At 39.5% G+C, this 1,153,433-nt stretch overlaps 4 protein-coding genes across 4 annotated transcripts; 2 read left to right on the top strand and 2 right to left on the bottom strand.

The window, feature by feature from the left end:
- The first annotated feature begins 342,580 nt into the window (after positions 1-342,580).
- On the top strand, positions 342,581-346,171 carry BHLHE22 (basic helix-loop-helix family member e22). The gene has a single exon (XM_057531681.1). It carries the CDS (start codon positions 343,389-343,391, stop codon positions 344,475-344,477), a length of 1,089 nt encoding a protein of 362 aa, XP_057387664.1. The 5' UTR covers positions 342,581-343,388; the 3' UTR covers positions 344,478-346,171.
- A 7,355-nt stretch (positions 346,172-353,526) lies between these two features.
- On the bottom strand, positions 353,527-544,061 carry LOC103014598 (cytochrome P450 7B1). The gene is made up of 6 exons (XM_057531939.1): positions 543,748-544,061; positions 387,066-387,202; positions 377,789-378,376; positions 377,122-377,328; positions 367,059-367,234; positions 353,527-359,282 (listed from the first exon to the last, which is right to left on the bottom strand). The coding sequence occupies exons 1-6, from the start codon at positions 543,858-543,860 to the stop codon at positions 358,995-358,997; spliced, it is 1,509 nt and encodes a 502-aa protein (XP_057387922.1). The 5' UTR covers positions 543,861-544,061; the 3' UTR covers positions 353,527-358,994.
- Positions 543,699-835,104, top strand: LOC130705517 (basic salivary proline-rich protein 4-like). The gene is made up of 3 exons (XM_057531911.1): positions 543,699-544,597; positions 548,114-548,209; positions 834,989-835,104. The coding sequence occupies exons 1-3, from the start codon at positions 543,699-543,701 to the stop codon at positions 835,101-835,103; spliced, it is 1,110 nt and encodes a 369-aa protein (XP_057387894.1). The 3' UTR covers position 835,104.
- Positions 727,222-727,959, bottom strand: LOC102998362 (ubiquitin-conjugating enzyme E2 D3-like). Its single transcript, XM_057531940.1, has one exon. The coding sequence runs from the start codon at positions 727,738-727,740 to the stop codon at positions 727,297-727,299; it is 444 nt and encodes a 147-aa protein (XP_057387923.1). The 5' UTR covers positions 727,741-727,959; the 3' UTR covers positions 727,222-727,296.
- Positions 835,105-1,153,433: the final 318,329 nt, after the last annotated feature.

Here is a 1,153,433-nt window from a genome sequence, read left to right as displayed (position 1 = left end):
GGACAGTAAGGTTTGAGAATGGATTCTTTAGGAAGACACTTCACAACGTACAGAAGATTGTTTACACTCATAACTGTTCATAGACAAAGGAGTTATCTTGCAAGGGTTTCCTGTCTCTGGAGAGCAGAATGGCCATTTGGTGCAAAAGCTAGGGAACATCTTTAAACATAGGAAGGGTAACCAACCCATGGGAGCTAGGATTAAGTTCCCTTCCAATCCAGAAATTCAATTCCAAACAAATTTTTATAAAGCACCAATTATGAAACAGAAACTTCCATACACATTTCACATAATTCATTTAACCAGTCTGCAAAAGAGTTTTTATCTAAGGAAAACAAATTCACAGAAGTTACATTTTGTCCAAGAAGGGATCCAAATCTCAGCTTCTCATTCCAAATAGAGGATACTTTTCACCACTCTAACTCCTCTGGGCATAAAAACACTTCCTCTCTTGACTTTCCTGTTTCTCCTTAATAATCCCATCCACTCAGTCTCAAGGCCACCTGTTGTTATACCAACACGTCTCAGAGATATGATTATATCATTGCTGTGTCTTCCTCAGCCCCGTTTTTAATCAATATCCTATTGATTTCACTTCCAAAACTGTCCTCTCGTATTTCCTTCTCTTCTGTCTTCCCAATCCCATGACTCCAGACCAAGTTCTATTATTGTATGAGCATCTTCCCCAGCCAATCCATTTTATTCATAGCCACTAAATTAACTTTCATAATGAAAAATCTAGAGTATGTTACTTCCTTGATTAAATATATGAAATACTCTCCCTTCCTACCAAAAAAAACAAAAAACAAAAAACCAGTCTGACATTTTTAACTAAATGAGTGTTCAAAGATTTTATATGAGAGCTTCCATCTGTGTGGGGAGCTTTGTTTCACACTATTCCTTTTCACCTACCATGATTTCCAACCAAACGGAACAATAGTTCTCTTGTGAACACAGCTCTGATTTTCTGGCCTCTTTTTGATTCCTCAGGTTGGGGGTCACCTGTCTGGTTACACCTCCCAGGCAAATGGGAGTTAGGATATCTGGTGTCCCAGATTTTTAGAAGCAGAAGCAGGGCAGGGTGGGGAATCAGGCAATATAACACAAGAGGCAATGTTTTGAGAAGAAAGGTCACCAAAATTTAGATGGAATATTGTCAATCTGAATGGGTCAAGCAGAAATAGAAAATTCCTGTAGTGACAAATGGGACAGTAACCTAAACTAGAAGAGAATAAGTAAGTGGGGGAGAGAGGGAAAAACATGGAGAAATTCCCCAAGTCAAATCCTAGGACTCTTCATAGACTCCTTTGATCTCAAGCTGGGTGGGAAGAAAGATGTTCACATTGCTATTGTTCTTGTTTAGCCTGAACTTCTTTAATCCTGCCAATTTCTTAACAGTGATCTCATACCTATTAGTCATAACCTTTAGCACAGATTACCACCAGGGCGACTTCTCAGTAGATCCCATGAAAATGATCATTCCTTCCTCTGAGTTCGCATGAGCTGCTGTTCTTATTTTTGTGACACATTGGATTCCTCCTATTTTATCATAAGCTTTTTGAGGACAGGGATCCTTTCATTGTCACTGTCGACTCTGCCCGAGCGGGTCTGGCTGTTAGTTATCCAAGAATCTTTCCCTGTTTGTGTATGTGTGTGTTCTGCCTCTTCCCTCCTCCTCAGCATTCCCATTCACCAATGAAGAAAATTAGGTCAATGAATACTAACTGATATGTCCAGGGAAATAATCACTGTGGAATTTGTCTTGCCTGATCATTCTGTACTAAAGGACTCTCTTTTACTCAGTCTCTTATAAAGCTGTATTATTTCACCAAAATTGGAGCAATTTTGGAGTGACTTTTCCAAGGAATTAGGATAGTCAATCGACCTGAGTATATGAGGAATTTATAGGAACTGTAAGAAATATGAAAGAAATTCTTCTTGTGAAACCCAACAGCTACAGTAACATAAACCTTATAAAAATTATAAAACATGTGTAAAACATTTTCAGCCCTACATCTTGTCAGCTAGTCTGCATCTAAAACCAAATGCTGGAAACCTGCTTTGCCTTTTGCTTCCTCATTTTTGCCTCATGGTTTCTAAAACCCCGTGACAAATCTAGTGGTCTCTCTCTCTCCAGGAGCAAAAGCAAACCTAATTCTCTTCTCTCTATTGTTCTCTTGGTTTAGTCATCCATCAGCTACAGATTTGCTCTTCTTTCCTTCTCACCTACAGAATATTTTTTCATGAAGCAGTCCCACCATCCAATAAATCCATTTGTATTGGTTGGTTCTGCTTACCTAAGGAGTGAATCATCAGTTGGTTTCTGAGGTTCAGAATCAGCAGTGCCTCCGTATTATCCGTAGTAGATGAAGTGATGGTGCTAGAGGCAGACTGAGTGAACCAAGAAGGCAGGGAGAACTGCTCTAATCTTGCTGTGATTATAAAAGCATTGCTAATAAGGAAAGGTGCAGGACAAGATGAAGAATAACACTGCTAATATTTTGGAAGTGGATTTAATTTCGTCTAGGTCAGCTTTCCTAAGGTATACATTTGTGAATATGTTTTTTAAAAATAAGGATTCCATTGTGAGATAATTTTAGCAAGCTATATCATGCTGCATATGCTAGAAAAATTGCAATGCACATTTTTTACATATTAAAAGCTTTCAGTGATTAACATTGTTTAATGCAGGATTCCTCAAATATAATCGACTGTAGAACTCCCTTTCTGATAAATGTCTGATGTATATGCTCCAAGGAACACACCTTGGAAAATGCTAATCTAATTTGTTCATATGTTTACATTATTGGATCAGGTAGATCATATCCAGACTCTTATATCCAAACTGTTCCCATATGTCCTTGTGATGACTAAATGACATCTCAAACTAAACGTGGTCCAAACAAACTCCCTCCACTCCCAAACCTGCCTTTCTCAGTCTTTTCTATATGAGTTGTTGGCGAACCAGTATGATTAGTTGCTAAGTCTAAACATCTTGGAGTTATTTTTGATTTGTTGTTTTTCCCTGTACCCTACACCCCATCCATTAGCAAATCTTATCATTGGCACATTCAAAATATATCAGGCTCTTAGCATCTACAATTGCTACTACTCTTATTTCTATGCTATCATCATTTCTCACCTGGATTATCCCAATAGCTTTTGAATAGATCTTTTGGTTTTCATTGCATCCCTTCAAGTCTACTTTTAACACAGCAGCAGACCAATCCTGTAAGAATGTAAGTTAAAGGGTGTCCCTCCTCTGCTAGAAACCTTCCAACAACTTCCATCTCAGTGAAAGTAAAAGTCACAGACCTTACAATGGCTTCCAATGCCTTCAAGATGTCTGCCACCCTCTCCCAGCCCTGTCCTCTGACTTGATTATTTACCATTCCCTGCCCATGTGCTTCAATTATCCTGACCTCCTCATAATTCTTCTACCCCACAGGCTGCCCTATCCCAGAGCCTCACATCTTCTCTGTCTAGAACACCTGTCACCCACATACCAGTTCGGTTATCTCCCTCACATTTTAAAAATCTTTATTCAAACATCATGTTAGAAGTGAAGCCTTCTTTGGCCACCTTCTTTAATATTGCAACCTGCCCCAGGGCACCCTTCCCATGTCCTTGCTGCTTTTTTTCTTCACAGCATTTACCATCTGCTAACACATTGCATCACTGGCTTACTTAGTATGTTTATTGGTTCTCTCCCTCCTTAAAAGTAAGCTTCAAGAGGGCAGAATTTGTGCCTGTTTCATTCAGTGTCTTGTGTGTAGCAGATACTCATTCCATGTTTGTTGAAAGTTTATTTACTTAAGTTTTAATAAAATGGGTAATCCTACAAATTTAAAACATGTTTGACAGTGAGATTCATGTTATATTGTCTAGAATAGACATTAACAGGCAAGAAAGTATTATAATTTATTTTATTAATTAACAATGTAGAGCAAACAGGACTGGATTAGGGATAAACTTATCCTGGTTTTTGGGCTCAGTTCTGCCAGTAAAACTTTGTGGCTTTTGAACTTCTGTCTCCTCTTTTGAAATGTAAGAGTAATAAAACTGAGTTTCTCAGGGTAGATGTGGGAATAAAATGAGACAATGAATTAATTTATATTTTCATTCAAGTGTAACAGGCATCATTCAAGGCATTAATGTGAAAATATTTTGTAAATGCAGAAAGCCCAGGGTAAATATAAGGACATGTTCTTTTCAATAACAAAAAATTTTGTTGAGTGATTTTGAACAGCAATGCATTTAAAAACTGATCATAAATTACATACACATTGTCGCTTCAAACTGTAAAAGTTGGAATCAAAACACTTATTAGTGAAATCTTATGTACTTTTTGAAAATACTCTGGAAACCAGAAAACTTAAAACTACAAAAACAAGCGATTTGGAGATGTTTTATCCACCAAAATAAAGTTTTAATAAATTGGCAACTTCTAAAAAATTAAACCTCAAGCTAAACTTAAAAACCAACACACATTACTACTGCACAACACAACAATAAAATAAGCTCGTGGAGCTCTTGAACCGAAAAATCTGAATTTCCATAGATCTACCTTATTAAAAAAGCATCAGATCCATGCCCTAAATCATGTAGCTATGGGAAGTTTCCCATGGGATGTGCATCTGGCCCATTATCTTCAGACCGCATACTGAATCAGAAAGACTTCTGATGGTGGCAAAATGAGACCATCTTTAGCCCTTCCCCCGCTTTTGTCTTATTTGGGTCAAACAAGATGGATATCAGAAGTACACAATCTTCAGTTTTGTCTGAAAATCAACTCAAGTGAATACATTTTGCTTCACTGGCTTCCATTATTGTTATGACAGGAAATAACTTTAATGAGATTTGAAACAACGCTTTAAGGGACTATATTAAAATTGAGCTGGCTGATTCTTTTTCATTTACAATAACATTTTATACATTAGGGATATGTCTGTCTATAACACTCTTTAATTTATTATTTACATGGGAAAATGGAAAATTTTAAGGTCTTTAACCAAAATATTAAGGTCCAGAATTGAATGTGAAAAAAGCCCTGTGTGATATTCACACTTGAATTCAAATAAAAATTTTCAACAACTTTTAAATTTATATAGTATGGAGACATTGGATCCACTCTTTGAGGTATCACATTACATGAGGTCATTAATTAAATCTTTAAAAATCATTTGTGAAAGTTGCCACTCAATTCATTAAACAAAGTGAAAACGATATACAGGAAAAATTAATATCCTGAAACACCTTTTTTAAAAGGCAAATTAGCAGCTACCAAAATATTCACAAAGGAGCCACCTATAAACCAGATGAAGAGGGTTTGAAGTGCTTTATTATGTAGCTGGATAAATGATACAGTTTTGTAAAGGGAGGATTAATTTTTTAAGTCCCCATTTATACTTTAAATACTAAGAAGGCTTTAAACAGGGCAATGATAATTTATCACCTTCCTTAGACTTCAGGTATTTGATGTAATCTAGTGTGTTGTCACATTACCGTGTAGGTGCTCAGTAAAAAGTAATGGAACTGAGTTGAATTTTATGGCTTCTTGGAAAAGAGCAGTTTGACTGTAGACCATGAAGTGCTATTCTTTGAACAGGACAGATTTCCTGTTCTTTCCTCTATTTTGGTGACTGTGTTGAGAAAAAAATAAGTAAATATGTAATGTAAATACCTAACAGTAGTTTGAACAATACGGGCATCCTTCTAACTGCCCAGCAGAAGCAACGAGCTCCTCAGCTTATGTGATAAAGTGAATGGAATAAGTTCGGGAGCATCTTCGCTGACACTATTGAAAAGACAATAAAATTAGGCACCGATTTTTCTGAAAGTTCATTAACTCTAATGACTAAACCAAGAGCAGAATTCAACTATCACCTGATTGGAGAATAAATGTGTGTGTGTGTGTGTGTGTGTGTGTGTGTGTGTGTGTGTGTCTGAATAAATAAAGCAATCCAAAGACAGCAGACCCATGTAAACCCATGTGATATCATTCTTCCAGATCTTCTTGTACGTGGGCCTCAGCTTTTCAGAAGCTCTAACATGGGTGAAGATGTGGAAGCAGAGACACACCGACTGTAAAAGAATGAGAAGTATAATCTCATATAAAACTACACTGTCTTTTAAAAAGTCTTTTGTGTCCCACAAAGAAGCAATTTTTCCTGTTTGTGTTTCAAGAAGAACTGGAGTGTGAACGGCTTAAAACCAATTCTACTTGTTGAAAAACAAAGAGTATCATAACTTTGACATTGTGAGATCCTAAGTAATTGAAACAATTGTGCCTTCCCTTTAACTTTGACTTTTCTTTCACCTTCCCTACAGTCTGATAGCATTCCTGGATACCGAGAGGGAAAATGCTGATTCCTCTAGCATAGGCTGATATTTTTTCTGTATACCAAGGGCTTAGTTCAGGTGAAACTGAAGACTACAGGACAACATTTAAAAGGAACTAATTCCACCCATCCCGCCATCCGTATATATAAACACTTGTCTCCCCAGACACTGCAGGAGCAATGCAGTCTGTTCATAGATTTTTCTTGTGAATGAGAAAAGTAGACTTTGCTGAGTAAGAAAAATGAATGAATTCCTAAAGTTGCAGATTAAAGCAGGTGTAAAAAGGCCTCTGCTCCCTTGTGGTAAGTGTCACCAGTTGACAGGAAGCTTCTCATTCTGCAGCATTCCAAATCATTTGGTCTCTGCCAGAAAACAACAGCTGCTACAACCCAACTGTACCCTTCAGTGTCTGATGGGCACCCATATACAGCTAATTTCCATTCACTTTACAAACTGCGTGTTTCCAAGAGATAAATATTGGAAAGAGTGGGCTAGCAGACATTTGGTAAATGTAAAGTTAGATGCTTCAATACATCAAATGGTGCTTTGTCAGATATCCATATATTAATGAACTATATCTGATATATGTGCATGTATATATACACATGTGCATATATCAGATCTTATTCTAGAAATGGTTTAAGGTAACTAAATGAGCACTGAATTTCTCTTTTTACTTTCATAGTCTAATTCACCTGCAGACCTTTCTGCGGGAAAGTTCCTGTGAATTCACAGAAGTAGAAAATATGACTATTTGCTTATCTGTCTTCTCTCTCAACTAAGGAAAATAGCAAGTGTTTCTGCCATCAAATCTCTTATCTTGATTAATAGGAAGGTTTTTGTTTGTTTTTAATATCCTAAGTCCCTAGACCAAGTCCACATCCTTTCCAGCAACTGACACCTAGTTTTCTCGGCCAAACAATTCTAAATTCAAATTTTTCCTTGCTAAGGCCATAAACATTCTTTGCTTAGCCCAGATTCGTTCAGTTTTCTTTCACGTGCACTGCAGTGAAATATTATCCCTGCCATGCATCCTGCCAACCTACTAATCACATCCCTGCCACCGTCCAACGTCTTGTGTTAAGACCTCAGCCACTCTGAGGGGTTGGTTATCTCCACCAAAGCTGTGCTGGAGACTGCTCAAGCTGGTTGCTGAGATTCAAGACTCTAGGAGCTAGATGATGTCATACTGACTCATTGAAGTTGACCATGTTGGGAGCATTTCTACCGTGGAAATCAACAAATGCTATAAATCAGAACTTTTATTTTTCTTTTCAGACAGCAGGTGCACCAGAACACTGCTGACAAATCTTTCTCCCAAACTATGACAGTATCATGTTAAACTGCCATGATCTTAATCAAATTACCTGGATCCAAAGACCCATTTTATTACATGACATTGACTAAGTTACTTAACTTTCCCAAATATTAGTTTTATCTTAATGGGGTAATATTGGTTCCTATCTCATAGGGGTCTTCTGTGGATTAAATGAGATGATCTTTATAAATATATAAAGGTACACAGTAATTAGTAAATGCTAATTGCTATTGTCAATGTTTAGTATTATTTCTTATTTTTTTTAATTTTTAGTAAAATAAACTTTTGCACCCACTCCCATCTACTTCTTGTAGGGAAATTCTCACTGTTGTCATCCAATAATATAAAAATTTATGCAATCTAATGATACAAAAATCTGGCAGCATGGAATCAATTAATGAATGGCAATAAAATAATCCCTTTTAGGAAGCAAAAGATTACTCATGCATGGTTATGTCTCTTCCATAGCAGTAGAGGGCCCTGAATGCTGGATGATGTGTATCTTTTCTCCATACATTTCTATTCTAGCAGCAGGAGAAAAAAATTCTCACAGAATCCTGTTCTACACAGAAGAAAGTGTTCACCATGCACTCATTCATTTGTTCATTTAAATGTTAAGCATTTATTATGTTTGGCAACAGGCTCACGATCTTGGGGACGTAAAAGAATAACAACTAAAATTAACTGAGCATTCACAGGCACAACTGTATTTTACAACGTCTCTAAGGTAGTTACTATTATCATTCTCATATTGCAAATAAGAAAACTAAGGCACAGAGAAGTTAAGAACTTGCTAAATCCATAGAACTATGGAAACTGTCCATAGTTTCTGGAAAGTGTTCAGAAACTGTCACCAGCCTTATCCCTATCTTTTGAGAGAAGAGAAAATAAATACAGAATGACTTCTTTCAAAATATACCCGGGACAGAGGAATGCAATCTATACCATATGCAATATACACTACAGTGCCATTCCAACAACTCCTACTAAAATTCTGAAGAGCTATAAGAGGAAAGGTCATGATTACATGCTGATTGACTCACCCATGTTCATCCTTTCAACAGTCGTGTATGTGTTGGGGGGTGGGAGGTGGCAAATTATGTGCCAGTCAACTGGTCATATGCTTGGTGATGGGGAAACTTCAATGAACCAAACAAATTGAATTCCTGCCCTAGTAGGACTTATGGGTTGAGCATCAAATACCTATACAAGCGAACAACAAAATGTTATTGAGAGAAGTCTTCAGAGCCTTGTGACTTAAAGTGCGGTCCAAGGATGGTTGAAATCAATGTGTGCTTTGCGTTCCAGTCACAAAAATTAATGAAATGTATTAATTTTGTAAAAGAGGCCAGGAATACAACAGGATTAGAAACACTGAAAACCAGCAAAGCATGTGATAATTGGGCAGAGGTATTTTTTAGCAACAAAGAAAGAAACACCAACATTCAGGAAGACATGTATTTAGAAGTTATTGGAAGAGCTGTCTAGGAAGAGGGAACATTGACACCAGATTGCATCTGACCACAAATGGGCAATTTACCTCTGGTTTACCAGAAAAAATATGTAGCAATCTAACAATCTAAATGCCCATTTAGACAAAGTCCTAGAGACAGTCACCATGTTCTCCCAAATCTATCTCCTCATCCTACCCCGTGGATCAAGCAAGTGTCTGTGCTAATCAAACTACCTGAACCAGGCAAAGGCAGGATAAAAACAAATTCACTTGGGAGCATACAAGCCTTCCTTCAAGGTTTCTGGCGTTTAAGTGGGCATCATAAAAGTATAACAGAACAAGGATTATCCATCTCTCTAATTTAACTACGTGGAAGGGGCATTCAAACTTTGGATCCAGCTCCAGGGTATTTCAGCTCTCTCATTGAAACAGAGCATGGCCCTGTGGTCTATGCCCCCCATGTCCTCAGCCTGCCTTTTGTCTGTGGAAAAACTTAGCCAAAGAATAAGATTAATCAGAGAAGTAAGAAAATGTAGAAGCAAAGAAAAGCAGTCAACAGGACAAAATAATAACAGTTTAGTCATTAAGCAAAGTCAAGGACCTTTAGTTGCTCCTCAAGGGCTACAGATAATATTCTGAGCCATATCCTGTGAGCTGTCTTATAGATACTGAAACCCTCACTGGGTGGAAGAAATTAACTACATGATGACCAGACTGTAGCCATGACATGAGCTGCTACAATTCCGAGAATTGGCCTCAAGGAAATGGGAACAAACCGACCCTGGAAATGAAGATTAACTATACTTAAAACAATCAAGATGACACTGGTCAGACCACCGCAGGAACAGTTTCAAGAGGACTGTCAGAGCCGACTGTGCTGTTTCTGCATGTAGCCCCTCCCTTCATCTGTGAAAGCTCTCACCCACTGGTTGTCAGTGGGGGGAGTCGGCCTTTGGACAGGAGTCCGCCCTCCCCCCGGCCCCCACCCAACTGCCAGCATCCAAAATAAAGCAAACTTTCCTTTCCATCAACCTCGTCTCTTTAATGGCTTTTGAGCACTGAGCAGCCGAACCCACTTTTGGTTACATCATGACTATAGGCTGAAATCAAGTCGATCCTGAAGTTCTTTTAGTCTCAGGATTTTTAGCACATTACCAAACAGAAAATGCTAAATACATAAATGAACAAGAAAATGAATGAAAACATGGACCACATATTTCTGATATGGGTTAAATTCTTGAAAGTCTTTTCCAAGGTCCATTCCAAGGGTCTATTTAAAATGGGCATCCGTCTTGCTCTCTTCCTCAGCTTCATCTACTCTTTCTTACTTTGTCTTTTCTCTGATCAAAGGCTTCAATGTGTTTAGTTTGTGAGGATTGTCTTCAGTTTGATCTAAAAAGATTAACACCAGAAACTTCCAAAGCTAGTGAATTACCAGGAGATTAGTGGACTAATTTAAATGACTTGGTTCATCTTCAGTGATCCCAGATTTTTCCCGTTTATTCTTCAGTGGAATTCTATCACCTAGAGATATGTGTATTTAGTTTTATTTGTGTCCCTTATTACAATGTTAGCACCATGAGGGTGGGGATCATGTCTGTCTCCATAGCTGTCCTATCTGCAATATCTAGCACATTATATGGTATAGTAAATACTCAACAAATATTTGCAAGAAAAAAGTATCAATTTCTACCCCACTTACTCATAATCTCAACAGTGTGCCTTTGGATACTTCTTATTCCTAAAAAACGTGTGTGTGTGTTGCAGGGGGAATATGTCAATGTTAAGTGGACAGTAGAATAGAACAGACCTCCAGCTAGCATACAACTCTTCAAAATGGCCATTGGGTTTCTATATACTATTCTGGAACCCTGTAGTGCGGGACAAAGGATGGAAGTCTCTAGAACAGTGCTATCCATAAAACTTTCTGTAATGATGGAAATATTCTATACCTGCACTGGTCAATAGGGTAGACACCAAGGACAGATGGATATTATGTCCAACTAGTCACCTGACAAGACTAGTTCAATTAAGGAATTTATTTTATTTCCACTCATTTAAATTAGGATTAAAATTGCCACATATGACTAGTGACTACCATATTGGACAACAAAGCTCTAGGTTCAAAATTGGCACTAGGCCACATGCTGACACTTGATGCCAAAGCACAATCTACAATCATCCCAACCAAATACTTCAGAATAGGACTACGGGACAATCATCATTTTCACAAAATTATTTTTGCTCTCTTGTGTCTGGAGGATAGAATACTACCTTCTGAATAATCGTTCTTATTGACTCCAAGCCTCTAATTAATATAAGCAATAGCCTTCAAGCTAAATAATTTACACCTCTTTAAAATTTCTTAAAGGCCAGCACAGTCTTATCTGGTTGTCACGTCAGTGACGGGGTTCAGAACATGCTTCCCTAAAAAAATGATACCTTGGCATACTGATTAAGTTGAAGGAATTTGAGAAATGGCAGGTGCAAGAAGGACTTTCTGGGGACTTCCCTGGTGGTGCAGTGGTTAAGAATCCGCCCGCCAGTGCAGGGGACATGGGTTCGTTCCCTGGTCCGGGAAGATCCCACATGCCGCGGAGCAACTAAGCCCACGAACCACAACTACTGAGCCTGTGTGCTGCAACTACTGAAGCCCATGCGCCTAGAGCCCGTGCTCCACAACAAGAGAAGCCACCATAATGAGAAGCCTACACACCGCAATGAAGAGTAGCCCCCGCTCACCGCAGCTAGAGAAACCCTGCCCACAGCAACGAAGACCCAGGGCAGACAAAAATAAAAAATAAAAATAAAAGAAAGAAGGACTCTCTGAATTCCCCCTTCTCCCTTGAAGCAGGTGTTAAGACCCTCATACAAGAGGTGCTTCCTTGCACCTGGAAGAAAGGAGCATCCTTATCTCTGAAGACAGAGAGATGTTGAGAGGAATCAGAATGAACTGACTTCACTCATTTCCCCCCAGTTTACTACCCAGAGCTTGTGCCCTTTTGTCCTATCGTGTCTTTCCATAACTTTTTACTCTTTGTCAAACCTAGTACAACATACTCAGCTTAACTATTTCTTTGAATCTTGACTTCCTGATGAAGGCTCTCATGTCATAGAAAACTTGTGTTAAATAAATTTGTATGCTTTTCTCTTATTAATCTGCCTTTGTCAGTTTAATTTTCAGGTCCAGCCAGGGCCCCTAAAAGGGTGGAGGAAAACTTTTTCCTTCCTACACCAGCCTTCCAGGAGGCCTGGGAGAGGAAGGGTGTTGTTGCCTATGACAATGGTCTGGCTGAGATAGCCAGGGCTGTCGAGCAAAGTGTCAAACCAGCATCCTGCCAATCCCATTGTATGAATGAGCAGGAACTATTGAGAGGAAGTGAGAAAAACAGTGATAAATGGGAACAGGAGAGGGGAAGGTGTACAAGACAGAGGTGAGGAAGGCCACAGTGGGCATAACACCATGAATGTATTTGCAAGGTTGCCAACTGTACCACAAGTAAAATTTTAAAACTTCTTATCAACTTGGAGAAGTTTATCAACCTTAAGCTCTAAGATTGTCATCCTTGTCCTCTTAACATCATTATGTGGTATTGGAGATGGGGCAACAGTACTAACAGGGACAGAAGAGTATGATCCCCATTGAGGTAAAAAGAGCCTCAGGGCTTCCAGTGAGCCGGACCGGAAAGGGAAGGCAGATTCCACAGCCCGTGTGCAGCCATGTTTTTCCAAGACTTTTCACTCCTCCTACGGAAATACTCAGGCTTAACCGTTTCTCTGAGTCTTCATCTCCTGATGAAGGCGCCCGTGTCATGTAAAACTGACATTAAATAAATTTGTCTGCTTTCCTCCTGTTAATCTGTCTTCATCAGTTTAATTTTCAGGCCCAGCCAGGGACCCTAAGAGAGTTCAGGGAAATTGTTTCCTCCCCTCCACCAGCCTTCCAGGAGGGCTGGGGGAAGGGTGTGGGTACTTGTGTGTGAAGTAATCACTTTAATTTCAAACTGCATTGCTCCCTCACTGTTTCCTGCTCTTTAGCAGGGGGTCTCTAACCTGTTCAGAGGTAACAATACTTTAAACCAAAGAGGTATTTCCGAGTCTCTCCTAAAAATGGCAGAGCCAGAGCTCTCCCGCAGGGCTGGGCGCCCCTGGCCTCCCATTATTCATGGGCGGGCTGCTCAGAACCACTGCCACCATCTGTCTCCAGCTGTGCTGGCATAACAGAAAGTCAAATGTGCTCCAACAAGCTGCAAACCCGCATTGATTGTAAAAACCACCATTTCTATTTCATTGGGCTAGTAAACAATCTCACACTATTAGGATGGTTAATTATAAATAACAGTCTAGACTCTTTTAATTGAAATCTACATTTATTCAGAGCCTTTTCATGGGACTAGAATTAAGAAACAAAAAAAGCATTAGCAATGAATAGAAATGGACCACACTATTCAAGTAGAAAAACCTCAAAATCTAAGCATTATGAAGTGTCTCTTACAAGTAACCTCACTTTCCATTTTAGCAGAAATTTTCCTCTCCTGTTCTTAAACGGCATCAATGTTAAGTGTTCCATCATTCCTGAACTGAAGCAAGGGTTGTCAGTGTTACTTGGACATTAAAGTGTACCTACAGAAATAACTGATGGAGTATACAGGTGTTTTAAAGCGAAAGAGGAAATTCATGAAAATCCATTCTTTCCTTCAAAAATATTCATGATTGCCTATTGTACACAATTAACTGAACTAAATGCTGTATGGCAGTGATTTTGGAAATTTTGATTGCAGGAACCAATAAGGAATATATTTTATAATATGACACAGTATACACTTACAAATGTATTTATATGACTTAAAATTTTATGAAGCAATATTTAATCTTAATATGTGTGATACCTCCGGATATTTTCTATCCTCTTCTAATCAATCATTTATTATTATAATTTGTTTAATAAAAATGATGATAAAGCCACTAAATTAATTTCAAAACCCACTAATGAGTTGAAATCTGCAGTTTGAAAATCATATTGAAGAAATAGCAAGATAAATAATACTCCACTTCCTGTCCTTAAGGAGCTTAGGATCAAATAGCAAAAATAAAACAAAAATATTTTTAAAGAGAAATAATAACAATCAGAAGAAGGAGAGAAAAGGAAACAGCCTCAGAGTTTAATTAAGGAGGGATTATATTAAGAGAATATTACAGGCAACATGAAAGTTGAAAAAAAAGAGATCACACTCCGTCAAGAGGATGGTTTAATGGAGAAGCTGATGTTTATGATGGAACTTGAAAGCAGGTAAGATTTTGAGAGGCAGATATACGGAAGAGTAGAAATGGTATTCCAGATGGAGTTCACAGCATGGGCCAAGGCACACAGATGAATAGGGAAAGGAGGGGTGAATTTCGGAAACAGTGAGTCATCTACTTTGGCTGGAGAATAATGTTTAGTCTGAAGTAATAGAAAAGAACGTTGGAAAGATGTAAGGGACATTGGGGGTCAGAGTAAGTATTATTTTAAAATTCACTAGACAATGAGGAAGAATTTAAAACTGTCCATCCATCCAAGCATCCAACAAGAATTTATTAAGCTGTAACAGGCAAGATCCTCTACAAGGTACAGGAGAAAATGAGTAAGAAACAACTCCTGTTCCTTTACTGTTTCTATTCTTGCAAAGGTATAAAACTATTAAGCAATTAGCAATAACACAAGAAGAAGCCATTTAAGAAAATTAAGCTGGCAGCCTCTTGGTGAAGAATTTTGATCTGTAAGAGACTGAAAGCAGGAAAGTCAATTATGAAATGAGAAAGACTAATTGTCTAATAAGTTCAAAGGTGAAATGGAACTGCTTCTGTAGGTTTGCATGTTTTAACTCTGCCAGTCAAACTTCTTTTGTTCTTCTTTTACTGAGAAATTTGTATGAGTTCGGTGGCTGACCATCTTCAAGGCCAGTTCAGCATTCCTTGGCCGTGATGTCCTTACGGAACCATCTGCGCATCTTCTATCACTCATTTTTTTAGGCACTATGATGCGTTTATGTATATCTGTTTTGTCCGACAGGTTTCATTTTAATATCTTTAGAGCATCATTTTTGCCAGTCATAAATTCAATCTCAGCTGGAGATAACATACTCTCCCTCTTGTCTGCTATTTGCCTTGTTTCACTTTTTCTGTCATGGTGGATTTTATTAACATAAAAGGAAGGGTATTAAATTGTTATTAAACAGATTTTTATTAGCTCATTTCACCATTACATCCAGCCAACCCGTGCCTTGTATTTTTAAGTGCTAGAGATGTTACAGTAACTCACGTTCCTCTAGCACTAGGGAAAAGGTAACCTGATTTTTTAGCTGCATGATTTATGTTTGGATGATTATCATCTCCTTTTCTCTTTTTTTCAAATCTATTGTATGATTTTTCTCTTTTATTTTAAAACAAATACTTTCACCCCTTTTTACTTAAGGTAGTTGGAATCGGTCATAAAAGGGGCCACTTGGTATCAGAACACCCTCACATATTTGCCTAATAATCCCTTTTAAGTAATCTGGCCCGTGGTTAATGGCTTTTTTTTAAGCCAGTCATACACTTAGAATCAAAATTAGCATCTAAATGAGGATGTTTTAAAACGCATGCCTAGGGGTTGCCGATTTCACCTTTTTTATAGTTTGCCATGTTAAATTATGTAAAATAGAAAGGGTATTTTAGTATTTAATGAGCTAATGCAAAACCTATTGAGACTGCCTCCCATCCCCCCTTTTCCCTTATACAGCCTACCAAATGCTTTTTAAGGTATGAGAAATGGCCATGAATTTTAAAGCTTGTGTCAGAATGCAGAGAACCCTTTAGTTCTCAGCAACTACCACCCCTCATCAAAAGCAAGGTATTACTAGGAAAACGCTAAGTGCTGGGGATCTGGTCACACATTGTTATCTGATGTTGTGCGCAATAAAATTAATCCATTTAGTGTTTGATTTTTCTAGAAAATTTTATTCTGGTTTACATAGTGTCACAATTCAGTTAGCCAAAAAATATTTTACGAGGCAAATCAAGAAATGATGACACAACCAGAAGAAAAATGAAATATCCGTTCAAAAATATCCAAAGAACATTTAAAAAATTATGGTCAGAGAAGTATATTATGAAGTATAAACAAGGCAGGGGTTGTAATTAGAGACCAGTGTATTTTAGCTGGACATCAAGAACATTTCCAGAAAATTAGATCTATCTAGTTTGGTCTTACAAGAGAAAGAGGAGCTCCATTGTTTAACTCATTTAGAAATAGATGACACCAAATGATAAGGACTATGGCATAGAAGAGGGAAGAAGGGAATGATTAGATGAACTGATATATTGCTTCTTTCTGTAATTCCAAAGATCCTGTTTTGTAGTGTAGAAAAATCAAGATAGAAGAGATTCTATGTGAGATTTGATAAAGATGACGATGATGATGACGATTTCTGCTTAAATAATAAAGCAATCTTTAGTTGAAAGATCCTAGGGAAAAAAAATATGTGTATAGCAAAACCAAAAGAGATTTGATAGTGATGAAGGCTTAAGCCATTAATAGCAGTCTGGAATTTCAAAGCACTGGGATCTAGGGTGATTATTTTACTCCATTTCTCATCTGTTTCTCTTCATTTCCTGGGCTGTTTTTGTCTCCCCTCATCCACTCCCTCACTCCCTACACAATCTCTCCACTCATATCTTTGAACCAACTTCTTGTTCACTTTACGATATCAACGCCACTTTTCATTTAATTGTTTTTTGCTGGACGAAAGCTAACGTGACACCATCTTCATAGAAAATCACATTTTGCCTCCTCTTCTGAATATTTTTTATTTAAAATATTTTTCTTTTTATGGTATTTTCAGTGGGTGATTAAATCAGACTCATTTTTTGTAATGGACAAAATATACAGCTGTATCTAGGTTTAGAAATTAAGATTTTTCCATTCTTCCTGTATCACTAATCACTTCTTAGAAATGGTTACTAACAATATTTTGGTACATATTTTATGTTCATGCAAACATTCCCATGTATACATGAGTGTGAGTATACTATTTTTACACAGTATCAATTAATTCTCTGCTAATGGATATTTATATTGGTTCCAATATCATACTATTACACATGGCATTCGGACTATCATCTTTGAATTTAGATATATGCTGAGACAAATATAAAATATTTATTGGGTTACATCTCTAAGTTTGATTTTTTTCCCAAAAAGCTTGAACTAATGGCCCAAGTGTATATGAAACTTGCTGTTTCACATTCATATTTCACCAGGAGAGAATGACTATTATCAATCTTTTAATCTTTGACCATCTAATATTTGAAAATTATTATCATCTTAATTTGTGTTTTTCTATTATGTATAGCATTATGCTTTTTTGTGTGTTTATTCCTTTTCTTTGGACAGCCTTATTTAGACCTTTTGCCCATTTCATTGTTAGTTTCTCATCAGTGGGTGAGAGTTCCTTGTACATTACGTGTACTAGTTTTTTGTGTGGCAAACAATTTTTAGAATGTTGTTTGCTTTTGAAGTTTTGTTTATTTTTATAGAGTCAAATTTATTAATCCTCTTTGCATTATGGTTTTTTATATATATACATTTTTAATTGGAGTATAGTTGCTTTACAAGGTTGTGTTAGTCTCTGCTGTAAAATGAAGTGAATCAGCTATACGTATACATATATCCCCTCCCTCCTGGACCTCAGCTTAGTGCTCTGTGATGACCTAGATGGGTGGGATGGTGAGGGGTGTAGGAGGGAGGTGCATTATGGTTTTTATTTTTCATGTCATGCACACAAAAGTTTTCCTTGACATAGTGTTTTAATTTTCAATAGAATCACTTAGTCCTTGTTGCTACCACTGTACTGCCTCTTCTATAGGACTAGGAAGTTATATAGTTATCTGTTTCCATCTCTAGATTGTGAGTTCCAAGAGGGCAGGGATTATGTCATGTTTGTTTTTATATTCTAGTTAGTTGAGAAGACAAAATATCATGACATATAAATAGTAGCTGGTAAATGAATAAGGAAATGAAGATAAATAAATATAAGTAAATGAATTAGTGAATGAATGAAATAAGGTTTAAAGGTTCGCCTCAGCATGATCACCATGAAATGAACACATAACCTTGCTATGGAACTAATCACATTCACTTATAAAATCATAAAGTTTTAATTCCTCAAATTCCTCAAATTCACCATTATTTAATAATCATTTTCTACAGTGCAGTTTAAAATTTTTCCATTAATCTTTTCTATATCTCTAATTTTAATGTCTTTTGCCTGTTTCTTTTTTATTGTAATTATTTTTCTCATTTCATAAGTTGTATAGTCTTGTACTCTTCTTTTTATTTTAGGAGGCATAGTACTTTATTAGACAAAATGCTCTGCTAGTAAGCTGAAGTAGCTTTTAAAAAGTGCTGGACTTCCCTGGTGGTGCAGTGGTTAGGAATCCGCCTGCCAATGCAGGGGACGTGGGTTCAAGCTCTGGTCCGGGAAGAGCTACTCCACACGTGGCGGAGCAACTAAGCCCGTGCACCACAACTACTGAGCCCACATGCCACAACTACTGAAGCCCGCGCGCCTAGAGCCCGTGCTCTGCAACAGGAGAAGCCACTGCACCACACACCCCAACGAAGAGTAGCCCCCGCTCGCCGGAACTAAAGAAAGCCCGCCCGCAACAACGAAGACCCAACTGGCCAGGCATAGTTCAGAGAGACACGTCTTGGGATAATCACTGTAGCTGTGGTGACGATATACACTGATTGGGTGATTATGGGCCCTGTGACCCCTAAAGAATAAATTCCATTATCAAAAAGGATAAAGTGATGTTATAAAAGTCTCAGCAAGTGCCCTGGTTAAAACCTATGGATCTGAAGTCAGACAGACCTGTGTCTTGCAATGCTTTGTAACTTAAACTTCCTGAGCCTCGGTTTCCTCACCTGTAAATGAGAGTATTAAAAGTATAGACCTTAAAGGGATATTATAAAAATTCAGTGACATAATATAAATGCTTAGCAGATTACCATTCAGTAAATCTTAGCTATTATTATCATCATCCTCAACTTCATCCTCATTATTATCACTGCTAAATAATCTGAAAGTTTTAGAAATGGGAGAACATTTTTACAAAGAAAAATAATTGAAAAAATAAAGAGAGCAGTGGACGATTTTGGCAAAAAACAAAAAAGTAAATTGTAAGATGCAAACACTCAAATATTTCAGATGCTATAGAGCCTAATAACAATAGTTATAAATCATTAGCCCCTTATCACTGTGCTAACAGCCTTATATTATATATCATCTCATTTAATCTCACAACAACCCTAGGAAGCTCCTATTCTACAAATAAAGAAACCGTAGCTCATAAAGATAAATAACTTATTAGAGGCACTTATAATATTAAGTTAAACCAAGCTAAATTTGCATAAGATAGCTTTGCTCACTGAGTTAGTTATATGGCCATTGGCTATGATTCAGGAAAACTGTGCTCTATTCCTGAGCTTGCCTCCAGTAGCTGCGTGGATATAAACAAACCATGCAAATTTTCTGAGATTTCATTTCCACATTTGTCATACCCAAATAATACCAAACTCTACCGGGGGAGGAGAGTGCAGTCCTCTGAGTGAGTATCCTGAGTACACCCACAGCCCTATCCTGCACAAGGAGCCGGAAACCATTTACCCACCCTTGGGTGTCTGTGTTAGAGATTCACATCTGATGCGGCATCAACACAAATAGGCTGGTCCATCATTCATGGACACTGAGAAACACACAGGTAATAGGACCAACTGAAGTCAAAAGAAACGCAGAGAAGCCAGTGAACAAAACCCATGGATTGGTAGAAACCAAGAGTCAGCAGGAAGCATGAAGTTCAAAGTAGAGAAGAGAGTAAATCCACAGGCAGAGAGCCACTGGGACAAACATAGATAGATGTCTAACGCTCATCACAACTACCAAGGAGGAAAAAAAACCTGCTTTTAACGTACCGTCAAAAGTGCATTAAATCAACTACGTAAATTTTGAAATCTAAGTTCCCTGACTTCTATCACAAGATTATTAAAATGGTTCCTTTTTCATTTCCCTATACATTCCCAAAACCCCCGTTAGCTGAAGTAACCTGATCATGTTTCTATGAATTGAAACCAGAAAGTCTAACAAGCAGCCCTATGAACTTCAAATAAAGGTAAAATTAAATATGAAAATGCTTTAAAATATAAAAAAACACTACACAAAACAGGCTATTTTATAGCAAAGGGATATAACAACTCTATGTATCTAAAAAGACCAAACTTCAATAAATATAAAGAATTACTTAGAACAAATAGGAAAAAAAAATTATACTATTTATATTTACAAAAAAGTGAATATAAAATATATTAGAAAGGCATTTTTAAGGTTCTGATTTCCTTGAGAGTTCCAATGAGGGTAACTGTCAGAATATGTTCTCTCCCTCCAAAAAAGAAAAAAAAACAATTAGCCACAACAGTTTTCCATTAAAATATCTCAATTTCTCCATACGGTTCCTTGAGAAATGATTGAAGCCCCTTCACTTGGAATACTGGCCTGGAAAAAAAAAAATCATTAAAAAATGCTGGAGGGAACTAGCCTGTACTATCCTGGGGTTGGAAGAGTTGAATGTAAGTCCTTTCATCTTTATTTAGACTCTTCTGTAATATATTTTCTTTCTGAGAAAGAATTTATCTCCATCCAACAACATGCTGGGGAAAATGGCAATACCAAACTATATCATAATGCAATAATCTATGTAATTAAATTATTTCATGGATCAGTAGGAATGTGCAAATTGTGAAAAACTGTGAAATGTAATAATGTGTCTGACATTATAATTTCCAATGGCTTATTTATTCTTCAAGGGCTTTCTACATTGATGTTCACTTGATTTCCCTGAACAAAGAAATGTTTCCTGGTCTGCTTTGGTTCTTCATTCCTTAGACAAATGTATGTAGAGAGCACATTCTGTGTAAGGCATTGTGCTAAGTGCTGTAGGGGACAAGAGGAAAAATAGGGCCTCTCTCTTTAAGGAGTCTACATTCTAATACAGATGCAGAAGCTGCATGGTATAGTGGAGAGAGAAGGACTCTGGGAACACACAGACTGGGTTCAGGTTCCACCGCTGCCCCTTGCCAGCTGGGTCTCTGGCTCTTTAAGTGTCAGATCAGGATTAAAATGAGTGACTGTGATGTGAATGGGAAGATAACATATATAAAATGTCGAGCAAAATACTGGTATTCAGTCAATCAGTGTGACTTTCCTTACTCCTTAAATAAGCAAAAAACCATAATCAGGGTATTGTGTGCTGAATATATAAACCAACTGGATCGAGAGCAAGGTGGGAGCTTTGCTACATATAGTTTAACATAGTGATGTCAACTAGGAGAATGAGCTATCAGAACATCCGGGAAGCTTTTTTAACTCCCCTTGACCATCCCAGCTACCCCTCAACTCCACCCCCCTCCCAACCTCACACACACATCTTAAAATGTATCAGAATCAGGTGCAGGGTAGGTCAAACCAACAGCGAAATGCTGAGTTCTGTCACTTACTGCTTTTGGCCAAGTCATTCAATCCCTCTAAGTTTTAGTTCAGAGCAAATACCATGATTGCAATAACTAATAAGGACCTACTGTATAGCACAGGGAACTCTACTCAATACTCTGTAATGGCCTATATGGGAAAAGAATCTAAAAAAGAGTGGATATATGCATACGTATAACTGATTCACTTTGCTGTACACTTGAAACTAACACAACATTGTAAATCAACTCTACTCCAATAAAAATTTTTAAAAAAGAAAGCAAGGGTTTTTCGTTCCCAGTAACTAACACGGTGAATGCCCTATACTAGGTACCCAGCAAATGTTTCCCAATTGACTAAATAAACTGTGAAATTAGCAAAATTGTAACTATATTACAGTATTATTGTGAGAATTAAAATTTCTGTAAAACACCTTCTCAGTGTTGCAGGCATTTGATATTTAATAGTAATTAGCATGGTGGGGGGGAGGGGCATGGAAGAAAAACATCTCAGAGGACAACGTAGAGTAGGAGCAGGATTTTGACAGGCCAGAGAGTAGAACGGGCTAACTCCACAAGCAAGGGAGCCAGGGTCATGGTGTGTTTGAAAATAGTGGGTAAGCTAGTTTGGCCGGTGCTTAAGCTCCACATGAGCAGAGAGTGACAGATGATGCTGTAAAGTAGATTGGTGATCAGTTTGTGAAAGTCCCGAAGATGCGGTTTAGACTGTAGTCTGTCCATCATGCAAGGAGAAGCAGATGGCGGTTGCAGCACAAAAGTGACAGGATCAGAACTTGGCTTTCAGAGGTTGAATCTGGCACTTCTGCTCAGGATGGGAAGGAAACCGGTGAGAGGTTTGAACAACAGCCCAGGATGCTGGTAGGAAGGGTCTTTAAATAATGGCAGAGGCATTGATGGAAGGAACAGGTCAAGGGACATTTCAGGAGAAGAATCAACAGAGCTTGATAACACTGTGAGGTAAGGAAAGGAGAAGGGAATGTTCTAGAATTAACTCAAAGTTTGGTAACGACGAGAATGATTATTCCATTTACAAAAGTAGAGATGTCAACAGGAGAAACTCTTTTGGAAAGGGAGAATACTTGGGTCACAAAAAAAGTATTAAACATTTTAATTTGGTTTTGAACTTGCATTTGAGGTATCAGGGAGGCAACCAGGAAAAATAAAAATAAAAGTTTTTGATAATCATTTCAACAGAAATAAAGAAAGGCCCCATCAAGAAGGATTAAGGATAGAGTATCAGGGAATATTCATCTTTCAGGGGCAAGAAGAGGAGATAAGCTTATCTATTTTACTAAAATAAAATTATTGTAGTCCCATAGTCAGTTAAGACTGTAACTCGAATTTTATTTGTCTATTAATGGCATTTCATTTATATGATAGGAAAGTTTTTAAAAAACTACTGGTTGCTTTTATTTTCAATACAACTTTTTATTTATTACCTAAAACTTATCTTTCAGACACATTATTTAATTCATATAGAAATGAGTCCCCAGATGGTCCTAGACAAGTTTTCCGGTTTATATAACTCCAGGAATCCTGCATTTATTTTCTTTATGCTCTTACTTCTTTTTGCCACCCACATGGCAAAATCCACATGGATTATTGTAAGAGGAATGATTCATAACAATTAAAATTCAGTTTGCCATGTAGACATTGGAGATAGAAAGGGACCTGCATAATCTATCATAAAACAAGTCTTCTTTTACCCATTAAATTTTGACTTCAATATTAAATTTAACATTTAGTTAATGAAAATTGCCTTTACATAGGATCACATGTAAATGATGAACATTATTTCCACCATTTAAGTAAGTTATGATAATATCTATGGTATATTTAAAAGCACAGCCATGCCTGGTGGTGACTACATTCAACTTTCCCAGATAGTTCATTTCAATAATAAACTGAAAAAGAGCATTCAAGGAATTTTCAGGATGAAGGTTGAAATTAATGAGACTGGTATGTAATTTTAATAAATTAATTCATTAATTTATTAAGCAAATATCTGTTAAGCCCTAGAGTGACCATGGTGAGCAATATTTCTGCCTTCACAGAACTTTCAGGGCAGCAGAAAGACTGACATACCAAAATCAACTACAGTGAAGGAGACGTGTGTTTATGACAGGGAAGGATAAAAGGCTACAGGGCCAGAGCAGGGGCAGCTACTTAGCTTAAAGGTATTCTGGAATGTTTCCAGTAGCAAAGTGAGATTTAAACTGAGGTCAAAAGAATGAATAGGAGTTGTCCAGGGGAAAGGAGAGGAAGGAAGCGTAGCAAAGCACTTTGCCTCTCTTTGACCCTCAATTTCATCATCTATGAATTAGAGAACACAGACCCAATGGTCTGGAAAGGCTTTCCCAGGTATAAAACCCAATGCCCTGTTCTCTATACCCAGAATGCCTTTCCTTTCTTGACCCTTCTCCTATATGTCCGTAAAGACTCAACTCAAGGCATCTTAAGCTCCTTCTTGAAGTTCTTTATGAGTTTTTGTCTGTCTCCCCCAATAGACGGTGAGCTCACTGAGGGCAGCTTACATTTACCTCCATGCCCCTAGCATCTGTCAACATCTAGATATAGTAGGGGTTTGGTATATCTTTTTTTAATTGAAGTATAATTGATTTACAATGTTTCAGGTGTACAGCAAAGTGATTCAGTGTCATATATATATATTCTTTTTCAGATTCTTTTCCATTATAGGTTATTACAAGATACTGATTGTAGTTCCCTGTGCTATACAGAAGGTCCTTGTGGTTAGGTATATCTTGAATCAATAAAGGCAGGCTCTTAAGAACTCTCAAAAAAACTTTTCTAGAAAAATGTGTACTTCTAAGATCGTTTCTACACTCCTATATGAAAAGAACTCAGTGGAAGGTGATAATAACGCTATTCTTTGTCAGTTGAGAACCCTGTCAAGAGAGTTTTTCCATATTATGACAGAATTTAGAGTTGAATAAGAATCCATTGGGACTTTGGTGATCCAGATCTTTATCAGACCCCACAGTGGTCACTTGTTGAGGATCACTCTGCTTAAAAGTATAATCATCTGTTTGGGATAAATTACTTTTTCTTATTTTCATACTTCACCTTCATTTTTATCATGAAACTATTATTCACAGTGGTTTTGAAATCAATCATGTTGATATAAGAACAATCAATCATTAATTAAAAGGGCAAACAAAACTGATTTATAAACCATATAACTAAAAACATTTAATTGTGATGTTGAATCATACATTTTGATAGTAAAATGAATATGCCAATGTTTTACGTGACTGGTGAAGGATTAAAACTTTGCTTATCTAATTCACTTTTTGATGATTAAAAATGTTATCTCCTAATATGAAGGTGGAGAGTTTTACGAACTGAATTAGCAGGTAATTTATATTAAACATTGATTTAATACACTGGTTTTCCTTTTTTGCAGCCCCATGATATGCCTTGTATGATTCCTGAAATTCCTTTATCAACAATAGGCAGGTTTTAACATCTGCAGGAGTCCTTCAAATACCTCGTCAGACTAGTTTTCCCATAAAGGCCAATGAAAAATACGGTTGTAAAGAAAATCACAACCTTCTAGTTTTAGTTCATTTAGAGGCACTTGAGTGTTCAATGATGTGAAAAGTGACATATATCTGTGAATTAAGGAACTTTAATTACACCAAGAGTGCACTTCATTATATAATACGTAATTCAGGAGACAATCCCCTGTATTGAAAATTCAATCCAACTTCAGTGTTTAAATGTATCCCCTGCTTTCAGGCATATCCAAAACATTGTAAAACAAGAGCAAAAATTTTGAGGCCCCGTACTAGACAGAGTCAGAGAACAAGAGGGAGGTCCACCGTAATGGGTTTTGCTAAAATGATTTAAGATTCCTCAGACATAAATATAAGGGCGTTTTTTTACTTTAGCACCACAGTAAACTCAAGGCAGAGCATCTTAGAGGGATGCTGATTTCTCAGCCAGGCCTTTCCCACTATTAAACTACCTTCTGCCATTTTTCCATCATGGTAAGTCTCTCATCAGGAAATATTTCCCCTTTCACCATCTTAGAAGCAAAGAATGGATCGTTTCAGTTAAACTGGTGGCTTAGTAGGGATTTATCAATGTCAACGATTTCTAGGATTAGTGTTTAGTATTCACTGCTCAAGTCCAATGACAAAACAACCACACAAATATGCCCAGACTGAAAGGTGTGCAGATCCAAAAAGCAAAGATATGAAATGGCTAATAACTGAGAAAGAAATAGGAACTTAGTTCCTTCTAGCTTAGCTCCTTCAATGCAGGTGTGGGCAAATCATTTAACTTTTGGTAAACCTGCTCACTTCACATACTTCATCTTTACCCATTCTTTTACTATTTCATTTCTTCATTCACTGTTTCTGTAGGTGTTGGTGAAATTCATTCTCGAGGAAAAAGGAGTTTACTCTCAATAGCAGTCACACCTGTGTTCCCCAGCACCTCCTGCCCTGAGAAGTTCTGAGAGGCCATCTTATTCCTGCCACACTTATGCGGCAGCCGGGTGCCGTCTGGAGAATTTTTCTTCTTATTTAGTAAAAGAGTATCTAATATTCTCAGTCTGGGTGGAGACAGCCAGTGCCACTGTAGCATACTTTAAGAGACCCCTCTTAGTGACACACTGTGTAGTTGTGGTCCTGGGGAAGGAGAGAGCAAAAGCAGATCAAGTAACTCAGATCAAGTGTGTCCTCAGCTCGGAACCTTCCACCTGCTCCCCACCTCTCAGAGGAGAGCCACAAAGCACCACTTCCCTCACTACTCTCCCCAGGTCCTCCCGGTTTCCTGGGCTCCTCTCTCTTCCTCCAACACCAAGGCCCCCTCTTGCCTCTAGGTCTGTGCACCTGCTCCCTCCCCTCTGCCTCAAATGTTTTATCCTCAGATGGCCTACCTTGTTTCCAATGCTTGCATGGCCCACACTTTCATGGCATATTTCTATTAATTCTTCAGATCAAGCTCAAAGACGTGGGAAGGCATCTGAGAGCTTTCCCTATAAGCAAAGTTAGTGGCTTCCAACTTTGGGATTCCTTAGTTCCTTGTTAACCCTCTATTACTGGGATCACTGTGTAATTTCACAGTATTTTTATTAATTAGTAAATTAACACAAGCTTGCATTTAAATCATGTGCCACAAAATCTGTGGTTTTAAACAGGTCATATCTGAAACAGAAGAAGTCTCGTGCCCAAATTGTGATCCAGAGCTACACAACATTTCAAGAACTTATTCATAATGTTGTTAAAGGTGTAATAAAGATGGGGGAGTGATAGGATGATTGTCCTCAATAGCACTGGTTTTCTTTAAGTCAGGGTACATTTACTGAATTCCTCTAATGTACAAGGACTTGGGACTGCAGCCTCAGCCCTTTCTTTTGCAATGTGCAAAAGAAATTCTTCAGGGCTCCGTGATGCTACACAGTATTTCCCGGGATCTCTGGAGTAACGTTATGATTCAGTCCACAGACTTATCCGTACTTCATCCCTGTAAGCGTACTTGGAACTTCTCTCAAAGTTTGTGTAAAGACCTTCCACAGGGTTCCTCTCAGTGACAGATCTGGTGGACATGTCCTTGTTCCAGGTCTTCTGTGATGACACCTCATCCTCTGATTGGGTACTCATCGTGCTGGGTACTTTGTTTCTTGGTAGGTGTTGGTTGCATGAAGGAACTCATAAGTTTGGTGGTGGTATGGGTAAGACATGTACATGTTGAATTATCATGAGTGTAGAAAACTTTTTGATTTCATATCGGTCAAATGTTTCTAGATACTAAGTAAATCTTGAGTGATAAATGTTCCACAGATGACCTTTATACCACCATTGACTATCATTAGGAATCCTAACAAGTTATCTAGTATAATAACATGCAGAGGGAAAAAATTGATAGGTAAACCCCAAATTTAATGAATATATACTAAGGATAAAAAATGCACCCAGTTCTTTGAAGGTACTTTCACACACATTATTCTATTTAATCCTCACAACTCTATTAGTTTGCATTATCCCCATTTTTATCAATGAAGCGGTTTAAGTAAATAAAAGCTTTCCTTGGCCCTTAGAAGTGGGGTGCACTTTCGTTAGCACCTCCTGCATATTCTGTTGAAACTTTCATCCTGGGCACTGCAGTCCTTATGTCATCATCAACACCCTCCTTCTCACCATCACAAGGTGAGCACTTGCTATGAGTCAGTTACATAAACTCATTTAATTTAATCTTTGCAATAGTCCTTTCAGGTAGATATTTTTATTCACATATAAAAACATTTAAAAAAACATATTCAAGAGTTGAAGTGACTTCCCCAAGGTCACACAGCTAGGAGAGTTATAGGCAGTTTTGACATTAAGTCCTCTGTCTCCGAAGACCATGCCCTTAACCACTGGGCTGCAATGCCTCTTGTTGATTTCTTCCTCTGCCTGCTTCACGTAACTGTCGATTGAAGGCATGAGGCATTTGTCATTCCATTTTAAAACTTCATAATAGGTGCTCAGTATGTGTTCACTGAATGATCAGAAACCTGCTTCCAAGCTTACTTTCTTTGCTAGATTTACTACCCAGTCTTGAGCAACTCTCTTAACCATTATAAGCTTTCAAGAGCAGAAGACACAAGCTGAAATTTTAAATATGACCTGGAGTTAAGTAGAGAAGGATGAGGATAAGCATTTCTCGAAGAGAATGTGGCATGATATATTCAGAGAGCAGCCTCTCAGTAGGTATGGCTGGAGTAAAGGGAAGGTGTGGGTGGGTGGAAGGAAATGAGATCAGAGCTGTGGACAAAAGACAGATCATTCACTATCTGGTGTGCTAAGCCAAAATGTCTTAATTTTTTTTTTTTTTCCTGAATGGTCTAGGAAACAAATGAAGGATTTAAGCAGAGAGTAACATGATCCCGTTTTGCATGTTAGAAAGATTACTCCTGTGGTAATATAAGGAATGGATCAGAGGACAATATTGGAAAGACCAATTAGTGGCAAGGCAAGGCAAGAAATTACTGATTAGAGCCAGAACTAAGGCAGTGGTAGTGAGCGTGGAAAAAGGAGAGATGGTAGTGGAGATAGATATCGAGAAGACGGGATCTAAAGAGCGCCGTGACAGATTAGGTGGGAGAAGAGGGAAGAGTCAAAGATAACTCCGTGGGTGATGGGGTAGTTGTTGGAAAATATTCACAAAAAGAAGGCTTCTAGGAAAAGCAGGTTTCTGGAGCAAAACAATAAATGTTACGTTTTGGATACTGATGAGGTAGATAGATAAAGAAATCTTAGCTGCCAGAGAGATCTGGGCAGGATACGTAGCCCAGCTTAGTGGAGGTTTGACAAGGTCACCAGAGAGAGTATAAAAAATGAGAAGGGCAGTGGGTCAGGGCACATGGCGCTTTGGGGAAATGACGAAATTCACAGTTAAGTGAAGAAGAAGAGCCCAAATTGCAGACTGAGTGGCCTGGGAATAACTAAGGAGGAGAAACTTTCGAAAGGAGGCATGATTAAGGGTGTTGGATGCTGCAAACAGATCAAAATTGAAACCAGAAGAACTCCGTGACCATTGTTCTGTCACTGGCCTTTAAGAAGATTAGACATTGCTTTAGCATGTGGTTTCCTTTCTACTGAATTGGACAAGGGGAAGGTAATTATTTTCTGTGGACCAAGACATTCTTAGCAGTAGGTAGCATACGAAGCAAATCATACTCTGTGCTTTTCTCCTTACCTCCCTTCCCCAAGGGCTAAACTTTTTTATACAAACGGAATCTTGTCAAAGTGAACAGCAAGTGTATCTTGAAGCGGACAGAATCACAAAAAGAAAATGTATCTTAGGAGCCAGATGAGGCTGCTGGAGGAGGGGTTTTCTTTCATATACATGAGATGATTATGAACAAGTATGAATATCTGTACATGGGAACTTCAATGTCTTTTAGCATTTCCTGACACCGTTTCTCTTAATTGCTTTCCATATAATTGCATCCTCCCAAAATGAAATGATAGCCCTGATATATCAAACATGATTGCCTGATGGACTCTCTTTTTTTCTCCTTCTCTTCCCTTTTCAAATATTTACATGCAGTTGAAAGTCTGAATGTCCATTAAGATCATAATTAGTCTCAAGAGTTAGTTTTAACAAAACACAGAATACATGTAGGAGAAAATACTAATTCTACTCGATTCCCACTGAGATCTATTTGTTATTTTCCTTCAAACAATTCTGCCAGTGCAGATGTCATACAGACGACTTATCACTTAAAAATGACAGCTGGACAGGAGTAGACTACTTCATATCTGTTTACAATGTATTTATATATTATTAACACATAAAAATAATTGGGGAACATAATAAATTGATAAAAGATACCATATGATTCTTAAACTTTAATTCAAAAGATTTCACCAGGTATAGGAAAATAGTATAATTATATGACTCTGCTCAGGAAACGTTGAATAACTTGGCCAAGTTCACACAGACAAGAAGTGGTGGAGTTAAAATTAAAACCAACAGCTGTGCCCTTAACCACTACTGTTAGTTCTTGCACAAATGTTTTGTGTTCACATCCATAAGGTGAAAAGACCTAGGTAAAGAAGGAATACACATGTAAAACGTGCTTGAAAAGTATAATTCTCCAACAGACATGTGTGTGAAGTACTTGAAAACAGCAAAACAGCAAAGGAACTAAGGGATACATGCAGGGGTGGGAAACATGTATTAAAAATATCCACAACGTATCTGGGTTCAGCTCTTTTCTGGAAGGAGATTAGATGAGAGAATTGGGAACACATGAGGAGTGGGAAGCTGGAAAACCTAAACACTAGAGAACCTGGAAAGAACTAGTTGTCTAAGTACCCTAGAAAATATTTTTTGTAGCAGTTCATGACGGGTGCCAGGGTTGTGGAGTGTGTGTGTGTGTGTTTGTGTGTGTGTGTGTGTGCGCGCGCGTGCATGCGTGCTCATGAGCTTTCACGTATACTTTCAAATGCAGACTTAAATTAATACTTCAGCTTTCTGTTCTAGTTAGAAATGCAGACACCTCCTCAGTAGCAGGATAGAGGGAAATACCAGTAAGACCACCCAGACATGAAGCCATTCTGTGAATCTCTAGTAAAGCCCAATAAGAGCTGGACTGAAACAAAGAAACTAGAATGAGAAATAGAATGAACTTGGATGACACCAGTTCCAGTTGACCGGGCATCACCATTTGTCTGATGAAGATGTACAAGTGATGAAAGAAAACTAGACTGACTGTTAAGACCCAAGTTCCAGGTTTGGTTCTATATCCAGTAAAAAAAATTTATCCACCTTCAACTTTTACTTGAGTTAATAGAATTTCTTGCGTAAGATGTACATCCTTATTAGTACACCTGGATTTGACATTAACAAGTTCTGACACTTTTGGCAAGTTGCTTCACCTTTCTGATTTCAGTCTCCTCATCTCTAAAATAAGGTTAACAATAGTACATAACATATTATTGGATAGTGGATCTAAGCTACACTGAAATTACTCAATAAACATTAATTACATTACTGTCATTATTATGCCTGTTATTATTAACATCTTTAACTCCCACTAAATCTTGTCATTAGAAATTTCTGTCAAAAGTGAAAGTTCAGGATAAATCAGAAAAACTCTTCTCTCAAATTACTAAGTTTAAGTTGGTACTATTCACACATTTCTCAAACTAGAAATACTGGCATATTCTCCAATTACTTCATTCCCTTCCACATGCAAAGAGGTCACTGAATCTTATTGAAGCTATCTTCAAATGACTTTTGAATCTTACTACACTATTTTATCTCTACTCTGGATATCACATGATGAATACTCCCAGTCCTTAAAAAACAAACAAATAAACAACAAGAAACCTCACCGTTGACTTTCCAGCTGTCAAAAGATGTCTCTGCTCCTCTTCACAATAAATGCCCTCAAAATGTCATTCATAATCACCAACTCTAGTAACAACCTTCAAATTTCTCTTGAACAAATGACTCTCATTCTCTTGTCTATCACTCCACCAAAAATAGTTCTTATCGACATCACCTCTCTGATACTGAATCGAATGGCCAATTTTCAGTCCTAATCTTTCTCAATCCATCTGCAGCTTTGTCACAGATGATCACTCCCTGTTTCTCCGAACACTGCACTTGGCTTCTGAGACACTACACTCTCGGGCCACTCCTTCTCAGTCTTCTGTACTCATTGCTACTAATTTCTCCAACTTCTGAAGGTTTGATTACTCCAACTCTGTCCTTGGATCTTTTGGCTTCCCTATTGACACCACTGCCTGGGTGACACCATCTAGTCTCATGTTTTAAAATACTATCCATATGTTAATGACTTCTAAATTTGCATTTCCAGCCTAGACCTCACCTCGCCCTCACCTCCAGACTTCTATATCCAACTGCTTATTTAACATCTCCATTTAGGCATCTGATAGGCTCCTCAACCTTAATGTGTCTATGGCAGAATTCCTGATTTTGCTGCATAAGTGTTCCTCCACAAGTCTCCATCAAGTAAATTCGATGGATATTCTAATTTCTTAGGTCAAAAACCTTGAGCTACCCTTTATTCCTTTCGTTCCTTCACACTTAAATTGAACGCATCGGTATAGTAAGCTTGCTTTATATCCAGTCATATCAGTCTATATCCAGAATCTGACTACCTGGTCTAAGCCACCCCCATCTTTTCAACTGGGATTGTGCTGACCTCCTAATTGTTTTCCTGCTTCTACAATCTAGTCAGTCTTGCTTCCTCCCTCTTTCCAAGTCTCCTTATGAAGATACTTGAAAATGAGTCATAGATTTTCAGGGACCATCAGGACTCTTTCCAATGACACCTCAAATAGCTTAGGCTCCCCTGACACTTAGCCTGTGGCAATTTCATACATGCCACATGCATGAGCTGTACCTCTTACCAGATTCACAAACGAACCTGTTCATCCTCAGATTACACTTAACCATGTCTCCTTGCTGCACTTCATTTTCTACTCTGGTTTAACTGCAAAGAGGTTTTAAAGAAAAGTATATGAAGTTGAGAATAGGGGGAGACCAAGGAGCTGGCTTCTATCCTGCAAATTAGCCCAAATTTGACATCTATAAATGCCCAAATTTGACATCTATAAATTCCAAGCTGGGCTAAAGAGAAGCAAACAAACAAACATTAGCAACAAAACGAGTCACATCTTTTCCGGAACCTATGATCTGTCCACCCATCTCTATTTATCTCTCATAAGTGGGAAGAAGAGAAGAAGGCAGTAGCCTTCTGGACTGTCATGAGTAAAATAGAATCCAGGAGCCTAGCTAGGAATATAAAATGCAAGGGACATGAGGAAGATAAACTGGAACAGCACAAGGGAAGAAGGAGCATTTAAAAAGCCAGCATTTGATGGATCCTCACTTTTTCCCTGTAAACAATAGCTTTCTTTGAAACTAGGGTCTATAATCCTGCTAGAAAGTCTTTAATTTAAAACAAACTAGTGAAGAAGAAAAAAATCCTCTAATGATAATTACAGGATTCAAGCATATCAAGAGGATTTTCCTTCTATAATACCTGCATTTTCTGCAATAAATCTGTATTCATAGAGTTGCTCTAAAGTATTTCAGTATTTAATTTCATTTTAAACTACTGAACAAAGACACTTTAGGCAAGAGAAAATCAGCACATAGCCACAGAGAAATAAGAGTTAAATATACATACTAAAAACACATGCAGGACACAACTATCCTCCCCTGACTTTTTTCTGGCAGAGATAGCACCTAGGACGGAGAGTGAAGGGTCAGATACTCACTTTCTCAGCCTCCCTCGCAGCTAGAGCCTGGGTATGTGACACATTCCAGTTCAAAGGGCCTGCAGGGAAATCTGCTGAGTGAGGGGGGATGAAGGATAGAGCGCAGAGTTCCTGAGAGATGCTTAGCTCCATATTCGACATAGTTGGAAGGACGTGATGCCTGGGGCTGCTGCAGCCACCTTGACCACCATAAGTCGTAACGTCACTGTCACACTGAGGAATGTGGACCTGAAGGATGGCAAGAGCCTGAGTCTTTACTGACTTCAATGAGCCACTGAGCTGCTCCACAGCCCACTCCTTATTATGCAGAGAGTAATTCATTCTTACTGCTAAAGTCCCTTGAAGTTTGGATATTTTGTTACATTAAGCAGCCAAAAGCAACTTACCTACTAATGAATCAAGCTATGCATTTAGGCCAGAGTTTCAAACTGTCAAATTCTAATAAGCAAGGACATTTCACTTGCTGTTAATACAATTACTTTTTGTCTCAAGATAAACAATGATTCCTACCTACTTCACACATTTATATGTGTTTAAGGTGATTATAGACATAAAAGTAAGTGATAGTGTGATGAATAAGATTATCATGACTCCTGGCAGGATATAGCTATTGGAATAGACTAGGGTTTCTTGGAAGATTAGGTCATAAAGATGCTCCCAAAGAAAGTTGCCTTCAAGGCCATGTAAGTTTAGGAAATGTTTCTTATTATAACCTGTTGTAAAGGTTCAAGTGCATATTGACAATAAAGACATTGAGATGTCCAGCCGTTTAAAAACAAGAAAACAAATTAACTTTACCCTATAATTTCCCCCAATTTTTTCAGAGTCCATTTATTAGCATCCCAGAAACCTGGCTGATTGAAGTCCCTCTCAGCTCCAAAGTTCTACAATTACAGATACTTGCTAGTTGTGTCAGCTTGTTGTGATACTGTTACTAGGACATATGCCCGTGCATATACCTCTGGTCAACTAGAGTGTTTATGAGGGCAGGTTTTGGATAAGCGGATGTTCCACAGGGTTTACTCCCAACACTCAAGCACACTTAATGTGCACATTTCACCCAGGACAATGGCTTCTCAAACCTCTCACTATATCTGCGTACAAGGACATAGGAAATCAAAGGTGGGTCAGGCTCCACTGACAAGTAGGCTACTTTGTAAGGGCCCTTCTAACACTTTCAATCATCTGGGTTCTGTATCCAACGCAGTAATTTGTAATTTGTACCCATCTATTTTTTCAGCTCTACATTCTAGTTCTAGATATGAGACTTAGTCATATTGCTCAAATAACTATCAAATATGGGACAGTCACTCCAGCTCTCTGGGCCTCAGTTTCTTGAGACCTGTAAAACCAAACTCTGTTGTTCAACATTCATTATCTGGCATGGGAAAATGTTTCAGTCTGTGGCTAGTTAGTTTAACTGATTAGTTTATGCTCCCAGTGATGCCACTTTTGAGAATTAAGTTCCATTTATCAGATGACCCAGAAGTTAATAACATGTCAAGAATAAATTTGTTCTTTCCTCTTTTTTATTAGAAGACTAATTCTATCAAAAGTTTGCTTGGAAAATACTGAAACAGAATGGAAAATTTCAAATATGTTTTTCTTTAAAAGTGAATGGGTTAATGGATTCAGAGTTTTAGTTTGGGAAAATCATGAAGTTCTGGAGGTGGATGGTGGTGATGTGAATGTACCTAATTATACATGTCACTAAAATATACATTTAAAAATGGTAAAATAGTAAATTTATGAATATTGTGCCAAAACTTAATAAAGTGAAACATTATTCTGAAAGTATATTTTATTTCCATCTCTTTACGTATGAGAAAATGACATAAAACAATTTTGCTATAGCTGTATATCCACATACAAAAGAATAAAATTGGAACCCTATCATTCACCATACTCAAAAATCAACTCAAAATGGATTAAAGATTTACACGTAAGACCTGAAACTGTAAAACTCCTGGAAGAATCCACTGCTTAAAAAAAAACAATCTATAGAGATCACTGAATATGTCATTAGTTCCTTAAGGATAGGGACCATATTTATTACTTCTGTATTTCACAAAATTTAGAAGAGTGCCAACAGCATCACAGACATTCACAGAGAATTGATTAATAAAGAATTCACAAGAAATTGATCTGAGTTTAAACTGAACAACCAGACTTCAATGAAGTAACATCTAGTTAAACTCCTAATCAGTCACACTGTCACAGGAAAATTGTGGTGATGGTGGTGATTCTTTCTTTTCATATTCAGTATGCTATCTAGTTTGCCTCTACAAGTACTAGAGAAACTCAGAACTGTATTTCATGGTGATTTTCAAAAGAAAATCTCTCAAAACCCCCAGTTCCAGAGGTTTTTATAATGACAGCATCAGCTCATCACTTTAACATTATACATGAATGCAATTTTTTTTTAAATGCCCAAGAAAAATTTTATGTTGACCCTATGAAAAGAATGGTTGTTGGCCAAGTCATCCACTTAAAAGTCATCAGCTATTCTTCAGAGTACCCAGGAGATCTTTAATTACTGTGTTATACCACATAACAACAAATCAGTTAACACCAATTAAGAAGCACTAGATATAGCTCTAAAGTTTTTAACCAGTCTTGGAGTGTTGAGATTCCTACAAGACAGTGTGGTTCTAATATCCACGTCATCGTGCTCCCTCTGTGGCTTATACTTTGAGCAGAAAAATTTGTAAAAATGTCCTGGTTTCACTGACAAATATATAAAACAACCAAGGAGAGGACCAAGGCTATTCCAATTTAGTAGAATAAAAACTGTTCACAAGACTGAACTCCTCAGTTACAGATATAGTAAAACAGGTAGCAGCTATGGCCCCCTCCTGAACTTCTGTCCCCACCCACCCCTGGAAATATGTTTGCTGGTTAATTTGTCAGTATTGTCCTCAAACAAAAAGCCCCGTTTTATTGGCAGGTGTGGACAAATCTTGGAAAAGCTACACAAAAAGGACTCAATAAAAAAAGAGAGATGGCCTTGCTGAGAAGGTAGTTCTTTCTGATTTTCTGTAATAGACTTCACTTTGCCATGAAATCAAATTTATAGTATATCTGCTAGACACTGGGACTCCAACAAAGCTTCACTATTCCCTGACTTGACATTAAAGCAGGCATTTTCATGGGGAGGCCATTTCAAGCCAAATAACTGGTTATGTGAACCGCTTACAGAAAGCCTTTATTTAAAAAGAAAATGGATAGGGGCTGCCATTTCCAGAAACCATGAGTATACAGGCACACATTCAAATTTTGTTTTCCTTTGAGAATACTCTTAAAAAGACAGATGTAACATTAGACAATGGGAAGCTTTGGGGCCTACTAAAACACCTCTGTGCTTATTATTCTGATGCATAATCTAGCATTTATCAGGTGGCAGGCTACAAATGGAACAGCAATATCTTATTTCAATAGCAGGTAATCCCATCATAATAAAAATCCAGCCTGTGATTTCAGCTCTGGGGTGGGTACTGCATCAGGCGGTGTGGAGTGCTGAACGAAATCCATGAAGAGATCCACACCAAGAAAGTACCCACTCCTGAGCCAGAGAAAACTACCAGCCTACCTACGTAGTCCTGAAGAAAATGAGCTGATATTGACCTACTGTGTTTTGGGCTTGTACTGTGGCTTCCATTTCCATTTACACAACCAATTTTAAAGTTAAAAGAAATAGAAGAATTAACAAGTCAAACAAATTGAGGGGAAAACTTTGGGGGATCAGGCTGGGGAAAGGTGGGGAAGAACACATTGCATACTTGATATCATGTAATTATCAGAGAAAACTCTAGGTCTTATTGAAGGCTCTCAAGTGACAACATCAGAAGGTTCCATCCTGCTACAAAATATAAGAAGAACAGGAAGAAATAGCTTATTAATTAAACTGTTGGAAAAGCAGGCAATTTCCTACTGGCATGGCTTTTTGAGATCATTTGGTTCAACATATTGATACATGAAGAGGCTAAGGCTCTAGTGAGTGACTTGCCCAATGACAAGCCTATACCATGAATCCCCAGCTCAATCATCCTTCCACCAGGACACGCAGCTTCTAAATCAAATCTGGAAATAGTAATAGACTCAAGCCTTCTAAGGGTCTGGAATTTTAATCAAGTTAATTCCTGCGTTTTTAAACAGAATTTCTTTTGTTTGGAAGCTTAATGTCCCCCAAGAACCACACTCTAAACAATGATTTACCTACTCTACATCACATGATAATACAAGAAAACTAAAATATCTTAAAACATAGCCAGGTTAACAGCACTAAAGCAAGGATTAACATAATTCTTCTAGCCAAGAATTGGGTAAAGAGAAGATGAATGGGGCTTCGCTGGTGGCGCAGTGGTTGAGAATCTGCCTGCCAATGCAGGGGACACGGGTTCGAGCCCTGGCCTGGGAAGATCCCACATGCCGCAGAGCAACTAGGCCCGTGAGCCACAACTACTGAGCCTGCGCGTCTGGAGCCCGTGCTCCGCAGCAAGAGAGGCCGTGATAGTGAGAGGCCCGCACACCGCAATGAAGAGTGGCCCCCACTTGCCACAACTGGAGAAAGCCCTAGCACAGAAACGAAGACCCAACACAGCCAAAAATAAATAATAAATAAATAATAAATAAATTAAAAAAAAAAAAAAAAAAAGAGATGAATGAACGCCAGTCATGGCAAACTGTTTTTGTAAGATTAACTAAGATGGGGTCCTCACAGCAGGAAGAAACACGTTAAGGATCACCAACACACAGCCTGGACACTGGGACTGGGGGCATAACTGCAGTTGGTGGGGAAACACGCCAACCCTCCTGGCATGCAGGTATCATAAATGGACCTGCTCTCCTGAGAAGAAGCTTTGGACCAAACTTTGACAAAGACACATGGAATGAAGAGGCTGGAAGGTATCTCAGTGTGGCTTTGGTAGATTACCTCATTTTGCATATGAGAAAACCAAGGCCCCAAGAGGTTGTGTGGTTTCCTTAAATTCCTAGTTCATTGTCCAGACGATTCCCCTTGTACAGAGCAAGTCTAAGGCACAGGCACTCTCTATTTAAATAAAGAACACAGAAACTAATCAAAAGGAAAATTTTGATAAATATTTGATGTGCAAAAGAGTATCTCTGAAGAGCTGGTCAGACTCCATGTTCTATGAGTTCTGAGCTTTGTATATTTGAATCTCCATTCTTTCTTCTGTAAAATGGGAATAGTATTTTTTCATAAATTTTTAAGGATTAAATGATGAATCACATTTGAAAGTACTTTGAAACCATGAAGTGATGCACAAACATGACCTTTATTACTTAATCCCTTCTGGGAGAATCCATTTTTAAAGTAATATATAATGCTATTTATGGCAAGGATGACAGGGCATAATGAAGGACATAAAGCATGTTCATGGCTTTGGGAACATTATCATTTGGTATGGTTGCATGAATTTTTAGCAAGAAGGATCTACTGCTGGGATTTGCAAATGTTTCCAGGTACACAGCCTCAACCGAGTGTTTGATAAATCCTCTGGATGACAATCCGAGAAGAATGTACATAATACACACATAAACACAAGACTTTACTTAAAATTCCAAGTATTTCCAAAAAAGCCCTAGTTACAACACTGTACAAAGCAAAACTCTCTGTGAAAAGAAAATCACCTGCACAATTTGGAAGCCCTTTCTTTTTTTCTTTTGTTTATAAGATGAGGCACTCCAAACCATAAATCAAGTAACATTCTAAAAGTCACACTGAATTCAGGTCCCAAAAACTAAGCCACCTCCACCTACTTAAAATGAGAGGAATAAGGGAATGTACACAATTACTCCAGATCGATTTGACAAAACACACGATATAAATCCCTGTAAACTTCTGAACTAGAAATCATAGATCAAAGCAGAAGGAGAAGTAACCATAATTACAAGGAATCAATGTACCTCGAAGCATTTTGAAAATTCTAGAATGCTGAGTATGGGTGATGCATTAATTAACATTAATAAAAGTTAAAATTTGGAAATTTCTTCTGTTGAATAGACAAACATCATTATTAACTTATTTCTGAGAGCCAATGAATCACATGACTGTTCACAGATTACATTTATGCATTCAAATACCTATTCTGATCTGATAATCCAGGATTGACTGAAACTTTACTACTTATTTCTATCCAGAATCACCTTGTAGCTGAGTCCTAATTATTGCCATACTTACTAGAACTGATGCCTCAGAAGAGTCGCCTCACATAAGAAGGTAATTTGTAAGATCTCTTCAACCTTTACTTGAAGAGTCTTTCATTATGATGATAAAGGGCCTGGAAACCACAGCATATGATGAACGGCTCAAAGGACTGTGCTCACACAGTGCTGCTGTCGGCACCTCTATTAGCGTGGTTTCCTGTACTCTAATTATTTGCTTATATATATGTTTCTCCATCTAGACTGAAATTTTTCCAGAAAAGGGGATGTGTTGCATTCATTTCCGTATCCATACATCTGAACACACAACCTGATATGTGGTTGATGCTCAATAAATTTTGTAACAGAAGAAAGTTAGTCGATTAGTAGATTAGTTACAAAAAGATAGATTTTGATTCAACACAGGGGAGAACACCAAAAATGTATCAAAAGAGTAGAAGTCCAGCCAATCCTATCTTTAGTCAATAGCTACAGAACCAAAACGGTGCAGACAGGAAGCCCTGGTTAGGTACAGGGTTATGTGAGAAGACTTCACTGGAATGTACAACTCAACTCTGAAGTTCTATCATTTTCACAGACACTGTGTGTTGACAGGTATTACATGTCCCTCCCCGCAATCCACACTGACATATTCTAAATGTTTTTCATACATTATTCTTTACATCTTTCCAAATTGTTTATTCTTCCACAAATTAGTTTTTAATACCCCAAAAGAAAAAAAAAGGGTAAAGCATTCCTGAACTACTTTGAGGATAAAAAAATCATAGCAGTGCAGGTATATATCCAACTATGAGAAATGAACACCTGTTAAATACATAAATATGAAAAACTTTCTGCTTTCAATGCCTGAATTTGATTTCTTGATCATATGAGCAACTTAAAAGTGCCTCATAACAATTTTAAAACCTCAATGAATATAAATCGACAGACTGCAAGCTTGACTTTTCCAGACACTGCCTTCTAGAAAGGATTTTTTTAAACTGTGCCCTTTGTTCTTCATTCTCATCAAAGAATTAGAAGCTTTGAGAGAACTTATTTGAACTTATTTACAAAATAGAAACCGACTCACAGACTTAGAGAACAAACTTATGGTTACCGGGGGGAAGGGTAGGCCGGAGGGACAGACTGGGAGTTTGGGATTGACTTGTACACACTGCTATATTTAAAATAGATAACCAACAAGGACATACTGTATAGCACAGGGAACTCTGCTCAATATTCTGTAATAACCTAAATGGGAAAAGAATTTGAAACAAAATAGATACATGTATATGTACAACTGAATCACTTTGCTGTACACCTTGAAACTAACATTGTTAATCAACTATGCTCCAATATAAAATAATTTTTTTAAAAAAAAAAGAAGCTTTGAGAAGTTTATATAAATGTAGCATTACCTCACTGACATAGTGCACGGAATACTGGATTAGAAGCTGAGAAACAAACTTTCCCATGAAAAATACTCTGTCCACTTGAATTCTAAACTGAACAGGCTTTTAACTCAGACATTTCCACTTCAATCCTTGGTATATGAACAAACAGAAGTAAATACAGCAGTTAAATCTGGAGCAGAGAGAAAAAAAAATGGCCTGAATAAAAGCATAGAAATTAAAACAAAGTTGGGAAGTAAGGCAAACATCTTGTTTCAAAAAACAAAGTCTAGAAGCTCAGAACAGAGCGACGTGCACAGCATTCTTTCTGGCTCTCGGGAATGAGGAGAGCAATGGCTAAGAAACTGTCACTGTGAAGAACCCGAATAAGAGTAGTAAAGCAGAAGGGTCCTGCAGATGTGTGGCCCAGGAGAACAGGGGTCAATCCCAAGTGGGGGAATTAAAACACAAAGGACCAGACGGACGTTAAGTCTAAGTCAGATCTGGAAGCCTGGAGGTAAGCTGCCTTCATGTAAGGGCACACTCATAAATAATGCTCTCTGCCCTGTTTAGGCCTGTAGATGAATCCTGTTCTTTACCAAAAGGAGAGAGAAGATGCTATGATCAACACAAATGTTGACATATGCGATATGTTTTACATGTGGGCCAGGAGGAGCAGAGCGTGCTCTCTCCTGCTGATTTGGGGCTTTGAGGATGTGTGTGGGGTAAAGTGGCACTAAAAAGGATCTCAGATTCACACAATCAGTCAGGGATGATAGTCAAAATACTCAATAGCTAGAATAACAGGAGCATCTACCAATCAGGACAGACACTCTAAAATTAGAACACCAGCTATGAAAGACAGTACCAGGGTACCGTCCATACCTTCTGAATAACAGCTCTGCCATCAGCTCATAAACCCAGCTCTTAGGATGAAGAAGGCTTCCCTGACTCAGTCTCCTGCTGCCAAAGGCCTACCATGTCCTGGACTTTTTTTTTTACATCCAGTGTCCCCTTGAAGTTGATTTCAACCTGCTTTAGGGAAGGGCATAAAGCAGATCGTACATGGTGGGTAGAAAATAAAATATTATTTGCCCCAAGTTTTGAAAATGTATAGAATATACATATGATAGGAGAATAAATATGGAAAAGAGTAAATGTAACAGAAAGAAGAATATATAGAAGCTTTATCAGAACAACCAGGTGGAAGTGGGGAAAGGAAATTAACAGTTATTTGGTTGTTTGGTAGTTTTTCTTACTGGACTGGCCTTTAAGTTAGTGAGTCTGTAAGGACAAGAATCATAGCGATTTTACTTAAGAATCATTGTATGCATAGTGCTTAGAACATAGCAAAACTCAATAAAATTGTTATTCTTTCCATTTTTAACCAGTAAACCGACATACATACACCCAGCACGTATTTTGAAGAACTTCTATTTCTGGCAGTATGACAGATTAAATACTTTGTTTAGGAGGGTGTGGCCAAGATGGTGGAGTAGGAAGACCCTGGGCTCACCTCGTCCCATGGGCACACCAAAGTCACAACTGTTTACAGAGCAACCATCTATGAGAATGACCTAAAAACTAGCAGAAAACATTTTCCACAAATAAAGATACAAAGAAGGAACCATTACAAGACAGATAGCGGAGGCAGAGATGCCATACAGTCAAGACCCACACCCCAGCGTAGGCAACCCATAAATGGGAGGATACTCACAATTGCAGAGTTTCTTCCCAAGGTGTGAGGGGCCCAAGCCCCACATTAGGCTCCCCAGCCCAGGGAACATGCATTGAGAAGATGAGCCCCCAGAATGTCTGGCTGTGATGGCCTGTGGGGCTTGCTTACAGGAGAGCCAGAGGACTGTAGGAAAGAGAGACCAAAGGGTGCATGCAAAATCTCACACACTCTGACTCCCAGGGCAGAGGCAGTAATTTGAAAGGAGCCTGGGTTACACCCACTTGCTAATCTGTCAAAATCATATAAACTTCTAAGAGGGAAGTTTATAGTAATACAAGCTTACTTCAGGAAACAAGAAAAATCTCCAATAAATGATCTAACCTTACACCTAAAAGAACTAGAAAAAGAAGAACAAATAAAGCCCAAAATTAGTAAAAGGAAGGAAATAATAAAGATCAGAGCAGAAATAAATGAAATGAATACTAAAAAACTATAGAAAAGGCCAATGAAACTAAGAGCTAGTTCCTTGAAAACACAGAATAAAATGATAAACCTTTAGCCAGGCTCATCAAGAAAAAAAGAGGGCCCAAATCAATAAAATTAGAAATTAAAGAGAAGTTATAGCCAACATCACAGAAATACAAAGGATCATAAAAGATGACTATAAACAATTATACACCAATAAAATGGACAACCTAGAAGAAATGATTACATCTCTAGAAACATACAATCTTCCAAGATTGAATCAGGAAGAAATAGAAAAAGTGAACAAACAGATGGCTAGTAATGAAATTGAATCCGCAATTTTAAAAAACTTCCAACAAACAAAACAAAAAAGTCCAAGACCAGACAACTTCACGGGTGAATTCTACAAAACATTTAAAGAAGAGTTAAAACATATCCTCTGAAACTATTCCAAAAATTGAAGGGGACGGAATGCTTCCAAACTCATTCTAGGAGACCAGCATTACCCTGACACCAAAACTGGACAAAGACGTCCAGAAAAATAAAATTACAAGACAATAGTACTGATGAACATAAACACAAAAATCCTCAAAAAAATATTGACAAACCCAATGCAACAATACCTTAAAAGGATCATACACCATGATCAAGTAGGATTTATCTCAGGATGCAAGAAGTTTCTATATTTGCAAATCAATCAATGTGATAAACCACATTAACAAATAGAAGAATGAAAATCATATGATCATCTCAACAGATGCTGAAAAAGCTTTTGACAAAACTCAACATCCATTATGATAAAAACTCTCCAGAAAGTGGACATTCTGACCTTACATGTACCTACTGAAATAACCTTAAAATAATAAAGTAAAAATAATAGCAATTTGAGTAAGAAGTGGACAAATTCACCATCAAATTGAAAGGCTTTAATACAACTTTTTAAGTAGCTAATTGATCATGGGGAGAAAATATCAAGAAGGACATAAAAGTTCTGAATGAAATCATTAATATGCTTTATCTAATGGATATATAGAGATCTTTAATCCTAAAACTGGACAACAAATCTGCTACTCACACGTTACATTTTTTGAAGGCTGATCACAAGCTGGGTCACAAAACAAATCTTTAAATATTTCAAGAAATTAGTATGCAAACCATATTCTCCCACAACAGAGAAAATAAGTTAGAAGTCAATAACCAAAAGGTATCTATAAAAAGGTTTTTTTTCTTTTTAAAGAACTTGGAAGTCAAGGAACACACTTCTAGTTAATGAATGTATCAAATAAATAAATAAAAATTTAGAAATTACTTTAAACGTTAATGAAAATCTTGTGAAAACCTGTGAGATACTGTTAAACTGGTACCTCAAGGTGTATCTATAGCTTCAAATATTTATAGAAAAAACAGAAAATTAATGAGCTAGGAATCTCACTGAGGATATAGAAAGAAAAACCATATAAAACCAAAAAATGAAGAATAAAGAAGGAAGAAAAAAATGAAGATAAGAACAAAAATAACCACAATGGAGAGCAAGCACACAATAGAGTTACCTTAAAAAAGATAATTCATCATTCCTATGCTGAGATTATTCCAGCAAAGCAAAGTTATTTGATATTAGAAATGTCAATTGATATAATTCATCATACTAATGGATTAATGAAGGTAATTTATATGCTTGTCTCAATATACAGAGAAAAGGCATTTGATAAAACTCAACATCCATTTCATGATAAAAGCGCTTGAGAATGGAAAAAAACTTGCTTAGCTTGATAAACATTACCCAAAACTTGCATCGAATATCATACTTAATAGTAAAACTTGAGTGGTGAAGATCAGGAGCAGGTAAAAGATGTCCATTTCCACCACTTATACTCAACAACATTCTGGCAATCCTAGACAGTGCAATAAGGCAAGAAAAGAAATGAAATAGATTAGAAAGGAAGAACCAAGAAGGTCTCGATTCTTTAGATGACTATTTGATACGATTTTTTAGATAACTATTTAGAATCAATGGGAAGGACTATCAGCCTTGCCAGATTTTTTTTCTTAAATCAATATACAGAAGTCAATTGCATGTCCATGTGACAGAATCATATAGTTAGAAAAAGTAATTTTAAAAAAACACATCAGTTACAATAGTATCAAAACAATAAAGTATCAAGAAATAAATTTAAAATCTGTGCAACACATTTTTGGAAAAAAATGTTTTAATATTTTGATAAGTAATAAAATAAACTTACATAATTAGAGAGGTATACCTCATGTTAATTTATTGGAAGACTATATAATCTAAGGATTCTCTCTAAATTGGTTTATAAATTCAATGCTATTTCTGATATTTCATTGAATTTTCTATTAAAATGGACCTTTAACTCATATCTCACACAAAAATCAATTCCAGGCACATTAAATATTTAAATGTAATAAACAAGGCAATAAAACTTAAAGAAAACTATATAGGAAAATAACTTCATGACCTCACAGTAAAAAAGAATTTCTTAAACAAGAGAAAAAAATCCAAGCTGTAAATGGAATGCACGATCAACTTGACTACATTAAAATTGAGAACTTCCATCTTTAAGGCAACATAAAAAAGTCTACCTATAAGCCACAATGTGAGATAAGAATGCATAAACAATCTTGGTCAGCCACACGCGGTCCATATGGCACCTTTGGACAAGTTGGTAAAGGCACCATTACTCAAATTGTTTGTGTGTACAGTTTTGTACAACTCAAACAACCTCAGTAGGCATCATCCCTGGCTTCATATCCCCATATCCCCACATTCTCACCGAATTATGTGCTCACACACACACACACACCCTTGCCTTCCTCCAGATTCTGGGCACACATACCAGCAATGCACACACTGCATGCCTTCTTTTGACCTCTTAGATGAGGCCACCATTTTAGGCAGAGGTGCAAATTGACCCTCCAAGACTGGAGGCAGGAGAGAGAAGTCATTTAGGGGAATTCTAGGGCTCAGGAGATGGCTCAGTGTTTGCTTTCCTGAGTGCATACATGGTGATTTATAGTTATGCGTACTCATGAGGGATTTTGGAGGAATGGACTCTCCCCCGTTGCTTCAGGAGTATCCCTGCCTGCACACTAGCATATAACGTAATAAAATGGATTAAAGATGAACTAGTGTGTCTTTGGATGTGCTGTCTTGTATAGTACACAACTAATCATGTATGTACACAACATGTATATGCTGACCTTGAAAAATCTCTTACAAGTCAACAAGAACAACTCAAGCAACCTAATAGGAAATGGGCAAGAGACATGAGCAGGAACTTCACAGAACAGGGAAATACCCCAAACAACTTTATAAAATACGGTAAAGTCAAAGATGTTCATACTAAAGTATGATTCAGCAATTCTATTCTTAGGTATAACCTCGTAAGTGAGCATCAAGACGCATGTTCAAGAATGTTCATTGCCACACAAATTATAACACCAAATAACTAAAAATTGGAAAATGATGTCATACAACAGTAGGAAAATTAGAAGCCTGAAAATGATGCTGCAAAGTGCCATCCTTCTATCTGGGCAAGGCTTTAGAAGGTCCCACTCTGGCCCTCTTCCAAAGGGTGACAAGTCCATAGGACCAAAGAAATACACCAAGCTAGAGAATGTGCTCCCCTCGCCATATGCTTGGGGAAACTGGCACTTCACAGTATCCCCCAGCCTGCTTCCATGACCCTTGTTGGTGTTTGTCTGAACCAAGGCAAACTATGCTACTTAGAAGCCTGAGGAATGGGCGAGTGGCTGTTGGCGGGGGCTAGGAGGGTGGGCATGAACAGAGCTTGGAAGCTCAGACTGGGGTATATACATAAGTGTGTGTGAACTGCAATGAGAACAGAAAGGGTCAGGCTGTAGGGACTAAAGGCGTGTCTCTCCATGTTTCAATGCAAACAGTGAGGGAGTCTGGGGGTTCTAAATTTAAACTTGGCCTTCCTGTTAAGGTTCCTATGAAGGTATATTTGTCCAAAAAGTTGGCTATAAAGTATTATATAAGTGTTTGTTAGCTCGATTTATAAATTTCAAATATTTGGTCATATGGTTTGTAGGCCTCCATTTGCACCCTTGCCCTAGGCCCTGCAAAGATAGCAAACAGGCCTGACTGTGGAGAGCAAAAGGAGGCACTTCAATGGAGAATTATAAGAAAGTTTATTTTAATCATTCTGTATGATACAAACTGCATAGTGACCACATGAATGAAATGAATAGAATATAGAAATAATAGGAAATAATGATAGGAGGAATAAATCACTCACAATGTTGTCCCAAGAAATCCAAAAGTTCTCATTCCTTGGGTACTTTTCCAAACCTTTTTATCAAAAAATGTTGAGCTAAACCTGAGTAATTATACATGAAAATAGTGTTTTACGTTGTCTGTGGAGCTTTTATTGTGTATTAGACATTGTGTTGAAATCGCCTTATATTCAATTTTAAAGAACAAAAATACAAGCCATTAACTTAAATCAAGGAATGTGGAATAGAGTTAAGAGAGAAACCCAGGCTCCATTTCGCCAACTTTTCAATTTTCAAAATCATATGGTCTGTAAAAGTTCTATTTGGCTTAGAAAAGGTGACTATTTCTTTCTACTCAACTTCTGCATTACTTTTTATGGAAAAAGGAACTTTTCCACTATGGGCTTTTGATTCAGGAGCCTATTTTTTAAGGGTGCACAAGATAACTGGACTTAATGTGAATTTGTTTAATCATCCCCAGGGTACGCCCTAAATCTTGGGTTATGTGATAAATAAAAAAATACTTGCAGAATGGTTCTCCAAGTTCTAAAAATATAAAAGTCATCAGTCAATCTATGACATATGAGATCCAAGTACAAATGAGTGGGAAAAATATGGCAAACATGGCTGAGCTTTCGCCAAAATAAACCCAAACAAAGGAGAAATAATCACAGATGTATCAGCATTGGAAGGGATTTATAAAATCATCTATATACAACCCGGAACCTGACATTCACTCATCATGTATCCACTTGCCCAGAATAGAAGCTTTATTATTGTAGAGACCTGCATGAACAGTAGTCCTGACTCTTGGTAGGTGCTCAGTGATAAATATATGTTGAATGAATGAATGACTGAGCAAATAAAAAATTTTTTTTGTAATAGGTTCACTTGCTGGTCCTCATTTGTCATCCTTTTATTTGTTTTAGGCTATGAGCACATTAACGAATGCTTCTTAAAGCTGCCAAATTTTCTCCCTTAATTCTTGACTTGGAGCATCCTTTCCTTTTATTTTTTTTCCACTTAGAGCACTTTGCTATACAAAATTTCAGAGAGCTTAAAAAGGTTAAATATCAGTCCGAACAGCATCAGTATGGCCACCACCACATTTCTCCTTCCTAAATAAAACTAGTGTAATTCAATAAATCATGTTTCATTAATAGCATCTTCAATGAATCTCTCAGAATTATCTTCTTGATTTCTTATTCCCAATGATTTTACTTAGTAAGTCAAATTTGTACCAGGTTTCATCTTGGAATAACAAATCGCAATTTTTAAATACTCTTAATGGAGCAACACGCTAGTGTATCTGGAAGTGGACCACATACTATCTAGCTTGCTTTATTTTTTAATTGCTCTCATTCTGAGTGTTCTGAAGTGCTATGTTGTTTGCCAAGAACTGAAGGTGAAAAGGAAAAATAGCAAGAGCCTCCTTGAGTAAGAACAGAGGAGAAAATTAACTAAAAGGGAAATCAAAACTAAGAATTACCTGGGGGAAAAAAAAAACAATTATGAAGTCATTAGTGTTGCATTACTACGAGTCAAAGTTTAAAAAATAGCGAATACTTCAGACTTCTGTAAATAAATGCATAGCAGGATCCTATTCTGGCAGACCCAAAATACGGGGTAAGTAATTAACCTTCAGGTTGTCAGAATTGATATACAGCCATCATCATTGTATCTCCAATGGTGTAAACCCCAAAGGAAAACATAATTCTTGTTGCTGTCACTCTCATTTGTGGCCCCAAATCACACAGAGAAAGTTTTTCTGCTTCTTTTTCAATGCAGAATGCTGCCTATGAAATTGATTTTTGTAGAATAATAAGACAGCTGAAATGTCTTCTGAATGATAACATTGCAGAGTCCAGATTTAGGTATCACATCGTTGCATACTGAAGTTCAATTCATATGTTCTACTGATCAGTTGAGACATTTTCTAAATTCTTGTGGTTGGTTGACATACATTCAAAATAATTATCATGGTAAGTTTAGGAATAACAAACTGATAACTGACCTCCAGCATATAAGCGTTATGAGTTTAAGCATCAGCTCTCACCACGTGTATTTCTCAACTTTAAATGATTAAAAAAAAGTATAAATCCCCAAATTATCTTTACAAACTTGATCTCCACCCTGGGTATACAGAAGATGGAATAAATGAAATCTCAGTATTTACTGGGAATAAATCATCAGTTGTCTGGGCAAGAAATGTAAGACTTTTATGTTGTTTGCTTAATATATACAATCAAACTATGAGATGAACATTTTTCTCTATAAACTTCATGAATTTTCTTAGCACTCATTTTCTTCATTTAAACTAACTTTTTGGTCCAATTGTGATCCTTTCATAGACATGCATAGAAACATGCTACTGTTAGTTACATTAAGATTACTAGTACAATCCTTATGGCTTTGTCTTACCCATTAGTATATTCATAGTGATTAAGCTAAAATAAATCAGCACAAAAAAGCTTTATTTCTTAGGACAAATGTGTCCACCTCGCAGAATCAATAATGTATTATTAGTATGTCTAACAGGCTTTCTGCCTAAATACTGGTTCTACCACCTCTTTTCAAAAAGAGCATATGAAAGGTTGTTTGTTCATTTTTATTAAAATATTTAAGTCTAGAATAGTTTCTTTTATTAAGTTACATTCCATTTTAAAATACTTCAGACACAACGACCCCACCAAAGTATATAGAACCATAATAGAAAGTGAAGGTTTAGTAATAAATGCAGTGTGGAAAATTATTTTAAGATTTTAAGATAACAGGCAACATTTAAAAATTTTTATTTCTTCTTTGGAAGATAACAAGAGCCACGTATTTGATTCAAAAAAATGATTTGAGGGTAAGAAAAGGCTTGTTTTATCTTGCCTGGTAATAGATTTTTTTTTTCTTTTGCTGAATTCTCTGCGTGAATAACAAGAGTGGCAGCCATTTTCTCCCAGCTCAACATCAAAACCCCTTTCATCTGCTGTCTAAATGCAAACAAAGCAAACCTTCCACCAGGCCTTTCTTTCCAGATAAATTAAAACTCTCATGTCCTGGGGCCTAAATCAAGCCTACAGGCCTTCCCTAGATAAATCCTCTCTCAACCTGAAATCTTCTTGCCACACGTGCTCCTTGTAAGATAATTTTGCAGTAGCTAATCAATAATGCAACAGTAAATTGCATTTAAATAAACATTAGCAGCACCTCTTAATGAATAAAACCTCATCTGCAATTTGTCAAAGTCAGAAATACTGGACTCCTTTGATATTCATTGGAATATTGGAAATTGGAGCTTTGACAGGTTTTATGTACATTGCAATTGCCATTGTGTGTATGTGTGTGTGTGCACTAAAAAAAAGGCTTATTTTTATACATCCTGGACTGAATATAGTGGAACGTACAGCAGGTTTCTAGACTGGAATTCATATGTCTGCTACCACCCTGGTTAAAAATATATTGAGATAATCCTGCTTTCCATTGCAAATTATGAGGCAACCAAGTTGTATGTACCTCATTTGAATTTTCTGACTTTAGATGAAAAAAATGTAGAAATTTTTACTCTGAAATGATAATGAGAGGGAAAACTACTTGATTTGATACTAGGTGTATCATTATTTCTATATTTCACTGAAGAAAGTTATTATTATTAAGGAATTCTGAAATAATTATAGAAATTACAGAATCATTGACTTTCAGACCTAATATTTTTAATTTATAAAGATCCTTTTCTAAAAATATATATTTTTATGTAGATTATGAGTGTTATAACAGGCTTAATAAGTACAATTCCTTGACACTCACTTCTGTTATTCTACAGAATGCTAACTTTTGGCTATTATTTTTAATGCTTTAAAAGGACTAGGAGCATTAAGACATATCTTTGGCTATAATCTGTGAGAAAGAATGTAAGACTGTATCCATGTGGTGTCGTATTTTGAGGTGTTCTGTGATTTTTTAAAAAAAAATCCAGTTTAATATCATTTTCTGGATCCTAAATGTATATATTTTAGCAGTCCAAACTAGAACATTCACTTTAGTCAAAATTAATGCCATTTTAAAACTATGAAAATTAATAACACTTTCTATTTTATAGGAATTTCAAAGCATTTAGTGTGGTAACAAAATGGAATAATATTATGATATAAAGATTTGCTTGAAGAAGGAAGCTATTCTGTAGGAATATCATTAGAATTAAAGCCATTTTAATCTATATATTCTCTACATAATATTATTGGATTAGAAAAGGGAATTATCATGTTTTACAGATGGAAAATTTGGATGTCAAAGGACTACCTGTCAATCAGTCAGGGCTACACCCAAGAACCAGGGTTCAAAGCACCCGATCAGTTTCTACACCATTTTCCCAGTTCACATACCAAATGGACATTCAGAGATGTCACTAAAATAGGCTGACAAAGAAAAATTAAGGCTGAGAACGCACAGATAAATCAATAGGGTTGCTTTGACCTCTTAAAAACACCCTTCGAAATATTCACACTTTCATACATCTCATCATTGGTAAGGGCATCTCTAAATGACATGTTCAAAAAGATTAATTTAAACATGAGAAAATGATTAGTGTTCTAATTTGTTAACCTTTCTATCTGCCTCAACTCACAGTGACAGGTATTCTAATGTACACCACAGAGACCCCAGTGGCATTCGATATGCCAGGCATCAAGAGCCACGCCTACTGAAAGCACCAGGCATCAGGGGAACATCTGCTAATGCTTATCTCACTCATAGTTTAAGAGTAAATGGAGATGCAAAACCAAGAAGACCCTACACTGGGAAAAGGTTATAAGCTAATCAAAAGTCTAGGCCTTGCTCCAATTTGTCGTGTCTTTCTTATCTTTTAGAGAAAGAAAATGGACGGTATGATACCACAAAACCCCACATTTTGAAGCTCCATTCAAAACTACATTAAAATAACTTAGAAAATCGCTGTAAAGTTAAGAAGGGACAATATAGTTGTTCGGAATAGTCGACCCTTGATTACTGAGAACGGAAGTGACTTTAAAAATTTGTACTTTGGTAAAAAAAATTTTCAACTTAATATTGTTTTAAAAAACACAGGTTTTAGGGACTTCCCTGGTGGCACAGTGGTTAAGAATCCGCCTGCCAATGCAGGGGACATGGGTTCGAGCCCTGATCCGGGAAGATTCCACATGCTGCGGAGCAACTAAGCCTGTGAGCCAGCCCATGCACCACAACTGCTGAGCTTGCGCTCTAGAGCCCGTGAGCCACAACTACTGAAGCCCGCGCACCACAACTACTGAAGCCCGCGGGCCTCGAGCCCGTGCTCTGCAGCAAGAGAAGCCACCACAATGAGAAGCCCGCGCACCACAACAAAGAGTAGCCCCCCGCTCGCCTCAACTAGAGAAAGCCCGCGTGCAGCAACGAAGACCCAACACAGCCAAAAATAAAATAAATAAATTAAAAAAACAACAACACAGGTTTTAAATGTAAGAGCTAAAACTAGAAACCTCTAAAAATATGTAAGTAAATTTTTGTGACCTGGAGTGAGGTGATGATTTCTTAGATATGACAACAAAAGCACAAGCAAGAAAAAAAAACAGACAAATTTGATTCATCAAATTAAAAACCTCTGAGTGCCAAAGACACGATTAAGAAAAATAAAGGAATCCATAGAAGGGAAGAAAATATTTACAAATTTTATATCTTATAAGGTGCTTGTAACCAGAGCATATAATGAACTCTTACAACTCAACAATAAAAAGACAAATAACCTAGAAAAACATAGGTAAAAGATTTGAATAGACATTTCTTCAAAGAAAATACACAAATGGCCAATAAGCACATGAAAGGATCCTCAACATCATTAGTCATCAGGGAAATGGACAACAAAACCACAATGCAATACTCCTTCATACTCACTAGTTTGGCTGTAATCAAAAAGACAAATAATAACAAGTGTTGGCAAGGATGTAGAGAAATTGGAATCCTCATACACTGCTGGTCAAAATGTAAAATGTCACAGCTTCTGTGGACTTTCTGAAAATTCCTCAAAAAAGTTAAACATAGAGTTACCATATGACCCAGAAATTCCACTCCTAGACATATACCCAAAAGAAACAAAAACGTGTCCACATGAAAACTTGTACGCAGATACTCATGGCATCATTATTCAAGATAGTGAAAAAAGCAGAAACAACCAAATGTCCATCCACTGATGAATGGATAAACAACATGTCTTATATCCATATTATGGAATACTATTCAACAATAAAAAGGAAGTACTGAGATATGCTACAAGGATGAATCTTCAATACGTTATGCTAAAGTGAATACAGCCAGTCACACACACACACGCCCACACACAAAACCACGTATTGTATAATTCTGTTTATATGAAACTTCCAGAATAGGCAAATCCATTCAGATGGAAATTGGATTACTGGTTTCCAGGGGCTAGACAGAAGGAGAAATAGGAGTAGCCCTTAATGGGAACAGAGTTTCTTTTGGGGGTGATGAAAACATTCTAAAGTTAGATGTCTGTAATGGTTGAACAACTGTGAACATCCTAAAAACTACTGAATTGTAGATTTATAAAAGGGTGGATTTTAAGGTATGTGAAGGATATCTCAAAGCTGTTATTAAGTGCACATACATACACACACACAGGCTTAATCGAAGTTAGACAGAAATTAATTAGACCCTCAACTCTTCCATTCATCAGCTGGGTTATTTTGTGGATGGTGGCTTTTTAATCAATAATGAATCTAGAAATCGAGAGCCCCCAGGATCCAGCCAATTACAAGGATTCAGTAAGTAAGAACATTGCTGTTAAGAGGACGGACTCGGCAACCAAACTGAGGGAAACCCTGGCTACATCACTTAGAAACTGTCTGCCTTTGGCCACGTTACTAATCTCTCCGTGCTACAGTTTTCTCAGCTGTACGATGGGGGATAATAATTGTACCTACCTCGTGAGGGTTGTCATGAGTTTTAACTGAGTTAATATAAGTAAAGTGCTGGGAGCATTTGAGATATTTAAGACATCAGTATCTGAATGCCAAGAAAGTAATACTTTCTCAAATTTCTTCATCGATTGCCCCAGCACTGTGAATTCCAAATGATACTTATTAGATTATAATGTTTATACTCAACCTTAAAGACTTTTAAATAGAGACATTAGAAAGTCATATTTACTGTACATGTACAAATGTAAACAAGTGATATTTATGTTAAGATATGGGCCACTGACAAAGTCTGGCCCATCTATGGATGGTGTGTTCATATGGAAAATAGCAAGAGGCCCAGGGGCAAGGCTAAGAAAAAGTTTGATGTAGGTATTAAAAATCAATTTGCATTGAAAATATTATTTTATAGTCATGTTTGAGATATTAGAATTTCCTTAAGTAACAAGTTAGCCTTCAAAGCTCATGGGGAGTGTTCAATAAAAATGTCTTTGAAATGTTACAGTAACACACGAGTAATTTTTCAAAACCATTTAACCTGTTCAATTTTTTAGTCCCAAATAAAGCTTGTCACTGTATTTCAGTGAGATCATTTTGATAATTAACTTGTAGACTACAAGATATTCTCAAATACTATAAATGTTAATGATATGACTGAAAAGTTTTTATTAAGTTATTCCCCCTAGTGAGGAAAAAAAGTGCAGGAGGGAAAAGAAAGCTGATAAACATCATATGGCTTATAAGTGGCAGGGTCAGGAATCAAACCAGCCATCTCTTAAATCCTAGGCCCAAACTTCTCTCTGTTATACCAGAGCATCCCCAAAACAAAACCATATAACAAAACCTTAACAGTTTCATGGTTCACCGACCACATGAAGGTAATTGTCTTTCTAGTATCTGTTGAGATAAAACAAAGACAAAAGGCTATATAAATTTAGTAGCACTCTTAATTATATTTTTATTAAGCACATCAGTATCTCCATATATTTGAAAAAATAATAATTAATTCAGCAGAGTAGGTTAGCATAGCTACAGCCGGTTCAAAACTCTTTTCAGAATTCCCTCACAGTTTTCACCATCCACTCTTCAGGGCACAGAAGTGATAATTTGCTGTTTAGGGTTTGGTCTGCTTTTTCTGAGGCACCAATCAGCAGTTACCTTTGAAGTAGCCCAAGCACAAACGTAGCTTGGGATATTGGCTTTAACCATCCATATCAATTCTTAGTGCAGTGGGAGGGGATTTAAGAGTTCGTAAGGCCAGCTAGACTAGTTGTGTGAAGCCTAAAATGAGGCCAGCGTATGGCATTTACCCCAGGATTTGGGTTAAACATTTTCACTTGTGGCCCCCAAATGACTACCAGCCTAGAGGATACCTAAGGATTGACAGAGCAGTTCAATAGGGAAGGAAAGAAACATTTCAATTAAACATTCATCATAGACGTTTTATGATGTGCATTAGGCATGGCTGTGGGGAAACAATCTTAGCAGATTTCAGTAGTTCTTCCTCAATGACGCAGTCATTAGAAAACAGAACCAGGATTCTAAGCAACCCAGCTCTGACTGACTCTAAATCCTATGGTCCTTCTACTATACCACGCTGCTCTTCAACAGATCCATCCATAAGGCTCTTCAGGGAACTAATGCGGTAACTTTCTAAGCCTACCCTCAGTGCTCTTAAATCGAAGTCAACCTGAAGTCCCAGTTGGGTGACTTCAATGAGGGTATATAACTAATTCTTCCTAGAGTAAGGGAAGAATCCCCCGAGGATTGTCAAGGATAGATTACGGAATTCTGCTGAGAGTTATAGACTTGGCCTCCTGTACCAAGTTCAGTAATTGAATGTCTTGGATGAACTCACTTAACTTTTCGGTGCTGCCGTTTCCCCAACTATGAAATGAGAATTACCAAATAAAAAATTTGGACCTTCAAACCTTCACTAGGTAACATAGAGAAGCTTCTCTAGATGAAATTTCAAATATCTGTAAGAATTTTAAAGAGAAATATAAGGTACCAAAAAGCAGATTAAAATGACCTAAATTTTGGAGAGGAGAAGTATTTTAAAATTCGGCTTAAAGGTAAGGACTTTCTGTTCTGGGTGTTATAATTAATTTCTCATTTGGACTAAGTTGCTTTGTTCCTCTAATCCAAATTAAAACAATGACATATTTAATAGAGTTAAATTATCAAGAAGAAAATAAAAATTGTAACCAAAATTGGTATGTATTTCACTCTTTGACCAACAAAGTTATTATTTCTGGAAATGTTATAGCACACCCAGAGATATAAATTCTGAAGTTTAAATTCTGCAATAGAAGCAACTTTAAACATAAGGTGTAAAAAATAATGGCAAATAGTATTCAATTCCTGATGGACTCTGTGCTTTATAATATTGGTTTCTGTAGAAATTGAATCAATAATAAATAATCTCAGAACTAAGAAAAGGACTGCTAATGCATAGGTGGTCCCAGAGGAGCAGTCTATATGTACCTACCCTTAGTAAATTAATTGTGTCATCCTTCCAAGTCCTTTTATGGGGGAGAAGGGAGCTTTTCTCCTATCTGGTTTGATTCTCTTTCATGAGCATACTTACCATTGCTTTTGTGTAGGAATTACTACATACAGTAATTTTAGTTGTACCTGAGGCTAGCTGCTAACAAATCGACACTGCTACTGAGTGACAAAAGGATTATCGATGGAAATGTTACATTCTCAAATAGAATATTTTTACATATACTATTTCTCATAAAACACTACTACACACGGTAATGAGAAATTGTTGAGATTCAGGTAACTTTTCAAACGTACAGTTTCTGAGGGCACTGAGTATGCCACGTAGCCCTCCGAGCATTTTCATCTCCCAGACATCTTGGTGAATCTACTTAAATCCCACCTAAAGTATTCTGCCTCCTTGCTCAAGTTTTCTTATTCCAAATATTGTCCCTTTTGGGGCGATGCAGGCACTTGGTGACCAGAGTCCTTGGCAGAGGGCAAAACAGTGTCTGGGGATTCTCATTGGAGCCTTCAGGGAACAGCTGGGGAGGCTCTGGCCATGGAATGGAGCGAGGCCCCTGGCAGGCTCTCTCTTCCCCTTTGTTGATTTCTTTTTCTGTGCAGGGTGACACTCCTCGCCCTCACATCACCCTCTTCTTGAAATCCTTTCTAATCCCCTCATAAAACCCGCTCTTGGGTGGGACAGAACTTTTCTACCCCACCATAAGCACCAAGGAGCCAGGAACTCTGCTTCTGCCTCATTAAAAAAAAAAAAAAATGTAAACATTCTGAAGTTTATGCACCCAAATTGCCGTGGACTATCCTGACAATTCTGATAGCCTTTCTACAGGTTCTACATATTGCTTCTAAGCTGTCCCTTCCTCCATGTCACCTGCCCTTGAAATTTCCAGATAGATAAATATGGAATTTAGAAAGTAAAGATGATGAATGAAAGCATTTTTATAAGAAATCAAATACTTTTCTTCTTGGGAAACATTCTAAATTAATTCAATAATCAGTTAAAAAAGAAAAGGAGGCTACTTATGGAGATTCATTTAGAAAATAATTGCTATTTTTTTCTATTTTCTAATACAAATCACTCTGAAAACTTTGTGAATACAAAGTTTTGTGAATCCTTCTTATTTTACACAAGGTAGGGTCACACTTCATCACTGGTTTTAATAGTAAAATCACTCACTAGCCAAATATTTTGTTAAGGAATTGGTATCTATTAAATACATCTTTGTAATAGTATACATTCTCCTTTAGGGTTAGGGCTGTTTATTTATGCAGGGTCTCTCAGTGCAGATGGGACATCCCTTTTCAAGGGTTCTCTTGCATAGTAATAATGAAAAAACAAAACTAAAAACAACCAGCACACAGAATGGTGGCATTTCTTTCTTTAAACAACACCAGGCACAGATTATCATACCTTTTTTAAAAATTTTCTTAAAAAGTATTGGGAGTATAAGATAAACTACAACTAAAGAGAATATTCAATAAGAAAAGCTTGACCTCTGATCAAATTAAATATTTCACCTTGCTGAACCTCAGTTTTCCTCACATGAGAAATAAGGAATTTGGATGAAATGATTTCTAACGTCCATTTCTGATTAGGAGACAGGTCTCATCCTAAGCATCAGAAATGATTCCTTTTGTTATTTGCCCTTGACTCAATATGACTGAGGAGACGTGTCTCTGTATGTAATTAATACAGCATTTGAATGGTCTTTCACAACACTTGAATGATAATATACCAAAATCTTAAAGGCATTTGTAATTTAGGAGAGTTCAAATAAGTTTGCAGCTTCAAGGAAGCTTATGCATAATATTTCCAAGAGAAAATTAGAGTCGGGGATTCATTGCTTTCCCTGGCTATTAAAGGGATGGGTCCGCTCTCAGCTGTAGCAGTGGAGTCTCACGCCTATGTGAGATATAGATTTGCAGATCTGCATTACAATGCCTTACACGTGACCTTTGACATTCTATTAGGATGTCTTTGGAATTAGGCTCATAGAACAAAGATATGGTTCCTGATTTATTCATTGCTCTAAAAAAAAACAAAAACAAAAGAAAGACCGAAAAGAAAAACCTTTGGATGGTAAAGAGGTCTAGAAATTATTTCAAATCAGATACTCCTTTATATCTATAGTAATGGTTTCTCCTTGAACCATAAGCTTTAGTGTATCTAGGACGTCCTGAGGTTACCAGGATACAAAATTTCCTCTAAGCCAATTAGAACTCCCAATCCTGATTAACAGAAAGAGGTCAGATACTAACAGCCTTCTTTATCTAGTTCTACAAGCACCTTAATATTAACAAATATACATGTTTACTTTTACAGAACCATGAATTTGCTTATTTTATTAAGTAAATTTATTACAATCCCTATAAGAAAAGAAGTACAAAAAGAGGTTTTCCTTTATCAAAATATAGCGTAAAAATGCAAAGTGTCTGGGAAATGTTTCTTTGTTCTTCTAAGATTTGACATGTTTGTTCTTAATGTAAAGGTATAAATGGGCAATGTTCTTTTACAAGGTTTAAGTGAGGTTTTTAAATTATCTGTGAATGTAAATATTGTGATATACTTGCATAATTCAGTACAGTTGTCAAAATAGGATATTTCATACAGTAAACAACATAAATGTAAGTTATTAAGATAGTTAAAAATCCACTACACTTTTGAGTATACCCTCACAAACATACAAGCAAGATGATGAAATCTGAGCCACGAGACCTCTTTGCCTGCGTCGACTAGCCTAAGTTCTTGAGTCTTCGGTAGAAGGGTCTTGCTATATTAACTTAAAGCCTTCCCAAGTGCTTCAGTTACTTCACCGCTTACATCCTTTTTTTTTTCTCTCCTTTCTCTCTTTAGCATCACAGTTTCTGAGAGGATAAGCCAACTCAAATTGGGCCCTGGGAATTCTGTTGGTACCAGCACTTAAACAAGGATTAAGGAACGTGTCAGTGAAGGAAAAAAAAAAAAAGACTAAAATATACAAACTGAACTTCTTCAAACAAGGCAGCTATACCTCTTCCATGAATCGACTAAGAACAATGGGAATAGTCTTGTGGGTGACTTGTTTAGGCCAATAAGCAAAAACAAGGTCATGAAATCCATTCACCGTCTCTCTTATCGCCCTGATGTCACACAGAAGAAAAAGCCTCCTCAGCTCTTTTGCAGACTCAGGCTGCATGACGTCAGCAGAAGGCCTCAAGTAATTTATAGCATTTTGTTTACTCTGGAGCCATTTGATATGTATTAATACATGCAGCGGCAGCTGTCTCTTTTACAAGAGAAGTGTGCTCACATGAGTTCTCGCGCCCAAACTGAGAACATAAGCACACACTCTAATAGCAAAAGAGGCAGCTGCAGCTGCATGAATTAATATATTATAAGTTACTCTCTCATTTGTTATTCTTTTTAAAATCCCACTCTCTCTTAAAAATAAAAATGCTCAAGGTTTTAAAAGAAATGAAAATTCTATAGAGAACTCATATGTTGGTAGATACCGTGAAGAAAATTATGTCAATTTTATTAGGTTTTTAGGGATCAATTCATTTGTATACCAGAATTTTTTAAAATGAAGTATTTATTATTTTCAGAATTGAGGCATCTGGTGTCTTTGAAATGCTCAAAGCAGTACAAGAGAAGAAAAGGGGTTTCCTAATTCCAGTTCTGATGTGAGACTGAGAGTGGAATTGTTCAATAGGTTATACACAAGACCAGAAATTAGCATTAGTATTTTACTTATTCCAATCACCTTCTCAACATAAAAATACTATTTTTATAAATACTTAGATAAAATTGACTTTTAATCTACCTATGAGTTGGAAATAGTTAATGCAAATATTGTAAGAGCTTCAGTAACTTAGGGATTCCTGACTCAGAATATAACCCTTACTCACTGCAGCCAAAAGGGTTCAAGAGTTGTTTTTTCTATTGCCTGTCTTTATGTCAATATATAGCTCAGCTATATCTACATCTATATATTCTACTTTATGGCATACTAAATTACTAACAGCAAAAGCAGTTAATGCAATGCAACCCCAACATTTCTAAATAATCGAGATATTTATGATAATAGAATTTTTTGTTTTGTTTGGGGTTGGTTAAGTTTAACTTATTGTCTGTTCATTTGTTGTTTTACTAAACTGGTTTTTAGAAAGCTGAGAGAGAAATTCTTTTTAGACAGCTGGAGACCTGGTTCCACTTCCTTGATTCCTTTCAATTCCATTTTATAATTTCCTGTTCTTTTCAGGACTAAGGTTACATTTACATTTTGTAAATATTGTACTGTGTAAATCTTAGACTTCTAATTTTATGCATAATTTTATCATTGTAAAATATCTGCAAATGAGTCTTCTGTTTATCTAGGAATCTTAAGTATTTAATATCTTTTTTTATGTTATGCTAGCTCTGTTAACAATATGGCTCATTATTTAATTCAGAAAGAATTTAAAAGGTGTGAGGTTTGTAACAGAAAGTGCTATAGTGATTTGCATTGACCTAATTAGTTCATTTACATGTTGACCTTTAAAACCGGTGAAGTTTTATAAACCCAACTTGTGGTTGTAACTACTGTACAAAAGAGATCTGTGAATTGGGAGAGAAAACAGGGTAAGGTTGATAAAGAGATATTGATGATAAACTAAGGGGAACACAAAATTAAAGTCATGTACTACCATCTAAATGAATTATATAAAGTCACCTTAGAAGGTGATATATTTTTATATAATTTTTTCAGAGCAGCCAATCAACCAACTGGACCTTTCCAATTGCTTATTTTTAAGTAAAAGTGGAAAAATAAGTATTTAAGCATCCAAGTTATAGTAGAATTTCATGTTTCTAAAATCACATCTAAATTTCTTGAATTATAAGCAAGCACTGAGTTCACTACATTCTCATAGACTTTGCAAGGATATTACTCAAAATTCAAAATCTTACAGAAAATGTAAACATGCATATTTTTAAAAAATAGTACAATCTTATATCATTTGAAAAAAACATAACTTTTCCAGTGGATCTGCAGGAAAATGATATGGACAGATGAGTTTAAATGAATTCCTGTGTCAGAATTACCAGGAATGGTTATATTAGGCCACCCTTCAAAATACATGCCTCCCACACACACACCCCACCCCCCAATCATCCGTTTAAATACCATACTCACCTCCCTCATTCATCCTCCCACTCCTGGCCTTTCTGCCTACTCTTTCGCTGAAACTCCTGTCCCAATGAATCTCCCCTATAGCTCCAACCAGGAGCTTTCCACAAATGCCCTTCTTCTAGCATTTCTAGGTTGCTGGGTCACCCACGTGGGCCTCTCAGGTAAGGGCTGCTTTCCTCCTGCTCCCCACAGAATTTGAAGAATGAGGGGTAGCCCAGGAAAGAATAGTCAGAATTGTTCTTGTTGCCTCCGGCCCTGCCTCCTTCATAGTAAAATATCTCATTTGATGTTTACACTCCTGTGAATATGTGACACTCTGTATTTCCATGTCACTATTATACAATATTTCCCTAGTCACCTTCTAGAATTTATTGAAAAGTTGAACAACTCAATCTTTTTTCTTCAGCTCTCTTCTTGGGCAAGTTTAGAGTCTATGTGGATTACCCAAAAAGTTAGATTAAATTCCTTGACCTCCTCAAATTAAATGCCTTTTTGCCTTACTCCATTTCAGCCCCACCCTCCCATGGCCTTATTTTGGAACTTGTCAACACCCGAAACTGCCTGAAATCTTAAGCTCTGGTATACAATGCCACATACATACTTCAAGTTGTTCATACTCTTGGTGAGCATCCCCATTCCTACAGCTTCATCTGTGAACTAGGCTTCATTTCTCCCCTCAGTTCTACTAGCTTGGAGACATTTTTAACTTGGATGCTCCAGGAGCCCTTAACGTTTATCAGGACGCCAATGAAATTCTATGCGAACTAATAGTACAAAGCATAAATTCTCTCCAGAAGTCAGCTCCTTCTGATGTTCATGTTTCTCTTAATGGCATAACAATTCTCTCAGTTACAAAACATGATATTCACCTTTGATTCATCCCTTCTTCTTTTGAAATAACTCTTGAATACCTCTCAGTTTTTCAATACCAACTTCATTACCATAGTCTCTAACTATCACCATTGACCTAGAGAGAAACAATTGTAATAACCTCCTAAAATTTCTCCCTATCTAGCATCATGATTTCCACATAATTCAATAAATATTTGTAAAGTAAATTTATGCATGCATGCATGAACGAGTCCTCTCCAGAACGAACGAATCCTCTTGTTGTTCAAAAACTTTATTAATTCCACTTTCTGAGGAACAAAAACGGTCTTTAGCCAAATATTCGAGTTCTTCTCTCGTCTGACCCCAAGCTTTTTTCTAGCCACTTCTCCTTTATGCATGATTCACTTCCACTCAAACACTTCCCTAAGCCAGTGAGTCTCAAAGAATGGTCTGCAGACCATCGGCATCTCCTTGGGAATTTGTTAGAAATGAAATTTGGGGGGGGGGGGACCACCCAAGACCTGATGAATCAGAAACACTGGGTGATTTAGATGCATGCCAGAGTCTGAGATTATGTTTTCAGCATCACATGCATGTTAATATCATTTTTTGCACTTGTAATATCCCCCCTCTACTTTCCATTTTATAAAAATTATACTCCTGTATTTCAAAGCTCAAATCAAATGTTATCTTTTCTCTGAAACCTTCCTTGCTTTTCCAGTAGCATCTACTTGATAATTCTGCTTAACAGTTCCTTCTCTGAACTCCCATATAAGGTGAAGTTCTTTATAAAGTGTTAATGGCACTCATAGCATACTATGGGCAAGCTATACTAACTATGCTTACTTACTTCCCTCTCATTCAGCCCATACCTCATTAAAATCTTGATTCACTACCTATTATGTCACTGACATGGTTGCTCTAAAGTCACCAATGATTACCCAATTTACCAAATCCCATGGATTTCTTTTTTTTTTTAACCCCTGACTTCTCTGGAGCCAATGTGCATGGTGGGCCACACTCTCCTTCATGAAAATTTTTGCCTCTTTGAATTCTATGATGACTTCCTCTCCTGGCTTTCCTCTGAATTCAATAGCCACTCCTTCCTGATCTCTTTTGCAGATTCTAACTCCTCCATTTTTCTCTGAAAAGTGGCTGCTCCCAATGAATTAATTCTTAGTCCTTTCTTTTTATCACTCGGTGTACTCTCTTACTTACATACTCTTAGTTTAAGACCATCCAAGACGCTTAAATCTGTCTCTCCGCCTCAGCACTCTTAGATGCCTGATAGAAACTTCTAACCATCTAATATCTCCATCTTGATACCCCACCTGCATCTCAAATTTAATATATCAAATTCATAGTTTTCATCTCCCCTCCTGTATTCTGGAAACCTTGGCTTTATCCTAAACTCCTCCCGTTAACTCATCGCATCCCCAATTTGAAACATCTTTTAAGTCAAAGAAATGAAAATTTTGTATCTCTATGTGCACTTCTTCCAATAATTCAGTTTCCATTGTCTCATTCAGGCTTCAACACTGTTCATCTCCTAGAGGGTCTCCTCTTCTTTCAGCAAGGCTGCTATCTTCAGCCCCCTCCTCAATCTTTCTTTCACAATGTTTCAAAGTACTTTTTCAAAACTGCAAATCTGATCATGACACTTCCTTTCTTAAGACCCGTTTTTCCATAGCCTTCAGAATACAATGCCATAGCTTATCACTTTAGATTTAAAATGGACTATCTCCCACTGATTTGTCTAAGCTTATCATCTGCGAATCTTTGCTCAAAGATGTCACTCTCCTTCAAATTTCCATTTGTCCCTTTGTCTTGTTCTTTGTCTAACTAATACATACTCACTCACTTGAGAAGTACTCCTGGATATCCCTCCAATGCCTTATTTTATTGTCCTTCTTCTATGCTTCTATATAGCGCTTTAGGTATAATTTTTGTCATAGTTTTCCATGTACTCTAATTTCCTTCCTCCACTCCTAGTTTGAGATCTGCTCAGGGCAGGGAATGTGTTTCATTAGACATTGTAGCCCCAACTCCTAGCAGAATGCCAGCTTCCTAGAAAACCCTCACCAGATGTTTATTGAATGAATGAAGTCACATGAGTACAGCGATGCTATCATATGTTAGAGGTATAAAGCTTTCTAAAAGGCAAGTAACTCTGAGTATACTATATTCACTAAGGTAATTAATTAGTAGCCATATCAATTATTTCTGTACAATTTATTAAACAAATTTCTGATCCCAAATATTTCAAAATTAAAATGTGCCAATTATCTGTATTTTGAGATGTGGATTAGAATGAGGATACTATGAGACTTAAGAAGCCTAAACTTTATATTTCACCATGTTGTTTCAACAAAAGTGTACTACAGGCTTTGGTGATAGGTAATAGTTCATATCTATAAATAAGCAATCAATGCTGCGGCCAAAGCTTTAATGTATCAAGGTTAAAGGCAAGCTCCAATCCAGAAGGAATCATGATATCTATCTATTTATCTATCTATCTAGACAGATTTGTCTATCATCAGTAAAACTGAAACTTAACAAGTATCCTAAGAAAACACATATAATTGAAAATAGAGATGGCGCTTTCATGAAACGCTGGTGATGGCAACTCAATGGAGTTTGTGAAAGTGTATCTCCCTCACTATGCTGCCTAGGAAAGAAGTTGTAGGAAGAGTCTCACGATTAAAGCTGTCCCCCATCCAACTGCCAGCAATAAGTACATTTAAATTTCTCACTTGTACTTGGAACAGGGCTACAGATTAAATAGATACAATTCAGCCAATATTTACAAAGCACATACTATGTGCCAGGCACTTTTTGGCTACTGAGAATTTAACAGTGAAAAAATTTGTTAAGAACACAATCCTCATTGTAACATGGAAACAGGACTTAATCAACTAACTAAGGTTTATATCACATACTGATCATTTCCTAGAGTTAGTGTATTTCTAGGACCACTCATCCATTACCTACCTGTACTTCAGGATGATCATTTCAGTCACATCAACCTAGAGGTGGTCAAATATATGAATCCTCAGCCACTTACACTGCAACAAAATCTTGCTGTATTTTGTGTTTTATAGGTATTTAAATCCTATAATTTTAGCAAGACCTAAACTTGTGCTTTCTTATTTTATTAGAGAAATGGCAAATTAGTTTTTTACCATTCAGTGTCATCACTTTAATAGATTCACAGGTAAGTAGCAAAGAGCAGTGATTCCAGTACTGGAAACTAGGAAATGTAGAAAGAGGAAGAGATGCAGTAAAGCTAATGTGCATCCACATTAACCTCTTCTTACTTTGCAAAATAGGTAACTCATTCCCTGATTTGGGACTGCTTTTTTTGTCTGAGTTCATGGGTCCCAGAATGCCCCTGAGTTCAGAGGACCATCTTGTGTAAGTGTCACAATGGTCTTCAAAAGGCAGAGGTCTCTGTATGAGTGATTGTAGAAGTTCAAATAGAATTATTAAAAAGTCAGCCCTTCTCTGGGCAGGAGGAAGATTCTCTCAAAGGTCAATTCATATTTCCTCATGTTCAAGTTTGTAAAGACCTCCTCATTACAGCTTCTGATTATATTTAGCACTACTATGCACTAATATTAAACCAAAACAGGATAATAGCAAATTTCAAATGAAGACCTTTAGAGTCAGGATCACCAGCTTTACACTCAAGGCTATAAAACAACTCAGCTATTATTTTTCTCTCATATTCTTAGACCGTGAAGACTAAATAAATGCAATAAACAAGTGGATGTGGTATACCATGGCATGGATTCAAAATATAATCTTTCACTAAAAGTAAACATTTACGTATTAACAATGTACAACATTGGAACTCTTTCTAATGGGAGTTAGAAAGATTGTCTGTTCTAAACACTGTAGAAAGGAGACCATTCCAATAGTTATGGTGACTGCTGAATTCCTACAGGACACATACCATCACATCCAGTCCTCAAGGAAAACAAGTGCTTGGAAATAGATTCCACAATTGGAAGGGTACAGATTTCTCAGGGTTTTAACTCTAGAATTAATACATGGCGTTTTCTTCTGAGGGATAAGGCCTGGACATGGTTATATCCATTGGATATATCATAGAAAATGGACCAACAAGATTTCATTTAGGGACAATCCAGTCAAATTAACCTACGAGATCAATTCAATCTCACCCATCTTCCTTTTCTGTCCCCAGAATCATTTCTTCATTAGTCACACTTCTACTTACCCACTTCTCTTTCACAGACTTTTTTCTATAACTATGCTCTTTATATGTGGATACTACTTCAGAGGGTGTACAAGAAAAATAGTGGAAATGAAGTTAAACCCAGCCAAATTTGCAATTGGTTAGTAGCTCTAGATTTCAATGGGGAATGAAGTTAAAATTACTTGCTTTAAAATGAGTCTTGGTAATTCGTTGTAAAATTTAATTGTCCATGTTTTCCCTACTCCCAGTTACCAAAGTTAAACAAAAATTTGTTACATTTCTTTGATTATCCATTTCTTCCTTTTGGGGGAGGAGAAGAAAAAGGCACATTTGCATTTAAACTTCAAAAAAATTGAAGGTTCTGAAACTTTTATAAATACCTTTTAAAATATTGTATTCCAGCAGCTATAAACTCAAAGTTAAAAAAAAACAACAACTCCCTTTTTCCTTCCAAAGAAATGTTTTTTCCACAGTAACCAGTGCTCTATTTATAATTTTTTATTCATGTATCACATATATAGTCTTCAGTTATTCTAAATTCCTAAAATTTTAGCCTACTAAAGTCTCATTTGGGCCAGAAAAAAAAATTCAAGGCATCAACTTTATTTCTAGAAATCTTAAGTAATTCTTAAAATATCACAATCAGTTTAATTTTTGAGGAGCCATTATTAAATAAATAAAATGAATTTAAGATACTCATTCAATGACCCATTGTCTAAGTAAGCTATCAGCACATATTCAACACCTCCTATTTGAAGGGGCCAAGATGGTGGATCAGATCAGACGTTTAGAAATCCAGACTTGGAAAATACTTTGGAAATCACCTAGTCCATTGTTCTTCAAGCTTCATTCCAAGGCAGTACCTGAAGAGCCCTGAAAGAGGTGACATGAAGGCTAAGCGGGGGAGGTTCTGAATGAACTCCCTTCCCTCTTTGGCAGGAGATGCTTTGCTTTAAACTGTTATATATTGCAGTACCAAATAAGACTTTAATTCTAAAATGTTATTGTTACTAAAAAAGCTTGAAAAATCTCTAATTTAGCCCATTGCCCGAAATGTACAGATGAGGAAACTGAGATGGAGAGTTAAGTCACTGCCGAGGTCTTCATAAATGCTTTATGGCAAAATCAGAAGCTCCAATTAATACAGTTTTCAAGTCACCACAGAGTCATGGAGCCTAGATCAGTGCCTTGTAAGTGTTAAGAGTTTAGAAAAGATTTGCAGAAAGATAGCTAGCTAGCTAGCTAGCTAAATTGATAAATTATATCCAAGAGATTCTATCTTCTTCTTCTTTATAGCACATTGCAAGAGTCTCATTGGCAGAAAGCAGATGATGGAAACATTATATCAATTGCATATATCCTTAGGCTCACTCCGAGCCTTAGGAGAGGTAAAATGAAGGGAAAAAACAACAAGTATAGAATATGAGATCCAAAGTTTGAATTTAATGGGAAAGCAAAGAGAAAGCCTCCAAAAGAAAATAAGAAATGGTGTGTGTATTGGTTGTATTGCAAATGGAATGGAGAATAATGAAAGGAGTGCTGAAAGCCAAACTGAGGGTGGAGATGGGGACCAGAATAAGAAAAAGAATTTATTTTAAGAGGAAAATAATATTAATGGCCATAATAATAATAACAACCAAAATGTAAGTGCATATCAAATGTGCACATATCAACACATTACCTAAAAAATTATTTTTGTCTTTATATATTATTATATGTTTCAGATATTTTGTATACCAGACCACTTTAATGGCCTACTATCTATAAAACATGCACATTCTGCTGTTTTTCCAGTTGAAATGGGCATGCACAGCACATGATTCTACTAGTGATGGACCTTTATGATGTATTTGGCTGGATGACAGATGCACTTGGTATATAAAGAACAAGGAAAAGCTGTATAACTCATGCTGGGATATTGAACCTTGGACTTTAATCTCATTAGCCTGAGCTAAGTAGCTTCATTTCTCCAAGTAAATAAGATCTACAGAGAAACTAAAAATTCACCCTAAATTTTTTTGCATGCTTAGAAGAACAAGAACACGTTATAAATATGCATAATTCAACTCAACCTAAAGTAAATTCGATATGCTACTCACAGTTAGCAAATCTTAGATTTCAAAATATCTTGAAGTAACAAATATGACGATAAACAAATGTGGTTTATTGTCTACCCCTACCCATTTTCTCACCCTGGCATCAGCCATAACTTCCATCTACCTGGCCTGTATCTCCCAGGTAGATGTTTCTATGATTGCTAATAAAAATCATTATTTTCAATTTCCCCAGTTACCCACCTTTCACCTTGAGATGGTCTCATTCTGAAATACACAGAGGAGGTAAATAAGATGATAACATAACCTTAAGAACACTAGAGGTGGTACAAGAACAAGGATGTGAAATACAATAAAAAGGTTTTTTTTTAAATAAAAAAACCCGATAGCTTTAATTCTAGATTTATATAATCTGAAATTGTAGAGGAACATTAAAATGAAATGTTACACCTGATGAACATTATGCGGCAAAGGGAATTCAAATACACATTGCAATATATTAGTTTACACTACGGGGAAAAAAGCAACAGAAAAATTATGAGCATCACAAAGGCGCAAAGCTCACTTTAAGTAACTGAAAACAATTGACAAAACTTATTCATAATTATTGTTAACTCTATTTCTCAGTTGGCGAGCATGCCTTGGTGACCTATTTAGCTTAATGCCAGACTGATATTTAATACCACTGTAGTGACATATCTTGTTAAGACAGAGTATAATGGGATTGTCCAAAAAGTTTCTTCAAATTACAAACCGTTGTTTTTATCTGAGGCATTCCATTAAGCTACACATTCTCCAGAGAATAGCAATATTTAAATATGTGAGGTTGTGTCACATCAACACGATGTTTTGTTTTTTTTTTTAAATGCTTAGCATTATGCCTGGCATATAGACGATGTTCAATACAAATTAATCTACTTGTCACTTCCTATTACTTTTTTTTTTTTTTAATTTTATAGCTACTTTATTTATTTATTTATTTATTTTTGGCTGTGTTGGGTCTTCGGTTCGTGCGAGGGCTTTCTCTAGTTGCGGCAAGTGGGGGCCACTCTTCTTCGCGGTGCGGGGACCGCTCTTCATCGCGGTGCGCGGGCCTTTCACTATCGCGGCCCCTCCCGTTGCGGGGCACAGGCTCCAGACGCGCAGGCTCAGCAGTTGTGGCTCACGGGCCCAGCTGCTCCGTGGCATGTGGGATCTTCCCAGACCAGGGCTCGAACCCGTGTCCCCTGCATTAGCAGGCAGATTCTCAACCACTGCGCCACCAGGGAAGCCCAACACGATGTTTTTTTGAGAAGAAGCACGTATGAAGTCTACTGGAGAGGAATTCTTTATGAAAATATTTGGCATTTCCCCACTCATCCCTAGCTCAAGCTTTTAAACAAGAGTTTGATAAATCTTCTTTTCAATCGAGAAACATTTTTCTAATATCTTTCAGGCAGCTTTGAATTTCCTGTACACCCACAGCCCTCTAGTCAACAGCTCGGGTAATAAAACGCACGTTCATTCAATTCATGGCACCAAGTGGGGCGTACCGTCTCATACGTTGAGAGACAGTTTTATCATTTCAAATGATCTCAACATCTTGTAGAGATCGGAAACAAAAGGTAAAAAAGAGAAATTGAAATTCAAAAGGCAAACCCAGTTTCACAGAACCAGATGTGGGTATGGGGAATAGGTAAACAGGTAACGATTCTGGTAGAACTTTATCCACAGTACCGGAGAATTAGAAATTGAATGACATGATAAGGAATGCAGGGATCACTGAGTATTCTGTTATTGCATCTGGTCAGGGTTGGGGCTCTCCATATCAAGATGATATTAAGGGGCTTCCCTGGTGGCGCAGTGGTTGAGAATCTGCCTGCTAATGCAGGGGACACGGGTTCGAGCCCTGGTCTGGGAAGATCCCACATGCCACGGAGCAGCTGGGCCCGTGAGCCACAATTGCTGAGCCTGCGCGTCTGGAGCCTGTGCCCCGCGACGGGAGGGGCCGTGATAGAGAAAGGCCCGCGCACCGCGATGAAGAGCGGTCCCCGCACCGCGATGAAGAGTGGCCCCCGCTTGCCGCAACTGGAGAAAGCCCTCGCACGAACCGAAGACCCAACACAGCCAAAAAATAAATAAATAAATAAATAAATAAATAAATAAGAAAATCCTTTAAAAAAAAAAAAAAAAAAAAGATGATATTAAAAAGCTCATCCTTTAGAAGGAGAAATATCGACACCAGGGTTTGGCAAAATGTAGCCTGCCTGTCAAATCCAGTCTGCTGCCTGCTTTAGTAAGTAAATCAAGTTTTATTGGGATACAGTCATGCTTATTCATTTCTGTATTGTCTTTGGCTACTTTCATGTCAAAATAGCGGAATTGAGCAATTACTACTGACTGTGTGGCTCACGAAGTACTTATTTACAACCTGGACCTTTACAGAAAAAGTCTGCCAATCGCTGGGTAGACACTGCATACACACCAACATTATCTTTGGAATAACAGGATTGGTAAATCTTCCAAATCATTCCAACAACAAGCATTCCATCTATAGAAGCACTTCATCATTCATTTTGCTACTGCATTCTACCTTACTTCATAAATTTCAGATTTTCTCTTCCTTCATATAACACAAAAGTGATATGTCTTACTGAGCCAAAAGCATTAACTTTGTGGTAAGTTCTGAATGATCTTTAGTTGGCCTCTCTCTTCTCTAATTCTTTTCATTATCCCGGTCACTTCTAGCATTTATGTAGATGACACACTCCACATTATAGCTTCAAATTCCTTGACCTACTTATCTTCAAAACTCTTGCTCACCTTTTTTGAGACATTTTTGCTCATATACAAGAGAGAAATAAAAGTGCCAATCACCCCAGATTGTTTGGAGAATCAGTGAAGTAAAGTCCAGTAATAGTGTTTGTCACATGGTGATTTAAAAACTAAAATTGGAGAGGACCAAGGTATCAGGGTGTGGAACAATGACTCCTCTGGCTCCCCCCACCACTATTCCTCCTTGTCTTGGTACCCCCATCTTGTCTTGGTACCCAGGGATGCTTCCATACATCTATTATCTGTTTATAACACATATTTCTTACCTTCATGCTTCAATGAAATCTAGCTTCGTTCTTTCCACCTCCACCCTTGTCCCCACTTAGTTCTCAAATTTCCAGCTGATATAGGACTATCATTCAACCCCCTGCCATTTCTCCACTCCCAATGGCCCCCGCATAAAGTAAATAAATAAATACATGAAACAGGAAGTTGTATTGGAATTCTCCAAATCCCATTGCCATTTTCATATCTCTACTTTTGTATGCCTATCCAAATTCTCTCCTCCTTCAAGTCCAGTAACACCGTGCTATACTATTTTCTACTTTTCTTTCTCATTGTAATCTGCCAATTACAAAACTACATCCTCAGATTTGGTACTGCCTCACATTCCCTATATCCTATCTTCCAGCATCAACCTAGTAGATTTTTATCAACCATGCAAATAATAAATTCAATAATCTATTACCAAAATTTCTGGAGCTTCTCAACTCAAATGGCCTTCCTCCATCCTCCCAGTTCAGTTATACACTTTTGCGGTAACTTTGAATTTTGTTATCAAAATTTGTGTCTGTCCCATCTCTGAAATATTTTGCTCCAACAGTTTATAATCAGGTCACAACTTATATCCTCCCATTTTCTCAATCCTTCACTTTCATTTCATCTGCTCAAAACTCACTAAGATGTCAAATAAATTTAGATCCTCTATTCTTTCCCAGTCTCTCATCCTTTGCAGCCTCTAGTTTCATGTCTTTTCCCATCTAGCACAGACATCACATTCCATCATAAAATCGTTATCACCAAATGTCATTTTGCCACATTCACTACAAATCCTCATTCTGGAATAAATCCAAACGTCTGCCTCCTGGGGATGGGCACCAATGACAGTCTCTGTAAGAATGGACCCAGTAGAGAGAGGGAGCAGATCTGGGGAACAAATGATACAGTAGGCATTTTTTTTCTCTAACCAACTAATCCTCTGAGTCCTAAGTTTGTCATTGTTATTCTGCTAATAACATGGATGGTAAATTCGGGTTCATTGTTGACTCTTTCCATACTCTCACCTATTATATTTATCACCATCAATATCTACATTGGTTGATTCCTTTATGTTTTTTCTGTTGTCATTGAAATTGTTTTTATCATTTAATATTTAAATCATTGCAAAATATTTTAACTCATTGCTTTTTCCTCGCCTCTTACCCAACACTGCCACATTAAATTTCTTAAAGTAATACATTGTTCCTATCTCTATAATTCTCAAAAGTCTCCCCTGGATTCCTTTGGCATTTAGAATTAATTTCATTACCCTTGGCCTCATGCTGAGGAGTTCCATAATCTGTTCAACACCCATATTCCAATTTGTAATTACCCATCATGCTCTTATGTATTGCCTATGCTTTTTAACCATTCCACAACATACTTTGCATTTACTTTTCTAACCTTCATGCTTTTACTCATGTTTTTCTGCTACCTGAAGTGTTTTTCCACCTTTTCCTCGTCATCTCTGCCTTGTGAAATTCTTCCTATCATTCAAAGACCCTTCCAAATGTCACCTCTTTCAGAAGGTACTTCCCACACCTGAACTGCCCCTCTCACCTCTTGTCCCTGTAGCCCCGTTGCTACAGAAAGTGTGGGTCCTGAGCCAGCAGAATCAGCACCACCTTCGAGCTTACGAAATTGCAGTATCTCTGGCCCCATCCCAGAACTACTGAATCAAATTCTAAATTTAAAAGAAGAATCCCTAGGTGATTCATATGCACACAAAAGTTTGCGAGGCACTGCAGTAGTACAACTGCCATGTGGCAGCTATTACAATGGTGCTTGTATTACTTTGTATAGTAATTTTAGTTTAAAAAAAAGGTTAGGGCTTTGGAGTAAAAAAAAAAAAAAGAAAAAGAAAAAAAAACCTAGCTCCATTCCTGACTCCATCTACCTACATTATATTTGGGAAGTCACTTAATTTCACTGAAACTCAGCTTCCTCTACAAAAATGGAGAAAATGATACCTAACTTGAAGGAGTATTTGAAGATTAAATGACATTCCTTCTGTGAAAGCACATTGCACAGGACCTGGTATGTAAGTTTGATTAACATTGATTTTATGTTTTTTTCTTTCCTGCTAGAGTGACATTTCTCAGAAGGGAGGAATTGTGTTTTATACATTTTTGAGGTTCCCCAATGACTCAGGGCAGCGTTAGGGTCCCCCTTGGAAAACAAGCTCCAAGAAAGCAGGAAGCTCTGCTGCTTGTTTACTATTCTATTCCCCCCTAGAATGTGCTCAAGAAGTATGGATTGTGAGGGGGAAAAAAAGGCTTTCTAGTAAATGATTATTGCTTGAGAAAGGCATTGCAATATAGGACATATAAAAAAGGTTTAGAAATCATAGATTACTTAGTCTGGAAAAGAAAAGCCTGGGATGGCTTGAATAACTGAATTCTAACATTAACTTATTAAGAAAAGAAGAAACTACTATTTCTCAAGATGTATGTGAGAGAACTACATGAATTTTTGGACTATTGTATCCATAGTATCACCATATATTTTAGAGAAAAGAAGATATATACAAGCTAAAGGTATGACATTACTTTTCCTCCCATTTTCAGTTTCCCAAATGTGACTATGGAAGGTGGGGCTGAGTTGAAGTTACCAGTGAGGGCAAGAGAAGATGGGAGAGATTTGTTCCTGTCCAATAGGAATTTCCTTAGGAAAATAAGAAGTAATTTCCTACAGAGACTGCCAGGCCTAACTCAATGGGAGAAAGAATCTTAAAATATCTCTTACTTTTTGCCAAGTAATTCTTCAGATTAAAGTCAAAATAATCGAACAATGATAAAAAATGATTCTTTTCTAATAAGGGTTCTTTAAAAAATAGGTCACTGTAAAATGTTGTAATATTTTCTTTCCTTGGGATCTTTGTTAATCAGACTGACTAGATCTAGATTTGCTGTTAAGAGTTAAATTATTCCTTCTAGCTTTCCAACCGAGAATCCTGTGATTCTGTATTCCAGTCGGCCTGAGCTGCAGACACTTTAAAACATACAAATAAGTTGATTCCCTTTGTTTCCACGTCCTTAATTCAACTGACATCAGCAATTAACTTCATTCTCTTTCTCTAAGAGTTTACTAGATTCCATGAACTGTGAGAGTTCACATCATGTCCATTGTCCTAAGTACATTCTTAACCCCAAATCAGTATATTTTCTCTTTAGCCCATCAGGGCTTGATATGTCATTTCACAGAATGTAATTTCACATAAACCATACGTGACCTTTAACGTTCCAGTGACTGCATCAAATGTTATGGTAAGTTTTTAAATGACTGAATAATTTGGGGACCCCTGTAAAAATATAAAATAGCAAAAGGATGTGAGGGGGAAAAAATGAATTGCTTAACACAAAGGGTTAAAGAAATTTTTTTTCCCTTTGTGCCTGGGAAACCTCTCTGTGCCTTCCTAACCCCTATTTTACCTCTCCTTTTCAGCATTTAATATTACATCACCTACAAAAAGCAAACTGTCTTGAGACCTACATCTTTACATCATCAATCATTCCCCAAACCCCACAAATTCAATTCTAGAAACGAAGAGTAATGTAGACCTTTATTGTACATTTTCCTGAAGGGGAAAGCAGAGTTTACACAAAGCACTGATCTGTGCTAAAGCCGTGCATGCTGAGTAGAGTTTCGCCAGCGCAACCTCCAAAGCCCCTCACTCTGCCCCTCGTGAGCACACCCTCTCCAGGCGGCCTTCACACTGCCTTGTCTCTCTTCCTCCACCAAGCACCCTACCCGCGGTCCTTTCTGCCAACACCACCCTCTGCGCAGTGTAGCCAGGCCTGATACTCTGACTCTTCCTCACCAAGGATCAGCCTCCTGAAGAGCTGGAAAATACACTTTTGCATACATTTCAATTTAACTCAAAAACCAAGAGACATTTATAAAGTACGTATAACCTGTGTGCAAAGTCGATGGCTAAGTGCTAGGTAAAAAAATCAGTTGCAGGGGCTTCCCTGGTGGCGCAGTGGTTGAGAATCCGCCTGCCAATTCAGGGGACACGGGTTCGAGCCCTGGTCTGGGAAGATCCCACATGCCGCGGAGCAACTAGGCCTGTGAACCACAACTACTGAGCCTGTGCATCTGGAGCCTGTGTTCCACAACAAGAGGCCGCGATAGTGAGAGGCCCGCGCACCGCGATGAACAGTGGCCCGCGCTTGCCACAGCTGGAGAAAGCCCTCGCACAGAAACGAAGACCCAGCACAGCCAAAATAAATAAATAAATAATTTAAAAAAAAAAAAATCAGTTGCGGAACAAAGAACATTTGCATAATTTGGGTCCCCTAAGAAGGTTATGGAGTACATGTCTGTGTTCCCCCCAAATGTATATGTTGAAACCCTAACCCACAATGGGATGGTTTTAGGAGATGGGGCCTCTGGGAGGTAGATAGGTTTATATGAGGTCATGAATCCTCATAAGAAGAGAAGTGTGTCCTCATGAGACGAGAAAGAGGCCAGGGCCCTCTGTCTCAGTCAGGTAAGGATACAGTGGAAAGGCAGCCAGCTGTAAACCAGGAAGAGGGCCTTCACCAAGAGCCCGCCCATGCTGGTACCCTGATCTCAGACCTTCAGTCTCCAGAACTGTGAGAGATAAATGTCTGTTGTTTAAGCCGCCCAGTCTATGTTACTTTGTTACAGCAGCCCAAATTGACTACGAAAAAGAACATGCAATACAGTTAAAATTTTGTTTAAAAAGGTGGGGTGTCAAAGATACAATTAAACGTTGTAGAAGTGCTCAGAAATAAATGACAAATTTTAGTGGGGGGACTAGGAAATGAATATGTGAGAACAAGACATTTAAGCTATGAGCACAACTTCAGTAAGCGTAAAATGCATTTCAGACTGAAGAGAGATGATAAACGTAGGCAGATAAATGTGAAAGCACATTATGTGTTTGGGGAGTATCATACTGACATTAAGATAACAGAAGAATGAAGAGCATAGGGAAATGGGAGGATGGTGGGAAATGAAATTGGAAAGTGACTTCGAGCCCATTCAGTCATTAAGCAAATAATAATTGGGTGTCTACAGTGTGGCAACAATACCATGTTAGGTGCTAGGGTATAAGGTGAGCCAAGGCACACACACAATTCTGGCTCTCATGTGATTAGGTTATAACATAATGCCGTAAACAAATAATTGTAAACTGTGACAAGCAAATGAAGGAGAGGTTAACAGTGTGGAGGCATGTTGTATGGGAACCTAGCCTACCTGAAGGCTCGGTAAAATCTTCCTTGAAGAGGGATATTAGAGTGAAGATCCCAAGGATTATATTTCATCACAAAAAGAGGTGAGAGGACAAGAACATTCTAGATAGAAGGAATAGCACATTCGAAAGGGCATGAAAGGATGACACTAGGTAAACAGGAAAGAAACGATGCACGACCCCAAGTCTATCATCAGAGGACTGTGGGATCACTGAAGACGATGGGTAGCACTGATCTGAAAAAAAGAAACTTTTTCCTGGACCAGAAAAGTCTTTTAGGTTAGACTTGGCATACAAAGGGTATCCCATTTAGCATAGTAGATGCATTTCTAGAAACGGAAGGACTGATTCAGCAATAACTGAATCATCCTTATAGAGACATATGCTCTCAGCATCATCTAGATAGACATAGGGAGAGAGTCACTTTTTCATCCTCTTCAAATCTCCTGAAATCATGGCATTCCTCCAGCCACACGTGCTTGTAACTACAGTTTATGTAATGGTTGGCCAGTACTTCCATGCTGTGCTGATGTTTTTGATACCCTTTATAAAACAAAAGCTCTAGACCCTAATTGCCTGTGATCTTTATCTGGCTCTCCCTACCATTTCATTAAGCTCCTTCAGCCACTTGCAAAAATTAATCTTTATGTTTGGTAATATATCTTTTGCTTGATTTCTTTTTTGTGGGGGGGGGTGGCAGGTCCATTACATTTTCTGGCAGCCATCCTGAGTCAAAATTATTCACAGGAATATATAATAATGGCAAAAAGAGAGACTGAAATTGAGAGCATCTGCAGTATGGTACACTGACACTCATTAGCTGAGAGAGCAAGTATAGCCCAGATCACCACACTAGCTCTTATTGGCTGAGAGACCCTGTTAGCACACAAAGCACCTGCAGACAGTTTATAGTTGTACTGTGCATGAATACATATAGGTTACTTTTAGAAAAAACAGTATTTAGAGACAAATAGTACTATAACATGTCAGGTCCTTATAACAAATCAGGACACTAAACTGAGTTTATATATATTAGTATGGATACTTTGTAATGATACAATCCTATGGTTTTTTAATGATTGGCAATATTTTTGTATGTTAGTAGAACTATAATAACTAACTTAGTGCATTTAGGAGAACATGTTTTGGTACATAAAATATATGAAGGCATTAGTAAGGTGAGCTAGAAAAGGAAGATACTCTATTCCTGCAATCACAGAAATGACAGCTCCAAGTTGAGAAAAGATCCTTGCAGAAAAAGAACTGCATGGTGTCACTTCTGGTAACTTCTGTTACAAGATCTGCTCCTCAAGCTTATAACATTATAATGAGCAAACACATATGCAAATGTGATAACTAATAGTCAGAGGCAGAGTAACATGTGACCATGTGAGAGTCACATTCAGGGGAGGGAGGTGGAGTACAAGGGCTTTGAATAAAGAGAGAATAAAAAAGTGAGATAAAACAGGGAACGACTTGAGTGATAAATATAGATGAATCCACAGAGCCTAGAATCTTGGGAACTTTGGGTTTCTTTGTGCAGAACACTAGCTTGTTCATTTTCACTAAATGAACAAACTCTAGACAGAAAGGCAATGGAATTCATTCACTTGGTGGCTTCTGTTAACTCTCTTGGACGATAGCAACTGTGGCATTTTTCTCCTTTGACTGTCCCCCTCACCCACTGACATAGCCAAAGAAGTCCGAGCCAGGCCAGAAGACTTAGGGTAAGAAAGTCAAGGGAAGGAAGTTAAGGCAGTAATACACGTGTTTTGGAGGAAAAAAGATCCAACTTCAGCATGAAAAAGGGACTTAAGAGAGGGCAAGAATGGATTAAAGGAGGCCAGTAAAGAGATTAAGACAGCAGCCTAAGAAGATGGTTTCTTAGAAGAGATCATTTCACGTCCTGGTAAATAGTTCTAGGCTTCCTCTGTCATCCCTGAACGGTCATTTTGAAGTTCCACTGCACAACAAAACCGGGACAATTTCTCCTAGAACCAGCTAAAGGTCAAGAAGAAACATCTGCTTCTTTTCCCCACTCCACACTACTCCAATCCGTTGCCCTCTGACAATCCCAGCCATTTGTAGACTCACATTCTCTGCCGCGCTTTCACTACCTGCTGTCAGAGCTGCCTGAAAGCTCTCCGGCGCCTCGGCCAGGGCTCGGGGTACCAGCTTGATGGGCAGCTCTGGCGTTCCGCTCTCAGGTAAGCAACAAACAATGATCAAATGCCTCGTGCGCACCTAGCACGGTACATTGTCATTTCACACATCCTCACAGTAACTCTGCAAAGAAAGCCTGATGCCCACTCCCCGGATGAAAAAGGGGAGTCTTGAGGGAGTAAAAACACCTGGTTCAAGTCACACATAGCTAGTCAACGACTGGACCGATTTGACCCCAGGTCTTCTCTGACCTCAACGTCCGGACCTTCTCACGGCACTGTGTTACCTCCTAGTGGAGCATACCCGCACGTGGCCCACGGGTGTCGCTCACGGTACCAAGTAGGCAGTAGTTTTTTTTTTTTTTTAATATTTATTTATTTATTTATTTATCCGGTTGCACTGGGTCTTAGTTGCGGCATGCATGTGGGATCTAGTTCCCTGATCAGGGACCAAACCTGGGACCCCTGCATTGGGAGCGCGGAGTCTTATCCACTGCCAGGGAAGTCCCGTCAGTACTATTTTTGAAAGGCTTTGAAAATAAAAAGAATATTGATACCCAGCTCCCTGTATAGGGCATACTGTGGAGCTCAAAAGAGGATATGCCTTTTCCTCAGATTTTCGGTTATTTACCATTGCCAAGGGAAGGTTGATCAATAAGCTGTCTGCATCAAGGCTTAGAGTTAGTTTTTATAGGAAATAGGGCATAATTTTTTACAATTCTCAATGACTCTATTTCCACTAGTGATAACAGCAGGAAATATAATATATCCAGTGGAGATCAGTGGACATGCCTTAATAAAATGAGTATGGGATGTTAGATACTCAACAAATAGAGGATGGAAAATAAAAGCTCAAAACAGCAATATTACTGAAATAACAATAATACCACCTACTATCCTTTTATTTCCTAGGAGTCAAACATTCCTGTCTATTTTACATGTGAGAAACCCAAGGCCCAGAGAAGTCAGGTAACCTGTCCAAAGACACACAGCCCATGAATGCTGAAGCTGGAATTATAACCCAGGTTACATACTTCAAAACCCTTGCTTTTTCTACTGTGCAATTCTAGATCCCTACTTAGAAATGTCTGTGCAATAAATTAAAGAAAATTTTCAAATTTATTTATATAAAGCACTATGAAAAGTACAACAAGGAAAACAAAGATGAAGAAGAGAAAAATAAATGATAGTGTGTCCCCTTCAAAAACTCACCATGCAGGAAAAAGCTCTAAAATATTTTTTAAGTCTTTCTTATTTTAGTGGTCTAATCATCCTTTAAAAGTTTATTTCCCATATGCCAACAAGGGGTACTTTTCTCATTATATGCTTCCCACCTTAAGTTGAATAAGCCACCAATTCAAAGTAAAGTCATTAAAATTTTTAACTTGACCTTTCTATACATATATCTATTTATATATGCATACGTCATAGATATATGTATAGATACAGATATATGTATATATACATAGATGTCTATATATGTATCTATAGGAATAGATACATATATGTGAATTATATATCCTACATATATATATATATCAGACACAAACTAATTAAATTTTAGGGAATTCATAAATGAAGGCAATAACCTTCTTTTAAAAGAATGTATTCTTTACAGAAATTGGGAAACTGAGGTACACAGCTGCTTTTGTTTTATATGGTCAGACGAATGGATTCAATGCTATTAACATGTAGGGCATTTTCAGTATTTCTTTATTTTGCATTCAGTTCCCTAGTTGTGGCATCGTATTTCACTCAGGAATATGCACAAGTTGATATATTCTATTTTTATTTTATTTTTTCTATATTCTATTTTTTTTAATTAACGAAGTGCCAGCACAGTCTCACACATGATTCCGTCACAGCTAGACTTGATCCTTTTTCCAAAATGATTATGGAAAAAACAAAAATAGCAACTTCTATATCCAGATTATGTTGCAAATATAGGTAGTAATTTTGATTACTGAAGACATATGTCAACTGAAAATAAGACCAAGACGATTAACTCATTTTATCTTAACCACCAAATATCAGCCATAAAACAATACCCAGCACTCATGAGTGACTAGTCCTGGATTTGAATTGGTGACCTGAAAGTAACAGGCTCTTTACTTCCCATTGCTGAAGCCAGTTCCTAAAGTCATGCCCTCCCCCTAGTCTGACATCAACAGATTAGTAATTGGACACATAACAAAGCGACAGATGGCCTTTAGATTTCTAAAGATATAATGTTGAAATATTTGGTGTTTTCTTTTTGGTCTTCCTTTCCTTTCTAGTTTGACAGTCAAAAAAGAAATTATTCTATAGCATTCTATTTAGACGCTCTAAGTTGAATTTTTGCACAGCCAACCAAAAGTGTTTCAAATGAAGGAGAAATGAGTCCTTGCTGGAGAGCCTTTGCAGAGTAATGCAATCCCCAGAGAGCCAGAGCTGCACTCAGAGACAGATGCTCAGTGAACTGTCTCCTAACTGCAGGGGTGGCCTACCTCCTGTACAAATGTAAAACCCCATGAAAGCTAAAAATAAAGGGAACATAGAAAAGTAACGTAATGTGTTCACCATTTTGGGCTTTAGAAGTGCACGGCAAGATTTCCCCTTGGGATCACTCCACTTTGTAGTTTGTTTCTCTGTATGTCCTACATCATTACCTTCTTTCAGACACCTGAACTATTCATGTTTCCTTAACTGGAGCTATGCTCTTAAGAGCAACCCTCAGAATCCTTCATTGCGGAGAAGGTCATTATATAGCAGATAGAAACCTTAAGGGGAAAAAAATCCTATATCAACTGGTGGTATAATCCCCAAGGGGAAACAGACTTTAGTTGAACAATCAGAAACCTGGCTTGCTTTATGGTGTTTACACTGCTGCTTGCTAATGGATCACCATAAAGGAAGCAAAAGGGCTCTTACACCATTGAGTAGGCTATCATGGGAGTCTTCTGAGTGTGCCTTTTTATTTGCTGCAGTCAGGTTAATGAGCTCACCAGCCCACTTGATGCTGAGGACTTTGTAACAAAGCAATCTCTCATTAAATGCTGCCTGGTACCACTCTCTTGAAGCAAAGGGACATTCAGATTATTGAATGCCTTTGTATTCCTCGTTCCTACCAGGCTATGGAGTCCAGCAGTGGCATCAGTTCCACACGCTTCCTGGCAGGCATCCAGTCATCCGCCTGCCCTCTTCAAACCGCATGGGCATTTGCCAATCTAAGCAACGCTCGCAGGCAAACAAGCATGGCACACGACTCCTTTGGCCGAGAGCCAAATGTGCAGCTGAACAGTCTAATTTGTTTCTACTGTAGAGGGAAACAGTCTTCCCCATTCTCTCCCATTCAGTTGAATTTACATGTAAAAGTTTTGTTATGGTACAAAGGAATGTGCATTTTATCTACATTGCCTTTCTGCTTTTACACCTTTTTAGGCTCAACAGTGCAGGTCATGATTTTGTCTGTGGCTTTATTTTAAGTACCTCCTGGCTGACGGTTTCGTCAATGGAATGACCCCAGAGTGTTATCAGCTAGCTAGCAGGTGTGTCTCTATTCAGAATCTTGCAGACAGAAGTGCATCTTGGGTAAAGAGCAATCTATGCAGAATCCAGCTTGTTTCAACATCACTCATGAGATTTAATAGTTCACTGTCATAAAAAAAAAAAAAAGCCAAAAAGATGTTCTTTCCATTTTGATTTTTCGTAGTGTTGACAATGCCCTGAGGCATACTGACCTCAAATAGGATCACATAATTATTTTTAAAAGGCATTTTATTATATTTTAATAAACAGTTATCCTTTGCAATTAATAATTTCTCTTTCCAAGCTATTAAATGCTTACTCTAAAAAATTTTGAGAGCACATAGAACAGATGCTCAAAAATTAGTACAATTTTGGCTCTGGTGTTACATTTAGGCATAGAAGAACATGTAGGGATATTTTGAGAGAAATTAAACTATAACCATAATTATACATTCTTATTCTGTTCAATTTTCAAATAAAAATGAAACTTATTTCACTATTTTAGGATAGCTCTGAAAAAAATAATTATAATAAAAATCTAGAACATTTTGAGAATTTGCACATATTCTGAAAGAGGCTTGTCTATCAAATCACAGGAAAATAGCCCACCTATATTCCTAAATTTGTTTGAGAACATAAACAAGGCTATGAAATGCAAATTCAAAACCGCTCCCTGAAAAAGATTCATAATTTAAAACCAAACTAGAGTAAACTAAACTATAAACGTGTAGTTTGAATGCACAGCAAATAGCTGTCAGAGAGAAAACAGTCTTAAAACCAGCACACTCCCCTCTCTTGTTTTTAAATATTAGAATGGGGGATATAGTGATTTAACAATACTAACTTAATTGTTTTCAAGCTTGCATGTTATATCATATTTCTATTTATATCATGCTATTTAAAAAATGCAGTACTATGGAGTATAAACCCAAAACCCTTCTCTATAGATCGTTTATACTGCTTACTGCACAGTTTAATATACATGTTTATAGTTTGCTTAAATAATGTTCTTTCAAATACTTCTAAATTTTTTAGGTATTACCTGTGTTCAGATAAGTTGGTATCCAATTTAATGTTTATTAAATTTTTTTCTATATTTAAATTTATAATTATTTTACAAAAAGCATTTTCATTTCAAATCACTATACTACAGATTAATTTTATGTCTGGTTCTAGGTATTATCTGTTTACAAAATGAAGTAAATCTTTATTAAAAAACAAATCTACCTCTCAACTCAGTCATTAATTTAACATCATTTGCTACATAGTATTTATGAATTGTCAATTAAAGAGCAATGCAGAACAGAAAAAAGCACATTAATAGTCTAGGATATCTGTGATCATTAATTTAAGAAAAGAGTAGATTTGGATAAAATGTATACTGCCCGCCATAGTTTTTCCTAAAGGAGGGGATGAAGATATTTTAAAAACACAAACTGCCAGTAGCAAGGTAAAAGAAACAAAGCCTGAGAACAGTAAGAAATGAGCTGGTATGTAGATGAAGCTTTTCTTACTAGATGAGTGCTCTCTGTTGTTCCTAAGGATGCTTCAAACTGATGAAAGTTTATTCTGTTTTCCAATATATATATATATATATTATATATATATAATATATATTCACATCTTAGGTCAGTCTGGATATTTGAAGACTTGGGAACAAAGCATTCACTTGATCATCTAACTAGATTGAGTAAGCTAACCAAATATTTTGCTAAACAGTAGACAGGCTATCTAAAGGATTTCAAGGAAGTCTGTCTTGCTGATTTTTAAAGCAGTGAAATTCTCTATTACTATGACCCAGGTAACTTGCTATCATCTTTACTGGTATAAAATCTATGGAAAATTGAGAAATGCCTCAATCACAAAACACTGTAGTGTTAGTATTAATCTAATATAAACGGTTTGCAATTTTGGAGTATTTGTAAAGAAACTGATTCACTTGAAAATATAACCATGTAACTGTCTTTGAAAAAATTGCACACAAAAATGTTAGAATATGACTGATGAATGTGAAATATGATTAAAGAAAATGCATATAAATTCTTTACCCTTTCCAAATGTTCATTTCTTTGTTATTACTTCAGCTGATTTTAAAAGCCTTACAATATTGAAGATAGTCATCTTGTCTGATGTATTATTTATTCACTAAATTTTGTTTCTAAAATAATGAATAAATAAGAAATCTATAAGTGTGTGAACATGTACAATCAGATATTAAGACATAGCCTACCCCGTTAGATGCTGGCCAGTACCTATTTAATTTTTTAAAAGGGTTGCCTTTTAAAAGAATCAAGTTATAACAAAGGTATATATATACAGGCATATTTCACATGTATACTCAAATATTCTACTATTAAAACAACAATTTACAATGAAAAACATGGATAATAAGATTTTAAAAACCAGAATTGTAACCTATCTTAAATGGTTCGGGTAAGCAGATTGGTTGGCTAAATGCTCTGCAAGTAGTCTTCAATTTTTTATCTAGCTATTTATAGAAAGCTGCAGAAACAGCTGAGCTGACTGAAGTGATGTCACATTTGCTGATGGAATGGTTTGTTCCAGAGCACGCTCAGAGGCTGCAAGAGTCTACTTAAGGTTTGGTACGCAACCCTAAGCAGTGAGAAGGTGTAAACATAGGCATTTTTCAGGCCCACCAATCAATATTGCATTGATGACTTTCTACTGACCTTTAACCCCATGAGGAATACCAATAGCAGCATACTGAATCTTCCCGTCTTCAAGGGCTGCCTAGCATAAGCTATCAATTTTACAATCGATCAAAAGTCATCTCTGTGAATAAAGCTTGAGATTTCAGGTAACAGCAAGCAATTTTTGAAAGGTCAGGGCTGGGTTTTTATTTGCTTGACCTGTGCTTTCAACTTGTATCACAGTTCTTTATAACCACTAAAAGTAGTACGAAAATTTCAGATTTTTCCCCATGTATTTTTAGTAAGCCTTTGGGCATTTTCACTGTCCCTAAAAGAATATGGTTGCATGGCAACCTTCACAGTTGCTATGGAGACTCCATGTGTAAGCAGCTGCTGCAATCAGCATTAACTCCAGGCTTGCAGGTTTGTCATTCCAATACATAGGGAGGGAGAAACAAATAGGACAGCACATTGCTGTAAAGGGGAAGTCACCTAGATAATGTCACTCACAAACATATGTTCCACAATTATTCTTTCCACTGCTTTATTGCTGCAATTATAGCTAAACTAAGATTACAAAATTATATGGTTTTAATTTGCCTCTGTTGACTATGTTTCACTTCCATTAAAATTAAGTCTGAACCCATTTACGTAGAAAACTGTTGGCTTTCTGGAAAAAATTTTTTTGCTTTCTCATTTAATGTCAACAGGAAAAAAAAATCAGTGCCCACAGAAACCTTTGTGTGAAGCAAGCAACTTAGCCAAAATATAAATTAACCTAACGTGTAAAGCACGGCCCCTGTCCCAAAGTTCCATCTGCATTTCTAATATTTTCAGAGTTGTCAGGAGAGACCACAAAGATGCCTCAGATGACACTGATCTGAGTCTTTAAAATGTAAGCAGAAATGCCAGTTAAGCCATCTTAAGCCTCTATCCTTCACCCATCCCATCAAGCTTTAACTATTGCAGCATGTGATCCCAAAATTAAAGTCCTTAAAAAGGAAACTCAAGAACAGAGATGGCAGGAAAATTGATGTTGATACTTCCTTCAAACTAATTGTCTAACCCTTGTGAGCCAGGATATTGCAAGTCTCTTTGATACCACAATAACAGATCAAGTTATTCCGTAAAAGACAGGATCTCTTAATGCACAGGCACAATATTATTAATTCACAAATCATTTAAAATATAACATTAGTTGGCCATATTTTTGCATCACCAAAATAATGATCAGTTACTACTCTTATTCTAGTATTTGTGTCTTTTTCAGAGATAATACTTCTTCATAGAAAGTTAAGAATCATCACAAAAAATCAGCATTTTACTTAAGGGCAATGTAACTATTTGCTTTCTAATTTATAGGACATAATACTCACTAGCAGACATAAGTAGTTTTCATTGTATTTAATTAGATTCAAGTGGCATCACAGTATTTTTGCTCTACAACATAGAAATGCCATCATTTTTATTTTCAACTTTTGGATTTTTTAAAAATAATCATGAAGCCACAAAATCAAAGATTTATCAAAATATACTTCTGCTCTTATATATAAATTGCTGACATGGAACTGTGTTAAAATGAAACCCGTCGTAAAACTTTAGGATAAACATAGGTAGTATTAAGTTAAATAGGTAGTATTAAAGACAGGTAGTATTAAAGACATAGGTAGTATTAAAGACAGGTAGTATTAAAGACATAGGTAGTATTAAAGACAGAAATTTGGTTTTAATATTCATGTAGAAAACAATCATTACTATTTTTTTTATTATATATCACTTAGAAGCTTACATCCAGACATGACACACAAGATATTTCTTGAATGAAATGATAATATTCAAAACCTGTGTGTGTATATATGCATATATATGTATACATATACATACATATATATAAAGTATCAGTGGCATTATCTTTATATTAGAAAAATAGTACATGATAATAAAGCATAATTACCCATTCTAAAAAGCTTTACTTAGACACATGTAAAAGGTGAAATTTAACAATAGCTAAAAGGTAGCACATTAATATGTTCGTGATTAAAATATAACACAAAAATTTCAGAAACTTATAATTACCATGTTAATGGATCTTCAAGTAGATATCTAATTGCACAATTCATAGACCTTTTTAAAAAGAACCAAATGTTGAGTTATCCAATGTTAGAATGATTTTGTTAATCTAATGTTTTCATTTTTCACCTCTTAGCATACATTAAAGCAAACATTCACTTTTTAATTGCAGTATGCTATAAAAATACACATCCTCCTGCAGACCTCGGTCACTATCATTTGGATGGAAGCTTATTTCGGTTTAGGGAATCAAGATACAGTCTACAAACCCTGAAAATGAAAACACTGATAGACCCTTAAGCATAGCAGCGTTAGCACGTGCTGCTGTAGTACACAAATCCAGATAACATTAAGTGACCTATTTTTAAAGCCTGTCCAAGAAAAAGCGACATCAAGAAATTGAATTCTTTGCCCTTTACTTTAATAGTTCCTTGTCATGCAATCTTCAAATCAGAAAGGGTGATCACCACAAAACAAATCCCCAACCTGATACAGACAACAGCGGCATCTTTTGCAGTCCTGTAGACGGGTACTTAGGGCCTATTCATTACAGTTTGCATTTGACTGGAATATAGGTCAGAGAATTCACACTCAAGTAAATGCAAACTTACCAACCAGGCTTTAAAACCAGGTCTTTTAGATAATAAGAAGTGTAAAATCATATTGGATTGTTTTAAATATTGATCACTTCTCAATGTATTTTATATTAACCTGGAAGATATTACATTTCAATTTGTATAATAAAGGCATTTAACAACATTTTTAGTTTGCACAATTTTAAAGTAAGATTAGAACTTAAATTTGCCGTTGCTAAACTACTCAAAGCATGAAGTCTTTGAGTTCTGTAATAATAGAATACATCCTAATTAATATAGTAAATGATATACCTATAGTCAGAGATTCAAAATGCACTTCAAAATGGTTTTCTGATGAACGAGCCATAAGTGCCACTTTCTGTAAAAGTGACATGAATCCATGAAGCAATTATTTGGATAATTTGAGTACTATGCCCCATGACTGAGAATGAGAAGTTTTTATTTGGGTTGAATAACAGGAGTTAGCTGTGTCCATGGAACATAGTATGCCAGTTTCAAGTAAATTGTTTTTATGGCTCACTACAATAAGACAAAAATGTAATCTTTTCTCCAACTAATTTGAAAATTTTCAAAGCTATAAAAAAAGAAATAGTATAACAGGTACCCATATATCCCTCACTTAATTCAACAATTGTTTACAATTTCTGCCACATTTGCTTTCCCTTGGTCAAAAATTGTTGAATATTGGCAATATCATGCTTCGACCTAAAACGTATTTTCTTACCCTGAACCATTTGGACTTAAGCTATAAATATCATGACATTTCTCCCCAAAATACTTCAGTGTGTGCCTCCAAAAAGCAAGGGCAGTGCACTTCATAAACCATAATACCATTCACACCCAATCAGTTTCACATTGTTACAACAGCATTGTCTATTATAAAATCCACATGTAAAACGTCTCCAGTTCTCTTTTTTTTTTTTTTTTTTTAATAGCTACTTTATTTATTTATTTATTTATTTTTGGCTGTGTTGGGTCTTCAGTTCGTGCGAGGGCTTTCTCTAGTTGCGGCAAGTGGGGGCCACTCTTCATCGCGGTGCGGGGACCGCTCTTCATCGCGGTGCGCGGGCCTTTCACTATTGCGGCCCCTCCCGTTGTGGGGCACAGGCTCCAGACGCGCAGGCTCAGCAGTTGTGGCTCACGGGCCCAGCTGCTCCGCGGCATGTGGGATCTTCCCAGACCAGGGCTCGAACCCGTGTCCCCTGCATTGGCAGGCAGATTCTCAACCACTGCGCCACCAGGGAAGCCCCTCCAGTTCTCTTCATGACATCCTTTATACCTTCATTGGTCAGTGGGGAGGATGTCTGAAATCCAATCAAGAATTACAGACTATATATTGCATTTAATTATCTATCTCTTTAGTCACCTTTAATTTAGAATACCTCCTCACCGTTTGTCTTGAATGCTTTGAAATGTTCAAATAACCCATGTCAGTCATTTAAATGTCCCACAATTTAAATTTCTTCTAGTTGTTTTGTTAATAATTAAATTTAGGTTAAACATTTTTGGCAGGAGTACTACAAAGGTAATGTTATATCTGGCCATAAGAGATTACTTTCTGATAAAGTACTACCCCGCCTCTATCCTGGGTGTGTTCATTTTTCTAATTTGAATCAATTGCTAGGAAAGCACAGTCATTTGCTATTGTCACTGAAAGTATGAAATCCTACAATTCATTTAAAATAATTTGGTTTAGTATACTTTGGACCTGGATCCTCAGCCATTTTACTCATGTGGCTTATAATGAAAATTTGGGGTGCCTGAACACCCTGTGATTAAATTCCCTTCCCTCAACCCACCCATTCCCTGACAGCTGATAGAATGGCCAGACTGGAAATAAAGGTGTTGCATAGCATGTCTGTGTTCTAAGGGCTAGCACAATGAATTTTTCTCCCAGCACTGTTAAATATATTATATTTACTACGTCAGTACTGCATCTTTGGAATACTTACCAAAAATGCAAAAAATGAAAATTGTTGGCAAAAACAAAAAACTTTCCCCACTCTATTCCAAAGAGCCTACTTAAAGATAGAACATAATTGTTCATATTTAAAATCTTTTAAAATAATTATATAATTTTAAAATAGTATTAAATAGACTGATATAAAGATATTTTATTGATTGGAAAAATTAGGAGGGAAAAGTATTTGACAGAAAATAAAGGAACTCCAAAAATGTCAATAACATCCAGCATCTACCTGTTTTCACCTGACAATTTACATGTATAAATGGAGTTTTGTCATTTTTTTGACAGCAAAAAATCCAGAAGATATCCCTAATATCTTCTTACTAATCCCATTCAATCATACATTATCTAGTCCTTGGTTCTGATTTCCAAATAGAAAACTACATTTGAAACACATGCTCAACAGGCCACTTATACTGAGTAAAGTACATAGGTCGCTGAGCCTTTATAAAGCCTTTCTATAAAATATAAAATATTACGCATTTATCTTTGTCAACCTATCAAGTATATAACTACCACCAAATGCCATCAAATTCATTTACTTTTTAAGCATTTTAGAAATTTTTTGTTTTATTAGAACTCGTGAGCTTGGAATCCTTTATGTCAGGACGCTTTGTAAACTTTAAATCTTTATACAAACGCTGGGATAAAGAGGCCAAGTGGATTCAAACGGACAGGGATAAAAACTCACACTTACTGGTGGCACTACATTTGGCAAATCACTTAACCTTTCTGAACCTTAATTTTCCTTATAAAACTAGGATGATAATAGCTACCATTTAGGTGTAAAATTATGAAAAGTACATGACATAGAGTAGGTGCTCAGTAAGTTGTAATCGTACTACTTTAAATTACTATTTGTAATCTTTTTAAAAATCATGACCATAGCCCTAATTTTATATACGATGCTATATACTAATAATCATTAGACTTGTTTAAATAGGTAGGGGGAATACATCTACTGTAAACTTTCTTAGGTAAAGGTATTCCTTCTTGGAAATCTATGGCTAATTTGACACATAAATGCACATGAACTTACATACACAAAATTACACATATATCAATGGAAAATTTTGGTGTAACTGAAGTTCTGAAATGATATAAGTAATATAATTGACCTCAGAGGAAAAAATAGCCATATGCTTTGTTTTCCAGAATCCCCACATACCTGTTTGATGTCCCATAAAAGAAACATATGATGGAAATCTGGAAAACGGAAGCTCTGCTTATATACCACAACCAAGAATTTTATACCAAAACACATCTCGTGCTCTCAACATGCGTATCAAACCAAAAGCAGGGAATTATCTAGAACATGGCAAAGCCCACCATTAATTCTGCATTAGTAATGCAAAGCAACAATCAGTACTAATGTTTAAGAAGGGCTTTTTGAACTCAATTACTTTTTTAAATTGTTGTTGTGTATCCTTATTTTCATTTCAACTTATAGTTCTACTTGTATTCAAAATAGTCAGACAGTACTATGTTTCGCCTACTATCCTTCTTTTAAATGGAAACCGTAAGATTTTCTACCTCTTAATGTTTTTAAATGCTTCCCTTTCCCAACAGACCTATGTTTTAATTTTAAAAAAAAAATACTGGTACTAAGTATATAAACCTTACCCAGTGCAACCTGTAAAATAAATATATGTTTCCAAAAAAAAAGAAAACTATAGCAATTTTTAAAAAAAGAAACTGAAACTGTAGGCATTTAACTGCATTCTCATAATTCTGACAGTCAACTCTGAAATACTGATGCACAATGAAATAAAAATGTACAGTATCCTTACATAGAAAAAATTCAAGTCATTTAATAATTTTTAATAAAAAGTTAAATCATTTATAAAACTTTGCTCTGAACACAAACGTACGAATCACACTAAAGGTTTATATTTGGAAAGAAAATTGCTCATCTGATAGCCTGCTTTAAATAATTTTAGTATGATTCTTAGCAGTAGGAAAATACAAACCAATTTACAATAGCACAAAGTTATAACAGCACAGTTTCTATAAGGCAAAATATAGAGTGTTATATATTAGATAACTAAATCAAAATACATGTTTGTTTATTAACAGCTGTAAAGAAGCAAGCTTTTAAAAGCTGATTTTTTTTGAAAATAGCCTACTGTCAATATCACCGCCTACTGTCAATATCACCTCTAAGGTCTGAGTTAAGATGTTTAGAACTCACAGTCTCTATTCCCACCAAACGTTGTAATTGACTCTGGGAGTGACTATACAAAATATGATCTATTATTTACAGACCTGCATTTATGGCAGTAAAACACAATAGTAATTACATTTAAAAATATATTACTTGTTTTTTCTGATGTTCAGCTTAAAGGCCCTAATCACCTTCTAGCTTCTTTCTTAATAAGACAAATTGGTTTGGACCAGAGATCATTCAAATGATTTAACAAATTTTAAAAATCGAACAGCCTAAAGTAAGTACCTCGGGAAGATTAAAAAAAGGTAGGAAGGTAGGGTTCTCTCCTCTACCCTCTCTATCAACTAAATTTTTCCAAGACAGAGAGGGAACATGTCTGTCTTACCATCTACTGTAACCATAAAAATTCACCAAAATCTTGTAGCCTTTTCTAGTAGCATGGTTTCCTATTACTGGCATTTTGGTCCTTTTGTGTTTTACAGAGGAAATCCTCTCTTGTCCTAAAGACTGTAATGCCCACTCTCATTCATGAGCAATGCCCTTATTATAGAGACTGGTGCAAATTAAATCAGTGACAAAGGTGTAATACTGACCCAAACCCATCAGAATTTTCATGGAAAGAGGATAATCACATTCCAGGCTACTTTTGTGGGCTTTCATGGGAAATTCCTTTTAACAAAAAGTGATATAAAAATGATCCTCACACAGCAAGGATAAGAACAGCAACTAAAGGTTTGAAAAGCCCACCAGGAGAGAAAATTCAACCCACTTATAATAAATCAACTGCTATATATTTCTCTAGGTTTAGTACCCCCCAAAAAAATATGAATCCATTTTTCTGTTCAGATTCTTTTTAAACCTACAGATGAAAACTATCCTACTGTTTCCAAGTGCTTTTTCATTCTAATGGTAAAAATAGCTACCAAAAAGATGGGATTTCACTGTGCCTCTCTTACCAAGGACACACTATTGCAAAGTATAAAATATTTACACATCCTTTTTAAAGTCACTAATTGCTAACTTGTATTTGTTAAGCCTGAAATATTTTCATAATGTCATTAGCTAGATAATCAATATTCCCTCAATGGTAAAACCTCAAATATCAAAATATCATCAAAGAATTCCACTGTTAAATGATTTTATGCACAGGGCACTTTGAAAGCAATATAGTTCTCACAATGAATATCAGCAAACTGAGTTTGTTTGGCAAACTATTAACCTGCCTAATTTCAAATTCTTACTTCTTAAAAGCATGATATAGATTATTCATATTCTCAATAAAATGCAATAAAGAAAGAGGCTTTTGACAGACTAATCAAATTGACTTATAATAATCCCTCTATTGGAGAGGATGAGAAAATTATGATAAAAGATTTTAAAACAAAGTTCTGATATTAAATGGTATATTCCACTTGTATTAATTGCTCTAAACAGGAACTTTAAAAAGAAATGAATTTATATCCTCCATCTAATATTGCATAACTGTCAAAGTATTACTCTATTTTGTAGCTCTCATTTTTAACATACCTGATTTCTAAATATTTGTTCAAAAAATGTAACTAAAATTTATTCTCTTAATGGGCTTATTTTATTTATTCTTCTGGAAAAGAATGGCTCATGCTGACGCTTTAGAAAGACAGTTATTTTGACAAACATAATACTCATAGAAATCTCACCAAATATATTTTTACTTGAGGTGGTGGTAATACTTGTAAAACCAGTTCTCTAAAACGTTAATTTCTTCTCTTGCCTAGACTCATACAGCCATTGTCTTAACTCCTTCACCTTCATTTACTCACAACACATTTATCATCCCTGGATGTTGAAGATGTGCTTTTGAAATTTTGCACAATTGCAATGAAACTTAAAATGTATCAATGCAGAAGTAGAATTCTTTATAATATTTTAAAAGGCTTCGTGATAATCTAAATTGCCAACCCTTAATATTGACCACTCTTTACCTTTTAATTCTTAACTCAGTCAACTACTAATAGACTTTAATCTACTTTTAAGAATAAAATGATTACATCACTATTTTTGATTACCCTAAATCATTATTATTAATAGTCAGGTATTCCTTTCTTCTCATAATATACCTTATCAGCTAGCTGCAGCTGTTTTTCTAAATTGAAAGAAAACACTGATTATTAATTATAGCATTGTGTATCACTCATGTACATGATCTTTCTGACTATATGTCATTCTGAATAGGTTAAAGTAGGTAATGGTTTTCAATATAATTTCAAAGGTATGCACTCTAAAATTTAAAATCCGAAGAGTGCTATGAAATGATGGTATTTTAACCATTCTCTAAGTTGAAAGACAAATCTTCCTTCATAATTAGTAATGTTTGTAACTCAGTTTTTATTACTTAAGAACAGGAAGAAATTCGGATAATTGGAAATATGAGACAAAACTTTCAAGTAAGTTAAGTTTTAAAAAAATGTGGACTTGTTGAATGATGTCACTTACTGCCCATGAACATTAGCTATCTTTCTCTCCTGGTGTGTCAGCAAAACCACAAACATTCTTGCTCACTACAAATCAGTAAATCTGAAAAGGAGTAAAGAAACTGAATAGAAAATCTCTTTATAGAATGAAAAAAGCATGGCATGTTATTAAGGAGAACTGTAAGCCCTATTCTATTCATGGTAATTACAGGATCAGATCAGGTTAATGTGGGGACCTAGGTCAATAAAAGTACTGTAGGTTCACTGCTTTAATCTCCTTCAGTCCTATAGTCTGCGGTGGCGGCTGCTCTACTTGACTCACCAAATCACTATAGGTAACATGGATGTCATGGCAATTGGGGGCAGAGTAGAGATTTATATATTCAGTTAGTCTCAAGTTTTAGATGATGAAAAAAAACCTAATTTCTCAGAATAATTTGACAAGTTTTTCTCTCTCAACCCAAATAATAAAGGCCAAATTTCATCTCTAGGTAATGCCATTTTTCGTCCTCTTTTCACAATGAAATCTGTTTCCTTATTAAATTTTTCACCCACCCATCATTCACAGAAGATATTACACAATCTTGATAAACATATAAATGAGAACGAAAATCAATTAGAATTTGGCCTCATGCACCTTAAGATAATCCCTTTCATTTTCCTATGATTTTCTCTAAAATTTCTGTGAAGGATGAATAACTAAAAATTCAAAACTGGTTACCTCATGCCCAGAGATAATTTGGGTTGTTGTCTTTGAAAAGTGTTTCCCAGATTATATTTCCCCCCTAATATTTTGAAATTTTCTTCCAATAAAGGATTCAAAGTTCTTGGTTGTAATTAGAGTATTTTAAATTGTGATGTGTGAGGGTTATGAATGATTATTATTCCTTTCCTTTTTCTTTTTTTTTTTTTTTCAAAGGTTTGTTTGGGGTTAGTACCAAGAACATCTTACTCTTGGAAAAATTAAAAGACTATGCTAAATGTACCATTCTTTAAACACTTGTCTCATTGTATGGTGATCCATGTAATGTGTATGAAAAATGGGAGACACTCAACTTTTGAAAATGCAATTAATCCTTTCAGTTTAATGCCTATGAATGAAATATACATTGCATCGTTCACCCACCCCAGGCCAATGGTCCTTTAGTGATGTTTTTTCTTCTTCAGGGTTTTGGTAACTGCTTTTGCCACTGTTTGCTTCTTAAATTACCAGTCACTATAAAATAGTTCATATTGATAGCCTATACATACTAGACTCTGGAAGTAGCCAACATGAAGAGACCCTGAAAAGTAAAGCAAAGAGTATGTGCATATGTGGTTGTATCACTCCTGAACCCTAGCTTACGGATATTTCATACTCTGCCTCTCTTTCCTCTCAAATAAGTAGAGTATTGGTGAACAAAACAGACAAGAATCACAATCAATGAGGAATTGCCAAAATACCCCCGGAGGCTAATAACGTATTGTCATCATGGAATAGCCTATTCTGGACCCTGGTCATTTATAGTTTCACTTTTTAATCACTTAGCTTTTCTATAGATTGCTAAGTAATTATATCTAATATGTGTATCTAAATAGACTTGGCACTTGGCTTCTCTCTGCTAGTATGCAAGCACCTTGAAGGTAGGAACTGTGTCTTCTATTTTCTTTTAACGTTATTATGGACTTATTAACTTGAATCATAATTATCACTCACTATATATTTTCCCAAAATTTAAACAGATGATTATTCTTATTCATTTTAAGTATTTATCACTCAAAACGAATAATATATCTTATGAGCACAAAATAGTACACTGAAAGCATAAAGTTTTTTTTCTATGAAAGTTAAATTTGAAAAACTACTTAGCAGCATTGGACATTTGATATAACAAAGAAAAAGATGTATTTTAAAGCAGAGGTCATCCTAAAAAAATGTTTTCAATGGTTAAAAGAAAACCAAACCTACCAAATATGTTATAACTTGAATGATGTGAACTGTGGTAAACGCCAGCATGCAATATGGCAAAAACGAATCAATCAGTTCAGCTTAGTTCAGCCTCTGCAACTGGCCATCTGGCACAAAATCAACCGAATGTATCCCTGCATATTCATCTTCATTTTCACAAATACTCAAGAGAATGTCATTCTAGGGCAAAATAAAATTAAATCACCATAATTTTTAAGACATCTCTCCTTTCATACCCTCTTGAGAATACTGTGCTTATATGAGAATACTTATTGCTATAGGGTTGTATAATTCTTATTTGAATGTATTCTCTCTTTTCTAAAGGTTGAAAATAAAACATTTAATTATAAAACTTTTCATTTTTCAAAGACTATTCTTTTGGGAGAGAGAAGCTTCTATAAATAGGTCAGTTTACTTTTAGTCAAGTCAATAGTAGATCGAATGACCAAAGCCACTTTCATAGAATTTAATAATTTTGTAATTGCACTAATCTTGAATGAAGTTGGCCTAACATATGATTAGTTACTGTTCAACATGATCAAAACAATACAACATTAGTTCATGTTTCAATTCCTATTTACATGAAATCAGAAACTAAAATTTCGTTTGGTCAAACAAAAGTTTTACATAATATTCATATTATTATATAAAATTAGCCGAACACTTCATCAAATCCTAAAGACATAAGGCTAGATGATATGACATTATTTTGTAATAGTTTAGAAATTCTATTAAATTTTTTTTTCAAGTGGAAGCAAAAGTATAGTTTATACTTAGACTCCTTGGGTCATTTTGAATTAAAATAGAAGAGTAGTCTCATATCCTATTTTTAAGATTAATACTGAATAAAGGACTGAATCAAGTTTATTGTTGATTTTATCCATTTATTTTTGTCCTAGATCTGAACCACTACATTTTAAGCTTTGACTCTTTAAATAAAGTAAATGAATTTTAATTGACACATAGAAACATACTAAAAAAAATCAGTGTTTCCCAAATTATGTTTGTAAGTATAACAAGACCTATATAAATCATTTAGTTAAATAGTAATACTTAATTTCCACTCACTATGATTTTGCTAACTAATCTAATTTTGTTAAATTGCAAATAATAGTTTATTCTGTATTTGAGAAAAGAAGCTTATCAGCAAATAATTTCTAAGCTCAATGTCCTGTTCTAAAATGTTTCTTTTGAGAATTATATACCCATCTACATCAAAGTATTTTTTTTCATTTTTTTTTCTGCAATCTTTTCTCTTTTAAAGTTACATTGTACCTCTAGCAATGTTTCTTGAAACACTTTCAGCCCAGAGCCAGCTTATGGCTTAGGATCATTTCTACAGACTTTGGTTTGCCTTTTTGTGAGTGTGTAGCCTTCAGAGATGTTAGTTTGCTGTTTTGTAAATTGACTCATAGTTTGAAAGCATTCTTTTGTTATTAAACACACATGAAAAGGGGGACTCTCTCCAGGCAGAATGCACCATCAAATTGAATGGACAAAAACTTGGAACAATCATCAGTATTAAGAATCCGGATGGGGCTTCCCTGGTGGCGCAGTGGTTGAGAATCTGCCTGCCAATGCAGGGGACGGGGGTTCGAGCCGTGGTCTGGGAAGATCCCACATGCCGCGGAGCAACTGGGCCCGTGAGCCACAATTACTGAGCCTGCGCGTCTGGAGCCTGTGCTCCGCAACGGGAGAGGCCGCGACAGTGAGAGGCCCGCGCACCGCGATGAAGAGTGGTCCCCACTCGCCGCAACTGGAGAAAGCCCTCGCACGGAAACTAAGACTCAACACAGTCATAAATAAATAAATAAAAGAACGTGAATTTCTTTAAAAAAAAAAAAAAAGAGTGGCCCCCGCTTGCCACAACTAGAGAAAGCCCTCGCACAGAAACGAAGACCCAACACAGCCATAAATAAATTAATTAATTAAAAAAAAAGAATCCGGATGCATCATCTTCAATCTCCTCAAGTTGGAAAATACCACAGTCAGGTTTATTGTGGCTCATCTTTCTGTTGCATCATCGATTTAGAAATGTTGCCAAGTACATGCAAATATAAAATAAAATGAACTTGACTATAAACGATTTTTATATTTATTTATCTACTTTGTGAATCACTGTACCCATATTCATGGAATCTCTTTAAGGCTTGGAACTTTTTGTTCACATATCCTACAGCTTCTAACTTTTGAACATTAAGATTTTATCCTAGCAAAATCAGCAGCTATTGATGAATAGCTTACATTCGTGTATTTTTATATTTCTTTTAAATAACACGCACATACATTATCCCACTGGATCCTCATAATAAGTTGCAAAAGAGTCTAAGTGCTTTCGCCCTCATTTAAAAAGCAAAGAAATCGAGTCACAGAAGTTACACAGTTTGCACAAGTTTCCCTTCTAGTTAGTGGGGGAGGTAGATTTACAACCAACATATCTAGACTGTTAGAAGTTCTGTTGTACCACAATCTTTACCCCTTGTAATAGGCCAACCCCAGAAAAGAGCTTGTCAAACTCCAGTAACCTCGGTTATCCATCCACCTGCTTCTTCTGAAAATCTCTGAGCTGGCTACAAAATGAATGAGCTGATGTCACCCAGAGCCCCCTTCATTCCGCCACAACCACTGCCTGCCTTTTATAACTACAATTTTGAAAAAGAAGTTAAACATACAACCTCTTTTCTCCAGTCCAGTCACTCCTCAAGATTCCTCAATCTGGCATCGGTCTTCTCAGCACTGTAAACCGGTAAACATACCTTTTCCTTGCACATTTATTCCCCCACCAGACGGAGTTCTTCAAGATAAACGACCCCATCCTCTTTTTTTTTTTAAAGAGATTTTGCATTATGTTTTTTTATTTTTTTATAGTTTATTTTTTTAATTAATTTATTTATTTATTTATTTTTGGCTGCATTGGGTCTTTGTTGCTGCGCGCGGGCTTTCTCTAGTTGTGGGGAGCGGGGGCTACTCTGCGTTGCGGTGCACGGGCTCTAGGCGTGCGGGCTTCAGTAGTTGTGGCTCGCGGGCTCTAGAGCGCAGCCTCAGTAGTTGTGGCGCACGGGCTTAGTTTCTCCGCAGCATGTGGGATCTTCCCGGACCAGGGCTCAAACCCGTGTCCCCTGCATTGGCAGGAGGATTCTTAACCACTGCGCCACCAGGGAAGTCCCCCCCACCAATCCTCTTCACTGTTGAGTTCACCACACTTAGAATAGTGCCTAACACCTCACACACCTCAAAAAATATGTGTTGAATAAAGGAATGAATCAAAGAATTATAATGGGAGTTAAAAAGCATTGTTTTAAGAAAGGAACAACCTTTGATTGGTAAGATATCTCAAAAAGCTGTTTGAGGTAAAAAGTGAGAGCTGAAGACATGGATTAGAAAACAAGAGCCCAGCCAGCAAGATCACAGAACAGCTAAATTGTTTTGTACAAGATGAAGAAGAATTTGGCTTTTGTAAGAGAGTTAATGAAGAACAAATAGAGAAAAGGAGCACATTAAGGATGGTTAGGAGAATCACTGAAATGGACCAGTTAGAGACCCCTGGTGGTGGTAGGTTCCATTTGAAGCTGTTCACACTGCTGGAATATAAAACCCTCCATATCTCCCATCCATACCCTCCCACCCACTGTATAAGTAAAATTTTCCACACTCACAATTATTATATGTAAGGCTCTTTGAAAACTGTGAAAGGACTTGAGTTTCATGTATGGGCTGACTTGATGCAGATAAAGAATAATAGTCACAAGAGCTGGGGAGTCAGTATTCATGAGAGCAAAAGCCTACCAGAAATGTGACAAAATTCTGGGGAGAGCTTTGAATTTCTAGAAAAAACAGTAATGTGGGCTCAAGCCGATCATACATAGATCTTAAGGAGATAAGACACCAAGAAGACATTCAAAGTTTGTAATAAAGAAATCAGTGAAACCAGGCAATATGAAGGGAAAAAGAGAAACTGAATTCATTTATTCATACAAACATTCATTTATTCACTCTGTTAACCATCAATAAGCACCAATATATCTCAGTTGCTAGAAATATAGCTACAAAACAGACATGGCTCACCCCTTATAAAGCTTACAGTGTAGGGGAAATATAGATAAGCTGACAGATGTTATAATAGATGAAAGTATAGAATATTATGGAAGAATGTAGGAGTAGCACCTAAACCTGACTCAAGCCATTAGGAAAGACTTTTAGTGAATAATGTCTAAGCTGAAAACTAAGAGCTCAAGTTGAGTGATTGGTAAGAATATTCCAGGTATAAGAAACAGCACACATGAAGTCTCAGAAATGAGAGGGAGCCTGGCATATTGAGTATTTGGAAGTAGAGCTGGAAGGCTGGAATCTAGAGAGAAAGCTCAAGTTGGTGAGAGATGAGATGGGGTGATAAGTTAGGGACAAATCATGAAGGATGTGTAAGCCATGTTAAGAGGCTTGTGCTTTATTCTGAAGGTAATGTGCAGTCACTAAAGAGTTTTAAGTGCAAGTGTAACATGGTTAGATCTTTGAGAAAGATCACTCTGGCCGCAGTGTAGAGATGGGATTAGAGAAGGCAGCCTGGGGGTGGAGAAAAGAGTTGGATTAATTAGTATTCCCAGTGAGAGAATGATGATTGAAGTAGGGAAGGGATCATGAGCATACAGACAGTATGAATGACTTAGAGATGTTTAGAGACAACAGTCAGCACTGAGTGACTAACTGCATATGTACGTGGGGAGGGAGAGAGATATCTAGGAAGACACACGGGGTTGGACAACTGGGTGCTGCCACTCACTGCTGTAAATCACAGGAAAAGAGGCACATTGGGAGGAAAAACTAACAGCTCTTCTGGAGACATGGAGAGTTTGATATTTATATGAGAAACTCAAGGGGATGTCTCCAGAAGATAGTCGGGCACCAAGGGAAGCTCAAAAGAGAGAACTAGGATATAGATCTGAGATTTGCAATCAAATAGGCTGGTACTTCAAGACCAAAGAGTGAATGAGATCATCCAGGGAACGTGTGACAGTGAGTAGAAGACAAGACCTTAAACTGAACTTTGACGAAAACCAACGCTTGAGGGAAAGGCAGAGAAAGTGGAGGCTGCAAACCAGTCTGAGAGAAGAATCCAAAGGGATTGGGGGAAATCAGGAGAGAAAATTGTCCAAAGATCCAAGGGAAAACTTTCTAAGAATGAAGAAGTGATCTACAATACTGAATGCCACCAGGAGATTAATAAGATAAATCCTGAAGGGTATCCACAATTTCTCTATAAAGGCATTTCTGACCTTTCTTAAGGAGTTTCAGAGGCAGGATTAGTTAAACTGGAAACCAATTTTGCACGTTAAGGACTGAAATGAAGACAAAGATGTAAAAAATAGCGGGAGTACATAAAACATAAAATATGTTTAACTATGATAAGGACACATAAGCTAGGGGGAATGGGAGGATTTGTAATATGAGAGATTTGAGGCTGTTTAAATGCGGATAGGAAGGAGCTAGTAGAGAATGAAGAGGGAAGAGAGAGATGGTCAGTAGTACAAAGAATGTCTTATTTAGGCAGGAAAGGACACAAGAACTGGTCTAGGAAAAGAGGAAAGACTTCATATAGCAACAGGAAAAGGGAACAGGAGAGATGAGAGTATTCCTGCCCAATAACTTCCAATCTTTCTGTGGAATATTAACCAGGGGTCATCTGCTGATGAGAGGGATGACAAATAAGAGAGAAAATGGAAATTCATGGGGTCAAAGTTTTAAAACAATGCTGAAGCTTGAAGTAACATTTGTGGAGAATGAGAGTAAGAACTGGCTCGAGAAAGACAGGAGCACTAGAGAGTAGTGTTGAAAGCACAGGTGACGTGGAGACCATACATGTGTGTTACTCTACCTAATTCATTTTCTCCAGTGGCATTAAAGAGCTTAGGAGTAGGTATCAAAAAGGCAGATGCCTAAATTAATTCAGGGGTGTTATTTGCCATGTGGATGCAATGGAAGAAAAATAGAACAAACACGTTCAGGATTTTGGCAAGAAAAATAAGGGGATGGGCAGTGATGTCTCAGCAGAACCAGACATACAAGTACCTGGCTTAAAGGAGAGCAGGAGAGGCTGATGCCAAGATACCCCTGATGCCACACACTCTGCTTATTTGAAAACAACTTTAAAATTGCAAGGGCATTGGGCTTCCCTGGTGGCGCAGTGGTTGAGAATCTGCCTGCCAGTGCAGGGGACGCGGGTTCGAGCCCTGGTCTGGGAAGATCCCACATGCCGCGGAGCAAATGGGCCCGTGAGCCACAACTACTGAGCCTGCGCGTCTGGAGCATGTGCTCCGCAACAAGAGGCCGCGACAGCGAGAGGCCCGCGCACCGCGATGAAGAGTGGCCCCTGCTCGCCGCAACTGGAGAAAGCCCTAGCACAGAAACGAAGACCCAACACACCCAAAAATAAATAATAAATAAATTAATTAATTTAAAAAAAATTGCAAGGGCATTCATTTATTTTTGAACAACAACAACAACAAAGAAAACCAATTACCTTTTAGGATATATTACCTAAATAAACAGCTTCTCTAGGACTATGTAAAATTTAGTTCTACATGTTTAGAAAGTAAACAATAAAGAAAATCCAGTTATCAATCTTCTCTTAGCCCATGGAACCAGTCAATCAAATGTACTTCCTTAGGCCTCTAAGAGTACCACCTGCTTAGGACCGTTCACCATGAAATAACAAAAAACCGAGCTCTGGCTCGGTTACGCAAACAAAATTGCATTTTACAAACATTTATAGACATCACTAATGATGCCAGCTAATAGTGAAGACCTTGAGGATAATTATAATTGCTGGATTACATAATTCCAATTTTATTTATTCATTAATTGAACAAATGCATTGTGCCTTGTTGCTGGGGATACAAAGATGAAAATCACAGCTCCTGCTCTCAAAGAGCTCTAAGAAGAGACAAAAACCAAAAACCCTAATAATTCTAACAAGTGCAATAATGCTATGAATGAGGTATGAAGAGGACAAAGGAGGATAGCCTGACTCTGTCTCAATAGAATCAAGGAAGGTTTTCACTGTGGCTTTAGATGCACTGTACAGTTAATCTTACTTATTTTTAGTTATGCACATAGATACGGGGACATTACCAGGGTTAGTTGAGATCATACTCTGAAACTTTTAAAACAGTAAATACTGACAATTCTAGACCCATAGTTCCAATATCACAATATTCTATTTTTTATATGTCTATGAAACCATAAATTTATCACCAGAGCTTAAGTCGAAATAGGTTTGTAAAAGCTTAACATCATATTCAAAAATCAGGATTAATCTTTCTCTGTTACATTATTGTTTGATTACAGTCCGCCATCTGGTATTTTTGAGTTATAGTTGATCATAGCATTGCTGGGAGCGGCAGAACTCAGAGCAGATCTACCCTTGCAGAACCCTATATTCTAAAATTGCAAGGTGCTGTAAACACGAACAATGCAAACGGCAGAACTAAGAACAATTAAATGAGGGGTTTTTGGCAATCTTTATTTGAAAGCTGATGTTCTAATGCTGTAGGTCAAGGAAGGTCCTAAATATACAATGCTCTGTCCATTGTTATTCAGTGCTTTTAAGTTCCTCTATAACCAGTTTATTAAAAAGTACAAGGGAGATGTGAGATGAGCTGGTAGAGCAAATATTATATTAGAAAACATTTATTAAATACAGCTACGTTATCAAGATAGTTGAAAATACATTAAGTCAAATTCTCTCGAGTGCCTAAGAACTAGCAGAAAATGTGACATTTGATGTAGTACGTTAACTCTTTCATGGTAACATTGAGCTCTTTCTTCAGTCCTTGTGCATTAGTGAATACACCTCCTAAAACTGGCTTCATTCTGAGACTTACATCCTCTCACCCATTAGTAGATTATGCTACTATTTTGACAGTGATTTGTGATTCCTGGAAAATATTTAACTAGCCTGGTCCCTTGAAGATTTCACATTTTCTGTTCCTATAACTAAGCTTCTAACATTGATTTAAAAAAAAAATAGTATGCAGTTGTATAAATTTGTACACAAATACATTCATAATCTTCAACCCGAGCTGGGTTCTCAACCCTTCCAGGTAATAGCTCCATCTGTGTAATCAACTTTCTTGACCATTTGTCATAATAACTATTTTTTATTATATATAATTGACATACAATAAATTATACACATTTAAAGTGTACAATTTCAAAACTTTTGACAGATGTAAACACACGTGAAACCATCAAGACAATCAAGATAATGGACATATTCAGCACCCTCAAAGCTTTCCTTGTGCCTCTTGGTAATCTCCCTCTCCTTTCCCCTTCATCCCCAGGGCAACCACTGACCTGATTTACTTCATTATAAATTACATATTCAAATTTTATAAAAAGAGACTCATACAGTATATATACTTTTATGTCTGACTTCTGTCACTCTACATAACTATTATAAAATTCAATTTTGCTGTCTGTGTATCAATGGCTCATTCTTTTTTATTGCTGAGGAGTATTTCATTTGTGAATAAACCACAATTTATTTATCTCTTAACCTATTGATGGACATCTGAATTATCTTCATTCTCAGCTATTGCAAATATAGCTGCTATGAATATTCATGTACAAGTCTTTGTATAGACATATGCTTTCATTCTTTTGCATAAATACCTAGGAGTGGAATGTCTAGATCATATGGTAAGTGTATATTTAGCTTTTTAAGAAACTGTCAAACACTTTTCCAAAGTAGTTGTATTATTTCAAATTCCCACCAACTTTCTTTTGATTAGTGTTAGCATAGTATAGCTTTTTCTATCATTATTTTTAACCTATTTGTGTCTATATATTTAAAGTTGGTTTCTTGTAGACAACATATAGTTGGGTCTTCCTTTTCTATCGATTCTGAGAATCTCTGCCTTTTAGTTGAGAGTGCTTAAACAATTTACATCTGATGTGTTTATTGATATGGTTCTGTTAAAATCTACCATCTTGCTATAGGTTTTATATCTGTCTCACCTGTTCTTTGTTCATTTTTGCTCTTTTTCTGCATTATTTTGGATTAATACAGTATTTTTTCTGATTATACTTGTTTCCCTTTGTTGGCTTATTAGCTTATTAGCTAAAACTCATCGTGTGTGTGTGCATGTGTGCGTGTGTATGTGTGTAGCAATTGCTTTTGGTTTATAGTATATATATTTAAGTAATGACAGTCTACCTTCAATTAACATTACAAAACTTCACATATGGTGTAAGAAACTTAGGAAAATATAGTACTTGCATTTCTGCCCTCACAACTATTGTGCTATTATTTCAAATATTAGACTCCTAAATATGTTATAAACCTAACACTATTGTGTCTTACTTTTGCTTTCAGTAGTCAATTATCTTTAAACATTTATATTAATTCACATATTTCCCATTTTTGGTGCTCTTCATTCATCTGTGTAAATCCAGATTTCCCTCTGGTATGATCTGCCTTCAAACTGAAGAACTTACAACATTTCTTGTCATGAAGGTCTGCTGATTATTAATGCTTTCAGCTTTTGTTAGCCTAAAAAGGGTTTATTTCACCTTAATTCTGAAAGATATTTTCAGTGACCGTTTTTCTTTCTTTCAATATTTTAAATATTCTGCTCTCCTGATCTTCAGTGGAATGCTCCGCTGGATTGTTTCCAATGAGAAGTCCGTTGCCATTCTTACCTTTGTTCCTCTGTACTTAATATGTCCTTTTTCTCTGAGTCCTTAAAGATTTTTCTTTAACACTGGTTTTAAGGAATTTAATTATAATGTGCTTTGATGAAGTTTTCTCCAAGTGTCATGCTTGGGTTTATATTTTTCCTCAAATTTTGAAAAATTTCACCCATTATTTCTTCAAATGTTTTTCTGACCCTCCCTTCAGGAATTCCAATATCACGTATATTAGGCATCTTTATATTGTTCTACTACTCATATACGATTTATTTTTCAATCATTTTTCTTTCTGTGTATCATCTTGGACAGTTTATTTTGCTTTGTCTTCAAGTCCATTACTCTTTTCTTCTATAGGTTCTAACCTGTTATTAATAACTTCCAGTATATTTTTCATTTCAGACAGTATTTTTTTTTAGCTCTAGAAGTCCAATTTGGGTCTTTTTTAATATCTGTTGTGTCTCCACTTACCATATTCAATCCTTCCCCTACCTTCTTGAACATATGGAATATAGTTAGAATAACTGTTTTAATGTCTTTGTCTAGTGAATCTATCATCTGTGTCATTTCTGGTTCTGTTTCTATTAATTGAATATTTCTTTTCATTATGTGTCATATTTTCCTGCCTCTTTGAATGTCTGACAATTTTTATTGGATGTCAGACATTGTAAATTTTATGTTGTTGGGTATCAGATATTTTGTACTCCTATAATATAAATATTCCTGGGTGCTGGATATTTTTGTATATTGCTAAATAGTCTTGAAATTTTTTCTAAGCCATAGTCAGGTTAGTTGGAAATAATCTGATCCTTTTGAAGTTTTATTTTGTAGGCTAGACCAAAGCAGTCTTATTCTAGGGCAAATTTTTCCTCACTACAATAGCAGTACACTTTTGAGTACTCTACCTGGTGCTTTATCCATTACAAGTTTTTCCACTAAGGCCAGTGGGAAGAGATACTTTTCCTGATCCTGGATGAATTACAGTTATTGTTTTCTCCATTACTTTTAAGTGATTCTTTCCTCAGCCTTAGATTTTTCCCTCACATGCACGTGACGACCAGTGAGTAGTAAACTGAAGAACTGAAGGGACTCTGAAGATCTCCAGAGCTGCTGCTTCTCTTTCCCTTTCTCTCTCCCTCTCTCTCTCTCTCTCTCTCTCTTTCTCTTTCTCTCTCTCTGTCCTCTGGTACTCTACTCTGCAAACTGTAGTTACTTTGGCTTTGCTGAAGTCCCACTTTTGTTTCCTCAATTCATAGACTTTGTTAAGCTCCGTATGGATTCTCCTTTCCTGTATATGGCTGGAAACTCCCCAGGCAGCCAGCTGGAGCAATCATAGGGATCACCTCATTTATTTTCCCCTCTATTGAGGAAGGAATTACTGTCCTTCCTCTCTTCATGTCCCCAGTGTCTGAAAACTATATATTTTATATTTTGTCCAAGTTTTTAATTTTTTAAAGCAGGAGGTTAAATCCAGTCCCTATTACCTCATCTTAACCAGAATCAGAAGTCCACAATAAATGTATTAAATCTTTAGCATTTTCTTCAAGTTTCCTACCTCACCTTCTTCCTCTCCATGCCTCTTTCAGAAAAACCCTACTCAAAGTCTTGTGTATATTTTGTGAACTTCCTGTCTCTGCATTCTGTAATTTGTCTACATCCATAACCACTTCTTAATTCCTTCCCTCCCTCCCCCTAAACCAAACTTCTCAGCTCCATTAGGCTGTCAATTTCCAGTTACCACTCTTCACTTTGTATCTTCAGTATCTCCCTCTATCTTCCCTCTTTTCGCTTGGCTACTTTTTCTCACATCTAGCTCCTCTTCTTTAAATTATGTTAATTCTCCAGAGTTATGTCTTTAGTCATCTTTTCTTCTAACCCTATAGAATCCTCTTGACTCCATTAGTTTTCTCAGGCTGCTGTAACAGTATACCACAGATTGTGTGGCTTAATCAACAGGAATTTATTTTCTCACAGTTCTAGAGGCTGGAAGTTCAAGATCAAAGTAGGGTTGATTTCTGGTGAGGTGTTGCTTCCTGGCTTGTAGACAGCTGCCTTCTCACTGTGTCCTCACATGGCTTTCCCTCTGCGCATGTACTCCTGGTATCTCTTCTTATTCTTATAAGGACACCAGTCCTATGGGATTAGGGCTCCATCTTTATGACATCATTTAACCTAATTACCCCCTTAAAGCCCTATCTCCAAATACAGTCATGTTAGAGATTAGGGCTTCAACATGTGATTTTTGCAGGAACATGTTTCATTCCATAACACTGACTTACTTCATGTTATCCATTCAACTGCTGACTGCTACCAAATTCAAGTCTCTTCCCCAAGGTCTCTCCTGAGCACGAATACACCTGCCTAAATACCTACAGGACATTCCTATTTGGATATTATACCTTCACTCTACTCCCTGTGTTCAAAATTAAACCTCATTGTCTATCCCCTCCACATCAGGTTTCCTGAGTTCACTTTCACTAAATAACACCACCTTTCATCCAATCCATCTACTAGAAAACGTAGGAGTCATTCTTTACCTTCATGCCTCTCATTTGCCCATTTCATCCAATTGTCTGCCAAGTTTTGTCAAGTTTTTCTCCTTAATATCCTTGAATTATGCTTCTTTCTCTTTATTTTCACTGCCATCACCTTAGTTCAATAACTTATACAATCTGGTTAGGTTGTAATATATTTTGCCCCAGGCTCACATCTTTCTAGCCATGTTCCACTCTACTGTCATGATAATACCTTTAAAAGACAAACCTGAAAATATTATCTGCATGTTAACTCTCTTCAAAGATTTTAGACTAACATTGATGTCAGGGTAAACACAAAGCCCTGCATATGACCTATAAGGCTCTTTCATAACCTAGTTACCAGATACCTGTCTAGCTTTTCTCTGCACCTCCTCTCTTTCCAAACTCTCTAACACCTCTATCTTATACTCTGTAATAAATTATTTGTAATTTTTCATATGCAGCTTGTTATAGTAAGTCTTCACGATTTTGTCCATGTTACTCTCTCTGGAGCGTTCTTCTCTTGGCTAATTGCTTTGTTCCTCAAAACTCAATACAGAGGTATTATTGCTTCACAATAAATAACTACTGAACTGGACTTCATTCTTCCTAGTCTGGACTAGGTGTCCCCTTACAGTCTTCCATGGCATTCCCCTATCATATCTCTAATGATATTTAGCATTTACTTGCCTGGTCCTCTATTAAACATAGCCTTCTGGAGAACACATATTCTATCCTTTATTTCTATAACCAGCACCAAGTACAGCAGCAGTTACAAATCAAAGTTTGATGAAGGAATACCTTAATAAATAGAGGGATATAATTGATTTCATTGGGCCATAGACTCTTTCCATAGAACTACAAGAGGTCTAAAACACATTTTTATGTATTGTAAACAAATATGTATTTTATATTTCTATATTAGAAAAATAGCTACATTAGAAAGTGTATTGCTAAAATAATACCACTCAAGCTTTACTCAGCCAGAGATAATACAGAACAACTTTACTCTCATGCCGGGAATGTCTTTATTTTTTCATCTTAAACTTTAGGTTAGAGAGTTATTTGCAAGGATAGTTATAAAGACGTTCATATTGACTCGAGGCAGTTTGACATAATAGTCAAGCATTTAAAAGGCTAATCATCCAGGTTTCATTTCCAAGTCAGCTGGCTCATTACTTGATACCTACTCTTCAAGTAATACTGTTCTTTCTAAGGCCTCATGTGCCCTTAGAATCTTAACTCCAGTTTAAGATTTCACTGTCACTCAATCCCAACTCAGTGATACTTTTCCTACCACTTTTTTTTTTAAATCAAGTGAGTTTTCTTTCCAAAATGCTGCCCAGATCCTTTCCAGACTCAACAGCTTCTTCTCTCCTCTTGCACAGCTTTCCAGATATTCACAGCCAACATGGGCATTTCTTTACCCATCTGCGCTGTCCTTGTCTTCAGACTCTTCGCTCATTTTGAATTCCTTCCTCAAGCTATTCCACTTCTTCACGTTACCTGTCAACCCCAAGCGTAAAGTTGCTCCACTCCAGGTAAAAACATCACTATTACATAGGATGCCTGGTACAGGAGTTCTCAATGGAACAGAACACTGACATTCTGAAACCTAAGTAATACTATGAATAATCCTGCCCACGGAAACTCTCAATCTCTCTTTGAATTTTTCAGGGGGACATTTTCAATACACATTTCAATTTGAATGTGTGAGTCACAGTGAACGTCAGTGCCAACATTAATTATACCTAAATCCTCCCAAGTCAGCCCTACAATGATAAGTCAGAATCACCTAGACACTTATGTTACCTGTGGCATATCCAGTTTTGCAGCCTTCCTTTATCCCAGCAGTTAGAAGAAGTTCCATTGTTCAGTCTGTTCCTGGTCTCTGAGACCAAACCAAACCTTCCGTTTCAAAAGGAAGTAGCTTTGTTATTTCTCTGTTCTGGACCCTGGGTCCCAGTTCTGATGTTTGATTTTATGGTTGGATACTAGAACTCTGTCTGACTTATACCTTGTGATGGTTAATTTTATGAGTCAATTTGACCGAGCCATGGGAGGCGCAGATACTTGGTTAAACATGATTTCCAGGTATGTCTGTTTCTAGATAGTGTTTCTCTCCATCAAAATGGATACTTCCCCAGCCCTGCAACTCTGCCACGACCTAACTCTTTGTCTGCCCCTTCTGGTCTATAATGAATGGAGAATGTAATTTGGGAGCCAATAACCATCCAATCCCCAAGAGTTAGATAACCTATTTTAACACAAAACGCCAGCCCAAAACTTTTAAATGAGCATATCTTCATGAACTTTATGAGATGTCAGTGTAAGTTAGTTCTTGAGAATAAAGTACAAGGTAGGATAGTTTGCTGAGTGTAGTCCACAGATCAAAAAGCTAACCAAAAATTTGACTTTTTAAATTTATAAACCTACTTAGTTCCTCCTAATTATTACTCAGTGCTTTACTTGCTGTACGTTTAAGCAATACAAAATAAGGAACAGGTCGTAAAATAAGGGATAGTTATTCATCAATGATAAAGAACACTATTTAAAACAATTTCATTTCAATATATGAATACATATTTAAAAAGTGGTTATATGCATATACATACATCTAACAGCTTTAACATGTTATTTTCTCTATCAGTAATATGGTACTATATATATATCACTTAGTAAACCATGAATTTTACATCAAATGATATGTTGAACTTTATTAAACACAAAAGTTCTGACCTAATTTTTTAAAAAAACACAGAACAACATAAATAGTAGAAAAAGTAAATTGCATTGAATATTTTAGAATAAATGATTTTCTATAAGGTAAATTATGATATGCAAAGATAATGACTAAATACTAGTCTCCCTGACTACACTTCCTACTTTCAAAGATTTGGGTCTCCTTCCTGAACTTTAGTATCAGAGGTATGTAGTCTTCCATCACTTTGCACACACTTTCTCAAAAGAACTCATAATAAAAAAAGAACTGATAATTTCCCATAAACACTGGGGCCCAGTTTTCTTGAGTGCTCAGTTGCAGGGATAGGTAAAGATAGGCAGTGAGAGAATGTGGGTGAAGGGAAGGAAAGGGGAGAGAAAAGAAAAGGGAAAAAATTACCATTCATCAAAAGCCTACCATAAGCCAGGCACCATGTTGATTCAGTTATTTCATCTAATCCACAAAACTATCTTAGCACCTGTTACCTTTATTTTGTAGATGAGGAAACTGATGCCTAGAGAAATAAACTAACTTCCCACAAATGACATGGTTAGAGGGTGACAGAAGCCAAAGCATAAACCCAGCTCTCTCTGATTCTACAGTCCATGCTTCTTCTATAAAACTGTGTGTTATGTATATCCATACATAATTCCAACCCATAGCCAATACACTTATGTATATCCATATGAATATTCAATAAACATAGATAAATGATCTTTATTGGGAAATAGATGTCTAATACTACCAAAATAATAGGTGAGTCTCACTTACTGATACACCTCTTTATGTAACACCTATTTATTTGGCAGTTACCATTGTACTGTGTTAATCTCTGGAAATACAGAAATGATAGGCCACTGACCTCAAAAAATTTATAGTCTAGAGGGGCAGAGGGAAGCAAACACATAATTTCAATACCATATGATAAGTGCGCTAAGGTGGAGGTGCACACAGACCACCATGGGAATGTCAACCAGATGACTTAGTGACGAGGGTTACAGTTAGGACAAGAAAGGATAGAAAGTCTTAGAAGACTTAGAAGACTCACAAAGGACAGGTAGAAATTACCTAAGTAGCAAAAGAATGGGAAGGCATTCGGGATGCGGGCACAAGTGCAAGACTGAGGAGAGAAGGAGCCTGACCACCCGGACAAATGCAGGTGGGTTGATAACGGCAGATGTGAGAGCTCAAAAAAAAAAAAAAACCGGAGGACTATAGGGGGACTCCCACTTTGTTGGTTTGGGTGACTGGGTAGATTACTGTGCCATCTTTTTGGACATAAAATTGATTATGTCACTCCTCCACTGAAAACTCATTAATGACTTGTCTTGCTATTAGATTAAATCCTAAACTCCTGAGCACGACCAAGAAAACTTCTGCCAACACCCCCATCTTCCTCCTCCGTGATGATCCTGTCCTTACAATGAACCCCCTTTCTGCCCAGCCCAGGGCCTTATACCTACTAATCCTTCTCTTGGAACAATCTCTCCCTACCCCTTCACACCCACCACCTCAGCCTAAATGTTACTTACTTAGGTAGGCTTTCTCTGGCCTCCAGATTCGGGTATGTTACTTCACTACATCTTCTCATGACATGTCAACTTCAGCTTCATAGTTCTTACCACAACTAAAATTATACAGTTATTTTGATTTGTATGTTACTCAATACCTGTCTCTGTCAAAAGAGTATGTCATTTTGGTCACTCTTTATCCACAGTGCTTAACTCAATGCCAATTATTTATGAGGACCCCATAAATACATGGAGTAATGGATTCTGAGAAGGATACAGAAGGAGTTTCATGGTAGGAAGAGAGTTTGGGGGTAAACAAGTATATCTGTGGAAAATCCATGTGGAGATATTCCTATTTTTCTTTTTAGAATTTTTGTTTTTGTATTCAGGTGGGAATTCTGAGCAGAACACAAATCTAAGAGTAAATAGTAAATAGAGAGCATTAAAGCTATGGGAATTGATTAAGTAAACAGAGGAATAAACAGGAAAGAGGAAGACATCATTACTGGGTACAAGGCACTTAAAAAGCTGGTAAAGAAATGAGACCTAATAGGAGCAGCCAGAGAGGTGGGAAGAAAACTGTAAAAAATAGCATCAGATAGTCAAGGTAAGAAAACTGTCTAGTAAGAAAAACATAGTCATGTAAAATACCTTTTTTTTCTTTGAAAGAAATCAAGTAATAAGTATATAGTGAATGAATGAATATATAGTGTTGATTTTTCAATTTTTTTTCTAAATTTTTCCCAGTTTTATCAAGATATAATTGTCATATAGCATTGTATGACTTTGAAGCGTACAGTGTAATGATTTGATATTATAGTGTTAAATTTTGTAATTCTAAGGGTCACTGATCACCTAAGAGGGAGACTCTTTCATGGAGCAATAGGAGGAAAGCCCAGATTGTATTAACTGATTATTCAATCATTTAATGCAATGAGTATCAGCTAAGCACCAGAGCCTGTACTTACTGGTGGAGACACAAAAATAAACAAAATAAGAATGTTTCCTATCTTCATGGAGTTTAATGCACTAAGACCAGGGCATAAATATAGCTTTGTCACAATACAAGCGATTTATTTCTTATTTTCTTACACCCAGAAGCTTCAGAAATTCATGTTACCTGCCTGGCTCCTGTATGTGTGGGTTATTAACTCCAGAGAATAGTGTAAAAAGTATTATAATTGGTTATAATCAAATATGTGCTCCAATAGTACATACAAGAATTACTACAGTCATGAAGTCAAGGAAGGCTTCCCCAAAAATGTAGTGAGTCAGGAAAATTAGAGATGACAGCAATAAAGGAAGGAAATGTTTGCCATAATTAAATGGCAAAATTGTCAAAATTGCATGGGTTTTAACAAAAGTATGTACAAGCGAAAACAGCAAAAGGAAAAATGAGCGAATATTAACACCTACTTCCACCTCTGTGATTTGGGGATAAAAGAAGGAATAGCTTCCACTTAGTGTTATAGCAATATTTGACAGTAAAGTTTAATATGTTTTTGTACATCCTCCCCCCAGCCTCCTCCATCCATCTACGGGAGGATTGGTCTGGGCCAGCTGAGAACTGCGTGGGCTTTTGTGAGGTCAGTTGTAGGAACCAAGGTCATGGGTATTCCACTGAAGGAACAACCGAGCTAAGTGGACCCCAAACGGCCCTGCCTAAACAGGGCCTATTCCAAACAGTTGCAGAATATAAATAAATCGACCGTATTTCCTCACCAGTGCCCTCAAATTTTTGCCACCTGGCCCATCTACCTGAGACACTTTGGACAATAAACAGTACTTTCTTGAGATTCCTTTCCAAAATCCAACACTTGGTAATATATTGCACCTTTTTTACTTTGTCTTTATGAAATAAGGAACTTCCTTTTGCCTATCTTTTTGCTTTACTTTTACAAATTTTATTGATTATTTGAAATAACAAAAATCTTCTCTTGAGGTGGTAAACCAGAATATTTATTTAAGGAATCCCATCTGGTGCCAAGTTACTTGTCAACAGAAAGGTGACAAACATAGTTACTTGTGAGTTTTAATTCAATATCTTACTTACGGTGTTTTTAGTAGCCATTAGACAAAAAATATATATAACTACCTCTACCATACCATGAAATTATATTTAAAATGGGATTCTCATACTTTATTTAGATCCTGTAACTGTTTAGAGTTTGATATGAAAGATGATAATATTTAAATTAAGAGCAAGAAATATTATTAAATAAAAGCAGAGAAGAAGCCAGAGAGAGGGCATGGCTTCTTTTTATCAGGTGTAAGTTACTCAAAAAGAAAAACATTCGCTTTTTCTTTCAATGTGTTTGCTTTTTTGTCATATCTTTTCTTTATTACTGTTCTTCATTCCTCTGAGTGATCTTCCCTAATCATTCTTAAAATCCTGCTTTTCTTTCTATTTTCCCCCTAATCTTCAAAATAAAATTAAATGAAACAGCAAGAAAATAAAATTTGGGGGATATATACAAAATATTTTCTGTTTGTATTTTACATATATCTGTAATTACAGAGCTTTCTTATAGGTTTTTTTTTTCTCCCTTCTTTTGTTGTTGGACATGGGATAAGAATCCTTTTTTTCTTTTAGTGTTAATATCTGGTAAGACAATTCTAAGCCAGATCTCCACAGATATTTAAAAGGACCTTCTTAGGGAGACACAGTCAGCATATGCTTTTCCTAAGGAAAGTTGGAAGGACATAGGAGATTTTTTTTCTTTTATAATAAAAGTACGAAACAGAAGTCTAGAGTAGCTTCCAATACCCATCTCAGCAACAGAGTCAAGACTGCAAGCATGCTTCATAAGACCATCATGATCTCCTCCACACTCAGTGTTTTCCAAAATAATTCCCAAGGAATCATTTCTTAACTTTAGAAAGAATCGGATGCAGAAAAGTAGCTAATAAAAGTTGAAATACCTGTTCCACGAGCTCTCAGTTACACACCAGGAGCGTGAGGCAGCGCTAAAAAGTGGCCTGTGTCTCAGAGGATCCCACCAATGGGGGAAGGGCTGTTTCTCCATTTGAATCCAAGACAGAGCCTGTAACGGAATAAGCAAAAGCTAGACTCCCCCAGATCTACCTGTACTGGGGAGGGCAGGAGGCTTCAGCAAGGTCTACACATCAGGAGCAATGATGGCAGCAGATACCGGGAAAGCAGCAAGAGGCACTAGGACCACAGTGAGCCAGAGGAGATGCAGGCAACGAAGCAGTGACCCAAAAGGCCCGTTCTCCACAGCACAAGAGCTACTTCCAGATGCTCTCAAGCCAGGTGGGAAGAATGGGTGAAATACGTTGTTTTCACAGAGTAAAAGGAAATAGAGCCAGAAAAAGTAGTTTGTTTCAGCATGACTCTATCTTTGTTTGTATGGTAGTATGGCCATTGTAAACATAGGTTACCTGATTTACTCAAGGCTTGTCATTGTTGCTTTATTATTCTTGGTGACAGTTAATAATTATAGAGGCCAACATTTATAGAGTACCTACAGAATGGTTGTTTTCAACTGCTGAGGTATGGCTGCCCGTTGTACTTTGGGCACTATACAAAGTTCATATGCATTATCTCATTTGTCCTTTACAACCCTATGAGGTAGGCATTAGTACTATCTTAAGTTTATAAATTATAAAGGGAAAAATGAGGTTGAGAGAGTTTAAGAAACTTGTCCAAGTTTACAGAGTTAATACATGACAGAGTCAAAATTCAAATCTGATCCCTCTGGTCAAACTCTCAACCAATTTATTGCCCAAGTGAGTACTGTCCTAGAAGCTGGGAGTTGGCAGAATTGCCATATACTTTGAAGCTTTTTAATAGTAGAAGAAAGCCAAGACATAAAGTGGAAGATAGTAGCTTTAAAGAGGAAAGGAAGGTGGGATCACTCCTTAAAGCCTATGACAGAAAAGAAAAATAGAACTTGAGAAAGGGAGCTAGTCCTAAAATTTAAACTAGAAGCTTCTCAATCATTCCTCCACATCGTTCCTCCTGGCTCCTACCTGGATGCCGCTGACTCCTTCTTGAATGATGTGAAACACAAATCCCAACACCCTTAATATGAAACTCAGCAAAGACATCAGTCTCTTGATTATCAAGTCTTCACTGAGCGCTCCATCTATCATGTCAGTGTTAAGGCTGGTATGTCAGTCGGCATGCTATGAGAACTTGGGCTCCCCACAATCTTCTCAGTCTCCCTCTAGCTCTCAGTATCAGGATAAACTCACTGGGCCCTCTGCCCTAACTCCAGGCATCCTACAAGCCTCAGCCCTTCTCATTTAGGGATGCTAGGATGATCGCTGTTTCCAGGTGTCCTTGTCCTAACTTCCTGGGTGACTATGTCTCCCACTCTCTGTTCCCATAGTCCTGTATATAGATCTCCATGACAGCGTCATCACATCATGTCTTATTTGCTTTTAGAGTGTCAATTTTCCTTCCCGGAAAGCAAGAATTAATACTATGGTGGATTTAGCAGAGTGCGTAGAACATAATAGTCCCTCAATAAAATGTGAGCGACTGATTCAAAAATTATATCTCTTCTTGCATATAGCACTTAATACAGAACTTTGGGGCTTCCCTGGTGGCGCAGTGGTTGAGAATCTGCCTGCTAATGCAGGGGACACGGGTTCGAGCCCTGGTTTGGGAAGATCCCACATGCCACGGAGCAGCTGGGCCCGTGAGCCACAATTGCTGAGCCTGCGCGTCTGGAGCCTGTGCCCCGCAACGGGAGGGGCCGCGATAGAGAGAGGCCCGCGCACCGCGATGAAGAGCGGTCCCCGCACCGCGATGAAGAGTGGCCCCCGCTTGCCGCAACTGGAGAAAGCCCTCGCACGAACCGAAGACCCAACACAGCCAAAAATAAATAAATAAATTAAAAAAAAAAAAATACAGAACTTTGCACATAATTATATTTGTTCAATATGACATACACAAAACATATAAACAAAGGAAAAACAACCACCATGAATGCATGACTTGTTACAAGTTTGCTTCCTCTATACTTGCTTATGATCTTTCAGTTTATTTCCATTATTTCCTATTTTTCAGCAAATGATACTCTATTTTTCAAGCCAAAAATCAATAAATTATCCTTTACTTCTCTATTTCCCTTATTCACTACAGCCAACCCATCATCAAAATATATCAAATATATCCAATGTTCTCTATCACTACTGATCCCATTCTAGTCCTATCCACCATCATCTCTTAGGTGGATAGTAAGATATGAGAACACTGAAATTAGGCTTCTAATGTGTTTCCCTGATTCTACTGTAGCATTTATAATCCAGTCTCCATACAGCAGCTAGGGACATCCTTGTTAAAGTCTAATAATTACTACCCTTCTTAAAATGCTTCAGTAACTTTCCACTGCCCTGAAAATAAAATCCAATCTAGCCTCCATGATCTGACTCTTACTTCCCAAACCAACCTCATCCCCTACATTTTCCTCATCCATTCACTATGCTCCAGACACATTGACCTTTCTGTTCCTCAAAAGGTCAAGCTCGTTCCTACCTTGGGACTTTGAACTTGTTTTTCTCTCTGCCTTGGCAGCTCTACCATTTCTAGCTCCTCTCCATCCTTCAAATCTCAGATAAAATGTCAACTCTACTGAGAGCTTTTCCTTGACAACTGTTTCTATTCTCTACCTAGTTATCACGTCACCTTGTTTATTTTCTCCATAGCACTTTTTACAATCTCTAATTATCTTGTTTATTGGTTTTATTGTTACTATCTGTCTTTTTCCTACCCCAATCTTCCACATACAATGAAATGAAAGTCATATGAGGGCAGGACTTCATCTATTTTTACATACACACTGTCTCTCCAGAGTCTAGAAAATATTAGGTACCCAATATGGATTTCTTGAAAGAATGGATGAATGTATATTTAATGTTTATTGCATGACTTTACATTTCTAGTAAACTCTTTGCAGGCAAAGACCATGTCTTATTTGGAGAGAATTTTAGATGGCATCCTGGATACTACCACATGACTACAGATGCAATAAATGTTATAGATTTTGAAAATTCTATCAGGACTATCATTTAAAGTGACTCTATGGTCTCAGTTTTCACAGTAGAAAATCAAGTAAAAATAAGCAACAATGGAAACTTCTGACAAATCTACCCATAAGAATAGGACCCTTTGAATATACGGCTTTAAATACTATTATTAAGATGTGAGGATTTTTTTCTGAGAATGCTTTGAAAATCTGAAAACTTTTAATGCTATTTGCAATGAATGGGTCTGTGCTGCATTTATCTCCCTGTGTGCTCTGAGCACCCATGAATTTTAGTAGTTGTGTTCTTAAGCAGCTCATGATGCCTAGAGAATCACTTGGCCAAGAGAAATGAGTTTAGTAATTCCACAAAAAGAAAGTCCAACTGAGGTAATGTACCTGAATTTAGTACCTAAATTAAAAGTTTGCAACTCAGCTTTCCCAGAAGTAATTTCTTCTCTCATCAGGGAATGTATATGCTATCAATAAGATTCTGTAGTTCAAAAGCTAATTGTTTGAGAACACCTAATTGAAAGTAATAGCTAATGAGAGGGTTGCATTAGCGACTTAAAGTTAGCGATCACATTAGGACCCTATATTTATACAATCCTGGTTTATTTCCTCTTTCTTAGATGGCATTAGTGGATAAGTAAATTATTCTGGGAGAGCTGCAGTGGCTGATGTGTGCTGGACTGGATCAAAGGACATTAAGAAACATAACAAAGAAAGCTCCACTCCTAACTCACAGATGCTTAGAACTACAGTGTAATTCTGCCTGAACTAAAGCAAATAAAGGATCTATGAAAGCATCCAAAGAATATTAAGAGCAAATAGTAGAGTCCATGGTTTTAAACCTAATGTTTAGGGAAACACAGACAAATAAGAAAGCCAGAAAACAAATTCAAATGTTATCTCCTCTCACAGTCTCTGCATTATATGAATGTGTTCCACACAGGGTGGGGTTTGGGTTTAAAAATGAGAAAGTTTCCTTCCATCAACAAACCTGGCCCTGGATAGAGGCATACAAAACAGATTCACACATCACTGTCTGACAAGATGTTCATTGATAATTTTAGCAATGCTGAAGAACTTATTGATACATGTTTCCTCTTAGAAAAGCCTCTTAAACTCATGGGAAAAAAAGAATACAAAAAGCAATGGGGAATTTGAAACTTTGTAAGAAAGTGGGTGTCTGAAGTAGGACATCTTATAAAAAGGTCAGACAATATGGTGATGCTTATGAACAATTGCCTTGTTATCAGCAAATTTCTGTCCAGACTTTTGAACATAAAAACTATTAAATAAAAATAAACTATTTACAACATGTTAACAACAGATTGACCTTCTTCAGTTTACAAACTACAGAATACAATGACAAATTACAGTTTTAGGTATATACATGCCTAGGTATCTCTTACCAGAGACACACCTACTCCCTTTACAATGACTACTGAAGAGAAAGTGCAACCATGGGTGATTGGTTTGGGTGAACTACATTAGCCACAAAAAGAAGTTTTCATTATTTGTTAAATGTTTACTACTACATAAACTAACAAAAGAATAGATTTGTGTATCCAGCTCTCTGCATTTTGAGTTTTCGACTATCTGAAAAAATAATCCTCTTTCTATAAGAATTTTAAATATATCTTAACATGGTTGATTTATTCACTAATCCACTCATTTATTCAACAAATGGGCAGCAGCTATGCAGAAGGGCAGAAATACCTACAAAGAATGATCAGGTATAATATTCCTAATGTATTATTCCTTTCTGTTCAATCTTATGAATCTCCCCAAAAGTAGCGTAAGTATCATTTCTCTCAATTTTTGGAGCAATAAAAAGGGGAACCAGCCCAAACAATCTAAAAGGAAAGAATAATCACAATAGAATGAAATCTTCATGCTTTAAGAAAGTCAAGCTGGGGGAGGAGATTGACGGGGACCCATGATACATTTAATAAGCAAAACGGCTGAAACATTGGACAACGTATTTATTTCCATATCACTTCCATGTGGGGAAGAGACTTATAATTTATCATCAGAGATCTTTAGGACTCTGGATAAAGTGGGCTTGAGAGCAAGTGTTCTCAATAATGATGACAGCTAAGTGAGGCCAAGTAAATTAGAGACTTAGACATAAGTTACTCTTGGACCTCTGTTACATGACACCTTGAGAGCCACTCCCACTTCCACAGAAAAGCTACTAGTGGCATCAATTACCACCTTGGCAGTGTTTATATGAGAGCCTGAAAGTTTTAATGTTCAGGAAATTTTGAGGGGATAAAACTGATCCTTCACTTTCACATCTGAAAAATTATAAGCAAAGTATAATGGATAAATAAATAGCTGCCCCTAACCACATCACAAGGATTTTACTTTTACCTTTAAATATTCATGTTGGGCTGTTATCATCTAGACAGGGAAGGCATGCTCCCTCAGTATTTTGAAAAATACTTTAAAAACTGTGTAACTATAAATTATACCATTTATTTACCTGACTGTGTAAATTAAAGTGGTGTTTAAGTTTGTAGTTTTATACTGACATAGGACAATATAGCACAGATGAATTTAAGAATGTTTATTATTAAAGTGGTATTATTGTCATGAGGCACAACTTTTAAAAATTAAATATGTCTTAGTTTGTATCAAAATGTATTACTTATGATTCTAAATGAAATACTAAAAGCTACCAATACCTGATGAAGAAGAATAATTCATAAACATAACCCCAATAACAAAGTTCTGGGGAAAATTTCAAAGAAAAAAACAAAAAAAGTTATCCTACAGATTCAAAGAGGATTCCTATAACTAAGTATGGCCCAAAACCTGTCACAAAGTCCTCTATGCTCTCAAATACCAATTCCCAACTGGGGAAAGAATTAGACCTCCATCATGTAGGTCAATAATGCTGAGAGAATATCAAATCCCAAGATCTTGGACAGAAATATTTTTTTTAATGCAGGAGAATGCAGACCTACATTTTAGTGAAGTGGATGATTAATAAAAACCATGTACCTAAGAGAGTGTAAAACTAAGTACAGCCTGACTATTTAGGTCAGCTATTTTTCTACCTACTTCAGAATTAAAATCAGTAACACGAACACAATTATTTCATGCTAACACAGGCGAGCCCCTTCATTGTCAACCAAATTTTAAGCTAGCACATAGTATTTATAAATACCATTATACAAAATATTATTTTCTCCACCAGCTATGGACTGAATGTTTGTGCTCCCACCTACCCCCCACCCAAAATTCACACCTGGAAGACTAATCACGAAAGTGATGATATTTGAGGTGGGGCCTTTGGAAGGTAATTAGGTCGTGAGAATGAGCCCTCATGAATGGGATTAGCATCCTTATAAGAAGAGGCATAAGAGAGATTAGCTCCTCCCACATGAGGATACTTCAGGAAGATGAGAAGATGGCCATCTGCAAACCAGGAATAGTGTCCTCACCACTCATCAGGATCTGCTGGCGCCCTGGTCTTGGACTTCCCAGCCTCCAGAGCTGTGTGAGATAAATGTTTATTGTTGAAGCCACCCAGTCTATGGTATTTTTGTTATAGCAGCCCAAACTAAGACACCACCATGCCAATATATTTCACTGAAACAGGTTAATGTTGCGAAAATAATTAAGCATCTATTTCAATGAACTGTCACAGACCATACACAGAGTGCAACCAATAGGGGTAAAGTATAATTAGATTACATACGGAGGAGTAGAGACCAATAGCAAACATTGCTGAATATCTAGAATTTAAAGTCACATTTTTTTTCCCATGAACATTATGGATTTAATTCTCTTTACTATGCATGAGAAAGAAGATTCTACAGGAACACATAAACATAACCTACTTTAATGTGCAGGCCTCTGGTACCATGTTGCTTAGCACCTCTCTACATTACAATTTCAGAAAATATGATTTATACACTACCTTTATTCAAACTTTCATTGAGGAAATGTTTGTTGGCTCCCTCCTATGGATGAGGTACCAAATCATTCAAAAGACTAAGGAATATAGGAGCACAGTCAACAAGTTTCTCTCTTTGTAGAGCTTACATAGCAAGGGGAGGAGAGATATTATACATGTAAAAAAATTTTTAAAGATAATTACAGACAGGGATGAACTGCATAAAAAAAGGAGGAAAGAATTAATATGACAAATAGTGACTTTAAATAGTGTGGTCAAGAAAGGCTTCTTTTAGAAGATAAAGAATGAGAAGGAGACAGCTTCTAGAGACACATGAGAAGACTCTTCCAAGTAGAAAAAAAAGTACAAAGGCCTTAAGGCAAATAATAACTTGATTTTTTTTGAAGAATTGAAAAAAAGAATTGAATTTTCTTCAGAATGGCTGAAGAAAAACTCTGCTCCTGATTTGTACTTTCAACAATGTTACTTGCCCTCCAATGATAAATAATTAGAAAACTGGACAAAATACATTTAAAAAAAAAAACTGCTTTCAGATATTGAAAAACAGGGAGTGCTAGATTGTGACCCCTAAAATAAGGGAAGCAAATGAGATGACTTCTACCATTGCCTCAGCTTTCTGCTTGAAGTTGACAAATCATTTTTGGAGGAAGGAAGAACTGAAGCTAAGCACAGGGAGACTGAAGTAACTGGACTTGGCATCAAACTGTACCAGAGAAGAGGGAGCCATATGTAAAAACAAAATCTCCAGAAATATGAATAGGGGCTTCCTTGTGTCCTTGTTTGAATACAAACGTGCATTATATGCAGGGTAAAATGCCATAATGCCAAACAATAACACTCAGGTTTGCTAAACAGTTTCCAGAGCTCATGCAGAGCAAGGAAATGTCTAAATTTCCACAAGCCAAGAGGGGAGAGCTTGTTGAATACTGAGGCATTCAGTATAACTGCTTAGTAGGAAAGGGTTATATATTTGAAATAGGACCAATAAAGAGTCATGCCTTAAAATACTCCTACGATAAAGGTCTCTCTAGATCCACAAAAGTATTTAAGTTGCACTGTAAGTAAATGAACTACCTGCTAAAACAATTGTTAAAGAAAAATAACAAAATCCAGACACTCAGGACACATGAAGAAGCAGCAAACTTTAACCCATAGCCAGAAGTAAAATCAGTCAATATAAGCAGGCCCATAAATGATAGAGATGATGGACTTAGTAATCAAAAACTTTAAAACAGCTATTATAAATATGCTTAAGATTTTAAATATATATATGAGCATAATGAGGAAGGAGATAAAAACTATTATTGAACTTCAAGACCTGAAAAACACAATATCTGAAATAAAATTTAGTAGATGGGTAGATCAGACACTGCAGACAAAGAGATCAGTGAATTGGAAAATATAACATTAGAAGTTATCAAATCTGAGGTACAAATCAATAAAATGCTAAGAATAATTCCCAGAGAATAAAATTCATGGTCTTAATGATCTGTATGACAATATCAAATGGTCTAAAACACACGTAATTGAAGACACACAAAAAGAGGATCAGAAAAATATCTCAAGAAATTTGCTACAACTTTCCAAATTTGATAAAAACTAAAAACACAGATACACTAAGCTCATCAAATTCCAATAAGAATAACATAAAGAAATTCACAAGAAAAAACATCATAATTAAATGATTGAAATTCAGTAATAAAGACAAAATTTTAAAAGCAGACAGGCAAAGAGTAGAACAAAGATCAGAATAGTTACCAATTTTTAATAAGAAATTGTAAACAAGAAGACTATGGAATGACATCATTAATGTACTGAAAGAAATATGTCAAGCTAGAATTCTATACCCAGCCAAAATATCTTGCAAAAATGAAAACAAAATAAAGACCTTTTCAGACAAATGAAGCTGAGAGAATTTGAAACTAGCAGACTTGCACAAAAGTAAATAATAAAAAAATTGTTTGTGTTGAAGAAAAATAATACCAGATGGAAACTGGGATATACACAAATGAATAGAGAGTGCAAGAAAGGGTAATATGTCAGCATACACAATGTCAGTTTTTCTCATTTTTAAAATTTCTTTAAAAAACAATTGATTATTTAAAGCAACAATGCATTGTCAGGTATAAAACGTGTAGAAGTAAAATATATGTAAGGAGAAATACATAAAGTTAACATGAGGAAAATGAAAGTATACTGTTATAAGTTTCTTATATTATACATGAAGAGGTATAGTATTAAATGAATGTAGACTATAATAAGCTGGACACATAATGTAAGTCATAGAATAACTAAAAGAATGTTTAAACTAAAAGAATAAATGGTATAGCTAATAAACCAATACTGAGATAAAATGGAATATTAAAATTAACTCAACTGATTCAAAAGTATATAAAAAAGAAAGATCAGATGAAATAAATACAAAATAAATAGTAAGACAGCAGACTTAAACCTAAGCATAGTAATAATTACATTAATAATTAGTCTAAACATACGATTAAAAGGTAGATTGACAAAATCTGTATTAAAAAGCAAGACAAACTATATGCAGATTGCAAGAAAGCTTCTTTAAATATAGAGACAGTGATAGGCTAAAAATAAAAGGTTGATTACAATATGCCATGCAAACACTAAACATAAGAAGACTGGAGTAGCTATATTGATATAAGACAGACTATCAGACTCCACAACAAGTTATATTACTAGAGATAAAGGACATTTCATAATGATAAAGGATCAATTCATCAAGAATGCATAACAATCCTGGGAATTCCCTGGCGGTCCAGTGGTTAGGACTCCACGCTTCCACTGCAGGAGGCACAGGTTCGATCCTTGGTCAGGGAACTAAGATCCCGCATGCCACACAGTGCACCCCAAAATAAATAAATAAATAAATAGAATACATAACAATCCTACATGTGTATGTGGCTAATAACAAATTCAAAATACATGAAGCTAAAATTGACAGAATTAAAAGTAGAGAGACATATCCATAGTTACAGGTGAAAATTTCAACTTCCCTCTCAGTGATTGGTAGAACAAGTGTACTAGAAAGTCAGTAAGTATAAAGAATATTTAAGCAACATGAACAACCAACTTTACCTATTTGGCATTTATAGAACAACACAATCATGAAAGCACAATATGCCAATATTGTGGGGTGGAGCTAAAGGAGTGCTTAAAAGGAAATTTATAGGTTTAAATGCTTATGTTTTTTTAAAAAAAAGAAGGGTTTAAATGTCCACCTAAGAGAATAAGAAACCAAGAGCAAATTAAACCTAATATATGTAGAAGAAAGGAGATAATATAAATAAGACTGGGACTCTATGAAGTAGAAAACAGAAATATAATAGAGAAAACCCATAAAATAAAAGATGGTTTGTTGGGACTTCCCTGGTGGTGCAGTGGTTAAGAATCTGCCTGCCAATGCAGGGGACATGGGTTCGAGCCCTGGTCTGGGAATATCCCACATGCCGCAGAGCAACTAAGCCCATGCGCCACAACGACTGAGCCTGTGCTCTAGAGCCCGCGAGCCACAACTACTGAGCTCGTGTGCCACAACTACTGAAGCCCGCGCACCTGGAGCCCATGCTCTGCAACAAGAGAAGCCACCAAATGAGAAGCTCGCGCACCGTAACCAAGAGTAGCCCCAGCTCACTGCAACTAGAGAAAGCCTGTGCACAGCAATGAAGACCCAACACAGCCAAAAATAAATAAATAAATACATTTTTTAAAATTAAAAAAAAAAGGTTTGTTGAGGAAAAATAAATTTTAAAAAATTCTAATTAAACTGATAAAGAGATAAAACAACAAATTACCAAAACCAGTAATGAAAATGGAGACATCACTACAGATCCTACAAACATTAGAAGAGTAAGGAAACATTATAAATAAACTTATGCTAATGAATTCAACAACTTACATAAAATAGGGAAATTCCTTGAAAGATACAAATTACAAAAATGGACACAGAAAACAGAAATCTGAATGAGTGGAGGGTAGTGAATAAAGGAGAGAGTAGTACAAAATGTAGTCAGAGAAGATAGGGATCAGATTATGTGGAGTTTTGTAGCACAAGGTCAGGAGTTTAGATTTAATCCTCAGTGTAAACATCCATTGAGAGATTTTAAAGATCAGTGATACAATATTATTTCAGTTTTTAAATAACACTTGATGCTTCAGTGAAAAGAATGAATTCTAGCGATACAAGATTAAAGGAAAGATGACTGAAGAAGAGGAAGTTAGGAAATGATTTTAGTTAAGAGATACTTTAGTACTTTAGTTAAGGGATAATGTATTTTAAACTAGAGCAACATTAGTGGAGAGGGAAAGAAGTGGACAGATTCAAGATATATCCCCAGCTTGGCTCACATATTACAGAAGTAAAAAATATATTAAAATATTTCTTACTCAAAATAAGAAATGTCTCCCAGAAAAATTTACCTTATAGCAAATGCCTCTTTCCCATTGACTTCTGGAGATGCTTGTTCTCCGGGAAAAATTATTCCCATATATATGTAATACAATTGCAATCAAGAGTAAAGCAATTAAAATGTACATTTCTCTAATAGGAAAAAAGGAAATACAACAAAACTTTAATAGTGACTATCTCTACGGGGAGTGGGAAGGGTAAACTGGGACGAAGAGAGTGGCATGGACATATATACACTACCAAATGTAAAATAGATGGCTAGTGAGAAGCAGCCGCATAGCACAGGGAGATCAGCTCGGTGCTTTGTGACCACCTAGAGGGGTGGGATAGGGAGGGTGGGAGGGAGACGCAAGAGGGAGGAGATATGGGGATATATGTATATATATAGCTGATTCACTTTGTTATAAAGCAGAAACTAACACACCATTGTAAAGCAATTATACTCCAATAAAGATGTTTAAAAAAAAAATAGTGACTATCTCTAGATTATGGTCTTAATGCCGGTTTTGCTACTTCTCACATTAGCTTATGACTTTTGAAATGTTATAGTTATTTTTAAAAGACTGGAACAACAGATGGGTCATATATTTTTAAATATGGGAGTTAATAATTCCTAAAATACAATAGTAAACTACTAAAACATTAACAAATGTGCTTTGTTGCATTTAAAATCAGTTACAAAATTATACTACGATAGTCCTAGGGTGATTACCACTTGATTTGCTCTGCCTTGGATATGGTTCCCACTGAAGATACGATTAATCTTAATGCTTTAGCGTTTGACCATTTTTAAATCAGCATTAAGTTATCATAAATTGTGCACATTTTCATAATTTTACCATCCCTTGAACTTCTTGGCTTCTGTCCAATAAGACAATTTACCAAAGAAATATCTATGTTATTTATCTTAGAATTTTTGGATGAGTTAAGAGATAGCTAGAGGTAAGGACTAAGATAGCCAGCCTTCCCAATTCTGTAACACTAAATAGCCAAGGAAAGTCTGCCCCTCTCCCAAGACAAACATGAAATTCACTTTAAAAGTGTATCTGAAGTCAGGCTACTAGCCATGAACCTCAACTTCCATAATGGCCCCAGGAGCAAAAGTGGCCTTCTAGAAAATCTTGACAGCCTGGGGATTAAAGAAGAGCTGACATCTCAGTTCATTTTAATCCAATGTTCTTTTTCCTTTTCCTTCAGCTCAGACTTAGAACCTAAAATCAACCTGCAACTGAACCAGCCATTAGGAGTAAGTTCCATTTCAACTTAAATTCCTATGAATATGAACAAAATGGAGTTAATAAAATCCTTTACCTTTATTTTATGCATGGTAAAAAATATATAATTTTTAAAAAATCTATGGTTAAAAATGAATTTTGGAGTAAGGGAGACTGAATTTTCCATTTTGGATCTACCACTTACTTTTTTTTTAAATTTTTTTTCTTTTAATTAATTAATTATCTTATTTTTGGCTGCATTGGGTCTTCGTTTCTGTGCAGGGGATTTTTCTACTTGCGACGTGCGGGGGCCACTCTTCATCGCGGTGCACGGGCCTCTCAGTGTCGCGGCCTCTCGTTGCGGAGCACAGGCTCCAGACGCGCAGGCTCAGTAGTTGTGGCTCACGGGCCCAGTTGCTCCGCGGCATGTGGGATCTTCCCAGACCAGGGCTCGAACCCGTGTCCCCTGCATTGGCAGGCGGATTCTCAACCACTGTGCCACCAGGGAAGCCCCTAAACTGTATGATCTTAACCGAGTTGTAATAACCCTTACGAACACATTTGTTGTCAGGATCAGCACCATACATGACACAAAATTCATTTACTATTTTTATTGCTCATAACCATCCTAAGAGATATAGATAGATGCTTGTGTATTTGTTTAGCCAAAAATCAAAAACACATAATCTTTTGAAAATAAAAATATACACACTTTAGATTGATACAGATGGTATACCTGAGTTTATAAATATAATAAGCCATACATTGGTTTTTGGATTGACTGTTCCCACCATAACCATCATGCTTTTCCCCCTGATATCTTGTAAGACACCGTGACTGAGTGGTTGCATTGTAAAGCTATTATGCCATTAAGATGAACTAAATTGTGGTATGATGTTACACACTGGATTAATTTAAAATTCTGTGACTCTGGGAGTCAGGCAGACCTGCACTCATCTTTGTTAGCTTCTTACTTGCTGGACAATTTGGAGAAAGTTTTTAAATTTCTAATTTTTTTTCACTCTAAAGAGTTTTCATGTAGAAAAAAAACAGTACAGTGTTTTTAGAATTTCTAAAATAAAGTGGATGGTCAATGGGTGTTAGTAACCTTTTCCACATTACTGTTTTTCCTTCCTCCAATATAATGGAATAGTCATGATATATAGACACATAAAAAGATTTTTTTCCCCTAAGCTCAAACCCAGTAAATCCAGTCCGGCACAAAGATGCCTGAGAAATAGTATAAATGTTAGTGTGAAGGGCTGAAGGTAACCATGAGAATGGGAAGAGATGACAAAGTGCTGAAGAAATCTATAGAATACATTCTCTGAAACCAAACAATTTCTGCATGCTAGGTGGCCTGAGCTTGCATCAACATAAATCACGTTCAAAAGATAACCTGTTTGTAGGACAGAATGTCAATCAAAGCAAATGCTAATGTTCAAGATGCAGTAAAAATCAGGAAAACAAGAGAATAGAACATAGCAGCAAAATGAGGGGAAAAAATGCTAGAATAGCTAATTTAAAGAACTCTGCAAGAGAAAATTTTAAGGAAGATTTTACATTAAAATGAAGCCACACACCACCCATGTTTCTTTCACTTTGTATCAGCCTTGGAAGACTAACTACCCATGTTCTTTTCATCTGGGATAACTCTGAGAAGTTACTGTGAGATCTCAGAATGACTGACTTGGAGAATGTACGCATTTAGAGTTTAAATGCATTATAAGTCTAAATAAATATACTTCATCCATTAGTGTTTATCCTAAACCCTCCTCTCCAATGTTTGCAAAACAGCTTATTTGTTTGTGTTTATCCTTTTGACCCCGACGTTGTCCACATCTCTTTCCGTGCTGACCACGTATATACTTATTCCATTCAGTGCTTTCCATTCCTTATCCCAGCACATATTCTCTGCTTCAGTAACATTTTCTGCCTTCTTGCTCTAATCACCAGTGTCTTGTAGTACAATACATCTTCCATCAGGCCAAAATCAACCCCAAGAGAAGATAAAAGTTATGTGGATTTGATAAATTTGCAGATCTATAGTGCTTTGCTGTACATCCATAGGATATGCCCTTCAATAAAATAAGCTCAAATTTTCCCTTCTCATAACAAGCATTTATAGCATCGGGTTTTTCTTCAAGTCAACTTGTATCACTGGCTTGCAATTTACTGTGGATGAGTAAATTCCCTAAGAGATCTCTAATTTGGGTCTTTAGTGCATTTTGGATAGGAAAACAAAATCTAATTAAGTATGTCACCAGGATGAGACACCGCTCTTAAGCAAGACACAAACAATACTGTGACATTTCCCTAACTAAAAACAGTCTTTAACTTTTTTATTTTTGAACAAAATCAAGCAATATTTCTGCTCAACTGCAGCACTTCCAAATATAACTGCATATCTCTATCTTCAATTTTGATTCCTTTTAATTTTTTAATTAATCATTTCCCACTGATAGCCCATCAAAGAGACTGAACATGTAAAAACTTAATAGAGCTACCCACTCAAGTGGTATACCAGCTTTTGACAGTCTCAGCCAGAATAAAAATGCCAATTTTGTTTTTAAATGAAGAAATTAAACTTGTTTTTCTCTGAAACATTGACAACATCAACTCGTAAAGATGACAATCTTACTTTAGATTACTTATTACCTTATGTTATGACTCATGTAAAAAGGATGAATCAAGTTATATAACTGGAAAATTATACTTAATAATGAGGCACTATAGATGACAATAATTTTGTTGCAACAAACTATTTAAATTATTTTTACAAAGAAATTTAGCATTAGCTGCTAAATAATGAAACATCTTAATTTAATAAAATATAGTAAAAATGAATAACCTAAATAAGATTACCCTAATTGTCCCCTAAATCCTTATTACTCAAAGCTTGATCCATGCATCTGCCTCACCAGGGAGTTTATTAGAATCTCAGGCCCCACTACAGATCTACAGAATCAGAAGCTTCGATTGAACAAGACTCCCAAGTTATGTATACTAAAGTTTGAAAATTCATCTAATTTAGTTGAACTTGTGGTACCAACTCAAAATGTCAGAATACTAACACCATCATGTTTCACAAAGTATTCAAAGACATAAGCTAACTAATATTTTAATTTCCCAATATCAATAAGCAAACAAGTTTTGATTAATACTGAATAAAGTTCTTCTTTATTTATTGGGCTAAGTCACTAAGAATCCATGGATTCTATAGGTTATAAAATTTTTCATCTCTTCAGACTCCAATCTATTCTGTTTTACATTGTGAATTTCTGCTCTCTGTTTTGTTACGGGAAAAAAAAATAAACTAGATTGGAAGGTTTATCATATATCATTAGTAATTCTTCTACTTAAAATCTAAAATTGATATTTATCTTCATAATACAAGCAACCATTTATGCTGGATTTTAGAAAATCAAAATATTGTTTTGCTTTATTGCTTATAACATGAGATATACATGTTTAAAACCATAAAACATGGTTGTGTCCTGGAATATTCATGGGAGCCAGCACAGTAATTCAAGAACCCTGCGGATTTTCTCCCTCATCCTAAAATGAGCTGATGGCTTAAATTAAATCAAGACAATGAAAGAGGGCAAGAGCAGTTAGCCAGAACTTGCTCTGTCATGAAATTTCCCCAAATAAGTTTTTTTGAGGATGAATAGAACCAAGAAACTAGAAAATGATGTTTTTCACCCAAAATCTTTGCCTTTGTTGAGACTGTGGAGGTAGACAAGCAAAGACTGGTTGATTTAAGGCCAATCATGGCAGGTTCACTCAGGCCTGTCATTAGCTGGTGATTATGGAATCCCTTACATCGATGTATGATGTTACCATCACTACATAAATCCCTAGACAGTATGCAAGAGGGTCAAGTCAGAATCATGCTACCTGTAAAAATATTTTTAAGTGGCATTTTTAGATGAGCAATATATTAAAGAACAAAATACACTTACGTGGTGGAAACCTTTCAGCAAAATGTTGCTAAAAAGATCAGATCAGTACTATCAACTGATCTGAAATAAAAAGCACTAGCTCAAATACGTTAAGTTCAGTGGCTTTGAGATAAAATCTAATAGAATGTTATTTAAAATGTATGAAATACACACACACTTGCATTACAATACAATATATACACATTAAAATACTTCAGTAATTAAATAGCTGCTTTATTTTATAGAATTTAATGTAATAACATTCTAACCTTAGGGGGTCAAGATTCAAATGACCATTTCAGTGTAAAGAGCATCACCATAAATGACCTTGCAGAATGTGAGACTGACTGGATCTGTGGAGCTTGTTATGAACTTTTTCTTACCTTTGCTACCTCTAGTGGCTGTATCTTTCTGTTTTATAATTGTATTTTAACTTCCGTTTTTCAATATCCAAAGGTAATAAGCATGCTTCTGGGCTTGGAAAATTATATGCTAATAGGATTTAATAAAAATATCCACAACTTGTTAAATACAGTACCATTATGGGAACAGAGCTATTATTATAGACTCAGAAGTTTCCATAATTCCATGTAATCATCCCACCAAATGTATCTACTCTCTCTAATCTGTTTTCTTTGCATTCTTATTCATTAGTGCTACTTCAACTTTGTGTAAAATAAATCCCAAATCTACATAGTTACCCTAAAATCTCCTTCTAATTTCCTGTTGGAAATTCCCATATGTGTAGCCCATGGCTACATCGAACTCATTGCCCAAAACTGAACTTATTCATTTATTCTTCCATGCAACAATATATTATTGAGCAGATACTATGTTCTAAGAGCTCTTCTAGGCACTAGGGATATATTAGTCAATAAACAGGCAAGATCCCCTGAGCCCATGAAGCCTCCATTACAGAGGGGAGGTAAGGTGATACATATAGTAAATAATCACAATATATACTATGTGAGATGGTGGCAAATGATATGGAGAAAAATAAATGTCATGGGAGGGAAATAAAGAATACCAAAGGGAGTGAAATTTTAAAGAGGGTTGTCAATGAAGGACTCACTGATAATAATATTTGAGCAAAGACCCGAGTCAGAAAGAGGGGATGGAATCTAGTACACAGGAAGGGGGATTGGCTTTAGATCGGAGCACATTGCTGATTTTCAATAATAAGCTAGAAGGCTGAGTATATTGAGCACAAGTATGGGCAGGTGGGAAGATAGATGGGTGGTAGAAGCTTTGTTCGCTGCTATTTTCTCAGTGTGTTAGAGAAGTCACTGCTAAGAGTGAGCATATAGAAGGATGTCTTGGCGGTTTGAGGATAAAGGGAAAAGACAAAATTAAGAGCAGGATCACATTTGATGTTAGTGGTCACTAGCTGTGCATTTCTCTTTGGCCCATTCAATTTTGCAGATACAAGCATAGGGTAGGGAGATATTTGGATATAACGAGTTGAGGTTTTACCTGGCGAAGTGAGAGAGTAGCAAGGGAATTTAGGGAATATGCAAGGGAGTGATTATAACGATTACTAGGGGAAATTACTGTGGGTAAGAAAGAAAGTGAGGGACTGAGTGGGGGCGAGAAGTTGTGAAAAAAGGGTAGAAGGATCCATGGATATAGATCCCTATTGAATTGATAAATGTTAGAGTTGGGTATGAGAGGGAGAAAGCTAGAAGAATAAGAGCTGAGACCTGAAGAGTAGAATTCCTGAAGTTGTGATTATGGAGAGGTGTTAGATGTTGGCAGTTACAAGATATAGGGCAAAATCATGTGAGCAAGTGACCGAGATGGGGTGCAGGACAAAATCATTGGAGAGAAGAAGCTTGAAAAACCAGGCCACCAGGAGGATCATTACAGGGATATTGAAATCACCAAGAATTATGACAGACGTAGCACTGGAAATAGCAACAATAAGCCTGGATTTAAACACTTCCATGAATGAGAAGTGACTTGAGTGTTTGCAGATGACAGTGGCAAGGAGTGGTGGGTAATTTGATAACATGGGATTTAAAGCTGCAGAAGTTTGAGAAGGAGGGAGACAGAACAGACTGGAAGTGACACTGAAGAGCAAGAAGAATGCTCTCCTTACCTCCATGCCTGGTGGTGAAAGGTTATGCAAGAAAAATAACCAAAACTTGAGAGGGCTTATAAAGAAGCAGTGTCCTCAGAAAAAGCCAGGTTCAATCAAAGAAAGAATATAAAGGGAAGAGTTTGTTAATAACTGACTGTGAGTTTCAGTGGAAGGGTTTCAGGAATTGGGGGTGGGTGCCAGATGTGGTCAGAAAAGGGAACGTACAGAAATATAGGGAAGTCTGTGGGATGAGAGATGACCTCAGAGTCTGGATTTTCTTGGAGTGACTGACTTAAACAGAATTGAAGTCCATAATGAAACTGGTTCCGAGCCTCTCGAGGTGGTGGGCGGTGATGTGACAGAATAGGGCAGGGGGGAGGTGAACAAGAGAGGAAGATTCTTGATAGGACCAAACATATATCCAACCCCTTCAGGGCAGGAGCTATCTTACACAGAGAAGCCAAGATCCAGCTTCTTCTTGCTTTCAGAGCACAAAGATAAGTAGTGCCTTGAGAAATTTCAGTCTTCCAACCCCGTATCTCATAGAATCTGCATTTACAGATAAAAGATATTCTAGAGATCTTAAGGCCCTACCTCCTTCATAGAAAGATGAAGATGCCAAGAGGAGATTAGGAACTTTACTAAGGTCACAAAGCTGGTTACAGGCAGCTGACACTAGGAATCTGATGGCCTTATCCCTGGTCAAATGTTCTTTGTCTTACACAATACTGTGGTTTGGGGAAGGTTATAATTTTAACAATGCAAGTGATGAGATATTTTGAATAACATTTTAAAATATTTATGTAGTATGAAGAATTATGAGTTTATCTCTCAGCTGATGCTATCTTATAACATTAATAAGTACTTATAAAAAGCTGAATGACAATTTATTATGTACAAATATATAGTATTAACATCAATAGTTATTTATGAAATGCTTATCTATTCCAGGTACTGTGATAAATTTCTACATATATACTTTTTTTCTTATTGTCACAACAATCCATTCAGACAGGCACATTGTTAGTTAACCTTCTCTCACAGATAAGGAAACTGAGTCACAACCCAGACTCTATTCTAGCCTGCCTAACCCAATCAGTTTCCCGTGGCTTTGTAGACCTGCCTGGACTTAAATCCTCAACCAACATGGATTTTTTTGTTTACTTGTCCTTTTGTTTGTTTTTCACCTCTCAGCCCTTTCCTGCACTAGCTGACTCTGCACAACACTTACGGTGCCTTTTCCCAACTTCTATCTCATTTGGTCTCTTCTCCACTCCCACTCTTCCCTGCTTGACTGGTCTTGTCTGCTGGACTCCTGGCTATCCAGAGATCTGATTCCGGCCCTTTTGGAGAGCCAGATAGAACTCTAAAGTTGCATTTCCAGATGACTACTGGTCACAGCCCATACAAACTCCTTGTTACTTGTTCAAAAGCGACTCACTGTCTTTCTCCTATAATGAACTACTCATTTTGCTGCTTCTGTTTCTGGCACCATCACTCTCCCAGGGCTATAAAGTGAAATCTTGGAGTCACCTCTTGTTTCTTCCTTTCCATTGTTTTCTTTCCTCTTCCTCCCACTCCATTAAATTGGTTTCAAAGTTATATACATTCTACTCCACATCCATCTCCTCCTTTCCATTCCAAACTCTGTCACACATTCAGACCCCCATTGCTCCCACTACACTTTTATAAGAGAATACTAACTGATCTCCTCGCCTCCTATTTTTCCACACTTCCATCATTCCTATTAGTTCTGTGGTCAATTAACTCTCCCAAAGCTCTGATCCAAACATGACTCCTTCTATTTCTAAAACTTTCAGTAAAAGCTTGCATATGAACAAAGCTGGAGGAATCAGGCTCCCTGACTTCAGACTATACTACAAAGCTACAGTAATCAAGACAGTATGGTACTGGCACAAAAACAGAAATGTGGATAAATGGAACAGGATAGAAAGCCCAGAGATAAACCCACGCACATGTGGTCACCTTATTTTTGATAAAGGAGGCAAGAATATACAATGGAGAAAAGACAGCCTCTTCAATAAGTGGTGCTGGGAAAACTGGACAGCTACATGTAAAAGAATGAAATTAGAACACTCCCTAACACCATACACAAAAATAAACTCAAAATGGATTAAAGACCTAAATGTAAGGCCAGACACTATCAAACTCTTAGAGGAAAACATAGACAGAACACTCTATGACATAAATCACAGCAAGATCCTTTGTGACCCACCTCCTAGAGAAATGGAAATAAAAACAAACAAATGGGACCTAATGAAACTCAAAAGCTTTTGCACAGCAAAGGAAACCATAAACAAGATGAAAAGACAACCCGCAGAATGGGAGAAAATATTTGCAAATGAAGCAACTAACAAAGGATTAATCTCCAAAATTTATAAGCAGCTCATGCAGCTCAATATCAAAAAAACAAAAAACCCAATCCAAAAATTGGCAGAAGACCTAAATAGACATTTCTCCAAAGAAGATATACAGATTGCCAACAAACACATGAAAGAATGCTCAACATCACTAATCATTAGAGAAATGCAAATCAAAACTATAATGAGGTATCACCTCACACCAGTCAGAATGGCCATCATCAAAAAATCTACAAACAATAAATGCTGGAGAGGGTGTGGAGAAAAGGGAACCCTCTTGCACTGTTGGTGGGAAGGTAAATTGATACAGCCACTATGGACAGTATGGAGGTTCCTTAAAAACCTAAAAATAGAACTACCATATGACCCAGCAATCCCACTATTGGGCATATACCCTGAGAAAACCATAATTCAAAAAGAGTCATGTGCCACCATGTTCACTGAATCTCTATTTACAATAGCCAGGACATGGAAGCAAGCTAAGTGTCCATCAACAGATGAATGGATAAAGAAGATGTGGCACATATATACAATGGAATACTACTCAGCCATAAAAAGAAACGAAATTGAGTTATTTGTAGTGAGGTGGATGGACCTAGACTCTGTCATACGGAGTGAAGTAAGTCAGAAAGAGAAAAACAAATACTGTATGCTAACACATATGTATGGAATCTAAAAAAAAAAAAATAGTCATGAAGAACCTAGGGGCAGGACAGGAATAAAGACGCAGACCTACTAGAGAATGGACTTGACAACACGGGGAGGGGGAAGGGTAAACTGGGACAAAGTGAGAGAGTGGCATGGACATATATGCACTACCAAATGTAAAACAGATAGCTAGTGGGAAGCAGCTGCATAGCACAGGGAGATCAGCTCGGTGCTTTGTGACCACCTAGAGGGGTGGGATAGGGAGAGTGGCAGGGAGGGAGATGCAAGAGGGAAGAGATATGGGGATATATGTATATGTATAGCTAGTTCACTTTGTTATAAAGCAGAAACTAACACACCATTGTAAAGCAATTACACTCCAATAAAGATATTAAAAATAAATTAATTAATTATTTTTTTTAAAAAAAGCTTGCATATGAGACTTTTCATAACTTCCCCATCTTCCTAAGCATTCACATTTCTCCTATGCATTAAACTGAACTGTTTCCAAGACATACTCTGTGTTTTCCTTTGTGTCTTTGCTTCTGCAGTCCACTCCACTTGGAAAAGTCACCTCCCTTGACGTCCCTGTTAAGATTTTATCGACTCACCTCAGTCCATCTTGTCACAAACTCTTGATTCCCTAAACTGATGTGATCTCTACCCACTTTGAAGCCCCTCAAGAAGATCTATCTCTATACCACAGTTATGGTGTCTCTTTTGTACTTTGCATTATAGTTTTTGTTCACGAGCTGGCTTCAAATATTTGAAAGCTTGCCATGGGGAAGAGAGATTAAACTTGTTCTACAGATCTCCAGAGTAGAACCAAGCCTAATGACTGAAAGATATAAAAGACAGCTTTTAGCTCTGAAAAGAATTTTCAGACATTCAGAGTTGTCCTAATATTGGGCTGCCTCGGAAGGTAGTACATTCCCTGTCATTGTTATGTCAAGCATAGATTCGGAAAAGACTCCTAGGAAATGTGGTAGAAAAGATAGATGAATTGGACCAGATGGTCAATAATAGTACCTTACAAGCCCGTGATTTTTTTAAAATTTATGTTTCTAAAGTCACTTTAGAAACCCAACTTAAATATAATTTGTCATATATCGGTAATTTGAATCTGCCAAGAAAATAAAGCCTGTTTTTTTGTTTTAAATCCACTACCTCTCAACTCCCCAACATGAGAATAAAAAGAATTCACCCAGAAAACAAACATATAAAGTTGGGAGTGAACCAAGAGGATAGAGATGTATCTTAATTTTTTAAATTGAAATCCTCTATTATATAAATAATAATCTATCCCTTAAATATAAATTATATAAATATATAGATAATAGCACATTCCATGAATATCCATTTCAAAAATCACTTTTTAAATGCTTTATCAAATCTGTGAAAGTTTCATACAGAGTGAACTAAGTCAGAAAAAGAAAAACAAATATCATATATTAATGCATATATGTGGAATCTAAAAAATGGTACAGATGAACTGGTTTGCAAGGCAGAAATAGAGACACAGATGTAGAGAACAAACGTATAGACACCAAGGGGGATCTTGTTCTCACAGCTGTAGAGAACAAACGTATGGACACCAAGGGTGGTGGGATGAATTGGGAGATTGGGATTGACATATATACACTAATATGTATAAAATAGATAACTAATAAGAACCTGCTGTATAAAAAAATAAAATAAAATTCAAATCAAAAAAAAATCTGTGGAAGTTTCTTTCTTCTATTATATCATTATTTTTCATAACATGAAAACAGAGTGCTTAGGACTGCAATTCAAACTAAAGTACTTTTAGCTCACTTGACTCTTGGTATATCACATACTTAGGACCTGAAATAAATACAGTTCATACGTACATTTTTGACATATAAAGGGATTTCCTAGCATCTTTTTTTAATGTAAGTTGATTTGACAACACTGACAGATGATTATGATAGTCTTAGAACTTAGTAAATGACTTATTAGAAATGTGAATTTCCTTTTAAAATAGAAATTTAAAAATCATTTAAACCATTGCAGGAAACATTTCTAAGAAAGTAACTGTTTAAAGATCCTAATATATAAACAGACAAAGGCTAAGAACACTCAACTGACACAAGAAAATATCTGACATATAAGTAAACACATAGAAAAATATTTGATCACGCTAATTCCAACTAAATTTATGTTAAAACAATGAAGTACCATTTTACACCTGTTAAGTTATAAAATAATATTTCAAAAACCATATTTAGTAATGGTTTGCCTACTGTGAATCAAATGCACAGTGTTGGTGATATTGCAAATTAATGCAATATTTTTGGAACTTATTTGGCAATACATATTAAGATCCATTATTTTTCCTTATTCTTTGACCTAGGAATCCCAAATATCAGAGTGTATCCTAATGAAATAATAAAGGAAAGGCTATTCGCATTGACGTTCACTGCCGTATAAGTAACAATTAAAATTTCCAATGATAGCCAACTGTTTTCATATAATACTTCCATTCAATTAAATATTATTTAGCCATTAAAAAGTATAATTTAAAAGATCATACAGCAATATGAAAAAATGATAGGCATGTGATTAAGAGTAAAAGGCAAGATTCATCACAATATCTATACTATCATTACATTTCTGTGCAACTTAGGCTATATGGAAAAGAACCAGAAAGAAAATTTGATTTTTGCAAGGGTGATATTGAAAAAACACTATGTGCTTTTGGTGTCTGCTGCATTATCATGCTATTTCTTCATAAAAGTTAAAGAAAATCATGCTTAGTCTTACTATGTGGAAGGGAGCAGTACGGAGCTGGTTCTTCAGCTAATCCTTTGGCGTCAGATTTATTTGGTGTGCATTATAAAGCTTTGGAAATAGGTTCTCTCCAATTTCTTTCTAGTTTTATTATTCCGAGATTCCAAATGATCTGAAAGAAAGAATACAGAGGAAAGTCTCTGTTAATTGAGGAAACTCAGTTTTTCCTAACAGTGAATTAGCCGCTGAAGAGAAGTTTTAAGAAGATCCTGAAAGCACAGGAAGATAAACTTCATTTGAGACAACCGTAATAGGTACCATGTGTTGGGTGCCAACAACGCAACAGGCACTGAACTTGTACTTTACTTTTATTGCCTCATTACTCAAGACAATCCTATGAGTTTATTTCTCCTTGTTTTCTAGAGGAGTAGGTTGAGGCAGAAAAGAAAATAAGAAATTTGCCTAAAGTCACAGAGATCTTATTGGCAGGTGCAGAATTTGAATTCAGATCTATCTCCCTCTCCTGTCATGTTCTTTGCATCATAATAGGCTGCCTCCCAGAATGGTTTCATTTCAGGGGAAAGTTTCCCAACTTCAGGGGAAATATTTCAAAGCCAGTCACTGCACCAACCAATTACAAGCCAACAAGGGTCCCCGGGGTCACTGGAGTGTCCAGTCCCAGTTAGCCCTGGGCTAACACTCTGTTAATGCCAACATTTTCCGTGTCTGGACGTAATAGACCATCATTTCACACCCTTGGGCATTCACTGATGGAAACCACTCACAAATTTCCAGCTCCTCTAGGCACAGATGCAAAGTTTGAGGAAGTTTATTTTCTCAACTCCCAACCTCTTCATTCTCTATGTCCATCCCTATGTCCACTGTTAAAACTTGAGCAGTCAAGTTTTAACAGTAGTCAGACAGTTATTCTAAAGGAATAGGTGTTTAATGGTGAAATCTCAGGCAGCAGCCAGTTAATCGGCAAGGTACTAGAGGAAAGCAAATGTTATTGCAATTCCTGAACTCACATAATTTAGGTAGCCTCACGTTCTTCCTTAGAATACCATGGGTTCTCTTTTCAACAGATAGGAAAATCACTTATAATGCTGTGATTGGGGGAAAACATGAAATGAGATATGCTTTTTTAATTTTTAAAATTAGGGAGGATTCGAGCAAAGTGAGAACAAGCTCATTTGCCAGAACACTAGAACAATGGATTACCCCAGGAACATTCTAAAGAGATAGCTTTAAGTCATAAAACTATTACTGCTAAGTGTATTTGGAACTATTTGAAGGAGAATCAAATATAAATAGTCTCAAAAATAACTGTGATACGATAGTACATAATTATATACCAGATTAAGGGTAAATAAAACTCTGGAGGAATTTTGAAACTCAGAAGTTGAGGGCAGCCACCTCTTCCCTCAACACGGTTTTCAATGCTATTGCCAGATATAAAACTGGTGAGCATGGCTCGGGTCCAGTGCAGCAGTTCTCATACTCATTTATGCCTATGCGTATATAAATAATAGCACTTCATGAATATATAGGAATTTACTTTTATATGCATAACTAAGTCAGCAAGGACATGGTTTTTTAAATGCATGTATAGCCAGATAACTAGAATGCTTTAATTGCAACCTATAAACTTTAAATTAACACATATTCTGTTCCTTTCTGTATTGCTCAATGTAGCATTCCTTTTTTAAAAAAAAAAAGATTTTTTTTTGATGTGGACCATTTTTAAAGTCTTTATTGAATTTGTTACAATATTGCTTCCACTTTATGTTTTGGTTTTTTGGCCGCGAGGCATGTGGTATCCTACCTCCCCGGCCAGGGATCGAACCTGCACCCCCCTGCATTGGAAGGCAAAGTCTCAACAACTGGACTGCCAGGGAATTCCCAATATAGCATTCTTTATCATTTACATTGTTTCTTTTAGCTATGAATCTTCCTCTCCTCTTTGGAAGCCTACATGTTTTAATTAATGAATATTATTTTTTAGAGCAGTTCTAATTTACAGAAAATTAGAGCGGAAAGTACAGAGTTTCCACATATGCCCTCACCCATCCCACTCACACACACACGTTTCCCCTTTTATCAACACCTTGCATTAGTGTGGTACATTTGTTAAAATTGATAAGCCAATATTGTTACATTATTATTAGCTAAAGTCCATAGTTTGCATTAGGGTTCACTCTTTGTATTGTACATTCCATGATTTTGATGAGTATATAATAACATGTATCCGCTACGCCCTAAACGTCCCTAAGCCTACATATTTTAATGGAGCAATCTGCCTCTCTCAGCTGGATATTGGCTTCCCATGAGTGATGACATTGCATCCAAGCAGGTAACATGTTGAGCCTTTACAAAGTAATGAAGAAAAGTCAATAGAACTCGAAATATTGGAAAGGTCAACACCTACTCCAACTCTTGCTGGGAAAACTGCCAAGCTCATAATAATACTGTCTTTGGCTTGCTCAAGAAGGAAAAGATGATGCATGTATCAAAGATCTTTGAATGTATCACTGTTTGAAATAAGAAAGAAATTTTGCCTACTATAGTTAAGTGGGATAAAAAGAACTGAACATAGTATTATTTGGTAGACTCCAAAGTTCTAAAAGTTGGTTAGCAACACCCAATGCATAATATAGTGCCCAAAGGTTGATATTGTTCAATATGAGTCTCCCGAAAGGTGAAAAAAATTTAAGTGACACTGCAATATTACAACAGCATAGATGGAGAAGGTTATCTGAGAAGACAACAGTGATGTAGAAAGAGCATGCTCCAGACACTAGGTAACCATTAACACTGCAAGTATGATTAGTAAATTTATTTTTATGAATTTATGTTATGATAAGGAGAGCCTTGCAAAAAGAAAAAGGAATATATGATCAATTGTTGCACGTAATCAAGGTTTATACCCCCCCAAAAGATGCTGATGAGTTGGTAAGTGACAACACTACATCAGATTAAGCAAAAGAAGGAAAACTTCTTTTCTTGGGGAAAAATAATCCTGACTTGAGAGACTGATACCGTGGTGGACCGGCATTCAGTTTCATAACTTTCTGTGTATATCCCCAGGCGACTTAACATCGCCAGAGAAAACCACAGAATCATGTCAACTGGATTCAATGCAAAGTATGACACCTCATATCAACCACTCCCTGCACATTGCTCAGAAATCATTTTAATTTTCCACTCCCTATTTCATATTACACTGCAACTGTATTAAAACCTTTGCAATTATCTTAGGACTTCATCCCCAGCCACACTGGGCTGATGACATTGTCACTTCACTTAGAAGGTGGAGACTATCCAGTTAAAGATTCTCCACAGCCTCATCAACCACTCTCCCTAACCCCCATCCCAGAGAAACACATGTTAACTCTTCCACCCCAGTTCCCTCTATCCTTGCCTGTCAATCTTTCTCTGAGATTTGTTCCATCTGCCATCTCCCCTTTATTGCGTTTTCATTCTCTCCCTCCTCACGTACTTTTTATCCTATGCCTAGACACTTAATCAAGTTTCTTTTATTCCCTCAAAAAAGTTTGTTCATCTTTCAAGTTTTCATCGTACGTTGCATGTACTGAATCTTTAAAGAAGCCCGTAAGTAGTTGATCAGGTAATTATATACTACATATTATATCAATACATTATATATTACATATGAATTTATTTTAGAAGTTGCCTGAAAATAGGCTGGAAATTCCCCTGCCCGACAGACGAGGAGATGAAGATAGTGAACCATCAGGATGCTCCAGTGAAATGGAACCAACAATGATTCCCCAAGATATACTAGCGAATATGGATAATTCTCCGTCTTTTTCCAATACCTTAGAAATAGAAATCTCAGATCCTGTTCTGATCTCATACCTTACAGTGACAGTTGCCTAAAAGCCCATTTCAGGTCTCTATAATTGGCGTTTGAGACTCATCAGGGATAATACTTCATACCTACCCACTAGTAAAATCAATATAGAGATAAAATAGTCATAATAGAAGTGAGTTCTTCCATTCCAGATGTACGTAAGCATCTTTCCAAGGCAAATATACTAACATACCAGATCCTAGAGAAGAGACTCAGAGCTGAGATTACTGCTCAAAGACTGATACAGAAGGTAATAAATTATATCAATGTTCTCCTTCCTTCAATCCCACTTTTGAGTTCCTCTGCCCCTTCTATTAGTCAGACAAAGTAACCCATTGGCTGTGAACTGCACAATGCAGAAAGCCATAAATAAGAGTTATTCCCATCAGACAGTAAGGTCTCATTTCAGAGAGGAGGAAAGCCATAGACACAATCTGTCTCTAATATTTATGCTAGATGCTGACAGCTGGTTTCATTGTCTTTGGAAAATTGAATCAAAGGCAACAATAACAATTTGGTACGTGCCAAGTGCTTTACATGCATTATCTCATTTAATTCTCATAACAGCCCTACAACATAATATTTTTATCCCTATTTTACAGATGAGAAGGGGAATTTCAGTGGGTAGTTTTGCAGTCACCTCATATTTGGGTATGCCAAAGCCAGAAACATTTCAGCAATGCTGTTCTCATATTACATAAAAATTATAATGATTAATGATTATTGATTGCATAGTCCATGCCAGACACTGCTAAATTTCATTTAATCCTCACAGCAACCTAATGGGCAGGTACTATTTTTATTTCCATTTATAGCTGAGCAACTTGCTCAAAGTCTGTATAAGAAGAAAAGCTGTGTGTTTCCAGAGTCCTCACCTATAACCACTGTTAAAGGACTTTGAGGATCTATAGAATACACATCTTGGAAACATCTTGGGAAAGGTCATCTGTCTGGCATGGTTTCCTGAGTGTCCAGTACAAAACTTGGAAAACATAAAACCCACCATGACAAGTTTTTTCCCCCCAAATCCAAGTATTTCCAGAGAAGACTAAGAAAAGATGAGAACAGTTCTCATAATATGGACATCAGTCCTGTTTACTCCTGAATGGGCTCCACCTCAGCTACTCTTCCCCGCTTCATGAAGAAGCAAATTTTGTAAAGAGAGATGCCAAATCACACCTGAACCTACTAGCCTTCTGCCTCCTATGACTTGGACTTCCCATTTCCCCTGACTAGAGCTAAGTTCTGCATTTAAATTGATTTCTTCAAAACACGGCTGAAACCACACCGTCATGAGTGGGTCAACCCAAATCCCAAGACCCTCCTCCATGCTACTAACACTATTGTGAAATCCTAGAACACTTCACAAGTAAACCTGATAGCAATCGTCCAATAAATATTGATGAATGAATTTAATGAGTTTTTAAAGTGCATTTACAATGCCGTTTACATCCTTTCCCAGTGTTTCAAATCAGCTGAAATAAGATTTATTGAGATACTCTCAATCACCGCTCAACATAATTCTAAAACTTACCTTTCCTTGTTTGTTATTACAAACTTACAGATTTCTACAGAATATTTTCTCTGTTCTTTCTGGGTTCCCTAACATATCCTAGTTTAAATGTATGGTTCCAGAGTAGTGCTAGGGCTTCATATACTCTAGAGAACTTCCGCATTTAGGGATGTAGGGAACGTAAGGGACGCCTATAACCCAGATGACACCAATCGTACTTGAACTTTGCTTTGGCCCCTGCTGCAGTGGAAACCGGTGGGGCGCGAACACATCTGATACAGGGAGTCACTCTGGCAATTCATATTATAGGCAAAGCTGCCGCCAAAGTCCTCTTCAATGAACTATTCTGCGGTGTCATCCCAAAGTACACTGACTAGGTTACTACTGAAAATCATCCAAAATCATGATATTAGGATATAATATTAGGCAACAGCCGTAGTTGCAGTGAAGGAGTACTAGGAAAAGAGAGGAACCACACCCACTCTCTGCACAGTACGGTGGCTGGCAGATATTAAAGAGGTTTAGTTCGTCAAGTAAGTTTTTGAAGAACATAAGGATGTCCCATAAATAATACAGCTGATTATGGTGAATAAAAATAGTGCTATGCGCTACTTGTTCCCTATTGCCAATGGAATAAAACACCAAAATATTTTTTAAAAGTTCAAGTTAGTTTAAGCAACCACACTTTGAGGTATGTTAATGGGCCTGAAAGTCAGTTACAAATACGCTTGAAGCATTTTATAATTCTCAATTCAAAAGGCTACTGGAGGGATTGTTTATTTATTAAAACACTCAAAATATATGTTTATTATGTGCCATGTAGATTCTAAATGCTTTACAAAGGTAACTTATTTAACCCTCGTAACAACCCTGTGAGGTATGTACTATTATTATCTCCATTTAAAAGATGTGGAAACTGAGGCACAGAGAAGCTAAATAACTTGCTCAAAGTCATACAGGTAGTAAATGTTGGAGCAAGCTTCCAAACATTGGCTCATAAGGTGGATTCTGGGCTCTTTAACACTGGACTGTGCTCCCCCTCCATTGTGAATGCGTCTTATGGTTTAAAGTGATGAATGCTCGAAGACTCTGGGGACATAGAAAAAAATATTTTTGCCAGGTATCAAGTGTTTATTCCACAACAGTAACATGACAGACACCACACAAGACACTGGGAATATCACGGAAAGCAAAAGAGATAAGGTCTTTACCTTTGAGGATCTTATCTTCCGGTGGGAACTATAAGCCACTGGAAACAAATAATAGCTAAGTTTAATAACAGGGGTAAGAACAGGGTGCCGGGGGCACACCAGCGGGACACGTCACCCAGACTAAAGCTAGGATGGGAGGCTTCCTGGAGGAATTCCAAGAGAAAATCAAAAAATTGAGTGAGAATTATTTGGGAAAACAAGGTACAAGAAATAGCAAAGATGGTAAGGAAAGTGGAAGACCAGTTAGCATGCTGCAAGAGATGGAGGAGATGGATGGATGTTTTTTTTTTTAAACAAATAAATTCAGTCTGGCTGGATTGTAGAATGTGTAGTGGGGCATGGAGGGAAATAAGGCAGGCTAGGGATGAAAGAACCAGAAAATACAGTGCATTTTAGGTCTTTTGAAGGAATATAGGTTTGTTTTTTATCCTTAGAGCAATGGGGTATCTTTCAAAGTTTTAAAGCAAGAGAGTAATATAATCAGATCTGCATTTTAGAAAGACTCTTTGGACGCAGTGAACAGATGAAAAATTATAACAACTCTGAAAACTAGGACCAATGGCTTGACCATTAATATAAAGTTGAATGGAAATATCACATGATATCATTTATATGTGGAATCTTAAAAAATGATACAAATGAACCTGTTTACAAAACAGAAAAAGAGTCACAGATGTAGAAAACAAACTTATGGTTACCGGGGGGAAAGTGAGGGGGGGATAAATTGGGAGATTGGGATTGACATATACACACTACTATATATAAAATAGATAACTAATAAGGACCTACGGTATAGCACAAGGAACTCTTCTCAGTACCCTGTAATGACCTATGTGGGAAAAGAATCTAAAGAAGAGTGGATATATGTATACGCATAACTGATTCACTTTGCTGTACACCTGAAACTAACACAACTTTGTAAATCACCTATACGCCAATAAAATTTTTTTAAAAAAGAAACGTTTATGAACTATCAATAATTTAAAAAAATATAAAGTCAAATGGAAATGAACTAAGCTGCGCAGGCACTGGCTAAACCACGCTGGGCCACTTGAAAGAGCTTAGGAACATGTCCTCCTCACATCCCACTGCTGCCCCTGGTTGCAAAGCTGGACAGTGGTGCAGGTGGACCTCTACTGTACGGCCTTTTGCACCTTTTGCAGCAGCCAGAGTGCTGTTTGCCTCTTCCTCGCCCACTATCAGTGCCTCTCCATTTAGAACCCATGAGGAGAGCACCTCTCTCAGGAAGCAAACAGCAAATAAAGAGGGGACTAAGGAGGCTCCACATTATACTCTGGGAGGTGAAACCCCCACTAGTAAAAGACTGAAGTCGCCGAGACAAGGGAGTCATACAAGGGAGTTTTTTTAGGCTCTTTAGCTATTTAGCAAGTCAGAAAATTAGATAGTGGGCATAAGACAAAGTATCGCTTGGTTCAGCCAAGTCACAAATATATACATATATACATATATATGATCATATATATATATATATATATATATATATATATATATATATCCCACTTTTATGTGCATAGCATTTTAATCTATGGTTGTAATATATCGAAGGTGTGACTTGGCTGAACCAAGAAGTATAAATAGATAGATGGGGGGGGGCAGGGCAGAGGAGCAGTTATGGGGTTAATTGTATATGTAATGGTTGTCACAACAAAAAGTAACTACCATCTATTAGTTCACTGGAGTTCACAAAAACATTTCACCAACTATTAATCCATTGACTTACAACGTATTGCTACAAACATACTATGCAAAACCCTTACAACATATGACCCTTACATCTTGAAACTTAGACATTAAAAAATACATTCTGCATAACCTAAATTGCCAATCTGTTTTGCTTTTTGGAGAAAAAAATTATTAGAAAGTGGAAGGTGTTAGGAAAAATGAGCTAAGAAAGATCACTCTTTTGGGGGCTGGGGGTGGGCATATAATGCCTGAAAGGAGAGACAAGTGTAGGGACTGCTCTGTCTCCCAAGTGCACAAGCAAGATGAGAGTCCGCGGGCAGATCTTCGCGCCTCGCCCCTAGCCCTCCTTTCAGCCTCCTATACCCTCTAGTTGTCTGTCTGGTCCAGTGAGACTCAGCTACCTGCTAAAAACCAAAAGGAAAAATAAGAGCTTTCTTAAAGGCGTACATCTATATTACTCTACCTTTCTAAATCTAGCACTTAACACTAGTCAGTTTTAATACCCTAAACTATGTCTAATCCGATGAAATATTGTACTGCATATGCTAAGATGCAGTCTCTTTGTTGTTTTATGTTTCTTCAACTAATAAACTAGTCAGATACATTGATAACTCGTAAATGTACTAATGTAATATAAACGTTGTTTGGAGCACGGATATCATACATTACAGATTCAACAATGTGTTTTGTCTATAAACTATGCGCTAGTTTCTTCCTTCCCTAAACTCCAGTAAATACAGAAATAAAAATAAACTCCAGATACTGGCTCTTACTTAAATTATGAGTCTGACATGCTTGAAAATTCTTTCCTTGGAAGGAAGGAATGATATAGGGATGAGGGAAGAACAAAGTTTGTCTAATGAAACCAGAAATAAATTACTCTGAAGAGGAGTTCCTCAAATTTTCCTTACAAGTGAGTGGATGTGACATATCCTTTTAGCTGGAAAAAGTTTATCAGAGGTAAAAGTAGGAGAAAGGAAAAAGAAAAATTTCCTCTCAGCGCCATATTTTGAAAAGAACGTAACCCTTGGGAAAGTTGATAAAACATTTTAACCTGATATCTCAGCCATATGAATGGTAACAGCAACAAGCAATAATCTACCATCAAAAGGTGGTGGTGAGAAGGGAAACCAACCCAGCGCTTAAACTGACTTCTCCAGAGACTGGCAGCACCCTGGTGTGCTTGGTATGAAGCTGGATGCCTCTTTTGGAAGAAGGAGGGGAGAAGATGCTGGAGGTTTGCCACGCCAAGGAGGAGGGGAGAAGATGCTGGAGGTTTGCCACGCCAAGGAGATTTTACTTTATCCTAATCCAGAGCTATGCCCATTTACAGGAAGGCAAGCAAACTCTTGTTGCCGTTTTTCAAACAAACAGTATCATGGCAAAAGATGCTTTTATACGTGTGCATTCCCTTATATCCAGCCACAGACGTTAAAAGTCAGTCTCATACAGAACATGAAGACAACATTTCAAGCACAACACATCAATGTATTCAAGAGGTTGTGCACAAACTTAGGTACTTCTTTAAATTTCCATATTCACAACTTCTGTTACCAGCATTTTACTGGTTTTTTAACTTCCTCGTGTTTTCTTCTTAACATTTAGCATTCTCTTTTCCCTAATCATCCAAAATCAGAAGGAGAACATCTAAAAAAGAAGTGAGATCCTGCTGGCCCTCGGGATGGAAAACTTGCTTATTACCTGTGTGCAGAGTAAAACAGAAATGATCTCATGCAGACTTTTAAAGTCTCTGAACACACTGCAGCTTTCTTTTCCCAATGCTTGGGTTCATTACTTAGAATACCTTAAGATATTGAGAGTGGGAGAAAAAAAAATGGGTCACGAATCCAATCCAATTTGAATGCCTCAATTTATGTCTCACCTCAATCACTAAATATCTAGGTGATATTGGGAACCAATTTGAAGCAAATCTGTAAAATGGAAATCATGATGATACTTGATTTATGGACATCATGAGGTTTTACATGCAGATCAGAGCAAACAATGTCTATAAAAGCACTCTGTAACATGCGGGGTGATATAATTATCAGATATTATTATAAATGAATGAGCCTTCATCTATGATGGTAATCCTTAAGAACGACGTGCACTTCGAGCTATTTATCTGGCGACAGTGTTGGTTCAACTAGAGTCACCCACACTGTCTAGTCTTTCTATGACAGGCCAGAGTTAGAGGTAGAATCTGTATTGCGGACCAGTCTCCTTATGAAGCCATCTAGCCCAGAAAGAAGTCTACTGCAGTTAGAGTCTCAGCACAATGTTCCCCCGGCTTTGTCCCCCAGAGGACCATCTTGTGCTGAGAAGCGCAGTGCCTTAGGCTGTCTTGGGAGACCATCTCTGTCTTATGGGAGATTCCAAAGGGGGTGTTTTCCTTGACTGGGTCAGGTCTGGTAAGATAATAAGCTTCTCATTTATATAACATAGTTTCAGTTTCCAGCAACTTTATCATCTCTCTTGATTCTCAAAACAATTCTGTGAAGATATCAACCTATTATTACTATTCTCATGTTATAAATAAGGAAACTGAGGCTAAAATTAGGTCTGTGATTTGCCCAAAGTCACACAGCTTGTAAGTAGCAGAGCTAAGAACCAGACCCAGGTATTTGGATTCCAGGTCTCTATTTTTACTGTAATGCCCAAATTTCAGAAACTTGCACAACCCTCTCTTCTGAGAAGAAGAAAAGAAACCATATGAGTTTTGGATAAATGTCGCTTGTTAGGAAAATAGGTTGAAGTGAAGACATTGAGTCTATGACAGTAGCCTTGTCTCAGAGGTGCCGTGGGGCTCTGTATCTCAGGATATAAGGTATCCAGTGAAGACTGGGAGAAACGCCTCACTCCTACACAGAACAATAACAAATCTGCATTCCAGGAGCAGTAGGGACCCTGCTAGCATGTTACAATGTCAAAACTTCAAAACCTGCCTGGCAATCTGAATCCTTAGACTCTGAAAGTAACCGGATAGTGCTTCCCTCCTTATGATCACTCTCAACTCAGGAGTGTCTGCAACAGATTAGCCATACTGGGGGAGGGGAGCATTAGCTCCTGCTAAACACCCATCTTCGCTATATGCTTTATTCATGTGATATTTATAATAAGAAAATGTAGGTGCAGAGAGAGCCTACATCAATAACTTGCCTAAAGTCACTCTTCCGACTGGTGGCAAACCCAGGATTCAAAACCAAGCCTTTCAGACTCCAAAGTTCATGATCTTTCAACTATAGCTACCTTCCAAACTCTTGAAGCAAAAATTTAGTCATAACTCTGGGAACTACCCTGAGATCCTTCTCAATCTACAGATTCATTATTAACATGGATATTAGGTATATGAGTCATAAACATGGCTGTCTTTTATTGATTATCAGACACTTTGTGTATTTTATTTTTAATCTCTTCAACAACCCTCTGTATCAGGTCACTTTTTGTGTAAAGAAGCCAAGCATCAGAGGCAGAGGGTGGTATGTTTCACCACAGCACACCTCTGAGTGCCAACACACCTACCCCAATCCCCCACTATCTAGTCAAATGGCTCTTTCTTCCCCCGCACTTGCCTGTTTTTCATGCCAACAGCAAACTAAAAGGAGTAACTCTGTAGTGTTAAAATACTGTATTCTTAATAGGTTCCATTTTTAGGTCAGCTGACTCTTAGCTAATAGAATGTTTTACTTTTGCACTGTGCTTTGAGACAATTTTATAGCAAAGATTTTGCTTTTATAAAATGAAAATAAGTTAATATGTATTTAAGATCATGTTTTTGACAACGGCAAAACAAAGGACAGATCCTAAGTCTTATAAGACAAATATAACAGCTGAAGTCATCAATAGTTTAGGCAATAAAAGATTGGATTCCCCAAAGGAAAATATATATATAATGAGTTAGTTTTAAAAACCTTGTATGTGTGCCTGCTTTAACAAATCACCTCTTTGCATTACTACCAAAAACCTAAATTTTAAGTAAATTTAATCATTTCTCACTAATCTATTTAGCTTTATAAATTACATTCAGATTGGTTTTTGCTTTGCTTCATTTTATTGGAATAAGACGAAGTATTTTTTTTTTTTTTTTTTTGCAAGCAAGCTACAAATCCTGAATGAAAAAGGGTTGGTTAGATTAATACTTAGACTACGCCTAAATCTTCTCATATAAGGTAGAACTTTTTCATAATTTGAGTGCTTTAAAAATGGAAGAGGCTTCATAAATACACTCTATCCCCAAGACATATTCAGATAGAGGATAGATGGTCATTTGGATATTCTAAAGGGGATTTAAGCATCTGATAGAGAACTAAGGTCCATTTCCAATCTAACAATCCATGAAATTCTATGAAATAAGTAAAATTTTAAGTTGTAAAACTATGTATCCCACAAGTTTGCTAACATTATTAATTGTCTGTCTTTAGAAAAACAGTTTGATTTAAAATAACCATACTGTGGACCTCACAGCTGTGGCCTCATATGGGACCAAGACAGGATTTAAAGTAGCTGAGTTTTATAGTCTTATTATATTTCAAGAGGATCCATTCGATCCTAGGTTGCATATACCTATGGCCATCCTATAAAGCATCACGTTTAGAAAAATCAAACTTTTCTGGGACCATGCCTCAATGGCCCCCCTTTCTTTTCTAACTTGTCAACACATTCACCATTGCCGGCATTAAAGACAATTTAGCAGCAGGTTTAATATTGCAGCATTTCTGAAAGTTGGTCAATACTGGAAGAGAGACAAGAAAAGGTGATGGAATTTTCTCATCTATGCTACCTAGGTATAGTGTGGGGTGGCCTGAATGACTTCCCAATACCCGCTCTGGTCCTAGTTCTCTGTGATATTCTCTCTGCTTTTAACTAGCAAGAGCAGCTGAAGGTGGAGAGACCTGTATTCATTCATTTGCTCATTCTTTTTTGAAAAGCCATGGATTTTATGTGAAAGGAAAGACAGACAAAAAGAAAAGAGAAAAATAGGAAGGAAGAGAGGGAGAGAAGTGAGAAGCAAAACAAGAATGAAAAGGTAAGAGATACAGGTATATCATCGAATGGACAAAAATCCTTGATTCCTGACTAGCAGAGCAGCACCAGAAAGCTGCATTCCCCGATGCCATTTAATTTTTGCCTGAGCATACTTGGGGGAGCCCTGTTGAGATGTCAGGGTCTGCTACGCAGCGTACGTGGCACACTAAAAGATATTTGGCGTGAAGACGATGAATTTTCAAACTAGTTCAAGAGTAATTGAAAATGGAATTCTGAGAAAAGCTAACGTGTATCCTTATCGCCACATAAACACATCAATACTCATTTTAAGCCTGCCAGCTATCTATCTGCTAGGAAACACTCAATACTGCTTCTTGTACACTGAGCAGATCATTGAGTTTTCTCTCGAAAACTAATAGTACAATCATTTGCAACAAGAAATTCTTCTTTGTCTGATGAAATAGTACCATCCCTGAGCTGCTGCCTTATAATTCTGGAGACACAGGAGTTCAGCCTATGAATTTCATACTCATAAGTGGAGCTCAGACTCAGGGCATAATATCACAGACTGCAGCCGCAAGGAACCTTAGAGATCACCCGGTCGAACCCCATTATTTTGTAGGTAAAACACTGAGCTCTTAAAAGCCATATTAATACCCAAGTTGCCTGTTACTTTTATTTTCAAAATTGACTGTTCTCATTTTTCTTAATAAGCAAGGCTCCACATTTCTAGAAAAAAAAAAAACTCCCCTTGGGGTAGCAGTATATCTCTAGTTCTAGCCTGATTTTTTTTTTATCACAAATATGTTTACACATTCTGCAGTTAGAGTATGCTGCTTACTGGGAGTCTGGTCCTACTTAGAGCAAAGGTAATGACTTGGGAGGAAAAATTTTACAATTCTGCTCCAAGTAGCTAAGACTATATCACCACAAAGAAGCAGGTGGAAAGACACATAAGAATCCTTTATCTCATTTGATCTTTCTGCAATCCAATGAGATGAGTATAATTTTTCTGTTTTACAGATGAGAACACTGAGCCACAAGGTCAATGAACTACTCCAAAGAAACATACAAGTAAGTGGGAGATCTGGAAACTTAAACTACTCAAAAGAAACATACAAGTAAGTGGGAGATCCCGAAACTTAAACTTGCAAGAAATAAACAAATTCCTGGAGGAATCAGGTAGTGATAGGATCAAGCACAAGTTAATGGAATTAACCATGGAAGAAAGGAACAGCAGTCAGGAGAACAGGGAGTGGAGGTACAAGAGATTTTCTGAATTGAAGAGAAAGAAGTTGACAGTATTATTGCCACAGAGGCCCTCCATGTTCTAAGTAAGTCGGAAAGCTTCTCTCTTAAGTGTAAAAGAAGTAAGTATAAGACTGAGGACATAAGAAGTAGAGAAATGGGTTGGAACTGTTGCATCCAAATGTGATGTAACATCACAAAAAACAAGACTGAGGATAGACTGAATCAATTTCTATAGGACCCAATTAGTATGCTTTTATGACCTTCTCTCCAATTGGCACGACAAGAGCTGGTAATGCATAGTCAGGCTGCATTAGATCCCAGAACTGGCACACCAGGTCCACTGCAAGACTGAGAACACGCAAGATTACTGCCCTCTCAAAACGTCGAGGTTTCATCAGGGGTCATGGGACCTAGAGTAGATAGGGATTCAAAAAATTTCAAAAGTAAATCAACAGCCCTAGGGAAAAGGAGTTTTAAAAATAAAAAGTAAATATCAGGTTATTTGGTGTGAAAGGATATTCAAGGGACAACTTATAAAGATTGGTGAGAAAAGGAAACACTGACAATAATCCTACTGATATAATAATTATTATAACGGATCTTAAGATATTAGAGATAAACCATTCTAGGTGGGGGATGAGATCCCATGGGAATAATCATAAAGTGAAGGTGAAGATGAGGAAGTTAAGAAAAAAAATCAAGTATCCAATAATTAAGTAAAAAATTTTAAGGATGTTCACAGGAGCTAAAGCAGAAAGGCAAACTATAAGCTGAAATTATCAAGATGGATGAGAGTGATAGAAAGTAGTTGATGAATAACAATGAGGATAGAAAGAAGCAAGTAAAATGGATAAAGGGTGCCCAAACTATAGTAAAGGGTTATTTATATTAAAAGTATGTCACAAAGCAAGTGTCAATGCAACTCCTCTTCCAAATGCAATAAATATAGAAGCCACATTTCCTAAAAGGGGGACATGATGGTATCAGGAAATTCTTTATTAAGATTAGATTTTAATCATCTTATTCCTTCCTTCATTCTAAATATTCCTGGAACACACGTGCCAGGAACTGTCCTAGGTACATGGTATACAATAGTGGTCAAAACAGATACGATTCTAGTACTCAGTGGCCTAAAGTCTTCATTGTAAACATGTAAAAGGCTAGAGAGATAATCTGTATAACATCAAATTTAAGGTTAAACCAATCGGTCTCTCATTTATAAATTAGTAAACTAAAATATAACTAATTAGTTTCAGAGCCACAGCTAGAAGCCAGGTTTCTGTGTTACCAGCCCAGAGCTGTTAGACTAAATTATGCCAAATCACTCAGTACCATACCAAGCTTGGAAGAGATGTTTAAAAAAAAAAAGTGTTGTTTTCATAATTCTAAGACTTCTTCTTTACAATCACTGCTTTACAACCTCCTCCTAAGCTCTGCTTTTCCCTAGATGCCATGTCGCTTGGAAAAGACAAAGAGTAGACTGATTTCAGATTTCCCTATTCTCCTTTTCAGTTCTTATCCTACAATGAGAAATTACCACTCAATGGGTGGTAAAAATAGAAAGTCAGAAGAACAGGATAAGAATCTGACAAATTCTGGGCATCCTTTTTATTCCTCCATAGTGCCTAATAGAGAGTCTTTTGCAAAGTAGGTAATCAATAAGAATTAATTTTATTTTTAATTATGTGTCCTTTCAGTAACATGTAAATTTAAAAATTAAATGCTTAAAACTCACTTCATGAAAAACTATATAGACTTTTAACTTTTACATTTAAAGAATGGTTTTTCTGACTTTTAGGTTTCATAAATATTTAAGGCCCATATGGTGTATATGCAATATGTATTTCTGAATCACCACTATTGGAATTAATATATCAGCGTAGCACATGCTGACATTTCTACAGTTTTCGGGTACATACTGTGCCTGACTTTTCCCACCCCAGGACAGCTGTTGAGAAGCAATGGTAAACCACCTAGACGTGTTCTACACAATATCCTAGACCAGAGAAAATAATTTGAAGACTCATACTATCTCTGAAAGAAGAGACCCTCTCCTTTAACCCTTTCTATGGGAGCCAGAATATCATCACATACAAAACGTGGTCTTTTATTGACAAGAGGTGGACCTGATGCAAAGGCCATCAGCCAAATGCCAGGACAGCACAGTCTTCCTACAGGTGCCCAAGCAGGAGGCATCCAAAGCCCAAAGGCAGTAGAAGGAGTCACAGCCTCTTCCCAGTATCCCAGCATTGCCATGGCTCTGCCCCACCCCTCATACAGACACACATTCACACACTCCATGTTTGACCCTCTCGTCTACCAGAGGCACACACTTTTCTCCAACAACCACTGCAGAAGTCAGAGCTCCAATAGTTTTCCTCTATGCTTTACCTGTAAACACAGACATCCACAACAAAACACACTTCTGCAATAAAGAAATCCATCATTATAAGCTTAACTGGCACAGGAGCTGGGCAACTGCTTACATTTTAGCGATAATTGAAAGACAAGAGGGGGAAGGGTAAGCTGGGACAAAGTGAGAGAGTGGCATGGACATATATACACTACCAAATGTAAGATAGATAGCTAGTAGGAAGCAGCTGCATAGCACAGGGAGATCAGCTCGGTGCTTTGTGTCCACCTAGAGGGGTGGGATAGGGAGGGTGGGAGGGATATGCAAGAGGGAGGAGATATGGGGATATATGTATATGTATAGCTGATTCACTTTGTTATAAAGCAGAAACTAGCACACCATTGTAAAGCAATTGTACTCCAATAAAGATGTTAAAATTTTAAAAAATTTTTAAAAAAGATGTGGCACATATATACAATGGAATACTACTCAGCCATAAAAGTAATTATAGCATGAATAATTATTTTATAAGATCCTTTAGATCATATAAAATAATTATAGCATGAATAATTATTTTATAAGATCCTTTAGATCATATACAAAACATGTTTATAAAAATTATATACATTATATTTATGTACTCAGTACTTGACCTACTATAATAATCTACTTTTAATAAATGTCTCCTTAAATTTTTAAGAAAAAAAAAAAAAAAGAAAGAGAAGAATATGGTTGAGTCTACAGTTTGAGTGTCTCTCCCTGGTTGATTGAATAGATTATAGTTCTATCCCTAGAATCTTTCTGTGAAAGAACAAGCGTACAGAATCCTCCTTCTCGTTCTTGGTAGTTAACTTCATTCTCCACCTGGAGAAAATCCCACCCTTCAAAATCTCTCAAATATCCCTTGTTCAATGAAGTTTTCCTTAAAGCCTGTGGGAAGAATTAATTCTTCTGTAACTATGCTAGTATATAGCACTTTGCACATGATATTAAAACACTTAAGACTTTGCATAATAGTTTGTGTGTGTTCCTATTCTAATAATTAGTCATCACTGTTTCTGTGCTTCCAAAGTGCCTTCTATGTATACGTCGGTGTAACATAACTCGCTGTGCTGTGATTTATCTGCTTTCACATCTGTCTCTTTTCCTCCCTCTTCCATCTACCCTCACAAGGTGATCTTGTTGAGACCAGGACAGAGATTGTAGTTAATTTATCTTGGCATCTGCCATTCAGTCAGCAAGCAAAGACTTCCAAGAGACTAAATGTTGTCACTGCCCTTGGGGTTGGAAGGGCAATGGAACTCCAGCCTGTGTCTAGTCTACCTGACTTCTGCTAACCAGTTCCAGATCAAACTTCAGTACTTGTTGCCTTTGCTCCTCCCCCTTATGATCCTTGGAGAAAAATGCCTTCTTGCTTCTGGTTACAGAGTAGTATCTATAACCACTTGGTAAGTGTCACCCTTGATATCTCCTTCTTAAGAACCGTGATTGGTATATGTCTTCTGACTTGGGCCATACTCTCCTGATCAAAGCATCCTGTGTTCTTTGTGGCTTCTCTGTCTTATTTCCTTTGGCTGCTCCACCAGGGTCTGTTGCTAAGCCTGCTTTTAGGATCTGCCAGCTAGAATACCCAGCTTTTTGCTTCCTGTCTTTTCATGTTTCCTTAATCGACCACAGGACTCAAAGAATCTATAGTTTATTCTCACTTCTTTTTTATTACTCTTATAAATGTTTTCAGCTCTAAGAGTCAACGAGCATTTCACAACTTTATCCCACCTTATTCTCTCTCCAGAGCACCTGCCCTCACCTGCAAAAGAACTATCTCCTACCTTCACAATAGCCTCATTCATACATTTATGGTGTAAATTTGCATGTTAGGGAAAAAAATCTCTTAACTGCTTCCTTTAAGCATTTTAAAATACATTAGATTCTACATTGATAATTCCACCATTCTTCCTAGATTCTTGTCATGGTAGGAGCAGAGAGTTTGGAATCAAAGAAATACAAGTGGAACCCCAGCTTTGTGACCTTGGTTTTAAGATATTTATCATTGAGGCACCTTCAGTGCCTCAGTAAATTTGGAGTAAAAACACCCAACTATCATGTTGTTCTGAAGGCTCAAAAAGATTATATGATACATGGTAGGCACTCAATAAATGATAACTATTTTTAGTAAAGAAAAAGCAAATCTCTACTTATTGGATGGGGATACTCAATTTGTGTTCATAGGAAGTCTGACGGAAAAAAAATGATATTTAAAATCAGTTTCATCATAGTGGCCTCCAAATCCAACACCTTCAATAACATTTGTCTGAATGTGAGATGCTTTATTTTTCATTTTTATAAAAACCTTCTGCATATGAAGAGACTATTTGGACCATTTTATGAAAGACCAGGGAGCCTAGAATGAACTATTTGCTGAAACTGTCTGCATTTCTGAGCCCTACACATTGCTGTGTCTCTGTAAATAGCGGTGTTACCATCACTTTTGCCTAGAGCAAAGATTTAACTGCTCCATAAAGATGGCAGGGCCAAATAAAAGCTATTTCATTAATTCAGAAAATAGATTACTTTTGAGCCAAATCTCTGCCTTCCTGATGAGAGACCAAGCTTGAAAACACAGCCACAGATCTGCTGCACATTCACAGTGCTTGCTACCCAGCTACGGACACAAAGAAAACACCATTGATTTTATGATCAATAAAATGAATACTGAGGGTCAATAAAATTAGAATGATGACAAAGGTCACATACTGGTTCTCCAACTTCTTGTTTGATTCTATTGTGTTCAAGCATTTAAACTCAACAGTTCCCACAAAGAGCACTAAGGTGAAGATGAAGAGACCCCCTACTGAAGGAGGGCGTTGGCAACCTTGAATCTTATTGGATGTCCACCAACGGAAAAGATTCTGACAATACTACCCCCTAAAGTGTACCTATTCAAAGTGTTTTATAATTCACATCTACTCCCTGCCCACCTCTCATACTATATCTGTTGTACAGAGTAAACCCTGGACAGATACTTTCAAAAACCCTCCCTTCTCATCCATTCATTTATTCATTCACTCATCAATATTCATTAAGAGCTTCCTATGGGCCAGATACTAAGCTAAAGCTGTGGATACAGTGAAGAATAAGAAAGACACTGTCCCCGTCCTCCAATAGGGGCAATGGCATCACCTTACAATAGAGTGCTAGGAGTCGGTAAGGATGGAGGGCTCACCAATGAGGTATCTGAGAAAGCCTAACGTTTTCACTGAAACCTGAAGAATGAACAGAAGGTAGCCAAGTGAAAGGGGAAAGTTGAGAGATGAGGCTGGAGGTAAGAAGAAACCAGGATTTTTAACTCATGCTAAAGCCTTTAACCTTTATAATAGAAGTAATGGCGGGAAGGTCACTGGAGAATTGGGGTGGGGGCAGTCTGATAAGAATATTGTTCTAGGGACTTCCCTGGTGGCTCAGCGGTTAAGAATCCGCCTGCCAATGCAGGGGACATGGGTTTGAGCCCTGGTCTGGGAAGATCCCACATGCCACAGAGCAACTAAGCCCGTGCGCCACAACTACTGAGCCTGTGCTCTAGAGCCCGCGAGCCACAACTACTGAGCCCACGTGCCACAACTACTGAAGCCCGTGCGCCTAGAGCCCGTGCTCCACAACAAGAAAAGCCACCGCAGTGAGAAGCCTGCGCACCGCAACGAAGAGTAGCCCCCGCTCGCCGCAACTAGAGAAAGCCCACGTGCAGCAACGAAGACTCAACACAGCCAAAAAATATATATATATATTGTTATACATTTTTATTATATTTTCTGATTTTCTCATCATAAACATGTATATTGATTTTACAACAAGAAAGTCAGTAAGGAGTAAATTTAAGTTGGAATTAATAAAAAGAAAGGGAAAATAATAGTAAGAAAGTAAGGCTGAGCCAGAAATCTCTTGGTATGTTTTTAAATGTATATTATCATAGTCTTACTGGAGATAGACCATAAGTTTAGCTCTGAACTTATAAGAAACCAATGAAAAGCAGGAAAATCCGCTAGTTTCTTAAGGCACAAGGTCCATGAACAAGAAGGCCAGAATGGCTAGAAAGGAAAAAGTGGGGAGAAAAAAGAAGAGAAGGAACTAGAAGAGTAGGTGGTAGGTAGATGGTGTGACTCCGGATTTTATGCTGAGTGAGATAGAAAGTTCTGTGTGGTTTCGAGCTGTGGAGCGAAGTGACTTATTTCCAGGTTAACAGTTTACTGTGGCAGCTCTGTGGGGGATGGACTATCCTGGGGAGCAGGAGAGTCAAGAGTAGCAATAAGGACACCAGTCCGAAAACTACTGCAGTAGATCAAGAAAGAAATGACGGTGGCTCAGGGTAAGATGGCAGTGGTAAAGATAGAGAAATGTGGTCTGACTTAGGAAAGGTGGAGCTGATAGGGTTTGCTGATGGATGGGTACGGGGTGAGAGAGAAAGGGGAATCCAGGATGGCTTCTAGTTTGTTTGTTTGTTTGTTTCTAGGGAATGGGTATATCATTTACTGAGACAGGAAAAACTGGGAGGATTTGGCAGGGGATAGGTTTGGGGAGGGGTAGGAAATCAAAAGCTCTGTTCTGGACACATTAAATTTGAGATGCCTTTTGCACATTTGTCTGTTAAAAGAGGCTTATTAACAAAGACAAGTCCCTATTTCATGGCATGTCAGGAAGTATGGCAAAGTGAAGGAATTTGGTAAGAAAGCTGAAGAAATACCTTGATGCTAAAAGGCTCTCTTCTAAGTATAAAAGTTTTCTGAATACCATAGCCATTAGCTTTATTTGCCAGAACTTGGCAATCCTGTCTCAGAATTCTGGGTTTTTCAGATCTGAGAAGCTTCTGCAGGGCCCCTAATAGAGTTCCTTCTCTGTCCCCTTCTCCACTCATGTTCATTCAGATCATTCTAGAAATGTTTTCTCTCCCTCACTTCCTGCAGCCCTCCTATACCATCCTATGCTCAGCCCTGGAAACGTTTCCTTTGAGGACTAGGGATTCAGTTTTGACTCTCAGGGTAACGTTGGTGCAAAGACTTTACTCCTACTCTCAGGAAGGAGGATCAGACCTTTGGGAAGTAATCCTGAAATAGTTATCTCTGGGCCCTGCCCAACTATCACCTGGCCAAACAGGTTGCCTCTCGGGAATTCTAAGGCGCTGAACCAAGCCCTTTGCATGGATCAGAATTACAGGGTTGGGTTTTTCTATGAGACTCAAACAAGATGATGATTAGAAAAGCAATTTTAATGAACTGTGATGTTATGTCTCCTCTGTTGAACCCAGAATAGCTCAAGAACCCCAGATTCTTTATTCCTTCAGCAATTATTAACAATGTGCCAATCACCAATATGTTTCAAAGATGTTTTATTATAGAAAACTCACAGACCAATAGGAGAGACATTCACAAGGTGTACTTGCAAAAAGAAGTGTGTATCGAAGTGCACAGAAACCCAGAGGATAGGGTAGCTCCCTCCTCCTGGGAAGGAGGTGACAAAGAGGCAATGTCCCCTACAGGATGTGAAGGAGAGCCATTAAAGAATTTTAAATATGATCAGTTTGAATGTTAGGAAATACACTGGCAGCAAGAAAAGAGAATAGATTGGAAAAGGGTGAGAAGGGAGACCAGGTAGAGGCTATTATAACATTCCATGAGAGAGATGGTGATGATGTCTGAACTAAAACAATTATCCCAGGGATGGACGGGAGAAGATGGATTCTTGAGATATTTACATGGTAAAAAAATTTTTAAAAGACAACTTCCTGCCTATATTTCTGCCTATTGAAATATTCAGAAAAGGGGGAGAAACCATGCACGATGAGAAAGATTCTGGCTCCAATATGATCTTGGCTATAGCTTTCAAGATGCAATTTATACATTCAATGCTTTAGTTTGAGTTTTCCATGGATTTTTAGCCCTGCTTTCTCCCAATGCAAATCCATTTTCCTTTACTGAATTTCTTCAAATGACATCATGAGGGAGACTCCAAACAAGTCCAGCAGAAAAGACTTTTCCTGAGAAGAACGGCCAATAATACCATAATGTCAAAACTCTCCAGGAAGATTTAGATGTGTTTCCTGGATGATCGCTTAAATTAGATATCACCTGCAAACTGCAGAGTGCCTGGCACCTTAGAGCTACTCAATAAACTTTAACTATTTTGCCATGAAGGCTTAGTCATCAGCACTGATCACAGGCTTTCTCTAGATGGTTAATTAATCATCAAGTATTTCAAGCAATATGTATTTATTGAATATGTACACAGCTCTCTGCAGGCGTTACTCTCTGCCACGTAGTTTGCCTAGAGTTGATCCCTGGCCCACAGAAACACTCTTTGGAAACACAGCATAAAATAGGGAAGGAATCAGCCTAGGAACTGGGAGAACTGGTTTGCAGCACAAGGCGGGCATGATGTTAACCCACTGCACTCACTTTACATTTGAGGAAACTGGTAGCGCTCCCTGCCTTATTCAGTTGGTTAGAGGTGGAGCCAGTCCTAGAAGTAGGGGCTCCTGACTCCTTGACCAGTGCCTTTTCCAAGACACCACATACATATGAGACCCAATCACCCTGGAAGGCTACCACGTGGTCTAACTTACTTCGCTGGACAGTTGATACTACTGTGGTAAGTTACTTCCTGAAAACCTCAAACAATTCCTTAAAATTAGGTCAAGCAGGTCAGATAGACCAGCTCAGTATAAACTCATACCTGCTAATTCACAGGCAGATGCTGCCATGCCTTCAGACACTGCATACATATCAGAAACTGGAGATAAGAGATAGTTTGGATTCACTGTGATTCGGCGGTTTATTTTCCCAAATATATTTTTCTAGATTTCTACCTAAAAGACAAAAGTAACTGAATATATAAGTACACACACACACACACACACACACACACACACACACACACACATCTTAAGCTTTATAGGTAAAACCAGTAGAATTCAGCGTTTTCTACCAAGAGTTCCATTGTTATTCGGCTAGTTAAAATGAGCTTTAAGCTCTCCAAGAAATTCATCTGTGTTTTGAGTCTGCTAGATACACATTTGAACAACCCAAATATTGAGATACATTATATATGAACACAGAACTTCTGCATCTTTAGCATTTCTGAATTCGTAGCCTTGAAAACTAAATTAAGAAAACGGAATTTATTAGCAATGCTCAAACCCATTAATTAATTAGTATTCACTATCTCTTTTGCAAGTAAGCAATTTTATCTCCATTTGGGGGATGAAGATGAAGAAATTAAATCAAAGTCAAAAGAACTATACTGGCTCACCTGAGATTTAGCTCCAAATAAAACTCAAGATCTAATGATTATTCGGCTAATATTTTGGCCGCTGACATCATAGTACTAATCTGAAAGAATTCATATAAGTGCCCTTATTGTTTCTTTCCCTTTGTTCCCCACAGTGACCCTCAATCCTTGATTTTGAGCAGTACTACAAACAGTAACGTACATCCAAAAGCATAACTTCCAAGGTCATTTGTATCTTTGAAGCAAATACCTGGTGTGATCTCCAATGTTTAATTCCAATCCAAAAGCCACTATATTAACCTTTAATATTCTATCTTTCATATTTTCATCATTTACCAAATCATTTTAATCACCAAAATACTGCAAATTTTAAAGTACTACTCTATCTTTTTTAACCTAATTTCCTCTGAGTTTTTAGCTCAATGAAAAGAATTCTTAGATTACTTACATTAAGGTCTTTACTTTTTCAGAAATAGCCTTTTATATGAGCAATAGTCATTTAAAGATTTTAACATAAGACTCTTGAAAGAAAATTAATGTTTCAACGAGAAACTATAAGAAAATAGAAGGATTAATTTAACTGGAAGTTAAATGTTTTCTAACTTACCACTTATATTTTGATTTTTGTACTTGATATTATTTATAATTTTCAAGGTGTTCATCAGTATTAATAAACTTTTACAGTTCCAATTAAAATAAGGATTACCACTCTCATGATAAGAAAACTGAAGCAGAGAATTATATTCAGTATACTCATATCTAGAATACTCTATGCAATATAGATAAATTACCAACATACGCTTATTTTTCCTTTCTTTGAGAATTAAGCACTAAATATCAAACATTTAATAAATGCAATATAATGAATCAAGGGCTTGAAAGAGTTAACTCTGCTACAGAATGATGCCTAACCTCAATAAAGAACTAGCCCAAGCCCTTGAAGGTTCAGATTCATGATTTAATTGGCTTGATTGTGCATTAGGATGTGAAATAGGATAGCAAAAAAAAAAAAAAAAAAAGCTTTCTTAAAATAAATATTAAAGAACTGGGAAAAGAAGGAAAAAGAATCATCAAATCCCCAAATTAAATATCTGAGAAGCAACTGCCTTTGCTACTGCCTTTGCCCAATTTCTCTGTTTCACAGTACAATGCAACATAAAATGCCATTTCATGTATAGATTGGTGTATAAGTAGGTTTGGTCCCAAGCCCATCAGTTCACACACCCATGTGAATAAAAGGCAGCCCAAGTCAACATCCTGGTGAAGGCACTGAGGGGGAAATGAACAGTCTGAGCCAAAGAATAGAGCCTTCGAGAGGAGTATATGGCAAAGCATAGGGGCTTTTGCCCCTGTGACCAAAGCCTACCATAACCACAGGGAGGAGAATATAAAGAAAGATAAGTCTGGAAAAATCCATGGTGATTAAATCTTTACTTCTGCCATGAATGATTATGAGGAAAATAAATCATGTGAGATATTCCTGGTTTAAGAAAAAGACTACAGATTCTGGAAACAAGCTTATCTGAATTCTAATCTCGATTCCAAAATGTGTTAGCTGTGTGACCCTGGTCAGGTTATATAACTCTCCAGAGTTTTCTCATTTCTAAAATGAAGAAAAATTAATACTTACCTTGATGGGTTCTGGTGAGAATATATGAAATAATGTGCTACAAAAGAGCCTGGTAGGACGTTCAACATATAGTAAACCAGACTAAATGTCAGTTCCCTCTTCTTCCCACCTTCCCTTGGTCTTAAAGATCAGGGGACACAACAGACAACCTCTCTTACAATCCAACAATTCTGTCATCTCCCAGGCAGTTCAGATTTTTGAGTCCCCTTAATCTCTTGATCCACCTATACAAGTATATTTCCTAACTAGAGACATTGTAAAACTGCAGAATTATTTGTCCTACTTTGTTTGACTTCTTTTGATGTTCTAAAAAGTCCTTGATAACCATGTTTATGTGTGTCTGCATTCCAACTTTAAACTAAGGCCATTCTCATATCTCAGCAACTATGCCTACAATCATTTGTCATCTCTCTCTCTCTCCCCTTACATACACACACACACACACCCACACACACACACACTCTTTAGAAAGGGAAGCGAACATGATCAAAATAAAATTATCGAGGGAGGGCAGCTCATTCCCCTTCTTTCCAGATCCAGAAAACTTCAAAAACCTAGAGAGTTCCTGAAGGTTTGAGACTGTGCTTAGGCAGAGGTATGGTTCAGATCAGTAACCTCAGGCCACCTTAAGCCCACCCTAGATGAACATGATACCTGCAGTTTGGTATTCTCCGTGCCTGTGGCCTGACCTCCAGACACCAGAGGGAGGCTTGTGCTCAGCAAGGACGCTAGTCTAAGACATTCAGCTTCTTAGAAGAGTGGAACGTTCAGAAAAAAGAAACAGACCAAAATTGAGTAAAGTCTCTTCATTTAAGCCCTCACCTGAGAGGTTTTAAAGAGTAACTAACAAAGCAAGCAAACCTATGGCAGAGTATGCATCTGTCCACAGGGCTGATTCAGTGGCACTAAAGTCTGAGAGGAGAGGGAGGGAAGAGAGGGGAAGAGAGTGATGGAGAAGGAGGAGAGAGAGAAGAGGAGGGAAAGGAACAGAGAATGAAAGCTTAATCACAAAGCTCGTTTTCTTTAAAGCTGTAGGAATCATTAGGATTGATGCCAACAAACCCAGGTCCTCACCAAAGCATGAAATTGTTATTACTCTACAGCTGGAGAAATTGTGGCTCTGCTCCTGAGGACAAGGTCCTTCACAAAAGCCCAAGGAATCTGTCACGTCAAGCCTAGCGGCCCTTCTGACCCAGGCCCAGAGGCACAATCTCAATTCCTCCCAGGTGGCCCCTGAGCGACTCGTCCCGGCTAGACTCTGCGGCGATGTATATGCACAAAGAAACCTGTTCATCCCTGAGTCTCAGGGGATCACTGAAACCACCTTGGGATAAAAAGCAGCTGAGATATTGCTGAGTTTCAGCTGGCTGGTTTTATAAAAGCTACCTTTTAGAAGAAGCCGGAGTATCTAGAAAAACTCTTGAGATGTTCATAAACATCAGTTAACTGTGGTCTTCAGAAAACGGGAGTTTGATTAAAGCTAGTTGCAATGCAGTGCAACTATCTATTTTCACGGCTATGTATTTTTCCCTCCCCATAGCTAAGACCTTTTCTTTTCTAATGCTTTTTTTCTTACAAAATATGTTCAAGCAAATGTTCTCGTTTTTAGGGTTTTAATTTTAAATATGGAATCCATGCATCTGCAATGTACATGTAAACTACTGGGAACTAAAACATCGTGCACATACACAAAACATAACATTATATTGCTGCAGACTAGCATGAACTCCAAAGGGCCAATCCTGATGTGAGACCTGAGTCACTCTCCTGCCTCCTGATACCAATGTCGTCAGGTACAGAACAAATGCTTTTTGTGAGAGCTTAATTTTCCTAGGACCTCTTAGGCACTTTGAGTGGAGAGGCAGGAGAATGACAGAGAGAGAAAAGCTTGAAAGATGGATCCTTTCCTGGCACACGAGACTGGTTCAGTACCATTAGCAGCACCACACCAAGTCTACCTGATGCACAGACTCAGCTGCCCACACCTCCTCCTGTCTCACACCCCTGCTCCCACTAGTTTTCCCACAAAAAGCAATAAAACATACAAGGGGCGCTGGAGGAGTGCAAGGATGTGGAGCTCCATTCTGATCCATAAAAACACAAAACACAAAACACAACAAACAAAAGCATCTTAGCTCTTTCCCATAATCTCAGCATAGCTAGTGTCCTATAGCATCTCCAAAGAGCCTCCTTAATTGAAAGAAAACTTGTATCAAACTTATAATCTCCGTCTCTGATTACCAGGGCAAAAAATCCAAATATAGAAGTGTTTCATTTTGTTTTTTATCTTGTGGGTATTTCTAAAATTTAGCTTTCATTTTTTAAAAACTACCATAAAGGAAGAGAGTGCTGAATAATTCCTTTCAAACTTATCATAAACATCCATAAACCATTGAAATTAAAGTGGTTTAAACACACACACACACACACACACACACATATCTTAGGTGTCTTTTCTGAAATTCTCTAGAATGCTCTGCTTTGTCACAAATGGTTATATAAGCAGATAGATTTCTGGATGAAAAATTGTTGTGTAAGTCAAAATGGAGTTTATAGCATATGTATCAAAATGCAATTAGTTGAAGGAAATATTAAACTAAGAAGAACTGTGGAAATAATTGGAGGAGGGGGGAGTTTCATTCAGAAGCTTGATTTTCTTTTGTTTCCAAAAAGTGAGATGTCATGTCTTGGTATGTACAGAAATACATCAGGGATGTTTAGATGTAATACATGTAAACCTAATGAAAATTTTCCATTAAAAATTACTTTTGGGGTACTCATGAAGTATTTAAATCGAAGAATCAAATAAACACATATCATGTGAGGTTCTAGTTTCCTAAATATAACTTGGAATCTCTAGTGAGGTGGAAGTTTATAAATAAATAAGTACCAGGTTGAGTCTCCCCACAGAAGTCAGATCTATACAACTAACCATAATTCTCTGGCAACGGGGCAAATCATAGGGGGCAAGTCAAATTTCTATCAGCTCCTTTTTACCTTCTATCATGAAAAACTGCATTGATTGATTTTTAGATAAAAGAAAAAGTAGCATGTATCAAAGCAACATTTGGTAGAGTTTACATTTACACTTCATGATAACCTATTGATACTATACTTTATCGGATCATGTGGATATAAATTTGAACTGAACTTGACAAATTCTGTTAAGATGTAAAAGTGTCTGAATTATATGCATCTGTCAGGAAGAATAAATGCAAAACTGAAATATGTTTCAAAATAAACATTTCAGATTGCATATACTTTTCATTTTATAACCACAGGCTTTGCCACCTAAGCTTCATTTCGATAAAGATACACAAGTTCTATCAAGATATTTGTTTCCTTTGGAGCCTGAGAGTTTTTTAAATATGCCATTTTTTTAATGTCCAGATGGATTTTTTAAGGCAAAAACAATTTCCAGGATAGAGATGACTTAGCTACCTACAAAGTAATTTTTATGATGTGTTAAATCTATGATCCAATCTTTAGGTTCTTCTTACAGATGTATTTTCTTTTTTAAAAAAATGCAACAATATGTATACACTACTGAATAACTGTACTTTGGAATAATGATTTCATAGAGATATATTAAATTTAATAACTATTGCTTCCGTGGTAAATAATACCAACAAATAACATTTCTCTATTTAAACATTTGCTGAAAATAATGTTTATGTATTATTCTTTTCTCCTTTGACAAATGTGGAAGCTATTCCAATTTCCATACAGATTCACTGGTATGTTTAAGGGGATGTCATTACAAAGCTATTTAGTTAATTTCTTAGCACCCCCGCCCCCCGCCAAAAAAAAAATGAAAGAAAGAAAGAAAAGAAAAGTATTTGGAGTCTATAAATATGTTTTAACATGATGTGCTGTGTGATGATATATATGCACATTCAACGTATTATATATTAAGATTAGAGCTTTTCTCGACTATCTGCTTATTCAACAGAACTCACTCAGAAGATAATCTGTGAATGATCAGTCCCATTTAGTACATACTTTCAGTTTACAAATAAAAATACACACACACATATAACAATGCTTCCCTTAAGCAAATTAGGAAGTCAACCAAAATACTGAAAGGAAAACTATGACATAAAATTGTCATGTCCCGCGAATGGATTTGTGGAATGAATATATTCTCTGTATCCACACCCTCTAAACACTTTTCTGAGAGAATGGAGCTTTCTTTGGCAAATATGTTTTTTATAGGATAGTCCTTTTAAAACATTCCATTTTAGGTGACACAGTTAGGTATTAGAAAGATTCCCACTCTTTTCCTGAACAATCTTATTTGCTCATTTGGAAAACAATTTGTGAAAGAATTATTCATTGTTCTTATGCATACATTTTAAAAATAATTCACCACACATGACCAAATTATTTTCAAAGTATACAGAAAGAGAAGAATACTAAACTTTCCCCTGCCTACATGTGAGAGCTTGTCAGCATTCAACTCCAAGGCCTTTAATCCCAGGCTTTAAATTATTCAGATAACAGTTGATTACTCCATTGCAAGAAGCGTTGAGCTCTGCAAAATCTGAGTAACACAATGTTTTCTACATAAAAAAGCCAATCTCAAATAGTAGGCATCTAAGTAAAACACTTCCTGAGACCAAACCTTGCAACCCATTTTTTTGCATTTACTGCATAAACTCTGGTAAATACCACTGTAGTTTCCTACAAAGTAATTCTGCATTCTTGCTTCCATTACCAAGTCATCTAGTTCTACAGCTTAATTTGCTGAAGACACAATCCCCCATCCATATATTTTCTGGTTTTAAAGTCTTCTTTGAATCATAACAAGGGAAATGGTTAGTTATGTCACTCAGGAATCCAAAAGTGCACACAAACGAAATTTTAAACTTAAAAGAATACTGCTTTGACATTCACTCCTATTTCTTTAGGAAAATAATTGTCTTATGTCTTTTGACCACCAAGATTCAATATCTGCTGCCTCTGTTCAGTTATACACATCAGCCATTACAAAAGAGCTTTGCTCACTTGGCTAAATTACAACCTGAGTAATGTAAAACAGACAGAAACACCAAGAACTATTGGCTTCCAACCCCAAATCAAAAGGCGACAAAATTTTGCCATCAAAAATGTCTAGCTGAGTTCCAAATGGATTATCATCCATAAAGCTGATGTAGGTAGCATTTCACTTTGATGTATATGTGTCCATATATGCCTGAGCATGTGTTCATAATAAGCCCGTAACCAGATAAATGAAAGAAATACAATTAGCTTACAAACATCAAATAAGCTCTGTAAAAATTATCAAAGTTGAACAAAGAACCCACTGATTTTCGTGGTATGGAACATTTTGAACCATTTTCTTCCCTAAAACTACTCATCACATTCTTTCCCTTAAATCCCTGTCTAAGCCCGGGAATCATCAGTTCCTCTTCATTCTAGCAAGCAAGTTTAGTCTTTTCAGACATCCGGACTGAAACATGATGAAGTAGAAAATCTACAGATTGCATTCAGTATCACCAAAAAGTACCACATTTGACTATTGCTCATACCATTTGGAAACCAGTCCTCACATGACTACTGGCCTGACACCTCATCCATCAGCAGGGTGCCCAGAGCAGAGCTGGACCGTCTTCCTTGCGCCATCTCCAGAGTGGAGGCCCAGCTGGGAAACAGGCTTATCTTCCAAGAGCGACTAGATCTTTAAGATCAGGCTTTAGCAATCTGACCTAAAGCCATCCTTCCTCGCAACAAAGTCTCCAACCTCTTCAGAGGAAGAGACGGGGAGGAAGGCAAACGAGGAGAAATCTAGGTCTCCGTGGCCTGCTTAGAAACTTTGTTGTGTCAGAGAAACTTTGGCCACTGGAGGAAAGTACCCTATGGTTGCTCTGGCTTTAGAAAGATCTGTCCAGGGCTTCTCAATCTTCTTTTCACCCCTCTCTCTCCCTCTCTCCCCTCTTCTCTTGTTTCAGAAGGGGCCGCTGGTCAGCGCTGATTAATAAGTGTTTTTTGTTGTGAAGTGTTGAATAATAGAGGATGGCCGGTGACCCAGTAAAGACTAAAGCTTGCTCTGGTTCATTGTGGCAAGCTGAGAAAGGGGCTTTCGGCCCGGGACCCCAAGCACTGACCCGCACACATCCCGCGGATCGCCTATTCAGCCTCACAGCCCTACAGTCGCCCAGGCTCCCATTGTTCGCCAAGCAACAATGGAGATTTCGCAGGGAAAGTAAAGCTCCTTTCAGATCCCTCTCTGATGTTTTGCATTTAGGGAAACACCGACCTCCACGTTTTTCCCCGACATCTTTCCTCACGGCAGTTAGAGCCGTTGCTTTTCGGGGAAACTTGTGTGAGTTTGGCGCTTGTTCGCCAAACACCAGTGTCCGGGGAGGCGAGACGGGGTAGAAAGAGGAGAGCCCCGGAGATTTTTTTTTTTTTTTTTTTTTGAAACGCATTTAGAGGACGGAAGCCGCCTCTAGGGAGACAGGCGAGAGGGGGGAGGGGAGAAGAAGATGTTTCCTCGCCGGGGTAGCCCGGGCGGCGGGGGCTTCGGGGCGGAGAGGCGGGCAGGCGGGCAGGCGGGAGGCCGGGCCCGCGGCCCCTCCAGGCCGGCCAGCAAGGCGCGCCGTCGCTGCGCCTTCCCCCCTCTCGCCTTTCTTCCCCGCGCCACGCTCCGCGCCTCCGCTCCCGAGAGCCGGGCGGCCCCGCAGGCCCGGGCGACCCTCCCTGCCCGGGAGCGCTCCGGGGCCGACAAGGCCGGGCGAGGGCGCGACGGGACAGGGGGCCGGGGCCGCGTCTCCGTCTCCGAGAGACTTACTTCTGCTCTGCTCTCCTGCACCCGGCCCGGGGCCGCCTTCCTAAGCTTCCCGTCGGCTCGGGGCGGGGGCGCGGGGCCAGGCCAGGCCGCGCGGAGACTCGCCGGGCCTGCTTGGGCCGGAGCCCCTGCCGCCGCCTCGCCTGGGCGGCCCCCGAGCGGGCGGGCGGCCCGACCCCGACCCCGGGACGGGCCGCGCGAACCCGCCGCCCCCGAAGCCACGGCTGCGTCGAGACCGCGGGCCTGGGCTCGTCGCGAATGCTCGCGCACCGCCCGACGCGTGCAGGCGAGGTCGGGAGGTCAGCGGGTCGGCCGAGATAACGCCGGAGGAGGGTGGGGAGCTGGCGGCTCCCCGTTGCCAAAGGAGTGGAAAGTCCGCTGGAGGGTCGCGCGGCCCGTGGGCGGCAGAGGGCGCGGGCTCGCGGGACCCAAGCCGAGGGCGGGGAGGGGGCGCCGCGTGGGGCTGCGCGAGGCCGGCCTCCCGGGACAGGCCGGGTCCCCGCCCTCGCGGCCGCCGGGACCTGCCCCGCTCGGGTTTCGCGCCCCCGCACGCCCCGGCGCGCGCCTGGGCGCGGGGCGAGGGCGAGGGGCCGCGCAGGCTGCGCGGCCTGGTGGGCGGCGGGAAGCTCGCACTGCGCCTGCCCATTCGGCCCCGGCCCGCCGCCCTGCGCTCGCCAGTCGCTCCTTGACAGCTCCCCGAGCTGGGAGAGGAAGACGAGGAGGAGGAAGAGGAGAAGGTGGAGGCGGAGGCGGCGGCGGCGGCGGGCGAAGAGCTCAGGGCCGCGCGGGGGGAGGAGGGCTCATTGTCCGGTCCCCCCAGTCCAATTGATATGCTAATCCATTTTCTGATGCCATAACAAAGAACACCTTTGCACTTTTAAAAGACTTTTGTGCCCTGGCTACAGAAGTTTATTATCCACTAATTAGCAACAACTTCTGGCAACGAGTTGGGTTACATTTTCATATGCTCCGAGCCCGGACGACGAGATGCGCAGGGCAGGAGGAGGATTGCGCGCCTGGCAAACGCGGAAAAAAAACCCGGGGCCGGAAAGGAGTCGCCCGCTCAAATTCTGGGGCGAAGGCGGGAGGCGGGGATCGGAAGCTCTGTTCTCCGAAGGGACCGAAATGTGCCCAGAGGAAGGTTCTTTGGGCGGGGGACTGAGCGATCCCTGGGCCCAGGATGTTAGATGACCTTATTTGATCCGGCACTGTGGCCCGCGTCGGGAGAGCTGCGCGGAGGCGGCGGCTGCGGGCTGCTTTGCAGGTGTCCCGGCCCAGCCATCTGGGGTGAGGGTGAAAGGCCCGGGCGAATGTTCCAGCATTCTCCTCTGATCTCTTTAGCTTTTTTTCTTTGCGGCCTCTACTTAGAATAACCCGCGGGCAAAGGAGCGGCCCATGAGTAGGAAAGGCCCCCGCAGCCTGGGTCTCTTCCTAAGGCCTCCCCACCGACAAGGCTGAAATTCCAGGACCCGGAAAGATGAGGCAAAGTTGGCATCGCTAGAGCCGGGGCGGGGGTGGGGGATTTGCCGGATTCGGGGCCCACCGGGATCGTCTGAGGCGGTCACCCCACAGAGCACACCCTTCTGGCTAAGCAGAGGACAGAGCCGCATCTTCCCAGGGGCCGGATGCTGTGCGCACCGCGTGACCCTGCCTCCTTCAAGCTTTGGCAAGAAGTTGCCGATCTTTTAACAGCCCCACATCCCAGGTCAATAAAGTGGAAACGGATAGAATGAGCATCATCCGGTGCAAGATAAAGGGCGGGGGGACGAAGCGCGTTCCTTCTAGTGTCTCCAAAGAGAACGTCGTCTCTCGCCGCTAGTAAAACACCCGTACAGCGAGGCCTTCGGTCTGGGCTCAACCGAACAGATGTTCTATCTTAGGTAATCTGAGCCCCCAAACCCGGCATTTTTAGTATATATATTCCGTCTTCTAAAAATCATCTTTCATTTTTGGTTTTCACTTTTTGCAAGAGACCCCGTTGGGGGGTATTGTTGAATTTTTCCCAAGCAGATGTCAGCCGGGTGCTGGCGGCCTTTGCGTCCTCCTGCGACAGCAGAGGCCGCAGAGTCCGGTTTGATAAATGTTCAGGGTGAAACATGGCCTTACTCAAAACCCCAGGGTGATTTAAGGTATAAGGGTGAATATTCAGAGGCGGGAGGTGACGAGTTATAGTGTTCCATTCCCTTTCGATGGAACGGCGCGCGCTGTTATCTGCAGCCCGAACCTCTCCGGTATCCGAGTGCAATGTTTCCGAACAAGCGCTGTTAGAACCAGAAAATGGGGGGCCGGGAGGCGGGGGCTGACGACTTAAGGGAATATTGCTGAAGAAAATACAAAGAAGATAACCAAGATATTAGTGATGTTGGATCTCATGATCTCCCAGACAGGGATCTCAGGAGCAAGAAAATATGCCCAGATGTCTCCTGAGCAGTGGCCGTGGGTGGGGTGAGGGAGGAGGTGGGTGGTGAGTGGGGGGTAAGAGGAGGGCTCTCTGTTGTCACCCTCGACCCCCTTCATTGAGGATGAACAATAGCCGGGCCTGGGGTTTTTTCTGAAAGAGAAACTGCAGGAAGGCAGAGTTGCTCTTTGTGTCCCAGCCCTTTAGAGGAGGGGGAGCCGTACACACGACCCCCCCCCCCGACCATTGGGCGGTGTCCACAAGATCTGGACCCCTCGGAGACTCTCTGAGGGCTTTTTAAAAAGAAAGAAAGGAGAGAGAGAGAGAGGAAAAATAGAGGCGCCGGCCCTGTCGCCTGGTAAGGCCCACTCAACCTCCGGAAGAAACCCGAGCAAAACGGAGAGACCCTCAGAAGTCTCCAGGCTGGGTGGAGGGGAGAGTGAAAACCACACACCCTCGCATGGTGTCAGCCTCCCCCCTCCTCCTCCCTCCCACCGCATCCCCACGTCTGATCACAGTTGATTCTGCTTACGTGTGTATTTCAGATTAAGGATGTATTTATTTATTTATTTAATCCTTCAGCTCTTCCCACACCACAAAAAGACTTAATTCCTTTCCAAGGCAAAGGGTTGATTTTAAAAAGGCTCCATTTTAAATCAATGGGGGGAAATCAGACGACTGTGACCTTGACGTGTGAAATGGGGGAGGGGCGGGTAGATTTGGGCCCAAACCCTTGGCCTCTCCATTTCTGGGGCGTCCTAGGCCCTTTCTAAGGGCACCAACGAGAAGGGGGGGGGTATATTTTCAAAGGTTACCATTAACAGTTCATTCGCTAAAGTTGGGAACTTGGTATTTTCATATTACGTGAAATACATGATTTAATTATATTCCAAAAACAAATTAAGGACAGGCCTTCTACACAAATTGGAGGCAGCTAAATGCTCTTTTGTGCCTGCAGCCCTCGGGTTGTTAAAGAGGCTGCTGATGCATGAGAAGTAAGTGAGTGATTTAACTCATTGGGATGCAGGAAGCGACCTGCCCTCTTTTGAAAAAAAGAGAGAGAGAGAGGGAGAGAGAGAGAGAGGGAGACAGAGACTGAGACTTCGAGCTGGAGAAGAGCGAGGGAGGGGAGAGGAGGGAAAAGAAGGAGAGAGAGAGAGAGAGAGAGAGAGAGGGAGGGAGAGAGAGAGCGAGAGGGAGAGAAGGGGACGCAGAGGGAGGGAGGCAGGGAGACCAAACCCCCGCTTTCCTGCATTGAAAGCTTCTGAATTTCAAGCAGAAAGTAGAAGCAGCCCCACACGGCAATGAGCGTCTTTCCTTGGGCTGCATGTGCAGAGCGTAGACAATGAAAATCTCCATCCCCCTCCCCCATCCCCGCTAGGCTACAAGATTTTTGTTTTCGTTCCTTCTCAACGGCGGAAGATGTGGAAAATCAAGTACCTAGAGATGTGTATATATTTTGAAAACAAACAAACAAACCAAACAGGCTGAGACGCGGATTACCCAAACGCGCGCCGGCTGTAAGTACGATCTTTTCCTGCGGTAGCCCGGCTCCGCGTCGCCGGCGGGATGGAGAGGGTTCGCTTTGTGAGTCGGGGGCGCCGGTTGTGTTTTGGTGGTTTTATTCCCAGGGCTGTCCTCGAAGCTTGCACTTTCCGCACGTGAGCGGGATAAGTGTTCCGCCCGTGGTGGGCGTGCAGAGCAGGGCACTGGCTGTCTTGGATGCGGCGACTTGGAGCGGCGGGCGGGGGACCGCGGGAGGCGACGAGCCGAGGGCTTCCCGCGTAGCGAGCATCCTCGAGAGCCTCGCGCCCGGCTCCGGGCTGCAAGGTTGGTTCCTGGCAGGGGATGGAAATCAGGTCACCGAGATCCTTAAGCTCCCGGACTACCAGACGTGCCGGGGGGACGGGATGGAATTGGAAGGAGAGATCTGAGGAGGAGGAGGAGGAGGAAGGGAATGCCAGCACCCCCGGCCTGGAATGGAGTCTGGGGCCGCCGCTGGCCCGGGCCCTCGGTTTGTGGGACTTAGTCTTGCCGGGGTTAGCTGGCTAGCTAACATCGCGCCTTCGTAGGTTGATGGGTCTTCTCTCTACACCTCAAATAAAGGATCCTCTGGTGACAGGGGCTGAGTGAGGGTGGGAGAGTGTGTCTCAGAGCGCCCAGGCGGGAGAATTTGTGGTTCTGGGGGAGGTATTTTTTTGGCCTCTTGGAAATGTGCAAGAATTCCGCGGGCTCACGCTTTCTTTGTGTGCCGGGCAGCGCCAAGCGCTTTGTGCTTCACAAGGAGAAAATGGCGAGTCCTATTGTGTTTAGGCCATTTTCTTCCGGTACAAGGATTTTTCCAAGTTCTAAAGACTTCTTCGGAAAGTAGCCTTCTCTTGCCCGGAAAAGTGTGAATCGCTGTAGTTCGGCCCCGTGGCCTGGGGTGGGTACCGACCTCAGATTGGGCAGGAGCCTGTTTTCTTACCGTTGGGATACTTGTATCAAAACAAAAATATGACCAGTTTGTGCAGGTCGATGCCCTTCAAAGATCCGCAGTGGCTCTCAGGGATTCGGAAAATAAGTGTCTGTTTATGTGTGTTTATATACATATATATATAAATAACATACTTTTCCTGATAATCTGAAGGGAAAGATAAAGGACAAAAGACACTTAAGTGTTTGGAGGAAGGAGGAAAGTTTTTTCTTTATTCTTTCACCCCCTCAAGGAACCCCCAGGAGAGGTTAAATGTTACTCTGCCAGGTCAATCTTTTGTTTTTTAAACCGAAGGTGAAACGTTATTTTGGACAGAAGGAATTATTACACAGCCTTAACTACTAGACCATATGCCTCCTTTGCTTCACAAGAAAAAAATTATAGGGTTTTAAAGAAGGGATTTAGTGTAATACTCTTAGTGCTTCTGTATGTGCATATGTGTGTGATTATATCTATATCTATCTATAGAGAGAATTGAGAAGGTTGTTGTTTGGCCTTTTTTCTTAATCTGTCATTTTTGTAAAATTTTCTGCACTTGTTAAACCATGTGTAAAAGTGGACAAGGATGCCTATACAAGGATGCCTTACATTTTTGAAATCAAAACCAAAACAAAACAAAACTGCAGGTTGAAAAATACTATTTCCTATTTACTACCATTCTTTGGACCCCTAAAGGTTGTGGTGATTTTATCAGCTCAAGATGCAAACTTTCCCCATCTGCTTCCTGTACTCTAAATTTGGTGGCAAATATAGAAAAATGAAAACAACTGGAATGGAAGAGAGAACTTAAAGCCTATAGATGTTCCCCTCTTGACATTATCTTAAAATGTTACAGCATCAAATTGGTGCAGAAGCATTGTGATTTACATTTTTCAAAATGCACCACTAGCACCTCCCTTCATGTGGATCAAGACCATGGACAGCGAACTAATATGAAATCACTGAGCATAAAAGAACTCTTGTAAAATTCTGTGGAAGCAGAATGGAGGTTTACATTCAAAACATGTTGGGAGACAAAAGCAATCTTTATGATTTTTAGAAGGAATTAGATTCCTTTAGATTGTGGCATTTCAAACTTATTCTACCAAGTTTCAAAGAAACAATGACTTATATACCCTGCTCAAATAGTATATGTTATTTATCCAATTAAGATAAGAGGAGGTCTACCTTTTGTTACTGGTAAATAACAAGTTCAAATCTGTCCTTTTAAGACGTGGGCTGTTTCTTACAAGGCCTTGAAACAGAGTGAGGATACAGAAATGTTACTCTTTTAGGCTGGCATTAGCTGAATGACACTGGAATAAATTCAATTGATTTTTATCAGCGACTGAATTTCTAAATGCATAGAATTGGAAAAATTAAATGCCACTTTGATAGACAGGAATGATATGAATGGAGATATAATCCAGCTACTCCTCTACTCCTGTTTAGGATTGTAATATATAATCGTCAATGCAGTGTTGTCGGCAAACCTTTTTCTAAGAAAATCGCAGATCTTTTCCATATATATTCATTTGGTTTGGGGCACAGGGTTGGTTCAGTGTGGCTCTGTGTTGGAGATCAATTTATTTTGTTTCCTACATTGTATGAATTGCCTTTATTCCTTTCCAGAATTGAACTTCATTTAAAGCCATTTCATTTGTGGATTACATAACACATTCAAAATTGCTCATTTAAATTTCCAGTTCCATGTGTCTTTTGGCTTATTTCATAACCTGACTTCAGTGTGACTTGTAGAGGCCTGGGAAATCATATAAAGCAAAAATAATACGCAGGTGTGAAAAAATAAAATAGTTTATAGTTAATTAAATTTAAATTTTAAAACGACATCAAATTCAAGAGAGTTTAGGCTTTACAAATTAATTAATTTTTGATCTTTACTCATTGGATTTGACTACAGAATAAAGCTGCAGTTACCTGAATGTATAGATTCTTAAAATTAGGTGCTAGACATATTTTGGACACACACACACACACACACACACACTTTTTTTTTTTTTTGACAATGTCTTCAAAGTACTTGCAAAGAAAATGCAATGATCAGGACCATGGTGAGGTCCCCTTGGCACACCGAGTGGTGGCCCAGGGCTCTGCTCGGGACGCGGACCTCGGTTGGGAGAGGGTCATTGTTTAGAAAGGCACATTAGTCCCAAATGGCATTCGTGATAAGATTAAACATAAACCTAAACCTTGGCCTGGAGAAAGGTTGGCGGCGGGGTGAGAAGAGGAGATGCAGATAAGCCCTGCTTCCGCTGCTTGCGCACGTAATTAAGAAGCCGCCCCTCATCTGGAGCGTGGGCTCTGTCCGGCCTAAGGTGCTTATTTTGCTGCTACTTGGCCATCTATGTGCGAGGGAACAAGAGCCCAAAAGCTTAGAATTAGGGATCTAGATGAGATGTCCAGAAAGTGTGGGCTCTTGTCTCCATTTTAGGGAGAGGCAACCGAGAATGGTGACTTTGACCTGCCTTGAGCGAGCCTGAGCATTGACGGTAGGGCTGTGAGAAAAGGGCTGGGGAGACTGGGGGCGCGACGTCTTTGGGGGCTGTCTTTGGGCCACTGTGTCGGTGCCAGTGGGGTGTAGAGGCAAGGGCAGGGTGCTCGCCCTCTGCTGTACCCAGGCGCAGCTCTTGGGGGCTGAGCGCCTTCTGCGGCTCTTTGGTTTCAAGGACACAGCGAGCTGCTCAGGACTTTGGGAGCCAACATCTGTCTGACTGGTGACGTCAGCAGCCCGTGTAATCCTCTTGCGCTGAAGGCAGATGCCTTATTTGTTTGGCTGGAGCGAGCCATTAATCCCTAATTCTGGATCAGCAAGCGAGGGGGAAAGACCGGACCGCTCCGATCCACCCCCTCCCTACGCCCACCTCCCACCCTAAAGCACCTTATACCACGGAAGCCTCTCAGCCTCCTCTTTCCTCCGAGAACGCGCTCAGCAGCGACTGAAAACGCTTTGGTCCTCTGCAGGTTTGAGCAGGGCTAGCAAGTCTTTCTGCTTCGGATTTCTAGGGCTATGTGTATATGTAATTCTTTCTCGCATCGATCGTTTCGATTTTCTTGCTGGGACTCTCCGGTCTTGCAGTTCGCAGGGTACTGAGCCACGAAGGGGTGGGGATTGGAGAGTGCAGATCCCGAGTGTGGTCGGAAGGGAAGGGGTGAAGCGGGGGGAACGGGGGTACAGGATGCGGGGACGGCTGGACTGCACCGGAGGACCCTCTGCGGACGCGTTTTGACCGTTGCAGCTGCCGAAATCCCTTCTCGGGCCGCGGCGGTGCCGCAGCGTCTGGCCCCTCGGTCTCGCGGCTTCCGCGGCCGGGACCTGCGCGCACCTCCACCGCGCCGCCCCCCGGGCTGCGCGCCTCGGGCTTCGCGCGCAGCCGGCCCCTCCGCGCCCAGCCTGAAGCCTGGGGACGGAGGTCGCGGCCCGCCGGCTGGGCTCCCGTCCTGCCGTCACCTGATCTCCCTCGCCTGCTCCCTCCCGCCTCCTGTCCCTTCTCCTCAGCCTCCCCCTCCTCCCTGCAGCCCCCCTCTCTAATTCTGCGCTGTGATTCTGTTTTTCAGGGGCGCGTGCTGGGGTCTCCGCGCTAGACCGGCTCCCGGCGGCCTCTGCAGCCACAGCCGAGCTCGACGCCGCCCCGGGGCCGCGGTGGCGGATCATCCCCCCTTCCTCGGACACCGGGGCCGGAGTGGGCCTTTCCCTCCCGCGGACCGCGCCGTAGGGGACGCCGAGAAAAGAGCCGCCGCGCCCGCCGCCTCCTGCCCGCTGTGCAGAGGGCTCCGCCCGTAGAGGTCAACTCCCCTCACCCCTTCCTCTCTCCTGCTCGCCCTCCCTCCGCCCGGCCCAGGCTCCGCCAGCCTCCTGACTCGGGCAGCAGTCTGAAGAGTGCGCGTCCGCTGCGCTGCTCTGAACCGTAACCCCCAGCCGGGCCCAGACCCGAGGTCCGCGCTCCCCGGCGGCGGGGAAGCCTTAGCGAGCAGCCTTTTCTCTGCAGCAGAGCTGTAGCCTGACCAGATGGGCCGCCCAGCTCTCTCGGGACTAGGCAGGTGCGGTTGAGTTAATTTTTCCGCATTACAAAGAAAGATGACCCAGCCGGCCCTTGGACTCTCATCTCTTCCCCAAATCTCCCAACCAAAACCGCGGTAACGTTATCAGAGGACACAGAGACTAGGCATGTCTGCGTGTTTATCTTACATACACACACGTATGATTATTGTCTTTTTTATGTGCTAGATCTCATCCCCGACAGCAGGAAACGATTGGCAAAGCTTTCTGCAGCAGAACATGCAATGGCGCGGTCCTTACGAGTGACTTAGAAGAGATGCAGGGCGAACCAACTCAGTTAATTGCCTTCAGTAAAATAACATGATTACGAAGTTAGTTCTGTACCAGAGGGGTAATTAACTTCGATCCACGCCGTCACTTGAAAACTAGATTTATTTCTAGGTGTGCTGTAAATGGCATGCAGATATATGCATATGTATACGCAGACACATGCATCGTCTACACTTCCACGGAACAGACTAATTAGCAGCGGCTCTGGCAGCTGTGGCAGGAGGCGAGCTGAGACAGGAGCCGAGTTTGAGTTACGACTCTGAGGGAGTCACAGGGACTCGAGCTCCGGGCAGGGGAAAGGGCAGGAGGAGAAGTGTGATATTCGCAGTGTCTCAGTTACTTTCCGGATCAAGATCAGACTCTGCCCTCCGTGTTCACAGCGGACCTTGATTTAATGTCATACAATTAAGGCACGCGGTGAATGCCAAGAGCGGAGCCTACGGCTGCACTTGAAGGACAGCAGAGCGTCTTAGGATAAGAAAGCGGAAAAGGCACTTGCAAGGGGCGCTGAGGGGTGGTAGAACGAACCCATCCTTTGCCACATAAAGACCCTCAAACTGATTCCAGAACCAGCCTAGTGTTCCGAAAGCAAAAGGGTCATAGTTTTCACTAAGAGCCTCGGAAATCCGCAGGCATTAAATCCCCAGGGGGATTTTAAGGGAGCTTCAGTGACAGCTGTCAGGAGAGCAGTAGTTCCCGTCTGTGCAAATATTCTACAGAGTTGAGGCGTTTAGAAAGCAGTGGCTCTTTCGAGAGCAGGTAGTGTGATTGTTTGCAATCCTGGGCCAAGATGCGGAAACAAAACAGAAGTGAGAGGATGATAACATTACATGCCGCCCTCTCCACATTGCGCACGAAACCTCCAGTAGCTCAGCTCCTTCAATGCCGCCCTCTCCACATTGCGCACGAAACCTCCAGTAGCTCAGCTCCTTCGCGAAGCTCCGAACACCCGCCCCCGGCCCCCAACTGTCCCCTTTCTCTTCCCACTCTCGAGTTGGCCTTGCCTGGCTTAAAACGAAAACAAACGACAAAAAACCAAGACGATTTCCTTGTTTCCATGTAGCCGCAATGGTCAAATCAGTCAAAAGAGTAGGACAGGGGGGAAAGGCCAGGCCACAAACTTTAGAAGGACTGGGCAAATTAATTTATTTGGAAGCCACAGAGCTGGATTTTGTTAAGGTAATAGTAGTTCCGCACCACGGCCTTGGAGCCAAAGACAAACTCAGCTGAGAAAGCGAGGTTTGATAGATGTCTTTGTTCTGCCTTGGCCTGTAGGGGGTGGGAACAAAGAAGAGGAGCGGAGACAGGACTCGGTGAAGCGGCCGCACCCTCGGCTCCCGGCGCTGTCCGCGGTGCTGACCGCGGCCCTCTTCTCTAGGCAATTTTACCAAAAAAGCGATAGGACCCTCCTGCCACCACCCCAAAGAATAACTGGATATTAGGTAGCTTGCGAAAGAAAATTTAAAAGCAGGGAGATGCCGTAAACCGTGAAACCTAATAGTTTACCGAAATAGACCACTCTCGCTCTCCCCACCCTTGGCTTGTACTTTTCTGTCTTCACTTATACAGATGCGCTTAATCTATGTACATTGGGAAACAATTTCCACTAGATCCCTAATTTCCATTTAGTTAGGCTGAAAACCGAATCTAGGACCTGCAAGAAGGAGAATGAGGAGAATGAAGGCTTTTCTTCTTCTTCTTCTTAAGTCTTCTTCCTTAAAACATACAAAATGTAAGGTCTTCAGCTCCGCACCTTAACGGTGTTGGTGTGCTCACCAAAGGGATTAGCGACAGGCTCAAGCGTGGGCCTCGAGACTGACCAGGAAGGCACGGGACGGGGACTGACTAGGTGAGACCAAGCAGGAGCCCGCCCAGCCTGCCGCCTCTGGCCGGGCTGCAAGCAGGGCGGCCTTCCTAAGCGGGTCCAGAGAGCCGAGGCCCGCAGACCGCTTAGGTGCGCCGAGCATGCTGCGCGCTTTCCGGCCTGAGGGAGGCACTGCAGAGCCAGGGGGCCTGAAATCCGCACTGCGGAAAGAAACCAAACGGCAGCATCCTCCTAGATCCGGCAGATGGAAAAGGGCAGGGTGTTTACTGAATCCTAGGAAAAGAAGATTCGCTTTAGAGCCGAGGGTCGTAGGGGTCAGTATTAATACATTCAGTAGATCTTTTAATCCCTCAGCATATTTCATCGTCCTAACCTACATATTGACAGCATTAAATGTAAATAATAAAAATTTAAGTGCTCTAACTAAATAATGGATCAAAGAGGCGAGAGAGAGAGAGATGAAGAAACGGAAAATCAACCAATTTGTAGCCAGCCTGGGCTCTCAAAAAAAAAAAATTGTTGCGCGTTTCCTTGCATTTGCTTATAAATTCACAAACGTAAACGATGTTAAAATTAGGACTAGATAAAGACAATCCAGACCGGGCAATGGAGGCAGCAACACCGATTTCGATCCAGACACAGAAATGGACTGTAAATGGGTCATGATTTCATCAGAGTCGTTCTTTTACACCTGAATGGTGGAGATGTATGAAATGATTCAGAAAACATCGCGGCAGAGCTCAGTATACTCAGTGGTAGATGTCCTCGCCCCCTCCCTCAGGGTAGATTTTATTTGTCCTCTGATTTTAGAACTCCGAGAGTTTGGTCTTTCATATCAATTGATGACTTAGGTTTATATTTTATTTTATACAATTTGGGAAGGAGTAGGTTAAAGTATATTAGAGAAAAAAGGGCTACTCAAATGGTAAAAGGAAAGGGTTGGGGAATATTCCTTTTGTGCCTGTGAAGATCAGTCAATGGACACTGAAGTGGGTTTAAAGCATTACACGTTATCGTGGAAGCCTTGATTTCCTTCCAGTATTCATGCAACTGAGCTGATCTCCTGCGTCCGCATTCCCTCAGATATTTCACTAAACAACAAGGGTCCAAGGCTGCAAAATATTCCTGCCTGAGCTGTGTTATAATTCATATTACATAACTGGGACACACTTAATCTCCCTCACCCTAATCCTTCCTTTTAAGGACGGTCTAAACTCGTCTGCAGAAAGCTTAATCTGTTTAAAAATACTTTCTAAATAGAAGTGAAGTGCATGATATGAAAGAGAGAAGGTAAAATACCACTTAGATAAGGGAACACACAATTTAGTAATCTGGTTGCCATGATTAAATCTAGAGTGGTTATCGATCCGTAATATTTCTAGATTTTTAAAGACTATTTATTTTCTATTTCTCTTAAAAATAAACATCCGCTTTAATGTCCATTGCCAATTTCCCTGCTCTGAAATTCTATGCTCAGCATTTTGCAGTAAAACAAGCCCTGCTTCGCAATTGGAGAATTTCGACGCGTCGTGTGGTGGGGCCCTTTGACAATCGCAACTTTCATTCAGTGGTCTCAAATTACAGCTTCTCGAAATAATTTAGGAACAGCTTGACCCTTTGAGATACTCAACGACAACCCCCTCCAGGGAAATAGTGTGTTTCCGTCCTGGGAACAAGATGCTAGCGCAGTGCGCCAGAAGGTATCCGTTGTCAACAGTGCCAGAGCGCCCTCTGCTGCCCGAAAGAGGCAGGACATCAGTTACAAAAGCCAGATGGCACTGAGTCGCAACAAGCGGTGAAAATATTAAGCTCTTAGCAACATTTAATCTGTGAAATTTAAAAGCTCTCATCATATTGTACTTTTGAAGGGGCCACCTGATTTTGATTTTGAGAACTCCCTGGATAATTTCCTTCATTCTGAAGGGTAGTAAAAAGTCAGTGTTTTGAAGTTTTCTGTCTGTTAATTTATTTCTGCAGTTACACTTCCGCATCCTTTCTTTCTCAAATTTTATATGGAAATATAAAATTTCAAATCGAATTAGAAACCTTTGTGGTGAATAGGTGATTAAAGAAGAATTTTCCTGGTTTCTCCAATAACTAAGATCTAATAAAGGAAAAAATAATTAAAGATATCAAGCATAGGTTGTTTAATTTTTTTAAGGTAAACTTTTAAAAATTAAGGACTGAGATAAATAATTGCTTTCTTGTTTTGAAAATTAACCCAGATTTGTCTCAGGCTTTTACTTTCAGAATAAGAGAGTTATGTTTGATGAAGAGGTTGAAACTTTTTCTTTGCACTAATATGTACATTCTTTCTACCCTTGAAATCTTTGTAATGAATTTATAAGCATACTTAGCTTGCAGAGACTTATTCATAAAAGAACCCACTCTGAGCAGAAATCATCAGATATGGTCCCAGCATAGGCAATTCATCGGTGTTACTTGCATTAAAAATGAGTTTTTCAGTATGGAAAATCTCTTCTCAAATTAAATGGAGATTTTTTTAAAAGTTAAAAATCCTTTAAAATTTTTATGTAATATAGGTGTATATTGACTAAAATAAATGTACAGCTGTATTAATTCAATGTTGTGAATTTCAAAATTATAGCCTATTTCTAAACACACACACATTTTTGCCATAAAGACTATTGTTGAATATATCGGCGCTAATGTAATAAAATGTTTCTATTAATTATGTGGTTATTAAATAAATATTGTAAAAATAAAGTTCTGTTTATTTTATGGTGTCAGAATGAAATAGCTACCTAATATCACTTATTTAATTCTAATTTTTAAATGAAAACTCTTACAAGGATATTAAACTATGAGGTTGCTGAGAACATTAGGCTAAATGTTTAAAATTATATGATTACATAATTAGCTATAACAGAAAAAAAGCCTTGATTAAATGTTAAACTAAGTTAAATATTTGTCCAAATACGTAAAATTTCATATTACTGTGGGTACATTTGTCTTCTGAAAGCTGCTTCTGCAAAGAATGCATTATGGCATTATAATTGAGGTATAAAAATTGTTAGAACTTTTATGTTTTCTTTCTAAGCATTCTTTTAAAAACTTAAAATACTAATTTTCTTTTTGCTTAATTTACATTTCTTTCTAAATAAATTCATATTTTACCCAGGAGAGAATAAACACAGTGACATAATTTTGCTATATTCCTGATAGGTTTTATAAGTTTTAAAACCAACTTCTAGAAGTAAATAAATGCATGATACATAACAAACCTTTTTTTTTCTTTTAAAAATCATTTGCTCTATTCTTTAAAAGAAAAATGGAAGAGAACTACCTAAAAGAGCTTATCCAATGTCCAAGAGATGCTACCCAAGATGAAGAGCATGCACCAATATTTGTCATTCAAATTTGTATATAATTTGGGTTTTAACCTCTCTTTATTGTACAAGGGTAACATACTGTAACTGAAACACTCCTCCTAACTTCCTCTGGCTATTTAGAATCCATGGAAACATTCACTTCTAAAGGAGTAATATGCATCTAAACGATAATTTTATAGAATGCACTAATACAACAAAAGCAACTAATTACTGATACTTTTAAGGATTAAACACATCAATAATTGTACTCTCCTTTATGCCCACTCTTAGTGAAATTAATATAGAATTTCATACTTGTTGACCACAAAATAAAAGCCCTAATCCCAGACTTCAAATTAGAAAGAATAGGCTTTAACACACCCAGTATTTTTTATCCAGTATTCAGAGTCAGCTGTCACTGCAATTTCCATCAGCCACCATTAAGTAACTGGTACAATCTAGTAGAAATATGACTGAATAGGAATTGAAAATATAGTGCTTTAAGATGGAATAAAATTGGAATGTCAAGAAATTGCAATTGATTATCCTTTAGAAGATCGGGAGTTACAAAGTACAGGGAAAATATTTACACTGAAGAACAAATACCCAGGAAAGTAAAAAAAATCCAATATTGGAAGCAGAAGATACTACCAAGGCAAAATGGGGTGAAATGGAAAGAAATTAAGTCTTTGAGATGCATGAAGCAAGAACTAAGAAGATATTTGACTTCAATTCTGTTTTTAATATTTCAGTAGAAGATATTTATGTGGAAAATTCTTAAGGAATTACCAGATGTTATCTCAAAGAGTGTTTCTTCATTGGAATGTGTTGCAATTTTGCTCTTGTTGTGTTAAAGAAAGACAGAGAAAAGACTGGGAATGAAATTAACAAAATATTTCTTCATTATTCAACTCATATCCCATGGACTGAAAGGTAGGATTGTGTTTTTCCTTTCCTAGTGGTAGGTCAAACTTTTAAAATTATAATAATAGAACTATTATAATATAGCACATGTTGGGCAAACTATCTTCATCTTGTCAATTTGTTTAAATACAAAACAGTGATAGGTGAAAAAGAAACTTGGCTTAGCAAATTGTTCCCTGCTGATTTCAGTGTTCTAAGCAGTAGTCACAATATATTTAGACAGACAGGATACTTAATTGGGGCCTTTGCAGGAGTTCCCAATGGGTGATGTTAGCGTGAGAAGTGATTCCCAGGCTGATATGCTAAATGCTAAAAACCTTGGCCAAGGTCAAGTCAAAGGTTATGAAGTTTGGGCTGCTATGAAAACATCAAGTGGAGAAAGACGTTCTTTTGCCCAGAGCTGTGTAGCATCAAGTTTCCAGATCAGAGGGACATGCCCCTTCTCTGGATGTCTTGGCCTGACTTGACTCAGTTCCCAGAACTAGGCTACAGTAGTTGTTCATTTTAATTGTTCTGACAAGATCAGGTAATCAAAGAGATTGGCGACAAGCACTCTATGAATACATTCTTTAATAAACGATTTTTACAAACTGGATATACTTAAAGGGATTCTGAGTCTGTGAAAGGATTATTTTTACTTAAGTTTTCAATTCAGAAAGCACAGAAATGCCCAGTAAGCACCAGGCAGTGTGTTAGATTGGAGAATAAGTGCTGTGGTGAGAGTGTATATACACACATATGTACAGAGAGAAAAGCTAGTAATGATGAATATCTATATTAGAGATTATGGTTACATTTAAAATATAGTTGTATAAAAAATAAAATCAACTTTAGCTGTGACCTGGACCTACCTCTCCTGCAATTATCTCTTTACTATCAGCTAATTGACATGGTAAAACCCCATGGTACAACAACTATTAATAAACATTTAAAGAATTGGTTGGTTCTTTCAAACTATCCTCTCCGTACTCCTGCTGTTGTTATTGCAATAACTTTCTGCAGTAATTAACATTTTCTAAATCCAGGAATGTCCTTTCGATGAATAAAGTTTTTCTACATTATCTTTCCACTTCTCTCTTCCTGCTTCCTCTTATCTGAATTGAGTAACAGAACTCAGCAAAGTAAGTTTTTAGACCAGTAACATTGAACATAGCCTTCAGTCATAGACATAAACTTATACCACAGAATAAGATATATAAAAACACTTGAACTAATTTTTACTTTAACCTCTCCTTCTTGTCATGGTAAACACCCAAAATCTCCTGGATTTCCAATGATAAAAACATATTTGTTGATTCATTTCATTGCTGTTTGAATGCTTCCTAGGTGCCAGGCCCTGTTCTATGTGTTGAGTTATTCAACGGTGAATGAAAGAAATGTGATCTATCTTTATGAAGCTTATAGTCTTATCCAGAAGCTTTCCCAAAGTTAAATTTTCTACTCCCATAAACTAACTTACTTTCTATAATTTAAGTCATCTTATCTTTAAATCCTATTCCAACAATTAGCATTTTCTTCATGATAAAAGCAGATTTGTGTATTACTTTTCTAGGAAAAAGAAGCCCAATACAATTACATTTTTGTTATTCCAACTTCTCTCCACCATTGGTAATAATGAATGCCTTTACTATCCCATTGCCAATTTGGAGATCAATTGAGCAAAATATTACTAATACAAGCTGATCTAATGTTGATGATAAACTATTAACTTCCATCTGACTTGTGGTTTACTACTCATGCATGACCTTTGTGTTCACTGATTATATTTATTAACAGTTTGTCACAGACTTTGACTTCCCATGTCAAATGACTTCCCATTTTAACTACATATATGTGTACCCAAACTCTGTAATTTGGTCCTTATCCCTCATTTATGTATGTTTCTGATAAGCTGTAGCTTTGTTCCTGGTCATTTTTTCCTTTTTCTGTTTGTTTTTTGCTTTCTTTCTTTTATTTTAATGAGCCTTTTCTTCAATCATCAAGATTCTTTTCAATTTATATGCTGTTTTTCTACAGGGGTTATAAATGTCACTAACCATATCTAATTTAATTATTAAAGTGGGCATCATAATTAGACCAACTTCTTCATGACCTCGTTATTTCAAATGTTTAAAATAAACATCAGATCAACTAATCATTCAAAAGTCTATTCCAAAATACTCCCAAAGATATAATTTTGAAACTCTTCTTTAATCCATATCGTTAGCTGTGAAGTTTTTAGATTTATGGCTCCAGGAAAAATGATCATGATTATCTCTCCAGTGTTTGGCTCACAAATGTTGGCTATCACCTTGACCAAGTCTTTGAAGATGGAGAGATGTTTGTCAGATATTTGAAGACAGTAACAGATGTCACATGTACCAAAAGGTCAAAGATCTGTTCCTATAAGTTCTGATTACTCAATTCATCAAAGACTCTGAGCGTAGGAATTTTCCAGCTTTGGGATGTAGTTGTCATAATATGGTATACCATGTAAATAGTTAATTTGCTGACATTGGAATTTGGAGACCGATGTTTTAGGCTGAACTCTGACTTTAATTGGTTGGGTAATTTGGATTTCTTTCTTTCTTTCACTGGATTTCCAAATTATGTGTACTTGAACAGTGACTCTCCATAATATGAAGTAAAAAATACCCTAGGAGCTACTTTAAAAATTTAGGTTTTTAGGTCCCATCCTCGGAGATTCAGTTTCAGCAGGCAGGTCTGAGACACATTTAAACTAGCACCACAGCTGGTTCTAATACGATTGGTCTACATTTTGAGAAACTCTGGACTAGTGCTCCAAGCACCTCTGTAGCTCTAAACTTTCTGGCTATGAATTAAAGAAAATTAATAGTTCTAAGATAGTGAATCTGATCACTAGATAAGCAGACCCAGAAAGAATTGATACTTGGGGGAAATCTTAGCTCTGACATGGAGAGTAAGTTTGCCTTCTTTGAGAAGCAAATGCCAAGATGGAATTAAATGTACCATGTCTTTATTAGGGAAAATGCCTGTGTGAGAGAAAATAGGGGGCAGCAAGTCTTACAGTTGGGTGAGCTGTCAGACTGCAATGCAGGTCTGATCTCCAATGAAAAAAGAAAAAAGGAAGGTGGGCTGCAGTGTCTTAGAGTAAGGTGCAGTCTAAGGAAGGTTTAACAAGGTCATCAGGAAGTCACTGAGCCAGCTGGCTGTCAGGAGTCCAGGTCTTCCAAGAACATGCCTGCTCTAGAATCCATACCATAGTTAGTCAGAGGTTGGAGCAGTCTGCTGGTCTCTGAACATAATGATGGATTTTAGAGCAGGCGAGCTGGGTCCCTTGGTCAGTTACACTCCCTATAGTTGGAGGAGTGTGAGGTATATTCTCACAGCTGCCACAGAGAGGCAAGTCATTGTTAAGAAAAATAATTGTTAATCAAAAATCATTGTTAATAAAAATGAGTCAGTTGCTAGGAAAATTAACTCTTATGGAGATTTATCTACCATAACATTAAAGAAAATCCATATTTGATATGAACAGGATCAACAATCAAAGATGAGGGTGATTCAAGAGGTATAGAATAATTATCTTGCACCCATAATGTATTAAATAGAAGGGGCTAGATTACGCTATGATGATGAATAACCTCCAAATCTCACTGGTTTAACACAACAAAGGTTGGTATCTTGCTCATACTACAAGCCCAGTATAGGTTGGCAGAAGAACTCTGTCCATGTTTTTGTCCCAAGAAGTCCAGCTGATGGAGGCTTCACTATCTAAAGATGGTGTCATTTCAAACACATGCCCTCCTCCAACAATATTTTAGGGAAACAGGTGGCTGGAGATTCAAGTACAGATAGATGTTTTGACCCAGAAGTTGTAGACATCACTTCCATTCATATTTTATCGGCTAGAATTGGTCACATGGCCATGCAGAGGATTGAAATTGTCCATGTATCTGGAAGTTGACGATAACAGAAATTGGTGAATTGTAATGCTTACCCAAATGAGACTTCCTGCAAACGCTATCACTTGTATATCGCGGCTGACTACCTCATCTCTAATAGTCCTGGAATTCAAGAATCTTGTGCGGCTGAAATAGAAGCTGTGTTTAGATTTTTTGCGTTTTTGCATTTTGCAAGGTGGCTAGGTGCGGTGGAGAGGGCTTACACAGGGAGTCAAGTAACCTTTTAGGGTAAAAATAGAGTCTTTCTCTGAAATGCTGTGTGATTTTGGATAGTCATCTTACCTTTCTGGGCCCTTGTTTTCTCACTTGAAAAACAAAAGGATGGAATTAAATAACTTAGATATATTCCAGAATTCAATTCATTCTAATAACAGCAACCTTAATAGCAATGGAGATGTGATATAGTCTAATCCGTGTGCAACAAACTGCCAAGGAAAGTTCTTCCTTTTTACTTGACATGTAGGAAATCAGGAGTGTTGCTCTAAGACAGGACACTGAGGGCCATCAGTTTTTCTCAAGGTATTTAGGGGCACCTTGTGAATAAAGGGCTCCGTGGGATACCTAGCGGCATGTGCCCAGCACTCATGCCTTTCAGCCTCACCCTCTGGATGGGTAATTCCGAGACACTTTCTGCACGGCTCCCCACATGATTCTAGCAGTCTCAAGCCCACAACACAGCCAACTCACAAATCACTCTCGGATGGCTTTTTTCTCCTTCCCTGTTGCAGTCTCCTTATCTGCCCCCATCCCACTGCACTCCCTGGCTTTACTCTCAAAATAAATGGCGTGCCTGTAAAAGCTCTCGCCTTAGTCGGTGCTTTCCGTCTTAGGGTGCTAATACAGCGGAGTAGTCTCAGCCAGGTAAGAGCGTATAGGAGCAAAGATGGCAAGGGACTTAAATGCTTTTAGAGCCAGCCCTGATCCAGGGCACGACTCCTCTGTCGAGTCAGTTTCCACTTTTTGAAAGTCAGAAAGGACTTTTCATAGGAATATCTGGACCTTCTGCAGCTACAGCACAGGTGAAGCAAGAATGAGAATTCATTCATGAGAATGTGGAGATTCTAGTACAGACAGAAGTCTCCAACGAAGGACTCTCACGAACTCTAAAACACTGATCCCGTTTTCCACCTCCAGAGAGTAGGGGGGCGGAAAGCACTGAAAGGCCTCCAGGTTTCTGCAGTTCAGTGATGCAATTCTACACTTTTCATGTGTTAAGTTGATAACTAATAATGTGCATCAGTGAGAGAAAGAATTAAACACCTCCTAAAACATATAGACATCTCTAAACTCCAATGTTAGTAATTAGAGAATTAAGTAATAGTCCTAAGGTATAGCATATATGGGCTTCACAAGCAAGCAGAGACACCGCCAAACATGAAGGTTAATAAGGCCTTCTCGGTCCCTGTGCTCTCTGCCCGATCACCCTCAGACAGAAACTGGTTACAGGCTGCTGTTGTGCAGGACTTCAGGAGAGAGTATTTGGGCCACACTGACAGTAAGTATCCAGGCCACACTGAGGAATAAGGGAAAGTAAAGCACATTCAGATGGCACACAAAGGGACGCATCACCCACGAAACGCTGAGGAAGAGGAGGATACCCAACAGTGATCCCAAGTGCATTAGCCTTCATTTACTTAGATATGCATCAAACTTGATAAATGATTTTTGACCTATCGGGGGAGACAGCCTTTAACAATGCATTTATTTAACGCAGTGGGAATATGTTCTTAATAAATGAGACTATAATCAGCAGATTCAGGATTAATTGAATCTTGTTGGAATGGTATGTGTCCTTCTTTAGCATTTGATTTACGCCTAATTATAAAGCATGGTCTCAATGCTATATAATTTAATGCATAATAAAATATCTATGTATAGCAAATTTTACAATGTGCTTCTTGCTTCCGTAGAAGGTTCTATCAGCCTTCGTTAAGAGGGCTAGTACACAATCATTTCTTATTGAAATAGCTGTATTTTATTTAAAATTGTCAGCCCTTACTCAGAGTTAATTAACACAATATGCAGTATCTGAACCCAGAAGGAGCTGTGGATTCTTCAGAAGGCTGCTCAAGGTCTATTGCATGTGAGTTTGTCAATATACTCTCATGCACAAACAGCAACAGCCAAAAAAACCCCACAGCCAAGTACTATTTTATTGTTTTATTTTTCCTGAGAGTAGTAATCGATAGTCCAGAAATAAAGAGGTAGTTAATTTTATTTTTTTAATTAATTATTTTTATTTAATTATTTTATAGTTGATGGACAATATTATATAAGTTACAGGTGTACAATATAGTGACTCACAATTTTTAAAGGTTATACTCCATTTATAGTTATTATAAAATATTGGCTATATTCCCTGTGTTGTACAATACATCCTTGTAGCTTATTTATACATAATAGCATGTACCTCTTAGTCCCCTAGCCCTTATTGCCCCTCCCCCCTTCCCTCTCCCCGCTGGTAACTACTAGTTTGTTCTCTACATCTGTGACTCTGCTTCTTTTTTGTTATATTCACTGGTTTGTTGTATTTTTTAGATTCCACACATAAGTGATATCATATAGTATTTGTCTTTCTCTGTCTGACTTATTTCACTTAGCATAATACTTTTCAAGTCCATCCATGTTGCTGCAAATGGCTTTGTTATGGCTGAGTAGTATTCCATTATATATATATATACATCTTCTTTATCCATTCATCCCTGATGGACACTTAGGTTGCTTCCACATTTTGGTAATTATAAATAATGCTGCTATGAACATTGGTGTGCATGTATCTTTTTGAATTAGTGTTTTTGTTTTTTTGGCTGTGTACCCAGGAGTGGAATTGCTGGGTCATATGGTAGTTCTATTTTTACTTTTTGAGAAATTCCCATACTGTTTTCCACAATAGCTGCACCAATTTACATTCCCATCAACAGTGTAGGAGGGTTCCCTGTTCTCCACATCCTCACAAACGTTTGTTATTTATGTTCTTTTTGATGATAGCCATTGTGACAGATGTGAGGTGATATCTTATTGTGGTTTTGATTTGCATTTCCCTGATGATTAGTGATGTTGCGCATCTGTTCATGTGCCCGTTGGCCATCTGCATTTCCTCTTTGGAAAAATATCTACTCAGGTTTTCGTCCATGTTTTAATTGGGTTGTTTGGGGGTTTTTTTATGTTGAGTTGTATTAGCTGTTTATATATGTTGGATATTGACCCCTTATAAGCCATATCATCTGCAAGTATTTTCTACCATTCAGTAGGTTGTGTTTTCTCTTTGTCAATGGTTTCCTTTGCTGTGCAAAAGCTTTTAAGTTTAATTAGGTCCCTTTTCTTTTTCTTTTTTTTCTTTTATTTCTTTTGCTTTAGGAGAGAGATTCAAAAAAATATTGTTATGATTTATGTCAAAGAGTGTTCTGCCTATGTTTTCCTCTAGGAGTTTTATGGTTTCCATTCTTACATTTAGGTCTTTAATTCATTTTGAGTTTATTTCTGTATATGGTGTTAAAGAATGTTCTAATTTCATTCTTTTACATGTAGTTATCCAGTTTTCCCAGCACCATTTATTAAAGAGACTGTCTTTTCTCCATTGTACATTCTTGTCTCCTTTGTAGTAGATTAATTGACCATAGGTGTGTGGGTTTATTTTTGGGCTCTCTATTTGGTCCCATTGATTTACATGTCTGTTTTTGTGCCAGTACCATACTGGTTAGATTACTGTAGCTTTGCAGTACAGTCTGAAGTCAGGGAGTGTGATTTCTCCAGCTTTGTTTGCCTTTCTCAAGATTGCTTTGGCTATTTGGGGTCTTCTGTGTTTCCATATAAATTAAACATTTTTTCTGTTCTAGTTCTGTGAAAAATGCCATTGGTATCTTGATAGGAATCACATTGAATCTGTAGATTGTCTTGGGTAGCATGATCAGTTTAACAATATTAATTCTTCCAATCCAAGAACACGGTATATCTTTCCATCTGTTTGTGTCATCTTCAATTTCTTTCATCAGTGTCTTCTAGTTTTCCAAGTATAGGTCTTTCACCTCCTTAAGTAGGTTTATTCCTAAGTCTTTTATTATTTTTGATGTGATGATATATGGAATTGTTTCCTTAATTTCTCTTTTCGATAGTTTGCTGTTAGTGTATAGAAATGCAACAGATTTCTGTACATTAATTTTATATCCTGCAGCTTTAATGAACTCATTGATGAGCTCTAGTAGTCTTCTGGTGGCATCTTTAGGATTTTCTACGTATAGTATCATGTCATCTGCAGACAGTGGCAGTTTTACTACTTCCTTTCCAATTTGGATTCTTTTTATTTCTTTTTTCTTGCATGATTGCTGTGGCTAGGACATACAATACTATGTTGAATAAAAGTGGTGAAAGTGGGCATCCTTGTCTTGTTCCTGATCTTAGAGGAAAAGTATTCAGTTTTTCACTGTTAATTATGATGTTAGCTGTGTGTTTGTCATATATGGCCTTTACTATGTTGAAGTATGTCCCCTCCATGCATTAGAAATATACAATCTCCCAAGACTGAACCAGGAAGAAATAGAAAATATGAACAGACAAATTACCAGTAATGAAATTGAATCAGTAATTTTAAAAACTCCCAACAAACAAAAGTCTAGGACCAGATGGCTTCACAGGTGAATTCTTTCAAACATTTAGAGAAGAGTTAACACCTATACTTCTTAAACTATTCCAAAAAATTGCAGAGGAAGGAATGCTTCTGAACTCATTCTATGAGGCCAGCATCTCCCTAATACCAAAACCAGACACAAATATCACACAAAAAAGAAAATTACAGGCCAATGTCACTGATGAACATAGAAACAAAAATCCTCAACAAAATATTAGCAAACTGAATCCAACAGTACATTAAAAGGATCAAACACCATGATCAAGTGGGATTTATCCCAGGGATGCAAGGATTTTCCAATATTTGCAAATCAATCAACGTGATACACCACATTAACAAATTGAAGAATAAAAATTATATGATCATCTCAATAGATGCAGAAAAAGCTTTTGACAAAATTCAATATCCATGCTAAAAATAAAAAGAAAACTCTCCGGAAAGTGGACATAGAGGGAACATACCTATTTTATTGTTTTGTTTTGTTTTTTCAAACAATCCTTCTTACTATTCATTTTCCTATTTCCACTAAGATATGAGAAAACTGAAGGAGAATATGATCCAAATCCATTAACATATTTAACTCAATTATACATGGTAATTAATTCAATTACTAGGAAACTAGCTTCCACGTGACCAATAAATGTATATTCTTACATGTTTCTGCCTTTTGGTATCATCACTTTTTCATGATGCTTAAAAGCATTGAGGGCTGGTGACGACTCACATATTGAGGACACTTTCTCCTTGAATCGTCCCAGGGTCTAAACCATGTGGGTATGAGCATATTATCTCTCAGACTGAAAATAATTCATACTAATCACTACTATATGTTTCACAAATCAATTAATAATGGTATAATGTAGTTATCAATAAACTGTGTCCTCTAACAAGCATAGTTTTTAAACTCTACAAAGTAGCAAAATCCATTAACAGTTTTCAACCCTGCTGTTTCAAATACTCAGACCTCAGCAGTGTGTCTATCAGACAGAGGCTAAAGATGCTAGAAATTCTATAGTTGTCAGGGTTGCCTTAAGTGCTAATCTGAGTACAGTTCACTTGAGTCCTTTTTAATCACAATAACATTAAACTTCAATTGTCTAGCACTTAATAGTTTCCACAGCATTTTCACACATGTGGCTTACAAGCCTTACAAGCTGTGCTGTGAGGAAAGTATCATTCTCCCATTGTCCAAAGCAGGAAAAGACATAGTAAGAAGCCTAAGGACAGGACAGTGGCAGAGTTGGAACTAGAGCTCACCGTCTTCTGATGCAAAATCCACTGCTCTTTTGTCCCCCTGTACCAAGCCAACCTGGAGTTTCTCACTGGCTTGCATTCAGGCTGCACACAAACCTCTAGTTGCCAACGAATATCAAGCAGCATATTCTTAACTGTCCTTGTGTCTTGGCTTTTGTGCTTGTGAGGCAAGATATTACCCTTAGTTCTGATCAAGTGTTAAATGCTATATTTAATATGGAAAGTAATCTCCATAAGAACTTCTCAAAAATATAATTGAGTTCCCTTGGACCACAATTATATTTTAGAAAATTCTCTGAATATTTCTCCCAACGGAATATTAATGAGCAGCATAAGAATGCCTTTCAGCCATAGGCATAGATTTTCTTTGCTCTTTTAAGGATCAGTATTGGGTTATAGGAAATTGAGACGGAGTGAAAGAGAGACTCAGAAACCTTCAGGGAGTAGGTACATACACTTTTCATTGTAGAGCCATCAGACAGCAGCAGAATAAACACCTCTATCACTGTCTTTCAATAGTCATACTCTTTTTTTTTTTTTTTTTAAAGGATATCTTTTTTTTTTTTTAATTTTTTTTTATTATTATTATTATTTATTTTATTTTATTTATTTATGGCTGTGTTGGGTCTTCATTTCTGTGCGAGGGCTTTCTCTAGTTGTGGCAAGCGGGGACCACTCTTCATCGCCGTGTGCGGGTCCCTCACTATCGCGGCCTCTCGTTGCGGAGCACAGGTTCCAGACGCACAGGCTCAGCAATTGTGGCTCACGGGCCCAGTTGCTCCGTGGCATGTGGGATCTTCCCAGACCAGGGCTCGAACCCGTGTCCCCTGCATTGGCAGGCAGATTCTCAACCACTGCGCCACCAGGGAAGCCCAGTCATACTCTTTATCACTGATAGTCACTCTTACTCACAGGAAGCTCACAACTTAACCCATGACTCACTAGTCTTTGCTTCGGAGTGCTCCTTCTATAAACAGCAAATAAAAATTTACGTACACTGGGTTCTCTATCATACAGTCACGTTTAGAGAATAATAATGGGCTTGCTATGTGTGGGACTTGGTATATTTTAAAACATAGACTATAACGCAGAGCCATCCTTCCCAGTTGATTCCAAACTAGCCTCTCCAAAGCATCTCCACTGACTTTGGTATTGGATTTTTTTCTCTGTCTACCTGGAGTGATCTTCTTCTCTCCTCTCTGCCTACCTAAGTGCCACCATCAACACCCTGACCAAATTTCATTTCTTCAATGCTGCACTTCCCAGACTACATAATTAACTTTATTTTCAGAACTACAGATTTTAGGTCTAGTAAAATGGATTCTGGCACTTGTGCGTTTGTAAATGTGTGTACCTACAGCAGTGCCAAGCACAATTCTTTATACATTGTGGGCACTCGCCGAATTCTTTCAAAAACTGACAATGAATTAATGAGTGTAGGTAATTCTCAGTCTCTCTTTTACTTGCGGTTAAATCTGAAGTGAGAATAAGTATCTATTACTACTACTACTACTACTATTATTTAAAAACAGTTACTTCAGGATCCAAGAACTTCATTAACTACTCCTGCCAACAACTGGGAAATAATATTACATCTCTCCCATCTTACATTTACTTTCTTTTTTTTTTTGGCCGCAACTCCCGACTTGTAGGATCTCAGTTTCCCGACCAGTGACTGAACCTGCACCCTCGGCAGTGAAAGCGCGGAGTCCTAACCACTGGGCCATCAGAGAATTCTCCCATCTACTTTCCAAAGGGAGCCCACGAAGTACTTGCTAAGGAGGTTCTCACACTACAGCTCACATGCATACCCACAGAGGATGAAAGGAGATCATGTGTTTAAAGCATGTAGCACAGTCCCCGGGGTATGATGAATCCTACATACATGTTGATTTCTTGCTCCACTCTCCCTCCTTCCTCCTTTTCCCTCACATTCCTTCCCTAGCCTTTCCCTTCTTATTCCACAGATAAATTATTCTTCTGCTCTATTCCTCTACCCTGTATCCCACTCCAATAGGGTAATGGTGTGCCCAGGAAGGGGAGAGAGTAGGGAGGATTGTGGAAAGATTGCCTAGGAGCCCTGCCAGTGACTGCTTCACTCGCATGCCAGTGTGGTCTGGGTTTGATAAAAGCACAGAGAATGCTTTACAAAAAGCCTGCTGCTAGCAACTGCCACAAGGTTGAGGCTCTCAAGACTTCCACATGAAAAGGAAATAGAGGTTCTATATTTATCTCCTTCATCCTCCCAATAATGGCATTCAAAACCAAAGAAGCCAGTGTGAAGATATTAAGTTTTGAGTACAGTTAGACACAAAGCTTCAACAATGATATCGAAAGGGAAAGAGAGAAAATGCCATTTCCAGAGGCAGAATGAGATATAAAAGACTCAGAAAGTGGAGCAGAGATTAAAGCATCCATGATGCACAGTGGACAAATGTTCTGACATCCTACAAAAGGAACAAAATTAAAAGTTTAATGTGGCTTGAGATCTGATTCAAATATGCAGCTGAAGTCAAAATCCTCAATAGATACAGAAAATCATGGAGTCTCAAAGTGACTGAATCCATGATTTTGCAGGTGATATTTGTCTCTAGATTATTCAGATGAAATTAGAAAATACAGGGTTAAGTCCTTATGCTGGGCATGAAGAAAATTTTACCTTGCTCTATACACTACTACTGAATGACCCTAGAGTAACTAATATTTATTGAGTGTCAACTGAGTGGCAGTGCATTCTTTCAACATTTTACATATGTTCATATATTTATTCACAACAGTAACTCTAAGAGGTATATACAGTTATCTTTTTTTCTATTTTATTAGGAAACTGAGGCTTAGAGAGTTTACCTAACTTGTCTAAGATCACACATCTTGTAAATGGTGGGGCTGAGATTTAAACTCAGGCATCTAGTTAGTCACAAAATATTAGACTTGATGGACAACCTTGGCTTTTATTTTTTCTTGACTTTGCTTCATCTTTCACTTGAGCATGGACTGAAGTCATTTTATGAATAAGGCAGTGTTTTTCTTCTCCATTTCCTTGTCTATCTGGGATTTTTTTTTAAACATTTTATCTCCTTTGTAAAGATTTGTGGCATTATAATTATTTGTTTGTATACGTGTATATGTCTCTCTCCCACTAGGTTGGGAGTACCACCAGTAGCTTATACAGATTTGACTCTAAAATACTTATTGAATGAAAATAGGATCAGAATAACTAGGTGGTATTTCTACATACCTAATCCCATTTAAAAAAAAAACTGTACTCGTATTTAAAGTTGCCATAGTTGCTGCAATTCTCAAAACTATTTTTATCTAGTCTCTCAGTCTCTCAAACACAAGATCTGACTTAATGTGCTAGCATATGTCTACATCCTTCTACCTCTTACTAGAAATGGGCAGATGATTTGCCCAGTGTAGGTGGAGACGAAGCAATAACAGCATCCAAACTATCCCTGCTACATGCTGCCTATGGTGGGACATCATCCTGAGTGCTCTAGGGTGACCACACAACACCCTCTTACCTCTCCTCCCAAGGCTTGAGGATTGGGACTGAAGGATGGAGATTAAATTGTAAAGATGATAGAAATGTTATCTTATACTTTTTGGGTCCTCTGGGATCAATCTTTAGCTGTGTTAAAGAAATATTGATAACTCGTGGTCAGAGAAAACGTGTGGTGAATTACAAATGTGCCAAAATTATCATCACTTGAAGACCCTCACACAACACAGATGGCATTTTTTTTTTTAAGTTTCGGAATTTATTTTCTCCATACTCCCTGCTCCTTCACAATGTGGTGAGCAGGGGAACAAAACGCAAGAGTTTATAATTCGCGTTCTATTTTTATTTACTTAAACAAATCCTTTAAATCTTACGATGCTTCAATTATCTGCAGACAGCATTTTTAAAAATCTCATGTGCACCATGAGTTAGCATCGCTAATGTATCAAGTTGATGAAGTTTACAAAGTCTTACAGCAAAAACATCCTCAAGGATGTTAAGAGAACTGTTAATTCACAATCTAGGGAATATAAATTGTTACAACCACTGCAAAGAACACTTTGTCAATTTCTAACAGTAAAGATGCAAATACCTGTGACCGGTTTTAGACATATGCCCTATTCTCTTACATGGGCATGAGGAAATATGTACAAGAATGTTCATATGGCACTGTTTGTGCTAGAAAAAAGTTAGAAATTACCTAAGTGTCCATAAGCAGAAGCATGAATAAGTAAATTGTGGACTATTCATATAAGACTGAAACTATAGCTACACATATTAACACTCATGAATCTCAAAAACATATTACTGTGTGAAAAGCAAGTTATGGAAGAGTACATACAGTACTTACATGGATGTGTACCTTGTGAAACTATATTATAGTGTTTATGAATACATTTATATGTAGTAAAGTATAAATAAATCTGTGGGAATGACAGAAAACAATCCTGGAGTATGATCATCTTTGGTGAGGAAAGGAAAGAAGGTATAATCCAAAAAGGGCACAAACACATTCTACTGACTATGCTTTTAATTTAAACCAGGTGGCAGGTACACTAGTTTCATTGTATTAACTTTTTGTATCTTTTTGGATACCCTAAATAAACACTTCTAAAGGTATAAGCTGCGATTACTAATAGAGTCCCCAACATTAGAATAGCAACCAAAGATAATATCTAAGTCTTTTAAATGAACACAAAGAGCATAGCTTATTATAGAGGGAAAAAAGAGCTCAATAAAGGACGATGTAATAAATGTTGTAACAAGCAATATATTCAACCAGAAGTTGAATTTTAAATTTGGGTCCAGAAAATGTTCTTGACAATATTGTGAGAAAATTGTAGGCCACCTGCATGCAGTTTTTGAGACAGCCGTTTTTTGACTCTAGAGGTTCAGATACAATGGCAACTTAAAATTTGGGAGGAACTCACAAAGAGAATCATGAAACCAAATTGTGTAGAGACGCATAAAAGCACTCCTCCCTCGCTTGAAAATTAGCTGTAGTTCATTTTAGTCTGCTCAGCGTCAGTATGTATTGTGGCAGAAAAGTAGCTCAAGAGTTTTACTTTGCTTTTTGTTTTTATCCTTTATTCAAAATAAGTCTTTGGTCCAAGGCTAACTGGAGAAGTATTTTTCTAATGCGGGTGCAAGGAGAATGCTTAAGCTCTTGCCCTCCTGCATACAAGTCGGCATTGAGTAAGAGCCTACACTCTATTAGAAATCTGAGGCATATTACATTTTAGCATTCATTTAGACTTAAAATCTTGTCATCTTCCTGATGAGCTGCAGTTATAGGAATTCTATGAAAGACTGGAAATGAGCTTTCAAATAACTTTATTATTTAATATCTTCTTAACAATGTCTTCTTAGGCAAGGAGTCCACAATGAACGTCTACATTAGAGTAGATTAATCTCATATTACACTGCCTTGGGCTCTCCATCCTCCAGATTAGGAAATAGAGATAGAGCACGATCACATACTTTCTCTCGGTGAGGGCTTACTTCTTTTGGTAGCGTGGTAAAGCATTTTAATCAAAATAGAAATTTGTGCAATATTTATAGTCCTTTTAGCCCTGGAATAGTCTTGAAATCCTCTGAGAAATATTTTCTAAATTGAACAAGTATGGGACTTGAATGAGTCCAGCACCCAGACCAATAAATCCTGATTTTTTTCAACAGAGATGTGGAACTCCATTTTCTCACCATTCTCCAGGCCTTCAATATTCAACCTAATCATCTAATAATGTCTCATGTGTCTCTCCTACTTCACATGTCATCCGTCTCTAATCAAGGTTCTCCCATAGCCTCTGCAGTGTCTTCTCTCCAGTTCCCACTGTCTAGGGGAGAGTGCTTGAGACATTTCTAGGTCATACCAGTCCATAAAGAATTTCTGGGAAAAAATGTCATTGGAAACTACAAACCGGTTTTATCATCTGAAATGTAAAGTATATTGATCAATTAAAATTAAATTACTATGTTGTTTATAGTCGCAAAATACCTGACGGAAAAGAAGGAAAGGTATTCTTGAATATTTATCATCTGAAATCAAGTTATAAATCTTTAGCAGCTTTGAAATGTTGCCAGTCAGCGTACTGAAGGATAAAATGTCTGAAACCTGATTTGTAGAGATCCTGCTAGTCAAGGCTTTCACATCTATAGAAGCCCACAGGGTATCTGGAAAGATGAGAGCCAGAGGTGGATATTTTAATCTCAGTTCTCAAAGCATAATACATTTGATATAGAATATGTTGTTAAACATGAAGTGTATCATGTATATGAAAACGTATATATGTACAATTTAAATAATATATAAAACTTTGAAAGGGGACTTTTGTGTTACTCATTCCTCTGCTTTTCTTTAAAATTCTTCCACTTACATATATATCCCTAAATGATAACTATTTGTTTTTGAAAAAGTGAGCAACAAGCTCAAATCTAGCTGTGTAAGGAAAAAGTAATATTGCCCCTGTCAGAAAGAAGCTTCCAGAAACAGATAAACTGTCCTGAGTCTGTGAGTCTGGTTTCAAGTTTTGACAATTTACAAGAACCTCTTCTGAGGAAGTCAGTGGGCAAAGTCACATGTGAGTTCCAGGAAACACAGGGTTCACCATAGTGGGGACACCTGGCAGCGCTGAAGTGTAGACCAGGTTCAGATATCAGGCAAGACTCCAGTCAAAGAAAACAAGCTGCTCAGTATTTTATGTTTCTGAGCTCACCAGAGCCTATCTCTTTTCACTATCCTTTTCACTTTTTGTTTTTTCAGTGTTGTGAATGTCCACAAGTAGGGCAGCAAGGCAAATAAGGAAGAGCAGAAACTTCATTAGGACATGGTCAAGGGAAGCCCAATATAAGCAAGAATCTTAGCCAGGCTCCTGGGCATTCTGTCCATAGGTCTAGAATGGAGTACCTTGTGAGGGTAGTGGCTTGCACTGCTCTCATATGTACCCTGTCTGGCCCTCCATATCTGGTACACACCTGGAATCCTAGAATATCTCTTCTCCATGTGTGAGGGGAAACACTGACTGAAACCGCCCCCCCTGGCCAGGCACCACACTAACCATTTGCATGAGTTATTTTACAACAGGAGGTCCTGGTAAGGAACACGGAACTAACAAGCCACCACCAACCAGAAGAATTCAGTAAAGGTCCAAAGGAGATGCCAGTCCATATGTCCTACCAACCTCCCAGAATCCTCCTCGCTGGAATCCATCTTGGCTGAGCACCACCAGGAAGGACGCTGAGTCAGAATGACTGGCCAGAGACAACCCAGAAACTAATCCCATCACCATAAAACCCGAGACCGCGAGCCACGTGGCACAGCCGTCCTCCTGGGTTCCCTTACCCTCCTGCTCTCCACCCGGGTGCCCCTTCCCAATAAAGTCTCTTGCTTTATCAGTACGTGTGTCTCTTTGGACAATTCATTTCCAAGGGTTAGACAAGAGCCCACTCTCGGGCCCTGAAAAGGGTCCCCCTTCTTGCAACACATGCTCCTGGTGATTATTTTTCCATTATTCCTATTTTGATATCCTGTTTTCTGTATCCTTTGTATTCTTTTCTCTTGGTTTCTCTCTTCTTAGTGGGGCATATCCTATCATTTCTTGGGAGATGGTTGATGGGCGTTTTTAATCAGATCTTGCTTCTTTGAAAATTTCTATGGTTTACCCTCATGCTGATTGATTGCTGAGCTGGGTATAGATTCTAGGTTGAAAATAAGGTTCCCACAAAATTCTGTAGGTATTGTTCCATTGTTGTCTTGCTTCCAATATTGTTGAGAAGTTCAAAGTCATTTTATCCCAGATCCTTTGTTTTTGGTAAGGTATTTTTTTTCCTTTAGCAACTTGTAGACCCTTCTTTCTTTCCTCTAGCCTTCTGAAATTTCACAATAATGGTCTTTGGTGTAGGTCAATTTTTATTCAAACTTTTCACATTTTATTGTGTTGAGAACTTGGTGGACTTTTCCAAACTGTTGTGAACTAAAATATTGCTTGCCATATCGGTAAACAAAGGACGTTGCAGCCATCAAGCCATCACATTACAGCCACCCGGATGGTGAATCCTGAGGGAACCCAGGATAAGAAAACATAGGATGCTAGCCCCAGATAGCTGAGGTGCATATCAAAGGAATGATTTCAGAGAGCCCAGAATCTTGCATCTTCCCACACATAGAGAAGCTCTAAATTCCTTAACTTGAGATATCTGGTCTTCTTTTATTAACAGTAAACCTTTAATATTCTGAGTACCTGGTCTTTTGTTGCAGAACTCCTATATATCCTATCTCCCCCTTTGCCCCTTCGGAGCAATCTCTCAGAATTATCTGTGTGCTGTGTCCCAGGCTTAAGTCCTCAGATTTGTCCACTGAATAAAACATAACTCTCAACTTTTAGGTTGTACATTTTTTTCAGTTGACACTGTCTACTCATGTCTTTCAGGCCTAGAATGTCTTCATAAATTATTGATTATTTTCTCCTCACTGTTTTCTGCATTCTCTCTTTCTGGAATTCCTACTATTTGTGTATTGGAATTCCTAGGTCTTTTAATTGTCTTATTTTTTCCCCTCCTATTTTCTATTTCATTATTTCTTGCTCTACTTTCTGGGAGATTTCAACTTTCTTTTTTCATTTTGAATTTTTAAACATCAAAAAGTTCTTTTTCTTCCCCCTGAATGCCCCTCCTCCACCTCTATATAGCATCTTGTTTTTGTTTCATGGATGCAATAACTTCTCATCTTTTTTAGGATGTTAGTTATTAATAACAGGGGTTTAAAAAATCAACTGTATTACATACTGTCGAATATCATTTACATACTGTTGACTGAAAAAAAAAAAGCACAACCTAAAAGCTGAGAATTATGTTTTATTTGGCCGTCTTTCTGAGGACTTCAAGCCCAGGAGGCAGCCTCCCAGCTCAGAGGGACGGCTCCAAAGAGGTCAGGATACCTCGGGGTTTTTGCGACAAAGACCAGGGAGCATGAACATCAAAAGATCACTGTTTAATTAAAGAAAACCAGACATCTCAAGTTAATGACTTCAGCGCTTTTCTATGTGTGGGAAGATGCAAGAGTCTGGGCTCACTGAAATCATCCCTTTGATATGCACCTTAGCCATCTAGGGCCAGTGTCCTATTCTTTTCCATCCTGAGTCCCCTCAGGGCTCACCACAGGGGGGCAGCTGTAGTGGCTTGATGGCTGCAACATCCTTTGTTTACCGATATGGCAAGTAACACTTTTCATTCACAATACAATAAATGCACCCACTTTAAGTGTACTGCTAAATGAGTTTTCACAAATATATACACCTGTGTACCCACTACCATAATCAAAACGTAGAACATTTCCATCATCCTCCAAAAGTTCCCTTGTGCTTTATTCCAGTCAATTTCTGCCCCCGCCCCGGTCTTAGGCAACCACTGATCTGCTTTCTGATACTACATACTCGATTTATATTTCTATAGTTAATAACAGAGTTTTACTTTTTGCCCTAAAATAATTTGTTTCTTCCAAATTGCTCTTATTTTATTTTTTCTTCAGTGGGTATATTTTGTCCTCTGACTTTTGTGTAAAGCCTTTTCAGAAATGTTTGGTCATCTGTGGTGGTCTGCTCTCTGTCACAAGGTGGGGGTTAGAAAGGTACCTGGAATGTCTGAGCACATGGGGCTTGTTGACTTTGGGGTTAAGAACAGTGTGATCAGTGTGGGCTGCTTTGGGGAAACCTCCTGATTTCAGATCTTTAGGTCTCTTTCTTGGGCTGGTGGCCAGAGAAGAGTTTTTCAATCTCCCACATACATGAAAGGCTGCTAGGGTCATGGAAGCTGAGTGGAGCAAAAGGGTTGGGCTCGGGGGTCCTCAGCATTGTATTCAATATACGTAGAGTCGATTTCTTTATTTTTGGTAGGACGTGCAGCCCTAAAGTCTCAAGTGCAGACAGCTTCGTTGTCTCCATAGAATCAACTTGCAAACATGCTGAGATAGGACAGGCAGTTTCTCAGTGGCTTGGTGTGGGGATTCCAGGTATCTACTGCTCTTTTACCCAGTCTTTCTTATTTAAGCCTCTCCTTTCATCATGTCTAGATACCGAACTGAACGAGTCTTTTGAGAATTCTAATTTGAGTACAGATTAGTCTGATCCTCAGTTTTCTCTACTGTCAGCTTAAGACTCAGCTTTCTGGGCTCTGCTGAGTCAGTTACCACTTGTCTTTCTATTTTCTAGCTCCCTGTAGTTTGTTGTTATTGCTGTCTCTCCTGTTTTTCTCATTCTTATGGGTTTAAGTGATTTCAAAAATCCCTTAACTTTATTGCTAAAGATGTTTAGAGAGAGTAAAATGAGGTGTATGTGCTCAATCTATCATCTTAATCCCAAAACTTCCCACTCTAAGATATGTCATACTTTACTACATGAAAAAGAACCAGTGTGCAGATTAATCAAATATGTAAACTCTAACAGAATAAGGATTTACCTTCTTTCAATTGTGAAAGTAATTTAGCCAATAGAAAAATTTCATACAATTGTATATTACCCCTATGCTACTTTCCTAATACAGAGTCATGCATTAGATACAATTTGGGGGAATCCTATATTCATTATATTGTTAAACCACTATTACGATTAGAGGGATAATTATAAAAAAAATCTTAAGGTATGAATTAGGTAAGAACCCCCAGTTACAATTTTAAGATAATGAATTTTGTCTTCTGATGTTATTACTTTTAGATAAAAAGATTACTACTTTATTTAGAATTTACATTTATTTATATAGCAATGATCTCGGACTAAAAGCATTAGTTTCATTGAATTAAAGCATGGGTGAAGATACCTGAAGCAGCAGTGGGAATAAGATGTTTGGAATTCTGCTTCTATGCAAGATGACTGGTATACTTATGGTGAAAGCTGTTTATCAAGGACAAAGACCCTACAAGCAATATGAGAGTAAAGACCTTGCCTTAACAATTACCACTGGACCCGACGGGAATGCACTCTCCCAGAAAGGAAGGTTGAGAATGTTCACTGGGTACAAAAAAAAAAAAAAAACAACACTGAAAAACAAAAAAAAAACAAAGGCTATTTTGAGGGCAGCTAGGGGCGGGGCTAGGATTGTCAGATAAAATACAGGATACCCAGTTCAATTTCAATTTCAGATAAACAATGAATAATGTTTTTAGTTTATACCTCAAATATTGCATGGGACATAATTCACTAAAAAATTATTTCTTGTTTATCTGAAATTGAAATTGAACTGGGGCGTCCTGTATCTTTATGTGCTAAATCTGGCAATGGAGCTCATAGCCCTCTATCTAGAATCAGAGCCTTTAATAAAGTTGAGGTCAAAGAAATAAAAATGTTAAAAGCCCCGAGAAAAGAAACTTAGATCTGAAGGCAGCCAACACAGTGATCAGGGAGCACTGTATCAGGAGTGTAAGGGAGAATAATACCTTCCATAGGGCAGATTCGGAGAGCTTCATGCTCTTCATGGGGGGCAGAGAAGACCCCCTAAGGTCCCCTTAAGCAGATGGAAGGGATTTAAAGGAATGGGAGTTTTTGGAAGGGCAGGAGGTGACTGTGTCTTTGCCATTAACAACGGCTTCATTGTGCTCCTGGGCCAGTGAGACCTGGAGATCTGAAGTTAAACTTTAGTGTAACGAGCACAGAAACATGTTTATTCTAGGGCATTCTAAATTTAGAGAAGGCAGCAAAAGAGATGCCAAAAGGGCATTAGATTAAAGTTAAATTATTATGTTTTAATAACACCTTTTCTGGTAGGACGGGACCATTTCTAAGCATCTTTATTTTGCCCCAGCCTCATGCCCTAACATCTACTAGCGTCTGTAAGTAAGGATTTAATATGGATTCGCAGAACAGATTTTTTTATGTATTCATTTAAAAAATTTCTTTCCTGCTTCTTTTTGGGAGCACACGTGACCAGAGTTTCCTGCCCCTTGAGAACTCTTCTTCATGTTCTTTATTCCCATTCAATAACACACACCTTTGGGAAGACAGAGAACGTCCTAAAATCAGAGAGCTACAGGAATCCCCAAATTGCCCGACCATTTCCCTTCCTCCAAGCGGGCGCCCAGTCACACCATCCTGGAGAGTTTGTTGTCTGCCCTGAGTTTAAAGACTTCCAGGGAAGGAAATCATAGAACACCCCTCTGTGGGAGTAATAAAGTGATTCTTTTTCATTTCCTTCTTTCTGTTATTTTCAGACTTTGGTTAACCTAGGAATGAAACTCTGATTTCAATTTATTTAAAAAGAGTGATTCTTTTCAAGAAGAAGCAATCACCAAGCTGAAACATGGCTTCTTCTTCCTTGCCTGAGTGGCCTGGGTATCCGGCTTTCCAAGCTTTGACTCATAGTCGTCCACCAGCTGTCAGAATTGTCTAAGGGCCTCAGCTTCCTTCCTCCCCGGGTTCTGTATAACTGTATAACTGTCTCTTGGACATTTTGTGAAGAGGATTCTCTGGATCAGTGATGGAGACAAGGAAAATAAATGCATCATAGCTTTATTTATTGCCTAACAGTGTTTTCATTAGTCAAATTAAATATATATAGATATATGCATCTTAAAATAAGTACAGTAGATTCCTTCCCAATACTTTCTCTACCTTGTCATTGGACATTTTAATTTAAAGCTATGGATTTTCCATGCTTTATCTTGAGCTAAATAGCTCCAGCTTCGGAATGGTTTCCCATTAAATTACGAGATATAATGTGCAGTAATTGACACTATATTTATCTATAAGTTATCTAGGGATTTTTCTTGGAAGGAATAACCTTACAAATGCAGGAGAAAAACACACGTGGGGCTCAGCAATCAGCTGGGCTTTTGCCTTTTAAGTCCTGGCCCAGCCCTTGGTCTAACAACAGGTCTTCTCTTGGGGTTGTTCTCTCTCTATCTTTTTCTATGTAAAAAGAAAGCCCCAATAATCTAAACCACCTCCAAGATGTCCTTCACAGCTTAGTACTCACTACGCCTCTGAGCCTTTATTCTTCTTTTATCAAAAGTAAGGCAGGGGACTTCCGTGGCGGTCCAGTGGTTAGGACTCCCTGCTCTCAAGGCAGGGGGCACCGGTTCCATCCCTCGTCGGGGAACTAAGATCCTGCATGCCGCACAGCGTGGCCAAAATAAGTAAATAAATACAAATACAAGTACTTTAAAAAAGTAAGGCATAAAGAGAGCTATGTTCTCTTGGCCTCTGCCCTTATTTTATTATTCTGGGTCATTCAGCAAGCGGTCCACAAATAATCTACACGCCCAGTGACACTTCAGTGAAGCCAGTCATTCTCAACTGGGGGCATTTTTACCCACCAGGAGCCATTTGGTAATGTGTGGAAACATTTTTTTTATTACTGTGATAGAGGGAAGGAGCGTTATGATTGGAATTAATGGATAGAGGCTAGGGGTGCTGCGAAACATCCTACAATGCATCAGACCGGGACCTCGCTTCCTGTCTAGCAACAAAGCGGTACCCAACCCAAATGTCGATACAGTCACTCTTGAGAAGCCCCGAATTAAATCAAGGAGGGCGATAACTTGGCTTCTCGTCCTCATCCTTCTCGGGTGAACCCTCTTCTTTCTATTTCCATGTTCATTCCTCAAACTCAGAATGGCGAGTCCTCAGTTTCTCCAGCTGCAGTAAACTTTTAGCCCCTAGTACAACTCCCAGCACAGAGGCAAGTCCTCAAGAAACGGTGGTCTCTTCTCCACCCTTTGCCAACTAACCTCATTTAAGGTAGGTCCAGTCGAATTTGCACAGCCCAGCAGAGAAGACATCTGTGCCCTCAGCATCTTTGCCTGGCATCCTTTCTGTTGCTATAACAGGAAGCCACTGGGCAGAGTTTGGGAATTTATTTTATGACTTGAAAAATAATCAATACGATTAGAGGAGCAGAAAAGAAAGCTGTATTACACAGTACTTCCTGACCACTTTTCAGGATGCTCTCTCAATGCCAAACACCATATTCCTGGTGCTTATGTAATGCTGAATAGATTGAATACAGTGGCGGGTGGTTAGTTTCATCTTACTATCATTCTTATGTTCCTCTGGTACATAAAATTATAGGGGGTACTGCTCATACACTCAACATTCAACTCAAATTAACAAGAACAAAGACAAGACCATGCATTGAGACACCTCTATCAGCGAAGCTGTTCTCAGTTAAGTGGAAATCAGGGCTGGGCTCTCCAGGACAGAAGGCTTTTCTGGAGCTTTTCAAGGAAAAGGAGGCAGAGTATTCAACACACAGGCTGTTGGGACCTAGCCAGTTCAGATTCCTCTTTTTAAAAGATTCCTCTAGGGCTTCCCTGGTGGCGCAGTGGTTAAGAATCCACCTGCCAATGCAGGGGACACAGGTTCGAGCCTTGGTCCAGGAAGATCCCACGTGCCACGGAGCAACTGGGCCCGTGCGCCACAACTACTGAGCCTGCGCTCTAGAGCCCGTGAGCCACAACTACTGAGCCCTCGAGCCACAGCTACGGAAGCCCACGCGTGTAGAGCCCGTGCTCCGCAATAAGAGAAGCCACCGCAATGAGAAGCCCGCACACCGCAATGAAAAGTAGCCCCCGCTCGCCGCAACTAGAGAAAGCCCACATGCAGCAACAAAGACCCAACACAGCCAAAAAATAAATTAAATAAAATAAATAAATTAAAAAAAAAAAAGATGCCTCTAGGAAATTCCCTGGAGGTCCAGTGGTTAGGACTCTGCGCTCTCACTGCCGAGGGCCCAAGTTCAATGCCTGGTTGGGGAACTAAGATCCCACAAGCTGCGTGGCATGGCCAAAAAAAATAAATTAAAAAAAAAAAAGGATGCTTCTAACTCACAACTTCACAAAAGGGACTAAAAGTTTACTTGGACATTATAAATAATAATCAGAGCTAATATTTATTGTACTCTTAGTATGTGACAAGTGCTTTGTAGCATTATATTATTTATCGGAATTCATTCAATTTAACATTTACCAAACAATTACAACGTGTTAGGTATGGGGATGGGTGCTGGAAGTTTGCAGTCATGTAAAATTATCAGCAGTCAAGTTAAACACAATTATATGTGTCAAATAACACATAATGTAGAGTGCAGTTCTGGTATTAACTGGATTACTGGTGGCACTTTTAGCCGAGGGAGCCTCGTGTAGTTTTCTGGTTTCAGTATTCGTTAAGATGTGTGTTCTCCAAACGTATGGACACCAAGGGGGGAAAACCGCGGTGGGGTGGGGATGGTGGTGTGATGAATTGGGCGATTGGGATTGACATGTATACACTGATGTGTATAAAATTGATGACTGATTAAAAAAAAGAATGCTAGAAAAAAAAATGTGTGTTCTCCAATATACTACTACTGGTCATATGTGGCTATTTAAATTTACATTAATTCAGAAAAATTCTAAATTTAATTTCTCAGTTACATAGCCACTTTTAAATTATCCCATAGCTACATGTGGCTAGTGACAATGGTATTGGGCAGTGCAAATAGAGAACTTTTCCAACTTTGCAGAAAGTTCTGTTGGACAGCACTCAGTCTAAGATCCTCATATTCAAGCTTCTTTAGCTCTGAATCATTCACTTTTATGCAGCACATTGGCCTTTTTCCCGTTCTAGTTCACAGCAGACTAATGAACTCCTGGTAGCCAGATTAGACTACAAATTGCATAGAGTTCTGAATTGATCGACAATATTCTCAAAACCTGATCTTTACTGAAGTTTTTTCCTCAACTATAAAGAACCCATCAAATGGAGATTTACTGCTGTGGTCATTTCTGTTCTGTTTAATAACACGCAAATCTGTACCACTTTAAAAAATGCTGGAATATAGCTCTATTCCAATGGAAGAGCATTGTATAACATGTTCGTAAACTTTTAGACAAAATACCTGAATGAATGCCTGTCACCAGAGTGGAATGGTTAATATAAATCTCCCTGGCTTTGGATGGGAAATTTGGATGTTCTTAGTTGAACAGTACCTCAAAACTCTCCACATTGTTCAAAATCCCTTTCCCTTATGTTGTTTCCTATCTCATACTAAAGCTAAGACACCTCCCAACTCTGGTCTCTTCTCTTCATCTCTAGTTTCCTACCTTAAATGAGCATCCTCTATCCTGAACTGTTACTGGAACCTCCTACCTGGTCTCTGCCCCCCTTGAAATCCACTCTTTAGACAGGGTGAACTTTTAAAATGTACGTCTGATCGTGGACTTCCAGACCTTTCTCTGTCCCGCTTATGACTCTTCAATCCTTGAACCCAGCCCCCATGGCCGGGCACTCTCCAGCCACCTCCCCACCGGCTGTCTCACCTCGAACTGTGCGTCACGGCTGCCATGGTTTTCTCTCGCTCCTGCTGCTGTGGTCTCTGCACTGCTGTTCTCTCTGACAAGGATCCTCTCTCCCCACCTCCCTTTCACCAGTGAATACCCATTCGCCTGTCAGTGACTAGTCAACTCAAAAGTCATCTTTTCAGGGAAGCCTTTCCTCACCCTCAGACTGAATCCAACCCTCCTGGTAGAGGCTTTCAGAGCCTGGCGTGCCTTTCTTTCTCAGCGATGATCACATTGTGGCTTTACATTTATTTGGGAGACTACTGAAGGATGTCTACTTCTTTCATTACATTATAAAACAATAGGGAAGTGCTTCATCTGCTTAGGATGACCATCTGATCCCGAGAGGTGGGAACACAGCAGGATCTCAATAAACATTTGTTGAATGAGTGAGTGAATGAATGAATGAATGAAGTATAAGCCAGTTTCCCTCAGTGAACTGGAGCAAAAGCTCATCTGAGAATTAGGATGAAATTTCAGCATAGAACTGAGGGCGTGTCAAGTCAAGGAACTGTGCACTCTGCAGAAACAATGGTGGCTTCCCTGCCAGGCCTGGGTAACAAGTGTTGCTGAGCTGACAGGCAGCGTCTGAAAGAACAGAGTGCATAGCGCCGTGGTTACGGTGCAGAATCTGGAGACTAGGTTCAAATCCTGGTTCCCTAATACCAGCTGCGGGAACTTACGCTGTCAAAGTGTCTCTAGTACTGATCTATTCCTATCCTTTCTTCTTTTCTTTTCTTTTAGTAGAAGAGTTCTAGGTCTTGAGAATAAATAATCTTCCTCCCTCATTCTGAATGCCAGCTTTTCAGAGACCTCCCTTGATCAATAATCCCTTCTCTCTGCCCTCTCTCCTGGCTTATTCTCAGCAGTGTTTATGCTTGGTTAAGTGTCTCTCACCTTACTAGCCCCGTCTCCTGCCCTCTTTCTCCTCCACATCTAGAATTCTTGAAAGAGCTGCCTATGCCCTTTTTTTAAAGTTTTTATGGGGTAGAGTTGATTTACAGTGTTGTGTTAGTTTCAGGTGTACAACAAAGTGAATCAGCTATATGTATACATATATCCCCTCTTTTTTTTTTAGATTCTTTTCCTATATAGGCCATTACAGAGCATTGAGTAGATAACGCTCTTTTTATTATTCTCATCACTAGCTACAACTGCTCCACTGAAATATCTTTGACCAAAGCATAAAATGACCTCCATTTTGCAAAACTTTATTGAGAATTTTTGGTGCTTACCTAATTTTTAACCTCTCCACAGCACCTGATACCCCTGAACACTCCTTTCTTTTTTCAAATCTTTTCTTTTGCTCTCTTGATCATACCCTTGGGGTTTCCTTCCCATCCGTGACTGCCCCCTCAATCTCCTCTATTGGGTGAGCCTCTCTTACTTATCTTTTAAAGCCTTTGCTCCACAAAGCTCTGCTGTTTCAGATTCTCTCTCTCCCTTGGTACCCTTCTAGTGAAAATTAGGAACCATTTTCCAAGAATAAAAATTCACAAACACACACAGGCGTACAACAACTGCATGCAATTTCAAGGGGTTTACAGACTTCCTGAAATCCCCAATGTTCATATTTTATATGTGAATAATTCCCAAATATGTACCTTCATCCCAGACTTCTCTGAGATTCATCCCAGTAGATCCAACTGGTTACTAGGTTATCTCCACGCAGATGTTTCCCAGACACTTTAAATTATCAAGAGCAAAACTGAACTGATCATTTTCACTCTCAAACCTGCTGCTCTAGCCACATCCCTATGTAAGTAAATGTAAACACAATTCACCCAGTCCTAGTCTAGCCAGAATTTGACATTTATCTCTGAGTCCTTCCTTCCCTTTACCATCTCATTTAAACAATTGTCACATTCTGTTCACTTTGCCTTTTTTTTTTTTAATTTTGTTTTTTTGGGTTTTTTTAAGATTTAATTTAATTTTTTATTTTTGGCTACTTTGGGTCTTCGTTACTGTGCACGGGCTTTCTCTAGTTGAGGTGAGCGGGGGCTTCTCTTGTTGCAGGGCACGGGCTCTAGGCGCGTGGGCTTCAGTAGTTGTGGCACATGGGCTCAGTAGTTGTGGCATGTGGGCTTAGTTGCTCCGCGGCATGTGGGATCTTCCCAGACCAGGGGTTGAACCTGTGTCCCCTGCACTGCAGGCAGATTCTTATCCACTGCGCCACCAGGGAAGTCCCGTTTGGCCTTTTCAGTGCATCTTCGATCCCTCCACTCCTCAGCATCTCCATCGCCCACATACAAGCACAGAGCACCGTTATCCTCTGCATGGACCACCGCAGCATCCTACCCATCGGTCTTGTTATTGCTTATTTGCCTGTTGTCTATTCATTGTACTTTAGGACAAAGGCTTCCTTCAAAAAGCAACCATATCAATCCCAAGGCATCCTACTGTCCTTGGCATAAATTCAAAATTCATCAGTTTTTTTTACGCCCTCCCACGTTCCTAAGAAACCCACTATGCTGTACCCATACTGACTGCTTTTCAGTAATTTGATATATCCTGATCTGTCCTCCCCTAGACCATTCTACATACTGTTTCCTCTCCCTTGAACTCTACTCTTTTTTTTTTTTTTAACTATTTCAGTCATCTGACTACCTTCTACTTTTCTTTCAAGTGTCTACTCTGTATACCTTCCCCAGAGAGGCCTGCTATAAGCTCCGGCCTAGATTAGCCATAGCAGCCTTGATTTCCCCTAACTTACGCTATGTGTAAATTACTTTCGAGACTTTATTTTTTAGAGCAGTTTTAGGTTTACAACAAAATTGAGAGGAAGGTATAAGATTTCCCACATATTCCCTCTCTTCACACATGTACAGCTTCCCCCATTATCAGTATCATTCACCAGAAGGATACGTTTTTTACCAAGGATGAACCTATGTCGACACATCATAATCATCCAAAGTCCATATTTTACCTTAATGTTCACTCTTGGTGTTGCACATTCTATGGGTTTGGACAAGAACATAATGACATATATCCACCACTGTAATATACAGCTCATTTTTACTGCCCTAGAAACTTCTGTGCTGCATAGGTATCTCCCCTACCCCCAGCAACCACTGATCTTTTTATTATCTCCATACTTTTGCCTTTTCCAGAATGTCATATAATTAGAATCATATAGTATTGTAGTATTTTCAGATTGGCTTCTGTCACTCAGTAATTTGCACTTAAGTTTCCTCCATGTTTTTTCATGGCTTGATAGCTCATTTCTTTCCAGTGCTAAATAATATTCCATTGTCTGGATGTATGACAGCTTATTTATCCATTCATCTACTGAAGAACATCTTAGTTGCTTCCAAGTTTTGGCATTTATGAATAAAGCTGCTATGAACATCCATGGGCAGGAACTTGTGTGGACATACATTTTCAAATCCTTTGGGTCAATGCCAGGGAGTATGGTTGCTGAGTCCTATGGTAAAAGTCTGTTTAGTTTTGTAAGAAGCCATCAAGTTGTGTGCCATTTTGCATTCCCACCAGCAATGAATGAGAGTTCCTGTTGCTCCACATCCTTGTCAGCATTTGGTGTTGTCAGTGTTCCAGATTTTCGCCATTCAGAAGGTGTGTACTGGTGTCTCCTTGTTGTTTTTTTTTTTTTTTTTTTAATTTTATAGCTACTTTATTTATTTCTTTCTTTATTTTTGGCTGTGTTGGGTCTTCAGTTCGTGCGAGGGCTTTCTCCAGTTACGGCAAGTGGGGGCCACTCTTCATCGCGGTGCAGGGACCGGTCTTCATCGCGGTGCGCGGGCCTCTCACTATCGCGGCCCCTCCCGTTGCGGGGCACAGGCTCCAGACGCGCAGGCTCAGCAGTTGTGGCTCACGGGCCCAGCTGCTCCGTGGCATGTGGGATCTTCCCAGACCAGGGCTCGAACCCGTGTCCCCTGCATTAGCAGGCAGATTCTCAACCACTGCGCCACCAGGGAAGCCCCTCCTTGTTGTTTTAATTGGCATCTCCCTGATATGGAACATCTTTTCATGTGTTTATTTGCCATCTGTATCTCTTCTTTAGTGAGGTGTATGTTCAGGTAGACTTGACCATTTTTTAAATTGTGTTGTTCATTGTCTTAGTTTTGAATTTTAAGAGTTCTTGGTATATTTTGGATACCAGTCTTTTATCAGATGTGTCTTTTGCAAATACATTCTCCCAGTCTGTGGTTTGTCTTCTCATTTTCTTGATATTGTCTATCACAGAGCAGAAATTTTTAACTTAATGAACTCCAGCTTATCAATTATTTCTTTCATGGAGTTGTTTCTAAAAAAGATATCACCATACCCAAGATCACCTAAGTTTTCTCTCATGCTATCGTCTAAGAGTTTATAGTTTTGCATTTCACTTTTGGATTTATGATCCATTTTGAGTTGTTTTTGTGAGGGGTATAAAGTCTGTATCTAGATTCACTTTTTTTCAAGTGGAAGTCCAGTGGTTCCAGCACTATTTTTTTTTTAATATTTATTTATTTGCTGGGTCTTAGTTGCAGCAGGCAGTCTCCTTAGTTGCGACTCACTGGCTCCTTAGTTGTGGCATGTGAACTTTAGTTGCAGCACGCGAACTCTTAGTTGCATCCAGCACTATTTGTTGAAGAGATTATCTTTGTTCCACTGTATTTCCTGCTCTTCTTTGTCAAAGATCAACTAACTGTAGTTATGAGGGTATATTTCTGGGCTCTCTATTCTGTTCCATGTAAATTACATTTTACACTGTTTCCCACTAGACCCTCAGCCCTGTGAGGAGAGAGCTATGTCTCTCTTATTCACTGCTCTGTTCTCATCACTCAGAATAATACCTGGAGATAGTAGGTACTTGTAAAATATGTGTTGAATTGTTGACCAATGTGCTAGATTGTGTATTCTAATACAGAATCTAAGTTCTATGAGAATCAAGACAAAATAAAATATCAGATTGAGGGAGGCAGAGCAGGTGTCATGAGGAGGTGAACCTTGAAGAAATGGCTGACGTTGCATTGGTGGAGGGAAGAGATGAGGTATCCAGGTGGGGGAAGAGCTCAAGCAAAAGCAAAAGGCAAAGAGGAAAGACTGAGCATGGCATTATGAGGATATCAGACTGACAAAATTAAAGTGCTAAGGAAGGAGACTGGTGGGAAACAATGTTGAAGTATATTCTCTGGGGTGTGTGATTGATTAACCTCACCTGTGGACACGGTTCCCTAAAATAAGAGAGAAATCTGATATGACAATTACAGGAAATCTTGGGGAAATGGGAAGTCATTCATGAATATGGAAAGGTTTGTCCTTATATAGATTTCTAGAAGTAATTAATTCTAGCCTAGGACTCTTAGATGAATCAGATCCCTTTGGTCCACAGTGAGCAAAGCTTGTATGAAAATAGAGGGGTCATGGTGTATGCACACTGTGCTGTCATCCGAATGTGCAGGTCAACATGGCCTACCCAGTTCAGTTCCTCCCCACAATCAACCAGAGGACGCAGAGGGGGGTAAAACTCAAGTAGTCTCCAGGATTGAGGAACCAATTTAGGAAGAAGAGGAAGACTGAGTTACTTGACAAATTCAATACATGAGAACACTTTTGGGCTTGAATTATTTTGGCAACTCATATCAGCTACTTTTTCAGGGATGATAGAGTCTTTACAGCTAGAGATTCAGCTAATCATTTATAAATTGTCCCAAAGCAATAAAAACTACCTACACAAAAATATTATAACTGGAAATATTTTGTTTTAAAATATATGCCTATAATTACAACACATTCAGGCAGCAATATTCTCCTTCTGTTTATTGGCTATTCTTAAAAGTTAAAACATCAGAGTGATGATAATGATAACTCTTGCCAGGGGTTGGCAGTGCAGATTTTAGCAAAAGGATTTTTCTCTCACCAGCTTAGCTGCTGCTGCCATCTAGTGACCAACCTGACTGACAAACAAAGATGGGTTGAGAAAACATACTTGGAAGAGTCTGACACAATCTTTTCTTTAATATCTCTAATTAATAACACCACAGAGAAGGAAATTGGATGTGCATAATATTTATGCTGTAATTTGAACGTTATCATAGGGAAGAAATAGAAAAAATTACTAACGTGTTTCACCGGAAACACCCTTAAAGGTAAAAGTGATCACATTGTGATTAAATAACAATTTATAAAGCAAATAAGCAAAGATTCTGGAACCATCCTTCTACCAAAGATTAACCATAGAAATAACGACAAATTGTTAAAAATGCTCACTTCTCTGAGAATATTATATAAAATAAAGTTCTAGTGTATGTTTAAACTGAGGGAATGGAATAGAAACCCATGCCTTATCTGGAACACAAAATATTTCATCGTCATCATCAGGAACTAGAATGGTGAAAATTCCAAATTTGAAACCCCATGACTTTCTTATGTATAAAAATTTACCCCCCTTAGGCTTTACAGTGAGAACACAAGTCTTGTGTATGTAGAGATTTGTCTGAAGAAGTTTCTCTCTCCATATCTTGCTCCTTTATATTAGTGTTAATTCCAAATCAGCACAGTCTGTCTGGCACAGTTACCACCAAGTGCTACAAAGAACAAGGGTAAAATACAAAAGGTTGCTATTTAGGCACACCTTGGGCTTCTGTGGGGAGAGAAATGCAATAATCTGAAATGGCCCTGGGAGACCCTGAGGCTTCCATGGTAGAACCACCTCCCACAAAGGGCCCACAGCTTAAGATGCTGTCTAACCTGTAGCCTATTATAAGGGAACACAAGGTTATTAACGTCCTTGGTTTTAAGTTACTAGATTGCTTTTGTTGTTGTTGTTAAGAAAGGTGCTTAGGACATGGGAGTTTATGATGAGCTTCCTTTAATATGAAAGGATTATGCTCCTACAAGTTTTCAGTAAAACAAATGCTTAGAACTGTTTCCCTGGGTGAGCCTGTCCTGAGTCATTGCCACTTTCCTGTGCTGGTCATTTTATGAGCAATGAGACAAGTAGACCACTGACTAATGGTTGGAGGCTCCCACAGAAAATAAGGAGCCCCCATGGCACTACCGCCCCCTTTCACATTGTTTTTATAAAGATGATTCATAGTAAAAATCACCTGCATATTTGTTTACTTACCTTAACTATTTATTAGACAATTTTCCTTAAATGTTTGTTCACTTATTTAATCAGCAATTATTTCCTTCAATATTTATCAAACAACTATTGTACTTAGGCTATTATACCCAGAAGGAGGAAATCAAAGTCTTTGTTCTCAAGGCTACCAGTGGGAGAAAACAAGAATAGCATTCACCAATAGAAGGTTAGGTAGAAGAAATATAAATAAGGATTATAGAATTTCAGAGGCAAACGAAGTCCCAGCAAGTTAAGAAGTCAGGAAAGGAGTGAGGACATTGTACAGCAGTGACATTTAACCTAGGCTTTGAAGACGGATAAGGTTTCAGTGGAGAGAAATGAGAGTCAAGGGCATTCCATCATGGAACTGCAAATACCGAGGACGAATGAGTGGCCAGCGGACCTGAAGCATAAATAAGTCTTGGGCACTAATGGGATATTGGGCTCTAAAAAAAGAGGCTTTCTGTGGTCAATGGAGCCAATGAAATTGTGAATAAGAAAGTGAGTTTGCTAGAGCAGTGTTTTAGGAAAGTTAGTAAAGCCACCACGTATGTCCATCTGGCATATGAATAGGATGAAGAACAGAGGAGAAAGCCTAGAGGTGGGGTAACCAGCAGAGAGGCTACCTTACAGCCCTGAATTAGGAATGGAAAAGGGGAAACAAACCAGATGATGCAGAGGTAAAATTGGTAGAATTTAGTAATCACTTGGGCTTGGGGAAAGAAGAAAAACAGAAGGAGAAAAGGAGAAAGGAAAAAAGTTCAAGTCAATTTACTTTTTAAGCCTGGGTGACTAGAATTATGTAAAATTAACAGAAGAGAGGTAGGGGAGAGAACTAGCTTGCAAGACAAATATTGTACTGAAAAACAGAGAATATAAATCCAACTCACATGATCAAAAGTACACACTGTACTGAGACACAGAGGACCTGAGATCCGAAGGAGATCTCTGGATATCGGAGCTCCTTTCCCGTAAAGGCAGAACCCATGACACAGAATCCTTAATAGGGGCAGGGAGATATTGATTACCTAAATATGTCCATGGATGAGGAGCTCAGTGTATCATCAGGCCAACCGTGCTATCTTTGGATACTCTATTATAAAATATTTTCTTCTAGTCAATTAAATCCCACTTTTCTGTGATCTCTTGTTCACCCTAGTTATGTTTAGAACATAACAGAACATTCTTCATTACAAGATATATTCTCTATCGTTTCACAACAGTTACGTTCCTCTTTTTCCCCCAAAGTAACAGTTATCAGTTCCTTCATCTATTTCTCACGCACAATTATTTACACATAACTTGCTGTTTTGATGATCCCTTTCCAGAAATTCTTCAGAATGTGCATTTCCCTCAGAAACATCAGATCTACAATTGAGAAAGTCCACAAGATATAGCTTATGTCTGTCTGACTGCAGAGTCCACGTTCTTAACCTACACCACAGACTTCCTCCTTGAATGGATGATTACAGATTGAAACCTTCTCCTTAGAAAAGGCCAAAATTATGGATATGAAAAGATACTACTTAAAGCACAGCACTTGACATAAAAGGGAATTTCCATAAGCAATACTTTATAGCCAATTCTGATTGCAGGGCCCTGAGTTCACATACAGAGTTCAAAAAAGCCACCTTTAGAGGTCATCCACAGGTATCCTGATGTCAGAGAAAGAACTTCTATTACTCAAGGTCAAGAAACTTCAGGTAGAGTTTTAGTTCTACCACTATTTAGAAGTGAAGCCTTTGAGTTTCAGTTTCTCTTTTTTCCAAAGTGAGGATAAATATACCCATGTCTCATGACCATTTAAGTATCAAAATAAAAAGAGAAGAATGTATGACGTGGGCTTCCCTGGTGGCGCAGTGGTTGAGAATCTGCCTGCCAATGCAGGGGACACGGGTTCAAGCCCTGGTCTGGGAGGATCCCACATGCCGCGGAGCAACTGGGCCCGTGAGCCACAACTGCTGAGCCTGCGCGTCTGGAGCCTGTGCTCTGCAACAAGAGAGGCCGCGACAGTGAGAGCCCCGTGCACCGCGATGAAGAGTGGCCCCTGCTCACCGCAACTAGAGAAAGCCCTCGCAGAGAAACGAAGACCCAACACGGCCATAAATAATAAATAAATAAATAAATTAAATAAAATAAAAAAAGAATGTATGACGCAAAGTAAACTGAGTGTTCCACAATTTTAACAAGTTAATTGTGCAAATGAGGGAGCTGAGGCAGAGTCAATGTCTTACACTAGGTTCCCCAGATTAGACGGGTCTCTGGGCATCGTTAGAACCATGGGCTCTATGCTGGATCCGGCAGAGGGTGTCTCCTCCAGTCACACCATTGTGAGAGTAAGAGTGAAATTAATCCATGCCCACCCCTGTCCTCCCATTGCCAGTCACTAAGGTCTATTGCTTCCACCCCTCCCCCAATATCCTTCTCTAATAGCCCATTATAATTGCCTTCATTCACCTCCTCAACTTCTCTTTGCTGGGCTCACTCGACCACTAAACAAATGGAGTACCTACCAGGTCCCAGGCAGTGTTAGCTGGTGAAAATGTAAAGATGAATAAAATTTGATTCCAGTTTTCCAAGAGTTCACAGTCTTTTTTTTTTTTTTTTTTTTTAACAAAGCAATCCCTCCAGGACATTCTTTTTTTTTTTATTATTAATTAATTAATTTTTTTTAAATTTTTGGCTGTGTTGGGTCTTCGTTTCTGTGCGAGGGCTTTCTCTAGTTGCGGCAAGTGGGGGCCACTCTTCATCGCGGTGCGCGGGCCTCTCACTATCGCGGCCTCTCGTTGCGGAGCATGGGCTCCAGACGCGCAGGCTCAGTAATTGTGGCTCATGGGCCCAGTTGCTCTATGGCATGTGGGATCCTCCCAGACCAGGGCTCGAACCCGCGTCCCCTGCATTGGCAGGCAGATTCTCAACCACTGCGCCACCAGGGAAGCCCAAGTTCACAGTCTTTTTGAAAAGGCAATCATATACCCATTGGGTAACTATTATCAAAAAGCCAGACAATCCAAGTGTTGATGAAGATGTGGAGAAATTGGAACATTTATACACTGTTGGTGGGACTTAAAATGGTGCAGACATGTTGGGAAATGATTAAACATAGAGCTATCACATGACCCAGAAAATTCTACTTCAAAGTGTGTACTCAAGAGAATTAAATACATACGTCTACACAAAAACTTGTACGTGAATGTTTATGGCAGAAGTACTCATAATAGCCAAAAGGTGGAAACAACCCAAATGCACATCAGTGGATGAAGGGATGAACAAAATGTGCCATATCCATACAATGGAATATTATTCAGCCATTAAAAGGAAGGAAGTCCTGATACATGCTACAATTTGGATGAACTTTGAGAACATTATACTAAGTGAAAAAAGTCAGTTACAAAAGTCCATATATTATATGATCGCATTCATATGAAAGTCTAGAATAGGGAAATCAATAGAGACAGAAAGTAGATTAGTGGTTGCTTGGGGCTGGGTGGGGACAGGGGTTGAAGAGACAGGAGGGGTTGATAATAGGAAGGGTTAATAGCTAAAGGATAAAGCTTCTTTTTAAGGTAATGAAAATGTTCTAAAATTGATTGTGGTGATGGTTGCACATATCTGTGAACATACTAAAAACTGGTGAAATTGTACACTTTAAATGGGTGAATGTAAATTATATCTCAATTAAATTGTATGTAAATTGTATGTAAATTATATCTCAATATAACTGTTTTTTAGAAAAGCAGAGTCAATAAGTGCTGTAAAGGATTTTAACCGCCACGATAACATGTAGAATTCATCAAGGACAGCAAGGAAGGAATTCAACCTGGGGATCAGAAAAGACTTTACAGAACAGTGACGCTACAGCCAAGACTTGAAATATGAGTGGGTGTTTGTTGGTCCCAACTATACTAAGAATCCTCTTCCAATACATTAGCTATGCTACTCCCACAATGACCTGTTCAAAAGTAAAATCTGATTATGCAAGAGAGGGGTGCACAGGGGTTTTCTAAGGCACTGCTACTGTTCTATTTCTTTCGGTGGGCCTAGAGTACACGAGTGCTATGTTTCTGTATATAGCGATCATATACATTCATTGGAATAGACGATACTCCACAAAATGAAAAACAAAACTCACTGTAAAATGAAAAAATGATACAGTGCAGATGTAGTGTACCACTGCACTGTAGATGATACACTGCAAGATGAAAAAACAAAACAAAACTATCTGCCTAAAATCACTCGGTAGCTCCACATTATCAACACAGTGGAGATGCAACTTCTCGGCACAACCCGGCTTTGTTCAGTATTACATCCTCAGCTATTGGCACGGCGCCTGCACGTAGGAAGCCTAGAGTTTTAGGTTATCTCAGAGCCTGGGACTCTGACGTGGGTGCAGGCAGTTTATCTGGGAGGTGATCCCAGGAAGCAAGAGGGAGGGAGGGGCACCCTGGGAGGGAAAGCCAAGAGAAGGATGGCTGCCGTAGTAAGGTTGCCACTGCAGGCAATGGGGCTTTAGTTCCCATTTAATGGCTGTTTAATATTTCAGGTTTTCCAGACACGTGGAGCAGTATGTCTCAAGCTTTGTGGTCTCAAGACCCATCTACCCTCTTAAAAATTACTGAGAACCCCAAAGAGCTTTAATTTATGTTAATTATGCCTATCGAAATCTACCATAGAAAAAGTTGAAACTGGAGTATATTAAAAATATATCATAAAAACACGACATAGCATAACAACATATTTAGCATAAATGACATATTTTTATGAAAAATAGCTATATGGAGTGACAAATTTGACATTGTTCTATATTTTTGCAAATGTCTTTCATGTCTGGCTTCATAGAAGACAGCTGGATTCTCCTATCTGCTTTTGCACATCAATCTGTTGAGATGTTGCTTGGGTTGAAGTGTATGAAGAAAATTCAGCCTCACACAGATGTGTAGTTGGAAAAGGAAGGTGTATTTTAATAGCGTTTTTAGGTGATTTGAATATTCTTTGAAACTATACCAAAACTCGTTGAAAGGCAGTTTTTCTTTTTTAACATCTTTATTGGAGTATAATTGCTTTACAATGTTGTGTTAGTTTTTGCTGTATAACAAAGTGAATCAGCTATACGTACACATATATCCCCATATCTCCTCCCTCTTGCATCTCCCTCCCACCCTCCCTATCCCACCCCTCTAGGTGGTCACAAAGCACTGAGCTGATCTCCCTGTGCTATGTGGCTGCTTCCCACTAGCTATCTATTTTACATTTGGTAGTGTATATATGTCCATGCCACTCTCTCACTTCATCCCAGCTTACCCTTCCCCCTCCCTGTGTCCTCAAGTCCATTCTCTATGTCTGTGTCTTTATCCCTGTCCAAAGGCAGTATCTTGAAGATTGGCTGCAATGTGGGATCAGAAACCACTTTTAACATCATGCTTTGGTCATTTGGAAAGTATTGCTTCACTGAGTTATGCAAATTTTCCAAATGTTCACAGATTTTATTATGCAATATCAAAAAGTCATGTTTGTTAATATCACCGCCTATCTCATCCGAAAATTCTGTAAGTACTAAGAAGTTGTCACACCCACAGTAGTGAATTCAAGTTTTCAACAATTCTAATTTTCATCTGAAAGTTCAAATTTTACCACTGGCAATAAATACTGTGAGTTATTTTCCTTCAAGTCATAGATTTTATTTCGTTCAGTTTTTTAAGAAACTGCCTGCCAGATGTCCAAGTCTGTATAACCATCGTTTGTTGGTTATTCTTTTAAGTAAAAATGGTGTTCCATGCACTCAAAAGTTTTGGTTTAATAAAATGAATACTTTTTACTGCTTCTTTAAGGGCATTTTTAAGTAAAACTGATATTTTCTTTTTTTTTACTGACAGTGTGTGAGGTTAAAGAACACAATGGCAAATAAGAAGTACAGCTAGATACCACTCTTCTGATTCAGAGAGTTATGCCCACTATTGTTTTTGCACCATTAGCGCAAATGTCAACCCAGTAAAAAAGGTCCCATAATATCCTGGCATTATTACGACAGTTGTTTTGGCCTCAGGGAACCCCAGAGTCTCAGGGGTCTCCAGAGATGCACAAGCCATGCTTTAGGAACTGCTGAAGTAGAGTTCTAGTATGCCATAAATCATCTGCACCCTTGAAAAGAATTTCAAGAGTTCATTAAATTAGACATGTTCAAATAGGATCAAAAGCATGATCTAACACCACATAATTACTGAGCCCACCCTAGCAGTACCTTTTCATCAGTTCTGGCCCATTTTGCTGCACCCCAGACCTGTCAGTTAAGAGCTCTGCTTATTATCTGATGTCTGCAGTGTCCAACAAGAGGGACCCAAAACAACAAATGAAAACAATCAGGAAAGAGAAGCAAAAGGTCTTTTGTCATATGAAACACACAGCTTCATTGTCAATGGGTTCAAGAACCATCAGCTGGCAGTCAAGTTCTTAAACAGCTCAGCCACTTTTAGACGCCCTCAGAGAAACTAAAGAAAGGGGACTTCACCCAGGTGTGAGCTCTAATCCATTCCCATGGACCAGACTGCAACGCAGGCAGTAGGAAGGAGAATGATTCTAGGGGAGGGTAAGGTCAAAGGCCAGATTTGAACTTTCTCCTTCTAATGCTTTCCTTGGAGTGTTCTGTGTTTTAGAGAAGAAAGGTCATTCCTTTTAGCAAGGATGGAAAGAGAGGAAAATATCTGATAGCAATTCAAATGCAAAATACCCAAGGACTGCAGTTGACCAGTGCCTGGGCTGATTTTTCAAGACTGAATAGGTCATATGCTTGGGAAAGCCATCTGCTGTGCGCCCTAATTTTCCTTCTGACTCATCTCTTACTGGACCATGACTGAACTGAAAGCTTCATCACTAAGGCAAGTGCTAATAATATTCAGACCTGACATATGAATACTGCTCCACAGTTTACAAATATTATCCTAACATTTGTTAACCACCAAGCTGTACTGGGCACGTGTATATTTATTAGTTCATTTAGTAATCGTAATATTTAACTGTATTGAGCATTGAGCATAACCTAGTATTAACCTAACTAGGTTAGGTTTTGTGCTAAGCATTTTATACACACACACACACACACACACACACACGTATATATAATCTTGTTTAAATATTCCCAACAACCTTACAGGTAGGGCTATTAGTATTTCCACTGAATGATAAGAAATCTGGTCTCAGGGAATTTAAGTAACTTATTCAACATGATGCAATTAGAAAAGGGTCCTTCTGATGGAAGCTGAGGCTCTTCATCACTAGACTCTTCCAGGGAGAACGTGCCCCCAAAGAGCAGATTACATTTGAAGTGTGAAAGCCTTTGAGAGAAAAGGAAATATTTATTAAGCCACAAGCAAAGGCATTTTTTTTTTCTTCATTAGCAATTTTGTTTGGTGGTTACTGCGCTGAAAACTAGGAAAAAGCATGCTTCCTCTTATCAGGCTTGGTGACAAGATAGGTACCTGGGAGGGGCCCCTGACACCAGGTCTCATTGCTGACATGCAAATGCTGTCTCTGAAAACTACATGGTATCAAGATAATGGGTTTTTGGTCCCAGAGACTTTGTCGATGTAAAGCCAGACCTCTGGGTTTGTCATCCACTCCTTGTTGGCTCCAAATGAATGACAGTAGTACTTGCTGCTCCTGAGATGGCCATGGATCTTGGGTCACTGCAGTCACTCACAGATTCTTCCCTTGTAGGTAATCGGGGTGCCTGAGGAGGGCATGGTCAGGTTTTTCAGGCCACAGAGAGCCACTTCACCTGGTAGAGCATGAGTGCTGGAATGTCGAGTTGGCTCAGTTACTCACGGGGCTGTGCTCATGAGCTGGCGGCAGGTTTCAATCCCTGTAGGAGCCAACTGGCTTTACACAGAGAAAAGTCTGTGCCGCTGACTTCCTGCTCCCTTTATCTGAGCCTTTCCTGCATGACAGGCAGTCTTTCCTGGGCAGTGGGAGCAGCTCAGGGAGAAATGAAGGCAGAGGGACCTCTGCGGAGTTGAAGGAGCTGTCCAGAGTGGCTTGAGGTCTTCACTGACTTATTCAGACATTTATTATAGCCTAATTAGCATTTGTTCAATAAATGAATAACTTTACTGTTTTCTCCTAAGGATCTTTATGGCCATGATCTCTGTTCCTGACGAGAAGAGGAAAGGGAAAAGCCTCAGAATTAAAAAGTGTCATTTTCTTCTTAGACCTTAGACAGGCTAGAAGGTAGAACAGGATCCATTTTAATGGAGTTAGCAATCAAAAGGTCAAAAAACTCTAAGATTTCTGACTCAGGCTTCATATATTTTCACTCGGGGATTTCTTCGTTTTGATGAGTTATCAGTAGATAAATTCTTCTAAACGACAGGGAAGTGCTTGATAGCAATTCAAATGAAAGACAGTGTAGGGTTTTGGGTAACAAATTCAATTAAGCTCACCATGTGATGTAACTAACATTCCCAGGCTGCATCCAAAGAAATGTACTGTCCAAATTACAGATTACAGAAAAAAAGTAGCCTCCTTATTCTTTGTGCTGGTCACCAAAAATGGCTGGAATTTACCCTGACTCTGCCTTTTATTAACTATGTGTGCTTAGGCAAGTTACCTCATTTCTTTCAACTTTACTTTCATTATCTTTAAAATGAGGATTCATGATAATAGCTAAAAGGAAGGTTGTGATAATTAAATAAATAATACAAGGTAAAATTTTAACCTGGCATGTAGCCTACATAAGAGTAATAATGGCAGCTCTTATGGACATTGTTTTGCTGCAGATAACACCGCAGCTGCCTTGTACGCTCTGGTTCTTTTTTTTTTTTTTTTTTTGGATGAGGTCTTTCTGACACTTTTTTTTTTTTTTTTAATTTTATTTATTTATTTATGGCTGTGTTGGGTCTTCGTTTCTGTGCGAGGGCTTTCTCCAGTTGCGGCAAGCGGGGGCCACTCTTCATCGTGGTGTGCGGGCCTCTCACTATCGTGGCCTCTCTTGTTGCGGAGCACAGGCTCCAGACGCGCAGGCTCAGTAATTGTGGCTCATGGGCCTAGTTGCTCCGCGGCATGTGGGATCTTCCCAGACCGGGGCTCGAACCCGTGTCCCCTGCATTGGCAGGCAGATTCTCAACCACTGCGCCACCAGGGAAGCCCCGACGCTCTGGTTCTTAATACATAAGTTAAGGCCCTTTGGTTGCAAAGAACAAAATAAAATCTGCCTCACGTACACATACACATTCGATTTTTATTCGAAGTATATGGAGCCCTTAAAAACCTGATGGGAAAATGGGAGAGTCAGACATAGCAAATGAGAAGTAACAAGTAGCCTTGTGGGTCCAAGAAGCAGGACAGGTTTTCACTGTCATGTCCAGACTCTTCACCATTTTCAGTCTTCTGGTCACCTGTTCAAGATCCAAATTCCAGCTTGGATCACATTCCCAGTGTAGATCTCTCAGGGGAAAAGTAATTCCCCCCAAATAAATCTCATACCATTACTTAAAGAAGCCTGACTAGCCAACAAAGGCCTAACACTTCTAATGAGATAGTTCTCTTTGAACATTTAAATAGAATAATTTGGGTTATAACTGGCATTTACTGGTGTGAGGAATTGATTGAAACTGCACTCAAGTCCCATTTGTGAGGCAGGTTTGCTGTGGATTTCAGGAGCCCAAGGAATCTGAGGCAGGTAATTATTAGAAAGTGGCCACTAGATGGCAGTCATAAGGGTTAGGCATCATTTAAAAAGAAGTCACAGCAAAATCTCTTAAAATTTTCAGCCCTTTCACATGTTATCCAATTAGCTGCACACAATAGTTCTGTGATCCTGAAACTATTTCCCCAAGAGTTTCTATTTGAGAAAACTGATCTTCAGAGAAATTCACTGACTTGCCCTGTGCCCAGAGTTTAAAAATGGATTTAGTCTACTAAATCTGTGCCTTTTCTACTAAACTTACTAAATTCTTTATACTTAAAGGGTTTCAAGGACTCTAAAGTTTCCGAGCTTAGAAATTTGGAGAGAACTTTAAAATCATCTGTCTAATGACTGACTCAAAGGAGCTGATTTAGTGAGAGCTGGTGCTGTACGTGTGAATCTTGCCAAGTTCCAACAGAACGGACCTTCTTCATCCTTTCCCCAGCTCCAGTCATTTCTAGTCTTCACAGTAGAGGTAACCATCTATGTTGTATTTTTTCATTAGTGGCAAAAAAAAGATTTCAACTGGATTATTTAAGTAGTGGTAAATATTGTGCATTAGGGTTTGTTTTTTTTTCCTTTTAAGAAATACGTACTTTGGGGGACTTCCCTGGTGGCACAGTTGAGAATTGTGAGAATCTGCCTGCCAATGCAGGGGACATGGGTTCGATTCCCTGATCCGGGAAGATCCCACATGCCGCGGAACAACTAAGCCCTTGAGACACAACTACTGAGCCTGCACTCTAGAGCCCACGAGCCACAACTACTGAGCCCGTGTGCCACAACTACTGAAGCCCAAGCACCTAGAACCCGTGCTCCGCAACGAGAAGCCACCGCAATGAGAAGCCCGCGCACCGCAATGAAGAGTAGCCCCCACTCACCGCAACTAGAGAAAGCCCGCACGCAGCAACGAAGACCCAATGCAGCCAGAAAGGAAGGAAGGAAGGAAGGAAGGAAGGAAGATGTCCTTTCGACCTATACGTCTTAGTTACATGACCTATATTTTTTGCTCACTGGTAGTAGAATTTCTGTTAACCTTTAAGAGATTTTTTTTCCTCCAAAGGGAATTTTAAAGCATTTTTTACATTTCTAATAAGAGGATCGAGAACTGTCAAAAAAAAAAAAATTCCTCGTTTTCCAGGTGAGGAAACAGCATCCAGAGAATTTATGTAACTTATTCAAAGTCACACGGTTGATTCATAGCCAAGGCTGGACTAAACCCTGAGTCCTGCCCAGACAGGGGTCCTTTTTCGAATACTTTCTTAAGAAACTTCACTAGTAAGATAATACCTGTAGAACTGAACCAGAAAGTCTTTAGTAAATCTTTGTCTGCTGAACACACGTATACAATTTGGCTAAAAGATTCCCATCCTAAGGATGACCATGACAAACAAACCAGAGCCTACCTGTGTCAGAGCGTCACATTTGGCTTTGCACTTCACCTCTTTTGGCTGTAGGACAGCTTCTGTAATGAAGTGTGTGTTTTGTGACTCACCTGCTAGATGTTATGCTCCCAAGTAGTGAATTAGGTAGTATATTGTGTAAGATAGCCCAGATAAATAAAAGGAACATCTATGCTGTCAAAGAGGAACGAAAACCTACACCAACCACAGAAGATCTATGGTCACCCCAGGAGCGATCGGCAATACTGTCACCATTCATTATGGAAATAGCCTTGAGCTAATGGCCAACTCAGAGGATATTGTTCACAGTGACAAAGAGCCCCACTCCTGCTGTTCTCTCTACCCCCTCCACTCCTGTCCAACACATACAAACCCTGAGAATTACAACCCATTCACCTTGGTCGATTTTTTCAGTTCCATGTATAATGAAACTTTTCAACATTCCTGAGTGTCATTCTCCTATGTGTACTTGTTCTGCATTGAAAACATTCCTTCTAAGCTCATAACACTGTACCTTTAAGCTTTAATCAAATATAACATTCAGCTAATCATCTGGAAAGATTTTGTTCTTGTGTAGTAAAAGGCAACATGATGTAGTAGAAAGAGCTCATCAGGTAGACAACGTTGTTGTGAGAACTACCTTGACTACTAATCAGTAGAAAGCCTTTTGTTTGATTTGGCTGTTTTCATGTGTATGTGTGTTAGGTCCCCTAATTTTTCTGAGGTTCAATGTGCTTATTCATAAAAGTTGCGTAAATGACATCTGCCCCACATGGTATTGGTTGGGGTTATTTGTTTGCAAGTAATAGAAACCATCTTAAGCTATAATAACCAAAAATTGATTGTTTATTAAGGAAAAAAAGGGATGCATTTCAACCCAGGAAATAAGCAAGACCTCAGGGAGAGCTAAAACCAGAAACTAGAATTAAAAAGTGTTTCCTCATTCTCCATCTCTTGTCTCTGCATCTTCTTCAATCTTCTCTACCTCCTGGCAAACCAGCCTTCTCTACCTCTCTGTCCATACAGCAGAAGGCAGTGCAGAAGAGTGGCTAAAAGGTGACCAGATATGTGGCTGAAGGCATGTTACAAAGCTCTCTGAGAGTTGTTTGCACATGGGAGAATGGGTCTATTAATAGTTGTCTCTCTCTTTTAAAGATTAAATAAACTAATGTATATAAGGTACTTAGTAGAGCCCTAACATGCAGTAAGCATTGAACAAATATAGCTATTACTACTACAGGTCCACAAGCTCTTATCCTCAATATTCAATCCAAAAAGCTCTGAAAATCAAAAGCCTTTGTAAGTTTTTAGCAAAATTATTTGGTGTCAAAACATAACCTGAACTGAGTTGATGCAATCAGAGTCTTAATTCCAGTTAGTGGGGATATGTATATGTTTTGCTACAGAAATAGTACTGTGTTTGGTTATGGTGTGTTGCTCAGAAACCACTGAGGATACTAGAAAATGCATGGCATGTGCACCTAATCTTTCTAAAATTAAAAAATTCTGAACTCTGAAATAGATCTGGCCCCAAGGGTTTTGGATAAGTGATCGGGGGCTTGTTTTACTACTACTAAAATTGTTTAATTATGGCCTGAGCCTTTGGATGGTAATGCCTATGTGATGTTAGAGGTAATATTTGAACCTCATTAGAATAGCAAACTTTCTCACTGAATCTCAGTCTTAAAATGATTCTAAGTGTTTCTTCTTGGCAACTGAAAGTCATTTTATTTCTTTACCAATAGCTACAAAAGCGGTGCAACTATCGCCAGGTATTAGTCAACGTGGGCTGCCATAACAGAATACCACAGACTGAGTGTCTTAGCCAACAGAAATCTGTTTTCTCGCAGTTCGGGAGGCTAGAAGTCTGAGACCAGGGTGCCAGCATGGTCGGCTTCTGTGAGGACTCTTCCTGGCCTGCAGACGGGCTGCCTTCCTGCTGTGTGCTCAGGTGACCTCCATGCGGTAGGAAAGAGAGAGAAAGCTCTCTGGTGTCTCTTCTTATAAGGACACTAATCCCATCATGAGGGCCCACCCTCGTGGCCTCATCTAACCCTAATTATCTCCCAAAGGCCCCATCTCCAAATACTATCACACTGCATGTTAGGGCTTCAACATAGGAATTTAGAGGGGACACAAACATTCAGTCCATAACAGCCAGTTATCCAAATAGCTCAAAGACAAGGTACAGGATATTTATTCATTCACTGATTCACTCATTCATTTGTTCAGTAAGCTTTTCATTAAAGCACCTCTTATGTCCACACATTTGTACTTGTACAAAGTTGAGGGAAGCAGATATGGTCACGTCTACCACATTCTGGTGACGACATTCTGTTTGCTTCCTCTTTCTCCAAGTCACTAGCAAGCACACGGAGAAAAGAAGTGGCAAAGAATAGGTGTCAGTGTGTGGCCCCCTCCAGGGATCTCTCTCCTGACATTTGGGCAGTGGACTCTCAAGTTTCTGTGGCTCTACTTCAGCAACGACGGGAGGACCTGTAGGATGATGCGTTACATGCCTGCCGTCTGACTCACTCCTGAAAATGTGGTCTCCAGGGCCAGCTCTCTGGTGAAAGGAACCACGCAGGATGAATCGTGGCCTGATTGTGTCTGTTTGCTGCAATGTGGTGTCCTTAGCCTCCCAAGGGCTCTGCCCCAAAGCCTTCCCTACACAGCCAACTCCATTTGGCAAGCGATGCCTCCAACAAAACAATGAGCTTGGCCCCATTAATGTGCTTGCCTCAAGGTCTAGAGTGTCCCCACTTGCGCTCTGTGGCTTGCCAGGGCTTAAGTCCGCTCAAGGTAGCAGATGCAGTGGAGACCTGAACTCCCCTGTCATAAGTGAACACTGCTCCAGAGGGCTCAACAGTGAACTTGGACAATCCTTTTTCCTTTACTAGATATTATTTTCTCTATCTAGAAAGTGAGGAGCTTGGCTCAGAAGACAGTGATTTCAAACTTTGCAGTAGCAGCAGAATCACTTATACCAAAGAAAGCTTATACAGGAGCCCAATATGCTTCGTGCTCCAGTAATAATTATTACTTGCAGTTCCCTAAACACTGTCATGCCTTGTACTTTTGCACATGCTATTTTCTTTGCAAGGAATGTCCCTGCTTAACATCCTTCAAACCTAACTCAGCAATCATCTGCTCTTCGAAGGCTTTCCTGACTACCCGCCGTACCCTTCTCCAAAGTGTTAATCACTCGTTTGCTCACTAATTCATTCAGAGATTTACATTTAACTTCTACCATGTTGCATCAGGTACTGTGCTAGAACACACAGCTGGACGGCAGCCTAGCCTTAAAATCTTTAAAGTCTAGCATTTAAAGATTCACCATCCACTAGGGGGGATGTGTCAGTCAGGGTCCTGGTAAGAAACAGATGGTCCAAATGGAAAACTTGAGGACTGTCTAAAGAAGGGTCCACCCACAAAGGTGTGGGAAAGGGAAGATGGAGTCCAGGAGGGGAGCCTGAGAAATGCAGAGGAAGGTAGTGGAACCTGGGAAGAACAACTGCAGCTGTAGGAGAAGGTCTTGCTGCAGGAGCTGTGGCCAGGGTGCCTGACAGGGGAGAAGCAGGGAAATGAATATGTGGCCCGGTGGGATACTGGGATTTATAATAAGAAATATGTATTTGGTCTCTGTGCCCATTTCTGTGACAGAACCCCTAAAGCCTTTGGAATTTCCTAAGGAATGAGAGTATAAAGTTGACATTTGTTATGCTAATAAGTGGATTTGGCCACCACCTAAGGATGAGGCTGGCTGTCAGTGGAGCCAACCCTGTGATTAGAGGGTTTGGACTTTCAGTCCCAGCCTTGCCCCCCACGCCCCATCCCCCCTCACCACCTGGGAGGGGGAGGGGCTGGAGACTGAGTTCAATTACCAGTGGCCAATGATTTAATCAATTGTGCTTATGTAATGAAGCCTCCATAAAAACCCAAAAGGACATGGTTCGGGGAGCTTCCGGGTTGGGGAACACATAGGGATTTGGGGAGAGCGGTGCCCTCTGAGAGGGCACAGAAGTTCTGTACTCTTTCCACGTACCTTGCCCTATGCATCCCTCCATCTGGTTGTTCCTGAATTATATCCTTTTATAATAAACTGGTCATCTGGTAAGTAAAATGTTTCTCTGAGTTCCGTGAGCAAATTAATCAAATTCTGGGCGGGATGTCATTGGACCCTCCAATCTGTAGCTAGTTTGTCAGAAGCACAGGTAACAACCTTGGCTTGCGATTGGCATCTGAAGTGTGGCTGGGGGAGCAGCTTTGTGGGACTGAGCCCCTACCCCGTGGGGTCTGATGCTTTCCCCACGCAGATAGCATCAGAATGGAGCTGAATGGAGGACACCCAGCTGGTGTTTGAGAATTGCTTGTCGGTATGCGAAAACCAGCCCCCGATACATGATGGAATTATGGGTCCAGAACTCATTTTACCCTCACTCTCCCCAAACCTCCAAGAATCTGACAGAGCCTCCTACTGGCCAAACCCTAGCAGAATGCAAGATAGGCATGGGGGCTGCCATAAAAGTCAGCTCCCAGAGACCCGGGGAATTTATTTTACAAATGAGGAAACGAGATAACAAGACGTTAAGCACTTGGCGAAGATGACGCTGCTGGTACGTCTTAGAGGTAGAATGTGAGCCCAGGCAGCTTCAGACAAGTGGCCACCGTCTTACACTTGAAGCTGTGCTCTCTCTAGAATAGAATAAAGGTACAATGACTGTACAGAGAAGGTGATCAGCTCTACCTGAGTGGGCCCCAAGGACATGTAGAACTTTGCCAGACATATTAAAGATAGGGTTGGGGAGGAAGAAGGAAGTGGGTTCATAGCCAGGAGAACAGGACGTGCAAAAACATCTGTTTCCAACAACATTGGTGGAGCTGAAAGAGGGTCATTTTGATCAAGTGTACAGAGGAATTTGGATGTATGTGGGACATGAACTTGAAGAAGGTGACTGTAGGTCAGATCACGGAGAGTCTTGGATGATAATCAAGGTGGTTTGGACTTGATCCTGTAGACAAAGGGAAGATCTTGAAGATGTCTAAGCAGTGAAATGACATACACAAATCTGCCTTTTAGAAACATCTCTCTAGTGGCAGTGTGGTGAATGAGGAGAGCAAATTAGAGGCAGGCGAGACAGAGGGCAGGGGCCAGTTAGGAGACTATTAGAGCAGCCCCGGAAAAAGATGACCAGGATGTCACTCAAGGCAGGAGCAGTAGGGAAGGCGGGAAGGCAGAGGGAATTAGGAGGGAGAGACATCGGGGCTTAGAAGTCAGGACAATGTGGGAGTTGAGAGGGAGGGAGAGGAGCCCAGGACAATTCCCATGTTTCTGACTTGCAGAATCTCCATGCCACCTAGATGCCTTTATTTCTCCTCTTTTACTTCAGGTTCAATTATTTTCATAGGGCATTTATTGAGTGCCTTCTCTGAGCCAAAATCTATGTTGATGCTGTGGATAGAAAGATGAGTTAGACAGAATGTTTTCCCTAGTTAAGGAGACAGACACATATGTAGACAATTTCAACACAATGTAATAAATGTTATCATAAAGATATGCACAAGAATCACTTTCTAGTGTAATTATTTATTTATACTCTCTGCTGCATTTCCTGTTCATCTTTAGGTCCTCAGGGTCAGGGACATGGCCATGGCCTCTCACGTCACAGGGATTAATTAAGCATTGAATTTGGTTGGGTCCTTTGACCAGTTCTGTTATGATCAGAGCTGGTTCCCCAAGAGTTCATAGGGCTCATAACTACCAGAGAATGAATAGTATACCTTAACCCCAAGACTGCATGTACTCTCGGTCTGTCACAGTTCATTTGTTCATGTCTATAAAAATGCCCAATGACACACAGCAAAGAAAGCAGGAGTAGACCCTACTCGACTTGGGAAGCCCTCCCTGCTTTTAGAATATTGTTTTCAGGATACTGTTGGTCCTCTGGATCCACAGATGCAGAACCTGATATGGGTACTGACGGTACTGTGTCATGTTATACAAGGGACTTGAGCATCCTCGAAATGTTGTATCCACGTGGATCCAAACCCCGGCGGATGGGAACAAGTTTCCAGAGTCTTGGCAGAGAGCAAGTTCCACCCACGCAGAGGCAGCACCTTCCTTCTGCCCTCACCCCCCAAAAACACATGGTAAATCTCGATTTGGTGGAAACTTTGGTCAAATCTTCATGCAGTTTACTCTTCCCTCTCTAGCCTAGCCCAAACTAATGGAGTCTGATTTTGCTTTATAAATGTGTTCCTCATTATTAGCTTCATAATACGTACTTAGTTCTAGTAATTTCTGCAGATCTTTATTTGAGAGGAAAAAAATTCGTGCCATTTATAGTCTCCCTCTCCCCCACCAAGCATCATCTAGTTTTAGTTATTGTAGAAAATTTTGCTTTGGTTAGCCCAAAACCAAGTTGTCCAAACTCTGACGTAATGTTCATGCACCAAACTCTGGTTTACACAATTCACAGAAACACAAGGGGTTTCCTGTCTTCCTCAATAGATGAAATGGATTTCAGTGGTTCATTCTCACTTTTGACTATTAGATTCAATAAAGAGAGTCTGGTTCTTAAGTCCTCGACCGAGACAGCTTTGGAAATAGGCAAATATGCAATCATATAAGTTAAGTCATTGTTCCAGTTACTAAAGCTACATAACTTGTTGTTGAAAAGTTGGCTGTTTACAAGAACCATATTTTTTTATACTCACAGATTCTGTAGGTCAGGAATTAGGATAGGGAACAGTGAAGATAGTTTGGGGGGCAGAAGGGAAGACTCAAAGGCTGGGGCTGACCCGATGTCCGGGAGCGGAGATTATCTGAAGGCGAGTTCACTTACGCATCTGGTGCTGAGGTGGGATGACTCTGAAAACTAAGGCTGCTGACCAAAGTGCCTCCCTGGCCTCACCATGTAGCTTAGCTTCCGTATAGCATGGCGCCTTAGGGTAAGTGGACATCCTACATGGAAGTGGTCCAGCAGACAAGGCAGAAAAGGCATGGCCTATTACAACCTTGCCTGGGAAGTCACATACTGTCTCTTCCACTGTACTCTGTTGGTAGAAACAGTCAAAACCCTGCCCAGATTCAAGAGCAGGAGAGTTAGATTTCACATCTTGATGGGAAGAGGCGAGGTCATGTTGAAGAAGAGCACTATGATAGGAGAAAACTCTGGAAATTGCAACCTGACACAGCTATTATTCTTTTATATAACAAATAAAATTTTCTGCACCACTGCAACTTTTTTAACACTAAAAGTTATGATGTTCAAATTTTCAGAATCCTTATGCAGCTGAAGGCACTGGGCTTCTGGAGAAGACAGTGGGCTTTCTAATAATCTTGGAAAAAAGTGGTATACTAATAGTAAATAGTTCCAGATATCTTCAAGTGCCGCTTTGGGGCAGAAATCAAGGATGGAAAATGTATCCTTTCAGAATTGGTAGTGCTCCTGCCTCAAGAAGTCTGATCTATCACAGCACTGTTGCAAAGGCCTTATTTTTTAAATACGTCCTGATGCATTTTACTGCTTTAGTAATTTGATATTTTTGTTTGTTTGCTTGTTTGTTTTGTGGCCATTCCAACATGTTGCCTCATGGGAATAGAGTGCAGATGCCACCCAAGTGAGGACACAACAGAGGAGCAGCTCCTGCCCTACAGGAAGATGGAAACCCTTCCGGTGAGATGGAGGAACAAGAGAGAGGAGGCGGAGGGCAATGACTGGCCAGCCGCGGGCCTCCCCAGCCTTGGGGCTGAATCTGCGGGGATGTGTTGTTACAAACAACCAGAGAGTTTGGGGGAAGTCCAGAGAAGAGAGGCTTTCCCTTACCTTACGGAAGCCCAGGAAATGTCAAGCCTCCTGGAGGATTCCTAAATTCAGAGGAAGATGGTGCTACATGGAAGGTAGTTGAGAATGACTGAGGACGGCATCCACCCAGGAGAGCCTGCGGGGCGCCCACAGCCTCATTCACGCCCACAGTTCATAGACCCGCTATTTCCAGGACCGCCATGGGGGATGCGAAAATGCTAGGAGACTCCAGGGCCTGGGGAAGACCTGAGATGGCACTTGGAGACCATAGATGAGAGGAACTCCAGGCTTCAGCCACAGCCGGGTCCGCGATGTCCAAAGGGGCGACCTCTCAGTAATCCAGCATAGGCTACCCAGTGAGCACCAGGGAATCGTTTGCAGAGACGTCACAAGTAGGCATCAGATAGAGCAAAATGAGACTTGACTACGTACGATCCCTCACAACGACCTCCACCACCCCCACTTTCAAATCATCTGTCTCCTCGGGAGAAAGACAGGTGAAGGGCTGGGAGTGGGGGGCAGGGAGGCCAGAACTGACTGCACTCAACTTCTGCTACTGTCTGAAGGCTGGTGTCCCCCTAAAATTCACATGTGGAGACCTAACACCCAAGACAATGGATTAGGAGGCGGGGCCTTTGGGAGATGATTACAGCGTGAGGGCAGAACCCTCGTGCATGGACTCAGTGCCCTAATAAAAGTAGCCTGAGAAAGCTCCCTACTTCCTCCAACATGTGAGAGCACAGTGAACTGGGAAGACAGCTCTCACCAGAAGGCAGCCGTGCTGGTGCCTGGATCCTGGACTTCCCACAGTTGAGAACCATGAGCGATAAATATATGTTGTTTATAAATTATCCAGTCTGCGGTATTTTGTTTCAGCAGACCAAACAAAGTAGGATAACTTCCCTGAATAGATATTAATCCAGAACAGACGGAGTATATCTTAAAGACACTGTTTATACCAAAAGGTGTTGAAATAGTTTGAAAGGACAAATGTAATTTCTTTATTCCTCCACCAAGCAGAAGCTGGGGTGGCGCAAGAGAGGGGAGGCAAGAACAGGGTGAGATCAGCTTGAAAACAGAGAGCGTTCCTTGTTCTGTATTCTGGATCGTAGTGGATACTTGTGATCATGTTGCAAGTAGTACGTGTTACTGATCTGTTCGCATAACCCTTTCCCTCCTAGACTGTGAGCTCCCTGAGGGCAGGAATCTTCCTCGTGCATCTCTCTTCCTTCAGTCCTGGCACAAAGGAGATGCTCTACAATTTCCAACTGAAAGAATAAAAGACCCCATAGAGATACCAATCTACAGAGAGGGCCTCAGGTGTAGGTTACTCACGGTGTGTGCAACTAGTGGGTAAATAGGCCAGGTTTAGATAAACAGCAAAAGTCCCAAAGTTTGAAAACTCATTTCCCAGTCCTCTTCCTGCCTTGCCGTGTGACTTCACCTTGAGTTATGCAACAGTTATGCAATGGAAATCCCCAGCAGAGCGCTGCACTTGAAGCTAATTCTGTTTTGTTCAAATGAAACCCAGATTCCAGGTACATAATGACGGCACCCCAGGGCTATCATCAGTGTATGTTGTGGCTTTGGTGTTTCTAATGAGCGTGTTCAAGTACGTTCCATTCCGCTCTCTGTTTTAATCTCAACAGCACTCTGGTTACAAAGCAGTGAGCCTGGCCTTATCTCTTCCTCTTCTGTCTGCTTTGGTTCTTTTCAGCAGACTCTTGGGTCAAGGGTGAGATTCCATTCCTGGCTCTCGGCTGTAAGTCACCTGGAACGAAGCCTTCTTTGCTTTTCCTGTCCTCAATTGTGCTTTCAAAAAAAGGCAGGCTTTGGGACTTACTCCATGTTCTGTCCTAGAAAATTTCTTTTCACTCAAGTCTGTAAAAGGAATGTTCCAAACGTGATAACTATATTCCTTTTGGTCACACCCCACCCAGCCATATGTTGTTGTTTTTTCAGCACACTTAGATTTTTTTGCAGGATGGCAATATGTTGTTTTTTTGGGTTGCCGCTTGTTTTGGAGTGCTTTTTTTTTAGTCCTGTGGTCATGAGAAACACGCCACATTTCTGGGATCAGCCCCCTTGACCAGAACCCACAATTCTTGGGAGTTGGCTAATGTCTGACTAAGGAGTGTGAAGGCAGGGGAAGGTATGTCTTTTTCTTGTCCTGGTAGGTCTCCAGATATGGAAAAAGAAGGCAGTTAGGAAGGCAACCATCATTTTGATTCCTAAAAGTACAAATGGTCTCCAGCTCCGCCCACTCCCAAGACACCGGTGAAGTATTTCTGTGTTTTTGTTATGTGTCTGAGTTCATGTTCATGCACTCATATGTCTGTATTTGTAGAGAGAAGCTTTCTTTCTCGTTTCACTATTTCAATTATTTTTTCTGTGTTATTTCTATTCTTAAGTATGCCCTAAAGTAGGGCTTATATTTTTCTCCTCCGTGCCTCTTACTTCTAGCTACCTGGAGGAATCATAATAGTAGCACCATTTATTGAAACATTAGCATGATCTCCAAATCTCACACCCACTGTGAGAAAGGAGGGCTGAGAGATCAATAACTTGCCCAGCCACAGCGCCACCAAGTGGCAGAGCAGGGAAAACACAGGTCTTGCCGACTCCGGGTGTGGCATTCTGTTTACCTGCTGGACTGTCTCTCTCTCTCCATCTCCTGCCCTTAGCTCTGCCCAGGGAAACTAAATATCTCATTTAGCAGCAGCTCACAATAAAGCCTATCCTGATCCCCATCCACATGTGACCTCTGCCCTTTGAACCTTGGTTCAGAAATATCGTCCATTTATAATCAGACCGCCACTTGGGACATTTACATTTTTGTGTTGCCGACGAGGAATGTGGCCTGTCATACCAGAAACAAATGATGTTGCGAACATCAAGCCTTCAGCCACTGCAGCGCCCTGACTGTGCACCCTGAGGGGATTCAGGATGGAGAAAAGCAGGATACTGGCCCTAGATAGTTAAGGTGCATATCAAAGGAATGATTTCAATGAGCCCAGACTCTTGCATCTTCCCATACATAGAAAAGTGCTAAATTCATTAACTTGAGAAGTCTGGTTTTCTTTAATTAACAGTAATCTTTTGATGTTCTGACTACCTGGGTTTTATTTTTGTTTTTTGCAAAAACTCCTGTATAGCCTTGCTGCTCCCTTAGCTCTGCAGAGCACTCCCTCAGAGCCATCTGAGCGGCTGCGTCCCAGGCTTAAGTCCTCAGCAGGTCCACCAAATACAACATGGTTCTCAACTTTTAGGTCGTGGATTGTTTTTCAGTCGACAGTCTTAATTTCCATCACTTACGTAGCTCTCTTAACTTCCACAGTTACACTGATAAGCATTTTAAGTGCAGGGGCTTTGGTCTTGCTCATGGCTTTATCCTGCTAAGAGGGCATTATGTGGGTTCCAGAGTCAGACAACCTGCATCTGAATCCAGAGCAATTTACTTTTACATTCTCCTCATATGTAAACATGTAACAAGGCCAATCTACAGAGTTATAGGGAGGATCAAGCAAAATAACTGCCTATAGATTGGGAGTTATACATTAGTCCCTTCAAATCCCCCATTTCTGAGGAAATTCAAGTGGTTCTCCAGGACTTTCTAGAACTGTGGGTCTTTATCAATGCATTGCCTCTCCGATGTATTTATTCCCCAGCGTGAACCTTGGAGCAGCACAACATGCCCGGGTGTCCTGGCATCTGACCTGTTACACGGAGATTGAAATTCCACATGGGTAGACTTCGTTCTGGCTGGAATACTCAAGAAAGGGAAGAAACACTTTTTGCTGGAAGTTGCTAGTTGTAAATTTAGCTTATCCACTATCATTTCCTGAGCACCTTCTTCATGCCAAGACCTATCTAAATAATTATTCCAACTATTTAATTAACCATTAACCAAAAATTATAACGATTGTTATAGTAATTACAATATGTTTTGAGTTTTATCTATGCAGGTTCTAAGCAGCTTTTTTGTGAATTGCTTTAATCCTTACAACAACTCTGTGAAGAGGGCACTATTATTATCCCCACTTTGAAGATGAGAAAACTGAGTCTTTGGGACTTTAAACAATTTACAGAAGTTTGAACGCTAATCTTGAGATGGAGTGGGAATTTGAACACGGGTAGTCTGACGTGTCCGCCACGCAATACTGATCCTTTTCAGTATTCATGGTCAAGTTGGATTCTTACTACAAGTCTTGGAGGGAGGTGAGATTAGTAGTATTTTGAGATGAGGAAAGAGGCTGGGAGAGGTTAAGGGCTTGTCCAAATTCACTTGCCTTGGAAGTAAAAATGCAGGGCTTTGAGCCAATCCCATGAGACTGGTCCGACTCCAGTCTGGTACCTTTTCCTCTCTACCATGACTTGGATTCTTCTCCATGGGGTAAAATGGAGGGATGGGAGGGCAGAAGGAAGGACTCATTTCATTATTCCCCAATCACGTGATCAAGAAATTAATGTCTCTTTCCAGACCCGTATTAGAGATGGCAGAAACTCATTTATTTTCACTTTGGTTTCACTGTCAGCTTTAAATTTCTGTGTAAAGTCCTGAGGAGAAGATTTTGAACTTCACAGACATACCGGTACACACACACCACTTTGACTAAGTCTTAATTTTGGTTTATAGTATCCATACTCCACATCATAAAAACATGTCTCATTTTCCCCTCTTTGAGGAACCCGTGAGTCTGGTGCTGTGGATGAGGTACAATACCACCCCACGTTGCACTTGCTGCCTCAACTGGGTGGAACAGTGGCCCTGTGGTTCCCGGACCAACTTCCTAATTATATCGCAGGATCTCAGGCAGTTAAACTGTGATTGTCTACTCTGCTGATACATTTTGTTTTCCCTTGTTAAAAAAAAAAGAGAGAGAGAGAGAGACAGAGAGAGAAAACTTCTCAAATCATTATTTACCTTGTATTCAGAGATGCTATTTTGATATGTCCAGGCTGCCATCAATGTTCTCGTTTGGAGGTGGCCGGGGCAGGGCCCGAGGACCTCCACCTGACTGGCCGCCTCCTGTACAGGAAGCAAAGCCCTGGCCATGAACAGCACACGTCCTGTGACATAGAAACTTCAAAGTGCACAGCCGGCCTTTTATGTTGGCTCCAGGACAATCCCAGACTTTTATTCCCCTATTCCTTTGTTCACGATGTTTTCATGGATAAAACTGTCTTTTCCTCCCCATTTTTAATTTTACCTTTTAGTCTCACTCACCCTTCAGGGATCAGTAGAATACACCGTGATATGCAGAAAAATAAAGCAGGGAAGCAAAATAGATTTGGGGGTGGGGAGAGTATTCAATTTTAATTAGAGTGGTGAGTCAACCTGGGAAGGGGATATATAAGGAAAAGCCGGAAGGAAGCCAGGTCGCTGCCAGTAAGGATAAGTGGAGGGTGACAATTTCAGGCCAAGATGAGGCAGATGTCCCAAGGGAACCCAGGAAGCAGCATCAGGCCTGGTGAGGTGCTTAGAGCTGAGGGGGAATTGGGAGGACTGCAGGAGTTGAGGTGAGAGAGGAGAGGATGGGGCCAGATCCTGCAGACCACTGTTAAGAATTTGACTTTCCCCCAAAGTGAGATGGGAGTTACAGTACTTTCATAATATTGGTAGAGGGTTAGTTATTTAGTAGTTAACAGCTTTGCCAGTAACCAGCATTGACAGTCCCCTCTTTGTTACGATTTGAGAGGTGTTCATTTGCTACTGTGTACAAGATATCTCTCCACTGGTCCTTTGACAATGAGGAGATTAGAATCCTTTGAGCCAAAGACTTGGGTACCAGTCTTATCTGCATCCCTACGGTTTGGGTGTCCTGGGGTATGTCACTTATTCTATTGTTGCACAGTTTCATCATCTTCAAGATGAGGGTGATGATATCTCTAATTTATCTAATGGGGCATGTAGGAAGAATGACAGAATGTTCCTGAAAATGCTTTGAAATACAAAGTACTATAAAAATATCATATTACTTTTATTTAGGGACAGAAAGGTCTCCAGAGAAATGAAAATGCTATCCACAATTGTCAAGACATGCAGATAAAACTTGGTTTATCAGATGGCATAGATATTCATCTAGCTGGGTCCTTAAGGAATATCACCAGGGCGCTGAGCTTTGGTGCAGTACAGTGAGTAATGATTCTAGAATACAAGCTCTGTTCAGAAGAACATCACAGGAGGTATATTAGTTTCCTAGGGCTGCTGTAACAAATTACCACTAACGGGGGGCAGGGGATGGATGGCTTTAAATAACTGAATTGTATTGCCTCACAGTTCTGAAGGCCAGAAGTCCAAAATCAAGGTGTCATCAAAGTCATGCTATCTCCAAAGGCGCTAGAGAAGTCTCCCTTGCCCCTTCCCTCTCCCGGTGACTTCAAGCATTACTTCTAATCTCTTGCCTGTCTTTACATGACCTTCTCCTCTTTTCCTTGTGTATCTTTTATAAGGACACTTGTCAATGGATTTAGGGGCCTCACCCCACCCCCATAATCCTGGAGATCCTTGACTTAATTACATCTGCAAAGACTCTTTTTCTAAATAAGGTCATATGCACAATTTCTAGCGATTAGAATGTGAATGTATCATTTTGGGGGCCCACCATTCGACCCACTACTGGGGGGTTCCTGGCAGTAAAAGACAGCTTGAGGACAAGAGCCACTCACAATAGAAAAGCTATGCAAAATAACTGTGCTCAAATTGGTGTTTGGCTGTAACATGTTCAGAACTGAAGAGTCAGTTCTAAAAGGGTCTTCCTTCTAGGAAACTCAAGTTCGCTCTCTCTCTCTCTCTCTCTCCCTCTCTCCTCAAACGAAAAAAATTACTAAGCTACTCTACCTCATCTAATCCTCTGGTTTAGAGTTGCTGTTGAGATAAATTTCTCCTTACCAAAACAGCAGAATTGTGGATGTTAGGGCTTGAAAGGACCATTGAAATGATCTAAGTCAACTTTGTCCTTTTTTAACCCTAGTGATTTTTTCAAAGTCACACAGCAAGCAATGAGCCAGACCCTGGAATCTAGGTTCTGGAACTTGTGCGTGTGCCTTCTTCATGACATGCTTTGCTGTTAGCAATTCTTCCTTCTGTCCTCGCCCCCTCCTCCGCTAGGTGGAGAAGATTGGATTTACAGCATAACCCTCTACAAAGGAATGGTCCCCTCAATCCTTCTCTAATCTCTAATACTTAACTCTTTTATATACTTGATATAGGTAAGGAAGTTGAAAAGTCAGGTAACCATTTTTCCCTACCTCTTTGTAAATTTTATTTGGGATGTGGTTTCTGTTTTCTTCTACCTCAGCTGAGATTTCCATTTTCACATCCTGTTATACATTCTATCATGGATGTATATAAAGGATGTTATGGGAACCCACCAGAGGCAAAGCTAACTCAGTCTTGTTGGGTTCAGGGGAAGCTGGAGGTGACCAGGAATTCACTATCTAAGTGAAGTCCTAAATGCTGAGTAGGAGTTCTCTACGTGCCTGGGGACACTGGTGGACGCTGCGGGGAGGGAGAGGAGAGAGAGGAGAGGAAGGCATTTCAGGCAGATGGAAAGACATTTGCAAAGACCTGGACTGAAGGAGTAAACTGTGCCTTTTTGGAACTGGCACTGAAGTTTGGTACAGCCAAAGTGTGGAGAGGTGCAGTTATATGTGTGCCTGGAATGGGGACAAGAAAAAGGAATTGTGCTGAAAGATGAGGAAAGAGACGGAGGCAGGGGAGAGCTCCTAAGGGACCATGCGTGTCAGGCTAAGAAATCTGAGTTTATCCTGCAGGCAACGGGAAGCTTTTTTTGTCAGGATCAGACTTACATTCCAGTAACAATGTCTCTGGCATATGTAATAAGGGGATTAGAGATGAAAAAATGATGAAAAGAGAAAGGCTTTTTTAATGGTTTAAGTATGGAAACAGCAACAAGGAATTGATTGTCAGGCACTGTACTAAGTGCTTTGATTTTCTTGTGTAATCCTCGTAAGAACCTTGTAAGTGCTAATACTATGTCCATTTTACACACTAGAAAACTGAGGCACAAATGATTACGATCCTGTGGCTGTTGTGTGGAAAATGGATTAGGGAGTCAGCAAAGTGGATGCAAGCAGATCGGTTAGGAGGATTTTTCAAAAGTCCAGGCAAGAGGTGATGGCAGCCTGGACCAGAGCTAGGAGAATGAAGATGAAGAGCAGTGAACACACCTTCGAGATTTTAGAAGCAAAGCCAGTAGGATTTGCTGATGGACTGCATTTTGGGAAATGAAAGAATCAAGGATTATTCCTAGGGCGTTGGTTTAAACGGATGGAATGTGGTGCATTCTGAAGTTGTAAATAGTTGTGTAGAACAAAATGGGAGCTTGGCTTTAGAAATCGTGTTCTGTAGAGTCTAAACTTGGTTTTACTGACGCATGCTATTTATTCTGTGCACAAAAAAAAAGTAACGTTCTTTTCCATCCATTTTCTGCTTTGTGTTTAATAGAGGCACACATAACTAACTCCTTGTGGGGGAGGTCTCTATCTCTGTCTGTCTCTGTCTTTCTCTCTTTGTGATTATCTTTCTCTCACTCTGGTTCCAGCCTGCAATGCATATGAGGTAAACCAACTATGAGTAATATGAACAGTAGTGGCAACAAACTTCCACTTATGGAGGCAGAGGCTCTGAATATAACCAGGGCTCCCTAGGATCTGGGTGACCCCCAGAGGACTTACTCTATATTCAGTTGGAAGAAAGGGGTTTTTGAGGGCATGCCTTTGACTTAACAGACATTGCTTGGGCTCCTGGTCTCTGTGCCAGCCACAGAGCGAGCTGTCCCACTCTCAGGCAGCAACTCCATTGCAAGCCAAACTCAGCGAGCTGGTGACAGAGTCGGGGCCTGGCAATTACAAACACTCAGCCAAGTGTGGGTCTCTCCAGCTGCTCCTTGCATCCCCAAATTCACTCCTATCTCCAGCCACCGCCAGTTCATTGCTGTCATTTACTGACCTAGTTATCATTATATAAAAGGGAAATAAGTATAAGTGAAAGAATAAAGTGACCCTCTGCTTCTCTCTCCCGAGACACATGCAAAAAGACCTTAGCTAAGAATTTCACTGAGTCCTTATGAGGGGTAATCTTTAAGCTCTATATCTGGGTCAGTGTGTAGCAAAGGAAGTGGATATTAAGAAGTTCAACTATGGGACCCTTGAACTTATCTGAGTTCTGGATACTTACATCTAACCACCTATTTTATACTTCCACTAGCCTATGAACAGGCATATCAAACTTAACAACCTAACAGAACTCTGGAATTTCCCCCAATCCCACTGCCATTCCACTGGGGCCACAGTTAACAGAAAGGGTTGTGCTGAGGATTTCCAGACAATGACCAGCAGCAAAATAGATGGTGACCCAAGGCCAAGCTGGGAGTGATGAAGAGGAATCTACGCTTGTGAGGATGGGTACCAAGAAGCCCACGTAAGAGGGACAAGGCTGCGGCCGCCAGGACCCCGCTGCGCACTGAAGGATGTAGAATACTGATGACGGAGCGAGGGGGGAGCAGACCCTTGGCCACACTCCGCCCTCCTGTTCAGGTTGGACCTTTCAATCTCAACTTTCCTTCTCACGCTCTGCTTGAGTTTGCAAATATTTGTTCAAATGTGTCTTCAGCAGGACCAGTTACATGGTTTGTGAGGTCCAGGGCAAAATGAACATGGGGGGCACCCTATTTAAAAATCATTAAGAACTTCAAGATGGCGACACCAAGTATTAAACCAAGTTCAGGACCCTTCTAAGCGGGGGCCTGTGTGACTGCCCGGGGCACACGCCCGGGAAGCCCACCCTTCTCTGGGTTTAGAGCACCAGCTCTGTGCAACCAAATGCCACTCACCCTCCCTCTTCATGTCAGCTGCTTTTCTGAGACCCCTTCACTATTCTGTTTCTTAGAGTTGTGACTATCTTAGTGATATAAAAATTTCATTTATATTCAGCTTTTTATTGTTTTTGTCTTGAAGACTGAGAATGGATTTAGATAAATTTTAAGTAGTTATATTCCTGCTGACATGAAACACGAGGAGTTGTCTCCAGCCATACCCTGGACATGGCGATACCAATGAGGCAGCATAGCGGACTTTTCACCCGACCTAGTGTCAGGATAACCCGCAGCGGTCTGTGTGCAGGTCGCTTCTCGAATCCACATTAAGGCCACAGGGCTTGTTCCAAGAGCACTTTCTTTCCTCCTTTATTTATAGTCACTTTAACATGACCATGCTTGTTGACTAAGTCAGTGCATGGGGATAAACAGAACTCCAATCACAGTCTTAAAGGTCCAGAGAGAACGATCCCTTAGAAATAGTCACACACTGAGGTCCTCCTTAAAAATGGTCTGCTTTAGAACCCAGAGAATATCTGAGGCCTTCATCACAGAATGTTCCAGAAGATGGGAAAGACCCACGGACAAACATGTACTGTCTCTCTCTCTCTCTCTCTACCATTCAAAGCTTCTTGAGATAGGGGCTCTTACCATCTCATTCATAGACTAAAAAAAAATCAATCTTCTTAAAGACATACAGTTTTACTGCATGCAACACTTTTAGGGAGAAGATTTCCCTTCAGCCTTGCCCTTTTTGACAAGTAACACGCATCCCAGACTTTCCTTTATTCATAGCAAGGCCACTCTGTTACTGGACATGAGGTCATTTCCCCCGTCTCTCTCCTCCTTATGTATGTTCCAATCTACCCCTGGGCATTAAGGCAACATGACATAAGAATCTATTTTCTAAATTTGCATAAAATGAGAACTTCACAGATGGGCAGCACATGCTTCTCATAAGTCCAGTGTGAAAATGGCTCGATAGCACTTGTCGCTACACACATTCTTTCCACATTTCTGGCACACGTACATCTTAAACAAACAGGAATTGCGACAAGCAAAACAGATGGGCAACAAAAAAAAAAGTTTCCAAGGCATGCATCCCAAAATTCTTCCTTGAACATGGTACTGTATCACTTGTCACAATAAATCTGAAAGTAGTTTGGGTATTAACAGACAGTCTTTGCTGGAGGGGAAAGCTCAAGATATTCATTTCCATAACTCAGGAAGAAACATTGGGAACACCTTTGCCTCCCCTAATTATGGGGAGACAGGCTCCAAACCACCCTCTGTATACTGATGACTTGCTAAGAGCGCAGGAAGCTTCCTTTGGTGTCCCCTGCTTTTGTCACTACACAAAAATAAAAGTGGTATAACTAGAGAGCAGAGCGGACCAAAGCATATTTCATGTTCCTCACATTGTCAAACGTATTTCTTGATTTATCTGAAGCTCCACTCTCCCAGGTAGCTTCTACTACCTGGCACCTCCCCACAGAAGAATGAGACAGAGTATGCGGGCAATGTTTGCAACATGTACATCTAACCCCATTTTTTCTCAAGAGTTACAGGCATCAGGAGAGCTCTAACCAAATTTCTAAATTTCTGAAAGTACTTGGAAGGAAACTGAAAGAATATTTGATGAGAAGTTATGAAACCAGGGCTTGGGTCCTACCTTTATCACAGGTTACCTGAGTCGACTTAGCAAACCACTTACCCTCCCTGGGCTTCCGTTGTCACCTGTCTAGTGGGTCCATCACATGGTCCCCTTCCCCACTGCTATCCTGGCAATTTGTCCCTTAAACCCTAGGACTTGGGGAACTTTGGAGCCAATGTCTGTTCAGAGTCACTACCACTGTTCTGGGTGCTGATTGCTCTGGGTGCCAGGTCAACAGAGGTGCTAGCACCTGTGTTGGGATCAGAGCGCCCACGTGTTTGCTCCACACTTCGATGAGTCCTCTCCCAGAATCACTCCTCCTCCTCCCCAAGCCCCCCACAGCTGAAGGCAGCCTGCCAAGCCTAGAGACCGCATCTCAGCACATTTTCCAGATCTAGGAGTTTTAACTTGTGAGGGGCACCAGAATTTCAATCTAAGTCTCCCATTTTTCAGGACAACCATTATTCTTCTGCCTCGAAAACCACAGGCAATGATGCTCGTTGTTTACCTCTCTAAGCAAAGGAAGTGATAACCCAAGCCGCAGCTCTCCAGGAAGCCTTATTTGTTTGACTTGGAGGCTTATTACGGAGAGTTTATCAGAATGAATTCATAATATTTTCACCTCTAGAAACTGAAATTGCTAACAACCTTCTAAAAGGTAGTTTTTCTAAAAGGTTATTTTTTTAAAACTTGCTATGCATACTATGTTTAAAAGTTAAACAAATAAAAAATAACTTAAACTTCCCCAATTAATCATAGCTAACATTTACTGGTGTTAGCATACGTGATGTATCAGACACTGCACCAAGTCCTTTACGTTAATTAACTCATTTAATCCTCTTAACAACCTATGAAATGGGTAGGTATCAATACAATTATCATCATCCCCATTTTACAGATGGGAATATTGAAGCATGGAAGGCTTAAGGAATTGCCCTTGGTCACACAGCTAGGAAGTGGGAGATCCATTTTCAATCCTGGGTAGCCTGGTTTAAGAAATAATATTCCTGCTGGGTTTTGTTGTCATTGTTGTTTTGTTTTTGTTGTTAGTCTTATTGTCCTTTTGCATGTTTTATGACATGAAAAAATTTTCAAAGATTGAAACTGGTTTATATTTGATCTAATCATTTATCTTCCAACACAGTTATGGTATTCTATGATGAAAACTGATGTTGAATTGAAGCCTCTGGAATTCAACAAGATTCTTGGTCATCAGAGTAAGATGTTCTCTGTCTTCTACTTACTAACGAAATGAATTAAGTTTTTAAAAAATGTTTTTAAAAAATCTATAATAAGAATTAAAAGCAAAGGGAATTTCTAAATAACTTTTGTACAATGTTTATATATGTGCAATATATCATATATTTTGATTAAAAATTTCCCTTTTGCAGTGCAATTTTGTTGTGCTAATGCCAACTGAGTTTGTATGGCTGGTGAGGGTGGGCAGTGATACAGAAACGCATCAGATACACTTGGGGGCAAAGGAAGTCAGTTTAGACAGACACCTTGTCACGGACACCCCCCGTGGTGGGCAGTCTACCAGCGGATTGTCGTAGCTCACCAGGGAAATAATTAAATAACCTGAAAACGTTTTCCCAAAACCTGCATTTCTAAAGTCTTCATCCCAATTAAAGCATTCAGATTTATGGTATTTTCAATACTAAGTCATTTATTTGATTCATTAGATTAACTTTCTAGACTCCAAATTCACCTCAAAAACTGCTTGTGAGAAAATGTCAGTGTGACATCATGGTAGGCCACAGGGGACAAACTCCAACAATTCAGAACGCTATGGTGGAATCTTTCCTTCCTGTTTGCAGGAAAAGGCAAGCTCAGGGAGCCAAATCCCTCATCCAGATAATTAGCAACTATCCAATCTGTTAATTGAGGATGCGTGTGCCAAACCTTCTTGGCAACCTCAGTCAAACAGTTGTAGGTGGTCAGTCAGTCAGTGGGAGCCGCGGAGTGACAGTGTGCTCGGCCCTACGTTAAGAACTTTGCATTAAAGACAGTTCAGATGTGCTCTTTGACCTGGAAGAATAAATGTGCTAAATTGTGAGGAAATTGGCTGTTCTTAGTCCTAAATTTGGTAATGCTAAGAACAGAATGCTTTCATTAACCTTAGCTCTTCTTATGATCGTCAAGGAAAAAAATGACTCCCTTCTCTCTTTTCGCTGTAACTTGGAGGACATTTTCAAGAATCAGGTGCTGCTGTGTCTAAACACAGATAAATAAGCACAGGTGGAAAGTTAATGGGAACAGGACAGAGTCAGGGAAGGGACAATGGTACCATTCACAGTGGAGATTTTTCAGAAGACTCCTCTAGGTTTCCGGAGAATTTCTACAGCTTTATATGTAATCACCTGGTCTCTTCCTACTGACTATACACAACCATCACACGACTCATGTGGGCATCTCCAACTAGAAAGGTACCTTAGAGGAGAAAGACAGTGACCTTGGGAAAGAAGTAAGCCTGGGTGAGGAAAACTAAATGCCACCAGAATTGTCTGGCACACAAAGTATGGACCCAAGTCAGTTTACAGAGCAATAATTATCAAATTTTTGGTATTCCAATAAAAATGTAGCTATGTCTTGGCCAAAACAGAAACCTTCTTTTACTGTTTGGAGAGTGATCTTGTTCCCAGGAACAAAATGTGCATTGTTTGGTTTGAAATGTGTTTCTAAGAGTTGGAGATAGACTTGCTCAAATCATTATGGATTTGAACTCATAATGGAAAAGAGAGCACATAATGGAAAATGTGAAGGCAAGTTCAGGGTTAAAAGTGACCTGAACTAGAACAGAAGTCTTGCCTGCCAATTGTGAAAAAAGCAATTATGTAACTGTGTACATTGGACAAAGACCCATGATGAAGAAATATGCACGGGAGCCTTTCAAAATCAAGGTCAGCCTTAGTCAGTTCCAACTTGGTAGTAAAACCATGTTTGTCACACATGTGGAAAGTGAGTAAGACGCAGCCACAACTTATGTGCATGTGCATACCTCAACTGTAACACATTTGAAGGGTTTGTAGTGTGTTGTTAACTACTTTACTGTTTTAAAAAAATAGTACTTGACATTTGGAAGTGAAATGATATGTGCAAAACATGAGTCAGATGGCGCTTCTTGGTTTGTGAATGAACTGTATGTAGTCTGAACAAATCCGATCCAAAGTTTAGCGCCATCAACTTTTCAGTCGGGGCCCACAAACAATACACTCCCAAAGCATCTGATATTTTAACTCTATCAACCACCCAAATCAGTAAAATTGCTGAGAGCACATTGGGAACAGGAGACAGCTTACTAAAAGAGAGAAAGAAAAAAAATCCCTCGAGAAGGAAATGACAATCTATACCGCAAGGATTAGACTTGCTAGAATACAAGCCCCAGATCCCCACGGGTCCTCTGCCTGGCTCACTGTGGTACTTCCAGCACACAGTAGGTGCACCCTAAGTGCTCACAGGCTCTGGAGGCAGAATACCTTGCCTTCTCAAATCCCCACTGCAGCACTTACCAGCTGTCAGACCTGGCTGAGCTACGGACCTCTTATGCTTTTCTTTTCACATCAGCATCCCCCTGGTGGATGTCAGACCTGGCTGAGACCTGGCTGAGCTACTGACTGTCAGACCTGGCTGAGCTACGGACCTCTTATGCTTTTCTTTTCACATCAGCATCCCCCTGGTGGGGTGGCTGGAAGGAAGGAACACGATTCCCTTTAGTGCTTAGCAAGTTGTGAGCCCCCAAGAAACAGCTGATTTTGTGACTGGGTAATAACTTGGATTTGTGTGGGTCCCTTGTTTGAAAGAACTCCAGCTCTTTCACATATACAATCTTCCTACTAGGGAAAAAATTGGGAGTTTCATTTCATCTTCACAGCACAGCGTTAAGGATATACTCTTTTTTTTTTTTTTGGTTTAAGAAATAGCCAATTTGGGGTTCAGGAAATGGAGTCTGGTTGCAGTTCTTATTGAACATCAACACTTTGAAAACCCAGAGACCACAGTGACACTGTGAAATGATGCAATAATATCATTAATGTCACCCTTCTAAAATAATGATGGTATCTCAACCCTTAAGTTACACCTCACTACTAATTTTAAGCAGCAAATCATCAAGTATGGCTTTTCCTGGCAAAACAGTGAGTTACAAAGTGTGGCTCATTCAGCCCATTCCCTCCCGCTCTCTCTGTTTTTATTTTCTTCTAAAATAGTATTGTGTGCTTTTTTGTGTGTCCAAAAACATTGTCATAGTACTGAAAAAATATATAGTGAATAAATTAATAAACATGTTCTACCTCAGCAATCTGTTTTCCTAACTTCTTTTTAAATTGCATTCAAAGATAATTACGGGGCATCTTCTAAGTCTAAATCTCTACCCCAGATATTGCATACAGTGTGACATGGTACCAGCACTGCCCTTGATCTGGCTCTTCTCACCTCAGTCTTCAAATGGGCCTGAAATTTGAAGGGCCCTTCTGTCTTCAGAGACAGGTTGGCGTGTGGACAAGCAAACCTAAACCGACACCAAATGGGCATCCCAGCCTCTGTGAGCACGCTATATGGTTATTGATTTCCACTACCATCCTATGGCAATCCGTGAGAGCACAAAGTGACGTCAGCACAAAACAAATTCCTTCACAGATTGGGCAGAATGTCCTTTAGTGCTATGTGTAAAACACTGAATATATAGGTTTATTTGTATGTTATACATGGTGAGTCATTAATGCTAACAAACTCTTGAACTAGTTCCCCAACTCATAAATGGGTATACTTTTAAGCAATTTTAATGGATTTCTATTGTTCTAAAGAAAGTTTTATTCATTTTCTAAGGCTGCCTTAGCAAAGTACCACATACTGGGCAGCTTAAAACAACAGACATTTATTATCTCACAGTTCTGGAGACTAGAAGTCCAAACTCAAGGTGTCAGCAGGGCTGTTCTCCTTCTGAAACCTGTAGGGGAGTCCTTCCTCGCCTCTTCCTAGCTTTGGGGGAATCTCCTGGCAATCTTTGTTGTTCCTTGGCTTGCAGCCATACAACTCTACTCTCTTCCTTCGTGGTCACATGGCCATCTTCTTATAAGAACACCAGTCATACTGGGGTAGAAGACACCAGTGATACTGGAGTAGGTGGTCCCTTACTTCTGTATGACCTCATCTTAAATAATTACATCTGCAATGATGCCCTTTCCAAATAACAAAGTCACATTCTGAATTACTGGGGTTGGGACATCAACATATCTTTTCATGGTGGAGACAATTCAACCCGTAACAAAAGTAAACCTTGAAATAGCCCTTCATGTGTTGCCAAGTCTAATAGAAACAGTAGAATGCCTTTAGCTCTACAAGCTGTTTGGCTATTTGGTCAAAGGGTTTTAATGTCTCTGGATGTTTCTTAAAGTATGAATTTTCCACAATAATTGTCAATATCTCCAATCTAGAATTAGGTGTAGATCAGAGTAGAAAATATCTCTAAGCAGCAGAAAATAACTTTGGGGTTCTCACATCTCCCAGAAAAAGTTATTTATGAAACTGTTGACTACAATGCTATGTTGAGCCATATATTTGTTTTTTTTTTTTTTTATTTGCATCACAATTTTTATGGACTGCCTGACAGGGCTATCTTTTGACATGATCTAGAAAGAAAACCCTGGTTGATGATGAGGAGGAAGTTTTTAGTTTAGTCCTTCAAATCTATAGTTAGAACTGAATATTTTATTTTTAGACAATTTATTAATTTGGGTTTTGACTTGTATTCAGCCAGGGATCTTTTGTGGTGTGTTTCTTGCAAATACAAATACTACAATGAAGATTTGTCACTGAGAAGGAGTTAAAACACTAAGCAACTGAACAAGTGGGAAAGAAGCTTAAGAAAGACATTTTTGTGAATCAAAAGATGATTTTTTTTAATTTTGAAAGAAAAGCACCAGATTATTGTTTTCTTCTCTGGATCAAAAGAGGAGTGGATCAGAAAGTTCACTGTGTGCTTATTTAATGTGCTTTCTTATTGAACATTTCCATGTAAAGGAGGCTGCAAGTCTGAAAAAAATCAGCAAAACACGTGCGATTGACTATTCCCTGCCTGACACTTAGTGGTAACTTGGAAGAACTGCAGCTTTTGACCTGTGGGAGGGAGCTCCATGGGAAACCACAGGGAGGAAAAACATGGCTTTGGAGTTTATTGTTCTTTGCATTCACATGAACCTGAATGGATCACCAAGAACTGACCCTAGAAAGCTGAAAGGCGGGCTGTGGTAACAGAGCCTAGAAAATGTCTTATTCCCTGTCATGCATCACAGAGAGATTGAAAAGTAGGAGACAAAAAAATGTGTTTTCATATTTGTTCTTTTAATATCACTTCACTTTTCTCATCTGATTATTTTATGAAGAAAATAATGAAAATCAACATAGAGCTTTGCAATGAAAAGAAAAAAGTCAGGGCAAGAACTTAAAAAAACGAACAACAACAAAAACTAGATGGGATTGTAAATGGGTATCACCTTTCTGAAGGCCTATTTGGCAATCTGTATGACATTTTTTTTTAAAGAATCTTTTTTTTAAGAATCTTGTTATGGACTGAACTTGTGTGTTCCTCCCTCCCTGCCCCCTGCCTCTGCATCAAATTCACAGGTTGAAACCTAATCCCCAGTGTCATAATACTTGGAGGTGAGGGCTTTGGGAAGTGATTAGGTTTGAGGATGGAGCCCCCAAAATGGGATTAGTGCCCTTATAAGAAGAGGCCAGAGAGCTAACTCGCTCTCTTTCCCCTGTGTGAAGATACAGCGAGAAGTCGGCAGCCTGCAGCCTGGAAGAGGGCTCTCACCAGAACTCTGATCTTAGACTTCCAACCTCCAGAACTGTGAGAAATAAATTTCGGTAGTTTATAAGCCACCCAGTCTGTGGTACTTTGTTATAGCCACCTGAGCTGGCTAAAATACTGCTCACTTCCAAGTTCCACTTCTATAAATTTATCCTGATGAAATTTATCTATTTAAATATTTAAGGATTTGTATATAAAGATGTTGATGACCTCATTACTTTTTAGCAAAAATTGAGAAAAAACCCAAATATGTCCAACAACAGAAATAAAAATGAGGCAAATTTCTTTATCATGAATACTATTGAAATAATTTCGTGTAAGGATACTTAATGACATAAGAAAATGTTCATATACTTTTAACAAAAATATTGGTTACAAAAATAATCAAAATTTTGTAAGAAAACATATGTAACATATTATAATATACATATAATATGTCAAATTACATATATGTAATATATGTGTAACAGATAGGAAAAAAACCTAAAATGATCTAAATCAAAATATTAACGATGGTTATTTCTAAGGAGTAAGATTATGAACTAAATTGCCATAATGAACAGAAATTCTTTTATATATAGGAAAAAATACCCAATAAAAGATATTTTCTGAAAACCACAGAACTTTAAAGCAGAAGAATCACTACCAAAGAGTAGTAACAATTGGATGGAAAACTAGTTATTAAAACATGAAACTGGGCTTCCCTGGTGGCACAGTGGTTGAGAATCTGCCTGCCAATGCAGGGGACATGGGTTCGAGCCCTGGTCTGGGAAGATCCCACATGCCGCGGGGCAACTGGCCCCGTGAGCCACAACTACTGAGCCTGTGCGTCTGAAGCCTGTGCTCTGCAATAAGAGAGGCCGCGATAGTGAGAGGCCCGCGCACCGCGATGAAGAGGGGACCCCGCTTGCCACAACTGGAGAAAGCCCTCGTACAGAAAGGAAGACCCAACACAGGCAAAAATAAATAAATTAATTAATTAATTTTTAAAAAAAACCATGAAACTACAAACTCATAGGGGTCCTGAGTTCAATGTGAAAAGAGGAAATACAGCTGATTCCCAATTACCTAGGTTTGGAGGGCCAGTTAAGAAAGTGAAATCATGGGGACATTTATGATAAAACCGAGTTATATTTCAACTAGATGGATTATTTAAGCTACTTTTCCCATTTGGTCTTTAACTGGGACTCCTAACAGGTGACCTGGGAGTCCCATCTCTCTGTGACCTGGGACAAGTTTCTTAGGTATTCTGAAGTTTACTAACCAAATCTGAAATATAGGAAACAATCTTAATCACTCTGACTACCTGACAGGGTTATGATGAGGACCAGATAAGCTAGGAAGTGTGAAAAATGCGTTATAAACTTCAAATTACGATCCAAATGGAAGGTGACCATGTGGCCTTTTAATTTTCACTGTCTGACCTTAGTGCAGGTGATCACAGTAGGAAAATCAAGGGGCCTGCTGGTATGATTGACACACGCACTGTACACACATGCCTAAATCAGAGCAGCTAAGAACACCACATTGAAGCAGATTATTTACATGAGATCTCCCTTCTATTTTCTCAGGGTAGGCTGAGAAGGCTAAGAAATGGGTGATCTTGACCCTCAATCTAGACCAAAGTCTTAGGTCATCTGTGCAGGGCTTGTCAATCAATTCTGCCACCCTCCCCCTCCCTCACCTCCAGGCCTGGGAAAGCCAAGACTCACGGACAGAGAGATGAGAGGACTTATTTGGAGAGAGCTATGGAAGTGCTGGGCTTCCTCCCGACCTAAGCCAGGTGTGTGTGTGCTAAGCATCAGTCCCCCAGTGAGGATTCTGGAGAACTGACCCTAGAGCTACCTTTAGTGAGTCCTAACAATGCTGGGCGTGCTCTCAAACACAAAATTGATTGAATTATTCGTTGGACCTTGTATTATTTTTTAGCGATGTTTTTTTTTAAAGATTACAACATGAATTCTTAACTTGTTACAGACTACTTTCAACGAATACTTTTACCAGTCCCTCCAAAACAATACAAATACCTTGCAACACTTTAACTTTATTTACCCCTCTCTGCCTTTTGCCTTATTTTTGTCACATATTATATCTTGGTATCTATCTACCTACCTGTCTATTCTGAATGCCACAAGATATTGTTTGAAATAGGGAATATTTATTTATATTTATCTACATGTTTACATTTTCTAAGGTTCTTCATTACTTCCTGCACATCTATGTTTCTCATGTTTTTTCAGGTGCTCCTCCCACCTGAAAAAAATTGTTTACATATTTTAGTATGGGTCTACTGGCAACCAATTTTCCCAGTATTTGTTTCTCTGAAAATGTCTTTACTTTACTCTTGTTTATTAAAGATTTTTCGCTTCATATAGATATTCCACGGTCTTCTACCTTCTGCCATTTCTATAAGAAAAGGCAGCTGTAAGTTTTATTCTTACTCCTCTGAAAATAATGTTTTACTTTCTGGCTGCTTCTAAGACTTTTGGTCTTTAATTTTCAGTAGTTTGACTCTGATGTAATTAGGTGTGGTTTTCTCTGTGTGTCTCCAAATAGTACTTCTAGACAATTTTTTTTTCTTTGCTGCTGGGATTCCAACTACATGCATGTTAACCTTTTTCACAATATCCCATATGTATTTTATGCTCTTTATTGTATTTTCCATCCTTCTCTTCCTAATAACCTGATTTCCAGTTTTCTAATCCTCAATTCTGCTCTAATTTTCTAATTAAACCCATTTATTGGATTCTTAGTTTCAGTTTTTGTATATTTTAATTCTAGAATTTCCATTTGGTTTTATAGGTTTCAAGTCTTTTGTAATTCTCCATCTTTGGTTCTGTTTTCTTGGTCATGTTAATCAAAGTTATTTTAAGGTTCTCTATGATAAGTCTAATATTTGAATCATCCATGGGGCTATTTCCTTGTTTTTTCTTTCGATATGGGGTCACTCAGTCACTTGGTCCTGCTATTTTATTAACATGACAAATAATTTTGTATTAAATGCCACACATTCCATATGAAAAATTATGCAGGTGCTGAATGATGTCCTCTTCCAAAGAGGGTTACATTTTCTTCAGCAGGTATAGAGAGCACAGGCAGATATTTGATCTTGACAAGGATTATTTTTTGGCTTTGTTGGTGGCTAGTCTGTTTCAGTTTTCCCTTATTCCTTGGCATGAAGTCTCTCCTGGAAGTCTAGTGTGTTTGCCAGAGCCAACCCACCAGGGCAGGAATTGGACATCAACCCCTGTCTCTTGGGCACAACATGGCTATTGAAATAGTTATTCAGCAATTTAGGTTTTCAGTTGCTGTTTTCTGCTGAGTTGCTTGGAGTCTTCCTCTACCTAGCTTAAGGGGAGATTGTGAACAGATTCTTTAGCTCAGTTCTTTGTGGTTTTCTCCCCTCAAAGATTTGCTCCTCCAGTCTTATCTGCTTTAGAAGTTCAGATCTCTGTTGTTTGGCCCAAAGGAACTACTGCTTTCTGCTGAGACCTGATCGCCCTGTGCTGAAGCTGGAAAATGCTTTCAGGGAAAAAAAAACCCTAGAGTGAATGTCCCATGGGGCAGAAATGACACAGTGCTGAGAGAAGGGCATTGAGGCTGGGAAGAGAATAAAAATGCGTCAAATTTGGGGGGGCCCAAACGAATGCACCCTCTTCACTAGAAAAAAGATGACTTAGAAGACAAGGGGATAGATCCAAATATGTAAAGACATTTTTCTGGATGTACCAGAAGCAATGCTAAACCAAAAACAAACCAAGGCTACGCTGAGCATCTCGATGTGGCATCTAATACAAATGGGGTTGAGTCAGCTGGTTTCAGAGACGAGAAATAAAAACCTTACTCCTAAAGCAAGACTAATAGCAGAGATTTCCAAAACCTGAAAGAGTGGTGACCTGCAGAAAGCCAAAAAGGAGAGAACTTTTGTTTTCTACACCTTCCACAAGTGTCACCTGGAGGTAGTGACGCCTTTAACTGTAAGATTCAGCAGTAATCCTCCAAACAATCCTGTGAGATTGAAGTAGATATACTAGGAATGAGGTTTGGAAAGATTTTGCTGTGTTGTATAAGATCCATTGCACCTACACTTTCGTTCATTCATTCATTCATTTCACAAACATGTACTGAGTACCCGCTATGTGTCAGTACTAGGTGCTAAGGATAAAGTTATAAAGACATAGGGCCTGTCCTCACAAAACTTACTATATAGTTGGGAATCACAGGGTCCTTGTGTTACAGATTTTCTCTCAATCCTGGCCACTTGGCTCCTACTTTACCCACTGGGATTTCTGTCTCTGTCCCTGATAAATGTATCAGTCCCCTCCTTGGGACCAGAGTCTGACCTTGAGAAACTGTCCTGCTTTTCCCCACACCCCTCTGCTAGCAGGCTGATGATAACAAAGCAAAGCTTATATTGCACATGCTCCGTGCCAAGCATTGTTATAAGCGCTTCACGCATATAAACTTATTAGATCGTCACTACCACCTTGGGAAGTAGTAATCTTATTACCTCCAATTTACAGAGGAAGAATATTGTTGCTTACTGGAGTTCTGCTTCAAATCGCATGTAGTGCCTGGAACCTCATGGATATTCTTCTTAGGAATGTTCCCACTTTCTAGAAATGCTTATTACTTTGTCCTACCCGTGACATCATACTCCCTTCCACCCTGTAATTTGGATTGCTGGCCACCTACTACAGTTGAGTCATTATCTCTAAACATGGGTGTACCTCACTGATCCACTGGGGAAACATTCCAGAATTTCCATAGCGAGGTCTTCTGAGTTATGAGAAATGTGTTGATTTGGGAAACTTTTCATGACCTATGTCTCCAAGTTTTCCAGGAATACAAAGTCATCGATCCCAAAGGAAAATAACCCTACTCCTATCTTATGTAACTGCAGAAGTTCAGACTCCTTCCTGAAATATTTTTAAGAATTCCTAGCGACTGGTGTCTCCAATCCTAGTTGTCAGTTATCACCACTTGCTCTGGACCATTGCTAGATTTTCTTTCCCGATCTCTTCTTCCCACTTTCTCACTGAATCATACATTCAGATCGCAAACATTTAATAAAACTTTACTCAGTATTTTGAGACAAGCAAGGGAAATTGAAGCACAAGACAGCAAAGCCTTTGTGTCCAGAGAGAAACTTCTTCAGGCAGAGTCATAGATACTTGCAATGGGAAGCTGTGGGCCTGGATAAAAACATGAGCACCGGGGCTTCCCTGGTGGCGCAGTGGTTGAGAGTCTGCCTGCCAATGCAGGGGACACGGGTTCGAGCCCTGGTCCGGGAGGATCCCACATGCCGCGGAGCGGCTGGGCCCGTGAGCCACAATTACTGAGCCTGCGCGTCTGGAGCCTGTGCTCCGCAACAAGAGAGGCCGCGATAGTGAGAGGCCCGCGCACCGCAATGAAGGGTGGCCCCCGCTCGCCGTAACTAGAGAAAGCCCTTGCACGGAAACGAAGACCCAACACAGCCAAAAAAAATAAATAAAAATTAATAAATTTAAAAAAAAAACAAAAAAACATGAGCACCGATGGAATAGTGGTGGGCGCCCTGCAGTATCTGCCACAACAGGCACTAAGCATGCTTTGCCTTTATTTTACTGATGAGGGTCTCACAGGACACGGCATATACCCCAGGTCACATAGCAGGCAATTGGCAGAGTCAGAAGTTGAATTCAGATCTACCTCTAAAGTTCATTATCTTTTTTATTTTGTCATGCCTCCTTCCCCACTCAAACAGAATATGTGGAGGGAATAAATTCCTTGTTGTAGTTGATTTGAACAGAAGGAAACCTAGGAGAGGAGGTGGTTGATGGCAGCACAGAGGGAAGAATATCACTGTCTGAGCTCCAGAACAGGAAGGAGGAAGAGAAAGAGCGTTCTTCACATGAGTGTAGCTGGCATCAACTTCTGCAGGTTGGTTGAATAAATGAACAAATGAATAATGGTTACTGGATGGTTGGATAAATAAATAACAATTTAAATAGCACTCAAGTGGATCAGACAAAATAACATTTATCAATAAATTCATTAGGCAGGAACAGCTGAAGAAATCAATTGCATCACTGGGTCTTCACATTAACTGGCATCGAGAATCAGGGTCTACACACTTTTTAAACTTTTTATTTAAAATTTTAAACATGGAAGTAAAAATGGAATGATAGAGTTAATCTCCATAAAGCCATCATCTACACTGAAGAATGATGAACGTTTTTCCATGTTTGCATCTTTTTATCTGGTGAAGTAGTTTAAAGCAAATCTCAAACATGATCTATAAGTACTCTTATAAACGTCTCTGAAAACAGCATTCTTATAGAAACACAATATTATTACTGTAATAAAAATAATAATTCCTTAATATCACCTAACACTAAACCATATTCAAATTCCTCTGACTGTCCTACAACTGACTTTTTCCAGCTAGTTCGTTTGAATCAATATCAAAAAAAGGTCCAGGGCTTCCCTGGTGGCGCAGTGGTTGAGAATCCGCCTGCCAATGCAGGGGACACGGGTTCGAGCCCTGGTCTGGGAAGATCCCACATGCCGCGGAGCGGCTGGGCCCGTGAGCCACAACTACTGAGCCTGCGCGTCTGGGGCCTGTGCTCCGCAACGGGAGAGGCCGTGACAGTGAGAGGCCCGCGCACCGCGATGAAGAGTGGCCCCCGCTTGCCACAACTGGAGAAAGCCCTTGCACAGAAACGAAGACCCAACACAGCCATAAATAAAATAAATAAATTAATTAAAAATGTTCTTAAAAAAAAAAAGGTCCACATATTGCATTTCTTTGTTATGTTTTTAAGGTCATTTTAAGTTTATAGCTGCCCCACCCCCTTTTCATGCCATGGTCTTATTAAGGAAACCAGATCAGTTGCCCTGTAGAATATGTAGAATATTCCAAATTCTAAACGTGTTGTATCAGTGTATTTTTACCACTTATTACTCACAGAGACATCTGCTGACCTACACTCATCATTTTGGTTATTTGTTATAGCTCAAGAAGTTCAATCAGGTATTTCTGAGGGGTCTTTGTAAGCTCACCCACCCTGTTTCTGCTGCAGGTGAAAGAAACATCCTGTCTAGAAAGCTTATAAACCATCTCACCAAAACGTAGTGATCATGGAAGCTCACAGATTAGGAGCTGTCAATGGTGGCAGCCTTAGGCAAGTCCCATGCTGACGGATGGTGGAAGGATGGTCAAGAACTAGAGTAGCTACAAGTCAGAACGACCAAAGTCTGTTTTGTTCGCACGTGTGTCTCCATTCCCCATTTCTACCTTTTTAGTGTAGATGTTCAAAAGAGGTTTAAGCAAGGGCATAGGCACAGCTGGAGCTTGGGGAGGAAGCCTGCCTCACTGCGATGCAATAATGAGATTTTCACCTTCATTCCTAGCTTGAGAAATGCCACGTTTTCAGTCCTGAGAGTCAGTGAACTTAAATATCAAAGTGACTTAAAGAAGCAGTCGGTACTTATCTCGGGCTTTTTGAGACACTCCCAGAGTTGGGGTTCCTCTGCACTGGCAGGATGTCACTAACCTCTCTTCCATCTTGGGGGGGGTCTAAGCTCGCTCAGCTCAGCCTCTCCAAATCCAAAGGAAAAGGCTTCCGCTCCTTCCAGATCCCACCCTAACTCCAGTATGTGTCTGGGGTCCCTACCCCTTCTTGGGCTTAGCGTACCCTAGCGAGTCTCATTGCCCACAGAGAGTCACACAACATCCCCTGGAAAGACCCTGGGTGTGGATGAGCTCAACTCCTCAGTGAACCAAGAGAAGGGACGCCAGCAAAGTCCTTGGTGCGGACAATGGGAGCTCAGCTGAAAGCTTTGCAAGCCTCTGCACTTCTCTGTCACTCGAATCTGCTCGGAGACTCTGGTCTGATCTACCCAGCTGAACCCCGCAACCCTTCCTGTCTTGGAGCTCCCCTCCTCTGGACGGTGCTGCTGGAACCGGGCCCCAGTGCTCGCAGGACCACAGACTCACAGGCTTCTCTCCAACATCCCCTCCCCAAGTCCAGGGAAAGCCTTTTAGTCTGGAAGGGGAGGGTAAAACCTAGCTCTCCCCGCTGCTTCCCTGAGACATGGTGTCTCTGCCACTTAATTCCCCTTTTTTCTCAGTCATCTGCTTCCCTACACCCCACTCCTTTATTCCTTCTCAATAGGTTTTGATGGCCGTTGAATCTAAAGCTCCCGAAACAACCTAAAACTAAGTCTCTTTTCCTCAAAGGTAGGGGGGATTTAAACATCAACTCCCTCTAATGTACCAACGAAAGGAGGACAAAATTTTCATATGAAAATAAGTCTGAACATTCATATCCGGCTACCTGCTTATAGACTTTCCCTCCATTTTTCTTCCTGGAAATATGATTTCTGTTCCTTGCCACAGTGAGTTAGGGATAAAATCCCTGCCCTAGTGCTTTCAACAGAGGCTACTGCTGCCTTGGAAAACATAAAATCTGATGGGCCTGAAACTAGTCTAAATAGCTCATACTAGTAGTAGTTTTACTATGGTCTCTTTTTCTTCTTTAAAAAAAATTTTATCAAAAAAATCAGAAGTTATGATCTCATTGACTACACCTAAATTTGGTGAGCTATCCTGTTTTGCCCTTTACCCCGAGTTACAAACGTGCTGTGACTTTGGAGTAGTCTTTAAGTTCTTTGTAGCTGTTTTTCCACTTGTAAAATGAAAAAATTGGCCCCATTGATCTGAAACTTACCTCTTCCTGCTCTAAAATGATCTAATCTACACTTCACCACAAAAGCTTGTGGCACATTTCCTGGAGTGTTCATCTCATGCCCACCCAAAAGACAGTCTCTTTACACACACACACACACACACACACACACACACACGCAGCTCCTGACAAAAAAATAAAATATAGGCTATGCTTAATCTTCATAATGGCCCTATTTTTCTAACAGTTTGATTTGTTTTTAGAAAACTGTCAACTTTTCAAAACCCAAAGAATGATATACTCCTACAAGAGATGAAGGTTATTGGAAAGAAACTTGCCAAAATTAGACAAAAATCACTCCTGGGGCTTCCCTGGTGGCGCAGTGGTTAAGAATCCGCCTGCCAATGCAGGGGACATGGGTTCGAGCCCTGGTCCGGGAAGATCCCACATGCCGTGGAGCAACTAAGCCCGTGCGCCACAACTACTGAGCCTGTGCTCTAGAGCCCACGAGCCACAACTACTGAAGCCGGCACGCCTAGAGCCCGTGCTCCGCAAGGAGAGAAGCCACCGCAATGAGAAGCCCGTGCACCGTAACAAAGAGTAGCCCCCGCTCGCCACAACTAGAGAAAGCCCACGCGCAGCAAAGAAGACCCAACGCAGACAAAAATAAATAAATAAAATAAATCAAAAAAAAAAATCACTCCTGATGGAAGAGGCTCTGTTACAAGCATGAATCAGGGTCAATCCCTCAGTAATAATCAACAATTACCCACGTCCTTCAGTTTGACTAATTTCATAGGATTATTATTGCTGGCACATTTTATAATTTGACTCTAACTTCTCCCATGATCCTACTAATCGCAAACACACACTTCTTCCAAGGATCATACCTTTATAAGCCCCCAAATGCTTCCATAAGGGCCCTTCTTAACTGAGTGAAAGAATGTTTATTTTTAGAGAATACCTAAACTTAACCATCTCCATACTTGGTTGATTTTCTTGAAATACAGTAAGACTTCATTATTTAAATCACTGCCTAAGCATCAGTATCAGAAATAAGCTCCACTGGGCATTATCTGTGAATGTTGAGTTCTTAAATGATTCAACCTCAGCTTCACTCACATCTGCAATAATTATCACCACCAAAGAGAACATATTTTAGAGAACAAGATGTGAAATTAATGTTCTCAAGAATTTATCAAAAATAATCTGGGCTGCTTTCTCCCACGAAGTTCTCCGTGAATTACTACAGACTCCTAATGACCTCATCAGGAAACCTCTGTTTGAGGTGGGGATGAATTTGGGGACAAATTGTGGTGATATGTGGCATAATATTGGGAACATGTAGAAAACACAACTTTACTGCTTCATCCTAAAGGCCTAATGAATGTCAGGAAAGTGCTTCAAATCATAACTTATGTTTTTCTCTGAAAGCATGGGGAAATGAATAACCCCTTTCTCAATAATATGTATACTTGGGTTCCCCTTTTAAATCTAGATAGAGGCTATACTGCATATATTCAATATACATGCACATATTTGTAAATTTTGTTTGGAAAAACGCATTGATGGAATGTTAGCTACCATGTGGAAAATGGAGCACATTCGGGCAAGAGTGGGTGCAAGTGATGAGTGAGTTGTGGAAAAAGTAGCATTTATTGAGAATGTCTTACACTTGTCAATATTCCAAGTGCCTGATATACAGTATTTTATTGTTTCTCTTAATACCTCTTGAAACAGGTATCCTTACCAGTTATACCTCCATTTTAAAGATGATAAAACCTAGGCAAAGGGTGACCAAATCACTCCCCCAAGATCACAGTTATAAAGCTTAGATCCAGGATCCGAACTTCAGCATCCTGATTCCAGCCCATCCTGGACCACTGTGCCGGACCACAGTCCTGCATGAGAGAGACAGTGGTCACTTGGACCAGGGAGGGGCAATGGAGATGGAGAGAAGCTGATTGACCGGAGATACATCTATGTTTATATTCATCTATCAGAATGGAAAGTGGGAAACAATGCTAATGTCCTACATTAGGAGGTTGACAGTACATTTTCAAATATTTATATAAAGGTCTACTGTGTAGCTATTCAAAAATCACTTTTTCTCATTATATTTAATAATAACAAGAATGAAGGGCACCATTTATTCTTGACTTAGAACATCATGCTAAATGAAAAACATAAGCATATAAAATGCATATTTTGGATGATTCCATTTTTGATAAACCTGTGTGAGTGCGTGCAAGGGTGTACAACACTAAAAAGTCTACACAGCCACACAAAATGGGTTTGGGAGTTGAGACTATGTGTAATTTATATTTTCTGTTTTGCACCATCTTTTTCCAATTATTTCTGCAAGAGCATGCATTGTTTCTATAATGAAAGCAAAACGGTTTCAGGGGAAAAAAAGGATAACAAAGCTACAGTTCAATCCTGAGGACTAAAAGGACCAGTGGAGATTCAAGACATGGGCTGACAGGATGATGGCGAGAAGGTGGGATTCGTGCCAGGTCAGCCCTGCAGCTCCAAGCTCCTAAGCAAGTCCACCAGGTTTGGTCAGCACTGGCCAAGGCACATTGAGAAGCTGCGCTTGCTGAGAAGTGATCTTCAGCATGGGCACACAGAGGACACGGAAAGCCACGCACTACAGGACCAGAGAGGACAAAAATAATTCATCCAGAACCCCGCATAGAACCTAAAGTCTGTGCACTGAAAATGGGCACTGGAGAAGACAAGGAGAGGAAGTGCGGTGGACAGGACAGAAAGGGGGCCAGAGTAGGGCAGGTGGAGTTTCATGTAATTTATCCATCCTCCGGGTAGGGAGCCTTATGTAATTTGCACAAAGGTGCTCTAGGTGCTAGCTGCAGCCAAGATTGCAGGATGAGCTGAGGCCAAACACGATGGGGCTTTGGAGTCCAAAGCCATCAAAGGTAAAGACCCACAGTTGGGAGAAACTGCTAGACGCAGGGGTCTTGATGGATGAACAGGATTTATACTGGAGAAGTGGACAGATGGGAAGCAATCTTGTACTGGGGTGGAAAGAAATTTAAACATTGAAGTTCAAGGTGGGGTCATTAATTGGATTTTGAAAACCTACTGAAGTTTGAGAAACTCTGGGCTTTTGCCTTCAAGGCTTCAATAAACCAGCACAAGGACAATAACATTAAAAAAAAGATCCCTGTAACAGGATGCTCTCTCCTTCAAAGGCCTCCTTTCTCCTGCTTCCTTTCAAACTATCTGTCCCCCTGGTTCTACTCTGACTTTTTGGAACAGGCCTACCAGTTCAGACTCTCTTCTTTAGGGGCAGAATTAGAACTCCAGTAAGACGCATATGCTACATAAGGGACCACATTCCTCAACTCAAGCTACACCGAGACCCATGACCACACAGCGCATTCCGTCCAGGGAGCCGGAAAGATCAAATAAAACTTTTGTTCAGCGTTTCAAAGGTGTTCTGCTGAGAATATGTTCATTTTCCCTCATGCAGGCTTGAGCAAAGTTTACTTTTCCCGGACAATTGCAATTTCTAGTCCATTTGCATGCAGTTAGTCTTCCACTTTTCTGCAGAGTATTTTATTGCCAAGCACGTTTCAATGATTTATTAGCTAGTCCTCCACTAAAGGCTGGAAAGTTGTTATTTCCTCCATGTTTATGGATGATAAAAAACAGAGCCACAGATTAGTGAAGTGTCTTCTCAAAGGTCATCCCACAAGTTTGAAGGACGGAGCCGTGGTTAGGACTCGTACTTTCTGCCGAGCCCCACCCTGAGAGGTCCACTGGGCCCACCACCTCTCTGCAGGACAACATAACATGCCGTCAGGGGCAGATGTTGCCTGTCACCCTGACCATCCATCATGCCCATGAAAAGATGCATTTACAAAGAGGGATTTTAGAAAACAGCTCCTATCCAGGTGGCTAAAATCACTTGACTGAAACAAAGGCTTAGAAATCAATGTCTGAATAGTGGTCCCATTTTCATCCTCACCTAGCTTCTCTCTGCTGGCCACCCGGCACGACTCTGAGTCACCTTCCCCTGACATTAGTGACAGGTCCTCAAAGAATGAAAAATAAGATCTTTTAAGTATTTGTCTAAGCAATTAGGAAAGGAAAACTTGGGAAGGAGGCTGAATTATGAGTGAGGACTAGGATTTGGGGATCGTCCGCGGCCCCAGATTTATTAGAACCATTTCTCAGCTCTGTCTCCTCCTACCTGTCCTTTTTCGTTGTTAAAGAGCCATTTATCATAGGTGATTGGGGAATGACTTTAAATGTCACCAAGAAAAATAGGCCATGGAATTGATCTAGAAGAGAAGAGCTACTCCAACTCCTTTATTATACCAGTGAGGAAACTGATAGAAAAGTTATGTAAATTCCTGAGGACTATATGGCAATTACTGGGAGCATAACGTCTATAGATCCATCATTTAGATCTAGAGATCCATTGCCTCCCAGCCTAGGGTCTATTCTGCCACATACCCAGAACACAAGTAAATTAACAAAATTCAATCACCTGTTCAATAAATTCTCAGTAAGGGCCTACTATGTACCAGGAGTTTGGTAAAATATAGCTCTTGCCTTCAAAATACCCATTGTCTAATGTAATGACAGCAATATGTTATCCGATTAATAACTACAATAAATTTTAAAATGCTTCCATAGATCATAAGATGAGGGGATAAAATCAGCTTTGACTATTTTTTAATTAAAAAAAATTGTATCAAAATATAGTTGACTTACAGTATTATATTAGTTTCAGGTGTGAGATATCTTCTGTTTCTAATTACTATTTAAAAATTAAGGGACACGTCTCTTAAAAGACACAAAGGGAAAGGAAATTGACATAGTCTATAGAAAGGCTGCACTTCCTTATTTCCTCTCAATTTGTCACTCGTGCCCTACACCTAGATGCTAAGGCCCCTTCTGTCCTGAAACTACCTGTGAATAGGCCAAGGAGTAAAATTTAGACACACTGTGGGGCTGTTATGTGGAAATGTGTTGTTTCAAACAGCTGTCGTTCATGACTGAAAGAATAGATTATTTTCAAATGCAAACGTGTTCGTGAGTAGTTGAAGCAGGAAACATATGCTTCCATTCTATTTCTGAGATTCTGGATCATCTTTACTATCATTACTCTGAATTCTTTTTCAAGTAGATTGCCTATTTCCTCTTCATTTATTTGGTCTTGTAGGTTTTTACCTTGCTCCTTCATCTGTGACATATTTTTTTGCCATTTCATTTTTTCTTTTTCTTTTATGAGTGGGATTGTGCTCCTGTTTTACTGGTTGTTTGGCCTGAGGCTTCCAGCACTGGAGTTTGTAGGCTATTGGGTCGAGCTGAGTCTTGGTGCTGAGATGAGGACCTCTGTGAGACCTTGCTCCAATGAATAATCCCTGGGGTCTGAGGGTCTCTGTTAGTCCAGTGGTTCAGACTCAGAAACTAACAGATACGTTAGAAAGAATGTAAAAATACAAATATAGATGAATCAACAACCAGAAAGTACATCAGTACCACAATAGTAAAAAAGAGGAGGAGGGAAAAGAAAAAAAAAAAAGGGCGGGGGGGGGGAGGCCTTGGCTGTGGAGGGTGGGGCCTAAGCAAGGGTGAGGTTTGGGGGTGGGTGGGGCCAATGCTCAAGACCCACAGGGCTGGAAAAGGCCCTGGGGGCCATGGGGGGGGGTGGGGCTAAGGCTCAAGGAACAGAAGGGGCCAGGTGTGCCCCCCACCCCTGGTCTCAGAGGGCAGGGACCTCACCTGGGAACCCAGCAGGCTCTCCGGGCCCGAGTGGGCGGGGCAAACGCCCTCCTCTCCTCTCCTGCTCCTCTGGTCTGGGGTCTGTGAGGACCCCTCCCGCCTGCCTCTCTCGATTTCCCCGGCCTCCCTCCTATGTTCCCAGGACCCTGCAGCCTGGATGGGGTTTTGGAAGGGGGGGAACCGGCTTGGGAGCTCAGCAAGCTCCCCAGTCGCAGTGGGCTAGGCGATCGCTCCTACCTGCCTCTCCTGATCTCCCCAGTCTCAGGGGTGCCGATCTTGTCTGGCCTCCACTTCTCCTCCCGCCTTGATCCCCCTACATCCTACAGGTTCACTCTGGGGTTCCTCCCATCCCCTTGGGGGTCAGTCCCCCACCAGCGGCCGGCAGGTGCCCTAGTTGTGGGGAGACGTTAACTCCACGTCTTCTCACACCACCATCTTGACTCCTCCCATCAATCCTTTTATTGCAACCTCTTAAGAGGACAAGTGGAGAAGGCATCATCCTTTTGAAGGACGGGAGGAGGGCAAAGGAAAGACAGTAAGTGTATGGACAGACAGAAGACCAATGGAACAATTTATAAAGGCCACTAGAAAAGTACTGACAAAGCATCACATCAAAAATTATTACAAAAATCGAATTATCATGGTGCTGGAGAGAATGCTGCACTAGGACAGTCAAGTTAAGCCATTAGTTTCCCGGAAATATTAACGCTCCAAAGAAGAATCTGGAAGAAGTGGATTTCATGACCACGGTAAAAACGTCAAACTTTCTTTAAGTCAAACTATGGAAGGACTTACACAGCTAAGTAATTGGCCATATAAGAAGCAGGGATGTTTTAAGGTGGGTAAACATAAAATAAAAAGTTTAGAGGAAAACAACGGAAATGTGAAATCTTTAGAGACTGAGTAAAGCAGTCCGGCTGTCATAAGGGCAAAACCTACTATACTTTCCAATGTCGTAATATAATATATCAATAATATAATATAATGTAATACAGTATAATGTAATATATAATACAAATCAATATCCTAAGGGCACCAGGGAAAGGTACAGCAGAATTAAACTCCTCTCTATCTTCCTGGTGCTTAACCAGATATTTGGTTGTGTTCCTTGGTTCCTGTACTTGTCTGTGGAGTAGGGTTTTGGAAACTCCACACAGAGATTTTTGGTTCCACTTTGTGAATTGTGAATAGCAGCCACTGGCCCTCCTTCCTCTCCTAACTCTGCCCTCACAGCACACTGAATGTTGGTTTCTCCTTTTAGGTGATGCTGACCAGACACATTGTCGAATTCAACTTTTGCTCAGTTCATTTGGTTCTTATTTATGTTTTTTGTTTTGTTTTGCCAATTTGCCAATTTCATCAGTATGTGGTTTCCAGAATTTTTTACGTTTTTTTTAAATTAAGAAAATAATTTTCTCACTGCCAATTTCCTAGAAATTTCACGTGATTTTATTTTTAAGATTATTTCCTATTTTTCCAGGATCACCTTTTCAAGCTTTCTCAGCAACTGTGAATATAAATTGCCAAAATTTTGGATCATCAGTCATTTGAAGTGTTTGTGTTTTGTCTTGTTTTGCCCACTGTAGGATTTAGCGCTTCTCGTCCTCATCATTTCTTTACCTCCCTGTCACGCAAGTCTGTGTATAGTGAGGGAGAGAGAACGACCATGAGCGCCCATGTCTCATTCAGGGAACAATTCCCTAGGGTACTTCTAATGTGGAGAGTAATGACTTAGACCAAGGCTATTGGTTCAAAGATAGAGAAACAGACACCAAATGCCTATGTGGTCAGCACTTTCCAGGACTGGCAAAGGAAAACCATTTTGAACCTAAGTTTTCGAGAAAAACAGAAATTGCTTTTTAAAATGTATATGCTTTGACCCAGAAATTCCATTTAAGGACATTTATACTAAGGAATTAATTGTACAAGTATTAAAAGATAGCTGTACAAAAACATAAACTCTAACTTATTGCAAAATATCAAAAATTTGCAAACAGCCTAAAATTTCTACATTGATTAAATAAAGTATGATACTACCATACTATGAAATATCATGTAAAAATTTTAAATGTTTACGTGGAAATAGATGTATTGATATGGAAGATGTCCATTTACATAAAGTGGCAAAAAAAAAAAACAGTTTACCAAAAAGAACTTTGCGTTATTGTCTCATTTTGCTTATATGTGTGTTGGTAAAGTATATGTATGAATAGAAATAGAAATGGAGAAGAGGACTATACAACAGACTTTAATAACATTATCATTAGAAGTATAATTATGATTAAATAGTTTTCTTTTTGCTTATTTGTTTTTTCCATTTTTTCTACAATGAATATAGATTTTGTACAACAGAATCTATTTCATTTTAATGAAAGGAAGGACAGATGAAAATCCTAACATGTCAGAATGAGTAATTTAATGCAGAAAAAAAGTTGGTTATTGTCTTAAAGGCTTATGGATTTGTGGCATGCACCTTCAGAAAGAGGAATAATTTTTTGACCTAGGGTACCTAATAAACCAGTAAAAGTCTCATTCTCCTTTCTGGCCCTTTCCTTCCCCTGACCCCAGCCCTCCCCCATCCATGCAGGGGCTGCTTGGGCAGGTTCTTTAAGCAAATGAGGAAAATAAATGGTGTTTCCAGCATGGTCGCCAAGGCTGTGTCGTTTGATTATGAAAGCTGACCCTGCAAGACCCCTGAGCAGAGTCAGCAGGAGTCACACTGAGCACGTGTCCACTTTCCCATCACGAGAAGCATTTCCTCAGGTAACATATTTCACTCACATACAGAAACCACTGCCTGCTTGCAATGGCTCAGTCTTTCTGAGATTGGCCGAGGTGAGCATCGGCTCGAGTTTTAGAGGACAATCCGTGCAGACAGCTCCGTTTCCCAAGTATCCATGGCAGCCCTGATTTCCTTCATCTACCACTCCTGAGAGCAGCCTTCGGCTACCTGTGATTTCACAGGGGTGTGTGTGTGTGTGTGTGTGTGTGTTTGGGGAAGGAGCGGTGCAGGTAGAGAGACTAAAGACAGTGCTATAGCCTTTCCCCTCTTCAGAAGGCAAGAAAACTCTCGTACAGACACCAGTGGCATCAGATAAGAAACTGTCTTCAGCAGCTCCAGGACCCACAAAACCGTTTCGGACCCAGCCGAGGTAGCACTGATGGAGGCCGATGACAACCCACTAATCTCTCGTCATGCTACTTCAGACACATTGTGTGTTTCTCCAAAAAGTTAATTCAGAGACAGCTTTTCTTGTCTTAAATACATTGATTTTGTTTTTCGGGATTATACTTTTCACCCCTTCCCATGTATCTATCTTGAAAAATTATCTGTTAGCATCAGGATGCAGTGAAAAGGACAGGAACTTCGGCAATAAAAAGATAGATAATGACATACCCACCATGGAATACTGGAGAACTTTCATAATTTCTCTGTGCCCTCAGTTTTCTCATCAATAAAGGAAGCTGAATAAGAATTGCTACCCAGGGACTTCCCTGGAGGTCCAGTGGTTAAGACTCGGCATTCCCACTGCAGGGGGCACAGGTTCGATCCCTGGTCAGGGAACTAAGATCCCGCATGCTGCACAGTGCGGCCAAAAAAAAAAAAAAAGGAATTGCCACCCAGAGTTGGAGGGAAGATTAAAGGGTGCTGTGTATACAGCGCCTCATGCCATGTCAAGCGCACGAAAGTTAGCCAGCCAATGGTTCCCTCTCCCATGACCTGGGCACCATTTCTGCAACTGCAAAGAAAGTAGGAGGTATCCAAAACCTCCCCTGTTGATAGATATTCAAAACTTTATGGAAATTGCAGTGTCATCTCCAGGAGGCATGTAATAACTTGCAGCACAGAAGAGAGAGACTAAAGAACTGATTAATTAAAAGCGTCAGGCGCAACTTAAATTTCTTGTTGGACGTTAAAACAGCTAGTGACAGGGTCTGTAAGAGAGAATGATTTAAGGGATTCACTGGCCAAGGCACAGCCGTATTAAACGCTGTCCCTCTGGTTGAGTCCGTCAGGAAATGGCATGGTCTTTATTATTTCCTTCAACTTCATCACTCCCCTTACAAAGTAAACAAAACCAAAACAATTCAGGTGTTGGTTTTGTATTTTTTACCCTCAGACTTATGTTGCTGCCTGACCTAAAAGAGAATTTTATCTAGCTAAGTTATAGATCATTAAGCTGAAAAAAAAAAAGTTTGCCTGTTACTGCTGTTTTACCATCTTGCCCCATCTTGTCTCATTAGCAGAAACTGATTGAGCATGAAGGTGTCTCTGGCTGTCAGTAGATAAAGTAGGTGCTCTTGGCTTTCATCTGTTCTGAATTCTCCTTGTCTCATTATCTTCCCAAGGTCAGATTCTCTGACACGGCGGCTGCTTGCTTTAGCACTTCATTCTGGCAATTACTTGCCAGGCAGCCTTAGCCAGGATAAGACTTCTGGTCTGTGGCATCAAGGCAGGCATGGGCACCATGCCCATCCCTGTGTTTGGCCCCCAACCCAGCTTTCTCCAGAACCATGGTATCCAAGATCAGTGTGGTCTGTTCAGGGCTGCACTTTAGCACCTCTGAGGCACTATCCCACTGGGGTATTCTAATTAAGCTGCAGTCCCATACAGGTCATAGAGTGATGCCCAGTCTTCTTTTCTATTGGGACAAGTTGTTATATCACAGACCTCACACTTTGGGCCCCATCCTTAAACTTCCTTGCTCCGCTTCAGCGAAAGGCATAGAACCGCAAAGCTATACAATCTTCACTCTTAAATCCGTCATCCTTACACCACTAATAATTCCTGCTGGACTTCCTGTTCCTTTGAGAGATTGTAATGAGCAGCTGAGCAAGGAGAGAATGTTCCAGGCTCAAGCCCCAGGAGCACAGTTCCCCCCAGAGCAGCTTGTGAAAGTGAATTTGGTCACAGTGGCTCTGTCTGAACTGAGTTCCTTCTTGCCTGGGGCGGGCAAAGTCCTTCCAAGTATTGTTTTCCTTTGCAAAGACTCGGTGCAGGGAAAAGAAAGAAACAGTTCTCTGATATGATTCATTTAAAGGTGGATCTGGTTAGCATTCACATTTGCTTCTGAAAATTTGCAGAAGAGTCTTGGCCATTTGGTTTGTATAAAGAGATACACACACCAGCTAGGCAGCATTTTGTTAAGAGAATAAAGTTTCTCCTCAGATGAGATGCAAAGCCACTGGAAGTATTCACATTCTTTTCCGGATTGAAAAGGCAGTGCACAAATGCACGCCCGTCTCTGTGAGGTAGGCGTGAGCAAGTCATCCAAGAGGCGGCCAGGGGGCCAGGCCCCAGGGCAACCAGGCGCGAGCCTTCGCGGCGGGGGTGGGGGGGGCCATCTGCTTACTGGGAAAAGTCCAGCCATCTGCCCTCTTTCTAACGCAACTCACTGACCCTTATTTCCCAGACTTAACATGAGCAAACAGAATGGTCCTTGGCCCAGGAATGGACATATAACCATTATACTTACTGCACTCTCCAAACTCACAAATCTCAGGCCCCTCTGCTCACAATGTAGCTGTTTCCTACAGTGGCATCTATTCTGTGCTCATCACAAAAAATAACCAAACCAAGGGAATTTGAAATATTTTTTGCTTCTTGCCAAGAAATGATATATGTCCAAAAACTTTAGGTCAGAAAAATAATTCTCCAGAACTCTCATGCAGTAAGTACACACAGAAAGCCCAGTGAGTGATCCAGTAGCTTGGATATCTGTCTACATGGCATAGTCTTGTGCTTTTCTGAAATTCTGCAAGGTTGTGAACACTCAGCTTTATTTTCTGGCCAGCGTCTCTGGGTCTTTAGCACTTGGGTGTGTAAAAATGTGCAAGCCACTGTTTGAGGCACTATCCAACAAACCCAGCAATATAACTTTAGGACTGAACTTTTTAAGAGTTACTCTATTCCTCCAAATTAGAATTTTGTTTGTTGAATTTGTGCATTCTTTTCTGCCTGGCTCCTATGGCCTTTGGTTTCTTAAGGTGTCGTACAGGAAGATGGGTAAAGTATAAGACAAGCTCCCGTGTTCTGTGTGTAGAAGGGAGAGGCTTCAGTTGATGGGGGGAAATCATCCATTGCATCAGCCGGCTACTAAGAAAGGAATATGTCCCTCTAAGCAAGAGCAAAAGCTAAATGGGTTGGTCCTCGAGGGGTGGAGAATCTGGAATCCTCTCTTTTCTGGCATTATCTCAGGAGATGACTAGGTTCTCAGGAGCCTGGTTTTGTCCATCAAGATATATGATAATAATGATAGCTAACATTTAATGAGTATTAATTCTACGCCAGGCACTATGCAAAGTACTTAAAAATACTTAATCCTCCCAACAATCCAATGGAGTAGGGGCTCTCATTATTCCCATTTTTCAGATTAAATAACTGAGGTTTTGTAACTTGAAACCCATCACACAGATCGTAGGTGCTAAAGCCAAGTTTTAAGATGGTTCCAGGCACAGGAATGGATTTAGAAAGACCACAGCCTGGCAAGTTACCTAGAGCGTTCTATCCGTCCTCTGGCACTAAAAGTTACTAAGACAGGAGCATAAATCTTTTCAAGGATCACTATTTTAATGCTCCTTATATTTCTTCACATGCTTTGTGCATTGATTTCCTTTTTTTTTTCCTTTGAAGATTTCGTCTGTCTTAAATCAGGTAAGAGAAACCAAGGAAGGGATTTATAACACTTTAGTGCTAAGGGGTTTCAATAAAGAGGTTCATATGAATGTGGCCAAACTATGTTAAATGCCCTTATGGGAGGGTAAAATTGGGTAGGCTGGACATTATGATTCATTTTATAGGCTTCATCTCCTTACACAGGGATTCTTTTTCTAAAAACTCTTGTCCATGTTTTGTTTTAACAAAAGATGGAGGGGTTTTTTGTTGTTGTTTTTTTTTAACGTTTTTATCGGAGTATAATTGAAAAGACGGGGTTTTGTTTGCTTTTGTTTTTTGTTTGTTTGTTTGCATAACAAAGCTGGGAATGGAAACACAATGGCGACACACGCGCCATAGACTTCCTCCTGCTACGGCTTCACGTTCTCTGTTTGCCCTTAAGGCACCATCTCATGATCTTGGAAATGAAGTCCAAAGAGAATCTATTACCATAAAACATCACCCAGCAGTCTTATCATATCACTTGACAGTATCACTTTGGTTAACGTTGAGTTAGTGTTTCTATTATAAACCCAATTTACTGAAGGGGCTGGGGGAGAGGACAGGAAGGAGAGATGGGCTCATATGTCAACGTGTAAAATGACATGAGGCTGAAGGCAGGTTGCCAACCAGCATAGGACTTTCGGACCATGACATCAAAGGGAAAAAGAATTCATTGACATTCCATGCTTATACTATTCAAAACAGGTGGCACAGACGTCATCTAAACGACGAGTGCAGTACCAACAGGCTGGCGTATCCTGCTGGTGGGAGGTGGGAGGGTACACTAAACAACTGGAGGGAGAATAAGGTAGAGAAGATGTGACAGGAAAAGCTGCCAAGTAGGAAAGAGAACTAAGCTCTGGTCCTGTTTCTGCCACTTCTTAGCCACATCATGAGTCACTTTACAATTTGCATAAGGAGATGTCCATTTCTCCATCTTTAGTATAGAGCCAACAATGCCTCTCATGATGCCTGAGCAGGTTCCTGTAAGAAGCAAACCAGGTCCATCTGAAACTGCACATTGAAGCTCAGGAACCACAAGACAAATGAGCGACACCCTCCTAGCCCTCACCCACCAAACAGGGTCCCTGATCTGCCTGGCCTGCGGGTGGGAAGACTCAGTAAGCACCCGGGTGACTGTGCTCAGACCTCGCCGCCCCGAGTCCACACTGAACCCCTCCTGGAGCCACTCTCGGCTTAGCAGCTGGAGAATTTCCCAGGCAGCGTCAGGAGAGGAGACCCGGGATACTCAGCCCACCCTTCAGAGAGGAGACTTCCAGGCTGCAAGGGGCCCTAGGTTTGCTTACAATGTTAGTACCATATACATATATGTAAAATCATACATATATGTAAAGTCATACATATGAGATAGACATATCTCATATATAATCATATATGTACAAAATCATGTCATATTTATTATTTTGTACACATGTGATTTTTATATTTGATGGATTTACCTCATATATATGATTTTTACGTATATGTTTTATATGTGATTTCATGCATTTTACATAATTTTATATAATCTACATGTAAAGTCATATGTATAAATTTTGTCATATATCTCTATACATATACATATGTACTGGGCCTACCAGTTAATCAATAAGTTTAGGTTTTGAGAAGAAAATGTTTTCATAAAATATTTCTAGGTACGCATTTATGACTCCATCATTTAACAATTTTTGAGTACCTGAAATGTGATAGACTGCAGATTAGAAGCAATGTAAATAAGCCTGAATAGAGAGCAAAATACAAGAAAATTAAAGTAATATGTCACTGAGATCAGGAATTTTAATTAGTGCCTAACATAAAATTCAGTAACTATCATTTAATTGTTTGAGGAATAATTCTGCCTTAAATTGCATTTTCTCTGCAACTCTTGTGAATATTATCTCCCATGAGCCTATATTAATTTAAGGACACTATAAAGATTGATTCACGAAATATACAACAATAGGTTAGTATCAGCCTGGAATTCCACTCTGGGAGAAGTGATATATATGATTTTCAGAGGAGAAGTAGGGATGCAGCAGAGGCAAGGAAAACTTAGAATGAATTATGACTAGGGACATGTGGAGGACAGTTTGAGAAATTAAGATAGTAGAAATGCCTATGTAGGTAAATAGCATTGATTAAGAAAAAGAACTCAGTCTTAAAAGGAGAAGTCTCCCTTCTTGGCTGGTGACAGCAGAAGTGACAAACAAGGAATGTGGGTATCTCTGTTTGGATATTCGTGGTATTTTCTTATATGAAGTTCATGTCGATCATTCAGTTGGCTGGAAGGCAGTGTCCCAGTGACCCAAGGTTCTCAGTGAGAGAGACAGCACCTGTCCAGGTGGCCAAGAGTGGGGGCTTTAGGGACAGACTGATCCCTGCATCAAACCTGTGACCTTGGGCAGGTGAGTTTACCCCCTAAGTTCCAAGTCTCTTGGCTATGAAATGGGGCAGCGATATAACCAATATCCCACCGTGAATGTGAGGATTAAATACCATCAAATATGAAACGAGCTTAACCACATACTTAGCACCTCGTGTGGGCTGCGTCATCATCTTGAGAGGACCGAGGAGGAGGCTAACCCTGGAGATCAGGGCTCCTCGGGAAGTGCACTATGGAGTCTGCCTGGAATTCCAGCTGAGCCTGAACCACTGGTTGGTGCTTTCTGAACCCAAATGAAAGTATTTTGTGTCCCCAGTTTCAAGAGTGCTGAGCAACATGGTTATGGTTTGCAGTTAAGAATCAGGAAGATAAATCAGAGAGAAAACAAAAGGACCTGGGCACAGATAACTGAATCCTTCTAATTTTCCTATTTGTTATAATCTGTGCTACACTTGGGCCCCAGCCCACATCAGTGCTGGGTTTCAAAGATGAAATACAGGGCTTCCCTGGTGGTGCAGTGGTTGAGAATCTGCCTGCCAATGCAGGGGACACAGGTTCCAGCCCTGGTCTGGGAAGATCCCACATGCCGCGGAGCAACTGGGCCCGTGAGCCACAACTACTGAGCCTGCGCATCTGGAGCCTGTGCTCTGCAACAAGAGAGGCCGCGACAGTGAGAGGCCCGCACACCGCGATGAAGAGTGGCCCCCGCTTGCCACAACTGGAGAAAGCCCTCGCACAGAAACAAAGACCCAACACAGCCATAAATAAATAAATTTTTTTAAAAAAGATGAAATACATTCAGGAAAAAGAGCCCAGTGCTTCTTCGGAAACTTACTGGCTGGGATCAGTCAGTTATTTAAACTCTTTAGCTCTCATTTTCTCATCCATAAAATGGGACTAGTAATCATAAAAAGAATAAGAAAACTAGATATGGGGAGGATCAAAGAGAAAACATATGGGAAGGTAGTACTTGGACAGCTTTTCTTTTTTCTATAGAAATTTCATTTCTTAAATTGCCATTTTCTGGCACCTACTCATAATAGATCTTCTTCCCCAAAGGGAAGGTGATTTTTCTTGTGAAGTGTTAGAGATCTCCAGGAATCTGAGCCATCACAGGCTTTCTATTGATTTGAAACGCTCCCAGTGTAGGAACCTAAGCCAGGGTCTCCAGACACCTGGCCTGGAAGCTTTGCCCCTGACTCACCCTGGGCCACATCCTTAGCTTTCCCTGACGACCATGAACCTAAGAACAGTGGCACATGCTTCTGGATGCGGGCTCTGGACACAAATTCCAGCTCTGCCACACAGCGAAAGCCAGCAGTTTTCTAAGCATACAAAGAATTTAAGCAGAATCACTGCCACAATATTAAGGAAGATAGTAAATTCATAGCTTATATACATGTTAGACACACATACAGATACAGATACAGATTAGACACATTTCCTGTCCTTTAGGAACACAGAACTTGTCCCTGATTCTCCTCTAATTCTCTTTCCAACAATCACCAATAGCATCTTAAGGTCCAGTTTCACTGTGTGTGAGAGCTGTAAATTACAAAATGGGAAAAGTTTTTCAAGTTTTGAAGGAGACATACATAGTCCTTCAATCAGTTATGGGAGATTATTCCAGTTTTAAGACATGAGGATGGGAATGCCCCCTTTAAGGAGGGTATGCAAAGCAGAAAAAGTGTAAAGCTGACAAAAAGAGAAATTTGGCTGATTAGGTGTGGCAACTGAGGCAGAAAGCGAGGTGTTATAAAGAGAAAGTCTAATTTTGACACTGTCAAGAAAACGATGTCAAAGTCAAGGGAAAGGAAAAAAGTACCATCAAGACCAATTTTATTATCTTGCTGGCTAATTATTAGCAGAGTACCAATAAACAGGAGGGCATCTAAGGGTGTGTGTGTGAGAGGGAGAGAGAGAAAGAAAGTATAAAAGAAATAAAGTCTAGAACATAGGACAGAAGCAACTAGCTACGGTAGATAAAATATATACATATATGTTACCACAATAGCATAAAATCCTTCCTACAACTGTAAAATATCCTAACAGAGTAAAAACCATCTATAACTTTATGAATACCAACACAAACATACACACATTTTCACAATGTTTTAAAGCTTTTTACAGTGGCATTAAAAAATTTTAAATGATAATTTATATATATATATATATTTCAAAGATTCTGTTTTGAAACTAAGATAATCCAGGCACATCTTCCCTAGAAGATGCATGATAATCAAGGTAGGGTCTGTAGCACAACTTGCTATGTGTTCCCCAAGATCTGTTTTCCCCTTCTCCCCTGGTAAACTAATTTTTTGCTGGGCAAATGACTGCCCAAGATAAAGGCAACATTTCCAAGCTCTCCTTGGAGTCAGGACTAAGTTGTGGCCAACGCTATAAGAAGGAAAATTATGTGTACGATTTCTAAGCTGTGCCCTTGAAGGAAAAGCACGTGCCCTCCTCTTCCCTTTCTCCCTTCCTGGCAGCTGGAATGCAGACGGGGAGGTGTAGAGCATCTTAGTCTGTGTGAAAAGAACAATCCGCCAGGGACGGTGGAACAAGACACAAGGCACCTGGACCTCTGGTTATTCCGTTTGTGAGCTTGAACATAAATATGTGAGTGAAAAACAGCTCTCTCTTTATAAGCTACTTCTATTTCCAGTCTCTCTCACAGAAGCCAAACTTGTATTTTAAGACATCATCTCTCTTCATTTCAAGAGGGCTAACACTGTGCTACTACATCTGCACTGATAAACGTGCCAGGTGGTAGGAGTATACCGGGATAGAAACTATTCCACAACCTTATGCCCAATACAAAGGAGACCTATCAGAATTGCCCTGGTGGCTCCCACTGTTGCTGGCCCCTGGCCCACAAGTTCACCTACAGCTGCCACAGACAATTTCCAGCACACTGCCAGCTTTGCACCTCGGGACTGCATCGCTGGTCTTCCCTGCCTGAGGGCTTTTTCTGGGATCAAGAGAGCTTGCTGCATGTCCCTCAGTGCAACCCACAAGGCAGAGGAATGACATGCTTGGGGGTAGCTCTCAAACAAAGGGGGATGGGAGTAGGACGATAAACGCCCAGTCTCCTCATCCTTAATTGGAGAATTCAGCGGGGGATTCCCTCACGGCTTTTCAGAGATTGACTCCCCAAGCCCATCTAGACCAAGTTGCCCCAGTGGTAACCTGGTCATTGACAGGTTGACTGGCTTTTCTCCTTTCCCTGTCTCACTTTCCCTATTCTTTCCCTCTTGCCTCCGGTGATCTCCTCCCAAATAAACCATGTAGCTGAATCCTTCTTTCAGGATCTGCTGTTGGCAGGACTCAACCCCCCAAATGCCTATCCTCTTGATACTTTCACTCCAAAGATGTCTGAATTGGTTAGAAAGAAAATAATAATTCACCAAAAAAGTGCAAAAAATAATTGCACAAATTTGTCATCAGGTTGTTTGTATGAAAAGTTTCTTAACTTTTCCTACGTCACAAATCCTACAGAATTTTCCCAGGATGCAAGAATTTCGAACAAAACCTTGCTCACAATGTTAATGATTGTAGTAAAATTTTCTGTTGTAGGAAATAAACATCTCTAACACTTCTTAACATAATGATCTATTTAATGCAAAGATTTGGGGACCAAATAAAAGTTTGGTCAGCCAGCAAACTAAGTGAACATACAATGCTTCCTAAAGGTCTTCATACTCCATCATTTCCTGTAAAATTATAAATCATCACATGAGGTCACTTCCTTTTCATGTCCCTTCTTAAATATATCAAACTGGGAAAGACACAAGAAACTCCTTCCCCTGCTTGCCTAAACTTACTACTGAAATACCTTTACAAAACTCCAATTTCTGGCTTTGATTTTCCTGCGTTCAGAGGAACTTCTTGTACATACACTTGAAAGTTTATGCATTGCAGTAATAATGTAGTTTACTGGTGGATAATTGCTTTTTGGTTCCTTTGAATGTTAGTAAAAACATAATTCTTATTAATAAGGGAATTCAGTGAGTATAAAAATGAGGGGGCTTCCCTGGTGGCGCAGTGGTTGAGAATCTGCCTGCCAATGCAGGGGACACGGGTTCGAGCCCTGGTCTGGGAAGATCCCACATGTCACGGAGCAGCTGGGCCCATGAGCCACAATTACTGAGCCTGCGCGTCTGGAGCCTGTGCTCCGCAACAAGAGAGGCCGCGATGGTGAGAGGCCCGCGCACCGCGATGAGGAGTGGCCCCCGCTTGCCGCAACTAGAGAAAGCCCTCGCACAGAAACGAAGACTCAACACAGTCATAAATAAATAAATAAATAAATAAATAAATAAATAAATAAATAAATAAATAAATAAAAGAACGTGAATTTCTTTAAAAAAAAAAATGAGGGAAGAATGGTTTAAAAGCTTCTCATTTCTAAAATGTTTTATTCATATTGCTTATATTTTTATACACTTAATTTACTGATCTGACTCACCCTTGATTTTAAGAACTATAAACTCTTGAAAGCATAACTGTCATCATAACAGAGGCAGAATTATCTTTCACTTGTCATCTTTCCAATTAGATAATAGATGTACAGAAACTAATCTTATTGTGACACTGCTCTGTGTGTAGTAAACTTCATGGTAACAAATCTTTTCTTTTAAAATAGAGGCCTTGGGCTTCCCTAGTGGCACAGTGGTTAAGAACCCACCTGCCAATGCAGGGGACACGGGTTCGAGCCCTGGTCCAGGAAGATCCCACATGCCGCGGAGCAACTAAGCCCGTGCGCCACAACTACGAGCCCTGGTCCAGGAAGATCCCACATGCCGCAGAGCAACTAAGCCCACGAGTCACAACTACTGAGCCCACGCCACAACTACTGAAGCCTGCGCGCCTAGAGCCTGTGCTCCGCAACAAGAGAAGCCACCACAATGAGAAGCCTGCACACCACAACGAAGAGCAGCCCCGCTGGCCACAACTAGAGAAAGCCCGCGCCCAGCAACGAAAACCCAACACAGCCAATAAATAAATAAGTAAATAAATAATGCAGAGTTCTTGTGAAGAAATGGTCTACTAACTAGCACATTAAATGCTCTCCTTTGAAGGAAACGCAGTCCAATAACTAGGATAATGAATTTGTGGTAGAGTAACCCCTTTAAAAAGAGATGCATTTGATCATCACACTGCATTCAGTGAGACCAAATGGTATAGGTCAATCCTGAGATGTTCTTACTGCCCTACTTATTAAGCCATTTGATTATCTTTGGTCTCTTATTGTTTCCCGTTTTCTAGAAATGAAGGTTAGATCAGAACTTCTCTTGCTAACTTTACACAGGGCAGTACCATCTAGAAGAAACTTGAATGGGCTGGATTTCACCAGCCTGTGGATCCAATTGAGGTCACATTTATTTTAGTGCCAAAATGATGCATATTTGGAGCTCCACCTTCCAAGGCAGGTGCTGAGCCATCCACAAAGGGTCCTTGGTCGCTTTCTGGGTACCCAGGGGGTGTTGTCTCAAGTCCATCTGTGGTCTCCCACTGCTGCCAGTACTTTCTGTAGGCCCCAGCCCCACCACGCCATCCTGCCCCCCGTCCTGACTAGGGCTCTCTCCTTAGCACCCCCGGCTTTGACTCCCAGCTCTGCCAGACTCTCCCAGGGTCCTATGCCTCAGTATAAAAAACTGACCTCCCCTCAAAGTATCACCCCTGGGCCCTGGTGTCTCACCAAGTCTCTCACGAAGTCAGTTCCTTCAGTGTCTTTCTCCCAGCTCCCAATCCAACAAAACAGAAATATCACCAGGGGGAAAAGAAAAAAGATATCCCCTAAATCTTCAGAGAAGAAACAAAATAAACTCTCTCAGGGGACCTGAACACAGAGGAAATACAATTCTGCTCACCTCTCAGAAAAATTATTGATTATCTTGAGTATCAGGTTAGTCACTTAGAGTGACATTAACTTAAGCAGCTTTCCTGGGGGCAATTCTGCTCCCCAATTGAAGGGTTAAATAATTCCCTTTAAGGGGCTCTTCCAGATCAAAGGACCAGGCTGTCCCAAATCTCATATCTGCCAACACAGGATATAACATTCTTGCAGTTTGAAACTACTCTGTTCTTAACCTTCTACCACTGCAGTTAATACATTAAATATTAAATATTAAGGACAAGTTTCAGCAGCACTCAAGCAAGTTACCAAGCTCTGCATCCCACCCCTCCCCCAATTCCCTGCTCATCAGCCTGGAAATAGAGTTCAATTCTGAGCTACGTGTTGCACAACCCACCGCATCCTGCTTTAACCTCTGTTCAGAGAATATTTAAGATTATTGCCAAAATCATGCTTATCTGAAAGAAAACGTTAAATAAAATAAGCAACATTATGACTATATATATGATCTCTAGAGCAATTTCTCTACTGCACCCCTGGTAGTTTAGAATTTAACTTCATATCCTTCCACAATTAAAATTAAATAATGAGGGGGTGGCCTAGTAACTTTGAGATCTTTCTGCAATGGTATCACAAGTGTCAGGGAATCTTGCTACTAGCTTTCCCCAACTTAGAATTTATTTTTTAATTTTTTTTGTGTGTGTGTTTTTTGCTTTTATTTTTTTAATTAATTTTTATTGGCTTATGGTTGCTTTACAATGTTGTGTTAGCCTCCACTGCACAACAAAATGAATCAGCCATACACATACAGGTATCCCCTCCCTTTTGGACTTCCCTCCCATCCCATTTAGGTTACCCCAGCGCACTAGGTGAGCTCCCTGTGCTATGCAGCATGTTCCCATCAGTTGTCCATTTTATACATAGTATCAATAACGGATATGTGTCAATCCTGTTCTCCCATTTCCTCCCACCCCACCCCTTTCCCCCATGATATCCATACATTTGTTCTCTACATCTGTGTCTCTTCTGCTTTGCAACTAAGATCTTCTATACCATTTTTCTAGATTCCACATATATGCGTTATTATATGATATTTGCTTTTCTCTTTCTGACTTACTTCAGTCTGTATGACACTCTCTAGGTCCATCCACGTCTAGACAAATTGACCCAATTTCACTCTTTTTTATGGCTGAGTAATATTCCATTGTATATATGTACCACATCTTCTTTATCCATTCCTCTGTCGATGGACACTTAGGTTGCTTCCATGTCCTGGCTATTGTAAATAGTGCTGCTATGAACATTGTGGTACATGACTCTTTTTGAATTATGGTTTTCTCAGGGTATATGCCCAGTAGTGGGATTGCTGGGTCATATGGTAGCTCTATTTTTAGTTTTTTAAGGAACCTCCATACTGTTTTCCATAGTGGCTGTATTAATTTACATTCCAACTTGGCATTTAAATGCACACTAAGGAAGAGATATCCTTAGACATCTGGAAGATTACAGGACAACTAAAGAAGGGAAATGTTCTCAGTGGGCAGACTTTTAAGTTCTGGCACTTTCAGTCTACCACATCTGTCCAGAGTTAGATCTGACATTCCATGTTTGATTGTATAAACATGAATAAAGATATGATCTTTATTCTTGTTCAGTGGCTCAAACCCCTATACTAGATGTTCTAGCCAGGGCAATTAGGCAAGAAAAATGACATAAAAGGCATCCAAATTGGAAAGTAAGAAGTAAAACTATTTCTGTTTGCAGTTGATAAGGTCTTATATAAAGAAAATCCTAAAGAATCCACAAAACACTATCAGAGCTAATAAACTAGTTCAACAATATTGGATGATATAACATCTATATATAAAAAATTAGTCTCATATTATATAGCCACTCCAACCTCATTTTGTTTGTTGTTTGCATGATGTAGCTCTTTCCCATGATTTTCACTTTGTTTCTGCTTTCTAACAGTTTGAGTATAATGTGTCTAGGTGTGAATCTCTGAATTTAATCTACATAGAGTTTGTTGAGCTCAGATGTGACAAGATAAGACAGGTAGATTAACATAGACTAATATTTTCAATCAAATTTGGAAGTTTTCAACCATTATTTCTTCAAATATTCTTTCTGCCTCTTTATAATCTCTCTTCTCCTTCTGGCTTTTCAGTGGTCATTAAGTCATGAGAGTGGAGCCCCCATGAATGAGATTTATGCCTTGATCAAAGAGATCCCAGAGAGATCCCTCGCCCCTTCCACTATGTGAGGGGATATAGGGGGGAAAATGGCCATCTGTGAATAATGAAGCCCTCACCAAACACTGAATCTGCTGACACCATGATTCTGGACTTGCCAGCCTCCGGAACTATGAGAAATAAATGTTTGTTGTTTATTAGCCACCTAGTCTCTGGTATTTTGTTAGAGCAGCCTGAATAGACTAAGACAATAGTGTCTCACAGATCTCTGAGACTCTGTTCATTTTTCTTTGTCCTTCTTTTCTTTCTGTTCCTTGGATGAGATAACCTCAACTGGCCTATCTTCAAGTTCTCAAATTCTGTTTTCTGCTTGCTCAAATCCGTTGTTGAGCACCTCTAGTGAATTTTTTATTTCAATTATTATATTTTTCTATGGAGTTTTTAGTTTTAAAATCTCTGTTTCTTTTTTGATATTCTCTATTTGGTGAGACATCATTCTCATATGTGGCTTCCTCTAATCCTTTGATAATATAAAAAAAATAACTGAATTAAAGCCTGTTTAATAAGCCCAACATCTGGACTTCCTCAGGAACAGTTTCTATTGACTGCTTTTTCCAGTGTATTGGCCATACTTTTTTTTCCTTGCAAGTCTTATATTATTTCTTAAAAAATGGCAACTCTGCAAATTAGATTCTACTCCCTTCCTAAGGTTTATTTTTGTTACTACTTGTTGTCATTTGTTGTTTTACTGACTTTTCTGAACTGATTCTGTAAAACCTGTGTTTGTCATTTGTGACCACTGAAGTCTCTCCTCATTTAGCTTAGTGGTCACCTAATAATTGGACAGAGATTTCCTTAGGTGTCTGGGCCAATATGTTTCCCAGTTTTTGCCGAGGTACTCTGTGCACATGTTGGTGAATGCCTTCAACATGCAGTCAGGCAGTTTATAATTCCACCTTAGCCTTCACTTTCCACTGTATAGAGCCCAGAGGTGAGAGCTTAGGGCTTTGGCTGATCTTCCCTGAGTATGCTCACAGCTCTGGGCATGTGCACAGCCCCACACATATGCATTAACTTCTAGATTTCCAGAAGTATGTTGCAGCTTTTCCAAGCTCCTAATGGACATCTCATTCCCCAGCTTTTCCTTTTAAGCTTTTTGGTTAGCCTATTTGCCCCAGTTGTTATTTACCACCTCAGGCAGGCACAATGTTAAACAATTGCCTCTGATTATTTTGACAAATACCCCTGGGGGAAAAGGCTGCCTGCACCAAGAGAGCTGTAATTACAAGCTGTTCTTTCTCAAGGCTGCCACAGAACTGGGGAGGGGGAATGGGAATAGGGCAGGTTACAGTGTCACTGTTCTTACTAAGACTGAGTCATTTTTCTTGAATAAACTTCCCCAGATTGCTCCAAGCTCTTTGCTAATTGCCAGATTTCTGAAAAAGTTGACTTGGACTTTTTTGCCAGTGTTTTCATTGCTTTAATGGAAGAAAGATTTTTTGGAGGTACTTACTACCCCATTTTTGCTGAAGTCCCATCCCCATTCCCCAATGCAATGCATATTGTTTTTATTCATTTATTTGAGCAAAAATTTTGCTCAATTTGGGAATCTTGTTTTCCTTAGGACCTCATTTAATATACATTACTAATAAAAATTTTATTTAAACCTATGAACACATGTAATTTTGTACAAGTAGCATTTTACAAAAGGAAGCATTTTATTCACAAAGTCCCATAATAGTCATGTACGCACACACAAATGAAAACATCCCTCACGCACACACAATGCCTATTGTGCCCTCAGTGTTCACTAATTTCTGTTCCTACATGCTTATCAACTGGTTTGCCTCGAATAATGCAGAAGAAACAAGTAGAAGCTAAAATGTGGTAGAAGTTGTAATTTCTGTAAGAATAATGACCCTACCACCTCATGCCACCACCCTTCAATCTTCATCAGAAACTCTGGCCTTCAGTAGTTGAAGAGAAAAGAAACTGGAAATGCAATAAGGCTCTCTTCACATCTCTCTTTGGTGAGAAACAGAAGACAAAGATCTAAGACTTGAAGATACCCAGAGCAGCTTCTGGTGTGGCCTACGCTTCTATGTCGCACATTCAGGTCATCCAATTCTTGACCTGTCCAGTGTGGATTCTTCAACTTATAGACTTTACTGCGAACCTGGGAAAACTTCCATTGTACAAGGTAGACATTGCGTTGCTAATGTTGGGCCAGTTTCAGGTGTGCTAATTACTAACAAGAAAAGGTGTTAAACCTCAAAATATGCAAGTGAAAAGAAGTAAAGTCTATTTGCATCAAACTTACCTTTCAAATGTTATTCCTCTTGAAGCAGCATGATGTTATTCTACCACAAGGGGTGGGAAGCATCAAAGCAGTGTTGTCTGTTTGTAAGATGAGGCACATTTGGGGTTTCCTTTTTGAGTAACAACTCTAGGAGGCCCTTGTACCAGCACTTATAAAACATACCAATGAAGATTCCTGGCTCTGGATGCAGCCTGCCAGAAGCTGAGGAGTGTTCATTTTAAACACAATAATAACTGTGGACTAGACAACATTCATGCAACTGAAAACAACATATGGTCTTCAATAAAATGATAGGTACACTAGGAAAGGGCAGCTCTGAAGAATACTTTTAAGAAGTAGGCATGAAAAAAAAAAAAAAAGTAGGCATGGAATTAAATTCAACATTCTTTTCCTAATTCAAAAACAAAAAACAAAACAAAAAAAACCCAGAAATGTTTATGTCTTTGTTATTCTAAGAAATTCATGAGGGAAAATTTATGTGACTATACTTTCTTCCACCACCCCACAAAAAAGGTTCAGAGCACACCTTAAACCACAAAGATACAAGAGAAGCAGAATATTTAAGAGCTGTTAGAAGGTATAAGAATCCAACTCATTACACACACATTTACTGTCACCAACCCCTATCTGCCAATTGAAGTTTTGTACCTCCAATATCTCTAGCCTGTCTCAGGATCCATCTTAAAAATCTGAGAAATCATGCTTTTAAAATGTACTTCTCATTGGTGTTGTACCCAATCCCAGACAGAGTTGTGGAAATCAGCACATACTATTTGCCTGGAAGAGTAAACATCTCTCTCACTTCTTCCTTTTGAAAATTCTACATAGTGTTTTTCAGGAGAAATCATTTCCATTTAAGATGTAATATGGAGCTGTGAAGTGTAGTCATGGAAACCATGATGGTAGAGAAAAAAAGAGAGATTTGGGGATTTAGTGAGTGTTTTTGATTTTTCAAATACAATAGTCCCCTTAGCAAAATCAGTTGTGCCATATGGTGAACTGTGTGTGGTAATTTTCTAAGCTTGCAAATAGAATTCTGCAAAATGTGATCAACTGCTAAGTCACCGCACTCCGAGTAAGCCTGAATTCCTCTCCTGCTCCCTGTTCCCAGGGGTACTAGATGCCAACACTACGCATACTGCAAACAAACAAACAACACTTAGGATTTAATTTTAAGAACCCTCCGATAAAGATGCATGGGACAGGATAGACGTTCACTAAAATCATTCAACTTGAAAAATACAGAAATAGTTGGTTTCAGAAGGTCGTAGGCTTCTTTGAAAACTCACTGCTGATTGTCTCGCTGAAACTCAAACTGCCCTGAGATTCAGTTCTTGCCCTCTCTCCAGCGCCCACAGTCCATAATATTGGCATTATTCCCTTCTAAAAGTGAGCATTTTCTATGTCTCTAAGTATAAATCAGCTTTTTCTACAAAGAACACAATCACAAAATCTCAGTGATAAGAAAAAGCATCTATTACTTTTTTATGCAACGGCAGGTTGGCTGAGGCAGTTCTGCTTTGGACTCTAGGTCTGTGGGTTGAGGACAGCTTTGCTCCATGCATTTCACACCAGACCCCAGGCGGGAGGGCCAGCAGCTACTCCAGCAGGTCTTTCCATGGCTATAGCCAAAGCGCAAGAGAATAAGCCCAACCACGCAAACATGTTTTAAGCCTCTTCTTGCATCTCATCTGCTAACATCACATTGGCCAAGTAATTTGCAGAGTCAAGCCCAATGTCAAGGAGAAGTGGCATAGGCTATTCTCATGGAGGTAGAGAATAGCATATAATAAACCAATTTACCACAGTGCACCTTTTTGTTCTCATATATTCTTCATCTTCCCACATGCAAAATATACTCATCCGCATTACACTCCTGAAGTCACAGCATCAGGCTCAAAATCCAGGACCTCATGATCTACATCTGGTCTGAATGCAGCTCCTTTTGATTCACTGGGCCATGAACTAAAAACACAATTTACCCATCCCCACACACCCAGTACAAAATGATGAAACTTGGATAGAGTACCCACAATAAAGATTCCTATTTTTTAAAGGAGTATATAATAGTTCAGGTGTCCATAACAAATCAGGAACCCTGCAGAGCAAACGCTGTCAGATCTTCAAACTGGATAGGGAACTTAAATGATTGCTTGCTAACTGCTCTTTCCCTACAGATAGACCAAAATAAGATATATATAACGATATAATGTAACTAGTGGGAATAAAAGCAATCGTGAACGATACCTGTGCACACCCCACAGGAGGAAGATGAGCCTTCCTGCACAAGAATACTCAATGGAAACCTTTATCTGTATAATCATGTGAGCTGAGAAAAGGTGATTTGCTTCGTTCTCAGTGAATATGGAACCCATAAATAACAGAATCATGGGTTATGGTTCCTGAAGAGACCCTGGCTCTGCTTCCTGGTAATGGTTCTCAGTCCACTGTTCTCCGTAGACTTTGAGTTGGCCCTCTTGGGGCTTCTGCCATTGCCATCATCCTGCTTGACTAATTCTGAAGAGGGCATTTGAAAATAAGTCTTTCTTGGTCTCTGAGCAGGGATTTTTTTGGGGGGGTGTGGGGTTGTTTTGCCTTTTTTTTTAAGCTCAATTCCTGACTATATAAAGTTGAGAAGCAAGAGATTTCTTTTTTTGCATTTTTCTTGTTTTAAAATTTTTTAATTAAAAAAAATTTTTTTGGTGTAGAAATTTCATTTTTTTTAAATTGGAGTGTAGTTGCTTTACACTGCTGTGTCAGTTTCTGCTGTGCAGCAAAGTGAATCAGCCATATGTATACATATATCCCATCTTTTTTGGATTTCCTTCCCATTTAGGTCATCACAGAGCACCGAGTAGAGTTCCCTGTGCTATACAGTAGGTTCTCATTAGTTATCTATTTTATACATAGTAGTGTATATATGTCAATCCCAATCTCCCAGTTCATCTCACCCACCCCCCTTTCCCCCTTGGTATCCACACGCTTGTTCTCTACGTCTGTGTCTCTATTTCTGCTTTGCCAAAAAGATCATCTATACCATTTTTCTAGATTCCACATATATGCGTTAATATACGATATTTGTTTTTCTCTTTCTGATTTCACTGCAAGAGATTTTTTTTACATCTCTGTGTCGGTGTCTTTCAGTCTAGGCTAGTAGCACTTTTGCTAACACTGGTCTCTCAAAAGAGTGGTTTGTTTTCTATGTAATTAATTCTAGTTAAATCCAAGTGCCAAGAGTCACACCCATAATACTTTCCAAGGCACGTCTCTCTCTAGACTTAATTTCAGGTACTTTGGGTACATTAATCTTCTGTGGGAACTTGCTCTCAATTTTTCTAGACGCCCTTTTGTCTAGCTCAGACAATCTACTAACCCACACATTCTATTCATATGTCTTAACAAAGGATGTTAGATCCAATGTTAATTTGGTCTTTAAAAACACCACATCTTTGTTTTAATTTTTAAAAACTGTTTTATTTTTCAAACTTGAGATTTCTGGTCTCTTTATAGTCCCTCTAAATCCTCCTTGCTAATCAACCAGCGTTTACTGAGCTTATCTTTTTCCTGTAGCACTTTGTTAAAAAAGCTCATGTTTTTGAAATCTCCTAACTAAATGCAACAAGTATATTAGGTACATTTTCTGTCTTCTTGGTTACTGCGAAGCAACAGTTTTATCAAATATTTTGTCATTTTAGAACACAGATGACCATTTTTCCAGCCTCCCATAATAGTTTCCCCATTACCCCCTGTGTGGTCCCAAAGCCAAACCCAAGCCAAAGATTTGAGGTTTTGATATGGCAGCACCTCATTTTCTTACCAACTTACATACCAGTCAGTTATTGCTATAGCAATGCTACATAAAAAACCATCCCAGCCATAAACATTTATTTCCATATTTATGTATTTTCACGCTGACTACTGTTGAGCTGATTCAGGATGAATTTAGCTGCGGTGGCCTTATATTAGACTGTAGCTTGACCGAGCTTGGCCCCATGTGGCATCAGATATCTAGGAAATGTTCTCCTGGTAGAGGCTGGGGCTGGGAGACAGTGCTCCATGCATCACTCATGTGTCTGCACATCTTATAAGCAAAGGCACTGACAGCCTTTACTGTGGACTATTTTTTTCAAAGATGTATAGTAAACAGACTTAGAAGATAGAAATAGATTCTCCTACAGAATAAAAGGGAAACATACTGACTGCCCATTATAAAAGATTTGGGTTCCCTAAGCTCAGGGTTTCTCTCTTGTAATGCAACTCACTGCGAGTGCAGGTGTCAGCTGGTCCTCTTCATATCACCCTGTGGGAACTGGGGCTTGGGAAAACAACACAAGAAAAGGCTGATACTCTGTAACTGCTGTAATAAAGCTCTTTGTCTGACGTGGGACCCTTATGTCTTATGCCAGCATCCATGAAACTGTGGCAGAATAATTTTTAGTTTGCAAATAGGGTGAAATATCAGACCTATTATAGTTCCTGACCATCAGAAGCAAAGCAAGTCACATAGCCAAGCCCAACATCAATGGGGGGAGAAAGTATAATTCTCCCACGGAAGGAGGGCAGAAGGGAAGGTAGGAAGTGAATATTTTCTGAATAACAACCTGTACCTATTTACCATTTCTTCTCATTTCAAATACTACATGGATTTTATTGGGAAAACAATAATGTATAAGTGATGAGTCTTGGCAGGATTGAGAAAAAAGTAAAAATTTCAATGGACCAAACTCCACAGTGTTTTTCCTTTTCTATCTCTTATGGGCACAATTTCTCCTTCCCTATTTTGCAGATTTTCTTATTACTTTCCCCTTCTCCCATTAAAGTCTTTTCTCAGATATTCCATGCCAGCTAAAGATTCAATATCGGCAGTATTTATGAAAGTCTTAAAAATAAAAAGAAAATCCCAAAATGGCATTTCAGGGTTAAAGTTGAGTGAAAAGAAGCCAGTGGGACCTCTAAGGGTTCTCTAAAACCAAACCAGAAAGGCAGTAAATGTCATTCCTCTTTACATATCCACCACCATTAGGATTCTGCAACAGCAGCAGGTATTACTGATGACAGCGTGGTGAAGAATGAGTTTAATTTAGCTGGTAGAGTATGCCATGATCTCACTTGCTCAAACCATGACTGTTAAGTCAACAGCTTTTGTAACAAATTAACCTATTTCCTCAAACTCATATAACTACAAGGGATTCATAGAATACCAGAAGCAAACTCACCCCTCTGGTACAACAGGTACCAGATAGGTACTTCCTACTCAGTTTCAGTAACACTGGACAAAAGGGTTGCAAACACATGACAGATTAGATACTGGAGTTAAAGTTAGGTGATGATTTCTCATCAACAGCAAAGGTAATTGAAACTCCAAGAATGTAAGCATTTAATAAAAAATAAAAGTCATGCCAAATTAGGATTAAAATCAAAATTTGCAGACCAGTATTTTATCTCCTATATTTCTGTCTACCTACTGATCACACACAAGAAATGTTGAAAAAAAAACACCAATCGATTCCTCAGCTCTTTCGTCATGTTTAAGTTTTTTCATTGTGTGCAGTCATCATCATAATTTCAATATCTGCCTTACACCTCATTCTCACTGAACAGGTATTATACTGAAGGCCAACTATTACAAGAGCAAAGGGAGTATTCTAGGCACACGGATGCCAGTGTATCTCCAACACCTGCTTACTGAGTCACTTGATGTTAGTCTTATTCTTATCTGAGGCTCTCAGATACCAAGAGCTTTGGTTTATTTGAAGGCATCTTCCCAAACTGAACAAGAAGAGAAAAGTCATCTGGTTTTGCACTCATCTTTCAAGTGTAATGGACAGAATTAAAGACTGATGAAAGCACACGAGGTGGGCTGGGGTCAAGTGAGCCATCATGACTGGAACCCAATGGCCTACAGGGGGGAAAAGACCAGAGAGGTAAATAAGAGCTAAACTGTAGGGTTCTTTGAATGCTAGGTTGGCAAGTTTCTCTCACTAATGGTTTTAAAGCAGAAAAATGACATGATCTACCTCTTAGGAAGACCTCGCTGGAGAGATCCGAGCCTGGTGGCCAGGACAGTTAGGAGATAATTACTGAGCCCTTGGGAAGAGGTTCTTGAGGGCCTGAAAAGGTGGATCTAATGGAGGGGGCATTACAGAGATGGACTTGACTAAACTTAGTGACTAGTCTTATAAATTTATAAATTTCTAACAACATTATAAAAATGCTTACAGGCAATGAATATTTTTAACAAAATAAGATAAGTATAGAGAAAAATGTGAGTATCCATTCACCTACCACCCAGCTTAAGATATAAAATGCTACAAATATAATTGAAGCCCACTATATGCTCTTCCCCAAACCCAATCCCTCCCTCTTGCCCACAGGCTACCTCTATCCTAAATTTAGTATCTATCTATATTCTCTTTTTTCTCTTCCCCCATCCCTTTCCTTGTCTGCTGTAACCACTATGTTTGTTCAGTAAAGAAATATTCTCTTGCTAAACTACAACTTTAAATATTTGCTTGTAGTGTGTCCACATTCTAGATGAATTTTCTAACTGGTCTCTTCCTTTTCTACACATAGGGCTTCTCCCACTATGGTTCTAGCAATCCCCTTCTTCCCATGTCATAAAATTACATATTTTTCCCATTTACACCTCAGACATTTGTCATGCACCAATTATTTGCCAGCTACTCTGCTAGGGACTGGAAATACAATTGACATGGTAGGCCCATTGTAATTGCTTAGTAGGTATTTGCTGAATGAGTGAATAATAGACTCTATTCTTGCCCTTGAAAGCTTACAGAATAAGGAAGGAGAAAGACACAGCCACGAGGTGATAAATGATATTAGAGTAATAAAGGGCTATGGGAATACTAGCCAAGATATCCAACAAAAGGTAGTCCCCTGGTTTATTCCATGGTATATCAGAACACTGTCACTTCATCTGATGACTTGCCACTCAAACATTTCCAGACTACTACCATTCCTGCACCTTCACAAGGTAAAGACATAAAGAAAGTACGTTTACTTGCCAAGATGAGATGATCCCCCAGAAGATATTCCAGTACTGGCCAGACAACGTCCACTTCCCCCAGTGTGGCAGTGGAGAGACATCACCAGCTCATTGCCAGACGTCACCTTGAGCCCCACCTTGACCAATCCCCGGAAGCTCTGTGCAGGCAAGGGCCACTCCAGAGAGATTTCCCTGCACCCCCACTTCCAGTAGCGGGGACCTGCCTTGACTAAGAGGTGGAGGAGGATCACGTATCACAGTTACCCAGCAATAACAATGATATACCGAAACTAATGACAATGACTAGCAAATACTGAGCACTTGCTATATAAGTGATACGTATATAAAAATTCACATGTGGTATCTCATGTAATCCTTACAGGCTCTCCATTAAATATCAGGTCTCAGCCACTTCAGATCTACGGACACATACAAACTGAAAGTGAAGGGAGGGAAAAAGGTATCCCATGCAAATGGAAATCCAAAGAAAGCTGGAGTAGCAATACTCATATCAGACAAAATAGACTTTAAAATCAAATGACAAAATCCTTTGAATCTAAGCCCTAGGACAATAACACCAATTGAAAGTGTGTATTATATTGGGTTTTTCTGTAAATTCAAAGTCAGAGATGCTCTTATAACATTTCTGAGAAATCAATATATCTTGAACATCATGTATTAAAACAAAGAAAGAAGTAAAATAAAAAAAAATTCAGGTCTCATTATTTCCCCCCATATTTCCTGGAAAGTTTCCCAACTCACCCTCAAGATTGTCAAGTAATCTGTCCGAAGAGATAGAGCCAGAAAAGGCAGGGGTATGCCAATCTGAAAGCTTCCAATCCTTTAGGAAAATGTTATGATAATAAAAGGAGGTTTTAGTGCCATTAGCAACTAATTATTGACAAAACAGTAGTAATAATAACAATAATAGCAACGTGCCTGAAAATGGGACAGCCTAGGCAGAAAGAGAAGTGATCCTTGGTGGAGGAGACACCTATCAAGTGCAAGTTCGGGGACTGTATTGACCGCATTGCTCATTTGTTTAGCAGACAACCAAGAGTAGGTAAGGACTCACGTTCTCTCCGCTTGTCACACCAGGCAGTGGTTTCATACTGAGGCAGCAAACCCTCTGCTGTGATCTGTGTTAGTAACAGAAAATCCATTTCCATGGTTCCCTTATGGTTTCTAGAGACAATTATATATATATATATATATATTTTTTTTTTTTTTTTAAGCTTGGCTGATTTTATTCATGGATTCCACCCAATAGTTGACACATTACAAGTGGCATAAGTCCATATTTTGTAATGTGTATCAACATCTCACAGTTATGAAGTATTGCATTCTAGAGTAGAAAGGTGTTTTTAAAATGATATGCATCTGTGACAATCTGGCTCAGAGCACCCAACCGTAGGCTCCTGTTGCTGATGGGAGCCAGAGTGTCCTCACTGGTCCTTGCTGGCCGAGGCCTCACAGAGGTCCCCTGGGACACCACAGAGGCAGAGTGGCAATCGGTCTCACCTCAGGTGTCAGTGCCAGTGGGTGGTAGAGGCTGCAGAGAACAATGAACTCACGGAAGAAAGGGACTTATAAATAAATTCTCAGGACATGTGGCCTATTCTTTAGTATTTTTTAGGACCAAATAATTAACTCCCTTTAGGCACAACCTTCTCAAGAAAAGTTTCCACAGAAGGTATAATATGTGAGCTAGATGTTTAGGGAAAAATAAGAATTCACCAGGTGGCAAAGTGGGTGAAGGCCCAGCAGATGCAAAAACATAAAGGCATTAGGATGTTCTCAGCCTTTGTCGAGACGAGCTGTGAGGTTTACATGAATTTGTATGTGAAATCATACTATTTATCAGGTTGTGTAGGGCTTTTTCTTAAATGTTATATCAGGATTATATTTTAAATTCTTGAAATACCATTTAAAAAATGGTATTCCCTCACATAGATGGGTCCCAATTTATTTAATCATTCCTTTATTGTGGGCAGATAGGTTTTTCCCAACCTTTCTGTATTATAAGCAAAGCTCCAAAGAATATCATTGTGTATAAATTTCCATCTGACTTTTTTGATAACTGATTTAGAGTGTATTCCCAGAAGTGGAAATACTCAGCAAAGGGGAATGGAAATGTATGAACTTCTGGATGTATATCAATAAATTGCTTTCCAGAAAAGCTTGCATCATCTGACTTTCCATCCACCTATGCAAGAGAGTGCTTGTTTCACTTAACCATTTCCACTTAGGGGCATTAATTTTATCAAAACTTGCTAATGTCATTGAGCTGAAATAGCATCATTTTGAATTGTTATCTCTTTGAACTTTTTCTTCCAAATGTAAAATAGTCGTCATTTGGTCATCGTGAGTAGTAACACCCCTCTTCTTTTGGAAAAGGTGCTCTGTCAAGGAGAATATCAATTTCTGCATTGCTTCTATCTACAGGCTAAAGAGTGGAAAGGAGTACTACTTCCTAACATTGTGACCTGGTCTAAAGGGGGAGTAGGGAGGGACTTTAATTCCCAAACTTCTGCCTGGTGTTGGAATAACAAAAGTTGCTGAGTCTGTTGTTTGGTAAGGCCCTGGGGATGATCTGGAACCAGAATGATGAGAAAAGAAGAATGGACATTGCTCTGCGTGATAATGTAATTCTCCACATTATCTGTAGGAAAAGTCTCCTCTTCCTTATTATCTAAAAAGTACTGTCTGCCGTTGGGTGATGTGTATGTGTGTGTGTATGTGTATGTGTGTTCTCTTCACAATTATATAAGTCAAATTTTACATGGTCACATGTGACAGAAACTGAACTCGAAATAGCTGAGGCAATAATAAGATTTGTTGGTGCCAGTAACTGAAACTTAAGGGCTCTATCCAGGAATTAAAACAAGGAGCACAAGCCCTATCATTTTCTTGCTCCTTGTTTAGACTTTATTTTCTTCTGTGCTGGCTGGCTTCATTCTCAAGCAGGCTTTCTCCATATACCTGTCCATGTGGCCCTCACCAGCTCCAGATTTTCAGGGACCTTAGTGTCCAAAATCTCAAAAGGAGAGGGTACCTGTTTTCCAATCATTTCAGGAAGAGTCCTGGAGGGGGCTTTGACGGGTCCATCTCAAAAATTTTACCCATTTTCGTACCAATCACCAAAACCAGCAAGGATGTGTCACTCTCCTTACTCTTGGAGCCAAAGAATAGGGTCAACCTCATCTGGACCACCTGGGCTAAGAATTGGGACCCATAAAAGGATGATGGGACAGGGATGTGCTCATAGATGTTTAACAGTTGGTTCTCTCAAGTACGAAAAAAGCCCTGATTTGTCGCAACTGCTGACTGCCATGGCGTAAACACTCCTACTATGACTGATTGCAAGCTACCGACAAGACACGTGAAAGAAGAGTTGGGAAGAGATGCACAGCATTGGCTCCTTCACACCACTGTGGCTGGACCAAAGAAGAAGACTCAAGCAAAAAGCACCAGGTCCCTTCTGAATTGTCCTACCGAATCTCCCAACCCCACTCTGCACATACTTCATACACTTCATATACAACAAAATATTACTATAGTCAGTTAGACTGATAAACTAGGCTTTGGGAAATTACATCTCAGGAGATACCCTGATATGGAGAAGAAGATGGAACCAGGAGACAACTAAACCTTATGACAGAGAATAGAGTTTTCCTAAAGTGGGGTGGCGATTTTGTAGATAATCTACAGAATCATGGCTTTTGTTAAGCTCATCGGTAGGCTGAGATTACAAGGTTAATTGTGGCTGAGAGAGGAGTAAAAGCAAAAACCATCTGAAAGGGAGGAAAGACATCTGAGCACAGGCTCTTGCTCTGATACAAAGCAAAACTCTGCTACAGTTGGTCAAGACTGAAGCAGCACCCTCCAGCAAGATGCCCACCATGAGCCTCACACTGAGTTACAAGTAAAGTCAGTTTCCCACTGAAGGAAGAACAAGCATGAGAAGAGACCCTCTTTATGCTGAAGGCGCACACTGTGCTGAAAGCTAAGAGTAGAGTAGGCATACGGAGAAAACCCCTACCCCACACTAAGCACAAGCACAGGTAGCAGTAGCCACTGAGGAAGGAAACGGAGGACCATGCCATCATGGAGGGAACGATAGCAACAGCATACCTCAAACCTAACTCAAGTATAAACTAGACTGACTCAACCACCCAACACTAACAACTTGAGAGAAGAAGATGCCCATTTCCAGACAAGAAGAGCATTTACCTCCCTCTCTATTGTTCTTCTACGTGCAGGGTCCAGCACTCCACAAAAAATTATAAGATACCCATAAAATCAAGGGGAAAAAAATCGATGCATTGTTAGAAGATAAAGCAAATAGCAGAACCAAACCCAGAGGTGCCCCAGATGTTGGCACCATCATACAGGAACACTTATATAACTACGATTAACATGTTCAAGGAACAAGTGGAAAATATGGGCAACATGCATGAACACATGGGGGATTCAGCAGGAAGATGGAAATGATAACTAAAAGTCAAAAAGAGATGCTAGAAATAAAAATCATCCACAACAGAACTCTGGCATACATAAAGCAAAACCTGATAGTACTGAAAAGAAAAGTAGACATATCTATAATTAAAATTAGAGATGTTAGCACTTCCCTCCCAGTAAACAATAAATAAAACAAGTAGGCAGAAAATCAGGAAAGATACTGAAGACCAGAACACTACCAAACAAGTTGATATAATGGACATTTATGGAACCCTCTATTCACCCTAAAACAAGAGATATACATTCTTTTCAAGGGCACATGGAACATTTATCTAGGCAGACCACGTTCTCAGATAAAAACAAATCTCAATAACATAAAAGGAATGAAATTATAAAAGTACCAAGATAATTTAATGGGAAAAAGATTCAACAAATAGTTCTGAAACAACTGTACATTATATGTTCAAAAGAAGAGAATTTCAACTCTTCAATTGCATCATATATAAAAATTACTTCAAAATGAATCACAGATCTAAATGAAAGTGTTAAAATTATAAAACTTCTAGAAAATAATACATAAGCCCTTGGTATAGAAAAGATTTCTTAGATAAGATACAAAAAGCACAAATTATGCAGGGAAATATTAATAAATTGGATGCTATCAAATGTAAAACTTCTGTTCTTTTAAAGCACTAAGTAACAGAAAAAAACAAGGCACAGACTGGGACAACCTATTTGGAAAATATCTGATAAATGATTTGTGTCCAGAATATACAACAAGGAACTCTTACAGCTCAATAAAAAGAAAATAATCACATACTTTACAATGGCAAAAAATATGGACACTTCCCCAAAGAAGATGTATGAATGACAAATAAGCACACGCAAAGATGCTCAACATTAATGGTCATTTGGGAAAGAAAATTAAGATCACAAGTGCTCAGGAAAGGGTTAACTCAGCAGGCCTGGATTGCTCAAACCCTGCACATCCCAAAGAAAGGTCTGTGCTCAGGACTGACCCTTGGAATATTCCATGGGATATTCTGCCTGGTAAGAGTGTTTTTGTATGCCTAAGCCCCTTAGGCCATGCCATATATGTGGTGAACACCCGTTTTTGTAGGCCCAACCCTTGGGCCATGCTGCACCAGTTAGACTAGGTAAGTTTATCCTGACAATGTGAGTTGCTTTGGGGAGAGGTGCCTGGGTCAGAGTAGCTGAGGTCAGTCATGCAGATGCTACATGCCTACATTACTGACCCTCAGTAAAACTCTGGACACCAAGGCTTGAGTGAGCTTCACCAGTTGGTAACAGTTTGCACATGTCACACATTGCTGGGAGGATTAAGCATATTTCCATGGGATCCCACTGGGAGGGGAGACCTGGAAATTTGCACATGGTTTCTCCTGGACTTATCCCATGAATCTTTGCCCTTTGCTGATTTAGTATGTATTCTTTCATGTAATAAATTGTAACCATGAGTAAAAGAACATTTTCAAGTCCTATGAGTCCTTCTTACAAAACAGTGAGCCTATGGTGGTATTGGGGACCCCTGATGCAATGAGGTAATACTACACACCAACTTGAATGGCTAAAAGTAAAAAGAATGATGGGCCAATTGACAACTGCCAATTTGGCAAGGATTGAAAGCACCTGGGACTCCTATAGATTGTAGGTGAGAATGCAAAATGGTACATACAGCTTCTTTGGAAACAGTTTGGCAGTTTCTTATAAAGTTAAATACACTTATCATTTGACCCAGCAATCCAATTCCCAGATATTTAACAGAGAAATGAAAATATATGCCCACAGAAGACATGTTTTATCAATAATTGCCCAAAACTTCAAATGTTCCACATCTGCTAGATAGATAAACAAATGGTGGAACATTGATAGAACAGAATAGAATAGAATAGAATAGAGCAATAAAAAGGAATAAATTACTAATATAAGCAACAACATGGATGAGTCTCAAACCCGTTATGTGAAAGGAGCAAGACACGGAAAACTACATAATCATACAATATGATTAGTTCAGTTATGTGACATTTGGTAAAAAGCAAAACTGTCGAGACAGAAACCAGATCAGTAAATGTTAGGGGGCTGGAATTGCGAGAGGGAATATTGCAAAGGGGCATTAAAAATGGGGGTAACTATTACATGACTGTATGCATTTTCCAAAAAACAAAAGGAACTTGTGAGTCTAAAAATAATCCATGGCAAATATGTCTGATAAAATACGTTTTCTAATTAAAAAAAAAAACTAAACAATTGTATATGGAGAGTTAGGTAAGCTGTTCAAGGATTGAAACTATTGCCTAAATTCCACGTGCCAACACGGTTCACTGAATAAATGGCTAATCACCTGAGAAGAAAAGTCTTTGCTAAAGTATGCATAACACCCCATCATAAAAATACATCCTAATTAATTGAACCATTTCTCTATTGTAGGACATCTCAGTATTTTCCAATGTTTTACTATTATAAACTATGTTATAAGAATATACTTACACAGGTCTTTTTCCTGTCTTTTAAGTTATTTTTTTACATAACTTTTATTTTTAAGTGTTTCTTCTTAGAGAGATTAGAGAATCTCTTAAATTGCTTTCTTTTCTTTTCTTTTTTTTTTTTGGTTTTCTAGCTTCCTTGAAAAAAACCATGAGTTTTTAAATTTCTCTGGAATTTATTAAGATCTAATTTTTTTTACTCTATCACTGCTTTTAATTCAGAAAGCCATCTTCATCCAGATATTTCAGTTAAAAACGGGCTTGCTTCCTACTTGGTATCTCTTTTGGGACCTATAAGGACTTGGCCGAAAGTTACAACTATTACCACTGTTATCACAAATATAACTATTACACACTGCTTTGCAGTTATCTGTTTGGCAGACTTTCCCCTTATATGGGAAGATTCTCATGAGAAGAAATCACCCTTCATTCATCTCCCTGTGTTTCCATCTCTGACCACAAGTGTTTGGCACATGATAGGGACTTGACAAGGGTGTCTTGGAGAAATAAATGAGTGATAGGGGTCTGAACATCTGGGCCTTATTCCTACCCCTTCCACGGTCACAGTGTGAACACAGGCCTATGCACTGCACTCGTTTATAAAAGCTCAATCCTGCTTCTCAGTATGTTGTAGTGTAACCCTAAAGAAACCAAGCAAATCTAACCAGAGAAGCATTTGAGTTGTATGCGTTTCTTTGTGTTCTCCCTTCCATGACATAGGAGGGCCTCATTAAATTACTTGCAATGAAGGGGTTTTCTTTAGTATAAGACAGTATAGCTAGAAGTTTAGATCATAGGCTGTGGGAACAATTCCTGGGATTAAAGGCGAGTTTTGCTACACACTGTAGTTTTGCAAAGTTAGTATCTTTCCCTGTAAAATGGGGAAAGTACACCTCTGATAGGGCCATTTGGAGGATTAGCTGAGATAACGTCCATGAATCTAGCACATAGGAAAGGGACAGTGAAGGTGAAAGCTCTTTTTATTAGCTATGCTCTCCCTCTATCCCATCTTCACTGAGTGTTTACAATTCACTAAAAGTTTTTAACGGGTTGTTTGACACAGGCTAGCACATTGGGAAGAGGTGGAGAGCCAGGGGCAACATGAAGGTGTGTGTTCTCGTGCCCACTGGCCTTACTGGTTGGGAGAAGGCAACTCCCTTAGCATCTCTGGCCATGTTGAGAATGAGGGGCTGCACTTAATCCTCCCTGGCTCTGCAGTTCTGGAATTATCCTGTAGGATGGCCGTGATTGATAGAAAAGCCTTCTCAGCAAGCTTTGCTCTTGTGCTCTGTCTCTGCAAAGATGAACCATTATTTTTCATCTCATCCTGTCATCAGTGTCCCTCAATCATCCCTTGATGCTTCCACTTACATATGTGCTGAAAGGTCTGAGGGCCCGGATGCCACCCTTGTTCTGTCTTCATTCACGCTGTGATTTCTCACCTTTTGAGAACTGCTCTATTTGTGTATCATTCCAGCAGCTGGCTTCCTCCTGGTCTTTTTATTTCTCTTATTTGCTTTACAAATTAGACAGAAAAATTCTTTCCTCATTTTTTATTTCTGTCATGGGGCTGGGGGCTGGGAGTAAGCTGGTCTTCAAATGTCTTCCTTCATGCCCAGAAAACAGGAAATCGAAGGGCACTGTAGAATTTGCTTTTAAGCTAAAGTACATCTGGAATTGTACCTGCTGGGTGTCTGGGCTGTAAATAAATACTAAACAAGTGGTTATTTCACCAGGATTTTAACTACAGGCTCATTTGCTTCTGCGAAATTCTAAGTGAGACTCATTTTTTAAATGGCTGGTGAAGAGAGACTACAAACTCTGTATTCTAGGCAAATGGTATAGCCTCCCAAGGCCATCCACCATCTGCCAGCCAAGTGTCTAAATTGCTAAAGCTCAAATCCCACTCCAGTAAACAACATTAACTGAAAGGTTCACTTTGCTGAATCATTTTCAAGTCCTGAAAAGTGGTCCACACTGACATTCAGTGTGGCATAGGGGAAAAACATCAATTTAGAGAAAGGGTGATCTGAGTTTGAGTAATTGGCAAGACAGTATGAAGATTAAAAATAATAAAATCATAGTAGATCCTGCTTACTGGGAACTTACTCCTTCCTGGCCCTAGGTTTAGCACTTCCCAATATCATCTTGTTGAATTCTCAACACAACCCTTGGAGGTAAATAAACACTCACATTACCCAGTTTTGCAGATGACAAAAAGGAGGCTCTGAGAGCTTCAGTGACCTCACCTAAACTCACACTGATGGTAAATGGCAGAACCAGGATTCATACCCTGTCCTGCCGGAAACCCAGAACTGCTCTGAACCAGTGGTCTCCAGAATCAGGTCTGGACAATGGCACTTCTTGGCTGCACAGGAGTCCCCTGAGGATCCTGGAAAGAAACAGAAACCACTGGCTTCACCCTGGGAGATGCTGATTCAGAGGCTCTCAGATGTGAGCCAAGGAATTCTGACGGCAGCCCCAGTCTACCATCTACTCTACAATAACCCCTGGATTCTGGATTTGTGGGAGAAGATTCCGGAAGCAGTCTCTATATTGTGGCTGCAGAAGAGAGAAAGACTGCTGGGTTTGGAGGTAAAGACATAGGCTGTCATCTTTTGAGCAAGCTGCTTGATGGTGCTGTACCTCAACTTCACACATCTGAGAAGGGTGTCATAGCATGTACCTGTATCTTCTAAGGTTGTAATGAAGATCAGAAGAGATAATGGTAGAGTGTTATATACACACATGTCCTACACATATTCCTATAGTATTCTGTTTCTTATTCCTGGGTGGAGAAGACTTCAGTGCTCTATCTAGAACAACGTGGATCCAGTTTCTGCCATATTTTTAAAAATTGAGGTATAGTTGATTTACAATGCTGTATTGCAAGCCTCATTCCCCACACCCTCAGTGCCTTTGTTTCCAACAACCAGCACCTTCAGGTCCTTCTGAAGGCTGCCCTGGGGCAACTGAAGTTGCTTTGTCCTCAGAGGTTTACCTGGGGGTTAGGGAGGGAGGGGAGGCCCTCCCGGCTCAGGTTGGGACAATTCTGAGGCATAACCTACTCTGCAGAGCTCCTCTGCAAGGTCAGGACTCTAGGATTCAGCCTGAGATCACACCCTTGCGTGGCTTTTCCCCCTTTCTTGTCCCACCTTGCTCGCTCTCCCACCAGTCTCTCCTGGGAGCCCTTCTGTAATATATTGCACAGGAATCTTCCACTTAAGATCTGCTCTAACCTAACCTCTAGGTTTTCCCCCCAAAGTCTGAGAGCAGTGCCCTTCTATCCAGGATCCACCAACACAGACACTCATCGATTCCCCTTTGTCTTTCCTTCTCCCCGAGACCAGCACCATATTCTAGTCTGAGATTGTGATGGAGTTCTAGACTCTCACACTGATAGTCAACATTTTTTCCCCTGCCTTTCAGCTGAAGAAAAGGCCCAAGGCACCGAGGCTGCTGGAGGTGGAGGGCAGGCCAGGAGGAGACTGTGGCACACGTGCTTGGTAACTGCCACGCCTCCTCCCAGGACAGTGAATGAAACAGCTGCTCAGATGGGAGGAGGGGAAAAGGGGAGAGATTGATGGGGTGACACTAGCTAATATTTCCAAAATATTATTCTACCGCACGACTCAGTATCACAATTGCTTTTCTCACTTTTGCTTATTGTTAGCTTGCTTTTTATTCATTGGTTCTCACTGGTCAACATTTTGAGAAGGAAGTTTCCCCAAAGTGACTTCCGCCACTATTCTCTTTTGAGTGGCAGATAAAGGTCCCTCTAAATAGGACTCCGTGCTACCAGATCCCTTTCTTTGACTCTCTTATCCTGAGTTGGACAGGATCCGTAGGGTGTGAGGGAAGTCAAAACTCCTGAAATTTCTAGAGAAAAGTAAAATCTCTGAACACTAGGAAGATTAGCCTTTTGAGCAACCAAATATTTTTCACAGCATGGCTATTTCAGTTCGGCTTACTTGTTCAAGCTACAGTAGGAAATTCTCGTTAGAAAAAATAAAATCCTGAACTCTTAGAGTTAGTGCATCCCTCTGCCTGAATATTGAACATCTATAGATCCAAAATAGCTGTAAGAAACTATTTTAGGGAAAGGATTGACACAATGATCCTAAAATGAATGTTACCAACTGCTTCCTATCATATATTTAGAAAGCATCTGTTTATGTTGTTTTGCTGTTCTAATGACTAAAATCTGAATGGTTTAATCATCTTTCAAATATCAAATAATCTTTATTTTGACAAATGTCCTTATCGGTCCAGACTTTCAAACCCGAGTACCTAGAATGAGACAACATAGCCCTTTTCATGCCAGCAAGAGAAGCAGCTCTAGGGCCGCAGGGATAACAGACTCACGCCACGTCCCAGCTTACGGCGTGGTGCGGCCCATGTGGCACTGAAGCAGCCAGGTGAAAAGCGGGACATCCGACCCCTCCAACAGCTACTTCAGCTGCACAAAGAGTCCGAATGGCTGTATTTTACCCCTGGCTAATAGAGTTAGGTTTTTAATGAGTGACTGAGACAACTGGATTTTTTGGAAAAATAAATTTATGACTGAGATGACTTAGAAAGGAAGGCTGGCATAGGAAAAGAAGATCAATTTCCAACCAATTTGGGGAACAAAAGATGGTTAAAAACTCTATAAAGAATCCTAACTCAGGGCCTGTGATAATAAGCTACTTAAAGCTTATGGGAAGGGAAAAACACAAAACCCACAGTTGAAAAAAAGGCATCAACGCTTTTAGGTATTAGATGAAAAAGACTGAATTCCATTTTAGAATCACTTCAGTAAAATTGTAAATGATGGTTATAAACATACTGCAGTAACCTGAAAATAATAAAACTATTATTATACGATGCTACATATATAAGAACACTAGAAAATGTATGTACCAAATTTCACGCCATCAGTGGTTAGTTATATCCGCACGTACTTTAAGGCACTCGCAAAACTGCCAACAGTCGAGTTAGATTTGGGGAACTATTTTCCTCTTCTCTATTTTCAAAACTTTCTGTAATAGGGTTAAATTCCTCATAAAAATATGAAAATATAAACCCATTTAAAATTACATCAATTTTAAAATGGGCCCTGAGGCACACTTGAAGAGCTCTGAAATCAGAGCTGCACCGCGCAGTCACTGTTTGCCGGTCGCCAGAAATGCCACCGCTGCCACTGCCTCTCGGTTCCCTGAAACTTGCAGAAGGGGCGTCAGTGGCTTGAAGAAAATTCCAAAAACAACCGCCCCTACGCTCTGCGAGCAGCCTTCAGAGGCCGAGTCAGGCACGTTAGTTTCCACCAGGATCCCGGCCCCATCCCTCCCCAGTCAAGTGCCTTCACCCAGCGCTGGTTTTATAACAAAACAAAGAAGTTTTTCTTCATAAATAAAGATTGTTTGCACAGAAAAAAATCCTAGAAAGACAACGTAGATGCCACTACAAACACAGAGCAACTATACCACAACCCTTGACTGAAAATCATGTAGAACACTTTCTGTTTCCAGTACACAGCAAAACAACAAATAAAACCATAACCATGTAAACAAAAGAATGATTGCTGCCAATCAAGAATCACAACAGCGTCTCCTCTTAATAAATTAAATGGTTGAGAACAAATGTTTTTTTAAAAAGTTGCCCAAGGTTCCCTTAAATCTAATCTCCTTTAGATTTCACTTCTAATTTAACACACGCTGGGACATAAAAATTCTGTTGGAGATCCTTGTGGAAGATGTGAGAAACGAATGCTGGGTTCAGACTGCACATGATGAAAAGAAAAATAAACCAGACAAAAAGAGCACACACACTCACAACTATCCTTAAACTGCTGCATCGTTTACAATCATCGATGACTTCGACTGAATTAGTGGTACAGAACAGCTGGACTCGATAGAGGGACAAAGTTTTAATGATACCTTAGTCCATTCATTCTGCTTACGGTTTCCTTCTTATGTATGCATAGAGAGGGATACATGATAAAAGATATCTGGGTCTAATCAAGGCTAATTCTCTTTTCAACAAGTGGAAAATGAATGATCTAAGTGATAAGGAATCATTATGCCATAGTTTAATTGGCAGCAATTTTTCCCCTTAGTGGAATATAAAATAATAGTGAAATCTTGCAATCAGTGGTGTCTTAGCTTGAATGAAATGCAGCATTACCAACCCCAGGCATTTTCAGCAGGTTTTGTAGCTACTTTTAGCAGTTATCTGGTATTTTGGAACTACTGTGCTCTTCTATTTTGTTTAACACCACACCCATTATTTAGGGGAAAATCATTAACCAAATTAACTGGTAGTTGTAAATGGATAGAGGTCTTGAAAACCGGAAGGCCAGTGAAATGATACTGAGACTGAAGATGGTTAAACATAATTTCAGGAAAAACAGCTATAAGGGACATATTATGCCTTCTAATCATCTGGGAGAAATAATCGATCTTTAGGGATAGAAAGAATTCCAACTGGCAGAAAAATCTAACTCCAGGGAACAAGTCAGATAAAAGCCTTATCCTACTTCTGGAATTCTCTCTTCAGGGAAGAAGGTCGTGCTTGGGAGAAAGCGCTGGAAGGGAGAGAGAAGATGTTAGGAACAAAGGGGGAACAGAGAAACAGAGAAAAGAAAAGGATCAGAGGATCCACTTCACAGAGGAATATAAAACCACTGCAGTTGTGCCAGTCATTCATTTAGCAAGTGCTTATTGAGCATCACTATGTGCCAGGGCCTGTGCTGTGATGAAGGGATTTAACAGTGAGGATGACTCAGCCCCACCCACCTAGGCTAGCGGAAAAGAAAGGCTATCAATCATTATCCCACCATGCGTTCAAAACGAGGTATGTCCACAGAGCTATCAGAGTTGGGGGGAAACAAAGGGACATTTGCAGACAGTGCCCCAAACTTCCCCTTGGTGATGATTCACAGCTGTGTGCAGAATTTGTCCTCAAAATAGAAGACGACAGGGGGGCACAGAGTGTGAGCCAACACAGGTGGGCAGCCGTAGGGATGAGGGTTCTGGGTTTCGTAATCCCCATAGAAACACCACCAGGGGAACAGAATGTCTGCATACTTGCCACTCCCCACCTTCACCTAATAGGTGGGTTAATAAACCCAGTTTGACCAATGGCTACCACTTACTGGACTATGACAGAATTAAAATGTTTGTGCTTTAACAAGATGTGGATTAGGTCCACAGGCCTCCTTGTTCGAAAAAAAACCCCAGAAAATATTTGGTGCCAGTTTTTCCTATTGTATGAACATTTCAAAAATCCAAATTTTATGGTAAGAGTAATAATGGAAATCTTTTTTCTAAATGTTTATTAAAAGTAATCACTTAATAGAATGTCCTAAGGTGAATCTGGACCTCAAGATTTTTTTTACCCTCCATAGAGAGACATTTAAGAAAAAGAAACTGGGCTGAGATTGGGCTAAATTATGGACATTCTACACATTCTTTTTAAGATCGATTTTCTTCAGATTTCAGAAGGTTCTGATGTCAGATGATCACGTGACAATCTCCTTGGCTCTGTAGGGCCAGTCTCCCCCTGGGGTGGAGAAAAGATTTCCCTAGAGAGAAGAAACATTTCCAACGTCGGTGATTCTAGGGAATGATCAATTCTACGGCAGGAAATGAAGACTCTGGGGAGGGGTATTACCTTGGGCGTTACGAGGTGCGGGCTGTGTCCGAGCTATGTGGTCTGGAGACACCGGGAGCATCTGGAGACGAGGGCCAGGCACTGGATTGCTGTCGCCCTGTGAAGGCCAGCTGAGACGAGTCAGAGCAAACTCAGCCGGACGCTCGGGGCCTCGGCCTTCACCGGGGCAGTTTTCTCTGTGCTGTATTTCCTTATGTAATGGGAGTAATGGTTTTAAACCTCCTACTGTAAGTTTGCTTTTCTCTTTCCTGCTTCCTCTCTGTGATGACATTTATCACTACAGGGAAGCGGAAAGCAGCGTGGACCAGACTCTGCCTAGGTACCATCCCAGATCCACACGCAGGCTTTGCTTACTGGCCCGTGAAGCCCCCAGTGGGCCTCATCCTCTTCCACAGGTCACACAGCCAGTTGTCTCTGCAGCTACAGACAGCGCCACCCCCTTCTCTCCCGCTGCACTGAGGTGAGGGCACGCTGGGGCTCATTTGGCATTCCTGTTAGCGTTAAAGCTCCATGGGCCTGACCGTGACCCATAGGACATGGGAGGCAGGGGACGATGCTTCTCCCTTCCTCTCCCCGACTGGATATACAGGCCCTTCATTTACCCTCCCTAAAGACATCCTGGGAGACTGAGCAATGGTCTTGCCATTGCGCTCAACAACACATTCCCCTTATATTTTCTTCCCCTCCTTCTCTGTGTCACTTGCCCTTCCCTTACTCCTGCTTCTTTGGGATTGCATTTCCCAAATCAAACGTCAGTTTGGCCTCAGGCCCTGCTTTCTGGGGGTGGGCTAGGCTGACACCATAATCCCCAGAGTCCGTCCTACGAAGAAAGAGGAGATGAAATAAGAGATCTAGCCAGATGGGAAAAAGAAGTGAGAGACAGAATCATAGGATGAAAACATAGACTCTGGAGCCAGACTGCCTGGATTCAAATTCTGGTTCCAACCCTTACTAGCTGGGTGACCTTGGGCAAGTTATCCAGCTCTGAATACATACTTTTCTAATCTGTAAAAAGAGAGTGATAATAGAACCTGCTTTACAGGGCTGTTGTGAGGACCGAATGAGTTAATTAGTAGAAGAGTGCCTGATACGTGGTAAGAGTTATATTAGTGTAGCAGCTATTCACCATCACCACCACCACCATCATCATCAAGGCCACAGAGGTGCTGGGAGAATGAGGGAGGGGGAAAAAAGAAAAGCAAGAGATTAGCTGCCAGCATCCTTAATTCCAACTCCCATCAAACAAAGGAATGGGGGACTGCGGTTGGAGAGGTGTATAACCCCAAGACGGGTGCGCCAGATGGGTCTGAGGGCATCTAAGAACATAGCAGTCAGTGCCTCAGTTCCCTTGGGCACAGCACAGGTGAGGTGAAAGCCTCTCCAAGAAGCATTCAGTTCAGTCCCAGTGTGGCTCTGGTGGGGAGCACAGTATCCGTGAACAGAGCGAAGTGAGACGGAGCCCCCAGCTCGGAGCAGCCTGCCTGTGCCTGGCAGGGAATCCAGAAACACCAGCTTGGCAGGGGTGGAGGGCAGGGCCCAGGTGTAGGGAGAGTGGTGCAAAGAATTCTGAGAGAATGGGGGGAACCAGGAGATTCTTGGAGACAAGAATGCCCATGGTGCAGCACACGGAGAGCTGAGCTTTGCAGATACTGCAGCCTACATCTGGGGCTGTCAGCAGAGAGACCGGGACAGGACCAAACGTAGCAGGCACCAGTACCAATCACCCACAGGATCTGCAGAATGAGGGGATTTCAGAGGAAGTTGTACATTGTCTGGAAAATAGCACACAGACCAGAGCTACGTGCTCTCATCCCCACAATGGATTTATCTATGATTTTCCCTGCACGGAGATACCAACTTGGGAAGGCAAAGAGGGGAGGGCACTCTTTAAGAAAGAGGAATCACTCCTGAAAGAGAGTGGACCTGTGAACGGGTTAAATATTTATCAGGAGGTATATTATAAACTGGAGGATCCTGATTTATATTTTCCTAGAAAATTTCCCTTTCTTCCCCTTCCCCCTGCCCCTCCTTCATCAGTGGGAAAGAGAGCTCTGGTGCCAGATAATATCAGTTATAAGCCATGAAGGCAGTTACATTATCTTTGCACATCAGAAGAACTCTCAGAAATAACAGGGCATTCAAAAAGCATCATTGCAGAACTCAGGTGTGTAGAGTAATTATTTCTGACAATAAAACCCTTTGGGGCTTGTAACATTGAATTTTAAGATCTTTAAAAAATTCCCTGGACATTAATATTATCCCTTTAAGGCCACTTCCACTTATTATTATCATTTCCTCCTCCAAAGGAGGGATTGGGGTGAGGGAGGTGTGTACCAGACATTCAATGTGTCTGAAATCACAGGGGGCGGGGGGCCAGCCGTGTTCATTCAAAATGGGTAGAATATTCTGCTCCCTTTTCACTGGGGTGAACAGCACATATTCCTTAAGGTCAAGCAAGTACAGAGCCTCAAGCATGAATAATTAATAAGGATGTACAAGATGTCAGAACTCACGTTCCCTGGATTTGCTAAGATACAGATAAATTGGAATCTGACAAAAACAAATTGTGTTTAATAATCCTTAAAGACATGATCTCTGAAGCATTCTTCACTGCTCTGGTTGCCCCTTGTCCAACTTCTTCTATCTCAATTTATAGTTGACAAAGACTAGAGAGAAAAGAATGTTTGAACTTAAGTAATAAAATCAGTTACAAAACCACTTACTTTATCACATATTTAATGTGCTTCCCTACCACCTTTTTTTTTTTTTTTTTTTTTTTTAAATTTATTTATTTATCTATTTATTTTTGGCTGTGTTGGGTCCTCGCCTCTGTGCGAGGGCTTTCTCTAGCTGTGGCAAGCGGGGGCCACTCCTCATCGCGGCGCGCGGGCCTCTCACTGTCGCGGCCTCTCTTGTTGCGGAGCACAGGCTCCAGACGCGCAGGCTCAGCAGTTGTGGCTCACGGGCCCAGCCGCTCCGCGGCATGCGGGATCCTCCCAGACCAGGGCTCGAACCCGTGTCCCCTGCACCGGCAGGCAGACTCTCAACCACTGCGCCACCAGGGAAGCCCCCACCTTTTTAATATAACTTTCTAATCTCTCTATTTAGGGAAGACACATAAAGTATCATTTAGTTTCAGCTGAGAAAGCATCTTCCACAGCCAGCTCTGGGATCAGAGTCACGGAATGAATCATCTTCGCGAACTTTCTTGGTTATGTGGAAGAGATGGGTGGTAGAAAGTAGCTCTACTTACAGCAGGAAAAGACAAAGCCCTCTGATACCCCCAAAGCAAAACTTCCCAAGACTGGACATAGTTCTACCCTGGGCAAGATTATGAAAATAGGGAGAAATTATATTGCTATAAGATTCTGTATTCCTCCACATTTTTATCAATCATTTCTCCTTGGGGGACCTTTAAACCTCTCCATTAGTTCTTGACAAATGTTATTCATTTGCCTTTCTCAGATTATCCAAATATGTTCTTCCTTCAAGAACAGATGTGCCCAGTTAGGGATCAACTGTACGTGTCTCACAACTGAAGGAGAGAAAACATGAGGACCCTAAGTTACTCCAAAAGGAATTTAATACAAATAACCCTTTCCCCACAAAAAAGGAAAGCATTACCAACACTCAAGGCAGCGTTCAAGGTTAAGTGGGTCCAAAGGTTTTCAGCAACTCTATAACTACCTAGAGTTAAATTATGTCTTCAGTGTGTGTCTTTCATGGTGCTGTGTGTGTGTCTGTGTGACAAAATAACGCTAATTACAAAACTTTTCTTCAGAGCCTTGACACATCCAAAAAAAGAAATATTCCTTTTCTCTATCTCACATACTTAATTTAGATTGATATTAAGAAAAATTATGGGACTAAAAGTGGGACTAGGAAGGCCACGTCATTAAGGGAAAAGGGAAAAATACATGTCACATGTTATCATTCATTGAATATAAAGACTACATTAAAAAATAATATTTTCTGATAAAGCTGGAACTTCCAACCACTGAGGAAACAATGTATTATTCACTAAATGGTGTTGGAACACACTGCCAATCATTTGTACAACAAATTACAGTAGTTCATATATTATACAGCACCAAAATGAATTCCATATAGGTTACAGATTTAGATATAAAAGTAAAATCATAAAATATTAACAGAATGTAGCAGTGATGATTTACGTAATCATGGTGTGAAAATGGCCTTTGTAAGAATTGTGCCAAAAGTAAAAACCATTTTAAAAAAGATTAAATTTAATCATATAAATTAGAACTTGTATATATCAAAGATCCATTGTGAAGAAAAATTAAAGCAATGCAAAAAATCCAGAAAAATATATTTGCAATATATGATGAGAAAATAATTGAGGTATTGAAAGTCTGTCAGAAACAAATTAGAAAAATGAAAACACCAGTAGAAAAGATTACAAATAAACTTAAAAAGAACTTTACAAAGATGAAATCAGTCAGTCCTTAAGCATATGAAAAAATGTACAAAGCACTAGTCATCAAGGAAATGCACATTAAAACAATTATGAGATGCTGTTTTTCACCCACCAAATTGCCAAAGATTTTTTAAAGCTAAAGTTCTAGGAATTGGCAAGTGTTCAGAAAAATGGTCTCTCAGAGAAGCATAAATTAATATATATCTTCCGGAAGTCAGTTGGGTGATATGTATGAAAAGAATTGAATTGTCCTTTCCCCTTTTCCCAAGACTCCCACTTCTGGAAATACTCCTTACCTAATAAACGTAAATGGCAATATATTAATATGTATCTGAGAATCACAGAGCAGACTGACTCATTCACTTCCGTTCCAACTCCCTTGTAGCACATTTCTGTCAATAAATATAAATCTATATAATCAATTGTAATGACTTCCTAATTGCATTGTGTGGATATGTGATAACTTATGTATCCATGTTAATAGACACTGAGGCCATCTCAAGGTTTTGTTTTTGTTAAAAATACTTCAGAGAACATACTGCTAGGTACATCTTTGTACATGTCTCCAATTATTTCCTTAAGATACAATTCCCAGATGTAGAATTACAGAGTCAAAGTGTGCCCATCTAAAGTATAAATACATAGTTGTAAAAACTTGTAGCAATTTATTCCCACCAGTAATATAGGTGCCATTTTTCCATACCCTTGCCTCAGAGAACGTTAATAATCTTTCTAAATATTACCTTTCTTATAGGTAAAAAATAATATCTCATTGCTTTATTTGGTAATTCTGTTTTTGCATATGGAACATGAATTTGCCTATTTTTCTATTATATTAAAAATATTAACTTTGTCTACATATGCACTGCAAATAGTTTCTCCAAATATAGTTGTTTTTGACATTTATGTTAATTTTTTCAGTACAAAATTTTAAAATTTCTACATGGTTATGCCTTTAAACTTTTCCTTTAAATAAGTTTCATTACTTGGTGTCATTTTCCAAAAGTCCTTCCCACCCAGCGTAAGTGAAAAAATATTCAGTGCATTTACTATTTTTAAAATGTTCCATTATGAAAAGTTTTAAACATACATAAAATGGAGAGAATAACACAGAAACACATCACAAAGTCAACAATTATCAAGCATTTGCAACTGTTGCTGTATTTATCTTTATATCTGTTTCACCGGGTTTGTTTTTTTTGTTTTTTATGGGGGGTTTTTTGCAAAAGTATTGTAAATTCCCGGCATCATATCACTCCTATATCATTCATTATGAATCTCTAAAAACAATTTTGTTACAAATCCACAGCTACAGTTTTACATCTAACAAAATTAACAACAATTCCTTGGAATCATATACCTCAACCACTGTCAAATTTCCCCAGTTGACTAAAACGGGTCTTTTTATTGCTGGTTGGTTTGAATCATTTATCAACCAGGCCCACACACTACTTTGGATTTCATGTCTCTTAGATCTCTTTTAACCTAAGAATTTCTTCTCTTTCTTTCTTTCTTCTTTTTAATTGAATTGTGACAGAAACCAGATTCATTATCCTAAAGAATGTTCCTACTTCTCAGATATAGTTGTCTACCACCTCATGGTGTCATTAACTTATTCTTTTATCCCTACAATTCCTGTAAATAGAAGTTAACTCTAGGGACTTGATTAGACTCAGCTTCAGCCTTTTTTTTTTTTTTTTTTTTGCAAGAATAAGAATACTTCATTGGTGTTACTATGGGCTTCATATAGCATCCTGTCATTAGTCAAACAATATCTGATTGTCTCCGATGCTAAGATCGGTTTGGGTTGATTTAGTTTTCTCATCACCCAGAGCTTTGTACTTAACCTGAATTGCGTTCTATTAATTGCAACTTTTCAGAGTAAGAATTTGGCACCTAATTACTTCAAATAGTGTCCAATGATTTTATTTTTAATTTTTCATCATGAACCTATGGGTTTTTTGTATATTCAACATGTACCAGTCATTTGCAGTTACAAATTGTCCCATTTTTGGCCAAATGGGAGCCCTTTCATGTTGGATCCTATGTCCTTTGACATAAAATTAATAGATTTTTAAAATATGGTTTTAATTTCAGTATTGTTTTACATTTATAGAAAAATGACAAAGACAGTATAAAGAGTTCTCATATGCTCCACACCCATTTTCCCTTATTATTAGCATCTTACATTAGTATGGTACATTTGTCACAATTGAGTCAATATTGATACATTTTCCAAATTATTTAAAGTCCATACCCTATTCAGTTTTCCTTAGTTTTTACCTAATGTCCCATTTCTATTATAGGATCCTACCCAGGTTAACATATTACATTTAGTTGTCATCTCTCCTAAGGCTCCTCTTGGCTGTGATAGTTTCACTTCAGTGTAAAATAAAAGAGATAAAAGGATAAAAGTGTAAAATAAGTACAAATTGTGCAATGTAAATTTGCATTGAAAATAGTAGAAATTCTTGATTTTTTTTCAAAAACATACATTTTTTTGCTCTGTTCACTAAAAATGTCTGAAAGAAATGAAAACTACATACTCTATATACTACTCTGTACCTTGCTTTTTCTCAATTAACAATATATGCAAAAGCTCACTCTATTTTAGCCTGTAGGTATTGTTAGGATATGATTTACATGCTATAAATTTTACCCACTTTTTAGTATACAATTCAATGATTTTTGTAAATTTACTGAGTTGTGCAACCATCACCACAATCCATTTTTTGGACATTTTCATCAGCCCAGTGAGATCCCTCATGCCCTCTTATAGTTAATCCATGTTCTATCCCCAACCCCAGGTAACCAGTGATCCACTTTCTGTCTCCACAGATTTGCCTTTGAGATCTGCATCATATTCAACTGTATAGATGGGCAGTAATCTATTCAATCAGTTCCCTCTGGATAGACATTAGAATTGTTTCTCAAATTTTGCTATTACAAATGATGCCATAGGGAATAATCTTGTGCATAAAGCATTTCATACTTTTACCTATGTATGATGAGATAGATTTCTAGAAATGGAATTGCTGAGTCAAGGATAAATTTATATGGAATGATGCTAAATTCCTCTCCATGGAGTTTCATTTTGCATTCCCATCAGCAAATATGCGAGAGTGTCTGTTTCCTCACAACCTTATCAATAGAGAATGGACGAAATTTGGGATTTTGTCAATCTGCAATCTGAGAAGTGTATCTTGGATAAGTTTGGCTTGCATTGCTCTTATACTGAGTATATTTAAGCAATTTTTTTGTACTTCTGAGTGATTTTCATGTCATATGAAATATTTGTTCATTTTTTTTGCTCACTTTTTTCCCCGCTTTAGGAAACTTTTATATTTAGATTTTTTTGATGTAAATTGCAAATATATGCTTCCCTTTTATTATTTGTCTTTGATTTTTCTTGCCATGCAAAAGATTTTTAGCATATAATATTTTAATCTCTTCTTGTATTCTGAATTTTGAATCATAGTTAGGTTTTTTCCACTTCTAGATTATAAAATGATTCATCCATGTTTTCTTCTTATACTTTAATACCATGACAACACCTGACTTTAGTGGAACTTAATGTCTCATTTAGTAAGAAGCTGACTTCCCTCCAGAGAAATATATATTTTGTGTTAAGAAAGGATCTATCCATTCTTATTTTCTTGAATTTTTAAAAATGAGGAACGTATTCAACTTTGTCTTTTCAGGTGTCTTTTCACTGAACACATTTGCATTTCTTCAGTGAACTCCACTTGACTATTATGTTGATTTTTAATGTGCTGATGGATACCATTTGCTACTATTTTAAGATTTTTTTTTTTTCCCCTCAATTGCTGCTAAAGTGCTTGGTCCTTCCAGGAAGCCTAAGGCCTGACTGGGGTGAGGCCCTCACTTCGTCCTGAGGTTAGCACCAAGCACTACAGCACCAGCCCAGTACTCGCCCCACCATGGCCTGGAAGGAAGCCATCACTTTTATTGATATTACTGATACGTTTGTTCTCAGTACTGTCATATTGCTGTGTGTTACATTTGCTATATACTATGTGCTCTCTTTTCCTTGTTATCTCTTTTCTTTCAGTTTTAGGAAAGTTTGTATATGTCTTCCAGCCCTTACATTTATACTAAGTAATACCTTTATATAATCCTTTAGTCACTCCTATAGTAAGACAGTTATCTGTTGGTTCTCTATTACGTAAAGTATTAAAGTTAGCTTTAAAAATAGTAGGGCCGGGCTTCCCGGGCTTCCCTGGTGGCGCAGTGGTTGAGAATCCGCCTGCCAGTGCAGGGGACACGGGTTCGAGCCCTGGTCTGGGAAGATCCCACATGCCGCGGAGCGACTGGGCCCGTGAACCACAACTACTGAGCCTGCGCGTCTGGAGCCTGTGCTCCACAACAAGAGAGGCCGCGATAGTGAGAGGCCCGCGCACCGCGATGAGGAGTGGCCTCCGCTCGCCACAACTAGAGAAAGCCCTCGCACAGAAACGAAGACCCAACACAGCCAAAAATAAATTAATTAATTAATTTAAAAAAAAATAGTAGGGTCATGTGGGTCAAAGCCGAGCAAGATTTAAGGGAGGCGCCCCTCTGAATGGGTTTGTGACTGCGGCGTGTCCCCTGCAGAATCTCCGAGGGGGTTGGTATAATTGGAAGTCACCTTACCTGGCCTGAGGTTGCGTAATCGCATCACTACCTAGTCCAAGAGGACAAGAAGAGAGAGCACGTTCAGAAAGGAGGCTCTCAAAACAGGATGAGCTCATCATTGGTGGGGGGCAGGGGAAGCACAGAAAAAGCTAAACAGTCAAATAACACTTCAAAATTTTGCATGAATTTTGCCTTATCATCAGTTAGAGATTTCTACCAAAATTTCCTTAAGAGACCCAAGGCATATATCCTATGATCCAGTCTGAGGCCACCCACGGGGTACCTAAACTGCTAGCTTGCCAAGTTTTAAACTCTAATTATGCTCGGCAATAGAAAATGCAGTTTGGATTAAATTCTACTGAAGTTGTCCTTATGATGCAGAGAAACTCATCAACAAAGAGGTCTTTTCCATAGAAGATCCGGATAAGAAAGTTTTGGATAACTAATGAAGAGTTATGACACATGTTGATGGCACATGCCCGGAATCAACTGCACTGAATTGAATTGTTACTGGCCTCGTGCTGCACTAGACTATCTTCTTCCAACAGTGCTAATGAGGCAACTCAGGTCGTGAGGTGGGTGATCTCAGGCATAATATCTCAAAGTACCTACCAGGGATATTGTGAAAATTAAAGATTTCACCCGTGTAAGGTGTTTAGCATAGTTTCTGATGCATTGTAGGACTTCAAGAAATCATTCTAATACTTCTATCATTATAAACTTCCATTGGTATTAGGCCAAGGGGAAGGACTTTAGCACAGATGTATCTGTGAAGAAAAGTACACTCTTTTGTCCTTCACTGAGATGGGCTATTTCTCAAAAAAAACAAAACAAAAAAAACCCAGGATATAATTAATTTGCCTCCCTGGAATGTTGTGACAATTTACTAATTAATACTGTAAAGTGCTTTGGAAACATCAAGTGAAGTTAAAATGCTAAATATTGTATAAGAGCTTTCCTTTGCATAGTATCTTCAACACACAATAATGTAACCTAATTTAATTAAACAATACAAAGTTAAATAATAAAGAGCAGAGGAAGAAATAAATTAAGAGGCATAGTCCAGGGAGAAAGGGATGTTTTCAGATGAGATTTGAAAAAAGAGTGTGAATCAATGAGGCAGAGAGGCACTGGAAAGTTGTTTTACTTGAGAGAAGCTACAGACAAGGTCTCTCCTTAGCCAATCTGCTACATTCCCTGGGACCTCATTATAACATTAAATGCATCAGCATCTCAAATAACAGTGAATGTTAATGGCCATCGCTGGTGCGACACAAAAGAGCACTTAATTACCCTTTGGGAGAGTAAATGCAATCATTACTGAGAATTGTTGAAGTCATATAAAAGTTGAAAAATATAATAACTTGTAGCTAGCTAACACTGAAGATCCGGGCTCCCCTTCTGTATTTTAGAGTCACTCCTGGGAGGCACCTGCCCAGCCAGGAACTCCATTTCCCCTCCTCCAGCTGATGGAACATGAACAGAAGTGATGTGTGTCATTTCCAGAGTAAGGAGGATAATTAGTAATTGTGCTCTTGCCATAATCGTTTTCCTTCCCACAGTGCCCTGTATATTGAAGAGAGTGGCATCAAAAAAAACCATAAAAAGCTGAATCCCAGAGTCCCCACTTGAAGGAGAGCAACCCAGGAGAGCTGCCCAAGTAGGAACATCCACCTTGACTCAGCATGGGTGAGAAATAAAGCTGTACTTGCTAAACCACTGATATTTTAGAGCTGTTTGTTATCATGCCTAGTAATATATTACCATCACTAGTAATATATTTTCATTTCTAAAGTTGATTTTTGACCTAAACACCTATTTATTAGAATAAGTATTTATCACAGATCGTATAAAAAATGGAGTGAAGGGGCTGAGCAAGAAACAAAAGCTGTCGTTGAAAGAATCTCTATGCAAAGTGGAGAGTACAGCACTTGGTCAGTATGGCTGGATGAAGAGATGGGGAAGGGTCCACTCTTAAATATGGTACAGAGGTCAAGTAAGAGAAGAAAAGTTTCTTTACAGTAAGTCCCCTAAATACAAACGAGTTCTGTTCTGAGAGCACGTTTGTAAGTCCAATTTATTCGTTAAGTCCAACAAAGTTAGCCTAGGTACCCAACTAACACAATCGGCTATACAGTACTGTACTGTAATAGGTTTATAATACTTTTCACACAAATAATACATAAAAAACAAACAAACACAAAAAATAAAGATAACATTTTTAATCTTACAGTACAGTACCTTGAAAAGTATGCCAGACACATGAACTAACTCACGGGATTGGACATGTGAACTCATGTTCACATCTTTGAAAGTTCACAACTTGAAGGTTCATATGTAGGGGACTTACTGTAAAGTGAATTGGATTTTGGAACCTGGATGTCATAAATTGTCTTTAATGAAAGCAATTTTCATTGAGTGTCAGTAGGATAAGTCATACTGTAGCTGTTTGAGGATTGCAGTAAAAGCGAGGTAGGGTTCTTCTTTAAGAAACTTGGCATGAAAGGGAAAGAAAGATGTAGAAAGGTAGCTAGAGGAAGCTGTAAGGAGGAGGGACAGTCTTGTTTCGTTTTGTTTTGTTTTAGGATTGGAGTGACTGGTGGATATTGCAGGAAATGCTACCGCAGAAAGGGAGTGGTGTGAGATACAGGAAAGTTCCCTGGAAAATGGGACAGCATGGAACAAATGGGGAGGGACATGATGGCAGGAAAGGCACCTCTTCCTCCACAAGCAAGAGGCAAGAACAGGTCCTGCTGCAAATTGGAGGAGGAATGGCTGCCTGCTCTCACCATGGGGACTGCAAAAAATTAGAGACATGGGCACTAATGTTTCAAACAATCAATAATGATAGTAATAAAAGAAATGGCAATAATTTCAAGACAATGTACAATCCAATACGAATAAAAATATATAAAACCAAATATTACTCAGCCATAAAAAAAGAATGAAATAATGCCATTTGCAGCAACATGGATAGACCTAGAGATTGTCATACTGAGCGAAGTAAGTCAGAGACAGAGAAAGACAAACATCATATGATATCGCTTATATGCAGAATCTAAAGAAATGGTACAAATGAACCTATTTACAAAACAGAAGTTGAGTCACAGATGTAGGAAACAAACTTATGGTTACCAAGGGGGAAGGGGGAGGGATAAATTGGGATTGACATATACACACTATTATATACAGAATAGATAACTAGTAAGAACCTACTGAATAGCACAGGGAACTTTACTCAATACTCTGTAATGACCTGTATGAGAATAGAATCTAAAAAAGAAAAAGAGTGGATACATATGTATGTATAACTGATTCACTTTGCTGTACAGCAGAAACTAACACAACATTGTAAATCAACTATACTCCAATAAAAAAAATTTAAAAATATATAAAACATAATAAGGGGGAAAACTGCAAGGATATATATAGAGCTAGATTCACATACTATAAGAGTACAAGTGTGAAATATAATAAAATAATATATAGATACTGGCAATATATTTGATAGTTATTTTGCAAATATTCTGAGTTAAGTGAAGAAGAAGAAAACTAATTATTATCAAGGGAAACTATGTGCCAGGCAATGGGCTAGTTTTACAAATATTTTCTCATTTATTCTGTATCACAATTGCATGAAGTATCATTTCCATTTTTTTTTAACTTGAATAAACTGACATATGATTCAGAGTTATTAAGCAACAGAGCTAGGGTTCAAACTCATGCCTGTGACTTAAAACTCATGTTCTCATTATACTCAAAACTGCTATTGCTTTAGCAATGAAAGAGCATTCCCTTTGGAGACAAATAAACCAGAACTGATCTATTATTTCCACATCTTACTTCCTACATTGTCAGTTTCTGAGAACACGGTCTGTGTTTTTATTCACCTTTGTACCACTTAAAGCATAGCACAGTGGTTAAATATATGGAAGGGATCCAGTAAGTGAGCATAGTATTAAGTTTAATTTCCTTATGTCTATTTTAACATTACCAGCAGGATTAAATAGAATTATTACACAAAAGGCAAGTGAAAGAGAGAAAACAATTTTAAAGAAAAATGTGTAATGAGATAATCAAGAAAGAATGAAGATGGAAAAGTAATAAAGGGTGTAGATCACATAGAACAGTAGACATAATTGCCAAGGGCTGTGTGAGTGATCTGCGTTGATGACGGTGGAAGTTCTACCACTGTCAGTGGATAAGGAGAACACATTCTTGCTCCATGCCAGATCCTAGTATTTTTAAGTAGGTGCCCTCAAAAAGTCTAAACAGCACACTGTTGTCGATTAATCACGATCAAATATTCCAAAAATGCTTTGTTTTTCCCAAAACAAAGATTGAATTTTAAAATTACATTTCCATGTTCACACTGCAAATAATGACTTTTGCTGAAGATGAGTTTAACCCTTTTTCAGACTCCATTGGAGAAGCCCAAAAGCCCTCCCTTTAAGGACCAGACTTTAATATATACAATTTTAAGAACATGGAGTTAAGAGTTGGGAAGCAAAATAATGCATATTTTAACAAAAGTTCACAGTTTTAGGTAGGAAAGGAAATCATAATATGCATAATGCACAATAGGCAACATTTGCAAACTACATGTATGGAGCAAGGATACATCTGGTAGAATATTTAATTTGAATACTATCTTTGTGTTATGCACTCAGCATGTCAAATAGTACCAGTTATTTTAGTCACCCAAATTAACAAAAGATTTAAATGCTTCACTCCAAGTCTATAACCAACGAAGTCCCAAACCAAAAACCATAGGAAAAGGGGATGGTATGAGCTAAAGCTAAAACACCAGATTTTATTCTTTTATTTAAAATTACTTTTATAAATGATAATGGCTTTTTTTATGACATTCCAGCCAAAAAAACCCCCAAAAAACAAAAGAAATAATGACTTCAAATCGAACTAGCTAGAAGTTATTCTTATGAAACATAAGTGAACATCAGCCTAGACATCCTTATATGAATAAATAGAGATAAAGACAGAGACATAAATGACTATAAAATAGGGATCATTCTATGCACGTTTTAAAATTATTTAATTTTTGCACTTAACAGCAAAACAGAATTGAAACATAACACATTCTAATTATAGATAAACTTTTACCACTAAAATTAATAAAAATCACAGTGAAAAAGATTGAGTGGTTGGAATTAATTATGGCTGCTTTTTAAACTGCAGTTCACTTTTAAGTACTACTGATTGATAATATAGTAAGCTGAGGAGATTCACACACTAACACTTTCTCCTATCTTTCATTTCATTTTTTGTTAGTTAAATATCATCTTTGGCCTGTCAAGGTTTACATTCTGTCCCAACTCTAATAATCTCCATAGATGTTTTGTCTTAGTTTTATACTGAAATGAAATGCTCATCTCCATTCCTTTCATCAACTTGTCTTCATTCCTGAGTTCTTTATTTTAGTTAATTGCCTAGCTGGCTAAATTTCAACATCAAGTTGTCTTTCTAGGAAGGACTCAACAATGCTGAAGAGTTTGGGAATAGCCGCCTCTTGCCTTCAGACTTAATGGACAGCTTTGATGGGTGTAACGTTCTTGGGTCACACTTTGCCTCAGAATCAGGCTTCTTTTACTGCCTCGTCTTTGGGCATTGGATGTTGCTATGAAGAAATCAGGAGTCAGCCAGCCTTTCCCCTGATAGGTGCCAGATAGGAAAACATTACCTAGACTCATTTTATAGATTAAGAAACTGAGGATCAGAGAGGTTAAGGGTCATACAATTTAATTAACCAGAAAACTGGAACCAGGCTCCAGGTCCCTTGACTCCTTGAAGTTCATAACAGAAGGTCAAGAAAACGCTAAGGGTAGCCAGCTATGGACGCTATTGCCCCCCATGAACATCACGCTTGAATGTGTCTCAGAAGATGGCCATTCCTCACTTATTTCACCTGCTGCGTTGGAGTTCACACTCCAAGTAATGGAGCAATCTGCCTTCCTGTACATGATTCATAGAATAACGTGGCAAGTATTTTTTTCCCTTTAAGACATAAGATAAAGTGTGTAATTATTCACAGTTACAAATTAAACTGAAAGCGCAATGAAAAGAAGATGAAACCTGAATACGATGAATATGAAATATCAAATATGTGTTTACAGATGTGTTAGAAACAAATGAAGATGAGAATCAGTGAAAGAGAGAAAGCTAAGATGTATGAAGGCATTCACCAGCTACCCTTAAAAATCTTAAGTAATCATAAGCATGTGAAGTGTTGAAATAATTTTATGCATTTGAGCAAATGGAAAATCCATAAAATCCATTTTTATATTATAAAATGAGATTTTAGGAAGTATCTGTTTGCCTATCTAATGGCCCATTTTGCAGTAAGTGCCTTTGTAACCGCCAAACAAATTTACAAGCCTAGCACGCTATGATTATTTTCTGTCACTTTTCTAAAGTAAACTATGTATATGCAATTATAAGGGCCATGGAGTGTATATAGAGTTAAGAAGAAGAAATTGTGCTAAAAGGGGTGTCTTTCCTCGAAGTAAAGAAAAAAAGTAAATTTTGATATTTTCAATCACAAGTAGAAAGTTTATTTTTAGGATATCTAGTATAACGGTTGCCACTACTGAAATTACATTGAATTAACTAGATACTCGTGCATGTACCGTGTCCACAAACTCATGCCACTAGGTGGCAGCGGCGCCATCTAGGCCACTAGGCCATCTAGGTGGCATTGACCTCATACAACAGCTTCATCCGGATTAATGCACACCTACAGCATCTAGAGCCTGCCAACAATTAACACGTGTCTCCTTCAGAATTCTTTTGTTGTTGTTAAAATAGAATTTAATTAACAAAAAATTAATTAGATATCTATTTCCAAAAGCAATCTTCTTAGAAACAAGATTTAAAGAAAGCCCTGTACACAACCACAGAATATTTGCTGTGTTGCTCTGGGTCCATTTGAGTTGAACTGCGCTGCGTGAATTGAATCCCGTTTGTACAGATAGAGGCATCGTTGGAATGTTTAAATAGGTTTTGTCACCACTTACCTTAATTTAGGTTACAAAATTACTCTGACATGCTTCACAGAGGCAGGAGCTTTCCTGATTCTGCACCTTCAGGTGAGTTTTAAACTCACTGCTTACTCTTATCAAGATGAAGATCACATCTGATCCTGCTAATGAGCTTTGAAGCCTAGTTTCTCCTTGCAGGACGGTTACTCTTCAAAAATAGGCTGAAGAAATTCCTGCTGGAGCTCTCTGCTCTTTCTTTTACCTCTCAAACCTACCCATGGTTCAAAACTGTCACCTCTGTTATAAGTCGCACTCACTGAGAATCAGTGCTTCTTAGAAACATTGTCATCTGTCAACCTCTCTAATGTACTTCCTCTTCTGACACTTCATTTAATAGGGGAGGTTCCTTTTTTTTCCATGCGTTCATTTAAGAGATCCTATTAAGTAAGTTAGCACTATTCAAATCTCTTCAAGTCCCTCCTTAAAAAAGTTTTGCTCTCTTATCTTTCATTATCCATCAATATATTTTGATGTAGATGGAAGAGATTGATTTTAAAGCTTCTGTAGATACCTATCATGTCTTCATACTTTAACTAACATCAAGTTCCACAAAAAGTGCCTGTATTCATTAAACAAGGAATAAAAGCTTTCCTCGTAACTGTAGTCTGAGATTGTATTCAACATGTCTATTTCTGTATCATAGTATATTTTTAAAATGAAAAAAAAAAATCCCATGCATTTAAAAGGAAAACTAAAAGCTATAACAGCATCAGTAACTAGAAAATATAAGGGGGGTTGATAGTAAAGAAAAAACAGTGAAGAGCTGCCCTGACTTTAAGTCGTATGCAAACTGCTTTCTTTGAAATGGTAGCATGATGAACACAAATGATATTTTTGGGTCTTGGTACATCAAACTACCCACAGATGAAAGATGACTTAATTGCTTTGACCACACAGTCCGAGTCACAAGAGCTCAGTTGGCAAATATAAAAATAGCTTGGTGCTATTTGCATTTGCATTTGAGTAAGGAGGGATTTCATTTCAATGCCCAAAGTCTAAGTAACAAAGCAGCCCACAGGTAGTGAAACACTCCTTGCAAGTAACAGCTACAATCCCTGACCAGACTGTCTAAGGCTGCAGAGGACACCTTGATCTTGTCAGCTCCCTCCGTGTGCATAGGAAATACCGCTGTCAGCACAGCGCCTCCAAATTCAGATCACAATATACTGAGAGTTTACGTCTTCAGAGGTTAAGCACTTAAGCATTCACAGAGATTTGTTGCCTGTACCATCACCTTTACGTAACCTCCTAAAAACCTTTTAATAATTATTATTCTAAACATCTGCTGTTACTGTTAACAGCTTAAATGGCTTCTCATAATTTCACCTAACAAGGTTTTTCCAATCAATAGTCAGAGCAGACTGAAGCTTGCTATATTTTAGACTTTACTACGCAGCAGCCCCAAAAAAGTAAAAATATATAGAAGAAAAATACGACACAAAGAATAGGAAATTTCTCTAGGCCTTGTATTAAATGTGATTCCAAATCAAGTAATGGTAAAATGTGCACTATGGACTTTCCATTTCTTCTAACCAGTTATCTTTGAGATGATGTTACTTTCATGTTTTCTAAACTTTGTAATATAAACAGCAAACTTAATTCAGAAAAAAAAAACCTGCCGTCATCGAATACCACAGCCAGGATCACAGACATTTAAATCAACAGTCACCTGAGTTGGAAAAGGTTTAAGTTTTTTCAATAAATTATTTTTTATAATGACTATAAAAGTTATATAGTACACAGAGGCTAGCTGGAGCTACATACTTTAGTGTACCTGAATTGCGAGGAATCCTTTCCAAGACGTAAAGCTGACAATCAGACATCTGAGTATGACTGGAAAATAGCAGTCCCTGAAAGATTAAAGTGTGAATTTTAGTAACCTCCAAGGCAAAAACCATCGTTCTTCCACTTTTGAACCAGGAAATAGAATGGGCCAATGATGATACAAACACATGTAAGGAGATCAAAGGGTAAATTCATACCCCAAAATCACTTTGTCAAAGCTGAAAGTGAGAATTCTTGCTCCACAAACATCTATATTTGTTCTGCTCCTTAAAAAAGTTTTGTGGGCTTCCCTGGTGGCGCAGTGGTTGAGAATCTGCCTGCCAATGCAGGGGACACGGGTTCCAGCCCTGGTCTGGGAAGATCCCACATGCCGCGGAGCAGCTGGGCCCGTGAGCCACAACTACTGAGCCTGCGCGTCTGGAGCCTGTGCTCCGCAACAAGAGAGGCTGCGATGGTGAGAGGCCCGCACACTGCGATGAAGAGTGGCCCCCGCTTGCCGCAACTAGAGAAAGCCCTCGCACAGAAACGAAGACCCAACACGGCCATAAATAAATAAATAATTTAAAAAAACAGTTTTGTGATCAAGCTAAAATAGAAGTTATAAAATGGCTCAATTTACAGAGTAAAACTGAATTATTCCTTATTGAAATTCAATAAAGTCACTAATGTTGCAATATAATCATATATAATATATAATGCATATTATATAGCATATTATATATAATATATTTTAATATCATAAATTTTCTTCAAAACTTAATTACTAGCAATAAAGGGCAGGTATCTGTGGTTAAGCAAAGATATATCATTATATCATTATATCCTACATATCATTATTATTTTTAAATGCATTCTTTATCCAAACAACATGAAAGAAAATGGTTTTAGGTAATAAAATGTGAGAAGCAAAATTACGGAAAGCAAGTGTTTAAAATTAGGAAAATTATTCTTAATATTTTTAAAAAGAGAAGAGAATGAATAATGATGCAAAGACCCTACAGGAAATATTGACACTTTTATTTATTTAATCATTTATTCTTAAGTTTTTTTAATTGTAAAAAAAAAAATCTACACGCATAACAGACAGTAAACATCTGTCACCCATAATCTTTATCAAACTATTTAAAATAACTCGTGAAAAACCCTACCATTGACCCTCAAACCTCAGTTCCCAGAGAGAACCAGGGGTAACTGTTCTGTAAACTTCTTTCAAATTTTTTCCTGAATGTGTCCACCCACATACCTTTTTTTTTAATAACAAAAATGACCTTGTTAGATTCTACATCTTGCTTTTTCAACTTAATCATGTGTCAGAAATGTCTTTCCAGGTCAGTGTATATAGATAGATTGACTTCATTTACTTTTTATAATATACTGTTTTATAGAATGGAGACACCATCGTTTATTTAATAATTTGCTTACTAAAGAACATTGTTTCATATTTTTTGCCTTTTCGGAAAACCCTTATACCTGTATCTATAGTACTCTTGCCATTATTTCTATAGGATAGAGTCTTAGGTGTCAGACCCAAAATCACCTTCGCAAAAAGATTGTACTGATTTTCACTACAACCGTTTTCCTCACAGCTCTACATATTATTATTATTTTTTAATTTTGCCTATTTAAAAATGTTTTAATTTATATTTTCTTTTGACTAAGGATTCTGAACATCTTTTAATATCTTTTTTTGGACATTTATATTTTTTCTACCTGTTGCCAGATTAAATTATTTTCTTATTTTTCTATTAGATAGCTTCTTGTTTGTAGAAGTTCTTTGTATATTTAATGTATTTATTTTCTCCTTCTAGTCTGGTATTTGTCTTTTAACTTTGTTTATGGTGAAATTCTTTGCAGAACAGGAATTCTAATTTTTAAATGTGTAGTTAAATGGGTCAACCTTTTCCTGTGCGAGTCTCTGGATTTTTGCCTTGTTTAGGACAGCCTTTCCACCCTAAATCTATAAAATGCATCTCTATAAATAATGTTACCATCACATTACCTTAAATGCATTTCCCAGTCCACAAAGAACTGATTTAACTCTGATTCTAGTAAAATAATAAAACAAAATTTAAGTAGAAATTATCTTCAAATGCTTACAGAATAATGAATATTGCCTAGGAGGCAATAAACAGCTGAGGAATAAAAAGAAAAATAATTCAGACAAACCTGATTTCCTTTCTTGAGAAAAATAACTAAATTAGTGGGTAAGGGAAAGCAAGGTGTGTAATAAATTTAGACCTTCGACATACATTGTCTCCATAAATCTTTCATAAAAAATTAATTCAAATTGGCTTTGAAGTGAGCACCGTCAACTGAATTGAAAACTGCCTGCTGGACCATAAACAACAGAGATAATAATAGCACTGATGTATCCAGCGGTGGGAAGGAAGAAACAAGTACCATACTAAGACCAGTGATAGATCTGGGTTCACGAAGCTTTTATATTAATGATCTAGACAGAAGAAAGGAAAATGATGCAATCATTAATTTAACAAATGTCACTAAGTTGAAAAGCGTGGTCCACACATTTGGAAGCTTTATAATAGAAGCTTGTGGTGGAGGATAGAAGTACAGGGGGATGTCCAAGTCAGAATTGACTTTGCACCAAATCCATGGCCATTTCATCCATACACCAGTTAGTGCAGTCAAATCACACTATGGTGACCACTTTGTAACTGGCTAGAGGCAAATTCATTCATCCAAGATCGCAGAAGGAGAGCAAGTGCTCCCCAAGCAGGGCGTAGGGATATTCAGGAGAGGGGAGAGCAGTGGAGGAGATGGCTTCTGATGGTGGGAACATAAAAGGTCCAGTACCTATCGCTCCTACTCCCAGGACCCTCCAACATGGCCCCAGCAGTGAAAGGTGCTCTAAAATCTGCCAGCACCTGAGAGCTGTGATTTTTTTTTAAGTAAATAAAATACAAACCAATAATGATAATTAAAGGTGATGGAACTGGTTTAGATGAAACAGTCAAAGAAGCATAATAAAGTGCTAACATTCAATTCACATAACATTTTAGTGTTTACAAAATGCTTCCACAAGGTCTCCTTTGAGTAACACCCAGGGGTGGTCAGGAAAGGCAGATGAATGGATCCATTTTCCTCTGGAAGCTAAGTAGGATCAAGGAAATTGCCAAAGATTACATAGTTACTCTGCCCGGGATCTGCTATTTCTACTACACCTACTCATATCTTTTAAAGTAATCACAGAGAAGTGCAATCAGGTTTGGACATGTGTAAAAACCATAATTCAAAAACTTTTTTATTTTTATTTATTTATTTATTTATGGCCATGCCACGTGGCTTGCGGGATCTTAGTTCCCCCACCAGGGATTGAAAAACTTCTTTTAAAAAGAAAAGCAGACTGCATCTTCATGAGACAAGCACTTTCCACATACACCAAATACCCTAAGTGCATCCTTTGGCCTCTATTCTGCATACCTACTTTTCCTCAGCCTTCTTTCTTTCTATCCGTCCTTTCTTTTTCTTCCTTTCTGTCCCCATGACCCTTGTTCTCAAAAACAATGGGAATATGGGAGGTAACTCAGGGGAGTAAGGATATTTAAGTATGTACATGGATCACAAAACAGCCTTCCTAGGAAAACCTCAACTTCTTATCTGTGAAGGCGATGGGAGATTTTTTTTTTTTTTCATAAGTACCTAAGGCCTAGGAGACTCTTAAGTCACTTTGAGGATTATCCTTCATCTCTCTCCGCCACATGGTAACATCATCCATTCTCCACACAGGCATTGCAGGACAACAGACAGATATCCTGGTTTGCTTGCCAATGTTACTGTAAGCAAATGATGGCCCCCTTCAGGTAGTCTGAATGAAATATTTCATCAGAGGAATGTTATTTTTATGTTAAGGCACTCTTGTCATGATGCCTTGCTGCTGTTGATTTCCTTTTTTAATACTTGCTTACCACTGTGAAAATATAGCACAAATGTGTGTGTGTGTGTGTGTATTTCCAAGTGGACTACTCAAAACAGTACAGTTTTAATCCAAATACATTAATAGGAAAACCAAGTCAAATGTTTCTTAAACATAAGTTAAAATGATTATGTGCAGCAATACTGCATTGCTAGAATAGATCAAATGACCTCATCGAAGATGTTTGAGAAGGTGTCAAACTTATCCATGTTAAGTTTAAAAATTTCAACTGTGAAAAGCTCTCTAGCTAACCATCTGTTTATCTAGTTCCTCCTATATATAATCAAATTTCTTTCAAGCAGGAAGGCTTACATTGACAGAGTAAATGAGTCCAAATATTTGGCTTAATAGAGCTTCACTTTAATTAATCAAATAAAATTAATCTTTCAACTGAAGTGAAGTTTACATTTGTCTGTTTGATCTACAATATTTTTGAAGGATATTCATAATATTTTGTACACTACAAAAAGCATATCTACTTTTATTTGTATTTCAAGCAGCTGGCCTGGGCATATCATCATAGATGAGAAATGTTCTTAATTGGGGTATCATCTCTACACTGGATTTCAATCTTACTTACAAAAGGGAGCAAAGCTGGCAAAAATACTCATACTTTAGAAATATTTTAATTCACGAAAGTGTTAGGTATCCATGGTTCTATTACGTGCATTAAATTTTTGGAAAACAATTTAGCTTCAGAGGAAATTTCAGGCTCAGAAAGCCTAAATTAGACATTCTGAAAGATTGTGAGATGATAAGACTGTTAAAGAAAGTGAAGGACTATTGAGAAAAACGGGGCAGATTCTTTACTAATGTTGAATAGCAAAATTCAATGAGGAACTAGGAGGAAAATTTATGTCTCAACACACCATCAGTTCACAGTAATCTCCTTTCTATCCTATATGGGAAGCATCATCCACAAAAAGTAAACCAAGAGAACTGCTTTTACTGAATAAACCCATACTTGAACGAGAAATGTTTTGGTGATTAAAGTATCCGAATAGTAATTCAGCAATTGCTTTTCACTAGTCAATTAATGCCCGAGAGCACTGAGGTATTTATAAAGTTACAGTATTTTTTGCGTAAAATAACTAGTTCAGATCCTGATTTAGAAATTAATCTGTGATTTAATTTCTTCCATCAAATTATGTATTTATGATAAACTAAAGAATCATATTTTATCACAAGTCCCTAGAATAATAACTATATCCCAATCTATAAAAACAATGTGTGTAAATGTAACACACAAACTTCTATTCACAAATAATTAGCTTCCAGGATTGTGTCTGACAACCTTTAATGATCATAAATTTCCAGCTCATCTTTTGTCACCGCAATCAATTTATCACTAAAATAATTTTTGAGGCGTAAAATAAAGTGTGTCTCTCATATTTGAATATTTCATATTCAGCATTTAGGTACGCTGTTGTCATCCACCGCTACATTCTCTTCATTGCCAGGAGATGGCGCTATGGGTTTTAAATCTCAGAGCTAAAATCCCAAGGCAGAACTGAGCCCTTTTCAGTTTGTTTCTTCCTTAATTCGTGGACAGCAGACAAGCCCTAAACGTTTGTGTTCACTTTTTTATCCCAACAATTTTTCTTTCTCTAAAAAAAAAAAAAAAAAAAAAAATCGAATGTTTTTCAAGATTCGATAAAGATAAGCTTCGGAAGGAGAAACACGTGTAACACAAATAAGTATTATCGGTCCCTAGGGAGAGCGACTGAATGCAGGAGTACGCCCAGGTACGAAGGAGGGAGTGAATTCTTCAGAAACTCTTTTCACTAGTTTTCCTCTATCCGTGCATCCTACCCGATCGCTGGGGTCCCAGCAGTGGTAGACAGGCGCCAAGTTTTTCTCTCGCTATACCGTGCCCCTCCCCTTAAAAGTCGCGGCAATGGGAAGATCCCTCGGGAGCAAGGTGAGCCCTTCGCCGCGAGCCCGGGGACCCGCCTGCGCGCCCGCGTGGGGCGCGCCGTCGCACCGAAAAAGCTGCTTGTCTGGGGGCTGAGCGTTTCCCTTCAACGTTTGTTCAAACTTCAACCAACTTGCCGCCAAACAGTCTTGAGGATCAACCTCTTTTCTTTAAAATACACAAAGGGAAAATCTTCCCGAAAGAACTTTATATCAACAGGTTCCTGCTTTTCCAAGGTCAAAGTCCTTGGAATTGTCAAGAACTTCAGATCAATCGTAAGGCTGGGGCCCTTGGCGCACTGCCAGCGATGGTCCAGCTCCCAGAGCCCCGGCACCCTCGCTGCCCTCCTCCTCATTAGGCCCGCCAATCCCAAACACACACGTGGACCCATAGCATCTCTCTGCAGTGAGCTTTGTGGGACCTAGCCAAGAGGGTAAGAAAATATTGATGACTAAACGAGGCCGAAAGGCTTGACTTCAGGAGCTTGATGGGCTTGAAGCTCTCCGCCACCAAGTAGATCCTGCGTTCCCAAACCCGGCGGGGGCGCAGGATGATGAACCTCAGCTGTGCGGGCTTCAAGCTGACCCAAGAGCCACCAGACGGCGTGGGGCGGGGGGTAGGCAAATGCAACTTCAAGGTCAACGCGCCTCTGACTGGGGCTGGAGAGCGGCCAACGGTGCTCGGGCCTGGAGCGCTGGGGGCGCGCCCTGCTTGCGCGCGCTGGACGCGGCGGAGGAGGGCTCGGAGCCAGCACTCCTCGGCGGTTTTCCGACAGAAAGTCCCTCTGGGTCGCCACGGTCCCTACCTGACGCGACCTCCCAGGCTGGACTCCTCCGCCGCAGGGGATGCGCAGCCCCCAGAGGGTTTCCGTCACTCTCAGGGAATGTGCTTTTCCTGAGCAGCTCCCAAGCGAAAGTTCATGTCATTTTTACCAAACTTTGCTTTTTACTTTTTAGAATGTTCTCAGATAGATAAATTGAAATGCAGACACACAAGGAAAATTCTCCCTTTCAGAAAACACAGATACTCAAATCCCAGTCTTTGGGGGTTCTCCTAACTTTTAAATCTAGATCAGTAATAAGCTGTTTATCAGGGCTATAAAAATAACAAAGAGGAACTCCTGGCTTTGCTCTTTAATGACGGATTAGATCGTGTTCCGTTCTGATTTTACGTAGGTTCTTATTTCAAATTTCAAGCAAATATTAAGGAAGACGATCACTAAGAAATGTAAGTGACCTAAAAAAGTAGTTTGGTCCAGAACTCAATAGCTCTGTAATTTCAATGCGGTGCGGCTTGCTGAGTATTTAAGAATCCTTTCAAAGCCATAGGTGTGTTCCTTCCTGCTGTAACAAAACTGTATTCATCTTTGCACAACATGCGCTGGCGTCTGTAAATCTGGTACTCGACACTCGGCCAAGAACGCTCCCTATCCTGATGTGTGTCTACCAACCAGCCTCAATGCGCCAACCAGCCCAGTACCAAGAGCGCCCTGCTGGGTGTCCCTCGATGGCGCCCACCCCACCGTCTGGACCACGGAGTGGCCTGAGCTGCCCCACCATGACTGGGCAGAGGAAACAGTCCCCTGCGTTTCCTGTCCCCCAATCGCTTCGGTAACTCACCCTGACCTTCTCTGAAACTGCACAGACTCAGAGGATTTCGCTTCCAATGTTTCATTTCCAGGGGTCATCTGTGGGTCAGAAGTTTTCGCCGCGGGCTAATTTCCCGCCCTTTCTTCCCAGGCGACCAGAAATTTTTTATTTTGGCTTTTCCTCTGTTCCCCTTACAACTTGCTAGTTATATCAGGAACCCAGGCCCTTTCCCCTCTTCTTGGCAGAGCAAAGTTCAAGCGCAGAGCTTTCTGGAGCTCTTACGGCCAGAGGGTGCTAAGTGAGCAGGTGACGTCAGCCCTTCGCTGGCCCGAAACCAGGCGGCGGGATCCCACTCAAGTGAGGAGAAAGAGCCTAGGCCGTGACTTAGGGCTGGCGACGATTAAACCAGGTAACGAGACACCGGGCAGATGTGTTTTCATTGCCCTGTGAGATAAATGCAGCGTTAAGTGCCTGACAACTTCCCAGAAGCAATCAGCAAAAGTTTACGAGTGCATAAACCTCAAAGACCATTCCCCGACGGTTGTTATGAGGCCCACATTTAAAGCTCCTATAAATTCTTCGGCACTTTCCCAAAGCTAAGTTTCCAGGGACTGCTATTAAGCAGTCACCTCCTCCGAGGAGACCAGGGGGATTTTCTTGAACCGCCAAGGAAAGAGGTTTGGGGCGCCTACTGAGTGAAATACAGCTGCGCAAAAGTTTGTTCCGGAAGTTTCGATGGCGGAAGCGGGGGGCGGGGGGGAGGAAGGAGGGCGTGGAAGTGGGGTCTGGGAAGGGCCTGGAGGTGCTCCTCGGGCCTGAGTTATCTGACAGCGGCGCAGGACCGGAGTCTGTCGGGGGTCGCGGATCTAGCGGCGCCTTGGCCGCTTTCGGCGGTGGCCCCAGCTTGGCCAGTCCGGTCCTGCAGGGCGTAGCCCCATGTGGCGCTCGTAGCTAAACCCTATAGCTCCCACCCGGCCCGGACATGGTAGCTCCTTCACCCTTCCAGTGCCCACTGAGTGGCCGGCAGGAATACAGGCGTCCTGCGGAAAGTGCCAGCGCTCTATAAAGGGGAGCCGGAGGGAGAATCGAGTCAGACACTGGAAACGTGTCTCCACTCCGCCCAGAGCACGACGGTGCCAGCCTCGGTCCTCCCCTAAGTGGCCAGAGTTCTTTGGTCAGTCATTATCAGGCACACAAGACTCACCTATGTTTATAGAGAACCTTTGTTTATGATCCCGGTGACAACAAAGCTGCTAATTGAAAAACAGTAACAGGAGCGTGTCTTCAGCTTCCTAAAGCTGGAGGTTAATAGCTGCGCGCGCCGGGGGGACGGAGGGGGGAGGGAAGCGGTGAGCGAGGGGCCGCCCCGCACGTCTACGTGCTTTGCGGTCCCCCGGCGAGACACGTGGGCCGGCTCGAGCCTTCCAGAGCCGCCGGCCCGGGTCCCAGGCTGGAAAGCCTCCCGCAGCTCGCCTGCTCTTTCTCAATCTTTGGGATCCAGTCAATCCCAAAGCGCGAAGGTAACTGACGACTGCGTAGCATTTCTGTCCCGGTGAGATTGAATCTCAGGCAATTATTTTGGAAAGATTCCGCTGGGCCCGTTTTCCTCCTTTCCAGGTGAAAATGCAGACGTTTCTATGCCGTCCTCACCCCTCCTTTATGAAATAAGGCGCCCAACTGTTCTGATATTACCATTCAAAAACAGGTTCTGTGGCGAACCTCATTTGTGAATCTATTACAGAGATTAATAGATTATTTCTCCTTTTTCAACTAATTCTCAGTGGGGAAATTTAACCATATGGTAAGGAGAGAATTAGAATTTCATCACATTAGAGCAAAATGTAATGAAAAGAGTCCAACACCTGGGGCCAACTCTGAAAGCCACAATTAAAAGGTTTTTAATGAAACCAGAGAAACCAAAAATTTCATAAGCTTCAGTAATTCTGCCACATAAGAGAGATTTATTGGAGGGTGTTGGGAAATATTGTTTTTACTTATGTCATAAGGATGAAAACCAGCCGCTAAATACCATGTGCTCCCAGACACGGGACACAGGAGCTGGAAGACCGCGTGTACCATTTCCCATCCGAAGAGGAGCACTTGTTTTCACACTTCGCCTTCCTCTCCCTCTAAGAACAACCGAGGCAGACCCAGATGTCCCTGAATGGCTTCCTAGCTATGGCGGCTACGTTTCCGGGTAAATAAATATGCACAAATGTCCCACTTGGTGTGTGAGAGGATCTGACTACCGGTAAAGTTGACTCTTCCGAAACAGCTGGATTTTCATCTTGAGGAAAGTTTGAGCAATCAGTTTCTTCCTGTTTAGGAAATCCTGTGCTTCATTAATCACCATCACTGTAGCTGTTCTTTGGAGACGGCTGCAAAAGCACCCCCTCCCTTTAAAAAAAAAATCTAATGGGCTGCATAAGCAACTCGATCTTCATTTTCTTTCTCTCCTCCTCCTCCCCTCCCTTTCCCTACCCCCCCCCCCCAGCCTCAGTCCGGGTAGGAAAATGGGCAGGGAGTGGGTGAGCGGGGGCGGAATAAGGCAGTGTGTTCTGGGGGGCGGGAGGGGGGGCGATTGCTTTGCTGTCTTACTAGCTAAGAATCTTGGGTGAATTTGGGGCAAGCCAGCGGAGACACCACTTCCCCCCGAAAATCCCATCTCCACATCCAGACCAGAGTCATCCTAGGAACAGGGGTGGAGTATCAGCCTCCCCAGGAAAGGGTCATGTAGCACAAGATGAGACAGCAGTGGCGAGGGAAGGGCAGTGGGGAGGGGGTGCAGTGGGGGGAGGCGTCTGCTTTCCACGGGACTCCCAGGCTTCGCCGCCGATCTACAATTTGCTGAAGGAGCAGAGAACATCCTCGGCTCTAAGTAGGGCTTTTAGTGTGCTCATTGATGAGTGAAAGTCGCCACACATGTCAAGCTAAAGGCAGTTGTTGGGTTACTAACAGGACCCAGCGCCTTGCAAACATATGCGCTAAGCTGTGTATACAGATGGCAGGCAGAATAATGGAGCAGGCGCCTTTTATAAAGCTCTAGCTGCTGCCTGTCTTCAGACCTGGGAAATGAAACTATTCAGACTCGCGGCCAGATAGCGCCTGCGATTGTTTGTTACCGTTTTAATCCTATTAATTAAAACGTTAACCTGATTGGGTAGAAAGCGCTGTCCCAACAGGCGACTCTTCTTCATAATAACCTACTCAGAGATAATGATGTAAAAGACTCCCCCGTCTGTGGCGGCGGCTGGTTGATGGGTCCGGAAATCTCTTGAAGGTGAATCCAAGCAAGATAAACGGTGCGGAGAGGAGGCGCGGGGCTGGGCTCAGAGCGGCGGCGGCGGCGGCGGCTCCACTCCCTCCGCGCCCACCCTCCCACCATGCGGGGCCGCGGCCCATGGTGAGCCCCAGCAGGCAGCACCATCGGCTGGAGACGAAGAAGAAGAAGAAGAGGAGGCGGCGAGCGCGGGGGAAGGCGAAAAAGAAAAAGAAGGGGAGAGGGCTGCCAGCTGCACCGGGACCGACGCGCGCACCAGCCCCAGAGCCCGGCTCGGGCGCGGCTGCGGCGCCGCCCGACTCCCGAGCCCAGGCGGCGGCGGCCGGCGCCGGACCATGGAGCGCGGGCTGCACCTCGGCGCGGCCGCCGCGGGCGAAGACGACCTCTTCCTGCACAAGAGCCTGAGCGCCTCCGCCGCCAAGCGCTTGGAGGCGGCTTTCCGCTCCCCGCCCCCGAGCATGGACCTGTCCCTGGCGCCGCCGCCTCGGGAGCGCCCGGCGTCCTCCTCCTCGTCGCCTCTGGGCTGCTTCGAGCCGGCTGACCCCGAGGGGGCAGGGCTGCTGTTGCCGCCGCCCGGGGGAGGCGGCGGCGGCGGCGGCGGCGGGGTGGGCGTCCCCGGGCTGCTCGTGGGCACTGCCGGCGTTGGGGGCGACCCTAGCCTGAGCAGCCTGCCGGCTGGGGCCGCCCTGTGCCTCAAATACGGCGAGAGCGCCAGCCGGGGCTCGGTGGCCGAGAGCAGCGGCGGCGAGCAGAGCCCCGACGACGACAGCGACGGCCGCTGCGAGCTGGTTCTGCGGGCCGGCGGCGCCGACCCGCGGGCCTCCCCGGGCGCGGGAGGCGGCGGCGTCAAGGCGGCCGAGGGCTGCTCCAACGCCCACCTCCACGGCGGCGCCAGCGCCCCCCCGGGGGGCCCGGCCGGCGGCGGCGGCGGGGGCAGCGGCGGCAGCGGTGGCGGCGGCGGCGGCGGCAGCAGCAGCAGCAAGAAATCCAAAGAGCAAAAGGCGCTGCGGCTCAACATCAACGCCCGGGAGCGCCGGCGGATGCACGACCTGAACGACGCGCTGGACGAGCTGCGCGCGGTGATCCCCTACGCGCACAGCCCCTCGGTGCGGAAGCTCTCCAAGATCGCTACGCTGCTGCTCGCCAAGAACTACATCCTCATGCAGGCGCAGGCCCTGGAGGAGATGCGGCGCCTCGTCGCCTACCTCAACCAGGGCCAGGCCATCTCGGCCGCCTCCCTGCCCAGCTCCGCGGCGGCGGCGGCGGCGGCCGCTGCCCTGCACCCAGCGCTCGGCGCCTACGAGCAGGCTGCCGGCTACCCGTTCAGCGCCGGGCTGCCCCCGGCCGCCTCCTGCCCGGAGAAGTGCGCCCTGTTCAATAGTGTCTCCTCCAGCCTCTGCAAACAGTGCACGGAGAAGCCTTAAACACCCCCCACCCCCGAAAAACATAAGACCGACCCCAAAGCTAGAGGAGAGTGAAAAGCTGCTCCCCACCCCCCTTTATTTGGTCCTCTCGTAGTCGTGAAACACTTGCAGAGAAAACAAAGCAGAGGCGAGAACTGCCGAGAAGTATCAGAGACAAACGGGACTTCTGGCCTCGACATCCCCAGAATCTCGGTCTTCGGGGTGGGGAGGGAGGAGGGAGGTGGAGTTGGGATAGAGTATGGATGTCTTTTTTTCTCGGAAAAGTGGCAACTTTGGTGGCAGCCTAGACCGCGAGGAAGCAGAGTTTTCCTTTAAGGGTAAAAAAATAAGTTGAGAAGTAGGTGTTATTAAGCGTGGAGAGTATTACATGGCAAAATAGTAATCCTACTAATAATTGTGAATTTGGCTAGTGCTGAGGGGGAGAGGAGGAGTCCGGGGTTGGGTGGCTTGTGGCACAGAATATTCATTCAGACAAATCAGAAAGGGCACTTGAAAATAAATTTTGATTCTGAGCCAGGAGAAAAACTTGAAATGTAGATTTATTTAAGTGAAGCAAAAAAAACAAAAACAGGAAGAGACACGTTGCTATGAAAGACTTGTATTTTTTATTGTCTCTGAACTTTAATCCTGTGAAAATGCTCAAAAGTTTTGGCAAGAGTGATATTAAAAAAAAAAAAAACTGACTGTGGCTGAAAGAATTGCATTTAAAAATATTTATGTGCACCTTGTTACTTTCCACTCTGCAATGATGTATTAACGATTCATGGTATTTATTTGTTATTCTTCAATGACCCTTCCACATCAACAGTATTTATCCTGTGTTAAGGTCATGGGGTCTTACGTGCAGATTTTTTTTTAATGCCTCTAAAATTCTGTTTTATAGATTAACTTATATTGTGTGCCAAGTGTTTAAAAGGGTTTATTTGCCAACAAGTATGAAGAGACATATTGATGTATCTGAGCTGCTTAGGTTTATCAAAGGTCACCTGGATATCTTCAGCTGCATCATCCCTGTATTTAAATTGAGCTTTAATAAATTGCTTCAGTCCAAAAATTACAGGAAAGGTGTATTCTTAATTGATGAATGAATTGATCTCTTTTCTTGAAAGGGGACTCCTTTGCATTCTAAAAAGGAAAGACATCACAGCAATAGATCCTATAAGTAAGAACATGCTAAGCAAATATTTTTCCAGGCTGTGCTGTGCATTTTTAAAAGGTCTAATTTAATTGCTTTTAATATATGTATACATATATAAGTTATTTTAACTGTGGAGAATTATTTAAGTTGAAAGACTGGTTTGATTTGCCTATGGTGTGAAATCCTTTGTTATTTTTCTAAAAAAATTTTTAAAAGAAATAAAATAAAACTAAGGAAGAGCAAGAAGCTATTTACCCAAAGCGAGCTTTCAGTTTTAGTTTGCATGGCTGCTTGCCTGCCTTTCTATCCTACGAAAATCAAGAAAACCTTTTTTAAAAATGGAGTCCTGCTATTTTCCACTCCTTGCAGATAATACTAATTCAGTTTGTCAGGTTGGATGGTGAGTGGGGAGCTATGATGGATCTATTGGCGGGTTTTGGATGTGTAAAGAATGATATATATATTAAATAGGTCAATCAGACTATGACAGCTATGTACAACCATTTGTATGTGTATCTATGTCAGAGAGAATCTTTATTAAAATATTTTGATCAAACATTTCATTATGCTGTGCTTTGTGGAGGGAGCAATCACCTCTCTTCTGTGTTACTCTTTGCTTGAAAGGTAACAAAAAAGAAAGGAGTTTCAGAGAAGGTGGAACTAAAGTTTTGTCAGGGATACACAATTAGGAGCAGCCCTAGTTCACTTGTTTACTTGTTAAAGGATGATGGCTGGGCCTGGTCATTGGAGGATTGATAAATGGGGTCAGTGGTGAGACCCAGAGGAGGTCCAGAGCTCCTGTTTGCTGGCATGAACTTTGAAGGCCCTGCTCTCCCTGGAATTCTTCTCCCACTTTGTATGGCATTGTTAACTACTATGCCAGGGCCCATCAGAGAGGGTAAAGTTTCTTAAAGAGTTTTTATCAAAATGTCTATCTCCAACTTCCTAAAAGCCAAGGAAAAGCAATGGATTTGGATTCTCTGAGGATGGATTGTATTGTGGCTTCCCCCTGCTTTTTTTGTGTGTGACAGAAGAATCAACCAGGTTGAATTATATGTGTAAACAATGCCCATAGAGATTTTTTCAATGTTCTAGTGTTGCTTGTTAAAGAGATTTGTAAGGGAGTATGTTTGGATTGGGTTGGGTGTTGATTCTATTAAAGAATGTCTGTATAGGCTTGTATTTGGACTTTAATAATGCCCTCAAATTTAGAAGGTTTGATTTTTATTGTGGTGGAGGTTAGAGAGATGGTGGTGGTGAAGTTATAGTGTTTCCTCTGTAGGCAGTTTGCTAAATGCGTTTTGGTCTGTGTAGCCTCAGCTCATAATGATATCCCTAAATGCCATCAAACTTAGTGGGGGGTGAGGGAGGGTATTTTCTGCTCCACTTGCTATCAAAAAAGATTAATCAGAACCTGTAACTTTTCAGAAAACATAACAGCAAAGGGCCTTGAAGCTGAAGCCCTCCCAGTCTGGGAGTGGGAGTAGAGGGAGGGAAGAGACCAGGGTGGCCCCCAGGCAGGAGGAGACCCGTCTCTCAGCATTTACTAGACAAAGCCTGGGTGCGTCTAATTATGATTATTAAAACAATTTCCATGACGATGTCTAATATTATGTTAATTTGAAAACAACTGTGTATGAAAACTGTCTACTATAATACCTAAATTCATTTAATGAAACACATCGTTAAGGCAATTAAACCTCCTGGATGTGATTAAGAAACATAATTATGACACTGTTCTGCGCCATAATTGGGTGCCTTTAATCAAGGGGTAAAGTGATCAGCAACACAGCCATTAGTTTGTATTGTTCTGGCCCTGCTGTCCATCATTCTGATTAGGAATTAACCACAGCCGCCATCATTCGAATTGTTTTTTCTTTCTTTTTGCATGTTAACATTGTAGGGGACACATTCGCTGCAAGATTTAACTGCTTAATATTTCTCATTATTAAGAAGGCCTCCTTGATGTATTCCCTCTGTAACCTCTGTGCTGTTCAACTAGTATTAGAAATAGTACAAATAACAAATCTTGAACTTCAGGAGAAAGAGGAAAGCTCACCCTCCTTTCACCCTTTAATAACTCAGTCTCCAGCCTTAGTCCTGAAGGAGACTGGAAATGATTGGGGTTGGGGGAAAGGAGAGGATGTTGAGAATAAGTCGGAATGTCAGACAAATATGTACAATTGTTCAAAGTAGCAGGGTTAATAATATTTATTTTCATTTTGATAATTTCAGACAAATTAATTCTCTTTCCAAATCCAGGAGCTGACCAGCGTTGGGTTCTAGGAATAAATGTGGGACATCTAAAAGGGGCAGGGGAGGACTTTTCGGTGATTTACTTAGGTGGCTTTCCCTGCGCTAACCCCAACGTTTCCAAAGTTTAATTAGCAGCAGTTTTTAGAGAAGGAAACCAATGATTGAAGAGGAAATTCTCCCCCCCACCCGGCAAAACCCCCGGCCGCTTTCCGGGGCCCGCTGGACTCCTGGATTTCAGCCCAGCATGGAAAGTTGGCCCACACACTTGTGGGCCCCAGTATGTCCTTCCAGTGTGCACCATCCACTTCCAGACTGGGTGACTGAACACCAGGGCATCAGTGTGGTCTTGCTGAAGTGCCCTTGGGGCAAAACAGCAATCCTGGCCCCTAAAACTGCGGCGTCTGCCAGAGAACCTCGGTCAGCCCCAGAGCCTTCGTCCACCGCGCTCTGGGGAGCTTCTCCCGGGAGCAGGGGACGATCCCCGCTGCTCAAGTTTCTTAGGAAACTGACACTGGGCAGAGGAGGCCGAGCGAGGAGCCAGAGTCCCACTTGGACTTCTATTCCACCGGTTTCCTTCTCTAATTTCTCTCTAATTTCAATTTCCTTCTCTAATTTCGAATTCCCATTTAGGTCTCATCTCCAGCTTGACATGGGGTACCTACAGGAGTGAAGCGCCTTGAGGCTTTTCGTGGACTCCTACAGGACCAGCAAATGATCACCTTCGAAGAGCTCACTAGTTACCCCTCCTCCCTCCCCGTGGTGCCTGTAAGTGTGTGTGTGTGGGGGGGGGGTGCGTGCGTGTGCGCGCGCGCGCGTGTGCGTGAGCGCGCGCTCAGCGATGCGCTCTCCACTCTCAGTAGCTGGGCATCCCCTCCAAGACCCTGTGTTGAGCTTAAATTCCGCTCCCTCTTATCGCACCCAGCACCCATCCTTCCTGCCAACAGCTCTCTAGGGAGGGCCAAGGCTCCACAGGGTTCCCGTCTCCTCGCGCTCTTGGCCCGGATGCCGAAACCCAACCTTTCTACGCGCCCGGGACGCTGAGATTGCTCCAGCATGAGTGGCATTGACTTTTCCAATGTAATGACTTATGAAAGATATAATCATGTGTTAAATTGAATCCTCCGTTTAACTGTTAATGGTGTGCTCTGGGCACATTTACGTATTAGATGCTATGGTAACTAATTACCACTAGGAAAAAGGATAATACACTTCCCAGACTTTGAAAAATAATGATGAGAGTTCACTTCCCGGCTCGCAGCACACAGTGGCGGCTCTGCCGGGCGGAGCGGCAGAGCGGAGACCCGAACGTGTGCCGGTGGAAGGAGGGAGGTGATGAATCCTGGTCGGGAGAGGCTCCTTGGTAAAACCTTTCATGAAAATGCGATTCAATGGGGAAGTGAGGGATGGGGAGGGCCCACTACACGGCGCTGCCTCTAAACAGAATTAAATTGCAAAACAAACGTCAGAAACAGAAGTATTCTTTTAATTAAAATGCAGGTCAGACTGAATTAATCACGTGCCAAGCAACTTTACATCAATTAACATTTTTTGTTGTGTGGGCAAAATAAATGAGCCCGTCTCCTTCAAGGTCTGCGTTGGCGCTTATAACTTGGATGCCCCAGGATCCGCCAAGCCAATGAGCTGCGGGTTGATTTAAAGCTGGCCTTTTACATCAGACATTGGGCACAGTCCAAGGAAACGGGAGGGAAAACCAGGAGACAGCAACTTAAGGGTAAAAACAATTCTCAGGGTAAGAGTCTTTTCCTCTCCCCGCCGGATCTCTGGCTCTTCGAATCGGTTGATGAGTGTTTACAAGAACCAGGGTTCTGTAGACTGTGCAAAATAGCCAGGTGTCTGTTTCGCCCCAGGGCCAGGGCCAGTGTTTGTGCTGGGGACCCGGGAGGGCAGGAGGAAGGAGGGGGCGGCTTTTCCCTCAGGCCAGCCTGCCAGCCCAGGGTCGCAGACAGAACGACGTCCACAACACGCGTGCCCACCGCGCTGCTTTGCTCAGGCTGCGCCCCCGGAGGGACTCGGGACCCGCAACCGCAGAGCACCCCTTCTCCTGGTGCTTCCCCTGCACTGACGTTCTGGGCCCCTCCTGCGGGGCGCAAGACCCTTCAACCTCTAAGTGCCTAGGGGCAGAACGCGAACTTCGGGGGCTCTGCCTCAAACTGTCTTTCGAGAGGAGGCACTAGGATGGGGTTGTCTCCTGACCCCCGTGGCCTGGAGAGTTCACCTGCAGGTGACAGGCTTTTAAGAAGCACCCCGCAGCCGAGCCAAACCCGGGAATTCTGTGAAAGCGTCCCAATTTTAAACCCCAAAGAGCTCATCGCTTCCTAGCAAGGCAAAGAAAGTGAGCTCGCTTTCCTTGAGGCTCGATTTTGGTTAAATTCTATCACTTTTTCTAAACGACTCGTCTTAACATAATCCAGGAGACTTGTGGACTATTGCAGAACTATCAGGTCCCCCTGAGTGCGTGTGCATGTGCCTGTGGGACTTTTCTTTCTTTCCTCTCCCTTGTGTTCCCGAATTCCGACGATACAGAAATACAGATTAGAGAGCTCTGGAAGAGAAATTACTGGGCTGGGAAGGTTAGACTGCAAAGGGAAAGAGGGTTTTGCGGTTACCAGCCCTCCAGCCCCCAATATATCATGGACAAGCCTATCTTAGAAGTCACCAGGATGCTCGGATGGGGAGTTGGCTTTTAGTAGGCACAAGGTGATATCGTTTTCCTTCCCAGCTTGGGAAAGAGTTAATTCTTTCCCAAAGACCATAGTTGCCCTTGTCTTCTCAACCTGATTCAGAGATGCAATAAAATATGAAGCAAATTTATGATCTGTTTCAAGCATTTTATTGCTGTATTTTTAAATTCATATATGCACATATAAGAACTATGATCTGTGAATAATTTGAAATGCGATACTAGAATGATACATTTTAGATAAAACATAACCATATCTTTATATAATTGTCTCAGATTAAAATAAAAAAGAAAAATAGATTTCTAATGTGGACCAAACTGAAAAACGAATGACAGCCATAAACTGCTAACTAACCATAAATTAACATCTTCATCAAATGCTAAAATGGTATCAGTGGTTATATAAAGCAATTATTATTTCTCTTCATAAGTTTTAGAATAAAGTTCAGGGATATTTAAAGGACCCATTATTTACCAATGCTTCCCAATCTTAAAGATTTCATATTTTATTAGGAGGATGGTTGCAGCTCAAATCTGCTATGCTAATAGGGATGTTTAGAGATGAGAATTTAGTCTTAAACATAAACATGCTTCATGGCCTAACCTCATTTTATGCATTTACTCTGCTCTGGCAATTACTGAAGAACTTGGTGTAAGGATTTCTGTGTCAAATATCCTTATCTCCTCTCTGAAAATGGAAGACAAATCATTTCTTATTATGTGAGAGAGTCAGATTATGTACCCAACTGGTTAAAACATTAAATCATGCACTGTCTGTTGAAGCAAGTGCAGCTACATTTGCCATGCACAGTCTCTTTCTGCAGAGCTGTGGTCAAAATTCAGATGCTAAGCTGAGCCTGTCCCCTCCATCTGAGACTTCCATGAAAAAAAAACAGAAAAAGATTTTCCTAACCAGGCCTCCACAGAAACATGAAAAGCCATGAAGGAGGAAAGCAAATCTATCTATTATATCTATAAATGTATCAGGGCGCAGGCGCAGCGAATAACTTACTTTAATTTTCTTTTACAGAAGCATCAGGCATATGTATCTTTAAAGTGTAGATTTCTCAAGAGAGTGTAGTTAAGTAAAATCTGGTATTATTCAACAAAGTAAGCTCTTTTTAAAACTTAGAAAATTGTGTTTTTATGAAAACAAAATACTGATTTGGACTATGGAGGATCTGGGTGGAACACACACAAATTATCTCTGCCACTCAGGTGTTACTTCCTGTGTGTTGCCCTATTGGGTAGTTACTGTGGATAAACATCTCCAAAGGTCAAGGAGTAACTAAGATCTGCAACTGGCTAAGTCCTATGACCACTGTTTAGTTTAACTTTTGACAAGCATTGTTTAGTCTGAGGACTTTCTTCTTTAAAAATGAATACTATTTTTATAGCTTTTCTTGTAAGTCTAAAATTAGTTTAAAATAAAGTTAAAAAAATACTGAACTTTAAAACATGGAGAAAGTACTACTTCCTGTATGCTTCTAGATTAAAAAAATTCAAAAGTGACTTCAAATACTTTAAAAAATATTCCATTTAAAGTATAAAACAAAGGCATTTATAAAATTTTAAATATATTGGCCAGTTCTTAGAAGTTATAGAATGAAAGTATACTTCATTTAAACAGTAATTTGAACATGAAAGACAAAATCACTTACTTAAAAATGTGGGTTGTCAAGTAATAATGACATGTATGTTAACTTTAATGGTTAGTTCTTAGAAATAAAAGTTACATGAAATAAACGTTCTCTTGCAAACAAATAAGAATCTCCGGCTAATATGTGCTTTATAAGTGTTTAAATTTGACTCAACGATAAACCATTAGGTATTACTACATTTACCTGTTACTTCTATTGCCCTAGTTTCTCCTATAAGCACAAAACTTGTAAGTTGTAAGGGAATTGAAATACCTCATGAGTCTATCTCTAAACATTTACTTTCTAGGTAGTCTGCAGTATATCATGTCTCTCCTTATAAAAATGAATACATTTAGGAATTAAGAACATAAACTATACCTCAAAAAATTAACAAAAACTATATCAAACACACTTAAAATTACCAGCATAGCCACTATTTTTTTTCTATTCAGCTATATCCTCAATAGAAAAAGCTATTGCACATTATTACTCACATGACCATGGATAATGCCAGACAGTTCTGCAAAATTATTGTTTACTCAATAAGTGTTTTTTAGAGTAAAATTGAATGCAAAGATAATTATTTCATAGATTGTCCATTTAACGACAATTTACCCTAAGTGTTCAGCAATACTGAACTGCCTAGTTCAAATGAACAGGAACACTTTCAGAGTCTAGGGCGATCTTTAAAACATTAATGGAGTGTTTCTTAGAAAAGCTAGGTGTCCCAGTGAAATGCTGTATGTACAGTTACTGAAGAAGCCACACTTCATCAACAGCATGTTCTGTGTTATGTTTTATTTACAGCTTGCATTTCAGCTCTATGAATACACAGAATACTGTACAAATATTACTCAGCCTCATTATCTGTGGTAAAGTGATTTGCAGAAGATGAAGACCACACCTCTCTTATGTGGAGAGAAATGGAATCTCTCTCCCATTCTTGTTGTTCTTATACATGTCCCCACAGAATAATAGCTATTATTAAGAACTGCAGCCTAGCAAGGTCAGCCTGGTTAAAATAAACTTGTTTAAAAACTTATTAGTCACTGATATTACTTGGATCTGTTTTTATTTCCCACATAAATAAGTGAAAATATATTGAAACATATTCTGAATATAACAATTAATGCACTTTTATTGAAAGTATGAGAAAATAAAAATATATGTATATGTATGTGTCGGGGGGAGATGGGGATTTGGGGATCTTCAGACAGCAAAATTATTTCCCAAATAATTTACTATTTGTAATCAAATCTTCTGTCACCCAACATGCTCCTAGTAGGGAAATAAGGGGACACAGTCATTCACCTGTGCTTTAAAAGTTAATTTATTGGCTTGTTGTAAATTTAAAAAACATTAATTGAGTTACAAAGCACTTGCATTTCTTACCTAAGATCTTTTCAAGATAATTTTCTTCCTCATAAATCCACCTCTATACCATTTTAAAATCAAAAGAGTATTAAACAAACATTCAGGACAACATTTTTTTTTTAATATACAGCACTCCTCTGCTTAATAAATACTTTAAAATGTAAGTATTGCCAAATTACCTCCTTTTAAAAATTGTTCAGTAGAGATTTTCACGAATTAAATTTATCTTACTCGAGATATTATAAACAAAGTAAACATTTAAGCAAAAAAGTTCCATCGTCAATGATCACTGATTTAGATTAACACTCTGAAGTAGAATAAGTAATAATTGCTTTAGCGAAACATTAGAGAGCTTTATGTGATCATCCACTGTAATTTAAAATAATGCTACAGGGAACTTAATCTTGGCTTGCTAACTTTTTCCTAATTGAGTATGTGAATATGAATACCTAATAATGCAGTTCAAGTACATAATGGTTTGCAATATTGGCAAATTTAATAGATTAAAGCAGTGTACATTCTCAGGGCATATAATTCTTGTTTTATAATTATTGACATTGTTTTATACGAAGATCAAAGCCTAGATAGTTTTTGTGCTTTGATCTTTGAAATTGGTTTTAAGATTCCATGGTTAAATTTGAAGAATTCGCTTATAGGAAATGCTACCCAAATTATTTTTCATGAGAAAATAAACAGAAGTAATCATGCAAATTTTGAGAATAGAAGCTCCTTTGCCTCACACTTGTGACCCAAAACTTAATGAGAAAATGGAGAAAATATAATGAAGTATGCCAGGAAAGCCAAACAAGGCAGATAAAAGTTCCTGAATAGGTTGCTTATCAGCATTCCTTACTCAGTGATAAATAGCTTTTTCCTGAATATCTTCAGAGCATTTAGTGTTTGCTAACTGAATGCTTCATTACTGTTGGTCATTGATATAAAATAATATTTTTAGTTATTCATTTTCTTTAATTTGAAATTTAGAGGAGGCTTAAAAATGAAAAGATCGGTTTTTACTATATGTAAAATACAGTTTTTAAAAAATTCTGAAGCCTCAATGATTGGTTTTGGTTATTTTTAACATATAATCACAACACTTGATGTATATGTTTTATTGTATGTAATTAGGCTCATAGTAATTTCTCATTACAGAACACTAATTTGGAATGAGTGATGGAAGTTTCGTTAGAACTAGTGATGAATCAGAATTTTAAAATAGTTTTAAGGAGATGATTTATTACAACTACATTTATAATAAATTAGTTGGGTATGTATTGTGTTCTCTAATAAATTATGTGTTCTTGAAGAAGGGTAATCCAGTGCATAGCATCAAATCTAGGATAGAGGAAATGCTCAATAAGTGTTTGATTGAATAAATGAATAATGAATTAACTAATGACAAAAAATGGTTCCCTTTAACAAATACATAAGAACAGTTTTTAAAAGGCACAACATTGTCAAAGTATCTCCTTTACAACTTTAAGTTTGTATATTGCATTACACTTTTCAAAGTAAGTTTGCACATCTTACTGTGTTCAATCCTCATAATGAACCCTGGTGTCAAAAGGCCTTAATATTTTTATTTTGCAAATATGGAAACTGAAGCACTGCGAGGCAAAGTGACTTGTTGATGAAAACAAACCAGTTATGTCATAGCTAGAATCCATGTCTTTTAACTTATTTCTCCATGACATTTATTCTATTTATAAACAATCTTTAATTACCAGATTTAAGCCTGTCACAAGACTCTCTTGTTTTGGTTCTACCACCCATTGCTTTTATGTAATATTTTACATAATACTTCTACTCTAAATTCCTTTCGCTATAAATTAAGCAGAAATTAGAATGGAATACTTTTCTGTGCTCTCTCTGCTGTAGCAGCACAAAAGTGTACTACTAAGATGAATTTAAGAATCTGGAGGCTTCCACTTCAGGCAACATGGTGGAATAGATGTCCTGGTACAAAATGAATGGGCTATACTTTGTGGCAGGCAGAAGATAAAGCTTGGGGCCCAAGCGGGGCGTGTGTGTGTGTGTGTGTGTGTGTGTGTGTGCGTGTAATCCAAGACCTGTACACAAAGCCAAGAATTTGCAGAGGCAGCACCCTCAGTAAGTGACTTAGAAAGAAACCTTGCTCCACAGAGAAGGACTGTGGGTATACTTGCCTGTCTCAGACTTGGCTTTGGGTAAAGGGGGAAAAAAACGCAGAAAGTCTCTCCTGTCTATTCCTCCTCATAGGGTTGCAGTCTGGCTGATTTAGGGCTAGAACTCACACTATCTATGTTGTTCCCAATCCCCTTTCAAAATACTCAAGTTGAAAATGTAAAGTGATCAGAAGTTGATAGTAACACCAGCAGTCAGACAAAAGCAAACGCAAATTCTCTCTGGAGGTGTGAACTTTAAACTCAGGTCTTAAAAAAATGTCCAGAGATAAAATTCCAAGGAACATGGGCCCAGTAAACAAGCCATCCTGAGGCAGAGTTAAAAGAAAAGCAAACTACAGAATCAGACCCATAAAACGCTGATGATGTGGAAATACCAGATACAGAACATAAAATAAGTTTCTTAATATATGGAAGAAGATGTTGAGTGTATCATGAAAGAACAAGATGTTATCAAAAATGACCAGGCAGATAGGAAGAACAAAAAGAGAATTCTCAAACTGAAAATGTAATCACTAAACTTAGCAGACTCAGTGGAATTGAAATCCTGAAAGCGGACAAATTGACAGTTGGCACCCTGACTCAGATCAACCCTGGAGGCCTCACAGAAGGGAGAGGGTGATAAGGATCTGAGCATGGAACACAAGTCTAGAACACCTCAGAGAATGAAGGCTGTCACGGCCTGTGTGTGTGTGGGCGTGCGCACGCGTGTGTGCGCGTGTCTGTGTGTGCGTGCGTGTCTGCGCGCACGCGTGTGCGTGTGTGCACATGTATGTGCGCGTGTGCGTGTCTGCGCACACGTGTGCATGCGTGTGCACGTGTCCGCACGCATGCGCATGTGCGCATGCGCGTGTCTGTGCGTGTGTCTGCGCGCGTGTGTCTGCGCGCGTGTGTGCGAGCGCGCGTGTGTATGTGCGCGTGTGGTGGGGCTGCTGATGACAGGGTTTGCAGCCCAGGGTGGAGGGTGGAGCACACAGTAGTGGGAGGACGGGTGGGAGTAGACGTCTGGGTTCTCCTTTGGCCTCTCCCCCCAACACAGTTTCCATCACTGCGTAAATAGAGCATTAAAACATGGTGGGTGCACATTATGGGATACTATACAGCAGTTAGAAGCAACAGATTAAATATACATAAAGTAATACGGATATATCTTTAAAAATATAGAGTGCAGTTAAACAGTAAGAAGAATAATGATTTATAGAATATACATTTATGAAAATTAAACACATGTGCACCCAAGATAATAACATATGTTTTATAAAAGCATATACAAATAAAAAGATACACACCAAACACATTAGACTATTTGCCTATGATGGGGAGGGGTATAATGGTAGCCATTAGGGATAAAATAGAATGAGTAAATAAAGCCAGAGGGCCTTGTTTGGGCCAATTATAATTGTGTACCATGAACTAAGGGACATAAGGCATGTGATCACTCAGTCCTATGAACCTGAGGTTAAAATAAAAAGAAGGAGGAAACAAACTCGATGGATGGGTTAAAGAGTAGAATAAACTGGCAGAGAAATCTAAAGATCCAAAGAAATTACCGAGAATGTAAATTAGAGGTGGAAAATACGAGGCAAAAAGGTCAAACAACATGGAGTACAGAGCGAGATACAGAGCCTGAGGGAGGAAATATTCAAAGAGATAATGACTGTGAACATTCTACACTTCATGAAAGACACCATGACATGCAAGCATGATAAATAGAAACTAAGAACATCAAAGACAAAGAGAGCATGTTAAAGCTGTCAGAGAGGCAGACTACCTACTGAATAATTAAACCGAATAAAGGCTAACCTCTTAAGAACATGAGATATCCTCAAAGCCCTGTGAGGAAACCACTGTCAGTCTAGACTTGTGCATCTAGCGAAATCACCTTTCAGGAATGAGGGCAAAAAGGAAAACATCTTCAATCCAGCAAAAACAAAGTTTAGACCGGTAGACCTTCACTAAGGTGCACTTAGAGTATGGACTTCAGGAAGGAGAAAGTAAATGCTAGAAAATCTATTTAGTTACTAAGTATGGTTAAGTATTTTATACTGTTATTTTTAAAATCAATTTCCTTTTCAAAAACAATAGCACATTTCCGAAATATCAGAAGTTCCAATGAATGCAGCATGAATTAACTGGGTTTAATTACCTGCTTTGCCTGTTTATATACGGCATCAGCAGTTAGGTAGGATGCCAGACAATCACTTGGCAATCTGATACTAGCAATCTTTGAATCCTCCACACTATGCTGCATTGTGGCATATGGAATTATACTGTATTACATAATGTTGTAATTCAAATAATACAAATAAACTCCAAGTCCAAGAGGTGAGGCGTCAAGAACAAATACTGCTATCTAGTTTCTCAGCTGGTGTAAATGGAAGCATTTAGGAAAGTTAATTCCAATACTGGCATAACCCTTATAGTTTACACTGGAGTCAAATGCTACAATCAGTCCTGTACTGAGCTCAACATTTACTCCTACAGTAAACCTAATACTAATGTCTAGGGCAATTGCTGAATATATAATAGGTTTTTGTGTGTTCTTACACTGATAAATCTTACCAGTGTCTCACTTGAACATGAGTGGCCTTATATAACAAGAAATTTTGTTCTATTGAGCCACAGTATACAAAGTAATAAAGAACATTTATGGATGATTAAATATTGAAGTGAAGTTGAAGCATTTAATCTACTGCAAAACTCATTTAATGCAAACGTACCCTGGCAATATAGATATTATTGATATTATACTTGAAGGGAACATTTTCATCCAGTGTACCTCATGGAAATTTAATTTCCTTCTTCTCTGAGAACTTGGAATTTGTTAGACTGTGTCCATTTCCAGCACAAATTTCCATTAGTACATAAAGTGTATTCTTACATATTAGAGAAGAATTTGTGACTTTAAAAAAATCCCACAGTGTCAAATCTATTGCTGTGAAGGCACATTTACTATGACACTTGCAAATCACAATATGTATGTAGAAACTTAAAAAAAGCTACTTTAAGTTAATCATTATGTTGATTTTGATGTCAATTTCATGCCACCATGCTCTTTCTTTCTTTCTTTCTTTCTTTTGATGGGTTTTGTGACAAAGTACAGACTGGACTGATCTCAGATCAAACAGAAATTGGCACTTTTAAAACAAACAAAGCAATTACATTTGAAGAAATTAAAAACAAACAGATGAGCTAAGGACATTTAGGTTAGTTTTGATAGATTTCTTTTCTTTCCTTTTAGCTTCTTTAAGATTTCACTTTGTACCTAAATAAAACATCAGAGTCGGGATACTGAATGCCAAACAAAAAGCGGTTGTAGTTTAGTTCTAAGGGCTTATCATCAATTATTTCTAAATCAAAATAAGTTAAAAATACAACCAACAATTGTTTTATCTCAACTATTGCCAAAAATCGGCCTGGACATTTGCTGACTCCAAATCCAAATGGCATGTGGTAATACTTCAACTTTTTCCCTCTTTTAAAAAAGGTGGTTTTCTTCTTACCACTTTCTGTAAAACGATCAAATCTAAACTCCTGTAAAGAAGAAAACAGAGTGTTAAAATCAAAAATTTCCATGAAATAGCTTGAGTTCAGGTTCACACAGTTGCCAGCTCTCCCTGCTCATCTTAAAAGGCTTCTTTTAACCCAGCAAACACCAGGAAGTAAAACTTAACTAAGTGCAAATCATGTATGAACTTTCAAAAAACCCCAGTGTTATTAGAAAATTACTTCTCCCATATCAAACAAATTCAAACTTTTCTATATGACTTTTCTTCACATTTCTCTCCTACGCTGAGTTTCCTAAGTATAGAGGCAGTACTTCTGTTTTTGTTCTCTAAGGTGGGTCTCCACATACGGGCACTTGAAGTACCAATGTTGGGTAGAGGGAAGGGGTCCTGCAGAGCTACCATGGTTAGGGGACAGTGAATCCTACTGGCCACAGAGGCTGCCTACCTAAGGATCCCTCGTGTGCCCTTCTCTATCCCTTCCCATCAGCTACTTATGGATGACAAAGGATGAGTTTAGGATTTAGTGTTTGGATGAAACAGATATTAAATAATAAGATTCACATTAAGCACTAGAGAAGAACTAAGCCACAAAATCGGTCTGGCTTGTTTTCTGATGTTGTATTGACTTTCTCCTATGACAGCTCTATTTAGAATGAGTGCTCTTTGGGTTAACTCTCTTGGTTTCTGATATGTTTTCACAAGTTAAGTTATATTACTTGTTCCAGAAAATTACGGGACTGGCTTATGGAGGGTGTTTGGTCCTCCATCTTAATTTACTCTCATGTGAGTTTCTGAGAGGACACTGAGTGACCTTATTTTAGCCCATGGTGAATTAAACCATTGATTAGATTAATGCACGTGGCAGGCATGACAATGACCAAGTCTTTCCTGGTGCTCATTTGCATCAGACCTGCTCAGCACACAACTTTGCTACGAACTGTGAAGCCAAAGGCAAAGAAGCAGGTCAGACTGAAAGCATTTAGGTTATAGCGAAAACCCTAGGGTTCACGTATAGATCCTGAATCCATCACAGATGATCTAATTTTCTCACTCAATGCCAGTATTCATGTCAGCAAAATCATTTCCTTTAAAAGTACTGGTTTTATCCCCATTTACCTAGGATACTGATTTTGATAAATATTCAAGCTTAGAAAACACATTTTGCGTGGTTTCTATTCCACCCCCCCCCACCCCCTAAACTTGCAAGTTGATGAAATCATGATGGCAAAATTAATCAGCATCAGAGTGCAAGTATATTTTCCCACAGATAGTTCTGGGATGTATCTGAATAGGATCTAACCAGTGCTAACCTAAAAGTATCTGTCCATCCTTGTAGTATGGATAAGGACATTCTCTGTGGACATCCACTTTGTTACTGGAGATAGGATGGCTATATGGTACTCTCTCCCAGTAAATCTTTTTACATTACTGGGGCCCAAGCCTGCTTGCCTGGATTCAGTACAGGTGCTTCCTCCTTCTCACTGACCAATCTAAGGAGACCAGCGCTCTTCCCAAGAGCTCCTTCCCTAGGCCAAACCAGTTGATGTCAATTTTGCCACGAAATGGTTTTCTATTTTGAAAAGCTCTCACTGTGGTCAGTCCTATGGTTTAAGCCAGAACATGCAAAAGGAAAACTTAGCTTGGGTTATGACTTCATAGTGTGCTCATATCATAAATAAACCAGAAACTGTCATGGCTTTTCTATATTTCTTTGTGTATGTGAATATGCAGCTGAGAAGTCACAGTGACCAACAAGGAATGCCGAAGTGCTCCCCCAGCCCTGCCACGTTCAGTTAGTGTACGTTCAATCCCCCCAAACATCTAGTCAACCAGTAATGTCACTCCTCTAGTTTTCCATCACCTTCCATTCGATTTCCTCACAATAAATATCATAGAAATTCCTATTTAGTTGTTTATATTATGAAACAAGAAGGGAAAAGGCCAACTTCTTTTGCTCTGTGGCTACCATTAAGCTCAAAGGGCATATGGGCATAAGTAGCTTTTTGAGTCAAAATTTCTTCTCAGTTTGTTTTCCATTGCCAGGACATGGAGAACCCGAGCAGGAGCCAATTTTAGGAAGGGCTTGTGGCAGCTGCTAAGAATATAGTCTGGTTTTAGAAAAAAAGAAGGGGTGTAATAGTCTCACCCCAGAAATTCTGGGGTCACAGTGACATAGAACAAATAGTCAGAAAGCTCAAGATGCTTTGATCTTTGATCTGGAACAACTTGAATACAGGATTTGTCATGTTGCAGTGACCATAATAGCTGGGTGCTTCACGATTAAAAAGGGTCAATCACATGCAATATTATTCAATGGATAAGAATAGAGAAGTCATAAGAGAAAAGCATGAGATGCTGAAATTCCCCAACGCTCCTCTACTGATTGTTGTGGTTGCTCCTCAACATCCTTCTTCTGCATGAGATCTCTCGAGGCACCAACTGTGGTAATCACATTGCTCTGGCCTCTCACTAACTTAGGAGAGGGGGTATGAACCCGTCTCTCAGTGCTACAGGGGAGGAGTGTATGGGGCCATCTGGGAGAAGTTCCCTTCTTGTGAAGAAAGAAAAACACAACAAAATGGTCCATCACTCTTCCTCCTCTAGACCTGGTTATATGTGACTATGACGCCTGCGAGGCTGCAGCTCTGCTGTCACCAGGAGAGGGTTTCTCAGCCAAGAAATCCCAGGAGACGGGAGGGGTCACACTGTCTTATTTATCTCCATATTTGCAAAGCCCCCACCAGAGTGCTAGGCACAGTGAGGTTTCATATATGTCTGTTGAATTAATGAATAAATACATGACAATAAAGTATATTTTAAAAGCAATCTTCAAACTTTTGAAGAAAACAGAGATATTGAATGAATAAATAAAGACGGAGGAGAGGCCACTGCGATGAGAAGCCCGCGCACCGCAATGAAGAGTAGCCCCTGCTCGCCGCGACTAGAGAAAGCCCGCGTGCAGCAACGAAGACCCAATGCAGCCACAAATAAATAAATAAAATTATTTTAAAAATAAATAAGTAAAAAAATAAAGATGGAGAGAATGAAGAGTAGATGAATATTCAAATAGAAAATGTTTACAAATAGAAAATGGTATAATATTTAGCACTAGAAATAAAGATTGGGTAGACGATACAATTTCCTGGATAGAGAAGAATTTTGGGTACGAGTGACTGAGGAACACTGCGTACCACCCTAATCTGTGTCCTCCAAATTTTATGTTTAGTTCAGTTCAACAGCTTTTTTTTTTTAGCACTTCCTGTATGTGCAGCATCGAAGTTTAAAAAGGCATGAAACATGGTCTTGCTGGGGTAGGTGATCATATGCTGTGAATATGATCAGAACATGATCAGATCTTGTATTCACTCAATTCATCATTTGGGGTATAGGAATCTAGATTAGACAAAAGACATGACTTCCCAGAAATAAAAACTGTCACTGTTTTGAATGGATGACTAAGGGGCTGCACTCTTGCCCGGGGTTTACAGCTGGACCTCCTGGGAGCAAGATGACTAAGTACAGAAGTTCCTTTTTTTTTATTTCCGTGACTTGGGTGTCAGTCAGTGGTGTGCAATAGCCAGTTTGTACCAGCTAGAGAGAGTGTATACATCTCTTCCCCACGCTGTCTTCAGGGTCTTCACTCTGGTAACATGAAATCAGCCAAGGTGAAAGTATTTACACCATGACCACTGACAAAATCAGGGCTTCTCAAGAGTGCTGGTTTGCCAGCCCACTGCTGGTTCCAACATGGTAGATATGGAAGTGCCACTTCACGAGTGGGGCAGAAACCCTCTCAACGTGGAGCACGTGGCTATGAGAACACAGCCATGTGATAAGGACAAGCCCCTAAACTGTAAGCTCTTAAGGACAGGGGCCCCTTTTGTATCTACGTCACCCATTATGCCCATCAAAGTGCTTTCTGGGTAGTGGTTGCTCAGTTCACGTTTGTATCCTTGAAACGTCCTAAATGACACAATCTCTATTCCAGTCTGAGAGACAGACAAAAATTTATCGAGAGTATTTCCACATTGGTCATGACTAGTGTATTCTAATAATAGCGGAAATAATCGAAAGAATGTTGACACAACAATTTTTATAGTGATTTAGAATTTTTTCAAGGGCTTTCAAATTCATCACTTCACAATCCTTACGCCTCCGAGAAGTAGGTTGGGCAGACTTGCATGAGGTCAAATAAGGCTTTTCATCTTCAGAGCTTTGGCAGGGGATTGGGGGTACGCCGAAGGCTTTGTAATTACTTTGTTGTTTCCCTGTGTCCTTACTTTAGGAGGCTATATGGTTAAGGTAATGCGTTACCATCTTAAATGTTGGCTGTTTCTTCCCTATGGCCCAGCCCTTTATACCTCAGCACCTCCATAGAAAAACCAACCGATAGATCTGGTCTTCTCCATAGCTCTATTTTTGGATGCTGTATTTTGGCAGAAAAGTAATCATCACCATTTACTGATTACTTGAGAGCCAGTGGCTAGAATTCTGGCTGACAATTGACAAATTTGAAGAACCCTTCATAAAATTTTTAAAAAGTATCCATTCCTAGTTAATTAAGACATCATCTAGATTTTCTTGGGTAGCATTTAGACCCATACAGAAAGAAGAAAAGAGAATTGGGAACAGGTGTTTCCTTTTGCTCTCTCTCATTGTTTTAATTTCACGTGCCAATTTTTTTTTCCACATCAGCACATGCCACCTGACTGGCTAACATTACAATAAGCTAAGGAACCCATATTCAGGAAAAGAATAATTCTTAACACAGCTTACGTGTTGGTAGCTTATAGGCCCAGTTAGGTTCCCAATCATTTTTTCTTTCGCCTACATTGTGTTTTAAACTTAATTTCTCCAAACATTTAAAAATTCTAGGCTTCACCCAGGAATCTGAAGTTTAAAAAAAATAATAAAAATGACTTGGTCACATCAGGTCTACATGCTTGTTAAGGACTGAGGGTTGGTTCCAAAGTAGCCACATGGTCTCCCTTAGATGCCTCCTGGGCCTCTTACCACTCCCGATAGTATTGCTATATTTACACACAAGCCACCTCAGCTATTGGATCTAATTAGGCCCAGTACACATTTGAATGTGCGATATCTGTAGTGATTTAACATCTTAACTGAAGTATATTTTCACTTTCAGAACGTTCATCCATCTCAGCACCTCCTATTTATTTCCTTCTATGGGTACTCTCCTGCATGCCAGGCACTGAGAATTCAGAGAAGGTAAGGACAAGGTCTCTCCCCTCCTGGAACTTACAGTATATGGACGCACAGGCAAACAAGTAATTGCAAAATACCGTGGGGTGTGCCCCATAACAAAGGTACACCCAGGCCACAGAGTGAGCAGTGGCAGATTCTCTGAGGAATGAGGTGGGAATCAGGGACAAAGAAGAGGTGATTAACGGGGATTACTGTGGAGTCACCTGGAGTCTCTCAGTGGACAAGAGGGGCATTCAACAATAGAGAGATGGGTGAAGGAAGATATAACCTGTTTCTAGAATGTAATATTCTAGGGTCTCTTGGGCTTGAACATCCTGAAACCATGCCTCATTGGGTTGGGGGGAACCAATGTTCCACGAAGGCACCTCAGGTTCCACGTCCTCTGAGAATAACTATACTTATATCTGGAGTTGGTCTTCCTCGTGATTTTAGCCTAAGAGCTATTGGCTATTTTCTATATCTAAGGGCTGGTCTTCTCATTCAAGATCTGTAGGGTACAAAAGTCAGGCAGTGAGGAGTATGAACTTTGGATGAGCTCCTGGGACAGTGCTGTCCGTGACAAAGGCGAAGGACGGAATTTTCCAGAATTTTCTTCTCTTTTTTTACTGTTAGTGCATGATTGTTTTTGGATGGGCAACTGTTACATGAGCATCTATAGCATCTACTTATTGCCATCCTAAGTTATTAAGAACAAAAGGAATCAATCCATAAGCCTGAGAGTGGTAAGTGCTCAGTAAATATTTATAGAATGAATGATTACATACGGCCTCGCCAAATCACATAAAATTGGTTCTGAACTATACCATTTTTTTTTTCTGTGCCAATAACTATCAGCATTCCACAACTAATTTCAAGGAAACAGTACCATAGCAAAAATTAGCTAGTTGACTTTAACATTAGTCAGGCATAGTTGGCTAATGTTAAGTCTAGTAAATAATAGAGAATGCTCATCAACTCAAGCTAGAGCTGCCCTAATGATGCTAAATCAGAGTTCACAATGCTGCAATTTTGTTCTTCCCACTGATTTAGTATGAGGCAAACCTGTCCGACTACTATTTATTATGTAAAGTTTGGGCATTGCTATTTAGCATGCCACAGGAAAAGTATAAATCGACACACTTTCAAATGTTTAGCTTTGATATTGAAATTCCTAAAAGTCTAACTCATGGTCTTTTCCATCACGGCGGCAGGGTTGGGGATAGAGAATAGGAGGATCCCTAAGACCTTAAAAAACAGTGGTGATTTGGTAAACATTTATTATTTTTTGATAACTTTAATGTTGATTTTACTATTGTGACATGAATAATAAACTTGATGACTAGCAGGATAATCACATAATAAAAATACTAAGCAGAAATTAAATTGAAAATTGTAGATAGAGATGAAATTTTTTAAATTTTAAATATTTTTCAAATATTAGCTATTTACTTGCTTTACTTATTGACCACCTAGTTACGTTTGGAGTTTCTTTTTTTGATATTTACAAACGTGGTGATGAAGACTGTTGTCTGCAAAAATGTTCATTCACTCACCGATACCCTACTTCTGATTTGCTATCATTATTCACATAACGCCTCTTCTGAAATGCATAGAAACCATATGTACATTCTCCCCTCACTTAAAAAATTTTGCCTTTGCTGATGAAATAAATGCTAATTATCTCATTGTATTTGAAGTCTATCCTTTTCTTATTAATTTCCAAAATTCAACAAGATTTTAATCCAGCCTGGCTGAAAAACATCTTAGAAACTGGGTTTAAAAGTGGTTCAGTGCTAAACTGCTCAAAAAGAGCACAGAAGTTTCCCTTTGAAAAATGGCATTTTATATACAAAAACCACTGCAGCAACAACGTGACTTCCTGAGAAGCACAGGCAGAAGATGACGGTGCTCAATTTGCATGCAGGTGGTGAACCTCTGAAGTGGTATTAAGGGATGAGCCAGGGTGGATTAATTTCCAGTCTTTGATATTCATTAACTCCAGCTTCAGAAAAAAATACAAGGAGGTGACACAATTACCCTCAGAGCTTAACCTGTGAGTAGCAGCTTTACAATCTCAAGTTCATAATGCCATCCTAATTGATCAAGAAGGGACACATACCTTTAGTAAGAGGTGAAAAAGTAGATGAGCTTAACTCTGGCAAGGATGGTATCTGACTCTGGGACAGTCAACCCCACTCTGGAAACACTTAGCAGAATAGTCATTATTTATTCTCTAAGCCACCTGTCAATAGCTAGCCCTCCATGGTTTTTAATAATTCTCTGCCAAGCAAAACTTAATTTAGGCCTAAAGTGAATAGTGTCCATCAAGGTATCAACGTTCATTTCATTTGAGGAAACTAGAGTTTAGTCTCATCGCTGTATTTCTCTTTATAGATCGTGAAACCTTTGAAAGAGAGATCCTTAAGGAAACCTTTCAGTAAATAGGAAAATGTTCCCATTGGAAGGAAAAACAGGAGTCATTAAGCTCTCTCAAATTCTTTCTGGAACAAGATGGCAAGAGAAAGAGAGATCACGAGGGAAAGGAATGTGCTTGCAGTATCTAAGAGGGAGCAATACCGGCTTAATGTTTATTTACCTCTGGAGCTTCAAAGATTTCAGGGTCATAATGTAAGACGGGAGGAAAGATGCCTACAAAGTCTCCCTTTCGCAGACAGCAGTCCTGGCTCCCTAAGTGTAGTGTCAAGTCCTCTTGAACGACGCGAAAGATGCCAGAAAAGGAGCATAGTCGCAAGGCCTCAAGAATGGTGCTTTCTGAAAGAAACAAGCAAACAACATTTTATTAAAATGTGACTGCTCCTGACAAGTGCTCTCAATTTGCCATTAAAGCTCATAAACAGTAGCTGTGATTGACAGGGAAATCCTTTCCCAATCAGATCCACTGAGCACCAGGAAGGAGCCAATGGGGGCTCTGAATGGGAGAGTGAGGAGGGGAGGGATGAGACAGCTGTGGCCCAGCCCCCAAAGCTTGGGGCATTTCACAGGCAGGAGACAACAGCGCTGTATTGGGGCAGAAAGTCATTAATTAGGAATTTTGTAGGAAAGAATGATCTGCAAGAGAGGAAGTCTGTGTTGGGGCATACACACTGGAAAGTAAAACCGTACCCCAGTTAAAGTACACCACTGGTGGGTTATTTCACCAACCTTCGGAACAGTGATGGCTTCAAAGCCAGGCTTAGGCATTTACTAACCACTTAGGCAGCTAATAGTAAAGTAATTGTAGTAGTGCTTTCTGAGATAGCTTAACACTTAATTTCTTTTATGCTAGTTGTAAATAAAATGTGAGTCAGCATTTGCTGGAAAAATTTCAAAGGGAAAATACTTTAATAGGAATCAGAAGAAAACCATATTTCCCCCAGCATCCAGGGAAAATAACAGCCACCATCATAACCTGGAAGATTCCAGAAGCTGAATGTCCTTGCTTTCCCAGTGGCCTTCACCTTTTGCTCCTAGCACGACAGATTTTATGGCTAATTTCCGGCAATTTATCCTGGCAGTTTGAGGAGGAATTCCTTTGGGAATAATATGCATAATTTGCATAAATCATTCTGATAGCATGCATATCAGCATGTAGCTCCTGTCTAGGTCTGCATCTTTGCCTTCATAATCAAAACTGACTATGTTTTCACCAGCGTGAATGGGTCTTAGAATATAAAGCTTGATTCTCTCTAATCAGCAATGTGAAAAAGAGCTCCAAATTGAGTGTTCTTTCCCCCTTCACATGGTAACAAATGGTTGTATTTATGGCTTGCAATTTAGAATCTCTCTCTCACACACACACACACACACACACACACACACACACACACAGAGGCCAGTTTCTTAGTGTTCAACAAAGGTCTGAAATGTAAAATAACCTATTAGATTATAGAGGTGGGCAGGTCAGTGAGGGCTTGCATCAGCCAAAAAATAAAAATAAATGCTATTTCCCCAAAATTGAAATCTATGCACAGCTTGCATAGGGCTATCAAGTAGCTTTGGGGACCTTCTCCCAGGAGGTTTTTCCCTAAGCATGCATTTGTCTGAAGAAAGGAGGCTGCGGTCAGCTCTGTGTGGCCAGTGTGGTGATTCGATATGACGTACTGTGAGGCTGCTCATATTCTTTTGGACTGCCTTCGTTATTATAATCAGGCAGAGTCAAATCGGTTTGTTGGTGACAGGGCCAGAAAAGAACTTTGGTTTTGGAAAATGGACTCTACTGCAGATAGCCACAAGGCACCTGACACGACGGATTGCAGCTGGCAGGACACCAGCGACCAACATTTCTATGGTGAAAAGCAAGGGTCAGCCTCCCACGTACTGCTGCTGGCTCACGCTGGATCCATAGCAGCCTAACATCATTTCAGCTTGTGGTGTGAAATGGTAGCTGACATACGCGGCAGTGCTCTGCACCCACCAGGTCCAGGAGGGCTGTGGGGAGAAGAAATACAAAAGCACAATAATTGTGGGGTGGCCACTGTGACAGGGCAGGCATCCGAACAACACGGTCACATCCCATTGGCTGGCGTGCTCGCGGGAAGGGTGGCAGCTTGCGCCCACTGCAGTATCACAAGTGACAATTGGGCAAGCATATCTTATGCAGAAGTTAATCACAATAATGGAGCACAAAGTGTGGCTTAGCGGTCAGGTCATAAATGACAAATCTGTTTTACCTTCCAGTACCGGTTATGTGCGCGAGACGAGGTTGGCTCTGGATCGCAGCGATCATGCTGAGAATCATCGGAGGACAAAAGTAATGAGTGGCATTATTATCCACAAAGGAGAGGGGAGCTTCCGTGGCTCTGCGTTACAACGTACAGACACAAAAGCCGCAGCCTTGCCGCCAGCCCCAGGAAGGATGCAGGCAGGGCTATATATACGTTGAGAAGAATGACAACTGCACAATAAAAAAAAAATTGCAGCCTCTACTCGTAGTTGTCATAGTTGAGCAGACACCAGCCAGTGCCACTGACAGACCAGCTGGGCCCTGGGAGGCCTTCCATGCTGCACAGTAAATTATCCTGCATGGTAGAGCAACATCTGTTTCTGTGCTAGTGCCGAACAAACAAGGCAATTGAAAACATACCAAGGGATAACCAAGCAACAGATGAACATGACCCTCATTTTTCCCCCCTTCTCACACTCGAGGTGCTAAACTTCATTGTGCAAGCACTCCACGAAAGAGAGGCCAGGTTGGTTTGATAAGGTGTTGTCAGAGAGATTTTACGTATTTCCAAAAGGGAAAGAAAAACCTGATAGTATTGTTATTCTTAGAATCTTCTCTCCCCCTTCTATCTTCCTTTCTTTTATACCAAAGCTAGCACTCAGTTCTCAATTCGCTCTAGAATTAAAAAAAAAAAAAAAAAAAACAACTTTCCATACACTTATAAATATTCAGTCTTTAAACCTAATTTGCTATACTTAGTTCACATGCCTTCAAGCATTTGTCTTCCAATCCCCACTGAATAAATGCGTACTAATGAGAACTAGAGCAAGCTGCTGAGGCAGAGCTGGGTGACTTGGGTCTGGCCTGCCACCAGCTTGTGATAGGCGGGCAAATTGAGTTAAAATGAAAAGTCTTGTCAGCTGAAATTCAACATGGTAGCCAAAGAGCAAGCTGTCAATCATTCCAGCCAAAACAAGGGACTGCAGGTAATAAAAGGTCATTGTGATCATTAGTGCACTTGGCTTTCATATGCAAGTTAATTTTAATTAAACATGGTCTCTATCTGTAAATGTTTTATAAAACTTGTGCATAACGGGTTGTTAATTTATACTTACATTTAGCAGGTAATAGGACCCTCTACTTACTAAACGCATTGTAGAAAAATGGCTATCAAGAATGCAAATATTTGGGGGGTAATTTACACCAGGCACTGCAAGGTGCCAACAATTGCCATTGTGATTAAGATAAGGCTGCCTGTGTTTTATTAAGAACCGAACTTTACTGACTAGTGTCACCAGGGAACTGGATTACAGAATTCCCACAATGAACTTACAATTCAAAGCCAGCCCTGTCTTCCTCACTTGGCTAGGGAGATTTGTTTCTCTTTGCAGGATATTAAAATATTCTGATTAAGTATCCCTTCTAAGCAAAAAGCTGGGGAGTATGTTGAGCTGAGAGGCTTTATAATGCGACGGGGAAGGAATATGGCAAAGGAAAGGAAATGCTGGTAGAAAAAGGAATATATACACTTTCTCTTCTGCCCTCATAGCTCAATTCTGGCTGTACTAATTGACAGATGATTCTCATTTGCAGATTTAAAGAGCTGAAGCCGTTTATGACAATCAATAATGCATGTTACAATGCAACCACAAATAAGCACATCCAAGTTTCTGCCTCACACTTAGGCCATGTCTGGATATGTGGAATGAATGCACTGTGACACAGCCAGACTGTTAATTTGGGTCATCTTAGTGATTGGTGCAGACTGTCACACCATCTGATTAGCCACGGTGATCAGTGGATAGCGGCGGCGGCTGCAGTGAAATGAGCAGCCAGACCCTGCTGCAGTGGACTGGGGCTGAACACGCAGATGGTCTGCAAAAGGAAGTGGACAGGAAAGGGAAAGGGGGCTCTGGAGGCAGTGTGCGCTGGAAGGGTGAGGGTGAGGAAATAGAGTGAGCCTCCAGATGTGCATGCGAGTTTTTACAAAACCACCTTCAAGACAGGTGAGAAGGGAAATCAGGCACTGTCGTCGTCAATTTGAAGCCAAATAACTACTTTTTGGCTCAACAATTGTGTATTTTAAGTAAAGTTAAAAACAAATCTGAATTGGTACGAATGCCTACTTTCACTCTGCACTGCAGGCACGGCTTTTGGTTTACTGCTAAAATACACAAATGTAAATTCAACGTTCATATAGTCAATAAATGTACTATTAAGGAATTTCTCTGCTCAGGGCACTGGGTCACTGCCGTTGGTGGAAAAAGTGAACAGAGAATATGGATTTGGCCTTCACAGACACTACAATCTAGGTGTTAAGTCGGAAGGTACATATACACAGGAATGCTCTCCAGGATCCTAGTGAACATACTGTTCAGGTTTTGATTGGATAACTCCAATGATGGCATTCAGAAAGTCCATTTTAGTAGCAAGTTATTTTTCGTACTGAGCTGAATTTTCCTCCCTTAAATTTCTACCCTTTAGAAAACACAAAGGCAAAAAAAAATTGAATCTCTCTTCCACATAACAGCCCTTTAAAAATATTTAAAGACAACTATCATGTCATTTTTTAAATTGTCCATCAGAGATGATATGGCCTTTAGTCTTTAATTCAATTAGTCAATATGCCTCTTAAAATGTGGCAGGGCTGGGTGTGCTATTTCAGTTGGAAAAGTAGAGGAACTACTTCCTCTGCCCTAGATACCACACTTCTATTAATATTTTGTTGGAAGCAGATGAGCAACAGATTTTTGAAGTAATATCTCCACGGACTTGTGTTAAGCTTTCTGATATCCTGTAGGTGATCCGCTCTGACCGCTCATTACAATCACCGAGGTGGTTTAAAAAAAATAAATGTTCCATAACCAGCGAATAGCATCAGAACCACTGCATTAACTAAAACCTTTAAATTAGTGGTTTTGAACCTTGGTTGCACATTAGAGTCGCCTTGGAAGCTTGTAACGCCATCAGCCTGCACCCCAGACCAACGAAATCAGAACCTCTCGGGGTGGAACCAGGTTTGAGTACTTTTTAAAGCTCCTGAGATGATTCCAATGAGCAATGAAGGTTGAGAACCACCCTCTTCCACTGGGCCACACATTTCCTCATTCTATTCTTACGCAGTTGATTTTTAGAGCTAAGTACAATAATTTGAATTCTTATTAAATTTCCCTTTCAACTCCTGTTGCTGGCATTCATTATATTATCTAGCCCTCTTTGTTTTGTGCTGAGCTGAAAATCTGGCAAACATCCAAATTAGTATTTTTCACTTTTTAACCAATGTCTCCTTATGTTACATATAAAAATCTCACTACCTGATTTCTGGTGTACGCTTTGTGGGAGATACCTCTCTCTCCTCCTCCAGTTAGAAATTTCTAACATGAAGTAGAATTTTTACCTCCTGTATATCCCCACTGGAAGAGAGGATTTTGTTAAACTTTACTACTGCTGTTTAAATTATAGACACTTTTAATTTTTCAAATACACAATTATTTTATAATATTGAATGAGCTTTTTCAAAATAACACCCACAGTTATGACAAATACATCACACTAAGATGTTAATAGTAAGGCAAACTGTGTGTGTGTGTGTGAGGGGGGATATACTGGAACTCTCTTTGTAACTTTTCTGTAAAACTATTCTAAATAAAAAGTTTATTTAAAAAAAACCCTCAAAATTCTGATGTGAACCTCTAGCCCCAACCTCACCCTCAAACCCAACTGCATTTGAGAATTCGTGATACATATCCTTGTAAAATATAGTGGGCAAGGTCTCTGGTACATTTCTAGGGCATTTTCCCCTGAGTTGACAACATTTATAGGTTAGCGCTGAAGTTAGGTAGAGCCGGCCTCAATTTCCGGCTCTGCCACTATCTAGTTGTATGATTTGGGTTGGTTAACTAATCTTTCTGCACCTTGTTACCCAAGAATTAAATGAAGATAATAATACTTGAGGATTAGATAAGCTATACTTGTGCTTACATATATATATATATATATATATATAAATATATATATATATATATGAGCTAGTACTTGATGATCATTAAGTAAGCTAATAAAAGCCTGATACATAGTAAAATAATAATTATGAATATTATCATAATGTCTCATCCTGAAATTAAGAATACAGTTAACACTATACCATGTAGCCCACATTTTCTGATCTAATCATGTGCATATCACAGCTGGCTTTGATGAATCAAGATACAAAGAACTCCTCTCCCCTCTCTGTTTGGACAATGAAAAAAGACTCCAAAAATTCTGGTATCAGATAGGTTTGAGGGGAAAAGCATGAGTGTGGCCAGAAAACCCAAGTTAAAATCCTGCTTCTCTCCTTTACCTCCATGACCTTATTAGCCAAGTTATTTAGCACCCTGAGAATTTTCTCATCTGTAAAAATAATGACAAAATAAGAGTTCCCCCAGCCCCCCGGTATCTTAAAGAAGATCATATGAAACAATAAAAGTCCATAAAATTGCTTTGAAATACTGAAGTCATGAATATATTTAACATGGACTATGTCTAATGATAATACCAGCTTGGTTCATAAGTAATTGAAAATGAAGAAAACAACATAAACATCACAGGGATGGCACTGAGGTTAAACATCATTTTGGTGATAACAATAGACAACATTTACTGAACCCATACTTTTTAAGTTATTTAAATATATTTTTCAGGTAAATCTTGAAGTAAGAAATAGTACTCAATGAGATTATTTGCTATCCATTTATCAAAACTTCAATTTTGAGAACTTTCTCTTCTCACATTATCTTTTGTCTTATGTTCTCTCTGAATCATCTTTTCTACTTTTTTTTCCCCTGTATTGGAAACCTGTAGTTCTAAGTCCTACCTCTACCCCGGGTTCTTCTTTCTGGGAAAAAAAAAAACCATTCTTACTTTTCTTTTAGAGTTTCTCAAACTTCCATTCTGTCAGCAACTTTTCCTATGGAAATTTAGGCCCCAAGTAACAGTTATTTGAACCCCATTGTATATACTATCTTATTCTAAATTTATATTTAATTGTAGAGACCTTTACTAAACACTGATATTCAATTTTAGTGAGGACCTGATAAACAGAATCTTTATAACAAGTTCCATAAGTGTGAAACAATATAGTTGTGTTTTTCTTTATCTAAAAGAAAGGGGTAGAATGGTTGTAAAGAAAGATGCTCAAGAGCACTGGACAAAAGCATAAATCCATCACAGCCTCTTGCAACAGATGATTGCTCTGAATTGCGTTAACAGGCTTGATATTTAAAAGCCCACTTGATGCTACACGTTTTAAGTTTTGCTGATGTTGTGTGTATACTGATGTCAGAGTAAATCTGACACATGCGAGGACTATAGGATTGGGCCATGAATGTCAATAATATGTGCACGATGATCACATCACGATAAGCCTATGCCCCCTAGGGCTCTGTCTTCAAGGATCACTCTAAACAAGAGAAATCATTTTTGTTTAGGAATAACATACTGGTTTCTACAGCATTCTAACTTTCCCTTCCAACTTCGCTTTATTATCAATGCGCGATGACATGCAAAATCTCTGTAAAAAAACTCCTTTCCCTTTGTTTGCTCTCCCAATATCAAAATTCTCCTTCCTGGTTTAAAAAAAAATGCAGCATTCCTTTCATCCTTGTGAACTTTTTTCTTAAAATAATAAAAATTCAAGATCTCTTTCTTTAAAGAAATTGTACTTAGAATACATAGAACTCTTTCTTTAAGGAGATGAGATGCACATACACTCATCCCATGCAGTGCACTGTAAACATTTAATTCTGTAAATCTTGCCTTTCCGCATATAGTTCATACCCTTTTGATAGAGAGAAATACTCACGATAGAGCTATGACTAGATGCAGAGGTTATCTGTTGTGAGTCTGATTCGTATAAAAATTTGCTTCAATCTGCATTGAAGATGCAATCTGATAGACATTGCATCAAACTGTCTATCTGGAGAAAGAAAAATTATCTAGAAGATTCAATTCTCGTAATGAACAACACTGGCCTCTGCTGGTACCCGAGGTTGTGATGAACAGGGTCTACCTTCTAGATTGCTGAAGGTGCTTCCTGTACTCAGGTGGATCTCCAGGCAGTTGGGATTGGTGAGGGTCATTTGTTGATGATAAGTGAGCTGTAAATGTCTGAGGGCTCCTGGATGAAAATCTCTACTCTAGTGATGGACTTAAATGAACCCGGATTACGGCTCTGGAACCTGCCATTTCTTCAGCTTGAATAAATTTAAACTTGTTTGCTTTAATACCACAATTTTAAAATGGTCTTTTCTTTCAATAGTGAGAAGTTAAGAGTAAAAAGAGAGTTGATGAATTTCAACTAAATTTTAAGAGTTTATAACTGTGTTCTGAATACAAACACATATTCCTTAAAGTTTATTTGCTTTACGTCCCTGTATACATCATCTGACTCATAAAATGCAACTGAAATTACTTGAATAAATGGGAAATGCAGCCTTGATATTCATAGGAACCATAAATCTTTTATCCAGAAAATACTGCGTGTCTACATGAAAGCAACTACCCAGAACTTTATGCAAAGTTTATGCATTTGGTCCCCAGTCATTCTGAAAAGAAAAATAAAATAATATTTGTATTTTAATAATGCTGGGATTATTTTCCTTCTCCAACCAAATATAAAATTACTTTGATAATGCACTTTGTTCTACAGCGGAAACTAACACAACATTGTAAAGCAATTATACTCCAATAAAAAAAATAAATAAAATTACTTTGATAATGTATGCTAAAAACGGCATGACTGAATAAGCTAGCCAACTGTCACTACAAGGCAAGCTTCCTGCTACTGCCTCTGATGGGTCTTATCCTAACCAGTGGGAACAATCCCCAGAACACTTGGGCCACTCTTCTTAATGTCAGCTGGTGGTCAACACTGATCAAGACCTGTAGGGCCTTTGCTCTCAGAAGTTCCCATCAAAGAACCTGGAACATATTTAAAAGGGAAAAAATTGAGGCCAACATGGGCTAAAATACCTGCCTACATTGTCAAATGAGGGAAGCAACAGAGATATATAAAGACTTGCTCCTACATTTGTCCAAAGGGCCCTGGAATAGTGTATAGTAAAAGAAACCACAGGATGAAATGTCAGTACAGACAAAGCAGAGAATAACTCGTTGGATTGGAATTTAACTTTGGGAATTAAAATTCATTCACATAATGAGAGTGGTCTTATCAAAACCGGAAAAGGCGAATCCACTGTCATCAAAAGCTTACTGTTACAGGCACACAGGCCTACATAGAAAAAGAAAAGTAACTTACTTCTGACCTCAAACGTATTTGAAATAGTGACCATGCATATCTCATGAACCAGTGACTATTTTATAAACTACTGACATTTCACATGAAGTAATTTGTAGTTGTGGCTTTTTCTTTTCCCTCCCTCACTCCCTCCCTTTCTTCCCTCCTTTTTTTTTTTTTTCTTCCCCAAGTGTGTTTAAATCATGAACTTCCAGTGGAAATCACTCTTACTACATTTTTGCGAATCATACACTGCAAGCTGTATAATACATCTTAATCTCTGCCTGAAAATAGAGACACCATTTTAGGGAAGAATAAGTATGTTTTGCACACAAGTTGTCTGTCTGAAATACTTTCTTTTTCAATCCCGAATACCTTTCTCGTTAAGATAGTCCAGCATCCTTTGGAAAGCATTAACACACCAACAGATGCTCAGAGTCAAGTGACTTAATAGGCATAAACCTTTTTTTTTTCAAGTAATTGCAAAGCTTTGGTTTAGCCTTTTGCATACCTTACATAGTTAATTACCTAGGCCTTAATGTTTACATGCAATGAGAGTATCTACAGCTATAAACTACATAATTTATAATTGATGTAAATGGGTGTTATTATGTCAATTAGGCAGCTGTGTCCTCCACCTCTTGGTAAACAGCTTTGAGTGATAAACTGACTTTGCAGAGAGGTACCTTCTTTTCTTCATAACAGATAAAAATAAATTACCAAGGTAGACCAGGCTGTCCAATTGTTCTCTGGTGAGGTGGATGGAAAATCCAGGCCCTTTCTTTTGACCTGTTGACTGCAGCAAATGGTCAATTTCGTCACGCAGCACTGCCATAGCTTCTGGGTGCCGTAGAAGGTAATACATCGTCCAGAACATAGTTGGAACAGTGTTTGACACAGAGGCCCAGAGCAAGCCTAAATGATGTGCTGGGAGAAAATAAGTGAAAAGGAAGATTAATAGCGTTTATTACACTGATTAGATTTGCAGTGTGCTAATTAAAAGATGTTAGGACACAGACCCAGCCAAGGATCAGTGCATGCTAATGAGGACCAATAGGCTTCTGAAGTCTAATTTTCTGCTTAATGAGAATAGTTTAAAATGTAATGTGTGTGTGGTGGGGGAGGGGAGGGGGATGAGATAAGAGGAGTAAACGCAGCTTAGTTATACTTTCTCATTATCCCCGTTAAGTATCTTGCATTACCATCTCAGCAAAAAAAAAAAAAAAAAATCAATTATCACAAAGGGTTGTTTCAGAGTAAAACATTTTATCATTAGCCAATTAGAAAGAGCATAAAAATTCTCAAGGTCACCATTTTGTCTTTTTATTTCAAAGGTCTATTGTAAATTATTTTATTTTAGACAAGTCATCATTCAGAAGTTTCTTACCTCCTATTTCAGTGTCCTTGGGCGTATAGTATTTCTCCAGGATATCTTGCCTCATTTGAACAACTTCTGACCATCCTTGTAACTTAGCTAAGTTTTCTGTTGTCAACTGTTTTATAAGTTTCGTTCGAATAGACTTGATGTTTCCTAGAAGCTCAATGGGTACGCCTGATGCTAAATGTGTGAATTTGCTATCAAATTTAAAAAAATCATCTCTTAACTCAGTAATAAATGTTTTCCTATCGCCAGCGAGAACATTTCCATGTATGGCTGTAAATGTCACCTCAAATATTACTGAGCTGCAGAATGTCAACAAATATTCCGTGTCCCAACTTGTGGTTTTTAAGAATTGGGGTTCAAACACTTGTTTTAGAGTCTGCATTGTGTTTTCCATCAGTGCGTCCAAATGCTTCCCTCGTAGAAGTTGATAGCTAGTATGAATCTTGTCGTTCAGGTCATGATATGTCATCATCTTTTTGACAGAAAATACTCTCATTAAGAATTTACTAGTAAACATTTGAAAGCTTAATTTTTGATTTTTTACCACTGACTGGTACTGGAAAGGGTCCAGGATAAATGTTATGTAATTTCCTAAAAGAAATAAATGAGAATATGAATTCATGTGGTAGTAAAACAAAACAAGACATCTGAAATTTGAGAACATCTTCATCAAAATTAGAAAGACCTTAATAACTCATACCTCAAAAGATGCAAAGTACAATAAAAATCTATTTGATTCAAAATTCCACTACATATTTCCTTTTAAAATGGAAGATGGTGGGAAAACGCTAGAAGCTTGAAGTTAAATATTCTGAAATTCTTAATGATTTTCAAAAAGATAGTTTATTCTTCAAATTTTTATTTTAACAAACTACCAAGAACTACTATTTAAATTATCTTTTAAATAGTCTCAAAATTCATTACTTAAATACTTCTCATATTTTTCCCCAATAATACAATCAGAAAACAAATAAGCAACTCAAATTGGTAAGATGCTACTCCTTTACTGATCACTTACACTGCATAAACAGCTTTTTCATACTTGGTATTATCTTAGCTTTGATTGGATACAATAATTTTAACTCAAATAAATGAAGATGTGGTACGAAGCAGGTACTCACAAATGAACGTCTAATTCAACACTAACAACAAATCACAAATACCAAGGTTTTCATTTTATCGATGAGAAAATAGTAGCTCAGGGAGATTTAGTAACACGTCCAAACTCTCATATTGATTTGTGACCGAAAGAGGATTTCAAAACTAGAACCCATCCAATCACGCTTTCATCCATTCATTCATGCATTCATTCAACATTTATTGACATCCAGATACTTGGTTGGATCTCTTTCCTTTTGAGATAAAGATGTAAAGGAACCATTGTATTGTTATGGACAGTAATAGAGCAGAGGTGGGAACACAATGTAAGGGCAACAGGAAGTGGAATATGCTTTGGTCTGCCTGGAGTTATCAACAAGGGTTCTTTGAGGAGGTGACATTTGGCATTTTCATATATCAGTCCAGACTTAGGGTACTGGTTAAAAATACAGATTCCTTCCTGATTCTGATTCAGAAGGCTTGAAGGTGGGACCTACAAGTCCCTCAAGTGATTCTTATAAGGAGGCACATTGAGGAACAGAGTCATACTGTGGTCTGTCTCTCAAAACTGGCACGGATCTTGGAGATTCCTAGTTGCACCCTCTCCAGCATTTATCAGCTAAAGAAAGTCAGGAGCAGTTAAAAGCCAAGATCATGCCGCCATTTTTAGTGGCAGAGCCTAGACAAGAAGACAGTCCCCACGCACTGTTCTTTTCCTTACACAGTGCTGACTCCTTCTCACTGGAGGACTGCTTTAAGACTCCTGCTAATTAGAGGTAATATGTAGGCAGTATTCAATGCTAGCATTAATAAGTCTTCCCTTTCCAAGAACACACATGAAATTTAGATGATCCTACAACTTTAATGCTTACTTGTCTTCTAGAAAACAGTAAATAATTAGACACGAAAGTTTGTCGAATCATCTATACTTAGCTCTTCACCTCATCATTCCTCTGTGTGTGTGTGTGTGTGTGTGTGTGTGTGTGTGTGTGTGTGAAGCTTTCTTAGATGAACAACTTCTCGCTTGTTATTTATGGTAACTCAAACAGCATCACAGAAATTAAATTCAATTTGGTACCAGATTTAGGATAAAGTTTTGAATAATTTTCAACCTAATCCTAGAAACAGGATAAATGTTTTTTTGTTTTACAATTTTAAAACAGAGTTTAAGTTTTTAGTGTACATGAATATACGTGCTATAATTTTTTTTCTAAAAATAAATCGTATGACTTGAATTGTATTCACTCTATTTCCCCTTAATTTATTTAATAAGGTGGGCCAATCTAGGAATGAGGGTAAAGCTAGAAACGACAACTCATTCTGGTCAGACCCTAAAGCTGTATCTACAAAGTAAACTGGATTTTTTTTTCCCCCCTGGAGAAGAAAAAAAAGGAATCAATTGGATTGGGGCATATTTTATGACACCTGCTTTACCATAGCAGCTTAATTAAATAAAATTGCCAGCATCTGCCTGACAAATAATTGAAAAAAGAGTGAATTCTCTTACTTTGCAAAAGATATAATTTTAGGCAAGGCTGTGCATTTTCACAGGTGGTGATTCATACTTTTCTCCTTTCACTAAACGAAAGGATTTTGCTTATAAATATCTTTACAGAGTTATTTTAAATTAGTCACTAAAATTCAGAGAATGTATAAAAGGCTCAGTCTGTAAAACATAATTTTTAGAGAATATTTTGAATTTTTTTCTTACCAATTTTCTATATTCAACAAAATCTAAGTGGAAAGGCAAAACTGTATTCAGCCATGGCAGCAGAAGCCACTGGCTATTGACCTACTGAAGTAGAGGCTTCATGTACTTTACAGTTTTTATCTAGAATTCATCAAAACTACACATATATTCCCTCTCTCTCTCTTTCTCTATCTCACCTTGGGGGTAAGGATATGGGAAGAAACTATGAGGTTAATTTCAAATAAAAACAGTAAAAGTTAAATGTAGAAAACTGTGTCTGGTTAGCAATCAATTTTAATATTTTTTTAATAAACAGTTTGTTGCATACAGGTTCTTTTAAAAAATCATTACTGATTAGTTTAAAGCAACTTGTAGCTAAAATTCTCACTCTTTTCAAGACTTTTTACACTCCGGGATCTGTATTTTCTTTTTCTCATTCTTATTTTGATTTTCTTCAACATCAAGGCATTATGCTTTACTGACTCTCTTATCTGAATAAGATGTGGATTGCTGAGTAAGACCTTTTGATTTTCTGGATTTTACTTTTTGAGTGGGTTTGGAAGTACTAATAACACTGGAGATGCTAGCTGGCTTTCCAACTTTTAATCTTCAGTATAAACAATTTAAGCTAAGTTTTCCAAAATTAATATTAATTTAAACCATCTGTCCACCATCTGCTAACGTGAGATGCAAAACCAGAGTTTCTTTGTAATCTTTAATCAGACAGTTAGGAAAACACATATACATTCATAAAATGAATTTAAATTTCTTAACAAAGGAAATTTGAAAAGTTATTCTAAAGGGCATGGATTCTTGGAGCAAAAATAACTTTTGTTCCAGTGTGGTTTTATGTAAATGAATGCCAAGTGTCAACAGGCAAGTTGCCTAGTTCACAAAGATCACAAGATAGAAACAATATCGTTTGCTGTGTTTTCAGAAGGGAGAAGAAAGCTATCAGCAGTTGATGTGATATATTGATTTAAAGAATTTCAGAGTTTGCATTTGTCTAAAATATAAATGTCAAAATGAGGCTCACTTTTGCAAAAAAATATATGTATATATAAAACCATCCTTTTGAGCAGTAAATTTGAAATGGGGTCAAAATTTTTAATGTATTCTTTACCAATAATTTCATTGTCTTCCTTTTTTAGGAGCTGGCTGGGCCTTAAGATATTAACCCCAGCATTCCTGAATAACCTGCATACAATCGTTTACTAACTCAACAGCCTTTTCACTTCCTTCAAAATTACTTCTTTTAGGAAGGTGAAGCTACATGATGCCAAGTATGTCACTAGATGTTAAAAAAAAAATACGTCATTCACTCTAATGTCTTATACACAAGAAGTTTGACATCTGGATCATTATAACCTGAATTTTGATGTTTTCATTTCAGATATTTGGTGCTGTACAGAAACACATCCAAGAGAATTCAGAACAACTATTTGACCATTTGAAATAGAAATGCCCAATCAAGAAATATGAGATAAATTGGAATTTTAAAGAAATTTTCCGTAACTATAACTTTTTGATCTCCATGTTTAGCTGGCTCTTCAATAGACGTTTTTTAAATGTCAAGCTGAAAATATTCATTGGAAGAGTGGACTATGAACCAACTTTTTATTTTATGAGGATGACTACATTATACTCCCCCTCTTATCAGGGAGATTTCGCTAGCTGTTGACAATGATGTACAGTGGTGCTTCGCTGGGGTGACATCTAGGGAAAACGATTCCGCTGCACCACCACACAAAACCAATTAGAGAACTATTTTCTGCGACAGGTCACGAATTTACGTGGTTTCTCATGAAAAGATGTACCTTTTAATTTCTTTATTAAGATGACATCCATGTCCCTTGAGACTTTTGGGGATGACAATCATTTGCTCATCACACAAGAACATACACTCACTGAAATCACATCATGGGACAAAGGTGGGAGACACTTCCTCATTTCACATTTTCCAAATGAGCTATTTTGCAAACTGATCATTAGAACCACATACATTATAAGGATTTTTGACAGGAATTTATTCAAACTCTAGGAAGAAGCTAAAGGGAAGTAGCAGTTCGTATTCAACTATGGTTGTCTACTGTTGAGTTTAAAAAGATAGCCATGGCCAAATTGTTTAGACATTAGAATTCAGCAAGCTTCTCAGTATCTAAGATGAAGATAACAAGTGAAACTGGTTTTTTGTTTGTTTGCTTTCTTTTTTCTTCTTTAACATCTTTGAGTATAACTGCTTTATAATGGTGTGTCAGTTTCTGCTTTAAAGCAAAGTGAATCAGTTATACATATACATATATCCCCATATCTCCTCCCTCTTGCATCTCCCTCCCACCCTCCCTATCCCACCCCTCTAGGTGGTCACAAAGCACTGAGCTGATCTCCCTGTGCTATGCGGCTGCTTCCCACTAGCTATCTGTTTTACATTTGGTAGTGTATATATGTCCATGCCACTCTCTCACTTCATCCCAGCTTACCCTTCCCCCTCCCCGTGTCCTCAAGTCCATTCTCTACATCTGTGTCTTTATTCCTGTTCTGCCCCTAGGTTTTTCAGAACCTTTTTTTTTTTTTAGATTCCATACATATGTGTTAGCATATGGTATTTGTTTTTCTCTTTCTGACTTACTTCACTCTGTATGACAGACTCTAGGTCCATCCACCTCACTACAAATAACTCAGTTTCGTTTCTTTTTATGGCTGAGTAATATTCCATTGTATATATGTGCCACATCTTCTTTATCCATTCATCTGTCGATGGACACTTAGGTTGCTTCCATGTCCTGGCTATTGTAAATAGTGCTGCAATGAACATTGTGGTACATGACTCTTTTTGAATTATGGTTTTCTCTGGGTATATGCCCAGTAGTGGGATTGCTGGGTCATCCCATTCTTCTTTAGATTCTTTTCCCACATAGGTTATTACAGAATAATGAGTAGAGTTCCCTGTACTATACAGTAGGTCCTTGTTGATTATCTATTTTATATATAGTAGTGTATATATGTTAATCCCAAACTCCTAATTTATTCCTCCCCAAGAGTGACTTTTTTAAGTGAAGAATAGAGTTTTGTATTATGAAGCCAAAAGCTCACTTAGAATAGAAGCCCCAGCTATGGCCTTTATTTGTATTATAGCAAGTATTTCATCAGCTCTAAGGTATTGGGAATTTCCTCATCAAATATTTATTGTGAATCAATCAGTGCTGAGCTCTGAACTAAATGTTGGCAGTAAAGAAGTTAGAAAATAATGAAGGGAAATAGACAAGTGAATTAGCAATACACTCACAATTTATTAAATGCCATGACAGAAGTGATACTAGGAGTAATTGGAGCCTGGAAAAGAGGCATCAAACATACCATGGGGAGGGAAATGGTCAGTGAAGGATTTTGGGAGGAAGTGATACGTGACGATGGCCTCAAAAGATGCATCCATGTCAGTCATCTTTCAAGGATGACTCAGAAATAGAAGAACAGCATTCTGGCAGAAATAACCATAACAGAAAAAAGAGGCACAAAAGGACATGGTATATGAGGAGGAAATTCCAACAATCTGGTGTATTAGTGGTGCATTATAGTAGCAAGAGACGGGGCTAGAGAGGTAGGTGGGGCCTAGACCCTGGAAAGCCTCATGAGGATCACCATATACACTACAATGTCTCTGTTTCTAAGACGCATGATTTTTTTTCCACTTCAATTCTTCTGAAATCAGAGTGCATACAATTACTGTTGGAAGAGACTTGCCAGTTGCCAGCCAAGGGAGTAAGAGGCAATGAAACAAATACTACCTATTCATGTGAGAAATTGACCATGCTGACTATTTCATCCAGTTGGATCATTTTTTTTCCTCCCAATGACACGGAAGTGGTAGCACAAAAGTGAAGTTGCTCTATGTACAAAAGGTTGCTTCGGATACTTGGCAACATAATTACAGTAGGAAGAAATTATCTAAATTCTTTAGGAATAGAACATAAAATTCCAAGGACTGTTAGAGAAAGATAAAGGGGGTTGAGCAAAGAAAGAGGCATGTGTAAATATGACCCAGATAAGGAATGCTCAGCATCGGTGGAAGACCCAGGAGGTACAGTGTCAAGACAGTGAAGGAACAGAGTGTTTCGAGAAGGAATGAGGGATCAGCTTTGTCCACCAGATAGAGAGGTCCAGGCAGGTGATGGCCCATTAATGACCTCAGCAAGGCAGAAAGCTGGTTACAGCTAGGAGGTCTCTGGGAGCTAAACAACCGGGGGCAGCAAAGGTAGGTAACTCTTTTTAAAAATCTAGATGCAAAAGAGAAACAACAGAAGTGAAAAGTAACTAGAAGGAAAATACAGGAAAGATTAAGCATGGTTAGAAGCTTAGGGTAAGGACCCAAGAGGGTAAATAATGAAGATACATATATGGGAGGGAGAAATAATGAAATGCCAGCCCAGAGGAGGCAGTAAGGGTCATGGGGACAAGTAAATGGATTGTCTTGAACATTCTCTGAAACTGGAGCAGAGGTGGTAAGGATAATTGTGAAACATTTGATAGATATGTGGGGATCTGAGTGAGAGCGTACCTGATGTCTTCAATTTTCTTGGGAAGGAAAGTGAACTGTGTTACAGAGCCCAGTGAGAGTTGGAGAGCTAGAACACAGCTTTCCTGCCCTCCACCTGCACACCTAACCAGAAGTCAGAGGGCAAAGGCGTGTAGATAATCTACTGTGTAGAGATGAGCCTTCCGGGACATGCACGAGGCAGACAAAAGTGAAGAAAAGGAATGCCTAGCCCAGGGGATAAGCTGATGTGGAAGACGGTATGCAAACATGGCCACGATAAACTTCTTCTCTCTTTCTACGTGGGCCCCTGTGCAATGTGACTCTGCCACTCTGCCCAGGAAGAAGTGGAAATCTATTTTCCTAGCCTTGAATCTGGGTTGGCTCGTGACTTGCTCATACTTAGAGAATGTGCTGGAAGTGAGGTTCTGTAACATGTGCGCCAAGGCCTCAGGAGGCCTTACAGATTTTCCTCTCACCCTCTTGAAATACTAGCTGCCACGTAAGGACATCTTCTTGAGGATGAAACATCATGCGGACAAGGGGGCCCAGCCAGGCATGTGACGAGGCCACCTTGGGCCATTTAAGCCCCGGTCAATCAGCCAGATGACTCAAGCCACACAAGTGACCCGGGCAAGACCAGTCGCTGTTTTAAGGCATTACATTTGGGAGAGGTTTGTTAGGCGGCCAGAGACAGCTGCTACAGCTGGAGAGCACGGCCCTTACAGGAGGACGAGCTGAGCACATTCCAGCTCCTCTCAGCCCAGTGATGCTGGGTTACATAGTGATCCTGCTGTGGGTTTCTTCCTTGTTTTGTAAACATTTTATTGAAGTTAGAAGCATAACAAATATATTTGTTTTCACCAGCAGGATTATTACTTTATTCACATCTGTGCTAATGAAAGCTGTGGAACATTCCTAGACCCACACTGCTCTCTGTGCACTGAACCATAACAAATACTTTTAAATTAAAAATATATTCTAGATCCATGGTTGTTAGGGGCTCAGGAGGGGAAGAGGAATGAATATGTGGAACACAAGGGATTTTTTAGACCAGTGAAACTATTCTGTGTGATACTGTAATGGAAGATACATGACCTGCTGCATTGGTTAAAACCCAAGGAACTGGACAACACAAAGAGTGGGCCCTAGTGTAAACCACAGACTTTTTTAAAAAATAAATTTATTTATTTTTGGCTGTGTTGGGTCTTTGTTGCTGCGAGCGGGCTTTCTCTAGTTGCGGCGAGCGGGGGCTACTCTTTGTTGCGGTGCATGGGCTTCTCACTGCAGTGGCTTCTCTTGTTGCAGAGCATGGGCTCTAGGCACGTGGGCTTCAGTAGTTGTGGCATGTGGGCTCAGTAGTTGTGGTGCACGGGCTTAGTTGCTCCGTGGCATGTGGGATCTTCCCGGACCAGGGCTTGAACCCGTGTCCCCTGCATTGGCAGGAGGATTCTTAACCACTGCCCCACCAGGGAAGCCCCTAAACCACGGACTTTTAATGTTGTATCCATACTGGCTCATCAGTTGCAACAAATGTGCCACACTAATATAAGATGTTCATAATAGGGGGAATTATGATCAGGGGAAAGAGGAGATGTATGGGAACTGTCCGTACTGTCTGATCAGTTTTCTGTAAACCTAAAAACTGCTCTACAAAATCAAGTCCATTAATGCATTCTAGCTTTTCAAGAAACAATTCTTAAAGGCAAGCTAAACCAAACCAAACAACAGGTGATACCAGGAGAGTGGGGTTCCCTAGGAACCCTCAAGAGAATTCTATAATTTTTTCTTTTAATGTGAGGTTTACCATACTCAAAAACATAGTTTTCTTTTGTAGTAGCCTACAAATAAAACAATAATGTACAAATATTCCATATTTTGCCTCGAGAAAAATATAACAACATTAAAGAACAAGTGAGAAATTACGATACGAGTAAGGAGCTTATCGGAGTGCCACTCACCTCCAAGGAAAAGAGTGAAAACGTCACCACGCTGCTTTTGAAGCGTAGTCATGAAACCTAGGGGATCTTTTTGTAATTTCAGGGCTTCTCCAAAGTAAGGGAGCCAGCCTTTTATCAATGGAGGTTCACCAGGTCTCCTATAGGAAAAAAAAAAAAAAAAAAAAGAGAGAGAAACTAAATTAAATCATTCTTATTTTAATACCTGTGGGTCATTAATCCAGTCTAGAAGTAGACTGGATGAATTGTACAGTTTTTTCTCAGTTCTTTTATTCAATGATTCCTATATAATCATAGACATGTATTTATTGAGCCCCTCCAGTGTGTGTGGCTCTGGGGCAGACAGTTCAATTTACAATTTTTGGTGAGCAAATTTTGTGAGAAATTGTGTCTTGTAAGGCCCAAATGGTTGGCTGAAATGACAGACACATTCAGTAAACATTTTGTGTTTGAGCGCTCTTGCTGTGCTCTGGGGGGTCAGATGTCAGGTAGTTTAGTTGCCAAAGTAAAGCTCTTTGTTATCAGATTTCAACTAGACTGGAATTACATAATTAGAAGAGGAGAAATTATTAATCTTGAAAAATCTTTTATGCTGTTGAGAACAATAAGAACTTCAACATTATTTCCATGAAGGGTGTTTTGTTATATTCTTTTATGAAGATTTTTATTCAAACTCCAAATAAATAGGAATATTTGTTAAATTTTACAAGATAACTTTTTTTAACCTATGAAGTGTGTTCAGTGAAACACTGAAATACTGTGAATTAAAAACCAAGTTTCTTCTTTTTTGACCTATAATCCTAGCAAAACTGGACTTCCAGTTTTGGAAATTTCTTCCTTGGGACTTCCCCGGTGGCGCAGTGGTTAAGAATCCGCCTGCCAATGCAGGGGACACAGGTTCGAGCCCTGGTCCGGGAAGATCCCACATGCCATGGAGCAACTAAGCCCGTGCGCCACAACTACTGAGCCTGTGCTCTAGAGCCCGTGCTCCGCAACAAGAGAAGCCACCCCAATGAGAAGCCCGTGCACCACAACCAAGAGTAGCCCCTGCTCACCACAGCTAGAAAAAGCCTGAGTGCAGCAACGAAGACCCAACGCAGCCAAAAAATAAAATAAAATAAAATATTTCTTCCTAGTCATTTATTTGGTGAACTCAATCTGATTTAAAGTTTAAAAAAAAGATCCAAAGCCATTTTATCCTAGAAGGGATTAAAACAAATATTCAAGAGAACTCTGATGATTCTCTATCCCATCTGTGAAGATGACTTATACTACACACAGTACAACCCATTTTGATTAATCACAAGATATTACAAGCTCAGATCTAATCAAAGATCAAGATTATGTTCATACTCAGCATGGAATTCTATGTAGCTAGATTAACCCTATCAGAAGCTTTTATTTTCCCACAACCCAACATGGTAGAATTAAAGTTGAAAGAAAAAAAAAAAAGAAATATCAGATTTTTCAGGGGAAAAATAACTGAAACAAAATAAATCCAAGGTGTGATAGAAATAAAGGAAATCAGTATCAAAACTTTGCTTTCTGTTTTTAGAGGACAGTTTATCTTTATACTAATTTACAAAATATATGCTCTTGTTTAAATACATATACTTAGAATAGGAAGACAGGAAACATTGCATAGAAATGTGTATCTTATTCTTCACCCCACTCCCCATGATTTTCTTGAATGCAACTTGAGCAATGAAGACTTGCTTTTTTGAGAAATATAAAAGTGTACCAAGAAAACACTGCAACAGTTAATTTTAGGTCCAAAGATTAATAAATGAGAAAAGACTACACATATGACTGGAGAGTAGATCCCCGGCCATAGCATGTAGGCTCTTCACCAATGACTCTTCCAAAATCTGCAAGTGATCTAGTTCACAAAATTTCCTTTCAAGATATGAACTCTCTTCCGTGGCCTACTTTTACTCTGTTTTGTTTAATAGTTACTTGAATGTTGCATTGTGACAAAGATTTTGAAAGGCTCTTTGTCATATCATTATTTAATGCAACTAATTTCATCCTCTGTGCTCTGTCATGTGGTCCAAAGTTGTATTCTTCACGGGGTTTCCGAGGGGGTAAAGAATGGAGCTCAGAAATCCAGGGGGATATGAACTTAACATTCAAAGTGAGGGAAACACATTAGGAAACCATTTTATTGTTACAAAGATGAAAGGGTCATCATTCCTTTCAGCTGTGCTCATTCTGGCAGAAATAAGCCTCAAACTATTAAACACCATGTCACAACTGTGCATATTTTCAGGAAAAAATATAGTGCTAGTTCAACTTACGACCCATGGAAGAATCAGATAACAGAAATCTGTCTTCATCAGTGTATTTGTAAAAATTATTTAGGGAGGAAAGACATCACCATAATGATCCAGAAAGGCCTGCTGACACCTGGCACAGCACAAATACTGCTATTTGTCTCTCTCATGCTCTGTGACTTTGAAAATGAAATACCGACTGCTCACTGCTGAGTGAAGGGATGGGATGCTTAACGCTTATCGGTGATGCTCCAGTTCCATAGCTTCAGAGGAGCAGGTCATGAAACAATGGAGGGTAACTAAAAAACTCCCCCAAAATCAATGGTCCATATCCCTCTTTTTCCCACTCAAACAATATACACTTCCTCAAATATCCTCTTTACTATTTAACAGACCACAAGGACATATCCTGTAAATTATACAAATTAAAGCTTACAAAGGTTCTCAATGACTAAACCCATGTCCTATGCATAGACCACTGCATCACTGCTCACAAGGTCTTCCTTACACGTTGTAGGACACATCTTAAAGTTTATGCAAAGTGTCAAGTACGGTCCAAACTTATCTGGAAGCAAAAAGTGGAGAAGAATCTAAATACATCAAATAGCTATAAAATATAAAAGACATTTTAGACATTTTCCTTTGGTGAAAAAGAAGCACATAAAAGTTAAGAGTGGACCGACACAGAATACTTGGTTTCTAATGATATATGAAGTTCGTCTTTATGCTACACCTTTCGTTAAATAAACAGGTAGAAGATCTGACCTGTCACACATTGTTCCCCTAGACATTTAAAGCCCAACACTTTCCAAAGCAATCTATACTTGGCAAAGTAATTTCTTTTCCATTTTTCCCACGATCCTTCTAGGCTAGGAATCCCAGTGATTGAAATAACCTCCTAAGCAAGTAGGAAGCCACCTTGATACATGCACAGCAATCCAGGAAAAATAAAATTACGTGTTGATTAAAAATTTATAAAGACAATATATTCGTATCAGGTCACCTAATATCTACAATGTTACCTTAATAATTTTTTATTTTTCCTAATGAATAAAGATTTTCTTTGTGTGGGTGGTTAAAATTTCAGAAACTACACAACTGAAGGGCATTGCAGTAACCGAAGATAACACTGACCTTTGGAACAAACTTTGCTGTTGAGTAAGGCACTTTTGAAGCTGCTCTGTTTTATGCTTCCTTGACTTACTCTGGAAGCTACTTAACTGGAAATGTCATTTGCCTTATAGTGTCTCTTAGAACTGTATTCTTGAAGTATCCTCTATGACTCCACTATTTTTTGGCTCCAATGGGGGCACTGGGATGCCTAAAAATGTTCCCACAACTCTGGAGAGTTAAGAATCAACATGCTCTTCAGGATACTGGGGAGAGGGGCCCTCACTGCAGGGGGGGGGAAGGAAGGTTCCTAAAGAGGAGTGGACGGAAGACGTGTCTGAGCCTTGGCGTCCTAGCAGCCTCAGCAAGCGCCCAGGTGGAGCCAAGGAAGCATAGAAACACATGCATTGCTCCCTCTGGAAACTAGGTGAGTGACAACCAACTGGAGCACTTCAGTAAGGGATACAAAGGAGGAGGACCACTCCCAAAACCCTAGCCAGGAGGCACCCCCAGGAAGCAAAGATGAACAGCATGAACATCTGTACAACAGGACTCACCAGATCAACAGAAAGGAAGAGGAAGAGAGAATCCCAAATCTCATTTAATCTTTGTATAAAAGAGACCAAGTTTTAAACAAGAAGTGACTGAGCAACTTCTTACTGCAAATATTCAGTGTTTTCTGCCATCAGCAGAAAAGAGGGGCTTGGAAATTTGAGTTCAGTTATAAAGAATTAAAGTTACATTTCTGCACATCTGACTTGTCCTGGGAAACTTTAAATCCCAATGCTAGCTATGTGTAGATAGATGCTCAGTTTCTTCCCCTGAATGTGAATAATAATATTCAATTTAGAGATTTACCAATCAGGCTGAGACAGAGTATTTGAAAGTAGCTGGTACACAGAGCAGGGTTAGTTTTCTTGTTATTGGTAGATTGCAAGCAGTGCCTGGAAGTGGTTTTGCTCAGCCTGGACTCTTTGGTTTGTCAACCCTCCCTGCTTATCTATACCTTCCATGGAGTTGCTCAGGGTTGAAGCATGGACTTCCCTACCCTTCCAATCAATGGCTAAATGAAGTTGTTAAATGCCCGGATATACAAAGACTCAATACCTTCAGGTGAACAGGCCCGAAGTCTCCGCAAAGAGCTGACTTTCTCAAGGAAAGAATGATCATTATTCAGAACAGCTTCACCAGGTGTGTGTTTGCTTATGATGAGGTTCTCTGGACATGACGTTAATGAAATTTCTCTGCATAAGATGCAAACAGGAATTTGGGGGGTGGGCATTAAGGAGCAAGAGAAATAAAGGAAGTGGAAGGACAGGGGAAAAAATAGCGAGGTCACATCATGCTAAGCTGTGACTCCGAGAAGGACCATGACAGGATGAACGGCACGGCAGGGTAGGTTGCTTACAGGAACAGATGTGACCAATCTTCAACTCTAAGAAGTTGTTTGCTGGCCTGGGAGCCACATGGCCTTTTTCATCTGCAAACATTCATTATGAGTCTGTTAGACACACCACATAAACTTGTGTCAACGACAGCTGAAAAAGTTGAGTTCGGGCAGCGTCCAGCTGAGGGACTCTACTGGGTGGGGGGAAACGGTCAAGTGCATGTGCAGGAGGCAAACATAGTGGGAAGACTGTGAGCCAGAGAGCATCAGCTCCTCGTCGTGCTTTGTAAAGAACCCTTTGGGTATTAAAAGGATGAAAACCCAAGCTGCAGGCTGGAACAACAATCTTTGCAAAACACACTTCTAATTAAGGACTAGTATCCAACATGTACAAAGAACTCTTAAAACTCAACCATAAGAAAAAAAATTAAAAATGGGCAAAAGATTTGAACAGACATCAAGGAAGATATGCAGATGGCAAATACGCAGATGAAATGCTCCACGTTATATGTTATCAGGGAATTGCAAATTAAAACAACGAGATACCACTACACTCATATTAGAATGGCTAAACTCAAAACATGGACAGGCCCAAATCCTGACAAGGATGTGGAGCAACAGGAACTCTCATTGTTGGTGGGAATGCAAAACGGTACAGCCACTTTGGAAGAGAGTTGACTGTTTCTTGTAAAACTAAACATAATACCATACAACCCAGCAATTATGATCCTTGGTATTTACCCAAGTGAGTTGAAATTTTGTGTCTACACAAAAAACTTGCATGTAAATGTTTTCAGCAAATTTTTCTTAACTGCCAAAACTTGAGAGCAATAAAGATGTCCTTTTTTTTAATAATCCAATTTTTTATTATTTATTTATTTTTGGCTGTGCTGGGTCTTCATTGCTGCACACAGGCTTTCTCTAGTTCCGGCAAGCGGGGGCTACTCTTCGCTGTGGTGCATGGGCTTCTCATTGCGGTGGCTTCTCTTGCTGCGGAGCACGGGCTCTAGGTGCCTGGCCTTCAGTAGTTGCAGCACGCGGGCTCAGTAGTTGTGGCGTGTGGGCTCAGTAGTTGTGGCGCACGGGCTTAGTTGCTCCTTGGCATGTGGAATCTTCCCGGACCAGGGGTCAAACTGGAGTCCCCTGCAGTGGCAGGTGGATTCTTAACCACTGTGCCACCAGGGAAGTCCTAAGATGTCTTTAAACTGGTGAATGGATAAGCAAACTTCTATATAAGTCTACATAGTGGAATATTATTTAGCTATAAAATGAAATAGCTATCATGTTCTAACAAGACTTGGAGGAACCTTAACTACATATTGCTAAGTGAAAGGAGTCAATCTGAAAAGGCTACATACATTATGATTACAATCATATGAACTGGAAACAGTAAAACTATGGAGCTTGTTAAAAGATCAGTAGTTGCTTGTCGTTAGGGGAGAAGGAAAGCAGAATGAACAGGTTGAACACAGGATCTTTAGGGCAGTAAAACTATTCTATATGTCACTGTAATGGTGGATACATGTCATTATACATTTATCAAAACCCACATAATGTACAACACAAAAAGTGAACCCCAATGTAAACTTTACGACTCTAGTTAATAGTAATGAATCAATGTTGAGTCAATTGTAACAAATGTACCATACTGATGCAAGATGTTAATAAGATGGAAAACTATGTTGTTGGGAGGATCAGGAGAAGGTCTGGGGAACTCTGCAATTTCCTCTCATTTTTTTTTGTAAACCTCAAACTGCCGTAAAAAAGAAAGCATATATATAATGAATTTTAAGCAGGAAACATATATCAGTTTCCATTTTTTAAAAAAGATAAAGAGATTTTTACAAAAGACAGGCAATTCTAGATTTTAGGATTGGTCAGTATGTAAATCGGTACAATCTGCAACTTTTTTTTTTTAAGAGTGAAGAGTTCTAGAAACCAAAAAGTGAGAATATCTACTGTGGATTATCCTCAACCATGTTAGGTCCATTTCTCGCTATGACCTCATAAGGAGCCATTGTAATGGAATTCCAAGCACCTATTTAAGATCCTGCCTGGACTAAGTTTTTTTGTATCTTTTAGCTCAGGAAGCTGGTTTTCAGTGACCTGAGGGACTTTGACCAAAGTGTTCCTTCCTTGGCATTGTAGGGTTTTTGACTATTTTGTTTGCTATTATTCTTGGCACTTTTCCTTTACTCTTTTTGATTTTTCTCATTTTTTTCTTTATTTCTTTTTCTCATTTGTCTTTTTTCTTTACTCTTTACTGTTTTTCCCATTTTTTCTTTATTCATTTTTCTCACTTCAACAAGTTTGTTAATATTTGGTGTTTGTGTATCTTCATTTTTGTCTGGCCCTGTGCTTTGGTTCTATTATAAAGATCAGTTTTTCAGGTAGGCTTTGGAAGTGATTTTCTTTTGAGGTGATTTGGATCAAGCTTTTCACCAGCTTTTCTCAATTTTAAGCTGACCTTGGGGCACTTTGTCTATGCAGTAAAAGGCAATCCGCTGCAAGGCCTCTTGCCTCCATCTCTGCCAAGGAGGAGGATGAGACCCATGTGGGCAGTGACCACCGACACGGATACCTTCACCAAGGTGAGGTGGCCCCAGCACATCCTGATCGGGAAAGAGGTGGCCGTGAAGATCATTAACAAGAGCCAGCAGAACTCCTCGGGGCTCCAGAGACGATCCCACAAAGTCAAGATAATGAAGGCCTTGGGTCACCCCAACATGATGAAATTATACGAAGTGATGGAGACGGAGGAAACACTCTACCCTGTCGTGGAGTATGCTGGCGAAGGTGAGATGTTCCATTACCTGGTGGATCATGGCAGCATGAAAGAGAAAGAGGCCCCAGGGAAATTCTGGCAGAGAATGTCCACTGTACAGTATTGCAGCCAGAAAATCCACCCTGGGTGCTGACTTGAACGTCAAGGTTGCAGACTTTGGCTTCAGTCACGAATTCACCTTTGGCAGTAAGTGGGATACCCTGTGTGTGCCAGCCCCCCACCCCCTTGCGCTGTCAAGGCCAAAAGTAAGATGGCCTCAAGGTGGATGTGTGGAGCCCGAGTCATCCTATAAATACACTGGTCACTGATCCCCGCCTTTTGATGGGCAGAACTTAAAGGGACAGGAAGAACAGGTACTGAGTGGGATCCACCATATTTCCTTCTACGTGTCCACTGAATGTGAAAACCTGCTCAAGAAATTTCTCACCCTCAACTCCAGCAAGGGAGGCACTTTTTAGAGCAAATCACGAAAGTTCCCTGGAAGCCTGCAGCATAAGAAGGTGAGGAGCTGAATTGTATGGAGTGACTCCCTGACTACAAAGTCCCTGGTGGGCTGAGCTGGTGGTGTCCACGTCTCCACAGTGCGAAGAAGGGTGAGCGGCAGTGACACGATGTGAAGGTCTCCACCCTGAGTCCTTATCCACAGACAGAGACACTCACCTCAGCGTCCATCAGTACTTCTCAGAGAAATTCGTGCGCAGTACACCTTTAAGTGAATAAAGCAGTTAAGTAACCACAGGCACAACGGAATAATATTATTTTCCTTAAAGAAAATATGGGAATATAAATGCAAAGACTCTAGTATGCTTTAAGATGTTAATGGCCATTATTTTGGTGTGGCGAAATTATAGGGTTTTGGCCCTCTGGTCATCTGACTTGCATGACAAAAACATACTGCTTTTGAAGATTATTTGTCATTGATTTTGTAGGATGTCTTTCAACCTGGGTTGTCTGATGTTTTCACATGATTAGACTGAGGTTGTTAACATTTTTGGAAAGAATCCCACCGAAGTGTGCCCTTCTCAGTGTATTGTTTGGAAATTTAAAGAAGATGCTATTTTAGTGTGAACATGAAAGGCAGGTACAGAGGGCACTGTCTCCTAAACAGCAGTCGATGGCAAAAGCTCTATAAATCAATCAAAGGCTGATTCTAAAAATGAGCGCGATGTTTCCAAGGTTGGGGAGCGGCGCGGCAGCCTGAGGTCCGCCCTGAGGATGCACACACGCCCTGCCACAAACAACCACACTCCAAAAAGGAAGAGCAGACCCTGGGGGTCAGACTCTGTAACTGTACAAAGCGTGGACACACTGTGCCACCCGGATCTCCCATTACTTCTTCCAGGGTCCAGGCAACCTGCAAACGGGGCAGGCAGAGTTGGTTTCCGTGACAGCCACGGGAGGGCGGGGTGCTCGTCACAACTGGGGTTGCAGCTGCTGGGCTGTGACAACCTGACTCTTCAAGGCTTTGCAGGAAGAAGCCTTGTGGCACAGAGGGCACTGTCTCTACCCCCCTCACAAGACTCCAGTGCATCTCATGCGCACAGTTAGGGAACAGGTTAATTGTTTCCCCTTGTGAATGATAAATCGTATATGCTTTAGGACTCTTGATTCATATGCTGTACATGTATGATCTGCTTAATATTTGTTTACTGCAAGAATCAGACCTCCTGTAATCTCTTTTCAGGATGAACGTTAATCCAACTCTGTCTAGAAAAATTATACAATTCATTACCATAAATAATCTCCATTGTACCCTGTGCTTAATCTTCATTTTTTCCCCAGTCCTATAATCTTGCAAATCCACTGGTGCTGTGTGATTGGCACCTGGTGTTCACACAACCTCTGCCTCACAAAAAATACATGAAAAATTCCTGGATAAAAATGCCACTTTTCAGTCGATCAATGATTCTATTCTCTGCTCTTTGGTAACTTCTGTACCACTCTACGAAGATCTGTTAACTTTGGCAGTCAGAAACAAGACCTTTACTCCTGAAATGTTTTGGCTCTATCAGGATGGCAATTGACTTAAAACTTGACTTAATTTCCCAGTAGCAAAGATATTCACCATTCAAGCACTTTTGATCAAAGCATTAAATGTAATGGCAATGTAAAAGCAAGCAATGCTTAATGGTTACAAATTTCTCCATTATCGGCATGGAATCAGAGCAAAACTAATATGAACATAACTAAATGTATCTTCACACCCTAGAGCATAACTCTTCAAGCCATATTCCAGTTGAATCTTTAACTGTCAGTTCATCTATGCAATTGTGTGGTCTGAACAAAGCTTTGTCTGTACAATGTGCCTTCTAAACTCTATTCCATTAGCAGATTTATACTAATGCCTTGATCAAGTGAGTGATTTGTAGATGCTTCTTTGGCTAAGAAGCCAAACCACATCCGTGTAGGATTTTACTCTGAGAGGTCTATGATTGAGGGTTTTTTTGTTTGTTTGTTTGTTTGCTGTGAGGAATGCCCAGGTTGGCACCATGGAATAATAATGTCAAGGCATATTTTATAAAACTATCATTTAAAACTTAATTGAGTCTCAAGCAGGCTTCATAATGACCACAATACTGGAATATCATTTCTTTATAAACTTGACCTTGGGCTAAGTAGGGCATAGGTCCAGCCCTCATCTGTTCTTGTGTTCGCTGCTATACAATAACTCCTGATTAATCTCGCTACACTGTGTAGATCTGGGTCAGATCTGGGTCTCTGCAAAGTACCACCAGTTTGGTGACTTTAGCCAATTTGCTTAACTTATCTGTGCCTCAGGTTCCTCATCTGTAAAATGGACATTCTACCACTGTACTTTCCTCATATGAGAATTAAATAAGTTAGTGCACGTAAAGAACTGAAGACAATGCCTTCACATAGTAAACACTAAGTGTTAGCTGCTATCATCATTATCATCATCATTATCACCACCACCGTCTTCACATTACTACTGGGGATCATCTAAAATATAAATCTAATCACGGGTCTCTCCTTATTTCTCTTTCCTAAAAGTTTTCAATAGAGTACCAATTTTTAAGACATTTTTTCATTTGCTAGCATACTTCCTTTATTTGCCTGATTTGGATTTTAGTTTAGGGCTGCCATATATGATTTGGTGGTAAGGAAATGGGGCGCCAGAATCACCTTCCTACATTTTTCCGGGCTTTATATTCTCTGAATGAACACACTCAAAAGAACAAAAGTGGGGCTTCCCTGGTGGCGCAGCGGTTGAGAATCTGCCTGCTAATGCAGGGGACACAGGTTCGAGCCCTGGTCTGGGAGGATCCCACATGCCGCGGAGCGACTAGGCCCGTGAGCCACAATTGCTGAGCCTGCGCGTCTGGAGCCTGTGCTCCGCAACGGGAGAGGCCGCGATAGTGAGAGGCCCGCGCACCGCGATGAAGAGTGGCCCCCGCTTGCCGCAACTAGAGAAAGCCCTCGCACAGAAACGAAGACCCAACACAGCCATAAATAAATAAATAAATAAATAAATATTATTTAAAAAAAAAAAAAAAAAAAGAACAAAAGTGGCTCAGAAGAGCCCTGGATCTTAGGAGGAAGCCAGTCAAGAATGTTTAAATGGCCTAGGCAATTCTAAAAGAGGGAAATCGGTTCATAATGGAAAGTTATTTCAAGTCCTTAATTAAAATAGAAAACCATGCAACCGAATTTGTAATTTCTGAGATGATCAGTTGCTAATTTATTTTACAGACAGGATTTGATTGGACTCCATGGAGGAGATATCAATTCCATTAACTCATCATTTCTTACATTTGATTAAATCATTTGATTTTGAAACATTTAATAAAAAGTCAGAACCCACAGTTTTGTGGAAACTAAATTATAACAGAGGACTAGCCCAGAGAGCCTGGGTAATGACAATATAGAGATCAATGCCAACAATATATAAATGCATAGTCAAGTTATCAAATGAAATTTCATCAATACAAGCCTATGAAGAAACCAAGTTCCAAATTCTGAAGGCCAACACTAAAATAATCAAGCCCAGCATATCAGAACCATAGGAAAGGTAATTCAAGGGTATTCTGGTTTGCTGAGGTGGGAAGCTAATGAAAAGCCTGAGGACCATATGCTACATCTGCTGCATAATGCAATAATTCAGAACCATATTATAATATTGGGTAAAACATTAACATAGCAAAAGCTAATAGTATCTCTACATTTGTAATACAGCACACAGCACTGAGAAAGGCAACATTTTGCTCTTGTCATGCATTAGAGGGCTTTTAGAAAGGGAAAATACCATTCTTTTCCAAATACTGGTTCCTGACTTTGGCTGGTGATTTTAAGTCACTGCATAAAAGGAATGTATGACTATTCCAGGAACTCCATCATCACTAATATTAGAACATGGGACACAGAAGACATATACAGATCATTTAGATACAGACAATTCTAAAGTTGTCTTGAAAAGTCTAAATTTCTATTAAAGATAACCTTCTACATATTTTAAACATAATTATTGCAGTGTCCTTTGCTCACTTTTCTCCCTCTTATGTGCACCCTCCCACTTGTTTTGTGAAATCAATTTTCAGTGTTTTTACCATGATCATTACTTAGGTAGTGTTCAATTGCTTTGTTTCTGTGTTTGCCTTGTTTTCTGTGTACCCATCACTAATTCTTATCAATCTCTTTCAGTCCTCTCTAAAATCGCTCTCAATATGGTTAGACATATGGTCCTGTAATTTTCATATAGCTCCTCTCTTATTTTCCATCAACTTTTATTTTGCTCCACTCAACAAGAGCCTTTCTTGACTTTATCCCTTCCAGAAATTATTTTATTTCTACCTTAGATTTCTAATTTCCAAGAGGTCTTTTGTGCTCTCTGCTTATACTTTATACAAATTACATTCCATTCTTGTTTTATAAATGCAATTTCTTCTCCTATGTTTCTAAGACGATTAAACATAGTTTTTTGAGGATTTTTTCTGTGCTCAAATTGTCTGTTTCCTCTCTTTTCTTTCTGTTTCTGTGTCATAGTTTCTCTCTTTCATGATAGAAGCTTCCTTCAATGTCTCATGATCTTAGCTTTCTCTCACATTTGAAGACAAGGCTGTGTGCGTGTTGGGGAGGCTGGTGGACTTCACCATATCATGATTGGAAAGGGGCCTCATCATTTTAATGAGCTACCTCTCTTTACCAGTTACCTGGATGAGGCTGTATCTTTTAAGAATTCTAATTTTGCTTTAGGGACTTTGGGAATAGGACATAGTGTACAAATATATGCAAATACATTTCCTATAAATAGTTAACATTAACCAATTTTGAATTTGTCTTAATTCTAATTTTTTTGGAGATTATTGCCAAAGTCATTTGGAGTAATGTTTGCAGATAAAAAATCTTAGAGTTCATTTCTATTTATGGAGGTGAGAATAAATAGACAATATATCAAAAAGTCAGAAAAGAGGAAAAGATGATGGGGTGTAGAGTTATGCAAGGTTTCAGTTGAAATTCCAGGATGAAATAAGCGATTTTATTAGTTCTCTGTATTGTTCCCAAAATTACTCTAACACTCCCATAAGTTATATTATCTTGTTTCCGGGGCTGTGAGGATTAGGGAGAATTGGCAGGGAGAACTGAGGTACAGATAGACTCTTCTCTTTCATTTGAGGAAGCGTGTGTGTGTGTGTGTGTGTGTGTGTGTGTAGGTGTGCACGCACACATGTAACTGTATTTTGAACTAGGACCTGACCAAAGTGATGCCAATGTCAGTAATACATTAATCCTTTCCACAGACCACCCATCAGAAGGCAAATGTGTTAACTCTCAGTAGAATAAAAAGCATTTAAAAAAAAGCAAAGACTCCAATCTCTCTCTTCTAGTTCCTCAGATACTTCCTTATCCCTCTTCAGAAAGAAGTGGATTTTGGATGTTGACAGAACACTTATGCATCTATAGAAGATGTTTTTTTCTCCTCTATAAACAGGGAACAAACTGAAAAAACAGAAGCCACTATTAGATTTGTAAATGACCACTCTACTGCTTTGAGAGCTTACAGGTAACTCCTCAAAACACTAATTTAATGATTGTTAATGACCATTTAAAATTCATTCTGCTTCTTTCCAAGAATTAAAAATTCCACCCCATTATTTTCAAAGGATTTTATTTCAAAGTATGAATATGAAAGAAACAAGCAGTTTGTGTGTGTGTGTGTGTGTGTGTGTGTGTGTGTGTATATACATACATACGTACATGCTTGTGGCATGCAAAGTCCCTTGAAAATTTGGAACAAATATATTAAGAAATCTTATAACTCTGTAGTAAGAAGACAATCCAATAAAAAATGGGCAAAAGATTTGAATAGACACTTCACCAAAAAAATATACAAATGTCCCATAAACTCATGAAAAAATGCTCAACATCACTAATCTTTAGGGAAATGCAAATTAAAAACTAAAATGAGATACTACTACTCACTTACTAAAATGGCTAAAATCAAGAAGAATGACTGTAGCAAGTGTTGGCAAGAATGAGGAAGAACTGGAATGCTCATACACTGCTGGTGGGAATATAAAATACTATAATCACTTTGTAAAAGTGCTGAGCAGTTTCTTATAATGTTAAATACACACTAACAATACGATCCAGCAATTCCACTCCTAGGCATCTCTCTCTACCTAAGAGAAATGAAAATATGTGTCCACACAAAGACTTGTATGTGAATGTTCGTAGGCACATTCATCATAATTGCCCCAAATTAAAAACAATTCAAATGTCAGTCAACTAGTGAGTGGATAAACAAAAAGTAGTATATCCATATAATGGAATATTATTCAGCAGTAAAAAAGAAACAAATTACTGATGTATGGAACAAAATTGATAAACCTCAAAAGCATTATGCTAGGAGAAAGAAGCCAGACACACGATTCTATTTATAGGAAATTTCTAGAAAAGATAAAAATAGAGGCACAAGGCAGATCATTTCTCCCTTGTGGTTGATGGTAGGAGCAGGGATTAAATGTAAACAGACATAAGGAAACTTTCTGGATGATGAAAATGTTCTAAACTGGATTGTTGTGATGGTTGCACAACAGTATCAATTTACTAAAACTCATCAAATTGTACACTTAAAATGGACGAATCTCATGATATGTAAAGCATATCTCAATGAACCTGCTAAAAAAAAGGAGGCATCTTATATGATGAATTTCGTATTTCAATTGTCAGAAAAGTCTTTAAATGAAATATATCACACCAAAAATTATATTGATATTTAAATTTCTGTTATTAGGTAAAGAAAAAGCAAGGATCACTTAACAGAACTTAAGCATTCCATTTAAACTTAGATGTTGTGGGCAATTTTTGTACCACTTCTAAATATGAAGAAATATATTTTTATTTTCATGTTTTCTAAACAAAAAATCTCTTCTGTAATGATTTTGCTGAACACTCTCTATGACTTCTGCAAAATTCCATAAGTAAAACAGGGTCCTGAAACTGGAAGAGTTTTGGGAGGCTCATCATGTTTTACAAATAAAGAAACAGAATGAGAGAAGTAAAATAATTCTCCCCAAATCACATAGTAACAAAGTAACAAAAAAGATCAGGGACTAGGTCTCCTGACTCCCAATCCAATAACTTGTTTTTTTCTGACTACACTATCCAAGGGAAGACAGGCACATGTCAGGGTTAAGGGAGTACTGACTTTCTGAAATCAGATTTTTCTCTTTTCTGATATGTTTTTCACTTGCAAGTGAGCCCAGGGCTGATAGTGCTATAAAGTAAATAAACATAAGATGTTATCTCCCATAGGGCAACTTCTGTTTGTGGCTAAATGAGACAAGATGAAGAAGAAACACTTCAAATAAAAGACTCAGCTGGAGTAGCAGAGCAAAAGGGCCTGCTTAGCTTCAAAGGAAGTCTGACATATAGCCACTGTGCTTCATAAACTATAATGTAATAAACTTGCATGAACAAAAATCTCACTTCCATATTCAACACAGGTTACCTGAATGAGCCGTATGAGAGCTAATTTTTGGAAACAACATTAATTCTCTGGAAACAAAATGACCCACTTGATACCAGCCAGAGTGTGGTAGTCCAAGGGTTTCAAATCCTACATCCCATCCATACATTTCCTCCATCTCCAGATTCCAAGAGTTATCTCTATAAACTTCTCAAATTGAATCTTAGTTTAGTTTAATGTCTGGGTTTTAAAAAAACTCACCTCTGGTTGGTGGAAGTACAATAGGCATCTGAAGCAAAAGAAAAGATGAGGATATCTGTGTCTCAGAAAGTTTCAGCCTTTACTATCACCAACTCAGAGCTGCAGTATTTGTACCAAAGTGATGGCAACTAAAGGATTTGTGGCATCTAAGTTCTCAGAGACCATAACCAGCAGTATTTATCCAAAAAGCCTCAGGCAAACTAATTCTTAACAAAATCTCAGTAAAGCCCTGGACAAAGAGAATATGAGAACTTGATATTCCTTAAACATACATTTTAAAGGAAATAGCTTAAGAGCTGTGATAAATTGCAGTAGTGTTCAAAACATCCACTGCTCCTTCTTGTAGGAGCATTATTCATTGATGCCCCATGGATGCCAGGTTTAACCATGTGACTTTCATTAGCCAGCGATCTGTGAGCAGTGACACATGCCACTTCCCAGCAGAAGCTTTATGAGCTGTCACATGGCTCCACTATGTTCTCCTCCCATTGACACAAGTCAAAAAATGTCCCCTAGTGAACACTCTCCTTAAATCTGGAAACTCGAATGAAGGCAATGACTTATGGTGAGCATACAGGGTGAATAAGAAATAAATCTTTCAGTTGTAAGCCATTGAGTTATCTGTTACTGTAGTGTAACTGAGCCAAAGATGACTGAAACAAAAGTTAAACAGAAGAGATTTGTTTTGATTAACGAACTACACAGTACTTTGGAGACCTCAGGCTGATTACAAAATAAGAGTGCTGCCTACTATATATAAAATAGATAACTAATAAGAACCTGCCGTATAGCACAGGGAACTCTACTCAGTACTCTGTAATGGCCTATATGGGAAAATAATATAAAAAAAAGAGTGTGTGTATATATATATAAAACTGATTCACTTTGCTGTACACCTGAAACTAACACAACATTGTAAATCAACTATACTCCAATAAAAAATTTTTAAAAAGTGCTGCTATATATTCCCATCACCCTAGACCAATATTTTGCAAACATTTTTGATCCAATGTATATATTGTGATAGACTCTACATATACATTATAGATATATGAATATGTAGATGTAACTAAAAGTCATGAAACAATACTATGTGTGATGTACTCTGATATTTTCTCTTCTATTTTATTTTTTTAATGATTTTGGAACCCACTAAGTCCATTTCAAGTCCTATTAATGGGTCACAACCCATTATCCTAATTTCTACCCAGTGTTTACCTTGTTGGATTATCCCAAAATGTATATTCATATCATTTTTTTTTCTCCCAAATTTTAATCCAATAGTACTTGACTCTGGATTCACCACAGAATCACCAGGAATATATTTTTTTCATATACTGCTCCTCACCCTCAGAGATGGTGATTTATTTGGTATGGACTGGAAATTATTATTTTAACATTTGAGCATTCCTCAGTTCCTTTCTCAGAAGAAGGCAAGAAAAAGTGCCACTGTTGCCAAGCATGTCTAAGGCCTGGTGATGATGCATCTGAAGGGGCCTGTCCCTGGGAGAATCAGCAAGATTTTAACCTTTTGTTTTATATCCAAGTTATAGCTAGCTATAGAACAACTTTAAAATGAATTGTTGTAACATACATTTAATTATTAACTTCCATATAAATCACTGGGACATATATTTGTTTTACGTGAATACACTTGCTTTCATTCCTGAAAACCTGTCACCTTAATTTGGCCTCTGAGCCACAGAAGATCCTAAAATTCCTCTTATCTGGTCATATAGTTCCTTTTAGATGCCAATGATTTCAAATGAATTTTGGCTCTGTGTAGCCATCTCAATTAACCTGGGTCACCCATTCATCAATAGATCAATCAATTCATTAATTCAAACAATTACTGGGTACTCGATTTGTGTCAGATGCTGTTCTAGGTGACAAGGACACAAGGAAGAATAAGAGACACAGGATCTTCCCTAGGAGAACTCAGTGTTGTTGGAGGTGGGTGTTAGGTACAAACACAAAGATAACTAAGATACATCGTCATGACAATAATGAGAGGGCTTACAACGGATTATGTGCTCTACCTTGTAACTCACTTCTTAGTTTGATTTAGTTTCTCTAACAAACTTCTGTAATTCATTTTTCCTGTCATCACTCTGTTGAATTTAAAACCCTAGACCATGCATCTGCTCCTCTTCCCTCTGTATCTGGTCTCCATATACCCTCGCCAGAGGAATACTGTTACTCAACAGAAAGACGGTGATATTTAAGGATTGTATCCATCTTGGCCACGTAAAATTATGCTCAAATCCCCGCATGGGCGTGCAACTCCCAGAGTAGTTTATTCACAATCCTGCAGGATGTGTTCATATCCTTTCTCAACACATATCATTAACATATTATTTAACTTCAGTGCTTGTTAAGTGGTGCTTTGATGGCCCCTCTCTCATCGCTATCTCTGTATCTCTGTGAAGCAGGAACTTAGAATATTTGATTCATCCTGTTTTGTTCTGGCCTCTGCCAGTCACCGGCAACTTTGTAATAATTATTTTTCTTGTGATATAATATTCATATCACAAGAAGTTATGTTAAAGGTAGTTTAGTGAGAGGTGTGGGAATACTCTTCCTATGTCTGATCGAGAAGATACTATTACACCTTTTCTCAAAATTTAATTCCCCAAAATGCATATTGCAATTTCTGCTAAATGAGATATGGGACAGTCAAGTGATTAGTAAATTCCACACTCCAAAACCATCAACTGTCAGCCTTCCAAAGTGATCTGAGGTTTAAAAATATAGTATGAGTGGTACCTTCTTGCCAATAAGCATTAGCATCGGCCTTCCATGCCCACATGCTCTAGAATCTGCGCATATGTTTAAAATATAATTACTTTATATTTTGTTTAATTTCAAAATAAACAAGGACATAGCTAACAGAGGCTTCTAACAGTACTACTCCCCGAAGAAAGATATACGTTGGATGCTCAATATGGGTCAAGTTTATTCAGACCGTGTATCTGTCCCTAATAATAAAATGAAGCAAATAGATAAGACTAGATGTATTATTATAAACTGCCTTACTGTCCTAAAAATAATTAGAAACGAAGTCATAGATCATTCCTATATAGAAATATTTAATTCTTTATGCCACAGGTAAAATCATTTTCTAACATAGCCTGGCAAAGTTTTCTTAAGAGTTTAAATTATAATAGCTTCAAAATTTATTTTTTAATTTGGACTTTCTGAGAAACTTATAATTCAAAATGTAAACTAAGAGCAGCAGAAAATTTTCTATGTTTGGCCTTCACGGGGCCTTTCATCCAAGTAAATAAAAATGCCTTATTCTAGAGTATGCCTGGGAATTTCCTCTATAGAGCATGGTGCGGTTAGGCCAAGAAAAGGTCAATGATCTGTAGGACCTTTTACAATTTCCACCAGCTGTATAAAATGTAATTACAAATGCCAACTTCTTATATTATAAAAATATATAAAGGTGTATTTGATGGGGGAGATGGTGGGAGAAATGAGGATGAGAGGCTGAGACCACCCACAATGCCCTCTGATCATCTGAGCTTTGGGGTTTTCAGTGGTCCCTTAATGTCCAAAGCTCCCTGGCTCTTCTGAAATGGTTTCTGTCTCCTCTGACAGCACAGGGAAGATGTAGCTCATTCTTCCATTTTGCAGTTGGCAGATGGAGAGATCTTTCCCCTCAGGTTACTCTATTGCACTGCTTAACCCATAAGGTCCAGATGAAGGCTGAAGCTATTTCCACCAAATAAAATGGTACAGTTGGGGGCTTCCCTGGTGGCGCAGTGGTTGAGAATCTGCCTGCCAGTGCAGGGGACACGGCTTCGAGCCCTGGTCTAGGAAGATCCCATATGTCGCGGAGCGACTGGTCCCGTGAGCCGCAATTACTGAGCCTGCGCGTCTGGAGCCTGTGCTCCGCAACAGGAGAGGCTGCGATAGTGAGAGGTCCGCGCACCGCGATGAAAAGTGGCCCCCGCTTGCCGCAACTAGAAAAAGCCCTCGCACAGAAACAAAGACCCAACACAGCCATAAATAAATAAATAAATAAATGAAATTTAAAATGGTACAGTTGGAAGATAATCTGGGCAAAGAAGATGAACGTATTGAGTTTCTGGAATTTAAAACAAATGCTGCAGTGCTTCCCGAGAACCGAGGTTGCTGACCTTGGTGGCAAAGAGCACAGGGTCTGGAGCCTGACTATCTGGGTTTGACTCCTGGTTTCAATCTACTCGGTGTATTCTCTTGGGGCAAAACCTCTCTGTATCTTGGCTCCATTTTCTGCAAAGTAGGACTAATAATACCTCCTACCTTATTGGATGGTTGTGAAGATTCAATGGTGTATATCAATTATTTAGGGGCATTCAAGCTCAAAAGAAAGGCACTATCAATGATAACTATTATTGCAAAACACATACAATTTAACCTGAATATTAGCTGATGAGAATACTGAGACATAGACAGGCTGATGGCTTGCAATCATCCTAAAGTTACAAAGGCCCCCAAATATAAATCTAGGCCTTTTGACTCCTAGCCTACGATTTTTCCAAACTACTGGTATTCCAAACTTTAGTTCTTCAAAGACCACTGGCAAAATTTTTAGCTATATTCATTAAACACCCGCTCATACTATTTTCTTAATATCTGTCCTTAAAGGGACTCACTTCTTTTAAGTAAATAAATCACTACCATACAGAAAAAACAAAACACTGCTATTTTAAATTCTAGTTGGATATTCTCATCTGCTGAAAGCTCTAAGCCCAGAGCCTGTTCTTGGTTAAAAAGGAAGATTTAGCAAGTGTTTTGGGGAGCGGAGACTTGGTCTTGACTTAATGAGGGTTAAAGCAAACTGCAAAGGGGATAACTTTTTCACCAGATGATTTGACGCTGACATCCCACCCACAATGGTCTCCTGACCACGGTAGGCTCAGCGTACTTCGGGAAAAGCTGTCTACAGTGCGTCCTGGAGAAAGGTCCTGGGGCGCAAACACCAGAGGCAGAGAGGTCTCATTGCCAAGACATCAGTGAAGTTTCTGATTTATCACCATCTCTCAATAGGCTAGGTAAGAAAAGTGCTCTACATGAGGTCCCAAAATGAAAGATAAAGCTGTTTCAACAAACAAGAATTCACCGAAGAGATCAGAGAAAAAAAAAAGCCCAATCATACATGCCTTTCATACAGTATTCAGATTTTCTGTTTCTGAATGCCATTTATTGACATTAGGAAGTGTCCCTACTTGGTACTGTCAGTTTTATAATAAGGTAACTCACAACTGCAGTGTGATTGGGGACATCACTAAATTTTAAACCACCATAAACACATAAAACTTTAATTTTAAAACTCTCAAAACTGAAGGCAGGGCTTCCCTGGTGGCACAGTGGTTGAGAATCTGCCTGCCAATGCAGGGGACAAGGCTTCGAGCCCTGGTCTGGGAAGATCCCACATGCCGCGGAGCAACTAGGCCCGTGAGCCACGATTACTGAGCCTGTGCGTCTGGAGCCTGTGCTCCGCGACAAGAGAGGCCGCGACAGTGAGAGGCCCGCGCACCGCGATGAAGAGTGGCCCCCACTTGCTGCAACTAGAGAAAGCCCTCGCACAGAAACGAAGACCCAACACAGCCATAAATAAATAAATAAGTAAAAAAAAAACAAAAAAAACAAAAAACTGAAGGCAAATCATAAACAGTGATGAGGCAGATGAGTGGCACTCAGGAGCTGCCTGTGTCCATCACATCCCTGGGCCCAGAGCAGGGCAGGCTGCCTCAGTGCTCCTCGCTATTGAAAATTCTGACTACAAACATTTGGCTTTTGTAAAAAGCAGTGTGGAAAACAAAACCCAAGACAAAGCAAAGTGAGATCCCTTTGGTCAAGCTTCAATGACAGAAGGAAACAGATAAAACAAGTATCTAAATAATTTTTGGTGAAAGATTTAGTGTATTTTCCCCTTACCTTGTTAGCTTTGCCTTTTTTGTTTGTGAGACCTAGAACTAAAATTGGTTCTCTAGAAAAAGGTTTTAGTAATTTCCAGGATAAAATGCTGTGGCCAATTGGGATCCATTTTTCCTTGGGGGCAAAACTTTAATACTGGAGTATAAGGAGCCGGAGGTCCTCTCCAATTTTCCCAGAAGGAACTCCCAGCTTTCTCTCCACTGTTCTCCTGACTTTTTTTTTCCATATGTTCATTATACTTGACATGCAGTGTAAAAATTGTGTGTAATGTGGCAGATATTGCACTGCTCCATGACCTTCTTGTTGGAAAGGTCTTTTCTTCCGTCAGTGTCCAGCACTCACCAAATTCCTTGCAATTGTAGGAACTCAAAAATATATGTTTAAAGGAAAAGATGCCTAACTAACTAGGTTAGGTTTTAAAAATCTATATTCATTGTTGAGACATTATAAAAAGGAAATAAGAAGTCATCAGTAACCCAACCGTCCCAAAATACTATTACTAGCATCTTAATGTACGTCCCAAGGATGTTTTTTTACTAATATATACAGGCAATCCTTGCTTTTCACAGGAGTGAAGGACCATAAAACTATGCAAGATGAAACTGTGCAAAGTGATCTTAATAATCAATGGGGAAAATTATGATTATTCTGTGATCTTTAAAAGATTTTGCCAAAGCATTAAAATCTCTCTTACTGTTGGCTATAAATGTGTAGAGAAATGGAAAAAACAGTAAAGTTAATATTTACTTAGTACAGTGTAATTTAAAACCTCAGAACACTGAGAAGTAACTTTTTTTAACAAAGAAAAAAACCTAAGAGTAGTTTGAGCAGGGGTTGCTTTCTTCTTGTCATATAACTTATGATATGGAGTGAATACCTTTTCTATTCCTCAGCCAATTGTCACATTCCTTTCTAAGTCTGGATCAGCTTCCAACATTGTATTCTTTTGGCTTTCAGTGTTGGGAAATATCTCCAAGAGTTCCTTAAATGTGCAGTAAGTTATCTGTCGTGGTCGCTTCCCCTGGGAAATCACCCTTTGCATCACAACCGCCTTCCTCATTATGTTGGTAAGTTCCCTTCACTGAAGTCCCTCTGCTGCACATCTGGAGTCTTCAGAATGGCAGCAGTGCCCACATTCCCAGGGTCAGCTGCTTCTTCCACAACTCCATTTACCTTGGATTCCAATCTTACTTCGATCATGATCACTTTTTGTTTCTTTGCTGCACTTTCATCTTTTGTGGTCAACCCTCTCTTTCAAGCATCCAGTTTTTGATAGAGGTTTATCACTGGGAGACAAGGTGGCAAGACAACTACACAGTTGCGGGAACTGAATAACAAATACGCAGTGACCAATCACTGACCGACGTTGAAAGGACTGATGTGATTGGTTGCTGATCAGCATGTGCATCTGTTACCTACACGGTGGTTTGTGGAATGGAGAGTTAGCAGCAAAGTTTGCGCTTTACTTTTGACAGTAATATACTGTAGCAACTGACATTTGAATAGTGCTGTTGGGGACTCAGTAACGGTAAACAGTGTTACCTAACTAAGTCATGGTAACTAAAAATTTGTGCATGTTGAAACTGTGCAAAGTGCCTGTAATGAAAAACTAATTATTGTATATATTCACATCTATGCTTAGATATGTTTTAATATTGTTCTATTATATGTACCTTTGTAATTTTCTCTTCTCATCTTACAAAATTTCATGAGTATTTTTCTATATGAGTAGATCTATACCTATAGCATCCTTTAAAATGGACTGTGTGAATTCCCCTGAATAAATATAAACAGGGTTGCTGTAGTGATTTATGTGGCACTATATATATATTATATATATATATAATATATATAATATATATGTATTATATATATAATATATATATATTATATATATATAATATATATATATTTTATATATATATATATATATATATATATATATATATATATATATATAAAATGCTTTTTAGAATTGGGCCTGCCACATAGCAAGGGCTAAATCAATGTTAATTATTATTATTTATGAGCACAATTTATTTGATTTCCTATTGATGGATGCCTAGACAGTTCCTAATTTTAACACAACATTATGATGAATATCTTTGTGCACAGATCACTGTATGCTTGCAATGATGGTTTTTAAAGATTAGCACAATCTTGGCTACCCATACTCAGAACAAGGTTCTTAGATCGTGACGCCTCCCAAGTAGGAGAATATAGGAGCAACAGCTACTGTGGGGTTGGGAGGAAAAGTGGGAGCTTGTGAGATACCTGTGGGTGAGACAGCTTGGCAGAGTTATTCAGCAGGCAACAATAAACACACATCTTGAGTCTGTAAGAGATGTAGAGGCTTGGTGGTTATCAGTACACAGTGGGGAAGTATAATCCTGGGGTATATGAGGAAAGCCAATGAGCAGAGACTAAAGGACAGAACCTAGTCAAAAATCAATATTTGAAAACAATAAGCATTAAAGATAATAACAGTAAAGCAACATTCATTGAGTTCTTATTGTGAGCCAGGTAATCCATCAAACACTTTATAGACATTATCTCAATTAATGCCCAAATAACCATCTTTGTGAGGAAGGTACTATTAATATTACAGCCTCTTCATAGATTAGAAAATCAAGGCTCTCAAAAGTTAAATAACTAGCCCGTGGCCACTTATTAAAACATGGTAGCAGCAGGATTTTCATACGCATATTTCCAGCACCTACAGTCTTAGCCTTTTGGATTCATTATCATTGTCGTATAACAATTTACCCTCAAACTGAGAGGCTTAAAACATTTATTATCTCACCATTTCTGTGGGTCTAGAATCCAGGCAAGGTTTAGAGTGCCTCTGGCTTAAGGTCTCTGGAGAAGCTGTGCTCAAGTGTCAGCTGGGGCTGTGGTCTCATCTGAAGGCTCAGTGGGGCAGGGCTGTAGCAGGCCTTGGTCCCTGGCCACAGAGGCCTCTCCACAGGGCTCCCTCATGACAGAAGAGCTGGCTTCCTCCAAGTGAGAGCGCAAGAGAGCGAGAGGGAGTGAATATCTTAGGTGGAAGCCAGTCTTTTTTAACCTAATCTTGGAGGTGGCATCCAATTACTGCTGCTGTATTCTACTAGTTAGAAGCAAGCCACTAAGTGCAGCCCACACTCAAGAGGAGGGAACATACATGGGCATAACTATCAGGAGTCCAGGATCACTGGAAGTCATGTTTCAGGCTGCTTGTCACACCATCCTGTGAGTATCGTATTAGGCTAACCAGACGGACTAAGGAACCAAGGAGTGGGTACTAACACTTTCCTGAGCAATACCAAAATCTAGGCCATCATTCTGGTTCTTTGTGCTGCTATGAGGAGAGAGTTTAACCTGGAAAATGTAGTGATAAGACTCACAAAGCTAATAATTGAGAGGTTGGAAAAACATTTTGAAATTTTCAGAAAATTGAGGGGAAACTTAATAGAGGCCTGCAGCTGTGAAAGAGGATGTATGATGACTTGAAGTTCTTAACTTATTAAATGAGAGTGAAACACGGTGGCTTTAAACTGGAAAACTTGAAACTAGCTTTAAACTTTCATATAAGCATAAAGGATAGAACCTTAATGGGAATTGCTACTAAGGACAAGAATAGGAGATTTGGAAATTTGCACACATTCTCACAGGTCTTAGGGGTGTGAGGGTGGTCCTTCCTGAACATGAGGGGTTAGATCAAATGTTGTAAGTTTCTTCCAGATTAAAGTTCTGACAAGAATTAAACTGGGCTTTGCAAAGATCTGGAAGAAGACAGCCAAACCTTGCACATGAGGCCACTTTAGTGTTCTTAAAAGTTAGTTCCTACCAGTTCAACAGCTCTGACTTATTGCCATTTGTCTGTAAGGAAGCCAGTTTTTATTTTGAATCCCTTTCTTTCTGAGAACCAGAGATGATTTAAACTATTTTTCTCTTATAGTGGAGCCATAGCAGTTGATTCTAGCTATATCCAGATGGTTTGTATTGCTTAGGCTGATTTCTGTTAAACTGTTTAATGTTGTTAATAATCCTTTTAATATATTTAGATTTGTGTGCAGGGTAAAGGGGGGCAGATCTGGTACAGATTGGAAGTCACAGCTCCTGCTGGACTTCTGTTGATTTGTTAAATCCAACTGTGGTCTCTCGTACTAGTTCCAATTTTGTTGAACTCTAAGTAACCCCTTCCTTTAAGCTGTGACACTCAAAAGCAATGGTTCATTAATAGGCACATTCAGGGAATGTGAACCTGATTGGGAAATGCCTACTTTAGAAAAATAAATTTTTTAACTATAGTTTTTATTCTGTAGAGGAAAAATCATGTTGTGAAGCAAGATTATCTTCCACATTCAGTGAATCCCAGGCCTGTTGATTTTAATTTTTAAATATCCAACACCCGGCTCTTCAGCCCACCTCACAAGATGTGGCCCTACCTCGCTTCCCAGCTGGACCCTAACAAAGGCCTCCTGGCTAACTGGTCTCTTTCCTTTCAGCCTCATCCCTATAGAGAGGATAAAAATAATAACTAACACGTATTGATAGATTGCTATTGGGTTAGGCACAGTGCTCAATGCTCTTCATGATTTCCTTTAATCTTCATAATAAGGTGAGAAGGTAAGTTCTACTACTGTCTCCATTTTCTAGATGAACAAAGACTTAGAGGTCAAGCAACTTGCCCAAATCATGTCAATTCTATTCTTCCCAATAAACCAGAATGTGAATGCGCACCAGGCCGCTTTGCTGATTGAAATCCTTATTGGCTCCTTGGAACAAGCAACATGAAGCACAAGTTCCTTAGCATGGTGTTTAAATCGTAATGATCCCAGTCAAGTATGGAGTATGCATACTTTCTATGTATCCAGAATTTCACTCAGGTGGCTACGAATTCTCACCACAACCCCACAAGAGAGTGTGCGCGCTTCATTGTGGCAGATGAAGACATGAAATCTTGGGGGCAATTTCCAAGGTCACAAGTCTGTTATTCATTGGCAGAGATGGGATTCCCACCCAGCCCGTTAGACCCCAATCCTGTATTCTCCCCTCTGCCACTTCGCCTTTTTCCTCCAACCTATACGACTTCATCTGCCCCTCTTCCTTTTCCTGCCTTTCACTCCACGCCTGTACTCAAGGAATTCAGGAACACAGGCAATTACTGAAACATGCTCTTCCCTGTATGAAGAATGTATTTACTTTTCTTGTTCCCTTGGTAAGCATCTAGATATCACTCAAGACTCAGCTTAAACAAACCACTTCTTATGAATGATTTGTTTTGATCTTCCTCCCTCTACCCTCTCCTGGCTGGAAGACGATAACTGTTTGATTTTCAGTGGTGCTTTGTAAATAGTTGTAAGAGGCTGCTACCTTATTTTATTATAAATATTTATTTATAATAGATAGCGATGGGGAATCATATACTGATTTGCACAACTAATTATTCCCGAATGCCCACGGACATGCCTTATATTTATCTCTGTTTTCCCCGCTCTTAGCGCAGCGCCTGACACTTACATAGTCCAAAACAATGACTGTATGAATGAATGACTAAGTAGATGGGGACTCCACTCAGGAATGTGCAAGAGCTGAATCAACAGCAGTCATTTCTGAATCAGACTGTAAAGCTCCTGAAGTACAGTTTGCCATGATTCACTTGCCTTCTCCTTTTGTGGACATAGCCTTTTTGATCTAAACACCATGTTTCAAAAGATGCCTTTAAATAGCCAAGGAACCCTTCTAACTCCTGAAAGTTGCAAATACAAAGGAAACGTTTGCTAGGTAATTCCAACAGGGTGACCCTTCACATCCTGGGTTCTTTAGCTCTCTCACCTCAACCAGCATCCAAACTCCAAACTACTCGTATATTGATGACTGCCCTCTTCATCCTTTCTCTGCTAAGTTCCAAGTGCTTTCTTTTCAGCCACTGTTTCACCACAAAGAGACCAGGTTGCACTCAGCTTCATCCTAGATCCTGAGGACCAAGAGTTTCATTTCTGTCCACAAAAGCTGGCAGCGCCAGGCTCGGCTCCTGCCTGTGCCCTGGACGGCCAATCTTTCCCCCGAAGTAGCCCAATTCTCCCTGGCTCTCAGCAGCTCCATCCCTGCCACTGTTCTCCTTGGTCAGACCCACTCAGGCCCCTCTAGAAGGGCGGGAAATACAGACTGCAACTGCGCGGTTTCAGGTTCCACCCAGGCCAGGGAAGGGAAAAGGCTGCTTGTACTGTTTCTCTTTGCTGTGTCTCAGATCACACCCTGTCCATGCCCAAGGTCAGCTGTGGGCTGTGAGTGTCTGCTGGGGGGCGGGTAGTATTGGAGATCTGACCTATTTGCAATTGGAATCATCTAGCTAACAGGAGTTCACGATTTTTCAGGCCACACAGTAGAAATTTACCTACACACACACACACACACACACACACACACACACACACACACACACACGGCTACTGGTTCCAGCTCAATGTTAATAATAATAGAACCCTTTTATGTCAGACACTGTGCGAAAAACTTTGAATAGATTACCTCATTTAATCTTTACAATCACCCTCTGAAGCAGATTTTATCTTTACTTTTTTTTCCAGAGAGAGAAGCCAAGACTTGGGGAGGTAAGAAACTTGTCTCACACTATAGCAGGGAAGCTGGGATTTGAATGGGGCTAGGCCTCCTCACCCCTGAGCCGGAAGGTGGGTTTTGGCTCTCACCCTGCCCTCCCGCCTGAATGCTACAGGAAAGCCATGCCCCAGAATTGTTACTGGGTCAAGCTGATCTCTTTCACCGAATTTCATTGACTTTGCTGATGACTGCAGACTTAAAGGGCCGGAGTGCAGAAGGGTGAGAGACCCTGGGATGAGGACGAGGCTGTGAGCTGAGCCTTCATCCAGGTGGGGAGTTACCTTGGTTGCACCTGTCCTTTATCTATCAATTCTTGTCTGTCCTAAAGGCACTGAAGCATGAGAAACACTGAGACAGAATATAGAGTTGAAACACCAACAGAACAATGGCATAATTCGTTTGTCCAAAGGAACCCAAGCCAACTGCAATTTGGCTAGATTATGCATGGAATTAAAATTTGTCTCTGCCAATCACACTGGCATAATCATAAAAAAGAAACCCAGACCGTGGCTGGCCATGAACTGGACTCTGGCAACTCATACATTTATTTTCTAGGTGTCGTGTATGAAAATGATACTAGCCACTCCTGCCAGTGGGACACACGTTAATGCTCATTAATTTGGCAGACAATGCCTACTGTGTTAGAGGCGTTGCGTCCAAGCTCTAGATGCTTGAAGAAGTTATGAGGGTCAGAAAGGTCAGCAGCATCATTCTTTAGGTTCCAGCTGATCTGGTGGTTGAGGGGTTCAGCGGGGGTTAAATTCCGCAGACCAGCTCAAGAGCATGATTCAGGCTAAGCTGTGCCTTTGAAACGGAACTGGGAGTCTTTACAACTGATACATTGTCTCTTGATACTCTGATATGGTTATCTCCCTGGCCTGGTAACAGCTGTTTATTTTTACCTTCTTCTGTTCTCTTAAAATCATTGATTTCTGAGAACTATTCTTCTGCAAGGACCAAGCTTAGATCACAAAATAGCTCAGGCCTAAATGGCTTCTCTTATTTTAAGAAAGTTTAGGTCTGGTTCCCTTCCTCTGGGGACCCCCTACCGCATCGGCTTACACGATGATGAAGGTGGGGAGATTAAGGCTATATGGAGTATCAAGGATCCTTGACTTTTGGAGATCGAGGTCGTGTTCTTATGAGGTGATCTGGAGAGGCTTCAAGGAGGAGGTGGCATTTTACATCAAAGGCAGAAATGCTGAAGGAAGGCATTCTAAGAAAAAGGAATGCTGATATTTAACAAGCTATATAAACCAGACTAGGCAAACTGCATTCAGGCAAATTGTTTTAACTTAGACAAACTGCTTCACCTTTAGAGCAACTTAAAAAAATTTGCTCAACATCACTAATCATTAGAGAAATGCAAATCAAAACTACAATGAGGTATCACCTCACACCAGTCAGAATGGCCATCATCAAAAAATCTACAAACAATAAATGCTGGAGAGGGTGTGGAGAAAAGGGAACCCTCTTGCACTGTTGGTGGGAATGTAAATTGATACAGCCACTAGGGAGAACAGTATGGAGGTTCCTTAAAAAACTAAAAATAGAACTACCATACAACCCAGCAATCCCACTACTGGGCATATACCCTGAGAAAACCATAATTCAAAAAGAGTCATGTACCAAAATGTTCATTGCAGCTCTATTTACAATAGCCAGGACATGGAAGCAACCTAAGTGTCCGTTGACAGATGAATGGATAAAGAAGATGTAGCGCATATATACAATGAAATATTACTCAGCCATAAAAAGAAACGAAATTGAGTTATTTGTAGTGAGGTGGATGGACCTAGAGTCTGTCATACAGAGTGAAGTAAGTCAGAAAGAGAAAAACAAATACCGTATGCTAACACATATATATGGAATCTAAAAAAATGAAATAAAATAAAACGGTTCTGAAGAACCTAGGGGCAGGATAGGAATAAAGACGCAGACATAGAGAACGGACTTGAGGACACGGGGAGGGGGAAGGGTAAGCTGGGATGAAGTAAGAGAGTGTCATGGACATATATACACTACCAAACGTAAAATAGATAGCTAGTGGGAAGCAGCCGCATAGCACAGGGAGATCAGCTCAGTGCTTTGTGACCACCTGGACGGGTGGGATAGGGAGGGTGGGAGGGAGAGGCAAGAGGGAGGAGATATGGGTATATATGTATATGTATAGCTGATTCACTTTGTTATAAAGCAGAAACTAACACACCATTGTAAAGCAATTATACTCCAATAAAGATGTTAAAAAAATAAATAAATAAAAAATAAAAAAATTTTTAAAACATTAATACTATTTCTTTAATTTTTTTTAATGACTGCCCAGTCCTAAAATATTAGCTCTCACTAACAGGCAGAAGTTACACTTTAAGCATTTGAAAGTTAATGTATTCTTTCTGCAAATAAATGTTAATGCTCTTTTTAAAATGATTTATTTTATAAAATATATGCCCTGACAAAGAAAAGACTTGAAGGCTATACACACACCACAATGTTAAATTAACTGTGATTGTTTCTGGGTATTGGGACTATGGTTAATTTTCATTTTCTTCTTTTCATGTTCTCACAAATGCATTTTAGAAAGGATATCACCCAAAAGGCTTATCTTCCAGGAAATGCAAATGGAAGGAGAAAAATCTGAAATGGCCACCTAGGAGAGTGTTTGCGCTCTGCAGAATGGTTAGTTTTGATGACATAACTGATTTAGTGAATGAGAATGAGTAGAACTCACCAGAATTCTAAATTGAAGAGAAAAATAGTCTACTATCCAATTATTTGTTTGGATTTTTCCCCTTCAACCCTATTGGTTATCCCTGTTATTTAATATAATGGTGAGTTGCTTTGCTATAGCCATTATCTGCCTTAAAAATATTACACATGCCACCAAACAACAAACGCTGTTGGCCATTAGAAAAAAGTTGTGCTACAGTAGTGTTTTTATGTAACCTGGGAAATTCAGGTGAAAACATATGGACCCTAGAATGTTCATCTGTTCTACTTCTGAAGTCTTTACAACCCTACAGGATAGGGTTTCCACTCTAATTCCCTTCCTGCCATCCAGCTTCTCACCCAAACAACCTCAAAGTTACTGGATATAATAGAAAAAAGCCAGGGTTCTCATGGGTTCAGGGGCTATCCACCAAAGTAAAGTTTCTGCTTGATTTAGATATTTTCCTTAATTAAATATAGCTATTCATTCTTAAAGGCGGAGGGGTGCTTTGAATGACTGGGGAAAATAGAAGGGAAAAAACCAAAACCTACTACTATGTGCTAAGTTGTGCTTGAAAAAAAAAAAAGGGTTTTAAGGTTAGGATCTCATAATAACTAAGTACAGCTGACCCTTGAAAAACGCCGGTTTGAATTGTACGGTCCACTTACATGTGGATACTTTTCACCAGTAAATGTTACAGAACTACATGGTCCTTGGTTGGTTGAATCCATGGATGCAGATGTGGAGAGCCAACTATAAGTTATACGAGGATTTACTCCCACCTTGTTTAAGGGTCAACTGTAATTTGAAATTGGGCAGAATTACACATTCCCTCAGGGACCACCATGTTAACCCCTTTCCAGAAGAGAAGTGGGTGGTTCCTGAGAACATGCTGGCCCCGGAGGGCAAGGCAGGAACTAAGGAAGATCAATTCTCTCCTATCTTGTACACAGGCACAGAGGATCCTAGACAGCTGCCACTTTCTTAATGCTCCCAGGAAACAACTTCAGTGTTTTAGGACTTGGTGACCACAGTGACCTTTAAAAATCTTGAGCTCTTGAAGCAGACAAGGAAGATAATTATTATCTGATCCTTTTGTACTAAGGCACACTGCAATGATTAGTCACCAAGTTACAGGGAATGAGACTCACCTCTAATGAGATATCAGGTGGGCACCTTGCCATGAGAGAGTATCTTAGGTCAATATGTTTCTTATTCATATTTGCAAAATATCTGTGATGGGAGAAATAACTGTGTTTTGGTGCCTTGGAACAGGATGGGGAAAAATGATTATCTAGTCCTTTTTTTTTTTTTTACAACCTAAAGAAATGTTTTATTTGGATCTCCATCAGCAGTTATAAATATTAGATATAGGATAATATATTGTAGGTGTTTTTGTAAACCCACTTAACTTTGCCAAATAGAAAACAGTATGATGACATCATCCTCTGTTCAATCATATCAAATCCTCTGTACAACTCAACTCAAATGCTACAGACAACTGCTCAATCTTTCAAAGGATTCTTCTAGTATAGGAATAGTTGCAGAGGGTAACTACTTTTTTTCCCAAGTAAGATCAGCCTTCCTGTCGCCAGCAGTGTTTGAGATGTTTGGGGTTTTACCTTTTTTTTTTTTTTAATTTATCTATCTATTTATTTATTTATTTATGGCTGCATTGGGTCTTCGTTGCTGCGCACGGGCTTTCTCTAGTTGTGGCGAGCAGGGGCTACTCTTCATTGCAGTGTGCGGGCTTCTCATTGCAGTGGCTTCTCTTGTTGTGGAGCACGGGCTCTAGGCTTGTGGGCTTCAGTAGTTGTAGTACGCGGGCTCAGTAATTGTGGTGCACGGGCTTAGTTGCTCCGCGGCATGTGGGAACTTCCTGGACCAGGGCTCGAACCCGTGTTCCCTACATGGGCAGGTGTATTCTTAACCACTGAGCCACCAGGGAAGCCCTGGGGCTTTACCTTTTGATGAATACATGACATGCCAAGTTCTATGGGTCTACAGATTCATCACTCTCCAAATTTATAGGGATGTATGCAGTGTGATTTGATAAATTGTTTTGTTTTGCCTTTCATCACTCATACGATATTGAAAGGACGCTCCCTGCATATCTTAGGCATCATCTATCAAAAATAAGGCTTTGGGGAGAACAAATAAAATGCAGTAAAAACTTGTTGAACTGATAACTATATAATATGAAGGTGTCATCTCTGAATATGAAGGACCACTATATGAGGCTCATATTTTATATTTTTAGCAAGTTTACATATCCGGTTCCCAGTGGTTTAAACTGCACTTTGGTTCAAACGTTTGCAAAGCTTCCCAAGTGTCTTTGGGAGAGAGAGTGCTATAAATTAAAGTGATTATTAATCTTACTAAATCTATTCCTTTTTACTGGCATTTACTTAGGAGATCTGGGCCTCCTTATGATGGATTGGTTTGGCAACCTACTTGACGTACTGGTTGGTATATGAAATAAGAAGCTGGATCCTGATACTTAGTCTTGCTTTGTCTTGTTTTTAAAGGAAAAATATCTCTTTTAAACTGACAAGTACGTATATTGACCAAAGAATGGTTTAAAAAGAGATTACTAGGACTTCATAATTGCTGGACCTGGCAATTGATATCAAGGTGGGAATGATAATTCTATTTACATTTTATCACGAGAACAAGTTTCCTCTAATTAATACAATGTTCTTTATCCGAGGCCACTAATGACTATGAGTCTATCAAAATATGTTTGAATCCCAGAAGAAAACTGCTTTACAGGTTACAAAGCCTAAATTTCTCTTTTTTTTTTTTGGCCATGCCTCGCGGTATGCGGGATCTTAGTTCCCTGACCAGGGATCGAACCCCTGCCCCCTGCAGTGGAAGCACAGAGTCCAAACCACTGGACCATCAGGGAATTCCCAAGTCTTCAGTTTCTTATCAGAGACATAAACTGTAACAGTCAAGAGCTCTGTTAAACAGATTCCATGGTTAAAATGTTCACCCCTTTTTAGACCTTAGGCAATCTTCAATGTAACAGGTAATGGAAAAGCTACTTTGCCAATATAGAGAGCTCAAATGAAAAATCAGAGACAATAAATTAAAACAACAGGAACACTTCAAATTTGCCATTCTGATAGGAAACATTTCATACACTGAAAATTTCCAGGGCTGTTGATAGCATGGGGCAAATGGGAATTTTCATTTTCTCTTAGCCCTTTGAGTTCAGTATATCTTAGTGATACAGAAAGATTTCTAAGGCATGCCGTTGAATGAAAGCGGTAAGTTATAGAATAGTAACGCACTACTATGGTTCAATTTATATAAATGACTCCTTCCCTCGTGCACCAATAAAATAAATGCAAAAATATAGATTTGGGAAGCTTGAAACCAAACTCCCCACAGAGCTTGGGGTAGGAATGGGGGCAGTGGAAGGAGGGTGCAAGATGAAGGGGCTTCGCCCAGACACTCCTGTACCAGTTCAGCTTTTTATAGGAAGCTATGCCCTCATATTTCTTATGTAATTATTATTTTAAAGAAAACATGTCTTTATAAAAACCTGTGGATGAATTACCTCGTTCACAATTTTTCGCAGAATTTCAAAGCAGGCAACGGCATCATTCCATTTCTTTGAATTTGATTTGCACACTGTACTCTGAAGCTTCAGGGATTTTCTAGAGTCCCATGGGGGGAGGGAACAAAGGCTGCAACTAGTGGGTTTCACACACACACACGCCACTCCCTACCAACTCTGGCTTCCAGGTTTGCCTTTCTGTGTTTCACAGATGAGAATTAAACGTAAGGTTTCGTGTGAGCAGTGTTTCAGGACTTAACAACGTTTAAGGGCTATTCCAGCTCCATTTTGAATTTGTTCCCACAAGGACTCCAACCCGACTTGCCCAAAGCCACGCGCCAGTGCAGACCCCAGAGGACACATAGCCAGGGCCTCTCCGTAACGCCAGGGAGCCCCCATCTCATACATACATCCCACAGCCGCACACTGGGAATCAAAAGCAGCCAGCAGCCGGGGCAAAGTGATGAACAGACCTCACCCTACACCAGCTTTCCTATTCACTTCCCCTTAAATGTTTACATTTACCCTTTAATACTTTAGGTAGGTATAATCACTTCATGTCTTCTAACTTCCTTAGGAGAGATAACTTTTGTAGGAGATGATCTGAATAAGTACACAAAATAAGAAAAAGGTAGGTTTCCGCTATTCTCCTCAAGATAGAAGGATTGCCAAACGAATTCATAAAACGACATTCATCACCGTCGGTAAAATATAACACTAAAGACACTAAGTACCAAACAGGTGAAGTGGGTCACCTCCCCCACCCAGTTAAGAGCTGACCCACAAGGTCCAAGCGGACGACAGCTCAGAGGAGGCACGAGGGCCACTCATTCTGCAGGAGCCAAACCTCAGCAGCACATCCTTCCGAGCAAACAGTTCGCTGCCACCCTCACCTGCAGAGATGAAGAGAGGCAGCTCTAGACCCAGAGAGGGCAGAGGGAAACCCACCCCACTGGGGTGTTAGCTACAGTCACACAGTGGAAAATGGCAATGAAAAAACAGCCTGACATAGACAACCAGACCCCCGAATAGACCTTTTCTCATTCTTCTCACTAACAAGGATCCTCCCTTCTCTGAATGCCTAGTCTTTTTTTTTTTAAATTGGTGTTAGTATCACTCATTTTAGCTCTGAATCATACACTGCCCATTGCTGTGGCTTGTTTCCTGTGTGGAATGTGTCTTCCCACCCAGATCATAAGCACTGGAGGGCAGGGCTGTATCTTACGGGGCCTCTCGTAAGGCCTACACGATGAACTGATTACCAGGTAGCCAGCAGGATTACTGACTACCCACCATGTGCCAGGCACTGCTCTAAATGCTAGAGACATAGGCGTGCGACGGTTAGTTTTATGTGTCAACTCGGCTAAGCTACAGTATCAAATTACTACAGTCAGTGGACTTTAAGTCAAGGAGATTACCATTAATAAGGGGGGGTGGGCCTTGTCCAATCAGTTCAAAGGCTTTAAAAGCAAAACTGAGTTTTCCCTGAGAAAGTAGAAATTCTGCCTCAAGATAGTATCATCTTAGCCCCTGTCTTAAAGTATTCAGGCTGTCATCCTACACTATGGATTTTAGACTTGATGGCTCCTAAAATCATATGAGCTAATTTCTTAAAATAAATATCATATATACACATTATATACCTACATGTACACATGTTATATATCATATACATTACATATATATATATCTCCTATTGGTTCTGTTTCTCTGGAAAGCGTGGACTATTACAAGAGTTGAACGAGATTTAAGGTTTTGTTATGGAACGTACATTCTTCTAGGGGGCAAACTAATAATCACTTAAACACATCACTAATCAAAAGAAATATAGTGAGTGACAAGGTTGTGTAGAAAATAAAGCAAGACAAATATTTTTGCAAGTGGCTGGAGAGCTACACTCAGACTGAGTGAACTAGGAAGGCTTCTCTGAAGTGGTGACATTTAAGCTGAAACTGGAGTTGATACTCTCCTGACTTTTTTTGTTCCCTCCATAGAGCTTGTATAAAGTGATTTACATAGTATGCACTCAATATATTATTTTGAATAAATAATGAGCAGATTAATAATATGGTCTTACAGAAGATTGGCCATTCTAATTTTAGGTAACTAAAAACAAGCCGAGTTTAGGACCTTAATGAGAAGACAGTCTTTCCTCCACGATGAAATTACATCAACTTGGAGCTAGAGGCTCTTGTTTCTGGCTTGATTAATGAATGGAGGTGACTGATTAAGTCGTTCTGGGTATGCAATTCCTTTTACCTGCACTGATTTGAAAACAATACAGATACAACACAGTTGGTAGACAAAGTACAAAGCAGAACAACCATCCCTTTCTGACTCTCTTCTGCCCCTTCTTACCTCCTTCTCCTCTTCCTTTTCTTCAAAGCACATAAACTCTCACCCACTCTAAACCCACAAGACTTGATGGGTTACTTATCATGGAGAAAAGATCCTGTATTTCATCTTTCTTGTCCACGATTCTTACTATCTAGCCAATCACATTTACTCTCTTTATTATTGAATGGTGTGTGTGTGTGTGTGTGTGTGTGAGGGGAGAGGGCAGATGATGGGTAGAAAGTTGAGATTCCTCCAAAGCTTAGCTCAAGAGATGTCCTTATCATCCAAGAGCTGTAATTCATATCAATTAGGGGAGATCTGGGCTTGACAACCATTTCAGGGGAGGCAGCAAGACCCAGGGGTGCCTCTCAAGGGATGCAGACTTGAAGTTTCTGTTTCTTAGCCCATACAAACTGACTTCTGAGTATGAGCATATGAGGCATAGGTTACGGCTAAAGACCAGGTGTAGGCAAAGCGAGGGCCACCATCAGCTAGTGCGCCCCCTTCTGTCTGTCCTTCACTGTGCTTCTTGGATTGCAGCTTTTCAGATGATATGTGAGAACTGATGTTCACAATGTTTAAAAATATACTCATTCTGTTCAGCTGGGTCTCATGGGGGGGTCAAATGTGAAGAGAGTAGTCATGTTCAGGGCTAAGGGAGAGAACGAAAAAGCAAATGAGGTACAGTGGCAAAATTACAACATCCATTTCAGAAGTTAGACATAAGAAAGTCAGATTCAGAGTCTCTTTAGTTCCATCTCAAGAGGCATTGTACCCGTCGTGCACCAGCTCAAGACCTGGGGGTCCAGACAAAATAAAGCCAAGTGAAGCCATTACAGAAAAGGATACTTGGAATGATGGAGAATGGGGTCAGGTAAGTTGCTGGTTTCTTTAAAGGTTCAAAAAGTTTCAGGTAGAGAAATCATGTCTTAAAACAATGATTCCACCTATTGGGAGGGATTAACTAAGCCAGTTAGGACTGTGCTGAGACCTCTTTCCTTCCTGTCTGGAGCTATGATGCAGAAAGTGTGAGTAGAGGCTGATGCTCTGAATATAGAAGGTACTTTGGAGCATTTTCAAGCAGACTCTCATAGGCAGTAGAGGTTGACCAGAACAGGGAGTGTGTGAAGAGATAAAGGGCGGTGCTAAAGACCTAATTAACATCTATGCTCTGAGAACACACAGAGTACTTTGCCCAACCAGCTTGAACAGGATTTCCATGGTAGCAGGGCCATGTTTTGGGGTGAGGTCATAGGATATGCATTTGAAGAGTTTTCTTCGGCAAAGAAGAGGGGAAAGGGAAAGGTCATGATAAGCTACACAAAGAAAATAACACTCATTTAGAGTCAAGAATCATAGATTTTTTTAGAATTAAAATGGACCACAAAAATAACTCAGTTTCTCACCGTCATTATTTCAGTGATGAACTTGAAGCCCAAAGAGAAACACCTCTCATTTGAAGAAATCCCTTTCTTCTGTCATGAGTAGGTACTTCTATTCTGTAGGTAGAGGCTACCCAAGCCTACCAATAGGTTCTTGACAGCAAACCATCTCTACAGCACTTGCCCTAGGCCCTAGTTCTCAATGATATTATAGCAAGAGAACATTTATAAATAAAACCTGGTGTTTTTTCGTGTGTTTTGGGTTTTTTTTTTTTTTGCATTTCATTTGTCAGCCTGCTGTGGTCTCACCTATTCACACTGATTCAAGCTATTACATAATAATAATAATAATAACCTTTTTTTTTTTTTAGATTAGGACAGGAATAAAGATGCAGACATAGAGAATGGACTTGAGGACATGGGGAGAGGGAAGGGTAAGCTGGGACGGAGTGAGAGAGTGGCATGGACATATATACACTACCAAATGTAAACAGATAGCTAGTGGGAAGCAGCCGCATAGCACAGGTAGGTTAGCTCGGTGCTTTGTGACCACCTGGACGGGTGGGATAGGGAGAGTGGGAGGGAGACCCAAGAGGGAGGAGATATGGGGATATATGTAAATGTATAGCTGATTCATTGTGTTATAAAGCAGAAACTAACACACCATTGTAAAGCAATTATACTCCAATAAAGATGTTAATAATAATAATAATAATAATAATGCCATGGGTAGGGATTTATAGGCAGTAGCTCAAGGAAAGATATTAGACTTTCTCCTGTGAGCCCAACACTTCTGATGATTCACTATGTGCAGAACATTCTATGCACCACTATGCAACCCCTCTCTCCCCCTGCCCTCCTCCCACACCTTAAAGGTTCAAGTTACCTATCTAGACACCCATTTGCTCTGGTCTCTTGGAGTTTCTCCATCTTTTGTGGACCCTGGTGTCCCGGACATTTTTATGGGGCTGTACCCTGTTCTGATTTTCCCTCATCTTATGTTTAAATGAATCTGCTTGGAAAATACTGTTCTGTATAATGTTTACTCTGTTTTATAATCCTAACCCTTGATTAAATTCCCCCTGGTCTTCACGTCTGTCCAGGAAGTGCAATGCGTTTGCCTCATCCCTGTTTGAACTTGATTTTGGACGGCTTCCCGCCTCCTCCACATTCTTGGGTTCCTTCCTATTACTGACTTTCCATCGTGAACAAGATAATAGGTTTAGGCTTGCAGCTGGCGCTCCCTTGCTCTGGTCTTGTTCCCCCTGCTGTCCCTGTGGCTGCTACGTTAGCACTGTAGCCACTTCCTGGGAGCCAGTGTTAACAGTACGCGCTTGAGTTTCTGCAATTCTTGCCACTGTAAGTTGGGTGTGAGGGCCAAAGCAGAAAGCATAACTCAAACAAACCAGTGCTTTGAACAGAATTATGACTGCGGGTAATTCATGAGTCTATTAATTGTTTGTTCTTTCCTACTCTGGGTGACATATTAGCCACCATTGAGTCTTTAACCATAATAAACGGGCAGACAAGGTGACAGTGGAAACAGGTCCTTGATTAAAAATCCATGCCCTGCAAACCTGCAAATTAGATCATCAGAGTAGATGGGATAGAGTTTCTCAGCAAAAATGCACCATTGCCACAGACCTCTCGGAAAATTAATAGCCACAGGTCTAAAGGATTTGAGATAACTCGATGTTTGGAAAAGTACAAAAATATGCTTTAAAACGATATCCATCTAAAGCCTTAAAAATGGTGTAAAATATCTGGTTCCTAAAAATGCCGAACAGCTAGCCTGAGTGCTCTGTTTGCCCCTTCCCTCCTTCTGCCCCTCCAGAACTGAGCAAGGTTTTAGCACCTTGTTGACAGAGCCAAGAAGTGAATGATCGACACTAATGGGATTTTTAATCTTCAACCTAATTAACTTTGTTAAAATTAAGGCTTACTAGGAAGAATCGGCACAAAGAAATTAATTGAAGCAATGGAATTTTTGCTGGATTTAACAGCTGAGTACTGACTCTAGCTATAATGCACTCAGAGACAGATATTTTAAATTCAGTTCCATTTTTCTCTTGTGTGCTTTGGTGTTTCCATTTTCAAAAGTGCCTACGTGCCCAGAGCTGAGCGTGTCCACCTTTGTCACTGGCGTGGACCAAGCTGTACCAGAGAGGAGATCTCCTTGTCTGTCCATGCCATGTACCCTCCACCTTGTTGGACCTGGTTTGCCTGGAGCCTGGCAAGGGTCTGGCATATGGCAAGTGTTTGATACATGTTTGTTGAAAGAATGAATGTGTGAATGAGTAAGTAATTATAACTTTAAAGAATTGACAGCACTGATGCTCTAGCTTACTTTCCTCACCATGTGGTTATTATGTGAAAAGAAGCAAAGATATAGTGAATTGGGCATTTTCTTCCTTGTAGAAACTAAGCAAGCTGATGTTTACAACATTACCTAATATGGAGAAGATATTTTTTTATTTTTTTTCTTTTTCTTTTTTCTTTTATTCATTTATTTTTATTTAAAAATTTTTTTTATTGAAGTATAGTTGATTTACAATGTGTTAATTTCAGGTGTACGGCAAAGTGATTCAGTTTTATATGTATGTGTGTGTGTGTGTGTGTGTGTGTGTGTGTGTATATATATATATTCTTTTTCAGATTCTTTTCCCTTTTAGATTATTACAAAATATTGAGTATAGTTCCTGCTGCTATACAGTAGGTCCTTGTTGGTTATCTATTTTATATATAGTAGTGTGTATATGTTAATCCTGAACTCCTAATTTATCCCTCCCCCCTTTTCCCTTTGGTAACCACAAATTTGTTTTCTATGTCTGTGGGTCTATTTCTGTTTTGTATATAAGTTCATTTGTATAATTTTTTTTTAGATTCCACATATAAGCAATATCATATGATATTTGTCTTTCTCTGTCTGACTTACTTCACTTAGTATGATGATCTCTTAGAAGACAAGAATCTTTCATAGTAACGTAGCTCTAAGCAGAGCCACTACCAATTAAAATTCATGTACACCTGAAGTCCCGTTAATGAAAAATACAGCAATACCTTTGTTTTGGATCATAGAGAAATGGAATATTTTTGACGCACCAGCTTTGTATAGCTGTAGCTATTACAAAATATTCAGGATAGCAATATTTGAAAATTTTATCACAAATTTCCCTGACTCAATATCATCATGCATAATCATAACTTAAAAAAAAAATTTATGACTGGAGGTCTTAATCATGAATAGCAACTACGATATGATGTTCTGCACAACAGGGATAGTTTCAATCCACTGAGTTTCATGGGGCTCCTTGTCTGTATTCTTTTTGATTCCTTTAAACTTGGCTGTTTGGGCCACTTTACTTCTCTGTGCATTCCAAACTCTGTGACAATTCATATCTCTAGGTAAGTAAATAAGAGCAATAATTCACAAAGTCACCCTAGTGTTGTTTTTGTCACTAACTTTCATTCTTTAACCTTTTTTTTTAGATTAAAGTTATCTATACTGTGCTGGGCACTAAACATATATATACAGTGAACAAAACACAGTCCCTCCTCTGGGAGATCTGGAGCTGATATGGGAAAATAACAAAAAAATCCAACTACTGTACAACGTGGTAGCTGCTATGCAGAGGTGTTCACAGACGGCCACAGGGCGGAGAAGACAGCAGGGACCTGCTTGGGGTGAGGGCTGGGGGCGTGGAGGAGGCGTCTCGGGGCAATGGCACCTTGGAGGGCAAGCAGATCTTTAGCAGATGGAGTAGGGCAGCGGTCCCCAACCTTTCTGGCACCAGGGGCCGGTTTCGTGGAAGACAGTTTTTCCACGGACGGGGCGGGGATGGTCAGGCGGTAACGCAAGCGATGGGGGGCGGCAGATGAGGCTCCGCTGGCCCGCCCGCCGCTCACCTCCCGCCGTGCGGCCCGAGGAGGGGTGGTTTGCAGACCCCTGCAGTAGGGGAAGGAAGAGGTGGAATCAGCACAAACCAAGCGCAGGGGCAGGAACTGGCTGTGGGCGGAGAATGGGGGTAGGGTAGAGAAGAGAGTTTGGCTTCTGGAAACCAGCTAGAAAGAGCTGGACCAGACTGGAAGGGTAAAGTCATTGAAGGTTTTTTATTAAGGGTTAGGATAGAGTATTTAAAAGATCCCTCCGGCACCACTGTGAAAAATAGGCAAGAGCGAGGAAAGACTCGAAAAGCCCCAGGAAAGGCCCAGAAGCCCTCTAACAGGTCACTTCAGGGAAACTGCACACAGGGAGCAGGGGTCAGCGGCATTTCCCAGGGCTCTCAGCTGGTGAAAGCAGCACTGCCTCCCACTCTACCTGCAGACCTACTGGAAGAAATCTACACAAACATACCTTGAAACTTAGCGACTGTACTCTTTAATTGCTGACCACCACAGCCAAGGACGTAAGTGGCATTGTGACGAAGTTGTGCTAGCAAACAAGCCAGGGAGGCGAGAGGACCAGGGCCAGAATGTGGACGACAACAAAAGGGTGGTGGGAGGGAGCTGACTAGTTACATCAGACGGGAAGATCAGTGTCAATAAAGACAGAGAAGAGCAGTGAGCACAGTAGGTCCAAGCAGACAAGTTACAAAGTCTAGAAGGGCCGCTAAGTCAAAGAGCTGCACCAGGATGGAGAAGTAACAGAGAGCTGGGAACATACAGAACAGTCCCCCACACCGAGATCAGGGTCTAGACCGAAGTCTGGGTCAGGACCACCCAACACTGCTGAGGTCTGCCCGTGCAAAACCCAGGTGTTCTGTTCAGGTAGGCCTGGGCCCACAGGTGGGGGGAAGGTGGTCAAGTGCAGTGGCAGACCAAGGGCAGAAGGGTGGGAGGGGTCTACCCCAGGCAGAGACAATAAGGGGGACCCTCTCTGCAGAGAATTGAGAAACGAGGACAAAACCACTGAAAGTCAGCCTACCCTTTCTTATCACCACGCACCAGCGATTCTAAACAATGTTCCTGATTATATACTCCTCACCCGAAAAGCCTTCTGTGGATCTAAATTCTAAGCAATTGTTGGGCTTAATCAGATTAGCACATTTTTCTTACATTTCCCTTCATGAACATGGTATTCTGCCTGAAAGTTAAGTCAGGAGACCAATCATACAGCTTTCCCTCCTGTCACACCCAGACTCAGCACCATGCTTTTACTTCAAGAGTAAGTTCTACACTGTCCAAAAGGATGTAAACTCATTTTGAATGTAATTCATGTCTCCCAATCCGGGTGTTCTACATAGTTCTGTGTTTAAACAGCAGATTCTAAATAAATATGATAGCACAGTGGTTATAATGGTGAAGCAACAGAACCAGTGTTACAATTCTGTCATTTTATGTAATCCCTTGGAATTTTTATTTAGCTCAAAATTTTAAAAGACAAAACAGTACAAACTGCAAAGTGTTATATTTTTGTTTGGTAAATGCAAATTTTAGTTCATGCATGAAGTATTTTACTGATTTTGCATAATATCTATTAAATCAAATTTACTTCCTTATTAATTTTAAAGACTTTAAAAATATTAAGAAAATACTTATTATGACTGATTGTTACATAATCCATCATTCAATGATTGTGTCATATAGAAGAAGGAGTATTAAAAATCCCTTCTGAGTGCTAAATACACTAGCTCCAACACTGGGACAAAGGTGCTTGACATGCGGAGTATGGGAGCAGATCCTGAGAGGGTGCCCCTGAGATATGCAGGCATAATCCCAGGGTCACCCACAGTATTACGTATCCAGGTCCTGCTTAAGGGCTGACACATTTTTCCTTCAGAGATTTACCCAAAAAATTGACTTTTGTACACAGCTCCAAGGCCAACCCTCAGAGGTCTGTGACATCTTGTACTCTTCTACATCATGGGGGGATACAGGTAGATCCCTAGTTACCAAATCACTCAGCGTATAAAGGCTAAACGGGAGGCTCCTTAGACAGAGACAGACAAATCCCGTATGATATCGCTTATATGTGGAATCTTAAAAAAATGATACAAATGAACTTATATACAAAACAGAAATAAACCCACAGGCATAGAAAACAAACTTATGGTTATCAAAGGGGAAAGGGATAAATTAGGAGTTTGGGATTAACAGATACACACTACTATATATAAAATAGATAACCAGCAAGGACCTACTGTATAGCACAGGGAACTCTACTCAATATTTTATAATAACTTATAAGGGAAAGGAATCTGAAAAAATAGATACATATGTCTGTATAACTGAATCACTTTGCTGTACACCTGAAACTAACACAACATTGTAAATCAACTCTACTCCAATAAAAAAAAGAAACGCATTGAAAAAGAACACTGGGGGCTCCTTGAGGTCAGGGACTCTTTCATTTCTTAACTCTCAGTCCTAGCGCAGTGCATGGAACAGCTCTGATGTTCTGTGTGTCCAAAGAACGAATAAGCACATGAATAGATTTCAAATAAAATGAAGGTCTTCTACCACAATAATTCATATGTTTCTTAAAATGTATCCAATTAGTCTATTGTTTGTCTTCAGTTTTATATGTATTCTTTGCTCAACCATTCATTAGTAATAATTCATATATTTCTTAAAATGTATCCAATTAGTCTATTGTTTGTCTTCAGTTTTATATGTATTCTTTGCTCAACCATTCATTAGTAAATATTTATTGGTGCCTACTTCTTGGTGGCACTATTTTAAGCCCTGAGAATATAACAATTGACAAGCACAGTGTTTAGTCTCGTGAGTTAAGTGCTTCCTGATCACAGAATAACATGACATAGTATCTTGTGCGTGACACACCCACATGCACCTGCCAACCATTCAGGAAATACAGACTACATGGAATTCTCCCTTGAATCTCACTGAGTGACCTGGATTTTACACAGTTTAAGACCATCCAACTCAAGGGGTTTCAAAGAACCTCTTCAGAGATTTATGGTTGGATTGCAATTTTGTCCTCCTAATTACAAGGGGCAGTCACATTGGGTTTGGACTTTAAACTCTCATTAAATTTACCACCTGGCATGTAGTAGACCCTCAATAAATATTTATTAAATGAATTAATCATACAATATCCACAACGGCTCATTTGTGATCTATTAATAGTATATAAATTTCTCAGGAATACAGTCTCTATTGCAACTTGATTTCTCTTGCACTTTTAATTCCGTCTTAAATGGTCGTTCATTCCTGTTTTCTTTTACTAGTTCACTGCATTAAAACACTGCCTTCTCCCCCTCAAGCTTGTGATTTAAATATGCTCGCAGAAATTCCTATTAATTCCATTCCAAGTATTTGCACAGAACTGATCCACCATCACCGTCTGCTAATGATGCATCTGTCATTTTATTGACACCCCTAAACAGCTTTATTCTCTTTTCTAATTAAGAGACAAAACTGGTATTGTCAGCTGATGAGCCGACATTTGGGGGCTTTTGTTCTAATGTAAAAGGCAGCACACTATGCTGCGAAAACAAAAACTCAGAAATGTTAACAGAAAAGCCCACTAGACAAAATATATTTACGTGCACAATTTGAATTAAGATGGTTAGAAGCCTAATACTCATACAATATTTTGAGTTACAGGGAAAAAAATACACACTCATGGCAAAAGAGATTCAAAACAAAAAGTGGTGCTTCCTGCCCTAACTGGTCATTAATATTTGGAACAAAGCAGTCTCGTGCTCACTGGACAATCAAAAACCCTAAGAAAGAAAGGAAACCCTTTAGAACTGTTCAAAATAATATGCTGCAATATAACTGGCCATAGAGATAACAGTAACACTTAAATAACAGCTAAATAAGAACTAAAAGTTTCTTACCAAAAACCCATAGAAAGGAGGTAAACAGCACATTTTTAAGGGCTAAAGAAAGCAATGATTTCCTGATGATGATATTAGCCAACTGCCAGAGAAATGATAATTACAGACAAGTACAAAACTAACTGCTCACCAGAACGTTCTCAAGCAACTGAGGAGGACAAGCCGTAAAAGCTCTATCACCATCACATTAAAAATCTAATCTAAAATCATTGCATGTCAGCAAATTAAGGATTCATCAAAATATTCCCAAAGGTCACGTGCTGAAAGGAATGCATAAGAAGGGGCCACAGTCCTGGATCTCTTCACGTAGAAATGGATCACAGGGTCTACATTTTAAAATAAACTCAATATAAAAACCAGGTCTTGCCAAATGAGATCATTGTTATAAAGCAGTCAGCATGCGTGCCGGCACACAGAAAGCAACTGATGATATTAGCTGCTCTTATTATTGTTACCATTATTGTGGTGTCAGAATCAGCTCCTTTAGTGCCTTTCATGGTTCCCTCCCAAGGTTTAAAGGAATCCCAGAAGGATTGCTTGTGGCTAAGCCATAATTCTAACTAATTCTGTTTCTACCCTCCTGTCTAGATATTTTTGCTCTGCTTTGGCACATTAATTCCAAGCTCTTGTCTCCTACCTAAATTCCCCCTCTCTGCCTAAATGCTTAGGACCGAGGCTCTGATCTGCATGTCCTGCCTTTATGGCTCATTCCACCCTGACTTTGCCTTTGTTATCACTCCATGTCTGAGACTATGAACAAAACCTCCCACACATGTAGCCCAGGGTTAGGCTCCAATGCCTGCTTGTTGGGAGGCAGAGTGTGGGCATGTTATGAGTGAATTTCATTTCATGAGAACTGCTGTCCGCCTGCACCAAGGCTGAGCATCCACCAGTCGCCCTGCCCTAAGCCCTTGAGAGAATTAGACCTTGGGTCACTAATCCAGCAGAATTTATTTAGCATCAATTCTTTATCGCTAGAAAAGTCATTAGAACAAAAGAAGGTACCTATCGTGTTCCAAAAAACTCCTTCTTGTGACAACAAAGCCGATTTATTAGTTACAGATTAAATGCTGGCTCATGCATTATGACTCAGTGGACACTCATGTCATCCAGGAACCGCTGCTCCCACCATCCACACAGGAGCTGCCATGTGCTAATATGACCCAGTCTTGGTTTCAGTAGATTGGCCCAGGGTGGGCATCTCACCTACACTGAGCCAAGATGAGTTTTCCTCTGGAATACTCTGGACAAGCCAAGAGGTTGGGGTACATGCAGTGATATGCAGAGCAAAACAATGTCTACCATCAGTGTGTGCTCACATGACTGCTGCTAGGGATGGTTATACCATCTACAGAGAAATAAAGAGGAAAATACAGCTTTGAGATAGAGAATATACACTGACAGCCATGTCTGTGTGCAAAGACTGCAATGTTTCAGAAGGGATCCTATCCATATGTGATGAGGTCTGTAGAGGCTTTTCATATCCCAAGAAATCAGAAATCAGAACTCTTATAGAACTTAAGGAAACTGCTTTTGTTAAACAGCAATGCCATATATGCAAGGCCATTGTGTGCATGTGTATCTGTCTGTCTGACTATCTATCTATCTATCTATCTATCATCTATCTATCTATCATCTATCTATCTAGGAGTCAGAGAGAGTGAGATGCAAGGAGGTCATGGTGCCAATTTCTGAAAAGCAAGACAGCTAATGGCAACTGGGCAAGAGGCTCTTAAGAATGTATTTGTTGCACATCTGTGACTGTCTTGGGTGTTTTGAGTTTCAAGGGGGCAGGAAAGGTAGAATTGATGATTCATAGACCCGTAAAACTTTCATAATCTTCCTGTTTAAATTCAACTTCATTAAGAGAGTCCAACTAGAATGCCCATTTTTCCCACATTCATTCATTCATCCGAAAGTCAGCTTGAAGGAGGAAGGGCTGATCAAGAAGTCTCTTCTGCAGTAGACCTTACTGACTTCTTGTGGAAGTAGACAGGGATTTCTATCATCATGGCTTCACTGCCCAGTGACTAGGGCTGACGGTCAGGAAACAATGAGCAAGCGCTTTGTTAAACGAAGATGTCTGCCTTCACGCTTACCCTTGAGCAAACACCTATTAGCCTTGACCTCTGCAGGTGGCAGCTCCCTGAGACCCACAGACTAAGCAAGAGTCCTTTCCTAAGATCTGTGCTATGTCGATAGATGGAAACAACCTTTAAACACATTTTCTTGCTTTTGAAAATATTTTTATATTTCAAAATCAAATCAGTTGCTATCAGGTAAATACAATTCTTAAAAAAAAACACATTTGGGGCAAAAGGCTCAATTCAGTGAACTCTAGCAGAGATGGCTCATTCTTTTTTATAGAAATTGTCACGTGTTTTTCAACTTTTTTCTTGCTTTCTAATTTCCCTTTCTGTTAAAGGAAACAGAAAACCTTTTCTCCTTACTTTTTTTTTTTCAAGTATAGAGGGTTTTATTTTTATGTTTAATGGAGCATTAAGAAAACCAACTCTTCTTTTCCCAGCCATTCTGTGGGAAACTACACTTTTTCTTTCATCACACCTTCATTTTTCTCTCCAATGTTGTACATGCTTATTTTAGTTTGTCTAACCAGTTAAGCATTCCTTTTAAATACACTCTTTCTTTCCTGATATGTTCCTTTTGGCTGTTCCCACTGATAAGCTAGACTAGCCCCTCAACTTCTCATCAGAGGGAAACATGACAATTCCTGCCACACTCAGGTCTGTGAGGAGGGAAGTCCCCAGATTTCTACTTTATTTAAATTAAACATGAAATCTAAACTTATGTATCCTGTAGCAATAGGGTACTGTTTCATTTAGAAAATAAAAGTTTCTCCGATTTGTAAGAATTCACAGTAAACCAATGCACGGGCCCCTCGAAAATTAAAAACAGAAAATAAAGAAAGGTGGCAACACTGTTGTCAGTGACACAAATTTCTGATACTTCAGCCAGAAATATGGTTTCAATGAAGCACATTATATGGCAGTAAAAAGACCCAGATGATACTGACCATTACATGCTTTCACTTTTCTCTAGCATTTAAAATTGAAATGAACAGTTGAAGCAATGCTGTCTTATATTCGTGAGAAAGTAAGGTTTTCTTAATCATCCCCCCATTCCCATTTTCCGTAAGAATCTCAGTGCCCAGTGTGCTTGAGCCATTTAAACTCGGTATGGCTGTAACCAGTACCACCCAGGTGCACTCTACCTGGTTCTATTTCAAAACTACCTTCCCTGTTGACCCAGAGGTCACCCAACACCCACCCCACCAAAAAGAAAAAGAAAATCCCAATTTTTTTTTCAGTGGAAACTAATTGGAGAAAAGCAAAGTGATTGGGTCAGTCTTACCCTTAAATATGATTTTTAAAATATTTGTGGACCCAAATGATTAGAGGGTAAAATAGCAACGAAAACACCTCCAATAATCTAGGGGAAGAAACCCTTACTCTTCTTTTCTGCACATTATTTTCCAGTGGGAAATGCAATCATAATTTCAGCACGACTTCATATTCTCTGGGCCTGATTCCTCATTCGGTCAGTTACTCACTCCGCAAATGTCCACCGATTGCAAGTCTTGTATGTACCATACACCATAGCTGGTGGTGGGGGAAAGAAGCTGGAATGACAAGGTTCTCCTTCTGAGGTAGCCGGCCTCCAAGATGCCCCCCGTGAACGTCACCTCCCGGTGTTCACAGCCTCCGGTAGTCCTCTCCACACACTCCCAGACTAGGATGGGTTCGTGTGACAAATACACGGGAGAAGTGAAGGTATGTGACGTTCAAGAACAGGTCATAAAAGACTGGTTGCTATTCTGGGTTCTCTCTCTCTCTTTCCCTCTCTCTTCAGACCACTTGTTCTGGGAAGCAAGCCGCCATGTTGCACAGGCCTGCACGCTGAGCGGCTTGGTCTCCAGCCAACACCCAGCGAGGAATTAAGGTCTGCTAACAGTCATGTGAGCAGATTTTTCAGCCTCAGTCAAATCTTGAGATGGCTGCAGCCCCAGTCAATATTGTGACTGCCACCTCACTAGAGACCCTGAGCGAGAACCAGCTGGCTAAGCCACTCCCAGATCCCAAACCTCGAAACTGAGAGAATAACTTGTGGGGGGGGGGGCGGAGGGAACTTATTATACAACAATGAATAACTAATACATGTTTGGAATAGATGGTCCAATGTATAAGTATAGCACTGAGTTGTGGCCAGAGTAGAAGCATAGCATGAGCAAGTAATTAATTTATTATAATGGATAATTTGGCTGGGCTATGGTGCCCAGTTGCTTGGCCAAACACTAGTTTAGACGTTGATGTAAAGGTATTGGTGGATGTGATTAGCATGTACAGTAAGCTGATTTTAAGTAAAGCGGATGACCTGCCATAATGTGGGTGGGCCTCATCCAATCAGTTGAAGGCTTTAATATCAAAACTGAGATTTCCTGAGGAAGAAGCAATTCTGCCTCAAGACTGCAACACAGAAACTCTGTCTGGGTTTCCTGCCTACTCGCCTGCTGTATGGATTTTGGACTTAAGGCTGTGACATCAACTCTTACAGCCCTGCAAATTTCAGACTTGCCAGCTCCATAATCACATGAGTCTTAAATTCCTTAAAAGTTCTTTCTCTCAGATACGTGTGTATACACACACACACACACCCCTATATATAAAATATATATATTCTGTATATATATATAGAATATTATATATATTATCTATAGCATATTACATGTTATATTATATTATATATTCTATATATATATTCTATATAAATATAAATATAAATATAAATATATATATATATATATATATTCTATTGGTCTATTGGTTCTATTTCTCTGGAGGACCCTGAATAATACAAATACTAAGAGAAAAGCCCAGTAGAGTTCTCACTGGAGTAGCAGAGGAAAGCTTTTTACAGAACATAACGTCTGAGCTGTGCACTTGAGGATGGGTCAGCTTCCGTTAGGGAGTGAAAGGGAAGAGATGAGAGGCCAGGCAGAGGGGATGGCAGAAGTCGCTCACCAGCGCCAGATTAACAGAGCACAGTCTGTCTGGGATTGTGGGTGTGGATGGTGGAAGACAAAGCTGAAGAAGAAGCGGGATAAGCCAGGTTGTGAAGCATCTGGAAAGCGAGGCTAAGCAGCCAACAGTCATCCTATAGGCCGAAGGGAGCAAGTGGGCGCTTTTAAAGTAGGGGGACTAACCAAAAGGCACCCACCTGCACACAAAACCCCAAATTCATTGTGGGTAGAAGCGTTGAGTGCATTTGGAGAGGTTAAGTTTAAGATGCTATTAGCCCTCTGACTGGAGATGTTAAATGGGCAGTAGGATTAGGAGTCTGGCGTGCAGCGGGAGAGGTCCAGTCCGGAGATTCAAGCTTAGGTGTTTTCAGGGTGGTATCCATGGTTACCATGGAGCTGGGTAAGACCCCAAGCTGGGGCACGAGGAGAGAAGAGGAGGGTCTTCAAACCGAGCTCAAGGGGTTCCAGTGTTCAGAGGTACCCAGAGGTGGGGACGTAGGAAAGGAGACTGAGAAGAAGCAGCCAATGAAGTAGGAGCTGAACATGGAAGCAGGAAGAGAAGAGTGTTTCAGGAGAAATCAGTGAGGCATAAGCTTGTTTCAGATATAAGTCCCCCCACCCCACCCGGCTCTCAGTGGTTGGAATGAGGAATGGAGCAAACAGTATCCGATCTCAGGGCCTTTGCACCTGCCGGTTCTTCAGTCTGGAATGCTGTTCGTCCAGACACCCCTGTGGTTCACTTCATTCCTGTTGCTGTTCAAATGTCACCTACTGAGAAAAGCTGCCCCTGACTCCTTCCTTAAACACTCCTTCCACCACCGTCAGCCTCTCTCCCCTGGTTACAGGATATGGTCTGCTTGGTCCACTAAAAGGGAAATCCCACAAGGACGGGGGGTCTGAATGTCCTCAATGGTGCTTCCTCAGAGTCTAGAACAGTGACTGGCACAGGGTAGCATTCAACAAACCTTTGTCAAATAAATGCACGATTGAGCTTATACACTCCTCATTCCAAATACTGGGTGTTCAAGAGACAACACAGCATAAGAGAGACAGAAGAACACAGAGGTTTAAAACAGGTGGTCCAGAAAAAAAAAAGAAGCAATCAGATATGTGAATCTAAACGCTGACTCACCATGAATGGGACAACTACAAAGACTGATGTGGGTGTGTTATATTAGTGACTCAAATATAATGAATAAAATTCCAAACAAAACAAAGGTCAAATTTCCCTTGGTTTATACCTTTGCTATATTTCTGGAAAATTCTTAAAACTAGACAAAGATCACTTAGTGTCTGAGGTAGCTACTCTCTGGAGATGGCCCTCAGTGTTCCTCTCCTCCCTGTATGGGCAAGCTGTTTCTCACAAAAGGCGGAGTTTCTTTGTCCTCACCTTAAGTCTGGATGGGTCTTTACCAATAGAAAGCAGCCCAAGTGCTGTTCTGGGACTTCTAAGCCCAAGCCTGAAGAGTACTGGCAGCTTCCACTTGCAACCTTTTGGAAGCTACTATGTTATGAGAGCCCAGCCATGTGAAGACGCCACATGAAGGAGGTCTGAGGTGCTCAAACTGACAGCTCCAGATCAACTCCCACCCAAGTTTCAGCAGTGTGAGTGAGCCATCTTGGATGTTCAAGCTCAGGTGAGCCCAGCTGACTGCAGCAACAGTCAATGTCACCTGGAACAGAACTGCCCAGTTGAGCCAGTCATCTCATAGGATCTTAGGAAATAATAAACTTCTATTCTTTTAAGCCGCTAAAAAACAAACAAAAAAACCGAAACAGGTGGTCCAGAACCATACGGCCTCACTTGTTGTGTGAGGCTGAGCAAGTTACTTGCGATCTCCTTTTGCTTCAGCTTCCTCATCTGTAAAATGGGGATGATGGTAATATCTACTATTGATTGTAATGAGAATTAAATGAATTCACATTTTTAAAGGGCTTACCAAAATGCCTGGTACATAATAAACATGTTGTAAGGCTTTAAATAAATAATTTAATAGAGTCTCAAAGCAGTAGAAATAATGCTAAGATGTAATTTATTACAGAATTCAAACAAGATAAAGAGATTTATTTTTTAAAATATGTAAGGTCATAATCAGCATTCAAAAATTTCTTCCAAGTTCAGAGATGATCTCACCCAAAAGTATCTATGAATGCCATCTTCCCAAGCAGTTACCAGCAGGTACATAGAAGGTACTTAATAAATGTTTGGTGATGGTTTGAATTAAAGTCTGCCTTAATTTTTGGTCTCCTGAATAATTCAGAAGTGCATAATAATACCAAACAACTCTACTTCCCAGACATTTCTCTAAAAAAGATATTCACACAGGAAAATAAGCACATGAAAAGATGCTCAACGTCACTGGTCATTAGAGACATGCAAATCGAAACCACAATGAGATACCACCTCACACTTACTAAAATGGCTGTAAAATGGTACAACCACTGTGCGAAATAGCCTGGCAGGTCCTCAAAAAGTTAAACACAGAGTTATCATATGACCCAGCAGTTCCACTCCTAGGTACCACCACGGGAAACAAAAACATATATCCACACAAAAACTTGCACACAAATGGTCACATCAGCATTATTCATAATTGCCAAAAAGTGGAACCCAAATGTCTATCAACTGATGAATGGATAAACATATATGGTATATCCACACAATGGAATATTATTCAGCCATAAAAAGGAATGAAGTACAGTTATATGCCAAGATACAGATGGACCTTGAAAACATTATGCTAAGTGAAAGAAGCCAGACACAAAAGGCCACGTACTGTACGATGCAAAATTTCCAGAACAGGCAAATCCGTAGAGACAGAAAATAGATTAGTGATTACCTAGGGATGAGGGGAGAGAAGAATGGGGAGTAGCTAACAAGCTATTTTTTGGAGGTAATGAAAATGTTCCAGAAATCAGGTAGTGGTGATGGTTGCACAGCCTTGTGAATATACTGAAAACTGTACACTTTTAAAAGGTGAATGTTACGGTGTGTAAATTATATCTCAATTTAAAAAAAAAAAAACGTACCACCCCCCAAAATTCGATAGCATCTAAAAGTATGTGGCACATAACAGATGCTCAAGAAATGTAAATTTTTCTTTAAAAAAATTAGTCCTTGGATAATTCAAAGTTTCTTCAAGTATTTTTCATGTGTACATTTTCACTCCGTATAGCTGGGAAAACAGCTCCACCTGCTTTCAACACTGTGGAAAGAGTAATAAATAATAAAAGCCAGACTCGTTCATTGCAGGTCTTTTCCCTAGATAAAAATCTCTCTCTTGCATTCCAGTGGATTTACCCTAGGTTGCCTTCTAATCAGGTTGCCTGATTCTCTTCAGTATGAGCTCACTAAAGCTGCTAGCACAGGGGACGGAGACAGGGTATCCTGCAGGTCACGCTGCCCTTCCCAGCCATCTCCTGGGTTTGCAGAGTTCCCTCAGCCTATATCACAACACAGACAAGTGCATTTAGTACCAAATAATTATACTCAGCCGTTGTTCCTATGCTCTCAGCTCCTATCATCAGCATAAAACTCATTTCCCGACTCAGTGACAGCCATGGTGATAACATAGATGCCTGCCCATAAAACCCCAGATTCAAGCTGGATCACGGTACCTGTGACAGTGTCATGGCAGCTCCTGCAAGAGCACTCCCCGCCCCTCCTCTGGCACCTCCCCAAGCAAAGCTTTAGAGATGGGGGCTAACATGGCTACAATTAATATGTGAAAAGCATTGAAAACTAGCTTTTTGTGAAGCTTTTCCATTTTCTAGGACCTTTCTTTCCTTCCTCCCTTCCTATTTTTTTTAAATTCACCCATTTATTTAGCAATAAATATTGATTACATATAGACTACATGTCAGACATAACGCTGGATGCTGAGGATACACTGAATGAAAGAGACACACCTATGACGAGTTTACACTTCATTTTACACTAAAATGCACAACTCCCAGGAAGCTCTCAGGAGTCCAACTTTTGCTGAAGTGCAAGTTTCTGGGGTTCTGGTTTTCTAGGCACTGGGTGCTAAAAAGGTGTTGACTTAAAAATAGATTTTGAGATGTCTGTCATTAAGTTTAAATAGCCTTTCATTTCTTTCCTAGTATTAACTTGGTTTTATAAAATATAGCTGTGCAAATGTTTTTTTTTTAATTAATTAATTTATTTATTTATTTATTTATGGCTGTGTTGGGTCTTCGTTTCTGTGCGAGGGCTTTCTCCAGTTGCGGCGAGCGGGGGCCACTCTTCATCGCGGTGCGCGGGCCTCTCACTATCGCGGCCTCTCTTGTTGCGGAGCACAGGCTCCAGATGCGCAGGCTCAGTAGCTGTGGCTCACGGGCCCAGTTGCTCCGCGGCATGTGGGATCTTCCCGGACCAGGGTCCGAACCCATGTCCCCTGCATCAGCAGGCAGACTCTCAACCACTGCGCCACCAGGGAAGCCCTGTGCAAATGTTTTTACCTTTAAAAGTATTCTTATTTGTTTCCAAATATATTACATACTTTTTGAGATAAATGCTTTATAATATGTATGAACATCAAACTTTAAAATATAAGGTATATTTATAACGTCTTCCTGGTACTCGTTATTTAAAGAAATAATGAAGTAAACACATAAATTCAAAATACTCATAAGTGAATGGTAAATTCAACTTTATTTCTAGGCTTTCCTTAGACATATTAGTAAGTGAATTCCTTCACAATGCACCCACACACGTTGTCCCTACTTTCTTGACAGGAACCACAAGGACTTGTCTTCTATACTGACATTTGCAGACATATATCCAGAGACATTAGTATCCCCCAAATCATAAAAAGCATAATATTGTACTTTCCCCTTTCGGCACTATTATTTATTAATTAAATCAGTCCGTGTTGAACTATCCATTGTCTCTATTGATTACACACAGCTCCAAACTGGCTAATAGTCCAGCAAAAAAATTATCTGATTCTGGGTTTCAAGTGGTATCTCCACTCTGGAAAATGCCTCAAATACATTTTAGCTGTGTACTTACGACATTAAATATATATTCCCTTCATAAATAAGAAGAAATGTATTGTGATGTAATACCCTTTTTTTCTAACTCTAAAAGAATGGCCCAACACTACATATTCTTGAAAATAAAACCAACTATTTGACGCCATCAAGTTTCCCATGTTTATGATACAATGCTCTATTTAAAAAGTAATGAACTGACACTGATGAAAGAAATTAAAGATGATACAAACAGATGGAGAGATATACCATGTTCTTGGATTGGAAGAATCAACATTGTGAAAATGACTCTACGACCCAAAGCAATCTACAGATTCAATGCAATCCCTATCAAACTACCAATGGCATTTTTCACAGAACTAGAACAAAAAATTTCACAACTTGTATGGAAACACAAAAGATCCCAAATAGCCAAAGCAATCTTGAGAAAGAAAAACGGAGCTGGAAGAGTCAGGTTCCCTGACTTCAGACTATACTACAAAGCTACAGTAATCAAGAGAGTATGATACTGGCACAAAAACAGAAATATAGATCAGTGGAACAGGATAGAAAGCCCAGAGATAAACACGCACATATGGTCACCTTATCTTTGATAAAGGAGGCAAGAATATACAATGGAGAAAAGACAGCCTCTTCAATAAGTGGTGCTGGGAAAACTGGACAGCTATACGTAAAAGAATGAAATTAGAACACTCCCTAACACCATACACAAAAACAAACTCCAAATGGATTAAAGACCTAAATGTAAGGCTAGACACTATAAAACTCTTAGAGGAAAACACAGGCAGAACACTCTATGACATGAATCACAGCAAGATCCTTTTTGACTCACCTCCTAGAGAAATGGAAATAAAAACAAAAATAAACAAATGTGACCTAATGAAACTTAAAAGCTTTTGCACAGCAAAGGAAGCCATAAATAAGACGAAAAGACAACCCTCAGAATGGGAGAAAATATTTGCAAATGAAGCAACTGACAAAGGATTAATCTCCAAAATTTACAAACAGCTCATGCAGCTCAATATCAAAAAAACAAACAACCCAATCCAAAAATGGGCAGAAGACCTAAATAGACATTTCTCCAAAGAAGATATACAGGTTGTCAACAAACACATGAAAGGATGCTCAACATCACTAATCATTAGAGAAACGCAAATCAAAACTACAGTGAGGTATCACCTCACACCAGTCAGAATGGCCATCATCCAAAAATCTACAAACAATAAATGCTGGAGAGAGTGTGGAGAAAAGGGAACCCTCTTGCACTGTTGGTGGGAATGTAAACTGATACAGCCACTATGGAGAACAGTATGGAGGTTCCTTTAAAAACTAAAAATAGAACTACCATACGACACAGCAATCCCACTATTGGGCATACCCTGAGAAAACCATAATTTAAAAAGAGTCATGTACCACAATGGTCATTGCAGCTCTATTTACAATAGCCAGGACATGGAAGCAACCTAAGTGTCCATGGACAGATGAATGGATAAAGAAGGTGTGGCACATATATACAATGGAATATTACTCAGCCATAAAAAGAAATGAAATTGAGTTATTTGTAGTGAGGTGGATGGACCTGGAGTCTGTCATACAGAGTGAGGTAAGTCAGAAAGAGAAAAACAAATACAGTATGCTAACACATATATATGGAATCTAAAAAAAAAAAAAAAAAAGGTTCTGATGAACTTAGGGGCAGGACAGGAATAAAGACGCAGACGTAGAGAATGGACTTGAGGACACGGGGAGGGGGAAGGGTAAGCTGGGACGAAGTGAGAGAGTGGCATGGACATATATACACTACCAAACGTAAAGTAGATAGCTAGTGGGAAGCAGCCGCATAGCACAGGGAGATCAGCTCGGTGCTTTGTGACCACCTAGAGGGGTGGGATAGGCAGGGTGGGAGGGAGACGCAAGAGGGAGGAGATATGGGGATATATGTATATGTATAGCTGATTCACTTTGTTATAAAGCAGAAACTAACACACCACTGTAAAGCAATTATACTCCAATAAAGATGTTAAAAAAAAAAAGTAATGAAGTAACCCAGATGCTGTATATTTGGCGGGGGGGGAGGATAGACAGCCACTCTTATTCGCAGCCTACTTTTAACTCAAGAAATTCTAAGGCCCTTGTAATCTATAATCCCATTTTCTGCTTCGAAAATACTGGTCAAAGACACCCCCAAAAGAATTATTCTTTCCCAGATGTGAAGGAGTAACACACATTTTCAATAACATATATACGTTGAGCTGTGGTTGAAGAAATATTTGAGACCTGTTGTATTCAAAAAAGAATGTGGAAAATACATTTTGGAAACTGAAGAGATTGTCCATGGCAGGCTTATGCTTCTCCTTTAGCTGGAACTACTTTTCCCGTTCATTCCACTGTGGGTTGTGGAAAGAAATATCCCCAGGCGTTCTCTTTCTGCCAGGACATTTTTGTGGTTTAAACATGCACATAAGCAATTAGTTTTATGCCTTCCAGTAAGAAATGGAACTGAATACTCACAGTATGAAGGGACTGCACATGTGCCACTTTGCACGGAACCCACCACGCCATCCCCCCTCCTGGTTTTATGAACAGTTCAGTGCTGTGGGATGGAGCGACTCCTGGGATAAACACTGTTCAGGGGTGGAGGTGGAGGCAGCTTAACCACAATAGTGAGAAGAGTCACGTAGACAGCTTAAGTATTATTTAAATATTCTACAGAAACATCCATAGCTTTATAGCAACATTGAAAGCCTAAATTGACGTAAACATTTCTCAAAGTTGTATTCTTTACCCAAAAGTATACATTTCCTCATTTATCCACACAAATGCAACCATTAACTAGGTAATAGAGTTTAGAGGAGTTAAGTTGTCTTGGGGACCACAGCAGAAAATGACATATCAGCTCTCCCTAAAGCTCTGAAATAAAGGACAGGAGAAGAGAAGCCAAATGAATATTCACTCCTTCTATTTTCACTCCTGTCCACTGTCAAAGGTTCCAGACTACCAGGAAAGCAGGAAACCCACTGGCACATGCATCCAACATAGGTAAACACGGGTACCAGTACAAGCATATAGTCGTGATGGCAGCTGGGGTGGGGGGATGCTGGTGGTCCGAGGTGGGAGGGGAATGACCTCCAAAGTCCTTTCCAAGTCTACATGCAATAGGCTGGTTTCTGCTCACCTCTGTCTCCCAAGTGCCTGAGGCAACCTGGGTGTATAAAGGAACACATTCGGGGAAACGGGAACGGCACAGAAAGCACCTTCCACCTCAACCTTGTCAGCCTGAGGAACTAACAAGTCTGTGTCCAGGACAGCAGCCTTGGGCTCATCAGAGCATCAAGGATAACAGGTGCTGATTCCTCCCCCAGCCCAGCCTCTCCCACCTGCAGGGGAGTTAAGTCATGGTTGCAGGCCTCCTGCTTCATAACTGTTAGATCAGGGGGCCCACCCCGCTCACAACTCCTCAATACCGACCGTGCTTATCACAGAGTTTCTGGGAATACCCGCAGGGCTGTACTTTCTAACAAAGGTGTTTCTACTGGAAGGTGCAGAGTGCTGATATCTAGATTCTATCTCAAAGCGCTGAAACCAATCAGCATTAACCATGTGTCCTCTGTGGGCAAAACATTATTAGAAAAGAAATTCACAGATGCACTAAGGAGACAGACTCACGGAAAGGAATACCCAGTACACTGACAATTGGTGCCTGCCCAGAACAGCCCCAAGACTATCCACCTTCCATTGCTCCTGATTCCATTCTCATGAAGCAGCCTCTGTAAGAGCAACGTGACATGCTAGCACTCGTGCCCCTGAAAGGGTCCATCTCCAGCGAGAACCAGGCCCCGGAGCAGAGGGACGGAGCCAGGCCCGCGCTCTGGCCTGCCAGCTGCTTCTCTCAGCACTGCTAGCTCAGTTGTCTGTAACAGCAACAGAAACTGGCCAGAGACGTTTCAAAGAACGTCTCAGAGGAGCGCAGTGAGAGCAGAAGCGGCATCACAAGTGGTCTGAGTGGATGCAGCCATAGCTGTGGAAAGGCAAAAATAAACTCAAGCTGCTTTTCTACGACTTTCTCTGACGATCGCACCGCGTACGCCTTCAAAGGGAGCAGAAGAGGGGAGAAAGTCTGCTGAAGCCATTCTGTGCGTTGTCACTATCTGCAATTTTCACGAGCAGGGACCCAGGCTATCTTTTCACTGCCTCTCTACACAGCACAAAGCACTGGGCCTGGTTCATGACAGGTGCTCAATAAATATGTGAATGGATGGATCGATGAGTAAAATGAATGAGGGTCCCTAATTCTCCTAACCTGTTCTCGAGCCACAAATGACTCCTCCAGGGGCTAATGCAGACCCTTCCAGTTTACTAGGGTGAAAAGCGCTTTTCCATTTCCAGCACTTCGTATTTAGATTCAAATCGTCCAGACCCATCTCCCCTGGGACTCAAGAAGAAATTCAGGGCTAGGTCCTGCCAAGTGTCACAGCCTTGAGACCACCTGCTTCTTTGCTCTCAGGGCAATGACCTTCTCTTCTCATTTGCAATCCCTGTTCTCCAGAGGAAGCCCCATTAGGACCATTTGTGCAGCATAACCAGGACGATAAAGTACTGTCGTGCAGAAATCTGAGGGCGTGGCTAGAGGGAGTGTCAAGGGCCCAGGCATGGGTGTACCTGCATGCATGTGTGTCTGTGGGTATATGTGTGTGTGGGGCACGTGTGTGTGTGTGTGTGTGTGTGTGTGTGCTGGCCCTGAGCCTTCAGAGGCAGGGTTCCCTTCTACCCAGCCCTTCAAGCTCAGGGCCACAGCAATGCTTAGGTAGCACCACTAGACAAGCAGGATAATTCTCAGAGATGGCATTTAAAGAATACTTTCATCTATGTTTGAAAACAAGAATTGTACACCTGTAGCATATAATGTTGTACAGCAACTATACTTCAGTTTTAAAAAACCCCAAAACAGAAAAAAAAAAACCCAAACAAGAATAAAAATCATTGTACACTTAAAGTTATGGGTAAACTGGGAGTGGGGCGAGAAAGGACCATAAAATATACACGGAATGGGTTAACAGTGAGCTTAGAATGTATATTTCAAGAGAGTTCAGGAAAATAAATGTTTGATTAAGAAAAATGAAGAATAATGCCATACACACATACATATACACATACATATATACACACATATATATACACACACACACATTTATGTGTGCATACATGCCTGATGGCCTCCTAAGCCCACTGGCTAATTAACCTGGTCCTCCCAGGAATCCTGTGAGGAAGACAGAGAGTAACAGTCTTCCCATCTTAAGAAGAGAAAACTGAGGTCAAAGTGACCTGCTTAAGGCCAGATGGCCAGTAAATAGTGACAAACTGATAACTGGGTCTCTTGCTCCCCAGTCCAGCGTGTTTACTTAGTTAATCTCTCCTCAGTGTGCGTTGAGGCTTGGGAGACAAAATTACCATCAGCCCCTTCCAAAAGGGCAACTAAAAAGAGAGAAATAAGGCAATGTGTTCAAGTCTATTATTTTACTAAGCTCTCCAGATTCTTTACCTATTGAATATTTCATGAACATGAAGACGTCCTTTAATTGCTTCATTCCTGCCCCAAATTCAAAGACAAAAATAATTTAATTTTGAACCTTTTGTAGTATGAGCTGATTAGAAAATATCATTGGCAACAAACTTTTAATTATATGCTTAGGGTCAAACATTTGAAACCTTATTTTCATTAAACTGGTACTGCCATCAACTCTGCTTTTTAATTTTTAATACAGCTCCTTTTCTATTTATCCCAACCCTATATTCAGCTCAGAAGCAAAATCTTCCAACTCCTCCCTTGCTCTGGATAAGGGTGAATAAGTGAGTTCTGTGAAGTTGCTGTTGTACGTTAGTTTGAAAGGCAATGCCGCCTATTCTCTGATTGGGTTGTCAGGAAGGTATGGAGATGCAGTGAAAAATCCGAGGATACTACTAGGCCTATGTACAGACTGTTGTCCGTGCTGGTCCACAGTGAGACACAGAACACGAGGGGAAGTGTTTAGAAACTCTCACAGCAATTTCACAGGGTAGTTTTATGTCTGATGACTATAATAATAAAAAATTAGGTAGTATTTCAAATGCTTTTTATTTCACTTTTCTGGTCATTTATTTTTATTGTATTTTACAGAAGTACTGATCCATGACCAACTGGAAAAGGAATAAAAGAATGGGTCCACCGCCCCAGAGAGTTTGAGAAGCACTGCGCTGGGCAAGTCCGCCAGCCCTTCTGAGTCAGGTTTTAGTTGCGAGGAATATAATGATTTCCTACAATATCAAAGATACCTATATCTCAATATGAGAATGTAAGTTAAATGTCACTTACGTTAAATATAAATATATATCCGTGATAACCACTTGCATTGTCAATTACCCCTTGTGTTGTGGTCCTCTGCCTTGTGCATACACGGATAGTGAGAAGCAAAATAACCCGGGAATAAATCAAATCAAAGGTCACTAATGTGTAAGGTGGGATATTTAAGCAAAGGCCAAAGGGCCCTGCTGGAAGCCTGAAATTTTAAAAATTTGAACTCTGCTGACTAAAACCAGCCGCGCTAGAAGGGAACACTGCCCCTGCCCTCCCTCTGCTTTCTGCAGCCGAGGTGAAGTAAGCAGGTGGTTTCAGCTCAGTTCCTCATTTATAAACCGGCTCAGCGAAAATACACACACAGAGCCACGTGTTTGGTGGTCTCAGAAGAGGGGCTAAGGACTGACCGGACATGAGACACAATTACCCTCTCACCCTCCAAGGAAGTCCCCGCAGGTTAGGGGTGATGGATATCAGTAGGTCAGCATGAAAAATGCCAGCACAGCTGCTGCTCGTGTGGGGAGGGCCTGAGGGGGAAAGAGAAGGTTCTCACTTCCATATGACTTCTCTCACCCGCACTAAAACGGACTTAAGAAAACAAGTGATCACGTTATCACTGATATACATTCTTGAATCCCTCATGGTCCTTCCGATTCTAAATCTCTGTTATCTGGAGGAAGCATTTTAAATTATCACCTTTGAAAGTTGTGCTTTCTTTTAAAGAGCAAAATAAAATAGGAAAAAATCCGTTGGGGGGCTGTAAAATAATGGACCTGATGAAACTGAGTTCGATTATTTTGTATTTTTATTATTTTGTATGACATTTTGCATGCATACGATTTCTGGGGAGACAATGGATGTATTATCAACCCTCTAATACAGCCTGTGTTTCCTGTTCTCATGGGTTTCTTGGGCATTCGTGGCAATGAGGACTCCCTCTAGTGGCCAAAGTAACATATGTAAATGCACAGGTTTGCTGACAAAAAAGGTTTATCTTTTGTAAACCTGGATGTTTTCAAAAGAAAATAATTTTTTGTACAATTACTTTGGGAAGTACTTCAAATGAAGTAGTTATATATAAATCTAAGAAAATGTAAAATGTAGATTTTATTCTTAAATTATTAAGTGTATATGGTAAACGCTATATTTAGCTTATCATTCTTATAATTGATTAGACATGAATTCATCCTTCTGAATTTATAATGTTAAATGTTCAGCATAAAGAAGACTCATTATGAAATTTATTAATAAAGCCATGATTATTCTTTACCAATACCAGCGCTTAGTATTTAGGTGATTGAATTTCCACAGACAGATTATTTCCAAACCAGATATGAGGTCATTCAGCAGAATCATGATAATCTGATGTCTTCAATGAAGGCTTTATTTTACATAACAAACATGTACCCTTTAAGGTGAAATTACAGATTCCTAAAATACTAGAATTGAAAGTTCTGATTAAAGGAGATAATATATTTGGAAATGCTATAAACTGCAAAGTAAGAACTTGGATATAAATGATTATTTTTGCCATCTAATCCTAAGACTTTGTTTTATAGGTGAAATATAAAAACCTGGGTACCAGAGGGCTCAAATGACTTGCTCTTGGGTCACTGAACTAGTGAAGCAGAAGAGGAAGCTGGAATCTGGGCACCACGACTCTCTCTATCTTTTCGGACCACATATGACTGAGGAGAAATCATCCTAGTTTTACCAGCATCCTTCCTTTAAGTTTGCATCTTTGCACAGACTTGTGACTATAATGTATGCAGACTGATTCCCACATGACAGAGTCTCTTTCCTTTGGACATATCACTTATAGTTTTTTACATTTTATCGATTATTTAAGCATTTTTAGAAGCATTTGCTAACTGACAGAACAAACTCCTAGGGAATTTCTTTGATGGAATGAAAATGAAAAATAAGTAATTAATAATAACAGTAATATATGCAGATTCCTGGTCCAAATGATCTCTTCATTACTATGGACTTAAGAGTTAAACTCTGAGTTTCCTATAAATTTCTGGGATTTGGGGATGAAGAAATGATGCCAAATTAGTAAAAGTACTTTGAAAATTTTGGTAAATGCTATAAAAACAAATTCTTGTTTTAGCTAGTCAAAGTTAAATCACACAGGAAAAAAAAATAGATTTTATCTAAGGCTATAGTTCCCTGGAAGATGAAGAAAAACAGGAGGAAATCAACAATCCTTTCAGGAAATAAATAAAAATAGAAGAAATTCACAAATTCTCTCCACACACGTGTATGCAGCAGCTGTGCTAGGTGCTGGAGAATGCACTATAAGTTCCTCCTGAGAGTTTTGGCATTTGATTTGGACTAGAATTAAAATCTTATTATAATCATAGCTGTGAACTATCATAATTATATTCACATACAAAAAGAGTCATGAGTGGCCAATTCTTGGGGAAGGCCAAACACATTCTGAAGCCTTGAGTCTTTTCTTGACATGAACATTTCTAAGCCCCCTTATCAATCCAGGTTATAAGCTCTGAGAGACCAGGGGAGTGTGTCTGTCTAATCCACTTCTGTACGTCCAGCGCGTAGGATGGAGTCGGGCACAGGGTAGGCATCCTTACGTGTTTGCTGAATTTGAACTCCAGACTGGAGATCATCAGAGTCCCCCTGAAGGGTGAAGGGTTGAAAGACTGAACGAGGAGGATGGACATGTTTCACTGCCCTTGTAAACAGCAGGCATGCGATCGAACCACCAGCAGCCGGGGGAGGACATTCAGTTTGGGGCTTCGCTCTTCCGATGGGCGAACGTGGACCACAATTAGCAGTACTTATCTAACGATTATGCAGCAACCCCCAACTGTCCCCTACATCCCAAGCTGGTGGATGAAAAATGCATGAGCTCTTAACCATGGGTAGAAATGTCCGAAGAGCAGACAACAGATATCAACACCGATTCTTCAGAGTTAATACGAACCAAACACACGCAAAAACAAAAACAGTTTGCACGATTCACTTTTCATTCTTTAAAGGCTGACCGAGAGGGACAAGACGGCGCCGGCTTAGACTAGATGTCTTCACATATTACACTCATCGATGGTGACAATATTTTGGAAATCAAGAGTAGAATCACCTCGCTCCATGTCTCTGTGTCACACAGAACGCCCAGCTCAAAAAATAAAAAGAGCTGAAGACACACAAAAATCCCACCAGTTTTCCAACGTTCCATGCTTTGGAATTTTTTTTTTTTTAATTCTAATGCATTATGGGTGATAGAAGCTTCTTTTTACTGTCAGAGAGATCAAAGAGAGGCTGAGACAGACTCCATAAACAGATGCTGCCCAGTGACAAACCTGAAAGAAGCAGACAGTGAGGCCAGATGTTGGGGTGAACTTCGGTCTGCAGAGCACATGGGCATGGTGTTGATTTAGATGGTTGTTGGCAGAAGCTTTAGCTCCAGCAGCAGGGGGAAAAAACTCAACTATGGAATCCTTCCCTACCCTCTCCCTTCACTGGAAAACCTGAAACCACTGGTCAGCAGCACTGATGGCTGTCAGAGAAGTTGAAGTCACCACACCACCCCGCCAGTAGGTATCACATCAAAAAGGAGTTGACTGCATGAACAAGACCATCTTCAGGCTGTGCCACTTCGCATCCCACTCAGCTTTCAACAGCTGTTTCTTGAGTGAATACAGATGCAAAATAATTATATGAAAAGAACAGCGTATTCAATCGGCGGGCCAATGTTTACATTGATCCCTTAGTCATAATGGGAGAGCAAACTAAGACAGACACTGACATCTGAAGAGCTAGTGGCCTGGCCCACAGGTCTAATTAGTGCCCAGTGGAAGTTCTCTTATATCAAACCATTAACTCCCAAGAAAGAGGAGAAAGTATTTTTTAATCAAGCAGAATTTCTCAAATCAGTACTGCGAGGAATATCTAATGGCATGTTACAGTTTTAAAGACTCCAATCACATGATGTGTTAATTCCCATCAGTCACTCAGTAGGAATTTAAAGGATGTTTCCAGTGACCCCAATGTTCTCATTATTGTAAACACTCCTAAATAAAACAAAGGATCTGTAATCTTAGCTTCTGACAGAATTTTAAATCTTAGCCACCATACAATGCTAAAACACATGAAGTAAAGAGAGCCCTGCTTTATAATATTAGATATGATTGAAGACCACACAGCTCTTCTGACGCTTTTAGACATTTTGTCACTTTACCTGGAGAAATATACACTGCTTATTCTGCATTGCCGCTGATGTCCAGCACTTGTCAAAACCTCTATCTGTCAAGGCCTTCACAAAGAGTTGCAAAATGACAGATCAGGATGTCTGAGTTGATGGAGCCCCAGGAAAAATGGAACAGATAGAAAATTCATGACTCTAAACTACATCAAAGTGACTTCTGTCAACATCATGTCAAAAGAACTGTTCATTTTTAGAGGTTTTTTTTTTTTTTAATTATATAAACACTTTTTTGAGTATGAGCTAAGTGTAATGAAAAAATTTTCCTGGTGTACAGTATGATCATCCAAATGTTCCAAAAATATACTTTAGATCATCCAGGAATATGGAAAATTCTAATAGTAGACACTGTCTGCCAGTTAAAACCAATGACATTCAAGAGAGATGTATGAAGATACTATCGGCTTAAAATAGGACAAACCATCTGGCCATAAAGGAACAAAAGTATATTTTTTGCATTTTTTTGGTCCCATCAAATTTCTACAACTGGATTAAATTTTATTCTTCTACAATCAGTTCTGATCCAATTTTTGCTTAGTGTGACAATTTTAAAACACGAATTCAGGGTTACTTTCCTAAACAGGTTTCCTAAAATATCTGGCATGATATTAATTTTTTAAAAAACCACTGCAAAACCCTCCTAATGCATAATTCCCTTAAATTATTGCTTTCAGAAGGAAGTAAAAAAAATAAATGGCTTATAATATGCAGTACTGCATACGCAGAACCACTCCATAATCACATTCAAAGCGTCATTCACCGAATGAAATATGAGTTGCATAAATCTGGAAATGACCACTCTCTCGTTTTAATTCCCAACACCTTTCAGGAAGGATGGCTGGCACCTGGTGCTGGAACCCAGGCAACCTGATTCCCCCTGCTCATGTGTCACTGAAATAAATAGGAGAAGCGACCTTGTGAAGCAGGGCCATGGACTACGCAGTGTGTGCCTATACAGAGCAGACAGGAGGGAAAATACATCTGATCCACCACACACACGTGCATGCACACATGTGCAGGGACATAGGTGTGCACACACGCATGCACCTGAAAGAGGAATCAGACGTACAACTTCCACAGTCACCATAATTGCCCACGACACGGTCGATCACTTATACTGCTCCATCCACCTTTCCCTTTAGCTAGGATTTAACAATCTCACACCAGTGCTTTCTCATAGCTACTCTTACAGAGACCATCTACAAACCTAATAGTAGTGGCTACCAATTTGGTACACTCATCCAGTGGCAGAAAAAAAAAATCCATTATCTGTGACCAGAAAGGTTTGCTTACCTCCAGAATGACAAAAGAGCTCAAAAATAATGACCACCTCCAGTTTGGAGAGAAGACGCTCTCTTCAACATGGTCCCGTTGCATTCTGTCTAAATACATACGGGAAGTATCATCCATTAATACAAAAGTAGGACAAGATCCCCATTTCTTATCATAGGCAGAACTCAATATATCTTGGGTCCTACTTACGAAAAGATGTTTATTACCTGTAAGTGTACAGAGGTTGGGCTTCACAGCAGTCGTGATTGGTAATAAGCCTCTTTTTCTCATTTACATTGATAGCAAGCATTAGTGAAGATATATGCATTTCATTTCATGGTTCAGAAAGAACAAAGTATATGTATATGTGATAGCAGTGGGTGGTTAATGAAATGGTCTGACAAACATAAGCTAATACATAATCATACCAGAATGTGAACCAGAACACCTGTTCCTGCTTTTGCAGACTTGCAATTCTTAAGGAAAAGTTACCATTCCCAAGGATGGAAGCCACTACTATTTAGACATCAATATGCTCTGAGGAAATTTTAGTCACTTTTTTGGTGGTTGCTGCAATCATGAAAAGGTGGCTATTTTAATGATATCAAATCTCTTTTGCTTGTGTCCTAAGAGTAATAAAAACTTCACACATGCATGAAGCTCCAGTAATTATTTTAAACTGCCTTCTGTTGTCCCCCTGAGGAACACGGTGGTATTTGTTTGATGCAGTTTAATTAGTGTCAGGGTAATTAATGCTATGCTAGCTACATGAGATCAAAACCCTTTCTTTGTAACACGCTGGTAACTAAGAACTAAGAAAAGGAAGAGGTTTGAAAACTTAGAGGCATGGTGTTAACCTGGGTTCACAAGTGAACCGAATTGCTCTTCTCTCCCTCCTGGCCTCGCCCAAATGGCAATATCAGTCCCTCCCAGGACAAGATCGGCCCGAAATGGGTTGCAACTCCCCTGTCAGGCAAAAGACCCAGTGGCTGCTATGGAATTAAATTCTTTTTTTATGGGTATAATCAAATTAACTAAAACATTCACGGTCACCAGGCACCTTTTTACCATAGTTTAATCCCTTAATAATGAAATAGTAAACTTTTGCACTGCCAGAGAACTAAAGTCCTTGCTACACAGGGTATGATCTTACCATGTGCCGATATATTTTTTCAAATAAAAGCATCATTTGGTTTAATGAATGAATGTGATTCTGCTTAAATGCCGGAATAAAATTTGCATTTAGTGGTAGGTATAGGTATTCTCTCTATTTGACAATGATGTTAACAGAGGAAGAACACTGATGGGCAAGGAGAGAAGTTAAATACACAAAAATTCCAGACACACATATAATGTGCACCCCCATAAATCCTTTTTAACTGTTTCTTTGGTAATAAGCAACGGCAGTATAAATCTCTCCACACACAAACTCAGGCTGATCACAGGCTTAAGGAAATAGCTCCAGTTATCTTGACTGGATAAATTATTATATCCTAGAGGTTATTCCAGCTTCTAATAAAGCACTGTGGCTAACAAACACAAAATAAAAAGATCAACCGTTTTCTTTATTTTATAACAGATGAAATTACAGGCTGCACAGAATAGACACAATGGCACTGAATTTATTTTTACTCTCAAAAATGCACCGTGCGATGTTCATTTTGGAACAAGACCGGTGCTTTAACATGATGATGATTACCAGCATTAGACTGATAACATTTTTTATGGGAAGGAGAGGCTTAATGGCACGTATCTAAAAAATAAACATTACTGGTTTAAAGTCAAACCAAATGGATTTAGCCCATTCTATAAGTATACTAAGCATGAAAATCACCTCTGCACCGCACAAGACATGAACAAAGAAAAATTCCTCTAGAGGGTACAAATGTTAAGTCAATAGTAGTTATGAAATTGTGTCAGTATCCATCAGCGGCTGAAATTAAGGTTAACATTATAAAATGAAATTTCACCAGCTCAGGCTGGCTAAGAGAGTGTGTACTAAAGACATCTGCCCGAGATCGGTCATTCATTACTGAATACCTCGTGGGATCAGCTGACTAGCAAAATATGTTCTTTCACATCTTCAGTTCTGCTTCCTGCAACTTAGTTGTTTATCAATTAAAGTGATAAATACAAGTGACTTTGATAACCTGAGAAACGCATTATGTAGTAAAGCAACCTCCAGGAACCCTGCAATAAGAACTGCATGCAAAGTTCAACAACTGTGAAGGAACTATTAAAGGGGACACACAAACAAGTGACCTTGACTGACAAACGCACTTCATTTCAGCAATAAACAGCGGTGGTCCTGATAACTGTTCATTGGCGCAGGGAGTAATTACCTATCTGTCAGCGTTGCTGGTGTGTGCGAAATAGTATAAATGAAACATACATAATGTACGGCAATAATATCGGGCATGCAGAACCTAATGTATTATCATCATTCTCAGGACCCAGGTTTATGTGGCTGTCACCACTGAGTAAATGCCTTCTAGCCATGATAATTTCATTCTAATCTCTGTTCCATATTATAATTTTCATAGCTAAAAGATACCAAGGAGCAATACGTTTTAATCAAGGGCTAAATAGAACACAACCTGTAACTGGGTATTTTATACACCTATATATATTTTTTCTTTCAAAAAATTTAGTCAGTTTATGAAGAGGCTGGAATAAGCTGTAAATTTATGGGTGACAAACCTTGTCAATGTCACCATGTTGGAAATGGGCTGAAGCGGGCTTATGAAAGGGTTGGGGCTTTGCCTTCCATTTCTTTCAATACTTCTATCTTATTCAACAAAATGCTGTCTTATCCAATGTTTCTATTCTGTTCCAAATTACAAGGTAAAAATTTATTTTTGAGCAAAATAAAAGATACCCCTAACCAACAGGAGAAAAAGAATCATCTAGTTTTTAAGACAAATTATCTTGATTTAACAGAAGCGTGGAAAAATCTCCCCCACCATGATGCTCTACTATTCGTATAAAGCTGTCTGACTCTTGCATGTTTATTTATTTTGTTCCTTTAATGCAAATGAAATTTGATGACACCTCTAAATCACATTTAAGACCATACAAAAGAAACCAGGAAAATCTTAAGTAACGTCTAGGCCATCAGGATAAACCCCTTGTCTCAAGGATAAAGCATTAGAAACCCTCGCAATTCACAGAGTGAAGAAGAGAAAGCAGTGTAGCTCAAACTACATAACAGAAACAGCTGTTGGTCAACCAGCTCTGTCATTCAGAAAAGGAAGGAAATATATGAATATTGAGAAAATGCCTTGGCACACTTGACTGTTTTAATTTAGTCCTCAGATCTTTACAGCAGGAGTGCATATTTTGGAAATTTTAGGGAGGGATTAAACTAATAATTAATGTAATAGTCTGCCTTTTTAAAGAAGCATTTTAATTGATCATCCAATGTCACATTTTAAATCACAAGCGTGATTTTAACTTTGGAAGGACCCCCATCTTCATTTGTTAACTTTTGGTTTGCTGGTTTTTCAAAGTGGTTTTCTAAAATTGATACTGTAGTTGATAAATGAAATCTTGATAGGAGATTGGGCAAAGCAGAGAGACAGCTCAAGTTTTTCTTCAGTGCGTCCTTCTGTTTTCTGCATTTTTCTTTCCAATTCCCAGACAGGAGAGAAAGCAATCATAAAAACTAACTGATACTAAGTTGTTAGGGATATGATAGATTAACTCTCAGGGAAGCACGTCTATTTGAAGAGGAGGCAAGGCTGAGATAATCCTTAAGGTGAAGAAATAAAAAGACATTAAGTAACTGTCCGTTCTACTCATGCATCATCCCACTTGATTGTATGGCTAGCTCAAAACAGAAAAGATTCTACCCAATTTCAAGGCATTTACTCAAACTAGGTATTTCAGGATATCATATCAAAAGGCATATCCAGTAGATGAATAATGCCTTTAAGTTCCACAGATAGATCTTAATCATTGCAGTGGGCTGCCCATTTGATTCATATGATACTCCTTACCTGAGTAACTTAAGTCCTTCTTGATGTGTAGCATTATATGTGCTTTCCAAGTAGGTTTAAGAATACAGTATTTATCAGAACACAGACAAAATTTTCAAGAAAAGCTAGTATCCTATTTCATTGATTTTTAAGAACAACAGCACATTTTTTTACACTTTAATGTCTTTGAAATAGCTCCTTATAGCCTCTGCCAGCCAGGTGGCAGCTGTTGACACCTTTGGTAAGATCAAGAGTCCCCCAGCATCAAAGCATCTTAGACTCGACTCTTGACTCTGCATTCAGTTAAACAGAGTATTTCATGCTAATCTGGCTTGGAGGAACATCTGTTACATGTTTATCTTAAAATGGTCCTGCTTACAACCACATCTTAACAAAATGTCCAACCAAATAATGTATTTACTCTATGTTGTTATATAGGGTATGTCTGTGTAACACAAAAAACATCTAGTTAATTGATTGAATCAAACAACTAGTTGATTTAATGGGGGAAAAAATCAACTGAAGTTATGTAGTTCTACTGACTGTATTACGAGCATATGGACCTTTCACTGGATGTATTGAGGCATTTATCTCTGTGGCCTGCACCATAATTAAGCAAGATCTCATTTACTGGTGATTCTCAGCCTAGGAACAGGGCAGAGAGCCAAGGGACTCACTCATCTCCAGCTCCGGCAAAGGGACAAGTGACTTTCTCTCTCCAGCTGAGAAGCACTGCCCTAGGGGCCAAGTGTGTCTGGTGGGGTGTGTCATGTCACTCTGGTGTGTTAGGGTGGTAAAAAATATTGAGAACCAGTGGAGAGTATAATCTGTATAATTCAAAACAAGTTGGGGCGGAGGGAGACCACCGTTTCATAATTTTCTCAAACAGCCCCAAGGATATTTATCCACAAATATGATTAGAACGCAAGTTGTTTATTGCCTCCTTATACACCAGAAAATTGCTGTTGCATTTCACTGTCGTTATTCTCAATGCCTGAAATCTAACTTTTTTCAATGAATACATGTGGAATAAATGAATGAATCAATGAATCAATGAGTGAATGAATGGTATTCTTGCAGGTTAGTTATTTTATAAAAACATACATCCTAATGTCATGTTGCAAAGCTCACACCAAAAAACCCTTCAAAATGTTAAGCACAAAGTACTCTGTCACGTTCTTTGGTATTATAAGATTTTTTTTTTTGGTAATGGAATTATTTAGGATTGATGGTTTTGCAGTTAAAGTACACTTTTAAATCAGAAATTAACTTTTAATATATGACTTGGTGATGATAATACTGAGGTATATAAAGTGTAGTTGCCTTCTGGTAGGCAATATACTTGATTAATTTTGAACAATTTAACAGTGAAAGATTAATTAAGAATTTCATCCAGTACAGGCCATCTTTCTTTTCCAATTACATTCCTTTAGAGTCACTATAACTGTTTTAATAATTGTACTTAAAATGCTAGAAAGTATCAAGATAACACAGTGACTCAGCGAGAACAATAAAATTCAGGGATGTGACACTTAGATACTTGGAGTATTTAACACTGTGGTATATATATAAGCCTTCTGAACTCCAATGGGTTATTATAACTGAGGAGGTCTAAAATCAGCCTTAATTTTTTTTAGTTATATAAGAACTACTTTTTATTAAATATCTACTTGAAAATACTTTGCTGGAAAACGAAAACAGTATTAAGAACTCCTCTAATCAGATGCTAGCAGATTTCAAGCTTATGATAACATTTTCTCAGAAGATATATTCAGTAGAATTGTCTTTGAAACAAAAGAATACCTTATACAGCTGTAAACTTGACTCTCAAGGAAATTTTACAGTGCGAAGGCAAAGCTGAAGTTAGAGTTCATGGTAAAATTGACTACGAGACTCTGAGTACAATGTGCTAATAATGAATATAAGGGAAAATGTTTAATTTCGGGGCTCTTTCATACTCTTAAGCTAGGAAGATAGTTATTCTACAAACATTCCTTCTTCTCATGTATTGACTTCCCATATATTTCCCATAGACTAACATACTAAATTATTCGTAATTTAAGTATGTAACTTCTGATGTTTCTAACTTTGGTCATCAGGATCCTAATTTTAATGGAATAGAAATAGTTGTCAAAAGTTTAGCAATTATGGGGTTTCCCTGGTGGCGCAGTGGTTGAGAGTCTGCCTGCCGGTGCGGGGGACACGGGTTCGAGCCCCGGTCTGGGAGGATCCCACATGCCGCGGAGCAACTGGGCCCATGAGCCACAACTGCTGAGCCTGCGCGTCTGGAGCCTGTGCTCCGCAACAAGAGAGGCCGCGATAGTGAGAGGTCCGCGCACCACGATGAGGGGTGGCCCCCACTCGCCGCAACTAGAGAAAGCCCTCACACAGAGACGAGGACCCAACACAGCCAAGGATAAGTAAATAAATAAATAAAATTTAAAAGTTTAGCAATTATGAAAGCTTCCTTCCCTTATTTGGTTTCTGATAAACACGTTGCAGTAAGAAATCCTGGTTGCTTCAGAGCAATGGAAATAAGTTCTTGTCCTAAATAACTGCTCTAGTATTCTCATCAACTGGATTTAATCAGGTCCATTTCATCCTGCATTAAAAATATTAAAATAACCCCAATAAAAAATGATGCTACTTGATAGAGAGGCTTTCCAACACCACCACGAAGAACAGGCTTTCAAGGAAGACCTGGATTGCACCTGTCTTAGCGATTCACATTACAAGTGGTTCACCTCTTTGAATCGCATCTCTAAAGTAGTGCAGTAATAGTAATGCCTCATTGACACATAGGAAGTCCCTTAAAAATGAGAGCAAAGACTATTATCAGAAAAATGTTTTCTTAAAAAAAGGTATTTAGATCACTATCAAAAGCAAAGTTGAGCAATTTATTTAATGCCATCGAGTGGCTCACAGAATCAGAGTTTGTATTAGAAACCCTGAATGATTCAGCTTTAAACAAGAATGCATTAGTATGCATTTAGAATCTCACCTGAATAACTCAAAATGCATATGCTACTCAACATATGTGTGTACCAAACAAGCCTTCAAGAGAGAAAATGAAAGCCTCAGAGTTCTACTAAGATAATGTTTTCATCCTTAATGGAGTTCATTTTCATTTAGTTTTGAGGGTCCCTAGAGGCCAACACAGTGACTATCCGAGCCCACATTATTTCCCAAATTCCAGAGTCAATTATCTATTTCAACATATTTGTCTGATTCAAGTCCACATCCCCCTGATAACTGACTAGTCAATCAGCTTTCTGATGTCATCCCCAGGTGAAAGTTTTTTTCTAGGCAAAGGTATCAACCAAGGGGGTTTATTTGGGACTGAAGAGTAACCTCTTCCTCTCTTTTGAGTGAACAGAGACTGCACCAACCCAGTCGGACTAGTAAAGCTGTTTAAAATCTTAACAGATTCTACTGCAGACATGACTTGTAACCAAAAGCTCATCACTGGGAATGGAATTCATCTGTCACTGGAAACCAACAGTCTCTCCAATCACTGATATGCAGTGCTCTACTGGAGAGTCAGTTATTCCCAAGTTATACTAGTAAACAACTTCACCAACACATGAACATTTTATTAACTTAGTTTTTTTTTCATTTTTCTTGGACTCTAACTTGTTTTTCTAAAGACTTAAAATCCAAAATCAATTGCAAAATTCTCTCTACTCTGACCCATGACAAACTCTGGACTTCTAAAGAAGTTTTCATTGGTAAATATATACAGAAAACTGGATGTGGCTATTTTTTTATAATTCACTATCAGAGTATAGCTGGAAAGAGGGAGATATGCTCTGAGTGTAGGATGGGCAGGGAGGGGAGGCAGGAAGGTAGAGGGGAGCTACCCTCAGAAGTGCTGATGACATAATTCTAATCCTGCCAGGTGTGCTGCCGTTTCTTTGGCAATATCCAAATACGCATGGTTGAGTCAACAGATGTTGGACAGCAGAGTACAAATCTTATCTAAACTAAACCTTGAGTCTTGAGTGTAAACTTTACATATTTCGCTTAGGATTACAGAAGATCTGAATGAAACCTTAGCTTAACTCTCTTAAATTTACTGAGCTTGAAGGCTCTATGATATCATCTTCTGTCCTCTCATTTGCCCCCGTGGCTGCTACCATTCACCCTACTTGTCGACAAGTCACCCTTACCCCATTCTCACGATGAGCTGATATCCCACTAACTTTTCTTTGGCACTTTGGAAAACTTATTTGTCACTATTTTGTTGTACATGAAATTTTTTTTTTAACATCTTTATTGGAGATAATTGCTTTACATCGTCGTGTTAGTTGCTGCTGTATAACAAAGTCAATCAGCTATACGTATACATATATCCCCATATCCCCTCCCTCTTGCGTCTCCCTCCCACCCTCCCTATCCCACCCTTCTAGGTGGTCACAACGCATGAGCTGATCTCCCTGTGCTGTGTACATGAAACCTTTAAGGAAAGAAGTCTCCCATAAAAAACCAGAAAGGCATGAATAAAACTTTTTTAAAAGGTATAATGTCAATATCAGGATTACAAGGCAGCCTGGACCTTTCAGCTTGTTGCTTTACGTTCTGGGTGATACCCTCCCATTTAACCATTTGATGCCCAATACTGAAGAGTTTCTAGCAGGTGACTGGAGAGATGCCAAATAATAAAATTAAAAGACACATGAAAAGCTCCCAGAATAGACAATAAAAGCAGAATTAAGAGCAAAATGTGTAAACAAAGTTTAGAAGAGCTAAAGTATTTTGTGGTTACTGAAATATGATACCTCCACCACATTGATCAGCATGGGCTCAACTACAGTTTCTGAAACAACACCATACTTTTTATGTTCAATACTTTAATGATGACGTTTAAAGTTTAACTTACAGTTACTCTTCTGAATTAATGTTTTATTCAAAATTCATGGGACTTCCCTGGTGGTCCAGTGGGTAAGACTCTGCGCTCCCAACACAGGGGGCCCTGGTTCGATCCCTGGTTGGGAACTAGATCCAGCATGCATGCCGCAACTAAAGATCCCGCGTGCGGCAACTAAGACCCAGTGCAGCCAACATAAATAAATAATAAATAAATAAATATTTTTAAAAAAACAAAGTTCATTATTTTTAAAATACGGCTTAGGAGATTAACCAAGATGGCGGAGTAGAAGGACGTGCTCTCACTCCCTCTTGCGAGAGCACCAGAATCACAACTGGCTGCTGGACAATCATTGACAGGAAGACCCTGGACTTCACCAAGGAGGACACCCCACGTCCAAGGACAGAGGAGAAGCCACAGTGAGACGGTAGGAGGGGCGCAATCAGAGTAAAATCAAATCCCATAACTGCTGGGTGGGTGACTCACAGACTGGCGAACACTTATACCACAGAAGTCCACCCACTGGAGTGAAGGTTCTGAGCCCCACCTCAGGCTTCCCAACCTGGGGGTCCGGCAAAGGGAGGAGGAATTCCTAGAGAATCAGACTTGGAAGTCTAGTGGGAATTGATTGCAGGACTGTGACAGGACTGGGGGAAACAGAGACCCCACTCTTGGAGGGCACACACAAAGTAATGTGTGCATCGGGACCCAGGGGAAGGAGCAGTGACCCTGGGGGAGACTGAACCAGACGTACCTGCTGGTGTTGGGGGGGTCTCCTGCAGAGGCAAGTGGTGGCTCTGTTTCACCAAGGGGATAAGGACACTGGCAGCAGAGGTCCTGGGAAGTTCTCCTTGGCGTGAGCCCTCCCAGAGTCTGCCATTAACCCCACCAAAGAGCACGGGTAGGCTCCAGTGTTGGGTTGCCTCAGGCAAAACAACCAACAGGGAGGGAACCCAGCCCCACCCATCAACAGTCAAGTGGATTAAGGTTTTACTGGGCTCTGATCGCCACAGCAACAGGGAGGGAACCCAGCCCCACCCATCAACAGTCAAGTGGATTAAGGTTTTACTGAGCTCTGACCGCCACAGCAACAGTCAGCTCTACCCACCACCAGAGCCTCCCATCAAGCCTCTCAGATAGCCTCAACCACCAGAGGGCAGACAACAGAAGCAAGAAAAACTACAATCCTGCAGCCTGTGGACCAAAAACCACAGTTACAGAAAGACAGAGAAGATGAAAAGGCAGAGGGCTATGTACCAGATGAAGGAACAAGAAAAAAACCCCAGAAAAACAACTAAATGAAGTGGAGATAGGCAACCTTCCAGAAAAAGAATTCAGAATAATGATGGTGAAGATGATCCAGGACCTCGGAATAAGAATGGAGGCAAAGATTGAGAAGATGCAAGAAATGATTAACAAAGACCTAGAAGAATTAAAGAACAAACAAACAGAGATGACCAATACAATAACTGAAATGAAAACTACACTAGAAGGAATCAATAGCAGAATAACTGAGGCAGAAGAACGGATAAGTGACCTGGAAGACAGAATGGTGGAATGCACTGCTGCGGAACAGACTAAAGAAAAAAGAATAAAAAGAAATGAAGACAGCCTAAGAGACCTCTGGGACAACATTAAACGCAACAACATTCGCATTATAGGGGTCCCAGAAGGAGAAGAGAGAGAGAAAGGACCAGAGAAAATATTTGAAGAGATTATAATCGAAAACTTCCCTAACATGGGAAAGGAAATAGCCACCCAAGTCCAGGAAGCGCAGAGAGTCCCATACAGAATAAACCCAAGGAGAAACATGCCGAGACACATAGTAATCAAAGTGGCAAAAATTAAAGACAAAGAAAAATTATTGAAAGCAGCAAGGGAAAAACGACAAATAACATACAAGGGAACCCCCATAAGGTTAACAGCTGATTTCTCAGCAGAAACTCTGCAAGCCAGAAGGGAGTGGCATGAAATACTTAAAGTGATGAAAGGGAAGAACCTACAACCAAGATTACTCTACCCAGCAAGGATCTCATTTAGATTTGATGGAGAAATCAAAAGCTTTACAGACAAGCAAAAGCTAAGAGAATTCAGCACCACCAAACCAGCTCTACAACAAATGCTAAAGGAACTTCTCTAAGTGGGAAACACAAGAGAAGAAAAGGACCTACAAAAACAAACCCAAAACAATTAAGAAAATGGTCATAGGAACATACATATCGATAATTACCTTAAACGTGAATGGATTAAATGCCCCAACCAAAAGACATAGACTGGCTGAATGGATACAAAAACAAGACCCATATATATGCTGTCTACAAGAGACCCACTTCAGACCTAGGGACACATACAGACTGAAAGTGAGGGGATGGAAAAAGATATTCCATGCAAATGGAAATCAAAAGAAAGCTGGAGTAGCTATACTCATATCAGATAAAATAGACTTTAAAATAAAGAATGTTACAAGAGACAAGGAAGGACACTACATAATGATCCAGGGATCAATCCAAGAAGAAGATATAACAATTATAAATATATATGCACCCAACATAGGAGCACCTCAATACATAAGGCAACTGCTAACAGCTATAAAAGAGGAAATCGACAGTAACACAATAATAGTGGGGGACTTTAACACCTCACTTACACCAATGGACAGATCATCCAAAATGAAAATAAATAAGGAAACAGAAGCTTTAAATGACACAATAGACCAGATAGATTTAACTGATATATATAGGACATTCCATCCAAAAACGGCAGATTACACGTTCTTCTCAAGTGCACACGGAACATTCTCCAGGATAGATCACATCTTGGGTCACAAATCAAGCCTCAGTAAATTTAAGAAAATTGAAATCATATCAAGCATCTTTTCTGACCACAACGCTATGAGATTAGAAATGAATCACAGGGAAAAAAACGTAAAAAAGACAAACACATGGAGGCTAAACAATACGTTACTAAATAACCAAGAGATCACTGAAGAAATCAAACAGGAAATAAAAAAATACCTAGAGACAAATGACAATGAAAACACGACGACCCAAAACCTATGGGATGCAGCAAAAGCGGTTCTAAGAGGGAAGTTTATAGCTATACAAGCCTACCTAAAGAAACAAGAAAAATCTCAAGTAAACAATCTAACTTTACACCTAAAGAAACTAGAGAAAGAAGAACAAACAAAACCCAAAGTTAGCAGAAGGAAAGAAATCATAAAGATCAGAGCAGAAATAAATGAAATAGAAACAAAGAAAACAATAGCAAAGATCAATAAAACTAAAAGTTGGTTCTTTGAGAAGATAAACAAAATTGATAAGCCATTAGCCAGACTCATCAAGAAAAAGAGGGAGAGGACTCAAATCAATAAAATCAGAAATGAAAAAGGAGAAGTTACAACAGACACCGCAGAAATACAAAACATCCTAAGAGACTACTACAAGCAACTTTATGCCAATAAAATGGACAACCTGGAAGAAATGGACAAATTCTTAGAAAGGTATAACCTTCCAAGACTGAACCAGGAAGAAACAGAAAATATCAACAGACCAATCACAAGTAATGAAATTGAAACTGTGATTAAAAATCTTCCAACAAACAAAAGTCCAGGACCAGATGGCTTCACAGGTGAATTCTATCAAACATTTAGAGAAGAGCTAACACCCATCCTTCTCAAACTCTTCCAAAAAATTGCAGAGGAAGGAACTCTCCCAAACTCATTCTATGAGGCCACCATCACCCTGATACCAAAACCAGACAAAGACACTACAAAAAAAGAAAATTACAGACCAATATCACTGATGAATATAGATGCAAAAATCCTCAACAAAATACTAGCAAACAGAATCCAACAACACATTAAAAGGATCATACACCACGATCAAGTGGGATTTATCCCAGGGATGCAAGGATTCTTCAATATACGCAAATCAATCAATGTGATACACCATATTAGCAAACTGAAGAATAAAAACCATATGATCATCTCAATAGATGCAGAAAAAGCTTTTGACAAAATTCAACACCCATTTATGATAAAAACTCTCCAGAAAGTGGGCATAGAGGGAACCTACCTCAACATAATAAAGGCCATATATGACAAACCCACAGCAAACATCATTCTCAATGGTGAAAAACTGAAAGCATTTCCTCTAAGATCAGGAACGAGACAAGGATGTCCACTCTCACCACTATTATTCAACATAGTTCTGGAAGTCCTAGCCACGGCAATCAGAGAAGAAAAAGAAATAAAAGGAATACAAATTGGAAAAGAAGAAGTAAAACTGTCACTGTTTGCGGATGACATGATACTATACATAGAGAATCCTAAAACTGCCACCAGAAAACTGCTAGAGCTAATTAATGAATATGGTAAAGTTGCAGGTTACAAAATTAATGCACAGAAATCTCTTGCATTCCTATACACTAATGATGAAAAATCTGAAAGAGAAATTATGGAAACACTCCCATTTACCATTGCAACAAAAAGAATAAAATACCTAGGAATAAACCTACCTAGGGAGACAAAAGACCTGTATGCAGAAAACTATAAGACACTGATGAAAGAAATTAAAGATGATACCAACAGATGGAGAGATATACCATGTTCTTGGATTGGAAGAATCAACATTGTGAAAATGAGTATACTACCCAAAGCAATCTACAGATTCAATGCAATCCCTATCAAATTACCAATGGCATTTTTTACGGAGCTAGAACAAAGCATCTTAAAATTTGTATGGAGACACAAAAGACCCCGAATAGCCAAAGCAGTCTTGAGGCAAAAAAATGGAGCTGGAGGAATCAGACTCCCTGACTTCAGACTATACTACAAAGCTACAGTAATCAAGACAATATGGTACTGGCACAAAAACAGAAACATAGATCAATGGAACAAGATAGAAAGCCCAGAGATTAACCCACGCACCTATGGTCAACTAATCTATGACAAAGGAGGCAAAGATATACAATGGAGAAAAGACAGTCTCTTCAATAAGTGGTGCTGGGAAAACTGGACAGCCACATGTAAAAGAATGAAATTAGAATACTCCCTAACACCATACACAAAAATAAACTCAAAATGGATTAGAGACCTAAATATAAGACTGGACACTATAAAACTCTTAGAGGAAAACATAGGAAGAACACTCTTTGACATAAATCACAGCAAGATCTTTTTCGATCCACCTCCTAGAGTAATGGAAATAAAAACAAAAATAAACAAGTGGGACCTAATGAAACTTCAAAGCTTTTGCACAGCAAAGGAAACCATAAACAAGACGAAAAGACAACCCTCAGAATGGGAGAAAATATTTGCAAATGAATCAACGGACAAAGGATTAATCTCCAAAATATATAAACAGCTCATTCAGCTCAATATCAAAGAAACAAACACCCCAATCCAAAAATGGGCAGAAGACCTAAATAGACATTTCTCCGAAGAAGACATACAGACGGCCACGAAGCACATGAAAAGATGCTCAACATCACTAATTATTAGAGAAATGCAAATCAAAACTACAATGAGGTATCACCTCACTCCTGTTAGAATGGGCATCATCAGAAAATCTACAAACAACAAATGCTGGAGAGGGTGTGGAGAAAAGGGAACCCTCTTGCACTGTTGGTGGGAATGTAAATTGATACAGCCACTATGGAGAACAATATGGAGGTTCCTTAAAAAACTAAAAATAGAATTACCATATGACCCAGCAATCCCACTACTGGGCATATACCCAGAGAAAACCGTAATTCAAAAAGACACGTGCACCCGAATGTTCATTGCAGCACTATTTACAATAGCCAGGTCATGGAAGCAACCTAAATGCCCATCAACAGACGAATGGATAAAGAAGTTGTGGTACATATATACGATGGAATATTATTCAGCCATAAAAAGGAACGAAATTGAGTCATTTGTTGAGAAGTGGATGGATCTAGAGACTGTCATACAGAGTGAAGTAAGTCAGAAAGAGAAAAACAAATATCGTATGTTAATGCATGTATGTGGAACGTAGAAAAATGGTACAGATGAGCCAGTTTGCAGGGCAGAAGTTGAGACACAGATGTAGAGAATGGACATATGGACACCAAGGGGGGAAAACTGCGATGAGGTGGGGATGGTGATGTGCTGAATTGGGCGATTGGGATTGACATGTATACACTGATGTGTATAAAACTGATGCCTAATAAGAACCTGCAGTATAAAAAAACAAACAAAACAACTAATACTAAACTTTCATTGGGTTATTTGTATGGAAATATGTTAATATAAATGTTTCAGACATTACATGAAATTTCTAAAAATCTTATATTTGTATTTGTATGGAAATATGTATGGAAATATGTTAATATAAATGTTTCAGACATTACATGAAATTTCTAAAAATCTTGTATTTGTATGGAAATATGTATGAAAATATGTTAATATAAATGTTTCAGACATTACATGAAATTTCTAAAAATCTTATATTTGTATTTGTATGGAAATATGTATGGAAATATGTTAATATAAATGTTTCAGACATTACATGAAATTTCTAAAAATCTTATATTTGTATTTGTATGGAAATATGTATGGAAATATGTTAATATAAATGTTTCAGACATTACATGAAATTTCTAAAAATCTTATATTTGTATTTGTATGGAAATATGTATGGAAATATGTTAATATAAATGTTTCAGACATTACAGGAAACTTCTAAAAATCTTATATGTTCTGGTATAATGTTATAAGTAATAATCCTAGTTATTACTTTAAAATGTATATCTCAGAAATAACTAATTTTCTTGTCAACTGCATTATTATGAACTTTCATCAAATCTTTAACCATGGTCATTTTTAAGTCTTTTGTCATTTACAGACAGTTCTGGGTGTACTCTGATGATTTTGCAAATATGTTCCTATAAAAGAGTTTCATCTTCAAGAAATTCATGGAAAAGACTCTGACAAGTACAGGTTTCTGGTAACTGACTGTACTGCTGAACTGAATGAATAAGCATTTTCAGAACTCTAATGAAAAACTGATGAACTCATAAAACTGCTAACAAAAGATCAAGATGAAAAAAAAGAAATTAATTACATGGGACTGAGTGAACTGATGAGGATGAGTATAATTTTTGTGACTTTCGGTCTGAATTAAAAAAAAAAAAATCCCACAAGGACTCAGAGGAAAAGAATATACAAATCAATTTTCACTGCAAAGTAAAGGAGCTGTTACAGTGGAGGATTACTGGACTGAATGTCAATATTATGACATAGTATAAGTGTGTTTCATGTTTGGTAATTGCAATCATTGTTGCTTTTGTTGTGGTCATCCATGTACAATGCTTGGTGTCAGTCTATCTATCTCTTGTAAAAATAAAATACAGTGTGTGTGTGTGGAAAAAAAAAATATTAATAGTAATAGAAAATGCTAATAAGGGACAAACCAAACATTTAAAGCATATTCAAAAGTCACATATCTGGATAATAGGAATTAAAGTTAGAGAATTTATGGAAAAATAAAAAATAAAAAAAAAAAATAAAATACGGCTTAAATGTATTCCACATTCTTGAATGTATATATGTATATAATATATGCATTCTGATCTAGTAAGTATTCAACACTAAAGGTATTAGTCATTAAAATCACAGCACACATAATCATAGTCAAAAATATTTACATAGGGGCTTCCCTGGTGGCGCAGTGGTTGAGAATCTGCCTGCCAATGCAGGGGACACGGGTTCGAGTCCTGGTCTGGGAGGATCCCACATGCCATGGAGCGACTAGGCCCGTGAGCCAAAATTGCTGAGCCTGCGCGTCTGGAGCCTGTGCTCTGCAACAAGAGAGGCCGCGATAGTGAGAAGCCCGCGCACCGCGATGAAGAGTGGCCCCCACTTGCCACAACTAGAGAAAGCCCTCGCACAGAAACGAAGACCCAACACAGCCATAAATAAATAAATAAATAAATAAATAAATAAAAATTTTAAAAAAATTTACATAAGTTTTTCCTTCAAACAAAGCCTGAAGATATTTGTGAGTGTGTGTGTGTGTGTGTGTGTGTGTGTGTGTTTTAGGGGAAAGTCCCTTCCATTGATTTTGCACTGCTTTTGTGTAGCTAGGTGGAGGGATTGCCCCTAGATAACACAATTGCTCTCGTGCTCTACTTTGTACTCCCATCTTCCTTTGCCTCCCCCTCCCCAGAAGGAATGCTAACGTGTCTAACTGTGGGTGACAATGATCTGACCTGCACTGGTCTGTGTTACTTTAGTAGGTGGAGCTCATCTTGAAAAAGCAGAAGCAGTGGGAGATTCTCTTCTTCTTCCCTATCAGCTCCAGACCAATGGAGACAGCAATCCTCCTGGCAAGGTGTGTGTGCTCTGAGGACATCATGATTTCCTTAGGTGGCCCATCACTTCCACATGTTGGAAGAGCCAGAAGTAGACTGTTACACAAACCCTTTTACCTGCAAATGTCAAGCCACATTTTCCAACCAGCTTGATCAACAATAAATTTGGTATTTTGATTTCCATCTATCTATCTCATGTCTTGTTTATTAGCTGTCTCTGAAGATAAGTGGGTGCAGGGAGAAGAAAGGGGTATTATACACGGATTTCTCTCTGCTCCCCCCAAAAACTCTAAAGCTATGGTGTGAGTGTGTGTGTGTGTGTGTGTGTATGTGTGTGACTGCAGAATTGAATATACATATACATTCAAGTAATACCTTCATTACTACTCAGAATGTATGTAAATGATTAGTGGACCAGTGAAAATTATTGAGAAACTAGAGTTCTGGAACTTATAAGGCTGTTCATAAACACCTGGACTGTTTTCCATGTTCCTTATTTTCACTGTGTCTTTTACAAAGAATGAAGCAATTTTCAAGGGTATTAAAAGTGAGATACCTTAGGGTTAATCTGGATGAAACCATAATTTGTGTCACCGGCACAAGAAAAAGGATAAATGGTATAAACAACGTGTGGCCTTCTCAAAGAAGAAAAAAGAAAATATCAACTTAGAAAGTACTCTCCCCAAAGCACTTAAGAGTGTCCAAAATTAAGCACAATAGATGGCAAAGGAGTCAATTCTGAGTTAGTTTCACTATGTTGATTTTTATTTCCCATGAGCTATTTCGCCTCACATTTCACCACTGGGGACTAATTTATCTGAGTCTGAGTTCATGACTGATCATGTCAGGTCGCAGTACTTGGATGACATTTTTCTGTAGGCTGGATCGACTCCGTGCTATCAGATAACCACAGTGGGGCTCAGATCATTTTTCTGAGGGTGTTTGCCGTTCAAGCAGTAGACAGTCACAGCGGATTCAATCTCACCGCTTGCATTAGGCTCAGAACCAGCCCCTGTGACTCTGGGATCTCTTCATCCCCTCCTCACCTACCAGTGTCGCCAGCTAAGTCTTTCTGAAGCACAGATCTGCAGGTCACGGCTCCCCTCTGAAACTTTCAGTGGCTCCCCTAGTACAGACAAAATCGAGATTCTTTGAAGTGGAGTCTGAGGTCCCACTACCTGGCTCGAACCTACTTTGAAAACGTAATCCCTCATCCCCCAAGTCCAGTCAGACAGAACTGCTCACCATTCCCTCACCTTGCCCTGAGTTTTCTTCTTTCTTTGCTCACATGGTTGCCTTTGCACTGGCATTGTTTCAAGTCCAACCTACCCATTTTTCAAGGTCAAAGGCCACTTCTCTTCCAGTCGTTCGTTCGTTATTCATTCACGGAGTAAATTCTGTTTAAGCAGTTCCTATATGCCAGGCACTGTGCTCGGCACTTTCTCTCTTAAACTGTTCTTACGTTCCCAATTCCTCTAAGCTTAGCTGGAAACAATCTTGCTTTTCCCCGAATTCTGCTTGCACTCTGCCCTCAGTTAGGACACTTACATATTCAGATTCAGAGACTCGCTTCATATATCACTGTAGGCCCACAGTACCTGACACATGGTAGGAACTCAGTAAATTTCATGAATGGATCAGTCATTGGTTTAGTTACAGATGACTATATAAATACAAAGTAGCCTGCAAAATATAGATACTATATGTAATATATATTTTTATATATTTATTTGTAAGATATTTATATAATTATATATAATATGTACATATGTAGGCATAAAGCACCTTATAAAAACAGGTAAAATACCTTACCTTCAACTTAAGCTTAATATTTAAAAATTATATAAAATATTCAAGCAACCTAATTTTAAAAGGAAATACCTACTTTGTAGCAGTTTAAAATAGGAAATCTGCAAGAGCTTAAAGAATGAAACTACACATATCTTTTCCAACTTAAAAATACCTTCTCTACCAGCATAACAAACAGCACATCTAGAAATAAGTACACTGCAGATTGCTCATTCCCCTTTCATATTTTTAGAAGGGGGAGGGGAGAGATGGGGCTGGGGGAAGGGGTGGAGCAAAAGTTTCATTTTTCAAATCTTTGAAAGTTTAATCCACCTGAAAACAAAGCTAGAGGTGCTAGGAAACTTTAGCTCCAGTAATATCGGTAATATTTTCTGTCCTCTCAGCACAGAGGCGTAGATCTGCTACAACTTCTTCAACAGCAGAATCCCTGGAACCCACACATCACAGCTGAGTGGAAATGATTTCCCAGCTGCACCGTAAGCCTACCGACGTCTCTCTGGATCTGCAGCCCCACCACCCTGGGACCAGTCACTGCGGGTCAGCGCATCCCCTCTGCTCTCTGGGAAGGGGCACATGGTGGCACTACAAAGAGGTGAGGCGTCAGGGAGGGCTGTCTGCCCGGCGTGGATCTTGTCATGTGTCACTCTCAGAAAGGAGCCCCTGCCTTAGAGAAGGAAGCCAAGGTCTGCGAAAAGGACTGTCCACTGACCATTCTACTCTTGTCTCCCACTCAACTTTTAGTCAGTTCTTGAGAAAGCTAGCTAAGTGGGGCATTTGCTGTTCAGTAAGGCAGAGATACTAGAAGATGCTCTTGTGAGGGTTATTTTAAATTCCCAGTATTCCTATACTATGCCGTCCTTCTAGACAATAACGTAAAATTTGATTTGAATCTTCCAGATAAGCCTTGCTCAGAAAGCCACCTACTCAGTCATCAAACCAACAATGCTAACTGCAATTTACAATACGCATGTGCTAATAGTCTTATTACAGCACTTTCAATAATGCAGATTGAAAATTATTTCTGTCTTGGTGACTATGTCTCATCTTCATAAATACTTTAAAATAATGATTTTATGGCCACCCTCACTTTATTACTCCAAACATCCTAGGATTACGAAAAGACATAAAGTAAAGAACTTCACAGAACACCTAACAGAGCCCCAGCAGATGTTGATATTTCAGGAAATCACAGCAGCAGCAGCAGCAATAGTAACATTTGTAGTAGTAGCTCCTAGCCAGGCTGTTCTTTTGCAATCAAGAATCTTCTTGAAATTCATACCCTGGAACTCTAAAAAAAGGAATCCAATTTGTATCTACAATAATAGCATTCTCACAGACAAAAATATAGATATATCAGCAATCCTTTTTAAAAACACTTTTCTGGAGCTAGCCATTTTCAGCAGCACTTATAATCTGGAGCTCAGAACAGGGAACAAGCTGGCCTGTCCAAGAGCAAGTTTCTACCATTAACTCAATGCTAGACTCATCATGTCACTTTAAAAGCAGGATGATAAACACAGAGTCATAATTTTATAATATGGTATACATTATCACCACTTGATTGTGCGTTTTGAATTTGCATTTTGAAAGGACTTTGTTTTGTTCATGATTGTAGCTCCAGCTTTGGACTGGCACATTATAGCCAATCAAGATAAATTTGTTGAATAAATGCTTGAATTGTTATAAAAGTAGATAAATTTTTTCCTCCTAATGATACATACATATGTATATATATTTATACACATATATAAATATATATTTTTATAATACTGAAATTTTCTTAAACATCATGAGGCCAAGAGAGAATAATCACAGAGAAAAGAAAGTTCAGTACAAGACTACACTTTGGCTGAACATCCATGTATACACATGGGAAAAGTAAGATACCAGCAGATTCTATAGCGTTTTGCATATATCACTGCCTGATAACATTTTATGTCTACATTGATCTTCTCTCCTGAACGATAAGCTCCTTGAGGATTCTTATTCATCATAACCATAACAGAGAAATCCCATAAAATATTAGCTGGATGAATGTATAAAATAGAGAGCTGATTAATAAATTAATGAATAAGTAGCACCATCAAACAAAAGTTGTCAGTGTGTTGCATGAGACTTGTCAAATGATCTTTTTAGGACCCGAACTTACAAAGTTTAAAAGCAAGTTTCAAATTAATCACACTGATACCAAGAAGCTTAACTGCATGCCAGAACAAAGTCCAACACTATTAAAGTAAATACAACACCCTAAAATAAAATCCTCAATGTCCAGCACACAAAAGAGCTATCAGGCATACAAAGTAGGAAAATACAGAAAAAAGTCAATCAATAAAAGCTGCCACAAAAACATGAGAGAAAGAGAGAATAAAATTAGCAGACAAGGATGTTAAACGTGCTCTATTTGTTCAAGAACGTCAAATAAAACATGAACTTAAAAAGAAATGGGAGATTTAAAAAATGGAAATTTTAGAGATGAAAAACAAAATATCTGAAATGAAACTACAGTGGATGAGATCAACAGCAGATTATATTAGATACTATAGAAGAAAAGATCAGTCAACTTGAAGAAATAGCAACAGAAACTATCCAAAAGGAAGATAAAAAAGATATAAAAAACTTAAAAGAAGTAAAAGAGTTGTATTGACCTGTAGGACAGTATAAAGCACTCTAAGCAATGCAACTAATTGGAATTCCAAAAGGAGAGGAGAGAGAGAAGCAGACAAAGGCATTTTCAAGGAATAATGGCTCAGTTTTTTCCAAATTTGATCAAAATTATAAACTCATGGACCCTCTCTTTTTACATTATGCCATCTCATAGAAACTGCATACTGGATATATAAAAATTCAGCAACATAATTTTAAACCAATTGAACTTACATGGCGTCTATCTTACACCAGACCCTGTGCTAACAGCTTCACAGGTAGCAAGCCACATAATCCTCACAACATGAGCAGGGAGGAGTTCTAGTTATCCCCGATTTACAGATAGGGACATTGACTCCCAGAAATATTAGTTAATGTGCTTGACCAAGCCCAACTCTTAAGTGGATCCACGACTCAAACCCTTGAGGTCTGGCTTCAGTATCTAAGCTCTTAACCACTATACCATGTGGTCTCTGTTCCACCTGTGCAAGGGACAGACATTAACATTTTCAGCCTCAAGCTTGAGCCAGAACTGCCCATTTTTATGCTAAACATGATTTTAAAACACTTCAATTCAGTTGTGGTTTTTATAAATAATACCAAATTACCCCTTAACACTCAAGATCCAGAATTATGTCAATAAATGTGTGCAAATTCATATGCAAACTGGCAAAAAGACCATGAACATGTTAGCACTTAAATCAGTGTGACCTGCCATTTAGCCACTGACTCAGATCAGCAGAAAACCTGTGCGTGTCCGGGAGAGTGAGCACCTGTGATTTTCTGAAGTCAGATTTAAAAGGAAAACCAATGGCCTCCAAATACCACAGTCGTCAGCAGCTTGACTCCTTCTCGTCGGAATCAGAGGGTTCTTGCTGACACATGTAGCCTCTGCCTGTCCTTTGTCACATATGTGCTTCCCCTGCAAACTGTCAGTGACTTGTCAGAATTGATCAGGAAGTCTAAGGTCATTCCTCCATGACGGACAGATCTGGACATGACATCGTCCCATTTCTGGTTCTGTGTCACATACCGTATGAAAACTGATGTCCCCATCACTCTACTTTCAGGATGAATAGCTGCATACAGTGATGATGAAATTTTTAAAGGTTAAAAAAATAAACAGGATAAATTCAACATTTAAGCATGTTTTAAACAAATATTTAATCTAATGATGCAGAGAGAAGGGCTGTCTTGTAAAAAGATGTAGAATCCTTTTTCCCTACGTACTAATAAAGCTGTCATACTCCTTGTTTAGGAATGCAAACCATTAAACAACCAAATGTAGAAATAAGGCAGGAAGGGATTTGGGTAAAAGACCTGAGACCCTGATGGCTCTCAAGGCCCCCAACTCATGAATCACAGGCTAGAATTCTGGAAGCATCTTTGTACCTTTCCAACATATCTACCTTGAAATTTGGTAGAAATTAGGATATGTGTTCCTCTTCAAAGACCATTATTTAAAAAACAGTAGGCATCTAAACACTTAGACTGTCCTGTCTGGAAGAGAAAAATGCTGGAAATTTTTTATGACATTTGTAATAAGTCTGACACAATGGAAATATATTGAGACAATAACTGTAATCTTATTGAGGAAGAGATAGGAAATCACTAACTGTGAACATGGTTATAAACTATACACTTTATTATTGAAAGGGAAAAAAGGGACAAAAAATGACACCCTGTGGATAATTTACATAAATCAGCCAACAACACCTATGCTGCCCTCTCCTTAGGCTTCCTAACCCTCCTTCTTTCATTTCCTCACTGCCCCTGACTTCTCACATTGTCATCCTTGCCGGTCATTTCATTCACTCTTACAGATTTCACCACAAAATGCAGAGGAGAGAAGAGAATTATTCCATTCTGCCGCAGCCCAGGACCCTGCCTCCATTCTCCCAGAATGCAGCCGTCATGTTCCATCTAGGTCTGCAGTTAGCCAGTGGTCATTTGGGGTGGGGGGAATTCCATGGGGCTTCCTGTGAGCAGCGTGGTCCATTCCAGGCACGCAAGGTCCCTTGTAGGATGGCAGATGCAGGGTGTGGGCTAAGGGCCACTTGTATCTCTGTCTCAAAAGTATCACAGGTGGATTTTCCTTGGGTAACTGTAAAGGTAAATATGAGATATATTCCCTGAAGCGCCTACCTAAACTTCCAGTGGCGAGGCAGTGAGGGCAGGGTTACTCCTTCAAGGTCATCACAGTTCCATCTGTTGTGCTACTATAATCATGCCCTAAATAGTCACAGGATGCAGTGGCTTCTAAATTGCTAAATTAGTGTTGTATAATTTTGAAGCCACTGGGGCAGATTTTCAAGGAACTGCAACTCAGGACAAATGGTTTTGGTAGATTTTAGGACAATTATGGGTACACAACTGATCATATCCATCACTCAAAAATTAGATGAAATGAGATTTAGAAGAATAAAAATTTGGAGAGAGCATACGAATGTCATATGGGTGAGCTATGAACATTTATGATACTTGAGATGGTCCCGTGACTCACATTGTCTGTAAAATATCCTCCTCCGTCCCCACACTCAAATACCAACCACTTAAAACCTAATAAATTGTTCATTGTAAAATTTTCATTATTAAGACCCCATAAAGCAAAACACAAAGTACCTCCTCCTTAAACCATGTACGTGATAAATCAACTGTGCAGCAGATTCACATATTGTTAATTGTCTGTCAAGATATGAACAGTGTTGATTTCTAAAAAGAAGTCCAGAATTTTAAAAGCCAAACTGAGTTGATCAGCTAGGACAGATTGCTGCTTGTCTAAGTGACTTAGTTTGTGTGACAAGAGCTACAAGCTGCCTTTGGGTTCACAAGTCCTTCAAAACCAAAGATCCATGTTAATGGAAACCTTTTCAGCATAAAGCACCCAACAATCAGAGTTAAAGGTTTATTTATTGGCTTTGACCATCTACTTCTGTTATCAACCATAAGGGCCCATACACTTCATCAACCCCTAACAATAGCCGCAAGCTTGGACAATCTGTCTTGCATCTTCCTTGGGTAAGACTTCAATGGAACAGCCTGGATTAAGGAGCAGCCCACGCATAAAATGGAAACTCATTAAAATAAACTTTCTCAAAGGGGGAAACTTCGCTTCCAATTGAACTCAACTGTTTTTATTTCAAAGATGAAAGGCCCATTACCCAGTCATACATTCATGTGCTCTTGGCCTAAGTGCTTTCTATTTGACGACTTTAACTTTGGGTCCCTTCCCATGTCTTTTTGGAGGCTTTAGAAACATAATAGGAATTCAGCCCTTACTGAGCCTGATTGGAACATAGTATCTGTGAACCTCTTAATAATACTTCAGACCTTTACGGTTTAATTTGCAATGGTGTCCCTTTTGTCTGCCTTACTGGCCTTTAATCTTCAGTGCAATACACCCACGTTACATTTATTTGCAGAAAAGCATTGAATACCTAAGGATTTTTTAATGCGCCCATTAGAAATAGTGATTTTTAAAAACACACAGGTATGGTTATTTACATAACAGAATGCAAAGCTGAATGAATAGAAGGATGATGTCAAAGACGGTTGTTTACATGAAAACTGGCTAATAGCTCTGAGCCTGAAAACTTCACCTTGAACTTCTTATGAGCCTATTTTCAGTGAAAGAAATAACACAATAAAATGAAAAAGTCAAGAGAGTGGGAAAATCTCTGTTATGTGAAAATATCAGCCGTCCTATAAAAGAGTCATATAACTGGTATTAGCTGAAGCAAATTATAATATTCTCAAAGCTTTAATTTTATATGAATGACCATTAAATGAAGTGAACCACAATCATGGTTACTTAGATACACAGAATATTCAGAGAATGTTAATGTTCAAAGTAATGAGAAAACATCCACACAATGGTTGTACACACATGCCATCAAAAGGAAATTAAGCTCTTTAAGATGGGTTGCATGTCATTACATAATTTTAACTCATACATCTTTGAGACCAAAATGTATGTCATGTGCATATTTTAAAAGATATATAAGTTAAATAAATATAAATCTCTTGTGATAAAAATATTCCTTTACATTATGTAATTATAAAACTATATGTGGATGAATTTCAAATTTTATCATAATTAATAACTAGTATAATGGTCTCTGTGTAATGGAAATGTTATATATATATTTTTCAACAAAATTTTTCAGCAGAGTTTGCTAAAAGGCTCTCAATTATATTTTGAATTTGATCTACTTGTAAATTACTTCCAAATAGGTATTTTCCTTTACGCAAAAATGTATTGAAAATGAAATGTATAAATACATTTTTTCTTTAAACAAAAATTATTAAAAACAAAACAGAAAATTAAAATCTAAAACAGTACAAAGTCACACACACACGTAATCACAAATGACAAACTATAAAAAAACACTTGATTCTTACTTAGTTCTCAATCTGTAATGTCAATCTCAAACTTTTTTACATATTTGTTTTGTGGTTGTGTTTACTTTTAATAGAGAATGTATTAAAACTTCAACATTAATTTTAACTAACAACAACCTACCTTCACTGAAATTACAAACAACTCTGTCATTCACCCAGTTACACAACAGGCTCAAGTACAAGATAAACATCTGCTCTGGCTGTTAAAAAAGCTCTAAGTGAATTCTGTGGCTTTGCTCAGCCAGGACCACATAGATATAGTGTTTCTCCACTCTTTTTTAAAAATACCTTAGTTTCTATATTTTATTTTATATGGTTTTGGTCTTACCAGATCTATCCTATCATTAATATGAAAGAAACATATTAAAATAAGCAACAAGCTCTCAGGGAAAAATAGGTCTGTCTCACTTTAAGCAAAACCAGCACATAAATGGAGGTGAAGGATGATGAAGAGATTCACATTTGTAATGCATAGCACTAGCAATAGGAATTTTTCAGTAGTGAACTCGCGTGTTGAAATTTGCAGTTTTAAAAATATATGTTACTTACAACTGTCCTTGAGTATATCTAATATACAAAGTAACACTTCATATTTATATTGTATTATTTCCTGTAAATGCTTCCATTTATTGTGTTGTTCACATAAGTCCACAGAATCTGGATTGCTCCACTAAGAATGTTAATTCATAAAGATATGATTATTGTTAATTAGAAGCTGTTCTTACCTAAAAAGTTAACTTACGAAACTTGCATTCAATATAAACCATTTATAATTTTAAAAAATAACAAAATGGGGGTACACAATGCTTTCTTGTTATCAGAAGGTTGAGTCATGAAAGTTCAGAAACTATGATTAATTTCTTGTTGAATGAGGTTGGTCAAAGCTGCCATATAGCTTCCCACAGCTTTAAGGCCACTCTGTAAGTTCTGTTTTCTGGATGTGAAGTTCTTTTGTCATCTCAAGCAGCATAGTTAGTGTATAAATACAATGGAAAACTGCATGTTAGAAGCTACAGCCTCTCTAGACCATCCTTGCAAACAGAAAACAAGAACAGCCAAAACTGGTCCCGTATGTGCCAGACTTTACACGGCCCATCAGAGAAGTTCCCCCCAAACTTACCAGTGTTGAAAATCTTAACCACAAAAAATCACTGCTAACTCAAAGGAATTTTATTTTCATTTAAATAAAGTATATAAATGAGGAACAATATTTAACAAGTTATTAGATGATAAATAGCTTTAAAATTTTGGACATAAGAACATTATCTACTAAAGAAGATCTAATGTCATTTAAATGCTCTTACTTTTGCACTGAAATTGTTGTGTGTCAAAAATGAGATGAGACAGCACCTTTCCCCTTACATTTACACATGCTAATATTTGTCTGGGATGTTCTCAGCTTTCCTTTTTATGATGTCATCTTCTGATGCTCTCCTAGGAAAACAGGGATACCACAGTAGCAAATTTAAGAACAGCAAACAGATGACTTAAAGAATGTATAGACTGTTTGGGGCAGGGGGGGAGGGCAACTTTAAAATTTTTTTTTTTGCCTTCTTTTTCTTTTTGCCTTAATCCTCTCATTTGGTTTAGAAACATAAGGCCCTGTTCACTTCATTTAAGCCCCACAATGGCTGGAAGCCTGATCAATCTGTCTTGTGTCGTCTTAGGGTGAAACTGCAATTGAGCGGAAGCAACAGATGAACAAAGGCCACCTTCAAATCTGTAGCTCATTAAAATAACGTTAAAATAGAGTAAAACCCCAATTGTAAGTGAACTGTAGCTGGGTTTTTTTTCCTGAGAAATACATTTGATTAATAAACTATACAATCATCAGCCCTGAATCAGTGGTCTTTAAGGTCACTTTAAATAAATGTCTTGATCTTTTTAAAAATGTGAACATTCTGAAAACCATGTTAGAAATCAGCTTTCAGCAAAGCACTCAATGAGGTAACATCTTGGCATGTTCCAAAGGCACATCCCATCAAGACGTCATTCTCGAACATTCTATACAGTATGCGAAGGAATCATTAATTTAACGGTTCCAGCTCTCAATGCCTATGATTCTATAATGATACATCATAGGGGGTGTTTCTATAAACAAATGCCCAAATGGATCTTCTACGCAACAATCTGCTATCCTGATGCCCAATAAGTAAACTCTGTAGAACTTTTGTGAGTTTTAAGTAACCCAGAAATTCAGTAGAGGTATACGTAAGTAAACAAACTATCTCTGGAGATTTGTTTCCAATTCGATCCTGTGGATTCTGGCCTGTACCGAATCCAGGGCTGAGATGTTTATAACACATTTGATGAGGGATAGCCAGGGTTTGAGACAGTCAAATTATAGTTGGGAATACATGCGTCTATTCTTATGTACGTCTGATGGGTTTTTGATAAAAGGCATATTCACATGTCCCAGAAACTGCTTAGGCAATCTGGAGATATCGATGAAAATTTAAAGAGGCATAAACTCTTCAACCCAAAAAAACCTCACCTCTAGGAAAATCTATTCCAGAGAAATAAAAGCATCAATATGAAATCATATGTAATCAAAGATATTTAGTGCAGAATTGTTTCTTCGGGGAAAAAAAGAAAAAAAAAGACTGAAAAAAAGAGAAAAACTATAGATCATCCATCCTATGGAATAGTACACACCTTTAAAAGAACGTGTTAGAGTCATACCAGCGGGCCAGGAAAATTTTCCATGATGTACTCTTGAATGAAAAGATGCAGAGAACACACTTAAAAAATAACTAACAATAGCAAACTCCCTATTCATGCTTCTGTGCACACCCGCAGGTTTCCTCTGATTATATGCTCTTGGAGCAAGGTTTGAAAGCCTACATCACAGGTTGTTATATAAAAAGTATGGAAGGGTGCTGGAGGAGGAGGGGCACAAGTAGGAGATAGGGGTGGAGAGTTGGCTGATAACAAGAATTATTTTTTAAAAGGTCCTCAATGAAAATAGCATATTATTCCGATATATCGGATTTTAAAAATAAGCATGTAATATGTATATAATCAGATTAAAGCCACTTTCATGAATAAAGAAGAGACGGCTGAGAAGAAAATGTAGCTGGAAGCTTTTCAGGTCATGTATAGCTTTGCTGGTCAATTCCTAGCTTCTCCTTATGCTTGCTCTATAATTTGGGAGAAATCACTGAATTACTCCAAGCCTCCATTTTCCACTTCTGTGCAAAGTGAGGTAATGATCAAGTGGGCATTAAGTGAAATCATGTATTTAAAACACTTAGAAGAGAGAATGACCTCAGGAGACCCTCAACACCTTGTGATTCTGAAACCCCTCACCACACTCTGGCCCTAGGGTTTAGGGAGGTGGCCTCCTTGCTCACAGGGCTGTCTGGGTTCAGGCTGAAGCAGCTACTAAATGGCTGTCAGACATGTATACACAAAACTGCAGGCTCAGGGCCCACAGGTCAGAGAAAGGAAAGCAGGGAGCGAGCAAGAAAGGTAGGGAAGTGGGGCAGGGATGGAAGAGTGACTAACTTCTTAGGTATCTTCTTGGTGATGAGAATAGAAAACCATGAATCCCTTAGTTCAGTACAGCAATAGAGCAGAAAGCCTCTCAGCGTTGAACCCTGGGTCCTGATGGTCTACCGGCGTCTCTCCTTCGCTCACTGGCCCACCAAGGGCCCCCTCTGCCTACAGCAACGGGAACTCACAAGCTCTGCCCACCACCACTGCATGCTGTCTTGGTGGGTGCCGGATCAAAGCGATCCAAGCCATCACGAAGGAAACAGACGGTACGTTTCATGGATATCTGGTCCCCTTGTGACAATCTGACTGACATTTTTTAATTAAACTGGCCCACTGGAGTTTAATTAAGGTGTTGTCTTCTTGAGATGAAACTAAAGGAAAAATAGATCCCTTTTACGGAACAAACATGTAGGATAAGGAACCTTCTTTCAGTCCTCTGATCTTTAAAAGAAAAGGAAAAACCAAAAACCTCCATTGTTTCTCTTATTCCTTAACCTTTTCATTTGTCCATTAGCAAAGTTGTTTCAGAAGTGATTTAAAATGAACCAAAGATCAACCCCATAACATTCCATGTATCTTAGAAACTATGGAGACTGAATATGTATTTGGGGGGATCAGAAAGTCCTGCATTTGAATGCAATTTCATAGAAACCAGCTTAGAAAATATGTATTCACTGACCCTATAATGACACAAGCTCCGTAAAACACTTTGAATACCACGAGGAAGCTCACAATCTAAAAAAAAGTACATAAAACAACTTCTGATTTTGGAAAGAGCACTGGCCTTGGAGTCAGGAGAGCTGACTTTGGCTTGAGCCTTACCGTTTCCTGGCTCTGTGACCATGAGTAAGTTACCTAACTTCTCTGAACATCAGCTGCCTAGTTTGTAAGGAGGGTGGTGGTGAAGACGAAATGGGCTGAGGATGTGGAAGGCTGTGTAAACTGTGTGGTGCTGTACGAATGCAGGGAGTTATCATTATTGTTTGGGAAATAGAGATTAAGGGTATTTAAAAACAATTTTCTTTTGGAAAGGCAGATCTTTCTTACAGATCTTCCTTGATTTACGATGGGATTATGTTCCGATAAACCCATCATAAACTGAAAATATCGTAAGTCAAAAATGCATTTTTTACATCTAACCCACCAGTCATCACACCCACCTTAAACGTGCTCAGAACACTTACATTAGCCTACAGTTGGGCAAAATCCTCTAACATAAAGCCAACTGTATAATAAAATGTTGAATATCTCATGTAATTCACTGAATACTGTACTGAAAGTGAAAAACAGAAAGGTTGTCCGGGTACAGCATGTTTGTAAGTGTCTCTGTTGTTCACCCCCGTGACTGCGGGGCTGGCTGAAGCCTGCAGCTCGCTACTACTGCATCAGGAGGGAGGATCCTACCACAGATCGCTAGCCCAGGAAAAGGTCAAAATTCAAAATTCCAGTACAGTTTCTACGGAATGCGTTATCACTTTCGCACCATTGTCAAGTCAAAAAATCATAGGTTGAACCATCGTAAAACACAGACTGTCTGTACACAGGAACAGATGAAAACACCTGCGGCTTTAGAGTCAGACAGACGTACACTTGTGTCTTGAGTGAGCCACTCACTTACTAGCTGTATTTTAATGAGATAAATGGAATAAAAGTATACGGCCAGCCTGTGTTTGATTCAATGCGGTGTATCCATTCATTTGCTCATCCAAACATCATTTTTGGCACACTACTGCATCTGGAGAGTTTCTGCTCTCTCTGAAATGGGGGAAATAATACCCATGTTCACTGTCCTGAGGATCAAAGACTTAAATGAACTTACAGTGACAGGTACAGTTCCTGATTTACAGTACGAGCTCAATAAATGGCAGGTTTCATTTGATTATTGCATGATTAAGAACAAAGAAACAAAGATTCCTAGTATAGCCAATTTGATTTTTTCCTCAATCTGAGAAATTATCCAGATTTGAAATAACATCCTTGAATTTTTACACACTCTTGTAACTTAGGATCATCTGTGTGACAGACACTGTTGAACCCCCTCTTATGCCTTCTTACTATTTCTGCATGCACCCCACCTTCTGAATCTTAATCTGGTGTTTTCGATGGCCAGGCCTGCAGCTCTTCAGAGGACAACTCTCAGGCTGCCGGGGACACTTTACTGCAGGTGTAAAAAGCGGGAAGGACCTGTGGGTCTGTGACCTTCTTATGCACCCTGTGACTGTCAACCAGTGATTATGGGGTGATGGATTATGAACCTTCAACACGTATAATTCATATTCCAGAGATCTTCTGTAGGACTAGGCTGAAGCCCACCTTCTGGGAGATTCTGTCTGAGATCGGCCTCTTTCCTCGGTTTCCTCCCCTCTCTGTCTTGTTTTCCCTTTCCCTTAAGGTTTCCCCTGGGAGTTCCTGCACAGGAGTTCTGCTTCTAAGGACCCTGATCTAAGAAGATATGCTGTTACAAAGTCTCTTGTAATTTATTTTACTTAATTTTGGAGACTAAATTCTCATACCTCTTATTTCTTTTAAACAACGTATGTAACAATTCACCATTTCTTTTGGCTGACTAGGTTTCCTAATGACATAACTCTGAGCCTTCACTGCTTTCCTTAAATTATTTGTTCTTCACAAATTATTTTCTGTTCACTTGAACTCTTTTAATGTGTATATAACCAATGAACCAATTTTCATGATAATTCCCATGAATCAGGTCTTCACACAATACATACATTGATCATAAGAGTAAATGACACAACGGACCTGAATTCATGAAAAGAATAATTATCATGAAGATTCCAACATCAAAGTGACTGCTTCTGTCCCATTAGTTCATTCTTCTAAACTGAAAAGGACCATAGGAAACAGCTGACCAAGTAGAAATCTTTAGGCAAAGATTATGCTAATATACTTGCCAACAGAGTCAGGGAAAGTCAATCTAGAAAGACCAATGAGAGCAAAGTCTTTTTGGACTAAAAGATGTAAACTAATAATCAAGGTTCATGGCCAGGGCAAAGTGATTTGCCAATGCTAAGACAGAATTCCAAAGGTATCTTCCATTTCAAAACACAGAAAATTAAGCAAGAATGTAATGCTTTAATCACACTTGGATTCTAACTTTTGAAGAAGCATGGTTAATTTGAAATGTATCTGAATCTTTAACCAAAGTATGGAGCAAGAATATTTAAATGATCCTCTTTCATTATCATCATTATCTCTTCATCCTCTCATTCACCACCACAACGCAGAAGTTATGCTTGCCACTCATGCAGACAAGAGGGTCATAAGTCTTGGGTTGAGCATGCAGTACCTGCTGTGGTACATATTCTTCTGCTAATGAGCATGCATAACTCTTCATCCTCAAGGAACTGTCTCTGCACATAAAAGGATACATAATTTTTATAATGCCTAAAAGAAGTAAATACAGCTCATTGATTTTTCTATGGAAGGATTTGGACAGTGTAATTATCATTCATTGCCAGTATCTCCAGGCAGTAGGTTGGTTTCTTTTCTAAACTAGGGCCATGTTTAAGTTGTTCTACCATACAAGCGAGTTACCAAGCCTGTTGTTACTAAGTATAATGTGAAAACAGATTTTAGATCCTCTTGCTGCTTTTGGTGGCCAGCACCTGCAGCTCTTCTCTGGAGGGCAAGTCGTAGGCTATGGGAGCCACTTGGTCCCATGCAGTGAGCGGAAAGTGCCTAGATCTTAAAAAGATCCTTCCCCACACTCTGTTAGCCCCTTGCCTCTGTTGAGAAAAAGTCTAAGATATAATTCACATCAACAATATTGATGTGTAAAAGACTTGTTTCTTCCAGCTGCATTCAAATTTTAAGTTATTTGTTGAGTAGGAGAAAAGCATTATATTCTCTCATAATATATAGGAAGTGCTCTGCAAAGAAACTGACACATACCAAATGTTCAGTAAATGTTAGGTGCTATTATTGCAATTATTACTATCATTAAGAAAAAGTCCAGAAAATTATCACACACTTATAGAAAAATCGGGAAAACAAGTTAAATTCAATTTCAAAATGTTCACGGAATTTCTGCTATTTCCCAAGTTCTTCAAAATACAATAGTAGAAAAGGTCTGTTAAGAGAGAAAATTTCACAATAGGAATTCTAGCTCAACAGCAATCAGACTGAGGAAAGAAACCAGCACAACTTAGTCAAAGAGAAGCTGAAAGATAACAACTAATTTAAAGATATATGCTCAGATGGCTTTATGTTATTTGGTACATCAAAGCAAAGGGAAAACTTCCTGTGCTAAGTACTTCATTACTTGACCAGAACACGCACACACACACACACACACACACACACAAACACAGAGGCAGTCCTCACTTTGCACTGTAGTTCAGAACCGTGAAGATAACTATATAACCAAAACTGTACAAAACAGTCTTAATAATCAATGGGAAAAACATTTTGAACAGACAAAGCAAGCCTCAGAACCAGACTCCAATATTACACTTATTGTGGAATTAATTATAAGACAGGGAATTAAAAATTACTGTGCTGAATATATTAATGGCTCTAATAGAAAAATATACAGCACTTAAGAAGAGATGCATAATGTAGACAGAGAGATGAAAACTTTAAGGAAGAATCAAAAGAAAGTACTAGAAATAAAAAAATAGTGTAACAAAAACAAAGAATGCTTTTGATGGGCTCATCTATAGACTGGATGCAGCCAAGGAAAGAATCAGTGAGCTTAAAGACAGTTCAATGGAACTCACGAGACTGAGAGGCAAACGAAAAGAATGAAAAAAAAACAAACAGAATAAAGCATCCAAGATCTGTGGGACAATATCAAAATATGTAACAAATGCATAATTGGAATAACAGAGGAAAAGAGAGAACAAAACTGAAAAAATATTTGATGTAATAATGACTAAGAATTTTCTAAATTAATGACAGACACCAAGCCACATATGCAGGAAGCTCAAAAAGCATCAAGCAGTGATCTTGAAAATTCCACACCTAGGCATATCATATTCAAACTGCAGAAAACCAGTCTTGAAAGAAATCAGAAGAGAAAAAACTCTTACCTAAAGGTGAACAAGGATAAGAATTACAGCAGAATTCTCTTCATGCAATCAGGAAGAGAGTGGATTGAAATATTTAGTGTTGAAGAAAAACCTTCATGCACCAAATTTGGTGAATTCTACATGCACCAAAATTATCCCTCAAAAGTAAAGGAGATATAATGATTTTCTCAGACAAACAAAAACTGAGGGAATTCATCACCAGCCAACCTGCCCTGCAAGAAATGTTAAAAGAATTTCTCCAGGGAATAGAGACACAGACGTAGAGAATGGACGTGGGGACACAGCGGGGGAAGGGGAGGGTGGGATGGCTTGGGAGATTAGGTTTGGCATATATACACTACCATGTGTAAGACAGACAGCTAGTGGGAAGCTGCTGTATAGCACAGGGAGCTCAGCTCGGCGCTTTGTGATGACCTAGGTGGGTGGGATGGGGGTGGTGGTGGGAGGGAGGTCTAAGAGGGAGGAGATATAGGGGATACATAGAACTGATTCACTTAGGTGTACAGCAGAAACTAACACAACATTATAAAGCAATTATACTCCAGTTTAAAAAAAAAAAGAATGTCTTCAGGGAAAAGGAAAAAGTTATAGGTCAACAACTTGGTCCTACATAAAGAAAGGAGGAGAGCTTAATGGTGAAGGACTGGCATGTTCTCCTTAGGACAGAGAACAAGCCAAGGACATCCCCCTCACCACTTCCATGTAATATCAAGGTGGAAACCCTGGCCTGTGTGATAAGACCATGGAAGAAAATAACAGGTATGCAGACTGGGACAGTCAGAGAGAAAGGAAGAAATAAAACTCTTTATTTGTAGATGACATGATTTTTTATGTGCAAATCTCAGAGAATCAAACAAAAAAATCCTGAACAAATAATCACTTTTAGCAAGGTTACATGATACAAGATTAATATGCAAAGGGCAAATGCTTTCCAATATACCAGCAATGAAAATTGGAGTTTGAGGGCTTCCCTGGTGGCGCAGTGGTTGAGAATCTGCCTGCTAATGCAGGGGACACGGGTTCGAGCCCTGGTCTGGGAGGATCCCACATGCCGCGGAGCGGCTGGGCCCGTGAGCCACAATTGCTGAGCCTGCGCGTCTGGAGCCTGTGCCCCGCGACGGGAGGGGCCGCGATAGAGAAAGGCCCGCGCACCGCGATGAAGAGCGGTCCCCGCACCGCGATGAAGAGTGGCCCCCGCTTGCCGCAACTGGAGAAAGCCCTCGCGCGAACCGAAGACCCAACACAGCCAAAAATAAATAAATAAATAAATAAGAAAAATCAAAAAAAAAAAAAAAAAAAAAAAAAAAAAAAAAAGAAAATTGGAGTTTGAAACAAAAACACAATACATGTTACAATAGCACCAAAAATGAAATATTTAGGTATAAATCTAACAAAATATGTACAGGATCTATATGCAGAAAACTACAAAACTCTGATAAAAGAAATTAAAGATTTAAATAAATGGAGAGATAGATAGTCTATGATAATAGATTAGAAGACTCAATACTGTTATAAGACATCAATTCTTTTTCAACTCATCTATATATTCAACACAATCCTAATTAAAATTCCAGCAATCTATTTTGTATTGATAGATATCAACAAAGAGATGAATTAATATAAACTTTCTAAAGTTCTAAAACTGATTTACTGATCAGATATTACCATTATTCCCATAGAAGATCTATGATGATGAAAACTAGAAAACTATGTGTTTGGCTAAACCGAATTGTAATTCTAAAAAGTACCTTATGACGAGAAATTACGTTTTGTACTACGTCAATTTATTAATTTTTTTAAACGTCTTTTTCAGAGTATAATTGCTTTTAATTGGTGTGTTACTTTCTGCTTTATAACAAAGTAAATCAGCTATACGTCTCCATATATCCCTGTATCTCCTCCCTCTTGAGTCTCCCTCCCACCCTCCCTATCCCACCCCTCTAGGTGGACACAAAGCACAGAGTTGATCGCCCTGTTCTACGTGGCTGCTTCCCACTAGCTATCTATTTTACATTTGGTAATGTATATATGTCCCTGCCACTCTCTCACTTCATCCCAGCTTACCCTTCCCCCTCCCCGTGTCTTCAAGTCCATTCTCTACGTCTGCATCTTTATTCCTGTCCTGCCCCTAGGTTCTTCAGAAACATTTTTTTTTTTTTAGATTCCATATATATGTGTTAGCATATGGCATTTGTTTTTCCCTTTCTGACTTACTTCACTATGTATGACAGAACCTAGGTCCATCCACCTCACTACAAATAACTCAATTTCGTTTCTTTTTATAGCTGAGTAATATTTCATTGTATATATGTGCCACATCTTCTTTATCCATTCATCTGTCGATGGACACCCAGGTTGCTTCCATATCCTGGCTATTATAAATAGAGCTGCAATGAACACTGTGGTTTATGACTCTTTTTGAATTATGGTTTTCTCAGGGTATATGCCCAGTAGTGGGATTGCTGGGTCGTATGGCAGTTCCATTTTTAGCTTTTTAATGAAACTCCATACTGTTCTCCATAGTGGCTGTATCAATTTACCTTCCCACCAACAGTGCAAGAGGGTTCCCTTTTCTCCACACCCTCTCCAGCATTTAGTGTTTGTAGATTTTTGGATGATGGCCATTCTGACCAGTGTGAGGTGATACCTCATTGTAGTTTTGATTTGCATTTCTCTAATGATGAGTGATGTTGAGCATCCTTTCATGTGTTTGTTGGCAACCTGTATATGTTCTATGCAAAAATGTCTATTTAGGTCTTCTGCCCATTTTTGGATTGGGTTATTTGTTTTATTGACATTCAGCTGCATTAACTGTTTGTAAATTTTGGAGATTAATCCTTTGTCAGTTGCTTCATTTGCAAATATTTTCTCCCATTCTGAGGGTTGTCTTTTCGTCTTGTTTATGGTTTCCTTTGCTGTGCAAAAGCTTTTAAGTTTCATTAGGTCCCATTTGTTTATTTTTGTTTTTATTTCCATTTCTCTAGGAGGTGGGTCAAAAAGGATCTTGCTGTGATTTATGTCATAGAGTGTTCTGCCTATGTTTCCTCTAAGAGTTTTATAGTGTCTGGCCTTACATTTAGGTCTCTAATCCATTTTGAGTTCATTTTTGTGTATGGTGTTAGGGAGTGTTCTAATTTCATTCTTTTACATGAAGCTGTCCAGTTTTCCCAGCACCACTTATTGAAGAGGCTGTCTTTTCTCCATTGTATATTCTTGCCTCCTTTATCAAAAATAAGGTGACCATATGTGCGTGGGTTTATCTCTGGGCTTTCTATCCTGTTCCATTGATCTCTATTTCTGCTTTTGTGCCAGTATCATACTGTCTTGATTACTGTAGCTTTGCAGTATAATCTGAAGTCCAGGAGCCTGATTCCTCCAGCTCCATTTTTCTTTCTCAAGATTGCTTTGGCTATTTGGGATCTTTTGTGTTTCCATACAAATTGTGAAATTTTTGCTCTAGTTCTGTGAAAAATGCCATTGGTAGTTTGATAGGGATTGCATTGAATCTGTAGATTGCTTTGGGTAGTGGAGTCATTTTCACAATGTTGATGCTTCCAATCCAAGAACATGTTATATCTCTCCATCTGCTTGTACCGTCTTTAATTTCTTTCATCAGTGTCTTATAGTTTTCTGCATACAGGTCTTTTGTCTCCTTAGGTCGGTTTATTCCTAGGTATTTTATTCTTTTTGTTGCAATGGTAAATGGGAGTGTTTCCTTAATTTCTCTTTCAGATTTTTCATCATGAGTGTATAGGAATGCAAGAGATTTCTGTGCATTAATTTTGTATCCTGCTACTTTACCAAATCCATTGATTAGCTCTGGTAGTTTTCTGGTAGCATCTTTAGGATTCCCTATGTATAGTATCATGTCATCTACAAACAGTGACTGCTTTACCTCGTTTCCTTTTCGATTCCTTTTATTTCTTTTTCCTCTCTGATACCTGTGCCTAAAACTTCCAAAACTATGTTGAATAATAGTGGTGAGAGTGGACAACCTTGTCTTGTTCCTGATCTTAGTGGAAATGCTTTCAGTTTTTCACCATTGAGAACGATGTTGGCTGTGGGTTTGTCATATATGGCATTCATCATGTTGAGGTAAGTTCCCTCTATGCCTACTTTCTCGAGGGTTTTTATCATAAATCGGTATTGAATTATGTCAAAAGCTTTTTCTGCATCTGTTGAGATGATCATATGGTTTTTCTCCTGCAGTTTGTTAATATGGTTTATCACATTGATTGATTTGCATATATTGACGAATCCTTGCATTCCTGGAATAAATCTCACTTGATCATGGTGTATGATCCTTTTAATGTGCTGTTGGATTCTGTTTGTTAGTATTTTGTTGAGGATTTTTGCATCTATATTCATCAGTGATATTGGTCTGTATTTTCTTTTTTTGTAGTATCTTTGGTTTTGGTATCAGGGTGATGGTGGCCTCGTAGAATGAGTTTGGGAGTGTTCCCCCCTCTGCTATATTTTGGAAGAGTTTGAGAAGGATAGGTGTTAGCTCTTCTCTAAATGTTTGATAGAATTCGCCTGTGAAGCCACCTGGTCCTGGCCTTTTGTTTGTTGGAAGATTTTTAATCACAGTTTCAATTTCAGTGCTTGTGATTGGTCTGTTTATATTTTCTATTTCTCCCTGGTTCAGTCTCGGAAGGTTGTGCTTTTCTAAGAATTTGTCCATTTCTTCCAGGTTGTCCATTTTATTGGCATATAGTTGCTTGTAGTAAACTCTCATGATCCTTTGTATTTCTGCAGGGTCAGTTGTTACTTCTCCTTTTTCATTTCTAATTCTGTTGGTTTGAGTCTTCTCCCTTTTTTTCTTGATGAGTCTGTCTAGTGGTTTATCAATTTTGTTTATCTTCTCAAAGAACCAGCTTTTAGTTTTATTGACCTTAGCTATTGTTTCCTTCATTTCTTTTCCATTTATTTCTGATCTGTTCTTTATGATTTCTTTCCTTCTGCTAACTTTGGGGTTTTTTTGTTCTTCTTTCTCTAACTGTTTTAGGTGTAAGGTTAGGTTGTTTATTAGAGATGTTTCTTGAGGTAGGATTGTATTGCTATAAATTTCCCTCTTAGAACTGCTTTTGCTGCATCCCATAGGTGTTGGGTCGTTGTGCATTCATTGTCATTTGTTTCTAGGTATTTTTTGATTTCCTCTTTGATTTCTTCAGTGATCTCTTGGTTATTTAGCAGTGCATCATTTAGCCTCCATGTGTTTGTATTTTTTACAGGGTTTTTTCCTGTAATTGATATCTAATCTCATAGTGTTGTGGTCAGAAAAGATACTTGATATGATTTCAACTTTCTTGAATTTACCAAGGCTTTATTTGTGACCCAAGATATGATCTCTACTGGAGAATGTTCCATGAGCACTTGAGAAGAAAGACTATTCTGTTGTTTTTGGATGGAATGTCCTATATATATCGATTAAGTACATCTTGTTTAATATATCATATAAAGCTTGTGTTTCCGAATTTATTTTCATTTTGGATGACCTGTCCATTGGTGAAAGTGGGGTGTAAAAGTCCCCCACTATGATTGTGTTACTGTCGATTTCCTCTTTTATGGCTATTAGCATTTGCCTTATATATTGAGGTGTTCCTATGTTGGGTGAATAAATATTTACAATTGTTATATCTTCTTGGATTGATCCCTTGATCATTATGTAGTGTCCTTCTTTCTCTCTTGTAATAGTCTTTATTTTAAAGTCTATTTTGTCTGATACGAGAATTGCTACTCGAGCTTTCTTCTGATTTCCATTTGCATGGAATATCTTTTTCCATCCCCTCACTTTCAGTCTGTAGGTGTCCCTGGGTCTGAAGTGGGTATCTTGTAGACAGCATATATACGGGTCTTGTTTTTGTACCCATACAGCCAGTCTATGTCTTTTGGTTGGAGCATTTAATCCGTTTACATTTAAGGTAGTTATCGTTATGCATGTTCCTATTATGATTTTCTTAATTGTTTTGGGTTTGTTATTGTAAGTCTTTTCCTTCTCTTGTGTTTCCTGCCTAGAGAAGTTCCTTTAGCGTTTGTTGTAAAGCTGGTTTGGTGGTGCTGAATTCTCTTAGCTTTTGCTTGTCTGTAAAGGTTTTAATTTCTCCGTCAAATCTGAATGAGATCCTTGCTGGGTAGAGTAATCTTGGTTGTAGGCTTTTCCCTTTCATCACTTTAAATATGTCCTGCCACTCCCTTCTGGCTTGCAGAGTTTCTGCTGAAAGATCAGCTGTTAATCTTATGGGGATTCCCTTGTATGTTATTTGTTGCTTTTCCCTTGCTGCTTTTAATATTTTTTCTTCGTATTTAATTTTTGATAGTTTGATTAATATGTGTCTTGGCGTGTTTCTCCTTGGATTTATCCTGTGTGGGACTCTCTGAGCTTGCTGGACTTGATTGACTATTTCCTTTCCGATATTAGGGGAGTTTTCAACTATAATCTCTTCAAATATTTTCTCAGTCCCTTTCTTTTTCTCTTCTTCTTCTGGGACCCCTACTATTTTAATGTTGGTGCATTTAATGTTGTCCCAGAGGTCTCTGAGAGTGTCCTGAATTCTTTTCATTCTTTTTTCTTTATTCTGCTCTGCGGTAGTTATTTCCACTATTTTATCTTCCAGGTCACTTATCCATTCCTCTGCCTCAGTTATTCTGCTATTGATTCCTTCTAGAGAATTTTTAGTTTCATTTATTGTGTTGTTCATCATTGTTTGTTTGCTCTTTAGTTCTTCTAGGTGTTTTTTAAACATTTCTTGTATTTTCTCCATTCTATTTCCAAGATTTTGGATCACCTTTACTATCATTACTCTGAATTCTTTTTCAGATAGACTGCCTATTTCCTCTTCATTTGTTTGGTCTGGTGGGTTTTTGCCTTGCACCTTAATCTGCTGTGTGTTTCTCTGTCTTCTCATTTTGCTTAACTTACTGTGTTTGGGGTCTCCTTTTCACAGGCTGCAGGTTCGTAGTTCCCATTGTTTTTGGTGTCTGCCCCCAGTGGCTAAGGTTGGTTCAGTGGGTTGTGTAGGCTTCCTGGTGGAGGGGACTGGGGCCTGTGTTCTGGTGGATGAGGATGGATCTTGTCTTTCTGGTGGGCAGGACCACATCCGGTGGTGTGTTTTGGGGTGTCTGTGCACTTATTATGATTTTAGGCAGCCTCTCTGCTAATGGGTGGTGTTGTGTTCCTGTCTTGCTAGTTGTTTGGCATAGGGTTTCCAGCACTGTAGCTTGCTGGTCATTGAGTGGGGCTGGGTCTTGGCATTGAGATGGAGATCTCTGGGAGACCTTTCACCATATGATATTACGTGGAGCTGGGAGGTCTCTGGTGGACCACTGTCCTGAACTTGGCTCTCCCACCTCAGATGCACAGGAGCACCAAGACCCTGTCAGCCTCACGGCTAAATCTTCCAAGTCCATCCAATTCATTCCTGTTTCATGCTGAGCATGCAGCATGACTCTTGTAACGGACTTTTCAGCCCACTGATTAAATCCAGCAAGTGTTTGAGAGTTGATCTGTGTACACCAAAATGTTGACAGTGGTTATACCAAAATTCTGGAGTGAGGAGAATCTTCTCAGTCTAAAATTATAATGGGAAAACCCACCAAATAAGAAGATGAATGGTTTCGACCTCAAGTAGCTGTAATATTTCTCTTAGCTCCCTTTGTGGTGAGGATGCATTGGCAGAGGCACAAGGGAACCTTCTCAGGTGATGATCCTTTTCTGTATGTTGATAGGGGTTTAAGATCTGTCCATTTCACAATAAGTAAATTATATTTCAATTTCAAAAAACTCAGCCATGAAACTTTCTGATCCTTTTTGGTCTCTTTCTCAATCCCGTCTTAAGAAAGCGCATAAAATAATACTCAAAAATTCCCTCTGAGAGCGTGGACAGGTTTCCCCTGTTCACTTGGACCCCCAGGAACCTGATGAGCTTCCAGGCCTGATCCTCTGCCCACTGAGGCCCCCTCCAGCCTCGCAGGTCCTCCAAACTCCAGAACTCCACACTCCAGAGGCCCTCCTTTCCACGTGCTGCCTCTCCCCTTCTGCTGTACTACGTCAATTTAAATCTAATTTCCAAAAGCTTAGTTCACATTAAGACCCTGGATAAACATTACACTGAGTTAATTAACAGGTAATCATTGAATAATTGGGTATTTCTTTTTTTTTTTTTAAACAAAGACATTTTTTTAAAGTCTTTATTGAATTTGTTACAATATGGCATCTGTTTTATGATTTGGTTTTTGGGCACGAGACATGTGGGATCTTAGCTCCCCAATCAGGGATGGAACCCACACCCCCTGCATTGGAAGGTGAAGTCTTATCCACTGGACCGCCAGGGAAGTCCCAAATACTTGGATATTTCTAAGTACAATAGAACACTGAGCCATTGGTCTCAAGCATGATGTTAATCCATGTATTTTTATTTTTGCTTCCTATTCTTATATTGTGGAGTGCTTTTACCTCTGGGTTATATTAATGAATGTGTTCACAGTTGCTACTTTAAGAAGGTGTAAAATAGATATTTCTGGCTACAGGGGGTCATACCGTGTGTCCTCGTGAACTTCGCTAGTCTGCTAAAATGCTAGCATGTGACTGATATTTCTTTATTACTTACCTCTCAGTTCTTTCTGAGAAACAGAACTTACTTTAGTTAAAAGTAATAAGTAATATAGGTGATTAACACTATATTAGAAGTAGTAGTAAAGAAACAGGTTGTCTATGCAACGTAATGAGATATGTTTTGTTTATAAAGGAAAAAGAGTGGTTTTGCTCTCAAGTAAAGTATTCAGCTTTCCTAGAATGTAAAAGATTATGAAGATTATGTAAAAAATTATGAAGAAATAATTTGAAGGCATATAGAAAATTGTAGAAATTTTGTAAAATTCATTTGCCTCGGTTTATAACTACTGCAAATAATAAGACTGAAAGGAAGCACTGAAATATGTTAAAATTTTGGCAAAACCTCAATTTTGATGGGTTTATTCATAAAAAAAGAACTCATGAATACTGGAAAATATTATATTAGAATTTTTTTTGTTAAAATGCCAAGATGGTCTTAGAGAATTCAGTCTACTCTTTATCAAAGGTAGCAAAGGGTTATTTTCCTTTCTAACCTTCTATATACCATCAGAATAACTTTCTATGCTTTTTGCTTACTTTATCATATCCTTGATTATTTTTAAAAAAGGTTTCTCTTTTTTAAGAATGCTAGTGTTCATTATAATTTTTTTCCCTTCTCGTATGTTCACTTAAAAATATTGTATTGCCACCTTGATGAATAAGCAACCAAGCTAACACCATTCTTTGTTCCCAGGCACCTCTCAATCAAGTGACCAAATTCCCACTAACAACGCTGGATTCTGCTTTTCCAATATTAGACCCTAGATTAACCCCAAAAGAACTTTTTTGAAGTTATTTGAAGTTATTTTTTTACACCTAAACTATCTCTGAGGCTTCCCAGATGGCTCTTGGGCAATCACAAAGATTTGTTCTCTCATCTTATAAAAAGAAGGATGCTGGAAATAATTAGGTTTGCTTAGTAGGTTCTATATTTATAATTTGGTTCAAAAACAATTGGTTGTAAGAGCTGCACGGGAAGAGTAGTCAAATCAAAAGAGAAAAACAGGGCTTCCCTGGTGGCGCAGTGGTTGAGAATCTGCCTGCTAATGCAGGGGACACGGGTTCGAGCCCTGGCCTGGGAAGATCCCACATGCCGCAGAGCGGCTGGGCCCGTGAGCCACAACTGCTGAGCCTGCGCGTCTGGAGCCTGTGCTCCGCAACGAGAGAGGCCCGCGCATTGCGATGAAGAGTGGCCCCCGCTTGCCACAACTGGAGAAAGCCCTCGCACAGAAACGAAGACCCAACACAGCCAAAATCAATCAATCAATCAATCAATCAAACATACGCATCTGATTCAAGATCCTCATTAAAAAAAAAAAAAAAAAAAAAAATGGTCCACATCAAAAAAAAAATCTTTAAAAAAAAAAAAAAAAAGAGAAAAACAGCTGGCTATAGGTTAGTTTTATATAATAAAATATTGTTAATATAGATATATCTCAGGGATAGTATTTGTCAATATCATTACTGTTGTTCTTCCTTTCAGGAGGAACACAATCAAATCCTTATGAGACTGTTATGTTTTCTACTCTAACAGAAAAATTTACTCTCCTGACTTCTATATTATATCAGTTACTGTGATCATTAACCACAGCCATTCAAATCTGTCCACTGCAGCAGGTAGTTTCTGCTTTTTGCTCATGTGTGCCTGAAGGTTCTGCTATAAACTAAAGGCTTGAAATTTGTCTTTAACAAGGAACAGACTCAGAACGGTGATGCAAAGTACCAGATACTCTTAACTACTGACATTTCAATTATTAGAATATGGGTTCAAGCTTCCAAGTTGACATCACCTGGACAACTGGCGTAACACAGGGTTGGACTTCTGTAACTCTTTTTAGCCCAGAAGCTGATCATTTAGGAAAAGCCAATCATTGAACCCGTAATCAAGGAGCTAAGAATTCCATAGGAACGGATGAGGGGAATCCAACTTTGGCTACTTGTTCTGGAATTTTGTTGGTATTATTCTTAATGCTCTATGTGCTCACGAGTGTGGGAAGCATCCTTTCTCACTTCCGTGATCTATTCTCAAACCTTTAATTTAATAGACTACTTTGCACAACTTATAATAAGCACTCTTTATATGTTTCAAAAATAAAAAGCAGGTCTATAGGTTTACTGGATGTTTTTCTTTATGACAAGTATTAAGATACCAGCTTATGACAGGATGGAAAAGGACAAAAAGAAAATGCACCATTATGTCCACAGTTTTTTAAAATAAATTATTGCCCCCCACAAGAATTTATGAGCAAATATCAAGTAGATCATTTTATTGTTTCTCAGCTTCAACTTCTATCTAACCCCTGAATCATACGGTTCAGCCCAATAAAAAAGAAAAACAGAGTAAATGGCATGGTTTCAGATAAAAATACATTTTTCATTTTATTAGCTTGGAGCAGTAAACTGTTTCTTTTAACTAGAGAGAAGTTGAACTTCCCTATGAACACATTGAGTGCATTAAAAATCATGTTATTAATTTCCTAAATTATTTACTTTATGATATTCTATCTCTAACACATTTTTCTTATAAACTTAAACTCTTCCTGTTAGCATCTCCTGGAGAAATTTAATTTATCTTGTTAAGATCTAGAGAATCAATACAAGTGGAGTTTTTCCCAGTAAATTCACTAATGGAAATAAAATTACCAAAGATGAGTTATTTAATATGTACTATTAACTTCTATTAGTGAAATTCTTGGCTAACAGACCATTTTTGTTAACTAACTTTTTTATTTATGAGGGTTAAAAATTTAGAGAGCATACTTCTACATTTATTGCTGAAATTCTTTCTAAATGATATTGGTACACTTCTTTACTTGCTTGAGAGAGGAAGCTGCATGATGGTTAAGAGAAAGGCTTTGAAGACATATAAACATGGGTTCAAAACCGAGTTTTATTCTCTGACATAAATCATAGCAATGTTTTCTTAGGTCAGTCTCCCAAGGTAATAAAAATAAAAGCAAAAATAAACAAATAGGACCAAATTAAACTTATAAACTTTTGCACAGCAAGGGAAACCATAAACAAAACAAAAAGACAACTTACAGACTGGGAGAAAATATTTGCAAACGATGTGACCAACAAGGGCTTAATTTCCAAAATATACAAATAGCTCATACAACTCAGTAACAAAAAAAAAACCAATCAAAAAATGGGCAGAAGACCAAATACACATTTCTCCAAAGAAGACATACAGATGGCCATGAAAAGATGCTCAACATCACTAATTATTAGAGAAATGCAAATCAAAACTACAATGAGGTATCACCTCACTCTGGTCAGAATGGTCATCATTAAAAAGTCTACAAATAATAAATGCTGGACAGATGTAGAGAAAAGGGACCCCTCCTACACTGTTGGTAGGAATATAAATTGGCATAGCAACTATGGAAACCAGTATGGAGGTTCCTTAAAAATCTGAAAATAGAGTTACCATATGATCCAGCAATCCCACTCCTGGGAATATATCCAGAGAAAACTCATACAAAAAGATACATGCACCCCAATGTTCATAGCAGCACTATTCACAACAGCCAAGACACGAAAGCAACCTAAATGTCCATTGACAGATGAATGGATAAACAAGAAGTGTACATATATACAATGGAATACTACTCAGCCATAAAAAAGAATGAAATAATGCCATTTGCAGCAACATGGATGGACCTAGAGGCTATCAACCTAAATGAAGTAAATCAGACAGAGAAAGACAAATATCATATGATATCACTTATATGTGGAATCTAAAATACGATACAAATGAAATTACTTACAAAACAGAAACAGAGTCACAGACATAGAAAACAAACTTATGGTTACCAAAGGTGAAAGGAGGTAGGGGAAGGATAAATTAGGAGTTTGGGATTAGCAGATACAAACTACTATACATAAAATAGATAAACAACAAGGTCCTACTGTATAGCATAGGGAATTATATTCAATATCTTGTAATAAATTATAATGGAAAAGAATATGAAAAAGAATGTATATACATATATATGTGTAACTGAATCACTTTGTTGTACACCAGAAACTAACACAACATTGTAAATCAACTGTACTTCAATAAAAAATAAAATAAAATAGAGAAACTACCCCCCCCAAGTTTCCCAGTTATTAGTTGTGGGACCCTTGGCAAATCTGAACCTCTTTAAGCCTCTGCTTCCTTTCTGTACTAAAACACAAAAACCTACCTCAAAGGTGTTGGCAGGTTTGGTTTCTTCTGTGGCCTCCTTGGTTTACAGATGGCCACCTTCCGGCTGTGCCCTCACATGGTCTTTGCTCTGTGCATACCCATCCTGGTGTCTCTTTGTGTGTCCAAATTCCTTTTCTTATGAGGATACCACTCAGACTGGATTAGGGTCCACCTATATGACCCCATCTAACTTGACCTCTTTAAAGACTCTATCTCTAGATTTTTTGATGATGGCCATTCTGACTGGTGTGAGGTGATACCTCATTGTAGTTTTGATCTGCATTTCTCTATTGATTAGTGTTGATGAGCATCCTTTCATGTGTTTGTTGGCAATCTGTATATCTTCTTTGGAGAAAAGTCTATTTAGGTCTTCTGCCCATTTATGGATTGGGTTGTTTGTGTTTTTGATATTGAGTTGCATGAGCTGCTTCTAAATTTTGGAGATTATTGCTTTGTCAGTTGCTTCATTTGCAAATATTTTCTCCCATTCTGAGTGTTGTCTTTTCGTCTTGTTTATGGTTTCCTTTGCTGTACAAAAGCTTTTAAGTTTCATTAGGTCGCATTTGTTTATTTTTGTTTTTATTTCCATTTCTCTAGGGGGTGGGTCAAAAAGGATCTTGCTGTGCTTTATGTCATAGAGTGTTCTGCCTATGTTTTCCTCTAAGAGTTTTATAGTGTCTGGCCTTACATTTAGGTCTTTAATCCATTTTGAGTTTGTGTATGGTGTTAGGGAGTGTTCTAATTTCATTCTTTTACATGTAGCTGTCCAGTTTTCCCAGCACCATTTATTGAAGAGGCTGTCTTTTCTCCGTTGTATATTCTTGCCTCCTTTGTCAAAGATAAGGTGACCATATGTGCATGGGTTTATCTCTGGGCTTTCTATCCTGTTCCATTGATCTATATTTCTGTTTTTGTGCCAGTACCATATTGTCTTGATTACTGTAGCTTTGTAGTATAGTCTGAAGTCCAGGAGCCTGATTCCTCCAGCTCCGTTTTTCTTTCTCAAGATTGCTTTGGCTATTCGGGGTCTTTTGTGTTTCCATACAAATTGTGAAATTTTTTGTTCTAGCTCTGTGAAAAATGCCATTGGTAGTTTGATAGGGATTGCATTGCATCTGTAGATTAATTTGGGTAGTATAGTCATTTTCAGAATGTTGATTCTTCCAATCTAAAATAAAAAATGGTTCTGAAGAACCTGGGGCAGGACAGGAATAAAGACGCAGACATAGAGAATGGACTTGAGGACACGGGGAGCAGGAAGGGTAAGCTGGGATGAAGTGAGAGAGTGGCATTGACCTATATACACTACCAAATGTAAAATAGATAGCTAGTGAGAAGCAACTGCATAGCACAGGGAGATCAGCTCGGTGCTTTGTGACCACCTAGAGGGGTGGGATAGGGAGGGTGGGAGGGAGTCACAAGAGGGAGGGGATATGGAGATATATGTATACATATAGCTGATTCACTTTGTTATGCAGCAGAAACTAACAAAACATTGTAAAGCAATTAAACTCCAATAAAGATATTTTAAAAAATAATAAAATAAAAATAATTTATAAAAAGAAGAAAAAAATTAAATTAAAAATATAGATAATCAGATATTTTCTTTTATCTTCTTAAGAAAGACTCAAATTTAAGTCTTATAACAGCCTATATTTGACAATAGAATTTGTTTGGGACATATGGTGTTGAGCCTTTTTTCAAACATATCCTACAAACCTATGAATTGTCTTAAATTTACCCTGTTATTTCTGGTTTTCACTGCAACAGAAAGCAAAATTTCATCCACAATCAAATAGCTCTGCTTGAGGGAATTGTCACTGCTCTATAATGAACCCCAGAGGAATTTTAAAAGTCGATAAACTACAGGTATATATATACATATATATATATACATATATATATGTGTATATATATATATATATATATATATATATATATATATATATATTCTTTAGCAAATAACCAGCTCTAGCCACATTTTTATTAGGACTCTACAGTACTATGACAATAAGCTTAGGTGTAGTAATATCACGACTAAGACTAAACATATGCACGTGTTATAACTGGCTGATCATACAAATAACTATTAAATATAAACACATATGCTTTTGTAGATTTGTTGGAGAGATTCGTTAATTGCTTAATGAAAGATGTCTTTCAGATACTAATTCCTTCATTTAGTTCAACAGATTAAATTTTATATGAGAAGATACTAGCATGCATGCAATGAAGTGACAAGGACAATCACAAAGCTTAAATGTTAATGGATAAAAGATAGCATTCAGGTTATTTTTAAAAACTAGTCAGTATAATTTTCCTTTTGTGTGCTTCCATTTGCTCTCTGCATTGATCAAAATGTCCTTTTTAATACTGATGCAAATACTGCAATATCAAGATTGTTTCTACATTTTTCTGAGCTGTAAGTCAATTATAAAATTTGAAGCAGTGTTCTAATTTGCAAAACTAAAGGACTTGACACTTGCAACCAAAGCAAATCACTTTTTGTGCTATCGTTTTAAGTCCTTACCTAATTTTATGGAGATTCTAGATTTCTAGTGTGCAGAAAGCTTTAATACACAAGTATCTTTACCACCATAGAGTTAATGTCAACCATGTTTTTGTGAGAGAAAATTGCCACTAATACCAACAGACCTGTGTCTTCATTCCCCCCAGTCCCCTTAAACTGCAGTTCAATCTGGTATAATCTTTTTTCTTCCCCAGTAGGGTGCAGGGAGCCCTCTAGCCTCCAAGCCTGTTTCCTGCTGAGGTACATATTGGCCAGCATACAGCTGTTCAGAACAACTATTTGCATCGACAATGGGGTCATCCCACCACGTTCCTTTCAGATCAATATGATTGGTAGAAACAATAGTTTGATTCTGATTGCTCTATAGTATGCTTGGGTAGAGCCTCTGAATGCAAGTGAATTGCTTAGAAACAATGGGCTGGTTCATCATCCAAAGCGGAGCTTTTCAAACAGCTGCCTCTACCACACTCACCCTGACAACGTCCAGAAAAACAGATGGTTTCAGCATTCATGGCCAGTTTAGTGAAAGCCCCTGCGTGTTTTTTAATCTATTTGATATGAAGGAGTATTTCTCTCCACTAAAATTTTCAAATATGTGTATGTTCTCTTGCTGAATCTCAGTTGAATTAAAAAGAAAGAAGTAGGTATTTACAAGGTGAGAATGAAATCCCTTTCTTAAGGCAGTATAGCCAAGGTCTTTTGTTAAAATTGCAGTGTAGACCTTCATGTATGTTATATGTATTAATTTTGCAGCACAAAAAGGTAGATTAATAATGTAGCTTAGATCCCCCAGCATTGACCTCCCTAGCTTCTGCTGTCTATTTAAAACAGGCCTTTAAAACGATGCATTTTGTCCTGGTTTTGTTTTACCACAAGAAAAATCCATTCTGAGAACTGCATAGGGAAAAACACAAGAGACGCTGTCATTCTGTGTTATCATCACTCATTTATAGAATATATTAAAATATATTTTGTAGTCAGTCAGTTGCAATGGCTGTGAAGACTCAAGTATTGATTCTAAATGCATTTGGATTCTGGTACTTTAAAAGAAACAATAACTATATTTTATATGTGAGCTCTCATCCCAATACTATTTTCCTTCTCCATTTTTATAGTAAGGATTAAGAGCAAGAAAATTTTTACCCAACAGCCAGGAGAAATACTTTCATTTCAAAAGTAAATTACTAGAAACAGGATAGTAAATAATTTAAAATTAATTTTTTTCATTACTTAAGATATACCCAATGCTATTTATTTTTTCTAAATGTCATTTGTTTATATGATAACTCTCTAAGGACACAAAAGAGATTAAAAGGACCTTCTGACATACTCGTTATCAACTGCCTTCTGTGGAATGTATTTAATCCCAATCTGCACCTAGAAATCTACAACATTACAGTATATCCTCACTTTATGAAAGATTTTGTTCCTCAAATTTGAGTACAAAACAAGTTTATAAAAATAATTGTTTTGTCATTGACCTGACTGGAAGTTAATAGAAAATATTCTTTTATTCGACTAATTTTACTAATCCTTAAAATGAGGATAATAATTTTATCTATATCATTGAGTTATTAGCTGGATTAAATTAGATAGTACTCATAGAAGCACTTAACACGGTTCCTGGCTTATCATTATTATTATTATCACCACCATCATCATTATCATGACTAGAGAAATATAAAGAAAATGTACAGCAGAAGAAAGTCTGCTGCTATTAAGTCACCCAATAGCAAAGCTGATAACTTGAAAGAGGAAAAATTTAGGTCATGGCCTGGCCTGTGACCCTCTGTGCTTTGCTGTGGAAGAAGCAGCACCTCCATAACCTCAGGATCTGTGCTTGCCCCCTCTCACCGACTACTCTTCTGGGGTCTACGTGATGTTTCTCAAGCCTCCCAAGTGCAGCCAGAGTTGAGGCAGCTACTGCCCATATGTCTCCTTTCCTTTCCTTCTAAGAGTGGTCTCTACCTGCCATCTCTCCCTCCTCAGCTCCACTACCACCCCGGGATTCTGCACCAAACACTCCACTAAAACTGTAATTATCCCACTGATGACCAAGGGTCCCCTAACTGCCAGATCCAGTGAGCACTTCTCAGCCCCTCTGGTTTTCAGCTTTGCTGCAGAATCTGAATCTGTTGACCATCATTCATCTAACCGGTTCCTTCACCTGCCCCTGTGCCGGGCCCTAGAAATACAAAGAAGCATTTACTGAAACTCTCGCTTCTCGGCACTCCCCCCCCGCCCCACCTCCCTGCAACGTTCTCTCATAGGTTTCCTCCCATCTTTTCAATCACTCTCACAGTTGACCCTTCTCTGCCTTGCAGTGAAATGTTAGTGTTCTTCCGGTTCTACTGTCTACGTCTGATCTTAGTCTACTAATCTTCATTATCTATCTATTCATTCAACAAGATCTTAGTCTACTAACCTTCATTATCTATCTATTCATTCAACAAAAGCCTTACAGAGCAGCTCCTAATCCAGATGTTATCTATGCCAATGATTTCAACTAAATATGACCTCAAAATTGACATCCTCCATTCACCTAACAGATACTGTCCAGCACTTACTCTGTGCCAGGCACAGTCCTTGGTGCATTCATTAACTGATGAATAAACTAGTCTCCACCTTCAGAGAGTTTTCTGTGTGGTCCAGGATAACTACATACACCATTACAGCACTGAATGACGTACAGAGATGAACGCACAGAGGAGGTTCCCCCAACTTGCACTGACGGTTTAGACTTTACACGTATAAAAGCAGGAGAGAGACATCATCAGATTTGTGTTTTAGAAAGATCACTCTGGCTATAATGTGAAAAATGGGTTCAAAGCGAGCAGGGACCTGAGGTAGGAGGTGCTATAGTAATCCAGGTAAACGATGATAGGAAACAGGATCAAGGTAGAGGCAGTAGGGGACTGAAAGAAATAGATGGACTTTAGAGCAATTTATTACATAGATTTGTATTACTTGTTAATTGAGCCCTGAAGCAGGTTACATACGAAACTCCTGGAAACAGGATTGGAGACAGGAGGTCAGTATGTTCATACGGCTGTGTTTCTATGGCCCAAAGAATATCACCCTGTCAGAGATCGTATGATGGCAATTTGTAATTGCCTGTATATGAGATTATCTCCTGCATCGGGCCAGTGGTTTTCCATATTTCTCTACCTCCATTACTATCCATAAATGCAATCAACTTCCATCATAATATGTCTTATTAAAAGCAGTGTGGGTGGAAGGGGGAGGAGAAGAGAGAGGGAGTTCAAAATATCTAGGGGAATATACTGCAGGAAAATTGAAAATCCTCCACGACACAGAAAGTTCCTTGACAGCAGGAGGGGTATCTTTTTAATTTTTGTTTACCTAAGACCCAGCACACCATGTGAGACAAAACCAGGTGTTCAGCGTCTCTTGAATGAACGAATAGATGAGTAACAATGCTAAGATGCTCCTGGGTTTTTAGCTATACAGTCAGTCTGTAAGGACACTCCCGAAAAAGAGAAAAGAGCCAGCTCTCCCCTCAGTCTGACCTTCTGTGATAGATGTTTCTCTTTTATGGCTCTTTTATTTAGGGGCTGGGGTGGGTAGATATGAGAGAAGATATGGGTATGGAAAGAGGAGCAAAGTTTCAAGTCAAGAGGGGGTTTCGGGGTTGCCAGGATCCTCCACCTTTACTTCCCCTTGCAGGACTGAGATCTAAAAAGTTGACGTGACGTTCCCAGTCAGGCATGGCCACACAACAGGATCGAGATCCACTGACTTGAATCCAATGGTCTTTTTCTTTCCAAAACTTCACAAACAAAACCTTTTGCAAAGTTTGAAACATCGAGATGTTGCAAATGATCCCAATTTAAGGGCATGTTTGAAGTCAAAGGAATGAATTTAATCACCCTTGCTTCCTAGGGAAAAATTAAGTGGGGAAAAAACGATACTGGTTCCATCTGTTGGCTTAGTTTTATTTGTATGTTTTCCAACTCCTTCCAAGTACATTAATAGCCTTAAGCAACCTTTAGTACACTAGATATGACGCTTCTTCCATCTGCAGACAAATGATTCTCTAAGTCTCTAGCGTGGGGGGCGGAAGAGGGAACAAAGCTTGCCTGGAGCATGATCAAGGGGAAATGTAGAGTCCTGGGACAGTTGTTCAATAATTTAACACTGAGTTGGACCTGCCTCGCCCTCTGCCCTGGCTTTACCTCCTCTTCCTAGAGCCAACCCTAATTCCTGTCTTTTGCTCTCTTGCTGGTCCCCCAGCTTCTCTAGGACAAAAGTGATTTCTATCTTGGGGCTACTCTCCAGCCACCATGCTGCCATTTAAACATCACCAATGCTACCTGTGCACCTGTACACGCACCTCTTGCCCCTCCCTTTACAACAGCCAGGAAACCATCCCCCTATCGATGCCAGATATCTTTGCTGTTAACCTCACTTCCCATCAACTTCCTGCTGCAGGCACGAGTCCCTCTCCAGTTTAATCCCAGTGGGGTCTCTCTGTATTCTCGGTCCCCTGCTTGCTTCCTGTTACCGCATTCTTAATTCTCTTAAAATATTAACTGTTCTAAATTTTTAAAATGATGTGTTTTCACTGAAGAAAATTTATGAAAGAGAGATGAGGAGAAGAAGAAAATAAATGTGATCTGTCATCTTATCAGAGGTAACCACCGTTGGTATTTTGCTAAATCTTCTTTAGAAGCCTGCACAACTCACATGTACATATATAGAGTTTTACTTGGAAAATGGCATCATACAGCCGCATAAACCAGCTTTTTTACTTAATAATATGGTATAAACACTTTTTCATGTCAATAATATTCCTATACAACATACTTTTAATGGATGAATATAATTCTTTTATAGGGATATACTATAATTTACGTTAATAACCCTTTGTTACTGGTTGTTACTTAGATCATGATTTCATGATTATAGTACATGCTATAATATGTAGTATATATATTTATATATAGAGAGAGATGTAGATGCAATAACCATGTATATTGATAAATGTTTAGGCACCTCTATGATTATTTTCTTAGGATAAATGACAAGAATTGGAATTGCTTAGTCAAACAGAATGCACATTTTTAAGGCTTTCAACGCATACAGGAAAACTGTCCTTCCAAAAAAATGGAAGCAATGTACACTACAACTGGCAGTATATGAGACTGTTCATTGCTGTCCAAATCCTTCTTGTCTGAATAGCCTTTTCTTTTTTGCCTCAAAAAATAGGTCATCCTAACTATTTCCCACAGGAAAAGATTTTACTTGAATCCAGCCTGTGAACTTGGGCATGTTCCTCGACCTTCCTGATCTCTTAACCTCTCCGACAGCACAGGGAAGAACACAACACCACATGGGCACAGTAAATTCACAACAAAAGTTCATTTTCTTCCTTCCATATGCCACATACCAGCCCATATGTAAATGATCATCGCCACTCTGTTTTGTTACTTATCCTTTCATGTATATGTTTGTTCTAAAAAAAACAACACCACGATCTGCTTTCCAGGGATGTACTGTTATGAAAAGCCAGGCCGCCTATAGAATTAGAAAGCAATATCACTCATTGCCAGCAGATGCCACTACCTGATCCATGATGTATACCAGAAAAAAAAAAATCATTAAGTTCTAGGTCCCTTAAGCAAATCAGTGCTCTAGCTAGATCACACATGGTACACAGCTGAGATTATGTAAAAACTATGTAAAGGAAGTTTACTTCCAAGCAAGGTTACATACTTTGGAACCGATTTTCATAGTTAAATGTCATGTCCAACTTTCTGTTAAAACAAATTGTGTGTGTAAGTATACGTACATGTATATATCAAGATAAACTCTAAAGTTCCCTCAAGAGGTTTATATTAATTATGAGCTGTTCTCCAATGTATCTCTGCCACCCACAGAGTTCTAATGACTTTAAAATATGCTGGTAATGAGGAAAGACATATGGGATATTATGTAGAGCTGAGGTAGGTGGTAAGAGATACAGAATGGGACTCAAGGAGAGAATGTTTTTTCTAATGTTCTCTGTGTGAAATTATACAGTACAGTGTTTGAAGGGAAACTGCAAAAGCTTATGTCTTTTTCTATATATGTAAGTCTATATATATAAGTCTATATATATGTAAGAAACTTTGACCCTATATGTAAATATATATATGTGTGTGTGTGTAATTTTTGTTATAGTTCCTCTTGCAATGTAGGAAGAAAGTAAAACCTGAGAAAGTTCCATACTTTAAAGGTACCCATCAATGTCTTCTTATCAAAAACCTTGATTTAGGTTTTCTAGCCAAGGATTATGAAAGCTCTGGAAAATTCACTATGCATATGCTACTTCTGTTACATGTTAAACGGATGAGGAGAAATCTGAGAGAACCTACAGACAGCACATGCACAATTAATAATCTGGAAAAGTTAACAGAGTGAACGAAAAGTAAAGGTCAAATACAAATTACTAAGGTCTTCCAGTGTTTGAAATGTTATTTTCCACTGAAGATTTAAAGAGAAGACTTTTGTTTAGAATACCTTCTAAACTGCAGAATTCAAGGGTTCTCTTTAAATAGTTAATACTCTTAAAAATGAAGATGATGGACTCAGATTTGGAAAGACTGACAGGAATTTCTCATAAAAACACTGCAGCGATTTTTCAAAACAACAAAAAAATCAATGCCAAATACCCACTATTTAGAGCTGTTCTTGATTTTAGTTTATTGATAGCCTACAAAATATTTATTTTGCTTTGTTGAAGTCTGAAGCACTATGCCAATAGTTATTTAGCATTCTCGCATCAGCTCCCATAGCTCTGCAAACAAACCTGGCTTCCTCTCTATCGTAAGCCAATATATATAGAATTTCTTTGAAACCCAAACATGTAACCCTGTCGCACCAAAGCTTAACGTTCGCTTTGAGGGAAAGCAACCCATTCCCTGTGAATGAGACCTTTTGCACTGACTGTTGCACGTGCATCCTAAAGGAATAAACGCATAGCAGGACAACTGAGGGGGGGGCTTCGTAATGGCAAAATCGATACGATTCCTGCTCTCACGAAGCTCAGATTCTAGTCACTGTAAAGAGACAGGAGTAAGAATCCACGAACCAGAAGGTTTCAGACTGTGATAAGTCCATCGAGGAAGCCCAATGGATCCATTCAACAGGGGGAGAGGACAGCTTTAGATGGGGTGACAAGGAAAGGCCTTGCTGAGGAGATGACATTTGAGCTGCACGTTGGAGGACAAGCCTGAACTCGTCACGAGAAAGCGGGGGCCGAGCTCTGGTCAAAAGAGCAAGGGTGCAAGGGGCAAATGCTTGGGACAGCTGAGGAGCCAAGGGGCCAGTGTGGCTGGTGCCCTGTGCACGACCTGGGGCTCTGCGGGGGGAGGGGGACGCCAAGGATGGGAAGAGGCTTCTGTGAGGGCCCTGCCGCCCCAGCTAGGATATGCACTCTCTTCGGAGAAAACCAGGAAGCCAGGCAGAATCTGAAGCAGGGGCCTGACACGCACGGTCTGATTAAGTTATAAAAAGCCTGTGCAAAAAGTGCAGGAGCTCTTTTGTAGTACTGAAATATTTTTAGGATTGGAATATTTGCGCAGACTTGATGTACTGATCCTTTTAATGTTTAAGGTCTGCGAGAGGTCTCAGCGTCTGTCTTAGCACCAGAGTCTGACTGCCCTGACGGTCACCTGAAGTGCTTGAAAAGATGGTCTGATACATTAACTTTAGAGCAATGCTTAAATGCTTAACAGAATCTATTTAACAGGCAGAGGGTCAAGGCAGACGGGGCCCCGAAGAACTAGAGGTTAGCGCAGCAAAGGTGAGAGGAGAGAGCTGACTGAGGATCTGGGCAGACGAAGCTGCAAGCGGGCTGGGGCCTGGACCAGGAGGCATGCAGCTGGGGAGGCTGGTGCACTGCAGGCAGGCAGCGCGCATCTGTCAGGGCTGCAGGGCTGGACATGCAGATGTAACGCCCTGTGTGCCACGGACCGTCGCTGGGGGAAGGAAAGGAGTGATATGATCAGATTCGAGAAGGAACTAGAGCTTTGAGGGAAAGTGTAATGAAGGGAGGGCAGACAGCTGAGCGCTGAATCTTGTGCAAGGCCCGTTTTTATGCAGAGGGTTTCAGAACAGAAGAGGACTTAGGAAAGGATCACGAGAGCAGCGTCCTGGAAACCAGAGATGAGGCTTTCAGGGGACTCAGAAGTGGGAGAAGCCACTGCTTCAATGATTGCAAGTTCCACTGGCAACTTTAGGGAACAGTGATGAAGCGAGAGGGATAAATAGCTCACCAGATCACAGGGTGACCCCAGTGGCAGAGCTGGGATCCAGGCTCACGGTCACATCTCCTTCACAGCAGGCCCATTGCAAGAGTGTCTGTGTGTGTGTGTATACGCACACGTGTGTGTGTATGTGTGTGTAAATGCACACACGCATGCTGTGTATGTGTTTTAAGATACACACAGAGAAGATAATTTTTTGCTGGGGTAGGGGAAGCTGGCCACTCCTTAAGATCCCATGTAAGTGTTTCACATGATTAGAGAAAGAACATTCTACTTGTTCCATTTTATTTGTTAACATCATTTCACTTTGCTCCGTTTCCCTTTTATCCTCTCCCATATCTATTAATTTTCCTATTGTCTGGTTTCTTTTCTTGTTCATGAGGGGCTGGAAAACATTTCCTGTAAAGAGCCAGAAAGTAAATATTTTAAGCTTCGTGGGTCAAGAGACACAATCAATTATATTATGTAGGTATTTATATGCTAAGAGTGGGACAGAATTTCCACGTATTTCTCATTGATGAAGTTTAAAATATGATAATAATCATTTAGTACAATTTTTGTTGTTTTGTTGTCATAATACAAGTCAACTAAAGAAAGGAATGGAATTCTTTTGCAGGAGAGTCACATTTCACTTAATTGATTTTCAAAGTTAGTGTTCTCCATCCTCAGATCAGCTGCACATGTTCGTCTGTAAACACCATTCTGAGCTCGTAAACCATACAAAAACAGAGGCAGGGGTTGGGCTGGACCGGGCTGGCAGGGCAGCTCCTGCTCTGACCAGCTGCCTCATCCGCCCGCCCGACGAGTCCTCAACCTGGTGGGTTTCCAGCTGCAGCCATAGCAAGGAGTGTCTGGCTTCCCAGTGGTACCGGTGGTGGCTTTACGTCCCACTCTTCTCTCCTCTTCCTCATTTTTCCCCTCTTGCCCTTAACGGAAAGCACCCTTTCCTGGTCCATGATGTGTACCAGTCGGGCGATCTGGATTTTATGTCCAATGGGGGTGATTCTAGAGCCTCAGAAGAGCCTTGCCCCTCAACAATGAAACTGGCTGAAGGATGAAATTTCTTTAATTTCAAAATTAAGTATGAATCTCACTAGGCAAAGGCACCTGGGGAGGAGAATACACTGACTTGAGATCCTGCACACGAAGGCACAATTAAATGTCCAACCATTTTTTCAGCACGAGGTTTGTTTTGGAAGCAGAATTGATAGATGCTGGGATAGGATGAAGACCTATCAAGGAGTAGAGGAAAGAAACACAGAGGAAAGGTGGCCTGTCCATTTTGCATTTCACTGTCATCTGGCAAACGCAGGTTCAGGATTTACTCTGCACCAAACACTGAGGAAACAGTTTCCTGGTGCAGCCGCACCCCTGCTTCCAGCTCCTCGTAATCTGCTTCAGGGGAGCTGCAGTCCATAAAATCTATCTTGGAAGCCACCACAGAGAACATGAAATGCACATCCTTATTTCATAAATGAGAAAACTGAGATGCAGAGAGGTTGATGCTAATTTTCTTGGTAAGTGCTGACATGCTATTTAAAGTTATGGTTTTGAGTACTAGAGAAAATGTGGCCTTCCAGCACTTCTGGGAAAAAAAGGTGCAGCTTCTAGGAACTTTCAACTTCAGTTTGGGCTTACCCAGGCGGTTTAAAGATTCATGGGCACAGAAAGGCATCTCTGAGTCAGAGACGCAGTGGGGATTTCCAGCACTTATCGTGGAAACCGGCCAGGTCCCCAGTTGACTCACTTGGAGGATGCTGAGAGGCCCAAGTCCCAGAAGTGAGTTCATTTTGTAGAGTCCCGTGATGAGAGCCCAAGAACTGGTCAAATGAGAGCCAAGACCGTCCAGCTTTTGCCCATCAGACAACCCACAGAGTGAAATGAATATGGGATTAGGAATCAGCTGGAGGTGGGTCTGAATTTCAGCTCTGTAGAAGTGGCCTTAGGCAATTCAGCTCAGCCCTTAGGCTCAGTTTCCTCTTGTGCAAGGAAGGGGATTAATACCTACCCCACAATATTGTGGTTAAGATTGAGTACGCTTGTACTCTGGGAGGGCTCACGCCAAGGCGTACTTCCCAGAACTTCTGCTGTCAGTGTCCTTGTCCCCGCACTGAGCCAAAGCCACCCCCCACCTCTGCAGGAGACCCTCCAACACTAGCAGGTCTCAGTGAAGGAGTCTGGGTGTTTCTCACGAAGTGCCAATGATCCCTATGAGAAATATGTTTGTAGTGCTCCAGGCCTGCGTGGAGAGTCCAAGAACTGCTAAAAACTGATGCCATGTGGCTGACAGGGTCTTGGTGCTCCAGCCGGGTGTGAGGCCTGAGCCTCTGAGGTAGGAGAGCCGAGTTCAGGACGTTGGTCCACCAGAGACCTCCTGGCTCCATATAATATCAAATGGCAAAAGCTCTCCCAGAGATCTCCATCTCAATGCTAAGACCCAGCTCTACTCAATGACCAGCAAACTCCAGTGCTGGACACCCCATGCCAAACAACTAGCAAGACAGGAACACAACACCACCCATTAGCAGAGAGGCTGCCTAAAACCCACGCACATATGGTCACCTTATCTTTGATAAAAGGGGCAAGAATATACAATGGAGAAAAGACAGCCTCTTCAATAAGTGGTGCTGGGAAAACTGGGCAATTGCATGTAAAATAATGAAATTAGAACACCCCCTAACACCATACACAAAAATAAACTCAAAATGGATTAAAGACCTAAATGTAAGGCCAGACACTATAAAACTCTTAGTGGAAAACATAGGCAGAACACTCTATGACATAAATCACAGCAAGATCCTTTTTGACTCACCTCCTAGAGAAATGGAAATAAAAACAAAAATAAACATGTGTGATCTAATGAAACTTAAAAGCTTTTGCACAGCAAAGGAGAACATAAACAAGACGAAAAGACAACCCTCAGAATGGGAGAAAATATTTGCAAACGAAGCAACTGACTAAGGATTAATCTCCAAAATTTACAAACAGTTCATGCAGCTCAATATCAAAAAAACAAACAACCTAATCCAAAAATGGGCAGAAGACCTAAATAGACATTTCTCCAAAGAAGATATACAGGTTGCCAACAAACACATGAAAGGATGCTCAACATCACTAATCATTAGAGAAATGCAAGTCAAAACTACAATGAGGTATCACCTCACACTGGTCAGAATGGCCATCATCCCAAAGTCTACAAACACTAAATGTTGGAGAGGGTGTGGAGAAAAGGGAACCCTCTTGCACTGTTGGTGGGAATGTAAATTGATACAGCCACTATGGAGAACAGTATGGAGGTTCCTTAAAAAACTAAAAATAGAACTACCATATCACCCAGCAATCCCACTACTGGGCATATACCCTGAGAAAACCATAATTCAAAAAGAGTCATGTACCACCATGTTCATTGCAGCTCTATTCACAATAGTCAGGACATGGAAGCAACCTGGGTGCCCATTGACAGGTGAATGGATAAAGAAGACGGGGCACATATATACAATGGAATATTACTCTGCCATAAAAAGAAACAAAAGTGAGTTATTTGTAGTGAGGTGGATGGACCTAGAGTCTGTCATACAGAGTGACGTAAGTCAGAAAGAGAAAAACAAATACCATATGCTAACACATATATATGGAATCTAAAAAAAAAAAAAGGTTCTGAAGAACCTAGGGGCAGGACAGGAATAAAGACGCAGACGTAGAGAATGGACTTGAGGACACGGGGAGGGGGAAGGGTAAGCTGGGACAAAGTGAGAGAGTGGCATGGACATATATACACTACCAAATGTAAAACAGATAGCTAGTGGGAAGCAGCCCCATAGCACAGGGAGATCAGCTCGGTGCTTTGTGTCCACCTAGAGCCGTGGGATAGGGAAGGTGGGAGGGAGATGCAAGAGGGAAGAGATATGGGAACATACGTATATGTATAGCTGATTCACTTTGTTATACAGCAGAAACGAACACGCCATTGTAAAGCAGTTATACTCCACTAAGATGTTAAAAAAAAAAAAAGATTGAGTGGGCTTATGGAGTCTAGTACAGAGGCTGGCACGTAATAGATAGTCAACAAAATAGAATTACTAATGCTCAACCTACTTGCTCTCTTATAAACAGACTGATATTTATAAGCCCAATTTTCTATCAGTGAGGAAAAGGATAGAGAGAGGGAAAATTCAGGAAGTGCTTAAGACAACAGGGCATTAGTACTTTCCTAGCATAATTATAGCCTTTATAAAGGTCCTGGAGTCTCCCCAGGCCTGAGGGAGGTACAGACATCAACCGTGGTCAGTGTTCACCTCGGCACCACTTCAAGATCCTCTCAGTCCACTGCCCCCACCAGCCACGACTGAGCTGACCAAGTTCAGCATAGGCTTTACCGGCCTCACTGGGTGCATCTCAACAGTATTTCACCAAGCTGCACTGCCCGTTCCTGCTTTCTACCCCTGACCTTACATGACTAGAGCAGAGGACACCCTAGAAGCCCCCTGCACACCCACACATGTGCCACCTGGCAGTACGGAGGAGTTAACACTCACAGAACTGCCCCGGTCCAGTAAGGCACGGGAGACGATGCTAAATGCTTCTTGCCCCTATGATCCTCCCATGGGGGGGGAGTCCTCATGACGCTTCCGAGGAGGTCACACCAAATTCAGTACCAATGGTGGCCAACTCCAAAACACACCCTTGTACTGGCTTCCCCTCCTTCCCCATCCTTTGCTCCTGCTCCCTGGGGTCACACTCTTAAATTAACGACCTGCACACAAGCCTCTGTCTCAGGTTCTGCTTTCAGGGGAAGGCAAGCTGACATTACCTGTTTCCATGGCTATCTAGAATAATACGTTTGTGGAGTTGAAAGGGACATGAGACAGAGTTTACTTCAAGGATGAGAAATACATGGCTGGGTGCTGCTCTCTCGCCTCACTCCTGTGACAAAGATCGCTCACTAAATGTGATACTCCTTCCCAAGGAGCCCAGACACAGCTTCCAAATCCTTCTCCACACTGCTTCAGGTAGCCTCCATCAATGAACTGAAAGCGATGCTACAGATAAGATTCATTTGCTACCTTGGTCCTGCAGACTCAGCCAGGGCAGATCTCAGTTCTGCCACGTATTAGTTATGTAGCCTTGAAATAACTTTCCTAACTTTTGCGGATTTCACTTTTCTCATCTGTAAAATGGGCATAATAATTTCTTTTCACAGTGTTATAAAGAATTTGTATTTCTTTAATATTTAATAACATAATATACGGAAGCACCTAAGAATACATTTGACACATATTCGATACTCAGTAAATGTAATTCTGCTCTTCCTTGCTTTTACTTTAAAATATAATGAGCAGGGAAGTACGGACACAGTGACTCGCTGTGTAAACTTGGCAAGTAAACCCCATCTCCATATTTTACAGCTGTAAAAAGTATATAATAATTTATACATCATTCCTCATTGTAGCGAGAATACAATGAAATAATGAATAGACCACAGTACTGCTTCCAGTAATAATATTAGTATTATTACAAACATTACACTAGTAATGATATAATTACTTATATTGGTGTTTATTTCAAATGAAGAATTCTAACGCTAGTGGGTGTATAAAGCATGTCTTTTTACTCTATATTTTTGATGCTTTGACTTCTGGGGACTTGCTGACACTGAAGGGACTGTCTCTCTCTGGGGTAGCCAATTCCTAGAGATAACAGACAGCTTACCTGCAAGCATAACTCTCATGTGCAAACCAATTACTCCAGAGCCCACAGCTCTAACCACCTCTTTTATCTTGGATTCTCACAATCTGGGTGACTATCCCCCTGCCCTAATCACCCCAGGGCCAGACACCAGACAACTAGCAACAGCCCCTATGCCCCGGAGCCTGCTGAAATCATTCTAACTAGCCAATCCTAAGCCTGCTTTGCCCTGTTATTATTTCCCCTGAAACCACAATAAACTCCCTTCCTCATGCTTTTCCCTTGCTCTCTCTACCTCTGACCAATGCTGGTTGCTTCCTTGTGTGCCCACCGCCCCCCCCCCGGTGTGGTATTATTCACCACACCTGAATAATACTAAAACAAACCCACATTTTAAAACAATGAGGCTAAGAGATCAATGTCACCTACCAGATTAAAGGCAGAACCCTCAGATTAAAGGCAGAACCCTGTCACACTATGTTGCCTCCCATCTGGGGCATCAGGCAATCCTGACCATCTATAGGAAGACAAGCCCCAGTGCTGACCAAGGAATTCACCAAAGCACCTTGGTGGGAAGGTGGAGGAAGTTCAGTAAGTCTTAGGGTGACCTCCCAGCCTGGTCAGACCCAGTGATGGAGGGAGGAACTGGAGCCCTGACTACAGAAATCTGGAATAGCTCACCAGAATCAAAGATTTATCCTCTCTTTTTTTTTTTTGGCTGTGTTGGGTCTTCGTTGATGTGCACGGATTTTTCTCTAGCTGCGGTGAGCGGGGGTGTGCTGGCTTCTCATTGTGGTGGAGTCTCTCGTTGTGGAGCACGGGCTCTAGGCCTGTGGGCTTCGGTAGTTGCGGCTCACGGCCTCTAGAGCGCAGCCTTGGTAGTTGTGGTGCACAGGCTTAGTTGCTCCGCGGCATGTGGGATCTTCCCAGACCAGGGCTCGAACCTGTGTCCCCTGCATTGGCAGGCGGATTCTTAACCACTGTGCCACCAGGGAAGTCCCCAAAGATTTATTCTTAAATGTCACAACGAGTGATTAATCAGAATACAAACATTACTGCTGATGTCACAGCTAAAACGGGGTATACATGATAAAATGTGAGAGGTCATCAACCTGCTCATTTCTGAATTCGTAGATCCTCCTTCTAAACCAAAATCAAGATCCTGAACAATTCTGCCATCACTTTTCTTCTTTTTGATGGATGGGCTTGATGCTGTTTACAATCACTCACATCTCTAAATATCTATACTTTTTACATTATTTTACAAAAATAAATCCCAGTGGGTTCCCTTTTTATCCATTAACTGCACAAGAAATGTACTAGGAAAAACAAAAACAAAAACAGTCAGCAACAAAGAACAACCATATGCCAAATTATAAGAACTAGCAAACAGAGGCTGACAGGTCAATGATTTGTAAGAAAAAATATGGAAAATGATCAAACTATAATATGAGTAAAGAATATCAGACTTTTATGAAAATGGAAATTCAGACCTGAAATAGGTCTGAGAGATCATGAAATACAAAAATCTTTATTTTATGAACAAGGACACAATTTCAGAGTGCTTCAATCATTTGCTTTAAGAGGAAGCAGCTAATAAATGAGAAAGATACTAATGACTGAAAGTCTAGAGATCTGAACCCACCCTATCATAGCTGCATATCATAGGTAACATGGATTATTTGGGGAAAAAAAAATTCCAATAGTTTACAACTTTATTTTCAGCTGTGTAAGCCCAAGAGAGGATCAATACTTCACAGAATATTTGGTATGATGATTAAACAAATTAAAATGTAGAAACGAGATTTCTGAAGTCAAAATTCATGATCAAAATTGTCTTAAAATGAACACTCACTTCCTCAAAGGGATTGACAATATTTAAAAATATGTATATGTAAGTACAGATTTGTCACTAGGTTAGAAAAGACTTGAAATGATCAAATTAGAAAAGAATATAATCAGTTCCTGGACTGGTGGACACATTTTTTTAGGTAAAAAAATATGCCTGCCCTCTGTTGACCACCTAAAACCCTACTTAGTGACATGTGGTTTCTACCCGAATGCACATAAACCAGAATATATTTAGAGGTTGGTCTATTTCTAGTCACACAAGTTTTGTTTCCTAAATAAGGCTTCAGATTACCATTTTGGGTTGTTCCCAAAAATTCCAGCACTCCATATGGTTGAAGATGTGGTCCCAGCTTCTTCACAAGACCTCGTGTGAACTGTGTACAGTACTGTCTTCAACCCGTTCGTTCCTATGCATTTTCCACGGTGAGAAGAAATGTAGGGCTTACGAGGAAGGCGGGAAATGAGAAAGACAGGCATGTTCCAAAGTTGAGATTCTGAACTGCTTTCCAAAATTTTCAAATGTGAAAATTTCTTTAGTTTGCACAAACTGTTATAAATGATAGCACAGAACATATACATTCAGCTTATGGAGAGTCACACAGTATGGTAGTTATCCTAATTACAGCTCAAAAACCTACTACAGTAGATTTTTTAGCGCATCAAGAAGGATATTATAGTTGCAATTTTACCTCATTTAAAGAATGATTTGTAAAGCTACAGAAGTCTGGAAAGGGTCACTGGGGATGTATTACAATTATTTTCGATACGATATGAGAATAAACTTACCTGTTCATGAGTGATCGTATTGATTTTCTTTTCGGACACCTCTTCAGCTACATGTTTAATGGTCAATTTTACTTATATTAACCAAATAATTAGCCCCCCCCAAAATTTCTAGAATTTCTGTAACACTGATAATAACTTACATGCCAGGAAACTAAGACAATGAATTACTAATACTTGGGTGGAATTAGCTTGAGAAGATAACACAAATAGGTAAAAAAGTACGATACTTCACTTATTTTCATACTGCATTTGAAACCTTGGTTAAATGACGCAGTGATCAGGGCTACCAACTGTTTACTACAGCACAAGTTTGCACAGTACTAAAGACATCTATTTTAATAGTTCATATCCTTTTTGAGAGGAAACTAGTTTTGGTGGCCATTATTCACGTAAAAGTTCAAATCCTTCCAATCATCTTTCAGAGAACTGTTGTATGCATTAATCTTATGAACCTAAATTAACCAAAAGACTCCACAGTATTCTTCCCTCCAAAAACTTCCCTCCCCACTTTATTATTCACTGTTATAATTATTAGTGAATAATAAATGTTTTTCGGGTATTTCTTACATTAATAAACTGGTAGGTAGAAGGCAAGTAGATAGACAGATATTAACACTGTACAAAAATCTAAAATAGCAGAGGAGAAATAAGAGGTATTATTTATATTTCCAGGAGCAATTATTTTGTAATTTGCTCTTCTGATGCGTTTCCAATCTTTAGTTTATTTTTTAAAAAACTAATGTATTCACCTTTTTTTCTGTGATAATTTTCCACGTGAGGTTACTTTTTAAAGCCATATTTAAATTAATGATTGATCTACAATCAACTTGAGTTTCCTACATGTAATGAGAGAGCGAAAGCGAACCCACTGACTGAGAGTCTTCCATGTACCTGAAACTGTACTAAGCATTTAACACCATATCTCATTTACTCCCCAAGTCAAAACTGTGATATGTCTTATTATCCCCAATTTACTTCGGAGAAAACTGAGGCCCAGAGAAGTTAAGTAATTTATCTAAGATTATATAATTGGCTATGCTTGAATTCAAAGATTTGTTTGATTTTAGATATAACCAAATGCATGACTTGACCATTTGAAAAATCAAACCAAATCAAAACAAATTCCGCAATAAAAGAATCACCTGCCTTTGAGTGGTTCTAATGCCTGGTGGATTTTCCAAAACAGACTACAAACTATATGAGGTTAGTTGCACAGAAGTATTAGCTACACACCAGTTTTTTTCATGTCACCCCATTATACATTTCTGCAAAAAGTATTATGTATATTAAAATTTTAAATATTGTTTTTAATGATCATGACTATCATACTCTGTTAAACACGTTCTTCTGGGTTAAACTATCATTAAATTATAAAATCGTTAGCAGCACTCAATTGAACAAAACAAATTAAATGCCTTGCATATTTTAATACATTATTAAATTTAAAAAGTCAAATTGGAATCGAATCCCGTAAGAAATGCATAGGAGGGGGTGGTACGGCGCCTTGATTAAAGCAGTCTTGACAAACATAAACACTTTGAATCTTCACTTTCTTCTCTCCACCAAAGAGGTTTTTATACCTTGAGACAATGGTAAGATTCAGTAAGGGTTGGAAGACTGTATAAGAGGAGAGAGGACAGACTCCTTGGCACCCAAGCACTTCTCAGGCATATCACTGTTAGATTAAAAGTTTATGAAGTATATACAAAAGTAGACAGCCCAGAAGCAGACTACCTTCACATCATCCTCTGCCTGTTCCTCCAAGGGATGTACAAACGCCATTTTTATTCCCTTTTTCTAAAGACTATTTTGACCCCTGCTAAGTCTCCATTTCCCATTACATTTTAATTGTTCAACCTTTCATAAAAAGATTTAAATATTAATATTTGAATGTGAAAAAGAATAGATACATGTGTATGTATAACTGAACCACTTTGCTGTACACATGAAACTAACACAACATCGTTAATCAACTGTACTCCAATGTAAGATAAAAAGTTAAAAAAAGATTTAAATATTAATACTCGAATGTGCTCCATCCATTGCATTTCACCACAGTGTCAACTGCTGGCATGCAGTTTGCACCTTCTGTATTTCCAGTCTTTCCTTCTGTTCCTCCAAGGCAAATTGATCTGCTCCCTCCACCCCTCAAATATCATCCATCCTGGCTGGCCCACGCCTCCACTGTCATCCCACCACCCCAGCCAAGCGTACAAGGGAAAGTCTTGTTCTCCCTGAAGACTGAGATCCAGCTCATCCTGCAAACACTGGGTCAATCACCACCTCCTCCCTGAAGTCTTCCCAGAACAACACGGAAACAGTGCTCTCTCCTTCCTTTCAGAAGTCCAGCAAGAACCAGTGTTCCTCCCGTTCTTCTTTACCCCATCTTTATTGTTTAGTATGGTCAATGACATTGTTCTGTGAACAGACGCCCTCCCTTTTCACCACAATGCATCCCTAAAAACCACACTGGAAAGTTGGAAAGCAGACTGTCGTCAAGACCACTCACGTTCTCCACTGGCCACCATGCGATACTCCAATAACAAGGAGTGAAAATAAGCCACAGGTGAGGCCAACAGTGTCATAAAACCAAAAAAATATAACACTTCTGTATCGCAACATATAATTTGGGGAAAAAAACTATGGCTTAGGTCATAGAGTTTTAGGGCTGAAGTGGATCTTAGAGCCCCTCAGTTCACAGATGGGGACCCTAAGGCACAAAAAGGGTGAGAAACTTGCCCTGAACTTCAGAGCTAAGATAGGATGGGAACAGAACTCGAGCACGGCTCTGTTGACACACAGACCAAAGCTCTTTCTAGTATATTCTACTGCCCTGTTGTAAATGCCTATTAAAAGGGCATACTTTACACACCAATTATTTAAGGAGCCTTAATTTGCAATAAAGTGTTCAACTACCATAAAGAATAAAACTACTGAACCATAAATCTAAAACCAATATACTCCTCACAATAAACATGAAACAAACAATAACACAAATAAAAACCCCAGGGAGAGTGGCGGCCACACCTTTGTCCACACGGTGCCCGGCCCCCTGGGGTCACTCCTATGCTGTGCAGGACCCCACAGGCCAGCGCTGCTCTCCTCGGGCTCCACACGTGGCTGGGCCCTAGAGCTATAAAATGTATCCAGGGGAAATCTGAACACCTCTTCTTTCCCCCATAAATCTCCCAGTAGCAGGCAGACGTAATCCAAAAATTAATTGATCATTTAATTCACAGATTAATTTGCAGCATCTAAATAATTTGAAGCTGTCACTACAGACCTTAGTTGAGAGGATTTAGAACTATCATTCTCTACCCAGCTTGAAGACTGGATTTTATGGGGAGTTTTGAAAACAACTTCCTTAGTCTTCAGCAAATGAATCAGAATCTCAGGGATGGGATCTGAGTATCATTTTTTTAAAAAACTGATACACTTTAATTCTGATAATTCTGATACACTGGGAATTAAGAACCATTCGTTTGGAGAGTAGAAGTTTCGTCAGTTGGGTCCTTCCCCTTTCTCCTTTATGTTTCCTGCCCAACTGGCAGGACTTTTTCAACTTCAAGTGACAGAAACCCAACCTGCTTCGGCTAAAGGGGAATGTGCCCACGTAACTAAAGTCAGGAGTGAAACTGGCCCTGGGAGTGATAGGAAGCAGGGGCGTGATGCCCTCAGAACATCCCCCTTTGACCCTTCTACATATATATAATATATATATATGTTTTGTATATATTCTATATATTACATAGAAAATATATATTATACACCACACACACACACACACACACACACACACACACACACACTCATCTTATTGGTTCTGCTTCTCTCTAGAACCCTGACTAATACACTATCCCTCTCATTAACACAAGGAATTCTCTCTGGAAATTCTCACCTTTCTGGTCTATATCATCATTTTCTCTTTCTATAGGATCATTCCCATTTGTATTCAAACATGTTGTCATTTCTCTTATATAAATCTAAAAAAAACCCCAAAACAACTTGCCCTTAATTGAATGTGCCCACCAGCTACTGTCCCATTTCTGATTCCTTCCCCAACAAAACTTTTTGAAGATTATCTGCAGTCACTGCCTTCAATTTCACTCCTTCCATTTTCCACTAAGCCTCCTCCAAACAAGTTTTCAGCTCTACCACCCCACAGAAACTTCTCCCGTTGAGATCAGCAACAATTTCGATACCAATAAATTCAAGTCACCTCTTGGTCCTCACCTTACTTGTCAGCAGCATCTGACACAGTTCACCAGTCTGTCTTCCCGTCACTTGTGCGTTCTTCACTTGGATGCCACACTCAAGGTCTTCCTCTATCTCACTAATTGTCCCTTCTCAGTCCTCTTCTGCCTAAATTCTGAATGTGGGAGTGCCCAAGGCTCAGTCCTTGGTCCTCTGCTCTTTCATTTCTACACTCCCCCTTTAATCTCATCTACTCACATTGCCTTCATTCTCTATCTATATGCCAGTGACCTGCACATTTATCTCTACAATCAGACGTCTCTCCTGAACTTAAGACTCAACTATCTGACTGCCCACAGATAACATTTATATGTCACATGAGATGCTGGTGAAGATGTGACAGCTGGGAGAATTGTCCTGACCTGGCAGCTATTTCTACTAACCTACCGGTCACTCTGTCCCTTCTACCAATAAAAATCATGAAGGTAGAACTGAAGAAAAAAATAATGTCCATGGATACAACTGCCAAAGATAATACTACCACACGGTATCCCAGATACTGCACATTCACAATGTCCAATAAAGTGGACTCATCCCCTTAGCCCCAAACCCTGTCCTCCTCAACAGTCTCCATCTTGTCAAGTGACCCAGTTACAGTCACTCAGACCAGCACCCTAAGGGTCATCCTTACACCCTCCCCTTCTCCTTCCTTCTAACCACGTGCAATCCAATACCAAGTCCAGTAGTTTTTACTCTAAGAATTTCTCTAACCTAGCCCCATCATCAACGCTTGCTTTTCTGTGGCTTCATTCTATCCTGATTACCTATCACGTGGTGTAATGGAACTGCTGGATTATCTGTATATTTCTATAGATTTTTGGGTTCCTTGAGGACAGAAACTTTCATCTCTGTAGGTAGTCAATACATCTTTGTTGAGTTGAACTGAAAAGAACACATGAAAGGGAAGAGTCCTGATTTAAGAATAGGGATTTGGATGGAAAATCCATTTCTTTGCCTTGGTGATTGTTGAGAAATTCATGTCAGTAGTCACAGTTGACCTTAGTAGCCTCAACTTTTCCTCTCAGTGCAAATCACAGCCGTAAGGGTCATATGAAAGAAACAATAGTGTACACAATGACAAATATAGGTGTTAAGCAATATAGAATTAATAGAGTAGGAAAGTGTGAAATTTAAAGACTGGGACCTATTTGGACATGTCTTCCTAACTCAACTATAAACTCCTTGGAGGTAAAAATGGTATCTTATTCTGCTTTCTACTCAGGGTTTTCCATACTGTAGGAGGTCAACAACTACTGACTGAATAGTGAACACCTGCTTTCCTTCAAGGGTGTGAGCAATGAAACCTTTTCAAACTCATCTGTCTGCCTCCAAAACTACTTCTATCTCCAGAGGTAAAATAACTTGTGAAAAGTCTTACCTCAAATAAGTAGCAGAGCTAGTATTTAAACTCCTCATCTCTCTGGTTCTAAAGCCCTAATCATTCTGCCATATTGCCAATCTGAAGTATTCTGAACAAAAATAAATGGTCAAATACCTCACTCTCTTCTATTTCATTTTTGTGCCAAGAGTTTCAGCTGACTTTTCTTGAGATGGCCTTCTTGTCTCTGCTCTGAGTTATGGGGACATGCTTCAATTTCCAAATGTCCTTATTCAATCCCGTTCAAACAACTCTCTGTTTTAATTCTCAGTAAGTGTTTCTTTGAGTCTTCAGGAATGATATGGTTTTCATGGCCCTGAACTTACTCTGGGATTCAGGGTCTTGTGACCCTTCTATGTTGGGCCCTGAGACTATTCTTATAGTTTATAAATGTCTAAGGGGAATTCCCAATAACTGGCTTAGCTCTGGCTCAGGTGGAATCATGGGTCATGCCCTTCATAGTCAACACTGTATGTCAGGTTTCTCAGCATTTTGTGAACCAATCATGACTACAAAGAAAATCATCCACAGCCTTTTTATTCCATATTATAATGAGCAATAATTCTCTAAGTCCTATTTTTAAATTATTAATGTATTACTTATTGGCTGCCTACAATGCACCAGACACTTTTTTTTCTAGGTGCTAAGGACACAGAGATGAATGAAAAGCAGACTGATTCTCATACTAGTTGCTGACACACTGACTGAGGAGCGATGCATATTCACAGATAATTATGATACATTGTGAGGTGAATTCTGAGCTGCTGGGAGAGGCTGAGGAGGAGACAGTGATCTCTGCCTGGGAAAGATCTGGAAAATCTCCAGAGAGATGGAGCTTTTACACTGGGACTAAAAGAGCAGAAAGAAGGGTATGGTCATGGAGTCAGAAAGAGACTTGCTGTGTTTGAGAAGGGGTACCCGCTGTAGAGCTGAAATATATGTAGTTTGGGGGGTTAATTTGAGAATGTCAGTGTCCTGGTAGAATCACATCATTTCCTTAGTGATTATCTAGTCTGATTTCCTTATTTATAGATGAGAATACGGAGGCTCAGAGACAGTGAGAAATGTTATCATGCCATTTCTTCTTCTGGGGGAGTTTCATTTTTATTGCTGATTTCATAAATATCATGATCCTTGTTCTCTTTGAATAGGGATACATATTGTAAGTATGTACATACTACATACTTAGTATACTTAGTACATATTCTAACTGTAGCATCCTAATGAAAGTTTGGAAACAGCAGTTGGAAAAGCAAAGCACGCGCTGCTATGGATTCTTCTTCTCTTGATCCCACCAAGGCTTCAGAGACCCTGCGAAAAGCATGCTTTGGACATAGCCAAAATTCTAGTCATTTTCTAAAGTTATCCTGTGACAGGGAGATCAGCTCAGTGCTTTGTGACCACCTAGAGAGGTGGGATAGGGAGGGTGGGAGGGAGACGCAAGAGGGAGGGGATATGGGATATATGTATACGTATAGCTGATTCATTTTGTTATACAGCAGAAACTAACACAACATTGTAAACCAATTACACTCCAATAAAGATGTTAAAAATAAATAAATAAATAAATAAAGTCACCCTGTGACAGACAGAAACAACACCCCTGCATGTTTCTTCCTTGTTTTTTCCTTTATTGATAATAATCAGTTCTAAGGAAGGGGGTGTATTTGAAAATAAATCTATGTATATCTTAAATACAGTTAGAAAACTGTCATTGTTCAAAGTGGTTGACAAAGAATGATCAATTTTAACTGATTAAGTAACCTAGCATTATTCTGAATTTATTACACAGGTCATGAGATGTCCTACAAATCTGAGTCATCCTAAAATACTTAAAGGCCCTCTTACCCTATCATAGAAACACAGTGCTTGAGACTCCAGTTATGTGTTCTTTTTTATAAGACAGTAACAATTTTTAAAGTCCAAAAACAGACATTATTTCAGCTTTTGGTTCTATTTGGCCAGAATTTCTTCTCAAATATGACTGTCTTAAAAGAGTACAAATATAGAGTTTCAAAGAGGGATTGAGTTATCTTAGTCCCACTAAAGCAGATTGAGAAAACTGACATGAATCAGTCACTTTGGCTTCTAGAAGAGGAAAGACTAACCCTTTAAAAATATTATAGTTGCCTATAAAGTGGAAGGCAATTTTCATATATCTTCCAAGGCAATGTAATTAAGAACATCTGTACCTACCTACTCAACTTCATTAACTTATATTTGGGACTAAAGAAACTTCTCTATAGTAGATCTCTAGTCAACACAGGGAAAAGCACAAGAACAAATAAAATATGTAGATGTTTCAGGAATAAGACTTTTGCTTGAACATTTTTGAGATCTACGTTTGTCTCAAGGTAAGGCAACCACTGTCCAAGAAGTTAACTACAATACTGCAGAATGCAAACATAAATCATAAAATGAAGAATGGCACTGCTAAGATGCAGTCTAGCAAGACTATTCTATTATAGATCCACCCTGTAAAAATCAAGCCCAGGTAGGGCCATTTTGTAAAAAAAAAAAAAAAAAAAAAAAAAGACAACTAGAAGAGCTGATTAAATACAAAAGAATAAGTATCATAATCAGTGAAGAGATGAGAAATTAAGATTGGATCTTCGGGGCTTCTCTGGTGGCTCAGTGGTTGAGAATCTGCCTGCCAATGCAGGGGACACGGGTTCGAGCCCTGGTCTGGGAAGATCCCACATGCCGCGGAGCAACTAGGCCCGTGAGCCACAGCTGCTGAGCCTGCGCGCCTGGAGCCTGTGCTCCGCAACAGGAGAGGCCGCGATAGTGAGAGGCCCGCGCACTGCGATGAAGAGTGGCCCCCGCTTGCCACAGCTGGAGGAAGCCCTCGCACAGAAACGAAGACCCAATACAGCCAAAAATAAATAAATAAATAAATAATAATTAAAAAAAAAAAAAAAAAAAAAGATTGGATCTTCATCAAATAACATGAGAACTATTTACAGAACTGCTACCCAGAAATTTCATGGCAATAGCACTTCCTCTATTTTATGTGATAGTTTATCTCTCTAGTAAAAAATATATTCAATCCTTGGCTAGGAAATTAACTGCTGTAGTTTTTCCCCTATTTTTGTTTAATTAAGTAGTTGAATACAATATTCAATATGGCACAAAGGAACCTGAATCTACTTGAGATGTAAAATGAGTAAAGTCTGAGTAGCACAATAAGGCATTATCGTAGACCATCTGCAGACCCTTTATTGCTTACTGCTGGGGCTTAAACAGCCTTGAGTCACATTGTTATTATGACTTTATTCCATGGTCCCTAGGAATACTGTAGGATTTGATCTTCTGTACCTTTCTTTTTTGGTTGAAACATCCCACCCATGGACTAAGTTAGAAAAAACTGTGTAGTGGTTGTGTTATTTACAACCAAAAGACTCCATCCACTAATGAAGTGGGTTCCATCTCCAATGTCTCCCTGTACGGTAAATCTAGAGATTAAAATAAGAGGGGAAAGTTCTGTAAATACATATGGAGAATTTCAACATAGAAAGAAAACACTTATTTGAATCAATGCCTCTAGAAAAATAAAAATTTTAAAGACTTTACTTTTGGATTCCTTCCCTTAAAAAGTAAGAGCCACTTTAACTTCAAAATATGTCCTGTTTTTAGAATTGGGGTATTAAGCCAGTATGCTATGGCCCACAAATGCATCAGAGTCACAAATGCTGTGGTCAAAAGTCTTTACCCTTCTTCAGTTGACTGGTGATTTCATATGTTCTAGGAATATTTTTATCTTTTGGCGTGATGCTCTATACCATATGGTATAACACACTGACAAGCAAAAAGGGTGGAACTAGATTGAAATATATACACATATATACACACATATATTTATACATTTATATATTCACACACACATACACTGCATGCATAGTGAAAGAAGTTGCATGTATGCCTACAAAGAAATAAGGGCAAAGTTACACATCCTACATACAGGACTGAGATTCTCTGTCCATGTGAAAAAGGTCATTAAAATCCAAAGCAAGATTGGAAGTTCACTATAGACATGAAAGCATTCAAGAGATATATCAGAAACACCTACATTTTGCTACATCAAGTAATATTTGAACTGTCTGTAACACTTTTTCACACAATATTTAATGCTGCTTCTCTAAGTGCAATAATAACTGCAGCAGTGACACACAACAAGTTGCAGAATCCATTTAGGAAAGATTGTTAAAATGGGAAACATACTAAACTATCTTTAATTGATTCCCAGAGGGTGAAAGTATCCTTTCCCTTTGATTCCAGGTTCCTTCAACATGATTTTCCTTTTGAAAACAGTGATCTTGAATCAATTTTTGCAAGTTTTCTAAAAGATTAAGGTGTGACACTCGGCCTGCTCATTAGTCTTTGTGTCAAGAGGTAGTCTTCCCTAGAATAAAACACAGAGGAAAAGCTTCTTGACAAAGATTTCTTGGATAGGACACCAAAAGCACAGGCAACAAAAGCAGAAATAAAAAGTGTGATTATGCCAAACTAAAAAGCTTCTGCACAGCAAAGGAAACAATTGATAAAATGAAAAAGCAACCTACAGAATGGGAGAAAATATCTGCAAACCATATATCTGATAAAGCATTGATACTCAAAATCTATAAAGAACTCTGACAACTCAATAGCAAAAAACCAAATAACTTGATTAAAAAATGGGCAAAGGAACTGAATAGACATTCTACTAAAGAAGACATACAAATGTCCAACAGGTATATGAAAAGGTGCTCAACATCACTAATCATCAGAGCAATGCAAATCAAAACCAGAATGAGATATAACCTCACACCTCTATTATATATATATATATATATATATATATATATATATATATATATATATATATATATATATATATATAAAAAGCCAAGTATTGGCAAGGATGTGGAGAAAAGAGAAAAGGGAACTCTTGTACTCTGCTGGTGGGGATGTAAATTGGTGCAGCCACTATAAAAAACAGTATGGAAGTTCCTCAAAAATTAAAAATAGAGCTACCATATGATCCCACAATTCCACTTCTGGGTATATATCCCAAAAAATTGAAATAAGGATCCCAAAGAGATATCTGCACTCCCACGTTCATTAAAGCATTATTCATAATAGCCCAAGACATAGAAGCAATCTAAATGTCCATCGATGGGCAGATGGATAAAGAAAATGTGGTTTATACTTATAATGAAATATTATTCAGCCTTAAGAAGGAAATCCTGCCATTGTGACAACATGAATGAACCTAGAAGAAATCATGCTAAGTCAAATAAGCCAGACGCAGGAGGACAAATACTACGTCATATCACTTATATGAAGAATCTCCAACAGTCATAGAAGAGAGTAGAATGGTGGTTAACAGGGGATGGGGGAGAGGAGAACAGAGAGGTATTAGTCAAAAGATACAAAATTTCAGTAATACCATATGAATAAGTCCTACTGATCCACTGTACACCATAGTGCCTCTAGTTAATACTGTATTATACACTTAAAAATGTGCTAAGAGGGTAGATATTAAGTGTTCTTAATAACAATAATAAATAAAGAGGGTGGGAAAACTTCTGCAGGTGATGGATATGCTTATGGCACAGGTTGTGGTGATGGTTTCACTGATGTATACTTATCTCCAAATTCATCAAATTGAATACATTAACATATACAGCTTTGTGTATGTTAAAAAAGGAAGAGAGAGAGAGACAGCCAGGGTCCAGCATGATCCGTCCTGTTCTCTACTGTATCTGAACAAAGGACAGTGTGGACACACAGTGAACCTCAAATCCTCTGCTAAGCCATTAAGTGAGTGGGTGCAAGAGCCAGTAAATGGAATAAGGAAAGACAGGTGTTTTCTCACACTGTCCAACAAATGTCACTTTCATACAATCTAGTGTCAGAAGGAGACAGCAGGCTAGTACTGCCTGTTTTTTTCAGTCTTAACATATCCTTCTTTTAAAAGTCCAAATGTATGTATTCATATCTTAGTTAAATTTCTACTAGAAATGCTTTAAAGTCGTATTAGATCTTAATACTTTCGTTTTCAGTCAAGGGTAAGGGCATATGCCAGAACATTATTGCAAGAAAACTTAAAAAGTAAAACAACAAACACAAATGGTGTTAAATGGGTGGACTGGAAGTCAAGCACTGTGGATTTGAACCCTAACTGCACAGTATTCTAGTTGTATGAATTTGGGAATATTATTTAAACGAGACTTACTTTTTTACCTCTGTAAAATGAGGAAAGCTATTGTGAGGGAGGATTCAATCAATTAAATCTAATAATGGCTATAAAGTACTTGCCTCAGTGTCTTGTGGGCACATAGGAAGCGCTCAAAATTATTGGCCGCCATTATTACAAGTCAAAAACAATTCTGTAGGACTTTATACTCAACACACAAAAATAGATTGAAAAGTCAACAATATCGGAGTAGCTAATCCAGGTAACGATCCATCATCCAAAAATGTTAATCGCTTCACATCCTGCCCCCAAAGTACAGCACTGCCAAAACACAGTGTCACCACTAGACATGACCAAACAACAAGCCACATGTCTTCTGGGATAAAGGGGTTTGGGGACCACAGTTCTAAGGGACAGCTAATACAAAGCAATGCTTTCACCAGAGCAATGCTGATTTTCAAACAGAAAACCTGGTCTCTAATATTTATCAGTATTCATCCCACCATTATTAGTGTTCAGGGTACCAAAGACGAAAATGTGTGTGAATCTATGTGATTAACCAATCCCAGGCTCAGCCCTTTCACAAAGGAACTCTGATCTGTTCAACAAAGCACGCTGTTCACCCATGCCAGGCAGCAGAAATTTAAGCCCAGTTATACAAATCCAGAGCCTAAACCTGAAAGTTAACAATATGTATTTTTAAACTCTGAATTTTCAGAAGCAGGAATTTTAGGAATTGACTGCACTCCAGTTGCTATGTTTTCAGTTAGGTTTATACTAAAGAATAATCATTGCACCAATATATGTTCTCCACTTGTAAATATTCATGATAGGTAAGCATTTGCTTATGAAATCTTCACTTTCTAATCAAGGTGGCAGAAAATTGATATGTATGACATTTATCATTTTTGTATATAGTTTGTATATTTTGATATCAATATATACAACTCTAAAATATTCATATTGGAAATAGATAACAATTACTGCACCAAACCCATTCATTCATCCTTCATTCTTATAACAAGTATTCACTGAGGACCTACTCAGGGCCAGGTATTGTGCTAGTGCTAAAACTAAAGTCAAGCTTTTATAGTTTCTTCTTCATTATTATAAACTATGTAGGATAAAGTTATGAGGAGAAATGACAATGGATTTAAATCCTGTTATGATTGTACTTTTATTAAAATTTCTATTAATTTTTGTATTAAGCAATTACAGACTTAATTAATCCTTTCCACTTTCCTATAGACAAAAAATGATCCCATCCCAAATACTTCTATGTTGAAAAAAATGCCAAAGCCATAAAATGAGCACTTCAGCTATAAAAATGCATGATATAATAGATGTCACCTTCTCTTATTCAGCAAAGGAGCATTCTATAACTTTGTCCTTTGTCTTTCACAGAACAGTAACCTGAAGTCGTTTCAGTGGGATTTTACTTTGGATAAAGTACAAAAATATTCTTCTCCAAGAAGCCGTTAATCTTTCCTCTGCAGCTGATGGTTCTCTCTGCTCTACTTGATTTTGGGGAAGTCAGTGAAGTACAGCGTCCTGTTACCCCAGACCCCTTTCACGCCTCAGAGTCACCCTGGGCTTTCTCCTCCAGGCTGTGGGTAGCAGTAAGCAGGGATGCACCTCAATGCCTGCAGCCCCCATCACATTTTCAGAAAGATTTTAAAGATGCACAGAGTTACATGGATACATAACAAACATTCAAACCTTACTTGTGAATTGATGGATAAGGAAGAGAGACATCAGTGAATAGCTCATGGTAATCTGCGAACCTTGGGACCAAAAATTCTCCAGTTACTATGTATTAGCATAGATACTGAGTATTTACAAATGTTTGCCTTCTATCCTGCTCCTCAGGGGCCACCAGCAAAGTGATCCGAGTCCCACTCTTTCCTGCTCTCTGAACCTTCTTGCAACAGGCTGTATAGTTTAATGCAAAGAGCTCGGGGGACCCGGCTATTGTGTTAGCTTTCTATGGCCACTGTAACAAATTACCACAAATCTGTGGCTTAGACAATATTAATTTACTATCGGATGGTTCTGTAGGCCAGTAGTCCAAAATGGCTCTCCCTAGGCTAAGATCAAGGTGTAAGCAGGGCAAGGTTTCTTTCTGGAGGCTCTAGAGGGGAATCTATTTCCTTGTTTATCCAGCTTCGAGAGCCTGCCTGCATTCTTTGGCCTTTGCACTCCTTAATCCATCTCCAGAGCCAGCAACAGTCAACTGACCTCCTCTCCTGCCTCCCTCTTCCAGGTTTAATGTGTGATTACATTGGGCCCACCCAATGGTTTGGTATCATCCCCCATTTTAAGGTTAGCTGATTAGCAACCTTCATTCCACTTTGCAGAGTGACTTATTCATAGGTTTTGGAGATTGTGTGAAAAACTTTAGGATTAAGGGGGCTTTATTCTGTCTACCACAGCTATAATGGACTTGGAATCAAAAGCCCAGTTCTACCCCTGAGTAGCCCTGCAACCTTATGCAAACTGGTTAATTTCTTAATGTGTTCGTCTCTTCTGAAAAAATAGCTTCACAGTTATCTCATGAATCGCAGTGAAGATTAAATGAGATAATATATGCAAAACATCTAAGCCCAGAGCCTGTTATGTTCATTTCCATCTTCCCTTACCTTCCTCTCAAAAGTCAGCATCATAGTGGGGTGGAGCTGGATTTTGGACCTAGGTCCATTTTGGCTTCACAGCCATGCTCTTTGCCTTACACTACACTCCTTCTACAAGGAAGTCCCATTGCTGGGAAACAGTGAGCCATGATTTTACGTACATAAATGGCCCTGCATGACTAAGGGAAGCACTCGAAGATTTCACTCTGATAAAGGTTAAGAGATTTGTGCTGAGTTGGCATAAATTGTGAACTGATTTCTCTGATGCAAACAGATGATACATTTAACGGGATAGTCAGGATTTATCAGCAGATCATGATTCCAGCATTAAGCAATCTTCAGTGTGGACCCAATCAGCAGTTCTGAACTTCCCAAGACCCAGTGAATCATCACTTTGAATGACACACAACTAAACAGCAAAGTATGTGTTTTTCAAAACTTACCTGTTCCACTAATTATGTAGTGGGAATACTCTCTATCTTCAGGAACTTTTTTTTAAAGTTACAAAATAAAATAGTGAGGCAGCCTGAAATGTCTCAATTGGTAACAAGACCAATCCAAACCCCACAGCTTAGTAAAGATAAGTGTAGCACCCTGCAGTAATTGATCATTTAATCCAGAGTCACAAATGTGCCTGGAGATGTCCCTACCACCTCCCATGTACAAACATAAAAATCCACCTGTTAAATCAGCATTCTTCTGCATAGATAATGACTTTGCTTTCAGCTGCCCACATCCTTGTCCTACATTTTCTTAGAAAAAGGGAAGAAAGAAGAAAAACATCCACTAGTGATGACAACCTAGTTCCTCTCATTTTCTAGGCAATGGTAACAATGTGAGGGATCTGGAGCACCAGGGGTCTCCTTGGGGAGTAATTAAGTAATTAGAAAAAAGAAAATTGACTTGTGTGATACCCTCATGTCAACAAACCAACATTTCAAAACAACTTGTTACCTACATAACCTTGACAATTCATAACTCAAAAAAAATCACTGATTGAATTTTTACATTGACTAAAATTCATCTTAAAAACATTTAAATCTTATTTCTTACCAATTACAGCATTTTGGAGGTGCGGGGATTTGTGTGTTGGGGGAGAAGGATGAAAGAGGGAAGGAAACTCATCCCACTTTTTTTCCCCCTAAATAGCAACTAAGAGAAAAGGATCTCTGGGAAGAACCAAGGAAACCTAATTGTGCAAGCCAACTGTCTTCCAAGTGACTTCACACTTTACAAAACGTGTTCACATTTCTCATGCACTTTGCTTCTCGTATCTACCTTGTATGGTCGCTGTTAATTCCATTTTCTATTAAGGAAGATGACTGGGAGAGATTATTCAGAGGTCACAGAATGTGGACCCTTTGAATCTCTGGAGGAGGGGGACTCTCTCTGATGTCATCCAGAAGATGTGATTTGGTGAGGTGTCCTCTCCTGGGCTCAATCCATTTATTTATTTTTTTAACAACTTTATTGGAGTATAATTGCTTTACAGTGTTGTGTTACTTTCTGCTGTATAACAAAGTGAATCAGCTATATGCATACGTATATTCCCATATGCCCTCCCTCTTGCGCCTCCCTCCCAGCCTCCTTATCCCACCCCTCTAGGTGGTCACAAAGCACCGAGCTGATCTCCCTGTGCTATGCAGCTGCTTCCCACTAGCTATCTGTTTTACATTTGGTAGTGTATATATGTCCATGCTACTCTCTCACTTCATCCCAGCTTACCCTTCCCCCTGCCCATGTCTTCAAGTCCATTCTCTATGTCTGCATCTTTATTCCTGTCCTGCCCCTAGGTTCATCAGAACCATTTTTTTTTTTTTTAGATTCCATATATATTTGTTAGCATACTGTATTTGTTTTTCTCTTTCTGACTTACTTCATTCTGTATGACAGACTCTAGGTCCATCCACCTCACACTACAAATAACTCAATTTCGTTTCTTTTTATGGCTGAGTAATATTCCATTGTATATATGTGCCACATCTTCTTTATCCATTCATCTGTCCATGGACACTTAGGTTGCTTCCATGTCCTGGCTATTGTAAATAGAGCTGCAATGAACATTGTGGTACATGACTCTTTTTGAATTATGGTTTTCTCAGGGTATATGCCCAGTAGTGGGATGGCTGGGTCATATGGTAGTTCTATTTTTAGTTTTTTAAGGAAACTCCATACTGTTCTCCATAGTGGTTGTATCAACTTACATTCCCACCAACAGTGCAAGAGGGTTCCCTTTTCTCCACATCCTCTCCAGCATTTATTGTTTGTAGATTTTTTGATGATGGCCATTCTGACAGGTGTGAGGTGATACCTCATTGTAGTTTTGATTTGCATTTATCTAATGATTAGTGATGCTGAGCATCTTTTCATGTGTCTGTTGGCAATCTGTATGTCTTCTTTGGAGAAACGTCTATTTAGGCCTTCTGCCCATTTTTGGATTGGGTTGTTTGTTTTTTTGATATTGAGCTGCATGAGCTCTTGTAAATTTTGGAGATTAATCCTTTATCAGTTGCTTCATTTGCAAATATTTTCTCCCATTCTGAGGGTTGTCTTTTCGTCTTGTTTATGGTTTCCTTTGCTGTTATGCCCAGCTCTTAATCCTTAATCCCTAACTTAAATATGTTACCTAACATGGCAAAAAGGACTTTGCCAATGTGACTGAATTAAGGAACTTGAGATGGGAAGCTTATCCTATATTATCTGGGTGGGTTCAATGTAGTCACTAAGGTCTTTATAAGAAAGAGGCAAGAGTGTCAGAGTCTGAAACAGAGATTGGAGTTCTGGTGACCTCAAGAAGCTGCAAGAGGTAAGGAAATGGATTCTCTCCTGGATCCACCAAAAGGAATGCAACCCCACCAACACCTTAACTGAAGCCAGTAAGGCCCATTTCAGACTTCTCATATCCTGAACTGTAAGATTAAAAAATGTGTGCTATTGTCCTTTCCCCATGATATTTTCTGTAAACACTTTCCCCTATTCATTATAAACTTTTAATTCTGTTTTAAGTGCGCTCTTCAGGAAACATAATATTTAGTGACAATTTTTATTTCATTTATTTAAAATAATTTAACTATTTTATATTTATTTTCTATTGTTTTGGTAGGGCTGATTTTTGTCCTTTTTACAGGGGATGGGGAGGTAGGGAAAGAATAATAGAGATGTGTTTGTTTTCAACTCTGCCTTGCCACAGACTCTGTTTTTATATGATGTTGTCTTCTAAAATAAATTGGAAAGTATGTATCTGTATTAAAGTCTATTATTAGTAAACAGTGATTTTTTTAAAACATGTATCTAATTATTGGACAAAAACATTTCATATTTTATATATATATTCACATATATATATATATATCATATATATATCATGACTTTCTGGAAATGAACTGGGTTTCCTAACACCACCCAAGTCTTATCTTCTAAGTTAGAATTCTATTACTACACTGACCCAGAATGCTGGTTCTTCTAAAAAAAAAAAAAAAAGATTAAAAACATTTTAAAAGAATTTATCAGTTTTATTTTAAATGTATCATTCTTTTTGTATAATGAAAGAAATACGTATGTATTATGACACTTTAAAAATATAAGCATAAAAAAGGAAATAATAATCATTTCACAAAAAAGATATCACCTAGATATAATCACTGTTAGAAGTCTGGGTTTGGGTTCCAGTAATGGTGAGGTAGCTTGAAATAACCTAACATTTTCACAGATAGCAAAAGACAAAATAAACAAACAAAAAATGATTTAAATGCACTAAAGAACAAGCAAAAGAAGGCAGATACTGAGGGGGAGTCAATCCTTAAAGAACAGACCCATCATGAATTAAGTCCAGGGTAGACATTTCCTCTGACCCGTCTGCAAGGGGGAGAGACAGCTGGAACTCAAGCAAAAAAGCTACAATATTACTGACTGAGCTGTCAGAGTTTGGGATACTGAAGTGGCTGGAAATCAAGAAGAGAAACCTAGAAAAACATGCATATAGACACCCTTCAAATTGGTGGCCAAACTTGGAAGTGTGCATCTGTGGAGGAGACTTCAAAGAGCCCTGTGGAAGGCATCAGCTGCAAGATTCAAAGAACTGAGCAGAGATTTCCGCTGCTGCCCACTGCTGGGGAGACAAGAGTTTAGGGTTTGAATCCCATCAAAGAGAAGAAGCTTGGTAAATATCTTGAGCTTTCCATAGACTCATCTTTATAAAGGATAAAACTAAGCTTCCCCCAAGTTCAAGAGAATCGGCCAGAAATACATCTGCACACTATAACAAAATTCATCACTCTTCAGGGGAAGACAATAAAATTCAGAATCTAAAAAGACAGGGTTTATCAACTAACAGACTGGCCACATCAGGCATAGGTGAAGATAGCGAGCAACTGGAACTCTCATATAGTACGTACTACTGGAAGTGTTACAAAAGTACAGTTACTTTGGAAAAACGGCATTTTCCAAAATGGGTGTGAGTATAAGTCTTTACCCTATGATCCATCAACCTTCTCATAGGTTCCAGGATTTTAACCCAAGAAGGAACTAAATATATGTCCACAAAGAGTCTTGTAAAAGAATGTCTACATATGCTTTATTTGTAATGGTCCCGGACTGGAAATAACTAAAAGTCCATTAAAAGGACAATAGATGACCAAATTGTAGTAAACACATATACACACACATACATAATAAATGTAGTGTATATATATATATATATATATATATATATATATATATAGTACATATATACATGTATATACCACAGTTTATATGGAGAGAGAACATAAAGTACTCTGCAATGAAATAGAATGAATGAATTACTGACATATGCAACAACATGGGTGAATCTCAAAATCATTTTGTTGACAGAAGAAAGCCATACCCAAAAGAAGATACTGCATAATCCCATTTAGAAGACGTTCAAGAACAGGCAAAACTAAATCAGAGCTCAGGGGTGGGGACTAACTAGAAAGAGGTGTGAGAAAATATTCTATTTCTTGACTGGGGTGACAGTTAACATGGGTGTCTACATGTATGAAAACTAATCGAATGGTACATTTAAAATCTACACATTTCATTGTATGTAAATTTGCCCCCCCTCAAATGTCTGTGGTATATCCTTGCAGCCTTTTATATTTTTAAGAAAGATGAACACAATCCCTGACATCGAGGTGCCTGCTTGGCACTCCTAGTGCGGACAAAAAGCGCTGCCTGCCATTCCAGTAAACAAAATGCTGCCTAGCCACCAGCCACTGTAGCCACCCCTGGCCGTGTGGGGCACTCTGGGGGGAATTCAGGATGGAGAAAAACAGGACGCTGGCCCCAGATAGTGAAGATACATATCTAAGAAATCATTTCAATGAGCCTGGACTCTTGCACCTTCCCATACATAGAAAAGCACTAAAATCGTTAACTTGAAATGTCTGTTTTTTTGTGATCAGCAGTAATCTTTTGATGTTCAACTACATAATTTTTTTTTTTTTCAGCAAAAACTCCTAGATATCCTGGCGCCTCCCTTGCTTCTTTGGAACAGTTCCTCAGAGCTATCTGAGAGGCTGTCTCCTGGGCTATACAGTCTTCAGTAAGGTTCCGGGATACAACGTAACTCACAACTTTTAGGTTGTGTATTTCTCTTCAGTTGACAGTAGCTACCACGCTTCGCTCTTCTGATGAACAGAAACAACTGCACAAACATTAAGCCATTCTTAATCAAACATTTAAGTGATCAAAGAAAGCCACTCTGTGACTATTATAAAGTCAAAAACGAGATCAATCCATAATCATGTCTAAATACTGACAAAAATCATGAATACTAAGTCAATAAAATGACCGAATATCCCCCAAACCTTACTAATTCTAGAGTCTGTTGCTTACTTACTAATTGCTGATTCAGCCTCAATGCATTCCTCTCGCCTCATAGAGGAGATTAAGGTCTCCAGTCATAGACCAGCCCCAGCTTTCTGAGAGTATCTTACCAACAGAGCAAAACCTTGCTTCCTTGAACCTTCCCCCAAATCACATAACACAAACCCAAATGCCATAAATAGGTCCTTTCTACACTCTTTTACCCAGAATGAATGGCGTGTGTTCTTTCTAGTTGCCGTAAGCAATAACTCAACTTGTTCCACTACAGGTGTGTTCCTAGCAGTCTTTGGCTGGAGGTCATTGACACCATGTATACGGACCGTGTTTTTAAATTTTTTTCACGTAGTATATCTTGAATATGGCTTTCTAAGTCTTCATATAGTCTACATTATAGTTTTTTATGGCTACATAACTTTCTATTACTCGGATATGCTAGAATTTCTTTAACTAAACCAATATTTTTCAGAAATCTAGATTTTTTTCTAATGTTTCACTATTATAAGCAGCCCTGGTGAGCACTGAGCTGGTGAAATCTTTAAGGACCTTCACGATTATTTCACCAGGAGAAATTCCTTTAAATAAAATCACTGGAATTACTGGCTCAAGAGATATGAAACATAATACTACATTGCACTCTTGCTTGAATATAAAATCTTAGCTACTGTAGGACAGACGGCACTTCAATCCACTTCAAACAGGCTACCATGCCCATTAACTCTCAGCTTCACTCTTACCAATTCTGCATCTTGTCAACTCTGATGGTCCTTTGTCCTCAACACACTAGACTTCTCAGCAGCATCTGACACAGATAACTCCCCTTACTTGTTTAAATATGTCCCTACCTAGCTTCTGGGACACCACATTCACTTGGTTTTCTTCCCATGCTATTGGCTCCTCTTTCTCAGTCTCCCTTGGTGGTCCTTCTTCTTCTGCCAGACTCTTCAACAAGGAGAGTGGCCGGGGCCCCCTACTTCTCCATCAAACTTTTTCACAAGGTGACCAATCTATACTCATGATTTTATGTTCCATTTTCATATCTGTGACTTTCATAATTAAATATCCTCCCCGGACCTCGCCACTGAGCACCAGAAACACAGACTTCACTATTTATCTAACACGTCCCTCCAAACCTGCCCTACCACAGGGAATGACACCACACTCCACCCAGATGATCAGACAAAAACAAAAAACAAGGGAGGAAAAAAAAAAAAAAAAGCTATGAAGAAGAACCTGATAGTATGAAAAGTGACCCGGCTAGAAAAGACAAATAGAGTGATTTCAAAGTGAGTGCTTTTATGTTGAACTTCTCTTGTTTCTCCTTCCACCTTTCAAATCAGATAATGAAGTGACACACTTCTGGGTTTTGGTGTTAATATGCTGTTTATTCTGTTCTAATGAAAATAACAGAGTAAATGTATAAAATACACATTATAAGTTCATTAAGTCCTCACAAAAATCCCATGAGGTACTATTAGTTCGTTTTTCCAGATGCGGACCAGTGGTAAACTGAGGCACTGACAGGCACCCAGAGGTATTGCTCATACCACACACTGGCATTTTCCTAAAACATTTCACTTTTAATGGAATGAAAAGAAAGAAAATTCCCCTCCTGAAATACTCTATGAATGCTAGGCCATAAAGCATCAACTCACTGTAACAAGGCACCAAAGTGTGTCTGGAAGCCATGCGTGATGCATAATGTATAATGCAAACCTAGGGCAGACTACAACCGAGCCCCGAGCAGCAAGTCGAATTTGGTCCCCACGCTTGCATACGTGTGCGTGTGCCTGGGAAAGAGGCAGACGAAGCCTTTGTCTTTACACACGACCCCCAGCGACGCCGGCGCCCGCAGTCATGGAAGGGGCTCCCTGGACCATCTGGGTCGCGCGCGGTCGCGGGGCCCAGGACGCATGCGTGAGCCGGGCGCTAGGCTGCTCGGCCGGGCGGCGGGGCACTTACCTGGTGCGCCGGACGCGCAGACACAGTACCAGCAGCAGCAGGGCCGCGGCGAGGACCAGGCCCGAGGGACTGAGCGGCCGCGGCAGCCACGGCTCCGGCGAGAAGCTGCCCATGCCCGCGGCCACGTCTTCCGCCGTCCGGATCACGCGCGGCCGCGGGGGGCGGCCCGGGGTGTCTCTCCGAGCTGCGCAGCCGACGAGTCTGCAGCCGGCAGAGGGTCCCGGGAGGCTGGCCTGGCGCGACGCCTCCTGGAATATCACCGAGGGCCCCCTGGGCCGAGTCTCAAAGTTCCCGGACTCCCCTCCCCCGGCCCACCCCTCCCCGCTCGACCCGTGCGCGCCGCCCCGTTCGGCCACCGCCTCCCGCCCGGCCGCCTCTGGAAAACTGCGCACCGCCCACCCCCGCCCCCGGGGCAGGAAGAAGGGCTAGAGAAGAGGGGGAAAGGGGTTAGGATTTCCCGAGCTCGAGCTGCTGAAGGCCTGAGGGAAGGGGATTTCAGTTCTGAGTTGGAAATGAGTCGTTCGGGTCCGTCATCCCCTCGCCCGCGCCCCGCGACCGCGCTGGCCCTCGAAGAGGCTTGGGGCTGTGCCCGCTGCGCTCTGGCCCCGGCGCCCTCTTCGGCAGCCCCTCCTCCCCGCCCCCAGCCGGCGGGATGCCCGCGCGCCTGCGCCCCCCCTTCCACGCCGCGCTTCCCTGCTCGCTCCCGCGCCTGCTGGGCGCCGAGGCCAGTCCCCGAGGCCGGCAAGACCGGGACCAGAGCTGGGCCGGGACCCTCCAGGAGTCCCCGTGGGACACACCATCCGGGAAGAGAGACGACAGAGGAAACGCGCTATTGCAAGACGACGCTAAGGTACTACGACAGAAGTGGTACGAGCCCCGCAGGTTGGCCTTAGAAAGGGTGAGGGAGAAACTTTGAAAATGTCTTTTCCTGAGTAATGACCATTCACATTACTTCGCACGTGTGTATTTACTCCCCACACCAAACTTGGAACGTTAAGTTTTAGCAATGTATTAGAGAACATATAATGAGGCTCAGGTTAAGGTAATTTAGCCTGGTCCCTCGGTTGGTAAGTAATTAAAAACCATTCTAACCAAGGCTGTTCCAGTGCCACTGTGTTCTTTCCTTTACGCAAGATTTTATTTGCGCAGTTCTCAAGACTATTACAGCAACTTCACACCTGGTCTCCGTACCTCCGGCCTTTGAGTTTTCCAGCCCGTCCTCTCCATTGCCACGTCCCTAAAACACAGACCTATCCAGCTTTGACCCTGTTCGAAACTCTTACTGGTTGCCTTTGTGATAAAGGTAAATCTTCAACCTGCAATGAGAAGCCTCCACAATTTGTCTCCATCCCATGGCTAGGACAGTTCCATATACATGAAAGCTTGAGCCACAGTGTCCCTCACAATCAGCCCTTTCACACCTTGGCTTATGACATTCTCTCTGCCTGAAAAAGTTTCCTCTCTCCCCTAAATACTAAAATTCTACCTACCTGTCAACGCCCAGTTCAAATACCACTTCCTTCTAGAAATTATTCCTTACGCTTGTAATTAATCTTTCCCTCCTCTGTACTTTTAACACTGTCTCTGCTTTTTACTCCTTCACATTTTCCCTCTCCATCTGAGTTATTTCTGTCTATGTCTGTCTTGCCTGCTATAGAAGGTGAGAATCATCTCTTAGACAACTTTGTCTGCAACTACTCTCTACCTCCTGTCGCCCTGGCCCCCGACCCTGGAGTTGAGGTACTGTAGTTGGAAGTACTTTGCATGTGCCTGGCCCTTGGTCCATGCTCCAGAACTGAATCACTACTGTGTTGCTGTCCTTGGCCTTAAAGCTGTGAATGGCTGGGCGAGCATGAGAACTCTAATGTTTATGAGTTTCTTCATCTGACTTTTATTCCAGGGTTTTCTACTGCCTTTCCTTTCTCCTGTCATAAATTCAGTTTTCCAGGAAATCAGGGTACAGTGAGCCAACAGCTATTCTGTCTCCTCCAAGAAAAAGCAAATTGGTTTCCATCACTACCTGGCCTTCAGAGCCAGCATGCAGGATGGTATCCATGCTGTGCATTTCTGTACCCACTGCAAAAAGCGCCTCTCACTAATTTTCACGAGAAGCCTCAACTTTTATACTTTAGTTTTCCATTTGATCTCCTGGATGACTCTTCTCTTTGAAAATAGAGGTTAAAACGTTTAGCATTAATCAATGTATTGAACATTTACCATGTGCCAGGCACCATGCTAAACATTTTATTTTATAACATTAATAACAGAAAACACCTGCAGGTAATCACAGTGTCTTACGTAGGTGGAAGGAAGAAGACTACGCTGCCACCTGCTAGATTTGGTTAGCGACTGTGTCATCTCCCTGTGGTATCTGTATAGTATCTTACTTAGAACGCTTTATGGTATACACTTAATACATTGTGAATATATGTTTCTCTTGTGTTTTCCATTTCTGCTAAAAGGGGGCTCCATGCTGTAAACTGACCTGGTTGAAATAAAATCTAAAGACCTCTTTTATTCCTCTTCTGCTTTTGTAACCCAGTATCAGCATCATTATATTCAATCCAGTTCAATTTATTTTACCTCCAAAACATGCCTTTATTTCCATCACTTCTCTGACAGAGGTGACTAGTTGACCCTCGATGTCTGCTTCCCCCTCCTTCTCAGTAACAGGCCTCGATTTTTAACGGGCACATGGCTGTCCATTATAAAGACTGCTTTCCCAGCCTTCCTTGTAGTTAGAAGTGACCATGCAACTGAATTCTCACCAGTAGGCTAAGTTTAAGGTGTTACTTCAGGGAAGTGTCCTTAACAGGAATGGTCGGGCCCTTTGCTTCCTTCCTCTTTTCTGCTGTTTAGAATATAGACACTATGCCTGGAACTCAGGCAACCATTGGAGCACATATAAGTATGTCCCAAATATTGCATTCAGTATTATTTGTTCTTTATATGAAATTCAAATTTATCTTGGGATCCTATTTTTTTTTTGTTAAATCTGGTAACTCTAGCTTAATTTCAACACAGGGGTTCATAAGGCATACAGGTAAGGCAACTAAATTCTAGTTGCCCAATGGTCCCTTCCAGAAATCAGCCACAAATATTTCCTTCAACACTGGCTACCAATGTTAGTATCTTATGTACCTTGGCTACACGAATTAGACCAGGGTTAACAGTCAGATCTAAAAGAGTCATGGGGTGGCCTTTATACTTTGAGGTATCCAGATGTGGAAATGTGTTCAGTACAGATAGCAACTAGCCTAATCATCTGTCTTCAGAAAATATTGATTGTGAAACACACGGAGAGAGAAAAAGACAAGCAAAAACAGAAGTAGGACCAGAGGGAGTAAAGGGAGAGCGTGATATATTGGAGTCTCTAAAGGAAGAGCTATGAAAGTCTAGGTGACAGGTTATACTCCAAAGCCTTCCCCTCCAGCCCAGCTGACCCTCATCTACCAGGTGGTCTAAGCTGTCAGCCTCTTTCTCTGTTCTCGTTCTAGTCTATGATTAGGGCTTGAATTCTGGCCCTGCTTCCCTTGAGGCCTTCTCTTTTGAATCTAAAGAGCATGTTTGGAAGTCACCAAAACTTGAAAAATGACTATTTCCCTGCATTTCAACATCGATGTCCTAATTCTCCTGCTCTGACTTTGTCGTTTTTTTTTTTTTTTTTTTTTTGACAGCTTGGCTGTGGGATCTTAGTTCCCCAGCCAGGGATTAAACCCAGGCCCTAAAACAGTGAAAGCAAGGAGTCCCAACCCCTGGACTGCCAGGGAATTTCCAGTCCTGCCCTGACTTTGAAAATATGAATACACTGGATTGAGACCTCCAAGTCCACCTATTTTGTCAGTAACTTCTTTTAAGTGCAAATTGTGCCCATGGCACTATGTCTGGACTGCTGGAGCTATAAAAGTGAATGAGATGGCTCTTCCTTCAAAGAGATGGACCTAAAAGGACTAAAAGTGTTGACGTTGGAAAGGAGAAAGAAAAGAGGCTAGTCCACGTGAGATTGTGGGGTAAAAATGAAGGGATTTAAGAACATGCACCAATATGGCTGCAATCTTGTGAGTTCCTGGGAAGCAAATGATGTGCTGGGGAAAGGGCATCTTGTAGGCTTTAGTTATTGGGAAACATTTGAAAGTCCCACTGTGGAAATTGTCAAAGAGGAATTTTACACATTATTTTTCTAATATTGGGAATTTCCTAAAAGCAGGTTTGAGTATTCAAGCCTGAAATGTCCCATAACGTTTTGACATAAAATGTAGATTGGGTTTGAGTCAGAACTTTAACTGAAAAGAATGACTGCTGTTATTCTCCCCTGGCTCGTGAGCTTTGTCTTAACTAACTTTGACTTCCTATCCCCTACTATTAGACTTAAGACCACTTCTGGGCAAAATTGTGAAGCAGAGGAAGGGAAGAAAACTGAAGAGGAAGGGAGCAAGGATGGAGAGGACCTGCCATGGGCCAGGTACTGCTTCATGTTTTACACACACATTTTATTTAATCTTCAAAATCTACCTCTGTAGGCATTACTAGTCCTTTAGACATGAAGAAAACCAAGACTCAAAGAATTTCAGGGCACCCATGATTATTCAGCTTGTACATTCTACTGTGCATTCATCCCTCCTTCCACAGTACCATCTTGACTTCCTTAGAGCTTTCTTTCGCTAACCCCTTACCACATCTGTTCAATCATTCTGGCCTCCATTTTTAGGGATCCTCTCTTTACCTTGAGCTGCCCATGACTGAGACACCCCATGGAGACAGTTGGGCCTCTGCTTTATACCCTGGCCTACCTCAGAGCTACCTCACTAGCTCGGAGGCTAGTCTTGGCTTTCCCATCTGAAAAATGTTATAAGACTACTTTCCCTATAGGTTTATGAGGATGAAATTGTGAACAGTAAATATATGACAGTCAAGATGCCTGGAGCTTCTCCCTTTCTTTGCATTTGAGCACCTTGTGCTCCATTGGCAGAGGATGTAAATAGAAATGAGTTTATCAGACAAGCTCGGCCCAACTAAGGTGTTAGCCTGTTGATGTATTACTTCTACCCAATTAAAATGTAAAATGTGCCATTTCTTGCTTGATTAAGGTAGCTATTCTGGTTGTAGCTAAGATAGCAATGATGGTAAATATATATATATATATATATCCTGAAACCTGAGACTGCTGTTAGTATTGTTTAATCGGCACATAGTAAATAGTGAGGCACCTTAGATGCTGGCCCTGAACCTGACCAAAAATATCTTAAATCACAAATTCTTCCTCTTATTCTGTCTTTCTTTAAAATGTAAACAATGCACTTATTTTCCCTTTAGTTTCCCTTTCTCCTAAAAAGCCAATTTATAGTGTTGACCAAGCACTCAGCTTACACATACAGACATGGCAGGCAGGAATGCTTATCCGATAAAATGCTGTTGAATGAACAGAGTGACCCAACAATAGAGAGTATTGTTACATTTAACTCTTTTTTTAATAAAGTACAATTTTAGGTAAGGCCTGAATATAATAATTTTGAAGCAGCTTTAAAAATGGTGGAACAGATGGCTCTGATTATCTTCAAGAGGAAGGAAAAGATTCAAGAGTTTTGTCATTTCTTGTTTAATAGTCTTGGCATTACTTATACACACTTGAGTTTTGAATACAACGGCTTATAAATTCACAATCCCATGCTAACCCTTAGTTCATACTCATGATCTGACCCTACTTCCCATGCCAAGATTTGAGACTCTCCATCTCTGTTTCTGATTCACTGGCTTTTCCAACATTTCATTTCCTGATTAGCCACTGAACCCAGATTTCTGAGGACAGAAAGCACAAGGGTCCCTACAAACTTATCCCCCAGCTATCTCTGTTCACTAAGGGAGAATTTTAGACTCAAAAACTTCTTTTGGGGGGCGGGGGTGGACGGTTTGGGCCAGGCTGGTTCCTGGAGAAGCAACAAAAGCCCTGGTCTGGAATAAAATCTACCGACCAGGTTCTGCTGTTTCTACCTGTTACAGGAGAGGTTTTGGAAAACAGACTCAGAGAGAGACAGACCAGCACAGGACTATATTAGGACAGAGTCTCAGGATCAACACCAGGGGTTGAAACTGACAGACAGAGGGAAGTATTGGGTTGGGGTGCAGTCTCATCCAAAGACTCAGCCCCTGAGGATATTGAGAACCCAGGCAGCCCTTTAGAATTACCCCAAGACGGGGTGAAGGTCCAGGCCTTCAGATCTCAATATCAACATGCCTTTGGTTGTGGACTGCCCTCAGGATAATGGAAAGCTGAGGGTGACCTTGGAAAGGAGCTCTCTTTAGCTGAAGGCAATTCCTGAAGCAGCTGGTGACACTCGCAGAAGCGGAGTGCATAGGTTCTCTCATCCTGACAGAATCTGAGCGACACAACACAGTGACCACTAAGTACACAGTGTCCACCACATACACAGTGTCCACCACGTACACAATGACCACTACATCCACAGTGTCCACTATATACGCAGCGACCACTATGTACACAGTGCCCACTATGTACGCAGTGACCACTACATACACGTAGTGTCCACTATGTACCCACTACATAGTGTCGCTATGGTGCCCAGAAATGTATCAGGGCAGGTAGCGCATCGATGGTGATGAGTCTTGCATTCATTCATTTTGTAGTTGCTCTCTTTCTCACTGGCAGAACCATAGTAACACCAGCCTCTCAGCTTCTGAGATACAGCAATCACGTTTATTAAGTGATTCTAATGTTAAAGAAAAAACCTTTAGACTACAGTACGCCACCCTTATCTGCAGGGGATACCTTCCATGACCCCCAGTGGATGCCGAAAATGACAGATAGTGCCAAAGCCTATATTTGTTTTTTTCTGTACAGACATACCTATGATAAAGTTTAATTTGTAAAGTAGGCACCAGAAGAGATTAATAACAAAAACGAATAACAAAATAGAACAATGATAATAATATACTGTAATAAAAGTTATGTGAAGGTGATCTCTCTCTCTCTCAAAAAAAAAAAAATCTTATTGTACACATGTAATGCCTTTTCCATCTTAACTAAGCACTTATCCTGCACCTTGGCCATAGCTTTTGCAGATGGTGGCGTGACAGCAAACCTAGCACCAATTTATTTTTCATTCTGCACAATTTCACAGACAGAAGATTTGTTCTTACCACAGATCTTAGCAACCTCAGCATATGGTTTTCTTTTTTCTTTCTTTATTAAGTGAAGAACTTTCACCTTTTCACCCTTAAGACTTCTCTTTGGCATCTGAGTTGCCAGGATCACTACTCTTGCACTTTGGGGTCATCATGAAGTAAAATAAGAGCTACTTGAACGCAAGCACTGTAATACAGCAGCAGTCCATCTGATAACCGGGAGGGCTCCTAAGTGGCTAACAGGCAGGTTACTCTGAACAAAGGGGTGGTTCACGTCCCAGGTGGGACGGAGCGGATGGCATGAGATTTCATCACACTACTCAGAATAATACGAGCTTTAAAACTTATACATTGTTCATTTCTGGAATGTTCCATTTAATATTTTCAGACCGCAGTGGACTGAGGGTAACTGAAACTTTGTAAAGTGAAACCATGGGTCAGGGGGGGGACTGGTGTGTTTAGGAGTCAAAGATCTATTACAATATTGCAACAGGAAAGCCTCTAGGAGGTCAGTTCAAACATTTACTCTGATTAGAAACACTATAGAAAGAGAACATCAGCTAACCACTGTTCAACTCCTGGCTGATAGGGGACAGTCCATGAGGGTGTTGACTCAAACAAGTCCAAACCCATGAAATTGTATCAGAAAACCACTTAAGCATTTTTCAGGAACGCTAGGCTCTTCCCTCTCACTAGGCAAAATTTCTGCTGCAGACGAGGTTGGGGACAATTTTTCTTTTACAGTAACTAGCTACATTTTGTTTATTCAGTCTGTCACAGTGCCCCTTCCTTCACAGAGTCCCACCCCTCTTATCTGGCTGGTGGCAACCTGGATTCATGGGAAGTCCTTCGATACCCACACCTTTCTTTACAGACTAGAGAAGACGCCATTCGCTCTTTATCCCCCATTCCTCTCTGACTCCTCAGTGTGTGAACTCTGTTCTCAGCTTTCTCCCCACCTTCCACTTTCTTGTCCAAGGCTCAACTGGAAAATGACCAAATTCATTCCGTCAAGGTCTTCTGAAGCTTTTTTCTCGTTTCCTCCTCCAGTTTTCTGATCACTCACATTCCCATGGTTGATCCATTCCTTTCCCCTTTCCTCTCTGAAGTCTGGAATTTTCTTCCACCAACAAAGAGTGCTACATTTTGACATTATGAAAGCAATAAATACTAGCAATTATACATATGCTGGAAGTTTTGAATATTCTTATTTATGAGCAAACATTGCACTAATGCAAGAAGAAATTAATTGATTTGTAATGATTCTGAAAAAAAGTCTGATTTTCTGCTTTCTGGGGTTGAGCTATAACTCAGATGGGTATATCAGACAACATCAGCCAGGGACTTCCTAAAATCACATGTGCAGGATCTGTTTTGATCCTAGAACTGATAACCAGCAGGCAACTCTGTACTTTCACTTGTTTCTGCAAGAAACCCAAACACAGTAGGCACTGAAGCCTCTGCTACAAATTTGTAAGAGGTCACATTGTACAGAATATAAGGTTCCACACAAAATATCCTCAACGTTTTATGTTCCCCTAGTCCTCTTGGACTGCATTGCAGTTGGAAATTTCTTTCTCTTCCCCCTGACAGAGTCCAGCCTCTCCAGTTCTACTTTCCCTCCAGAATTTTCCTCTTCAAATATCAAATATCTCCTGATTTTGTAAAGCAAAGCAATTCAACTCACACCTTTTATTTGAGCAAACCACTCTCATATCAAGAAGCTATAGAAAAATTTCTTCTGAACAATGAGCATAAATATTTTCAAAATATAATTATCATCATCAACAATATCAATTTAAAAAATTTAAAAAGCAAAATTAACTATTCTCTCTTTCAAGAATGTAAATAAATGTTAGGGAAATTAGAGAAGAATGTTGTCCCCTCCCTCCCATTCTTAAAGGTGCTCTAATGACAGTGATTGGTCACTTAGAATGTCTGTGGATGGACACATATTAACATGAGCCCCTTCTGCATTTATAGGTGTCTCAGAGAGTCCCATTTAGAGACAGATGTCTTTTCTCTACCTATTACTCCCCACCATTATAATGATTCTTGATTTAGAAAGGGGCAAAGGCTAATTCAGCTTTTCAGAGTTTCCTCCTCCTGCTTTTGGTGCTCCAGAACCTCAAAGTCCCTTTCTCTTTTGCCATGTCTCCTGTTTTTGCTTCTTCTGTGTCAGTTCTGAACAACCTGAAAATCTATTCCTTATCTAGATTCTTACTGCCATTTCTCAGCAAAACACTTAGCCCTCTAGCATTTACACAACCCACATGCTAAGAAAAACATAATGTGATGCTTTAAGGAACTTTCTGTGCTCACACAGAAATTAAGGCATAGATTGGAATTCTACCTGCCTACTTTTCTCTGCATTTCTGCATCAAGAATCAGAACATAATTATTTTGTAATTAGAAATCTGAAAATGAACCAGCATAGTTCTTTCGAGTCAATAAAGGCATTTTCAAACATTATCTCATGTGACCGCTTGACAGTCTAGCCAGATGAATGTTATCTTCACTTTACACACATACCTGGTAACTTCCCTGACATCAAGCACCTTGTCTGTGTGTGTGTTTCACCAGTGTACACACAGTGCTTGGGAGAGTGTGTGGCATAGTAGATTCTCAATAAATATTTGTCAAATGAATGAAAATTAGAAAACTAATGTTCAGAAATGAAATGAAATGAATATTTATTGAGTACCCACAATGTGCTGATCACCAAGCTACATATTTTCATCTACACAATATTCCCATGAGCTTGACCAAGTTTAGGAGCTAAATAGTGCAAGCAGATGGATTCTCATTTATTAATCTGAATACTAGCGGTATTTTTTCTACTGTATGGGGTTGCCTCACTATATTTAATGCATTTCTAGATTATTTCTAGATAATGTATTATAAATATGCACTATGTATAATGCATATCAGCCTACCTGGTAATTTAGCTCTTTTCTAAAAGATATTTTTAGAACTTGGGTCAATATTTACATTACATTGAAGCTCTAATTTGAGGAAAACATCCTGAATACAGAACTAACTTAGAGGGAGCAAAGGGTAGGCTTAGTTGGTTGTTTCTGAGAAATAAAAAGAACAAACAGTAGGGGCCCTTAGCAATAGATGCTGGGACTAATCTTACCAATTTTGTTTTGCTTTATTTTCGTAAAGAAGTAATCTAGAGTAGAAGGTTTGCAGACAGGGCAAGAGTCACATGCCAAAATAACAGGAATGAATAACAACAGTCTCTCTTAAGGCTTAGTTAACGTATCTGTTTTCGGAAAGAAAACATCTCAATTGTATCTATCAGGGACCTCATCTTGACAGCTTTTTTGTGTTTACTGTAAGGATTTATCAATCTTGAGGGAGGGAAAAAGGAATGGTCCTTCCACCATTGCACTTGGATAAGAGATATAGAGTCGTGAAATCCACAAGCTTGTTCAGAGGATAGAGTTTATAGGAGAGATAAGGGATAATTTTTGAATTAATAGCCATTCCTTTTTCCTATGTCTATACCTCTCTCTCCTTTTTCACTTCCTGTAGAGCTTGAAACAGAGCCTTGGAAAATGAAGGCTGTTAAAGAAAAACAAAGGAACAATTTTGCTAAAATTTCTGTAAAATACTGATAGCACAAAGGCCATTTTGTGATCCATGCATCATATGTAACATAAAATGTTCTTTTCCTATTTCAAGAAGCAGCGGCTTCAGAGCCCTAGACCCAGGTGACCAAAATATGATGGAGGAGATAGAATCCTACAATGTAACTAGTGATCTCCAATAACCCAGCTCCATGGTTCTGGATTCACCATCTGTTTTTCAGTCCACAACTTATTTGCTCTCTCAGCAACTCTCACACTCTCATGAAATACTTTCTTCTCTGCATTTTTATGAGTGTATACTCCCGAGTGTCCTCTTACCTCTCTGGTTGCTTCTTATTCTCCTTGGCAAGTACTTTCTCTACTTAATCACTAAACATCAAAGGGCTTGAACCTAGGTGCTCATCTCTTCTTGCTACAAACTCTAAACCAGTAAACTTTTAAAAACTCTAATCAGGGAGAAAGGAATCTAAGCATACCACTAAGAAATTCATCAAATCTCAAAGGAAGAGTTCAAGAGAAAGGAGAAACTGCAAAACAGCTAGAAAACAAAGAACAAAAAAATGGCAATAAGTACATACCTATCAATAATTACTTTAAATGAAAATGGAATAAATTCTCCAATCAAAAGTCATAGAGTAGCTGAATAGATTAAAAAAACAAGATACATCGAGATGCTGCCTACAAGAGATTAACTTCAGATGTAAGGACACTCACAGACTGAAAGTGAAGTGATGGAAAAAGATATTCCATGCAAATGGAAACCATAGGAGTTTTCCATACTCTACTGGGGTGGTTATACTTATATCAGACAAAATAAACCTAAAAATAAAGGATATAATAAGAGACAAAGAAGGGCATTATGTAATGGTAAAGAGGTCAGTCTAACAAGAAATAACATTTGTAAATATTTATGCACTGGACAAGAGGAATATATAAATATATAAAGCAAATATTAATAGACCTAAAGGGAGGAATAGACAGCAATATAATAATAGTAGGGAACTTTAATACCCCACTTACATTGACGGATAGATCATCCAGACAGAAAATCAATAATGATGTAAGTCTTAAATGACACATTAGATCAGATATATACAGAACATTCCATCTAAAAGCAGCAAAGTACACATTCTTCTCAAGTACACATTCTTCAGGCTATATCACATGTTAGGCCACAAAGCAAGTCTCAGTGAATTCAAGAAGATTGAGATCATATCAACCGTCTGTTCTGAGCACAACGTTGTGAAACTAGAAATCAATTACAAGAAGAAAACTGAAAAAAAAAACCATAAAAAGGTAGAGATTAAACAACAAGCTACTGAACAACCAATGGATCATCAAAGAAATCAAAGGAGAAATTTTAAAAATAGCTAGAGACAAATTAAAACAAATACAACATACCAAAAATCTACGGAATGTAGCAGAAGTGGTTCTAAAGGGAAGTTCATAGCAATACATTCTACCTCAAGGAACAAGAAAAATCTCAAATAAACAACCTAACTTTACACCTTAAAGAACTAGAAAAAAAAAAAAAAAGAACAAACACAGCCCAAAGTTAGTAGAAGAAAGGAAGTAACAAAGACCAGAACAGAAATACATGAAATAGAGACTAAAAAGACAAAAGAAAAGGTCAACAAAACTAAGAGCTGGTTAAACAAAATTCACAGCTCTTTAGCTAGAGTCATCAAGAAAAAAAGTGAGAGGACTCAAATAAATAAAATTAGATATGAAAGGAGACATTACAAATGCTACCATACAAATACAAAGAATTATAAGAGATTACTATCAACAGTTACATGCCAACAAATTTGATAATCTAGAGGAAATAGATAAATTCTTAGAAACATACAACCTACCCAGACTGAATCATGAAGAAATAGAAAATCTGAACAGATGGACTACGAGTGAGGAGATTGAATCATTTCTCAAAAACCTCCCAACCAATAAAAGTCCAGGGCCAGACAGCTTCACTGATGAATTCTACCAAAAGTTAAAGAAGAATTAATACCAATCCTTTTCAAACTTTTCCAAAAAATGTAACGGAGGGGAAATTTCCAAACTTATTTTATGAGGCCCGCATTACCCTGATACCAAAACCAGTCAAGGATGCCACAAGGAAACAAAATTACAGGCCAGTATCCCTGAGAACACAGATACAAAAATCAACAAAATATTAGCAACCTGAATTCAACAATACTTTAAAAGGATCATACAGCAGGATCAAGTGGGATATATCAATATCTCAGAGATGCAAGAATGGTTCAATATCTGCAAATCAATCAATATGATAAATGAAGAAAAAAATCATACAGTCATCTTAATAGATGCAGAAAGAGCATTTTTCCTGGAAGAAAGCATAAGTGGTAAGCTCCTCGACATCAGTCTTCGTGATGATTTTTTGGATCTGACATCAAAAGCAAGGACACCAAAAGCAAAAATAAATGAGTGGGCCCTCATCAAACCAAAAAGCTTCTGCAGTGCAAAGGAACCCATCAACAAAATGAAAAGGCAAACTACTAACTGAATGGAAAAAAAATTGCAAATCATATTACTGATAAGGGGTTAATATCCAAAATATACAAAGAACTCATACAATTCAGTAGCCAAAAAACATTCAATTCAGTTAAAAGTGGGCAAAGGATTCAAATAGACATTTTTCCAAAGAAGACACACAGGTACATGAAAAGATGTTCAGTATCACTAATCATCAGAGAAATGTAAATCAAAACCACAATGAGATATCATCTCACAGCTGTTAGAATGGCAGTTATCAGAAAGACAAGCTATAACAAGTGGTGGACAGGGTGTGGAGATAAAAGAACCCTTGTGCACTGTTGGTGAGAATGTAAACTGATGTGGCCATTATGGAAAACAATATGGAGGTTCCTCAAAAAATTAAAAATTGAATTACCATATAATCCAACAATTCCATTTCTGGGTAGTTATTTGAAGGAAATGAAAACACTAACTTGAAAAGATATATGTACCTTCATGTTCATTGCAGCCTTCTTTACAATAGCCTTCTTTACAATAGCCAAGCTAAGTGTCCATTGATGGATGAATGTATAAAGAAAATATATATATTTTTAAGAACTTAAAAACCTATATATTTTTAAGATTACATATATCATATATATATATATGATCTTAAAAGTTCTCATCATGAGAAAAAATATTTTTTGTAACTACGTATCATGATGGATGTTAACTAGACTTATTGTGGTGATCATTTTGCAGTGTATACAAATATTGAGTCATTATGTTGTACACCTGAAACCAATGTAATGTTATGCCAATTATACCTCGATTAAAAAAAAACAAACTCTTAACAGGAAAACTTTAAAAATCATGTCTATGTAATAGCTCCTGAATGTGTATCTCCAGATTTCTCTAAGAGATAACCCCATACCACGCTGTCTATAAAACAGCCCAGGGGCTTCCCTGGTGGCGCAGTGGTTGAGAATCTGCCTGCCAATGCAGGGGACACGGGTTTGAGCCCTGGTCTGGGAAGATCCCACATGCCGCGGAGCAACTAGGCCCGTGAGCCACAACTACTGAGCCTGCGTGTCTGGAGCCTGTGCTCCGCAACAAGAGAGGCCACGATAGTGAGAGGCCTGTGCACCGCGATGAAGAGTGGCCCCTGCTTGCCGCAACTAGAGAAAGCCCTCGCATAGAAACGAAGACCCAACACAGCCAAAAATAAATAAATAAATAAATAAATAAATAAATACATAAGTAAACAGCCCATATGGTTGTTTCATAAGCACCTTGAACTTAGCATGTCTAAACAACCCTTAATCATACCCACCACATCCACTCCTTTTCCTAAGTCACTACCATCCATCCAGTTGCTCATGATCAAAACTGGGCAGTCAACCCTGCTTCTAAGTCATGTAAAGTCTACCTTAAAACACATCTTAAATTTGTCTCCTTCTTTTCCCCCTCTATAGCCATCACCCTAGTCCAAGATGGCATCATCCACCTCTCTTCTGGACTCCTGCAGTAGCCTCCAAATTGATGGCCTCAGATTTACTATTGCCCTATTCATCCATCTATTCTCTACACCATAAAAACAGCGATAATTTTTAAAAATACACATCTAATCACGTCACTATAATATTTTAAATCCCTACAGTGACATCACATTGTTTTCTGAGTAACATTCAACTCCTTCACTTCACGATCCTGAACGGCTAGACCCTCGGCTCATCTCTCTTCACCAACCCTTGCAGCACTCTGATACTGCCATTCGGTTCTGTCAATGACCCTGGTTCTCTCTGAGCCTTTTCCACATAATCTCTCTTCTGTCTGCAATTCAACATCCACTCTACTCGGACTAGCTAAATTCTAAATCTCCTGAACTGAAATTAGGCATTATTTACTTAGGAAACCTGTTCCTAATTCCCTAGGCTAGGTCAGTCCAATCTGTTCTTCCCCTCCTTAGAGTATTGGACTTCATTTTGCTAGCACTTATGATATTGTCATTAAATAATAGTTCTTTGTAATGAACTGTTGAACGACTTCTCCACCAGAATGTCAGCTTATGAAAGCAGGGACTCTGCCTGTTTAGTTCATGACTATATTCTTACACAGGGTCTTCAATATAGTTGGTGCTTAACACATATTTGATAGATAGATAGATAGATAATCACTCAATATCTATTAATCACTTGTGTGCTGCTTACTGTTCTAAGTTCTTTTATGTGTATTTTCATTTGGCCTCACAATAACCCTGTTGGGTGGGCACTTTTATAGTCTTTATTTTAACTATGAAAAAAAAGGTACAGAAAGATTAATAACTTGCAGATGTATTAACTCCATTCCTGCTACCATGGCCATTTTTTTTTTTTTTTTTTTGGCCACGCCACATGGCTTGCAGCATCCTATTTCCCCAACCAGGGGTAGAATCCGGGCGGTTCAGCAGTGAAAGCACAAAGTCCTAACAACTGGACTGCCAGGGAATTCCCCCATGGCCATTTTGTTCATGAGCTCATTGGTTAAGAGTAGGCATAGCTGAGGAAAGAAGCTATTTATTAAGATCTTCTGCTGAGGTTGCTCTTTAGGAAGCATTCATATGGAACAAAACTATTTTTACAGTTAATAATCATATGGAGAGGTTTATCTACATACCTCTTCCTGAGACCTCCTTGTCAAAATCTTCCAATCATTTTTCCCCTAAATACCTGATCATACAACTAAACTCTCATCTACTACCCATGATTAAATGTAGATCTGTCTTTCCAGGCAGAAAAAAACCACCAGGTACATTGACTGAAGTTATTCCCATACGGCATCTCTATCTTCCGTAGACATAGTGTCCCACTAAACATTGCTTTTACTGCATCTCAGAATTTTGATAGTTGTATTTTCATCTTCATTTACTTCAAAATATTTTAAAATTTTTCCTGAGATATTTTTTTTCTTTTACACGTATATTATTTAGAAGTGTGTTGTTTAATCTCCATGTATTTGGGGATTTTCCACTGTCTCTCTGCTATTGATTTCTAGCTTAATTCCATCCTGATCTGAGAGCTGACATTGTCAGACTTCTGTTTCTAAAATGTGTTAAGGTATATTTTATGGTCCAGAATGTGGTCTATCTTGGCAAATGTTTCATGTGAGCTTGGGAAGAATGTATATTCTGCTGTTGGTGGATGAAGTAGTCCATGGCTGTCCATGGTATCCAGCTGATTAACAGTGTTTTTGAGTTCAACTATGTTCTTTCTGTCTGCTATATCTGTCTATTTGGGAGAGAGGGGTTTTGAAGTCTCCAACTATAATAGTGGATTCATCTATTTCTGCTTGCAGTTCCATCAGATCTTGCCTTATGTGTTTTATTGCTCTGTTGCTAGGTGCATACATTTTAAGGATTGTTATACCTTCGTGGAGAATTGGCCCCTTAATCATTATGTAATGTCCCTTTTTATCCCTGATAACTTTCCTTGTTCAGAAGTCCACTCTGTCAGAAATTATTATAGCTACTCCCACTTTCTTTTGATTAGTATTAGCATGGTTACTGTTTTCTATTTGTTGCCCTTGTTCTTTGTTACTATTTTGTTCTCTACTCTTTTTGTGCCTTTTGAGATTTTCATTGAGTATTTTATATGATTTTCCATTTTCTCTCCTCTCTTAGCATATCAATTATACTTCTTTCTTTTACTTTGTTTAGTGGTTTCCCTAGAACTTGCAATACATTTACAACTAATTCAAGTCCACTTTCAAATGACACTGTACTGCTTCACAAGTAGTGCAAGTACCTTGTAATAAGAAAATAATTTTAATTCTCCCTCCCTCCTATCCCTTGGGAAGACATCCTCATGGGTCATACTCTGTAGCTGAACCTCTGGAGCCATCTGGGATTTGAATCTATTTATAGAGTTAGAAGCAATGAGAGGTGATGGTAGTAGGCCTCAAGGAGGATCAGCAGTGCTCTGAAAATAAGAGATCTTTTTACAATTACTTTAGACAAAAGGTGACTAATCTCAGAAAACAGTAGAAATCTTGCTCTGAGTGTCAAAAGAAAACTGCAGAAATTTGGGTCTTCAAAATCCTCAGCTGTATTGGAATTTGTGTATATGCCCTCCTCCCAGATTCCAGAATCTCACTCTTTTCTAATTAATTCTCTAAAAGACCCTGAGAAGTTAGAATTAAATTTTCATTGCAATTTAGCCATCCACAGGATTAAATTTTGGATTTTGTTTTTAGAAATTTCAATTCTTTGACTACAGAAGATAAAAGTCACCTTAAGGGCCATTATAGAAGTTTTTTGGTTCCTTACCAAGACCTTGAGTCAAGAATTTAAAACCCTAATCCCATTTTCCCCCTCCACATCGTCCAGCATATTTAGAAACAACCAAATCAATCCATCATAGTTTTACTTTTATTTCCACTAAATTGTTCAATGGCAGCAACCACTTGGCCATGCAAGGTCTTTCCAGGTGGCTAGAGGTGATACTTTAAGTAGTGTTTTTCCACTGCATGCCATGGGCTACCATTGCCCCATTTGCCACTGACAACAGGATCATAATTATCTTTAAATCTAGCCAGATCAGAGAACCCATTCCAGATTCCTAATACTAAGATTCTGTTACTGTGGAATTACTTTGGGTAACAATAACTGTGTTCGTCAAGAAGCAGAGCCATCATGCATATTGTGAGAATAAGAAATTTATTACACAAATTAAACTTTACACAATTATGCGAGGAGCTGGGGAAGAGAAGGCACAGAAGGGAAATTTGGAGGACCAGAGAGCGAAGCACTAAACCAGGCCTCCTGAAGCACTGTGGCAAGTGGACATGGTAGAGCTTGCAGAGAAATCATGAAGCCAACACACATCTGCCCAAATGGACTAAGGGGGAGCTAATGGGGAGGTAAATGGGAAGCAGGGGCCTCTGTGCAGCTCTTGCCTTTACAAGTATGCACCCAAGCAGCTGGAGTGATCTTGGGGCCCCTGTGAGTCAGCCGGCTCAACAGCTGGAAAGACGAACTGGACAGGAAGTGAAGTGAAGTGAGGAAAATCTGGGGAAGTGAAGGTGCAGTGGGAAATTTAGAAGATCAGAGTCAAACAGACTCTCCTGGTTTCATCATTTTCTACTGTGAACCTAAGAACCTTAATTAATTTTTGTGAAAGTTTCTATTTTTCTAGTTGTAAAACATAGATGAAATATTTACATTTAGGGATTGCTTGCATACCCCTAATATTTTTTTGAAAACTATTTTACCTTTTTGCCAAAATTTAAATTAACAGTGAAATGTTTTCATTATAAGGTAAAAGAGTTTCAAAAGATGTGACTTTTGGCATATTTTAATTATTGACATTTGATATAAAAATCATATTACCATTCTTTTCAACGTATCTATTCAATATAATCTAAATGCTATAGTGACTTTATGCCCACCATCATCAATTTTAAAAATCCATGAATAAGCTCTTTTTTAACAACCAGAAGTTTTACATTGTCCCATTTTCTCCTTGAACTCATATTTCCATTCCATTTCTCCTACAGAATTTTATCCTAACATAATATATTTTTATGCTTGAAGGTCTTTTATTGATCATATTTTATAGCTTTCTGCTATAAAATTATGTACATAAATTGAAATTAATTTTTTTAATATTCTCTGTGACCAGAGGACCTAAGTGTTATTTTTCCTTCATCTGGATTAAGTTATCATTCCAATAATTATTGGCTTATTATTGATCAAAGAAAGTTAGTATATTACAGAAACGGATAGGTAAACCTTGAAAGTAAAGTTTAATTAGAAATGTACATTTTAATATGTATAATACATATAAATGTATATGCATATATAACTCTCTCCTCTGACAGTGAGAAACTTGGATCCCATCATCCTTAAAATATTTACTTATCAGATCAATCCCACCTATAAGTAAACAATCTCCCATCACCACTGCCCCATCTCCACAACCTCCTCACACCTCTTAGCTCTTGACACCCCACACGTGGCCACTGTGCAGATAGATACCTTCTTCACTATGCTCAGACAGACACGCAGTGCTGGCTTGCACTCCTATTTCCTCTCTTTGGGTTATTTTGCTCTGCCCTAACTACTGGTGTTTGGACTAACTTATTCTGAAAGGAAACCAGATAGGGAGGGGAAAGAGACCATGCATGTTTACAAATCTTAACTCTTTAATTCTGAAATAGACATTGGACATAATTGGACACAGTCTTTCTATGAGTTTCTATGAGAAATAACCTACAATACCCTTCACTATTTACTACTGACATACTTTTGTTGCTTTCTTCTCAGGATCTTCCTCAGCATCCACAATTTTGTTGAGAAGAATTAGGGAGTTAGAAGAAGATAGGTCTTTAAAGACGATTGTCACTTCTTTAATCCAACTCTACAAATATATCTGATTTCAGAATATTCCAACACAAGCAAAATACCCTATTTCTAATGCCCCAGTTTCTCTAGAATAGCAAAATGTATTAGAAAAGACAAAAGCCTTATCAAAAGTTTATGTTGATGTGGTTGAGCAAGGCTTTACATACTTTTCTGTAAGAGTTGGGATGGGTGAAACACAACCCTTTCTTTTGTAATATGAGGGAAGTTTGATTGTGAGAAGGGGAGATGGAACAAATAAACCAAATGATGCCTTGACCGCAGGCCTATTCTCAGGCAGATCAATTTTTGCAAAAACTAGAAATTGAGAATATGAAAATGGATTTTCTTAAATTGTCCTCTGCCTGCAAAGTTCTTGGAAAGCCTTCATGGACACTCAGAGGCATATCTACCTAATTTGGCAATTATTGGCCTATGTGTTTGTCTTAGTCAATTTGGGTTGCTACAACGAAGTACCATAGGCTGGGTGGGTTATAAACAACAGAAATTTATTTCTCATGGTTCTTGAGGCTGAGAATCTGAGATCAGGGTTTCTGGTGAGAGCCCTCTTCTGAATTGTAGATGGCCAAATTCTTGTTGTATCCTCATATGGTAGAAAAAGCTTCTCTGGCCTCGGGTTTTACCCTTATGGCCTAATTACCTCCCAAAGGCCTTACCTCCAAATACCGTCATAATGGGGATTAAATTTTAACACATGAATTTTGTGAGGGGAACACAAACATTCAGTCCATAACAGTACTTTAAAAAATTAGAAGTAGCAATAAATTTTAGTGAATGATGGCTGTGAAAAAAACAAAATAATTTGTGCAGATAATCAATAACATGCACAGATGAGAAGTATGTTAAAATATTATTCATCAATGAGAATTAAGTAGGAATTACATTTTACTTCTATTAGATAGAACGTATAATGGATGATACAAAAATCATTTTTAAAAATTTTTATCAAAACTTTTTGACTTTTTAAATCCAGTTTTCATATTAATAGTCATCTCTGTCACATTATTTTAGATGTTTAATGAAAATTACCTCAACTATTTAGATCTAAGATGATAAATCTTAAAGGCAGGAAATATTTTTAGGAGTTGGGGTGAACTTATTCACGCTTGTTGTTTCATTATTCAGCAAATAGTTGAATGCCTACCAAGGGCTCAGTGCAGAGCCAAACACAGGGGATATAACAGTGAGTGAAATTCAGTATGGTCCCTACATCCATGGAGATACAGTCTAGAACCCTTTGATGAAAGCAAAAGGAGCCATAACTTTTAGGCAAGAAAATGAGATCCACACGCAGAACATCGATTAGCTTGCCAAAATGAAAGACAGCCTTTAGAGTGTCTCTGTGGCTTTCAGCTTCAGGAACCTGAGAACCCTCTTTCTGAGATGATTGCATTGGATCATCCAGTCATGGACACCTCCTGCACCTATGGATCTTTGCTCTTATTTAAATCTCTCAGGGGGTGAATGTGGTTGATGTAGCTTGGGTTGTGTTTCTACCTCTGGGAATAGTTGGGTGACTATAATAAGCAGTTTCACCATAATCACAAAGAAGGAAGTTCCTTAAAGGTTAAAAAAATAAAATAGTGGGGAGGGCAGGGTTTCTACTGAAAAAAAAAGAGAAAGTATATTGGGGGAAGGACGTCCACTCCAGTTTTCAACCATGAACCAAAATCTGTATCTGGTTCATCTTCTTATATAAAAGTCAGCTCATTAGTTTCTAATAGTTTACATTTTAAAACTCCGAATCAGCACCTACAATGCTGTTCCTCTCCTCTGCTCCTCCCCCCCTCTCATCCCCTTTCTTTCCTTCTGTTCTCTCCTGTCTCTCTCTCTAAATATCTAGACGATATTGCCCTGCTTTCCTTGAGAGGATCCTTAACCATCTTTATATAAAATTTATTTAAAAGTCAATGCTGTAATAATTTTCTATAAGTATAATAATTAAAATAGAGCTATAATGTACAGCTTTATAAAGAATCTTTTTCATACACACATACATTTGCTATATGAGTCACACATGAATGCTATTCTCATTGTGCAACACATTACATAGAGAAGCAGCTCAATCACCAACTGGTGCTTGCAATTTGTATCATCTGCACTTGTGACCTGTTCATGTTCAGGGTGAAAGAAGTGCTCCACGGGAACTGTTGAGGTTTACAAAGCAAAGGGCTGTCCAAGGAAAGCAGTGAGACCCAGCTCATAAAACACTGGTTTTCTTTTACTGCACCCTATGTTCATACAATGTTTTGATCTTAAAGTCATTCTAAAAATTTTGTTGTTTTTTTTCCCTATTAATAACCATTTCAGTAGTTCTAGAGGCTAATTAGTTGACCTCAATGTGGAACCTTTGCACTGACCTTTTATTTTCAATATTTACCAAGAATGACAAATTTCAGCCATTGCACTCATATTACATTCCTTGGTTCGAGGCTCATATTTAAAAGCAGTGTTTGTTTTCTCTGTCCATGGACTCTTAATATGCATGGCATGTCTCTCCTGAGTGGCCGCCAAATTTCCCTCAGGCTGGACTTTTAACTACCCGTGGCAGGCCTGTCTGGATTGGCTGTCACGTGGGCATCTGGTCATGCCTGGGTTTCAGCTGCTCTGGAAGACCCCTGTCCCTGGGTGGTCAGCCGTTCCTCACACCACACTTCAGTCTCAGGTGTCCTTGACAGAACACGCCTCTCCCAAGTGTCCTCAAGAGGTTATCCTTTCCAGACAACCTTTGGACTTACTTAGAGTTCTCATTTTTCTTTTCAGGCTTTTGATGATGTGAATCTAAGATTTGCTAATTTTTGAGCTTGCCTTTTGTCTGGTATAATTTCTCATGACTGTAGCCAAAAGAACACTGAAATTAATCATATTAGAAAATGAATGAACATTTGGAGCCCTCTTCATTTAAAACATAAAGCATTTTTTTCAAAATATGAACAATGTAAATAATTGAAACCTTTAAAATTATGCTCCCTCAACCCCCGTATGTAATTTGCATGATCATGCATACTGTATCGTTTATATTTTAAATCAGACCATTCCAAACATACTCTCAAAATTTGGTGAAAAATCTATTTGTTTTCATAGCATATGGTTTAAAAGAGTTAAACACACAGCCCCTTTATTTATAGAAATTAGCATCTCACTGATGACATGTTCCACGTTCTTGCTGAATGCCATGTGCTCTGTACACGGAACTGATAGTGTATTGCTGAATATTTCTTGGTAAAGCCCACCTCTCTCCCCAGCTCTCTATTACCCAACATTCCTAGAGCAGCCCAGGGTAGCTACAAGGTTAGAGCATAGTTATTGTAATGGTTATAGGGACAAAGGAGTACTTGGGAATTATTCTGCTTTAAGCGTAGAACACACCTAAGGGAATGCTTGATTACTATGGGAAAGGAGTGTGAAAAATGCAATGTGCCAAGGAAATTGCTTGGGTTTTCTAGATTTTCTCGAACATTTTTGTTAAGACTTTGTAAAAACAATCATTCTTAAAGAATGTTTGGTTTTTCCTCCTCATTCTTGTGAAATTCTGCACTTCTGTCAATTAAAAAAAAAAAAAGGTGAACATGACATGGAACGGTTATCTCCAGATCACTGGTTCTCAGAGTGCCATATTCATATACTTTAATTGACCTGAGTTGTTATTTTAAAGAATTAATGATAGGATGTCAGTGACTATACTTCAGCTTTAAAGATGAATTAACAAATTAAGTCATATTCAATGTGACTTCGGCTTTCTGGTTGTCAGGAAGGTATTTCATTTGCCCTCTGTATGCCTTCATCTTGTCCCTTTCATCTTTTGTTTGAGGCTTTGAGAAAATTTACCTAAATTCTGTTGAGAGAAAAATAATTGGCAGGAGCTTACCAATGCCTTGTGTGAGTGGAGTAGCCCCTGTTACCTGTGATCTGGGCGAGGCCACCAAGGGGGCCTGGCCAGAACACTTGCTTTTAGTAATTTGCACTGTTTTAGGCAATAGAGTGGGGACTTTCCTTGCTGAAAGTAAGAATTATGTAAATTATGAGAGCCAGTGGTTATCACTTGATACTAGAATTACAAGTGACTGTTATTTTCTTCTTTATAAATTTTTGCTTTTGGGGGGATGCTAAATTTTTATTCAACATACTTAGTTTGCACTGGGAACTTTGCACTTGAAAAAGTGGATTCACGTACCCAAGATGTTCCAAGCATACTTAAAATTTTTCCAGTAACCGAATTGAGCATTTATTTTTATATAAATTTAAATTAATTATATAAATTTTTGCATTTTGCTTGAATATCTTTTAAACATCTAAAAAAGTAATTTAAAAATTAAGATAACTAGTTCTAAGGTTAGTGGTCTGTACTTATATCCAGGGTTAATAATTTAATTTAGCTCATAAGAGTTAAACGAGAAAATCTTTTAGGGATTGGCATCTCCAGAGTAAGAAAGATTAGAGGGAAACATACCAAAATATTAACAGTGGCTAGGGGGGGTTAAAGTGGTTAAAATATTTTTACACTTGTTTGTATTCTCCAAAAGTTCTCTTGTTAGGCATGTATAACCTTTTATAATTAGAGAAAGAGGTCCTTAAAAGCATTGCTAAGGGCTGTCTGTACGCCTAGGTCTCCAATCCTGCTTTTATCAACTTTCTAGTTCCTTTTTCTTTGCACTACAGAAACAAATAAAAATACAGAAAAAAATTTTAGCTTTACAGATGTGTCTGGAAAGATCTTGCCAACCTGCCTATTCATGCCTACTTCACTGGAAATAAAATTTTGCCCCAAAGCCTAAAATTTCACAACAATTGGAACTCCTATTTACAAGATGCAACTAGCTGTGGTTTCTTTATTTCAGTATGGTTAATGATTGTTGCTTTCCTCCTAAAATATTATTTCAGTCCTCAGAAACCTTAGTGACATGGGCATGGTGTGGGAACTGTGTCATCATTTTGGAGCATGGAATGTTCCAGGGGAGGAAGACAAATCTGAATGGAGCCCTGCATGGAGGACTCTGGGCAGTGAGAGTCAGGGAATGTGCTCTAGGAACTTAGACGTGAAGGGAAGGGCCTGGAAAATCTAAGAGATTTATAGACTTAAGAAGGCACATATCAGAATCAAACCTCACTGATTCAGAGTTAATCTGCCAGGTGATTCAGCCTTGGGAGCAGAAGGGACAGATAAATTGTATGAGTCTACAGGGTCTTATTGCAGAAATACCAAGAAGGTTCAGATAATCACCTCCCCACCAAAGTCTATTAGAGCCTGTTGGCTGATACTTGAATTATATGACTTTGGTATGTACCAAAGTATAATACCTTCAGCTGGAGTAATGCTTTTAGAGATAAAAACAGGGGATGGGGAGTGATTGCTAGTGGGTGTGAGGTTTCTTTCTGGGGTGATACAAATATTCTAGAATTAGATAAGGGTGATCTTTGCACAACTCTGTGATTATACTAAAAACCACTGAATTGTACAATTTAAAAGGGTGAATATTTTGATGTATGAATTATACCTCAGTGAAACTATGATTAAAAAATGCCCTTCCCTTCTCCTCCCAAAATGATACAAGCAGTCATTTAAGTTTTAGGAAGAATACATAAATTAATAGCAGAGTTCAGGAAAGAAAGCAGTCTGAACATCTGATTGGAGGACAGATGAAAGGAGAACCCTCAAAGGGGCAATGTTGAAATAACTAGAAAGCAGTGATGACTGACACTTTAGACTAGACCTGCATAGAAAACCCCAGGGTCCAGAGGGCCCCAGCTGGTAAGGTAACCTTGTGGTGAAGTTCGATGATGAACCAGAGTGGGTGTGCTCCCTCTAAACGGGGGCAAATCGTTATCACCATGTGAGACTCTAGGCTCACTTTTGTTGCAGATTGTTTTTTAATGGCCATCTAGAGTTTTATGTCATATAATCTTATTTTTTAATGCTGGCAATCAATTAAGAAATGAAACAAATTTAAAAATCACGTCAGGACTTCCCTTGTGGTGCAGTGGTTAAGAATCCGCCTGCCAATGTAGGGGACACAGGTTCAATCCCTGGTCCGGGAAGATCCCACATGCTACGGAGCAACTAAGCCCGTGCGCCACAACTACCGAGCCTGCGCTCTAGAGCCCGCGAGCCACAATTACTGAGGCCCACGCACCTAGAGCCCGTGCTCCGCAACGAGAGAAGCCACTGCAATGATAAGCCCGCGCACCGCAACCAAGAGTAGCCCCCGCTCGCCGCAGCTAGAGAAAGCCAGCGCACAGCAGCAAAGACCCAACGCAGCCAAGAAATAATTAATTAATTAATTTTTAAAATAAATAAAATAAAAGTAAAAATCAGAAGTCGAAAAACACTTGTCTGGGGATTCTGGAATGGTCACATGGGTGTTTCCTACCCCAAGGCTAAGCACCGGACTGGTTGAGGAGTTGACAGGATGATTTGAAGAGCAGGGGAGCATTTCCAGAATTCCCGTCTGAACCTCCAATTGTCCCAGCACCTTCTATTGAATAAACCTTCCTTCCTCCCTGATCTGCTAGGCAACGCTGCTGCTATCAAAGTTCTGTATATGCAAGGGTCCTTTTCTGGGCATTCATTTCTATTTCACTGTTGATTTGTCTATCCCTGAGCTGTTATCAAGTGTACTAAATCCTATAGCTGTGTAATATATCCTGTTGTATACATATGTGTGCACACATGTATGTACACACACATATATATACACACACAGTCATATGTATACACACACTCATATATATAGTATTTTTAAAACAATCTCAAATTTACAAAAAATTGCAAGTGCAATACAAAAAAAACATGTTTTGTTCCTGAGTAATTTGAGCTAAACTTACAACTTTATGCCTCATCACACCCAAACACTTGAGTGCTTATTTCCTACAAACAATGACAGTCTCCTGTGCAACCTCAATACAGCCATCCAAATCAGGAAATTCACACTGATACACTATTCACATGTAATCCACGTAGCTTTTAAAGTCTGCCAATCATCCTAGTAATGTCCTGGATAGAGAGAGGATTCACTTCAGAATCATGTTGCATTTTGTTGTCATGTCTTTCTAGATTTTTTCAGCCTGCGATAGTTCCTCAATGCTTCCTTAAATTTTATGACTTTGACACTTGGAAAGATATATTTTAGAATATCCCTCAATTGGCTCTGTCTCATGGTTAGGTTCAGTTTGTTCTTTGGCAAGAATATAGAAGAAATGATGCTGCACTATTCTCATTGCATCCTATCAGGTAGTGCCTGATTTTGATTATTTTTCGAGTGGTGTTTTACAGATGATGTTCACTTTGATTAGTCGATTAATATGGTGCATGCTGGTTTCTCCCTGTAAAAAGTAATCCTTCTCCTTTTGTAATTAAGAAGTATTATTTTTGGGAAAAACTTGGAAACTGTAAATATTGCGTTCCTCGTGAAAGTTTTATTCATTCATTTGTTCATTTATTTAGATTGGTGTAGCTGCATGTTTTCTAATTTATTAAAAGGGGTATACTCCATTTCTGTCATTCTTTGTTTTAATACTCAAATTATCTAACATTTGGCCAGCTGAAACTACTTCAAGATGGAGTCTGTGTTCATTTTGTGTGTGTGTGTGTGTGTTTAACAATTATTTTTATTGGAGTATAATTGCTTTACAATGTTGTGATAGTTTCCGCTGTACAACGAAGTGAATTAGCTATATGTATACATATATCCCCTCCCTCTTGAACCTCCCTCCTGCCCTGCCCAAACCCACCCATCTAGGTCATCACAGAGCACCGAGCTGAGCTCCCTGTGCTATACAGCAGGTTCCCACTAGCTATCTATTTTACACATGGTAGTGTATATATGTCAATCCTAATCTCCCAATTCATCCCACCTGCCCCTTGTTCTTTTGATACATCCATATCATTTTATGAGCATTTCTTTGCTTTCTGGCAAACAAGAAGAGAGTGTACCCGCTATCTGGTACACTCTCTGCCTCAGCCCTCGAAGAAGCTATGGTTTCTTTCTGGGGAGGATAGTATTTGGCAGTCAAGTTCTGATTGCTAAGTGTCCGTTGCTATTGGGAAGTTGCTGCTCTTGGATAATCTCAGTGGACAGCACTAGGTATGTATACTGAATACCGTGAGTTCATACCAATACCTCCAATTCCAGTCCAATACTGCCGAGTTCGTTCTAGTTTTCTGCCTTTCCACATTTGCAGCCCCTTTTGCAACTCTGAGAAACATAGCTCCTATTAACCTTAATATATTTACTTCTTTGATCAATTATCCTATGTGCAACCAACCTCTCACTGCTGCTGCCACAATCATCGTTCCCACAGATGTCTTCTTTCCCACTACCTGAGCTCCTGGTGTCAGGTGGCTGTCATTTCCCCCACAAGGATACCTTCCTCCCTCTGTTCATGCTCTGGACATCACCTGCAGGACCACACTGCAGAGTAGAAGCCTCCTCAGCCCACGCTGGCTCCAATACCTTGTTCTGGTTGCACACTTCATTATGCTTGGGCTTAGAAATTATGGGTGAAGCTGCCCCTCTGGTGGGCATTTAGCTTATATCCCCCCCTTTATGCCTTCTATAATATTGTTAGTACTCTGGTTGGATATTTCATTTGTTTTGTTTAACCCCAAATACTAGACATTATTGTTTTATGTTAGCAATGTTTGTTTGGATTTACATGCATGTTTATCATTCTGTTTTCACCATTATTTCTTAAGTCTCAGACCATCTTTCTAGTATGGTAATTCTTCTTGAAGTAGATTCATTCGTAGTCTGTAAAGCAAGCTTCTTGGTGGCAAAAAGGCCTCAATTTTGTACACTTCTAAGATCTTAAAAATTTTGCCCTTATGCCTGTTGTCTTATTTTCAAACAATAATATTGTTAGGTACACAATAGTTTGACAATAGTTTTCTTTCAACACTTTGTACGTATATTTTACTGTTCTCTTATCTCCACTGCTTTGTGTAAAAGTCTGAGGTGATTTAATTATTACAGTTGTTAATCTGTCTGGCCTTGAACCTGCTGGCTGAAATGGTGATAGATCTTTTAATACTTTAACTTCAAAATCAAGAAAAAGTTTAAAACCATTAATATAAAAATAATATTTTAAATTCTTAGCTCAAATGATTTTCAGCCTCCCCCTGCTCTTTTGGGGAAAACTGATGCTCCGTGAAAGGGTTTCATGTTCATCTTGGACTTTTTCCTCCTGGTACAATACCTGAATTTCTTTGTGGAAACTCATACTTGAAAAGACAGGCCTGAACAAGCTGATGGTTGTGACATTCCATTTGTTAACCCTAACCCTAAACCTAACCCCTAACCCTAACCCTAACCCCTAATCCTAACCCCTAACCCCTAACCCTAACCCCTAATCCTAACCCCTAACCCCTAACCCTAACCCTAACCCCTAACCCCTAACCCTAACCCTTTGGGGCATTCCATTTGTTAATCAGGAGAACTGTGTTTTAGTCTAGTCTATCATCGCCTCCATGCAAGAACCTTGGCAGGTACTGAAAAGGCCACTGGGTGTAGGCAGGATGGGAAGACATTTGAGCCAAAATAAAGGATGTTGGGAGATTAGAACCCTTGGGAAGAAGGGCAGGCCCGAAAGAAATAAGGGTCGGGGAGGTGGTGGGCAAAGAAGTAGTAAACAGAGAGGGCATTTTAAATATTTGAGCTCTGAAAGGTTAAGTAGTCTGAGTGGTGTGTCAGGTCACAGTGTGGCCAATGTAGAGGGCAAGTTACATGGAGGAGAAATGAAGTTTACCAGAGTTCTCATGCTGGAGGCTGCGGAGAAGCAGGATCGATGGGCAGCAGTTGGCCCGCACACTGAAGGACAGTGACCTGTGATTTTAGCCCCTTTGTAATGGCCTCTGACACCCCTCGGTCCGTTGTATAACATCATTTCAATGACTCACGTGTGTATAGTGTATTGCAGTTTTGTCCCAAGCTGTTTACTTTTTCATTTCTCAACATTTCCTCTCTTCATATAATAAGGAGGCTATAAGAATAAGACAGGAAATCCAACCCTTTGAACGTAGATCATACAGGGAAAACTCACGTCCATCTGGCACACAAACATTCTGAAACAACCACTTGGAAATAGATATACCCAGCTTACTGAAGAGTGGTAACTCAATGAGGTGCAAAGAGTAATGGTTTGATTTTTCTCCAATCACTGCCTTTAACAGTGCTATTGAGAAACTCCTTCAGGGCTTTTGATGGCACCTGCCACAAACTTTATTGTTTGTGTGCCACTTTAAGGCATAACAATTCCAAACCAGTTTAATCCAATTTAAACCTTTGGTCTTACATGCAATTTTATGTTCCCCTCCTCCCCTTTCCCTAGGGTCCACCCGGCTTCCGTTGAGGGACATGAATGGGGAGGGGCAAGGCCTGCTCCTGGGACATCTCTTCTTTACTTCTCCCCCACCCCATCCTACCCCACATCCTTTACTTCCCCCTGGTGTTAAGGCAGGAAAAGGGCAGGACTGGTGGAAAGCACACATGTGTTGTGCGACTCTGGTATTTCACTCTTACATTCAATCAGGGATGGCACAAAGGGGCCGTGAGTACCCCCTGTGCGGGAAACATCTAAATGCTGACCCTCCTGTGGGGCTCTGTGTGTGTCCCTCCAGGGGGCTGGACAGGGTCTCCGTGCTGCCCAGCTCCTAGGGCAGAAGATGTATTCTGGAGGACCTCTGCCCTCTCAGCCCCATTCCCCGAAGGTCTAAGCCACAGATTTCTCTCCGATGGGTCTTTTTCCAGGTGACTGGCCCTCTTAGATGGGATGGGAAACTAATAAGATGGGCCAAGCCTTGTATTGAATGGTGTTCATTTGACTAACAAGAAACTCATGTACTCTTTTTTTTTTTTTAAAGAGCTCATTCATGTAATTTTATTTTATTTTCTGAATTTTATTTTATTTATTTTTTATTCAGCAGGTTCTTATTAGTTATCTATTTTATACATATTAGTGTATATATGTCAATCCCAATCTCCCAATTCACCACACTACCACCACCACCTCCCTGCCACTTTCCCCCCTTGGTGTCCATACGTTTGTTCTCTACATCTGTGTCTCTATTTCTGCCCTGCAAACCGGTTCATCTGTACCATTTTTCTAGGTTCCACATATATGCGTTAATATACGATATTTGTTTTTCTCTTTCTGACTTACTTCACTCTGTATGACAGTCTCTAGATGCATCCACGTCTCTACAAATGACCCAATTTCATTCCTTTTTATGGCTGAGTAATATTCCATTGTATATATGTACCACATCTTCTTTATCCATTTGTCTGTTGAGGGGCATTTAGGTTGCTTCCACGTCCTGGCTATTGTAAATAGCACTGAAATGAACATTGGGGTGCATGTGTCTTTTTGAATTAGAAACTCATACACTCTTGCCACTCCGAAGTGTGTTAGTGCAGCCTGTTTCATTTTGTCCATTTCCATTTCTCTCTCTTCCTGTGTCCCTGCCTCTTAAAGAAGCACAGTGACAGATCAGTTGGGGAATGACCTCTGAGTCTCCACTTTGCAAGTATCCCGAATCTCCATGATTGATTTCCTTGGTGCCCCGTTTAGGGTAGGGGGCACACTTCCCTCCTCTCTCGCACAATGGAGAGGATGGAAACAGAGCAGCAATCCTGCCAGAAGCTTCCTCCCTGTCCTGCTGGCCTTCAGCTTACAAGGCCGGGTGGAGAGAAGGTCCTGGAGTGATAGGTAGGTGTAACAAGGCCAGTTTGGTCACTCCAAGCCAGATTGGGAAGAAGGCAGTCTGGTCCCCCAATTCTTTGATACTGGCTGTTGGCATCTTTGTCCTCAGCTTTTGTTCCCGACCTTCAATTTCAGGATCATAAGAAAAGCATCTTCAATGTCCTGCTACATGATGACAGAAAGAGCGGAAGTAATTGTCACAGGTTGGGCTCTCTAGAAGAAGACACTGAGATAGTTTGGGGTGCAAGATGTTTATTAGGGATCAATAGCTATGAAAGAAAGGGGAAGGAAATCAGTTGGGTTAGAAGAAGAAGTTCAACTGCGATCAAGACCTACGAAGTCTTGGTTGACCCATTGGGAATCTGGATGACAGCTCAACCATCAGAGTGTGCCTTGTTGGGCCGAACTGTCCAGGCCTTTATGGCCCTACCTCACACAGTCACTCACGAGTGTGGACAGCTTGGGAGGGGTGTCTCTTGGGCAGGATTCTCTCTGCAGCTGAGGCAGATTCTGAAGGAACTGAGATCTGGAGCCTGTTGCTGACCGCACTCCCCTCTGCTGGGCAGCAGGTCCTCCTCAGAGGGGGTCTGGGTGGTGCTCCTTTGTATCTGCCACAAAAGGCAACTAAAATTCTCCTGCCCTGCTTCGAATTCTGCTGATAGGTATATGAAGGACCGTAATGCAAGAACATTTGCTAAGAGCAATTACTAGGAAAACTTTCTTTTTCTTTTTTTTTAATTGAAGTATAGTTGACTTACAATATCATATCAGTTTTAGGGGGTACAACATAGTGATTTGATATTTTTATAGATTATGCTCCATTTAAAGTTATTATAAGATGTTGGCTATGTTCCCTGTGCTGTACATTACATCTTTGTAACTCATTTATTTTATACCTAGTAGCTTGTACCTCTTAATCCCTGTCACCTATTTTGTCCCTACCTCTTCCCCTCTTCCCTCCAGTAACCACTAATTTGTTCTCTGTATCTTTGAGTTAGAATAACTTTGGTGCCTTCTCTTGCTATTTGTGGAAAAGTAGACATAAGTTAATCACAGTAAGAAGTTAAGAAAGAAAGATCACGGTCAGCGTGACTAGGAAGAAGGTTGTCCCAAAGCTTAAAATGGCAAAGTAAAATAGTCACAGCAAATTCTCTGTAAGATGGGCAAAGGTACTGGAATTTAAATCAACGTCATATCACACATCTCTTTTGAATTCTGGAAACAGTCATTCTTTTAGTCTTCCAGGGCATGACTAGCAATCGTGAAAGTGAGGAAAGTCATTTTTCAGACAAGGATTCCAGTGGGAGCCGTTGGGGAGTAAAATAAGCATGTTATTCAGTTAGGCTGACTGGTCCTCATCAGTTGGAATGTAGATCCCTGCCAAGTAATGTTGAGGAGAGGAAGATATCAAGACTCTTTGCTTACCTCATGCTGTTGATGACCATGCAAAGGAATTTATGTGATTTGTACAAGAAGAGCAATTAATCTTCATGGATTTCTTCCTTGGGTTTTCCCCCAGTTTCCACAAAGCACAGGATGATCAATAGAGGAAGGCTTTCCTGAACAGAGAATTAAATCCTTTCCAATGTGATTTTTGAATTACAAACATTCTATGTAAATTTGACCAAATACGCTGTTTTTACATGCCTTTATGTACTGTATATTTGAACCGCTCGTGGAATCACTTGCTGTTTAAACACACTTGTACATTCATGAACAAAATGAAGCACATGTGAGACCTCTCTGGGGATTCTAACTTTCATATTTGTCTTCCGAGCATCTTCAAGTAATTTTTTTCACCCAATAACTAAAAGGTGGTCAGTTTTTGTAAACAGTGGTTACTTGGAGAGAGTGGGAAGGAGAGTATGTGATGCGTATTTATACATGTCACATGCCTCAGGGCAAAAAGCATATATTCGATTTTGACAAATTAATGGAAATAAATGAAAGAAAACAGGAAAGTAAAAGAAAAATGGTCACTTTACTGAGCTCACAAGACAAGTGATGCCACACAGCAGAACAAGCAAACAGAAACGTAACTTAACATTCTGAGGCCTCATAAAAAACGGGTTGCATCTGACAGATGTGTAGTTGTATTCATTTTTAACCTCAGCCATATGGAGGCAGAAACCCTACTAAAACAGTGCTGCTTCAGCACTTATATCTATGGAAATGGGTCAGAAATACTGAGTCTCATTCAAAGTTGAGGGGTAAAGTGGGCAACTAGAAGCTTCCTATAAGTTTATGTGAGATGCCCAACAAAGAATAAGCAGTAAACGATAACTGTGTAGCTTTTCAGCAGATCGTTAGGAATCCTTGTGCTTTTCCACTTAGTTTTTTTTTTTTAATTAGAGTATAGTTGCTTTACAATATTGTGTTAGTTTCTGCTGTACACCGAAGTAAATCAGCTATATGTATACATATAGCCCCTCCCTCTTGGACCTCCTAACCACCCCCATCCCACCCATCTAGGTCACCACACAGCACCTAGCTGAGCTCCCTGCGCTATACAGCAGGTTCCCACTAACTATCTGTTTTACACATGGTGGTGTATTTATGTCAATCCCAATCTCCCAGTTCATCACACCTTCCCCTGCCCCTCCCAAAAGTTGTGCTACTGCACCTTAATGTTGCAGTAATTTAGTAAAACTTTCATTTTTTAAAAGAAGGACATAACCCCAAATAGCTTTATTTTATTTTTTTATAAATTTATTTATTTATTTTTGGCTGCATTGGGTCTTCGCAGGCTTTCTCTAGTTGCAGCGAGCGGGGGCCGCTCTTCATTGTGGTGCGCGGGCTTCTCATTGTGGTGGCTTCTCTTGTTGCAGAACACAGGCTCTAGGCACGCGGACTTCAGTAGCTGTGGCGCACGGGCTTAGTTGCTCCGCAGCATGTGGGATCTTCCCGGACTAGGGCTTGAACGCACGTCCCCTGCATTGACAGGCGGATTCTTAACCACTGTGCCACCAGGGAAGCCCCCAAATAGCTTTATGAATAAGGAATCTTTTATGATTGGGTACAATATGTCAAGGGAAACCCCTACCTCTCACCAGCCTGATATCAGAGCATCTTGACCAGGGGAGATTCTAAGAGCTTCCAAATATCAAACACATCTATTTCTCAGATCCCATCCAAACACAAGGAGATCAAGGCTTATAAGAGCACGGATATCATTAATTCCAATAACTTTTATATTTTTACTACTAATAAGTAACTAGTTTAATCACTGTTTTGCTAAATTAAACTGCTTTGAAACATCTGCTTTTCCTCCCCAAATTAGCAGAGTATAAATAAAAGAGATTAAGCAGGCTAATCTTCCAAAGACCATAAATTACCTCTGATGAAGAAATAACAGAATTTCTTTCTTTCAGTATTTTTTGTAAACAACATTAACAAATAAAGCTGAATTTCTAAAAAGCTAACTTTAATTTGGGGTTTTTGTAGACTATTTTTAAGATTTTAAAATATATTATGATTATAGATATTTTATAAATAACTATATATTATTTATATATACATATATATTTATATTACATAAAATAAAAAACATACTAAATGCTGACCCTAGCATTGTAGATGGAAATAATTTTATAGTCAATTATTATTTTCTTAAGCATTGCATAGTGGGTTTGCAAACAAGAAGAAATACAAAGTGAGGTAGTCTGTGGAGAAATGATTAAATAAATAGGGCCATTTAGCATCTACCACTAGCCAAGTGGCTTTCAGAAAGTTCTTTAACTTTTCTGTAGCTTTGGGTTTTTATCTGTAAGAGACTGAGAATAACAGAACCCATGCCCTTATGAGATAATGCATATGAAGCATTTAATTTAATGCCTAATGCATAGTAAGAACTCAATAAAGGTAAATTTTCAGTGAATCACATCCTACTACTAGATGTGTAGACTATGAGGAGACTATGAGTACATTCTATACTGAATAGATTTTTCTGTCTAAATGAACAGTTTTCCAAAGGATTGTCTTCTGCTTTATAAGAAAAATGATACATGTGGAAACTCCTAGAACCTTAGGTTGAAGTAAGATAAAGATGACATCAGAGATCAGTTGACTGCTGATACGGCACCTCACAAGGTGGTAGTTTGTTAGTGGGGTCATTGGATTCTGGTTTTGTAAATGGAGAAATTTGATTTTGTGTAGATCAGAATAGATCAGGTTGTCTAGAATAGATTCACACTGAATAAAGTGACAAAAGATGGAAATGTGAATCCAAATTACCAGTGTGTTAATTTCCTCTGTCAAGCAAGAAATACTTTAACTCTCTGTAGAGCGTATCAATAGTGAATCAAATGTGTGGTTTGGTGAAGGGGGAAAAGAAAGCATCGGGGAGTGAATGGTTTTGAGGAGCGATATCCTTTACACCAGGAAAAAAATAAAACTCATGAACTTCTCTTGTAACAAAGCAAAGTCCAACTTTCTAATTAATGGAGCATTCTCTTCTGCTAGAATCAGGGTCTTTTGTCTTTACTCAGGCTGCATGAAGATTGCGAAATGTGTGCTCCTCAATTTCATAGTTCATTCTTCTTTGTTTTTTTTTTTTTTCTTAAGATTTTTGATGTGGACCATTTTAAAAGTCTTTATTGAATTTGTTACAATATTGCTTCTGTTTTGGTTTTTTGGCTGCAAGGCATGTGGGATCTTAGCTCCCTGATCAAACCTGCACCGCCTGCATTGGAAGGCGAAGTCTTAACCACTGGACTGCCAGGGAAGTCCCCACTCTTATTTGAAAATCATTGTGGCAGACTGCATTTTTCAAAGATAGCTGCAACCATCTCTGTATCTTACATGTTGTTCTTTCCAGTCCCTAGTAGGAGGTAGAGACAATATCTCGGTTTCCTTTAGTCTGGGTGAGCCCTGTAACTGCTCCAGTCAACGGAGTATAGCAGAGGGTATGCTGAATGGCTCCAGATGTAGCTTCATAGGCCTGGCAGCTTCTTCCTGATCTTGGAACACCGACTTTAGGATGCTCCTCAGACCCCGTGGGTACCACGGATAGACATTCTAGCTGCAGTCTCAGCTGAGCTCCCAGCCTGTAGCCAGCATCAACCGCCAGTCCCATGTGTGAGCCACCTTGAATGTCCAGCCCGTGTTAGCTAACTATAGCCCCATGTTCCATCTGACCACAAGGGCACGAGAGACCAATCAAGAGCTGTCCAGATGAGAACAGTCAAACCACAGAACTGTGAGAAATAATAATACATTGTTTTCCTAAGCCACTAAGTTTTGGTATAGATTCTAGAAACAATTATCTACCATCCCTCAGTCCATCCTTTGCTTCAGCTAGGTTAGGATACTGAATAAGCTTTTTAATCTTTTGTATTCAGTTATTCAGTAGTGACTTTCACAAGCCTTCTTCATTCTTTCATACAACATATATGCATTGCTATAATATATCAGGTGCTGTTCTAGATGCTGAGGATACAGAAGTAAAAAATCCCCTTCCTTCACAGATATTATTTCTTAGGGAGACAAACAATAAACAAAATAAGTTATAAGGGCTAAGAAGTAAAAACTACAAAACAAGGAAGAACATGAAATGTTGAAGGAAGAATAGAGTTGTGGAAATTTTACATAGGATGAGCAGGGAAGGCTTTCCTGAGAAAGTGAGTAAGTACCTGCAGGAAGTGAGTAAATACTTGCAGACCTAGTGAACAATGAGGGGCAGTGGAGTGTGCGTGGTGGAAAAGAGGACAGGTCAGATAGAACAAGGGTGAAAGGAATCAGAGACATAGACAAGAGGGATAATGTTGGGCCTTTTGGCTCATAGTAAAGACTTTGACTTTCATTCTGAATAAGATAAGAATCCACTGAGAGGAGAGACATAATCAGACTCGTGTTTAACACAATCATCTGAGTATTGTGTTGAGAACAGACAGCAAAGGGGCACAGGCAGGGAGACCAACAAGGAAACTATTGCAATCATCCAGATAAGAGATGATGGTGTCTTGGATTAGGGTGATATTTGATGAGGGTCAGGGGTCTGAGATTTGATTTTACCCTACTTATAAGGTAATATATTAAACTGTAACCATTTCATAGATTCTGGCAGAAGACATGAGACTCTTGTGTCAGAGACAAAGGACTTTATTACTCATGGCATAACAAGCGGCATGAGCGTTGTGTTTCTGTTGGTTCCCCTTGTCTTGCCAAGTCCCTTGGAGGCAATATGGGTGGACCCAGATGAATGCTGCATAATTGGTGGGCATGTGTTGCAGCTGAGGAACACTGAGCTTAGGAAATCCATCTCATTTACAGCGGTAAGCAGTAAGCCAACTTGTTCTTCATCCTGGAGGGTAACATTGCCCCATTCCTTCAGGTGGCTCACTGCAAACATAACCCTAAGGAGTGTCCTAAGTGAGGAGTGGTCGGGACCTGGCATTCTCGGGATACTTTGGAAGAATGTACAGGGACTCTCAGGTGGGTTGCCTGGCAGGTTAGAGAGAAAAGTAGTCAGATCCTTGACATATTTTTAAAATAAAGTTAACAAGATTCTTTTGGGGGCTTTGTTCTTAAGATATTTTTCTAAATGATCAACCTTTTATTGGTTTATCTTGTTTGAGAACAATTTTATCTGCAAAGCTCTGGGAGTACCTTATATTCACTTCCAGTATACTGAATACAACTCACCCTACCCATCTCTAAATTTCAAAATAGTGCACCCAGGTAACAACATGCTTGAAGATTCTCAGATGAAAGAACAGATTAACATCTGAATATTTTACTTTGTCACAAAGTTGTCAACTAGTAAGATAATGCAGTAGATAATGTAGTTTATAAAAAGTGGAGAAATTATAATTTAATTTTTTTCTAACTAAAGGAAACATTATTTTCTTGTCACAAATTCTACTACTGGTATCATCAGGTTCTAGAAGATAACCACTTTTTAACAGTGTTTTGCATTTGTGCAAATTTCCAATTATAATCTTAACTTTACCAGAGATTCAACCATCCAAATTTACAAGATAATATTTTCATTATCTTTACTTTATCAAATAACCAAATGTATAAACTTGCTATGTCATGCACCTTCCTTTTTTTAATAACAAGGATGATTAAAATAATATTCAAGTTGTTGCAAGCAACATTTCAGCAAACCAAGGTGTGTTTGAACTTCTTAAGTTAGTTGCTCGGTCTAAGTTTTTTAGTTCTCCAGATTACAATTATACATAATCAATAAAGAATAATTAAAGCTCAGACCAGTAGAGTATGATCGGGAAAGTCTTATTAATACGTTCCACTGAAGCATGTGGTCCTGATAGAGCATTCCTTCGTGCTGTTTTCAATACTGACTAGACATTGAATTACCCAGTGCTTGGAGTACAGCACAAAGAATACTAACGCCCAGGCCCCAGTCTTGGAAATTCATATTTTTTTTTAAGTTTTTATTTTATATTGGAGTATAGGTGATTAACAATGTTGTGATAGTTTCAGGTGCACAGCAAAGCGACTCAGCTATACATATACATGTATCCATTCTCCCCCAAACTCCCCTCCCATCCAGGCTGCCACATAACGTTGAGCAGTGTTCCCTGTGCTCTACAGCAGGTCCTTGTTGGTTATCCATTTTATCTATTTATTTTTAAAAGTCTTTACTGAATTTGTTACAATATTGCTTCTGTTTTATGTTTTGGTTTTTTGGCCGCAAGGCATGTGGGATCTTAGCCCCCCAGCCAGGGATCGAACCCATATCCCCTGCATTGTAAGGTGAAGTCTTAACCACTGCACTACCAGGGAAGTCCCCTGGTTATCCATTTTAAATATAGCAGTGTGTACATGTCAATCCCAAACTCCCTAAATATTCCTTCCCCCCACGCTTCCCCCCGGTAACCATAAATTCGTTCTCTAAGTCTGTGAATCTGTTTCTGTTTTGTAAATAAGTTCATTTGTATCTTTTCTTTTTAGATTCTGCATATAAGTGATGTCATATAATATTTCTCTTTCTCTGTCTGACTTACTTCACTCAGTATGGCAATCTCTCCATGTTGTTGCTAATGGCATTATTTTATTCTTTTTAATGGCTGAGTAATATTCCATTGTATATATGTACCACATCTTCTTTATCCATTCCTCTGTCAATGGACATTTAGGTTGCTTCCATGTCTTGGCTATTGTAAACAGTGCTACAATGAACACTGGGGTGCATGTATCTTTTTGGACCATGTTTTTCTCTGCACATATGCCCAGGAGTGGGATTACAGGGTCATATGGTAGCTCTATTTTTAGCTTTTTAAGGAACCTCCATACTGTTCTCCATAGTGGCTATACCAATTTACATTCCCACCAACAGTGTAGGAGAGTTCCCTTCTCTCTACACCCTTGCCAGTATTTATAGTAACACCAAAACAAACAACCCAATCAAAAAATGGGCAGAAGACCTAAATAGACATTTCTCCAAAGGAGACATACAGATGGCCAAGAGGCACATGAAAAGATGTTCAACATCACTAATTATTAGAGAAATGCAAATCAAAACTACAATGAGATATCACCTCACACCAGTCAAAACGGCTATCATCAAAAAAATCCACAAAGAGTCTTGGAAATTCTGATTCAATCGGTTTTGAATGGACCCAGGCATTAGTATTTTTTAAAAGGCGCCATAGGTGAATATAATGTTCAATCAGGATTGAGAACCACTGCGTTACTGAATTCCAACATACCACTCCCCCAAATTCAGCAGTTGCTGCCCAGTGTACCATGTCATTAGATACATTGGAAATAAAATCATTCTCAGAGAGAGGCAATTCTCAAATATCCTGAGTATTTTCTTCTTTGTCTTTTTCTTCATAGAACTTTAGTAACTAGTTTGCCCTCTTGCTCATTCTCTCTGTGTGTCCTAAAAGTTCCAAATCTACAAACACCTGTCTACACCAACTGCAGTATCTACCAAATGCTAATAATTGGACCCAGACTCCATCTAGCTGGGGGGCTACTCTAACATTTATGTTTCCGAACCAAACTTGAACCTGCTCGCCCGCAGGTGCAGCAAAGCCAATCTATTGACACTAGGTCGTGGTGAAGGAAAGTGCAGCATTTATAACAGGGCGCCAAGCAAGGAGTCCAGGGCAGCTAGTATTCAAAGCACTCAAACTCCAGGATGGGTTTCAGGAAAGTATTTTCCAAGGCCAGGTGAGGAAGGGGGAGTCCCAGGGTATGTGATCAGCTTGTGCACAATTCTCTGATTGGTTGATGGTGAGGTATCAGGGTGGTGTCACAGGGGTTAACATTATCAATCCTTAGGGGCCAGTAGGTCTGGGGGCTACCTGCTCATGGTCATCAGGTAGTTAATTTCTTCCATTTGGTGGTGGTTTTAGCACCTGTAAAACAATTCAGGAAGTGTGCGTCAGGTACTATATTATCTAGATGCTTCAGAGAGGAGCTACAGCAGAGGATATGGGGGGAGGGGTCTGTCCCAGGAAGGCCCCATAGGGTCCTGCTCGGTTACACTTATGGTCCAGTGGAAATTGCCTCCAACTTTTCAATTCCCTGGTCTGTAGGAATCCAAAGGCTTCTTTAAGATTTCTGCAAATTCTCAGATACATTATTCTCCTAGCCTCTTTAACCTTTGCCTCTTGTTGCCTGTGCCTGAACCATGTGGATTGTGGTCTAAAACTCAGTCCTTCTTTGGTGCTCACATCCTTGTATGGAGTATTCCTGAGTGTTATGACACAACCTGACCATTTTGTCAACAAGGGAAGAGAACAAGGCGAGTTGTTCGAGAGTAGCTGTTAATTGTTCTTCAATATACATTCTCTCTCTCTTCATTCCTTTTGGTAATTCACTACTTCCTTCCCCTCCAAGAATGTCTTTGTTTGGAAAGACATACCTGTTCCTAAAGACATTCTGTTGACAGTTGTTGTGATAACATAAACTACATAAAAGGAAATTTGAACAAGAATCGATATATATAAATATATATATAAAATCCTCTTATAAATACCAAGCAATTATTTTTCTTTAAAATACATTGCTAAAATAAAATGTTATTTTTTGTCTAAAAGTATTTTTCAGAATTTGAAAATAGAATATTAAGTGGCAAAAAAACATGGAATTTGACTGTCTTGTGTCGTGTATGTAAAAACCTAGAATTCTTTGGCGTTTTATATTTTTTATTTCAAGTTAAACAAATGCTGATACAACCAGTGTTGCCCCTTATGCAGGAGGAACTGCTGCAGTCTGGTACCAGTTACAAACATCTCGGGTCTCTGCATTTTCTATTTCTATGATTGCTTAAGTTCTTTTAAAATTGAAACTTTATGATTGATAAGCTTTTAGCCATTGAATGACAGTAGAATTGAATGATCTGGTAAATAAGAGAATCTGTTTCACCTGAAAGAGCTCATTTATGCCATGAAGTACAAACCATTGTTACAGAATTAGAGCGTACAGTAATGTATGCCCATGATACTATTTGCATATTTTTTTAATCTCCATGTTCTATTAGCAAGAAGATAGAGGCTTTCTACCTCTCCCCATCAGCTAGAGCCGTGACTTTGTGTCCTAAACAACGGTTAGGCTGGAGGTAAGGGAGAGAGTAGAATAATGGTGTTGCGGGTAGGCTGGGGGTAGTGATGGTGTTACCATGTACTTTAAGATTGTGGCCTCAGAAGCCAGATCCCCTGAATTCAAATCTCAGTTCTGCCACTTAATATCTGAATGATCTTGGCTAACTTGCTTAACCTGTTTGTGTCTATTCTGTACCTGTAAAATGAGGATAATGCTAGTTCCCACCTCACAGGGGTATTATAAAGATTAAGTTAATACATGTAGTATGCTTAGCTCTTAGTACTATTATTTAAGAGCTAAATAACACATGTAAGTATACTTAGCATATTTTATGTCATTACTTAGCTAATATAATTAAGAAACTTCACTGACCAAGGTTGATACCAACTGAAATTTCAGTTTATGTGAGCAGAGTCTGATACATCGTATCCCATCACCTCTGCAACTAGTAATACCAATGAACAAAAGTGACATATTTTATTATCCAAGAGATGAAATGCTGTCTCATTTGTCATAGAATATTCCCTTATACTTTCTATGGAGGATTCACTTACTTTAAGTGAGAGTAAAAATTCTGAAGAAGGGCTTCCCTGGTGGCGCAGTGGTTGAGAGTCTGCCTGCTGATGCAGAGGACACGGGTTCGAGCCCTGGTCCGGGAGGATCCCACATGCCGCGGAGCAACTGGGCCCGCGAGCCACAATTGCTGGGCCTGCGCGTCTGGAGCCTGTGCTCCGCAACAAGAGAGGCCGCGACGGTGAGAGGCCCGTGCGCCGCGATGGGGAGTGGCCCCTGCTGGCCGCGACTGGAGAAAGCCCTCGCACAGAAACGAGGACCCAACACAGCCATAAATAAATAAATAAACAAATACTTTAAAAAAAAAATCCTGAAGAATATATGTTTCATCTTATATGTTTTGTATTTCTTTTTCTTTTTTTTTTTATACAATCAATGAAGATACAAATTTCAAATTCTTGTTTTTTTCGGCACATACTTCAAATTTATTTATTTATTTTTGGGTGTGTTGGGTCTTCGTTTCTGTGCGAGGGCTTTCTCTAGTTGCGGCAAGCGGGGGCCACTCTTCATCGCGGTGCGCGGGCCTCTCACTGTTGTGGCCTCTTGTTGCGGAGCACAGGCTCCAGACGCGCAGGCTCAGTAGTTGTGGCTCACGGGCCCATTTGCTCTGCGGCATGTGGGATCTTCCCAGACCAGGGCTCGAACCCGTGTTCCCTGCATTGGCAGGCAGATTCTCAACCACTGCGCCACCAGGGAAGCCCTGTATTTCTTTTTTTTAAACATTTTTTTGATGTGGACCATTTTCAAAGTCTCAGTTGGATTTGTTACAATATAGCTTCTGTTTTATGTTTTGGTTTTTTGGCTGTGAGGCATGTGGGATCCTAGCTCCCTGACCAGGGATTGAACCCGCACCCCCTGCATTGGAAGGCGAAGTCCTAACCACTGGACCTCCTGGGAAGTCCCTGTATGTCTTTATATTCACAGTGATAGCATGTACCTTTTGTGTTTTCTAGCTGCAAGTACAGATAATGTTGCAGTCACATTTTACTCTGCATTAAACATCTGGTATCAACAGAAGAAACAAGAAAAAAACATGATTGTACTGTCAGAGTTAATAATTCAGGAATATTAATCTGCTCTTATAATCATCTATAGTATATCATGCATAATTGGCCCTTGTGAATTTTTCTCCCTTGTGTTACTTAGTGAATTTTATAACTAGCATTTTTTAAAAAACAGAAAACATTTCTCCGGGTACATGGTTCTCACTTATCCCTGATGCTGCTTTGTAGAAAGTGGTTTTGAGTACTTAAGGAAAAAAGCTCATCATCACCGTCACTGAACTAGTGTTGAGCATCAGTTTGATGGCAATGACCCACGACCCTAAAACATTTTCCTCGCAGGTGGAAAAGTTCCACTGACATTGGGAAGGGACAGTCTCTAACCAGGTGTCGTGGTGGAAGGGCAGCTGCAGGCCTCTAGCCTCCACTGCATGCAGAAATAAGATATAACAATGTTTGAAGTTTAATATGGGTTCAGACTTACGGCCACCCTTCTGTTTAAATCCAATTCTAACTTTCGGCTTCTACCTGCTGCATTTCACGTTCCACACAGTAGTTTTCTTTATTTTGTAGCATAGCATTAACTTCCACTGCACTGTCACATTTTACTATGCATTGAGCATCCGGTATCAATAGACTAAACAACACAGAAAGCAGGATTATGCTGTCAGACTTCTTAATAATTCAGAAATATTAACCAGCTCTCATAATTATCAGCAGTTCTTCATGTGTAATTGGCCCTTGATGTACGTTTTGTACTTCTGTGTAACTCTCTGCCTACCAGTGTAAGATAATAGTGCCTAATCTTTCATGTAACTAACAGAGGTAATTTGGTTAAATGAAATCAATTCATCAGGGATAGCAGTTCCTTGCCACCAAAAGATTAGTTAACCACACACACACTCAGACATGCGTGTACACACCTTACCAAACTACTTTAAAACAACACAACACACTTAAATTGCATACAGTAACAGAAGAGGAAAGCTACTTAGCCTTAAGCAAACTTGAGGAGGAGGAAAGTAAACTGTGTTCAAGAGGACCTTGCCTGTGAAGTTAACGTCCAGGGCTTGGTTCACTGCAAATTCAGTTTGAGACCATTTGCTTCCCTGTTTAATTAAACGTATTTGTCATCTGCTGCGAATCCTCACCTGTAATACTGCAGGACTGTTCAGGATCTGCTTTATACTTGGTCTTAAACAGCTTTACTGAAATTTCAACCTATCATTTCCAATGGGGACGAATGGGACAGATCCTGAGCTGAGGCAGCAAGCACTAAGTTCTTGTTCCTATAACACCCTTATCTGAGAATTTCAAGTTGAAAGTCGGTCTGCTGTGTTGATCTCAGACAGACTTCTCCTTAAACATTTCACTCATTGATATTAACATTTTCCATGCTTCTGCAGTTTCCCAGTGTCTTCCCTTACTCTCAGCTGCCGTTTCTTGTGATTGTCAGTACATCTGAGAGGAGTGACTGCTTTTCTCTTGATAATTTTCTGCTATTTATGTGAAGTGGACTTTGAAACTATGCCAAGTCAAGGAACTTAAGTTAACCTGATAGACAGGTGAGTATTTAAAGGTTTCATCAGGGTATCCCATCAGTCAGATGTGTATTTAAAATAAAACACTCTGACATTTGTGTGGAGGCCAAATTTAACAAAGATTTTGAGGATTATATAGTGGAAGGGATGCCATTAGTAACTTTAGATGATGAAAAATAAAGACCTGAATTAGGAGAGTGGTATGTAGTACTCTACCAATATACTCTCATGCATTCATGACACATATGTAAAGACACACATACACTTTTAGTTATTAGAGCCCTATTTGTAAGATTGGAAACAACCCTAGTGTTTTATTGGATGCCCAGGTGTGAATGTGTAGAATCTTGGTAATTGCAATGGGGTTGTCTGGAAGTAGCTGGAAGAATCAGAAAATTTCTTTAGGTTCTTTCAGTCTTCTCATGTTGAGTTCCCTCTTGCTTAACAAAGGTAATGTTGCAGATTTGTAAAGCAACCTCCATTAGGATGCAGTCAGAGGAAAGAGACAGTACTCCTTAACACATCACTATCTTATCCTGTGCTCCCTGCTCATCGATAATCCGTAGTCATTTGCTGTACATTAAGAATAAGGCAAATAGGGCTTCCCTGGTGGCGCAGTGGTTGAGAATCTGCCTGCCAATGCAGGGGACACGGGTTCGAGCCCTGGTCTGGGAAGGATCCCACATGCCGCGGAGCAACTAGGCCCGTGAGCCACACTACTGAGCCTGTGCGTCTGGAGCCTGTGCCCCGTAACAAGAGAGGCCACGATAGTGAGAGGCCCATGCACCGCGAGGAAGAGTGGCCCCCGCTTGCCGCAACTAGAGAAAGCCCTCCCACAGAAACGAAGACCCAACACAGCCAAAAATAAAAATAAATAAATTAAAAAAAAAAAAAAGGAAAAAGGAAAACAAATTGATAAATCAATTGTGTTGGCTCTAAAGAAGAAACTAAGAACCCCAAGGCCATAAACATTATTAAAAAAAAAAAAAAAAGAATAAGGCAAATATATTGACTATCAACACTACTCTTAAATTTTGCTCTGAAAAGTCTACCCAATATAATAAGACAAGAAAAAACACATAATGAGTATAGGTACTGGAAATTAGTTGATAAATATCTTTATTGTTTTTCTTTTTGTTAAACATAAGCATAAACTGTAAGAACTATTAGAACTAATATGGATGTTCAATAATGTGGCAGGTTATGAAGTACAACTGACTCTCGAACAACCCAGGGGTTAGGGGTACCAACCTTCAGCACAGTTGAAAATCCACGTGTAACTTTACTGTAGGACCTCCGGCCCTCCTATCTGTGGGTCCACATTCTCGGATTCAACCAACCGTGGACTGTGTAGTACTGTAGTATGTATTTATGGAAAAAAAAATCTGCTTGTAAATGGGCCTTCACAGTTCAAACCCATGTTGTTCAAGGGTCAACTGTAATTATAAAAATATTGAATTTACTGTATATTAGCAATAATCACCTAAAAATAATGTGAAACAATTCTATTCCTAACAACAATCAAAATGTAAAATATTTAGTATTAAGTTAAAAGTGGGTAGAAATAAGTTAAAAGTGGGTAGAAATTTATGTAAGGAAAACTAAAATTTCTTACTATGCATGATAAAAACAGAGTTGAATAAACTAAGTGAAATACAAAGTTTCTGAATTAGAGGACTTACTACTTATATTATGTGAATTCTACGCCAAATTAATCATAAAGTCATGTGAACATAAGGAGGATACTAATGGGTGAGATTTTAGAATGTAACACAATCATTCTAAATTCTTTGGTAAGTAAAGCCATGCTTACCATAAGGACTAATAAGGTGTACTTTCTCTAAAAGATTGTAGCATTTACTATGAAGCAATAGTAATCTCACTTATTTTTTTTCTTACGGATATTGCAATAGTGAGACAAATCAATAGAACAGACCAGAGCAGTATTTATAGGTGTGTTTCAAGGAACACTAGTACTGTAAGTTGTGTAACTTAATCAGGACTTTCTCAGGATGTTTAATTTACTGATATACATTGTGAATTTCTAAGAAGTTTTTATACAAAATATTTCTCAAGCTTATTTGACCTCAGAATTCTTTTTAAAATGCATCTTGCAAATTAAATCTTCTTCTTACAAATTTGAAGAATGACGGAAGGGAAACAGACCCACATTTGTATAATACTTTAAAGTTCCACAAAAGACATACCTCAGTTCATTTGGGAAAGGATAGATACAATAAATGGAATCCAGACAAGTTGGGTAAATTTTGGAAATAAATTTCTGATGTATTAACATTCAAATTTAAAAACTAAAACTGTAAACATAGTAGAAGACACTAAGATGAATACGTACTGCCAAAGCATCTGAATAAAAGTCCAGCCTCATTACCGTCCTCAATTATCAAAGAAACTTAAATTGATACATAGTTTTTGACTTAGGAGATTGGCTAAGATTAAAAATATATATCCTGTATTCATATATTCAAAAGAATGATCACCAACTGAGGTCATATTTTGTTTTTTATGCTCAAACTTATGTGATAAACTTCCCCCCTTCCACCCCCATCTTGCTTGACTATAGGGAATCCAGTCTTATACCAGGGTTGTCGCCCCGTGTATCTTTGAGAATCAGTAGGAAATGTGTACATGCTCCAAAGACTGATTCTAGACGTCACTGCCCTCAGCTGGGGGTCTTGCTCTGGACCACTGCGCCACAGCCCTGCTGGCCTTCTCTTGCTTAAGCCACTTTCTCTTAAGTGAGGACACAGATTACAGTTAATTCACCTCAGGCTACATGAGAACAAACTATAATTCTTAACTAGATCTACTGAAGGCAGGGGAATAACAATCGGGTATTACAGTGCAGAAAAGATGCAAACATTACCTAGTAGATAGGACTCTAGGAATTTAGGGGCCTGGTCTCTCTATCAGGGGTAGCCTGCTGACAGGTTTTCTCCTTAATCTTGGGTGTCACCATGTCTCTTAGCTCTGGGGTCACTTTCTTTCTATTTGATGGGGTCACTTTTAATAGGAATATCCTGAGCATAGCTCTACTATCCAAGACCCATTCTCTAAAGACAGAGAGAATAGAATATTTTCTAACTCTATATTTGCATAATCAAAAGGCCAATTAATTTTTTTTTCTTAGAACAAAAAACCAGTCTGTTCTCAAAGGCATTCGATGCCATGCTTTAATTAACTTGTCTATGTTTATTTTTATATTATTTATGGGAAGAAGTGTAGCGTGATGGCTGAGAGTATGAGTTTAAATTTTGGCTTTGCCTCTTCTTACCTAAATGGCCTTGGGCAGGTAATATAATTTCTCTGAGCTTTTTTTCTTTCCTATAATATGGGGTTAATAACATTTATCTTGTAGTTGTTGTAAGGATTAAATAAAATAATGACACAGAATGTCATAGTGATGTTTCAATAAATGGCAGGTATAAAAACAATGTTCTTCAAACTGAACATATGCTCTTAAGCAGCACATTTTAGTTTGAACATGTATCAAATTTGAACATGAACTCTGATTCTAGAGGTAGGAAAAGAGTATTTCAATAAGTTGTTAGTTTGTTCAACAAATTTGCACCTTATTTTGTACCATTTCTCTAGATACTAAACACATGCTAAATGGAGAAAAAATAAAAAATGTTCAAAATGTAAACATAAGGCCTTCTCACAAATATCACCTATATTTTTGTTCCGCAGAAATAAGCACTGGAAATATTTTGGTGACCGCTTTTCTCTTCCTCTCTGTCTTGGTGCGTTTCTCTGTGTCTGTCTCTGTCAATCTACCAGCTTGCTAGCCGAAAATGATGCACCCTCACACTGGGAAAATTGAGGAAAGTTTCATAAAGAGACTATTTCCAAAGATGCGGGTTGGTTGTAGGGAAACTGGAAGGGACAGTGCTAACAGCAGGCAGCCTGTTGGTACCTGGGAGCCTAAGGGGGTAACTGGAGGGAGAGCTTCCTGGGACCTGGAGATGGGGAAACTGTGTGAAGACAGCTGTCTGGCCTTTCAATGGAGGATACAACAGGCCCGGAGTGGCTTTGCAGGGAAGGAGCTGGGGAAATAAACTCTCAAGTCTCCCTGGCCTCCCCGCTACTGTCCATCACCTGCCAGGGCTCTTCCTGGACCCACCCAGCTGGAAGCTGGAGGGCAGGAGACCAGCCCATCGCCATCCACACAGCTTGGTTTCCCAGATGGACGCTGAGCTAAAGGCTGACTTTAAAACCTGTGGAGAGAATGAGGACACTTTGGAGAGTAAGAAGGGGTGAATTACTCATAACGCCAATAATCCCAGACAGGAATCATAAACGGCTGCCTCCTCCCACCTCACAGTCTGGGCACCTTCCGCCAGGAGCGTTCTTCCTTCTAGATCTTTGCGTAATGAGCTCCTTAACTTGGACGACGAAAATTCAATTAACAATCACGTTAAGAAGAAAAAAAAAAGGGAATTTTATTTGAGCCAAACTGAGGATTATAACCTGGGAAGCAGATTCTCGGAAAGCTCTGAGAACCGTTGCCCCTGTTAGAAGTCGAAGGCACAGTCATACACATTTTTGAGACAGAGGATCGTATGTGAAAATGACATACTGATATTTTATATAAAGTTCATCAAGGATACATAGTCCAGGTAAGCACATACACAGCGAGCAGCAAGTCACCATGACCCCTACAGAGATGGGAAAGAACGCTCTTCTTTTAAGAAGTTACATTGCTAGCATCAGAAGCTTTACGGTAGAGCACGCGCTCCTACCATCAAGGAGCTGTAGTTAATGTGTAATGCAGATGCGCACTGCACATTGGGGCCGGGGGAGGCCAAAGAAACACAGAGAGAGAATTTTATGTTTAATTTTTCTGGTCCTGCCTTAAATTAGAAATTTTATTTCATCACGCTTAAATTAGAAATTTTATTTCATCACCCTGTCCAACTCAAGTCCCATTTCTTAGAGAGATCTTTTCCTACGTCCAAATTCAGTTTAGCCTCCCTTAGACATTTTGTCCGAGTATCTTGGGCCATTTTCCAAGTAGACCCTGTCCCCTGCTGAAATCACCTTGCTTACCTGGTGAGCTGTTTCCCAAGCATCTCCCCTGATGTGTGTCTCAGGCCAAAGGGCTCACCTGCCTTGCTCTTGCTCTGTCTCGCATACACGGAGGGTGCCTGGTGCCTGGATCATGCTTGTAATCCATCTCCAGACAGATGACTGTGTGGTGGGTTTGCCACTGAGGCCCTTGCTCTGAGAGCGAGTTATTTGCTTTCCACTCTTAGCAACATACAGGTCTTGTAAGGAAGGATTTCTTTAAGTAGGTAATCATGTCTTTTAAAAAAATTTTCAATGGAGTATAGTTGATTTACAACGTCGTGTTAGTTTCAGGTGTGCAGCAAAGTGATTCAGTTATACATAGACACACATCCACTCTTTGTTAGAATCTTTTCCCATATAGGTCATTACAGAGTCTTGAGTAGAGTTCCCTGTGCTGTACAGTAGGTCCTTATTAGTTATCTATTTTATATATAGAAGTGTGTATATGTCAATCCCAATCTCCCAATTTATCCTTCCCCCACTTACCCCTGGTAACCATAAGTTTGTTTTCTACATCTTTGACTCTATTTCTGTTTTGTAAATAAGTTCATTTGTACCTTTTTTTTAAGATTCCACATATAAGCCATATCATATGATATTTACCTTTCTCTGTCTGACTTCACTCAGTATGATAATCTCTAGGTCCATCCATGTTGCAGCAAATGGCATTATTTCATTCTTTCTTATGGCAGAGTAATATTCTATTGTATATATGTACCACATCTTCTTTATCCATTCCTCTGTTGGTGGACATGTAGGTTGCTTCCATGTCCTGGCTATTGTAAACAGTGCTGCAATGAACATTGGGGTGCAGGTATCTTTTCATATTATGGTTTTCTCTGGATGTATGCCCAGGAGTGGGATTGCTGGATCATATGGTAGCTCTATTTTTATTTTTTTAAGCAACCCTCATACTGTTCTCCATAGTGGCTATACCAATTTACATTCCCACCAACAGTGTAGGAGTGTTCCCTTTTCTCCACACCCTCTCTAGCATTTATTGTTTGTAGATTTTTTGATGATGGCCATTCTGACCGGTATGTCTTTTAATGACATAAACACAACACAAAATTTCTTTTGAATGACTCAGTTCATTCCCATGAGAAAGCTAATAAATAGAAAATTGTCCTCTTTTCTTCAGGATATTGATTTATTATCTTTGCATATAGAGAATAATGGTGCTAACTCAGGAACCAGGATGAATCGCTTCTCGGCCTTTTGGCTAAGGTCAAGTGTAGGAACCAGGATGACTTCTTGCAGACACTTTATTTGCCTTGGAACTGCCCCCTCGAGTAACCTGATATGGGTATAATTTCAAACATCGATTTTCTAATTTATAAGGAAATTTTCCACTTTAAATATTTAGGTTTTTTGGCATCTTTTTTTCCTCTGACTTTCCTATTCTATAACAAGTGGATCATCATCCTGGGCTGATTTTACATGGTTCATTCTTTTTTTTTTTTAATTTATTTATTTTATTTATTTATTTATTTATTTATGGCTGTGTTGGGTTTTCGTTTCTGTGCGAGGGCTTTCCCCAGTTGTGGCAAGCGGGGGCCACTCCTCATCGCGGTGCGCGGGCCTCTCACTATCGTGGCCTCTCTTGTTGCGGAGCACAGGCTCCAGACGCGCAGGCTCAGTAGTTGTGGCTCACGGGCCCAGCTGCTCTGCGGCACGCGGGATCTTCCCAGACCAGGGCTCGAACCCATGTCCCCTGCACCGGCAGGCAGATTCTCAACCACTGCGCCACCAGGGAAGCCCGGTTCATTCTTCTTAGTCCAAATATAACGTGAATTGTTGTTCTGGAAACAGAAGTCACTCAGAGCCCGTGCCATGATCTTAGTCACTTGCTCATTTATTTAACAACTCCATACAGATGTTCACACTTACAGATAGATAAATGTTGGACAGCACTTACTAATTAGAAAATATAAAACATTAGAGAATTTTAATAAAAATATAACTCCTAGAGCAATTTTACAGCAACATGAGGTGGAATGGACTTTTCTCCCCTTGTCCTCTTGTCTTATTTGAGCTAGAGGTTGGTTGTTTAGAGACCAGTGATTAGTTGTGTGCGTTCCTTAATTCTTATTAACTAATTGAATCTCAATGAAGTAAAATACAGTGTATAAGTATGGGATGCATACTTTTAGCCTGGCACATTTATAGGTAAAGACAGATGCTTTTGTTGCTTTTATAAAGGGAGTTGGAGTGTTCTGCTCCAGTGCACTCGTACTCAGCCTCACATGGGTCTTTGTACCATTCTCTAATGCCTCTGCACATCTGGATGGTGGAGGGTGAAGAGTGATCCCATATCTTGGACCCTTTTCTATTTTCCCCTTTTATAAACCTTTTTTTTTAAAAAAAAAGAACTATGCAGATGTAACTGTAAAATCTTTATTCTAATGAGAGAGCTGAGAGCTTGAGAGAACCCACCTGGAAAATCCTCTTACTTTTATTATCTTTCCTGCTTTGTCTGTCTGCTTTAGACAGCTCATCAAGCTTATAGGTTAGGGAGAACTTAAGTGAAAGTAATAGAGAACTAGAAATGGGGAAAATAGGGTAACGACAAATCATAATAAAATTACCAATTGAGAAGGAAGATAGAGTCAAAAATCAAATAATAGTGTGCATTTCTCTGTTGGGAAATGTTAGTCCGTTTGGAAGAATCTGTGGTCCACCATTAAAAATTAACTCCATAGTGAGACTTGCTTATCTTAGGTGTTTGGAACTTTTGCCTTGGTAATCACAGGACAGACTTTTTGTTTTTAATAATAGAGGGGTGAATGAGAAACCGTGTAGGGAAATTGCTGGTGTTCATAATCTATGGAACAGGGAAAGCTGGAACTTCATAGCATTCTTTCTCTTTTTTTTCATTTTTTCTTCTCTGTGGAATGGCATAAGTTATTTTCTTTATGGGAAGTTTGAGTTACTATCTCCCAACTAAATTTAGGTAGGTACTTTAGAGGAACTTAAAGAAAGATACAACTTAAACCTTGGTCTGCTAGGTTTAAGATACCTGGAAACGATTTTAATTAATTCATTCATTTCTTATGCAACTTCTCTGACCAATTTTCTCATCTATAAAAGGGAGATAATAAAGTCTACCTCAAAGGATGCTGTGAAGATTAAATTAGCTATATTTTGCTTAGAAAAAAAAATTTGCAACTGGTAATCATTTAATAAATGCTAGATGATAATATCAATTGTATTATTACTATTTAATATTCATTAAAAATTTTTTTGTAGACCCTCTGCCAGAAAGTAGGAATAAAACAAGAATATGATGATATCTCCCACCTGTTCCCTACCTTGTGGGAGTTCAGTGTGGAACAGGGTTTCTTAAATAGGAGTCCGTGGATGGGTGTCAGGGAGTTTATGCATTCTTCATAGAATTTTGGAGGAGAAAAATTTTCTCCCAATTTACACAGAAAATTAGGTGAGCATATTTTTTTTCCTGAGGAGAAGATTTCCAGCTTCATCAGGTTATCGTGGGGTCAATGATCCCAAACAAAGGAAGGACCATTGGTCTATAAAGATGATATTATTACAGATTAGAGGGGCTGGCAAGCTTCCTCCTGGACCAAGATGGGCCCCAGGGCCTCATGGAAAATTAGGGATTCTTTAGAGCCCCCAGATTGTCTTATCACAAAGTTCTTTCCTCTCTTCACTTTCTCCAGAAAATCCCCATCATATTTTCTTATTAGGTGTGCATGCACACTCCCCGCTCAAATGCCAGTGAAAGAGGAATTGATGCTGAAACATTCAGCAGAAGTGTCTTCCCTCTCATAAGAAAGGGTTTCTCTGAATTTTCTGCAAGACGTCTCACACCTTCCCTGCGCTGTGCGGGACCCGATGTCGTGTTGTTGTAATCCCTCCCCCAGAGCGGGGTGTGCATCCGCAAAGGGCGAGAACGGAGTAGGAATGTCCTTGGAAGCCCCGGATCCAGCACAGGGCCCACGTAGAAAACGGTCAAGAAAAGTTGGGTTCTTAACTGAACTATACCACCGTATACAGATATACATTTCTTGTGAAAGAAATGGGATTAAATCTATGAAACATTTTGCTTCCTGTGTTGTCAGAACCATACCCACTGAGACAAATTTAGCTTAAAAAGATTCATTAGTAGCTAATGATTTTGACCAATTTTAAAATTTTTCTTCAGTGGCCATTTGACCATATACAGTGAGAGAGCGACAGGCTGAACGCAGCCGACTGGGCCAGTACGGGAAAGCAAAAGGAAGGGTCTCAATGCCACGTGAGGAAAGAGGAGTAGTCAGAGGGAGGGGACAGAAGGGAGCGGGAAGGCGCTGCCTTTCCCGGAGCTGTCACCGTCCTGAGCTGCCCGTCACTGAGACAAGAGTTTGCAACGGACAGGGTTCTTGTGGTTTCAGCCTGTGCGGGAAACTGGCCTTCTAGCAAAGCATTCCTTCGTGGAACTAATAATCGCATTTTACGTATGTGCTCCCAAAGCACAGTCATAAGCATAGCCCATGTCCTGGATAGCTACACAGTGGTCACCACCTGCCCTCCAGCTTCAACTTCCCAGGGGATATTTAGATAACCCAGGACAGTACTTTTGCTTTAAACAAAATTTACTTTTCTTTTAAAATGCAAATCAAAAGGTGGAGGTAGGAAGTAAACACTGAAACCTTCCTACTGTCCTGAACTGGGGGTTGGGGGTGATGGAAGACCCTCTGTGAGGTGCTTAGGTACAGAGGGGAGGACCGGCTTCTCCCCACTGGCTGTGAGCGTTAGGTGTCACCCGTCAGTGCTTTGGCTGCAAGACACTTGCTGTTGCAGCCAACCTCGTATTAGATTTCACAGGCAGAACCATATGGTTTCAAAGATCTAGACAATTGGGAACCAACATTCTCTTTGATCCTGCCTAACTTAAAGACTACAGTATGGTGTTTGGAAGTTCCCTCACGTCTAACGGTCTGGCGTCTTCGTTCTCACCTCCTGAATTCAGGTCACTGAATTTCTTGCCTGGTTTAGGCCTGGGGCTCCACACTGGCCTCCCTCTCTGGCCCCAAGTGGTCTGCGAATTCCCCAGGCCCACTAAACTACCTCCCTTTCCTTCCATCTCTCTGTCCTCAGGGCCTGCGTGTGTTACTGTTCTCTCTGCCTGAAAACCTCGCCATCCCCCCACACTTCTTCTCCATCTTACCGCCCGTCCCTGGAGACCTCCCTTCACTGAATATGAACTCATCATTAAGTTCTCGCTTCTCCAGGAAGCCGCCCCCCGAACATCCCCTCATCCCATGTCTAGGCTTGGTGCCCCCCTAGGGATGGCCGTGGCACCATGAACCTGACTACGATCCTAAACCGGGGGCTGGGGGTGGTGGGAGGCCCACTGTCAGGTGCTCAGGTGTGGAGGGCGAGAACCAGCTTCTGCCCGCTGGATGTGACAGGTATCATCCGCCATTATATTTTCTAGTCGTCTGCTCACCAGCTGACAGACCCACAAGGCAGTGAGTGTGTGGGCCTTGCTAATCAATACATCCCAAGTCCAGAAAGATATCAATAATTATCCCATGAACAAATAAGTGGATGGAGGAACAGGTGAGTATGTCAAGGTTCAAGAATGTGTTTGTTGCAATTATCTTTAGCAACCTTTGTGTTCATGGATCGAAACTCACATGGCTCCTAAAGACATGTTCTTTATATGTAATTTTCAAATGGGGGCTGAGGAGAAACACCTTTAATTCAATCAAAATGCTGTCAAAGGAGTTTATAAACCATTTTCTATAGTTAGGGGAGAGGTGGGCTCAAAGTGCTCTGTAAATAGGGTAATACTATATACCAGTTGTCCTAGAAAATTACTTAGTAACAACTCTTTTGTTTTCAAATCTTTCCTGATTTTTACAATACATTATATGGTCATTCTAACTCTAAATACTTCGGGGATAAAGGGGAAAGGAAGAAGACTTACACCCACACACACATAGAACATTTGGAGTTTTTTCTGTATTTCTGAAAGTAGAAAATGCAAAGAAAGCCAGTGATACACCCCAACTCTAGTTTGTCAATGATCAAATTTTAATTTACTCGGAGCTATGCATAATCACGATTGATCATAAAAGGAAGTGATTTTGTTAGAGCTTCTTAAGAAGTTACTCCCAGTCTTTATCAGTTATTCAAAGATAAACATTTATGAATTTTTTTTATTTGGGCAAGTAAGATTATTTTCAATTAAGAGCTGAAGATTAATGCTTCCCAGAGTTCTTTTCAAAAGCCTAAAAATGAGTCGTTATTTTAGGTTGCCTTTTGTTCCTCATCCTTTATTTTGACCTCAGCTGATTGTTAATTTAAAAAACAAATTGATACAAAACAATGAATGTATAGTAACGAAGTAGTTTCTTTGAGAACCTCCTCCTGGTTCACATATTAAAACACAATTCTGGGGGCTTCCCTGGTGGCGCAGTGGTTGAGAGTCTGCCTGCTAGTGCAGGGGACGCGGGTTCAAGCCCTGGTCTGGGAAGATCCCACATGCCGCGGAGCAACTAGGCCCGTGAGCCACAACTACTGAGCCTGCGCGTCTGGAGCCTGTGCTCTGCAACAAGAGAGGCCGCAATAGTGAGAGGCCCGCGCACCGCGATGAAGAGTGGCCCCCGCTGGCCGCAACTAGAGAAAGCCCTCGCACAGAAACGAAGACCCAACACAGCCAAAAATAAATAAATTAATTAAAAAAAAAAAACAAAACACAATTCTGCGAACATCACATTCCCTCCCCAAAACTAGTTGAATTCAGTAAACGGAAATGCAGGAGGAATAGTTTAAGTCAAGAACCAAGAGCATCCACTTTTTGGAAACATGAAAGGTTTCATTTCTATAAGATCTCTTAAGCCTTTGCAATGAGATCATTTCTAGTAGTTTTAATTGAGATTTATTCCATTTGAAGAGCTCATCTGTCTCTATAACGTGGCTAAAATGTACTATGAGTTGGAGGCTTTTTTCATAGAGGAAGTTGATTATACAATGGATACCTCAAGTTGAGTAAGATTACCCCAAGGGGAATTAAAGACTATGTTTTATCTTGCTTGAGCTATACCCTAGTCATGAAGTTGCCATCCAGATCTTGACATAGGAGGCCAAGAATGCCAGGTGATCACCTCCTTCCAGGACTAACAGTGGGGCCTTCCCATTTCTTTCTTTATCTCTCACTGTCCCATCTTAACCAGTCATTGAGCTACAGTATAAACAATCTTGTCCTCAAGCTGCTAGCTGCTCTCTCTGCTAGCTTGGCCTATGTTCTCCTACTATCTCTCCATATTGCCATGCATTTGACGAGGAATAAATGTCCCCTCTGACGTTATGCATTAACTTCTCTGAGACCAAATCTGTGCTTCACTCTGTGATCTCCATAGTGTTAGCTGTGGCCTTCCTTAGCTCTTTTCATTGTTCTGTAGGTAGAACCTGATTCACCTAACTCTTGAGCAGGTCAGAATCAGGGTCCACAGTATATTAGCAGAATATTGTACCCCTGTAAGGCTGGTATCTGTCAAGCCAGGGTGAACCCCAGTCACCTGTGAATTCACCAGCTTTAAGCATCCTCAAATCTTATGGAATTTGTCCAGACTAGAAGTCTTGCTATGTTTTCTGGTTAGGATTCTATTACCTTGACTGGGATTTGAACATGAAGAGTTGTTTGCTGGGCTGAGGCTCTGATACTCTGCCTAGCACATGCCACTTTCTCCCCAGGGGCTCTTAAAATCCTGATCCCTGGTTGGCGTCCTGGCCCACGACGAGCATCAGTTGCCATTATGCGACGTTGAGCAGTGCCACTGCTTTGAAACGCCTATTCCTGTTCCCCTCTCATGACTGGCAATCTTTTGCATAATGTGTTTGGTTGATCTCACTCAAACTTGGTTTTGTCATGCTTATGAGACCCCTTCTTGAAGGGCACCTCTACACCCAGCTTGGTTTTATTAAGATAGACCCCACTTCCTCCTCATCCCCTGTGGCTCGCTGTTGATGCTCCAGGATGTCCTTCTTCCAAGGCCTCTTAGGTTAGGACCCCTGTAAAGCTGTACATCAAGTTCAAGTTCAGTTCAATACACATTCATTCATTTCTTCCTGTGTTCAAGTACATTGGGAAGAGGGGGGTGATGAAATGGCACAGCCTCAGCCCTCCCAGAGCTTACGGCATGTGTGCAAGACAGACATCTTAAGAGGTAATTTTAATGTACTGCAAATAAAAAAGAGATTTACCTATCAACTTGCCAACTGCAGTATAAGGACTCGAGTAATGCTTATTAAATTGCACTCTCTGACATGGACGGGCTTTGTTCCCTCTCTAAGCACCACTCCCAACCCCCTCTCCACATCATATCCTTCACCTAATTAATATCCCCCAGGTACTTCTTTAGTCAGGAGAAAACCACATCCCTGACTTCTGCATCTTTGCCATATTCATATCTGGGTAACATAAGAATCTTTATGAGAGGGACAATTTCCTCTTTCTTCCATAAAGTCTTGCAGTATTTAATTAGTGGAAAATAAACAAATTGGTGCTTAGTGAGTACTGTTCTGTTAGATGACATAAGACTTCTGTATTTTTTTGATCCACAAGGAAAATTTAACTTAGGTGACAGTTACTATTATTAACAGTTATCAAGTGCCCACAGAATACTAAGAATGCCTCAGAATAAATACAAAGGCAGTGTTCCATCCTGTTGTATTTACAATGAGATAAGAAGTGTATGTAATGATTCTCAAATTTTAGATCTTAAGCTCTTTCCTCGCCCCATTATGATTATATTTTGTAGCCTGATTTTCTTTATACCCTCCAGCCTCTCATGACATCAGTCTCTTAACATGATAGCTTTCTCAAGGAAGGGTGTATACCTAGTGCTGAATATGATCAAGAAATTGTTGTATGATCTATGTTACCCAGAAAGTAGTATTTTCCTATATTTCCACAGTGCTTTTATTATCTTTTCTAGCAACATTTATACATACTTAGGTAGCTCTTCCTGTGTGCCGGGCACTATTCTAAGAGCTTTACAACTTGTTTAATGCTCACAGCTAGTGCATGAGGGATGCAGTCCCCAGTTTATAAGCCAGGAGAGCGAGGCACTGAGATTAGGTCGGATGGAGATGGCTGGACCTAGGGTCCATTGCTGTGGAGTCTACATTCCTCAACCATACCACCGAGCTGCCTCTCCAAAGGTGGCTTTAGTGCTTATTAGCATCTCCAGGAAAGGGTGGTATACGAGACACTTATTGCAATGCATTCTTGGTCCACAGCCTTCTTTCTGAGAGCAGTTTACTCCTCATAACTCCTAATGAAGGAACGGGCTTCTCTCGATGTTATTTCTACAAGGTCACTTGTCTCTGAATAGACCAGTCTTGAACACAGGACTCCACCTGGGCCAATAAGGTTCTCTCTCCTGGGAATCTGGAATCAGAACCCCATCAGACTGGAGACTGAAGTTATGTAGAGTCAAGGCTTACACAGCCATTTCCTGCAGTGCACGCTCATGTGTTTTGGGCGTATCTCGTGCACTGCTGCAGAGAAAAGCAAAGACTGCATGGCCTCAGAGAGATGGAAAGAATGACTTTGATTACTGTTTTCCAGTTTCCACCTTGAGTTCATTGTCAGACCTACCTGCTCTTCCTGCCTCGGCTTCGTTGTATATGACTATGTCAGAATTTCTATTTGTTATAGTCAAAGTTGTCAAGTTGTGGGCAGCTAACAGTCACACTGGTCATCTAGGTACTTGTTGGTGAACAAGGTTATTCATCATTTATTACCATTCTCACTCTCATTCTCACCATTGCTCCTTCCCAAGTTTACCTATAAAAATAAAACTATTTCTGGAAAAAGGGGGGGACTTGAATTTTATTAGCAAATATTTCAGAAAAATTTTGTTGATAAATAATTGGAAGTGAAGTTCATTGGGTATAACTCAAAAGATGGACAACTTCGGGAGATTTTAAGAAAAGGAGAGAGGGGCTTAGCTACAGAGGGGACCAAAATGAACTTGAAAAAAATTCACATTTCTACCCAGGACTGGCCTTAACTTAGCTTTTGAAACAGCCAGTTCTTTAAAGTAGAAGGCAACTAAATTTAAAGGTTGGAATAACCTGCACGTGCTAATAACCCATCTTATTTCTCCTTTTTAGTCATGTGATTATTCCAGAGATGGATTTATTATCTTATATGCAAGTTCACAAAGGGAAAATCCAAATAACCTAATAATTTGTTGCGGTCATTACTGAATAGTTTCTGACTTGGTTGTTCTGGAGTCTCTATGGAGAATCAGCCCCCAGATGGACATATTTCTTACTTTCTTTGAAAATGAAATCAGGAAATTTAAGATGTTCCCCAGTTGAGGTTCAGATAAGGCCCTCTAGATTTTTTTTTTTCCTTTTAAAAAATTCTTCCTTTATTGGTAAAAAGAAGAGTGGTTCTATGAAGCAATCTCAAGGGCCATCAAAGTGTTAAAGCCATCAGGTGTGTCAGGCAACAGGCAGCCCCCTCCTCCTTCAGGGCAGGGCCAGTGGTTCCCATGCAGATAAGGCCCTCTTGATGCTCTGGACTCATAATAGAGTTTTGACTCAGGAAAATTGCTTCTCTTAGCATTTATTATAGCATCAAAGGAACCTTCTGCCCATGGGGGAAAACATAGATTTTTCTGAGTAATAATTATATACTGCTGTAGAATCACAGCACTTGGAAAGGGCCTTAGAAACAAACAGGGCTAAATATCAGTTTAAAAACTAAATTTGTAGAGATTTAAGGACCATGCTAAAAGGGATATAAACTTGAAAACCAATATGCATTTGAATATATGTTTTTTTAAAGTTTAAGTTTCGCATAAACTGAAAACACAAGTTTTATTTTCCCTTATCTTAGCCTAAGATAAGGGAAAGATAAGGGAACCAAGGCTAAGATAAGGGAACCAAGACAAAAGTCAAGCAATGAAGACTATTCTGTAACATAAAAAAATATTTGGTATTCTGTAATTTTCCATAATGTCACACGTTACTTAGGGGCTAGAAGCCTGATTTGCTTTGTCCATAGCTAATATTAATCGACATTTTAACAGAATGCTCTCTTTGCAAGATCACCTTATGGCACTACTTTCAACAGCAGCGTCTATCACAAAATACATTTCAACTGTTTTGCAAACAAACTTTCTTCCAATTAATAATTAAACAGAGGAACAGCCTGTGGTATATGCTTGGAACTAACTTTACTATATATAGTTGGAAATGATAGGCACACATGAAGATGTGACTGAAGCCGGGTAACGTTTAAATATTCAGTTTTTCCTCTGTTACCTTGACTGGAGTAAAGTTAGTTCCCAAGGTAAAAACTGAGTGGTCTGCCGGCATATGGTATAACCTCCATTTGAGTGCTAAAAGCTGGATACTGTTTTTGTGAAACAGATGTTGTAGAGTGCAGCAATGCACAACTGACTCTAGCTAACAGCTGGGAATCCTTCGTGACCCATATAGCGAGAAATAAACACAGTCCTATGCTTGGCAAAAGTGTAAGAAGGCAAATTTCCATTTGTTAAGAGCTTATCAAAATGAAGAATAAATGTTTTCAGCCATAAACTGATTTTATTCACCAGAGTAATCTTTCCAGCAGCTTATGTGATGGCCGCCTAATATTACAGGCACCCTTTGCCAGATGAAGGCTGCAGTTGCACTGACATATAGTACAGATGGAAAATACACATCTGCCTCAGTCAGGAGAGAAGACCAAGGACGAGGCTGACGAATATTATCTGGCATGACTATCTTTGCGGGGAAGCATGCAAATGCTACAGGACCAAAACCACTGGCATTGTCTGGTGTCATCCTTATGTGGTTACTGACCATGAAGAGAGATGATTAGTATGCACTCTCCAAGGAGGCAGCTGCAGATGCTCGGGGTGATACGATTCCAGCGCTCCGGGATCTGCCTTGCTGCCGCCACACCGTTCACGTCGCAGAGCGATTCCTTCTTATTTTTTTTTTTCGTGGTTCAGCTGCATTTATTGTCTGCAAAGTTTCCCTTCCTGTCGTTGAATGACACAAACAAGGGGAGGAGGGAAAAAGAAGAGCTAATCTAGAAAAGATAAAAACATCTTTTTTTTTTTTTTCAGTCGTAGGAAAGTGTCAACAAAGCTGCCTAATCCAAATTCAAATCAAATGCTGTTCTTCAGATGAGGACTAAACCCCAACATTTTGATTGTGTATCACTATATTTTGTTACATGATCCAACTTCACCTTTGGCAAAATCCGAGTGGGGTAACATATGTTCTGTGGGAAAGGCACATGCACACACACACACACACACACACACACGGATACACACACATCCTGTAGTCCTAGCACTGAGTTCCTTTTGTCCTCATTGCAACCAAATGATTCATGTGGCACAAATAATATGACAGATGTAGCTTTAAAAATTCAGTTTTACTGCGAGTGTCTTTTTGACTGAACCTTCTTTCATTTTCTGATATCTCTTGTGACCATATGGAGTTTAGATGGCCGTGAATTCCCTTCTACTAACTCAAATCCTTTTCTGCACCTGGGCACAATTTTGGATAAGGCGGTGAAGAAAAGGGAAGAAGTGTCAGGCTTAATATACAGGATTATATTACAAGTAAGGAGTACTTTCCCTTTTTGTGAAAAGACAATTTCAGTACTATGGTTTTGGATATATGGATTTTTAATTGTTTCTTTCACTTGACTAATTAAGAAAAAGAGACTTGCTTAAATTCTGATAATCTAGTTGAAGCAATCATGATCTTAACTCTTTACTTGAAATTGTAGAATGACTTGAAATCTCAGATTTACTACTAATAACAGCAAACATTTATTGAGTGTTGCTGTACTTAGCTCTTTATATGTACTAACATACATGTAACATTTAATCTTCCAAAAATCCTGTGAGTTAAGTACTGTTATTATTAGTCCCTTTTATAGAGGAGGAAGTTGTCACAGAGAGGTTAAGTAATATGTCTAAAGTAACACAGCTCATAGTAGTAGAACCAGCTTTTGAACTGAAAGATCTGGCTCAAGAGTCCATGTTCTTGACCAAGATGCTACCAGTTGTCTAATAAGTTAAAGCTCACTGTACCAAATATCGTGGTATGTTGATTTCATTAATATCAACTCTATTTGGTATGGTATTCAAAAAGCTGTTTCATTTAATTATTTTTACTATGTTAGATCTATTCACACACAGAAGCAATTTATGATCATTATAAAGTCAAATAATACACAGACTTGTATAAAATTAATAATCCTTTCATCTTCTTTCAAATTAACCTCCTGAAGTGACAAATGTTGTCAGGTATGTACAATATTTTATACCTTTTTTCTAGGCTAACAGTTTATCTCTCTTTTTTCGTTCTCTTCTGTTCTTTCTTTTTTAACCTCCAGAGGGGGTCATACTTGTATACATTTTTCTGCAACGTAAAAGCACAATATTCCACAGTGTATATATATAGTATATAGTGTATGTAATATATATACTATACATGTATATGTGTGTTTGTGTATGTATACACACACAATAATTTACTTAACCATTCCCGTAATGATTGTCATTTCGTCCTTTATATTTTAATACATTAATTTATTGATTTTTCCCTAATCCACAGTGATATAATAGACAGGCTTATACTTATATCTCCATATGTTTTTTGTTAATATCTGTATCAAACAGTCCAAGAAGTAGGAGTAATCATCAAGGGGCGTATGTGTGTTTTTATTAGGTGAATCAAAAATTTTTTTAAGTACAGAAAATTTTGGCCTATAGGTATACACTTGTTTATAATTATCTCCACAGTTATTCTCTTTTCAGTCAGCTGTATTGAAATATAATTTACATACAGTAAAATTCACCTGTTAAAGTATACATTTCTGTGAGCTTTGATGCATACATGTGGTTGTGCTAGCACCACCACAGTCAAGATACAGAACTGTTCCACCAATCCCAAAACTTCCCAAAACGGCAGTTGTACCACCGTTTATCTGTTTGCCAGCCAAAGGGCATTTGGATTGTCCTCAGATTTGGTGTTTGTGAATAAAGCTGTAATATTTGCCTAAAGGTTTTTGCATAAGCGTTAAGTGTTCATTTCTCTTGGGAAAATACCAAAAAAAAAAAAAATAAGGAATTTCCTATCATATGATAAGTACATGTTTAACTTTATGAGAAAATGTCAAACTGTGTTCCAAAGTGTCTCTACCATTTTGTTTTCCCACTAGCAGTAAGTGAGAGTTCTAGCTGGCATATATTCTCATCAGTATTTGGTATTGGCACTTTTTGTTGTTATTGTCGGTTTTTTGAGTTTTAATCATTCTGATAGATGTACAGTGGTATCTCATTGTGATTTTAATGTGCATTTCCTAATGACTAACGACATTAAACATCTTTTTGTGTGTATCTCTCCTTCGGTAATGTGTCTGTTCAAATATTTTTTCATTTTTATTAAATTTTTTGTTTCTTGTTTTTGGTGTTTGAGCATTTTTATATATTCTGAACATCAGCCCTTAATCAGATAATGTGACTTGTAAATATATTCTTCTCATCTGTGACTTATTTTTTCATTCTTTCAAAGAATTGACATTGTTAATTTTAATAAAATCAAATTTATCAATTTTTCCCTTTTGGATTGTGATTTTAGTGATTTATCTAAGAAATATTTGCCTAACAAAGATTTTCTTCTAGTTCTTTCTAAAATGTTTATAATTTTAGATCTCGTTTAGCTGGGTTTAGATATAGTTTTATCTTGGCTGGTTTGGCTATGTTTATCAATTTTGTTAATCTTTTCAAAGAACCAGTTTTTTCTTACATTAATTTTTTTCGTATTTATCTTCCAGTAATTTTAAACTTAGATCTATGACCCACTTTGAATTAATTTTTGTTTATGGTGCAAGGTAAGCTTTTTCTGTATCTATTGAAGTAAAAGGGTTGTGACATGGTGAATTATATTAACTGATTTTTGAATGGAGAGCCAACCTGCATTCCTGAGATAAACTCCACTTGATTACGATATATTATCCTTTTTATATAGATTCAATTTAACAATATTGTGTTGAGAATTTTTGCATCAATATTCACAAGGGATATTGGTCTGCAGTTTTGTTATTGTTGTTGTTCTCATAAGATCTTTATCTGGGTTTAGTATCAGGGTAATGCTGGCTTCATCAGTGAGCTGGGAAGTGTTCCTACCTCTTCTACTGCTTGGAAAAGTTTGTAGGATATTGACACTATTTCTTCCTTGAATGTTTCACATAATTTACAAATGAAGTTATCTGGGTCTGAAGTTTTCTTTGTTGGATGATATAGGAATATTTAGGTTATCTACTTTTTCTTGAATGAGCTTTAGTAATTATGTCTTTTAAGAAATTCATGCATTTTATCTATCTTGTTAAACTGACAGGCATAAAATTTTTTGTAATATTATCTTACTGTCCTTATAATGTCCATAAAGTCTTAGGGATGTCTACTTTCATTGCCCAAACTGGTAATTTGTGTTTTCTCTTTTTATCTTGGCTAGTTTGGCTATATGTTTGTCAATTTTGTTGATCTTTTCAAAGAACCAGTTTTTGGTCACATTCATTTTTTTCCCTCCAGTACCAGTTTTATTTATTTCTGGTTTTACCCTTATTTTTCCTTTATTCTGATTATTTTGAGTTAATTTGCCCTTTTCCTGGTTTCTCAAGGTGGAAGCTCAGATATTGATTTGAAACCTTCTTGGCAGTCCTCACTCAGCATTTCCATGTAGGTGACAGAGTATTTGGCAGAAAAAATGAGAAGATATGGCTGAAAGACATGAACAATTATAGATTTTATAGTAAACACACATATTCAAATTCCAAAGCTTAAATTAAATCACCAAGTGGTAATTTCTTAATTTTTAAAGAGTTGGTATGTGTTATCGAGCATGAAATGTGACTAAACTAGGTGGTATTCATAGAAGATAGCGATTAGTGTATATAATTAGGTGAAGGAATGGGGCAGAACAAATTCACCACCTTATCATTACATAATGAGTTTGACTAGATTTAACTCACTTAATACTCATTTATACTGAGTACTTCCATTTTCCACAAAATATTTCAGAAGGGGCTTAAAGCACTAAACTAGTGAAACCAGAGGTACGGGGATAAAATAGAACAAAGCAGTGCTAGTATGTTAGAGCTGTAAGGGGCAGTAAAATTATCTAGTTCAATTCTTTTGTTCTACTTATGGGAAAATTGAGGTCCAGAGAGGGTAACTAACTTGGCCATCATAACCTAGATAACAAGGACAGAGTTCAGCCCCATGAAAACCTATGTTATTACCAAATTCTGAGCCCTCTGAAGGCAAGGACCACATCTCTGTTTCTTCAGATCCCCATAGTGAAGAACATGTTTTGTATTATTTTGCAAATAATGAGAAATGTCTAAAGTATAAAAACAGAAAGCATGAGAGAGAGAGAGAGAGAGGAGAGAAGAGAGAGAGACAATTTATTTTGTTTCTTGAAAAAAACGGTTTTCCTGGTTATATTTCTTGTGAATGAACCAGGAAAACAGAGCATCTGAAAAAAAATTCAGTAGTCTCACCATTCTTCCTTAGAGGAAGGGGGACTCTTCCTTTGTTCTCTATTTTTTTCCTGTTACGCTTAGACAGGTTTTCTTCAGTCTGGAGTGGTCTTTCCTGGATAGGACCGAGTGATGCCAAGACCTCTCATGTTCCAATTAAATAGTGAAGAAAAAAATCCTTCTTAAATGTGCAGTGCAAACTATGGGTGTAAACAAAATGGAGTGATTATTTTTGAAAATTAGTAGACTCATCATAGATGCCTCTTAGGCATCTCTTAGAATTCCAGAAGTGTTAAATATTTATTATTAGTATGTTCCCTAACTTTGAACCAAAAGGAGAATTTTTTCCAACTTGTGCTCATCATGGTAATATGTCAGATGAGAATTATGTATGTTGTTGTTTAGTGAGAAAACAATCATGATGCTGTAAAAACCAAACAAACTCCTCATAGTCTTCTTCTTTTCTTAGGATATCTGTGAAACAACCTACTTAATAAAGAAACAAAAACCAAAAAAACCAAGTACACACACACACACCGAATCAACGTTCATTGCTGTAGATCAAAGGTCTAGCTGTGCTCAGAGACTCAGATCTACTAAGCTGTCCTATCTTTTGTCTTCCTTACCCAAGAATTTTACTTAATTGAGATACTCTTATAATCCCCAAATCCTTGAAAATCATAAAAGCCTTAGATGCTGAAAAATCTTAACAAACTTAAATCCTTAAAACTAATTGTCATTTTTCTAACTCTTTACATTGCTAGTTTAAATCTCCAGTGAGATACAACATTTTGCCAATAAAAGATAATGCCATTCATCTAAGAGAATAACCTCTAATAAATTGTATGTGCTTTGGGGTTAGGCAAAACCTTCCACTTGATTGGTTATCAACATGTTTATATGAATAGATTTAATCAGTTTTCCTTCCTGTGTTATTAATATATTTTGAGAGTAAGCCTCTTCAGGACCAAGAAGCCACTGAAGTTTCTTTGACAGGAGGGACTATGGAAAGATAGGACCATGAGTTAGAGTTATACTTAGGAGGACTAGGCCTATGCAGAGCTACAAAAAGGGAGCCTGGGTAGCCAGGGGCCCTGTGATGGCTCTGGGCATCTGGGTGGGTGAGAAAGGAGAGGTAAGTGAGGATCATGAAGAAGGAGGGCAATGGTAACAAATTCTGCTTTTGTCTCAGCTCTTCATAAAACTGACTCTGAAGATCAACATTTGAATTGATGCTTTCTTGTAATAAGATGGAGCTGTGTTATGCCAAATATTTAGAAGTATTACTTTCTTTGGGATTATTTTTAGGGATAAAGTTTGCATCTTTTAAAATCACACTACATCACTTAAGTGCATGACAATTAATTTAGAGGCTTCAATCCCACTGGGGGATGGGGAATGTTATTGAGACCTTTGCAAACAAGAAAATGGCACTGTGATTTTTCAAGGGCAGAACAAGAATATTAAAAAAAGTAATGACTTCCTGTTGAACTGACATACTGCACTGAGCCTGTAAACCACTCTCCCTGACATATTAGTCTCTCTAGCCCTGTCTAGCTTCTTTCTTTCACTCTAGGCCTCCTCAAGGAGCAGTCTGGACTCATTCTTTTACTTCCCACTTTCAGCTGACTTCTATCATTCATTGGAATATGTTGGGGGTTTTGTTGTGTGTTTCTATTTTTTATTTTATCTTTTATTGAGTTTTAAAAAATTGAAGTATAGTTGATTTGCAGTATTATATTTGTTTCAGGTGTACAACATAGTGATTCAATATTTTTATAGATTATACTACTGTTAAGGTTATTATAAAATAGTGGCTATACTTCCCTGTGTTGTACAGGACTGTATATCCTTGTTTCTTATTTATTTTATATAGTAGTTTGTGTCTCTTAATCCCATACCCCATCTTGTACTCTGTTATCGCTTATATGTGGAATCAAAAAATAAAACAAAAGAACGTATATAACAAAACAGAAACAGACCTACACATATAGAGAACAAACAAATGTTTGTTTTTGTTTTTGCCTTTATTTTTGTACTGAAATTGCCCCAGCCAAGGAAAGACCTTCAAACTAGTATAAATCTGATGAACACAAGGACCCCCTCACTAGACCTTTCTAGCACATTGACCTTGTTGGCTGGACAGGGACCATTCTCTAAGTCCTGGTTGAGCCTGCATCCTAGGTAGATATGTACCTTGGGCAGGTGTACCTGGGTCTCAGGGTGGGGGGTCTTCTCAGGATCCTGCTCCTTTACCAGTGAGGGTTCACTAATGATTTGGGCCCAGGATATTTTCCTGCTTTTCTCCCATGAGTAGAAGGGCTTTATTTTCTGTTCCCTTTTCTAGATTTCATGTGTGGTCTTCACATGTGTCCTTATGTGTCCTGACATGTGTTCTCCTCTCAGCGGCCTATGGCTTTTTTTCTTTTTTCTTTCCTGTAGGGGAGAAAGGATAGAAGGATCAAAGCAGCTTTGAGCCTTTTCTATAGCATCTTCTGTTCCCCTCCTCTAGAGCCCCACATGAGAGGCTTTCTGTGGTTTCTTGCCTTGTTCCCAATGTTTCAAGTACCTGGGAAGGTCCATGGGGAAGAGCTTGCCAATGAGTTTGTTTTTTCTCTTTGTCTGTAGCTCTCATGGGTTCCATACTTCCATGGTAGCCTACACTCAGCATTTAGCAATTTGTCAAAATTGTGCCTAAATTCTTCTTTCCAGCTTATATGGTCCCCATTGTTTGCTCTAGGAGAGCAAGTCTTTCCTCCAATCTTTTTTTTTTTTGGAGGCACTTTTTTCCTTAGACTTCAGGCTACTTCATTGTCCTGTGACCTCAGCTCTCTAACATGTTGAAAGAAAAAATTATGGTTTTAGGTTATTGGCCTTTTTCTTGTTGTAAATATTGGAATGAATTCTTTTTCAGAATTCTACATCCAAAGTGGAGGCCAGAAGTCTTGCCTTCATTTTTGAAAGACATTTTTGATGGGTATAGAGTTCTATGTTGACAGATTTTTGGTTCTTCATACTTTAAAGTTGTTGATTTATAGTCTTCAGTCCTGCATAGTTTCTAATGTAAATTCTGCTCTCATTCTTTTGTCCCTTTGTAAATAATAAGTCTTTTTTCCTCTGGGTGCTTTTAGTATTTTCTCTTTATCACTGATTCTCTATAATTGATTATGATATATTTTTGTGTAGTTTTCTTCATCTTTATTTTTCTTAGTCTTTGTTGAGTTTCTTGGATTCTGAGTATAATTTTCATCAAATTTTGAAAATTACCTACCATTATTTCTTTGCTTTTTTTTTCCTTTTGTGATTCTAATTACCTGTATATTAATCATTTGGCATTTTGACTTTTTTCAGTCATATCTTTCTGTCTCATTTTGTGTAGTTTCTATTGTTGTGTTCTAATTCACTAATCATTTCTTGTGCAGTATCCAATCTTCATTTAATCTCAGTTGGTGAGTTTTTAATTTCACATTATCTTATTTTTCACTCTAGAAGTCTCTTTTATATATTCTATTACTCTTCTTATCATGCTCATGATTTCCTTTTTTTAATATACGGAGTATATCTGAGATAGTGGATTTAACATGGAGAGTGTTAAATAGTCTGATAATTTTCTCAGCCTGCTATTTCTGTCTGTTTATATTGATTGATTTATCTCCTGGTTTTTGAATTCTATTTTTCTGCTTCATTGTATGAATAGGGTTTCTTTTTTTAGATACTAGGTATCATAAATTTTATAATTTATGTTTCTTTAAATATTGTTAGACTTTGCTCTGGGACACAGTTACTTGGAATCAGTTTGTTTCTTTCAAGGCTTGTTTCTAAGCTTTTCTGGGGCATATTCAGAGCCCACTTCTGAGGCAATATCCTTCTAGATACTACTTGATTCTTCTTATATTTGGAAATCTTTCTACTCTGGAAGAACACAGATTCTTCCCAACCCCATGTTAACTCCAGATATTGTCACACTGATTTTCTTTCTTCTTCATACTTCTTTCCTCAGCCTCTGGTACATCCCTCCCATGTATGTGGTGCAGATCAGTACTTAGTCACACACTCCAGAGAAACCCTCTGCCGATCTCTGGAGCTATCTTGATGTAATTCCTTTCTCTGAGTTCCTCGCCTCCCAACAAATTTTAGCCATCTTGGCCTTCCTGAACTTCCACCTCTGTCTCCTCTACTCAGCCAGACCCCTGGGCTTTAATTGAGTTTCCCTTTGCACTGAAGGTTTGAAAGTTTCTGTGGGAAATTAGCTTGGACAACTATAGGTCTCACCTCATTTGTTTCCTTTTCTCAGGGATCACTGTTTTTTAGGCTTCTGTCAATTGTCTGAAAATTGTTGTTGCATGTATTTTGTCTAATTATATAGTTTTTAAGGTGTGTGGGCAAATCCAGTTCCTGTTAGTACATCATGGCCAGAAGTTAAAGTCTCCCAGAGCCTGTTCCTTGTTATACTGCACTTCTGAAACTTGGTTTAATCCAAACATCTGCCTTCTCTACTTCTATTTCTGAGAGGCTTGGGGGCTGCTGGAAAAAAATCACATAAATGTGAGCAATGGTGACATTATATTTTTATGGTTCTCAATTTCAGCTGCCTTCTCAGCACCATTTCCCATTACAGCTATTTCAAATGCTTGCCAACCTCTTCAAGTCCCCAGTTCAAACATCTAGAATCTTTCTCTAAGCCAATTAACCTCTTTTATATGTTACAGAGGAGATTAAGAGTTTCTTAATGGAAATTCCTCAAACCTCCCATCAACATGCCTAAAAACACATCTATTTCTTACTTCTATTTTTCTTCCAATCTTTTAGAAAGATGTGTTCTTTGCCTATTCCAACCAAGTCCTTCCTCTGTACTCATTACATATTTCCTTTACTCTTTTCTGTGATTTTGATCCTAGATTGCTTCTTTTCTGTTACATTTTCTTTGTCTATATTCTGCTTCTTTTTGTAACTTTATTATTTTATCTGATAACATGATTATGGCAAAAGATTAAAACTCAATGGAAGAGTAAAAGCCATTCTCCACACATATCAAAAATTAATAATTGATTTTAAAAGTCAGTTATTGCTATTGTTTTTGCTTTTGTGTAGTGCTCTCTTGAAGGACATCCTCCATAACCTCGTGAATGTGGCTGAGCGAGGCCACTATGCAGACCACTGTGGTCCTTTCAGTAACACTTTCATTTCCTCAGTGCTGACCTCAGCCAAGGGCTTCCTTTACTCAGAATCCTCCAGCGACTTCCTCTCTTTTGCAGAGTAAAAGCCAAAATTCTAAAAATGGCCTAGGAAACCACCTAAGGACTGGCCCTTCCTATCTCTCATCTCCAGTTATCTCCACACCCCCTTCATTTCATCCTATCCTCACTGGCCTCCTAAGTACCTTGTATAAGAAGCACATTCTGGGTGTATGGCTCTGCTGTTCTCTCAGTCTGGAATCCTCTTTCCCAGATATCCATATGGTTTGTTTCCTCACTTGTTCCAGATGCCTCATCAAAATTCATCTTCCCAGGCCTTCAGAGACTACTTTGCACAAAATAGCCATCCTCCTATCCTACCCCTGCACTCCTCCTGGCAGTATTTCACTTTGTAGCCCTTAATATCACCAATATAATATGTTTGTTTATTGATTGTTTCTCCCCACTAGACTGTAAGCTCCAGGAAGACAAGGATGTTTGTATTTTGCATTCACTATTGTATTAAAGGCACCTTGAACAATAACTGCCATGGAGGAAACACTCAAAGAAATATTTGTTGAATAAGTGCTTTGTATTCCTCCTCTGTCTACATTCCGTGGTTTCCTGGAGCACAAACTCCTGTGTGATGAGGTCTCAAGTTGTTTCCGTGAGGTTCTGCTGGAACAATCCTCCTCCATAAATCCTGGGATCCTTGTGTTCAGCCCTGCTTATGAGGCCATTTTCACTCTTTCTTTGAGGTAATTTTATTTCAGGAGTTTTCCCTGACATAGACCTTGGTGAGGCAATTCTGATGCATTTCATCTGGTGTCAGTACCGTCAGATCTCAGGGAGCAAATCTGAATCTTGTGCAGTTGATGACCTAAGACACAATCATCTTGGTCTACCAGGAAATGATAACCTTAAGTGAATCACACAAAGCTCCATATTTGCCTAAGAGTCACTTACACAATCCCCCAAATAAAAGTAGATTCCTTCAATTTAAAAAAACCTATTATCTGCTACACATATGTAAATTTTAAATTTACATAAGTGGGATTATAATTTATTTACTGTTCTTCACTTAACCTGCTTTCCTCTATTATTATCATTTCTCATGTCATAGTTGAGAATAGTTGATTTAACCTCTAATATTTGCAAAACTCTCTCATTGATTTAAATTTATGACTCTCTTAACATCACTTAAGGAAACATCCTTGTACATACACTTTTAAACTGTTCTTTCCTGAAGAAATTATTAGAGGTGGAATCGCTTGACCAAAATGTGTGAACGTTTAAAATTTAGTTTTATTGCCAAATTATCTCTAGAAAACTGTGCCAATTTATACTCACACCAATAATGCAAATTACTGCATAGATTCCCATATTCTCATCATCACTGGACATTATTGTTTTTCAATCTTTTTAGATCTATAAGGAGGTAAGGTTTCAGATTTTTTTATTTTGCACATCTTCGATTAGTAGTAAGGTTGAGCATGTTTCTTATTTATATTATCCACTTATGCTTCTTTTTCTATGAATTACCTTTTCATGGTTCTTTCTCATTTTTCTGATAAGACAATTCACTTTTTTAGTACATTATTAAATTTTATAATATTTCATGTATATAGAATCAAGCCTGTTATTCAAATTATCTGTATGTTTATCTATTTGTTGATTTTTTGACCTACCAAATTCTACAAGAGTTTTAAAAAGTGTTCCACTATCACCATGGTTTTGTTTAATTCTCCTTATATTTTTAACACCTTCTCCTTTATATATTAAAATGCAGTGTTGTTGGATATACAAAGGTTAATGACCTTTGTATGCTTTAGATGGATTTTAATTCCCTGGCTTAGTAGTTTCTACTTAGTTGTTAAAAATTTTGTTCCAAAATGAGATATATTTTGCAGTTTGTCTTCAGAAGTTAGAGCTTTTCTAAAGCTCTATCTTATATAGAGTCCTTTTCTTTATTTTTGCTTCTTTTCTTTAATTTCCTTTGCTATCATAAAGGGAAGTTCTGTAAAATGTGTTTTCTTTCCTGGATTTCTCAGTTTTTGGTTTTCAACATCCCATTTTTAACAAGTTCTCTCTAATGATCTTACCCAAGTTAATTTTAATTAAATAACAATAGCAAACAAAGTCAAGCAAACCAACAAATAACTCCTCTCCCCATTTCCTTGTTTAAACTGGAATACTCTTCTAGTCCTCGCTTTATATATATTTTTGTCTCTTCATAGTTAAGCTACACAAAAGATAGTCTTTATTTTTTAAAATTTATTTATTTATTTATTTATTTTTGGCTGTGTTGGGTCTTTGTTGCTGCACACAGGTTTTCTCTAGTTGCGGCGAGCGGGGGCTACTCTTCATTGCAGTGTGTGGGCTTCACATTGCGGTGGCTTCTCGTATTGCAGAGCACGGGCTCTAGGCGTGAGGGCTTCAGTAGCTGTGGCATGCAGGCTCAGTAGTTGTAGCTCACGGACTCTAGAGCACAGGCTCAGTAGTTGTAGCTCACGGACTCTAGAGCACAGGCTCAGTAGTTGTGGCTCACGGACTCTAGAGCACAGGCTCAGTAGTTGTGGCACACGGACTCTAGAGCACAGGCTCAGTAGTTGTAGCTCACGGACTCTAGAGCACAGGCTCAGTAGTTGTAGCTCACGGACTCTAGAGCACAGGCTCAGTAGTTGTAGCTCACGGACTCTAGAGCACAGGCTCAGTAGTTGTAGCTCACGGACTCTAGAGCACAGGCTCAGTAGTTGTGGCACACGGACTCTAGAGCACAGGCTCAGTAGTTGTGGCACACGGACTCTAGAGCACAGGCTCAGTAGTTGTGGCTCACGGACTCTAGAGCACAGGCTCAGTAGTTGTAGCTCACGGACTCTAGAGCACAGGCTCAGTAGTTGTGGCACACAGGCTTAGTTGTGGCACACGGGCTTAGTTGCTCCGCGGCATGTGGGATCTTCCCAGACCACGGCTCGAACCCATGTCCCCTGCATTAGCAGGCAGATTCTTAACCACTGCGCCACCAGGGAAATCCCTAGATAGTCTCTAAATCTATCTGTTCCACACTCATTTTTTTTTCTGTACTTCTCTGTAAAATCTAGGCTCCTTCCTCACTTCACTATAAAATTCGCTTAGACAAAAGTCAACAGTTGTATCTAAACTGCCACAGTCAATCCATTCTTATCAGGTCTCATATTATTTGAACTCTTCTGAATTTGAAGCCACTTAAATCTCTTGTGGAAATACTTTACCTTTGACTTTTTTTACAACATGTTAACTTCTTGGACTCCTTTACCATGATGGCTTCCTCTGTATGTTCTTAACACACACAAATTATCTGCATTCAGAACTTCAACATCTACCCATATGTGGATCATCCTGCTGTCTGTATCTATACTGTAAATTTATCTCCTAAACTCAGATACATGGAATGCTGGATAGTCTATGTGGATATCCCAAAAGAATCCAAGAGTACATGTGCAAAAATGAACTCATTGTCTTCCCTCAACTGTATTTGATTCAGATTTCTAAATAGCACTTGAAAGCCCTTGTTATAAGTATTGGATTCTAAATTGGTTTCCTTCTACTAGATCAACAATATTCAAATAAGAGGCTGGAGGATATGAAAGTCCATAGTCAGTCAGACTCTTAAGAAGATCATACCTCCAGGTTAGAACTCACTTCTGGAATGTCTTGCCCATGTGATGAATGTAGAAACAGGAAAAATGCAGGGAATTTATTCTTAAGTGGTGAATCCTTGAAGGAAGGGACTGAGTATTATTCACCTTTTGAAACTAGCATACTACCTGGAGCATATTTAGTAGCCCATATGTGATTACTAAATTAACTTGAACTCATTCTTGGTTGAGTCTTACTTATAGTTTGAGACTAGGTTGAATGGTAGAAGGAAAAGGCCGACATTATCATGGATAATTCTAACTCTAAACTATAGAAAAGTAGATGTTTTCTATAAAATTGAAATTTGTATGCTAAATTGAATGACTATAGGACAAAAATGTTGACATCTAAAAGAAGTCAAATTTTCCATTACTTTATATAATTGTACTTTGTCAAAGAATCAAATTTTTTGGCACATTTAACTTGTAGATATGTTAACTTTATTATTTGTCATGAGAAAATATGTCATGTTTTTGACCCCAGTGTTTCTGCTTCCTCTTTAAACACTGTTGATTCTTTTACTGAATGCCCTAAAAGGTTCTGCCAGTTTTAAACCCAGGAGGCTGGTACCCCATCTGTTTAACTGGAAACCATCTAATCCAAACAGACACTTCTCTTCTTAGGAGGTATTTCCAATGCTTTGTGAAACCAAAAGTTTCCATTCTGTGATGCATATATATCTCTCGATCTGACAACGTGTTGAACACGTTGAGGTAAATGCCCAGATGTCCTTGCCACCATGGAGTTTGGCTAAATTCTGGACTAGCCCTAACAATAGAATTCTAGAGAAGAGCAATTTACCCACAGAGAAACAGGCTATCTGGGAATCTAATTTGATCGAAAGCCACAACCTCATTCACATCTTGCTGTGAAGCTAAAGGGAATCTTATGGGTTTAGATCAGATATAACCCAGCCTATAAGAATAACCAAGACTTGTCCTAGAGCCCTAGGCTCTTAAATCTAGATTCAAGAATGAATCTGCAGAATGCTGTAGAATTAGATTGATTATTTTTTCAGAATTACAGTTACATTGGATATTCTTTTTGTCATGTAAAACTTTCTGTGGAACTTCTACTTTAAGATTAAGGGTACTTAGTTATCCGCTAATATTTACACAGACTGCCAAACATTATCTGCTTTTGTAGAGGTTATGATTATTGCATTTAATACTTCTATTTTTTTCCTCTTTTAGTAGATTACCTCTGGTGTCTGGCCTGGCTTCATAATTTTTAGATGGAATATTACGTGCCAAGATATGTGATGGTTGAATGCTACTTATTTGTTTCCTTTTAAAGTCTGGAAACAATTACTACTTAATTCAGTTAATTCAGTTCCTTGATTTGTGATTCGTTACTGGAGAAGAGGACAGTGTGTAGTCATTACTAGTTTCACAAAAATATGACGTTTTTGTTGTTTTTGAAGCATAGTTGTTTCCTGTCCATTTTTATTGCTTCCTGGCATTACATTAATCTTCCCCTTTGCCAGAGAATCATCACGTGTTTATATAAATGGAAAGAGTTCAAAAATAATTTCCTAATGCTTTCCTCCCTTGCTTTTCTTAATACATTTTATAGTCTTCCTATTCTTCTACAGTCTTCATTTTATGCAATCCTACCATCCTTGGTCTCTTAACGCTTGTTTCAGCAAATACTTCATTTAGTGCTTTTCTTAAATATTGTCACCTTAAAATTATTTTTCAAATGCCTTGATTTTCACTTTTCTTCTCCAGGTCCCCTTTTCTGTGACACATGTATTATTTCTCTATGGTCTTCAGTGTTTCGATCATTGACTGGTACACATTAGATTCTTTGGAGATGAAGGAAATAAGTTTTTATTTCTAAAAACACTTATTTTAATAAGTGAGATCTTTAACTTTCCAGCTTTTACTGATCTTTTCTTCCTTGGATTCAAGTCTGATCTGAATGTCATATTAGTTTAGGTAACGTGCCTTACCATCTGGAATTCCCAAACTTGTGGAAGAGATCAGGAGTGTGTGTGACTACCAAGGTGAAGAGAAGTGCCACATTCACCAAGACATAAGCACTTGGCTATTTCTGAATGGAAGTGGAGTAAAATAGAGCAATTTATGTAAACTCTCCCCCCCAGCCCCGCACCACCACTGTACTCCTTGAAGTTTGCTATCCTATTCAATATCAGGTAGGCTCTCTAACATTTGCCTGTGCCCACCGTGGATTATGCCTAAAAATCCAAGCTGCTCTTTTGTCTTTTTGTTTTGTCCAGTTCTCATGACACCATCACTTTTTAAGCTACAGTTCCTAACTAACTCTGGTAACTTCTATCATTGATGAAATTCAACTTTATTAGGTAGCAAATAGCCTACAAAATAAAGGAATTGGGAAGAATGAAGCATGAGCAGTAGGATACTAACAGCTTGTCTCCCTCCCCCGTCTCCACCTCTCCCAGGCACACAGACACACACAGCCAGACAAATCAGGGGGTCTCCAGATATCTCACTTACTCATCCAACAACAGAGCAACTTCATTTGCCCAATGCTGTTTATGCACTGGACACACATTAATAAATATAACTGATTGTTACTGTCTGTGTGTCTGTATCCATATTTTTATTTAAATTTTAAAAAATGTTCACCAGCATGATTTGAACTATTTCACCTTATCCATTCTTACATTAAATAAATAGATAGATAGATAGATTTTAAAAAGAGTATAAAAATAGGAATCTTGTCTAGAAAGCAGACTAAACTATAATTGAATATTTAAAAATGAGTAAGAGAATCTAGCATTGTTCTTGGTGCACAAAAAGCAGTCAACAAATATCTTTTTTTTCCTATTACTGTGCTCAATATGAAACAAACTTTTTTTTAAAGTCAAAAAGTTTAGAAACTATATTTTGTTATTCATTAATTAAAGAATTAATCTTCTTTTTTTCTAAGATATTTAAAAATCCTAATTATAGGAAAAGGAATTAAGACTTACTGAATTTAATGCCTACTTATTCTACTAAAATAGTCCTTCTGGGCGTGTACAAGCTTTGAAAGTTTTGGAACTGCACAACATAGTTTGAAACAGCTGACATCTTGAATAACCGTATTTCAGAGGCTTGGATGAGATTGGAATTCACAAGAAAAGATGGGAGATGACTAGTCTAGCTTTGTGAACCCTTAAGCCCCATGTCTTCCTTAAATTATCTATTCTGCATTTAAAACATTTTTATCATATAAGAAAATTGCCTTATATAACCACTCCAATTTTCTGAATGCTTTTATATGCTTTCATAGACCCCTGTATTGTTTTTAAGGCACTGATCACATTTTCTTAATTATATATTGGTATAATTATTAGACTGATATCTGCTTTCCCTATCAGACTACAAACTCAAGGCAGGAACCAAATTGTCTTTTAATCACTGTTGATCTCCAAGTCTATCACAATACATGATATCTACTAGGTTTTATATCGATACTTAAGGAGTGACTGAATTTTATAGGTCTTATTTTTTGTAGCATGCATTAGACATTGATGACAAATGGCTAATTCTAAAAACTAAGGATTTCTTTAGGTGCCTCTCAGTTGCTGGGGGAATCACTGGCAGAGCTAAGATTTTCTGTTACCAAATTCCACTCACTTTAGTCATTGATCATTGAATCATTCATTCAACAACTATGTTTTGCGTGCTTATCATGTGCCAGGCACTGTTTTTGAAGCTGGGGGTTGTCAGTGAACAAGACAACTGCCTGCCTTTGAGACACTTACATTCTGTGGGCAGTAAGATTTTGTGGATCAGTGCCACTAAACCACAAGATGTAGCATGACTTTATTGTAAGGTATCTTTCAGTTGCCTTAGTTTGAAGAAGGCGTGTTGCCCGAGATGAGTATTTACCTCTTCCCAACTCTTCACACCCAGCACCACCACCTGCCTCTGATGCTCCCCGCAGCTTCGCTTTACCCTCTTCATCCCCCGAGTTAGACCAAACCGGAGAAAGGAGCCCCTGCCACTTCTCATGCCATCTCAGGATTTGTGCTTTGGAAAACAACCCTACAGTATAGGGATTTTTCTGCAGACTGTTCAGTGCTGTTTCGGACTTGGTTTCTGTGTTTCTTCGCTCTGTGGTACCTTCGTTGCACCTCAGGCTACTGGCAGGAATAAGCATCACTTAAAAAGTAATTTAGGAAATAACTGTACTTCCTCTGGGGTGCAAATAAAAGGAAAAGTTGTGGTAAATAGCTAACGTAAGCACGAGGTGCCTTGGGGGACCCCTAAGAGTCACTTTGTTCAAACCAGCAATAACTTCTGGTGCTATTGGTCCTGAGGCAGCAGCCGTCAACACTGTTTAAAAAAGCTCCCTTATGGTGTTCTCATTAATTAACTGCACTGTTTGTTGATTCCAGATTGATTCAGTTTGTTCTCTGGAGGGTGTTTTTTGGAAACTCAGTTATGCCTTGATGCGGAATTTCATCTTCAGGCCCTAAATTCCCAGGATGGTGGTTTACTGGGACATATAGAAGATGAAGTGAAAAAGAGAACTTGTTAGATAAAAATGATAATCAAAATATTTTAAATTCAGATGTAATTTTTGAAGATTTTCCCCACAGAGCAAAAAAATTACCTGAAGCAAAGTTTGACTGACAGGCGGGTTTAACAAACACAAGACAAATGGCATGCAAAACAGATAGGGAAGTATTTGTTGCTAATTACTTGAGAAAGCATTTTAATTAAGTTGTTTGCCAATTAATGCCTCATTTTTAACATTCCATAAATATTTAAACATGTTTCATAAACTTTCCTTCTTATGGAAACATTTGCAAGTGTTGTTATGAAGTTTCTTTGGGAATCTCATAAGAAAAAAATAACTGTAAAGTTTAGACGATTCTAATTGCCATTTCATAAGTAAATAAATAAATTGTCTTTTTTATCTTGGTAGCTTTTATACTTTAATATCCTCTATCTGCATAAACTTTTCTTCCATGTTCTACCATGGAGAGTATATAAATGCAAGTTGCACATTTTTTTGATCTTCCATAAAAATTGAAAATAATACGGGACATAGAGGATAGTATGTTTAATTTCAGTCTTTTAGTCAAATGCAAGAAAATGAGTTGGAATGATATAAAGAAATTCAACAAATAGCAACTGTTAATGTTTCAATCATCTTTAACCTAAAACCTCCCAAAATACTACCTACCTATTTAAAATAAAACAAAAGACAATATACACAAGCAAAACAGAAAGGTTTCTCTGTTACCAAGTTGGGGCTTAATTTGTAATATAAGCTATTATGAACCTAACCAAAAATATCTCAAGCATTTCGCGTCTTTCTTTTCCTGTTTACTTCTTCATTGGAACAATTACGCTTATTATGTTTGTTGCCTCCTTTAAATGTTTTCATGAAATTAAGGGATGAGCATAGATTATGTTTAAAATTTAGCCAGAAGATGAAGGACACTCACACCTTCAATCAGCACATGGCACTTTCTGAATGTTCATAACCAAAACGCGAGTCATGTAGTAGTAAATCACCGGAAGGGAAGGTGTGGTGGAGCTGGAATGCTAGCCGTCACGTGTTTGCTGACGGGCCTGCTGTGTAAGCAGGCTGGATTAGGCAGAAGCAAGGGAAGGATCCTGCTACACCAGTGCCTTTTATTCCGTGGAAATCAGAGGTGAGGTGAAGGCGCTTCAGGGGGTTTTCCTAATCATGAAGTGTGTGCCCCTTCAGGGCTGTGGGAATAAGTAGGGCTGCTCAGGGAGGCAGGTAGGGTGAGTTAGGGAGCACCTCCCGGGAAATTTGCACTTGTGTGAGCACGCGGGGACAGGAAGGCGGCCCTGAGAGGCCCGTGACAGGACGTGCAGCCCACCTGCCCACCTGCACTGTGGACAGCCTGAGGAAAGCCAAATGGTGCCCGTCTCAAAGGGGAGCGCGGAACCACGGTGACAGACTATGGTACTACAGGAGCGCACCGTGCAAATTATAGTAAGTCACCTTAGTTCAGTCATGTATGTCTTTTGCTGCCATCCGGATGAAAACTAAAAGTAAAGATGATTGTGAGCACAGTCTCGTGGAGAAGATTATCACTTACAAGTGAAGGTTATCATCGGTACTTCTTGTGACTTGGGAAGGACTCCCACAGTAGGAGCCAGTAAAGCAGTTACGGGACCACTTTCCACAGCCGCAGTCCTCCCGGAATTTGCTTTCTTGGTGGGGATGGAAGCAGGTCTTTGGGGTAATGTGGATGTTAACACCCTGCACCCATATTAAATGAGTTGAATAGCATTATCTCCTTCTACTTGTACTTTGTTTAGTGTCTAGATTTTAAATGTCTCTGTCATTCTGGACTTCTTATGCTTTGACTAGAGCTTAATTAGAAGTCAAATTTCATGCAGAGGCAGGATCATGATGGCGGAGTAGAAGGTTGCTCAGCTCACCTCCCCTCGTGAACATATCAAAACTACAACTACGTATAGAACAGTTATCACTGAAACTGACCTCAAGACTAGCAGGATGGCTCCTGTACAACCAGGGCTGTAAAGAACAACCCACACAAGGTCTTGAAGGCAGGGAGGAGAAGCAATCTAGTTGAGACCTGCACCCCTAGCAACGGATCCAGAAGAGGAAGGGGATAGCATAGTCTCGGGGATCCTCCCTGGGGAGAGAGGGGTTCGAGCCACATGTTAGCACTGCAGCCCTGGGGTCTGACACTGGGAAGACATACCCGTTTAGCTGGTTTGAAAACCAGTGGGGCTTACCGGAAGGCTATAAGAAACCAAGACTCCACTCTTGAAGAGTGTGTGCTCACAGACTTGCTTACTCCCAATCACAGCACTGCGGCAGCAGATTAAAAACTGCCTGGTGCTCTGGCTGGCTTGCCAGGACCACCCCAGTGCACCTCCCAGCACGCAGTAGGCTCTTGCTGTAACCCCTCTTGCTCCTACGTTGCTTCCCACTAAGGCAGAGGCTGCCATTGCCAATGAGAGTATGCACACTTAGAGGGAGCAGGGCTGGGTTGGATCCCGGTCTTCCCTCTGACCAGGGCAGAGGCAGCCTTTGCCAGCGCATGCGTCCCTGCACACGCTGGAGAGAGAGCAAAACCAGCTCAGCAGTGTGGCTCCCACCCCTCTAGCCCTGACCCAGCCTCTAAACAAGGCATGCAGCTTTTACAGGGAAGAAGTGAGATCAGCACAGAAGTGCAGTGCTAAGCCCTCAGGCCCTTTCCCCATCCCCAGTAGGGCAGCGAATGCCATTGAGCATAGGAGAAGCCCCAGCTCGCACCTGGCTCTGGCTCTAACCCCTCTCCAACTTCAGCCCTGCCTCTCACCAAGGCAGTAGCTCCCAGTGCACCCCAGTGGAAGGTGTGGCCCATGTTCACTTCAGATCCAGCTCTCCCACCAAAGCTACTAGGCACACGCGGACTGCATAAGGATGTTCCCACACAAGGACACTCCTTCAAGTGCACATGGAATGTTCTCCAGGAGAGATCACACGTAGGCCACAAAATAAGTCTCAGCAAATTTAAGAGGAAATTATATCAAGCATATTTTCCACTACAGTGGTATGAAACCAGAAATCAATTACATGCGGCTTCCCTGGTGGTGCAGTGGTTAAGAATCCACCTGCCAATGCAGGGGACACAAGTTCAAGCCCTGGTCCGGGAAGATCCCACATGCCGCGGAGCCATTAAGCCCACGAGCCACAACTACTGAGCCCACGCACCGCAACTACTGAAGCCTGCGCGCCTAGAGCCAGCGCTGCACAAGAGAAGCCACCACAATAAGAAGTCTGCGCAGCACAATGAAGAGTAGCCCCTGCTCACTGCAACTAGAGAAAGCCCACGTGCAGCAACGAAGACCCAATACAGCCAAAAATAAATAAATAAATAAATAAATTTAAATTTTAAAAAAAGAAAAAAATCAATTATAGGAAGAAAAATGGAAAAAGCACAAACATATGGAGAATAAACAATAAAATGCCACTAAAAAATCAATGGGTCAACAAAGAAATCAAAGAGGGAATCAGAAAATACCTTGAAATAAATGAAGATTGAAAAACACAACTTTCCAAAAATCTATGAGATGCAGCAAAAGCAGTCCTAAGAGAGTTTATAGCAATACAGGCTTACCTCAGTAAACTAGAAACATCTCAAACAACCTAACATACCATCTAAAGAAATTAGAAAAAGAACAAACAATGCCCAAAGTCAGCAGAAGGAAGGAAATAATAAAGATCAGAATGGAAATAAATAAAATAGAAACCAAAAAAACAATAGAAAAGATCAATGAAACCAAGAGCTAGTTTTTTGAAAAGACAGACAAAATTGATAAGCCTTTAGGCAGGATCATTAAAAAAAGAGAAAGTACCCAAATAAACAGAATAAGAAATGAGAGAGGAAAATTAAAACTGATGTCACAGAAATACAATCAATCATAAGAGAATACTAAGAACAGTTACATACCAACAAATTGAACAACCTAGAAGAAATGGTTAAATTCCTAGAAACATAATTTTCCAAGACTGAATCAGGAAGAAATAGATAATCTGAATTTATGATTACTAGTATTGAAATTGAATTAGTAATCATAAAACTCCCCAAAAAACAGATATCTAGGACCAAACACTTCATAGGTAAATTCTACCAAACACATAAGGGCACACCCTGAAACTCATTCTATGTATCAGGTCACCATTACCTGATACAGAAACCAGACAAAGACACTACAAAAAATGAATATGACAGGCCAATATCTCTGATGAATATAGATGCAAAAATTCTCAACAAAATGTCAGCAAACCTAATTTAACAATATATAAAAAGGATTATAAACTATGATCAAGTGGGATATATTCCAGGGATGCATGGATGCTTCAGTATCTGCAAATCAATTAATGTGATACAGCATATTAACAAAATGAAGGATAAAAATCACATGATCATCTCAATAGATGCAGAAAAAGCATTTGACAAATTCAACATCCATTCATGATAAAAACCCTCATCAAAGTTGGTTGTAGGATCAGGCCCCACAAGATGGCTGCTCTCTTGCTCTCTGTACATCCCCTGCCCAACCCAGTCCTGCCTCACCCTTACCTTATGCACATGATTGCCTCCCCTTCCTAAGCTGAAAGTTTAATCAGTAACCACCTGCATGATTGACCCGACCCCCAGCTAACAACTGTTCTAGCCCTTGGAACAGAATGACTCCAGTATGTTCCATCATCAACCGGAAATGCTGGCCCTCGCCCCAGTCCCCCTGGCAACCAAGGATCCCTTCTGACATCATACCCCCATAACTGATAGCCTCCTACTCTCCTGTGGAGCAAAGATTGTTGCTACGTCCTACCTGCCATTGACCATAAACATTGTTCCAGGACCTTTGACTCTGACTTGTAAGATTCCCTGTCCAATAAATCACAGATGTCTCTGTCACTGATGCTGGCTTCTTTCTTTGGTCTAGCAGCTCGGCAGTTACAAGGATTGCAAGACTCCAGGGCACAGTGCAACATGGGTATAGAGGGAACATAGCTCAACAAAAATAAATGACATTTTTGACAAACCCACAACCAACATAATACTCAATGATGAAAAGCAGAAAGCTTTTCCTCTAAAATCAGGAACAAGATAAGGATGCCCACTCTTGCTGCTCCTATTTAACATAGTTTTGAAAGTCCTAGCCACAGCAGTCAGATAAGAAAAAGAAATAAAAGGCATCCAAATTGGAAGGGAAGTAAAACTGTCACCATTTGCAAACAACATGATACTTTATGTAGAAAATCCTTAAGTCTCCACCAAAAAACAATTAGAACTAAAAAATAAATTTAATAAAGTTGCAGGATACAAGATTATTATGCAGAATCTCTTATTTTTCTACATACTAATAACAAACTATCAGAAAAAGAAAGCAAGAAAACAATCCCATTTATAATTGCATCAAAAAGAATAAAATACCTAGGAATCAACTTGAACAAGGAGGTGAAAGATCCATACTCTGAAACCTATAAGACATTGATGAAGGAAACTGAAGATGATACAAAGAAATAGAAAGATATCTGTGTTCATGAACTGGAAGAATTAATATTAAAATGTCCATAGTACCCAAGGCAATTTACAGATTTAATACAATCCCTATCAAAATACCCATGACATTTTTCACAGAACTGGAACAAATAATTTTAAAATTCATATGAGACCACAAAAGACCCTGAACAGCCAAAGCAGTCTTAAGTAAAAAGAACAAAGCTGGAGGTATCACACTCTCTGACTTCAGACTATACTACAAAGCTACAGTAATCAAACCAGTATGGTACTGGCACAAAAACAGACACATAGATCAGTGGAACAGAACAGAGAGCCCAGAAATAATCCATGTACAAATGGTCAATTAATCTATGACAAAGGAGGCAAAAATATACAATGGAGAAAAGACAGTCTCTTCAATAAGTGCTGTTGGGAAAACTGGACAGCTACATGTAGAAGAATGAAATTATAACATTTTCTCACACCATATACAAAAATAAACTCAAAATGGATTAAAGACTTAAATGTAAAAATGGAAACCATAAAACTTCTAGAAGAAAACATAGTACATTCTTTGACATAAGTCTTAGCAATACTTTTTTGGATCTGTCTCCTCAGGCAAGGAAAACAAAAGCGAAAATAAACAAATGGGACCTAATCAAACTTAAATCTTCTGCACAGTGCAGGAAACCACCAACAAAACAAAAATATCACCTACTGAATGGGAGAAGATATTTGCAAATGATATGTCTGATAAGGGGTTAATATCCAAAATATATAAAGAGCTCATATAATCAATATAAAAAAAATCCCTGAATAATGCAATTAAAAAATGAGCAGAAGACCTGAATAAAAATTTTTCCAAAGAAGACATACAGATGGCCAACAGGCACATGAAAAGACACTCAACATCACTAATCATCTGGTAAATGTAAATCCAAACCACAATGAGATATCTATCACCTCACACCTGTCAGAATGGCTATTGTCAAAAAGAAAACAAATAAATGTGGGTGAGGTTGTGGAGAAAACGGAACCCTAGTATATTGTTGGTGGGAATGTAAATTGGTGCAGCCACTATGAAAAACAGTATGGAGGTTCCTCAAAAAAGTAAAAATAGAACTGCCATCTGATCCAGCAATTCCACTCCTGGGTGTGTGTGTGTGTGTGTATATATATATGTATATATATATATATATATATATATATGTATATATATATATATATATCCAAAGGAAAAAAAATACCAATTTGAAAAGATATTTGCATAGTAACACTATTTACCATAGTCAAGATATGGAAACAACCTATGTGTCCATCAACAGATGAATGGATAAAGATGTGATATATACATATATATGTACGTGTGATGGAATATTACCCAGCCATAAAAAAGAATGAAATCTTGCCACTTGCAGCAACATGGATGGACCTAGAGGGTATTATGCTTAGTGAAGTGAGACAAAGAAAGACAAATACTGTATGTTTCCACTTACATGTGGAATCTAAAAAATAAACTAAACTAATGAAAATAACAAAATAGAAACAGACTCACAGCTGTAGAGAGCAAACTAGTGGTTACCAGTGGGGAGAAGGGTAGGGGGAGGGACAGGATAGAGGAAGGGCATTAAGAGGTACAAACTACTAGGTATAAAATAAATAAGATACAGGATGAATGTACATTTATGAATGTACAGCACAGAGAATATAGTCAATATTTTATCATAACTTTAAATGGAGTATAATCTGTAAAAATATCAAATTCCTGTTGTATACCTGAAACTAATATTGTATTGTAAATCAACTATACTTAAAAAAAAAAAATCAAATTTCAAATTGTCTTGAAACTATGGCGGAAAAAACAAGAAAGAAAAAGAAAAGTCTCACATAGTGAATGGGGAAAAATGCTAAAATTAATATGGATTGCACTGCTGCTTCCAGCTAGAAGAGTGTAACTGGGACTGGACTTGCCTTCCTGATATAAATATCTAAAAACTGGACAAATATATACGGGACTGCTTTTAGACATTGAGCCCTGCAGGACTGTGATCCCAGAGAATGTCTGCCCTGGCTTTCTGCCTGGAGGCGTTTTCCTGACTGGTGTGCAGGGCAGGGATCCAACAGAGCGCTGGATGAGTCAGAGCCACAGGGTTTGGAGTCAGGGGAGGTTCAGGAGCTGGAATCTGGAGCAGAGAACCAGACGGGGCGGGGCGCAGGCCACAGAGAAAGAGCTCCAAAAATGCATAGGGTCTGGACTTGGTCTTTGCACACTAATCTGGGCACACACAGGGTAAACCTCTGCTGGGTAGGGCAAAAGGTGTCAGGAGCTGTAAAGGGAACAGTCTTCAGAGCTCCCACGGGGCTCTGAGAAGCTGGACGACCAAACAGCCTGGATAGAGCCGAGGCCTCCCAAAGAGGCACTGAGATGCAGAACAAACAAAAACTCAGGAAAGCAGTGGGCTCTTAAAATTCTGATGAACAATGAAATAGTTTCATCTTCTTTTGGGACCAAATAATGAAATCTGAATATTTTGAAATTTCCATTATGATTTTTTTTCTCCTTACCTCTGAATGAGACTCATTTTAGTTTCCAGATATATGAGTTTGGGAGAATGTATCTTCATTACCAATTTCCAGCTTTTTTAGAATTTTGTGTCATAGTTGCAGGGCCTAATACATGGTCAATTTTTGTTATTATTTCAACTCTCCTTGGAAAAAAGCATGATTTTTCTTTGCTTCCTTTTTTCCTGTTTGTTATTAGATTTAATGGAATTTTCCATATTCTATTTATTTTCTTCTTCTAGAAAGCTTCCTTCTCTTTGGGAGTTGTGCATTACTCTTTCATTCTCTCAGTGGTTGCTTTTAAATTTTAATATACATACCAAGGATAGCCTGAAGTTAATAAGAATTAACATTCTTATTCTCCTTTTAAAGAATTATCCCACGTTCATCTTCTGATAATTTCAGAGTATTTTTGATCCACTGTATTTTGAATGTATCCCCACCCTACCCCCCAAATTAACCAGCTTCCTTACCATTTCCCAAGTTTCTAGAGGCATTTCCTGTCCTTAATTCACAGACCAGCGGGTCTTCTGTGGCTCCCGATTGTTCAGGAAGCCCAGCTGCAACTCCCTGATTCACAGAGCTTATGACTCACCTCTTCTTTTGTGGGCGTTAAAACCGCAGCTCCCAACCCTGAGGCCATGATCCATTTTATTGAACAATTTATTTGTTAAGTAAAATTAGGATCCAAAAAGAACATAGATTGTAATTGTTTGATATTCTAAGTATCTTTTCATTTTTACTGTTGTTCAGCCCCGCCTCTCCCCCACCTTTTTTGAAATTTATCAAAGAATCCAGGTAGTTTTTCTGTAGTTTCTCACAGTCAGGAGTTTCCTAATGACACCCCTGTCGTGTTTACCATGTTTCCAGGTTCCCTATTCTTCCTGTAAACTGGTAGTTAGAGCTAGGGCTTCATCATATTCCTGAGGACCTGATAAGAGTCATTCAGTATGAGTTCCTGTTGCTTTGGCTTTGAAATTCTCATGCATTCCTGCCACCGGGGCACGTCCTTTCTTTCTTTCTTCCTCTTTTCTTAAAATTATAATTTCATTTTGTAATAGAGTCACAAGAAGTTGCACAAACAGTATAGAGTTTCCATGTACCCTTCCTTCTAGCTTCCTTCAATGATAATACTGTATGTTACAAAGCCATAGTACTTTGGCAAACCCAGGAAATTGACATTGTCATGATACTATTTACTCGGGTACAGACATTTTTCAGATTTTGCCAGTATGTTTTTTTTTTTTAATTGTGGTAAGAACACTTAACAGGAGATCTATCCTCTTAACAGATTTTTAAGTGTACAACACAATATTGTTATCTGTAGGCATAATGCTGTACTGCAGATTCCTAGAACTTATTCACCTTGCATAACTGAGATTTTATACCATTAATTAGCACCTTCCACTTTCTTCCTCTCCCAGCCCCTGGCAACCACCATTATATCCTTTGCTACTATGAGTTTGACAATTTTAGATACCTCATGTAAGTGAAATCATGCAGTATTTGTCCTTTGGGACTGGCTTATTTCACTTAACATAATATCCTTTGGTTCATCCATGTTGTCACATATTGCAGGATATCCTTCTTTTTTAAAGCTAAAAAATATTTCATTGTATGTATATCACGCTTTTTAAAATTCATTCATCCCTTGATGGATGTTTCAATCATTTCCATGCGTTGGCTATTGTGAATAGTGCTTTAATGAATGTGGGAATATTATTATCTCACAGGAAGCCAATATCTCTTCAAGATCCTTATTTCAATTCTTTTGGATAAATACCCAGAAGTGGGGTTGCTTACGGTAGATCTATTTTTAATATTTTGAGGAACTTCTATACTGTTTTCTATAGTGGCTGCACCATTTGGCATTCCCATCAACAGTGTACAAGGGTTCCAATTTCTTCACATCCTCACCAATACTTATTGTCTTTTGTCTTTTTGGTAATAGCCATCCTAACAAGTGTGAGGTAATATGTCATTGTGGTTTTGATTTGCATTTTCCTGATAATTAGTGACTTTGAGCACCTTTTCATATACGTGTTGGCCATTTGGTTGTCTTCTTTGGAGAAATATCTTTTCAAGTCCTTTGCCCATTTTTTAACCAGGCTATTAGGTTTTGGGTTTTTTGTTTGTTTTTGCTATTGATTTGTGGCAGTTCCTTATATATTTTGGAAATTTACCACTTGAAAGATATATGGTTTGTGAATATTTTATCCCATTCCATAAGTAGCCTGTTTACTCTGTTGATGGTTTTCTTTGCTGTGCAGAGGCTCTTTAGTCTGATGTAGTCCCACTTGTCTATTTTTCCTTTGTTGTCTGTGCTTTTGGTGTCATAGTCATGAAATCATCACCAAATCTAATGTCATGAAATGTTTCCCCTGTTTTCTACTAGGACTTTTAAAATTTCAAATCATAGGTTTTAATTTTTAGTCTGTTTCGAATTGACTTTTGTGTGTGCTATAAGATAAAGGTCTAATTTCATTCTTTTGCAGTGGATATCCGGTTTTCCAGCATCATTTGTTGACTAGATTATCCTTCCCCCATTGTTTATGTTTGGCAATCTTGTTGAAGATCAGTTGACCTTATACTGATGGATTTATTTTTAGGCTATCTATTCTGTTCCATTCGTCTATATGTCTGTCTTTATACAAGTGCCACACTGTTTCGATTATTATACATTGTAGTAAGCTTTGAAATCAGGAAGTGTGAGTCCTCCAGCGTTGTTCTTCTTTCTCAAGGCTGATTTGACTATTCAGGGTCTTTTGTGGTTCCATATGAATTTTAGATTTTTTAAAATTTCTATAAAAAATGTCATTAATATTCTGATAGGGATTTCATTGAATCTGTAGATCATTTTGGGTAGTATGTACATTTTAACATTAAATACTCCAATCTATGGACATAGATGTCTTCCCATTTTTTTTGTCTTTAATTGCTTTTAGAATGTTTTGAAGTTTTCAGTGTAAAAGTCTTTCACCTCTTCTTCAAGTTTATTCCTAAGCATTTTAATCTTTTTGATGCTTTTACAAGTGGGACTATTTTCCTAATTTTCTTTTTTTTTTTTTTCCACACACACACACTGTATTTTATTTTTACAAGAGATAAATAGACTGACACCAAGCATTGTACATGGATGACCACAACAAAAGCAACAATGATTGCAATTACCAAACACGAAACACACTCATACTATGTCATAATATTGACATTCAGTCCAGTAATCCTCCACTGTAACAGCTCCTTTACTTTGCAGTGAAAATTGATTTGTATATTCTTTGCCTCTGAGTCCTTGTGGGATTTTTTTTTTTTAATTCAGACAGAAAGTCACAAAAATTATACTCATCCTCATCAGTTCACTCAGTCCCATGTAATTAATTTTTTTTTTCACCTTGAGCTTTTGTTAGCAGTTTTATGAGTTCATCAGTTTTTCATTAGAGTTCTGAAAATGCTTATTCATTCAGTTCAGCAGTACAGTCAGTTACCAGAAACCTGTACTTGTCAGAGTCTTTTCCATGAATTTCTTGAAGATGAAACCCTTTTATAGGAACATACTTGCAAAATCATCAGAGTACACCCAGAACTGTCTGTAAATGACAAAAGACTTAAAAATGACCATGGTTAAAGATTTGATGAAAGTTCATAATAATGCAGTTGACAAGAAAATTAGTTATTTCTGAGATACACATTTTAAATAACTAGGATTATTACTTATAACATTATACCAGAACATATAAGATTTTTAGAAGTTTCCTGTAATGTCTGAAACATTTATATTAACATATTTCCATACATATTTCCATACAAATACAAATATAAGATTTTTAGAAATTTCATGTAATGTCTGAAACATTTATATTAACATATTTCCATACAAATAACCCAATGAAAGTTTAGTATTAGTTGTTTTGTTTGTTTTTTTATACTGCAGGTTCTTATTAGGCATCAGTTTTATACACATCAGTGTATACATGTCAATCCCAATCGCCCAATTCAGCACACCACCAACCCCACCTCACCGCGGTTTTCCCCCCTTGGTGTCCATATGTCCATTCTCTACATCTGTGTCTCAACTTCTGCCCTGCAAACTGGCTCATCTGTACCATTTTTCTAGGTTCCACATACATGCATTAATATACGATATTTGTTTTTCTCTTTCTGACTTACTTCACTCTGTATGACAGTCTCTAGATCCATCCACATCTCAACAAATGACTCAATTTCGTTCCTTTTTATGGCTGAGTAATATTCCATTGTATATATGTACCACTTCTCCTTTATCCATTTGTCTGTCGATGGGCATTTAGGTTGCTTCCATGACCTGGCTATTGTAAATAGTGCTGCAATGAACATTGGGGTGCATGTGTCTTTCTGAATTATGGTTTTCTCTGGGTATATGCCCAGTAGTGGGATTGCTGGATCATATGGTAATTCTATTTTTAGTTTTTTAAGGAACCTCCATATTGTTCTCCATAGTGACTGTATCAATTTACATTCCCACCAACAGTGCAAGAGGGTTCCCTTTTCTCCACACCCTCTCCAGCATTTGTTGTTTGTAGATTTTCTGATGATGCCCATTCTAACAGGAGTGAGGTGATACCTCATTGTAGTTTTGATTTGCATTTCTCTAATAATTAGTGATGTTGAGCATCTTTTCATGTGCTTCGTGGCCGTCTGTATGTCTTCTTTGGAGAAATGTCTATTTAGGTCTTCTGCCCATTTTTGGATTGGGGTGTTTGTTTCTTTGATATTGAGCTGAATGAGCTGTTTATATATTTTGGAGATTAATCCTTTGTCCGTTGACTCATTTGCAAATATTTTCTCCCATTCTGAGGGTTGTCTTTTCGTCTTGTTTATGGTTTCCTTTGCTGTGCAAAAGCTTTGAAGTTTCATTAGGTCTCACTTGTTTATTTTTGTTTTTATTTCCATTACTCTAGGAGGTGGATCAAAAAACATCTTGCTGTGATTTATGTGAAACAGTGTTCTTCCTATGTTTTCCTCTAAGAGTTTTATAGTGTCCAGTCTTATATTTAGGTCTCGAATCCATTTTGAGTTTATTTTTGTGTATGGTGTTAGGGAGTATTCTAATTTCATTCTTTTACATGTAGCTGTCCAGTTTTCCCAGCACCACTTATTGAAGAGACTGTCTTTTCTCCATTGTATATCTTTGCCTCCTTTGTCATAGATTAGTTGACCATAGGTGTGTGGGTTAATCTCTGGGCTTTCTATCTTGTTCCATTGATCTATGTTTCTGTTTTTGTGCCAGTACCATATTGTCTTGATTACTGTAGCTTTGTAGTATAGTCTGAAGTCAGGGAGTCTGATTCCTCCAGCTCCATTTTTTTGCCTCAAGACTGCTTTGGCTATTCGGGGTCTTTTGTGTCTCCATACAAATTTTAAGATGCTTTGTTCTAGCTCCGTAAAAAATGCCATTGGTAATTTGATAGGGATTGCATTGAATCTGTAGATTGCTTTGGGTAGTATACTCATTTTCACAATGTTGATTCTTCCAATCCAAGAACATGGTATATCTCTCCATCTGTTGGTATCATCTTTAATTTCTTTCATCAGTGTCTTATAGTTTTCTGCATACAGGTCTTTTGTCTCCCTAGGTAGGTTTACTCCTAGGTATTTTATTCTTTTTGTTGCAATGGTAAATGGGAGTGTTTCCATAATTTCTCTTTCAGATTTTTCATCATTAGTGTATAGGAATGCAAGAGATTTCTGTGCATTAATTTTGTAACCTGCAACTTTACCATATTCATTAATTAGCTCTAGCAGTTTTCTGGTGGAAGTTTTAGGATTCTCTATGTATAGTATCATGTCATCCGCAAACAGTGACACTTTTACTTCTTCTTTTCCAATTTGTATTCCTTTTATTTCTTTTTCTTCTCTGATTGCCGTGGCTAGGACTTCCAGAACTATGTTGAATAATAGTGGTGAGAGTGCACATCCTTGTCTCGTTCCTGATCTTAGAGGAAATGCTTTCAGTTTTTCACCATTGAGAATGATGTTTGCTGTGGGTTTGTCATATATGGCCTTTATTATGTTGAGATAGGTTCCCCTCCTTGCCCACTTTCTGGAGAGTTTTCATCATAAATGGGTGTTGAATTTTGTCAAAAGCTTTTTCTGCATCTATTGAGATGATCATATGGTTTTTCTTCTTCAGTTTGTTAATATGGTGTATCACATTGATTGATTTGCATATATTGAAGAATCCTTGCATCCCTGGGATAAATCCCACTTGATCATGGTGTATGATCCTTTTAATGTGTTGTTGGATTCTGTTTGCTAGTATTTTGTTGAGGATTTTTGCATCTATATTCATCAGTGATATCGGTCTGTAATTTTCTTTCTTTGTAGTGTCTTTGTCTGGTTTTGGTATCAGGGTGATGGTGGCCTCATAGAATGAGTTTGGGAGTGTTCCTTCCTCTGCAATTTTTTGGAAGAGTTTGAGAAGGATGGGTGTTAGCTCTTCTCTAAATGTTTGATAGAATTCACCTGTGAAGCCATCTGGTCCTGGACTTTTGTTTGTTGGAAGATTTTTAATCACAGTTTCAATTTCATTACTTGCATTGGTCTGTTCATATTTTCTGTTTCTTCCTGGTTCAGTCTTGGAAGGTTATACCTTTCTAAGAATTTGTCCATTTCTTCCAGGTTGTCCATTTTATTGGCATAAAGTTGCTTGTAGTAGTCTCTTAGGATGTTTTGTATTTCTGCGGTGTCTGTTGTAACTTCTCCTTTTTCATTTCTGATTTTATTGATTTGAGTCCTCTCCCTCTTTTTCTTGATGAGTCTGGCTAATGGCTTATCAATTTTGTTTATCTTCTCAAAGAACCAACTTTTAGTTTTATTGATCTTTGCTATTGTTTTCTTTGTTTCTATTTCATTTATTTCTGCTCTGATCTTTATGATTTCTTTCCTTCTGCTAACTTTGGGTTTTGTTTGTTCTTCTTTCTCTAGTTTCTTTAGGTGTAAGGTTAGATTGTTTACTTGAGATTTTTCTTGTTTCTTTAGGTAGGCTTGTATAGCTATAAACTTCCCTCTTAGAACCGCTTTTGCTGCATCCCATAGGTTTTGGGTCGTCGTGTTTTCATTGTCATTTGTCTCTAGGTATTTTTTTATTTCCTGTTTGATTTCTTCAGTGATCTCTTGGTTATTTAGTAACGTATTGTTTAGCCTCCATGTGTTTGTCTTTTTTACGTTTTTTTCCCTGTAATTCATTTCTAATCTCATAGCATTGTGGTCAGAAAAGATGCTTGATATGATTTCAATTTTCTTAAATTTACTGAGGCTTGATTTGTGACCCAAGATGTGATCTATCCTGGAGAATGTTCCGTGCGCACTTGAGAAGAACGTGTAATCTGCCGTTTTTGGATGGAATGTCCTATATATATCAATTAAATCTATCTGGTTTATTGTGTCATTTAAAGCTTCTGTTTCCTTATTTATTTTCATTTTGGATGATCTGTCCATTGGTGTAAGTGAGGTGTTAAAGTCCCCCACTATTATTGTGTTACTGTCGATTTCCTCTTTTATAGCTGTTAGCAGTTGCCTTATGTATTGAGGTGCTCCTATGTTGGGTGCATATATATTTATAATTGTTATATCTTCTTCTTGGATTGATCCCTGGATCATTATGTAGTGTCCTTCCTTGTCTCTTGTAACATTCTTTATTTTAAAGTCTATTTTATCTGATATGAGTATAGCTACTCCAGCTTTCTTTTGATTTCCATTTGCATGGAATATCTTTTTCCATCCCCTCACTTTCAGTCTGTATGTGTCCCTAGGTCTAAAGTGGGTCTCTTGTAGACAGCATATATATGGGTCTTGTTTTTGTATCCATTCAGCCAGTCTATGTCTTTTGGTTGGGGCATTTAATCCATTCACGTTTAAGGTAATTATCGATATGTATGTTCCTATGACCATTTTCTTAATTGTTTTGGGTTTGTTTTTGTAGGTCCTTTTCTTCTCTTGTGTTTCCCACTTAGAGAAGTTCCTTTAGCATTTGTTGTAAAGCTGGTTTGGTGGTGCTGAATTCTCTTAGCTTTTGCTTGTCTGTAAAGCTTTTGATTTCTCCATCAAATCTAAATGAGATCCTTGCTGGGTAGAGTAATCTTGGTTGTAGGTTCTTCCCTTTCATCACTTTAAGTATATCATGCCACTCCCTTCTGGCTTGCAGAGTTTCTGCTGAGAAATCAGCTGTTAACCTTATGGGAGTTCCCTTGTATGTTATTTGTCATTTTTCCCTTGCTGCTTTCAGTAATTTTTCTTTGTCTTTAATTTTTGCCACTTTGATTACTATGTGTCTTGGCGTGTTTCTCCTTGGGTTTATTCTGTATGGGACTCTCTGCGCTTCCTGGACTTAGGTGGCTATTTCCTTTCCCATGTTAGGGAAGTTTTCGACTATAATCTCTTCAAATATTTTCTCTGGTCCTTTCTCTCTCTCTTCTCCTTCTGGGACCCCTATAATGCGAATGTTGTTGCGTTTAATGTTGTCCCAGAGGTCTCTTAGGCTGTCTTCATTTCTTTTCATTCTTTTTTCTTTAGTCTGTTCCACAGCAGTGAATTCCACCATTCTGTCTTCCAGGTCACTTATCCGTTCTTCTGCCTCAGTTATTCTGCTATTGATTCCTTCTAGTGTAGTTTTCATTTCAGTTATTGTATTGGTCATCTCTGTTTGTTTGTTCTTTAATTCTTCTAGGTCTTTGTTAATCATTTCTTGCATCTTCTCAATCTTTGCCTCCATTCTTATTCCGAGGTCCTGGATCATCTTCACTATCATTATTCTGAATTCTTTTTCTGGAAGGTTGCCTATCTCCACTTCATTTAGTTGTTTTTCTGGGGTTTTTTCTTGTTCCTTCATCTGGTACATAGCCCTCTGCCTTTTCATCTTCTCTGTCTTTCTGTAACTGTGGTTTTTGGTCCACAGGCTGCAGGATTGTAGTTTTTCTTGCTTCTGTTGTCTGCCCTCTGGTGGTTGAGGCTATCTAAGAGGCTTGATGGGAGGCTCTGGTGGTGGGTAGAGCTGACTGTTGCTGTGGCGGTCAGAGCTCAGTAAAACCTTAATCCACTTGACTGTTGATGGGTGGGGCTGGGTTCCCTCCCTGTTGCTGTGGCGATCAGAGCCCAGTAAAACCTTAATCCACTTGACTGTTGATGGGTGGGGCTGGGTTCCCTCCCTGTTGGTTGTTTTGCCTGAGGCAACCCAACACTGGAGCCTACCCGTGCTCTTTGGTGGGGTTAATGGCAGACTCTGGGAGGGCTCACGCCAAGGAGAACTTCCCAGGACCTCTGCTGCCAGTGTCCTTATCCCCACGGTGAAACAGAGCCACCACTCGCCTCTGCAGGAGACCCCCCAACACCAGCAGGTACGTCTGGTTCAGTCTCCCCCAGGGTCACTGCTCCTTCCCCTGGGTCCCGATGCACACATTACTTTGTGTGTGCCCTCCAAGAGTGGGGTCTCTGTTTCCCCCAGTCCTGTCACAGTCCTGCAATCAATTCCCACTAGACTTCCAAGTCTGATTCTCTAGGAATTCCTCCTCCCTTTGCCGGACCCCCAGGTTGGGAAGCCTGAGGTGGGGCTCAGAACCTTCACTCCAGTGGGTGGACTTCTGTGGTATAAGTGTTCGCCAGTCTGTGAGTCACCCACCCAGCAGTTATGGGATTTGATTTTACTCTGATTGCGCCCCTCCTACCGTCTCACTGTGGCTTCTCCTCTGTCCTTGGACGTAGGGTATCCTCCTTGGTGAAGTCCAGGGTCTTCCTGTCAATGATTGTCCAGCAGCCAGTTGTGATTCTGGTGCTCTCGCAAGAGGGAGTGAGAGCACGTCCTTCTACTCCGCCATCTTGGTTAATCTCCTCTATTTTCCTAATTTTCTTTTCAGATAGTCTGTTAGTGTAGAGACATACAACTGATTTTTGTATGTTAATTTTATATCCTGTAACTTTACTGAATTATTTTATTAGTTCTAACAGTTTTTTTGTGTGTGGCATCTTTAGGGTTTTCCATATATAAGATTATGTCATCCACAGATGGGGGAAATTTTATTTCTTCCTTTCCTATTTGGATGCCCTCTGTTTCTTTTTCTTGCCTAATTTATCTGGTAAGGACTCCATTGCTATGTTAAATACAAGTGGTAAGTGAGAATCCTTGCCTTGCTCCTAATCTTAGTGAGAAAGATTTTAGTCATTCACTGTTGGGTATATTAACTGTGGTCTTTATTATGCTGAGGTAATTTCTGTCTATTCCTAGTTTGTTGAGAGTTTTTATCATAAAAGGATGTTGAATTTTGTCAAATGATTTTTCCACATCTATTGAGATGATCGTGTGATTTTTATCCTTCATTCTGTTAATGTGGTATATACCATTAATTGATTTTCATATGTTAAACCATTTTTGCATACTATGAATGAAGTAAATTTCACTTGGTCATGGTGTATGATCCTTCTAATGTACTATTGAATTCGGTTTGCTAGTATTTTGTTGAGGATTTTTGTACCTATGTTCATCAGGGGTATTGGCCTGTAGTATTTTTTTTTTTTATTTGCCTCCATTTGGGTTTTGTATCAGGGTAATGATTTGGAAGAGTTCTCCTCTATAGATTTTGGAAAAGTTTGAGAAGTACAGGCATTAATTTTTCTTTAAATATTTGGTAGAATTCACTGTCAAAGCTACCTGGTTCTGGGGTTTTCTTTGTTGGGAGGTTTTTAATTACTGTTTCAATATGCTTCCTAGTTAAAGGTGTATTCTAACTTTCTATTTCTCATAGTTTAGTCTGGGAAGGTTGTATATTTCTAGGAATTTATCTATTTCTTCCAGGTAATCCAGTTGTTGCTGTGTAATTGTTCATGGCAGTCCCTTATGATCCTTCACACTTCTGTGACATCTGTTGTAATGTCTTCTCTCCCATTTTTTATTTCATTTATTTGAATCTTCTTCTTTTTTATTAGTTAATCTAGCTAAGGGTTTGTCAATTTTATTTTTTTCAAAGAACCAACTCAGTTTTATTGATTTTTTTCTATTGTTTCCCTATTTTCTCTTTCATGTATTTCTTCTCTAAACTTTTTTATTTCTTTCTCCTAATTTTAGATTTCATTTGTTCTTCTTTTTCTGGTTCCCTGAGTTGTCAAGTTAGTTTATTTGAGTTCTTTTTTTTTTTTAATGTAGATGTCTATCACCATAAACTTCCCTCTTAGAACTGTGTTTACTGCATCCCATAAATTATGGTGTATTGTGTATTTGTTTTCATTTGTTTGGAGATATTTTCTAATTTCCCTTTGAATTTCTTTTTTGACCCACTGGTTATTCAAACGTGTACTATTTACTTTCCACATATTTGTAAATTTTCCAGCTTTCTTTCTGCTGTTGATTTCTACTTTCATTCCATTGTGGTTGGAAAAGATACTTCATATTATTTCAGCCTTTTAAAATTTGTTAAGCATTGTTTTGTAACTTAATATGTGATCTATCCTAGACAATGTGTGCACTTGAGAAAAATACATATTCTGCTGTTATTGGGTTGATGTTCTGTATATGTCTGTTAGGTTCATTTGGTCTACAGTGTAGTTCAGTTTAGCTGTTTCATTTTAGATTGTTGTCTAGTTGTTCTATCCATTACTGAACATTTTCCCAACTCTGTTCCTTCCCAGGGAGAAGTTGAAATCTGGGCTTTTTCACTTGTTTTCTCTGTACTAAGCCAGTGGAAGAGGCTGTGGTGACTAGTTAAATGTTAAATCAAACCACCATCTTTGTTCTCACTAGCTCTAAGACAGTTAGAGTATGCCAAATCTGGTTAGTGCACCAAGACCAACAAGACAGACTATAGTCCTTTGTGCATCCCCTAGAAAAGTTGGGATATTGGAGCTATGGTCACATTCTTTCCCTCCCCAGGGAGAGCTGGGGTTTATTGCTCACTGGCTCTGCACTGAGCCAGGGGAGGAGCTGTGGTAAGTGCCTCCATGCCAGTTCAAACCAACACTTTGTTCTCGATAGCCCTCAGGAGACTGTTGTATGCCAGTCCTCCTCAGCAACTTGAGACAAGAAAGAGAGAAACCAGGGCCCAGGGTAGTGTCAATGTGTCTGGACTTGCACTCACCCAAGATGCAAGAGTCTTTTAAGTTTCTAGATTTCTCACAAAGCAAATTGATTCATGTGTTGCTGTTGAATTAGTGTGTTGGGGGAGGGGGGAGTCAAGGGCTTCCTATTCTACTATTCTACCATCTTACAAATGTCACTCAGGGTATTTCCTTTTTTGTTTCTATGACCATCTAGGTATTTTCTACATTGCAAACTTAATATGGATTTTCATTTGTTTAAAGATGGACAGTTTTGTCTCTGAGTTAGTCAAGTCTGGATTTCTTCTTTATGCTTGTAATTTTAAAAATTGCTAGTATATACCATGAGTTGATGTCTTCTCATTGATTTTTACTAAGAGCCTGGTATGCACTTTAAAATCTGAATCCTTAGGTCTTCTGTGCACTTACCAAAATTTTCTGAAATTTTGTCTTTGAATTTTGTTTTTGTTACAGCTGTTCTGGTTTATTAGTTAAGCACTAGTATAACTTTGAAGCTATGTTTCTATTTCTGGTCCACTGTCAGCTTATCTCGTTTGTTTTAGTCTTTTGTTATTTTATCCTTCTTTCCTGCTGATTGCTGATTTGATTTTATGTAGTGTCTACTATACTTTTCATTGTAATTTTGTTATGTGATTTAATTTAGTTCTATTTTTCCTTAATATGGTTTTATAATTTAATTTCATTCTGTTTCCTTTCCTCTTTCTTCTCTATGTGTGGGTTCCCATTTCCTAAAGGCTATATCTTCTCATATATTACTTAGTTTTCAAACTGTTTTGAGATTTTTTTTCCTAGTAGCTACAGTAAATCTCTTTTGGAGTTCTCTTCTTCTGAGTTTTCCATTCCCCTTCTTCTATAGAGTTATTTTCAACCACTTGCCTTGGGTTTATTTTATTACATGTATGTTTGTGTTTTTTTTTTTTCTTTTCACTCATACTGGAGACAGCTATAGAGATCTGTTCATTACCAATAAGGAAATAATTGCTAGGTTTCCAATGGTTTTGCTCCCTGTCCATTTGGGGGTTCATTAAATACAATTCTTAGATGTATTATTGGAAATCAGATTCACCTCTAGATCACCTAACTCCTAGAGTTCATAACACTCTCATCTAATATGGCTCTGCTGCACTGAAATGGGACCTTGTAGTCTACTCTGTTGGTTCTCATACTCTCAACAGACGGATGATATGAATGGACAGATCTTAAAGTAGCAGAAAGCACTCCACCTCTTCCTGCTTTTGGTCTCCCAGCACATAAAAGTCTCAAACTCCACTATGTACCATTACTGGGGTCTTCTTTTCCTTTTCCATCTGTTTCTGTGGAGTAAATTTCCTTGGGTTAAAAATAGATCACCTATAAAGCCTAATTTCTGCTTCTTGTCTGCTTGTTTTATAGAAGTTGGCAATCTACTTCTGTAATAGAAAAGGAAGTTTGATAGTGACAGGGGAAAGGAGGTAGTTTTCAGGCAGACTCCCTAAGTGACACCTTCTCAGTAGATATACAGCCACTCACTCTCCTGACTGGATCACACTTTGCATTTCCAAGTTTGGGGGACAAAAACAGGAAAAGTTGGAGCACTTTCTGCTTAATTTCAGGTAGCCATGAGGTGGACTGCCCATTGCATTTTTTCTCAATCCATATTTTCTAGCCTTACAGAATAAGGTTGGAGTCATTCTAGTAGGGTCTGAAGCGTGAGGCTGTTTCCCCCAAAATATGGGTGCAGAGGTGTGGAAAAGTGGTCAGTGCTTCTGAGGGAAACATTTTAGATTCGAAAACATTTGGGGAAATCTTCTCCGACAGAAAAACGGTTACATTTTGGGGAGCTGTATCTTCTCTGGGAGAGTGTGAAGCTCTTGGTAGAGGGTTCCACATTTGCTATTCAAGAGAGCTATTGAGGTTGGGGAGTCAGAGAGTGTTAGTACGTTTCCAAAAGTTTTAACATTTTACAGAATTCTCTAGCCAAACAAACATCTTGTATTCACCTACACATGGCATGTGCTCTCTTCTTCACATCTTTGCATAGGCTCTGCTTTTGCCTAGAATACCCTCACTCTTCTTTCTCCTTGCCTGGGTAATTCCTACTTATTATTCGGTTCTCATATTAGATATTCTCTTTCTAGGAAGACATCCCTGACTTCTTTACCTTAATAGCTAAAATGGATGCCCTTCCACTTTGCGCCTAAAGCATCTTGACATACTTTGTCGTAGTACTTATTTCCTCAATTGTTACTGCTTGTCTATGCCATTTTGGCAGACATCCTAGTTTTATTCATCATGGTATTCCTAGGTTCATGAAAGTGGCACACAGTACATATTCAAGAAATATTGAATGAATTAATGCATAAGCAAAAAATGAATGAATGAGTTTTGGGTGGAATGAAGGAAATAGGACAGGGACTTTTATACTCTTTTTCACTTCTCTGTGATCCTCCTGTATTAAGGAAAGAAATTTGTATTACCCAGTCATTTTTTATCATATATCTGAAGCAATCTCCCATGTAATTTATTAGAATGACTGTAATTCCCTGCAATCTGGGATCTACACCTATGTGATGAGATTTGACAAATAGCTGGAAGTTGCTCACTTAGGAACACGTCCGCACCTGCCATTCTACTTGAGATTCCAAATTTCTAGAGTTATTCCCAATGTTAAATATTGCCACATAAAATTTCTCCTCTTGTTTTTTTTTAATGTGCAAATATCCCTAATTTGGTTCCATGATTCAGCTCTCCTGTTTCTCTTGGGCAATAAGAGAGAAAAAGAAGGAACAAACATATGTTCATCATTCTACACACCTGGTACTATCATATGTCGTCCTTTTTAATCATTAATAATGGTGCCAGGTTACACCTTTTTGAAAATAAAGTCATTAAAGTTTAGAGAAGCGCAAAGTAATCAGGCCAAGGTCACCTGGATAGAAAAGAATGTATTGAGATTCGAATCCTGGTCTCAGTACTGTACTCTTGGAATGTATTGAGATTCGAATCCCGGTCTCAGTACTATACTATTATACTAGTGATGTTGTGACTCTTACCTCCAGTCTACCAGAAAGCTCAACCTAATGCAGTGCCCCATAAATAATATTTGTTTTTAAGATATTTATTATCTGAATGGAAATGAAGGATTAAGGTACATGGGCACTTCACAGGCCAAGAGCACATAGAAGGTTTAAGAAGGGAAGTGAAAGATTTTGAGGGCATGGGGAGGGGGAAGGGTAAACTGGGACAAAGTGAGAGAGTGGCATGGACATATATACACTACCAAATGTAAAATAGATAGCTAGTGGGAAGCAGCCACATAGCACAGGGAGATCAGCTCGGTGCTTTGTGTCCACCTAGAGGGGGGGATAGGGAGGGTGGGAGGGAGGCTCAAGAGGGAGGGGATACGGGGATATATGTATACATATAACTGATTCACTTTGTTATACAGGAGCAACGAACACAACAATGTAAAGCAATTATACTCCAATAAAGATGTTTAAAAATTAATTAATTAATTAATTAATTAAAATAAAAAAGATTTGGTCTCTGTTAAATCCAGCTTCAGACTCCAAAGAAAGCAAAGACTCAAGCTGGGAGAGGCTGGCATGGGAAAAAACTAGGACTAAAATGCAGTGTCATCAAAGGGGACCAGGTCCTCTCTGCATGCCTTTGTGATAGCCCAGTTCTCCTTATATGGGTGCAAAAATGAGAGTTTTTAAAAAGCGATGAGTTTTACACTCCTTTTATAATTCCGGGCATATGATCCTGCCTAAACAAGTGTGGGGTTGGGCAAGTCATGAAATATTCTGAGCCTTGGTTTCCTTACTCACTCACTATGTGGGAGTGATAATCTCCCCTGCCATGTCCACCCCTGAAGGCTGGAACAAAGGCAATGAACTCAGCGAACATTCCTATAAAGTTGATGTGGGAGGAATAAAAATGGCCCCTCAGAGATGTCCACCTCCTAATCCCCAGAATCTGTGACTCTGTTACTTCACAATGGGCACTTTGTAGATGTGATTAAGTTAAGGGTTCGGGATGGGGAGATCACAGGACTACTTATAAGGGAAGGAGGGAAGCACAGGGGTCAGAGTGAGAGAGGAGTGTTGGATTGCTGGCTTTGACGATGGAGGAAGGGGCCATAAGCCAAAGTATGTAGGTGGCCTCTAGAAACTGGAAAAGGCAAGGAACAGATTCAGCCCTAGAGCCTCCAGAAGGAATACAATTCTGCCGACCCCTTGACTTTAGGCCAGTGAGGCCCATTGTACTCTGACCTACGGAACTGTGAATAATAAATTTGTATTGTTTTAAGCCACTCAATTTGTGGTAAATTGTTACAGAAACAATAGGAACAGGAATTAGGAATAGGCCTGAGTGAACAGAAAGGCAAAAGTCGTTCAGTGGAAACTTTGGTGTTTGCAGCCTGTTTGTTTTTTGGGAGGAGCTCCAGGAACATGTTAATTTGCATAGCTGCCTCAAAGCCTGTGTCTGCCAGTAGCTAGACAGCTGCCGGTGATTTCCTTCAGCTGTTTATTGGCTGGAAGCTACCAAAAGACTCAGTTAAGGCAGTGTCACTGAAAGTGAAAGTCACCCACAGTATTGCCTCTGATCTGTCACATGCAGGCCTGTTAGAACTCACCTCACATAAATTGTCTGTGCTGAGCCAGCTTTAGCCACCAAACACCCAGGAGAACCAATCACAACAAATGATGCCGTGAATTTATGGTCTCTGAAATATATGCCTGTATTTGTACTCCTGGAAACATGTTTGGAATTGTGATTAACAGGAATATGTTTCTGAAGTAAGTTTAGTTAAATCTTTCAGCATACATCAGAGATCAGTGATAATATCCACCTCTTTTTTTTTTTAACAAAGTAGAGTGTAAAAAAGCCAAAAAAACCCCAACCAAACAAAAAAAAAACCCAACTACTTTTTGCTGATAGTTTTAGATTCCCAGAGCAGTTTGGTTAGCATGAGGAGGTTGAAAGCCTAGATTCCTGAGCTTACTAAGGACTTTAGACCATTCTTTGATCTGAAGCAGAAGTAGAAATACTGGACACATGCAGTCTGTGATCCCAGGGGTGATGGGGGGTGACAAATTGTGTTCCGGGATGGTTCAAGGATTGACGACCAACTGCAGGGATCTTGGAGACACGGTCATAAGAGCAAATGCATTGGATATTTGAGGCATCATTGTACTAAATGCCTTCTTCCTACCTGAGTTGTGAAGGAGTAAACAGCTGTGAATCATTTCCTTGTTAGCCACTACCCCGAGGAACCCAAAGAATCCGATGTTAGCCAAAGAGAAGAGACACAGAGCAGCTAGCTTCTCAGCATTTAGCGAGGAAAACGAAACCCTGTGTCCTCTTTTCAAAAGAAATGTGTGATGACTCATACAGTTGATAATGACTCATAAGGTGCTTGATTCCTATAGAAATATCAGCTTTGGCAGGTGCCCGCTGACCCTACACTGTTGAGCAGCTTATCAGATTGAAAATGATGAACTCCTTGGCCAAGGGAGGAAAAACATCAGTTATTTATTTTAGATTTGGGTAAATATTGTTTCTAGAGTGGCAGATACCATGGTTCGGGGCAACAGCTTTAGGGAAAGAACAGCTAAATATTTAACCTACTCTTACTCATCATAAGTGCTACACTGCTTTCTGAAATTGCCAACCAAAACTTGGTACAGAATTTTGTATTGAAGAGACTGGAATTCTAGATATTGCTTAGACATAGCAACCAGTACTTTACTCATGGGGCATCGTAATATATTTCATCTAGTAGAAATTTTTAAAGGGAGGGAGAATTCAATGGACTGAATCGACTGCGAAGAGTAAATACAGAAATTAACTCCTTGCACATCCTTTGTTCTGGGCCGTTATACACTGTGTGACAATTGCCCCTATTGAATTACTTCTGAAAGAATTTCTTGCATAATGGCATTTTAGTCATAACTGCAGTGTCAACAAACAAGGCAGATTAATGGTCCTAGTCCTAAGCTGTCTTGCTCTCTGCTTGTTAGAATTGTAGTCAGACCTTCGTTAGAGTGAATGACATCTGATTCCATAAGGCAGTCACAAGACAGGCACCTTCTTGCTAGGGTGTCACCCTGCAGATGACAATGTAGGCCCTTATGAATGACACGCCACAATTCGTTACTTCCTGCCTCAAATTGTAGTTAATCTTTCATCCAAACTGTACACATGTGCGGCTTTAAGTGGCCTATCACAGCGAGTACTCAGTAATGCTGCAAGCACATGGAGACTGACAGAAGGTAAATTGCTTATCGGGAGGTCTGTATTTCAATTCACAGCATATTCCAAACACGTCGCGGTGAAAGCACTCCACAACAGCTGCTTTCACTGCTAACTATTTTTGATGTAAATGTCAATAAAGCTCCAGGCCCTTTCATATTTTTGGCCAGGAATGTCCATCTTTTCCTATGCAGGCTGGCAGGTGGAGTTCCATTTATCTACTCTTAGGAGCATGTCCTATAATAATGATGGCCTCTGGAGGCCGTTTAGAGTGATTGAGAGCAGTGATTGGGACAATAGGCTGCTGAATTTCATCGCTGGAGTGGGTTGACAGGTGACTGCTTTTATACCCTCTCATCTGGTGAGGAAGGAAATGAAACACACTTCCATCCGGTCCACAGGCAATCACCTCCAGGTTGAAGATCTACACCTACAGTTTATTCCATTCATCGAAAAAAATTCAAGAACTGGTTATAAAACAATCACAAATTCCCCAGCAGATCTAGAGTTTTTAAAGAGACAGCAACAGCATTCATCCTCTGTAGGATTACAGATAGGAGAATTAAGCAAAGAATTTTGAATGGGATCTGTATGCCTTTGAGGACCTTCCTCCTTTTCCTTGCAAATGTCCCTTTTGGGATACCAGCTGTTCATGCTGTATAACAAACTCTCTTTTAACTAATGCTCTGAGGAAGATGACTGAAGCTTGACCTTTAGCAGCTGAAAGCTAGCAGATATATTAAAAATCAATTCAAAGACGCTGCTTTTGAGCACATTTGCATTCAAATATATCCGTATGTTACAGCTGTGAGTAAAACCTCATACTCTTTTATTCACCACACTTATTGAGCATCTGCTATAGGCAAGACATTATATTTTACACTAGGGTTAGGGATACAAACTAGAATTAGACAAACACTCACCTAGAGGTAGTAAGAATAATAATCTGAAGTGAAAGTATGCTAAACTTGTATTTATGTTTTATAGCCTTCCTTTGATTTCTAATTTTGTGTGTTATTAATAATGTATATACTTTATTATTAGAGTATTGCAGAAAACATTTATAATAAATGTTTGGAGTACATGCTCTTTATTTTCTGGGATATGAGTATGTAACTTAAAACTTTGGGTACAGTTGTTCTCAAGAAATAAGCATAACTCCAAAACTGAAGTTAGACTAATCTGTTTTCAATCCAATCTCCACCACTTATTAGCCTACTAGTCTTGGGAGGCTTAAATAACCTTTACTTAATCTTTATTAGCCTTAGTTTCTTCATATGTTAACTAACAATAGCTAACATGCATGGAGCATTTACTATGAATCGGACACTTCGTTTGCATTATTAGATCCAATCCTTACAAAAGCCCTTGGAGTTGGGTGCTTTAATTATCCCATCTTACTAAGGGTAACATAACATGACTAGTAATGGAGCCAGGACTGGAATGTTTATAGAACCTCAATTTTAAATTACTGCTCTAAATTATCTTCAGCATGGTAAGAATAATACCTTATAACATTATTGTACGCCTGAACTTTAGTAATGCTGGATAAAAATTTCTTCTCTTCTCCCTGGAATTGAATCAGCAACTTGAGAAGTATCCAAAAAGCTGATGAAAATGAGAGAGGGTAGCAACTGATTCTCACTTATGACATCTGGGTTCTTTTCATAGTTGAGCTTGAGAATGAATAAGAGTTGGGTATTGTAGGGAAACTGTAAGCCAAGAGGATGGGAAGAGGAAAAAGCCATGAATGGGCTGTTCAGCGTCTGGTGAGCCATCTCCTATCACTGCAAAGGGAACATCTTGCTGCCTGGTGGGACTTAGGATTGAGATTTGAAGATATATAACAGACCTAACAACTTACTAGCCATGTGATTTATTTGATGCCCACTTTTCTTGGGAAATAAAAATTATCTCACAGAGTGTGATGAGAATTAAGTGGAATAATATATGGGAAAACACTTAAGGAACTCAGTGGTATATACAGATGTGAATTTGTGTACCTTATCTCTCTGATCAGCTGTAAACTCCTGAAGGACACGATCAAGTCAGTCTTAAGTGTTACATCACCTTCGTGGCTAGTACAGCATTGTGCATCCTGTAAATACTAAGTTAATATGTGCTGAGTGAATAAATGTTAGGTTAGATAATGCTATGTATCATTCTTTCCACATTATGGAAAAGGATGTACAGTTGTATAAGGACATGATTTGATTTAATAGGCATCAAACCATATTATTATGATTAAATATGTAGTTGGGATTCCAATAGATTTCTCCTTATGCCATTATTTTTTTTCAAAGCATGTCTTCCCCTAAGTATGTGGTGAGGATTTTGTGATTTCATCCTGCAACGATGTCCTAGGAATGGAAAACATCATGAGATGATGCCCTCCTAACCCCAGGGAGACAACTGTGTGAAATAATCCCAAAGACCCCCCAGCTGGCTCCTGGCAGACTCCCCAGCAACTACCTGAGCAGCTGTGCAGTTGAGGTTACCCTGCAGCAGTCTGGGTGTCTGGGTGGTCTTTGGCTTTTTGTTTCATAGAAATCAACAGGATAATTTAAAATAACAACAACAAAACCTAGCTATATGCCACTTAGAAGAGAAATAAGTTTCAAAAATGACAAAGAATGTTTAAAAATTAATAGAGAAAGATTTATCAGATAATTACCAACCAAAGATAGTATAATAACACTGATATGAGTTAAGATGGTATTTAAGCAGTATGTCGCCTTACCTACCACTACCCCATGGTTGTTGTGTATCCTTCATGACCTTATTTTTATATTTTTACTACTTATGCAAATACATGTCCAAAAGTATAGTTTTATTTGTGTGTTTAAAATTTTGCATAAATGGTAATATACTGTATCATTCTGATTCCTGTTTTTTTGGTCTTCATATGTCATTGCTTTTTTAGATGTATCTATATTGGTACAGTTAGCTCTGGTGTTTATATTTTAATTGCTGTATAGTATTCTGTTATGTGAATACAATATTTAAAATTTTCCTATTCCCCTGCTAATGGGCATTTATATTGTTTCCATTTAAAATACTATTCATACTATTATTACTACTTATTACTATATCAGTTTTTAAGACCTTGGTACAATAATTGTCCATGTATATGTCTCATTGTCTCATTTATTTTGCTTGAAGAGGATCCTGGATGATAGTTATAAGCATCTTCAATTTTGGTAGATATGATAAGTTTGTTCTGCAAAGTGATTGTACAAGTTTACATCTGGTCAACAGGGCATGACAGTTCCCAGTTCTTCCCTTCTGCTATTTTTATTTTTTTATTTTTATTGAAATATAGTTGATTTACAATGCTGTGTTAGTTTTAGGTGTATAGCACAGATTCAGATATATATATGTATATAATATATATATATTATATACATATATATATATTCTTTTTCAGATTCTTTTCCCTCATAGGTCATTACAAAATATTGAGTATAGTTCCCTGTGCTGTACAGTAGGTCCTTGTTGGTTTTATCTTTTTATATATAGTAGTATGTATGTGTTAATCCCAAATTCCTAATTTATTCCTCCCACACACACACGTTTCCCCTTTGGTAACCATAAGTTTGTTTTCTATGTCTGTGAGTCTATTTCTGTTTTGTAAATAAGTTCATTTGTATTTTTTTTTTTAGATTCTACATATAAGTGATATCATATGATATTTGTCTTTCTCTGTCTGGCTTACTTCACTTATAGGATAATCTTTAGGTCCATCCATGTTGCTGCAAATGGCATTATTTCATTCTTTTTTTATGGCTGAGTAATATTCCATTGTATATATGTGCCACATCTTCTTTATCCATTCATCTGTCGATAGGTTGCTTCCATGTCTTGGCTATTGTAAATATGCTGCTATGAACATTGGGGTGCATGTATCTTTTCAAATTAAAGTTTTCTATAGATATTTGCCCAGGGGTGAGATCCCTGGATCAGATGGTAACTCTATTTTTAGTTTTTTAAGGAACCTTCATACTGTTCTCCATAGTGGCTATACCAATTTACATTCCCACAACAGTGTAGGAGGGGGTCCCTTTTCTCCATACCCTCTCCAACATTTATTATTTGTAAACATTTTATTGTTTTCAGGCTGTTTTGTGCTTCCTATGTTCCTTCATCTTTTGCTGTCTTCTTTTGTGATTTGATGATTTTTTTGTAGTATAATTTGATTTCTTCCTATTTTCTTTGGTGTACCTACTGCAGGTTTTTTCTTTGTGTTTCTCATGAGGATTACATAAGACATCTTGTACTACTTCAAAAGTAGTTTGTATACTACTTTTATATAATATAATAAATACTTTGCTCATGTAATTATGTGTATTCCATAATATTGTGATATACATATTACATTTATAAATATGTTACAGAGTTGTAACTTAAAAATATATTATAACTTTTATAGGGATAAATGCACAGAAATATATATTGTAAGAATAAACACATATATAATACATATATAAATATTGCTTTAAATAGTTAAGAATATTGTGACAAAACTTGAAAATACATATAAGACTTTATATTTATGTAGATAATTTCATTTCTGGTGCTCCCTCTTTCTTCCTTTAGATTCAGAGTTCCATCTGATATAATTTTCCTTCGTTTTGGAAATGATCTGTATCTTTTAGTGCTTATTAGAGTGAAATCACCTGAGTCAAATCACCTAAGTTTTTGTCTCTCTGAAATGTCTTTGCTTAATTTTAACTTTTGAAAATTATTTTCACTGATTGAAGAATTGTAGGTTGACAATTTTCAAATTTAAACACTTTAAAGGTGGCATTTCATTGTCTTTTGGTCTCCATTGTTTCTGGTGAGAAGTTAACTGTCATTCATGTTGTTGTTCCTAGTCTTTTTTCTTTGAATAATTGTAAGATTTCATCTTTGGTTTTTTGTGCACTTTGATTGAGATGCCTTTGTGAAATGTTTTCTTATTTATTTAACTAAGAGTTTTCACTGAGCTTTCTATATCAGTGAGTAGGTATCCTTCAGCAGTTCTGGAAAGTTCTCATACATTATTTCTTTACATATTTCTTCTCTTCCTTTCTCTCTTCTCTTTCTAAGACTCCACCTACATGCATATTAAACTATTTGATATTATCCCACATATTTCAGACTGCTGTTTTTTTTTACTCTTTGTGTTTCAATTTTTATACAATCAACTAATCTGTTTTCAAATTCACTTACTTTTCTTCTGTGTCCAGTCTGCTATAAAGTCCATTTGATAATTCTTTAAAATAAAATTTTTTTTTAAATTTGTGAGTCATGGTTTTTTTGGTTTTGTTTGCTTGTTTGTTTGTTTTTGACCACACTGGGTGGCTTGTGAGATCTTAGTTCCCTGACCAGGGATCTAACCTGTGCCCCCTACAATGGAAGTGTGGAATCCAAAGCACTGAACCGCCAGGGAATTCTCAAAAAACTTTTCAATTTTGATACAGCATCTTATACTTCTAACTTTTACATTTGGATCTTCACTATACGTTCTAAGTCTTTGCTGAAATTCGTCATCTCTTCTCATATGTGGTCCATCTTTTCCATATAAATCTTTAAAGATTTTTATTGTAGTTAAATTAAAATTACTGTATTATTGTCCCAACATCTGGGTCATCTCTGGTTTATCTTCTATTGACTCTTTTCCCTCATGACCATACATAACATTTCCCTGCTTTATTGTCTTGAAATTTAAAAAAAAATTATATGTAGGATATTTTATATGAAACATAGTAGAGAATGAAGTAAATAATAAAAAACCAAACAATCTGATTTAAAAATGGGTGGAATATCAAGTAGACATTATTTCCAAAGAAGAAATATAGATGGCCAACATGAAAAGATGCTCAACATCATTAATCATCAGGGAAATGCAAATCAAAACCAGATTGAGATATCACCCCTCACCTGTTCGAATGGCTATTATTAAAAAGATAAGAAATAACAAGTGTTGACAAGGATGTGAAGAAAAGGGAACCTTTGTTCAGTGTTAGCAGGGAGTATGACTTGGTGCAGCCACTGTGGAAAACAGTATGGAGGTGCCTCAAAAAATCATCCAACAATTTCACCTTTAGGTATTTACCTGAAGAAAATGAAAACACTAACTCAAAAAGATATTTGCACCTCCAGGTTAATTGTGACATTATTTATAATAGCCAAGATATGGAAACAACTTAAGTGTCCAGGGATGGATGAATGGATAAAGATGTGGTATATATACACAATGGAATACTACTCAGCCATAAAAAAGAAGGAATTCCTGTCATTTGTGACAACATGGTTGGACCTCAAGGGCATGATGATAAGTGAAATAAGTCAGACAGACAAAGACAAATGCCATATGATCTCTCTTATATGTGGAATCTGAAAACAAACAGTAAGAAATAACCAAGATCGTAGATACAGAAAACAGATTGGTGGTTGCCAGAGACAAAGGGTGGGGGTGGGGGGTTGTGGGAGAAATGGGTGAAGGATGTCAAAGGTAAAAAAAATGCACTTGATGTAAAACAGACATAGAAATTTTGAATCATATTCAAAATACTGACTTTATTTTTAAAAAAGGATATGGAAGGTGACATTTTTTTTCTTTTTCACATTTTTTTCTTTTGGCTCAGTCCTGCTCTTCACTTTCTTTCTAAAAACTTAGAAATGTCTCTGTACTGTACTTTCTTTACCTTGCTCCCAGCCAACAAAGCTCTTTATTGTTTTACTTCTTTTCCAATTATTCTGGCCTTGCAAAAATGTAAATAAAAGGATGGGGGGCCAACAAATTAGTCACTTAACATCTTTGAGTCTCAGTTTAACCATGAGATTTTTGAACTGGATTCATAATTCAACAGATATTTATTAAATTAGCACTGTGTGCAAAATACTGTCTATATTTGCAAGGGAAACATCATATTACCCTTCTGGAGCTTACATTCTATTGAAAGAGACATTCATTAAACTAATAAATTTAAAATGTAATGTAATTAAGATAGAGAACAAAAGGAGTAACATTTGATGTGGTTGTCAGGAAAGGCTTCAATGAGTTGACAGGAATATGCATAAGAAAAAGAAAGGTTCTAAACTTCTTTTTATTTCAGCCATATAATGTTGATTCATTGTGTTCTATTCAATAAGTTAACCATTTGTTTTCTTTTGAGATGTAGGAGCTGCAGTAACAAATTATAATGTATTTGGTGGTGGTCAGATTCAAGTTAACACAGATGACTCAAGTAGCCCAATTAAACATATCCTGAGCATGTAATTGGTTTCTAGCTTTTCCTATTTATTGGAAACCAAGAGTGCGTATTATTAATTATTCAGTTTTCCTATCCCTTCAGATATGACAGTGTCTTCACAGAGATAGGATGTAGGAGATGATTTCGCAATGACTGGGGACTTAGTAACTTATAAATTAACTAAAATAGCATCACTTCTAGGTTATCCCACTGCTTAATCTGAACTGAATATTGGACTAACTAAATTGTTGGGAGATCAGTGGAGATAGTATCCGTTTTCCTTATGGCTCTTTTTGGTGCCTGGATCAGACTTTCTCTTGGACCAACAGACTCTAACACCTCTTCTGGAATTGATTCCAACCGATGATGAGCTACATCTGGCCTGTGAAATGAAAATAGCAAAACCTTTGATTGAGTCCAAGTTAAGTGGATCTACATCATCTGCTCAGTCAACTTTTGCCAAGATGAATGATGCTGTGTCAGTGTTCCATAATTTCAGAGGTGGATTTCCCCTTTTTAAAAACAAAGTGTTTTCCTTTATATAGGCAATGAAAGCAAAAAGAAAATAAAAATGCTGTGTGTGAAAATGCATTTTGGCTCCTCTATATATTTGGAAACAAAAACCTTAAAATAATCCTATTTTAGCCTTTTTTGTTTCTCTTGGATCTCCGCCATTCTGGCCCTTATCAAGTTGCACAAGGGGGCACTGTAGCCGTGAAATTCTGGAGAAGTGATTCATTTCCTTGCTTCCCAGTATCAGAAGAGTCTAAACAGGAACAAGAATGTGATGGAAAAGGAGTGAGCCAATAACTTTCAGAGGCTGTGAGTGTTTCCCAGTTGTTTTAACTCCCAGCTCAGATTCAAAAATATTTACTCAAAAGTGGTGGCAAGAAGCAGAGAGAGAAAGGGAAGAAACTTGAAGTTTATTTTACAAATTTGTCCAGTTTCCCACATAGAAGAGCAATAAACACAGAAAGGACAATGAGCTGAAAATGGATATTTTGAAACTTGGGAAATCACCCAGCTTTGGGAACAGAGGCTATGGTGGAGGCTGCAGTTCCAATCCTAATGTCTAAAGCCCATTCTGAGCCTAGCTGATCTCCATGGGGAGAGAGGGAGGCTGGGAGTTCTGATGTGATGATTGCAAAAGCATCGTAGTAAGTATTTGGGATAATTTAATAGGATGTGTTGTAATGTTGGGATTACTGTTACAACCCCTATACCCATAGGTCCTGCCAACCTATGATACAAATGATGCTATATTTACATAAATTTCCAAGTTCTATCTGCATAGTGACCCCGTCAGACTAACGTTAGGTTTCCATCTCTGTAGAGATTTTCTAGGTTACTTATGGGTTGTTGGGCATATTCACACTAATTTGTATCACCAGGCATGATGTAGGTTTTTACTTTCTGGTTTTGTGTTCCTGTATAGTTCTTTAAGAGCCTCTAATGCCATTTTCCTCTTCTCTCCCTCCTCAATTAACTTCACCACCAACCAGAATACAAGAGATTCTTCAGTTGTCTTGTAAAGGCTGAACAGTCACAGTAACATTTAACTCTAAATAGCTCCTTCTGTCACTTGCCTTAATTTAACTTGCGTTCACTATATTCATTTTCTTAACCCCTCTCTGTACTGCAATAAATTATCTAACAACAAGTAAGTAAAAATAGACCTGAGAAGTCAGTGAACTGTGCTGAAAAGAAACTAGTTAATGAGCTGCAGGCTGAGGTTAATCGGGGCTTGGAAAATTAAAAACTTAATTTAAAATGTATAAATTATATGTATACAAACTCTAACATACTACTAAATTCACATACAAATTGTGTAAATTTATCTTTTAAGTAATGATTAAGCTGAAGAAATGCAAAATCATCACTGGGGTCAATAAAAAGCAGAATTGCCAATGTAGAAAATAGAGCCTGTAATATGGAGGATAAACTTGAAATACTTTCTTAGAACTCAGAGAAGAAGTCAAAAAATAAAAATAAAAATGATGGGACAATTTTTTAAGATATAGTCTGGAGACTCAATAAACAAATAATATTTCTGAAGAAGAAAAAGATGAACTAAATATCAGTAATTATGGCATAATACTGGAAGTTTCTTGAGCTAAAGGAAGACAAGAGCATGCACATTGAAAGTTCCCATCATGAAACAGGTAAATTTAATGAGAAGTGGCAAATACCAACATATTTCTTTTTTTTTTGTTTGTTTGTTTTTTTTTTAAATTTATTTATTTTATTTATTTTTGACTGTGTTGGGTCTTCGTTTCTGTGCGAGGGCTTTCTCTAGTTGTGGCAAGCGGGGGCCACTCTTCATCACGGCGCGCGGGCCTCTCACTATCGCGGCCTCTCTTGTTGCGGAGCACAGGCTCCAGATGCGCAGGCTCAGTAATTGTGGCTCACGGGCCCAGTTGCTCCGCGGCATGTGGGATCTTCCCAGACCAGGGCTCGAACCCGTGTCCCCTGCATTGGCAGGCAGATTCTCAACCACTGCGCCACCAGGGAAGCCCACCAACATATTTCTTACTGAAATTTTTGGACTGCCAGGAAAATGAACATATTCTGTAAAGACTCATGCAGTAAAAACAGCTTATCCATAAAACCACTACAAACCTCACCTGCAATATATGGGTAGGAAGAAAATCAATAGATATTTATAATGTTGGTAGGGAAAAGCTAACTCTATAAATTAAATGAACACAAACAGCAGCAAAGACTTTATCAGGTATATATGAATTCAGAAAATAAACATCCATGTATACTTCTTTAAAATACTATGTGAAGGTACACTCTAACTTACCCAAATGTAAATAAAAATTAAATAATAAAAATGGGAGAGTTGTAGCAAACAAAAAAGCCTCAGAATTGAATATAAAAGTAGTTAAACAGTTTATGTAAATAATTATTGTAAATACAATGTAAAACTTCAGAAGTTAAACATATACTTAAAAGATACAATAGATGACTTTTTTAAAAAAATGAGTAATTCCTAGTTTTAAAAAGTCTCAGATATTATCTACAAGAGATTGGAAGTGTATAAAGAAGTGGTAGTATGAGCTGAAAGGGAAGAGTGTTCTCTTTACAATGACATTTATTAAAAATATAAATGTAAATGTATTTTTTAATATCAAAAGCTAATCTAGTTTAATTCGACATTATTTATTTCTCATAAATCAGAAGAACAAAGTGAAGATGAAAATATCAAAGAAAAGATAAACCAAACCAAATAGAAATATTTAGAAAAAGTAACTTAGCAAAAGATAGACTGGAGAAGTAACAAAAGGCAAGCACCAAAATACCCCCAAAACAAACAAACAAAAATTAGATGTCAAAAACAGTATGACAAAAGTAAAACCCAAAAAGCTTACTATTATAAAAAAAAATAGGGCATTCCCTGGCAGTCCAGTGGTTACAACTCTGTGCTTTCACTGCCCAGGGTGTGGGTTTACTCCCTGGTTGGGGAACTAAGATCCCGCAAGATCCCTCAAGCTGTGCAGTGTGGCCAAAAATAGACAAATAAATAAATAGGCTAAACTCCCTTTTTAAAATACAAAGTTTATAAATTGAATAAAAATATATTAGTGTTTAAAATTCAAACTGTAAATTTAGACAGTTCTTTTGTGCTTCAAGTTCTCATATGTAAAATGAGAATTAAGGGCTTCCCTGGTGGTGCAGTGGTTGAGAATCCGCCTGCCGATGCAGGGGACGCAGGTTCGGGCCCTGGCCCGGGAGGATCCCACATGCCGCGGAGCAACTAAGCCCGTGCGCCACAACTACTGAGCCTGAGCTCTAGAGCCCGCGAGCCACAACTACTGAAGCCCGTGTGCCGCAACTACTGAAGCCTGCGCGCCTAGAGCCCGTGCTCCACAACAGGAGAGGCCACCGCAATGAGAAGCCTGCGCCCCACAACAAAGAGTGGCCCCCGCTTGCCGCAACTGGAGAAGGCCCGCGTGCAGCAGCAAAGACGCAATGCAGCCAAAAATTAGATAAATGAATAAATAAAGAAATTTTTTAAAAAATGAGAATTAAGAAGTAAGTAAATTATAGGATTAGTTTCTGGAGCATGGCCAGTGCTCAATAAAGATTAGTTAGTATTTTTATTGATGATTATTACAATTATTATATATCTTTTACAAGAGAATCACATAAAATGAGAGTAAAACTATTTAATTGTGTATTTTATATATCAGGCAAATAAACATACAAACAAGTAGTGGTAGCTGGGGAATGCAAGTTAAAATAACAATGAGAAACCACTAAACACCTTTTAGAATGGCCAAAATCCAGAACACTGACAACACCAAATGCTGGTGAGGATGTGGAGCAACAGGAACTCTCATACACTGCTGGTGGGACAGCCACTTTGGAACAGAATTTGGCAGTTTCTTACAAAACTCAACAACTCTTGCCTTATGATCCATCAACAATGCTCCTTGGGATTTACCCCAAAAGATTGAAAACTCTATGTCCACACAAAAACCTGCACAAGGGTGTTTGTAGTAACTTTATTCATAATTGTCAAAATTTGGAAGCAACCAAGATGTTCTTCAGTAGGTGCATGGATAAATAAACTGTGATACATCCAGGCAATGGAATATTACTCAGTACTAAAAAGAAGTGATCTGTGAAGCTATGAAAAGACACTGAGGAACCTTAAATGCATATTACTAAGTGAAAGAAGCCAAACTGAAAAGGCTACATACTGCATGGAAAAGCTATATGACATGGAAAAGGCAAAACTATGGAGACAGTAAAAAAAGCAGTGGTTGCTGGGGGTGGGAGTATGAATAAGCAGAACACAGAGAATTTTTAGGGTGTAGATACTCTGTATGATATTAAATGGTGGATATATGTCATTATACATTTGTCGAAACCCATGGAATATACAACACCAAGAGTGAACCCTAATGTAAACTGTGGAATGAGAGACCAGCAATGGTGAGCCACAGCCATTGGTCTGAAGTTCCAGCTGGTTTTCCGGGCTGAACAAAATAGGTTGTAGGACTTTCAAGATGGTGGAGGGGTAACACGTGGAGGTCACCTTCCTCCCCACAGATACATCAAAAATTCATCTACATGTGGAACAGCTCCTACAGAACACCTACTAAATGCTGGCAGAAGACCTCAGACTTTCCAAAAGGGTCTTGGTGCTCCGGCCAGCTGTCAGGCCTGAGCCTCTGAGGTGGGAGAGCTGAGTTCAGGACACTGGACCACCAGAGACCTCCTAGCCCCACGTAATATCAATTGGCAAGAGCTCTCCCAGAGATCTCCATCTCAATGCTAAGATCCAGCTCCACTCAATGACCAGCAAACTCCAGTGCTGGACACCCCATGCCAAACAACTAGCAAGACAGGAACACAACCCCACCCATTAGCAGAGGGGCTGCCTAAAATCATAATAAGTGCACAGACGCCCCAAAACACACCACCTGACGTGGTCCTGACCACCAGAAAGACATGATCCAGCTTCATCCACCAGAACACAGGCAACAGTCCCCTCCACCAGGAAGCCTATACAAGCCACTGAACTAAACTCACCCACTGGGGGCAGACACGAAAAACAAAGGGAACTAAGAACCTGCAGCCTGTGAAAAGGAGACCCCAATCACAGTAAGTTAAGCAAGATGAGCAGAGAAATATGCAGCAGATGAAGGAGCAAAGTAAAAACCCACCAGACCAAACAAATGAAGAGGAAATAGGCAGTCTACCTGAAAAAGAATTCAGAATAATGATAGTAAAGATGATGCAAAATCTTGGAAATAGAATGGAGAAAATACAAGAAACGTTTAACAAGGACCTAGAAGAACTAAAGAGCAAACAAACAATGATGAACAACACAATAAATGAAATTAAAAATTCTCTAGAAGGAATCAATAGCAGAAAAACTGAGGCAGAAGAATGCATAAGTGACCTGGAAGATAAAATAGTGGAAATAACTACCACAGAGCAGAATAAAGAAAAAAGAATGAAAAGAATTGAGGACAGTCTCAGAGACTTCTGGGACAACATTAAACGCACCAACATTCGAATTATAGGGGTCCCAGAAGAAAAAGAGAAAAAGAAACAGACTGAGAAAATATTTGAAGAGATTATAGTTGAAAATTTCCCTAATATGGGAAAGGAAATAGTCAATCAAGTCCAGGAAGCACAGAGAGTCCCATACAGGATAAATCCAAGGAGAAACATGCCAAGACACATATTAATCAAACTATCAAAAATTAAATACAAGGGAAAAATATTAAAAGCAGCAAGGGAAAAGCAACAAATAACGTACAAGGGAATCCCCATAAGGTTAACAGCTGATCTTTCAGCAGAAACTCTGCAAGCCAGAAGGGAGTGGCAGGACATATTTAAAGTGATGAAAGGGAAAAACCTACAACCAAGATTACTCTACCCAGCGAGGATCTCATTCAGATTTGACAGAGAAATTAAAACCTTTACAGACAAGCAAAAGCTAAGAGAATTCAGCACCACCAAACCAGCTTTACAACAAACGCTAAAGGAACTTCTCTAGGCAGGAAACACAAGAGAAGGAAAAGACCAACAATAACAAACCCAAAACAATTAAGAAAATGGTAATAGGGACATACAAATCAATAACTACCTTAAATGTAAATAGATTAAATGCTCCAACCAAAAGACAGAGACTGGCTGAATGGATACAAAAACAAGACCTGTATATATGCTGTCTACAAGAGATCCACTTCAAACCTGTGGACACATACAGACTGAAAGTGAGGGGATGGAAAAAATATTCCATGCAAATGGAAATCAAAAGAAAGCTGGAGTAGCAATTCTCATATCAGACAAAATAGACTTTAAAATAAAGACTATTACAAGAGACAAAAAAGGACACTACATAATGATCAAGGGATCAACCCAAGAAGAAGATATAACAATGGTAAATATTTATGCACCCAACATAGGAGCACCTCAATACATAAGGCAAATGCTAACAGCCATAAAAGGGGAAATTGACAGTAACACAGTAATAGTAGGGGACTTTAACACCCCACTTTCACCAATGGACAGATTATCCAAAATGAAAATAAATAAGGAAACACAAGCTTTAAAGGACACGTTAAACAAGATGGACTTAATTGATATTTATAGGACATTCCATCCAAAATCAACAGAATACACTTTCTTCTCAAGTGCTCATGGAACATTCTCCAGGATAGATCATATCTTGGGTCACAAATCAAGTCTTGGTAAATTTAAGAAAATTGAAATCGTATCAAGTATCTTTTCTGACCACAACGCTATGAGACTAGATATCAATTACAGGAAAAAATCTGTAAGAAATACAAACACATGGAGGCTAAACAATACACTACTAAATAACCAAGAGATCACTGAAGAAACCAAAGAGGAAATCAAAAAATACCTAGAAACAAATGACAATGAAAACATGACGACCCAAATCTTATGGGATGCAGCAAAACGAGTTCTAAGAGGGAAGTTTATAGCAATACAATCCTATCTCAAGAAACAAGAAAAATCTCAAATAAACAACCTAACCTTACACCTAAAGCAATTAGAGAAAGAAGAAGAAATAAACCCCAAAGTTAGCAGAAGGAAAGCAATCATAAAAATCATATCAAAAATAAATGAAAATGAAATGAAGGAAACAGTAGCAAAGATCAATACAACTAAAAGCTGGTTCTTTGAGAAGATAAACAAAATTGATAAACCATTAGCCAGACTCATCAAGAAAAAAAGGGAAAAGACTCAAATCAACAGAATTAGAAATGAAAAAGGAGAAGTAACAACTGAAATTGCAGAAATACAAAGGATCACGATTGATTACTGCAAGCTTCTATATGCCAATAAAATGGACAATCTGGAAGAAATGGACAAATTCTTAGAAAAGCCCACCTGCTGAGACTGGACCAGGAAGAAATAGAAAATATAAACAGACCAATCACAAGCACTGAAATTGAAACTGATTAAAAATTTTCCAACAAGTAAGTCAGACAGAGAAAAGCAAATACCGTATGCTAACACATATATATGGAATCTAAAAAACAAACAAAAAAAAAATTGGTTCTGAAGAACTTAGGGGCAGGACAGGAATAAAGACACAGACGTAGAGAATGGACTTGAGGACATGGGGAGGGGGAAGGGTAAGCTGGGACGAAGTGAGAGAGTGTCATGGACATATATACACTACCAAATGTAAAATAGATAGCTAGTGGGAAGCAGCTTCATAGCACAGGGAGATCAGCTTGGTGCTTTGTGTCCACCTAGAGGGGTGGGATAGGGAGGGTGGGAGGGAGATGCAAGAAGGAGGGGGTATGGGGATATTTGTATACATATAGCTGATTCATTTTGTTATACAGCAGAAACTAACACAACATTGAAAAGCAGTTATACTCCAATAAAGATGTTAAAAAAATAAATAAATAAAAATAATGTAAACTGTGGACTTTGGGCCATGATGATATGTAGGTTCATCCTTGGTAAAAGAGGTACCGTTCAGGAGAGTGATGATTCCAGGAACGCTATGCATGTGCAGGGCAGGTGGTATGTGGGAAATCTCTGTACTTCCCCCTCAATTCTGTTATAAACCTAAAACTGCTCTAAGAATTAAATCATAAAAATAATTTAAGAGTAATGGTAGAAATATTTTAATTAGAGAAGAAGAATGGCCTGGTATATGGGTTTTCAGCTCTGCTCTTGGAGCCCTTGGGGTTTCACAGGCCCACTCTGAGACAATTATATACTTGAAAGACAAAAGGATAAAGAAGATAAAGACATAGAGCCCAACTCCATGTAGAAAAGCAATACCTGCAAACAATAATCCAAAAACAAAACAAAATGTAAAGCACCTCATTTACATAAGTTCTGGAAAATGGTAGAAGTAAGTTAATTGAGCTTTTTGAGAATAGGTTTTCTCATCTACAAAGTGGGCAAACATAACCTAGAGTTATCTTGTAGATTTTCTTATATACTGAATGTAAAAGGCATGATACAGCACAGATATCCAATAACTACTGGCTTCTTCTCTACCTCCCCTACATCAAAAATTAAATGGTTTACTTCTAACAGTGGCCAGATTATATGCTTTGAATCATCCTCCCTCAATCTGTTATTCATACGCATCATTCCTGTATACTCAAGAAATCCTACATTTTCATTTTTGCCTAAACTAAAAGAAAAATGTCCGGCAAAACTAAATTACAAAAGCATATCAATGCCAAGCACAAATGGCTGTTAGATCATCCACAGTTTGTGATAGTCTGCGTCATCCATCGGCACAGAGGATTGGGAATTGACTCTTTGCATATTGTTGCCTAATGCATACAAATTCTCTTCAGTTTTAACGTTCTGTGCCAGTTAAGTGTCTGGATACTCTTTTTTTCCAGAACAACATTCAAATATACTAAAAAAAAAAAAATTCTCACTGCATCTGGTTTAATTGGTGGGAAAAAGTTCACATGCAAATGCATATGTTGATCTTCAGTATCCCTGAACCTAAAACAAGTGTGCATGACACCAAGCGCTGAGAAGTGATGACGAGACCCCTCACCCTCTGCCACCAGTGACACCCACTGACCTACGCCTGACATTCTATGTATTGTGCATGTAGCAGGCTGTGACAGTAGGAGGGATGAGAAAGGGAGAAAGATGGACATAAGGGAAGGATAAAAGAATTTTCCTATTTTTCCCAGGACTTCCCCTTTTACCCCAAAAAGAAAACCTTACTGCTTCAAAGATGGAGATGCCAGACCTAATATTTATGCTTATGTATATTCAGCTTGGAACATCAATATGGACCAGCCATTCTTCATACATTCATGTGTATGTGTAAAAAGTGTCTTTTTTTTTTTTTTTGGTAGTCCTTGTCAGTAAATTGTAGAAATTACTTTTCTATTTTGCTTTGCTTAAAAAGAAACCCCATTTTTACAAAAGCCTTGTGTGGAAGCCTACATAAGTGGGTGGTTATTAAATCTGTATTTGGAGTTTATTTCATTAACAAATATACATTATAATATTAAAATGTAAATAAGAGTGAAATAGGCATATTGAGAGTTCACGATTCATCAATGCAGAAAAAGCACAACCAAGAGTTAAAAATGACGCTAACAGGTGCATAATGGAGTTTTGATTTGGAAATTTCTCCATGGTATTTATCTATAAAACAAGGATTAAAAATTCTTCATCCTTTCTTCAGTGAGTTGCTGCTTTGCTTTTCAATTTGCTAATATGCTACTCTTTGGACTGAGTATTTATCTACATGACAGCAAACATACAGATGAAAACCAAAACATTCAATCATTCAGCTGTTTGTTAATATACATCTGGCATTACTTAGAAAAGAGTAACTAGAAATCATTAACTATTTTATTTAGATATTTGGCAATTTTAGGTGTAGTCATAGTTACAATAAAATCTTGGTTTGATTATTCATTGCCTTTTCTTTTGTTTGGTATTTTGTACTCTGTTAACAACAGCTTTTTGTTTGATGTATTTATTTTTTCCTGATTGTTAAATTACAAGTTTCATTTCTCTTTGACTGTTGACCTAAGTTTATTTCCATCAGTGTTTTGATTCTTCTTACTCTTGTTTCAGCTTTCTTAGATAAGGAACACGAATAATTTCCATACAGTCATGACTTTATTTTGTATGTTTTTCATTCATTCTTATATAAGTGAATTGAATTGATTGATTTAATTTCCTAAAATAAATATAAAATAAGACAGTCCAAATTTTAAAATTTCAGTCAATATTACCAGACTTTAAAGAAAGGGGAGAGACAAATAAACCAGGGATTTGGGATAAGTGAGTTACTGTAATTGGGCACCAAGTTCCCTAAGAGTGGAAGATGAAAGCAAAGACTGAATTGAGGGTGAGGAGATGGATGATATTGCCTGAAAAAAAAAATCATACAAGTCCATTTAGGGCAGTGGTACTCAAACTTTGGTTTTTCTGCCTCAGTACAACAAAGGGTTTCCGCACACTCAGCCTCACCAGTTGCTGTGCTTCGTTTATTACAGAAGGATGGGTGTCCTCCCAGCCCACCTCCAAGCCCACCACAAGAAAGAGTCAAGGTTCAGCAAAAAAAGTTATCTGGGCACTTACTCCTCAATAGAGTTCAATGCATACATTAGTACTGTCCAAAAGTTTTTTCTGTGCATTCTGATGATTTAATTCTACACAGGGACACAGCTTAAAGGACCTAATACCCATCACATATCAAACATATTTCCTCTGTGCCTGACCAGCTAGCTGAGCATGTTCCGTGCATTGTCTCATTTAATTTCCACAATGTGTTTGTGAGCAAGCAGCCCTATTTTATCAGTGAGGAAACAGGTTTTGAAGAGATCAGGCAACGGGCCCCAGATTGCAAGCTAGATGCAGGGAAATGGCAGAGCTGGTGCACAAACCCTGGGTAGCTGAATGTGTGTGAGACTCTGCTGTGTGTTTGAGTCTCCTGAGCTCCACCTCCGGAGATTCCAACTCTAGAGGTTTAAGGTGGGGCCTTGGAGTCTGCATTTTACTGCATCTCTGGTGATTCTTGAGTGCGGTAGATGTAGGGCCAATACTCGAGCACCTTGACTCCCAAGCCCTTGCTATTTCCCGCTCTGGAAAGATCACTTTTCATCCAGAGGGCTCCACAGTTTCAGTGTGAAATTTTTTAAGGCAGGTATGAGAAATCTTCCACGTAGACATCATACATCGTATTGCACTCACTGAGTTTTTAAAAAACATTTTGATAATGATAATAGTAACTGCAGCTTTTAGGGCTCTCTTAAGTGCAATAACACTCTGAGTGTTTCCCATCTATCATATCCTCAAACAGCCTCTCAGGAACAGTCAGCCCTCTGTATTCGCAGATGTAGCACCTGCAGATACCAAGTACTGACTATGGGATTGGATCATCTGCAGATTTTGGTATCCCTGGTGGGTCCTGGAACCAATCCCCCATGAATACCTGGGGATGACTGTACTATTTTTTATCTATATTTCTCAGTTAGGAAACCAGGGAAGAACAAGCATTTGAAGAATAGTTTGGTTTCAGAGGCTAGGCTTGTATATCTGTACGTGATACTGTTTCTGGGAGTCATTTGGCTGAAAAAAACAAGTAGACGGTTAAGACTTTATGGAACTGATAAGCTTTCCTTTGGAGCTTGCTTACTGTTGCAGTGAGAGCTACCAGAATGGGCTACCAGACGGTGGACAGACAGTTAGTTGCTCAGGGGGTGTTTCAAGGAGGAGTTCAAGAGGAACACTGTGATATCAAAACTTCTCCTTAAATTGGTAAATTTTGTGAGTACTTAGGGGTCGGCTACAACAGCCTCAGCCATGAAAATTATTCTTTTGCAGGATGGAATATAAGTAACACTTAGGACTTCTACTAAGTTTGAAAAAAAGCCAAGAAAGGAAAATTTTCCTCAAGCAAAATTAGTATGGTCCATCTTATTAGATTTTTAATTTTCATTGAAACTTAGATAAATAATAAAATACACCATTAAGTGGGTTACCAATCTATATCTATGTCAACTTGGCTAAAATTTTGCTCCGAGTTTTCCCTCTTCTTTTACTTATATTCATTTCTTCATCCTGCCAACATTTGACCACTGGATCTGTTAAAGAATGCCTGACTCATCTTTGCATCCCTAGAAATAAGACGGTGTCGGTATAAAACAGGCACTCCGTAAGTGTTTACTGAATTGTACTAAGTGTCTGCAGTACAATTTACCCCATGATAAATATATATATATATATATGCAGATACTAAAATGTATATTCTCTGCTTTCTAGTTGCTTATAATTCACCTCAACCCCAGATATTTTCATCAGGCAATGCTGGATCTTCAGTTTTCAAATGAAGATTGATTATGAGATTAAATGATTGGATAAAGGACTAAATTACTGAATCTCAAATGGAATTTGGTGACCCTCTAGTTCAGAAGTTTGCAAACCGCTTTTTAGTGGCCAAGCCTTTTTTCAAACAAAATTTTATACAGAATTCTAAAATATTACTCAGCTAAATCTGGCCAGAGAGTGCATGGAAGTAATCCTTTCCCTGGGTCTCTGAGGAGCTTCACTGTTCAAGCCAAATTTCCTCGTTGCGCAGTTGAGAAGAGTGAGGCCAAGAGAGGTGAAGAAATTGACTTCCCATGGTTACAGTGCTAGTTAAGTAGAGAGCTGAAAACAGAATATTACCTCCCAATTCTTTCTGTCAGAACTCAGACTAGTTAGGAGAACAGTAAAGTCCAAAATAGGCTTTGGGCGAGACCCAATAATGCAAGTATGGGCAAATCACCTGTGTCAATCATGGGCAAGTGAGGGTGACATGGGCCATGAGCATGAAGAGGCCAAATGATGAAGGGACAATTCCCAGGACACGAGACTCAGGTGTGATCTGAGAAGGGAGTTGGCCAGGCTTGGAGACTTCTCTTGCAACCTAAAATTATGTGTAGGAGACTCACAGGTGGTGATCATTGAAAACTGCCTTTTATGAATGTTCTAGCCCTAATGGGCAGCCTGCTGGTCATAGAATCACATTAAGTCCAAAATCCAATACTTTTCAGATTTTGTGCTTTAGGGGTATACGTCCTGAAGTGTATAAGTTTCTAAATTATAAGTTGTAAAACTTAACCCCAGACAGATGTCCCTCCTTTGACCTGAATGTGGGAATCTTGCAGTTTCTGCTAAGGACCAGTGGCCTCATCTGTCTTCTTCTTCTTCTTTTTTTTATTTTTCTTTTTTTGGCTGTCTTCTTTCTGACATCTTTTAGCCTGTAAGCTCCTTTTAGCCTTTTACCTGATATGCTTCTTCTCACTTGCCTTTAATTTCTACTTTTTCCCTGTATCTTCCTGATTCTCAAAGCCAAAAGAGGGTTACTGTTTAAACTTGTAAAATGCTCCAAATTTATCAATGCCTCACTGGATATTTTTCAGAATAAAGTTGATCTTAAAAAATGTGTGGGCAACTGAGGAATCCTGGCTTTTATTTTAATAATTAATTTAATAATATTTTTATTTTAATAATTAAAGATAAAGCACTTTTAGATTTTCCAGTTCCAACCTATTATAAGCCCATGATTGAGATCTGCTGGAGAAGCATCTCCTGATAAACCATTTGTTTAATGATAGTGATATTCAGGAGAAGTCCAAGACGGCTCCAGAATCCCTGAAGGCTTTCCTTTCTGTAGTTGATTGAGTTGTCCTTCCAAATCAGGGTTAAGGCCACTGGCATGGCAATTTCAGAAAAAAAGAGCATCTGCTTGCAATATACCTGGCTGATGGATGGATTCTGGAATTTAATTTCTACTGCTGCCAATCTCTTGACCTTCAAAACACAAACATTGATCCTATCTGATGAGGTAGAATGCACACCATACCATGTCAGGAAGGAAAGATATAATGGAGAAATATAGTCACTTATAAACCAGATCAACTGTGGATATTAATTTATCTGCAATTATTACTATTTCTGTTCTTTTAATTATAGGGAGAAATGTAGACAAAACCTGAATATGAGCAATATAAAGTTCACATTCAGGGAGCCTGGCTTCTAATCCTGTTTCCATCATTACTACCTGATTTTATTACAGCCTGACTTTTAATTTTTCTGCCTATGAAATGTAAGCAATAGTGCATCAAAAAGTTGTCACAATAACAAATACAATAAGCTTTAAGAACTAAAAATCTATAGAATGCCCAGACATTAATAACTCTGCTCTTCCTCACTGCACTGCAAAGTTTCTGGACCTAGTCAAGTATGACACCCACGTCAAGAGTCCTGGCTCATTGTATACTACATATCCTTGGACAAATCACTTAGTCTGGATGAGCATATTTTATATCTATAACTTGTTCAGAAACAATTTCTATCCCACCTACCCTTATCAAACAAGTAAATGCATGTAAAATTACTCTGTCAAATGTGAAGTGGTGTATGTTATAAAAGGTAACATACCTTTTATTTGCCCAGAGTATGATCATTATTTTGATTTTATATCTCACCAATTGGTGAGAAACTAATAAATATATTATTTTGGATGTTATTCTAAGGGGGAAAGTTAATTTATTCTTGATTCTTATATTCTACCATCCTCTTCTACATTCTCAAGACACAGTGGCTCAATATTGTTCAAGGAAAAGGAGAAAATTCTCTCTCTTTACTCCTCCCAGTTTCTCTGAAGGAGGCTAAGAAGTCCGCAGAAAACTACTCAGCCAATCCCCTGTATGATGGAGTATTCCTGGGGGCTTGAAACTCAATAGAGAAGAGAGTCAGAAGTTGGGGGAACACTATATGGGGAATAAGGAGCAGAAAATCTACAACTCAGCAGTCTGTTTCCAGGGTGTCGGCAGCCAAGTTCATGACCAGCCCACTCATGGCTTGTATGGAGACACTTACCTCCCTCTAGTACATCTTCTTTCCTCAGGGTTACAACCTCCTGCTCTCCACTTCTGACAGATGACCAGGCTTATCATAATGGAAGCCATGTGCTGGACACATTCGTGGTATGGAGGGTTCAAGTTATTCTTTTGGCCACACTGAGAAATGTGGAAACTGGGCATCCAAGTTGATTGGCAATAGTTCCAAATTGTGCAAGTGCCCAGGCTATGATATGACAGAAGGACGTTTTATTGAGAGGAATAAAAAGACCACAAACATTTTGTATCTGTAACTGATAAACGGCAGTTACTTCAAGTCTCACCAAAACCCAAAATGTTGCTTGTAGAGGCTAGATATCTGAAAGTTGTTTCATGAGCTATTCCTGAAAAGCCCTAGTATTTTTCACTTCTGTTCATTTCAACAAATATTAATGGCCATCTAGCATGAAGTAGTCCCTGATGGTATGAAGAATAGAGTCTTGTTCTCCTGGGATTTGTAACATGGAGGATTACGCTCTGTTGGTGTGAAAGTTCCACTGGGTTGACCTGACCTCTTATTTCTACCTGAGTAGCAGAGAAGAGTACTTCCACCATCATGTTCTTTCCATGTTATTGTCCCTGCTTTTAGATGGCCGCTTTTGTTGGTTCAGTGGTGGTGGGGCCCACATATATTACCTCAAGGAGTGTGTACGTGCATCAGAACCCCTGCAGGTATTTTCCAAATGTTTCATGGTACTTTACGATACTAACACAGTTAACAAAAGGCTGAGGCTTTCTATCACCTCTACATCTCTGTTAACAATGGAACAAGTCCTGTGCGATACCCAACCATACTATTGCCTCTCGAGAAGGCTTGCCTGTTTGCTGTATTTCTGAAACCATTTGGCGTTCTTATTGGTTTACTTTGTAGCAGAGTGACCTTAGGTAAATATACTCTTTACTTGTGTAGCTTGTCCAAGAGGAACGGGATCCAATCCGTTAGCAAATCCTGTCAGTTCTACCTTCAAAATATATCCTGAAATGATCAATTTTATCTCCTTCATCCTTATTACCACAGCCCTAGCCACCGTAATGTCCTGTCTAAAAAAATAGCAATCATTTCTTACATCTGTCTTTCCTGTTCTCCTCCTGCCCCGGCCGTATTACAAGTCTGTGCTCCACATAGCAGCCTAAATGATGTTTGTAAAATGCAAACAGATCCTGTCACTTCCCTGCCATCAGTCCTTCAGTGGCATCCCATCAGAGAGTCAGACTGAATTCCACGAGGGGTGGTGGGAAAGGAGGTGAGAAAGTTAGCCTGGAGTCAGGTTTGGTAAACCTCGTTTCCTCCCACTCAATGCTCACCCACTCCTGTCCTGGCTGTTACTTCAGGAAGCAAAGTCAGCTCCCAGTCAGCAATTCTGAGCTTACTTTCCCTCTGCCTGGAGCTTTCTTCCCCCCTAATTCTCAGGCTTTGCTTTCTCACTCCCATCCATTCTGCTCAAACGTCCCTTTGTCAGACCTTTCCCACCCCTATCTGAATATCAACTTCCCACTGCCACCACCCTTTATCTTCTTATTCTGCGGTCCTGCTTCATGGAATTTAAAACTGCCTGACATTATAGAATCCATTTATCTATTCCTGTTTCCTCCACTAGAATGTAAGCTCCAGGAAAGCAGGAATATTACTTTGTTCACTACTGCTCAGAAGAGGGACTGACACAAGGAAGGTGTCCCATAAATATTTTTCGAATGAATGAATCATATTTCCTCCTCACCAAAAATTATGAGATAATCTCAGCAGAAGAGGCACCCAAGATTCATAAAGGTCAAATCATTTGCCGTTCAATACGGAACGGATCCGAAGTATAAATTCAGTGCCTCCTGATGTCGAAGGCCTTGCTCATTCTTCCATAGTTCTTTGGATAAATAGTTTGGATATCTATCCAACAAACATTTATTAAAGAATAGATTTTAAATGTATTTGAGAAAAATATCTCAATCAAATTTTAATTCTGTCATTTGAAATCTGAAGCAAAGAAATCACTTCTACAAATGATCAGCATCTCTCGTAGAATTCTTCGGGATCACGGGTACCAGGAGCATCAGGAATCAGCAGCCAGGCTCTCTACATAACCACATATCCCTCCATCGGCTCTGGTCTTACCACCCCCTGCCCCATGCTCCTGCCCTAAACCATAATTTTGCATCATAATTGGAAGTGGATATTTTAAGATAAAAGCTGTACCTGGCAAATAAAGAAACATATTTGTTCTAAGTTTAATTAAATAAGTCTGGGCAGCCTTTTTGCAATATGGAGATTAACTGTCAAATTTATGTTAATATGATCTCAGAGAATGAAGCTGCTATAAAAAGTTTTTCCCCTCACCCCTCACTTAAGCTCCTCATGTTGCCTTATTGAAGTTTCTTTAAACTGGTGGTGTCTTATTAAAATATCACTGGGTCAGTTCTGCAAGAACTAGGCGGTTAAAAATATCTAACAAATTCCAAATGTTAGTTTAAAGACATCAATACAAATAAACTGAAATCATATCTATTCTCCAGAGAGAAAACTGTCACAATGGTCGAGCTTTCACCATCTCTTTGGAATTACTCAATGCCAAGCTCTCCTGTAGCTGATTTACACAGGATTATACAGATCTTCTGAGCACTCTCAGTATCATACAAAGAGCCTTTCATTTCTCTGCGCATCCTTTCCTTTTTTTTTTTTTTTCGCATGTAAAAAAGATTTGCCACCCAATTTTTTTATTTTGTGATTTAAGAAAAAAATGCTAACAGTTTGAATCATGAATCCTGTTGTGGGGACTGAGTTAATTAAAAACCTGATGTATACATACAGCTGATCCTACTCATCCTAATGAAGAACATTAATTCTAGGACATGTGTGGCTGTAGTCACATTGCTACAAATTACTGGACTCTTTCCTTTATCTGTTTCCAAGAAAGTCTCCCCCTGTTAGTTAGGAAAAAAGAAAAATATGACGCCTTAGTTCTGGGCAGCATAAATTACACGCATCAATCAGAAAAGCCTAAATTAAAATACACATTTGGCAAACAAATATGAATATGTTGATCTCATCTGTGAATCAAAATGATTTAGTGCCAGTGCTGACCCCCCCCCCCACTGTTCGACATGAAGGTCACTGTCAAACAAGCAGCTTCTCTCTCATTGAGAAATGTTTTCGTGTCTTTTAAGCATGCAATTTTATACATGCCCTAATATTCAATCTAACTAGTGATTCCTATGTAGAGAGACTGATTTATTTTATAAAGAAAATATAGGCTCATATTTATTTATGTAATCCAAAACAGATAGTTAAATTAAAAAGTGGGGAAAAAAATACAGTGGTTTATGGTTCCTGGGCTGGGGATTCTCCAATGTGTTTATGATACTTTCTAATCTAGCAGAATACCATTTGTGAAATGGAATGCTACACCTTTCCGATATTGAGTGATCATAAATCAGTCTATTCTTATCACCTAATGCATGCATTCTTGGAGCAGGGATAACTGCTTGAGAGATACCCATTACATGGCAAACCTTAAGTAGAGATGATCTGGGGTCTTTCAGTCTGCCATTTCTCGACAATATCTATAGGTGAAGCAAGCAGATTGAATAAGGCAGTGATCTCCCTGGACAGAAGCGTGTTTTATGTTATGACACTTATTTTGAATATTCATGTTGTATTTTCTTGCTAAGATTTCATTCTGATAACTACAACCGTAGAATGGTCCCGTCTGTATTAAAGGAGAAGTATGCAACGCCTGCTTTTGATTGGTTGCAAGTCAATACTGAGACCCCCCTCGCAGCTAAATGGAAGAAGGCAAACAACACAACTAAGATAAAACTACACAACATGCATGCTTTGGTCTGTAAAAATCACCCAAGGAACTTGTTAAATTACAGATTCCTAGGTCTCACTCCCCCAACTTCTAATTCAGTAGATCTGGAATGAGGCATAGGATCTGCATTTCTCATTACTTCTCCAGGTATTTCTTATTAAATGTTACTCAGAACAAACTTTGAGAAAGACTGCTGGAAAGGTGAATGGGTGAAAAAAAGACCAAGTTATATACATAATCAGTTTGTTCCGAGCAGTTTGACAGAAGATTATATTAAGAGATTAAATCCTGAGTTGGGGTGAGCAATTTGTACGATAGACAGCAGAAAGCAGGGCTCTAAGAGATGTATTATGACAGTTGCTTTACACTGAGGTTGGTTTTTCTGGAGGGGAGGAGGGCAGGGGAAGTAAGGGTTACCAGAAGGGCGCTGCTCAGAAGGCACCGTTGAGCTACAACAACCAAACCTCCCAGATTTTTTTTTATCAAACTCAATTTGAAATATTCAATTCTTTTATCCCCACACCATGTGAACCAATTTTTGATTCAGGAAATATGATAGCTATGTTTCTTGGGCAAATTCTCAGACAGGCTATGTTTTGCATTCTAGGGTACTAATAAATAAGCATGGAAACTTGTAGAAGAAAGAAATCCACTAAGGTAGGGTGAATGAATGATCATTATGTTTTACCTATTTTGGAAGGTGGAGGGAACAACAGTTTTGTCTATTTCCTTCTATGATGTAATTGAGAAACACTGAAGTCTTCAGAAAAGTAAAATGATGTGACAAAAAAAGATGTTTCAGAAATATTGTATCTTAGGGAGGGAGAAAAAGAACCTAAGTCAATTTTGCAAAGATCCGTGTTGGTTGTTACGATGGCCAAGATGGATTGGTTGCACGGCAGTCTGTTCATTTGGCTCAGATAGGCACTGCCAAGAGTAACTTGGGTACAATTTTGCTCTGTGCTAATTAGAATTGGTCAAATGGTCCTCTGATGAATTTCCTCCCCTAGATAGTATTTGAGAGGATATACAACAACAAAGTAATTATCGGGGGTGCCAATTATCCATAGGGGCATCTACGCTGGATCCAGGTATGTAGAACCTGCTCTCAAATTCTTAGAAATTTTGCTCCCCAACTAATGCAACCCCATTAAAAGTCCTCTTTCAGTGGGCATACAACCAATAGTGCATATGCTGATAGCATTTTCACATACAGATCTGATAGTTAGGCACGCCATTAACCAATTTACACATGCAAATGCAGTAATTGTGTGCACTGAGTGCTCGGGGAAACCTGGCACACACCCAAAATGGAGGCCTTTTCAAAGCATGGCCAACCCACCAAATTCCTCTTCCACAGCAACTCACGGTCCTGTCTTACCTCTACTATACAAAATTCTACGGGATTCTGGGAGAAAGGATATGTGCTTTGTGGATTTCCCTGAGTGACTGAAACTTTTTATCTCATTTGATTTGGACATGTTTTAAGTTCTCTTTCTTTTTCTTCAGTTAATTGAGTGTAGACTTGCTCTCCTTTGTAGTAATTCACCATTTCATTTCTCTGCTTTAAAAAAAATCAACTCTAATTAGAAAGTACAAATTCTCTCATTATGACTTATTCTCATCTAGAACTTGAAATGAGAGTGATTATGAATTGTTGTAATAAATGATTTGTACTTTTAAAAGAATGGAATTACTGTTTACAGCTACGTGCACATGAGTTTACTCCAAGATGCATTTGATTATTCTAATTTACCGAGCTGCTGCAGAAGCAGCCGTTAACTATTTCCTGTTTCTTTGTTTATGTATTTCAAATATTCTGGGGCCTCTTGACTACTCAGGCAGTACAATGCAGGCAAGTAATTTAAAAAATATAAATAGGATTGAGTATATTTGCTTTGCCAGTGCTTCTCAAAGAGGGGAAGTCTGAGTCTGACATTGATCAAGGCAAGATTTTTAGATTAACCAAAGGTAGCAGAAAAATCACAGTAAAGGAAATTTTACCAAAAGTGGAGAAATATTGATATTTTGAGAGGTAAAACTGTAATTGGAAATTATAACTTTTGTGTATTCATTCAGAGAAAAAATGTACTCTGTGTTTACCACACTCCATAAACTGTTCTAGGTATCCTTTTATCTCCTAGCTGTCACCTCATCTCTCTGAACATTCTGTTTCATCTCTGTCTGCCCCTTAACTGATGGGATTCTCCAAAATTCAGGATTTCAGTCCTCAACCTTCTATTTATTTTACTGTCTCTTCACGAGAAGCTTTATCTTCATTTCTGACCTCCATACATATCTCTTTCTTCAGAATAGACTCCTCTTCTAAATTCCAAATCTGTATTCCAGAAGTCTTTTCATATTCCCATCTGAATATTCCAATATACAGCAATCTTAACAGATCCAAATAGGAATTTATGTCTTCCTCAGACTTCATGCTAGAGTCAGCTTTTGGTCCTCTCTGTATCTTCAATTCACATATCCTATTGGTCCCTGAGTTCAGTAGTGCTGCTTTTAACTTACCATTTTATGTAACTTTATATAATAAATGTTGATAAATAGTTGCCTGTTTCCATATTGGATAGGACATGTCTTAAATCAGGAACTGCGTTTCATTGATTGACTGTCAATGTCCTCTACCTGATGACCACCAAGAACACACCTGTGTTGAAGTTGGGTTTACTGCTATTTGAAGTTGGGTTTACTGCTATTTCAAAGAGGAAGAAAACTCACCATGGGGCATGTTGAAGTGTTAGGGCTAACTATATATATCACATTTGGGTTTGTCTTAGGTGCTTTTGGGGAGTACTTAGGGAAGCAAGTCTTTGTTTTGGATTTGATACTGACTTGAAATAGAAGTAATTCTGACTGACAATCTTAAAAGATCTCAACTAGAAGGAGGAAAATACAGACTGACGTTAAAGCTGTAATTGCTAAAGTATCAGTGGTTACATATATTGGTCATGATAGGGAAATGCTTGATAATTTTGTGGTTTTAAAAAACGTTCATGTTTTGTTTGTGTTCAGACATGATTATGAAGTGCTCTTGCTTTTGTCTTGATCCCTCATGGTCGCAGAAGTGGCCTGATCTAATATGGGTGTTCTGTGGAATTGCTTACATCTAACAGGTAAACACTGATGCCTAGCTGTGAGCGCCAGGCCAGCTCCTAGCAACACCAGAGATGGATAGTGCCAGGCCAGGTTTCAGCTGTCAGGTCCTGCTTTCCTTTTTCTGTCCTCCTTTTTGACCAAGGAAAGAAAAAGACAGACCATGGGATATTAATCCATGATATTCAGATTTTCTCCATTGCCAAGATGTTGTTGATCATGATAAGGGGGGTGTCCAGAGAACATAGTCAATCCTTGTACAAGGGCTAATCCATCATTTTCCTTCTATTGGAGGATGAGATGTTGAGTTACCCTCAACATACGGTATGCTGTAGCATTTAAGATTACTACTTAGGTGGATGTTTTAGAAAGGCAGCTTCTACCTATTGGTGACAAAACCTTAGGTACCATATAAGTCTACTGCATTAATTAGTCATCTCAGCTTGAAAAGGGGCAGAGTCTACAACTGAAAGTAATTCCTAAAAGCCTGAGAAATTCTCTTAACATAGGAGATAACCTGTGCATCCTAGAAAGGATTCGTCTTAATACCGTGAAGGCTAATGACAGAATTTTGGGCCTTGGAAGTTTAGTATATTATTTAATATTATGTACAGTATAATATAATATAATATATAATGCAATATAACATGCATAACATAACGCAAGTGTATCATATGTTTCAAAATAAAAAATTAGAAAAAAACCATTGATTTGTATACACATTTGTATATTTCTATAGCTACTCTACCTACTTTAAATAATCATTTACACAGATTATCTTTAATCAAAGTAATTATTTAGGGAAAAAAAGCAATTTTTTTTTCTCCAAACAAAAGAGAAAACCAGAGAAAAAAAAATTGTGAAACTGTTTAGCTACTGTTTTACATGAACACTTATTTAAGAAGGCAAAAATAAACATATATAAGGTCATCAAAATTATTTGCATATTTTGTTAATCTATTGCCATTTTTAGAAATAAGAGTAAATTAAAATTAGGTTCAACTAACCAATGTTTGTGTCTGTGGCTTGTTTAGAAATTTTATGAGCTTCCAAAGATTACTTATTAATTAACTTAATCATGAGTCTAAGATCTAAATTTAGTTAAGTATCTGAAAATTACTAATTTTAGTTAACACCTTAAATCATATGATTTGTAGGACTGTAAGAATTTCATACAGTTAAACCTTTAAAAAGTTATTCATCATTATCATTCCATTTAGTTGATTACAATTTAATACATATAATTTTAAATTTTAAACAAGCTACGAAAACAGTGACATTCTACTTAATTCACCAAACTAATGCAGGATATTTAGGAAGGTTAAATCTTGAGAAATTTACAGTGGTGACATTATTCTTATACAGTAAACTAATTTTTTAAAGCCTCTGAATCATACTAAAGTACATCTTTTATCTTAGAACTAAAGCTTTTTCTTATAACTATAGTAACAGAGGCTACTATATAAATATACATAAATAGAAACATGAAATACATAAAGAGAAACACAAAACAAAACACAAAGAGAAACACAGCTTAGTAACTAACTTTTACTTTCTTTGGGACATTTTAGACTATTTATCTGGACTAAATATTTGAGTAAGCACTTAACTGACTTTTTATAATCAGTTAATCTTGAATGTTTCCTGAGAGAGTAGAAAAAGGAGGAAGAGGAATAGAAAACAAATGAGAGGGAGTAAGCTTCATAAAAAATATGAAATTATTGCTGTAAAAAGTAATTATAGGACATGATTGTCTATGTAGGGAAAAAATAAAACAATTAACAACAACAACAACAGCAACAAAGACTGCTGGAACTACTAGGTGATTATAGCAAGGTTGCAAGATAGAAGATTAATATACAAAAGCAATTATGTTTCCTCTGTAAAAAAATCGACATACACACAAAAGAGAATGATGTACAGCTGATTTAGACATAGCCTGGGCTCTTGACAATTTCATCACAATTTAATTACAATTAAAAAGCCATCATTTAATAATCCCTGAATTAAAAAAAGAAACAACAATAGCAGCAAAAATCAGTAGAGAAGGGTTTGTCTCCTTTCCTAAACAAAGTAATCTTTTAGGCAAAGGAGAGAGCTTCCTCATGAAAGCATCTTTGCTTTCTGTTCTAAGCTAATGTCAATTTAATAATCTCTTTCCTATCAAAAACTCCCCAAAGTGGCCACTGAAATTCCAAATTGTCCCTGGTGCTATTGTGACCCTTAAAGAGAGAGGCATGGCGATTAGCACCATTGTGAGAAAACATGGAGGAAGCAGGTGTTTGACCTGGAAGAGGCAGAGTTTTAAACTGAGAAGGTCCCATCAGAACTGTACATAGTGGGTACCTTGTATACAGTGGGTACCTTGTACATTGCAAGTCGTCATCAAACAGCTGTGGGTCTGATTTGGGAAGGCAGACAAATACTGAACTGACAACTAAAGTTATGAAATGCTGAAGTTATGTTCTTTTTCTTCTTACTGTTTAAAAGTATTTGCTAGGAATTATTCATATCTTATAAGAAAACTTTAGAATTTTCATTTCTACCTACCCCTGAGAAATACTAACTGAAAGTTAATTAAATAAAAAGAATATTGCCAGCCATGCCAGCTCTGTGAAGACATAGAAAAAGATTGTTTTGTTCATTGAGCTGTAGCCTAGAGCGGGGGCAACTCACTCACACCTTCTTATCAGCAGCAATAAATTGGCAGCCTCAACCCACTATAATTCTCCTGGGTGAGCGCTGTTACACGTTTGTTACTTGGATGCAGGTTTCTTCCATGGAAGTGTAACTAGAGAACTAAGCTGCTATATCAGGCTCAAAATGGAGAGCCTCTCTTCAGAGATTTTTAACTAGTTTATTTTCATTTTGACCAATACATCAGGGAAAACTGAGGCTAATATAAAAGAAGAAAAAGAATTGTATTAAAATAACTACAATGATAGATACATGTATATGTATAACTGAATCATTTTGCTCTACACCTGAAACTAACACAACATTGTTAACTAACTATACTCCAATATTAAATTAAAAATTTTTAAAAAGGAAAAAAAATAAATAAAATGCCAAAGCAAAGTAATGCTATGGGAAAAAGTAACTACAATGGGACTCATACTCTTGGTATAGACACTCAAGGCTGATAGAGTGAGAATGACAAAGTTATTTTTTTCCATCTTGAGACTGAGACACAATGAACCATTGAGGCATCCTTGGGCAGAGAGACAGTGAATGTGGTCCACTAGAATTGAACAGGTTTGATACATGGCTATCGGGGTGCTATTAAGTGGCCAAAGAAAGTGTCCAAGGGTTAAGGCAAATTTAATACTAATTCAGTAATTCAAGTAGCATTGTGGTTTGTAAAGGTGGCAGCAAGGTCACAACAAGAAAGTGTGACCCACAGATGAGAATCAGTAGGAGGCTGTCACCATCTGGCTTCACCCATCAGAGCAGCAGCCTCCAGTTACTCAACGAGTACGCCGGGACAGACCTGAGTTGTCCAAACAAAAGTGAGACCAGGGGGCTTCCCTGGTGGCGCAGTGGTTGAGAATCTGCCTGCCAATGCAGGGGACACGGGTTCGAGCCCTGGTCTGGGAAGATCCCACATGCTGTGGAGCAACTAGGCCCGTGAGCCACAACTACTGAGCCTGCGCGTCTGGAGCCTGTGCTCCGCAACGGGAGAGGCCGCGATAGTGAGAGGCCCGCGCACCGCGATGAAGAGTGGCCCCCGCTCGCCGCAACTGGAGAAAGCCCTCGCACAGAAACGAAGACCCAACACAGCCATAAATAAATAAATAAATAAATAATTTTTTTAAAAGGTGCTAATAATTTTTTTTTAAAAAAAGTGAGACCAAAGCTGCAAGCCTTGCCATTGGGTGCCTGTGGATGGGGAGAGCTGGGACTCGACACCTTGATTCAGTGGCTGCTCCCTAGCCCAGCGTGGGGAACCGAGGTTGTACGAGGATGGTTCTCGGCACATCGTGATGGCCTCTCAAACTGGGCAGAGCTGCACATTCTAATTGTGAGGCAAAGGCTTGGGAAATGAGATAGGGACTTACCTACTGTAGGTCATAGAGGTGCCCATCTATTAAGAAAGACCTAATCTTCTGTGTATCCCACCGTACCCCACCCCCAATACACACACACATAGCCCCACCAGTCTTCTTATGTAAACAACATGAGGAAACAGAATTATGTCATTATTGTTTATTATCTTCCGAGTTCAAAAACATAATCCTACGATACACATCTCCTTTAAGACATGTATCCGAAAGGGTAGAGTTTGGTTTCCATATTTCCAGAGCATTAATTACAAGTCTTTTGTTCTTAAAATATGAAAGACCAAATAGCTGATAGAGAGGATTGGTTGTACTTTAGAACCAGTTGGTTTTGAAAATCAAGAACCTCAGGTTTGAAATGGAGCTTCTCTTCTCATTTTGTGATGTTTAGTAAGTTACCCAATATCCAAGTAGATAGTAAACAGGCACTAAGATCAACAGAGCTGGTAGAAAAATGAAATATAAGATGCAAGCATTTCATGTAGTTATAAGATGCTAGGTTACATTTTGACCTATCCATAAGCTGCAAAGCTTTTCTGATAATTTACTAGACCTGTGAAAATATGTAAACCAAGTATCCTATAGATAGGGTGTTTATTTCTTAATACCTTAATTTATCATTGGCAATGAGCTGCAAGGTCAATTTTGAGAAATGTATGCTTCTTCCCCGTCCATCCACCATTGATCCCTGATGAGGTGGTGATACCAAATGGAAAGAACCCCAGTTCTGGTGTCAGACAGATCCAGGTTTGAAATCTTATTCTCCCTCTTCCTAACTGTGCAAATCTGAACAAGAAATTGGATCTCTCTAAACCTGTTCTTGTTAAAGACAGATTAAAATAGCTATCTCAGAGGGTTGCTACAAAGATTAGAAATGATAGGTATACAATGCCTGGCACACATAGTAGAAGCTTAGTACTGTAAACATAACTATTATTGTCAGGGAGAGAAAACAGCATAAGATAGTAGAAGAACATGGGATTGAGCCCTAGGTTAAATCCCAATTTAGCGCTCAGTAGTTCAGAGAATTTAAACTCACTGAACCTAAGTGTACTCATCTTAAAAATGGAAATAATAATAGCTACTTACAGGCTTTTTAAAAAAAATTTAAACAACGTACCTGGCATAGTGTATATCACACAGTAGTCACTAAATAAATGATCTTTAGCATTCACAATATTAATATTATATTACGCTTCCCAGTGGGAGTGCAAATGGAACATATTTACCATGACTTGCTGGTTAAAAAATGAGCTTACTCTATTTTACTGGCTTCATTTGACTTTATTTCTCTATTTTAGTTTCCTTGTTTTATCCTTATTCTTACAAATTAAATAAATATCAAATGAAGAGTTAAAAATTATTTTAAAAAATAATGTTGAATCCAAACTGCAGCTATTTAGTAAATTTATTTAATAAATTGAGCTAAGTAGATAAGATTCTAATTTCTTATTTGCCTAAAGAAAAAAAGGATAGAAAAAGTAGGTTGTATTTTGGCTTCAGAAAGCGAGATCCTGCAGCTGAAACTGGATACAAATAGCCTTTAAAAGCTAAATGAAATGAATAGTCTTGCAAAGGGAAAAAAAGGGGAGTTTTTCACAAGTCCCTGGAAATCAGCAAAAAAGTGTCAGAACTGTGGTTTGCAGTAATAATTGTGATTACTTGGTTAAAATACCCTGTACGAGAAGCTTTCTATGTGTTTTGTGCTTCTACAAGGAAAATTAAAGCAGAACACATAGCGTTGGGGGCAATTCGTTTCCAAGGAAGTCAATTATTAATATAGTATTTAGTATTTAATGAACTAAGCCTATGTATGCGGAACGCTGCAGAGTTCTCCATACCAGCAGAGAACAGGTGTTGATATAAGCTTTGCCCATATGTTTACCAGCTGATTAGGACTCATTAAAATGATAATAATCTAATAAAAATTACTTTATATCCAGTGGAAGTGGAAAGTCCCCTGTGTGTTGGAAAATAATTTTATTCCCATTGCCATGGCAGTGACAAGAATCCACACCCAAAGCAGCCTGAATATTCTGAATTTCTATACCATAGATTTCTCTCTTTAAGTGTCCCTTTCTCCAAAAGGCTGTCCCAGGCCGTCAGGACAGTTCATTTATTTGTGGCTTCAAGGGAAGGACAAACAGGTATCCATTCACCAACATCCTCTTTGGTAATGGGAGAAGAAATAGGATCCTTAGTGAATGATGCTGCTTTGTCTGCAGTAGGCCAGTAGATGACGCTATGGATGTCGTGAAGGGCCATCCTGAGCTTTGGTTGTCCCAGAGAGCCCGGAGTGGTTGCCAAGGGAGCTGTTAGCACCCCGGAACGGGCAGTTTCCTGGGAAATCCCTGATTTCAGGCTAGTCATAGTCAAGATTGTGATGAATGTGAAATCCAATCATCCCTAGGCTCACAATTCCTACCACTTCTCTTCATGACACAGTCTTATTCGGTCTCACCTGAGCCTGACACACTTCACTTTTGTTCTACCAAAAGCTGAGCTCAGGAAAATTTCAGGAATTTAGCTACGCTGTAGGGTAGAGATTGAAAACTAAGGGCTATTTGCATTGTGACCAGAATCAAATCCCTCCAAGCTAACCAATTAAAGGTCCTTTGGAGGAAATTTAGGCATGCAGCCAAGTATAGGTGACATAGACTCACATGCATTCACCTGCCTCATTTATATGTAAAGTTTCCAGGGCCCAAGTTACTATACAATGAAATGTATGTCATTATTCTTGCTGACTTCTTCCCCAAAATATTGATAGAAACACAGTAAATGAATTTTAGAGGTAAAAATATATCTTAATTGATTTATCTTAATAGTAATGGAGTTCCTACTGAAATTTGGGGTATAGAAAGGAGGCATAGGGAGAGAACCCAGATGATTTCTAGAAGTGTCCGTGCGATACTGAGACTGTGCAATATTTTAAATTGCTTTACACTTTTGATTGACATGAAGCCAGAATGACTTAAGGACTGTTAGTAAATGGAAAGCTCCACATTCAAAATAAAAAGTTTACCTCTAATTGACTGGTGCAGAAGAGGGTTCTTTTCAAAGGCAGATTTGGGCAGGCCCTAGATGAAGGCAAAGAGCCTAATGGTTACGGAAGGGGAAGTCCAGCAGACTTACTCTGTTGATTTGTCCTTTGCCTTTCTGGGCTGCTACAGGAAAGAGGAAGGAAGAGGTCACAAGGTCACCTGGGGCTGTAGGGCTCGAAGCAGCCATACGAAAACCTCAAGGGCTCAGACTCTACCTCTCTCACAAAGGACACGATCTGAATTGGTTCCCATATGTGTGTGGACTTGTGTTGTACCACAGTCACCATGCTGGCAGAAAAGCACTACTGTTATTTCTACGAAGGAAACTTTGAGACTTCATGGTTTTGCTTTGCCTCTACCTTTAACATTCAGTGAAAACCTCTTATTCTAGCCAGTGGACTTAAAAATTAGAGACTTGGATTGGGAACCAATAAAATATAAATCCCCAAACTTTAAATTGGCCACTTTTGGAGAAGCACACTTTAGGAAGTGTGACTAATCACACTTTTGTATTCATATTTCTTTATCTTTAGCCCAGAGGATACTGAGCTGATAGTGAATTAACAATTCTTTGAATGAACTTCCACCCCATCTCAGGAGAGCAGCCTGAGCAGGAGAAGGAAATCTGGGGTGAATGACCACAATAGCAGGAACTATAATATCAATAGAAAATTTGATCCTATCTTTTCAGCACGCAACCAATTCAAGTGTGAACTTTCATCTCTAATTTGTGATTTATTTGGCAAAATCACGCAAATAAGTCCCCACGTTATCTACCTATTCTTATTTGTTATCTGTTCGATACATCTGGGTGAAAATACAATTACTATGAAATCCCAACAGTGAGCAAGAAGTCCCAAGATCTCATTCAAGACAGAGGATGCTTCCCTTAGGAAAATTTGGAACAAGTATTAGGATTTAGTATATATATATATATTGAGTTTAGGGTAACTAAGATAGATTGGGGAACTAATTTGAACAAGTGCTTTATGGAAAGAAATAAGCAGAGGCTTTTCTCAAGTCCCCTGGGCTTACTGGGGTGATGACTTCACTGCTTCAGAGGGGGAGTAGGGAACAGAGAGCATCCCTCCAGACTGTAGGAGCTCCCCTTGAGCCTAGGGAAAGCCAGGGGGTCTGCGCTCTCCCTCAGTGCAGAGTAAGGGACCTGGCCAGGGGGCTACAAGTGAAAAATTGCAGGGCATAGTTGACTGTGTGATGCTGGCCCTTCATTCAAGGCCAAGCCACCCATAGGCTATACCATGGTTGGTTCATAAGGGAATATGCAGCTGTGACTCTGAGGAAGTGAACACTTCGAGAGCCCATATTGCTAACTCAGTGACCTGACTTACTATACTAGCTGCTGGATCTCTTGGCCTTCATGATGTGTGGACACCAATTCTGATTTCTCAGACCTTAACACTCCAGCCCGACTTTTGATCTTGTCCATTTCTCTCGTACTGGCATCCTTTGTAGTTTTAGGTAGTTTAGGTAAGCTCACTCTACTCCAGCCTCAGAATTTTTCAGAAGAAGAGACATGACAAAGATTTGTCCTCCTAGCTTAACCACAAGACTTTGGACAAGTTCTGGAGACAAACTGGGCAACGCCATTGCTATTATTGATGCTGAGTATTGTATTTTCCATAATTTGGCTTTTAGAGGTGATAGAAGAGGGACCTTGGGACTTCCAGGAACCAAGAGTAATTCTAAAAGGCAAGATGGTAAGGGACAACGTCTTCTTTGGCCCTGGAAGCCAACGGGAGCTGCCACTGGGATTAGAGGCCAGAATATCATGGTGGTGAGTCCTTCTGGTTAGAAGGGTCAGGCAGTTGTCCCAATCCTAGTGAAACTTAGGTGTCAGCTGTCCTCTCTACCAGACTCCTTGGGACAGGACTTTGTAGCTCTGTGCAGTCTCCATAAAGAATCCACCAGCCCACAGATCGATAGTGAGCAACGTGGAATTTTCTGCAGATTTTACCAGGGAGACATCACGAGCATATCATTTAAAAATGCTCATTGGATATGTTTGTTTTCCAAACTTTTCATCTTCCTAACTGGGACCCACGGTAGTTTTCTTCTCTGTTCTTCGATCACACAGTATGGGTTCCCGTCCTCCCCTATTAACGATGCAGAGACCAGTTCCCCTTGGGAGACAACAACGAAGCAACAAAATATTTCTACTACACCAGAGTAAAATCCTTAAGGATGGGTGGCCACTTCCATGTACATGGTACCATGTACTCTTCTCTGCAGCCCTGGGTGGTAGGAATTACCCTCCATAGATGATAGGTCAGAGAACTAAAGTCTAGGGAGCTTTACAGTTAGTTTGCAAAAAGAGGTGAAGTAAAACCCAAATCATACGACTCCACGTCAGGGCTATTTTTACACCACACACAGGGAACAAGGCACCCTTGGACACTTAACACGTAGGGGGAAGGGAGAGATTGCTGCCCTTTCGTTACAACCCTAATCGCAAAAGGATAATAAATTTTGTCAAGAATGAGTTTAGAGGCCTTGATTAAATCCACTATCAGCTTCTGGAAAGGGCGTTTTCTAAGAGAGGAAGTGACCAAGCCAAAGGAAATCAGGGACTCCTAGTTAAGAAAGGAAAGAAGAGCCCTCACACGGGGTATTTCTCTACAACTTTGTTATTTTGTTCAGCTCATTTTGTCAGCAGGGTTTCTCTTTGACTATGAAACAGAAGAAGAAGAAAATCTTTTCTTAACCATGATACACACGTGCCATGAGAGAGATGAAGCAGAAGATTAAGCAAGAAACCCAGCTATTTTATTGCCCTAAGGCATTACTCATTTTCCTGACACATTATGTTTTTAATTAAAATTGCATGTGAGTTAATTAAAATATTCACTCGGGCCCTTTTCCCCCTCCCCTTGCATAGATTCCTTGTTCCTCTTTAAGCTTTTTGGTAAAACTCAGTTTCGTTTTAACTTTGTTGCCTTTATCACCTGCAGCTTTAGCAGAGAGTCTGTATACAAAGCTAACTGAAAAAAATCTAATTTAAAAAATTCATTCTTTATTCCTGTCCTGCCCCTAGGTTCTTCAGAACCTTTTTTTTTTTTCACACACACACACTGTATTTTATTTTTACAAGAGATAAATAGACTGACACCAAGCATTGTACATGCTTTTTTTTTAGATTCCACATATATGTGTTAGCATACGGTATTTGTTTTTCTCTTTTTGACTTACTTCACTCTGTATGACAGTCTCTAGGTCCATCCACCTCCCTACAAATAATTCAATTTCGTTTCTTTTTACGGCTGAGTAGTATTCCATTGTATCAGACATAGAGAATGGACTTGAGGACATGGGGAGGAGGAAGGGTAAGCTGGGACAAAGTGAGAGAGTGGCATGGACATATATACACTACCAAATGTAAAATAGATAGCTAGTGGGAAGCAGCCGCATAGCACATGGAGATCAGCTCGGTGCTTTGTGACCACCTAGAGGGGTGGGATAGGGAGGGTGGGAGGGAGACGCAAGAGGGAAGAGATATGGGGGTGTATGTATATGTATAACTGATTTACTTTGTTATAGAGAAGAAACTAACACACCATTGTAAAGCAATTATACTCCAATAAAGATGTTAAAAAAAAATCATTCTTAAGCGGCCAGGGGTGGAGCTGTTATGGCTTATGCATTCCTTCCTGTTTACTTAATCAAAAACATGAAATTGGCACTGATAGAAAGCATATTAAAAAGGGGTCCTTTGATTTCTCTTGCGATAGACACGTTACATCCATCTGCAGTCCTTTGTTCTGGAAAAGATCATCATTTATGGCACCTATGGTTGTGTAACCTCAGCTTTCCCTGTTTACAGCTGATAGATTAGCCTTTGATAGACATTTATCTAGGTCATCCTATCAATTGACTAGTCAGTAACTCTGAGTAACCCTGAGAGACAGAATCCCTCTTGAAAATGTTGATATAGAGACACAAAGACCTCGGTCACCGATGGGGTCTCTGTTGGACCTATGAGGACAAATAGGCCAGGGCTGGAGGCCAGGTTGGCTCATTTGCAAACAGAGGAAATTGATTGAAAGGAAGAACAGACAGCAAGAATCAGAGGGAGTTGCAGCCACATGGCTTCTGAGCCAGACAAGAGAGAAGCTCCAGTTTTGGCGTCTTCCCACGCCCCTTCTCCTGAGGACTGGCTGTGTCCTTACTGTGCCCTTGAGACGTTTTGGGGGGTTTTGTTTTTTGTTTTACAATAGGTTCCTCTTTTCAGAGTCAGCTAAAATGAATTTTGGATCCTTGTGAACAATGAGCTCTGACTAAACTATCCATGCTTCAAAGCTCCGTATATCCCTAAGCAGCCCTGGTAGAGATAATATTAAAAAGCGAAATCATAAAATGAGTAGTAAGACGCCACCTATTGCAGTTTAAGAACATACAGGCTGAAGGTCCACGGGCAAAGTGAAGTTCAGGGCTGAGAAGAATATTTTTTAACAACCACATTAGAATCCCTTTTATGAAGAGTTAGGGGGAAAATTTTTCTTCTGTGTTTTTTTTCCATCTCCAGTGATGTTTCATCACCTCAACAGTGTGTTAATGTGTCTGAGAAACTAGCGCCCTGGGCAGCCGCCTGGCTGGCGCATTCGCTTATTTCTCCCTGCTACCTCGGTAAGGGCGGCCGTGTCTTTCTCCTCAGATCCCATTTCTAAAGTACCAACGTTAGCCCGGTTGGGTGTGATGCTGACCCAGTTTTGATTTGTGCCGTGACTGGACAGCTCCCTGCCTGGGACCAGCAATCTGTTAATCCTCCGAACTCTTGAACCTCTTTCCCAGCTTAAATTCAATGGCCTAGCATTATAATTCCATCCTAATTCTTGATGGCAAAACCATGGCTGAGGTTTACACTCATCTCACTAACCTAGTTCTTGGCTGCATTTGGACAGTGTGTGGATGGAGAAAAACTTAAAACTACCCTAACTGGCCTCCCTTCAAATTAACGGTTGTGAACCTCAGGGGCACCCACGATGTTGCCTGGGCAGTCGTGCCGTTTTCCCAAGTTCATCCATCCTCTCACTCTCCTAGACCACCTTCTCACTCTCCTCAACCTCCATACCCCTCCTAAATGCACTCTTACTGTTGGAAGCTGTGGAAGTTGTCTCCTGATTGCTCCAATTTTTCTCAATGAAATGGGAAGCAAAGACATCAGTTGAGAGTGAGGATGGTAAGGATAAGAGTACATACTGGAGATGTGGGGCGTGACACTCCCCTGATATAAATATTTACTTTCACACCTGCATTGTACCCTGGGTGATTATACGGATGAACCCTCAGTGCTCCTACCTATTGTCAACCTCTCCACTGATGCAGTAAGTGGATCTCATCCTCTCTACGTGAGGATCTTGCTCCAAAGCTCCTCTCTCCTACGTTATCAATTTGCCCTTTCTTCTGGAGCCTCCTATCAGCAAAGCATCTCACTGGTATTTCTTTCATCTTAAATTTTTTCTTGAGTCTTCTTTCCCCTTCAGCTACCGTCCCTTCACTCCCCCTCCCTAACTGATGAACTTCTTGGTGAAATTTACTGAACTAGCGCTTCCTGTTCCTCTTCTCTCATTCCCTCTTGAATCAACTCTGATCAGTCTTTGGTCCCCACCCACCCCATCAAAACTCTTCTCATCAAGTCTCCAATGACCTTTACATTTCTAAACCCAATGGCCAGTTCTCAGTCCTTACATACTTGACTACTCAGCAGTGTTTAGCAGAGGTGAGCACTTCTTCCTCTGTGATACATTTTCGGCACTTCGCTCCTAGGACATCATACTCTCTTGGTTTCACCATCCTGCTAGACCCTTCTGCTCCGTCTTCTTTGCTGCTGCTGCTTCTCCCCGACTTCCTGATGCTATGCTTCCCCAGGAATTAGTTCTTCTATCTTTTCTTATCTCTCTACAGGCTCACCCAGGTAACAGTATTGAATCTCATGTTTTAAAATAGAATTTCTATGCAAATAACTCCCAAATTTATATCTCGAACTCAGACATTTCTTCTGGAATCCAGACCCCTTTATTCCTCTGCCCTGTTGATAGCTTCATTTGAATATGTATTGGGAATCTAATATTTCAAATGAAAACTCAACTCGTGATATTCTTTCCACTCATCTGCCTTATCCATAGCTTTCTCTATCTCATTGGAGGGCAGCTCTACCCTTCCTGTGTCTCAGCCCAAAACCTTCTAGTAATCTGAGATTCCTCTTTATCTCTCTTTCATGTTCACGGTCATTATTTTCTATGATTCTATGTCCTTCACCTTGAAAATATCTATCCAGAATCTAACCACTTGGTGCGTCTCCATTGCCACCACATTTGTCCATTGACCGTGATCCCAGCAAGAACCTTATAACTGGGTTTCTCTGATTCCCAGTTCGTGCCTCTACTGTCCATGTACAACAGAGCAGCAAGAGTATTTCTTCTGCTAAAAATCATCTGCTAAAAATCTTGCGATGGCTCCCTGTACTCGAAGTAGAAGCCAAGTCCTTGTAAGGGCTAACAAGGGCCACACAGAGCTCACTCATTTCTAGACACCGTGACTCTGCTGATCCTTCAGGATGCCAAGAGCGCTCCTCTGTTCCTTCAGCTTTCCCACGCTAAATCCTTCACCTTATTTTGAATGAGGTCTACCCTGACCACCTATTTAAAACTGCAACCTCTCGTACCCTGTTGTCTTGTAACCTGCTCCATCTTGTTTTCTACGGAGCTGCTTATCATTTTCTAACATATGATTGACATTTTAATTATTTGTTTATTCTGTTTTTATTCTATGGATTGTCTCCCATATATGCAAATGTAATCTCCCTCTAAAATTAGGGGTTTTGTGTGTTTTTTGCATTAATATTTCCACACATCTAGAATAGTATGCTTGGCATAGAGTAGGTACACAATCAGTAGCTGTTGAATGGATGAATGAAGTCTTCTAAGCTGAGGAGGCAGATCAGAGATTGGGGAGGCAAAGATGACTAGAATTTGCAAGGAAGAGTAAAAGACAAAGAGTTCCAAAAACCTAAATATAGATACTCTTAAGTCTTCTGTCTAATACTAAATGTGACATGTAAAGGGTGAGACTCCATGAAGCTGGGGAAACAACAAATCCCAGGGAAAGAATAACTACTTGAGAGCTGTGAGCTAGAAAGCTACTCGAGCCTGAACATGATTGTCCTGACCGACCAGAGTGGTGAGACCTCCGTGAACACCAGGTGCACTCGGTAAAGCCCCCATCAAGGTCATGCCTTAGGAGCAGTACCAAACTAGACCATGAGGAAAGGCTACTCTAGACCTGCCTAAACAAAGCTTGAAAACAGGTCTTAAAAGTTTCAAGCTAATCTATAACTAAATCCATGCCCTGTCAGACAAATCAACACTCTTTAAAGAAACAACAGGATCCAGACACAAAATCCAGACAATGAAAAGAAAACAAGAAAATCCAAACACTGGATATTGTAACATTTACAATATCTAGCATCTAAATTTTAATAAGTACTGGACTTGCAAAGAAGTAGGAAAATTTAACTCATAACCATGAACAAAATCAGGCAAAATGTGTAAAAAAGAAAAACTGTCTTTGGTGCTTTCTTCCTGCACATTCAGTGAAATCCCAAGAGCTCAAAGCCTTCCCAAGGTGGCAACATGCATCCCAACCTCAAGGTGCTCAGAGCTCCAGATGGTAATGTCCTCTCTTCTTTCTCTTTCTCCATACCCAACAGCACTCACTTGATTTACCTTTAAATTATTCTTTGTAACTGAGTTTCTCTTTCCTGTATGTATCAAGATTGCAACTAGCTAAAACATGAGTATGTATTGTAATGAGGAAAGGCTAGACCTGTAACTTTGTAACTGAGTTTCTCTCTCCTGTATGTATCAAGATTGCAACTAGCTAAAACATGAGTATGTATTGTAATGAGGAAAGGCTGGACCTGTAAAAACTCCCCTCCCTATTACTATGTGGGGCTTCGCTTTACCACCTTATGGTATTATTGTCTTACTCTAAATTGTAGGAACTTTACTTCAATAAGGGGAGAGGTACTGGGTGGACAAGACCACTTTGAATATTGGAAACTCATGGAACCACCTATTGATAGGGCGTAGGTGGACAATCTACTTAGAGTTTCTTATCTGAGAGCCAGACCAATCACGATTACTGTTACTGAGGCACAAGACCAGGAACAGACAGGCTATGACGGTGAGGAGATGCAAAATCACCAAATATTGGCCAGATTTCCTTAATTTTCTCCTGCCTTAGATTGGGATTATGGTGCTTGAGACTAGCATGGGGTGTACCTAGCAAAAAATATCAAACGGCCCCAGTGAGGAATGGAGTGGGTAAGAGATTCAAGGAATTAAGAGCCTGACAGGAAAACATCAGTATTGCTGAATAAAAAAAGAGTAGAAAACTCTTCAGTGAGCAATGGTAACTCTCAGTTTATCTTAAGACCTTCTGGATATTTATACAGAGAGATTCAAACTCTGCAGCTCAATCTTTTGACTTATCCTTGGAAATGATCATTTTATTGACTGTTGTAGCTAAACATTTACCAAAATGTTTAGTTTAACCTAAGATATGTTAATGTATTTCTTTCATGGAATCAGAAAACTACCTACCTAATTTTATAGAAAAATTACCAGCATTTCTTTATTTTTTAAAATGATTTAAACTCAGCAGGCCTCTCACCTCAGAAACAGCAAGCCATTATTTAATTCCAGAAGTTCTCTAGTGTGACATTTTAGGCATTTTGAAAAGTGCATAAAAGATAAGGTTACCTGACAGTAGGGCTGTTTCACAACTTCATTACACTGATAACTACCAGAGCTATTTCATTTGCATGAAACCATTTGATTAGGGCATTAGGAATCAAATGATATTGTGTTTAGAACCATTTGTGTATACTATTTATTTTAGCATAATACATATTTATTGGTGTTTTATTCACAATATAAGTCACATGTTAATAACGTTTAAGAGACTTTAGAGCGTTGCCTTTTCAACAAGTTCATGAGTAATTCCACAAGGTACACATTCCATGAAGGGCTCCTAATCACATACACAAAGCAGCATTTCTTCCAACACTGAGCAAATACTTATGTGATATCATCCCCTTTCTAGGATTGCCAGATTTAGCAAATTAAAATATAGGACACTAAGTTAAATTTGAATTTCAGATAGACAATGAATAAATTTTTAGTATATGTCTTGTGCAATATTGGGGACATACTTATACTAACAATTATTTATTGTTTATCTAAAGTTTAAATTTAATTGGGCATTCTGTATTTTATCTGAGAATCCTACCCCTTTGTGCTAGAAAGATGAACTTGTTAGCTACTTTTTAAAATATTCAACCACAGATATTGCAAGCTAGTACAGGCCATATAGAAATTTCACTTCAGTAACAAGGCATTTAGAGATGACTTAAGCTATCAACTCTCCACTCCCAACAAATCCCCTGCCATTTGGGTCTTGGATGTTGCCAGAGAGAGCTGGGCGATATCCCTTTCCCATAAATTAGATTTAGTGAGTTACATTGTGTGGAGGAGCCTATTGGGTGTAAAAAAATTTTAGATCTTGATTTAGAATTTCATTAGCCCCATGGGAAGTTTAATTTTTTAAAAAATGATTGGCTGGGGTGGCCCAGCCCATCCGATTGGGTTGCAGAAAAACACAATTGAGCCCCTGATAGGAAACTCACCATCAATACTGATGGAAGCTGGCCTGAAGATCTAGCTCCACCAACAAAGCCAAGTTGCAAAAGGGGGATGGATACAGGTTCTGGCTTGTCTTGGACTGTGTGAATTCTCAGGATCTTCACTAGTGAGAGCAAGGGATTCATTTAGAATAGCGCCTTACTATAAAAAAATAAAATAAAATAAAAAAAAGAATAGCGCCTTACTGGGGCTTCCGCTTGGTGCTCAGCAGTTGCCACTAACAGCCACCTGATGGTGCTAATGGCAATTCAAGACCTGTAGGTGAACTGATGGGAGGCTGGTCTAGAATTCTCACCCTTTCTTCCCATGCCCAACTTTGTGCCCCTGTGCTCATCCCCGCTTCTTATTTTCATTGAGAGGATTTGGGAAGGAATTACAGATGAAGAATACAACCAAACCACATCTGCATCACATCTGAATTGTGTGGCTAAACTAGTGATGTAGAGGCTGATACTGATTCAGAGCTACTGCCAGTGAATGAGCTGCCCACGTATCCAGGAACTGTCAACGCCATCTACCTCTGTGTGTGACTTGTGGATGATTTGTGTGCCTCTTGCCAATAGAGTTCATAAACTAAAGATTAACGAGAGGAAAAGGCAACCCACTGGGGGCAAAACATTAGTAAAGCAGGAAGGTCTTTTGCTTTGTGGAGCTGGAATAACCAGGAGGATTCATCAGTGTTTCAGCTGACTTTGGTGTCTAGCCAAGCCAGAGGCCTGACTGCAAGCATAGCTGGCTCCATCGCCCCCTCTGCCAGCCTCGGTGTCCCAGCAGTCCTGCCACCGCTGCCCAAGTTGTTGCCAGACTCCAAAACAACAGGAGTTCTCCTTCTTCCTCCTCCTTTGCTATTTTTAGAGAAATCTGAATAACAACCTATTCCCCTCATTTATTATTTTTGATGAATAGTAAATTATTCTAATAGCATTGACTGTTCTATTCATTTATTATTTGAGGATGATTAGAAGTGAATAGCTATTATAAAGCCTCACCAGTTCCAAAAATTAGACTTTAGGATTTTGTGTTTCCTTTTGGCTCTGAGTAATTATGTGTAATTCTGTCACACTCACACTTTCTTCTTTCCCAGTCATGGTCCGTTTTGACTCCAGAATCATGATACCCAGTAGTTAAACGTTCATCTAGAGAGGCGATCAATGAGCCTCTGAAATGTGATCTCCTCCAGACATACAGGGTTTTAAAATTATGTTTAGGTTCAATAAGGCTTTATAGCTTCCTCCCAACTGTATTATTTAAGGGTAGAGAATACTGAGTAAGACATGGCTTGCAGATGATGACAGAGGTACATGCCAGGATAAATCACACTGCTATTTACAGAATAGACTGTGAGGTTCTAACCTGAGGGCAAAAGAAGATGTAGGGTGAAACAATTATTTTTTTATAATGAGACCTGTTATAGAACCCTCTAATCTGGGCATTTGAGGCCTTAAGCTACCTCCTCAGCCTTATCTCCCTCACCACGCTCCAAACATTCTTCATCCAAGTCAAGTGGACCCATTCCGTTTCCCCAAATATGATGTCAGCTTCCCCACAATCTAAATTTTCTGCTTCTTTTCATGGCCTGGAATATCTTTTCAGCTTCTCCATACCACCTCTCCATCTCTACCTATTAAAATATAATTGTTCCATGAAGGATCACTTTGAATTCCTCTTGAATCCCCTCATCTTAAAATGTTTTGTCCCTTCTACAATAGTGCCTCCTTCCTCTAAAAGACTTCATTCACAGTCGTTCACTGCCATGTATAAGAATACATTCAGGTTTTATAGGGCTTCATGCTTACATAATTTGGAGAATCCTCCCAAGAAAAAAGAATATAAAATTACAAATCCTAATATAGTTACAAAAGAGAATGTTCTGCGTGATATCAGTGTAAATGGTGACGTAAGGACCTCCCAAAGTCCACCCCTTCATAAGAGCAACAACAACAACAACTTCGAAACTGAAAAATCGGCAGAATCAAAAATTTTGAACTTTAGAAACTAACTGAAAGCTTGAAGCAATTCAGGGAGTGCCTCTTCAAGAAAATGGCTGATTCTTGGAAAGAACAATGAGCTCTGTGGCATTTTAATTTACTCTAGTCTCATTCCAGCTCCCTCAGTAGTAGACTTAAAAATAATAGACCACATTCCCAGCACTGGTGCTGGAGGAAGAAGAACGGATGTTATTTGCAAAGAATTGTTATTTTTTGTTTTGACTAGTCTTGCTCAAAAGGTTTGTCTTTATCTTACCTAACTAAGAACATGCCCAATCCTAAAGCTGCAATGGATGGTGGGTAGGTATAGGAGGCTGAGGTTGGTACATTCGTTGAAAATATTTACAGGTAAATGTTTTAGTTGCTATCGTCAGAGGCGATGCATAACTGTTGGAGAAAACAATAGACTAACCAGAAAGCTTGGAAGGAAAGGCTAGGGAATGAGAAGCTTTCAGAAGTAACAGCTTTGAAAGGCTCTGAAATAGTTCTGAGAATCTAGAAGGCCACACACATGCCCAGGGCTGTGTGTATGCTAAAGACTCAAGAAAATCCTAAGCACTCACCTCTGGCTAACCTTGAGACTATATGCAGGAAAAAAGTGAAAGCTAAGGCAGAGTTATAAACTGCTTGAAGAAGAGTTAAATGCATACCCCAATAAAGAGGGAGACCCTCTGCAAAGACTAGGAATTTTTGTTGATTCAAAATACTTAAAGAAAATTTTGTCCAATATTTAGCTGATCACTAAGCAAATAGAACAAAGATACCAGTGGCCACACATGACAAAGAATACAGACTTTAAAAAATTAGTTGAGAAAAATCACTAAACAAATAAACAACAACTGCAACAGAGAGCAACAACAAATCTCAGAGAAGGGGTAGAATCTAACTTCCAAAGTTGCCACATTATAGTATTCAAAATGTTCAGTTTTCATCAAAAATGTTGAAGCATGCAAAGAAACAAGAAACTATGACCTAGGGAAAATAATAAAAAGTAATTGATAGAAACTTTCCCTGAGGAAGTGCAGATGGTGAATTTATTAGACAAAGACTTTATATCATCTATTTTAAGTATCTTCACAGAGCTAAATGAAACAATGTCTAATAATTAAAGGAAGGCATGCAAATAATGTTTCATCAATAAAGAGACAAAAATTATTAAAAGGAACCAAACAGAAATTCTGGAGTTGATATATACAATAATTGAAAAGAGAGATTCACTAGGGATAAACAGCATATTTGGATGGAAGAAATAATCAGCAAACTCAAAGATAAGTCAGTTAGATTTATCTGGGGAATCTTGAAAACAGCATGAGAGAAGTGACTCATCACATACAAGGAAACTTCAAAAACATTAACATCTGATTTCTCATCAGAAACCCTGGAAGCCAAAAGCCAATGTATAAAATATTCAAAGTGTTAAAAGGGGAAAAAAAAACACAAAAAAACCTGTCAACCAAAAGTTCTATATTTGGCAAAACTATGCTTCAAAAATGAAGAAGAAAGTAAAACTTTCCCAGATAATCAAACTAGCACACACGCCCTACCAAAAACAAAAACAAAAACAAAAACTTACAGAAGTTTTTCATGTTGAAATGACAGCACACGAGACAGAAATTGGAAGCCACATGGGGAAAAAAAAAGAACACTGGTAAAGGTAACTATATAGGTAAATATAAAAAAAATATTAATAGTTTTTGTTTGTTGTAACTCCTCTTTTTTTCTATATGACTTGAAAGACAAATGCATAAAACAACCATTATAAATCCATGTTGATGGGCACTCAACCTATACTGATGTAATCTGTGATACTAACAGCATGAAAAGGGGAGAGAATGGAACTATATAAAGCCAATGTTTTGTATCCTATTGAAATTTAGTTGGTAATAATCTGAACTAATTTTTATAAATTAAAATGTTAATCATAATCCTCAAGGTAACCACTAAAAAAATAGCTTTAAAATGTACTTTAAAGAAATAATGAAGATATTAAAATGAAGATAAGAAAATGTTTAACACAAAAGAAGACAGCAATAGAAAAACTGAGGAACAAAAACCATAGGAAAAAAATCAAAATGTTAGACTTAAGACCTTCCTTATAAGTAATTATATTAAATATAGATGGATTAGGCTCTTCAACTAAAAGGCAGAGATTGGCAAAATGGATTTTTTAAATGGTCTAACTATACAAGCCAAATTTTAGATTCAAAGATACAAATACTTTGAAAGTAAAAGGATGGAAACAGATGTTCAATGCAAACAGTAGTGAAGAGAAAGCTGGAGTGGCAATACAAATATCAGACAAAAGAGACTTTAAGACAAAAATTATTAAAATACACAAAGAAGGACACTGTATGCTGATAAAAGAATCAATCCATCAATAAGATATAAAAATTATAAACATATGTGCACCTAACAACAGAGACTCAAACTACATGAAGCAAAAGTGGATAGAATTGACAGGAGAAATAGAATGTTCAAAAATAATAGTTGGTGTCATCAATACCCTTTTTAATAATGCATAGAACAACTAAACAGAAGATAAGCAAGGAAATAGAAGGCTTGACCATTACTATAAGCCAAGTAGACCTAAAAGGTTTCTATGGAATACTACACCCAACAGCAGTAGTATACACATTTTCTTGAATGCATATGGAACATTTTCCAGAATAGACCATGTGTATGGGCACAAAACAAGTCTTAATAAACCTAAAAATGTTGAAATCATACAAAATATGTTCTCTGACCACAATGGAATGAAATTAGAAGTCAATAGAGAATTTAATTTGGAAATTAGAAAATACTTTGACATGAACAAAAATTAAAATACAATATACCAAAACGTATGGAATGCAGTGAAAGCAGTATGGAAGAGAAATTTACAGCTGTAAACATGAACATTAAAAAAGAAGAAAGATCTCAAATCGATAACCTAAACTACTTCAAGAAACTATGAAAAAGGAAAACTAAACACAAAGCAAGAGGAAGGAAGGAAATAATAAAGATTAGAGCAGGGAGAAATAAAATAGAGAATAAAAAACAATAAAGAAAATCAACCAAACCAAAAGTTGATTCTTTGAAAACATCAACTGAATTGACAAATCTTTAATTAGACTGAGAAGAATAAAAAAGAGAAGACTCAAATTACTAAAATCAGGAATAAAAGCAGGACATCACAACTGACCTTACAAAAAATAAAAAAGATTATTAGAGTATGCTGTAAACTATTTTTAGCCAACAATTAGATAACCTAAATAAAATGGACAAATCCCTAGCAAGACACAAGCTACCAAAACTGACTCAAGGAGAAATAGAAAATAAAATAGACAAATAACAAGCTTAGAGCCTGATGAGTCAGTATTTTTTTTAAAATTCCAACAAAGAAAAGTCCATGACCAGATGGCTTCACCGGTGAAACTTACCAAATGTTTAAAGAAGAATTTACACCAATTCTTCTTCAACTTTTTAAAAAATAAAAGAAGAGGAAATACTTCCCGATTCCTTCTATGGAGGCAGTATTACCCTGGTATCAAAGACAAATAAAGACATCACTAGGGAGCAAACCACAGATAAATAAACCTTATGAATATTGGTGCATAAAATCCTCAGCAAAATATTAGCAACTCAAATCTCGAAGCACATTAAAATGATTACACACCTTAACCAAATGAGATTTATCTCAGGAATGCAAGTTTAGTTAAACATACAAAAGTCGATCCATGTAATATACCATATTCATAGACTAAAAGAAAAAATTCACATGATCATCTCAACTGACGCAAAATCAAACACCCTTTCTTACAAAAACACTCAACCAAATAGAAATAGAAGGGAACTTCCTCAACCTGAAAAAGTACACCACAACGAACATCATTCTTAATCATGAAGGACTGAAAGCATTTTCCCCTAAGAACAGGAAAAAGACTAGGGTGTCTACTCTTGCCACTTCTATTCAACATTGTACTGGGAGTTTTAGCCAGAGAAATTAGTCAAGAAAATAAAATTTTAAAATATCCAGATTGGAAAGGAAAAGTAAAATAATCTCTATCTGCAGATGACATGATCTGATATTTAGAAAACTCTAAAACACACACATGCACAGAGAGACAGAGAGAGAGAGAGAGAGAGAGAGAGAGAAAGAAAATTATTAGAGCTAATAAATGAGTTCAAAAAAGTTGAAACGGGCTTCCCTGGTGGTGCAGTGGTTGGGAGTCTGCCTGCCAGTGCAGGGGACATGAGTTCGAGCCCTGGTTGGGGAGGATCCCACATGCCGTGGAGCAACTAGGCCGCTGGGCCACGACTGCTGAGCCTGCGCTCTGGAGCCCGTGTGCCACCAACTACTGAGGTGGCGCTCTAGAGCCAGCAAGCCACAACTACTGAAGCCCGCACGCCTAGAGCCCGTGCTCCGCAACAGGAGAGGCCACCGCAATGAGAGGCCCGCACACCGCAATGAAGAGTAGCCGTCGCTCACCACAAGGAGACCCGCACAGCGGCGAGGACCCAACGCAGCCAAAAATAAATACATAAAATAAGTATATTTAAAAAAAAAAGTTGAAGGATATAAATCAATATTAAAAAATAAGTTGTATTTTCGTACACTTGCAATGAACAATCAAAAAATGAAATTAATAAAACAATTCCATTTACAATACCATCACAAAGAATAAAATATAAAATACTTAGGAATAAATTTAACGAAGGAAGTACAAGTCTTGTACACTGAAGACCATAAAACATTGTTGAAAGAAATTAAAGAAGACCTAAATAAATGGGAAGCCATCTCATGTTCATGGATTGGAACACTTAGTATTTTTATGAAGGCAGTATTCCCCCAAACTGATGTACAGATTTAACATGATCCTTATCAAAAGCCTAGCTGACATTTTGTCAGGAATTGAGAGGCTTATCTTAAAATTCATAAGAAAATGCAAGGGACACATAATAACCAAACAATCTTGAAAAAAAAAAACCCCCATGAAGTTGGAAAAGCTATACTACTATATATGCAACTACAGTAATCAGTCTTGTACTGGCATAAGAATGGGCATATAAATCAGTGGCGTATAATTGAGAACCAAAACAACCCTGTACATGTATGGTCAATTTATTTCAAGGATGTGAAGCCATTCATTGGAGAAAGAATAATTTTTTTCAGCAAATGGTGCTGGGACAACTGGATATCCCCATGCAGAAAAATGAATTTTGACCCCTACCTCATGCTATATACAAAACTTAACTCCTATTGTACCATAGACCTATACCTAAGAGCTAAAACTATAAAACTCTTGGAAGGAAACATAGGTCTATTTAGGCATCTGCAAATAATGTATCTGATAAGAGTCCAGTATCCCAAATATATAAAGGACTATTACAGCTAAGTAATAAAAAGAGAAACAACCCAATTAAGAAATAGTCAAAGAATTTGAATAGACCTAATTTGTCCAAAGAAGATGTACAAATGTCCAATAAGCACATGAAAATCATCTGTCATTAGGGAAATGCAAATCAAAACCACAGTAAGATGCAATTTCCACCAACTAGGATGACTATCATTTTAAAAAATGGAAAACAACAAGTGTTGGCAAGGACATGAAGAAATATGAACCCTCAGACATTTTTGGTGATACTGTAAAACACTGCAGACACTGTGGAAAACAGTTTCACAGTTCTTCAAAAAATTAAACATAGAGCTGCCATATGAGCAATTTTTCCAGAATTAGATAGTGGCGATGTTTCCACAGCATTGTGAATATTCTAAACACCACTGAATTGTACACTTTAAAATGGCTAATGTGACCAATTTTATGTTATATGAATTTTATCTAAAAACTAAATAATAGGGCTTCCCTGGTGGCGCAGTGGTTGAGAATCTGCCTGCCAATGCAGGGGACACAGGTTCAAGCCCTGGTCTGGGAAGATCCCACATGCCGCAGAGCAATTAGGCCCATGAGCCACAACTACTGAGCCTGCACGTCTGGAGCCTGTGCTCCACAACGAGAGAGGCCACGACAGTGAGAGGCCCGCGCACCGCGATGAAGAGTGGCCCCCGCTCGCCACAACTAGAGAAAGCCCTAGCACAGAAACGAAGACCCAACACAGCCAAAAATAAATAAATAAATAAATTTATTTTTTAAAAAAATTAAATAATAAATGAATAACTAATTATTAGCTGAGTATTTTAGAATTAGAATATTAATAAAAAGTAATACAATTTAAATAATGTATAATATATTTTAAAACTGCTAGATTTGTAAACTTCACAACATACAGAAAAATAATTAAATGTTTATTAATGTAATATGATATATTTTGTCATATTATAATTATTTGTATCATTTATACATAAAACTATATAATATTTCTACTGATATATATTAACTGCATAGCATACCTCTAAAACTTCATTTTCCCTTCATTTTTATTTATTTTTTATTTTTATTTTTTTAATAAATTTATTTATTTATATTTTACTTTTGGCGGCATTGGGTCTTCGTTGCTGCACTCTGGCTTTCTCTAGTTGCAGCGAGCAGGGGCTACTCTTCGTTGCGGTGCACGGGCTTCTCATTGCGGTGGCTTCTCTTGTTGCGGAGCATGGGTTCTAGGCGAGCGGGCTTCAGTAGTTGCCGTGCATAGGCTCAGTCATTGCGGCGTGCGGGCTTAGTTGCTCCGCGGCATGTGGGATCTTCCCACACCAGGGCTCGAACCTGTGTCCCCTGCATTGGCAGGCGGATTCTTAACCACTGCGCCACCAGGGAAGCCCTCCCTTCATTTTTAGATGCATACTCTTTGATGACCTCTTTATATTAGTAATTTTATATCATTTTCTACAGAGAGAACAGAAATAAGTCAGTCTTTCTAGTATAACTGATCAAAATGTGTTTTATTATTGATATTTAGGGTGAATCAAACACGCAGCTTCATACACAACACACTGTTTGGAGTACTGGTTCAGGTTTCTGCCCTGCAAACACAGAACTTCTGTTAACTTCTGCTTCACATGATTCCCCATCACAAAGGAGAAGAATGTATGGCATGTTATAATTGTATTCATTGAATTTTGAACATACTCCTGTGAGGAGAAAACAATTGTCTCAACTAGGGAATACTGAGAACCAAATACTCCGCTTACAACTTTACATGTCTAGTATTTGGAAGTGTTTCTCACAGACTGGCTTCTTGCTTCCTGTATTTCAAGTCTTACTCATCTGCCATGACCCACCTTTGTCCTGTCCAGGACAAACGTGTATCCTGACGGGTCAGCACATTCACATCACACAGCACATGATTTGGCACAGTGGGCTGTAGGAATGTCCTGGGACATTCTTCCTATAATGGGACAGGTAGGAATAATTGAAACTTAACTATAAGCAGATGTGACCAAAAAAATAAATAAATAAAACAAAAATATATCCCAGTAAACCCAACTTAAATGTATTCCTAATTCAACCTCTTCGAAGCTCTATCCCTAAAATTTCTATGGCCCTCCAGGTCACAAAGTAGAAGGGGAAGCCCTGGAAGGGAATTTGCAGTGACAGAGACAGTGGTCTTAAGAGATTGTGATTAGCACGGCTTGCTTTGGCAAAGCTTACAAAAACATATCGCATGACCTTAGGAACAAATTGATGGGGGACCCCTCAGATCTGAGAAAGGGGTGTGTGGAAAAGAGAAGCACTGACTTTTTTGCCATCCTAGCTTATAGATAAATCTGCATTCTCTACGGTAGACTGCCAGGGTATACAAGTAACAAGTCCGCCATGCCTGTTACTTGGCTGATACAATATCTAGGTGGATGCCCCCTTCCTTCCAACAGTGTTATATGCTTTCTTCTGAGAGTTACCCACTCCATTAAAAGAGTATAGAATTCCCAGACAAAGAAGGACCATTTGGTCGTGGATAAAAGGGTCACTTCACTCGCCTGCTAGAACCACCACACAGGCTCTCAAGATTCATTTATAGTCCGTGTGGTGTTCAAATCCTGGCTCAGTCATTTACTACCTGTGTGAGGTTGGCCACGTTACTTTAACCTACCTGAGCTTATTTCCTCATCTGCAAAGTAAGCGCTGTTATACCTATGCCGTAGCATTGCTATGAAGAGTACGTGAAATAAACTATGTTAAGTTCCAAGCATAATGCCTTTTTCAGAGTGGGTGCTCAGTAAGTGGCAGTTATTGTTTTTTTATTTGCCCTAGCCTCCCAGTTGACTTACTCAAAAACTTAGATTGTGAGCCCTAGAAGTGGAATCTATCAAATGATTCATCTTTGTGCCCGCTATACTTAGCACAGTATCCCTTACTGGCAGTAGGTGCATAGTAAATATTATGGAGTTTCATTGGCAGAATTTGGACAAAACTCTCCTATGCCCAGCTACAGACTTCAGAAAAGAGTGCTGTCTTGCTTTTCTAACACAAATTACTGTATAGAAAACCTTCCCCCTCAGTGAGTTACTCCCTTCAGAGAATTACTATGCAATGGGTATCACATATTACAGGTTACTAATCCCAGCTCTCCTATTTACCAGTTGTATTGCCTTGGACAAATGACTTTGCACCCCTTTGCCTCAGTCTATTTATCTGTAAAGTGGGGATAATAACAGTTTCTACCTAATGAGGTTGTAGTAAAGATAAAATAAGTCAATACACGTAGAGAATGGACTTGAGGACACGGGGAGGGGGAAGGGTAAGCTGGGACGAAGTGAAAGAGTGGCATGGACATATATACACTACCAAATGTAAAACAGATAGCTAATGGGAAGCAGGCACATAGCACAGGGAGATCGGCTCGGTGCTTTGTGACCACCTAGAGGGGTGGGATAGGGAGGGTGGGAGGGAGACGCAAGAGGGAGGAGCTATGGGGATGTATGTATATGTATAGCTGTTTCACTTTGTTATAGAGCAGAAACTAACACACCATTGTAAAGCAATTATACTCCAATAAAGCTGGTAAAAAAAATGTTAATTTCCTCAAATTGAGATATATAGATGTAATGCGATTCCAATTAGGATCTCAACAGGGATTTTTTAAAATTGCAATTAGATAAATGTTCATATGGAAGAATAAATGTGCAAGAATAGTCAAAGAAATTATTAAAAGGAAAAATTGTTATTTAAAAAGAGCAGAAGCAAAGTGTCAATATCTCTGTAACTTAGGTAGTGAGAATATAACGTGTATCATAATTATTGTTTGTATCATTATTATTTATGAAACATAAAAATGTTTCATAATTTAAAATAGAAAGTTAAAAGATTGTGTATGAGTTAGAATTATGTTTAGCTGCATCTTTAGAAAACCCAAAATAAAAGTGGCTTTAAAAATAAATAAATAAATAAGTCAATACATACAAAGCTCTTAGGAAAGGGCACAACTGAGAAAATGTTTAATAAATGTAACTAGTTATTAGTCATCACCAAAATATTCCAGGCTCTGTGCTAGAATTTGGGTTTTCAGAGCTCAGTAAAATGCTACCGAGCACCATTCTATGGTGGGCCTTTCTGCAATAGTCTTTCTCATTCTTTTCTTACTTCTCAATGTTCAGCCTCTGTTTGCTGTTTTTCTCCTCCAGCCTCCACGCAGAACACATGAGGCTTGTGGCTGGTTCTTCTGTTTTAGTGACAGCTCATGAGGCTATTCACTTGCTTTTGAAATTCTTCAGTCTCAACACCTGAGCAAACTTTAGATTTGGTAGGATAAGCTGGATAGGAATCCATCCAAGGAATTTAATGAGAGGACTTAACAAAAGCTAACAGACCACTTCAGACTAATGCTCACCATAGGTAAATGTGTGTCTTTCCTCTAGTGACTGAAAACAGAAACATGATGAAGAGAAAAACTTGAGTATCCAGTAAGAAGATGTCTGCACTGTGGGTTTAATTTTAGTAAGCATTTTGACATTTCACTACCATTTTAATGAACTAATAGTTTTTAAGAAAGAATTGAGCCTCACATTTATAAAGTGAATATTTTCATATTCTGTAGTGCCCAGTTGCATTTCCAAGCAGAATAAATCTTTCTTGTTCCTTGGACCTTTTTCCCCTTGACTTGAGCTGGTCATTGATCTACATAATCTCTAAAGTTCTTTCTACTTAATCCATTTTTGATTATAGGATCTCTACTAACTGCTAGTTCTTTTCCATTTTTGTATTTGTTTCTATTAAATTTCAGTAGAAACAGCTAAAATCAAATCTGTCTCCACCTCTTGGAGACATAAATGGAATTATTTCATTGATGGATTCATTTTAATCATCTCTGTATACGTTTATTTAAGGACTGAAATTACATTGTGCCAAAGGATGTAGTCTCAGCCAATGCTATTGAGACATCAGTTGAAAGGGTGGCAATCATATGGCAGGTGACTTCGGGTTGAGTGTTTCACTCCCTGACTATTTTGGCGTCAGGATGATCTAAGTCATGTGCAGGTCTGGTGTTCCAATATAGTCATGCCCCCAAATTCATTTATGGACTTACCATGGGTAAATTTCTTGCATGTCTAAGCTCTGGCATCATTTATTAGGAAGATAAATGAGAGTAATTAAGCTTCAAGGCCAAAAGTGTTGAAACTTTTCAGAATCAGTGAGCTATTAAAATGATGGAGTGCTTGGCTCTGCCTAGGTAAGTCATGGTCTTTCACCTCCAGCTCTACCTCTTGGAGTGACCTCTGCTGGCTCTCCTAATAGTGCATGTGGTTTCCGTGCAGCCTAATGTAACCCCTCAGGCAATGGAATGGATGGATGGCCAGTCTGTTTTTAAAGACCATTTTGGCTAAATTATTTAACACTAAACTAGGCAGATGATAAGCATTATCTGTCAGTTAATGTTTGTTAATCTATTAAACTGAATAGCTGCTGATCAACCATCTCTTCTAGAAGAATAGCAGTTACTTCTTTTTACAAAGTAGACCCAGGTTTGTGTCTTTTTGTCTTTTTCTTGAAAATAAACCAAGTTTAGGATTTAATCATTTAAACAGCTAAAAGGTAAGTAATAAGATCATGTTGGTTTAATTTTTTATAAGTGATATGAACCAAATAATCAGGCCTCTTAACTTTCTTAAGAGAGAAAAGATTTTGACCAGAATCAGTAAGTATAAATAGACATGAGGGGAATACACTTGACTTGTATTTTCCTTTCTCAGTATACTCCTAAATTCCTGGGTAGTTTAGCAGATTCTGGGTGTGAAAAATACCATAGAGTTACTGTGAATTTGTGAATTATCCTCATTTGCTATTTTTCATTATCTGAGCTCCCACAATGCATCAGGGGACCTTGCAAAGCACAGTGTTTTACATAATTTCCCTGGCCAGTGCTCTCGCATTCTAAACTGCACAGGCATTATTTCACATTTCTGATCTTTATCATTATGAAACTTTTATTTTGATATGCACAAAACACTTTCCGTCCAATGAAGTAACAATTTCATAATGCTACTTTTTTTTCAAAACTTTACTGGTTTGAAAATATGAAGAAAAAGTCAAGTGAGACATTATAACATCTTTTCATTGTGGGTTTAAAAGATGTAGAACTTCAGCAAAGCAGAAGACCACACTAAAGAAGCATCATTATTGCTTAAACAGGACATTCTAATTATAACCTTGATGATTTTATTATTTTATGAAAAGGTAATTTTAATATCACCTGTGGTCAGAAATACTCTCTTAGCATTTAACACTTCTTGGATTTAACCAAAGATCCAGCACAAAATTTAAGAACTTAAATCATAAAGAAAATGTTGACTTGATGAACTTGAAAAAATACTAAGAACAGAATTCTAGTAAACCATTTTCATGCTAGTGATTTTTCTCTCTCTCAAAAGTCATGGTCTGCTTTCTCTTTCTAACTCCTCATTACCTTTTCAAGTTATTTCCTTGTCAGTTCTCTTCTATCCATAGGCACACACAAGCATGTGTTTTAAAAATGTTCCCATCTGATTGACCATATATTTAAGAAAGGAAATGCATATTTTGCATTATTTAAATTATTTAACATTTAAGCATTTTTTTTAAAGTATTGAAAAAGAAGTTATTTCAGAAAACCAGCATATTGTATCATTGGACATAGCAAAACAAAGTTTTTTGTTTGTTTGTTTGTATGTTTTCGCAAAAATAGCATTCAGACTAGAATGCAGATTTCATAAGGGCAGGAATTTTTGTCTGTTACCTGCTGTAAATCCCAGACCCAAGACAGACAGCAAGTAGATGTTCAATAAACGTTTTTGAATGAATGAAAGAATTCAGCCACTGTTGTAATATTCTTTTTAATTCATATTTTAGGTGTATATTAGATTTATATTTTAGATTTCAGATTTATATATGCAAATTAAATATGGAAACTGGCCAACCTAATCACATTTAATTACATAAATCTCATTTCCTCATATAGTTTACTTCCTTCTGTCCCACCTCTAAAATTTTACATTCAAGTTCACGACCACCCTAAATAACCTTCAGCACTAGCTTTTAGAGCTTCACATTTTGTTGCTAAAGAGATTACACAGCAACCCATGACTCTCTAACACTGAAACTTCATTTATTGGAAAGATATATTTTAACCTCCCATTATTACTCTGTCTGAATCCACTTTGTTACTTTGCCCTCATTGTACACATTGTGAAATTAGAAATTTAAATATATTGGAAGAAATATATTGAAATTCAGATCACAACATTTTTGCCTTTCTAAAGAAATAATTCTTTCTAATTGTGTATAAAAAATCAAACAAACGAAAAGAATAAAGGAGGGAAGGAAAGAAAGAAAAAAGGGAAGGAGGAAGAAAGACTCTCAAGGGAAAATTAAAATGGAGAAAAATCAATATGAAAATATAGCAGAGTAAAAAAATAGGAGGGCACAAAATGATTTTCAAAGATAGTATTATTTATGTCATGTTTTCTTTGAATTTGGTCAGCAAGAATTTATTTCCTATAACGTGACAAATTGATAACATTAAGCTTTTGAATGTGCAGAGCTTAGAATCAGATCTTGATGGGTGGTGACTTATACTAGCTATGGCAACTTCTACTGGCAACTCCCAGTGTGTTAATATCTCATAACTACCTGTCTGAATATCTTGTCTGCTGGTTCTGGGAACATGATGACTGTGGCATTAATTACATTATCTCATTTTTAAGGGACAATGACAGACCACCCTTTCCAAAAATATTTACTCCATTATTTTCCCAAATCTGAAACTCACGAATATTTCATTTGTTGAAGTCAAGGTAGATAAACTTTGTAGGTGAGTGTGCTAGGACAATTCTTGGAATAATCCATGAAGTGACCCTCTTCTGGTCCTGTAGCTCTACGTTCAGGAATGCATTCGGCACAATTTCTATTAGATCAAAGCCTGAGCATGATGGATGACACTGTGCTCCTTCCTAAGAGTATGTGCTGTGCCCTGTAATCATGTGATCTCTGATAACTGTGTAAATCCAAGGTCAACAAAATGCATCAGAGTCAGATAACGTGGTCCCTGGCCTAGATCCAGGCTAGTCCATGTGCAGAACTACCTCAGCCTTGATTTAGAGAGAACATGTTATACTGCCGAGAAAGATCTCTTGAACTTGGAGCTTTCTCCCTTTCATTACTTGAGTGACTGCAGAAGCCATCTCTCTTCCTGTAGAGTCTATCCTCATGACACTTAAATGCGCTAGCTTCTCCCAGTCCCAGACTAGTGCCTCACACGGGTCCCTCAAAGAGAGAAAGTGACAGGAGAACATCATGAACTTTGGAATCAGAGAACTGGGCTCAGGTACAGCTCCATCTCTTCCTTACCCCCTCTGTGACTTGAGTGAAGCATATAACCTTTATGAGACTCAGTTTCCTCATTTGCGAAGTGAGAATAATTATTTGTATTCTTGGACAAAATAGATAAAAATAAGTACCATATATCTAGTGTTTTCGATGTACTCTCATATTTAGTCTTTACAACAATCCCAATGTATGTATTTTATTACCATCATTTTATAGATGAAGCAATGGTGGCACAAGTAAGTTAAGTAACTTGCACAAAGTCCCCAAGCTAGTAAGGGTGGAGTCATTCAGCAACCACACTCTCAACCACCATGCTTTGCTGCATATGCTAAGCACCTATGGAGTTTCTGGTACACAGAAGATGCCAAATAAATGTCTCATTTGGACAACTGCAATAGCCTCTAATGCATTTCTTTGACTCAGATGCTACGCTCTCTAATATATCCTGCAAGTTCTTCTTAGAGCCAAGTCTCTGAAATGCAAATCTGATTTTGTATCCAATTAAAACCTAAATACAGAAAAAATATTTACAATATTTTCCCATTGTCTAAGGAGAAAGAAAAGTCTGAACTCTTAAATATGCCATTATAAAGCCTTCCACAATATGGTTGCTACTTACTTTTCTAGAATTATCTTCTGACACTCTGCATCCCAGTCACCCATCCTCTTACGTTCTTGCCACAGCAGATGACGGACTGTTCTCAATTCCCTTCTATAAGGGAATTGAGAACTACTTACCTCCGCTGGCCTGGCTTGCTTCTCCTTCTGTGTATGGCCGTCTTCTATTCATCCTGCAAGGTCAAACTCAAATTCTATTCCTCTGCAAGGTACCCTTAGTCCCTTGAACTCCCACCCCCTTCAAGAGCAATCCATTGCTCCTTCCTCTGAACTCCATAGCAATTGATTTGCACATATTAATTCCTCAACCACAAGCACATGACATCTGAACACATGCATGATCCATTGTATTCTCAGTGGGCTGAAAATTAAATTATGATTTGTTTTGCATTACTTCTGCAGGAGAGTACAAGGAAATCCAATTTTTGTGTTTGGGAGAAGCAGCAGTAGAAATGTGGAGGTTCAGGAAGAAATAGGAGTGTTCCTCCATCTTTCCCACCTCAAGGAGAGTAAACAGCCTTTTTATGTTTTCATATATTTTTAATGACTGGAGGCTTCCTGAAAGGAAATCAAGCCCTCCGTAGAAGGAAGTCGCTGAATGAGCCCTGTGCGTTTTGTGGATTCATAAAGGAAAGCAGCCAGCTCCCCGGGGGGCTTCCTGGGATTAGCAAAAGGATGAGAGCCTATGCTCCTCAAGGGACAGAGGCCTCAATTCACTCAGGCCACGCATGTTTTAATGGGCAGAACTCTAGAAAAGGAGTACACGTACCCAAAAGTTCCAGGCCCTAAGAGTGCTGGAGGCTAAGCGCCAAGCAGAGAGGGGAGGACGCTTCCTCAGGATTCCCTAGAGCCAGAGCTAGCAGCCCCGGACCCATCGGGCAACAGCGTGTGGAGCGGTAGGAGCTTAGGCGGCCGTGACAACGTCCTGTTCCCCACTGAATGTGGCTGATCAGTGCACCTCGTTTATGGCCCGTGTAAGGCCTGGGGTCTTTCAGTGATACAGGTAAACCCGAGAGTGTGATAATCAACTTCTTGCCAGCAAGGCATCTGGGGTTTTCACTTAGTTTTTATTTAATTTGAAAAATTTTAAAATGTGACTCAGTTTCTATCATAAAGTATGAAACAGTCCAGACTCATTCTGTACAGGCTCGCCTCGGAGATATTGCTGGTTCAGTTCCAGATCACATACGGCAATAAAGTGAGTCACACGAATTTTTGGGTTTCCCAGTGCATATAAAAGTTATGAATTACACTATACTGTAGCCTAAAAAAAGACAATATATATACCTTAATTAAAAAATACTCTCTTGCTAAAAAATGCTAACCATCATCTGACAACGCAGAGTTGCCAACAAACCTTCAATTGGTAAAAAAGCGCAACATCCGCCAAACACGATAAAGCAAAGTGCAATAAAACAAAGTACGCCTGTATACATTTTGGTATTTAGAATGTCTTCATTTCTGTGGGCTTCATCTCCTAAATATCTCCTGAACACGCCCCTGTCACTCCATTTTCACCCACCAGGCTAATCTCAGTTACCGTCATCCCTCACATGGATTTTTGCACCAAATTTTGTCAATGAGCCTTCCTGTTTTCACTCTCACGCTCCTCCAATCCATTCTCAATACAGGAGCACTCATTTTAAAACAACCTTCCAATCAGACATCCCTTTATTTAAAACTCTTCAGTGGCTTCTCATTGGCCTTTGGATAAAGACAGCCGCCCACAGGTCTCAGCCTGATTGCCCCACCTGCCCGTAGAGCTGCACCTCTCACCACACTGCACTTGCCCCCCGGCCTCCTCCCTGGCCCAGGCTCTTTCCCACCTGAGGAACCAGAACAGTACACACACTAGTTCTCTCTGTATAGAGCATTCCTGCCAGGGAGGGAATTAAATCCTATTTATCCTTCAGATCACAGCTCAAAAGTCAGGAATGTTTTCCAAGAGTCCTCCCTGACACCTCCACATACTTAATTATAAACGCACATACTCAGACACTGTTAGATTGCCACATTACTTGTTCTCATAGCCTTTTACCTCATACTAATAATTTTCAAATATAGATTAATTTTTGCGATGGTTTGTTCAATGGCTATCTCTCCAATACATGTTAAGCCTTATGAGAGCAGGGTTTGTCTATTTTATTTTATCTATTTTTTACAAATTGACGGTTTGTGGCAACCCTGCATCAAGCCACACCTACCAGCGCCATTTTTCCAACAATATTTCCCCAGTTCATGTCTCTGTGTCGCATTTTGGTAATTCTCACAGTATTTCAAAAGTTTTCATTATTAAAACTTTAATGGATGAGGAGTTGCTTCTTATGGCTTAGCAAAGAAAGTGGTTTCTTTTTCTTTTCTTTTTTTTTTTTTTTTTGAGGGGAAAGCCTCTTCCTTTATTTTTATTTTTATTTTTTTAAAGGATTTTCTTATTTATTTATTTATTTATTTATTTATTTATTTATTTATTTATTTTTGGCTGTGTTGGGTCTTCGGTTCGTGCGAGGGCTTTCTCCAGTTGCGGCAAGCGGGGGCCACTCTTCATCGCGGTGCGGGGACCGCTCTTCATCGCGGTGCGCGGGCCTTTCTCTATCGCGGCCCCTCCCGTCGCGGGGCACAGGCTCCAGACGCGCAGGCTCAGCAATTGTGGCTCACGGGCCCAGCTGCTCCGTGGCATGTGGGATCTTCCCAGACCAGGGCTCGAACCCGTGTCCCCTGCATTAGCAGGCAGATTCTCAACCACTGCGCCACCAGGGAAGCCCCTCTTCCTTTATTTTTTAAAATTTTTTTATTTTTATTTTTATTTTATTTTTTTGGCCACGCCGTGCAGCATGCAGGATCTTAGTTCCCCAACCAGGGATAGTGCCCCTGCAAGGGAAGCACAGAGTCTTAATCACTGGACTGCCAGAGAAGTCCCTGTCTTGTATATTTTAATCAGCAATTTGTCCTCCATAACACTTAGTGCTTAATAGAAGACATTTGTAAAATCATGCTCCATTTTGCATAAAGACTTAAAACCAGTATTTGGGATAGGAAAAGGATGTAAAATCGGAGTAAGGAAGTAGATATTTTCGTGGTGATATATTGGAAAAGATACAACCAAATGAGAGAAAAAGAAGCTCATGATAGAATAGTTCTTTAGTGGGGTCTGGAATGTATGAAGCTCTGACATGGGTACCAGTATTTACTGAAATGGGATCACGGAGGCGGAAGGTGAGGGGAATGACCTGTGGTTTGAAGAAGTAAGGCTCAGGAGACAGGAAGTGGATCCCCAAGGCATGAAGCAGATCTTTCCCTGAAGCAGGAGACAACAACCCCTAGGTCATAAAATCGAAATGCCTTCAATATTTGCATGGGAAGCCAGATGCAAGGGTAAAATAACTGTCCACATAATTGATAATAAAGTAATAATAAATTAACATGAACAGTTCATTGAGACCACAGGTAAGATCCAAATAGTTCCCATTCAATAGTGCCTATAGGTAGACAATATTACTGAGCACAGAATTACTATTTAGGCTGATATAAAATATATAACATATTTATACTCTTTATTTACTGTAACGTTTTTATTGTATTGTTTCCAGAGACAAGTATTACAAGAACTTTCATATATACTCTCCGGACTTAAGTGCCATCAACCTTATTTTTGTTTTAATCAGGTCTTAAGCTTTCTAACTGGGGATTCTCCTCCTATTTTCAGGAATAAAATGCCACTATTTGTGGAGTAGAGCAGCCTCGGTCCTTGCCCTGAGGGTACCCACTCCACCCTTACTACTGTGGTTATATACTGGCCAACTGCCAGCTGTCGGCTTCTGCGCCCCTTTGCCTGAGGGCTTTCTCTGAGCTCTCACTGCCCTACCTGGGGAGGCTGAAGGGCTAGACAGTTAACTCCTCCTTCAACCAATGACTGATAAGAGGTATATAAACATACCAGTTTCCTCCTTCTGTGGCTGGGGTAACTCTGAGTTGCATGTTCTACACTGGCTCCAAGAATTGCCCAGTGGGAATAAGTCCCAATTATTCACAATGGAAATTTGCTTGAGAACTCACCCATTATTGGCTGCTTTTGCTTTCCCTGTCTCATGTCCCCCACTCACCTACCGTTGTTTCCTAGTACTGCCTCCAAAATAAACTCCTTACATTCCCTTCTTGGTCTCAGGGTCTGCTCCTGGGAGAATCCAAACTAAGACAATGAAGAAATAACGTGAGAAATCCTACAAAACAACTATTCACGTGATTGTTGTTCTAAATGTCTTTCTCCTTCGTTTAAATTACTTGTGGAAAGAGACCATTTAATGGTCTCTAAAGATGGACCATTAGAGACCATCTCTAACTCTCATACCCAGCGTCTAGAGTAACCTATACAATACTGTTTTATGAAATTGTTAAACTATAATACTGTTCATAGATGACACTTGCATGACACGTTTTTACTAGACACCATTCCAAGAGCTTTACATAAATCAAGTCATTTACTCCTTGCAACAGCTCTATGGGGAAATGCACTGACCCAAACAGAATCACATTAAGTACAAGTCTTAACCCAACACAGAGCTTTACAAATGACCAGTGAAAGAAACAAGAAAGAAGCAACCATCATTGATACAGAACCAGTATCTGGGAGACCCTGAATTCTGGGATGGAGCTTCCTTTCCCTGGACTGAGATACACTTTAGTTTTTGAATTAACAGGTGATCACTATGTGTGAAGTACACGTGAGCCCACAGAAGCTGCATATGTTCAAGGTGTCCCCGTTTTTATATCTCCTTCATCACATAGCTCCATGTCAATCACATAGTCCATGTTTGTTATCAACTTCTATTCCCCAGGGGAGCTGTGACTCATAAACCTACAATTTACAGATCAATTTATCATAAGAAATCTACACAGACCCAGTATGTTGTCCTAAAATCCTTCTTAGATAAGAACTTGGAAGAGAACAAATGCTAACAGCCCCTCCTGTGTCTTTCAATTATTAAAAAAAAATTGTATGCTTTATGTGGTCAAGTACAGGTTGCCTGCGGCATCTCTGAAGGAGAGAGGAACTGAGTTACAGACCTGCTGCTTTGCTCTTTCCTACCATGTGATAGCAGCTGTTATCACCTATTATATCAAAAGGGTTCAGTGACTTGCCCAAGGTCACACAGCTAGTAAATGGCCTGGAAATGAACCCAGGCTTAGGGGATTTAGAATGCACACTCTCAACTATTCTGGGAGATAGGTAGGTAGCAGATAATTATCTGCTACCTGTGGTTTTGTTCTGAATTTAACCCAGTTTTTGTGTTTTCCCTTCCCCAATCAAACCAGGAAGAAGAAAAATTTCTACTCATTGTTAAAGTGTAGTGGTGATTACAGCTTTCAGATTAGAGAAAAAAGCAAACAGCGACAGTGTTGTGCAAACAAAGGGACCCTTAGATGGGTCAATCCAATAGAGAGGCCATTTTGCAGAGTGCATGAAAGGAAAGGAAACCTTCTAAATTGCAATGGTTGCACAAATCTGCTGTTACTACAGTTCATGAAGACTTTGAATTTAAGTCAGAAATTTGAGCAAATGCAGACAGAATCTGCATTTTCTCAAGCTAATAATAAAGACCTTGTCATATGGAAGTGATTATTCCGTCACAAATGGTACAGAATACATACGGCATGGAGTTCGGTGAACATGGACAGCAAAAGGAGAGTCTCTTAGAAAAATATCTCTAACAGAAAGATTTCTCTTAGCCACACCTGGGGAAGGGTTTTCATAATCACTTAGTGGGAAGATAGTTAATATCAGAATCATATTTGTAAAATTTTCTGTTTGATATATTTAATGTGTATATGTCATGTTAAAGCTAATTTAGAAAATTATGTGTAGTCCTTATTTTAAAATATTGATTGCTCTCTTAATGAGATTATCTTCTGTTTGTTTGAATGTAAATGTAAATACATTCATTCAGGTATGGTTTTGATAAACATCAGAACTACAAATAGCAAGTATAATAAACATTGTTACCCAAAATTGCTCAAAAATGTAAACAGTGCCCTTACAGTATTCTATTTAGCAAATCTCATTCTTGGCTGGGTCCATTATATTCCCTGTAATGCTATTTCTATAGAAGGCACTCAGTGGATTTTTCTCGAAGGAAAGTATTGCCTCAGTGAATTCTTTTTAGAATTATCCTCCCAAACGTCGTGCCCTAGAAAAATATATGATTTGAAGAAGGATGATCCTGATGGGAAATTGAAATAGTCACAGATGTCTCAATTATATTTCTATTCTTTCTCTGTCTCTGTCTCTCTCTGTCTCTCTCTCTCACACACACACACACACACACACATAAAGAAAACCCTGCTGAAAACCAGAATTTTGAATCTCTTCACTATATAAGAAACGAAGGGCTAAAAATTTACATTTGCCATCTAACCTCCGTGTCACCTTCCTGGGCTTTGATGTAATGCTACAGAATGACAGCTCCTATTTAATTAAACAGATATCTGGATTAGCTCCAGCTGTGGGCCATGCAATCAGTCCTTGTGAGAGCAAAAAGGGGTGTAATCCCTGGCCCACCGATCATTTCTGCATGGAAATCTGCTCTCACTCAAAGCCATCCACAGGCCGCTGAAAATGACTTTTTTGCTGCATGAATTACTTACAACGTGCAGCTGTCCCCCATCCCCACCGTCCTCACCTTATGAAAAGAACCAGAAAGGCTAAGAGCTTGATTTGTCCTCTTCTTGGAAGTACTTTTTAATCCAAAGAGGCTCTGCCTGTTGATAGACCCAGCATTTCTTTGTTTGCTGCAAGAAGCACTATAGATGTGGTTTGCTGTTTAATGCAGTTTTTTTCTTTCACATGCATCTCTCCAGATGGGTGTAATTTGATTCTTTGATACATATTGAACAGATTTTTTAGAAATAGCTTTTTTAGAGGCAGATTTTTATTGCAATATGACTTCATCTTTCTTCCAAAAGGAGGTATCTTGATCTTTCTGATTGGATTTACTCACAAAACCCATTCTTTCAATACAGAAGGCTGCAAGAGCCTGTCTCTTAACAGAGGTAGACCAACCATTGTCAATGGAGAGAGCAGGGGCATATCTGTTTCGCTGGGCTTCATGACAGTGGCAGAGACTCATCAATCTGGGGTGGTTTGCCCACAAGGAGGCATAAAGAAATGCCTTGAAGCTATTCAGAGAAAGGAGTGGGTAAGTATGCACAAAAGGGGGCAGCTCAATTATTATTATTATTAGGGGGGCACGGGTTCGATTCCTGGTCAGGGAACTAAAATCCCACAAGCCATGTGGTGAGGCCAAAAAAAAAAATTAATTAATTATTATGCATAGCTTAGAAGAGGATGAGCTGAACCCACAGCTGTTCTTGTGGATTCTCCTGTGGCTGAGTGAAAGGGCATCTTCTTGCCAGAGAGGAGCACAGGGGAGGCCAGACAATGTTCCAAAGATATCTTGGATTTATATGCTTATTCTTGATGGCATCTTTTTTAAAAATTAGCTAAAGTATCAGGCTTTCTCTGGTGTGCTTCTGGTATGTATAATTCTGCAAGCCAAGTCAAAATTCCCGTTACACATGGAAGGTTTCATGATTCTAAGTGGTTTGTAGGTCTAAGCACTGAGAGGGCAAATAGGTTTGCTTTTCTAAAAATGAATGAATTAATTAATTAAAAGTCCACTTGGCCTGGATTCTTCTCTGATTCCTGAAACTCACCTGCCAAAGCAAATTGGAATCTCAAAGCCCAGCCCTTTGAGTGACACAGAGTCAGCTTTGAGGTGGAACTCCCCTGGCCACACGCCTATGGCTTCCTGTCCCTTGGTGTGGCAGTAAGAGGAAAGGTGGGGTAAAGTCCCTCTTCTGGAGCCTGAGTGCACACATGGGGGAGAGTTCACAAGACAAGTGCCTGGGCCCCTGCCCAGAGATTCTTTAATGGATCTGAGTAGGGCCTGGGCATCAGGAGTTTTAATAGGTCTCCATCTGAATCTAATGTGCAACCAGACCCACTGTCATAGAGACACTTTTTAAATATTTGATCCTGGATTTCTAGATTAATTTCATTGGCAGAACAGACAGCACAAAATCTGCTCCAGCTACAGATTTTATGCCAACAGTAAACCTGAATTCAAAGAGACTGAAAAGACTGAAGTCTAGCTCCTAGTGAAGAGTGGTCACCCTCTCCTTAACTGGGGAAAATAGCAATATGAAGCTTAGCTCTGATGTTAGCAGGTCCTGGGCCTTGTACAATCCATCGTGAGGCAGTGGTACAAAGGGCCTCTGTAGAACAGTTGCTAGATCAGCTCATCACCTTGGACTACAACGCCTGTGGCCAAGTGTATCTCTTTTGTCTTCCCAAGCACATGGGTTAAACTAGTACTTTCGTAAGGGAAGAGACATCTAGAGACCTGTTATTATGAGGTAAGGGGTATAAATTAGTTACTTGAACCCCCGAATAGAATCCTGAAGGTTGTCGTCTGCCTCACCTAGTAGTCTGTGGATCTCTTAATGGATGGGATCAATCAGAGGACACATTAGATCATAGTTATGTCTCGGAAAAATACCAATGTATCAAATCCTCTGTTCTCATCAACTAAGACCTAAGACTGTATTTTCAGAGATGTTTGTTTTGACCCACTGTTTACAGTGAAAAGAAAAATGGTTTGAAAATCATTAAGTCGGACTCTTGTCCCGGATCTATCAAGCACCAATCGTGTGGTACCAGGGAAATTGAGTAACAGTGATAAAAACAGTAATGGGGTTATTAACAAGTTAGTGAGCACAGACTAAGGATGGATACGTGTTAAGGTTTTTATATGCTTTATCTTATTTTACTTCTACAAAAAAAAAAAATAATAACCCTATGAAATAAGTATTATTATTACCCCATTTTTAAGATGAGGTTTGGAGATGTTAGGTGTATTGTTCAAGGTCACCCAGCTCTGAATTGGCAGAACCAGGATTGAAACCGATGCCTGCCTGGCTTCTAAGCCAGTGATCTTGACTATTATTGAGGCTTACCACGCCCTTGCTCTATTCCAGCTCAGAAAATAATGGGTTATTCCTGAGTGATCGTCAGCTGACAGTACCATCTAACACTATTTTAAATTGCACTGTGAGAGCCCTCATCCAACCCTAAACAGAATTTGCTAAGTAGTTAGTGCCACATAAATAACAGAAGTGTTTAGGTATTTCACACATTCGTTTCCACAAATATTTGCCCAATGTCTAAGCAAGGGATTAGGTAATAGAAATAAGAAATGGGCAAGATGATCCGCTCACCTCAAGGGAGCATTCAGTTGTAGGGTAAATAACTATAGGAAATAGTATATTGTATATTTATATTGTAAAGGACGCCATAAAGGGGGTAATGTTTTGTAAAGCACAGAAACCTTTTTATGTAGTGAGTAGAATCAGGTCTTGGCCCAGTTCGTAACTTTGTGTTTTCCTTGCTCTAGTCAATAATTCTAACAAGATTTCCTTGAATAAACGCAACATACACAATGCTATTTGAATCATGCATTTCATTATGCTCTCCAGTCTCCCATTTGACTCACACACTTGGGGGTTTGTCCCTTGCAGAAGGGTACTGGCAGGGCAAGTTCCCTATGTCAGCAGCATTGCTGTTAGCCTCTTTGACAAAACTTGGAGGGAACCCAAATTCCTACCAGTGGACTCACTGCTTTGGGTTAAGGCTTTGGTAAAATTTCAACGTGATATAACAAGTACCATAAATCAAGTAGCCTATCAATGCCATTTGAACACGTACTTAAACCTTTTATCCTGGAGAATTCAGGATCCCTAAGGCAATTCAACAACAACAAAAAAGATAGAGAAGTTTCTATAAGGTATGAAAGAACTAGGCAAAGTTCAGAGCTGTAGGATGACTAAAGACAGCAGAATATGGAGCCCAAATTCACGTTGATCAAGGGATACAAGTCATCTAGAGATAGATCCTCCCGAAGAAGATATAAAAGGAGATAGGACACACAAGACGCACTTCCTGTCTTAGTTTGGGTTCTCCCCCAAACAGAGGCTGGGATAAAGACTTGAGTACAAGTAGTTCATTTGAATTTGACCCCAGGAAGTGAGGTAGTGGGGACAATGGAACGGGATGGCAAAAAGCCAGTGAAAGGTGTGTTAATGAACCAGTTACTGCTCAAGACAACTGGAGCTCAACACCTATGGGAGCCCTTAGAGGAACACAGAAACGTGCCTCAAGATTGTCCTACACAGACTTCCCTGGTGGTCCAGTGGTTAAGACTTCACCTTGCAATGCAGGGGGTACAGATTCGATCCCTGGTCGGGGAGCTAAGATCCCACATGCCTCATGGCCAAAAAACCAAAACATAAAACAGAAGCAATATTGTAACAAATTCGATAAAGACTTTTAAAAATGGTCCACATAAAAAAAAATCTTAAAAAAAAAAAAAGATTGTCCTACATAAGGACGGGAAGACTGGAGCATCGACCCACCTACTCCCTTGCCCCGCTGTTTGAGGGTTGCCCCCAAGGTGTTTACTTCACTTCTGCATTTCAGGTGATTGGGCTTTAGAGAAAGCTTCCAAGGATGCAAAGCAGAGAGACGGAGTGGTTATACCTGATAGGGGAGCCAGTGCATGAAGCTATCTGCCACCCCTGTCCTGAAACGAGGCTACCCGAGGAGATGAGGTGTGGAGCTCTGCCCACTCGACAGTCTGTCAAGGACGAGGTCTACGTTTTGTCATCTCCATTTTTAATTCATACCAATAACCAGAAATATGATTTTAGTAGACCCCAGGAAAAATAGATTAATGGCCTCTCTGTTCTCTCTTTCCTGGCTATGAAGATGAAATAAAACATTCTATTTCAAAATACCACTCGTTGGGCTTCCCTGGTGGCGCAGTGGTTGAGAATCTGCCTGCCAATGCAGGGGACACGGGTTTGAGCCCTGGTCTGGGAAGATCCCGCGTGCCGCGGAGCAACTGGGCCCGTGAGCCACAGTTACTGAGCCTGCGCGTCTGGAGCCTGTGCTCCGCAACAAGAGAGGCCGCGATAGTGAGAGGCCCGCGCACCGCGATGAAGAGTGGCCCCCGCTCGCCGCAACTAGAGAAAGCCCTCGCACAGAAACGAAGACCCAACACAGCCATAAATAAATAAGTAAATAAATAAATTAAAAAAAAAAAAAAAAAAAAAAACAAAATACCACTCGTTGAAAGATAGGCCAGTTAAGACTGTACCAACAGAATGCAATTACCTTTTGAACAGTGTAGATGATAGAAACTGTTTCCTTTATATCCACTATTCTCTTACCCTGCAAATATCAAACATTAAGACCATCTTCTTGCTGTCCAAAGATACTGGACACTCAATTCACCAAGAGTTTCCACTTGTGGAAAGTGGAGATCACACCAAGATAGGCCTCCTTTACCCAGTTTAGAAGAAGGTTTATGGTCCCACTTTCTAGTCCTACCTTAGTCATCGTGGTAAAACGCTTTCCTTTTGAAAACTAATCTCTGACTCAGAACAGAACATGGTGATCAGCATTTGCAGATACAGGAGGGAAAAAGCCAGTTTTATACATAATACACATTGCTGCTGTTTTCAGCAGTTTATTTTCATTTTAAATTCTATTGGAAAACCATATATGTCTTATTTCTGCTTGGGGTTGATTTCAAAGGGTGGGGCTGGGATTAGAGACACTGGGAAAAGATGACATGTCCTTTTGCACAAAAACAGTGCAGTTAAAATTGTATCATATTCCTGTGATAAACTGATACACCTTGAGCTCAGTGCGGTCAAGTTTTACATGCCTGAGCTGACATGCCAATCTGCCAACAGTCATATGGTTCTCATATGGTGACACTCCACAGATGCCAACAGAATGTGAGAAGTTTCTGGCTCATTTCCTTTGATTTTGAGTGCCATGTTGCCTGTACACATGCACAGCACATACGTGTGCACACACTTGCACACACACACACTTTGTCATATTATAATGGCACTGCTATAATCCACTCAATCCCAGTAGGTCCATTAAAATAACCTTATTCCTGCCTCTGTAGAAATTCATAATAATTCATCAATTAACATTTAACATAGAGGTCATTTTCAAACGTTCAACCTGAATAAGAGTTTTCTTGCAAGTCTACATAGATTGTTTTGAGCAAAAAAATTTTTTTGAATGTTTTAGATTAGGGCTCATTTTTCACCTTTGTCATTATTTTTTTTAAGTTTGGTTTCCCTGAAATGGATATTGTAGCAAATATTCTATACTGAAAATATTTTTATGTATGAGTAAAAGCATACAACTGCAAAAATTAAACAATTTTGTTTTTCCCATCTCAAAATGATATGTGCCACTGTGTTTAAAGAATATATTGCTTTAGCTATTGTGTAATATCACTACATAATTTCACATAATAAAAAATTAATTCTTTAAATGTTTAAAAAATTTATTAAATGTGTTTCCTCATTAGATCTATTAAATCACTGAGTTTACACCATGAATATTTCAACAGTTCACTCTTTTAAATCAACTCTATTTACATAGAAATTCTTTGCTATTACTTTGCAATTGGTACTGAGCAACGTAAATGGAAAATGAAATCAAAGTGACACATTCAAATAGTTATGACAAATGCAATTGTATACACAAATGATCCACACTTCTAGCCAAATTTTATCCTCAACCCCCAGCTTTGAGCAAGAAAGGCAGGTCTGTTTCAACTCTGTATTTCCTTTATTCAAACCTTAACGGCACACAAATATTTATAATTTAATGCATACAGTATTTAAAAATATAAATACAATATGGTCTACCTTTATCTTCTAGACTCTTATACGGAGTGAGCTCTTTAGGCATACTGTATATAAAATGGATGGCAGATGGCAATGGGATAAAACTAATATACTGTCTGGCTCACAAATGAAGAAAAGTATCTAATGAGTACTATCTTCCATCCCCTCCCTAAGGATGTTGCCATTACAGAAGATATGATTTCAATAAATATAATGAATTATTTTCATTATAAACACACCATTGCCAATTTTTTTTCACAAAGCAATGTTTACATAAATATACCCCAAAAGCAAGGAGAAACACATTCAAATTTAAATTGAATTCACTCTGAAGCCTATAGGCACACTGATCTTTTAGGAAACTTTCCTTTAATGTTCAAATAAATGAGCATCTGCAAATTAGATCAAAACATCTATAATCTCTTAAGAGGCAAAAAAAGACTCTAACTTTTTGAGTTTTTTGATGCAGGTCATAATTTTGACAGAACACCAAGCTCCAATTTCTGAGTAACGCAAGTTAAAATATAGCAATAGGAAGTCCATTGTTATACAGTGTTAAATTATTATAAAAATTCTTATATCTTAGAAAGAAGAGTTTAGTCATGTTCCCATTTTCTTATTCCTACACAAGAGAAAGAAGGTAACATGGCTATCTACACATCATTCCTCCACTCATTTTAAGCTTGTCCTCTACAGAATGGTCAGTTTATAAACAATATATTTTGAGAAGAATTCTCTTCAGGCTGATTACAGTAAAGGATATGGTGAAGATAAGGACATGACATGAATTTTTCAAGCAGTTAAATTTAATTTAGCAAGAAAATACTGAGTAGCCACTAGAGGCCAAGCAATTTTTAGAGGTTGAAATACAAAGATGAACAAGACACAAAACGTGTTCTTAAAGAACTCACACTTATCCTCTCTCTTTTGAAATTGTTAATGAACAGTGCTTGGATAAAGGACAGAGAGGAGGAGGAATACAGAACAAAGGAGAACTCTGCTGCGTACACGTTAAAACCAGCTCCTAATCTCTTCTAGTAGAAGAAACTGCACTGCACACAGGACCTCAGAGCTTTAACTCACACGCTCTCTTTGTCCATTATTATGTTAGGTAACATTTCATAGACTCATTCCTAAATAATTCAGACTATTTGGAAATCTATATCAAGTCTAGACTGAGATTAAACTTCTTTTAGCACACTCTTCATGGATGGAGTACTGCAAATTCTATAAACAAAATTATAATGGGATTATTAGCAAGTTCTTAGAGGACAAACATTTCAAGCACCTGAGAAACATTTTGCCTTCAGGCGATTGATAAATTCCTTTCCAAACAGTCTTATTCAACAAAACAGACCTCTGAAGAAACTCTATTATATGAGAAATCATGAGTCTGGACCTTAATGATTAGATAAAATTTTCTGAAATAAATTCAGTAATTTTCCCCCTTAATTGTCAGAATTTTTTTTTTTTCCTTTTTGGCTTTGGCTTCTCTAAATGAATGAGGCTTTATTGTAAATGAAGATTAAGATTGTTCTCTTCTCCACATTAAATGGTTAATTAAATAGGACTGTCTCAGTATTTCTAAAGGTAACTTCTCTGAGGGAAAAGGGCACTTGGTACCACGTAGGAAGCCAGTCATGGGGTTTCGACTCCCAGTTCCATCATTTACAATTGCTGTCACCTGGGGCAAGTTACTTAATCTCTCAATCTTGATTTTCTTTTTTTTTTTAACAGTAATTTAAAGTTTATTCCAGCTATAATGCAGGTTATTCTGACTTTAAGGTAGCATCACATGGCATACCTCTGAGTCCATTCCCGAGATATTCTGTTGTACTTATCTCTGTCTGTTTTATAGATCCATGTAATCTCTGGCACTAGGGGGTCATCTGGGTTTGGGTCACATAGCAGTGAACAAATGGATAAAAGAACTTTAGAAATAGTTAAAGCAGGAGACCACTGTGATCTTAGAATATCGAGACAAATGCTGCCATTACTGTTAATATTTGGATGATAAATTCTTGTTGTAAATGCAACCTTAGGTGGTTTGAAGGGGTAGTCTGTAGGAAAATGAATTGTCAAAAAGAATACACCGCCTTGATATGGGCTGTCATTAGGTCCCATAATTGTGGCTTGCCAATGAAACATATCATCCCCAACTGGACCTGCAGAACATTGTGCTGGAGGGTCACGGGCCAAATCACTAAGTTCCTTATTAATCCGTTTCAGCACCATAGTCTGTGCTTTTCGTCTGGCTCCTCACTATCTCGGTGTGTGTTCAAAGTTCCGGCCAAAACTCTTGATTATCCCGGCGGCTGGGAAGGATTGTCTCTTGGTCTCACACCGGCTCTGCCAGACACAGGCGCAGAGGGGCTGGGGCCTCCCTCAAGCTGCGGCCTCGGCCTCCTCCCCGCGCGGCAGCTGGTGCCTCCCCGGCCCTACGGGGCTCACGCGCACGACCTCAACCTTGATTTTCTTATCCATAAAATAGGGTGATAACAATTTTTATCAAACATACTTGTTTTGAGGATTAAATGAAAGCATGCATGCTAGCTCCTACAATAGTGGATACATTTGCTAATGTTCTTCATCTGTTTTCCTATTGAGACACTCATTTTTACACTAATAATTCATAAAAACTCTTTACATACTAACTGCTTAATTTTGCCATGTATAAACTGCAAGCATTTTCCTCATTTTGGTCTGTCTACTCTTGAACTACACTGTTAACAAGTGTATCTTTACAATATTATTTTAAAATGTCAACTGGCAAAGTAATCATTTTGCACATACAACAATAGGAAAATTTGTGACTTTATTGTAGTTGTTACATTCAGTTTATAGATGATATATGGATAGTTAATATATTTACAATACTGAGTTTTCTCTTCTCAGAGTATATTTCTGTTTTCTTTCTTTTGTTTTCTTTTATCTACCTCAATTACTATACTGAAGTTTTCTTCAGAGAAGACTGGAATATTGTTGAATTTTTTGCAAGATATTTAATATTTTTGGTTGCTAATATGAATGGGGTTTTTAGTCCTCTATACTACTGTGATTTAAACATGTTGGTGTGTATGGAATTAGCTGATATATGTATATATGTGTGTGTGTGTATGCATATTTTTTTCCTAACCCATCATTATATTGAATTTATTGGATGAATTATATTGAATTTCCTTTTAAATGCTATTAGTGTTTTCAGTAACTCTTTGACTATCCAGATAGGTCAGATATATCATCTACAATTAATAGTATATATGTTTCTTTTTTATTTTATTTTTATCATTCGTTCTCCCTATTAAGCATCTTCTTGTCTTCATTTTTATCTGTTTTTTTGCTCTATTCTGGAAGACTTAATCAAGCTGAATTTCACCCTGATAAAATGTTAGGGAGAGTCAATTCTGGTCTTCACTACTTCAACTTTGGTGTATTTCTGCTGCTTTCAGTTTCCATACAGTCTCTCCTTGGGGTCACTTTTGCAACGTGTTCATCTAGCTCCCTTTTTGGTTCTGCTCATTTTAGTGCATTCTCATGTCAGTTCGCTGTCCTATCGTCTCATCTTGCGTTTCTCATTTTAAAAGGATCGTGCTTTCTTGAATTTAATTAAGTGCACACAGTAGATGGACTCTAAACATTACATGTTTCTCATTGTGCATGTGTCTGAAAGTGTTCTTCTTTGATTCCTAAGCACCATGTTTTATCTCTTTGTGTTGCTGAGTCTTTTTGTAGACCCAGTTTCTCAGTGTGTATGTGTGTGCATGTGTGTGCACACGTATATTTAGCCGATTGTTTGGTTTTGAATATTGAGCATGTCGTGAGCGCTGTCTCTTGTTCTGGTATTACATAGCAAGAGCGTGGTGAAGGTCTCTTAGATCTCCTTACTCACCCTAGGAATGCTATTGGAATCCTTCTCTCAGATCTCAAGCCGGAAGGCAGTGTGAGGTATATTTCCATTTTCATTTCAGTGGTGTAGCAGTTTGAGATGAGCAGGAAAAGGAGCCATGTGTATTAACCTTGCAGAGAACTTCTACTTTCTGTATTGTCTGTGTTTAGTGTAGCAGCTGCACCAGAGGCATAGATCATCTTTCCACAGCTGTGAGGCGCAGGCTTTATCAAGGCACACAGTTTGACTGCATTATTCCTTTTCCCAGGGCTCCTGACTCCTAAAAGAAACCTCACCAACTTTCTGCTTGGTGTAGTTTTATAGCTTGGTATCTACCCCCTGCCCCGCAGAACTGTGTTTTAACCTTGAGCAAGTTACTTAACCTCTCTGTGTTAAAATAATAGTAACTACTTGATGGTTTGTTGTAGGAATTAAATGGTTTAATACATAGAAAGATCTTAGAACCATGCCCGACACATAGCATAAATTCAATAAGGACTAACTAAGTGGGGACCTGGCATTCCCCCCTTGCCAACTGTAACAAGGCACCAGAAGTCCCTGATGAGGTCTGGATGGGAAGCCAGAACTGTCATCCCCACCATCCAGTAACAAGCTCACCCCACATGATGTCAATGAACACCATTAGGGGAGACTGGACTTTGGTCCCACCGAACAGTAATGAAATGCCCTCCCCATACCCACTGTGATGGTGTCAGAAGAGGCCTAGAGGAGAGACAGGACTTTTACCACCACCCAGTAATGAGGCCACCCCCTTCCCGTGGTGTCAGTAGAAGCCACATGGGGACTGGTGATGAGATGCTCATACCCCTCCTGGCCAGGGAGGTATCAGTGGAGACCAAGTGGGGCCCAGAACTCTCATCCTGACTCAGCAGTAAGGAGAAGGCTACACCCTTGGGTGTCAATGGGGGCCAAGTGGAAAAGCTGGACTTTTAGTCCTACATGGCAATCACAAGGCAGTGCCCCTCCCCTACTTCCCCTGCCAGAGTAGTGTTGGAGGAAGCAAATTGAAATAGAAGACTTAAATAAGATCCAGAGCTTCATAATATCATACCCAAAATGTCCACGTTTCAAGCAAAAATCACTGGTCATGCCAAGAACCAGAAAGATCTCTAATTTATTGGAAAAAAAGACAACCAATAGGTGCCAATATGAGATGACAGAGATGTTAGAATTATCTGACAAAGATTTTAAAGTAGCCATGATAACTATGCTTCATCAAGCAATTAGGAACATGCTTGAAACAAGTGAAAAAATAGGGCCTCACCTGAGAGCTAGAAAATCACAGCAAAAAATAGTAGATATAAAAATGAACTAAATGGAAATTTTAGAACTTCAAAAGACAGTAACTGATATTAAAACCTCAATGGACAGATTTAAGAATCTGAGAAAAATCCCAAAACAGGATGAATCCAAGGAACTCACACCAACACACATCAGAGTCAAATATCTGAAAACTAAAAACAAAGAAAACAATCTTGGTAGCAGCAAGATAGAAATGACAACTTGCCTACAAGAGAAAAGCAATTCAAATGAAAGCAAATGTCTCATCAGAAACCATGAGGTCAGAAGGAAGTGGCACATTTTTCAAGTACTGAAAGAAAAGAATTGTCAACTCCCACTCCTGTATCCAGAGATAATAACCTTCAGGAATGAAAGGGAAATCAAGACATAGTTAGATGAAGGAAAACTAAGGTAATTTGTTGCCGGGAAACCTACCTAAAAGAAGGGGTAGAAAAAGTTCTCTAAATAGAATGTTAATGATAAGTAAAAAAAATTTGGAACATCAGGAAGAAAGAGAGAATGTGGTAAACAAAAATATGAGTAAATACCATAGGTTCATCTCCCCTTGAGTCTTCTAAATTATGTTTGATGGTTGATGCAAAATTATAATACTATCTGATGTGGTTATAAATGTGTGTGGAGGAAATATTTAAAACAATTATATTCTGAATGGGTGATGGTAAAGTTACATACAGGGAGATAAGATTTCTACACTTCACTCGAACTGGTAAAATGATGACACCAATAAGTTATGCATAGATAATGTAATACCTAGAGCAACGACTAAAAGAGCTATACACACTCAAAAACACTATAGAAAAATAAAAATAGAATTCTGAAAAATGTTTAAGTAACCCAATGGAAGGGCAAGAAAAAGAAAAGAGACATGAAAAGCAGAGAGAAAAAAAAAAGAAACAAAGAAAATCATTGACTTAAGCCCTAATATATCAATATTTATATTCAATTGGTCTAAATATACCAATTAAAAGACAGATATTGGTAGTGTGGATTAAAAATGTGACCCAACTACATGTTACCTACAAGAAACTCACGTTGAAAAGATGAATAAAATTGACAGACACCTAAAGAACAAAAGAAAGGAGACACAAATATACCAATGCACCAAAGGTACCAATATGAGGAACAAAACAGTGGCTATCACTAAGGATTATAAGGAAGAATTATGAACAGCTCCACACGCATAAATTTGACAACTTAGAAGAAAGGAATCAATTGCTAAAAAAAAAAAACTACCATAAGTCACCCAATTTGAAATTGATAATTTTAATAGCCTTGTAACTATTCAGAAAATTGAATTTATAATTTAAAATCTCTCAGGAGAGAAATCACCAGATCCAGATGGCTTAACTGGAGAATTCTACCAAACATTTAGAGAAGAATTAATGTCAATTTATACAATTTCTTCCAGAAAATAGGAGAGGACCAAACACTTCTCAATGTGTTTTATGAAGTTATTATTACCTGATACCAAAACCAGATAAAGACAGCACACAGAAGGAAAACCGCAAACCAATATCCTTCATGAATATAGACATAAATATCCATTTAAAATATTTGTAAATAGAACTCAGTAATTTATAAAAAGAAATATATAACATGACAAAGTAGGGTTTATTCCAGAGAGGCCAGGCAGGTTCCATATTTGAAGGACAATCAATATAATCCATTATAATAATGGCTAAAGAAGAAAAGATCTCATCATCATATCAACTGATGCAAATAAATAATCTGACAAAATCAAAAGCTATTCATGATAAAAATTTTAAAAACTCCTAGAAAAATAAAAATAGTGGAGAACTTCCTCATCTTCATTCAGAGGGTCTATGAGATACATACAGCTAACATCACACTTAATGGTAAAAGACTGAATGCTTTCTTCCCAAGATAAGGAACAAAGCAAGAATGTCTGCTCTAACCTCTCTTCTTCACCATAATGCTGGAAGGGCTAGCTACTGCATTAAAGTCAAGAAAATAAAATAATAGCCATACAAATCAAGATAAAAAGAAAAAAAACTGTACCTATTTGCAGATGACATAATTATCTACATAGAAAATTTGAAGATATCTACAAGAAACTCTTAGAACTAATAAGTGAGTTCAGAAGGTCACAAGATAAAAGATCAACATATTAAAATCAATTGTATCTCTATATACTAGCATTAAACATGTGGACACTAAAATTTTAAATATAATACCATTTTTAATTTGCTAATAAAAATGAAACATTTTAGGTATAAATCTGCCAAAACATTTACAGAAGTTGAATGCTGAAAACTATGCAACACTGGTGAAGGAAATCAAAGAAGATCTAAATAACAGAGAGATAGACCATGTTCATGAAGAAGACTCAACATAGTAAAGATGTCAGTTATCCCCCAATTCATATAAAGATTCAATGCAATTCCTACCAATATCTGAACAAGAGTTTTTGTAGATATAGAGAAGATTATTCTAAAATTTATATAGGAAGGCAAAGGAATTAGAATAGCTAAAACAATTTTGAGTAAGAAAAATAAAGTGGGAGGGGTCAGTCGACCTGATTTTAAGACTTGTTAATAGCTGCAGTAATTAAGACTATATTGTGTTGGTGGAGGAACAGACACATAGAATAAGGGAAAAGAATAGAAAACCCAGAAATAGACCCACACAAATATGCCCAGCTGATTTTTGACAAAGATGAAAAAGCAATTCAATGGAAGAAGGCTTTCAATAAAGGTGCTGGAACAAATGAACATAGGTTAACCAAAACCCCCCCCAAAAAAAACTTTCTCAACCTAAGTCTCACACCTTATACAAAACTTAATTCACAATGGATCATGAAATTTAATGTATAATCTATAAAGCCATAAATAGTTTACAAAAAAAGTTGGAGAAAATCTTTGTGATTTAGGACCAGACAAAGAGTTTATAGGCCAACACAAAAGCACAATCCAAAAAGGAAAAAATGATAAACTGAACTTCATCAAAAATAAAAACTTGTGTTCTGTGAAATATCTTGTTAAGAGGATGAAAAGATAAGCAAAATATGGGAGAAAATATTTGCAAACCACATATCCAACAAAGGACTAGTGTCTAGAATATATAAAGAACTCTCAAACTCAACAGTAAAAAACCAAATAATCTAATTACAAAATAGGCAAAACACATGAACAGATATTTCACCAAATAAGTTATTCAGATAGAAAATTAACACATGAAAAGATGTTCAAAACCACGTGCCATTAAATAAATGCAAGTTAAACCCAAAGTGAGATATTACGCACTCATTGTATTACGCACTACACACTCATTGGAATGGATAAATAAGAAATGGTGACAATATCCAGTGGTAGAAAGGATGTGGAGAACTGAAGAAAGATTGTTGGAGGTCATGTAAAATGGTCAAGCCATTCTAGGAAACAGTTTGGCAGATTCTTAAAAAAACTAAATATGTAAATATAATGTGACCCAGCGATTGTAACCCTGGATATTCCTCCAAAATGAAGACTACGTTCACACCAAAACCTATAATGAATGTTTAGAGCAACTTTATTCCTCATAGCCCAAAACTGTAAGTAATCCAGGTGTCCTTCAACGAGTGACTGGTTAAACACACTATAGTTTATCTACATCATGGAAGACCACTGAGCAGCAAAAAAGAATGGACTATTGATACACACATGTTGGAGGACAGAGGAAACAAAAAGTGCCCACTGAACTGAGAAGCCATCTTGGGACCGAAAAACGAGGTAGACAGCTCCGTGTAATTAATGGATCAGTTTATTACAGGGTTACTTACTCACGGGTGGATGGGGCAAACAGTGATCTGGAAGCATTCACAGCTGCATTCTGTACTGCCCCAGGGCCACTGGGACAATTTTATATTTAACCTAGGGCATGGGGTTACATGCTTGGAAACAGGGTGTGTATTCCTAAAAGTCAAGATTTATGAATGAGTAACTAGTCTTCTGGGCCCTGGGACTATGTCAGTGAAGGTTGTCATCATTGTTTGGGGACTAACAGAGCATACAGGCCACCTGGTCGTAATGATTATTAAACAATATCTATTAACTACAAAGCCCTCGACAACAGAAAAATGATTCACTGCACAGTACGGTCCTGCGTAGGGTCAGTGGAAATACAGGAGGAGCTGTATGGACCCAAGGTGGTGTCAGTTATGCTAACAGCCCTACAATGCAAAAAGCTGGATGAGTCTCCAGAGCATCATACGAAAAGAAAAAAGCATCTCAGTTACAAACCGTATGGTTCCCTTTGTATAACATTCTTTAAATGAGAAAACTATAGACGTCAACAACAGATTGATGGGGACCCAGTTAAGGAGACCCAGTTAACGAGAGGGTGAAAGGCAGATGGAGGTGGCTAAAAAGGGGCAACATGAGAGAGCATGTGGTGATGGAAATGCTCTGTATCTTGACTACATGGATGTCGATCTCCTGGTTGTCATCTTGCACCTTAGTTTCGCAAGTGTGACCTTGGGGAAAACTGGCTAAAGGATACATAGGATCTCTCTGCACTATTTTCTCACAACTGCATGTGAATGTATACTTACCACAAAATAAAAAGTTTGTTTAAAAACATAATAAACCCCTCCTCCCAGAAACGACACTACAATTTAAACAGAGTTTGTGTTTTATAATCTCCGAAGACCAAAGAAAATCAGGAAAACTTAAAATCATAGTAATGAATATTAAAGAATTTTACATGTATATCATTTTAACAAAGCACTGATACTCACCACATCAATCCAAGGCAACTATCCTGCAGTGTCTTTCGGGGTTTGCAGTTATGGGGTGATAGAAAATGTGCTTTTGTTTTAATTTGAGGCAATGATTTAGAGTTCCAATCTAAACTTTTTTAGAGCCTGTGTTCCAGCCATTAGGTTAGATAATTGGCTGAGTCGTGATAGCAAATGAATATAAAATAGCTCAGGTATAATCATGTTTTAAATATATACAGGGAGAAACCTTCAAGATGGCAGAGGAGTAAGACAGGAGATCACCTTCCTCCCCACAAGTACATCAGAAATACACCTACACGTGGAACTGCTCCTACAGAACACCTACTGAACGCTGGCAGAAGACCTCAGACTTCTCAAAAGGCAAGAAACTCCCCACATACCTGGGTAGGGCAAAAGAAAAAAGAAAAAACAGAGACAAAAGAATAGGGACAGGACCCGCACCAGTGGGAGGGAGCTGTGAAGGACGAAAGGTTTCCACACACTAGGAAGCCCCTTCGCGGGTGGAGACTGCGGGTGGCGGAGGGGGGAAGCTTCAGAGCCATGGAGGAGAGCGCAGCCACAGGGGTGCGGAGGGCAAAGCGGAGAGGTTCCTGCACAGAGGATCAGTGCCAACCAGCACTCACCAGCCCGAGAGGCTTGTCTGCTCACCCGCCGGAGCGGGCGGGGCTGGGAGCTGAGGCTCAGGCTTTGGTCAGATCGCAGGGAGAGGACTGGGGTTGGCGGCATGAATACAGCCTGAAGGGGCTAGTGTGCCACAGCTGGCCAGGAGGGAGTCCGGGAAAAGGTCTGGACCTGCCGAAGAGGCAAGAGACCATTGTTTCAGGTGTGCAAGGAGAGGGGATTCGGAGCACCACCTAAACGAGCTCCAGAGACGGGCGCGAGCCGCGGCTATCAGGACCCCAGAGACGGGCATGAGACGCTAAGGCTGCTGCTGCCGCCACCAAGAAGCCTGTGTGCAAACACAGGTCACTCTCCACACCTCCCCTCCTGGGAGCCTGTGCAGCCCGCCACTGCCAGGGTCCCGTGATCCAGGGACAACTTCCCCGAGAGAACACACGGCACGCCTCAGGCTGTTGCAACGTCACGCCGGCCTCTGACGCCGCAGGCTCGCCCTGCCTCCTCCTGGCCCCGGCCCCGTACCCCTCCCTCCCCCCGGCCTGAGTGAGCCAGAGTCCCCGAAGCAGCTGCTCCTTTAACCCCGTCCTGTCTGAGTGAGAACAGACGTCCTCAGGCAACCTACACGCAGAGGCAGGGCCAGATCCAAAGCTGAACCCCAGGAGCTGTGCGAACAAAGACGAGAAAGGGAAATCTCTCCCAGCAGCCTCAGGAGCAGCAGATTAAATCTCCACAGTCAACTTGATGTACCCTGCATCTCTGGAATACCTGAATAGACAACGAATCATCCCAAAATTGAGCCAGTGGACTTTGGGAGCAACTGTAGACTTGGGGTTTGCTTTCTGCATCTAATTTGTTTCTGGTTTTATGTTTATCTTAGTTTAGTATTTAGAGTTTATTATCATTGGCAGATTTGTTTATTGATTTGGATGCTTTCTTCCTTTTGCTTTATTATATATAGATTTTTTTTTCCTTTTTCTCTTTTTGTGAGTGTGTATGTGTATGCTTCTTTGTGTGATTCTGTCGGTATACTTTGCTTTTAGAATTTGTCCTAGGGTTCTGTCGATCCATTTTGTTTTGTTTTGTTTTGTGTACTTTTTAGTGCTTGCTATCATAGGTGAATTTGTTGTTTGGTTTTGTCCCTCTCTTCTTTCCTTCTTTTTCTTTTTCTTTTTTTCTTTATACTTTTTAATTTTTCTATTTTTAATAATTTTTAAAATTTTAATAACTTTATTTTATCTTTTTCTTTCTTTCTTTCTTTTTTTCTCCCTTTTCTTCTGAGCCATGTGGCAAACAGAGTCTTGGTGCTCTGGTCAGGTGTCCTGTGCCTGTGCCAGGTGGCCTGTGCCTCTGAGGTGGCAGAGCCAAGTTCAGGACGTTGGTCCACCAGAGACCTCCCGGCTCCATATAATATCAAATGGCAAAAGCTCTCACAGAGATCTCCATCTCAATGCTAAGACCCAGCTCCACTCAACGACCAGCAAGCTGCAGTGCTGGACACCCCATGCCAAACAACTAGCAAGACAGGAAAACAGCCCCACGCATTAGCAGAGAGGCTGCCTAAAATCATAATAGGGTCACAGACACCCCAAAACACACCACTGCATGTGGGCCTGCCCACCAGAAAGATGAGATCCAGCCTCATCCACCAGAACACAGGCACCAGTCCCCTCCACCACGAAGCCTAAACAACCCACTGAACCAATCTTAGCCACTGGGGGCAGACACCAAAAACAAGGGGAACTATGAACGTGCAGGCTGTGAAAAGGAGACCCCAATCACAGTAAGTTAAGCACAATGAGAAGACAGAGAGACAACAGCAGATGAAGGAGCAAGGTAAAAACCTACTGGACAAACAAAAGAAGAGGAAATAGGCAGTCTACCTGAAAAAGAGTTCAGAGTAATGATAGTAAAGATGATCCAAAATCTTGGAAATAGAATAGAGAAAATACAAGAAACGTTTAACAAGGACCTAGAAGAACTAAAGAGCAAACAAACAATGATGAACAACACAATAAATGAAATTAAAAATTCTCTAGAAGGAATCAATAGCAAAATAACTGAGGCAGAAGAACGGATAAGTGACCTGGAAGATAAAATACTGGAAATAACTACTGCAGAGCAGAATAAAGAAAAAAGAATGAAAAGAACTGAGGACACTCTCAAAGACCTCTGGGACAACATTAAACGCACCAACATTCAAATTATAGGGGTCCCAGAAGAAGAAAAGAAAAATAAAGGAATGAGAAAATATTTGAAGAGATTATAGTTGAAAACTTCCCTAATATGGGAAAGGAAATAGTCAATCAAGCCCAGGAAGCACAGAGGGTCCCAAACAGGATAAATCCAAGGAGAAACACGCCAAGACACATATTAACCAAACTATCAAAAATTAAATTCAAAGAAAAAATATTAAAAGCAGCAAGGAAAAAGCAGCAAATAACAAACAAGGGAATCCCCATAAGGTTAACAGCTGATCTTTCAGCAGAAACTCTGCAAGCCAGAAGAGAGTGGCAGGACATATTTAAAGTGATGAAAGGGAAAAACCTACAACCAAGATTACTCGATCAGCAAGGATCTCAGTTTTGACGGAGAAATTAAAACCTTTACAGACAAGCAATAGCTAAGAGAATTCAGCACTACTAAACCAGCTTTACAACAAATGCTAAAGGAATTTCTCTAGGCAGGAAACACAAGAGAAGGAAAAGACCTACAATAACAAACCCAAAACAATTAAGAAAATGGTAATAGGGACATACATATCGATAACTACCTTAAATGGAAATGGATTAAATGCTCCAACCAAAAGACATAGACTGGCTGAATGGATACAAAAACAAGACCCATATATATGCTGTCTACAAGAGACCCACTTCAGACATAGGGACACATACAGACTGTTAGTGAGGGGATGGGAAAAGATATTCCATGCAAATGGAAATCAAAAGAAAGCTGGAGTAGCAATTCTCACATCAAACAAAATAAACTTTAAAATAAAAATTACTACAAGAGACAAAGAATGACACTACATAATGATCAAGGGATCAATCCAAGAAGAAGATATAACAATTATAAATATTTATGCACCCAACATAGGAGCACCTCAATACAAATGCTAACAGCCATAAAAGAGGAAATCAACAGTAACACAATCATGGTAGGGGACTTTAACACCCCAATTTCATCAATGGACAGATCATCCAAAATTCAAATAAATAAGCAAACACAAGCTTTAAATGACACATTAAACAAGATGGACATAATTGATATTCATAGGACATTCCATCCAAAAACAACAGAATACACTTTCTTCTCAAGTGCTCATGGAACATTCTCCAGGATAGATCATACCTTGGGTCACAAATCAAGCCTTGGTAAATTTCAGAAAACTGAAATAATCAAATACCTTTTCCGACCACAATGCTATGAGACTAGATATCAATTACAGGAAAAAAATCTGTAAAAAATACAAACACATGGAGGCTAAACAATATGCTACTAAATGACCAAGAGATCACTGAAGAAATCAAAGAGGAAATCAAAAAATACCTAGAAACAAATGACAATGAAAACACGACAACCCAAAACCTATGGGACACAGCAAAAACAGTTCTAAGAGGGAAGTTTATAGTAATACAATCCTACCTCAAGAAACAAGAAACATCTCAAATAAACAACCTAACCTTACACCTAAAGCAATTAGAAAAGAAGAACAAAAAAACCCCCAAAGTTAGCAGAAGGAAAGAAATCATAAAGATCAGATAAGAAATAAATGAAAAAGAAATGAAGGAAACAATACCAAAGATCAGTAAAACTAAAAGCTGGTTCTTTGAGAAGATAAACAAAATTGATAAACCATTAGCCAGACTCATCAAGAAAAAAAGGGAGAAGACACAAATCAATAGAATTAGAAATGAAAAAGGAGAAGTAACAACTGACCCTGCAGAAATACAAAGGATCTTGAGAGATTACTACAAGGAACTGTATGCCAATAAATCGGACAACCTGTAAGAAATGGACAAATCCTTAGAAAAGCACAACCTTGCGAGACTGAACCAGGAAGAGGTAGAAAATATAAAAAGACCAATCACAAGCACTGACATTGAGACTATGATTAAAAATCTTCCAACAAACAAAAGCCCAGGACCAGATGGATTCACAAGCAAATTCTATCAAACATTTAGAGAAGAGCTAACACCTATCCTTCTCAAACTCTTCCACAGTATAGCACAGGGAGGAACACTCCCAAACTCATTCTACGAGGCCACCATCACCCTGATACCAAAACCAGACAAAGATGTCACAAAAAAAGAAAACTACAGGCCAATATCACTGATGAACATAGATGCAAAAATCTTCAACAAAATACTAGCAAACAGAATCCAACAGCACATAAAAGGATCATACACCATGATCAAGTGGGATTTATCCCAGGAATGCAAGGATTCTTCAGTATACTCAAATCAATCAATGTGATAAACCATATTAACAAACTGAAGGATAAAAACCATATGATCATCACAATAGATGCAGAAAATGCTTTTGACAAAATTCAACACCCATTTATTATAAAAACCCTCCAGAAAGTAGGCATAGAGGGAACTTACCTCAACATAATAAAGGCCATATAAGACAAACCCACAGCCAACATCGTTCTCAATGGTGAAAAACTGAAGCCATTTCCTCTAAAATCAGGAACAAGACAAGGGTGTCCACTTTCATCACTCTTATTCAACATAGTTTTGGAAGTTTTAGACACAGCAATCAGAGAAGAAAAAGAAATAAAAGGAATCCAAATCAGAAAAGAAGAAGTAAAACTGTCACTGTTGGCAGATGACATGCTACTAGAAAACTACTAGAGCTAATCAATGAATTTGGTAAAGTTGCAGAATACAAAATTAATGCACAGAAATCTCTTGCATTCCTATACACTAATGATGAAAAATCTGAAAGAGAAATTAAGGAAACACTCCCATTTACCACTGCAACAAAAAGAATAAAATACCTAGGAATAAACCTACCTAAGGAGACAAAAGACCTGTATGCAGAAAACTATAAGACACTGATGAAAGAAATTAAAGATGATACAAGCAGATGGAGAGATATACCATGTTCTTGGATTGGAAGAATCAGCATTGTGAAAATGACTCTACTACCCAAAGCAATCTACTGATTCAATACAATCCCTGTCAAACTACCAATGGCATTTTTCACAGAACTAGAACAAAAAATTTCATAATTTGAATGGAAACACAAAAGACCTCGAATAGCCAAAGCAGTCTTGAGAAAGAAAAACAGCTGGAAGAATCAGGCTCCCTGATGTCAGACTATACTACAAAGCTACAGTAATCAAGACAGTATAGTACTGGCACAAAAACAGAAATATAGATCAGTGGAACAGGATAGAAAGCCCAGAGATAAACCCATGCACATATGGTCACCTTATTTTTGATAAAGGAGGCAAGAATATACAATGGAGAAAAGACAGCCTCTTTAATAAGTGGTGCTGGGGAAACTGGACAGCTACATGTAAAAGAATGAAATTAGAACACTCCCTAACACCATACACAAAAATAAACTCAAAATGGATTAAAGACCTAAATATAAGGCCAGACACTATCAAACTCTTAGAGAAAAACATAGGCAGAACATTCTATGACATAAATCACAGCAAGATCCTTTTTGACCCACCTCCTAGAGAAATGGAAATAAAAACAAAAATAAACAAATGCGACCTAATGAAACGTAAAAGCTTTTGCACAGCAAAGGAAACCATAAACAGGACGAAAAGACAACCCTCAGAATGGGAGAAAATATTTGCAAACAGCAACTGACAAAGGATTAATTTCCAAAATTTACAAGCAGCTCATGCAGCTCAATATCAGAAAAACATACAACCCAATCCAAAAATGGGCAGAAGACCTAAATAGACATTTCTGCATAGAACATATACAGATTGCCAACAAACACATGAAAGGATGCTCAACATCACTAATCATCCGAGAAATGCAAATCAAAACTACAATGAGGTATCACCTCACACCAGTCAGAATGGCCATCATCAAAAAATCTACAAACAATAAATGCTGGAGAGGGTGTGGAGCAAAGGGAACCCTCTTGCACTGTTGGTGGGAATGTAAATTGATACAGCCACTATGGAGAACAGTATCGAGGTTCCTTAAAAAACTAAAAATAGAACTACCATATGACCTAGCAATCCCACTACTGGGCATATACCCTGAGGAAACCATAATTCAAAAAGAGTCATGTACCACAATGTTCATTGCAGCTCTATTTTCAATAGCCAGGACATGGAAGCAACCTAAGTGTCCATTGAAAGATGGATGGATAAAGAACATGTGGCACATGTATACAATGGAATATTACTCAGCCATAAAAAGAAATGAAATTGAGTTATTTGTAGTGAGGTGTCTGTCGTACAGAGTGAAGTAAGTCAGAAAGAGAAAAACAAATACCATATGCTAAGACACATATATGGAATCTAAAAAAAAAAACAGAAATGGTTCTGAAGAACCTAGGGGCAGGACAGGAATAAAGACACAGACGTAGAGAATGGAGTTGAGGACACGAGGAGTGAGAAGGGTAAGCTGGGATGAAGTGAGAGAGTGGCCTTGACATATATACACTACCAAATGTAAAATAGATTTATTTTAAGATACATAAAATAGGTAGATCAGCTCGGTGCTTTGTGACCACCTAGAGGGGTGGGATAGGGAGGATGGGAGGGAGATGCAAGAGGGTGGAGATATGGGGATATATTTATATGTACAGCTGATTCACTTTGTTATAAAGCAGAAACTAACACACCATTGTAAAGCAATTATACTCCAATATAGATGTTAAAATTAAAAAAAAAAATATATATATATAGACCTCTGTAGGCAGATGTCACTGTGTACACAAGTGTATAAGCACATGATTTGCAGTTTCGTTTGATATATGAAACTTTCATCATCTCAACTCTCCATCCCTTTTAAAATCAAAGACATATTTTGCAGCGCTAAAATTCTGTAACTGAATGTATCAATCAATGTTGAGTATTGGTAAGAAAAACTAGGAAGAACTGCAAGTGATCCAGCAGGATCATTCCCAAAATACTACCTTTTTAATTTAGTGAGGAGCAATGATAAGTAAGCGATACAAAGAAGGTCAGTTTTTTTCAAATTTTAATTTTGCTTATTAGTCAGAAAGGGGAATGCATGGGCATTTAATTCTGATAAACTATGTGGAGAAACAAACACATTTTAAATTGCGTGAAAAGATACAGAGGAGCCATCACACCTACGACATCTCAAAATAAAAGATCAGGAGTTTAAAAGAAGTATAAAGCGAATAATTAAAGGCTTCGATGCCATTGCCAGAAAAGGCAGGAAAAGAAAGGGAAACTGTTTACAAGAAACACTTCAGGAATTTCAGTTAACACATCAATTCTGAAAACAAGAAAAATCATACTAAAAAGAGGGGCGAAAAGTGATAGTTAAGTATGTCTCCCTTAAATCTCATTTAACATTTTGAAATGTTAGTAAAAGAAAAAGTTATAAATAGTAATATATTTAGATACAAGTGTTCCCCTGAAAAGTTGTATACGTGGTTTTATGCAATTATTTCCATTAAAAGTCTCTTCTTTTATTTAAGAAAACAAGCTTAATTGCATAATGTGCTTAGCATACAACTCACTTCTAGAAAAAGTCCTGTCCATTGATAAAAACTGTCATAAACAAGGCATTTCATAATCACCAGCCAATTAGAAATATATAATCACCACCTAAATTAGATACATAGTTTCAGTGGGAATTAATCAGTTTATAACCATGCACACTTTTCAAATCGAAATATTTGATGAATTCTTAGCATGTGTCACAAACTCGGGTCTGATACAGCCCCTTCTGGTTTCATATTTATGTTTTGCTTTTCCCCCTTTCTCATGGAAAAGGCAACAGATCTTATTTCCGTCACATTCTTTCTTTGCTTTGTATGAGCTTTTTCCTCCTAAAAAAATGTATATAGCTTTTCCTTCTAAATTTTGTACTTCATTTATCATATTACTTTTCTATACTCTGGCAGAGTCCTGCAAATAAAGGGTAATGATGGTATTTATAGACATCCGGGATAAAACGGAATCATGCCTGAAACATTTCTGCTCAACTTCCCATTAAAATACCCATGAAGATATCAAAAAAGACAAAACTGGCAACTGCATTAGACACTAGCTATAAGAGAAGATGACATATAAAGTCCAGGTGGAATATGCACTAATTGCAATGCTGATTAAGATGACTTTATCAACACAGTTCTGGACTATAGACCATCACGTATTCTACCCTCTGAATCAAGCAGAACAGTTCACTTCGAAGGAATTGGGGGAAACCGTTTTTGACACGCCTCCAGATTGTTCAAAGAACTGGAAACTATGTCTGACTATCTAGATGGGTCAGAAAATCCTATAAGTGAATCAGAAGGTCCATCCTCAATCCAGGAGACTTGCATTAGAAGAATGACAACCAGCCATTGTAAATTCCACCAACTCCGAACTCTAGGTTTAAATCTGAGAGGGAAAATAGTCTAGCACAAGTTTGTAGTAAAGGAATTTAGACTATTCTACCCTTCTGTTAGAAGCTCCAGAAATAAATATAGATCCTCCTTTTCAATACACATAAGCAGAAAAGAAAAATTATCCACTTTGTAGTGGTACAATGCAAAGGAACCATTGCTCTGAAGGTTAAAAAGATCATATCTGACTCTTATTTTCTTTAAAAAAAAAAAAAAAGATGAAAATTTTAGAAGACATTTGATTAATGTCCTCCAAAAATTACAGGAGAATATGGACCACGTAGAAAAAACAAAAAACCTAAATGAAAAAAAGTAATGAAAAAGATTTTAAGTGAGCTGGCTGAAGTATTAATGCAAATTTTAAACTATAATAGCAGAAAGAGACTTAAGATACATAAAATTATAATATTAGGCTTCAATTCAGAAAATTTTTTAAATAATTTGGAAAGTTTGATTATGTATTAAGTACTGGATGATACTAAGAAATAAGTGTTAATGTTGTTATATGTGCATTACGAACATATAATCAATTTTCCATATTTTTAAGAGATGGAAAACAAAGTACAAAGAGGTGAAATGGCAGGATCCCTGGGATTTATTTTAAAATACCTCAGAGAAAAAATGAAAATTAGAAAATGGACACACACCGTGAATGAAGTGAAATCCAAATTGTTGCAGACGAGTGGCAGGTGGTGCAAATGCAGATGCTGAGGTAGAGTTGGAGGACAGATGTTTCTCGGGGGTAATTCCTGTGAAAGGTAAAGCGGGAGGAAGCAGGATGAGTCAGGGAAAGCCCGCGGAGCGTGCTACACACCTGACCCTGGGAGGGAAGAGGCAGGAGGAGACTGAGGTGCAAATCTGACCGTGCTGGCCGACTGGGTGGGACGGCTTCCCTTCCAGATCGCCGCCCACACACACACTGGGCCCTCGCCCCCTGCTGTGCTCACTCGCTGGCTGGAGGCTGCCTGGAGCTGCACCTGGAGACTCAGCTAACTGCTCTCCTCCGGCTCAAGCGCAAGTTCCCTCCGGGAGATGGAGATATGAAACGCTCACCTCCTTGGCTACATCACTGGTACATAAGCCAGTACATGTGACTGTACTGGATATTTTTTAATATTTTAGAATTTTTCATTAAAAACGTTCAAAAACAACAGCAGAATTGAAATATACTTTGGAGGCTAGAAAGCATACACTTGACACTGCAGAAAACCAAATCAATGATAGAAGACAAACATGGGGTACTCAACCAGAATACAGAAAAAAACAATGAAACACAAAGGAAGCTCTGAGAGAAGATAATTGCTTTAAAGCACAGAAAACCGAAAGAAAGGATGTGTGCGACGACACAGAAATGATCACCCTAGGTATTCACAGCCTTCATATCTCGTTTGAAGAATTTACAAGCCAAAGAGCGATCTGAGCCCCAGGAAAAATGAATGAAAAAAGCACACTCAGAATACAGTGAAACTTGCCTTTTGATGTTGTTTTTATAAAGAAAATATAGCTCATTTATTTCTTTAAAATTATCTTCCCTTTCTCACAATTCACTGTGTAGTAAATTTAGTCCAATCTGGTGAAAACCCGAATCTGATTCACTAAGTTGAACAGTCTTTTTTAGTTTTAGTTCAGTTAGTTTGGAACAGATCCTTTTCAGATTCCTCCGCAGCCCACCCCTCCACCTGCTCGGTCAGCAGGGGTCTCCACTGTTCCCACAGCTGACGAGGGCTTCGGGCATCCACCTTGTTTCCTGTCATTCCTTCAGGATCTGGAGTGATCACCTTTGCTTGGTTGTGATTACTCTACAGGGAACGTGCTGAGGTCAGGGGCCAAAGAGTGCAGGGTTAGGTTTCTCTCGGCTCCCCGGGACCTCTGGTTCTCTCTGGCTGCTTGGGTCTCATCTCAGCCAGATCCCCCCGATTCCCCAGCCTGCTGCTAGGGCCATTCCCTGCTGCGGGTCCCCTCTCCCCTTGCCCAGGGTCTCAAGTCAGTTACCTTCTGACTGCCTGTCCCCACAGACCGGTAGGAATTCTGGGTTCCACCCATGCTTGGCAGGAGCTCTGGCCGTGGGCCATCTGCACAAACCATGCCACTGACTTCTCTGCAGTGAAGTGTGTCATTTGTCATCCACCTGTTAGGCACTGTCCTGCCAGAGTCCCCAGGAATGCCCTGTCCTCCGCATGCTCCTCCCTCTGCCCAGCACACCCCCTGTGGTGGACACACATGTGCCTCTCCGCTAGCGGCCTTACTTCCCTTTCCCTGAACAAAGGGGAACCCTGAGGGCATCTTGTCTGGCAACTTACAAAGAAACCAAAATAAGGTTCTTCTCAGCCTTCTCCTTCTCAACCCAAACAGGAGCAAATTTTTGATCAAAGAATTAGATATCAAGCTGTCCCAGGTGCAAAACCAACAGGGACATGCTCAGATAAGGAAGGACTTGGAAAATGAACACCCTTCCCCCAGGCAGCCAGAAGAAATATACCAGTGCACCCATAAGATGCCTGTAAATCAAGATTGGCAAAGTCAGAGTATGTACAAAGTGAGCCCTGGAATAGATTAAATATGTACTGTAAGCTATAAATGGCTATTGTAAATATATAACACCATAGAATACAAGTGTCATAGTCTCTTTTCAAAGTAAGATATATTCAATTATATAATAATGTGATGGAACTATAATCCCAGATAAAATTTTAAAAGCTTGTGAAGGGGTTGAGGTAGCAGGGAGATGAGCCTAATTGCCTCATAACCTATGAAGAAAGTTTTTACTCCTGTGAAAAGAAATTTAGGCAACTTTTACTTTCTCAAAAAAGAAATCAGATTCAGAAACAAGCAGTTAAGGGTTACTGGATCAGTAAGTTGGAATGTCTTAAAGATATATATTTAAATATATTGGTAGGCTGGCTTGCCAAAGTCTATTCACTGATGTAAGTTGGTGTTGATTGAGTGAACAGCTTTAAAACTGGTTTTGGGGACTACTTGTTGCCATGGTTACTGAACAATCAGTTTTTTCCTAAGTTTGCAGGAACTGTTTTATTTTGCTTCTCTTTCAGTCTTCATTCAGGCAAAACTGCATGAGAGATTATCAGTGATTGGTCAGGTCTTCACCACAGGTAAAGAATTCTTGAAGATAAGCCTTTGTTTACAGACATCTGGTTTTTAGTTTGAGAATTGATCAGTGTGATTTTATTCTACTTTTTGCTTGAATCACTTGTAGAATCACCTGTCAGCACAATGACTGCCCAGAAGCATTTAAGATTCTATGCAACAGACATTGAACAATAATGAGGCGAATAAGAAGTTTTTTGTTTTTAAAAAGAGGGTCAAAGATAAGTTCCAACAATTTCCTGTGTCTACAAGAAATAGCCAGATTAGCTTTTCTTTAGCTTAGCTATCGATTGCTTTTTCTCCTGGGTAGTGTTAATTCAGGCAGCAATGGTACAGCTCCCTCCCTAGTTGGCGAAAAGAAAATCCATGGATATTTTATTATCCATAACTACTTTAGTTAACAAATTTAAACTGGTCTGTTATATCTTTAGGCCATACTATTTACTAGGTCAGTCAATATGAGGGAACAAATTTTTGATGACCACCTCATTTGTTCATCTCCTTAGGATGGAGTCACTGTCATCAGGAGTCTTTTCCCAAAAAAGGCAGCGGGTGAGGGGAGGGTCTTACCCTTTGGACTCTCTGTAGAGAGATATAGTCGTTTGAGGGTGTTGTGTAGTCACATCTCTGGAAGAACTTAACTCAAGGGTTGACAAACTATGGCCTGCAGCCCAAATCCAGACCACAAGCTAAGAATGGTTTTTACATTCTTAAAAGTTGTTAAAACAAAACGAAGAATATATGACAGAGACTGTGTCTTCCCTTTACAGAAAGTATTTGCTAGCTCCTGGCCTAACTAATAGCCATATTTTTTTTGTTTGTTTTTAATTTTATTTATTTATTTTGGCTGCACTGGGTCTTAGTTGCGGCATGTTGGCTTCTTAGTTGCGGCATGCATGTGGGATCTAGTTCCCCTACCAGGGATCAAACCCGGGCCCCCTGCATTGGGAGCGCAGAGTCTTACCCACTGGACCACCAGGGAAGTCCCAATGCAAAGAGGTTTTACTTAAAGCCTGGACTTAGGCAAGTTATTGTTATCAGTAAGGGAAACATTGTAAACTAAGTTAGAAGTGCAATAACTTTAAACTAGGAAAGAAGTATGAGGGAAATGATAATAAACAAGAGTATGCAAAGATGAGTGTGACATATAGAAGAATCTTGCTCTGATGGTCTTGGGCAGAAGCTTTCTGCTTCATGTGATTCCCAGCTTGTTCTTGTGTCAGCCATCAAGCTCTGAGGATCACTGACTTCTGGCGACTCTGGAGAACTTCTGTTTAGGCTCTCATGGTTGTAACATTCCATATCAGTTAAATTCCTTTCAGTTTTCCAGAAGTTTGGAAGTAGTGGAGACAGATTTCTGAGTAAAGAGCAAAGCCTTGCATAATTTAAATACACGAATAACTTTCACCTAAATGTGCCCCATCTAATTGGACCAGTAAGTTGGAATGTCTAAGTAGGAAACACAAAAAAGCCAATAGCATTTTAGCCATTGTGGGTGTCATGGTTTGCAACAGAAAAATGCTTGGATTCTTTCAGAAAAAAGCAAGTTTACTATTATTACTACATATTTAGAACCCATAGAGGAAGGCAACTGCCTAAGATCTACTTGGAAGTATCCAAACGGTGCCTTAGGCATGGAACCAGTCCATGCTCTACCTCTATAGCGTTTCCAGATTAATTTAGCTACAGATAGAGCACGAATGGCCTGTGTCCTCTGCTATTCTACAAAAGTGTACCAATCAGTGTTTAATACTGTTTCAAATTTGTCCTGATGTGATGTTTTGTTTCATGGAGGATTTTTTCAAGTGTGTATGTGAAATTTTATTTGGTGTTTCCAGGTGGTTATTCAGGTTTTGCCAGATCGTAAAGGCTTAGGGACTTTTAGTTTTTATTTTTTAAATTTTAAACAATCATGTTCTCTCAGTCTTCTCTTTTCTAGCCTATTCTCTTAAATATTTTACCAACTAAGGGGTCAACAATGAATTGATTAGTTGGTATAGATCTTTAAGTTCAGGATAATGTGTCTAGTAAAGTCCTGAATTCTATAGGAAATTCTGCCTGTCCTTTTGGAGTTTAGGAAACCGCTTAATTATAGCCATTAACTTGCCTCTAGAGAGCATTTTAATTCAGCTTCTGTAGATCTGCATTCTGTCAAGCAAGTTTACAATGTGAGGGTTCTTTCCTTAGAAAACCTTGAAGAAAGGATAACTTGGATAGAAGATCAGGTAAAGCTCAGTAGAAAACGAGAGAGATGCAGGGAGGGTAAGTTCCAGAAGGTTTCAAAGTTTTGGAGAAAGACTATCTTAAGTTAGAATTTTGTTTAGAAGATTTAGAATATCTATTCAAAAAGCTATTGACTATTTAGTGTTAATAGCTCCTCTTAAACATATTAATTTACCGATTTTGACATTTCAAATATCAAATGTTATTTTGAAATTGGTATTTTAAGTCAAGTTTTAAAAATTTTTTAAAAAGGTTTTGCTATTTACCAAGTTAAGTTCAGTAGTTAAGATTATAGTGCAACTTTACGTAGAAAATAGTTTTTCTAGAAGTTCAAGAATTTGACATAAACAGATCCATGATGAACTAGAAAAAGGAGCCATGACGGTTGGTCAACAATATGTGCATATCAATGATAACTCAGCTTGCAGACCAGGCAGAGGTGAGGAAGGGGCTACATGATTGATAAAGGACCACAAATTGACAACACAAGGAGTACACACATGAAAGTTCTGTAAGGACCTACAAAGCTTGGCCACTCTCTTTTCCATAAATTTGTTGCTGGTTTAGTAGACCTCTAAAATCAGGACCTACTTGGATTGGATTGGATTGGAGACACATTAGACAGGTATCTCAATCCACTCTTATACGTACATTCAACAGAAACTCCAGGACAAAACAGAACCACACAAAACAAAACTTTATATTTAGAAACAAAAGCAAAAACAAAGCAAGCAGCAGGAGAATAATCAGGTCAATGAAAAATATATTTATCAAATGGTATAACTCCAAAACAAAAAGTCTAGTTAACCTTGTACAAAGACATAGGCTTAATTAGCAAATGTTGCACTTCCAAATCAAAGAGCTAATTACTGAATAAAGAAAAAAACGACACCTCATTACCTTAGACAAAGAACTGAGTCTGATGGTCTTATTCAAAGATTCACTTGGCTACAGACCCTAGGAGAACAAAACGAATTCAGCAACAAGAGCTCAGTGATACCAGTCAGAGCTCAGATCATTGCTGGACTCACATCCCTGGTAGCAGAGCTGAAGGATGAGTGGAGTCTGGGCACAAGGGCCCGAGTCAGTACACCTAAGGGCTGCCTGGGATGCTGCCACGCAGGGGTCTTCTAAATTATGTCAGTGGCCCTTTCAGAATTGTCAAAGAATAATGAGGCCACCATTTAACTCCTAAAATAAGCACATTTGCACACATTGCTTACTGCTGTGAGGGAGAGCAATGCTGGCCAGACACGTTCTCTCTGAGCAGAGCGGAGTGCTCATCTTATTTGGGTTTTGGAGAAGCATGGAATCTGGGGACCGATGGGCTTTCAGAAGGGAGCTGGCATTGTCAGAAGTGTGGTTGCTCATGTGTGACTGCTGTTGACGGATTAGCCCTCGGTGGTGTGTTTTGTAGACCAAGTCTATCTCTACTTAGCTAAATTGCAGAAGCAAGAGATTGACACTGATTGGCTGACTTGCAAAAGCATGTTCACTGAATTGAGTTGTCACTGATTAATTGAACAGGTTTAAAATACATTCTGGTAGCTACTTATTACCATGGTTACAGAGCAATCCATTTTTTTTCTAAGTTTTTGGAAACTTTTAAAATTTTATTTTGAAGGAAGACTGTACTGGGTCTGATCCTCAGCTCTGTCACTTAATTTGCTTAATAGCTCTGTATTTGGGGAGATTACTAGATCACTCTAAATCCCAAGAAAATGAAATAACTGTGTCTACTTTGCATGATTAGAAAACAATATGTTTAAAACACCTTGCATTTAGTTCACATTCAATAAATAATAAATTTTATTTTATAATCTAAAATAGACAAAAACAAAAACACTTAATACTATAGAGAGCTTATTATGTGCCAGGTATTTTTTCCAAGGGCTTTTACATATTTTACTCATTTGAACCTATAAGGTTCAAACTGGTATAGGTACTATATTGTCATTTCCCTCATTTTATTCAAAACAAATAAGAAAATGGAGACACAGGGCCATTAAGCAAAATGCTCTGTGTCACACAGTAAGTGGTAGAGCTGAGATTTGAATTAGGCATTCTGGCTGCAGAAACTTTTGTGTTTAACCACTATATCAAACTGCTAATCTAATGTACAATGAAGAAATGTGGTAAATATGGATATATTATTTATAAGTGTGTATCTATTTATATAGATAAAGAAATTACCAGAGAATAATGAAGAGAGATCAAATTTTCAACAAATGTATTGGGGAAAATGGCATAGGTTAATTAGAGAAAATCAATTAGAAAATTTCTTCTTCCTTTAATGGGAAACTAGACAATTTGAACAAATCTTTCCATCTAGGACAATAAGAAAAGCTGGACAAAATTATAAAAAGAAATGTGCTTGAAGTCATGGAAAACTTTAAAAAGTAATGAAGAGTCTGCCTGCCAATGCAGGGGACACGGGTTCGAGCCCTGGTCTGGGAAGATCCCACATGCCGCGGAGCGGCTAGGCCCGTGAGCCACAACTACTGAGCCTGCGCGTCTGGAGCCTGTGCTCCACAACAGGAGAGGCCGCTACAGTGAGAGGCCCGCGCACTGCGATGAAGAGTGGCCCCCGCTCGCCGCAGCTAGAGAAAGCCCTCGCACAGAAACGAAGACCCAACACAGCCATAAATATATAAATAAATAAATAAAAATTAAAAAAAAAAGTAATGAAGAGAGGGAATTAGTTCAGTTCAGAGAGTTTGAAGCCTACATTTGCATATACCTCTGTAAAATTTAAAGTTATTCATTTTTAAGGAGCAATAAAGTTTGTATAAGATAAAAAAAAAAAAGTAATGAAGAACGACTGGGATAATGTTCAGGATAAGACTGATTTTAGAGAAGTGGTCTCAGCATTTAGGGCCATCTTTCCCTGGGGCTATTTGCTGACAAGCAAAAGAGGGTACCGAGCACTACCGAGCACTACTTTTCACAGCCCTGTGGGGTTAAAGGGATAAGAGCTGACGCATCAGCCAACTAAAGATGGGGGCCTGGGAATCACCCATTCATTAGGTGGGAACCCAAGGGGCTGCACCCGATGAGTAAAGGTGAATCAGCAGTAACCAACCCTCTCATGGGCCTCATCTGAGCTTGTCATCTGTAGTTCCTAAAATCAGATTAAGATGATCCAGGATTGCCAGTGCCCCCAGCACCTGGAATGAACAAATGAAAATCCTCTCAGGAGGAAGATAACATCAACTTAGGTATCAACTCAGTACGCTTTCAAATTCAACGTTTTAATATTAAAATAACCAGGCTCATGAGGAGGTAACAAAATGAACATGGTATCCTTTATCAAGTATTAGGGTGTCTGTGTCATATTCGAGAATAAACATTTCAACAGAGACCTGGAAGATTTGCAGAGAACTGGAAGCTGTGAAAAGTGACTTTGCAGATTAAAAAAAAAAAAAAAAGTAATTCTAAAAGGAGAAGCTGAAATTAAAAACTCAATGAATGGAATATTAAACACAGCTTAAGACATACAGGCCAGAAGAAATTATTCAGAATGAAACTCCGAGAGACAAAAAGATGAAAAATACAGAATAAAAAGTATGAGACATGAAGTATACTGAGAGGAGCCTTAACATTTGTGTGATTGGAGTCCCAGAAAGACAGGAGAGAAACTGCCACAGAAACAAGTTTGAAGAGATAGTAGCTAATAATTGTCCAAAACTAAGAAGGACCACAACCCACAGATTTAAGGATCTCATCATATGCAAAGCTAGATAAAGAAAAAGTATACTTGAACACATTATATTAGATCCAAAGCAACTAGAAAATATAGCAAGGGAGAAACAAAGATATATTACTTTCCAAAAAATCCAAAACAAACAAAAATTAGATAGACAATTGAGTTCTCAAAAAAAATAGTGAAGCCAGAGGATAGCGTCAAAGGGATGAAATAAAAAAACTGCAACCTAGAATTACATGTCAACTAAAATATGTTCCATCAATTAAAGTTTTCAACACATGTAACTGACAAAGGACCTGTATCCAGAAAATAAAAAGAATTTCTAGAACTCAACAAAAATAAATTAAAATAAATGTATCAACAAAAATAAATAAATTTAAAATGGGAAAGAGACTATATATATATATATATATAGAGAGAGAGAGAGAGAGAGAGAGAGAGAACCCAAAGAACCATAAATTCTTATTAGTAATCAAGGAGATGCAAATGAAAACAAGTATAATGAACTATCACTATATAGTCACATAAGAGAAGAAATTGAAAATGACTGACAATACCAAATATTAGCTAGAATATAAAACAATTGGAATTCCTACTGCTGATAGGAGAGCAATTGATATCACCACTTTGATGAAGAATTTGACATTATCAACTAAAGTTGAAGATGTACCCTATGGTCTGGTGGATCCACGTTAGTTTCATACCCAAGAGAAAAGTAGACATATGTGCACTCAGAGCCACTCACAGGGACATGCATGCAGAACTATTTGCAGTAACCACAAGCTGGAAAAAAAAGAGCCCAAAGCATGTAAATATATGGCATATCCATAAAATGGAATACATTACTGTAAAGACAAAGAAAGCACTAAAACTACATTCAACTACATAGATGAATGGAAAACTTAGTGGAAGAAACTCTGCACAAAATAATATAAACAGTATTATTCCATTTATATTAAGCTCAAAATCAGGCAAGAGTAAACCACAGTATTTGGGATACACACATAGGTGTTAAAGGTATTTCAGAAAGTAAGGAAATCATTACGTTAAAATTTGGGAGGGACAGTGGATATATTTAATATTTAAGGCAGAAATAGAAACAGACATAAATGCTAATAACAGAGAAATGCTCTAAGAAATTAAGATACATCCATAAAAAGAAATCTTTTGTGGACATTGTAGTTACATTTCCAAAATATTCAACACTATGAGAAAAAAATACTTATGATAAATAAAAATGCAAGAATGAGAATATACACAGTATACTTTCAATTATGCAAAATATATAGTTATGTATTAAATGGGGGTGTGTGAGCATAGGACACATATAACACACATATATGATTTAAAGAAAAGTTTGGAGAAAAATATATCAAATGTTTCATGTCTGGTTATTAGGATTGCCATAGATCTTATTATTTCACTTTTTATGTCCTATATTTCCCATTTTTCTACTATTTGTCAATTTTTTAAAAATCTATGAAATATGCTTTTGATGAAAGAGAAAAGTTGTATAGTTAATTTCACCATCTTCAGATATCTCAAAGAGATAATAAAAACAATTCATGGTTATTAATAACATTTTAAGTTGTGAGCTATCAAAGGAGAAGAGTGAACATCACCCAAGTACTTTGCATCCTCTTCTGGGTAAAGGGTGACCTCATTTTTGGTTCTACTCAGGATAATCGTTATCATGTTAGGCAGAAGTATGACTTTGTTATTCTCTTTATTTGGAGATTAAATGTATCTTAAAGACATATGTATGGATGCCAAGTTGACAAGGGATGAAATGCTTTAAATGTCTGCTAGGCTAGGTTACAGTCCCGAGTTATTCAATCAAACACCAATCTGGGCGTTGCTATGAAGGTGTTTAGTAGACGTGATTAAGGTCCATAATCAGTTGAGCGCAGAAGGGAGATTACCCTGGATAATCTGTGTGGGCCTGACTCAGTCAGTTGAAAGTTCTGAAGAGCAGAGCTGAGGTTTCCCTGAAGAAGAAGAAATTCTACCTATTACAGCAGCGATGGCGCATACCTAAGAGTTCGAGGCTGTCTTCCTGACAGCCTTCCCTCTGGATTTCAGACTTGCCAAGCCAGACACCACATCGTGGCAGCCAACTCTTCACATTAAATCTCTTAATGTGTACTTTTGACTGGTGTGTTGCTCTGGTTGAACTCTGACTGATAACCTATCTTATTCCCAGTACCACAGCACTAAGCCTAAGGTCCAGCATATAATACAGGAACCTCAAAAAGCTACTTTATTTAAATAGCTTTATTTTATATTTCAGTAAAATAGTTCAACAAAAGTCCCTTTAATTACTGTACCTTTATAACCCACTATCTTGGTACAGTGCTTGTTGAATTAATGAGTATTTAATAAATGTTTAGTGACAAACAAATAAATGAGGGAATTAATTAATTAATTATGATTGCAGCTGCAGAGATTTATAAACAGTATATCATGGCAGAGAATTTTTACAAATCACCACATTTTGTAGATTTGAAACACACAGATGCTAGCAGTTAGTTAACGGCAATTTCACTTTGTTTCTCCCAAAATGATCCTCTTAAGAACGATAATGAAATGACTTGGGGATAAGGGTAATTTGCTCCTTAATAAACATCCCTGGGAAAGGGTAGGCTATTACTTTTTTGAGTGTCACACAACCTCCCTAGGACTCGTGACTCACGGGGCTAGGAAAGCTCCTGAGAGAGCATCAGTCCAGCCATTTGTCTCCCAAACGTTTCCCTGGTTTCACTCTAATAAATAGGAGAAATCATGAAGAGAACTCACTGCTGAAAATTGGCCCAGACATTAGGTGGCACATATGTGATATGGAATCACATGTGGTGTGGAATCATTGTTTTTACAATAAAGGGAACAAGACAAGGAACGGGAAGATGTAAGAAGAGAAAGGAGCAAAAGAGGTGCTTTGGACTTTTAAAAGTAAGTAGAGGGATATTGATGATGCTCCTGTCAGTGAATATGTATGTAAGATCATAGAAAAGAACAAATAAAAAAAAGAAATGAGAAACCAAAAGATGTTAAAGTTCTAGCAACTACTTTCTCAGGAAAAATACCATGATTAAAATAGCCCTGATATTATGCCCTATGATAGTGAGAGAGAAAAGAGATTAGCACCATACAATTAAGTAGGGGAGGAATCAGAGTAAACATTACTGAATTTCATCTGCCCAAATCAGGCAAAATTTTGAAAACTGATGGAAAAACACTTTAGAGATGATGTTGAACTCAGAAGGCTGTGAAATCTCCCTCTAAAGGTTATAGATGAGGAGGCTCTTTTTTTCAGAGCAACTATAAAATGGTCCCATTAGGATGGAGAAGGCTTGCTCTGGATTATCTGCAGTCCAAGCTCTCGTATTTCCATCAAAGGCCTGAAAGAATGTAGAATTTTTTTTAATGGCTACAAATTCTTTGACATTCTTGCCATTAAGGGAACCCTGGGGGTGTTCTGCTTTGGGGGGGCTGACTGCTTTGACCAACAGAATGTCACAAATTCATATCATGTACTGTTTGAGGCTATGTGGTAAAACCCATGCAGCTCCCACCTGGTTCCTTTGAAATGCTTGCTCCCCCTCAGGATGCTTCTTCCCAGAACCCAGCTGCCTTGCTGAGCGAAGCCCAAGCCACAGGAAGGGGCCATGTGTGGGTATCTGATCAATCATCGCAGCTGAACCCAGCCTGAGACTCATCCCAGACCAGACTCAGACATGAGAGTGAACACTCTGCCAGGTGATTCCTGCCTACCTACCACCATTCCAGTCCTCAGAGCTGAGGTCCCAGACATCATGATATCAGGCAGCAGAGATAAGCCATCCCCTAACAGAATCAGGGAGCATAATAAAATGGTGGTTTCATACCCCTAAGTTGGGGGGAGTTTGTTACCCAGCATAGGTAACTGAAATCCAGAAAAACACGCTCTACCCATTTTTCAGATGTACCTATTTCTGCTGGGATGGTAACTCCACCAGTTTGGGGACAATATCTTTAAGTTTTTTAAACAAGATAAAACTATTGCCTTAGTAGGTATTTCCAACTTTGATAAGGTTTAGAAGTAAATAGCTGATGTAGTAAACCAACCTATAGTATTAACATTTTATTTTAAATTCAACATTAATCATTCAAAATTGACAAGAATTTTTGCATGCTGAGATTATGACAGATTTGCATTGTAATTCCATTTTAAAGTAGGATATTGAAAAACTGGTTTTAAATAAGTAATCTTAAAGTGGAAGATACATATTTAAATGTTTCAGGGAATTTAAATAAATTGCAAACTGGACTCTGTTTAAGAGAGTTTAATATCATCAACTTTAGTTCATTGTTCAGTAAATTTTTAAAGTCTAATTTATATAATTAATTAAGGTCAAAACAATGACCATTAAAAAGATAGAAAAACACCCAACAGGAACCTTCCTTGCAACCCACTATAAGTAGGTCAGTGATTACCCCCTCTTTAAGACTGGAGTGGAAAGGTAAATGAAGATGCTGAAGTTAGGACTGAAAGCTTCCCATCTTGGCCCAGCTTGTGTGGTCACAGAGGTGTCCAACATAAATAGAGTGATTATATAATTTATCATGCAAACCAGGACTGTTTTTTTCAAAATAAAAAGGGAATTATTAAAATTTAAACAAGAATAACAAGCATAACCTGGGAGTTTCTGGCAAACCAGGACTTATATCCAAGTCACCCTCCGGCAGCCTTCATCAGTGGTACCACATATGGGTGAACCATCAGCCAATGAAGCTAAGCCTCAGGTCCCTCACTTGCACAGGTCTCAGTTGTTTGCTGAATTTTAATCAGATAAAAAGTATAGGTGTGACCACCTAGAGGGGTGGGATAGGGAGAGTGGGAGGGAGGGAGATGCAAGAGGGAAGAGATATGGGAACATATGTATATGTATAACTGATTCACTTTGTTATAAAGCAGAAACTAACACACCATTGTAAAACAATTATACTCCAATAAAGATGTTAAAAAAAAAGTATAGGTGACTATTCTCAGCTTGTTATTAAAATCTAAATATTAATTTAATAAATTAATTTAAAATGCAAGCAATTCTAAATGATCTTCGTGTGCACAAAAATATGCTCCTCTGGGACTTCCCTGGTGGCACAGTGGTTAAGAATCCACCTGCCAATGGAGGAGACATGGGTTCAAGCTCTGGTCTGGGAAGATCCCACATGCTGCAGAGCAACTAAGCCTGTGCACCACAATTACTGAGCCTGCGCTCTACAGCCCGTGAGCCACAACTACTGAGCCTGCGAGCCACCACTACTGAAGAAGCCCATGCACCTAGAGCCCGTGCTCTGCAACAAGAGAAGCCACCACAATGAGAAGCCTGCGCACCACAACAAATAGTAGCCCCCGCTCACCGCAACTAGAGAAAGCCTGCATGCAGCAATGACGACCCAACGCAGCCAAAAATAAATAAAATAAAAAATAAATAAATTTAAAAATGCTGTGAATTCAGAACACAATGATAAAAAATTTTTTTAAAAATATGCTCTTCTTATGGATGTTAAAAAATGTACATTGATAAATATATTGAGGGAAAACACACTAAAAAGTAGAAAGACAAAAAGGGCAGAAGACGAACAATTTTTTCCCACAGAACAAATACCAAGAGTTAGAGCCTCAGAGAAAGACCAGCTTCTTGCAACACACAAGAGGTTATGTGCAGCTCCTGGGCATACATTGAATGGCTCACACTGATTTCTTCCAGAAAAACAATGCCCCCTGCCGCTTCTTCTCAAGTGCTCATGGAATATTCTCCAGGATAGATTATATCTTGGGTCACAAATCAAGCCTTGGTAAGTTTAAGAAAATTGAAATCTTATCAAGTATCTTTTCTGACCACAATGCTATGAGACTATATATCAATTACAGGAAAAAATCTGTAAAAAATACAAACACATGGAGGCTAAACAATACACTACTAAATAACCAAGAGATCACTGAAGAAATCAAAGAGGAAATCAAAATATACCTAGAAATAAATAACAATGAAAACACGACGACCCAAAACCTGTGGGATACAGGAAAAGCAGTTCTAAGAGGGAAGTTTATAGCAATACAATCCTACCTCAAGAAAAAAGAAACATCTCAAATAAACAACCTAACCTTACACCTAAAGCAATTAGAGAAAGAAGAACAAAAAACCCCCAAAGTTAGCAGAAGGAAAGAAATCATAAAGATCAGATCAGAAATAAATGAAAAAGAAGTGAAGGAAACAATTACAAAATCAATGAAACTAAAAGCTGGTTCTTTGAGAAGATAAAAAAAATTGATAAGCCATTAACCAGACTCATCAAGAAAAAAAGGGAGAAGACTCAAATCAATAGAATTAGAAATTAAAAAGGAGAAGCAACAACTGACCCTGCAGAAATACAAAGGATCTTGAGAGATTACTACAAGCAACTGTATGCCAATAAAATGGACAACCTGGAAGAAATGGACAAATTCTTAGAAAAGCACAACCTTCCGAGACTGAACCAGGAAGAATTAGAAAATATAAACGACCAATCACAAGCAGTGAAATTGAGACTGTGATTAAAAATCTTCCAATAAACAAAAGCCCAGGACCAGATGGCTTCATGGGCGAATTCTATCAAACATTTAGAGAAGAGCTAACACCAATCCTTCTCAAACTCTTCCAAAATATAGCACAGGGAGGAACACTCCCAAACTCATTCTGTGAGGCCACCATCACCCTGATACTAAAACCAGACAAAGATACTACAAAAAAAGAAAATTACAGACCAATATCACTGATGAATATAGATTCAAAAATCCTCAACAAAATATTAGCAAACAGAATCCAACAAAACATTAAAAGGATCATACACCACGATCAAGTGGGATTTATCCCAGGGATGCAAGGATTCTTCAATATACGCAAATCAATCAATGTGATACACCATATTAACAAATTGAAGAATAAAAACCGTATGATCATCTCAATAGATGCAGAAAAAGCTTTTGACAAAATTCAACACCCATTTTTTTTTAACATCTTTATTGAAGTTTAATTGCCTTACAATAGTGTGTTAGCTTCTGCTTTATAACAAAGTGAATCAGTTATACATATACAATATGTTCCCATTTCTCTCCCCTCTTGCATCTCCCTCCCTCCCACCCTCCCCATCCCACCCCTCTAGGTGGTCACAAAGCACCGAGCTGATCTCCCTGTGCTGTGCGGCTGCTTCCCACTAGTTATCTATTTTACATTTGGTAGTGTATATATGTCCATGACACTCTCTTACCCTGTCACATCTCACCCCACCCCCTCCCCATATCCTCAAGTCCATTCTCTAGTAGGTCTGTGTCTTTATTCCTGTCTTGCCACTAGGTTCTTCATGGCCTTTTTTTTTTTTCCCTTAGATTCCGTATATATGTGTTAGCATACTGTATTTGTTTTTCTCTTTCTGACTTACTTCACTCTGTATGACAGACTCTAACTCCATCCACCTCATTACAAATACCTCCATTTCATTTCTTTTTATGGCTGAGTAATATTCCATTGTATATATGTGCCACATCTTCTTCATCCATTCATCTGTCGATGGACATTTAGGTTGCTTCCATGTCCTGGCTATTGTAAATAGAGCTGCAATGAACATTTTGGTACATGACTCTTTTTGACCTATGGTTTTCTCAGGGTATATGCCCAGTAGTGGGATTGCTGGGTCATATGGTAGTTCTATTTGTAGTTTTTTAAGGAACCTCCATACTGTTCTCCATAGTGGCTGTATCAATTTACATTCCCACCAACAGTGCAAGAGTGTTCCCTTTCCTCCACACCCTCTCCAGCATTTATTGTTTCTAGATTTTTTGATGATGGCCATTCTGACCGGTGTGAGATGATATCTCATTGTAGTTTTGATTTGCATTTCTCTAATGATTAATGATGTTGAGCATTCTTTCATGTGTCTGTAGGCCATCTGTATATCTTCTTTGGAGAAATGTCTATTTAGATCTTCTGCCCATTTTTGGATTGGGTTGTTCGTTTTTTTGTTATTGAGCTGCATGAGCTGCTTGTAAATCTTGGAGATTAATCCTTTGTCAGTTGCTTCATTTGCAAATATTTTCTCCCATTCTGAGGGTTGTCTTTTGGTCTTGTTTATGGTTTCCTTTGCTGTGCAAAAGCTTTTAAGTTTCATTAGGTCCCATTTGTTTATTTGTGTTCTTATTTCCATTTCTCTGGGAGCTGGGTCAAAAAGAATCTTGCTGTGATGTATGTCATAGAGTGTTCTGCCTATGTTTTCCTCTAAGAGTTTGATAGTGTCTGCCCTTACACTTAGGTCTTTAATCCATTTTGAGTTTATTTTTGAGCATGGTGTCAGGGAGTGTTCTAATTTCATACTTTTACATGTTCCTGTCCAATTTTCCCAGCACCACTTATTGAAGAGGCTGTCTTTTCTCCACTGTATATGCTTGCCTCCTTTATCAAAGATAAGTTGACCATATGTGTGTGGGTTTATCTCTGGGCTTTCTATCCTGTTCCATTGATCTATATTTCTGTTTTTGTGCCAGTACCAAACTGTCTTGATTACTGAAGCTTTGTAATATAGTCTGAAGTCAGGGAGCCTGATTCCCCCAGCTCCATTTTTCGTTCTCAAGATGGCTTTGGCTATTCGGGGTCTTTTGTGTTTCCATACAAATTGTGAAATTTTTTGTTCTAGTTCTGTGAAAAATGCCAGTGGTAGTTTGATAGGGATTGCATTGAATCTGTAGATTGCTTTGGGAAGTAGAGTCATTTTCACAATGTTGATTCTTCCAATCCAGGAACATGGTATATCTCTCCATCTATTTGTATCATCTTTAATTTCTTTCATCAGTGTCTTATAATTTTCTGCATACAGGTCTTTTGTCTCCTTAGGTAGGTTTATTCCTAGATATTTTATTATTTTTGTTGCAATGGTAAATGGGAGTGTTTTCTTAATTTCACTTTCAGATTTTTCGTCATTAGTGTATAGAAATGCAAGAGATTTCTGTGCATTAATTTTGTATCCTGCTACTTTACCAAATTCATTGATTAGCTCTAGGAGTTTTCTGGTAGCATCTTTAGGATTCTCTATGTATAGTATCATGTCATCTGCAAATAGTGACAGCTTTACTTCTTCTTTTCCGATTTGGATTCCTTTTATTTCTTTGTCTTCTCTGATTGCTGTGGCTAGGACTTCCAGAACTATGTTGAATAATAGTGGTGAGAGTGGGCAACCTTGTCTTGTTCCTGATCTTAGTGGAAATGGTTTCAGTTTTTCACCATTGAGGACAATGTTGGCTGTGGGTTTGTCATATATGGCCTTTATTATGTTGAGGAAAGTTCCCTCTATGCCTACTTTCTGCAGGGCTTTTATCATAAATGGGTGTTGAATTTTGTCGAAAGCTTTCTCTGCATCTATTGAGATGATCATATGGTTTTTCTCCTTCAATTTGTTAATATGGTGTATCACACTGATTGATTTGCGTATATTGAAGAATCCTTGCATTCCTGGGATAAACCCCACTTGATCATGGTGTATGATCCTTTTAATGTGCTGTTGGATTCTGTTTGCTAGTATTTTGTTGAGGATTTTTGCATCTATGTTCATCAGTGATATTGGCCTGTAGTTTTCTTTCTTTGTGACATCTTTGTCTGGTTTTGGTATCAGGGTGATGGTGGCCTCGTAGAATGAGTTGGGGAGTGTTCCTCCCTCTGCAATATTTTGGAAGAGTTTGAGAAGGATAGGTGTTAGCTCTTCTCTAAATGTTTGATAGAATTCACCTGTGAAGCCATCTGGTCCTGGGCTTTTGTTTGTTGGAAGGTTTTTAATCACAGTTTCAATTTCAGTGCTTGTGATTGGTCTGTTCATATTTTCTATTTCTTCCTGGTTCAGTCTTGGCAGTTTGTGCATTTCTAAGAATCTGTCCATTTCTTCCAGGTTGTCCATTTTATTGGCATAGAGTTGCTTGTAGTAATCTCTCATGATCTTTTGTATTTCTGCAGTGTCAGTGGTTACTTCTCCTTTTTCATTTCTAATTCTATTGATCTGGGTCTTCTCCCTTTTTTTCTTGATGAGTCTGGCTAATGGTTTATCAATTTTGTTTATCTTCTCAAAGAACCAGCTTTTAGTTTCATTGATTTTTGCTATTGTTTCCTTCATTTCTTTTTCATTTATTTCTGACCTGATCTTTATAATTTCTTTCCTTCTGCTGGCTTTGGGGTTTTTTTGTTCTTCTTTCTCTAATTGCTTTAGGTGCAAGGTTAGGTTGTTTATTTGAGATGTTTCCTGTTTCTTGAGGTAGGCTTGTATTGCTATAAACTTCCCTCTTAGCACTGCTTTTGCTGCGTCCCATAGGTTTTGGGTCGTCGTGTCTCCGTTGTCATTTGTTTCTAGGTATTTTTTGATTTCCCCTTTGATTTCTTCAGTAATCACTTCGTTATTAAGTAATGTATTGTGTAGCCTCCATGTGTTTGTATTTTTTACAGATCTTTTCCTGTAATTGATATCTAGTCTCATAGCGTTGTGGTCGGAAAAGATACTTGATACAATTTCAATTTTCTTAAATTTACCAAGGCTTGATTTGTGACCCAAGATATGATCTATCCTGGAGAATGTTCCATGAGCACTTGAGAAAAATGTGTATTCTGTTGTTTTTGGGTGGAATGTCCTATAAATATCAATTAAGTCCATATTGTTTAATGTATCATTTAAAGCTTGTGTTTCCTTATTTATTTTCATTTTGGATGATCTGTCCATTGGTGAAAGTGGGGTGTTAAAGTCCCCTACTATGATTGTGTTGCTGTCAATTTCCCCTTTTATGGCTGTTAGTATTTGCCTTATGTATTGAGGTGCTCCTATGTTGGGTGCATAAATATTTACAATTGTTATACCTTCCTCTTGGATCGATCCCTTGATCATTATATAGTGTCCTTCTTTGTCTCTTGTAATAGTCTTTATTTTAAAGTCTATTTTGTCTGATATGAGAATTGCTACTCCAGCTTTCTTTTGATTTCCATTTGCATGGAATATCTTTTTCCATCCCCTCACTTTCAATCTGTATGTGTCTCTAGGTCTGAAGTGGGTCTCTTGTAGACAGCATATATATGGGTCTTGTTTTTGTATCCATTCAGCCAGCCTGTGTCTTTTGGTGGGAGCATTTAATCCATTTACATTCAAGGTAATTATCGATATGTATGTTCCTATTCCCATTTTCTTAAATGTATTGGGTTTGTTATTGTAGGTGTTTTCCTTCTCTTGTGTTTCTTGCCTAGAGAATTTCCTTTAGCATTTGTTGTAAAGCTGGTTTGGTGGTGCTGAACTCTCTCAGCTTTTGCTTGTCTGTAAAGGTTTTAATTTCTCCATCAAATCTGAATGAGATCCTTGCTGGGTAGAGTAATCTTGGTTGTAGGTTTTTCTCCTTCATCACTTTAAGTATATCCTGCCACTCCCTTCTGGCTTGCAGAGTTTCTGCTGATAGGTCAGATGTTAACCTTATGGGGATTCCCTTGTGTGTTATTTGTTTTTTTTCCCTTGCTGCCTTTAATATGTTTTCCTTATATTTAATTTTTGACAATTTGATTAATATGTGTCTTGGCGTGTTCCTCCTTGGGTTTATCCTGTATGGGACTCTCTGTGCTTCCAGGACTTGATTAACTATTTCCTTTCCCATATTAGGGAAGTTTTCAACTATAATCTCTTCAAAAATTTTCTCAGTCCCTTTCTTTTTCTCTTCTTCTTCTGGTACCCCTATAATTCGAATGTTGGAGCGTTTAATGTTGTCCCAGAGGTCCCTGAGACTGTCCTCAGTTCTTTTCATTCTTTTTTCTTTATCCTGCTCTGTAGTAGTTATTTCCACCATTTTATCTTCCAGGTCACTTATCCTTTCTTCTGCCTCAGTTATTCTACTATTGATCCCATCTAGAGTATTTTTAATTTCATTTATTGTGTTCTTCATCATTGCTTGGTTCCTCTTTAGTTCTTCTACATCCTTGTTAAATGTTTCTTGCATTTTGTCTATTCTATTTCCAAGATTTTGGATCATCCTTACTATCATTATTCTGAATTCTTTTTCAGGTAGACTACCTATTTCCTCTTCATTTGTTAAGTCCAGTGTGTTTTGAGCCTGCTCCTTCATCTGCTGTGTGTTTTTCTGTCGTCTCATTTTGCCTATCTTACTGTGTTTGGGGTCTCCTTTTCACAGGCTGCAGGTTCGTAGTTCCCGTTGTTTTTGGTATCTGTCCCCAGTGGCTAAGGTTGGTTCAGTGGGTTGTGTAGGCTTCCTGGTGGAGGGAACTAGTGCCTGAGTTCTGGTGGATGAGGCTAGATCTTGTCTTTCTGGTGGGCACGTCCACGTCTGGTGGTGTATTTTGGGGTGTCTGTGGCCTTATTATGATTTTAGGCAGCCTCTCTGCTAATGGATGGGGTTGTGTTCCTGTCTAGCTAGTTGTTTGGCATAGGGTGTCCAGCACTGTAGCTTGCTGGTCGTTGGGTGAAGCTGGGTCTTGATGTTGAGATGGAGATCTCTGGGAGATTTTTGCCGTTTGGTATTACGTGGAGCTGGGAGGTCTCTTGTGGACCAGTGTTCTGAAGTTGGCTCTCCCACCTCAGAGGCACGGCCCTGATGACTGGCTGGAGCACCAAGAGCCTTTCGTCCACACGGCTCAGAGTAAAAGGGAGAAAAAATAGAAAGAAAGAAAGAAAGAGGCTATAATATAGTGAAGTAAAATAAAGCTATTGTAAAGCAAAGCTATACAGACAAAATCTCACCCAGAAGCATATACATATACACTCACAAAAAAAAGGAAAAGGGGAAAAATTAATATCTCCTGCTCCCAAAGTCCACCTCCTGAATTTGGGCTGATTCGTTGTCTGTTCAGGTATTCAACAGATGCAGGCACAGCAAGTTGTTTGTGGAGTTTTAATCCGCTGCTTCTGAGGCTGCTGGGAGAGATTTCCCCTTCTCTTCCCTGTTCGCACAGCTCCTGGGGTTCAGCTTTGGATTTGGACCCTCCTCTGCGTGTAGGTCGCCTGAGGGCGTCTGTTCCCCGCCCAGACAGGACGGGGTTAAAGGAGCAGCTGCTTCGGGGGCTCTGGCTCACCCAGGCCGCGGGGAGGGAGGGGTACAGAGGAGGCGGGGCGAGCCTGCAGCGTCAGAGGCCGGCGTGACGTTGCACCAGCCTGAGGCGCGCAGTGCGTTCTCCCGGGGATGTTGTCCCCGGATCCCGGGACCCTGGCAGTGGCAGGCTGCACAGGCTACCAGGAGGGGCGGTGTGGAGAGTGACCTGTGCTCACACACAGGCTTTTTGGAGGCGGCAGCAGCAGCCCCAGCGTCTCACGCCCGTCTCTGGGGTCCGTGCTGATAGCCGCGGCTCGCGCCCTTCTCTGGAGTTCATTTAGACGGCGCTCTGAATCCCCTCTCCTTGCCCGCCGCGAAACAAAGAGGCAAGAAAAAGTCTCTTGCCTCTTCAGCAGCTGCAGACTTTTTCCCGGACTCACTTCCGGCTACCTGTGGTGCACTAAACCCTTCAGGCTGTGTTCACGCTGCCAGCCCCAGTCCTCTCCCTGCGATCGGACTGAAGCCGAGCCTCAGCTCCCAGCCCCGCCCGCCCCGGCAGGGGAGCAGACAAGCCTCTCGGGCTGGTGAGCGCTGCTCGGCGCCGAGCCTCTGTGCGGGAATCTCTCCGTTTTTTCCTCTGCGCCCCTGTTGCTGTGGGGTCTGCGCTGATAGCTGCGGCTCGCGCCAGTCTCTGAAGTTCGTTTAGGCGGTACTCTGAATCCCCTCTCCTCGCGCACCAGGAAACACAGAGGGAAGAAAAAGTCTCTTGCCTCTTCGGCAGCTGCAGACTTTTTCCCCGGACTCCCTCCCGGCTAGCTGTGGCGCACTAGCCCCCTTCAGGCTGTGTTCACGCCGCCAGCCCCAGTCCTCTCCCTGCGATCCGACCGAAGCCCGAGCCTCGGCTCCCAGCCCCGCCTGCCCCGGCGGGGGAGCAGACAAGCCTCTCGGGCTGGTGAGTGCTGCTCGGCGCCGAGCCTCTGTGCGGGAACCTCTCCGCTTTGCCCTCCGCACCCCTGTGGCTGCGCTCTCCTCCGTGGCTCCAAAGCTTCCCCCCTCCGCCACCCGCAGTCTCCGCCCGCGAAGGGGCTTCCTAGTGCGTGGAAACCTTTCCTCCTTCACAGCTCCCTCCCACTGGTGCAGGTGCCGTCCCTATTCTTTTGTCTCTGTTATTTCTTTTTTCTTTTGCTCTACCCAAGTACGGGGGGAGTTTCTTGCCTTTTTGGAGGTCGGACGTTTTCTGCCAGCGTTCAGTGGGTGTTCTGTAGGAGCAGTTCCACGTGTAGATGTATTTCTACTGTATCTGTGGGAAGGAAGGTGATCTCCGCGTCTTACTCTTCCGCCATCTTCTCCCTCCTCAACACCCATTTATGATAAAAACTCTCCAGAAAGTGGGCATAGAGGGAACCTACCTCAACATAACAAAGGCCATATACAACAAACCCACAGCAAACATCATTCTCAACGGTGAAAAACTGAAAGCATTTCCTCTAAGATCAGGAAACGAGACAAGGATGTCCACTCTCACCACTATTATTCAACATAGTTTTGGAAGTCCTAGCCACAGCAATCAGAGAAGAAAAAGAAATAAAAGGAATACACATTGGAAAAGAAGAAGTAAAACTGTCACTGTTTGCAGATGACCTGATACTATACATAGAGAATCCTAAAACTGCCACCAGAAAACTACTAGAGCTAATCAATGAATTTGGTAAAGTTGCAGGATACAAAATTAATGCACAGAAATCTCTTGCATTCCTATACACTAATGATGAAAAATCTGAAAGAGAAATTATGGAAACACTCCCATTTACCACTGCAACAAAAAGAATAAAATACCTAGGAATAAACCTACCTAGAGAGACAAAAGACCTGTATGCAGAAAACTGTAAGACTGGTGAAAGAAATTAAAGATGATACAAGCAGATGGAGAGATATACCATGTTCTTGGATTGGAAGAATCAATATTGTGAAAATGACTATACTACCCAAAGCAATCTACAGATTCAATGCAATTCCTATCAAATTACCAATGGCATTTTTTACGGAACTAGAACAAATCATCTTAAAATGTGTATGGAGACACAAAAGACCCTGAATAGCCAATGCAGTCTTGAGGAAAAAAAACGGAGCTGGAGGAATCAGACTTCCTGACTTCAGACTATACTACAAAGCTACAGTAATCAAGACAATATGGTACTGGCACAAAAACAGAAACATAGATCAATGGAACAAGATAGAAAGCCCAGAGATAAACCCACGCACCTATGGTCAACTAATCCATGACAAAGGAGACAAAGATATACAATGGAGAAAAGACAGTCTCTTCAGTAAGTGGTGCTGGGAAAACTGGACAGCTACATGCTAAAGAATGAAATTAGATTACTCCCTAACACTATACACAAAAATAAACTCAAAATGGATTCGAGACCTAAATGTAAGACTGGACACTATAAAACTCTTAGAGGAAAACATAGGAAGAACACTCTTTGACATAAATCACAGCAAGATCTTTTTTGATCCACCTCCTAGAGTAATGGAAATAAAAACAAAAATAAACAAATGGGACCTAATGAAACTTCAAAGCTTTTGCACAGCAAAGGAAACCATAAACAAGACGAAAAGACAACCCTCAGAATGGGAGAAAATATTTGCAAATGAGTCAACGGACAAAGGATTAATCTCCAAAATATATAAACAGCTCATTCAGCTCAATATTAAAGAAACAAACAACCCAATCCAAAAATGGGCAGAAGACCTAAATAGACATTTCTCCAAAGAAGACATACAGACGGCCACGAAGCACATGAAAAGATGCTCAACATCACTAATTATTAGAGAAATGCAAATCAAAACTACAATGAGGTATCACCTCACACCAGTTAGAATGGGCATCATCAGAAAATCTACAGACAACAAATGCTGGAGAGGGTGTGGAGAAAAGGGAACCCTCTTGCACTGTTGGTGGGAATGTAAATTGATACAGCCACTATGGAGAACAGTATGGAGGTTCCTTAAAAAACTAAAAATAGAATTACCATATGACCCAGCAATCCCACTACTGGGCATATACCCAGAGAAAACCGTAATTCAAAAAGACACATGCACCCCAATGTTCATTGGAGCACTATTTACAATAGCCAGGTCATGGAAGCAACCTAAATGCCCATCGACAGACAAATGGATAAAGGAGAAGTGGTACATATATACAATAGAATATTACTCAGTCATAAAAAGGAACAAAATTGAGTCATTTGTTGAGACGTGGATGGATCTAGAGACTGTCATACAGAGTGAAGTAAGTCAGAAAGAGAAAAACAAATATCGTATATTAACACATGTATGTGGAACCTAGAAAAATGGTACAGATGAACTGGGTTGCAGGGCAGAAGTTGAGACACAGATGTAAAGAACAAACGTATGGACACCAAGGGGGGAAAACCGCGGTGGGGTGGGGATGGTGGTGTGCTGAATTGGGCGATTGGGATTGACATGTATACAGTGATGTGTATAAAATTGATGACTGATTAAAAAAAAAAAAGAAAAAAAATTCATCAATACTTCCTTTTATGATTCCTTGATTTAAATAACTTTTAGAAGTATAAAGTAGGGGAAAATAAGGCAATCTCTAAATTTCTGGTATTTGTTGCTCAAAAAAGTTTATTTCAGTAGTAGTGAAAAATTGGAATCCCTCTAAAGACTTATCAATGGGGAATGATTAACTAAATTATTTTTCACCCAATATACTGCCATTAAATAATTCCTAGGACACAACATGGGAAAAGATGGATGGGCAGAATAACACAATGGTTGAGAGTGATCCCTGGAGCCAGACTTTGGGCAACTTACTAAACCTCTCTGAACCTTAGTTTCTTTATCCGTGAAATGGGTTTATAAAGCTCGTTCACAGAACTGCTATGGTGGTAACCAGGACCATGCACATAAAGGATTTAGCACAGTGCCTTACACAAAATTTCTACTAAATAGCATAAGGTATTTATAGTGGAAAAGATTAAAATGGAAAAGACAAAAGTAACAATAGCCATTATGTTAGCATAGCAGGTTAATTTTTTTCTTTGTTTTCATTATTTCAATAAAAAATTTAAATAAATATGCTTATGTGTTTTACCTCCAAGGGAACATGCACCTAAGACATAGAGGTTACCTTCAGAACAGCAGATGGATTAATTCAGAGAGGAGAGAATAATGATTGTGGCGATGGAGGAGTGAGTTATGAGAAATGATTAAAGATAAAGATTATGTCTGGTGTTGCTAAGTAATGACTGAGGGGGGACCAATAATTGACTACAAAAATCTGACAGGAGAAATACTGAACAGGCAGGAGGAATTATTTAATCAGATTTAGGGCCGGATGGTTAGAAGAGTACAAGGAAGGAAAGAAAAATTTACCCTGAATGAGAGAGAAAACTTTCTGACAGTAAAAAATGATTACTGAAGAAAGGTCTTCCAAGAAAAGTGATAAAAGCCCATCCCTAAGGATATTTAAAATAAGGTTGGCTAGAAACCAAGAGAGTGTATGTGACAAAGAACCACAGTGCTTTGATTCAGTGTGCTAGCTTCCATCTCTGATTTTATAGCAGCCTTGGAAAAAAAATAGATCACTCAGTCATGGTGGAGGATTAAAATGTGGCTCAAGCAATCGAGTGTTCGAACGGTTATGAAGAGTCCAGTTTCCATGCCAGGCACAAAACTCATCCGTGCCAGTGTCTGTGCCTGTAACATGATCTGCCCTATGTGACCAGGAACTCGGCTAGGGCACGGCTACCACATACGTGATGAGGCTGAGGCATCAGCAAATTACTTGTTGCTGAGACAAAATGTGGAGACTCGTCAACCAGTTCCTGAATCACGAAATACTAAGCTCAGAGGGAACTGATCTCACCACTTACTTTGAAGATACTGAAAAGCTCTACTTATTGAGTAGGTGCCACGTACCAAACACTGTGTTAGGTGTTTGACTATATAATCTCATTGGATTCTCCAAACAACCTTGGAGGGTGGCTATTGATGTTCACCCTTTGAAAATGAGGGAACAGAGGCTCAAAGAGATTAAGTCCTGTCCCAAGGTCGCATGGCCGGTAAGAACGGAAATGGAGATTCCAATGAAGTATATGTATTTCTCAAGCCTGTGCTTCTTCTCCCTACACACCACTATCCCAGTAAACAAAAAACAAGCGTGAGTGACTCACACAAGATCAGACAGTCCAATGTAGAGTCCAGACTAGAGCTGGGAATCCTTGATCTTCCTCTCTGTCCTTAACCAGAATCAGCTCTCATCCTCATCTTCTTGGGTCCCTGTTTCATCCCCTCAGATATCCTGAGGTATCTCCTCAGGATAAGGAGCACAGGAAGAAAGAAAACTATATTTTTGATGTTATAAACTGGGGATTGGAAGAAAAAGTGTGCGTGTGTAAATTTAGCCTTTTGATTCTTTAGTTTTTTTCTATTCCATTCCAAAACGTATTGTATTATTCAACTTGTTAGTTCAATATTTTAACTTTTTAAATTCTCTGAATTAGAATAGTTTATTCCTTTTATAATAAAGACCAATTTTGTATGTAGCTCAGATGTGTATTTTGCAGTCTAATAATCTAAAATACATTGAATAATTAAAATAATTAAAATATCAATAATTATGTGTCATAATTGTGTCTAAAATACCTCACTTGTTCATTTGCTTATTTATGTTTATAATATTATGTTTATAATAATGTTTATAATATTATGCTTATAATATTGCTTCATTATTGTTTGCACGACAAAGAGAATCTGTAAGAACATAAAATTTGTAGCATGCTAAGCTATGAATTTATTAATGCCATTATCTACTTTTGCTTTAATTTTTCTCTTAATATGTTGCATTCTCTCTGATGCATATTCCTCAAAGTCGTTAATAAAGAAACATTCTGAAATGAATACATTAAATAAGTTTGAACACTCAGGAGCTAACCAAATAGGAATAAGAATGAAGATTTCTATCACCTAGAAACATTTGGGCTCTCCTCAACTCACTAGAAAAATCTCATCACATATTATTCAAATGTTTCTTTTTGGTTTTCTTTTTTCTTTTGAAGTATGAAGTTCATTGTATCTGGAAGAGGAAATCTATATGCCTTATGGGCATCCATCCTCCAAACCCTAAGAAACACACTGAATAAATCAAAATCTTCTGAAAGAAGATAGTTTCTAGTTGTATTTAATGTGTTTAAAGGGGAAACAGAGTAAGTTGGGGAGGATAGAGGTTGGAGAAAATACTGTTTTATCTTCTTTATGCTGCTATATTGTTCACCCCTGGAGAAATGGCCATCTGGAAGACGTGCACACAAAAGGATTGTCTGACAGAGGAAACGCCTTTCATTGTACCAAAAGTACTCCTCTGTTGCACTTGGCTGAGGTACACAAGACTCAGTGGTCCCCGCCTGCACTGGCCACTAGAAGAAACTGTAGAAACAGTTGTACCCTATTCAGAGGAGCTGAATATACAGGCCTAAATATTTAAAATAGGAGCGTGTTTTTGTTGTCACTGTTTTTCCGACAGCCTTTTACAGATTTTAGGTGTGCACCCAGAGATGGTCACCCCAAGCAACAACCCACACATGTGCTTGGAGGCCAGGATTCCTGCGGTCCCTTCTCTGAGGCTCTGGTCTGTTGGGCAGGGAACACCAAACAGAGAAATCTTTTCCAAAAATTGAGACTGAGTTATTGAATTCTAGACCTGATGGCTTCCTTTCCCATGTCTGTGCATATTCTCACTTTTCTCATTATTTGCAAAACAGACAAGAAGGCTTTCCTTTGACAAGACAAAAATAAAAAGCAAATAATTTCCTCAGGTATTCCACAAATTTCCAGTTCCACACTCTTCACTCTTCCATTATTCTATAGTCCAATGTAAAAGCCAGTCATCAACTGAAATATAAAACCAAAACTGTTACATCTTCGAATTCGCAAGCCCAATAACATTAGTTTTATTTTCATATAAAATAACTTTTTTATAATTGACTCTCTGTACTCAAGGTTTCTATAAACAGCCTCCTAAATCTTCTGCCTACACTGTGTATTTTCTGATAATGAAGTCTCCTAACAATTATGGAAATTATACCCTTTTGATAAAATGTTTATTGGCTACAGTTTTGACATAGCCAACAAATAAATAAAATTAAGTTGCATCTTGAAACTCTTTAGTTATCTGCAAAATAGAGTCAGGATCAGTTTTTTTTTTTTTTTTTTTTTGCAATTATTGCCAAATTTAAGAGATACAAACAAATGTGAAATACCAGTAAACTAGCTAAAACACAGATCTCATTTTGTTCATCTAATTCAGCCCTTAACTGTTCCTTCACATTTTTCAAAGAGTTTCAAATCCTTTGTCTGTTTGACAGTTTCTTACTAGTAATGAACTGCTTAAAACTTGAATTGTCAGAATAAGATGTAAAATTGTGCTCAGCTACCACCCACATGCAAATCTATGAATACAGTAGTCTTGTGGGATAGTAATGCTTTAGGTTAAATAACTTTCCCATCCTTTCAAGGTAAAGATGATGGAGAAGTGGGTAAAGAAGTTCAAACTTTCATTCTGGGGTGTTTGATTCCTAGTTAGCTTGTAAGATGATAAAAGTTACAGTATAGCTAACACTTCTTATAGAACTAGCAATACTACTATTAACTGGGAAGGAAACCAAGGCCCACAGAGAAAATACTTGGCCAGACACTTGGCTAGAAAAGGATCTGGAGGTGCATTTAGAAGAACACAATGCTGCTTCTAAGATTCAAATAGATCACAGAATTAATACTTCATTTTAGGCATATTTTCACCATTTCCTCATAACCTGTTAATTAATTCAACTAGTTTGAGTTTTTCTGTTGTCCCTTTGTTGCTGCCCAACTCTGGAGGGAATTGCCTAATGCCAGGCAATAGAAGAAGGCGGAGAAGGAGCCCTGAGAGACTGAGAGTAAAGGTCTCCAGATTCTAGATGTTCAGGGCTAGATTGCATTCATGACGCTTACACAAGTAAACAAAATGATTACCCTTTAAATGCTCCAAAGGGTTGCTTCTAAGTTTTTGTAACAAAAAAACAAAACTATAACATAACCACATTGTACTGACTCCAATTTTCATCTCAGTGAAAACAAGAATATTTGGTCACATTCAGAGGTAAACCTGTCTGACCACTTCCACACCGGCCCAGGTCAGGCGTTTCAGTGGTACTTGTTGGCTGCAGGTGAGGGTGAAGTGAGGGTCACTGAGGTGAGCCGGGGGCCAATGAACCCTCCCTCATGAATAGCTCTTTGTGAATGCAAGCTGCATCTACCTATATTTGTGAAACAATGGACTCTCTAAATGTGGTTTGCAGGAAAGTGTTGAACTGTGAAAATACCTGATACTTCTGATACAGTTCAGTTTTCTGCTGCTGATAGCTGAGTGCTTTGCAAAATGCCTGAAAAATGTCCCATAACCAGATCAACAGAACATGACCACTGAAGTCCTGGCTACATGGAAATAATCTGCTGTAGAGAAAGCTTTATTTTCAACCCTGTGTTTGTTTTAATTTTAGACCACGTTCTCCTAATCCCCATGTCAGGATGTTTACACTGACCATTCAACAATTAACCCTGTTAACAAACACCCCATCTCTACTCACACACCAGTCATTTGTCTGCTGTATCTTTTCTCCAGACCTTATATAGGAATTAATTATAAATAATGTGTTAAACATTTCATGTGAAAATAAACATGCACATAGCATCCACAAACTTTAATAGCTGGTCTTTATTTAGACTTTACTGTGTGCCAGGCACTGTGCTAAACACTTTACATGCGTTATTTCATTTAATCCTCACCAATCCCATGCAGGTGACAGATACCAGAATTATCCCCAGTTTACACATAAAGAAGCTGAAGCTTAAGCGGGTTAAGTAAGTTACAGAAGGTCACATGGCTTGTAAGTAGCAAAGGCAAGAAGAGGTAGCTGGAGAAGTCGAGGTCGGATCACAGGGGTGCAGAGGTCATGGAAAGGGCATTCGGATGTTGTTTGTAGCGTGACGGGAAGACAATGGTAGCTTCTGAGCAAAGAAGGATCTGATCCTTTGTTGGGTGTGTATGGTAAAATATACATAACATAAAATAATATTTTAACCATTTTTAAGTGTCTCATTCAGGGGCATTAAGAACATTCACAGTGTTGTGCAACCCTCACCACCATCCATCTCCAGAGTGTTTTCATCTTCTCAGAGTGAAACTCTGTACCCATTAAACACTAACTCCCCATTCCCCCTTCCCCCAGCCTCTGGTAACCCCCATTCTACTTCCTGCCTCTATGAATTTGACAGCTCTAGGTACCTCATGTATGTGGAATCACATGTTTGTCCTTTCACATCTGGCTTATTTCATTCAGCATGTTTTCAAGGTTCATCTGTGTTGCAGCATGTATATAGGATTTCATTCCTTTTATGACTGGATACTATTCCACTGTATGGGTCTACCATATTTTGTTTATCCAATGAGTTAAATAGAATCTATGATCAAAATTAATTCCATTTGTTTCTTTTTACTTTTTAAAAACAGGGCTCTTAGAAAAGGAAACATTACATAGGTGGCTCACATTTGTAGCTTGTATTAAATGCCCCTTGGACAGTGCTGTTTGAGTCTTCAGACACTTATGGAGAAGTGTGGAAAAAACTCCCTTAAGGATTTTGTAAATCTCATGGGGGAGAAAGGAAAGCAGGTTGTTGCTGACTACAAGAATCCCAAGAAAAGAATTATGCCCTACATCAGCTCAAAATACCCCAGACAGAGCATTTTTGTATGGAGGAGAAACGAGTTTATGGCCAAAGAAAGCATTTGTTAGAGTGGATTGTTCACCAAAGAGAATTCACTGAAATCAAATCAACAGCTCATTCATTAGAGAGGGTGGAGGTATCTAGTGGGAAACAGGAACCATTTGCTCACTGCTAGCCTGAAGAAGATGAACATGAGTGTCAAGGAATCACTGGAACGCAACAGGAATATATTCTGTAAAATGTTTATTAACCTTTCTAAGCAAGACATCATGCTATAACAGAAATATTTTGTTGAGAGGATTTTTTTAAAAGTCACAAATCTGGTTATAGAAAATCCTGGAAGCGGAACAGAAACACACAAGCAGTTTGGGAAGCACCCATGTACTGGTGGCATCCTCACTCACCATCATTCTTGGTCAGATATGAAAGGACAGAAAAAATGCAGACATTGAGGGCTTGAACTGGAATCTGACCCCAAAATGCAAGAGCCTCCAAATATCCGAGTTAGAGCTGGTGCGTGCTCATACGACGACATCTGAACACGTGAAACAGCTTTCCACTGTTTGGTTTCAAAATCAACAGAGCTATGTCTGGGCTGTTTGAACAATAGTGATGCAAGTCTGTAGTGAGCCATCCCCTCCCTTGTTTGACATAAGAGAACACAGCCCTGTTGGAGAGAAGTCCGAACAGCCTAGTGGATAGAGGTCTTGGGAAATTAAAGTTCATTTACTATTATTTACGGCAAGGCCATTTCAGGCCAGTGGCATGCTTCAGAGATCTGAGTTTTCAGTAAGATTGCCTATCTTTTTGTGTCCTTGTTCTTAAATTTCTGCTTAACTTCTTTCAACACTGTATGTATCTTTCAAAAAATAAAAAGCGTTCTCCACAATTAAAAATTACTTAGTCCATCTTGGATCTACTGTCCTTATTATGACTGCAGGCCATTCTCCTGTGCCTGCTCCTTTGTGAATTCCAGGGGCTGGTGACCCTGAAGGTCCACACGTCCCCCCCTACCTGCCGCCCTCACAGGGAGATGCAGCAAACGCCTAAGTGCAGCATTCTAAAGGAACAGCTCTGCTGACAGACGTAACTTTTTAAATTACCACAAGAGAATCTTTCTCCAAGCAATTTATTATTTAAGAGTGATGGCACGTAAAGGAGAGTAATGATCTATGGTTACTCAGCTTGCATTTGATCAGGTAACACTCCACTCCAGAGAAGACTAGGACATCACTGTCTGAATGGAGGCCAAGCTCTGATTATTAAATTTCATGCTACATGGAAGTCTCAGAGCCTTCACGTTCCACTGTAAGCTCCTTAACACCTGGCAACTGTTGAGTTTCCCCAATCTTCACCCTTAAGGGAAGGGTTAGACCCATTTGCCTTTCTGAAGCGTTACTACTCGAAGCAAGTGGAGTTTGGGGCCAGAAACTGCTGCTGAAAGACAGAAAAGACCCGTCCTGCCACCCCTCCTTGTGGCCATGTTGATGAACTTGTCTATCACAGAGCCCGTCATTCCAGGGAGCCAAAGTTTAGCACAGAGAGTACACGCTGTGTCTCCTGGGGCAGGGCACATGCTCCCACCAGCCACATGTCCATCTGGGCCCTGATGTTCGTCCGGATGGGGATGCCAAGCCTGCTCACCAGACAGCCAGACCGAGGGGAGAAGCAGCAGAGCACAGTGCCCATAAACATGCCACTTCATACCTACTTTTCCTTCATGAGGATTTATTTCTCAGCTCCTAGCACAGCCTACACATAGTAGGTGTTCAGCCCTCAACAGATATTTCCTGCTGAATAAATTTAGTCCTCTGCTCCTAGGAGACCGCATTTAACTGGGATACGTAACAAGTCAGCTACACTTACACGCCCAGTAAAAAGACAGTCCCTATGCAAAGTTCTTGCTGTTCCTGTCACTCAAATTGTGAGCCCTTTTAAAATAGTTTGTCTTACTTGGTGTACACAGATTAGGGATGAAGCCCTTTAGTTATGTTTGTAAATTTCTCCAGCAGGACGTTAGCATTCAGAAGCACCTACAAGAGGAATAGACTTTATGAGAGAACAGGACCCAACAATTAAGATATTTCTCAGCTGTGAAACAAATAATTTACATCGTACAGGATGGGGACGGGGCAGGAGCAGGATTTGGATTTTCAATAAAGCAAGTATGCAAAACCAGGCGATGACAGTGTCAAGCAGGAAAATCAATGGGCGGTGGGAATTCTGAGGTCTCCTCACAGGCTTACACTATAAAACACCGGTATCAGATAAAAGATGCTGAGTTCTCGGGGAAACACAAGGTTGGAAAAGTCAGCTTCTGCTTGAAATCTACATTTCCTGGAGCTTGGGAGGAAGAACAACAGTGGAACTCTGCCAAGGGAGGAGACCGAGAGGGAGGGGGGGAGTTCCTTCATTAAGATCCATCATCTTTGACCCGAAATCAGTGCCCTTACCTCTGCAAAGACAGTGGTATATTTTTCTCCCACTACAGGTAACTTTTATAAGCCATTGGAGCTTTTGAAAAATTTTTAACTGTGGAGGGGCAGGGGAGGAATGGAAATCTGTCTAAACTTGCTGACTCCTACAAATTCTCTATAATTTGTTTAGGACAGAATAATACGTCTGCGTTTCATTGACCTTACGTCCAATGCTTCAAGTTCACAGAAACCCATATGCAATAAAGATGCATAGAAGTGGAAACCGATATCAGATCAGTCATGGAGGCAGCAGCCTGCTGTTAGAATACATAGTTCTAACAACCCTGAGACATCATTTCTTTCCTTCCCTTCTTCCTTCCTTCCTTCCTCTTTCTCTTTTCAACCATTTAATAATTCTACACACATTTATTGGACACCTAACACCCTTTCCATAGCCACTGCCAGCTGAGCTTCGCGGGCCAGGCACACATTTGCATTTTATTTTCTGTGTCCAAAAATCTGCCCGAGGTTGAGCGAACTTGGGCTGAAGACAGGGGGTCCACCCTCTGCAAGCGCGTGGGTGTCCCAGTCCCTGCCAGCCGCGCGGCCCCAGAATTGAGGACATCGTGTTTTCAATTTTCTTCAATAAAGCCATGAATCTGGCAATTTGCTGGGCTGCTTCAGCTACACAGAAAGGACAATTTGAGAAAGATCATAGTTCAGGCCCAGTCAGACGGAAACGATTGAAAACAGAGCCGGCCGCTATGTGTCCCCAGTGCCGCTCACTGTCGCAGTTTGACTGACAAACTGACTTTTTTGAGGTGCCCATGCCCATCTCAGTCAGAGTTGATTGAAGGTGATTTTGATCTTCTCCGTGAGGCCATAGCAGTGGCCATGCCATCTGTCACCTTGATTGCATCGTGGATTCTCTGGAGAGAGCGCCGTGGCTCCTGACCATTTACAGATTGTGCTGCGCTCCCCTCCATAAGGACCACATGCGCGGAGCCAGATGGCGAACATGCACGCTTATTATAAGTCTTTATCTCCGTGCAGGAAGGAGAGGAACCATTAGGTCTCCCTCAGGAGCTCTGCTCCTCTCTACCATCGTGCTGCTCCTCAGCAAATACAGTCTTCTTCAGCTGTCATCGGCCTACCTCTGAAAATTAAAAAAAATAAACAACAATTCCAGCAGCCGAGGCCGGGAAAGGAAGATGGTCCAGCCAAGCCAGCCCTGGCCTTGCCTTCCTTTCTCTCCTCGAACCCGCAACTCGCCTGGCTGTGGCACTAGGTAAAAACAAGCGTGTTTGCACATGCAACATGGACAGGGTTGATTTTGTAAGAGATCAGGAGTGGCCCTGGCTGGGAAACAAAGTGACACGGTAGAGAGACGGAAAGAGAGCAGTGCTTGGATTTGCCACCAAGAGCCCCCCGCTATGTGGGAAAGCCCCTACCAGTAAGCAGCTGTATGCAGAAACCAAGGAAAGGTTTCCAGTGACCTATAACCTTGAAATCTCGCCTACAAGGGTCATTCATTTAGAATAAGTGCCGTGTTAGTTGTCAAGGAGGAAGAAATTTTCCTCTGCCCTTCTAGGTTCCTCTGCCTGGTCTAAGAATTAGACTTACATGAGACAGATTAAGGAGAAAATCAAGGAAAAGTTTAACGACACGTACATGTGGGAGAGACCCAGGAAAACTGAGTAACTCACCAAAATGGCTGAAAGCTTCACCCTAAATAACATCTTCAGCTAAAGATAAAAGAGGACGTTGGGGGTAGTGGATTGGGTCTTTAAAGAAGAGAAAGGCAATTGACATGGAGATGGAAAAGCAAACAAATGTTTAGTAAAAGACTGTTTGCTGGGCCCTGCAGGGACAGTGGGACGCAGAGGGGACTCTCATCCTTAAGTCTTGCCTGACTTTCCTCCCACCCTGCTTAGCTCATATTCTTTTGCAGTTCTTTCTGGGGAGAGCCCTATTCTGGGAACACGCCCTCTACCTACAAACATTGGGATGGGTAGATGCCAAATTTTGTTCCCCTGCATAACCCGATGGTCGCAGTTACCGAAATCCAATATCTCTGCTCAGACACTAAATCCAAGTGATCCTTGTGCCTGCTTGCACAGTCACACAATACCTTATGGTTTAGGTTAAAATGACGTGGGATTTCTCTATCCGTGAAATGATAAGTCTGCCTTCTCTTACACACCATTTTTCAAGGGCCTGCCTCTTCCAGAAGTATCAGCCTTTGTTGGCAGTGCAGGATAAGCTACCACAGAGTAGTTGTGAAAAAAAATGACTATAAGGCATCCCACCGGGAAAACACACACACACACACACACACACTAACAAGCTGCTTACACACCCATATTCTTCCCAAAGTAACAGAGTCCAAGTCTCTTCCCGAACACAAGTCCGAAAGTTATTCCATATGCTGGTTGACACATGAGGGACTTTTCCAGTGGATATCAGAATAGAAGACAATAATGTTTAAACAGACTAACTTTATTTTTTTGGTAAACCATTCAATCCATCAACTTCCATGATGGTGCTACTTTGTTTACATTTTCTACGATTAAAAAAACAGTTGTTATAATAGAATACAGTCACTACCAAATTTTTTTTTTTTTTAAAGAAATTCACGGTCTTTTATTTATTTATTTATTTATTTATTTATGACTGTGTTGAGTCTTCGTTTCTGTGCGAGGGCTTTCTCTAGTTGCGGCAAGTGGGGACCACTCTTCATCGCGGTGCGCGGGCCTCTCACCATCGCGGCCTCTCTTGTTTCGGAGCACAGGCTCCAGACGCACAGGCTCAGTAATTGTGGCTCACGGGCCCAGTTGCTCCGTGGCATGTGGGATCTTCCCAGACCAGGGCTCGAACCCGTGTTCCCTGCATTGGCAGGCAGATTCTCAACCACTGCGCTACCAGGGAAGCCCCAAGTATTTTTAAGAGGAAGAAATTTAGTGTGTAATCCAACACAAATGTTCTCGGAGGAGGGATTTATGGTAAACTCTTACTCAAACTTTTTTTTTACTTTGGGGCATCAGGAAATGTGTGTCCATAACACTGTGTAAATATTTGAGTGTGTGCAGGAAATGTGTATATTTGATAGGCTTGTGTGCTCACTATACTTGAGATATTCTGCAAGTGATATTTAAAGACACAAACAAGAAAAAGCAGTCATGCCTATCAAAAAGAATTTCTGTCCCCTGAACATTAACCTCAGATAGATTGTTACTCAAGCACACGCACGGACTTTCAGCGTTCTCCTCAGTATATCTCATTTTTCTACCCAGCACAGAGAGGAATAAGTTTGGGATTAGCTCTACCTGGGTAAACAGATGATCCTGACCTTTGTAACATCACCTTTTTCTGTGGTTTTGGAGCAAAAACCATGTATAGGGAGGCATATTGAAAACCAAATCACCAAATACAGCTCACAGTCTTCAAAAAGAAAGAAGATAATCAGAAACAACATAATGCATCTGATTAAAAAGAAAAATGTGGTCTTGTAAGGTGAAAAATACTGCTAAGGCCCAGGAAAAGGAAAGGGAAACTGGGTTTGATGACTTAGTGTTGATGAATTGTGCGTAAGATACAGGAAGGCTTCTTGGCTCCCACGTGGGGAGAAGATAATGCTGCAAGTCTGAAACACTGAATGTTTTTATTTCCATTTCTGATTCTGGCACTTCTAGTGAGGTTGGGGTCAGAAGCTCAACGCAGTGTCCCCAGTGCTGGCCTCGGCTTCAGGTGCACGGAGAGGCCGGAGGGCATGGAATCAGGCTAGGGTTGAATTGCAGCCTCTTTACCTGGCCTTGTCCTTTGACAGGTTGCTTACTTTCTCCCAGCCTCATATTCTCTGTCTGCTAATGAGCAAGACAATTCCAATCTCCCAAGTGAGGATTAACTGCCATGAAGGGGAAAACACCTCACATGTATCTGGCATGTACTAAGCCTTTAAAGCATCTTACAACTCAGATTAGGCCAGAACAAACGTCACCATTTCTGTTAAAAAAATAGTGCTGCAAATGCATATACAAAGCAATAATTAAGATTATTAGGTGGCAATGTAGAAATCATATTTTGTAAAGTAGCCAGAATGGTCAATGCATATTTGATGGAGCGAAGGGGACGGATGATGAGGAAGAGAACACCCCCACCACTCACCTGCCATTTGGTAACTGGCGTGACCTTGTCCGTGTTACTGAAATTCTCTGTGTTTCAGCTTCTCCACCTGAAAAAAGGGGGAAACAATAAGAAACCCATCTCAGAATTAGATGAGATAATAGGTGCCTGGCAAATTATAAGCACTATAAAACTTAGCCAGCATTCTGAGTGCTCTGATGCCTGTGAAATAGTAGCTCATGATTTCATCCTTTACTAACTTTTGGCTGTGATGTAGCAATAAAATCTTATTGCTACTGAGAAGCCCAGGAAACTGACCAAAATCCATTGTTCACTTTTATTTGATGTTTTTGGTTTTCAATGTTTGCTAAGTTGGAACTATTGTTTATTTTATTTCATTGCTACAAACCATACCTATAAACTTGCTAAGCTGTGTCACTTCTCTCTCTCTCTCTCTCTCTCATGCACACACACACACACACACACACGCTTACACACAAACACACTCATGCAGGGTGGGTGTTGCTGGAGCTCTCCAAACCCACAGCTGTTACTGGGAAAACACCTCAAAGTACAATAGGAAAAGGAGTGGCATTATTTTGAACTCAAAATGAAAAGACTTGGATATTGGTCCTAATTCCATCACTTAACCTTGGGTAAAGCACATATTCTCTCTGCATCTGTAAAATAGGTATCGGAATGTGTTTTCATTTCATGGGGTTGCTGTAAAGATCAAATCTGTGAAGTCTTTGAAAAATATGAGGCACTCTACAGGCTTAAATTTCAGGTGTTGGTGTTATATGTTAAAGACAGCTTCACCACCAAACATTCATGAGTGTTATAAACAGATTAATGAAGACTTTATAATGTGTAACTGTCAGAAATAACTTCGAGTCTAGCTGGAAAGCAAGGACATCAAAATTCACTGTGTTCTAAACCATAATGCTGATACGGAGATACATCTAAATTCTGCTCCCAGGGGTTTCAGGCGTTCCTGGATCAAGTGATTCTGATTAATATAGTGGACGAATAGGACTCACATTTTAATTTTGCTTCTTCCTCTCTTTGAGAATATTTCCAATATTACAATGTCTATCCCCCAAATAGCATAAGACCCAAATAAAAGTAAATCCAACAAAATCTGCTTAACTCAGGCTGCTTTAAAATAAGAGTTCATACAATGGGACAGTTGGTCCCAATCCTGGTTTAATATGTCTGCAGTACAAAGGGTCTTTGCTGCCTCCTGTTTCTGCAGAAAAAGGAGCTTATTAAAATAAATGTAGAATAGAATTTAAGCTCCTAATAGGAATGGAAAAGCAATAATTGATATAATAATAACAAAAAACAATAACACTATTTTTCAGGATATTTCTTATTCTTGTACTGTAATTTAATTTAGTGATAGTCAAATTTCAAGGGTTACTTCATATGAATGTAAACAATAGAAATAATTATTTCTCCTTAAAAAGTTCCAGAGATTCTTTTAAGGAAAGGTATGACTATAAAAAGGCAGTTCTACAAGTAAATTCAAATTACCTATAATGAACAAAGTAATTCAAATCTAAATAACATTAGGAAACATAACAGGCACCTAACCTTTCCTTTTTGTCATTAGATAAAGTAGGCATTAGAAGCTAATTGAACACGATTATAAAAAAGTATTTTTCAATAATAAATCATGAGTAAAATAAAAAGCAGTGTGTATATATCTGTGTGTGCATAAGTGCATGTACATTTGTGATGTACGTGTGTGTGTGTGTGTGTGTGTGTGTTCAAACCAAATTCAACTAGCAGGCAGTGATCACACGTCTCATCTTGTGAATGGCATTAGATATCTTGTTCAAAATCGCTGATTAATCTGATTAAGTTAGTGAGTGAATAATCCTTTAATCCTCTCAAGAATACAGTTTACGTCTGCTGAGTGTCAAATTCAAGACTGGTAAGCTGTAAATACCGAAATTTAAGTGAAAGGAAGGAGAAAAAGGCAACCACCCAAAGTCAAATTGTGCCACCTCTTTCCCACATCCTGTCTTTTGTGGGTGACCTTCTCAGCTGAAACGAGAGAATGAGAAACATTAGGAAAAATCATAAATCATCCTCCAGCAGTGGCTCTGCAGCAGGGAGCGTATCAGTCACGGAGGACCAATCTGCTAGCATGTGCTTCCCTTTTCCCAACCAGTTTAATTATAAATTAATGGATACTGCCTTTTGCTTCTCATTTCATTCTGGAGAAGAAGTGTTTAAAATCAGATATTTATTTTATAGTTGGAAAACTATCTCAGAAGCAAAAAATTGCTAAGTATATTTGCAGAATCACAAAAACAGGAAAATGAACATCCTTCCATTATAATCTCAGTCCATGGCCTACGCTTCAACTGTTCCTGCATTTAGCTCTGGCCAGGTCAAGTGAATTGAAGTGACTTGAGGCTGCTTTATCATTATGCGCCAAATTCAAATAATAACAATGAGATAAGAGAGTGTGCGGAGGTAGTTAGAAGGAGGATAGTGATGATTCATCTGCTACCCAAGGAAAGTAAAAAGTAAAAAAATAAATTCTTTTAAACCGATTGACTTGCTCGCTTGGCGCATTTGACCACCTACTTTTAACTGAAATATGTATGTATCAGGCCAATCAGAAGTTTTTAATGTCTATAGCCCAGAATGTGCTGTAAATTTATTTGCCTGAAATATTTTTTGTGTCAGTTGTTTATGAAAATTATCCTCTGCCTCTAAAAACCTTCACTGATATCTGCTGGAAAGGCAAACCTGCTGGACGACATTAATTTGCCACTCGAGTACTTCTTCACTTACTAGTTTAACATGAGTCAAGGGGATCTGGTCTAACTCAAGTACTGGCCAACCCTTAAAAGCAGAAAGTCTGTTTTATCCCTTAACTTCCCATGATGTGAGGAAATGAGGCAAAGGAAGAAGACCCCTCTCAGCCCTGAGGGCAGCTCCAGAGTCAGTGCCACTCTGGGAAGAGAGGCAGAGATTCGGTCGGCTCCTTTCTGCTCTTTGCTCTCTGGGCCATGGTGCAGCCTCTGCTCTTTGAGTCTTCCGATGAAGCCTGGAAAAACTGGGTGCTCGGTAACCAGACAATGGAGGGATCCTATGGAGAATCCCTCTCCTGACTTTATTTTTGTCTGGATGGAGGTGCTACGCTTCTAGGTTTGCCTCAAACACATGCGGGTAGGGCAAGGGTGAGGAGCTTCTGGCCCCAGCACAACTAGCCACAACCTCAGCCCTCATCAGACTGTATTCCCCACCCCAGAGTCTGCCAACCTCTGTGAGGCTTTCAGCACCTTCCAAATATGTGTCGCATATTTGGCACAATCTAGTATTTTCGGTCCTTTATTTTAATAAGGTAGACAAATGTCGCACATCCCTGGCTTGTGTGTTCGGCTCCAGCTCTCTCTCCCCTCTACTCAATGGTATTGGCTTCTGTATTTATGACTTGCTACATGATCTTATCCCTGTGGGTATTTAGACTCATTAACTTTAATTCCGTACCCCTTTGACAGTGAACTTCCCCGCTGACATCCTCAGCTAGGCATGAGCTGACTCCTGATTTTGAAGGGCAGGACCACTGCTGGGGCCCTGAGGACCACAGACCCCATTACAGCTTCCGGACTGAGAGTGACCCAAAGTCGCAAGGGGAGGTTTAGGATTTTCTGCAGATTTCCTTCTAAGACTTTAAAGAACTGACTGGGAAATGGAGAACAGTTTTCAGCCACCTCCATGAATGAACTGTGGGGCTGAGGAGTGAGTGCCTGACGATAAATCCCACATTGGTAACAAATTGTGAAATGATTCCGTTGTGCTTTTGTTCCAGCCCTTACTTTTATGAGTAAGGGTTCTTGTAAAAGCCCACAGAGCAGTGTTTACCAACTGTGTAAGATCATTTCTGAAATTATTTTACAATGAATCTAATTATGAATAAATATCTAAGAGAATATGCATATAAATTGTGCCATTTGTAGTGTTGTTTTTCTTTTTGTACATATCCTCTAACTGATTGTCTTTAGACCCTGTTCTTACCTTCTCATAATCATGATTACTCATATTACAGAATAACAGACGCACTCTTTTGCCTTTACATGGCATGTAAGTTAATAGCCCTCTCTTCTGCCATTCATCTACTCATTCATTCATTCATTCAACAACTGTTTACTGAAAGTTTGTTAAGTGCATGGACATCAAGATGCTATGATTTAAAATGATCCAACCAGAGGAGCAATCCTATTTTGCCCCCAGCTACTTCCCTTTCTCTTCCCATCTTTAACAATTTTACATGTTCTTCATTTCCCATTTACTTTTTAACCATTGATATCTGCCCTCTGCCCTCACTATGCTAATTGGTCACCTTCTACTTTGTGTCTTCTTTTTGCAAAGTCTTGGTTCCCTTGACTTTACTAACATTACTCTCTCCTATCTCTCCTAGTTTTTTTTTTCTTTTTTTCCCCCCCTCAGGCCTCTACATTTCTACATTTGTGTTTTTATCTGCTTGCCCTTTTAATATGTTACCTCCTTTCTCTTTTCTTCCAATTAAGTCACTTAATTTTCTGTTTTTTAAAAATTTATTTTATTGTGGTAAGGACAGTTAACATGAGCTCTACCTGCTTAAATTTTTGAGGGTACAACACATTCTTGTTGACACTAGGTACAACTTTGAAGAGCAGATCTCTCGAGCTTATTCATCTTGCTTGACGGAAGCTTCATGCCCTTTGATTAGTAACTCCAACGAAGACACACAAATGGCCAACAGGTATAGAAAAGGTGCTCAGCTAATCATCAGGGAAATGCAAGTCTAAACCACAATGAGATATCACCTCACACCCAACAGTATGGCTGTTATCAAAAAACAAAAGCCAAGTGTTGTCAAGTAAATGGAGAAAGTGAAACCCTTGTGCACTGTTAGTGGGAATGCAAAATGGTGCAGCCATTATGGAAAACAGTATGGCGTTTCCTCAAAATATTGAAAATAGGACTACGATAAAATGATCCAGAGATCCCCTTGGTACATTCCATGTAGAGTCCATAAAAGAGACCACAGAATCATGGATGTTATATATGCTGAGGCCTTGCCAAAAAGCAATGTGAAGTCACTCAATCTCCATCTAGCTCATTCCTGGAGACTCAAAAGACCATTACAAAAGCATACTTGGTGAGGATAATGCATGAGGGTCACAGCCACCCCACTCTCCTCTTACTGTGGTGGTGCCTGTTCATCTGGCTTCAGATCCACCTCTTCCTTTGAGTTTCTACTGACTCTTGAAAAAGGCCATATATGCTGATATAATCTTGAGAGGCCTTGTTGAGAGAACAGGAGGTCTTAAAGTATCAGAAGGGGGAAAAGTGCATGAGTGACCTTTAGGAAATCTCAAGATCTTGAAATCTATTTCCAATGAATTCCAGAGCCAAATTGGACATCCAGACTACAGAGTGTTAGAGCCCATTTTTACATTGGATCCAGAACTTAGATTCTCATCAGTCTGTTTCACTAGCCCTTCGCCTCTAGGCAACGGGAGTTTAGACGAGCAGATTCAGCTCCATCCAAGCTCTGAGCAGGAGAGAACATAAGCTTGGCTCCTCCCGTCAGTGATGTCTAATGTGGTCAAATCTTCACGTTCATAAATCTGGGATCTAGGGTGGGCTCTGAGTCCTCAAATGGCCATCGAGCACCAGATCTTCTCTAAGACTATCTACATTTGCTCAGACTAAATAACCAGGCTTGATTTCAGTTCCAACGTCCAGGCCCTCCAAGCCATAGTCCAACTGACTAAGCCCCTAAACCCTGCCTAGCTCTTACCAGTCCTTTCTTAGATGGTCCTGGACCCTGTTTTCCATACCTTTGGTCAATGATTATAGCTTCCTTCAAAACAGAAAGATTTCCCAAGAAACTACCATCCTCATAACTTCTGGAATAGCCATCGCTGGGGGATTCCAACCACACCTCAACCATCAGATTAGACCATCTTTCCTGACCTAGATCCTGTTCCAGTTCACTGTGACCCATTGCACACTGTTGTTTACATACTGGTCACTCTTTCAGTGCCCAAGAGACAGCTTAATATTTAGGTCAGTCCCCGTTGCCCATCTGGTTTCAGCATCCTATTTGTTCCCTTTGACTCATGCTAACAATGTCCTCATAGACAATCTTTCCTGAGTTATGCTACTAGGATCTATTGGAGCAGATTTCTAAAGAATGTAAGAAAGCAGAAGTGGGTTATAGACATTTTATTGGTTTTGAGGTTCATTTAGAATTGACTGATCCTTAGAGGACCCCCAGTTCCCCAAGACCAGCCAGACCAAGAATAGGCTTCCTGTGACTATTAAAGAATGCATTCGTCCACTTTCTAGGCTAAGACGCAGAAGTGGATAGTGGCCACAACACATTTTCAGTGTATTTCCTTGTATCAGCCTATGGTTCTTCTAAAATCTGACACTAGTGAATTACTTGCCTCTAGTACTATAGCAACCAGCATGTATCAAATGTCTGAAAAAGGAATAGAAAACTGGACTTTATCATCTAATTTTGCTTCCCAAGTATATGTTTTTACCAATCACTTTGACACAATAGCATTAAAAAGTTCAAGAAAGTCATTAGATTGATTAAAATTGGAAAGCTGGATAATGCCATTATTATTGGGCATATGGGTATTTGGAAACCTTCACATGACTGCTGATTTAAACATAGACTGGTGCAGATATTCTGGAAACGACCTGGTAATATTTAGTTAAATTAAACATTCACTATAACAAGCAGTACAGTTCCTGAATATAATTTTTAAAAATACTCTCACACACCAGAGGGCATGCTCCATGACATTTATCATAGTGCTGTTTGTGATGGTGGGAGGAAATCATGGTGTCTGTCACTAGTGGGTAAGTAAAACATGGTAGATGCCAACTGTAAAGTATTCTGCAGCCATCAGAAGCAAAGAGCCGATGTTTACAAAGCCACATGGGTAGGTCTTAGAAACAATAGGCAATAATAATAAAGAGAAAATAGAATGAGCTATCTAACATAATGATACTTGTATAAATTAGAAAACATGAACAAATGTTTTATAAGAACACATGAAAACAAAAGGATATCATCAAACACATTCACATGACTGCTTGTGGTAGGGGGACGAATGAGAATGGCAGTGAGCAATTGAGAAATGGAGGCCAAATGAGAAAGGTGATAGATAGATAAAAAGATGGATGGATGAATGGATGCATGGATGGAGGGATGGATGGATGGATAGATGGATGGACCGATAGATAGGTAGATAGGTAGGTAGGTAGATAGATAGATAGATAAAAAGATGGATGGATGAATGGATGGAGGGATGGATGGATGGATAGATGGACGGACCGATAGATAGATGATAGATAGATAGATAGATAGATAGATAAAATGATGGATGGATGGACGGACGGACAGATAGATAGATAGATAGGTGATAGATAGATAGATAGATAACATATAAGTGAGACAGGTCAAGAGAGAAGCTTGTGCAAACCAATGATATGGTGTCATGGACTAAGAAGTATAATTAACAACTTTCTGTACTTGAAATCCAGAAATAAACTACAACAGTCCAAGAAAGCTGGTAAGTTTCTAGGGCAATAGGACATTATCGCTGAGGCACACCTGAGATTGAGATTAAAAGCTAAACACTAAATTGGGGTATTGCTTAAACTTTACTCTGCCTGTGACACCTGGATTTGCCATGAACATCCCACCTGGCTCCTTGAGACATCTCTCCGGTTACCAGCCAACACTGAGAGCCTAGACTGGGACCAGTCCACAGGCTCAGCATCTTTAACAGAGGATGCATAAGCAGCTGCTAGATGGCAAGACGAAGTGAGGCAGCAAAGGGGGATAACACCCAGTAAAGATATCTTAGAGTAATACCCAATAATCCAATAGTATTGCAGGACCATAGAACCGGAAAACTGCAATGGCTGACAGCCCAACCTGGTAAATGCAGCAAATGACAAGTGACTTCTCTGGAAAAGCTCAGCCTCTGCAGCCCGGGCAAACCCAAGGACACCCTTCATGTATATCAATGGAAAGTAGACTTCCCCACTCTCACTCCTTCTTCTAGTCACTTATCCACTTACGCTTACAGCTTCAGGCCCGGAGATCACAATGCAAATGACAACATTGTATTGCCTTCGAAATAATTCATTTTTCACAAGAGTCCCTCTTAGAGAATTCATATGTGGTTGGAGGATTACCAGTCCAGGGCTAAGTTGCCCAATATGGCAGTCACTAGCTACATGTGGCCACTGAGCACTTGACATGTGGCTAATTCAAATTGAGATGTGAAGAACTAGCAAGATAAAAAGAATCTCAGAAGTCTCATTGATAATTCTGATATTCATTAAATGTTGAAATGATATTTTGGAAATACTAGGTTAGATAGAATATGTTGTTATTAAATTAACTTCACCTGTTTCTCTTTACTTTTTCTCAAGTTGCTAGTAGAAAATTTTAAATTACATCTGTGACCCACCTTCTATTTCTCTTAGACAATGTTGGTCTGAGAACTTGTACGTTGATTTATAGCTCTCTTTCAGTTAGTAATGTGAAACGAAGCCTGGTATTTTCCTGCAATGGTGGAAGATTCTCTCTTTTAAATGATACTGTTCAATTGAAGACTCACATTCGGTCCCCTAGCATTTGTTGCCAGTGGCGATTCCCACTTGAAGCCTCTGGCCTTTTCTACATTTTTAATTCCACCTTTCCACACTACATAGAGGATGATCACAACACAGTAGACCAAGAGGTTCATGTAGGTGGGGGACAGCCTGCTGCACGTCCCAGTGGTGATCTAAATCACATTCGAGTTGCTCAGGACTTTTGTGCCAAGACATCTTGTAACATCCAGAAGATCTCTTCTGGGCTTCTTACTGTACTGGCATAAAAGCCCACTGACCACCTAGGATGGAAAAGAAATGAAAACAATTCGTACCTAAATATGTCACTTTCCACTGTAAAGGGAAGCCAGAAAATAGAAAACTCATTCACCTCTTATTCCCAGAATTCAATGTGATAAGAAGTCAAGATTAAAAAAAAACAACAACTATGCTCCTTTGAAGTTAGAAAAAAAGCTTTACTTAGTAACAATATAGCATGTATAATTTGAATACTGAAATGTCATGAAAGACCTTTATTAACTTGGGGATAGGGCACAATTTCTAGTTTGATTATAACCACATAAATATATCGTCACTCTTTTTTTATTTTCCTTCATTTGCACCTGATCCCTGGAGTCAACCGCTGATCATCAGGGGACTTGTTGTAAGTAATGGTCATTTGTGTTTCATAATTATCTTGAATCAACACAATTAGTTCCACATTCTGCTGTTTTCTTCCTAAGGCATCTGTAAACATTTTTTACACAATTCCAGCAAATAGCTTTTGTCAATAATTAAATGTTTTAATTAAAAAAGTAGAATGATCCAGAATAGCTATTTTAGATGTGCTTTACATACCCCTCCAGGAATATAAGAAAATGTTCTTCAAGATACCAGCCAAGAGATTTTCTCTTTCAATTATCATCCACAGATCCACAATTTAGAATGTCTTTGGTCACAGTTTTAACGTGGTTAAATCAACATAAAGCCTGAAGGACATTTAATTTAAAAAAAGAATGTACTGTTTTTGATTGAATGATTTTATTTTCTTCCCTTGAATTGTTTTGATTCATTCCACAAAAAATGTGTTGAACACCAGCTACGTACAGGGCGATAGATGCGATGATCGCAAATTTTTCACGTGTATCAGAATCACCTAGATTCTACCTTAGCAACTGATTCGCTGAGTTATAAGTGGACCCCAGAAATGTGCACTTGTAATGTCTCCCCAAGGTGATTCTGAAATGAGAGGAACTTAAACCCCACTTTTGAGAAATGCTGAAAACAGAGCTTCAGATTCTCTCTTAATCTTCAGAGAAGTGTGGACTGTAAACTTTCACCCATGAAAATGTCCTTACCCACCTGCAGCTAGGAAAGCATGTTTAAGAAGAGACTAGAAAGTCGGGTGTCATTTCTAAAAAATCCACTTTGAATTTTTAAAAAGGCTTTCTTCAAGAATGGCTCCAAAAGTAATAGATTCTTCAGGAATAGGCAAATCTTTTACTGGGAGGTAAAATCTGCAGACAAGAACTGAGCACAGAAAATGCATTCTCTTCAGGCCACGCACCCGAAAGCACGCAGGACCATCTGGAGGGTGTGGCCACCAAAACGGTCCCTGAACACAGCCATTGTGCTGTGCTCCATCCCAAGCCCCGAGTCCCTCCGCGGGTGCTGCGTTCAGACACGTGCTTTGTCTCGTCTTCTTTTGTTGTGCTGTTTCCCCCCAGGACAAGGTTTGGCAAATTTTAAACAGTACGATTACAAGCTGACGAGGAAGGTTTTCCTGATGTTCTGAGGCCTGGGAACAGAGGCGGTGTTGCTGATACACACCTAGGGACGGAGAGAAGCAGGCTTCCTCTCACAGAGGTGAGAGCGGAGAGCTGTGACATCGAGGCTCATCCTTGTGACATTAAGTTTTGAACTGAGGGTCCTCCATACCTGTCCTCCCTAGTTCTAACAGGATCCTAACCAGAGAGAGATGAAAATCAGAGTATAGCAACACATCAATAAAATACCAAAGTGTGTGTGTGTGTATATAAAATATGTATCAATAATGGGGTTTCATCAGGTATTGCAAACCAATCAAGTATACCAATAAAACTTGAAAGACTAAAACTGGCGAGCCCCACCCTTGCCATAAGGAAGAACGGTACCAATCCGACCTCAGGAATAGAAATCAGCGGCCTCAGCCTGTCAGGATGCTTTCCCCACAGTGGCGTTAGCATCCTGTTTTAGATTACGGCGTTCTTTTCCTTAATTTCCCTCCAAATTAGTACCCAGTAATAAAAGGTAATTTCCCTATCCACGTTTGGCAATTGTGAGAACATTTAGCCACTTTCAAGTCAGGTGGTGGCACTGGAAGGAAAAGACACGAGGTAGTTAAAAATTTGAAGAATATGTCAATTGGTAAAATTAGATAAAAAGTTACGCTGTGTTCTGCCCTACATTTGGACTATCGCAAGTGAGGCAAACTTTTCTAGGCAAACTGCTGAGGACTGCCAATTTAACAAGCTGTTCCGTGCTGCAAGGGACATATTTATGGACATACTTTCAACAAGACGTACCTAGTGCTACCAAGCTGTGCTGTACTAAAGAGCAGAAAGACTTAGAGCGATAGATTTAAAAAAAAAATAAAGGATTTCACACATGGGTCCTATTAAAATCAGATCAAGTATTCTGAAATTTACAGGCAAAAATATTTAAAATAATGACAGGGTTGTTGCATGATCTAAGAAGAAAACACCCGGGAAATGTAAAAGATAAGATTGACACAGCATGTTTAGCTCAGGCTGTTGTACAACAAGGCTCTTGAAGGGAGAGAGGAAAAGCCAAGCTACATTGTGAATATTCTCGTTTTTAATCAGTTGGGTCAACATAACTCTAGTGCTATTTAAAATCTAGGCTTATCTCATGAATGTTTTTCAATATAAAGATTACCGCTCACAAAATCTTTCAAGAAAGATTGATTTCATGTCTCTTGATCTTTGGATGGTCCAAAGTCACCTAAAGCCACTATTATTACTGGTACTTATTTATTTTGAGAAGCCATTGGCTGTTTCCTATGAGAGCACTTCCTCTCCTTGGGAGTGTGCTTGGGATACTCATGAGTCAGACTGTTCTCTATTTAAAACTGGCTACCTATTTCTATTTCTGGGAGTGGAGATAACAAGTCAACTTGGAGCTCATCTTCTTTGTTCTGGGGGGAAAAAATCATTGCTCTGGAGAAAAAGTATAAATGAATTGGTAACGGCGGTGGTTTGACAAGAACCTGGGGCGTGGCTGCTTTGGAGTGATCCCTCACACATGCATTAATTACATCCATCCATTTATCTGACTACAGAACCTTGTAGGAGGGAAAGAAACAGGACCAAGGACATCTTACTTTGATAGTCAATGTCACTAGAACACTTTTGATGGTCACCGGTGTCTGCACACATTTTTTTCTATAAAGGGACAGGCAGTGACTATTTTAGGCTTTGTGGGCACAGGGTCTCATCACAGGTCCTCAACTCTGCTGCACGAAAGCAGCCATAGATCATATGGAAACAAATGAGCATGGCTGTGTTCCAATAAAACTTTATTTACAAAAACAGGCGGCAGGCTGGACGTGGCCCTGGGCTGTTGGATGACCCCTGGGCTAGGGTGACTCCAACAGAGGCTGCTTGCAGGAGAGACAAAGGACTTCCTAGGAGGAAAGTCATTAGAAGGAAAAGGGGGTCTAAAACTGATAACCAAGCTCTAGGAGCGGGGTTGCCAGAGAGGAGGACTGGCCTGAGGCCCTGAGGTGGCCAAGGCTCAATGCCCTTCTGGAACTACTGTGTGCTCAGGGCAGGGCTACAGGTGTGAGAGCCGAGAGAGCGACTCATAGGGGGCTCTAATCCTGGAGGCTTGGGCATGCTGTCCCCCCTTCCCTGGCCCACACGCTGAGAAACCACCAGTGACCCCATGACCATCCTGACAGAGTGGTATGTCAATAGGCAGGGTGTCAGCTTCTAAACTTCTGGGGTTTGCTGTTGATGCAGGAACATCAGCAGAGAAAGGGGCTCTTCTGCAGTCTGGCCGAATGTTCTAGTCTCTTCCTCTGTAAGGTGATATGTCTATGCAGACTAAGCTCTTTGGACTGAGCAAATTCCTAAGGGTCTTGGTCTTGTCATGGAACATCACCAGAAAGAGGAAATTGGATGAAATGCAGTTATTATAATTTGAATAATAAAGTAACTGTGACCTCATCCTATACCCTAACCTGGTGAGGGAGGCACACTGACTATAGTTATTAACTAACGTCTCCTCTTTGTTCTTTGGACAAAGGCATTAAACTGAAGAGACCCATGGGTTCGGATCCTCTCCTAAGCCTAGGAATGCGATGCAATCATTAAAGATCTACTTAGGTGGAACTGAGAGTAACTCAATTGGATTAAATTAATAACTCAGTGGATTAAAACATCAAGGTGGGTTAAAAGAAGGTCGGTCTCCAGAGATCTAGTCTGGGTTTAGTTATAGAAACAAATTATATCCACTAGCCCTTCTAGCCAATGAGGCAAATCAGGATCTTGTTTGATATTAAAAATAGTTTGTGTCCTTTGGTGATTCATACTTATATACACTTTAGAGTCTTCAATTGCATATTCACTCATCGCTTTATTTTATTCTCAGAACAACGTGTGAGGCACGGAGGAAAAGTGTTCCTATGACCCCCAGTGTTCCTTCAGATGTAGTAACTAAGACCCCCCAAATTTTCAGTGAGGTGCTTAAGGTTCCAGAAGAGCAAGTCCCCATCGTTACACTGGTCTCCATCCCAGTCTGTTGTTCCAAATCCCATGTTACAGCCCACCCCAGCTGCCCCAGTGCCTTTCCGCGTGCAGCCTCTGGGCCACACCACTCCTCATCAAAGGGAGCCTGGAAATGCACCGCAATGTGCAGCTCGAACACTGGCCGCCATCCTCTCCTTGCTGAGGTGAGCTGCCTTTCGCTGCAAGCGCCTCTGGACTACCTATGCACCCCAGGCTGGTTCTTTAGTTTGGAACAAGGTGGAAGGAATCAGAGAAGGGCAACTGGAGAATGCAGAGCACACAACCAGGGGATGCTCAGTTTCCTGGGAACAGTGCCATGCAGAGGTCCAGCACATGCTGTGAAACCTTGGGCAAGTTACTTAGCTTCTCTGTGCCTCAATTCCCTCAAATGTAGGATAATGACGGGACCTTCTTCGAGGAAATGCAGTACAGATTAATTGACTTAAAATGTAAAAGTGCTGGAAGCAATGCCTAGGATACTGTAAGTGCTAGGCAAATGTGACACCCAGGATGGTCTCCAAGAAAGAAGTCTTGAGCAGGATAGACAGAAATTTCTACTCACACTGTTGTAGAGAAGTTGTGGTAGTGCTTTGTAAAGTACTGGTCAAACTGTAAACTATCATGGTAATTACCTTCTTTGCAAGCAACTTGTATCACTCAGTGCAATTTTAGGACTACAAAAATGTCAGAAAGTGATTTATATAAAATGTAAATGTGACCTGGTTACCCCTTCTTAAAATTCTTTCTATCACACTCAGAAAAAAAAAAAAGAAAAGAAATGCCATCATCCATCCCATCTCTAGCTGTCAAAATCCTAGGCATGCAGAGAATTCCAATAATTACTACCATTTGTGGAGTTCTCACTCTGTGCTAGGCCCTGAGACTTCCATACGTTATCTCATTTAATCCCATGGAAGTGCTGTAAGTATAACAAACCCAGTTTTACAGATGATAAATCTAAAACTCGGAGAGGTTAAACAATTTGTCCCATGACAGCATCCAGCAAATAGTGAGGCTGATTTTAGCCCGGGGCCCTAGGATGCTAAAGACCATGTCTTTAACCAACCGCTCTTCGTGATCCTTCCACCAAAAAGAATTTCTCCCTATTCTGAAACAGTATAGTACTTTGTTCATATTCTTTTCATGCGAATACAATTCTATCTTGAATTACATTTTTTTCCTGCACATCACAGGTTATCTGCTGGTTTACAGGCTTCACAAAAATAGAGGATAAGGCTTGTGCATCTGTGAACAGAGCCTAGTTGCCCCGCAGGGGCCTGGGAGTGGAGAAGCAGCAGGATCAAGAGGGAGGGGCAAATTCACAATCTGCTCGGGCTTTAACTGCCTTCCTTGAGAATGAGCTAGAAAATCCCTGCCTCACAGGGTTGCTTTAGGGCTGTCAAATGACAACAATGACACAATTTAGTAACGAGTTGGATATCCTTTATTCAACGGGGAACAATCCAGAGACTGGGGAGTACAGAGCCTCACAAGCAGCGAAGCACTCTTGCCCAGGGATGCCGAGCTAGAGTGAGTTTTGCCGAGGTTAGAAGCAGCAACATGGAAACAGGGCCCGACTGGCTGGGAGGTCGGGGATTTCCTTCTGAGACCGGCAGGTCCTGTTTTCTAGGGCGAGGTGAGCTCGCTAAAGCTGAGTGGGAAGATGGTGATTGGTGTGTGGTAGTTTCCTTGACACTGAGGTATTTTCAACAAGCGCCGGCGGACTTAGGTTTAGATTTGTGACTTGGGCCTGGCCACTGGGACCGCACCTCCATTCCGTGGGTCTGAATTTGCGAATTACCTTTAACCCGGTCCAGTAAGAAAACAGTTAACATCACTCTAAACAAGACAGAGTACTACCAGCGTGGTCACCGTTCAAGTTTATTAAATTATACTGAAGTCAGGGTGGTCCCTGGGGTAGATTGGCTCTTAACCAGGAAAAGACAGTCAGTGGGGATCTGAGCACAGGGAGGAGAAAAAGCGGGGACCACCTGCTGAATTTGCCTGGAAGGTAGAAGTTTAAGGAAGGTGATGAGCAATTAAGCAATGGCGAGTAAAGGGGGAAATGTGCAAAACGAAGACGGAGAAGTACAGAGAACGAAGGGGTTCCGTGCTATCAGAACTTGCAACCCGACGGGGGCAGCGCACTGGGTGGGCTCTACCCTCCACTCCCCCGCGCCCCGCTGCCTGCGGCCCACAGACCTGGAGCCGCGCCTTCCTGCCACTGTTTCCCGGGGCGCAGGAGGCCATCCTCGGTGGGAAGGCCCTCCTGGCTCCGCCCCTCTCCCCAGGCCTTCCAGAAAACCAGGGGCGTTCGCCAGAGCGCTAGGATCCACAGTCCTGGGTTCCCCCAGGCTCTCCCCCCCGCGTACGGAAGCTCTAGAAACAACTCCAGGTGAGTTCTCTGAGAGACTATGGTCGTCACCTCTTAAGTTTTCACCACGTTTACCAAGGGAGCCTGAAATGGGGAGAACAGCCTGTTTCCTTGACAGCAGAAAATCGACAGTTGTTTTTTTTTTTTTTTTTAATCCTTTGTTGTCTGTCAAGAATTCCATAGAAATAATTGATGCCTAAAAACACAAGGAAAAGTGCTTCCCCCCCCCCACCCCCAACTTCAGGGTTTGCTTCCAAGGAGATTGACGAGCGGGAGGAGGCGGATTTCTGAAACGTTGAGCAGCGAGCAACAAAGACCCCCAGAGGCAGGGGACGAGCTCGGTCCCCGACATCGCCGTTCCCGAGTCAAGGATGTCTCTGCAGCCTCGGGACCGGCAGGCTGCCTGGGAAGCACGGAGGCAACATTTCAAAACAAAAACAAGCCACAAACAAACAAGCGCCGCAGAAAGGGCCAAGTCCGTTTGCACGGCCGACCGGGGCCCAGGCAGAGCTGCTGGAGGCCCGGCCTGGTTCCAGCGCGTCGGGATCTCGGTGCCGCCTCGGGAGCCGCGCCGCGAGCCACCCAGGGGCGCCCTCCAGGCCGGGCTTTCTAACTCGGGCCGGGGTGTCTGCGGCGGCCACGGCCCCGGGGCTGGCAAACCCAGCGTCCGCCCGGCCCACCGACTATTAACGAGCCATCCTCGAAAAACGACTGGCGGGGGAGGCTGCGAATTGACTCGCCTACACTCCAGAGAAAACAAAGGGGATGGAGGCGGGGCAGGGGGGCACTGGGGAACCGGGCGCGAATGCAGCTTTCAAGTTCAAAGGGCTTATTTTGCATGAGAAAACACACGGGGACGTGAGGATTGGTGGTTGGCATTCCCCTCTCCCCCGTCTTTAATATCAGCTCAGCAAAAAGTCGCGATAAAACCACTGGCCTCTGGGACGCCTCAAAAGAAAAGAAATCCCTTTCTTCTGTGTCCTTATGTACAAGGGTAAAGACCAGCTTCCTACGTCCAAGTCGCCAGTGCTGAAGGGAGGGCGAGCAGCGGGGCGCCCAGCCGGAGCCTCTGTCCTCCGCCGGTTCCAGATTCCACGGCCCGAGGCGATGGTTTGCATTTTTAGGACGACAGCCGGCTCTGGGCCAGCCGGAGACCTCTCGCCAGGCTTCACTACTGCGCACAGAATGCCACGAGCGAGCCTGTGGTCACTGCGCGCTGACCGAGCGCGGCGAAGCCGCTGCCTCGGCCCGCGATCCCGACCCCTTCTTCCAGCCCGCGCACCCCGCATCGCACCACGGTACCCCAAACCCGAGCTCTGTTCCTGCGTGCCGCGCCCTACCTGGGGCGCAGTGCTCCCGCCGGAAATCAGGCTGTGGCGCAGTGCTCGCTGTTTGGGGTCTTCCCCTCCAGAGGGACTCAGGGGAGCTGCCTTTGCCAACTGAACTTTGTCGTTGGAAACCACCCTCTCTCTTCCTTCCCCTCTGATACGCTTCCTGAGACTGAGTCTCCAATGCACCATCTCCCCTTGGGGCCGGGATGGTTGGGAACACGGATAGCCGGGAACACAGATCCCTCTCTTTTCAAGGTCATTTACCTTCTCAGTGACCTCCCTAACTGCAATCGTCTTCTGTGTCTGGCCTAAATCATAACTGCCCTCTTACAAAGAAATCCCACAGCCGCGGACCTATCACCATCCAATCCCATCTGTTAGGAAGGGATGCCCCTCAATGTACCATTTCAAACAAGGATGAATGCTTGCAAGCCAGAGGATGGGGTCACCATCGTTTGTTCAATGCTGACACACCAAGCATTCTAACTCAGTATATCAAAATAAGGCTATGGAAGTACAAGACTACTGACTGTAAGATTACTGATTGTTTTGAAGGAATTATTTCCGTGGAAAACATTTAAGCCAAGTTGACCTTGACCTTGAAGCTCCAGTAAACTTTTCTGAGCCTCTGGGGCTGCAATTATGTGGAAGACTATTAGACAAATCAAACATCTGAATCTTTGAAGACAGCCACCAGGAGAGATGTGATGTGGGAAACTAAGAGCAAACCACAGACCACTGGCTAACGGGGAGGTGTGCAAAGGGAAATCAATGTATTATATAGCAGCTTCTTCTTACCTGTCCCATTAGTTAGGGCATGGGCTCAGCGGCTCTAACATAAGACCTCACATAATGAGGCTCACATAAGACAGAAGCTTATTTTTCCTTTGCTTAGCAGTCCAGAGATGAACAGACCAGATCAACAGAGCAGGTCTGCTCCACAAAGTTATTCAGGGACCTAAGCTCCTTCCCGCTCATTGATTGGTACTAACTACTATGGCAGTAGTTCTCAAACTTTAATGCAGAGGTTGGTAAACTGTTTCTGTAAAGGACAGTATAGTAAATATTTTAGTCTTTGCATCTCACATGTAATCTCAATTATATATTCTTCTTTGCTTTTGTTTTTCTTTTGTTGTTGTTGATTGTTGCAACTCATTAAAAATATGAAAACTGTTCTTGGCTCACTGACCATACAAAAAAGCCAGCTGCCATAGTCCCTGCTTTAGAGTGTCAGAATCACCTGGAGGGCTTTCTGAGCCCACCCCAGAGTTTCTGATTTAGTAGGTCAGAATGGGACCCAAGCATCTGCATTTCTAACAAGTACTCATGTGATGGTGATACGGGTGGTTTGGAAACCCTACAGTGAGAACCACACTCTGCAGTGTTGTCTTTGCCTTCACGGTCAAAGCTGAATGTCCTGCAAATGCAAGTTCCAGAGCAAGAGAAAAGGGAAAAAGCCTTTTTAAGTATATGATCAAGAAACTGTACCCTTCACTTTCACTCATTTCCCATTGGCCTGATCTCAGTCACAGGGCCGTGACTAGCTGCAAAAGAAGTTGGGAAATGTAGACGTTTGTTGGGCTGTGCACCATGGTCCTGCAGTCCTTGCAGTTGCCCAGCTGCGAGACGGAAGAAGGAGCCCGGAGTCAGCAGCAGAGACACCTGTGATTTATTGGACAGGGAATCTTACAAGTCAGAGGCAAAGGTCCTGGAACAACACCCCACCGTGTACGGCCCATGGGCAGGCAGGACAGGGCAGCAATCTTCACTACACAGGGGAGGCGGAGGCTATCAACCATAAGGGAGCATGGTGTCAGAAGGGCTCCTTGGTTGCCAGGGGCACTGCTTGAAGGAACGCACCCCCCCAAGATCTTTGAGTTAACAACCCTTGCGAGGGCCGATATTTCCTGTTGATGACCGAACATCCTGGAGCCATTCTGGTCTGAGGAATAGAACTAATAGATCATTAGCTAAGGGGCTGGCAATCAAGCAGGCAGTTACTGATTAAACCTTCAGCTTAGGAGGGGAGGCAGGGCCAGGTCAGGCAGTGGATGTACAGAAAGCAAGAGAGCAGCCTTCTTATGGGGCCTGACCATACAAAGTTCACGAGCCCTGCTCCAACTCAAGAGGTTTTATTATGAAGAGGAAGAAGAGGAGAGTTCACTTTGTGGAACAGTTAGCCACTTCTGCCACACCGGGAAAGAGGGGGACCCGTGGAAGGTCTTCCACACTTTGCCAGATTGGCCTCACAGTGACTACCCTGGGATGGACTACAGTTCCCCTCTACTGCGTTCTCAGACAAGAAGTAAACTCACGGCACACCAGAGGGACCTTAGCAAGTATACAGAGCAGGCAGCTACCACAGGCATAACCTACGTTCCCGCTTCCTAAATCAACATCTGTTCTATGTGCCCCTCGTGACGCTACAAATTCTACAAGTCCCAATTCATGGCTTCAGATCCTTCAAGCTTTTTATTTTTTTTTATTTTTTATTTTTTTTTAAAAAATTTATTTATTATTTATTTATGGCTGTGTTGGGTCTTCGTTTCTGTGCGAGGGCTTTCTCTAGTTGCAGCAAGCGGGGGCCACTCTTCATTGCGGTGCGCGGGCCTCTCACTATTGCGGCCTCTCTTGTTGCGGAGCACAGGCTCCAGACGCGCAGGCTCAGTAGTTGTGGCTCACGGGCCTAGTTGCTCCGCGGCATGTGGGATCCTCCCAGACCAGGGCTCGAACCCGTGTCCCCTGCATTGGCAGGCGGATTCTCAACCACTGCACCACCAGGGAAGCCCCCTTCAAGCTTTTTAAGTCTTAATCAGCTTCTAACCACTTCTTCTAGTGGAAATTTACCAACCATTTCTGGTTAAAATAAATAAATAATAATAAATCATCTCTGTTTTATATTTACACTGAATCAATATCAGAGAGATTAAATGTAAACTTTTAAATAACCATAAAATTACTTTATAACTTTTTAAATTGAAGTATGGTTGATTTACAATATTGTGTCAGTTTCAGATGTACAGCAAAGTGATTCAGTTAAAATATGTTTTTTTTTTAGATTACTTTCCATTACAGGTTATTACAAGATATTGAATACCTTTGTGTTATACAGTAAATCCTTATTGTTTATCTATTTCATGTATAGTAGTTTCTTAATCCCATACTCCTAATTTATCCCTCTCCCTCCTCCATTTCGCTTTTGGTAGCCATAAGTTTGTTTCCTACGTCTGAGAGCTTGTTTCTGTTTTGTGTGTGGATTCACTTGTATTATTTTTTAGATTCCACATTTTAGAATATTCATGTAATCCTCGGGCAGGAAAACACTCTACATGGTGGTAAAGAGAATCAATAAGGTTAAGAATGTCTGATTTGACTACAATAAAATAAATAAGCCACATTCCTAAATAATATGCCCCAAATACAAAGACCAACAGATATAGGGGGGAAATACTTGCAACAAGTGTAACAATGGAAAATATTAATACTCTACCCAAAGAACATGGAAAGCAATTTTCAAAAGTGAAGTATGCAAATAACCAAAGAACATAAGAATGTACTTGTCTTCATAAACAAATATATTCAAATTAAAATATATCTTTTTTCCAATCAAATTGGCAATTTACTTCCTACCAATTGGTCAATGTGGTAGGGAAAAATGCACACTAATTCTGTACTAATAGCGATATATTTGAAGTTTGGTTATATTCATTGAAAGTTTTAAACACGGATTATTGTGGGCAGGTCCTTAGGATGGCCCTCATGACCCTGCTTCCTGGTATTCACGCCCTTCAGTCATGCTCTTCCCTGGCGTATCATGGAACCTGTGACTTATGTCTAGCCAATAGAATAAATACTGCAAACGAAGCAGGATATATGTGATTACATGATTAAGTTACATAAGATTGTAACACTTCTTGCTGGAGTATTTTTCTCTCTCCCTTGCTGGCTTGAAGAAGCAAGCCACCGTGTTGTGGGCTGCCTATGTTGGGAGGCCACATAGCAATGAACTTTCAGGCTATCTCTAGGAGCTGAAGGTACCCTCTAGCCTATTGCAAGCAAGAAAATGAACCTTTCAGTCCTACAACAGCAAGGAAATGGATTCTTCCAACAACTTGAGTTTGGAAGTGGATGTTTTCCAGGATAGCCTCAGAGCAGACCTCAGCCCCAAACGATGACTGACACCTTGAAGAGGGACCAGCTAAGTTATGCCCAGACTCTTAACATATAGCAATTGAGATCCTAAAAGTGTGTTGTTTTAAGCTGTTAAGTTTCAGTAATTTGCTGTGCAGCAGTAGATACTACTACGTGTGTATTAACCCCAAAATTCTACTTCTAAGAATTTATCTAAAAAGCTTAGCCACAAGGATACTCACAGCAGTATTTTTTTAATTATGAAAAATCAGAAGCAACCAATATATACAAAAATAGAGAATGTGTTAAATTATGGAAAATCCACAAAAGGAAATATTATTCAGTTAACAAAATTTATGATGGAAATAAATAGGTATATTTAAAGAAAATGGTTTAAATATAATAATAAATGAAAATAAATTTTCCAAACTAACTTGCATCATTTCCATTTTAATTTTTTAAATGTTTATGCATGTATAGAATATAATCCTTGAAGCTATATACCAAAGTGTTAATAGTAATTATCCCTGAGAGCTATGATTATAAGCTTTTTATTGAAAGACATGTATTTTTATACTTTTCTATACTGAATATTTCATGTCTTGGTAAAACAACAACAAGAAGCCAAAAATTAAATTTAAATGCAAAATGGAGGGAAGAAAAGAGTCCCCAGCTTCATGAAAAAGAAAAGGCTTAAGTCCAATGGAAATGTTAGCTGTTTTATGGTTAATAAATGTAAGATGCAAGTGTACCCAGAGGCAAGTAAGCTTCTAACAATAATGACTTCCATTTCTGGTGCATTTACAATGTACCATGCACATGCTAAGAATCTGGAGTGCATTTGTTTGTTTAAAGTGGGTTAAGGTTCAGGTTTATCCCCTGTGTTGAGAGAGAAGGGCAGCCCAGAGTCCTGGACTTTCACCCATTCGTACCTCCACTTTACCCCTTGCTGTAAGTCAGGTAACAAGTGAGGCCCATCCTGAGTAAGAGCAAGGGGGCCACTCCTCATCCTGGGCTGGATCAATGTATTCCCTCAAACATGGTTTGGGCGCTGATCTCAAACCGATCAACTAGTTTTACCATCACACAGCAGTTCTCCAAACCTTGCAGCTTAGGTTCCAGAGAGACGTTCTTTATTTGTTGTGGCGTCTACCACAAAAATAGAAGAGGCCCTCACCACACACTTTCCCCCTGAATGACTGAAAACAACAGTTGCTCTTACAGATGCATGGAAAGAGCAAAGATATTTCAGTAGGCTTGAGAACAAGCTAAAAATTACCAGCTCCTCATAGGAATTACTCATTCTGCTAGAGAAAAATGGAAGGTTAGCTCTTCCCCAAATCTATCTCATTCTGCAAATCGAGGTTCATCTTGGCTTAATGGCCCTGGGCAAGTCGTGAAATGTCTCGGACCTCAGTAGTCCCCTCTGTAGAATGAATTTTTGTTACCTTCCCTAATTAGAAGCTGGTCAGGATGATTCCTTGGTTTCTGTCAAATTGAGGGTATGGGATTCTGAAACAGATTCCCTCCTCCAGGTGTTCTATCAAAAATTTCTAAAGGGAAGTCTAGAGCATGTATCTATAACACTATTCAATGATATGAGTTTAGCTTTCAGAAAGAGACTAATATGTAGAAACTCTGGGCTTTCAGAAAATCCTTAAATAACTACAGGCTTCTAGTATAATGCCCTCAGCTGACCTTCCAGTGGAGTTCCAGAGTCCTATGACATAAAGACAAGTTCCCTGCTCCTTCATGAGGGCAAGATAACCCAAAACACCTGTCCTTTCATAAACTGACCACAGAGAATCACTTCTCGGCAGGTCACTTTTATTGCTGTAAGTCAGTCAAAGATCTGAGAAAGTATAGCAATGACATCTGTTCATTCTTCACCAGAAACCAGCCCTTTACCCATGACTTTTCAATATTTAAACAAACAGCCAAAACAAAGCTGTGTGGCAGTGTTAACCTTGATGAACTTAAACGCCTGCACCTGTATGATTACTAATTAGCATGTTCAGTAACAAAGCTGATAGGTAATGGGTGACAGTCACACCTCTTAACTGGTGCGATTAGCAGTCCTTTTGTCGTCAACCATTCACAGTTGGCCTCAAGTGTAAAATGCCACAGGTAAAGGGATGTGGCAATGGATGGGGTGAGCGGTAAGGCAAGAGTGAACCAAAGTTTATAGAACAGATTAGGCGGATCGAGAGGGAAGGAAAAATACAGTCTCTACAAGAAACTGGCTAAAACTACCAAATGAGTAGAAACGTCAGTGATTGTATCTAAGGGAGACACAATATTCTTTACTGTTGATGTAAATCTTGACGTTTTAAAAAATTGATTCTTCTCCCCATTACATTGCTATATGGGAAGAGTCCACTTTCAGCAAATTTAATTTTGAGTGTGAAGATCCAAATCAATGTTTAAAAAAAAAATGAAGGCACGCATGTCTGGGGAGCTTTTGCTTTCCTAACAATACTCTGTAAAATTTACTCTGAGATTCTAGACAACAAATATTTTGGGGGTTTTATAGCAGAGTCCAATTATTTAAGATTTTTCAGGAATGCAGGAAGCAAGATATACTTGTGTGCTTCTTGTTTAAAACCCTCTTTCCTTTTTCAAAAAAGCAGTAGCAGGCTCCGCTCCAGCTCCTTGAGTAACTTCCGTATATACCCAGTGTTGCAAAACCTCACCATCAATTACAGACAAACCTTTACTAGGTTTCCTGGGAGGCATAGCCCTATGTTACCATCATTACAGTTTTCAGACTGTAGCCTCCAGGCCTGGCTTTTCTAGTTTCTTAATATGTTTGTCTTCTTTTCTTAAAGGCATGGCTTCACATTTACTGTGCAGAGATGTTACTATTTATTCCCTTACAAACGAGAGGTTCTAATATTTCTTCATAATGGGAGGGGTTACCATGTTGTCATTCTAGGACAAAAATTAGACATGAGATGTTCATGAGTTCCATGAAGGCAAGAATTATGTTCCTTCCATCTATAAATCACCAGCCTTTAGCCCATAGTAATGCTCAAATAAATAGATATTACTAATAGAATGTGAATGATGATGCCAAGATTTTTCCCCCCAAATCCCTCTTTTGCATTATACACAATTCTTCTGGGGTATGTCCAGATGATTTGTGGTGCTATTTGAAGCCTCCCTTTTCCTAAGATTCTTGTTTTCCTTTTGAGTGTGTCCTTCTTTATGTTAATCTACTTTTCTCTTAGTTTTCCTACTTTCACTTTTTGGACTTGGGTCCCTATCACTGGCCTTTTCATTCACTGAAATTCAGCTTCATACCAATGACTGCATAATTTTCCAGATCATTTTGAATCCTCAACCTTATCTTACCTCTTGTTTATTGTCCATCCACGTTTCCCTATTTTACAGTCTTTCTTTAACCTACTTTTCCAGTTATCTATCTATGCCAGACCTTAGGGAGTTAAGACACTTATTTTATTTTGCTCACAATTCTGTGGGTCAGAAATGTGAGAAGGGCTTGGCTGGATGGTTCATCTTGATCCATGTGACCCCAGCTGGGGTGGGTGGTCTGGGGGATCCAACGTTCTACTTTTCTTCCCTTTTTAAAATTTCTAATAGTTGCCTACCTAACATACAGGGTATTACACTCCTGCCAGGCCTATGTTCAAGAATAAATGAGCCTCACCTGACCCCACGGGAAACTATTCAAATCACTATGAGGTCCTGACACTCCAAGCCATGTCCTTTACCCTTTATCCAGCCTCCTGGGTCTCTGATTTGAGTCACTAACATCTTTCTGGTGGGTGCAAGGCCAGGCACAAGCTTACATGTGTTCTGAGAGAGAGGCACGGCCAACCCAACATGAGTACTTCTTAATCCAGAATTGCAGGTCAATTTATTAAGATAAGTTTTTGGTTTTCCCTGGGGGGTAAATAGAGTACAGAGTGGAGGGAAATGGTGTGGGAGGAGCAGCTACCCCTTGGAGTGGGCAGAGCTGGGTGTGACACAGGACACCTGGGGGAGCTTCGGGGTGTGATGTTCATCAGTCTGGAAGGAGGGGGTGATGTGGAGGATAGTGGTTGGTGAGTGTTGGCAAGGATGTGAGAGTGATGTAACAATATAAAATATTTATCTGCCCAGAGTCAAGAGAATATATATTACCTATCATCTCTCTTTTCCCCAAAGACTACAAATAATTGAAGAGTTTTCCATCTGTGTATATACAGAGAGAAGGAATTGATGGTAGCCATCTTGGAGATAAACTACCATACCAACCTTTCTCACTGTCATGTTTTTTTTAATATATGCCATATAGATAGGTAGATGGATAGACAGAAACTGACTTAGTAGTTTTCCATATACATATCTCAACAAGACAAGAAACTTGGAGCGGTTAAATCACTCAGTTCCCAGTATCCCAGGTGATGGTCCTCTTAGGCAACTGTGCCCAAACTACTAAGACTTTTTTTTTGACTTGTGGAACTAACTGGTTACTAAATGCTATTTAGACTACTGAAGCAATTAATTTTGGCCCTACAATTATTATCACACTTTGTCCAGTGTCTCCTTCCAACAGAGACTGCTAGTATAGTTATCTTTAAATGCATATTTAGCTCATCTTAGTTATAGACCGTCCAATTATTAGAATAATGCCATCTGGGATAATGATTGTATTTTTCAGCTACGTAGCTGCCGTGTAAAAATATTCTAATTGTGTGTAAGCAGGAGTGAACTCTGAGAAGTCCTTAAAGAGGTACAGCTGTCTCCATTCTTTCCTCTTCCCTACTGGCAAAGGAGGAAATGATGCTTGGCACTCTAGCAGCCATTTTGGACAATGAGGAGGAAATCATGGGCTAAGGATGGTAGAGCAATAAAATAGGAGCCTCAGTTCCTGATGACCGCTCTACCTACTCCCAGCTCTGTGCTGCCTATCATGTTTATTTATCCATGAGACAAAACTTCTATCTTTTTTAGACATTGCTATTTGGATTTTCTGTCACTTGTAGTGAAACCTGGTTCTGATACATCTCTCTGCTGTAAGGTTGGCTGGAGAATTTAGTCAGGTTAAAACTATCAGCTTAGTTTAAACCAACCTCCCAATCCACACAGTATATAAACTTGCAAAAGCTGATTAAATTGCACTAAGGCAGATCTTTATAAAAAGAGTAAGAAACATATGTAAATATCACATCTGAATTTAAATACAGTATCTAACTGCCCTAGATTTTTGCAATGTATTCATAGCCTTGAGAGGAGATAAGAAACCACTTTATAATCCGTTGAATCCTTGTAAATTCCGTTTACACGTGTTTTTAAAATATATTTTTGTGCTATCAGTGGTGATGGTCAGGAGCTCTGTATTGTGAAATATTCTTCATTGCTCTGGAGAATAAACCAACACTCAGTTGGTGACCTGGCAGCCCTCCTGGGTTGGAGGGCAGTGCTCTGGAAAAGGATACCTATTTATAAAATCAATGCATTCTTTTTCTGAAATGGATGCCAGACAACACTGTCGTAGTTCAGTGTTCATTATCTCTTGAAGTTTCGTCTCCCCGTTCCTTCCACAAAGACTCACCCACCAATCTGCACAGTCCCAATATCCGCCAGAATTAACTCTCAAAATAACATCTGATCGTGTCATTTCACCATGTGACTCCGTTTACTCCTTGCCTCCTCTAGCTTGGAATTAAATGCCTGCACCTCTTCTGTCTTCTCTTCCACCTACTTCCAGTCCTTTATCCCACCTGCTCTCTATTTAAACATGTAATTTTCACCTTTTCCAAAACAGGCCACGCCTTTCACACCTCTGCACTTGGAACAGGCTATTTTTTCTGCCTGAAATGCTTCCCCAACCCCCAAGCTTGCTTTTTCAGCACCTTCAGGATGCGTCTCACGGGTCCAAAAGCTGTTGTCACTACTACAGATGAGGTTAACCACTTACCCCCTTGCCCTTATTCTGCATTTGGTTCTACCCCGGTCACAGCACTTCCAGGTGATATTATAGTCAATCTGTCTTCAAGTCCGATTCTCCCCAATGGGTGAGATGCTGGAGCTCTCCCAGTCGTCAGCTCCACGTCCATAACACATGGGAACCTGCTCTGCCTAAAGGAATGGGCTAGACTCATGACTGAGACAGAGTCATCCCAATGAAAAGTAATTTGTATCTCAATGTAGTCTTTAGGGTTGTATGTTAAGGGGGGAAATAAGGCACATTATAGGACTTAAAGACTTTCAATTCCTTAGAAGAGACTCACGGGAATATACAGGAACATAGGTAGCCTATGAGCCATTTAATATCTTTCTTCCCACCTTGGAGAGAAATTCAACATTCCTCAGAACTGATTTTTTTTGGAATTAAAATTAGGGAATCATAGAACTGTAGAGCTAAAAAGGACCTTAAAAATTACTGACTCCAGGCCTTCCCTGGTGGCGCAGTGGTTGAGAGTCTGCCTACCAATGCAGGGGACACGGGTTCGAGCCCTGGTCTGAGAAGATCCCACATGCCGCGGAGCAACTAGGCCCATGAGCCACAACTACTGAGCCTGCGCTTCTGGAGTCTGTGCTCCACAACAAGAGAGGCCGCGACAGTGAGAGGCCCGCGCACCGCGATGAAGAGTGGCCCCCTCTCGCCGCAACTAGAGAAAGCCCTCGCACAGAAACGAAGACCCAACACAGCCATAAATAAATAAATAAATAAAATTTTAAAAAAAGAAAATTGTTGACTCCAACTTCGTAATTTATAAATGAGAAAAGTAAGTCCCGGAGAGATTAAAAGATTTGTTAAAGGACACCCAGCTAGTTAGTGTCAATCATGTCTGAAATCCTGGTCTCTTGACTCCAGTGTCCTTCAAATATTTCCGTCATAATTCCCTGGTTAGGGGCAGCCAGCAGCTGCAAAGCACATGGACCTTAATTTCGAATAAAATCAGAGCTAAAGCACAGATAAACCCAAGGGCTTCAGCTACAAATTAAACAGGTGAGAAGATACTTCAGATAATTTGAGAAAAAGTTTAAAATCATACACTGTTAGAGAAGCCCCTAGTTTTCATAAATGAAAATAAGAAAGAATTGAAATGACTTTCTCCACCTGAGTCATGTCACCAAAGACAGACACAAAACTAAAACTCTGAATGCAGTTGTGAAATGGAATCCACAAGACTCATATGGATAAATTGTGATACGGTATAGAGTAGCTGTTCTCTCATAGCAACTGGAGCCTGTGGTTGGTCAATTAATTAAAAAGTCAGGTAAATTAAAAAATCATTTAAAAATGATACATGCATACTACAATAATTTTATTTTTATTTTTAAACATGAATATACACTTATTCTCCATATGTGGATAGCCAAAAGTTTCCTTTAATTATGTGTATTAGTTTCTTATTGCTGCTGTTAACAAATTACCACAAGCGTAGTGGCTTAAAATGACATAAAATCATTATCTTATAATTCTGGAGATCAGAAGTCCAAAATGGATCTCACTGGGCTAAAATCAAGGTGTCAGCACGGCCGCAGGGAAGCCTCCCCTGGAGGTTGCAGGGGAGAATGTTTTTTGCCTTTTCCAGCTTCTAGGGGCCACCCACATTCCTTGGCTCATGGCCCCCTCCCACCTGCAAAGCCAGCAATCACCCCTCCAACCTGGCTTCTCTCATCAGATCTCCTTCTCTGACTCTCCTATCTCTGTTTTACTTAGAAGGACCCTTGGGATCACATTGGGTCCAACTGAATAAACCAGGATAATCTCTCCATCTCAAAATCCTTAACTTAATCAAATCTGCAAGGTCCCCTTTGGCCATGTGAGGTAATCTATTTCCAGGCTCTGAAGATTAGGATGTGGGCATCTTTGGGGTGGCGTGTGGGGACATTATTCTGATAATGTCCAGTCAGCATGGTTCTGCTGATTGGAGATGACTTTTCTTTCCTTCATGAATCACACATAAAGTGTGTTGTTTATAATTTCTAGTTTGTACCTTTACGGTGGAATAATCATCTGAAGACATTTGGAAAGCAACTTGGGTTGAATTCTTCCAGATTTGTTTCTCGATTTTATATTTGTCCCACGACCAATTTGAAATTAATTTTTGATGTGATTTGCCTTTTCTGGTCCTTCCGAAATACTGACTTAGGTTTTATAGATACAGTTCTCTTTTCTTTTGCACTCCTATGTCACTGGTTTATGTAATATTTAAATTATAATACCTACTTAAGGAATTCTGAACATAAACAGAACTTGGTAGAAATTGCTCCATTGTGGCACACAACGGTGAGCAGCCCGCTGGTCGGGGGGCTACTGTCCATGGGTCCCCAGTGTGCCAAGAAATAAATGAAAAGTTTTCTTCATCTAGTAGAGTGTGTATGTGTAGGTGGTCTCAGAGAGCTTCTGTTACATAAAGTGCCTTTTGTGTATTATAAGGCATTCTACACATATAAGGTATCACTATTATTTCTGCTTTTGGTTCAAGATCTGGCACTAAGAAATATACGTGTAGACATTTATGACTGGATACGGATGATGCATGACAGGTAGAAAAAAAGCATCCAAGAAACTCACCTGATGACTAGGGAAAGTCAGTCAAATTTGCAAACATATCCTGCTCAAGCCAGGATAAAGTCTAGAATTAAGTTAGTTAATAATGTAAGTTAAATTTCAATTAATAAAGTATTTAATTATAGTTAAAGGCTTGTTTCCTTTATTAATCTGCTTTTACTGTTTCTCTGAAAATTTAAGTTTAGCTGTCAAAAGAGCTATCTTAAAAAATATTTAATTGGCTGGAAAAAGTGTATTGAACCCTTTTTTCAAATGACCTATCTTTAGGAAACTGAGCTATTTGGCTCATTAAACTATAATTATATCTGGGCCTTCTCATGAAAGCATATTTTAACTCAAGCTGAGTAGTGTAGGGTAAAGAGACACTCACTAATATCCTGAGATTGTAAACACAGACATGTAAACATGCAACAGAAAAACAGTGCTAAATCCAGAGTTGAAGGGTCTTCCCATGGCTGTGTTCTTTTGCCCTTGAACAGCTTTTGTCTTTGACTACTGACTCAGGAACTGTCTCTACTAGGTTGCTGAAGGAGGGAAAGAGAGATTCTAAATGACCTGAAGAAGATCAACTTCTAAGCTTAAGCTGTCCTTGCTACCCAAAGGCAAGGCTTTCTTCATCCTCAGCCTAAGTGCAAGCAAAGCACACCTTCTGTATTAATAGTTTGCTGAGGCCACCGTGACAAAGAGCCACAAACAACAGAAATTTATTATCTCACAGTTCTGGTGGCTAGAATTCTGAGATCAAGGTGTTGGCAGGGCTGTCCTTTCTCTGAAAGTTCTAGGGCAGGCTTCTCTCCTAGCTTCTGGTAGCTCCTTGATTGCGATAGCATAACTCCAATCTTTTCATGACGTTCTCCCTGTGTGTGTATCTGTGTCCAAATGACCCCCTTTTATAAGGAAATCAGTCACATTGTGTTAGGGACTGACCCTACTCCGGTATGATCCCTTCTTAACTAATTACATCTACAATGACCCTATTTCCAAATAAGTTCATATTCTGAGTTGCTAGGGGTCAGAATTTCAACATGTGAAATTTTGGCAGACATGCCTCAACCTGTAACACTTTCTGTAGAGGAAGACATCACCATCCTGTGCTTTGAACTAATTCACCAAATAATTTTTTTATTTTAATAACCAGTACACAGTCAAATTTAACCAGGTACTCTAGTAATAATCATAATCATAAAAATTATAGTGAGTGTTAGAAGAAACAGTAAGCAAAAATTAATAAAGACTGGTGAAGTTTATTATTAGCTATGACTAGGAGCCACACCGTCAGTAAGAAAGAAGAAACTAACAATGAACACGGAAATGCGAGAAGCAAAGATTGTTTTTAAAAAAAGCAGAGGGGGGCTTCCCTGGTGGCGCAGTGGTTGAGAGTCTGCCTGCCAATGCAGGGGACACGGGTTCGAGCCCTGGTCTGGGAAGATCCCACATGCCGCGGAGCAACTAGGCCCGTGAGCCACAACTACTGAGCCTGCGCGTCTGGAGCCTGTGCCCCGCAGCGGGAGGGGCCGCGATAGTGAGAGGCCCGCGCACCGCGTTGAAGAGTGGCCCCCACTTGCCGCAACTAGAGAAAGCCCTCGCACAGAAACGAAGACCCAACACAGCCAAAAATGAATAAATAAATAAATTAAAAAAAAAAAAAAAAGCAGAGGGAATAGATCAAGTTTAAGGAGCATATGCAGCCTCTTGTAGGAAAGCATGCTTATCAGATGAGAAGAAATTGTCCAAAGAGGGAACCTGGGATTGACAGGTGGCTCCCTAGCTTACCTCCAACATCTGAGCATCCTTTACCTTCTCTTTGGTGCTAGGGATGAACCTGATGGCTTGCTTCCCTATGATGGTCATGGTTTAGAAGTGAAGTTGGGTATGAAAACAAAGTCCATTTATCCAATGAGGTACAAAGTAGTATGTCTCTTTTATCGTAAGCATATAAATAAAGTACAAATGCAAACTGTCATTTAATGACACAGGCGTGAGGAAACACACACTGGACTAAAATGTTAAAGATATTTGTTCCATGTGCGCAATAAATACTAAAGAAGAAGAAAGCTCCGTGGATTCTACAATCCTTCTTACATATCAAGTTGTATTTTTCTTGCTTAAGAGTCATTAAAATTTGTCATCTTTCTACAAGATCTCAGCTATGTGGGATGAGTCAATAAATTTATGGATAGTTCAAGTTCTCAGAGTTTTTAATTTCCTTTTTTAACTAGGAACCTTTCCAAGATGTATAGTACACAGTTCTATGTGTTAGTAAACAAAACTTACTGAATTTAGGGTCATCTGTGTTATAGAGGCAGATGTTTGGGAACATTAAGTTGACTCTCTATTAAACACTGTAAACAACCATAATACATCTTGGAGTGAATTCTGTTCATTTGTCTTTTTCTTATAAAGAGTTCCCAGAATGTGCTTTGTCAGAGGCTCCTATACCATGTAATTAGAAAAGTAATTATTAAATTAAAGGCATAAAAGCTTTATCTTAGTTTGTTATTTTGCCTTCAATAAAACTGTCATCGTCTTTAACCCATTTTCTAACTACTAGTTTTCCATTCATTCACATTTCATAAGGAAATAACATATCTTATCAAACTTTAGAATATTGCTACGAATGATCATGAATGTATAATAACATTGTGTTGTATTTTTATTCTCTCATAACCACAAATAGAACTTTGCATCATTGGTAGTTTTTTCAACATCTGATATATTAGTCGAGACTAGCTGCAATTGACAGATACCAACACAAAGTAACTTAAATTTTTAAAAAATTATCGGCTCATTAATTTGGAGACTAGTTGCATATAGCATGGCTGGATCTAGGGATTCAAATGATGTTATCAGGACTCTGTCTCTTCATCTTGTAATTGTCTTCGTTTGTTTATTGCCCATCCTCTCCTGCCTGCAAGTACTGACAGCATACCATCTGAACCCCCAAACACCCAGTACTCATAAGTAAACAATCATTTTATTTCTGTTTTTCTGTTTTTGTTTTTTATTTTTTCCCCAACGTTTTCCCTCTAAGAATTGCATCTATTATGCTGATACTGTAGCCTCTAAGCCAGGTATTATTGAGACAAAAGACTGTTAAATAATTGTCAACAAGTATATAATTATAGTCACCTTTATCTAAGCTGTACAACAAGAGAAACATGTTCATTTGCTTAAGTATAGGGATTTTCTACAGCTACATCTTTATGATGTAAAACTGGAAGAAAAGCAAAAAAAAAATAGCATTTTTACTGAACAATATGTTAATCTCAACTTAGTAGAATTAATAGAATTACAGTTTTCTGTACCAACTTAAGAGCTGAAAATAAATTCAGAAAGTCAAAATATTCGTTTCTACTCTGTTATTTGAATCAACAAACCTAAGGACTTTTGTATTTAAAATGAAAACTTGTGATATATCCCAACAATAACTCTCATTTACAAAAGAAGGATTATAATAGCATTGTTTCATTTGCTATTGAATCATCACATTGCAACAGTAATAATAGAAAAGACATAGGATAGAAAGTCATCTATTCTTGTGAATGCAAGTGACAAAACATCTCCTACTTTGATCCTCTGTGATATTCAAATTTTATGTGGGAGAAACAACAAAAGAAAGTTTGATTTATTTGACTAAACTGCAACGATCTGCAAGGCCTGTTTCAAACACATAGCATCAACATTATTATTGCTATTGTTATATTATTATTATTATATCTACGTACATGAGCCTGACTTTTGCTGTTGTAAATGCCGAAGATGGTAAAATCAACAGTCCCTTGGTTCTAGGAATTTGGTCTTTGAAATCAGGAGATACAGTTTCAGCTCTCAGTTTAAATAAACGTTAGGGAGATGTATAAAGACAGACACCAGTGATGGAGTTGTTACTTCAAGACTTCTTTTTGTGATGTTCTTCAGTTTACACTATCTGGGCTGGTTAGCTTCCCTAGTCATGCTACAATGGAGTTTGGTCAATCTTGGACTTATCCTAATGTTGGTCATTTACTACTGGATATTCAGTTGTATCCCATACTTGGACAGACTTTTGGATAAATATTTAAGGATATCCCAATGATGCTAGGTCTCCTAATCATTCTTTTAGCATCCTAGACTTCTCCTCTGCAGTATCACAGTTGTATTCATACATCTATATATTTCTTGTTTATTAACTGTATTCCTGTAACACCATAAATCCTATGAAACCAGAGACTATATCTGACTCTGTGTATTTACTGACTAGAAGCACAGTGTCAGAATAAATGTAAAATACATCTTTGTTGAATGAAGGAGGCAATGCCAAGTGGCACCCTCCCAGTTCTTCATAAATTCATGTGACTTTTACAGTCGATTAGTGGGAGGTGTAAGTCGATGTTTCCTCAATTTGCCTGTCTTTGAAAATACAGATTATCAGATCTTTCCCATGGAGATACTGATTCAGAAGGTTTGAGGTGGAACCCAAGCATTGATGTTTTAAACCAGCTACCCTAGGGGTCACCTAAAATGGAGCAAATTTGGGAGATACTGTACCATATTAAAGGTTTATACTACCTTAGATCCATAATTCTAGAATGTTCCTCCTGTTCAGTGATCAAAGGACTTCTGGAATTCACATGCTTATTAAAAGAACTGTTGATGTTGTTATACTTCTTTGTTCTGCCCACTTGGAATTTCCTGATTTAACATTTGTAATTTTGAAACTAAAGAGCACTTTGGCTCAGGCATGAAATTTAATCTTATGAGTTATGTGCCTGGTCTTTGAGAAAAAAACTTGCAGCTAGTGTGGGAGTCTAGCTGACCACTCGGCATCTTCAGATGACAGAATTGGACTGTTTTTGCATTGCATGATCTTTTATTTTAGGAAATTGTGTTTTAATGGTATGCACAATCACAGAGCCTTGTAGTAGACATTTGTTGTTTTATTCTTTGCAGCATCCCTCCCCTCTCCTGGTAACAGAACCCAAACTTTGCTTTGGAAGAACCATTTTTAATCACATGGCAGAGCATAGATACAATTGACCTCACCCCCTAAATTTTAAAGTGGAGTCTGATTGGCTTAAACCCACGGGTGAATCCCATCCCTCTAGCCAAGTAATTGGTTGAGTACAGGGCACAGAACCTAAGCAGAGCCAGTGAAGCAGAGGAAATGTTTGCTGGGGCTTCTGGGAATGAAAAGCATCTCTCTTCCATGGAGGCCACCAAAAGAAACTTTTCCTTTTCTTGCCAGTGAGGTGTGAAAATGTAAGGTCTATAACTGCTTGGGCCATTATGAGACCATGAGGCAACTGAGGGTTATCAGAGGCCCTGGGTGGAGTCTTGAGAATGAAATCAACACGAAAGACAGAGAAACTGAGATTAAGTCAGTCCTTGCTGACATCATACAAGTTTCTATATTAAGTCTCAATTCCAGCCCTGACTTGCCTTTTCGAGTATGTGACCTAATAAATCTCTGCTCTTTCTGTCAGTTTGTGCTGGGGTCTCTGTTACTTGAAACTTAAAGATTCCTAACAGATGTAAGATCCATGACTGTATCAGGAAGCATCCCTCAGGGGTCCCTGAGGGAACAGATAGAGGAGTTAAGACATTATCAATGGTGTCAGAAGTACATAGGTGCTAGCACACCTTCCTGAAATACCACGGTTTTTGTGCAAGAAGTAAAAAAATAAAATTCCTTTTTCAGGAATACCATGGCCTACTCACATTTTCCAATCTAGAAGTCCATAAACATAATCTAGCAAAATATTTTTTTCTGATATTCCAATTCATTATATGAAATCTCAGAATAACATAAAAAATTGAAATCGCATTTCATTACATGTTTCACCAATTGCCTTTATTGGAATGAAAATAAAATTACATAAAATCAGGATTATCTCAGAAAATTCAGGGCATATGGTGGCCATATCTAGGGAACATCCACCTTATTTTATTGGAATAAATTATTGTTAAAATGGACACACTGCTAGAAATGCTGTTACCAGTCTGCATGTCATAAAGATAAAAGGAGCTAAACCAACCTCTCAGTGCGGAGTTGGCAAGTGAAAAGATGTGTTCTGCACACAATAGGTATGCAGCGAATATATCTGACTGACAAGAACCCTGCTGGGACTAGCAGTGAGCTATTTAAGCCCTGCTGTTTCTTGTGGACTTTGCCAGCCTTGGCTGCAGAGTGAGGGTTCTGTAGTCATTAACAAGAGCCCTAAGCTATAGCTCCTTTTCCTCCACTTCAAACTTTCATAAACCCTACAGTCAGGGGCTGGGCTCTCATCAGTGACTGACAGGTACACAGGGTCTGAAGGAAACATTTTTGTATGTGGATAATAATTTACTTTGTTGCGGATAATAATTTCACTTCGTTGTGGATAATAATTTCACTGTGCCTCTGTCAGCAGGATTACTATGGAATTTGTAAATATATTCACTAAACTGTAAAATGATAGTCTTGTATTGAAATTGACCTGCTTTTTAACCTATGTGTTTTAGGCATCTGGATATAAAAATTCTGCTGCACAACACAATTCGAAGTAGGTAAAACCAGTTAGCTGAAATTAAAAATGAGGGTGAGCAAGCCTTTCCATTTCTGGAAGAGACTAAAAAACAAAATAGAGGCCACCTTTGAAAATCCAAATTACAAAAGGTTTTTAAAAAATATTAAGAAATACATGGACCAATGTATTCACATATGTAATATGTGTGTATTCACACACACATATGTTTCAGGTGATCTCGAGCATTAATGAATAAAAGTAGCAAAAAGCTTAAGATAAACCATAAGATAAACCAGTTCTGCTTGGTAGAGGAGCAATTACATTTCCAGTAATGGAAACACGTGCTATGGTTTCACAGAATATTTGCAGAAGAATCAATGGCATGTGTTTTCCTTATATTTAAGCTTCACCATCATATGATGACAAAAGATCACATTTTCTCAAATGACCAGATTTAACGTCTCACGTCCCTATCTTCCCGAGAAAGAACTCTGCCCCATTCGCCACAAACTGTCCTTGGTCATTCCTCAGCATTTCCCTTCCCAACCCCATGAAGCTTTTTTTCATTTGTTCCCTCCAGACTTTTGACAGTAATAGCAGTAACTATCATTTATCGAGTATTTACTATGTACTAACCAGTGTGTTAGGTGATTTACATTTCTCACTTTAGCCTAACAACAATAAGATAGGTGCTCTTTTTAGTCATTCCACAAATAGAGAAACTGAGGCTTAAGTTCATAAGCTAATAAATGGCAGAGGCAAAACTCTACCTGAATTTTAACCCAGTCTGATTCTAAAGTCCATGCTCCTAACCATTACATAATTGATCATTAACTATAACCTCTGGATTTCTTAAAAGGATTCTAAAATGCTCTCAATAATTGTAAGGTAATGTATTCTGGCCATACAATCTGATTCTGATAGAGTTTTACTGAAATTCTTCTGATAAAATACTACGTTTAAAGGGAAAGGTAAAATGAAACAAACAATATTTGTATGACTTGTGGCTTTAAGAATTGATCAATTATAATTAGACAGAATCTGGTGTTTCAGACGGCACAAGAACACACTGAACTTGTATTCTGCCCATTTTAGTAATGATTCACCAGGCTTTATATTTGATTCCATCTGAAACTCATCAGCGCTATATCCAAGACATTTCTTTTTTCTTTATCTGCCAATTTCATCCCATGGTCTCGCTTTGTGCTTTTCCTGTAGACATATTAATGATTTGGGAAGACAGAGGCTATGATGGCAGTCTTCTGAATATACCAGCATTACCCAGATGCTCTTCCAGTCTTCTCTCTACATATCCAGCTTTTTCTTTCCTCCTCTCTCATCCTCCTGTTATTTCTTCTTTCCTTCTTCTTCTCCCATAAATGTCCCATATCATCCATTCTTCTTATGGTCCCAAGGTCATTTTTCTTTTGTTTGTATAGTTAGACACATGGTCATGGTATGAAAGGTCTAGATACCATACTTTGACCCTTTGATCACTTTAGGAGATACAGATACAGATTAGATGTAGTATATAGATACAGATAGATGACAGAAAGAGATGATGGATAGATGATAGATAGATAGATAGATAGATAGATAGATAGATAGATAGATAGATGATAGATAGATGATACATAGATAGATTACTCTTCACTGATCCTTCATTGATTTTAAGACATGATTATTTTACATTTCAGCATTCATGAGATCAGGTCTGATATAATTGGTGGTGCCTTTGATTTGATGACTTACAATAAATACAACCACTTCCATGACAGCGGTACGTTTTCTAGTAACTCAAGCGCTTTTTAAAAATCTCTCTGTCAAACACAAATACACAAACTTAATGTCTGTTTTTAAAATTCTCAGACACCTCTCCCTGTTTTCTCTCTTCATGCTCCACGCACAAAGATATGAAATCCGAGCTCCATAATTATGGGGGTTCTTTCTCCTGTATTCCAAGTCAATAATTTTTAGGAGATATACATCAACCCTCCTTTCCAAATCAAACTCCAAAATGTGGTGTTGATTTTTTCAGGCATTTTCAAATCTGCTCGCCTATCTCTTCCTCCGTCCCCCTCCCGTGCACCGCCCACTCCCGAGCCCCCCCACACCGGCCCCCACCCTCTGGTAAGTGACAAGGGGCTACATACTGTGAGTCTAGGTGCTGGAGTAGCACCAGTGGGCCCAGCGTTGGCATGTGCGCTAGATGTACATATTTTATTATTACCTTTCCTCCACAGCCAAGACTGTCAGAGGAAACATGGCATTTCTTACAGCTTTCTGCTAAGTGTCAGGCTTTGCACTTCAAATATTTGATAAGTGGAGCATACGTGCAGGAGCACATCCGTGCGAAAGGCAGACCCACAGCGTAACTTTCACTCTCCTGTTAACTTTTTCATCTCCCAGAAGTTGTTTCTGTCCATATTTTTACTTCAGCTGGGCTGAGTGGGAGAAAGAACTCAAAGGGAGGTCGAAGCAGATGGCTGTCACAAACTGCATACGGCAATTGAGAATTAGTGTACAAGCACATGCAACCTGGTACAGTACGAAACATTCCAGCATCTGAGCGCCGGAATAAATCAAGCCTGGAGAAGATCGGGATGATCAAAAGATGGGCTCTTCTTTCCCTGTTGCAGATATATATTTAGGCCTTCTGAATTCATTAGGATATGTTCTCTGTTTTCAGTAGGCAAGTTAACACCTAAATTGAGCAGATTCATGTAGATTCTGGTATCTCGCCTTTTTCTCTCCTCCACAGTGTGCTTTCTGAAAAGACATATTTCTGAAGAGATAGGCATCTTTTTCATATCAGGAGGATTGGAGATGATGGCATCAACGTGCCTGGACAAATTTAATCATCATAATAATTACTAAGCAGATATAACACGTTACATTCACTCCCCAATTTATTAACAACAAGTATGCACCAGGCACAGACAGTTTACGTACACTTTCCACGTACATTTTTGGACTACTCATGACCCTACTGGTGACCAATCTGTTGAAAGCAGTTCATTCACAAGTATATGCACTTTTAAGTGGGTTTTTTTTTCAGTAAGAATGATGATAAAGAGACATATACCAACAGTGATTAACAGCAAGTGGTGTCAAATTCACAGCCCAGAAGCCCTTACAGTAGTAGTAAGGAGATGCAACTCTGCCATGTCGCCTTTTATAATTATAAATAACTGATAATCATCCTCAATTGTACTGTTATGAATTCCAGTTAATGGGGTGAAACGAGTCTTTCCCCCCACCCCACCCCATTCTATAAATGAAGAAACAGAGGAGGAGAGTTTAACCGTCAGTCATCCCCGTTCTCAGAAGAGCAGAGGCCATTTCCACAGTCAGCCTTGCTCCCTGTGGGTCCATCTGCCCCCGCGGGCGTGGAGTTTCGTGGCTGCACCTAAGGCCGGGGCTGGCGAAGCGGGGCCCACGGTTTGCCTCTGCTTCTGCCGCGAGCAGCATCTCCTCCCTTCCCTAAACTTGCTCCCCATGAGGTTTAAGGAAGCTACAGTTTTTTTCAACAAGGCCCTTGCTGCCATTGCCTTTTTGCTTTGTTTCCCTTCCCATCTGTCCTTCTTTGTGAGAGGCAAAAGAAATGCAAGACACACAAGAAAGAGAAAAGGGGGAAAGTGATAGATATTGGCTCAAGAATAAATATTGAATTCCATATTGGTAGACCCAAACACAAATCAACTCTGAACTCCAGGGGTCCACCAACATGCACATAAATCATTTATAACGATAATCCAAGACCAGGTCCAAATCTCATTAAAGTATATGAATCCTTAATCTATTTTGGCAAAAAAGCGCCAATACACATTTTTTCTTTTTATCATAAATTACAGTTCTGTGGCACTGTGCAAATATTACCAAGCTGTAAGACAGCTGTGCTCCATTAAAATGTGTAATGGTCGCTGATTCCTTACAGCACATGGTCATCAGGCTGAATCTACAGCCAGTAATTAGGAAGATGAAATGTTTAATTGTGCCTTAATTTTGATAAAATTTATCTGTCACACATCCCGCAGCCGAGCATTATGCTCACAAATCAATGTCATCGGCCGAGTAGGAACTCAAGCACCAGATTCTTGTCCCTGACAGATTCATTTGAATATGTAACTGCTCGTGATGAGCTACCAGGCTAAGGAAGAAAGTGTAAACTCGCCCTGCTGACATGTTCTGGTGAGGTATGCCCTGTGACTTCCTTTAAGGAAAAGTAAGACTCAAAAACAATTCCACTCTCACCTCTTTAAGGCCCTGCCCACCTCCTGCTCTGATCGTGTAAAGAAAGACCACCCTTCAGGGTCTACCTTTTTCACCTTAAAATCTATTAGTGCAGGGAAGGAGGGCAGAGGAGAAGGAGGAGAAAGAGAGAAAAGAGGGTTTACTCATGCCCTCTGTAGTCCTCCATCCTAACATCCTCATCTAGGGATGGATTGGTGAGGTCTGCAAGAGCCATCGCATTTAACTGGGTACCTAAATATTCATTGATTCATAGCCTGTTAGAACGTTAGACATGAAGCTCCTCTCGTTTTATACACATGGGAGTGGAAGGCCAGTGAGACTGTCCAAGGACCAGAGCACCATCAGAAAGCGTTCAGATTATCGCTGTGCAATCACAGTTGAGATAACCTACATTTTACAGGAAGTTTTATAATCCTTACAAGCAATATTTACAAATTATGATGTTGAATACATTTTTCAAATGGCAAGAAGTATTATTTTAAGCACAGAGAAGTGTTAAGTACAAATACCTGCCAATGCTGAAAATTAATTTGTGTCATGTTTTCCCCACAAAATGAATCAGTGATTATCTTTCTCACTTACAAGAACGATGGCTCATTATCCAAGAGAATTTAAAGAGCGTATATAGGGATGTACTTGACATTTTTATTTTACATAGCCCTAGAAATAAAAATAATTGAGGGAGGTCATGGCAAAGACTGTGGGAATGTGGTGGAAGGCAGGTGTGAAGAAAGGGCAGCAACCTGAGATCAAGATGGACCATCAGAGAGGGCACAAAACAGCCCAGACCACTAGAAAATGGTGAGTGTCCATATGGAGGGTCTGTTTCCCCAGGCCGTCAAGTTAGATCCTCAATGTGGTCTTAAAATATTCTTAATAAGCCAAAATTTTGCTAAAGGACACCAATTAGGTTTTCTAAGGTGAGGACCAGGCAATTAATGAACCAGCTGAAGACTCAGAGCATGCCAGCTTACTTTAAAGTAAAATAAGTCTCAAGATCAGGAATAATTTTAGAAGAGTCTTCAGGGAGAGCCAAATGGCATTAAGCTATAGCCTGCTAACAAGAACACTCATTAAAACACTTTTCTAAACTTAGCCATGGAAATAAGTCCAAGCTAAAGATATCATATTCCCCATTCCCTTTGGTACTATTTTCATGGGCAGATATATTCAGGGATTGGATAAAAGAGTGGTATTCTAGTAAGATAGTTGTATTTCATCCTACTAGAACTCCACATAAGCTAAACAGAGGGAGGAATAACTAGGAGGGTACAAATAGCATGGAGAATAATACTAAATGACTGGCATTCTGCATCTTTTACAACAAACTGCTTTCACATCCATTGTCTTATTTGGGGCTTAGAGAGGTTAAATTTGTCCCGTGAATATCCAAGAAAGATGAAAACCAGTGAGTTGGGTGCCGGGGACTGGCTCACTCACCAGCCACTCTAGCGGGTCCCTCTCTGATGCTGAAAACACCATTTCCCAGACTCCTCTGTGGAAGCGAGGGTTCTGCGCAGGATTTAGGCACTGCCATTCGGATGCACGTGTGTGACATCTGAGTCGCACAGAGAGAGAGGCGGGGTGCAGGGCATCCATCTTGGGGGCACCAGACTGTGACAGAAGCAGCAGGATTTGGGAGCCAGCAGTCGTGGTGGCAACTTCCTGATTTGTTAAGCAGTTTTCTAATTCAGCAGTTTCCTGTTCAAGGCAGAGGCGGAGTCCTGATTCTGCAGCATGACAGGGGCAGCAGCTGCCTCATAGGGGCTGCTTTACAATGTTTTGGGGGAACTTCCTCCCTTTCCGCCTCTGTGGGCTAGGGTGAATTCTGTAGGCTGCAACGCAGAACCTCCACCCATGTACCCAAGTTGTGTGATCCCAACCTGGTGTTCTTTTCACGGCTTCTCACCACGAGGTGGAGAATAATGCAAATTCTATATCTGGTTCAGAATTTGGGAAGACCTAATGATTTTTGAAAACTTTGTTTAAATGACTTTATTATGGTGTAGTAGAGATGGCAATAGACTAACTAGGCAGGAGGACTGGATTCTAGCTCCAGGTGTGACTCTATGTTTTGAGGGCAAATCAATTTCCTATCGGCATAGTGTCCTCATCTTAAATAACACACACACAGTAAAATCAATGATTATTTCTATAGTCACTCATAGTCCCGGTATTTGGAGACTCTACAAGGATTATTTTAAAGTATATTTATTGGTTTAGCTACCAAAGCATTAAACAATAAGTGATTTCATTGGAAGTAAAATTTTATTTAGCTATGTGTGATAACAGATGTAACTGCAGTACCCTTATGTAAAAATAGTTCCTTGGTCAGAGTTCTTAGGTGGAATCTGTATGACAGGCTGATACTGTTTGCAGAGAGATAAGGACACATATTTGTTCCATCTTGACTACCCCATTTGGACAGAACCACAAATTCATGCATGATGTGATCCATATGGTCCCACCCCCAAAACATATAAAATAGTTTACAGATTTATGTTTTTATAATATCAACATTGACAAATGAGAAACTTTCCCCATTTTCTTACTACACTTCACACTCTATGGAATGTGCAGGTGTCAAAAGTTGCAATGTTAGAAAAGTTAGTGAAATTAGGAAACTCATCGGTAAATGAAATTTCATTCAGTCAGCATACAGTTACTGAATGAGCCTTTACTTATTCACGCACATTTAGTGAACACCCACTCTGTGCCAGGTAGAACATTAGGTATTACAGTCTGAAGGGCACAGCCTCTACTCTTATGGTGCACACAATCTAGAAGAAAAGGTAGACCAATGAACGTAGGTACTTGCTATTCAGGATGATGAGTGACAGGAAGGTGACTGGGTCAGGTGAGCTGAGCTCATGTGGGAGGGGTTTACGGAGGCTTCCCGAGACAGGGATTCATTCCCCAGGTATGTTCTGAAGGCTCAGAAAGTGCTATCAGTGAAGGAGACAGTTGATAGAGCTTTTCAGAGGCGCAGAGCCAGCCTAGGAAAGAGAGAGAAGGACATTCTACAAGGTGTGGCATTTTCAGAACAATGCTGCAGTCCAAGTGGGAATGTAAAATTGAGTAAACATATGTTTTCTGTTTTTAACGTTTTCATCTTCCACGAATAAAAAAGCTAACAGAAGGGGAGAAGTATCAGATGAAAGAAAGAAATAATATCAATTTCTGTTGCTGTTTTCTGAGGTGTGAAGAGTACGCTGACTAAACTAACCCACTCTCCAACCCTTTGACCTTCCACAACCTTCTACAGTCCCACCACTAAGAACAGATTCAGGGTACGTTGGAGATGACACCTTGATAAAACTTTACATTTCCTGTGAAAATGTAATTTAGCGTGTTTTTATTGAAATTACTTTGTTCTTTAAAACACAAAGTAGTGAATAGCATCAATAAAAATAAATGTTTTAGTACATATTTTAAAACTTTTTTATTAGAAGAGCATCATAGATTCAGTACAGAAATTAAATTAATAGAGAAGGGTGAGGTAGGCTGGATGACGGACCCTCACAGCCCCTCCAAAATATCTAGGTCCTAATTCCTGGAAGCTGTGACTGTTACCTTATACAGCAAAAGGCACTTGGCAGATGCGATTAAAGATCTTGAGATGCGGAGCTTATCCTGAATTATAGGGGTGGGCAGTAGATGTAACTTAAGTTTTCTTGTAAGAGAAGGTAGAGGAAGATTTGACTACAGGAGAAGGCGATGCAATAACAGAAGCAAGATGCTGCACTGCTGACTTTGAAAATGAAGGAAGGAGGGCAGGCAGCCTTCAGAAGTTGGAAGAGGCAGGGGTGGATTCTCTCCTGGAGACACCAGAAGGAACCAGCCCTGCAGCACCTTGACTTCAGCTCAGTGAAACTGATTTCTAACTTCTGACCTCCAGAACTATAAGAGAATAAATTCGTGTGGCTATGTGTTATGGTGTCAATAGTATACTAATACAAAGAGCAGATAAATAATTTTATAAAATTTCCAAACCTGAGAACTACTACGAATATATTATAGGAAAATCGTTATTCATAGGCTAGAATTCTTAAAGTATATGCCATGATTCAAATTTTAACCGCGCTCCACAATTTTTTCTTACAAAAATTAACAAAAGGTTGAAGTTTGTGGAAAAGCTTACCAAATCAGTGCACACAGTTCCGAAAAGAAGACAGAGCACTACGGATGGGAAAATTAAGGTTGAATACTATAATTTGTTCAACAGCCTTGTCTCATTCACTAAATCTGTTGAGAAATTACTTTAAAAGCTAGGAATAAGGTATTGTTTAAATATTTATAATTATTTGCCTTGGAAGGATATTCCTTTTAGAGTGATTCATTCAATAAACATTTATTGAGTGAATCTTTGGAGATAAACCAGTGATCTAACAGTCTTGAGCTTCTTTAAGGAGTTCACATCCTTGAAAACTAGACCAAAATATCAATAAATTTCAACATGATGAATGCTATGTAGAGCTATATACCGTAAGAAGAGAAACCTAGAAAAATGGCATGTTTATTTTATACTCAGATTTTCAAATATTTAACTCCATGACATGCTGTCAGAATTTACACTCTCAATTAACGGGCTTTATTCATTCAACAAGGCCTATTTTCTCCTCGTGTTCATGAAAATGACTTAGCATGTGAAATATCTCAAAATTAATAAGGGAAAGACAGTATTAGAAACTCTCCAGCCCTGTTCCTTCTCTCCTCCTCAATCTTGAATTTTCCTAGGTAACATCATATCAGTCAGAAGGTAGAGTGTTCCGAGGGCGCTGATGCCATGGTTGGGATGTTTGGGGTTAGGAGGAATAAAGAGGTTGAAGGGTAATGATTTCTTTACTGCAGTATGAAACTTTAAGCTCAGTTCTCCTCTTAGAAAGCAAATAGCACTGAGTCAAGTTGTTCAGTTAGTCAAAGTGACATTTAAGTAGTGCCTGAAGATAGTTCTCGGGGCACTGTGCTATTTATTGTCCAGGATTCATGTTTTCAGCCAATCAGTGGGTGCCAGGAGCTAGCAGAGCCAGGTGGCTGTAGCATCAGACAACGGACCCAGCCCGAAGAAGGGTAGGACTGACCACAGTGATACCTCCAGCTGAGTCCTCGCCTCTGTCAAAGGCAGGACCAGAGGACGCCCTCAGCCTCTACAGTTCTCTAGCTCAATATTTAAGTTTATTTTTCTTTTTTGATGTTTATGTTTGAGGTTTGAAAGAAAACTTTCATAGGATTAACTTCTGCTCCAAAGAAGAAATGATGTCAAAATTAAAGACTAATAATTCTCACTGTCATATAACACTAGAAACAAAATTAAATTGCCATTATAACTAAGAGCTCTGAAGAGTCAAGTACAAAAATATTCTAATAGAGGTTTTTAAAGAGTCCCAGGTCAAGAGAGCCCTGTGAGATCTGAGAATCAGTGCTGTAGATACACTGCAAAATAAGATGCCATTCCATTTTAAGCTAGAATCTAGTTATTAATAAAATTAAATTCATACTTCATCTTAGATCCACAGAATGTGCTTTCATGTCTCCGTACATAACTTTCTTCATGATTCACATGGACCTAAGTGCAAAGCACTGAGGGTCCCCAGTGGCAATGCACGGTGGAGAAAGGAACATGAGTTCTACTGGGTTGTATTTTCATTGTTAAGAGAACTGAGAGAGTAGTAAATGGAAGGAAAATGGATAGACACTCAGAAGACAGTCCATGAAGTGGCAATACTTTTGATATAGTAACCATAGTAACTGGTATCTCAGTGTCTAAACCTCTGCCTTGTTGTTTCTCAAATGCAATTTTGTTACAATACCTAAAGTCAAACAGCTTCCTAGGACTAATGTATATTCTTCTATATATGTGAGAACACCAATTTATCAATGTACAATAAAAGAAACATTCTGCTGTTGCCTGTAGTATTTGCCTTCTCTAGACTACCTATTTTTTTTTAAAGACATTTGAGAGTCTAATTTCATAACCAGGAGGTTCTTTCTGTAACTAGAATTGGAGAAAAAGAAGTGTCATAGTCAACAGGGGTAATTTCATCAAGACGGGGTAAACCCTGATGAACTACCTCAAGCCCTCAATGGAATGACCAGATATTTTTGTCTTTCCCCTTTTGTTAATGCTGGATAAACAATGACAAATTCTTGTGTGTTGGATTTTCCTATCCTAGATACCTTGTAGATTACTACTTTCTCTTTCTCTCTCAATGCACAATTTAATTGAACTTGTTTCACTTTACAAATAATTGTACTGATATTTCTCTAGGACCAGTCATCCTTGTGAACCCACTGACAGGTAGAATCTATGTGTATTTCTGCTTTAAATAGCTTTGGGGTTCATTATTACTAGTCATGCTCTAGGGTCATCTTATCTTCAAATTATCAGGAAAACTTATTTCTCTCATGTACACTGACTACATGGAGAACAAAGGCAAGGAGACTCAACTTGGCTGTGGAGATCAAATGGTGTCTCAGCATGACATTCAAGCTAGTCCAATCTGGGAGTTATATCACGGAAAGAAAAATTCTAGCCAGTGGAGATACTAGAAGACAAGCAGGTAGCAACATGTACCAGATCCAGTGCTGCCAGTCAATGGTTGAAGGTGTACGGCACAGTGAAAAATAATGGAAAGAAAGCAGGTCAGACATGACATTCAACAAAACACGCTGAGATGCAGGGTAAACTTCCAAACTCAACAGGAGGAACTGAGAGCTCATGAGAGAGCCAAGGTAGAGATTCAATCAGTCTTCATAAGCCAACACTATGGAAAATAAGAATTTGATTAGGTAGGCATATGTGTGCCCACGGACACCAGCTACTGACTCTATGAACGCAAAGTAACATGTTGGTTAAGACATGGGCTTTGGAGTTGCAGAGACACAGGCTAATCCTGCCTCTACCACCGACCACCTAGATGATAATAGGCAGTCTCGGTTTTTTCATCTGGAAAACAGAAAGTATGTACCTAAATAGTAAAACACTTGGCACCATACCTAGCACTGCAGATGCTCCATGAATGATGGCTATTATTGTTCCAGCTTCTTCTAGTTGAGAGGCTGCTAACAGATTGCCTGGTGAGGATCTGTGAGTGGTTCTGAGTCAGCAGGATGAAGACATCCGTGCCTGATGCTGAGAGGGCCTGAGGAAGGCAAGGACTGACCGATCAATACCTCTACATGTGAAAACAAATCGTGGTGAAGTGTGATGGAGAGGAAAGAGCAGGGGTTGGAGTACAACAACCAGGGTTCAAATCATGTCCCTTGTTCTTTGATTTACTACGTATATAAACAAAATACTTCATCTTTCCAAGCATTAACAATTTTTCACTTGTAAAATAGAGATAATACTTATCTCACAGGGTTGATAGAAGAAATAGATGAGACAATGGCTTTTTCAAGTGCTTAAAATATAGTAGATATTTAAATGTATTTTCCTTTCCTCTCCCTTTCCAACTTGTCATTCATATATGAAAAAAAAGGGGGGGTATTCTCAGATTTGTCAATGGTTGGAAAATATACCACCTTGTCTGCAAAAATTATTCTCCACATCGTTCACATCATTGAGACATGACTGGAGGAAGTCATAATTGAGGAAGCTGTGATTTAACAGAACAGGCTATAAACACTAAAGTAGGAACCAAACACTCACCACTAGTGGAATGAGAAGTATTACAAATACTATCAGAAAAATGTTGACATCAGAACAGCAGAAGTAGAATATAAAGTTTCTAAAATAAGAAGATTAATCAAATGTATGGAGTTTTTTAAGTTAAAGATTGATGAAAATTGGGAGGTGAAGGACATTCCAGGAGAAGAGGAAAAGGGAAAAATACCAAATGCCTTGCCACCCAAAAAAGGAATAAGAGACCAGTTTGTTAGTATATAATTAGTATTAATTGAGGAACACTTCCCAACTTTTTGAGATATGATCGAAGTAAAATAAACTGCTGCTATACAGATCGGGTAATTTGACCACTTCTGACATACATATACACCCATGAAACCAGACTCCAGTCAAAACTACACACATTTCCATCCCCACAAGTTTTCTTGTGCCTCTTTATAATTCATTGCAATCTCCACCCCTTCTCAAGCAATCATTTACCTTCTTTCTGTCACTATAGTTTGCTTTTTCTAGAATTTTATGTAAATGGAATCACACAGTATGTTCTCTTTTTCTACCTTTACTACAATGAGGTATCACCTCACACCAGTTAGGATGGGCATCATCAGAAAAGCTACAGACAACTAATGTTGGAGAGGGTGTGGAGAAAAGGGAACCCTCTTGCACTGTTGGTGGGAATGTAAATTGATACAGCCACTATGGAGAACAGTATGGAGGTTCCTTAAAAAACTAAAAATAGAATTACCATATGACCCAGCAATCCCACTACTGGGCATATACCCTGAGAAAACCATAATTCAAAAAGACACATGCACCCCAAGTTTGGAAGTTTCATTGCAGCACTATTTACAGTAGCCAGGTCATGGAAGCAACCTAAGTGTCCATCAACAGACGAATGGATAAAGAAGATGTGGTACATATATACAATGGAATATTACTCAGCCATAAAAAGGAATGAAATTGGGTCATTTGTAGAGACGTGGATGCATCTAGAGACTGTCATACAGAGTGAAGTAAGTCAGAAAGAGAAAAGCAAAGATCATATATTAACACATATATGTGGAACCTAGAAAATGGTATAGATGAACCAGTTTGCAGGGCAGAAATAAGAGACACAGATGTAGGGAACAGACATATGGACACCAAGGGGGGAAAGCAGCAGGGGGTGGTGGTGGTGGTGTGATGAACTGGGAGATTGGGATTGACATGTATACACTGATACATATAAAATGGATGACTAATAAGAACCTGCTATATAAAAAAAAATTAAATTAAATTTAAAAAAATAAAAGTAAATAAAAAGTGGTAGAGTTGGGATTTGAACCTAGGCAGCCTGTCTCTAGAATCTATGCTCTTAACTAGAGCTCAGAAACTTTTTCTGTAAAGAATCAGAAAAATAAATATTTTAGGTTTCGTGGGTCATATGGTCTTTCTTGCAACTACTCAACCATGCAGTTGTAGGATAAAAGCAGCTGTAGACAATACATAATCAAATGGGTTTGGCTCTTTTCCAATAAGACTTTATTAAACAAAAACGGGCTGTGGGACTGAGCCCACAGGCTGTAGTTTGCCAAACGCTGCTTTTAATGACTGTACCACCTTGTATTGATGGAAGAAGCAAAGAAGAAACCATAGACTTAACTATATTCCAAGGAAGTTACAGAAGTGAGGATTGGAATATTCATTGAAATCCCAGAGAGAAATCTTAGTTCAGTCAATAGGACAGGTTAGAAGGCAGAATTAAGAAGTGGAGTTAAAAAAATTGATTTGCAAGAAGATATTGTGATGAATAATTATTTTAGTTGCACTTCATTCCTTCACATTCATACACAGAACATGGGAAACCAGAGTGCTGGACTCTAAATAAACAGAACAAAGCCAATATTATCAGATTCTTGTAATATTGTTTGTTATGTGATATAAAGTGTGAAAATGATATTCAATGTAGCATATACTCTACAGTTGTGCCTGTGGACTACATATGCATATGGGAAACAAATGAAAAACACAAAAGTGAATCTGATATGCCCCTTGATAGGGTGTGTGTCTCTCCATTTGAGAGTCATTACTCAACAACTGCCACTAATGGGAGAGCTTCACATCCTTCAGGTGTGCTTTATTGAGGAAAAAATGTCATAGAAATACCCATCAAGAGCTGCTGCTTCTTTAGCGTATGGTTGGAATTTCCATGGTATTTCTCCCTTTGGCTGTCCTGAGTACACAGTTTCACGTCTTTCTTTCAGCAGTACAAACAAGGACAGTCAACATTTTACCCCAATAAGTGTAATCAGAACCCGGAGCTGTAATTAGATTTACTAATGAGGACCCCATAAGTCTGTGTTCTTGAATTTTTAAAACTGTCCACATTTCAAATACAAATCCTTTTGCTTCAGTTCAATTGACCACGTATGTGCATCACTATTATATGACAGGTTCAGTGATTAGATTCTGGGAGAAAGGAAAAGATGAAGAAACAATGCCTGTCCACAAAGACTTTATGATGTAACAGGGTGAGGGAGAATTAGGCAAATAACTGTCAAACAGGATTGAACCATATTTAAAAGAGGAAGAGATCAATCTGGAAAGACTTTGGGAAAGGTGGAGGCATTTACCATGAGCCTTGCCCAGCAGACAGGATGTGGTCAGACAAAGATGTGGAACAGTAGGATTTCTAAGAGAGACAGCCCTGAGCAAAGACACAAACATACAGAGTCAGCAAGGCTTGAATCAGCTTGGATAGTTAAAAGTGATTTTTCTTTTTATTGACCAAATTTCAATGAATGAGATTATTTTGTATCAAAATCCCAAAGCAGCCATTTGAAGGTTTAATTTAGTCACTTTGAAATAAACTTCACATTCAACTCCAAACTGAAAACACTTCTCAACTCCATCCTGAATGGAATCATACAAATTCCATGCGTGGTATATTCTAGAGACAAATGAAGAAATAGTTAGATTAAATTTCCCAAATTCTGATCCTTATTCCTTCATTCCAATGACACCCACAACTTCAAACCATGTGTTTCCTGAGTGCAATGGATTATGGTACCACGGACCTAACAATTCTTGCTTAGAAAGTAGAGTGAACACCTTTTAGAATCTGGAAAGCACAAAGAGGGTCTTGGAGCTGGGGTCACTGAGGCTATGGGATGATGAGAAATATCCAGACTTGAGCAGAAAATCTGTTGTCACATTTCCCACACTGCAAGTGCTAATAAAGACTTGGTAATGATGGCAGAAGACTTTTCTGGAAACACTTATGACATTGGTAATGACCCATACTGGGGAGATAAATCCAGTCTGTAGCCATGTTTAAGTAAAAGAAATTCTTATTACCTCATTTGTCTACAAATAAGTATGTCTTTAGAGGGTCCTTTAAATATTATTGATGTGGTAAGTGATAAAAGAAGACTCTTATTGCCTGAAAACACTGAGTAAGTTACCTTCATTATAGCACCTCCACGGGAGGCTTCTCAGTTTGCATGAAAGGTAGAGTCAAGGTCCAGAAAAGTTTGTTTTCATTAAGAAGAAGAAAAACCATGTCCTTGATAATTTTTTTAAAATTCAGCATTAGTAAATGATTTTAGCTGCCTTCTTTTGTGTGGTTGTGATGTCAGCTCTAAAAGCTAATTTAATACAATCATGTCTATTCTATCCTTTTTTTTTTTTTTTAATTTGAGGGATGATCTACCTTGACTTAGAATTCATTCGTTATTTATCACATATTTACTAAATTCTAATATACGTCATGCAGTGTGCTGGACATCGAGGACTCACCTGGAAACAGTTCAGACAAGAGCCCTGCTCTCATGTTGTTTTCATCCCAGCGCTGCCAGTATGACTACAGTATCCCTCCTCCTAAATTGTAAACTCCAGCGTCTATTCATCTTTTGTATTCTATTTGGTGCGAGCACACGGCCTTGAATGTACATACTTACCAATTATTTACTATGTAGAATTTCAACTTTCCACCTCATATTATAGTTGATTGTGTCCTCGTATTCTTCCTATCCTAGTGACTGAGGAAAGATAGTGTGGCAGAGATGTACTCTTCTGCTGGGACACACAGCTAGACTACATTTCCCAGCCCCCTTTGCAGTTAAGACCACATGACTAACTTTCAGCCAATAGTATGAGAGAAGTAACTCACTCAAAATGTGCCTCTTCCAAGCCTGGTCATAAAATCCTCTCATGAGAGAGCCTCCCTGCTGTTGGATGTGACATCCACAAAGTCATCAAAAGTCAGCAGCACCCTTGCCAAATGTCATAAAATTACTGTGTCAAGTAGAGCTCCCCTACTTATCTAGATCTGTCTTGGACTCTTTATAGAAATGAAAAATAAACTTCTATTCTGCATACGCCATTAGTGATCTTTGGTCTATTTATTGTAACAGAAAGTCTATCCAAATTAATCAATGTCTTTGCACCTTGTACAGAGGAAACTTTAGGATGCTAAGTGACAGAACTGAATGTTGGAAAAAGAAGTCTCCCTTTTGGGTCATAAACCACCACTATCTGCAGTCAGCAGATGACTGCTTTTGTTAGAAAACACCAAACATCACAAAATCAAAGATTTCATTCTCATTTAGATGTTTATAGTCAAATAAGTGATAGCAGAAGTGAATGATCATTTGTAGAAGTATTATTTTTTTCTGCATTCAGGAATCCAAAGCTGGGGAAAAACTGAATACAGTTAACTTTTCCAAACTGCCATAGGCTCACTGTTGAGGTTGAAGTTTGTCTAGACCTAACCAGAGTAGTGGTCAAAATTTATCAAAAAACCTATTTTATTCCTGTTTTTACCTATAGCTCTTCTCTTCACCTTCTACTAATTTGCCTCAAAAGATTGGGAAGATGCTTTTCAAAGTCCCTTTCACTCTGTCTCCAAAATACACTTAAATACATTTTGATAGAAGTAAAAATAAAGCTGACATTATCACACACACAGACACACACATTATAGCCCTATGCTAGCTCACCAATAAATTACGCATTACTCTCTAAATAGAGAGATATATTCATTTCAGAAAAGGCTGCATATTTTGTCTATCACTTTGTGATTTCATAGTAAGTAGATATGGTTTAGCTAGAATACTTGGACCAGAAAATAAATGACTCCTGTTCATCCTGTGGGTGCCAACTACGTTCAAGCATGAGGGGTTGCTGGCCCGTAGTGCCAACATACAGCACCTTCGCAGGGAGGCCAAGGCCCTCATGCTCCAGCAGTAGCAGACGGCGCTCCGATGAGGCAGGCTGCTTCTGGCAGGTGGCAGCGCAGGAGGTAGTAAGTGAAAGCAGCTCAGCATAAATAGTTCCAGTGAAATACAAGAATAATATTCTGGCGTCCCCAACTCCTTTTCTCTCATTCATGACTCACAATAAACACATATTCTGATGGGCAAATGGCTAAACTATCCCAAAGAAATGAAGAGTCATCTCCAACCTCTAATGCAAACTCTTCACTGATCTGGAAACCTTTCCCCCTCAAGTTAAGCAAAGTTTGAAGAGATACGGTTCTCTCCTCAGTGACCTTGGAAATCTGTCCCAGGTTGTTGGCCATTCTGGTCATTTCTTCTTGACCAGCTGCTGTCTTCATATCAAGGGGGATTTGGAGCATTCCATGGGTCAGGAGAAGGTAATGTGTTCTAGGCCATTTCTAATCCACGGAAAGCCCCAGGTGTATAAGATTGAACCAGCCAACAAGAGAGAGAAAGAGAGGAAGCCATAGAAGCAGAGACACAGATGGTATTTGACCCAGGAAAAAAATAATAAACAAGATTCTAACACATCCATAGACAATTAACAATTGAAAATGTAATATCTCTAAGAATTAAGAAATTTTTATAGGGTTGAAAAATGTAATTGCAGGCTTTTACTTTTGGGAGATGTAGATGAAAATTTATAGAGGCTCTTTTCACATTTAAAATACACCTTGAAATTTGGTGTTGGGTAAAAGAGAATTCACTATACTATGCTCTCTAATTTTGTATAGGTATGAAAATTATAAAAAGTAAAAAAAATGAAACATAACTAAATAAATAGCACTAAGATTAATAAGGATTTCTCATTCATTTACCATGTTTATAACTCAATTTCTATTGTTTCATTTTTCAGAAATATCCCTATTTCTACAAACAGAATTACTGAGAGGTTATATAGTCCAGCAACAGTGAAATTCCTTTGTAAAGGAGAGGAAAACAAATTTAAAAAGAAAACTTAGAAGGAAGAAATTAAAAGTTACCAGGGGTGACTAATCACAGGCTACAGGAATTGCTGGGAGTGAGTTGTTTCATTTAAAGCTCCAAAATATGTCAAGATTTTGCTGTCTGCATCTATGGGACAGACTCTGTGATACAGAATGAGCACCGAAACCAATTGAGTGGAATGGAAAACTCTGCCTTTTAAAGTTAATCTATTCACTGCAAAATTTAGCAGGTCTATTCAAGTAAACAGGCTCCAAAGTGATAAGTAGCACAATCAGAGGTTTTAAACCTGTTCTAGTTTAATAGGTCAGAATTTCAAGTTTGATTAAATTTTTCACTCCCCTGTTGCCTGATTTCTGTTCAGCCTAGACTAATTACTTTCAGGACCTTGCTAATTCGGATGACTAGCAAAGACAATTTGTCATGTGGCTCATTTTTCTTAATGTTTTCAATATTTAGTGTTCAATGTTTATAAAGTTATAGTAAATTAGATTAGTAGTCACAAAAGTCAACACACAGTTCCCACAATTCAGCATTTCAAGGTCATCACTGACCCTCCAATCTTCAATAAGCCATTTGAGATTATGTTACTAAATTCTGTTTGTAATTATAACTTGGCTATAGAAAAGTTTTTCTCTGTGGGGATTCCAGGTAAATTGCTCTTTCTTGGCATTCTTTTTACCCAGGAAATGAGGAAAGCTGAAGTAATTCTTCCTTTAAATTGAGATACCCCTTGAGGTGGCAAAATCTTAACAATGTGGGCAGAGCAATCAGTGGGAAAAAAATGACCAATAAGCGATGTTAGCCTGAAAATTTGGGAAAACATATTTCTACACGAGCCTACAACTGAAATCAGATCCCAAACTTCCCAGGTGATGCCCGCTACATGCCCCTCAAGTACGGGGGATGGTGCCACCCCATCCGTCCCTCCGAACGAAACATCACAATGTTCCAGGGCTCCTGAACTTGACACCCAAAGCCTAAAACTACTGAGATATTTATGCTGCTCGGTAATAATCCTCCTGGAAAAGCAGGTAATTGATAAGTGAATGAACTACTCAGGCAATTAATGAAATACTCACACATCAAACACTGATTTAATAAGACCATATGACTTCTGAGGCTTCACTATATGCCTGGTAATTTACACCCAGGATCCCATTTAGTCCTAGCAAACACTGCTGTAAAGCAGGTGTTCTTATCCCCGTTTTACAAGCGAGGACCTGGGACACAGAGGTATTAACTAACTTGTCCAAAGTCATAAGTGGCAGAACCAGGATTCAAACTTAGTTGTAGTAAAGGCTGTTGGTGCCTTGTTGATACCCTCTTAATCCTATCATTGATTTCCAACTTCCAACCCACAACTGCATTTCTTTTCCTGATGATTTCTCCTCCCTCTGTTCCCTGCTTTACCAGCTCTTGAGACAGGCCAGAATTGCCTGGGAAATAACTCCCCTCTGCATCAGCTTTCGACCAACAACGAACGGGAATTGGTATACAAATACCCCAGCTCTCTCACTCTTGGCGGGTAATAACACTGGCTCCCAGGTTTCCCTAGTGGGATCAGACTGGTTTCCCATAGTGATAACTTACTTGATAGCATTCCCTTCACTGGATACCTTTACTATCCAAAACTGTGTCCCCTCCAACCAGGGTTTCCTGGGATCCCCTTGCAAATAAACTACTTGTCTCAGAGTCTACTTCAGAACTAACCTAAACTAAGACACAAGGTCTGTCTGACTCTAAATCCTTATGATGCTTTCACTTTTCAACACTGGGAATATGGCAATGCAGGAGAGAGACAAATGTCCAGGATCTGACATATTGTTAATAATGAAGAAAACTGGGTGTTTACTATATATGTGTCAGCCGTTCTCATTGGACAGCAGGCTGCTTAATGCACCAACTCGACCTGTTACACACGTGCACCCCTCCAGTCTGGCACACCACCGCTGGATCCAAAGTATGTGTCACTTTTTATTTTATACACTTGGGTGGGGAAAAAAAACCGGCATCCCCTTTCCTGCTTGATCACTTGTAGGCCTTTTGCTGCTGATACTACATACTTTATCAGAGAGGTCATTATGCCCACAGGTTAGGAGACCATCCTTTCGTTCCAGGATGTGAAAACTTAGGCTTCCCTGTTAGCCCTCTAGATAAGGAACTCAATAAATATGTGTTAGAATTGAATATGAAATAGAAGCTGAGATTAATCAAAGAGAGAGAATCTGGGGGCAAAAAGTATTAGAGCTGTAGTAGCCTCACGGAGCAGACACTGAGAACCCTTTGCCCAAAGAGGAGTCTAATTTAGGCCATATTTTTAGATGAAACTTTGGGAATTTAATTGTGAATCTACTTGTGCTCTTTATTGTGTTCAGCCTTGAAGACTTGGAGGCATGCATTACATAGGATCTGGCTCTTGGAGCCTCTATTCCATTGGCAGAGGCAGATTACAAACCAACACTGATGAGAAGTACATCATGACAAGTACAGCAATAGTGAGTGTTCAAAGAGCTGTGTGACTGGTAGAGGGCGGAATGCGTTCTGTGTGGGGTTTTAGGGGTGGCAGAAAAGTCTGGAAGGCTTTACAGAAGATAACAGTTGAGTTGGATTTTGAAAGACTGAAAAGGAATTTATTAACAGAAAAGATGGAGTAGTGGGGATAGTTTTGAGGAGAGAGGTTTAACACAACATTTTGGCTCTGGACAAGGAAAAAATGATTTCCTCTTAAAAGTCAAAATGCTTAGAAATATAAAGTTATAAAATATTAAAGTTATACAGTCCCACCTTGGAATGTTAGGGAAAAAATAACAATAGCTAACAATTCCATAGTGTTTATTTACTCTGCCAGATTCTGGTCTATGTTTTTTACATTTAAGAGCTCATTAAATTTTCTCACACCAACCTTATGTAATAAATATTACTATTATGCCACTACAGATGGAAAAATTAAGGTACAGAGTGGTTAAGAACATTGCTCAAAGTCACACAGCTATTAAGTAAAGCCAAATAATCTGGCAGTAGAGTCTTTGCTCTTAATTAATACACTATCATGCCCTTAGCAGTAAAGGTGAATTAGGACTAACAGTTAGAAATAACTATAGAAACATGAAATAGATAATAACCAAAGTGAGTAGCATTTTTGTGTAAAATTTCTCTCTTACATATGATTTATACCCTTATATGGCCTCCCAGTACAGTCCCTTGAAGGCAGTATAGTACATGGTTAATAGATTCCTGGCATCAGCCAAATGAGAACTTGGGTCCCTGGCAGCTCTGCTACATACTACCTCAGGGACCTGGGTCCCTTTTCTTAAGTTCTGGAGACATCCACTTCTCTATCTGTCAAATAAGGATAAGAGTAGTCCTCATCTCAGAAGGATGCTTTGAGAATTAAATGTGCTAATGTATATGCTGAACTTAGCACAGAATCTTACACAGAGTAAGTGAAAAATAAATGTCAGCTCTTTATGATAGTTGTAGAATTTAATAACTTTATTGTTTATTTTACAAAGCTGATGAAATGGGCTGTGTAAGAGTTAACCTAGAATAGGAAGAGAATGCCAGAGAAGTAAAAGAGCATTGCGGTTGGAGGTGTAAAACCCCCTCTTCTCCTGGAACCCCCTCTTCTCCTAGCTGCAGTACCAAATCTTCCAAGTGGTACCATGGTATTTTGTCGTTTGCAGTGGTGAGTCAGCAAGGCACGGACCCCAGCATTTACTAATAATCAAGGGATCCGGTGTCTATGAATTCCAATGATTGGGACTAGAGAGCAGAACTGCCTTAATGGGCAGCACAGCAAGTGGCTAGTCCTCCCTTTCAAAGGGCTGCGGGTCAGGACTATTACTGACATAGATTTATTTTTTTCTCTTTCTAAACAAAGTACTTTTTAATAACATAGTGACACAGTAACATGATTACTGTATAATAAAGAATTTGTTCCTGGGAGGTACCCTCTAAATTTTTGGACTTTCCCCAGTGATAAGGGTGTCTTTGTTATTCATAATGGGCCCAGATAGTTTATGTTAATGAGGTGACTCAGGATGAGGACTGGCCACATCAGAAAGACCAATCATGTGATTGGAGGGTGTGGCTTTGAGCCACATGAGATCAGCCCAGCCTCCAGGAGGGGAGGGCAGATGGAGATTGAGTTCAAACATGCGGCCAATGATTCAGTCATTTATGTCATCATAATGAGACATCAAATAAAAACTCTGGACACTGAAGCTCAGATGAGTTTCCTGGTTGGTGATACATGTTGATGTGCTGGGAAGGAGATGCAGCCTGAGGTCATGGAAGCTTCATATTCGGGGTGCTGCCAGACTTCTTCTTTTGACTAGTCCGCATTTATATCCTTTATAATAAGACTGTAATCCTAGGGTGGAGCCCACATGAATGGGATTAGTGCCCTTACATAAGAGACTCCAGAGAGCTCCTCTGTCCCTTCTAACATGTGAGGACACAGCAAGAGGATGGCCATCTGTGAACCAGGACATGGGTTCTCACCAGACACCAAATCTGCTGGCAGCTTGATCTCAGACTTCCCAACTTCCAGAACGGTGAGAAATAAATTTCTGCCGTTTAAACCAAAAAAAAAAAAAAAAAAACAACCCACAAAGCTGTAATCCTGAATTCTTGAGTTCTGTGAGTCATTCTAGTGAATGAACAAACCTGAAGGGGTAAACGGAAACACCCAAATCTGTAACCAGTTGGTCTGAAATGTGAGTGGCCTGGGAACCCCTGAATTTACAGCTGGTGTCTGAAGTGAGGAGACTTCTGTCCTAACTCTGGGTAGCTGGCATCAGAAGTGCATTGCAATGATCAAGTTGAGAAATAAGGTGGAAATGATTATAAGTAAGACATTTGACTCCATCAGGAAAGAAAATAAAACACGAGGTACCATCTTAAAGGCATCTAAAATCAAAGAACCGTGTGGCTTTGGAGAAGCATAATATTTATAAAAATCTTATTACTTTAACCTGGAGTTGCTTGCTTACCTTTATTCACATTCATGTGTGTGGCTCAGGGTATAGTCAGTCATGGCCATTGAAGGCCATGCAGGCATTTGCGGGCACTCCCGGTTTTTAATTAATGAAACCATCAAATAAATGTGACTTCATCCAGACAAAAATGCCAATGTCACAAGACTTACTTGTCTACCTTTTTTCAGCTCCATGCCTAACTTGTTTAAAATTGTACAGGAGGATGCTAGATGTTTAAGACACCCATTGGTTATCGTAAATGCTTTCATCCAATCATTGATCCATTAGACACATATATACTGACAACCTACTATGTGTCTAGCACAGGGTGAGAGAGAGTGAAAAGAACACGACACTTGGCCTCAGAAGCTTCCTGAAGTTGTGTTTGCTAGCTCTGTGACCTTCAGCAAAACATTTGCCCTTTCTGTAAAATAAGGAGATTGGACTAGATCACATGATTGGGATTATAAAAGTCCTGTCCAATGGTAAACACTATTGATTCCTGGAGTCTGCCTGCATTTCCTGGGAGACTGAAGCCCGAGCCCCTGTTCTTCACTGTGTGTTTGCCGACTCTCTTGTGAGTCTTCCCTCATCTCCTTCTCAAACCCCCCTCCTCATTCCATAAATCTGCATACGAAAGGACCAGACAGCTGTAGCTCTCAACAGCTTTGGTTTTCATCACTGCCTGTGTCATCCTGCTTGCTGAAGCGGCTTTTTAAAGGGGCTGAGCCTCCTTTAAACAATTCTAAATATTTTTGAAGTTATAAACCAGAACATAACAAGCTTACCAGTAGAGAAAACAGTAGAGTTTTTCTGCAGGTGGTTAAGCTAACTAGAGGACTTCTCTGTGGGAGCTATTCTGTGATGTAGGCTGATCACAGAGGGGACCAGAGCAGTATTGGAGGAACTAGGATAATGTCAGGCAGTAAGAGAAGCTGGGGAGGATGGTAGCATCATGAAAGGAAGCATGAGAAAGGGAAAGAAGCCCCCCCTTAAGAGAGGACATCCTGCAGGCAACCCACTCTACTATGTGCACTATTTATATCAATTTCAAGTTCCCCACACAAGCAAAAAGGAGTCATAGCAGTTGTAAGGAATAGTACTGGAACTGAAAGGACATTACTGCTGGAACAGCAAAGACTTCTGGTCTTGCGACACAAAAGTCAAAGGTAGAGAAACAGACATTCACACACTCACATGCTGCCACTCCCTGCTATAATTCTTTTCCTGCTAGCCTGACTCCACATCCCATTTTAAGTTAATCACTAATTTAGACATAATGAATTGTTCTGTGGCAGCTCAGGTAAGCACACAGCACCAGACTTTTTTTTTTTTAATACCAAGAGAATAAAAACAGCAAAATATAGCAGTACGGTAACTTAATATGAGATTTACACTGCAAAGCCTAAAAACTCATGGTCCAAGAATGAGCAATGTCTTTGACATGACCTTGAGAAGCCACTGCCAAAGACTCATCCATGCCACTTGTATACCTCTGCCCCCTCCAACTGCTCTGAATAAATAGCATTTTCCTTTGCGATGGTAACATCAAAACACCTCCAAACACTGGCACTTTAAATTTCTGACCCCAATATATTGTGATGTCTGACTCCTGGTTGATATCTGACTTTCACTTTTTTAGTCCTTTGTGTTTCATCTTGTAATTCTCCTTGACCTATTTCCTAAAAGAGCAGGGCCATGGCTGAAGAAATGGTACCCTTGGATAAGAAAAGAAAAAGATGTAGAACTTCAGCAAGAGTATAGCACTTAGACTTATACATGAGTATAACACTTAAGACTGATCAAATTCAGACCCTGTTCACAGGAAAATAAAAAATGTAGTCAGTCACATCTTTGCTTCCCTTGTGTAGTAACAGATACTCAAGAACTTCCATACGTGAAGGTTACAGGCTGCATGTTTGCTGTCATCATTTTCTTGATGAACATTCTATGGAATAGGACCTATGGGACAGCAGAAAAAGTATAGTTTTTGGAATCTAGAGGGCTGGATTTTGGTCCCAGCTCATCTACTTAAAAGTTGTATAGCCTCAGGCAAATGAACTGACCTACAGGACCCTCAGCTTTCCTTATCTGTTAACAAAGGAGGAGAAGGAAGAAAAAAAAGGAGGAGGAGGAAAAAACAAGACAAGGAAGGAAGGGAGGGAGAAAAGTAGATAGGAACTCATAGGGTAGCAGTTATATAATATGTTTGAAAGCAGTTTATACAATGCAAAATTTATATAAATAAATGATTTATAAAAATGGTACTTTAAATGCTGTTAAAGTCCTCTGCTTATTGAAAAAATATCCAAGAAACAAGCCATGCTTTCTTGCTCGAATACTTAGGAAAAGCATCACCTTGAGATGAACTGCAGAATCTGCATCCCAGGACAACTGCTGTTTGCTCCTGTTGAGTGGCAGTGTAGGTCTGGCTTTCTAGGACATTCAGCTCAAACCCACCCCCTCCAAAGAATGTGTCTTTTTTCGTTAGCACTTTTCACAGATCACAGACTTCTTGGTTTGACTTTCCACTGGCAGTGTTTTTCCCTGCAGCCTGAAGTCCTGCCCAGGTTAGAAAACTAGGCATCAGACCATACACTCAGGACAGTCCTGTTGACAACGACCCCGGACTGAAATAGTCCGTGGAGGGTGGGAGGATGACTGTCTCACTGCACACTGGAGCTGTTAGTTCTGGTTTGGTGTTCGGTAAAGAGAATACGAATCAGGACATGCAGTCTTGCAATAAACAGGAACTAACGGAGGCAATTAGGAAAGAACACCTGTCGGTGAGAAATCGCAACGTCTAGGTTGGCCGTAGCCAGCCACTTGTCATTCACAACAATGGAGAGCCTCTGGACTGTGAGTGCGAGCAATGATGGACGGCCACAAAATTCGCAGATGAGTTTTCACATTGTCTAATAAAATTCTACGACGCTGTGTTGACACAGACCTACACAGGACTGGATGATAAAATGTTGTAATGGGAAGCTAATTGTTTCCTTGGGTTTACATGTTTGTCTTTTATTTCTATGGTTCTAGATACAAATTCTGGCTCTCTTAAGAGTGACCGTGAAGATGGTCGTCAATTCTGAGTCCCTAGCAGTCAAATATCCTATTGCCCAAAACATCTCAAGCCAAACAGGATGGGCAGCAAAATGAAAGCCCCAACATTCAGATCTGAATTTAGGCATATGTGGTATCAGGGCTGCCTCAGATATGGCCCAAAACTGTATATTTTAAGTAAATAAAATAAATAAAAGGTGGATACAGCCATGTAAGTTCTAGATTAGGGATTGCTTTATATCTGTTCTAAAGATGCCATCTTGAAAAAGGATAAGAAAGAGTATTTTATGGTCTAAAATTAGCCTCGGAAGATATCATCATAAAAGTGTAATTCAATTCACATGTAACTTGGAAGGTATAAGCTGGAAAAGGGAAATAGAGTGAGAATTCACAAAACAAGACAGTTTTTACTTCATGTTTATTTGATTTTACATGCTCAGCATGACACATAGCTGAACAAACAAATAATTGTGGAGGGAAGGGTGGGGGAAGGAGATCTGGTTAGATATAAACACATAAACTCTGGGTAAAATTTTGTTTAGTTTGCTACTCTGCTCCCATTGGCTAGAACAGGCAAGCATATAATAAGTATTTAATAAGTATTTCTTGAATAAACAAAAACTCAGCATATCAAAATTTGTCTTATTGGTTAGACAAGATGTTTACCTAAGTTGTTAGTTTTAATGCAGCTTCAAAAGATATAGAATTGACAATTCTCCAAAACGTTTGTCCATTGAAAGTCTCAGAAGCACGGACACGAAGATATGGTACAACTACCTGGTCATTTTCTATATTAAAGGTGAAAGAGAACATTATCTATTAGAATGATCACCTATTAATGCTGCTTGTAGATATGTATATATTATACTTCACTTGGAAAAGTCCTTTATTGATCTTTGCTCCATTTCTCTAAGATAGTGATTAAGGGTTAATTATACTTGCTTCTTGCCTGTCGTATAAAGAGTTATGGAATTAAAGCTAGTAGCCTCTTTTGGATTGTTGGAAATAGATTAAGATAATTATTTTCAAAATAAAAATTGAAAAATCGAAAGAAAAATCACACTCTAGAACGTGATGGCATCTGAGAATCAGATTTCACAGGGACTTGAATCTCATTAGCATCAGTTTTCGAAGCATTTCAGCCAATGGAACCATAGTTCACAAACAAATATAAATCAAGTGTGGAAGCCAAAATTACTTTCAATCTTATATGCTCCTTTTGTGCCAAAACATATTCAAAGTCAAAGTATAAATCTGTGGGATAGTTAAGTCTTTCTTGACTACACAGACCCCAGGTTCTTGAGTAAATTACATATGTTGTAGGACAGAAGAATATTTTGTATAGGATCTTCACAAAAGATTTTTTAAAACACTTGACAATTAAGATAACAAAAAACATATGACAAATTATCTAAAGTAAAAATAAATGTGATAATACTATATCAAGGCATGAATGTGTACTATATATATAATGTATAATTTGCACTGTGGTTGGAATTTATAAAAGTAAAAATTTGAGAAATTTACACACAGACTCTCATTAAGGGAGGTTTAGTGATGACAGGTTCTTGGAAAGAAAGAACTGGCAGAGGTTCTCAACGCAGCTCCCTTTCAGATGATAAAAGACGATGCGTTGCCCCCTGAATCAAAGAGGAAAAGTAAATCTCTTGACTTCAATCAGAGCAGGTAGACAAATCCCTCAGCACTCCCGATGACCTCTCTTTGTGGGTTCCTTTCTAATTGCAGATAAGCACTAAATTATGCAGAAAGGGAGAAATATACATTCAATAAGTTGGCCTGGAAGACAAGTGCTATATGACTGCTTACAGAAGACAGATCAGGAATGTGAAATGAGTTCTACCCGGTCATGGTGGGGCTGACCCAGACCAAAATTGCCCAGGGTGTAAATCTAACAGGATTTGCCTGGGCTCTGCTGTTGGGCAGCCCTGCCTTTGAATGCAATACTCAGTCAAAGATGAGGTTACTCTTTGTTATATCCAAAGAGATTCCAGAATGAAGATGTATATTCACAACAGCTAGAAGAGCACGTCCTTGAGGAGGAGAGAGTTCTTCCTCATCCTGGCCAGCTATCAAGGCACGACGTGCATATTTCTTCTCTATACCTGCTAGGTGACCAGTATTTTCCATGAAGGCTCTAAAACGTCCTGTCATCACACATAAGAATAAAGTTCATAGCATTTGTCTTCTTTGACATCTCAAAAAGCTCTTATGGCGCAAGCTTATCTGTCTACAATACAGCTCTGATCATGTCACTCTCGCAAATAAAAACCACTAGAGTACGTGGCATTCTTCTAGGACCCATACACCTCAACTCATCGGGCTTCTGCACGGGCTGTACCTTCTGCCTATAGCACCCTCCTCAACCTCGTGACAGCTCACGTGGCCTCTCTTCCTGCAGTTTTCATCAACACACATTTCCTATCCCGCCAGGCTCAGCAATGCCTCCTCATCCTGAGTGCCCACGGAACTTCACCTGTATCTCTATTCTATTCGAATTCTATTTGAATCAATAATTTACTTATGTGTTTAAATAACAGCTCTGTTCACTAATTTGGGCAAATTACTTCTCTTGGTCTTGGTTTTCTGCTCTTTAAAATTAGGAGGTGGAATAGTTAGTTACAGTTATATTTTCATGCACTATTCTCAACCCTATTTTAGACTTTGAGAACACACTGGTGAACAGGACTAGAGTTTTGCCCCCTTTTCCTTACATCTCACTAGAAAGGAGAGAAAGAATAAACAGACAATAAATCTATGAACAAAAACCAATTTCAGATACTACTGGGAAATGCCATGATGAAAATAAAATAAGTGATACTGTAGATAGTGATGAGGAAGGGAGGATACTTTGGCCCCAGGTAGAAGGGCAAGACCTCTCCAAGGAAGGGAAACATCAGTTGAGAACAGAACTGGACACAGAGGCAAACTTTGTATCCACGTTCCAAGGGGAAGAAACATCAAAAACACTACAGCGGGAATGCTCTGGGTGTGTTCAAAGAGGATGAAGGAGACAGCAGTGACTGAGACCGAGTGACAAGGTGGGGGAGGAGAAGGATGAGGTCAGAGACATGAGCAGGCAGCAGATTACACGGGGCTTTGCAGGAGTTTGAATTTTATTCTGCTGCAACACAAAAACACCACAGCATTTTAGGCAGTTGACATAATTTGCTGTATACTTTAGAAAGCTCAACCTGGTTGCCATATGGAGGAGGGATTTTGTTAAAGGGGGTAGAAGCTGAAAAGCCATTTAGGAAGATATCTCTATAGTACAGGTGAGCGATGCAATGGTTTGGGCAGTGTTGTGGCAGTGAAATGAAGAAAGTCAGGTATGTCTTGGAGGTAGAGTCAAAATGAATCACCAGCACATTAGATGTAGAGAGTGAAGAAAAGAAATTCATCAAGAATGATCGCTAAGCATTGAGCCTGAGTCACTGGACGAACACTGAGGTGGGGAAGGCTTGGGCAAGGGTGTGGATTTGACTGCAGAGGTTTCAGCCTTAAGACTGAGGCATCATTGGACATCTGAATGGAGATGCGAAGGGGGCAGTGGGTTCGATAAGTCTAGAGCTCACGGGAGAGTCTGGGAATCACCCCTTGAGTCTGTCTCCTCTTGTGAACCATCAGAATGTTGACAGAAAAAGCCATGGAGCGTGTGGAGAAAAGGGAACCCTCTTGCACTGTTGGTGGGAATGTAAATTGATATAGCCACTATGGAGAACAGTATGGAGGTTCCTTAAAAAACTAAAAATAGAACTACCATACGACCCAGCAATCCCACTACTGGGCATATACCCTGAGAAAACCATAATTCAAAAAAGTCATGTACCAAAATGTTCACTGCAGCTCTATTTACAATAGCCAGGACATGGAAGCAACCTAAGTGTCCATCAACAGATGAATGGATAAAGAAGATGTGGCACATGTATACAATGGAATATTACTCAGCCATAAAAAGAAACGAAATTGAGTTATTTGTAGTGAGGTGGATGGACCTAGAGTCTGTCATACAGAGTGAAGTAAGTCAGAAAGAGAAAAACAAATACCGTATGCTAACACATATATATGGAATCTAAAGAATAAAAAATGGTCATGAAGAACCTAGGGGCAAGATGGGAATAAAGATGCAGACCTACTAGAGAATGGACTTGAGGACCCGGGGAGGGGGAAGGGTAAGCTGGGACAAAGTGAGAGAGTGGCATGGACATATATACACTACCAAGTGTAAAATAGATAGCTAGTGGGAAGCAGCCGCATAGCACAGGGAGATCAGCTCGGTGCTTTGTGACCACCGAGAGGGGTGGGATAGGGAGGGTGGGAGGGAGATGCAAGAGGGAAGAGATATGGGAACATATGTATATGTATAACTGATTCACTTTGTTATAAAGCAGAAACTAACACACCATTGTAAAGCAATTATACTCCAATAAAGATGTTAAAAAAAAAAAAAAGCCATGGAGTTAAATGACTTTGACTAGAAAAAGAGTGAATGTAGAGAAAACAAAAGAGCTGAAGAGAAATACTAACGCTTGCCAACATGCAGATCTAGAAGAGAGCACGAGCAAAAGATGCAAAGGAAGTGGAGAGAGAATTCGGAAGAGAAGAGGAATGTGTTGTGTCCTAGTTCTGGATGTAAGACTGTGTTCCAAGAAGAGAGAGACAACATCTGCTGTTGAACGAATAAGAGAGTATCGAACGTTGTCTTTGGCAAGAGGGAGGTCATTGTTTTGTTGTTGTGGTGGTGGTGGGAAGTGTAATTTCTGGCAGTGCTGAGTGCCTAGTTGATATTCATGGCCATAAAGTTAAGGTGATTTCAGCTATCTTGATGGTGTCATTTCCTCCATCAACTTTCAGCTCCCTTGGCCCAGGCCAGGAGGGATGGACAGTTGAGTTTAATCAGGCAGAAAGTCAGAATGGGTTATTTTAAGATTCTTCTGATCTCTAAAGGTTCATGAAGTAAAACAAAAGATTTATTTTATTTTAATCTAAAATTTCAAACTACTTTTTAAACTAACTTTTCAGAATTCTCCAAAGTAAGATTATTTATGGTTGCACACAAAAACTTGACAATGAAACAATGGGGAGAGGGATCTTGAGCAATCTCGCATGTTATTTAAATCATAAATATTGGACTAGGAATATGTATTAATCCAAAACAGATGTCATGGTTTATCCTTCCCATATGTTTCACTTATTTTTTTCATCCCTTCCTTTTCCAGTTTTGACGTTGGGAAGTTGAAAAGAATGGACTGGGGTAAGCTGGATACCCTGCTAGGTGCAGCCAAGAGACATCCAAAGTCAAAGTCAGAGTTGCCATAAAAATTTTTTTAATAAGACAAAAGCAAGGAATTTATATATTAATATAAATTATTTATCTCGGTGAATAATTCAAAGATTAACTATTCCCCCAAACTCTGACATCTTATAAAGGCAGCATTTGTCTTTTTTTGTTTCCTTTTAGGAAAATCTAAAATTAAAACCTACTTTAAATTCTAAAAATAAGTGGTTTAACTCCTGAAAATTTATTCAATCACATTTTAAACTCCAACATACATATTTCTCAACTTGTAAACATATTTGCATTCTTTTAAATTTAAACAGAAATAGATTTGTTAAAATCCGGTTCTCTGAAATATTCAAGAGAGTATCATCTGGCTTGATTTTTATAAATTATATGTAATGTTTTTAATAAAATACTATGGAATTCATGCTACTTGGGAACAAGAATTAATGATTTAACTCTATTTCTTATGGAACCTGAATTTTTCCACCGTATCTACTCAGTGGACACAAATAAGTCGTTGTCATTCTCAGTATGAAGCGATGTTTACCTCTTGCTAAATTCATTTTGTCATGATAAAGAAAACCAACTTGAATTCCAAACATTACAAGTGACAAAACATTTTACAGAGCATGCATTTTGCATGTAGACTGCACCTGAAATGCTCAGCTTTAATCTAAACGCAAACGCCAAAGTGAAGTCAAAAGTTATTTACTGTTGCTTCTTCCTTGACATTTCTTAACAGGACATAACAAGCTGGTGAAAAAAGGGAAACCTGGACAGACAGGCCTCCTGATCTGTGCATTCGTGAGCCCCACTAGCATTCCTCACACAGTGGCTGTACCAGCGGCACCTCCATGAGAATATCAATGCCTTGCATTTCTATGCTACCTTCGAGTTTACAAAGTGCTTTTCATAGCGGGTTGGTTTCTTTTTAATGAGAGGGAAAGTTTTATGGAGGATTTTATTCCCTTAGAAGGCAGAAGACTTTTGGCAAGATTTTGAATCTTTCCTCTGTGGCCAATTAGTGACAATTCCACTTTTGCAAGACAGCCGTCTCCCTGTCCAATTTGACAAGGCAAAGCAGGAAGACTGGCACTGAATTCGATGCCAACAGTAGTTCAAAATCTCACCACCATCAAAATAGGAATTCAGATGCAAAATTCCAAGACGTGCTTAGTGTGCCCTGGCCGCCAGAGACGCTGAACTGCAACCAGAGCAGTGTAACTGGTATAAAGTTTCTGCAAAGGAAGGCAAAGCTGCACAACTGTGCAATCAGGTGCATGCCAATATGTTTGTTTCAGCCTTGCTTATATCAGGAAAAAAACTAGAAGCGAGGCTATTAATCAATAGGCAGTTGGTTAACTAAGCCATGGTACAGTTGCTAACCGGAACAGTATGTCACCAGTAAGGAAAATACAATGGAATGCCAGCTGGGAATGGGTGGGGTAGACCAGATAGTGTAGGACCTAGTAGGCTACAATAACGCAGAATTTGGGCTTTTTCTCTGCGTGAATTAGCAAGTCATTGGAGATTTTCGAGCATGGGAGAGACAGGATCTGACTTGCATCTTCAAAGGCTCGCTCTGACGTAGTGCTGAGGAGAGACTATGGCAGGGTACACCAGGGGAGGGCCGACGATGGCTCAGAGCAGGTGCCAGCAGCATGGGGGTGGGAAAAAGCGCTCCAAGTCTATGAATAATGAAGGTCAAGAAAGCAGGATACATGGGACATTGGGTGTGAGAGAAAGTGAATAGTCGAAGAGGTTTTTATTAAGCAGGTGTGTGTATGCACGAGGAGCCCCGAGCACAAGAGACGCGTCTCCCCAAATAACAGGGTGGTTGCTGAGTAATTATTGGTTTACAGATCTTTATTCTCATCTTTGTACTTTTGTTTGGGATTATGCAAGGAACATGTGTTACTTCAATAATTTAAAAGCTATTTTAAAAAAATAAACGAATGCCAACGAGAATGAGAAACACTGCCCTGGTATATATTTTTTTGGTCAGCCTCCTCTTGTCGCCTGACGATCAAAGCCTCACAGAACAGCAAGTGACAACTCTAGAATATGAAGCAACAGCTGACCCCCAACCTGTCCAGTTTCAGGATTCCTAGCGAGTTGCATCTCTTTATCTGGGTCTCTTCTAACTGAAGGAAAGAGTTGACTAGGGCCTCCCACACGATAAACCTGGAGATTAACACCGAGGAGTCGGCACACCTGCCAACCAAACCACAGAAGTAAACCTCCATCTGTGTAGTGAGATGAGTCATCCTTATTCTCATTAACCCTCATGGTTAGCATATTTGAGTCTACCTCCTCAAAATTTGTATTTTCTGTTTGTATTTGCATAGGCCTTATGGCAATACATACTTTTTTTTTTTTTTTTGGTAAGCCACTCGAAAACTTTTTTAAACATGTGGGGTAAAATAAATACATAAACACTTGGATTTTTTTCTCAAGCCCCACCCCCATTCCAGGTAGATCGCTTTATTATGTCTTATTCAAAATCATGCGTCATGCTAAGCCACTCCCCGAACTGAGAGCCAGGCAGCTGAGAAAAATATTCATGTAAAGGTCTGTGTGGAGCGCCTGTGCTATTTGGAGAAAAGGTGCAGGCAAATCTAATACAAATGCATTGGGCCTGGGGAGCCACGTGTGACCTGGGACACATACTTGCTCGGCAGACACACAGCACAGTGGGCACGGGTGTCCCTCTGCACGTGTATCTCTTCATTCAGCAGCGGAGATTAATAAAACCTGGTTGTGGCCCCCAAATGGTGACACAGTGCATGGCAGGATGAACAACACTGTCTTCCTCGCAGTGGCAGGTCCTCAAGCATTAATAGAAAGACTTCCAATGTCTTGTATAAAACCAGATCCCTCCTATGCCTCCGATGCAGCTGCACCGTTCCCTCTTTGTTCTCCAACACGTGCGTGCCTGGAACCCGACATATAGGTGGTGATTCCAAGCCGGGCCTCTCCCTGGCTACTTATGATAGGGACTTGTGCGTTTCTAGCTCCTCTTGTGGCAACTATTCGCACACTTGGAAGCTAGGCAGGGCAGTCTGTGCATGTACTAAGCATGTGGCTTTCTGCATATGTCTGCACATCATTTTTCAGGAAACTCTATTTCACACTACACCAGCTTGATGAGTAGCTTTGTTCACACCCACTGAGAAATAACTCCATGTGAGAATAATACCTTTACAACTTTGAAGTGTCCTCAGACAGACTTATCTCCAGGCCATCAACCTGCTGTGAACTCTCATCTTGACTTTTCACACTTAGGGGCAACAGTCATGCAACATACTGTCAACCAACATGCAGGTTGGAAGAAACGTGAATGAAGGCAAAATTAAATTGGAGCCTCAACATCTTTCTAGTTTGGTGTAATTTTTAATAATTAAAAAAAATCCACCACACATGCAACTATATCTGTACTTGGTGTCAACTTAAAATTTCTGTTCTGTGTCTTTCAAGCACGTTTACATTTCTGATCCTCACCAACATTCCTTTTGTCGAAGATTGGTGTACAAATCAGCATCTGAAATCCCTGTCCTCAAGGCACTTTCTACTTATGTCTTCCTTAAAGTAAGTATTTCTGGCCAAAATCTTAATCTTTAAGCCACAATTATGGACTCCCCCTGTGGCGCAGTGGTTAAGAATCCGCCTGCCCATGCAGGGGACACGGGTTTGAGCCCTGGTCCGGGAAGATCCCACATGCTGTGGAGCAACTAAGCCCGTGCGCCCCAACTACTGAGCCTGTGCTCTAGAGCCTGTGAGCCACAACTACTGAAGCCTGCGCACATACAGCCCGTGCTCCGCAACAAGAGAAGCCACTGCAATGAGAAGCCCACGCACCGCAATGAAGAGTAGCCCCTGCTCGCCTCAAGTAGAGAAAGCCTGCACACAGCAACGAAGACCCAACACAGCCAAAAAATTTAAAAATTAAATTTTTTTTTTAAAAAGCCACAATTATTATAACACTGAGGCAACTGAAAGCTTAGTGGGGGCATGGTTTCAACAAACTGAATTTTCTCTTTGAGATTTATTATAATTTCACCAATCCTGTTTGTTGAAAATCCAGCAGAATACAGGCAATCAAAAAACATCTGTTGGGGCTTCCCTGGTGGCGCAGTGGTTGAGAATCTGCCTGCCAACCGGGGGACACGGGTTCAAGCCCTGGTCTGGGAAGATCCCACATGCCGCGGAGCAACTGGGCCCGTGAGCCACAACTACTGAGCCTGCGCGTCTGGAGCCTGTGCTCCGCAACGAGAGAGGCCGCGACAGTGAGAGGCCCGCGCACCGCGATGAAGAGTGGCCCCCACTCTCCGCAACTGGAGAGAGCCCTCGCACAGAAACGAAGACCCAACACAGCCATAAATAAATAAATAAATAAATAAAATTAAAAAAAACAAAAACAAAAAAACATCTGTTATCGGAATAAATAAGATAACCAACTCTTTCATTCCACAAATAATTGTTAAGCCCCTGAGATGTGCCCCACCGTGATCTGCTCCAGATTTAAAGGTGAGTCCAATGTGGGTCTGGACCTAAAAGAAACTCATTCATACTCAGTAGAAGAGCTGACATGTTAATTATACCTTTCCTAATTCAGCAGGAACATGTCTCAGCAAGGGCTGAAACACACACGCCAAACTTGTCGTTAATTTTTAGTTAACTAGAAAGTTCAATTAAGTGGAAACCAGCTCACTCTTAGCGCTTAATTCTTTCAGGTAATATCTAACTAGCTCAACATCTGGAACTCGGTTCAACCCAACAGAAGCACTGAGTAACTACCGTAGACTCTGCACCATGCTAGGCACTGGGGATGCAAGGATGAGAAGGTACCAGGATGGGAGGGAGAAGGAAAGGTTAATGGCAATCCACCCACCGGGACAAAAAAGTGGGCTAGTACAAAGGACCTGTAATTCAGAGTAAGAAGAGGAACAACAGAAGAATATGCAAGACTTGGGAACTGATCAGGATGGTTAGAGAAAGGGACAGAGCAAAGGGGAGTGAGTCAAGCAGCCTTCTGTCCATAAGGGATATAAATTCCAAAGGCCTGAGTAGGTCCTAACCCAGGACAACTTCTAGAAGCTGTTCTTAAAATTTCCAGTATCAGCTTGCTTCCTTTTGATTTGTTCCTCTCCTAAAAGGCCAGTAGAGGGAAAATCTGATAAATCACATCTCCTGAGAAGGTTTATTTGGTTAAGAGTTATCATGACTAATGGACCTAGAGACTGTCATACAGAGTGAAGTAAGTTAGAAAGAAAAACAAATATCGTACATTAATGCATATATGTGGAATCTAGAAAAACAGTACAGATGATCTTATTTGCAAAACAGAAATTGAGACACAGACGTAGAGACAAACGTATGGATACCAAGGGGGAAAGGGGCAGGGGTGGGAGGAATTGGGAGACTGGGATTGACATATATACACTATTTCTTTTTTTTTTTGCATCCAGAACTTTTAAAAAAATTTTTATTGGAGTATAGTTGCTTTACAATGTTGTGTTAGTTTCTACCGTACAGCAAAGTTTATCAGCAATACGTATACATATATCCCCTCTTTTTTGGATTTCCTTCCCATTTAGGTCAGCATAGACCATTGAGTAGAGTTCACTGTGCTATACAGTAGGTTCTCATTAGTTATCTATTTTATACATAGTATCAATAGTGTATATTGACATATATACTGTACAGTTTGCTATACAGTAGAAACTAACACAACATTGTAAAGCAACTATACTCCAATAAAAATTTTTTAAAAGAAAGAGTTATCATGACTATACATCTTTACTCCCTGAATTTACAAAATGTTTTTGATGTAAATCGTCTGGACCTGAAACTAAAAGAACTGTGTGTACATAAAACCATAACAATGTATGCATTTATATATACATATAAAACATCATTATATATGTTTATATTAAGGATATATAAATATATATGTAATTACACGGATAATATTAATATCCTTGACTATATAATTGCTTATGTTTGCTGTCAAACATTTAAATAATTATAAATGTCAAATATTAGTAAGAATAGTTTCACTTCTAATTTAGAATTTGTACAGCAAGTTCAAGAAATAACATATGGAAACATATGAGCCTTGGGAAATCTGTGGTCAACCAATGAATGTAATATGTCTCATAGCATAACCACTACAAGACTTGCTTCTAGAAAATTTTTCTTTTGAGTTTCTCAGGAGTAGCAGATTTTCTTTCTCCAACTTAGCTTGGGAAAATGCTTTGAAGTACTTTATGATATATGAATAAACATATGTCTTAGGAAAATGAAACTGCAGTTACCGTCATTTATGAGTTTAAGAAAGCCATGTAAGATAATGGAAATCAAATTTCCCATTAAAAAGGAAAACAATTAAATTTCATGACAGTAAAAACTTTGAGAGATTGTATGAAATAGTCATAATCTAGTTTACAGTGTCAAAAATTTTTACAAAAACCTAGCCTGTGAACTGTTTTATCTGTGAAAGATTTTAAAGTGAACTCCGAACACCAGGATGGAAAGCGAGCCAGAAACCACGATGCCATTTGCCTGTTGCTTCTCCGCTAGCATGGCTCGCCTCAAGCACAGCCAGCCAGCTAGGAAGTGGCAGGTATCTAAAACATCTTATCAACTGGCTAATAACCTCTTCGACCAAGTTCACCAGTAGTTATGTCCCATTAGAAATAACTTTCCCATTAGAAATAACGAGAGACATAGGGTATTTCAGAAGCAGATGATTCTACGAAACAGATTCTCCTCTGGCACTTGGGTCTCTTGACCCCAAAGACATGAAGAAAATAATTATGAGATAACTCCTCTTAAAATTATCAATGCTCCCTATTGATCCCTCTGTGGTAGGGGTAAATCAACAATTTTTCTCAAAGGAGACAAAGATTTCCAGCAAAAAGTTCTTGAGAACTCAGAGGGGACATGCAGAAGTGAAGCTGCTTTTGGTTTCTGAACTGTTGATCTACAATCGATGGCTGTGATGAAGGCTGTCCAACAGAGCAGGAAGTAATAAGCATGGCCACATTTTAAAATTTATAACCATGGCCACATCATTTTGATCTAACACATACTTCCTTGGATTGATATAGGTTGATAGGTTTTCTGGTCTTTCTGTCTCTTCAGGTCCCTGAATGCAGGCTAATCATCTGCATCTCCAGCACCAGGCATATTCCAGGTTTCAAAGGAATAAAAGGGATTTAGAGCTGGAAAGGCATCAGGATGTTCATCCAAACCCTTCTTCTACAAGCAAGGAAAATCTCTCTAAATACGAACACGGTGAACATCTAGTGGTGGCGGAGTGCCCTGCAGTCCCAGAGGATGTGCGCAGAAAGCAGGGGTGCAGTCTGAGCGGCTCAGTGCTCTATTCCACACACCACCCCCAGAAAGAGGAGTTGCTCAGTAAATATCCATTAGCTTAAAAATTCTGCATCCTTTTACAAAACTGTTTAAAACAAAATTTGTGATCAATCTTTGTTTAAAGCTAAATATTAGAGAAGAGGGCACCAACGGTTTTAGAAAACAAGGTATTTCTTCTCTCTCTCCAATCTGCCATTCACCTTTGCTCACCGTTCCTGTTATTCCTATTGAATTAAAAACCTGCTCCTGGACTTCCCTGGCGGTGCAGTGGTTAAGAATCCGCCTGCCAATGCAGGGGACACGGGTTCGAGCCCTGGTCCGGGAAGATCCCACATGCCGCGGAGCAACTAAGCCCGTGCGCCACAACTGCTGAGCCTGCGCTCTAGAGCCCGCGAGCCACAACTACTGAGCCCGCGTGCCACAACTACTGAAGGCCGCGAGCCTAGAGCCCGTGCTCCACAACAAGAGAAGCCACCGCAATGAGAAGCCCGCGCGCTGCAACCAAGAGTAGCCCCCGCTCGCCACAACTAGAGAAAGCCCACGCGCAGCAACGAAGACCCAACACAGCCAAAAATAAATAAATAAATAATTTTTTTTTTTTTTTAAAAAAACCTGCTCCTATGTTATAGGGGTATAAATTAATGGATTTACTATGCTGAACATTGCCCCTGGTAAATGATTCTTATATTTGTAGGGTTTGCCTCCTTAACCATTCCCATGAATGACTTCAGTGATTCTCAGATTTTCCACAACAATTAATTAATTTGCTCATAAATTCTAACTAACACTTAGCACCTCCTACAGTATAACACTACCAGAGTTCAAAACGGTGCCTCCTGAGTTTTGGAGTCATCTAGTTGATTTCTCAGTACTGAGCTGACGGAATAAATTGACACTGTCAAATGATGCTTTCAAACGATAGAGGCAGAACGTTGCAATCACTGCCTTTGGCATTGGCTGAGTTCCCCTCCCCCATTCCTTAGAGATGACAATTACTATGAGACTATGGATCCAAATGATAAACATACGGCACTGGGGAAGGTGCAAACCTCAAGTAGGGACCACCCAACATCCTGAAGGCCATTCATATACATTGTATCTTTACTTCAAAGAGAAGCACTATTTGTTCCCCTGTCTGTGTTTTGCAGCCTTAAAGGCTGTTTCTGGGTATTGGATCAGAATGATGTATACAGGGAGCGATATCCAGCTGCCAGCAGGGGTGGCATCTGTCTCGTCGTGGCACAGGAGCCTTCCAGGTCTTTACTGAAGTACTGCCTTGATGTTTATCTGAAACAGGGACTATGTAGATATGGGTTGGAGCACATGTACTATTCTTTGAATGATTGCATTGCAAAACGACTTGGAGATTAAAACAGCTGTCTAAAATGTGTATTAAGTCCTGAACAACAACAGATAATCTGAGGGAGTTTTGCAAAGAGAACTCTCTCATGATCTTGAGAAATATCTTTGCTGGAAAACTAGATTCCACTCTCCAAATTCAATGAGCAACTTCTTCAATGATGTGGTCTTCTGGAATATACAGAAGGATGTGACTATTCCAAAGAAATATTACTGATCAAAAGCATCAAACTCCTGTGTTCCATAGAGTAAGAATTGCTTTATGCCTTCTGGACTTAACAAAGAGAGATCACATACCAACATTAACAGATACCAATTTAAAAACACGCCAGCTCTGTATCTGGCGTTTTTCCTTGTGATAACTCATGACTTTCATGTGCCATAACCCGTTAGCAATTCCTTCTTCAGTTCATCTTACATTTCTCATCTCTGTTGGAAGCACAGTGATAATTTCATGTTCAAAAGAGCTAGAAGGCCTAACCACTATGCAAAGTTTCACAACCATCGTCCACAAGACAGGAAAGTGACACATATGAAGCACCCCAAAGCACCATTTCTCTTGGTGAACACAATGTGTCCGTGATTTTAGAGCCCAAGTAACCAGTAAACAAACAAACAATTCCAAAGAAAAGAAAGATAAAAAAATTGGACTTACCATCTCTAACCACATTTCTTCTAGGAGGGAACAAAAGATCGATGTAAGCTGTCATCTTCCTTGATAAAACCCTGCCTTAGAAAAGTTAATTACAAGATCCCACTGAGTCTGACATGTAGTGGGGTAATGAAAATACTTTGCTTCTAGAGAATTACAGTATAGTACACAGTGCTCACAAACAGAATGAATAATTGAAATCCAGAGCTTTTATGCTTCAATGAAAAAAAAAACAATATTTCATGGCACATAAACTTATTCAGCTTATTTGCATTAAGGTTGAATGATCAAAGCACTGTCCACAGGAAAAGAGTGACGGTACCTTGATTTAAGTGTGATGAGCATTCATAAATATTCTTAGGAAGCAAGATGTACCTACATTTAATCAGCACTTATTAAAATTTTATTCCCTATAGTTATTCAACAGGATCTGTGGTATAAAAACATAATTACAAAAATCAGATTTGAGCTCATTTGACAACAGAAGGGTTTTATGGTGACCTATCTCCAAATGTTCCTATTTGTAATTAAATGCAGCGATCAGCAGTAAGGATTTTGAAGCTGTTTTAGTAGTTCCGCTATTCTGCTTAACATGTGGCACCCGTAATAATTAAAATGATACTAACACATGCACAATTTTATGGCCCTTATGGTGCAACCCATTATGCCAAATAAGGGCCTCTGTTTTCACAGCATACTGCACATGGTCTCATTACACCCACTTTTCTTTTCCTGTCTTCACACTAACAACTGTTAAAGTGAATCAACACACGAAACGTACTATAACAGCTTAGTGTTTATGATATGTGTGCTGTTAGTCAGTGAACAGGAAAATCTAAACATTTACTGTTTATGTAAAGAATAGCGTTAGTGTTAGCGAATTGCTCGGGTCTGCTTACTTTATTATCTAGATCACAAATGTAATGATGGGTTTCAATGGCATCTATATTTTCACTTTGTTTTGTTTTTCAATGCAGATGTCTATAAAAACCAGAAGAATTTAGCAGTTACATATCTTAAGAGTATTCTCTTCTCAACCGCTTAAATAATTTAAGGGATCGCTTAAAGAAAAGATAGATAAATCAGTGTCATTCCCTTTTTTAAAAAAAATGAAAGAAAGAAGGAAAAAGAAGAAGAGTGAAACATTTAAAGTTATTTGGAGGTAATTTCCTCCACAACATTCCGAGGCTGGATCTGGTTTACTACCTAAGATGTTAAAAAGCTATAAACCATTTTTATGTGGTACCATAGTAAAATTTACAAGAAGCTGGGAATTTGAGATTAGTGCCATTTTTATCATGAATAATTTTGTAATTAAGGAGCTCCTCAAAGACCTCCTACACTCACTTTACAGTCATCAGTTCCGAATAGCACTCAGTCTTTTTGTTCTGGGACATAGTCCAAAGTAGGTCCCATCGGTAGAACACCAACGGATGGGCAAGATCTCATGTCTGCATTTTCCATTGGCATCTTTCTGAACATTAGTCGAAACTGCAGATAAAGAATAACAACCTTTCTTTATTTTTTTTCTTTGTAAGTCAAACTCAATTCTGTCCATTTAGGAATTTTGCCGGATTGGCGCTACCCGGGAGTCGACTGAGTAGGCCTTGAATGTTAACGGCTTAATAGCTCAATTGATTGCAAAGATACAAAAGAAAAATGCTCACAGATTGCAGCCTTCACATGGTTTGGCTCCGAGATCTCATCAACAGTGTGACGTCGACCGGTAGAGAACCATGTGGATGCTGTATGAGGACCATGCGCTCGTTACAGAACTGTGAAAATTTGTGGGACTGCAAAATGAAAATTACCAGCCAGGAAAAAAAAAAAAAACAGCAAGATGAGTCGTGGTAGAGGGAAAGCAGCTTGAGACAGACCTAACACATTCTTCTATACAAGCTTCTTAGTAGAAAGACTAGGAACACTGAATATTATGTAAATATCACCGCAGGTCCAACAAATCTGTCAGAACCCTAGCCACCCCAGCCTCAGACTGTCACACTCAGACAGCACACGGAAAAGATTTCATCCCTGTTAGGAGGCATTCTCCAACTCTACTTACAAAAACCGAAAAACAAAAACCCACCCTGTTCAACAACTGAAGAAGGCAGAAAGCTTTCTATCTGAACTTGAAGAAAGTTGCATCTGCAATCCATATTCTTTGATTAAAATAAGCATCTGTGATCAGCATTAGTATTTACTACCCCATGATCAAAAACAAATAACCCGCTTTGTTTGTTTCTTACTGCAAATGAATTAAATTAGCAGCCTTTAGGAGGACTCGCTGTTTATATCCTTGTTTCAGCAGTGGTAGTATTTGAAGTTTCCTGCGGTAAGTTCATTACTCGTATTTTGTCCAGAATTAGTGAAGCGTGCTGAAAATTGCTAATGACAGATGTTTCTCCACTCTGTCACACTTCTTGTATCATTTGATTTGGAAAGCAACATACGGTGTTCTGCTCTATCAGTATGTCACAGACTGTCTGTAAACAGCTGGTCATAACTCAGTTCAGTGAAAACCATTACTTTCCAATGAAGGGCTGGACACCCTCCAAATTGCATTTTGGCATGGCCTCGGCTGCATAATGCACAAAGTTCCTCTGTTCTGAGGTTACCTAAGGAAGATTTCTCACTTTCCTTACTTGTGTTTATGTTGCAGAAAAGAAGAGTGTTTTCTCAGCAATAGACAGAATATCAAGAGGATATGAAAAAAAATATTTTAATGATTGTATCAAGCACTCAAAAAAAATCTGGGAATGTTGCATTGCAAAAGACAACACAAAACCCACCCCAAATGGGTATCTTCCCATTTCTAGTTATGTCTCCGGCTGAAGGGAGCATGAATTATTAGGATCAAGGCCCATCAGATGACACATTTCAATGTCTCCTACAGAACAGCCGTGGCATATGAGCACAGCCATGTGGCCATCCCTTGATCTAGTCACAGTGAGAGGTACTAAAATCATCCCCCTGTCACTTATACGGTGGTGAAATCCAAAGAAATCTGCCCTCCTTTCTTTAAAATCTGAAACTCATCAAGCCAAAAACCAAATATTAAAATCACGTTAGTACAAGGCCATACACACTATTTTTTAACATGACGTGTTAAAACATGTTGACAATTACCCTTAATAATGAACAATGCCAGGTTATTTGAACCATACATCGAATAACAAGGCATCATTAGCAATACCTTTCAGAATGTTTGGAGATAAAATCTCTCACCGAAAGCCTCTGGATGGAGCAGAGAGATACATAGAGATACTGAATATATTTAAAGCCACTTGGCACTTCCAGATCCATAGGGGCTTTGTGATTATACATGAAGAAATGAAAGAGAAGGAAATGAGCCCATTTGAGGGACTGGATGATAAAGGAACATGCCCACCTCAGCTTAGCACTCATTCGGTCAACTCTCCATCAACAAATACCAAGTACTTACACGCACCATATAATTGCTGGAGATATTCTTGTGGGACCCTTTTCTATGCATAAAGGAGAGGCTTATCAGCACTGAACCCTAAGTGTATGCTTTTTGCACCTGGCAAAGCCCACTTCCTCCTAGATCAGGCTCTTGTGTCACCTTTCGGAAGCCTTTCCTGACTCCCCCGGGCAAAGCTGGCCCACATCTGGGCCTTCCCCACACGTTCCTAATAACTCGACTATAGCATTATAGGTAAAGTGCAGCTGGAGCCCAGGAGAGAGAGCAACTGATTCCATGAGAGACTCGGGGGAGACGTCAGAGGAGGTGACATTTTGCCTGGGTCTTAAATAATGACTCACATGTGCAAAGCAGACAACATTTTAGAACATCTCAATCAAGAGAGATGTCCTCAACTAGTAAAAAAAAAAAAAAAAAAAAAAAAAAGCAACACTCTTTGCAGATCAAATGTCATGAGAGCAGAAGACAAATGCAGGAGAAAATTCCAAGAAATAAAAACTATATGCACTGCGAAGAATCTCTTTAAAACAACGTATCTTACCTGGATCTTGTTTTTTTCTCATCTTCTAGGCCAGGGGTTTAATAGTACCGTTTTCTCTCAGATAAAATCAATATATCCTTGTATGAAAGGATGAAGGATTCAACAATTGGCCAAAGATAATTTTAAAATGAAAACACATCTATTTAAAAGTCATATCACTCATTACACCATGAGTACAATTGGTTTCACAAAACGTTAGTATTTTAAGACAATACTGAAGAAGTATTGCCATATGATTTTTAATACAATATCATTCCTGAAAATTACTTTCTAATTTATAATTTATATGGTCTTATATTAATAAAGAAAAGTTGCCTTACTATAGGATGTTCCATCCTTTTGAATAATAGGCTCTTTGAAGTTGCTATATTCCAAGTCTCTTAGCTTAGGTTTACTTGCCCAGTTGAACTAGGCTGAGCCACTGAAGAGTTTTATTATCTGTAAATGCAGTAGCAGAAGGGGTTTAAAAGGTCATTTCTCTCTGCCTGTTGCAGAGGGATTTTACCTGTTTAAGGAATGTAGTCAGCTACGAAAACATGTGATTGATTCCTTTAGTGGCTCAAAGCTGACAAAAGAAAATTATAGAGAGAACCGTTTTCATTAGTTATCCTCTTTCCCAACCCTCTCTGCTCTCTTTCCTTCTTTGAATGTGTACCTCTATTTATGGTGACTCTCCTTCTGTAGCTGAACCCTCACTGCTTTGCCTCTGCTGAAGTACTTAATGAAGGGCTATTGCTTTTCCTTCACAGAGAAATACTCTCACATATCATTAAAAGTTAAGTGCCTGTTAGTTTTTCCAAAAGGTAGTACAGGAACCTCTGTAGACTGATTATGCCAGGCGGTGATAATATAAAATTTGGACTTTTGCATGAATATTACACAGTGATCTGTCTTCCTTTTTTGCTGTTGTATTTGCTATTATTTCGATGATGGCATTTTATTCTTCTTTTTTAACTTCCGTTGATGGTCTTTTTTTTCCTCACTGTAAGTAGTGCTACTTCTAAATCTGAGCTATGGCTCCTAGAGCAGATGGGTGAGAAGAGAAATAATTTCCACCCTATAACTTGTTAGAAGAGCTCAGTGCCTTGCCAGTTGGCCAGGAGTTTAGTACTCAAACACAAAATACACAGATTCTCAAAGGTTGGTCTTCTCTGTTGGTCTTATTTGAGTCTCTTGAAATCTTTACAGGGCCAGAAAATTATTCATTGAATTTCTGACTAATGAAAATTGCAAGTTATGGCCAATATCCTATTGGTAGTCCCCTGTTGTCCTTCTAATGGAAACCTTGGCCAAAAAACAAAAAACAAAAAAAAAAACCCGGTACCATTTCTGTCCAACACGTCCAAAGAAATCAAAGCCACTGGTGGACATTCTGCCTCAATGAACATAACTTTTTTTAACCATATCACGAAAGAAACGCTTTGCAACAATACACAACTAGAGCTTTCAAGGAAACAGCGGAGCAAGGATGAAAAGGCACAAAAGAATTACTTTCGTGTTGCCAGATATGAAAAATTTATAGTGGAATGTTGACTCCTCCCAGTTGTGGATCGTAAGATAAACCAACAAAAATTATCCCCGAGGGGACAACTTGACAATCTGATTTTGTTTTCTTCAATTCCATTGAACTAATATTTATTGAATGTCTACAAAGTAGAAAACTGTTTGCAAAGCATTAAGAGAAAATAAAAATGAGTATATTCCTAAGTGTGGAACAATGTCCCTAAGGAGACCAATGGAAATAATCATACAAATAATTAGAATATAAAGCAGTGTTATAAAAGTGCCTTACATACAAATGTGTGTGCATAAAATCTCTAAAAAAGTGTTAATGCATCTTATATAGGTATCTAGACCCTCATTTTCCACCAAAATAATACAAAACCCTAAGTCCCTGCAATTAGATTACAAATAGCTTTTGATTATCTAGGGCCTGATTAATAGAGCGCCTATATAATTTATCATCGAAACAAGGACACTTTGAGAGTGAAAAGTGATGCTATTAATAATTGTGCCAAGTCCGAAGGAATAAACTGGGATTGTCCCCGGCAGATTAGGACATATGGTCACCCTATTGATTACCTAATTTCAGTATTACCAAGACAACATTGGTCCCCTTTTTCTGCTTCCTTCTGCTACCTGACTTCATAAACCATTTTATTTCTTATTAGGTAGTATCCACAAGAGACTGGCCAGGAATAAAATGAGACTGTGTTCCTCATATCCATCAGCTTTACACAAAATAAAGACTGGATGGGAAATCATTTCATGAACACTTATTGGACCAGGTACTGTGCCAGGTACTGGTGATACAAAGATGTGAACAAGTAAATCCCTGTCCTTTTTTTGCTTCAACAGCATTGGAAAAACTTATATATACTCATAAAATTTTTAAATATTTAAACACTATTTTAAAATATTTTAATTTTATTTTAAAGTATTTTTTAAATTATTCAAAATATTTTTACAAATAAATGTTTTTAAAGCATTGAAGTACCTATGGTGAGATAAGGAGAAAAAGGAGTGGTGACATGATTCTTCTGCAAATGGCTTTAGTTCAGTCTTCCCACTCATGAGTCATGATAAATTCCTCCAGAATGTCTCTTCGCACTTCCTTGCCTTCTTTCTACTTTTCCTTTACTTTTCTTCTCCAAGTCCAACACAGAAGATTATTGAGAGAGGAAGGAAGGCAGCCAGGCAGTCAGGGTTACAAGGCTGTGGTTAAAGTTTGTGGGAGAGAAGTGTCTTTGTGATTCATCTCAAATCCAGGTTTAAATGGCAAAACATACATGCAACAAGCTAAGTCAAACTGAAAAGAGAAAAGAAGACTGGTTCCTTAGGAAACTCTGAAAGAGATTTTAAAAATTATATGCATAATAGGATGAAATTTAAAGAAGGAAAATATTCCATCAAAAACAAAAAAAGCAGAAAGACAGAGCTCCAAGGAGGCAACTAATCATGGGGGCAGGCAGGTGCATATACAAAACAGAGCATGTAAATATTAGAGAAATGCAAATCAAAACTACAATGAGGTATCACCTCATACCAGTCAGAATGGCCGTCATCAAAAAGTCTACAGGGCTTCCCTGGTGGCGCAGTGGTTGAGAATCCGCCTGCCAATGCAGGGGACACGGGTTCGAGCCCTGGTCTGGGAGGATCCCACATGCCGCGGAGCAACTAGGCCCGTGAGCCACAATTACTGAGCCTGCGCATCTGGAGCCTGTGCTCCGCAACAAGAGAGGCCACGATAGTGAGAGGCCCGCGCACCGCGATGAAGAGTGGCCCCCGCTTGCCACAACTAGAGAAAGCCCTCGCACAGAAACGAAGACCCAACACAGCCATAAATAAATAAATAAATAAATAAATATTTTTAAAAAAAGTCTACAAATAATAAACGCTGGAAAGGGTGTGGAGAAAAGAGAACCCTCCTACACTGTTGGTGGGAATGTAAAGTGGTGCAGCCACTATGAAAAGCAGTATGGAGGTTCCTTAAAAAGCTAAAAAGAGAGCTACCATATGATCCAGCAATCCCACTCCTGGGCATATATCCAGAGAAAACTCTAATTCAAAAATATCCATGCACCACAATGTTCATAGCAGCACTATTTACAATAGCCAACACAAGGAAGCAACCTAATGTTTATCGACAGATAAATGGATAGAGAAGATGTGGTACATATATACAATGGAGTATTACTCAGCCATAAAAAAACAATGAAATAATGCCATTTGCAGCAACATGGATGGACCTAGAGATTACCATACTAAGTGAAGAAAGCCAGACAGAGAATGACAAATACCACATGATACCGCTTAATTGTGGAATCTAAAAAAAAAAGATACAAATGAAGTTATTTACAAAACAGAAGAGACTCACAGACATAGAAAACAAACTTACGGTTACCAAAGGGGAAAAGGGAAGGGGGGATAAATTAGGAGTTTGGGATTAGCAGATACAAACTACTATATATAAAATAGATAAACAATAAGGATTTACTGTACAGCACAGGGAACTATATGCAATATCTTATAATAAACTATAATGGAAAAGAATATATATACACACATATATAACTGAATCATTTGCTGTACACCAGAAGTTAACACAACACTGTAAATCAAGTATACTTCAATAAAAAAATAGAGCATGGATGGCAAACTCAAATGCCTACCAGAATGGGCAGCTGATGTGAATGAGCAAAGTGACTCAGGCACAAGACAGTCGGGAACTCACTATGGCAGGGTGTGGACTGAGGCAAACTGCAGAGTTGTGCTCTAGCTAAAAGTGGCAGCAGCTACTGAGCAACAGCCAACCATGTGAAACTGTGGATCCAGTGTAGCCAGTTCTGCCAGCTTTCAAAAAAAAACTAGAGAACCGTATTTTTTTTTAAATCTTTTTTGTTTAATGTTGGCAATGAAATCAAATGGAAACCTCTGCAAACCAAACCTAGTCTTCAGGGCTGCCAGTCTGGGACTCCTGTGAGAAAATCTTTGACTGGCACAAGGCTGCAGAAAAACACAGGGCTTTTTCTCTCACAGCCAGGAACACTTGCTTTTGCCTTACATCTGATCCTTTCAAAAAGGAAACTTTTTAAGAGGAGTGTTTATGGGTATGTGTGGGTGTGATATGCAGGCCTTGAAATATTTTAAGCTTACGAAATAAGTATTTCTTGCATTTTTTTGGTGTATTCTATTAATTAAATGTGGGAAATTGCCATATTAACGATTAAAATCAAGTTGAATGGTATTTAAAAGTGAAGTTCACTTCAAGGATTCAACAATTCCACGAATCTTTCTCCACTCTACTTTCTGTTAACAAATTCCATTTCTATTCATTCATTCATTCATTCACTCAACAAACATGTACGGCACACCTCATGTACTAGGCTCTATTCCAGGTGTTGGTGATACAATAAGACAGACAAACCTGCCTGCCTTCATAGAACTTACATTCTGGTGGAGAAGAGAGACAATCATTAAACTTAAAAAGAAATTCCACCATACGTATAGAGAAGGAAAATAGGGAACTTTGGAGTGTAGGTGGAACTCAGGTTCAGAAGTTTCAGTTCAAACGTGAAAAATGTCTACAACTAAAATCTGACTTGATTGGTGTTTTGAGACATCTTCAAATGCTAAAAAGAAATCATATCACAATTAATCACCAACCTTGTTTAGGAAGCGACTGATGTAAAAAGTTTAGGTCATTGGAAGATAAATAAGGAAGTGAATTATTAAGTGTATGATATAGGAATACGGGTGCAAGAGCTTACTATATTATTGTTGTTATATCACAGTACTCATTTAATTGCTTTTTAAAGTTGATAAAAATATTATTTTTAATTCAATCAGTACAGAAAAGTATAAAGAAAAAAAAATCATTCAGAAATAGGTATCATTAGCGTTAGCTGAATTTCATCTTTGCATATATAAGATAGAAGAATGGATGGATCGATGGATGCAAACAATGCCTTTTAATAACTGGGATCAAACTACACATGCACAGCATCATAGAACGTGTCTGGGGTTAAAATCTTGCCTCTTCCACTTTCTGGTGAGTAAACATGACTTATCCACGCTGTGTCTCAGTGTCCTCATTTGATAATGAAGATACTACTTATTCATAGTATTTTTGTAGGTATTAAAGGAAGTAATCCATATACAGCATTTAGGGCAGGGTAGAGAACATACTAAATGCTCAACAAATGTTAGCTGCTATTATTATTTGCTTCATCAGCCCATTCATGATATTGGTTTGATCCTAACATTATTTTCTCAATTCTGCTATCTCCCTTTTCTTCTCATTTTGTTGTTTCCTTATCATCTTTTAGCTATTTATTTTCTTTTTTTTCCTCTCGTTTCATTGAAGTATAGTTGATTTACAATAGTGTGTTAGTTTCAGGTGTACAACAGAGTGACTCAGGTTGTTCTAACGTGGGAAATGCTCTCGGGGACGTATTTTTAGTTCCCTGACAGGCTGCGTTCCATGATCATTTCCTCTCCTCCCCACTTCTCTTCCCCTTCCTTCCTCCCGGGACTCTCACCTATTTGCCTCGCTCTCCCTTCTCCCTTCGCTCATCTTAGCTGCTCATCTCTGGTTTCTATTTTCTCTGATATGGCATGACTGACTTCCCTTTGACCTGTCTTCCGTACCATCTCTCTGTTCTGTCCTGTTTCCTCGCACCGGTATTTTCATGCTGAGTGTTTGGTGTTCTGTGCGTCACTTGACAGCCTGGGAAGAGCATGGGAAGAAGAGGACAACTGAGCAGAGGCGCCGCGCTGTCCTGGCCGGGGCGCCTGCTCTCTGCTCTCCCTTCCCAGATTCCAGGAGACGATCCGTAGTACCCGGGTTCACTGTACTTAGTGGGGAAAGGAAAGGAACTCATCCCTGCGGTGAGGCCCTTTTACTTCGGATTATATCTCGCCTTTCAGTGTGGATCCTGGAGATCTTGACCACCATCCGATTCTGCCTCCATTTCTCACTCTCTCGTTTTTCCAGACCCTTCGCATGGTCACTTCTCTTAATGCTTCCTCTTCCCAGAGAATCTCAGCTCAGTGAGCATTATCCTTGCAAGATTCTCAATTCTACCTTAACTGGTCAAGGGCAACTTCACTTGCTTTTCTAGCAAACAGTGCCATCTTCTGCAAAGAATAGTCATGCAAGAAAAAGGATGATTTGTCTTACTTGTCAGTGAGAGGAAGACAAACTTAGAAAGAAACCAAATGCCCAATAATAGGGAATAGTTAACAATGAACAGAACATCCTCTCAATAGGATATACGGAACTATTAAGAATTCTATTGATAACACAACCTTTAATAATATGACCTCAACTATGTAAGAATCATTTATACATTTATTTATTTATAATATGGAAAAATATATTAAAATATTTTAGTATTATTTTAGATTGAATGATTATGGGAGATTTTTGTTTTCTAAATTTTCTACAACTTTCAAATCTTCTAGATTATATTACTTAGACAATCAGCAAACAGAATCCATAAAACATTATTTAAAGAAAAAAGTAATTGTGTCCAGTTTAGCATTTTCAAATGCAAAATAAGACAGAAATATATAATTAGAAAAGACCTACTTCCTCACATCAAGGCTGAATCTTATTTGTTTTTCTTACAACACAGAGACTCAGATATTTATTTTTTACTAACATACATCATAACTTACCAAATATGAATAAGAAATGCCTTTTGTGTGACAAAGTCAATTCTGCAAAATTGTGTGATGATGACTTTGGTGGGAACTAACAGATCTGCCAACATAACCTCCTCTCCATGTGTCATTCAGCTAGCTATTTGTTCTTTCGGAGGACTGTTTTTACCCTAAGGGCCAATTTCATTTAAAAAAAAAAAGAAGAAGAAGAAGAAGAAGAAAATATGCTGATGAATTTTATGATTTTCCTGCTTTTTCGACTGCCTGAAAAATCAAGCCAAGCAATGCCAATGTTCTACCTTTTAGGGGTAGACACAGATTGCCCCCACCAAAACAAAAATCTTAGACTCTGCCTGGTCATGAAGAAAGCTGCTGCTTGTCCAAAGAAAGGCATGAAATCAGGAGTTGACAGAGATTCTCATTCAGGAAAGAATTGTCACCATTTTTGCTGTGCTCTGGCCAGAACAGCATATGGCAGCCCAGCTGACAAATATAATCTTTTCCTCTTTTTTTCCCATTTCACATGCACATTTCATTTGTGGAATATTAAAACTTCACACCAAGTGCCTGTTAACCCCTTGGCATCCCAGCAGCCCTCGTCAGGGATGTGCTATTTCCCAGGATCCTCTCGTCCAGCTGCGAGAGGGTTAAGGCCAATAGAGAGAGAACCTGTGGTCAGAGGCCTTCTGACCCATCCCTGCGTCCGTCAGGAAGGGACGACTCTCAGCATTTCCAGGCAGAGCTGTCTTTATGTTAGAAAATTCAGAGCTTCCTGGCTATGAAATATAAACCACCTTGTTTCCCTGCACCCCAGAGCCTTTCGGTTTCCCAAAACAAGAGGTATCTTCAGACACAGCTGTCCTAACATCCTGCTGTCTGTGGGGACCCAAAGGCAGGCCCGCTGTCCACTCCCCGAGCACACTGTTGGCCCCAGTCCTGAAGGAAGAAAGCCTGCAAACCTGCTCTACATAGAAAAAGCAACTTGTTCACATCTCCAGCACCCTCCACAGACATAAGCACTGGGATCAGGTTCAGATGTTTTTGCTGACAGAGGCAATGCTCACACTTAGCCCTATTACACTGCAGGATGCCCCCTGCGTGCCCAGGCGGCCCAAACACACTTCCAGCTAGATGTTTCTATATATGTGTCAATGCAAGACTTCTCTTTCCATCCACTCCCTTATATTTTGTTTTTCATTTACTAAAATTGCCTAGCATAAAATAAGGCACTCAATATATATTTGCTGAATAAACTTCAAACATACAAAAAATGCAGAAAATAACACAAGACATACACCCATGGATTCACCACTGAGATTAAGCAAATTTTGCCATATTTGCATCCAATGACTCTCTCTTTTTTAAAAAATAAGATACAAAATGTTTCAGGAACATCAGACCACACACCACATTCCTCCTCTACCCGGTTAACCACGACTCTGAAGTTGCTGTGCCTTAGTCCCTTCCCAAGTGTTCTAATACACGCATGTATCCATAAAACATATAGATACTAGTAGTTTGTCTTTTGAATATTTTCCATGCTCTATGTAACATTTACATATATTTCACCCTTAACATTGTTTCCTTTTTTCTTTTTTTTTTTTGATGTGGACCATTTTTAAAGTCTTTATTGAATTTGTCACAATATTGCTTCTGTTTTATGTTTTGGTTTGTTGGCCCCAAGGCATGTGGGATCTTAGCTCCCGGAGCAGAGACTGAACCCACACCCCCTGCAGTGGAAGGCAAAGTCTAAACCACTGAACTGCCAGGGAAGTCCCAACATTGTGTTTCTTTGTGCAAGTTATTTATGTTGATATCCATAGATCTAGGGCACAATTTTAACTGCTCTATACTTTCCCATCGTTTCAATAAGCAAAGCTTTATACATTCCCTTAATAACAGACAGATTATTCCATGTTTTTGCTATCACAAACAATCCTGCTTTGAATATCCTTGATCATATATACGTATGACATATATTCTCTAGGGAGGGGACCAGTCCTAAACTATCGGCATCTTCGGTTTTACTAGACTGACAAAGTGTTTTCCAAAGTGATCGTAACAGTTCTGGTTTTCATCATCCATTATAAAAGTTCCTGTTTCCCACATTCTTGCCAACATTTGGTGCAATCAAACTTACTAATTGCCAAACTAGTATGTAGGTGGTAGCTTATTGTTGAATTAGTTTTCATCTCCCTAATTATTAGGGGAGCCCTTCTTATGCTTATTAGACATTTGTTTTATCTGCTTTGTAAATTGCCTTTGCCCCCGTTTTTCTTTTAGATTGTTTGCATATTTCTTACTGATTTGTAGAAGTTCTATATAAATAGTATCACCTTCTCTAAGCCAGTCAATAGCTTATTTTTTTGTTTTTTGCTATATCATTTTTGCTATATGTAAAGTTTTATCATCATTATCATTATTCCTATTATTATTGAATATAGTCAAATCTATCCATGTCTTATGGCTTTTACTTCTTGTGTCTTACTTAGGAAAATTATTTTCCCATACAACAATGCTAAAAAAAAATACACTCTTGTATTTTCTTATACAATCAGTTCGGCTACAGTGTCTGTTTTGAAAGTGTAAATTTGTTCCAAGACAACTGTTACAGTAAGAAAAAATGTGAGCATAATACAAATATCCAATTTGTTTCTGTACAATTCCATCAGCTAGAAACATTAGGTAAATGCAGAGAACAGCACACAGCCTAACCAAGCTGTGTAGGAATACGCACAGCGCACGCATGTGTGTACCTCAAACATCTACCAGCTACCTCTGATCACAGGTATGTTATGTACCACACCTGTTTACATCTGGTGTTACAACTTTCCATGAGACCTCAGATAACCTCTTTCCACCGCCTCACCATAATTCACCAGCTGAAACTCTTCTCATGGCTGCTCTACAAGTAACCTGTCAGTTTTTTCCCAAGGTAATAGTGCCATATTTACTGTAGTATTTATGTATTTTGTAACCATTTAATACCTGAAAAACAGTGCTTCCAGTTTCTTCCCCTATCTTTCTTTTTCTGTGTCAATGATGAAGTTTTTGAGTGTTGCCCCCCTGATTCCACTTCTCTCCTAAGCCCTGTGCTTTTTACAGTGAGATTTTGCACGGTGGGGGGATTTTTAGGAACACATATATTGCTGACTGATGAGGTTTGCAGTCTGGAATATTGAAATATTGAGATCATTTTTTTTCCAAAAGAAAAACTACTTAGCCTCCATTTTAATTATTACATATTTCTTTTACTTTTCTTGTCTCATTTCACTAGCTAGGACCTCCAGTAAAAAGTTGGATTAAGGCTGAGATCAATGGTATCAGTGAATTTGAATGCTTCTCAAGTTTCATGATTTAAAATATTTGTTGCAGGTTTTCAGAAGATATATTTTCTCAGGATAAGGAGAAGCCTTCTAGTCATAGTTTACTAGACAAGATTATCATGAATCACTGTTGAATTTTATCAGATATTCTTTCTGTATCTATTAAAAGGATCATATGGTTTTCTCCTTTAATCTCTTTATGTGCTAATTTAAAATAATGGATTTGTCTAATGTTAATGCTAAACTATCCTTGTTTTCTTGAGATAAATCCAAATTAACTATAAAATAGATACATGTGATAAACATATACATATATGTGTTATGTATTACACATGTATATTTTTCTATAGTTTTGTTTTAGCATAGCTAACGAAAAATAAAATTCACTTATTTTAACTCTACAGTTTGAGGAGTCTGGGGAGATGCATATAGTTATGTGACTACCACAGTAATCAAAATATTCTGGAATTCCCCAAATCTTTGTCTTCCTGCAATTTTACAATGAGATGATTAAGCTGTGGTTTCCTTGAACTTTACCGTACATGAAACTTATTGAATTTCTGGGAACTGTAAGTTAACGTTCTTGAAAAATTTGGGGAAATTTTGAGCCTTTATTTCATCAAACAATTTTTCTATATAATTTTTTCTTCTCCTTTTGGGTTTCCAATAGCATATATGTTGGAATTATTCATATTGCCTCTTAGCTCTTGAGATTGTTCATTTTTCTTTACATTTTTTTCTCTTTGATTTTTGGATTGGGTAACTTCTATTAAACTGTGTTCAGGGAACTAGTCAATCAAGTCCAGGAAGCACAGAGAGTCCCATACAGAATAAATCCAAGGAGAAACACGCCAAGACACATATTAATCAAACTATCAAAAATTAAATACAAAGAAAAAATATTAAAAGCAGCATGGGAAAAACAACAAATAACATACAAGGGAATCCCCATAAGGTTAACGCTGATCTTTCAGCAGAAACTCTGCAAGCCAGAAGGGAGTGGCAGGACATATTTAAAGTGATGAAAGGGAAAAACCTACAACCAAGATTACTCTACCCAGCAAGGATCTCATTCAGACTCGACGGAGAAATTAAAATCTTTACAGACAAGCAAAAGCTAAGAGAATTCAGCACCACCAAACCAGCTTTACAACAAATGCTAAAGGAACTTCTCTAGGTAGGAAACATAAGAGAAGGAAAAGACCTACAATAACAAACCCAAAACAATTAAGAAAATGGTACTAGGAACATACATATCGATAATTACCTTAAATGTAAATGGATTAAATGCTCCAACCAAAAGACATAGACTGGTTTAATGGATACAAAAACAAGACCATATATATGCTGTCTACAGGAGACCCACTTCAGACCTAGGGACACATACAGACTGAAAGTGAGTGGATGGAAAAAGATATTCCATGCAAATGGAAATCAAAAGAAAGCTGGAGTAGCAATTCTCATATCAGACAAAACAGACTTTAACATAAAGACTATTACAAGAGACAAAGAAGGACGCTACATAATGATCAAGGGATCAACCCAAGAAGAAGATATACCAATGGTAATTATTTATACACCCAACATAGGAGCACCTCAATACATAAGGCAAATGCTAACATCCATAAAAGGGGAACTCGACAGCAACACAATCATAGTAGGGGACTTTAACACCCCACTTTCACCAATGGACAGATCATCCAAAATGAAAATAAATAAGGAAACACAAGCTTTAAATGGTACATTAAACAAAATGGACTTAATTGATATTTATAGAACATTCCATGCAAAAACAACAGAATACACTTTCTTCTCAAGTGCTCATGGATCATTCTCCAGGATAAATCATATCTTGGGTCACAAATCAAGCCTTGGTAAATTTAAGAAAACTGAAATCGTATCAAGTATCTTTTCCGACCACAACGCTATGAGACTAGGTATCAATTACAGGAAAAAATCTGTAAAAACTACAAACACATGGAGGCTAAACAATACACTACTAAATAACCAAGAGATCACTGAAGAAATCAAAGAGGAAGTCAAAAAATACCTAGAAGGGCTTCCCTGGTGGCGCAATGGTTGAGAATCTGCCTGCCAATGCAGGGGACATGGGTTTGAGCCCTGGTCTGGGAAGATCTCACATGCCGCGGAGCAACTAGGCCCATGAGCCACAATACTGAGCCTGCGTGTCTGGAGCCTGTGCTCTGCAACAAGAGAGGCCGTGACAATGAGAGGCCCGCGCACCGCGATGAAGAGTGGCCCCTGCTTGCCACAACTAGAGAAAGTCCTTGCACAGAAACGAAGACCCAGCACAGCCAAAAATTAATAAATTAATTAATTTAAAAAAAATACCTAGAAACAAATGACAATGAAAACACAATAACCCAAAACCTATGAGATGCAGCAAAAGCAGTTCTAAGAGGGAAGTTTATAGCAATACAATTCTACCTCAAGAAGCAATAAACAACCTAACATTACACCTAAAGCAATTAGAGAAAGAAGAACAAAAAACCCCCAAAGTTGGCAGAAGGAAAGAAATCATAAAGAACAGATCAGAAATAAACGAAAAAGAAATGAAGGAAACAATAGCAAAGAACAGTAAAACTAAAAGCTGGTTCTTTGAGAAGATAAACAAAATTGATAAACCATTAGCCAGACTCATCAAGAAAAAAAGGGAGAAGACTCAAACCAACAGAATTAGAAATGAAAAAGGAGAAGTAACAACTAACACTTCAGAAACACAGCAGATCAGGAGAGATTACTACAAGCAACTATATGCCAATAAAATGGACAACCTGGAAGAAATGGACAAACTCTTAGAAAAGCACAACCTTCTGAGACTGAACCAGGAAGAAATAGAAAATATAAACAGACCAATCACAAGCACTGACATTGAGACTGTGACTAAAAATCTTCCAACAAACAAAAGCCCAGAACCAGATGGCGTCACAGGCGAATTCTATCAAACATTTAGAGAAGAGCTAACACCTATCCTTCTCAAACTCTTCCACAGTATAGCACAGGGAGGAACACTCCCAAACTCATTCTACGAGGCCACCATCACCCTGATACCAAAACCAGACAAAGATGTCACAAAGAAAGAAAACTGCAGGCCAATATCACTGAGGAACATAGATGCAAAAATTCTCAACAAAACACAAGCAAACAGAATCCAACAGCACATTAAAAGGATCATACACCATGATCAAGTGGGGTTTATCCCAGGAATGAAAGGATTCTTCAATATAGGCAAATCAATCAATGTGATAAACCATATTAACAAATCGAAGGAGAAAAACCATATGATCATCTCAATAGAGGCAGAAAAAGCTTTTGACAAATTCAATACCCATTTATGATGAATACCCTCTAGAAAGTAGGCAAAGAGGAAACTTACCTCAACATAATAAAGGCCATATATGACAAACCCATAGCCAACATCGTTCTCAAAATTGAAAAACCGAAACCATTTCCTCTAAGATCAGGAACAGACAACACTGTCCAAGGTCATCACTATTATTCAACATAGCTTTGGAAATTTTAGCCACAGCAATCAGAAAAGAAAAAGAAATAAAAGGAATCCAAATCGGAAAAGTAGAAGTAAAGCTGTCACTGTTTGCAGATGACATGTTACTATACATAGAGAATCCTAAAGATGCTACCAGAAAACTACTTGAGCTAATCAATGAATCTGGTAAAGTAGCAGGATACAAAATTAATGCACAGAAATCTCTTGCATTCCTATACACTAATGATGAAAAATCTGAAAGAGAAATTAAGGAAACTCCCATTTACCAATGCAACAAAAAGAATAAAATACCTAGGAATAAACCTACCTAAGGAGACAAAAGACCTGTATGCAGAAAAGTATAAGACACTGATGAAAGAAATTAAAGATGATACAAACAGATGGAGAGATATACCATGTTCTTGGATCGGAAGAATCAACATTGTGAAAATGACTCTACTACCCAAAGCAATCTACAGATTCAATGCAATCCCTATCAAACTACCAATGGCATTTTTCACTGAACTAGAACAAAAAATTTCACAATTTGTATGAAAACACAAAAGACCCCGAAAAGCCAAAGCAATCTTGAGAAAGAAAAACGGAGCTGGAGGAATCAGGCTCCTGGACTTCAGACTATACTACAAAGCTACAGTAATCAAGACAATATGGTACTGGCACAAAAACAGAAATATAGATCAATGGAACAGGGTAGAAAGCCCAGAGATAAACCCACGCACATATGGTCACCTTATCTTTGACAAAGGAGGCAAGAATATACAGTGGAGAAAAGACAGCCTCTTCAATAAGTGGTGCTGGGGAAACTGGACAGCTACATGTAAAAGAATGAAATTAGAACACTCCCCAACACCATACACAAACTCAAAATGGATTAAAGACCTAAATGTAAGGCCAGACACTATAAAACTCTTAGAGGAAAACATAGGCAGAACACTCTATGACATAAAGCACAGCAAGATCCTTTTTGACCCACCTCCTAGAGAAATGGAAATAAAAACAAAAATAAACAAATGGGACCTAATGAAACTTAAAAGCTTTTGTACAGCAAAGGAAACCATAAACAAGACGAAAAGACAACACTCAGAATGGGAGAACATATTTGCAAATGAAGCAACTGACAAAGCAATAATCTCCAAAATTTAGAAGCAGCTCATGCAACTCAATATCAAAAAAACAAACAACCCAATCCATAAATGGGCAGAAGACCTAAATAGACTTTTCTCCAAAGAAGATATACAGATTGCCAACAAACACATGAAAGGATGCTCATCAACACTAATCAATAGAGAAACGCAGATCAAAACTACAATGAGGTTATCACCTCACACCAATCAGAATGGCCATCATCAAAAAATCTAGAAACAATAAATGCTGGATAGGGTGTGGAGAAAAGTGAACCCTCTTGCACTGTTGGTGGGAATGTAAATTGATACAGCCACTATGGAGAATAGTATGGAGGTTCCTTAAAAAACTAAAAATAGAACTACCATACGACCCAGCAATCCCACTATTGGGCATATACCCTGAGAAAACCATAATTCAAAAAGAGTCATGTACCAAAATGTTTGTTGCAGCTCTATTTACAATAGCCAGGACATGGAAGCAACCTAAGTGTCCATCGACAGATGAATGGATAAAGAAGATGTGGCACATATATACAATGGAATATTACTCAGCCATAAAAGAAATGAAATTGAGTTATTTTAGTGAGGTGGATGGACCTAGAGACTGTCATACAGAGTGAAGTAAGTCAGAAAGAGAAAAACAAATACCATATGTTAACACATATATATGGAATCTAAAAAAAATAAATGGTTCTGAAGAACCTAGGGGCAGGACAGGAATAAAGACGCACATGTAGAGAATGGACTTGAGGACACGAGGAGGGGGATGGGTAAGCTGGGACGAAGTGAGAGAGTGGCATGGACATATATACACTACCAAATGTAAAATAGATAGCTAGTGGGAAGCAGCCGCATAGCACAGGGTTATCAGCTCGGTGCTTTGTGACCACCTAGAGGGGTGGGACAGGGAGGGTGGGAGGGAGACACAAGAGGGAGGAGATATGGGGATATATGTATATATATATAGCTGATTCACTTTGTTATAAAGCAGAAACTAACACACCATTGTAAGCAATTATACTCCAATAAAAATGTTAAAAAAAATAAGACAAGCCTTAAAATAAATAACTAAATAAACTATCTTCAGGTTAACTGATTCTTTTCTATAATATTTCAAATATCTTTTTCAGTCTATCTGGTGGATTTTCATTTCAGTTAACATAGTTTTCAGCTCTAAAATTTTCAATTGGTTCTTTTCACAATTTCCATTTTGCCATTGTGATTGCCCATTGATTCTCTTATTATGTTTTGCTTTAATTCACTAAACATATTTTAATCTACTTCTTCAAATATAAGATTTGCTTTGAAGTTTTCATCTGCTAAATCCAATATCTGGACCCACTCAGCCACTCAGAGTAAGTTTCTATTAACTATATTTTTTTCTACTTGAGTAAGGCTCACAACTTCCTGCTTCTTTGGATGTCTCAGAAGTTTTGGTCAAACTTGAAATTGTACATAATATGTTGGAGAGACTAAAGATTCTGTTGTGTTCTACTGACAACTGGCAATTAATTCCTGGATTCTAAATGAAGAATCTGTATCGGCTGTGATGTACAGCCACTGATGTCCTGCTTAGGTTTTTCCCTTCCAGCTTCTGATTTTTAGCCTGGCCCCCTAGCCATCTCCCCTCCTCCTAGTAATTTAGTGATCACCCAAGGATTTGGGAAGGGATATACTCAGTATCAGCCTTGTGATGGGTAGGGAACTCAATCTGTAAAAGTCTAAGGACACTCACACCCTCATCATGAGCATCTTGCCTTTCAAGGACAGACCTCTATTATCTATGTGTGTTTTTTCTCTGGGCACTTGGGGAGTCTCTCATTTACACACATAGCTTAGAGTCAACTAGACATTTGGGAAGTATTTTCTTTGATTTTGGATCTTAGTCTTACTAAAGATACTTTTATCTTACCCTCAATCTTGATTTTTATTTTAGGTATGTGTTAAATTCTAAGTTGACGATTTTTTAACTATATTTTGAAGGTGATGGTCCATTGTCTTCTGCATTATACTGTTACTAATTAGAATTTGCTTCCAGTGTAGCTTTTATTCATTTTTAGAAAATCTGTCTTTTCTCTCTGACTACTTTTACAATCTTCTCTTTGTCTTTGGTGTTCTGCAGATTCGCTATGATCTATTTCTGTGGATGTATTTTTATTTATCTTGCTTGGAATATGTTGTGTTTCTTGAATTGGTAGCTTCATGTCTGTATATCAGTTCTGGAAAATTCTCAGCCATTGTCTTTTTGAATATTGTCTCTTCTCTTTTCGTCTCCTTTTCTGGAACTCCTATTAAATGTATGTTGATCTTTCTAATTTTATCCCCCATATGTTTAAAACTTCTTTTCACATTTGTATCTATTTGTATCTTCAAATGATGTTCTGGGTAATTGAATTATTTCTTTGTTTTCTAATTCCTATATGTCTTTTAGTGTGTTAATTCTTTCTTCAATTTTATTCAGTTATTCTAATAACTTATCAATGGATTAACTAACTGCTTTTGTTTTTCTGGTGATGGGAATCATGCCAATCATCCCCCACAAGACCAGAAGCTCTGTGAGAGTAAGTATAGGGTCTCACAGTTATGTCTCCATTACACAGCACAGAGCTGTCCATTTGCAGATGCAAACCAACCAACAAGCCAACAATTGAGTCTTTAATTTAACAGACTAATTTGCATTTCTAGAAATTTTATTTTATTTTCTTCTTGTCTGTTTATTTCTCATATTGTATTCTTAAGTTTTTGATTCCTTCTTTTACATTTTTAATTATAATAAATATACAGTCTCCATCAGATTATTCTACTGTCTAAGGTTCTAATCTTCCTGTTTATATATGAGGCTGTGCATGTGTGTTGGCTGACTCTTGTTCATTAGGGATTATTTCCATATATGTTTTGTAATTTTGGACTCTGAGCTCATCTACACTAAGTCTTTACCATGGAAATTCTGTGATATGGTTTGAGGAAATGTCCCTCCAGAGTTTAATGTTTGCTTCATCCTGGTACCAAATTTCATGTTGAATTCTTGGCTTAAGAGTTTCTAAATAATGCTAACAGTATAACTGTAAACCTCAACCCCTCATGAAGTTCAGTTTTGGGGTTTTAAACTCTTATGAGATGATCATGATGATATGATGATGATGATGATGATTTCACTGACGGCGTAATCTGAGCTTTGTGCAAGTACCTTAGTTCTAACTTCTCACCTCATGTAGTCTTAAAGTCTCATCTTTTGTTGCTACATGATCATTAAAACCCAAGCCCCTAGATGATTAAGATGGACAGTCTCTCCCAGAATAGCCCCAAAATTAGGTTGCATGCTTCTTTCTTTATTTTATTTCTCATATGAATTTCTAGCACTTGGGGAATTTCCATTTTATTTATTGAAAGCTCAGCCATGCATGCAAATTAATGTTGTTGTAGTCTATCCAGTATATATAAATGTTTTGAGCAGGAGAATTTTACGATGATTTTGGTCCATTGTCTTACCAGAAGAAGAATTTCCATTCACTCTTCAACTCACTCCAATTTGGTTCTCATCCATTTCATGCTCTGAAATTACTCTTGTTAGAGTCATTAACGACATTCACGTTGCCAAATACAGCAGACAGTTTTTTTGTCTCCTTACTTGGTTTTCAGCATTACTTAACAAATTTAACTACACCCTCCTTTTAAAAGTTCTCTAGTCTTGGCTCCTGTGACAACAAACTCTTCTGTCTTTCTAATTTTCATTAGTTAATCTTTGCCTCAAGGTGTCATCTTCTTCTTTGCTGCCTGGCTCAGCCCTAGGTACTTTTATCTTTCCATATTTTCTCCCACGATGATCTCATCCATTCCCATGGCTTTAACCAAGCCTGTATATGCCAGTGATGCCCAAATATAAACCACTTGTTCAAACCTCTACTTTGAACTCCATACTTGTATATCTAAAGACTTTCTTGAGGAGTGAACTCAGATATCTCACAAGCATCTCAAACATGTCCAAAATTAAAATCTTGATCTTCACATCAACCAAATTAATTCCTCCTCTCGTCTTTTCCCCTCTAGTAAATGGTCCTTCCCTCCACATTAATATCAAGAACCATAGAGAATCATCCATGATTCCAAATTCTCCCTTTCTACCTCTCCACATCAAATGTATTACCAACTTTTTGTCAATTCTTCATCCCATATTCTTCTCAGTTTCTCCACTGCAACCACTATGGTTCAAACAACTATCTCTTCTCTGAACTCCCAAAACAGCCTTTTATCTTACCTTCTGCTTTCACTATTTCCCCCTCTAATTACTTCTCTATACAACAATTACAGTACTCATTAAAACTTTAAAGTAAATTACATTACTCTCCTGATTAAAACTCTGTAGTGGCTTCCCATTGCATTTTAGATAACATGTATATGCCTTCCATGGCCCCTACCCTGTATAATTTGTCTCCTGCTGCACCCTAACCTCCTCTCATATTATCCTCTGCCTTGCTTACTCATCATGCGGCAGCACACCAACCAGCTCTAAGTTCCTGGAATCATCAAGTTCTTTTCCAGATGTAAATACTGTGTTCCCATGCCCAAAATCTGTTTACTCGTACATTACCTTGGCTCTCTTGTTTTCACCTTTTAGTTCTCTACCAAAATGTCACCTCTCACAGTTTAAATGTGACTTCTAAGGAGAGATCTTTTCTGTAACCCTACCTAAATGAGGTTTTCATCCTTATTCTCTATTATTGTGCTCTGTTCTTTTCCTTTTCAATAATTTCCACAATTTTTAATTATATATACTTTCTTTGTTTCCTCACTCACTCTTTGCTTTCCCACTTAACTCTTACTTCCATGAAAATAGGGACCAAATTATTTCGTTCAACCAACAACTATCACAATGATTTACACTTAGTTATCCTCATAAATATTTGTGGACTGATGATGGCACTTATTGGGAAAAAAAGAAAAGAAAAGGGAAAAAAAGCATTTGTAGTGGTGGTGTTCAACATCAGAGAACAGGAAAACTACCTGAGATCATTAGCTCTCAGTATTTGTTTGCAAATGTATTTAATGAATGAAGGAAAACAGCTTTTTTTTTTGAGGTTCTGTAATGTTCCAGGTTTTTTAAATATGTGTTATTTAATTCTCACCTCTAATTTGAGGTGGATATTATTTTACCTAATTCATATAAGTAACTTGAAGAAGAAGCACAAAAATGAAAAGGGGAAGATCCAGACTTGAAACTACTTTTATTGGGTCTCCCGATTCTAAATAGAGAACTCTTTCCACAAGGCAATGCTCCCTTTTGGAAAAAAAAAAAAAAATTGGTTAAACTGGCAAATGGTTTATGCTTTATGACATCTAATGAGAAGCACATGACACATTCTTCTGATTGTCATCTTCATGGGCATCTACTGTTTCTATTGAAGTTCATCAGCATAGCACATGAGCCTGTGTCTAGACTTGAGGGGCAGCATTGAAACAAACTTGTCAAAGAAACATTTCTAACGTGTTCTAAACATGTCTTGGCTAAACCTCTCATTCTTTTTTAACTTGCATATATTTTCTAAGTTCTTGATGTTGTTCATATATAGATGCCTAGATTATTGAAATAGCTAAACAGTATACAAGATTTTTGATGAAGAAGCTCACAGAATTTGACACTGAATGAAACAAAGCCTTTGAAGTAGAGCTTAAAATGGTAACACAAGAAGACGTATCATGCCTCGTTCAAGTCCAGCCATATTCGATGATAGAAAATTAACACAAAACACACTGAGTTAAAAACTAGGTCCTGTTTTCAGCAAATTGGGAAGTTTATTTATTTGAACATATTGACCTTTACTGTTTATTCATTTCTTATCTAAGAGAAAAAAAAGAAAAGGACAACTTAGTTCAAAACCAATGAATAGGGCTTCCCTGGTGGCGCAGTGGTTAAGAATCCGCCTGCCAACGCAGGGGACATGGGTTCGATCCCTGGCCCGGAAAGATCCCACATGCCGCAAAGCAACTAAGCCTGTGTGCCACAACTACTGAGCCTGCGCTCTAGAGCCCACGAGCCACAACTACTGAAGCCCACGCACCTAGAGCCCGTGGTCCGCAACAAGAGAAGCCATGACAATGAGAAGCCTGCACACCACAACGAAGACCCAACACAGCCAAAAATAAAAACAAATAAATAAATTTATTTTTTTTAAATGAATATAATGATCCCAAATCTGCTCAAGCACCTTGACAGCCAAATTAGTATCTTCTATCAGTATATTTATCCTCAGGAGTCTGGATTAACAAAATCACTTTTGTTGGTACTTTTTACCCATTAAACGTTTTGCAAGTCTTTGAATTCTGTGGTATTTTGGGGCTGTTGCACAGAGAAGGCTATGAAGGAGCTAATCCTGCATCACCCTCAACACACACCTTTCATCACTCAGGGAAGATGTAGGTCCACACACAGGATGACTAGACATCTCTGTGTGCCTCTAATAGTCTTGGTTTAGACCTGTTGTCCAGTGTAATTATTAAATAATTTCCCCTTTCTCACTCAAAATTATCCCAATGTGTACAACAATTTGTATGGAAATCAACACATACCATTTTAGAAACTATATTTTAATGCAGTGCCTGGTGAGAAAAAACACTATCTGGGAAAGAAGCTACCAATCAATGCTAATCCTTCACAAAAGCATAAAGTCACCTTGGAGCTGATTCTCTTCAACTTATCTGTAGAGATGAATGGCCTCCCTTGGTTGAACACATGTAAAGTATGAAGTCACCCATACCCCTGGAGGAAAAGTTAAATGGGACTCCTTGTAGCTTCTCAGACTGTCCCTCATGCTCCTTAGTAGACAGAGCTGGATACAAGGTAGCAGGTATATTTATATAAAGATCAAGCAGTCTTCTGGGGGGAAAGAGATTAAAATGTTGATATCTTCCATTTTTAGAGTCAATCACATTATACTTCTCTGATGAGTTTCTAGCTGAGTTTTGCTGGTAGGAAAGGAAACCCCTTGGTTTCCCAAAAAGGAACATTCCAAGGAGTCTAGACTGGGAATCTGGAATCAAAGCTGAAGCCTGGAAGTTCATTAGCAGAAAGGTAGTTGCCATATAGTAGCATGATGTTTGTACTTTGGGAATGATGGCAGAGCATATAAAGCGTAAATTAAGACCTTTAACCATGAAAACCTAAAAAAGAAGTGGATGGTCTCTTCTAAAAAAGAAGAGACTAAACCAGGCAGCATCAGCTTTCAGCGGCCTAAAACTAAGAGCCATCTAGAACCTGAACCCACTGGTGGACTGGAAAGAATTTCCAGTGTTCTCCTTGCCCCGTATTTGGAAGCACAAGTCACCTCTTGAGACAAGTAGATGTCTAGAGCTCTTGGATAATTCAGAGTCAAGGAAAACCACAAGAAGCAGAAAATGAACTTCCTGCTAATATGAACCGATGAAAGAGATTTCATGAAAATTGGGGAAATAAAAGAAATATGAGGGGCTTCACTGGTGGCGCAGTGGTTGAGAGTCTGCCTGCCAATGCGGGGGACACGGGTTCGGGCCCTGGTCTGGGAAGATCCCACATACCACGGAGCGGCTGGGCCCGTGAGCCACAATTGCTGAGCCTGCGCGTCTGGAGCCTGTGCTCCGCAGCGAGAGGCCGCGGCGGTGAGAGGCCCGCGCACCGCGATGAAGAGTGGTCCCCACTTGCCGCAATTGGAGAAAGCCCTCGCACAGAAACGAAGACTCAACACAGTCATAAATAAATAAATAAATAAAAGAACGTGAATTTCTTAAAAAAAAAAAAAAAGCAAATATCGCAATAAAGCGAGACACACACATTTAAAAAAAAAAAAAAAAAAAAAAGAAATATGACTCTACTGTTGCCCAGCAAAAAAGATGCCCCTCCAAATCATCATCCTAATTCCTACTTGAGACAGTCAGGACATTTCCCAGTGTTTAAAGAAGAATCACTTGGTTGTGAGGAAAGCCTCCCATACATGGTATCTGGAGCAGAAAGGCCGTTGCTCTAACCAGCCTCCTTAACGCTGGGCTCTCCCTATCGAAGTCCATGGACAGTGTGACTTAGAGGCAGTCATATGGAGAGAGAAAGGCAGAGATAGAGACATTTTCAACAATGACAAGAAATCTGCTCATGGAAGAAGAGAAGCAAGCAATTAGTTAAGTGTAACACTGGCTCCTTAATTAAAATCTCCCTTTGGATTCAATCTCTTCCATGGAATGACATTTAATAATATTGAGTCATAGTTATGAATGAGTTTGCCCAAATGTTTTCTTCTTTGATTAAGATAAGCATTGCCCATAGAGAAACAACCTTCCAGGTTAAGTCATCTATGAATGGAGCTTTACCAAATCTTCTTTTTCTTCTGGAGCTCACATCTCCTGTGAGTATGGCCTACCAGACAGTACTAATACAAATACTTTTCAAAAAGCTACCAAGCAAGACCAGGTGTCCAGCACTATTGCCACTCACTTCAACAGTAAGAACAGACATATATATACAGTTAGCGGTTCTGACCCTCCACAGTTGAAAATCCCAGTGTAATTTTACAGTTGGCCCTCTATATCCACAGTTCTTCATCTGCAGATTCAACCAACTGGGGATCGTGTAGCACTGCAGTACATATTTATTGAAAAAAAATCTGCATATAAGTGGACCTGTGTAGTTCAAGGTCATGTTCACGAGCCAACTGTACATATAATTACATGTATACATGCATACATAGCAACAAAAGACATCCCTCCACTTAAAGAGCTGCAAGAGGATGAGAAAGACTGAATCTTTATTGTACCTTCAAGATAAGATTACCATTTCCCCATGACATCTTCTGAAACCATGATGGTCAATCTGCCTATGCTTCCACTAAAACATTTGGTCGAGGGTGTAAAAGAGCAAAGGAGGGAAAAAATGCAGTAACAAAGCTTTGGGTTTGAAGGATTTCCTTTTTCTGGAATCAGCTGCTTTTGAAAAATAATATTCATGGCCAGATTTTTGTATCTATACCTCTATTCCACTTCACTTTCACTGTTGTTTATGGTGGGTCACTTTTCAGAAGAACCATGGAACCTCTGGGACAACAGAGACAAGTCTATTTGCTCTTCGCCGTGTGGGTCCAAGGGTGTCCCAACTTTGGGTTTTCTGACACATTCAAGACCAGTCAGGCTTAATTCATTTGGGCTAAGACTGAGACATCAAGGATGATTTTCTTTTGCTGGGATTATAGTTAGTTGTGAATGTGTCTCGTTAATGAGATCTTGAGGATCAGGATCTATGTTGTATTAATTACTGTGTCCCAATAATAAACATCTGTGGAACGGAAACTGGACTATTACCATGATCTTGTAGCTTGTCTCCAGTTACAAGTGGCAGGAAACCTAACCCGAATGGCTTACGCAAAGAGGCGATTTATTGGTTCATAAAATTGGTAAGTCAAGTAAGAGCATTAGCTTCAGACATGGCTGAATTCAGCTGCTCAAAGGAGTCAGGAGAACTTGACCTCTTGGCTTAGTTCTTTTCCTCTGAGTTTTGGGCATTATTCTCAGGCAAGTTCTAAACTTTTCAATGCAAGATGCCTCCTACTTCTTTATTTTCCTGCCCTCCCAGATTCAAGTACAGCAAAATAGAAGAAGCCTGTTTACTAGTGTCCCATGAAAAACTCTGAGGCTTATTCTAATTGGATAGGATGAGTTACTCATACAGCCAGAGGAGCACGTCCACTACTGGAGCCCAGGCAACGTCCAGCCCAGAAGTGTGAGAGTATCTGTCGTCTGTTTAGCACCATTTTCCCATTTTAACACTTAAAAAGCACTTACCACCTGCCAGACGCAGTACTGGTTCTTCACAATAAACTCAGTTAATCCTCACAAAACCCCAGGTGGGAGAGGCTGTCACTAACCCCAGCCTGCACGTGAGGACCTGAGACTTGGAGAGGGTACATCCTTGCGGCAATGTCTGGCGAATCCAGGTCCTTAACCCCTGGTCATGGGAATTTCCATCGTCCCTGAAGGGTCTCATAGAACTTATATTCTACCTTGAATACGAAAAAATAATAATAAATGAGCAGTAAGTTCTCCTAGGTGTTTGGCCCAAAGAGACTGGTGAGAGGCCTTCGGGCTGCCAGGCTGAGAAGCCTGGGCACCTGCCACTCCTGCCTCCCCACCGCTGAGGGGTTTCCTCTGCCCTGACTTTTTAACCTCTTTGCATCTCCAGAGCATCCATCTCCTCTCCACCTGGGCCTCTTCTTCCTCCGTGCTCATTGTTCCGGCATCTGATAATACTCTCTTCAGATAACGTGCCTGACACATGAATTTGTTATGTTAAATGTCAGGAATAGCAGTTTGCTATTAACTATTTAACAGACAGCGTATCTGAGCTAAACACCGCCAGGTAGAGCTGCTGTTTTGATGTTTGATCAAGGACTTATTATAAACATAATTATCATGTCAGATGCTTAGCCGAGGCTTCTTGGATTTAAAAATCCAAAGCAAGGTGTAAGAATGGATCAGCACGGCATTGAATCTGTCAGTTTCACTGCTGTACTGTTATTGCTGATTCGTGGCTTTCAAATGAATGAGATCATTGAGGACAGTTGATGCAGTCCATTGTTATTTCTATACAGTGTTGCTGAGGCTATTATTTGACCCCCCAAATCCATTTGACACTTCTGCCTGGACACGTGACTTCCCCATGAGAAACACATTTCCCAGCCTGCTTTTGGTAAATTAGAATGTAAGCAGAAGTGACATGTGACATGACACATGTGACATGACATCCACGTCACTTTCCTCTTTTTTTGGTCACATGGCTTGTGGGATCTTAGTTCTCCAACCAGGGATCGAACCCAGCGCCCCCTACCATGGAAGCATGAAGTCCTAACCACTGGACCACCAGGGAATTCCCAGTACGTCACTTTCTTAAGAAGGGATCCTTTGTCCTGGATTCATTTTTCTTTACCCTTCCTGTGAGCTTGGACACAAATGTGGTACCTGCAACCCAGGGATGACGGTGAGCTATTCTCCAACCAGGACAGCTCACTTTGGGGCATTTGTATGGTCTCATAAGAGAGAAAAATAAACCTTTGTTTTCCTTAAGCCACTTTAATATAGATCCTCTTTGTTTAGCAATTAGGCCTCACCCTAACTAATAATAATAATACACATGGACTTCGAACAAAGCAAAGAATTGTGTTTCCTTAAGTTAAAACGCGGTATAATCTCATATAACATAGAGCTGATCCTTGTTATTCACAGATTCCGTGTTTGCAAATTCACCTATTCACTGAAATGTATTTGTAACCCCAAATCCAAACTCGTGGCCCTTTCACAGTCATTCTCGAACATCCACAGAGCAGAGAAATCTTTGAGTTTCCCAACTTGCCCGATCCCTGTGGAGACTGAATAAGGCGACACTGGGCCTTCTTGTTCCTGCTCTTTGGCCGCAAACAAGTGTCCTTTTCATGGTATATTTAGTGCCACATTTTTCACATTTTTGTGCTTTGGGGTGGGAATTCCACTGTTTAGAATGGCCCCAGGCGTACTGCTGAAGCACTGCCTAAGTGTTTCCAAGCACAAAGGGTTGTGATGTACCTTACAGAGAAAATCCACGAGATAAGGTTCCTTGGCATGAGTGATAAAGAGCTGTTGGCCCTGCGGTCAGTGTTAGTGAATCAACAACATATATTAAATAAGCTGTCTTTAAACACACATAAAACAAAGTTATGTATGATTAGTTGATGAAAATGTTGTAACCAGAGGCTTGCAAGAACCTAACCCTCTATTTCCCCTGAAAGTGATGGTTCATTATTCGCTAACTCAGAGTTTGTGGCCATTTTATAGAACCTAACTATTGTGAAAAATGAGAATTGACTGTGTTGACTAGACTTGCCCCCTATATTGGTATTATCATGTGTCCCATTGTAAGTGACACTTGCACGCTTTGCAGGTAAATGAAAAAAAAAAAAACCTACCAGCTTTACTTATACATCTAAGGATGGGGGAGGGGCACAAATCAATAAACAGTAAATTAAAAACTTATTTGCCTGCATTATAGACTTTTTTGAGCAATAAGACTGAGAATTGAACTCAGCACATCCTACCTTGACAACATACCCATGGTAGAGAAATGTAATCAAGAAGGAATCCCAGTAAAGAAGATGTGGCACATATATACAATGGAATATTACTCAGCCATAAAAAGAAACAAAATTGAGTTATTTGTAGTGAGGTGGATGGATCTAGAGTCTGTCATACAGAGTGAAGTAAGTCAGAAAGAGAAAAACAAATACCGTATGCTAACACATATATATGGAATCTAAAAAAAAGGTCACGAATAACCTAGGGGCAAGATGGGAATAAAGACGCAGACCTACTAGAGAATGGACTTGAGGACACAAGGAGGGGGAAAGGTAAGCTGGGACGAAGTGAGAGAGTGGCATGGACATATATACACTACCAAACGTAAAATAGATAGCTAGTGGGAAGCAGTCGCATAGCACAGGGAGATCAGCTCGGTGCTTTGTGACCAGCTAGAAGGGTGGGATGAGGAGGGTGGGAGGGAGGGAGACGCAAGAGGGAAGAGATATGGGGATATATGTATATGTATAACTGATACACTTTGTTATAAAGCAGAAACTAACACACCATTGTAAAGCAATTATACTCCAATAAAAATATTAAAAAAAAAAAAAGAAAGAATCCCAGGAGGTGTCCAGCTCAATCCCCTCTTCACACAGATGATGAAACCAAAGCCCTGAGGCTTAAAACCGCACTCCTAGTTGGTACTGATGCAGAGCAAAAACCCGGGTCTCCCAGCTCCCCAGCCATGTCTGCACAGGCTTGCTGGGTCATGGGAAGAGGACTGGCTCTTTGGTGTAATGAAAGGAGGAGATGAACTGAGCACTGGAAGGAGGGAAAGTTGGATGGAGAAGCAGGACCACCTGATTCTAGGGTCTATGTTCCTGACTAGGGGCAAACAGGCAACTTCTAACCTATTTAAAGTCAACAAATAGATAACAAATGAGAACCTGCTGTAGAGCACAGGGAGCTCTATTCGGTGCTCTGTGGTGACCTAAATGGGAAGGAAATCCAAAAAAGAGGGGATATATGTATACGTATGGCTGATTCACTTTTCTGTACAGCAGAAACTGACACAGCAGTGTAAAGCAACTATACTCCAATAATAAATAAATAAATAAAGTCAGTCAACAAAGAGTCCTGACTACACAAGACCCTGTACTAGTGCTGGGTCCCTGAACTTATTGATTTCCCAGCAGATGAGTTTATTTCTCTCAAGAGTGAGAGCTCCATGTTTTAAATGGAGTTAGATGCCTGACCCTGAGCTCTGCCTGCCACCCTGTTTCAATCCTATGACTCTGGCATTCTTAGGTGGCTTAGTTTTAAGGACCCAAACCCTTTCCTCCAACGGTATCACTCACGTCATCACCATTAAGTACTTATCATGTCTAAATAGTAACTTCTTGATTAGAGAATATTCTGTCATCTTTTTTAACTTCTGAAGCATAGTTATTTGATATATGAATTTTCCCTATGCCTCTCTGTCAGGATGTTTGAGGATATGAATCCCATTGAGGGAAGCAGTAGTGTGTTCCTGAAGATGAGAGAGCTGTCTCCCCATGGCGTTACCTGTGATGGGTGTGTGGGTCAGGAAGTCTTAGAAGGTAAGTTTCTAGAGGACGAGAACCTGAACAACAAGCACAGACTACATGCAGCTAACCTAGTGTGGGGACTTTTTAAAAAGATCAGCTTACACAGTGACTTCGGCATGCTGAAACAATGTCTGCACGATGCCAAAAGCATCCAGATGGAAGTGGAGAACTCAGCCGCCAGCACATGCTTCATCTGCACCGATGTCTTATGGAAACAGCCAGCACAGATCTCTGGGGCCTGGAAGAGTTGCCGGGCAAGAAGCCAGAGGGGAGAAATATTGCCAATCTATGTTTAAATTAAATTAATTAACATTTCTATAACTCTCTACGTGGTATATATTTTTATTCACCTCTCGATCCTCACCTTGGCCACAGGTAACCACGAGAGTGGCTCGATTTAAGGGCACCAAAAAAAAAGGCACACATGCATGGAAACACAGCACTAAGTTTGGAATCACCAGTTTCTACAGATTAAAAAGCAAAGAACCAAAGTTCCCTTCAGAAAACAAAGAAAAGTGATACCAGATGAGAGGCAGACACACAGCCATGTGCAATAAGTTTCTCAAGTTTCATGGCAACTAGGAGATAAAAACAAGTGGCTCTATGAAGAGAGCACCAATGACGTATTTCCTGGAGCAAATGCAAATTCCTGAAGTCTCTTAGCTCAAAGTCAGATCTCATATTCAGGGCAGACAGAGTTTTCTAGAACATTAGTCACTTCTCCACAACAATTTAAACTTGCACCCACTGTGAGATGATTTTTGACGCCAACGGATATTCACAGATGTCTACACTCAAAGCCCTGCCTGGACTTCCAAATTCCACCTATTCAACAGCTTCAGACAAAACAAGATTGTAAAGTTACTTCCAAGCAGTCAGATTTGGGGATAATTATGCACTTCCTAAGCTGCAGACTTGAAAACCCAATAAGAGTTTATGATTCATGCCCTATTTACAGAAGCATTATATTTTCAGTATTCAACGTACCATGAATTATGCATGTTAGAATTTCATAATTGTATATAATCCTACACATGAAACAGGTACTCCAGCCCTTCTGAGAATTATATCTACCAAAGCTTTCAATGGTAAACACTATGATCATCGTCACATACTTGAAAAACACAACGTTTCACATCAGCAGTCAGCAAACTATGGCTGGTGGGCCAAATATAGCCCACAGTCCATTTCTATGTGGCTCAGGAGCTCAGAATGGTTTTTACAGTTTTAAAAACAGCTGACTCTTGAACAACACAGGGGATAGAGGCACTGCCCCTCCACACAGTTGAAAAGCCCCTTATAACTTGACAGTTGGCCTTCCCGAACCCTGGTCCCGCATCCAAAGATTCAAGCAACTATGGATTCAACCAACCATGGATCGTGTGGTACGACAGTATTTACTACTGAAAAAATTCCGTGTATAAGTGGACCCGCACATTCAGCCCATGTCGTTCAAAGGTCAATTGTAATTGTTTTTAAAAATCAAAAAAACAAAGCAAAAAAGTAAACAGAAACAAGACTATGCAAAGGAGACCATATGCGTCTGTAAAGCCTAAAATATTACTGTCTGGCCTTCTATAGAAAAAGTTTAGTGACCTATTTTATTTTTAAAGATTTTTTTTTTGATTGGACCATTTTTAAAGTCTTTATTGAATTTGTTACAATATTGCTCTGTTTTATGTTCTGGTTTTTTGGCCTTGAGCCATGTGGGATCTTAGCTCCCTGACCAGGGATGGAACCCGCAACCCCTGCATTCTAAGGCAAAGTTTTAACCACTGGACCGCCAGGGAAGTCCCCTAGTGACCTATTTTAAATGATGAGCTGCAAATAAAATGATTTTCTTTTACTTTATTTATTTGATTTGATTTATTTTATTTAATGAGGTGCAACAATACCTGAGCTCAGAGATGGAGGCTTTGATCTCTCGTGACGGACACTGACTGACCAAAGTTCTAAGTAGGAAACTCTGGGACGGCATTCAGACGTGGCAGAAAGGATGCTACTGTATTATCAATCAGATGGAGGAGGGTGGAATGGAGGCGCAAGCCCCACACACTGCCCTCCCTGCCTTATCCCCTAGGGGGAGATTTTTTAAAGTGCAGTTATATTTATATGTGCAATTAAATGTGCAAAGGTAGGAAACACATTAACAATGCAAGACTACAGAGCAAAAGCCAGCCTGGCCTGGAATACATCATGCCACATGTTCACTGGGTGAATGAAATTAACTTTGCAGAGCTGCATACATTAATACTTGCACCCAGAAAATTCAGGTCATTGTTTGCAACTGGGCCTCTCCACAAGGGTGGTTGTAGTTTAGGTGCTCTAGAACTCCGGAGACTCTACACTCAAGCTTCACAATCAAGTATTCAGATCATTTTAGGAAATATTCATAAATATTGGAGGAGTGTTAACAATAGCCACGGACGGCCTGGCAGGCTGCTTCCTTCTAGCAGGTTACGTATTTTCATGTGCCAACTCTCTTCCTTCACCTATGAGGGAAGAGAAACCAATCTCCAAAGAGGAAGGCCAGGGACTTCCCTGGAGGTCCAGTGGTTAAGACTTCACCTTCCAATGCCTTCCAATGCGGGTTCGATCCCTGGTCAGAGAGCTAAGATCTCACATGCTGTGTGGCCAAAAAACCAAAACATAAAACAGAAGCAATATTGTAACAAGTTCAATAAAGACTTAAAAAAAAAAAAAAAAAAAAGCATTCAAAGAGGAAGGCCAGTTCTGGGTCTGCAGTTATAGTTGAGAGCAGTAAATAAATTCCTTTAAACTCTGACAAGGACATAAGCCAAAAGCACCACCTCGTTGTCGTACTTCAGTTTCAAAAGCACAGCATGGTATATTTCTGTGGCATTGCTTCAAAACGTATTACCTCATCAATTCATTTCTGAAAAAGTCAAAATAGTGGAGGCAGTCTATTTTGCCAACATTTTGAATCAAAGCTGTTTTGAGTTCTCCAGGCACCAGAAAGCAGCGTTACTTAATGAGCCACATCCTCTCCCGGCACTGGTGCAGCTTTTGGGTTGAGAGCTGAACATAACTTAGTCGTTCATTGGTTCATTCACTCAACAAATACTAATCGAGAGCGGACTAGCTGTCAGATACTCTACTCAGCTCTGGAGACACAAAAGTGATCAAAACACGGTTTCTGGACTCAAAATCTAGAAGAAGAGGTAGATGCGTACGCAAGCAATTAAGGGGCAGTGTAGTGACTGCTGTGAGAGGAAAAGTTTAACGTTCTAGGAGAGCGTGTAGGACGGGCATTTAGCCCAGATCACTGTGGATGGGGAGTAAGGAAAGGCTTTCCAGAGAAGTTGAAGCCTCTGCTGAACTCCCAGAGACGAGAAATTGGACAATACGACTTAACTTGCACCAGCACCTGAGCGCTCAGGGCATGTAAGTGAATAGGACACCCTGCATCTCCAGAGGGTGGCAGGGACTTGGAGAGGAGCACGATACACGCGAGATGGCTCAGGGTAGGACTGGGGACAGCCGTGGAGCAGCAGGGACTGGGCCACACCCAGTTATTTTCAGCCAATCAACCTAATGAAGCACTTGTGTATACTCTCCTCAAGAGACCTATTTGTAGAACTGGGACAGAAAGGCTGTAACGTAAAAGTGTATAACAAAACTATCACGAGTTCTGGGGAGAGTGTATGTCCCAAGGACTCCCTCTATGTTCATTTGCTAGGGCTGCCATAGCAAAAAGTACCACACACTTGGTGGCTTAACCAACAGAAATGTATTGTCTCCCAGTTCTGGAGGCTGGAATTGCAAAATCAAGATGGCGGCAGGGTTGGTGCCTTCTGAGGGCTGTGAGGGAGAGTCTGTCCTGGGGGTTTGCTAGCCATCCTTGACATTCTTTGCAGACGGTGTTCTTCTGGTGTCTCCACATCATTTTCCTTCTGTATATGTCTTTTTCTCTTCACAGGTGTTATTTTTATAAGGACATCAGTCATATTACATTAGGGGCCCACCCTACTCCAGTATGACCTCATTTTAACAAATCACATCTGCAATGACCCTATTTCCAAATAAGGTCACAACCTGAGGTCGTGGGGAGTGAGAACTTCAACATATGAATGGGGTTGGGGGGGCATAGTTCAACCCTTAAAACCCTCGTATAAGGCAGAGTCAGGGAACGTCCTTCCTGCTTCTCCCCACAGAGCAGCAACGACCATCTAATGACGCCTATGAGTGGAAGGGGCCAGCATCCAGCCCCCGGAGCCAGGACCTCAGGGTGCCAGGGTGACAGGGACAGGGAACAACAGGAAAAGCCCAGCATAAGAATAAAACTCTCTTAGACTGGGAGTTTGGAACTGACATGTACGCACTGCTATAATTTAAAATAGATAACCAACAAGGACCTACTGTAAAATAATTAATTAATTGCTGCAAAATTAATTAATTAATTAAATAAAAAAGAATAAAACTCTCCCTTTCAGCCTCGAACCCCTAGGTAGCGCCTTCCTCCACGCTGGCATTTCACCTGTCCTAGTCACTGGCTCACAGAAGCTGGAGCGAGGGCCCCGGGAGGTGAGCAGTTTGCAGTGTGCCCCTGTACCCAGCAAGGAGGTCAGATAGCCCTCCCGGACCAGCAAAGCAGGCTCTCTCCAGCCCCCAGGCTACGTAAGGACGGGAAAGGAGGACAGAGGAGGAGGAGGAGCGGGGGTCACCTGGTGCTGCCCTGTCTGAGAGGCTAGAGCCCGTGGCCGAGGGTTATTTCCGAATTCGGTCAGTCACACCAGCACAGCATCACCCGCCTGCAGTCACCCTCCTGCCAGTGGGGGAATTAGGCTAATTATGTCTCCGGGCAGGTATTCCCCTAGTTTCAGGGGAACGTAGGCATAAGTAGGAAAGTTGCTATGGAAAGGAAAGTGTGGGCCACGACAGGATGGTGAGTGAGCAGTGAATGAATTCCCCAGAGGTCCGTCCTCCCCAGAGCTTCTGCCTTCATATTTCAGACGAACTTCTAGAAGCAGGACAGAGGAGACCTCAAATGGGGTCATTTAGGAGGCTCGCGTGTCACAGGCGTCAACTCATCTAATTATTTTACAGATGGGGAAACTGAGGACTCGAGACATGAGGACACCTGCCTAAGGTCTCCCGGCGGGAGAATCACCATAAACACCTTATGGCCAAACTTTCCATTCAAAGATCTTTCACAACATCATTCTGCCTCAAACTGCCTGGCACCCTGTATAAGCTCACTAAGGCTGCCTTAACAAAGTACCCCCCGGAAATTTATTTTCTCACAATTCTGGAGGCTGGAAGTCTGAGATTGAGGTGTCAGCAGGGTTGGTTTCTTCTGAGGCCTCTTTGCTTGGCTTGTAGATGGACATCTGCTCCCTGTGTCTTCACATGGTCTTTCTTCTGTGCACGTCTGTGTCCACATTTCCTCTTCTTATAAGGACCTCAGTCGTATCGGGTTAGGACCCACCCTAATGACCTCATTTTACCTTCATTACCTTTTTAAAGGTCCTGTCTCCAAATAGTCATGTTCCGAGGAACCGGAAGTTAGGTTCTCAACATATGAATTTGAGGGGATAGGATCCAGCCCATAACATCCCCCCAGAGGCTTTTCTCAGGAGTTCCTGCTCCATGACCTGCTTTTCTGGTGCCACATGACCCTGATAGGAAGGGACCAATGAGCTCCCAGGGTTCTGTCACCCAGCGGCCCAGCAGCCAGAAAGTTTCTGTTGTGACAGCTCTGCAAGCAGGGATGATGGGCTGGACCAACTTGGGCTCTTTGGGCGTGGTCTGAACTCAAGGCATGAAGAAAACACTGAGCAGGATCTTCGTTAAGCAGAAGCAAAGGATCAGGCTAGGAGAGCAGGGTCTACAGAGCGGTGTGCTCTGGATAGAACCACAGCCCTGCTGATGAGGAGAGGAAAAAACCACCCGGACCCCAGGGCCGGGCTGGGCTCTAGGTGAACGTCCAACACCCACATGGCTCCGGCTCGGGAAGGCCCCCAAGCTGTGCCTGGGTTTTGAAGCTGCTGGTGTGTGATCTTCCTTATTTCCAGGAGTATCTTGATGTTAAAATCCAATCAACAAGTGAATGTAACCACCACCTGAAATATCCGTGGCATCCAAAAGAACCCTGCTCTAGATCACTCTTTTTTTCTCTTCTCATGTAGAAAATGCACGTTCCCTGTGGCCACGAAAAAACTCACGCATATGCTCTCTATTTTCTCTGAGACCGTGAAAGTGAAACAGTCTGAGGGGTTGAAACAGAGCTGAAATCACCCTGCTCCCTGAAAAAATGGGAGAATACGCGGGAAACAAGAGCCTGGAGAAGCAGAGTCTACGATGGTCGCACAGCAGTGGACCGCACACTTTCTACCTGTATCCTGAGTTGCGTATAAGACAAATCCGACTTCAAATGCAGTGGACGGAAGGAAGAATGGTGATTCATTCAACAAACCTACCAGGAATGCCCTCCCCCACCGTCTGCACTGTATTCCTCACTGTCCTTTTGAGAACATTTCAAAACGGAGAAATTTCAAGAGTCCAATGCCATTTATCTCCTTGCTTCTAGTTCACCCCGTTACATGGCAATTGATTACCCATCTCTCCTTCTCATGATAGTACCTCTAGGTTTGGAAGCAGTTATATTCCATCCTTTGCCATTACATTAGAAGGAATGATATTTTTTTTTTATACTTCTTTACCTTTTTCCCTTTTAGATTAAGCCCTCTGTTTCTTTGCCCACATCTGCGGTTCCACTCTGGACTCACTTCAATTTTGCCTTCATCCTTTTGATAGACACAATCCCCAGATACACTATAAGACTTCACAGTCATTAGCTGTAAGCCCCTCTGGGGTAGAAAACAGGTCCCTGGTTTTTGTTCCATTTCCCCACTGCGTCTCCCTCACATGGATGGTACCTGACTCATTCCTTCATGCAGGTTATTTGTGGCCAGGGGCCACTGCTCCCCCAGGGCAGTGGGACTCTTCACTTATCTCACATGGAAACACTAAGATCCTGGACCTCTCTTACCTTCTAAATGATGCTTAGTTACACCACTGTCTCTTGTTAATATCTTCCCTTGCTGACCTGAAGGCCACATCGAGGCTATCAGTTTACTTCTCACCCCTGAGTCTTTCCATCAGCTCTGGAAAAAATCCAGATACGTAACACAAACTCTTCTCTGACCCTAAACTTGCTCAATTGCCAATGGAGGGATTCGAGGTTGGTCAGAAAAACACGTTAACCTTGGTACGACTTCCCCCAGCAACTTCAAGATCCCTGGACCTAACCTTCCTTTTTAGAATGAACAATTTCTTGCCAAGAGATGCCCCAAAAGGCTTCAGAGGCAAAAGCACACTGACAATAGCTGATGAGGATGCTGCAGGGTTAGCTGAGCAAATACACACTGTACCTCCCACGGGAAACGGCTGCGGGAGGGGCAGAAGCCTGCGTGGATGGGGAAAGAAAGGTGACTTCTTTCTGATCAGGCCTAAGTATCCCTTTTTCGTAAAACAGTTGAGCTGTTAACTTCTATGCTAAGGCACGTATGCACTTTGGAAAGGTAATCTGAAGGCGAGTTGAGCCATGACAAATAGGGACAGCTGGCCTAATTGAATCATTTGATCTAAGACAGCTCAACTTGCTTATCCTCACTGCAGCCCACGCTGATATTAGCGAGTGAATCATTAGCCATGAAATCATGTCGACTTTCCCAACTGCAGCGCTCTTGACATGACAGCGATCGCAGCCTGCCTTTCATTATAGCCCCGAGAAGTTCTCTAGTCTGTCAGGAAAAAAACAAAGCAGCTTGGGAAACTTCTGGGCTTGGCCTCAGAAAGCCATTTGCTCCAACATGCCAGGGAGAGCGTTTCAGAGAAAGACAGGGTGTGCGTTAGCTACAGGAGCAAGCCGGGGGCATCTCAGCAAGTTCACCCAGGCTGGATGCACTGAAGCCTCCCAGGCATGCACACCTGCAGGTGAATAGCAAGAGCGACTTTATTTTGTGAGCGCCAGTCTAGTCACTCGGGAGAGTGGGCTCTAAGTGGAGTCGTGGTAAATACTCTAACACCTGACCTACAGACATCCCTGATGGGAGGCTTCACGGGTGGAGGACAGTCCTGTCATCTTTCATTTAGTTTTTGCAAAAGGAATGCAAGGGGCGAGTTCCTCTTTTCACTGGTCTTGTCAAAGGTGGTGAGGCATTTAAGGGAGTGCAAATGGAGGGGCCGGTCCGCTGGAATGTGGACCAAGCCCTCGGGTCCAGGCAGCACGAAAGCTTTAGGGAAATGCGCTACCTCCTTAATTTGCTCCCTTCTTTGGGTCTCCCCCTCTCAAAATTGCACCCGAGGGGACACTGGCCTCAATTCCCACCGCAAGCACAGACTGGGACCAAGGCTTCTGTGGACCAGGAGGAGGGAGACAGAGGAGGAGAGAAAGCCAATACCAGACACCTCTGAGTGCAAGCGACAGAAAGGAGTAAGCTCTCATTCACGTGCTGCTGCGCCCCGCTGGGCAGAGCCAGCTCCATGGGGATTCACGCCTCGCACCTCGAGTGTGTGAGCGCGAGCGCTCAACTTGGCCGTCCCGCGCGGAGCGTCAGCATCGCCCGGGACAGGGCAGCCAAGGCGAGCGCCGTCCAGCTGCACTCCACCAGCTTGCAGAGCCTGCCCAGAGTTGGTCTCTTGGTCTCAGAGACGGGCCAATAAGATGTGAAAGAAATCATACTGATACGAGTTATCAGAAACACAAGTGTACCTTGGAAGCCGTTCACAGCAGGCAGAATGTAGACAAATTGACACATTCAAGGATTTCCCCAGAAGTCTGAGTAAACAACAACGGCATTTGCAGATAACTATTATACTGAAAAGGACACTGAATTTAGAATGGAATATAGACGAGGCCAAGCAACAAGAACGGGTATGGCTCACTTTCACAGCCTTCTAAACAGCAGGTGAGTCAAAAGCAATGACAGGAATTTCTTAAAATGAATGTTGAGTTGGAAAGCCCCCCGACGCTGTAGGTACGTGTGTCCATTACGGACACAACAATCAGTCTGAATCACAAACTCCCAGAGTTGGAGAGCAGCTTGGAATTCATCTCCTCCATACCCTTGATTATTACGAATGAGATAATCAAGCAACTTCAGATTCCGCTGCCAGGTGGTGGCAGACTCCATCCTGAACCCAGGCCATGCTTCTCTTGCTGGCGAACTTGAACCACGAGGCCAGTTTCAGCATCTGATGGGAGCATGGCACACTGAGTGAGAGCAATTCGATATCTAGCGGGTCGTTCTGTGACACCCTAGTCCTCTACGCAGCAAAAATATATTCATAGTAACCATGACATGAAACAAATAAAGATAAAAGCCAGAAAAGAATTGCAAACAATGAAAAAATTTGCATGTACTGCATAAGTATAATTATGCCAGGAAAAACACTAAAAATTTTAAATTAGAATAAATATCATAGTACAAGAAAGGGGGAAAAAAGCACAACTATTTATCCAATGGTTTTTAAATGTACCTAACAGTTTGAACTTTGATCCATTAGTTACAGTTTGATATAATAATATTTTATGTAAATCACTGTCCGGTACATAATTTATAAATTTTAATAAAACCAAAATGTCAGCAAAAAGTGCAATTTAGGAATCATTAAACAGTGCCACTTGTGTAACTTTTCATTTTCTTGATTTTATAATAGAGCTAAAGAAATTAATAATTTTAATTAATATTAAAATAAACATATTTTAATATGTTTTAATTTTAAATGCATATTCAAATTCAGTAAAATGTTTCATGCAGAGCTAAAATTTGTCTTTACCAACAAAAATCTTACACTTGCCATTTGCACTTGGTTTTACTGTTTTAAATTGTAGATATTAATAAAAACTCCAAGTTGTTACACAGAATGGATAGAGTTAAAGAAATGCAAATTCTCTTTCTTCATCTTGACAATCACTGTGTTATTGTTGTTTATTTCTAATCTATTTTTTAAACTCAGGAATGTGTCACACCCCAGGGATGAGCATACGAACTACACCTAAAGCAAGGCAGGACCATTCGGAACCATAAGAACTTTCTCCTGAAATGAACGTGTAGTGTTTACATGTCAGGGGCCAATTGTGCAACCAGGAATTCTTTAAACTAACTTCAGTGTAGAATATCATGTTTATTAGAGGATAAGGAATAGCAATATGCTAATTAAAATATTATTTAAACTCAACAGTAACCCCAACAATCGTCAGAACTTAGATCACAAAGGTTTTTTTCAGAGTATTTTGTTACTGACGTTGTTTAGATTGCTGCTAAATGGGACAATAAAAAGCAGACCAGGACTTCCCTGGTGACACAGTGGTTAAGAATCCAACTGCCATTGCAGGCAGCACAGGTTCGAGCCCTGGTCCGGGAAGATCCCACATGCCTTGGAGCAACTAAGCCCGCGAGCCACAACTACTGAGCCCACATGCCACAATTACTGAAGCCTGCGTGCCTAGAGCCCGTGCTCCGCAACAAGAGAAGCCACCGCAATGAGAAGCCTGCGCACCGCAACAAAGAGTAGCCCCCATCGCCACAACTAGAGAAAGCCCGCACGCAGCAATGAAGACCCAACGCAGCCATAAATAAATAAATAAATAATTAATTAATTAAAAAAAAAAAAAAGCAGACCAGCTTTTGGTCGATTTTATAATCGTTTTTGAATTCTCCACAGTCTCGTCGTCTTGTGTGCCCTGGATGGCCGTCCTGTACTGTGAAAGCCACTACTGACATGAGTGACAACAGGCTGGCTCTGGTTTAAGAGCACTGGGTCAGCCTCACATATGCCAAGAGTCTGTTGTCAGGACAGACCCTTGTTCCCATCATGCTCCCTTCTTCATGCTCATGTTCTGAGATAATGATAGAGCTTTATTTATTTCCCTGTCACTTATTTCTGAGGCTTGACTTTAGCCATTTTTTTCTATCAGAAATTTCTCCCATAAAGAGTTTTGATACTTAAGCTTGTTCAGAGATGAAGATAAACAAGCCAACCTCAAGGATTTGAGACCCCAGCATTTAAACCATGACTTTTTAAAAATCACAGGCTGCACATATGTGCAGAAGCCATACCTTCAATGCTCCATAGCTCTGCTCATGTTTAAAAATTAATCTGGGGCTTCCCTGGTGGCGCAGTGGTTGAGAATCTGCCTGCTAATGCAGGGGACACGGGTTCGAGCCCTGGTCTGGGAAGATCCCACGTGCCGCAGAGCAACTAGGCCCGTGAGCCACAACTACTGAGCCTGCGCGTCTGGAGGCTGTGCTCCGCAACAAGAGAGGCCGCGACAGTGAGAGGCCCATGCACCGCAATGAAGAGTGGCCCCCGCTTGCCGCAACTAGAGAAAGCCCTCGCACAGAAACGAAGACCCAACACAGCCAAAAATAAAAAAAAATTAAAAAAAAAAGCATTACTGAGGGATCTCAGATTCTTTAAAAAAAAAAAAAATGAATCTGATTTAATCAGGTCAACTTGACCATGTCCAGTAATCGATGGACAACGTGAGGCCTGGCAACATAGTACTTTCCAATGACTAACACGCCTGCATATATAGGAGGAATCCAAGAAACAAGAGAAGTCAAAAGACTTTCCAATAGTCACACTGTAATTCGTTGTAGGCCCTGTGTTCTCATCCCCTGCTTAGATCCCTCTCCACTTGAAAGCCATGTTCCCTACACACATTGCCTAGAATCCAGAGTGGGAAGATGCCACTGAAATACATGAAACTACTTAGAGACATGACAGGGCATCATCAAGTGCTACGATGAAATCCCTGGAAATTTAGGGAGGTGAAGCTGACTGGAGATGTGAATAAAGGGCCGGTAGGTGAGATGAGGCTTGAGGTTGGCCTTTGAGGCTCTTCAGGATGAAAGAAAATGGAGGAGGAATGGACTCCTGCCGTGGTCCATCAGCGAGGACAGAGGAGCCCCAGCACGTGAGGGAACTATTGCAGGCAGGTCATGTCACCTCTCTGAGCCCATTTTATTCTCTCCTAAATGAGGAACGGGCACAGTTGTAATAACACAGAGAAATTTTATTCTCCAGAATCCCTCATAAAATAAATAATCTTTCTGTATTTACTAGAAAGAAATACCTTGATAAGCAAAAGCAGACTCAAGTACCAAAGGTATTCCAGTAACTGTTTAAAATAAGAAGAATTTGCAATTTTTTTGAGATGGAGTAGGAGAGTGAGAAGAGGGGAAAAAAAGAGGGAGAGGTGGGTCAAAATAAATGATAGAATGTGGTACCGGATATAATGTGACCCCCTTCTAATGACCTCTCAGATGCTCATTAAAGCATACCCCAAATCACACGTGCTTAGCGTGACGAGATTTCTTATGGATACTGGTAGGGGATGGAGTTCTGCATCCCAGGTGGTCATGGGCCAAAACAGGTGCAGCATCAAGGATGCAGGAGACAATTGGCTTCTGTGCCCCACTGTACAGCGTGAGGGCTCTGAGTTCATTTCCTGGGGCTGCCATGACAACTGACCACAAAATGAGTGGCTAAAAAAAACAGAAATTTATTTTCTCACAGTTCTGGGGGCCATAAATCCAAAATCAAGGTGTCGGCAGGCTCATGTTCCCTCTGGAGGCTCTAGGGAAGAATCTTTCCCTGCCTCTTCCAGCTTCTGGTGGTTCAGCAATCCTTGGCACTCCTCGGCTTGTACCTGCATCTTTCCAAACTCTGCCTCTGTCATCACATGGCCTTCTTCCCTGTGCATCTCTGGGCCTCTCCAAATTTCTTTGTCTTTATAAGGACACCAGTCATTGGATGTAGGGCCCATTCTAATCCGGTATGACCGCATCTTAACTTGATTACACCTGTAAAGACCCTATTTTCAAATAAGGTCACATTCACAGGGTTAGAACTTCAAGGTATCTTTTTGAAGGACATGATTCAACTCACAATAGGTCCTGATATATCCTTGAATACTTTGTATGTGCTTTACTATGAGAAGCTCAAAGTAGCTATATAATAATTGAGTCATTAACTGACAGGCTTACAGAAATAAAGACAATCCACTTTCATCTGGTATTTTCATATAAGGCCTTTGGCTCCTCTTTGCTGGCCCAGAGTGGTGAGTCATGGAGAGTGGAAGGCTGGAGTTGATGGATCCTTACAGCCTCCCCAATCTGACAGTAGTTCCAGAGAAGCACTAGGTCCAGGTGATAGGGAAGATTCATCTGCTAACAGGCACTCAAATAGCACAATGCTTGGCCTGGCCTCAGAACTCCTCAGGTATCTCTCTGGGTACATAGTACACATGAAGGCTCTCCTGCTCTGTTTCACCCCTCGCCCTTTCTGTTCCCCACTCCCATGCGGTTTAGGTCTGTGGATCCCAAGTATAGTTGGTACTTTCATCTCATACTACAAAATCATCCACCTCATTATTACACAATTCTGAACGCACGCCATGGTTGATTACATTTTTACTTCCCAGTTGTAATTATTACAAAATCCTAATCAAGGCCTTTCGTAGAACTCCCAATTTAATATACTGTCTGGTGACTTTAGGTCACACGCCTTTCTCCTTGACCTAAAAAAACACTTCCAATTTCCCTCTTCTGGGCTTGAGAGAGTCTGATGAGTTTTAAGGGCTCTTAGACAGCTTGTCTATTTTCCCACATCTCCTTCCCCCTCTGATACTAATACTCTTTGCTGATCCACCACTCTTGCCCCATCTATTGAAGCCAGCCTTGGAACATTTTCAATATTCCCTCACTTAGCATCTCCATGGAACTCTCATAACTTCCTGTTTCAGCCTTTGCTGTTACCCTTATCAAACACACACACACACACACACACACACACACACACACACACATAATTTCAGCTGTGTTGTCAACCCCTTGAGGGTAGGATCTATGCCTCGTTCCTCTCTGCATGTTTTATAACATTGAGCAGAGTATCTAACATATGGTAAGTTTAAAAAAGTATGAATATCATGAAATTAAACATGGGAGGCTTCTCTTCCATCTTTTCAGGGCCCGGACTCCCCTGAAATCAGAACATTCTAAAGGCAGTGAAGCTCACAAAGAGACATGCATTTCATGTCTGGCTTATTCACATGCACAAGTATAACATCCTACTCATTCTAAGGAAGAGATTATGTTTATGGAGATAGCGTAATTCTTCCAGGAACGAGCCAGGATTGTGCTAAAGATCTGGTGGTACGAGAGAAACAACACACCTTTGTCCCTGCCATAAGGATATCAAGGAAGGAACTCAAGGAAGGAAACACACTTCAATGCTCATCTTAAAATGTGCAGCAGAGACCCGGCCCTATGCAAATGAGGTGCAAATCTGTTGCTATTGCACAGAAACTGGAAAACTCCTACCAGGCTGAGCTCCCTTTTCATATTTGAAAGAGGACTACTATGCTTACCCCACCCTTTTTGGGCTCTCTGGCCAGCTTCCTCTTACACTGTAACGGGCTTGTCTGAACAAGCTAACTTTTGAATCAAGGTGCTGTAGACTGAATATTTGCGTTCCCCCCAAATTCATATGTTGAATCTTAATGCCTCATCTAATGGTATCAGGAGGTGGGGCTTTTGGGAGATGCTCAGTTTGTGAGGGTGGAGCCCTCATGAACAAGGTTAGTGCTTTATAAAAGACGCTCCAGAGACATCCTTTGCCCCTTCCACTCCGTAAAACACTTGTCTGTGAACCAGAACCTGCCAGGGCCTTGATCTTGGACTTCCCAGCCTCCAGAACGGTGAGCCACAAATTTCTACTGTCTATAAGCCACCCAGCCTGTGGTATTCTGTTAGGGCAACCAAAATGGACTAAGGCCTAAGGAGAGCAATAAGGCTTTCACACAAGCCCCTCTAAAATGCTACGTGACTAAGCAAAAGTTAGGAATAATGGAATCTTTGGCAATGGGATCAGTTGCTTTCAGATTTGTGATTTTGTTTCCATTTTTCACAATACAAATACCTCCCTGGTTTTTCAGGGTTAATTGAGCAGTTTGGAAGAGAATGTACCCTTTTTCAAAGCTGTCCAATGTTTTCCCCAAATATTTCCATTCCTTATTCTTACTTGATCTGCACATCATTTTCTCCTGAGCAGACAGCATGCTGTGTGCCAGCTGGACCTGAACTGCAGTAGGTTTGTTTCCACGGTAGGTTCGTGTCCAGGGCATTGATAAAAGACCAAAGAAACCTGACCAGGAGAAAGAAGATTTTCTAGGAAAATATGAAGCAAAACAATCTAAATCTGGATGGTCATCATTATACATCGGGTGGTGGAAAAAATTTTAAAGCATAATGTCAAATGCAGATACTACTCTATGTCTAAAAATCTATTTTTCAATCTATATTCCCATGCCTCCATCTCCTTGCCCGCTACCACCTATAGGAAGGGAGGGAGGGAGGGAGGGAGGGAAATTTGCAACAATTTGTTTTAAGACCAAGTAGTTCTGTTTGAGTCCCCCAGTCTTCACAGCACATTATAAACATCACTAACTGCTTTGTAATTAATAATGTAAGAATTTATTTTCAATCAACAACACAAAATACTCCAAGCATCATCAGTGAGCCACTTCTAAGTTATCTGCTACCCAGCTCCTATCAAAACTCCTGCTGTTAAAAGCTATATAAACAAGCAAACAAAAAAATTCTCTGAATGGTACACAGCAGATCTCCTTCTGTTCTATCCTTCGACCTCTGGGAACTATATTATTTAAGTCCCTCACAAATGTGTTCTCCCTGAGTTGTAGTTTCACAATAAGGGAAATTCATCCCTGCATCTGTTATTAAAATCGCGTTGAGGTGAAGGAGGTGGTCCACTGTCAGACGTGGGCCTTCTGTAAGCGATTTGCTTTGGAATTCAAGGGACAGAAAAGCTTAGTTTCGTCTGGGGAAGTGGACTGGCGACTGTCCGGAGAAATCTGACTCCACTTTTGATCTCTGAAGGCTGACGGCTTTTACCCCCCCTCCCCTCCCCTTGTGCCCTCATCTGGGCCAGCTGATAACAAAGCCTCTGCTTTGGCACCTGCAGGAGATTAAGACAACACAGGGCTTCACCAGGCCCCACCTCTAACCACAGTAAAAACCCCGTCCAGCCTCCTGTTCTTCCTCTCTCGGGCCCTTTCGGCCTGCTGGAGAGGCCTGCCGTGCTCTCCCCCGAGACCTCACTTACGTCAGTCACAAATCCTCCTATACGCTCTCGGTGTGCGTGGGCCATCACCAATGTCGATGTAAACAAATTTTGGGTCGGCGGGGGGTTCCTCCTGCTTTGGCAGAGTGACCATCACAGCTACCTTCTGTCTGAAGTGAGGACTAGATAATGTGTATCTCCCTTTTGATCTTGACCACCATAAACACCAAGTAACTGCGGCAGCCAGTGCGGGCTATTTGTGGACCCCTCCAAGTCAGGCAGATGGGCACCTCGTGGTTATGGACATGAACTCCCAGACCCAGTTGGAGGCCCCTTCTTCATGCACGCCTAGTGCCCTGGACTCCCCTGTCACACGAGTGCTTACCAGTCTGACTCTCCAACAGACTGTAAACTCTGAGAGACTGCCATTCCCAGCACCTAACACAGGGTGGGCACTGAGCAAACGTTTGATGAATGAATAACTGAAAGAATGAAATTTAGGTAGAGAAGCGATTTGCATAAAAGCAGGGCAAAGATTAATGTATCACAGGAAAAAAAAAAAAAAGAGGTTTCTTCTGTAGCTTAGAAAATGAGAAATACCCAAGAGAAATCCCAGCCTCTGATATTCTAGCACAGTTATGCTGCAGTGTGACATCTAATTGCCCAGGTCCTACACCACCACAGCCCCCCTCGCTGAAATACGGGCACAAATCACAATTTACTTCCCAAAAGTTAAACTTCATTAGATATTAGTTTAATTTAATGTTTTCCAGATTAATTCAGGATTAATTTATATCCAGGCATTTGCTCAGCCCAAGCAGTATCTCTCCTTTCTGTCATTTCTATCATCTCACAGACAGCAGAGAAAAGGAAAATGTATGGTGAAGAAACACTAGGATAGAGTAAGTAGGGGGAAATTTCATTAAACTATTACATATCTTTTCCTTGAACGTGGAAAAAAAAAAAAACTATAAATTTGCCGGTGAGTAGAGTAGTATGCATATCAGGAAGCCTGGTAAACAAAAACTTTGCAGACATGAGAAGTGGTGTTTACAAGATGACCTGAGCTGAAAATCGGATACTGTACTTAACGCTACATATTCTTCCGAAGTCTCATAATGTGTATTTATGCCAAAAGAATCTTTTATCCTTTGTTGCTAGGATTTGTTTTCAAACAGAACGAAAAAAAAAAAAAAAAGATTGTTGATATTTGATAAGTCTCTTTTTTGTGCATGACTGTCTTTTCCAGAATCACAGGGTCTTAGAGCTCAAAGAATTGGGGGTGGGGGAGCTTCGCCGGTGGCGCAGTGGTTAAGAATCTGCCCGCCAATGCAGGGAACACGGGTTCGAGCCCTGGTCCGGGAAGATCCCACAGATGCCGCAGAGCAACTAAGCCTGTGTGCCACAACTACTGAGCCTGCGATCCAGAGCCCATGAGCCACAACTACTGAAGCCCATGTGCCTAGAGCCCGTGCTCCGCAACAAGAGAAGCCACCGTGATGAGAAGCCCGCACACCAAAGCGAAGAGCAGCCCCCACTCGCTGCAACTAGAGAAAGCCCGCGCACAACAACAAAGACCCAACGCAGCCAAAAATTAAAAAAAATTTATTTTTAAAGAATTGGTGGTGGGTTGGGGTGGGGCGCCCCCCCCCAATCAAGCCCCATGGAATTCACACCATTTTAACACACTGCCCAAAGCTTAAAACAGGTCAAAGCACAACTGCGCTGGTGAAATTGGAGGCGGAATTTAATCCCTCCCCCATATCCCCCTCATTCTCAGGAGCTGCCACCCAAGTACTTCATCTTCAGTCCCAGAGCTCAGCAAACAGTCTAAAATGCACTCATTTAATCTGACCTCCCCATTCTACAGGTGAAAAAACTGAGACAGCCAGGGCCAAGAGACTTGTCAAATTGCACTGATAAACTGTAACATATCCAAGTTAGACCTGAGACTGGGTCCCCCTAAAACCAAGTTCCCCTGCTGAGTTTATGATTGACCTCTCTATCCAGAACTTTATTCCCTTTCTCGTCGTGCCCCTGTTCCCCTCAGGATTGACCTCAACTCTGCTCTAGCTCCTTCTCAAGCCCACTCCTAGATCCTTCTCAGGCAGACCCCCCAGGGTGTCGATGGACGTTAGTCTGATGCTAAAACCACCACTCCATGTACTCGGTAAGTGTCTCAAACTGAGAAGAGTGGCCCTGCGGGCTCAGCTGTGTGAGATGTGACTCTGGTGGCTGCCCTTGCTTCATGCTCCGTTCCTGGTCCTACTTCTGAGCTTCACTCTTCCCTGGAATATTCTTGTCACTATGGCTCTTACCTCCAGTACACAGATATTTTCCCTATTATTGTCTCTCAATCTGATCCAATCCATTTTTCATCTTCTAAAATGTCCTCAAATCTTCTGGTCTGCTGTCTGTTCCCTTTCCTTGATTTCCAGTATTGTTATGCCTTTATTTACTTTTATTCATTATTTTTAAGCATCTTTTCAGGCACTTCAACAGGACTTAGGGAAACAGGGGAAATTATATCTATGCTCAGCTGTCCATCTTGAACGATGTTCCGGTATTTTGAAATCCTCGACTGGGATGCTAAAAGCTTCCACGGTTTAATGGAAAAATTAAAAATGTGTCCACACTCATGAAGTCATGTACCTTGCCAGCTCTGAGGACAGGTGAGGAAGACCACATGTAAGTGATCAGCAAGCAGGTCAGCCCTGCTCACTTGGCCACTCCCCGACTTCCAGGTGGGTTAACACCCCACCTAACAGCCCCCTACATAGATAAGAACCTGGTACCAGGAGGAGAAAGACCTAGAGGTTGCAGTCCTGACCAAGACTCCCAAACATCAATAAATAATCACAAAGGAAGTAGAGATATAGGGGAACTACGGGATCAGCTAGTTCAACATCTTATGTTGGCCCCTAGGCCCCATGAAACCCTGAGAGTTGAAGCTATTTCATCAAGGCTACATCAGAATTAGTGATACACTCAGAACTTGAACCCAGATCTTTTTATACCTAGATTATGACTTTTCTACCCTTCTGATTGTTTCTTTTTCTCCTTTTCTGTTTACTGACCAATAAAGCAGAACAATTACCCTCACTAGTAAGTTCCTCTCTTCTGTCCACCCCTTTTGCCACATAACTGCCTCTCTCCACATAACACTCAACAGTAGAGCTCCCCGGTGCTTTGTGAGCACCTAGAGGGGTGGGATAGGGAGGGTGGGAGGGAGACGCAACAGGGAGGGGATATGGGGATATATGTATAAGTATAACTGATTCACTTTGTTACACAGCAGAAACTAACACAACATTGTAAAGCAGTTATACTCCAAGAAAGATGTTAAACAAAAAAAAACAAAAAAAACAGTAGAGCTCCCCATGCATACAAAATCCAAGATGGCAGGCTTACTTTTTGTAATCAGAGATGCCAATATTACCCACTGACCACAGCTCAAGTGAATTCCGTGACTATTAAGCACCTAAGAAATGGAAAGCATTGTACTAAATGTTGCAGGAAATACTAGGATGAATACAAACAATTAAGACAATAGAGAGAAATATTTTTTAAAATGACCAATTATGGCCAGTTAGCCAATTCATTAGGGGACTGGTGAAAAAAGACAAGTGAGGCAGACATTACAAGGGCCCACGGCATCTGGTCTTCACTCCCTGCAGGTGTATCTCAGCCGCCTTGCAGGTAGGTGGGTCCAGGTGACTCATTCTGGCCAACAGAGAATACACGTTATGTGTCACTTCAGGCTGAGAAGAAGGAAAGCCCACAGATGATTCTCCAGATTCCTTTTCCTGCGCTGACAACTAGAGTGACCACTTGTTGCAATAGTGCAGCCACAGGATGGGGGAGCCTCTCTAAGCCTGGGGCCCCCAGCGACTGTCTGGAACAGTTGCCTGCTAACCCACGTGGGGCACGTAACAGGAGCCAGAAATAAATGTTCGTCCTTTTAAGCCACTGTAATTTTTGTTACCAGAGCATAATCTAGTCTACCCTGACTAACTAGAGCCAGTGAAAGAAACTGAGAAGGAGCAGTGAGAGAAATGAGAAGATAGCAAGGAAAAGAGGATCATGTGATCATGGAAGTTAAAGGAGCAGTGAGGGATTTGTCACTAATTTAACAGGAAAAAGTCACTAGGATTTTGATCTCCATATGATAATCATTCCATCAACCCTTTCTTCTTAAATACAGCTTCACTCTGCTTCAATAATTTCCTTGGATAAAAAAGCACGTTTAAAAATACCTCACTGCAAAAGTATAAATTTGAAATGTGAAAAACAAATGCATATTGCAATCAGACCAAAATATTTACATGATGTACAACATTAAATAAGTAAACCATTAGAGTAGTCCTTTTGAATTGAGCAAATGGAATCCAAGAGAACAGCTGTTAATATTATCTTCCTCCATAAAGAGAAACCTTGATGACTCATTTAGAGCTTCATAAATTGTAGCCTTTTCCCTGCTCGGTATAAAAAGGGTTTTCCCATCCAGTCTGTTATTTGGTATACATGGCTAGACTTCATATGCAGCATAAGATCCTATCTGCCCATTTTGTCTCCTGGATCAGGAAACTCCCTGTCCACCCAAGCACCACACGCCTCATCCAAGAAAATTCACTAAAAATAAAGCTGGAAAAAATACACATATTTTAGTGGCAATCTAATTCCTCCTATTTATTTCTTCATAGACCCAATTCCAAGATAGCATGCTTTTTGAATATACATAATGCATTACAGAAGAATCACAAGAAAGTAATTCTTAAGAGATAAATCATCTCAAAACAATTTAAAGTTTTTGTGTATGCCTCTGAAATCGCATCCTTCTCCTTTTCTTTGCCTGAGATAATTGTTTCTTTCTATTGGCTTTACCTGCCTAAGCCCATTATCTTGGTGACAGTTCAGAACACCTGGCCTTATTCTCCAGAACTGTAAGTATTTCATTGGACTGCTCAACTGAGCAGTCCTGGTTTGGACTTCCCAAGGAGTCTTAACTGAGAGAGCCCTTGTCCTATTCCCAGATCTGTAATATTTTTACCACCCAGACAAGCACCCTGTGAAGAGGAAGGGAAAGATTTGTCCACTGTCAGCCATTCTTCCCTCTACAGTATGGAGAATGTTTGAAGGGTAGCAATCAGTGATATTTCTGAGTGTCTTAATTACTTTGAAATTGTATAGGAAGAAAAGAAAAAAGAAAAACAGTTGTGGCAGGTATACCATACCCTCTTTAATAAAGGCACTAATAATTCTCAATTATTAAGGGATCTATCATTCAGTTTAGAGCATGTAGGTGGGCACCATGAGAATATACAGTATTTTCAGGGATCTAGACTTGGGGAACTCAATTCACTGCCACAAAACCATGAGCAACCTTTGCTACTTACTAGTTTTCTGCAGAAATGAATTTTCACCAATGAACAGAGAAGCTGAAGAATAATAAATGGAAGGTGAGATGTTAAAGGCCTCATGCCGAAGTTTCTATATATAGATCTTTAAAAGTTCAAGTTCTTCATTTTAGCTATGTGTAGCCAAGGCAAGAACAGGATTCTTTGAGAAGGCATTGACCAGATTAATGCAAACAGTATCATGCCATCCCTCATCTCCCATGTTTTCTCTGAAATGTATACAATAAACCAGATAAAATCAATCAAATCAACAGAATTTCTTATACTTTAATAACTGATAACAACCACAGTGGGGAAAAATTGGCATCACCTAGTAAATCTGAACCTGCACATACAACCCAGTAATTCTACACCTAGGTATATACCCTACTATATATCCTAAATATACACCCATAACTTTTTCACAATTAAGAGAGATATATAAGAATGTACATGGCAGCATTGTTTGTGAAAGCAAAAATTGAAACTACTAAAACCCACAAACAGGAAGTTGGATAATTCTGGAACATTCACACCTGGATTACAATACACATAAAAATGAATAAGCCATAGTTATACATGTAAACATGGATGAATCTCATGAACTTACCAAAAAGGGGACAGGTAACAAAATAATACATAGAGCATAATTCCATTTTGCCAAACCCAGGCAAAATCAAACAATTGTTTAAGGTTACATACAATCACACAGAGTAAAACTATAAAGAAAAGCAAGAGAATAATTCACACAAAATTCACTATAATGGCTAGTTAGGGAGTGAGGAAAGAGGAGGATGCAGTTTTGGAGGGATATATGGTAGGCCTCAAAGGAACTGGTCATCTTCTATTTCTTTAGTTGGGTAGTGGGCAAATGGGGTATTAGTCCTTAATGTACATATGTTACATATATTCCTTTGTACATGACATAAAGTTCATACACAAATTATTAAATTTAGTGTGCATAAGAATTCCTGTTTAAAACATAAATTAACAGGACCAGTTCTCGGGGAATGTGTTTCAGCAGGTCTGGGGAGTAAGGGGAGACCTCAGGTTCAGCTTTTTTAAACAAACATCCCAGGTGCACCTGCAGGTGGTCCATGCAGGGCCGTGGACCACCTTATGAGAAATACTAGATTGTTCTTCCTGAGTTATCAAGGTTTAGACCAAAGGTTTATGGACTTTCTCAAATGAAATCTTATTTAAAAAAAAAAAAAAGTTTGTAAAAAGGATCAAAACAAGGGGGTTTTGGTTAGTGTTGGGAAGGAGGCCCCAAGACTTGGTTTTTGGTTCTTCCTCTCCCCACTCTGACTGCAGCCTTGGAAGCAGCTCTAGAAGTCCGTAACTCTGTGACCAATGGCAGAAAAACGTCCAGTGTCAATCCCATTCAACATAATAAAAATAAAAAGAACCCATTATTTAGGCTTGACTATAAGACAAAGGCAAGCTGGGAAATAAACCTTGGGTATATTTTAACCAGGATTTGTAAAATGTGTTTACTAATATGACTTGATTATGCACACGATTAGCATATGTGAAAGCACCATGTCTAATACATAGTAGGTATGCAATACAGCTTAAGTGAATAGGTACCTGATTCATTCAGAACCTTCGATAAAATAGGATTTAAGGCAAGAGACATTATTCTGTGATTCTAAGTTTTGGGTGCAATTTACAACATAGTAATAGCCACAGTTTCTTCCACTGGAATGCTTCCAGGCAACAAAAGTAATGGATTTGTTAAGGTACCCATGGCAAACCACAGCACCCTGAACACCTGCTGAAAGAAAGAATTTTCTAGTTACAAATGTACTTTGAACATGCTGTCTAGAGCAGATCTACTCTGCATGAAACATGTAGCCAAAGCGAGAAAGGAATGGAATGGAATATTCAAACAGGGAAAAATAGGTGGGCGGCTACATGTTGGTGTAAATGGAACATCATGCAGAGAAATGTGTTCTTTCTCTCCGAATTTACATTTTATACACAAATCATATAATTAATACTAGTCCATAAGCAAAACGTCATGAAATGGTTTTGGGGGCAATTTGCTAAATTGTTGCCACATATAGAGTCCCTCTCCAACAAATACTGGTCAAGACTTACATGACCTGTAATGGCAAAACGAACACAGAAGTTAGTATTCTGGGTGAAAATCCCCTTCTCCTCATAAGCCCATTGGTTTCTGTTGATTCTCTTGGCGGTCACTCAAGAGAAGCTGGCATGGGCTGTTGCCTAGCAACAGTATGCAGTACACTTTTCTACCAGTCCATGGAAATGCTGTCTCTGGACCTCGTGCCATTCAGCACCATGGTTTTGTAGATGATGACGATCTCTTAGGAACTTTTCTTCCCTCCCTCCAAATGAGTGCCTGAAGAAGGTTATTGTAATACTTACCCCTTCATCACAAACACTGCACTTGGCTTAACAATGACCAGGAAACAAGAAGGGACGTCCACTGGCAACCCCTAACTTCTCTGACCAATGAAAGAGGAACCAATAGGATCATACATCTTACTGAGAATGCAATATATTTTCTTTAAACTGTGACTGTTTCACACCACCCATAGTAATGTTTAATTAATGCTGCCTATTGCCAGACGTAGCACTAAGTGTTTAGGATATCGTATCTCAACAACACAAACATTGTTTCTCTCCTCATGGACCTTATTTGCCTATTCGTGAATCTTCCTAGAGGCTAAATGTTCACCCATAAAAATACATTCCAAACCCTGGTGTATTCCAGCTAAAATGGGAGGTCCTATTTTTTTAAAGCCAATAAATATTTTCAAGCCTAAATCAGATGACTAAAATCCGAGTTGGTCAAGGTCAGGTGAATCCAAGTTAGGAACTCCAGAAAATCAAGTCAGATGACCAGGAGTCCTGTGTGAAGTACCATGCCCCACAGAAATGGTATCAAGAATTTTTTGAGGGCTTCCCTGGTGGCGCAGTGGTTGAGAATCTGCCTGCTAATGCAGGGGACACGGGTTCGAGCCCTGGTCTGGGAGGATCCCACATGCCGCGGAGCGGCTGGGCCCGTGAGCCACAATTGCTGAGCCTGCGCGTCTGGAGCCTGTGCTCCGCAACGGGAGAGGCCGCGGTGGTGGGAGGCCCGCGCACCGTGATGAAGAGTGGCCCCCGCTTGCCACAGCTAGAGAAAGCCCTAGCACAGAAACGAAGACCCAACATAGCAATCAATCAATCAATCAATTAATCAATAAAAAAATAAAATCTTTAAAAAAAAAAAAAAAAAAGAATTTTTTGACACTCATAGTCATGTCACACAACTGAGACTCTTAAATCCAAAACAAAGGATAAAGGTTTTCAGAGAAGATGTCTCTGAAAGGCCAGAAACTAACTTACCAAGAGGTACGAGACAGATAAAGGACCAGTGTCCATCCTGTATCCTAGCATACAGGCCCAAGGACACCCAGAGAACGTACTGAGAGCTTCACTCAAACATCTTCTAACCTATTCAGAAATATGTTCTAGAATCCTCCACAGAGGTAGGACCAAGAGACCATGACAACTGTTTGAGAACTCAAAGGAACTCGGGATACTTGAGTGTTCTTTAAAGAGCCATATCACTTAGGAAGAAAATATGTCCAATTTGAGGAACAGCAAGACAAAGCTACCAGCAAATGTTTGGGAGTAGAAAATAATGACAGTATTAAAGAAACACAATTATTGAGCAAAAGCATGAGTTACTAAGACCTCTAGGAAAGGGACAGGGGACACTAGGGTAAGAAGAACAATATTAGGACCAAACACCTAGTGATTCTCCTAGAAGTGTATATAATCTAATTTTCATTAGAAATAAATGAACAGATCTTGAGAAAGTGGTATGTTCCTCAAGTTAATCTAAATGTGAACCAGCCACTATGCAAACTTGTCACAAGGTGAACCTAAATCCACAGAGCCCGCCTGCCCATGGAAGTCTGGAGGGCATCTTCAGGGCCCTCTGACTGTGCTGGACCAGAAATGAATGAGACATTTTGTAACATTTCAGTAAAGGAAGTGGTGGGGGGAGGGAGAGAGCAGAAGGAGAGGAGAATTTCACCAGAAGATTGAATTATGAAGATTTTTTGTAAGTGTTCTAGCCTGATTTTCACCTTATTTAATCCCAGATAAATGCTTTCTCTCCAAACTTTTTAATTAAAAAGTAAAATAGGCAATACAAAGTTCTCTGAAAATTTTTTCCCCTTCAGAAACAAAACAGGCTAACAACGAAAAGTAACCCTATCATTATAGTTACATAATGAGCAACTTCTTAAAAAGAAGAAAAAGACAGAGATTGAAAGAAAGAGAGAGCCCAAGGCAATTAAGTTTCATGTTCTTGGTTGACAGAAATTACTTTAGTGACAGCCGTACATGTACATAAATGCATTGGGTTTTTTTTTTTCCCCCAAAGTATCTTTTTTGCCTTTATTTCCTCCAGAAGATGGTATAGAGGTGGTACTCAATTATTATTGCCTTTTCACTGACTGTCTGACAGCCCATCTGGGTAGGTGGTAACCATGGTGTGGGCTGCAGCTAAAGCCCCCTTTGTTTTTTTGTTTTTGTTTGTTTATATCTTTATTGGAGTGTAATTGCTTTACAATGTTGTGTTAGTGTCTGCTGCATAACAAAGTGAATCAGCTATACATATACATATATCCCCGTATCCCCTCCTTCTTGCGTCTCCCTCCCACCCTCCCTATCCCACCCCTCTAGGTCATCACAAAGCATCAAGCTGATCTCCCTGTGCTATGCGGCTGCTTCCCACTAGACATCCATGTTACATTTGGTAGTGTGTATATGTCACTGCTACTCTCTCACTTCGCCCCAGCTTCCCAGTCCCCCCTGTGTCCTCAAGTCCGTTCTCTACGTCTGTGTCTTTATTCCTGCCCTGCCACCCATAGTAATGCCACCCATAGTAAGTTCATCCGTACCGTTTTTTTAGATCCCATATATGTGCATTAGCATACGGTATTTGTTTTTCTCTTTCTGACTTACTTCACTCTGTATGACAGACTCTAGGTCCATCCACCTCACTACAAATAACTCAATTTCGTTTCTTTTTATGGCTGAACAATATTCCATTGTATATATGTGCCTCATCTTTATCCATTCATCTGTCGATGGACACTTAGGTTGCTTCCATGACCTGGCTATTGTAAATAGAGCTACAATGAACATTGGGGTGCGTGTATCTTTTTGAACTATGGTTTTCTCAAGCTATATGCCCAGTAGTGGGATTGCTGGGTCATATGGTAGTTCTATTTTTAGTTTTTTAAGGAACCTCCATACTGTTCTCCACAGTGGCTACATCAATTTACATTCCCACCAACAGAAATGCACTGCTTTTAACAGCAAACACAACGTATAATAAACCCTAAATGGCCTCATTTCTCAATGGTACTGACTGCCTACATGACCCACATATACTTGGGTCATCCAAGCTTAAATCACTGTCTCCCGCCACAGAAATGTCGGAATCGCCATCCCCAACACACCTCACACATTTTGCCTTTTTCAAATTGCAAGATGGGTCAACAGAGATGTCCTCCTTTTTAGGCCCCTGTGCAAAGTTACCTCCCTCACCCGCTTCCTGATGGAGCAGCGATCAAAATGTTGGAGTGCCTGAAACCATAGCCTCTGCAAGGAGTCAGCCAAATAGCCTCTTCCCCGGGGAGGGGACAGGTCAGGGAACTCCTAGAGCCACGTTGGCCCTGAGCACTCCCTGCTAGCTGTGCTGAGTGATGGCGCTGAGCCCGCACGTGCCCTCCGTTCACTGAGGAATGACACGGAGTCTCTAACAGAATCTTAATGGCTATGGTATTTTTTAAAACAATTCCTCATTGATGTGACTTTCCTGGTAAGGCATTTTCTGCCCACCCACCCAGCCCAGCCCCCAGGAAGACCCATCCCCTGTGAGGCTGGGGTTGAGAAGAGGCTGTGACTCAGGACTCACCTCCAGAGAGAACAAGTGGAAGGAAATCTCACTCCTTCCAGCCCAGGAGGGTGGGGGAGGGAGGGAGAGATCGAGAAGGGAGGGTCAGAATGTCCTGACTCACCCCCGCCTCAAGGCCACCTCTGTTCCCCAGGTGAAAACCAAAAGCAGAGAGGATTTCCCTGTTTTCTGTTTAGGACTCTGAGAGGAGATGGTCCCACAGGGTGAACAGAATCTCAGGGAGGCCTGGTTTCCCTCCCATGGTTGTCCTCAGCTCCTGCATAGCCTTTGGAGGCAGCCAGAAGTCAGCAGATGGCACTGTCTGAGGAGCGCTGGGGGGATAGTGACGGGGAAGATGACCAGGCTGGGGACTCAAGGGAGTCAAGGCAAACCCCGGGGGGAGAGGGAGAGGGGCGGTGGGCCGAGTCAGCAGGAGGAGCCCCAGGCCCTCCCCGACCAGCAGGGAACAGACCATGAGTGCAGCGGCTGATGCCAGAGGGTTGCATTGCAACAGAGGCCGGTACCGAGGCACATGCGTGCAGGCAGACACACGTGCACCGGCTCACACACGCACCTTCTGACCTGACCCTGCCTACCTTTACAGCCGGTTCCCCACCCTCACTGCCACCAGAGGCTCATGGCACCCTGCACTGCTTGGCCACTTCTAGTTCCCCAGAGGTGACATTCTGGGCTGCACCCCCAGGCCTCTGCCCTGCAGTTGTGTCTTAAGGAGCCTTTATCCTCGTGTCCACTTGATAAACGCTATTCTAAAAGATCTAACCCAGGCCTCTCCATCTATGAAGGCTCACCAGCCTCTCAGGCAAAGCTGATCATCCACTTGCTTGCATCTTGTCTATTTCTCTGTGGTAGAACTCAGACGGTATTTGTATTTGACTTTATTTCCCCACCAGACTGAAAACTACATCTTACACATCTCTGCATTTCCAGCTCTTAAGACAGTACCTGGCTAAGAAAAGGCTCTCACAGCTGTTTTTGAAGTGGATTTAGAGAAATTGGCAAAATAGAAACAGTTTAATCTTTCTGTTAGAAAGCCCCAAAAGTGTTTTTGTTAAGACATCCTTTAAGGACTTCCCTGGTGGCGCAGTGGTTAAGAATCCGCCTGCCAATGCAGGGGGCACGGGTTCAAGCCCTGGTCCGGGAAGATCCCACATGCCGCAGAGCAACTAAGCCCGTGCACCACAACTACTGAGCCTGTGCTCTAGAGCCTGTGAGCCACAACTACTGAGCCCATGAGCCACAACTACTGAGCCCACACACTGGAACTACTGAAGCCCATGCGCCTAGAGCCTGTGCTCCTCAGCAAAAGAAGCCACCGCAATGAGAAGCCCGCGCACCACAACGAAGAGAAGCCCACACGCAGCAATGAAGACCCAACGCAGCCAAAAATTAATTAATTAATTAACTTAAAAGAAAAAAAAAAAGAGATCTTCTTTAAGCCAGGAACTGTACTGTGCACTTTTACATACACAATCTCATTTGATCCTCCCCCCAACAAAAAGAGTAGGCGTTATCATTGTCAGTGTACAAATGAGTAATCCAAGGCTCAGAAAGGATGAAGGGACCATCATCCAAAAACACATAACTGGGAAGTGAAGGGCCAGGGTCAAAATCCACATCTTCTGATTAAAATGGGAGGTCTCTTTTCACATCAGAGGTGTCTACACTGCACTCTACTACCTGTAGAAAGGTTCATACACAGTAAGAATAACACCGCGTAAACCATGGTTTGTATTTCATCTTTAACATCTTTTCACATGATTATAATTTAATAGCACCAACTCACATTAGTCACTTAAAGTTTCTGTCCTAGTGGGCAGCAGACAGGGTGGGGAGGAGACTGGAAAGCCTGGTGTCAATATCCCCCCACCTTCATGGGCAGCCGACACCTTACAATCGTTACTGGGTCTCCATGTAACTATGGTCAAAATAAGAAGAAACGTTACTGGAGTTAACTGTGAGGCAGCAGCTGAATGAAATAAGGACTGGAGGGTGACTCTAGCAAAACCAAGCGAAGGGTTTTAACGATGGACACATTTTTCAAAGAGACGAGCTTTTCCCAGGCCCTACTGGGTGTATCTTTGAGTTATTATGGTGAGTCATGGGTTTGACAAAGCCTTCCCTCACAACTTTGAGGCACTAGGAGGTTGTCAGAAAACTCACACTTGTGGTGGAGATCTGTTTTTGAAGTCGTACAGAATTACCAATCAATGAGTTCTCGCATTATTGTTTTACAGCTAGGGGCATCTGGATGAGAACCACAAAAGGACTGGGGTTTGTACATCATGAATTCTAACATCCCGAGATGTTTCTGGTCTCACTGTCACCTACTCTGTTTGCCTTTGTTTCTGGAGACCTGATAGCTCTCACTAATAGGCTGATTAGCAAAATCTTTAATTCTTCTCAGGTAACTTTTAAAAATTATTATTACTGCAGATGCATCAAATCCTCTAAGCAAGGCTACAGAGGATTTGGGCTGTCTGTCTGTAATAAGCTCCTCTAGGCAAATACCCATGTGCCAAGCTGTGGGCAGACATGGAATTATAGAACAGATCACAAGTTCTGAAAACTATTTTATTGGTAGTAAACACACTCTCAGAAAGGAACGGCAATTGGTCAAGATATAATACTCAAAGGGTCAGCTTGGCACCTGGCAGGTAAAAATGCTCTAAAAATATTTCCCAAGTAAAAAACGCTGTCAATAAACCCTCTACCATGACATCAGTTGCAATATTCTTCAATTTTCTATCAAGTTCCTATATGATATAGAGAATAGAGAATAGATTTACCTTTTTATTCAGAATAATTTTTAAATTTGCCTAAAAATACAGAGTACAACAAATATCCATATTCCCACCACTCAAAATTAATCAATGTTAATAGTTTTTCACACTTAACATTTTTTGATAAAAGAAATAATAACTAACATTTATTGAGGGTTAACCATGTATAGTTAGTATTCCAGGTTCTTTACATACATTAATTTGATTAAATCTTACAAAAACCCTATGAGATAGGGTTGTTATTATCTCAGTTTTACAGAGAAGAAACTGAGGTATAGAATTTTAAGATCATGCCAAGTCACATTGATTTAAGAGGCCATATTAGTTCGCTAGAGCCGCCATAACATAGTACCAAAGATTAGGTGGCTTAAACCACAGAAATTTATTATCTCATAATTCTGGAGGCTAGAAATCTGAAAGCAAAGTGTCTACCAAATTGGTTTCTACTGAAGCCTCTATCCTTGGCTTGTAGACAACTGTTTGCTCCCTGTGTCCTCACATGGTCTTCCCTCTGTGTGTGCCTGTATCCTAATTTCCTCTTCTTATAAGGACACCAGCATACTGGATTAGGACAGACTCTAATGACCTCATTTTTAATTTAATTACCATTTTTTTAAAGGTCTTGTCTCCACATACAGACACATTCTGAGGTACGGGGAGTTAGGACTTCATCATATGAATTTCGGGGGACATGAGCCAGTGCATAACAGAGGCAGAGCTGGCATTCATTCCCAAGAAGCTGACCTTGTTGTCCACAACACAGCTGCCTCTGATAACACTGAAATCCCATCACATACTTTCTCACACCCAGTCTCCCCTTCCCAGCCCCTGTTCATACAGGCAGCACCATCACAAAATCCATGTTTCTTTTAGAAGTTACCCTACATAACATGCATCCTTAATTTTACAATTTTACAAGTTAACATATCTCCACCCTCTCCCAAACAAGGTAAGAATCTTAAAATGTCTTAAATTCTCTCCAAATAGCATCCCATGTTCGCACCTTTCATGTAACTGAGGTCTAGTATCTTAACCATCATTTTAACCATTTTCCTCCCCAAATCAGTTAATAGTGCCACTGTCTATTAGCCACTATGTATTTGGGCTGACCAACATGTTTGGTTGATTTCTTTGGTCATGACTTCTTCTTGCATTTGAGCTCATTTTCCTCATTGCTGAAGTGTCTGCATGAGCATTTCTTTCAATGAGGGTCTGAAAATAGGAATGTGCTTCATCTGTGTATATCTGGAAATGTCTTCATCACTCTTACTTAGTACACTTTTAGGTTCAAGTTGTTTTCTCTCAGTGCTTAGGTACAGGATTCCAGTATTTTCTAGCATCTATCGTTCCTGGTAATTAACTCCTATAATTTTAATTGTCATTTGTTTCTAAGTTTGAGAGTAACCTGGTCTTTTCTCCCTGGTGTCTTTAAATAAATGTTTTCCCTCTTTTTTCTTAAAGTTCTGCAGTTTAACTATTATGTGTCTAAAGATAGATTTGTTTCTATTTACCTTGCTTGGGACACATGTATTGTTCCCATTCTAGAAAACTCTCCATCATTACTTCTTCAGTACTCTCTTTTCTATTCTTTTTATTTTATTGTTCTATATCTCTAATAGAAAAAGTTGTCATTTCTCATTGTATCTTCTTGTCTTCCACGTCTCTTAACTTATCTTCATTTTCTCCAACTCCTTATGTCTCAGTAGTGATTTCCAGGTCATTTCCTGCAACACTATTATCTGCTTTACTTCACTAGTCCTCTCCTCCTGTGTATCTAGACTATTGTTTAACCTACAGGGCATATATTTCCTTCCAAGGCATAAGCTCTTCCAAAAATTCTCACTTCCCAGCATCCTGTGATAAGCTAACGTTCATTTCAAACAGCTTTGTTCATAAAGCTCATGACGCTATAGTAAAATGTTTTCCCCAGATGCAACAACAACAGTAAAAAAAAAAAAAGTCCAAAACCTTACTGCAGTAGTCATTTTTAAAGCAGTTCATAGATTATCTATTATATGCATTGCGTTCACTGAGAATCTGCACTAAAAACGGCAGTACGGTAAAGCAATGCGTTTCCCAGAAATGGTAATGAAGTGCAGCCAAAATAGAGATAATTATTTTAATTAATGGTAATGATTTTAACGGTTGAACATTTTAACTAATTAATTATGATTGATTGCTTGTTACTAATCAAGGAATATGATTCAAAGTTGTAATTGAAAAACCAGGAGCAATGGGTTCTGCAGAGAGCATGTCACAACCCTACTGGGGTCAGGAGCGTAACTTTTGCCTTGAAAACTGCTTTCGGGAGCATTCCAGTCCTTTTTCTTTCATTTAGTCCTTAAGATAAACTGCTAGGGTGTTGATTTTAGTTCCATGTTTAGGATTCTTTATCAGAAATGGGAAACAAAATGTGAAAAGTGAATATATTTGAAGAAATACATATATTATTTTTACAGTTACAGATTTTAATACCATATTATTTGTCTAAATTTTATTCTTGTTAGGCTTCAAGTCTAAGCATTCTTTCTTCAGATAAAGACTCTAGATACAAGAAGCTACCCAACTGGTCTATTCAGACAATATGAAATTTTTTAATAGCATACTGCCTGAGAATTAGTTTACCAGTAGTTTTATGTTTAGTACTTAGACACTGGATTGTTAAACCTTTTAAAATCTGACAAACTAAAGATATCACAGAGAGAACTCCTGAGAGCAGAGAATTAAACTTCTCTTCACTCTTTATTCTTCTAATGATTCTATCGAATTGAGGCAAATCAATATCTCAGCATAACGTGGGATTTATCTTGTGATTTACTAGTAATTCATCCTGCATTAGTAAGGGGTACCTTACTACGGTAAGGTGGTTATTTTCATCCTAAATAATCCTTTTACCATGAGGAAAAAGCCATGCAAATAAATGCTCACTTTTATTTGGTAGATAAGGAGAGCATTCTCACTCTACAGAAGGAATCGCAGGGTGAGAATCGGGCGTGGCCAGTTTGGAAAAGGGCAGAAGGTCAGCGTAGCTGTGGTGCAGAGTGTAAGGACAGCAGAGTGGCAAGAAATGAGGCTGGACGGATAAGTGAAAGCCAAATTGTAAAGTCTCTTGTTTGTCATACTAATTAAAGAGTCCTGTGGACCAGGAGGAAATACTGGAGCTCACTGGGAGGTGGAGGGGGGATGACATAATCAAATGTATTTTAAGGAAGGCCATACTAGTGCACCTGCTGGAAGATTGCTGGGGATGAGGAAAAAGTCAGGAAGGTTGCTGTCCCTATAGTCCAGATGACAAACAATGAGAACTTAGACTAAAGCAATGACAGGGGGCATCTCTGGAATAAGAGTGCCTGGATTTGGTTAGCAATTTACTGTACGTATGTATGTATGTACGTATGTATGTATGTAATTAACAATTAAATGCATGGTGACTATGGAGGAGGTTCAAGCTTGAGGGAAAGGATTGAGCTCAGTTTGGAACATGTTAAAATCGAGGTGCTGAGGACACTGGTTATTTCACGTTGTATCCACTTCTTTCTGACTATCCCACCCAAAAACTACACCTCAGCAACCTGTTGTCCGCAGCCATGGTCTCCAGATCACGTATCTACCTTTCAGACTAGACTTCATCCAAAGACACAGGAGGTTCTACCACCAGGGGAAGCAAGTCTGGGAGCAGAGCCTGTGCCTTTGATTGGCATGGGAGCAAACACACAAACGTTGCCAACATCACACTATTTTTTCTACATCTCATGGTCTAATCACTGATTTTTCAACCACTCAATTCATACTGCCTCCTCTGACATTATTTTAATCATAGTCTTTAAAAGCATTGGCTATGGGTCACTTTTGAAAAATGTGTTCAGAAAGAGTGGCTGGTCTCCCTTCTTTTCTTGTAGTAAATTTCAATGCCTAATTACCTACAATTGAATCTGTCTCCCATTGCCCAGCCCATACTCATAAGGATCTAGTTCCAGATTACCAGACTCCTCCCCTTTTTTTCCTCCCTGCTGTGGCCCTGTTTTGATAAATGCGCTGAGGCCCAAGAGACTAGACTGTAAGTCCCTGTAATTCTTTCCATCCATAGTCAGGATTAGACCCAGGGCCTCTGAGACCATGGAGACTGCAGTCAGGGGTCAAGTGACTTAGATGTGAAGAGATAAGAGCTATAGAATGTGGAAATCAGGCCATTCCCTGACAGGCTGGGATACTAGCAGCATTTGCAAACATTTCTCCTTTTCATAATCTTGTGCTAAAGCTCTGGAGGCATAGGAAATACCTTTATTCCTGTCAGATATCACCAAGGTTAAAGTGCACTGTTTGTATCTCAGCCAAGAAATTTGTTTCAAAATCAAGGGAGAAGTGGACACAGAGTTGAAGGAATAATGATATTCAGATCATCAGCTCTTTTTTATTGTCTTGCTGCAGACTGTCCACTGAGTAATTTACCCTTGGACATTTTTAGTCTCAGGTCAGACTTCCTTCTGCCATTTGGCATTCTCCCAGGCCCCATCCTTTTCCATCAGTCAGTGTAAACATTAGCCAAGCATAATTAGGAAGGTAATCTGCTGGAGAAATGATCATGATTTCATTTAGAGTTAGCCAGTGTTAAACAATGGATAGTCAGTTAATTTTCTTTTGCTGGAAATTTAAAAACAAATAACAGACTAATCATCTAGATACATCTAAACTGCATCTAAGTTAACCGCTACAGCTTGTTTTTCTGATAATAATACTTTCAGCTATGTTCTCATTTCAGTACGAAGAAATGAGTCTTTGGGTAGGAAGAAAGAAGGGGCACAAAGACTGAAGGGAAAAGTAGAAAAGGACAGGAATAGAAACCACTGTATACCATAAGACTATCAGTTTAATTTAGGTGTTTCCGCTGCAAACAAGATTTACTACTTATATTGATTTGCAGAACTGACAGTCTGTTTTGCCAGAATGATCAACACTAGCAAGGAGCTTCCTACTGTTCAGCTGTGGATTTAGTCTGGAGTCACAGAGGAGGATAATATGCTTACGAGTAGCACCTCTCAGAGTGTGAAGTGCACCTCCTGGGCTGGCAATCTAACCCTGGTTCTGGCAGGGCCCCAAGCAAGGTGAAGGAAAGGGAGGGAGAGATGAATGAATAATATTTCCTCTTTTCCTTAGGATTTGCCAAAACTAGAACCTGGCATTGAATACTCAGAAATACTCCACAGATAGTTGCTTTCACGTGCTGGATTGAAATTGATATGGCTTAGTAAGTAGAAAAATGAGCACTGGGTGTTCTACCCATATGGCAAACGTAAGAGCCTGACAACACCTCCTTTTCTGCCCCATCACCAGCGTTTGCATGTTCCTAATGTTCTGCCTTCCGAAGAGATCTGGATCTGGGATTCCAATCATTGAGTTTTTAAAAGTTCTTACAGGGATGTCTTCAAGATCACGATGAAGGCAGAAGGTTCCCAGATGAAGCCAACAGCAGTATTCTCTTCTGTACCTATGTAGCTAGCCATATCCACGCACCACAATGAGTTAAGCATCTCACAGTAAATAACCTTGCTGAAATAAAAGCCTTAATTGTCTCAGCCTCAAATGAATTATAAAGATAATCCATTCACCAATTACATATATGCACAGTGGAAGTTATTATGGTGCAGCAAATGTATATCTTATGTCCAAAGATGATGTTATTATTATATCCCGTGACAGAGTTTTCTCTTTGGATCATCTCTCCAGCAGTGGTAATGAGGTCACACATGGCTGCTGAAATGCTTTCATTTCTTATTGCTGGTGACAAATATCGCCATTTGTTACACAGTTAGCCAGAATTGGGGCCATTATAGCAAAATAGGTTAAAGTTTGTGGATCATTATTACTATCAAGGTTAATTTTTTTGCTACTAACAAAATCTGCATAGCCTATAGACTGAGGTTTTTAAAAATGTTGTATGCTACACTATAAAGCAAGGAAGCACATTATGTACATTATATCCTGTATGTAAATTAAATTGGTTAAGGTAAAATGTTATTTTCAGTAAATTAGTATTAAAATAAGAATGACTGTGAAGAAGAATTCCTTTTATGTGGATGATAATTAAATAGAATTATAAAGAGAACCAATGAACTCTTCTCTGAGAAGTTTATAAGTTCTAATTTTGTTGCTTTAGACCAAAAACTAGTACAGAACTAGAAAACAAATATAGGTACAAACTTATATAATTAAGTTATAAAAACTAAATAAAATTAAATAAAGTTAGAATGAACTACTCGGCATTCATTTTGAAAAACAATTAACTACACAGCTACACACCATCTCTTTGGAACTCTAGGTTTCAAATAACTTTCGTTTTAGTTTTCTTAAGAACTCAGTACAAACAGTATCTACAGATTTTAAATATTGTGTCACTGTCAGTAACTGACCACTTTTAATATTACTCAAGAGTAAGTACTAATTAAAATCTGCTTAGTAACTTACCCCATGGTTTTAGATAAACAGATAAGTGAAAGATGACAAAGGATTTCCCCTATCTTTCAAGCTCTAGATACAGGGTCCCTAGCTAAGGAGATAATATTTGGCTAAGACAATATAATATTATGAAGACACAGATTAGGTAATCTCCTGAGGAGGTTTCTTCCAGCTCTGTGACTATATATTTGGGTAATAATCATTAGAAGAAAAATGCACTATCCTTTTAATTTGACATTATTATTCCCTTCTTTCCCCATTCTCAGGATATGTGCTTCGAAGCAGCCTGATGTGAAAGATGAAAGCAAGAAATTTTTAGTCAAAGAATATAGGGCCTTTGCTCTACCAGTTACGAAATCAGCTTCTTTAAAATTATAATGGAACTAAAAACAATACTTTTCCCTACATTCCTTACATGGTGATTTTCAAATGGCACAGGAATATGAGGGTAGTTTGTAAAATGTAAAGTCCTATATAAAGGTTAACGTTGCACATTATTTACTTGTTTTTTCTAATTTTCATAATGATAAACACTAAATCAGACCTAACTGAGCTTGATGAAATGCATTTTCTCAATAGATGGCCATAATTTAGGAATGCAATCTGACATTGAACGAGTTTGAAATTATGTAAAACTAAGGGACAAAAAAATACAGCATCTATAATCAAAACCTCACTGGGTGAGCTTATCATCAAACTGGACACATCAGAAGACAGGATTAATATGCTTAAAGACATAATAATAGAAAATATTCCAATTGAAGCACAGGTTAAAAAAAGATTAAAGGGAGAAAACATAATAAATATGTGAGAAACATGCTCAAAAGTTCTAATGTGTGCAATTGGAGTCTCAAAACAAGAGAAGAGAAAGAAAGAAGCAGAAGCAATATCTGAAGAAATAATTGCTGAGAACATTCCGAGGATATCAAGAAGCCCAATGAACCTCAAGCAGGATAAATATAAATTAAACCACACAAGGTCACATCTTAGCCAAATGCTGAAAATCAAAGAGAAAAATCTTAAAAGCAGTCAGAGAAAATTCTCCAAATAAGCCTGCAAAGGAGCAACATTGACTGAATGCTGACTGACTTTTTTGTCAGAAACTATGAAATCCAAAGCAAAATGAAAAATCTTCAAAATACAGAAAGAAAAATCCATCAGGCTAGAACTTTACACCAAGCCAAAAATATCTTTTAAAAATTAAAATAAAATAAATATTTTTCATAAAAAATGAAAATATGCTATTAATCACAAGCAGATATGTCTTACAATAATAAACTAAGAAGAGTTATTTAAGGTAATAGAAGATAATTCCAGATAGAAAAACAGAATGACAGGTAGAAATGGAGAACACCAGGAAGGGTTTTGTTGCATGAATATAAGATATTTGGAACTTCTTCAGTCATCTGGTAACTGTGAAAGATATATTCTTAATAAATGAATGATCAACTCAAAAGATAGAAAAGGTCCTTAGGTACCAGTGAGCTACAGAACCAACCCTGGAACTGCCTACTATAGACTTCTTAAGTTAGGTAATAAATGTTCTAATTGTTTAAGAAAATACATATTTTTTAAAAGCTAGCAATTTTTGTTTCTAGCATTATGGCATGTTAGATGCTCTGAGGATATTCCTGCAGCAGAATGAATACATTCTAGAGAGAACACAGTCTTTGCTGCATTGCTTTTCTTGAAGGAAGTATGTGAAGTCTCCAAGGACCACCCTCGTTCCTCCCAAAATAATCAACAGTCAGCTGGTAGGTTAGGGTTGCCCTGTGAGTGCATATTAACATCACCATTGAAGCCTAGTGTTCTGTATATGTCTGTTAGATCCATTGATCTAAAGTATAGTTCACGTCCAGAGTTCCCTTACTGATTTTCCGTGGATGATCCACCGTTGAAAGCGGGGTACTGAAATCCCCTGCTATTATTGTATTATTGTCTATTACTTCCTTCAGACCTGTTAGCATTTGTTTAATACATTTAGGTGTTCTGATATTGGTATGTATATATTTAAAATTGTTATATCCTCTTGCTGAATGGACACCTTTGTCATTATATAATGACCCTCTTTGTCTCTTGCTACCTTTCTTTAACTTAAAGTCTATTTTGTCTGATATAGGTATAACTACCCATGCTCTCTTTTGGTTTCCATTTGCACGGAATCTTTTTTTCCATCCCTTCACTTTGAGTCTATGTATGTCCTTAAAGCTGAAGTGAATCTCTTACAGGCAACACATAGTTGGGTGCTTTTTTTTCATCCATTCAGCTATTCTATGCCTTTTGACTAGAGGATTAAATCCATTTATATTTAAAGTAATTATTGATGGGTAAGGATTTATTATTGCTACCTTGTTAATTGTTTTCTGGCTGTTTTATAGTTCCTTTGCTCCTCTCTTGTTGCCTTCTTTTGTGAATGATGCCTTTCCATAGTAGTATACTTGATTCCCTTCTCTTTGTCTTGTGTGTATCTACTATAAATTTTTGCTTTGTGGTTACCTTGAGGCTTCCTTGAAACATCTTATTGATATAACAGTCTATTTTAAGCTGACAACAACTTCAATTGCATACAAAAATCTAACCTTTTACTCCCCTGTATTTTATGTTTTTCATGTCACGATTTACATCTTTTTCTATTGTATATTGTGTATTGTTAATATAATAATTAACAAACTATTATATTTAGCTATAGCTATTCTTAACACTTTTGTTCTTTAACCTTTATAGTAAAGTAGTTAACACTCCACCATACTATAGTATTAGAGTATCCTGAATCTGACTATATACTTACCTTTATCAGTGTGTTGTATATTTTCATGTTACTAATTAGTGTCCTTTCATTTCAGCTTGAAGAATTCCTTTCAGCATTTCTTTTACAGTAGGTCTAGTGGTGATGAATACCCTCAGCTTTTGTTTTGGGGAAAGTGTTTATCTTGCCTTCATTTCTGAAAGGCAATTTTGCTGGGTAAAGTATTCTGGATGGCAGTTTTTTCTTTCAGCACTTGAATATATCATCTCACTCTCTCCTAGATACAAGGTTTCTGACAAGAAATCCACTGAAAGCCTTACAGCGGTTCCCTTGTGTGACAGAAATTTTTTCTCTTTGTGCTTTTAAAATTCACACTTTGATTTTAGACAATTTTATTGTTATGTGCCTCAGAGAAGTTTGTTCTGAATTGAAATTATGGAGTGACATATTAGCTTCATGAACTTGGATGTCCTAATCTTTCCCCAGGTTTGGGAAGTTCTCAGACATTATTTCTTTAAATAAGCTTTCTGCACCTTCTCCCGCTCTTCTTTTTCTAAAACTCCAATAATACATAGATTGTTTTTCTTAATGGTGTCTCATAAATCCCATAGGCTTCCTTCATTCCTTTTTCTTCTTTTCCTTTTTGCTCCTCTGACCGGATAATTTCAAATGTCTGTCTTCAAGCTCCCCTACTTCTTTCTTCTGCTTGGTCTAGTCTGCTGTTGAAGCTCTCTACTGAAATCTTCAGTTCAGTCGTTATATTCTTCAGCTCCAAAATTTCTGTTTGGTTCTTCTTTTAATGTTTTCTATCTCTTTATTAAACTTTTCATTTTGTTCTTGTATTGTTCTCCTGGTTTTGTTAAATTGTTTATCTGTGTTCTCTTGTAACTCTCTGGGCGCTTTTAGAACAATTATTTTTAATTCTTTGCTAGGCAATTCATGTTTCTCCATTTCTTTGAGGTCAGTTATTGGAAGTTTACTGTGTTTCTTTGGTGGTATCATGTCCTCCTGATTCTTCATGATTCCTGTAGCCTTGCATAGGTGTCTGCATATTTGAAGAAGAGTCACCTCTTCTAGACTTTATGGACAGACTTTGGTAAGGAAAGATGTTCAACTGTGGATGGAGGCATGCTGGAGCATGCTGTTACCCTAAGTCTAGTGATAGGGCCACGTGGCATCTCTGGGTCCAGGGGTGTGGGATGTTTCATCAACTCAAGACACTGAGGCCCACAACGTCAACAACTGCATGGTCTTTAGCAAGTACTGTAGGGAGTTTCAATAGCTACAAGAGCTGTTAAAGTTTTCAGCGGTGCTTCCAGGTCCAGTGGATAGGGACCAGGGAAGGTAGTAGCAATGGCCAGAGTTATGATGTGCACACAGCTGCGGGAACCAGCAGCAGGTGCCTGTATAGTGGCAGGGGTGGCTGTAGACACACATGTAGTGGTGGGGGCCAGGGTCAGCAGCAAGGGCCAGAGCCAGCTGCAGGGGCCTTGGATGCCAGTGTGCACTCCTATGGTGCAAGGTCTCACTTTGGGCATGCACCCAACACTGGAGGCCAGTGACATGAGCTGGGCCAGTGGGATGCTGATGCATACCTGGAGGGGTTAGCTCAGTGGTGCAGGCCAGTGATAGGAGCTAGGGTTGGATCTGGGCTCACCAGCTACAGGGCCCCTGGATGTTGGCATTCCTGTTCCTGAAGTTTCTCCCCTTGAGCATACGTGCAGCATTCGAGGTCACTGATGGGGGTCAGTTCAGGGGCATGTAGGTGCACAGCTGAAAGAAGTGCTAGCTGCAAGTGAGCCCAGTGGTATAAGCCAGTGACTACAGATGGGGCCAAAACTAAGCCAACTGTGGGGGCCTTGGTTGTTAGCATGTATTTCTGTGGCTGCAGGATCTCACCAAGGACACATACAGACAGCAGGCCATGGCAAGATTCAGGCTGGCAGCAGCATGCAGATGCACAGCTGGAGGGGCTTAACCTTAAGCACACACCCAGCAGGAGGTGTCAGCATCTAGGTTAGCATCTTGCACTCACGCAGCCACAGAGTCTTGGACTGGCTGCTGGTGTGAATCTCAGGCTCCAGTTGGGCCTGGAGGAGAAAAATGGGTGGTGAGGGAATCAGGCAGCTGGCATCGGTGAAGGTGAATACATGTAGGGCAAAAAACAGTGGAATCTGCAGGAGGTCCACTGCAGCTGTGCTGGCCACTGGGGTCCTCTGCAGAGCAGGTCACTGGAAACCACTTCCACTGTGTGGCTAATACTGGTAGCCCCTGCCCTTCTTCCTTGTTCCTAGCCACCTCTACACATCTCAGCTTTGCCAGTTTCTAGATGGGATGAAACCAAAGCAGGTCCTTCATACAGTGTCCCAAAAGTTGCAGGAGTAGAGAAACTGGTTGCTCACCCCACCCTCCCTTTCCTGGCAAGAGGAAGTCTTCCTAGCTGAGAAAGTCTCTCTTGGTGCTGAGTAGTGCTGGCCTGGTTGATGGGATGATGCAAGCAAAATGCACCTGTTCTTCTTTCCCTTTTTGTGTGGTTATTCTCAGGTGTTTTGTTCCATTGTGTTGCAGAAGTTTCTTAAGTAGACACCTGAGCTCTCCCAGAGCTGTTTTTGCTTGTGGATAGCTGTCTAACTATTGATCTTGGATGGGGGAGAGAGGCTGGGGTCTCCTATTTTGCCATCTTGGTAACATCACTCCAAATATTTCCTAATATAGTCACTGTTGATAAGGAGTTCTTTGGGAAAGCTTACGTTACTAAATGGTTGTTCATAACATTCTCAAGAGCAGCACTGTCCAATGGAATTTTGCACAAAGATGGAAGTTTTATTTACCTACGCTGTCCAATATGACATCCATTAGCCATATATGTTTATTGAGCACTTGAACAGTGGTTAGTGCAATTGAGACACTGACTTTTTAATTTTATTTATTTATTTTTTGGCCACACCACACGGCTTGCTGGATCTCAGTTCCCCGACCAGGGACTGAACCCAGGCCGCGGCAGTGAAAGCCCAGAATCCTAACCACTAGGACACCAGGGGACTCCTGAATTTTATTTAATTTTAATACATTTATATTTAAGTAGCCACAAGTGGCTAGCGGCTACCATATTGGTCAGTGAAGCTCTAGAGCTGTGCTACTCGAAGTGTGGTCTCAAATCCCAGAAGTACCAGCATCATCTGGGAGCCTCTTAGAAATGCATAATCTCGGACTTCACACCTACAGAATTCAAATCTACATTCTAATATGCCCCTATGGTAATTCATGCATACATTATAGTTGATAAGCCCTGTTTTGGAGAATCTGACCCTTAAATAAGGCTACATTAATTGGTTGGAGTTTTGTTTTGTTTTAGTGTTTTCTCATTCTGAAAGAATAAAGCAAATGACTCTAAGTCTGAATCCAAGGAGTGTGGGACCTTAAACATACAATGTCTTTGTGTCTTAGTTTCCATATATCTCATATACAAATCTCAGTTCCACAGCAACCTATGTCACAAGATTATGCATGGGAATTCTTTCAGTATCATGCAATTATAAAGTATAATTCACAATAGGAAATAATCATAATTTGATCTGTATAATGTTACCTCTAGAAGGGCCCATGCAAATAACATTTCATAACTAAGAAAAGCCAGTCCTTCAAAAGTCATTTTCCCTGATTTCATCCTTCTGGGCATTTTTTTAGTCTCATGCCTCTGTTCCTTCAAATGTCTGTTTAGCATATATATCAACATATGGGCCATAGCATACAGACCAACAACTTGCTGTCTCCAGGTGGGCAGTAATTGGCTATGCAGGGCCGTGGATTGGTGACATAGTGTGTGTGACTTCAACTCATCCTTCAAGATGCTGCTCACCTTCCGTCCCTGACCCTGAGCAAAGTAAAAGAATCACCACCTCCTCTGAAGCCCCATTGTAAACTGTGTCTGCTTCCATAATGGCATGTATCACACAGTGTTGTAAATGTTTCTTTACTTATCTCTCCCCATCACTAAACTATGAGCAACTTGAAGAAAGGGAAACTACATATAATTTGTCTTTGTAACCTCCATGACCAGTACAGTATTGGTGTATAGTTGGAGTTCAATGAATATACAAGGAAATAAAATGAATGGATGTTTTTCTGAAGTCAGATGGCCTTGGTCAGAGCTGAAATTGATTGTCTGATCCCATCCAGGTCAACGCTCTTTCTTCTGTACCCTGTAGCATGTTTTAGCACAGATAGCAATCTTGGAACATTTGGGGCAACAACCATGAGAAAAAGAATGCCATCTTCTAAAGTAACACAGATCGTAAGAGAAACAGAGTAGTGCCACTTTAATTCATTCAGTTTATCAGAGGTTCCCTTAGAGATTGTGTATCACTTGTATACCTGGTGAAATCAAGCAATGAAAATCCAAAAATGTGATTAAGAAAAGAACAAAAGGGCTTCCCTCGTGGCGCAGTGGTTGAGAATCTGCCTGCCAATGCAGGGGACACGGGTTCGAGCCCTGGTCTGGGAAGATCCCACATGCCGCGGAGCAACTAGGCCCGTGAGCCACAACTACTGAGCCTGCGCGTCTGGAGCCTGTGCTCCACAACAAGAAAGGCTGCAATAGTGAGAGGCCCGCGCACCACGATGAAGAGTGGCCCCCACTTGTCGCAACAAGAGAAAGCCCTCGCATAGAAACGAAGACCCAATGCAGCCATAAATAAATAAATAAATAATTTAAAAATAAAAAAGAACAAAAGCAGGATATTTGTATTTAGAAATACCAATTTATACCTATTAGGCTTTGTGAAAAGGTGGCAGGCAGTTCTAGCTAGTCACCGTCAAGAGGAAAGTATGAATTTCATCTGCTATTCAGAACTCTTAACATGCATTACATCGACTGTACTTCTTAAGGGTTATCTGGGTAAATGGTCCAGTTGTAGCTGAGAATGAGCATGAGAGTGACAGTGGGACAACAGAGATAGAAAAACACACGAAGGTAGAGGAAATGTATGTAGGTGGTAGGAGAAGGTAGAGGGACAGGGGAAAGGAGTTTAGATGAATAGCCAAATTAAGCTTTTAAAATTATATTAATGGCAAAACTTAAGATATGCATATTAACAAAGGGTACTTAATCCCCCCCCTTTTTTTTAATCAACTATGAAGGGTCCTCTATTCTTGTTGGTCTTTTTTATATATTGAGAAAAAAAAATTTTTTTTGAATTTTATTTTATTTTATTTTTTTATACAGCAGGTTCTTATTAGTTATCTATTTTATACATATTAGTGTATACATGTCAATCCCAATCTCCCAGTTCATCCCACCATCACCACCCCCAACACTTGCCCCCGCTTTCCCCCCTTGGTGTCCATACATTTGTTCTCTCCATCTCTGTCTCTATTTTTGCCTTGCAAACTGGTTCATCTGTACCATTTTTCTAGATTCCACATATATGCGTTAATATATGATATTTATTTTTCTGTTTCTGACTTACTTCACTCTGTATGACAGTCTCTAGGTCCATCCACATCTCTACAAATGACCCAATTTCATTCCTTTTTATGGCTGAGTAATATTCCATTGTATATATGTACCACTTCTTCTTCATCCATTTGTCTGTCAATGGGCATTTAGGTTGCTTCCATGACCTGGCTATTGTAAATAGTGCTGCAATGAACACTGGGGTGCATGACTCTTTTTGAATTATGGTTTTCTCAGGGTATATGCCCAGCAGTGGGATTGCTGTGTCATATGGTAATTCTATTTTTAGTTTTTTAAGGAACCTCCATACTGTTCTCCATAGTGGCTGTATCAATTTCCATTCCCACCAACAGTGCAAGAGGGTTCCCTTTTCTCCACACCGTCTCCAGCATTTATTGTTTGTAGGTTTTCTAATGATGGCCATTCTGACAGGTGTGAGGTTATACCTCATTGTAGTTTTGACTTGCATTTCTCTAATGATTAGTGATGGTCTATTCTTGCTTCTTTTTGCTTGGGTTGCTCTGCTAAGAATAGGTGAAGCCAGTGGGCAGCCAAGGAGCAAGGTGATCACACACACTCTAAAACAGCTCTAAACTCTGTATTTGTTTTCTATTGCTGTTGTAACAAATTACCACAAACTTAATTGCTTACAGCAGTACATTTATCTTGCAGTTCTGTAGGTCGAAAGTCCAACATGGGTCTCCCTGGGCTGAAATCAAGGTGTCGAGCACTGTTGCCCCTTTCTGGAGGCTCCAGGGAGAATCCATGTTCTGTTTACTTAGGTTGTTGGAAGAATTCAGTTCCTTGAAGTTGTAGGACTGAGGTCCCTGTTTTCCTACCAGATATGAAGTGAAGTCTGCTCCCCAGTTGTAGAAGCTGCCTACACTCCTTGAATCACGGTCCCCTTCCCCCATTTTCACAGCCAGCAGTGGTGGGTCAAGCCCCTGTCACACTTCAGATCTCTCCTGCCTGTTCTTCCCATTGCATCTGTCTTCCTCTGCCTGCCACATCCACTGTTAAGGACCCCAATTACACTGGAATAAGCTCCTTATTTTAAGATCTATAAACTTAATTCCATCTCAAACTTCCTTTGACAAGTGTGACAACATATTCACAGGAGTTAGGGGATGAGATATTAGGGGATGTACATCTTTGGAGACCATTATTCTGCCAACCACACCTACCTTCACTAGACAGAGGCCACAGTGTACATCCAATAGGCCCCTCTTCTCTGCCTACTGGAAAGATATCAGCTAGGAAACAAAGCTTCAGACAAGACTAGGAGTGAATTTACTGGTATCTGTGTGCACATGCCATTAAAATGTCTCAGGCATTCACTCACATGGTCACTGAACAAAGGTTTATTGAAAACCCATTGTGGACCGAAGGTCTCATGGTAAGTACTAAAATAAAAGATGGCCAAGTGCCGGTCCCTGAACTGCAGAAGCTGACAGTAATGTGACAGACAAGAAAGTCAACCAACCACAATGCCATGTGGTGAGTGTGTGGTGAAGGTAGGTATGAGGGCAGGGAGGAAGACAAAGCCACATGGAGAAGGGGGTTCTAAGGACGCTTCTAGAAGGAAGTGCAGCCTGAATAATGGGGATGATACACACAAAGGCTGTGAGATGTCAGGTGTGATGAAGTCTAGGACACATCTGAGGAAGTGATGGGAGATGAGTGGAAGAGGAAGGCAGGAGATGGCTCACCGACATCATGTGTGTGCATCGTAATAAAGAGTCTGGATGGGACCTCAAAGACAAAGAGAATCCATTAAAGGATTCTAAGCAGAGCTGACATCAGATTTTCTTTCTCAAAAGATCACTCATGAAGCAGACAGGGAAGGACTAAAACAGTAAAATTGAAAATAATTTCCAAGCCATTCACTCAGGGGTGAAAGAAAGCTCTATGTATAAAATTAAGCCATAGACGTCGGTATGAAGAACTGTTAAATGCTACTTCCTCTTTCAGTCTCAATTTGTGAATTCTTTGTGGTAATTGTATAGGGACAATCTGAAGGCACATTTTTTTCTCCATAGGGTGTTGTGGCAATGCTCCAGGGAGATCTGGAAACTGGCACAGCAGGTCTCAAAATAGTCCAATACCCAAGAGCACAAGATCTTCCCCCACACTATCGTCTTTACTTTATTCAAACCACAACCTCCCCTCCCATAGGCCCACTCAACTTCTTACAGAGCTAGACTCCTGGGAAACCATGTCACACTTTAAATCCAGCAAAAGACATTTCTACTTAAAGAAATCCTATACTTCCATAACATGTCTTCTGTGTATAAAAGTAATATATTTCACAGTCAAAAATTTGGAAAAATATAAAGAAGTTTTGATGTAAATTCTTTCATTTTTTTCTATAAGAAAGAACGCTTCTAAAAATGTGGTTATACTCTAATGCTTTTTTGTTACCTCCTTTTTATAAACAACACAGTAGGAGAATTATTTCATCCTTAAATATTATTCTAAAACATTGTTTTAATGACTGCATAGAAGTCCACTGTATGAAAGTACTACAATTTTCTTAACATAATTTATTAATCTTCTAGTATTGGTTCTTTCTTTTTGCTTTTGCTTTTTTTTGATACCATAATTAATATTATAATAAAAAAACATTTTAAGCATCTTCGATTTTCTGAGAATAAATGGACTCCTTTTGAATTTTTTTTCTTTCTTATGTATCCAGAATATTTTTTAAAAGTTAGTCATGATCCTTTTTGGTGAAAGGATAGTCAGGACACAGTCGATGACTAAAATCTTCAGGGAGAGAATATTTTAGAACTAGGGATTAGCAATACACAGAGAGATACAAATGTTTATTACCATGGAAAGCCATGCTAAGTGCTGGGAGTATAACCACAGCAAGATAGACAGCCTCACACTCCCTGAGTTCACAACCTAACCAGGTAGAAACAGTTAGAGAAATGACATTGGAGAATGAGGTTAGTACCAACGCAAAAATTGCACCTATAAATAATTTTTTCAGGGCTACAGATTTTTAAGCCTCATTGTCTACTACTAATTCCTCATCTTTCATGAATGTTAATCAAAGTTACCCCCACATCTATACTGTTTCTTTCATTAGATCTTAGACCTTATATGCATCAGAGAACATTTTGCCTTTGTTAGGATTGTAATATCTTGTCTTGAATTTTGAAAAATGGCTCCTTTCTCTGATAGAGAAGGTCACTCAGCCATACCCCATTAGCCCTACCCTAGTGGTATTTTTAGATCCTGATGTGTAGATCGGTGTTTGAGGAGCACAGAATTCTTAGTCCCCGAGTCAGTATCTTCCAGGCAACCACAATCTTAGATTTGTCTTTTTTAAAGACAAATTCATGTTCCCAAATTCATGTTTCTTAATGTAAGACAAACAAGTAATGAATTAGATCATCTGCTTAGCTTTTTAAGACTTAAAAAGACCTCCCTATTTGCACCAAGCTAGGCACTTTTTAACTCAAAGTTTCCAATAGAAAAGAATATTTGCAAAACAAAAGAGAAGGACAAATGGTGGGGGGGAGGGGCGTAAACTTTTTCTGAAGACTGTGCTAAACTCTTTCACTATTTAATAGATAAGAATGAATACTGCTGTTTAACTAGATCCAGTCTCTGAAATACCTAATTAAAACTGATGTGCTTATTTAGTTTCCAATTCATCACAGGTGGGCCCACATTAATGTGAAAATGAGAGTAAATTACCAGCATTTGGCAATCTCACTGAATGTCATTCACATTATTAGCTCAAACCTCAAAATGCATTTTAAAATGTGGTTCATAGGTAGGGCACTGTCTCTCCATGCAAATAAAAATCTTCACTGGTGGGCTGATGGAAGTTACTTTTGTGTAAGGGGCTCCCAGTGGCAAAGTCCACCTACTCCAAACACCTCACCCGTGATCCAATGGAAGCTACCTTTGTGGAAGGTGGTGGGAAGGGATGGTCCCTCTCTTTCCAGTCTTAACGTCTCCTGGGAATGACTCTTTAGTTTGGCCCAACTCTCTTCTACCTTGTTGACCAGAACTTCATATAAAATTCAGCTCATTTCACTTTCTGGAGGAGTCCGTTCCTAGCGGTCCTCATGAAGGACAGCAGCTCCCGTGTCATCCTAGCAGACAGCCACGTCCCCGCTGCAGATGAGCCCTGAGCCCTTCAGCCTTTCTCTTTTCACATCTACAAAGTGTTAAAGTCATCTTCCATCTAATTCATTGGCGGAAGGCTCTTTACATAGTGTGCTGAAATGCATTCTGGAATATCTCATAGATTACAGTCTTCAACGATGGAGGACAACACTCAACTATGTTCTGTCCACACAACTTGGACAGTGACTAATCCCAAAACCACTTTCATTTTCCACTTTTTCTACAGCTTCCAAATCCACGTGGAAGATAATTCCTTTCACCGTTAAAGCACCCACTGTTACAGGCTAATTTATAAGCAGGATAAATTATTTCAGGGCCATGGAAAGGAGGTCAAGAAAGCTGTCACTTTACTGATTGACTGACTGAATGGCCATGGGATCTTAGTTCCCCGACCAGGGGTGGAACCCGAGCCACGGCAGTGAAAGCGCTGGGTCCTAACCACTGGACCACCAGGGAATTCCCAAGAAAGCTGTCACTTTAAACATACACTCACACATTCATACCCCCTTTATCTGCTTTTAATGCCCAAAGTCTTAAATGGAAATGTATTCTTTTAGCTTAAAGTTCTGAACACTTCAGACTGAAAATTCAGCTTTCTTGTATATGAATGACCAATAAATAGATGATTTGGTGCTTAATCTAACTAGAAGTCTGGGTAATACAAATTAAAGCAACGAAGAAGTACCCATATTCACCTACTGACTTGATAAAAGTTTACAAAATTACGAACGTGCTGTGCTGGTGTAAGAAAGTGGACAGACCCCCCCGTTCTCATACATTGGTGGTGGGAGTGTGAATTGCTACAAATATTTCATAAAAATAATCTAGCAAATTTTACCTTATGTGTATTTTATCACAATTAACCATTTTAATAATAATATTAAATAACAATTTAGCAGTAGCTACTACAATTAAATATATCGAAATCCACTGACTCATCTCCACCTCTCCACCTTTGGGAATCTAACCAATAGAAATCAATACACTGGTATATAAGAATAAATGTAAAAAAAAAAAAATTTTGTTTGCAGCATCATTAGTGACATGCAGGTGCAGAGGGAGTAGACAGCTGAACATATTGAGCATATTTATACTATGGAAAGTTATGTACTTTATAATGAATCATTTATTATTTATTAACCTGAAAAAAATCCACGAAATACATAGCTAAGTGAGAAAAAAGTTGCAGACTACTATGAATAAAAGGCAATACGGTGCAGTGGTTCAGAGCATGGACTCAAGTTAAATTTTTCTTGGAGCCTATATTTTTAGCACTGTGACTGTAGGTAAGGTTCTTACTCTCTCCAAAGCTCAATTTCCTCATCTATAAAATGGGTATGAAAAATTAATAGGGATGGTACCATCCATATCACAGGGTTTGAGTAAATATTAAATAAAAAGTGATACAAATAATATACTGAGGGGCTTCACTGGTGGTGCAGTCGTTAAGAGTCAGGCTGCCAGTGCAGGGGACATGGGTTTGATCCCTGGTCCGGGAAGATCCCACATACCGCGGAGCAACTAAGCCCGTGTGCCACAGCTACTGAGCCTGCGCTCTACAGCCCGCGAGCCACAACTACTGAAGCCCACGCACCTAGAGCCCATGCTCCGCAACAAGAGAAGCCACCGTGATGAGAAGCCCATGCACCATCTTAAAGAGAAATTGAGGAAACACTGCCATTTACCATTGCAACAAAAAGAATAAAATACCTAGGAATAAACCGACCTAAGCAGACAAAAGACCTGTATGCAGAAAACTATAAGACACTGATGAAAGAAATTAAAGATGATACAAACAGATGGAGAGATATACCATGTTCTTGGATTGGAAGCATCAACATTGTGAAAATGACTCTACGACCCAAAGCAATCTACAGATTCAGTGCAATCCCTACCAAACTACCAATGGCATTTTTCACTGAACTAGAACAAAAAATTTCACAATTTGTATGGAAACACAAAAGATCGCGAATAGGCAAAGCAGTCTTGAGAAAGAAAAACAGAGCTGGAGGAATCAGGCTTCCAGACTTCAGACTATACTACAAAGCTACAGTAATCGAGATAGTATGGTACTGGCACAAAAAGAGAAATATAGATCAATGGAACAGGATAGCAAGCCCAGAGATAAACCCACGCACATATGGTCACCTTATATTTGATAAAGGAGGCAAGAATATACAATGGATAAAAGACAGCCTCTTCAATAAGTGGTGCTGGGAAAATTGGACAGCTACATGTAAAAGAATGAAATTAGAACACTCCCTAACACCATACACAAAAATAAACTCAAAATGGATTAAAGACCTGTAAGTAAAGCCAGACACTATAAAACTCTTAGAGGAAAACATAGGCAGAACACTCTGTGACATAAATCACAGCAAGATCCTTTTTGACCCACCTCCTAGAGAAAGGGAAATAAAAACAAAAATAAACAAATGGGACCTAATGAAACTTAAAAGCTTTTGCACAGCAAAGGAAAACATAAACAAGACGAAAAGACAACCCTCAGAATGGGAGAAAATATTTGCAAACAAAGCAACTGACAAAGGATTAATCTCCAAAATTTACAAGCAGCTCATGCAGCTCAATAACAAAAACACAAACAACCCAATCAAAAAATGGGCAGAAGACCTAAACAGACATTTCTCCAAAGAAGATATACAGATTGCCAACAAACACAGAAAGGATGCTCACCATCACTAATCATTAGAGAAATGCAAATCTAAACTACCATGAGGTATCACCTTACACCTGTCAGAATGGCCATCATCCAAAAATCTACAAACAATAAATGCTGGAGAGGGTGTGAAGAAAAGGGAACCCTCTTGCACTGCTGGTGGGAATGTAAATTGATACAGCCACTATGGAGAACAGTATGGAAGTTTCTTAAAAAACTAAAAATAGAACTACCATATGACCCAGCAATCCCACTACTGGGCATATACCCTGAGGAAACCATAATTCAAAAAGAGTCATGTACCACCATGTTCATTGCAGCTCTATTTACAATAGCCAGGAGAGGGAAGCAACCTAAGTGTCCATCGACAGATGAATGGATAAAGAAGATGTCACACATATATACATGGAATATTACTCAGACATAAAAAGAAACGAAATTGAGTTATTTGCAGTGAGGTGGATGGACCTAGAGTCTGTCATACAGAGTGAAGTAAGTCAGAAAGAGAAAAATAAATACCGTATGGTAACACATATATATGGAATCTGAACATTAATAAATAAAAATGGTTCTGAATAACCTAGGGGCAGGTCAGGAATAAAGACGCAGATGTACGACAGATGAATGGATAAAGAAGTTGTGGTACATACATACAATGGAATATTACTCAGCCATAAAAAGGAACGAAATTGAGTCATTTGTTGAGACGTGGATGGATCTAGAGACTGTCATACAGAGTGAAGTAAGTCAGAAAGAGAAAAACAAATATCGTATATTAACGCATGTATGTGGAACCTATAAAAATGGTACAGTTGAACCGGGTTGCAGGGCAAAAGTTGAGACACAGATGTAGAGAACAAACGTATGGACACCGAGGGGGGAAAACTGTGGTGGGGTGGGGATGGTGGTGTGCTGAATTGGGCGATTGGGATTGACATGTATACAGTGATGTGTATAAAATTGATAACTGATTAAAAAAAAAAAGATGCAGATGTAGAGAACAGACTTGAGGACACAGGGAGGGGGAAGGGTAAGCTGGGACAAAGTGAGAGAGTGGCATGGACATATATACACTACCAAATGTAAAACAGATAGCTAGTGGGAAGCAGCCGCATAGCACAGGGAGATCAACTTGGTGCTTTGTGACCACCTAGAGGGGTGGGATCGGGAGGGTGGGAGGGAGACGCAAGAGGGAGGAGATATGGGGATATATGTATATCTAGCTGATTCACTTTGTTATAAAGCAGGAACTAACACACCATTGTAAAGCAATTATACTCTAATAAAGGTGTTTAAAAAAAAAAAAAAAGACTGCAAGTCTCATGCCTCTGAAACTGCCACAATTCCAGGCAAATCAGGACAATTGTTCACCCCAAATAGAGGGCAATAGCCAGCTGGGTCTGTCTCACTGTTTTAAGGATCTTTCCCAAAGGTCCTACCCTAACAACTTCTGCTCAAACCTCATTGGCTAGAACTTAGTCACATGGTACCCATTTGCAAGGAAGGCTGGGAAATGCACATGGCCACTTAATAAAACACTGTGTCCTGGTAAACAAAAGAGGAACAGGTAGTCTCTTTCACACTTAGTGAGCCTGGAATGGCACAGTCCTTGGAACCCCATAGTGTTCCTTAACCCTAAAACTCTATTCTGAGCCCAAGAGCATTCGTAGGGTTCAATTCTAAGTACCTCCCACAACAGAGGTGATAATGACTCAAGAATTTAGCAATTCAGACCACCATTTAGATGAGAAAAGCTGGGCTGGGCTACTAAAACTGTAACTGCCTGGAAGCTCTCTGTGGGCTCTGGATCCCAGGGTCCTGTGTAAAATGGCCCCAGCAAGGGGACAAGGACTGGGTTCCATTGACACCCTTCCAATGAGTGTGCATCTCCATCCTGTCTAAGCTCTAGCAAGCAGAAGAAGGAAGAAAGATCCACAGTCCTACCAGCTCTGACAGGGTCCTGATTAGGGATTAAGCTTTCTCCAATCCCGTCTCCACCCAACCACGGAGTGTCGTTTTGAAGAATCATTTGCGGTAAATGAAGAGAGAGGAGCGGTAAGGGCAAGAAATTGGTAGAAAATAATAGGAAAGAAGTGCTATCATTTGATGAGGGTAATAACCTCTCTAAACTAGTGTCCTACTGCATTAGATTTTCCATGAAATTATTTAAAACAGCAGGGAATCAAACATCCCCACATTATTAACTTCTAGTGGGTGCTTACTGAAGAAAATCCAAGGAATATTTATGCGTCTCATGCAGAGGTTGAAACTTAATGTCACAGACTGAAGCAATGAAGCTATGGTATCCTGCCTGTATTGTCTTTTGTCAATAATAGGAATCACAGCTGTATTTCCTGCCTGGTGAACATGCAAAATTGTTCTTCAGCCTATCGCGATAAGCAGAACATCAGTCATCAGTTTCTAGCTTATGGCAGCTTGTTATATAGAAGAATAGGTTTTATTGCAGCTGGTCCTCACTTTTCAGGTAATCTTGGTTATGAGAAACACTAAAAGTTGATACACAAAGTAGTGTATTCTTTTCAGATTCTTTCCTAGGAGGAAACACAATGGTCTGAAAGCTTTGCCCCCATAGCCCTCTAATTGTTATAATGAACCATTACACTGCCTACATGAGGAGAACATCCAGCCATAGCTGATCACATTATTTGGGAGTAAATCTGTCACAACCTGAGTCATTGTAGAAGTGTTATGGTCAAACATGTTGAATTATGGCCAGATATTAGCATTAATTACAATAATTATATTATAACCGCCATTTCATCATAAAAACTAGTTTCATTATGACATTTTGTTCTTTGTTCCAGGACTTCCAAAATCCCAAATTGCAAGAGGAGCTTAGAAATAATGTTTGATCAAGGTTACAAAATGTAAGTTTTTACAGATTTATGGTTTTTAAAAACAGCATTCAAATAAATGATAATTAATATACAGGAAAGCTTGCTAAAACTGATGGGATTGCATACTCCCTATAAGTTAGAAGGATTTAATTTTTGCAGTTTTTTGAAGAACTGTGCATGTATAAATTATAGGTAGTTGTGAATTCCAAAGCTATAAATATACTGGAGGACCCTGGTGGTATTATACTGAACAGCTGTTTGCAGAGAATAAGCCTCTCCAGTACCCTGAGGAAGGCACGGAATATTGAAATGTTGGTTAAATGTTCAAACTGTTCAAAGAATGAATACCTCTGAAAACAAAAGGAAAATAGGAATGATGTCCTTGGGTTTGTAGCTTGGTCTGAGTAAGTGCTGTCAAAAGCCATTTCCAGTCTTTTCTCTCCCTCCCTTTCCCTCCCCTTCCTTCCCTTCCTTTCCAGAGCAATTTAATTTAAAAGCCATTAGCCAGAGCTGAGCAAGGTAGGTATCAGCAGAGGGGAAGAAGGGCGCAGGTCATGGTGGCCCAGAGTAGCATATTAGAGCCCAAGCCAGGTGAGAATGGCACCCAGGAGGAGGAAGGGTGACCCAGCCCAGGGTGCGGGAGCCTGAGATGTCTGTGATGAGGGTACCGAGGTGGAGCTTGAGAGGCTTGACGAGGTCTCCATGCATGGAGGGGAAGGCAGCAGTGGCCGGCGTAAGATGCCAGAGCCCCAGAAGGAAGAGGCAGGTATCCTGAAGAGGGCACCTGGGCCCAGGTGTCTGAGTCCAAGCTGGATGACGAGGATGTTTAGGTAGAGGGTCCCATAATGGGGTGTCAGAGCCTCAGCAGGATGAGAAGTGTGCCCAAACTGGGAGGAGGCGGGCGATGAGCAGCCCAGCAGGGGTGTCGGGACTGAGCAGGGCTTAAGCATCCACATGAAAGGATGGCCTCGTACAGCATATCACAGGCCTAATGGGGAGAAGAGGGCATTTAGAGAGAAAGGGGACAGGAGACGGTGGTGGTGGCCATCATGGACTGTCAGAGCTCAATGGGGTAAAGAGTGTCCAACATGGGGGCTGACCCAGAGCCAACTGTCTGAGTTCAAGCAGGGAGAGGAGATTGGACCCCAGGAGGGCATCCTAATGCCACCTGTCAGAACCTGAGCAGAGTGAAAGGGTGAGGAGGAGGGTTCATGGGGTGGGGGGCAATGGTGGCAGTGGTACAGCATGGAATTTTGGAGCCCAAGTGGGATAAGGTGGTGTACTAGAGAAAGGTGACATCACGCTGGTATCTGAGCTGGGTAATATGTTGCCCAAACAGGGCATGAGGGGAAACCCAGCAAAGGGAGTCAGAGATGGAGTGGGGTGTCCATGAGGGATTGGAACGGAGGGGGCAGTGATAGGACTTTGGCTACAGTCAGAGATTGATCAAATAAGCGAATGTGTTAGGGACAAATGGGAGTCAGATTTCTCACTGTCAAAGAAAAGAACTGCAAACATGGAAAAGGAGAAAACAAGCATGAGCTGTGTGGTATTCGATTGGAATTCAAACTGTCAGTATGAATTCATGGTTCTAAACATATTTAGACACGTATAGAAATACACACAGATACAAATGTGTGTGTGTGTGCACGTGCACACATACGCACATGTTACCTGGGCCAGTCCAATGAGAAGGCCTGAAAGGAGTGTACCCCAACAGCAGTGAGCACACCTAGTGCCCTGATCTTCATTTGTAAATGCAATTTTTCAATTAAAAGAATCAGGACTCTTTGCAGAAATGGCAGATTCCAGAACTGGGAGAGGGTATTACAGAAAGAGCTGAAACTTTCTGGGTGTGCCGGAAAGGAATTGCTCAAAAGATGATACACACGTGTCGAAAGGACACAGTGCCAGCTTGAAGGGGCTCCTGCTGGCCAAACTTGAGACAATCTGAACATCAAGACAGTAGTAATGAATTTTTAACTCATTCAATAGTAACAGGAATCCATGAGTCCATACCCATGTACATAAATAAACAACAAATAAATGTACAAGTAAAGAAATAAGAAGTTTAATGGCGGGGGGCGATAAATACGCCTGTTAACTAAAATGTGTAGAATAAAAATAGAGAGAATTGAACCCTAAAAGAAAAGAAAACATATTGAGATAGGATATAACCACTTTAAGAGTTTAAAGACTTCAAACCTGGTTGGGTTGTATTCCAGAGCATATATGAACTTTCCATATGCATCAGAGAACCACAATTGGTAATTTTCAAAGAATTATAGAAGATGGGAAAGAGGCTAGAGATTGCACAAGGGAAAATACCCATTATCACCAAACAGGGAAAATGCTATCTCTGGCCCTTCCCATTAAATGTATTAATCCCCAATGGCCCCACTCCTAAATGGATTGGTGAATGAGTTATTCTTTAGAAAAGACAAAGGTTTTCACTAGGATTTAGCATAGATCCATTATGAACAAGTACATCAAACTATCTTATTTCCTATTTTCTTAGGGAACCAGACAGATTACAAGAGAAGATGTCTTAAGTTGATAATGTATCTTTTTTTAAGCAGGATATATTTTATAAACTCTTTATGATATCTTGGTTAAAAGATAATGCACAACATAATGGACTGCTATTTATTGTGCTCTTATTATGTGACAGATGTGATGTCAAGTGTGTAATGCTCATAACCACCCTAGGAGGTAAATATTGTTATTCCCTATAGCCATCTTTTCACATGAAGAAAATGGAGCTTTAAAAAATTAAATAACATGCCCTAAATCATGTAACTACTTACTGGAAGAGTGGAAACTCAAACTCAGAACTATCTACAAATCTCATCCTCTCAATTCTTATAAGGAACACTACAGTTAAGTATAATCACAGCTAGTTGAATAATTATCCCCAAACAGCCCACATTAATTAATGTCTACTTGACTCTAATTATGGGCCAGTTATACCTGGTGAAAATTTGAAAACATTGGTTGAATTTTTAAGTTATTTTTTAGCTGCCCATACTGAATAAGTTTAATAAAGAGTCTAGGTGAGAAACAATGAAGGCCTACACAAGGCTGGGGACTGCAAGGCTATAGTGAGGACAGACTAGGTACAAAGAGAAATAAGACACAGTCCCTGCTCTTCCAGAGCTTACAAACAGCAATTATAAAACCAAAATGCATGTGCCAAAAGAAGCAGGGATACAGCAACAGAGGTTCCAAAGAGAGAGACTATCTAGTTAAAGACATCAGGAAAGCATCATTGGATAAGATAATTTTACAGGTGGGCAACCAGGGATGAGTGGTATTTTACAGATGCTCTGGAGAGCAAAATCCAGATGAACAAAAAACCTCGAGCAAAGCCAAAGAAGAGGGATGTGTGAGGCTTCTTTAGGGTAGAACAAGAATTCCAAGTTTATGGATGAACAGAATGCATAGAATAACACTGTAGCAGATAAAGGTAGAAATTAGATCACACTACAGATTACAGATGTGTGTAATTTTGTTTAGGAACCACTATCAAAGACGAGTTTTAAGAAGATAAAGCATTCAATAGTGCTCAATGAATGAATAATTGGCAACAATTTTGAGGAGACATTAGAAAGAGGAGAGAGTGGAATGTGAGGAGGGTCAAGTTGAGGTACAGTATGGTGTCTGTTACTCATATTTCTCATTGATCCATGGCTCAAATTTGAATCATGGGGGAGAGTTTCTATAAAAAACCATTACAAACTACATGGGCTCTTACTGAAATTTCTATAAACTATTTGGAGCCCCAAACAGGTTGCTTTTTAAAATATATAATGATGTATATTAAAGTGGAGGCAAAGGATACCTCCAAAGTGCAGCTGCTATTGGAATGTCAGGAGACGAGAACAGAGTCAGCAGCTGGAGCAATGGAGCCAACCAGCATATACCTAGGCTAAAGAAGAGTCAAAGAGAACACCATCTCAGATCTTGAAATCTGCTTTACAGATGGCTGGCCAATTGCAGCAATAACAGCATGAGCATAGAAAGAACACTGGAGTAAGCCAGAGCAGGACAGAGAAAAAGTTAGATGCCCTGCTGAAAACAAAATGAGTAGCTTATGAACCCACATGAAACACTCTGGGAACTCTTTGAGCTGAGAGGAACTTGATTTCACTATCTGAGGAGTCATCATGACGTTGGTATTCTGTCCATTTATTTATTCTGATGTTACTTTTATACCCAGCTATTTATAACACTTGCAATTAATACCTCTTCTAAGATACAATATAGTATAAAGTAACTGTAAGTAGACAGTGCATACACACACACAAAATCACTCTGCCTGGTATGCATAATTTTCAGTCCTCTGAAGAATTAATTTGTATTAAAGACCTCTCTTACATAATTCATGTGCTGTATCTGTCACAAAATGCTTCTAACTATTTTAAATTTCCATTTTGAAATAATTATAGATTCTTAGGAAGTTGCAAAAACAATACAGAATCATCTCATGCATCCTTTACCCAATTTCCTCCAATGATTACATCTTATATACCTGTGGTACAATATCAAAACCTGAAAATTGACATTGGTAAAATCTGTGTGTATAATACTATTCCATTTTGTCACAAATAAATAAATGTACCAAAATTTGTTAACTATTTGCCTATTGCAGGACATTTTGGTTGTTTCCAACTTTGACTTTACAAATAAAGTTCCCGGGACTTCCCTGGTGGTCCAGTGGTTAAGAATCTGCCTTCCAATGCAGGGGACATGGGGTCAATCCCTGGTCAGGGAACTAAGATCCCACATGCCGTGGGGCAACTGAGCCCGCACCACAACTAGAGAGCCTGCGTGCTGCAACTACAGAGCCCACATGCTCTGGAGCCCACACACTCTGGAGCCCGTGCGCCACAACTAGAGACAAGCCCGCATGCCACAACTAGAGAGAAGCCCACGTGCTGCAGTGAAGAGCCTGCATGTCACAGTGAAAAGATCCCTCATGCCACAACTAAGACCCGACGCAGCCAAAAAAAAATAAATTATTTAAAGAAAAAAATATATAGTTTCCATAAACATTTGTGTATAGAAGGGGAAAAGGACTTTCCAATGAAGAAAAAATTACTTAATAAAGAACACTACTGGGGAAATTGAAAAATTTTAATATGGACTATAGGTCAGATGTCGGTTTTGTGTCAATGTGAACTCTCAATGTGCAATTTTGATAATTTTACTCTGATTATGTAGGACAGTGTTCTTGTTTTTAAGAAATGCACGCTGAAATATGTAGAGACAAAGAACCATTTAATTTCAAATGGTTCTGGAGAGAGAGAAAGCAAATGAGGCAAAATTTAAACAATTTATAAACCTGGCTAAAGGTATACAACAGTTCTTAGTACTATCCTTAAAACTTTTCTATATGTTTGAAATTATATTAAAATTAAAGATTACAAAGAAAAGTACTATCAGAAGGACAATCCCCTTTGCATATTTTAGTTAAAGATTCTTGAAAAGTTGAAAAGAATATTAGATGTGTGTCCAGTATAGAGATCCTTTATCTATCCTGAATCTAAACAAGTAAAATGTAGTACTAGTTTTCTCTTTCTTGTCCTCCATTCTTTTGAGGTACTACTATCATGAAAAAGATCTGATCAAAGAGATTTTTTAAATGATGTTAAAAATAAAAGATTAGTATAGGATCAGCTAACTTTATCTTTGACAACAACATCCTCACAAAGACCATGTGGCACAGAGGCTTGGGGGTCTGACCTCTGGACCCATGAGGCTTGGGTTGGAATCCTGGCTCCACCGCTTCTAGTTGTGTGACCTTAGGCAAGTTGGTTGACCTCCCTGTGCTTCAGATTCTGTGAAAGAAAGAGAGAAAGAGAGAGAGGAAGGAAGGAAGGAAGGAAGGGAGGAAGGGAGAAAGGAAAGAAGGGAGAAAGGAAGCAGAGGAGGAGATGGGGAAGGAGGGAGGGAGGGAGGGAGGAATAGAGGCAGGGATGAAGGCGGAAAGAAAAAGAGGAAGAAAAAAATAATAAAATAATATCTACTTCTAAGGGATTTCTTGAGTTTAAAATATGTTTATATCTAAAATGGTTAGAAGAGTGCCTGGCATATACTGAGTTTTATACAGGACTTTATGGCTATTAAATGAGAGAATTAAAAACAAGTCCCTGGACAGATACAAAAACTGAATGCTCCTTTTTTTCTAGGCATTTTTTCTTTGCCTCATAAACCCCTTCAAATTTGTATTAAACTTCATATTCTTTTACCACTTACATCAGTGGATAGATCATCCAGAAAGAAAATCAATAAGGAAACACTGTCTTAAATGACACATTAGACCAACTGACTTAATAGATATATGCAGAACATTTCATCCAAAAAGAGCAGACTATACATTCTTTTCAGGTGTACATATTATGTTCTCCAAGCATGATCATATGCCAGGCCACAAAACAAGTCTCAATAAATTTAAGAAGATTGAAATCATACCAAGTATCTTTTCTGACCACAACAGTATAGAACTAGAAATCAATTACAGGAATAAAACTGGGGGAAAAACACACACACACACACACACACACACAGCGTGGAGACTAAACAACATGCTACTAAAAAACCACAGGTCAGTAAAGAAATCTAAGGGGAAATCAAAAAATACCTTGATATGAATAAAAATAGAAACACAACTTTCCAAAATCTATGGGATGCAGCAAAAGCGGTTCTAAGAGGAAAGTTCATAGATATTCAGGCCTACCTCAAGAAAATAAATCTCAAATAAAAAACCTAACTTTACACCAAAGGAATCAGAAAAAGAAGAACAAAAGCCCAAAGTTAATAGGAGAAAGAAAATAATAAAGATCAGAGCAGAACTAGATGAAATAGAGACCAAAAAAAAACAATAGAAAAGATCAATGAAACTAAGAGCTGATTCTTTAGATAAACAAAATCAAAAACCTTTAGCCATGCTCCAAGAAAAAAAGAGGGCCAAAATAAATAAAATTAGAAATGAAAGTGAAGTTACTACTGATATCACAGAAATACATTTTGTTATACAGCAGAAACTAACACACCATTGTAAAGCAATTATACTCCAATAAGGATGTTACAAAAAATAGAAAAGAAAAGAAAAAGAAATACAATCATAAGAGACTACTACAATTACACTCCAAAAAATTGGACAATCTAGAAGAAATGGATAAATTCCTAAAATATACAGTCTTCCAAGACTAAATCAGGAACCAATAGAAAATATTAACAGATAGATGACTACTAAAAAAAAAATCAGTAATCAAAAAACTCTCAACAAACATAACTCCAGGACCAGATGGCTTCACAGGAGAATTTACCAAACATTTAAGAAGAGTTAATACCTACACTTCACAAACTGTTCCAAAAAAAACAAAACAAAACAAAACAAAACTGAAGAGGAAGAAATACTTCCAAACTCATTCTTTAAGGCCAGCATTGTCTTGATATCAAAACTAGACAAAGACACCGCAAAAAAAGAAGGAGAGAGAGAAAAAAGAAAAGAAAAAAAAATTACAGGCCAATATCCCTGATGAACACAGATGCAAAAGTCCTCAACAAATTCAACAATACATTAAAAGGATCATACATCATGATCAAGTGGGATTTATCTCAGGGATAAAAGGATGATACAATATTCACAAATCAATCTACATGATACATCGCATCAACAAAATGAAGGATAAAAATCACATGATCATCTCAATAGATGAAGAAAAGGCATTTGACAAAATTCAACATCTATTCATGACAAAAATTCTCAACAAAATGGGTAGGGGGGAACATACCTCAATATAATAAAGGCTGTATACCACAAACCTACATCTAACATCATACTCAATGGTGAGAACTTGAAAGCTTTTCCTCTAAAATCAGGAACAAGACAAGGATGCCCACTCTTGCCACTTTTATTCAACACAGTATTGGAAGTCCTAGCCATAGAAATCAGATAAGAAAAATAAATGAAAGGCATCCAAATTGAAAGGAAATAAATAAAACTGTCATTATTTAAGATACCATGATATCATATATAGAAAACCATAAAGATTTCACCAAAAAACTATTTGAACAAATGAATTCAGTAAAGTTGCTGAATATAAAATTAATATACAGAAATCTGTTGCATGTCTATACACTAATAACAAACCACCAGAAAGAGAAATTAAGAAAAAAAAATCCCATTTACAATTGCATCGAAAAGAATAAAATACCTAGGAATAAATTTAACCAAGGAGGTGAAAGACTTCTACTCTAAAAACTATAAGACACTGATGAAGGAAATTAAAGAAGATAGAAATAAATGTAAAGATATCCCCTGTTCACGGATCGGAAGAATTAGTATTGTTAAACTATCCATACTACCAAGAGCAATCTACAGATTCAATAAAACCCCTATCAAAATGCCCATGGCATTTTTCACTGAACTAGAACAAACAACTCTAAAATTTGTATAGAACCACAAAAGACTCTTAATAGCCAAAGCAATATTAAGAATGAAGAACAAAGCTGGAGGTATCATGCTGACTTCAAATTATACTATTATAGTAATCAAAACAGTATGGTACTGGCAAGGATGTGGAGAAAAGGCAACCCTCGTGCAGTGCTGTATGTAAATTGATATAGCCGCTATGGAAAACAGTATGGAGGTTTCTCAAAAAATTAAAAATAGAACTACCACAGTATCCAGCAATTCCCCTTCTGGGTATTTATCTGAAGAAAATGAAAACACTAATTCAAAAAGATATATACACTCCATGTTCATTGCAGCATTATTTACAATAGCCAAGATACGGAAGCAACCTAAGTGTCCACTGAAAGATGAATGGATAAAGAAGATGTGGTGTGTATATATATATATAATGAAATATTATTCAGCCATAAAAAAGAATGAAATCTTGCCATTGGCAACAACAAGGACGGACCTAGAGGGTATTATGCTAAGTGAAATGTCAGACAGAGAAGGACAAATACTGTATGTTTTCACCTACACATATGTAAAATCTAAAAACACAAAACAAGTATAACAAAACAGAAACAGACTTGTAGATACAGAGAACTAGTGGTTCCTAGAGGGGTGGGAGATGGGGGGAATGTGAAATATGTAAAGGGGATTAAGAGGTACAAACTACCAGTTATAAAATAAATAAGCCACAGAGATATAATGTACAGCCCAGGGAACATAGTTGATAATACTGTAATAACTTTGTATGGTGTGTAATGTATAAAAAAAAACAAATCACTATGCTATACAACTGAAACTAATATAATATTGTAAGTCAACTATACTTCAATTAAAAAAAGAAAAAACTCCATCTTCTTTCAGGGTATTTTTATTTTCCTGCTCTTTGACAAAATGTTTCTTAATCTTCAGCAGTAATATATCAATATGGAGTGACAGTTTGACAATATGGTTCTCACTTTTCATAATATAAATTCAAAGACAAATTGTGAACGAGTCAAGTGAAACTTGTAATTCACAGCTGTGAGGTCACACTAGTGAATTATAAGCTTTTCATTATGTCAGAACTGTGAATTAAGAAGACTTTTTTCTGTACTTCCTGTCAGACAATTTATTAGCTACCCTGCTATCACAGGATTTTGCAGCATGCCAGAACCAGAGAACACAGGGACTGTATTGTGGCAATTCCAGAAGAACAATAAGAATTCATATATGTACAAGAAGAATGTTAAAAAGGAAACAGCGATGATTTTAAACTGTACTCCTCACAAGTTCAGAGTCATCCCTGAGGAGCCGTTAGTTTTCTCTAAATTGAAGCCATCGCCATCCCAAATTGAGGCAAGTTATCTTTTTATTGTCCCCTCCTTGTTAGCACCATCAACTATCATTTCTCAAAAGCCACAAAGGGTGTAATTCTATACTGTTTTAAAAAATTAAAAGATACTCTTGTTAACATTAACCTCACTATTATTACTGCTATCATGAAACTCTCGGTGACTCTTTATAATCTGCATAGCCCTTTCATGTCTTATTTATTATTCACATTGATCCAATGAGGTACTATATTATATGAGTATATATCCTATATAATTATGTATATACAGAAAGGTACTATATCCCCATTCACTTATGAGGAGATTGAGGTATAGAAAGCCTCCAAGAAATGATAGAGGCTTATCCAAAGTCATGCCACGACTAAAGTTCAAAAGCAGGAATCATATATTCAGGTTCCAAGTCCAGAGATTATTTCCCACTTTCCACTAAACCTCCTTCTCTCTAGAAGCATGCAACTCAAATAAATCTTGGTGCTTCATACAGCCCAGTCTCTCTTCAGTGTCACATTTGAAGAAGAGTCCAGTATTCTAAAGTAATTTTTTAAAGTATTCCAACATCTGCACCTGCAAATCTTAAAGAAGATTTACTCCGTTTCAGTTTCTACTCTACAGCCACACTAACTCCTGTTTTCTCTTGTACCCTCAAGACTCTTCCTGCTCAGAGTCAGTACAGTTTTTGCCACTTGTCCCCTTTCCCCTTTCTTCTGGTCCTTCTAATCCTGTCCCTCTCTCGGTGGCCCCCTAATTCTGCACCCTTAAGAGTCCAAGAACCAAGCACACACAACCAAATGCTCCTTGAAGTTCAGGGAAGTAGGCAGACAGAGGAGACAAAAATAAAATTATTTTTTCATATATAAATACTGGTTGGGATACTGGAAGTTTGTAATACTCACTCATAAATCTTATCCCGATTTTTGTAGTTTCCGACCTTGCTAGCTTGAAGATTATAGTACTGATGACAATATTGTTGTATATGCATGTAAGTGTGATGGGAAAACCAACGCTTGGCCACCATCCCTTCCCATGCCTCAAATAGTCCAACATTTGTGCAATTCCCTAAACGTATCATGCTCTTTCTAGCTTCTAGATCAGTGCTTTCCACCTTTTACCCACCGTGAAACATTGAGATACACAGCAGGAGTTGCTGCAGGGGCCAGGAGGCATCAGTGTCTGCACTGAGGTGACCTATTCAAGGCACTCCAGTGAACTGAGGCTCACTGACGGGGCCCTCAGTTCTGTGCCTTTGAACATGCTGTTTTTCTACCTAGAATAATCTTCCTTTCCCCTCTCTCTCATTTGTCTAGTCAGCTCCCCCCATCCTTCAAGACACGACTTAGGTGATACCTCTCCCAGAATGTCTCCCCGTGGCTTTTCCAAGGCCAGTGAAGGTGATGGGCCCACAGAATTTCTGGGCTTATCCTCATTTTAGTGCCCCATACTGACTTGGTATTTAGCTCCATCTCCCACTAGACTGTAAGCATCTTGCGAATGGGAACTTCGTTCAATATATATTCTATATATATTCATTTTGATATTTTTGAGGGTACCTAGCAAATGGTTGGCGCTCAATCACTGCTATTTAATGAACGAATGAACTAGTGAACTCCTCCTAGATATATGGTTCTAGATGTCATTGGTGGGGCTTGCAACCCTACTCCTAAAAAAGAACTCACCTCTGATAGTCCTGGCAGTGTCTTCCCAACATAATCACTCATTACTCCTACTACATAACATACTTTTTAGACAAATGGAACAACTTCTGTACTTTCATTCTTTCAACATTCTCGGTTATGAATGGGTGAAGGCAAACCATTCATCCCACAGTTACTTACTGAGCACCAGCTGTGTGCCAGGCACTGTGCTAAACAAAACCAATCAGGTCCTTTACTACACAAAGCTCAATAGATATGCAATAAATACAGACATTAAGACAGTAATTAAATAAATAATTCATTGTTGCCTCTGTGGTATGTGCTGCAAGTTTCTCAAAGTGCCACGAGGACAGACAATGACAGATCTAACTGGGCTGTGACAGCCAGTTGACGTCCTACCTCCTCATCTCTCTCTTCAGTTACAGCTGCTTCCAAAGGGCCTTACTGGCAGGACCATGAGCCTCTGGGAAAGAGCTGAAGGGAAAATAATGTCTTCCTTCAAGGAACTCGTCTACCAGAGGCCCATGTATAGGCAATGGTTCCAGTCTAAGAATATCTGGCCAAGAATCGAAGTCACTCAAGGAACCTGGTGGTTTTTTCACTTTCATTGAATATGTGCTTATTTCATTTTTTGAAATATCCTTTTTTCCACTTAACAAATACTTAAATAGTAGACCACATGTCTTTCACGTACTGGAAAGCCTTCCTCTAATCTCTGTGTGCCTCTCCATCATTTAACTTGATGCCACCTCATGCAGCAAGTCTCCCCAGTTTCCCCCAACCCAGGTGTGTCATCTGACCTCCCATTGTACTTACCTGTACCTCTCATGTCACCTACCATTTTCTGTGTATTATCTGTATATTATCTTTAGAGATACCCCAACTTTTGAGAAAGACAGAGGGAGGAAAGGAAACTGGGAAAGGAAGAGAGTTACTGACATGTGATGGCCTTGAGGACGGCCAGTCCAATCACTAAAGCTGATTAGTATCCCCTAAGGAGTCAATATCATAAGCAGGATGGGGAACACAAAGGACGTTTAAGATTTAGTCACTATCTCCAGTAGGCTTCTCAAGAGAGAGGGAAAAGATAGTACTGTAATCTTTTTAGACATGATTTGTGAAAAATGTAAGAATACCAAGATAATTGAGCCACCTCTAAAATGGAAAGTCGGTGCACATACCTGATTCACAGAAGATTTGATATGGTTAAATATATGTTATGGTATATGGTCCAACTTAGTGTTTTTAAATTGGATAATATTGACTTTAAAGCATCTTTCTCCTAGTTTTCAAAATAGTCAATGCTGAAATAGCACCCGTCAAATGTGTCCCTTGACTGTTATAACAAGCTTGTCCTAGATACAAGAAAACTAATTACAGAGTCTGTTTTTCTCCCTTTTCTATAAATACATTCTAAACAAAGGGTTATGATCATAATTAAATACACAATATATTTCTTGAAAAAAATAAATGTTTTCTTAAGATTTCATTCTCTTGGCAACATCTCCACAGTAGCCAGAGCAATAAAAAATTTAATCTTGCCCAAAACATGAAATTTTAGTGACACTGGGACTTCTGGAAAGCAGTCATTACACACCAGCATGCTGAAGGAATGTATTTTACCCATGAACTTGACTGAGTGCTCTCATGAAAAAGTTATACATACTTATGTTTGTGTATTTAGTGGTAAACTGATCTTTTACCTGCCTAAATTACAGTCATTTCTTTTCTAAATCTTGAGATTAACCAACCTTTAAGAAAACTGAGGGGATGTGGGGATAAATGTATGCATATGGCTGATTCACTATGTTGTACAACAGAAACTAACACAGCATTGTGAAGCAATTATACTCCAATAAAGATGTATACAAAAAAAGGAAACTGCAAAAGTTTAATTAGAATCACAGAACAAACTCCATTACAAAGGCAAATAATTCTGAGCAAGCTAGAAGTGTACTTGGAATTCTAAATCTGAATATTTTATCATTAGATTTGCTTGTCACTTTAGAGGTGAAATTAGATAAAAGAAATCTCTTTTCTTTTTTTCTCTTTTCTAAGCTCCTCACCATATTTTGACAACTACTGGAAATTATATAAGGCAGTCTATGATTAGCAGTTAAGAGCATGGATTCTGGAGTCACACCAACATGAGTTCAAGCCCTAGCCTTGCCACTCACTGGTTGTGTGACCTTGAGAGAGTTCATCTTTCCAAGGCTCAGTTTCTTACCTATCAAATAGATGTAATAACTGAACTATATCATAATAATGTTGTAAAGATTAAGTGAAGATGTGTAGACTACACGTGTGTAGACTACATGGCTGGCATGTAGTAAGTATTTTGTAAATGTTAGCTATTTATTTCATTATCATTATTTATTATAATATATACTATATACTATTCTAGTATCATCCATTGTCCATGATCTAGGCTACCTTTTTTATCCACCTCCTCCCTACCCTATTCCCCCCCAACTTTGTGAAATACTCGAGCCAATAAAAGATCCATGTGGATGAAGTTCAGGTGAGGTTATAGTGGTGGAGAGCCTACACTTCCCCCATTACCAGGTTGTCACAGGATGTCCCAACATCCCCTCTGAAGTAGTGTCAAAAAGAGTCAAGTGGGGGGCTTCCCTGGTGGCGCAGTGGTTAAGAGTCCGCCTGCCAATGCAGGGGACACGGGTTCGAGCCCTGGTCCAGGAGGATCCCGCGTGCCGTGGAGCAACTAAGCCTGTGTGCCACAACTACTGAAGCCCACGTGCCACAACTGCTGAAGCCCGCACGCCTAGAGCCCGTGCTCCGCGGCAGGAGAGGCCACCACAGTGAGAAGCCCACGCACAACGGGGAGTGGCCCCCACTCGCCTCAGCTAGAGAGGGCCCATGCGCAGCAGCGAGGACCCAATGCAGCCAAAAATAATAATAAATAAATGAGATAAGTAAATTAAAAAAAAAAAAAGTCAAGTGGGAAACTGGAACTTTTATTCCTGATGGGCAGTAACAGCCCTCTCTCTCCAACAGTGGGGACCACATAGGAAGCCTGGATTTCCACCCCACCTGGCACTAATGAGGTGACCCATGCTTGCACCCCCACTCCAAAAAGACATAGCAGTCTTAAATATGTATGCACCAAATCACATAACTACAAAGTACATTAAGCAAGCTAATATAACTGAAAGGAGAAATAAACAAATCCACATTTATAGTTGGAGACTATAATTCAACACCCCTCTCTCAACAATCGATACAAGACAATTGAACAAGACAGAAAATCAGCAAAGATATAGAATTCAACAGCACCACCAGCCAACAGAATCTAATTGATATTTATAGAATGCGCAGCCCAACAAGAGAAATTATATTTATTTCAAGTTCCCACAGAAAATATATTAAAAATAAACCATATCCTGAGCCATAAGACAAAATTCCATAAGGAATTTAAATCATACAGTGCATTCTCCCACCACAACGGACTCAAACTAGAAATCAGTAACAGAAAGATGACAGGAAAATCTTCAAATGCTTGGAAACTAAACAACACACATACATAATCCATGGATCAAAGAAGAAATCTCCAGGGAAATTTGCTTTAGATGCATTAAACTGAATGAAAATGAAAATATAGCATACCAAAATTTGCTACATTTTGATGGTATGTATCAATAGCTAAAGCAGTGCTGACATTAGAAATGCATACATTAGAAAATAGGGTTAGTCTCAAATCAATACTCCAAACTCCCAACTCAGTAAGTTAGAAAAAGTAGGTAAAAGTAAACCCAAAGTAAGCAGGAGGAGGGAAATAAAGAGCAGGAATCAATGAAATTAAAAACAGAAAACCAATAGTGACAATCAATAAAACAAAAAGTTGGGTCTTTGCAAAGATCAGCAAAATGACAAATCTTTAGCAAGAATGACCAAAAAAAAAAAAAAAAGAAAGAAAGAAAAGAAAGAACATATAAAAACTACTACCATCAGGAATAAAACAGAAGCTATCATACAGACTCTACATACAGCAAATGGATAAAAAAAAGAATACTATTATCAACTCTACACACATAAACTTGACAACTTAGATGAATTGGACCAATTTCTAGAAATGCAAAAACTACTGCAACTAACCCAATATAAAACTGATTATTTGAATAGCCTTGTAACTGTGAAGGAAATTGAATTTATAATTTTAAAACTCCCAAAAAACAAATCTCTAGACCCAAATGGTTTCACTGGAGAGTTCTACAAAACATTTAAAGAATTAAAACCAACCCTACAAAATCTCTTCCAAAAAAATTTAAAAAGAGTGAATACTTCTATATTAGTCAGAATTCTCAAGAGAAAGAGAACCAATGGCATATATATATATATATATATATATATATATATATATATATATATATATATATACACACACACATGATGACTATTGTTAGGGTTTGGAAACCTGTGCAGAACCACTGGCTTCATGGGGTAAGGGACAGCCAAGAGAACAGACTAATGGTTTCTTAGACTACTGGTGTGTATGTATTTCAAATACTTTAGGTGTAACATTATGTACTGCCTTGGAGTCAATTTTTATTTCCCTGAGACACTGTTGCATTTGCTTCATACTGTTGATCTGCATGCAACAAGGAGTTCCTGCAATGAACATACTCCAACTTGGGCAACCACTAAGCCATCTAAGGTTAAGCGGTTATCTACTAGCGTATGAGCAAGAGACTCTTGGCTCTGAGTTAGGCGTGTGGGGCTCGGGAGTCTTGGCACTTGGACGAGGAGAGGGCCATGACCACGTGCTGGCTGGCACTAATGACTTCTGATTGCTGTGCCTCGTGTTGTGCCCGCAGTGCCCAGCATGGTGGTGACCCCATGAACAAGGAAATCAGGAAAGGCACTTTATTCGGTGGGACGTCAGATTTGAGCGGGGGTCTATACAAACTTAAGAATAAGCCCAGAGTCACCAGTGTACAGTGACAGGGGTAAAGGACTATGGGAAAGGAAGCAGGGTATATACAGTATAGTATAGATGGCCCCCCACTTTGGACGGCAATAGACCCCATCATATTACTACAGGGGGCTAAGAGCACACAGTTCCCTGGCCAAAGGTCACTTAACATATCAGGGAGAGTTGAGCATGAGCCAAACAACTCGCCTGTCAGGGCAGCAGCAGCAGATGTAATACTGCTTCCCTGTCTTGTGATGGGTGCAGATCAGGGGTGAGCACAATTGGGCTGCGCCAGGAGAGCATGGGACAGAGAGAGAGGCGTAGGATAGGATATTTGGTCCCTCCTGACCAAGGACTGGATGGCTTGCAGACCGGGCAATATCTCGGTGGTGTAGGCCTGTCGCGGGGGCCTTCAGGTGGGGGCTTGTCTGGCAGGCCCAGCAGTTGCAGGCGTGCAGTGCCTGGGTGGTAATTTCTGTGAGATGGACATACACATGAGAGGTGTTGGTTAAAGCTCAGAGATCTGGCAAGAAGACGGGGACCGTCCGGTTGGTATGGGAGGCTCCAGATGTCCCCTTGTATTTGTCGGGTACCAGGTCATCATGCAGGTGGAGACTGGAGTTAGGGTTGCAATGGAAGTAGCTGGACCCAACCAAAAGCAATTCCCCTCTGTGTTTAGGAGGACTCAGAGGATTGTGACAGCCTCTAAGTGGACGTTTAAGCAGGGGTGGGGACCTCCAGAGAAGGGTGAGGAGCTATTAGGCAAGCAGTGTTTTGGGCCCAGTGTGCCACTAGGTGGCTCGAGGTGGTGTCAATCCTCATGTGGTTTTTTCACCCACAGTTTGGCAGAAAGCCTGCATGCGAGAGAAAGATGGGTTTGAAGTTAGACATACTGTATTGCAAATTCCAGGAAAAGAGAAAGTCCAGGGTATCAAACTGGTGGAATCACAGGCGGTCGGGGCCCAGGGCAGCTGGCAGCGTGGCACTCAGCAGCTGGTGACTGGCTGGGGCCGTGAGAACAGGAGGCAGGCTGAGTGTCTGATCATGATGCCACGGGGTGAAAGGGATGGTACTTGACCAGCGCTGTCAGTGAAGCACAACAACTCTCTAGACCCAAGCGGCTGCCGGCCTGCAAGGGACAGTGGCAATGGAGCTGCCACTGGCATTCACCCATCATCAAGGAGCAAGGGGATGATTACAGGGGAGGCCACTTCCTCCTGCAGCTTAGAAAGGCGCCCTTGATCAAGTTCAGCCCTCTTCTGAAGGTACCATTTCCGTTTCAACAGAGACAATTCAGTAGCTGGGCCAAGCTGCTGGGTGAGGTTTCATGAACCTAGGGCATGGGGGGTACTTGGGTTCTGAGCTCCACTGTCTAAAAGCCTAGGTCTCTAACAATGTCCAATAAGCCACAAAAAATTGCCACTCCAAAGGCATGCAGCAGGAGACTGAGAGACGGGGGCATCTGGCCCAGCACCCCATGGCAGGCAGCAAGCATCACGCTTGATCCATAAGCTGCAAAAGGTGTGTTCCTCAGTGTCCTGGGCCTCAACTCAGAGGTTGGTACTGGGTGGCACTAGAGGAAGGGCCTGTTGTGTGGCCAGTTGTACCAGTTCCAGGGCACATTGCTGTTGGGGTCCCCAGGTGAAGTCGGTGGGTTTTCTTATAAGTGGCCTCATAAACTGGCCAAAAGAACAAGAGATGTGGTATGTGCTATGGGCAGAACCCAAAGAGGTCTAATAGGTGTTAGACCTTTTTGAGTGTCTGGGAGTTTTTAAGAAAAGAAGCTGTTGTTTGACTGCATCATGAATTTGACTGCTGTCAGAGGAGCAGACAATACCCAGGAATTTAACTGAAGTGGCAGGACCATGAACCTTCTGTGGGACAATAGCCCCACCTCCACTTTAAAGGCCAGTAATCAGCACGATCGAGTCTTGTAAGAGTGTATGGTGGAGCCAGATCTGAGGTAACCACACCATCACCACAGAGATGAAACACTGTCAGTTTTCTTGGAGGAATTTGGTAGATTAGCCCAACGAGGGCTGCAAGTAAATAATAAGGCTTTGAGCAATCCCAATTATTTATTTGGATATTGGAACCCAGGTCAGCACTCTATAAGGAACTTCTGTAGTAAGACACTAAATCACAGGGGATGTGATGGCAGGGAGTTTTTTTTCCTGTCTTGTTTGCTGTGTATCCTTTGTACCTGGCACAGAGGAGGTACTCAATAATTTTTTACCAAATAAATAAATTCACAGCTTCCAACACATATGAATCACTGGCATTTAGTTACTATCAGATTAACTATCATCCTAAAATTTAGCATTACTGGAGGTTTCTAACGTGCAGGTTCAATTAACACCTGATGAAAAATTGTTCCTTGGCCACATGCTTCTGCATTTAGACAGACCATTCCACTGTCACCGATGAAGAACCACGTCTTCCAGGAACTTTGACACGAAAAGACCTTGGTCCCACCCTCATTCTACCCAGAGGTACAAATATAAACAGAACTCCCTTCTGCAAGCATGACCTTCTGTGCTGTAGTTAAGCCTGTCTTCTCCCTCTTCCATTTTCCACCTTTTTCTCTTTATCTGGGAGATAGGTATAAAACTCTCACTGTTGCAGCCTCCTGAAAGAGCCAGAGTCAGGAGACCATAGCTAAGCCACGCCCAGACTCCCAACCTCCAGAAACTGTGAGTTAATAAATGTTACTGTTTTAAGACATGAAGTTTGGAGTAATTGGGGTAATTCTGATTTCAAAATTAACTTACAGATCCAAGAAGTTCAGTGAACTTCAAGCAAGATAAATACAAAGAAAACCACACCTGGTCACATCAGAATCAAAATGCTGAAAACCAAAGGTAAAGAGAAAAATAACATACCACATATCGGATGACAACAATAATAATGACTAACTTCTCAATGAAATCAGTGGAGATCAGTGGCAATAAAATGTTCAAAGAGAGCAGTAGTCAACTCCAGTGAAGACCCTTCAAATTCAGAACAAAATAGACACTTTCAGAAAACAAAAGCTGAGAAAAAAAACTTCAACAGTAGACCTGCACTACAGGAAACTCCAAAACAGCAAGCAAGCAAACAAATACATAAATAAATAAATCTCCAGGTTCAAGGGAATAACATCAGATGGAAACTTGGATCTATATGAAGGCATAATATGTACTACATATGGTAAATATATGGGTAAATATAAAGATCCACATTTTTTAACATTTTTCTTAAAGGACAACATACTGTCTACAACAAAATAATAACATAATAACGTAGGGGCTTACAACATATGTAAAGCAAAATATATAGCAACAACAGCACAAAAAAATGAAAGAGGCATAAGTGGATTTCTATAATGTCGAAGGTTCTCACATTTTACGTGAAGAGATTCACTCTTAATTCTAAGCAGGCTATAGTAAGTTAAGAATATATATTGTAATTCTTGGAGCAGCCACCAATAAACAAATAAACTAAAAAGCCAATATAAAATATAAAAATAAAATGAAATACAAAAAATACTTGATTAAACAGAAACAAAGGAGGAAAACAGGTACTAGAAATAGGTGGGACAAATAGAAAACGAATAGTAAGATGGCTGAGGTAAACTAAACCATATCATTAAGTATCAATACATTCCATGCAAATGGATTAAACTCTTCAACTAAGAGGAAAAGACTCAGAATGATTAGAAAACAAGACCTAACTGTATGTTGTATACAAGGTACACACTTTAAATATAAAGTTACAAATCGGTTGAGTTTTTTGTTTTTTTTTTTTAAAGTTTTACTTGATTTTATTTATTTATTTATTTATTTTTGGCTGTGTTGGGTCTTCGGTTCGTGCGAGGGCTTTCTCCAGTTGCGGCAAGCGGGGGCCACTCTTCATCGCGGTGCGGGGACCGCTCTTCATCGCGGTGCGCGGGCCTTTTCTCTATCGCGGCCCCTCCCGTCGCGGGGCACAGGCTCCAGACGCGCAGGCTCAGCAATTGTGGCTCACGGGCCCAGCTGCTCCGTGGCATGTGGGATCTTCCCAGACCAGGGCTCGAACCCGTGTCCCCTGCATTAGCAGGCAGATTCTCAACCACTGCGCCACCAGGGAAGCCCCGGTTGAGTTTTTTAAAAATTAAAAAGCGACAATGCACACAATAAGCTGATATGACTAGACTAATACCAAAGTGAACTTCAAAACAATAAGTATTTCCAGGAACAAGCAGAGGTATTTCATAAAGGAAAAAGGGTCAATTCATCAGAAAGACATTAGTCTTAACTGTGTATGCACCTAAAAATATAGAGTAAATATTTATAAAACTAAAAGGAGAAAGAGACAAATCCATAATCATGATTAAATATTTTATCATTCCTCTCTCAGTAATTGATAAGACAAAGAGATAAAAAAATTAATAAGGATACAGAAGATCTGAACAATATTATCAGCAATTTGACTTAAATCTACCAATAAGCAAGAAATTTAGAATTCACATTCTTTTTAAATGCACATACAATTTTATTCATGAAGTAGACTATATGTTGAGTGCCAAAATAAGTCTCAATAAATTTCAAAATGTTGAATGTTAAAGTATGTTCTCAGAATAAGAAAAATTAAATTAAAAAATAACAACAGGACATCTTTTAAAAATTCCCCAAAGTTGGAAACCAAATAATATACTTCTAAACAACCCCTGGTCCAAAGAAAGATGACAAGGAAAATTAGAAAATAATTCTAATTGAATGATAATGAAAATACAACATACCAAAATTTCTAGGATGCCACAAAACCAGGGCTCAAAAGGAAATTTATTATTTTAAATGCCTTTATTAGGAAAAAGTTCACGAGAAAAAAATTATAATAAAAGCTAATAAATTGAAAGATATAACAGTTCATGATTTGGAAGAGTTAATATTATTAAAATATTATTCTTCCCCTAGTTGGTCTGAAGATTCAGTGCAATCCAAATTAAATCTGAGCAGTTATTTTGAAATTGGCAAGCTGATTTTAAAATTTATATGGAAATGCAAATTACCAGGAGTAGCCAAAACAATTTTGAAAAACAAGAACAATGTTGAATAACTTAAACTACCTGATATCAATACTAACTACAAAGCTATAGTGATAAAAACAATGTAATACTGGTATCAATATAGAAAAATAGATAACAGAACAGGATAGAGTTCCCCAGTATACAGCCAACTGATTTTGACAAAGGCACCAAGTATCAATGGAGAAATGATCAGGGTTTGTTTTTTGTTTTTCAACAAATGGTGTTGGAACTATATATCCACGTGAGGAAAAAAAATTCACCTCAACTCCTATCTCACCAACATATAAACTGGTTCAAAATGAACTACAGACCTAAACATAAAAAAATTAAAACTCTAACACTTCTAGAAGAAAACTAAAGAATATCTTTTTGACCTGGAGGTAAGCACAGATTTCTTAGATAGGACACAAAAAAATATTAACCATAAAAGAAAAAAAAAAAAAAAAGGTTAATTAGACTTCATCAAAATTAAAACTTCTACTCATCAAAAGACACGATAAAGAGAAGAAAAAGGCTCCTAAGGCTGTTAGAATGCTCCTAAGAATTGAGCACCATTGCCCAAGCAGTGACTACACATCAGCATCTCCCCGTATTGGCTTTCACTTTTTCCTAGTTCCTCACTCCTGCTCCCTGGGGTCAAATTCCAAAATACCCACACACAGCCTTTCACCTCAGGCTCTGCTTCCAGGGGATTCCAGGCTAAAACAATATTCTAGTCAAGAAATTACAGGTAAAGTCTCTTTGGCTAGGAAGAAAGGGAAACTACCACTTCCTGAGCACTCAGTATATGTCAGACGCTCCACATTTGCTATTGCACTTGACACTCACCAGAGCTACGAACAGGGAAACTGGGGTCCAAGTTATTCAAAGTTACACAGCTTTTCCAGGGCTACAAAATACAGGTTTCTCTAACTTCAGTTTATACTCTTTCTTATTCTCCGTGCTGCTCCTCGATACCTGTCTTTTTGACTACGGTCTTAGATGTATTTTTGGAAGTGAATTGTCATGATAAATAATAACAACAGTAGCTATTATGCATTGAGTGTCTACTTATGCCAGACAATTAGCTAAGCACTTACAATTAATCCTCACTGTAATTTTATAAGCTGTTACTATCCCCATTTCATTCAATTGAAAATGGAGGATTGCTGGGGTTAACTTTCCCAAGGTCCCCTGCTAGCAAAATAATAGCTAATATTTGTGTTTACTATGTGCCCCTAACATCAATAATTTCATTTAATCCTCACATCCACTCATGAAATAGGTTCTTTATGATCATCACATTACAGAGCCAGCGACTCCAAAGTCCATGGGTATCTTTTTCTCTCCCACGCTGCTTCTCATGACAAGAAAGGGGATAAAGGAGGAATGCATAACCAGAAAAAAATGTATAGTCTACCGTGATCACTTTCTATATCAGCTGTGTTGATAAAAGACTTGGACAAAGTGCTCTGAACAGAGCAACGCTCTCACCAATCAGTGCCTACTAAACATACGACTGGCATATGGCTATTTTAAGGAGGAGTTTCTTAACTTCACCACTATTTTGAGCAGGGTAATTTTTTGTGGTAGGAGATTATCCTGTACATCATTAGATGTTCAGCATCATGCCTGGCCTCTGACCACTAGATGCCAATAGCACCTGCCCCTCAAGACAACCAAAAATGTCTTCATACTTTGCCAAAATTGTGCCTAGTTTAGAACCACTGGTGTATGATATTTTAACCAAATCCTTTTAATTCTAAAACTGAACAAAGCATATCAGGACAATGGTTCTCAGGAGAATTCCACTTTGGGGGGAATTGAATTGTGGATATATGAACAGACTCACAACATCTCCTGCCCTACTCTTACTTCCTCCCTCTTACTCTTTAGTCCCCAACTCCCAGGGATGCCACCCACCCACTAACAATAGACCAAAGCACTGGAAGAGACCTTATTCCTGGGCCATGAGGGTCCTCCTATTTCTCATCAGGTATTTTTCCTCTGATTCAAGTTTTTTGTCTAGCCCCGATTTGCATACTGTCATAATCAGACTAAGAACAAAACCTATGTAATTGGCTCTGCCTCTAAACGACAAGCATACCATGTTAAGAACACTGTTTCTATATTTACAAATCCAAGACATGACTGAAAGCATCACGCTCTCACCGTAGGAACAATATTCCCATAACCAAACATCCAAAGCAAACTGTACGATTATTTGTATTATCCAGGATTTCAAGGCTCTGTTTCAGGGCAGAGAAGCCAAGTAGAAATATGCCAATTTATTCAGTAACCCCCTTTCTCCTTCATACACAAATAGAACTATTGTTTACATTATTTTGTCCAAAGTGTTGACATGAATTCCCCTAAACATTCTAAATTTATGAGTTATAAATTAATGTTACTGAGTCAAATCTGTAAGTAAGAGATATGACTAGCCTAAAAAGACCATAGAAGGTTTTCAAATATTTTTCTAAACTATCCATTCTTTCTGGCATAAGTCATGAAACAGTACAATGTGTGTGTGTGTATGTGTGAGATACAAGGTGTTAAACACTATGAGTGTATACTCTCTTAGTAATCTGGCCAAATAAAATGTCCTTCTACAAAGCTATTCTGTAAATAACTTCTAATAAAGTTCTAATCATGTCTTTTAAATAAATCTCCACAGATGTAGTTAAAATGGTAAACTTAAAGACAACATCAAAATGAGTCCAATCATGAAATTTATCCTTACAAGGAATATTTTACATTTATATACAGAGGCATTGTTTTCTACTTCTAAAATATGTATTTGAAAGATTGAGAGCCACACAGCAGACATCTGGGCCCTCCCTAATAGAATAGGTTTTATTAGAGTCACAACCCAGTGAAACCAGAGAAAAAAATGTACTTTCAATTTACAAAATCTTTTATATATGTATGATCTAGTCCAAGCATTCAAAAGAAGAGATAATTGCATAAGTTAAAGAACTGTGACTTAATAAAAGTTAAAAAGTAATTGGTATCAAAGTTAATTAAACTTTGGATCTTCATTCTTTTGTTCCAATCCCATTTTAAAACTTAGTGCTAAAGTAAAAATGGGGCTTCCCTGGTGGCGCAGTGGTTGAGAATCTGCCTGCTAATGCAGGGGACGCGGGTTCGAGCCCTGGTCTGGGAAGATCCCACGTGCCACGGAGCAGCTGGGCCCGTGAGCCACAATTGCTGAGCCTGCGCGTCTGGAGCCTGTGCCCCGCAACGGGAGGGGCCGCGATAGAGAAAGGCCCGCGCACCGCGATGAAGAGCGGTCCCCGCACCGCGATGAAGAGTGGCCCCCGCTTGCCGCAACTGGAGAAAGCCCTCGCACGAACCGAAGAACCAACACAGCCAAAAATAAATAAATAAATTAATAAATAAAGTAAAAATGATATCCATTAGGCAAATAATGACAATGGAGACTCCCTTTATGAATGTAGCAATGTGCATAGACCAATGTACATCAAATAAATAAATATCTATACAAATTTTCACCTGAATGAAAAATTAAATTAGATTTTGCTTTAAATGAAAATCTGTTTCTTACAGAGTCATTGTGAGAAACAAGATTATACATGTAAATATACTATAAATCTTGATATGTTATGTAAAATGTGGCATTTGTTCGATTTTCACACAAGTTTCCCCAGGTATTAGCTTAGTGAAATATTTCCAATGATACATACCATCTTCCTGCTATCCTCCTCCTGCTAAAATCGGGATAAGTACCTTACCATAAAGTTATGTTCTATTAAGAAGTTAGAAAACAGAAATTATACCCCTTCAAATCAGTGAGCAAATCACAAGTAAACACTAAACCCCTTTGACTCACCTGCCTTGGCATTTTGTTCCATTTCCTGAGTTAAAAGTCGCTCTTTTGGCATGACCCAGCATATGTACCCAGCTCCTCAGCTTTCCTTGGATTCCTCTGCAGCTGCTAAGTCTTGAAAGCAGCAAGGAGGCCTCCTCATCTGGGCCCCCAGAGCCCATCTCTTCTCTATTCTCTGGTTACTTGGTCTATGATTGCTAAGTGGTCCACTTTCTGGGAAACTGCACACAGGTGGTATCCGATTCAGCCTAGCCCACTCTATGTCGGAGGGCATGATTTTAATACATCCAGAAACTCTTCTGATGCTGTCAATGCCAGGGAGAAAGGAGCTGTAACTCCTTCTTTTATTGTTTTCTTTCTTGCCTAAAAGTTTGTTTCTCTTCTTTATTGGATCTCCAAAGGTCTCTTGAGGTACATGAGGCATACGTGGATTGAATGAAAGCCATGAGACAAAAAGTTAGACTTAGGCAATTACCTTAGGATATACAATTTTTGAGGATAAAAACACAGAAAGATGTCAGCCAGATCCAGAGTTTCTTACTTTCCCCCAAACTACAGAATTGTTAAACCTCATTACAGAGGTCTCCAGTATACTGTTTTCCTCTGCGTTATGCTGAGCTGTAAATGTTATTGAAAATTCCAGCCATATAAAATTTCCTAGGGCTTCCCTGCTGGCGCAGTGGTTAAGAATCTTCCTGCCAATGCAGGGGACACGTGTTCGAGCCCTGGTCCAGGAAGATCCCACGTGCCGCGGAGCAGCTAAGCCCGTGTGCCACAACTACTGAGCCTGCACTCTAGAGCCCGCGAGCCACAACTACTGAGCCCACGCGCCACAACTACTGAAGCCTGCGTGCCTATAGGCCATCCTCCACAACAAGAGAAGCCACTGCAATGAGAAGCCACCACAATGAGAAGCCCACGCACCGCAACCAAGAGTAGCCCCCGCTCGCCGCAGCTAGAGAAAGTCCGCGCACAGCAAAGACCCAATGCAGCCAAAAATAAATAAATAAAATAAATTTATTATTTTTAAAATTCCTAAATTCTACAGTGTCTTTTCTTGATCTCCTGAAAATTTTCGGCTAGCTCCATTCACATCAAAATACCCTCAAACAAAAGCAACAGTAGATCGCAGAGGAGGAAATAAATTCTCCATTAAAACACAGAAGGCTCAACCACAAAGGCCCATATTGAATAACAACCAAATGTTGCAAGCAAAGCTGAGTTCCCAAAGGCTAAGAAGGCCCCATGGTGGATTATCTCCCAATGATAAGCGTACATCTCTATTTCCAGGAGTACAATTTTGCTAATCTAACAATGCATGGGCACACTGAATACAAAGTACTTAGAAATGGTAAGTCCACATTTGTGACATTTGATGACTGGCATAATTAATAATGAGGCCATACAAAACTTAGGGTAGGTGGTGACCCTCTAGCTAAACATCACTACTATTCTGAACTTTTTTAGCAAAGTACCTAAGCACTCAGCATTGCATCCCCTGTTCTCCATTAATGCACATCTTCTGGTCTTCAAAACTAACTAAAAACTCACTTTCTCCAAAAAATCTTCCCTGAATAGCCATCACTGTCTCTGTTTATTTCTTCCTAACACCCCTTCAATTTATGTTTAACCTGCGCTCTATTCATGTATAATGCTGACCTGGTGTTAAGTATGTGTCTCTCTCAGCCTGCAAATGGTCTCGTTGTAAATTAACAGAAGGAATATGCTTCATCCCCTAGGTCACTTACAGTGGAAATTACTGAACACTCGCTTTGCACTTTGTGTCTGTTAATTCATTAGTTCCTCACACTAATAACTGAGGCAGTAGACCAGCTGCAGTTCAAAACCTTAGTAAGTAGAAGAGAGACCCAAAAATGTCTCTCAAACCCACCCCTTATTTTCTCTCTCTGCCACCATTATAGTACCTAATAGCGGGCTGTGCCCAGTGAGAAGACAAAAAGTATTATTTCAACTTAATTCAACCAACATTTATGGTGAGTCCAAAGCAAATAATTGTGATGGACACTGTAGAGCAGTGAATCTCAACCAAGGATGATGCTTTCCCCAGGGGACATCTGGCAACGTCTAGAGACATTTTCGGTCATCACAACTGGGGAGAAGGTGCTATTGGCATCAAATGGGTAGAGGCCAGTGATACTAAGCACCCTACATCATGTGAAGCGAGGGGACCAATCTGAGGAAAACACTGGCTGGCTGAGGAGCAGTGCAGTTGGGGTGGGATACAGGGTATAAACAGGAAAGCAATGAGAAATAAACTTGGAAAGGTAGTGGGGTTTGTAGTTGCAACATACCATGGAGACCCAGGTAAGGAACTTACACTGAATTTGATACCTAGTGAGGAGCTGGCTCCAGCTAAACGTAGCTATGAAAGCAGCGTCAAAAGGAACTGCAGTGGGAAGAAATAAGAGGCAGGCAGATTTGCTGGAAGCCTTGTTTTACAATTGTGCAATTGAGATGCAATGAGGAAGCACTAGGAGTTGGGTTTACAAAATATGTGGAATATGAAATCCACATTTCTTGCCAAGTAACTCTATGGAATCAATACATATGGAGTGAATAAGCCAAAAGTGATTGCCTAGTTTTGATTCTGCATAGAAAGAGGAAACGCAGTTTGAAAGGTTTGGGGATGGAAGGATTAATAATTATTTTCGGACATAATGGGGTGCAAATGAGAGACGTGAGACCACTGTGGCACATTTTGGAGCACAGGATTCTGGAGCACAGAATAAAAATGAAGGCTAAAAAGGGAGATTTGCAAGAAAGTAGATGTTAACAATGGTGCCTGTGGACATGAAACACAGAAGGAGACAAGTGAAAGGCCCGAGGTCAGGATTTTGAGAAACTCTTCCATTAGTTGACAAGAGGAAGAAGGGAAGCAAACAAACAAGCAAACAAACAAAAAATGGAATGGAAGGGAATTAGGAAGAGAATCCAAACAGTGCTATGTTAGATAGGACAAGAAAAGAGAAGGTGGTCGGGCCCATGAAATGCTACAGAGAAGCTGGGAAAGACGCGGTGTGAAAACAAATCACTGACCTCGACAATTAAGAGATAGTTGATGGCTCTGAGTGGGCAGTTTATGTAATGTGGTCAGGACACAAGACAAATTACAGGGGTGCAGAGGAGTTGATGAGAAAGTGGTGCAGCTTCTCGTGATGGAAATATTAAGATAACTCTATAATGTACAACTCTTAACCTTTCTTCTCTTTGGAGGTGCTGCACCACAGCATCTGTGTGGCAACTTTGGAATGTGACCAATTATCACAAAAGATAACTCACTGGGGAAAATATAGATCACCTAAAGAACGAATGACTTTTAAAAGGTTACCTTTCAATTATTAAGTTATATGACACTTAAAAATTCTTTCCTGTGGGAAAAAGAAGTTTTTAAAAGTGATTAGATTTCTAGACCTAGATAGTCCTCCAAACTTAAGTCATAATGTACTAAAAATATTTCAAATATATCTAGAACATTATTTAGAATATTATTTTTTAAGAAAAAATAAAATGAGTTTTTGTTCCCTCTCGTGCTAATTACTGCAATATCAATGTTGGAGGTTGAGAATGGCACTTTGGGGACATCAATAGCTTTGACATTAGAGAAATCAGCTCTCTACATTGGTATAAGGGAAAATATTTTACTACATTTGCCTAGGAGGGTAACCCTATAGGCCAGTCCCCTCGCAGCAAATGGGGCCACCAAAGACCCCAGTTATGAATCACAAAGATCTCCCCTTTCCCCACGTTGCTCCTCCCTGGTTTATGTTGTCAGTTGTAAATTATGGTTATAAGTTGGGAATGCTTATATTACACACAATCACCCTCATAAGGGTATTAATTTATTCAATAAATATTTATTAAGGTGAAGGTGACCTTGTCCTGAAGGCTGGCTGACCAGAAAAGGAGTTGGCCTTTTATCAATACAAAGTTTAATGGCTACTGGTCATAGCCCAGCACTCAAGACAAGGATTCCCGGTCAAACACAAGGCTTGGACCACCACCCTCAGTGATGCCACAGGAAGGAGTCTTGCATTCCAGATCCTGAAGGCTTACACGGCAAATCACACCACTGCCTGTCACAGCGTAGAGCTACAACTACGAAAACTGAGTTGCAGCTCCCTTATCTGAGCAAGAAAGAGCTGGTGTCACCCCATACACAAAAAGAGCTGTCAGGACAGGACTGGAGCCAAGGTTCTGCCATTGTGAAATGCTTTTGTATTCAGGGAAGTGGATGATGCTTATCCAATCATGCAGCTTAAAAGGCCCATAGCCTAAGGGTCAGGGACCCTCTAGTACTCACTAGATCTCTTTGCAATGCCCGGGAATGTGACGAGAAACAGGGGACCTGTTATGGCCCCTGTCTCCGTGAGTTCTCCCCATAAACGCTGCTCCAGCAGGCCCCTTGCATGTGCTGCTTGGCCATTTGCCCTTGATGCACAAGTACCGACAATAAATCAGGCACTGGAAACACAGAAGTAAACAAAACAGAAAGTCCCTGCCCGCAAGCTTACACTTCCCTGGGAAGAGAGAAAGCCAACAAACAAATCAGTAGATAATGTACCAAGTGGTGATAAGTGATATGAGGCATAATAAAGCAGTGGGAAGAGAAAGATCATGGAGGATCAAGGAGGTATACAGGGTGGACTGCAAAAGTGATACCTGAGCAGTCGCCTAAAGGAAGCGAGGGATTGAACCACGTGTCTGTGCAGAGAAAAGCATTCTTGGCAAAGAAGACTCAGTTCAAAGATCTTGAGACAGGAGAATATTTTGTATGTCGAGAAAGAGCAAAGAGGCTCTTGCTGTTCCAGGAGATCAAGAGTAGAGAAGAGTGGGAGGAGATGAGGTCCTTCAGACCATGGCAGAGGCTTTGGATTTTACTTTGATCCAGATGGAAAGCCGCTGGAAGAAGCTGACTCGAATTTCAGAAAGATCCCTCGGGTGTCCTGTGGAGAAGAGGCAGGGTATGGAGAAGTATCTGGTGACATGTAGAAGCAGGGACGTGATTAGGGACGGACTGTAATAATCTTGGCAAGAGATTTGGTAGCTCGGAGTGGGATGAGTGGTAATAGAGACCATGAGAAGAGGTTGGATTTGGGAAATATTTCCAAAATTGAGCTGACAGGATTTTCTAGTGAATTTGTAAGAGAAAAGTTAAGAATGACACGATTTTGTGGGGTTTTTGGCCCAAGCAACTGGAAGCCATTTATTGACACAGGGAACTGTAGGATGATCACGTCTGTGGAGGCAAACTGAGTTCAAGCTGGGACACGTTAAGTTTGAACGGCCTCTTAGACCAAGAAGAGATACTAAAATTGCATATATATCTCCTGCCATTCAGAGAAGTCATAGGGACAAGATATAAACTTTGGGAGTCACCAGCACAGAGGGAGCATTTAGGCACACAGGCGAGGTCACCTAGGAAAGCCATGCACTAAGATGTGGTCTGGGACCTCTGCAGATCCCCAAGATCCTTTTAGGAGGTCCACGTGGTCAACATATCTTCATAATATACTGAAATAACATTTGCTTTTTCCATTCTCATTCTCTCACAAGTGTGCAGCAGAGTTTTCTAGGGACCACATGAGCTGGCAACAGATTAAATGCAGAGGCAGACACGAAAATCCAGCTGTCTTCTATTAACCCAGGCATTAAAGAGATCAGCAAAATGTAAAGCTATGCCACTCGCTGCTAAATTTTTGTGTTTTGGAAAATATAGTTATTCTTCATAAAAGTATGTTATTTGGAATTCCCTGGCAGTCCAGTGGTTAAGACTCCACACTCCCACTGCAGGGGGGCGCAGGTTTGATCCCTGGCTGGAGAACTAAGATCCCACATGCCTCGCGGTGCAGCCAAAAAAAAAAAAAATGTCATTTATGTTAATATGTAATGGGTTTTGTCAGGGAGGAAGAAATTTTACTCTACACTTCCAGGTTCTTCTGGCTGATCTAAGAATTAAGTTGACATGAGAAAGATTAACAAGAGAAAATCAAACAAAAGTTTAATAACATGCATACATGGGAAAATCCCAGAAAAACCTGAGTAACTTGCCAAAAATGGCCAAAACTCTCACCTTCAATACCATCTTCAGCTAAAGACAAAAGAGAATGTTGAGGTAGTAGTGGTTTTGGACTTCAAAGGGGAAGAAAGCAATTGACATGGAGATGGAAAAGCAAATGTTTGGTAAACAAATGCTTGCTGGGCCAGGAATGGACAGTGGGACACAGAGTTGACTCTGATCTGTAGGCCCTGCCCAGTGTCCCCCACCTCACTTAGCCCATATCCTTTGCAGACTTCTCTGGCCATAGCTCTATTCCAGGCACAGACCCTCTATCTAAGTTCTTTTAGGCAGTTAAGGGGAAGGTCAAAGTTTCTCCCTGAGTCTTTTGGGCCTTGATGGTTTTCAGCTTGAAATAATCCACATGCCAAAGAGACATTTGGAGGCAGCAAGGCTTTCTCCCCCATACAGTTTGTTACTGTTATTTTTAAACAAGTTAATGAATTCTTTACATTTCTTGGTTTCAATTGCTAATATAATAATTGTCAGTAGAAATAACCCACATAAGCCAAAGCTCTTTGGGATCCTCTGTAATTCTTAACAGCTTAAAGAGGTCTAAGACCAAAGAGTCTGAGAACTGCTGACCTGGGAGTAAGTATGGAGGGGAAGGAAAGGAAGTCTAAGAAAGGAGGTAAGAAGGACGAGGAGAAACCTGGAGGGAGAATGAGAAGAAGTCACCAGTGAGTGTGAAGGAAAACCATGAGAGAGTATCCAGAGGGCAAGTGAGAAAAGTTTTTCAAGAAGGGAACAATCATAATCATTCTCCTATTTTACGGTATTTGGATTATTTCCAATTCTAAATAACTGTAAAGAATGTTGCAATGAGGGACCTCCCTGGTGGTCCAGTGGTTAAGACTTCACCTTCCAATGCAGGGAGTGTGGGTTCAATCCCTGGTCGGGGTGCTAAGATCCCACATGGCTCTCCGCCAAAACATGAAACAGAAGCAATATTGTAACAAATTCAATAAAGACTTTAAAAATGGTCCACATCCAAAAAAAAAAAAGAATGTGGCAATGAATACCTTTGCAATTAGAGCTTTTCCTATATTTTTTTGCTTGTTCATTCAGATAGGATCCAAATATTGAAGTCAAACAGTATACATTTTTAAGACTCTGGGTAGAATTGTCTAATGACTTTTCAAAGAGTTCTTGGCAATGTATATAACAACCAAAAATGTATGAGAGTGACTTTTTCCCACAAAACTATCTCATCTTTGCTCTGATTTTCATAATACTTGCTGAAATAGTGAAACATGCTATCTCATTTCATTGCATTTTTATTATTACTGTGTTTCTACAACTTACCGTGTGCTTGTTATTTCTGTATGTCTCATGATATATGAATCACACATTTCCTTTATTTTATACATTCTACTATTGGTGTTATTTTTTTCTTATCCAACTGTTCAAAATCTACATATACTAATGGTAATAATCTGATGATAATACCTAATGTGTTTTGCTTAATGAAAATATTTTACTGTATATTTACCTTTTAATTCTAGCAGGCATTTCTAACCTCACGTGATCTTAAAATTCAAAAAGGAAAATAAACGTGCCTATAACATGAAGTAGCAAAATGAAAAAAAAAAAAAAGGAGGCAATCAACTGCATCACATGCCACAGAAAGACTAAATCAAATGAGAACTGACTCTTAGATTTGACAAGGCAGAAGTCCACAGTGACCTTGATAAGAGTATTTTGTCAGAGTGGTGAAGGCAAAAGTCTGATGAAAGGGAATTCAAGAAATAATGGGAAGATAGGAAATGGAGAGGGAACCATGATCAACACTTAATGAACTCAGTTTAAAAAGAAAGTAGACATACAGGGTGGTGTCCAGAGTGGATATGACATCAAGAGAGAATGTTGTTGCCTTTCTCAAATAAGGGTGTTTTAAAAGATAGTGTATTAATGGCAATGGTGAGGTATAGTAAGACCATCAGATAAGAAGACAATTGCCATTGAAAAGATGGTTTGTTGTATACTCACAGATCCTGAGAGAGAGTACACACCATGCCACAGGGGGTCACACTGAGAAGCACCATGGTCAGTTGTGAGGTTAATGAGAGGAGGGGAACTTCATCGTGGTTTCCGTGGGAAGGAATGAGGAAGGCAGGGCAAGCAGGCTTAGGATTGGTTGGTTTGAATAGTTTCTGTGTGCTCTGGGGCAAAGGAGCTGTCCCTTGTTGTCTGGTACCTGGCCCTGGGGTAGGTAGGGCAGGTGTATAGTGGCCCAAAGTGAGAGTCTGATAAAGGAGATAGTTGGGGGGTGTAGATTCTAGATTGGTTGGTTTGTATTTGATTGATCAGTTGCTTGATTGATGCCCCAAAAGGGAGATGGGTAATAAATGAGGAAGGCAGGAGGCCAAGGCAAGGTGAGTCAGGCATATTATGAGGTTGTCCAGAACAAGACATGTCTGGCATATGCATGTAGGGTAGATGTTAAAGCATCAAGTTTATAGAAGCTAGAAACATGATTAATACAGAAGACTGTAATAGTGTGTTTATGTGATGATGAGAATTATCCAGGAGTTAGGGGGGAAATTGACCATTTAAGAAAGGAGACACATTATAAAGATGACTCAAAGACTTTTGAGTGGGCAAGAGGGGATGGGATCCTGTGCCTTAAAGAAGTATGGATAGTTCTTTTATTGTTATAGGTCAGAAGGAAGAAGATGTGGGTACAAATCTAAGTATGTTGGTAGATTTGGTAATGGGAGTGTACAGAAGCTCTCTGCAGATTACTTCCATTTTCTCAATGATGGAAGGTCATCAGGGGAAAGTAATGAAAGGACAGGTGATATTGGAGATTTGTTGGAAAGAAGAAGGTATGAAATAATCACATAAGAGAGCAAGAAAATGAATTGACTAGAGAAATGTAGCAGGATTCACTTGAGCTTAGTGGTCGTAAACTTAAAGCAAGGCTAGTAAGCAGAGCTGTGTGTTTTCATCTGGTCACAACCAACTAGAATATTCAATGATGACCACACATCTTAAAATCCTTCTCAGCCCTGAATTGAGCTCTGAGGTTTGGGATAATTTTTTGGCCTATTTTGGCACGTTTCATGATTTATCTCTTTCTTTTTCTTTATCCTTTAAAGCAACCAACATTTAGCCCTAGATAAGTGATGACCACATTTAAGTTTAATCATACAAGCTATGATTATGCTATGTCTCCTCCTGAACAATTGGCTTAATAAGGAAAAGAACCTAAGTACTATTAACAGGTACTCAACAAATTCTGAATAGGATAAAATGTTAATGTCCTTATTTAACTAGGATAACACCCACAATCACCACCAAATTAAACCAGTATAAACACAATGTCATCAATACTGCTATCACTTGTTCTGTCTTCTGGGTGTTATGCACAGCAGTGATGACGATTACAAACACAAAGTTCATATCTCTATTCTCTCAGTTTCTAGTTATCCAATTTATTATAATTGACAGTTTTCGCCAGAATCACATTTGTTAAGAGCAATCTAAATGCTGTAAGGCCCATGTTGAAGAAAGAAAATGTGTCTAATCTTTCCTCATCTCCCCATTGCTAACTATAATTAGCTCTTTGAGATTTTTTTCATAATCATTTGGAATCCAGACCTAATAAAGATCATGGTACTAGAGGTAATCGGGAATTCTCTCAACTTAAAACACAAACATAATCTGAAAATCTCCTGTAAGAGAAGACGGTATGATCCCTATACACCAGCCCTGTCAGAAATGTGAAATATTCTCTATAAGCCCTAGTAGGTGAGATTGTGGTACTGTTTCTAGAAAAAAAATTCTCTCTGTTCAAAACTAGCAAGGGCAACTACTGTGTACTGCATATGACCTACTATTCAGAGGCCTTTCACTATGACTCCTCAAGACTTGGTCCCTGAGACTCTGCACTTCTAGGCTTCTGTACACTCAATTTTATAATTATCATTAAGAATACCAAGAACTCAACATGAGTTATTTTCTGTAATCAATTCAGTGGAAACCACCACTTACCTGGTGGTTAATGCGCACTTGTCATCTTTCTACCTGCCCAACATCTCCAGAACAAGCTCCCTATGTTTGAGGAATTCCCCCCACCATAATCAGCTTTGCCTTTCCAAGACAGTAACCGGAAAATGCGTTTTTCTTGCCACTAAGACACCAACACTTCAGGCTCCGCCATCAGACACGCCCACAGGAGCCTTGAACTTGGAATGGAACAACCTGAGGAAGACAGACTAGGGCAGAATCCACTTTCTGACTAGGGTGGCAAAGGAGGCATCTGGCTTTTGTGTAAAATAATGGCGGAGCTTCTAGTATTTGGTGTCCCACATCAAGGATATGATCCCAGATGGCGGAAACATTGACTCACTCGAAAGGAACCACAGTGTGTCTCTGTTATCGTGACTGGCTGTGTTACTTCCCACCTAACTCAGCAATCCCAGAAATTCCAGAGCTGATCACTTTTAATATGGTGTTTTTTAAACTGTTGTTCACAACCCATTAGTAAGGTGTAAAATCAATTTAGAGTATCACAACCAGCACCTTTTTTCAATGAAATAGAAGAGGAAAAATGTTTAAATCTCATAAAAGAAGTATTGCTCCATTCAAATTTTTTCATTTGTATTATAAACATGTATGGATACATGAAAACCACAATGTAAAATGTACTTCTTACTGAGGAGAGTACCAGTCAAAAATCCTTTTCACGAGTTCTTTTTCTGTTTTAGCTAGCTAGAGTACAGGTTCTGTTGTTTGCAGCTCAGAATCCACTGATACTGTCTAATATGAACAGACCAGGGGTGCATCTCATTCTCATCTCTTTCCACTGTCCTCTAAGCCCTGCTGATTCATCATCTAGTGCCTATCAGTTAACCCTTATCTCATACCCGACAGAAAGTTAGCTCCTCCCTAAGATGCATGTCACACTTAGTCTATGTGAAGGGCAACCAGGAAGAAATTCTGCATAAAACTAAAATTCTATAGTTTTTGTAGACATTAATGTTTGTGATGTTAGTTATACTTGCCTTAAAATTTTCTCAAATGAGCATGTTTTATGAAGTTGAAACTGGAGGTTGTAATCAGCACTTATTTATGCATTTTTTTCTTAATGAGAATCTCCATTGGTCCCAAGTGTACTCTTGACTCCCCTGAGTGGAGTTAGGACAATCTAACCAGGCACACCTCCTTTCTCAAAAGGAGATGTCAAAGACAACAATTCCACCCAGCTTGATGTTGATAAGAAATGTGTTTCTGGTTTTCATCTACAGCATACAGTTTCTGGTTTTCATCTGTTACCCGAACATGCTGCCAAATGCAGTATCTATCCAAAGTTGTGCACCTTTTGGATGCCTAAAGAGTATGTAGCCCCCAAATTCCTCTAGATACAGTACAATTCCCTCTTGCATTAAGCCAGAGGAGCAGAATTGTATCCCTAGAATGTATAGATTCGTTCCCTTATTGAATTACTTTGTAGATGACTGGGGTCCCCTCCACATCAGGTGTGCACTGGCCTTGGTGCTGTTTCATTACCCCTTGCTCATTTTTATATTTTCCCTCATGAACTCTTTTGTATGACTCTGCTGTATTTCATAGATTCCTGCAAATAGACTACCTTCAAGTCTTCTTTGGAACGAGACAAGGTATAAACAAACAAGCAAGGTCCCTTTCTTTTCCTACCCATACCCCACACACAGAAGGCCCAATTCGACTCATGCCTCAGTTACTGTAAAAACCTTCTGGCTGGTTTCCCTGCCTCTGTTTTCTCCTCTCACAATGCTGGATTCCTCTTCCTCAATATCGTTTTCATCACTTCACCCAGCTGCTCAGGATCGTGGTTACTTGGTAAGATCACTGCTGTAGATGTAGTCTTCAGGCTTGCATTCAGAGCCCTCCATCATGTGCCCACACACTTCCAATTTTATCTCTCATGCTCACTGACAGGGACCTCTGCTCCGGGTCATTCAAAATGATGCCACCCTCGCCTTACCACTCACAACCCTGCGAGCCCAACTCCCGCAACTACTATCTGTATCACCTTCGGAAAACCATCTAAACTGCAGCTTTCAGAAAAAAAGAATGTCTATATGTGTATAACTGAGTCACTCTGCAATACAGCAGAGATTAGCACAACATTGTAAATCAACTATACTTCAATTAAAAAAGAAGAAAATGGGAGATGGACCTAGAGAATATTATCCTTAGTGAAATAAGTCAGACCGATAAAGATAAATACTGTATGATATCACTTATATGTGGAATCTAAAAAATAATACAAATGAATGTATATGCAAAACGGAAACAGACTCACAGATATAGAGAACAAACGAGTGGCTACCAGAGGAAAGAGGGAAGGAGGGAGGGACAAATTACGGGTATGGGATTCACAGATAAAAACTATGTACAAATGGATAAGCAACAAGGATTCATAGCACAGGGAATTATAGTCATTGTCTTGTAATAACTTATAATGGAGTATAATCTGCAAAAAAACACTGAATCACCATGCTCTGCACCTGAAATTAATATTGTAAGTCAACCATACTTGAATTTTTAAAAACTTGTATTTAAAAAAAGGAAAATGGGGCTTCCCTGGTGGCGCAGTGGTTGAGAATCTGCCTGCTAATGCAGGGGACACGGGTTCAAGCCCTGGTCTGGGAAGATCCCACATGCTGCAGAGCAGCTAGGCCCGTGAGCCACAATTACTGAGCCTGCGCGTCTGGAGCCCGTGCCCCGCAACAAGAGAGGCCGCGATAGTGAGAGGCCCGCGCACCGTGATGAAGAGTGGCCCCCACTTGCCACAACTAGAGAAAGCCCTCGCACAGCAACGAAGACCCAACACAGCCATAAATAAATAAATACATAAATAAAATTTAAAAAAGGAAAATGGGAATAATACTTTGCATTTTTTTGTGAAAAGGGATAGCATATGAAAGTGCCTAGATTAACTAAAAATACATAATGGATAAAAACGTCCATCTTCCAAAGTGCCTGGCACAAAGTTGGCACCCAATATAAAATGTTTCTGAATATACTAGTTTTTGCTTCTGCTCATACTATTGGTACAACCCTGAAAAGCTCTATTCCCTCAGTCATTAGTTCCTGAAGAGTAGGCAATGGGTACACAGCCCGTGGAGTCAGACAAAGGGCGGTCTGAATCCTGGCCCACTCCACTTACTACCGCATCACCTTGGGTGGGTAGCATCAGCATCCTTCTGTGGGGCTCCTCCCTGGCTCTGCTGAAGAAGTGGACCCAGGAGCACAGGGAAGGATGTCCAAGACACGACTGATACAGTCATGGGAACATAATCAGTACTGTAACTTCTACTGCTGTTTCCTTCATATTAAAAACCGATAAATGTCTAGTTTGGTTCGGTTTGCGATAAGGTGGTTGAGGTGTTCCTTTTACCCACAGCACCCAGGAAGGGTTACAGCTGAGGTAGAACAATTAACAAATAGACTCTAAGGGTAAGATTTCATTTTCTAGCTACTAGTAAGCTGAGAACAAGCCCGGCAGTAACTGTATCACCTCCTCAAAGGGCCCCAGGCTAAGAAATAAGAAATGGTAATAAATGGGACTTGTGATGAAATAAGGACTTCAATTAACCATAATACTTGATTCCCAAGCCACTCAGGTTATGTATCTCATGTTACTTTTATATATCTAAAATATAGAGCTTGACAATGAGCAGGTGCTTTGTATTTACTTTTGACTGAATACAGGCTTTGTCGCCTCTAAAAATACACGACACAAATCACAAAGTCACTTTCCTTCTGTGACAGAGCATTCTCACAAAGAGTAAGAACTCCCATTCATCAGACCCAAAGACAATCCACGGTGCCAACAAATTTTGTCTTGGCATGGCCTTCCTTTATAAGTCTTGCTCATTCTAACAGCGTGCCCTTCTGTAGTTCCCGGTATCTCTGGGTATTAAATTACTGCCTGTAGTTGGTCCTGCCACCAAAGCAGCACCCGCATCACCTACCCCACCTACCTTATCCCAGTTCCGAGCCAACTTTCAACCTATCGTGGAAGGGAGTGACAGAATTCAATTTCCTCTAGGTCCATTCCCTAATGCCCCTTCAGTCTACTCTGATTTACCTTACACTGTGTGTTAGGGGTGGAATGATGTCTCCCCCCACCCCCCAAAAAAGACATGTTGAAGTTCTAACCCCCAGCACCTCAGAATGTGACCTTACTTGGAAATGGGGTCGTTGCAGATGTAATTGGTTAAGATGAGGCCATACTGGAGTAGGTGGGCTCTTAATCCAATATGACCGTGGCCTTATAAGCAAAGGAGAGAAACACAAAAGGAGGAGCCGTGTGATGACACAGAGACACAGGGAGCTAACACACTGTGAGTCTTGCTTCTTTCCCAGACTCACTTAGAGCATGAACTCCTCTCCTTACACAGCCCTAGACAAAAGGTGTGTCAGCCTTCCCTGTGCCCTTCTGCGTTGCCTTGAGTTCCTTCTTCCTGAAACTGAATAGTGTAGATACCAATGGATTAATGGATGCCTTTTCTTTAAAGTCTTTGCACTTTTTTTCCCCAGCAGGAAAGAAGTGTCAGGGCAGTGCAATGACATTGAAAGAGGAGGCCCTTTCAATTCAACAGTTAAAAGCCCAAACAATGTGCACATCAACTACCATAAATACCATTCCCACTGTTTCTAGGCATCACATACTTCAAGCAGCTCAGGGTAATACTCTCTATCTACACTGACTTCAGAGAGCTGAGCTCTCCTCATCCAGTCGTGTTAAATTCAGGAAAAAATGGCAGCATTGGTCAACTGTACCACCTGCAAAACAGAAGCGAGTATTGCAAATGCAACCAAGGTCTTGTCTGATGTCAGGTGGGGTGAGAGTCCCAGGAATGGAAACTGTTTAGCTGATTCCTCCCATTTTTCATTGTTTATGTTTTTAATTATATCCCAATTCAATGAAACACTCCAAGTGCAGGACACAGATTTGACTTTTAAAAACCAGATGTCTCATGTTTTGGGTCCTCCTTTTAAATTAACATAGGCAAACAATGTTATCTCCGTGTTAACAAAGGAAACCATCTCCCCCGTCCTTTGTGTCCTCCTGGCACATTTGCTCAGGACAGAACCGGTGCCAATTCAGCCAGTTCCTTTATGGGAAATGACATTCGGCAGCCGGGCCTGGATCTCCCGTAAGCCTCACATACTGCGGAGGCGGCTCGGAGGCCGCGCTCCGCTCAGTCAGATGTGCCCACAGCTGCTGCGCACTGCTCTGACCTCCTGTGCACCGCTTCCCCTGCGCTCTCCTGGAAACTTCCCTCCTGCCCGTCTCTCTACGCCCCTCTGCCCACAGTAAGGAGATGCTCCCGGGGGACCCACAAGTCCTTGGCAGGACGATTAATAATAATAACGACAGCAATAATAACATACTTTGGGGGAGCAGACTAATAGGAAGGGAAATGAAGTATACTTGGTAGTTTTTCTTGGGAGGTAGGATTTTCTTTCTCTCCCTTTGATAAAAATGTGAGCGTTCTGCTCTTCTGAAAGCGCAGGCTCCGGTTCTATGCTTAGCACCAGGGGCCAGAGGGGTTCCATCAGGGTGAATCTTTGATTTCAAGGCAGCTTTGGCTCCTGTTTCTCAAACCTGGAAAGCAGGCGCAGAGAAGCCTCGGGCATAGCTTAGAAAAGCCATTCAGTAGGTGCTGCACAGACCTCAGAGCGAGCGAGTGAGCGAGCGCGCAGTTTACAATTTCCCCTTGTAAGAAGTGTGGCTAGCAACCCAGGTGGGGAGAGAGATGTGGGTGGGGTGAACTTATACATAGTTATTTTATACTGTGCCATCTTGCAGCAGATTTTCTGAGAACTTTGTGTGGGTTTGTTAGGGAAGTAAAAATTGGGTCAGAATAGTTTCACACTCTACTACAACATGCCTTGCGTTTTTTTTTTTTTTTTTATAGCCTCAATTTAGGCAAATCATATTCATGTATCATTGCTAATTTTCAAAACAATGACACAAGAAGACTTCGGCTAAAAAGGAATAACATATTCTAACCTGCTCTTGTTTTTCCCTAATCTATCACTTCAACATTATAACAAAGGACTCAGAACTGATCTGTAAATATCATTCCTATTTTGCCAGGAAGATGGTTACCATATTTTGTGTCGAAAAAGTGTATTAAACCTGAATTTTTTTTCAAAAGAAAAAAAGAATGTTTTTAAATGGACACAGGATTTTCCACTTTTATTTAGTGACACGATTATCAAATTTATGACTGAAAGGAAATTGAGAGCGCCATAAAATATACTGAATGACAGAATCAGGATTCAAAAATTATTTCAATGCAGCAAAATTACCGGAAAATCTGACATGATTATATAGCACGACTGTAACATTTGTTATAAATGTAAATCCTGGCACTTGGGGCTCAAAAATAACAATTATATAAGGAAGGACGAGGTGGCTACAGTTAAATAGCAACCTTTGGGGAAGGACCAAATAAATCTTGCTGAGCACAGACTCAGCGTTAAGTGACCTGCCAAGCAAGTTAACATCGTAGACAGCCTTTTAACGCCAAAACGAACTCAGACAAGACTCCAGCTCTTCGAATCACAGTCCAAGCCTCGCCTGGCATCTGGAACCTTCTTTGCTTCTACGTAGTGTTCACTAAAAGGAGCCCACACAATCCAGACCAGTTCTGAAAACTGGAAGATTCCTAAACGCTTTAAAAACCTGATGACAGGGGCTTCCCTGGTGGCGCAGTGGTTGAGAATCTGCCTGCCAATGCAGGGGACACGGGTTCGAGCCCTGGTCTGGGAAGATCCCACATGCCGCGGAGCAACTGGGCCCGTGAACCACAACTACTGAGCCTGCGTGTCTGGAGCCTGTGCTCCGCAACAAGAGAGGCCACGACAGTGAGAGGCCCGCGCACCGCGATGAAGAGTGGCCCCCGCTTGCCGCAACTAGAGAAAGCCCTCGCACAGAAACGAAGACCCAACACAGCCAAAAATATATAAATTAAAAAAAAAAAAAACCTGATGACAGTTACGGACTTTCTGTACAGAAAAATGCATATATATATTTATATTCCCTTTCCAGATGTTCACAGATTCCTTACAAGATCTAAGAGCGACAGTTACCCATGGATCCCCGATTAGGAACTCCTGATACAGAACACAGCCAGCGCAACCAGAATCAGCAGTGCTCTGGAACTGAGGTTCATCTTGACTCTCACATTGAAAGGTCTGCTTTGCTCGTACCTGCTGAAACCCAAGACTGAGCTGGGCGGCTCAGAGCAGCAGTTGGTGACTTTCACCAGAAAGTTGTTATGCTTGCTTTCTACCATCACAAAACCATGCGGTGCAGTAAGTTCAACCATCGCAGCAAATATCAGTCAACTATCTGAAATCCTTCCTTACGTGAAGAGACATGCAACTAAATCGTGTTTTTCCGTTTTGCATAATAGTTGTAATAATGTTAGCTAAGATTTATTAAGCACTCACCACACGCCAGCCGCCATGCCAAGCCGGTGTGAACGTTCTCAGCAGAGCCTCACAACAGTTCTGCACGGTGTGGACCACTGTTTGTCCCGGTTCAGGTGAGGACACTGGAGCAGGAGAAGGTGGGTGACTTAGCGGTGCTCACGCCCACACCACTTGTCTGCTCCTAACCTCAGCACCATGCTGCGTTGCCTCCTGGGGTGATGAACAGAGCGACCTATCTTCCTTCAGGAAGTAGTGGTGGGCGTCCCTGAACTGAGCTCTGGTTACCAGGTCGCATTCACCTGCAAAGACAAAGCAGAGCACTCTTTTACTCACAGGCTTAGAGGCTTTGTTAAGTTGCTACCCTTTTAAGTTTTCAATCTTAATTTTCATTTTGCATCTTCCTGAAGGTTTGTGAAGGAAGGACCCTTACCTTTTGTCCCCTTGTGTTTATCTGCTACAGGACCTGTCCTCTTCCAGCAACCTTGAGTTATGAACCTTTGATGTTTGGGCTTATATTCTAAACACGTGACTCTTCAGAGTTGTCTTTTTGTTGTTGTTATTCAGTATCATGGCCCTGACCTGAACCCAACACTTTTCATAAACGGGTATGAACAAATCTGGGAGTACTTCCTAGCTCCGGCTCCAGAGATTGAGTTAATAAAGCTCACCCTGTTGAATACCAGCTTCCACGGGAACTTTAGGTTGTATAATCTCTTTTTCTTGTGGGGATTCAGTGATAGAAGGCAAGATGTAAACTAGAGATACACATGTCTGGTCCTTCTCTGCCATCTCCCTGTAACTATTTTCTGATGTGCAAGCTTGCACTTGACAGTCTCCTCCCCCTCCCACTTCTCCCACCACCCCCCTTTTCTCTTATGTCCCTAGGCCTTCAGATCCCACGAGTTACCCTCTTTTTCCTCTCTGAATTTCTGGACCAGAGAATGTTGGCTATCCATAAGAGAGTTCCACTTTGTGCTCACTGGACCAAAGAAAGCAGATAAATTATTACAAGTCATTGTAAGTTAACAGAATATAAAATATTCAGATCATACAGTATGGTCTCCTCTGACGTGAGTCTTGTGCTATGGAACTCTGAGTTTGTTTTAAAGAATATGAGAACCCCCAACTTAAACAGCAGCAGGAAGGAAGGGAGGAGATGCCCCCCTGCCCTGATCTCACTAGAAGCACATTTCCAGCACGCCTGCCCACGATTCGGGTTCCTGCATGATTGTGCCTCACAAATAATCTCACTGCACATCAGGCTGGGAAATGAACACTGGCAGAGGCCTGCTAAATTCTCTTAAACTGGCCCCTGGCGGGAGCAAAACATCCCCAAATGCATTTGTTATATATCAGGGTCATATTTCTAAAGATTGTCCTTAGTATGTATTAACAAAAAATCTCCTAATAAACATATCTGATAAATCATGATGATGGCCTCCATATTTCTTTGTTTAATTCTCAGTTTCCTTCTAAGACCTTCTTGAAGTTTGGTTGTAACGGATCATTACATCCATAATGTGCTCAATGTTGGAGTGAATTTTGAACAGTTTTTAGGTTGCATACTGTTTTCTTCCAGATAATTTACTGGATTAAAATTAGCAGTGTGAAAAGCTGTAGAGAAATCTAAATGCCTGCCAAATCAAAGAAATAATCACATTTTTATGAATATTTAATATCATAGTCATGGCAAATAAGGCAAGTAATTAGTACTTACCATAAATTTGCAAAGTATTATTTTATGTAAATGTTACATTCTACTAGTTTGATATGAATTATTCATTGTATAACCAGACACTGACACAAACCAGTAAACATTTAAATCTATGTGCTATTAGTTTACCTACCTTCGATGATTTTGTGTAGAATATATACATATTTTTTTCTGTGAATCCATGTTTTCCCTCTTGCCCCCCAAAGGGACAAAAGACAATGAGAAGAATGTCATTTAAAGCCATCTACGATGTATTCAATAGTAAAGAAACCTAAGATGCAAATGTGAAATATGTTGTCTCCTCATGTGTACCAATGGAGAGCCCCCATCTCTGCCTCTGCCTCCCTACCCATCATGTAGATTTTTTAAATGAAGAGCAGCTATGAGTGACGTTATGAAAACGAACGTGGAGAAAAATAAATGTATGTTACAAACCAAACGTACAGTGAGGACTTAACTCTATCCAAAAGAGAGGTCTGGCCTTTGTCCTTAGCTGCTGAGAGGTGATTTCCAGGCTCCTGGAAGGTCATGCCTAACAGCAATGTCATTGTTTGCCTGGGGCTTTGGCCACCAGACAGTCTAACAATGTGATTTATCTTAAGCCACGTGGCATCAGCTGCTCTCTGGAGGAACTGGAGACTAAAGGTATCAACCCATCTCTGGAAGGGCTGGAGACTGAAGAACAGCCATATGGGCAATTTGTGATGGAGCCCCAGTAAAAACTCTGGACACCTAGGCTCAGGTCAGCTTCCCTAGCAGGAAATGCTCTGTGTGTGTTGTCACATGTGGATGCCAGCAGCTGGAATGCTGTCCACATGTCCATGGGGAGAGGACAACAGGAAGCTGGGCATCTGGACCCCTCACGGACTCTGCCCTGTGCATCTCTTCCCCTGATGATTGTAATCCATATCTTTGCCCTGTTATAAACCATAACAGTGAGTGTAACAGATTTCACGAAGTTCTTTGAGTCCTTCTAGCACATTATTGAAACTGAGGATGGTTTGGGGAACCCCTCCGAAATTTGCACTTGGCATCAGAAGTGAGGACAGTACTGTGTGAAGCCCCCTCTAACCTTGCCGTTGGTTAAATTTTGCATAAACAGACAATGCAAGGAGACACTGGATTCTGTACCTGAGAACTGAAACAGAACAGCATCTCCTTAGGGGGTGGCTCTCTAAGCCCATCACCAGGCTGCTGTGATAGGTTTTTCCTTCCCATCATTTTTTTCCTGAGAGTCCCATTGCCTCTGCCCTAACTTTGAGAGGTCAGGTGAGCTCTGATCTGATCCCAGAGGTGCAATATCGGAGAGGACCAAGCCATAGGAGTCTCCCAAGCAGAGACTCTCTTGAAAGTCATGGTGTTTCCAGAACCTTCACCATTCTCTGCACAGCTCACTTCCTGCCCTCCTTCCAGTCTGCTCACACATCACCTTCCCATTAAGGCCTCCTTAATGTTCTTACTGGAAATTAAACCACTTCCCCCTACCCCAGCTTCTCTATCTCCCCTTCCTGCTTTATTTTTCTTCACAGCACATACCTCTAACACACTATATATGTTACTAATTTGTCTTATTTTCTGTCTCCACCCATGATAATGTAAGCTACCATTAAGGCAGGGATTTTGTCTCATTTTGTTCACTCTCATCCCAGTGCCTGGAAGAGTGACTGGGCATAGTGGGTACCCAACAAATACTTGCTGAACAAATGAAGGATAAAGCATTCTATACAGGAAATGCTTAGGGGAGACAGTGTGTCCACAGGAGGTCTGGGGAGTTTGTCCTGAATCTGACACACTGTTTTCACTTGGATTACATTTAACATAACAGTAAAAAGGCATAGTTTTCTAGAGATTTTTTTAATTCACCCTGGTCATAAGATTCATAAGATACTGGGGAGAAAAAGAAGTTTAAAATTTTCAGTGTCAGGGCAGAAAGGGGGTAAATCCCACCACTATCAGGAAAGCCTATCTTAGACTAATTCAAGGTCATTCTCGTTTCAGGAAATTCCTAAGAAGTCACAGTAGCTCTAGAGCAAAGGTGCTCAAAATGAAGAAAGGGATGAGTGGAAGGGAAAGGGTGTTGGTAAAACCTGGAAAACATCTTAAATCCTGGGTGGGAGGTGGGGAAAGGCAGAGTAGTTTTCTTAGTTCTATCTGAAGGCAAAAGCCACAGGAATCAGCATCCCCACATCTGCTCCATATTCACATTGCCCAAAGTTTTCCACCCACATGTCCTTTGGAAATATTTAAAAATCTCTCGGTCGATTGTTTCACTGGGATTCCTGAAACTCACACAACCAGCCAGCAAGATTCTTAACACTGCTGATAAAGAATCACTGCAAAAGAGGGACTTCCCTGGCAGTCCAGTGGTTAAGACTCCACGCTTCCACTGCAGGGGGCACAGGTTTGATCCCTGGTCAGGGAAAGAAGATCCCACATGGGGCCAAAAAAAAAAAAGACTCATCGAAAAAGATATAAACCGAACTAAACACGTGTCTTCCAGGAGGGGACACAGGCTAAGTCAAAGCCATTACACTCATGGGACTGTGATGAAACAGGAGAGTCACTAATGTGTACTGGGTATTGGTCCACTTGTTTTCCATGTGGTCAGTTTCAGACTTGGCCTTTCCCTTTATTTAGGGAGCCAAAAAAACGTGGTTACTACCCGGCCCATCCTGGCTCTATAAATATCAATCTGAGAAAAGAAGTCCTTGAATTTCAAGAAAATAGCAATCAGACCAGTGAGGGAGTAGCAATGACAAATGGCCCTTAACACTATTCACTGAAAGAAATGTACTAAATGGAAGTCTCTTAAAGGTTGATGAAAGTGACAAAGAAAGTTTATAGAAGACCCTTTAGCACCATTCTTATATTGAATAAAACTTGCTTCTTTGGCAGGGGAGAGAGAAAAATGGGAAGGTGATGCTCAAAGTTTCAGTTCTGCAAAATAAATAAGTTCTGGAGTTCTACACAGCATGGAGCGTACAGCTAACAATACTTCATTGTATACTGAAAATTTGCTAAGAGAGTAGATCTTATGTTGAGTGTTCTTACTACTACTACTAATAAAAGGAGCTGGAGGAAACTTTGGGAGGTGATATATCTATGGCACTGATGGTGGCGATGGTTTCACAGATGCATGCTTATCCCCAAACCCATCAAGTTGTATACATTTAATATGCACAGCTTTCTACATGTCAATCATACCTCAATAAAGTGCTTTCAAAAAAACTTGCCAAGGGACTTCCCTGGTGGTGCAGTGGTTAAGAATCCGCCTGCCAATGCAGGAGACTCGGGTTCAAGCCCTGGTTCGGGAAGATCCCACATGCCATGGAGCAAATAAGCCCATGCGCCACAACTACTGAGCCCACGCGCCTAGAGCCTGTGCTCCGCAACAAGAGAAGACACCACAATGAGGAGCCCGCGCACCGCAACAAAGAGTAGCCCCCGCTCGCCACAACTAGAGAAAGCCTGTGCGCAGCAAAGAAGACCCAACACAGCCAAAAATAAATAAATAAATAAAAATTTTTTTTTGAAAAAACTTGCCAAATTGGTGCGACCACTATGGAAAACAGTATGGAGGTTCCTCAAAAGTTAAAAACAGACCTACTATATGATCCAGCAATCTCACTTCTGGGTATTTATCTGAAGAAATTGGAAACACTAATTCAAAGAGCTATATGCACCCCCATGTTCATTGCAGCATTATTTACAATAGCCAAAACATGGAAACAACCTAAGTGGCCACTGAAGGATGAATAAAGAAAATGTGGTATAGATACAGTGAAATATTATTCAGCCATAAAAAAGAATGAAATCTTGCCATTTGTGACAACATGGATAGACCTTGAGGGCACTGTGCTAAGTAAAGTCAGTCAGACAGAGAAAGACAAATACCATATGATCTCACTTATATGTGGAATCCAAAACAAAGAGCAAAACAAAACCGAAAAACAAGCTCACAGATACAGAGAACAGATTGGTTGTTGCCAGAAGTGGGAGTGGCATGTAAGCAAAATGGGTGAAGGTAGTCAAAAGATATAAATTTCCAGTTATAAAATAAATAAGTCATGCAGATATAATGTACAGCTAGTGACCATAGTTAATAATACTGGATTGCATATTTGAAAGTTGCTAAGAGAGTAGATCTTAAAAGTTCTCACCACACACACAAAATGTTATAACGATATGTGGTGATGGATGTAAACTAGACTTATTGTGGGGATCATTTCACAATATATACAAAGACTGAATCATTACACTGTATACCTGAAACTAGCATGCTATATGTCAATTATACCTCAACAAGAACAACAAAAAAAAACCTTGCCCTTTGCCCTAATACAACCATGCTCATAGAAACAGACCATTTCAGCAGGCAATATTATTAAAAATAAATAAATGAAATGAAATGGTTGAACTAAGTGAAGTCAAGGGATTGAGATAGTGTATAAAACTCTAGAAAGCCCTGTTTTACAGGAAATTTCTTTTCAAAATTCCAATCACTCAATTCAATCTTTCTAAGAAAATCAACTATGAAGTCAGATTTCCTGGATTAAAATCTAAACTTCATCACGTAAAATCTATATGACCTTGAGTTGCTGAAACTTCACCAAATTAGAATAACAACGTCACCTCACATATGACTGCTGTGAGGGTCCAACGGCCAATCTCCATAAAGCACGTAGCATAATGTCTGGGACAGTATGAGTGGTCCGGTAAGTGCTAGCTGTTTAGTTATTGTTTTTGTTGTTAATCTCACGCTTCCATTTTTGAATACCATTCCACTTTGCTGATGAAAAAGATATTGTCTAGTTAGAAACAAGCAATAGAACTTTTCTACTTTGGGGAGATTTTGCTTCCCCTGTGAGCTCTTCATTCAAATGCACATGTAATTAATTAAAGAGGAAGCAGAAGAGAAACTTTAAATTTCATGTTGTTCAGTGGAGGATGCGTAGATATTCACATATCCATATGAACGTAATGCCTCGATTTTTAAACTCAAACACTGACTTAATGTAACCAGATGTGAAATAAACCACTTTGACTTTAATTTCAGCAGAGGCTCCAAGACAATCAACATCACATTTCAAAGTGAGATGCAAGGCCACCAGTCAGACCGTGCACAGGACTTGCTTAAGAACTGGGATTTAACGCTTTGCCGACTCCCCATCCTCAGCCTAGAAAAGATTAGGAGTACTTTGTTATAAAGAAGAAAAAATTAAAAAAAAAAAAGCAGTACTCAAAAAAAGAGTCGGAGATTATAACAGGACTTTGTGGAGAGCTTCTGTGTGCTGTGAGTGGCAGCCCTCCCCAAGATTAAGGGACTGGGGTACAAGTCAATGCATGCCACTGCCCTCCAGTCTAAGGAAGGGACTTCAGTGGGATCCGTCTGAGAGCTCGACATGCATCCTCTAGAGCTGGGGGACATCGGGGACTGGTGTCTGACTCTGGGACTTCCAAAGAGAGGAAGATGACGGCCAGGAAATCCAAAACAGAGGGGAGATACGTATACGTACAGCTGATTCACTTTGCCGCACAGTAGAAACTAACACAACATTGTAAAGCAACTATACTCCAGTAACAATGAATTAAAAAGAAAGAAAGAAAGAAAGAAAGATGACGGCCAGCTACTCTGACATGGAAGTAAAGACGGCTATCAAGGCCGGCATGTGCTCCCAGGATGAAGGACTCCTGAGTGTCTTCATGTGAGAAAAACAGCACAGGAGTAACTCAGGACCTACCTGGCTAGGTGAGGTGACCCCTACAGCGTGGGAACTGCTGCATTCCCAGGCTGAGAACCATATCTGAGACGAGCCAGTGGAGACACACGAGCGGTGAGAAAACGCCTTCTTGTGTGAGTGTGAGTGTGTGTGTGTGTACACGCCATACAAGAGAAAAGTCGTTTCACAAATCAGCCAAGTCCGAGGAACACCCAAGCCAACAGCAAGACCTTCCTGCCGCTCTTTCCTCCCCCCACGCCATCTCCGACTCCGGCGCTGCACCAGCACAGCTCTGTATGGGGCGCGGAAGGAAAGAGCACCAACGCCACCCCAGTGGCACCCCACCAGCCTGCAAGGCTCGAGCTAAAGGAACACCTGACTATCAAATGAAAATAGGGGTTTTACCTATTAGCCTAGCGTGACATATTACTTACTAAACTGACACGGATTTATTACTAAAGATAATCGGAGGATCTTTCGTTTCCTGGAAGAAGCTAGCCCTAAGGAGGGCAGGGAAAACACAAGCATTTGGGGCGATGAATGAAGGTATTCTCAGAGCACGCCTCATGAGTCCCAGGTGCTCGACGATTAAGTTATCAGGCAGCATCCTTCCCAAGCTCACCCAGTCGGTTCTGCCATACGCTTTCCGCACCTGATAAGGCAGCATGACACCAGGGGTGGTACCATCGGGGGGGGCTGGGAACACGGGGACTGTTGGGGGCCCCCAATCTACCTATACTAGCCTCACCCCCCTGACGCTTCCAGGCCCTCCTGGGGGAAGGAGAGGAGGCCCCAGTGGTGTCTCAATGCCCACAGCTCCTAGCAAGCCCCCTTTTTCCAGCCCACACCCGACTGTGTAGCCAAGAGCTGAGCAGGGAAAGTGATGGCAGGAGTGACTACTGACGGTTTCAAGTTGAGTGGCCTGACAATATCGAAAACTGCCCCCCCAAGCAACTCCACTGAACCATTTTCCTTCCCATCACCAATATTTTTTACAATAAACAGAGGGCCCCACTCTGAGAGATTCCCCTACGGTTGTGATGGCCAAAGAAGCAGTCATTTCAGGTAATACCCGGGGTCTCCCCACACCCAGCCTTGCCCAGCCCAGGCTTGTTTCTAGCAATGAGAGAGGGGATGTTGTTAAATTTAGACCTGACTCGGAAAAGTGTTATTTCTAAACCTAGAATAAAACTCGAAACATTTGGAATTTGTATTTCATTTGGCTCTGGAGAAGATGAGTTTGAAGCTGCTGCAGACTTTGTGATCTTTTTCCCTGGGGAGTCTCAGAGGCTGGGTAGGCAAACGTTTGTGTCAGCCTAGTAGAGCGCGGAGGCCACGAGGTTTTGAAACACATGGACTAGAAAGAATGCATTTCTCAGCACTGATTCGGTTTGTGGTAACCATTTCCGGCTCTCCTATGGGAGCTGAGACATTGTTAGGTGAGTTGGTTCATCGCCCTGGGAACAATTACCCTTCGTAGCCAGTAATTCTTCCTTACGATGCTGAAACCAAAAGTTCCATTTTCTGACTTTGTCAGGTTCACCACAGGAATGGCTCTGACTCTTTTATCTACCCTAACATGACACACACAGACACACAGACACTCATACGCACAGAAGAAGTCCACACGTGGGAGGAGGCATCTGACAAGCACGATGAGCAGGAGGGAGCTGGGGAGCCGAGCCACGTGCTCTGTGGGACTCTTCTTGGCTGGAAGGGTTTGGTCTGTGCTCGCAGGCCACCACATGCCGTAAATGAGGAAGTCCGCTGCAGCTTTGACAGGTAAGATACAGCAAGTGCAGATCAGAAGTCAACTCACAAAACCACGCTTTTGACAACACACCGTGATGCTCAGTGGGAAACATAAAAGTTGCCAGTTGGCCCAGCAACAAGGAGAAGCACATCCAGGAAGCTTAGCTTCCTCTCTCCCGCAGTAAGGGGACAGCCCCTTGTGATTTCAGGTTGGCACGCAGAAACGATGAGAAAGGGAGACAATGATTGCTTATGATCAAAAGACTGTGAGGAAGAAAATAAAACAGTGGAAGTCACTCAGTGCATTGTGCTCCTTCCGGAACCTCGTCAGTACACAGTGAATGTAAAAGACAGGATCGAGGACCAGAGAATATGAGAGCAGGAGACAGGAGTCTACCCACACAGACAAAAAGATGGGGCTCGTGGAAATGTCTGCCTTTCATTTATTTTGAGCAAACATTTTCATCCTGATCAGCAATTTCCACCTGGTATTCTTCAAACCAGATAGAAGTGTAAATTATTTAAATACATGATCTTCCATTAGCTGTTGAGCTTAAGTGCCTCAAAAAAAAAAAATATTTTTTAAGTGCCTTCCAGGATTCTAGAGAGCATTTGCACTAAGATAGATAAACATATTTTCAAGACACAACTCCAATGACAGCAATTTTTAGATTTTAAAGTACAGTCAGCATTAGCATCTATAAGTAATTATGACTTCTGCAAAAGACTGTTTACACTGTAAAAGTAAAATCAGAGCTAATGAGCTAATTAAGGGTTTCTTCCGCTCCGCATGACATTATTTCATAAAATCCAAACATGTTCATCATGGCACACTGAAGCGCTATCATGACCCATCTTAAACTGTTTCCCTCATTCAAGATTCAGATATGTTTTTTTAAATTTGTTTTTAAGTAAAAATTTGAAGATAGGTTTTGAGTTTAATCAGTTCCCTAAGGGGAAATGTTAGCACTCATGATAATACAATAACCACTGTGTTTATATGTGTAGGCAGTGTGTGACAAAAAAAAATTCCTAAGAGTGAAGACATCATAGTTAACTTCCAAAACTGTAATTACTCACTTGATCATGGAATTATAAAGGGAAAATGTTACAGTTAAATAGTCAAGATTCAGAAAATTTCAGAAATTGAAAAGACTGTAGAGATCACTTGATCTTGTTAAAATACAGATTCTGTATTTGAAATCCCTCCTCTTTTATTCACTCTGTCAATATTGTTCTTTAGCCCATAAGTTCTTTTACATGGTTTTCATTCCCTACTTGACTTTTCTGCCTTCTCTTTGCTCCTCCCACTCGAGGTGGAAACCGTGCCCTTGGAGATCTAATCATCTCCTTTCCCATCATCACCATCCTCCTCTGTCACAGAATCAGACCATCTCGGAGTGGACAGGGGCCATGGAGAGTTCCTACTCCATCACCCCATCTGAGGTTTCTGTTTTAAACAAAATGGATTTACCGGACCTAGCTCTTCAGAACCCCTGCCTTTTTGTCAAGTTAATTCCTGCTATTGATGGGACTAATTCTAAAATACACTTTCTTTACATTGTTGAGGTTTGAAAGGCTTCTAAATAACTTACTTCTTTGCCTCAACCAAGTTCAGAATTGACACACAGAGCCAGGAAGACAAAATTAAAATATCACCGTTGTTCCTGATAAAGCTGTTGGAGAATTTGTCTCAGACAGGAGGGCTTGTTAACGATGCAGGACAGAATGAAAATTATGCACTGGGTCAAAGGAAGTATGGGAGTGCTGTAATCACAGGCCCCCTTTTCCCAGCCCCCGACACTGGGTGGGCCAGTCCCGCTAAGTTTACTACAAATCGAAGAACAGGCAGGTACACACATTCTCTGCAGGTCAGGAAATTGAGATCCAGGTTGAGAAATGAGCAAACTCTATTCCTTCTTCTCAGACTCACCTATTAAACTGCTCTTACTCTGCTCATTCCTCTCCCCTCCAGTAAGAGTGAGTACAGGATTCAGAGAGAGGCAAGGAGTGTTAGGATGTCAAGTCACAGGCAACAAGAGGAGTGGGGACAAGCATTTCCCCTGAACATGGACTTCTACGAGGACAATGTAACATTAAATTTGTCAAGTCTCTCCTTACATATAAATACATTCTCTGGAATTGGCATAAATGAAGCTACCCTGCTTGCCATTAGTTATCAAGTCTCCAAGTGATTTCCATTAGCTAGCACAAATTTATCATACAAGGCATCATGCCAACATTTTTGAGGGATACAAAGTATAAGACACTGTATATGCCCTCAGGATGTTTAAAAATCTAGTTGGGGGGAATTCCCTGGTGATCCAGTGGTAAAGAATCCGCCTTCCAATGCAGGGGACGCGGGTTCAATCCCTGGTCGGGGAACTAAGATCCCACATGCCGCGGGGCAACTAAGCCCACGCACCACAACTACTGAGCTCGCACACCTCAACTAGAGAGGCCACGTGCCGCAAACTACAGAGCCCACGTGCCCTGGAACCCACACGCCACAACTAGAGAGAGAAAAACCTGCACGCCACAACTAGAGAGAAGCTCACACACCACAACGAAGATCCCGCATGCCGCAACTAAGACCTGACACAGACAAACAAATAAATATATTTTTTAAAAATTCTAGTTGGGGACATTAGACTTGAACAAGTAAAATTAAAAGCAACTCAAGACAATACTATGAAAGATGTCATAGATCAGCACACAATTAACTTCCACCTTAACTGAAAGTAAAATAAGGATCCAGAAGAGGAAGAAATCTTGATAGGCTGGGGTGATGGAACAATGTCTTCCTGAGGAAGTGTAGCCTAGATCTTCAAACACAGATGAGGCTTTGGATAAAGAAGAGGAAAAGGGAATAATACAAAAGTTCTGGAAGAAGCCAGAGGAAAAATCATAGCCCACAGGGCAAGTGTTTTACAAGGGAAATCTTGGAAGGCAACATAGGAAATCGACAACAGAACGCCAGAGTTCTAATCTGCGAAGAAAGGTATGCCGCCTCCCTGAGTCTCAGTGATCCCGACCATAAAATGGATATTTCACAGTTACCACCTCAATTATTTTATGAGGATTAAGTAAGATAATATATGTAAAGCAAAAAGTACATAGTAAGCACCCAATAAATGTTTATTATTGTTTTTATTATCATCACTACATTTATTACCAGCTAAACTGCCAATGATTTCTGGAGCATTTGCTGATAAAATTTATTTAATATAGAATTGATTTGGCCTCTCCTCCTGTAGTAACCTGTTCAGACTTCCCTACATATCAGTCTTTAAAAAAAAAACTTTTTATTATAAAAAATGTCAAACATTTGCAAAATGTTGTATTTGCAATAGCATAATAAACTCCGTATGTACCCACCACCCAGATTCAACAATTATCAACTCAAGGCCAATCTCATAGTTTCATCTAAACTCTACCCAGACTATTTAAAAGCAAATCTCAAACCTCATGTCATTCCATTCTTAATTTTTCAGTATGCATTCCTTTTAAAACACATAACCACAATATCGTTATCACATCTAAAAATACGATTAGATATCCAAACAGTGCTCAAGTTTCCCCAAAGGGTTCTTTTACAAAATTTTTTTTAGTTTATTTGAGAAAGATTCCAAATAAAATCCACACAATGCAATTACTTGATATGTATCTTAAGACTTTTTAATCCATAGGTTCCATCTCCATCTCTCTCCCTTCTTGGGGGAAGTGGGAGTGTTCCTTAAAACCTTTTTTTTTTTTCTTTTTGGCCGTGCCATGCAGCATGTGGGATCTTAGTTCCCTGACCAGGGATCGAACCCAGGCCCCCTACATTGGGAGCACAGAGTCTTAACCATTGGGCCTCCAGGGAAGTCCCTTCTTGAAACTTATATGTTGAAGCCACGTAGTTTGTCCTATAGAGATTCCCACTGCTTGGGTTTTGCTGTTACATCCTTGTGATGTTATTTAACATATTTCTCCATCCCCTATATTTCCTATAAATTGATAGGTATTAATGCTTCCTCAGATTCTAGCTCCATTTTTGGCACAAGCTGTCCTTAGCTGAAGTGTACTCTTCTATCAGCGGACACTAGTGTCCTGATGCTTTTCTTTTCTGTTAGCAGTCATTTGTGATCATTATCAAGATCCATTATTTCCTTAGTTCCAAAATGGTAACTTTCTAATGTTTTTTATCTTCATTCCTTTTTCTTTTCCTAGCTTGAATATTTCAGTAAACTTCCTCCCCTCATCAATTACTTGATTACTCTGAGGTCTGATTTATATAAGAGTGATAAGATAAATGCTTGATTTTCAAAATAAGGAGTTGGTTCCCTAGCACTCTCCATAGGTGATCATTGAGGGTATTTTTGCTTTTGATTCATTATTAAATCATAGTTGAAATGTTTCAGTCCATAATAGTTATTATTCATATCGATGACTAAGTGGTCTAACTGTTTGCATTGGGGGCTTCCTCAAGTTGACCCTTGAATCCTTTGGACACATCCCAAGTAATCTTTGGTCTCTGTGCTCTGCACTTGATGAGATGTTACAGGTTCATCATGAACAATTCCTGCCCTAGAGCTGCCATTTTTCCAAAGAATCCTGGTTCCTTTGGGAAGGAAAGGGTGCTGACATACCAGGACCTCAGCATTAAGTTTGCTGATTACTACTGGGGTGGCCTTTATTTCCAGGCCTTTTCAGTGAACAGAGCTAGAAACATGTTAGTAGTATTTTGTTGTTGTTCTAAGGTAAGATATATCATGAATTCAAATTTATATTTCTGATTTAAATTTAGGACTATATGTTTTATAACTTAACCTCATACTACATCTTTTGTCCTTTCTCCCATCCCCAAATCCTGTTTCCCAATAATATAAACAGAACTACTCACTTTATTCACACAGTACACATTCAACAGTCTGAAAATAAAAATTCCAACACTACCACCTATGATATGATCACTGAAAACAGTTCAAGATTTTTTTTTTCAATTCTATTTTCTTTAGGGCATATTCCACTAGGGAAATAAGGTCAAAGTATGTTTTAATATGTTACTTGAAATAGTTTCTTTCTATATGGTCGGCCACAAATTCAATATTCTGGTGATTCATTTATTTCATTTTGCTTTTAATTTCTAGAATTTTTAATTTAATTTTGTTTTATAATTTTGTGAATATTTACATGACTCCAAAATCAAATCTATAAAATAGTGTCTATTCAGAGAAACATTGTTTCTACTCTTGTCCCCTGTACTACATATACACATAAACACACATACACTTTTATAACCTCTGTTGTGGATTGAGTTGTGTCCCCAAAAGAGATATGTTAAATTCTAATTTCAGGTACCTGTGAATGTGACCTTATTTGGACACAGGGTCTTTGCAGATGTAATCAATTTAAAACAAGATTATACTGGATTAGGATGGATTCTAATCCAGTCTCCCTATCTCTTTAAAGAGAAAGGAGAAGGAGTGTAGTATCACAATCTTTCCCCTTCTATTTACCTCACCTTCTTTCCTGGCAAATGAATATCCTTCTCATTTTCATGGCCTAATTTAAATAAGTTCCTAGATGATAGGGATTGTGATGCTAAACCTGCTTTATATTGTATAATACTTTGTATGATGTATTGCTGGTGCTGAATAATTGTTAAATAATAATAGTAATAAATGTTATGTACTACCAGCAAAAAAAAAAAAGAGAGAGAGAGAGAGAAAGGAGAGGGAGATTTGGACACAGAGACGTAAACACACACAAGGGAAGACGGACATGTGAATATGGAAGCGGAAACTGGAGTGAAGCAGCCACGAACCAAGAACACCAAGGATGGCCAGCAAGCACCGGAAGGGGCAAGCCTTCTTCCTGAGAGCCTCCAGAGGGAGTATGGACCCACTAACACCTTGATTTGGATTTCTAGTCTCAAGAACTGTAATCTATTGTTTAAAGCCACCCCATCTGTGGTACTTTGTATGGTAGACCTACGTATCCTCACTCCCTATACCCTTGGATGAGTGGTACCATATTAAACACATTTTTCTCCATCTTACTTTTTTTTACCTAAACTATATACCCTGAAGACTCTTCAAAGTAGTATTTAAAGACATTCCTCCTGCCTTTTTACAGCTGCACAGCACTCCAGTTGTGGATACAGCTTCACTTATTCAACTAGTTCTCTACTGATCAAAATGTGGAACTTTTCTAACCTTTTGCTATCACCAATAGTACTACTAATAGACTTCAGAATGACTTCTTTATATTTTTCCTATAAATTTTTGTGGTAAGTTCCTAGAAGTGAGATTGCTGGTTATATATAATATTGCTGAATATTACCAAATTCCTCTCCTAAAGGTTTTCCCATTTTACATTCACACAAGCCATGTGTGAGATTGCCAATTTCTCGGTGGACTCAACAACAAAGTATGTTATAAAACTTCGGGATTTTTGCCAATTTGATAGGTGAGAAATGGTTTCTCTTATATATATTAATTACATATATTAATAGATTCTTTCTCCTCTGTCTTCTCTTCTTGGTCAAGCTACAAGATACCAATGTAGCTCATATTTCTCTTTTCTTTTTTGAATGTTCAATATTAAACACATTTCAGATAAAAAAATCACCTGTATGATATTATTTTTAAAATTCAAAGATGTCATTCCACCTCATCAAAACTATATCACACTTAATTCAACAAATGTTAATTTAGCACTTATTAAGCATTAGGCACTGTACAAGGTCCTAGGAAGTATTCAAGAAGGAAATAGACAAGGAGCCTCTCTTTTAATTAAACCCTTACCACCTAGAAAAAAATATAGAAAACTATGAATAACTCCATAAAGCTCTGTATAACTATATAAGGCTATATAAATAATACTAATATAAGCATGTATGCACACACAATACAAACATAGATACATGTGATAAAACAGAGCATTATTAAAAGAGCTGTAAAAGGATTCACTGAAGGAGCAACTGGTTAAGAGGATTATATCAAAACTTTGTTTTTAAGACACGTTGCTCTGAGGTAATACGCTACTTTATAAGCATAAATATTCCTAGAAATAGCAAAACACTTGGCTATATAATCATTCACAGCTTAGTAAAAACTAGCCCACCCAAACATTTTCCCTTTTACAATCACCTGAGATCTGCTGCCTTTCTAGATGAGAAATCTCCCTAGAAATAAAAGGCCTGGACACGGTGTGAAATGAGAGCACCTGACAAGCAGAAAATAACAGGAGAATATGAGGTGAACTAGAAAGGCTGTATAATATCATGGGATGCGTTGTTAAGAGCTGAGGCTCAGAGTCATAATGGACTGGATCTGAATCTCAACTGTGCAACTAACTAACTCCATAACTTTGTGCAAGTTTCTGAAGCAGTCTGAGGCTTAGTCTTCTCATACGTAAAGGATGATAAAAATAATAATATATATATTCCAAAGGATATGTGGCTGTATTAATTTATTTTTTAGGAATATAAATGCTAGCTCTGATTTCTACTTCCAGGTAGGATAAAATAGTTCGTGGCAGTCAGTGTTCCCACTGAGAACAACTAAAATGGCTTGACAGGAAAAGAAAAAATGTGGAGTGAGAAACCATAGAAAGTAAGCCGATGTTATGCAGCTGCTTCCCCCTACCCCCTCTGGATGCATTTGCTGATTATGGTGTCGAGGTGGTGAATGAAGGATGTAAGACGTGCCTAAGTAGAGGCTGGGGGGACAGAGAAACCAGTAAACATTTTGGCAGTCTTGGGGTTCAGAGAGACAAAATTAGAAACATGAGGGCTATGTTCCTGGTGAAAAAGAAAGGGAAACAGAGCCTGCCATACAGCCAGTTTCCCCTGAGATATAGGTTGACTCCTGAAACTGTATGAAGCCAAGAGTTAAACAGAAAGACTCAGAGAAAAGCAAGAGTTTTGGACAGCCAAGCTATGTTACAAAGCAAAGATCAGATTCAGGAACTAGCAGAGCTAAGGACTCTGGTGTATACACCAGGTCCTCAGTTGGAAATTCCAGAGTTCTGTGTGATAAAAGTGGCGCAAGCTAGCAAAACCACAACTCAATCTTCAAGGTGACTAGCCTTCAACCTGTCCAGTAAAAAAGGGAGAACCCTCTCTGCTGGAAGATGATATTACCTAGAGTCTAAATTATTTTCATATCAGTGTCTAGCAAGCAAAAAAAAAATTTTTTTTTGGCTAAATGCCATGAGAAAACCATAGGACCAAAAACGTTCTTAACACAGAAAATAGATGGTAGAAATAGACTCATGGTTGATTCAGACTGAGTTAGACAAAGACTTTTAAATGACTGTCATGAGGAGGGACCTTCAAGAGGGCAGAGGAGTAAGACGTGGAGATCACCTTCCTCCCCACAAATACATCAAAAATACATTTACATGTGGAACAACTACTGCAGAACACCTACTGAATGCTGGCAGAACACCTCAGACTTCCCAAAAGGCAAGAAACTCCCCATGTACCTGGGTAGGGCAAAAGAAAAAAGAAGGAGGGAGGGAGCTGTGAAGGAGGAAAAGTTTCCACACACTGGGAAGCCCCTTCACTGGCCAAGACGGGGAGTGGGTGGGGGGAAGCGTCGGAGCCATGGAGGAGAGCGCAGCAACAGGGGTGCGGAGGGCAAAGTGGAGAGATTCCCGCATAGAGGATCGGTGCCGACCAGCACTCACCAGCCCGAGAGGCTTGTCTGCTCACCCGCAGGGGCGGGTCGGGGCTGGGAGCTGAGGCTCAGGCTTCGGAGGTCAGACCCCAGGGAGAGGACTGGGGTTGGCTGCGTGAACACAGCCTGAAGGGGGCTAGTGCATCACAGCTAGCCGGGAGGGAGTCCAGAAAAATATCTGGACCTGCCTAACAGGCAAGAGACCATTTTTTTGGGGTGCGCGAGGAGAGGGGATTCAGAGCACCGCCTAAATGAGCTCCAGAGACGGGCGCGAGCCATGGCTATCAGCGCAGACACCGGAGATGGGCCTGAGATGCAAAGGCTGCTGCTGCCGCCACCAAAAAGCCTGTGTGCAAGCACAGGTCACTATCCACACCTCCCCTCCTGGAAGCCTGTGCAGCCCGCCACTGCCAGGGTCCCATGATCCAGGGACGACTTCCCCAGGAGCACACACGGTGAGCCTCAGGCTGGTGCAACGTCACGCTGGCCTCTGCCGCCGCAGGCTTGGCCCACCTTCCATACCCCTCCCTCGCCCCGGCCTGAGTGAGCCAGAGCCCCCAAATCAGCCGCTCTTTTAACCCCCTCCTGTTTGAGCGAAGAACAGACGCCCTCAGGCGACCTACACGCACAGGCGAGGCCAAATCCAAAGCTGAACCCCAGGAGCTGTGCGAACAAAGAAGAGAAAGGGAAATTTCTCCCAGCAGCCTCAGGAGCAGCAGATTAAATCTCCACAATCAACTTGACGTACCCTGCATCTGTGGAATACCTGAACAGACAACGAATCATCCCAAACTAAGGAGGTGGACTTTGCGATCAACTGTAGACTTCGGGTTTGCTTTCTGCATCTGATTTGTTTCTGGTTTTATGTTTACATTAGTTTAGTATTTAGAGCGTATTATCACTGGCAGATTTGTTTATTGATTTCGTTATTCTCTTCCTTTTTTTCATATATTTTCCTTTTTCTCTTATTCTGCGTGTGTATGTGTATGCTTCTTTCTGTGATTTTGTCTGTATAGCTTTGCTTTTACCATTTGCCCTAGGGTTCTGTCTGTCCATTTATTGTTGTTTTTTTTTCTTACTATAGTTTTTAGCACTTGTTATCATTGGTGGATTTGTGTTTTGGTTTGGTTGCTCTCTTCTTTCTTTCTTCCGTTTTTTTCTGTTACTTCTTTATTTTTAATACTATTTTTTATTTTAATAACTTTACTTTTTTCTTTCTTTCTTTCTTTTTTCTCCCTTTTCTTCTCAGCCGTGTGGCTGACAGGTTCTTGGTGCTCTGGCCGGGTGTCAGGCCTGAGCCTCTGAGGTGGGAGAGCCGAGATCAGGGCATTGGTCCACCAGAGACCTCCCGGCTCCCTGTAATATCAAACAGTGAAAGCTCTTCCAGAGATCTCCATCTCAACGCTAAGAACCAGCTCCACTCAAAGACCAGCAAGCTACACTGCTGGACACCCTATGCCAAACAACTAGCAAATCAGGAACACAACCCCACCCATTAGCACAGAGGCTGCCTAAAATCATAATAAGGTAAGAGACACCCCAAAAGACACCACCAGACACGGTCCTGCCACAAGAAAGACAAGATCCAGCCTCATCCAGCAGAACACAGGCACCAGTGCCCTCCACCAGGAAGGCTACACAAGCCACTGAACGAACCTTACCAATGGGAGCAGACACCAAAAACAACGGGAACTATGAACCTGCAGCCTGCGAAAAGGAGACCCCAAACACAGTAAGTTAAGCAAAATGAGAAGACAGAGAAATACACAGCAGATGAAGGAGGAAGGTAAAAGCTCACCAGACCAAACAAATGAAGAGAAAATAGGCAGTCTACCTGAAAAAGAATTCAGAGTAATGAGAGTAAAGATGATCCAAATCTTGGAAGCAGAATGGAGAAAATACGAGAAACGTTTAACAAGGACCTAAAAGAACTAAAGAGCAAACAAATGATGAACAACACAATAAATGAAATTAAAAATGCTCTAGAAGGAAGCAATAGCAGAAAAACCGAGGCAGAAGAACGGATAAGTTACCTGGAAGATAAAACAGTGGAAATAACTACTGCAGAGCAGAATAAAGAAAAAAGAATGACAAAAATTAAGGACAGTCTCAGAGACCTCTGGGACAACATTAAACGCACCAACATTCAAATTACAGGGGTCCCAGAAGAAGAAGAGACAAAGAAAGGGACTGAGAAAATATATGAAGAGATTATAGTTGAAAATTTCCCTAACATGGGAAAGGAAATAGTCAATTAAATCCAGGAAGCACAGAGAGTCCCATACAGGATAAATCCAAGGAGAAATACACTAAGACAATATTATTCAAACTATCAAAAATTAAATACACTGAAAAAATATTAAAAGCAGCAAGGGAAAAGCAACACACAACACACAAGGGAATCCCCATAAGGTTAACAGCTGATCTTTCAGCAGAAACTCTGCAAGCCAGAAGGGAGTGTCAGGACACATTTAAAGTGATGAAACGGAAAAACCTAAAACCAAGATTACTCTACCAAAAGGATCTCGTTCAGATTCAACGGAGAAATAAAAACCTTTATGGAGAAGCAAAAGCTAAGAGAATTCAGCACCACCAAACCAGTTTACAACAAATGTTAAAGGAACTTCTTTAGGCAGGAAATACAAGAGAAGGAAAAGACCTAAAATAACAAACCCAAAACAATTAGAAAATGGCAATAGGAATATACATATTGATAATTACCTTAAATGTAAATGGATTAAATGCTCCAACCAAAAGACATAGACTAGCTGAATGGATACAAAAAAAACAACCATATATACGCTGTCTACAAGAGACCCACTTCAGACCTAGGGACATATACAGACTAAAAGTGAGGGGATGGAAAAAGATATTCCATGCAAATGGAAATCAAAAGAAAGCTGGAGTAGCAATTCTCATATCAGACAAAATAGAGTTTAAAAGAAAGACTATTACAAGAGACAAAGAAGGATACTACATAATGATCAAGGGATCAATCCAAGAAGATATAACAATTGTAAATATTGATGCACCCAACATAGGAACACCTCAATACATAAGGCAAATGCTAATAGTCATAAAAGGGGAAATCGACAGTAACACAATCATAGTAAGGGACTTTAACACCCCACTTTCACCAATGGAACGATCATCCAAAATGAAAATAAATAAGGAAACACAAGCTTTAAATGATACATTAAACAAGATGGACTTAATTGATATTTATAGGACATTCTATCCAAAAACAACAGAATACACGTTCTTCTCAAGTGCTCATGGAACATTCTCCAGGAGAGATCATATCTTGGGTCACAAATCAAGCCTTGGTAAATATAAGAAAATTGAAATCTCATCAAGTGTCTTTTCCAACCACAACGCTATGAGACTAAATATCAATTACAGGTAATAACCTGTAAAAAATGCGAACACATGGAGGCTAAACAATACACTACTAAATAACCAAGAGATCACTGAAGAAATCAAAGAGGAAATCAAACAATACCTAGAAACAAATGACAATGAAAACACAACAACCCAAAACCTATTGGGTGCAGCAAAAGCAGTTCTATGAGGGAAGTATATGGCAATATAATCCTACCTCAAGAAACAAAAACATCTCAAATAAACAACCTAACCTTACACCTAAAGCAACTGGAGAAAGAAGAACAAAAAAAACCCCAAAGTTAGCAGAAGGAAATAAATCGTAAGTATCAAATCAGAAATAAATGAAAAAGAATGAAGGAAACAATAGCTAAGATCAAAAAAACTAAAAGTTGGTTCTTTGAGAAGATAAACAAAATTGATAATCCATTAGTCAGACTCATCTAGAAAAAAAGGGAGAAGACTCAAATCAATAGAATTAGAAATGAAAAAGGAGAAGTAACAACTGACACTGCAGAAATGCAAAGGACCATGAGAGATTACTACAAGCAACTATATGCCAATAAAATAGACACCCTGGAAGAAATGGAAAAATTCTTAGAAAGCACGACCTACGGAGATTGAACCGAAAATATAAACAGACCAATCACATGCACTGAAACTGAAACTGTGATTAAAAATCTTCCAACAAACAAAAGCCCAGGACCAGATGGCTTCACAGGCGAATTCTATCAAACATTTAGAGAAGAGCTAACACCCATCCTTCTCAAACTCTTCCAAAATATAGCAGAGGGAGGAACACTCCCAAACTCATTCTACAAGGCCACCATCACCCTGATACCAACACCAGACAAAGACGTCACAAAGAAAGAAAACTACAGGCCAATATCACTGATGAACATAGATGTGAAAATCCTCAACAAAATACTTGCAGACAGAATCCTGCAACACATTAAAACCCATGATCAAGTGGGGTTTATCCCAGGAATTCAAGGAATCATCAATATACGTAAAGCAATCAATGTGATAAACCATATAACAAACTGAAGGAGAAAAACCATATGATCATCTCAATAGATGCAGGAAAAGCTTCTGACAAAATTAAACACTCATTTATGATAAAAACCCTCCAGGGCGGGCTTCCCTGGTGGCGCAGTGGTTGAGAATCTGCCTGCTAATGCAGGGGACACGGGTTCGAGCCCTGGTCTGGGAAGATCCCACATGCCGCGGAGCAGCTGGGCCCGTGGGCCACAACTACTGAGCCTGCGCGTCTGGAGCCTGTGCCCCGCAACGGGAGGGGCCGCGATAGTGAGAGGCCCGCGCACCGCGATGAAGAGCGGTCCCTGCACCGCGATGAAGAGTGGCCCCCACTTGCCGTAACTGGAGAAAGCCCTCGCACGAACTGAAGACCCAACACAGCCAAAAATAAAGAAATAAATAAAAAAAATAAAGTAGCTATAAAATTAAAAAAAAAAAAAAAAAAAACCCTCCAGGATGTAGGCATAGAGGGAACTTACCTCAACATAATAAAGGCCATATATGACAAACCCACAGCCAATATCGTTCTCAATGGTGAAAAACTGAAAGCATTTCCACTAAGATCAGGAACAAGACAAGGTTGCCCACCCTCACCACTATTATTCAACACAGTTTTGGAAGTTGTAGCCACAGCAATCAGAGAAAAAAAAGAAATCAAAGGACTCCAAATCGGAAAAGAAGAAGTAAAACTTTCACTGTTTGCAGATGACATGGTACTATACATAGAGAATCCTAAAGATGCTACCAGAAAAACTACTTGAGCTAATCAATGAATTTGGTAAAGTAGCAGGATACAAAATTAATGTACAGAAATCTCTTGCATTCCTATACACTAATGATGAAAAATCTGAAAAGAGAAATTAAGAAAACACTTCCATTTACCACTGCAACAAAAAGAATAAAATACCTAGGAATAAACCTACCTAAGGAGACAAAACACCTGTATGCAGAAAACTATAAAACATGATGAAAACACTAAACATGATACAAACAGATGGAGAGGTATACCATGTTCTTGGATTGGAAGAATCAACATTGTGAAAATGACTCTACAACCCAAAGCAATCTACAGATTCAATGCAATCCCTATCAAACTATCAATGGCATTTTTCACAGAACTAGAACAAAAAATTTCACAATTTGTATGGAAACACAAAAGACCCCGAATAGCAAAAGCAATCTTGAGAAAGAAAAACGGAGCTGGAGGAATCAGGCTTCCAGACTTCAGACTATACTACAAAGCTACAGTAATCAAAACAGTATGGTAATAGCACAAAAACAGAAATATAGATCAATGGAACAGGATAGAAAGCCCAGAGATTAAACCCACGCACATATGGTCACCTTATCTTTGACAATGGAGGCATGAATATACAATGGAGGAAAGACAGCCTCTTCGACAAGTGGTGCTAGGAAAACTGGACAGCTACACGTAAAAGAATGATATTAGAACCCTCCCTAACACCATACACAAAAATAAACTCAAAATGGATTAAAGACCTAAATGTAAGGCCAGACACTATAAAACTCTTAGAGGAAAACATAGGAAGAACACTCTTTGACATAAATCACAGCAAGGTCCTTTTTGACCCACCTCCTAAAGAAAGGGAAATAAAAACAAAAATAAACAAATGGCACCTAAGGAAACTTAAAAGCTTGTGCACAGCAAAGGAAACCATAAACAAGACGAAAAGACAACCCTCAGAATGGGAGAAAATATTTGCAAACGAAGCAACTAACAAAGGGCTAATCTCCAAAATATACAAGCAGCTCATGCAGCTCAATATCAAAAAAACAAAAACCCAATCCAAAAAATCAGCAGAAGACCTAAATCGACATTTCTCCAAAGAAGATATACAGATTGCCAACAAACACATGAAAGGATGCTCATCATTACTAATCATTAGAGAAATGCAAATCAAAACTACAGTGAGCTATCACCTCACACTGGTCAGAACGGCCATCATCCAAAAATCTACAAACAATAAATACTGAAGAGGGTGTGGAGAAAAGGGAACCCTCTTGCACTGTTGGTAGGAATGTAAATTGATACAGCCACTATGGAGAACAGTATGGAGCTTCCTTAAAAAAACTAAAAATAGAACTACCATATGACCCAGCAATCCCACTACTGGGCATATACCTTGAGAAAACCATAATTCAAAAAGAGTCACGTACCACAATGTTCATTGCAGCTCTATTTACAATAGCCAGGACATGGAAGCAACCTAAGTGTCCATTGACAGATGAATGGATAAAGAAGATGTGGCACATATATACAATGGAATATTACTTGGCCATAAGAAGAAACAAGAAACGAAATTGAGTTATTTATAGTGAGCTGGATGGACCTAGAGTCTGTCATACAGACTGAAGTAAGTCAGAAAGAGAAAAACAAATACCATATGCTAACACATATATATGGAATCTAAAAAAAAAACCTGGTTCTGAAGAACCTAGGGGCAGGACAGGAATAAAGATGCAGATGTAGAGAATGGACTTGAGGACACCGGGAGGGGGATGGGTAAGCTGGGATGAAGTGAGAGAGTGGCACTGACATATATACACTACCAAATGTAAAATAGATAGCTAGTGGGAAGCAGCCACATAGCACAGGGAGATCAGCTCCGTGCTTTGTGACCACCTAGAGGGGTGGGATAGGGAGGTAGGGAGGGAGGCGCAAGAGGGAGGGGATATGGGGATATATGTATACATATAGCTAATTCACTTTGTTATACAGCAGAAACTAACACACCACTGTAAAGCAATTATACTCCAATAAAGATGTTAAAAAATAAATTAATTAAAATATCATTAAAAAATGATTGTGATTAATATGATCAAGAATATACATATATATAGTTTGGTGTTTTTTTTTTGGCAGCGTTGGGTCTTCGTTGCTGCACATGGGCTTTCTCTAGTTGAAGCGAGCAGGGGCTACTCTTCATTGCAGTGCACAGGCTTCTCACTGCGGTGGCTTCTCTTGTTGCGAAGCACAGGCTCTAGGCGTGCAGGCTTCAGTAACTGTGGCTGGCAGGCTCCAGACGCACAGGCTCAGTAGTTGTGGTGCACGGGCTTAGTTTCTCCGCGGCATGTGGGATCTTCCCGGACCAGGGCTTGAACCCGTGGCACCTGCATTGGCAGGCGGATTCTTAACCACTACACCACTAGGGAAGCCCAAGAATACATTTTTTTGAAATACAGAAAAAACAGATTAAAAATGAGTATTTTACCAGAGTTGAAATCTATACAAAAGGATCAAATGGAAATTCTAGGAGAAAAATATATAACCATTATGGATTGAATTGTATCCCCCCCAAATTCATGTTGAAGTCCTAACACCCCAGTACCTCAGAATGTGACTGTATGTGGAGACAGAGCCTTTAAGAGGTAATTAAGTTAAAATGAAGCCGTTAAGGTAGGCCCTAATCCAATATGACCAGTGTCTTTATAAGAAGAGGAGATTAGGACACAAAGAGACACCAGGGATGCAAGTACACAGGGGTACAACCATATAAAGAGGTAACAAGAGAGTGGCCATCTGTGAGCCAAGGAGAGAAGCCTCAGAGGAAACCAATCTGCTGACACCTTGAACTTCCAGCCTCCAGAACTGTAATAAAATGAATTTCTATTGTTTAAGTCACCCAGTCTACGATATTTCTTATAACAACCCTGGTAAGCTAATACAAAAACTAATACATAACTAAAAATGAGAACTCAATAAATGAATCTAGCAGCAAAATGAACATAGCTTAACAGGAACACAGGTCAATGGAAAATATCCAAACTGAAGCATAAAAACATTCAGAAAAGATGGAAAATGGAAAAGAGCTAATTGACAAAGTAAAGAGTATTATTTGTATATAATTGGAGTTTCAGAAGGAGGACAGAAAGAGAAGGGGCAGAAATCATATTTGCAAAGATAATGGCTAAAAATTTCTGGAACAAATAGAAGATATCAACTGATAGAGATTCAAGAAGCTCAACAAATCCCAAGAAGGATAATACAAAAGTAACCACTCCTAGGCATATTCGAGTAAAACATTAAAAATCAAGAGGAAGGAGAAAAAGATACATTACCTTCAGAGGAGCTACAATAAGCCTAACAGTTGATTTCTTAATAGAAATGATGGAAGCCAGAAAATAGAGGAATTATATAAAGTGCTTAGAAAAAATAACAGCCAACTTACAATTCTATATCTAGTGAAAATATCCACTTAAAAAATGATGGCAGGGACTTCCCGTGGCACAGTGGTTAAGAATCTGCCTGCCAATGCAGGAGACACGGGTTTGAGCCCTGGTCCGGGAAGATCCCACATGCCTCAGAGCAACTAAGCCCATGCACCACAACTACTGAGCCTGCGCTCTAGAGTCCACGAGCCACAACTACTGAAGCCTGCATGCCTAGAGCCCGTGCTCCACAACAAGAGAAGCCACCGCAATGAGAAGCCTGCACACCGCAACAAAGACGAGCCCCCACTCGCCACAACTAGAGAAAGCCCGCGTGCAGCAACGAAGACCCAACGCAGCCAAAAATAAATAAATAAATTTATTTTTAAAAAATGATGGCAAATTAAAGGTTTTTCAGACAAAGGCTGAGTGAAGTCATCACTAAAAGACCCACATTGAAAGATATATTAACTAGGAGTACTTCAGAGAAGGAAAGTTATCCCAGATGCAACACAGAAATGTAAGAAACAATGAAGAATGCCAAAAATAACAAAAATGTGGGTGCTATGGACTGATTTTTTGTATCCCCCATAATTCATAAGCTGAACACCTAACCTCCAGTGTGGCTGTATTTGAAGATGAGACCTTTATGGAAGTAATGAAGGTTAAATGAGGTCATAAGGGTGAGGCCCTGATCTAACAGGATTAGTGTCCTTATAAGAAGAGACACCAGAGAGCTCTCTTTCTCTTCTCTCCACAAACACGCACTGAGGAAAGGCCACGTGAGCACATGTTACCGTCTGCAACCCAAGAGGTGAGGTAGCACTCATCAGACACGAACCCTCTTGGCACCTTGATCTTGGACTTCTCAGACTCCAGACTGTGAGAAAATACATTTCTGTTGTTTAGTACCACCCAGTCTATGGCATTTTGTTATGGCAGCTCAAGCAGATTAAGACAGGGGGTACGTGAATGAATACTGACTGTTCAAAACAATAATAATAATGTCCGAGGGGTTTAAAAACATGTTCAGAATTAAAATGTGTAACAATAACACAAAGTTAGTAACGAGGTAAAAGAAGTAAAACTATTTTTAAATTCTAGCATTATTATGGAAGTCTTAAAATTAATCATTCATATTAGACTGAATAATTTAATGTATGCTATTATCTCTGTAGTAACCACTAAAAAAAAAGGACGATATGATGTATAATTAACAATACAGGAAAAATATGCTATGATAAAAAATATCTGATTAATCCAAAGGAAGGCAATAGTGAAAGAAGAGGACACATAAAACAGATGGGTCAAATAGAAAACACATAGTAAGATGGTAGCTATGAACCCAAGTATATCAGTATTTACATCAAATACAAATGGACTAAATATGCCAATTAAAAGAGTGTTGGAATGGATTTTTTTAACTATATGTATAAAAAATGTATACCTTAAATATAAAATGCTTAACATGATGCCTGACATATGGTGTCCCCAAAAGGGAGCTGGTGGTGGAAGCTGTAATTAATATGACTGTGAATGTAATTATCAGTTTCCCAAGGAACCAGGATGAAAGCTCTTCAGAAGATGTATAAAAGGGGATGTGGCTAGTTCACAATTGTGCCAATTATTGGTCCACAGAATAGATATCAAAAGTTCTTTCCATGAAGGCACAATATGAGTTGAAACCAAATGTTACATGCTTACATGCTTTGCTTTAAAATTTTTCTTCCTTATTAAGATATTTTACACTGTGTTCAACCAACCACTGACTTATACATAATGAGAATTTGGAGGAAGTTTGTTATCCCACGGTGACCATTTACAGATTTTAATTACTTCATCAAAACAAGGAGTTTTTTTCATATTTAGCTAAACATTAAAGCACTCGGAGGCCAATGTGGTGATCGTTCAAAGTAAACAACTGCTCCAGATATTTGAGGCCTATTTTACAATCCAATATTAATGCTTTAAAGGTAATCTACATACACTGATAAACAGTATTTCCCCAATGAAAATCTAACTTTAATTACAAAAAGTCTCTCTTTTTTCTTCAAGAAATTTTAGACTTAACTGTTTAAAATTTTGAGAAAAGAGTAAGAGTTTTTAATTTTTCATTTTGAAAAACTTCAAACAACAGAAAACTTACAGAAAAATTGCATAAGTAGAACAATGAAACTCTTCACGTTGATTTACCAATTTCTAACATTTTGCCACATTTGCTGTACATTTCTATCTCTCTCTCTCCCCCTAAATATACACACATAGCAATTATTATTTTCCTGAGCCTTTTCAGCATAAATTACAGACATCATTACTCTTTATCCCTTAACAGTCTCAATCTCTTAAGAACAAGAATAGTTTCTTTCATATCTACAATATAATTACCAAATTCAGAAAATTTAACATTAATACACTAGTATTGCATATTGTACTTATTTTATATTGTATATGTGAAAGATGCCAAGAGATCTTAAAAGTTCTCATCATAAGAAAAAAAAAATTATAACTATGCATGGCGATAACTAGACTTACTGTGGTGATCTTTTCACAATACATACAAATACTGAATCACTAATTTGAACACCTAAAATTAATACAATGTTATTGTCAATCATGTCTCAATTTAAAAGTAAATTATTTTTAAAAACTGATACACTACTGTTAACTAAGAGAGTCAATATTTATACTTTCGAAATCTAGCTCATATGTGATGTCTTCGAGGAAAGCTTTCCCGACTCCTCTTCCTGCCTGATCATTTTTGTCGGTTCTTCTCTCCCACCTTTTTACTTTCCATATTATTTTAGTGTTGTGCTTGTCCCAGTCCAATTAATTTCCTTTGCATCTTCTCAACTATCAGACCATGGCATTCTGGAGGGCAGAAACCAGGTGTTATTTATTTTTGTAGCCCCAATGCCTAAGACAGTGCCCAGCACTTGCAGATACTCTAAAAGATATTTTCTGAATGAATGAAATGAATGTTATCTCGCCTACTTGGTTTTCTTCTTTGTTTCTTTACCCAAAGCACTAGATCAATGATTTATGTTTAGCTGACACTGATTTATGCCAACTTAAATATCTCTACTACATCAATTAGACATATTACATTACTTCACACCCATCATAAAATTTGTCTGTACATTTTTAGTCAAAATTTGATCTTGCCAGCTTCTGCCCAATCACCTGCTACTGCCATATAACCAGTTCATTCTAAAACTAATAATATTTTCAAAGGTACATAAATGATCAGAATGTATTCGCATAAGAATTATAAAGCAAGTTATTATGTATCAAGCAAAGAAAAGTAGAGGTTAAAATTAATATTTGTGCTCTATGTATACTAGGCTTCAAATTTTAAATAACTCCTCCTTCCCTATCCTTTTCCCACAATCAGAAATGGGATAGGAAAAGAAATTAGAGGGGAAGGGAAAAAGAGGAGAAAAGTCTGCTGAAGTTTAGTAATAAAAGCTGGACTTGTATCAAGACAGATGTCATTTAAAAGAGAGCAGTCCCAACTATGCATGACAAAGGAGAAAAGAAATATTGAACAGTGGCTTCCATCCATCTCAATATCTTCTAGATCTAAAGATTCCATCAAGGCACATTCATTGAATGGTTACTATTGTCCAATTCTCTGATAAGTTCAATCACACACTTTATCACATACTTCATCTCACTTTATCTTTGCAACAAACCTGCAGCATCATTGCCATCATCATCCCGTTCTAGAAATAAAACTGAGGTTTAGAGATTCCACATGCCTTACACAGAGCCGCAGAAGTATTGCAGCATTTCACTGAATGCTTTTTTTTCCAACTTTGATCATAAGACTCACCGTTAACTTATGTTCTACTAAGAAAGAAAAAATGTTGAAAGTTAAAATAAGACAACATGCAAAGATATCATTGAATTGAAAATGCATCTCAATAAAAATGTGTCTCCAAATCAATGAAATAAGATAAGCAGAAGAGCTGGGACTTGAACACTGGTCTGTTCATCTTCCAGCCCAGGGCAAAGTCTGCCTGACCTTGCCAAAGTCAGACATGGTGCTTGCATCCGAACAGGTTGATGTTGGGGATTGCAGATTGCTAAGGCTCAGAGGCGCTGAAGAAAAAGTGACATTTTCTGATCAACCCACCCAGGTAAGAAAGATCAGGGGGTACCTCCCTGGGAGGTAATGAGTATTCCATGCTAATGATTGAAAGCCTTGAAAGAGGACACAGAGGAAGGCACACAGGGGAGACACCATTCTCTCAATATTCCCCACAACACAACCAAGAGCTGCAAGCAATGGATCTCACACTGGAAGTCCTAGACACAGAAAAGTTCAGAGACCTGCCCAGTAGTGCAATACCTCAGGGGAGGAATCTAAATGAAAACGCAGAGTTTCTCACTCCCAGGCCTATGCAAAGTCCACTGTGGCATGCTGCTTTCCCTGCACAACTGTGATTCTTGCTGAATAACTGAAGCCCAGGCTTTGTCCATATCAGGAATATTACTGTTTGATTTTTCCCAAAGGGACAGCTGCAAACAGCTGATGCCTCTGCTGGTACTGAAATTGCTAGAGAATGTGGGACGTTTTTCTAGTTTTTGGTTGGAAAAATCTCCAGGCATTGCACTGGGAAGTGGGGGTCTTCTTAGAAGTTTTTTAAAAAGTGCAAGACTATATGGGTGGGAAGGGAGAGAGGTTAATGAGATGCTTTTCTGCAAGGCAAAACTGCATCTGAGCAGTAAGTTGTAAAAAAAAAAAAAAATTTAATTGTAAATGGAATAACCCAGCCCCTAAGGAACTGAGATAATGCAGAATAAGTTCCAGCTAAGGGAAAGATGTGGATTTTAATATGCACACGTTAACAGCATAACACTGCTCACATACAAAGACCACAAAAACACGCTCCATTCCCCCTGCCTCACCCCAGCAAAAGAACAAATCACAAAAGCTGACTTACGTAAGATAATTTCTTCAAATAGAAATTCCCAGATGTGAATTCACAAATGAAGAAGATTGGCTGTAACACCGCCATATGAATAAGACCTGTGATCTCAGCCTGACAATCCCTGCAGGGGTCACAGAGCAAGAACAGTGTCCTGTCCAGCAGCAGAGTTTGTGTTCTTTGCCATATGTAGCTGCAAATTCCCTTCCACAATGCTTAGTAGTTATTTCTCACAGAAATACTATTGTTAAAATATCTATGATTTTCTTATATCAAAAAAAAAAACAGTTTGAAACAGGCACAGAAATATTTGGTTACTTGCTTTAACAAAAAAACAGTAAGTCCATCAAAATTCCCAGGTTGACGCAGAAGAACATAAACAAAACACCTCTTTCTCTGCTTGGTGGTGAAGAACTTAAGGGGAAAACAGAATTCTGGAATGGCTTTTCAGGCCCAAACTTATAAAAAGTTTCAAACAGCTGAGACTCCCAAAGCAAACCAGTCACTCACACTTGCCTTTTTCGCCTCTGTTATCTCACGGCCATAGAAGAAGCACACAATTATGTACAAACATTGCCTACCTAACAAAAAAAAAAGAAAAAACAACAAGCTTTAACTGGTCTTTAAAAAGATAGTGTCTATGTGGAGTTAGTACATGTGAGAATTAATGAAGAATTCATTTGATGGATGAAGCAAATGAAAAAATAAGAATGCTAAGATTCTGGAATTTTGTCTGAATTTCTGCTTTCTGTAGAGGGAAGAAGCTTGAATTTCAAGCCAGGAGACCTGGGTTCAAATCCCATCTATGTCATTTCCAGCTGTGTGAAGCCTCTCATTTATCCACTCTCTGCCTCAGTGCCCCCCTTATATGGTGGAGGAAAAATTTCCCACAGCATACCCTTGCTGAGAGAGGAAAATGAGATGGTGAAATCTCTTAGCATAGTGCCTGGACTCAATAAAGGTGAGCTGAATATTAATTCGGTAGCCAAAAAGAAATATATTTTGCAGACAGCAAAAAGCACAGTCTGAGAGACTCCCTTGAATAAGAGTCATCTATCGCAAAATATTGTCACTGGGCTTCCCTGGTGGCACAGTGGTTCAGAATCCGCCTGCCAATGCAGGGGACACGGGTTCAAACCCTGGTCCGGGAAGATCCCACATGCCTCGGAGCAACTAAGCCCGTGAGCCACAACTGCTAAGCCTGCGCTCTAGAGCCCACGAGCCACAACTACTGAGCCCACGTGCCACAATTACTGAAGCCTGCGCGCCTAGAGGCCGTGCTCCGCAACAAGAGAAGCCACCACAATGAGAAGCCCACGCACCGCAACGAAGAGTAGTCCCTGCTCACTGCAACTAGAGAAAGCCTGCACAGCAAGGAAAACCCAATGCAGCCAAAAATAAAAACAAATAAATAAATTTATAAAAAAAAATACTGTCACCAAGAAAAACTCTTCCTCATTTGCTCGAAGGCAAAAAAGGAATAAATAGAGGGCAAAGTTTATTTTATTTTATTTTATTTTATCTGTTTTTGGTTTGGATTTGGTTTGGGGGTTGATTCCTGGTTTGGTTGGTTGGTTAGTTGGTTGGTTGATTTGGGGTTTTTGGTGTGTGGTACTTACAACATCAGGTACTCAATAAGTATTTGTTGGATGGAATTAAAACAGGAAGGAATTTGGTCAGGGACCCTGTCCTCTCTGTAATATACTGTATTCCCAGGACTTATCACAATGCCATGTAGATATCACATTTTTAATGAATTTTTGTTGTATAACTGAATACTAGTTTTCAGCTTTTTCTTTTTTTTAGTTGATATAACTGACATGTAACATTGCATTAGTTTTAGTTGTACAACATAATGATTCAGTATTTGTATACACCGCAAAATGATCACAATAAGTCCAGTTAACATCCATCACAACACAGTTATAATTTTTTTTCTTGTGATGAGAACTTTTAAGATTTACTCTCTCATATGTATAACCGATTCACTTTGCTGTACACCTGAAACTAACACAAGATTGTAAATCAACTATACTCCAATATAAATTTAAAAAAAAAAAAGATCTACTCTCTTAGCAACTTTCAGATATGCAATACAGTATTATTCGGGGTTTTTTTTCTTTTTTTTCCTTTTTACTTCTTTTAATGTGGCTAGTTGTAATTTATTTTTTTAACATCTTTATTGGAGTATAATTCCATTGTTCCTAACAATGGTGTGTTAGTTCTGCTGTATCACAAAGTGAATCAGCTATACATATACATATATCCCCATATCCCCTCCCTCTTACGTCTCCCTCCCACCCTCCCTATCCCATCCCTCTAGGTGGTCACAAAGCATGAGCTGATCTCCCTGTGCTATGCGGCTGCTTCCCACTAGCTATCTATTTTACATTTGGTAGTATATAAGTCCATGCCACTCTCTCACTTCATCCCAGCTTACCCTTCGCCCTCCCCGTGTCCTCAAGCCCGTTCTCTACGTCGGCATCTTTATTCCTGTCCTGCCCCTAGGTTCATCAGAACCATTTTTTTTTAAGATTCCATATATATGTTTTAGCATACGGTATTTTTCTCTTTCTGACTTACTTCACTCTGTACAACAGACCCTAGGTCCATCCACCTCACTACAAATAACTCAGTTTCGTTTCTTTTTATGGCTGAGCAATATTCCATTGTATATATGTGCCACATCTTCTTTATCCATTCATCTGTCCATGGACACTTAGGTTGCTTTCATGTCCTGGCTATTGTAAACAGTGCTGCAATGAACATTGTGGTACATGACAACCTTTGAAGAGTCATCTTAGTGGAAATGGTTTCAGTTTTTCACCATTGAGAAAAACGTTGGCTGTGGGTTTGTCATGTATGGCCTTTATTCTGTTGAGGTAAGTTCCCTCTATGCCTACTTTTTGGAGAGTTTTTATCATAAATGGGTGTTGAATTTTGTCAAAAGCTTTTTCCGCATCTACTGAGATGATCATATGGTTTTTAACCTTCAGTTTGTTAATATGGTTTATCATATTGATTGATTTGCATATATTGAAGAATCCTTGCATCTCTGGGATAAACCACACTTGATCATGGTGTATGTTCCTTTTAATGTACTGCTGGATTCTGTTTGCCAGTATTTTGTTGAGGATTTTTGCGTCTATGTTCATCAGTGATATTGGCCTGTACTTCTCTTTTTTTCTGACATCTTTGTCTGCTTTTGGTATCAGGGTGATGGTGGCCTCGTAGAATGAGTTTGGGAGTGTTCCTCCCTCTGCTATATTTTGGAAGAGTTTGAGAAGGATAGGTGTTAGCTCTTCTCTAAATGTTTGATAGAATTCGCCTGTGAAGCCATCTGGTCCTGGGCTTTTGTTTGTTGGAAGATTTTTAATCACAGTTTCAATTTCAGTGCATGTGACTGGTCTGTTTATATTTTCTGTTTCTTCCTGGTTCAGTCTCCAAAGGTCTTGCTTTTCTAAGAATTTGTCCATTTCTTCCAGGTTGTCCATTTTATTGGCATATAGTTGCTTGTAGTAATCTCTCATGATCCTTTGTATTTATGCAGTGTCAGTTGTTACTTCTCCTTTTTCATTTCTAATTCTATTGAGTCTTGTACCTTTTTTTCTAGACGAGTCTGGCTAATGGTTTATCAATTTTGTTTATCTTCTCAAAGAACCAGCTTTTAGTTTTATTGATCTTGGCTATTGTTTCCTTCATTCTTTTTCATTTATTTCTGATCTGAGACTTATGATTTCTTTCCTTCTGCTAACTTTGGGGGTTTTTTTTTGTTCCTCTCTCTCTAATTGCTTTAGGTGTAAGGTTAGGTTGTTTATTTGAGATGTTTTTGTTCTTGAGGTAGGATTGTATTGCCATATACTTCCCTCATAGAACTGCTTTTGCTGCACCCAATAGGTTTTGGGTCGTCGTGTTTTCATTATCATTTGTTTCTAGGTATTTTTTGATTTCCTCTTTGATTTCTTCAGTGATCTCTTGGTTATTTAGTAGTGTATTGTTTAGCCTCCAGGTGTTCACATTTTTCACAGATTATTTCCTGTAATTGATATCTAGTCTCATAGCATTGTGGTCAGAAAATATACTTGATGCGATTTCAATTTTCTTATATTCACCAAGGCTTGATTTGTGACCCAAGATATGATCTCTCCTGGAGAATGTTCCATGAGCACTTGAGAAGAAAGTGTATTCTGTTGTTTTTGGATGGAATGTCCTATAAATATCAATTAAGTCCATCTTGTTTAATGTGTCATTTAAAGCTTGTGTTTCCTTATTTATTTTCATTTTGGATGATCTGTCCATTGGTGAAAGTGGGGTGTTAAAGTCCCCTACTATGATTGTGCTATGATTGTTGATTTCTCCTTTTATGGCTGTTAGCATTTGCCTTATGTACTGAGGTGCTCCTATGTTGGGTGCATAATTATTTACAATTGTTATATTTTCTTGGATTGATCCCTTGATCATTATGTAGTATCCTTCTTTGTCTCTTGTAACAGCCTTTATTTTAAAGTCTACTTTGTCTGACATGAGAATTGCTACTCCAGCTTTCTTTTGATTTCCATTTGCATGGAATATCTTTTTCCATCCCCTCACTTTTAGTCTGTATGTGTCCCTACGTCTGAAGTGGGTCTCTTGTAGACAGCATATATACAGATCTTGTTTTTGTATCCATTCAGCGAGTCTATGTCTTTTGGTTGGAGCATTTAATTCATTTATATTTAAGCTAATTATCGATATATATGTTCCTATTACCATTATCTTAATTGTTTTGGGTTTGTTATTGTAGGTCTTTTCCTTCTCTTGTGTTTCCTGCCTAGAGAAGTTCCTTTAGCATTTGTTGTAAAGCTGGTTTGGTGGTGCTGAATTCTATTAGCTTTTGCTTGTCTGTAAAGCTTTTAATTTCTCCATCGAGTCTGAATGAGATCCTTGCTGGTAGAGTAATCTTGGTTGTAGGTTTTTCCCTTTCATCACTTTAAATATGTCTTGCCACTCCCTTCTGGCTTGCAGAGTTTCTGCTGAAAGATCAGCTGTTAACCTTTTGGGGATTCCCTTGTATGTTACTTGTTGTTTTTCCCATGCTGCTTTTAATATTTTTTCTTTGTATTTAATTTTTGATAGTTTGAATAATATGTGTCTTGGCGTGTTTCTCCTTGGATTTATCCTGTATGGGACTCTCTGTGCTTCCTGGATTTAATTGACTATTTCCTTTCCCATGTTAGGGAAGTTTTCAACTATAATCTCTTCAAATATTTTCTCAGTCCCTTTCTTTTTCTCTTCTTCTTCTGGGACCCCTATAGTTCAAATGTTGGTGCATTTAATGTTGTCCTAGGGGTCTCTGAGACAGTCCTCAATTCTTTCATTCTTTTTTCTTTATTCTGCTCTGCAGTAGTTATTTCCACTGTTTTATCTTCCAGGTCACTTATCCGTTCTTCTGCCTCAGTTATTCTGCTATTGATTCCTTCTAGAGATTTTTTATTTCATTTATTGCATTGTTCATCTTTGTTTGTTTGCTCTTTAGGTCTTCTAGGTCCTTGTTAAACGTTTCTCGTATTTTCTCCGTTGTGTTTCCAAGATTTGGATCATCTTTACTATCATTACTCTGAATCCTTTTTCCGGTAGACTGTCTATTTCCTCTTCATTTGTTTGGCCTGGTGGGTTTTTACTTTGCTCCTTCATCTGCTGTGTATTTCTCTGTCTTCTCATTTTGCTTAACTTATTGTGTTTGGGGTCTCCTTTATGCAGGCTGCAGGTTCGTAGTTCCCGTTGTTTTTGGTGTCTGCCCCCAGTGGGGCAGTGGCTTGTGTAGGCTTCTTGGTGGAGGGGACTGGTGACTGTGCTCTGGTGGATGAGGTTGGATCTTGTCCTTCTGGTGGGCAGGACCACATCCGGTGGTGTGTTTTGGGGTGTCTGTGACCTTATTATGATTTTAGGCAGCCTCTGTGCTAATGGGCGGGGGTTGTGTTCCTGTCTTGCTACTTGTTTGGCATGGGGTGTCCAGCACTGGAGCTTGCTGGTTGTTGAGTGGAGCTGGGTCTTAGCATAGAGATGGAGATCTCTGGGAGAGCTCTCGCCAATTGATAGTACATGGGACTGAGAGGTCTCTGGTCGTCCAATGTCCTGAACTCGGCTCTCTCACCTCAGAGGTTCAGGCCTGACACCTGGCCAGAGCACCAAGACCCTGTCAGCCACATGGCTGATTGATTCTGCTATTCTCAGAAGGATCCAAATGGGGTGATTTGGTTAGGCAGCTGAAGAATAGTGGAGGATATCTCTTTTCGGAGCAGTCCCTCAGAGCTTTATGGGAGGCTGTCTTCTGAGATTAAGTGCTCAGAAAATTCACCAACTAAAACATAACTCTCAACTTTCAGGTTGTACATTTTTTTTCAGTCAACAGTTGAATGATTTGTTGAACAAATACTTGAAATGTAAACAATACTCATAAAACTAAAAGTTACTTTTATTAAAATAACAGGTAGCTATCTATATTTAGTCTAAAAACAAAGAGTCAGTTTGGGGCTGTGGACTGGGAGGCCTGAGTCCTAGCGGGGAGCCACCTGCCCACCAGGGGCTCCACTGCCTTCACGATGGCCTCTCTAGCCCAGCAGCCCAACCCAGAGGCTCCTCCCTGAGCCCGCCAGGAACATGGCCCCGCCGACTCCCCCACAGTAGTATTGTTAACTGTAGTCACCATGCTATGCATTATATCCCCGGGACTAATTTACCTTATAATTGGAAGTTTGTATATTTTGACCCCTGTCACCTATTTCACCCAGCTCCCCACCCCTAACCCCTGCCTCTGGCAGCCACCAATCTATCCTCTATATATATAAGTTCAGTTTTTTTGTTTGTTTGCTTTAAGATTCCACATATAAGTGAGATCATATGGCATTTGTCTTTTTCTGTCTGACTTATTTCACTTAGCATAATGCCCTCAAGGTCCACCCATGTTGTCACAAATGGCAGGATTTCCTTCTCTTTTATGGCTGAATAATACTCCATTGTATATATATACATATCACTACTTTATCCTTTCATCTGTCAATAGACACAGGTTGTTTCCTTGTCTTGGCTATCATATGGTTGCAATGAACATGGGGGTGCAAATATCTTTTCAAGATAATGATTTCATTTTCTTCAGATAAATACCCAGTGAATACTAATTTTTAAAATAATAATTTTTCAAGTTCTTTTCCTGTTACATTTTTAAATTACCTTTCTGAATTTCATTTTCACTACCCTTTACAGGAGTTACAGCCTCTCCATATTGAAACAGAAAATCCAGACCTTGTCTGACTTTCAGTATTTTATAAAACTTTGTCTTGCCAATATCATGAAACTGTCCATAATACAATATTCTGTCCAATTATCCCCCAATTTAATTCTCTCCCAACTGTTTTCACCATAACAACCCATGTCCCTGGGCTCCTAGTATATTATGCAACCAGCTCCATAAAAGTTCCAAGAGCATCTGAGTCCTCCCAACCTCTTGACCCAAGTCCACAACTTAAGTTTATCTGTTTCCTCATCCAGCATCCATCTGCACATTTAAATAACATAAACTCCATACAGCAAAGAGGAGAAAGGAACTCTCATCATTAATTATGCCTTGGTCACAAGAGGGGCCATCAGAATTCTCCAAATCCAAAGCGAATGCCAAATGCCCCAAATGAGTTTTTCCTCCCATAAAGAAATAGAGGCTACCAGAGAAAAGCAGTCACTAGTCACTTTCTAGTTGTGACCTGGGCTAGTTACTGCACTGCTCCCTGATGCTGGTTCCTCATCTTAAAATTGAGATGATGATAGTACCTACCTCATAGGCTTTTTATGAGGATGAAATGAGGTTTATATATGAAGACGCTGACAACAAGGCATTTAGTAAGCTCTATCAAGTATGTATTTTTTTTAATGTTAAAGAAGGTTTCTAATCAACGAGAAAGTAGTAATAAAAAAAAAAAAGGCCTTGGCAGTTGCCTCCTAAGCTACAGTGTTCATAACCGCATGTAAACAATGCTCACAAAATAAACAAATATCAGACAAAAGTCACTCTGTGGATGCAGGGGAATAAGGTACAGACAAGGTTTGTTCAAGGCTGTGTGTACAATGAATGAGACAGAGAAAAGTTTAATAAACATCCCTCACCCATGACTAAATGAGTAACTTCCGCTTCTTTAGCAATGACAGCTCTTCAATCCTCCTGATTCCCAGATAACTACCAACATAGCCAATCATCCAACTGACCCTACCTCCTGACAGCATCCCACCCAAAACTGGCCCCTGCCTCTTCAAGCCCTCCTTAGAACTACCCAGCACAAGCCCAGACCCTACAATAAGCCCCTCCGAGTCCCTCTGAGAGGTCTCCTTCGCGTTCTCTGGGGCGCATGCACCCTCACTGGCTGTGGCAGCTGTGAACCTGTCTTTGGTTTGACTCCAGATGTGTGCCCGGCATTCTTTGCCTGATGGGCCATAGAGCAATACCTCCACCAACGACAAAACCAACAGCTGTCACTTACTGAGTGTTCATTCTGTGCTAGAGACCTTCTAAAGGGCTTTACACGTAGTAAGTTTAACGGCAAAGAACACAGGCTCAAAATGGTGTCACTTGTGGTAAAGCCTGTAATACCAAACCTAGATTTAATACCTGACCTAAATGCAGTTGTGACCAGTCACCATAATAATCTTAATCAATCAGTCTGGAATTTTCTGGTCATACCCCCTCCCCCAGAGGAAGAAGAGGCAATCTGCATGATAAAACTCCTGCCATTCCCTCCCCCTAAAAAGGAAGATATCCTGGCCTAAAAGTAATTCTTGCTTTTCTTTTGCTAATAGCGCCTTTGCCTCAGCCTTCTTCCTATTAATAACCTTCCATTTTGTACAACCCCGCTGAGTGCCCTTCTAGCTGCTGGATGGGATGCTGCCTGATTCATGAATCACCTAATGGAGCCAATTAGATCTTCAAATTTACTGAGTTGAATTTTGTTTTTTAACAAGTTGGTGGCAGCAGTGGGATTCAAAGTCAACTTCTGTTGGCATTCAGGGACAAGAAACACAGGCGTGGCACCCCACAAACCCCATGTTGAGTTCACTGCCTTTCTCGCCATTTCCAAAGGCCATTGGTAAGTTCCTCTGGATTGAGCTCTGCTCTTTTTACATTCAAGCTCCTGATCAAATTGCCTTTTTAGACGACAACTCCCCGGGTGGAAAACCCCAGCCGTTAGTTCTGTCCCTGGATTCCATGCTGGGAACTGCTAACAGTTTAGTCAGTATTCCCTGCTTGTTTGGAATCCTTCCCCAGATGCCACACTGGGAACTACTGGTGGCAGCTGCAGTTCTCCATTTGGGTGGAATCAGTCTGCAGTCCCCATCCTTTTAGTTCTGCTGGTTCAACCCTTTCTCCCAGTCCCAAGTCCCATGGGAACTGCTGGTGGTGGTTGGCCAAAGTTGGACTGGGCCCAGCTTAAGAACTGGACCAGGCCTGGGATCAGACTAGGTCTGATTTGAAAATCAGACTGGGTTTGGGATTGGACTGGGTCCAATTTGAGCTGAACTGGTCCAGTGGGAGGCCTCAGGTGGATATTAAATAAAAGCTAGTTGCTAATGAGAATCTTGGAAGTACCTAGAAGCTGATTAGTTTGGCTCCAAAAAACCCAAAGGTCTAGCTAAAGAAAAGGGATCCTTTACATCCAAAGAGTTGCGTGTACCACCTTCCCATACACCTGCTTATTTTACAGTATGTTTAGCAACTACAGTCCCAGAAGTTGAAAATATCTAACAAGATGGCAAGATTTTACTAGAATTACAATGGCCATTATGGGGAACACTCCAATTATAGGATTATTCATTAAAGAAGCACATTTGAGAACAAGGGATCCCAAATTGTACAGACAGAATGGGATGCCTACTTTAATTGGTATGCAGAAGCTTACAAAAGGCTTCATTAGAACTCATTACAAAAGGCTAATGAAAAATTAAGACTCAAGAAGTACCGAAAACAAAAGATGATGGAACTGACATGACCCCTACTCTCCCCCGACTTCCTTTTTCGTCTGAGTACTCACGTTTTACTAATTCTTTGTCTAAACTGCCTTTCTGCTCTGAACAGACTACTAGACAATCACCATTTAAAATAAAACTACCTGAGGTTGCAGACAAACCCACTCAGGTAACTTTCAACACTTGGTCAAAGACTGAACGGGGAAATCAACCTTTTACAATACGTAGATGACCACTTCCCGTGCTCAGTTACCAAAAAGGCATCCATTAAAAAGTCCATTTATTTACCACAACAGTTAGCTGAAAAAAGACACAAAGTCTCTAAGGAAAAATTACAATTCTCTCTAGACACTGTTCACTACCTAGGTCATAATCTAAATGCTGAAAGAATTCATCAATCTCCAAAAAGAATTAAGCTAATCTAAGAATTTCCTAGACCCACAACTAAGTGACAGCTTCATGGATTTCCAGGATTAGTTGTTTATTGCAGATTATGGGCTCCTAATAGCTCTCTGTTAGCTTCCCCACTCTATGAATTGACTAAAATTTCAGTCCCTGGGCTCCTTCCTTGAGAAGATAAACATGAGCAGGCTTTTATAAAACAAAAACAAGAGCTCCAAGAAATGCCTGCCTTAGGGCTACCTAACTATTCAAAATCTCTTACTTTATTTGTGCACAAAAGAGATAACCAAGCCCGGGAATGCTCACACAAGAACATGGTAATAAACATACAGTAGCATGCAACTTGATTCAGTGGGCTTACGCCTATCCCAGCCACCTTAAGACTACAGCAGCAACTACAAAGTTAGTAGAAGTGTCAACAGATGTAACCCCAGGAAATGCCATTATTTACACACTCCTCACATTGTCCAAAGTCTTCTTAACCCTAAATTGACTCAACATTTCTCCGCAAGCAGACTAACCTATGAGATCCTTTTGCTTTCACGTCCTAGTCTACATCTTAAATGCTGCAGTCTCCTAAATCCTGCTATGTTACTACCTCTGCCTGATGAAGGCACACCCCATGACTGCGAGCTAATAATGTCCCATTTCGTGACATCTCGTCCTGATTTATGAGATACTCTTTAACCAATCCTGGTTTAATCTTGATTGTCGATGGCTCATACATAGAAATGAAAAAGGGAATTTTCAAGCTGGTTATGCTATTACTACCCAACATGACCTACTTGAAAGGGGAAATCTCCCACAAGCTAAATCAGCCCAACAAGCAAAGCTCCGTGCCCTTACCCAAGCACGCCAGTATCAAAAGGACAAACTGTTCATATTTATACCAATAGCCAGTATGCCTTTGGGATCATGCATGATTTGGGGATATTACGGAAACAAAGGGGTTTCTTTATGCCCTCTGGAACCCCAATCAAACACGGGCAACAAGTAAATACTCTCCTTACTGCTAGTCCCTTACCTTCTACAATTGCTGTCGTCATCACTGAGGCTCACACTAAAAGGACTAAACCTGCGAATCAGGGCAAAGCCCTGGCTGACTCTCAGGCTATAGCAGCAGCAACAGAATCTACACAGGTTGCAGCACATGTGGATGAAGTCCACTCTGCTTCCACGAAAACTGGCCCCTCATTGCCCGACTTCTGCCACCCTGATGTCCTTGTAACATGACAACTGTCAGCTCCTGAATCCGAGAAATTAAGACCGGTGAACAATGGCTGAAAATGAAATGAACAGTCAGGGCTGGGGGAAACCCCACAGACATCTGCTTGGTTTTCCCCAGCTCCCTGGCAGACCCTGTTTTTCATTTCTGCATTCCTTCACCGCCACAGTGCATTTAAGATGGCCCAAATTATGAACAGACATTGGTGGGGAGACATCTATAAAATTTCAAAAACGATTTACCAGGAGTATCTGACCTGCCAGGTCTGTAACCCTGAAGAAACTATTTTTTGTCCACAGAGGCCTCAGACCTCCTCCCTCTGGACCCTTTGAGCACCCACAAGTGCCCCTCAGTGTGGGTTATCAGTATGTTCTTATTATTGTATGTATGCCTTCGGGATGGGTTGAAGCCTTCCTCTGCCACAAGGTCGATGCCCTCACAATGGCAAAGAAACTGTTAGAAAATGTGTTTCCCACTTGGAGTGTACCTTCCACAATCTCCAGTGACTAAGGCACCCACTTCACCAGAAAAATTATATAAGCCTTCACGAAAGCCTGGCAAACTTCTTGAAATTATCACTGTCCCTATTACCCCCGATCATCAGGCAAGAGAACTAATGGGATCCTCAGACTCAAAACCGCTGAACCTGCTGAAACTACTGGATTCTCTTGGCCTAAGGTATCGCCTTTGGTCTTGCTCACTGTTCACAGTACCCACTTTGGGAAACATAAACTCACCCCACAGTGGATGGTCCCCGGCAGACTGATATCTACTGGTATACAACCTTCTGCTGATCCTTGCTGTCTCATGCTAGGATGACCAGCTACTGTAAGTCTCTAATGTCTTATGCTCAAGCCTATCATAAACAGGTTAAATAAGCCTTCCCAGATCCCAATTCAAGGGATCTTGTTGGTCACAGTCTAGAACCTGGTGACTGGGTGTTCTGGAAATGTCATCAGAGGAAGACAGCCCTCGAGCCCTGTTGGAAGGGACCTTACCAGCTGCTCCTGACCACAGACACTGCTGTGAAACTAGAAGGTACGAGGGCTTGGGTACACACCCGTCTCACAGCTAAGGAGGACTCCACCTGACACCTGGTCCTGTACTAATTCCACCCAAGACGCCAGATCAAGACTTCCTACTTTGGCTAAACATGAAACCCTCTCTTCTCTTTCTTCCCTTTACTATGGCAATGGTCTGGAAAGATCACACCCTCATCTATATCTCCCAGGCCATTGTTAAGAGGGGTACCCTTTCAAATTACCGGATTTGTCATCAAAGATTCCAATCTATCCGTAATTATCTAGGTCAGGTGTGTCCCCACTCACCAAGCACTCTTACCAGCAGCATCCGTCTTCACAAGGCATTTAGGATGACTCTTTATTTCAGGCTGGGAGATTCACTTCCCACCTCTGCTAAAAACATGACTAACCCCAGGATTGAACGTGTAAACACAGCAATCCCTGAGAGTAAATCCATACACTGGTTAGGAATAGATATAAGTAAGAATATGATCAGAAACCTCTCCTTAACTCTTGGAGACACTGCCGATTCCACTGTTAACATGTTAGCTGTCCAGCAAAGATCCTGAGACTCTCTGGCCAAGGCTGTTGCCTTTATTATCCTTAGCCAAGCAAAGAGGTATCTGTGCTGTGCCCAACACCACCTGCCGTACTTGGAGCAACACTTCTGGGGAAGTTGAAACTTAGTTACGTAAGATCACTGAGCAAGCCACTTGGCTTAAAAGGATGACTTCTTCAGTGGGGTCTTTATTTGATTGCTTTGGGTCTTGGGGACCATGGTTTCCAAGTACACACCACACATTTGGAATTATCCTACTTATTATAATCCTAACAATCCCATGGTGCCTTACATTCTCTCAAAAGCTTTAAATGCATGTTCGCAGCTACTAACTCACAACAAATTGTCTCCCTAAGACTGGAACTCAGAAAAGAAACAGAGAGAATGATCGACCTAAAGATTGTGAACCTGAAGCTGTGACCTATGAGTGTCAACGGAGATTAGCAAAAACACCATGACTATGGATACTATCAAAGACAAACAAAGCTGTGAGGACCACAGAGGTGATAGTAACTCTAATGCCTAAAATTGTGATCACATCTCTGTTAAGCAGAGAGTCTGATCAAAAGGGGATAACTGTTAAAGAGAAAAACCACAGGCCCAAAAGGGTATCACCTGGTCTAAAGCCCATGATACTAAACCTAGATTTAATACTTAACCTAACTGCAGTTTTGACCTTCACCAGAAATGTAATCTTTTTTAAAAAATTTATTTTATTGAAGTATAGTTGATTTACAATGTTGTAATTTCTGCTGTATGACAAAGTGATTCAGTTTTATATATTTATATATACATTTTTTCATATTCTTTTCCATTATGGTTTATCCCAGGATACTGAATACGGTTCCCTGTGCTATACAGTAGAACCTTGCTGTTTATCCATTCTATATATAATAGTTTGCATTTGCTAATTCCGAATTCCCAATCCATCCCTCCCCCAAACCTCCTCCCCCATGGCAACCACAAATCTTTTCTCTATGTCTGCAAGTCTGTTTCTGTTTCATTGATAAGTTCATTAGTGTCATATTTTAGATTCCACATGTAAGTGATATCATATGTTATCTGTCTTTCTCTTTCAGACTTACTTCACTTAATATGATAATCTCTAGGTCCATCCATGTTACTGCAAATGGCATTATTTCATTCTTTTTAATGGATGAGTAATATTCCATTGTATATATGTACCACATCTTCTTCATCCATTCAACTGTCGATAGACATTTAGGTTGTTTCCATGTCTTGGCTCTTGTAAATAGTGCTGCTATGAACACTGGGGTGCATATATATTTTCTAATTACAGTTTTCTCTGGATATATGCTCAGGAGTGGCATTGCAGGATCATATGGTAGTTCTATTTTTAGTTTTTTAAGGAACCTCCATACTGTTCTCCATAGTGGCTACACCAATTTACATTCCCACCAACAGTGCAAGAGGGTTCCCTTTTCACTACACCCTCTCCAGCATTTATTGTTTGTAGACTTTTTGATGATGGCCATTCTGACCAGTGTGAGGTGATAACTCATTGTAGTTTTGATTTGCATTTCTCTAATAATTAGTGATGTTGAATATCTTTTCAGGTGTCTGTTGTCCATCTGTATGTCTTCTTTGAAGAAATGTCTATTTAGGTCTTCTGCCCATTTTTCGATTGGGTTTTTTGTTTGTTGTTGTTATTGAATTGTATGAGTTGTTTGTATATTTGGAAATTAAGCCCTTGTTGTTCACACTCATCACAGAAATGTAACCTTAATGAACCAACCAGTCTGGAATTTTCTGGTCAGCACCAATGAGGTCATCTGTCACGTGGGCCCTCTCCATTCCACCCTCCCCCAGAGGAAGAAGAGGCAATTTGCAAGATAAAATTCATACCCTTCCCTTCCCCCCAAAAGATGCCCTGGCCTAAAAGTAATCCTTTCTTTTCTTTTGCTAATAGTTCCCTTGCCCCACGATTCTTCCTATAAAAACCTTCCGTTTTGCGTAACTCTGAATGCCCTTCTAGTTGCTAGATGGGATGCTCCCCACATAATTCACGAATCACCAAGTAAGGCCAATTACATCTTCAGATTTACTCGGCTGAATTTTGAATTTTGTTTTTTAACCATTTTTAATCCTCACAACAATCTATGTTCTGGACTTAGAGAAGGAAAGTAACTTTAGTAAGCAGAGGAGTCAGAATTCAAACCTGGTCTGCCTGACACAGAGCTGATGCTCTCAACTGCTGCATTCCACTGAACCTCTCCCTGAATGAAAATCAGTTGTCTGGGCAGGCCTAGATATCCTGTCTCTTAAGTTGGAGTTGAGCACATCTCATCCCAATTCTGCACAATTATTTACCAGCTCTTGTTTATTGCCAAAGGGATGAGAAGTTATAAAGGGGGGATGTATCATCTCCCCAAATGGAGTAGAGTTTCATTTTGCATTTGCAGCCACATAAACGTGTAACTGGGCCTACTGGTTTTAACGTGGAGCTTAGAAGAGCTTCTCAGGTGAGGAAGCAGGATGGCACAGAGGAAGGAGACCTGAGTTCAGTCCTGGCTGCAACCCTCTAACAATGCAGACTTCAGGCAACTTAACCTCTCTGAAGCCTGGCTTCTTATTCTGTAAAATGGGCATGATGATGCCCACCTCAGTGGGAGGTGGTAAACGCCTGACACAGAGAATCACTGGCTATATGAACGCTATGGTTGCTACCATCGTGGAGGGGAGCGAATTTCAGTACCTGCAGAGAGAGCCTGCAATGGCTCACACATCCTGAGAAATCATAAAAGGCCCAGATGGGTCCTGTTCATGGTCGCTGAAAGTCATGGAGGCCATCGGAACCTGGAATGAGGACAGGGGCAGGAGGGCAAGGAGAAGGAGCCATTTTAAAATGAGGGAAAAAAAAAAAAAACCTTGTCTGAGATCCTTGTTTCAGGACATTCTAAATTTTAGAAACCGTAAGAATTCAGACCCACAGGGATTTCAATTCATACCCACTGGACAACAAATTTTCATCTCTGTGGTAATCCTGGAGATTTCATAGACAGGCTTCTGAAAGCGAATGGGAAAAAAATATACACACACACACACACACACATATATGTATTTGCATAACAGAAAAGAAAGCTAAAATTACTACCAGTAAATGAGCAATTCCCTATATTTGCCACGAATATCTCTTTAATGAACTGCCACCTATTCATTAAATGGGAGGAAGAAATATGAAGACAGGAGATGGGAAGGGGTGGAGTAAGGGGGCCAGAGGGGGTAGAAGAAATCACTTTATTTCTAACATGATGCAGTGAGATACAAATACAGTCAAAGGGGTTAATCTAATCCCTTTGTGAAGCACTGAGTCAGAGAACAAGACAAAAACAAATCTGTGATCTGGAACTTCCCAAGCCCCCACTTGGGGGGATTAATGAGGAGTACACGGCTGTGAAATTACGTGCCCTCTGAGTCAGGAAAATGGTCCTACTGGTGCATGACCTTGAAATGAGGGGATGCAAACTTCACCTGATCCACAATTACCGAGCCCTGGAAGGAGGGGCTCGGGGAGAAGAGAAGGGGGGCATGTGAGAGAGGCTGTGTGAACATTCGGAATATGAAACCCACAAATCTCAACCGACCCGAGGCTTGAAAGGGGGATCTAAACACAGTATAAAATATTCAGAGGACTTTAAAAGGACGCTGGCATTGGTGCGGGAAGCATGAGTAGGCAAGCCTGTCCTCTTTATTGACGTGAAGTAGATATTTTGTGGCTGTTGTTATGGACTTAGTGATGTTTGCTCTGTTCAATTTTCCTCTTGCAATGAAAAATCGTTGTGAGATGATTTCTAGTCTTTGCTGCTTTACATGACAGTATTATCAAGGATTCATCAAGAGGCCATCTGTCGAATTTATGAAAAAAATATGCAAAAACAAAACAGATGAAAAGGAAAGAGCAAGACAGACTGGTCCAGGGGAAGATAGATGTGGCAGCATGTGCCTCCGTGTGAAAATTACAACATTTAAATACTGCGGAATAAATTACTGTGCCGAAAAGTTAGCGATGCTCTCTCACTTTGGGTGCCACCCTTACCCTAAGGACATAATGAAATACATCACATAGCAAATCACCCTTTCCTCGGACTATTATTATATTCTAATGAAAAATTAGGAGAGGAGAGACACATAAACCTCAAATGGGAGGGATGAAAATGAGCCAGAGTGGATTTGCTCCACTACTGAGCCATGAGAAGCTTCTCCAAAATGCACAGTCCATATGGAAATAAGAGTTTTCCCCCGCTATTTATTAGAAAGTCAATAAAATAAATTACAGATTGTGTGAAAAACTGAAATAATATATATTAAAATGACAATGAGGCTGGCCAAGCTTACACCCAAATTAGATGGGCTGTAAAAACAATGTATTTCAGAAAGGAAATGGGAAGGAACAGAGAGAAGCCTGAGGATACAAACGACCAGAGCTGTGGTGCTGCCCCCTGTAGGCGAGACCCTGCTGGAGAAGGAAGGACCCAGCCCGCAGCTCTACCAGATCTGAGCACTGTGGGGACAGATTCCTGACAGACCGTGCATGGGGGCAGCTCCCTTTGGAGTCTGTTTCCAGCCCCTAAATCTCATAGCTTCCTCCTTCCCTCGGGGGCCATGTCCCTCCCCAGTCCCCTCCATTCCCCCCTCCCCTCCTAGAGTCTGATCAATAGGAAAACTTCCATTCTGGTGCATTAAGAAGATGTTTAACAGTGTTGCTAAATAACATATTAAAGTATAATGCTCCAAACACACAATGAAGATAATAGCTGGCACTGGTTCTTAGATTCCAAAAGAATGAGGGGAAAAGAGTGAAGTCCTATCTCACCAAGAGCCAAAGAGGGTAATAAGTGTATAATGGAAAATTGTGAACAATCAGAGTATAAGCTAACACTAGTCTAAGTGCTGTGCACTGATTAACTAGTATAACCCTTGCACTAACCCTATGAGATAATTATTATTGATCATTGTTCCCCATTTTACAGATAGAGAAATTGAAGCACAGAGAGATGTAAGTATCCCATTCAAAAATCACACAGTTATGGTACAGGGATTCAAACCCAGGCTGGCAGATTCAGATCAGAGCACCTGTTCCAATCCACAAAGCTTTAATGCCCTCACCCTAGGAAGACAGCTGAGGTTCCTCATTAATTTTGCTTGAAATGTTACAAATTTCTTCAATCAAGAAGTGTAAGAATTTACAGATGGCCAACAGGCACATGAAAAGATGCTGAACATCACTAATTATTAGAGAAATGCAAGTCAAAACTATAATGAGGCATCACCTCACACCAGTCAGAATGGCCATCATCAAAAAGTCTACAAATAATAAATGCTGGAGAGGGTGTGGAGAAAAGGGAACCCTCCTATACTGTTGGTGGGAATGTAAATTGGTGCAGTCACTATGTAAAACAGTATGGAGGTTCCTTAAAAAAACTAAAAATAGAGTTCACATATGATCCAGCAATCCCACTCCTGGGCATATATCTGGAGAAAACCATAATTTGAAAAGATACATGCACCCCTATGTTCACAGCAGCACTATTTACAATAGCCAAGACATGGAAGCAACCTAAATGTCCACTAACAGATGAATGGATAAAGAAGATGTGGTACATATACACAATGGAATGTTACTCAGCCATAAAAAAGAATGAAATGCTACTTGCAGCAACATGGATAGACCTAGAGATTATCATATTAAGTGAAGTCAGACAAAAACAAAGATCATATGACATCACTTATATGTGGAATCTAAAAAAATGATACAAATGAACTTATTTACAAAACAGAAATAGACTCACAAACACAGAAAACAAACTTATGGTTACCAAAGGCGAAAGGGTCGGGGAGGGATAAATTAGGAGTTTGGGATTAATACATACACGCTACTATATATAAAATAGATAAATAACAAAGGCCCACTGTATAGCACAGGGAACTATATTCAATACCTTATAATAACCTATAATGGAAAAAGAATCTGAGAGTAGATATATACATGCACGTATAACTGAATAACTTTGCTGTACACCTGAAACTAACACAACATTGTAAATCAACTGTACTTCAATAAAAAAAGAAGAAGTGTAAGTATAAAAACTATTCCTATGAAAAACTAGGTTGGACTATATCATCCCTCCAACTGTCGAAAACCACAATCCTAAACAGCTCTGGCTCTCTCTCCTAGTTTGCCCTCTTTCTGAGCAGTGGAGAATGCATATTTACAAGTGTTCCCTTCCATCTAATATGAGACCAAAGAAAATAGGGTAATGATAATAAACACAAAGAATACCAATGCTAACAAAAGGTGGAAGGTGACAAGTGAAGCCCAAAGGTCTGGTTTAAGGGAACTAACTACTTGGAACTAAATTAGGTCCTTCCAGAACGCTCTCCAGTTTTACTTTCCATACTGGAGAATCCTGAAACATATTAGATCTATGATATATAAGAATTTGTAGAAATTTTATCAATACAACCAAAACGTCTCTGACCTGCATGGAACATCTGATTAAAGCCTTCACATCTCAACCAAAGCGCTGCGTGTCATTATTAAACCAATGGTTTACAAAAGAGTAAATAACATTATTTGGGAAACGAAAAATAATTTCAGTATTCAAAACATGCAAATAACATTATAGACCCTACGTAAGACTATATTAGCTATGTTGGTCCATGTAAGAAAATTTTAAGTCGAAATTGTCTTCCTCATACTTTCAACATAAACAGAATGTTGACCCACTTTCATTCAGTACCTTATTTTATTTTCAACTTTACTTTCACTTTTTATGGAATTATGATTATCTGTAAATAAATACTGGTCTATATCCATTCAGGAAGCTTACTGGTCTCAATTCACCTGGTACTGATGGTGATGAGATTATCCACTTGTCCTTCTGAAATTCACCAAATGGATAATATAATAAGTCTCCCCGTGCAAGCATCTCAGCCATAGCAAGGCTGGGTGACACTGTCAGTCATCAATTCCTCTTTTCTTTCATTTCCTATTACACGTAAGCACAATAGACACTGACAACACTTCTTAAACATGTAAAAATAAATTTTTATATATTATTTTTCAAATTATAAGTATAGTAGGATCATATTCATTGGACATCTAATGTAAGCCCAGTCCTTAATCCTAAAATGCAAGGATTCAAAATGCATTTTTGTCTAATTTCTATCTAAAATGACTCCCAAAATGGGAAAAAGATTATACATTGATCCTCTCACACCTGCTGCTAACAGGTTCTTTGGTTTAGTAACTCAAAATATCTTTACTGATACAAGTAGCTTAGATTGAGTCAGATCTTCCCAGTGTGTGAATTAGCCCAGGACATAGCAAAACTACTTCCAGCTACCACAGTGGCCTCAGACAAATTTAAAAAAGGATAAACACAAAATACTTTATTTACCAGCAGTGTTTACCCAAATACTTTCACTCTCAGTTCTCCTGCTTCTCCTATGTCACCAGATTAGAGGGCACCCTGCTGCCAGATGGACCATGTGCAGACATCTTCATAAACAGGCATAGAGAGTTGGACTCTGGCTATTCAAGATCCCAGTACCTGGGATTACTCTCCAGCCAGGAATCCTTCAGTAACTGAAAATCTTATTGGTTTCTATATGTGTGTTAAGAATGAGTTTGTTCATTGAATTACAATCTGATTTAACTTGCTTATCCTTGACTCAGTGTCCCTGATAGACCTTGAAAAAGGCATCATGTTATATATACATCACCCCACACAACTATTTCTAAAATACGAGCTCTTCTAGCTCTTCCATTATTTCAACTTTTCTTCACTTCTGTGTCTATTTACCATTTAATTATACTCTTATTAAATCAGAAAGTCACATTTGGATAGGCCTTCACAGACACATATTTGAAACAGTTACTGATGACGTTTTTCTCTCTGGAATGTCCTTGTATTTCCCATCCATCAACCCATCTTCCTTGGTCTCTTTCTAAATTAACCTCCTCCAGGAAGCATCCTTTGATTACCCTAATCCACAATGATCACTGCTCTCTACTGTTATATATTATTTTTTCTCATATGGAGAACACAATAAGCTATTTATGTATTCTTTATAAACTGGGCCTTATATATTTAGGTGTCCATTATGTTTGTTGAATTTAAGCAAATTCTTGATTTATTTTTATAATTTATTTAACAAAAATTATTTATAACATTTGTAAGTTTGTTACTTTATAACATGTCCCCTATGTGAATATAAAAGTAAGTCATTCGAGGATACTATTCTTAAATTTATAGCAGGGAACTCCAAAATATACAGACAGTTCAGGCAGCTCAATACCAAAAACACAAACAACCCAATCAAAAAAATGGGTGAAAGACCAGACATTTCTCCAAAGAAGACATACAGATGGCCAACAAACGCATAAAAAGATGCTCAACATCACTAATTATTAGAGAAATGCACATCAAAACTACAATGAGGTATCACCTCCCACCGGTCAGAATGGCCATAATCAAAAAGTCTACAAACAATAAATGCTGGAGAGGGTGTGGAGAAAAGGGAACCCTCTTGCATTGTTGGTGGGAATGTAAATTGATACAGCCACTATGGAGAACAGTATGGAGGTTCCTTAAAAATCTAAAAATAGAATTACCATATGACCCAGCAATCCCACTACTGGGCATATACCCAGAGAAAACCATAATTCAAAAAGACACATGCACCCCTATGTTCACAGCAGCACTATTTACAATAGCCAGGACATGGAAGCAACCTAAATGTCCATCAACAGATGAATGGATAAAGAAGATGTGGTACATATGCACAATGGAATATTATTCAGCCATAAAAAGGAATGAAATTGGGTCATTTGTAGAGATGTGGATGGACCTAGAGTCTGTCACACAGAGTGAAGTAAGTCAGAAAGAGAAAAACATATATCGTATATTAACGCATACATGAGGAATCTGAAAAAAATGGTATAGACGGTCTTATTTACAAAGCAGAAATAGAGACACAGACATAGAGAACAAATGTATGGATACCAAGGGGGAAAGGGGCGGGGGATGAATTGGGAGACTGGGATTGACAGATATACACTATTGATACTATGTATAAAATAGATAACTAATGAGAACCTACTGTATAGCACAGGGAACTCTACTCAGTGCTCTGTGGTGACCTAAATGAAAAGGAAATCCAAAAAAGAGGGGATATATGTATATGTATAGCTGATTCACTTTGCTGTACAGTATAAACTAATACAATATTGTAAAGCAACTATACTCCAATTAAAAAATAAAATAAAATAAATTTAAATATATATATATATAACATAATAGGCATTTCAAATGTAGTATGTCCTAAACAGAATTCTTAATTTTTATACCCAGAAACTGTCCCTCTCCCAGCCTTCATTATTGCTAAAAATGTCACCATCATTGACCCAGTTTCTTAAGCCAAAAACCTTGGATCATCCTTGTGTTTACTCTCTCTCATTGCTAACTCACTATTGGTATTTACGAATGCCCTTGTTACACCAACATCTATAAGATGAGAAGAGTGGTATTGAAGGCTGAGATGCTTCTTCTGCACATACAGCTTTTGCCAAATAATTTTTATAAAATGAAAAATAGGTGACTATTGTAATAGTGAGAACTAAACAGAGACTGCAGATAACTGTTCTCAAAATGTTTAAAGGTACCATGTTTCATTTGGGGTAGTTTTATAAAACATACCTCAAATACTGAAGAATCTGAGTGAGGGTTCCTCTGATAGTATCCAATAAACGTAGGTATAATAAGCCCTTACATTTGCATGGGGTTAAACATGCATCAGCCCTATTCTTATGGTTAATGACAATATTTTATGTTCTCATTGTAGTTTATAATGGCTCTGGTGCCCGTTACGTCATCTCTCCCGACCACAGCACCATGACAACTATTATTGCCATTTTACAGATGGAGATGCTGGTTAACTTGCCCAAGGCCAGTTAGTGTGTCACTGCTGAAATTCATCCCAGAATCTCAATTTCCCGATGCCTGGTACAGTGCACATTCTACTAGAACTGTCTCTGGGCAATCCTTACCCTATGAAATCAGTTAGCAATCCCAAATGCGTGTGTATTCACACTCACCACACATGTATGCACCTGTACACACAGGGGTGCATGCACAAATACATCCACACACACCACACTGAGCTTCTTTACGGTCACCAAAGAATCAGGCTGTTTGAGGGAGTCCACATCTACCCTCCGATTCAGTGATCTGCCTGCCTGACTCCCTTAGACGAGAATATTTCAGGAGAAACCGGAATCAACTGAGACCCCATTAATGCACGTTAAATTCGTCACTCCGCGCACGACAGCACCCCACAGTGGACTCGCTGACACCAACGATAGATGCCCCCTCCCGAGCCCCCTTGGTACACAGAGGAGACAGAGCTCAGGACCAGGAGGGGCGGGGCGTGACGCCAGAGCTACGGGGCCAATATCCCGAGTGGCAGCCCAGCCTCACGATGTACTTGGGTCCATTTTATTGATTTTAATGCTACTGCCTTTAACAGAACAAATCGCTTTTGATCTGCGCCTGCTCAGCATGTGAAGAGGAGGCTGAGAGAGCCTGCGCTATCTTCGTTAAATAGCTGCTACACCAAATAAACACTAGGCACACCACACAGCCTTTCAGAAATGAAAAATAAATCATCACCCAAAAGCTTCTTTTACAAACCCACAAATCATCGGAAATATAAATGCTATCCTTTCTCTCCCCATGTTTTAATAAATACTCCCCCCTCCTCTTTTTGCAGACTCACTCAATTACAATATCACTATCGGTTCACATTACAGGTCAGAGATATGGGGCTTAATGTATGTAGAGCCAGTTCTCCGCTCCTAATAACCTGTCATTCCGGGGATTTGAATGTCAGAATACAGCCTGCCGCAGTAATGCTGGTCGGCAGCCCGGTGATGAAAACTTTGGACAAATCATGAAGAACACTCCAGATCCACATCACTGGAAGGTTACCAGGGAGAGCCTTTCATTCTGCTTCGACCCCTTGATCTGACAAGTGACACCTACAAAATGAACAGCTCTCCAACTTAAATTGTTTAACTGTAGCCTGATCCGTTTTATTATCTTGCTAATCCGGATATCAGCCGTTTCATCAGAATGGAAGATATGCATATCATGAATTATTTTGACACAGGGACCTTTTAATTTTTGCCAGCAATATTTCACTGCCCCAATCAGGGCCTGCAGTCACCGACGCCCTTTGCCTCCTGGGATGTCAGAGGACAGCACACTCCTGACAGCACCAAATCATCCGGGAGCTGTAACGAGCCATTGCTGCAATTATTATTAGCTCCTGTACTCATGCATTTCATTACCGCGCAGGCAGCCGGGGCCTTGGGGTTCAGCGGAGGCTTCTTCAGGAATCTCTGCCATTTTATGGGCTTGCCGAGCTCCAGGGTCTAATTTCCTTTTTCCTTCCCCTCAGTAGACCAGGCAAGGTGAATTTCTAATACAAACAAGACACTAGGCAGGCACTGCAGGAAAAGCAGGCTCAGTACAGGACATTAAGCAGCGGTAAGGCAGCCTGAACGGCCTACTTGAAGTTTGTGAAAGCAGTGGTTACTCAGCAATACGGTTGGCTACAGAGAGTAATAAAAAACAGTTTATCCTGGAAAAGAAGGCTCCTTTCTAAATTGCAAAGTGCTATGAATGCTTCCTCCCTTCTCACCTGGATTCTGTTTCTTAATTTCTCTCTCCCCTGCCAACCATTTTCTTCTTTGGAATGTGCATCCTAAGAGGACGCAGCCCCACTCCGAGCCTGGACCACGTGATCTGCGCTCCTCATCCTGTGCCCTGGCCTTGTGCCATGAGCACACCGGAAACGCACTGCCGTCTTCATCTTCACTCTGACGCTGTGGTGGGTTGTGTCGCTCACCGCACTCAGGGTACCTTCTTAACGCGGAGCCGAGGGAGAAAGAAAGGTTTTTCTACTCTCACAAACAACTGATTCCGTATTTACTTTGGAGGCACTGTGAATCATGTAATTTATTATGTTTCCTATCTTGAGATGGGCCCTAGAAGCCTCAAAACTACATCTGATGTTCTCAAAAAATTAAACATAGAACTACCATATGATCCAGCAATCCCATTTCTGGGTATGCACCCAAAAGAATGGAAAGCAGGGATTCAAACAGATACTTGTACACCCATGTTCATAGCATCACTGTTCACGACAGCCAAGAGGTAGAAGCAATCCAAGTGTTCACTGACAGATGAATAGGTAAACAAACTGTGGTCTATACATGTAATGGAATATTAGCCTTAAAAAGGAAGGGAATCCTGATACACACCGCAACGTGGACGAAAAGTGAAGACATCATGCTAAGTGAAATAAGCCAGTCCAAGTAAGACACGAATACTTTATGATTCCACTTTTCTGAGGTATCTGAAATAGTCAGATTTATAGAGATAGAAAGCAGTTACCAAGGGCTGGGGAGATGGGGAAATGAGAAGTTATTGTTTAATGGACGCAGAGTTTCCGTTTGGGATGATGAAAAAGTTCTGGAGGTGGATCATATGATGGTTACACAGTAATGTAAATGCACTTAGTGCCACTGAACTATACACTTAAAAACAGTTAAAATGAGGGAATTCCCTGGCCGTCCAGTGGTTAGGACTCAGCACCTTCACTGCCGAGAGCGTGGGTTCGATCCCTGGTCAGGGAACTAAGATCCCACAAGTCGCAATGCGGCCAAAAAAAAATAGTTAAAATGGTAAATTTTATGTTGTGTATATTTTGCCACAATAAAAATCTAAATTTGCAGCCAGTCTCTAGCAAATGTAAAGGATCTCAAGGCATGTATATTGTATACTTACCTCATTACTGTCTTCATTTATTCTTCCTACCCTTCCATTAGCTTTGCTTTATTTTCCTCACTGACTTTTTAGAAATATTACATTATTGTTGTGTGTTAGTTTTTGTACTACAATGACTTTTATCTTTTTTTTTTTTTTTGGCAGAACAAAGAAGGAGTTTCTTATTAAAATATACTCATTCTGGCAAGACAAAGCTAAAGCTGTTGGTTATTGTATGGCAGGGAGAGAGTAAGTGAGAAATACGTTTTTCTGAAGTCCATTAGTGACAGTGAGATGAGGCAGGAAATCTCTGAGAGGCAAGGCTGCCTTCTCACTCCTTGAGTCGGGGGAAACCACTGTCTCCTCAGTGCCGTCAAGAGACTGTCCAGAGCTCTCCTGGGCCCCTTCCCCCAGCCTCCTACTTAACTTACATCATCATCTCTCTCGCCCACACCCAGCCTCCCATGGGTGTCCTCCCTGTGAACTCTCACAGAGCCCCAGGCTCAAAAGGACACTTGGTTTCTTGCCCTGCTGTCAAATATTGAATTTCTAAATAACTTTTAAACAAGGAGACCCAAAATCTTCATGCTGTACCTCACAAACTGTGCAGACTCACAAATTATACAGTTGGTCTTGGGACTTCCCTGGCGGTCCAGTGGTTAAGACTCCACACTCCCAATGCAGGGGGCACGGGTTCGATCCCTGGTTGGGGGATTAAGATCCCGCATGCCTCACGGTGCGGCCAAAAAAAAACAAACCAAAACAAAACAAACAAACCAAAAAAACACTAAAATATGTAGTTGGTCTTGCCCCCACCAGACAGTGAGCATCGTACAGGAAAAGAGTGTCTTTTCTTTTTTTTTTTTTTTTTTTTTTTGGCTGCATCACCAGTCACAACCCCAGTGCCTGATAGGCAATTGCATAGGACATAGTCAATAAATATGTTGTACAAATGTTGATGGAAACTAAAGAAGCCCTTTATTTCATAGAACTAAATACTCCTTCCTTGAAATCTATATATCAAACCACCCATGCCAGAAAAAGCCTGCAAAAGCAGCAAGGGCATTCTTCGTGGGGGGAAGGAAGGCTCATGAATGTGACCAAGAATGAAGAAGACACCATGTCCCTTGCTCTTTCCTAGGCTGGGATCCACACACAGAAATCAACTTTGATGTGAGGCATGTCATGTGTCCACAGCTCGAGGGGTCAGAGCTCAGCCACTTCGAGAGAGAACCACGCAGGGATTCATCCCAGGTACATCATCATGGACACTATTTTTTAAATTCTCCAGAGATGTGATTTTCCCAAATTCCCTAGGTAACACGGCCTATCCATTTCATGATTCTTCGCACTTCCCCTGGGAAGTAAGGCTTTAAGAGCTCTCCATTTGACTAGATAGAAACTCAGAGACAGGGAGTAGAGCTGGAAGAAACTCATGAGAAGAAGCAGAAAGCTAAGGAAGGAAGACAGAAATGCGGACAGTCAGAAACAGAAAAATGATCATCGTGGACCAGAGCTTACAGCTCCCTTCAAGTCCAAGGCCTTTACAATATCAAACTTCCAGAGAAGGTCATCCAGAAGTTTTTTGGGGTGGGGAGGGCGTCCCAGATCATTTCTTCCATTTCCCAAAACCTAACAAAATTTTAAGAAATTTCAACAGAAGAATCGTATTTTGGGGTCTTGGAAATTTTTCATTTAATTTCTACTTACCCTGGAAGATCAGGGGCCAGGGTAAATCAGAGATGTTAATTTGAGGCAGGAAAAGGGAAAATTAGAAAATTGGGTGTGGAGGGTAAGGACGAGATTCGAGAGGAGATGGCGCCCAGGGCAGCATTTTCTAATTTGCAGACTTTCACTAAGCCGTCCCCCACCCACATGCTCACTCTGTTCCTAACAGCATCTTCATCAATTAAGATGCTATGAGACTGGCAGGCTCCAAGATCAACAGTACCATCCACATATTCACTATTCCACTGGCAAGGCGAACAATTCCGAATATTAAAAGTAAAGCGACACATTCTGCCATGCCTTTTGTATACAGACAGCTGAAGCTGCGTGAAAGTTTGGCACCAAAAGGCCAAGTACCATATTTTCAGCCACCCACACGCCAAACCCCATAATAACTACAGACTCTACATGTGAAATTTTCAGACATTTGCAGCGAAGGAAAACTAATAGTCATGTTTCTTCGTGTGCTTCCTTTCCCAACAGGGCAGTTTCTCAACTTTAAAACCTCATCAATGTAAGCTAAAGAGAACAAAGGGTGCTGCGGAGATCTTTTCACCAGATGTCAAATGGTGCTTATTTATTTAAACAGAAAACACCACTTTGTACATTTTGGTTCATTTAGTGGTATGTGCTCTGTAACAAGTATTTTTTAAGAGTAGAAAGCTGCCACCAGTGCACTTAAGTTACAATAGGGCTTCAGGAAAGTCTGTTAACTGAAACTAAATATTGCTCTTTTTGCTTTTGGTTGCAATGTAAATTCCATTCCCATCCTCCCTCTGTAACAGGAGAAAAACATTGTCGCTAAAGTCATACCAGGACTAATACTTAGTCCTTCTTCTGTGGTCATGTCTAGAAGCAAAGATGTTCAGTTCACTGAGCTTTTTAAGGTGCAATGTGTATAATATAAGCTACAAGGTAATTGATTTTCTCAAAGATAACAACAGAAAACTTATTACAGTCAGCCCTCCCTATCCGCGGAAAGGACTGTAGAGTGTATTTTATTATCCGACTGTAATTCCCTCCTGCATGAATATTTGGGCTCCTGTAGCCTGAATGGGCCATAAGAACCTAAAGTCTGAGAGTTTATGTGTGCCCAGTCAGTGAGGATAATAAAATGGTTAGTGCAACAGTCCTCTGGGCCTCTGCAAATAAGGAAAATGTTACATAGTTCTATACAACAGAGGTCTTGATGGCCCTCATTCTGCCCAATAGAAAATGCAATTTTAGATCAGACCTCTGACAAGAAGTGTCTTACCCATCAAAGATGAGGTGTTTGAGGTACCCTGGACAGAGATCTCACCTTGTGCACAACAGGCAACTATATGAGACATGTATTCCCAGATTACCAGCTCATCAAGCCACATGCTACAGAGCAGAGTGCAGACTGCCAACCCCCTTAAAAATACAATGGATCAAGATTGTTTATAAGAAGAACTTTCAACAAGTACAAAAAAGGATCTGGGCATTTTCTGGTAGTTTAAGGCTCCTGATATAAGAAGCAACCTCCCAGCACAGAACAGCCTGAAGCATAATTGAGGGGGAGAATTTAGGAAAGGGTCAACAACACTTGGACAACAGAAGAGGAGCCCTGGCTGAGCTTATACAGACTATTCACTTAGTTATACTTGCTGAAGGATTTTCACCAGTTCCTTGATGAGGAGAAATTGGTGGATTAAACCAGCAGCACTGTACACCATCTATAATACAGTGCACATAATTTTATTTAATATAATTTTTCAGCAAAGTGTCACAGTTCTCATCCCAAACTATGCTTTTCATATTTAACTGTTCTTTTTCAAACCCAATAATTCATTCAAGTTTATGTTATACTTAGAAAACTAGCTTAAAAGGGGTCAAAATATTGTTGTAGTAAAGATTTAGATATCTTTATTTATCAGATATCCATAAATGGAGAATCACAGATATCCACTGGTGAAGTAGCATCTCTTACAGAATGCTAACTTCCATTTCTAATCAATTTGGTGGTTCATGTTTCCTGAGAAAACGCACCACTACAAAACAGCTGGAAATATGGATCATTTTTCTTACTTATTTTAAAGGAATATCTAAGCTCACAAAAGAAGTAAGCAAAACCTCTGGGAGCCAAAAATAAAGAGTAAATTGAAAACCAGAGTGGTAAGATATTTCTGAGCTTTTCACTGCATTGAGAACACCATCAATGCATGAGAGTACCAATTTCTCCACATCTTTGTCAACATTTTTTATTCTCTCTCTTGTTTTAGCAACCCTAGCGGGTGTGAAGTGGTATCTGTGGTTTTGGTTATCTTTTCTCTAATGACTTAATGATCTGAAGCACTTTTTCATGTGCCTATTAGACATCTGTATATCTCCTGGGGAGAAATGTCTACTCAAATCATTTGCTCATTTTTTTTATTTTTTAATTAATTTTTATTGGAGTATAGTTGATTTACAATGTTGTGTTAGTTTCTGCTGTACAGCAAAGTGAATCAGATATACATATACATATCCACTCTTTTTTAGATTCTTTTCCCATATAGGTCATTACAGAGTATTGAGTAGAGTTCCCTGAGCTATACAGTAGGTCCTTATTAGTTATCTATTTTATATATAGTAGTGTGTATATGCCAGTACCAATCTCCCAGTTTATCCCTCCCCCCCACTTCCACCTTGGTAACCATAAGTTTGTTTTCTACATTTGTGACTCTATTTCTGTCTTGTAAATAAGTTCATTTGTACCATTTTTTTAGATTCCACATATAAGCAATATCATATGATATTTATCTTTCTCTGTCTGACTTACTTCACTCAGTATGACAATCTACAGGTCCATCCATGTCACTGTAAATGGCATTTTTATGTTTTTTATGGCTGAGTAATATTCCATTATATATATGTACCACATCTTCTTTATCCATTCATCTGTTGATGGACATTTCGGTTGCTTCCATGTCCTGGCCATTGTAAATAGTGCTGCAAATTGGGTTATTTGTCTTTTTGTTGTTCATTTGTAAGAGTTCTTTATACATTCTGAACACAAGTCCCTTAATATATGTATTATTTGCAAATATTTTCTTCCATTTTGTGGATTATCTTTTCACTTCTTTATAGTGTCTGTTGAGGCACAAAAGTTTTTTTGTTTTTTGTTTTTTTACTTTTTAAATAGATTTTATTATTTGAAGCAATTTTAGGTTCAGAGAAACTGAGTGGCCCCCACTCATGCATGGCCTCCTCCATTATCTACTTCCCCCCACCAAAGTGGTACATTTATTACAACTGATGGACCTACAATGACACCACTATCAGCCAAAATCCATAGTTTACATTACACTTCACTCTTTGTATTGTACATTCTATTGGTTTGGACAAATGTATAATGACATGTATCCACCATTATAGTATCATACAGAGTAGTTTCACTGCCCTAAAAATCCTCTGTGCTCTGCCTATTCATCTATTCTCCCTGCTAAATCCTGACAACCACTGATCTTTTTATTGTCTTTATTGCCTGTTCCAGAATGCCATCATGTTTGAATCATACCATATGTGGCCTTTTCAGATTGGTTTCTTTGACTTAGTAATAAGTATTTACTTTTCCCCCATGTCTTTTCATGGCTTGCTGGTGCATTACTTTTTAGTGCTGAATAATTGCCTACTGGTCTGGATGTACTACAGTTTATTTGTCCATTCACCTAATGAAAGGCATCTTGGTTGCTTCCAAATTTTGACAATTATGAATATAGCTGCTACAAACATCCACGTTCAGGTTTTTGTGTGGACATAAGTTTTCAACTCCTTTGAGTAATTACCAAGGAGCACGATTGCTAGATAGCATGGTAAGAGTATGTTAGTTTTGTAAACCACCACCAAGCCATCTTCCAAACTGGCTGTACCACTTTGCATACCCACGAGCAAAGAAAGAGAGTTCCCGTGGCTCCACAGCCTCACGAGCACTTGGTGGCGTCCGTGTTCTGGATTTGGGCCATTTTAATAGGTATGTAGTGATATTTCTTTGTTGTGTTGATTTGCATCTTCCTGATGACACGTAAGGTAGAGCATCTTTTCATATGTTTATTTTTCATCTGTATATCTTCTTTGGGGAGGTTTCTATTGAGGTCTTTGACCAATTTTTTAAATTAGGTTGTTTGTTTTCTTATTGTTGAGTTTAAGGAGTTCTTGTTATATTTTGGTTTTTTATTTTTATTTATTTTCCTTATTTTTTTATTTTTTATTTTTTTTTGGCTGCATCAGGTCTTAGTTGCAGCACATGGGATCTTTGTTGAGGCATACGGGATCTTTTCTTTCATTACGGTGTGGTCTCTTCATTGCAACACTCAGGCTTCTCTCTAGTTGTGGTGTGCAGGTTTTCTCTCTCTAGTTGTGGCACACAGGCTCTAGAGCATGTGGGCTCTGTAGTTTGCAGCACGCAGGCTCTCTAGTTGAGGCGCACGAGCTCAATAGTTGTGGCACGCAGGCTTAGTTGCCCTGCAGCACGTGGGATCTTAGTTCCCCAACCAGAGATCAAACCCGTGTGCCCTGCATTGGAAGGTGGATTCTTTACCAGTGGACCACCAGGGAAGTCCTAAAGTTCTTGGTATAGTTTGGATAACAGTTTTTTATCAGATGTATCTTTTGCAAGTATTTTCTCCCTCCCGGTCTGTGTCACTCTCTTAACATTGTCTTTTTTTTTTTTTTTTTTTTTTGGCTGTGTTGTGTCTTCATTGCTGCATGTGGGCTTTCTCTAGTTGCATCAAGCAGGGTCTACTCTTTGTTGCGGTGCGAGGGCTTCTCATTGCAGTGGTTTCTCTTGTGGCGGAGCACGGAATCTAGGTGCATGGGCTTCAGTAGTTGCAGCACTTGGGCTCAGTAGTTGCAGTGTGTGGGCTCTAGGGCACACAGGCTCCAGTAGCTGTGGCTCGTGGGCTCTAGAGCACAGGCTCAGTAGTTGTGGCAAACGGGCTTAGTTGCTCCGTGACATGTGGGATCTTCCCAGACTAGGGGTTGAACCCATGTCCCCTGCATTGGCAGGTGGATTCTTAACCACTGCACCACCAGGAAAGTCCCTCTTAACACTGTCTTTTTGCAAAGCAGAAGTCTTTAATTTTAATGAAGTCTAAATTATCAATTCTTTCATGGATTGTGCCTTTGATATTGTATCTAAAAAGTCATCACCATACTCATGGTCATCTAGGTTCCCTCCTCTGTTATCCTCAAGTAGTTTTATGGTTTTGCACTTTACATTTAGTCCTATGATCCATTTTGAGTTAATTTTTGTAAATGATGTAAAGTCTGTGCCTAGATTTTTTTTATGTGAATGTCCAGTTGTCCTAGCAGTGTTTATTGACAAGACTATCTTTGTTCCATTGTATTGCCTTTGCTCCTTTGTTAAAGATCAGTTGACTATATTTATATGGATTTATTTCTGGGATGTCTATTCTGTTCCATTGATTTGTCTATTCTTTCATTGATATCACACTGTCTTTATTACTGTAGCTTCATGGTAAGTCTTGAAGTCAGGAAATGTTAGTCCTCCAACTTTGTTCTTTTCCTTCAATATTCTATATTAGCTATTCTGGGTCTTTTGTCTCTCCATATAAACTTTAGAGTCAGCTTGTTGATAACCACAAAATAACTCGCTGGTATTTTCACTGGCATTGTATTGAATCTATAGATCAAGACTGGAAGAACTGACAGTTGATAATATTGAGTCTTCCTATGCACGAACATGGGCTATCTCGCCATTTGTTTAGTTCTTCCTTGACATCTTTCATCAGAATTTTGTAATTTTCCTCATATAGATCATGTACATATTTTATTAGACTTATCCTAAGTATTTCATTTTGGGGGGTATTAATGTAAATTTTTTTTCACTTCAAATTTAACTTTTTAATTTTTGGTATATAGAAAAATAATTGACTTTTGTATATTAACCTTGTATTCTGCAATCTTGCTGTAATCACTTATTAGTTCCAGAAGGTGTTTTTTGGTGATTCTTTCAGATTTTCTACATAGACAATCATGTCATCTGCAAAGCAAGACAGTTCTATTTCTTCCTTACTAGTCTGCATACCTCTTATTTCCTTTTCTTGTCTTACTGCATTAGCTAGGACTTCCAGTATGATGTTGAAAAGCAATAGTTAGAGGGTTCACTCTTGCTTTGCCCCTGATCTTAGTGGGATAGGTTCCAGCTTTTCATCATTACATACGATGATAGCTGTAGGGGTTTTTCAGATATTCTTTATCAAACTGAGGAAGTTTCCCTCCATTCCTGGTTTACTGAGAGTTTTTATAGTGAATGGGTATTGGAATTTTCAAATGATCTTTCTACATCTATGAATATAATGTGGTTTTTCTTCTTTAGCCTGTGATGTGATAATTACATTAACTGATTTTCGAATATCCATCCGGCCTTGTATACTTGGGATAAATCCCACTTGGTAGTTTTCAATGTTTTATGAAATCTAATTTATATTTTTTCTTTTACTACATGTGCTTTTCAAGTCATATCTAAGAAACCATTGCCTAATCCAAGATCACTAATATTTACACCTATACTTTCTTCTAAGAGTTTTATAGTTTTATGTCTTACATTTAAGTCTGTGATTCATTTTGAGTTTAAGAATGTGTGTGGTGTGAGGCAGGGGTCTGGTAACCTTTTTACTCTTATCCTCACACATAAAATACATTCACTGCCTCCCCAAGAGGGACAAGACTTAGTCCTATTTGATCACTATGTTCATTTCTGACTTTAAGGTGGCATGCAGTCCTCTCAATCAGATGTCGACGTGGCTCCTCAAGGCTTGGTGGCCTATGAACTAAGAACACAAGTCACCTACTCTTCTAATATGCAAAATACAGCAGTGGAGTTGGATCAGGATAACTACGGTAAAAAATCCATTTAGAAACAGAATAAGAGACATCCAGAAATTACTGATCTTGAAATCCTGCAGGAGAATCCATATAAAAGTTCTATATCCAGGGAGTTTGTGGGGAGATGCAAGCACCCTGATTTGACTCTTTTCTATGCTCTCAAAGGAACTGCCTTGGGAATGGTTCCCTTGATCTCTGAGTTCCTCCTTCTGAAAGGTGCTTCCATGACCATTGTTCTTCATAGCCATACTTGATGTGGGCATTGGGAAATATCCCCTACTTGGAGGTTAAAGAGCTTTCACAACAATAAGTAAGACTTTTATGGAGAAAATCATAAACCTTTATCAAAAGGTATTTTAAAAGAGCTAAATAAGTGGAGAAATATGCCATCTTCAAAAGCTGAAAACCTTAATATCACGTAGATGTCAAATCTTCCTTAATTGCCTAAATTGATATATAGAGTCAACACAATTCCAATCAAAATCTCAGCATGTTCTTGTGTGCATGTGTGTAACTGAAATTTGATAAGGCAAGTGTAAAATTTATACAAAAGATGAAGGGGCCAGAAACTCCTGAAAAAGAATAATAAGGGAGGAGGATTTACCTTACCAGATATCAAAACTTATCAAAAGAATAGAATACAGAGCCTGGAAGAAAATCTAAACATATATGGTTTATAGCTGGCTATGCAAATCAGTGGGGAATGGATTTTCAATACTTGGTGCTGAAATAACTGGTTATCCATTCTGGGGGGGGGGAAAAGTAAATCTCTACCTTATACCTTGCCAAAAAGAAGGAAAGAAGCTGGGGGTAGATTTTAGGTGGACTAAAAATTCAAATATAAAAGACAAAATGATAAAACTTTTTGGAAACAACATAGGAGACTATCTTTATTACTTTGAGATAGGGAATGATTTCTTAAGATACATAAAGCATAATACATAAATTTTAGAAGATTTATAAATTCAACTGCACTAAATTTAGATGCTTCTGCATTCTTTAAGTACAAAACAAAGTGAGGATTTGTGTGCAGAACATATTTTAAGACTCCTAAAAATCAGTAAGTAAAAGCCAAACAATCCAATAGAAAAATCAGTAAAAGACTTGAAGAAGCACATCACTACAGTAACCTGAATAGCCAATAAACATAGGAAAAGATGCTCAAACTCTTTAGATATGGACTGAATACAAATTGAAACCACAATGAAATACCATTTTACATTCACCAGACTGGGAAAAGTTTAAAAGCCTGACAGTATCAGGTTAATAAGGATATGGGAGTTGAGTTAGCACCACTGCTATAAAAAGTAATTTGACATTATCTGGGCCTTCCCTGGCGGCCCAGTGGTTAAGAATCCACCTGCAAGTGCAGGGGACATGGGTTCGAGACCTGGTCCAGGAAGATCCCACATGCCACGGAGCAACTAAGCCTGTGCGCCACAACTACTGAGCCTACACTCTAGAGCCCGCAAGCCACAACTACAGAAGCCCACGTGCCTAGAGCCCATGCTCAACAAGAGAAGCCACCACAGTGAGAAGCCTGCGCACCGCAACAAAGAGTAGCCCCTGCTCGCTGCTACCAGAGAAAAGCCCATGCGCAGCAACAAAGATCCAACACAGCCAAAAATAAAATAAATAAAAATTAAAAATAAAAATACTTTATAAAAAAAAAAATGAAATGTTAACCAGAAAATTCAGGACAATGGGAACCTCTGGGAAGAGACATGCAGAGATTTCAAGGTGAAGTTCCTTTGGGGAGTCTGGGGCTGGGGTGTATATATCTTCCCTACCTTTTCTGGAGATATATACATATAGATATATATACATATATATATATACACACACACACACACACACACACACACACACACCAGCACCCCCCAGATTCCTTGTAAGATAAAACATTAATAATTCATCAGCTTCATTATTTAAAATGTTTTATGATTTTTATCGGAATATATCTTCATGTGAATTTCTCAAGACTGGCTTTGCCAAAACACTGTGAATCTTCTGGCTTCTCAGTTTTAGATCGTTTTTAAAAATGTAAGGAGGCAGGGAATAGTAGCAGATTCATCCATAATGAGCTACTGCAAACTGTGCTCTTGATAATATTCCTTCCTTATATCCTTTGCCTCAAACACTTGACACTTAAACACCTTTTACAGTTACATTTTACAGCTTCCAAATGAAGGTTAATGGCAGTTATGGAGAGATTAAACCTAGAAAGACTTTGGTTAGACCTAACAATGAGTTTGGATGTGAGAAAGGAACTGACGGCCTTTCTTTGGTAATCTGTCAAGAAGAATATTGGAAAGAGACTAATAATGATGAATGGCATGAAACCATCTCCTGCTCTAAGTCAGAGCCCCATTCACATGCCACAGTCTAAAGATGGGTCTGGTGTTAGAGGTCAGACAAAATTCCTCTATAGATTATTCTCTTCCAGAATTTTCCATGACGAAATCATCATCTTGCCCATTGGTGTCTCAAGTACTCATGGCATAACGGCCAAAACTGCTCTGAGCTTTCCAGTGGGTAACTTCAAGAGGGGCAGCCCCGTGTGGCGGAAGTGCACGGGCTACGTGGCAGCCCAGCGGCAGCGTCCCACTCCTCCACTCACCATCTGTGTGTCCTTGGAAAACTGATGCAATACCTCCTCGCTTTAGTTTTCCGATTTCAAGATAAGAGAGATTATCACAGAGTTGTTCTGAGGGTTAAAGGACTCAATATATTAAGCACCTAGTACATAGTAGGTGCTTCAGAAAAGTTAGTTGCCTTCCCCAGCCATTCTCTTCACACTGGCAAATGAAATCCTATACTGTCAATGTTCTGAACATCTGTTTTTGGGGGGTTTTTGGTTGCACCAGGTCTTAGTTGCAGCAGGTGGGCTTCTCAGTTGTGGCTTGTGGGTTCCTTAGTTGCAGCTCGCTGGCTCCTTACTTGTGACATGCAAACTCTTACTTGCGGCATGCATGTGGGATCCAGTTCCCTGACCAGGGATCGAACCTGCATCCCCTGCACTGGAAGGTGGATTCTTAACCACTGTACCACCAGGGAAGTCCCTTAACATCTGTTTAGAACCAGCCAAAAGCTAGAATTTGAGATTATTGAAGAAGGATCATTAACAGAACAGGGATCCCTAAATTCCTATTCTTACTGCCTATGATTATTATATTTCTTCAAAAATGCTTTATGAGCACTTAGAGCAATTTTCTGTTGAATGAGCTTTATACTACAAGCAACTTTACATTTACCTTAAAATCTAATGGGAAGCTAGAAATAAAGCCAAAGCATGATTGATATTATAAATAAACTAATGATAAAACAAAACCACTAAAAACAAATATGAAACCCCAGAGATTAAGGGAATTCATTTGATTTTTACCTACACATTTAAAAACCATTTAAAAGATGTTTAGATTATTTTTTAATTTTGCATTGTTAAATACAGATAATACTTTGACAAGCTGGAAAACAAAAAACTATCTGCTTTTTAAAAAATTTTGTGTTGCTAAATATAGATAATATTTTGACAATCTGGAAAACAAAGAACTGTTTTAAACCTGGTTTCAAGAGGCTTTATCATAATCAGCTGGTGTTTATAAGTGTCTCCTCAGTGCATGCCTTTGCATTTTCCTTTGCAGAATATTAAATAACATGAAAATACTGATTCTTGCCCTCTAAGGGTTTACATTCTAGGATATTTCATTCATTTAGGAGAAAATAATTCTTTCATTTTGAAAACAGTAGGCATATGGTTTAATCCACTGGGTTTAGTTTCAAACAAAACAAATAAAAACATTTTTTGAGGTGCAGAAAAACTAAATGCAACAGATAAAAGCATGTCGAGAGTTCTACATATAATTTGGCTCTATGGAAACATTCAAAATTAAGTGTTAAATATGTATAATATTAACACATTTATTCTAAGTCATCAATTTAACTCCAGTTTCTAAGAGAGTCCACTGAATTCAACAAGTATTTTTCCAATACCTACAATGCGCCTGGTCATTATACATAAATTCTATCATCACTGGTTCACTTGATATTTGCTGAACACCTACTATGTGCCAGATACAATTCTAAGTCCTGGAGACAAGAAGCTTGAAAAATACAAACTTTCTACCTGTTCATTCAATATCAGTGGTATTGAATGGCTTTCTAAATCTGACACCAACAAATATGCAAGGAACTTTGAAATGTGTTTTGTCTGACATTTTCACTTCTAGATGAAAAATACTGAGGCAATATCAAAATGTGTATTATATGCATAGGAAAGCCATGCACTACAGATGGAGATCAACACTGTGACCAAAATTCCACTCAGAACTTTGGTTCCTAAACACAAATAAGTTTCACACAAGTTAGAATTTGGAGTTAATTGATATTTACTACATATATACAATACTTATGGAAACTTCTAACTGTGCAATGAAATAATAACAAGAAATGCCCTTGGAAATAATTATTTATTTATAATAGAATATATATTACATAATATAAATATAAATTATTTATTTATAATTATTTATATTTCTTATATATAAGAAATACATAATATAATTATTTCTTATATATAAGAAAGGGTGTTTCTAGGTGAGATTAGCACTTTAATTGGTAGACTGAGTTAAGCAGATTGCCCTTCCCAATGTGGATGAGCATATCCAATCCACTGAGAGACTGAATAGAACAAAAAAAATTACTACCATGACCTGCTGAAGGCTCAGATGACGGTTAGCATTTTTTAACAATAAAGTATTTTCAATTAAGATATGTACATTGGGGTTTTTAGACACGATGCTATTGTACACTAAATAGACTGCAGTATAGTATAAACATAACTTTTATATGCACTGGGAAACCAAAAAATTAATATGGCTTGCTTTATTGCGATATTGACTTTATTGTGGTGGTCTAGAACTGAACCTGCAATATCTCTGAAGTCTGCCTGTAGACAGGTTGATAGATAGATAGATAGATAGATAGACAGATAGACAGGTAGAGATATATCTTGTTGGTTCTGTTTCCCAGAACCCTAATACAACACCCTAAAAGTTTCTGCATAATCAGCTCCTGCGTGCCTCGTGAGCGTGACTGCACACAAATCACCTTCTGCTCCTCGGACTCAGACACACTCACCTTCTTTCTGATCCCCAGACTCTTCCAAAGGCCCAGTCAAACCGCAATGAGACAACACCTCACACCTAGTGTCAGATGGCTATCATCAAAAAGTCTACACACAACAAATGTTGGCAAGGATGTGGGGAGAAGGCAGCCCTCATACAATGTTAGTGGGAATATAAATTGGTGCAGCCACTATGGAAAACAATATTGCGGTTTCTCAAAGAAACTAAAAATAAAACTACCATATGAGCAAACAATACCACTCCCGGGCATATATTCAGAAAAAAAAAATGAAAACACTAATTCAAAAATATACATGCACCCATGTTCACAGCAGCACTATTTATAATAGTGAAGACATGGCAGCAACCCAAATGCCCATCAACAGACAACTGGATAAAGAAGATATGGTGTATATATATACAACGGAATACTACTCAGCCTTAAAAAAAGAATGAAATTCTGCCATTTGCAGCAATATGGATGTACCTAGAAAACATTATGCTTAGTGAAATAAGTCAGACAGACAAATATTGTATATCACTTATATGTAGAATCTAAAATATAATACAAATGAATGTATATGCAAGACAGACTCACAGATATAGAAAACAAACTAGTGGTTACCAAAGGGGAAAGGGGAGAGGGAGAGGAAAATTAGGGTTATGGGACTAAGAGATACAAACTACTACTATGTATAAAATACACAAGCAACAAGGATATATTGAATAGCACAGAGAATTACAGCCATTATCTTATATTAACTTTTAATGGAGTATAATCTGTAAGAGTACTGAATCACTAAGCTGTACACCTGAAACTAATATAACGTAAATCAACTATACTTCAATTAAAAAAAAACAAAACTGTGCAAGGTTTTGAGTTTGCCAGTCCTTCGCCTCCTTGCTCTGCTCACCTCTGCCAGGTACTGAGAAGCCTGTCACCTGCAGGTTCAGTCTCATTGGGCTTTGAGCCAACCCTGTACACCTGTACAGAACTGGATTAGCCAGTGGACTAATCTTACTGTATTTAGGCATGAGATGATAGCACGCTATCTGCAAAGGTTATTGAGTATCCAACAGGGATGGACCTAGAGAATACTGTACTTAGTGAAGTGAGTCAGACAGAGAGAGACAAATATTATATAATGTCACTTATATGTGGAATCTAAAAAGTAATACAAATGAATCCATATACAACACGGAAACAGACTCAAAGACATAGAAAACAAATTTATGGTTACCAAAGGGGATAGGGAGGTGGGGAGGGATAAGCTAGGTGTAGGGGATTAACAAATAAAACTACTATATATAAAATCGATAAACAACAAGGATTTACTGTATGGCACAGGGAACTGTATTCAATACCTTGTAATAACCTGTAATGGAAAATAATCTGAACAATATATATATGTAAATGCATCACTTTCCTGTACACCTGAAACTAACACAATATTGTAAGTCAACTATACTTTAATTTTTTTAAAAAAAGAATGCAAAGAGAAAGAAAAAAAGAAGATTATTGAGCAGGCATTCCACACCTGTACTTTTGTAGCACTATATTATATACATCGTAAGAAGATGTATGAGTAAGAGTAAGAGTATAATTATGTACATATGTAAGAGTATAATTTTTTTTTAAATGAGACAAAAACAAATATAAATGGTTCTGCTGGTATTTCTCTTCTTTGTCCAATGAGTCACCGTGCACACTCCTTAGAATGAATGTTCCCAGCTTGGAGGCCTCTGGTGGAAGCCCCAGTTGCATGTTTCCCATCAGTGTGACTGTGCTTCTCTCTCCTTGATATGCCCTCAGGTGCCCTCTTCCTACCTGCCCACCAAAGGCAGGTGCCCACTCCTGAACCCAACCCACTCATCCGGACTCCTAAAACCTTGATTTATTTTGTTTCCAATCCCTTCTTCCTGGGAGCATAGACCCTGCTCTTAAACCTCAGCCACTGATCAGGAATTTGATCTTCAAACAAACAGAAAACATTTGCAGCCACAAAGGGACCACTCACCCGGCTCAATCACTGGCTCTACCTGGAAACTCTTGCTGTTACATCACATCCTTCAAAGCACTTGGCTACTACATTGCTGCTCCTCAGGAAGAAAGACAGGAGTTGTCTAAATAAAGCAAGCATCCAGTGTTGCGCCTATCAACAATAGGTACTTTTCTTTCTCTGCTCCTGAGTCACATGATACACAAGCAGGGCTGTGTCTATCTGACAGACTACAGCAGCATAAATCCGAGTGTCTATTATAATACATGTCTAATATATCTTTGGTGTCAGTTGTATTGACTTTCCTATTAATCATTAGCATACTAATTAAATAAAAATTCATTTATTACCACATTTTAGATTAGATTGGCTTTTTCCCCCTTAATGCCATCTGGTGTGTCTTCTTTCAGTACACTCTCTTTCAAATATGCAATCTAAGGGTTATAAAACTCTGAAAATATACTAACCAATACCACAGTTAAACGAATGTCTTCAAAGGACAAGAGAATTCCTTTGTTGAGCCTTCAGACATCAGTGATATGGGTCAGCTATGAGTCTGATATCAGTAATTAGAACAGTCTGGAATGCCAAGCAACTCCAAAGTTACAGGATTCTCTAAAATCAGGAGTAAGGGGCTGAGACTTTTGGCCTTGGCTCCTTTTCTCCCTCTAAAATCCTGTTATTCTTGAAATTCTCAGAGCTAAGTTAACCAATTACCAAAGGAGAAATGTTGCAATCAAGAAATAAAGAAAATTAAATAAAAGAAACAACTGCAAAACAGTTCAAAAACCAAAAACAAAACACAAAGTATTCTAAACAAGATAAGTTTCACTACATTGCCACAAAGGAACATTGGGAGTGAAAATATAATGTTGAGAATAAAAATATGATCATATTTAACAATTACTTTATATCAGCTTAAACTTGGCCAGAAAAAGTGAAAATAAAATAGGAACATTCACCAACACTGCATTATTTCAACAAGGAACATATCATTATTAGAGAATATTAGTGGGGATAAAACCACTTCCAGTTTGATTACTATATTTTTCAATTCTAGAATTTCTAGCTCACTCTCTTTCAAATTTGCAATATCACTTTTTATTATTTTCAGTTTCCTACTGAAATGTTTAAGACTGAGATTTATCTCCATAAGCATAACAAACACGGTTTATGTTAGTCTGCCTCTGGTGATTACACTGTCCAGCTGTCCCATGGATCTGCTTCTGTGGTCTGTTGTTTATACTGGTTCTCATTCATGATTTCTTGTTAGTTATCTTAGTGATGAACCTAGTTATCTTTAGTGATGAACATCGTAGTTGAAAAAAGAAAAACTTTCAGTAATAATTTGAAGCTGAGGATGACCTTTGTCTTCCTCCAAAAGACTTCCATTTCCTTCTGCCAGGAGCTCAGGGGAACTGACAACCTAGGATCCATTTGGTCAAACTTCAGAGGCTGAAGTTTGGAGACCCCCAGACAACTTGAAGCCTGGCTGGAATCCATGCAAGAGATGGTTTATGTCTGCTCACTCTCGCTCCTGGGGTGCAGCCTTCTGGCGCCCCATCCACAACCTGGATGTTCCCTTGGACTCCTCCCTGTTGGTATCACTGGACTCCACTTTTGATCCCCCCTGCACTGTGAGGCTATTGAAAGCACTGCTCAGCCTCTCAGCCACCTGTTCTGGGTTGGTAAATACTCCCCACAAAGCAAAGGTGATCCCAAACAAGATCCTGTTTCTGGATTTCTGTCTTCTCCCAGGTCTTGGCAGCATAATTTTTTACTCTCTTGTCAGTTCTTAGATGCTATTTGAAAGATTTTTAAATATTCTGTCAAGCTTTTTTAGTCAATGTCAACGGGAATATTGGCCCAAATTATCTAGTCCATCGCACTAAAGGGGACAGAAGTCAAACCACAGTTAAAGACCTGCTGAAAGTATGCAATGAGTTTCATACAAATTTTAAGATGGATTTCATTCAATTATGTATTAAATATAATTAACCTCCATATAATAAATCATTTTACAAATGTTTATTGAGCATCTACTATGTGCCAGTCTCATTTTCAGTGCTTGGGACACATCAGTGAAGGAAACAAAGAACTTCCTAGCCCTTATGGTGCTTATATTCTAGTGAAAAGAGACAGATACCAAAAAATTAAATATATAAAAAGGTATATGGTACATTATATATTAATATATAATATTAGAAGATGATAGGTATTACAGAAAACAGTAGAGCTGGGTAGGAGATTTAGAGAGTTAGGACAGGAAGATGACATAATTTTCTACAAAGTGGCCTGAGTAGGCTTCATTGAAAAGATGAAATTTCAGCAAAGACTTGAAGTTGGTGAGGGAGTGACCCATGCGTGCATCTGCGGGCAGAGAGAGCAGCCAGTGGAAAGACCCTAAGCTAAGACTGTGTCCATCCTGATCATGGAACATCAGAGAAGCTATATGGCTAAAGTGGAAGGGGAGGGACCCCCCTGGTGGCACAGAGGTTAAGAATCCACCTGCCAATGCAGGGGACACAGGTTCGAGCCCTGGTCCGGGAAGATCCCACATGCCATGGAGCAACTAAGCCCGTGTGCCACAACTACTGAGCCTGCGCTCTAGAGCCTGTGAGTCACAACTACTGAGCCTGCAAACCACAACTACTGAAGCCCGTGCACCTAGACCCATGCTCCACAACAAGAGAAGCCACCGCGATGAGAAGCCGCGCACCGCAAAGAAGAGTAGCCCCCACTCGCCTCAACTAGAGAAAGCCCACACGCAGCAACGAAGACCCAATGCAGCCAAAAATAAATAATTAATTTTAAAAATAATAATAAAGTGGAAGGGGAGAGGGCAGGAGGAGAAAGGATGAGTGAAGAGAGATAGTCAGGGTAGTGTGGGGTAGAGCAGGTCCTACAGTGTCTTGGGGTCACTTCAGCTTTCACTCCAAGTGCAATAGGGAGCATTGTACTGAGCAGAGAAGGGGCTTGAGCATTCTGGCTGGGGTGCTGAGGACAGACAGAAGGAAAATCAGGTGACCAGACAAGAGCTCAGTGCAGCAACACAGAAGAGAGATTCTGACAGGTAAGATGTGGAGTGTGAGAAAAGAAAGAGGATGCAAGTATATGTCTTCAAGATTTTTGGTCTGGGGACTTCCCTGACGGTCCAGTGTTAAGACTCTGGGCTTCCACTGCAGAGGGCACGGGTTTGATCCCTGGTCCGGGAACTAAGATCCTGCATGCAGCGCAGCGTGGTCAAAAATTAAAAAAAAAAAAGAAAAAAAAGATTTTTGGTCCAATCCACCAGAAAGATGGATTTGCCATCTACTGAGAAGGGGAAGGCAGAGGGTGGAACAGCTTTGGGGGAGACCAGGAAGGCAATTTGGGTTGCGTTTGATGTGTCTACCAGACAAGGAACATATACATCCAAGTCAGATGCTCGAGTCGGGAGATAAGGGGAGAAATCTGAACTGGAAACAGAAGCTTGAGACTCTTAAGCCAACAGTTTCTATTTTCAGCCATGGGACTTAATGAGATTCCCAAGGGAATAAAAATAGAGAAAAAGAAGATAACAAGGACTGAGCACTCAAACATTAAGAGGTCCCGATACCATTCCTGTGTATTAATTTTGGAGTAAGAAAAAGAAAAGCTGAATGAAGGGCCACAGGAGGACAACTGGGGGATAACAGGAGAGAATATAAGAAACCAGGAAGATACAGGAAATGGGGCCAATAATTATTTACATTTCTAGCCGCTTCTTGCCAGATACTTTACCTCTCTCCACACGGCTCTTTTATTTTCTTGGAGTTAGAAGTAGTAGATGTTGTTTTAGCCATGCGGTCTGGGACCATCGGCACACCACACGACAGAAATCTCCTAGCACCCACGAGGAGATTTTCAGAATCAGCAGATGCAGAAGAGTCAGAGAGCACATTCTCCTCCTACTGACTCCACAGTCATGGAAAACCAGCCCTGCGCAAAATCGCGACAGAGGCGAACTTCATCTCCAAGATCACACCAAGTCCCTTTCTCTATCCCTTCTTCCGTCCAGTGACCCCAAATCTCCCATCCCAGCAAGTATACAGTGACCTCTAACTGACCCCTGCCTAATACCTCTGATGCCCCAAACTTCTACCATATCCCTCTTCTCCGTCAAATCCCACCTGTTCTGTGTCTCAGGACTTCACAGCCTCACATTCTGCTAGGAGGCAAAGGAGCTATCTTTGGATAGGGATTCGCTGTGCACTTCCTCTCCAAAACATCTGCACTTAGTAGCTGCTTTCAAAACTACCAAATGGATTAAAGTGAATGAAGTAGGGGTTTTCTGGAACAGCGGCAAAGTGTCACAATAGAAATGAAAGGAGGGACAAGCACACTCCCACCGCAAGAAGTCTCGCTCAAACCAGTCACAAATGGTTCTATCCATGCCGCTGATCGCCCCGGCCAGCAGAGGCTGGGCAGGCTCCCTACTTAGTATACCTCGGGGTCATTTCAACTGCTTGCCAAACACTGAGCTCACATTATGAAATTATGGATCTATAGATTACCACTTAATTCAGATACTCATTTCCAACAAATATTAGGTTGAACCATGTGAAATGGCCTTTCTGCAGGTCAAAAATAATCAAATATTGGCTTTTCCATTTGGTTCAATCTAATGCACATGTACATATTTAAATACACAGACATAGCTATTTTGTGGTTTTGTTAATAAAAATCTATCCATTTCTCTTATCATTTGTGATTGCATAAGTCCACATGTCACTGGAAGACACATGTCTCCTTGGAAGTGAATGAACTCAGGGACTTCCCCGGTGGTACAGTGCTTAGGATTCCGTGCTCCCAATGCAGGGGGCACGGGTTCGATCCCTGGTCCGGGAACTAAGATCCCGCATGTCACACGGCGTGACCAAAAAAAAAAAAAAAAAGAATGAACCCAGCAAAATGCTTTCTATAAAATGCCCTCTGCCACTAAGAGGGCAGGGGCAGGGTTGGTAATTTAAGGCAAAAATTCTAGTCTAGGCTGACTTCAGCCTATAAGAATCTTGGCCATACAAAGAAGCCTTTCTTGCAATCCTGCTTGACCCTTTCAAGCTCATTTCAGAGAAGTAATTAATGTTCTCATCTTGACAGTGGTGGATTTAACTTATTTCTTTAGGTTCCTTTCTTTGTCCAAATCACAACATAAACCTTATGCTCAACAATGTAATTTTCCTCCTTAACGAAGGACATTTGCTTTATGGGTCCTTGTGCATGTTTTCCTTGAGGGGAAGGCTCTCTTTGAGTTTGCATCTCAGCTCTGCCCCTTAGTACCTATGTGACCTTGGTCACATCTCTTGTGACAAACCTTGGCTAGATGCTCATCACACCTGTATCCTCTTCTTCCTGGAACCTTGTAAGTACCAGCTCCCTGGAAACTGTGTGTGGCCATGTTACTGAGTCCTTGCCCATGAAATGTGAGCAAAAGTGATGTGCGTCCAGCCCTCCATTCTCCACACCCTCCCTGACCTAGGCTCCCAGCCAAGTGCAAAGGATCCAGGGGTGGACCCTGGGGCCCTACGGATGGCAGAGCCACTAGATGAAAAGAACCTGCTCTCAAATGGCTGTGTGGAGCAGAGCCGTCCTCTCCTGGGTCCTCATTTCATGGAGAGAGACATAAACCTTGATTGTGTTAGGCAACACAGATGTTGCGGTATTAAGAGCAGTTAGGGGACTTCCCTGGTGGCACAGTGGTTAAGAATCTGCCTGCCAATGCACAGGACACGGGTTCAAGTCCTGGTCCAGGAAGATCCCACATGCTGCGGAGCAACTAAGCCCGTGCACCACAACTACTGAGCCTGTGCTCTAGAGCCTGCAAGCCACAACTACTGAGCCCACGCACCACAACTACTGAAGCCCACGGGCCCTAGAGCCCATGCTCTGCAACAAGAGAAGCCACCACAATGAGAAACCAGCACACCACAACGAAGAGTAGCCTCCGCTCGCCACAACTAGAGAAAGCCCGCGCGCAGCAACAAAGACCCAACAATGAAGACCAAACACAGCCTAAATAAATAAATAGCAGTTAGCCTAACCTGTCTAATAAACTCCCTAATCTTTTACTTCCTCATCAGTAAAAGTGAAAATAATAGAACCTACCTCATAGGGCTGATGTGAGGCTTAAGTGAGATAACAAATGTAAAGTGCTTAGCACAGGGTTTGGCACAAAGCAAGGCTGTGTAAATGGTGGCTGCTTTATTGTTACCATCATAATCACCACCATCATCATGATCTCTCGTTCATATTTTAGCTGAAACGTTTTCTATGGCCCTTAAAACAGCCCAGGGGTCCATAATTTTTTGGCAGTGCTCTTTGGACAGCATACTTCTAAGACCCAATATCTGACCCATGCAGTCTGATAGCAGAGCTCGTGGGATATTGATAAATCTTTTCTGGCTCAGAACAGTTTTCACTGGATAAGGTTAGACTTTTTAATGCCTATCATTTACTGAATAATTAAAGTCATTATTTCCGATAGCTCTTGGGCATGCAAATGTAGAAAATCCTCTTAGAGACACCATCCGATATAACTTACCTGCTATAAATCACATGTGTAGCAAGAAACTCCTTACATGCCATGCATGCTCTGTAAGTGCTTGTTGATCGACTAAGTGGTATTTCTTTTTTCAGTCTCAAGTTTCTTAGTCGTCTCCTAAAATGTTTGCTCACCCGCTGCTGTTTTTCAATGAAACATTATTTGTCACTTTGATTAATATCAACAGAACACATCTACTTTTCCAGCTGCAGTTGCCTAAACATCAAGAGACAGCACGCTTGAATTCACAGCGGCAGGGACTTGGCTCTGGTGAGTGAAACTGAGATAATACACACAAGGTAAGCCGACTTCCAAAGCAAATTTGAGTACGGACCATTAAATACAACTTCATTAAGTTAAACAACTTTTTCTTCCTAAGGAAAAGTAGCATGTAAAGCAAATTTTGAAAGGAAGAATATAACAACCTGAGCTGCAAAGAAACACGCAGCCTTCTAACGCGTTCTCTAAAAATTCTCTAAAACCTCCTCGAGTAAATAATATTACTTGGCAGTCACAGTACCTTCTCTTTACCTCTTTGCCCGCATGTGCAAACGCACACCGGAGTGTCACACTTGTGTTGGAACCACACGGGATGTTAAGAAGCACAGGCTTGCTTTACATTTAGCTAACTACTGAAATCTATAGCTTAATAAGCAATCATGTTTTGTTTTGCTACGCCATTTTTCAAAAGCAAATTAAGGTAGTTTATAAACACATGTACAAAAAAATTACTTATAGTGAGATTAAACAAAAATTCAAAGGAGAGCAGGGGAAAAGATAAAGATAACACCACAGGGTAAAGTTGGAAAAAAAAGCAGCAAAAGCGGTGAAATTCTAAATGCTTTCTGAAGATTTGCCGCAAATTTTGCTTTGAGCTTCCTGGCAACCAGTGCACGAAAAGAAACATGATCAGTCACATAATTTATAAAGTCCATGACCAAAACATTGGGAACAATGCCCACATCAATATCCTTACACTAAATATAATAAATTTCACAGGGCTATTTATTTTAACATCCGTCAATATAAAAAATGTTTTAAAGACTCAACAGGACAAATGTCAAAATGAAAGGTCACATTACCTCCTAATGAGCCTGTAGAAACTCTTGGGCTTTTGTAACTCTTTGAAACTCTTGTAACTCTCAAGATTACAATGTTATTATTTGCGGGAATAGGTAGAACAGGATTAATCAAAGCTTCCTACAGGATTGATTTGGGGTATTTTTTTAAAGATCAGAAAGAGGGACTTCCCTGGCGGTCCAGTGGTTAACACTTCACTTTCCAATGTAGGGGGTGTGGGTTCAATCCCTACTCAGGCAGATAAGATCCCACATGCCTTGTGGCCAAAAAACCAAAACATAAAACAGAAGCAATATTGTAACAAAGTCAATAAAGACTTAAAAAAAAAAAATCGTCCACATCAAAAAAATCTTTTAGGGCTTCCCTGGTGGTGCAGAGGTTAAGAATCCAGCTGCCAACGCAGGGGACACAGGTTCGAGCCCTGGTCCGGGAAGATCCCACATGCCGCAGAGCAACTAAGCCCATGCGCCACAACTACTAAGCCTGCACTCTAAAGCCCATGAGCCACAACTCCTGAGCCTGTGTGCCACAACTACTGAAGCCTGAGCACCTACAACCCGTGCTCCATAACGAGAGAAGCCACCTCAATGAGAAGCCCGCGCACCGCAACAAAGAGCAGCCCCTGCTCTCCGCAACTAGAGAAAGCCAGAGCACAGCAACAAAGACCCAACACAGCCAAAAATAAAATAAATAAAATAAATAAATAAATTTATTTTTAAAAAAATCTTTTAAATAAATAAAGACCAGAAAGAATCCAGGGTGGTAGATGTACAAACCAGTGTTTCTGAAAAAAGCATGATGGAAAATATATGAGAACGAGCGATGCAAGAGGTGGGGATGACAAGACAACTTCCTTGGTAAGAAGAAAGTGAGACTTGATGGGAGAGTGTGGTTCGGGGACAGAGGCGAGGAGGAGGAGAGGAGGCACATGTGCTCCTGCTAGGATGGGAGGGCCGAGGGAAACATCACAGGGGGTCTTTAAACACTCAGGACGGTACTTGGTTTTTCGAAAGAGACTGACAAAGAATGTAACATGCGGGCATGGTTGGCGAACCATTTTAACTGAAAGACACAAATAATTGAATGAATAAAATCAGGAAAGAAGAAACTCAGAAGTGAGGATTCCATGGTCCAGCTGAGTTTGGCTACATTATTGCGACCTCACTGTCCCCTTAATTTGTGAATTCATCAAGAGGAGCGTTGGGGGTAGAGGGGAGAGAAAGGGGAAGGAAGACTGCCTGAATCTCATATCTTATGTATGTGTATTCTCAGTGTGCAACGTAAGAACAGCATGGAGCCAACGTTCAGATTTGAGTTTGTTGTGTAGAAAAAAAAGCATAAAATCCAATTCAATAAAAATAGTTCAATAGAAACAATTTACGGTGACTTAGATTTTGCAAATCAGTGGATGGTAAGGAAAGGAAAGGGAGGCATCAAATATCACCCCCAAATATAAGTACTAGAGAACAGAATAAGAGTGGTATTTTGAACTGGAAAGACTACTTAGGTATTGAGCAGCTATCGCTACAAAGCTCTTTGCTATATTGTTTCAAGGGGCAACAATTCAACCAAGCATTCTTGTGACAAAAATGGGTATGTACTTTACAGAAAGATAGACAGGAATGGTTGATAAAAACTATGATGTCATCTACATACAGGTAATAATTAAATTTCAGAGAATTATGATCTTTTTAAAGAAGAGAGTATAAAATGGAGAATAATAATAAAACTTAACTTTAACAGAAGGAATACTTGATTGGGAGTCAAAAGACTAGGGATTAGATCTCAGCTCCAGTGCAAGTCCTCCATCAGACTTCTGTTAAGTGACCACCTCTGGGTCCTGGTTTTCGCAACTGTGAAATGGGAGTGAGTTGGATGAGCTCAGTGGTCCTCAACCTGTGTTCTGCGGGCCTCAGAGGTTGCTGGAGGATGGTGAGGCCAACAGGCCAGGCCTCGGGCCCCAGACCCCAGACCCAAGCATGTTATTAGCAGACTAGATCTACTCTAACCTTTTAGTGATAACTTATACTAAAAGACATGGATTAAAAGAGAACTAGTGCTTTCCAAAAGCTGGAAAACCATTAGACTAGATGACCTCTAATGTCCCTCACACCCCTAATAAACCCTATTTAAGTTAGTAACATTCTAGAGCAAAAAGTGTAAGCTGGTACTATTGCTTCCATCTAATGGGTTGGAAACAAGCACAGAAAATCGAAGCAGATTCTCCTTGACAGAAATGCTGAGACTGGCATCTACGTCAGCTATCAAGGCAGAGTTCATATTTCTAAAAGTTTTAAAGCCCTTTGTGTTAGGAAAGAATCCTATCAGATGATTTGGTTATGTCGCAATAAGCATACAGGCACATGATGTCTCACTATGTGAAGTCATTTTACATAAAAATCATGCATAAACATTTGCAGCAATATGTTTGGAGTCCATGGACATCTGTAATTAAAATTACTCCAAAAATATTCTGGTTTTCCTTCCTAAATATAGGGTTTTTTCCTGATTTTGGCCTTCTCTGAACTGCCCCACCCCCTTTCCAGTTTGGGTTCCTGTTACTGTATGATTCTGCATCTCATAACTACAGTGTGATGAATCACAAAAAAATGCTATTTGACACAGAAAACTGACAGTCCACAGTCTTGTCAGGGTAAATTATGTAAAATGTAGCTGTTGTGCAAAATTAACATTTGATGAATATGTTTGTCTTTTTTTTTAAGGTATCAATTTAATTTAAGTCAGATTAGCACTACTGAGCCAAAATGAGGCATAATTTATATAAAGCAACATGAGCAAAACCTTAAAAATAGTTGTGGTCTTTAAGGTAGATTAGACTTGTGTCTGAATTTGCTTAAGCAGCTAGAGTTGTCGAGACTGTGGCAGCTGTCAGTGGTTGTTAAAAAAATGAGTTTTGAAGCCAGACTGCCTCTAATCCCAATTCTGTCATTTACTAGCTGTGTGACCTTGAACTAGTTACTTAACCTCTCTGTGCTTCTGTCTCCTCTTCTTTCCTACAGGGATATTAAGGATTCAATGAGTTTTTATGTATAGGTATACAGTACACTTACAACAGCTCCTAACTCATAAATGCTTAGTGTTAGTTTAAAAAGTAAATAAATAAGTTGGCCAAAAAAATTCTATCTTGTCTAAACCACTATTATTTGGGGTCTCTGTCACATATTGATAGGTATTCTAATTAGAGCAGCCTGCTCACACTAACAAGGACATGCTAAGGAGGGAATATAACTTGTTTCACATGCATGGCAGAGACATCACTTTTCAATGCAAACCAAAGAAAGAATACTGAGTAGCAAGTTCTATCAGCATCAGCTTTAAATTAAAAATTAGCCATTTTTTCTTCCTTCCTTCTCTCTCTCTCTCTCCCCTTATGAATCATTCAAATTAAAAGGCATTAAATTGAAAAGAGTAAAGTAGGAATCTGGAGGCAGGGAGGGGAGGGTGTGTATGTTGGGGAGAGGGAAGTAGCCAGTAGCCCTGTACAGAGTGTTGGAGCCTTTCCTATAGGAAGAAAGAGGAGGGCAGTGGCCAGCACGAGAGCCCAAGACAGGCAGTGGTACTGGGAGATCTGTTACATGGCGAGGGGAGAATGGTGATTGGCAAGATTCATTGCTTACAAGGGCAATCGGTCAAATATGTAAACATAAAGATGATAATGGGATCCAGGACAAAAACTATAATGAACTTTGTGTTGCTGGATTCGAATTTTAAGTGTTGATGTGAACTCAAGATTTTCAATATAGATTGATATTTATAGAAATAAATCTAGTGGACGTGTGTGTATATATATGCATATTCTCCCTAGTTCTGTCCACTGAGAGGGTCTGAAAGCAGCAATCCCAATAGTAATGAGCACATCCAGCACCCCACTCCTGGTTGCTAAATACTGTTCTCCATTAAAATGAACCCAGGGCTCTTTGCAGAAATGACTGATTCCAGGGCTGGGGCAGGAAAAATATGAGATGAGCTTAGAGCACCTTGTTGTGTCAAATGGTAAGGCATTGCTTAAAGAGTGACAAGTACACATTAAAAAACACAAGCCAGCTTAAAGGGGCTACCACTAGCCAAATCTGAGACCATGTGAATATCAAGATAAACAATGATAGCAATAGATTATAACCCATTAAACAGAAAAAGAATCCATGAGTCTATACTGGTATACATAAAGAAAGAAAGAAATGGGGAGAAGAAAAAGCTTTTCCTTACAATGGTATGCCATCTGATGAATGTGGGAGGAATTATGGAATCAGAAAATCACCAGTTTGCTACCATGATAGTAATAATTAATTCAGGCAAGAAGCATCAATGGATGTGCTAAAACTAGTGGGTGAAAGTTTGATGAGGAATGGAATATTTAATATCAAAGTATGTCCCCACAAAATATTTCCTGATTACAAAGGGGATAGGAGTAACTTTATGATGGACCTGATAGTTATTTTAATCAAGGGATCCAGGTTACCATCACCAGCAATGAGACAAATAAAATTGTGTACCATCTGATAGGGTGCAATGAGAACACAGCATCAATTCTGTGATATTCCTCACCAAAAATAGCATAACCTGGATCTAATCATGAGCAATTATCAGACAAACACAGATTAATGGATATATTCTACAAAATAACTGGCCTATAATCTTCACAAGTGTCAAGATCACGAAACTCAAGAAAAGAAAGTTCCGGACTGAAGGAATCTATACAGACATAACCATTAAATGCAACACATGGTCCTGGATTGAATCCCTTCACTATAAAGAATGGCAGGCTTGAATGGGTCTGTGAGTTCCATGGCTGTAATGTACCGTCTATGGCGATGGAGGTCAGGTAATACACATGGCATTCGGGGTGACAGAGCATCACATCAGCAACTTGCTCTCAAAGGGTTCAAGAAACATTCTTTCTAATACTCTTGCGACTTTTCTGTAAGTTTGAAATTATTTCAATTTTTTAAAAAAATCATTATTAAAAAATAATAATCATTATTTATTATGAGACCAGTAAACACTGTATCTATTTTTAAACTCTATTTGAAAAGCTCTTATGACAATCAAATGAGTTAATAACCTACAGAGCATTTAGCACAATGCCTGGTAAGACCCTAAAAATATAGCTATAGCACAATATATTACAATATTAAATCACAAACACACACATTCCTCATCCACTGGCAAGTAAATATGATCAGGAGAGTCAAATGAAAGGACTCAATCAGATGGATGGAATTGCTCCTGCCATGAAGCAAATGTTAGGACCAGATGACCTTGAGGCACCATTTGTACTTGATTATGTCTGGTCCCATAGTGCTAATTACCATATTTCCTCAGCCCTTTCATAAGCATCTTCCTGATTAAAAATCATTTATTAGGCATAGTACAATTTATACCACCCAACCAAAGCTTTATAAAGGCTTGATTAAACATTGCATTTTTCCGGGCTCCTCTTGTACCCTTATCCACTCTCACTTTGTAAAACAAGAAACTGATTTGAATGATCTCACCCAAGGACACGGAGCAGGTTGAGGGCAGAGACAAGAACAAATACCTAGAGAGTTACTGACCTTGCTTCCCCTCTGGTTCCAGATGACCAGCTAAACTTACCAAATTTGAGGATAAGCCCCAACTCAGGCAAGTTTTAATCATAATAGGAGCCCCAGTGTCTGATTTTCAACTTCAACTTTGCACTTAGCTTCATAGCCAAAAATATTGCCCCTGGGGCTTAAATGCAGCATTCCCAAACAATTGTATAAGAGTCACTCTGTGCAGAAAGCAATGTTCCTTTATTCTGAAAACTGTCATGGTAAAAGACAGAAAGGGAGAAAAGGAAAAGAAGGAAAAATGCAAACCGCTCAGACGCGGTATCTGCTTCTCCTCACTCTGCTTCATTGCTGGCGCACACAGCTCGCTTTGACATCAAGGGGCGCTCTGCCAGGAGAGAGCCACATGGACCGCCGAAGGGGATCAGAACCTGACCCTCTCATCTCCCACTCCTCCCCCTTCCCCAGGGCCCCACTGCCAGCTTCACAAACAGTTAATTGCCTTTTCCTACAAAGACTTTGACAGCCGCTCTCCCACAAACGGCACTAAAATCTTACCCCCTGTATGGTCTGTGAAAAAGACTGTTTCCATTTTTAGGAGAGCATAAGACCTGGCCCATTTTATTTAGAAATTAATAATAATTCAGAGTGCTCTCTTTTCTCTGTTCTGGAAGAGCAGTGAAGCAGCCCTGAAATGAAGAATTTACCACTGTGTGTGCCAGGACAAAAACAGATGGACCAAAAAAAAGTTTAGACGGATGAATCTGAAAAATTGGATGACCTTTCTTATACCCCAAAAGTTATAAAAAATTAGAAGAGCAAAACTTCCATTTGCCAGCAAGATTCTCTCCAATTTGAAAATTTCATATGGTGGCTTCAGGGACAGGAGTAAAAGCTGACCCCATTCTCTGGACAGCCAGGGGTCATCTCCTAGCTGTTGGTCTCCTTACATGAAAAGTCTAGAAAACTGTTCTGTTCATAAACTACCACCTCCTCACTCCAATAAAAAGAAGGAAGGTTAAGGAACTCAACTCATGGTCACTTGACATCCTGAGACCCTGAAGCCAGGCTAGGGCCAAGCATGGGTGCATTTCATTAGAACACAATCCAAATGCAACCAAGAACTGGCTCAAGTCTCGGGCAGACCAGCTATCTTCAGGCTGCTGCCTGTTCCCAATGGACGCTACTCACCTCACAGACTTGCCTATGATCAGAACTGATGTAATAAATTGCAGATTTATAGAATGTAACTGGATCAGTGCAAAGCCAGCACCAATTACCAAAGCCATTGAAAGCATCTGCTGTATCAAAGATGGATCCGTGGCATATAACTGTGTCTACGTTTGGGGCATAGGTAAGTTATAGGAAACGTTTACTTCACAGACATTCTGAACGATGCCTAGGCAATATATAAAATGTACTATTGTGAAGGTATAATATTATTTATAAACAAAGAATGCTGACGTGGAGACACCAAAGGGTTACCCAAACTCAGCTCTGCTCTGCTTTTGGAATATGGGCGAATTACACTTCCCTACCACCCCATACGTCTATGGGGCAATGCAAGCAGTTCTCGCCAGTGAGCTGTGGGAATGTATCACTGCTGGAGTGACACGCTCCATCCTACACTTCCTCGAACACTGGAAATCCTCAAGTATCATGCTGAGTGATAGAGTCACAAGATAAGAGAAATGAAGCTGAAAACAGAGCTCCCCACCCACCCCATGAGCAATCTTTTATTTTTTATTTTTTTCTGTTTTAATCTACTGAGGCTTGGGGGATCTTTGTTACCGCTACATGCTTTGCCTATCTCCAAATAATAGGCAAATATTTCTAAATAACTTGAGTCTTATTCCCCAGTCTGACAGGACTTAGCAGAAAAGGTGCAGGGCATGTCAGATCCCCCAAAAAGAAGTAAGAGGTGTATGTCAGTCCTTTTAAGAGAACCTAGTGACCACATCACAGATAGGGAATGGGGTCATCCGTCTATACTCATATGGGAAGTCTCTGGAGGCATGGGGCACATGCCGCAGAGTTAAGAGTCAGCTACACGGATGTCAAAAAGAGGAGGCAATTCAAAGTCCAGAGAGGGGACGTCCCTGGCGGTCCAGTGGCTGAGACTTTACCTTCCAATGCAGGGGGTGCAGGTTTGATCCCTCGTCGGGGACCTAAGATCCCACACACCTCGTGGCCAAAAAACCAAAACACAGAACAGAAGCAATACTGTAACAAACTCAATAAAGGCTTTAAAAATGGTCCACATCAAAAATAATCTTACCCACCAGAAACTTCCATATCATGAAAAATATAATGAAGCATCAGAGCGGCCACTGTACATGAATCTAAACATATCAGAAAAAAATCCCACTAATAATTAAATCTGAACACAAGCTGTTGGTATCCCTTAGGTTTTTTGTTTTGTTTTTTTTATTAATAGCAAGATGTTATCATTTGCTCACATTCTTCAGCTTATTAGAAAATTTGGACTGTAATTTTGGATCCTGAGTCAAAAGAACTAATTAAATGATAAATGTCACTTTTTCTCCCAACTTACACAACTAGCATTTTGAATAACACATTTACCTATTGTGCCAAATCAAAAGAGAAAACATTACTCTTTTGGTCTTTAGAGGACCAAAAGGGACTCATAAAAAGTGATTAATTTATAAATAAATGGGATTTTTTTCTATTTACTAGGATTTTACATTTTTGCTTTTTTTACAAAAGGCAAAGGCATTCATGATCTCCTAAGCACATCACAAACATGAATTCACTATTTTGATAAAATCCTAAGAGGCTTTAAAATTATCATTAGCCCCATTTACAAGTAAAGTTCAAAGAGGCAAATATATGTATCAAGCTTATCTTACTCAAGAAACAATGGTAAGGGACTTCCCTGGTGGCACAGGGGTTAAGAATCTGCCTGCCAATGCAGGGGACACAGGTTCGAGCCCTGGTCCGGGAAGATCCCACATGCCGTGGAGCAACTAAGCCTGTGAGCCACAACAACTGAGCCCATGTGCCACACTACTGAAGGCTGTGTGCCCTAGAGCCCGTGCTCCACAACAAAGAGAAACCACCACAATGAGAAGCCCACACGCTGCAACGAAGAGTAGCGCCCACTCACCGCAACTAGAGAAAGCCCACGCGCAGCAGCAACGAAGACCCAACGCAGCCAAAAAAATTTTTTTAAAGAAACAATGGTAAAACCTGGTCTGGACTCCACATCAATTTCCTTTTACCTGAAAGTTGTATTTTAGCTACAGAGTTCAACATGCTAGTTCCTTCCTGCCTTCCCCCTGTATCCTACCAAGAGGAAGGAGGAGGGGGGGGGGGGAGGGGGAGGGGCAGGGGGAAGGAAAGCGAAAGGAGAGGAGAAGAGGGGAGGGGGGAGGGGAGAAGAAGAGGGAGAAGGAGAAAGGAAAATATAACAACAAATCCAGCCATCAGAAGAAACTGGCAATGTTTATTTAATAAGTCAAAACATAGATTAGGGACTCCCCTGGTGGTCCAGTGGTTAAAACTCCATGCTCCCAATGCAGGGGGCCCAGGTTCAATCCCTGGTCAGGGAACTAGATCCCGCATGCCTCAACTAAGAGCCCACAAAGGGGCCCACATGCCGCAACTAAAAAAACATCTTGCATGCCGCAACTAAAAGATCCCACGTGCCAGAACTAAGACCTGGCGCAGCCAAATAAATAAATATTTTTAAAATATTTATTTAAAGATAAATAAAATAAAACATGAACTAAATAATACTTCTCTGGCTCATCTTCACATCATTCCTATATCCTTATATCATTCTTCAAATTCTCACTTCCCCTTAAAAGAACAAATGATGTCCCAGGCATTGACAAACTACATCAACTTGACATTTACTGATGCTTTCAGGTAACTGAATATTAACAGTAATAACTAGTATTTATTGAGAGTTAACTGTGTGCACTCACTGCGCTAAGTGCTGTAGACATACTGTTCGTTGTACCATCAGGACAGCTCTATGAAGGACAGATGGTGAACACTGCCCTCAGTAACTGAGGAAGCGCAAAGCACACAGTTACCTGCTTATCTGGCCCTCGGGTGGTCTGGGATTCAGACCACAGCCTGGGCCCAGGAGTCCCACTGCACTCCATACTTCCTCTCTTGTTAAGCCAGTATTATGCCTGACAAAGACTTATTCCATGCAATTCTTCGATAATTTTCCAAGTCACATAGCAGAACTATACCTAATTTCACTTTTCTTTAGTTATTCAGAAAACATATCAATACTTCGAAGGATTTCAGAATCAGTAACCATAAAATGAAAATAATAATAAAGTCTACCTCAAGAGACTTCAGAGAACTGAGAAAAGTTAGATGAAATACTTCAGTAGAGCCTGGCTAATAATATGGGTTCAATAAATGGTAGTTATTTCTTATTCTTTTTAAGACCAATTGACTATGTATGTGTGGGTCTATTTCTGGATCCCATTCTACTCTACTGATCTTTTTTTTTTTAATATTTATTTATTTATTTGGTTGTGCCGGGTTTTAGTTACAGCACGCGGGCTCCTTTAGTTGTGGCATGCAAACTCTTAGTTGTGGTATGCATGTGGCATCTAGTTCCCTAACCAGGGATCGAACCCAGGCCCCCTGCATTGGGAGTGCGGAGTCTTATCCACTGCATCACCAGGGAAGTCCCTATTTCTTATTCTTAATTAGATATTTGCAAGAAGAATTTATAACAATAGAAATTACAACTTGAAAAAAGAACACTTGACTCTTTCTTCTAATAATGCTTCACAATACATTTATATCTCTGTTAAAATAATAGAGTCCTAAAATTTTGGTGGTAAATTGAAATTTTTATTTAAAAAGTCATACTTTCTCTTTTAAGGACATTTTATTATCTTCATGTTCAGGGACGCTTTATTATCTTCATGTCTAACTAACGTTCAATTAAGAGTGACTGTCAAATCTTCAACTCTACAGTTTTTCAACCACCCATCTCTGTCGAGGAATTTAGAGTGAATCAAATATGCAATTACTCTAGAGATCCAAGTATTTATAGAACTTAAAGTAAATTATTTTGCAAAATGCATAATCATGACAATTTTGTAATTTCAAACGCTTATGTCTGAATTTTTCTCCTAGCAGGAAAGATGAAATGCTAAATAACACTCCACCTAGCTCTCCTTTCTTCTTGCTATGAAGGGCAAATTCTTGAGCTTATTCAGACTGAGCCCAGATTACTAAGGCAGGATGAAGACACTGCAAGAGAAACACATCCCTTTTAATTTCCCTCTTAATAGAAAGCACATTTTGTTTCTTGAGACAGGACACTACAGAAATACAGAATGAAGACTCACTCTGGGGAATTCCCTGGTGGTCCAGTGCTTTCACTGCCATGACCTGGGTTCAGTCCCTGGTCTGGGAACTAAGATTTCACAAGCCACACTGTGTGGCCAAAAAAAAAAAAAAAGACTCACTCTGAATTTGAGTCTCATATCAATTTATTTCCAAGAAAAGGAAAAAGAAACAGAGATGTAAGAACATGATGCAGCCTCACCTCAGGACAGTAAGAACATATCAGGGCTACAACTCCCTGACTTGAACTCTCCCCTCTAGGTCTCAGAGTGGACAATCTCATCCCTTAGATGGTCAGGCTTTAAGAAGTGCCTCTCTATAGGCTGTGGCCAGCCAAATGTAGAGTGGACATCTAACCAATGTTAAATAAATAATATACTAAACACATCAAATTAGCAGGATTTTATTTTTAAATTTTTATTGAGGTATAATTTATATACAGTAAAACACACAAGTCTGAACTGTGCAGCTCAATGCAGTTTTACACAATTCTACACCCATGGACCCACACCCAGATCAAGATATAGGACATTTGGTTGGAAGGGACCAAGATGGCGACAAAGGAAGCTCCTGAACTTCCATCCTCCCACAGACACACCAAATGTACACCTACACATGGAACAATTCCCTCTGAGACAAAAACCAGAAACTAGCTGAGTGGCTTCAACACACAGGGGAAAATGACCACATGAAAACAAGTAGGAAAGTCTGAGACACACTTTTACCATAAGCACCACTCCCAGCACAGCACCATACAATCAGGAGGGAACTGCCAACTCCCTGAAGAGCAAAGGGGCAGACCCCCTGGGAATTCCGTGGTGGTCCAGTGGTTAGGACTCCACGCTCTCACTGCCAAGGGCCCGGGTTTGATCCCTGGTCAGGGAACTAAAATCCCACAGACCACATGGTGTGGCCAAAAAAAAAAAGAGGGACAGACCCCCAAAACACCAAGCTCTGAAAGCTAATGCTGCTTGCATCCACAAGTTCCACAGGACTGTAGCAAACAAAGAAGCACTTTTTAACTGTGAACACTCACCACGGCTATCCTCTCCAGGGGCCAGTGCAGAGGGAGCACACAAAAACACCCATCTTCCATTCTTTTACTGGAAGGGACTCGACTACATACTTTACAAGCTGCCTGAGGGTCTGGCTTCTAATTAGCTTGCAGTTTAGGGGTTGACATATCTTCCCTAGAGCCTGAAAGAGCTAGTAGGTACTTCCCTGCCTTCTCCCTATAGCTCCTACAACAATCAAACCAAGTCATCACTGTCTCCCTTGAAGGAGCTTGTCCACACATCTAGTGCCCCAACTTTTATGGCTTTCAGTTGAGGGACAGCCTGCAAATCAGTTTGTTCTGATAGCCAATGGAACTTGCATTCATGAGTCTCACAGGAAAATAGCAAATGAAGCACCTATTTTTAAACTGGCACAGGGGCTCCCCTCACCCCATGGCTGTACACTCGAGCTCAGTGCAGAGGCAGCAGGCCAAAACATCCACTCACAGTTTTTCCCTGGAAGAGGCTTAACTACATACTTCCCTAGCTGCTGCCTGAAGGTGTGGTTTCTAATCACCGCTGTAAGAATGTGCTGATGGTGATCCTCTCCTATAGAACACTGATGGGCTGTGGCATACCCGCAACGACTGGGAGCCACTAAGAACAAAGATGGCAGCTTGGACAATCACAAAAGCTTGAGAGACAACCAGGACCTCAGGACACGCTGATGGACAATGTTCACCTCCTACACAAAACCAGTCTGTCAAGACTGGGAGAGGCGGCTGCTTTATCTAATGTGCATAAACCAATACAGAGAGCCAAAGAACATAAAGAACAAGAGAATATGCACCAAATAAAAGAAAAAGATAAATCCCCAGAAACTGATCTTAATGAAACAGATTACTCAACAGAGACTTGAAAATACAGTCTTTAAGTCTTCACCAAGGTCAGAAGATCAATGCATGAACAAAGTGAGAATTTCAGCAAAGAGATAGAAAATATTAAGAGGTTACAAAACAAATATCATAGAGCTGTAAAATATAAGAACTAAACTGAAAAATGAAATAGAGGTATTTAACAACAGACTAAATCAAGCAGAAGAAAGGATCAGTGAACTCAAAGACAGGGCAGTGGAATTCATCCAATTAGAGGAGCAAAATTACAAAGAATGAAAAAGGGGACTCCCCTGGTGGCACAGTGGTTAAGAATCCACCTGCCAATGTAGGGGACACGGGTTTGATCCCTGGTCCGGAAAGATCCCACATGGCGTGGAGCAACTAAGCCCGTGTGCCACAACTACTGAGCCTGCACTCTAGAGCCTGTGAGCCACAACTACTAAAGCCCACATGCCTAGAGCCCATGCTCTGCAACAAGAGAAGCCACTGCAATAAGAAGCCTGCACACCGCAATGAAGAGTAGCCCCTGCTTGACACAACTAGAGAAAGCCCGTGTGCAGCAACAAAGACCCAACGCAGCCAAAAATAAAATTAAATAAATAAATAAATAAATAAATAAATAAATAAATAAATAAAAAGAATGAAAAAGAGTGAAGACAGTTTAAGGGACTTATGGTACACCATCAAGCAGACTAATGTACACATTACAGGGGTCCCAGAAAAAGAAGAAAGAGAAAGCAGCAGAAAGCTTATTCAAATAAATAATGGCTAAAAATTTCCCTAATCTGGAGAAAGAAGCAGACATACAGATGCAGGAAGTCCAAAGAGTACCCACAAAAAAAGATGACTCTAAAGAGAACCACACCAAGACACATTACAATTAAATGATCAAAAGTTAAAAACTACATGAAATTTCTAAAAATCTTATATTTGTATTTGTATGGAAATATGTATGGAAATATGTTAATATAAATGTTTCAGACATTACATGAAATTTCTAAAAATCTTATATTTGTATTTGTATGGAAATATGTATGGAAATATGTTAATATAAATGTTTCAGACATTAAAAAAAAAAAAAAAAAAAAAAAGTTAAAAACACAGAGAGAATCTTAAAAGTAGCAAGAGAAAAGCAACTAATTAAGTACAAGGGAAACCCCATAGGACTATCAATGGATTTCTCAGCAGAAACCTTGCAGGCAAGAAGGGAGTGGAATGATATATTAAGTGCTGAAAGAAAATAAACTGCCAATCAAGATACTCTACTACACAATAGGAAAAGGGTAGTCTCTTCAATACATGGTATTTGGAGAACTAGATAGCCACCTACAAAAGAATGAAACTGGACCCATATCTTATACCATACACAAAAACCAACTCAAAATGGATTAAAGACTTAAATGTAAGACCTGAAACCATAAAACTTCTAGAAAAAAAAAATTGGGGGTAAGCTCCTTGACATTGGTCTTAGCAATGATTTTTTGAATTTGACACCAAAAGCAAATGCAGAAAACACAGAGACACACACAAACACACAAAGTGGGACTACACTAAACTAAAAAGCTTCTGAATAACAAACGAAACTATCAACAAAATAAAAAACCTATGGAATGGGAGAAAATATTTGCAAACCACATACCCAATAAGGGGTTAATATCCAAAATATACCAAGAACCCATGCAGTCCAAAAGCAAAATAAACAGTTAAACAACGAGTAAAGGACCTGAGTAGACATTTTTATGAAGACAATATACAAATGGCCAACAGATACATGAAAAGCTCAAAACCACTAATCATCAGGGAAATGCAAACCCAAACCACAATGAGATATCACCTCAAACCTGCTAGGATGTCTACTCTCAAAAACACAAGAAATAACAAATGCTGGTGAGGAGGTAGAGAAAAAGGAACCCTTGTACCTTGTTGGTAGGAATTTAAACTGGTACGGCCACTATGGAAAACAGTACTGAGTTTCCTCAAACAATTAACAGTGGAACTATCATATGATCCAGCAATTCCAAGGCTGAGTATATATTCAAATGAAACAAAATGACTTTCTCGAAGCGGTATCTGTACTCCCATGTTCATTGTGGCATTATTTTCAACAACCTAAGTGTCCACAGATCAATGAATAAATAAAGAAAATGTGACCATACACACACACACACACACACACGTACACACACACAGGAATACTATTCACTCATAAAAAATAAGGAAATCCTGTCATTTGCAACAACATGGATGAACCTGGAGGGCATTCTGATAAATGAAATAAGCCAGACAGAAAAAGACAAATACTACATGACATCACTTATATATGGAATTAAAAAAACAAAGTGAAACTCATAGAAATAGAACGAATGGTGGTTGCCAGGGGCTGGGGTTGGGAGAAATAGGGAGACAGTAAAAATGTAAAAAGTTACAAACTTTCAGTTATAAGATGAATAATGTCTGAGGATCTAATGTAAAACATGGTGACCACAGTTGATAACACTGTATTGTATAACTGAAATTTGCTAAGAGAGTAGAGCTTAAATGTTCTCACCAAAAAAAAAAAGAAAAGTAAATATGTGAGGTGATGGATATGTTAATTAACTTGATGGTAGGAATCCTTTCACAATGTGTACGTATATCAAATCATCATGTTGTACACCTGAAATGTATAATACTTTTATTTGTCAATTATGCCTCAATAAAGCTGAAAATAAAGATACAGAACATTTTCCATATCCCAAAATACTTTTAAATTACTTACAATTTTGCCTAAAGAATGTTGGATGGCAGAAATGGTATTCTTACATTCAACACTGAGCTGGAGAGATTGTTGGGGAGATGTAGTAAGTGAGTAAAGACGAGGAGGTCAAGGGATTGAAAGTACAGGTCCGGGAATCAGAAAGACCTGCCACTTGGTGTATTTGACATTTGGCAAAGCATACCTCCCTACCCTGCAGTTCCTTCACTTGTATTAGGAGAATAACAGCATATCTGTAGGTGAGTCTTAAAAGGATTAAATGAATTAGTTCATGCAAAGACTCACAAGGTGCCAGCTAGGTACATAACAGGTTAAAAACTCAACAAATGGCCGGCATCAATATTAGTAATTAATCATGTTAATATTCTGCTGATGTTTTAGGTCAAAACATCCTCCTTCTTACTGACGGCTACGTTTTCTTGTGATAATGCCTTCAAGGGAGAGTGACAATATTTTCACCCCTACCATTTTGATTTAGCTGCTGAAGGAAGCTGGACTTCATTTGAACTACTGTATCAGTATCAAATTCCATTTTAAAAGCAATTGTGAAGAATTCTGAGAATAAACTTATACTGTCTTTGATCAAATAAGCTGCTATAATCAGAATGAATGTTCTGCAATGATCAAGCTATTTATTTTTCAGAGCTTGCAATTTTTTGAAGCCTAAAATGGTTTAGTTCTGTCCACCTAGCAATTAATATGTTCTACTAAACAAATCAGAGCTGGAGAACCAAATTAACACCTTTCAAGAGTGATATATCAGCGTGGCTTCTACAGAATGCTTTATGACCCTTACACCTAATTTAATGGATAAATTCTAAGCATCAGAATGCCCCAGTATGGCTTGAATTCTTTCAGAAGGAAGAAAATATAAATTTGTATGAAGTGCAACTTGGTAGAAAAATTAAACTACTACATATGAAATTCTACTTTCAAACCCTTTACCTTAACCCCAAAGCTAGGAGTTCATTCATTAACCCAGACTTAATTCGGTTAAGAAAGATGTTCTGGGCTTCCCTGGTGACACAGTGGTTAAGAATCTGCCTGCCAATGCAGGAGACACGGGTTCGATCCCTGGCCCAGGAAGATCCCACATGCCGCGGAGCAACTAAGCCCATGTGCCACAACTACTGAGCCTGCGCTCTAGAGCCCGTGAGCCACAATTACTGAGCCCGTGTGCCACAACTACTGAAGCCCGCGCACCTAGAGCCTGTGCTCCACAACAAGAGAAGCCACTTCAGTGAGAAGCCCATGCACCACAACGAAGAGTAGCCCCCGCTCACCGCAACTAGAGAAAGCCTGCGCGCAGCGAAGACCCAACGCAGCCAAAAATAAAATAAATAAAATAAATAAATTAAAAAAAAAAAAGAAAGATGTTCTGTGTAAATGGATAAGAGTTGAGACAAAGGCACACCAGATCCAGCCTCATGTGACTGAGAGATCACGTCCCAGGACTGTAGACCATGCAGATGTAACTACCCCATCCTGGTTTTCGGTTCCGGTAACTGATCAACCTTTCTGCACACCGTGTTAAACAGTACACCATGGTCCAACAACCTCAGCCACACTCCAACCAGAGTAAATCATGTGGACCTACTATTACTTGCTCCCATACCCCTCTGTGAGGTAACAGAAAACATATATATTGGTCTTTGCCCAGGGTTCCTGGACAGAACTCCTGAAACCCTTGTGACTTCCTAAGTGAAGAGAACACTAGGAGCATCTTTTGTTCTAATGAGGCAACTCTGGGTGGGCTCCTGGGTGCGAGCTAGTCACCAGACAGACCAAGCCATGATTAGAAGATTGGGATTTTCAGTCCCGCCCCCTACCTATCTGGAGAAGGGGGGCTAGAAATAAGGTTGCTAACTGATTGTGCCTACATGATGAAGCCTCCTTAAAAATCCCAAACGTGAGCTTCCAGGTTGGAGAACACATTCACGTACCAGAAGCGTGAGACAACCCAACTCCTCAGGGACAGAATCTCCTGGGCATGGGACCCTCCCAGACCTTGCCCTGTGTATTTCTTCATCTGGCTCTTCATCTGTATACTTTATCATATTCTTTAATAAACTGGTAAAAGTAAGTAAGTGTTTCCCTGAGTTCTTTGAGCCAGTCTAGCAAATAATCAAATCCAAGAAGGAGGAGGTCATGGGAATCTTCGATTTATAGCCAAGTCAGATAGGAGTTGCGGGTAACCCAGGGACCTATTAATTACATCTGAAGTGGGGGGCAATCTCATGGAACTACCTTTACCTGTGGGATCTGACGCTACCTCCAGGTAGGTAGTGTCATAATTGAGTTAAATTATAGGACACCCACTAGGTGTTGCAGAACCTGCTTGGTGGGGGGAAAAAACCCACACATTAGGTAACAAGAAATGTCAGGAGTGAAGTGTTTTGTGTGAAAGTGAGTGAGGGAGAATGAGACAGGAGAACTGTAGGTTTTTCCAACTCACCCCCCTCCTGGCCTCTATGGACCTGAAGTTGTTTTGAGGGAAAAGGCAAGGAAAATTGCCTTTTTGTCCCCTAAAACTATCTCTAATATTCATTCTAACCTGGCTTTAGGGACTAAATTCCAAAAGAATGAGCTTACCCAGAAGTGCCCTAGATCTATACATGAAACAGAAACGAATATATGTTGCCAGAAATAAATATTAGATAGTACTACTAGACAGTGGAAGGATCCTAAACAGTCCCATGAACAATGAGGTCATTCAAGGCTACTTCTTTCTCTTGAAATAGATTCCAAGGGGTGCCTTTCCTTTCTCCAGTCCTTCCTCTGGTATATTTTCCTGGGTAAAGAGACTGGGAGGAAACGTCCGTATTTTTTCTCTAATAGAATTTACGGAGTGCCTCTGTCTTAAAAAGGAAAGAAGGAAATAAGAAAAGGAGAACTTGTTGTTGCTATTATTATTTAGTTATTATTATTATTGCACCAGAACAAGACCTTAGCAACAGAGGCTAAGTTCAGCTCCTGATTGTTCTGATATGAGGAGTTAAGAACTTATGCTGTACTGGGAAACCAATACAGTAATTGATCGGAAAGCTGCCAAAATCATGCCCAGAAGAGGTGAAGAGGAGGATCCGGCCAGGGACCTGGAACAAGATTCTAGAAGGCTGGATTAGGGAACATGGCAAAGAAGACGGATTGGTTAGGTGATAAACATGAGATTGCCAGGCTAACTACTGCCAGCTGCTGGGGGCTGAGCTTGGCTGATGAAGTCAGCAAAGCCATGAAGGTTAGGAACTTCTGAAGCACAGTCCTCACAAAGTGGTTACATCCAGAGTAGCATCCTAAATCAGAATTCCCTGACAACTCAATGACGTAGAAACTTCCCTTCAGTCATCCAGGACAATGTTCAAGGGATGGATGAGCTAGAGCAAAGGCGTCTGAATTATACAGTGTAAGTAGCATCAATTAAGGTCAAATACACACACACACACACACAAACACACACAAAATAGCTTGTGATATTCAGGAAAATAGAGTAAGTTCATCCCAGGAAGTCCCCTGGAATTCCAGAAATCTAGAGCTATATTGTAATGTTTTGAACACTCTTAGGAGGAGTAAGAATGGTATAAATTTTAGGGACTTCCCTGGTGGTGCAGTGGTTAAGAATCCGCCTGCCAATGCAGGGGACACGGGTTTAAGCCCTGGTCCAGGAAGATCTCACATGCCGCGGAGCAACTAAGCCTGTGCACCACAACTACTGAGCCTGCGCTCTAGAGCCCACGAGCCGCAACTACTGGGCCCACGTGCCACAACTACTGAAGCCTGCACGCCTAGAGCCCGTGCTCCGCAACAAGAGAAGCCACCGCAATGAGAAGTCTGTGCACCGCAACAAAGAGTAGCCCCCGCTCGCCGCAACTAGAGAAAGCCCGCACGCAGCAACAAAGACCCAGTGCAGCCATAAATAAATTAATTAATTTTTAAAAAGAAAGAATGATATAAATTTTAAAATAACAATGACAACAACCATTCAACAGTTTAGTGAGTAGGTATTGGAGTGACACTGATCTTAGTTTATATCCAGCTCTGACCTTGGAAAAGTTTAGACTACCTGTTCCTCAATTCTGTCATCCATAACATGGGAATGATATATACCTACTTATATGTTTGGATTGTGCCAAAGTTAAACTTGCATAAAGTGCTTAATCTTCCCTGAGCACGTAACAACACCCAATCAGTGGACACTTTTGTGATGATGCATTTTAATATAATTTTATATTAAATTATTTTGTATAATTTAAATATATTAATATAATATAAATATATGTATAATATAATACAAAACATTAAATTTCATATAAGTTTAATATCATTCTGATGCTCAAAGAGTTCAAATACATAAGCTTCTTTGTTAGTACTTCCTTCCTATAATCAGCAAAAATAGGAACCTCACTCTGATAGAATCAGAATTCATTCACTTTAAATGCGTTATGTTCATGGGGCCTGAGGAAGTCCTAGCATATAATAAATCAATCTAATAAATGGTATTATATAGTAATGTTATAGTATTAACAATGTCACAGAGAAAATAAGGTAACAAGAGGTAAAATGATAGCTCTCCCATGAATAACTATGAAGGCAAATGCTAAAAGGAAGAAAGAAGTGTTCTCCTACTAAGATCTACCATTAACTGAACATTTCCATGGTACTTTTTTTTTTTTTTTTTTTAAAGGATTTTCTTATTTATTTATTTATTTATTTATTTATTTATTTATTTATTTTTGGCTGTGTTGGGTCTTCGGTTCGTGCGAGGGCTTTCTCCAGTTGCGGCAAGCGGGGGCCACTCTTCATCGCGGTGCGGGGACCGCTCTTCATCGCGGTGCGCGGGCCTTTCTCTATCGCGGCCCCTCCCGTCGCGGGGCACAGGCTCCAGACGCGCAGGCTCAGCAATTGTGGCTCACGGGCCCAGCTGCTCCGTGGCATGTGGGATCTTCCCAGACCAGGGCTCGAACCCGTGTCCCCTGCATTAGCAGGCAGATTCTCAACCACTGTGCCACCAGGGAAGCCCTCCATGGTACTTTATCATCACAACAACCCAATGAGGAATACATCATCCTCTCTTTACAAATGAGAAAACTGAGGCCTGGAAGTGTTAAGTAGCTTGCTTGAGACTGCTCAGTTAGTAAGGGGAGAAGCTGGAACCTAAATACAGACTCAACTGCCTCAAAAAGCCTCTGTTCTCCACCTCAGCCCTGTGGCTGATCCAGCAGGTACCAAGCCAAATTACTAAATCTGAGACTGGTATTCCAGTAAGCTATACTGATGCAAACTTCACTATCCCTTTCTTTAAAGGAAAACAAACTGAATATAAAACACAGCACAAAAATGGTTTCACCTAGAACTCCATATAAACTCAAAGGCCAAGTATTTTTAAGCTACACCAGGCACCTTTAAAAAGGTAAATAAAAATCTTTATTCCTTTTGCTAACAAAACAGAAATTACTGAAATGAAGCAGAGTGATATAAAACATGAAATTTTGCCCACTGCTGGAACACTTGTACAACCAGTGCTCATAGTAAAACTGGAGGCAGAACATGTGGTAAACGAGGGCAGAAGATCTATGATTCTGTGTTCAATCACGTTACATTAGGTATTTGTAGATATTAGGTATCATATATACATGTGTATATATATGTTATTAAATTTTCTGCAGGATTTAACTAACCTACAACTTTATAAACATATTTATAAATAGATTTGTAATAAAATTCTTTACCCTACCACTACTAATAGAACATTTTGGGGATTTCATTTCTTAAAATTAAACTGCTTCATTAATTTATCCTTTCCTCCTTCCTTTACCTCTTTCTTTAATGTTTTTTTTTAATTGAAGTATAGTTGACATATAACATTATATAAGTTACAGGTGTACAATACAGGGATTCACAATTTTGAAAGGTTATACTCCATTTATAATTATTATAACTTCCTTTACCTCTTTACCACATATTTATTTTATCTGTCTGGATAGTTTGGCAACAACCAGAGAATATGAGAAAAACACACAGTATTATGACCAAGCCTTTTCTTAGAACGAACCCATAAAAAAGACATGAAATGCATGTGATGTGTAGAGAAGGCTTCTAAAGAGCCAGCCCATCAGCCTTTTCAGACACACCCAGTCTCATCACCAAAATCACCATGAGAACCATTCATTCAGTGACTATTTATTAAGGGACTATGGTGTGCTTGGCACTGTGCTAGATTCTAGTGCCCATCTAACAGAAAATCAGAGGCGTGTTAGGAGAGATATAGGTAAGCCAACAATTACAGGACCATCTGATCACGGCTGTAATTGTTTCATGCACAAGATGCAGTGGCTATGGAAGTGTGTTCACCCTTGAATACTAAGGACAGTCTTATTCTGATATATGAACATGTACCACATATAAATATTTGCTGAGAGAAAGTACAGATTATAAGGGGTCACGTTGAGATCTCATGAAAGCTATTTTTAATTTCACTTACTCCATAAGAGATACTGAGATGATTTTTCTAGTATTGCCCCCTAATGAACCTTTATCACGTCCTCATCGGCCCCAAGCTGCAAACCACAGCCGTTCCTGTGCCTTACAAATTTTAATCCCTTTTTCCACCTTTAGTTTCCAAACCAACATGGACTTTGTCATCCACCTTCTAGTTTGTGGTGAAGGTCATCACCTGGTCATTTCTATTGCTGTGTTCTCAATAAAATAGAGACATATGGCTAATGTGTCCTTAATAGTGTTATTTTGTTGGGCTCTGGTGCTATCTCCTGAATTTCCTTCAGCCAATTACTGTCAAGTGCATTTAATTTCTTCTATTTCATGTTAGCCCATGGCCAATATTCTCATCCCCATAGGGCTGATATTCTGCTGGGGAAATACTGGGTTTTTACTTTACACTAATACACAGAGTCACTCAGTGATGGTTTCCTGAAAGTAAAGCTATTCTATTCAGGAAGGCCCAGACAGCCATTGTGAGAGCTGGTTTCTTTCAGCCTTTCAGTGTATGTCCACATTCTTTATTCAGTATGTCACTGTTCCCATGTTCCAGGTAATTATGTGGTTATGTGGAGAGTGCCACAGTAGTCTGAGAAAACAGGCAGAATTACTCTAAATGTCAACAACAAATGGCAGAGCCCACAGACAGAGCTATTTACTCACCCTCCAGTCACTTAATAAAACATGACTGAGATCTTAGGAGAAAGATCTGAAGGCATAAGTGAAAGATGCAAAATCTCTATATTCCTGTGAAAGGAAATGAGTTTCCCCTAAATATACTATATTTACTATAGTTTCAATAGTTTTCTGTTCCTCCTCAGAAAATGGTATAAGAATCATTTAGAATACCCTTGGTCTACGATACAACTGAAATACTTCATATAGAAATTGGAAAATACTGTGATTATACTTAGTGTACGGGATGCTTTTCTGAGTTCTTACATTGTAGTTTGTTTTCTTTTCACCATAGAAATGGAACAGGTTACTTCCTCCCTCCAGGATAAAATTTAAATTTCTTTATATGCTTTTTAATTTTTTTAAGTGCATTGTTTCCACAAGTTTCAAGAGTTGGTTTCAAGATGGAATTTACAATTTGCATCTTTTAGGTTAGATTACATCTACATGCTTTAGTGCATATCCTAGATGTACTAAAAAGTGAAACCTTTTAAAAAACTCGATATAGAAGCTTAGTCCAGATGATGATTTTCATAATTTTTGCTATTTAGGGAAAACATTAACATTTTTTTTTAACAGCACAACATTCCATTGTGAAATATGCAGTGCATGGATACCAAATTTCCCCACAAAGATCTTTCAAAGGTATGTAGGCACCAAATTTCTCCGCAAAGATTTTAAAGAGGACACTAGCAGTGGACTTGGGATGCTGGGTGGCAGCTGGTCTGACATGACAGGCATGAATAAATATGTCAACAAAGCCCTTATGGTTTATTGGGTAATTATGGGAAGTGACATTGGTGACAGCCAATCAGATTCCTGGGCAGCGACTTCTCAACCCACTTACTCTTAAAGTAGATCGTTAAAAATGCACTTCGGTGGAGAAGCTTTGCTCCTACTTGACATAAATAGTCTATTTGCAAAGTTAGTCATTTGGTCAAAATGCAGCACATCAGTGATGGTACAGTGAACAAGCACCTCTATATCACACAAACATCTTCCGTTAAAGGCATTTCGGAATGAAGCTTTCAAACATGAGAGGAACGAATAGGCCTGCAACGGGCATGTGTTCATCCATTCCCATCATTAAACCAGATACTGACACACAAAGGTGAGTTCATTCCATTTCTGAAATGTAACTCTAGAGCTTACGGGTACAGGGCATTGAATCACGTTTTTTAAAATGCCAAACAGAGGACACATTTTTTTTTTACTTGAAAAGACAAACCTTAATTCCTTGAAGCTGGTAAAGTCCATCTCCTTCTGCCACACCACTAAACAAAGAGGTAATACCTAAAAAGCTTTCCAAAAATTGCTCAGGAAGATTAGAATTTTTCTTAATGATGTGGAGGTAATTATTCTTAAATACACAACCTCCTGTTGCCCAAAACTTTAAAAGTCAAGTTGGCTCCAAATACTGCTTGGAGGAGGGATGTTGGGACAATATCTAGAAAACCATGAAGGCTTTAGCCTAGCTCTGAGGAACTGTTTTAAAACTACTATTGGATTAACATGGACGTGATGTTTATTTTCTAATATGACATTTACCTTCATCCCCAGAAGTATATTGATATCTAATCCTGAAGTCAAGCTTTTCAGCAAAAAATTTTGATCCCCAGAAGAGGTATACATGTTAAGGTCTAGAAGGCTCTGCCAATAAATTATGTTTCAAATTATGCATAAACAGGGGCAATGCTAAAAATATTCATAACTGGTTTGCATGGGCACCAACCAATCAGAAGGGATTCCTGGATACCATTAACTAGAGTAGGGTCTGAAAGGCCCCTTGATAGGAAGTTCCAAAGGATGAGTTCCAGGGCAGGGGCCAAGGAAGCCAAAGTAGCAGGAGAGTACCCAGAGCCTCAAAAAAGTGGCCATTTACTGACCAGTTCAGACATATTTCAATGTTTTAACTAGTGTAGATAGACTTGTATGTACTGATTCATATCAACCTTGTTCCTTCCTCTACGAAACATCTATCACACTGGGCTAGACCTAGAGAAGAAGTATTTTTTAAAGAGATGGGGGACTTCCCTGGTGGTCCAGTGGTAAAGGATCTGCCTTATAATGCAGGGGTTCTGGGTTCAATCCCTGGTCAGGGAACTAAGATCTCACATGCTGCGGGGCAACTAAGCCCACATGCCACAACTACTGAGTTCGTGTGCCTCAATTAGAGAGCCCACATGCCCCAAACTACAGAGCCCACGCACCCTGGAGCCTGTGCACCCCAACTACAGAAGAGAAAACCTGCATGCCACAACTAGAGAGAAGTCCATGCGCAGCAATGAAAGATCCCACATGCTTCAATGAAGATCCCACGTGCCGCAACTAAGACCCGATGCAGCCAAAAATAAATTAAATAAATAATAAATAAATCTTTTTAAAAAATAATATTAAAAGAGACTGGTGGCTTGCATTGAAAATGGAGATGCTGATAAAATGCACTTGAGGTCTTCCCATCAGAACACAATGGGGCAGGTGGGAGGGGAAGGAAGGGAAGAAAGGAGGGAGAAGTTCAAGGATGACTATAACCTATCACAGCAACTAAAGGACTTAGCAGTATGGACCTTGAGAAAAGGGAAGCAATACTAATCTGAAGGGTAAAACCTGAAACAAAAAGGGGATTAAACAGGCAAAAGGTTGCCTTTTCTCTGGGTGACAAGAATGACAAGTGTGCTGGTCACCAGGAGCAATGAGGTAGGCACTGGTTTCTATCAGCATCCCAAATCCAATTTGAAACCATCATTCCATCTTCAAAGTAACAGATGAAAAAGTTTACGCTGAAGACAAAGCACCTGAAGTTGAATCACATCATCAACCTGGGCTTGATGAGACACTGAATGGATTTTCTATTACGTTTCTACAGACTGAACATCTGTCTTAGAGTGAGCTTATTCAGCCTCAGCCAAAAGCTTTCATATCCAGGCGTACTCATCATCATCTGAGGGCACTGAACTGAAAGATACTCTGAGGAGACAAGACAGACCATTGGGAAATCATTTTAACTCATGAAAGCTTATACTGAAAAAATACCACAGACAAAGCAGAGTGAGAAAGAATCTATGGCCTAGCAACCAGGTTCTTTTAAAAAACTAGCCCTCACACTGTTGCTGTGAGGAAAGTGACCTTTCACTTTCTGAAGAGGCACCAGGTACCAAAGGGTGACTGACTTAACAAAGGCACAATACACTCTCTCACTGAGGCAGGGGGAAATTCATGCGCTTCTATTTTCATACAATAAGTATCAATAAATGTTGACCAAAAAATAAGAGGATGAAGGCATCTAGCTCAATTCATTGTGTTATTCTGAAGACAGGGAGTTATGACTTAAAATCTCTTCTCTGAAAACAGTGATGAGGATGAGATCTGGCAATAATAGAGCAGACAGAGAAACATCAGCCATGGCCAACCTTCCTTTAAGAAACCCTTACAGAGACCATTAAAATCCAAAAGGAGGGGTTTCAGAGAGCTTCCAGGTTGGTGAAGCAGAATGCCTCCATGTGCCACCGTGCTGGGCTCCAAACCCCAAGAGGACTGAAGTTTTTTGTTCTTGAATTCACCCTACAAATCTCTTCATCTGGCTGTTGGTTCCTGTGCTTCAATATCTTTGGTAATAAACCACTCATCTGCCATGTGGCTGACAGGGTCTTGGTGCTCCGGCCTGCTGTCAGGCCTGAGCCTCTGAGGTGGGACAGCCGAGTGCAGGACACTGGACCACCAGAGACCTCCCAGCCTCATGTCATATCAATCAGCGAGAGCTGTCCCAGAGATCTCCATCTCAATGCTAAGACAGCTCCACCCAACGGCCAGCAAGCTCCACAGCTGGACACCCTATGCCAAACAACTAGCAAGACAGGAACAAAACCCCACCCATTAGCAGAAAGGCTGCCTAAAATCATAGTAAGTTCACAAGACACCCCAAAACACACCACTGGACGCAGCCCTGCCCACCAGAAAGACAAGATCCAGCCTCATCCACCACAACACAGGTACCAATCCCCTCCACCAGGAAGCCTACAAAATGCACTAAACCAAACTTACCCACTGGGGGCAGACACCAAAAACAATGGGAACTATGAACCTGCAGCCTGCAAAAAGGAGACCCCAAACACCGTAAGTTAAGCAAAATGGGAAGACAGAGAAATATGCAGCACATAAGGAGCAAGGTAAAAACCCACCAGACCAAACAAATGAAGAAATAGGCAGTATAACTGAAAAAGAATTCAGAGTACTGATAGTAAAGATGATCCCAAACCTTGGAAACAGAAATGGAGAAAATACAAGAAATGTTTAACAAGGACCTAGAAGAACTAAAGAGCAAACAAACAATGATGAACAACACAATAAATGAAATTTAAAATTCCCCAGAAGGAATCAATAGCAGAATAACTGAGGCAGAAGAACGGATAAGTGACCTGGAAGATAAGAGTGGAAATAACTACCACAGAGCAGAATAAAGAAAAAAGAATGACAAGAATTGAGGACAGTCTCAGAGACATCTGGGACAACATTAAATGCACCAACATTCAAATTATAGGGGTTGCAGAAGAAGAAGAGAAAAAGAAAGGGTCTGAGAAAATATTTGAAGAGATTATACTTGTAAACTTCCCTAACATGGGAAAGGAAATAGTCAAGTGCAGAAAGCGCAGAGAGTCCCATACAGGATAAATCAAAGAAGAAACACGCCAAGATACATATTAATCAAGCTATCAGAAATTAAATACAAAGAAAAAATATTAAAAGCAGCAAGGGAAAAGCAACAACCAACATACAAGGGAATCCCCATAAGATTAACAGCTAATCTTTCAGTAGAAACTCTGCAAGCCAGAAGGGAGTAGCAGGACATATTTAAAGTGATGAAAGGGAAAAACCTACAACCAAGATTACTCTACCCAGCAAGGATCTCATTTAGATTCGACAGACAAATTGAAACCTTTACAGACAAGCAAAAGTTAAGAGAATTCAGCACCACCAAACCAGCTTTACAACAAATGCTAAAGGAACTTCTCTAGGCAGGAAACACAAGAGGAGGAAAAGACCTACAAAAACAAACCCAAAACAATTAAGAAAATGGTAATAGGAACATACGTATCGATAATTACCTTAAATATAAATAGATTAAATGCTCCAACCAAAAGACATAGACTGGCTGAATGGATACAAAAACAAGACCCGTATATATGCTGCTACAAGAGACCCAGCTCAGACCTAGGGACACATACAGACTGAAAGTGAGGGGATGAAAAGAAGATATTCCATGCAAATGGAAATCAAAAGAAAGCTGGAGTAGCAATTCTCATATCAGACAAAATAGACTTTATCATAAAGACTATTACAAGAGACAAAGGAGGACACTACATAATGATCAAGGGATCAATTTGAGAAGAAGATATAACAATTGTAAATATTTATGCACCCAACATAGGAGCACCTCAATATATAAGGCAAATGCTAACAGCCAGAAAAGGGGAAATCAACAGTAACACAATAATAATAGGGGACTTTAACACCCCACTTTCACCAATGGACAGATCATCCAAAATGAAAATAAATATGGAAACACAAGCTTTGAATGACACATTAAACAAGATGGACTTAACTGATAGTTATAGGACATTCCATCCAAAAACAACAGAATGCACTTTCTCCTCAAGTGCTCATGGAATATTCTCCAGGATAGATCATATCTGGGGTCACAAATCAAGCCTTGGTAAATTTAAGAAAATTGAAATCAAATCAAATATCTTTTCTGACCACAACGCTATGAGACTAGATATCAATTACAGGAAAAAAACTGTAAAAAATACAAACGCATGGAGGCTAAATAATACACTATTAAATAACCAAGAGATAACTGAAAAAATCAAAGAGGAAATCAAAAAATACCTAGAAACAAATGACAATGAAAACACGATGACCCAAAACCTATGGCATGCAGCAAAAGCAGTTCTAAGAGGGAAGTTTATAGCAATACAATCCTATCTCAAGAAACAAGAAACATCTCAAATAAACAACCTAACCTTACACCTAAAGCAATTAGAGAAAGAACCAAAAACCCCCAAAGTTAGCAGAAGGAAAGAAATCATAAAGAACAGATCAGAAACAAATGAAAAAGAAATGAAGGAAACAATAGCAAAGATCAGTAAAACTAAAAGCTGGTTCTTTGAGAAGATAAACAAAACTGATAAACCATTAGCCAGACTCATCAAGAAAAAAAGGGAGAAGACTCAAATCAATAGAATTAGAAATGAAAAAGGAGAAGTAACAACTGACCCTGCAGAAATACAAAGGATCATGAGAGATTACTACAAGCAACTATATGCCAATAAAATGGACAACCTGGAAGAAATGGAAAAATTCGTAGAAAAGCAAGACCTTTGGAGACTGAACCAGGAAGAAACAGAAAATATAAACAGACCACTCACAAGCACTGAACTTGAGACTGTTATTAAAAATCTTCCAACAAACAAAACCCAGGACCAGGTGGCTTCACAGGCAAATTCTATCAAACATTTAGAGAAGAGCTAACACCTATCCTTCTCAAACTCTTTCACAATATAGCACAGGGAGGAACACTCCTAAACTCATTCTACGAGGCCACCATCACCCTGATACCAAAACTTGACAAAGATGTCACAAAGAAAGAAAACTACAGGCCAATATCACTGATGAACATAGATGCAAAAATCCTCAACAAAATACTAGCAAACAGGATCCAACAGCACATTAAAAGGATCATACACCATGATCAAGTGGGGTTTATCCCAGGAATTCAAGGATCCTTCAGTATAAACAAATCAATCAATGTGATAAACCATATAAACAAACTGAAGGAGAAAAACCATATGATCATCTCAATAGATGCAGAAAATGCTTCTGACAAAATTCAACACCCATTTATAATAAAAACCCTCGAAAAGTAGGCATAGAGGGAACTTACCTCAACATAATAAAGGCCATATATGACAAACCCACAGCCAACATCATTCTCAATGGTGAAATACCGAAACCACTTCCTCTAAAATCAGGAACAAGACAAGGCTGTCCACTTTCATCACTATTATTCAACATAGTTTTGGAAGTTTTAGACACAGCAATCAGAGAAGAAAAAGAAATCAAAGGAATCCAAATCAGAAAAGAAGAAGTAAAACTGTCACTGTGGGCAGATGACATGATACTAGAGTATCCTAAAGATGCTACTAGAAAACTACTAGAGCTAATCAATGAATTTGATAAAGTTGCAGGATACAAAATAAATGCACAGAAGTCTCTTGCTTTCCCATACACTAATGATGAAAAATCTGAAAGAGAAATTGAGGAAACACTGCCATTTACCATTGCAACAAAAAGAATAAAATACCTAGGAATAAACCTACCTAAGGAGACAAAACACCTGTATGCAGAAAACTATAAGACACTGATGAAAGAAATTAAAGATGATACAAACAGATGGAGAGATATACCATGTTCTTGGATTGGAAGAATCAACATTGTGAAAATGACTCTACTACCCAAAGCAATCTACAGATTCAATGCAATCCCTATCAAACTACCAATGGCATTTTTCACTGAACTAGAACAAAAAATTTCACAATTTGTATGAAAACACAAAAGACCCCGAATAGCCAAAGCAATCCTGAGAAAGAAAAACGGAGCTGGAGAAATCAGGCTCCAGGACTTGAGACAATACTACAAAGCTACAGTAATCAAGACAGTATGGTTACTGGCACAAAAACAGAAATATAGATCAATGGAACAGGATAGAAAGCCCAGAGATAAACCCGTGCACACATGGTCACCTTATCTTTGATAAAGGAGGCAAGAATATACAGTGGAGAAAAGACAGCCTCTTCAATAAGTGGTGCTGGGGAAACTGGACAGCTACATGTAAAAGTATGAAATGAGAACACTCCCTAACACCATACACAAAAATAAACTCAAAATGGATTAAAGACCTAAATGTAAGGCCAGACACTATAAAACTCTTAGAGGAAAACATAGGCCAAACACTCTATGACATAAATCACAGCAAGGTCCTTTATGATCCACCTCCTAGAGAAATGGATATAAAAACAAAAATAAACAAATGGAACCTAATGAAACTTAAAAGCTTTTGCACAGCAAAGGAAACCATAAACAAGACCAAAAGACAACCCTCAGAATGGGAAAAAATATTTGCAAATGAAGCAACTGACAAAGGATTAATCTCCAAAATATACAAGCAGCTCATGCAGCTCAATATCAAAAAAACAAACAACTCAATCCAAAAATGGGCAGAAGACCTAAATAGACATTTCTCCAAAGAAGATATACAGATTGCCAATAAACATATGAAAAGATGCTCAACATCACTAATCATTAGAGAAATGCAAATCAAAACTCAATGAGGTATCGCCTCACATCAGTCAGAATGGCCATCACCAAAAAATCTACAAACAACAAATGCTGGAGAGGGTGTAGAGAAAAGGGAACCCTCCCATACTGTTGGTGGGAATGTAAATTGATACAGCCACTATGGAGAACAGTATGGAGCTTCCTTAAAAAAACTGAAAACAGAACTACCATACAACCCAGCAATCCCACTACTGGGCATATACCCTGAGAAAACCATAATTCAAAAAGAGTCATGTACCACAATGTTCATTGCAGCTCTATGTACAATAGCCAGGACATGGAAGCAACCTAAATGCCCACTGACAGATGAATGGATAAAGAAGATGTGGTACATATATACAATGGAGTATTACTCAGCCATAAAAAGGAACAAAATTGAGTCATTTGTAGAGACGTGGATGGATCTAGAGACTGTCATACAGAATGAAGTAAGTCAGAAAGAGAAAAACAAATATCATATATTAACACATATATGTGGAACCTAGAAAAATGGTACAGATGAACCAGTTTGCAGGGCAGAAATAGAGACACAGAGGCAGAGAACAAATGTATGGGCACCAAGGTGGGAGAGTGGTGGGGGGGAGGGGAGTGGTGTGATGAATTGGGAGATTGGGATTGACATATATACACTAATATGTATAAAATAGATAACTAGGACTTCCATGGTGGCACAGTGGTTAAGAATCCGCCTGCCAATGCAGGGGACAAAGGTTTGAGCCCTGGCCCAGGAAGATCCCACATGCTGCGGAGCAACTAAGCCCACGAGCCACAACTACTGAGCCTGCATGCCACAACTACTGAAGCCCACGTGCCTAGAGCCCGTGCTCCACAACAAACACAAGCCACAGCAATGAGAAGCCTGCTCACCACAACAAAGAGTAGAGAAACAGTAGAGAAGAGTAGAGAAACTCGTCACAACTAGAGAAAGTCCACGTGCAGCAATAAAGACCCAACGCAGCTAAAAATAAATAAATAAATAAATTTATTTAAAAACAAAAGATAACTAATAAGAACCTGCTGTATAAAAAAATAACTAAAATAAAATTCAAATATTATTAAAAACAAAGAAACTACAATGAGGTATCACCTCACACCAGTCAGAATGGCCATCATCAAAAAAATCTACAAACAATAAATGCTAGAGAGGGTGTGGAGAAAAGGGAACCCTCTTGCACTGTTGGTAGGAATGTAAACTGATACAGCCACTATGGAGAACAGGATGGAGATTCCTTAAAAGACTAAAAATAGAACTACCATATGACCCAGCAATCCCACTCTTGGGCATATACTCTGAGAAAACCATAATTCAAAAAGAGTCATGTACCACAACGTTCACTGCAGCTCTATGTACAATAGCCAGGACATGGAAGCAACCTAAGTGTCCGTCGACAGATGAATGGATAAAGAAGATGTGGCACATATATACAATGGAATATTACTCGGCCATAAAAAGAAACGAAATTGAGTTATTTGTAGTGAGGTGGATGCACCTAGAGTCTGCCATACAGAGTGAAGTAAGTCAGAAAGAGAAAAACAAATACCGTATGCTAACACATATATATGGAATCTGGGGGGAAAAAATGATTCTGATGAACCTAGGGGCAGGACAGGAATAAAGACGCAGATGTAGAGAATGGACTTGAGGACATGAGGTTGGGGAAGAGTAAGCTGGGACAAAGTGAGAGAGTAGCATTGACATGTATACCCTACAAAATATAAAATAGATAGCTAGTGGGAAGCAGCTACATAGCACAGGGAGATCAGCTCGGTGCTTTGTGACCACCTAGAAGGGTGGGATGGGGAGGGTGGGAGGGAGACGCAAGAGGGAGGGGATATGGGGATATATGTATACATATAGCTGATTCACTTTGTTATACAGCAGAAACTAACACAACATTGTAAAGCAATTATATTCCAATAAAGATGTTAAAAAAAAAAAAATGAAAGAAACCCCTGGGGAGGGACTTCCCTGGTGGCACAGTGGTTAAGAATCCGCCTGCCAATGTAGGGGACACCGGTTCGACACCTGGTCCAGGAAGATCTCACATGCCATAGAGCAACTGAGCCCGTGTGCCACAACTACTGAACCTGCACTCTAGAGCCCGCAAGCCACAACTACTGAGCCCACATGCCACAACTACTGAAGCCCGTGCACCTAGAACCCATGCTCCGCAACAAGAAGCCATCACAATGAGAGGCCCGTGCACTGCAACGAAGAGTAGCCCCCACTCACTGCAACTAGAGAAAGCCCCACGTGCAGCAACAAAGACCCAACACAGCCAAAAATAAATAAATAAATGTTCCTTTAAAAAAAAAAAAAAAGGAAAGAAACCCTTAGGGATGCAGAGAACAAACCAGTGGTCACCAGAGCGGAGAGGGGTGGGGAAAGGGGCAAAACAGGTGAAGGGGATTAAGAGGTACAAACTATTAGGTATAAAATAAATAAGTTACAGAGATGGAATGTACAGCACAGGGAATATAGTCAATATTTTATTATAACTTTGTATGGAGTGTAATCTATAAAAATACCAAATTACTATGCTGTAAACCTGAAACTAATATATTGTAAGTCAACTATACTTCAATTTTTTAAAAAATTAAACCCTTAGGGAGGCCCCATAGGATCCTGGAACTCAACAGACTGAATTTGGAAAACCATGACAACATACCAGAGTATATGTCAGTCTCTTCCATTTCAATGTGTGGGCCTTTCTCTAGGCTCTTCTACAAGGAAGTAACAACTGGAGATTATTAACTGCTCCAATGTAGTTTCCCCTCAATCCCAGTACAAATAAGCAGATTAAATCCTATGTCTTAGTTCTCCCCACAGAGACCTAAAAGAGAAGACTAATGAATCAAAGAAATAACACTCTGGAGCAAGCATAAGTTAAAGCTGCGCCTTCTTTCTCTGGTGAAAATTGATACACGAGCTCCCAGATCCAAATTCTGAAATGTGTTTGCAAGTGGTGTGGAAGAAAATCTAAAGCTCTGTCCTTAAAGAAGCTCTGCTTCCAGCCACTTGATCAGATTCAGTCTCCATGAGATGCTGACAGACATCTCTCAAAGCAGTGGCATCATGCATTTCACAGAAAGCCTCTCCCTGGAAGGCAGAGCTCCTTGGAATGGTACCACATTGGCCAGAAACCCTTATTTCCTGCAGTGCAGCATCCATCCAAGAAACAGTCTCTCCAGGACCAATACTGCCAAGAACAATACAGAAAAACATGCTGGCATTCACAAACTTTGAAGGTAGCCCAGAAACTGAGATGCTCAGTCCACTTACAGTAGAAAAAGACACACACACACTCCCACTTCTTTGTCTGGATTCCCTACCACATACTTGACAGATGTAGCTTGCCCATTACTAGCGAACAAAGACTAGCTCAAGGAATAACATGGTCTTTGAAAAAAAGCAGCTCATGCTCAAGAGTCGGAGACTTGGGAAAAATCTGATTCTTTTTAGAATGGTACCTCCCAATGATGCTGGACCACATTCTGCCTGTGTCTATATATTCTACTTTGTGACTGAAGTTAGACACAAAGGATGAGGGTCCCAACAGGTCAACTAAAACTACTTAACTGACCTCAGTCTCGATCTGGTAGAATGCACACAATTGGTAAAGCTAACTCGAAGTTGGTCTCAACCAACCTTTCTAATGCCCATGGGCTAGAGAGAGTAGGGGTGTTACTGGAGGTGATTATCATGGTCCCCATCCTGGACCTCTATCCCTCAGCCTTTTTAACATGGAAAGGGCAAGTATGCAGAAGTTATAATTGATTTAAATATTGACAGTCACTGTTATAATATTACTTCTATCAATTTCATGGCAGGAAATCTTGGTCAGAATTTTCTGAATTCCTTTCCATACTCCTCAGTAACTACCAACCTGCCTAACATCCTCACAAAACTAATTAATCTCCTCACCTCTTCGGGCTAGTATAACTCCTTACTATAAAAGAGAGGGACCAAACTCTTAAAAGGATCATTTTATTTCAGAATATATACATATTTTAATCTATAAATATTCCCTAACTAATAAGTGTTTTCACACACTGTACTAATAACTTAGCTTATGAAACTATTAATGACTGAGTTAATGCAATTTCATAAGTGACCAATTTATATTCTGGACTAATCTAGACAATTATATTTCCACACACTAGGCTGAGTTTCATAAGCCAAACTTGCAGTTATTTTATAGCAAAGTTTGATTTGACAAAGACTGGCAAACACCCTGAAAAAAATGTTAGAAATTGGAATCACAAGACCATCAAGAGAGGCAGAGTAAAATTAAGAAAGATGAGCAAGGAGAAAATATCTAAATACCTTTCAAATGAGAATTGAAAAGGAGATGGAGGAGCAATGAGGTGTAAAGATAAGACAAAGGCAAACTTTCAGATTTCCAGATAAACAAGCTGACATCATTCACACCCAGTGAGCTACATGATGCAGAGAGGCCATCATGCCTCTCAAGGAGCAATGCTCCCACCTTGCACGTTAATTATAAAAGGAAGTCTAGTCCTTGTCTGCCATATAGCTAGTTGGATTTCTAGTTTTCCATCTCACTGCTCTAAGGAATCATTTATGTTGGCTCAAGCCACCAGAGACTAATGGATATTCCCCACTCCATAAACCAGCAGCCACATTCATGTGTTTCTGTGGAGAGGCTGGGGAGGGGAACACATACGTACGGTTATCTACATAACCAAAACTATCATTCACCAACAACGCCAATGGTAATACACTCCCACAAGTACATCCAGCAGACTTATTAAATATTTCTAAAGTGTTGTTGTTCATCTTAATAACTTAGGCAAATACTTATCAGTTCTGGTTGTGAGTACAAAGCTGCACCAACTAGAAGAAAGAAACTCCAAGCTGCACTGAGACTAATCTTTGTGTAACAACAAATTTACGAAAAGTTACCTTGACCTTCAGGTCTGTTAAGGTTCCTAGGTCAAAGAAGCATAACTGGCTGCCCAGGACCCAAATCTGATTAGAGAGTTGAATGACACTGCTTGTGGCCCTTTCTTTCTATGAAAAATACCAATTTTGACCATTTTATTTTTCATCAGTACTCCCATCAAAGAAATGTTTCATTATTACTTAGATTTTATCTTATAAAGATTTAAAGCACCAAAGAAATAAACAGCGAAAAAAAGGCAAAGCAACTAGTTTATTTTTCTCATGTTTAAAAAAGGCAAACAGAATACTGAAATTATACATAAATTTCATTTGACTGACTAAAAATTGTAATCACTGACTACAGCTAAACATGATCAGATTTAACCCAAGATAACAGGCACTCAGTGGTACCATCTTTTACTCAACTGAACAGACCAGTCACACTTCAAGAAAAAGATGGAAAGCCAAATCATACAAGTTTGAATTAAATTCCAAGTCCCATGAAATTAGCTCCAGAATAAAATGAATTGTTGGTTATTCTAGCTTCATCTTAATAAAGTTCAAATATTTATGCTTGGCTTTTTTGTATGTATATTCGTTTTTTTGCATTTTTTTTATAGTTGCTGTCTACTGAGTTTAGCAAATTCAAAGATGATGCTGGCTAGAAATTTTGCTCTGTAGCTTAGAACTCAGAGGTCCACCTAACCAAATTTATTTGGCAATAAAGCCAGAAGTCCAGCTGTCATGACCGTCTTACACACTTGGGCTACTCTGGTGGTAATTTCCAGTTCAGGAATAGGAAATTAATCTCAGGTGAAAGCATTTAACTCACCTACTATGGAGCAAACCTAAGTGCTTCTACAAAATGATATCAACCTAGACTATTCCTATACCTGAATCAATGTGGAAAGAGTTGGATCTCTCTGAACAAGGATTCTCTGCAATTCATAGAGAGTTATTTACCCAGCACTGTGGAGAAATCATGATTGTTTTTGGTGGTGGGTGGAAGTGAAAGATGGCACTTAACTTTTCTTTAATAAAATCCTTTGTAAACAAGGGTACTCATCATTTTTAAAAAGACATAATATCTCCTTTGTATTGTTTTTCTTCTTTAATACAATAAATGATGACTTCCTTTTTTATCCCATCTAGTTCTTAAAGACAGCTACAAGGTGGAAACCATGAGAATAAAAGCTCTATGGTAGCTATGAAAAACAGCAGTCTAGCAGACACCAGAAGAAACAAAAGGGCTTTGGAGTTCCCAAAAGCTCTGTCTCCAGAGAATTATCACCATTTGGTCTGTCTGGCAGCTCACTGAAAACTCCATTCTCAGGGTTTGTCTTTATTTGACATGACTCAGAACTCACTCTGTGCAAACAGCCCTATCTATAGTATATTTGTCAAAAACAATCAGTGGCAATTGTTTAACATTGCTGCTGCTTGAGGCAGCATCACCAAATGGGGTAACAAGGGGCTGACCAAAAAAAATTTAAAAGGAAAAACTGGGGAATGACATATCCATACACGCTTTGAAAATTCTGAAATATTTCTAGCAAGCAAGAAAGTCACGTGTCTGATCAAGGCTGTGTGCATACCCAGGGCTGTGCACGTGTCCACGTAACACCTAAGAAGGCCACAATTTTGCACCCCTGGCTGACCATGAGGCTCTGCCCAAGCAGACAGTGAAGGCTAAGGCAGACTTATAACCTGCCATAGCACTGAAAATGTGCCCCAACACACACACACACAAAGAAAGAGTTATAAAACTGTGTTGTGGATTATAATGTATAAAGATGCAATTTGTATAACAATAACCATACAAAGGAGAAGAGAGCAATATTGGAACAAAAATTTTGTATACTATAAAAATTAGGCCGGTATTAATATAACTAGATTATTTTAAGTTGTTAATTATAATTACCAGGACAACCACTACTAAAAAAACTCAAAAACATATAGTGAAAAAACAGCAATGGAATGAAAATGGCATGCTAGGAAATATCTACTTAACACAAAAGAAACTAGTATTATAGGAATAGAGGAATAAAGAAGCAATAATATACACAGAAAACAAATTATAAAATGGCAGACATAAATCCTACCCTATCAGTAATTACATTAAATATAAATGGACTACTATCAAAAGTCAGAGATTGGCAGAACTGAGGGTTTTTTTTTAATGATCCAATTATATGCTGTCTACAGGAGACTCACTTAAAGCCAAAGACACAAATAAGTGAAAATTAAAAGGATGCAGAAAGATACACCATGAAAACAGTAACCAAAAGAGAGCTGGAGTAACTATACTAGTACCAGAAAAAATAGACTTTAACACAAAATTGCTTCAAGAGAAAAAGAAGGACATTTTATAATGATAAAAAGTTCAACCTATCAGGAAAACAAAACAACTATAAACATCTATACCTAACAAGAGAGCCCCCAAATACATGAAACGAAAATTGACATAACTAAAGAAAGAAAGAGACAATTAAACCACAGTTAGAGGGACTTCCCTGGTGGCACAGTGGTTAAGAATCTGCCTGCCAATGCAGGGGACATGGGTCCGAGCTCTGGTCCAGGAAGATCCCACATGCCGTGGAGCAACTAACCCCGTGCGCCACAACTACTGAGCCTGCGCTCTAGAGCCTGTGAGCCACAACTATGGAGCCCGTGTGCCATGACAACTGAAGCCCATGCACCTAGAGCCCGTGCTCTGCAACAAAGAGAAGCCACCACAATAAGCCCGTGCACCACAACGAAGAGTAGCCCCCGCTCGCCACAGCTAGAGAAAGCCTGTGCACAGCAACAAAGACCCAATGCGGCCAAAAATAAATAAATAAATTTATTTTTTAAAAAACCATAGTTAGGGGCTTCCCTGGTGGCGCAGTGGTTGAGAATGTGCCTGCCAATGCAGAGGACACGGGTTCGTGCCCTGGTCTGGGAAGATTCCACATGCCGTGGAGCTGCTAGGCCCGTGAGCCACAATTGCTGAGCCTGCGCATCTGGAGCTTGTGCTCCGCAACAAGAGAGGCCGAGATGGTGAGAGGCCCGCGCACCGCGATGAGGAGTGGCCCCCACTTGCCGCAGCTGGAGGAAGCCCTCGCACAGAAGCGAGGACCCAACACAGCCAAAAATAAATAAATAAATAATTCCCAAAAGAACTGAATATTAAAAAAAAAAAAAAAAAAAAACCATAGTTAGATAATCCAATACTCTATTTTTGATAATGGATAGAACAACCAATAGAAGATCAACAAGGAAATAGAAAACTTGAACAATACTATCAACCAACTAGAATTAACACACAACTATAGAACACTCACCTTCTTCTCAAGTGTATAGGAAACATTCCCAAAGACAGTCCATGTGTTATATCATAAGACATGTCTCAAATTTCTTAAATAGATTCAAAGTGCACAAAGTACGTTCTCTGATCACAATAGAATAAAATTAGAAATCTATAACAGAAGGAAGTTTTAGGAAATTGACAAATATGTAGAAATTAAACCATATACTCCTAAAAATCCAATGGGTCAAAGAAGAAGTCACAAAGGAAATCAGAAAATATTTTAAATAATGAAAACAAAAGCACAGTATACCAAAACTTAAAGATGCAACTAAAGCATTGCTTAGAGGAGAATTTATAGCTGTAAACATCTGTATTTAAAAATAAAAATGATGTCCAGCTCGGTGCTTTGTGTCCACCTAAAGGGGTAGGATAGGGAGGGTGGGAGGGAGATGCAAGAGGGAGGGGATATGGGGATATATGTATACATACAGCTGATTCACTCTGTTATACAGCAGCAACTAACACACCATTGTAAAGCAATGATACTCCAATAAAGATGTTAAAAGTTTTTAATTAATTAATTTAAAAAATAAAATAAAAATGATCTCAAATTAATAATCTAATCTTTCACCTTAAGGACGTACTTTATTCTTCTGTTCCTAGTTTTAGGACTAGAAACTCGAGAAACAATAGAGAAAAATCAACAAAAACAAAGGTTAGTTCCTTGAAAAGATTTTAAAATTTGACAAACCTTTAGATTAAACTAACAAAGAAAAAAAGAAGACTCAAGTTGCTAAAACCAGGAATGAAAGTAGAGAGCATCAGTATCAACCTTATAGAAATGAAAATGATTATAAGGGAATACTCTGGACAAATATACACCAACAAATTAGACAACCTAGATGAAATGGACAAATTCTTAGCAAGACACAAAGTACCAAAACTGACTCAGAAAGAAATTGACAATCTGAGCAGATCTACAAGAGATAAAGAGTTTATGTCAGTGTGGGAGACAGAGTAGTGGCACCCCCCGAATGCCTGCGTCTTCATCCCCTGAACCTGTGAATATGTCGCGTTGCATGACAAAGGAGAATTAAGGATGCACGTACAATTAAAGTTTCTAATAAACCAACCTAAAGTAGGGATATTATCCTGGATTATCCCGGTAGACCCAGTGTAATCACAAGAGTCCATAAACTAGAAAGAGGAGGACAGAGTGGGGCAATATGAGAAGCATTTAACCCCCTGTCATTTAAAAATGGAGGAAGGAGGCCAAAAGCCAAGGAGTGCAGGCAGCCTCTAGAAACTGGAAAAGGCAAGGAAACGTATTCTTCCATAAATCTTGTCAGCCCTGCTGACACTTTGATTTAGCCCAGGGAGATCTGGGTCAGAATTCTAACCTTCAGAATTGCATGATAATAAATTTGTATTGTTTTACACCACTAAGTTTGTGGTAATTTGTGATAGCAGCAATAGAAAACTAACAGAGATTATGGTGATGAGAGTAGGGTGCTGATGTAACAAATACCTAAAAGTCTGGAAGTGACTTCTGAATTGAGCAATGGGCAGAGACTGGAAAACTTTTAAGAAGCATGATTGGAAAAGCCTAGATTGCCTTGAACAGACTGTTAGCAGAAATATGGATATTAACAACTCTGCTAGTGAAGGTTCAGAAGGAAGTGAGGAAGCATGGTAGATAAAACATACATTGACTTAGAGAATTCCTAAATTGTTGTTAACATACCATCTGTAGAATGAGGGGAAGACTGTTAAACAAAAAGAAACCAGGAGGGAACCCTCTTGCACTGTTGGTGGGAATGTAAATTGATACAGCCACTATGGAGAACAGTATGGAGGTTCCTTAAAAAACTAAAAATAGAACTACCATATGACCCAGCAATCCCACTACTGGGCATATACCCTGAGAAAACCATAATTCAAAAAGAGTCATGTTCCCAAATGTTCATTGCAGCTCTATTTACAATAGCCAGGACATGGAAGCAACCTAAGTGTCCATCAACAGATGAATGGATAAAGAAGATGTGGCACATATATACAATGGAACATTACTCAGCCATAAAAAGAAACGAAATTGAGTTATTTGTAGTGAGGTGGATGGACCTAGAGTCTGTCATACAGAGTGAAGTAAGTCAGAAAGAGAAAAACAAATACCGTATGCTAACACATATACATGGAATCTAAAGAATAAAAAATGGTCATGAATAACTAGGGGCAAGACGGGAATAAAGATGCAGACCTACTAGAGAATGGACTTGAGGACACGGGGAGGGGGAAGGGTAAGCTGGGACAAAGTGAGAGAGTGGCATGGACATATATACACTACCAAATGTAAAATAGCTAGCGGGAAGCAGCCGCATAGCACAGGGAGATCATCTCAGTGCTTTGTGACCACCTAGAGGGGTGGGATAGGGAGGGTGGGAGGGAGGGAGACGCAAGAGGGAAGAGATATGGGGACATACGTATAACGGATTCACTTTGTTATAAAGCAGAAACTAACACACCATTGTAAAGCAATTATACTCCAATAAAGATGTTAAAAAAAAAAAAGAAAGCAGGACTTCATAGTTTGAGGAATTCTCAGCCTTTCCAGTTGCCAGAGATACTGAACTTTAAGTTACTCACTGTCAAGAGAGAGAAAAAAAAACAGTGTGTGGCCGCGTAAACTTTTGCTACTACCTCATATCAATCCAAAGGTCAGAATATTTAGTCACATATCACGGAAAAGGTTCTTTGAAAAGATTAAGTGCGGGCCTCATAAATCCCTTCAGCCATCTCCACAGAGGCCAAGAATAAAAATGGGATTATCTAAGAAATATCTTAGAAGGGCCTCTTGGATAATGGAGTGAATCCCCACCACATACACAGGAGACCCACAACATTCTTGAAGATTTTAAATACGAGCAGAAACACTACCAGCTTGGACCCAAAAGGACAAAGAGAGTACAAAATGAAAGAAGGCTGCCAGACACCCAAAATTCTAGAGGTAGGAAGCTGGCTGATAAAACTGCTAAGCTGAAAAGATGTGCTCCCTTTCGTGCTACAAAAAAGAAAGGATAGCTCTGATGGTAGAACTGAGAGCCCAGAGGGTGGAGCCAAGATCTACGGAGGATTATTCCCAAGACTTAAACCCTAATGGAGTTTTACAGCTGCATTTTGAAATTGCTTGGGACCAGTGGCTCCTTTTTTCATTCCTTGTCCTCCCTTTTTGAACAGGAATGTCTACAATGCTTAACCTACTTTTGTCCCACCATTGTCTTTTGTGTGCAGATAATTTGCTTTCTAGTTTCACAGGTCCACACATACAGGTAAATTTTGTCCCAGGATGGATTATCACCAGAGCCTTACCTAGACCTAGTTTAGATGACGTAAATTGATTATATTTGCGCTTTTGAGCTTATATTTAGAAGAGATTCTGAAGTATGAATTGATGCTGTAATGGGTTGAGAACTGAATACATACGTCCACACAAAAATCTGTACATAAATGTTCATAGCAGCATTATGGATGACAGTCAAAAAGTGAAAATAATTCAAATGTCCACCAGCTGATGAACAGATAAACAAATGTGGTATATTCATACAATTGAATATTGTTTGGCCATAAAAAGAAATGAAGTTTTGATACATGCTACAACATGCATGAACTTTGAAAACATTATGCTAAAGTAAAAGAAGCCAACCACAAAGGCCACATATCATATGATTCCATTTTTATAAAATGCCCAGAATACGCAAATCCATAGAGGCAGAAAGTAGATTAGTGGTTGCCAAGGGCTTGGAAGAAAGAAATTACTGCTATGGCTATGGTATTCTTTTAAGGGTGATAAATATCTGGAATTAGATACTGACGATGGATCTACAACTCTGTGAATATGCTAAAAACCACTGAATTGTACACTTAGAAGAATGAACTTTATGGCATGTGAATTATATCTCAATAAAGCTACTGTTATTAAAAAGTCATTTCTTATCAATATCTTCTTAGGTGATAAGCGTGAAAACATTTCTTTTGAGAATAAAAATTTCATTATTTCTTCCTAACACCAACTTCCTAACCTTCGTGGGAAAAGACTAAAATTACTAGGTTCCACTCTATTTCTTACAATGCTTAAAACCTAATTTTTAGTTAATGTGCATTCAATCTTAAGTCATTCATTTTCATTCATTCATTCAAGAAATATTTGTTGAGTGACTATTGTATGTCAGACATGGGCTACACACAAAAATGCAGCAGTAGTTGCTGTCTTTGAGGAGGTTCATAAAGGATTCAAAGAAACAGACACAAAATGTGTTGAGATAAATATGTGCAAACTGCCACCATCACATCTTCACTCCTACTTTCATGTATGTTCAAATACTCTGCCTTCTCTCAGTTTACTTCAGATTATTATGACTATTTCTTAAACCCCATTCTACATTTTACAAGGATATTTCTCCAGCAATTATCCTCCCTCTCCTGCATCATCAATTTTTCCCTTTCTACTAGACTGTTCCCATCAGCATATCCTTCAGATATTTCTCCCATATAATTTTTTTTTTAACTTCTCTTGACCTCAGTTCTCTCCTCCAGCTACTTCTTTTTCCTACCATTCCCTTTACGGCAAAATTCCTTGAAATGGTACTCAGTTACCTCCCATTTCTCCACTCCTACTTTCTCTTGGACATGTCAGGTTTCCACCCCAACTGCATCACTGAAGCTACTCTTTTCAAAGTCGCCAGTGACACAAACACTACACACACTCCAGGTTTTATCCCTAGTTTCTTCCTGCTCCTTCTAAGTCTATTTTGCTCATATCTTTTATCTCCCAAATCCCTTAAGGTTGGAAAGCCCCAGAGTTCAGTCCTTGGTTCCCTTCTCTCTAATTCTCTATTTCATATCATCCAATCACAAGACCTTAAACACATCCATATACCTCAAGTTTATATCTACAACCTGAATCTCCCCCTGAACTCCAAATCTATATATCCAACAGCTTACTTGATAACGTAAGTGGATGCCTAATAAACACCTCAATGTAACTATGTCCAGAATGAGCTCCTGATATGCTCCCCAAAATAATCCTCCTAAAGTCTTCCACATCTCCTTCAAAGCAACTATATCCTTCTACTCAAGGCAAAAACCTTAACTCCTCTTGTTGTTCACCTGCTACATCTGGTCCATCAGCAAATTCTATCAGCATTACCTTCAAAACACATCCAGAATCTGAGCATGGCTCATCATCTGCACTGTCACCCCTTGATTTAAAGATCATGATTACTGGGCTTCCCTGGTGGCGCAGTGGTTGAGAGTCTGCCTGCTAATGCAGGGGACACGGGTTCGAGCCCTGGTCTGGGAGGATCCCACATGCTGCAGAGCGGCTGGGCCCGTGGGCCACAAGTACTGAGCCTGCGCGTCTGGAGCCTGTGCTCCGCAACGGGAGAGGCCGCGACGGTGAGAGGTCCGTGCACTGCGATGAAGAGTGGCCCCCACTTGCCGCAACTAGAGAAAGCCCTAGCACAGAAACGAAGACCCAACATAGCAATCAATCAATCAATCAATCAATCTTTAAAAAAAAAAAAAAAAAGATCATGATTACTTCAGTTACTTCAGTAACTGCTAAACTAGTTTCTCCCCTTCAGTCCTTTTTCAGAAGAGTCTGTTTTAAAGCCAGTCAGATCATGTTACTTCTGTGCTCAAACCTGCAAAGATGACGTAATTCACTCAAAGTGTTTCCTATGACATAAAAGGTCCTACGTGCTCAGACTTGCCATGGCCTCCCATACCTCATCTTGATGCTCTCACCTTCTCCTTACTTCAGCCACAGTGGCCTTCCTGCAGTTCCCTGAACACGTCAGGCACAGTTCCACGTCAGGACCTCTACACCTGATGGACCCTCAGCCCAGGAAGCTCCTCCCCCAAGTAGCTCCTTCACTTTGTTCAGACCTCTATTCAAAATTTACCTTCTCAGTGAGACCTTTTCTGGCCACCCTCTCATATTCAATATTCCCCAGCAACCTATATTTTCCCTCATTTATTTTTTCTGCAGTTATCACTAAGACTATATCTCACTCATATATCTTATTTACCATCTGTCTCCCTCACTAGAGTGTAAGCTCCATGGGGGCAGATATTTTGTCTATTTTGTTCACAGTGTACCCCAATTCATGGACAGGAGTCAGGCTATGTGCAAGTCACATGGCGTTCAATAAATTAATTACTGAATGATTCATAAATGAGGGCAAACATGATGTTATGGAAACAAAGAAGAAAAAGAATGAAGTCACCATAAGAAAATGAGACTTTGTTCTTAGATACAAATCATAATTTGTCTCTCATATTGGGACAAATTTGACAGTCTAATTCTTACTCATCTTTCAGGCTCCAGCTCATATTTCACCATTTTCATGAATTCTTCTGATAGTCCTAGTACTCTGGGACTCTCTCCCTTGCCCATCTCCTAATTGACACTAATAACTTACCACTAAAGACCTTGTATAGTACTTTGCTGCATGTGTGTGGGGGGGGTACATTTGCAAACTGTTTCTCCAACCCTCCGTCATCTCTTTGAGAATGTGACCCTCATCTTACACTTCTCTGTGTATCACAAATCCCACCCCTGAGGATTCATGTAATTCTGTGCATGTGTTTGGTCTGTTTTTATTGGATGCGGGGGAGACCAGAGAGCATCAAGATGTTTTAAAACATGAGGTTCATCAACGCTCACAAAGCCCTGGGCACTGCTGGGGGTCTCCCAGGAGAAATATCTCTGAATAACAGAGGAAGATGACAGTGTTAAGACTGGGGATACAGTTTCTCTTTTTTTCTCTATTTTTTTTTTCAATTGTGGAAGCACATATAGAACATAAAATTTACCATTTTAACCATTTTTTGGTGTACACTTTAGTGCCATTAAGTGCATTCACACTGTCGTGAAGCATCATTACCATTTCTTTCTTATATAAGCCTTTTTAAATGCCTGTTGCATAAGCAAGTGAAAAACTTCCATATTCTGCCATACGTTATATCAATTATATCAATAGCAACCCTCCCAAATTCCTGGGGGGGGGGGCAAAGTTACCCTTAGTTTTTTTCAAGCTAACCCAGGACTTTGAGAGGCATGATTACTGAGAAAGTCACTGTGAATAGCACTGAAAACTAGATAGAAATAGGAAAATATAGAAAAACATCAAAAAGTGTTCAGAGCAAATTTGGCAAATAACTTTTAAAACTGTTCCAAATAAAGCTCAAGATGACTTCCAGTAATTTTACATTACTGAGAAAGCATCAATGTAACCAAGTTTGTTTTCGTTACCCAAAGGTTACTTTATAACTCTGTCTTGCAAGTCCTTCACAACAAATAACTTTGTGCAAAAGATGTTTTCCCCTCATCCATTTGTCCATTTAACAGTTGTCCTCTACAAGAAGTGGCCTCGTTATATGTTCCTTTTATTTGCACGGCAGATAAATGGAGCAAGGCAGCTGAACCATAATAAGCAAACTCTTTACATCACCATTGGCTGCCAGCAAACAGTTTTCTCCCTTTAACCATATCCCTTTTCCTCTCCCTATAGTAGTTTTTTTTTTAATTCATAAATCCTTTATTCAATACATATGTTTAAGTTCAGAAAAAGACATTAGGAAAGTGTCATCTGCACAATATGAATGCGCAGTGAGTGGGTCCCTGCTCAGCAGGTCAAAGCAAAGACCTGGGGTCACACAGCTTATGTTCCCATCTGGTTCCTGCGAGCATGAGCTGAACAACTCAAGTAAGACACCAAACCTCCAAGCTTCAGCTTCAGCCACTATAAAAGGGGCGCAATAGCAGTACTTACACTTCATGTGACGTTTGTGAAGGTTAAATGCAACAAATGAACTTATGGCACTAAGTCCCGTGCCTGGTACAAAGTAAAAGAAGTGATAATAAGTAATACTAGTATTATTTTCATGGAACAGGAAGAAAAGCAACAGTTACAACAACTAAAATCAACCATCACTAACAAGCTGGGAGTAGGAAAAACTCTAAGAATTTGGATCTTTTCCCCCAAAATCAAAGCTTTTACCAGTTCTTTATATCACATATCCTAAGGGCCAGGGCATTCTCCTTTTGTACAGGATAACCCCATGACGGACATGCAGGTTATGAAAGGCCAGGTTAGGAGCTCATCTAAATGGGGAGACCGAAATGAATCCAAATTATGTTTAAAAAAAAAAAGAGCGGGAATCTGGGAAGTTGCTTCTGGGTAATTCCAAGGTTTCAGGAGCCCTGGAAACATGGAAAAGAGAGGTGACAAGCTCTCTAGCTATGAAGAAAGGTCAGCCATATTTAAACAGTTTAGGACACCCCCAAGCGGACTATGGCCAGTAAAAAGTGACCCATGATATAAAGTGATTAATAAACTACTTTTGGGGAAATCATGTCTGATGTTGAATTTTAAGTCATCCCTGGTTCTGAGCTGGGATGACTCTGTCATCCCTAAAAGCTTCCCAGTCGTGTGCTGCACACACCACCTAGTCAGTGGTGATTCTGGCAGGCAAGAAGCAGGGGCTGGGTCGCAAGCAGAGCGCTGTGGGATGGAGAAAGGATGGGAGCCGAAGGACAAGGGGTTGGTGAGAGGGAAAATGGAATTGAAGAGCTAGCGTGGATTAAGGGACAAAAGCGAGGAGAGAATGTAAGTTCTACTAGGAATCCTCAGGAATACTGGGGAGAGCCCTGTACCCTCAATATCTGACGTGATGAAATCTTTAGTTGTTCTGTTTAGAATAAATGTTAAAGAAAATATAAAAGCTGGAAGATGTGGGGACACTCTGACTACAATTGTTAATTCATATATGTTATTAACTTAAAATTTTATGTAATTATACACTTCTATTTGGACGGATCCAAAGATAGGAAGAAACCAAAGTTAGGAAGTTATGGTTAGGAAACTAAAATTACAATGATATTTTACTTAAAATGTGTAAAAATGGTGTTATTTCATCAAAACTCTTGCATTTTAATAAGTGCAAAAGTGTAAACCAGGCACCAAGAAAGATCTTCAATATGTCATATAACATACTGAATACTGAAAGCATCGCTGACAACGGGAATCAGCCAAAGTAAATGCAAGTTCCAGTCTTGACGCTCACTGTGTGAGCTGGAAAATTCACTCAAGCTTTCCGCGTCTCATGAGTCTTCATCTGTCAGCGAGAGCTACGCGGCCCCGCTCTGCTGAACAAGGCATCTGCAGCCCTCACGCTCCCACCCCACCATTCATTCACAAGTGGGCTCTCTCCATTCCTGATGCCCTCTGTTCTCCAAGCCTCCTTGGGGTTTGAGGAGCCTCCAATATCCCCTGTTGATTGGTGGGACGTCAGCGTAAGGTAAGAGCTTGGCTTGGGCTCAGTCAGTCAAGTGTCAGCAGCTCCTCACTCTCCCCCTCTCCTCCGCCTCGGATGTGGACTTTCTGCTCCAGCCACCAGCCCGGCCACTGCTCCTGCTCACCCCCGAGAAAGCAGAGCCCAGCCTCCAGCAAGCAGTGGAGATTTGGGCAATAACAACACCCGCTGCTAGGTTCTCATGACAATCAAGTGGGATCATGTCTACAAAAGCTCTGTATAAAAATAAGAGATTAGACCATGATTTTGTGTTAATAGTCACAGAAAGATGCCTAAATATCCCACATCAACCCTCGAGCTGGGATTCTTTAATAAATGTTATGTTAATCTATATACTGTGCTCTCAGTTGCTTCTTCTCTTGTCATGACATTGGGATCCGACCCAAATGAGCAGGCAAAAACATTATTTGTCTTTATTTACACATCTACCTGCCTATAGAAGCAAATAGCTGCAAATGTAAGGGCAACACACTTACAAATGTTACCACTACTATGGAGAACTACAGATGTTTCAGATGTGAAAAACTGGGGGTAAACTTCATTTAACAGACTCACAGTTAATAGTTGAGGGTAACTCCCAAATGCATCTACAAGTCAGTCTCAGATTCTCTCCACAATACAGGGCAATATGCAGCTCCTGCAGGAGCCCTTGAGCCCCCTCACACACTCTCCCCCCGGAGCCCCGCCAGCCCCCTCACACAGGTTGAAATCTTCTCATAAGGGGACGCAGGGCACCTCAGAGGCCCGGCTGGATGCGCTTTGCTCAGCCACCTTCACCTCCCCGAGGTTGCACTGACCTATGCAGCAGTCCTTTTCCTCCCCTTTCTCTTCCTAGCCTCCACGTCACCCTTTTTATAAGTATTCTCAATAGAAGCTTTAACTAAGCTGTTGGCACCTTAGCCCAGGTCATAAGTTCTGCTGGATGGTTCCAGGTGCCAACAAATCTGGTAGCTGTTCCTGAACAATTGAGGTTTGTGTAAAGCTGAGGTACTGAGATCCTGGAAATGAGAAACCGAATTCCGCCCAGCAATAGGGGTTAAACCACTATTTTAAAACTGACAAGACATTTAGTATTAAATTCATTACTGGAATAAGAAATAGTCAACATAGTGATCACAGAGGGAAGCTGCAAGCACTTTATGCTAAGTCTGTTCTCACGGACTCTAGTTAGCCGGCCTCTTTAAAGCTGTCTTTCAAACCCAAACACTGTCCTGTTTGTCAGCTACAGTCACTTGCTGGCTTAGTCACAAAAGCCCCCTGTCATCTCTGGACAGGACTCCGACAGCTTCCAGAGCATCAGTTCTGTCACTAACATTTACTTCTTTTCAACCTACATAAGATTATATTAATTTAACCAGGCCAGATACATTCTTTTTCTGTTAAGATCAACCTGGAGGCCCGACGTGTCCTCACTCAGCGTTTTTCTGCAGGGTCCGTTTCCAGGGCTCTCGGTCCCATTCCCTCTCGTCAGGGACTCTGCTCGTGGTGGCCACGCTCAGGAACACAAAAATGTTTGCCTCAGTTGACATTCCATTAACTCCGGAGGTGAATTACTTTGGAGGTGTGCTTCTGCTAAATTATAACGGGCACATTCAGGTCGATCATCCCCCTTCTATCTAACCTGGCATATTCCTCCCTCGGGCAGTGGGAACTGCCACCTCTTTCTCACGACACCCATTCCCCAGAGAATACCTGAGCCAGGTGACTGCCTGAGCTGCCCAGGTCAGGGAGCATTCCATGCTGCCTCCTCAGAGAACCCGACACTCTTTAAAAACTCATACAGCACTCAAAGCGTATCATGGTTATTTTCCAAATGTTGGCTACTACATGAATTTTCACTGATTTATGTAGAAATGACATGATCTGTGTTAGTGTTTGCTGGTAATATTTAAGCTCAATTAGCCAGCCCATGTAGGAGACCATGTTAAATTGACTGGACTTGAGACCTACTGGAAATGGGAAATGAGAGAAAGTTTTACGGAAGGGTATGTAGAGTGAGTAGGTGGGTGGTGAAGACTAAAGGAATTTCATGAGGAGAAACCAGATAGGAGGAGCTTGGAAGGTGATGGAGCAGAGAAAAAAATGAAGTTGATTTTATAGCTACTTTATTTATTTATTTCTTTATTTTTGGCTGTGTTGGGTCTTCGGTTCGTGCGAGGGCCTTCTCCAGTTACGGCAAGCGGGGGCCACTCTTCATCGCGGTGCAGGGACCGCTCTTCATCGCGGTGCGCGGGCCTTTCACCATTGCGGCCCCTCCCGTTGCGGGGCACAGGCTCCAGACGCGCAGGCTCAGTAGTTGTGGCTCACGGGCCCAGCTGCTCCGCGGCACGCGGGATCCTCCCAGACCAGGGCTCGAACCCGTGTCCCCTGCATTAGCAGGCAGACTCCCAACCACTGCGCCACCAGGGAAGCCCCGAAGTTGATTTTAAATATGTTGTGTTTGAGGTGGGTGAGGGTACCCGTGAAGTAAGAACTGGGAACTGAAACTTGAAAGAGAGGCAGAGGCTAAGAAACTGATTCTAGAATGATCATCATAGATATCGTTCCTAAAGCACAGGAATGGTTGAGATTCATAGAAAAAAGAAGAGAACAGAGAAAGGAAAGAGAAAGCTAGCCGGTAAGACATATTGACATGCATCTTTCGTCCCTTTTGGAGCACAAGTCTATTTATGGAAGGGTAAGTAATTGTTGTGACTGGAGCTTAGGGCGGATGCAGAGACGTAGTGTAGCACAAAGAGGAGACTGAAGGGCAGACATTTCAGTCAAGGAAATCATTTTCTCAGCTACAGTAAGATATCTAAGTCCCACTAAAATTGTCTGTATCACCAATGCCCCTATAAACAAATTTTATTCACACCGGACAACAAAGCCCAGTAATCTGTCAAATCTAGAGAACAAAAACCTAATCTCCGTTTAGTTTTTAGTTTATCCATGGCTAAACAATAAAAACCCAATTTGTATATTTTTCTTGTAAGATCTTAGAAAAGTTCACATAGGATTTTGCACATAAGTATTGATATATTCAATCATAATCATTATATTCCATAATAACATTATTTTCCATAATAACAAAATTTGGATTGCAAATTTTAACTATCGCTTTAAAGTTACACAATTCTACTCAATACTAGCCACAAGGAACTTGATTTCTATCTGCTACCGACCAACCATTTCTGTAAATTTCTAAAATATAAGAGTCTTCGTGGTTACACTATACCTATAAACCTATACTGCACAATGAAAACCACAGATTATTCATTTAGTTTCTGCTCCGTCTCTCTGGACACTCAAGGATCTCCTACGTGGGTTTCTTTACCAAGCCCTGCAACCATCTGGCAGAGTCTCACTGAAAACTGTTATTCCGTGTATCTGCCTGCTCTTGTTAACATGAGCACAAGAGAACAAAGGTGAATAAAAAACAGGTGTCCATTATGTCGACTGCTTTTCCATGCTCTGCGCCACTGCTTCCTGTACTCTCTCCTGGAGCCCCACCCACTCACACTCTCAGATTTTCTCACGAGGCTGATGTATTAGTTATGTTATAGGTCAGCCACTTACCAGAGAGACTCCCAAAGACGGTGATATAAAAGATATTCATTCCTCTCTCTCACATAATAGCCAAAGGTCATGAGCAGTCCTCAGGGCTGGTAGCTCTGTGCCACGAAATCATTCAGGGACCCAAATTCCTTCTACACTCTTGTCCCATTGTCTCTGAGGGTGCTGTCCTCATTTCCATCTTCAGAGACGGCGAACCACACCACAGTGTGCAAGAAGGGGAAGGAGAATTCAGGATAGCACGTGTCACTTCTGTCCACATCCTGTTGGCCAGAGCCTGGGAAATGTAATCCTGGTTGGGCAGCCATGTGCCCCTGAAATTGGGGATTCTTTAACTGAAGGAAGAACTGAAGGAGGAAATGGACTTGGGGGACAGTCAGAAGTCTTTGTCACAGCTGGTTCAGATTTAGACTTAGACAAGGCCAGGTCTGTCCACTCTGGGCATTTCTCACACCAGATCCTCTTGAAGCCTCTGCTGTAAGTCTCAAGCACTGCACTAAGTACTTTATGTACATTAACTCATTTAACTCTCACAACAAAGCTATGAAGTGGATACCATCATGGCCATTTTAGAGATAAGAAAAGCTGAATTTAGAGGACTAAATCACCTTTCCCAAGCTCAGACAGCTAAGTGGCAGAGACAGGAGGACAGGGTAGAGTGAGGTGGTCACAGGGCTTCTAAGTAGATTTGAAATAAACTAGACCATTGAGAAAGCTCTGAGCTAATAAGGATGGGATTGAAAGGTGGGCTCCCATGAGGAGCTAGAGTGAAGACTGGGAACCAGGAGGAGAGTAAAAGGCTGCTCTGCTTGGAGGATGCATGATGCTAGAGTTAAATGGATGAGACACGGCCATTCTCTCCAAGTCACTGAGCTTTCCCCTCTCCTATAGCTTTTTCCTGGGGCAACTAGTACTTACAACAGACGACATCTGTAAATAACCCGTTGCTATAAAATGTTAGTTACAGTCACTACAATTAATGAAAATAAACTGCAAGAATATTTGTATCATCAGCCCAACTAGAGCACCCCTGGAGCCCTTTCAGTCTAAAACACCTTTGGCAAATATCCATAGGATCAGAAACGTGTACCATCATAAAAGAAAATAAACTGCCTGATAATGAACAGTTCTGATGTCATTATTCACACAAGCCAAGACTAGAGGCTGTTAACTAAAGAACAGGGAAGGCTACCCAGTGGGTGTCTCTGGAGTTTGGACCCTCATGATTGACTAGATCCATAATTAACTCAGCTCAGAGCAACTACAAAGAGTAAAAAACCCCCTGACAATAAGAAAGAAAAAGTAAGAATTTAAGAAGAAGCAGTGCTTGCCTCTTCAGAGGGGTAGGTAAGTTCTCCTTTCTTGAGGTACTTTACATCCAGGACTGTGTTGCTGTATAAATAACAAATACTTTATTCATTCCCCAGATATTTACTGAACACCTAGCACATGCCACACAGTGTCCTGAAAATGACACAGTAACAGGTAGACACAGTCCATGCCATGTGCACCAATCAACACACAAACAAATCTATGATTATAAGCTGTGGTAAAGGCTATGGAGGAAAATTGAACAGTTTGATGAACATTTTAAGAGGAGTGTATTTTGAGTAAGGGGCCAGGGAAAGTATCACTGAATAAGCTATTTAAGCCTAAAATGAATAGGAATAGGCCAGCAAAGCAACAGGAGCTGAGAATGGTGATGAGCTTTGAATGCAGAGCATGGGGTTTGACAACCAAGGCTATGGAAGAGGGAATCAAGGCTCCTGTGTAAGTGAGACAGTGAGGTTACCTGTGTTCTGCCCAGGTCCCTGGCTACAGCAAGCCAAGAGGGTCATAAAATCTCCACCTCTCAACACAGCCCCCAGACTCTCAGTGTTCAGTTGTTTTCTGTCTTCAGAGTCAGGTAGGAAGGAAGAAGTTATCAACAGCTTGAATTCTGACTGCTGAGGTTGCCATTGTGTCAATCCTTGAACTCTCCAGGTGGAATGAATCATTAGATATTCTGGGTTCACATAATACTTTGGCCACACTTCACTGTCACCCTACTGCTGTATTATAATTACATCTTTACAAATTTTTCTCTCCTTCTAGCTTTTGAGGTTATAATGTACAGAAATGTTATATTTTTATTTCTATCCCTGAAGTCTAGGACACCGCCTGGAAAAGAGTAGCTACATTTATAAATGTGTAATAAATAAATACATGAAAAAATAAGTTAAACAGTCATTACATTCTGTAGAACTCTTGTATTTCAAGGAGATATGAGTTTATATACATTATGTATTTTTATGTGAAAGTGTCTAAAGATAATAACTAATGAGAAATCACTCCTTTGCTTTATTGGATGAGTCTCAAGATCTTAGTGAAACAGAAAAAAAGAAACTGAAAAATATACTGACCCAGGCATTAAGTATGCAAGTAATTATTTTCTTATAAAAATGTCAGTTCAGGACTTCCCTGGTGGCGCAGTGGTTAAGAATCCGCCTGCCAATGTAGGGGACACGGGTTCGAGCCCTGGTCCAGGAAGATCCCACATGCCGCGGAGCAACTAAGCCAGTGCACCACAACTACTGAGCCTGCACTCTAGAGCCCATGAACCACATCTGCTGAAGCCCGTGCACCTAGAGCTCGTGCTCAACAAGAGAAGCCACCGCAATGAGAAGCCTGTGAACCGCAACGAAGAGTAGCCCCGGCTCGCAGCAACTAAAGAAAGCCCGTGCGCAGCAACGAAGACCCAACACAGCCAAAAATAAAAAATATAAATAAATTAATTAAAAAAAAAATGTCAGTGCATTATGGTCATGAAGGTACAAAGCCCTCCACATACCACCTGACTTTAAAATAAATGCATCCATCCTTAAAAAAAGTCAGCACTGAGTTATTTTGTGCCTTCATTGAAAATGTGATGGTTTCAACTAAAAAAGACTTAGAGTCCAAACTAACATCATATGAATGTAATTATTCTCAAAAACGTCCTATTTGGAATCATTGCATTTTGCACAACAATGCCAGCCGCCCGCAGTGGCTGAGACACCCTCACCCCCGACAATGGCCAGGTATCAAGAGTAATAGGACCAGACGCAGCAGACAAATTAAAATGTGTCTTTGTCGAATGATACTGTTTCGAGGAACATAAGTGACGTGGCAATTAATGTCTGTGAACAGCTGGTTTTAAAGATTAAAGAAAGTGATTATTTTGCCCTGCCAATGGACAGAGCCACCTAAATGTGCTGAGTTGTTGGCATTTTAAGATACACTTCTGGGGCTTCCCTGGTGGCGCAGTGGTTGAGAATCTGCCTGCTAATGCAGGGGACACGGGTTCGAGCCCTGGTCTGGGAAGATCCCACATGCCACGGAGCAGCTGGGCCCGTGAGCCACAATTGCTGAGCCTGCGCGTCTGGAGCCTGTGCCCCGCGACGGGAGGGGCCGCGATAGAGAAAGGCCCGCGCACCGCGATGAAGAGCGGTCCCCGCACCGCGATGAAGAGTGGCCCCCGCTTGCCGCAACTGGAGAGGGCCCTCGCACGAACCGAAGACCCAACACAGCCAAAAATAAATAAATAAATAAATAAGATACACTTCTGTGAAATACTATGGATGAGAGCATGCTGTTTAGAAAAATTTAACCCAGTCTTAAAACAGGAAGAGACCATTCTGAAGTATTGCAAGAGGCAACCCAGAACTGCAATATGCGAACCAGGAACTATGTATTGCTGTTTACATGGTGAGAGCCAAATACAGACTTATCAAAGCAGGAAATCACTGGATTGCAAAGAAGGATTCAGATTCTTCCTGTATATGCTGCTTCTTTTAATCCCATAATAGTGGTCTTTAAAGGCAAGAGAGAGATCGTGATTGAGAGAGAGAGATGTTGAGAGAGAGAGAGGCGTGTTTCCATGTATTTGGAGGACTATTACCAGCTTTAACAGGAGTTTTCCTCAAAATGGCTGTGTGATCAGAAGTCTCTAAACCACGAATACAAAATATGTCCAAGGTCCAAATATCAGTTTCTCTTTAAGCCAAAATGTCTCCATTAGCAAACTGGCGTGGTGAGCTCTAGTGACCAAACCCATCATGGTAGAGCCTTGGCATCCCAAGGGGATGTGTCCTGTGACCTTCCGGATCTCACGAACATTCAGGAATGGGAACAGAACTGGCAATGGGCTGTGTTTTGAAGGATACTTTCAAAAGTAACAACACTCTTATCACTCCAAGAGATTTACTCCTTGGGAAATGAGGCCAATTCATTAATAGCAAATATCTATTATTGAGATCTTTGTTTTGTAGCTAGTGAGAAGATGAAGGTGGTCACACTGGAGATGTGAAGAGGTAAGAGTTAAGACATCTGAGAATACAGTTCCTGACTGGACTGATATGGTAGGTGAGGGTGCTGGTGGAACTGCAGATAACTACTGCTATGTTTCTGGCTTAAGGAAGTAATCAGAGGTGTATGATGCCTTTATTGTGATATGGAAACTGGGGGGTGGGTGGGAGCAGGGGATGGAATTTTAAAGAGAAAACAAGGCTCTTAAGGAAAATCTTAAGATATTGTTGACTGGAAAATTAATAAAAGTTATGTCAAGTGTCAAGTATTAGAGCTGCGCCACAATATCCAGATGTATGGAACTCACCACTAGGATGGATGTGAACATTTTGGGCTGATTTATTGGCTTTTTGAGCATCCAAGCGCAAGTAGTAGGGTTTTCAGTGGGCGGAGAGGGAGTGAAGCTTGCAGACTGAAGCTGAGTAGATTCTTTGATACGCAAGTCAGAAAAAAAATTACAAATTATTTACCCATCATCAAGTAGCTTATTAGCACTGTCACACTACATATCATTGACAGTAAAGAGTCTAGGCAGGGATGTTCTTTACCATGTTAGTGCCACAGGCAAGACTCAAAGGCAAACAGAAATGTTTGAGGGAAAAAATTAAATGACTTCCCTGTAATGTGTGAGGCTGAATGGCAAAGTCAACATCCTGCCCCATAAGCTCATGTAATAGAAAATCTTTATTGACAATATTGATCTCTGTTATCATTGCACTAATTGGTATCTAAGAGTCACCATCTCTACCTTAATCCTTACTTAGAAACATCCAGTTGTGAAATATATTGATGGCACCCAGAAGCAGCTAATCAATAATGCAGGGATTTCTTCTGACTTGGAAAATCAGAACTTGGCAGATAAATGGACTTTGTCTCAGCTCTCAAATCAATAGATCAATTGGTTCTGGCTCCAAGTATTCAATATATATTTAACCTAAAAATAATAGACTCTTTAGACCCAGTTCTATGCACCTCTCTTTGTTGGTAAGCTATGTCTGTAAGTCACTGGGAAAAGACTAAAAAATAATTGACAGGAAATTATTGAAAAGGCAGGGAATCACTAGTGAAAAGCCAGGGAATCATTTTCATACGGGCTCCTAGAGACATCTCTGGTTCATTTTCTCCTCTAAGTCTTACAGATTCCACCCCTGTAATAACTCTCAGGTCTTTCCCCTCCTCTCTTCTGACCTATACCCACTCTCATTATCTTACCCTTTGGCGCAAGTGTCTCTGAACTCTCCAATGCCCTTTAATTAATTCATTCAACATACATTAATTGAGCAGCTATTTATGCAGCAGGCACTATTCCAGGTACTTGGGACTCCCGGTGCTTAAGGAGTTGACATCCTACAGGGGAAACTATACAAACAGGAAGCACAATAAGTCAATTGTATAGTATGGTAACAGGTGATAAGTGCGATGAAAAAACAAAACGAAGGTAGAGCGAGGTAAGGAGGATGCAAGTGTGGGAAGGTATGTTACAGTGTTAGACAATCTAGCAGGGAGTCCTCATGGAGAGGACATGGTAAAATCGGAGCAGAGACTTGGCAAATGCCGAGGAGTTGGCAAAGCAGATACCGGAGGTAGGGTGGGGAAAGTGGTCCAGGAGGAGGAAACGGCCAGAGCACAAGCCCAAAGCCAGGGGGTGAGGAGGGCCTAGCTGGCTCACGCGAGCAAGTGAGGGGTAGAGAAGTAGAAGCGAGGCTGGACTCTTTCCCACAACTCTCGAGTTGGCAGTGGACTTCTCTTCCCCACCACCACCCATTCTCTCAATATATTATGTTGATTTTACCCCATTAATATCCTTCTCATGTCTTTCCTTATTTATTTTACACTCTCATCATTCCTCACAGGGATTGCTGAAGTAGGTCTTACCTTCCAATCCACTGGTGTTCAAACTGTGTTCCTATGAGTTTCAGGAATTCCTCAGAAGGGACTCAGGGCTTGAGGGGGGACCCACTTATCACCCTGATAAGACTATATCAAAGAATGTTTTTTTGAAATGTTCATTGGGGTTGTCTCTGGGTGATAGGATTTCAGAGGATTTTTTTTGTTTTTTTTTTTTGAAAAAATGTATTTTTATAATAATATTACACAGTTGACCCTTGAACAATGGGGCTTAGGGGTGCCCACCCTCCACGCAGTCAAAAACGCACGTATAACTTACAGCCTGCCCTCTGTATATGTGGTTCCTCCAAATCGGTGGATTCAACCGACCTCAATCATGTAGTATTGTAGTATTTACTACTGAAAAAAATCTACGTATTAAGTGGACCTACACAGTTCAAACCTGTATTATTCAGAGGTCCACTGTAATAATTTTTATCATAAAAATATAATCAGCTCTTTCATTTGGGAGAAGAAGGTTTACCCTACTTACTTATTGGCATGGAGAAATGCATTACATTGTTGAGTGAAAAGCAATTTATAAGATGATATTAAGTATATATGACTTCTATAATTTTTTAAAACAGCAATGTTTTTTATATGCTCCATATATTTTATAAAAACTAGTACTAAAATCTTAATACTATGACGTATTTACATGGAAACTACCTTTGTTAATGCTAATTAAGTCTCCTACCCATTCTCACCTCTTGATATGTATTACTCCCCTACTGACTCAGTCACATTGAGAAACCCACGAAAAGACAGTCATGCAATCATTTCTTTTTGTGCAGCGCTAAGATAAGGACTTACAAAATGGCATTGGAGGGACTGCATAGGAAGAGGTTGCCATTCCTCCAAATGTATCCTTATATGGTTAAGGGTTGGGACTACAGACATCAACTTGGAGAGAATTCCCTGGTAGTCCAGTGGTTAGGACTCCACGCTTCCACTGCAGGTGGCTCGGGTTCAATCCCTGCAACTTGGGAATTCTCCGCATTTTTGTCCAGATTCCCTACAATAACAACACTGTCTATTTATCTCAGCTGTTTAATACCTGTCCTTTAATTTCTATTTCTCACACCTGGAAGCCTGTTTTTTCCTCATACTGAGATAAGTGCTTTATCATTTCAATCTCTCCCCCTCAGAATTCCAAACTCTTGCTCACGTCCTAATCATAAAGGGTTAACTGTAGACCTTACCTTACACTTGTTCCTAGAAATCCTGACCAGGAAAGCTCTCCTCAGTGAGCCCTCGGTATCTTTATTTTATATCTAAGTCATCTTCCTAGTCAATGAACCTCCCTAAAAGATTAATGTAGTTTGAACTTTTATAGAGGAATATCATTTGTGCACTGTCATATTTAGCACAAATGGTGCTTCAGTCACAGCTCAGTAATATTCCAGCATATTATTTCCAAGGCATTTGAGAGTTTAAAGAATTACTGAAGGGCACACTGTACTCGTTTGGTAATAAGGCAGAGAGCACTGCCGTCTACATATGATTTCAACAAATGGAATCACTGCTAATTGCATCGCACGTAGCAAAATAGTTGTGATAATAACCCAGGTAAAGTATCCCACTGGAAGAAGTAGATGAGATAGAGTCTTTTATAAGACCTCCAAGAAGTATGGAAGAGGAAGTCCTAGGAGTTGAAGGCAAGATGCTGAGAAATCATCTTCCCACACTGAATACATACCCTTGATACTGTGGTTTTTCTCAGCCCTGGGGGTTAGGCCACGGCCCCTCTTGGCCACTATTTGTCTGCAGAAGCCACTGAGCTGCACTGCAAGACGTAGCATGATGTAGAGGTCAGAGCCACAAAAGAGAAAGGAAGAAGATGCTGTCATTTAGGGGGAAACCGTAGCCACAACAAAGCGCAGGTATTTGGGGAGAAAATTCCCTGATGACTGCAGCTTTGTAAAGAGCACAGGTGAGACCAGTTTGTCTTTTTTTTTTTTTAACATTTGAATTGGTAAATATGTTTTAGAGGAAGGAAAGGTCTTGCTCACTGTCAGGTGTCACCAAATAGTTTAAAGGCTTCAGGATGTACACTAATCAGAAAGACAGAGAAAAACCTACTGTCATGAAAGGTCCTTTCACATACAATGCTCCAACTCGATTTCAGATATTGACTTTTTTTTATTAAGTTATCCATTCTAAGCCATGACGGTATTTAAGTCTCCAAGTTATGAGAAACCTGAGAGCAGGAATGGATCTCTTCTTCTGTTTCTGGATTCATAAAGGCAGAATATTGCCATTTGGGGAACTAGCTTATTCAAAACACATTCCCATACAGTGTCTCCTGCTTATTAAAAGTTATAGTCTGCTATTAGAATTAATGAGATGTTCTGAGGATATGGTTACTTGTATTAGTTGGTAAAAAAAAAAAAATCCTTTATTTAGACAAAAACAGCTCCACCTTGAGGCTTCTCCGTCGCCTGCCAGCAACTTCAAGCCCCTCCACCCCACCCGCTATATCTTTGCTTCTCGTGACCAAAGGAGCTTCAGCCTCTGAGGAGAACGCTCCCGGAACGCCCTTTGGGCAGCATCTACAGGTTACTAATTAAGGGAATATGAAATTATTTCAGTAATATTTTGGTATCTCTCAACTCCTGGGGAAAAAAAACAGTAAAAGGTACAGGTAGACGTAAAGCTCCTTAAAGTTTTAGACTAGATATAAACTAGATGAAAATCATAAAAAGTATATAAATGCCAATAAGTGGTTCATCCAAATATAGCTGAAGTGACTATATGCCAAAATCCTTAGAAATACAGGAATCCCACCTCACCCGTGGGGAATACATTTCAAGACGCCCAGCGGATGTCTGAAACCATGGATAGTACCAAACCCGATATACACCGGTTTTTTCCTATACATACATACCTATGAAAAGTTTAACTTATAAATTAGGCACAGCAAGAGACGAACAACAGTAACTAATAATAAAATAGAACAATTATAACACCACACTGTCATAAAAGTTATACGAATGTGGTCTCTCTCTCAGGTCTTAGACTGTACTCACCCTGCTTCTTGTGATGACGTGAGATGATACAGTGCCTGTGTGATGAGATGCAGCGAGGTGAGTGACGTAGGCACTGGGACCTAGCGGGAAGCTGCTGTTTCTGTGGGTCACCTGCCACACAGCGGGCCAAAACGCGGACGCAGAGGTTTGCAAAACGCGGACGCAGAGGTTTGCCGCAAAGAGACGGTTTCTTTGCAAGGCCGCCAAGCGAGAAGACAGAAGAACAAATGTCAAGCCCACTTCCCCAAAGGCAAAGTGTTTGCAGTATTTATGGGATAAAGAAGAAAGCAGCAGGGCGACGTGAAGAGTGGCGAGCCTGGGGGAAGGATGATTGGAAAAACATACAGCGATGGTCGTTCTGCGCAGGCGTTCCGCACGTCCCGGGGGTGGAGCTCCTGGTCCTCTGACGTCAAAAGGTCACAGAGCGGCTCTCGCGCATGCCCAGTTGAAGGGTCCGTGATTCCCGCCCAGTCTTAACCAGGTCAGCTTGAACTAGACACCGCTGAGTCTCAGCTCAGCTCAAACTCCAAGTTCCTGGAAAAAAAAACTCAGGCAAACATTTTTGTTGTTTAGGTTACGTGCCGCTTGCAAGACATGCAAGTCTTAAGACGACCTTGATGGATTTAACCCACAGTTTCACTGCTGTTGACCTTCTGATGATACATCAGGAGAAGGATCATCTGCTTGGGGTGGTCCTGAGTCATTAAGCCAGGACGACGCCGATGGTTGAGGATCTGGGTGGTGGGGACCGAGTGGACCATGCAAGATTTCATCACGCTACTCAGGAGGGTGAGAAATTTAAAATTTATGAATTGTTTATTTCTGGAATTTTCCATTTTATATATTTAATACACCTTGGTTGGCTTGGGGTAACTGAAACCACGTAAAGTGAAAACACAGATAAGGGGAGATTACTGTATAGGAAGATGGTTTTTACAGATTCCCTTAAAATACAGAAAATGGTATCTGGTATATAACACCTGGATTTGTTTTACAGTACTTTACTCCTCCTACGATGTCTTCAACTCACCAACATATCCGTTTCCCTGGCTACGTCACTGTTTAGGGGTGGCCCTGGACTTTAAGGCGGTCCAGTAAACATGAAATTCCGGATATTGATTCAGACGTGTTCTTTCTCCCATTAGATATAAACGATAACAGCATACTGCACTCTGAGTTATTGCAAGTCACTTTGCAACCACCAGGGGGAATCAGGCTTGGGATAAGGTTGACATTCTAGAAGGCAAAATGGAGAGAAGGAAGAAACTGACCTTAATATCATGATTGAGCTCTAAATGAAGCCCCAAAGCCTGGCTTAATTTTCCATTGTTCAGTGACATAAAAAAATCAACCTCTTAATTTTAAGGTAGTTTGAGGTAGGTTTTCAGTTATTTGCAACAATTTAAAAAGTATATTAATTGACAGATCCAGAAAAAAACTGAATTATACCTATTAAAAATCTAAATCAAGAAGTTCCACGTCAAAGACTAAATAAAGCATTTTTGGCCTATAATTTTATACAGTACTTATCACCAGACCACCCAGGTGCCGTGACAAATGAACAAGTTAAAACAAGATACCATATCACTTCTCAGGTTCTGCTGCCAAAGACCTCTTTTATTTAAATTTTTTTGTCTCCAAACAGAACTGGAACTGAGGATTACACAAAATTTTCTCTTTTATTCAAGACCCAGATGGCAGACTGCAAAAACTTAATTTCTGGTCTCTTGATAGCAATTTGAGGACTGTCAGCTCTTAAGATTTTAAGTAATTCAGTCAAGTGGCTATAGGCTCTGCAGGCTTGGGAATTGTGCTGTCTTCAGTTTTGTTGTTGTTTTGTTTTGTCCGTAATAATTGTAACATATCTTAATATTCATAGGCTGTCCTCAGAGAAAATCAGCAGGGTGTCCCACCACCCCTCACTCTCCCCCCCGTATCTGACAACATGGATTGTTTACAAGCCAAGGATCCCCAAGGATCCAGCTTTGAGCAGCTGGAGCTTCTGAGGACTGGTGTGATGGAGCTCAGCGAGCATTCGGGAACATTTGGGAACATTTGGGAATTGTGCCATGAGATGCTGCCTTGAGGGAGGATTGACAATAGGAGAATAATGACATGTGACAGAGGCAGACGGGGACAAAAGGAATTTGGGTTGTCCATAGTACCCTGGAGAAGGCTTTTAAAGCTCACAGATTTGATTCATTACAGGGCTTTAGGGAGGGGAGGGGTACGGTGCAGGGAGAACTCTAAGATGGACTCCAAGATGTCCTGCCTCTTTCCCTCACCCCCATACACACCCCCCATAATCCTCAGTACTGTGAATCTGATGGCTTCTTCTCCCATGGTTAGATTATGTAATTTGACACATGTCACTTTAAGAAAGGAAGATTATCAAGAGGTACACAGCCTAATGGCCTGAAACCTTTAAAAGCTGGGAGTTTTCTCCAGCTGGGAGCAGAAGAGTAAATCAGAGATTTGGAGCATGAGAAGGATTCAACTCACCATTGCTGACCTGAAGATGGAAGAGCCACAAGGCAAGAACGCAGGTGGGAACTAGTTGCTGATAGCAGGTCCCAGCTGACAACCAGCAAAGAAACATAAATCTTAGTCCCAGAACTGCAAACAACTGAAATTTGCCAACGACAAACATGAGCTTAGAAGTTGATTTTTTTTTCCCCAGAATCTCCAGGCAGGAACTCAGTCTGGCTGACACCTTGCTTTTGGTCTTGAGTTCATCCTGAACAGAGAACCCAGTCACACTGTGCTGGACTTCTGACCTACAGAACTGTGGGCTAATGAATGGGTGCTGTTTTAAGCCTCTAAATTTGTGGTTATCTGTTACACAGCAATAGCTAACAAATACATTTGTCAAATCAAAACAGTAAACAGAGAAAATTATTTTGGCAGGAACAGCGAAGAAAGAAGGTAAGGAGGTGGAGCGGAATGGAGGAAAGCTACTGAAGAAAAAGTTATTCGCATATTAAGGGTAAGTGGCAAACAGTCACATAGTTCAGACCTACATGTCTTGATACTACGTAATCACCTTACTGCGTTTTGTATAAGACCACTTATCAACACAGAAGATACATGAAAATCACATAGGAATGGACATAGTCTTCATAACTTCTAAAGCCCAGTGCTTCCAGAGCATGGACAGCAATGCTTGGGAATGAACAACAGTACAGTCTTCATGTGATAAGATCATGTGATCTTATCATATGATCACCTAAGAGTATGTTTAGTTTTGTAAGAAACCACCAAACTGTCTTCCAAAGTGTCTGTACCATTTTCCATTCCCACCAGCAATGAGTGAGAGTTCCTGTTACTCGACATCCTCACCAGCATTTGGTGGTGTCTGTGTTCTGGGTTTGGCCACTTTAATAGGTGTGTAGTGGTATGTCATTGTTGTATTAATTTGCAATTCTCTGATGACATCTGATGTGGAGCATCTTTTCATATGCTTATTTGCCATCTGTATATCTTCTTCGGTGAGGTGTCTGTAAGGTCTTTGGCCAAATTTTTAATTGGGTTGTTTGTTGTCTTGTTGAGTTTGAAGAGTTCTTGGTATATTTTGGACACCAGTCCTTCACCAGATATGTTTTTTTGCAAATATTTCCTCCTTCCCACCCCCCGCCCCTGCGGTCTGGGGCTTGTCTTCTCATTCTCTTGACAGTGACTTTTACAGAGCAAAATTTTTCAATTCTGATGAAGTCTAGCTTATCAATTCTTTATAAATCATGCTCTTGGTGCTATATCTAAAAATTCATGCCAAACCTAAGGTCATCTAGATTTTTCTCCATGTTATCTTCTAGGAGTTTTACAGTTTTGCATTTCACATTTGAGCCCATGATCCATTTTGAGTTCATTTCCATGAAGGATGTAAGGTCTAGATTCATTTGTCTGTGTGTGGATGTCCAGTTGTTTCAGCACCATTTATTGAAACACAAAGTTTTTCCCTACCAACTTTTATTGAAAGGCACTTGCTTGTATGTTAATGTACATTTGTTTCTAACAATAATAATAAATCTACCTAAAAACTCAGGATGCAGGCATTTCATATAAAGATCCAGCAATAGTGCTGCATTTATTCATTTCTCTCATAACTGCTCTGAGCTGGATTAGTGGCATGACCTCATTTTACAAATAGAAAAGCTGACTGAGAGAGAGAGAGGAGAAAAGCTGCCTTGTTTACCCCACAAAGCCCACAGCAGTGTAAGGATTCACACTAACTGTCTCTGATTGTTGCCTGCTCACCTGAGTGCCTGATGCATGAGGTCACCCATTTTTACCCTATCATTCAGAAAGCAACGACGAGGATGTGTGTTGGATTCTCTTGGTCCTGCACTAAGGAAGCACCTAGGATTCCACTTTTCAAAAGTGCTCTTTCTCTCCTATTATAAGATAAATGAGAGGAGAAACCCTGAGTGACCCAATCACAAGGAGTATGAAAACCATTTCTTTTCAGGAAAGGAAGCATCTCAGACTTTTAGTCCTTGTATGACAAGAACAAAAAATACGCACCCTGTTCTTTTCCCCTCTTTGGCAGTAATGCTGACAAAAGAAGAAGCATGCTAAATTGTGAGCCTGAGCTAGAGGTGAAGGGACCATTAAGTCGCATACCTCGAAACGTCATGCTTGTTTTCTGCAAATGACTCATCAGAAAAGTTATAACAAAAAATAATTCTGAGAAGTTGGGCAGTTGATAGGTCTTTGGACCAGAACACATACAAATAATATCAGAAGCAGAAAGAAGAAACGTATCTCAAGTTCCAGTGGTCCCAACTTAAATACTACTTTTCCTAATTGAACATAATCCTGCTGACTTTTGTGATGGCTTCACTTGTGCACGGCTGAAAAAAGAAAAATGTTATATGACAAATTCATTGGTTCTTTGACAGAATATTCTAGGATTTGTGGGGCCGAGGACATGCCTTTTCTAACTTTGCAGCCTAGCCTTCCTGTTGACGTGCTTCATTTGCTCAGAATCCACGCTGCTGTTGCATGGAAGTTCCCCCACGGCCAGGGTGCCTGACACTGTGCTTCCAACAGCTGTGCACGTGGTCCCAAAGCACGGGGTTCAAACTTGTGTTGTTTTACAACAAGTTGCTTATACATTGATTCTAACAACTACATTTGAGAAACTATGACTCAGAAAGAGTACCCTTCCAAAAAGGTACTGGATTATCTACCAATATTTTCGACACAGAGAAAGAGTTTAATTAAAATACAGCTAACTCAGCCTCCCGACCTAATGTATTTTTGTAAGTGTGATAATACTTTGCTCATCATTCCTAAGACTCAGCTTCTAAGATGTCTATCAAAATTCTTCGTTCTTCTCCTTACTGGTGGCATTCAGTCCTATTAGGACTTAAACTTCTTTTCCTCGATCGTACATTTTGTGTCTGTACTAACCCATTGTACTATGTCAGCATCCACGTCTTTAGCTACATCCTGAGAAGACAAAAGTGGGGAGTCAGAAAGATCACACCTTGCAGTGGGGAGGACATGGGGACAGTCTGATTTGTCACATAGGAGCTGAGGGGCTTTGGACAAGTCCACTCACATTAATCCCTGCCCTGTAGGTCTTGTGGGAGGATTAAATGAGACACTGCCTGTAAAACTCAGTACTACGAGAAAAGTCCGTGCGGCACTGGTGTTTGATTTCAGCCAAGCTATTTAGCTTCTTTGTCTCAGCCATTTTGTCCTTAAAATAGCAGTGATGATACGTGGAGCAGCTCTAAAATGGAAGACAAAGCGTGAGAGTATGTGGGAGGCGTGAGTGCTCAGAGAGTATCGATCCCCACACCATGATCAATACGGAGATGACCATCTGGATAGAAATTGTATGATTCTGTGACTCTTAAAACTTGCACTTTTCATGAACTCTCTGGACTAGGAAATATTGTGACCTTTGTTTTTACGGTGAATTGATGTATCATACGTGTGTTTACAATAATTTAAGAGATCCCTACTCCTCGACTGGCGCTTTTTAAATAAGGCAAATACCGTCGCTACCTGAATGTTTCTAGATCAGTGTTTTCTCCCGTGTGCCCTGGAGCACATTCATTGCACAGCATATTGAATTAGTGTTACAGAACGAGGCAGTTCAATGGTCAAAGAAGTCTGGAAAATATGAGTTAAGCAGGGTTAAACAGATTCTTTTAATCTAGATATACTTTAAAGCTTTTAATCATGAACCTCTACAAAGGTAACATCCTGTAGATTGTTTTCCAAAGTCCATTAACCTGATGTTGATGTTCCGCCCTAGGGGACATGTGTCTTAAGAGTACACGTTGGTGGGACTTCCCTGGTGGTCCAGTGGGTAAGACTCCAAGCTCCCAATGCAAGGGGGTCCGGGTTCAATCCCTGTTCCGGGAACTAGATCCCACATGCATGCCACAACTAAGAAGTCCGCATGCCGCAACTAAAAGATCCCGCATGCCACAACCAAGACCGGGTGCAGCCAAAATAAATAAATAAATATTTTTTAAAAAACTTTCTTAATTCCCTTATTTAAAACAAACAAACAGGGCTTCCCTGGTGGCGCAGTGGTTGAGAATCTGCCTGCCAATGCAGGGGACACAGGTTCGAGCCCTGGTCTGGGAAGATCCCACATGCCGTGGAGCAACTAGGCCTGTGAGCCACAATTACTGAGCCTGCGCGTCTGGAGCCTGTGCTCCGCAACAAGAGAGGCCACGATAGTGAGAGGCCCGCGCACCGCGATGAAGAGTGGCCCCCGCTTGCCACAACTAGAGAAAGTCCTCGCACAGAAACGAAGACCCAACACAACCAAATAAATAAATAAATAAAGGTGCTAATAATTTTAAAAAATAAAATAAAAAATAAAAAATAAAAAAATAAAACAAACAAACAAACAAAAATACACGTTGGGGGACTTCCCTGGCAGTCCAGTGGTTAGGGCTCCGTGCTCTCACTGCCGAGGGCCCGGTTTTGATCCCTGGTCGGGGAACTAAGACCCCACAAGCCACACGGCGTGGCCAAAAATAAAATAGAGTAAAATAAATTAAAAATAAATAAATAAATAAAAAAGGAATGCACGTTGGGAAATGCCTCACACAGTATGATTACTAGCAAGATGGGCTGTCAAATTAGGGCCGAAATTTATTCTCCATCAGTCCCAGAGGTCCAGAGTCTAAAATCAAGAGGTAGACAGAGCTCTATTCCTCCTACAGGCTTCAGAGGGAGATTTATTTCCTGGACATTTCCAGCTTCTAGAAACTCCTCCATTCCATGGCTGTGGCCCCTTCTCCGGACCATTCCAGCATCTCCCTTCCATCATCATGCCTCCTGCTACTGACTCAGACCCTCCTGCCTCACTCTTACAAAGACCCTTGAGATTACATTGGCCCACCTGGATAATCCAGGATCATCTCCCCAGCGCAGAAGTCTTAATTTAATCACATCTGCAATCACATCTACCTTTTACTACATAAGATAATATACTTACAAGTTCCAAGAATTAGGACTTGACATCTCTGGGGCAATCATATTTAGCCTACCTACCACATCAATAATTTCTCGATTCATCTACAATGTGTATTGATACATTCACTGTCTAAAATGTACAGGGAATACTTTGGTGCTATCAGGGATCATAAGGATAATAAGACCAAGTCCCCAATCTGAAGGAATTTATGATCTAATAGGGCAAACAAAATAAATTCATAAATGATTTTCAGTTCAAAAATTCATGGGGCTTCCCTGATGGCGCAGTGGTTAAGAATCTACCTGCCAATGCAAGGGACACGGGTTCAAGCCCTGGTCCGGGAAGATCCCACATGCCGTGGGGCAGCTAAGCTCGTGCGCCACAACTACTGAGCCTGCACTCTAGAGCCCGTGAGCCACAACTACTGAAGCCTGCACGCCTAGAGCCTGTGCTCCGCAACAAGAGAAGCCACCGCAATGAGAAACCCGCGCACCACAACGAAGAGTAGCCCCCGCTCGCCACAACTAGAGAAAGCCCACGTGCAGCAACGAAGACCCAACACAGGCAAAAATAAAAACAAACAAATAAATAAATAAATTTTTTAAAAAAATTCATATAAGAAAAGGGGGCAGAACAATATGGTCTCTCAGAGCCCAACGCAGGAAATTAAGTAGGACACTAAATTCAGAACGTGCCAAAAGTTAAGGTTGTCATGGTAACATGAACTCAGCAACATAGCAAAACCTGCTCTTCAAAAGTATACACTTAACAGCTTTGCACAATTATGATCTGCTGAAGGAGCAGCTTTCATTCAATGATCCAGAACCCTTTACAGCTATGGATTAGCTCTTGTTCTGTGGCTGTCAGACAAGAAATGGCTTGCCTCGCCAAATTCAATTTCACAAATACTTAATGTCATCTACTATGTGTAAGACATGGAGCTAAGTCCTGAGCGGATACAAATATGCATAAGTTAATTCCTGACCCTAAGGAACTTTTCATCCAGGGTTAAGTGTGCAAATGGTGATGGAGAAAGTCCACTGAGCAGAAAGGGTGCTTAGGAAGGCCAAAGACATGAGAGGCCCAAACTTCTGGAGATGACAAAAGGCCTCCTGGATCCGGTAGCATTTGCAAGAAGGTACTGAGGTGGGAACACCCCAAGGAGAGCTCAGAGCTGGAAAGGGCAGAGGACGTAGGGGAGCAGTAATCATCTGGCTGAAATAAAGATCACATGAAAGGGTCTTATAAAGCCAGGGCCAGGAATGATAGCCAATAATGTAATTAGCAGATATCAGTGTTGTCAACAAAGATATTACACAAATTTAAAAGGTCAAAGTTCTCTTTCCTATCTCTACCTCACCTGTTTCCCATATTGTAAAAACTTCCTTTCAGAAAAGCCCTTATCTGATTTTCCAAACTTCTTACTGTTCATGGTGTGTCATGGCCACGTGCCTTGACACATCTTGTTCCCTGTACCAGAAATGCAAGGCAGAAGTCATTGTATCCATTTTCTAGATAAGGAAGTTGAGAATCAGAGATCAATTTCCCAAGGGTACACAAGGAAGGAAGTGGTGAAGCAGGGGATTTAAATGTTGTCTGTCTGACTATAAAGCCCAAGCAATTTCTCACTTTGATTATTGAATGTACCGTACTGCAGTTACTTGTTTGGTGTCTCTCTCCCCAGTTAAACCGGGAGTATCTCATGGATAAGGTTCAGACCTTGCCCAATTTTGTATTCCCAGAATCCAGTTCAATGACCGACACACAGCAGACCTTAAGTAAGTTTTGCTGAATGAGTGAATAAATGAATTTATGCAAGCAGTTACTGAAGGAAAAGTGTTCTTTTCTCTATGAAGGCAAGGTGTTCTTTTACATGTGACAGTGATGTCAGTTGTATGCCCTGTTACAGCAAATGCTTGGTGGGCTTTATCCATCAACTGGTTATTTATAGTAATAAAAAGAAACAGATATGAGCTTCCTGGATGTCCCTTCCCCTAATCTTGATTTATGCTTGCACCTTTCCCTTCTTCTGTTCTGCCCTAAACTTGTTTCCAGGAGTGTTATTATGCTAGTATCCTGCTTGGAGGATAAGACAGCATTCTAACATCCTTGCCAATTGGGTTTTTATCTCCCACGGTCCAGAGACCCCACCTAAAACTTCTATACAACTTGTAATATCACCGGACACCACTGTCTTCTCAGAGCCCTGTTTGAACAGGAGAACTCTGGAGTCCTTCCCTCCCTCCTCTTCTGGAAGCTTCTAAGGGCCCTGCAATCACCTTTTACTTTTTCTAATTACAGTAAGAGAAAACCATTTGCTCTTTACCTATTTCTTCACCTCACCTTGGTAAACCCCCCAGTTGACTTTAACCCTGTATTTTCATCCTCTGAGTTTATGAACTCTGCCTAGTGCTTCCCTACAAGATCTGTTAGATTAGGTGCTTCTCAAGAGACACATCATTTCCTCTTCCTGCATGGCCCTTCCCAGGTTCTAGTTTCCAAGTATTGGAAAGATTGCTAACATCTCTTCAAAATCACAAATGAGAAACTCTGGAGTAGTATTATTTTCTAACCCATACTCTGAACACTAAATTGGTTGCCAAATTCTGCCAATGTTTTCTGTACCAAATTTTTACTAACTCTTCCTTCCCTTCTATCCCTGGCTCACTACAGGTTTGTTGAGTTTATTATATTTTCCCAACACTTTTTGCCTTTATACCAGCCATATTACTACTGGCAAAGGGATTTTTTGGTGTGTGTTCTGCTTCAAGTGGGGCAGTTTCACTCTTTAAACCATAATGGAATCCCCCAGGCTTTGGATCATGTTAAAGGTTTTCACCGTTTACTTCATGAAGATGCTGTGAATTACCTGAATTCTTAGCTTCCCTTCAGGTTCCAAATCCTCCCCCTATTGTTAGGTTTATCTTCTTAATGATCTCACCCCAGTCTGAACTTTAAATTTCTTCTCCTTGTGCTTCTCTATTCAAGTCATTTGAGAAATTCTCTCCTCCCTGACAGCCTTATTAGGTAAATCCCATACTATCAGGAAATCCAGTTGACCTGACACCCAAAATATATTCCACATCTGCCCATCCACTGCCACTACCCGGGGTGGGCACCATCACCTCTTCCTAAGGTGACAGCGACCACTTGTACAGCTCTCCCTGCCCACCCACTACACTCTGTCTCAACACAGCAGCTCCATCGATCCTTTTAAAAATCGAATCAAATCATTTTTGTCCTCTGCTTACAACCTAAATGGCTCCCCGGGCTTCCCTGGTGGGGCAGTGGTTGAGAATCTGCCTGCCAATGCAGGGGACACGGGTTCGAGCCCTGGTCTGGGAGGATCCCACATGCCGCGGAGCAGCTAGGCCCGTGAGCCACAATTACTGAGCCTGCGCTCTAGAGCCTGCGAGCCACAACTACTGAAGCCCGCGCGCCTAAAGCCCGTGCTCCGCAACAAGAGAAGCCACTGCTATGAGAAGCCCGCGCACCGCAACGAAGAGTAGCCCCCGCTCGCCGCAACTAGAGAAAGCCCACACACAGCAACAAAGACCCAATGCAGCCAAAAATAAATAAATAAATAAATAAATTTATAATAAATAAATAAACGGCTCCCCAACTCTCTCTGAGGCCTCATGCCGTGCGGCCTCTTCCCTCTGCCCACATCACATCCCACCCTTCCCCTTGCTTAGGGCACTCCGGCCACACGCTCGCACAGCCTGCTGCTGCCTTGGAGTCCAGGCGGCGGCTCTGCCTCCTCTTCGGGGCACTCTTTCCCCATTTATCCACCCCGTCAAGTCAGTGTTCAAATGTCATCTTATTCATCCTATTGGCAGGGCCTTCCCTGACTGCCCCACTTACACGTGCAGCTACTTTCCCTGCTTTGTTCACCTCCTTGGCACTGACCACCCTCTGATGTACTAAGATTAGTCTATTTGCTTACTATCTCTCTCTACCAACTAAAAAATAGGTATACTGAGGAAAAGACTATTTGTCTTTTTTTTTTTTTCCCCCACAAAACAGTGACAAGAACAGTGCGTGGCACAGGTACTGAATGCAAACTTGTTGAATGAATGAAATCAAAGCATTAACACACTGCAAGCCTTATATTTTGCCCTTGTTGCTATTCAAAGTTCATAGCAGGACTTCCCTGGTGGTCCAGTGGCTAAGGCTCCACACTCCCAGTGAAGGGGGCCTGGGTTCCATCCCTAGTCAGGGAACTAGATCCCACATCCCGCAAATAAGAGTTCACATGCCGCAACCAGAAGATCTCACATGCCACAACTAAGACCTAGAACAGCCAAATAAATAAATAAATTGTTTTTTAAGTTCATAGAGATACGGAACATATGAAACAGGCTCTACTATGCAGAAGTGCACATTCAGTGGTTTTACCTGTTTATATATTTTATCATAAGCAGCAGAGCCATGTTTTGTTTGTAAAAATCACAAACAACAACGCATTCGGTGCATTCAGAACCTGAAAGGCATCTCTGAGACAGCAGACAGGCAGCCAGGAGTCCAGACAATGAAACTAGACAGTTCAAAAGTGGATCAAGGGGCTTCCCTGGAGGCGCAGTGGTTAAGAATCCGCCTGCCGGGCTTCCCTGGTGGCGCAGTGGTTGAGAATCTGCCTGCCAATGCAGGGGACACGGGTTCGCGCCCCGGTCTGGGAAGATCCCACATGCCACGGAGCAACTGGGCCCGTGAGCCACAATTACTGAGCTTGCGCGTCTGGAGCCTGTGCTCCGCAACAAGAGAGGCCGCGACAGTGAGAGGCCCGCGCACCGCGATGAAGAGTGGTCCCCACTCACCGCAACTGGAGAAAGCCCTCGCACAGAAACGAAGACTCAACACAGTCATAAATAAATAAATAAATAAATAAATAAATAAATAAATAAACACAGTCCTTCCCTTCCCACCCCAATGGCACCTGCAGCACAACCCACTAGAAAAAAAAAAAAAAAAAGAATCCGCCTGCCAATGCAGGGGACACGGGTTCGGGCCCTGGTCTGGGAAGATCCCACATGCCGCGGAGCAACTAAGCCCGTGAGCCACAACTACTGAGCCTGCGGGTCTGGAGCTTGTGCTCCGCAACAAGAGAGGCCGCGACAGTGAGAGGCCCGCGCACCGCGATGAAGAGTGGCCCCCGCTTGCCGCAACTAGAGAAAGCCCTCGCACAGAAACGAAGACCCAACACAGCCATAAATAAATAAATAAATAAAATTTTTTTAAAAAGTGGAACAAGAAGAGAAGTTATTGTCTAAGAAAAGGAAGAAAATGGTTGCCTAACATGCTAAGAAAAAGTTGTTTCTAATGGGCTTTCTTGCAAAACTTAGGACGTTGAAAAGTGTCGGGGTCTTTTCCCCCAGTTCATCCAGTGCCAGAGATATTTTTCAACAAGGCACTAGATCCTCAGCTTATATAACCCATGAGAGAGAAGATTCAATAAATAATAAACAGTAAATAATCGGGCTTGAAAAAGAGTTGTTGCACCTTGTCTGAGACTGAAACTTCCGCCCTTTGTATAAAATGTTTGTCAGCCATCGTATGGAATAATTAAGAGTCTGAATCCCTTGGCTTGGGAAGCCGTATGATAAAACAATTCTCTGCCAGCATTAGCCCCTCCGCGTGCAGCGGTGAGATGAGAAGATGCTGCGGCCGCTTCCCGGCTGGTGGGTGAGGGGAGCCGCCAGAAGGCGGCCACTCAGAACGGCGCCCGAGCAGACAGATGGGGCCTCCGCTGTGCCCCGAAGGCCGACAGAGCCGGCTGTGCCGGGCCGCGGGACGGGGTGCATTCCAGGGCCCGTTTGCCTCCTTGAGGATACCCTGCCTCTGGGCTCCCGGACTTCACCTTCAGCTCCTTGATCTCGGGCACCCTGGAAAAGTCGAATAGGAGGGTCCTGGGGAGAGGTCGTTTCAATTCTGACTGGCTGTCAGACAGAAGCCAGCACTGGAACTTGCTGGGCCAGGTACCCCGGGAGCTGGTGCTGTCAGAGCAGCACAGGTGTAAAGACAGCCCAGGGAGGGCGCTTACCAAAATCACTGCTTGTGTAACACAGCCTAAAACTTGAGAAAGCGTGTCCCGTCCTTTGTTGCCGCCGTTCACGATCAGGCTTCACCGTAACACTTTAAAAAAGGGAAGGAGAGTTTATCAACATGTTCTGAAGTTTACCGTGCAAGCTCTGTCCTCTCTGGCTACAATGTAATTGTAGGATTTTATTACTAATTTCAATGGTGGGGTTCCAGTTTTGAAAGTGTTATTTGGTCAAAAGTTCAGATTTCAAGTACACAAAGAGAAACACACAAAATTGTTCAGTGCGGCATTGTTACTGATACTACAGCAACAAAAAATAACATGAAAAACAACATCCATCAATAGAGGTAGTTGAAGAAATTACGTTGCAAACATACAATGGAATAATATGTAGCTTATAAAACTTAAACACAGAAAGATGTCCATGATACAGTAAATCTAAAACAAGTTACAAAACAGTATTAGTGTTGTATGATCTTATTTCATTTAAAATCTAAATGTTTTCTAAAGAAATACCTAGGAGGATATTAACAAACTACCTCAGAGGATTATGGGAGACTTCATTTTCTATGTCATACATCCCTGTATGATTTAAAAGCTTGCTGCAAGCATCTATTATTTCTATAAACAAAAACACATTCAGGGGTGTGTGTGTGTGTGTGTGTGTGTGTGAAAGTTCACTAAGCTTTGGGCGTGATGAAATTCAAAAAAATGGTACAGAGTAATGATCATTAATTTGCTATTATATTTGTAGACTAGGCTTATGCCTTTTATCATTTCAGAAGAAATACATGACCCTAGAACTAGAAAGCTGAGGCCATTCACAGGAAAACAACTTCTTTTCTTCTGACTCAAAAACACCTGCAAAAAAAAAACAAAAAAACAAAAAAAAACACCTGCAGCCATCCACTTACCTCCAATTACCCACTGGAACAAATATGTGAAAATGAAGCCAAAACTATAAGATAATATAAACTTAGTTGAAAACTGAAGTCTCTATAGAAATATCCTTTTCCCCAGGCACCCCTCTTTTCTTAATCTACCCTCCACACATACTCCCCCAGATAAACTCAGGCCTTGACCTGAAAACCACTTTCTTTCTCTTTCTTGATTGTTCCTCAGTGATGGCGGGAATAGGCTGTAAATCCCCATAAAAGCACACTCAGTAAGATTCCAAAGTTTATTGTTCTCAGTATTCGTAAGATTACTTATTGGAGTGCTAACGGTGACAGGAACACATACACCAGCATATACACTGCTTGGCATTTAGACGTGACTCTCACTGCAAAATAGGGTAGACAAGGAAAACGATTTTTGATGGGTAAAGAAAATAAAACCCTCATTACATCTCTCGTAAAAGACCTGAGAAATCACTTTAAAGCTCTCACTGGCTACTCTTTGTTTAGAAAGGACCAAATTACAAAGGTTCATCCATATTATGTTAAAGCATGCTTATAACCGTCTTTCTGAATGATAAATTTAAATGAACATTTCTCTGCTGCCATCTCGTGGATTATCTAGGTAACGCGGACAAAGCTCAGAAGCAGGCAAATTCCCCCAGATTATGCCAAATATGAAAAGACTTATTGGCTATTTAAAGTCATACACAATGTATATGGACTACTACTTCCAACATATTAAACTTCTTCCTAAGAACCAGGTTAATAGTAAGATCTTTTAGCTTTTAAATGTCGTTACCTTGTTAGAGAAACAAAATACTTTTTGCCACTACTTATGCAATAATTACTATTAAAAAAAATTATAAATATCCTCTGTTAAGGCAAAGATCCCTTTAAAAATGTAGTTTTTTAATATACACTGTTGGCATTACCTCTACCACCTAATAGTAAAATTTAGGGAAAAAAGGTAAAATCCTCCACTGTCTAAAAAGATAATATCTATGGCATTTAAGCCTAACTCCAAACCCACATGCCATTGGTAAATGACCCCAAAACACATAGCAAGAATTAACTTGTGGTCTTAGACAATGGAGGTCTATGGCCTGAGCTCTCTGTCTGAGCACCTTCCCCCAACACCTGTGAATACCAGCCATCTCCAAAGCAAAGGGACTGAACCGCAGGGGAGGACACGTGAACTCACCTGGTGGTGTGACAATGCAGTAGGAATAGGAACACCCGCCGAAAGTATCTGCAGCCTGATTTCTACTCTGTGAATGAGGAGTAGGATAACTGCAGAGCTGTTCCCCCTCCACAAAGACTGGGAGCAGGGAAATGTGGGCGTAGGAGAAGAGGAAACGGTATTGTGATATTGTGATTTATAATAAGAAATATATATATTTGGTCTTCATTCCCCTCCTGGCACAGAGCTCCTAAAACTCTTGGAATTTCCTGAATGATGAGAGTGATCAAGGCAACTTTCGTTATGTTAATGAGGTGACTTTGGCGTTGCACCTAAGGATAGGGGCTGGTTGCCCAAGGGAACCAACAATGTAATGGGCTGGAGGTTGAATCAATTGCCAGTGGCCAGTGATTTAATCAATCATGCCTATGTAATGAAGCCTCCATAAAAACCCAGGACAGGGTTCGGAGAGCTTCTGTGTTGGTGAACACGTGGAGATGCTAGGAGAGACACGTGAAGTTCTGCACCCTCTCCCCATACCTTGCCCTGTGCATGACTGCTCCTGAGCTATATATCCTTTTACAATAAATGGCTTATCTAGTAAGTAAAATGTTTCTGAGTTCCGTGAGCCACTCTAGCAAATTAATCGAATTCATTCAAGGAAGGGGTCCTTTGAACCTCCATGTAGCTGGTCTGCCAGAAGCACAGGTTACAACCTGAACTTGCACTGGCATCTAAAGTGGGGGGCAGTCTTTGTGAGACCGAGCCCTTAATCTGTGGGATCTGATGCCATTTCCAGGTAGTGTCAGAATTGGGTTGAATTGTAGGACACCTGGCTGGTGTCAGAGAATTGCTTGGTGGTGTGGAAAATACACATATTGGAATTGGTGTCAGAATTGTCGGTATCTTCATCCCTCTGCAGATTCTGAATGCGGTCCCAATGGGCGAAGGCTAGTGTGATGAGCAAAGGTGTGCTTAGCATGCGGCTGCCAAACCCACTGTTAAGTGTTGTTACAGATTCATGCTGCATTTCCCATACAATTCCTGGACCTGCAGGCATTCCTTGCAGTGTCTAGGTTTTAGGGTCAGCAATAAACCCAGAAAGGGATAGAGGGGAAAAACAGAAACTCTTGTTAGTCATAACACATGTATTGGAGAATTGAAGACAACACTGGAAAAAAATTCTGCTCCCCACACACCTGCTGCCCCCAATTCTTTCCCCAGTAAACCTGAGAAATATAGAATTTTCCCACTTGAGAAGAACCTAAAAGGATGTATTAGGAGAACCTTTATGAGACCCTTCAAATGTGTTCTTCAGAATCCCATGAACAAGATCTAGGACTTGTATTGATATCTCTACACTCACTGCCAGAATAGCACCTTTTAGCAGATTAGTGCTCTGGGCACAATAAATACAGTAAAAGGTGGGAAAGCAGGGTAGTAATATGTGCTTTCAGTTGCATATTTATTTACCTCTGCTTGTAATTAAATGGTTGCATGGGAGGAGATGGGTCCTGACTGATAGATCCTATGTTGTGAGTCAGATCCTGGCCTCAGAAATACTATTTCTCCTTTAGGTTCTGTAGAGTCTACCTCTGGGGACTTTGAGATAGTAAATGAGATTGACCGGGAGAAGATCCTGGGGTTACTAGATTAAGCAGAAGAAAAAAAGGACACCCAGTTAAATTAAAATTTCAGATTAAAAACCAAACAATTGGGACATGCTAATATTAAAAATGTATCGATTGTTTATCTGAAACTCAAATTTCTAATGGGCTTCAGGAATTTTATCCAGCAACCTTAATCTTCCCCTTCCCCAATGGGAAAGAAATTTGATGTCTCAACTGGAGAAAAAGAAACAAACTGGTAATTCCTTTTTAATATAAAGCTAATATTTCTAAATTATTAAGATAAAATTGCCTAAAAATACACTGAGTAACAAGTTTTCCAAATGTCATGGGGTAAAAACGTACGGCAAATTACATTAAGGTTATAATTACAGGTAGAATTGAAGGTCAAGTAGAATTATTCGCTTCAGTACTGCAGATACTCAGTAAGCACCACTGCATGCAGGCACCACACTCAACACCAGGAAGAGCGAGAGCAGGCTCATGGTCTAGTAGAGGGGAGAGACAGAGGAGATGGTACGCAGGTGATACGGGCAGGGATCCAAAGGACACGTGGACTATGCTGAATTGGGCAACTGGGATTGACATGTATACACTGACGTGTATAAAATTGATGACTGATTAAAAAAAGACAAAAAACAAAAAACTATGATCTAAATAAAATTTTCTACAGAGGCCTAGAAGAGAAAGTGGAAAAAATCCCACAATGTAAACCAAAAAGGTGAAGCAGTGGAAAATATGAGAAAAAAAAAAGTTGGAGAATGGAGAATAAACTGAGGAAGTCCAATATTAGCCAAATAGGAATTCAGGAAGGAGGGGAAACAGACAACTAAAGTAAGAAAAAATTTAGAGTTAAAAAGACATAAGTCTTGGGAATTCCCTGGCAGTCCAGTGGTTAGTACTCTGCACTTCCACTGCAGGGGGCACGGGTTCGATCCCTGGTTGGGGAACTAGGATCCCGCATGCGGCAAAAAAAAAAAGAAAAAGAAAAAAAAAAGCATAAGTCTTCAGGCTGAAATGCCACGCTAAGATAAATAAAAAGAAATTTATACCAGGGTATATCCTTATAAAACTGCAGAATTCCAAGGAAAAAGTGAAGATCCTAAAGCTTCTAGAGAGTGAAAACAGGTTCCTACAAAAGAATGGAATTCAAAGTAATATTAGATTTCTCAACAGGGTGCCTGAATAACATGAGACAATATCTTAAAAATTGGAAGGAAAAATTGGTATGGCTCTACAATTCTATATTACATAGTACTGGGCATCCAGATCAAGGCAATAAGATTTTTTAAAGATAAGAATTGGAAGGAAAAAGATAAAACTGATTATTTGCAGGTGATTTGATCTTCAAGTCAGTCAACTCTTAAAGATAATGAGAATTGAGCAAAGTTCTTAGATAAAAGATAAATTAATCAATAGTGTTATTCCACACTCACCAATTAGAAAATATAATTGAAAGTAAGATACCATTCAGAGCAGCAAATTCAAGCATGAGGAAAAAATTTAAAGTTTTATAGATATGCAATGACTCCTTTGACACACCCTTATGGAAAAAATTACATAGAATCTGAAAACAGTGAGACTAACCCAGAGTACAATGAAAAGAAATTCCACATGGCAGCTAATCAGGATGTTTTAATGTCTGGTTCTAGCCACACATATGTGGCTAGAACCAGACATTAAAACATGTACAGAAGAATGTTCCAAAAGAATGTTGGAGTGGATTTCATTCAGCAAATCATATGATTTAGAGGCTAAAAGAACTAACTGATATGGCAGAGAAGCATTTGTTCTACCTCTCAACAAGAATTTAAAAGAAAACTTTGAGAAAAAAATTTTAGAAACTTACCAAAAAATCATGGGCCAAATAGGAAGCATTTTCCTTCAAGTGGTAAAGTTTTGATGAGGCAGAAGTATATTTGTTTCTCTATTGGTCCAATTCTACTGGGTCTGTGTTAAGTAATATTATATTCCCACTCACAAAAATTAACTTGAAATGAATTAAAGACTTAAATGCAAGATCTAAAACCATAAAACTCCTAGAAAAAAACATAGGGTAAGAGATCTTTAACATTGGTCATGGCAATGATGTTTTGGATATGACAACCAAAAGCACAAGCAACAAAGCAAAAGTAAACAAGTGGGACTACATAAAACTAAAAAGCTGGGCTTCCCTGGTGGCGCAGTGGTTGAGAATCGGCCTGCTAATGCAGGGGACACGGGTTCGAGCCCTGGTCTGGGAAGATCCTACATGCCGCGGAGCAACTAGGCCCGTGAGCCACAACTACTGAGCCTGCGCGTCTGGAGCCTGTGCTCCCAACAAGAGAGGCCGCGATAGTGAGAGGCCCGCGCACCGCGATGAAGAGTGGCCCCCGCTTGCCGCAACTAGAGAAAGCCCTCGCACAGAAACGAAGACCCAACACAGCCAAAAATAAATAAATTAATTAATTAATTAATTAAAAAAACAAAAAACTAAAAAGCTTCTTCACAGCAAAAGAAACAATCAACAAAATGAAAATGCAACCTACGGAATGGGAAAAAATATTTACAAACCGTACATGTGATAAGGGATTAATATCCAAAATACATAAGAAACTCATACAACACAGTAGGAAAACCCCCACAAAAGATTCAATTAAAAATGGGCAAAGGATCTGAAAGACATTCTTCTAAAGCATATACACAAATGGCCAACAGGTACATGAAAATGTGCTCAACATCATCAATCATCAGGGAAAAGTAAATCAAAACCAAAATGAGATATCACCTCACACTTGTTAGGATAGCTTTCATCAAAAAGACAAGTGTTGGTGAGAATGTGGAGAAAAGGGAACTCTTGCACACAGTTGGTAGGAATGTAAATTGGTGCAGTCACTAGGGAAAACAGTATGAGAGGTTCCTTAAAAAACTAACAATAGAACTACCACATGATCCAGCAACTCCATTTCTGGGTATATATCTGAAGGAAATAAAGTCACTATCTCAAAGAGACATCTGCACCCCCATACTCATTATTTTTTTTTTTTTTAAAGGATTTTCTTATTTATTTATTTATTTATTTATTATTTTTGGCTGTGTTGGGTCTTCGGTTCGTGCGAGGGCTTTCTCCAGTTGCGGCAAGCGGGGGCCACTCTTCATCGCGGTGCGGGGGCCACTCTTCATCGCGGTGCGGGGACCGCTCTTCATCGCGGTGCGCGGGCCTTTCTCTATCGCGGCCCCTCCCGTCGCGGGGCACAGGCTCCAGACGCGCAGGCTCAGCAATTGTGGCTCACGGGCCCAGCTGCTCCGTGGCATGTGGGATCTTCCCAGACCAGGGCTCGAACCCGTGTCCCCTGCATTAGCAGGCAGATTCTCAACCACTGCGCCACCAGGGAAGCCCCCCATACTCATTATTCACTGCAGCATTATTTACAGTAACCAAGACATGGAAATTACCTAAATGTCCATTGACAGATGAGTAGATTTTTTAAAATGTGAGATAGATACAGATATAGATATAGATACAGATACATACAATGTATTTTTTAAATTACATACAATGCGATGTTATTCAGCCATAAAAAAAGAAGGAAATCCTGCAATTTACAACAACATGGATAAAACTTGAGGGCATTATATTAAGTGAAATAAGTCAGACATAGAAAGACAAATACTGTATGATCTCATATGTGGAAACTAAAAAAAAAAAAAA

The sequence above is a fragment of the Balaenoptera acutorostrata genome, chromosome 17, assembly GCF_949987535.1.
Source record: "Balaenoptera acutorostrata chromosome 17, mBalAcu1.1, whole genome shotgun sequence".
Classification (NCBI taxonomy): Eukaryota; Metazoa; Chordata; class Mammalia; order Artiodactyla; family Balaenopteridae; genus Balaenoptera; species Balaenoptera acutorostrata.
The sequence above is the reverse complement of the archived record's forward strand: the minus strand, read 5'-3'. Positions and strand labels throughout refer to the sequence as shown.

Bases quoted from the DNA above. Each gene is read 5' to 3' on its own strand.
- BHLHE22 (XM_057531681.1), top strand. From the start codon at position 343,389: ATGGAGCGCGGGCTGCACCTCGGCGCGGCCGCCGCGGGCGAAGACGAC.
- LOC130705517 (XM_057531911.1), top strand. From the start codon at position 543,699: ATGCGTGAGCCGGGCGCTAGGCTGCTCGGCCGGGCGGCGGGGCACTTA. The intron at 544,598-548,113 runs GTACTACGACAG...CCCTACTATTAG, and splicing joins TATTGCAAGACGACGCTAAG to ACTTAAGACCACTTCTGGGC. The intron at 548,210-834,988 runs GTACTGCTTCAT...TACGTCATGCAG, and splicing joins GAGGACCTGCCATGGGCCAG to TGTGCTGGACATCGAGGACT.
- LOC103014598 (XM_057531939.1), bottom strand. From the start codon at position 543,860: ATGGGCAGCTTCTCGCCGGAGCCGTGGCTGCCGCGGCCGCTCAGTCCC. The intron at 387,203-543,747 runs GTAAGTGCCCCG...TTTTTCCTATAG, and splicing joins CTGCGCGTCCGGCGCACCAG to GAGACCTGGTGAACCTCCAT. The intron at 377,329-377,788 runs GTAAGAAACTTC...ATTTTCTCCCAG, and splicing joins CAAGGACACTGAAATAGGAG to CACATCATTTAGGCTTGCTC.
- LOC102998362 (XM_057531940.1), bottom strand. From the start codon at position 727,740: ATGGTGCTGAAACGGATTAATAAGGAACTTAGTGATTTGGCCCGTGAC.